The 1,013,157-nt window shown below is 39.1% G+C and overlaps 5 protein-coding genes, 3 non-coding genes and 4 pseudogenes across 41 annotated transcripts; 5 read left to right on the top strand and 7 right to left on the bottom strand.

The window, feature by feature from the left end:
* The first annotated feature begins 72,946 nt into the window (after positions 1-72,946).
* On the top strand, positions 72,947-222,653 carry WNK1 (WNK lysine deficient protein kinase 1). Of its 15 annotated transcripts, XM_059184430.1 has the most exons (31): positions 72,949-73,182; positions 73,663-74,734; positions 140,140-140,312; positions 150,800-151,020; positions 153,296-153,453; positions 174,473-174,561; positions 176,797-177,016; positions 177,795-178,128; positions 178,999-179,186; positions 187,105-187,188; positions 193,442-193,591; positions 194,796-195,254; positions 196,001-196,273; positions 196,953-197,041; positions 197,145-197,307; positions 197,945-198,061; positions 198,378-198,551; positions 198,759-198,816; positions 198,944-199,066; positions 199,609-201,059; positions 202,185-202,268; positions 205,037-205,120; positions 205,757-205,817; positions 208,308-208,381; positions 209,799-210,460; positions 211,110-211,312; positions 212,701-212,895; positions 213,806-213,898; positions 216,184-216,225; positions 219,129-219,316; positions 219,783-222,653. In XM_059184430.1, exons 2-31 carry the CDS (start codon positions 73,976-73,978, stop codon positions 220,098-220,100), a joined length of 7,287 nt encoding a protein of 2,428 aa, XP_059040413.1. In that variant the 5' UTR covers positions 72,949-73,182; positions 73,663-73,975; the 3' UTR covers positions 220,101-222,653. The 15 variants fall into 15 exon arrangements, with proteins under 15 accessions (XP_059040419.1, XP_059040417.1, XP_059040427.1 ...); XM_059184431.1 differs by having other exon boundaries at positions 72,949-74,734; positions 193,445-193,591; XM_059184432.1 differs by having other exon boundaries at positions 72,949-74,734; positions 213,806-213,877.
* On the bottom strand, positions 222,313-259,994 carry RAD52 (RAD52 homolog, DNA repair protein). Of its 6 annotated transcripts, none has more exons than XM_059184445.1 (13): positions 259,860-259,972; positions 258,158-258,282; positions 245,906-246,010; positions 244,555-244,656; positions 243,889-243,982; positions 243,650-243,717; positions 240,832-240,950; positions 239,664-239,739; positions 226,484-226,680; positions 226,206-226,342; positions 225,071-225,163; positions 224,506-224,721; positions 222,313-224,053 (listed from the first exon to the last, which is right to left on the bottom strand). In XM_059184445.1, exons 3-13 carry the CDS (start codon positions 245,990-245,992, stop codon positions 223,992-223,994), a joined length of 1,251 nt encoding a protein of 416 aa, XP_059040428.1. In that variant the 5' UTR covers positions 245,993-246,010; positions 258,158-258,282; positions 259,860-259,972; the 3' UTR covers positions 222,313-223,991. The 6 variants fall into 6 exon arrangements, with proteins under 6 accessions (XP_059040428.1, XP_059040430.1, XP_059040429.1 ...); XM_059184447.1 differs by having other exon boundaries at positions 239,664-239,736; XM_059184446.1 differs by lacking the exon at positions 258,158-258,282 and having other exon boundaries at positions 259,860-259,994.
* A 45,276-nt stretch (positions 259,995-305,270) lies between these two features.
* Positions 305,271-321,213, bottom strand: LOC131839699 (WD repeat-containing protein 31-like; annotated as a pseudogene).
* On the bottom strand, positions 317,669-317,771 carry LOC131840048 (U6 spliceosomal RNA). The gene has a single exon (XR_009357163.1). It is a non-coding gene; the product is annotated as a U6 spliceosomal RNA (small nuclear RNA).
* Positions 319,287-877,502, top strand: ERC1 (ELKS/RAB6-interacting/CAST family member 1). 14 transcript variants are annotated; one of them, XM_059184416.1, is made up of 19 exons: positions 319,287-319,499; positions 360,483-361,306; positions 417,077-417,493; positions 433,938-434,012; positions 442,206-442,361; positions 443,608-443,700; positions 446,904-447,071; positions 467,194-467,361; positions 504,138-504,275; positions 506,036-506,176; positions 507,141-507,281; positions 517,885-518,078; positions 554,197-554,332; positions 574,305-574,436; positions 616,890-617,050; positions 732,633-732,777; positions 792,474-792,572; positions 832,704-832,892; positions 871,906-877,502. In XM_059184416.1, the coding sequence occupies exons 2-19, from the start codon at positions 360,638-360,640 to the stop codon at positions 872,041-872,043; spliced, it is 3,360 nt and encodes a 1,119-aa protein (XP_059040399.1). In that variant the 5' UTR covers positions 319,287-319,499; positions 360,483-360,637; the 3' UTR covers positions 872,044-877,502. The 14 variants fall into 14 exon arrangements, 13 of the variants coding, with proteins under 13 accessions (XP_059040399.1, XP_059040400.1, XP_059040397.1 ...); XM_059184417.1 differs by lacking the exon at positions 319,287-319,499 and adding an exon at positions 319,616-319,717 and having other exon boundaries at positions 443,608-443,691; XM_059184414.1 differs by lacking the exon at positions 319,287-319,499 and adding an exon at positions 319,616-319,717.
* Positions 361,706-361,811, top strand: LOC131840036 (U6 spliceosomal RNA). Its single transcript, XR_009357153.1, has one exon. It is a non-coding gene; the product is annotated as a U6 spliceosomal RNA (small nuclear RNA).
* Positions 541,602-541,705, top strand: LOC131840013 (U6 spliceosomal RNA). The gene has a single exon (XR_009357133.1). It is a non-coding gene; the product is annotated as a U6 spliceosomal RNA (small nuclear RNA).
* LOC131838186 (Y-box-binding protein 1-like) lies at positions 600,143-601,236 on the bottom strand (annotated as a pseudogene).
* LOC131838374 (small ribosomal subunit protein eS26-like) lies at positions 810,527-810,874 on the bottom strand (annotated as a pseudogene).
* Positions 877,503-905,111: 27,609 nt separating the features above from the next.
* On the top strand, positions 905,112-1,012,868 carry WNT5B (Wnt family member 5B). Of its 2 annotated transcripts, none has more exons than XM_059184413.1 (5): positions 905,112-905,136; positions 1,000,687-1,000,838; positions 1,002,059-1,002,306; positions 1,006,662-1,006,954; positions 1,011,445-1,012,868. In XM_059184413.1, the coding sequence occupies exons 2-5, from the start codon at positions 1,000,762-1,000,764 to the stop codon at positions 1,011,901-1,011,903; spliced, it is 1,077 nt and encodes a 358-aa protein (XP_059040396.1). In that variant the 5' UTR covers positions 905,112-905,136; positions 1,000,687-1,000,761; the 3' UTR covers positions 1,011,904-1,012,868. The 2 variants fall into 2 exon arrangements, with proteins under 2 accessions (XP_059040396.1, XP_059040395.1); XM_059184412.1 differs by lacking the exon at positions 905,112-905,136 and adding an exon at positions 905,248-905,916.
* Positions 961,520-966,286, bottom strand: FBXL14 (F-box and leucine rich repeat protein 14). Its single transcript, XM_059184409.1, has one exon. It carries the CDS (start codon positions 965,993-965,995, stop codon positions 964,793-964,795), a length of 1,203 nt encoding a protein of 400 aa, XP_059040392.1. The 5' UTR covers positions 965,996-966,286; the 3' UTR covers positions 961,520-964,792.
* Positions 968,789-970,117, bottom strand: LOC131838372 (RNA transcription, translation and transport factor protein-like; annotated as a pseudogene).
* Positions 1,012,869-1,013,157: the final 289 nt, after the last annotated feature.

The raw sequence follows: 1,013,157 nt of genomic DNA, 5'->3' as shown, positions 1-1,013,157 counted from the left end.
TTTACATGTAAATAGCTAACACCTACCATATTGGACAATGGAGCTCTAGGCCAAAATTCAGTATATTTAAAACACTGCTTAGCTCTGGCCATCACGTATTTAACAATCCCATTCTGGCCACTCATCTCTTGAGAGAGGTTCATCAAGCAAAAGCCTGATTTGACATAAATAGGAACCCAGGGCACACAGCTCTCATGGGAATGCCCCCACAAGCCCCAGGGATGCTCTTGGTTGTGGTGAGTAAAATTTCCCTTCGTGCTTTTGCATTCAGGGTAGGGGGATTTTAACTGTGACTCACTCTTTGATGAATGATTAAGAACGGAGCCTCTTCATGTTGCTATGCAACACTTGCCACCTCTCACCTCCGTGATCAAGTTGAAAGGTGCCTGGCACTCTCTTGGTGGCGTAAGGAGGCTGCTGGCTGATCTCAGTAACAGGAGAGAGACGCTCCTGGTCTTCAATATTTTAAAGCAAGGGAACCCTTTTCTCATTTTTAAAAATGAAATCTTATGCAGAAGGTAATATAAAGCAGGTGAGGGGCTCCTGGGTGGCTCAGTTGGTTAAGCATCCAGCTCTTGATTTCGGCTCAGGTCATGATCTCAGGGTTGTGTGATCAAGCACGGAGTCTGCCTAAGATGCTCTCTCCCCATCTCCCTCTGCCCCTTCCCACCCCTAAACAAACAAACAAACAAACAAAAAACCAGGTTAAAGTGTAGCTGCTCAGATCCTGAAGTCATATTCACTTTTGTCCCACCCACTATTTTTCAAGTTATCCCTTAAGGGACCTCTGGGGCACCACTTTGGGTCAGCTGGGGCTAAGCAATCATAAGTCACATGAAATGCCACATTAAAAAAATAAAAGGAGGGGCGCCTGGGTGGCTCAGTGGGTTAAAGCCTCTGCCTTCGGCTCGGGTTATGATCTTAGGGTCCTGGGATGGAGCCCCGCATCGGGCTCTCTGCTCAGCGGGGAGCTTGCTTCCTCCTCTCTCTCTGCCTGCCTCTCTACCTACTTGTGATCTCTCTCTGTCAAATAAATAAATAAAATATTTTTAAAAAATAAAATAAAATAAATAAAAAAATAAAAGGAAAGGAAGATTTAAAAAGCACAGCCCAAATTATGGCCACTTATCCCAGCAGCAGATGGGATGCTGGCCCACACGGTCTTTTCAGCAGACAGCCACGTTTCTGCAGTGAGATCTGAGAGTCACTGTTACGCCATTTCCCAAAGAGCACAAAGGACTTTGGCTTAGGGGCATGGGGAGGATGAAGGCTGGAAGGTGCTATGGGGGAAGGGCCCCCAGGACAGCACACACCGCTTTGAAGACTGGGGGAAGGGGCGGGGGCAGGCGGCTTGGGGGCACAACAGTGGGATTCTGAGTGGTGTGAAAATCAGAGCTCTGAGACCGAAACAGCCCTCCAAGATGAAGGTCTCAGGCCCAGTACTTCCTCTCACCGATGACAGAGGCAGCTTGGTGGTGAAGGTGAAATGAGAGATATAGAAACTGAATTTCCTGGCTACCCTTTGAATCACAAGGGTGTGTACAAGGGTGAGTATATGAGTGTTAAGTATGAGTGTATTTGAGTGTGTGCATGACAATCATGGGAGTCGTGGTTTAGGACTTCAAGGAACTCTGTACATATGTAATTTCATTTAACCCTCCCAATGATCCGGTTGCAATTTACAATTGAGGACCCTAAAATCAAAGGACTTGCCCAAGATCACTCAGCTACCATGTGATGGCGTGAAGACTCAAGTCAAGATTTCTTCTTTCTTTTTTCTCTACGTGGTACCACTTAACACACCGCTTCCAACCCCTGCCCCACACACAGATACGCCAGTGTGATGTGCAATAACTGTCACACACACACACACACACACACACACACACTATTGTTATTGCTGCCCTTGCTGTGGGGCTGAGTATGTCATTGATGACAGAAACGTATCATCAATGCAAGGGGACAGACCTAGTTTTTACCCTAAGCCGTGCTATTTACTAGCTGGGTGTGTTTTAAAGTATAGAACCCATTTTATAGAGGAGTTTCAGGTTCACAGCAAAATCGAGGAGACAATACAGAAAGTTCCCAAATATCCTGCACCCTTACACACGCAATTTCCCCCACTATCAACATGGGAGCCCAGAATGGTACATTTGTTATAATTCAGGAACCTATAATTCATGATTCTCCAAGTCCAGAGTGTTCACTAAGATTCGTCCTATGGCTTTTGACGAGCTGTGCTTTTGAGCAAGTCACTTGGCCTCCCTTCCCCCGGTAAAAATGGGGACCTTAGTATCTATTTTATAAAGATCATTGTGAGGATTAAGATAAATCAGAACACAGATGTAAAGCAGATTTCCTTTCTGGCACAGAGTGAGAAGCACTCGTTAAATGGAGCTAATATTGGGGCACCTGGCTGGCTCGGTTGGTACAGCATGTGGCTCATGATCTTGGAATTGTGAGTTTGAGTCCCACGTTGGGTAGAGAGATTACTTAAAAATAAAAATCTTTTAAAAAATGGAGCTAATATTAAATTTCGTATGAATATCATCCTTATAAGCCTGGCTGGATGGCCCTTCTGAGTCTTTCTCTTGAACTCCTTTATTTCAGCCCAGAACCTCTAGTCTGGGCTTACGTAATTCTGCCAAAGGTGAGTTCTAGAGGTCGGTAAAAGGCATTCAGCTATGTAGATTTTCTGTGCTGCGAAAAGGAACTTAAATACGAAGTTTGGTTCTTGGAGGAGGAAGGGTTAGGCAAAGTAGGGATAAAATGCGTGGATGTTCACAGAAGCCTCAAGGTGGACCACAGAACAAAAAGGCTCTGATTGGGAGACACAGAAGGGGAAGAGAAAGTGCAGAAGGGAAAAATCAATTCAATGGGAGCTGTAGCTTGAGCTACTGTGAATGGGACATGAGAAGACCTTTTCAGTGGGAGTCTGTCAAAGAGATCTTTAATCCTGTGAACTTTGAAATGCACCAACTGAATTATCCTGTACATTTAGATCCTTTTTTCCTCACACCGTTCACCTTTGGAAACCCCTACAGAGAGTAGCTGGGGAAAATCAAAAGGAGCAAAACTCCAGCACACCTCAGGTTTGCTTTGTGAGCAAATAGCCCTACTGAAAAAAGGTTTTGTGCTAAATGCTCTCTGTTGCTCCGCTGAGACCAGTTCCTGCCCCTTCCCCCACCCCCAATGCCTCTTACATTTAGAATCTGCACAACAGTATCGATACCGCTATTTCCTATATAGCTAGTCTATAACCCCTTCTAGAACAGGGGTGGGGGCTTGTCCTTCTGAACCTCCATGGCAGTCAGCCCACGCCCATGAGCACAGAGAGGGTGACCCTGGGCTTCAGAGGGGGCCCTCTCTGCAAAGTGTGCTTGCTTCTGGGCTCCCCAAACGCAGTCAGATGCCCAAAGAGATTCTTGTTAGAAAAAATTGGGTAACTCAGACCCACGTCAGTGGGGCTCAGAACTGGAAGTGCAATTTCCTGAGCCCTTGTCATAACGTGACATCGACCACTCTGTGATCTTCAATGACTCACTTCCTACCTGTTACCTTGGTTTCACTCATCTGCAAAATGGGGAGAACGGTTTTCTAGAGGAACATGTATTTGCTTTTTTTCTGATTAAAGTAGTATGCGTTCATTATGAAAAATGTAGAGTATACAGAAGAATCAAGGAAGAAATAAAAAGAACGTGTAAGACCCCCACAGGTTAACGCTCTTAACATTTTGCTTTATTGCTTTTCAATCTTGTGTGTGTATGTGTGTGTGTGTGCGTGTGCGCATGCCTGTGCATGTGCATGTGTGTGTGTTTTCCCAGAACCAGCCTCATAATTTGGAGGGCCCACTGTAAAATGAAAATGTTGCTCCCCTTGTTCAAAAGTTATGATGAATTTTAAGGAGGCAACAGCTGAGCATTCAGGCAAAGCACAGACGCCTTCCAAAGCCCAGGCACGCAATTTGCTTTACACCTTGTGTGACTACACAGTCATACAACTGTAGAGCTGGCTCGTTCGGCTTTCTCCTCAAAATAGTAGTCAAATCATTTATTGAGTGCTTTCCATGTGTCAGGTGTTTTAGTTGAATTAGTTCTAATTTAATTAAGCTTTCCTAAAATAAATGTAATTCTCCTCGCCCAAATCTGGCAGATAAGGCTCACTGAACTTACATAGCCAGCCAGTAGTGGAAATCATACTCACACTTTAGTCCTTCTGATTGTAACCCTTGCTTTCTCCAACTACAGTGTACTGCTTCTGGTACTAACATAAAGTAGTAAAAAAGTTTTTAATAAATTGAGATGATAATATATATAAAATCTTATATTGCATTATTTCCCATTTTATAACATGAGTGCCTTTTTCTCCTTCTGCATCTTATCTATTTGGGGTGCTGTAAGAAAACACCACGGACTGGGTAGCTTCTGAACAAAAGAAATTTATTGCTCATGGTTGTGGAGGCAGGAAGTCTGAGATCAGGATGCCAGCAGGGTTGGGTTAGGGCCTTTCTTCTGGGCCACAGAGTTCTCTTTGTATCCTCACATGGCAGAAGGGGCTAGGGAGCTTTGTGCTTTTTTTTCCCCCAAGATTTTATTTATTTACTTGACAGAGATCACAAGTAGGCAAAGAGGCAGGCAGAGAGAGGAGGAAGCCGGCTCCCCCTGTCCCCCTGAGCAGAGAGCCTGACGCAGGGCCCAATCCCAAGACCCTGAGACCATGACCCAAGCTGAAGGCAGAGACTCTAACCCACTGAGTCACCCAGGTGCCCCGAGCGTTGTGCTTTTATAAGAGCATTAATCGCATCCAGAAGGGCCCCATCCTCATGAACTCATCACCCCTCAAAGGCCCCATCTACTAATACCATCACCTTTGGGGGTTAGGATTTCAACCTATGAATTTGGCAGGGGACACAAACTTTCAGATCATAGACTTAACATTAAACAGAGAAGAAGAATAGTGGCTACTCATGAGAAATAGTGAAGTTCCAGATGGCAAAGCACTAAGAATAATTCCATTGCAGGATTATATTAAATATAAAGCACCAATGGGCCAAAGCAGAAACATGTGGCTATAGAGACTTAACCCATATTCCCCCATCAGATAAACGGAATATGAACACCTTACTTCCCTGCTCTGAATGTCCTTTGCATATTTCAACCTCCCTCTTAGACACACACACACACACACACACTCTCAAATATCCCTATAGGGAGTATGTACTCACCCTCTCCCCACTCAACAATCACTGAACTACATGTCTGAGCTCAATATTAACAACCGTACTATATATCACTTTGTGGTCCGGAAAATTTATTTAATCTCAATATGTCTCAGTAGCCACATCTATAACTCAGGGATCAAGAGCTCCTTTGACAGTGTAGTGAAGAAAAGACATACTAGGTAGGTCTTTCTCAGAGCCAGCGATTTCCAAACCAAGAGCTAAGCTTAGGTTCCACAAATTAGAATTTCTTAGGAGGTCCTGATTCCTCCATGAAAACTTCCATCATGTGTGTGGTCACTGGGGTCAGGAACTGGGGAAGGAGTAAGGCCTATCACTGTACACACTTCCCCTCACATATGAACCATGGTTAAAGGAAGACCATGTGCGGGCCCCTCTGAACTTGGCTGAGCCGCCATTTTCCTTCCTCACTCCATTCTGTTCCCCACTCCACCACCAGTATTTTGTCTCTACATTCCTTGGTCAAAGTATTTGGCCACTTCCTCTCCCTGATCCTAGATAAGCCTAGCACTTTCAAATTTACTCTGAAAAGCTTGCAGATAGGAAAGACCCTTAAACTTTTCTGCCTTTGATGTCTCCCCCAACTTGAGATGAACGCCTACGTGAGAAACTGAGAATCCTTGTAATCACAGTGGGTTACATTTTGGTTTTGGTTCTCATTATGATTTTTCAATTATTAATGTAGTATAATTCTATTATAGAATATTTAGGCACTAGGGAGGAGGAGGGAAATACCATAATTAACTTCATGATCTTAATACATTCCTGCACACAGGCTATTTTAATAATGATGATGTTTTAGAAAAAATTTGACTCTCCATTTACTCCTATAATTATTACACTATTTTTGCATTTAGAACATGTTTTAAACTAGTGTTCTCTTTTCAAGACACCACAGCCAATTCAGGAGCACAGGGCATTGTGCTCCTGAATTGACTGTTCTGTCTTGGTCTGTCAGAAAGTAACCACAAATCCAGTTTTGTTTAAAGGACTGGTCAGCTTATTTTAAACAGATCTATTGCCCCCTAGGTAAAAGAAGTCCTCTTTGAGGATACCATTTGGACTGGCTGATTTGGGGGTAACAATAACTGTGTTTACCCAAACACAGCCTTGTCCAGATCTCACCATTGAAAAGTTCTTGGCCATTCAGGCTAACTCAGAATATGTCTTTTGTTCAGGGAAGAGGTTACTTAGGGGTAGAGGACTATATAAAATGCATCTATATATTGAGTAGAACTCTTCCTAACTTGGTTTAAAATTTCCCAGGTTTGGGTATATATTACATTTTTATCAAGGCATGACATAGATACACAAAATGATAGAGATAGAAGAGGTGGTGGTTGAGGGGGTTGGGGGGTGGGGAGATGTAGGTAGAAGATATACCAGGATTATCTGGATTACATAGGGCAACATATGTAACAGATAGATCATTAGACTCAAAATGTATAGAGAACTACTATAGTGCTCGCTTCGGCAGCACATATACTAAAATTGGAGAACTACTATAAATGAACAGGAAAAACACAAACAACCCAGAAAGTAAACAGACAAAGAATTTCAAGAGATGATAACAGAAAAAGAAAGGAAGTTGCTGGGGCACCTGGGTGGCTCAGGCAGTTAAGCCTCTGCCTTTGGCTCAGGTCATGATCCCAGGTCCTGGGATCAAGCCCCATGTTAGGCTCTCTGCTCCTGGGAGTCTGCTTCTCCCTCCCACTCTCCCTGTGTTTTTGTTCTCTCTCTAGCTCTCAAATAAACAAAATCTTAAAAAAAAAAAAAAAAAGAAAGAAAGAAAGAAAGAAAGAAAGTCAGTTGCTACCTATGAAAAAACCAGTCCATTTCACTGATAATCAGGGACATGTGACTTAACGCAAAAATAAGATACTATTTCACACCCATGGATTGGCCAAAAGTAAAACATTTGACAATAACAAGTGCTGGTGAAGATGTAGGGAAAAGAGAACTCTCATACACATCTGATGGAAATTTCAAGGTATGTTTTGGAGAGTAATTTGGTAATACCTAGAGAAATTGAAAATGTCCATATTTTATTTATTTTTTAAAAATTTAAAAAGATTTTATTCATTCATTTGGCAGAGAGAGAGACAGCGAGAGAGGCAACACAAGCAGGGGAGTGGGAGAGGGAGAAGCAGGTTTCCTGCTGAGCAGGGAGCTTGATGTGGGGCCCAGGGTCCCAGGATCGTGACCTGAGGTGAAGGCAGACCCCCAATGATTGAGCCACCCAGGTGTCCCCAAAATGTCCATATTTTAAAACCTTGTGATCTACTTCTAGGTTATACTCCAAGCATCCTTTCTCAAATGAGAACCTTCATCTGAACTACAAAACACAGATAAGTATTTGAGTAACAATTTTACCAACTCTCCCAAGGACAGTACATTACTAGTATCATTCTAGATGCAGAAGAGAAAAGTTAATTTGTTATATACTGTGTACACATTATGACATTGGAATTTATCTTGTTAAATCCAATTGAGAAAGATTGACAAGGAATCTCTCAGACATATTTACAATACCACACTACCAATAACAATAAAAAATTGGATATAGTTTCTTTATGTGTATAGGAATGGATAAATAAACCACAGCATATTTACAGTACAGAGTTCTATGCAGCAGTTCAACTAAATGAACCAGGTATATGATTCATCTTAGATAAATCTTGGGGGGAAAAGTGGATTTAAAAAATTGTAGGACATTATAAAAGGATAATTTCTTTAAAAAATATTTCATAAAATGCACAAACTAATACTATATATTATTTTTAAGTGCTCATTTCATAGTAAAAATACAAAATAAGTTCCAAATATGCACCAAACTCATGAGAGTGGCCACCTCTGAGTAGAGAGGGAAATCTATCTGGGGAAAGAAGCATAGGGAACTACAATAGTCACTGCATCTGTTCATGAAAGTTCTGGCGTTCCTACCTTGCACATGGTAGGATGTACTTCCTCCCATTCTTTGAAATGGGCGTGACCAATAAAACGTGAGTAGAGTGTTACTTGTATGTGGAAGATTTAAGAACCAAATGTAGAATTTGCTTTGTTCTTTTCCTTATGCTAAAGCGACCAGCGATTTTTCAGTTTTCATTGTTTCAGGCTACTTCCTTATCTGGGGTCCTGGAGTGAGAACAATGCAGAGCAGAGTTCCCAAATGACCCACAGCAAACCTGAGGCACAATTGAGAAATAAAGCTTTGTTGTTCTCAGTCACTAAAAGTGTGGGATTGTATGTTACTGCAATATAGCTTAGCCCATCCTAACTGGTACAGGGATTTCATCTTTACCTATAATGTTTTATTCCTTCTTTTTACTTTTAAGGTCTAAAGACCATATAACTAAGCGTTAACAGCTATTCACTTTGAGTCTGAGTATGTGCTGCTTGTGTGCTCACTTTCTCATATGGATGAATAAAATCTTTAAAACACTGTATTTATCTATTTGAGAGAGAGAGAGAGCAAAAGAACGAGAGAGCACAAGCGGGGGCATGGCAGAGAGAGGGGGAGATGCAGACTGCCCACTGAGCAGCAAGCCTGATGTGGGGCTGGATCCCAGGACTCTAGGACAATGACCTGAGCTGAAAGCAGATGCTTAACCAACTGAACCACCCTGGCCTCTATGAATAAAATCTTAAAAAGGAAGGAAGGAAGGACTCCAGACGAATTTGATACTGCTTCCCTACCTCTTCTCTGATGTATAAGGCTATTTCTTCCTTTTATAGGAAGGAAAACTGAGGCCTAGAAATAATAGGTATCTTGCTCTTCACAGAGTTATCAACAATAGCCAAATTATGGAAAGAGCCCAAATGTCCACTGAATGATGATAGATAAAGAAAATGTGGTGTGGGGCGCCTCGGTGTCTCAGTGGGTTAAGCCTCTGCCTTTGGCTTAGGTCATGATCTCAAGGTCCGGTGATTGAGTCCTTCGTTGGGCCCTCTGCTCACCGGGGAGCCTGTTTCCCCCTCTCTCTCTACCTACTTGTGACTTTTCTCTGTGTGTCAAATAAATAAATAAAATCTTAAAAAAAAAAATTCTCTCTCTCCCTCTGTGCCCCAACCCATCTCTGTGCTCTCTTTAAAAAAAAAAAAAAAAGAAAGAAAGAAAATGTGGGGTGTGTGTGTGTGTGTGTGTGTGTGTGTGTAATATTACTCAACCATTAAAAAGAATGAAATCTTGCTATTTACAAATGACATGGATGGAGCTAGAGAGTATTATCCTAAGTGAAATTAGTCAGTCAGAGAAAGACAAATACCATATGATTTCACTTATTTGTATAATTTAAGAAACAAAACAGATGAACATTGTGGGGCAGGGGGAAAGAAGAACTTAACTATGGAGAACATACTCAAGATGGGGGTGGGGTGGGTTGGGACATGGGTTAAATGGATGAGGAGGGTTAAGGAGGGCATTTATTGTGATGAGCACTGGGTGTTTTGTGTAAGTGTTGAATCCCTAAATCCTATACCTGAAACTAAGATTACACTGTATGTTAACTAGAATTTAAATAAAAAACTTGAAATTAAAAAAAAAAAGACCAATCTAATGCCAAAACCATTAGGTCTTGCTAAAAATAATCTTGACTCCAATCCAAACCTCAAATCTCTAATCCAACTCAAATCTTCATAGTCCCATGAAGGTTTTCTGCATTTATTATAAAGCTACTATCCACAACAACACCTATTAGATTGCATTATAGCCCCTAAAATAAGGTCCTAAATGAGAAAAAGAATTTTTTTTAAAAGATTTATTTATTTATTTGACAGAGCGATCACAAGTAGGGAGAGAGGCAGGCAGAGAGAGGCAGAGAGAGAGACAGAGAGAGAGGAGGAAGCAGGCTCCCTGGTGAGCAGAGAGCCCGATGCGGGGCTCGATGCAGGGCTCCATCCCAGGACCCTGTGATCATGACCTGAGCCGAAGGCAGAGGCTTTAACCCACTGAGCCACCCAGGCGCCCTGAGAAAAAGAATTTTTAAAAAATAGTTCCAGGAAAATATTTTTCTATTGTGAATAATTGGTAGGCAACCACTGTTCTTTTTAACTTGTTTTTCCTTTTCACTATGGTTGCCAGGAAACTCAGAGACAACTGTGTCCTCAGTGTGCATGGTCACCTTCCTGGTGTTTTAAAGTAAGCCTTCCTCTTACTTCAAAACTATCCTGATACTAACTTTATTGTATGTATATCCTTTGTTTAAGCTATCTCAAACCTCTTCAGGAAAAAAAAAAAGTGATTAAAGCATGAATCTTCGGGGTGCCTGTGTGACTCAGTTGGTTGAGCTTCTGCCTACGGCTCTGGTCATGATCCCTGGGTCCTGGGATCGAGCCCCATATTGGGCTCCCTGCTCAGTTGGAAGACTGCTTCTCCCTCTCCCTCTGCTGGTCCCCCTGCTTATACTCTCTTTCTCTCTGTCTGTCAAATACATAAATAAAATCTTTGTTTTTTATCAAAATTTTGTAAAGATTTATTTATTTGAGAGACAGAATCTGAACGAGTTGGGGAGAGGAAAAGGGACAGAATCTTCAAGCTGGCTAACCACTAAGCAGGAAGCCAGATGAGGGGCCAGATCCCATGACCCATGAGATCACGACGTAAGCTAAAACCAAGAGTCAGCTTAACCAACTTAACCAACTGAGCCACCCAGGCACCCTAAATAAAATCTTTTAAAAAGATTTTATTAAAAACATTTTTTAAAAAAAGATTTTTTTCCTAAAAAAAAAAAAAAAGGCAACAATCTTCTCTTTGTCAGATTGCCTCCTTTATAGGCTCTTTCTTTTGACTGTGCTTTATTTCTTCTACAGCAAGGGAACCCCAACTGCAGGAGAAGTTTGTTCACCAATTCTTAGCACGACCACTCTGCTAAGTAAAAGCCCAATATAACCAAGATGAGTCTATCACCTCAGATTAGTTCTGGTCTCTCACTTGGGTATAATAAGGGGGTTCTTTCTGTGGATAGATATTTTTGGGTCTACTTCATATTTCTTAAGCAGATGTTTTTACTACTATCTCTTCCTTTCCTTCCCAACAGTATTTTTTTTCTAAGATTTTATTTATTTATGTGACAGATCACAAGTAGGCAGAGAGGCAGGCAGAGAGAGAGGAAGGGAAGCAGGCTCCCTGTTGAGCAGAGAGCCCCACAAGGGGCTTGATCCCAGGACCCTGAGATCATGACCTGAGCTGAAGGCAGAGGCTTTAACCCACTGAGCAACCCAGGCGCCCCCTCACACAGTATTTTATACCAAACATCCAAATGGGAAACACAGAATCAAGATAATTCAAAGGGCTCAGTAAGACACCTAACCCGTCAATGTAAGCAATCAGCAGTCACTACATTAGTAGTGACAAATAGCCTAGTGCCAGGAGACAGGGTACCTCACTTCTATTTCTAGGACTGTGATTCTCTCATTGTGTGACTTGGCTGCAGTAGGATTTGGCTTCATTCCTATATAATTCTAATTCTAACTTTCTCTCAGGATTTTATCTTAAAAAATTAGGAATAATTGCTTTCTTATATTACTTGAAGTTCTCAAAAAAAATTTTTTTTTAAAGATTTTATTTATTTATTTGACAGACAGAGATCACCAGTAGGCAGGGGCGGGGGGAAGCAGGCTCCCTGCTGAGCAGAGAGTCTGATGCGGGGCTCGATTCCAGAAACCTGGGATCATGACCTGAGCCTAAGGCAGAGGCTTTACCCCACTGAGCCACCCAGGTGCACCTAAGTTCTCAAAATCTAAAAAATGATTCACATTTCAGAAAGAACCAAGGAAACAAAGAGTTAAAATATGACACATGAGCAAGCACATGATCAAAGACAGGCTGTGGAGGAAATCAGTTCCTCAGGGCATGTAATGGCTTGTGATACAGGAATGAAATCTCAGTCTCCAGGATGGGACAAGGGTGATGTGGGGGCAGAATAATTTCAGAAATGGCTATTTTTCAGCATTCCAAGAGCAGCTTGATTTTATAACTGAGAGGAATTAGTGGAGTAGAATTCATGCTGGTAGTATCAACGAAGGCCTGTTTCTAAGCTAGTCCTCTGAAGAAAACGATCTTAAGAATTGCTAAGTAGGTATACCTAAAGGTCGATCTAGAAAAGTAAGTATTCTCTGCATCTCTGCTGGAGAGTTGTAATGCACATAGGGCGTTAAAGGTTGACAGGTCCTACAGAAAAGCTGTTCTATTTGTTCAACACTAGATTCATTGTACAGATCTTACTTAAGCACAGAACGCTCTGGCACTTACCCTTTCCATGTCAGGTGGGGAATGCTGTGTGAAGGCAATATCTTGGCCGCTTGCTGTGTGGCCTGTCAGTGTTGCTGAGTAACAGGGCCAGGACTGTTGAGGTCTTGATTCCTCCACTTGAAGACTGAGGAAGACAACACTTGTCCACATTTAACAGGGAGAAGTTAGATAACGTCTGTGAGGGCTTTGAACACCCTGGAAACTAGGTTCTATAAAAACAATACCATTATCTCAGCCACATCAGCTCAAAAGAATAATAAGTCAGACCATTAGATACAACAAATCTGGAGTCAGCCCATGCTCCACACTTAGCTTTCCTTCTTGGTCTCTGAAGGGATTTATAGAAATTCCATACACTTCAACAAGCAAACTTATTTCATGCTGGTGCCTGTTTCAAATACTTATGGAGAAGAGAAAAAGGGGGGAATAAAGAGGGGCAGACAAAGTCGAGAAGTAGAGGGTATGGCAACGGCGAGAAGACTAACATCTGTTGAGTACTTCCCCCGTGCTGGGTATTGTGCTATGCAGTTGAAACCAACTATATTTAAACTCATCCCATTCAAGCCACAGCAAAATCCTAATGAAGACAAATTCATTATGACAAAACTGAAGTTTAGAAAGATTAAGTGACTCGTACAAGGTCATACAGGTATTACGCAGCAGAGCTAAGTAAGACCTGAAAAAGACTTTTCTGGTTCCGGAGCCCATGCTCCAGTGATGTCCCCTAAAGCGGTGCACGTAGGATGATCATGGGCACTGAGAAATATTTTGTTTTGCAATGGTTTTGCATTTTAATGTATATTAGAAAAATATAATATCGTAGCAAACCCATGGTATCCTTAATGAATATTATAGGTAAGGAAGAGCCAAAAAGTTTAAGTTACATTTTTAAAAAATATTAAGGAAATTATAGGTGGTATTTGGAAACGTCAGAAATCATAAAGGTAGTGTTCTAGTGACTGAAGTTGGGCAATCTCTGCATTATCCCCTTCTACCTCCCCCGGAGACATTAAAGGCAAAAAGCCAAAGACCAGTTGGATTCACTGTAACAGGGCTTCGAGCTTGTTTCTGTCTCCACCCAAACATAAGTGTCCTGGAAGTTCTTCAGAAGGAAGTGCATGAGAGGAAATGAAGTTCTGTGAATGCGGAAGGATGGCAACAGTTGCTGTGTTTACCTGGATGGGGATGGGGGTGGGGTCAAGGAAAATATCTATGATTGTGAGATCTGAATCACAGAAAATCGCACACTGACAAGTACTGCCTCCTACAGAGAAGGAAACAACGCCTGCGAATCCTTGGCAACCCTCTCCCTGACCTCCCAACAACGTGCAGGTGCCTGGCGTATCTCCCAACTACATGCAGTTGAGTCTATGAAGAAGCCTTTAGTTCAGACTTCTTGGTTGCAAAAGAAACATACTCAACTGGTTCAAGCCAAGGGGAAAAAGAGGAAGAAATACAAGCAAAGGGGGTTTGGTGGATTTACTGGGTTTTTTAGAGACCACAAAAAAGTTGAACCAGGAGTATGGAGCAGGACCCAGGATTGCTGTCTGCTTCTTTGAGATTTTCCTTCATTCCCCCTCTCTCAGAGCATCATCAGACCATCTGGGCTCTAGCCTTTTATCCTTAGCGATTCTGGCTCCTAAAGGACAAACACCAGTGATTCTAAGTCTTAATTACAAATTGCCGCAAAGGGACACCTGGATGGCTCTGTTGATTGGTTAAGCATCTGCCTTTAGCTCAGATCATGATCTTAGGATCCTGGGATTGAGCTCTGCTTTGGGTTCTCAGCTCAGCAGCGAGTCTGCTTCTCCCTCTCCCTCTGTGATCTCTTTCGATTTCTCTCTCTCTCTCTCTCTCTCTCTCAAATAAATTTTAAAAATCTTTAAAAAATTGTTATATGAGAACAAGATCGGCTTAGCCTGAGTCAGGAATTCATTGCTGTCCAGTGTGTCCAGTGTATTCATGGCTGCCAAGGTCTAAGGGGCTCTTCTGAAATCCAGCATCTCCACAGTAATTGCTATTGGGTTCTGTGAATTCTAATAGACAGGATCTGGGTCAACTTCCATGAAATTATATTTCCTGTAGTCCCCATATTTGCTGATTTTTCAGTTCAGCTAGTTCTATTTTGATACTTGGTGTTTCCAATGAGAGGATTTCCTGTATCAGTAGCAATGTTTCTTTCATTGTACCAACTCTGGTTTCCTTGAGGCTTGAGGGGGACGGTCACTCACAGGGTGATAAAGCTATAATCATCTGGGATATAAAGAAAAAGAGTTAAGGAGCTGGGGAATCAGTGATGGGTATAGAGTACCCACTGGCACTGTGCAAAGAGTTCTGAACGTGTTGAGTGATGATGATTATGATTATGGTAATAGTAAGGGTGACAAAAGAAATTAGAAGCATGAACCTCATGGAAAGACGTAAGAATATGGATAGAGGAGAAGAAGCACAAATAGATATTATCATGTAGTAAAGAAGATTTCTGAACTAAGGACTCAGAGACTTGGCTCTGTTCTTTAACTAGGTGAGCAATCTCAGACTAATGACTTAGCTAGTTTGGATTCTCATCTATAAAAATTGGGATGGCCCTCTAAGTCAGAAATTTCTATGGCCCTATTTCTATAGACCTATTTCTATGGTCTATAATTCTATACTGGAGGAGAAAAAAAAATCTCAGAGTAAATGGGGTGATTAGAGCCAGATGAAGACCAGAAAGGTCTAGTTGGTTACAAAAGATAAATTTTTAGAAAGAGTTGAAAAGTTTGAACACGGGTTTTGGTAGAAAGGAAAAAGCAAGTTTTGGGGTAATAAGGAAGGCCCAAGATAATGACTTAGGAGTAGGAATGGGAAGTATTATGCCAGAGAAAGAGCCCTGGACCAAATATGATCTGGATAAATCATTTCTCTTTTCTGGGTCCTAGCTTCTTCCAGCTCCATTTTTCAAAGAAGAAAATTGCACGGGAATGGAAATGGCAATGAGGTTTGTCTAGGTGAAACAGAGTCTGAATTGAGGATTAAAAAAGTTAAGGTAGGTTGGAGTGAGGAAAGCTGAAGGGGGGTGTCTTGAAACCCACACTAAGGAATTTCCCTGACGTAAGACAGAGTAGTTGGTTTTTACCATTAAATTCTCCTTGGTTTTTCCCATTAAAATTCCAGGATTGATGCCCTTTCTTCCTCATCATAAATGTTGATGAACCCATTGAACATTATCAGTTGCTTAGGGGAAAGGAATCAAGATTGGGACAAACTCTTTTAGGCATTGGCCACAACTGCAGGTCTACGAGATGACTCCAATAGACCTTAACTACACGAAGATAATGTCACTGGCAGCCAAAGAAGATGAACTACAATTCTAGGGAGGAAGTGAAACAGGCAATTTCAAAGAAAAAAATTCTTCAATATGCAGAATTACAATGCCCTAACACAACAATTTGCTGGGCTCTGTTTTGATTTTAATGACTGCATGACTCAAGATGAAGGTCTGGCAGGTTGAACCACAAGTGGTTCCTCAGCTGTATCTGGGGGGAGTTGGAGGGCTGGTTGGCGGCAGAAAGTCTTTAAGTGATCGTACCAAACCAACTGAGAGGAAACCTTCATGTCTTAGGCTAAAGGGGGAGCAGAACAGAAAGTCTCCGGGTGGAAGTAGAAGATAGAGGTGAAATAGAAGGATGGAATGGTTCCAAAGGACTTACTTTTTAAGTAAGTATATCAAAGTACAGGAACTCAGTGAAATAGTCCGGGTTCTCTTTGAGGAACTTTTTGTGTGATTTCCCCACTGTGGCTACACTGGGACCAGAGCACCAGCTTTCCTTCAGTAAGAAGGAGACAGAAGAGAGGCGGGAGGGAAGGCAGAGAGATGAAGGACAGAGCATGGTGAAAATGATCATTGTTTTCTCAGATAAAAACCCCAAGCTCTATTCTATTCTGTTCTAAAGAAAGAAAACTGTCTCTCTGGGATTTTCTTTTTCTTCACCCTTCTTGTCTTATTCGGCAATGAATAATAAAGGGAGCAAAAGAAAAGAATGCTGACCTCTATTGAGGGCCTTTTGTGTGCTAAGCACTTTCTCATCTACTACTGTTTCTTTTAATCTCCACAGTTTTACAGATGAGGAAACTGGGCAGGGGGAGGAGGGGTACAGAGTATTTAAGTAACTTCATATTTCCCCACAACAAAAGGCAGAAGTGGTATTTGACCCCAGTTCTTCTGACTTCAAACCCTGTCTCTTTCTACACCAATGACAATGGGCCATTAGCTCCCAGAAGGTGGGGGGTGGCAGTAGGGGGCTAGGGAGGTAGACCAGATAATCTGCAAAACTTAGAGCAGTGCCCTCAAACTTGAGGGTGCAGCTGAGTCTCCTGGAGGGTCTTTTAAAACAACAATTTGCTGGTTGCTAGACCTCTTCCAGAGATTCCAATTCCGCAGATTTGGAATGGGGCCCAAGAATTTTCATTTCTAACCAATTCCCAGGAGATGATGCTGCCACCAGTCCATCCAGAGCAGTGCTTGAGAATCATTGGCTTAGAGTTAATACATGTCCAAGAGTAGAAAAGCATCTCCCCTAAGGAACGTGCCAGTGTCATTCTCCTATAGGAGGGCTGACACATCCCAAAGTGGACGTAAAATACAATTCTCCACGTTCTGAAAGCATGTAGCACCATGTGTTCTTGATATCTGATTCCATGGCAAGATTTCGCCAACAAAATGCTCTCATTCACTAATGTGTACAGTTACAGGATGAGTCCTTATGAATTTGTGTATCTGCCAAAATTGATTTGTAACCTCCAAATCAATTCTACCAATGCTTTTTTTTTTTTTAAAGTAGTCTCCACACCCAACATGGGGCTTGAACTCATGACCTTGAGATCAAGAGTTGCATGCTCTACTGACTGAGCCAGCCAGGTACCCCCTTTCTCCATGTTTTTGAGTTCACATGTACATATATGTAGAGCTGTGAAAAATTTGAGCTGCCCGAGGCAGCTACATGTTCCCAGCTGGGGTCAAATGACGTAATGTTCCTCCTCGTTTCAGCTCTCATTCTGTAAGTAAATGTCCTATTCAAGTTCCATGTAGTGCCATGTTTTTCAGGGTTCTGTACTCTTTGTTGGTGATTTTGCTGTGGTTGTTTTTTTGTTTTTTTTAAGATTTCATTTATTCATTTGACAGATCACAAGTAGGCGGAGAGGCAGGCGGTGGCGGGGGTGAAGCAGGCTCCCTGCTGAGCAGAGCGCATGATGGGGGCTTGATGCCAGGACCCTGGGATCATGACCTGAGCTGAAGGCAGAGGCTTTAACCCACTGAGCCACCCAGGCACCCTGACTTTGCTGTTTTAAAAGGCTTCTAAGTATAGTGCTAAAGTGCTGTCTAGTGTATCTGAGTGCAAGGAGAATATGACTTGCCTTACAGAGAAAAAATGTGTTATTCACACATGAGTTATAGTGGCTATTGTCAATAAGCTCAATGTTAATGAATCAATAATATATACTAGATAAGATGTCTTGAAACACACATGAATGATCTGTTAGTGCAAATGTTGTGACTAGAAACTTGCAGGAACCGAACCCTGTATTTTCCCTAGGAGCGACATTTCAGTATTCACTAATTCAGCATTCAAAATGACTTCATAGAGCGTATCTACCATGAAAAATGAGAACTGAGTATATAGTGTAAGGAATCTGAGGTGGTAAGGTGCAGGAAGGAACCATAAAAATCAAGACAAGGAAAAAAAGGAGAAAAACTTGAAAATTGGCTCAAAGACTATGTAAAGCTTGGCAAATGCAAATACAGGTATATGAACTACAGGCAAAATGATGTTGTTTCTCTGGTTATTTCATATGCAGCATATAGGAAAATATTAGTGATGATGGTTATTGTAATATCTCAGCCTTCTCCTCCTCTCCCCTTGCAGATAATATATGGTGTTTAAAGAGTGAATTTATGCCCACATCTTCATCAACTCTGTCTTTTGAGAATTGTCAGAACCGTTTGTACTAATTCGAGGCTCCGCGCACGTTCAGTACCCGGGCCTGGGGGAGGAAAGGCAGGGGCCTCACAGCTGCTATTTATCTCACTCCTGTTGTAACCAGAGAACAATGGGTCCTGCTGAGTGAGGGATGAGAATAATACTCCCATTGTTGGCAAAGATGGAGCTCTGAACTTGGGGATCAGGTCCTGCTTCTGCCTTTTGGGTCTGAGTTTTCTCAGGAGCTTAGCCACTTTTCAAAGTTGTGCTGTTATTCGGGAGAGAAATTTAGTATTCAATATAACACGGAATCATAGATACATGAAAAATGCAAATAATTGGCCTAAAACTCAGACCGTACTTAACAAAGAGAACTCTCTTCTCAGAGGTTTGGGTGGAGTTAGCTCTATGTAATCCCGCGGTCCTCTGCATAAGCACAGCAGGACTGAGATATCTGGGGAGGAGTGGGCCAGCCACGTGGATGAGACGGTGACGGGACGGTCACTGAGTCAGAACAACTAAAGATCATTGTCAGTTAAGTATACAAGGTACTTCTTTTTTTATGTTCTAGCTTGAAAAATGTGTGATTTTTTGTATACCTCATCAGATGTATATAAACACAGATGGATATACACACAGATTCTGTGGGCTCTTGGCCATTCTGTTATGTTCCTACTAGGTACAGCTTTTCCTCCAGGTTACTCGATGGCTCAGTGTGAAAGGGACTGGAGTGCCTATTTCCTCAACATTATGCTCATTGGTTTATTTTTATTTTTATTTTATTTTAATATTTTATTTTTAAGTAATTTCTACACCCAGCCTGGGGCTCAAACTCACAACCCTGAGATCATGATTTGCATGCTCCACTGCCTGACCCAGCCAGGTGCCCGTATGCTCATGGGTTCAAATTCCATTTTCTCTTACATTTGTTTTGCCCTTAAACACCACTTGATGGAAAGATGCGCTTATACTCCTCTCTCATGTGTTGATCTTGTCTCATTTTTTGCTTGACCTGCTTCATGGCAACATTCACATTCTATTAATAGAGTGTACTATGTTTGCAATTGAAATATTCCTACAAGGACAGTTCCTCATAATTGGTCAGGAGGGGGTTGGGACTTGAAAAGTGAGCAGGAGGAAGGTGAAGTATATAGTGGGATGATTGCGAAGAGGGAGTGGGAATTAGAAGCAATTTTGCTGAAAGTAGCATCCTTTAAATATTCAGAGTATTCAGAGAACCAACTTCCCAATCATGTTCTGAAATCGTTTAATTTGTTGCCCTTTTAGTATTCAACTAGACAGCTTTCCCTCATTTTTTATTATTTTATTGTTTTTATTATATTTTTATTATATTTTTGATTTATTTTTATTTTTATTATTTTATTATTTTCTCTGTGTATCCCATTTTGCATCCTCTGGTTCTTCCTGTTATTTTTTTTTTTTACCAGCTCTCTGAATCTCTCAACTTCCTTTCCCACTGTTTCGGTTGGTTCTAAAACCCTTGTCTTCACGCAAAGTTTTTATAAAGTTTTGTGTATCTTTAATAATAGTTACCCACAGAGTACTTATTCTGGACATGACATTATCCCAAGCGCGTGATACACAATAATTCATTTAATTCTTATAGTACCTATAGGAGATAGATTCTAGTAGGACCCCGAGTCCCAGGAGGAAACTGAAGCACGGGGAGGTTAAGTAATCTTACTAAGCTCACCTCATGAAAGTATAGGACCAAGGATTCAAACCAGGTATTCTGGGTCTAGAGTCCATGCTCTTAACTACCACACATAGACCCTCTTACAGTAAATGATATACCTTCCATTAGCACCCCACTGCCACATTCTCACTGGTCCCTGTGGCCCATGATTTTCTGTGCTTCTGAAACTTCCCTCAGCAAGCTTTCACAAAAACTACTGTGATGGATATGGTGGTATGCCTCCCAGATCCCCCTTTAAGGACGGACTTATGGCCCCAACTGTGGAAAGTGTGGCAGGCAGCTACAGGTTTCAGAGCTTATCTCAACTGCAGAGAGCCTAACTCCTTTGAGCCTGGCTCAAGGTCATGTCCTTCCCAAGGCAGCCCATATCCAAAGATGAAGAAGAGTATAAAGACTGCTGTGTTGGCCAAACATGGAATTACTTGATGAGCCATCTTAGTTCTACACTTCCCCCCCTGGGTTGGGATGAGGCTGTCGTCAGACCTGCGTGGCAGTTCAGCTTCTCCTTCTATTCAATTTTACTTCCTTCCCGTTTCTTCCTCAGTTGCTGATCCCAGAGACGCTCTCTAATAAACTAAGATTGTTGCCATAGGCCTCAGGCACATAAAAAAGAGTAAAATCTTCACTCTGTGGACTAAAATGAAAGGAAAGAGGCAGACTTATGGAAACTCTAAGAACAAAGAAAACATTGATGATAAATTTTAAAGATTCCAGACTTATCATCTTGCATCACATCTTTTTTTTTTTTTTTTGAGAGAGAGAGCACATGTGCACACAAGTGGTGGGGGGAGGGGTGGAGGGAGAAGGAGAATCCTTAGCAGGCTCCACATCTAGAGTGGAGCCCAACATGGGGCTTGAGCCCACAACCCTGAGATCATGACCTGAGTGGAAATCAAGAGTTGGACACTTAGCTAAGGGAGCCCCCCAGGCACTGCTTATCTTGCATCACTTTAGCCCAGTTGCCATTCATCGTTTCTGAGTGATTTTGCTATCCTCTAAGACTTTTATGTAACAATATGGCAATTCCTCAAAAAATTAAAAATGGAATTACCATGTGATCCAGCAATCCTGCTTCTGGATATATATCCAAAAGAAGTGAAAACAGGGTCTCAAAGAGGCATTTATACACCCATGTTCATAGCAGTATTAGTCATGATAGCCCAAACTGATGGATGAATAGATAAACAAAAAAAAGTATATGCATACAATGGAATATTATTCAGCCTTAGAAAGGAAGGACATTCTGACACATGCTAGGAAAAGGATGAACCTTGAAAACATTATGTCAGCAAAAGAGGCCAATGACAAAAAGACAAATATTGTGTGATTCCACTTAACATGAGGTACCTAGGGTAGTCAAATTCATAGAGACTAAAAGTAGACCGGTGGCTGTCTGGGACTGGAGGTGGGGAGGACACAGGGCAGTTGCTGTTTAAAGGGTAGAGCTGCAGTTTTACAAAATGAAATGAGTTCTGGAGATTACATAACAATGTGAATGTACTGAACACTACTGAACTGTACCCTAAAAAATGGTTAAGATAGTAGTTTTTGGAAAAGATTTATTTATTTTAGAGAGAGGAGGGGGGAGGGGCAGAGGGAGAGGAAGTATCTTCCTTTTTTTTTTTTTTTTTTAAAGATTTTATTTATTTGTTTGAGAGAGAGAGAGAGTGAGAGATCACAAGCAGGGGGAGAGGATAAAGGGAGAAGCAGGATTCCCCACTGAGCAGGGAGCCTGATGCAGGACTCATCCCAGGACCCTGGGATCATGACCTGAGCCAAAGGCAGACACTTAACCAGCTGAGCCACCCAGGCACCCCGGGAGAGAGAATCTTAAGCAGATTCTGTGTTGAGTGTGGAGTGGCCTTGGGGCTCGATCTCACGAACCTGAGATCATGACTTGAGCTGAAACCCAGAGTCCGAGGCTTAACTGACTGCACCACTCTGGTACCCTTAAGATGGTAATTTTTATGATAAATTTTATATCAGTTAAAGAAAACTTTCATGTGGTAAGATGTCAAAATTAAATTTTGGCAAGGGAAAATTGAAGAGAACATTGCTCAGACTTTTCTTGTGTACACAGTTCTCTGAAAATGGTCATAGGTCTGAGATCCTGCAGCGGGAACCTTTGAAGCAGAGAGGTAAATCTTTCCCCACAGGATACAAGTAGAGAAAGACAAAGTCTTGAAGAATCATGGAAAAGAACAAGCAGGAAGTTCTCAGGGGAAATGGTGCCAACTGCAGGGGGGCCCGCCACAAGCTTTGACACGCAATGGCTGCCAGGACAGGCACTTCTTGGGTCCCACAAAGAAGATCTGAACGCAGAATAAGGAGGAGAGTGGAGAGAGCACGGGGTTCACAGCTCCAAACCAGCTGGATCTGGTTGTACACCACAGCCAAAGGAAACTGCTGGAAAAACCTTTTGTTGTGAATCTCAGAGAACAATCAGAATAGCAGGTACTAAACAGGAAGAACCAGAAAAACAGTTCTTGAGCCCCATTGGGCAGCTCTGGAGAAAAATGCCTGCACGGAGTCGAAGACTGACTTTTTTTTTAAGATTATTTATTTATTTATTTATTTATTAGAGAGATTGAGCACAGGCAGACAGAGCGGCAGGCAGAGGCAGAGGGAGAAGCAGGCTCCTTTCTGAGCAAGGAGCCCGATGTGGGACTGGATCCCAGGATGCTGGTATATGACCTGAGCTGAAGGCAGCTGCTTAACCAACTGAGCCACCCAGGCCTCCTGAAGACTGACATTCTGAAAACAAAGGTGGCAGCGCAGGACAGACTGGGTATCAGACAGAGGGTTCTGGCAGCTTCTGGCAGGGGCTGAAGAGACGCTGTGACAGTGCATCAAAGTCTCCCTGGTGCCAGGTGGTTATCTGGCCTTGGTCTTGGCCTTGGCTCATGACAGGGAAAGAGGAGCCAAACAAACAGGTGGAAAGGAAAGCTAAACCTTGTAGGGGTTCGATTTCAGAGTAACACTAGCCCTACCCTGTCTGGCCTGAAACTACTTTTGTCAAAACATTGTCACTACCAGCCCCTGTAGCCATGGGTGTTCTATTTGACACACAGTGAGAATTACCTGCACAAAATGCAAGAACTCATTTGTGAGAATTCTGCACAAAAATGCCCCTTCTTGCCTTTCCCAGAGACCTCTGAAAATTGTTTTTATTGACTTAAGATGGTACAGATTTGCCCTGGAGGTTACCGAAGTGGTCCCTTTGAAGAACTCTTTGCATTATTTCCTCCTTCCCTTTTTCCCTCCTTCCTCCCTTCCTTCCTGTACTTTTTTTTTATTATTATGGCAAAGGACATGTAATAGAAAATTCATTATTTTAAGCATTTTAAAGTGTGCAATGCAGTGACACTGATTGCAGTCACAGTGTTGTATAACTATTACCTGTATCTATTCCCAAGACGTGTTTGTGACCCCACACATAGTCTCTGTATCCTTAAACAACTCCACATACCTCCCTCCGCAGACCTGGTAACCTCTGATCTATTTTCTGTCTCCATGAATTTGCCTGCTATAGGTACATCACAAAAGCAGATTCATACAATATCTGTCCTTTTGTGTCTGGCTTGGCTCATGTAGTACTTCTTTAAGGTTCATTCTTTTTGTACTGACTTCCTTTCTTTACAAGGCTGAATAATATTTTATCATATTTTGTTTGTCCATTCATCTTCGAACACATGGTTCTTTCTATCTTTTGGCTATTGTGAATAATTCTTCTATAACACGGATGTAAAATATCTATTTGAGTTCTTGCTTTCAATTCTTTGGGTGTCTACAGAGAAGGGGAATTGCTAGATCATATGGTAATTCTATGTTTAGCTTTTGAGGAACCGCCAAACTGTGTTTTATTTCAAACTGTTTTTCATGGTGGCTGCACTATTTTACATACACATCAGCAAAGTACAATGGTTCCAATTTCTCTACATCCTTACCACCTTTTGTTATTTTCAGCTGTTTGGATTTTTATAAATAGTAGCTTTCCTAATGGCTGTGAAGTGGTATCTTAATATGGTTTGTATTTTTCTTTTCTTTCTTTCTTCTTTTGTTTTTTTTGTTTGTATTTTTCTAATGACTAGTGATATTGATCATTTTTTCATGCACTTTCTGGCCATCTATATATCCACTTTAGAGTAATATCTGTTCAAGTCTTTTGACCATTTTTGTATTGGGTAGTGTCTTTTTGTTGTTACTGAATTGTAAGAATTCTTTGCAGATGTTAGGTACTAATTCCCTTCAGATAAATGATTTGCAGACATTTTCTTCCATTCTATGGGGTGTCCTTTCACTCTCTGATTGTGTTCTTTGATGCATAGAGGCTTTAATTTTGTTGAAGTCCAATTTATTTATTTATTTTTTTTTTCCTTTTGCTGCATGTGCTTTTGGTGTCAAATACAAGAAATCATTGCTAAATCCAATGTCATGAAAATTTCTTTTAAGTTTTTTTCAGGCACTTTATAGTTTTAGCACTTATATGTAGGTCTTTGATTTTTTTTTTTTTTTTTTTTTTTTTTTTTTTAGTTTTTATATATGGTGTAAAGTAAAGGTCCAACTTCATTCTTTTGTTTGTGTGCATTTAGTTTTTCCAATTCTAATTGTTGAAAAGTCTGTCCTTCCCCCATCTTATTTATTTATCCTTTCTGCATGGTAGGGAGAGTGAGAACTATTTAAATTGTAAGCAATATATAAGTAAAATATACTTTACTTAAGTAAATATGTTAACAAAGCCAGATAACTATGATAAAGGGCTATATTAATGTTACAAATCCAAGTTTCACCTCTGTTATAATCTCCATGTCGGCAGCCTGAAATGATTCTTTTACTGATCTCTTAGTCTTCATTGTCTATAATATTTTTTAAATTTTGCATGAATTTTTAAATCAAAATATATTTAACATTAACATTGGTTAAATTTAAGGTGTTACAATATTTTTAAAATTATTAATTGAGGGGCACCTGGGTGGTTCAGTGGGTTAAGTCTCTGCCTTCAGCTCAGGTCATGATCTCAGGGTCCTGGGATAGAGCCCCGTATAGGGGCTCCCAGCAGGGACCCCGCTTCCTCCTCTCTCTCTGCCTACTTGTGATCTCTCTCTCTCTCTCTGTCAAATAAATAAAATCTTTAAAAAATATATTAATTGACTCACCTTTTACTCTAGGCCCCCACCCCCCTTTTTTTTAGCTTATAAATAACAGAAACTTAGTTTTCACAGTTTTGGAGCGTGGTAAGTTCAAGATCATGTGCCTGCATTTCCAGGGTCTACTTCCTAGACTGCACCTTATCCATTGCTAACAGATTGATGCTGGCTTTTTGTAGGAAACATCAGCTGTTCCCCATACGGTCTTCTCCACCCCATAGGGCTGCTTAAATGTCCTCACAATATAGTAGCCAGCTATCCCGATGGGGAGTAAACTAAGAGACCAAAAAAGAGGTTCCTATGATCTCTCAGTTGCTGGACAGCTTATTGTTATTAAGTTCAAATTAAGGGTGCATGTTAAGCATGATGTCACATACATTTGATGTTTTCTAGTACAGTTTCATCAAAGGGCATATATGATTATAGAGGCTGAGGGGTCTCATTATCTACTGTCTTCAGGATGAGGGCCCAGGAAAGTTGGTGGTATAGGTCCAGGTCAACATTAAAGGCCTAAAAACCAGGAGAAAAGGTGATGTAAGTCCCATGGATAAGCAACCAGCTTCTCTCTGGCACAATTGTTATGTTCTGCCCCAGAACTCAGACTGAAATGAAGGAATTCCTACAAAATCCAGCCAGCACTCAGGCACACACAGCCTAGAAATGCAGGGGAATCTGTGCCCCACAAAGCAAACCTTGACCAATGTGACCAGGAACCAATCCTTCCCAATCTAAGGTGGAAAAGCCTGAGGTCATTTCATGTGGCTCCTCAAAAAGCCCAAAGAGACATAGATGCAGTTTCCTATAACAACCATTTTGAGATTATACCTCTATATTTGTCTTTTCTCCTTCCCTATTTCACTCTCCCTAACTCTGTGGGATCACTGTCCCTTACCCCCAAATACTTTTATTTGAGGCTTGGTCTCAATCCTTGCTTTCCAGGTAGAGCACAGCCTAATACGACAACCTCAGTCTTTTGATATCTCTTATTTCTATTTTTAGCTAAAAATAACAAATTATTTCTTAAACCAGTTAAAAAAGACGAAGAGGAAAGTAGATGTTGGGAGTCAGCAAAGACTTGGCTATGTGATTAAGATAGAAACACTTGGTTTCTGTATTAGGCTAAGCTAAGGCAACAGTCTGAAAATAGCCATTATGGAATCAGCTATTTTGAAGTCACTGTCAGTTGACTGGAAGCTATAATTTGTCCTGTGTGTCATTATAGTGCTTCCTTCACAATGCATTGCTCTATGCAGGCAGAGCTGGTGTGATAACTTCTCACATATATCCGTGTCATACTCCTTCCCTTAGTTCTTTCAAACCATTTATTTATTTGTTTATTTTTGAAGTGTACAATTCAGTGGTCTTCAGTATATCCATCAAGTGATGCCATCATCACCACTATCTAATTCCAAAACATCTTTATCACTCCAAGCAGAAGCCCATATTCAGTAACAGCCACTTCCAGTTCTCCCCTTCCTTCAAGTCCCTGCCAGCCATGAACCTACTTTCTGTCTCTAAAATCAGTCTGTTCTTGACATTTAATATTAATCATAGACTATGTGGCCTTTTCTGTCTGGATTCTTTTGCTTACCATAATGTTTTCAAGGTTCATCCATGTATCAGTGCTTCTGAGGTTTTTCTTCTTCTTCTTCTTTTTATTTTTATTTTTTTAAAGATTTTATTTATTTGACAGAGAGAGAGATCACAAGCAGGCAGAGAGGCAGGCAGAGAGAGGGAGAAGCAGGCTCCCCACGGAGCAGAGAGCTCGATTTGGGGCTCGATCCCAGGACCCTGAGATCACGACCTGAGCTAAAGGCAGAGGCTTAACCACTGAGCCACCCAGGCACCCCTGAAGTTCTTTCTTCTTGACATGGACCAATTCCTTGCTACCAACTGGGTGTCCTACAATTCAGCTCAATTCTGATTCTTACTCCTGGAGTTAGCATCAGACCTTACAAAGTTTAGGGGTCAGTCTTGTGGGACTAAACCCCACTTCATGCACTAGCTGCTAATATGGGCCCAGGCTCTCCATATTTCTTCCCAGCCAACTACATATTCAGGGGTTTCCATGAACACAGGTCTTAGGTTTAATAATTCACTAGAATAACTCCAACTCTCAAAAGCACTTTACTTACTGTTACCAGTTTATTATAAAAGATATAACTCAGGAGCAGCCAAATGGAAGAGATGCATGGGGAAAGTATGATGAGTGAAGGTACAGAATTTCCACACCCTCTCTAGACATGCCACCCTCCCAGAACTTTGATGTGTTCTCTAAGTTGGAAGCCCTCTGAACCCTGCTGTTTAAGGTTTTTTTATGGGCCGTTCATTACTAATTGATTAAGTGATTAGCACCTGGTGATTAAACACAAGATTTTATTTCTCTCCTAAATGTTGGGAGTGGGACTGTAACTTTCAACTCTAATCATGGCTGATCTTGCTTGCAACCAGCTCCCTTTGTGAAGCTATCTAGGGCCCACCAAGAGTCACCCCATCAGTGTGAACTCAGGTATGGTTGAAAGGGGTTTGTTGTGAATAACAAAAGACTCTCCTACCACCCCATCACATAAAAAATTCCAAGGGTATTAGGAGCTCTGTGCTAGGAACCAGGAACAAAGATCAAATCTACATTTCTTTTTGTACGGCAATATTTTATCCCTTTTTATGACTGAATAATATTCCAGTTTACGGATATACGGCATTTGTTTATCTATTCATCTGTTGATGGACATTTAGGTTTTTTCCACCCTGGGCTATTATGAATAGTACTGCGGTGAACATTCATGTACAATTTTTATGTGGACATATGTTTTCTTTCCCCCTGGGCAAATACCTAGAAATTGAATTGCTGAATCAAATGGTAACTCCATATTTAACTTTTTGAGGAACTGCCAAACTGCCAAACTCTTTTCCAAAACTCATATTCTTTTTAACTTTCTATGTACACTATATAGATTTCATCTCCCAATTAACTTTATAAACGACTTGAAGGAAGGACAGTTACTTGAAGATGAGGAAACCAAGGCACAAATAAGTCAAGTACTTACAGCATGTGAATTATGTCTCAATTTTTAGAAAAAGTCACGTAGCAACCTTTGGCCAGAACCAGTTATGTAATATGCAGGGCCTAATACAAAAGGAGAATGTGGGGGCGCCTGGGTGGCTCAGTGGGTTAAGCCGCTGCCTTCGGCTCAGGTCATGATCTCAGAGTTCTGGGATCGAGTCCCACATCGGGCTCTCTGCTCAGGAGAGAGCCTGCTTCCCTCTCTCTCTCTCTCTCTGGCTGCCTCTCCGTCTACTTGTGATTTCTCTCTGTCAAATTAATAAATAAAATCTTTAAAAAAAAAAAAAAAAGGAGAATGTGGGACTCCTTGTTCAAATATTATGAGGAATTTCAAGATGGTGACAGTAGACCCAAGCACAGGGTCCTTCCAAGCTTGTGACCCAATGTGACTATATAGGTCACATACCCATGAAGCCAGACACAGATCTCAGATTTCAATTTCTCAATGGGGTATGTGAATGTCTCAAGCAGGTCAGTGATTCTCAAAACTGGGAACACAAGTTCCTGGAGTTCCTCTGATAAATTTTTTGGTGTCTTGAGACTTTGTTTCATTGTTTTACTTTATAGTCATCACTCAAGTTTGGGAAACACTGGCCCATCTCTCCTTCTAACAAAAGTTACTCCTTCCTCTTCAGAGCAAAACCAGGTTTGGGAAGGGGGAGCTGAAGGCCTCTTTTAAGAGAAAGAATACAAAATTACAAATACAAACTAGGTCTTGAAAGAGGCTCATGCAAGTAAGGAGCCCTGAGGCTTCAGCTTCATTAGCTCTGGGGTAAATCCTTCTCTCCTTTCACTGCTGTCCCAGCTCTCAACTCCTCTCAACTCTCAAGGACTTTGTTCCTCTGGTTATGGCTTTCCTGTCCTACTTCATTAAACTCATTCCATCTATTATCATTCCAACACTCCTGTCTCCCCTTTGATTCTTCATCTCTCTCAGGGTGACTTCCTTGTCTCTGCTCTCTTCAGAGCCAAACTTTTTTAAAGAGTGAAGTCTTCACACACTGCTATTTCATCTTCCATTTACTACCTTGCTTCCTGGCCCATCTGCCATGGACAAATGGCTTTTGTCATGCATATTCCTAGTATATGGCTTCCTTGTGCCTTAAACCTGTGAGTACTGCTCAGTGCTTATCTCTCTGGCCTCTCAACAGCACTTGCCATAGCTGGGAACTCTTTCTTCAAGCTCCTCTCTTGCTTCAATGACACCATTACTTCCTTGTGTTGATCTCAGGTCTCTGTTCCTTTTGCTCTCCTTTGCAGGCTCCTTGTCTCCTACTTACACCCCAACAGTCGCTATGGCATATGAGCTAACTAACCCAGACAGGGCTCAGTCCTTGGGCCCTCTTCTCTTCTCTGTTGACAATATTTTCCGAACCCTACATACCATGTATGTGCTGAGAACTCAGAATTTTCTCTTTAGTCCTGTCCAGTCCTCTCCTTTGAGCTCCAGTCCCAGATCAGTATCTGCCCCCTTGGCATCTCCACTGGAACAGCTCATGGGTAAGCTCAAACTTAGTGTGTCCAAAACTGGGCTTGACATGCCTGTACCACCCTCAAAGCCAGTCCTTCCATCAAAGCCAGTACTATACATCTCAGTGTATAGTACTCTCATGTAACCTATTGCTCAATTCAGAAATGTGGAAATCATCCTCGATTCATAGTAAACTTTATAGAAATCCCCACCAAATACCATATCACGGATGTATCTGCTTCTCCCCATTCTCCACATTAAGACCCTAACCCAACCCATCAGTTCTAAATTCCAATGATAGTCCCAGTCCTGGTCTTCTCGTTTCCTCTGTTGCTCTCCCTGCGACTCGTTTTTCGTAAATAGCCAGAGTAGTGCTGTCTTATAGAAATATAATGTGACCACATATGTAATTTAAAATTTTCTAGTAGCCACATTAAACTAAAGAGAAACAGGCAAAATTAATTTTGATGAAATATATGAATATGCAATCAATATAAAAACATGAGTGAAACATTTTACATTTAATGTAATTTTGAATTTTGAAAATTTTTAAATACAGAAAATAATGTATATTCTACACTTACAGTCTATCTTAATTCAGATTCACCATAATTCAAGTGCACAATAGCCACATGTGGTTAGTGGCTATCATACTTCAAGGAACCAGACTGATTTTTTAAAAGATTGTATTTATTTATTTGACAGAGAAAGAGAGAGAACAAGCAGGGGGAGCAGCAGGGGATGAGGGAGAAGCAGGCTCCCCACTGAGCAGGGAGCCCAGTATGGGGCTTGATACCAAGACACTGAGATCATGACCTGAGCAGAAGGCAGACACTTAACCAACTGAGCCACCCTTAGCGTCTTTTTAAAGTAAGTTGGGTTGGGTCATCCCATCACCTGCTTGATAACTACAAAATGGCTTCACAATGCACTTGGAACAGGGCGCCTGGGTGGCTCAGTGGGTTAAGCCTCTGCCTTCGGCTCGGGTCATGATCTCAGGGTCCTGGGATAGAGCCCTACATCTGGCTCTCTGCTCAGCAGGGAGCCTGCTTCCCCACCCCCACTGCCCCGCCCTTTCTGCCAGCCTCTCTGCCTACTTGTGATCTCTCTATCTGTGAAATAAATAAATGAAATCTTTAAAAAAAAAACAAAACAAAAAATGCACTTGGAACTAAACCTAAGCTCCTTAGGGACGCCTGGGTGGCTCAGTCAGTTAAATGTTTGCCTTAGGCCCTGCTCCATGGGGAACCTGCTTCTCCCTCTCCCTCTGACTGCCATTCACCCTGCTTGAGTGCTGTCATTCGCTCTCTCTCTCACTCTGACAAACTAATAAATAAAATCTAAAAAAAAGAAAAAAAAATCGAAGCTCCTCAGCCTGATCTCACCATGCCTTTTCAACATCTTCTACGTCCTTGGGTCCTTTTTCTTTTTGTTCATTTTACTTCAGCCACCTTGGCCTCCTTTCAGCTCTGAGAACACACCAACTCTCTGTGTCCATGTATGTCTTGGCCGGCTCCTGGTCCTCAAATTGCCGTTCAAATAGTATCTCCTCACACAAGCCTTCCTTACCTGTACCTGAGAAGGTCCATGTAGTTACCTTTTAACACAGTACTCTGCTTGTTACCTTCAGTGTGCTTTCTTCAGTTTCTGATTATATATTTATTAATCAGTTTATTGTCTATCTCCCCTATTAGACTGTAAATTTTAAGAAAGAAAGAATTATGCCCAGCACCGCATATGGATTCTGGCTCTAATTGATACTCAATAAATACTGGTTGAATATATGATTATCTGGGCACCCTCCCCCACACCCTCATTAAGGGAACTAAGAAGTAAATTGTTTTCAGTAGTGCTGTGTATCAAATGACAATAAATGCATGATAAATAAATACATCATGGCTAGAAGAGATTTGTTTCCCATTAACCAAAGAAAGGTTCGAACGTAGGCAAAGTTAGAGTCTGTATATTAGCTTTCTTTTTTAAGAGGTCTTGATTATTTACTCTGCAAATAAAGCAATTTCCCCTGAAAACAGTTCTAAGGGCAGTGGTGCCTCTGGGAATCCCCACCTCTTAATATAATGGCTTCATGAAAGTTAAACTCTTGTTCTATGAGACGGAACCAGAAACTCCAAAACCTCTGTGGCTTTGGGGAAAGGCAGCTGGAAGACAGAGAAATGCCCTTATCCCAACACAGAGTGATTATGAATGTGTTCACTCATTCAGCAAGTGTTTCTGAATGCCTTTATAGCCTGCCTTGTTCTAGGTTCTGGGGATGCAACAAAACTATGAGGCAAAAATTCATGTCCTCTTGGAGCTTAGATTCTCATAAGGCGAGATAGATAGTAAGTAAGAAGCTCATCTTAGACTATGTTAGATAGTGGTAAGCTCTAGGAAGGAAAATGAAGGCGGGAGAGGGCGGGCTGGTAGTACAGGGCTTAGCATTTTAGCTAGGGTGACCAGACAATGCCTCACTCATAGAGGTGAGAAGGTGAGGGAGTGACCCAGGTAGCCAGCTGAGGTAAGAGAGTTCCAGCAATAAGGGGCCAGCAAGGAGGCCAGTGTGGCTGGAGTAGAGTGAATGATAGGCAAACAGTGGATAGACAGATGTTGGCAAACAGTGGATAGACAAGGACTTTGGTTTTTACTCCGGGTGAAGTCAGTGGAGGGCTATGAGCAGAGGGGAGTGACATGGTTCTGACTTACATTTAAGAATGATTATTCTCACCTGTGTGCTGAAATGAGTGAATGAATGAAAGGAAATGGGGCCAGAAAGAAAATGGGAGAACTAGGAGGCCTTCACTTACCTGGAAACCAAGAACCAACACCAGAAATGATCGCTTCAAAAGAAGTGTAACACCTGACCACATTCTCACTGCGTTAAAAAGGCATAACAACCCACTTCAGGTGCCTGACCGCTCACCACAGGTCTCTCCTTGGGGAGCCTTCAGGAGAGGCGGGGAAGACACTTGAGTTCACCAGAGAAAAGCAGCTGTTTGCTGGTGAGGCCGGAGCAGGACCTGAAGCTGCCCTTTTGTCACTAGAAACCTGACCCTTTTCAGTTTAGTCAGACAATGACGGCCTTGGCTGGGGAATGTTAGGGAAGCCTGCCAAGTTTACAGTCTGCCTCTCTCAGCCTAGACAACCTTTGAGAGAGTAGCATATCTTTTGAATTTGAAGAAATGAGACAGAGCAGAAGGGAGAACTAACATTTCTCATTAGTACAACAAGCCGACGATGTCAAAATGTGTTGCTGAATCTCTTCTACTCCAACCGTGAGAAAGCAAGACATCCATAAACAGAAAGGAGGACATAATTGTGGGGTTTAGGATTTAAGGAGCTCCCAAATGGCTTCTTCAGATAAATTTATCTCTGCTAATTATTGTTTACCCTGTTGTATTCTTTTAAATTTTTTTTTTTTAGAATGGAAATGAACTTTTTTCTGGTTATAAAAAATAATACGTATACATGGTTAAAAATATAAGCGGCACAAGAAAGTATACAATGCTAAGAAATAATATAGACAAGTAAAGTCTCAATAATATGAACATATAAGGTCTTTCCTAAATTCATCTACATATTTGTCCCTGTCACAATAAAATGTTGTCAGATTTTTTTTTACAAGTCAAAGAAATGATAAGGTAAATGCTGAAAGCAAATATGCAAAAACAGGGATGAAAATTCTGAAAGACAAAAATGACAGGGTAAAATTTGCCCTAGAAAATTTTAAAATGTTATAATATTACTGTAATTAAAAGTTTGGTAGTGGCACAGGAATAGACAGATTGGTGGTATAAAATAGTATCAAGAAATAGACCCTAGTATATATGCAAACTGACCTTAAGATAAAAAAAAAAATAATAATTTCAAGACTTGGGAGAAAAAGATGATTAATAAATAGAGTTGGGACATTTAGTTTAGTATCGAGAAAATAAAATAAATTCATATCCTCTTTTGGGGGGGTAGGGTCTAAAAAGGTAATTAAGTTAAAATTAGGTCATTGCAGTGGACCCTAATCCAATCTGACTGGTGTAATAGAAAAAAAGGAGGTTAGGACTCAGAGACAAGGAAGACCATGTGAAGACACAGGGAGGAGGCCACCAGCTACAAGCCAAGGAGAGAGGCCTCAGAGGAAACCAACGCTGCCGACCCTCCAATCTTAGATTTCTGGCCTCCAGACCTGAGAGGAAATAAACTTAATTTGTTTAAGCCACACAGTGTGTGTAGTACTTTGTTATGATTCCTTAGCAAATTAATACAGGGGACTAAAATTTTTCTCATCAAGATATGAAATTCAGAAACCATAAAAGAAATGATTGGTAAGTTTGACTACATAACCATTTAAATTTTCTGCACAGAAATAAAAATATACAACAATAATTAAAAAGCTGCCCAAGGAGTGCCTGTGCAGCTCAGTCGGTTGAGTATCTGCCTTTGGCTCAGGTCATGATCCCAGGGTCTTGGGATTGAACCCATGTTGGGCTCTCTGGTCAATGGGGAGCCTGCCTCCCCCTCTCCCTCTGCCTACCTCTCTGCCTGCTTGTGCATTCTCTCTGTCAAATAAATAAATAAAAATCTTTTTTAATTAAAAAAAAAAAATACCCGAATTTAAAAGACAGCAATCTGGGAAAAAAATATGATACCCAGAAGGGCTAATCTTCTTAGTTGAAAAAAAGGAAAAAGCCCAAGATTGCCAGACCTATTTTTATTTATTTACTTCTGTTTCCTTCAGCAAAAGCTGGAAAGCTTACATTTTATGTGATATCTCCTGGTGGTTTCACACTGACTACTAATTGAAATTTTAAACACTATACAGGCCAACACTGTATGAGGCTCCTAGTTTAGGACCTAGGTTACCTAGGCCTAGATTACCGCCACAGGGGGCCTTCCCTCAGCAGATGAGTCCAAAGTGGGCTGCGAGACTCACTTTTAAGATACTGCCATTGAGAGACGCAGAATGAGGACCTCTTCCTAGTCATCCAGAATCTCTCTCTCTCTTTCTTTCTCATACACATAGATGTATGCATACCCGAGTAATGCTAACTCCCAAATATGGTCTGGGAGCTACTTTATGGAAGAAAACCGTTTCCCCATATGTGACATAGTATTGACTGACCTTCTCTATCCAAACGGGAATAACTTTATGTTGTTGGTGTCACTTCCTTTCCCCCTCACTTTAAATGGTAATGTAAGCCCTAAGAGGTCTACCTGACCAAGAAACAGGAGACTTTGCAGGGCTGTCAGTTGATTGATGGATACTCTGGGAACCTGAAGTAGCTTAAAAAAAAACCTCTCTCTGTACTTTAAGCCAAATCACATTCCCAGGCAGACATCTCTAGAAGGCAAAGAGGAAATGGGAGAATTTATGACCCACTTGCACAAGAACCTCCTCCTATAACTAAGTGTGAGGGGATAGTAGAGGTGATATGTCTGTTTGCGGAGGGTTGGTGAGGGGCATGTGTATGTAACGATTTATCATTTGGAATTTTAACGTGGTTAATTTGGGTAGTGAGATTTGGGATGATTTTTATTTTCTTCTGTTTTTTTTTTTTTTTTTTCCGAAGATTTTTATTTATCTGACAGAGAGAGTGCACAAGTAAGCAGAGCAAGAGGCAGAGGAAGAGAGAAAGAAGCAGGCTCCCTGCTGAGCAGGGAGCCCCCCCCCCCACCGGACTGTGACCTGAGCCGAAGGCAGATGCTTAACTGACTGAGCCACCCAGGCTCCCTATTTTCTTCTTTTTAATTTCTTGTATTTTGTATAGTGAACTTATATTGCTTTTATAACAGGAGAAAGAACAATAAATGTCATAGAAAGTATATTGTATGTTAATCTTATCTTCCTAACTATATAAATTCTCTGAGAGAGGCACACATTTTTTTTTTCTAATCCTTTCCCACACCTATATTTTAGGGCTCAATATAGGCACTTAACCTGTGGCTGGTAGTCATTAATTTGAAGTCTTTTCCAGAACTAGTCCTGATTAAAGTCACATAGGTAGAATAAGTCTTGCCTTATTCATCAAGAATCAGAATGAGGGGCACCTGGGTGGCTCAGTGGGTTAAAGGCACTGCCTTCGGCTCAGGTCATGATCACAGGGTCCTGGGATTGAGCCCCACATCGGGCTCTCTGCTCTGCGGGGAGCCTGCTCCCCCCTCCCCACCTACCTCTCTGCCTACTTGTGATCTCTGTCTGTCAAATAAATAAATAAAATCTAAAAAAAAAAAAAAAAAAAAAGAATCAGAATGATTCTTGAGAATCTGTCTGAAAAGCAGAATCTGTGGGATAGATATATATTAACCTATACTGATCTCCTAGGCACATTATCATGCTCAATGGGCACCCAGCCTCATAATGCTATCTTCTAGGACTTTGTACCAGGACTCTGCTATTTGGTATTATTTTAAACTTCAGATAGTACTTACTAGTTTACAAGATCCATCTCTTTATCTATATCTATCTATCTATCTTCTAGCATTACTGTGAGGTTTAATGAGATAATGTGAAGTACCTAATCCAGTGCTTAGTACACAGTAAGATCTCCATGCATATAAGCACTACCTTCCTCTCTACTCTTGTTTCCCACTTCGCAGCTAAGCTAAAAGAAGGCACAAAGCCAAAGGAGAGATGAATGGATGACAGCTGGCAATAGAGAGATGTTAGTCAAATTCCACAGGATTAAATGGCTGTGAATCAGAGGTGTCAAGGTCCACTCCCAAGATTCCAAAGAGTAAATTTAAGTCTTGAAAGAAAAGTTGGTGAGAAGAGGGATAAGTGAGAGGCCTGCTGGAAGAAAGAGGAAGTGATTATTCCTAGCAGAGGGTGCAATTGGTTCTTGGGATTCCTTCACTATCATGAGTGACTATTTTGTTGGCCAGGATGGACTGGCCTAAGGTTATTTAGAGATCTATGTATCTCATTGGGTCATCTGCATTTTACTGAGGAATAGGAAGATTAATTGCAGGCACCTGCCAGTCTGGTCATCCCACTTAATGCAACCAAGCCTGGAAAGTCCTCTCACATTCCAGAAACTGCTCAGTCTCCTGTTTCAACAAAGTTTGCCCCATCTGTCTGGAAAAAGGCATTTCAGGCCACATTTTTCCCAAGCAATAGAAAAGCCCATCTCGACAAAGCTAGAAGTTTGTCCTAAAAATCTGGAAGATTACTTAAGAGATATTTCAGCAACCTACATTTTCAGTAAGACTCTCCAGAAACAGACTGAAAGAGGAGAAATTACAACTGATACTAAAGAAATACAAGGGATCGCAAGAGACTAGTAAGAACAATTGTATGCCAATAAACTGACAACCTAGAAGAAGTAGATAAATTCCTGGAAACAAACCATCTTCCAAGACTGAATCATAATGATGTAAAAACCTGAATAGATCAATTACTGGTGAGGAGATTGAATCAGTAGTCAAAAACCTTCCAACAAACAAACGTCCAGGACCAGAAAGCTTCCCTGGTGAATTCTACAAAACATTCAAAGAAGATTTAATACTTAACCTTTTTTAAAAACTCTTGCAAAGTACTGAAGAAAGGGAACACTTCCAAACTCATTTTATGAGGGCAACATTACCCTGATACTAAAACCAGACAAGGATGCCACAGAGAAAAGAAAGAAAGAAAGAAGAGGGAAGGAAGGAGAGAGAGAGAGAAAGAAAGAAAGATAGAGTATGGTGCTTGAACCTTTGAATTTATTGTAGAAGACACAAATAAATGGAAAAGTATCTTATGCTCATGGATTAGAAGAATTAATTTTGTAAAAATGTCCATATTACCCAAAGTAGCCTACAATTCAATGCAATCCCTATCAAAATTCCAACAGCATTTTTCACAGAAATAAAGCAAATAATTCTCAAATTTGTATGGAACCATACAAATCTCAAATAGCCAAAATAATCTTGAGAAAGAAGAACAAAGGCATCATCCTCCCTGATTTCAAACTGTATTTTAAAGCTATAGTAATCAAAACAGTATAGTATTGGCATAAAAACAGCTACATAGGCCAACAGAACAGAATAGAGAACTCAGAAATAAACCCAGCATATATGGTCAATTAATTTATGACACAGGAAACAAGAATATACAACTCAGGTCATGATCTCAGGGTCTTACTAGCCATACTTCAAGAGCTCAGTAGCCACATTTGTGGCTAATGGCTACCATTTTGAGCAGCAAAGATAGGTAACATTTCATCATTACAGAAAGTTCGATTGAACTCCACTTTTGCCAAACAAAAGAGAAGGAAAGTTTTGTGTATTTCATAGATTATTAAAAAAATTCTATTTGGGGCTGGAAAACTGCCAGCACACCCCAGCTGGCCCCTTCTAACACAGCCAGGAAGCTACAGTCTTCATGTTCCAGCTATTATTATCACTAAATATGCAAGTTATTGGATTAAAAGGTAGAAGGATCTCTGTTTTAGCTGAATGAGTCTATATAAGAGAAGCAGTTTTTGCAATCTACATTTGTAGGTACAGTGGTTCTTGCCTTTCTCCTGGGACTACCAGGGAATAAACTAGCTAGCAGATAAGAGCAAACCAAAACTTAAAAGATCCTAGAAGAAAAGTGAATGTGTTGCTACCTGACTTATTAATATCATTCTTTAGAGATTTTTCTAAATTAATAATCAGAGAACATCATCAACCAGAACATCAGTTTATAACCCAAGTCTGTGATGAATTTCATGAACACAGCAGATGTACTCCTTCCTTAATTAGCCTTTTGGGAGAAACCATGTTTTGAATTGCTGCCTGCAGCCCTGGGAGTCTTAAACAAAGCAGGCTAAGATTAAGCTCTAGAAGAAATCCGTACCAAAAGCTGATTTTTACATACGATTTGGTGAATCTTGAACAGACACTGGCTAACATGCAAGATGTAACCAGGTAAAAAATGAGAAGACTATGTCATTATCAAAGGGAGAAACCATAAAGGATCTAATGTAAACATATTAAAAAACTGTACATCAAAAACTGTCAAAATAAAATTAAAGACAGATGACTTAAATTTTAAAATATTGCTACCTATGTGACAGAATTGATATCATTATTACATAAGAAGTTCTTACAGATCAGTAAGAAAAAGACAAATCCCTCAGTAGAAAAATGATCAAAGGATAAGCAAGTCACAACACAAAAAATACAAAAGGCTAATAAACATTTAGTGTCTAGAATAGTACTTGTCACATGTTGTCGGTCAGTAAATAACCACTGCATGAATGCATGTCTGTTAAAAAATGTTTGATTTCAGGACTGAACAAGAACTGCCAATTAAAAGAACAGTGAAATGCCATTTTCACCTGTCAGCTTTGCAACAATGAAAACTAATACCCAGTGTTGATGGGAGGGTAGAGTGGTATAAACTTTTTGCTGGGAAAGTTGACAAAATGAAAAAGCTTTGTCTGAACCTTTGACACAGCAATTTCTTTTTTCAAAGATTTTATTTCTTTATTATTTGAGAGTGAGAGAAAGAGAGAGAGAGAGCGTGCAAGCAAGAGGGAAAAGGAGAGAGAATCTGAAGCAGACTCCCTGGTGAGTGCAGAGCCCTACATGGGATTGGCTGGATCCCACCACCACAAGATCATGACCTGAATCCAAACCAAGAATTGGAGGCTTATCCAGCTGAGCCACCCAGGTGCCCCACACCCCTTTTGAAAAGATTTTATTTATTTATTTGACACAGCAATTTCTAGGAAGTTGTTCTAAGAGAATTCTTTGAACTGCCCATACCTATGTATACAATGGTAAGGTAGATGAAATGTATTTTTTGTTTGTTGTTTGTTGGGTCATTCTTTATAATATACCCTCCGGGGCTTAGTGGTTGGTATAGAGACACGGGATACACACAAGTCAGGCTTCTCCTTTCACACAATTATCCAAGTTGGAAATCGAAAATGAGTTCCTCTTGGTCTGTGGCATGTTGGCTTCTGGGTCAGCTCGAGAGTATACAGTGACCATGTCTCCACTAGAATGCAGTCAATGTATAGAAGTAGAAATGAGATTGAAAGATGGAGGGAGAAAGAAAGTGAAAGTATTCTGGTGTAATTTGAGTCAAAAGATCCAGTCAACCTTAAGGCTGGTATAGATTCTTCATTTCTGTGGTTATATTATGTGAGCCAATTAATTCTATATTTTTGATAAATTTGTATGAGACTTCCAATTCCTGTGAAGATGGAATTGTAGATGCCAAATTTATCCTTTCACCCAAAACAACTAAAAACATAGACAAAACATCTTTTAAATAACTATTTTCAAGACATTGGACATCAGGCCATGAAGAACAATGATCCCTGAGAGATGGGAAATAAATGAGGTAAGCCGCTATGATTGCCCAGCTTACTGCTTTGAGAGAATTTCCAGATGGTGGCACAGAAAAATGGAATCTATGTAGAGCCTGGCAGATTCCCTGGGGTGAGGAGATGAAGCAGAGAGTCTATGGAGATCAAGACAGCTAGAGTTTGTAAGGTAGAATACCAGCTAGGAGACAGCTATGCACAAAGAGAAAAATGACTAACAACAGCAACAAAAATCTAGAGATCTTCACAAGGTCCCCATCAAGTATTCAACAGAATACTCACCAGCACATGAATGTGAGGAACTTGTTTAAGGCCAGGTAAAGAACTGCCTGAAAGTATTGTGGGAACAGTAACTAGAACTCATCAGGAACCGAAGAGTTCCTGTTACCACCAGCCAGATTGGAAATCTCATAATTCATGGGGCATTAAGTAAAGTACTCAGAAGGCCCTTACCTCAATCGTAGAGTGAAATTGGCCCTAGCCTAAAGGCTGCTCTTCTCCTGCATAACAAATTTTAAAAGCAAGACTTGAAAGAATCAAACTGTTTCCAAATAACTGTGCTCCAAAACAAACTCAAGAATATTTATGGAACTGCAAAAATATCCAGCACTCAAGGTAAGGTAAAGTCACAAAGAATAGCATTAGTGAATAATTATTGGACATACAAAGAAGCAGAAAATATGAACCATAATGAGGAAAGTAATTAATCAAACTGACCCAGAAGTGATGCAAATGGGATACCTGGGTGTTCAGTCAGTTGAGTGTCTGACTCTTGGTTTTAGCTCAGGTCATGATCTCAGGGTCATGGGATTGGGCTTGGCATTGGACTTGGCTTCAGCACTGGGTCTGCTAGAGATTCTGTCCTTCTCCCCATGCCCCTATCCCCACTGGTGCACACTCTCTCTCTAAAATAAAAATAAATAAATAAAATCTTAAAGAAAAAAAAAAGGAATTAGCAGGCAAAAGCATCACAATAGTTATTATAACTGTACTCTGTAGATTCAAGAGACTAGAGGAAAAATCAGGTATATCAAGTAGAGACATGAAAGATATTTTTAAAGGACCAAACTGAATTTTAAGAAATGAGAACTATAATGTATGAGATGATTACTATACTGGTTGGAATTAATGGTATATTATCCATAGTGTTTTCAAATTTCATCCATATTGTACATGTATTAGTGCTTCATTCTTTTTTTTAATGCCCAAATAAGATTTCACTGTACAGATAGGCCACTTTTAATTTATCTATTCATTAGTTGATGGGCATTTGGATTGTTTCTACTTGTTGGCTACTGTGAACAATGCTGCTATGAACATTCGTGTACAAGTTTTCATGTGGACATGGGTTTTATTTCTCTTGGCTATGTACCTTTAAGTGAAATTTTTGTAAACTTCTTTATCCTTCTGATCTCCATTTATCAAATATATAAGTAGCCTAATTCCACCCCGATTGTGGGGATTGCATCATAACTCGGTGTGTAACTTTCTGAGGAAGTGACAGCTTTCCAAAGCAGCTCCCCTACTTTGTGTTCCTACCAGCAATGAAGTCCAATACACTCATTTTTGTTGTTGTTGCTTGGGCATCCTATGTAAGAAATCTTTGCCTAACTAAAGGTCACAAAGATTCACTCCTATGTTTTCTTCTAGTAAGGGTTCTATAGATTTAACTCTTGCATTTGGGTGTATGGTCCATTTTGGTTTAATTTGTGTGTGTGGTGTGAAGCAGATATTCAGTTTCATTCTTTTGTTCGTGGCTATCCAGTTGTTCCAGATCATTTGTTGAAAAGACTATTCTTCCCATTGAATGGTCTTGACATTCTTTTTTTTTTTTTTTTTGAGAAAGAGAGAAAGCATGCATATGGGGGCAAAGGGGAAGAGGTAGAGAGAGAATCTTAAGCAAGCTCTACGCCTTGCATTGAGCCTAATATGGGGCTTGATCTCAGGATACTGAGATCTTGAACTGAGCAGAAATCAAGTGCTTAACTGACTGAGCCAACCAGGCACTCTGATCTTGGGATTCTTGTTGAAAATCAACTAATCAGAGGTGCCTGGGTGGCTCAGCCAGTTAAGCATCTGCCTTCATCGCAGATCATGATCATGGATCCTAGTGTCAAGTCCCACATTGGGCTCCTTGCTCAACAGGGAGTCTGCTTCTCCCTCTCCCTCTGCCTGTGGCTCCCCCTGCTTGGGCTCTCTCTCTTTCTCTGTCAAATAAATAAATAAAACCTTTAAAAAAATCAACTAATTATAAATGTAAGGGATTATTTTTTGGATTCTCAATTCTAGTCCATTGATTTACATTATCTGTTAAGCCAATTCCACCCTATGATGATTCCTGTAGCTGTGTACTATGTTTTTGAAATCAGGAAATGCAAGTGCTTTAGCTTTATTCTTCAAGATCATTTGCTATTCCCTTGAGATTTCATGCAAATTTTAGGATCAGCTTGTCAATTTTTGCGAAGAAGCCAGCTTAGGTTTTAATAAGGATGATGGTGAACCTGTAGTTTAATTGGAGAGTATTTCATCTTAATAATATTAACTCTTCCAATTAATGAACATGAGATGTCTTTCTGTTAATTAGGTTTTCCTTGATTTCTTTTCACAGTGCTTTATAATTTTTTTTAAGATTTTATTTATTTATTTGACAGAGAGAGATCACAAGTAGGCAGAGAGGCAGGCAGAGAGAGGGGAGGAAGCAGGCTCCCTGCTGAGCAGAGAGCCCAATGTGGGACTCGATCCCAGGACCCCGAGATCATGACCTGAGCCGAAGGCAGCGGCTTAACCCACTGAGCCACCCAGGCGCCCCTGTTTTATAATTTTTAATATATAAGTTTTGTACTTCTTTTGCTAAATTTATTCCTAATTATTTTATTCTTTTTGATGCTGTTGTAAATTAAATTGTTTTCTCAACTTGTTCATTGTTATTGTACAGAAATACAATTGATTTTTTAAAAAATATTTTATTTATTTATTTGACAGAGAGAGAGATTACAAGTAGGCAGAGAGGCAGGCAGAGAGAGACGGGGGAAGCAGGCTCCCCGCCGAGCAGAGAGCCAGATGCGGGGCTCCATCCCAGGACCCTGAGATCATGACCTGAGCCAAAGGAAGAGACTTTAACCCACTGAGCCACCCAGGCGCCCCACAGTTGATTTTTCTATATTGATTTTTTTTTTAAGTTATTTTAAAAAGAGGGAGGCAGGGATGCCTGAGTGACTCAGTCACTTAAGTGGCCAACTCTTGATTTTGGCTAAAGTCATGATCTCATGCATCATGGGATGAAGCCCTGTGTTGGGCTCTGTGCTCAGCAGGGAGTCTGCTTGAAGATTCTGTCAACTCTGCTTACATGCACGGACATTCTCTCTCTCTCTCTCCCTCTTTCTCTCTCTCAAAATAAATAAATAATTCATTCTTTCTTTTCTTTTATTTTTTTTTTACTTTTTTTATTAACATATTATTTGTTACAGGGGTACAGGTCTGTGAATTATCAGTCTTACACAATTCATAGCACTCACCATAGCTCACACCCTCCCCAATGTCCATCACGCAGCCACCCCATCCCTCCTATCCTCTCCACTCTAGTAATTCTCAGTTTGTTTCCTGAGATTAAGAGTCTCTAAAGGTTTATCTCCTCCCTGGTTTCACCTTGTTTCATTTTTCCCATTCTTTCCCTATGATATTCTGTCTTGTTTACCAAATTCCTCTTATCATTTCCCTTAACATAATACCCTCTCATTCCATCCACTTCATTGCAAATGGTAAGATTTCATTTTCTTGATGACTGTGTAATATTTCACTGTGTATGCATATATATATATATATATATATAATCACATCTTCTTTATCCATTCATTTATTGACAGACATCTAGGCTATTTCCATAATTTGGTTATTGTGCATATTGCTCTTATAAATATTGGGGTACAGTTGCCCTTTTGGATCACTACATTTGTATCTTTGGGGTAAATAGCCAGTAGTGCAATTGCTGGGTCATAGGGTAGCTCTATTTTTAACTTTTTGAGGAACCTCCGTACTGTTTTCCAGAGTGGCTGCACCAGCTTGCATTCCCACCAACACTGTAGGAAGGTTCCTCTTTCTCCACATCCTCACCAATATCTGTCATTTCCTGACTTGTTAATTTTAGTCATTCTGACTAGTGTGAGGTGGTATCTCATTGAGGTTTTGATTTAAATTTCCCTGATGGGGGACACCTGGGTGGCTCAGTTGGTTAAGCAGCTGCCTTCGGCTCAGGTCATGATCCCAGCGTCCTGGGATCGAGTCCCACATCGGGCTCCTTGCTCGGCAGGGAGCCTGATTCTTCCTCTGCCTCTGCCTGCCATTCTGTCTGCCTGTGCTCGCTCTCTCCCCCTCTCTCTCTGATAAATAAAAAAAATAAATTTCCCTGATGCCAAGTGATGTGGAGCACTTTTTCATGTGTCTGTTGGCCATCTGGGTGTCTTCTTTGCAGATATATCTGTTCATATCTTCTTCCCATTTCTTGATTGGGTTATTTGTTCTTTGGATATTGAGTTTGATAATTTCTTTATAGATTTTGGATACTAGCCCTTTATCTGATATGTCATTTGCAAGTATCCTCTCCCATTCTTTCTGTTGCATTTTGGTTTTGTCAACTGTTTCCTTTGCTGTACAAAAGCTTTTTATCTTGATGAAATCCCAGTAGTTCATTTTTGCCCTTGCTTCCTTTGTGTTTGGCGATGTTTCTAGGAAGAAGTTGTGGCTGAGGTCATAGAGTTTGCTGCCTGTGTTCTCCTCAAGGATTTTGATGGATTCCTGTCTCTCACATTGAGATCTTTCATCCATTTTGAGTCTATTTTTGTGTGTGGTGTAAGGAAATAGTGCAGTTTCATTCTTCTGCATGTGGCTGTCCAATTTCCCTAACACTATTTGTTGAAGAGACTATCTTTTTTTATTGGACATTTTTTCCTGTTTTGTCAAAGATTAGTTGACCATAGAGTTGAAGGTCTGTTTATGGGCTCTTTTTTCTGTTCTGTTGATCTATGTGTCTGTTTTTGTGCCAATACCATATTGTCTTTGTGATTACTGCTTTGTAATAGAGCTTCAAGTCCAGAATTGTGATGCCACCGGCTTTGGTTTCTTTTTCAACATTCCTCTGGCTATTTGGGGGCTTTTCTGGATCCATACAAATTTTAGGATTATTTGCTCCATATCTTTGACAAAAGATGGAGCATTTTTCCATTTCTTTGTATCTTCCTCAATTTCTTTCATAAGTATTCTATAGTTTTCCGAGTACACACTTTGCCTCTTTGCTTAGATTTATTCCTAGGTAGCTTATGGTTTTGGGTGCAACTGTAAATGGGATTGACTCCTTAATTTCTCTTTCTTGTGTCTTGTTGTTGGTATATAGAAATGCAATAGATTTCTGAGCACTGATTTTTATGTCCTGACATTTTACTGACTTCCTGTATGAGTTCTAGCAGTTTGGGGGTAGAGTCTTGGGTTTTCCACATAAAATATCACATCATCTACAAAGACTGAGAGTTTGACTTCTTTTTTGCCAGCTCAGATGCCTTTTATTTCTTTTTGTTGTCTGATTGCTGAGGCTAGTACTTCTATGTACTACGTTGAATAGCAGTGGTCGTAACAGAGATCCCTACCATGTCCCTGACCTTAGATGAAAAGCTCTGTTTTTCCACATTGAGAATGATATTAGCTGTGGGTTTTTTAATACATGACTTTTATGATATTGTGGTATGTACCCTATATCCCTACACTGTGAAGAGTTTTGATCAAGAAAGGATGCTGTACTTTGTCAAATGCTTTTTCTGCATCTATTGAGAGTACCAAATGGTTCTTGTTCTTTCTTTTATTAATGTATTGTATCACATTGATTGATTTGCAGATGTTGAGCCAAACTTGCAGCAAAGGAATAAATCCCACTTCGTTGTGGTAAATAATCATTTTAATGTACTGTTGAATCCTATTGGCTGGTATTTTGGTGAGAATTTTTGCTTCCATGTTCATCAGAGATATTGGTCTGTAACTCTCTTTTTTGATGGGGTTGTCTGGTTTTGAGATTGAGGTAATGCTGGTCTCATAAAATGAGTTTGGAAGTTTTCCTTCCATTTCTATTTTTTTGAACAGTTTCAGGAGAATAGATATTAATTCTTCTTTAAATGTTTCATTGAATTCCCCTGGGAAACCATCTGGCCCTGAGCTCTTGTTTGTTGGGAGATTTTTGGTGACTGCTTCAATTTCCTTACTGGTTATGGGTCTGTTCAGGTTTTCTATTTCTTTCTGGTTCAGTTTTGGTAGTTTATACATCTCTAGGAATACATCCATTTCTTTCAGATTGTCTAATTTGCTACCATATATTTGCTCATAATATGTTCTTATGATTGTTTGTATTTCTCTGGTGTTGGTTGTGATCTCTCCTCTTTCATTCATGATTCTATTCATTTGGGTCTTTTCTCTTTTGTTTTTGATAAGTCTGACCAAGAGTTTATTGATCTTAATTCTTACAAAGAACCAGATCCTACTTTTGTTGATCTGTCCTACTGTTCTTCTGGTTTCTATTTCATTGATTTCTGCTCTGATCTTTATTATTTCTCTTTTATGCAGGTTTTAGGCTTCATTTTCTGTTCTTTCTTCAGCCCCTTTATGTGTAGGGTTAGGATGTATACTTGAGACCTTTCTTGTTTCTTGAGAAAGGCTTGTATTGCTATATACTTTCCTCTTAGGACTAACTTTGCTACATCCCCAAGATTTTGAATAGTTGTGTTTTCATTTTCATTTGTTTCCATGAATTAAATTATTCTTTAATTTCCTCATTAACCCATTCATTCTTAAGGAGGATGCCTCCATGTAATTGAGTTCTTTCCAACTTTCCTCTTGTGATTGAGTTCTATTTTCAAAGCATTGTGGTCTGAAAATATGCAGGGAATGATCCCAATCTTTTGGTACTGGTTGAGTCCTGATTTGATCCAGGATATGATCTATTCTGGAGAATGTTCCATGTGTGCTGGAGAAGAATGGGTGTTCTGTTGCTTTGGGATGGAATGTTCTGAATATATCTGTGAAGTCTATCTGGTCCAATGTGTCATTTAAAGCCTTTATTTCCTTGATCTTTTGCCTAGATGATCTGTCCATTTCCGTGATAGAGGGTGTTAAAGTCTCCTACTGCTGCTGTATTATTGTCAAGGTGTTTGTTTGATTTTGCTATATAATTGGCTATTCCTGTGTTAGGGACATAGATATTTAAAATCGTTAGATCTTCTTGTTGAATAGACCATTTAAGTATGCTATAGTGTCCTTCCTCATCTCTTATTATGGTCTTTAGTTTAAAATCTAATTTGTCCGACATTAAGGATTGCTACCCCAGCTTTCCTTTGGATGTCCATTAACATGGTAAATGGTTTTCCATCACCACCCCCATTTTAAATCTGGAGGTGTCTTTGGGTCTAAAATGAGTCTTTTGCAGATAGCATATCAATGGGTCTTGTTTTTTTATCCATTCTGATACCCTGTGTCTTTTGATTGGAGCATTTAACCCATTTACATTCAGGGTAACTATTGAAAGATATGAATTTAGTGCCATTTTATTGCCTGTAAGGTGACTGTTACTGCATATTGTCTCTGTTCCTTTCTGGCATATGTTACTTTTAGGCTCTATCTTTGCTTAGAGGACCACTTTTAATATTTCTTGTAGGGCTGGTTCGGTGTTCACAAATTCTTTTAGTTGGTTTTGTGTGTGTGTGTGTGTGTGTGTGTGTGTGTGTGTGTGTGTGTGTGCTGGAAAATTTTATCTCTCCTTCTATTTTCAATGACAGCCTAGCTGGATATAGTATTCTTGGCTGCATATTTTTCTTGTTTAGTGCTCTGAATATATCATGCCAGCCCTTTCCTGCCAGGTATCTGTGGATAGCTCTGCTGCCAATCTAATGTTTCTACTGTTGTAGGTTATAGTCCTCTTGTCCTGAGCTGCTTTCAGGGTTTTCTCTTTGTCTCTGAGACTTGTAAGTTTTACTATCAGATGATGGAGTGTTGACCTATTTTTATTGATTTTGAGTGGGGTTCTCTCTGCCTCCTGGATTTTGATACCTATTTCCTTCCCTAAATCAGGGAAGTTCTCTGCTTTAATTTGCTCCAATATACCTTCTGCCCCCCCCTCTGTGTTTCTTCTTTTACTGGGAGCCGAATTATTCTAATATTGTTTCATCTTATAGTATCACTTATCTCTCAAAATCTCCCCTCATGATCTAGTAGTTATTTATCTCTCTTTTTCTCACCTTCTTTATTCTCCATCATTTGGTCTTCTATATCACTAATTCTCTCTTCTGCCTCATTTATCCTAGCAGTTAGAGCCTCCATTTCTTATTGCACCTCATTACTAATCTTTTTTGTTTTTTAAAGATTTTATTTATTTATTTGACAGACAGAGATCACAAGTAGGCAGACAGGCAGGCAGAGAGAGGGAGAGGAGGAAGCAGGCTCCCGGCAGAGCAGAGAGCCTGATGCGGGACTCCATCCCAGGACCCTGAGATCATGACCTGAGCTGAACGCAGCGGCTTAACCCACTGAGCCACCCAGGCGCCCTAGTCTTTTTTGTTTTGACTTGGTTATATTTCAGGGTTTTTTTATTTCTCCAAAAAGGGGTTCTCCAGTCTCTTCTATGCTTTTTTCAAGCCCAGCTAGTATCTTTACTATCGTTATTTTCAACTCTTGCTCTGACATCTTACTAATGTCCATATTGATTGTGTCCCTGGCAGTCAATAATGCTTCTCGTCCCTTTTTTTTTTGTTTTTTTTTTGTTTTTTTTTGAGGTGAGTTTTCCTGTTTTGTCATTTTGTCCAGAGAAGAAAAGATGCATGAGAGAACAAAACGCTAAAAGGGTAACAATGACCCCAGAAAAGTATACTCTACACAAATCAGAAGAGATCCAAAACTAGGCAGGGGGTGAACAGGAGGGGGGAAAAAAAGAATATGATCAGGCTGGTAAATAGAACAGAGCCACACCCTAGATTTCGGGTGTATTTTGGTGTGTTAGAAGAAATTACCTCCCAAATATTTAAAGAAAAAAAACCTTATATATATACAAAAATAAGGGCAAATATTAGGACAGGATGGAATATGTAAAGATGAAAATTTAAAAAGAATTGCAGAAAGAAAAAAATTAAAAATTTAAAAAAAAAAAAAAGGAGAGACTGTAATCAGGCAGGAGACTAGAACAAAGCCATACACTAGATTTAGGGTATATTTTGGTCTGTTAGAAGAAACTGTATCCCAAAATTTTATTTTTATTTTTATTTTTTTTAAAGATTTTATTTATTTATTTGACAGAGAGAGATCACAGTAGACAGAGAGGCAGGCAGAGAGAGAGAGAGGGAAGCAGGCTCCCCGCTGAGCAGAGAGCCCGAGGTGGGACTCGATCCCAGGACCCTGAGATCATGACCCGAGCCGAAGGCAGTGGCTTAACCCACTGAGCCACCCAGGTGCCCAGTATCCCAAAATTTTAAAGACAGAAAAACTTATATATATATATATATATATATATATATATATATACAAAAAATAAATACAAAAAATTTATATATACAAAAAATATATATATACAAAAATAAGTACAAAAAAGTATATATATACACAAAAATAGGTTAAATATAATAATAGAATATGACTGTAAAAATGAAAATTAAAAAAGATTTTTTTTAAAGATTTTATTTATTTATTTGACAGAGAGAAATCACAAGTAGACGGAGAGGCAGGTAGAGAGAGAGGAAGGGAAGCAGGCTCCCTGCTGAGCAGAGAGCCCGATGCGGGACTCGATCCCAGGACCCTGAGATCATGACCTGAGCTGGAGGCAGTGGCTTAACCCACTGAGCCACCCAGGCGCTCTAAAAAAGATTTTTAAAAAGGAATTGATAAGATGTTGGTTGAAAAAGGAAAGAAGAAAAATTCAAGAAAAATAGAAAAAGAAAAAAAATTTTTAAAATTTATATAATTAAATTTGAGAGACTAAAGAATCCTGGGGGAAACAGCATGAATTCTATGTGCTGTATTCCCCTAGCCCTGGAATTTTGCAGTTTTTCCTTGATAGGTAAACTTGGGCTTGGCTGGATGTTCTTGCTGATCTTCTAGGGGAGAGGCTTGTTGCAGTGATTCTCAAGTGTCTTTGCCCAAGGCGAAATTGTACCACCCTTGCCAGAGGTCAGGCTAGGTAATCTGCTTGGGTTTGCTCTGGGGAGCTTTTGTTTCCTGAATGCTTTCCGTGCAGCTTTGGAGAACAGGAATGAAAATGGTGGCCACCCAATCTCTGGTCCCAGAGTGGCCAAGAGCTCAGGACCACACTCTTCAGTGCAGCCTAAGAGAAAAGTGGTTAATCACTCCTGTCTCCCTGGTCTCCGGTCACACTCTGAGCTCACCCAGTCTGTGACCAAGCATTTCTATCTCTGGTGCATGACCCCATTTGGAGTCTCCAAAGCCAGCAGATTCCTACAGTGAGCTCCCCACTGTTCCTCCTGGAGAAGGAAGGAAGGTGGTCTTCCCAGATCTGCCAGTTGTATGGTCCCTGCTTGAAGAGTAGTGGCCCAACTTTGCCTTGGATCACACTTTAAAGTTACCCTGAGCTGAGAGCCCCCTCCTCTGCTCCATCTCTGTAGCCGGCTTCCCTGCTCCAACACCTGGAGCTCTGCCATGCTCGGACACCACTGTCTTTCTGTGACCCCGTGGGTCCTAAGACCACACTGTGCCTGTGAGGGCTCCACTCCTCTGCTTAGCCTCTGGAGCAATGTCCCTCAGTGGATGAATGGATAAAGTGGAGCAGACTTCTTAAAGTTCTGATTTTGTGCTCTGCTACTTTCTCACTTGCCAGTAGCTGGCTGATGGAGACTGCCTCCCCACCATGGTCTATCTTCCCAAATATAACCTCTGTTTCACTTCTCTGCACATCCTACCTTCCAGAAAGTGGTAGCTTCTCTGTTTATAGAATTGCTGCTATTCTTTTCTTTGATTTCCTGTTGAATTTGTTGGTGTTCAGAATCATTCAATAACTATTTAGCTGAATTCCTGGGATCAAATGAAATTTAGGTCTCCTATTCCTTTGCCATCTTGCTCCTCGCTATTTCTTTCTTTTTCTTTTTCTTTTTTTTTTTTTTTTTTAAGATTTCATTTATTTACTTGAGAGAGCACAAGCAGGAGGAACAACAGAGGGGAGGGAAAAGTCCAGGCTCCCCACTGAGCAGGGAGCCTGTTGTGGGGCTCGATCCCAGGATCCTGGGATCGTGACCTGAGCCAAAGGTAGACACTTAACCAGCTGAGCCACCCAGGCACCCCATAAATAATTTTTTAAAAAGAGGAAGGCAAACCATAAGACAGACTCTTAACTATAGAGAACAAACTGAGGGTTGCTGGAGGGGAGATGGGTAAGGGGATGGGTTAAATGGGTGATGGGTATAAGAAGGGCACTTGTTGTAATGAGCACTGGGTGTTGGATGTAAGTGATGAATCACTAAATTCTACTCCTAAAACTAATATTACACTATATGTTAACTAACTGGAATTTAAATAAAAACTTGAAGTGGAAAAAAAAAGCCATTTAAAAATTTTAATTAGTACCATTTACCAATGGAGAAATGCTCTTTATTTACACCAGCAGCCATAGGAGCAAGGGAAATACCCAGTTAGTTAGCAATCTGTATATGATGGATACTTAGACAAAAATAAATTCTCCATAACAAAGGACAGTGGTGAACTTCACTACACTTCCCCAGTGGTCCCAGCATGTGATAATGCCAGGCAATGGCCCCTGGACATGAAGTGGTAGAAACTATTGTATGGAAGAAAAAGCCATAAACCACAAAAATTTGTAAAGAACCCCTTCACCCTAAACACACACACTTAGATACATAGTAGAATTACAGGGAGATCAACATACTTAATTGAGGAAGGAAGGAAGGAAGGAAGGAAAGAAAGGAATTCTGCTGTTAGAGGGGAGATAGGTAGGGAAAGAGAGAATTCCTAACCATGTCAACTATATGGTAAGGATTGCTCACACCCCAGAAAAGAAAGGAGTTAGTTATTCCCTCAGGCACCTGTTGGACTTAGCCCCCTTCATACCTTATCCAGGACAGGTCAAGGGCTACTGCCCTAATAATGGCAGGGCAAAAAACAAAAACCAGTAAGTAAGAGGGAGGTAATATGAACCAACATTATTCAGAATTACTTTCCACTTCTTCCTCCTCTAACCAAGAGAAAGACCAGAAAGGAAACAGAAATGTCACAATCAGATCTCCCTCTCTGAAGGAAGGGTGGACCATGGCTTTACCACCAGCCTGTTTCCCAGATATTATTTGGAAGCAGCCAAGAGTTTCACTTGGACCCTCCTTCCCTCTGCACCCCCACAGAAGAAGATGTCTATAAGTCAAGGGCAGACATCTAATCATTTTAGCTCTTGCCAAGGCTTAACCTTCTAAAAAATTATCACAGTTCTTGGATTGCAGACCAATCCATAGGTCGACCTGAACCCTGATTAGCACAATCTTAGGGGGAGAATGCAAAAATAGATAGTCTCTTTTTTTTCCACATTGATCTTATATCCTGTAAACTTGCTAAACTCAGTATTAGTTCTAATAGTTTTTTTAGTAGATTCCTTGGGATTTTTTATATATAAGGCACACCATCTACAAATAGACATAGTTTTCCTTTCCAATCCATTTTTGTTTAATTGCCCTGGCTTGAACCTCCAGGATAATGTTGAACAGAACTGGCAAGAGCAGACATTTTCGTTTTGTTCTAGATCTTGGAGGAAAGCATTTAGTCTCTCATCATTAAGTATGATGTTAGCTATTGGTCTGCATTATGTTTATTTTTTTCTAACTAAGCATCTTGCTAAATTCATCCTGGTCATACACCAATATTTTACATATAGTTGTGAATTTACTTATATCTCAATCACCTATTGAATATTTAGAAGGAACAGAGCTAGTTTTATCCCCAGTATGTGTTGTACAAACACTCGAACCCAGCTACCAGTTTATTTCCATTTTGTGCTGGCAGTAACAACAACAGCAGAAGATATTTTGACCAAAACATACATTAACCTTCTTCAAGGCTCCATTAAGCTTTTTTTTTTTTTTTTTTAAGATTTTATTCATTCATTTGGCAGAGAGAGAGTGATAGAGAAGAAACTCAAGCAGGAGGAATGGGAGACAGGGAAGCAGGCTTCCTGCAGAGCACAGAGCCTGATGTGGGACTTGATCCCAGGACCCCGGGATCACAACCCCAGCTGAAGGAAGATGACCAACAACTAAACCACCCCAGGCACCCCTCCATTAAGTTTAATGCAAATATGAGGTAGGCACAGCATAGTTTTTATAAACCCTGAATGGCTATTTGGATGATCACAATGCCTTACGCATTGTAGGTTCTCAATAAATATGTGACATGTTGTTGCAGGTTAACTGATAATGGGAGAAGGAATAATATGGAAAAACAAAATCCAGAGATAAGACAAAATTCAAGTTTTAGACAGTGTTTTTTTATCCCAGCATCCCTCCTCACATTTTTTTTTTCCCAAAGCTTCTTTATCCTTTTGTCTCCTTTGTCATATATATAAGTAGCCTAAAAGATAGGTAAGCCAAGAGAGGAGAAAGGCTGAATAATCCACAAACATTCTAATTTTTATGTGAATTATGAAAAGGAGTTGGTATACAAAACTCCAGTTTTATAAGGAATTCTTTTTTTTCTTTTTTTTTTTTTAAGATTTTTTATTTATTTGGGGCACCTGGGTGGCTCAGTGGGTTAAGCCTCTGCCTTCAGCTCAGGTCATGATCCTAAGGTCCTGGGATCGAGCCCCACATGGGGCTCTCTGCTCAGCAGGGAGCCTGCTTCGCCCTCTCTCTCTGCCTGCCTCTCTGCCTACTTGTGATCTCTGTCTGTCAAATAAATAAAAAATCTAAAAAAGATTTAAATAAAAAATCAAAAAAAATCTAAAAATAAAAATCTAAAAAAGATTTTTTATTTATTTGACAGACAGACCACAAGTAGGCGGAGAGGCAGGCAGAGGTGGGGAGCAGGTCCCCGCTGAGCAGAGAGCCTGATGCAGGCCTTGATCCCAGAATGCTGAGATCACGACCCGAGTCGAAGGCAGATGCTTTAACCCACTGAGCCACCCAGGCGTCCCTTTATAAGAAATTCCTACCATCAGGAAAGTAAACTCCCTGTTGGGACTGGGGAGTCCTCTGTATTCAATAGGCATTTGCCAGCTTTAAAAAAAGTATTGTAGTTTTAATATGCCTGGCTGGTAAAAGAGTATCAGAATCTTGGGACAAGTAATTTAGTTTCCTTAGGTCATAGTTTATTTATCTGTTTTATTATTTTATTATTCTATTAAGTCCATTATCTATTAATAGATAGTCCATAATCTATTATTCTATTTAAATCCATATTTTTCCTCTGGGAAGACAATATTCTTTATGCTTCATTAAATAAAACCAAGAAACCACAATATAGATTAAAAACACTTTTCTTTTTTATTTGGGGATGGTGGGGAGAGGTACTAGGGAATTTGTCTGACATTGACAAGGATAAAATCAAAGAATCTCAGAGTTGAAAGAGTCCGTACTGGTCATCGAGGCTAACCTACTGTCCAATGTGGAAATTCCCTTCAATATCACTGACTGCAGATCAGTCATTCAGTTTCTGCTTGAACATTTCCTGTAACAAGGAGTTCACTGGCTCACAGGACAGTTGATTCTAATTTGGTACAGCTTTAATCATTACCAAATTCTTGCTTATGTTAAGCTGAAATCTGTCTCCTAGTAACTTCTACCCTTCTGCCCTTTGGAGCCACACAGAATAAATCTAATCCATTTTACACACAGAAGTCCTTTCAGACATTTGAAGAATGTCATCATGTCCCCCCTAAAAGTCTCTTATCCATGCTATGTTTCCTAGGTTTCCACTGTTTTTATAAGACATGATTTCCAAGCCTTTTGCCATCCTGGCCTCTATTAACTGGGACTTGATTTATTGGTTTTTTTAAAATAGTGTTCAGAACTGAACACTATATTATAGATTAGTGGTTCTTAAGCTGTTTTTCTCTGATGGCGGAGAAGTCGAAGACACACCTGTGGGACTCCACTGACAACTACACACACTCTCCTTTTAAAAAAAAGTAGACAAAAACTCATCATTTGCACAGGCTGTTCAGTGAATTTGAGAATTGTCTAAAGCCTTTATCTGCAGACCCCAGTTATTAAATTGTATTTATGGAATATAATAGGTCTATCACCTTCCTGAACTGAATATTTGATAAATTCTAAGGTTTCTATTGTCTCATGTTTGTTTATTTGAATATTCAACTTGTTGGGGCACCTGGGTGGCTCTGTCAGTTGGTCACCTGCCCTCAGCTCAGGAGAGGATCCTGGAGTCCCCTGCATTGGGCTCCCTGCTCAGCAGGGAGTCTGCGTCTCCCTCTGCCCTTCACCCCACCCACGCTCTCCCCTCATAAATAAATACAACCCTTTTTAAAAAATGAACATTCAGCTTGTCAATTTTGGCAAGTAGTCTTTCCTACCTTCCTTCCTTCCAACCTTCCTTTCTTCCTTTTCTTTTTTGTTGTTGTTAATCGGCAGTCTCTTCAGGCCTCATGTCATCTGAAAATTTAGCTCCCGTTTCTTTTAGTGTTTGCAGAACACACTGATTAAATTGTTGAATTGTACAGGCAAAGGACGGAGTTGTGTGGCATATTCCTGAAGACCTCCTTTCAGCATGTCACCTATATTCTTTTGATACCTCTCTGTTCACATTTCTCCCTTTTGTCTGTAAAAATAACCTAAGGGATTTTGTAATAAGCTTTGATAAAAATAAAATGAGACTATGTCTTACGGCATTTTTTTTTTTTTTAATTTATCAAGGTAGTACTCCTGTCAGAAAAGGAAAAGAGATGGGGAGCCTGCTGGTTCAGTTGATGGAACGTGTGACCCTAGATCTCAGGGTTGTAAGTTTGAACCCCACATTGGGTGTAGAGCTTACTTAAAAATAAAATCTTAAAAAAAAAAAAGGAAAATGAAATGAAATGAGAATTATTACAAGGAGTTCGTTTCAAGGTTGATACATATCTACCATTTTATGCAGCAGTGGCCCTCCTAAGAAGATTTATGCAAATCATGTATCAATAACAACTAACAGCCTAGGACTCTTCTGAATTTTTTTTTTTAATCTACTCACTTGTTTATTTGATCTAACAACCTCTGAGGTGGGTACTGTTGTCATTCCCATCTTACAGATAAGGAAGAAAGCTGAGGGAGCTCAGGAACTTGTACAAGTTAAATTCCTATTAAGTGGCAGTCAGGGTTTGAATCCAGATAGGTTTTTGTTTTGTTTTGCTTTTTTTGAGAATTTACATGTGAATTTAGTTTCCTCTCTCATGACTTCTACCCTGCTTCCACAGTACGAATGAGTCAGAGAGAATGAATAGAGCATCCTTAACACTTGCTCTTTGCCCAGGAAGTAGTCTTAAGACAGGCAAGTTTCTTTCTAACCAGTAAATATGAGGAGAAAGCATGCTAAGATTCGGTAAGTTCCAGTGACTTGGTCTACATGGAGGCTCTAGCTCTAATGCGAACACCAGAGAACATACTAGCTGGGTGGCCTACCTCTTCCCTTTCTGTGTTGTAGTTTTCCCATCTGCTTTGTCCCATTCTTCTTCCTCAGAGGGACTGTGGGAAAATGGAAATAGGAGTATGACTTTGAGAAGAGCTTTGAGTTCGAAAGATACCAGGAAAATACAAAATACTGTTAAAATTGATCTGTCCTGAACAATAACTCCTTAAAGACCAATTATCATAACCAGTATGAGTAGGCCATTGCGTCATCACCTTTTAAAAACACGGACAGGCACCTCCACTTAGAAAACTATTTAATCTTAGGGGCGCCTGGGTGGCTCAGTGGGTTAAGCCTCTGCCTTCGGCTCAGGTCATGATCCCAGGGTTCTGGGATCGAGCCCCGCATCAGGCTCTCTGCTCAGCAGGGAGCCTGCTTCCTCCTCTCTCTCTCTCTGCCTGCCTCTCTGCCTACTTGTGATCTCTCTCTGTCAAATAAATAAATAAATAAATCTTAAAAAAAAAAAAAAGAAAACTATTTAATCTTAAATTAAAGGTGAGGATTAGGACTCCTGACTTCATTTAAATTACAAGTTACATAAATTGCCAGCGGCTAGTTTAGGGATTATTGTTGATGAGGGATTTTAACTGTGGAACGGACTGTTGTCAGTATTAGGCAGATCAAACTTTATTTGGACACAATATGCACTGTCTCTGGTGCCTTTATTTTTACGTGAAAAACTATATGTAAAAACTGAGTGGGAAGGTCTTTTTAAAATCCCAGTGAATATTAAGTAAATACCAAAAGCTTATAGTGTGTTAGAAGCTGACAAGGTATCATAATATCTAAATGGATTTGTTGACCTTTAAAATGGAGCTTGGCTCTCGTGTCTATTTGTCACAATTTCCTACTTATTTCCTTCCACACCTTTTCCCCATTGTCAACTCTTGTTATTCTCAATGGTCATGGAAAAAATACATTAGTTTGAGTGCCTTAATGTAGCCAAAACAACACAGACTGGCAGGTCATCTCTCCTTCTTACTGAACTATTTTTCTTTTCTTTTTTTAAGATGTAACTGACATACAACATTAGTTTGAGATGTATAACACAATGATTTTATATTTGTATATATTGCAGAATGATCACCATAACAAGTCTAGTTAACATACGTTTACTGAAGTATTTCATTTGTGCTCATTACAGAGCTTCTACCAGTAAGAATAAAAACCTTTAACACAAAGCTTGCACCAACAAACAGAATCTCATCAAGATGTTCAATTCGGCCTTCCCCCTAAACTCCTCAAGAGAATGTTCTAGTAATAACATCCAGTCCGATTGTATATCTTCTACACGTGATTAAAATGAACAGGATTATCGGGTTGCATAGACTTTGAAGTGGTCTTCTTATGAAATAAACAGTCATTGTGTTAGTGTGAAGAGAGAAACCAAATACTGGGAAGGAGGAATGAGTAAAATGATGAACTAGTGTAAATCAGATGACTGGGTGAGTCCAATTGGAATGGAGAGGGAAAGCAAATGAAGCTCTAGATGTTATATTTAGTATTTAAATAATAATTTTAAAAAGTCTTTCTTAAAGAAGGTGTGTTGATGGCGCAGGCCTGGGGGAAAGGAAGAAGGCCTCTGGGGGATGCAGTCAGTTCACATTTTACCTGATTTTGATTTCCTACTCGATTTCCTTCTGTTCACAGTTTCCATTTTATAGACAAATCTTCCAAAAGTATACCACATATAATGCTGAAATATTAGTAACAATTTTAAAGTCCAGCAATGAAGTAGAATTTAAGTAAGTCTTGGTTTACACTATGCTATTATTTAAAATAACATTATAAATAAAAAATAATGATAATTTTGATGGTAATATGCAAATATTATATCTTAGGTAAAAAAATAAAGTACCATATAAAAAGCATAGATAATATTTTTGGAAAATATCAGATAATGTGGTTATCTCTCTGTTATAGAATTATGAGTGATTTTTACTTTTTTTGCTTATTTTTACTTTCTAAATTTTCAAAAAAGAACATGTATACTGTTCGACTAATAAAATAATAACATTTTTTAAAGACTGCAATAAATAAAAATGTTTCTTGCCTTTAAAGAGATAAAATAATGTAATTATTTAAAATATGACTTTTGCTGTTACAGTGAACAGAATATTTATTTTTTTAAAAAACTTAGTTTGGGGACTCCTGGGTGGCTCAGTTGGTTAAGCAGCTGTCTTTGGCTCAGGTCATGATCCCAGCATTCTGGGATCAAGTCCCGCATCAGGCTCCTTGCTCAGCAGGGAGCCTGCTTCTCCCTCCGCCTCTGCCTGCCTGTGCTTGCTTTCTCGCTCTCCCTCTCTCTGACAAATAAATAAATAAAATCTTAAAAAAAAAAAAACTTATAAGTTTGTTGTATGACTGTAAGTGTGGGAGTGGTTTGGATACACAGAGTTAAATTTAACATTTTGGATTAATCAATAGATAACATCTGCTATGACCAGGGCCCCCTCACAGATATTGTAGAGGACAGACTCATTATGAGGCACAGATCTTGTTTATAGGAAGGCTTACATCTGATTGTTGAAACAAGGTTTAAGCCAGCAGAAATATCAATAATAATCGTCATGACTAGCTGATGTGTTTTTCCACAAGTCATTACATGATGTTTTCATTCATGTAACTTGATGACCAAAAGATGCCTCTGGAGAGGACCTGTACAGTTGAAAACATCTTTAGCTAATCTTTTTCTTGTGGGGTGGGGGGGGGGGGAATATTATCTATCTCTAGGTAATCACCATGTATCACAGGCATCTGAAGAGGCAGGACATTTTTTTTTTTCCATTAAAAAAATTGAATCAGAATTGATTTAGCCTAAGATAGGAGCTAAATCTTTACAGGATTTTTAAATTTGTCTTTGGGCCAGGGTTCAGCCTTTTGGGCCTCCTTCTAATTAGCACCCTTGACTTTATTTTTTCTAATCAAGACTTAGCATTTGTGTTCTGATTCTTTTGGGTAGCCAACCCAACACTTCAATCTGTCCTGGTTTGTTACAGACAGAGACAAGTGATAAGATTCGCCAAACCTATTCTGTCATAGCTTAATGTGACAAAACTCAGTGATAAGAGCTGGCAAGATGCTCAGATAGAGAGCTAAAATTTCAATCTGGCAGTTGCAAATGTCTACTTTGAGAAGCTGCTCCCAGCATGTACTAAGCTTTACGGCAACATTATCTTGTCTTTCTCTAGGAAACCCCTACCTTCTAAATTTAGATTCCACATGCTTATCTAACCTGGCCCCCGATTATCGTCATGATTGTTATTATTGCTTAGCACCCTTATCAAAGAATTAAAATCACACGCATACAAAATGTGATGTTCAACGTCCTTCCTCTCTAGAGGGCACATAATCTAGATACACACACAAAAGAAATTTAGAACTATCTTAGGAAGAGGGAGGAGGAAGGGAAAGCAGTAGAGTGGCAAAGAAATAATCATTTTAGAATTTTCCTAGAGAACGTATAAAGGAACTTCACAGGAAGTCCCAAAGGGAGTAGGTTGAGGTCACCTGCCACTCTTGACAATGGAATAGCAGCTTATTATTAATTCAGTTCAATGAAAGGCCCAGCTCTGCAAAAGGAAATTTGCTAAGGTCTCATCCATTACTAACCTGAATGGCCCAGGTTCCTTTTTCTTCATCTTTTTCCTCTATTGTTTCCTTATATTGTGTATAATTTTATGAACTTTGTGATTAAGTTGAAGAAAAATGAGACTACTATTTAAGGACTATTATTAGTGTTTTAGAATGTATACTTCTGCCTACTGTAGTGTATTACCCAATGTAGAAGTTGGCGCTTTTCCCCTAATTCTCAGATGTTCTAGGAAAGCACATTTACAATGATATCTTTTTTTTTTTTTTAAGATTTTTATTTATTTATTTATTTGACAGACAGAAATCACAAGCAGGCAGAGAGGCAGGCAGAGAGAGAGGAGGAAGCAGGCTCCCTGCTAAGCAGAGAGCCTGATGCGGGACTCGATCCCAGGACCCTGAGCCAAAGGCAGCGGCTTTAACCCACTGAGCCACCCAGGCGCCCTACAATGATATCTTTAATTGGCCTCAACAGATATATTTGGAAGACAATAACATTATTGTTGTCAGGAAGTTTACCGAATACTCTTTTTAGCTGCAGAATGAATCTGTGAAGGTTACTAACCAAAGTATATTCAGTAAAATCATCACCTTTAGATTCAGAAAATTATCACTGAATGTTCACTTTATAGATATTGACGTAGTACATAGGATTTCCTTTGATCATAGATTACTAAATAATGCAAGCAAACTCTTAAGAGAGATCATATGTAATTGTAAAGCTTATCTTCCAATTTATTGGTAAAAAGATACTCAGAAGATGAGCAGTGATTATGTTCATAATTCTTTTCAGTATTTTTCCTCATAGTTATCCCTGTCCCTCCAACCAATGGAAATGGATGAACAATACCATCGCCTAGGGGTTTATCTAGCTGAACTAGTAATCTCATTTTTTCATTTTTACCCATAAAGTTCATGTAGACTTTTAAGTATTCTGTTTAATTGTAAACAGAATAAAATGCTTTGCAGAGTATTTATGTTTCAGTAATCTTGGCAGAATTATGTGCCACTTTAAAAATCTACTTTATTGAGGTAAACTTCTGTACAATAAAAATTGCCCAGGGGCTCCTGGGTAGCTCAGTCAGTTAAGTCTTTGGCTTAGGTCACCATCCCAGGGTCCTGGAATCAAGCCCTGCATTGGGCTCCTCCTTAGACCCTGCTTCTCGCTCTGCCTCTACACTTTCCCCTGCTTGTGCTTATACTTTCTCCCTCAAATAAATAAATAAATAAATAAAATCTTCTAAAAAAATTATTCACTTAACCCAAAGTCACAGTGATTTTCTATGTTTTCTTCTGGAAGTTTTATAGTCTTAACTCTTATATTTAAGCATATGATCCATCTTGAGTTAATTTTTGTGAATAGCACGAGGAAAAAATCAAGGTTTATTTTTTCCTATATGGCCATCAATTTTTTTTTTAGCATTATTTGTTGTAAAGTTATTTACTTTTCCCATTGAATTACCTTAGCACATTTGTCTATGTGTCTTGGCACTCTCTATTCTGATCCAATGATCATTTGTTAATCTTTATGTCTGAACCACACAGATGACTCAATGATTGCAGCTTTATAGTTGAGTCTTGAAATCGGTTAAAGTCTTTCAACTTTGTTCTCTTTGCAAATTGTTTTGGCTATACCGGGTTCATTGTATTTCTATGTAAATTTAGAACAAGTTTGTCAGTTTCCATTTTTTAAAAAGACTGCTGGGATTTTGATTAAGATTGTGTTGAATCTTTTACGGAGGGCTAACATCTTAATATTGAGTGTTCTGATCCATAACAGGGCAATATCTCTGAATTTATTTAGGTCTTTAATTTCTCTCAGCAATATTTTGTGGATTTTAACTTAAAAATCTTGTGCATAGTTTGTTTAATTTTTCCTGAAGCATGTTTTTGGACACGATCTTAAATGATATTTAAAATTATTTATTTACATTAAAAAAAGTTGTATATATCTAGGGTATACAACATGATGATTCGATATACATATCCATAGTGAAATGATGAGTACTGTCAAGCTAATGGATGTATCTTCTCTACACATGATTACCATTCTTCATCTGTGATGAGTGCACCCGAAATCTACTCTCTACTTTCCAGTGTTTAATACAGTATTATTAAGTATAGTCATCATGCCTATGCATTAGCTTTCTAGACCAACTCATCCTACGAAACTGTAGCTTGGACCCTTTGACCAACATCTCCTCATTTCCCCATTGCCACCTGCCCCAGACTCTGGTAAACACCACTACTCTCTGGTTCTAAGAGTTTGACTTATTTTCTTTTTTCTTTCAGATTTCACATATAACTTAGATCATACAATATTTGTCTTTCTCTATCTGGCTTGTTTCACTTAGCATAATATTTTCAAGTTTCATCCATGTTGTCACAAATGGCAGGATTTCCTTTTATCTCATGGCTGAATAACATTTTGTTGTATATTTATACCACATCTTTTTTATCCATTCATTTTGTCAGTGGACACTTAGATTGTTTCCATACCTTGGCTTTTGTGAATAATACTGCAATAAACATGGGAGTGCAAATATCTCTTCAAGATCCTATTTTTATTTCCTTTGAATTCCATTACCTTTCCTGAATTGGGATTGTTAGATCATATGGTTCGATTTTTAATTTTTTTGAGAAACTCCCATACTATTTTCATACTGGCTGTACCAATTTATATTCTCATCAACAATGTACAAGGATTCTCTTTTCTCCACATCTCAACAACATGTTATCGTTTGTCTTTTTGGTAATAGCGATTCTAACATGAGCTATTGACTTGCATTTCCCTGATGATTAGTGATGTTGGGCACATTTTCATATACCTGTGTGTCATTTGGATGTCTTCTTTTGAAAAATATCTATTCAGATCCTTGGCCAATTTTTAAAATTAATATTAAAATATTTTCTTTTTCTTTTTTTTTTTCTTTGCTACTGACTTGTGTGAGTTCCTTACATATTTGGGATAGTAACTCTTCATCAGCTATATGGTTTGCAGGTATTTTCTCCATTCTGTAAGTTGCCCTTTCATTTTGCTAATTATTTTCTTTGCTGTGCAGAAGCTTTTAAGTTTGATGTTAAGTCCCACTTATTTATTTTTGCTTTTGGTGCTTGTGCTTTTGGTGTTATATCCAGGAAATCACTAATTGTGTTGTTTATTTGTGGTTTGTTGTTGTTGTTGTTGTTCCTTAAGATTTATTTATTTATTTGAAGGAGAGAGCACGCACACAAGTGTAGGGAGGGGCAGAGAGAGAGAATCTTCAAGCAGACTCCCTACTGAGCAGGGAGCCCCACGAAGGGCTTGATCTCATAACCCATGAGCCAAAATCAAGAGATGGGCTCTTAACCAAGGAGCCACCCATGTTTTCTTGTTCACTGAATTTCTTTCAGAGGATTATTCTCAATTCTTTGTCAGATAGTTCATAGATCTCCATTTCTTTGGGGTCGGTTATTAGAGCTTTACTAGTTTAGTTTTGTGGTACCCTGTTTCCTTATTTGTGATCCTTGTGACCCTATGTTGGTGTATGTGCCTTTTAAAAAGTGCAGGCTGGCTTCAGCAGGGAAAGCCCTTCATCAGTCAGCCCATCCAGAGATCATGGGTGGGTTGTCTGGTGGGGTCCGTGGGTGGGGCTTGCTGCTGGAATCCTTAGTCAGGCAAATCTGGTCCTGGGGTCAGCAGCTGGGCAGGCTTTGTGCTTAGGTCCAAAGGGACCAGACTGGTGCCTGAGTCATTGGGAGGAATGCTCCTGGAGCCTGATTCTATGGGGAGAGTTCTAGAGCTAGGCTTATGGGCCTGGCCCAGTGCCAAGGACTGCTAGTGCAGTCCTGGGCCCTGATTCTGCTGGAACCTGGGGCCTCGGGGGTCCCTCTGACACTACGGTGTGTCTGGGGGCTGGGCGAGGGGAACCATCAGGGAGTACGGGGCCACCTGTCATTGAGGTGGGCCCAGTCCTGGCATCTACACTGAAGATGAGTGTTTGCTTTACTCACTTTCTCCCATTGGGAAGGTATATCTCTCTGTATTGGACTGCTTGGTCTTGAGGAAAGAGTGACAGGAATAATGTGAAATGCATGTTTTCTTATTTCTTTGCTCCACCCAGGTGCCATAACTCCCACCTGGCATCCTTAGCTCTTGTGAAGTTATTTCGATGAGTCAATATTTGTTCAAACTCATATATCTGTGAGGGGTCAACCACTGGAAACCTGCTGATGTCTGAAAGCCAAATGGTATATTTTTAAATTTTAAATCATCCATTGCTTGTATATAGAAATGCAATTGATTTTTGTATTTTAACCTTGTATCCAATGTCATTGTTAAATCACTTACTGGTTTTAGTAGGGTTTGTTTTTTAGCTTCCTTGGGATATCTTTTATGTATGTCATCATGAGGTCTAGGAATAAAGGCAGTTTTACTTCTTTCTTTATAGTCTGCATGTCAGTCATCTTCTTCCTTCTCTTGTCGCATCAAGTCAGACAGCCATGTTATGAAAAATGGCAAGAGTGAATATTCTTTTTTTAAAAAGATTTATTTATTTATTTCAGTGAGAGAGGCAGAGAGAAAGAACATGCAGGGGGAAAGGGGCAAAGATGGAGAAAGAGACTCACACAGACTCCCTGCTGAGGACAGAACCTGATGGGGGGCTTGATCTCATGACCCTGGGATCAAACCTGAGCTGAAACTGAGAGTCGACCCAGGCACCCAAAGAGTGAATGTTCTTACTGTGTTTGCCATTTTAGAAAGCATTTGTTCTTTTACTTTTAAGTATGATGTTACTCTAGGTTTGGTTTTGGGGTTTTTTAAAAAGACTTTATTTATTTATTTGAGAGAGAGATTGTGAACATGAGCAGTGCGGAGGGGCTGTAGGAGCCAATGTTTTTGTAGATGCACTTAACCATGTTGAGAAAGTTCCCTTTTATCTACGGTTAGCTGAAGTTTTGAGGTTTTTTATGAATATCTGTTGAGTTTTGTTGCATGATTTTTCTGCATCTATTGAGATATAACTATAAAATGTCTTTTCTATTTCCCAACCCATTTATTTTTCCATTTCTCATTCCTTGTTTTATTATTATTTTGTTGTTGTTTTAAAGATTTTATTTATTTATTTGACAGACAGAAATCACAAGTAGGCAGAGAGGCAGGCAGAGAAAGAGGAAGGGAAACAGGCTCCCCGCTGAGCAGAGAATCCAATGTGGGGCTCGATCCCAGGACCCTGGGATTATGACCCGAGCCCAAGGCAGAGGCTTTAACCCACTGAGCCATCCAGGGGCCCTCTCATTCCTTGTTTAAGAGTGCCTTAAGGGTGTTAAGGGTGCCTCTGTCAGCATATGACTTCATCTCAGGTCATGAACCCAGGGTCCTGGGATAGAGCCTCACATCAGGCTCCCTGGTCAGTGGGGAGCCTACTTCTCTCTCTCTTTTTGCCCGCCGCCCCAACCCCGCCCCTCTTATGTTCTCTAAATAAATAAATAAATAAACTCTTTAAAAAAATTAAAAAACCCTAATTTACTAATTCAACTATTAGTATTTTCTTTTCCTGAAGACTTAGAAAAAAACAAAAACAAAACGGTTCTTATAGTGTAGGTCTACTTAAAATAGGTTCTCTCTCCAAATATTCACCTGAGTTGGGTAGGGTAGTGGTGGTAACACCAACACAATACAACTCCAAGAGGTGTATTTTGTAATAGCTTCCTAGGCGATTCTGATCAATCTCTTCCTGTGAGAGCTTGTTAAGGCCTAAACATAATAGGGATTCCTGTATTCGTAAGGAATTTTCCCTTATGTTCTTTCTAGATGATATAATAAACTTATACTTGGTAATGTCATATGATGGAATCCTAGGTGGCCATTTAAAATAATGTTTCTAAAGAATATTTAATGACATTGGAAATGCTTATAACATAATTATAGATTTTTTTTACCATTCTGAAAAGAATGATACCTAAATATCAAAGGCTGGTATCTATTTTTTTTTAATTTTACTGTCCTTTATTAAATTATGAGCACTTTCCAATATATTTAAATGTTTTAATAGCTGCATAATATAATTTTATTATTAGAAATTTTTGAAAAATTTAATAATGGAATAATATAGTATATATTCTTTTATGCCTGGCTTTCTTCAATTTTTTTTATTGTTTCAAATTTTTATTTAAACTCTAGTTAGTTAACATATTAGTATAATATTGGTTTCAGGAGAAGAATTTAGTAATTCATTACTTATATATAATACCCAGTGCTCATCACAAGTGCCGTCCTTAATGCCCATCAGCCACTTAGCTCAACCCCCATCTATTGCCTCTACAGCAACCCTCATTTTGTTCTCTATAGTTAAAAGAGTCATTTATGGCTTGCCTTCCTCCCTCTTTCTTGATGTTCATCTGTTTAGTTTCTTAAATTCCATATATGAGTGAAATCATACTGTATTTTTCTTTCTCTGATTTATTTTGCTTAGCATAATACTCTCTAGTTCCATCCACATCTTTGAAAATGGCAAGATTTCTTTTTTTTTGATGGCTGAGTAATATTCCCACACACACATGCGTGTGTGTCCATTCATCAGTTGATGGACATTTGGGCTCTCTCTCTCCATAGTTTGGCTATTGTTGATAATGCTGCCATAAACATCAGAGTTCATGTACCCCTTTGAATCTGTATTATTGTATCTTTGGGGTAAATACCCAGTAGTGCAATTGCTGGGTCCTGGGTATTCTATTTTTAACTTTTTGAGGAACCTTCATACAGTTTTCCAGAGTGGCTGTACCAGTTTGCATTCCCAACAACAGTGTAAGAAGGTTCACTTTCTCTGCATCCTTGTCAACATCTGTTGTTTCCTGAGTTGTTAATTATAGCCATTATGAAAGGTGTAAGGCGATATCTCATCATGGTTTTGATTTATATTTCCCTGCTGATGAGTGAATTTGAGCATTTTTTCATTTGTCTGTTAGCCATCTGGATGTTTTCTCTGGGCAACTATGTATTCTTGTCTTCTGACCATTTCTTAACTGGATTATTTGTTTTTTGGGGTGTTGACTTTGGTAAGTTTTTTATAGATTTTGAATACTAACCCTTTATCAGATATGTCATTTGCATATATCTTCTCCCATTCTGTAGGCTACCTTTTAGTTTTGTTGATCATTTCCTTCCCTGTGTAGAAGCTTTTTATCTTGATGAAGCCCAGTAGTTCATTTTTGTTTTTGTTTCCCCAAGTCTGGAGATGTGTCTAGTAAGAAGTTGTAATGGCCAAGTCAAAGAGGTTGCTGCCTGTGTTCTCCTCTAGGATTTTGATGGATTCCTATCTCACACTGAGGCCTTTAATCCATTTTGAGATTATTTTTGTGTATGGTGTAAGAAAGTGGTTCAGTTTCTTTCTTCTGCATGTTGCTGCCCAGTGTTCCCAACACTATTTGTTGAAGAGACTGTCTTCTTTCCATTGCATAGTTTGCCTCCTTTGTTGAAGATTAGTTGACCATTGAGTTGAGGATCCATTTCTGGGTTTTCTATTCTGTTCCACTGACCTATGATCTGTTTTTGTGCTGGTAGTATACTGTCTTGATGACTGTAGCTTTGAATACAGCCTGAAGTCCAGAATTGCGATGACTCCAGGTTTTCTTTCTTTTTTTTTTTTTTCAAGATTGTTTTGGCTATTTGGGGTCTTTTGTGGTTTAAGACTGTTACAGTTCTGTGAAAAATGCTGGTGGTATTTTGGTAAGGATTGTATTAAATGTGTAGATTGCTTTGGATAGCATAGATACTTTAACAATATTTATTCTTCCAAACCATGAGCATGGAACATTTTTCTGTTTCTTTGTGTGATCTTCAATTTCTTTCATAAGTTTTTACCTCTTTGGTTAGGTTTCTTCCTAGGTATCTTAAGGTTTTTGGTGCAGTTGTAAATGGGATTGATTCCTTAATTTCTCTTTCTGCTTCTTCATTATTAGTATATAGAAATGCAACGGATTTCTGTACATTGATTTTGTATCTTGTGTGACTTTCCTGAATTCATGGATCAGATCTAACAATTTTTTTGCTGGACTTTTTCAGGTTTTCTACATAAAGTACCATGTCATCTGTAGATAGTGAAAATTTTACTTCTTCCTTGTTTATATGGATGTCTTTTATTTCTGTTGCCTGATGACTGAGGCTACAATTTACAGTTCTGTGTTAAATAATAATGGTGAGAGTGACATCCCTGTCTTGTTCTTGCTCTCAATTTTTCCCTGTTGAGGATGGTGTTAGCTCTGGGCCTTTTGTACATGGCCTTTATGATGTTGAGGTAAATTCCCTCTCTCCCTACTCTGTTGATTTTTTTTAAATCAAAAATGGATTTTGTCCAATGTAATGCTGTATTGTATGCAATATAGTGCTGTCCAATATAATGTCCAATGCTATATTTTGTCAAATGCAAAAGCTGATATCTGAAAGGCTAAAAGAGTTGCTGGGGATTTGCCTTTCATATTCTATTGTATTTTTCAAATTGTCTGCAATGAGTGAGAATATATTGGGAAATTCATACAATATAGATAAGAGTATTCCCCAGAAGTAATCCTGCTTTTCATGTTGGTGTATACTGCCCATACTTTTATTGTGTGCATTGAAATACATATAGAAACAAAATTTTTAAAAAATACAACATATGATCTAGTACATATTATTCAGCAACTTGAGTTTTTCACTTACTATTTTTATGCCACCACATATATATCTACCTCCTTCTCTTTTCCTGTTGCATGATGTTCCCAAAATTAGATATACTATAGTTTAACTACATGCAGATTGTTTCAATTTCTTGTTATAGGCAAAGCTATAGTGGATCTTCTTATAGATATTTGTTAGTGCATATATGCAAAGTGTTTCTAGATGGCAGGGAAGGGAAGGGAAGGGCAGGACAGGGAAGTTTCCCAAGAAGTGAAGCTGCTAGCTCAAAGGCTGTGCACATTGTACATTTCAGTAAGTAGTAACAAATTACCCTCAAAAAAAGTTCTTCTAATTTATGCTATCTTTAATAGCATCTGAGTTCTCTACACCTTTACCTGTACTTGATATTTTAAATGCTTAAAAATTTTGCCAATTTTATAAGGGAAAAGTATATATCTTGTTTCAATTTGCATTTCCTTAGTTACTGAGTTTCACCATTTTAAAATTTAATTTAATTTTTTAAAAAAAGATTTTATTTATTTACTGACACAGAGAGAGAGAGAGATCTCTCTGTGTAGGCAGACTCCCTGTGGAGCAGAGAGCCAGATCTGGGGCTCTATCCCAGGACCCTGAGATCATGACCTGAGCTGAAGGCAAAGGCCCAACCCACTGAGCCACCCTGACGCTCCCACCATTTTTTTAAAGCTTATTTTTGTCATCTGGATTTCCTCCTGTGTCAATTGTCCCCTTTTTCTATAGGATTGTATTCTTTTGTGATTTAAGGTGTTATTTATATATATTTTGAATGTTAGTCTTTTGCTACACAGGTTTCCAAATTTTTTTGTCAGCTCATTGTTTGTGTTCTATTGAACAGAACTGTCAATTTTGAAATAGTCAAATATTTTTCTTTATGTTTTTTGGGTTGTTCTTTGATGTCCCTTCCTATCCTGTGTTTTCCTAGACTCTTAAAATTCTCAGAGCTTATTTTGAAAAGTGAGTCTTTAAACTATGTGAACACTAATTTTGTGAAGGGTGAGGGGTAGATATTGAACCTAACTTGTTTTTCAAATGAATAACTAGTTATCCAAACACTATTTAACCTTTCTCCTTTGACATGAGATGCCATCTTCCTCATATGCAAAATTCCCATCTATACATAAGACTCTGTATTATTTTTTCTGTTTCATTGTCTATGCTTATCTCAATGTCATATAGTTAGTCTATAGTTTTATAATGTGCTTTGATATAGGGCAAGTTCTACCTTCCCCAATATTTCATTATTAATAAAAAAAGGTTTAAAAAAAGTCTCTTCTTCATTGTTTAACTGCCTGGCTCTTCCTTCTTCCTTGAGTTCCACAGGACAGCCAGGTAAAATTAAAAATATCCATAGGGGGGCACCTGGGTGGCTCAGTGGGTTAAGCCACTGCCTTCGGCTCAGGTCATGATCTCAGGGTCCTGGGATCGAGTCCTGTATAGGGCTCTCTGCTCAGCAGGGAGCCTGCTTCTCTCTCTCTCTCTCTCTGCCTGCCTCTCTGTCTACTTGTGATCTCTCTCTGTCAAATAAATAAATAAAATTTTAAAAAAATATTTCCATAGGCATGGGAAACGAAAGGAGACAAGAAAAGAAATGTTCTCAAGATGGTATTTTTCCCCCTATACTTCAAGAAGCTACCCTGTGGATTATGCCACATACAAAAATAAGGTAGATTTTGTATGTTCAGCCACTGTCTAAATCAAAGCTGTTTCTGATTTCATTATTAGCCAGACACCAATGGCAGGGACCATGTTTACATAAATTGTGAGTTGATGGGAAATAGAACCATGACTCAGTTTGAGAAAATGAACAAGGACTAAAGTGAACAAAGAACATGGGTAGAGACAATAAAATACTGGGGGTCCACCTGTCAGGAGCTAAAATCTCTGAGCTTAGCACATCCATGATATCTTGAGTTTTTTCTGCTGCTTCTATTTATTTGATGTTTTATATAGATTACAGGGGGATCCATTCTTTATTTGATCATTGAAATGACAGAGAAAGGGAACGTACTATTAGGGATATTATAGTAATAAGTAACAGAAAATATCTTGTTAATTGGAAGATGGTAAACATTAAAAAAGGAACTTGGCAAATGATAAACAGTTCAAACTTTAAATCCAACCACTGTACACAATATGGCTATATTCAACATAAAGTTGTACCTGTTTTCATAGTAAAGCTAATGTTATACTGGTAGGAGAAGTTGTCAGGTGGGCAAGGGTGGCTTTACCTCAACAGCTAATTATTTACAATGAATTTAGTTGTTTGTTGTTGAAAAAAAATTTTTGATAAGGCATGACTGTCAAGGACCTTGATAGTATGTACTCTAGTTGCCCTTCCTGAATTCATATTTTAAGGTGTTCATATTCTGTCAGCTTCATGAAACCTAACAACCTTTCTTTTTAGAACCAACAAACTTTTTGTAAATCTGAAAGTGTAGCTTTTGAGGAAAAAAATTGAAACATAGTGTAACTATTTTACATATCAGATGAATCAATATAAATTATAAAGCAAATCTTCTCTAGGTGGAGTTTATCCCGATAAGTTGTGGGCATTTTCTAGGAAGCTGGTGCTAACGAATCTTCTGTCAGGTTGCTTCCAAACTACTCATACTCTTAGTGGGGCGCTGGGCTAGGAAGTGTGCTTCTGAGTTCGTTCGATAGCGGGCGCTGATCATAGGCGGGAGCCTATGGACGCTCTGCTGCGTTTGCGTTCGTTTAAGATCTTCCCGCTCTTACGGTGGGCTAAGAGCTTTACTTTTAACTGCCATCTGACTGGTCGGGCTTCCCACTCTGTCTGGTGCCCCCTGGTGCTCATCACCCGTACAATCTCGAGTAGTTGCGAGGAGCAAAGGGGTCCAGATAGCCTAAGGATGCTTTCAAGAAAAGCATTCCATTACTGTGAACCACCTGGATCTAGTTTTCTTCTATGTCCAAAGCCACGTATAAATTACATGTGTACATTCATGTACATCTAGAGAAACGGGATGTTGTTTTACTAAGCCCTCAAGCAAATGAAAGATGGAAATGAAGCTCAACCGACTACATAACAAAGTCAACTCTGCTCTTTCAAGTTTGTGGTAAAAGACGCAAAGATCTCTTTTATCGAATCCTCTTTCACCGCATCGTTAATTTTTTCTGGTAAAGCAAAGGATTCTCTATGATCCTGGCTTTCAGGAGGGCAGCCCGTCTTTGAGAGCCAGAATATCTATCCTGGGGCTGCAGCTGAGAGTGTGGCCTTAATTGTTATGGAAGGGAAGAGGAGAGGAGGTAATACTCCCTGTCTCCTCCCCCAACCCATTTAATCACTATTAAACCCATGCACAATCTTCACAAAATTTCTTTTACCCTTATGGAAGGAGTCTTCAGCCCCTCTGGCTCTCTGGGCTCAGGTTCTGGTTCTCTTTGCTTTGCTTTCCTCCTCCACCCCCACACCCTTACAGTCACTCAACACTACTGCGGCTCTCTCCATTAAAGATGAACAACAGATCATCTTTCATCGCATGGCAACCTCTTAGCGCTCTCTCGCCTCAGCAGAGCATGATGGGAGTGTCTCCTCTCGTTGTGCCTCCTTCTTTTTTTTTTTTTTTTTTCCTTCCGGCCCTTTTCCCACAATTAAAACCTAAATAATGATTTTCCTAGCTAGCGTTTAAGGATGGGGTTTAGCGACCTACGGTGACGCTCCCATCAGCCTTCCAGAGGGGGCGGTTTCCAAAGAAAACTACAACTCCCCTGAGGCATCAGGCTAAAGCAACCACAGAGCATCACGGAAGTCGTAGGCTCCCTCCTCCCCAATCTCTTCCATGCTTCAAAGGCGAAAACTACAAATCCCAGAGAACCTCGGTACTAGCACGGCTGCGCGAGAGCCCCGAGAGCCGGGTGGGGGTGGGGCGCCCCGGGCGGCGGGGGGCGGGGTCCGAGCGGGCTGTGTGGAGGCTGCAGACTCCCGGCGCCATTTAGCGCGGAGAGTTTCCCCGGCGGACGCGGCTCTCCACACTCGGCCACTCTGCACCCCCATCTTCGGTGATAGAAAGCGCCTGGTGGGGGTGACTACTTACTCTCCCTAACCCCCGTCACCCAATCCTCTCGGTCTCCTCTCCTCTCGGCCCAGAGAAGCAGCGGAGCTCGGGCCCCGCGGTGAGCGGCCCTCCCCTCCCCACCGTTCCCTCCCTCCGTCAGCCCCCGGCACCGGCCCGGGAGGAGACGGGGTTTGCCAGGCCCGGGGCGGGCGGGGAGGCCTCGGGGAAGGGGGGGCCCGCTCCTCAGGCACCGAGGCTTCGAAGCTTCGGCCCTTCCTGTCCGGGCGATGGGCGCCCTGTGAGGCTGGTCCCCTTAGCTGGGGGCGCGTGTGGGAGGAGGCGACCGACTGACTGACTGACCCGGAGCCCCCGGGCCGGCCCTCCCTCGCCTTTCTCGGCCCCTCCCACCCTCGTCGGCTCTGGGACTGCCACCGCTCGGGAGTCCGCGCTCGTCCGTTCCTCGCGTTGCCGCCGCCCCCGGGGCCTAGCCTGCCCAGCCCGGGGAGCTGGAGCCGCCGCTGCATCCGCCGCATCCGCTTCGACTCGGTGCCGGCTCCTTGCCCTGCCCCTCATGACTGCGGCGCCTCTGCTGTTCCAGGCTTCCCGGCCGCCGCTCGCCGCAGGATGGATGCGGACCGTGAGGCGCTAACCCCCGTGCCTCAGCTCCTCGACCGCCCGCCGACGAGCCCGCCTCGTGAGCCGCAGCAGCCGCCGCAACTGGGCCCAGTGGCCCGCTCCTTCGGGGCGGCTTGTCAGTGCTGAGCGAGGAGCCGTCCGGGCGCATCCGACCCCGCCGGGAGCCGGAGCCCTCGTCGCGGGAGCCGCACCCCGCCGCCGCTCTGCGGGCTCGGCCCCTCGCCGTCTCTTCATTCACAAGTCCGAGCCCGCTCGCCTCGCTCCTCGGACCGACCATGTCTGGCGGCGCCGCAGAGAAGCAGAGCAGCACTCCGAGCGCCCTGTTCCTCTCGCCGCCGGCGCCTTCCGCCAAGAATGGCTCCAGCTCCGATTCCTCGGTGGGAGAAAAACTGGGCAGCGCGGCGTCGGACGCTGGGACCGGCCGGACGGAGGAGTACCGGCGTCGCCGCCACACTATGGACAAGGACAGCCGTGGCGCGGCCGCGACCACGACCACCACGGAGCACCGCTTCTTCCGCCGCAGCGTCATCTGCGACTCCAACGCCACGGCGCTGGAACTGCCCGGCCTTCCCCTTCCTCTCCCCCAGCCCACCGCGTCGGCGGTCGCGCCTCAGAGTACTCCGCCGGAGCCGCACCGCGAGGAGACCTTGACCGCCACCGCCGCTGCCCAGGTAGCGCAGCTCCCTCCTGCCTCTGCCGCCCCCGGGGAGCCAGCCGGCGCGGGCCCTGCCGCCGCGACAGCCCCCGGCAGTACCAGCAGAGATCGCCAAGTGTCCCCGCCCAACCATGTGGGGAGCAAAGAGGAGCCTCCGTCGGCCAGAAGCGGCAGCGGCGGCAGCAGCGCCAAGGAACCGCAGGAGGAACGGAGCCAGCAACAGGATGACATCGAAGAGCTGGAGACCAAGGCCGTGGGAATGTCCAATGATGGCCGCTTTCTCAAGTTTGACATCGAGATCGGCAGAGGCTCCTTTAAGACCGTCTACAAAGGTCTGGACACTGAAACTACTGTGGAGGTCGCCTGGTGTGAACTGCAGGTATAGCCCCACTTCTTTATTTTACGGTGGTTTGGACCTACATTTGGCTCGGTGAATCCAGTTGATTGAATTTCTCTTCTACAGGTCATTCTCTTAACTGTTCGCTTCCGCGGGGGCGATGGGAGGGGTGGGAGGCCAACTTTTGAAAGAATTGAAAGTAGAATTTGGGGCATGACCAACGTAGGATAAGAATTACTGGTAGCCAAAAAGAGGTTTGCTACTAGAGGGGAGTGATGAAAATCTTCTTAGTACAAACGCTTTACCTACTTGTTACTCTTTTAGTGTCTGGCAGGAAACTCGAAGTTAGTGGGAAAGTTTCTGAGTTTGCATTTCAGTCTCACAGGAGGCTCTGCACTGTTGAGCTGCTGGTGTGTTACATGCGAGTTTCCATGCCTGAGATCAGGCTGTACTTTTAAAGAAAGAACGACCTTGTTCCTGAATGACCTTACTTGGCCTATATCTTAGTTGGTGATTGCACAGGCATTTAATATAAACTATGAAAAAGACTTTCTTCTCTGGATAAATGCCTTCGTACTAGAAAGGTACAGTAAGTGTTTGCTATTGTCCCTCTTGATGATGCTTAAGCTTTTTGGTAGCTAAGAGTTCTCTGACAGCATAAATTAAAACTAGTAAGTCTTCATCCCATTCACTATACAGTGACTAGTACAAGAGCCCATGTAAAACTGTGTAAGTGCTTTGAGAGTTGTAATGTCACTATGGTTATTTTAAACTTGTTATGAAAGGTTTTTAAGTCAGTCTTTCCCAAGAGTCCAAAGGACTCACAATGCTTTGCTTTTAACCTCTCAGGGAGGTTTTCATGGTGTAAATAATGGTGTGTCATTCTGGTTGACAAGTATATTCTATGTTTAAATAGCCAAGTTTGGGCAACTTGTTGTTTGACCTATAGCTGCTTGATTGAATGTTGCCCTCATCTGGAAGTGAACGGAGGTTATTGGAGGAATCAGAGTTAGACTGAATGAAAAAGTCAGTTACTGTATACAGGAAAAATGCCATTATTCATATTCTTCTTGTCAGGAAAATGTACCGAATGGATCAAAATAGGATATGAAAATGACCGAGTAATCTAGGAGTTTATTTTATCCATGAACTAATATGTTAACACTTAACCCTTTGAATGCCATCTTCCAAATGACCAAGGCCATATCAAAAGTGAAGGGAAGTCAGTGTGTGGAAGGAAGTGAACTTAAAAACTGACAAGTTCTTTAGGAACATAATAATTTCTTAAGTTTTACAGTAAATGATATAGAACTTCTAAGGCATTGTGAAATAAAAACTAATCAATTTTGTGGTGGTTTATATGGGCAAGGGTGCAGGCCTTTTTGAAAAAAATCTTGTCAAACTATAACTTTATTCCTGTAGGTCAGTCATACTCAGAAACGTAGTTCTGATTCCTTTTGGTTTACAGGCAAAAATTCTGGTTTACATGAGAACACTTTTTTTTTGCTTTTGTACTTGGGGTGCCTATTGCTGCTGATCCCTGGATTTTACTCTTTTTTTTTTTTTTAAAGATTTTATTTATTTATTTGACAGAGAAAGATCACAAGTAGGCAGAGAGGCAGGCAGAGAGAGAGGGGGGAAGCAGGCTCCCTGCTGAGCAGAGAGCCTGATGTGGGACTCCATTCCAGGACCCTGAGATCATGACCTGAGCTGAAGGCAGAGGCCCCAACTCACTGAGCCACCTAGGCGCCCCTGGATTTTATTCTTTTGTAAGGTTTTACATTTGAACAGGTGCTTTATAGATCAATATTTTTTTAATTGGTTACCTTACTTTCTTAAGACTGGGCCCAAGTAAATTTTGAGCACTTTATGGATTAATTTTGTTAGTTTCAATGAGTTAACTTTGAAGATTCATCAGAATGTAATGTGTGTGTTTTCCTTAATTACCGGGAATTTTTAAATGATTTTACTTATTTATTTGAGTGAGCATGAGTGGACAAGGTGGAGGGGAGGGTCAAAGGGAGAGGGACCTGCAGACATCGCCCCTCCCCCAGCAGGGAGCCTGTTGTGGGGTTGGATCCCAGAACCCTGGGATCATGACCTGAGCCAAAGGCAGCCAGTTAACCACCTGAGCCATCCAGGCGCCCCTCACCTGGCATTTTTTTATTGTTCATTTATCTTGGAACTAATGATACAGTGGAAAAATCAGTTTGTCTAATGTCATAATAATTTTGTCTAAGCTTCTCAGTTTTTCTTTGAACTCATTGCTTTTTGGATTTTTGTTCTATATCTAGACTTGGGCATGGTCAAATTAAAGAATATCTGATGCCTTATGTATAATATCACCATATTATTTTTAAGCCAGTTGAGGATTTGGCTGTAGAACCAAATAAATCCTAGCTTATTTAGTGGTACCCTGCTTTAGAAACTTTCATGTGTCATTTGACCCTGTTTATATAATTTTTTTGTTTTGTTTTTTAAAATGTGGTTTTCCTAGCCCCAGGATCCTTAATAGCAGTAGTTGGGCAGCATTTTTGGTTTCTTGACCCAGGACATTTGTCTGATGTGTTCATTAGGTGAGTATTTGAGTTCTTATCTTCGGATACAAATTAAAGGACAAGTCAAGGGATTACTAAAGCATTGGGAAAAAAGCAAAGCTTTTTTCACTGGAAGTATACTCCTGACATACATACTTGTCTGTAGGAAGGTAGGAGAAATATTGTATTCAGTTGTTGAGTTAAAAATCTTAGTGTATTGAAATTGTAAGAAATCATAGGTTATTCTGCCCAACTACTTACTGGATAAATAAAGAACCTGAAATCATGGAGCAGGTAAATGACTTACTTAGACTGGTAAAAGACAAATTTTAAACTGGTTAGGATCAGGGCACCTGGATGACACAGTCGATTGGGCATCTGCCGTGGGCTCAGGTCATGATCTAAGGGTCCTGTGATTGAGCCCTGAGCTGGGCTCTCTGCTCAGCTGGGAGTCTGCCTTCCTCCTTCAGTATTCTTTCTTTCTCAAACGAATAAATAAAATCTTAAAAAAAAAAAACTGGGTAGGATTTTTTTTTTTAAGGTTTATTTATTTAACAGTGAGAGAGATAGCACAAGGAGGGGGAGTGGCAGAGGGAGAGAGACAAGCAGGCTCCCCGCTGAGCAGAGAGCCGGATATGGGGCTCAGGGCTTGATCCTAGGACCCTGAGCTCATGGCCCGAGTTGAAAGCAGACTTTTAACTAACTCACTGAGCCACCTAGGAGCCCCCCAAAAAACTGGCTAAGGTCTAATGATTTGGGAAATGTTAAAGCATTTGTAGTTTAGTAGATGCTGATTAGTACATCTCAAATGAAGCAGTTGTATTTTGGTGTGGAAGTCACGGTCAGATTTCTTCAGAATTCTATAACCATATCAAATTCAGTACTTTGGTTTGGGTATTGATTTTATCAATTCAAATGTGTAAATAGACTTTTTTGGGATGGAGAATGAGGGAATGTGGTATACAAATCAAATTTGTTTCCATCAGGCTAATTTTTAGAGTCACAGTATGCATAGTTACCTACTAAAACAAGTATCAATTCCTAGTAAATAATATTAGTTAATACTTTGATACCATAGGATCTTAAGTCCTAACTTTGGTCTTTTAAGATGTAGGTTTCTTTACTTGATTTTATTAGGCAAATGATGTACCTTAATTTTGACACTCAGTTGCCTTGGTCAGAAAATGTTATTCCTGGACTTTGCAGAGTTTACATTGCTTTTCTATGTACGGAGCTTAGTTTTAAGAAATGTAGCATAATTTTTTAATGAATATGTATTTATACACAGATTTGTAAATGATTTTACTTCACTTTAAGTACATTCTCCCCAAATTGCTTCTGTAGAGTTCGCTTGATAATTTGATACTTTGTGTATTCACTTTGTATATTGATGAGATTGTTTCCTGATCAACTTGGAAGGGGAAGTCAAATTTTGTTTAAGCTCCAGTGTTCTCAGTGTTTGCTTTGCTCTGGGTTCTTTTTGTTGTTGTTGTTAATTAAGGGTCATGTCTCATCATGAGTATGATATTAATTTTTTTGAACTTAATTTTCTTTTTTTAAGTTGAAGTGTAGTTGACACACAATGTTACATTAGTTTCAAGTGTACAGGTTTTTATTAATGTTTTATAAAGTTTAGCAATGCTACAGAAATGTGATATGGTTCTGTGATTTCTTTGCTTTAGTTCTTAACATAACTCCTGAACTGACTCTTCCATTTGAACATTGATGTGTTTTTTGCTTTTATTTTTTACATTTGTGCCAAATTCCTTGTTTTTCAGGATAAGAATCTTCAGTAATTTTTCAGTCCCAGAACAAGATTTCAGGGAATAGTCTTTGGAGGTTTTTCTTGTTTATTTTAAAGTCTCAATCACTTATAAGTATGGGCAACATTGAAATAACTCAAGTGTTGCTGCTTTGCAAATTAAAGAATTATTGGTAACTTAAAATGTTGCAAAAGAAAAAAAAAAAAGAATTATTGGTAACTTGTTTGAGGTAATCCTTTTTCCCTCCTAATGAGACAGTGCGATTCAAGACAGCATAATTTTGGTTAGGTATGATTTAAACTCTATGTAAATTTATTGCTGTACGAAGTAATTTTTGTGGTACAGGAATTGAGAATTATATTTAAGTTGACTTTTCAATGCTTTTCTTAGTGTTAAGGGTTTAAATGTTTTCCTTTTCTTTTACTTTTTTCCCCTCACCTTAAGTATCTTAAGTATCACAGTTATTCCTAGTGTAAGGTTGATTTTGTGTAAAACAAATGAGGAATCTCTTGTACGGTGATTGAGTTCATTTCTTGATATTTATGTTTTAGTGCAAGATTCCGGTCACTGAAAGTCATTCTGCTTAATCTCTATGGAAACTTTGAACTAAAACTGAGCTCCCGTTTTCAGAAATTACTCTAAACCTGTTATTTGGGTTTTCTAGTAGCTCTTAAGTTTTTTTAGATAAAGCTGTAAAAGCAAGAGTGGTTATGCTCAAATTATAATTTCTGAAAATGTTAGTATAACATGAAAAAACTCATAATAGTTACTAGGTTTTGCTGTAGCAGTTCTTTGTATTTATTTATTTTTTGCATCTTGCATTTTATTTGAGGAATTTTTTGTTTTTTTCTTTTTTTCTCTTTTCTTAACAGGACTACTGTAGTGTGCAGGCATAGGTGAGACTTACTATGCCTGACCTAAATTTAGGTTTGAAGAGGGCATTATTTTCTGCAGTGTAACATAGTCATTAGTCATTAAGAACATAACTGCCTGAATTCAAATTCTGACTCTGCTAATGATTGTGTCACTGGGCAACTTCTGTGTTAGTTTTCTATTGATAAAATGGAATGTAATAAGAGTACCTACTTTATAGAGTTGTTGTAACAGCTAAATGAATTATATAAGTGTAAAACATTAGGGACAGGGCCTCGCACATAAGTATTAACTGTGATGATACAGCATATTTTTAGGTTGTCCTTTTGAGGATATTTGTGAACATTTTGTTTGATTTGTCTATTCTTAAGCTTGAAAATTCATGTAGCAAAACTCTTACTGTTGCTATCATTCTTTTGTGGGAACTTTGGAGTTGAACATGTTGTCATCAGTGCTTTGAAATTCTTTAGCTTTACCTGACTCTGCCTAACTTTGTAATTTTATGACCTGTCACTTTCTCAAATGCCAGCCTTTTTGAATTATTACCTTCCAGAATTTGCTGAGATCTTTTTTCTTTTGGGATTCTTAAGGTGTTCTTCAGAATGATTCGAAATTGTTTATATTCTGTCTCCTTAACTAGTTCTTGAGCTCTTTGAAGATATAAGTAGATTCTCAATATACTTTAATAAATACTATGTTCTTTTCTAAGTTAGAAATAGTTGTAGAACATTAGGTTCTCTGTTACTCAATTATCTGACTCTGAGTAAGGAACTTAAATTTGTAATGCTGATTTATTATTAGTAATAATGACTTAACTGGATTGCTGAAGATAACTGAAAACCTATGTGAAGGTATTTTGTAAAGTGTTATAGATAATAAAAGGATAATGGTGCTTTAAAAAATCCATATTTTAAAGGACTTATGTTGTCACTTGTTACAAATTGGTGGGATATTTTAAACTTCTTAAAGTTGGTCTTTAGGACATGCAGTAGAAAATTGGGGAAAAGGCACTGGAATTATAATTGAGTTTTAAAAAAGCTGCATTGGAAAGATGATATAATTCCTTTTTTCACTACTTTATTTAGCTCTGTAAGAGTTAAAAAGCAAAATTTTAAAAATCTGGAAGAGAATAGCACCCAGATTCTAATATTGACAGATTCTTTCCTCAATCCCCACCCTTTCCTAATTGACCTCAACTGGATTAACCCAAATAAAAGTTAGTAAAAAATAAAATAAAGTTTCTAGTTAGAAAAAAAAAAGTTGAGTTTTAGGAGCTTTTTGGTTTTTCAATTTTAGGAGTTTTATCAAATCTTAAGACAAATGGGAGAAGCTTTTCAGACTGAAGAGAAGTTGCCAGAAGCTCTTCTTTAGAGTGCTTTTATTTGGGAGAGTGTGTTGTCTTTATCAGGTGTAGACTTAATATTGTGTGTACTTTTTTTTTTTAAGATTTTTATTTATTTATTTGACAGATAGAGATCACAAGTAGGCAGAGAGGCAGGCAGAGGGGGACAAGGAAGCAGGCAGAAGGGGGGAAGGAAGCCGGCTCCCTGCTGAGCAGAGCCCAATGTGGGGGCTCCATCCCAAGACCCTGGGATTATGACCTGAGTTTTGGCAGAGGCTTTAACCCGCTGAGCCGCCCAGGCGCCCCTTGTGTGTACTTTTTAAAAGGTTGGTTAATGATAGTCTACATGAGAGGAATGATGTCAGTAATTTGCTTGGTTTTTTGATTGACATAATTGATCCTATCTCCACCTTAATTTATATTAATTTAGATTTTTCAGATGGGCTTTATTTTCTCTCTCTCTCTCTCTTTTTTTCTTTTTTTTTTTTTTTTGAGTGGGGAGCAGAGGGAGGGAGATAATCTTAAGCAGGGTTCATGCCCACCACACAATTTACCTCACAATCCTGATATCATGACCTAAGCCAAAATTACTAGTTGGACACTTACCTGGCTGAGCCACCCAGGTGCCTTTCAGATGGACTTTCATGAAGAATTTGCTTTTTGGCATTGTGACTTGAATCTTGGCATTGCAAGATTGACATATTAAGTGTGTTATGCTAAATGAATGTGCTTAATGATTTTTTAGGAAGGAACCTTCAGGTAAACTGTCCTTAAAAGCAAATACAGTTTTTCTAGGAATTCAAGAATTCTTAAGAAATTTAAGAATTTAGGAATAATTTTTAAAGAGTGTTTAGAAATCTAGTTGGTATTTTCCTGTTAGTTAAGAAAAAATTATTTCTATAGAAATGTGCAGCCAAGGTTCTGCTTCTCAGAGACAAATGATTTTTTTTTGGTCAGTATGTGCATAGTGGATGGTCTTGTGTTAATTAAACACAAACTAACACAAAAATACATAAACCAAACAGTGAGAGATGAAACTAATTAGTAAATCAAATCATTATTGGTGATCATTTTCTCTACTAATAGAAGTAAACAACTTGCTTGGGATAATGACGGGATCATTTTATTTTTTAAGATTTTATTTATTTGAGAGAGAGAGACAGTGAGCAAGAGAGCATGAGTAGGGGGAGGGGAGACAGATATATATATAAAGAGAGAGAGAGAGAAGCAGACTTCCTGCTGAGCAGGGAGCCTGATGTGAGATTCAATCCCAGGACTCTGGTATCATGACCTGATCCGAAGGCATGCCGCTTAACCAACTGAGCCCCTGACAAGATCATCTTAATGGCTAGTAGTTTTGTGCTAAATAACTTGATATATCCATTTCTATGGGGATACTCTCCTTGCTTGGACTGTTAGGTCATTGTGGATTAAGATAAATTTGGAATGCACAGGTCATCTCTTTAACATTTTGAAGAATTCCTAGCAATCATTATCATGTTTATATTTACATGCTCTTTGAATCTTCTACACACGCCTTCCACACAAATAAACTCAGCTATTGGCAGTGGAGAGTAACTAAAGAATTATAAACGAAGAAGGTAAGTAGATTTGCATGGTACTAATTGTGGAGAATGGGTTTAAGGAATACAAGGGATGTATAGAGTTTAGTTAGGGATATGAGTATGAGGTTTCTACAGCCTGAATGAGGGCAGTAGTAGAGAAAGGAATCTTCATATTTCGGAGATAAAATATTCAGAGTTTAGTGATGAATTGGCATTTGGAGACAAAAATGAAGCACAGATAAAAGGGTAGGAATAGATGATTGTGCTGTCAGCTGAGGGAAGGAATAAGAATTAGGGATTTTATTTTTGTGGGGAGAGGAAAGGCTATGGAGATACATTCAATTTGATACATTAAGCCTGAGGTACTTGTGAAACCTCCATGAAAAAGTTCATTAGGCACTGAATCTCAAAAAATAGGTCCAAGGTAAAGCTATAGATGCCCAAATGTCTATGTTAGTCATTCATTCGGCTGAAATAATAAGAAATCATCTAGGGAGAGGATACATATAAATATACAGAGAAAAACAGAGTAAGAGACAGGGGAGGATAATTTTCCTGGGGCAGAATAGGAATAATTAGTGGGTGGGCAAAGGTAAAAAAGAACCCAGGGGTTGAACTAAATAGAACACTAGAAGAATGGTAGCATCAAGGGAATAAAATTTTAAGAAAAGAATGTAGTAGAGAAGTCCAATTTGCATAGTAGTAGTTTTGGAGAACAGATTTTAGAAGAACTAGAAAGGAGTTACAGAGATTAGTTAGACTTTGGCTATTTAATAGCATTTGGCTATTAAATCCTTAACAAAATTCAGTATTATCTAAGAGAGGGGATGTGAACATGGGTAAATGTAAGTCACTGGTAACATCCTTGATTTATATACTGTTCACTAGCCTCCTGTGGCTATTTAACTTAATTAAAATGAAATAAAATTTTAAAACTCAGTTCTTCAGTTACACTAGCCATATTTCAAGTGCTCAAAAGCCATGTGTGCCTGTCCTGTTGGACGGCACAGATGTAGAGCATTTACATCCTTGCAGGAAATTCTATGGGAACATGTTGTATCTAAATCTTGGGGTAACACGAGGGTGCGTGTGTGTGTGTTTGTGTGTGTGTATTTTTAACAGTTTCATTGAGATGTAATTTACACATCGTGAACATACAGTGTTGGGGGGCACCTGGGAGGCTCAGTTGGTTAAGTGTCTGACTCCTGATTTTGGCTCAGGTCATGATCTCAGGATTGTGAGGTCTGTTGTGCACTGGGTATGGACCCTGCTTAAGATTCTCTGTCTCCCTCTGCTGTTCCCTCACCTCTTCAAATACACACACCACACACATGCAGAGTATGTTGCCTTTATAACTTAAATTACATATTTCAAAAATATATTCTGTATTAATGAAGTAAAAATGGTTGTTCCTTTTTTGGGGAAGAGCTATATAAAGGATGTTATCACAAACTCACATTTACATGCAGAATTATGAGATTAACATTTATGTCACATTTGCTCCAGGTATTTGGTACTCTTACAGTTTCAGAATAGTGGAGAATTTGCAGTGGATTTAAGGGAATAGCTCAGGAAGGTTAGGAACTAGAGATAACAGAGTAGGCTATTTCTCTTATTCAGACAAGTTTGAATGAGTATGGGGCACGAAAAATTGGCTAAGTGGAAGGCATGATCAAGGATGAGATTTATAGATAAGCAAGGAAAGGTCTTTAAAACTTGAAGCATTGAAATAAAGTATTTTCTCTGCCTCGGTATCTATCTTAAGGTTTTGTTCTAAGCTAATTATTTTAGTTTTGGTTATTTTTTGTGGATAGTTAGATTTAGTCCAAATAAGTTTTCATGTTTTCTTACTTCATGCTATTTATCAGCTAATGCCCAGAATACTTATGAGAATACTCATTGGAAGGAATGTTCTGGTTAAACAGTTTTTTTCTCTCCTATAATCACTGGCCCTCATGTTTCATTTACATAATAGTATGGTGATATATATTTTTTAAGTGAGCATCTCTGAAATGACCATTTTTGTGTTTCACTTGAAGAAACAGCCAGATTTCAATTAAAATTTTATTACAAGAAAGATTCTGAATTACTGCACTGTTTCTAGAATGTGGTAAAAAATGGACCTTTCTATAACAAAAGCCCCAAATACTGCATACCTTTCTTTAGGCCTTTTTTGCAAAGTGTTCCTTGCTAATTAATCTGGAAAGGTATTAATAATAACTAAATACTATCTAATGAGAGCTTCTTTTTGTAACAGGCACAGTACAAGGCAGATATTTTCTTAATTTTATATTTGAAGAAACTAACTTAGGTTTAATAACCAAAGATCATGGCATATCTTCTTCTTTCCACTGCAGAATACTTCAGTTAAATCAGGAAGAATTTGAATTCTTGTAGAATTCTAAGTCCTTTTGCTTTATTTACTAATTATAATTCATCATTGAGCATCTTACACCTTTATATTTCACTTTATGAAATAAATCTCTATTTAAATGTTCTTTAAAAAAAAAGAAAGAAAGAAATGTTCTTTTAGCCAGTATTTATATGTAGATTCTGTAAGGAGGGAGATGACAGAGTCTTTTTAATTAACTTCTTGGTGCTTTCAGAGTTTTTTATTTTCTTTATTTTATTTTTATTTAAAAATTTTATTTATTTATTTGACAGAGAGACACAGTGAGGAGGAGACCCAAGCAGGGGGAGTGGGAGAGAGAGAGAAGCAGGGAGCAGGGAGTCCCATGTGGGGCTCGATTCCAGGACCGTGGGATCACAACCTGAGCCAAGGCAGACACTTAAGGACTGAGTCACCCAGGCGTCCCAACGTTCAGAGTTTTTTAGATGCTATTTACATGCATTGGTTATCACAGACTTAAGTATTTAAGGTAAAGCAGTGTTATTTCTGTGGCCTGTGAGTATCAAATTTCCATCTAACAGATAAATTGAATGGCTGTAGTGTTAGTAGATAGTGTTGTCAATGGTCTTTAGAAACTTCTGTGTATAAAGATTGTTCATATTCTAGTATTACATTGTTAGTAAAAATTAATTAAATTCCTAAAATTGTTAGGCACCATTGCGATTTTTTTACTCAACCGGGAAAGCAGAATTAAGGATATTGGAGTACGTAATGAATAGATCAGCATTGTTAATTGTTATTGTAAAACTTCCATAGGACTTAGTTTTATTTACTTTAGAGATTTAAGTTATAGTTTGTTAGTTTAGTTCTTAATGCTGATGCTAGGAATTGACTTTTTTCCTTGATTTTTTATTTTTATTTATTTATTTATTTATTTATTTTTAAGATTTTATTTATTTATTTGTCAAAGAGAGGAGCGAGAGTGAGCACAGGCAGACAGAGTGGCAGGCAGAGGCAGAGGGAGAAGCAGGCTCCCTGCCAAGCAAGGAGCCTGATGTGGGACTCGATCCCAGGACGCTGGGATCATGACCTGAGCCGAAGGCAGCTGCTTAACCAACTGAGCCACCCAGGCGTCCCTTTCCTTGATTTTTTAAAAGAATTTTACCTCCCCTTCCCCACTGTGTACTTTGACATATTACATATACTGTTGAGAAGGATTTGGCTCTCTTGTCCGTATGAGCTCCAAGTAGAAGTCTCATTTAAATTACATAATTATGTTTTGAAATCCCCTGGAACGTTTCATTTATTCAGCATTGTTATGGGAATAAGATGTTATCTCACCTCTAGTAAGATTTCCAAATAAGTGAGATTTTCTTCTTGAAATATCAAAACTTTGTATTAATTTAGCAAAACACTTAAAGTGTATCAGTTGATATTATTGGCCTGTGTATATACCAAGATAGACTAATAAGCGTGTCATCCCATAAGACTGAATTCCTGGATATTCTTTAGACTAAAATGGTTCTTTGAAGTCAGACAGTTCCTTCCCCTTTTATACCAGGGGTAATACATGTTTTGGCACATAAGATCTCGCCTCAAAGTGTGGCAGATTGTTCAAAATGTTCTTGTTTTGTTTAGAGTAACTGGGTCTGTAGGGGTTTTCAGCTTCCTTCTTTGATCCTAGGCATAGGTTTAGGCTTTTGTTGTCTTCCTTCAAGGTAAGTTGCGTTATTGTAGATGTTGAGGATGGGGGAAACTTCCCAGCCAGTGGACCTCCTTTAGGGCCATTTAAGTCTATCAGTTTCTAATAACGGCAAACTTGAAAGGCCTTGGAGTCTGCACACTTACCTAAGAAAGCCCCCTCCCCCTTTTTTTGCATATTTCTATGCACTTTCTCTTAGCTCAGTACCATTAAATATTATTGGTAGGGATGCTTTTATCAAGTCAAAATAGAGCCTGGTATGGACCTTCTCTAGGACAAAAGAGAATCTATTTGCCTCGATTACATTACTGAGAAGGGCCATTCAAATCGTTCTTCCCAGAACAAAGAAGATGATTGATGCTCAGGTGCATTCCTCTTTTCTGCTAGACCAAAAAAAAAAAAAAAAAGCCACCAACAATTTTTAAATGGTAGGATCTCAACTTAAATATTTGTTCTGTTTGACCAGGCACCCTGTTATATGGAGGTACTAGTTTAGATACTACTTTTGTTGGACAAATTGTCTGTGTTACATTAGTACCGGCATCTTTATCTCTAGAGATACTCCTCCGCCTCACATTAAGTGGAGGGGTGGGGCATAGTGATATTCTGCTGGGGAGAATCTTGACCATTTTCTATCCCTCTTGTAAGGATAGAAGTGAAACTTCCCTATTTGCCATAAATGCCACTATTACAGGCTTTCTCAGATCTTACTGTGTATGTACTCTGCTTGAATATCTTATTTAATGTTTTAAACATCTGTCATCCTTAACCCTGGTCACAAGATGACTTCTTTAACAACCAGTACTTAGCTAACTATTACACAACAGAAGTTTTTTCCTCTTGTCTTTATGTGATAGATATACTAATACCTTAAAAAAGCCTTTTTACTATGAAATATTTAACAGTTGTCCCAGATTGGGCCAGAAGCTGCCTTCTGTGTCCTTTTTATTAACATGCCCCTATCGTTTTTTGATGATGTTCTTAGTTTTTGCACAAAAAATGGACCAGCCATTTCTCCAAAGGAAGCCATTTCTCCAAAGGAAGCAGGTTCCTTATAGTATAGAATAGGATTCGGAAAGCAGTGTGTACTCACGGCTACTGGGACATCACTGTTACGAGATTTTTTAGTGAAGAGTTAGGAAGTATTTATATGTATGCATGAGTGTTTGTGCTCTTTTTCTTATAAGTGTATATATATAAATGTGTATATACACATTTAATATGTGTATATATCAAGTTCACATTGATAGATCTAATTCCAGTTCAACATAGAGTTCATTATAATTTTCCCCTTTTCCTACATGTATGCTTCCCTTCTCCAGTAGTGAGAAACTCAGTTCTGATCTTGCTAAATATATGGACGAATTTGCAGAGCTCCTGTTTATATGGAAGTGGCATAATAAGAAATATATATTTGATCTTTGCCCTGGCTCCTGACACAGAACTTGTAAACTTGGAATTTCCAGAGTGATATCTGCCGTCTGGCTGACTTTAGACTGTATCCTTTAGCATTAACTAGTAAGTAAACTGTTTGAGTTCTTTGAGCCATTCAAGCAAATTATCAAATGTGAGGACGTTGGTCAGAAGTATAGGTGGCAGTTATCCTGGGACTTGGAGCTATCATCTGAAGTGGGGGCACTTTTGTGGGACTGAGCCCTTAATCTGTATGCTTTGCACTAACTTCAGGTAGTTAGTGTCAGGAATGACTTCCAGAGAATTGAAAAATTTGTTGCTGGTGTGAGAAATCTCATGCAGTTGGTGTCAGAAGTATTGAGAGTAAAAATATGAATATGAATATAACCTCTTAGCTCAACCGGGCTGAAGTCCCCTTTGGGACCCTTCTCACTACAACAGAGCTGCCATCCTTTCCTCTAATATCTTCCTCTCTGGCAGTGGTACTCTTTTTTAAAATTAATTTACTGTTTTTACTTTGACAGTCTTTCTACTGTTGCTTTGGGGATATGATGTGCACTTTTTAGCCTTAAAGGACAACAAGTGATATAAACTGACCTGTTTTTACTTTGAAATCATAGGAGAAGTTTGCAGTAATCACCTCACTCGCATTCAAAATCATTCCTAATAAATGCAGATAAATTCTGTGAGTCTTAGTTATCAAATTCAGTATCTGTTTTCTGTGGTTTTTCTGATAAAAATTTAGCATCCAGGGGCCTCAGTCCATTAAGGGTCCGACTGGTGATTTTAGCTATGGTCATGAACTCATGGGTCGTGGGATTGAGCCCCAGGTCAGGCTCCACATTCAGCAGGGAGTCTGCTTGGGATTCTCTTCTCTTCCTCTCCCTCTGCCCCTCCCCCCACTTGCCCATGCTTGTGTGTGCACTCTTGCTCTCTCTCATATAAGTAAATAAAACTTTCAGAATATTTAGCATCCAATTTGAGATGTGCGTGTGTAAATTGCACACCAAATTTTGAAGACTTAGTAAAAAACAAAGTTAAAATATTCCAATTTAAAAAATTGATTACATGAAATGATCATGTTTGGATATATTGGGTAAATATTAATTTCAGCTGATTCTTATTACTTTTAAGAATGTGACTACTTGAAAATTTAACATTGCATGTATAGTTCACATTGTTTTTCTGGCCATCTCTGACCTAGACTAGTCTGTTAAAATAAAATGTAAAGGAGCTGATGCTACAGTAAATTAAGTATACTACTTCCTTTAAAAAAAAATGTTAGGGCCTTCCTTTCTGTGGTTTCTTTTATTAGTACCCTTTACAAACCATAATTCTTTTGCTGTTGCTGAACAAAGAAATTTGGGTTTTTGAAGTCTTTTCTGTTTGGTTTGTGGTGCTTTTAATATCTATTTTATGAAAATTGACATTTAGTCCTTTAAAATTTTATCTTATATTTTATTACTTAACCAGCATAGCTGTATTAGAAATGATATTTCTTATGGTCTTGTTCTTTGGGTATTTTAGTTGTTGCTAAAAATATTCAAAGTCAGTTTTTATTGCAAGTATCTTGAAATATTTGGTAAATACTCTTGTTTATTTCACATAAACTGCTAATACATGTTTGGATATATACTAAACACATAAACTTGCTGCTTTATTTATATTCTTTAATTATTTCTGGCCATTGTGTTTCTTTAAACTTATTAACTAATTTAGTGCCCATATTCATATTTTAATGACACTGAGGAAAAAGTTGAGTTGATTTTTCATATCTTTTGCTTATAAAAGCAGTATTTGTAGTTCAACTATTTGTGTTAACTTTTTCCAAAATAGTTCATTCATGCCTAGTTCTTCCTGTACAATAAGTAAGGGTGAAAAGATTAATGAAAATGTCTTAGGTGCTTTGTTTTAATGAAATTATAAAATATCTGAGATGCCAAGGTAATGCTGTTCAAAAGCTAGATGGTAATTTAATAACCATAGAAGCCTACTTTCCTTTATATAAAGTTCTTTTGATAGTCATTGTTTAGAAAATGCTGATTTGATTTTGACTCCTATTATCAAAGTTATAACTTCACTTATTTCTAGCTGGGTTTTGTGACCATCCTTAAATCATGTACAAAAAAGATTTTTAAGAAAAACATTTATAGAAGTAATATATTCTTGTTATAAAAATTAGGAAATTAGAGGAAAAATGAAATAAAAATGACCAGTGAATCCCTTCATCCAGAGATAAGCCTTGTTACAATTTTGAACAGTCTACTTTCTACGTGTTTGATTTTTGTTTTTATAGTGTGATCATACTGTATGGTGGTAGTTTGCCTGTTTTACTGCATAGCAAAACCATAGCAAAACTGCAGTGTCTGCTTGCAGCTCAGATCATGATCCCAGAGTCCTGGGATCGAAAACCGCATCCAGCTAGCTCCCTGCTCAGCAGGAAGTCTTCTCCCTCTCCCACTCCCTCTGCTTGTATTCCCTCTCTTGCTGTCTGTCTGTCTGTCTCTCTCTCTCTGTGTCAAATAAATCAATAAAATCTTAAAAAATAAACAAAAAACCAGTATTGTTTGTATACTGTTTTCCTAATTGGGGTGTGTGTTCCCATAGTTGTGATTGTTATGTATAGTGGTATAATTTGCCCGATTTTCCTCACAGAAAAATACATTTCTTATGTTAAAAACTAGAAATTTTAGATTAAAATATGTATTATTTGTACACTGTCATAATTGTTTTTGAGACTTAGTACTACTACTGCACATGCAGTTGTGATACCAGTTTCAGAACTAACGTTCTGATCTTAAATTAAGAGTAATAACACTTGAATTCCTACTTGACTGTGTATTTCTTTTAATTCTCAAGAGAAAGTCAATTAGAATATTTTGCCCACAAATGCTAACATTTAGTTACAACTACATCTAGGATATTGGTCATTGATGCATTTGATCACTCTGAACAGAAGTTTATTATTTATTTATTTATTTATTTATTTTAAGATTTTATTTATTTGACAGACAGAGATCACAAGTAGGCAGAGAGGCAGGCAGAGAGAGAGGAGGAAGCAGGCCTCCTGCTGAGCAGAGAGCCCGATGTGGGGCCCGATCCCAGGACCCTGAGATCATGACCTGAGCCGAAGGCAGAGGCTTAACCCACTGAGCCACCCAGGCACCCCCTGAACAGAAGTTTAAAAGTCATTGTTGATATATTGCAAAGCTGATTAATTTTTTCACTGTCAGCCTTTGTTTAGAGATTTGCTGAAAGTTCATTCACTACCTCATGATTTTGGGCATAGTCAGAATATTTTAAATCAGTAGTTTGTTTTTAGAACAGTGTTATTCTACTGGTACAGTTTTTAAGAGCCAAGTATTAGTACACTGAAAGTTCTTTGAGGAAGTTTAGTCTTGTATATTGACTAAACTATAGGAGAAACAGCTTTAGTGTGCTTTTTCTACTTCCTGTCCTTCCTTTATTTAAGTTTTAAGCTATCTATTCTAGAGGTTATCAAAGATGTTTTGAAAATACAGGATTTCTTTTCTTTCTTTCTTTTTTTTTTTTTTTTTCTTTTGTGGCAGAGAGGCAGGAGGGGAAGGGAAGCAGGCTCCCCGCTGAGCAGAGAACTCGATGCAGGGCTCCATCCCAGGAGCCTGAGATCGTGACCTGAGCCGAAGGCAGAGCGTTAACCCACTGAGCCACCCAGGCGCCTCGAAAATATAGAAAATTTTAATGCATTTAGAGGGAATTACTTCCCAATTATTATTATTTTTTTCCTTTATGGAAGTAATATATAGTCAGAGACATCTTAGAAGACAGGGAAAAATAGAAACCAAAATAACCCCACTAAAGTTCTATCACTAAAAGACAATGCCAGTATATCAGTTTGGAATATTTTCCTTTTCTCTCTCCCCTAGATGGGTTTTATATTTATTCAGTAACTATTTATTAATTTCCTCCTATGTGCCAGGTACTATCTTAGTTGGCAAATAGAGGAAAACCCTGCCCCTCGCAGAATTTATGTTCTGCTGGGATCGTAAGTGTATGTGTACATATAATTTTATTTCATGATAATTTTATAATTCACTGGAACATAAGAATCAATATAAACCTTTTTGACAGGGGCGTTTAACAGCAGTTCTTAGGCAGAAACACCATGATTTAACCCCATTGTTGCTATTATGTTTTTTCTTATACACATACAGTAGGCATGAGTCTAACCTGCTAAGGTTGTAACCGTGAAATATATTCCCATTTTTACCAAAATTTAACATGTTGTGTTGTGACTTCACCTGATTTCATTGGTCATTATTCCCTTGTATAACTCCTCCTTCCCCCCGTCTTTGGATAGTTTCATTTATTCTAGAACACTATCAGGAAAGGGCTTTCTAGCATCTACACTGCTTGTCAGTGACATGCTGTTTATATAAGCCTGAAAGGTTCTTTTGAAGGCCAACTTACAGAGAACCTTGAGTAGTAGGATCTTTCATCAAATTTTCCAAAACAAATTTTACTATCATTGTCTCTCTCTTATCTCCACTGCATCCCCATCCTCTTCTTCCACATGCCACTCCCAGTGGGGGACAGGGGTATTGATCTGAATCCTTTAAGTCCCTTGTTTCCCCCCAATTTCTATCTCTTCAACTCTTCATTCTTTCCACCCCCTCCCTCTCTAGTACTCCAGCAGAACTTCTCTTTTTGGGCCTGGGGTTTCTCAAACAATCCAGATGAAGGACTTGTCTTCTAACTGCTGGTTCTAAAATAATATAAAAGACCTTGAGACAGTGGCTTTGGAATGGAGGAAAGGAATCTGCCTATTGCCTTGTGAGCAAAACCCAAATTAATACCTCAGATTTCACTATTTAGACTTTTTTTTTTTTTTTAGGATTAAATTTCAGAATGTAATTTATTGGTTTCTAAGGCTATGAACATTTAAATATTTTCTACAATCAGATTGTTTCCAAGAGAGATGCTCATGTATATTTCAGTGCCCCAAGTGAGACCTATTTTATTTATCAATACTGTTTTCTTAAAAACTTCTCATTGCTTTATATTTTATTTCTTAAGAACTTTGCCCATGTACTTAATGATGAATTATATATTCTTTTGTCTTTTGATATTTTGCCTACTTTCAGATGCCTTACTACTATAATCAATTTCCTAAATTCTTCAAAGCAAAATTAATAATCCTTTGTTATATTTTTGGAAAATCTTTTTCAGTGCTGGGAATTGAGTGTCAGTAATGTGATATTCTCTTTTTTCCTTCATTAGAATTAATTTTTTAGAGCCGCTTTACATTTATAATAAAATTGAGAGAGGGGTATGGATATTTTTCTATACACCTTTTTGCCCCTGCACATTCATAGTTTTCCCCCATATCAACATCACTGACCAGAGTGGTATCTTTTTCTTTTTTTAACCGAGGATGAACCTACACTGAGACATCATAACCACCCAACGTCCGTGGTTTTTCCTTAGGGCTTTTTTTCTTAGGATGTTAAACATTCTGTGGGTTTGGACAATGTATAATTACATACATCCATTATTATATCATTTAGAGTATTTTCACTCCTCAAAAAAATCCTTGGTGCTGTCCCTATTCATCTTTTTTTCACCCTCACTCTTAGCAACTACAAATCATTTTACTGTTTCCATAGTTTTGTCTTTTCCTGAATGTCACATACATGGGATCATACAATACACATAGTCTTTTCAGATGGGCTGCTTCTGCTTAGTAATCTGCATTTATGGTTATTCCATGGAACCTTTTCATGACTTGATAGCTCATTTCTTTTTAATGCTGGATAATATTTCATTGCATGTGTATACCAGTCTATCCATTCATCTCCTAAGGGACATCTCAGTTGCTTCCAAGTTTTGGCAGTTATGGATAAATATGGATAAATATAAAAATAAATATCATTAATATTTTAATTTGCACTTTCCTGGTGACTTATGTAGAATATAATTTCAGATGCTTATTTGCCATTTGTCTCTTTGGTGAAGTGTTTGTTAAGTCTTTGGCCCATTTTTTAATCAGGTTATTTGTTTTTTTATTTTTGAGGGTTTTTTTTAAAGATTTTATTTATTTGAGAGAGAGAGAGCGAGTAAGTGAGCACAAATGGGGGGTCAGGGAGAGGGAGAAGCAGAGGAAGGGAGCCTGACTCCCAGAACCTTAGGATCATGACCAGAGCCGAAGGCAGATGTTTAATGACTGAGACACCCACGTGCCCTTCTTACTGTTGAGCTTTAAGAGTTCTTTATATATTTTGGTAATAGTCCTTTATCCAGATATATCTTTTGCAATAATTTATCAGTCTGTGGCATGTCTTCCAGTTCTTTTGTATTGTAATTGATTCTATTTTCTTCATACATTTAATTATAGTGAGTCTTCACTCTAAAGTTAATAAATGAATTCCTAACTTATCTCCTGATCTTCGTATTAAAAAATTGGATTGTCTTTTTGAGTGTATTTATGCTAGAGTATTATGATCCAAATTTTAATTTAACACAGAAGTAGATTATTTTAATGTTTATTTTTCCTTTTATTTTTCCCAACTCATCAGTGTTTAAAATTTTACAGTTACATTATGGTTATTCTCTCATTTCTGTGTTTTTATTAGTATTTAGAGAGTAAATTAACAGATTACTGTGATGAGGTAAATGGCACATTGAGCAAGATGACTTCTGGTGACACAGAATAGTTTTTAATTTAGTTGTCTTTAAATTTCTGTCTTATTGTGACAGATTGTGGCTTTTTTTTTTTTAATGGTGATTGGATTTTCTTTTTTTAAGTTTATTTATTTCAGTAATCTCTATACCCAGTGAGGGGCTCAAACTCACAACTCAGATGAAGAGGATCATGAGCTTCCAACTGAGCCAGCAAGGCATCCTAGTGACAAATTCTGTTTTTATTACCAGTTGCTTCTAGAGTCCAATGTGAGGTTTATGAGAAATTTGAAGTGTATATGCATTTGTTTTTAAAGGACTTGGGAAAGGGCTGGGGATTTGGAACTATTTATGGTGCAGGTCCTGTGTTTTACATATATTCTCATTTAATTCTTATAGAACTCAATCATTTTATAGGTGAAGAGGCTATAAAAGTTAAATAATTTGCCAAGATCACAAGTAGCACATGGTAGAAATGGAAGTTGAGCATGGAACTTTTCTTTTTTGTTTCCTTTTCATTTGTGTTTTAAAAGCTAGCATGCTTCTCTTCAGACTTCGTAATTATCTTGTAGTACACACTAATAGGAATAGCTCAAGTTGTTTGTATGATCTAAAGACCAAATTGATAATTTTTCAGTTTTTTTTAAAAGATTTTATTTATTTCTTTGACAGAGAGAGATCACAAGTAGGCAGAGAGGCAGGCAGAGAGAGAGAGAGAGGGAGGGAAGCAGGCTCCCCGCTGAGCAGAGGACCAGATGTGGTACTTGATCCCAGGATCCTGAGATCATGACCTGAGCAGAAGGCAGAGACTTAACCCATTGAGCCACCCAGGCCCCCAATTTTTCCGTTTTTTTATCTGGTGTTTGAAGTATATGAAATTAAAATTGGATCTCAATGTGTTCCTCCTGTGTATGGCATTTGTAGCTGGTCTAGTGCTTTGAGAAAGAAATTGTATGGTATTCCAATGATTTCCAAGAGGCAATAAAATAAAATAGGGATCTAGGTAAGAATATGAACTAGGAAATTAACCAACAAACCTGTGTTAGTGTCATAATTGTTGATTAGAATGTTTACAAATGCCTCCCAGAATTGGGTACCTCTTCAGAAGTGTTGAAGACAAAAGATTGGAGAGATGATCTTTTCTTACCACTGTTCTGTGATTTATTGAAAATTATGTGCATGTATTAAAACTCATTCCATGATGTACAGTTTGACTTTTATGAGACTGATTATCCTACCTGATGATTACAGTTTGACTTTTAGTTATTCTCAGTGTATAAAAATCAGTCAGCATTGGTGGTTTTTCATTTGCAGTTTTAATTTTTTATTATTTTTTCAAGATTTTATTTAAATATTTGAGAGATTGCGTGAGCGAGAGAGAAAGAAAGAGAGCAGGAAGAAGGGGGAGGGGTAGAGGGACAGGAAGAAGCAGACCACTTCCAACAGAAAGCCTGATGCGGAGCTCATCCCAGGACCACAGGACCATGACTTGAGCTGAAGGCAGATGCTTAACGTATTGAGCCACCCGGGCACCCCCTCATTTGCAGTTTTTAAATAGCTAAAGAGTTAGATTGGTTTCTTTGAGAAAGACAAATCTTTATCATGGAAGCATAGATGCTCCTGTTACTGAGCCAAACGTAATCTGTTCGAATTTTGAGATACAGCTAGATAAGGTCTACCATAGAACTATTACCAGCTATATAATTTCTCATTAGTCTGAGCTAAGAAGCATTTGAAGAGAAACAGTGAAAGCAAAACTTTCTTATAAGTATGGTATTTCTTTTGAAATGATAAATGGTAAATATTTAGTATGAAAGTTCCTTGTAGTTACTCGAGGAAACAAATGTTAATATTACATGTATCTATTTTAAAAACAATTTACTACAAATTCAGGAAACTTTAGAATGTTTGGCTTCCAAAAATTTACACTATTTTTGGTATGTCTTTGTGTCTTGAGATATATGACAGGATTGTATTATTAAACTTGACCTTTTAGTAGTATTTAATTTTGAGTTGTAGCCACAGGTAAATATGACTCAAACATAATTTAGAAGTTTTGGTGATGGATAGATACCTTGTTAGTTGATTTAGAAAGACTTCAGATTTCATTTATTTAGTGCCCTAGCTAGAATTCTGTAAGTGGTAGCTGGCTCCTGGTTTCCTAATGATTTAGGAAATCCTAATCCTAATCCTAATGATTTAATTAAATTATATTTTTATCTAAGAGGAATTACATTCCAACCTAAGTGATTTCATGTCATTGCTTATAAATGAAGGTTAAATTTTGTTTAAACTGTTTAGTTGATCTGTGGGAAACTAGAACAGGACTATTGTCTAATAGTATTTCACATCTAGATTTTTTATACCTGTGAGTATGATCTTTTAAAATTTATTTTGCCCCCCATCCTCCCCCCCACACACCCTGAGCTCCACCATCTACGTCGTCTTCCTTACACTCTGTACCCCTGGCTGGGGGCTGATTGGCTCCAGCGCCCTGCCCGCATAGCCCTGGCTCACACCGCATCATGATTTTAGGGCTTTGCCTATTTTCATTTTATTTTAGAAAAATGAGTGAATGAACTTTGGCATCTCTTATATTTGGCATGTGATTGGTGCTTGCTTTCAGAGTTAGAATTCCCTGTTGGGGAAACAATCTCTGTTATGTTGCGGTCGGCATAATTTAAGCATATACAGATGTACACATATTTATAAATTCCTCTTCCCTTAATCTTCTTTTTTTGATTAATTAATTTATCAGAGAGCACAAAGCGGGGGGAGGAGCATCAGGCAGAAAGAGAAGCAGACTCCTGACTGAGCAGGGAGTCTCATGTCGGACTCCATCCCAGGACCCTAGGATCCTCATCTGAGCGGAAGGCAGGTGCTTAACTGACTGAGCCATCCAGGAGTCCCTCCCTTAATCTTTTAAGAGAAAAATTCACATTCAATCTTGCGAATTGGCTGGACTGTAGATTAAAAATATTGGATTTTTAAATGTCTCTAGTACATGTACAGGTTTAAAAAAATAAAAAATAGGACATTTCTCTTAGGGTGTAAAGGACACTTGCCTCAGTCAGTTTCCCTTTCCCCTTCCCTGTATTTACATTGTTTGCAATTACTGTGTACTTCTATAAGGCTCAGAAGTCAGACGAAATAACTTTATAGCTCTGCTATTCCCAATATTTAGTGATTTTTAAAATCTGCATTTTGTTGGTAATCATTAACAGAATTAAGTGTAAACAATGATTTTTCTTTATAGAAATAACTTGAGGAATTGCGGGGCATTCTTCGCAAGTATTATGAGTTATGGATATTGGTAGAGAGGATGTAGAAATAAATCTTTGCTCATAGTATGAAGTGTTATGATCTGCTTCCTATTTTCAATGTTTAATCTTTTTAGCTCTTTGTAGAGATCACTTATGTTTAGTCATCAGTCCTTACATTTTTCTTCTCTTACTGACTTAGTTATTGGTGAAGATTTATTTGTCAGGAGATGGAAATGAAATATTTGCATATGGTTCTCACTCTAAATGAGATCTCTTAAAATATTTATAATGTTTTATATAGAGTGAGGTATACAGATCACAAAAAAATTCGGTCTGATTTAGTGAGAGTTGTACTTTGTTTCTAAAATTTGAACAGAATATAGAAATTTAGGAAAATTTCAGTTATGTTATGGTCCTGGTCATGCATTTTCAACAGCAGTGTGTTGCATTCCTAACCAGTGTATTGCATGCACTGCTGAACATAATGGGAAAAGAAAAGTGCCATAAAAAGCTAAGTACCAAGTAACTAGCTGGAAAAAAGCTTTTAATGGGAGAGCTGGTGAGGTCATTAATCTGTTAGAATAGTATTTGAGGAAATAGTTGCATGTGTTAAGCTGCAGTTTCTTTTAGACCAAAATAGGAAATTCAGAATTAGCATTTAAATGCTGATAACTTTTTTTTAAAAGTGACTTTTTGCAGTCTAGTTTAGTGCATTGAAAATTAGGATGGTGAGTTGGTTTTAATGCTAAATACAAGTCTGACCTTGGATAAGTATGTTGTCTTATTAGTGAATTGAGTGGTAGAATTGCTGAGGATCCTTTTAGCTTTAAGCAATTGCCTTAAATGTGCCTTATATCCTCTTGAACAATCAAAAGGGAAGATTTTTAGTTTGATTGTTTTATTTCCCCCAACAGTCCTCCAGTTAGTAAACGTGTTGTAGATTTGCTATATGCAGGCTATACATTGTCTTTCAAACCTTTTTGACTGAGATCCATTATAAGAAATACATTTTACAGGGTACCTGGGTGGCTCAGGGAGTTAAAGGCTCTGTCCTGGGATCGAGCCCCACATCTGGCTCTCTGCTCAGCAGGGAACCTGCTTCCTCCTCTCTCTCTCTCTCTCTCTCTCTCTCTCTCTCTCTGCCTGCCTCTCTGCCTACTTGTGATCTCTGTCAAATAAATAAATAAATAAAGTGATTTAAAAAAATACATTTTACATTATGATTGAGCACATTCACAGATAAAAAGACAAGTTTCACCAAATACTAGTGATGAATTATGTTTTCTGTTCGATTTCATTTATTTATGTATTTTAGTGTGAGTGAGAGTAGGGGAGAGGCAGAGGGAGAGAGAATTCCACGCGGACTTCTCCTGGGGCTCTATCCCAGACCCCCCCCTCCCCATTATGACCTGAGCTGAAATCAAGAGTCAACCAGCTTAGCCACCCAGGTGCCCCAAAAGCAAAGGAGGAGCTGGGGGGTAGCTCTTTATAATCTACTCTTTTGTTGTTGTTGTTGTTTGTTTAAAGATTTTATTTATTTATTTATTTATTTATTTGGCAGAGAGCACAAGCAGGGAGTACGGCAGGGAGAGGGAGAGGAGGCAGAAGGAAAGGAAGAAGGGAGAAGGACTCCCTCTGCAGGGAGCCCATGTGGGGCTCCATCCCAGGACCCTGGGATCATGATCTTAGCCTAAGGCAGATGCTTAACTGACTGAGCCACCCAGGTGCCCCTATAACCACTCCTTGAAAAATTCTTTATTTAGAGTATAAACTTGAAGCCAGATTTTTTTAAGTTAAATCAAGCAATAAATTGTTGTTAAATACTTGCCACAAAATGAAGATATAGTGGCTATATGAAGTTTAGCTCCTGCTTTGTTAATCGTAACACAAACTTTGAACATACTTGTTCCTTCCTAAGAAGGAACACTGATGATGATTTGGGGTAACAGCTGAAGTTAGGCACATGTAAAATTCAAAAGTTGCTTTTCTTCAATCCAGATAATTTAACGAGCTGTTAGTTTTATTTCATTTCTTATTTAGTTCCTTATCAGTGGGCACAGTACTAGCATTGGCTATAACACCCAACTAGTGGTACTAAAAATCTTCAGCACCTTTTTGGATTTGAGTTTTGGGAAGATACTTTGTGGAGAACACATTTAATTTTCTGGCATACTTGTGCTGTTATTCTAAGTGAGTTTTTTGCTTTTGTGTTTTAATTATCTAGATACATTTTTTTGAGCCTTTAATTTACTGAACTCCTAGTTCTGTGAGATTCCTTAATCTCTTTCCCCTACCCCCTTACAGGATTTGTAGCTTACTTTTTCTAACCTAAGGATTAAAATAAAGTTTTCTAGGAATATTACATAATACTTGTATGACTCTGAACAATCCCACTCCCTTAAATTACTTATTTGAAAGTGACAATTTTCTGTACCTGACTGGATTATTTAAAAAATATAACCAAAAAATATATTACATTCATAACATAGTGTGAAAATTTATACAATTGTAAGTCATTGACATAGACTTGACTTTGGTAACTTAACTTCTGAGTTTTTTGATCTGAAGTGACCCAGCAAATTCATGACCTAATTATCAGGTCACTGAAACTTGAATTCAAATCCTGAATTCTGAGAGAAAATACTGTAGAAGTAATTACGTAGCTGTCTATTTAATCTAACAAGTCCAGAACAATGCCAGTTAGTTCTGTAGTACCTCTTTTCATTCAGTTCTCTCAGTAGCCCATACATAGTATGTTGTCATCTCTCTTATAGATGAGAAAGCCAAGGGAACTATTTGGTGGAATAATGTTTGTAAAATAAGGGAACCTCCAATAGGTCTTAGTTATGTATAATTGAATATATTACTTTGGAGTTCTTAGGTCTATGACATTAATTAGAATTTAGAAATCTAAATCCAAGGAAAACATGATGGAAATAAAATAGTAGTGAGAGATTTTATCTTAACTATATTTATCCATAACAAGTTAAGTAGTTTAAAAAATTAATGTCTTGGGATGCCTGGGTGGCTCAGTCGGTTAAGCACCTGCCTTCAGCTCTGGTCATGATCCCAGGGTCCTGGGAATGAGTCCCACACTGGGCTCCTTGCTCAGCAGGGAGCCTGCTTCTCCCTCTGCCTGCCACTCCACCTGCTTGTGCGTTTTCTCTCTGACAAATAAATAAAATCTTCCAAAAAAATTTTTTTTATATCAGCACTGTCCTAAATAGAAATATAATACGTACCACAGATGTAGTTTACATTTTCTGTAAATTTTCACGTTAAAAAACAAACAAACAAACAAACAGGTGAGGAGCACCTGAGTGGCTCAGTCGGTTATGTGGCTGCCTTCGGCTCAGGTCATAATCCCAGGACCCTGGGATCAAGCCGGGCATCAGGTTCCCTGCTCAGTGGGAAGCCTGCTTCTCCCTCTCCCTCTGCCTGTCGATTTTCCTACCTGTGCTCTCTATCCCTCTGTCAAATAAATAAATATATATTTTTTAAGATTTTACTTATTTATCAGATAGAGATAACAGGTAGGCAGAGAGGCAGACAGAGAGAGAGCGGGAAGCAGGCTCCCCTCTGAGCAGAGAACCTGGTGTGGGGCTCAATCCCAGGCCCCTGAGATCATGATCTGAGCTGAAGGCAGAGGCTTTAACCCACTGAGCCACCCAGGCGCCCCCTCAAATAAATAAATCTTTAAAAAAAAAAAAAACCCACAGGTGTGAAATTAAACATTTTATATAGCCCATAATCTCTAAATATCATTTCAACATGTGATTAGTATAAAAATTATAAAGATGTTTTGTATTCCTTTTTTCTGTTTAAATCTCCAAAATCCAGTGCATATTTTACAGTTTTACCCTTAACTGAATTCACACCAGCAACGTTTCAGTGAAATATTCAATAGCCATATTTGGCCAGTAACTGCCATTACTGGATAACTCAGTTTTGAGGTTTCCAGGTTTTGGTGTTTTTTTTTTTCTGAATGCTAAGAATCTCATTAAATTATTCTTGAGTAACCTTTTCCTATTATCTCAAGAAATTGGTGATGGTTTTAAATTATGCTGTATCAGTGGTAGGGCTGTGGTTGCAGCCATCGATGAAGTATCTGAGTTCTCAGTTTCAAGTTTAAGAAAATATTTTTTTAAAGGTTTTCATTATCAGAGTATTTTTTTAAAAAGATTTATTTTGCCGAGCAGCAAGTCTGAGGGGAAAGGGACAAAACAGAGGGAGAGAGAGATTCTCAGCAGGCTCCATGCTCAGCAGAGACCCCTGTATGCGGCTTGATCCCGGGACCCCTTAGATCATGACCTAAGCCAAATCAAGAGTTGGCTGCTCAGCTGACTAGCCACCCAGGTGCCCCTTCATCATGTTTAGAGTATTAATCCTGGCTCGTTATGCATATTTTGGAAGATCTAGAGAAGGAAAGGAAAAAGTAATGCTTTTTCTTGTATACAATGGAATATTATCCAGCCATTAAAAGAAGAAGGAAATCTTGCTTCCTGTAACAACATGGATGGACCTTGAGAGTGTTATCTTAAGTGAAATAAGTCTGATAGATAATTAACTTGTGTTCTTCCTTGTATGTTGAATCTAAAACAGAACAACACAAACAGGTCATAGATACAGAGAACAGATTGGTTGTTGCCAGAGGGGTAGGTGAAGGGATGGTGAAAATGGTAAAGGGACTCAAAGTGTAGAAACTTCCAGTTATAAAATAAATAAGTTCTAGGGCTGTAGCATATAGCATGGTGACTATAGTAATACTGTATTACATATTTGAGAGTTGTAAAGAGAATAGATTTTAAAAGTTCTCATGGCAGGAAAATTATGTATGGTGAGGGATGTTAACTAGACCTTAATTAGACTGATGATTTCACAAAATATACAAATACTGGGTCATTACACCTGAAGCTTGTATAATGTTAATACATCAGTTGTAATTCAGTAAAAAACCCCAAAACTGTTACCTATCATCCAAAAATATTATGTTAATATTTTAGTGAATTTTCATCCAGTGTTGTCTGTGTGCAGGTTTTTCTTATGGTTTGGTTTATTTTGCTTTTCATGTGACTATTAGTGTCTTGCTTTATAATATATAGTTTAGTGGGGTGCCTGGGTGGCTCAGTCGGTTGGGGGTCTGCCTTTGGCTCAGGTCATGATCCTAGGGTCCTGGGATCTGGGCCTTGCATCAGGCAGGCTCTCTGCTCAGCGGGGAGTCTGCTTCTCTTTTTCCCTCTGCTCCTCCCCCTGCTCGTGCTCTTTTCTCTCTCAGATAAATAAATAAAAATCTTTAAAAAGATAATATATATAGTTTAGCACCCAACATGAATATTTTTATGACATTTTTAATTTTATTTTTAAAAGTTTAGTGGAGGTTTAACTGATGATACAAAAAAGCTGCGTGTGTTTAAGTTTTGTAAGTTTTGATATATATACAAGTTTGTGAAACCATCATCACAGTCAAGATAATAGTTTCCTTGTGCCCCTTTGCTTGGTTTTTCACTCAGTATAATTAGAGTATCAACCATGTTTTAGCGTGTAACAAAAACCTCAGTTTTGTTATGGCTGAGGAGTATTCCATTGAATGGATGTACTAAATTTGTTTATCAATTTACTTGTCCTTGAACATTTGAGTTTTTATAGTTTGTGCTATTGCAGATAAAGGTGATATATATATTTGTGTGCAGGTCTCTGTAAGGATATGTGCTTTCATTTCTCTTGTGTAAATACTTTGAGTGGAGAGGTAGGGTCATATTTTAGGTGTGTGTTTAATTTTTTGAGATACTGTCAAACAGTTTTCTAAAATATTATATCATTTTACAATTCTGCATGCAGTGTATGAGAGTCGAGTTGATAGACATCTTCACCAATACATGGGTCATGTAAGAAAGGAATGAGGGAAAGTGATTTTCAACACAGGTACAAAAACAACTCAGTGAAGAGAGTCTTTTCAACAAACAGTGCTGTAACAATTATATAGTCATAAGAGAAAATAATGAACTTCAATCTACACTTCATACCATATACAAATATTAACTCCTAGACCTAAATGCAAACCTAAAACTGCAAAACTTTTAGATAATCTCTGTGATGTTGGGTTAGGTGAGGCTTTTTTTTTTTAAGATTACATTTATTTATTTGTCCTAGAGAATGAGCACATTCAGACAGAGTGATGGCAGAGGCAGAGGGAGAAGCAGGCTCCCCACTGAGCAAGGAGCCTGATGTGGGACTCAATCCCAGGATGCTGGGATCATGACCTGAGCCGAAGGCAGCCGCTTAACCAACTGAGCCACCAAGGCATCCCTAGGTGAAGCTTTTTTAGATACGTCACCAAAAGGATAATCTATAAAAGAACAAATTATTAATTTGACTTCGTAAAAATTAAAAACTATTATTCTTTGAAAAACATGTGAAGAAAGTGTAAAGACAAGCCATGGATGTAAGAAAATATTTAAAAACTCATATATTCATCAAACGACTTGTATCCAGAACGTATAAAGAATTTGCAAAACTTAATAATGAAATAAACAAACCAATAAAAAAAGGTGGGCAAAATATTTGAACAGACACTTCACCAAAGATATATAGATGGCAAATAAGCACATAAAAAGATGCTGAACTACATTATTCATTAGGGAAATTAAAATACATGGGTCATTACCCTATATATTCAGACTTAGACCTTTCATAGCAGTATAAATAATTTATTAAGTGTCTTGGCTTAGTGCAAACGTGTTTGTGTAGGATGGATCCCCATTTGAATTGCTAGGGAATTAGATATGCACATTTATTACTTAAGTTTTAAATTTTATAATAGATTCTGTGCCTACATAATTTGGATTAGTTCTGTGTTGCTCACTACAGAAAATAGTAGTGCTCCTGTTCTCTCTCCCCACCGTTTTTTTCCTATTTCCTAGTCCCCAGAAGTACCTTCTTGCAATTTTTTTAGCTATTTCTTTTGGTGTTTACTTCCATATAATATCTATGTAACATACTACAATTCTTGGTTTTTCAGTTTTCAACATTAGTTTTTAATACTCCCTATGGGTTAATCTAGCTTCTTTCATGCATACTTTTGTCTGTCATTTCCCCAATGAAGTTGAAGTATTTAGTGTTTGTATCATTATGATTCTGTAAACGCTGTACAAACAGCCTGGTAATAAATGTGATTATTTTATTGTACAACCTTTTGTTTTCTCTGGAGTTAATGTTGAGTTTTTGCTTAGTTTCCTGTGTATTTATTATGTTTTCCCCAAATTCTTCCCCTGGTTGTTTAAATTTCCTGTCAATACATGGAAACTTCAAGATATACTTCTATTTTGATGTTCCTCTTTTAAGGACTTCCAAACTTTACCACTTTATACTGATTGCTTTCTAGTTTATACCCAGATTAGGGGTCTCTTATCATTCATTTCAGGAAGTCCTTTTATTTCTGCCTGATGTTTGATTTGATTCTAGAATTCCAAGTCTTTCTAGCCTCTTCCCTCATTTTTGAAGCTATAACTTCATAGTTGTTTGACAAAAGCCATTTGGGAGAGAGAGTTTTTTTTTTTTTTTTTTTTTTAAGACCTTGCATTTCTAAAAATATCTTCCTTCACCTTTCTTTTACTCCCCTCCTTAATTGGGAGTTTGGATAACGAATTATTGCATACAGAATTTTAAAGGCATTGCTCTGTTTTCTTCTAACTTCCAGTGTTACTATTAAAGTTTGATGCTAATAGGACTCTCTGTCTCCTGTAAAATCTTTTTTTTCTTCCCTTTTGGCAGTTTTTAGATTTCTCTATATGACCTGTGTTTTAAAACTTCAGTGATACACCTTGGTATAGGTCCTTTTTTTGAAAAGGACCAAATGGAAAACCCCATTGTGGCTCTTTGTGTCTGGAAATTCATTGGTCATTAACTCAGATAATTTTCCTTCTGTTGCTTTATTTCTTACTGTGTTTTCTCTATTGCTTCATCTGGTGTTCCTCTTATATACGTGTTGTTTCTCTTAAACCAGTGGTCTAATTTCCTATTCTTATTTCTCTTGTTTTTCATATCTTTATTTTTAAGTTCTGTTCTCTAGATTTCTTCTTAGAAGATCTTGACTTGACTATGCTCTTGAGGGTTTTTTTTTTTTCCCTCTCATATTTTTTGACTTCCAAGAAATCTTAAAAAAAACCAAATGCACCATCTTATTTCATGTATACAAGATTTTCTCATTTTAGAATCTTTTTCTTTTTTTCCTGAAGTTTTCTATTCCTTTTATAGTGTCTGCTTTTTCCATTTCTTTACTGATTCTAGTTGCTCCTTTTTTTTAAAGATTTTTTTTAAAAAGTTATTTATTTATTTATTTATTTATTTGAGATTGAAAGAGCAAGAGAGAGAGAGCACACAACAGGGTGAGAGGGAGAAGCCCACTGCAGGGCTCAATCCCAGGACCCTGGGATCATGATCTGGGCCTAAGGCAGACACTTAACTGACTAAACTATCCAAGTGCCTCTTTATTGGCTCTTTGATATTAAAGGCTTTTTGCAAGTATCTCTAAGTCTTGGTTATAAGCTGATGTTTGAGTTGGGCATTTGAAAACTGATAACAGCTTTAATGGCTTGGCTTCTTTACTGTGGGCTCACTGTGATTTGACTGAGCTGTTGAGTAACTGTTGGGGCATCTTTTGAAACCTGAATGTTAGAATTTTTAGATCTTTCCATTTACTAGTTAGATTTACTAGTTAGATTCCTAGCTTTATTGCATATGGCCAAAGAACAGCTTATGGTTTGTGTGATTCCTACTTTAGGAATTTTATTAAAACTACTTATAGCCTAATATGTGGGTGTTTTAAAAATTGAAGTTCTGTGATCATTTGACTAAAGTTTTTTCTGTTAGGAGAAAATATTCTACATTTGTTTGTCATATTGCTTAAATTGCATGTATTTTTGCCTTGTTAGACCATTTGATTATTGAGAAACACTTATTAGCCCTATAAAATAATTGTGAATTTATCAGTTTCTCCTTGTATCTTTTTTCTTTCTGAATCATTCTAGTTTAGATATATTTTCTTATTACAACACTAGATTTGAAAAAATTTTGTTCCAAAGGTCTCTTTTTTAAAAAAAAATTTTTTTTATTTATTTAACAGACAGTTAAATAATTTAATTTAACCCATCATGTCGTCTTGATGTATTGGTAATCCAGCTGACTGTTGAGCATACAGCTGTATCATCCCTGTGCAAGTACCCAAACCACCCCATCCATACAGATCAAACATACAGTACTTACCTTTCCTGTACTGCCATCAGACTCATTTACATGAAACAAAACTTCATGTTTCATTTTACTTTCTGTTGCCTAAAATTTAATTTTTCTGACTGAAATTTCGAAATTGAGAATATATATTGTAGGATCACAAGAAGCCCTGCATTGAAGAAACCAGTTTAACTTAGTTCTGCCAACATTTTCCTGCATTATACTCTTGTTGGTATGTCTTTTAACATTCTAGAACAGTGTTCCCATTTTTGGGAAGTCCTGGCCTGTTACAAGATAAAGTCTAAATTCCTTAGCTTTCTCAGGTTTTTAGTCTTGTTCCAAACAATATTTTTAGCCTTATCTCTTTTCTATCTTATACACATAAAGTTATTCAAGGAATGAATATTGAGGATATACTCTCAAGGTACTGTAAAGATCAAGAAGCCGTTCTTTGTCCTCAAGTTGCAAATCGTTTTTGTAAAAAGTCTTGGGGTAGCATTTTCTGTGTTTAAGTGTCTTCTGAAAGGGCTAAGAACTTTCAAGATGTTTTTGGCTACAAGTAGTGGAAAATCCAACTTTACTCAATAAAGATTTATAGTTTTTCATAAGAGAGGGGAAATTTCCATATAATTTGATTCATTTATGTCATTAAAGATCTCTTTGCCATTCTCAGCCTGGATCTCAGACCAGTGGTCCTTATGGTCCTGTTCCCAAGTGTATAGTGCGTCCTAGACAGCATTCAACAGCAGATGTAACTTTTTCTTTTGGATTGTCTCATGCCTAACTGGCCATGCCCACGTTCCCTTGCGCTGGAGGTGGAGCCTACCCTTCTTTCAGCACAGGATAGGTACTTGAACCAGATAAATGATTATGGTTAGCAAGAAGGAGGAGGCTTGGAAATGGCTGGTAGACAGTTCACAATGCCTCTTACTTAACTCAGTCTTAATGAACGGGTAGGAAGTAGAGTAGAAGGAAACAACTTTTTCCATAAAGTGATTTTAAGCTGAGTTTTGTGGACAAGGGGAGATCAATAGAGAGACGTTTCCTTTTCCTTCTAAGCCACCTTTATTATTGTTTGTATTGTCTTTTTTAAGAATAGCAAACATGTTTAACCTATGTCTCTAGGAATGTATCTTGACCTTCTGTGTATATGTGTGTAAAAGCTGTATCATGGACTTATTTAAAAGGAGCATGTAGCAGCTGATTCAGTTGAATGAAATATGTTCTGTAAGATTAAGGGTTTATAGGAAAACTGCTAATCATTGTTTATGAAAATGACAAAAAAATTTATGATGTTTCAGATCTTAATGTTAACTTAAAAAAAAAACTTTGAAAGATATTAAGAGTTTACAGCCTAAATGTTATTTTGTTAATGTTTATTCTGTCTCTCTTCTTTCCTACCATCCTTCCATCTTTCCCTTCTTTCTCCCTCTCTTCCTTAAGAGAATTCTTTATGAAATAACTTGAGTACATCTTTTGGTTCTCTCTGCCTGATCTTGTTCAATTTTAGAGATGAAAATGTAGAAATCCAAAAAGATTAAATGATTTGTTTGAGATCATTTGGCTAGTAGACCTAGGTTTAGTAATCAAGTTGTTTAGGGAAATGAAATGCAGCTGAGGTGCAAAACTAGGAGAAATATGCTATGTTAAGACTTGAGAGACAATTGTCTTACAATCTTTTTTACTCCAAAAGAGCCTGATAATTTAAAAGAGGGTATAAAACTGTTTTTGCTAGGATTGGTGGGTTATTATAATTTTGTGGATGTCATAGTACCATCTTATAGTAATTAAGTAGGACCCTTAGAAATCTAGAAATGTCAGGAACAGAATTTTACTATTTTTAAATTATGAACATATGAAAAAGGTCTTTCTTGTTCTTACGAGAAAAAATAGGTAATTACATGAATAGTGAGGCTCTTCTGGAAATCTTCATGTATATACACTTAATTTTAGTGATATCAGAATGCTATTATAAATACTGGTTCTTTGTAACTATGTGATAAGAACTCTTTGTATATAACATGGTCCTTAACTAAAACCTGGATCTGTGCTTTTCTTACTTTTTTTTTTTTTTTGAGATTTTATTTATTTATTTGACAGAGAGAGAGATCACAAGTAGGCAGAGCAGCAGGCAGAGAGAGGGGGAAGCAGGCTCCCTGCTGAGTAGAGAGCTGGATGCAGGCTCCAGTCCCAGCACCCTGAGATCATGACCTGAGCCGAAGGCAGAGGTTTAACTCCTTGAGCCACCCAGGTGCCCCTAAATCTGTGCTTTTCTATATTCCTGGCTTAAGTTAATACTTGACCCAAGAAGAAGTGTTCCGCTTGGAGAGCTTCTTTTTTAAAAAAAAGATTATATTTTGTAAGTATCCTGCCACCCTAACGTGGGAATCCCATTTTATTTTAGTTCATCAAGTACTTATTAATGATTTACTTCGTGAAAGATCCTGAGGAGGGCAGATAAAATTGTCTGTGTTTACAGTTTACTTAGTGCAGGGCATTGTACTTGAAGTTTATAACACTAATATGATTGATGTCTTTTCTGATAATTTCTGTCCATTTCTAATCTTAATTGGGGGAGGATGTTTGCTTTTTTAAATCTAAAGTACATATGGTGATACAAGAAACATTTTTTAGTCCAGGTTTAAAACATTTCATAATACTCACACTCTTACCTCCAGATCCCGTTCGTGAATAGTTTTATTTTACTTAGGACCTGTAGCTAGAGTACCCACAATGGAGGAGAGAAATTAGGGGATTCCTCATTACATCGAACTGTCTGCCTTTTTCCCCACCTAGACCTAAACACTACTACTCCTATATCCCCTGTTTCCCAAAAGTGAGATATGAGAGAATTCATTAAAGTTTGTGAGGGAGAAATTAGCTATCTAGAAGTTGGGGAGGGAAATACATATGTCGTAGGCTGAGGAAGAACAGAAGTTTAAAAATGGAGAACTTGGCACAGAACTATAGTAGTATATGTATTAGTTCTGATTAATAAAACTATTTTTTCCATTTTTGTTATATTGTTATTCTCATAAAAGAAAAAACATACAAATAGGAAAGGGTTTACATTGTTTAATATTAAAGCCAAATATAAATGTTGACAGCAGAACCTTAAGATTCCTTCTTTCCTCTACCTTACTGCTTTCACTTTGCCAGAAGCAGTCATATATTTGTGTGCTTCCAGTTCTCCATACTTTTATACCAATATGTTCCCATTAAAAAACAAAATCAAAACACTTGTAAATATTGTCCTTTGACATGCTTTTTCTTTTCCTTAACTCTAATTCATGGAGATCTTATCAGGTCCAGTAGGACTCTGAGGAAAAGAGACATGATTTTTGGATTCAAATACTGCTAGCCGTTAAGTCTCTATTTTCTTCATTTGTGAAATGAGATTAATGATAGCATCTACCTTTCAGGGTTATTACAAAGATTAAATGAGACTATATATGGACTCTCTAGCATGGTAGTTCTTGGTAAACTAACACGTGGTATCTATTATTATTAATAAACAAGACTAGTACATTTCTGTATTATCCTCCTATACTTAAGAAATGAACTTAGGGCAATAAAGCTCAGTCAACCTACCCTCTAAATCTAGAGAATAAAATATTTATGGGGCCTACTAGCGATGGCCGTGATGACTGTTACCAAATGATTAAAGGACTGTTTCATGAAGAACAAATCAGACCTTTCTCTGGTTTTTAGAACCATTGAGATACCAAATTGGTAGCTGTTTATAGACGCACTTTATAAAGCATAGCTTACCAAAGTTTGATGACCTGAAAAGTCTATAAAATGATAAAGGAGAAAACATATTGGTCTTCCTAATTGTCCTATATTAAAATATGTAGCCACCTACAGAAGAGCTAAATAGTAAGTTTAGGACAAAAATAAGGATTATATTTCTCTATTCAGTGGGTAGTAAAACTGGAACTAATAATTCTAAGCAAAAAGAGGGTGATAACAGTTTTGAAAGGATTTAGATAATAGAGATTCAGATTGAGTGATAGTATTGTTTTAGTTAGGACTCCCTCCACAATTCTTTCTAAAGGAAACAGACTATTTCTTCTCACTGTACAGTATATATGTTACTTTCTGGCACTGAGAACATGGATTAGAGAGACCATAAGTGTGACTAAATATGGCAATTCTGAAATCTGTTTGGTGGTGGTTTGTATTATTTTATTAGCTTGATATTTGCATTTTTAAAAACAGCTTTCTTGAAGTAATTCACATATATTACAACTCACCCATTAAAGTTACATAATCCAGTGATTTTTTTTAATATAGTCACAGAGTTGGTGTAGACATTATAAGTCCATTATAGAACTTTTCATCACCTGCCAAAGAAACCCCATTTCCCCCATTTCTAACTATTCTAGCTGTGGGACACCACAAACTTATTTTCTGTCTCCATAGATGTGCCTGTTCTGGACATTTTATGTAAATGAAATAATATAATACATGGTCTTTTGTGACTGGCTTCTTTCCTTTAGCATGTTTTTAAGATTTATTCATGTTATATATGAATCAGTATCAATACTTTATGTGTCAGTGCTATATTTCTTTATGAATGTATAATATTTCATTGTATAGGTCTCATTTTGTTCAGTCATTCATCATTTGATTGATATTTGTTCCACTTTTTTTTTAGTTATTGTGAATAATGCTGCTATGAACATTAATGAACTGACTTTCGTATGGACATATATTTTCATTTCTCTTGGGGGAGATACTGAAGATACAAACTGCTAGGTAATATATGGTAGCTTAATTTTTTATCTTTTGAGGAGCTGCCAGCCTGTTTTCCAAAGTGGCTGCACCATTTTACATTCCCATAGCAATGAATGAGAGTTCTAATTTCTCTACATCCTTGTCAACAGTTTTTTTTTTTTTTTTATAAATTTTTTGTTTTTTATAAACATATATTTTTATCCCCAGGGGTACAGGTCTGTGAATCACCAGGTTTACACACTTCACAGCACTCACCAAAGCACATACCCTTTTTTATTTTAGCCTCAAGTGTGTGTGGTGTCTTATTGTGGTTTTGATTTTATGTTTCCAGTGATTGTGATGTTGGGCATCTTTGTGGCCATTTGCAGATCTGTTCAGATCCTTTGTACATTTTTATATTGGGTTGTGTTTCTATTGTAGAGTTTTAAGAGTTTTCTACATAGGCTGGATACAAATCCTTTCTCAGAGGTAGGGTTTACAAACATTTTCTCCCATTCTTTGTATTGTCTTTTCACTTTCTTGATAGTGTCCTTTAAGTACAAGAAGTTTTCATTTCAGTGGAGTCCAGCTGATTTCTATTTTGTTGCTTGTGCTTATGGTTTCATATCTAAGAGACTATGCCCAACTAAAGATCACAAATAATTTTACTCCTCTGTTTTCTTCTCACTGTTTGATAGTTGTAATTCTTACATTTAGGTCTTTAATCCACTTGAATTGGTTGTTTTTTTTTTTTTTAATGGTGTGAGCGAGGAATCTGATTTCATTCTTTTCAAGTTGGTATCCAGTTGTCCCAGCAACTTTTTATTTTCTTCCCCAAAAGACTTGTTTTTTTCCCCCTATTGAATTGTCTTTGGTACCCTTGTTGAAAATCAATTGACCATAGATGTTAGGGGTTATTTCTGGACTCTGATCTGTTCTGTTTAGTTTATATGTCTTTCTTTATGCAGTCCCACACTGTTTTGATTACTGTAGTAGTACTTTTATAGTAATAAGTTCTGAAATCAGAAAGTGTGAGTTCTCCAGTTTTGTTCTTTTTTTAAGATTGTTTTTACTTCTTGGTTGCTTCGCATTTACGTATGATCAGCTTGTCTATCTCTGCCCAAAAGACAGACTTTCGGGGGTACTTTTGATAAGGACTGCTTTGTAGATCAGTTTGATAAGGATTGTCATCTTAACAGTATTTAGTTTCCTGAACCATGAGCATGAATGTCTTTTCACCTGTTTAGATCATCTTTAATTTCTTCAACAATCTTCTGTGCTTTCCAGCATACAAGTCTTAAGCTTCTTTGATTAAATTTAATTTGAATCATTATATTCTTTTTGATGCAATTATAAATGAAATTTTGTTAAATTTCAATTTCGAATTGTTAGTGTGTGGAAACACTCCAAGTCTATGGAAATATAATTGATTTTATATATTGATCTTGCACCCTTCAACCTTATTGAACTCATTTATTAGTTCTAGTAGTGTTTTTGTCGATTCCTTAGGATTTTTTACATAAAAGATCATCTCATCTGTGAATAAAGATAGTTACTTCGTCCTTTCAAATCTAAATGTCTTTAAAAAAAATTTTCCTCTCTAGTGGCCCTACCTAGAATTTTCAGAACAATGTCAAATAGAATTAGTGAAAGCAGGCATCCTTGCCTTAACCCTGATCTTGGAGAAAAGCCTTTAGTCTTTCACCATTAAGATTAAATAAAATGTTAGCTGTGGATTTTTTCGTAGATGTCCTTTATTGGATTAAAATTGTTCACTTCTACATCTAGTTTATTCAGTGTTTTTATCATGAAAGGGAGTTGAATTTTGTTCAGTGCTTTTTCTGAGTCTGCTGAGATAGTCTTGTAGGCTTTTTACACTCCGTTAATGTGGTATATTGCATTGATTGATTTTCAGGTGTTAAATCATCTTGCATTCCTTGGATAAATCTCACTTGGCATGGGATAGAGTTCTTTTTATTTGTTGCTAAATTTAGTTTCCTTATATCTTGGTGAGGATTTTTGTGTGTGTATTCACAAATATATTGTTCTGTAGTTTTCCTGTAATGTCTTTTTCTGGTTTTGGCATTAGGTTAACACTGCCCTCTTAGAATTTCTCTTCTATTTTTTGGAAGAGTTTGTGAATGATTGGTGTTATTTCTTTAAACCTTTGATAGTGTTTACTAACGAAACCATCTGTGTCTGGACTTTTCACTGAGAGAAGTTTTTAAAAATTGCTAATTAAGTCTGTTTACTTGTTATGTACATCTAGTCAGATTTTCTGTTTCTTCTTGTGACATTTTCCATAGTTTGTGTACTTCTAGGAATTTTTTTTTATTTCCTCTAGATTATCTAATCTGTTGCTATGTAGTTTTCCATAGTATTCCCTCATAAACAGTTCATTTAAATTTAATAGGATTGCTAATTCTGTTGCTAGTTGTTTTCTCTTTTTTTCATTTATTATTATTATTTTTAATCTTTTTGCCTTTGGGTTAACCGAGCATTTCTGTTTTATCTCCACCATTGGCTTAATAAGTGTTTTACTTTTGATATTTTTTTAAATGGTTGCAAAACATCCTGAGAATCATCTTAGACTTCTCTTTTTCCTTTATATCTTTTTCACTTCCCATTTCTTTTTTTTTAAGATTTTATTTATTTATTTGACAGACAGAGATCACAGGTAGACAGAGAGGCAAGCAGAGAAAAAGGGAGGGAGAAGCAGGCTCTCCACTGAGCAGAGAGCCAGATGCGGGCTGCATCCCAGAACCCTATCATGACCTGAGCCGAAGGCAAAGGCTCAACCCACTGAGCCACCCAGGTGCCCCCACTTCCCATTTCTAATCAACCACCTTGTAATACTTTGATTCTGTCTTTTCTGTATCAATGCAGTTGTCATCAAAAATGATTTTCCTAAGAAGTCTAAGTACATTTCTCTAATATGTGTTTCATAGCAGTGCCAATGTGATCTGTTGAGGGTGCAAATCTGATGACATATTTAAAATTTTTCATTGATGTTCTATTCTCTACAGTGTAAATTTACAATATAAATATATTACAAAATATAAATCTCCTTATTAGGCTATGAATTCCTCCCCAAGATTTTACTGATGTTTATCTATCCTCCTCTCTTAACATTTCTATTCTAAAATTGTATGTTTAAACAATTCCTCAACTTTTGTTTTGAAGTTATCTATATGCATACTTCTTTCATTTCCATGCTTATGTTATTTTTTAATTCCTAATAAATTCCTAATTCCTAATAAATTAGTACTGATGAATACTAATAAATTAGTATTTGTTTAAAAATAGGTAAAAATAGGTAATTACTTGACTTAAATTAAATTAATCTTTTTTCTGTCTCTTTGCTATACTTGGGTATTCTAATATTGATCTAATATTCAATATTGATTGATTGTTTTCTATCTCTGGTACACAGTAAATTCTTTGACACACTTGATTTTCATCTGTAGATGCCCCTGTATCAGTTGTAACTTGCACTTGTAAAGGTTGAACAGAGTTTAGCTAGAATTTAGTAACATTTTCCCAGTTTTATAATTGCCTTGTCTATAAGGCAAATACACATCATTGGTTTTCAGTCAGCCGTAATGTAAAATTTCCTCTTACCCATAAATTTAAGTTTTATAAAAAGATTAGAGATTTGAAAGTTTAAAAAGGTTATGATAATACAGTAGCAATTCTAATGGTGGTATTGAAATGATTGGGAGTTTAACTGTTTCATAATCTACCCATGCCAAACCTTTATATATTCCATCAAAGACAGGCAGTTTCTATTTTCTCCTTTGTAAGATGAAGATAATACCATTCTTACTCTGTTTCCTTTAATTCTTTTTTTTTTTTAAGATTTTATTTATTTGACAGAGAGAGATCACAAGTAGGCAGAGAGAGAGAGAGAGAGGGAAGCAGGCTTCCTGCTGAGCAGAGAGCCCGATGTAGGGCTCGATCCCAGGGCCCTGAGATCATGACCTGAGCCAAAGGCAGAGGCTTAACCCACTGAGCCATCCAGGTGTCCCTCTTTTCTTCAGTTCTAATATCATACCTCCATTATATGTATTCTAAATTATAAAAATGATTAATATTAACACCCTGTGTTCTGTCCATTAACAGTATCTAGAATGAAAGTCAAGTAAACACTTGATGACTGTCCATGTTTATCTTTGAGCCATATAGTATGGATACAGTTCCTTTGCCTTGTACTGCTATTTTTCTTAGAGTTTTCAATTACCTTTGTATTTTTCTGATCATATTTTCAAGTATTTTTTAAATCATCCTATCCAGTATATTGAGTTTTCTCACTCCCAGAGAATTCTTTCAGAGTTTTCTATGACCCTGTTCTGGACTTGATCTCTCTATACTCTGTTTACATATACTGTACAACTGTCTCTGTTTCTCTCATGGATTGAATCTACTGTTTCCTGAATCCCTTGTGTTCCTTTTTTTTTTTTTTTTTTAATTTGTGAATACATCTTAAGTGTCTTGGTAATAAGAAAGTATGCATGTATAATAAACTTTGAGTGCTTCCACATATGAAAATACATTTTTTAAAAAAATTCTGGATTTATTTAGGATTCTGTTAGTATCATTTTCTTTCACAGTACTGCTGTTATTCCTCCTTATCCCCTAGATATTCTGTGATTTTGGAAATTTGTCTTACAGGAATGGGCCTCCTCCTCTTTGCTTTTTATTGTCACTACCATCCATTGTGTTGGCTTGTTAATGACCCTTGTAAATGTGCTTATACTTTAGGAAATGTTTGATTTTTTGGATAATTCCCACTCCTCTATTTTTCTCTGTTGTTTTTTTCTGAGACATATTTATTTGTATGTTGAAACTTTTACAATGACTGTACTCTCTACAATTTGCACCTCTCAGCTTTATACCCCCAACCCTTTGTCTGCCATTTTTCTGTTTGACATAAATAAATTAAATAAATAATTGAATATTGAAATATTCAATAAATATTGAAATAAATAAACTAAAAAAAAAAAAAAAAGAATAAGGCTTACTATTCACAGACCTGTACCCCTGGGGATAAAAATATATGTTTATAAAAAATAAAAAATTAAAAAAAAAAAAAGAAGAAGGCTTACTGTGAGTCCTGAAAATGGGTGGACCTTTTAACTGTCCTACTTCACACTACTTCACTCTCCCAGAGCAGTCAGGGAGCCCCTGAAGTGACAGAACCTACTGAGAGGTTTTGTTTAGGGTACTAACTCCTGGTTTAATTGCCCCACTAGTTGCTTTGATTCCTTTAGAATAAACCTTAAGTTTTTTCCCTACCACCCAAAAATAAACTCTTGAATGAGCATTTTGCCATTTACAAGGAAGAGAATGGGCATTGATTAGTATGCCCTACAGATTTTTTTCCTTTTTTTCTTTTCTCTCTTTTTTTTTTTTTTTTTAAGATTTTATTTATTTATTTGACAGAGATCACAAGTAGGCAGAGAGGCAGGCAGAGAGAGAGGGGAAGCAGGCTCCCTGCCGAGCAGAGAGCCCTATACAGGGCTCAATCCCAGGACCTGAGATCATGACCTGAGCTGAAGGCAGAGGCCACTGAGCCACCCAGGCGCCCCCTTTTTTCTTTCTTTAATTCGATGTCTCATTTCTGCTTTAGTGAGCCTCATTGTTTTTGAGGAAAGGATTGGCTCGCTCCTTAGACACCCTCTATATTCTCAGCTCTTACTTTTTGGGTCAGAATGTCAGCATGCCAGACATCATCTACTGAAGGCTCCTCTCCATCCTTTCATTGTTTTGCATTTAGTATTTATTTCTCAAACTTTCTTGGGTTACTATGTTAATGGGGTCTGGAATGAAAGTAAGATAAGATGTTTATACTACCGTTTCAGTTTGAAACTTCTCAAGTTTCACACTTCTTAAACAATGATGTTGAATCATCTTTCTATATGAAGATGACAGTCTTGTTCCTTCATGTTAGTTGGTTATTTGCTTAGCAGAGCTTAAAAATTGGTGTATGGGGGTAGGGGGTTTTAAGATGGTAGTTGACTAACAGTTGCAAATACAGCCTTTCTTATTTTTCTCACTAAAATAATCATGAAATCAGGAATGAATGAAAACTCCTAATATTACCAGGAATGACAATTGATAGACATAAAGACAGAATGGGACTAAGTGTTACTGATGATGAGGCAGATTCAGCCATATAGGAATACTATGTAGTTTTCAGCACATGGAGTTTATATTGACTGGGTTTTTGTTGTTGTTGTTTTTAAGGTTTTATTTATTTATCTGACAGAGATCACAAATAGGCAGGCAGAGAGAAGCGGGCGGGGGCGGGGGGGGGGGGGAAATGCAGGCTCCCTGCCAAGCAGAGAGCCTAATGCGGGGCTTGATCCCAGGAGCCTGGGATCATGACCTGAGCTGAAGGCAGAGGCCTTAACCCAATAAGCCACCCAGGCGCCCCGTGTTATTGTTGTTTTTAAAAAAATTTTGTATTAACATATAATGTATTATTAGCCCTAGGGGTACAGATCTGTGAATCATCAGGCTTACATACTTCACAGCACTCCCCACAGCACATACCCTCCACAATGTTCATAACCCAACCACCCTCTCCCTACCTCCCCTCCCCCGAAACCCTCAGTTAGTTTTGTGAGATTGAGTCTCTTATGATTTGTCTCCCTCCCGATCCCATCTTGTTTCATTTTTTCTTTACCCCTTAAATCCCCCACTTTGTCTCTCAAATTCCTCATATCAGGGAGACCATATGATAATTGTATTGACTGTTTTTTGAAATGAAGATCACCAGCAGGAAAAAAAAAATCCCTTATCTATCCTCATTATTTGTTCAAAAGTCTGACCTGGGACCTGAGTTATAGAACGTTGATCAGACATCAACTTTAGCCATTCTTACATGAGATGAACTGAGTGTCCTTTTTTCATGCCTCTAGTATGTGCCTCTCACAAATTTTCTGTATGTAAGCCTATTAGTAAGTGAGGTGGAGGGGAGAGGAGTGTATGGGTAGTAACTGTTGTACATGTAGTATACTTGGGATTGTTATCCAAAATATGGTATGTATACTTCTAGAGATAAAAGATATTTTTAGGGGGTTCCTGGGTGGCTCAGTAGATTAAAGCCTCTGCCTTCAGCTCAGGTCATGATCCCAGGGTCCTGGGATAGAGCCCCGCATCAGGCTCTCTGTTCGGCAGGGAGCCTGTATTCCCCCCCCCCCCCCCCCGCCTGTCTCTCTGCCGACTTGTGATCTCTGTCTGTCAAATAAATAAATAAAATCTTTTTTTTTAAAAAAAGATATTTTTAGGTGATACATGAAAGAACCTTTGAATACTTACAAATTTTTAAAGGGGGAGGAGGGGCAGAGTGGGTGAGAGAATCTTAAGCAGGCTCCATGCCCAGTGCAGAGTCCAATATGGGGCTTGTGTTGAGGCTCATTGCGCAACTCTGAGATCATGACCTGAGCCAAAATCAAGAATCAGACACTTAACCAGCTGAGCCACCCAGGTGCCCCACTTATTAATTTGTTTTAATCATCAGCAAAATTAATTGGTTAAGAGGATGTCAAATTATATACTAAATAAAGAAAGTGATATATTATAAATAAAAATACCAAGTAAATATTACTATAGCTAGTATTGGTTTTAGAAAAAAATTGTGAAAATGATGGGCAAGTGACAGAGGTTTGAGAAACATCTCCAGTAGATAAAAGCTTACTAGGAATTGGCACTAGTATTGCTATTTATGTATATCACAATATAAATATGATAAGGGAATTTGACTTGTACGTGTGTGACAGGCCATAAACCATGGAAGATCTGTTCTGTCCCTTTTTATTCCCATGGCTTATTCAATTTTAAAGTGCCAATAATTGATAGACTAGGAGAAAATTTTTCTGAGTTTGAAAAAGAAGTTCTTTGTACACAGACACAAAGAACTCACTTAGTTCTAATCAAAAACCAAGGAAAGAGATACGTCCTAGCAAAATAATTGAACTTTAAAGTTTGGGGAAAGGGCAACTTATTAATATTAATGTAGAGAAGTGCTATTATTTATTAAAGATATAAAATCAGATTTTTCAATATTATATGCTAGAAGACCATGGCATCTACTCTGTTTAAAGGGACTAGAGTATTGAGACAAGAATTAGGGTATGAAAGATCAAAGTCATTTTGTAATGAGTGACAGTATGTATGAAATGGTTAAAATTGTAAACATGGCTATGAAAGGAATATAAATGCCACATGACCGACAATCTGTGGCATCAAAAGGAAGCAATAGTCAATATTTAGATTACTTTAACAACTGAGAAGTAGGTAAGGAAGGTGGTAAACATATTTTGAATTCAAATGTAATGCACTCCAAAGATCCTGATCCTAGATATAAGTTTAAGAATGTTGTTGGACAACTTAAAAGTAAGCACTAACAGAATTAAATAAGGTATCTTCTGAACCACTGGGAATGAAAATGAAAGTAATTCCATCATGTTAGGTTGAATTATATGATATAGCCTGTATTCAACCAAGATGACTGACAAAAAGACGATTTTCTTTGGTTCAACTTTATAATATGGTTAATTATATTTCTGCATTTTTAAAAAATCCTGAACCCCCCACCCCTCTTTGAGTTTCTTAAGTGCAAGTGCCACACTTTTTTTATACTTTGAATTGCTTGTGTTTTAGCATTGTCCTTAATAATCTTGTATATTATATCAGTAAGAATTTGGTTTTGCAGAGCCGACCTTAGGATTAAATAACAATAACTTCCCAGCCAACCCAAGGCCATATATAAAATATAGTTAGATCTAATTTGGAAAATTAGGTGGATATGTTCAATAAATAAGAACTTTCCTTTGCAGTATCCATAGTTTGAAAATGATGTAGCTTAAAGAAAATGTGCATGTTCTTTTTTTTTCTAATTGACAATTTCTAAAAGTATTCTAACTCAAGAATTAGTTTTATGTATTGCAAATTGTAATAAGTAAATAACAGTTACTTTAAAAATGCAAAATTATTGTTGCTGATTTGACCAGGAAATTGCCACTGATTTGACAAGGATATTACTTGGGTACACTCAAAGGATGGTCTTCTCTGTTGGAATAGGAAATTAGTTCATTAAAAAAGATCTTAAGCAAAAAAGCCAGATTTAGAAAAGATTCAGAATAGCATTTAAAAATCAAATATCAAAAATATCAAGATACATAAAAAATCAAAATATATAAAGCAGTATCATTCATGAATGTGTACATATGTTGTAAAAATTATAAAAATATACATTAGGATGATAAATATGCCATATTCCAGACAGTGTTTAGGTATGGGGAGGGGAGGGAAGGAATGACATTTTTATTTCATATAAAATAACCTAAAACAAATGTGGCAAAACATTACGATACGGCAAATAGAGAAGGTGCATACACATATTCTACATTTCTCTCTGCTGAAAAAGTTCATGTAAAGTTTCAGTGTATTTAAATTTTCCACATACACACTGATCATATTGTAACAGATTTTTAAAAAAGATATATTAAAACCAGTTCATTGGGTGAAATGACACTTGGTAATGAGAACTAGTCTAGTTCCTAGTTAAAATTATCAAGAGGTAGAATTATTTACTTGCCTTTGAAATAAGAAAATGTGAGATTTGTAACTTATTTTTTCTCTTATTTAGGGAGTTAATAAGATGATTAGTAGAGAGTATTTTTCTCTTTTTTTTTTTTTTTTTTGATTTTATTTATTAATTTGACAGACAGAGATCACAAGTAGGCACAGAGGCTGGCAGAGAGGAGGAAGCAGGCTCCCCGCAGAGCAGAGAGCCCGATGTGGGGCTCGATCCCAGGACCCGAGATCATGACCCGAGCCGAAGGCAGCGGCCCAACCCACTGAGCCACCCAGGCGCCCCAGAGAGTATTTTTCTCTTAAGTGTGAAAGACTTATATACAATATCTCATATATATTTCAAGGTAAACATCAAGGACTTACCTAATGTAGGAAATAGAACATTATCTATAACTTTGAGGTTTTCAGTGTGCTTTTTCCCAGTAGTATCCCCTTGACTCTCCTGTCCTGAATTTTACATTTCATTTTTCTTAAGTGTCAAGAGCAGAGTTTCTCAAAATCAGGTAATCTATAAACTTTATGTAAAATACACATAACATTAATTTACAAAACTTACTACTTTGTAAGTGTATATAATTTCAGTGGCATTAAGACATTCTCAGTGACATGCAATCATCATCACCATCCATATCCAGAATTTTTTCATCATCCCAAACGGAAAATCTGAGCTCATTAAAAACTTACTTGCCATTTTACCTTCCCCCCAACCTCTGGTAAACTCTTTTCTACTTTCTATCTCTGTGAACTTATCTATTCTAAGTACCTCATAGAAATGGAATCATACAATATTTGTCCTTTTGCATTTGGATTATTTCACTTACTATAATGTCCTAATGCTTCATTCATGTCATACATAGCATCTGTCAGAATTTCCTGTTTAAGGCTGATTAATATGCTGCTTTACATATTTACCACATTTTGTTTTCCATTCATCTGTTGATGGGTACTTCACATTGTTTTCGCCCATTGAATGTTGTGAATAATGCTTATAGAAATACTAGTGTACAAGTATTGGAGTCCCTGCTTTTAATGCTCTTGGGTATATACCAAGGAGTGGACTTACTGGATCATATGTAGTTCTGTTTAGTTTTCTGAGGAAATGTCATATTTTCCACAGTGGCTATATCATTTTACATTCCTACCATAATGCCCAAGGGTGCTAATATTACCAATGTACCCTTGGTAATATTTGTTAGTTTCTAAGTTGGTTTCTTTTTTTTTTTTTTTTAAATAATAGTCATCCTAGTGGGTTTGAAGTGGTATCTCGTTGTTAGGTGTGTGTGTGTGTTTTTTTTTTTTTTTAATAAGATTTTATTTATTTGACAGAAAGAGAGAGATCACAAGTAGGCAGAGAGGCAGGCAGAGAGAGAGGGAGGAAGCAGGCTCCCTGCTGAGCAGAGAGCCAGATGCAGGGCTCCATCCCAGGACCCTGAGACCATGACCTGAGCCGAAGGCAGAGGCTTTAACCCACTGAGCCACCCAGGTGCCCCTAGGTGTGTTTTAAAGGAAAAACCAATTAGGGGACCCTTAATGTGAGTTAAATTATTAAGATGTTACATGTGTAAATAGACAACAGAATACACAGTTCTTGTGTTTTATAGGTTATAGACAACTATAAAGTCAAAACACACTTGATTTAAATGCAAATTAAAATCAACTAATCAACTAAAATCAAAGTAGTGCTTACTTCATAGTCTGAATCAAATTATTGCAGTAAATCTTCCTTTATAAATAATTTAGTCTAATGAGAATGCCTTTACCAGTTACAAATTATAACTTGTAATTTTGTCTTTATCTTTCTAACTTTTTTTTAAAAAAAGGTTTTATTTTTTTGGCAGAGATAGAGATAGGGAGAGATGGCACCTGTGTGTGCACATGCACAAGCAGGGAGAGTGGCAGGCAGAAGGAGAGGGAGAAGCAGGCTCCCTGCTGAGCAAGTAGCCTAATATGGAGCTCAATCCCAGGACTCTGGGATGTGACCAGAAGGCAGACTCTTTTTTTTTTTTTTTTTAATTTATTATTATTATTATTTTTTATTTATTAGACAGAGAGAAATCACAACTAGGCAGAGAAAGAGGAGGAAGCAGGCTCCCCGCTGAGTGGAGAGCCCGATGCGGGGCTCGATCCCAGGACTCTGGGATCATGACCTGAGCTGAAGGCAGAGGCTCCAACCCACTGAGCCACCCAGGCGCCCCCAGAAGGCAGACTCTTAACTGACTGAGCCACCCAGATGCCCCAGCAATTTTATCTTTAAATAGTAAAGGAATTCAGAGTAAATAGTTGACTGGGGAAATTTGCTGACATTAGGACACACCAGTCTACCTGCAGCCAAAATTAATTTTTTAGCAAAATTAATAATACATGGAATTTATAAATTGCCACTTAGCTTATCATTTGATTACTAATGTAATTTGGAAAATAAACTGCCTTGTGAAATCTTTTGGTCATCTAGTTGAGCCAGAATATACACATATAAATTTTATTTAATTGTCTAAGAGCACAGAAGTCTTGTAGCTATTCCTGTTATGTCTGTAGTCCCAAATTAAGGAAATGCTACTTCTGATGACTTTCTTACCAGTCTCTTTCTCTGCAGTGTAAAAATGGCCAAATGTGAATTATATTCAGGAATATGTATGGGATAATAAATCCCTATGAATGGAGTAGCTGCCATTAAAATAATGTTCTCAGGGATACTTCGGTGGGGTCTCAGTCCGTTAAGAGTCTGCTCAGGTCATGATCTCCTGGGTGGTGAGATTGAGCCAGGCATCAGCACTCTGTGCTCAGCAGGATATGCTCTGCCCCTCCCACTTGCGTTTTTACCCTCTGTTTCTCCAATAAGTAAATCTTTTTTAAAATGGTCTTACTTTATATAATTACTTTAATAGTTTTAGAAGCTTGCATGCAGTGTGTTAAATTCTCAGAATAATTCCTAGTCAAGAAAGATGAGGTTTTCGTTTTACAGCCAAGAAAACTTCGGGTCAATTACTTCAGCTATGAGTACAAAAGAAGAGATAAACATGGCATTGTGAAAGTATAGGAATCCCTCCTATCTGGTGGGTTATGGTGGAAAGTTTTTTGGCGGGGGAGGTAGATCTGAGTGGCTTTTGAATTTGGATTTAATGTAATAAAGTGCTTTTAAAACATCCTGGTCATAAGAAGAACTTCCCCTGGTGACTAACTCACTGGGGCTATGCTAATGCTCCTGGAATCCTTAGTTGACAAATGCCACAGAAAATTCCTATAATTAGGCAGAGTTGGCTAATTTTTACTCCCTATTTCTGAGCAAGGGACTTGGCATGATAAAAGTAGTGTTTTGGAGGAATCTGCCTTCAAAGATTGATGTAAGGAACGTGTAATTGTTGTTTTGGTACGAGATAGTTGTATGTTTTACTTTAGCAGCATGGAAATGGGATATGGAGAATGATGGAATTGTGGAATTACAAGGATTGAAAAATTCCAGTCTTATTGGCCTGGGAAGACAAAGAGAAAGTGGGAAATTGAAGTTGTTAATAAGCTAATTTGTGGAAGAAGCTTTGTAGGGTTGGAGATTTATTGAGTCTTTGGTGATAAAGTGTGCATTAGACCTTTGTAAATACTAATTTGAATTCCAGAATTAGTAAAGCGTTACATTAAAATAGACCCTACAACACATGAACAAAAAACTTCATTAAGGCAGGTGCACTTGTGCAAAAAATTGGGCTTTTTTATTTTGTTTTTTCTCTGCTCTTTAAGTGTTACTTCTTTCTGCATTCCTGGGTCTCCCTGTAAAGTGGAAATACTTATTTCCTGACCCCCAAAGTGGATTTGAGAAGGAGGGAGAGGTTGAGATTGAGCTGATAAGGAAAGGATCCTAAAAGAAAAAGTGATACACAAGTATTTAAATATAATATGAATGGGTATATTATACTCAGAGACGTCTCCATATTTGTGTGTTGTGTGTCTCTCTTTTAAAAGATTTTTTTAGGGGCGCCTGGGTGGCTCAGTTGTGAAGTGTCTGCCTTTGGCTCAGGTCATGGTCCTGGGGTCGAGCCCCACTTCGGGCTCCCTGCTCGGTAGGGGGGAGCCCTCTTCTCCTTCTCCTTCTGCCTGCTGTTCCCCCTACTTGTGCTCATTCTCTCTGTGTCAAATAAATCTTAAGAAAAATAAAAATCTCTCCAGATATTAAAAATAATAATAAATAAATAAAAGATTTTTTTAAGTTGTGGCTTTGGTCTTACTTCTTAGGTCATGCCTTTTGACAAGCTAATGTGTTGTGTTCTTATATACTGGATTTAATTTTATTGATTTCTTTTATGGACATATGAGACAAGTTTTGGATATCAAACTCAGTGAATACTTCGGTGAGATTCTTGCTTTGCATTGTGCATCTACAGCATTTACTTTCCTGTGGTGCCGGATTCTTAACAGGAAGAAAATTTAGTGGATACTAAGTTTCAATGCTAATAACTGTTTGAGTTTTTAGTTATGTTTTATTGGCCGCCCCTTTGGGAACCCTTTGTTCCCCCCAAAATTGGAAACTTTCTCATACCCACTGCAGGGTATCATTTATCTCCGAAGTGTAAAATATCCTTTCTTTAATACGCAAGAATATTTTTAATCTTTCTTTCCACATTCAACTTCCCGTCTTGTCCCCTTCTCAGTCCTTTTGCTTTCTTTAAAAAGTTTTAGTCCATAGTCCTATCTATAACGATTAGAGTTAAGCTCTCTCCATTAATTGTTTTCTCATGTTCAAATGAATCTAATCTATTTTAATAAAAACTTTTGAATTTTTATGGATGGCTAAATAGTGTTCTGAGTTTTGCTATTACAGTGGATATTGTAAATGATTTAGTGAAAATGGTTTGCTATTTCTTAATAGGACTGAATGTGCTTACTTAAATTTGTGTGGTTCATCTGTTGTATCTGTTATATTTGTAGCATTAACGTAAAGCTTTCTATTTGTGCCAGGTTCTGGATACGTTTGAATTATTTCACTTTTGTGCCCTCTTCTCCCATAAGGAGATGGGTGGAGAGAATCTCTTAGGCTTCAAATTTACATATTTGTGGCCCAGATTTGGGGGTGAATTGGGAGGATGCTTAATGATAAAACTATATAAATAATTAGTCTGGGTTGAGAAAGCATTCAACTTTTTTATGTAAGTAGATCATTTTTTCTTGCTGCTTTAAAACAGAAAACCTTTTTGGGGCGCCTGGGCGTCTCAGTGGGTTGGGCCTCTGCCTTCGGCTCAGGTCATGGACCCAGGGTCCTGGGATGGAGCTCCACATCAGGCTCTCTGCTCAGTGGGGAGTCTGCTTCCCTTTCTCTCTCTCTCTCTGCCTACTTGTGATCTCTGTCTGTCAAATGAATAAATAAAAATCTTTTTAAAAAATTAAAAAATAAAATAAAATAAAACAGAGAACCTTTTTGTTTAAAAAAAAAATGAGATAAAATAAAGATGAACCAGACTGGGAAGAAGGGATTGATTGGGAGTTAGATCAACCAGGAGTTTTTTTTGTTTATTTGGTTTGTTTTTTTTTTACTATTCTTTTAATGACCTTTTTTGGTCTCTGAAGCTGGTACTCACTCTTTCAGAATAGTTCTAAAAAGACTCCATGGACAAGCAGGTGATACAAAGTAATTCTAAAAATATCCTTTTACTCTCTACTCTCCCTCCCCTCCCCATAATGATCGTATCTATTGACTTACTGAGTAAAATTAAGCTAACGTAGACTTCTGTATGGGATAGACCCTATTCTTCTCTAAGGGTGCGGATAAGAAGGCCATAAAGAAATTTGTAGTAGGAATTTACTCAACAGATTTGGCCACTTAAAATCCAGTTTTAATTTTCATATTGTATTTCAAAACACCTTAATAGCGCTGTTAATCATTTTTGTTGATAACATTTAAGAGTTTTTGCATGAGAATCATCATTTTGCTTCTATTATTTGTTTTCCCATCTTTCCCCAGGCCTCCAGTCTTTATTCTGAAATTTTCAAGACAAAAAACACAAGTTACCTATATAGTTTAAAAAAGCAAAATACTGGGCGCCTTCGGCTCAGGTCACGGTTCTGGAGTCCCGGGATCGAGTCCCACATAAAGCTCCCAGCTCCATGGGGAGTCGGCTACTCCCTCTGACCTTCTTGCCTCTCATGCTCTCTCTCACTGTCTCTCTCTCAAATAAATAAATAAAATCTTTAAAAAAAAAAAAAAAAAGCAAAATACTTAGAAGTATTTAGAAGTACAAAATACTTCTGTCGTCTTGGAATTGTTATTAGACCATGTAGCCCTATGCAGGATAGATATGCCAGACTTAAATAATTACTTACATGATTCCTTTCTTTCAAAATATAGAATAACCTTTTAAAAAATTACTTCTTTACTAAATGGTAACTGAAACTCATGCTGCACTGGAAGGCAGTGTTTCAAACTGCTTTCCTCCTAAAGACAAGTTTAATTTCATTATCCCAACACCCACAATTAAGCATCACTTTAAAAGATGTAATAGATGCCTAGGTCTTTGCTAAGTCAGAGTGGTGCAAAAAATGATAAGGAGGGAGGACTCCAATACTGACCTAAAATATTTTAATCACAGAATTCCAGGCACTTCTCTCCACCCATATTTTGATATGTAAACTTATCATCTGTGGTCTTAATTTAGCAGTAAAACTTTGAATATTGCTAAAAATAAAATGCTACAGAAGGCTAAATGTTAATAAGACTTGAGTGCCAGATATTTTCAGGGTACAGGAGGGCCAATAAACTTAATTAATGAAAGCCAGTCTCACTGTTTTCATTGAACAGGAAGGTTTGCTTCTGGGCTAATAAAATAAACATTAATTAGGGATAGGGTTGTTACTTCAGAAAATAGTGAAATTTGTGGATAAAGAGAAAATGCCTCTAAAGGATGTTTAAAATAAGCTTCTTAAAAGCAAGCAAATGAAGAAATGCAAATTGCTAAAGGCCATTGTACCAAATATTAACATTGTGTTTTTCACCCAAGAAGAAATTACATCAGCAAATAATCTACTGAGCACTGTTATTTGGATGGTACTGAGATGAACAATTGTTTTAGTTGTTACCCAGCTCCCCACCTCCGCCCCTCAGCAGCCTGAAACTCTGTATATTATGGGAGGTCACGTGAAAGTGATCCTTGGTTTTGTTCATTTAGGCTGTCAAAACAATTTTATGTAGGTGGAAAGAAATGAATGAAATGAATAGAGTGGGTTAGATGTATCAGCTCTAGTTTACACTGAAGTAAATGAATGATAGTGTATTAAGCCCCCAGGAATATCCAGCTTGATAATGTTGGGGAGAAGGTCCTAAAAAGCAACAGTGGCTAATTTGTTTGAAATATCATTTGATTCTTTATTTTTTAATTTTATCATTATCTTCATGATAATTTGATTGACAGTTGGTAACATTTAAATAGTATATATTTCTCTTACTCTGTCTTGAATTATAATTTAGTAAAGTGACTAGTCCTTTTCAGTGATCTCTATCTAGGTAATAGAAATATCAACATGGCTTTTATGAGAACTTTGTTTTAGAAGCTTCACAAAATGTTAAAATGTTTGTTCTAGTACAGTAAATGGAACATTAAGTCAATGTTGATTCAAATCCTCGTTTAATTCTTGGTTCTTCTCCTGTGAACTTTTTTTCTGAGTTTGCTTATCTGTTAAAGTCATACTATCTACTACCTCACAGGTTTTTTTCCTGAGAATTAATGAGAACAGAATTAAACAACCAGCTACTAAGTAGCAAACACTTAGCAAATATTTTTAAAACCCCACTTATTCTTAATGGTTTGTGTGCTTGTTGGTTTTGATCTATTTTACTGTTGTCTTAAAAAAAATTGGGGGGTGCTAAAATAATGTCATTCTTAGATATTTTATGATTATAGGTAGAAAAAGTTGACAAATTAACTGAAAGAAGCACCAAGTTACTTGTTTGGGTTTTCTCCCCATGTAGTTGATAATCTGTACTCATGTAGTTACATATTTCTAATTTTAAAGACTTAATGGTTCTCAGACCTCTTAAATCATCAGTAATTTTCAAGGATAAAAATCTGCACAATAAATATTTCAAATAGCCTCTATTTCAGTATAGATGACATAGCAAAAGTAGAGAAAAGGTAATATTTTGATAGAATTTCAACACTGCCATTTACTATGTTTACAAGGAAACTGGTTATAGTTTTTTGGTGAGGAAGAAGTCCCTGTTTGAGGTCCCCCCCCCCTTTTTTGTACTTTGTGGTAGATAAAGAGTTGGCAGCTTTTTACAATGAGCTTTTACAAGTTGTTTTTAAAAATGAAAATGGCTGTGACCGTTATAAGTTGGTCATTGTATTAGACTTACTGAGACTCAGAGACCTAATTTTAATTCTCATCTTTTTTTTTTTTAAAGATTTTATTTATTTGACAAAGAGAGAGATCACAAGTAGGCAAAGCAGGCAGCAGGCAGAGAGCCCAACGGCAGTGGGGGTGGGGGTTTGAATCCCAGGACCCTGAGATCATGACCTGAGCTGAAGGCAGAGGCTTAACCCACTGAGCCACCCAGGCACCCCGAATTCTCACCTTTCTTTTAAGTCATAGAAATTTCTTTTATTCCTGGGGAAATGCTAATTGCACGTTAAGGATATACACATTTTTTTTTCTTGGAAAGCACTTTCATGGATTCATTCAATACATGGCTATTGAGTAAGTTCATTATGTTAGGTTGTCAGATACTAAAGATAGAACACTGAAAAAGCATATTGTCACTGCTTTTAGAGTAAGTCTCAATGTAATATGACTTCTGAAGAGGCATATACATAGTTTATGAAAAGATACGTACGTGTGTGTGTGTGTGTGTGTGTGTGTGTGTAGCGGGGTATGATGACCTAGAGTAAAGGACATTCAGGGGAGGTGTCCCTAAGGAAATGAACTGATCTTTGAAGGATGACTGTGCATTAACTAGGTTTAAAAAAAAAAAAAAAAACGTTGTTAGAAGGGTGTCCTAGATACAGAGGAAACTGAGTGTATGAAAGACCTGTATGGGAAGAAGCATAGCATGCTTAAGAGTGTAAAAGGTTAGATAAGAAATTAGGCTTGAAGAGTGGGCAAGGATGGTATTATGTGAGACCTTTTAGGTCACAGTGATTTTCCCCTTTGTCCTAAAGGCTGTAGAAAGTTATTAAACAATTTAAACAGTATCATGACATTACAATATTTCATTGAGTCTAAAACTCTAGTAGTGGGACACATTCTAATTTTAGAAATAAGAAAAAATGTAAAAATGGTATTTCTAAAAATTATATAGAATTGATTAAATTGGCACTAAAAACATTCTGGCTATAGATGGACAAAATGGAGAACAGATTATATAAGGGTAAGATTAGATTGGGAAACGATTTAGTAGGTTTCAGAAGAGATCATCCTGGCTTGAAATAAGATGGTGGTAGTAGAGAAAAATAACAGTAAATTACTTTGAGTTTCAGCAGAAAATTTGGCAAGCCTTGTTTTTTTTTAGATTCTATTTATTTATCGGTAAGAAAGAGGGAGATAGAGCACAAGCAGGGAGAGTGGCAGGCAGAAGGAGAAGCAGGCTCTCCGCTGAGTAAGGACTTGATTTCAGGACCCTAGGATCATGACCTGAGCAGATGCTTAACTGACTGAACCACCTAGGTGTCCCAAGCCTTGTGTACTTTTAAACATTATTGAAACTTTGAATTGTAGATATAATAGAACTGTCTTTAGATTTTAAATACAATTAAATTTTAAGTACCAATTAGAGTGACTTGTGTTAGTGTCGTATTTCACATCTAGTTTGTTTAAAATTACCTATCAGTTTAGAGAAGACACTTCACAATTGAAGATTCAGTATGTCTTTTAAACTGTGTAAAGATTTTGTGAAAGCCCTATACAGAGAATTATTCAGACTTAAAATTAACTTCCTATTTGTACTACAGTGATTATATTTACATAATTTATATTTAAGCTATTACTCTTAAGCAGTATTCTCCCTTTTCCATATTCCAAGTTTCGGCTACTGTGGTGTAAGTGATATATTTCCTAGGAGTTCCAAACTATGGGTGAATAAAATTTAAGTAAAATAAGTTGAAGTTTCAAAGCTCACTGTTATTAAGTTTGAATCTTCTCGACCCCAATCTATAGCCTACATTTCCAAGTTTTCCTTTAGCACTTTTTACAGATCTTTGTGGTCTTAAGCATTTCAAGTATTACGTGACCACAACTGTGGGTACTTTCACACCCATGATCTCATTTAATTCTTAAGAGTATCCTGCTGATAGGGTTTCTTCTTTTCTTACATGATTAACTCTAGCTTATACACAATCATGTACACAGAATTGGGTCTTTTGTAATATGCTCTCAGAGTACCCAGTTTTTTTCTCTTCATCATACATAATAAAATTAATGCCTCTGCCTCCTACACTATAAAGTCTATATAGCAGGACCTTTGTCCCTGATGTTGATTATATCCTGTTGTCTGATCCAGGGTACTCAAATCATTTGTTAAAATTAAGCAAACAGGGACGCCTGGGTGGCTCAGTTGGTTGGACGACTGCCTTCGGCTCAGGTCATGATCCTGGAGTCCCGGGATCGAGTCCCGCATCAGACTCCCAGCTCCATGGGGAGTCTGCTTCTCTCTCTGACCTTCTCCTCGTTCATGTTCTCTCTCACTGTCTCTCTCTCAAGTAAATAAATAAAATATTAAAAAAAAAAAAAGCCTGATCTAAAAAAAAAAAAAAAAAATTAAGCAAACATTTATGAAGATGTAGAGTAATTGCTAAAAACAAAAATGGATGTTGCATGCTACAGAAGATAAGATTACTCATTAAGGGCGCTCCTGGGTGGTGCAGTCAGTTGAGCCTCCGAATATTGGTTTCAACTCTGGTCATGATCTTATGGTTGGGAGATCAAGCTCCCCAGGGGCTCCTGCGCCCCTGTGCCCTCCTGTTCCCCACTTGCTTTCTCTTTTTTTTTTTTTTTTAAGATTTTATTTATTTATTTGACAGACAGAGATCACAAGTAGGCAGCGAGGCAGGCAGAGAGAGAGAAGCAGGCTCCCTGCAGAGCAGAGAGCCCGATGTGGGGCTCGATCCTAGGACCCTGGGATCATGACCTGAGCTGAAGGCAGAGGCTTTAACCCACTTGAGCCACCCCGGTGCCACCACTTGCTCTCTTTAAGTAAATCTTTCAAAAAACCACTTATCAAGACCATCAAGAAAGACAGACTATATATATTAAAATATAAAAAATAAATGTCTTCGGGCGCCTGGGTGGCTCAGCGGGTTAAAGCTTCTGCCTTCGGCTCTGGACATGATCCCAGGGTCCTGGGATCAAGCCCCACATTGGGCTCTCTGCTCAGCACCGAGTCTGCTTCCTCCTCTCTCTGCCTGCCTCTCTGCTTACTTGTGATCTCTGTCTGTCAAATAAATAAATAAAATCTTTTTTTTTAAAAGTGTCTTAATTGTAGCTAGAACATAATTCATTTGGCTCATGTGATTTCTGTCTTCTGATTGCTTTGAGACTGGAGTAGCTTCACAATTTCTTTAAAATGTCTTCTTCAACTATAGTGAGGTTTAGTCATGTATAAGGGAGTCAATAAGTGATCTAGATTTTTCTTCTGTTTTCTGTATAAATTTTCCTTAAATGAGGAACATTTAGGAATGAATGTATGGTAAATAAGATATTTTGTATTTTGGGAAGGGTGCCTGGGCAGTGCAGTCAGTTAGGTGTCCGACTCTTGGTTTCACCTCAGATTGTGATCTCAAGGTCATGACCCCTGTCAGGCTCCATGCTCAGTGTGGAGTCTGCTTAAGACTCTCTCTCCCTCCCCTGTAAAATAAACAAATCTTTAACCAGCTGAGCCACCCAGGTGCCCCAAAATAAACAAATCTTTAAAAAAAATACATATATATATATATATTTTAAGATTTGTTTATATATTTTTATATACACACGTGTGTGTGTTTGTGTTTATTTATTTATTTATTTATGTAGGGAAACCCTACTGTAGGTTGATAAATGGAAAATCAAACTGAAAACTCTACCCACTGTAAAACACCAGATATTTTGAAAATTTTTATTAAAAGAACAATAAAAACCATCCTTTTAAGTATAAGCTTGTAGGAATGTGAGGATAATCTCCAAGGTCTAAAAACTAAGAAGAAACAAAAATCCAGAGTGGGAGAAGTGTGAACTGACACGATGAGAACTTTTCTGGGACAGTTGCCAATCTTGTTAATAACTAAGAGGCATGGTTTTACCATATATCTAATGATAGATGAAGTCTTAAGCCCAAGCAGGTAGTGGAATTGAGATGCAGTAAAGTTGTTCCTTGAAGAAAGCTACACCTTTAATGAAAATACAGACTAGAGAAAAAATCCATTTCTTTTTCTTTCTTTCTTTCTTTTCTTTTTTTTTAAGATTTTTTTTTTATTCATTTAGAGAGAGAGCACAAACGAGGGGAGAGGCAGACGGGAAGAACCAAACTCCCAGCTGAGCTTGATCATGGGGCTCTATCCCAGGAAAAGACAAGCTTCTTCAGGTCAGGTGAAAGAAAAGTTTACCCTGGAAACTTATAAACAAGGACCTGTATTCACACAGGTGATTTTGATTTTGAGCTGATTGCATGGAGTTAATGGCCAAGGCTAGTAATATCCCTAGGGCACTAGACCTAAACAAACTTCAGACCATCTACAGGGATACACCTGTAACTGAGGATATTCCAACAGTCAAATCACCGTTTAAGATAACCATTTTATTCAGTATTCTGAATCACATGAAGAAACAAACCACAAGTGAACCAAAACAGTAGGTAAAATTAAAGCCCCAGTAACTCAGATAAAAGTCGTATTGAATTGAGCCTTTAAAGGTAAGTTATTTTAAAAAGTTGAAGGACTAAAAACATCAAGTTAGTGTTAGAAAGGGGTAGTGAATGACTGATTTAATAAAGACCTGGAAAGAGATTCAAGAAATGAAAATGCAAAGAAAAAAAAAAGAAAGAAAGAAAGAAAATGCATTGTAATTAAAAACTGACAAATGGTACTTTCCTCAGGTATCTGCCTTTAAATATTTTGACTTTATCTTTTCACTGTCTGTTCTCTCAAGAACAGGAACTTTTTAGGAGGATAATTCAGGACAAAATAGCTCTGCTGCCATGGATCGGAGTCTCAGTGGACTTGTGGATAATTGTAGCATCTAGTTGAGAGTGGGAATAGAAGTGATTAAGGGCAGTGAAAAGGGGCCTTTATGGAACTTTGAGAGGAGCCAAGCTTGCAGTGATAATTTGGAGGTGGAGCAGGACTCTGGAACAGAGGAAATTCCAAGGAAGGTGCTGAGAAAACTTAATGGTCATGAAGCAGGGAATGTGGGGAGGTTAAAGGGGTTCTTTCCAAGTTGAGCTACCAGTTATCATGTCTCATTCAAAACCCATGTGTTAGAGTTGCCACTGAATGGGGAGGGCAAATCTTTTCCCCAGGTATTAGGCCTGGTGAAATGGCAGCAGAATTCCTTCCCCAGTGAAGCCATTAGTTAAGTGCCCAGCCTTTTTGTTCTTTTTTCCCTCCTAGCTTTGTTTATGATGTTAGGAGAGTAGGGACGGGAGTGGTGACTGAGTTCCTTTTATCACACCCTTTGATGGGTGCCTTTGGTGACAGACTAACAATTTTATTTTCTTTGCGGATGTCCAAATATATGCCCTCTTACCTTTATACCTAGGTTCCAAGACTTGTATGGTCAGTTGGAAGTGTTCCATCTGGTTTGTGTTCATTTATCTCTTATTTCTGGAACAGGGACTGAGACTTGGCCACATGTCTTCTGCATCCCTTCTTCCTTTGGAGTTTAAAGTTTGATTAATTTAAAAGAGTTAATAAGCAGTTTAGATATAATGACTCAAGAGAGACTTAGGGAACAAGAAGGTAGATCTGAGAACATTGCCCAGAAGGTATAAGAAATGGAAAATGAGAGATAAGTTAAGATAGGAGGGATAGAGCTATGTTGTGTGCACACACACACACACACACACACGTACATACACCTTCACACATAACACAAATAAATCTTACAAAGAAGAGAAAGGGAAATAGGAAGAGGCAGTAATCCAAGAGATAATAATTGAGAATTCTCCTGACTTGAAGACAAATACTGGAAACTTTTGGCTTAGAAACACAGTTATTAGAAATACATAAAATTTATGTATAAATACATAAAAACTAGGTGCATGGTATTTTATGTTTATGTATAAACATTTGTATAAACATAACTATGTATTTATGTTTATGTATAAATACATAAAACTAGGTGCATGGTACTGAAAGTGCAGAACACAATTTTTTAAAAATAGTCTTTAGAACAACTGGAGAAAATTCAGATAAATTTACAAAGGAAGACATTTATACTGACAGCTGTAGTAGACACCAGAACACCACAAAACAATATCTTGAAAATGCTGAAAGAAAAATAAGCTAGCCTGGATTTCCACATCTATCTAAACTATCACTCAAGAGTGATGATGAAGTAAACATCTCAAACAACCTAGGATTATACCACTAATGGAACGTTTACTAAAAGAATTCTGAAAAACATTTTACAGAAAAAGAAAAATGAACCGAGATAAAGAGAACAGGGAGCAAAATAGAAGGGTGAACAAAAAGATATGTGGGTATATATAAGTAAGCAAATACTGCTAAATAACAATTATAATGTTATCTAAAGGAGTAACAGGACAAGAGGGAGCTAAAGTAGTAGGAAAAATAATGTATAAGATGGGGAGGGGATGATGAGAATAGTGATTTTTTTTTTTTTAGTGGCATGTAAATTTACAATAAATTCTTTAAAATTAATTTATACCGCTTGGGAAAAAATGTTGAACAGATTATCTATATAGTCTCTATAGCATTACAAATTATATGCCTTTAGTTAAAATTCTTGATAATATTCTGATAGTTTTAGTTGGCTTATGCTGTAATTTCTACATTATAGAAATAACAGTCTTCTTGCTAGAAAAAAATAACCAAGATAATTTAGAAAATAAAGTTGAGGAAGGGTTATAGGAGCTGGTTCTACCAAGAATGAATTATTTTAAAACTATAGCAGCTAAGAAACTGTGGTATTAGTGCAGAATAGACAGACCATTGGAATAGAATATAGAATCAAGAAATAAAATTACACTTATATGGAAAGGATGGATCATTCATCAAATGGTATTAAGTTATTGGTTGATTAAAAAAAAAAAAAACAGCCAATCCTCCTTTTATCCAACCAAATAAATTCCTCAGTAATAAATTCCCTAGTGTGGCAAACAAAACATACATATTTTTAAAAGGAAAGGAAAAGGTATGTCCTCAGTGTCTGGAAGAATTACTGAAGAGATAAAGCCCACCTACCTACCATAAAGTAGAAGATTAATTGAACTGCAGTGAAATAAAAACATCAAAATCAGAAGACATCCTAAGCAAAGTGAAATTACGAACCACAAATTGAGAAGACATTTGTAACATAAAATTAATAAAAGATTTGTATGCAGAATATATTGAGAACTCCTACAAAGAAGGAAAACAAATGATATGATTTGGCATCTCACAGAAGAAGAAACTCAAGTAGTCTACAAAGAAAATAAAAACTTTTTCTCATTCTTGCCTCTAAAAATGTAAATTAAAAAACAGGATATGAGTTTACACCCATCACATTGATAAAAGTTAATGTCTGGTAATACCATACTGGTGACCATGTTTAGCAATGGAAACCTTCATACAATGCTATTAAGAGAGTATGTTGGTATAGTCCCCTTGAAAAGCAGTTTGTTGGTAGCTATGAAAATTGAAGGTGTGGAGTGCCTGGGTGGCTCAGTTGGTTAAGCATCTGCCTTTGGCTCGGGGCATGATATCAGGGTCTTGGGATCAAGCCCCGCATTGGGCTCCCTGCTGAGCAGGGAGCCTCCTTCTCCCTCTCCCATTCCTTCTACTTGTGATCTCTCTTTCTCTGTCAAATAAAATCTTAGAAAGAAAGAAGGAAAGAATGAATGAATATTGGAAGTGCCTATTTCTTATGATTAAGTAATTCTAGACATGATCCTAATAGATGTTTAGTATTTTTTGTGCCTCATGTCTCTTTTGAAGGCTAGAATAGTATTTTAAGTTTATATGGTAAAATACATAGGATTATAAGGAGACTAATTGTACTAAAATAGTTATAAAAATTTTTTAAGTTGTGTTATAGTGAGCATTGTTAGTGTATACTAATCAGATCAACTGAAAGATCTCATTGTCAATTTCAAAGTAATGATTAATGTAAATGATATTTTGAGGTAATCTATAACCACTGTTAAGAGATATCAAAATATCTAGGGCTGTAGGTGACAAAAATCACAGGATTACTGAATACTCTCAGGTATATATATTATTCATAATTGATATATGGGCTTATTTCTAGACTTCCAATGCTATTCCTTTGGTCTACCTATCTGTCCTCATGCCAGTACCACACTGTTTTGATTACTTTAGCTTTGTAATAAGTTAAGAACCTGTTTCCTAGAGACACATTTAAATGTATAGCCAAGGAGATTAATATTGTAATACCACTGCAATATTATAGTAGCAAAAAATGGGGACTAGCCTAAAGATTAATCAATAGAAGATGATATAAATTATGATATATTTAGGTAAGGTATCTACCATATTATTATAACTTGTAACAGTGATGATGAACAAAGCCAAGTTATAATAATATGGTAGATACCTTGTAGTGCCTGGTATATCATCACAGGTGATCTCAAACAATACTGAGTAAAAAAAACAAGTTTTTAAAGAAAACATACTCTAGGGGAGCCTGGGTGGCTGGCTCAGTGGAGTTAAAGCCTCTGCCTTCAGCTCAGGTCATGATCCCAGAGTCCTGGAATGGAGCTCCACATCAGGCTCTCTGCTCAGCAGAAAGTCGGCTTCCTCTTCTCTCTCTCTCTCTCTCTCTCTCTCTGCCTGCCTCTCTGCCCACTTGTGATCTCTGTCCAAAAAAAAAAAAATCTTAAAAAAATAAAGAAAACATACTGTGTACATTTTATGAAATTTTAAAATGTTAACAAAAAGTATTAAAACCTTTATAGGAAGTGGTATGTCCAAATTCAGTCTAGTAGTTATTCAGGGGGTAAGGAGTAGTGATGGGAAGGACAATCCTGTTACATAGGGGGCTTTTAATTATGTCTATGTTTATTTAACTGTGTGATGGACACATTACTTTATTGTATGCCTGGAATCTTTTGTTAAAATATGTATTGCTTGATTTGACAGAATATTAGTGTGACAGAGATAGTTTCAGTTGTAATATACAGAATAATTCAGAGTATGTGTATATGGAACCTTGTCAAGGGAGGATCAACAAATTAAGTGCTTTGCCCTAGTTCATCTCAGAAACATCACATCACCTATGAAGTACCAGGTGCTTTAAATGTTTATTATTTAATATTTTCTTAAAGAAAATTCTAATCAAAGCAAAGATAGAATTAGAATTTACATTTAGATCTTTTTGCCTCCCCAAATCTCATACTTGTTCCATGTTATTAAATTGCATATACTGCATAGCAATAAATCATTATTTTAGAAGTGGTAAATTAACTGTAGCCACAAAATGTTATTGTATTTGAGGAACATGTTAACATAAAGACATTGAAATAATTTCAAGCACATTATAATCCAGTTTTCTTAAGTATACTTTACCCTGTTCTCACAGTCATGAAAGGCTGAAGAATTATTAGTTATTAGTAACTTTAATGTTAAAGCATTCCTGATTTAAACATTATCGATCATTGTAATTTAGTACACGTTTGGCATTTGAACTTATTTTTATGGGGTTTTTTCTTTGTTTTTCCCCCATTTAAAAAAAATTAATATATTATTTGTTTCAGGGGTGCAGGTCTGTATTTCATCAGTCTTACACAATTCACAGCAGGTACCATATAGCATATACCCTCCCTAGTGTCCATCACCCAGCCACCGCATCCCTCCTACTCTCCTCCACTCCAGCAACCCTCAGGTTGTTTCCTGAGATTAAGAATCTCTCATGGTTTGTCTCCCTCTCTGGTTTTGTTCCATTTCCTTTTTTCCTCTCTTCCCCCATGATCCTCTGTGTTTTTCTCAAATTCCACATATCAGTGAGATCATATGATAATTGTCTTTTTCTGACTTATTTCACTTAGCATAATACCCTCTCATTCCATCCACATCATTGCAAATGGCAAGATTTCATTTTTTGGTGGGGGTTCCCCCCCCCTATTTAAACTATTTTATTCTTACTTAAATATAATTAGCATATAGTGCTATATTAGTTTCAACTATTAGTTTCAGCAGTTCTATACATTTCTTATCAAGATAAGTGTACTCTTAACAGCATTTAAATTTGACTGTGTGACTTGGTATTCTTTTATTTTAAACCACATTTTGTTTTGGTTCATGATTTTAGGATCGAAAATTAACAAAGTCTGAGAGGCAGAGATTTAAAGAAGAGGCTGAAATGTTAAAGGGTCTTCAGCATCCCAATATTGTTCGATTCTATGATTCCTGGGAGTCCACAGTAAAAGGGAAGAAGTGCATTGTTTTGGTGACTGAACTTATGACATCTGGAACACTTAAAACGTAAGTCTATCAATGTTATAAAAATTGACCAAGAAGTTTGAAAGAACTTGAATTTTCTCATGTCATATTTTATCAGTCCTGCTTTTCTTTCCAAGCATACCAAGGAGGGAACAATCCCTCCACCTCTTGGTAGGACATTTTCCTGCCCACTAAGTCCTCTGGTGTATAAAATAATTTTATAATTATTTAATGGTAATATTAAAATAAGTTATTACAGAATAAACCTAGTTATTTTAAATCATGTTGATTTGCACTTCTAAAATTGAGCAGCAGCTGAGGGATCATGAAATCATATGACAATGTGGCCCTCTAGTGGTTTAAATGAGGTTGACGCTTATTTACTTTCTCCATTTACTCCCATTTACTTTATCACCTTGTATTGGACGGTTTCTGCTGCATCTGTGCAACTATTATTATATCAGATTCAAATGGTACTGTGACAGTTATTGCTAGATAAATACATTTGCCTTAGTATCAGAAATGAAAGCCGAGGGGCGCCTGGGTGGCTCAGTGGGTTAAGCCGCTGCCTTTGGCTCAGGTCATGATCTCAGGGTCCTTGGATCGAGTCCCGCATCGGGCTCTCTGCTCAGCAGGGAGCCTGCTTCCTCCTCTCTCTCTGCCTGCCTCTCTGCCTACTTGTGATCTCTCTATCAAATAAATAAATAAAATCTTTAAAAAAAAAAAAAAAAGAAATTAAAGCCGAAATAGCTAGACTCATCGTTTCTTTCACGAAAGCAGGTCAAATGCAGAAATTTCTTGTTCTCCATTTGAACAATTCCTAACAAGGTATTCCCTTTCCCTAAAAGAGTTTTAAAGTAGGAATGGGAGTTTGCCTTTGGAATCCCAGGTCTCTCGGATTACATGTACTCAGAGAGGAAACTACAGTGAGAAAACTACAGTTAACCCTGAACAATGTGAGAGTTAGGGACAGTTGACCCTCCATGTAGTTGAAAATCCAAGTTTAACTTTTGAATCCCTCAGACTTAATTACTTAGTAGCCTACTGTTGACTAAAAGCCTTACTGATAACATAAATGGTTGATTAGCACCTATTTGCATATTATATGTATTATAGACTATTTTTATAGTAAAGTAAGCTAGAGAAAATAAAATCATTAGAGAATACATTTACAGTACTATACTATAAAAAGTCTGCATGTAAGTAAATCCACACAGTTCAAACCGATGTTGTTCCAGGGTCAAATGGAGTATAAATTATATGGTTTAAATTTTTTATTGTGGAGGAATTGGACCTTTAAAAATTGTATCTTTTTTAAGGTACACTTTCTTTAGTTAATATTACTGAGCTAATTCATCCCAGATATTTGAAACAGTTTTGTATCTTTTGGATGTAATGATTTGCATGTGCTCTTGGATGCTCAAGATTAACATATTGAAAAGCCAACAGAATATTTCCCTCCTGCAAATTCTGGTTTCCCCACTCAGCTTCTCCAATACTTATGGTAACACCTTTATCCTCATCATCCAAGCTGCTTGTTAATATATTTCTTTCTTCCATTAGATTGTACTCTCTAGCACTATGCCTGAAATTTAAAAACTGTTTGAATGAATTAAAGAAAATTGTGGTTATTAGTTATGTGTATATCTGTACCTTGAGGTTCTTCTCACCAGTTTAGGTACTTTAGTGGGCTGTCAATAATCTGTTCAGGCATACCCTATAAGATTACCCTCTGACATTTGTTTTAAGTTTGTTTTTATTTGTTTTTAAAAGTTTATTGAGAGACTTTGGGTTAACATAGTAGGCTAAGCTTCTGTGGAATTGACCCTCAGTTGATAGAACACACAACTCTTGATCTCGGGATCGTGAGTTCTAGCCCAATGCTGGGTATAGGCATTACTTTTTAAAAAAAAAAAAAAAAAAAAAAAGTTCAGATGTAATAAGATCCAAAGAACTTTTAGAAATAAGAATAAATCCTTTAAAAAAATCCTTAAAATTAAAACTTCATTGATTAGGTTAAACAGCAGACTAAATTGAACTAAAAAGGATAAATATGAATATCAGAAAGCAAAAAAAACATGAGACATGGAGTAAAAAGACATTAATTATCATTCTAGAAGGCAAGAATCAAGAGAATAAGGAAGGACTTGAGGATGTGTATTTAGTTCTCAGCAAATAGATTCACTTTTAAAAACGAAGATTTTTAGAATTTATTTGACAGAGCACACAAGCGGGGGCAGCACCAGGCAGAGAGAGAAGCAGGCTCCCCTATTGAGCAGGGATCCCGATGTGGGACTCAATCCCAGGACCCCAGGGTCATGACCTGAGCTGAAGGCAGATGCTTAACCAACTGAGCCACCGAGGTGCACCCCCCACCCAAGCATGTGGATTTAAAACAAATCCATATTTTCATATAGTTACATATGACTTCCATACAGCCATGAAAGCAAGTCCTATAAGCTGCTCTTGTTAATACTTTGTTAGCAGTTCAAATGAATAGCAGGACATTTAAGTTGTTTTCTTTCACAGTGCTTAATAAAGTTGACCATAACAGAGAACCAAATCTATATTCATACTGGAAGAATACAGAATAATTAGGAATGTTGGTAGCATTCAGAGAAGCAAAAGGGGCAAAAGGGATGGGAGTTCGTTCCAACATTGATGCTTTTTGGGCTTTTTAGATTTCTACCTTTGTTCCGCTTATTTATTAATACTTAAATTGGTACCCATACCTGAAAATTAATATGGGTTAAAAAATTTGATTCAGGAAATAGAATAAAGCTAGATTTTTTTAATTGACATGAAATTCACAACATAAAATTAAAATTTTTAAAGTATAATTCAGGTATAGATATTTTGTCTATACAGTGTTGTATAACCACTACATGATTTATCAAGTTCTTAAACATTTTCATCACCTCAAAGGAACACTGTACTCATTAAGTAGTTATTCTCCATTTTCCTTCCCATGCTGTGTATTTACTCTTTAATTGCACACCATCAATACTCTGGTTTCTCTTCAGATCATATAAATCTTTGGCCTTTTAACTGCACACCATCTAAGTTCTTGGCATTTTCTTTCTAAGCTTAAAGTTCTCTTTCCCTATCATTGTTTCTGTTTCCGAGCCTCAGAGCTAAGGGAGCAGGAGGGTGTAGTAGAAAGCACTAAACAGAGTATGAGTGGTGAGTTCTACTCCTAGCTCTGTTTCTGCCTGACTGTGATTTGGGTCAACTAGCTCCCCATGTCTGGGCCTCAGTTCTCCATGTGCAAGATGAGGAATTATACTGAGCTCTACAATTTATGGTTAGGAATTTTTTCTGTGACTAAGAAACATAGCAGGGTGCCTGGGTGACTCAGCCAGTTAAATGTCTGCCTTTACTTCAGGTCCTGATCCCAGGGTTGTGGGATTGAGCCCCTCTCAGATTTCCTGCTCAGCTGGACATCTGCTTCTCCCTTTCCCTCCACCCCTCCCCCCAGCTCTTGCTGTCTCTCTCTCTTTCTCTCTCTCTCTCAAATAAATAAAATCTTTAAAAAAATAGCATAAAATTTGCCATCTTAATCATTATTAAGTGTGCAGTTCAGTAATGTTAAGTACATTCACATTGCTGTGCAACTATTCTTTAACACTTTTCAGTCCTGCAAAACAAACCCAGTAAGCAACTCACCATTTCCCCCTAATCCCAGCCCTTGGCAACCACTAACTGCTTTTTGTCTCTGGTTTTATCTGATCAAGCTATTTCATATAAATAGAGTCATAAAATAATGGGGCCTTTTGTGTTTGGCATAATGTTTTTAAGGTTCATGATGTTGTACATATTCATACTTCATTCCTTTTTTAGGACTACATAATATTTTGTTTTATGGATATACCACAATTCATTCACTTAGAGACATTTGTTTCCACCTTCTGGCTATCACTAATAGTCCTGCTATAAATACTTGTGTATAAGTTTTGAGTATATATTTTCATTTCTTTTGGATGTGTGCCTGTAAGTGGAATTGCTAAGTCATGTTAATTTTATGTTTAACTCTTTGAGGAACCACCAGACTTTTCCACAGTGACTGAGCCATTTTACATTCCCACCAACAATGTATAAGAGTTTCAGTTTCTCCATGTCCTTGCCAACACTTGTTTATTATTTTCATAGCCATTCTACCAAGTGTGACATGGTATCTCATTGTGGTTTTGATTGGGATTTTCATAGTGACTGATGATGTTGAGGAACATGTCATGTGCATTTGGCTGTTTATCTGTCTTTGGAGAAATGTCTATTCCATCATGTCTTCGGACAAATCTCTATTCAAACCCTTTGCCCATATTTAATTTTTTTTTTGTTTATTGTTGAGTTGTAAGAGTTTTTTTATATATTCTGTAAGCCTTTCCCAGAAATATGATTTGCAAATATTATCTCCCATTCTATAAGTTGTCTTTTTACTTCCTGTGATGTGTAAAGTTTTTAATGTTGATGAAGTCCAATTTACTTTTATCTTTTCTTGTTGCTTGTACTTTTGGTGTTAGGTCTAAGAATCTATTGCCAAAACCGAGATCATGCAGATTTACCCCTAAGCTTTCTTCTTAAACTTGTACAGGTTTGTCTCTTACATTTACATTTGTTTCATTTTGAGTAAACTTTTGTGTATGTGTGAGGTGTGCAACCCAACTTCATTCTGTAACTGGTTATCCAGTTACCCAGCACTATTTGTTGAAGAGACTGTTCTAGCCCTGTTGAATGGTCTTGGTACTCCTGTCAAAAGTCATTTAACCATAGATGTATGGGTTTATTTCTGGGCTCTTGATACTGTTCTTTTAATCTGTATATTTGTCCCTAGCCAGTACTACACTGTTTTGATTACAGTAGTTTGTAATATGTTTTCAAATTAGGAATTGTGAGTTTTCCAATTTTGTTCTTCTTTTTCAGTATTGTTTTGGCTAGAGGTGCCTGGGTGACTCAGTCAGTTAAGGGTTTGCCTTCAACTCAGGTCATGATCCCAGAGTCTTGGGATCGAGTCCTGAGTCAGGCTCCCTGATCAATTGAGAGCCTGCTTCTCCCTCTCCCTCTGCATGTGTTCACTTTCTCTCTCTCTCTCTCTCTCACACTTAAATAAATAAAATCTTTAAGAACAGTATTGTTTAGGCTATTTGAGGCCCTTGCAATTCCATGTGAATTTGAGAATTAGTTTTCCATTTCTGCAAGAAGGTTGATAGAATTTTGACTCTATCTGTAGATGGAATTAAATATATTTATAGATGCATTGAATCTATAGGTCACTTTGGTTTTTATTGCCATTTAACTAACTATATTAAGTTTTCCAATCCATGAGCACAAGATGTTTTTACATTTTATTTAATTTTTCAACAGTGTTTTCTAGTTTAGAATGCATAGGTCTTTCACCTCCTTGGTTAAATTTATTCCAACATATTTTATTCTTTTGGGTGCTTTTGTAAAACAATTGTTTTCTTAATTTCCTTTTCAGGTTGTTAATTGTTGGTATATGGAACACAACTAATTTGTGTATGTTGATCTTGCACTCTTGGAACTCTGATGAATTGTTTTACTAACTCTAGTTGTGAGGGTGTGTGTATTCTTTGGTATTTTCTTTATATAGGATCTTGGCATTACAAATACAGTTTTACTGCCTTTCCAATTTGTATACTTTTATTTCTTTTTCTTTCTTAGTTGTTCTGGCTGGAACTTCTAGTACAATGTTGGATAACAGTAGTTATCCTGGTCTTATTTCTAATCTTAGGAAGCTTTCAGTGTTTCATTATTGAGTATGATGTAAGGTTTGGGTTTTTCATAATGTTCTTTATCATATATTCTCTGCTATTCCTAGTTTGAGTATTTTTATCATGGAAACGTATTGGAATTTATCTAATTCTTTTTATCAGTTGAGATGATCATGAGGTTGTTGTTTGGTTTTGTCTTTTTACCTTTGTTCGAAGGTGTATTATGTTGACTAATTTTCTAATGTTGACAGATACTTCCATTTCATGGATAAATTGTACTTGGTATATAATCCTTTTACTGTGTTGTTGGATTCAGTTAGCTAATGTTTTCCTGATGACTTTTGCATCTATATTCCTAAGAGGTATTGGTATATAGTTTTCTTGTGGTGTCTTTGCTGACAGGGCAGATGAATGACTTATGAAGTCATTTTCTACTTTTTGGATGAGTTTCCTCCTTTTCTACTTTTTGGAAGAGTTTGAAAAGGATTAGTGGTTTCCCTTTAAATGTTTGGTAGAACTCAACAGTGAAACCATGTAGTCCTGGACTTTTCTTTGTTGGGAGGTTTCTTGAGGGAATGTTCCATGTGTTTTTAAGAATATGTATTTATCCGTTGTTGGGTATCATGTTCCATATATTTCTCTTATGTTTAGGTGGTTTATTATTCAAATCCTCTATTCCCTTAATGATCTTCTGTCTAGATGGTCTGTCTACTTTTTTTTTTTTTTAAGATTTTATTTATTGACAGAGATAGCAAATGCAGGAACACAAGCAGGAGGAATGGGAGAAGGAGAACCAGGCTTCCTTAGGAGTAGGGAGCTCGATGCATTGTTTGATCCCAAGACTCTGGGATCATGACCTGAGCCAAAAGCAGACACTTAATGACCGAGCCACCCAGGTGCCCCAGTCTATCCACTTTTGAAAGTGGGCTATTAAGTCTCCAACTATTGCTATAGAACTGTGTACTCCTCCTCTCGATTCTGTCAGTAATTGCTTCATGTATTTAGGAACTTTTTTTGATGTATATTATGTTTATATTTGTTATAATCTTCACAAATTGACCCTTTTATCAATATATATTCTTTATCTCTCATATCAGTTTTTGATTTAGTCTATTTTGTCTGATATTAATATAACCACCCTATTCCCTTTTGGTTACTATTTGCATGGAATATCTTTTTTGTGTCCTTTCATTTTCAACCTGTGTGGGTCTTTGAATCTAAAGTGAGTTTCTTGTAGACAACATGTAGTTGGATCATATTTATCTCCATTTAGCCCTCTCTTTGATTAGAAAATTTAATTCATTTATACTTAAAGTAATTGGTGATAAGGAAGCACTTTTGCTATTTTTTTTAATGTTTTGACACCTTTTTGTTCCTTCTCATCATTACTGCTTCTTAAAAAAAATTTTTTTGTAATAAACCATTTTAATACCCTTCTTGTTTCCCTTGTATATATTTTTAAAGTATTTTCTTAGTGGTTACCTTAGGGATTACAATTAACACCATAGATTTCTAACAATCTAGTTTGAAAGGTTACCTGATTAGCTTAGTGGCTTCAAAATCCTTGCTCCTATACAGCTTTGCACCTCTTTTGTATTTTTGTAGATTTTGCAAAGATCCAAATTGCATCTTTATATGTTGTGTCCCCATTAATACAGATTTATAATTATTGATTTATGTATTTGCCTTTTAAACCATGTAGGAAATGAACAGAGAAGTTATAAGCCAAAAACACATTAATACTTGTTTTTATATTTAGCTGTGTAGTTACCTTTACCAGAGATTTTATTTCTTCCTATGGCTTCAGTTTACTGTCCAGTGTCCTTTTATTTCAGCCTCAAGGACTTGCTTTAGCATTTCCTGTAGGGCAGGTGTACTAATAATGGTCTCTCAGCTTTTGTTTAATGTTGCCTTTATTTTTGAAGGATTTGTTTTTGCTAGATATAAAATTCTTGGTTGACAGGTTCCCCCCGACACACACCTTTCCACACTTTAAATATGTCATTTCTCTGCTTCTGGCCTCTGTGGTTTCTGTTGAGAAGTTGGCTGACAGTCTTCCTGAGGATCTCTTGATTATGATGAGTTGCTTCTCTCTTGCTTTCAAGATTCTCTTGTCTTTTGTTTTCAACAGTTTGAATGTAATATATGAATCTGAATCTCTTTATATGTATTCTTCTTGGGGTTTGTTGAGCTTCTCAGATATGTGGATTCATGTCTTTTGTCAAATTTAGAAAGTTCGTGACCATTATTTTATCACTATTTAGCTAAAAGAAGCAGCACAGTGTCCATCAAGGAAAGAGTGGATAAGCAAAATGTGTGTGTGCGCGCACGCACGTGCCTGTCTGTCTGTCTCTCTACACACACAGTTGAATATTTTTCATCCTGAAGTGGCAAGGAAATTCTAACACATGCTATAATATGAGTGAACCTTGAGGACATTATGCAATGTGAAATAAGCCAGTTGCAAAAAATCAGATACCACTACTGCTTTCACTTTCTGTGAAGTACCTAGAGTGGTTGATTCATAGAAACAGAAAGTAGAGTGGTAGTTTCCAGAACACAAGGGAAGGTGGCTTTGGGGAGTTATTGTTAATGGGTATGAAGTTTCAGTTTTTTAAGATAAAAAGAGTTCTGGAGATAGTTGGTGGTGATGATTTCATAACAGTATCAATTACTTAGTATCACTTTAAAATGGTAAATTTTATGTATATTTTATTCTAATAAATTGGGAAAATACAGTATGTTGAATTTTCTCAAAATATAGAGATGGAACAATTATTGTTTAACTCATTTTATGAAGCCAGCATAACACTGATATCACTGATATCAAAACCTAAGATATTATGGAAAAAGAAATTTTTAAAGAACAATGTCCTTCATGAATATTGATGTAAAAATCCTTTACAGAATAATAGCAGATTGGAGCCAGCAATTACAATACATTAATACCAAAGAGGGTTTATCCCAGGATCACAAAGTTGGTTTAACATTGAATGAATCAATGTTATTCATCACATTAACAGAATAGTGGAGAAAAGCATATGACCATTTCAAAATATGTCGAAAAGTATTTGACAATTCAGTATCTATCTATTTATGGCTAAAAACTCTTAGCCAAACTAGGAATGGTAAGGAACTTTCTCCAACTGCTAAACAACATCCACCAACCTATAACTTATATATGTCAAGCTTAAACATTGCTCCTGAGATTAGGAACAAAGCAAGAATACTTGTTTTAGCCACTTACATTCACTGTTGTTTCAGAGGGCCGCCCATTAAATAAGACATAAACGCAGGGAAAACTAGTAAAAGGCATAAAGATGGGAATGTAAGAAATACCATTGCCCTTGTTTGCAGGTTATGTAATTGTTCACATAGAAAATTCCAGTGATTCTAAGCAAATTTAATGAAATTATAAGTTACAAGGTTAATATATAATTATCTATTATGTTTTATATACTTGATCATTTTGTAAATGTGAAAGAGATACAAGCCAGACTCAACTTTTTCCCAAAATTTTCTCCTAGAATTTTTTAGTTATACGGAAAAATTGAAAGAACTGCCAATGAACATGTACATATTCACTGCCTAGGTTCTATTATTAACTTTTGCTGCATTTACTTTACCACATATGTCCATCTAATCATTTCCCTATCTTTCCTAATTTTATTTATTCCAAAGGTGTAGACCTCAGTATGCTTCACGTGTAAACACTCAAGTGCTTATTTCATTAAAGTTCTAATATTTATATGCTTTGTTTTTCCTTACAGTAAAATTTAAATACAATGAAAAGTGTAGTTAGTCGTAATGGTATCGTTCTATGAGTTTTGACAAAGGCATATTCACTCAAGTAACCAAAATCCGATTAAGGTATAGAACATTTTTGTTATCTTAAAAGAGATTTGGGCAGAATGACTATTCAGGATTTGGGACTCCCCTTCTCTACCACCCTTCTGGGATTTCCCTCCTTTACTTTCTAGATCTCTGCTGTCCACTGGAACTCTCTGTGGTGATGGAAATGTTTTATAATTTGTATAATCCAAAATGGTAGCCACTTGATATATGTGGCTGTTAAACATTTAAAATGTGGCTGATGCAGCTGAAAAATGGAATTTTAAATTTTAATTTATTTTTGTATAGTGAATACTATATTGAACAGACTGTCACTATAGAAAGTTCTTTTGGACAGCACTGTTCTAGCTGCTGTGGTCTTCTTGAACTTTTTCTGTTTCTCAGCTAATAAGGCTAACAAGCTTCTATTTAGACTTGAGCTGATCTGTACATTCAGGCTAGAGCCTTTCCTAACTGAAAAGATTTAGAAAATAGGAAGCTCAAGCAGTGCTTCCTTTTTCCCTCATGTGAGCTCCCTTTCAATTCATGCCTAATTTTGATTGCTCTCAAGAGCCTTGAAGTGGTTGTTTTTATATTTTTTTACTATAGTTTATAATTTTATCTGTGTCCAATAAGAATTACTTCACCATTTACCAGAAGTCAAAATCTACCCCTTTACTTTTTAAAAATTTTTGTTGTTTATTTTTCTGTCTCTTAACTTCTATTTTAGTAGTGATCCAGTTTTAAGGAATTTGTTTTTTGTGTTTTGTTATTAGAATTCATTTACCAACCACTTGTTATTCTTTCCTTTTTAGCCTTGTTAAAAGTGTCACTAGCTTTTAAGGTTCCTGAATCTTAATATTGTAAATTTGATATTCCCATCTCAGATATGCTAGAATTTAATGGAATTCTTCAAAGCAGTAAACTCATATCATTGATAACCTGTTTGGTGTACTTTGCCTTTTCTAGGTACCTGAAAAGGTTTAAGGTGATGAAGATCAAAGTTCTAAGAAGCTGGTGCCGTCAAATCCTTAAAGGACTTCAGTTTCTTCATACTCGAACTCCACCTATTATTCACCGAGATCTTAAGTGTGACAACATCTTTATCACTGGCCCTACAGGCTCAGTCAAGATTGGAGACCTAGGTCTGGCAACCCTGAAGCGAGCTTCTTTTGCCAAGAGTGTGATAGGTATGTTTCAGGTGTACCTTGCATCCTAACTGGTTTTCTGATATTCCTTTTATTTTGATACCTGACCCTGTTAGAATTTTCATTATGTGAAATAAGCTTTCAAAAATTCCTAGCTTGAACTCAGGAAGTGATCAGTTTTACTTACGAGATGTGGAGTTCTCTATATGCTTCTGGAATCATCTGGAAGACTAACTGTTTCATAAAGTTATGTGAAGAGAAGTAAAGGGAATTTTGTTGACAAAACCTTATGTAACTATCAATCTTACTGGGTCATTCCGTTTATATGTATTAATTATGTAGTTATTTATATAATTATATAAGTAATGTATAATAATTATATAATAAATATAGAGTTACTTTCTTATGAAAGAAATTGAATTTTTATGTAGTTTACTTTCTAAAAAAGTGTTAGGTTATATGTATTCAAAAGTATCTACCTATTAAGACTTTATTTTAAAATGTGAAAATGAGTTTATTCTGAGTACTTGGTTTTAACTTTTCTTATTCCTACTCTTCAGAAGATGTATCTGAAGCAGAGCTTTTCAACCCTAGTGTTATTTTACATTTGGATAGTTCTTTGTTGTAAGGGCTTTCTAGTGCATTATAAGATGATTTAGATGCCAGGAGCACATCCCCTTTCCAGCCCCCCCACAGTTGTTATAGCCAAAAATGTCTCTGGACTAAATGTCCCTGGGTAACAAAATCACCCCTTATTTAGAATCAGTGATCTGAAGAACAAGACTGTCCTTTCAGACTTTCAACTATATGTTATAGAGTTGCAGCTAGAAAAATAATTTAATGTGTATTATTTTGATAAGCTTTCACTCTCTGAAGAGGATATGACACTTTGAAAATTTGAAATCTTTGGGGATATTCTGTCCCCCCCCCCCCCCCCCAAGTTGATGTCAGCAAGGAAACCATTGATTTTTAAGTGTGCTAGAATTTCATGTATTAAGAGAAAACCATAAAACACCAGTAATTTGTACATTCTTCTAAAATAGTGTCCTCCATAGAATATTATGTGACTTGGATTTGGAATGCTATTTTTAGATTTTCTTAAAATAGATTAACAAGAAGAATTGGGAAAGAGTTATTTAAAGCTGAATTTCCTTTTTGCCTTCCTTACAGGAAAAGGAAACATTTCTTTGATTGTCTTTGACTCCTTAAAAATCTCTAACCTGGGCGCCTGGGTGGCTCAGTGGGTTAAGCCGCTGCCTTTGGCTCGGGTCATGATCTCAGGGTCCTGGGATCGAGTCCCACATCGGGCTCTCTGCTCAGCAGGGAGTCTGCTTCCTCCTCTCTCTCTCTGCCTACTTGTGATTTCTCTCTGTCAAATAAATAAATTAAATCTTAAAAAAAAAAAATCTCTAACCCAAGAGAGGTCCCCCCAACCTCTTTTTTTTTTTTGCTTAAACCATGCTATGTAAGCCTATTCTTGGAAATGTCCTACAGTTTGAGGTATCCAGACTTAATTTCTTTGGAACCATTGGAGAACCTGGTCTGTGGGATCACATACTGCTTGTAACTCAGTCTGTATTTGAGTTCTTCATTTATGTGTATTTGTTTTTTGTCTGTAAGATCTGTAAGATGTCCTTCACTGTATTTCTTGTTATCTGCAGTAGACTTATTTGTGTACTGCAGGTGGTATGGTAAGTATGTAAAGAAAGGCTTCTGGTGAGTGGCCTTTATAGACCATTACACTTTTTTTTTTTTTTTCTTTTAAAAAACATATTGAATGTTGGATTTTTCACTGCAAGGCCTCCTTAAAAGTGAAACTGATCAGGTGGAATTAATGGCCAAAGACTAGCTATAAATACTAACCTTACAACTACTGTACAGCAGGGGGCAGGCAAGTATTTTGATCTTTTTTAACCTATCTTGTCTTACTGGCAGATACCATTGTATCCTCTTTATTTCTTGCTAGTCTCTTACTTTTCCTTCCATTTGTTTTCATTATGAATTATATCAGTTTTTCTATTATCAAAGTTTCTATTTTGACATTGTATAACAGTAATCCATTTGAAACAGTAAATAAAATAAACACTTGACCCTGTCCTGGTTTCTTTTATGAAGGCCATGCAGCAGAAGTTCTGACATACTTGGTGGAAGATACTAAGATTTTCTTCCTCTTCCCTGCCCCCACCACTCTTCTCTCTTCTCTTCCCTCCCTTCCACTTGCTTCTATCTCACAGGTTAACCCCTCTGCTTCTCCCCCAGGTGAGTAACATCTGTAGCCTCTGCTCACATTGAGTCTAAATTGTTCTTTTAATTTAAGGTACCCCAGAGTTCATGGCCCCTGAGATGTATGAGGAAAAATATGATGAATCTGTTGACGTTTATGCTTTTGGGATGTGCATGCTTGAGATGGCCACATCTGAATATCCGTACTCAGAATGCCAAAATGCTGCTCAGATCTACCGTCGAGTGACCAGTGTAAGTCTTACCCTGATTGATTAGTGAGCTTAAGTCACACCAAAAAAAAGGAATGCCAAGCTGGATATCATTGAACCATGCAAAAGGGAGCAATAGTAGAACGCATACTCAGTCACTGGGGAAAGAAGGAGTTGAGAGATTTTATTGCTTCTGATTTAGTGAGAGCAAAAATAAATATCAAAGAAGTACCGGTATATTCTGGATTCTCCTTGCATACATTTAAAGCTTTATTTTGAGATATATTATGTTTAAAAATACTCTTATTACTTCTTCTAAGTTCTCATTCCCTCTGACCATAAAACATATTATCTGAGTTAAAAATAATGCTCTTACTCAGGTTGCTTTGTTCACAGACCTTTCCCTAAGTGGTTTAAAATTGATTTATGAATTTATTAAATCATTTATAAGTAACCACAAGGGTTTAAGGCATAACAGTAATTTCTGGATCATCTGAATACCCTCACCTATTAGGATATTTCTCCCATTGTTTCAGAGATGTCTATTTACAGTCAGTGTTCAAAATAGGACCTATCAGGGTCCACAGAAGGTACTTTATTGTATGTCTCTTAATCTACAGCTGTTGCCCCCTACTTTCTTTTTCTCAGGCTGGGCGAGGGCAACAGAAATGTAGTAAGTGTAGTTTGTTTAGCCTTCAGATAATTCTGATGAGTATCCTAATCACTATTGTACTTTGCCCTTAGAAAGTTCATCTGCTTTGCTTCTTAGATATCTGAGTTCTATATCTATATCCCCAGTTTCCCCCCAGTGCCTAATAATTTACATTATCCCTTTTTCTTTGAGGAGTAGGATGGGACAGTCACTAGAATGAATACCCCTGTGTTTTATCTAGAAAATAAATAAATAAATCCTCCCCGCATTTTATTTAGAATTCTTGAAACCTCAAGAAGTATATTCGATTCCTTGTTTTTCTATTCATCAGATCCTATTTATCAGGTTCTTGGTTCAGAATAACTCTTAGATATAGTCCTTCTTCATTCCCACTGTCAGAACTCTGATTTCACATCTTACTTAATTTACACCTTACACTGCCATCCTGAAGTAGTTAACATTATGAACTTGTTTTTCTACTCCACTTGAACTAGTTGAATTTCCTTGCTATTTCTTTTTGGTATAAGAAACTTTCATGATACCAGTTTGCTTATGAAAGCATATACAAATTCTTATTATAATCTTCGCTCTTCTTCATCTTTGTCTAAACACCTTTTTTAGTCAAGCCAGTCTTCTTTATTTTTTTATTTTTTATTTTTATTTTAAGATTTTATTTATTTATTTGACAGACATAGATCACAAGTAGGCAGAGAGGCAGGTGGGTACTGGGGGAAGCAGGCTTCCGCTCTGAGAAGAGAGCCCAATGTGGGGCTCAATCCCAGCAATCCCTGGCATCATAGCCGGAGCCGGAGCCGAAGGCAGAGGCTTTAACACGCTGAGCCACCCAGGCGCCCTGCCAGTCCTCTTTATTATCTTGCACATCTGCCACATCCTTTCCTTTTTTCCTCTCCATTTGTACATGCTATTTACCTTGTATGCATGCTTTTTTGCTATCCAGTCAGTTTTTATACTGGATTTAACAGACTTCCCCGACAAAATTTTATCTGATGGGTTTCACTACATAAGGATTTTCACCTTTTCCAGGCTTCTCAACTGATCTCAATCATAACATTTTATTTGTAATTGATGATTTTACTTAGGAGTTCAAAAATTGAATTAATATAAAGCATTTAAAATAGTGCTTAGTATACAATAAGCACTATATGTAGGTGCTTGCTGTTTATTTTTACTGCTTTATATTCTTCTTTAAGATTTGTAGCCTTATCTCTACAAAGTATTTCTGTTTAATTCTTTCTTTACCTTTAGCACTATCCCAAATATAAAAATAAGTCTCACATGCAAATACATGCTACATACCAAGTTCAGAGCCTGACATCAAATAATTAAATATGAATAACATATATATTCTCTGTCTTCAGAAAACTAGCTCCAATATAGAAGATAAATGTGTAAGCAAATATTTCTAATTACAGGATGCTGATAAAAGCTTATTAACTGTATGTCTTTTCTCCTTTGGAAAAATGACTATTCAGATCCTTTACTTGGTTTTTAATTGGGTTATTTTTCTTTTTATTACTGAGCTGTATGAGTTCTTCATATATTCTGGATAGAAATCCTTTATGAGATAGATGATTTCCAATTATTTACTCCCATTCTGTCAGTTGAATAATTTTTTTTTTAAGATTTATTTATTTATTTGAGAGAGAGAGCCAGGGGGAAGGGCAGAAAGAATCAAAGAATCTCAAATACACTCCATACTGAGTGCAGAGCTCGATGCGGGGCTCATTCTCTTGACCCTGAGATCATGACCTGAGCCGAAATAAAGAGTCAGACACTTAACTGATTAAGCCACCCCAGACACCCCAGTTGTAATTTCTTAATAGTGTCATTATATTAATAGTGCCCTTTAGGACACAAAAGTTTCTCATTTTGATGAGGCCGAGTTTAATGTATGTTATGTTTTATTGTTCTCATGCTTTTGGTGTCATATCTAAGAATCCATTTCCAAACCTCAAGTCATGAACGTTTACCCCATGTGTTTTCTTCTAGGAGTTTTATAGTTTTAGTTCTTATAATTAGATCTCTGTTTCATTTTGAGATAATTTTTGTATGTGGTGTGAGGTAAGGGTTTTAACTTGATTCTTTTGCTTATGACAACTATCCAACTGTCCCACTACCCTTTGTTGAAAAGACTATTATTTCTCCATTGAATGATTTCACCCTTGCTGAGAAGCAGTTGACCATAGGCACATGAAGTTACTCCTGGACCCTCAATTCTGTTCTATGGATCTGTATGTCTTGCTTTGTAGTAAGTTTTGAATTCGTTAAGTGTGAGTCCTTCTATTTATTCTTCAGGTTTTGGCTCTTCTTGGTCCTTTGCAACTCTATATAAATTTTAGAGTCAGCTTGTCAATTTTTGTAGTTCAGCTGGGATCCTGGTACATATGGCATTGAATCTGTAGATGAATTTGGACACATGACAACCATCCCGAGTCTTCTAGTTCATGAACATGGGATGTTTTTCCATTTACTTAGATCTTTTGTAATTTCTTTCTGTGGTGTTTTGTAGTTTTCAGAGTATAAGTCTTCTACTTTTTTTATTATGTTTATTCCTGAATAATGTATTTTGGGGGGATTCTATTATAAATGGAATTGAGTTTTTTATTTCAATTTTTGATTGCACATTACAAATACTATTAATTTTTGCATACTGGTTTTGAAACTGACAAACTTACTTGAATTTATAATAGTTTTTTAGTAGATTCCTTAGGATTTTCTATATACAAGATAATTGAATCTGCAAATATAGTTCTTAAAAAAAACATAAGGGTTGGCAAGTATGGGTATATGCTTTACTTGTGAGAAAGAATTTTTTTAAAAAAGGCTGACTCTTAGTTTAATGAACAGAATTTAGGGATAAAGTTGAAAAAACAAAAGACTGGGTAGTGGTTGGTTTCTGGGAATTTTCTAATGTGAAAAAAGAGACCTATATCTTGATATGTCATATTCCCCCCCCCACGATAATTACACAATCTGTATAAGAGAAGATAAACACATAGTTCTCAACTTTTTCAGTGAAATAACCAATAAGAGTTTAGTTTTAAAAATTAACTATCGGGGGGCCTGGGTGGCTCAGTGGGTTAAGCCTCTGCCTTCAGCTCAGGTCATGATCTCAGGGTCCTGGGATCAAACCCCACATCAGGCTCTCTGCTCAGCGGGGAGCCTGCTTCCCACCCCACCCCACCCCCCGCCTACTTATGGTCTGTCTCTCTGTCAAATAAATAAATGAAATCTTTTTTAAAAAATTAACTATAGGAATAATAAGTATTTTATAAGTGAATTACATGTATGTATGTATGTATGTATGTATATATATTTGTTACATTTCCTAAGGGTAATTTGCCCTTTTTTAAAAAATTGCCTGGGATTTTATTTCCTTTCATTAACGCTCCCGATTTTGCTAGAAATGACAGACTAGGTGACAAAATACTACACTAAAACAAATTTGAACCACCTACTTTTTTTTAGTTAATCTTTTAAATTTTTGACCCACTTGTTTTGATAGGGTCCTGTCAGATCCTTTTTTGAATTCAAATATGTGAATTTAGTCATCTATTTTATCATATTACATTACCACATCCACACATATTAATTTTTTTTAGCTAACTTTCAAGGAAGAGTTGAGATTTGGGAGACACAGGAAACTGTATACACCTGAAGTATAAATTGGTTCACCAAGTATTTGAGCATAGGGAGTTGTCATAACAAAGGGCCACAAACTGGATGGTTTAAACCGGCAGAAATTTATTGTCTCACAATTCTGAGGCCAGAGGTCCAAAATCAAGGTTATAGCAAGGTCATGCTCTCTGACACGTGGAGGGAAGTACTTTTTTTGTTGCCTCTTACCTTCTGATGGTTAGCTAGCAATCCTTAGTATTTCTTGGCTTGCATCTGCAGCACTTCAGTGTCTGTCTCACATGGTGGTCCTTCCTCTTCTGTCTGTGTCTTCTCTTCTTAGAAGGACACCAGTCAGAGTGTATTAAGGGCCCACCCCACTCTGGGGTTGTACCTGTAATCACAATGATCTGTTTTCAAATAAGGTCAGATTCTGAGATACTGAGGGTTGGAATTTTAACGTATCTTTTGGGAGGGCAAGAATTCAACCCATAATAGTTCATGCATTCATCCAACAAATTTTTTTTAGAAGATTTTATTTATTTATTTGAAAGAGAGACAAAGCAAGAGAGGGAACACAAGCAGGAGGCGTGGGGAAGGGAGAAGCACGCTTCCCACTAAGCATGGAGCCCGACGACGTGGGGCTCAATCCCAGGACCCTGGGATCATGACCTGAGCTGAAGGCAGATGCTTACCCAGCTGAGCCACCCAGGTGTCCCTGAATGTTTTTTTCTTATATCAAACAGACTGGGTAGATGAAATACACATTAGATAACCATGTATTTAAGCACTCTTAACATACCAGCCTCCTTTGTTGATCTTATAATATTTCTCTTTTGAAAAGGGGGTAAATTTTGTTATGTACCAGCAGAAAATGGCTCTGCTGTTTTGTAACCTGTTGTTAGAGACTCGAAATAGGTATTGACTGGGCTGTCTCTTATTTAGTGATAAGTCTCTCTGATTAATCTTGCAAATTAACTTACTTATTATTTCTCTAAATCAAGGTTGATATTGAAAATGTCTCAAGGGATCATGACTAAGCCACCCAGACACCCCTCACAAATGTATCTTTTTTTGCAGATGCAGATCCAAGCTCAAAATCCCCTTCTTAAATGAGAGTTTTCCATGTTAATGTAATAGAACTGAAAAAGACCAATACCACTTTTCCATATTCTTAGTATAGTATAGTTCCATATTCATAGTATAGTATGTAGCCTGTTTTCAGTTTTTCACCATGTTTTAAGAAAAAATTCACATACCAGGGTGCCTGGGTGGCTCAGTGGGTTAAAGCCTCCACCTTCAGCTCAGGTCGTGATCCCAAGGTCCTGGGATCCCAGGGTCCCAGAGAACATCGGGCTCTCTGCTCAGAGTGGAGCCTGCTTCCCCCCCACTTCTGCCTGCCTCTCTGCCTACTTATCATCTCTGTCAAATAAATAAATAAAATCTTTAAAAAAAGAAAAAAAAGAAAAAATTCACATACCATAAATTTATCACTGAAATAGTTTAAGATGTACAATTCAGTTTTTTAATATATTCATATTGAACCTATCACCCCCAAAAAGAAATTCTGTACCTCTTGGCAGTCACTCTCCATTCCCCCTTCCACTGAGGCCCTGTCAACCGCTAATCTGCTTTATGTCTCTGGATTTGATTTGCCTGTTGTGGACATTTCTTACAAATGGAATCATATGATATATGACCTTTTGTGTTACACATTTTCTGTTAGGTCTTTTATATTATGCTTTGAAAAAATTAGCTTAGTGTTTTCAGGGTTTACCCATGTTGTAGCATGTATTTCATTCTTTTCATCAGCATTTCATCTTTTCTTATGACTGAATAATATTCCATTGTATAACTATACCACATTTGTTATGTTCAACAAATTTTATTTCTTCCTCCTTTTCTCTTTGTTAAACCGTTTGAACCTATAGCTACCGTCCCTTCTGGAGAGGGACTGGGAACCGAAAGGATGAAATGTATAATGTCTTAAAAGACATATATAATGTCCCAGAGTCTGATTTATCAAGTCTTTGTTTATACGTATTCTATTGATAGCATAGCATATGGAACATTGTAGGCACTTAGTAATATTTTGAGAATAAATGATTGTTAACTTAAGGAATCCCAAATATAGGCAGTCAGACATTGTGTAAGTTTGGAAGTTTGAATTTACCTTGCAAAAGAGGAATGTAACATAAGGCCACCTTTGAAGTATTAACAAAATTATCCTAAAATGAAATTGAATCATAACAAGTAGAAGCTGATACACATATAAAAGCAATACATATTATAGGATGAGTAAAACTATTTGATACAAGTAGAGCTGGAAACAATGACTTTAATAATTAGAAAAAATCAAAATTCCAGGATATGAAGTATATTCAAGAAAGCCATCTATACACATACTTTTCCATTGATTCTCAAATCTCTTATTTGTAAATTTTTTAAAATATTTATTTATTTATTTTAGAGAGCATGAACAGGAGGGGCAGAAGGAGATAGACTTTCAGGCAGACTCTGTGCTGAGTGTGGAGCTGAACGGAGGGCTCATCCCAGGACCATCAGATCACAGCCTGAGCTAAAACCAAGAGTTGGATGCTAACCAACTGTGCCATCCAGGCTCCCCTCATAGTTGTAATTTCTAAACAACTATTTTATAAGTAACTCTTTCCGTTACGAGGCTAGGTCTGTATTTTGTTGAAGTATTTCACCATTATTTTTAACACTGTGATCACTTGCACTTTCTTTTCTGAGATTTCATAGGGAAAACCAGATCATAATTTCACTTATTAATACCTCAAATGTTTCCAGCCACCTGGGTGGCTCAATCAGTTGGGTGGCTGCCTTTGGTTTACATCACTATCCCAGAATCCTGGGATTGAGCCCCACATCAGTTACCCTGTTCGATGAGCAGCCTGCTTTTCCCTCTCCACAGTTTGTGCTCTCTTACACTCTGTCTCTCTCTCAAATAAATGATGAAATCTTAAAAAAAAAAAAAAAAAAACACACTCAAATGTTTCAGGCAGTTCCTGATTCATGAGACCTTTCTGATTGAGACCCATCATTTTCACTTTTAAGAGCTATAGGTTTCCTTCACTATCCATAAGTAGAGCATTCCTGTGCAATCTTTTATTAGTTGCAAAGGCATAAAGTGAAAGAATTTATATTAAAATATTTTGAGTACTCTCAAACCCTGAAAATAACCACTCTTAGGCTTTTTTCTAATACCTTAGGACATATCTTGCTAAAAAACACATAAAATAAGTCAAGATAAAGCACAGGTGTTCATAGGCACAATTCAAAACTATAGTATCTTGATGCTGAATGTAGCTCCCAGGGGACGGAGCTTGGCATTGCCATTCTTGCTGCTCGGGGTATGTACTGTGTCTTTACTGGCTCACTGCAAAATAAGCCCTGAATTCTGTTTTCACTTTTTGCCCTTTTTCATAAAAGCAAAAGTTCTCTTTGGTTTTCTTTCGGTTAGTAAAAACAGGTACTAATGTAGGTCTTTCATAAAAGCAAAGTGGCATAATACAAACTTTCAAAAAGCAAGGATACCTGTTTCTTTAGATTTCTTGAGTGAAGGGACTTAACATGCTAATTAACAGAGGAAGGAGCTCAGCAATTGTTTTCTTTAACCTAGAGGAGACTAAATAAAAAGGAAGAAAAATCATAATTCATGATAAAGAACTTGAAAAGATTATACAGCATTACAAAGGCCTGCAGAGGTTTGAGATTCTATCCATTAAAATCTTTTGAGGAGGGACGCCTGGGTGGCTCAGTTGGTTAAGCGGCTGCCTTCGGCTCAGGTCATGGTCCCAGTGTCCTGGGATCGAGTCCCACATCGGGCTCCTTGCTCGGCAGGGAGCCTGCTTCTCCCTCTGCCTGCCATTCTGTCTGCCTGTGCTTGCTTGCTCTCCCTCTCTCTCTGACAAATAAATAAATAAAATCTTTAAAAAAAAAAAAAAAAAAAAAAAAAAAAACTTTTGAGGAGATTAAGATAGCAGCTACCAGACTTGAATGATTTAGTTCAGTGACTGTCAGACTTTTTTTATCAGGACCCTTTTATACTCATAAAAATTACTGAAGACCCCAAAGAGCTTTCATTTGTGTTATATCTCTTTTACCATATTAGAAATTAACACCAAATTTTATAATGTATTGACTAATGATATAAAAAGCTCAATATATGTTGACATCAATAGTCTACGGCCATACCACCCTGAACGCGCCCGATCTCGTCTGATCTCGGAAGCTAAGCAGGGTCGGGCCTGGTTAGTACTTGGATGGGAGACATCAATAACATTTTTGCAAAATATGATTTTTTCCAAAACTAATTTTAAAGATTTAGTGAAAAGAATAGCATTTTTACATTTTTGCAACTGTCTTTAATGTCTGGTCAGAAAGAAGACAGTTGGGTTCTTGTATCTGTTTCTGTATGAAATCAATTACAATATTTTTTATTTGGTTGAAATGTATAAAGAAAATCTAGCCTAATGCAGATATGTCATTGGAAAAGAGACACCTCGTAGATCTCTGATAGAGTTTTGAATACTATACACTGAGAGTCTCTGATTAGATCTTTGCTATGCAAAGTGTAGTTCCCAGACGAGCAGATTTGGTATCCTAGGGCACTTGTTGAAAATGTAAAATTTCAACCCCCTCCCAGACAAATCAGATCAAAACCTGGCATTTTACAATATCCAAAGATGATTCATGTGTACACTGAAGTTTGAGAAGTGTGAGTGGAAACTGATCACCTCAGATCCTTTCTAATTATATGTACCATAGACTAAATAATATAATACCAAAACGTTAACTGAAAATTATTATTCTGTCATTCTTGAGACCTTTTTACTAGCATTATAAGTAACCAGACTGATTTAGAAATTTTACCCTATTTAATTGCATTTTTTTCTGACTTATTTAGGAATTGCTTTTTTTTTTTTTTTTTTTAAGGAATTGCTTTTTTAAAAGCAAAAAAATAAGTCAAGCTGTAGAAAAGATGGAATAAAAAGCTTGAGGAGTTCTTTAAATCAGTTGGAACTTTTAGACTCTTTAGTTTCTAGGGACTTCTGCATGACTCGGTTAAGCGTGTGACTCTTGATTTTGGCTGTGACTCTTGATTTTGGCTCAAGTCATGATTTCAGGGTCCATTGGATTGAACCCTAGCATGGAACCCACTGAAGATTCTCTCTTTCCCTCTTCCTGTCCCCATCCCCCACTCTAGAACGCATCCATGCTCACTCTTTATTTTCCTCTCAGCTCTGAAAATTTAGTTCTGTATTATCTATAGTCCCTTATTCTGTCCTATCAGTCATTATATTTCTTATCTGGGAAATGTCTTGATTTCACCAACCTCCATCCCCATCTTCTAAGGCTTCCAATTAATTCTGGCTTCCAGCCAAGAATTAAAAATGCCTGTGTCCTTTTTTAGTTTTCTAAAGGTTTTCTCATGTTTTGGGTGCTAAGATAAACATGGGGGATTGAAGTAAATCCCTAGCTTATACAATGATTTATGTAATTATGTAAACAGTTAGTGATGACTGTTGTGATGAAATCCATCTTGAGTCTGCCCTGGATATAAATTTAACTAATTTTTTTTTTTTTAAGTAAATGTTAGCATCCCTGCATAACTATTACACATTTATAAAGGAAGCGTGCTTGGTTATCTATTGAGAGATCATAGGCCTCCCTAATGCAAATTCCCCCCACCCTGTCATTCCCTTACCACTACTACCATACAGTGCCCTTATCGCTCCATATTTCTGGTTTCCATCCCAGATCTACTATGTATACCCTATTAGTAATCAGTAAACATTGAAGTAGTAATTACACTAAAGCAGATGGATTTTATAGACATAAGGAAGTAGCGTATTTGATCTCCTTTAGAGGGTCAAAGACAGTATTCCTGGAAAAGTAAGTTGAGAACTTTATTGGCCCCCCTGTCACAGAGGTGGTGAGACAAATTTTATATGAAGTAATTACCAGTAGCTTCAGCGCCCTGGCACTTTTTATCAGAAATATTTTAGCATTCTTGGAAGAAAGTCATGCCAATATCATTCTTCTATGTTCCCATCATATTCTACCTCTGTTTTATTAAAATAATAATTATTATTTGATACTAACTGTTGTCCCCTCATTAGAACTGAGCCCTTCAAGAACAGGTTTCTTTTTTCCTCTGTAGATCAGTCCACTACTACATGTCGGATCCTGCAGTGGTGCACTGTCATACAAATATGTGTGATAGCAATGTAAATATTAATAAATAAACATCCTTTTGTACCAGACCTTGCATAAAACACTTTGCAACTCTTCCAACAACCTGGAGTGGGAAGTGAGTAATTGCTACTCTTATCAACGTTTTATAAATAAAGGTCTGAAGCCCAAGAAGGCTAGCCCAAGATTACATATCTAGAAGATGAGAGAGCATTCTGTTATTTCTGTTATCTGATCCCAGATCCTGTGCCCATATCAAAATACTGTATGAATCTATATGCTTTGCTCATATCAAAATACTATACTGAATCCAGGTCAATTACAGTGTCAATCTGTGATCTAAAGTTATTTAAACCTGTTTGTGTAAGTGCTGATTTGGAGGGGGTAAATGTACACTGTGGCTTAACAATTATGTTCTATAGTGCACTGATAATAAATTGTTTCATGTCATTGTCTGTACATGCAGTTTTTTCAGGTCTGTACCTGAAATGTTACTTTCTCAGAGAGGATTTCCTTGCCCACCTCTCTAAAATATTTTTCAGTGCATACACACTTTATTTCTGTTCCTTTTATTATTTTCCTTATGGCTTTTTTTTTTTTTAAGAATTTATTTATTTATCTGACAGAGATCACAAGTAGGCAGAGAGGCAGGCAGAGAGAGAGAGAGGAGGAAGCAGGCTTCCTGCGGAGCATAGCCCGATGCGGGACTCAATCTCAGGACCCCGAGATCATGACCTGAGCTGAAGGCAGAGGCTTAACCCACTGAGCCACCCAGGCACCCCTTCTTTATGGCTTTTATCACAGCCTTACAGCATTCATCTAAAACCCCAATTAGAATACATATTCTGTGGGTTGGGGGTTTTATTTGTCTTGTTCTTTGCTCTATTCCTAGTGTTTAGAGACTGACCGGTCATAGAGCTCAGATTTTGTGAAATGTATACAGAATTGTAGAGAGTGAAAGCCAATTTTACGTTGCCTATGGAGGTCTCTGGAGTTGTGTCTCCTTAAGTTTAAATCCCAGCCATGTCATTTCCTAGTTGTGATACCTTGAGTAAGTTATTTAACTTCTCTGAACCTAAGGGGTTTATGAAGATTAAATGAGAAATGTATGTAGAACATAGACACGTGCCTCACATACAGTTAATCAATCCGTACTTAGTAGGTATTGCTGTTGTTAGCATTAACATCATTATGACATGCTTAGTAGTGTATTGTCTCTTGGTCCATTCTTTATCCAGTGACATTCAGTAATTTGCAGTTATTAAAATGTGTTTAATGAACTTAAAATAAGTCAAGTTTTAGAACAGAATGAATGAGCTAATGTTTATTTTTAATCTTGCTTCTTGCCAGTAACCTTGGAAAGTGCTTTACATATACTATCTTATTTTTTTCCTGGTAAGTAGATAATATCTTCATTTCACAGATAATAGAATCAGAAGTTAAGGGTTTTGTCCCAAGGACATGAAGGAGAAATAGTAGTAATAATAATAGCAGTAGTGGTGCTGATGGTAGTGTCAGAAATCAAGCATATCTAGCATGACATTAATGCAAACCTTAATATTTTTTCTTGGCCTGTTTTTGCTTTTTAAACTTTTTTTTAGACCTCAATGGGAAAAAAATCTGAGCATAAAAAAATTAGGGTACACAGGCAGCATAAGGCTGTTATTACAGGTTTGAGCCCAATAGAGAGGGCTCATGATCCCTGTTTAAAGGAGAAAAACTTCAGTTATCTTGAAAATCTGCCATTGATAATGAGAAAATCCGAGTAAGAGTAGTAATGTCCTTAGCACAATTTTTGTCTGCTATTAAAAGAATAGAAACTACAGTAAGCAATGGCATCAATTTTTTATATGAAGGATAGTACACTTTAGGTTGGAGCCACACACAAGCTTTCATGTATCCAGAGAGTAATGAGCCTTGGGGAATCATGAGGTAAACTAATTTCCTTTGATTGAACTAGCTAGATTTGGTATAGAGTTTGAAGAGGTTTGTTTTCCAATGGGATCATAAGGTGTGCTCAAATTCCTGTAAACTAATGGTTCATACCAATAAGAATCTGGCCGAATCCAGCCTCATAACAACCAAGTTAGAAATAATGGGGATTTTTAATTACTTTGTTTGTGTAATTTGACTTTGTCACTGATTCTATTAGCCATTGGATTGCAAGGTTTGAACATTCTGTCTGGGAAAAACAGAATTAAAGCAGTTAGGGTGAAATTCCTTTTAGTTTTTTATATAACAGATTACAGTTCACTCCATTTTTTTTTTTTTTTATAGAAACAAGTGAGGCTGATTCCTGATTAGATCGTGTTTGAAAAATTGAGGGAAACTTTGTATTTTTTTCTTTAGCAGCTGGAATTTTTTATGGGATCCCAGAGTTCTAAATCCACTGGGATTAGCTGAAAAATGGTTCCTTTATAAATTTTATTCCTGTTATCATCCAATAAATTTGAATTATACATGTAAAAAAAAAAACTTTGTGCATCATGGGCTCTAAGGAGCATTTTGCATGATTTTCAGAGGCATTTTATTTTTCTGTGATTTTTTTTTTTAAGATCTTTTTTATTTATTTGAAATAGAGAGAGAGATCACAAGTAGGCAGAGAGGCAGGCAGAGAGAGGGAGAAGCGGACTCCCCGCTGAGCAGAGAGCCCGATGCGGGCCTCGATCCCAGGACCCTGAGATCATGAACTGAGCCAAAGGCAGAGGCTTAACCCACTGAGCCACCCAGGTGCCCCATTTTTCTGTGATTTGATTAATTTTAAAGGTTCTTAATCCATCTGTTAATCTTAAACCAAACAGTTCTGATCATCATTGTTAATGTTTTAGGTACTAAGGAACAGTTGTAAAATTCTTATTTCAGAATTTCTCAAAAAGCTGGGGTTTTTTATACTCACTGAATGTTGGTCTATAATTCATAAGGCATTAGACTATAGAATAAAATAGATATATAGTCTATATAGAGAGAGATGGTTTCTATATTTAAGTACATTATAGCAATAATGGGTTTCCTGGTATTTTATAAATAACTAACATGCCAAAAGATTCATATATAGATGCTTTGTAGTTGCTGCCTTCTCATTATATATGATTTGTGGTATACCTTAAAAGAAGCGTAGAACTCAGTTGGCTAAAAAAGGGAGGAGTAGGAAGAGTATTCTTGTCAGTGAAAATGTGCACTAAGTACTTGGTGAAAAAGTAACCAGTTTGACTGGACTTATAGTCCAGTCAAATAGAGTAGAGAAGGTGGGAAGTTGGATTGTGAGGGTTTTTCACACCAGATTAAGGAAATAAAGGAGGACTGTTACGTGAACTGAAGTAACATTGAGCTAGGCATGGTCTCTAGTTTCACTTTACCGTTGATGAGGCCCTTACCCACAGAAACAGACTGTTTTATTCTAGGTTCTGAAGATAATACAGTGTATCTGGCAGGTATCTAATAATGACTAGAGTAGGGTAGATGTGTTACTCCACAGATGCCAGTTGAATTAATTAGTTAATTCTAGCTTTAACATGGCATTAATCTCTCTGGGCTGAAAATTGTCTCATTTGAACAAGTAGGAGCTCTCACTCTTAGTCTTCCTAGGTCTGTGATCCCATGGCCATCTTTAGATATGGAGAACTTTTAACCAGTTTTGAGTAGTGTGGTGTAAATTAAATGATGTCAGGTGACTGGAAATAGCTAAATGTTAGTTGATTAAATGAAGCCAGTGACTGAGCTGGCCACAAAATAAAGTACAAATAGGAGATGGAGAGAATGGAAAGAGTGAAGCCCATCTTAAATTGGTTAAGTTTAAAGAGGTGACTGGACTTTGGTGGTCACAATTGTTAAAAGAAGCAATGACTTTGAGAGGTAACAAAGAAATGAGTAAAAATCTAATTTTACCTGGCCAGAGATCTTTGACTATTGGAGGGACAGTTAGGAATGCTAGTAGCAGAAGTCTTTACCAGTTGCTTTTTTATCTTTGTTTAAGGAGCTCATAGAGAAAAATAGTACTTAAATATTTTGGGAGAAGAAGCATCTAAAAATGATTTTTCTATTCTGAATCATGAAAATAGGGATGGTACCATTGAAAGAAATGAGGAAATGTAGAGAAAAACACTGACTTCAAGAGGAATTAGAGGGGCGCCTGGGTGGCTCAGTGGGTTAAAGCCTCTGCTTTCGGCTCAGGTCATGATCCCAGGGTCCTGGAATCCAGCCATGCATGGGGCTCTCTGCTCAGCAGGGAGCCTGCTTCCTCCTCTCTCTCTGCCTCCTTGTGATCTCTGTCTGTCAAATAAATAAATAAATAAAATATTTTTAAAAAATAAATAAATAAAAGAGGACTTAGAGCTGAGATGTGTTAACTGTTGTCTGTATGCGGATGGTATTTTTATTGTATATGTTGAAAATTCTTATTTTGAATATAGAAAAGACTGGTCTTTATAAATCTAGATATTTGTGCCTGTATTATGCCTTCATCCAAAAAAAGTGATCTCACCGTGGTTTTATGTTTTGCCCAGCAGTTTTAAAAGCCAAGCAACAAATCACCTGTTTTCTAGTTCTTTCATTTTCATTTAGCTAGGTCCTAAGCAGGCTTACTCAAACATTTAAGTTAAAAGTAATGCTGGACCACATTTATTGTATTTCTTACCAATACCTGTCATTTTAGACTACCTACTTAGTAATGATGAATTATGTTGAACCAGAGATCAATGGCAACTACTTTGAGGTGGCTTGTTAGAATTAGTAGTCATTAGAAAAAAAATAGTTATTTCTAGTCTTTAGAGTAGAAGTCTTCCTACCAAATAGCTTCTAAGCCCTTATCTTATGTTACTGTTATTGAATAATTAAAACCTTAATACCCACTGTCTTGATGGGGATTCCAGCCTACCACATTACGAGGGATAGACTTTATTCTGTTACCCGTACTGACAGTGCACTTAAAGGTGCTTTTTCTGTCATCTTTGTTAATGCCTTGAAGAAAAACCTTTTTTTAATCACTAAAGTAGTAGTTATTTGGGTTCATGAGATCTTCCTGGTAAATGCAAATATCTTTAGTTATAAATGCACAGTGAGGCTTTCAATAGAAGGGAAGGGAGAAGAGTAAATTCTTACCAATTTTATTTATTAATTCACAGCTGGTTTTTTTTTTTTTTAATGTACCATGAGAGAGTAGTAAGGTTTTAATATCCCCTCTTTTTCAAGTAGGTAAACATTTAAATTAGGTAATTTAGGTAAACTGTTATCAAAGTTTTCATCTGAGTTTAGGGGATAAACCAGGTTGCACACACAGACTTGGTATATGAGAAGTAGACCTGAGAACCCAACTCTGGTATTGTGATTTCCTTAAACAGTGTTCTTTTGGCTACATATTCAGAGTTTACATTTTGGTTGTTGAGCCATTTTCCTTTAAAAGCATAGTTTGAACATGATTAGGGGTGAGGGAGTGTTTCGATAAATAGATTCCTAGTGTGGGTTTTGATGTCAAGGAGGCAGAACCTGTGAACATAATGGGTGGAGCTTTGACCAAGTAAAAATCTCTTTTTGCTTGTCCTGGGATCCATTGCTTTTGGAGGAAAAGCAGGAGCAGGAGCAGAACAGTTTCCCTGCTGTTCAGCATGTAGGTTTGTTTAAAGGGCCAATCTAGAACTATTGGCTGAGCATAGTTAAACTCATGTCTGAGAGTTGGAGAAGCATGGCTAGTGTTAAACTAGAAACTATGCTTCAGTCTGATTTTGATGTCTGCCTTGCTTATGCTGTAGGCTAATTTACTGTTAATTTCCATCTTATCCGTTCCCCCCCTTTTTCTCTAACTATATACAAGTCTATTTTGCCTTTTGTGATGGATTTTACAAAGAAAGACTTTTGCTCAGTGTTTGTCATCGTAAATTCTCATTGCTGCTGCTGCCCTCAAAAGGATTGTATAAATGAGGTGGGTAAGAATTTTTAATGTGTACAAAAGGTATATTATAGCCATTTGGCAATATATGTAGCAATATTAAACTTTAGAATGTTTTTTAAAATACTTGAATTTTTGTGGTTAACTTTCACTACATTTTGTATGAGGAGGAAGGAGGCTTTTCTCAATTCTAAATGGTTAGGAAAATTTTTACTTTTGTGACAATACAAATGTTACTCTGACACATTTGAAACCTGAACTTTTAAGAAGCAGGTGCAGGGCACCTGGGTGGCTCAGTCATTAAACTTCTGCCTTGGACTCCGGTCCTGATCCTGGAGTCTGGGATTGAGGCCTGCATCAGGTTCCCTGCTCAGCGGGAAGCCTGCTTCTCCCTCTCCCACTTCCTCTGCTTGTTTTCCCTTTCACTGTGTCTCTGCCTCTGCCTCTGCCGATCTCTCTCTCTCTCTCTCTCTCTCTCTCTGTGTGTGTGTGTGTGTGTGTGTGTGTGTGTGTGTGTTAAATAAATAAATAAATAAAATCTTTATTTAAAAAAAAAAGTGCTGTCTGTCTTAAGAGTTAGAATATTGAAACAGAAAATATTATATTATGACTCACTTTTATTTTTCCTGCAGATTAGTTGGCAAACCATAAGTATAAGAATTAAAAGAAAAACTAAGTGTATAAGACGCATGTATGTCTTCTTTATTTTTCTTAGTTCAGATCAACATTTTGTAAACAATTATATCAGCTCTTAATGTGACTTTGGACAGAGCCACAATTGTTTTCTTTCTTTTTTTTTTTAATACTCTAAAATTGCACACAAGTGGCCTTTGTTTTAAGAGAATACATAATTTTATATAAATTCAAAAGTAAATTGATATACATTAGATGCTCAAGAAGTACTTTTGTTTAGTGCAGAGAAACATGCTACTCCCGTGTCAAAAAAAACATAACATAGCATAATATGCCTAAAGAGAGATCCTATGAATTACAAAAGTAAGCAAGAATATTTCTAAAGCCAGTGGGTTGCTGGCTGTAGAAGAATGGGGTAAGAGGGTATGTCTCTAACCAGATTTTTCTTATGTGTAAAATATTAGCCTAACTTATCTACCTAAGTACTCTTTTTTCTTCTGTTTTGTGTTTTTAAATCTCATTCAGAATAAGTGAGCAAAAATTTGCCTTTACTGGTCAGAACTGGACTAGAATAGTACTTGGTTGGGTCAAATCAGGAAGTAAAGGAAAGAGGGGACATTAGGAGGATTTTAAAGGCTCCAAATTGATCATCTTTGTTGAAGTATATGAACTAAAAGGGGAAAAGATTAAGACACAATTTTATATTACCAAATATTTTCTCATCATTTGGTGCTTAAAATCATGTTTTACAGTAATTTTAGATCATTTTTTAATTTAAAATATCATCAGTTACCAAAAATATTTTTAAATATATTGAGTTCTTTCATTTCTTAAGAATAAGAAGCCTGTAAGTATGATGAATGTATCAAAACCTGTACTTGTTTATTTTAAGCAGCTTTCTCTTATATGTCCCAGATAACTTTTCTGTAGATCACTTTCAGGGTTAATGGAGGTTTCATGCTCATTTTTACATTTTGAGGGTCATTTTCAGTATACAATCCTCATATATTCTTGCTTCTCGAATGATTCAGAAGCCAGATATTTTGATAATCCTGGCTTCTGGATGGTAGCTGACTAGTAGCTGAAATTTCTTCTACCTTTTTCATTATCTAAGTAGGTAACAGTAAGCTGCATTAATCTTTTAATACTATCTACTGGTAAGGTGTATCTCAGTTTTATTGGCTCCCTTGGTACCTGAAATACATTTTTTAAGTTGGCAGTGCCATCAGAATGTTACATAACATTGGTATGGAATTTTCTATATTTGAGTCTTGGATAGGTTAGGAAAGCAACTTGACCTAGTAGATGTGATTCACAGTTGCTGGTTTTGCTGTTATGACATTATATAGCTCATTTGTTCAGCTAGTAGAAATTCCTGTTTGTAGAGCAGTGAATGTAAATATGTTAGCATGGGTAGGATTAACAAAAGTATTACTTTTTTTTTTTTAAGTATTACTTATTTTTAACGATAACCAAGGATGAAAGTAGGTTCACTATAGATCTTGGTGATTCTTTTTTAAGAGAATTCTTTTGTTCCTTTTAGCCCTAAGCTTTCTGATCCTTGGAGATTGCCTCTGAATTCAAAAGTGGCCTTACATCAGCAAACTTAATTCAGAGAGCTTTCAATCTAGATACTACGTCTGATTCTAGCTGCCATGAATATAAGTTGTACAGATACTATCCCCATTTGCTAGGCAAGGAATCTGAAATCATCTTTTCAAGATGCCTATAAATCAGAATAGGAAAGTCTTTTAATATAATCAATGCATGTGTGTTTTATTAATATGTAGTCTTACTGCCAGAAGACTAAACTGCATTCCCCTAAAATATATATGTTTATAGAAAAAGCATTTCTCCTAATCATATTCTATATTCTCTTTAGCCATTTTCCTGTAATACTTGAGTTGTCTCTACCTGCAAAGGCCAAATATGTATAAGTGTTCCAGTTTTACCAGAGAACATTCTTTTAGATAATTCATTCAATAGTGAATGTTCTGCAGACTTAATATGAGGTATTTTAGATTGCTCTTCACATTATGTTTATAAATAGCATCTTTAAAGTTTGCTTTTACACAGTTTTACATGTTTGTTGTAGAACATTAAAAACGAACAAACACAAAATCTCCAGTGTTTCTACTACCAGAGGACTTTTAGACTGTGTCATCCATTTTTTTCTTAAAACAGTTCATATTTTCTCAAGCCTTAGTCTGAACTACCATACCAGTTTGCTCAATTAAAGCGGCTTTTTAGCTTCAACAACATTATTTTCTTGTTCTCATTAGAATTATTGTATGGTGACAAGGACCAGTTGGGAAAACTTAGCTGGATTTGAAAAATAAGAAGATTGAAGAAAATTGTGACCTTTTAGTCAGTACTTAGAAACTAACCTTTAAGGGATGCCTGCATGGATCAGTCAATTAAGCATCTGCCTTCAGCTCAGATCATGATCCCAGGGTCCCACATTGGGATTCCCGCTCAGTGGGGAGCCTGCTTCTCCCTTTGTCCCTCTTCTGACTTGATGCATGCGTGCTCGCTCGCTCTCTCTCTCTCTCTCTCTCTCTCTCTGACAAATAAATAAATAAAATCTTTTTTTTTTTAAAGAAAGAAACTAACCTTTTAAATGCATGGATTTAACTTTAGGGCCAGCCCTACTGACAGTTTCTTGGTGTAGAAAGTTAGCCCTAGAGATAGAGGTAGAGGTAAATCAGGGGTTTTGAATAATGCAATTAAAAAATTGATGAGGGGCGCCTGGGTGGCTCAGTGGGTTAAGCTGCTGCCTTCAGCTCAGGTCATGATCTCAGGGTCCTGGGATCGAGTCCCGCATCGGGCTCTCTGCTCAGCGGGGAGCCTGCTTCCTCCTCTCTCTCTCTGCCTGCCTCTCTGCCTACTTGTGATCTCTCTCTGTCAAATAAATAAATAAATAAATCTTTTTTAAAAAAATAATAAAATAAAAAATAAAAAATTGATGAGAATTATCCCATCACAACTCCAGTATTTAAAAACTTTTTAGTGCTAACCATTTGATGCATTTCATTTCCGTCTATGAGAGGTTATATGATTTACCAAGTTATTATCACTAATTCTGTTTTAATCTATCTTATCACTGAGACTATAGATGATTAAACTTTATATACTATATTCTAACTTTTCTAGTCCCTCTCCCTTATTTCCCAGTCCTTGTGTTTTATGTGTTTAGAGACTTACAGTGCTACTTGGGCAGTATATTAGTGCAGCTGCATCAATCCATGTGGTTACTTAGGGTGGGTAGAGAAAATGAGATGTTTTTCTCCATGTCACCTTTCAAGATTGTTTGTTACATCTTACATATATTTTCCACACATTGATGAAATTTTTATTTGCAAAAAATTTATGTTATGAAGATTCTAAAATACTACTAGAATACTATATAGTATTATATATTATAGTGGTATTGAGTTTTCTTCTGAAATTAATTAGAAATCCTCTTTTGAGTCTATCACTTTTCATTTTATGTTTTCATATGTACAAGACAATTTGTTCTTTTATCATGCCAAACCAGTAAAATCCTTAACTCCTATACTTGTTGAGTTTGTTGGAGTACTGTGGTAATAGAATACCTGCCAAACTAAGCATGTGAATTCATGCCCATTCATGGATTCACTATTTAAAGTAGTTAAATACTGTGTTGATTAATGTGTTAAGGAACAAGGCTGCACAAAAGATCTAACCATTTAGAACATTTAGACTTCTTTAGCCAGTAACTTCCTTTACCTGAAACACAGCAGAAAGATAGTGACAACAGCCTCAGTTTTTCTGTACTTATATGTGGAGTCCATGGAAGTAAGTGACTGCACTATCTGACTGTTCCTTGTTTTCTTATGGGAGCCAAATTGCCACTACCCAACTCTGTCCCTGCAGTGGACCAGCTCCTGCAGGCAAATCAGAAAAAAACCAGGATGGTGAAAAGACAATCTAATAGAACCTTAAGAGGCAATTCAGAATCAAAGTTCAAAGAACTTGCCTTTATTGATCTGTTTCTGCTGCTATTTTCATGTTTCTCAGGGGGTGAAGCCTGCCAGTTTTGACAAAGTAGCAATTCCTGAAGTGAAGGAAATTATTGAAGGATGCATACGGCAAAACAAAGATGAAAGGTAAGTTGCCACTTTGGACTTAAGTATTGCTTAAAAACCTAAAATGTAATATTATCCTCTGAATACAATATTCAATCTAAAGTGTATTTAATACTTTACTTGTGATTAATTTCTCTATTTATGTCATGTAAATATCTTTAAAAGTAGAGTTCTGGGAGTGCCTGGCTAGTTCAGTCAGTAGACATGCTACTCTTGATTTCAGGGTGGTGAATTCAAGCCCTATGCTGGGTGTAGAATTTACTTGAAAAATAAAATAGGGGCACCTGGGTGGCTCAGTTGTTAAGCGTCTGCCTTTAGCTCAGGTCCTGATCCCAGGGTCCTGGGATCCAGCCCCACATAGGGCTCCCTGCTCAGCAGGAAGCCTGCTTCTACCTCTCCCACTGCCTCTGCTTGTGTTCCCTCTCTCACTTTCCCTCTCTCACTGTGTCTCTCTCGGTCAAATAAATAAATAAAATCTTTAAAAATAAAATAAAGTAGGGGTGCGTGGGTGGCTCAGTGGGTTAAGCCTCTGCCTTCAGCTTGGGTCATGATCTCAGGGTCCTGGGATTGAGCTCCACATTGGGGGGGTCTCTGCTCAGCAGGGAGCCTGCTTCCTACCCACCCTCCCACACCCACCCCGCCTGCCTCTCTGCCTACTTGTGATCTCTGTCTGTCAAATAAATAAATAAAATCTTTTTTAAAAAAGTAATAAAAAAGAAAAGAAGAGTTCTATCCATTTAAGATAGTATTGAGATTTGATAGAGTGAAATGTAAAAATGTGATATGGTAGAGTTTAAGTGAACCAAAACCACCTTGAACATAGCTGTTACATTCAGTGAGACCTACTTATAAAACATAAACTACTTATAAAGCATTAGCATGATTTATAAAACTCAGTAAGGTTCAATCTCTCTCTAGCCAGATCTGTTGCTTAGTTCTTTACCCCTTGAATTCTAAAAGGTGAAATAAAATCTTGGCTTTTTAAAATCAGCTCAACTACACATCTTGATTTGCTGACATTATGCCAGAATTGAAGAGCAAAACATCAGCATTCCTTTCAGTAAAAAGAGACACCTTTGCCCAAAGCTTAGGAGGAGATTTGGCTTAGTCATTTGTACTAACAGGACTTTTCTCAGAGGAGTGGCAGGTATCTGATCTGTCATATAGCTGATTCATCACCCGCTAGGCATGGCAAAGATCCAGTGTCTGTTTTTAAAAAATAATCTACCCTTACCATCCCCACTCACCTTCCAAAAAAGAAAAAGTAGCAAGTATAAATATAAATTGTAAATTGAGCATAATCTACCTCCTGAACAATGTGAGTGATAAGGTGTATCAACCAAATTAAAGAATTCAGTATCTTCACTTCTCCAGTCTCATACTCTTTTTATAACTGTGTTATTTGGAAGAGCTTAACATCATGATCTTTAAGGCTGTTTAGTAGAAATTTAGTTTGGGTTTCTAATTTATACACAATGTTTGAAAAGGAGAGTCCTTCATCTCTCTTAAGAACTTTTTTTTACTATAAACAAAGGAATATTTGTTTCCAGTCTTAGAATATACTACTCTGTTTCTTTTCTGGATGGTACAGTTTACTAGATTACTGGTATTTTGAAACCATTTATCTAAAGATTATTCTACAGTCAGACTTCTTGCCTATTATGCAAATTGTCGAACAAGGTATTAAAAGAGAATTTATTGTGGTAAATAAAGTTGTAGTAGAAGGTAAAGAACTAGAAATCAGAAAACTTACTTTCAAATTTTGATTCAACCATTTGAGGCTTATAACTATGAGCAAGATTTTCACCTCTCTAAGCCTCTGTTTCCTAAAAATCAGAAAATAATATCTCATTGGATATTGGTCAAGGATCAGATAGGATCATAAAAAAGAGAAGTATTTGTTAACTATAAATTCTACATAAATTATGTGGTATTTTGAAGCTATGACATTCTGTATATTACTTGCCATTGTTAGTACATTGTTAACTAATACAAGATTAGATCACTTAGATTAAAAAGTATTGCTCTCAGCTCTTATTTATAAGTGATGTTGTATAACTTGAGAGTAAAGCTATAATCACTATTCACATGAAGCAATATAGAAATGAGCTATAAAATTTCCTTTGTTTTTTATGTTTTACAGCCTTTCTTTATTATTCCTAGAATAATTAGCCACACTTAAAAATTGTGTTTTCAATCTAATGTCATTTTGTTTTGTTTTGTTTTGTTTTTGTTTCATTTCTCTCTCCTTGGAAGATACTCTATCAAAGACCTTTTGAACCATGCCTTCTTCCAGGAGGAAACAGGGGTACGGGTAGAATTAGCAGAAGAAGATGATGGAGAAAAGATAGCCATTAAATTATGGCTACGTATTGAAGATATTAAGAAATTAAAGGGAAAATACAAAGACAATGAAGCTATTGAGTTCTCCTTTGACTTGGAAAGAGATGTGCCAGAAGATGTTGCTCAAGAAATGGTAAATTAACATGGATGGAACTAGAGGGCATTATGCTAAGCAAAATAAGTCATTCAGAGAAGGCCAGATATCACAAAGATTTCACTCTTATGTAGAATTTAAGAAACAAAAGTGATGAACAAATGGGAAGGGAAGGAAAAATAAGATGGAAACGGGGAGAGAAACTGTAAGAGACTCTTAACTATAGAAAACAATCAGGCTTGCCTAAAATAGTTAATATGCAGAGATACTCATAGAATATCTCTTCTAGAATTTATGATAACTATTCAATAGAAGTTGCCTCTGAGAAGGGGTCAGGTATGAAGCATATTTATTGTAATTGTTAATTTTTTATACTTTGAGAGATTTGTATATATGTGTGTTTAACTTTCATGTATTGATCACAGTTGTTTTATCTGGTTAAGTTGTTGCTTAGGGAAAAGAAGTAAAAACAACCTGAGTTAATATTAATAGTTACATATGAGCAAGATAGAGTGACTAGAATAAAAGGAGCCTTATTGGCTTTATTTATTGTTTATTATTTTAAGAAGTGAGAGTATAACTACTTGAGTTTCTACAGAAATAATGATACCCACTCTCTGAGTATCTACAAAAATGAATGAGAAATGCATAATGCAGATAAGTAATTTCACAATTTTGGTTAAGACCAGTTGTTGTGGAGGTCTTTCTCTTCTCCCTTACTCCTACTTCTTTCCCCAGAAGTGCCTTTTTTGTTTTATATTTAATTTGTTTTCTTTTGATATCATACTGCTTCCTAATGCACTCTTTTATCTTGTAGGTAGAGTCTGGGTATGTCTGTGAAGGTGATCACAAGACCATGGCAAAAGCCATCAAAGATAGAGTGTCATTAATTAAGAGAAAACGAGAACAGCGGCAGTTGGTGCGGGAGGAGCAAGAGAAAAGAAAGCAGGAAGAGAACAGTCTCAAACAGCAGGTAGAACAACAATCAAGTACTTCCCAGCCAGGAGTCAAGCAGATCCCGTCTGCCAGCACTGGCATGCCTCCTGCTTCCACCACTTCAGCTTCAGTTTCTACACAAGTAGAACCTGAAGAACCTGAGGCAGATCAGCATCAACAACTACAGTACCAACAAACTAGTATATCTGTGTTATGTAAGTATTTTGAGAAGTGCACACAAGTATACTCAGGATACTCCTAATTGACTTTTCATCTTGTTCGTTTTGCACTAGGCTCTTGGTTTGAATCATGAATCCACCGTATAAAAAGAAATTTGAAATGATCACTGTCTACTTTTTGTTTCTATTCTAATATCCATCACTAATAGACTAGAAGGATAGGACAGTAAGGAAATATGGTTAGGATATAAAATAATTTTACAGGTTCCAACATCTTGGAAGTTCCAATTTGCAGATGTTTACTTTTCACAATTCCTTAAAATAAAATGTAATTCTGAAACTAGTATTACAGTGTACGTTAACTAACTGGGATTTAAATACAGAATGTTTTTAAAAACTTACAATCTACAAAAATAAAATGAAATGTAACTAATAATGAAAAATGAACAAGTTTATCCTAGCTATTTGTGATTGAACCCATTAGTCTGGTTCAGCTTTTCTTCGCAATGCTGAATGATATATAAACTAGAAACTGACAAGGTGGTTAGTTTTCTATTGAACTGCCTGCTTAATACAAAGAACACACTGGTCTCCAAAGTTAAGACTTGTGGCTTACAGCATTCCATTTTATTTCCCTCATTCTTCAGGTAATAAGATTCTGTAATAGCCATGACGTTTTTTGTTTCCTTTTTTAAAGACATTAAACCTTTTTTTCCATATGGACCCTTCATGTTTTTAAACATAGAAATCGACTTAGTTAAAAACTAGTATTCATCTTTTATTTAGATTAGTTCTTTGCAAAGAAAAAACTAACTAACCCTAAAGTCTTGGGTTTGTAATGGGAAAATATAAATCTCCATTTTGTGATTTGTCTTTCTGTTTTTTGACAATGTATTTCTCCTTTAGCTGACGGGACGGTTGACAGTGGTCAAGGATCTTCTGTCTTCACAGAATCTCGAGTGAGCAGTCAACAGACAGTTTCATATGGGTCCCAGCATGAACAGGCACATTCTACTGGCACACTCCCAGGGCATACAGCTTCTGTTGTCCAAGCACAATCTCAGCCCCATGGGGTCTATCCACCCTCAAGTGTGGTAAGTAACTGCATAAAAGAGTGTAAGCCTATAATCAGAGCCAGTAGATAATGTGTTAAATTCACATTCTTCCTACTATCCCAAGTAATAGCAGGAATCTGAAGTAGAAAGTATAAATGGTATATTTCTGAAGGAAATAAGTTTATTATAGAGTACAGTTAGAATAGTTCTGGCAGGCTAAGACATAAACATTACTGTGTGAGAATTAGCTGAAATTCATATGTGAAGAAAGTATGTATAAGATTTAGAGTAATCTGCATTTGGTTAAAGATAATGCTCTCTTTAGCACTTTAGAGTTGAAACTGTTCAAAGCAGCATAAGTTGGACATACAGATGATTTGGGGATGGGCACAAGAAGATTTTTCAAAAGGTTACTTACTAAAAGAATTACTGAGCATTTTTTGTAAGATTTCTTAATGTATAAAACACAGGTAAGACATTCAAACCATTATAGAATGCTGCATGTGAGTAAAGTGAAGAAATCCTTTATTTGTATGACCATTTAATTTAGCGCTTGTGTTTAGTTAACCATCAGTTGCTATGCGTGTTCCTGCCTTAAAGTCTGTGTCGGACACAAATTTCTTCCCCAGTATACGTTCATTTGCTTTTTCTCTTTAGTTGGTGTTGTTTTATTACAGATTTATTTTCAGAATCAATTTATGGAGATTATTTCTTGAAATATTGTATGCATTTATATATATATATTAACCCCCCCCCACACACACACACACACAGACCCATGTTTTACATTAGTAACTTTTGCTTTTCATACAGAAAATGTTAAAATAGATCAGGTAATACCCCATTTCTTTTGTTGACACTCCATGAAGTCTTCAGAGGTAAATAAAGTACATCATCTGCCTCATGAAAGAATTGGAGAATAACTGGTATAGCACTTATTTAGTGAGATCTTTAGGCAGATAGATTTTTTTTCTCTTTCTCAAAAAGCTTTTAAATCTGAATGTATGGAATTTCTGCTCTGCAATAAATGAAAATCTTTCTCTCTTAAGAAAATAAAATTTCTGCTTGCTCTGTTCGTTTATCCTACAGCTTGAAATAAAAGATGTTTGTTTGTTTCAGAGTCCATTCATCAGTCCTGTATTGTCTAGGTCTCAAAATGAATGGCCACAGTAACACAGACTATTAATACTGTTTTAACAGTCTACTTTTCTGACCTTTAAAATAATTAGGTAGGGTAGAAGAACTTACAAAGACTATATAGATGAATTTCTTTGTCCTAACGTATAATTTGTCAGCATTTCATGTCCATTTCTTCTATTATTCTAATTTATTTTCTTTGGATCATAATAACTAGATTTTTTAAAAACTATTTTTAATCTCTTGGCTTCCCTTATCACATGGTAATGAACATTAGGCATTTCAGCTTGAGAAAAGGGAATAGAATGATCATTTATGAAGATTTTAAATATTTGAGCCACAAACATAGCTGTATTTATTGATGCTCTAAAAGACTGTTAATGACAGCCTTGCCTTTTATTGACAGTATTATGTGGAGGTAGCCTATGAAGAGTTATCAAACATTGAGAATTTTTTTAATCTTATGATTCCTTATGATTTCTTATTCCAGAAAGAATTTATTGTGGCTTACAATAATATGCAGCCGATTTTGGAAAAGAAAATATGATTAGTGACACAGCTCACAGTACCTAAAAGAAAGTGGCGAGTTTGCTCAGGACAAGCTTAACAATATTAGGTGTACTGCTTTGTAGCTATATTAAAATTTTATGTTATAAAAATTTTATGTTAAGGCACCTCAGACTTTGTAAACTTAATTTGAATTTCTGATATGCCAGAAAATTGTTCAATTTACTCTTTAGAGATTCAAATATAAGATGCTTTTCCATTGACTACTTTAGTAAAACTACACAATGTGTCTGTATCTATTGTGAATTACTTCTAGAAAGCTAATGCTTTTCCTACCAGAAAATGACTTTCTACCCTTTACAGATAAAGATAGGAAGTGGAATAAATAAAATACTGAGCCAGCAACTTTTCTTAGGCTGATGCTTTCTAAAATAGAAATGGAAAAACCTTTTCTGAGGTTTCCAGAGTTCCTACAAAGTAGTCCAGTCTTAAAATCTTCTACACCTTATAATGTGCATTAAACTAACATTTCGCTCTTGTTTAATTTTAATAAGTTTGCAGAAAACTGCAATCCAGTATTCATTGTTTTCCCTGTTATACTACCTTAGTCGGCCATTCTTATTCATACATTCATAATAATTGATGTTATTTCAGAATATTTAGGAAGAGAATTGATCATTATCATGGTTGTTGATAACCTGTATCTGACCAACAGTATAGAGAGAATAGTTGTGATCTGCCAGTTGTGCTTTGTGGAATTATACCTCTCCTCAAAAAACTTGGATTTGTGGGATTAAGGGAGGTTGGAACACTTCTTTATGTCAGCTATGCCCTATTTTCATTGTACATTTGGTTATTTTGTTTTCAAAGTACTGTGTTTTTCATGTGTGTGTTTGTTTTCTGTTTAGCCTCGTCGTGGCCGTAGCATGTCGGTTTGTGTTCCCCATCTTTCTGCTGTTCCCTCTCTGTCCCGCATCTCTCCCAGTGCTCCTTCCACCCCACCACCAGTGCTGTCTGCACCTCTTTCTCCTTCCCTCCTTCGGATTGCCCCTGAGGAAACTTTTGCCGAAAAGCTTTCTAAAGCATTGGAGAGTGTCCTGCCTATGCACTCTGCCTCTCAGCGCAAGCACCGACGCTCCAGCCTGCCTTCCCTCTTTGTCAGTACTGTATGTAATCATAAACTTCCTGACAAATGAAAATTTATTGCCAATGAATACATCCAGGCATCAAGAATTGTAATAAAAATTAAATAAATAAAAGGACTACACTTAGTAATATATTATGCTTTCAGAATAACTGTTCTTCCCATAGGAAACTTTTTTGTTACAAGGCTTTAAGGGGGTCAGTGGGGAAGCAAGGAGGTAATGAGAGAGAATGCGAATAATGCCCTGGGCACATAGGAATATGTACACAATAAAATTTGGTTTTTATTATATTCTCCAACTGACTTGTACAAATCTTTGCATTTTCATACATTAGTAAAGAGTACATATTACTTCATTGGCTTAATCAAAAGCAAATTTTCTCTTTATCAGAAATAACCCAAATACATTTTCTCTTCACTTTAGTCTAAAGAGACATTAATGAAGCTGTATGAGTCCCTTTTTTCCCCATAGTGAAGAGTAATTAAAGAGTGAAAGTTGGTTTTTAATTTGTTAGCTGTTTAAAATGGTGTGTTGGCAAACTAAAAGGCCACATGTTCCCTTGTGGAAATTTTTTTCTTAAAGAAGGTGGGATCTTGACCGTAATGAGTATATTAGATATACATGTAGTACATAAGATTTTCTTTGGCCCCATTTATATCTGTAAAAGATCCGTCTTTTAAAGTTTTGTTAAACACTGTGGGACCTTGCTGCTGCTTTTTCAGATAGAGAATATAGTTAATTTTTTGATTAATTATATTCAATACCAGAATCTTCAGATTTTTACTCAGGAGAATGATTAACTATATAATATTTTATGACTTCAGGACTCTCCTTGAATAAAGAGGAAAATATAACATTCTGGCTTAATATAGAGGCCCTCTTTTAGCTGTTGTGAAGAAGTAACAGTTAAGCTATTTTACTAATTTGATAGGGACCATTCCTATAAAAGAATGAAACCAATCTACTCTTTTTAAAAAGAATCCATGAAAGTACACTGTTTGCATTTGGCAAGGTAGGATTTTGAATTTAGATTCTTATGTGTAGAACTGCCTCTGTATATAAAAAGTGCTGTTAAGTCCATGTTATTTATATTATCCTTTTCACTTGATTTGAACACCAAATTACGCAACCCTTAACTAGGATCAGAAAAGTGGACATGCAGTGATTTGGCATCTGTAACATTTTTCATGTAGTGAAATTAACTGCATCTAGTCGGGGATAGATGTGAAAAGTACTTTACTGTCAGTAGTCAGTAGTGTGTTTTTTGCTGTCCACCAGAAATACCTCTTTTGATTTCTAGTTAGAAGGCATATGATTAATTGATAAGAAAATGACACTGGAGCCTGTAACACAGCACTGGATAATAAGAACACAGAGTATAGGAAAACTTTGTATTGCAGCTTAAATTTAAGTATCTTACCTTTTTAAAAACCTGGGCTTATATTGTCTTACTGTCTTCCCTTAACTCTTACTATTTGAACTCTTTTTCCATTGATGTAATTTACATTATGTGTTAAGAGTAAGAATACTTATTGGTGGTAAAAACAATAAACACTTAGAAAGTTCTTCCATTTCCCCTGAGAGAGGATGTTGTGGAAAAGCAGCTCCTATCTGATGCCAAGAGTCCCACAGAATAACTTTATTGACCCTGGATGTATTTAATGGATTTTTACTATGCACATAATTTCCAAAAGCATTGTTATTTATTAATTATAAATTTGGTGTAACCATTTCATAGGGTTACACAGAGCTACCCAGTTTTGCATGTCTACTGTAATTTCACATATGAATGTATGAATTACTTGTCTTATTCATGTTGATACAGCCTCAGTCCATGGCGCATCCGTGTGGGGGGACCCCAACATACCCAGAATCACAGATATTTTTCCCAACTATTCATGAACGTCCAGTTTCTTTTTCACCACCTCCCACCTGTCCACCGAAGGTGGCCATTGCCCAGCGGCGTAAGAGCACCTCCTTCTTGGAAGCCCAAACTCGCCACTTCCAACCCCTGCTGAGGACTGTTGGCCAAAATCTTCTTCCACCTGGTGGCAGCCCAACTAACTGGACACCAGAGGCTGTAGTTATGTTGGGCACTACAGCCAGTAGAGTAACTGGAGAGCCATGTGAGATACAGGTCCATCCTATGTTTGAATCAACTCAAGTTCACGGTGATTATAGACCTGGACTAGTACTTCCAGAAGAAGCTCACTATTATATTCCTCAGGAAGCGGTATATCTAGCTTACCAGGCCCAGGTGACAGAACAGTATGAGGGTATTCCATACAACTCACCAGTACTGTCAAGTCCTATGAAACAGATACCTGAACAGAAGCCAGTACAAGGGGGCCCTACCTCAAGTTCTGTCTTTGAATTTCCATCTGGACAGGCTTTCCTGGTAGGACACCTTCAGAATTTAAGATTAGATTCTGGATTGAGTCCAGGATCTCCCCTCTCTAGTATTTCTGCACCTATCAGTACAGATGCTACACGTTTGAAATTTCACCCTGTCTTTGTTCCTCATTCTGCACCCGCTGTATTAACTCATAACAATGAGAGCAGAAGCAATTGTGTATTTGAGTTTCATGTTCATACTCCAAGCTCCTCTTCAGGAGAAGGAGGAGGAGTTTTACCTCAGCGTGCTTACCGAACTCGACAGGTTGCAGTGGACTTGAATCAGGAAGAACCACCTCCTCAATCAGTTGGATTACATGGTCGCCTACAGCCCGTGACTGAAGAACAGCGTAATTACCATGCCCCAGAATTGACCGTTTCTGTGGTAGAGCCTATGGGACAGAACTGGCCAATAGGAAGCCCAGAATATTCCAGTGATTCCTCACAAATTACTTCTTCAGACCCCAGTGATTTTCAGTCACCTCCCCCTACAGGGGGAGCAGCTGCACCTTTTGGCTCTGACGTCTCGTTACCCTTTATCCGTCTGCCTCAGACAGTGTTCCAAGAATCCCCACTTTTCTTCTGTTTCCCCCAAGGAACCACATCTCAGCAGGTTTTATCTGCCTCATTTTCTTCAGGAGGATCTGCACTCCATCCACAGGTTATAGGAAAACTTCCACAATTCTTTTAAACTACCCTACTATGCATCATTACATTTAAGTTTTCTGTCTGTCCTTTCCATTTATAAGGATTATTTTTAATTTTATTAGTAGAGTTTCTCCTTTTGGGGGGTTTATAAACTACTTGTATATAAGAACAAACTATAATATGCACAAACCCTTGAGAAAGAGAACACAAAAAGTAGAATTTTAGTCACTTGTTAAAATCTATTTGTACATAGAATAATTTCAACTTGTAGTGAAAATGTAAATGGCTGTAACTCAGTATTGATTATTTATAAATGGTAATGTGAAGTATTTTTTTTCTCCCTGGAGACAAACATGACTGGTTTTTGTTTTTGTTTTTGTTTTTTTTTAAGAAAAGATAACCTTGTTTTCTGTAAAACCAAAAAGAAAAAATGGAAAATAGGGAAATTTAGAGTATTAAGAATAGACAAAATTTTCATTAGTGTGGAATAGACAAAATTTTCACTAGTTAAAAAACAGAAAGGAAACATCTTAAGAATTTAGGAACAAGTGAAAATGCCTTTTAAAATGGCATCATTTGAACAAGTCACTGTAAATTACATGTCCAAATAAAATGTTAATCCATAAAATTGACTGATTCTAATTTTTAGTAGCAAAGTTACAATCTAATGTGGGGTTTTGTTTTTACAAATTTCTCATATATGTTGCAAGCTAAGAAACAGGTATCTCAGGCCTTGATTCTTTCCTCAACAAGTTAATTTGTTATTTATATATATGGGCATATGTACTCTGCTGCACATAAAGACAAAGTAATGGACGTAATAGAATTCAACAAGTGGAATCAGTATTAACTATTTTCATGTATTCCATATATTTTATCAAATGTATAAGTCTTATAAAATCTAGTGGACTTCCAATTATATATTCAAGGCATCATTTGGATCTTCTAGATTTTCCACTCTTAACAAAATATTGTATGTTCTTGATACTTTATTCCTGTGTTCTTCCCTCATAAGAGGCATAAATACCCCAAAAGTGTACATAAAGTATCAGTTATTTAGAATAGTTCTAAGAAGCCAAGATCCAGAAACTTGAAAATTATGCTGCACGGGCATGCAGTATACTCACATTAGTGCATCAGTTGTTAGCCTGTACTGTAAATCCTAATGCACTGCCAGCCATTCGTCTTTAAACATTCCAAAGCAAAATATCAGGTGGTTAATTTCCAAACCTACTGCAGGAAGAAGGCGTACTTAGTAGTGGTTAAGATGCAGTAGAATGTCAGATCCAAGTAAACTTAAAGAGAAATCCCTCCAAACTGAAATTGAATGCCAAAGGTGGGCCTTTTCATTTCCTTAACTTACTTTATAAAATCCTGTGAATACAGGATTTCTCACCTCATTTAACTTGACTTAGACGCCTTCTAGATCAGGGTTTCTCAGATTCATCACTACTAATGTTTTAGGTTGGATAATTCTTTGTTGTGGGTTGTTCTGTGCATTGTAGGTTATTTAGCAGCATCCTTGGCTTCTAATCCTTAGATGCCTGTAGCAGTCGCCTCCCTCAGTTGTGACAACCAAATGATCCCTGGGAGGCCAAAATCACTTGTAGTTTTGACAGCCGTTACTCTAGGTTAGTGATGATAACAGGTTTTTTACATTTTTGGTAGAAGTCACCTCAGCACTACAAGAAGTAGCAAAAGGAACCAAATTAGCACTATCAAATCCCCTTTTGTCTTTGATTGTTCAGATATGGAATTTTTTCACATCGGTAGCCATACTACTATTTTCCTGATTATTATATTTCAGTAAGAATTTTATTATGAATTTTAGTATTTTGTCATGTAAAATTATAGCCGGAGCACAACAGTAGTAGGTTAGGTTTTAACCATCAGTGGTTTTTGTGTGGGATCAGAATATGATCTGTGATACAATCCTTCCCTAACCTTTCTCATAAAAGATGCCCCAGCAGCCTCTCCCATACTAATGATTGATTAGCTTAATCAAGCTGCTGTTTTATTTTGCTCAAGCAAACTCTCAGGAGTTTATATATTTATTGCAAAAGCCTGACCTCTCTATATACTTAATTAGGGCTTCGCTAATTTGTTGTATTCACTTTTTCCTTCAGGCACAGGGGCAAAGCCAGGGTCAACCATCCTCAAGTAGCTTAACAGGCGTTCCATCTTCCCTACCCATACAACATTCTCAGCAGGTAAGAACAACTCATTGCTACATTTTATGGATTATCTGTAACCAAAACACTGCTTAATATCTTTTCATGAATTACATTCCTGATGTAAATAAAGGCTTGCTATGTTTTTGAAAGAAAAATCAAGAGATACAACATTTCTTGTGTTCAGTAACATTTTAGAAAATCTAAAAGACATTAAGTCTTTTTAAACTATCTGCTGAGTTAGACACAGCATTGAAATTCAAAAGAATCATTGTTAACTGATACATTATTCATCTGCCTTGTGAAATAGATGATTCTAAACAATTTAACAATCCAGAGAATATCAATTTTGTTTTTATATTTGTGACTTATCCTTTTATGAGCATTTTGCCATTTCATAGTATTTGACTCTAATAATGCTAAACTCCTATTTAATTATTTCTAATTTGTGAGATGGGGTATCAGATTTTAAGCAAAGAGAAACTGAACAGCTATTTTAGGAGCTTCTTAAACATTTTTTGAACTTTTAATTTGGGGAATATAATTCCCCAGTGTTCAAGGAGCTCAAAAAATTAGTACTGTGCTGATGTATTGAACAGCAAAACTACTATTTCTAAAATTAAACATCTGTAGTTCATTATTGATATTAGTTAATGGTAATTATCTGCATGGGAATAATGCTTTTTTTGGCACTATTGACTATTTATTAACTGTTAGCCACTACATGTATCATAAAAACCTCCTGATGGACTATTTCCTTGATAGTTTCCTACGAAGTGTTTTTTCCAACCGCCAAATCATAAATTGGTTTCTCTTTCTATTAATTTGTTAAACAGAGCTTTTCCTATTACAAAATAGTCCCCTCCTAGTCCAGCATGTGATCATACAATCATTTGATACTAGTTTAAGATTAAATGTTCCTTGTACAAGATTAGTTTAGTTGGGGCACCAGGGTGACTCAGTTGAACATCTGCCTTCGGCTCAGGTCAAGATCTTAGAGTCCTGGGATCAAGCCCCACATCAGGCTCCCTGCTCAGTGGAAAACCTGCTTCATCCTCTGCCTGCTGCTCCCCCTCCTTGTGCATTCTGTCTCATTCTCTCTCTATCACAAATAAATGAAATCTTTAAAAAAAAAAGATTAGTTTGCTTATATGTACATTTATTTGGTGACCAACAGCCCTGTCATAGAATTTGCTTTGTCTTGCTCTTGCTCGTTCAGACAAGTAGCCGAATCTGTATGTAATTAAATTTAAGTAGTCATATTTTTCCCAACCGCAACAAATTGTGGGGTTTTTTGGAAAGATTTTAATTATTTATTTGAGAGAGAGCATGAGAGGAGAGAAGGTCAGAGGGAGAAGCGGACTTCCCATGGAGCTGGAGCCTGATGTGGGACTCGATCCTGGGACTCCGGGATCATGACCTGAGCCGAAGGCAGTTGCTTAACCAACTGAGCCACCCAGGCACCCAACAGATTGTATTTTAATTGTATTAGTAATCCCTAATAAGAATACAACCAAAGGGGCCTTTGGGTGGCTCAGTCAGTTAAGTGTCTGACTCTTTTCACAGCTTAGGTCTTGATCTCAGGGTCATGAGTTCAAGCTCTGCATTGAACCCCATGGTAGACATCAAGCCAACCTGAAAAAAAAAGAATTTACAAATTAAAAGTTACATAAGGGTGTTTGAGGACAGAAACACTATCATGGATACCACTGTCCTTGTTTGTTTATCTGTGGACACACCCAACATTAGAAAGCTGAGCAAATTTAAGTGTGTACTCTGTTTTTTCCTTTTCCAAAGGAAAAGATTAAATTTCCTTTTCCTTATATATTTTATATGTGGGCATGTATGTGTATACTTATTAACAAATGAAGATATTAGTTGACTGGTAAGAAATATGTGGGGGTAAAGGTGGGTAGTGTGGCAGTAAAGGAGGGCAATTCCATAGATAACAGGTTAAAAGAATTAGTTGACTCTTCTGGGGGAAAAAATGTAACTAAATAGGGCTGTTGCTGTAATACAAAATTTATATGTCAGTGATGCTTTTTTAAGGTAGCTTTATTTTATGAATTATTTTAAATATAGGATGGTATTTAAGTTGAGTAGAATCATAAAACTGAGCCCTCAATTTACACAAGTGTATGCAGTCTAGAATACTTGAGTTTTTCAAGATTACATAGCCAGTAAGTGGATAGAACTAAAAACTACAAGTCAGAATTCAGTATTTCTAAAATAGTAAGAGTTTTTTCTGTATTAAAGTTCTACAGGGACTTTTGATTCTGCAGAGGTGCTTAAGAAGCTACTGGGGTTTCCTGTGTTTTTTTTCCTAAAGGTTGTAAGCCCTTTGTACTATATGGGTGGAGTTGTTTTGGTTTTTTTGTTTTGTTTTGTTTTGTTTTGTTTTAAGATTAATTTATTTATTTATTAAAGAGTGAGCATAAGCAGGCAGAGGGGCAGGCAGAGGGAAAGGGAGAAGCAGACTCCCCACTGAGCAGAAAGCCCAACTTGGAGCTCTGTTCTAGGACCCTGGGATTATGACCTGAGCTGAAGGTAGACGCTTAACCAGCTGGGCCACCCAGGTGCCCCAAGTGGAATTTATTTTTAGAGATGAGTTTCACTTTACCGACTATCAGTTTCCAGCCCCATCTTACAAAACCATATCTCTAGTTTTATTAGAGTGAGGAAAGAAATGTACTTAGCTAAAATTTACTTTCTTTCATGGGTTTCTGGAATGTAAACAATAAGGGATTGCTGTTTTGTTTTGTTTTGTTTAAGATTTTATTTATTTATTTGAGACAGAATGAGTGAGCATGAGAGGGGGAAGGTCAGAGGGAGAAGCACACCGCCTGCTCTGCAGAGAGCCTGATAGACTCGATCCAGAGACTCCAGGATCATGACCTGAGCCTGAGAGCTGTCGCTCAATCAACTGAGCCACCCAGGGGATTGCTTTTCTCATGTTTTTAGCAAGAGTCCTTTCTAGTGCTATGCTGTATATTAATGAGGTACCAAAAAGTAACTTCCTCCTACTAGAACACTTAGTATTTCTTTGCTATACACCATACAGGCTATAACCCAGCTTGCTTAATAATTTCTTCCAAAGAACCATGTAGAGTCTTCATGTATTTAACTTTCTGTTCAACTAATGCTCATGAACATTTTTTTTTCATCAAATACCCTTCCTTGTCCAACATACACGGTATAGTCCTTCCTTATAGGCTATTTGAACTGGTTTCATGGGACAGGTTAAAAAACATGATTCTGAATTGCTGTGTGCAACAGTACCTGTTTGGCTGAAGTGCTGAATATTAGCCAGTGGGATTGTGCACAAAAGACCACTATATTCTCCTGGCCTACTCAGAGGTGCCACTTCTCCCTAAAGGCTCTAAAGTAAAATTGGCAAACGTGCCTCTCACTCTTATTTAAGCACAGAGTGATGGTATATGTCTATAAAACTGTTCTTTCTTGACAGTTTACACACACATACACACATACACATACACACACACCACTAACTATATAAATTATTTCCTAATTGAGTTCATGCTCCCAAAGGCCATGTGCTAGATAGGCACTGAGGGTCTATCAAGATGGACTGATAAGATGTGACTACTTTCAAAGGAGCCTAAATAATCTAACATATCTGCCAACTCCTACAAAACAAATAAGCGTAGTAGATAAGATTATATTCAATGTGCAAAGCACTTTGCCTGTATTTGTATTTAATTTTTGTATGAACCCTATAAGTATACTGTTATTATTTTCAGCCTTCAGATGGGAAGGCTGAGATAAGATCTGGAAAAGATAAATAATTTATCCAAGCTTAAACAACTTATAAGAGGTGGAAACAGAATTTAAATCCAAGTTGCCTAACTGCACAACCCACCAGTTAACTACTTCCCAGTTATGCCATTAAACTAGAGAAATTACATCACTTTCAAGCAGGGAGAGGGGGTTAAGGAAGACTTTATGAAAGAGATAGCATTTAAACTGGACTCTGATTATAAGTTATACTCAGATGCTAAGACTAAACAATATTCTAGACCAAAGGGAAGGAGGGGGTAAAAAGCACAAAGTAAACAGAAACAGATGTTTTAGTTCAGTTTAGCTAGAATGTGAATGTGTATATTGGTTCTGCATTAATAGCGGGGAGAGGTAATCATATACCTGTGTATAAGGTGGGAAGTTTTTCCTCAAATTTCCCTCTTTCCCTTAATAAAGAAGGGAGTCAACATATATTTGAACCTTTATCGTACTTCCATATTACAGGCTTTATTTTGAACAATAACCAAAAAAATGTTAATGGAATAAAATAAAATGTGAAAACGCATGTGCCTGTAAGGACCTTAAAATAGTGTATATAGGGCGCCTGGGTGGCTCAGTGGGTTAAGCCGCTGCCTTCGGCTCAGGTCATGATCTCAGGGTCCTGGGATCGAGTCCCGCATCGGGCTCTCTGCTCAGCAGGGAGCCTGCTTCCTCCTCTCTCTCTCTCTGCCTGCCTCTCTGCCTACTTGTGATCTCTCTCTGTCAAATAAATAAATAAAAATCTTAAAAAAAAAAAAATAGTGTATATATAGTTGGAAATGTTTATAGACAGTATCTGACAGAATTGGTTTTAAACTAAAAGCCAAGGGCCACCTGGGTGGTTCAATCATTAAGCGTCTGCTTTTGGCTCAGGTCATTATCACAGGGTCCCGGGATCAAGCCCTGCATCGGGCTCCCTGATTGGCAGTGAGTCTGCCACTCGCTCTCCCTCTGCCTGCCACTCCCCTTACTTGTGCTCTCTCTCTCTGTCTCCATCTCGGTCAAGTAAATAAATAAAATCTTCTTTAAAAAAAAAAAAAAAAAAAAAGATACTGGTTGTAGCATTATTTTAAGTGCCCCCCCCAAAAAAACTACCAAAATGTTCATTATTAGGATATTGATGCCATTGATAAATTAAATGAAAATAGCACATTAGAGAATAGTATTTATAGAATGGGCATGCTTTTGTTTCAAAAAACAAATATGTCATTGTGTGTAAATGACCACTTATAGGGTGTGTGAGTGGCTTAGTAGGTTAAGCATCTCACCAGCTCTGGTCATGATCCCAGGGTCCTTGCTCAGTGGGGAGCCTGCTTCTACCTCTCCCTCTGCCTGCTACTCCCCCTGCTTGTGTGCATACACTCTCCTTCTCTGTCAAATAAAATAAAAGCTTTTTTAAAGAAATGACCACTTATATACAGAAAAAAAATTCATAAAGGAGATAACCAAGCCATTAATAGTGGTTGCCTCTGAGATATGGGGCCCAGGGTATTTCTTTCTTTTTTTTTTTTTTTTTAAGATTTTATTTATTTATTTGACAGAGATTACAAGTAGGCAGAGAGAGAGGAGGAAGCAGGCTCCCTGCTGAGCAGAGAGCCCGATGCAGGGGTTGATCCCAGGACCCTGGGATCATGACCTGAGCCAAAGGCGGAGGCTTTAACCCACTGAGCCACCCAGGTGCTCCGTTAACAATAATTTTAAATTACTTACAAGTATTAGAGAGTCTTGAAAGTCAGCTATGAAGTTCAGATTTTTGCTGGGCTCGAGAGAGCCATTAATTTATTACAAAATTTACAATTACGTGCCATGTGTTAAGTGTATTATACCAGAATGTCTAGCGCATGTTTGATTCCTAAATGTCACTTACTCCCTTTTCCCTACATTGAATCAAGTGATCATGTCCTTTTTAAAGAAAGAAATACCTTCTTGGCAGTAAAACGAACAGTCTCTCAGGTGTTACAGCTAGTAAATGGTAAAGCTAAAATTCCACATTCAATGCTTTTCTCAATATTTTGTGGCTGTAATCAGAACCGTTCTTCAAATTAGTTACACAGTTGATAAAATACAGTAAGAGAAAGATTAAAATAGGAGATTGGATTTGTTTGATATAGGATCAAATTGTAAGAGGTGATACCAGGAAAGAGGGTAAAAAAATGGGGAGCAGTGGTTGGAGGAGAGAGGATCTATTTGGATATGTTATCTAAAGATCTTTGTGAATGACTTACTATTGGAGTAAGAGGGATGATAGGTGAAGAACCAGTGGTGACTCTGATTTTGAAACATTGGTTAATTGCTCTTGGTTGTACCATCACAATGAAAGAATAGCAGAGGAAAAAGAGAAATATAAAAGGGAATTGTTGAATTTGGATTTATGCATGTCTTTATTACTAATATTGTCATTTACACATGCAGAAGACCTTAGGCAAACATATTTCCTTAGAGCCAGGCTGTTAATGAGTTGAAATAAAACTGAATAATTCTATTTTATTTTCAGCAGCAGGGAGTACAACAGACAGCACCTCCTCAACAGACAGTGCAGTATTCACTTTCACAGACATCAGCCTCCAGTGAGGCCACTACTGTGCAACCAGTCAGTCAGTCTCAAGCTCCACAGGTCTTGCCCCAAGTATCAGCTGGAAAACAGGTAAACTCTCAATTCCTAAATAGACACTAAAAAAGAATCTCCATATAACTTTCTCATGGATAGGTTTCCATCTTCTCTAATGGTGAAATACTGATGCTGGTTATTTTTACCACAGAAATAAATTGACAGTTGTTCCTTTTGTGCACATGTATTGGTTACTGTAAATAGGTACATACTGACAGCATTCACAATCCAAAAATGTTTAACTTTTAGGTTTGTTAATCTAAAGCCCATTTGACAGGTATTTGAATCGTGGTGGGTTAAATAACTGCTTTGGTAGCTGAACCTGGACATTTTGTAGAATTGTGTCAACTATACCTAATATTCTAGGTTTACAGCTATGCTGTATTTTTCATGTACATTTATGCATTGTTTCCTCCATTGCCTACTGACCGTAAGTTATAAAAAACCCTTTTATGGAATTGTGTTTAAGTCATCTTTCTAATCACTTTGGAAGGTATATTTTACTGAATGACCTTTTTTTAACTTTAACACTGGGGCTTGTCCTTGTATTTTGGCACAGTGTATTGTTTCTGTCGTATTTCAGACAGATAACTGAAATTATGAAACGCACCATTATTTTATGTAACCAAGTACTGACACACCATTAATTACAAACTGTGTCTCAGTTTCACAAATGTTAAAATGACCAGATGGTAGAAAGGGATGATTGCATCCTAGAATCAGTGAAATATGGTACTTACCTACCTACTTTCTTAGGCCAATATTAGACTTTAGAATTGTAGAAGCAACATGAATTGGAATCTACTTCCAGGGAGAAGGAATTCATTTTAATTCCAGTAACTACTATAGTAGCAGTCATACATTTAGTGACAACAAACATGACAAAGGATTAGAGTATGTGAAATACATCTAAATAAAACTGTAAAAAAACAGAAAAGGCTTTGCCTATGGAAGTGTCCTCTTTTTATTGTTAAATGATGAAGCATGAACACAGTTTGCTACAAAAGAAGATCTGAAACAGCCAGTCTGTCAGCCTCTTTGTCTCCTATTATCCTTTCCCTATTCTTGTGTTTCACATTAACTTACACTAATGTATGCAGGGGTTTGGGGGTTTTTTCCTTCTTTTTGGCTAATTCATAAATCTTGCTTTAGGCAGCCTTGCTTTTTTTTTTTTTTTTTTTTTTTTTTTTTTTTTTTTTTTTTTAAAGTCTGTCTGTTTTGTTTTTCTTTACCTTCCCAGCTTCCAGTTTCCCAGCCAGTACCAACTATCCAAGGCGAACCTCAGATCCCAGTTGCGACACAACCCTCAGTTGTTCCAGTCCACTCTGGTGCTCATTTCCTCCCTTTGGGACAGCCACTCTCTACTTCCTTACTCCCTCAGTATCCCGTCTCTCAAATTCCCATATCAACTCCTCTTGTGTCTGCGGCTCAGACAGGTTTCTCATCCCTTCCCGTTACAATGGCAGCTGGCGTTAATCAGCCTCTGCTCACCTTGGCTTCATCTGCTACAGCAGCCGGGATCCCAGGGGGACCAACTGTGGTTCCTAGTCAGCTTCCAACCCTTCTGCAGCCTGTGACCCAGCTGCCAAGTCAGGTTCACCCACAACTTCTGCAACCAGCAGTTCAGTCCATGGGAATACCAGCTAACCTTGGACAAGCTGCTGAGGTTCCACTTCCCTCTGGAGATGTTCTGTACCAGGTATTGTGTTGGCTAGCCAAAAGGAGGGCACCAGAGGGTTTGGTTCTACTAGTAAACCATCAAGGACTTGAAAACCTAATAGCTGAATATCAGAATAACTAGCAATAATAAAGTGTAGCTGATCTCAACCAGAGAAGCTAATATAGTAAAATTCAGAGAAAAGATAGGATAATGAGATCTGATAATTCATTTCCATTTTTCTCAAGACACTTCTTAGGAGAAAGATGGTTCTGTTCTATTTGATGTAAGCTGACTGAATGCTAGATATCAGGTGACTCCTTTTTTTTTTTAATAGGCTAGAGTAGCCAACATGGTTGGTACCATTAAAAATCTTCAGATTGTCCTGTCATGATATGACTAGAATGATTGATACCTTGAAGAGTTTTTGCATTCTCCCACTTAAGATTAGCTAGAAAGTTGATATTTTTCTAAAAGGAATTACGTTTATTCCTCCTATTTAATCTTCAGGAGGAGAAAATCCAGCAATTTATAGTTGTAGAGTCCTGTTCCCTAAATGGAAACCAGTTTACCATTTCAAGAATCATCTTTAAATCTTCTTTAAATTATTAGAAAGAGAGTGGGCTACTACTGTTCTTCTTTGCTTTGTGCTTTCTTTTTTTGTTGGGGTTTTTTTGTTTTGTTTTGTTTTTGGTGTTTTGTTTGTTAGGTTTTTTATGCATGTCTTACTGTTTTGCTAATTTGATGACCCAACCTGCACTAACTCACCTTCCTCATTTCTGTCACAGGGTTTTCCACCTCGACTGCCACCACAATACCCAGGAGATTCAAATATTGCTCCCTCTTCCAGCGTGGCTTCTATTTGCATTCCTTCTACAGTCCTATCCCCTCCCATGCCTACAGAAGCACTGGCTACACCAGGTTACTTTCCTACAGTGGTGCAGCCTTTTGTGGAATCAAACCTTTTGGTTCCTGTGGGCAGTATAGGAGGACAGGTTCAAGTGTCCCAGCCAGCAGTGAGTTTAGCCCCCACTACATCCTCCCAGCAAGCAGCTCTGGAGGTAAATGGAATTACTGCATGTTTATATATAAAACATACAAACACATGGGATAAAAATGACAAGAAACAGGTGCCCCTGTTTTAGAACTCATTTAGAGACTATTTTCAAACTAACTTCTAAATGACTTTTTCTTCCAGCAGAATGAAATGCCAATGTGGGGGCCTTGTTGCCACTGGCTGTTCTGTTGGGAAGTGAGTGTGCCTTGGAGAAGATTAACCCTATTAGCACTTCACTTCTCTAGCTAGTACTTTAGCCATTATTCTTATCCTTTCACAAATTCTTGCCATTGGCAGTCATAAAAGGATCTTACCCTGCTGTGCTCCCGGTAATCATTTCTGCCCTGCTAGGAGAGAGATCTGAATCATCTTTGCACTTCGCTCTGCCTGCCCTGTTGCACACCTGTAGGAAGATGCTGGCTGCATGCAAGTTACTTTCTCACTACCTAGCAGCTATGTCGGCTGATGTCCCACCATGCAGTCTACACCACAGACTTAGCTCTAGAAACCTCCTTTGGAATTTTAAGACCACTGTCTCTAGATGCTGAATACTGAGAATTACTAGTAAATTTAGTGCTTCTAGGACTTAGACGGGGGGAAAAAAAAGAGTAGCTTATTGGAGATGATGAATAATAAATAAAATGTATTACTGCCAAGATATGTATTATTCTTTCTATTTACAGAGTACTCAGGGAGTATCTCAAGTTGCTCCTCCAGAGCCAGTGCCAGTGGCACAGGCACAGCCTACCACTTTGGTCTCTTCTATAGACAGGTATGTAAAAGTAAAGTTTTGCTTCCTTGACTGGTAGGTAGGATCATCTAAAACTTCAAAATATTAAAACTTCAAGCACTGAACTTTTTCTCTTTTTTCAAAGTGCACATTCAGATGTTGCTTCGGGAATGAGTGATGGCAATGAGAATGTCCCATCATCCAGTGGAAGGCATGAAGGGAGAACTACAAAACGGCATTATCGAAAATCTGTAAGAAGTCGCTCTCGTCATGAAAAGACTTCACGTCCAAAATTAAGAATTTTGAATGTAAGTGTTAACCAGTTTATGGGTTTTATACATCTTAATATCATTTAAATATTTCTATGGCTCAGGTGTATTGATGAAAGACTGGAATTTTCTAATCACCCAGTAACATTGTTAAATTCCATATTTTTATAGTAAGGCATTATTTACTTTTTAGAAAAAGAATTTTAAATTGTAGAATAGGGGCGCCTGGGTGTCTCAGTTGTTTGAGCCTCTGCCTTCGGCTCAGGTCATGATCCCAGGTTCCTGGGATCGAACCCCGCATCGGGCTCTCTGCTCACTGGAGAGCCTGCTTTCCTTCCTCTCTCTCTCTCTGCCTGCCTCTCTGCCTACTTGTGATCTCTCTATCTCTGTGTCAAAAAATAAACAAAACCCTAAAATAAATTATAGAATAGAGACTTACATTCCTTTCAGACCCTTCAGTGGAAGATGAGGAAGTAGCACAAGGACTGATATTTCTTAATGTTTTCTTGCTGCCAGTTTAAGAGGTAAAGTACCAACAGGTCTTCAAGGAATAGTGATAACATCAGGCTTAACCTTAAGTTCAAGTGATAATCCACATTCCTTTCTCAAATTCAGTAGCAGCATTGAATATGGCTTCTGCAATACTAAGTACATTTTCTTTTCTTTTGTTTTTTAGGTTTCAAATAAAGGAGACCGGGTAGTAGAATGTCAGTTAGAGACTCATAATCGGAAAATGGTTACATTCAAATTCGACTTAGATGGTGACAATCCTGAGGAGATAGCAACAATTATGGTATGTCTGCATTTGGAGCTCCAGATTTTGCTTTAGTACTTTTTCATATCCACTGCCCTAAGAAAATGTACAGTATTTTATAATCTATTTTGACAGTTATATATTTATTTCAACATGAATATAATTAGTACACCAAACATGTGATTTAGAGATATTTTTGTCTAGGACATGTCTAACTCTAGGTATTGAAGAACTAACTTACGTAGCAAATAAATAGTGATTCAGGTGGAATGTAGGTAGGACAAAAGGCAACTGGAATGACCTAAAACATGTGTAACTCTCTAGTAATCAGACTGACATCACATTTCTTCTGCAGGTGAACAATGACTTTATTCTAGCAATGGAGAGAGAGTCATTTGTGGATCAAGTACGAGAAATTATTGAAAAAGCTGATGAAATGCTCAGTGAGGATGTCAGTGTGGAACCAGAGGGTGACCAGGGATTGGAGAGTCTGCAGGGAAAGGATGACTATGGCTTTGCAGGTTCTCAAGTAGGTTCACCATTCCTATAAAGAAGCGTGTTTATTCAGAATAATGCTGTGGTGGTAAATCTTCCACGCACAGCATTCAGTGATACCACATTACATCTGTGACTAAGATTATCAGACATTTTTGTTCTCTCTGCATGTGGCCATTGGCTTTGCCCAGTCTCTAAGATTGTGTTTGAGAATGAATTTGATCACTTTTGTTTGTTGTAGAAGTTGGAAGGAGAGTTCAAACAACCAATTCCTGCATCTTCCATGCCACAGCAAATAGGTGAATTTCTTTTCTTTCCATGTTTGCTCTTACCTTTGACCTAAGAAGTTGTATACTAATAATGAAGCCTCATGTTGGTGACAATATATAAATAATGCAATTAAGTGATTTGTTTCTTTTTAACCAGGCGTTCCTACAAGTTCTTTAACCCAAGTTGTTCATTCTGCCGGAAGACGGTTTATAGTGAGTCCTGTGCCAGAAAGTCGATTACGAGAATCAAAAGTTTTCACTAGTGAAATATCAGATACAGGTAAGGAATTGCTTCTACCACAACCTCTATTAATCCTACAACATCTCTGCTGTATTGGAAGGTTGGTTATCAAGCCGTAGTTTACATGATGACATAGACAATAAAGAAGAGTAGAAAGTTGAGATTATAAACAACAGATATGGGGAGGGAAATAGATGATGAATAGAGAGGATTGAAAGACAAGAGCCGGAGAGGAGAACTGCGCTAGATGTAGTCTGTGTCGTAGAATCTATGTCCGTACAGTAGTATGTGTTCATTCCTCCATTTAGGATTATTATAGATGCTCTGTGGTGACTTCTTTTCCGTTTTTCCTCCTTATCAAATTTTTTTGAACCTAGAAATAGATATTCACACAAGCCAATAACTTATTTTGACCAAACTGCTCTTTTACTTTGCTGTTTTAGAGCCTGTCATTTCCTTAGGAGTTTTAAGCCTTGTTGGTATGTGGCAATGTTGATAATCCAAAAATAGATTGTTAGGACAATTTTGAGCCCAGCTTTTTAAAAATGAACTAGTTCTGAATATTGTGTTTTCCTTTGCAGTTGCTGCCTCTACTTCTCACGGCGCTGGAATGAACTTGTCTCACTCTGCTTCATCTCTTAGCCTGCAGCAGGCCTTTTCTGAACTTAGACATGCCCAGATGACAGAAGGGCCCAACACGGCACCTCCCAACTTCAGTCATACAGGACCAACATTTCCAGTAGTCCCTCCTTCCATGAGTAGCACTGCTGGAGTCCCAACCACAGCAGCAGCCACACTTTCAGTATCAGTCCCTGCAAATAGCAGCCCTCTTACGGACATTTCCACATCAGTAATTCCATCTGAGATTCCAGTGACCACTGAAACAGGGATTGGGGGAGTTGCCACCTGCACAGGCGTGATACCTTCAAGCGGTCCCCCTGTACCACCTGTATCTGAATCACCAGTATTTTCCACTGTGGTTTCGAGCATCACAGTACCTACAGTTGTCTCGATATCAGCAACATCCCAGCCAGTTCAGGCTCCCACATTTGGGAGCACTGTTTCTAGTGTAGGCACTTTGCCTTCTACACCAGTTTCAACAACTTCAGCCTCTGCAGTGGGCAGTGCTGCTGCCCCGGGTGCTAAGCCTCCACCTGTACTATCTCAGCAGGTGGCCAGCAGTGCTACTGGGGCAGCCACATTAACATCTATTCCTGCCACCACGCCATTCCCCAGCATAGCTCCACAGCCATCTCTTCAGCTTAGCAGTAGCACCTCTGCTCCAACTCTAGCCGAAACAGTGGTGGTTAGTGCACACTTACTAGATAAAACATCTCAGAGCAGTACAACTGGGTTGGCTTTGTCCCTCTCTGCACCATCATCTTCCACCCCTGGAGCAGGGTTATCTAGTTCTGTTTCTCAGACTGGTGGGGTACATCCTTTGGTCACCCCATCAACTATAGCTTCTACTCCTGCTCTTCCTCAAGCAGCAGGACCTACTTCTACACCTTTATTACCCCAAGTACCCAGTATCCCACCCTTGGTACAACCTGTTGCCAGTGTGCCTGCTGTGCAGCAGACACTAATTCATAGTCAGCCTCAACCAGCTTTACTTCCCAACCAACCCCACACTCACTGTCCTGAAATAGATCCTGACTCACAGCCCAAAGCGCCTGGAATTGATGACATAAAGACTCTAGAGGAAAAGCTGCGGTCTCTCTTTAGTGAACACAGCTCATCTGGAGCCCAACATGCATCTGTCTCACTAGAGACTTCACTGGTAGTAGAGACCACTGTCACACCAGGCATCCCAACCACTGCTGTTGCACCAAGCAAGCTCATGACTTCCACTACAAGTACATGCTTACCACCAACCAGTTTGCCATTAGGCACAACTGGTTTGTCAGTTCTGCCAGTGGTCACACCTGGGCAAGTTTCTACCCCAGTCAGCTATGTGTCAGCCCCAGTCAGCACTACACCAGGAGTGAAAGCTGGAACTGCTCCATTGAAGCCACCTTTAATTAAAGCTCCAGTAAGATTCTTGTTTTGAAATAATTTGATAAATATGATCATTCACCCCCCACGCCCATAAGTACGTTTTTTCAACTCAGCCTTGCAAATTAGAAATGTAGTTATAAAGATAGCCTGATCTATATTAGACATTTGGTATTTATTAAATAAGTTGAAAATGATTTTAGGATATATGTACATTGAACACAGGATACTTTTTTCTTTTGAAATATGGCAGGATTTGGGAGTTAATTATACTGCCTGATTTTCTAAGGATGTATAGTAGGTAAAATGTAGACATTTCTTCCCGTTTGGTACCAACTAAAGAAATCTGTGTCCGAAAAGGAAGCTAAATATTTCTGCTACCCAGTATACATAGTAATAGAAGTTCACAGCCTTTTTTTCATTGAGAATGAAGCAGATTTTCTGCTTTGCTTAGATTCCACAGATGTACAATTTGGGATTTATAAAAAATTGAAAGTTGGCGATGAAATTTCATATAGAGGAATAAAATAACTAAAATGTGTTTTCTAATTCTGCTGTGGTAGATTTCCTCTCGTTCTGCTGTCTTTAGTCTCCCTGATCTCCAAATAACAAGGCTGTGTTTTTTTCTACTATGTTCTGTGCTACACTCATCTATCTGCTTTGCCATTGATTGTAAAATTCTTTTTATAGTAGGGTATTAATAGAGGCTTTGTACAAACTGTTCAATAGTATTGGATTTTTGATGACTTTTGTTATCAGACTTGACCTTTGGTTGTTTCTGAACTGTATTGTTTTCTCAGAAAAGTGTTTGTTTTAAGAAAAGCCTGATGAGACTATACCAAAACAGTGGCTCAAGAATATCTGAACTGTACTGCTTGTGTCCTTAAAGCCTCTGATTCTATTTTCCCCTGGGGAATAACCTTTTACTAAATTTTACTGTTCGTTTTACTGGTATACAGTAGTAACCCCTGTAACAGTATCATGGTCATATTGTCCTTTATTTAAGATAGGTACCAGAATATATACCAGGTGACAAGCATGTCTTAACTATAGATATATTTTACTCTTACATTTCTACATAGAAATTAATTGATTTGCTCTCCAGTATGCAGTCTTTACTCTTAGTGTCTCATGGACTTGAATTTCCCTTCATTGTCTATAGGTGCTGCCAGGGGGTACTGAACTTCCAGCTGGTACTCCACCCAGCGAGCAGCTGCCACCTTTTCCAGGACCTTCAGTAACTCAGGTGCCCTGCCCCAAGACTTGGCAAATTTCTTTTTGTATCCCTATTTTTCTTTCACAAAGCTTAGTTAAATTCTCCACTGCATGATCTTGGCTTCTGGCTCCTCTTTGGTTTTGACTTAGGAACAACATTCTTTCAAAACAGTGTAGCTGGGGCACCAAGATGGCTCAGTTGTTGGGTGTCTGTCTTTGGCTCAGGTCATGATCCCAGGCTCCTAGGATCAAGCCCCACAACAGGCTCCCTGCTCGGCAGGAAGCCTGCTTCTTCCTCTCCCACTCCCCCGGTTTGTGTTCCCTCTCTCGCTGTGTCTCTCTCTCAGATAAATAAATAAAATCTTTAAAAAGAAAAAAAAACCACACAGTGTAGCTAATTATCCAGGCCCTATTTAAACTAAGAAGCTTCATAGTTCTTTTGTTTATAATACTGCTTCAAGTCATCTAGAAAACATTTGATAGTAATACTTTTTCATATTTTATGAGGGGAAAAAATGGCAAGGTTTACATTTTACCAGACCGATATAACTCCTGTCATTCACAGTTTTGTGGAATGAAATTGTATCTAAGGACTGAGATTAGGTTCTAGACTATTGTGGAAGTAAAAACTTAAAAGTAATCAAAATTAACTTTGAAAGTTCTTTAAGAAAAGATACCACACTGATAACGATCATGCCCCTTCTCTGTGAGTTCAACTAGTTTTTTTCTTGAATGTTTGACATTTCTTTCATTGATGACCTAACAAAGTAATTGGTTTATGTGTAGGTGGATGTAAGTGTCCTACTTCATAAAAGATAGGACAGTTTTCATAAAAGATAGGACAAAAGACTGAAAGATATATGTATTATATCTTTCAATACAAAACCCACACAGCTCAGTTAACATGAGATTGATTACTCATACAAGAACTGAGACCAGTGACATGAATGTCAGTTTCCTATCTCACACTCAGTTCTGATCATTGGGTAGAACTATGTGCAGTATTTAAATGATCATTTCCCTTTCCCACCCTACTCCACCACCCCACATTTAGTTGAATTCCCATAAGGAAAGTACTTACTATGAATTCATTTTAACCCTGAGAACACTTCAGCCCTGAGACAAAGTAGTAACCATTGAAATTAAGCAGTGATTTATTTTAAAATTGTATCTAAGGAAAACATGATAAATTTCTAACTTGAGAAGGCTGAATTTATCCCTACTTATATAATCCTAGATGTACAATAGAACATAACTTAAAGAACTTGCTAGAATAAAGTGATAACTCCAAAGAGAACTCAGTCCATCAGCCACTAAATTTTGGGAAAAATATACATTGTGCAATTCTGTAAATTAGGGGTTTTACACTTATTTTCTCTTTAAAAACGTGTTCAGACTCCTAAGAGGGCTCAAATAAGATAAGAAAGGCAAATAAGATTGAGGGGTAGGATGAAGGTAAGTAGATATGGAAGGAGAAAGATAAATGAAGGCTGCAGGACAATAGGTTGATAGAAGCCAAGACATGTGGGATTACAGTCTGTGTCAAAGGTAAAAAGTTAACGGCCTTGGGTGGATGGTAGTAAGACCCAGATAAAAGGATGGATTGTCTAAACCTCTAGTTCCTTCTTGCTGCCATCTGTAGCATATAAGAAGTATATATTATTAGGACTTTTTAAAAGAATAATATCTCTCGGGGCGCCTGGGTAGCTCAGTGGGTCAAAGCCTCTGCCTTCAGCTCGGGTCATGATCCCAGGGTCCTGGGATCGAGCCCCACATGGGGCTCTCTGCTCAGCGGGGAGCCTGCTTCCTCCTCTCTCTCTGCCTGCCTCTCTGTCTACTTGTGATCTGTCAAATAAATAAATAAAATCTTTAAAAAAAAAAAAAAGAATAATATCTCTCGATAGTAAAAGGGTATATTAATGCCATTTATAAGGACCAGTTCTCAGAAAAATGTACCAAACTGAAAGGAAAATAGGGAGCGTGATACAGTTAATCTACTGATAGATCTTGATACATTTATCAGAATGTTTTTTTTTTTAAGATTTTATTTATTTGAGAGAGAGGCAGAGAAAGTGGCAGAAATAGCAAGAGAGAACAGGAGTAGGGAGGAGAGGGAGAAGCAGACTCCTCATTGAGCAGGGAACTGACATGGAGCCCTATCCCTTAACCCTGGGTCGTGTGACCTGAGCCAAAGGCAGACGCCTAACTGACTGAGCCATCCAGCTGCCCCTATCAGAATATTTTTAAAGAGAGGACAGAATTTTTAAAGAGATGACAATTAGAAACTTTTCTGTCACTTTAAGTAACTTCAAACATAGACGGTAAGAAGACCTCAAAACTGTAAAAACGTAAATCTAACTGAATTTCTCTAAGGCTTGGGAAATTGACATAAGTCATTCAAGCAATATAAGTTATTTAGTATATTGTTTCATTTTCATTGAATAGACAGATAATATGTTGTGTTAATCTAAAGCATCAGGGGCGCCTGGGTGGCTCAGTGGGTTAAGCCGCTGCCTTCGGCTCAGGTCATGATCTCAGGGTCCTGGGATCGAGTCCCGCATCAGGCTCTCTGCTCAGCGGGGAGCCTGCTTCCTCCTCTCTCTCTCTGCCTGCCTCTCTGCCTACTTGTGATCTCTCTGTCAAATAAATAAATAAAATCTTCAAAAAAAAAAAAAAAAAAGGGTGATTTATAAAAAAAAACAAATCTAAAGCATCAAACAGTATTTCTGTAAGATTGGCTATATATAATGGCTCTGACTATGCTGAAGACTTCTGTTTATTGTGCTTGTTTTTGTTAAGTCCCAGCAACCTCTGGAAGATCTTGATGCTCAGCTGAGAAGAACACTTAGTCCAGAGACTATTGCAGTGACATCCACAGTTGGTGTAAGTTTTGAAAATCTTGACATCTTTCCATAATCAGAATATATCATATTCCCAGAGCATACTGTAACCTATTAATACCAGAGTTAGAACTATTAATTCAGAGTCTTTGCTTATTCCAGCAAACAGAAATGAGGCAGTTGGATGTAAGATTAACAACTAACCCAGTGGCGTCACTGTGGAAAAGATTTCATTTATTTGAAAGATCCTTTTCTTGTCTTACCTCTGGTTAGAATTACACCATAGATCAGTCCTATGGGTTTTGCTCTTACGCTTTGGAGGAAGCTGTACTCTTTAAGTTAAAAGTTTTAACTTCTTCATTTTAAGCTTGTGACACAATGTTCTGATTAAAACTATTTTTCTATGAATATCGAAGTTATACTCTTAACCATGAGAAAAATGAAGAAAACAATATAGAAACAACTCAGAATTTCTTCCTTTTAAAAATCTTTTTTTTATATCAGACTTATTTTTGGGCTGGAAAAAAAAAAATAGAAAGCTCCCTTGGACATAAGTGTTTCTTCACATATACTATATTTCTTTTGCCCTTTATAAAGACCAGAGGAAAGACAGCATGGCAGAAGTTTAAAGAGTGACTGAAGCTAAAGATTTTGTGGTATCTGTGTGTATGTTTTGCAGCCTGTGTCTGTGGTGGCTCCAACAGCAGTTACGGAAGCAGGAGCACAGCCTCAGAAGGATGGTGAGGAGCATCCTTCTTCCTCTTATGTTACCATTCCCAGTCCTCTCTATAATCAAGTATAGATAGGGATTACTGTTTCAAAGACTTTCTTAAGAATGTAGGTTATTTGAGACAATTTTTAAAAACACTTTTATATACTTCATAACTGAGGAGCATCAATACTAATATTTAGAACATGTCATATTAGCAAATTAATGAATCTTTTGTATTGTTTTTATTTGTTTTCAAGGGGGACATGCAAAGGGTAATGAAAGTTTCTTAGAATAAGACCATTTGTTATTAGCTGAGCCGGATCCTTGCTAAGAGAGATGAGGAAATTCAGGCGTATTTTCAAAAGTTAATTTACATTAACCTCTTGGCTTTTGTGACACTAGAGATAGAGATAATCTTAAATAACATGGATGGCAGAAATAAAAATGTAAGATTTTAATTAGTTCAAGCATTTTTACCTATTTCTAGAGTCTTTAAAATTGACATGTTCATATATATAGTCTCTTTAGAAAGTCACATTTCCAAATAAATTTTGTAAAAATAATCCATACCAACAATTTAAAATTTTCATGAGCATGCGCTAGGTCATAAGTTCATAATATCTAGTTCTTTTCTAAAGCTTTGTTGTGAATCTCAACTTATGACATCACCAGTTCCCCAGAAACTAGGAAATTTAAAGCTTTTATTTTCTGTCGCCTTTTCCCTTAGAACCATTTATTTTCAGAAGTGGAAATAATTCAGTGTGAGCTGTACTTATGTGATTTTGTAGAGCACTTGCTTAATATTTTTTCTTTTTATATAGTTTATCCATTTTCCTCACTACCACCTCCATAGATAGATTTCCCTGTATAACTATTAATAAGATTTACTTGGAATGCTCAGCTTTCTTTCATCCTTAAATTCTAAATTTCACTTCCAACCTCTCTAAATTATTTTCAATACAATTATATTCTGAATTAGCTTTCTCATTTTAAAAGAAGTGACTTGAAAATCAGTGGAACAGACCAGGAAAGTCTAGAAAGGGACAAACTGTAAGAGAATGTAGAATATGAAAAAGGTGGGCTTTCATATCAGTGAGAAAGTGCTGGGATAGACAACTGGACAGCCATCTGGGGAAAAAACAAAAAAATAAATCACCTGTCTCAACCAAAATAAATTCCAAATGGATCAAAGATGGAAAATGGTATTGTAAAATAATACTGTAACAAAACATAAAAGGAATCTTTTTCTTCTCTTTTTTCTTTTTTCTTTTTTTTTTTTTAACTGTTTAGAGCAGGGTCAACAAACTTTCTGTAAAAGGCCAAGAAGTATGTATTTCAGGCTTTGCTGGCTGTATAGTCTCTGTTGCAGTTACTCGAATTTCCTATTATACCCCAAAAGCAGTATAGATGATACATGAATGAATGAGTTTTGCTCTGTAATCTGATAAGATTGATTTACAGAAACAAGCTATGGGCCGAATTTGGTCCTTGATAATAATTTGCTGATCCCTGATAGAGAGGAAAGTGTTGTTATTACTACATTTAATACTCAGCCCAGAAGCAATAATAGATTCAAAATTTTCTGCATTAGAAAAAGTGCCATGAGGTCCAAATAATGAAAAACAGGGTTGGGGGGTATATTCGTATCACAAAAAAGACTAGTAAGTGATAGCATTTCTTACCTCTCACTGGTAAATTCAGAAGTTTAATAGTTACCAGTGACTTGATACAACCTCTTTGGAGATCAATTTAGTAATGTCTGTTGAAGTTTTAAATGGGTATAATCCAGCATGTCCATTTTTAGGTATTTATTCCACAGATCTATAAGAAAATATTTGGTAGAGCACTTTTATAATAGCAGGTTCTGAAACCCTTAAATGTCCATCAGCAGAAGTCTGCTTAAAATAGGGTATATTTGCATACATACAGTAGGCAGACAGACCTAAAACACTATGCAGCCATGAAAGAGAATGAGACCGATATGGAATGTTCTGTAAGAGCTATTGTTAAAATATCAAAATTAGTGTTGTATAAAATACAACTTACTAGTTGTATAACGTAAAGAAAATGCTGGACATTATCTCCAGGAATAAAAAGAACCTCAAACAAATGACTGTCCCTAGAGAGAAGGACCTTGACTTTGACTTTAAAGTTCAAAACTACTTATCAGTGATTCTGACACCTGTACTTTTTGTTCTAGGATTTTTCCTAAGTATTGCCTAAACCAGTTTGTCATAGTGATTTTCATTTAAAAATGGGTCTTTAATATCCTAGGTAAAATCTCGTGCTTTCTCTTCATTTACTTACATCTATCTTTTGAGTTAAAGAATGAGTAATAGAATTCTTACTGTCTGTAAACCATAGTTTTATAGTATCTCTTGTGTTGTCCTGGCCTCAAACAATTTTCCTCACCTGATACATAGTTGTATTTTGCTATATTTCTGGCCTAAGGGAAAGGAAAGTAGCTAAAAAGAGATGCTAATTTAAGTTCTTTTTCTCCTCCATGTACTTGTTTTAGTGTCTCAGATCGCAGAAGGTCCTGTCCTAGCAACTAGTTCAGGAACAGGGGTTTTTAAGATGGGACGATTTCAGGTAAGACAACTACTTTTCCTTGCCTTGATTTCCTCTTTGGGGTGAATAGGTATATAATAAAATTATTAATTTGGGCCATAGTTGCCAACTTAATGATATATCTTCTTTATAGCTCTTTATTATTTTCCCCTCTTAAAAGTAATGCATGCAAAAAAATATGTATATATATGCTGGGATCCTTGGCTGGCTCAGTCAGAAGAGCATGTGCCTCAGTCTTGGGGTCATGAGTTTGAGCCCCACGTTGGGGGAAGAGATTACTAAAAATGAGTAAATAAGTAGACTTTGAAAAATAATAATAAAACATGCCAATTAAAGAAAATATAAAGTACTTAGTATAGTATAGAAACAGTAAACTATCTGCCCATCCCCCCACCTCCCTTCCCCATCTAGGATTAGGAAGGTGTGTTTCCTTCCGTTCCTTTTCTGCGCACATGTGTGTATCTACAATTGACCCTGCTACTTCTCTGAATGATATTTTGTGGCTTTTCTCCCCATCTTTTTTGTTTACCTAACTCATTCTTCCATTATTAGTCAGTAGGTTGTTTCTGATTTTTTCCAATATAGTGAAATAACAGGAAACATTTTTATATATAAAAACACTTTCCATATTTAGGATAATTTTTTAGGATTAATTTCTGAAGTGAAAATACTGACTGTGCATCAAGTGATACCATATCATTATATTTTCCCAGCTGGTCCAACCAGTGAATTTTTCTTCTTCTTCTTCTTTTTTTTTTTTTTTTAACTGTTTCACAACTGCTTTCCAGTTATTCTCAGGATAGCACTGGGAGTTGGGGATAGTAGTGGATCTCCTTAAAGTCCCAATTAGTTGTGTTGATTCTTGAAGCTTAGTTTGCATTTAACATTTATTGGATTTAATCTTTGTAGTTTTCATATGCACAAGCAGCCTTCAAGATTCTGTTCCCTGTTGTTCTTTCTATTTCCACAAAGACATAAATGTAAGTCCTGTGTATAACATGAGATATGAAAGTAAATAATTTACTTAATAAGCTTAGCGAGCCACTGAGAATCTATATATCTAATCTATAAATCTCTGTACAGATATGTTGTTCTCTATAATGGTATTCCATTTATTTTCACAGTGAAGATGGAGGGACTTTCTATAAAGACATATTTTACATACATAAAGACTTAAGTAAAAAACATCCTGGGAAATAAAGTAATTCACTTTTTTAAGATTTTCTTTATTTATTTTTTTTTAAGATTTTATTTTTTTAAGTAATCTCCACTACACCCACTGTGGGGCTTGAACTCAGAACCCCAAGATCAGGAGTGACATACTCTACCAACTGAGCCAGCTAAACACCCCTCAATTTTTTTTTTTTTATTATGGTCCATTTGAAAAATTGAATATTGGAGACTGTTTTTTAATCTCAGTTTGGTCTCTTTCTATCAGGTTTCTGTTGCAATGGATGATGTCCAAAAAGAGGGTAAAAATAAGTCAGAAGAAACAAAGTCTGTTCATTTTGAATCCAGTACTTCAGAGTCCTCAGTGCTATCAAGTAGTAGTCCAGAAAGTACTCTGGTGAAGACAGAGCCTAATGGGATAACCATCCATGGCGTCTCATCAGATATGCCAGATAGTGCCCACAAAACTCCTGCCTCAGAAGCGAAGTCAGAAACCGGGCAGCCTACCAAAGTGGGACGTTTTCAGGTGACAACTACAGCAAACAAAGTAGGTCGTTTCTCTGTATCAAGAACTGAAGACAAGATCACTGAGGCAAAGAAAGAGGAACCAACAGCATCTCCTCCTTTTATGGATTTGGAACAAGGTGTTCTCCCTGCTGTGATACCAAAGAAAGAAAAGCCTGAACTGTCAGAGCCTTCACATCTGAATGGGCCATCTTCTGACCTGGAGGCCGCCTTCCTTAGCAGGGATGTTGATGATGGTTCAGGTAGTCCACACTCCCCGCATCAGCTGAGCTCGAAGAGCCTGCCTATCCAGAATCTAAGTCAAAGCCTTAGTAATTCATTCAACTCCTCTTACATGAGTAGTGACAATGAGTCAGATATTGAAGATGAAGATTTAAAATTAGAGCTGCGAAGACTACGAGAAAAGTAAGTATATTTTCTTCTGTGAAAGAATAATGGCAGAACTCTGTTAAGACCTAGCTCCTGGTGCCTAGATGAGTATTCTTTTCACTGCAATGTGCTTATATCTCATTTCTTTTTAAAGAAAGGGTGATACGCAAAAGCTAGTTATCTGAATGTAGTTCTCATTACGTCTCTTATAAGGACCCAGAGCATTTCTACTTCTAGAACTTCTTCACCTTTTGTTACTATATATTTTTTTGTTAATAGCACTCTTTATCATTATTAACCTAATCTAATTTATTTACTAATCTACCAAATGAATCCATTAATGGCATTAGGATATAGATTATATTGGCAGATTTTATAGGTCATATTTAATCAGCTGGATCAGAGTAGCAATTCAGTACTCCTGTGTATAGCCTCAAAAGTCAGGAAACCTTTTCTCCTAACACATCATCAACTATCTGTTGGTGGTTAGGAGCCTATTGGAATGAAGGCCAACAGTATGAGATGACGAACTAGAACTTCAAGGTAGTAGAGATTAGGTTAAGTATATTGGGAAAATTCATGAGTAAGTCAATACTAGAATGGAGGTTAAAGAATATTTTATTAAATCTTAATTGAACAAAAGTGGTCATAATGTTTTTGAATGATGTTTGGTTATCTTTCATAGACATCTTAAAGAAATTCAAGACCTGCAGAGTCGCCAGAAGCATGAAATTGAATCTTTATATACCAAACTGGGAAAGGTTCCACCTGCTGTCATTATTCCTCCAGCTGCCCCTCTTTCAGGGAGAAGAAGGCGACCCACTAAAACCAAAGGCAGCAAATCTAGTCGCAGTAGTTCCTTGGGGAATAAAAGCCCCCAGCTTTCAGGTAAAAAGCCATGGACCAGGTCAGCCTTGGCTTTCCCATCCTTTGTTTCTGTCTTCAACTCTGTATGTAACCTATTGAACATTTGTTGTTTTTGTTAAATTTCAGAGGAGTTTGACTTTCCTAATATTCTTGCTTCCTTGACTTTTCCTCTCCCCCTGTTTATAGTACCTCTTTTCGTTGAGTCTGTGAAAGTAGACTGGATGAGGACAGTGGCTTATCCCATTGTGATCCATCTTACTATCTACTGGTAGTCATTTCTGGTTGTCCTTAAAGATAAATAATTTAGCATTACCTGGTTTCTCATATAACTCACATTTCACCAAACTCACAGGCAAATGGAAGAAAGTACACTATTTAGTAAAGTTCAGGTAGATTTTTCCCTTCAGTGAACAAATTATTCATAATTGCAGCTGGAATTAATGTAAATTTCATATATGTCTTAGTTGGTACTTTTTTTTTTTATTAAAGTTATTATTTCATTTATCTATATTGAAATAAACTTGCTAGTGGTTGTAATTTTAAAAATAGTTATAGTATCTTGTAATGAGCTATAGTTTGTCTGTTTTGCGATAGAATTTTTACCCTTCAGTGAAATTTTGATAATGTTAACAGATAATTAGTTGAAAAGTGAAAAAAACTGAAATAAGTTTGTACCTGTATTTTCTCTCCAGATCTAATGTAAATTTATGTTGGAAAGCAGTTGCAAACTTCTTAGCAGCTTTCCATTTCTTGGAAGCTTTCAGAAACCCAAACCTCTTCTCTGACACGTTAGAACCAATTCAGTGGTGGAAATACGATTATAAGGGATATCAGCTAATTGAGATCCTGATCCCAATTTTGACATACTTTTTCAGTGGCCTTCTATTCCACAAATTAGTAGGGAGCAGACACATTCATCAATTTCAAGACAGTTGTCTAGGGAATAAAAGCCACCTGCCACAAAATAATTTTAAAATATGCATTATTCTGTAGTCACTTGAATCAATTTTGACACCACTTCTGTACTCGATCTGACACATACTTGGGAAAAAGACTAAAAAGAGACTACCCACCAAACCTGTTGATGTCATGCTGCAACTCACTGTTTTATAATAGCGTTTAGGAAAGTGATCATGGAATTCTCTCCTACCCACGGAATGTTCTACTCGCCTGAGACTTGGGAACCTTCTAGGTCATCTAAAGCTACCTATATCCCTATTGCCTGTTGATTCTCATGTCATTCCTCAGTTCCCCTCCCATGAGGGAGGCCTTTTTTTTTTCATCACTTACAGCTTCTGACTTGTGATTTGTCACTTAGTGGGACACAGTGGAGAAATGAGAATAGTGCCTATTCTCTAGGCACTGGGAAAGCTGTACATGTTTTCTCATGCCGCTTTATCTTTTGGCAGGTAACCTGTCTGGTCAGAGTGCCGCTTCAGTTTTGCACCCCCAGCAGACCCTCCACCCTCCTGGCAATATCCCAGAGACTGGACAGAATCAGCTGTTACAGCCCCTTAAGCCATCTCCCTCCAGTGACCACCTCTATTCAGCCTTTACCAGTGATGGTGCCATTTCAGTACCAAGCCTTTCTGCTCCAGGTCAAGGTAAGCAGTCAAAGCAACCTTCAGCTTCTAAACACTGCCATATCTATGGCAAACGCCTGAAGAGTAACCTATTGTTAAGGTCAGTTGGAAAAGCAGCTGACCAGAACACAGCCTGTCCGTTGTACATTTATGGATCTTGAGCTGGAAGGGGGAAATTGGGTAATGATTAGATTAGATGAACTCACTGTTTTATCAGATGAAATCACTTTTTTCAAAGGATTATAGCAGAAAGTTGAATTTGTGACTTATATGAGGACTTTAACCAAATTAACCGCTCATTTGGGATTTGGAACATACACTTTAATATACTAGACCAAGATTTCCTGAATCAAAATCAAAGAAATTTTAGTAGTTTCTGAAAGCTATTTTCTTAGCCAGTGCAGACTTTTTAAACTTTTAAGTATGGGAGTAGCACACTAGATAAATAGCCCTACAGTTCAGTTATTTATCTGTAAACTGCTTCCTAAATACAGTTTTATTTATTAATGATCATTTGAAACATTCCTGTCGAGGAGAGAGCTGCTAGCAACAGCAGGATGACAATTGAAATGACTTAGGTATCTGGGTGGAAAAGAGTAGGAAAAGATACAGGTAACTCGCCTAGGGGCTTTTGTCACAATATCACAGGAATTAAAGATTAGTTTATCTCTTCACAAAATGAATATACTTGCTTGCTTAAGAGTGCAGACTAGCTGGCATTATCCCCACTGGGAGGAGCTAAAGCATTTGGCAGAGGGAGGGCATTGAGACCTGGTATTTTCTGTCCTAGATATCTGACCTTTCCCTGGAAGCGTGTTCTTCTGTGTGCCATCTTAGCGCATTTCACCACTCCAGCCTCAAGTTTCTAACATCTTGTAGTTGTGTTCTGTCTCTTCTCTCTCTGTTCTTCCCTGTTTTTCCCCTCTCACAGGCTGTGCGAAGTTTAACTGTGCATCTGAACAGGTGACATTCAAACCTGGTGGCAGGAGGACCCGATTTCTGAGTACGCCCTGCTTGGCTCTTTGTGTGTAACACCTTTACTCCTTCCTCGTCCTTGTTTTTCTGCTGCTTGGATCTGATGTTTCATGCAGTCCATTTTCATTTGTCTCTTTGTATATCATCTACCCAGTGGCTTGGCTGAACAACTGTTGCCATCAGAAGTTTGAGTCTCTGTTACGATTAAAGATACAGAGATAATAATAGGTTTCTGTAAACTTCAAAAAAACTTTCTGGTAGAAGTGCTTCTTCAGAAGTCCGTGACAGAGAGAGAGAAGGTGGTAATGCTGTAGAGACTGCTGGCTCATTTGGATTAAGTGAAAACTGACGTCCCTAGTCCCTTCCGCCCCTTGCTCTAGCACTGGAAGTAACAGAGAGCTTCTTGACCACTGATACACTTAGATCCTGGCACCAGGGGAGAATTACAACCTTTTTTTTTTTTTTTTTTAATTCTTTTTCCGAGTAGATTGAAATCTTTTTTTCTTCTCAGTTAAGCCTAACCATCTCTCAGTTGAAATGATGCTAGAGTCTCTGCATTGGATCCTTTCACTCCCTTGTGCCCACCCTCTTAAGTCCGTAAAACCGGCACTTCCAAAAGGGTTTCTGTATAGTTATTCTGATTAAGCATTTATTCTTTAAAGGACCAAAGCCCAGCACCTGCCAGTGAAAATCGTCTTTTCAGCATGATTGCTAGGATTTCCCAGCTCTCATGTTAAAAGTGAGATGCAATAGCAGATCACCCAATTTTCTCAGCCTGTCGTCCCAAAGGTGAGATGAAGATGATGCCTGTCTCTTAGGGTTTTTGTACAAATCAAACAAGATCACATGCACAAACACAGGCAGCACTTGGGAAGCACATGTCATTTCCTTCTGATCAGCCAGTGCCTACCTGGCACATAGTAGGCAGTCATTAAATGTATATTGAAATAAAAATTTGAAAAACAAAAACAAGGCTCAGTAGAAAACCTTTATTAGAGTTTGGTTAAAGATCTTCTTTGTTGAGGCCTCAAACTTCTGATGTGGTTATTGAAGTGCTTTTTAAATGCATGTGCAAAGGTCATCACTGTTTCTGAGTGTAGTTCACAGGTCCTTGGGCCTCACGTATCACCAGTCCAGGACTACTGAACAGAGGTGGAAGGTGTTATCCAATTTGGTAGCTTTCCAAAGCATGTATGGTTTTTGGGTACTCAGGTGGATAACTTTTCTGCTTAGACCAGGCTGGACCAAGCATGTTAGCACCTTGACACTTAAGTAAGCATTTAATTTCTATGTCCAGCTAGCAAGATGAAAAGAATTCAATAGTAGGAGACAAGAGTTGTAAAGTAGGATGTAACATGTCAGGCCTATATTATACAGCCTGAGATGTCTAAGAGGGAAGAAAGAGAACCAAGGCTTTTTTGCGAAGCATAATATGAGAGATACACTTGAGATTAATTAATTAAATTCTCACACACTCTTAAAGGTAGGTGGCACACTTGTAACATCAAGTGAAAGTGGCTATAAATATTAAATCTTATCACTTCCTTTTGGGTCTAAAAAAAGAGACCCTACATCTGTTGAAGGCACTTGAGTATACATCATATAAGCCTTGGTGAACAAATTTGCAGGAGGTAGATTTTAAGCAAATATGGGAGGGAAAACAGGTACTTAACAGAGGTGGGATGTTTCTAGTTTTAGATGCGTTATTCTGTGCTCTCAAAATAGATTATGGTTTGGAAGCACGGCTTGGCTTAATGCTTTATTTATGTTCAAAAGTTGCTCGTTTTCCAGATACATTTAAAGATTTCTGGAGGGGAAGCAGTTAGTGTGTATCTCTAGGATTTGGAAATGTATCAGCCAGTTTAAATTGACTCAAAACTATAATGGTGGTACTGGCAGTCTACTGGGGTAGAATTGCTAATGCATTTAATCAAGTGCTTTTTAACAACCCAGCAGGAGAAACAGAAAGTGGGACAGGGTCAGTGGAAAGACTGCTTGGGTATTTGCAATTCAAGCAGTAAGACCTGAGAGACTGGAGTTCCTCTCCCATCCCAGAACCTTAGTGCAGAGCATTACTCTTAGATCCAAAATTGGGTATGGAAGCTCTGCTGTCAGCCAGGTACCTCCGTTCTTCAGACACCCATGTTACAACTACGTAAGATGCGTCCATAGAACTTTACCTGTGGCAGGAACTCCAAGGTCCCACCAGTCTGTCTCTCTCTCTGTTTTCTCTTGCTGGGACTTTGTGTGCTATTTGGAGATTCTAAAGATTTCTAATATTTTACATTGATGTTTTCTTTATCTTTAACACGTTGCTCTCTCTTTGTGCTTCAGGGAAGATGGTGAAAAAAGTCTGTCCTTGCAACCAGCTCTGTAGTAATTATCTTTCCTTTCTCTTACTTTTTGGTCCTTGATTGCAAAGCGTGTTATCCATGAGTTCTTGGAACCCTGAAGCTTCACAACGTCTTCATTCCCAATTTCCATCTATCTAGTTCTGCACCCTTTTCTAAGATTTTTTTTTAACATGCTTAATTGCTGACCACTAGCAGATTAAGAAATCACCTCATAGTCTGCTCTCATGTGATGACCCTCTGTGAGTCTGACTTTGTGACAATTACAGGTTGATAGCCCATGATATAGAGAGAGATGAGGGATGCCTGGCTCTTTGGGGAAAGGGAGTCCTTTAGTCAGCAGGTCTTCCGCCCACTGGGAAGTCAGCACTGATCCAAACACGGAAAAGTCCACATCCACAAATCCTAGTGGGAGACATCTGGTGGATTGGTGAAGAGAGAAGCACTACTTTATAGAGTTGGCTTCTTAGACTGGTGGCTTCTCATTAACGTGCACAGTTCAACTACCCAACCGGCCACCTAGAGGGTCAGTCAGAAAACTCTGTATATTTGGCATATTGGGCAATGAGCTGTGACTCAGAGTAAATTATTGTTCCTAGGATCTGGCGGTGTGGGGTGTGGGAAATGTATTATGGCAGGAAAAAATTTAAAAATGGATTGTGGGTGGTAAAACATAGACTACTTCTTAGAGCTTTGCAGCAGAACTGAGAAAGGTTTCAAGGTTACTTCTCTCTGGAAGGCAGTCAGCATTCTCAGAAATACCTGTATTGCAAGTAGTGTTCTTAACCCATTTACTGCTAAGATGGACTAAATGCGCTAAACGTACTCTCCATTCTCCTAGCTTTCGTAGTCAAGTCAGCTGTTGCCAGGCATTTATTTCTGGTCAGAGAGAGATGTGTTTATTTCCTTAATGGGAAAGCCTGTTTTCAGAAACCAAAATAAAAAGGTTAACTGTATGGTTGACCCCTCCCGCATCATGGTCTATAAACCCCACTTCAGAATCCAGTCCTGTGTAAGACAGATTAAAATGAAAAATGAGATTTGGTTATAAAGGAACCTCACGGCATCAGAGGCGACTAGAGAGGTGTGACGCCCAGCATGGCTCCTCGTGAACGAGCAGTGTTCACCTCTACTGAGCTGCTTCAATTTGGCTTTTACCAGTTCTGCTCACTTGTGATTATTTGTGGTTTTCATTTTGATTGTCTCACTCATCATCAAGCTCACCAAGCAATTATTACTCAAACAGGAAGAGAGTCCTCATGCATGTGACATGCTTGCTTTCTGGATTTTATCACTAGCACAACTGCCACCCTCACTGCTTGCGCTTCTTCCTCTCTGCTTCCCCACCACAGTCTGTCTTGCTTTTCAAGGTAGGCTGTTTCCTGTGCTTTTATCCTTTTCCACTTGGGTCTCCTGTACCGTAGGGGAACTGACACTTCCCTTCACGCTGTCTGTGCAGTAGCTATCCCCTTGTGGCTCCAGTGGGCACTAAGAAGTAAGCTAATACACACACTGCAGTAGATCCATGTCTTGCCTTGGTGGTAAGAAGCATGTGACCGTCCTCACTCTGCAGCTTCACTTCAGAATTAGCTGTTAGTCTAATGCAGACATGCTTGTGTGTGCTGTTCCCAAGGTGGTGGGGTATAAACTTGACCTGAGTCCAGTGATGAATTATCTAGGGCTTTTATGTGGCAGAGTTGCTTCGGGGCATGCCGCTGTGCTCTGGTGCTGCGTGGACCTGGAAAGCAGGAATATGTATGCATTTTTTTGAGCCCCCAGCATTACTTGGATATCTGAAGGCCTAGCAGCTCACAACTTACCTTAGTAGCTTCTATTTATTCTGCAGGAATAAATGTGAGATCTGGTAAGAAAGTGGGGGGTGAGGGAAGAAAAACAAGATCCTGACTTTTCTTTCCCTCTTCCCTAAAACTTGCCTCTTCGAATAATCTTCAGTGTGCCCTCCAGCAGAGCCGAAATCAGGCAGGACACAGACCCCTTCTTCCTTTCTCATCAAACCATAGAAATAGAATTCGTTCATCATAACCTCAAAGCTTCCTCCTTCCCTTTGCACTCCTACCTCAGCTGAATGGTCCTGTTGCTTCCACTTGCGAGTGCTTGCTCTTCTGGGAAGGGGGGAGGGATGAGAATTCATGAACCAATTGAAACTGAGGTCATCTTCAGGAAAACCATGTCTTCCTGCAGTTGAACGATTCAGGCACTGCAGAGAACCTTCCTCAGGAGTAATCTTGGTTCTTAACTCATAGGCAAATGGGAGAGGTTGAAGCCTTCATTCCTCCCGAGTTCATGTTTATGAATGTGTGTGTGTGGGTCCACGTGAAAAAGGTTTTTGAACAGAGCATGCTATCTCTCCTATCGCTTCTTTCTGTTAAAGAATGGCTGAAGATGTGGCATAGTATCCACATGGTTTGGGAACCCCATCTTTTCCCGGGCCAGGCAATCTACCTTTGCGTTCCTTTAACTCCTGCTTTCAACCCTGCCTCAGGGCTCAAGAAATCATCTTCTTTTGCCCTGCATTCTGCAGCATTCTAGAGCCTCACTGACCTTAGCGCACCTCCCTCATCAGCGTGATGCTGGGAATGGGGTGCTGAAAGTTAAGTTTCAGTACGCTGAAATACCATGTGAGTGGGCTGAAAGCAGTCCCCAGCCTTTGTGCCTGCCCTCATCCGGAGTTTTTAGCTTCATCTGCCACAACTCCTAAAGAGAATCTGTTTTCATTACCCCGTTACTTATGTCGGAACATATGGCCAGACAAACCCTTGAACCCTTCCCCTCTTGCATGCCTTCCCAGCTTATCCTCTCCTCATTCGGTGGCTTGCCATTCATCATCCTGTGAAGTTTTCCCTCTTTCTGAAGTTCTAACCCAAGCTCCTTTTAATGGTTGTGTTCTGTTGCTTCTTCTAATTCTAGGGACCAGCAGCACAAACACCGTTGGGGGAACAGTGAACAGCCAAGCCGCCCAAGCTCAGCCTCCTACCATGACGTCCAGCAGGAAGGGCACATTCACAGATGACCTGCACAAGCTGGTGGACAATTGGGCCCGAGATGCCATGAATCTTTCAGGCAGGAGAGGAAGCAAAGGGCACATGAATTACGAGGCAAGTCTTCTCTATTTGTCATTTCCCTGATCTAGCAGAGTATCACTTAGCACACACCTGAAGCAGAGGTGATACCAACGACCTAACTAGTGCTTAGCCTTCCATGTGGTAGCCTTCTTTAGCAGCTCAGAAATTCTAACACCCAGTTACCCTTTTGCCTTTGAATCCCTAGCTCCCTGTTTGTCAACTCGGTTTTTTCTCCCCTTTTCTCTTACCACCCTGAATTGCATACATATATATATATATACACACATGCACGTGACTCTACCCACTTCCAAGCACGGTAGTTACTCTACCCTTATTTGGCAAGTGTAAAGAGACAGTAACTGTGAAAGGTTTGGTTTTGGTTTTACTATACCCTCTAAGGTTCAAACAGCCCCAGTTTTAGAATTACATTTCGGTACCACCCATTTCCCCTCTGGGCTATACCCACACCAAACTTGACATGCAGTTGTTTTGTTTTCAGGGCCCTGGAATGGCAAGGAAGTTCTCTGCACCCGGCCAGCTGTGCATCTCCATGACCTCAAATCTGGGTGGTTCTGCCCCCATCTCTGCAGCATCAGCTACCTCTCTAGGTCACTTCACCAAGTCTATGTGCCCCCCACAGCAGTACGGTTTTCCAGCTCCCCCCTTTGGCACTCAGTGGAGTGGGACAGGTGGCCCGGCACCACAGCCGCTTGGCCAGTTCCAGCCTGTGGGAACTGCCTCCTTACAGAATTTCAACATCAGCAATTTGCAGAAGTCCATCAGCAACCCCCCAGGTTCCAACCTGCGGACCACTTAGACCTAGAGACATTAACTGAGTAGATTTGGGGGCAGGAGATGGAATGCTGAAGGGTGGGTGGGAGGGGGGAAGTGGGAAAGTAGCCTATATACTAACTACTAGTGCTGCATTTAACTGGTTATTTTTTGCCAGAAAGGAATGTTTTTAATACCGCTTAGAGCCCTCAGAATTGAGACTGTCCCTCCCCTTTCACCATTTATTGGAGTGGAACAAGAAGAAAAGAGCAGCTTTCTTGTGATGGGGCAGCTTCAAACTATGCTTTCCTGTTTCTCTACACCCAATAGTGAGGGCTAGAAAAGAGAATCATTTATCAGAAAGCAACAAGAGAGCTCAGTGGAAAACCAAACCCATCTGTATATTCAAATGGGTGGAGCTCTTAATTTTGGTACCCACCCCAAATCCCTTATTCCCTCAAGAATCTAAACCACAAGACAAAACAAAAAAACTGTTGGGCTCTCTCCTACCCTGTTCCCCCTCCCATTTTCCTTTCTTTGTTTCTACTTTTGTTTCTTTCTTTTTTGGTTTAGAACCCAATGAAAAACACCAGGGGACTGAGGTTTCAACCCTTTCTTATAATAGGTCATTAGTGCTTTAAGCAAATGATATTAGCAGCTTTTGACTGCAGCATTAGCAATTAGGGAAAAAAATTAAGTCCCCTGCGGACATGTAACTTTGCCATCAGTTTTGATGTGGAAACACTGTGATATATAAATGTTGTTGGACAACAGTAGTTTTAAGAGTAAAATATGAAAGGTTTAAAAAGTTGGGAAAAAAAAAAAAAAAGCAAGCTCTGTCCTTTACTTATTGAGACACTTTAGCTTTTTTCTTTGTATTTTCATTGTAGTAGATAAATAAATGTGAATGTAAGATTGTATAAATTACTGTACTTGAATACTTCTGTTCTCCCAGTATTGCTTGCTGGATATTTTAGTGCCTTGGACTTCTACTGCTTCTGCCATTAGCACCAACTTCTCATCAGACCCCAGGTCAGCAGAGGGCATATGGAAGGATATTAGGTCCATGTGACCCCAGCAGAGGATTATGCCAAAGGGAAACTGAGTGTTTTGTTCTGTTGTTTTTTGTTTCGTTTTCTTCGTTTTGAAGTCATTCAGTTTTGTCTAGAGCAGGTGTAAGATGAGCAGGGTGAGAAGTTAAGTTGACATCAGTGGTTGAAAGCAGAAAGTTCCTGTTTCAAGAACAGTAAGGAGGGGTGTGGTAACAAAATTGAGCAATTTAAAAGATTAAGGGTGGTGTGTGATAAATGAAAGAAAGACTTAAGAACAGGAGAACAGACTTGTCGGGAAGCCGTGTGCTGCCTGGCCCACGGGGTGCCATGAGCCTTACTTAATCGTCAGGCTTGATAGACAAGACCTAGTGGAAATGGCTGAATAGAAAGGGAAGGGGGTGGGGGCTACTTTTTAAGTTGGGAAACGTTGATAGTGGAAAGTCACCGATGGAGAAAGATGCTCTAAGAAAAACTTTGCTTTCCTCTTGTTGCAAAATATATCCTGCATTTCTCAGCTTGGGGTACTGTATTTTGTGGAAGACCCACATCTGAATGAAGCATCATAAGACAGAGTGCTTATTCCTATTCATTTCCTGGGTGATGTCCAGATGGTTGCAGGATCATACATCTGTTGTGCCACCTCTGTGTCTAGAACTGCAGCTGATATTCTCACATCCTCATATAAACAAATACTCCCCCGAAGTAATGACTGCAACCAATCAGTATTATGTAGTGCTACGCCTAGTTGTAATGGGCAATTCTGTTATTTTCAGAGCTTTCAGAAAATAACTCTCCTAATTGGCTATGTCTGGGATCTCTGTTATCTATGAAGATGCAGAAAGAAGCTAGGACTCCTAATCTTTTGGGTGCTTCTTCTCTTGACTCTTGAGTTGGGAAGTTAACACATTTCCAGTCTCTTACCCACCTCAACAGCACATCCCAGGAATCACCACAATAGGGGGAGCCTGCTTGGCTGTCCTATCCTGTTGTTCCTTCGTGGGCCCTGTTTTCGTAAGTTAGCCTAGGTCCCAGAGATGCACAGAACACTGAAGGTTTAGGAGAGTAGAAATGAAAAGGACAGGGGTTCCAAGCCCTGCTTCAAAGTTGTTTACTTATTTATTCTCTGCTTAAGATTCTTGGGGAGATGGTAAGAGTAAGGATAGAATAAAGAAGGTGCCAAGTAAATGAGAAATGGACCACCTAAGATCAATGAAACCATACTTTTTACTAGAGGAACGAGGGAACCAAATGCAGCACATTATTTTTTGTTATTTTGGTTTAATTTTGAGATCTCTTCACTTACACACAAAAAGTAAGAACTGGTTTTATTTACTGTTGATTTTTTTTCCCTCCTGTGGATGAAGTAACTAAAGCCTAGAGGAATGAACTAGTGCTACTGAACTGTTTAAATTATTTTTGTGTTAATAGTACACTTTGAGTATCTTTTTCCACATTACAAAAAATCTTTCTGAATTATAAATGTTTTCCTTACATTATTTAACAATGTACACTGTTTAAAAAAACAAATAAACTGAATTCAAACCTTGGGGGTTTCTCAGCAGCCGTTAATTGTACATTTTGCACTAACTCTGGGTGTGGCGCTTCTTATAAGACTGCGCTTCCTGCTTCAGTTTGTTACCTTTGTAGACTTATTTAATGAAACCATTCGAATAAACCAACTTGCTTTTGTTGAGCTGTGGGGTTTCATTTCCAGCAAATTCCTTTTGCATGATCTCATTAGCTCAGTTTTGAGTTGTGTACAGTTTATAACTGGATTCCTGATTCCGGGAACTTTTTTAAAGCAGCAGTTCTGAACTAAGATTACGCTTCAGAAAAGGGAGACATTTTTTTTCTGGGGGAAGAAAAAAGGTAAGGATGTCAAAACCAAAAGATGAACATACGACCAGATCCACATGATGAGAGATACGATAAAGGGGAAATCATGGTAAGCTACAGCCTTTTCATCTTCCAAGGGAATAGAAATGGCTGACTGCCTTCCTGTAGGTTAAAGGAGTGCCCTGCCTCGGGTTCATAGCTTCCCACAAATGGATCTGTGATCTAAAAATTAATAAAAGCCACAGCTTGAAGATTAGATGAAAGGCACAGCCCAAGATGCATCTTAAAAAGAACCTGCAAATTCATCATGGGGGCAGGGGGTTATGAAACATTTAAAACTATGAAAAAAACCCAAGTTAAGATGGGTTATATCTCACATCTGAAATGGAGAAATACAAACACCTACTTGTGTTTTTTGTTACAGAGGAAAGAATTTATTTTGCTGTCTTAAAATGCCTTTTCTTTGGCCTTCAATCATTTCCTTGATCAGGAAAAAAACTGCAGGATAGTGACACCATAAACCTATAAACGAGAGATTATCATAGATGAAGACTGCAGCCAGGATTGCAAGGTAGCTAAACGCCGCTGTAGCTTTTGTTCTCAGGAGGATACACAACACAGTTGTGGACAACAGTAACACCGGGCCCCACGGTGAAAGGCAGCAGACGTTACAGTTCCATGTAGGCAGTTGTAAAAGTTGGTGCTTAGTAGTACAGCTTCTGTTGCTTACAGGACAGGTAGCCACTGGGCATTCCTAAAATTTCTATACATACTAACACAGCACCTTAGCAGTAAATAGTGAAGAACCTCAAGAGCCAAAGAAAAGGTGGTTCATCTCTGAGCCTTCCCCTGCAGGGTGTAAGCGTGGTTTTGACTGCTCAGCTTTATCTGCGGCAAGTTCCAACAGTCAGATCCTCTGGTTAAGTTGAAGCAAGGCAAATCCTTGGAAATAAAGCTCATTCCCTAGGAACGATGAACAGTTTTATGGCGAAAAAGTAGTTTTTGAAAGTTCCTTTCTGACAAAGTCAAGGATGTGACCTGAGCCTCCATTAGGATGGATCCAATTTCCTTTTCTTCAAGTCCTGGTTCTTCCCAGTGATATCACAGTTTCCTACGGGAGAAAAAATAATTTAAATGTGGCTGCTATTATTTTCCAAGTAAGAAATAAACTGACAGCTAGTGATTTCTGAACTCTGTTAGTTAACAATCCTAACTTAAGCTAAAAAGCCAAGAATGAAAACTGTTACGAGGGCAGAGCCCTCCGTCAACGCTAGATCAAGTTGTAGTAACCAAACACGATGGGCCTACTTTAATGAGGAAAAGCTCTTCATTCAGTTCATGGTTGAGCTTCCTACTACTATCAAGGGTTACGAGGGGTTGCACCTCTAGTCAGGAACTCAAAGGAAAAGTTGTGGCTCAAACCAGTTACTTGTCATTTTCTTAGACCGCTGTTCCTCTGGCAAGACAGTACCCAACTTCTTCAAATGGAATATCATTCTTCCTTTAAAAGGCATAGAATCAAGCCCAAGTTCTTTTAATTTTTGTTCCTAAACACTTCACTACCTGTTACATCTCGGTTGAGGTTGTGAGTTTGGAAATGGGAGGGTCCCGATTTTGCTTGTGGATTCCGGTGGCACATGTTCTGTGGGGTCCTGTCCCAAGTCATCCTCTGGTTCTTCAGAGCTGGTATAGCAGAGGTCTGGAGCAGTTCTGGTTTAGACAAGGGCCTGACATCACTGTCACCTGCATCTGGATCCATATCCCACATTCCAAGACTGTCTGCAAGGACCAAGATCATGGGAAAATGCAGCATCGCCCAGTGTTTTCACATAAAGCGCTGGGGAAAGCTGGTCCTAAGAAATCCCACGTCACATGTGGACTGGGACAGCTCCTGGCATTTCTCCTTCCCCTACCCCTGAAAGTACACTGGAGCTTCTCTTAGGCCAATAGAGGAGCCAAGTGTGTGTCCTCAAACCTGCCATCAGTCCATTGGGCTCCCTTTTTTCCCCAAAACTTCATGGGACTATAAAACAGATAAAAATGAAGATTTTTTTTTTTTTATGCCAAAAGCGCATGTTGTAGGTACTTACTGATCAATGCTTAAGTCATACCCGTAGCTCTTACCGACCTGTAAGGAAGTCTTTCTCTGCGAGTGGTTCAGAAACGGCAGTCACAGGGGTGCTGTGCGTCAGAGGAGGTGCTGGAGGTGCTGCCAGAGTCACTGGGGGGTGGGGGGGTGGGGAGGACAAAGTCACAGAATCACTTAACTGTTGGAGAGAGCCTCAGAAGAGCAAAGCTGCTGGAGTCACACCAGTTTCTAGCACAGCGAGGAGCAGAGAAGATTCCTGATCCCGTCCCCGCCTGCAGATAGATCTACGAGACTAGAAAGACTTTTTTCTTCTCACCAAATTGGGGAACGGAGTTAAAGAGTTCATTTCTCCTTAAGCAGCAAAAATAGGTTATTATTAGAAGCTATCTCGTCCTTTTTTTTTTCCTCAAAAAAAATCTTAAGCAGAAATTCAAAATGTAAAACCAATGGAAACTGCAGCTCTGGCTGTGGGAGGTCACTTCCCTGCAGCCTTCCTGCCGGGAGCTTCGGTGGCCTGGAAGCTCAAGATCCAGAATAAAGGTTACTATTAAGAACATCCCCACCACCGTAAGTTTTCTTCCCCCTACACTAGTTTAAGCCTGCCAGTGCTGAGGGGAATATTAATGACATAAACACGAAGAAAGTCCTCTGAATCTTAGAGAGAAGCTGGGCAAAAATCCAGCTGGTCTGGGATAAGCCCCTTCTTCGTTTCTACTCTGGGAAAGACAAAAAAGTATGTGCTACTACTAAGTTGGCCTCGAATAAACTGAAGTTCACAGCTGAAGCATGGCCAAAAGCCCCCACTATCCTCAAACCATTCCGCCTTCTCTTCACAGATCACTCAGAAAGGCTTTATTCTAGCAGACACGGCCAAAGTACCTGAGAGAAATGTTCTCTACCCTGAAATTTCTAGTTCTAGTTTCCCTCAAGGGCCATTTCCTTCCCTTAAAAAAAAAAAAAAAAAAGAAAAAGAAAAAGAGGAATGTCTTGAAAAATGGGGAAATGATCTTAGGTGCTTAGACTCCTCTAACCTGCGGGGAACCCGAGAGAAGTCCTACTGAGGTCTGCTCGGCCCCAACCCCGGCCCCCACCCTTCTCACACACCCTGAGTCTTCTTCTCAACCTCCTGAGCAGACAGTTGAACTTGCTGCTGCTTCCCACCCTTCTCACACACCCTGAGTCTTCTTCTCAACCTCCTGAGCAGACAGTTGAACTTGCTGCTGCTTCTCCATTTGCTCCCGGAACTGCTGCTGCAGCTGCTTCTGCCGGAGCTTCCGCTGGTAGGTGGCCTCGCTCTCGGCTGCGGTCAGACTTGAGCACCACGAGAGAACAAGCTGGGGTGATCCGGGGCCCGCGTAGCGACCAGCACCCAATGCGCCGGCTCAGGCGGTGAACCGGGAGGTAGTTCCACCCCGCGGGGAAGAGAAGAGAGGGAGGGAACCATGACCGTACCGGGAGCCGCTGGCCTTCTCTTCCTGCCCCACAGCGTGCGGATCACCCAAGCGGCTCGGTCTGCAAGGGGAGGTCACCTCCTGTGGTTTGGGGGACCCCAGAGCCACGTTCTGCCGGCAGCTGCTGTATCTAGCTTGTTCCACAGATGGTTCAAAATCTTGTCTTTTTGCTTTTGTTAAATCCACTTCAAGAGGCAACTAAGGACAGAAAGGGGGTAAGTAACTTCTTCCAGCCACACTTGCTCTTCCTTGGCCCTGTCTCAATGATCTAGATTCCTGAAAAATGGCATTTGATAGTCCTCGATCCATCATTCCCTCTAGGTCCTGAAAAGCTCAGACAATGGATCCACACTTCACCTAGTATTTTTATTACAATAAAACAATTTCATGTTCTACTTTACACCATTTTGTATTGATCAAGTTTTGATAAAAAGGATTACCTTTATGATCCAGGGCAAATGGTCGATAGACCCTAATTTGAATCTCTCGTCAGCTGGATCAGTCTGACGCTATCTACTTTTTCACTCTTTTCATGGAAATGATCATATGTAATCTGTGGAGGCCTACCCCTTCTCTGCCCTTTCTCCTAGGACCTCCCCCTAAATACAACACTCATCCCTGAAGAAGCCTCGGGTTGCTTCCAATGAGAGGAAGAAAACTTGCAAAGCCCAGATGCAGGGTGCTAGCTAAGGCTCCTGGGAATCTCCAACTTGGGCTCATTCCTGCATCTCACCAAACGTGAAAACTAATGATAGTTCATGGCACTGGGCACAGTGCTCTACTTCCAAGCCCTAAGGCACTACAGAAACCCAGAGCTTTTCGCTTGGGAGAACTTCTCCCTCAATTCATATTGATAGAATAATTGAAAAGGAGAAATTGAGATGACCACATTTTGATAAAGACAACCTAAAAATGACAACTGTATTATGAAATTTCTTATCTACATTGGAAAGTAAGTAAGTAGGTTCAAAATAAAGGAACTTGGCGCACCTGGCTGGCTTAGTTGATAGGCTACTCTTGATCTCGGGATCATGAGTTCCAGCCCCCATGTTGGGGGAAGAGATTAAAAATAATAGTAATGTATTTTTACTTAAAAAATAAAATAAATGAGCTTGTGCTATAAGAATGAGCACTGAGGACATTTGCTAAGTGAAATTAGGGCCAGTCACAAAAGGGCAAATATGTATGATTCCATTTATATGAGGGATGGACTTAGAGTAAAAAAGCAAGACAAAGTAGAATAGTGCTTGCCAGGGGCCGCGGGGAAGAGGAAGCAGGGAGCTGTCATTACAGTTTCAGTTTTACAAGAAAAGAATTATAGAGATGGATGGTGCTGATGACAAAGGTATTCACTACCTCTGTCTACCTAAAATGGTTAAGATGGTAAATTTGGGGTGGTTTTTTTGTTATTTTGTTAAAGATTTTATTTACTTATTTGACAGACAGAGAGAGCACAAGCAGGGGGAGCAGCAGGCAAAGCTTGGGACTTGATCCCAGCTCTGTGGGATCTTGTGGAACTTGATCCCAGGACCCCGGGATCATGACCTGCACTGAAGGCAGACACTTAACCAACTGAGCCACCCAGGCACCCCCAACATAGTAAATTTTGTTATGTATATTTTACTGCAAGGGGGAAAAATAGGGAAAAAGTGAGCTTTGAAAAAAGCTTAAAAGACTCACAATGCTAAGTACTGTCAAGGATGTGGAACAGCTGCAGTTGTACAGTGCCATGCAGGCGTGTGAATTTGTACGACCACACTGGAAAACTGGAAGAATCTGCCAAAATGAAACATGCTGTCCTCTGACCTGACCCAGGAATCCCCAAGACAAATGTGTGTGTGTGTGTGTGTGTGTGTGTGTGTGTGTGGTTGTGGGTGCACCAAAAGCTGTGTACAAGGATGCTAATAGCAGCTCAATTCAAAACAACCAACAACTACCCAGAAAACTCCAATGTCTGTTAAAGTCAGAATGGACAAATGAGTTGTGCTATGCTCATGTGATAGAAAAGTATACAATGGAAATGCTACATGCAACATGAATGAATCTCGCAAACACACTGAATGAAAGCCAAACACAAAATAGTCCGTATATTTGGACTCCCAAACGTACAAGGAATCCAAACTAATTTATGCTGCTCAAAGTGGTTTCCCGTAGTAGTAATGACAAGGGGAGGCCTTGGCAATGACTTGAAGGGACGCTACTGAGACTTCAGGGACGCTGGCAATGTTTTATGTTGATTTAGATGCTGGTTAGGTGGATGTGTTCATCACACTGAATATGTATGATGCATGTACTTTTCTACATGTTTACATGTACATTTTAATACTTAAGTGAATTTTTATAAAGAACAATTTTATTTATCTGAAGTTCAAAAACGGGGAAAAATCTACAAGGCTGGAGCACCTGGCTGGTTCAGTCATGAGAGCATCCAACTCTTGATCTCGGGGTTGCAAGTTGGAGCCCCACATTGGGTGCAGAGATCACTTTTTAAGAAAAGAAAGAAAAAAATTCTAAGACACTGAAAGTCAGAATAGAGAAGTCAGGACAACATTTCCTTTTCAAAAGAGAAGTCAAGGTAGTGAATGGGAGGGGCAAATGGGGCCCTAGGATGCTGGTAAGTTTTAGTTTCTTATCTGGGAGATAAGTAACTGTTCACTTCTAAAAAGTCATCAGACTGTGCTATTATGAATTATGTAGTTTTCTGTGTATATGTTGCACTTCATTTTTTTAAATCTTTTAAAAAATAATAGGGTAAGAAAAGGAAAGGAGAAAAGGAGAAGGATGTTATCAAAATGGTATACTCGAAAGCTCCAGGTGCCCCCTCCTCCTAGAGACACTGAGTTAAGTTACAGAGTAGACCCTGCATCTAGTTAGACTACCTAACTAGACACAGACTAGAATACCTTTGTGAGAACCCCAGTGACCAGCTGAGAAGCTACAGGACTCAGGCCAGCATAAAACCAAGATAAGGAAAAAAAAAAAAAAAAAAAAAAAGACAGGATTCCAGTAAAAGGGGTAGGAAAATTCATGTTATTTTGCACGCCCACTCACACCCCTGCCCTCACCCAGCATAGAGCAGTACAACCAGGAGGAAACTTCCCATCCTGAGCTCTCCTCCGGGGATGAAAACACAAGAGTAGACTATGCCTCCACTGTTGTGGCTTGTCTGGGAGCTGCCCGAGGCACTGGTTTCTGTCTCCCTGACTCAGCACACTGATGGGACCAGCAGAGTTTAAGAGTCACTAGAAACAGAGATGAGCACCAGACCACACTGGAGCTACAGTGACACAGTCAGATGCCAGAAGGAGAAGGAGATCACAAAAGGTTTGAGAGGTCCTAGGACCTCTAGCTGGGCTTACTGGTAAAGGTCTTCCCCTCCACAAAAGCAATACATAAAAACTGGGACAGGTGGTTGTTTCCTCAAATGCCACATCTCAACAAAAGATCACAAGGCATAGAAAGAAATAGGGAAATGTGGCCCAAACAAAGGAACAAAATGAAACCAAAAATTGACCTGACCCTCCCAAAATGCAATCTACGTGGTACCTAACAATGAATTTAAAATAATGGTCATAAAGATGCCTAATCAGCTAAGAGAGCAAACACACAACTAAATGAAATCAAGAAAATTATGCATGAATGAAATGAGAAGAATATCAACAAAGAAAAACAGCCAACAGGTTCTGGAACTGAAAAATATAGTAAGAGCTGAAAAAGTAACTAGAGGGATTTTACAGCAGACTTGAACTGACAGAAGAAAGAATCAGCAACAAGAAGACAGATAATTTGAAATCATCTCATCAGAAAGCAAAAAGAAGAATGAAGAAACATGACAGAGCCTAAGGGGCCTCTAGGACAGTTGTCACACTATGTATTAAGAGTCTCAGAAAAAGAAAAAGAAAGGGGCAGAGAGATTATATGAGGAATTAATGGCTTAGAACTTCGAAAATCTGAGGAAAGAGAAGACACACAAATTCAAGAAGCTCAAAAAACTAAACCTAGGATAAACGCAAAAGGCTCATATAATCAAATGGCCAGAAGTCAAAGATGGTACACTAATAAACAAACTACCAGAAAGAGAAATTAAGGAAACAAACCTATTTATAATTGCAACAAAAAGAATAAAACATTTAGCAATAAAGGAACCAAGGAGGTAAAGGACATGTAACTGTGAAAACTATAAGACTGATGAAAGAAACTAAAGAATAAATGGAAACATATTCCATGCTGTGAACTGGAAAAATTAATATTGTTAGAATCTCCAAACAAACCAAAATAATCTACAGATTCAGTGCAATCCAATGGCATTTTCCACAGAAACACAACAAACAATCCTACAATTTGTATGGAACCGCAAAAGACTCTGAACAGCCAAAGCAAACCTGAGAACAAGTGGAAGGCATCATGCTACTGGATTTCAAGCTACACTACAAAGTACAGTAATCAAAACAGCATGCTACTGACATAAATACAGGAACCTAAAACAAGGGAACAAAATAGCTCAGAAAGAAACCCATGTTTATACGATCAACAAATTTATGACAAAGCCAAGAAGGTACAATGTAGAAAGGACAGTCTCTTCCACAAATGGTGTTGGGAAAACTGGACAGCACATGCTAAAGAATTAAACTAGACCACTATCTGGCACAATACACAAATATACTCAAAATGAAGTACAGACTTGTGTTAAGACCTGAAACTATAAAACTCCTAGAAGAAAATACAGGACATAAGCTCCGTAACACTGGGTTTGGTGATGACTTTTTGGATCTGACACAAAAACAAAGCCAACAAAAGCAAAAAACAAACAAGCGCAACTCCATCAAACTAAAATGCCTCTGTGCTCCTGGGTGGCTCAGTGGGTTAAGCCTCTGCCTTCAGCTCAGGTCATGATCCCAAGGTCCTGGGATCGAGCCCCGCATCGGGCTCTCTGTTCAGCAGGGAGCCTGCTTCCCCCTCTCTCTCTGCCTGCCTCTCTGCCTACTTGTGATCTCTCTCTGTCAAATAAATGAATAAAATCTTTAAAAACAACAACAAACTAAAATGCTTCTGCACAGCAACAGAAACTGCCAACATGAAAAGGTAATACAAATTTTACATATATTACATATATTTGTAAATATACAATATTACAAATATTGTATAAATATTTGTATAAATATAAATATTATATACATAATATTTGTAAACAATATAACTGATAAGGGGTTAATATCCAAAATATTACACAACTCACTAGCAAAAACAGCAAATAATCCAATTAAAAATGGCACAGGGTCTATACAGACATTTTTCCAAAGAAGACACAAAGATGGGCAACAGACACATGATACTCAACATCACGAACCATCAGGGAAATGCAAATCAAAACCAAAATGAGATACCTGTCAGAGTGGCTATTATCAAAAAGGTAAGAAAGAAGTGTTGGAGGGGACGTGGAGAAAGATGAACCCTTGTGCACTGTTGGTGGGAATGAAAATGGGGGCAGCCACTGTGGAAAACACTATGAAGGTTCCTCAAAAAATTAAAAATAGAATTACCATGTGATCCACCAATTCCACTTCTGGGTATTTAGCCAAAGAAAACAAAAACACTAACTCGAAAAGCTATCTGTACTCCATGTCCACTGTGGTATTATTTTCAATAGCCAAGGTACAGAAATAACCTAAGTCTCCATCCACGGATAAATGGATGCAGAAAATGTAGTAAATACATAATGGAATATTGTTCTGCCATAAAGAAGGAAATCTTTTATTTCCCATAACATGGATGCACCCTGAGGGCATTAGGCTAAGTGAAATAAATCAGAGAAAGACAAACACCATATCATCTCACTTATATGTGGAATCTGGGGGAAAAAAAGAAAAAGAGCTCATAGGTACAGAGAATAGATTGGTGGTTGCCAGGGAGAGGCAGGTGTCAGGCAAAATAGGGGTGGGGGATGTGAAAAAGTACAAACTTACAGTTGTAAGTCATGGGAATATAGTATACGGCACAGTGATTACAGCTACTAATATATATTTGAAAATCGCTAAAAGTAAATCTTGGAGGTTCTAAAAAAATTTTGTAACTAGCTTTGGTGATAGATGTTAACTAGACTTATATATAATGGTCATTTCATTATATATACAAATATCAAATCATTATGCTGTATACCTGAAACTAAAATAATGTTATATTGCAATTATATCTCAATTTCTAAAAAGTCAAAAGACAAAGAGAAATCTTGAAAGCAGCAAGAGAAAAGAAAATTATCACATACAAGAAAGCCTCCATAAGATTATTAGATTTCCTCTTACCAGACAGAACAGAATGGGATAATATATTGAAAGTGCTGAAAGAAAAAAGCTCAGCCAACAATATTGTATCCAGCAAAACTATCCTTCAAAAATAGAGAAATTAAGACTTTTACATAAAAACAAAAGCAGGGGGAGTTCATTTCCACTAGACCTGCTCCAGGAGAAATGCTAAAAGGAGTTCTTCAGAGAAAAAAAAAAAGATGCTAGACACTAATACAAGGCTACACAAATATAGTAAGTTCTCCAGTAAAGGTAAATACATAGATAAATATAAAGCCTGAATTAATATCCTTTTGGTACACAGAATTTAAATGAAAAAACTATTAAAACTATATAATGAATATAGAAGTTTTTAAAACAACTATAGTTTTTATAACTGTAAATCTCTGTATATATATTGTATATATATACAATATATAAAGATGTAGTCTCTAACATCAATGAGATAAGGTGGAGCAGGTGTGGAGTTGTAAAGGAATAGATTTGGGGGCACCTGGGAAGCCACTAATTACACTTAGTTAAGCTAGTTAAGCAACTGCCTTCAGCTCAGGTCATGATCCCAGGGTCCTGGGATCCAGCCACATGGCAGTCTCCCTGCTCAGTGGGGAGTCTGCTTCTCCCTCTCTCTGCCTCTACCCACTCCCAACTTGTGCCCTCTCTCACTCTCTCTCAAATAAATAAAATCTTTTTTTTAAAAAAGGAATAGTTTTTGTATGCAAGTGAACTTGTTATCAGTTTAAAACAGAATGAATGCTGCAGCTTTAAGATATTTTATAATTGCAATAATAATCACAAGGAAATTATCTCTAGAATATACACAAAAGGAAGTATGAAGGAAATCAAATCATGTCACTACCCAAAAGTAAAACAAAACACAAAGGAAGGCAGTAAGGGAGGAAAAGAGGGACAAAAAAAGCTATAAGACAACAACAAAATGGCAACAATAAGTTGTTCTCTAACAGTAATACTTTAAATGTAAATGGATTAAACACCCCAATCAAATGACATAGATTGGCTGGACAGATGTAAAATTATATGCTTTTTATTAGAGTCTCACTGTAGATCTAAGGACACAGGCTAAAGGTGAAAGGATGAGAAAAGATATGTAACTGGTACCAAAGGAGAGCAGGATGAGCTATACTAATACCAGGCAAAACAGACTTCAAGTAAAAAAAAACTGTAACAAGAGACAAGGAGAATATTATATAATGATAAAAGGGTCAATTCACTTAATATGTATAACAATTACAAATATTTGTAATTGTTAAACACCAGAGCTCCTAAATATATAAAGGAAACTTTCTCAGAACTGGAAAGAGAAATAGACAGCAACAAAATATAATAATAGCAGAAAACTTTAATATTCTACCTCCAATAATGGGTAGAATAAACCGAAGATTAATAATAGAGGATCTGAACATTATAAGCCAAATGGACCTAAACGACATATACAGAATATACATATATATATATATATATATATATATATATATATATATATATATGACATATACAGAATACTCCACACAACAACAGTAGGTTATAAATTCTTCTCAAGTACACATGAAATATTCTCCAGGGGAGACCACATGTTAGGCAACAAAACAAGTCTTAAACAATTGGATACAGAAATCATACAAAGTATGCTGACTGATCACAATGGTATGAAACCAGAAATCAATAGCAGAAGGAAAAAGTGGGAAATCCACAAATGTGGAAATTAACAGTACACTCTTAAATAACCAATGGGTCAAAGAACAAGTCAAAAAGGAATTTAGAAAGTATCTTGTGACAAATGAAAATAAGAAACACCAAAAGTTATGATATGAAGCAAAAGCAGTGCTAACAGGTAGATTTATAGCGGACATGAGCTAGTGAGAAAATGAAAGAAATGGAGATACATGACAGAGAACAGAAATGCAATAGGAAGAAATAAGGGACAAAACAATTTTTTGAAAAGATCCACAAAATTGATAAACTCTTAACTAGATTAACTAGAAAAGAAAGAGAGAAGACTCAAATAACTAGAATCAGAAAATAGGGACATTACTACTGATGCCACAGAAATTAAAAAGATTATAAGACTACCCTGACCAGGGGCGTCTGGGTGGCTCAGTCAGTTAAGCCTCTGCCTTTGGCTCAGGTCATGATCCCAGGGTCCTGAGACAGAGCCCCATGTTGGGCTCCCTGCTCAGCAGGGAGCTTGCTTCTCCCTTTCCCTCTGCCTGCTGCTCTGCCTGCTTGTGTATGTTCTCTCTCTGTCACATAAATAAATAAAATCTTTTTTTTTTTTTAAAGACTTTATTTATTTATTTGACAGAGAGAAATCACAAGTAGGTAGAGAGGCAGGCAGAGAGAGAGAGGAGGAAGCAGGCTCCCTGCTGAGCAGAGAGCCCGATGTGGGACTCGATCCCAGGACCCTGAGATCATGACCTGAGCCGAAGGCAGCGGCTTTAACCACTGAGCCACCCAGGCGCCCAATAAATAAAATCTTTTAAAAAAAGAATACTCTGCACAATTATATACAAACAAATCAAATAACCTAGAAGAAATTGACAAATTCCTAGACACATACAACCTACCAGACTGAAGAAACAGACAATCTGAACAGACCAATAACTAGTTAGGAGGTTAAATCAGTATTCCAAAACCTACCACCACCAACAACCCCAGAACTAACTGGCTTCGTGGGAGAATTCTACCAAACATTTAAAGAATTAACAGCAATCCTCCTCAAACGCTTCCAAAAGCTAAAGTGGAGGGAACACTTCCAAGCTCATTCTATAAGGTCAGTATTACTACTAAGATACCAAAGTCAAACAATGACACTACATAACACTTATCGTGATGAGCACTGAGTAATATATAGAATTGTTGAATCACTATATTGTACATCTGAAACTAATGTAACACTATATGTTATCTGGACTGAAATTAAAATTTTAAAAAACTTAATAAAAATAAAACAAACAAAAAAACCAGTGATACTACAAGAGAAAAACACTTTGAGAAAACTATGGAAAAATATTACGAATATTAATACAAAGATTCTCCAGGGGCACCTGAGTGGCTCAGACAGATAAGCAGCTGACTCTTGATTTCAGCTCAGATCATGATCTCAGGTGTCATGGTACTAAGCCCCAGGTTGGACTCCATGCTCTGCAGGGAATCCGCTTCTCTCCCTCTCTCTGCCCCTCCCCCAGCTCATGCATGTGTGCTCACTCTCTCTCTCTCAAATAAATTAATTTACTAAAAATTATTTTTTAAAAAATCTTCCAAATACTAGCACACCAAATTTAATAGCACATTAAAAGAATTATACACCATGACCAAGGGGTATTTATTCATAGGATGTAAGTATGGTTCAACTCCACAAATCAATCAATGTGATGCACTACAGTAACAGAAAGAAGGGACAAAAGCACATGCTAATCTCAATTAATGCAGAAAAAGGATTTGGTAAGACTCAATACCTTTTCACAATAAAAATATTCAACAAACTAGGAATAGAAAGAATATACCTCAACATCATGAGGGCCATATATGAAAAACGCACCACTAACAACATACTCAATGGTGAAAGACTGAAAGCTTTTCCTATAATATCAGAAGCAAGGCAAGGATGCCCACTCTCACTACTCATACTCACATACTGGAAATCCTAGCCAGAGCAATTAGGCAAGAAAAAGAAATAAAGTGTAAAAGAAGTCAAATTATCTCTAGATGCAGATGACATGATCTCATGTGCAGAAAACCCTAGAGAGTACAAAAAAATTGCTAGAATAAATTGTTAGAATAAAAAGTTGCAGTATACAAAATCAACACACAAAAATCACTTCTGTCTGTACACTAGTAATGAACAATCCAAAAGGAAAATGAAGAAAACAATCCATCTACAATAGCATCAAAAAGAACAAAATACTTAATAATAAACCTAACTACCACGAATGTGAAAGACTTCTACACTGAAAACTGCAAAAAGGTTGCTGAAAATAATTAAAGAAGCAACAAATAAATGGAAAGACACCCCATGTTCATAAAATTTAATATGGTTAAGATCCCCAAACTACTTATTCAATACAAACCTTATCCAAATTCCCATAGCATTATTTGCATAAACAAAAAAAATTTCATCCTAAAATTCATATAGAATCTCAAAGGACTTCAAATAGTGAAAACAACATTGAAAAAGAACAAAGTTGAAGGATTCATACCTTCTCATTTCAAAATAAACTGTGATCAAAATGATATGATACTGGGGCGCCTGGGTGGCTCAGTGGGTTAAGCCGCTGCCTTCAGCTCAGGTCATGATCTCGGGGTCCCGGGATCAAGTCCCGCATCGGGCTCTCTGCTCAGCAGGGAGCCTGCTTCCCTCTCTCTCTCTCTCTCTGCCTGCCTCTCCATCTACTTGTGATTTCTGTCAATAAATAAATAAAATCTTAAAAAAAAAAAAATGTCATACTGTCATAAATACAGACACACAGTCCAATGGAATAGAGAGCCCGGAAATAAACCCTTTCGTATATGATCAAATGAATATCGGCAAGCGTGCCAAGACCACTTAATGGGAAAAAGAGAGTCTCTTCAATAAATGATGCTGAAAAAAACTGGATATCCACATGCAAAAGAAGGAATTAGACTGGTATCTTACATCATAAACAAAAATAAGTTTAGACAGACTAAAGACTTAAACATAAGACACAAACCATAAAACTCAGAGAAGAAAATATTGGGGAAAAGCTCATGACATTGGATTTGACAATGATTTCTTGCATATGACACCAAAAACACAAAGCAAAAATATATAAATGGGACAATGTCAAACTTAAACATTTTAAAGGGAGCCTATGAAACAGGAAAAAATATCTGCAATCATGTCTCTGATAAGGTGTTAGTATTCAGAATATATGCAGAATCCTACAACCCAACAACAAAATATTAAAATCCCCAATTAAAAAATGGGCAAAGAAACAGACATTTCTCCAAAGATGATATACAAATGGCCAAAAAGCATAATAAAAAGACATTCAACATCAAAACTCATCATCATAGAAATGCAAATTAAACCCACAATAAGATAGCATCTCACACCCACTAGGATGGCTGCTATCAAAAAACCCAGAAGATAACAGGTGTTGGTAAGGCTGTAGAGAAATGGAACACTTGTGCACTGTTGGTTGAACACTAGTGTGGCCACTACAGAAAACACTATGGAAATTCCTCAAAAAACTACCACATGAGGGCTGAGTCAGTTAAGTGTCCTACTCTTGATCTGAGCTCAGGTCTTGATCTCAGGGTGGTGAGCTTCAGCTCTGTTTAAAAAAAAACAAAAATACTACCATATGCTCCAGCAACACTACCTCTGGATATATAACCAAAATAACTGAAAGGAAAGTCTTGAAGAAGTATTTGCAAAACCATGTGTATAACAGCACTATTCCCAAGTCAAGAGATGAAAGCCACCCAAATGTCCATTGATGGAAATATAAAGAAAATGTGGTGTGGAGACGCCTCGGTGGCTCAGTTGGTTAAGCAGCTGCCTTCGGCTCCGGTCATGATCCTGGCGTCCTGGGATCGAGTCCCACATCAGGCTCCTTGCTCGGCAGGGAGCCTGCTTCTCCCTCTGACTCTGCCTGCCACTCTGCCTGCCTGTGCTCGCTCTCTCTCTCTCTGACAAATAAATAAATAAATTCTTTAAAAAAATAAAAAATATGGTGTGTACCTACAGTGGAATATTATTCAGCCTTAAAAAGGAAGGTAATTTTTTTTTAAAGGACTTTATGTTTAAGTAATCTCTACAGCTAACCTGGGGCTGTAGAGCAACCTGAGATCAAGAGTCCCACACTCTACTGAGCCAGCCAGACGCACCAAAAAAAAGAAAGTAATTCTGACACAGGCTACAACGCAGATGAAACCTGAGGACGTTGTGCTAAGACAACATAAACCAGACAGGAAATTCATAGGAACCAGAAGTAGAATGTGGTAACAAGAGGCTGAGAAGGGGGGAAAAAGGAGAGTTGTCCTTATGGGTATAGAGTGGCAGAATCCCAACATTAAAAAGTTCTGGAGATCTATTTCATCAGTGAACTGTACACTTAAAAATGGCTAAAATGGTGAACTTTTGTTATTTTTTTTACCACAATAAAAAAACATCCCTAATATCACTCATAAACACAGACACAAACGTCCTTAACAAGATATAAGCAAATGGAGGCCAACAACACATAGAAAGGATTTTAACAAGGGAAAGTGTGGCGTTTTGACAGCTGCCAAGTGCCACGCCCCTCTGCCAGGGCATCCCCCACCAGCAGCCCTCAAGGACAGGCCAGGGAATGCTGCCCTGGGCTGCAGCGCTGCAGGGAGGCTCTGACAACAGCCACTCGCCACCTACCGGAATGCACCACTACCTGCCACAGCCCCCGCCAAGAGCAAGTCCAGGGCTGCGTAATCCCAGAACCCCCTCCAAAGGCTCAGCTCATGTGACAGGCTCAGGTGGAGAAAAGGGGACCTAGGCCATGACCCCTAGAGCGCAGACGCAGGCTGAGAAGGTGAGGTTCTTTCTGAGTGTTTCTAAGGAACCAGAGGGGTGCTGCAGGGAGCTCTGTGCTCCTTTGGAGGTTTCACACACCATTCTGGAACACAGCTCTCTGTGCAGAAAACAAGTAGCATGGATTCTCTAGGCTTTAAGTTCTTCAGCTGGAAAATTCGGTGATTGGTTCCTGCTGGCTCTGGTAGGCAAACAAGTCTGAAATACACATTCCAGACCCTCAAAAGGGCTGAGTCTCCCCTTCTTCTTTCTCCCTCCAGATACTCAACCCATGCCCCTGGGGCACTGGTCCTATCTTTACTGTGATGCATTCCATTCATCCATTTCTAACATACCTGGCGGGGAAGCTTATTTAGTGACCTCAGATAATCTTTGTCCAGAATACAATTTCCAAGTGCATTCCCGAAACTTCTAAGGGTAAGAAAAAAAAAAAGAAAGAAAGAAAGAAAGAAAGAACGAAACAGGTTGAGAATGATTATGTGTCAATATCAGAGAACATAGTTAACAGTTACAACATTTGTGGCAAGGTGCTTCTCCACTGCGGCAGAGGAGATGGACCTCAATATACATGCAGAGACACTTCTTGGGCACCTGCCACTTTCAGGCACTGTATGAGGGTCTCAGTACAGCATGTGGCACAGCAGTCACCAGTCTCTGCCCCCAACAAGAGGCAGGGAAGTCCAAAAGACTAAGAAAACATTTGCAAAACCCCATGAGCTACCTCCTGCCATTCTTTTTTCAGGGGCGGTTCCAATTCCCCAGTAATAGTGGGCAACTCACTTAGGGCACACCATCCTCCATGCCTGAAGTTCTTTACTTGGAACATCTGGCCTCCCGCACAGGTTAGAGCACCTCAAGTTTTTAATGTAGGTTCATTACATGTGTGATTTAATTCACGTCAATTCTCAAAGGCCATGTATGACCTCCCAAAAAAAGTGTAAAAAAAAACAACAAACAAAACCCTGTTCTATGCACCTTAGTTGTACATACCCAAGGAAACACTGTTTAGGTGTTTTAAAGAGAATGGGAAAGCGATCTCTGTCCTCGTGTGGAAAGGTTTCCAAGACACACAACTGAGATGGGGGTGAGCAAAATCAAGTACAGAGTAGAGAATATAGTATTCTTTTTTTTTTTTTTTTTTTTAGATTTTATTTATTTATTTGAGAAAGCACGAGTGGGGTGAGGGGCAAAGGAAGAAGCAGACTCCCCACTGAGGAAGCCTGATGTGGGACTTGATTTTGGGACTCCAGGATGGTGACCTGAGCCAAAGGCAGATGCTTAACCCACTGAGCCACCCAGGTGCCCCGCGAATGTAGTATTCTAACACTTGTTCTCAAAGAAGTGAGACCTAAGCATAAAGAACCACAGGGAAAATTCAAAGTGTAGGAAACAGGGCTGACAGGGACAAGGAGGGAGTGAGGCTTGGGTTATTACAACTTTTTGTACCACGTGAATGAATTGTCTCACAACTGACGCAGGTTAGACTCCAGCCCTCGTGCTCACCTCAGCGCCCGCTTCAGCCCGTCTGTCACGGCCTCCTTCCTGGCCTTCTCCAAAGACAATGCTTTTGACTTAAGGCCCTCGCTGACACCGTAGCCCACATCTTCATGATATGAACCATCCTACAGGTAGAAAAGGAGTTCAGAGTCCAACGTGAAGAGCTGCAGTTGTGTCCTGGCTCCACAGCTCTCCTCACCCTCAAGGGCATTTGCGCCAGGGCACACAGAACCTGGGCGCCTTGCTAAAGGGCACACGGGCACAGAGAGCTGGAAGAGAATTCATTTCTAGTGCTATGTCCTTGACCTGATCTGCCTGGAAATGTACAAGACAATTCTCTGTACCCACTTACAAGTGCACATAAAAAAAGGTACATAGCTAACCCACCCTAAATCTTCCTAAGGTTCACTGCCCCAAGGTATAAAAACCTCTGGGACATGAAACAAAAGAAAAATGTGAAATACTGTATTTAACAGACTCTTAACGATTGGCTAGCAAATCAAAAAATCTTTTCACAGGTCAGGTGGTATCCATTTCCTGGCTTTCATCAAAAATGAAGGTATACCTGATCAAATTATTAGCTGACAGAGAACCAAATGTAATTTTGGATAGCACTCTGATTTCTGAGATATAACTCAGAAAGCTTATTCAAAGAAATGGTGATACTGCAACAAAATTCTCTCCATTCCCAGTTTATTTATGTGAGTAAGGTTTCTCAGTTTTGTTTTGTTTTTTTTTTTAACTTATTTGTCAGAGGGAGAGAGACATGGCACAAGCATGGGGAGCAGCAGACAGAGGGAGAAGCAGGCTCCCCGCTGAGCAGGGAGCCCGATGCAGGACTCAATCCCAGGACCCTGGGATCATGACCTGGGCCCAAGGCAGACACTGAACTGACTGAGCCACCCAGGTGTCCCAAGTACTATTTATAAAAATAAGAAGTGAGAATAGAATTAATGCTGAATGTTCTATCTAGGAAAAAGTAATATCAGGGCGCCTGGGTGGCTCAGTGGGTTGAGCCGCTGCCTTCGGCTCGGGTCATGATCTCAGGATCCTGGGATCGAGTCCCGCATCGGGCTCTCTGCTCAGCAGGGAGCCTGCTTCCCTCTCTCTCTCTCTCTGCCTGCCTCTCCATCTACTTGTGATCTCTGTCAAATAAATAAATAAAATCTTTAAAAAAAAAAAAAAGTAATATTAAACTATGGAAATATAAACCACCCAGAAAGAAAAAAAAAGCTTCATCCATCTCATTAAGAAATGCATTTTCCATAAAAATTTATTTTTATTAAGTATATAAATTTTGATGTAGTTATTTTGTCCCCCTCATAGACCCAACTGACTGATCAATTGTGTTAGTAATATCTGTAACAGTAATTCAATCCAGAAGAAATTTTTTAAAATTTAGAGCCTTAAGGTCACTGAAAATTTACCCCCCAAAATTACATTTATATGCCCATACATACACACACACACACACACACACACACACACAGGAATATGCTAAGGTTATTAATAAAAATAATATTACATGTGTTCATGTAATATATATACATAATATATATTCCCAACATATATTTTGTTTATACATGTATATGGACAAAAGCCAATGGGGAGACAGAATGGAAATATCAGTTTGAGAAGAAAAAAATGTAAAATTTCTCATGACTAAAGAATAGCTTGCTCATGTATTTTTTTAAGTGGATCATAGTATTTAATCGTTTATGATATTTAAAATACATTGATACAGGGCGCCTGGGTGGCTCAGTGGGTTAAAGCCTCTCCCTTCAGCTCAGGTCATGATCCCAGGGTCCTGGGATCAAGTCCTGCATCGGGCTCTCTGCTCAGCAGGAAGCCTGCTTCCTCCTCTCTCTCTGCCTGCCTCTCTGCCTACTTGTGATCTGTCAAATAAATAAATAAAATAAAATACATTGATACATTTTAAAAAGATGTAACAAGAAAAGAAATGTGAAATAACAGGGACTAAGAATACACTTATCCTGATGAGTCGTGAAAAATGTATCGAAGTGCTGAATCACAATATTGTACACCTGACACCTATATACCACTGGGTGTTAATTACACTTGAATAAAAAAAGGAAGAGAAAGATGTAACAGATTTTAGAGTGTCAAATTTTACAATACACTAAAAAACATACCGTTGTAACTACAGGTTTCCCCTGCTATCCGAAAGCAGAACGAACATTCTCATAAAACCTTCCGTAAGCCAAAATAGTATAAAGCAAAGAATTGCCATTAATTTATATGGAAAAATCTCTCAGCATTTCCAGATCCAAAAAATAACCAGTTATGCTTTTCTGATAACATAAGGACACATCTTGCTAATGGATGCACACAATAAATGGAGCTAGAGCACAGATGCTCACGGACAGAGCTCAAAGCCCTGGCAGCTCGATGCCAAGATGGTGAGTGTAGTTCCCAGGGATGGACTCAGCGGGGCCCCTCTTGCCACCAAGGTGTGCTTTTTTTCATAGAAGTGAAAATCCTCTCTAGATTGCTTTCAGTTAAGGGAAAACAGGTACCAGCATAGGTTTTCATAAAAGCAAAGGGGTGCAGTGCAAACTTTTGAAATGCAGAGGACTTACAGTGCATTTGTACTTATGGTGAAACCTTTTAGGTGTCAACTTAAAATGTACAGGAAACACGCATTTTTCAGCATTCATTTAGGTTGCACGTGAGTAAGAATGTCTAAGGAACACTGGCTGAGCCCCAGCTCTCTAGGCCCAGTCCAGAGAATTCTCTACCTGCTCATTCTCTGTCACCACCCACCCGGCCCTTGGAGGCAGCGGGTCTGCTCCATCACCCTCACCTTCAACTGGACTCTCACAAACGCACAGACTCCCACGTAGAACTTGCCATTGTTAAGGTCAACAAAATCTAGGAGTGGGAAAGAGAACCAATTGAAGAGGATACTGACCCCTGTGCCTCACCCATATTCCTCCTACCAGCAACAAAATACACCGACATCCTCACCCACAAAATACTCTCATCAGAAATTTGCACCAAAGTAAAGGAAATTAAGTCACCATTGCCAGGAAACATACTCACCCACATTCTGCTGTGTGATGGAGTGTGCCCAGCCGTTGTAACCGAACATCTCATTGGCCAGATTAATTACCCTGTGACCCTCAATGTAACATACCTGGGAAGAGAAATTAAAGGCAGGGGGGGGAGCTGGTTAAAAGTCCCTGCCATACTAAATGAGAATCAAAATTTACTTAACTTACTCCTTACCAGCTTTTTTGGCAAAACTGCCCTTTAACATTCCAGGAAAATTCTCAGTGAATTGATTTCAAAGATCTTCCAGAAGGAACCAATTAGAACTAGTGTTTTGTCTTGGGGGAGGGATTAGACTCAGAGTAGAAAGATACCCACTCACCTAGCAGTTTCCAAAACTCACAGCTTCCAAAAAAGTACAAGTCTCAGGCTGACATATATTATAGGAGACCAAAAATATACACATAAAATTAGAAGCAAAGGGCAAAAGAAACATTTTTAAAAGATGGTATAAATATCTCAAGATGGAAGACAACACTTGGGTGGCTTCAGATGACAATGCCAGCTGGAACCCATCCCCTCCCAAAGACACTAGGAAACATCTAGCAACAGTGAGCAGGAGACCTTCTGAATCCATGAGGACCCAGAGAGGGAGAAAGATCCTCTGAGTAGCCAGCTAGAGGGGCACCCACTTCTCAAGCATGTCATCTCTCCTACCCTCTGGCCTCCTCCAGCCATGCGGCTACTGATGTATTCCGGGCCCAGCCTCTGCCTCAGAGCGTTCTGGATGGCCTGGTACTCATCTGCTGTGTACTGATACTGCAATCCAGAAAAGGAAAAATTAAACTGACATTACCCCATTCCTATGCCAGCAAGTATCCAGACCCTGTTACAATCTTAAAAAGTATTGAGGGCCCTAAGAGCTCTTGTTTACATGGGTTTTATCTACCAATACTAGGAATTAAAACTGAGAAACTTCTAAGGCACACTTTCCATAAGCCATCAGAGCAGTATCCCCCCAGGCTGTGTGTGCTCTGGAGAGTCTCACTGTTCACTTGTAAGAGAATGAAAAGGAAAAGGCAAGAAGTTTTTTAGTATTATTATGGAATCTTTTTGACCCCGTGGACTCGGGAGAGGTCTGGTTGACCCCAGGGGTCACTGGGCCCCATTTTGAGAGGCATTGCCCTAGGTGCCACCACCCTCCTGACAAAATTTTCTCGAGTCAGAATTGGTAAACTGAAAAGTGCCACCTCAGAGTCTGTATATGACATTTATGCCCAAAGGTAGCAGGAGACATACCTCTTCTCTAGTTCAACACTTTTCCATCCTATACATACATAAATATACCACTACTTATTTGACTACTGTTCCCTTGGTAGTTTCCCCCTTGTCCTATTTAAATGAAATAAATTGGGGGTGCCTGGGTGGCTCAGTGGGTTAAGCCTCTGCCTTCAGCTCAGGTCATGGTCTCGGGGTCCTGGGATCGAGCCCAGCATCGGGCTCTCTGCTCAATGGGGAGCCTGCTTCCCCCTCTCTCTCTGCCTGCCTCTCTGCCTACTTGTGATGTCTCTCAGTCAAATAAATAAATAACATCTTTTTTAAAATATAAATAAATAAATGAAATAAATTTTCACAAACAGATCTATGGTAAAGACAAAGATGGACTCGAGGGGACAAAGCAAGAATCTCTTTTATACGTACAGAATATTGCCACAAAGAATAGGACACTGGAATCCTTGAAACTGGGTGAAATGTAGACAGGAGTGATGGGGAAAGAGCAAGACTTTGCATTCACATACAGTCTACGTTTCATTTTGAATGCTATGCCATATGAATATGTAATGTATCAAAAAAATAAACAAAAGGTAAATCTCAATGTAATCCCCAGTACTACAAGATGCTACAGTTCCATGATGCCCTGAGAGTTCCTCAGAGTCCCAAATAATGCACGGAATGGAAAACCCACTGACCGTAAATAGTTTCCACGTACATGATTATGCCCTACAAACTACTTTCTCCTACCTTTTCACTTAACCTCATTCTTCCCAGATATGGAAAACACAGTTACCTGTCCGAAGCATAACACGGAGTTGCCGCCAGCCACAGAAGGATGGTTGCCACGGGCTCCAAGAACTGCTTCCTCGGTCCCAGACATGTTGATTCCAGGTGACCTCTATAAAAAGAGAAAATTTAAAAAGATCTCAAAGAATGCTGAAGGTAAAAAGCAAGAGCCTCCACACAAAATCAGACTAAAGCATCCAAATGTAGTATCCTACAAGTCGATTTACTTAACACTTAATGTGGGTTTTGTTTTGTTTTGTTTAGATTTTACTTATTTATTTGACAGAGACAGAGAAACAGTGAGAGAGGGAACACAAGCAGGGGGAATGAGAGGGGAAGAAGCAAGCTTCCCTCTGAGCAGGACCCCAATGTGGGACTCGAACCCAGGAACCTGGGATCATGACCTGAGCCACGAAGGCAGATGCTTAACAACTGAGCCACTCAGGCACCCCAATGCTTTTCTTGTAAGCACTGCCCCAATCAAGGACTAAGTTCCTCAGTGCTTAGCGATCATCCAACATGGCACTAAAAATCCTTCTATCTTTCTGTTAAAATTCTGGCTAGGGTTGGGGTGCCTGGCTGGCTGAGTCCACAGAGCATGCGACTCTTGATCTCAGGGTCATGAGTTCAAGTCCCACATTGGGCAAGGAGCCTACTTAGAAAAACAAACCATAAAATGTTCATTAGGTGTTATTTAAGGTGATTTTTTAATTATAACGCATTATAATTGCAATGTTTATAATTGAAAAAGTCAAAATTACAAAAACACTCCAAGGGAGAGTAATCAATCAACTCATTACTACCTCATATATGAACAACATGATTCTGGCTTCAGTGGGGTCAAAAAGAGAAGTATAAGCCAGGGGTGCCTAGGTGGCTCAGTCATTAAGCAACTGCCTAACTCAGGTCAGCTCAGGTCATGATCTCAGTATCCTGGGATCAAGCCCCATACTGGGCTCCCTGCTCAGTAAGGAAGCTGCTTCTCCCTCTCCCTCTGACTTTCCCTGTGCTTGTGTTCTCTCTCTTTCTCTCTCTCTCAAATAAATAAATTAAATATATATTTTTTTAAAGTAAAAGCCACAATAACTCACCTGCTTTCCAGGAGCTGGTAGGAGACTAAAAGGAAAGTTAAAGAGCAAGAGATGGCAGTGTGGATGGCCCTAATATTCAGGAAGAATAAAGCATTAGACCAGTTAGGTCTTTTGCAGCATCAGCATCACCTGGGAACTTATTAGAAATGCAAATCGCCAGGTCCTACCCTAGACCTCCTGGATCAGAAACTAAAGGCAAAGCTGAGGAGTTAGTGCTTGCCCAAGTCCACCACGTGATTCTGACCCCGCCTCAAGTTTGGGAGCCAGTGCATTAGACTGAGACTATGCAAATGTACAGTCCATTAGTAAACAGAATTACCCTCAGAAGCAGCATTTGCCACTGGCTGACCCACTACCTGACTATCCCTACACCTGTCTCAGATCAGATGGATTCAGTGCTGGGCCCCAGCCTTTCTGTCCCTTTCCAGAGTTCAAGACATGGAAGCGAGGACATGGTGGGTCCTCCGGTGTGAAATTCCGGATTTCCTGGCTCTTCCAGTAGAAGCCATGATCAACTGTGCTAACAGCACAGGAGCCAAAAAATCTGCAGATGATCTTGGCAAGGGGGATCAGGGGCTGAACAGGCTTCCTGCTGCTGGTGGGGGTGACATGGTGACCACCACAGTGAAGGAAGGCAAACCAGAGCTCAGAAAGAAGGTATATCCAGCAGGTAACTGGACAACGGAAGTCCCTACTGGTGAGAAGCTGGTGTGTTTCTCTCTTTGGAAGATAACATGGGGGTCACAGAAAACAGTAAAGGCAAAATGAAAGGTCTGCTTTCACAGGACCAGTTGCAAAGGAGTGCACACACGTGCGGCCCGGGACTGCAGCCGCTGGGGGTAGCACTGCAGGATTCTTTGGTGTTCACAAAAAATGAAAATTTATTTGCTCCCAATAGTTGCCTTCCTGTTCTTTACTACAGGTCACCTTTCTTGACACCACCTGACCCTTGCCTCCTTTAGTAAAATGAAATTGCTTGGTGCAAACTGGCTGTGGGTATGTGCAGAATAAACAGTACTTGACAAAAAGAAAAAAAAAGTGTTGTGCCTCAGCACACTAGTATGCTGTAGTCTTCAGGTTATTTGCTGACAGTAAAACTACAAATCTAGGAATGCCCGGTGGCAGAACATTCCCCACCACACCACAATACAGCGTTTGGGGGCTCAAGTTCCAAAGGTCGGTTTCTGGCAAATACCCAGTAGGTGCTTGACCAAGGGAAAAATCCTACATCTCTCTAAATGATGTCCTCTCATCTAGAAAACGGACATAGTAATAATACCTGCATTTCCTACGGGTTCTGTCGAGATTACCACGATACTGCATGAAAACTGCATTAGAATAGTGCACACAGGAAGTATTGAAAGGTTAGCTATTGCTAAGTGCGTCTTACCTTTCTTACTGTAGTATGACGAAAATGCAAAAAATCATTTAAATGATCACAAAACATTACATTTCAACTAAGAACAATTAACTATTTCTAACCTGGCACTAAGAAAGTAGAAGAGTGACATATACTAGGTTAATTAATAATTAGTGTCTAAAATTGTTACAACAGGGCCATCTGCCTGGCTCAGTCAGAAGAGCATGTGACTCTTGATCTCAGGGTGGTGAGTTCAAGCCCCAGCCCCAGATTGGGGGTAGAGATTATTTAAATAAATAAATAAACTTCTAAAAAAATTGTTAAAACAGAATCACTGTATTATACACCTGAAATTAATATTACACTGTATGTTAACTAACTATATTTAAATAAAAACTTGAAAAAAAAAGAAACACTTCACACATACTGGGATAGCTACAGTAAAAAAGAATAACCAACATTAGCAAGGATGTGGAGAAACCGGAACATACACAGACACACACACAATCTGTTAAAACAGGTTGGGTGCCCGGCTGGCTCAGCCAGTAGAACACTCAACTCTTGATCTCAGGTTGTGAGTTTGAATCCCACGCTGGGCACAGGATTACTTAAAAAACAAAAAACAAAAACAAAAACAAAACTTAAAATTGTTGCAATAGGAAATAGTGGAATAAGGACCATATTTAGAACACAACTATGGGGTCCCTGGGTGGCTCAGTCATTACGCATCTGCCTTTAATAAAAAGAAAAAAAATTGAAGACCTATTATATAAAGCAGAGGTCTGCAAACCTTCTCTTTAAAGTGCCAGATAGTATTTTAGGTTTTGCAGACTATATGGTCTCTGTCACACCTATGTAACTCTGGCATTTTAGTGTGGAAGCAGCCACAGATGATATGTAAACAAATGGGTGTGGTTGTGTCCCAGTAAAACTTTATCACAAAAAGAAGTGGCAGATTTGGTCCACAGGCCACAGTGTACCAACCCCTGCTATAAAGCACACTTTGAACGTTAGAGTCAGATGTGGTTCAATATCACCCTCCATCCAACACGTTAAGTTGGACAATTACTCAAACTTTCTGTGTTTCAATTTCCCCATCTGTAAAGGGGAATATTATTAAAATCAACCTTATAAATGTATCATATTAAAATGATGGGATAAGAGACGCTGGGTGGCTCAGGCAGTTAAGTGCTGGTCTTTGGCTCAGGTCGCGATCCTGGAGTCCCAGATCAACCACCGCTGGGCTTCCTGCTCAGCCGGGAGTCTGTTTCCCTCTCTTCCTCTGCTCCTCCCCCAGCTCGGGTTCGTTCTCACTCACTCCCTCTCTCAAATAAATAAATCTTTAAAAAATAAAATGTGATAATAACAGCACCCAGCAGAAATCATCACTAGATACAAGAAAGTTGTAGGGGAGATTTATAAAGTCTCAAATGAGCACCTGTCCACTTATTTGTTAAAAAAAAACAAAGGGAAATACACTGGGAATATACCCAAAGCCACTGAGCTACACACTTAAAAATGGTTAAAAATATGGGGCGCCTGGGTGGCTCAATCGTTAAGAGTCTGCCTTCAGCTCTGGTGGTGATTGGGATCGAGCCCCACATCTGGCTCCCTGCTCAGTGGGAAGCCTGCTTCTACCTCTCCCACTCCCCCTGCTTGTGTTCCTGCTCTCACTGTCTTTCTGTCAAATAAATAAATAAAATATTAAAAAAAAAAAAAGGTTAAAAATTTGTTATGTATATTTTGCCACAATAAAAAAAAAGGAGGTAAAATAACACAATGAAGGTTTATATTCCTTCAGGTACCCAGTCTGGTGGCCCTGCCCAACCGGTGGCTGTGTCATCTAAGCACATGTGACCTCCAAGGTCATCACTGCAAGGGAAGAAAGAGTTGTTAAAGTCACACGGGTTCATAGCTGCCTTAGGCCAGAAGCGATATGCATCACTTCTGGTCACAGTTCACTGGACAGAACTTGTCACAAGGCTCCCACTTAATGGCAGTGGAGGCTAGAAGTATAAGAAAGCATTTGGTGAGTACTGTCTCTTTCATCTGCTTTCCCCACTCCAGTGTGAGCCCTTAGAAGGCAGGAGATTCTTGATTCTTCTTGGCCCCTCAGTGAGCAGCATGGTAACCTGTTCCCCCTAAGGGGTCAGGAAGGGAAGCATTCATTGGGTGAGTGATTAAGTGAATGAATGGATGGATGGATGGATGATGAAGTACATAGTGTAGGATACAGAGACAAAGTATATTTTTTAATTCCTTAGAAACTGATTTTATAAGGCAAGAGTTATATTTCTCACACTTCAAAAGCAACTTGCTATTTTTCTAAACAATATCTTAGAAGAGTCAACCTTTTATCACAGAAAAGGACAATTTCATCTCTGCCCACAAAGTAAAACATGGAATCATTTTTTTTTCCCCTGCCAGTTACTATTTGAGAAAAAGCTGACTGCCTTCCTTTCTAAAACTGTCTACAATCATTTTCCCATTATAAAATTACAACATCTTTATTATAGAAAGCTTTACACATATATCAAAAAATATGGAAGGAAGTAAAATTTGACTGGATCACCACCAACAACAGAAAACTCTTTTTCCTGTATGTGATCAAGTTCATGTATGTTTTGTGTGTGTGTGTATGTGCACACTTGCTAAACAAAAATCTGGAGTCTTCCACATTTATCAGGCATATCTTATGCAGCACCTCAAATCTTCTTGGCCTTGCCGATATCTGAGGCCCTTGACTACTTTTTCTACCCCGGTTGCCATGAGATAGACCAAATACGCATTGAGTTCTAACTGAATGCACAGAGGCACGTCCACCAGTCCCTCACCTCCTGCTCATGCCATTTGCCTCTCACTCCCTCCCGGGGCTCCCCTCTCACCTTGAAGGTGTGATAACCTGTGGGACCCACCTGATGCCCACACATGCACAACCTGGAAATCTGAGGGAGGGAATACAGCATGCGGCAAACCTTTTACCGATGAGATACAGAAGCTGAGGGTTAAATTCTTCTCCCTCCTTTCTTTGGTGGGAAGCCCCCAGGGGGCTGTCCTGGGATACAGACTTCATACATGCTTCTGAGAGACAGCATTAAGAGATCAAGCAGTCAGTTGTACTTGTTAATCAAGGGGTGGCCAGCTTGGAAATGTCCCCTTGAAATGACTTAATCTTCCTTCTCTCCTCAATCTCCCTTTCCTCACTTCTGCTTCCTGAAGAAATCATAGCACATAAGGTTTTGCCTCAAGTCTAGATTCTGGGGTTCCCAGGTATAGAGATACCATGGACACTCTGCTAACTATCCCTTCAGCTCTTACCACAATCGTGCACCTAGGCCTAACTGCCAAATGCCAACATTTGTATCTCTTTATCTGAGGGCCTTTTTTGGCATCCAGGGCCCATTTTGTGCCTGTTCATGGTACACTGGAAGCACCAGAGAACCGATGCCCTTGGGAGCAGCCCTCCACTACTGACTGATGGGAGCTGGTGTTTAAAGACCCTAGATCTCTTACCCACTTTGTGAGATAACACTGAGCTGTGAGTTCTACATTGGCTTGAGTTTCCCAGTGAAATTAGGTTTGGTTGCCCACTAGTGGTAACTGGCGTGGCCATGCACCTCACCCTCTGATAAATGCCCTTTCTTTCCTGTCTCACTCCCCTCACCTCTACCGCACATCCTGGGCTCTTCTCTCAGATAAGCTACGTATGTTTGAAGAAAAATATAGAGGAAGCAAAAGATACCTTTACAATGGAGAAATCTAGTAGATGCTACCTTAATCAGGTAATCAAACATAATGTTGCCAGTGATAGTCCCATCATAAGCTCCCTGATGGATATACTAAAAAGGTCACAACGTCACTTAAGGAGTATTTCTACCAATTTAATCATGACTCTAATCAAGAGGAAATAATTAGACAAGTTGAAACCTCTAACATTTGGATTCACACCATGTCAATGTCTTAAAAAGGAAAACAAAGGAGGGTATGTGCTTTGGTGAGTGCTGTGAAGTGTGTAAACCTGGTGACTCACAGACCTGTACCCCTGGGGCTAATAATACATTATATCTTTATAAAAAAAATTTTTTAATTACTTAAAAAATAAATAAATAAAACAAAGCAAAATATAGAATAAAACAAAGCAAATGAACTCTTCTAGATCAAGAGATTAAAGACACACAACACACAACAACTACAACTACATTGTGGTTCTTTGAAAGGATTTTAGATCGGGGAAAAAAAAAACTGTAAAGGATAGTCTAGAGGGGATTCGGATGATGGACTGCATATTATTCAAATGCATTGCACTGTTGTTAAATTTGCATCAGAGTTATGTAAGAGGATGATCTTGTCCTTAGGAGATATATGATGAAGTAGTGGAGTGAATTGCCATGTTTTCTGCAACTTACTCTCAAATCAATCAACTAATAAAATGTGTGTGTGCACACACATGCACAAAGAGGAGGAGAGGAAGATAAAGTAACAAATTTATGAATCTAAGTGAAGGATATGCAGGCAATCCTTGTATAACTTTTCTGAAAGCTTCAAATGTTTCAAAATAAAATGTTAGGAAAGACTTTCTGCACAGCCACAGTTAGGGCACCTATATAAATCCAAATATCCCAATACAACCAATGCAGACCAAAAAGAGGAACAAATAAAACCACAAATATCCTGTATCTTCTAATATAATGAGAAGACTGAAAATACTACAAGCTTCAAATTGCCTGAAATTAGAAAAAATAAACACCAACTTCTGGTGGAGATATTTCTCAAATGCACATCTTAACTCTTCAAAGAGAGGAAGGAGGGACATGGATGGGAAGAGAAATGCACAGGAGAGAGAGGAGGATAGAGAGCCAAAGATGGAACTAAAATTGCTTCCAGAAGATAACCTACACGAAGAATGAAGATACTGACAGAGTTCTGGTAGGTCAGAGCAGTCCATGAAAAAAAGCATATACACTACTCAAGGAGGCAATCTTGGAAAGCCCGTATTTCCGGGGAGAAGAGGGCAAAAAAGAATGAGGTGCCTTTTGAAATGACACTGTGAAGAACAGAGAGGGCAGAGTATAGATCCTACAAGACAAGAGAAAATTCAAAATCAGAGGACATATAACCATGTCCCTTTTTTGGCTTTTTTGCCTTCTAATAAAGAAACCATACTCACTACACTTCCAAAAGAATAGGAACTGTTCTTGAACTAGGAATTGATAAACCATCTATCAATCCTGTTCACAAAATACAAAATTAAAGACAAAAAAGAGTCAATGAACTTAAAGATGGTGCCATAGAAATTATATAATCTGAAAAGGAGAAAAAGACAAACTGAAAATGAGAGTCTCAAGGTCCTGTAGAATAATATAAAAACAGCTAACACAAATATAATTGAAGTCCCAAAAAAAGAGGTTAAAGCCAATGGAAAACAAAACAGTACCAAAAAAAATTAATGACTTGGAATTTCCTAAATTGGGTGACAGGCATAAATTTATAGATTTAAGGTTAGAAAACCTCAAGAAGAATAAAAACAAAGAAAATCACACCTAGACACACTGTAGGCAAACTGCTGAAAAAAATAAATAAAGAGAAAATCTGGGAAGCAGTCAAAGAAAAATGGCCCATTATATACAAAATAACAATAAAAATGATGACTCCATCTTACATTAGAGTTAAAAAGGCATAATTAGGAATAAATTTAATGAAAGATATATAAGATCTTCCCACTAAAAACTACAAACAGATATGAAGTTGAGAGGCAACGTGGGGAGTTTGGGGGATAGGAAAGGAATAAATGAAACAAGATGGGATCAGGAGGGAAACAAACCATAAGAGACTCTTAATCTCACAAAACAAACTGAGGGTTGGTGGAGGGAGGGAGAGGGTGGTGGGGTTATGGACATTGGGGAAGATATGTGCTACGGTGAGTGCTGTGAAGTTTGTAAACCTGACAATTCACAGACCTGTACCCCTAAGGCTAATAATACACTATATGTCAATAAAAAAATAAAAAATTGTTTTAAAAAAAAAAACTACAAACAGTCTTAAAGAAATAAAGACCTAGCAAAAAGGGGGCACCTGGGTGGCTCAGGGGGTTAAAGCTCCCAGGGTCCTGGGATCAATCCCCACATAGGGCTCTCTGTTCTTCAGGGAGACTGCTTCCCCCTCTCTCTCTCTGCCTGTCTCTCTGCCTACTTGTGATCTCTGTCAAATAAATAAATAAAATCTTTAAAAAAGAAAAGAAAAGAAAAAGACCGCAAAGGGAGATATATCATGTTCATAGGTTTCGATAATCAATACCATTAAGATGTTAATTTTTCCCAAGTTGACCTAAAGATTAAATGTCACCCCAGTCATAATCCTAAAAGACTTTTTTTTTTTAAAGATTTTATTTATTTATTTGACAGACAGAGATCACAAGCAGGCAGAGAGGCAGGCAGAGAGAGGAGAAAGCAGGCTCCCCTTGGAGCAGAGACCCCGATGTGGGGCTCGATCCCAGACCCCAGGATCATGACCCGAGCCAAAGGCAGAGGTTTTAACCCACTGAGCCACCCAGGTGCCCCCTAAAAGACTTTTTTATAGACATTGATAAAATGGTTCTAATATTTATATGGAAAATGCAAAGGAACTAGACTGTCCAAATCAATCTTGAAAAACAACAAAGTTGAAAGACCATCAACAAAGTTGATGTCACACAGTCAAACTCATGGCTCACTATAAAGCTACAATAATTAAAAGAGAAGTAATTAAAACTGACATAAGAATTGATCAGTCGTGGGGTGCCTGGGCGGCTCAGTTGGTTTTTGGCTCAGGTCATGGTCTCAGGGTCAAGGTCTCTGGGTTGTGGGATCAAGCCCTGCCTTGAGCTCCATGCTCAACGGGGAGTCTGCTAGAGATTCTCTCCCTTTCCCTCTGCCCGTCCCCCTACTCTTGCACACACTCTCTCTCTAAAATAAACAAATAAATCTTAAATTAAAACAAAAAATCAGTAGAACACACAAAAAAAGCCCAGAAACCAACCACCATTTATACAGTCATCTGAATGGCAATCTGAATTGCTAAGGTACAAATGTAATGCAATGACATTTTCAACAAATGGTGGTGGGATAACTGGATCTCCATATGGAGAAAAAATTTTATATTTTCCACAAAATATTTTTCACACAATTCACAAAGAATAGAAATGGGTCATAGGCCTAAATATAAAAGCTACAATGATAAAATTTCTAGAAGAAAATATAGAACTGTATCTTCACATCCTAAAGGTAGTCAAAATTTCTTAGACAAGACCCAGAAAGTAGTAACAATTAAAAAAAAATGATAAATATGACTAAACCAAAATGTAATACTTTGCTTACCAAAGAGCACTCTGAAAATGATTAGGCAACCACAAAAGACTGATATCTAGAACATAAAAAAGATATAACTCCTGCAACTCAATAATAGAGACAAATAACCCAACTTTAAGTGGTCAAAAATCTGAGCAAGTACTTAGAGGAAGATACACAAATGTGAACAAGCCTAGGAAAGTGTTCCAAAATCATTAGTAATCAAGGACTAAAATTAAAACCATAATGACATACCCCTCCATACCCTCCAGAATGGCTAAAAATAAAAACTACAGCGCCAAAAGTTGGCAAGGAAGTGAAACAACTAGAATTCTCATACACAGCTGGCTGGAAAAAGAATGAAAAAACTATTCAGCTGTAAGCACGTTACCCTCCATGAAAAAAGACTAATGACTTGGGTTCAGAGGGTAGAACAGCAGGCCACAGAGGATTATCCCCAGGCCTTGAACCCTAATGGCTCTTTTTATATTCTGGAGGTCAGTCTTTTGTTAGGTAGGTGTCTTGGTGATTGCCTATTCATTTTCTTAGAGTTGTCTTTGATGAGAAGTTTTGAATTTGTTGTTATCACATTTTTTAAGTGGGTATTGCTTGTCTAAGAAAGTGGGTATTTTAAGTGGGTATTTTCTTGTCTAAGAAAGCTCTGCACACCCTCAGATGTGTCATGAAGCTATCCTTTTAGATTTTCTTCTAGAAGAATTATGTTTTATAATTTTGGAAATTAAACTGATAATTTCTTTAGAAATTAAACATGCATCTGCCATATGACCCAAGAATTATTCTGATAGGTATTGTCTTAGAGAAATAAAATCATATAACCAAGAAAAGATTTGTGGGATGGAGACACCTGGGTAGCTCAGTCAGTTAAGCTCCGACTCTTGATCTTGGCTCAGGCCACCATCTCAGGGTTGTGAGACTGAGCCCCACGCTGGGATCCACATTGGGCTCTGCGCTGGGTATGGAGCCTGCTTAAGATTCTCTCTCTCCCATCTCCCTTGCCCTTCCACCACCCTCTCAAAAAAAAAAAAAAAGAAAGAAAGAAAAGAAAAAAGATGTGTGGGATGGAAAGGTAAAGAGATTGAACCAGGACAGGGTCTATGAGCGAGAAATGGATGATTTTGAGATATATTAAGAAGGTCAATGAGATTTGTAAAAATGTTTTTATTCTGATCTACTTCCTTCTCACCTAAAAGCATTTCTAATTATAAGTGGAGAGAAGAAGGAAGGAATAAGGAATGAGGCATGTTACATAAGGAAATTTTCCTCTTTTGTCGGACCTTTTCTCATATGTATTAAAGAAAGGACAGGGGGCACCTTGGTGGCTCAGTTGTCTAAGCGTCTGCCTTCGGCTCAGGTCATGATCCCAGGGTACTGGGACATACCCCAGCATCAGGCTCTCTGCTCAGTGGATTGCCTGCTTCTCTCTCTACCACTCCCCCTCCTCTCCATGAAATTAAAAAAAAATCTTAAAAAAAAAAAGACAAGATAGGCAGGGCATAGAGGGTAATATTAGTCACCTTAAAAAGTTTGAAACATTAGTTTATAAACCTTGGGACAGCAATGGAAATTTTAAGCTGAGAATGATGAGATTATATTCAGTCATCAGAAGGCTCTTTGTCAACAGTGAATGAGGGAGGGATAAGTTAGGAATCTGTTCCAACAGTCCAGAGAGAAACTGATAAAGGAAGATCATGGCCATGTGAAGAAAGAATGGACTCTGGATATGTATTACAGGGGGCAGAACTGGCAACTCAGTGACAGCAAGGATCTGATTGCAAGGATAAAGAACAGCAGGATTAGAGACCAAGTTTTTTTTCTTTTATTTTCAGGTATGTACATGCTGCTGTAACATTTTGTGAAACTTCAAATGTCATCTTCTCTTTGAAGCCTTATGCAGGTTACACTCTAAACAGAATCAATCCTATGTTCTCTAGCATTTTAGACATACATCAAAACACACATTCCAAAAAAAAGGCACATACTACACTCTAATCCACACTCAGGCATTCAAGAACAGAAAGGCCATATACTAATTACTGAATCTCCAGCACTTAACATAGTCCTGACCCAGCACTAGAGCATTTTACTTTTATTTTAGCTTCTCTTCACTTTAAAACTGCCAGTATGGTATTAAAAACGAATGCCTTGAGTGGAAAAATGTTAGAAGTTATAGAGATAGAAGAATATCCACACTAGGCTTTCTGTCCTTGAATAATTACATTGGTTATACAGTCAATTCTCATTCATGGTAGTTCTATGAAGTCATCGTGAACACTGAATTATCAAATACTGAACCATTTGCTCCGAGGAGAAACACAGGGTTAGGTCCTTGTAAGCCTCTGGTCACATTTTCTTAAACTAGTCAATATAGAATCTTGTTTTATGTGTGTTTCTACTGAAAGATACCTCACTCAATATATATTAACTTACTAATACTGACCTCACAGCCAGAAGCATGTAACTCATACCTGAACAATACTTATCTAAAAGAAGCTTTCTTTTCTCTGTAAGAGACATCACAGCCTTCTTGGACTTGTAATGCTAGACAGCACTTCGGCCACATGCTTGGAAGCCATTCCAAACTGCGAAATCACTAACAAAAAGTACAAAAATGAGAAAAATGTGACACTAAATATATCTCAAAACACTATGAGTGTTGATTTAGGGGTTACAAAAATTTATGGGTAGGTACGTCCCAAATAAAGACTCTATGAATAGGGGCACCTGGGTGGCTCAGCGGGTTAAGCCTCTACATTCGGCTTAGGTCAGGATCCTGGGATCGATCCCCACATCACACTCTCTGCTCGGTGGGGAGCCTGCTTCCCCCTCTGTCTCTGCCTGCCTCTCTGCCTACTTGTGATCTCTGTCAAATAAATGAATAAAATCTCTGAAAAAAAAAAAAAAGAGTCTATGAATAATGAGGATCAACTACAGGTTTTTTTTGTTTGGTTTTGAGATAAAACCGGTCTCCCATAGTTCTATCAGCTACCTTTTTCATTCACTCATCCACCTACACCCAGTTTGTATCACAAGATCATGGCACACATCATGCAGCAACACAAATATTTCTCTGCTAGTTACCACTACAATTAGCGGTTTAAGAGAGGACTTTAAAAGATAACTTTCCCTAAAAGATACCAGACCTGAGGCCACTAAAATACCTGAGCCAGTCCCAGAGTTAAACGCTGGCTTAGGAGAATTACATTTAAAAACGTGCCTCAGACTGTGAGTTCTGTGGAGGAATAGACCTTAATAGGTCTAGGAAGCCGAAAGTAGAAACAACCCAAATGTTCATCAACTAATGTAGAAACAAAATGTGGTATATCCGTACAAGGGATTATTAATATTATTCAGCCATAAAAAGGAGTGAAGTATTGACAATGCTTCAATAGGCATGAACCTTGAAAACGTTACGCTTGGTGAAAATGTGCCCAACACACAAAAACTGTAGGATTCCATTTATGCGAAATATCTAGAATTGGCAAATTCAGAGGCAAAAAACAGATTAGCGGGGTGGGGATGGGGGCAAATGAGAAGTGCCTGCTAAGGAGTTGTGGGTTTCTGTTCAGGGTGATAAAAATGTTATGGGACTAGATAATGGTGATGGTTGCACAACCTTGTGAATATACTAAGCCCACGGAACTGTTTAAATGGATGAATTTAATCGTATATGAATTGCATCTCAATTAAAAAAAAAAAAAAGCCTAAGAAGGCTAACTATGCGGCAAAACACCAATGTCAGATTCCTTTAGATGAGTAATTCCTTCCCAACTGCGGCCACTCCTCTGGACCCCGCCTAGCTATGGACACAAACTTCGGCACCCTTCACTCCTGTCAACAGGCAGCATTGGGGAGGTCTCACGCCCGTGCATGGGACCGCCACAATTAACAATACGCCGCCTGCACCCCGTCGTGGGGTCTCGGGGTGTTGGTCCAAGTCTCCTGAACCCCTGTCCCTCCTAACCAAACTCTCAGTTAAGCCCTGACCCTGAACTCCTACTGTTCTAACTAGTACAGGCCCCGGTCTCAGGACCACGCTGCTGGAGCCCTCAGGACGACCTCAACCGCCTCCCCAATCGATCTACTCAGAATCTGCGCCGCCCACGCTCCACAACCCCGGGCCGGAACCACCCCAATTGGACCGTCCTCCCTCCCTTCCTCTCCACTTACGCGCCTCAGGCAGCGCGCGGTGCACGCAAGGAGCTCGGTCTAGGCTAAATGCAAGAAGGGAGTTTAGATAGAGCCGCGCAGAGGAGCCTGGGAAAGAACTGCAAGAGAACTCTGGGAAGAAGGTCCAAATCGAGTACGAGACCGGGGCGGGCTGGGAGGACAGGAGGAGGAGCTAAAAATTAAGTCAAGGGAGACGAGCCGCAAGGCAATCTGCCGAAAGCCGTAGAGCAACCTGGCAGCGCGACGCTGACTACGACGTGCCAAGGCCAATTTCTCTGAGTCACTCCTACTGCCTCCATCTCCCCCAAACTCCCTTTACTTTTGCTGCCGCCAGGTCTCTGCTGCCCCCTGGCGGACTCGGTAAGCTAACGAGGAGCATTTCGGCGCCTTACCGAGAGATCTCACAAACCCAATCCCCAGATAGAATGAAGCGATGGGGTGGGTAGGAACTTCTCGGATCCGTCCGTGCACGCGAGGGATACTGCAGGAAAAGAAAAACAGGATTTTAAGTCTTCTTTAGAATGGTCATCACAGTCCTTTACAGATTCCACCTCAGGCAGGCTCAGCAAACCGAGGTAGGGTGGACACATTTGCTCATTAAGCCCTCTTCCTCTCCCGCTACTGCCGCACGCGCACACAAACACACACCTGATGGCTTCTTAAATTAGCTGGGACCGGAGGGAAATGAGAGTGTGGCGGCATGTAGGAAGGGAGTTCTTTAGAATGGCCCTTGGAACTGTGCCTTGCAACTGGGTGATGACTGCACACCCTATTAGCAGTGTTCAAAAACAAGATTAAAATGTTTAGTCATCACAGCCCCTCTTAAGTACTAAGGACTCCAACAAAATCATTCTCTTACGTTTCCAAATTGGTTGTTTCAATACATCCCTTTAACCAGACCGTTCATTATCTGAGCAGCAATACTCCAGAACAAGTCATTTCCTGGATGACTAACTCACTCTTCCCAGTAACACCGTCGGAAGCTGAGTAAAAAGCCTAAATCAGATACAAAGCATGAACAATTTGTTTGGTAAAGGTAGCATTTCAAATCAACCAAGAAAGGAATGGTTTACTTTTAAAATGGTGTTGGGATGATTAATTAACCGTTTGGGTTGATTCCTTATCAAAACATACACTAAAATAAATTACAGTTTTATTCAAGAGTGAAATGGTAGGGGCGCCTAGGTGGCTCAGTGGGTTAAAGCCTCTGCCTTTGGCTCTGGTCATGATCCCAGGGTCCTGGGAGTGAGCCCCACATCATCGGGCTCTCTGCTCAGCAGGGAGCCTGCTTCCTCCTCTCTCTGAATGCCTCTCTGCTTACTTGTAATCTCTGTCAAATAAATAAATAAAATCTTAAAAAAAAAAGAGTGAAATGATAAACAAAGGTACACATAAAACAAAATAAAAGATACACAGATGAGTATCCCTCAGAATGGAGGACTTTCTAAGTATAAAAATGAGACATAAATCATAATGTAAAAGAGGGACAAAATGTAACTATCTACATAAAACTTTAAACTTCTGGAAGTTGAAAATAAAGTAAACTTCAGAAGTAAACATGAAAAAGGGGGAGAATCATGAATGGTAGAGAGAGCTTGTGTATAAAAAGTTCTAACAAGAATAACAGACCAATGGTATGAGTAGATATTTCACAAAAGGATAATACAATAAATATGAAAAAAGTTTTAATTTTAATAAAAGTAAAAAATACGCATATTAAAATAAGTGTGTCGTTTCACTCACTTCTGTGTTAATTTAGGAAATTAAAATAATTTACATAAATACTACATGATCACATTCTTATTGAAAAATACACACAATAAAAGTAAAAACATTTTGGGGCACCTGGGTGGCTCAGTGGGTTGAGCCGCTGCCTTCGGCTCAGGTCATGATCCCAGAGTTCTGGGATCGAGTCCCGCATCGGGCTCTCTGCTCAGCTGGGAGCCTGCTTCCTCCTCTCTCTCTCTGCCTGCCTCTCTGCCTACATGTAATCTCTCTCTGTCAAGTGAATAAATAAAATCTTTTAAAAAAAAAAAAAAGTAAAAACATTTTATTTGACCACTCATACATCAGAACCAGTTTTATTCTCAGATTTAACCATTGTTGTCAGTTATGTATATTCTTGCTGACCTTGTATTTATGATCATACGTTAAAATAATGTCTGAAGGATGCCTGACTGGCTCAATTGGTGAAGCATGGGGCTCTTGATCTCAGGGTCATAAATTAAAGTCCCATGTTGGGGCACCTGGGTGGCTCAGTGGGTTAAGCCTCTTCCTTCAGCTCAGGTCATGATCTCAGGGTCCTGGGATGGAGCCCCGCATTGGGCTCTCTGCTCAGCAGGGAGCCTGCTCCCTCCCAACCCCCCGCCTAGCTCTCTGCCTACTTGTGATCTCTCTCAAATAAATAAATAAAATCTTTAAAAAATAATAATAATTAATATTGTCTGATAATATTCAGTGCAGATGATACTCTTACACTGCTAGTAGGAATATAAACTGATGCAATCTTTTAGGAAAGAAATCTGACAATATATATTAAAATTACATATGCTTCAGGGATGCCTGAGTGGCTCAGTTGGTTGATAGTCTGTCTTCTACTAAGGTCATGATCCCAGATCCCTGGGATTAAGTCCCACATCCAACTCTCCGCTGGGAAGGAAGCCTTCTTCTCCCTCTCCCTCCACCTCTTCCCTTGGCTTGTTCTCTCTCTAAGAAATAAGTAAAATCTTATTTTTTACTAAAAATCTTAGATTTTTAGTAAAATCTAAAAAAAAGTATATAAATATGTATATATATATATCATATATATATATATATATATATATATATATATATATATCTCCTATATATATATCTCCTATATATATATAGGCTTTGACCCAGGAATTCAACCTCTAGGACCTTATCAGCTAAAGAAAATATCAGGGATGTACACACAAAGATTTCAAACCTAAAAAGTACTGGAAACAAATTAAAATACCACATTAGGGAATCTATTAAGCCACCTGGGTGGCTCAGCTAGTTAAGCTCTTGCCTTCAGCTCAGATCATGATCCCTGGGTTCTGGGATGAAGCCCCACACTGGGCTCCCTGCTTAGTAAGTAGACTGCTTCTCCTTCTTCCGCTACCTCTCTCTCTCTGCCCCTTTGCCCCTATCCCACTCATGTTCTCTCTCTCTCTCTCAAATAAGTAAATAAAATCCTTAAAAAATAATAATAATATGGCCATTAAAAATCATGTTTAAATGTCCATTGACATGCAAAAATTGTCCAAGATCTTTTTCTGTGGAAAAAGCAGGGTCCAAAATTATACACATAAAATAGCTTGCCTATACCCATTAGGATGGCTAATAGTAACTTTAGAATCTTGATGCAGATGTAGAAAAATTAGAACCTTTGAGCCCTATTGGTAGGAATGTAAAATGGGGCAAACACTATGGAAAACCACTTAATGGTTCTTCAAAAAATTAAAAATGGAATTACCATTTAATCCAGCAATTTTCCTTCCAGGTATATGCTCAAAAGAATTGAAAGCATAGTCTTAAAGAGATATATTTGTTTAAGATTTCATTTATTTATTTGATAGAGCGAGCGAGGGCAGGAACACAAGCAGGGGAATGGGAGAAGGAGAAGCAGGTTTCCCACTGAGCAGGGAGCCCAGTGTGGGGCTTGATCCCAGGATCCTGGGATCATGACCTGAGCCTAAGGCAGATGCTTAACAACTGAGCCACCCAGGTGCCCCTTAAAGAGATATTTATATACCCATGTTCATAGCAACATTATGCATGATAGCCAAAAGGAGAAAGCACCCCAATGTCCATTAACAGATAAGTGGATAAGCAAAATGTGGTAAATACATACAATGGAATATGATTTATCCTTAAAAAGGAAATAAATTCTGACACCTGGTACAATATGATGAAATTTAAAGACATTATGCTAAGTGAATTAAGCCTGTAACAAAAAAACAAACACTGTACAATTCTGCTTATGGGAGATACCTAAAGTAGTCAAATTAATAAAGATGAAAAGTATTAAGAGTATTATCAGGGGTTAAGGGAAACAGGAAATAGAGAGTTGTTATTTAATGGACATTGAATTTCAGTTTTGCAAGAGGAAAAGAGTTCTAGAGATTGGTTGCACAACAATGTGCATATATTAATACTACTGAGCTATACACTTAAAAATGGTTAAGCTGGTAAATTTTATGTGTATTTTACCACAATTAAACAGTTTTATTTTTTTTTAAGATTTAATTTTTTATTTGACAGAGAAAGAGAGAGCGAGAGGACAGTAAGGGGAACAGCAGGAGGAGAGGGAAAAGTAGGCTTCCCGCTGAGCAGGAAGCCAGACACAGGGCTCAATCCCAGGACCCTGAGATCAGGACCTGAGCCAAAGGCGGATGCTTAACAACTGAGCCTTCCAGGTGCCGCTAAACATTTTTTTTAATTAGAATAAAATCGGTCTTTAAAAACTTGCCTACAATAAAGTAAATCAAAGAGCTTCCATACTGTCAAGGTCTCCAATGAACTGATTAATAGTTCATTCTTAAGTGTGAGGGCAATAAAGGAACCAAGGAATATCTTTGACATAAAATTTTTAAAAAAATGAAAAAGTAAAACCAAGAGACAAGGTGAATGGAAAAACTTTTTTTTTTTTTTTTTTTTTTTTTTTTCAAGAAAACAATGGGACGCTTGGGTGGCTCCGTGGTTTAAGCCCCTGCCTTCAGCTTGGGTCATGATCCCAGGGTCTTGGGGTCGAGTCCCACACCAGGCTCCTTGCTCAGCAGGGAGTCTGCTTCTCTCTCTGCCTTTCTGCCTGCTTGTGTGCTCTCTCTCTCTCTCTCTTTCTTTCTGACAAATGAATAAATAAATAAAATCTTTAAAAAAAGAAAACAAATAATTTTCTCAGATAACAAGATATTATAGTCTATTCATGAATAGGATAGTGTGTTCTAAGAAAAAAACCTTTAAAAAAAGCTTTTAGAAATTAAAAATATGATAGCTAATGTGAACATCTCGCTGATAGGTTTGGAAGAGAAAGTCAAGGAAATCTCCCAGACAGTTGATCCAAACAATGGGTAATAAAAGAGAAATAATAAGAAAATTAAAGTGTCAGTCAAGGAAATCCAGTATCTGACAAATAGCTTTCTGGAAAAAGAGAATAACAAAACACAAGGAAGAAATTAACAAAGAAAAAAACACAAAAGAAGTTTTCAGAACTGAAAAGATGTCTATGTGTCTATAGATCTTCATATTGAAGGAACCCACAGTAGAGCTCTGCATGATTAATTAAAAGCTATGCTGAGAAATTTTAGATCATTATAGATGGAGGAAATCTCTTAAATGAAAATATCCAAAGTGAATACCAAAAAAGTATCATTATAAACAAAGTATCCAGTTACATCAAAAGAATCAGGAATCAGAATGGCCTTGGTCTTCCCTAGCACAGCAATAGAAGCTAAATGACACTAGAGAGACGCCTTCAAAATTCTGAGGGAAAAATAATTTCCAGCCCAGAATTAAATATCCAAACTATCAATAAAGGGAGAGTAAAAGTAACAATATTTCTAGACAGACATGTTCTCAGAAAAAAAATTCACTGGTTGCCCAACTTTTTTTAAAAGGTAAGAATGTGGGGCACCTGGGTGGGTCAGTTGGTTAAGTGTCTACCTTTGGCTCAGGTCATGATCCTAAGGTCCTGGGATCCAGCCCTGCATCAGGCTCCCCGCTCAGTGGGAAGCCTGCTTCTCCCTTTCCGACTCCCCCTGCTTGTGTTCAGTCTCTCGCTGTCAAATAAATAAATAAAATCTTAAAAAAAAAAAAAAAAAGGTAAGAATGTGTCAAAATGTAAAACAAAACTTAGGAAGAGGGGACGCCTGAGTGGCTCAGGCAGTTGAGCTTCTGACTGTTGGTCTCAGCTCAGGTTTTGATCTTTGGGTCATGACTTCAAGCTCCGCATTGGGATAGAACCTACTTTAAAAACAAAAATAAAATGAGGAAGGAAGAAAGCACAGGAATTAGGAAACAAGATCCAACACAGAAAAAAGGCCTGAAATTTCTCAGATGGTAAGAAGTAAAAATCTCTGGAAGGCAGCTATGCAGCAGGCCACAGGCCTATCAGTGCAGAGTGGAGAGAAGAATGACAAGCCCCAGATGGAATGTATACGGGGGGGGGGGGGGGGGGGGAGGATGTGTACAGGGGGAATGTGATAAGATAACGTGGCTTTTCTAACATGTGGAAAAATTGAACTGAGAATAATTAATGAGTCCTTCTGAATTAAAAAACAATAATAAAAGGGAGGTCTCGTGTTTTAGCAGAGTGACAAAGGCTAACTGACAGATGTCGAGGAAATGCCAGCCTTGGAAAATGATCATTTGGCAACCATCAAGCATCATCAGCAGGCAAGCATCATCAATGGGTAGTAAATTTAAGGGGAAATTTTCATGAGGAGTAGACTATTTGCATGATCAGAAATTGTCTCCCCATAAACTAATAAGTTGCAAAGGAGGGAAAAAAACAGTAAGAGTATAGTGGAGAAATTGGGCAAACCTTGAGTAGGTGATCAAAATTAACATTACCAAGGAAGGATAGCCAGCCTCCAAATGTGACATCCTGAGAAAGACGCAGCATCACCTGTGCGGTATTCCTGAGAGAATGTGTGACCTCGATCTAATCACAAAGCAACATCAGACAAACAAAATGAAGAGGGTTCAATTACAAGAAAAAGTGTATCTGTTAGGGGCTGGGGCATGAGGCACTGCATTCTTCAAAATGTAAATGTCAGAAAAGATAAAGACTATGAAAATGTTCCAGAAAAAAGGAGGCTAAAGATATTTGACAACTATGTGTAATGCCTGACCCTAGACCGTGCTGGATGGGGAAAATGTTAGGACATTTTTGGCTCAGTCAGTAACACTGGAATATGATTGGTAGATTAGATGAAATTCTTAAATTAATGTAAATTTATAAATTCATAAAGCTGACAACTGTGGTTATGGAGGAGAAAATTCCTTAGTCTTGGGAAATACACACAGAAGTATTCAGGGGTGATAGAGCCATGATGTAAGTAACTCACCTTTACACTTTTTATTGATATAGATGATAGATACAGACAGATGATAAAGAAAACAAATGACAAGGCAGATGGAGTAAAATGTTAACAAGAAACCATATCTGGGTAAAGGGTGGACAGGTATTCTGTGTGTTCTTTTTACTTTTGCAACTTTCTGTTAAGTTTGGAATTATTTCCAAACAAAATATTTTAAAATACTGTAAATGCAATGTGATACTAATTTTGGATCGTATATATTATAGATGTATTCATTTTCTTAAAAAGACCAAAAAAAACAACGGATTTTTCTGGGCAATGGGAATATAAGTGATTTTATCTTTTTTTTTTTTTTAAATAAATGTGCACATTTGTTTCCCCAGCCCCAGCAAACAGAAATAAAGTGTTGCCTGAATGGCAGCCGAGGCATTCTTTGTTTCTTTCCGTCTATGCCTTCCATCCCAGCTACACAATTGCGCTGCCGATTGGCATTCTGATACTTCCTCAATTCGCCTCACCACAACCAAGTTATTCATATTAAAACCCCTGCTGTTGGGGCCCTGGCTGGCTCAGTCCATAGAGGATGCGACCCTTGATCTCGCGGTCCTGAGTTTAAGCCCCACATTGGCCACAGAGCCTACTTTTAATTAATTAATTAACTAATGAATTAATATACCTGGTGTTTATCAAACAAGCTCCTTCTAACATGCCCCAGGATTTTATTTTTTTAAGATTTATTTTATTTTATTCATTTATTTGACAGAGAGAGAGAGCCCAAGCAGGGGGAGTAGCAAGCAGAGGGAGCGGGAAAAGCATGCTCCCCTCTCAGCAGGGAGCTGGATAGGGGGCGGGGACTCGATCCAAGGACCATGAGATCATGCCCTGAGCCAAAGTCAGATGCTTAACTGACTGAGCCACCCAGGAGCCCCTGGGATTTTTCATAAAAATTCTACGTTATCCTGAGCATAATTCTTTTTATTTATTTTTAAACCCCTCCCCCAAGCATAATTCTTTGAGGTAGACAGGAGGGGTTGACTCATACCTGGTAACAAGGAGGTTACTTCTTCTAACCTTAGGGCACCCCGCTGTGAGCTCCGTGGTCCACTCTCCTCCCCGTACCGCTGTTTCTGTGACTCTGCACACACTTAAACCAGGCATACTAAAAATCTGTCTTTCCTACCTGAGTTGTCACCGGGGTGTAAGGAGAACTGAAAGGAGGGATGTGAAATAGACTAAACACCAATCTGATGTATTTTCAGAGCTCACAGATTCTTCATTTCTGGAGCCCACGGGTATCCTGGAGTAAGAGAGAAGGAAGAACGTCTCTAGTCCCACAAATACTTCCCCTGCTACCCCCCACCCCCGCCTTCCCCCTTGCGTGACCCTACTCTACTGAAGGGATGCAGAGGTGAACCTAACCCCAGAGAAACAGCAGCAAAACTTTAAGAGATGACCGGCTGTTTGTTGAAAAACAGCAGCTGGGACCCTGGGAAGGGTTTAACAGGACAGCAGGACCTGAATTAACCTTCATTTCCCGTACATTCTCCTCCCTGTTCCTTAACAAGAAGAGGCTTTGAGCCCTCACGCCATCAGTTGTCATGTGGAAATCTCCATTCTGCATTCTTTCAATCATTTTCATTCCACAAAGCCTACCTTGGGCTCAAAATCCAAACAATCCGTTTCCGACCTGGAGCCAGCTGGGATCAGAACTACCCTGCCTCAATGAAAAGTACCTTTTCCCTACTAATCTCTGGGGGAGAAACTATTTTCAAGGGTCTTGAGGCAGTGGCAGGCAAGGAAGTTTGGAGATGCAGGGCTCGCTCTTCCTGTCACTGTAGTATCACTAAGTGTTGAAAATGAAGTGAGTCTAGGGGCGCTGGGATGGTTCAGTGGGTTAAGGCCCGCCTCTTGATTTCAGTTCAGGTCACGATCTCAAGGTGGTGGGGCCAAGCCCCAGGTCCCAGCACAGCAGTGAGGCTGCTCGAGATTCTCTCTCCCACTCCCTCTGCCCTTCCTCCTTGCTTGCAGTCTCTCTCTAAAATAAATTAATTAATCTTTAAAAACGATGAAGTAAGCCTTTGATAAGGGATTTATCTTCAAAATGGTGGACCTCTTGGCAGACTGTGAAGTGGCAGAATGGAAACGTGGGTCAGCATAGAGCCTGTTGGGCATGAAAGAGAAAGAAGGCCAGTGCTACCAACACAACCTCGCCTTCGTTTGGAGTCTTCATTTGCATTCCTTCTTACTGAGAAAAGTTTAAAGACTCTGGCTCTCAAAGAACTTACTGTATTATCAGAGGCTTTCCTCTACTTTGATGGCATTAATTCCTAGTTTCCAAGACTATGTTTTCACCTTGGAGAAACCCCTAGTTTTCCTTTTGCGGTCCCCATGACTTTACTGTTTATGCCACTCCATCAGAAGCTGGATTAGGGAGAGCAACTCTTGACTATTTCCTTACATAAAAATGTAATAACAAGAGAACTTACATGGTGCTTTGTGCCAGGCCCTGTTCTAAGCAGTTTATGTGATTTAACATGTTTTGTTTTTTTTTTTAAAGATTCCATTTATTGGGGTGCCTGGGTGGCTCAGTGGGTTAAGCCGCTGCCTTCAGCTCAGGTCATGATCTCAGGGTCCTGGGATCGAGTCCCGCATCGGGCTCTCTGCTCAGCAGGGAGCCTGCTTCCTCCTCTCTCCTCTGCCTGCCTCTCTGCCTGCCTCTCTGCCTACTTGTAATCTCTCTCTGTCAAATAAATAAAATCTTTAAAAAAAAAAAAAAAAAAAGATTCCATTTATTTACTTGACAGACAGAGATCCCAAGTGGGCAGAGAGGCAGGCAGAGAAAGATTTGGAAGCAGGCTCCCTGCTGAGCAGAGAGCTGATGTGGAGCTCGATCCCAGGACCCCAGGACCATGACCTGAGCGGAAGGCAGAGGCTTTAACCCACTGAGCCACCCAGGCGTCCCGTGATTTAACATGTTTAATCTTACAATCTTTATAATGACTTCATGAGATAACCAATGAGATATCAGATTCACGGGATCTAAGATGTTGTCACGTTTAAGACTCACCAATATTTTATTTACCATTAAGAAAGAAAAGAAAAAACTTCCAATTAATGATACATACCTGTTCACTAATCTGAAATTAACACCTATTGCTCTGTTTCCTTGCCTTTTTGCATACACAAAAAAGTTTAGTTTCAATGTCAGTTTATACTGTCTTTTTTTTTTCCTTTTCTTTTCTTTTCTTTTTAGAGAGAGAGAGAGTATGCGCAAATGGGACGGGGTTTGGTGGGGCTGAGGACGAAGAGAGAGAATCCCAAGCAGGCCCCACACTCAGCACAGAGCCCGTCGCAGGGCTCTCAGGGTGGCAGGGTCTCATGACCTTGAGACCAGGACTTGGACCAAAATCAAGAGTCTGATGCTTCACTGACTGAGCCACCCAGGCGTCCCTACACTGTAATTTTTTGAAAGCTATTTTTAAATACATGTGGTGTTCTAAGATTGCATATAGCTCATTTCAAGTATGAACAATATGAACTGACAATTAAGCCACAACTGCCATCTTGGTGACAGTAATTCTAATAAGCACCCTGATTTCAGAAATGTTAAAACAATTGTGTCTTAGACTCAGAGAAATTATCCCCATTTTATAGACACAGAAACTAGGTCACAGAGATTTAGTGGTTTGCCAAAAACCACTCATGTAGCAAGTGACTCAGACCAACTTTGAACTCAGGTGGTCTGGCTTCAGCGTTAATGCTCTGGCCACCAAGAGACTTTCAGAGCTGAGTAAGATTACACTCTATATACCTTCAATAATCATCCTATTTCTACTGGTAGAGACTCTGCAAGATAAGAAACCTCACCTCACAAGTCAGCAAATCTATTTTTGGACAACTCTAATTGGAAGAAAGTGCTTCTATATCAAACTTCTGCCCTCTTGATTCATCCTTTAAGACCACAAAGAACAAATCGAATGCCTCTTTTATTTATTTATTTATTTTAAAGATTTTATTTATTTATTTATTTGACAGAGATCACAGTAGGCAGAGAGGTAGGCAGAGAGAGAGGGGGAAGCAGGCTCCAAGCTGAGCAGAGAGCCCGATGTAGAGCTCAATCCCAGGACTTCGAGATCATGACCTGAGCCAAAGGCAGAGGTTTTAACCCAGGTGCCCCGAATGCCTCTTTTATATGACAGTATTTTCGTTTTATTTTCCCAAATAATGTAGGGACTGGTTGTATTGCATTCATGCAACAAGTATTTATTGAACATTTATTGTGTGCAAAATGCCATGCAAGGAACTATAGAGAATACAAAGAGAATGAAAGACAGCACCTACTCTTAAGGAACTTACAATATAGTAGAGAAATAAGACATACAGAAATAACTACAACACAGGGGTGCCTGGGTGGCTCACTCAGTTAAGTGCCTGCCTCCAGCTCAGGTCATTATCCCAGGGTCCTCATCGGGGTCCCTGTGCAGCAGGGAATCTGCTTCTCCCTCTGCCTACCATTCCCCCTGCTTGTGCGCTCTCTCTCTTGCTCTCTCTCCCTCTCTGTGTCAAATAAATAAATAAAATCAAAAAACAAACAAAAAGAAAAACAAAAAGAAAGAAAGAACTACAATAGAGTCTAAAAATGGTATATGATAAGAAGTCCAGATAATGGAATTTGAGAAGAATGAAGATGTTACTTCTAAAGAATCAGCAGGAAGACTTCATGGAGGAAGCGGCATGTGAACTAGGATTTAGTATCTGTCTGAACTGATATCAGAACTTAGGCTGTAGAAGGCTAGACACTGCACTTAATGCAATATCTTAGGAATATTATTTTAAAGTTTGCTGAATTTTTAGAAATTGCTTTTTCTAAAGGGATTTTAGTAATTTGGGGTTTTTTTTCCTTTTTCTTCCTCTTGCTTGTATAGATCTCTACCTCTGCTTCTCTCACCTATTCTTCCATTCTTCTATTCAGCACTACTTGAAATAAACTTAAGGGTCATCTCATTTAATATTTTTCAAAATCTTAGAAAAAGTATCCTTCTTGAAAAAATGAAATTGTAGATATAACCAACAGAGAAAATGCAGTGGTTTTGTCTTAATGAAATTAGAGTGGGAGTGTAAAGGCTTGCCCTCTCTGCCTTGAAACCCACTCCCCAGTCAAAGATTCAGTTTAAATAGCAAATAGTCAAGCAGCTGGTGTTTGACCATCTGTCTTGACAGATTATTATAATAAATGCAAAAATGAGTTATATATACACATATAAGTGAATTAAGTTATTATTTTGAAGGTATAAGATATTATATTGAAGTCAAAATTATATTGAATTCAATTATATTGAAATCTTCATTTATTGCCTAACTTTGAGTCTTATCTTCCTCACCTAAAAAAATGGAAATGAAACAGAAAAACTTGGATGGAGGAATATTGTACAAAATAAATGGACTATATGCCTAAAAATGCCAGGATCATGAAAGATAAGAAAAACTGAGGGGAGAAGGGGGTGGGATTATGGACATTGGGGAGGGTATGTGATTTGGTGAGTGCTGTGAAGTGTGTAAATCCGGTGATTCACAGACCTGGGGATAAAAATATATGTATATAAAAAATATATGTTTATAAAAAATAAAAAATTAAAAAAAAAAATTAAAAAAAAAAAAAAAAAAAAAAGAAAAAAAGAAAAACTGAGGACTTGAAGGCTAAGGAGACAATGAAAACTGAATAAAATCTGTGATTTCAAATTTCCTTTTTCTATAAATGGCAGTAGGGAACAATTGTCAAAATTTGAATAATGTCTGTAAACTAGCTAATAGAATTATATTGATGTGAATTTCCTGATTTTGAAAGTTACATGGTGATAATCTAAAAAGAGTATGCTTGTTTCTAGAAAATACACATTGAAACATTTAGAGGTAAAGGACCACAACTTCCAAACAGGTCAGGAAAAAAACCAAATGAACAAATGTAGTTAAATGTCAACAGTTGGAAAATCTGAGTAGGGTATATGCAAATTCTTTGTGCTTCTGCAACTTTTCTTTAAGACTGATGTCGGGAGCCAGTACAGGAGGCCTACTATAAGAGCTGTAAGGGACTGAATATGATTGGCTGTTCATTTAGGTCCACTCACGCGGGAGGTGCATGAGCACTGCGGTGATTGGCTAGGCGGGCTAAGCTGCCAGTGTATATATGCTTGAATGTACTTGTAGAGGGGCGGGCCCGCCGGGAGCCAGGCCGCGCCGCTGGGCGGGCGGGCCGGATGGGGCCGCAGCCCGGACCATGGCAGCGGCACAGTTCCGGTTAGGCGGCGGCGGCGGTGGCGGCGGGCGCCGAGGGGCGGCGCGCGGCTCTGGGTTAGGCGGCGGCAGCGCCCGAGCGGGGCGGCGGGAGCTGCGTGCTGTGCTGCGCCAGAGGGGGAAGAAGATAAAAAGAAGCCATTAAAGAAGTTTGCCTCCACGCGTGTCTCCGTGTCGTTCTTGCTGGCGAGAGCGACAGACTGACATAATTATGTTAAAATGAATTGCTTTTACAAGGGAGATAATACCTGCTTATGCACTTCATATGATTTTGGGAAACATCAAATAAAATCTTGTGAGTGAAAGAGCTTTGTAAACTGTAAGTCTCCTTACAAATGTAAAACATAATTATTGCTACTGAAAAGAGCTTTATAAGCTATAGGGCTCTCTACAAATGTAAAACAATTATTTTTACTGCATTTTTATAGCTTCTACAGAGAATAAGTCTGGTTCTGTATCCATTAACTCAATTATTGCTCCTCTGAGAGAAGGTTTTTTATAGTCAAAAAGGATTGCCCTTTGGTTTCATTGTTTTAGAGGGTCAGTGATCAAGAGTAACTTTATTACCTCGCTTATTACCGAAAAATCTGTATCCTGAGAAATTTTCTCTTGTTCTGTATTTACTGTCTCAGACTAAATGTCCTCCAAAGTCCCTTTCCAACACTGGCATTTCATGATGTAACAAAAGCAATTCAGGAAAGTTAGGGGAGGACTGGTGCTTCTTGTCCCTGTATCATTCCATGGCTGAGCCATGATGCTGTTTTCTTTGATGCTATGTGTTACTGACCAAATTATGGTAGGCTAGCACATAGTAGGTGCTCAATAGTACAATATATATAAATGAATCCTAGAAGACAGATTGAAGGACTTCTGCAAATTGGATCTAGCCCATCTTTCTTCCCTATTTCTTTCTTTTAATATTTTTAAAATATTTTAATATTTTATTTATTTTTTTAATATTTTATTTTATATTTTATTTAAATTTTTTTTAATTTATTTGACAGACAGAGATCACAAGTAGGCAGAGAGGCAGGCAGAGAGAGAGAGGAGGAAGCAGGCTCCCTGCTGAGCAGAGAGCCCGATGCAGGGCTCGATCCCAGGACCCTAGGATCATGACCTGAGCCGAAGGCAGAGGCTTTAACCCACTGAGCCACCCAGGCGCCCCTTCTTCCCTATTTCTGATGAATTTCTTCTTTTGTTTGACATATTAGAACCATAAGAAATGGACATTTTTACACATCCAAAATGGTTGAATATTAGCAATTTCTTATATTTAAATCTATGGTTGAATGAATCTATTACATATGTATTAGGAGGTGTTCATTATTTATTTATTCTGGCACTCATAGATATGTAGTGCTGGATTATTTAGGCGGCTTGCTTCCCTTCCCCTCTGAATGACTACAGTTTGGTCCTTCCACAACTCGTTAATAATACTACCAAACGTTGGGTAGAGAACTGCAACTTATTTGTTATAGCTGTTCTGGTAAAACATTAGGTAAATTAGGTTGAGATTATTGCCTTCAATGTAACATGGGAATTCCTGTAGATTTTAGTTGTTCATGAAATATCAGTTTCCTTTGTTGCCAAGTAAAATCAGATGTTGGTTTGTGTGCAATTGTTCCTAAGCTAATGAAAGTCTGGGAGGAAATAATTTGCATATCAATGGCAGAAATAAAAACAGGCACTATTGTTTAAGTTCTGAAAGAAATTTTCTGCAAGAATCTGGGCTCTCTGCCTGGTATCATTTCAGTCTTTCTTTCTTGCTGACAAATTTCTTATCTATATAAAGTTTTCATTGTGTTGTTACTGTAATTTATCTGTTTACTTGTGTGTATTCTCCTTAAAACTGTGAATTCCTGATAGGAAACTTGTATGGTGCTAGGCACAGAGCAGGTGACCCATAAATGGCTATTGTGGGGGGTGGGCATGGGGAGGTTGGGATAGATGACTTAATGTAACTATTTTTTTTTTTAAGAGTATTTATTTATTTATTTGTCAGAGAGCGAGCGAGAGCGAGCATAGGCAGACAGAGTGGAAGGCAGAGTCAGAGGGAGAAGCAGGCTCCCTGCGGAGCAAGGAGCCCGATGTGGGACTCGATCCCAGGACGCTGGGATCATGACCCCAGCCGAAGGCAGCTGCCTAACCAACTGAGCCACCCAGGCGTCCCTAATGTAACTATTTTTATCTCTCAGTCCAGAATCTTAGAGTCCTCATAAATTGTCCCTTTAATGCTGTAGTTATGTTTCATTTAAAAGAACCAACTTCCAAAAACACAAGCAACGAAAGCAAAAATAGGATAAATGGGACTATAACAAACTTAAAAATCTTCTGAATATCAAAAGAAGCAACGTGAAAAGGCAACCTATAGAATGGGAGAAATTACTTGCCCATTATATATCTGATAAGGGATTAATATCCAAAATTATAATGAATTTATACAACTCAGTAGGAAAAAATTCACTTAGAAAATGAGGAGAGGAGGGGGTACCTGGCTGGCTCAGTCGGTTAAGTGTTTGCCTTGGGCTCTGGTCATGATCTCAGGGTCCTGGGATTGAGCCCCATGCCAGGCTCCTGGCTCAGTGCGGAGTCTGCTTCTACCTCTCCTTCTGTCTCCCGCCCCGCTATGCTCCCGTTCCCTGCCATTGAAAGAAAGAAAGAAAGAGAGAGAGAGAGAGAGAAAGGAAGGAAGAAAGAAAATGAGCAGAGGAACTGAACAGATCTTTTCCCAAAGAAGACGTACATATGGCCAGCAGATACGTGAAAAGATGAACATCACTAATTATCAAGAAAGGCAAATCAAAACCACAATGAGACATCACCTCATACCTGTTAGAATGACTATTATCAAGAAAGAAGATAAGGAATCACAAGTTTTGGCAAGAATATGGAGGAAAAGGAACTCTAGTGGCCTGTGGATGGGAATGTAAATTGGCACAGCCACTATGGAAAACAGTGTGGTGATTCCTCAAAAAAAAAAAAATATATAGTATTAACATATAATCTAGCAATGCTAGTTCTGGGTATCTATCCAAAGGAAATGAAAACAGAATGTTGAAAAGGTATCTGAACTTTCGTGTTTATTGCAACATTATTCACAATAGCCAAGATATGTAAACAAATTAAGTGTCCCTTGAGGGATGAATGGATAAAGAAGATGTGGTGGACAGAGAGATGATAGACAGATAGACAATCAAATATTATTCAGTCATGAAAAAAGAGGGAAATCCTGCCATTGGTGATGTGAATGGACTTTGAGGGCATTATACTGAGTGAGATAAGTCAGACAGAGAAAGCAAATACTGCATGGTATCACTTATATGTAGAATCTAAAAAATCTGAATCTGTAGAAATAGAGAGTAGAATGGTGGGTACCAGACTCTGGGGATGGGGATAGAATTAGGGAGATATTGGTTAAAGGGTACAGATTTGTAGTTAGAAGATGAATAAGTTTACAATACACAGCATTGTAATTATAATTAACAATCCTGTATTATATACTTTAAAGTTGCAATGAGACTCCATCATAAATGTTCTCACCAGAAAAAAGAAATGATAATAATGAGACATGACAGAGGTGTTAGCCAATACTGCAAGGGTAATCATATCTCAATATATAAGTGTGCCAAATCAACATATTGTGTACCTTAAACTTACAGAATGTTATATTTCTTTTTATTTTGTTTAAGTAGGCTCTGCACTCAGTGTGGGGCTTGAACTCACCACCCTGAGATCAAGAGTCACATCTCTACTGACTGAGCCAGACCAGCACCCCATAATGTTATATTTCAAATATTTCTCAATAAGAAAATAAGAGGCAGGGGGAGAAAGAAAGAATCTTAAATAGGCTCCACGCCTACCTGGGAGCTGATGCGGGGCTCAATCCCAGAACCCCAAGATTATGAACCAAGCTAAAAGCATATGCTTAACCAACTGAACCACCCAGATGCCCCAGAAAAATAGTTTTTAATTTTGATGAAGTGTTATTAATTTTTAATAGTTTGTGCTTTTTTTTTCAAAGATTTTATTTAATTTATTTGAGAGAGAGAGTGAGCAAGAGAGAGAAGGAGCAGGGAGATGGGCAGAGGGAGAAGCAGACTCCCTGCCTAGCAGGGAGCTCAATGTAGGGCTCAAACTTATGACCCCAAGATCAAGTACTTGTCACAAGCTCTATGGACTGAGCCAGCTAGGTGTCACTCATCTTCTTGGATATATACTTATAAGTGGAATTGCTGGATCATATGATGTTCTACTTTAAATTTTTTGAAGGTAATTCCATACTGTTTTCCATAGTGGCTGCACGAGTTTTCATTCCCACTAACAGAGCACAAGGGTTCCCCTTTCTCCACAGCCTCACCAACACTTATTTCTTGTCTTTTTCATTATAGCCATTCTGACAGGTGAGAGGTGATATCTCATCATGCATTTCCTTATTGATTGGTGATATCAAGCATTCTTTTCATGTGTGTGTTAGCCATCTGTATGTCTTTTTTGGAAAAACGTCTATTCAGTTCTTCTGTCCATTTTTTAACATTTGGGTTTTGTTTTATTTTGGTTTGGTTTGTTTTGTTGCTATTGAGTCATATGAAATTTTTAAAAAATACTTTGGATATTGGGGCACCTGAGTGGCTCAGTGGGTTAAGCCGCTGCCTTTGGCTCAGGTTATGATCTCAGGGTCCTGGGATGGAGTCCCTCATTGGGCTCTCAGCTCAGCAGGGAGCCTGCTTCCCTCTCCCTCTCTCTCTGCTGCCTCTCTGCCTACTTGTGATCTCTGTCAAATAAATAAATAAATAAAACCTTTAAAAAAATACTTTGGATATTAATCCCTTACCAGATATATGTTTTGAAAATATTTTCTCCCATTCAATAGGTTACCTTTCTGAGTTTTACTTTTTTTAAGATATTATTTTTAAGTAATCTCTGCACCCAATATGGGGCTTTAACTCACAACCCGGAGATCAAGAGTCCCATGCTCTACAGACTGACTGAGCCAGGTGCCCTTGGCAAGGTTTTTACTACAAATTCAATTTCTTTTAGAGATGTAGAAATATGTGATTTATCTATTTATTTATTTTTTATTATTATTATTTTAATCTACTTTTTTTTAAAAGATTTTATTTATTTGACAGGCAGAGATTACAAGTAGGCAGAGAGGCAGGCAGAGAGAGAGAGAGGAGGAAGCAGGCTTCCTGCTGAGCAGAGAGCCTGATGTGGGACTCTATCCCAGGACCCTGGGATCATGACCGGTGCTGAAGGCAGAGGCTTTCACCCACTGAGCCACCCAGGCGCCCCTTTTTTAATCTACTTTTGAGTGCGCTTTGGTATGCTTGCCTTTCAAGGAGTTTTTTTCATTTTATCTAAGTTATTAGATTTATTGACATAAAGTTGTTCATAGTATTTCTTAATCATCCTTTTAGTGTCTGTAGCATCTGTAGTGTTGTCTCCTTTGATTCCTGATTTTAGTAATTTGTGTCTTTTCTGTTTTTTCAATCAGTCTAGCTGGAGGTTTGTCAATTTTATTGATCTTTTCCCAGAAAGAGCTCATGTTTTATTAATTGTTATAATTATTTTTTTTTAAAGATTTTATTTATTTATTTGACAGAGAGAGATTACAAGTAGGCAGAGAGAGAGAGAGAGAGAGAAGGAAGCAGGCTCCCTGCTGAGCAGAGAGCCCGATGCGGGACTCGATCCCAGGACCCTGGGATCATGACCTGAGCCGAAGGCAGCGGCTTAACCCACTGAGCCACCCAGGCGCCCTATAATTATTTTTTATTCTTAAATTTTGTTCATTTTAAAATCTTCATCATTTCCTTTCTTCTGCTTACTTTAGTTTTAACTTACTATTCCTTTTTTCTACTTCCTATTGCGGATACTGGACATTTGATTTTTTTTTAAAGATTTTATTTATTTATTTGGCAGAGAGAGAGACAGCGAGACAGGGAACACAAGCAGGGGGAGTGGGAGAGGGAGAAGCTCCCTGCTCAGCAGGAAGCCTGATGTGGGGCTCTATCCCAGGACCCTGAGATCATGACCTGAGATGAAGGCAGATGCTTAACAACTGAGCTACCCAGGTGCCTCTAGACCTTTGATTTTTTGACACTTCTTTTTTTCTAATATAAGCATTTAAAACTACATAATTCCTTCTAAGAAATACTTTAGCTGTATCCCACAAATTTTGATATATAAGTTTTGAGGGTTTATGTATTTTTAAAGTTCTCTAAATGTTATTGAATAGAATATCATTCTGTTTCTTCTTCGTCGTCATCTTCTTCTTCTTTTTTTTTTTTTGGCAAATCATCATGTTTTTAAGATTGTTCCTGCTGATGTTTGTTGAGTGAATTGTGTCCCCTAAAAAGACATGTTGAAGTCCTAACCCCTACTATCTGTGAATGTGACCTTAATTAGAAATAGGGTCTTTGCAGATGTAATCAAGATAATATGAAGTCATAACCAATTAATGATGGAATTTAATCCAATATAATTTGTATACTTACAAAAAAAGAAAACAGACACAGACAAAGAAAGAAGACAGTCATATGAAGACAGAAACAGATGGCCACCTGAGTGGCTCAGTTGGTTAAGGGTATGACTCATGATCTCAGCTCAGGTCTTAATCTCACTGTTTTGAGTTCAGGCCCTGCATCAGGCTCCACTCTGCGTGTGGATCCTACTTTGAAAAAATGAAGGGGGAACCTGGGTGGCTCAGTCAGTTAAGTGTCTGCCTTCGGCTTGGGTCATGGTCCCAGGGTCCTGGGATAGAGCCCTGCATCAGACTCCCTGCTCAATGGGGAGTCTGCTTCTCTCTCCCTCTCCCTCTGTGTGTGCTCAATCTCTCATTCTCTCTCTTGCTCTCACTTTCTCTCAAGTAAATAAAATCTTTTTAAAAAATGAAAAAGAAGACAACAATGACAGAGGCAAACATTGGAGTTATGATGTCACAAGCCAAGGAACACCTAATAATACTAGAAGCTGAAAGAGGCAAAGAAGGGTCCTTTCCCCTTAGAGTCTTTGGAGACTACTAATACCTTTATTTTGGATTTCTTGCCTCCTGACTGTCAGAGAATAAGCCATTCTATCTGTGGTAATTTATCATGCAGGCTCTAGGAAAATAATACTCTAATTCATTGTGTCTACCTGCCATAGGATTTTCCACAGTGTAACCTGCACCACATTTCACCTATTTACTTTCCCCACTATAGACATCCAGGTTTCATCCATCTCCCCATTACCATAAATAATACTGTAGTGAATATAATCATACATGTCTCTGTATACACCTGTGTGGGAATTTCTTTGGAATATACATATAGGAGTGGAGTTGTTGGATCATAGACACAGGTTTCATTTGCCTAAGCAATGACAGATTGTGCTCCACAATAGCTGCAGGGCAGGAGAGGGTTCTTGTATTTTTCTATCCTTTCACATTTATACACTTGGCATTACATAGCTTTCTAACTTTTGACAGTCTAATAGGTGCAAAAATATACTTTATTGTTTTTTAAAATTGCATTTCTAATTACTAGTGATTTTTTTTTTTTTTTTTTTTTTTTTTTTTTTTAAAGATTTTATTTATTTATCAGAGAGGGGGGGTGGAGAGAGAGCACAGGCAGAGGCAGAGGGAGAAGCAGGCTCCCTGCCAAGCAAGGAGCCCGACGTGGGACTCGATCCCAGGACGCTGGGATCATGACCTGAGCTGAAGGCAGCTGCTTAACCAACTGAGCCACCCAGGCGTCCCTAATTACTAGTGATTTTAAACATTTTCTCCTATGTATGCTCTGCGTAAGCTTTTTGGTTTTTTTATTCTTTAAGTTGGTTGTTCATATCATTCTTCTATTGATACTTCTTTTTCCTACATGGTCATGAGTTTTTTCTTGTTGATTTGAGGGTATTATTAAAATTCTGGGTTTTAATCTCTTGGTAGATTTTGACTGTGTAAATATCTGTGTTTATTCTGTTAACCTATTAACTTTGTCCGTGGTGCCTTTTCTTAAACACAAATCCTTAAATTTTATGTAATAACACCCATAGATATTTCTCCTTATTGATTTCTACTTTTAAAATCATATCTAAAAATCCCTTCCTGGCTATTTTTATCTTACATCTCCATCAAAATTATAAATTAAATATTGATAGTGTAATCTTTTATATTTGGTCTTTAATCTAGAATTTTCCTTTAAATGTGGTATTGGTTAGGGATCCATGAGGGATGTGACTGAAGCATTCTAGATTTACAGCCTCTTAATTCTGTCACCAATAGGGCAAGGGATTCCTTTTTCTAGATCCAATTTGAAAAGTTATAGAGAAAGACTGATAGACTAACTTGAGTCACATACCTATTATTATGGCCTAATGATTAGCAAGATGCTTTACCAATTGCTAGGCTAACAGAACAATAGTCACTATAGAAGTGATAAGATAGGGGTGCCTGGGTGGCTCAGATGGTTAAGTGGCTGACTTTTGATTTCAGCTCAGGTCATGATCTCAGGGTCCTGGGATCTGGCCGCACGAAGGGCTCTAGGCTCCATGCTCTGTGCTCAGTGGGGAGTCTAAGGAATCTTTCTCTCACTTAGCCCCTCCCTCGGCCCCTCTCCCTGCTCACATGCTCTCTCTCTAAAATAAATAAATCAAAAAAGTGATAAGATAGGGGCACCTGGGTGGTTCAGTGGGTTAAGGCCTCTGCCTTCGGCTCAGGTCATGATCCCAGGGTCCTGGGATAGAGCCTGGCATCAGGCTCTCTGCTCAGTGGGGAGCCTGCTTCCTCTTCTCTCTCTGCCTGCTTGTGATCTCTGTCTGCCCCTCCCCAAAAAGTGATAAGGTAAATATACCTATTAACTAGAATTTAATTAAGTTAACAGTTCTTAAGACTTCAAGTGTAAGAACAATTGCACCACTTGGGGGGAACCAGATAATTTTTCATGACAGAAATGACATTAAAAAAAGAAGAAGAAATGACATTTTCTTTTTTTCCTTTCAGATTTTATGTATTTATGAGAGAGAGAGAGAGAGAGAGCACAAGTGGAGGAGAAGGGCAGAGCGAGAAGGAGAAGCAGAATCCCCACTGAGCAGAAAGCCCTATGAGGACCTCCATCCCAGGACCCCAGGATCAGGATCTGAGCCAAAGACAAATGCTCAACCAACTGAGCCAGCCAGGCGCCCTCAGAAATGACATTTTCAATAGACTAAGTATGAATAAGATTTAGACACATAAGAAATTACATGTGTAGTGACTTTTAAGTAGAAAAAAAAAGCATAATAAAAATTCAAGGGCTGGAAATTAGGATTGTGTCCAAATTGGACAAATGTGCCAAATTTCTCTGGAAAAAAAGTTTAGTGTGTTCTGACACTCCGAAAAGGTATTTTTTTAAAGATTTTTATTTATTTCACAGACAGAGATCACAAGTAGGCAGAGAGGCAGGCAGAGAGAAGAGGAAGCAGGCTCCCCGCTGAGCAGAGTCCGATGCTGGGCTCGATCCCAGGACCCCGGGATCAAGACCTGAGCCGAAGGCAGAGGCCGTAACCCACTGAGCCACCCAAGTGCCCCTGAAAAGGTATTTTTAAAGGATAAATTGCCCAATGGCAATTACCCCAATCCACATCTTCACTAACAGAACCCTGATTTGGGATGCCAGTGGATCTCAATTGATCTAAGTCAATGGTGGCAATTCAGTTCCTCCTGGCCTGATACTCATATTCCTAGATTCTCTTGACTAAGAGGGAAGGCAGCCACATGACTCAGTTCTGGCCAACTAAAACACAAGTGGATTTTGCATTTTGGGTCCTTCTCTGTCCATTCACTTCGATTTGGCATCTTGTGTCCAAATGGGAAAGGACAAGAAAATTGCAGATGCAAACCCGGAGTTCTGACATCATCAGAGCTAAGTTCAGCTTCACAGGACCAGTCACACAGGCCTCAGCACTTAGAGCAACCTTACACTTGGTTGAGCACTCTGCTGTCACTGTCCTAAAATTAGGACAAATTTTTAAGAAGGGACCTTGCATTACCATTTTGCATTGGATCTCACAAATTATGTAGCAAGTCCCAATTAGTGTGACAGTATAAATTCTGGAATCTCTTATTTCTAAACTTCTTGCTAACAATACGTATTCTTCAGGATGGGTACACTGTTTGGGGTTTTCTATTACTTGTAGCGAAACACATTCTAACACAATACATGAACTTGAGACAAGAGTCAAGAATGCTTCCTGTAAAAGCACTGGGTTCCAGTCCTGAGCTCCAAGTTGTGAATCTGAGCACCATGTTTGGGACAGCATTTACTTAAAAAAATTTTTTTGTTTTTCTTTACTGCCCCACTCCCCTCCCCCTCTTTTTTTAAAGAAATCACTGGATTCTCCCCTCAGATAGATAAAGACTGAAATTATGTAAAGATCATGAATTTTGGATTCAGGCAGCTCTATAAACTTCAGCATTTTGCTCTAAGCCTCTGAATATCTGTTTCCTTTCTCTTAAAATGGGAATAGTTAACTTTAATGAGAATTGCAGGATTAAATGAGTTGACGTATAAAGCACACAACTTAATATCTTACATTTAATAGATGTTCCAGAAATGTTTCTTGCAGTTTTTCTCAATTCTACACTTTACAATAACCCCACCTGATAAAAGGAGAGAAGCATAAGAATTCCATGCAGACCAAAGTCCTTGCTTGGGCAAATTGTTTTCAGATCTCAGTAAATAATAATAATAATAATAATAATAGGCATTTCAGAGATTAATAAGTAGATAACATTGTTTAAATTGAAGAATTGAAAGAATATGAAGAGTGAAATACAATTTTTATTTGTTAAGAGTTACCATTTTGGTATGGACATTGGCAAAAAATGGGCTTTATCCACATTCATTTTTCTCCTGTTACAAATAATATTTGTTTGGAGAGGGAGCCATCTTTTGTTTTGCTCACGACTCTTATTTCAGGCAGTGTTTGGCAAGGCAGCTTCAACTCTGCTCTTTGCGCATCTGCTTGGATGGCCTGACTGGGGGCTGTGGGAATGGTTTTCAAGATGGTTCATCCATGGAGCTGGCAGGTAAGTGCTGAGGCGCAGCTCAGATTTCGGTTGTTGATAGGGGCTGGGACTAGGTTCTTCTCCATATGGCCCTTTTTCACAGACGGCTGGGGACTTCTCATAGCCTATGACTGGGCTTTAAGAGCAACCATTCCAGAACAGCAGACAAGTGTATTGCTTTTTGACCTAGTGTTAGCAGTCACATAACATCCCCCTGAAAACCATAAACACACCCAGATTCAAGGGGAGAAAATATAGCCTCACCTCTCAGGAGAGAGTGGCAAAGTCACAGTGTAAGAAGAACATGCAAAAGGGAAGGTACGCCATTTTTGGCAAATACTGTCTGCCACAGAATACTAACAATTTGGGCCAGGACATGAAGTGGTGGGTAAGGCTGAAATTGGAAGGATCTGGGCAGTGTGGAATGGATGTGGTGATTCAGAAGTTCTTTTATTTTACATAAAATGGAGGTGGGTGGGGTGCTTCAGTGATAGGATCAAGTCTGGCTTCGGGAGACTGGGTGGCATTTTCCTCAAACATCGCTATGTGGGTATTAGTAAATTGGCCAGGTTCCAAGTCTGGTAATAACATTCTGTTTCTTTGAATTCGCCACGATCCCTAGAGGACAGAGTATTCTTTTTGTTTCCTGTCCTTGTCTATTGTATGGCGGCAGCTGGACTGATTATCAAGGCACTGTGGCTCTCTTCACCAAAGAAAGATGTCTTTAAGCCTATTCTGAAAGAAATTCTGAAGAAATAAAAATGCTAACATTAATCATTTATTCAACAGTATGCTAAGTGTTCAAGATGCAGTATCTCATTTAATTGTTAAAACTTCCTTAAGAACTAGGCACTATTATCATTGCTATTTCATAGTTATGGGAAGTGCATTTTAGAGAGGTGAGGTAATTTGCAAGGTTAGGGAGTATCAGAATAGGAACTCCTAACTCTACTATTAAATTTAAAAATGTACTTTTGGGGCACCTGGGTGGCTCAGTTGGTTGAGCATCTGCCTTTGGCTCAGGTCATGATCCGGGAGTCTTGGGATCGAGCCCCACGTCGGGCTCCCTGTTCAGCAGGGAGTCTGCTTCTCCTTCTCCCTCTGCCCCTCCACCTGCTTGTGCTCTCTATCTCTATCTCTCTCGCTGTCTCCTTCTCTGACAAATGAATAAATAAAATCTTTAAAAATATATTTAAAAAAGAGAAATGATCAAGAAGATACCTTGATGACTCTATAAGGAGTAGTTCTTTGGGAGCCTGAGTAGAATCGAGAGAATGGGAAATGAGGAAGTGGAAATGGCCGCTAAAGGCCACCCTCTGAAGAAGAGTCATGAAAGTGATCAGAGAAATGGCTGTACATGGTAAAGTAAGTGCTATTTTAAAAAAAAAATGAGGGTCACCTGGGTGGCTCAGTCGTTAAGTGTCTGCCTTTGGCTCATGTCATGATCCCAGAGACGTGCCTGCCTTTCTGCCTACTTGTGATGTTTCTTTGTCAACTAAATAAATAAAATCTTTAAAATAAAATAAAATAAAATAAAAATTTTAAAAATGAGGCAGAAGCTAGAGAGTGATGACAGAAATGGTACTATTTATTTTATTTATTTTTTTTTTTTAAGATTTTCTTTTTTTTTTTTTTTTTTATACTTTTTTTATTTTTTATAAACATATATTTTTATCCCCAGGGGTACAGGTCTGTGAATCACCAGGTTTACACACTTCACAGCACTCACCAAAGCACATACCCTCCCCAATGTCCATAATCCCAACCCCTTCTCCCAAACCCCCTCCCCTCGGCAACCCTCAGTTTGTTTTGTGAGATTAAGAGTCACTTATGGTTTGTCTCCCTCCCAATCCCATCTTGTTTCATTTATTCTTCTTCTACCCACTTAAGCCTCCATGTTGCATCACCACTTCCTCATATCAGGGAGATCATATGATAGTTGTCTTTCTCTGCTTGACTTATTTCGCTAAGCATGATACGCTCTAGTTCCATCCATGTTGTTGCAAATGGCAAGATTTCATTTCTTTTGATGGCTGCATAGTATTCCATTGTGTATATATACCACATCTTCTTGATCCATTCATCTGTTGATGGACATCTAGGTTCTTTCCATAGTTTGGCTATTGTGGACATTGCTGCTATAAACATTCGGGTGCATGTGCTCCTTTGGATCACTACATTTGTATCTTTAGGGTAAATACCCAATAGTGCAATTGCTGGGTCATAGGGCAGTTCTATTTTCAACATTTTGAGGAACCTCCATGCTGTTTTCCAGAGTGGCTGCACCAGCTTGCATTCCCACCAACAGTGTAGGAGGGTTCCCCTTTCTCCGCATCCTCGCCAGCATCTGTCATTTCCTGACTTGTTGATTTTAGCCATTCTGACTGGTGTGAGGTGATATCTCATTGTGGTTTTGATTTGTATTTCCCTGATGCCGAGTGATATGGAGCACTTTTTCATGTGTCTGTTGGCCATCTGGATGTCTTCTTTGCAGAAATGTCTGTTCATGTCCTCTGCCCATTTCTTGATTGGATTATTTGTTATTTGGGTGTTGAGTTTGCTAAGTTCTTTATAGATTCTGGACACTAGTCCTTTATCTGATATGTCGTTTGCAAATATCTTCTCCCATTCTGTCAGTTGTCTTTTGATTTTGTTAACTGTTTCCTTTGCTGTGCAAAAGCTTTTGATCTTGATGAAATCCCAGTAGTTCATTTTTTCCCTTGCTTCCCTTGCCTTTTGCGTTGTTCCTAGGAAGATGTTGCTGCGGCAGAGGTCGAAGAGGTTGCTGCCCGTGTTCTCCTCAAGGATTTTGATGGATTCCTTTTGTACATTGAGGTCCTTCATCCATTTTGAGTCTATTTTTGTGTGTGGTGTAAGGAAATGGTCCAATTTCATTTTTCTGCATGTGGCTGTCCAATTTTCCCAGCACCATTTATTGAAAAGGCTGTCTTTTTTCCATTGGACATTCTTTCCTGCTTTGTCGAAGATTAGTTGACCATAGATTTGAGGGTCTATTTCTGGGCTCTCTATTCTGTTCCATTGATCTATGTGTCTGTTTTTGTGCCAGTACCATGCTGTCTTGATGATGACAGCTTTGTAATAGAGCCTGAAGTCCGGAATTGTGATGCCACCAACGTTGGCTTTCTTTTTCAATATCCCTTTGGCTATTCGAGGTCTTTTCTGGTTCCATATAAATTTTAGCATTATTTGTTCCATTTCTTTGAAAAAGATGGATGGTACTTTGATAGGAATTGCATTAAATGTGTAAATTGCTTTAGGTAGCATAGACATTTTCACAATATTTATTCTTCCAATCCAGGAGCATGGCACATTGTTCCATTTCTTTGTGTCTTCCTCAATTTCTTTCATGAGTACTTTATAGTTTTCTGAGTATAGATTCTGTGTCTCTTTGGTTAGGTTTATTCCTAGGTATCTTATGGTTTTGGATGCAATTGTAAATGGGATTGACTCCTTAATATCTCTTTCTTCTGTCTTGCTGTTGGTGTAGAGAAATGCAACTGATTTCTGTGCATTGATTTTATATCCTGACACTTTACTGAATTCCTGTATAAGTTCTAGCAGTTTTGGAGTGGAGTCTTTTGGGTTTTCCACATATAGTATCATATCATCTGCGAAGAGTGATAATTTGACTTCTTCTTTGCCGATTTGGATGCCTTTAATTTCCTTTTGTTGTCTGATTGCTGAGGCTAGGACCTCTAGTACGATGTTGAATAGCAGTGGTGATAATGGACATCCCTGCCGTGTTCCTGACCTTAGCGGAAAAGCTTTCAGTTTTTCTCCATTGAGAATGATATTTGCGGTGGGTTTTTCATAGATGGCTTTGATGATATTGAGGTATGCGCCCTCTATCCCTACACTTTGAAGAGTTTTGATCAGGAAGGGATGTTGTACTTTGTCAAATGCTTTTTCAGCATCTATTGAGAGTATCATATGGTTCTTGTTCTTTCTTTTATTGATGTGTTGTATCACATTGACTGATTTGCGGATGTTGAACCAACCTTGCAGCCCTGGAATAAATCCCACTTGGTCGTGGTGAATAATCCTTTTAATGTACTGTTGAATCCTATTGGCTAGTATTTTGTTGAGTATTTTCGCATCTGTGTTCATCAAGGATATCGGTCTATAGCTCTCTTTTTTGGTGGGATCCTTGTCTGGTTTTGGGATCAAGGTGATGCTGGCCTCATAAAATGAGTTTGGAAGTTTTCCTTCCATTTCTATTTTTTGGAACAGTTTCAGGAGAATAGGAATTAGTTCTTCTTTAAATGTTTGGTAGAATTCCCCCGGGAAGCCGTCTGGCCCTGGGCTTTTGTTTGTTTGGAGATTTTTAATGACTGTTTCAATCTCTTTACTGGTTATGGGTCTGTTCAGGCTTTCTATTTCTTCCTGGCTCATTTGTGGTAGTTTATATGTTTCTAGGAATGCATCCATTTCTTCCAGATTGTCAAATTTATTGCCGTAGAGTTGCTCATAGTATGTTCTTATAATAGTTTGTATTTCTTTGGTGTTAGTTGTGATCTCTCCTCTTTCATTCATGATTTTATTTATTTGGGTCCTTTCTCTTTTCTTTTTGATAAGTCGGGCCAGGGGTTTATCAATTTTATTAATTCTTTCAAAGAACCAGCTCCTAGTTTCGTTGATTTGTTCTATTGTTTTTTTGGTTTCTATTTCATTGATTTCTGCTCTGATCTTTATGATTTCTCTTCTCCTGCTGGGCTTAGGGTTTCTTTCTTGTTCTTTCTCCAGCTCCTTTAGGTGTAGGGTTAGGTTGTGTACCTGAGACCTTTCTTGTTTCTTGAGAAAGGCTTGTACCGCTATATATTTTCCTCTCAGGACTGCCTTTGTTGTGTCCCATAGATTTTGAACCGTTGTATTTTCATTATCATTTGTTTCCATGATTTTTTTCAATTCTTCTTTAATTTCCCGGTTGACCCATTCATTCTTTAGAAGGATACTGTTTAGTCTCCATGTATTTGGGTTCTTTCCAAACTTCCTTTTGTGGTTGAGTTCTAGCTTTAGAGCATTGTGGTCTGAAAATATGCAGGGAATGATCCCAATCTTTTGATACCGGTTGAGTCCTGATTTAGGACCGAGGATGTGATCTATTCTGGAGAATGTTCCATGTGCACTAGAGAAGAATGTGTATTCTGTTGCTTTGGGATGAAATGTTCTGAATATATCTGTGATGTCCATCTGGTCCAGTGTGTCGTTTAAGGCCTTTATTTCCTTGCTGATCTTTTGCTTGGATGACCTGTCCATTTCAGTGAGGGGAGTGTTAAAGTCCCCTACTATTATTGTATTATTGTTGATGTGTTTCTTTGATTTTGTTATTAATTGGTTTATATAGTTGGCTGCTCCCACATTGGGGGCATAGATATTTAAAATTGTTAAATCTTCTTGTTGGACAGACCCTTTGAGTATGATATAGTGTCCTTCCTCATCTCTTATTATAGTCTTTGGCTTAAAATCTAATTGATCTGATATAAGGATTGCCACTCCTGCTTTCTTCTGATGTCCATTAGCATGGTAAATTCTTTTCCACCCCCTCACTTTAAATCTGGAGGTGTCTTCGGGCTTAAAATGTGTTTCTTGGAGGCAACATATAGATGGGCTTTGTTTTTTTATCCATTCTGATACCCTGTGTCTTTTGACAGGGGCATTTAGCCCATTCACATTCAGGGTAACTATTGAGAGATATGAATTTAGTGCCATTGTATTGCCTGTAAGGTGACTGTTACTGTATATGGTCTCTGTTCCTTTCTGATCTACCACTTGTAGGCTCTCTCTTTGCTTAGAGGACCCCTTTCAAGATTTCCTGTAGAGCTGGTTTGGTGTTTGCAAATTCTTTCAGTTGTTGTTTGTCCTGGAAGCTTTTAATCTCTCCTTCTATTTTCAATGATAGCCTAGCTGGATATAGTATTCTTGGCTGCATGTTTTTCTCGTTTAGTGCTCTGAAAATATCATGCCAGCTCTTTCTGGCCTGCCAGGTCTCTGTGGATAAGTCAGCTGCCAATCTAATATTTTTTCCATTGTATGTTACAGACTTCTTTTCCCGGGCTGCTTTCAGGATTTTCTCTTTGTCATTGAGACTTGTAAATTTTACTATTAGGTGACGGGGTGTGGGCCTATTCTTATTGATTTTGAGGGGCGTTCTCTGAACCTCCTGAATTTTGATGCTCGTTCCCTTTGCCATATTGGGGAAATTCTCCCCAATAATTCTCTCCAGTATACCTTCTGCTCCCCTCTCACTTTCTTCTTCTTCTGGAATCCCAATTATTCTAATGTTGTTTCGTCTTATGGTGTCACTTATCTCTCGAATTCTCCCCTCGTGGTCCAGTAGCTGTTTGTCCCTCTTTTGCTCAGCTTCTTTATTCTCTGTCATTTGGTCTTCTATATCACTAATTCTTTCTTCTGCCTCATTTATCCTAGCAGTTAGAGCCTCCATTTTTGATTGCACCTCATTAATAGCTTTTTTGATTTCACCTTGGTTAGATTTTAGTTCTTTTATTTCTCCAGAAAGGGCTTTTATATCTCTCGAGAGGGTTTCTCTAATATCTTCCATGCCTTTTTCGAGCCCGGCTAGAACCTTGAGAATTGTCATTCTGAACTCTAGATCTGACATATTACCGATGTCTGTATTGATTAGGTCCCTAGCCTTCGGTACTGCCTCTTGTTCTTTTTTTTGTGTTGAATTTTTATGTCTTGTCATTTTGTCCAGATAAGAGTAAATGAAGGGGCAAGTAAAATACTAAAAGGGTGGCAACAACCCCAGGAAAATATGCTTTAACCAAATTAGAAGAGATCCAAAATCGTGAGTGGGGAGAAAGGGGATAAAAAGAGGTTCAAAAAGGAAGAAAGAAAAAAAAAAAAAAACAGAAAGAAAAGAAAAAAAAAAAGAAAAGAAAAGAAAAGAATTTTTAAAAAAAGAAAACACCTAAGAAAAATGTAAAAAAGAAAAAATATATATATTAGATAAACTAGTAAAAAATCATTAAAAAAGAAAAAGGTAACAGTTAAAAAAAAATTTTACCCGAAGGCGAGAAAAAAAAAAAAAATGAAAAAGAAAAAGTCAAATTAACTGCAAGACTAAAAAAAATCCCAGGAAAAAAGCCATGAGTTCCGTGTTTGGCTTTCTCCTCCTCTGGAATTCTGCTGCTTTCCTTGGTATTGAAACCGCACTCCTTGGTAGGTGAACTTGGTCTCGGCTGGATTTCTTGTTGATCTTCTGGGGGAGGGGCCTGGTGTAGTGATTCTCAAGTGTCTTTGCCCCAGGCGGAATTACACCGCCCTTACCCGGGGCCGGGGTGAGTAATCCGCTCGGGTTTGCTTTCAGGAGCTTTTGTTACCTGAGCGCTTTCCGTAGAGTTCCGTAGGACGGGAATACAAATGGCGGCCTCCTGGTCTCCGGCCCGGAGGAGCCGAGAGCCCAGGGCCCCACTCCTCAGTGCGCCCTCAGAGAACAGCGCCCAGTTACTCCCGTCTGCCTGACCTCCGGCCGCGCTCCGAGCTCACCGAGCCTGCGACCGGTTCAAGGTAACACCGAGCTGCGAGCTTACTGTCGGCTCTGTCTCTGTAGCCGGCTTTCCCGTTCCAATACCCGCAAGCTCTGCGACACTCAGACACCCCCGATCCTTCTGTGACCCTGCGGGACCTGAGGCCACGCTGACCCCGCGTGGGTTTCGCCCCGGTTTAGCCTCTGGAGCGATGTCCCTCAGCGGAACAGACTTTTAAAAGTCCTGATTTTGTGCACGGTTGCTCCGCTGCTTGCCGGGAGCCGGCCCCTCCCCCCGGGGTCTATCCTCCCGTCGCTTTGGATTCACTTCTCCGCCGGTCCTACCTTTCAGAAAGTGGTTGTTTTTCTGTTTCCAGAATTGCTGTTCTTCTTCTCTTCGATCTGCCGATGGATTTTCAGGTGTTTGCAATCTTTAGATAAGCTATCTAGCTGATCTCCGGCTAGCTGAAGCAGTCTCAGCTTGCTACTTCTCCGCCATCTTGACTCCTCAAGATTTTCTTTTTTGAGTAATCTCTACACTGAATGTGGGGCTCAAACCTATGACCTTGAGATCAAGAGTCATATGCTCTACCAACTGAGCCAGTCAGGCACCCTGAAGTGATACTATTTTAGATGGAGTGATTCCTTGGGAAGGCATCTGAGAAGGTGACATTTACAAATGAAATGAGTGAGAGGGTATAGGAAAAACTAAACTCTTCCTCCTGTTGTGTGTCTCTTTTACTCTCATCACACTCTCACACTCACACCACCGGCTGGGTGTTCTACAATTCACTAACTAGAGTTTCTGACACTAATTAGAGTTAGGCAGACTCCACCAGTCAAGGGCTCAGTCCCAGGAGACTGCCCCTTGGTTCAAGCTCTGACTGCAAGTAGGAGGTTCCCAAGTTACCCACCATTTTGCCCAAGTTGGCTACAAAAGTAGAGGTTCCCATTACCCCTCTTTGAATTAAGTCACTTTCTAGAACAGCTCAACAGAAGTCAGGGAGACACTTAGATTTACTTCTTTATTAAATAATAAAGGATATGATAAAGGATGTTGATGAACAGTGAGATGGATAGTTACATACAAAGAGGTTTGGAAGGGTCCCGAGCACAGGAGTTTATGTGCTCATGATCTTGGCATGTGCCACCATCCCCACACATAGATGTGTTCACCAACCCAGAAGCTCTCCAAACCCCACTTTTGAGCTTTTTATGGAGGCATCCTCACAGGGATATGATGGATTGTTAACTCAATCTCCAGTCCCTCTCCCCTTCCCAGAGAATGAGGGGTGGAATGAAAAATCTTTCTGGTGACCAGCCCCTATCCTGAAGAAATTCAGAAGCCCACCAAGAGTTACTTAAAACAAAAGACACTCCAGGGATTCCTGGCTGGCTCAGTTGGTAGAGCATGTGACTCTTGATCTCAGGGTTGTAAATTCCAGTCCCATGTTGGTTGTAGAGATTATTTAAAAATAAACTCTTAAAAAAAAAAAAGACATTCTTGTTACCCAGGAAATACCATGTTTTCTAAATCTTTGTATCATGAACCCAGAGTCAAAGACCAAATATTAGAACAAAAGATACTGCTAGAACTCTTACCACTTACGAAAATACAAGGGTTTTACGAATTCTGTGCTGGGAACTGAGGACAGGAACCAATCTATATTTATGGGGTTTTTTCTTCTTTTTTTTTTCTCTAACTGTATGCCATTGTACAAGTTCAAGGTGTATAATGTGACAATTTGATATACATATGTACTGGGAAATGATTACCACCCAAAAGTTGGTTAACATGTTCATCATCTTACATAGTCATCTTTTGTGTGTGTATGATAAGAACTTTCTAAAAAATTGTTTTTATTTTTTATAAACATATATTTTTATCCCCAGGGGTACAGGTCTGTGAATCTCCAAGTTTACATACTTCACAGTACTCACCATAGCACATACCCTCCCCAATGTCCATAACCCCACCCCCCTTCTCCCCACCCCCTCCCCCCAGCAACCCTCAATTTGTTTTGTGAGATTAAGAGTCACTTATGGTTTGTCTCCCTCTCAATCCCATCTTGTTTCATTTATTCTTCACCTACCCCCTTTACCCCCCATGTTGCATCTCCACTTCTTCATATCAGGGAGATCATATGATAGTTGTCTTTCTCCGATTGACTTATTTCACTAAGCATGATACCCTTTAGTTCCATCCACATCATTGCAAATGGCAAGATTTCATTTCTTTTTATGGCTGCATAGTATTCTATTGTGTATATATACCACCTCTTCTTTATCCATTCATCTGTTGATGGACATCTAGGTTCTTTCCATAGTTTGGCTATTGTAGACATTGTTGCTATAAACATTTGGGTGCATGTGCCCCTTTGGATCACGACATTTGTATATGATAAGAACTTTTAAGATGTACTCTCTTAGCAATTTTCAATTATACAATAAAATATTAACCAAAATCACCTTGCTATATATTACACCTCTAGAACTTACCTTATAACTAGAATTTGTACCCTTTGACCACCCAGCCATCCTTCCCCCTATGCCCCCTGCCACCAAGCTACACTGTTTCCATGAGTTTAGTTTGTTGGTTTTTTTTTTTTTTTTTGAGTCCCCATGTAAATCAGATGATAGAGTATTTGTCTTTCTCTGTCTGACTTATTTCCCTTAGCATAATGACCTCAAGGTCCATCTGTGTTGTCACAAATCACAGGATTTCCTTCCTTTTTGTGGCTGAATAATATTTCATTTTGAGCAACATGGGTTTGAACAGCATGGCTTCACTTATTTTCATTTGGATTTTTCTTTTTTTTAAGACTTGAGAGCAAAAGCCACAAGGCATTTATTTACAACTTCCTTCAATAGGAACAAATTGTAGGTGACTGGCACAGAGGTCAGGCTTGCTGCCCTCTAGGTATATGGGGAGGCCACAGAAGCCATAAGTAGCCCTTGGTTGATTCCGTGTCTTGGCTGTTGGAAGTAATGCTGCATTGAGCACAGGGGTGTATATATCTTTTCAAGTTAGTATTATCACTTCCTTTGGATAAAAACCCAGAAATGAGGGGTTCAGTCATTAGCGTCTGCCTTTGGCTCAGGTCATGATCCCAGGATCCCTGAATCGAGCCCACATCGGGCTCCTTGCTCAGAAGGAAGCCTGCTTCTCCCTCTCCCACTCTTCCTGCTTGTGTTTCCTCTCTCGCTGTGTCTCTCTCTGTCAAATAAATAAAAAAAATCTTTAAAAAAAAAAAAAAACCAGAAATGGGAAATGCTGTTTCATATGGTAGTTCTGTTTACTCCTCGTAAGAAGGAAAGCCACTGAAGGATTTTGAGAAGAGCGACGTTACCTACACAAGTTTTAAAAGGATCTTACTAGCTGCTATGCTCAAACTAAAGGGGGTAATGATGTTATACAAGGGAACTAGTTAGAAGTCTATTTCAATAATCTGGATAAGAGATGATAATGACCTGAGCTGGAAATGAAAGAGTTGGACAGTAGAATTCCTTCTGAAGGTATAACTCAAAAGATTTGCTGACGAATTGGATACAGGCTGGGAGCAAAAGAGAAGAGTCAAGAATTTTTTTTTTTTTTTAAGATTTTATTTATTTATCTGACAGAGAGAGAGAGAGATCGTAAGTAGGCAGAGAGGCGGTGGGGGGGGGGTGGGAGGGGATAAGGAGGCTCCCTGCCGAGCTGGGAAGCCGATGCAGGGCTTGATCCCAGAACCCTGAGATCATGACCTGAGCTAAAGGCAGTGGCTTAACTCACTGAGTCACTCAGGCGCCCCAAGAATTTTCTTTAGGGACACCTGGGTGACTCAGTCGGTTGGGCAGCTGCCTTTGGCTCAGGTCACGATCCCAGGGTCCTGGGATTGAGTCCCACATCTAGCTCCTTGCTTGGCAGGGAGCCTGCTTCTCTCTCTCCCTCTGCCTGCCACTCTGCCTGCTTGTGCATGCTCTCTCTTTCTCTCTCTTTCTTTCAAATAAATAAAATAAAATCTTTAAAAAAAAGAATTTTTCTTTAACTTTATAAAACGTTCAGAGTGACTCTCTTTTAATCATAAATATTACTCTTAACTGTTGAGTGAGTTATTCAACTATTAGAATTAAAGCAATGTAGTCAATATAAACACAATCCAAGTCACTTGGGTTTCTACTTCTGAGCTCCTGAAATAATGTTTGCATTTATTGTTTATAAAGCCAAAGAGTTGGGGCACCTGGGTGGCTCAGCCTGCCGAGTGTCCGACTCTCGGTTTTAGCTCAGGTTGTGATTTGGATGAGATGGAACCCCACATTGGGCTCAGTGCTCAGGAGGGAGTTTGCTTGAAGATTTTTTCCCTCTGTCCCTCCCACAACGCGTGTGCATGCTCTCTCTCTCTCCCTCTCTCTCTCTCAAATAAATAATACATTTTTTTTAAGCCAAGGGTTTTTTTCATTAATAAGTATGAGGATTCACTAAGGAATATGCCATCTGTTCTACAAAATGTACTGAGTTATTGGCATTTGAGAGAAACGTCTAAATCAGTCTAAACAAAGTTGTTAAACTAAATTTATTTTTTGTATTAAATTAATTTTCATATTGCCGCTGTGTTAAGTTGACCTCTTTTGGGGCAAAACCAGATTTTCCTACCTTTTCCATTTTTTCCTACAAATGACTCCTGAAAGGATTAAAAATAGTTGCTTTGAAAAGTTGAATATGAGCAAATTCTGAGTGAAAGTTTCTGATCAGTCTCTTTTAAAGATATTAGCACATTAGGGGTGCCTGGCTGGCTCGGTTGGTAGAACATGCAGCTCTTGATCTTGGGTCGTGAGTTCAAGCCCCATGTTGGGCACAGAGCCCAAAAATAGAAAAAAAGAACAAAAATATTTGTACATTGTAGCACAGTGTGAGCTATGTAGGTTACTAGTTTTTACCTATATGCCCCAATTTTTAAATATTTGATGTTTTGGATAGGTATCTACAGAAAATGTGTCATACACACCTTTGCTTTCTTCACAAAATATTGGTACACATAATTTAACAATTTCATGAGGTCTCAGGATCTGCATTATTAACACCTATTATTAGTAAGTGTTGTTATATATTATGGTTATGCTGTGTTCAACAACTCTTGATACATACAGGTTAGTCTTTTTGCTTCCTGATCAAATTGTCCTTCTGACAGAGATTGCTAGTTGTCTACCAAATCTATTGTTTCCTTTCTCATGAACAGAATTCCAAATTTTAGCTGCTCAGATAAAACACTTTATGTCTTAAGTTTCCTTGGATCTAGATCTGAACAGGTGACTAATTCACTGCCAATAAGATGTAAGTGGGAGTGTTGAGTGAAACTTCTGGAAAGCTCCTTAATATGGAAGAGTGTGTTCTTCTTTTCTTCTACCTTTTTATTGGCTGTGATAATGAAAGGCCTAGTGTTTATCTTGACCTGGAAGGGGTCTTGAGACTAGCAACCATGGGCTAAAGGTAGCAAAGTGGGAAAATGCAAGGTTGGGTCCCTCAATGAAAACTGAGAAATATCTTCTTCATACATCCCAACTACACTTCCAGTGATAGAATCTTAATTTAGTCTTTGTCTCTGGAGTCACAGTCCTTTGGTGTTGGTTTATTCTTTCATATGTGGACATTGGATTCTTATGTAGCACAATCTAATATAACCAGGAAGTTATTCATAGATTAAAATAAAAAGCAAGATATTTATAACCAAAAATGAAAGAACATTTCTTTTTTTAAAAAATTTTAAAGTTGTATTTATTTGACAAACAGAGATCATAAGTAGGCCAGAGGCAGGTAGAGAGAGAGGAGGAAGCTGACTCCCCGCTGAGCAGAGAGCCCAACATGGGCGATCCCAGGACCCTGGAATCATGACCTGAGCTGAAGGCAGAGGCTTCAACCCCCTGAGCCACACAGGCACCCCAGAACATTTCTTTAAACCAAAATTCTTCTTGAAATTCTTGTAGTTTGAAAGGTTGGCCTATTATGAAAGGTGGTTGACAAAGATTATTAGCTGTTAGGTTAAAATAACAACTGGAGCGGTGAGGTTGAATTTGGGGTTGCAAGTTCGAGCCCCACGTTGGGTGTCGAGATTACTTAAAAAAAAAAAATCTTAAAAAAAATTGGCAAAGAACAGCAACCAAGTAGGAACTGTGAAACACTGATTTAGAAAGGCAGTGGGAGTGGGCATTAGGAGGAAATGATTGCAAATGGTAATTTAGAATAACATTTGGGAGTAGGTGGCTCATGAGACAAGGTGGTATCTGAAAGAAGTGAACTAGCAACTGAGTTATTTTAGATAGGATTCTGGATTAGTTATTTGAATATATATGTATGTGTATATATATATGTATATGTATGTAGTTATATACAGTCATATGTATGTAAGTATATAGCTGTATATAAATAACTACTCTCATTCTATGAAAATGTAATTAATTGTATGAATTTACTCAAGCAGAGGCATATAATGCATAAGTATACATTCATAAATTACAAGGTGCTGAAGACATTGTGGGGAGGGGCATGGTATTTTTTTTTAAAGGCATAATCATGAAGGCAGATAAACTGCCTCTCCCTCTAATGTGAGATTCTGTAACGTAAGATAAAATCTAATGAGTATGACTTAGAATCCTGCACTTAGGGGACCAGTATGACCCTTAATGGAGGAAAATAGGAAGCAGTGTTTAGGATAGGTGATAAAATTCATCTTTAATTATAGTTAACCAAAGATTAGTCAGAGTCACAAAGGTGAATAAAGCTGAGAAAACCTGTGGATGAGATTTTAGTTTTTTTAAAGTACTATTTTTATTTATATTATATTTATTTGTTTAAACATACTATTGATGGTTATAAAGACTCTTGATCTCGAGGTTGTGGGTTTGAGCCTCACACTGTATGTAGGAATTACTAAAAAACAAACAAACAAATAAAAAAAAAATAACTTTAAAAAAATATGGAAAAATAATCAAATCTCCTAGTCTTTCCTATAAAATTTGTAGAAAATTTTAATGAGTAATGCCTAGCAGGAGCATCTTATAGCTAGTGCTCTCTACCTAATTGTATCAATCATTTCAGACAGCAATTTGATAACTTTTATTAAAAGCCAAAAATGTTTTTTTCAGTTGTCTTATTTTGGAAATATATACAAAGGAATGAGCCATAAAATATGGAAGTAATATGCATAAAACTTGATACACACAAAGCTTGAAGCAACCCAAATGTCCAGGATTATTTTCTCATTTATTTATTCATTAAGCAATTTTTTTCTAAGCACCAGCTATGTTCCAAGCACTAGGGGTAAAATAGGGAATAAAAGAATAAAAGAAAGTTTCCCTTATAGAACTTACATTTCAGAAAACGAGAAAATAAACAAAAAAGGGGCACCTGGGTGGCTCAGTTGGGCATCTGACTTTGGCTTGGGTCATGATCTCAGGATCCTGGTATCAAGCCCCGAATCAGGCTCGCTGCTCAGCAGGGACTCTGCTCCTTCTCTTTCTGCTGCTCGTGCTCTCTCTCTCTCCCTCTCTCAAATAAATAAATAAAATAAAAATCTTGAAAAATGAAAAGAAACAAACAAGCATAATTCATATACTACATATATAGTATGTTAGATCGAGATAAATGAAACAATAGGGGGATAGGGAGTACATAAAAAGATGGCTGTTCTTTATTTGTTGATTTTTATTGCCCTTCAGGGTAGAGAGCTGGCTGTTCTGTATAGGAAGCTGGGAGGCTTCAGAGATGGTGAGATCTGAGAGATCTGAGACCTGAAGGAAGTGAGGAAACAAGGCTTGAAGCTATCTGGAAGAAGGAAGAAGATGTGCCCATCTGAAGGAGCAAGTCTTGAGGCAAGAGCATGCTTGGCATTGTTGAGAATCAGTAAGGAATTCAGTGCAACTGGAGCAGAATGAACTAGAAGGAGAGAACGGGATTATGTTCAAAGAGTCAGAGAGGACCAAATCTTGTAGGAATTATAGGCTACTCTAAGAATTCACATTTTGGGGTGCCTGGGTCGCTCAGTGGGTTAAAGCCTCTGCCTTCGGTTCAGGTCATGATCTCAGGGTCCTGGGATCAAGCCCCGCATTGGGCTCTCTGCTCAGCGGGGAACCCACTTCCTCTTCTCTCTCCTCTCTCTCTCTGCCTGCCTCTCCACCTACTTGTAATCTCTATCTGTCAAATAAATAAATAATATCTTTAAAAAATTCACATTTTGCTGTGATTAAGATTGGAAACCACTGGAGTATTCTGAGCACAAAGGTGATATAACATGATCTAGCTCTTAAAAGGATGACGGGGAGGGGGAAAGAAGCACAGAGACCAGTTAGGGAACTATCAAAATAATCCGGACGAGAAACCCCCGTGGGTTGGGTCATGGTGGTAATGGGGTGATGAATGTGGTTGGGTCCTGGACGTACTCTGAAAGTGGATTGAATGGGAGGGATGAGAGAGAGGAATTAAGGAGGACTCCAGCCTTTTGGCTGAGTAGCTGGAAGGATGGAGGTGCCTCTACTCACACCTTTGGTGTCTCATCTTGGCTCAGTTTTACCAGCTGTGGTGGATTAAAGTTCATCTAGCAGCTGAATACCACGCAGTGAGTGACCTCAGGTGATGCCATGTGAAAGAGAATAATTGCCCAGCTGAGACAGCCTCAACTTTCTGATCCACAAAATTGTGAGCTACCAAAAAAAAAAAAAAAAAAGTTGTTTCAGACACTAAATTTTAGGTTAATATCTCTTGTTGCAATAGACAACCAGAACAAAGAACCATCTCTTTGCTGATGACATATTGACTGAACCCCTCCTCTGAATTCAACATTCATATTTAATCGCATATCTGACATTCCCACTTGGACATGTCTTAATTTTGGGTTCTAACAGAGGCGGACTCCAAGGCAAGGATTCAAGTACAAGTTAGCTTACTTGGAAGATGAGCTCAAGAAGTGCCAACAGAGTAATGGGGAAGTGAGACAGAGAAAGCAAGCGGACAACAATGGGTGTGTTATTAAGCCAGTTATCACTGAAGAAAACTGGTCCATACTGTTGGGAAACTTGGAGAATTCATGTCAAACTTGTATCTCACAGATTTCATGCTCAGAGGGCAAGGGAACTAGAACACTCACTTGCTAACTTGTATGAGACATCGGTTGAGGGCAGCTCCTGGGAAAGCTAATTCCCCATTGGTCCACTTTAGGCAGAGGTTTAAAAAAAAAAAAAAACCCTCACTGGGGCGTGTGGGTGGCTCAGTGGTTTAAGCCTCGGCCTTCAGCTCAGGACACGGTCCCAGGGTCCTGGGATGGAGCCCTACATCCGGCTCTCTGCTCAGCAGGGAGCCTGCTTCCCCCTCTCTCTCTGCCTGCCTCTCTGCCTACTTGTGATCTCCCTTTCTCTGTCAAATAAATAAATAAATAAATAAAATCTTTTTTAAAAAGAAAAGAAAAAAAGCCCTCAGACAAAGAAATGAAAAACTGGGAGTGGGCAACACATTAAAGTGGGAAAGTTAAGGAAAAAATAGGAGCAGGACTCTGACAGCATTTGCTAGGACATTAACATTTTAATGATTCCAGGACAATCGTTTCTGTTGTTGATCTTGTTGTTGTTTAAAGATTTTAAGTAATCTCTACCCCCAATGTGGGGCTCAAAGGTACAACCCCGAGATCAAGAGTTGTACACTCCACTGGCTGAGTCAGCCAGGTGTCTTTCTGGAACAATTGTGTTGTAGAATGTTCTACACACTGGCTTCTGGGAGATCGTTCTCCATGGTCTCACATTTCTTCATGACTTGTGAGCAGAAGCACAGTCCTTTTGCTTTGGATTATCTTTCCGAAGATCTTTAGATAGTGAACAGTCTTGGAAACTAACATCTTCCATCAAGACGGGCTTATTTACCATTACCCAGTGTGATAAAGGTAATCTCTCTGCAAGGCAAAAGTCAGACATGTTTGCTTGCAGCCCGTTATAAAAAACTGGGACATCCTAAGCTTAGGATTCCTCTCCTAAGGAATACACATAATGTGCAGGTCTTACCCAGCCCTTGTATCATCCGGTGGTAACCGGGGCTTGGGAAACCAGCACAAGGAAATAATGATCTGTGATTGCTGTTACTGTTATCCAACAGTCAAAAGCACTATTTCTCACAATAACCTCAGTGCATTTACTTTTGTGCTCTACCCTATAACAAAGACAAAATAGTTCCAGAATTACTATTCCACTGATGCCAACAATAACAAATCTAAGTAACTGTCAAAATTTCTTTGTAGTTAGTAGACTAGGTATTATTAAGGATTATCATCTAAATACTATGTTCAAAAATAACAAGTGAAATTTTTCATCAATGTGGTTATGTACCAATTGATATGATCAAGTTCATTTGTTTTATTCTTTTTTTTTTTTTTAAATTTATTTAGGGGCGCCTGGGTGGCTCAGTTGGTTAAGCCTGTTTGCCTTCAGCTCAGGTTATGATCCTAGGGTCCTGGGATCAAAGCCCCACATCAGGCTCCTTGCTCCACAAGAAGCCTGTTTCTCCCTCTCCCTCTGCCTTCCTCTCCCCCTGCTTGCGCTATCTCTTTTTTGTTTATTTATTTGTCAGAGAGACTGAGTCACCCAGGCTCCCTATTTCATTATTTTGTAATTAATTTCTTAAAAACATATAAAGCATTGATGTGATTAAAAATTCAAACTTTACAAATAAAATTGTAAACTTCACAAAACAGTATGCTCAGAGAAATCTCATTAATATCCATATCCATTCCATTCACTCCCTAGAGGTAACTGTCATGGACCGAATTTGTTCCCCCCAAATTCGTGTGTTGAAGACCTAACCTTCAATGTTACTGCTTTTAGAGATAGGGCATTTAAAGAGGTAATAGAAGATAAATGAGAGCATAAGGGTGAGGCCCTTATCAGGTAAGACCAGTGTTGTTGTAAGAAAAACAGGAGACATCGGAGCCCCATCTCTCATCTCTTTCCCATCTCTCTCTCTCTCTCTCTCTCTCTCTGCACATGCAGAGAGAAAAGACCACGTGGGGACACAAGGAGGAGGCAGCCATTTGTAAGCCAGGAAGAGATGCCATCCGAGTGCGTGTATCAACAGAGACCGAATTTCCTGGCACCTTGATCTTGAACTTTCAACCTCCAGAACTGTGAGAATATACATTTCTTTTTTAAAAGATTTTATTTATCCATTGGACAGACAGTAGTAGTAGACACAAGTAGGCAGCGAGGCATGCGGAGAGAGAGGAAGAGAAGCAGGCTCCCTGCTGAGCAGAGAGCCCAGCGCGGGGCTCGCTTCCAAGACCCCGGGATCACGACCTGAGCCGAAGGCAGAGGCTTCAACCCACTGAGCCACCCAGGCGCCCCGAGAATATACATTTCTGTTGCTTATGCCACCCAGGCTGTGGTATTTTGGGGTAGCCTCAGCAGATTTATACAGTAACTACTAATTAGGATTTGATTTATTCTTCGTTTCACTTTTTTTTAGAGATGGGGAGGGGCAGAAGGCGCTCGTGCGCGTCAGCGCAAGCACAAGAGAGAAAGAGAGAATTTTAAGCAGCTCCACACCCAGCACAGAGCCCAAGATCACAACTTGAGCTGAAATCCAGAGTTGGTTGTTGAACTGACAGAGCCATTCAGGTGCTCCTCTTTGTTTGTTTGTTTGTTTGCTTTTCCAGAAAATAAACAAATATTTCTACTTTCTTATACAAAAAGTAGCATATCATAGACTCTTTTGCACTTAACAACATACCTACAAATCTCTCTGTATCAGTCTGTAGAAATCATCGGTCTTTTTCACAATTCCATTTCTTTATTATATGTATGAAGCATAGTTTGTCAAACTGTATTTGCAATATTTTACTACTAGGGGCGCCTGTATTGTCAAACTGTATTTGCAATATTTTACTACTACAAAAATGCCTGAAGGAATTACTTTATATATATATTGTTTAATGTTTGTGGTGGTACTTTTTTAGGGTAAATATCTCGAAAATGCATAGCTGAGTCAAAGGGTACATGTATATGTATTTTTGTTAGATAATAACTAATAATCCTTTAGAGGGGTTGCACTATTATACATTCTCTCTCACAATGTATGAGAGTGACTTTTTCCTCACTGCCTCACCAACAGCGTGTTGTCGACTTTTGAATTTTTGGCAATCTGATAATGAGAGATAATATTTCATTGTATTTTTAATTTACATTTTTTAAAATTTTTAAAAAATATTTTATTTATTTATTTGACAGAGAGGCAGAGAGACAGGCAGAGAGAGAGGAAGGGAAGCAGGTTCCCTGCTGAGCAGAGAGTCCAACATCGGACTCGATCCCAGGACTCTGGGATCACAACCTGGGCCAAAAGCAGATGCCTTAACCCACTGAGCCACCCAGGTGCCCTAATTTACATTTTTTTAATCATAAATGAAGTTGAATGTTTTGTCATATTTTTATGGGTAATTTGTATATCTTTTTCTCTGTTAAAACTACATTTTTTAAAAAGTTTTTTTTTTTTTTTTTTTTTACAGATTTTTACTTAAAGATTTTATTTGACAGAGAGAGAGATGGTGAGAGAGGTAACACAAGCGCGGGGCGGGGGCGGTGGGAGAGGGAAACCAGACTTCCCACTGAGCAGGGAGCCCAAGGCAGGGCTTGATACCAGGACCTTGGGATGATGACCTGAGCCTAAGGCAGACACTTAATGACTGAGCCACCCAGGTGCCCCTTAAAATTACATTTTCTTAAAAAAAGGAAAAAAATTACATTTCCTAACCAGGGTATAGCATATGCTTGATTTTTGTATATCTATTTTGTGTCTAGGTACACTATTAAGTCATTTTATTAACTCAAGTGGTTAGTCTAACAGTTCTTTTTTTTTTTTTTTTTAAGATTTTATCTATTTATTTGATAGAGAGCGATCAGTAGGCAGAGAGGCAGGCAGAGAGAGATAGAGAAGCAGGCTCCTTGCTTGCGGAGCAGAGAGCCGGATGCGGGGCTTGATCCCAGGACCTTGAGATCATGACCTGAGCAGAGCGCAGAGGCTTAACTCACTGAGCCACCCAGGCGCCCCTAGTCTAACAGTTTTTTTATGTAAGAAACTCTAAAGCTGACCATCATATCAGTTGTGGATAATAATATTTTTGTCTCTTCCTCTTTGATCCTTATAAATGTCTGTTCTTGTGTTAATATGCTAGTTAGGACAATGATATGATGTTGAATGGGAGAGACAATAGTGGATCTGCCTTATTACTGATTTTAAAGAGAATGGTTTTAATGTTTTTCCATGAATGGTAAGGCTTGCTATAAGCATTTTTATTAATTTTTGTATTATTATTATTCTTTACTATAATCATTTTTAAGACCAGTAGGCTTTTTTTCTAAGTGGAGCCCAACATGGGGCTTGAACTCACGACCCTGAGATTACAATCTGACCCTCAAAAATAGCTCTCTAGTAGATTAAATTTCTCCTCCATAATTGCTTTGCTAAAAGGTTTTTTTGCTTTTGTTTTTATTTTTGACTGGCCATGGTTTGATATTGTTCAGTGAAATGACACTTGGCCTCAGAAATCTGCCACTTCCTGCAATTCCAGCCCTCAGATGTGGTCCCCTCTGAGCAGGTGAATTCCTCTGCTGAAACTTGCATACTATAAGGAGACAGTGTCACCAACAGCCAGGGAAGTCAAAGGTCCTAATCTATCCAGGGACAAGGTGAACAAGCAGGCTCCAGTATATTGGTTCCAAAATGTGACTCTGCAATCATGTCATGTAATAAAGTAGCAATTATAGGCATTGAGGCCAGTGCTCTTGGTAGAAAGATGCAGGATGCAAGAGTCTGGAAATGCCCTTATATTCTCATTTTCTGTTCCATGTCTGCCTTATGTTCCATAATGTGGCTTCACAGCCTTCCCCTCCAAAGCCGTTGCTGCAGGACACATATTTGTGTCTGTCCTTGCTGACCTTGCAGAAGTCTGAATATTGCTGCTTTGTAGGAAATGCATGAGGCACCTGCAGCCCCCGACTGTCCATAATCTGATGGTTTTATCTTCAGAAGTCTAAGTGTATGTTGTTCTTGGGGGACCTAGCGCAGCTAAGTGCCTGGATTCCTAGAGACGGAGGCTCTCTGTACACGAGTCCCAACATCCCACAGAAGCAGGGTGCTGTCCCAAGAGCCAGGACACAGCTGTGACATGTCTGGACTCATAGCCAATGCAGTGACCACCAGGGTGTGGCTAGGAACTGTGGCCTTGGTTGTGAAGGACCATGTACGTCCCACATCATGACCATTCTTTCACGACAGGTGCTGAAGAACTGACTTGATTTGCAAATACAGGCTACCTTAGTGATTTCTTGTTCCTGTTCTCTGAACCTTTCACCACATTTCCAGTTTTCAAGTTAGAGGCCATGACTGGCTTATCTTTTCCTCTGGAGACACCCAGGTCTGAGTTCAGAGCAACAACAGAGACAGTGTTCATGGGGGCTGGGCTCTACTGCTGACAAGCTTTAGTTCGAGTTCTCTCTTCTGCAATTCTGCTGGCCTCTATTTTTTTTAACTGAGAAGTGCTGTGTTTGAGTTTGCTTTGCAGTTTCCCCATCAGTGCACAGAATCTACATAAAACCTTCTGAGAAAGAGCTCATTTCAGAGGGCACCTGAACAGCAGCACCCTTGTGGCTGCTGGAAGTTGTGTCCCCCCCAGACCAATAGGATTTTCTTGGGGTGTCTGCCTGGCTTATTTGGTAGAGCATGTGACTTTTGATCTCAGGATTCTGAGTTTGGGTGTAGAGGTTACTTTAAAATAACAAAAAAATATATATATATTTTAAAGATTTTACCTATTTATTTCTTTCGAAATAGCGAGAGAAGGAACACAAGCAGAGGAAGTGGGAGAGGGAGAAGCAGGCTTCCCGCTGAGCAGAGAGCCTGATGTGGGGCTCAATCCCAGGACCCTGGGATTGTGACCTGAGCTGAAGGCAGGCACCCAACAACTGAGCCACCCAGGTGCCTCAAATTAACAAAATCTTTTTTTTTTTTTAATGGGATTTTCTTGGTGAGCTGCTGTTTCAATGACTTGTACTGTTTATCCTCTGGAAAACAGTTCGGGCAGCCACTTGCTAATCTCTGTGTTTCCAGCCGGCTGGCAGGTCACGGAGCTGAGGCTGGTGGGGCACAGAGTGGAGGGCGTCCACAGCTCCCACACTCCACAGCCTCTGGTGCCTCTGCCCTTAGCGGTGACATGCATCGCTAGGACAGGAGGTGTTTTGTTTTTTTTTTTTTTTTAAAGATTTTATTTATTTATTTGACAGAGAGAGATCACAAGCAGGCAGAGAGGCAGGCAGAGAGAGAGGAGGAAGCAGGCTCCCTGCCGAGCAGAGAGCCCGATGCGGGGCTCGATCCCAGAACCTCGGGATCATGACCCGAGCCGAAGGCAGCGGCCTAACCCACTGAGCCACCCAGGCGCCCCGGACAGGAGGTGTTTTGCTAGAATTTGTATCATAAAATGAGTATTGGATTATCAAATTTTTTTATACATGTTTTTTCTTTAATACCTTAATTTGGCAAAGTACAATAATTTTGTAGTATTAAATTACATTTGTATATCCAGCATAAACCCAACCTAATTATTACACACTATCTTTTAAATATATTATTGTGTTGGCTTGCCACTTACTATTTTTTGTACCTTTCATGAGAATTGTTCTATAACTTAATGTTCTTAAACTGTCCTTGTCTGGTTTTGGTATTCATATTTTATTATTAACTTCAGTAAATGAGTTGGACTGGGGCATTTTCTAACTCTATTTTTCTATGAGTTATCTGGAAGAGTTGGAAATAAGTTTAAAATTATCTGTTCCTTACATATTTTGTAGAACTGATTTGTAAAAACTTCTGAACTGTTTTTTTTAAGTGAGAGAGTTTTTTACTACCAAATTTCTTTTTTATAGAAATATTCAGGCTTACTATTTCTTCTTCAATCAGTTTTGTAAAGTTATAAACTATGTGTATTTATTTATTTTTTTTCAAAAGATTTTATTCATTTATTTGTGGTGCCTGGGTGGCTCAGTGGGTTAAGCCTCTGCCTTCGGCTCAGGTCATGATCCCAGGGTCCTGGGATGGAGCCCCGCATCAGGCTCTTTGCTCATTGGGGAGCCTGCTTGCCCCTCTGTCTCTGCCTGCCTTCTGCCTACTTAGGATTGTTAGGGTCCGTGATCAAAGGAACAAGACAGACACAAAGAGAAAGTCAAGCAAAGCTTTTTTTCGTGCCAAGCATCGAAAATCAAATCGACCAGTCAGGGTTGTCTTACAAAGAGGTGATGACGAGACACCGACCCCAAGGACTCCCCTACCCAGCGGGACCGCTCCATGCTCCCCGCTCCCCAGTGAAGCTCATGACACCCCGGAGGATGCGGCCCCACGACTACCACTCCCAACCTCACAGACTAACTTTTATAGAGGTGGGGGGAGGAGTTGAGCCCCGCCCACACACAGGTGGCCAATGAGATTGCAATACACAGGGAAAACTGCACAGTCATGCTAGGTCGGCAATACGGGTGACCAAATTTCAATTTACCATAGTAAATATATGTGCACCCCACTGATTGGATGTTTCCATCTGGACTGGCCCGCCCCTATATCAGGGGGCCTGCAAGCAAGTTCCTCTGGGAAGGGCAGGGTCAAACCAAGGCCACAAGGAAATGGCTCCCTCTGGCCAACCAGACCCTTATAGTGATCTCTCCCTCTCTCTCTGTCAATTAAATAAAATCTTTTAAAAAGAAAGATTTTAGTCATTTATTTGACAGAGAGAGACACAGTGAGAGAGGGAACACAAGCAGGGGGAGTGGGAGAGGGAGGAACACGCTTCCCACTGAGCTGGGAGCCTGATGTGGGGCTTGATCCCAGGACCCTGGGATCATGACCTGAGCTGAAGGCAGATGCTTAGCCCACTGAGCCACCCAGGTGCTCCCAGCCATGTGTATTTAGATATCTCCCCTTGTTCATTAATTTCTTTGATCACTACATTCCTGTCTTTCAGAACTTTTTTCTAGGATTTTTTTTTTTCCTGAAGTGTCACTTATGTCCTTTGGTGAAGATCAACTGGTAATAAACCTTGTGCTTTTGTTTATGTGAAATGTCTTTATTATGTCCTTGGTCTTATAAAATAGCGTTACTATGTACGTAATTTCAAGATGACTTATTTTCTCTGAGTACTTGAGGATATTATTCTGTCTTCTGCCTTCCCTTTTGTGTTAACAAGTCTGCTGTCAATCTAATTATGGTGCCTTTGTAAATAAGCTGAGTTTTTTTTTTTTTTTTAACTGATGTTAAGGGTTGAATTGTGTCACTCAAAAAGTTACGTTAAAGCCCTAAGCCCCAGTACCTAAGAATGTGACCTTAGTTTGAAACAGGACAACTGCAGATACAATTAGTTAAGATAAGGTCATTTTGGAGAAGGGTGCCCCATTAATCCTATATGACTGGTGTCCTTTTAGGAGAGGAAAAGAGACACAGGGACACAGTTATATGAAGATATAACAGATGATAATGGAGTCAGAGATTGAAGTTTTGCAGTTGTGAGCCAAGGAATGACAAGGATTGCTAGCAAATCATCAGAAACAAGGTAGAGGCAAGAAAGGATTTTCCCCTACCAGTTCAGGGGAAGCATGACCTTGATGACCTTGATGACCTTGATGACCTTGATGGCTTTTGGACTTCTAGACTTCAGAATTGTGATACAACAAATTTCTGTTATATTAAGCCACCCAGTTTGTGGCACCATTATAGCAGCCCTTAGGAAAATAATGCAACTGATTTTAAGGTATGTTGTTAAAAAAAAAAAAGAAAGAAAAAAAGGTATTATCTTTCATGTTGTCAGCTTCACTGGAATTTTCTAGGTTGGATTTCTTTTTACTTAGTCTTCTGAGTGACTTTTGATGTGTAGATTTATGTTTTTTATCAGTATGAAAGAATATCACTCATTATATGGATATAAGCTCATCTCCATTCTCTCCATTCTCCTTCTGGGACTCTTAAGTAGATTTAAATCAAGAAACTGCCTTTTCTATCCTCATGTGCCTAACTTGTCATATTTTCATCTCCTTGTGCCTCTGTGCTGCTTTCTAGATAGAGATATGAGGCATCTCATTGTTGACTGCTAGCCATTTTCTCTTTGTTTTAGTAATAGAACTTAATTTCAATGGGTCCATGACCATCCACAATAAAAGCTGTATTTCCAGTTTGTCCTTGAGCAAAGAATGACCATGTAGTGAGCTTTTGCCATGGGATATAAGCAGAGGTGGTGTACACAATTTTTAGGAGATTTTCTTTCTGGCTACTTGTACATCATTGGAGAAATATCTATTCACATTTTGTACCCATTTCTTTAATGGGGTTATCTTTTTATTGTTGCATTTAAAGAGTTATTTATATATTCTAGATATAATACTAGATATACGGTTTGCAAAATTTTTTCCCATTCTATATACTGTCTTTCCACTTTCCTGACAGTGTCTTAGTGAGTCTCCTAGGGCTGCCATAACAAAATACCACAGACTGAATATGACCGCATTTAACCTTTATTGCCTTTTATTTTATTTTAAAGATTTTATTTATTTATTTGACAGAGAGAGAAATCACAAGTAGGCAGAGCAGCAGGCAAGAGAGGAGAAAGCAGGCTTCCTGCTGAGCAGTGAGCCTAAGGCGGGGCTTGATCCCAGGACCCTGGAATCATGACCTGAGTTGAAGGCAGACGCCTAGTGACTGAGCCACCCAGGACCTCAACATTCTCATTTTAAAAGAGAGAAAGAAGAAAGAGGGTGTGGATCCAAAGGAAGTCCAAAACTTAGCAAAGCAAATTCCGTTAGATTTGAAGGCTCTAGTATAATCTTTTCTGGCTTAATACTTTGTCCTCTGGGGCTATGGAGGTGGCAGCATCATCTTCTTGGTCCTGGGCAGTAGCTTTGTTCCTGAAGGACTGGTTGGTAGCAGCCTGACCGACTTAAACTGAGGATACAGCTTGGTCCTCCACCCCTAGACATATATCCTCAGGGCTCATGGTAGGAGTGACAGCTCTGCTGATCCCTGAAAAGCTTTTGGTGCTATTCCTCCCTTTTCTTGAAGGATAATGGGGACTGGCAGAGCTCTATTTTTTTCATCCTGTAGAATCCCAGAAGTCCAACAGGATTCCTTTATTTTGTTGACTCTGTCCCCATTACTAAAAGTTGGCAGTGTTTCTGTTGGTATAATCTCCTCTCTATTCCTGCATACTTCTGAGATGGCTGACTGAATCCATGAGTCACACTGTTGGGAGGAAGAATTTTCTCTACCTTCAAGGTCCTTCTTGCTGGACTAAGAATCAAATTGATACAAGACAGATTAACAGAAAATCAAATTTAATAGCATATATACAGGGAATCTACACAGACATGGAAATTCCAAAGACAGTCAGGCAACATGATGCTTACATGAGTTAAAGAGAATGCAAAGGGGAGAAAGACCATTAGCAGGAAGGTGAAAGATGTTTAGAAAAACAAGGTTGCCTTATTATGTAGACAAGTTTCTTAGGTAAAGAGGAATCTCTATTAATAGCTCTCTTCCTGATACAAGGAGAGAGTTGAGGGGGAGATAAAAAGCTTTTTCTGAATCAGCTGGGTTTTAACTGGTTTTAGTTCAAAATAACGTTTACACCAAAGTGACCCATCTTGGGGCAGCCTGCCCTTGGATCCTATAGCATCCCTGATCTCTTTATTAAATGATTTTCCAGTCACACCTTTGATGTGCTTTGTAGAATATACCTTTTCTTCTTTTGTAATATGGCTATTCATTGAGTACTGCCCTCAATCCCAACATGTGGAAGGGACGTGGGTTACCCCACATTACCAAGGAGTTCTCTAGACACCAGCTGTGTATCTTATAATCCAACTCAATTCTGACAGTATCTATGCAGAGATGGTATCAGATCCCACAGGTTAAGGGGTCAGCCCCATAGGAGTGCTGTCACCCCACACTCTTTTCTGCTCCTTCATATGCCAGAAGCAAGTCTGTGTTATTACCTGTGTCCCTGGCCAACTGGCTACAAATCGGAAGTTCCAATGTTCCCCTCCAACTCAGGATGCCATATACAAGTTCAAATTATTACCTGTACTTCTGACCGGTTGGCGATAAACCAGAGATTCCCATGATCCCCTCCTTAGGGAATCAGAGATTCCCATGACCCCCTCCTTAAACTTCCCAGAGTGGCTCACAGAACTTAGAGACACATCCTTCTCAGTGGTTCTTCCTTTCTTACTGTTTTATTATAAAAGGATAGAACTCAGGAACAACCAGATGGGTGCGAGGCATTGGGCAAGGTATGGTAAAAGGATGAGAGCTCCCACCACGCCCTTGCATCACTTAACCCTCACCTCTGTGTGTTCACTACCCCAGAAGTTCTCCAAATCCCATCCTTTTGGATTTTTGATGGAGGCTTGATTACATAGGCAAGATTGATTAAATCACTGGCCATTGGTAATTGATTCAAACTCCATCCCCTCTCCCTTCCCAAGAGTTGGGGGTGGGGATGGGACTGAAAGTTCCAAACCTCTATTCCTGTTTGGTTCCCCTGGCAACCGGCCCCTATCCTTAGGGGCTTTCCAAAAGTCACTTTACTAACATAAGCCCAGTTGTGGAAAGGAGCTTGTTACAAGACATCTGTTTCACTTATGTCACCAAATATCATGACAAAAGATGTTCCCATTGCTTTTATTGCTCAGGAAATTCCAAGGGTTTTGGGAGCCCTGAGCCAGGAATAGTAGATATATTTGAGAAATATGTTTGGTTATCTGAGTGACCAAATATAAGTCATAATATCACAGATAGGCTAAGAATTTTCCAAATCTTTAATTCTAGTTCCTTTTTGCCTAATTCCTTCAATTTATCTCTCTTCTCCTGCATTTTACTATAAGCAGTAAGAAGAAATCAGGCTGTACTTCAGCACTTTGCTTATAAATATTCAACTTTATTACTTTTAAATTCTACTTTCCAGGGATGCCTGGGTGGCTCAGTCAACTAAGCATCTGCTTTTGACTCAGGACATGATCCCAGGGTCCTGGGATCGAGTCCCCATCAGGCTTCTTACTCAGAGGGGAGCCTGCATTTCCCTTTCCCTCTGCACCCCGGTTGTGCTCGCGCGCTCTCTCTCTCTCTCTCAAATAAATAAAATCTTTAAAAAAATTCTACTTTCCATAAAATATGAGAACATAATTTGGCCAATTTCTTTGCCATTTGATAAGGGTCACCTTTCCACCAGTTTTCAGCAACATGCTCATTTCTGTTCGAGAGCTCACCAGAATCACCTTTGATATCCATTTTTGTACCAACAGTCTCTCTTCAAGGCATGCTAGGCTTTTTCTAACATGCACTTCAAGACTCTTGTAGCCTTTAATCATAATCCAATTCCAAAGCTACTTCTACATTTTTTAAGGTATTTGTTGCAGGTAACATCTCACTTCTCAGTATCAAAATCTGTATTAGTTTGGGAGGGATACATTAACAAAATATCATGGGTTAAACAACAAAAATTTATTTCTCACAGTTCTGAAGGCTGGGTATCTAAGATCAAGGTGTCTGCAGGTTTGACCAGTTTGCAAATGGCCATCTTTAGGTTGTGTCTTCATGTGACCTTTTCTCTGTGCATATTCCCCAAGTGTCTCTTCCTTTTCCTACAAGGACACCAGTCCCATTGGGTTAGGGTTCCACTCTTACAACCTCATTTACACTTAATTACCTTTTTGAAGGCCTCTCTCCAAGTATGTTGAAGGTTTGGGAAAGGGTGAGGAACTTTGAAGAGACACAATTTAGTCCCAACTAGTATACTTGAAGTATAAGAGATAATTTTTTTTTTTATTGTGGTAAAATATATACAACATAAAAGTTACCATTTTAACCATTTTTAAATGTACAGTTGTATGGTATTAAGGGCATGCATATTGATACACAATCATGACCATGATCATCTCCAGAACTTCAGCTTCCCAAACTGAAGTTTGGGAAGTACTAAACACTAACTCTGTATTCTCCCTTCTTCAACCCCCTTTTACTTTCTGACTCTATGAATTTGACTACTCTAGTTATCTCATATAGATGGAATCATACAATATACAGTCCTTCTGTGACTGGGTTATTTCACTTGGCATCATGTCTCCAAGACTTATTCATGTTGTAACATGTGTCAGGATTTCCTTCCTTTTTAAGGCTAAATAATACAAAAGTTTTCCATTTTGGTGAAGTCCAGTTTCGCTACTTTTTTTTCTTTTGTCATTTGTATGTTTGGTTTCATAGCTAAAAAGCTATAATCGAAGGTCACACAGATTTATACCTGTTTTTTCTCTAAGAGTATTATATTTTTAACTAATTATATTTAGGTCTATGGTCCATTTTAAATTAATTTTTGTAAATGTGATATAAGGGTCCAGTTTCATTCTTTTGCATTTGGATATACAATTGTTACAGCATCCTTTGTTAAAAAGATTATTCTTGGGGGGTGTGGATGGCTCAGTCAGTTAAGTGGCTGCCTTCAGCTTGGGTTATGATCTCCAGGTCCTGGGATCAAGCCCCACATGGGCTCCCAGCTCAGTGGGGATTCTGCTTCTCTCTCTGTCTCTGCCCCTCCCCCTGCTTATGCTTTCTCAAATGAATAAATAAAATCTTAAAAAAAAGACTATTCTTTTCGCATTGAATTACTTTGACATTCTTGTTGAAAATTAATTGTCCATAAATGTATGGTTTATTTCTGAACATTTAAGTCCATTTCAGTGATAGATATGTTCATTACTTTTCCAGTTCTACACTATCTAGATCACTGTAGCTTTGTAGTCAGTTCTGAAATCAAGAAGAATGGGTTTTCCTTTTTTTCTTTTTAAGGATTATTTTGGCTATCCTGTGTCCCTTACACTTCCATGTGAGGGACACAACTTGTCAATTTTTTGGGGAAAAACAAAAGGTAGCTGAGATTTTAATAGGATTGCATAGAATCTGCAGAAAAAATAGGGGCAAAATATTGCCATTATAACACTATTAAGTCTTCTGCTACCATTTCTTGACGAACTACCTAGATCGATGACAACTTAGCTTACTTATAAACCTTGTATCTTGTGTCTTCCTACCCTTTCAGTATAGACTAACAATTACTTGCTCCTCCATTAGTTACTTTTCCTACTTTGAACAATACGTTTTAATAACTAGAGAAGTTCTGCCAATAATAAACATAATCTCTTCAATGCTTTAGCTTTATTTCTACCTTTTTGCCTCTGTATGTTCCATGTCTTAAACTATCTACTGTATATTTTCCTGTATATTGCCCATGGTATAAATTTACAAACTATGCTTTAATGATAGCAAGATTATTTATAATTTATTAATATGTTGGTCTAAAAGTTGAACACCAGAAAACAGCATTTTCTAAGCCTTCTATCACAATAATTAGTTATTCAGTTGAATTCTTTGTTTTTCGGATTTCTCTTCGAGAGCTCCTCTCTTTCCATGCCAGTCTAGTCTGGAGTTCTTGGGACCTCCCCGAATTAGATCCAGTAATCCTTAAATATGATATTGTCAAATGACCTATTTTCTATCTCATTTTGCTTAAGGATGTCTTCAAGGAACTCTATTTAAAAAGGGTTTTTGATATAAGTGACTCTTAATCTCACAAAACAAACTGAGGGTTGCTGGGGGGAGAGGGATTGGGAGGAGGGGGGTGGGGTTATGGACATTGGGAAGGGTATGTGCTATGGTGAATGCTGTGAAGTGTGTAAACCTGGCGATTCACAGACCTGTACCCCTGGGGATAAAAATATATGTTTATAAAAAATATAAAAAAAAATTGGAAAAAAAAATAAAAAGGGTTTTTGAGGGGCACCTGTGTGGCTCAGTCTGTTAAGTTTCTTCCTTTGGTTCAGATCATGATCTTAGGGTCCTGGGATTGAATCCCCACCAAAGAGTCCCACTTAGCCAGGAGTCTGCTTTTCCCTCTCCCTCTTCTGCTCCCCCTGTTTGTGCTCCCTCTCTCTGTTCCTCTCTTTGTGAAATAAATAAATAAAATCATAAAAAAAAATTTAACTTTATGAATCCCTGCAGACCCAAAAATGTCTTCATCCTGCTCTTTACTTAATGATAATTTAGCTAGGAGTGGAATTTAAAAAAAATTGATATTTTTTCCCTTAGGTTGTGAGGTTCAAGAAGTATTTCCCTAAGAAACTTGAAACTCTTTGTTATCTTTTTATATTTAGAGTTGCTGGTAAGAGTTCTAATGTCAGCTTATTTTTGGGTCACTTATTTCCCCCCCCTTTGGAAATTAAAGATCTCTATTTTTGCAGTTCTAACATTTTTACAAGGTTGTTTTTTCTTTGTTTTTGCTCTGCGTGAGTAGACACTTTAAGCTCTGTGAAATTTTCTTCCATTATTTTTGAGTAATTTTCCATTCTTTATTTACTTTGTTTTCTCTTTCTCTTGTAATATTAGTCCTATTGGATTGATTCTTTCTCATATATTTTCTCTTGCAATTTCCATTTCTTTGCATTTTTTTAAAAGTTTATTTACTTATTAGATCAAGAGTCATGTGTTCTCCTAACTGAGGTAGATAGGTGCCCTCTATTTCTTCTATTTGTAAAAAATTCATTCACTTTCTCTTTTAACACGTCAAGTGAATTTATAATTTTGGCAATTTCTTTCTTTCTTTTTTTTTTTTTTTTTAAAGAGTTTATTTATTTGTTTGAGAGAGTGCGCTCACAAGCTGGGGAGGGGGAGAGGCAGAGGGAGAAGCTGACTTGCTGCTGAGCAGGGAGCCTTTATTCCAGGATCCTGGGATTTTTGACCTGAGCCAAAGACAGGTGCTTAACCAACTAAGCCACCCAGGCACCCCTAATTTTGGCAATTTCTTATTTATGATTTCAAGACTTACTTTTTATTCTTTGATTGTTATATACTAAGTATACTATGTATGTTATTCTTGTTTCATAAGTGTAATAAAAAGTCCATGAACATACTAATTATTATATTTTAAGTTCTCTGAAGTTTCTCTACTTCCTCTATGGCCACATTTTCTGTTTATCTTTCTCCCCTCCCCCTAAATTGGAGACTTCTTTTAAGTAGCTATTAATCTAATCCTTGGTTGTCTGTTCATGTTTAAGATGAAGTAATTGGAATGCTGATTAGGAATCTTGTGAACTTGGGAGGGTCTTGCCAACTTGCACAACTTCACTCAAGGGTGAGTGGGTAGAAAACCAGCTATTGTGCCAGTGAAGACTAGTTTCATTCTTAGTCATTATATACTCAAACAGCAGCCCAAATCCTCCCCAGAGATTATGAGAACGCTTGATTTTTAGCCTGGGATAAATGCCTACATACTGTATCGGAGATAAGGAAGGGTTCTTCAGTTCTGTATCAAGGTCTTTATTTCATCTTCCTGTTGGCCTCAGTACCCCCTGTACCTGCTCCACATTATGGTTTCTTTCATTTTGTTTAGTCAGACTGCACTCACTTGGGGTGTAAATTTAAAAATATATATATGTGTTTTGGTGGTCTTCCCATTTTCTATTATGAATGGGTTTTGTATCATTTTAAAAATTCCTTTATTAGCATTTTAATGGGTCTCAGGAAGAAGAGGTAATGCATGCCTGTACTTAGCTAGCTTTTTTAAAATTTATTTTTAATTTATTTTTATTACTATTATTTTAAAAGATTTTATTTATTTGAGAGGAAATGAGAGAGAGAGAGAGAGAGTGAGAGAGCACGCAAGAGCGGGGGAAGAAGCAGAGTCCCCTCTGAGCAGAGACCCCAATATGGGGCTTGATCCTAGGACCCTGGGATCATGACCTGAGCTGAAGGCAGATGCTTAACTGACTGAGCCACCCAGGTGCCCCCTAGTTTTCTTTCTTTCTTTTTCTTTTTTTTTGTAATTGAAGTATAGTTGACAACCAATGTTACATTAGTTTGAAAATTATGGAATGCTTCATTAATTTGTGTGTCATCTTTGCACAGGATCTACACTGATCTTCTATCATTCCAATTTTAGTGTATGTGCTACCCAAGGGTGCACTCAGCTGGCCTTAACGAAAAAATATAAAGCGTAAGTTAAAACAAAACAAAACAAAACGTCTGGGGCAGAGTAGGAAATAAGAAAAAACGACCAGCAGAAGGGCAGAAAAACCAAAAAATAACCCCCCCAACACAAAAAAACAAACCACCACAATTCTCAGTCTGTGATATTGATAGCACCCTGTGTATGTATAATCTAGTGCTTAACATAGTAACTCTGCAGATCCACATTATTTTAGCAACATAGCAGATCTCAGACATCGAGTTCACACTGCATTTTACAGTTAAGAAAAGTAGAACCCAGAAATAAAGTGATTTTGCCAAGGTCATTCAAGTAGAGCATGGCAGAATGGAAACTAGGATACAACTCCCACTTTGTTTTTTAAACCTCCCACACTGCTGGGGAGTAACAGGATGAGCAGATCAGCAGTTAGATGAGAAAGATCTTGAAAAACAGTCGAAGAAAGATGGCTTTTTTTGGGGGGGGGAGGGTAAAAAGCCAGATGTCTAAAAACATGAAGTATTTTAGGATGCTTCTTTGGCAGCTCTACAATCTTCTTTGGCAGCACAGTCCAACAATTGGTAGGCATATGTTGAATGTACTGAAGGGGGCGACGGTACAGCAGGACGGGGAACTTTAATAATCCAAGTGCGTGGTGATCTGGAAGGGAGCAGAGTCTGGGCAGGATGTCACTGTAGAATTTGGTGAATGAATGAATATGACTACTGAGGACAGACGGGAAAATGTTAGTGGGATTATGAAGGAGTGTAAATTGGTTAATTGTGGTGGAGAATAAGGAGGGGTAAAATATGAGTCAACCCCTTCTAAGGGGCATTTTAAATTACCTGATACAACCTAAAAGACTGGGGCGAATATATATCACATCACTCCTACTTTCTTGATTAGGGATAGTTTACCTACATTCGTAAATTAATGGATGTAGCTGCCCTCTCTGCATGACTCCAACAAAAGAAAAGCTGACTGCAATTCAGTACAAGAAAATTGGGTTTCCTGAAAGAAGGTACCATTTGCTTAGTAGACGCGCCTAGCTGCTGTGAAGACCAACTAAGACAACGTAGCTCCGCATTTGGCACATCGCAGGAGCTGAATGTGCATCTTAAATTCCGCCCACGCTCTGCTCTCCCGCCGGGCTCCCACACAAAAACCACGTACACTGGCGTGGGTCTTCTGCGACGCCGAAGTTCTTTCCCTAAGGTCGAGTGCACAGCCACGCGACCACATTCGCAAAAACTAAGGGTGGGGGAAAAATCCAATTTCCCTCGGACAAAGGGTTTCCCCCGCGGCCTCGTGAGCGCAGCCCAGAGTATACCACACTGCTAGACCTACTCCCCTACAGCAGTGGCGATCCTGGGGCCTGTGTAACGGGCCAAGGAGGGGGTGGGGCGACTCTAAGGTTTGGGAAAGCGACGATTCCGCTCTTCGGGCCTGGCCGGTCCACTTCCTACGGCAAGCAGAAGGAGACAAACGCCGGCTTGCCTCGCTGCCACCTACCGCTTCTTCCCGGAGCGGGCTCCGGCTTTCCCTTCCCGTGGCCGCAGGGGCCGCGCGTGCGGGGTGTGGACGCCCCGCGCCCGTTGCTCTGCTTGGGCGCGCAATCGCCGCCGGAACCTGGAGTCACCCGACTCCCAGCCCGTGACCCGCCTTCCTCCTGAAGGCGCCGGAGGACTGTGGGCTGCCAACTCGCACTCCCTGGAGGGTGCGGGAAGGGTAGGTGGCCCGCTCGGGAGGAGGCGGAGCTCGCGGTGTCTCGCGGCCCGGGGCGGGGCTAGGTGTCTCGCGCAGGGGGCGGGGCGCAGTGACGTCGGTGGGCGCTGGGGCCGTACTGTGGCTGTGGTGGCGGCGGCGGCGGCAGCAGCGGTAGTGGCGGCGGCGGCGGTGGCGGCGTCCGGGCGGCAGCAGCAGCAATAGCGGCAGCCCTGAGGAGGGTGAGACGGCCGCCGTGGCGGCAGCTCGGAAGTCGGGCGGGACGGAGAGCTTCCCGCCTGCCGCTGGCGCTGAGGCTTTTTTTTTTTTTTTTTTTTTGCCTTTTCTTAGCTTGCTTCTTCCTCACGGCCCTGGCTAGGGCTGGGCAGCGCGCCCCCGGGGAGGGGCGGAGCTGTAGGTGAGGCTTCAGGACCCCCTCCCCCTCCTCTCCCTACCGGGAGGGGGGATGGGAAAGTCCGGGGAGGAGCGGACCCCACCCCACCCCACCCCACCCCAGCCCCCCGCGGGCTCCACCCCACCGAGCTCCAGGAATGGGCGGGAGCTGAGGCGGTAGATGTGGGGAGCCCGAGGTGGGAGATGGGAGATAGGGGTTCTGGGCGTTTGGAGAGCTGCGGAGGGTTTGAAGCCTGATGTTGCGGGCGAGGTAGTGGCGAGATGGAGAAACTGGGGAGCCATGAGGAGGTTGGGGTGCGGTCAGGGTAGACCTGTGTGTTTAGGCGACTGATGTAAAATGTGGAAAGAGGTGAGGATTTTTTTTCCTTCTGTGAAATGGTAAGCTAGGAGATGAAGGGTTGTATTTCAAAAGGAAGATGAGCTGTGGATGTTGCCTTTGAGATAGTTGGAGAAGCTATTGCACTAGGTCTCACATTTCTACTTTAGGGTTTGGTTATTAATATTTTCCCTCCTGGCGAGATGAGTCGGGAGGGAAGAGACTCCCTCTGCTTTTGGCGCAGGTGGGTACTTTGTGAGGATGGCTGGGTTTAAAGTTTTACACCCTTTAAGAAGAGTGAGATCTTGGATTAAGACAACTTCATTCTGGCAGCAGCAAAAGGGAATAGGTCCCATTACACCTAGTTCTTTAAAGGTGTTACCGTCCAGTCTTTTCTCTGTGCCTGAAAGATCTCTTTATATCACCTGACTTATAAGCTTTATCCTGTCCCCTTAAGAGAAGGCCTGAAAAATCAGATGGTTGCTTTGGAAGATACGTTTTTGAGTAATAGTTGCAGGTGGTTGTGGTTGACTGCTTTGGCTGGATGATTTGAACAGTTCTGTTGGAGCTAATTATATGAAAAATACTTAAAGTTTTAAAGCACAGCTGTCTTTTACAGCTCGTTTTTCAACAGACCTTGACATTTAAACATTTTGTGTTCAATTCAGTTATTGGGGATTATTTTTATTTCTCAGTTGCAGATGTTGTTATTAGACAGTTTAAAAATGGAAGTGGAATAATCCTTTTTTTTTTTTTTTTTTTTCCGGGAGGTCCCTCAATTTCTGAGAACTATTCTTGGAGTCTAGTGCTTTTAAAATGCTCTTTAATAACATTTTGGGGACATGTATCTCAATTGATAGGTAGATACATGTTACTAAGAGTAAACAGTGTTCAGTGTTCTTCACATCAGTGTTTCACAACTTTATTCATTAAATCAGAATCTTTTCTCGATTCCTGCACCTTATTAGATTACAGTATTCACTGACCTTACCTATCAATTAGTGTCATTTAAGCTGTTTCTTGCTCAGAAAAACGGTCCTGTGATGGACATGTATTATGTAAAGGATGGAAGTAGGCATGACTCTCAATAATTTATTTGTGGAGGAAGAGAAGCCGTCATGAAATGGAATTTAAGCAGTGACTTTCCCAAGGCTTACTCAATTTATTTGGGAACAGAGCCAGAGAAGTGCTTTCCTGTAACCTAAGAGAGAAATATACAGATGTGAGTGTCAGTAGTTGCGGATCATTGCCTTTTTTAACATGCTTAATTAATGAGCAAACTACGATCTTCTAGAAATACTTCTGCTTCAGACTTTAGGCAACAGATGATACAATAGCTATTAAGTGAGAGTGTCCAGTATGTAATTCTAAAAGATTCAATTAAATGTATTCAAACAAATCAAATTAGAAGTTGGTAAATGAATACTTTTGATTTGGATTAGTTACTTAGAAGGAAAAATGAAAATTCACCTACCTAGTTTTGGCTTTTAAATTATACTTTAACTGGGTATGAATGAGGACAAATGTGAACTAAGATACCAGGTGAAATTTTTGCGTATATTGCTAAAATTACATTTGCATGGCTGACAGTGGGATGTGCTTCTTTGTGGGAATGAAGTCATGGGATTTGGGTGAAAGTATCAGGTAGAAGTGGCCTGTTTCTCTTTAGAATTTCTTGTGCCTAAAAAAAATACTACATTTTATTTTTCAAGAAATGTCGCTTGCTAGTCTTTACTGTGATGTTCTTGTTGAATTTAGTGAGCTCTCCCCTCCCCACCATTACTAAAGTCAGGTAAGTATGTCAGTTTGTTAATTCAACATTAGTACTGGAAGCAAGATAAAAGTGAAGGTTCTTACAGCAACAACTCCTCTTCTGTTCTAGGTTTATGCTTTTAGAAGTAGTAGCAGATTGTTAAATGTGTGTTTTACACATATCCTATCAAAACTTCAATGGAAGACCAGGGAATTAAGTATTTATATATACTATTATATATAAATAGTATATTTATATTTATAATAAAAAAATCAGTACATTCTTTATCAATTTTCAGACAAATGTAATGAAGTAAACAGCATACAGGTTATATAGAATATAATTTATTTCTATAGCTCTTCAGTATCTGACCCTTGGGGGCACTGATTCATTCAATGGTTATTTTATTGAGTATTGTTCTAGGTACTTTTTTAGCCATTGGGGATACAGTAGTGAACAAAATTGACAGAAATCCCTGCCTTCATGGAACTACCTTCCAGATACCTTTTGGGGAGATGAGGAGAAAACTGGCAAAGGAAATTAATAAAAGGTCATTGGGTTAGGAAAAGCAGGAGAATGTGAGGTACTAGTAGTGACGGAGAGGAAGTTTTTAAGGAGAAGGCAATGATCGAGTGTGTCATTGTTTGAAGATGTGTCAGAGTGTTGGGTAAGGAAGAATTTTTCATGGTTCTAATGTCTAATAACAGAAGTATGAATAAATGCTATTTAGTGAGAGATGAAATAGATGTGTAGGACTTTGTCAGCTTTTTACTTCCCTGGGTTGATTTTTTAAAAACATATATTAAAGTTTTTATTCTTTTCAGAATAAAATAGGCAGTATAAGTATACTTATATAAGTATACTTATATTAAAGACAGATATGACATTTTTGTTATTTTGTTTTTTTAATATACTAATAACTTACACTCATTTAAAAAAAAAGGTAATGCACATACCAAATCAGAAAGTATACAAGAGTTCTTAGGGAAAAGTAAGTTTCCTGCCCCATCACATTATTCCTGAAGGCAGTGCAGTCACTGTTTCCAAGTTCTTGTTTTTTCCTAACCAGTGAAATTTTGTGCAATAATATGGTTTAGCTATTTTAAAATTGCATAAATGTAATGTATTTTATCTTTTTTTTTTTTTTTTTGGCAGGCTTAATATTTGTTTTCATAATTTAAGTCTAGCTTCTGAAGGCCTTTTGTTTTTATTTATAACAGCTTTATTGAGAGATAATTCATACACCAGACAGTTCACTCATTTAAAGTGTATAATTCATTTTTTTTGGTGTAACTATCACCACAATCAATTTTAGAGCATTTTCTTCACCCTCAAGAGAAGCTGTTATTTTCTGACCTTTAGTTTATGTATTCTTTTATATATTATGTGGGAAAAAAATGTTTGTGAAATACTTGCTTACCAACTAAATGGCAGTTAAGCCATTTAGTGTGTACTTTTAATGTTCTCTGACTGAATTGGATTATAGGTTTGTGTAAAAGTCAACTTAGATAGCATTTTATTTGGTTGAATACATGCTTGTGAAATGACTTGATTACGTGTCTTTTCATTATTCCTTCATTTATCACATATTTATTGAGTACCTTTTGTGTTCTAAGTCCTGGGCTAGGCCAGATGGAATCCATGATGAATAATGCACAGTGTCCCTTATTCTTAAGGAGTTTTATTCTGGTGAGAGAAGAGGAGTAATTAATAGGGGTTTGTGGGCTCCTGTGCTTCAGTAGGGTTCTACATCAGCTCATAGGATGAATTCCTAAACAGCATTGTTAGAGAATCTGAGATGAGATCTTAAGGATAATTAGGCTAAATGAACAGGGTGCAAGTAGAGGGAACAGGGTTTGTAAAGACCGAAGACCAGAAAGCTCTAGGGTGAATTGAGTGATTTGAAAATAGTTTGGTCTGCTGGAGTGTTGAGTGCTAGTGTGAGGTGTAGGTATCCTCCCTTCCTTATGTTAAATAGTGTATTGTCTTTTTATTTATTTTTTTTAAAGATTTCATTTATTTATTTGACAGAGACAGCAAGAGAGGGAATACAAACAGGAAGAGTGGGAGACGGAGAAGCAGGCTTCCCGCTGGGCAGGAAGCCCAGTGCGATGCGGGGCTCGATCCCATGACACTGGCATCAGGACCTGAGTCGAAGGCAGCTGCTCAACGACTGAGCCACCCAGGCGCCCCAGTAGCATGTTGTCTTGAAAAGCAAAATCATGGAGCACCTGGGTGCCTCAGACCTTAAGCGTCTGCCTTTGGATCAGGTCATGATCCCAGAGTCCTGGGATCAAGCCCCGTGGCCCCCTCCTTGCTCAGCCTGCTTCTCCCTCTCCTACTCCTCCTGCTGGTGTTCCCTCTCTCCCTATCACTCTGTCAGATAAATAAGTAAAATCATAAAAAGAGAAAGGCAAAACCATTACATTGTTAATTTGCTTAAACTCTATGGATTGCTGTCACTTTGTAGCTGTATAACTTTGGGTGAATTACTTTACTGTTTAAAACTCAGTTAATTTTCTCATCCATAAAATGGGAAAAATAGTCCTACTTCATGTGATTGTTGTGTAGAATAAATGAAATAATACTCATAAAGCTTTTTTTTCTTAAAAGTATTTATTTATTTATTTGACAGATCACAAGTAGGCAGAGAGGCAGGCAGAGAGAAACGGGGAAGCGGGCTCCCCACTGAGCAGAGAGCCCGATGCAGGGCTCAACCCCAGGACCCTGGGATCATGAGCTGAGCTGAAGACAGAGGCTCTCACCCACTGAGTCACCCAGACACCCCAATACTCATAAAGCTTTTAATAAAGTGTTTGGAATATACTAAGTACTCAGTAAAAATCAACACCCTGATGGTGATGATAGGGTATGGTGATGGTGGTAATTGAGGCCTGATTTGTGGAATTCCTTTAGGATATTGAGGAGCCCCAGGGTGTTCTCAGGAGACTGGAAAATGATACCTATCTTTCTTTTTTTTTTTTTTTTTTTAAGATTTTATTTATTTATTTGACAGAGAGAGAGAGAGAGAGAGAGCGAGCGAGCAGGGAGAGTAGGAGTGGGAGAAGCAGGCTCACCGCCTAGCAGGGAGCCCGATGAGGGACTTGATCCCAGGATCCCGGGATCATGACCTGAGCCGAAGTTAGACGTGTAACGACTAGCCACCCAGGTGCCCCGATACTTGTCTTTTTAACACTTTTTCTGAGAGGAATGAAATGAATACTAAAAACTTTAGGCTGGCACTGTCCAATAGAACTTTCGGTGATGATAGAAACGTTTTATATCCCATTCGGTACAGAAGCTGCTGGTCCTGTGTGCTTACTGAACACTTCCAGATGTGGCTCGTGTAAGTGTTGAGAAATAATTAAAATTGTTAATTTTGTTAAGATTAATTTAAATAGCCACTGTAACTAGTGATTAGTGTATTGGGCAGCATGGCAGTATGTTTATAGATTGATGACTATGATACTAAACTCTGGCAGTGTTTTAGCATACATTATTTAAAAAGTAGTTTCAGGGGCGCCTGGGTGGCTCAGTGGGTTAAGCCTGTGCCTTCAGCTCAGGTCTTGATCCCAGGGTCCTGGGATTGAGCAGCGCATTGGGCTCTCTGCTCAGCAGGGAGCCTGCTTTCCTTCCTCTCTCTCTCTGCCTGCCTCTCTGCCTACATGTGATCTCTCTCTCTGACAAATAAATAAATAAAATCTTTAAAAAAAAGTTTCAGAGAGTGTCTGGGGGCTCAGTTGGTTAAGCATCAACTCATGATTTCAGCTCAGGTCATGATCTTGGGGTCATAGGATAGAACCCTATGTTGGCCTCTGAACTCAACTCAGAGTCTGCTTCAGATCCCTCCACTCCTCTGTGCTCTTTCTCAAATAAACAAATCTTAAAGAAAAAGAAAAGGTAGTTTTAGAAGCCTTGTTAAAGGATATAGTGATCACTGGAATATAGCGTGGATTCATGAGGTCACTTCAGATAATAATTTCCATTTCCTAGAGTTGACATGGTTCCTAAGCTGATAAGGAAATGTAGTTGTAATTTATCTAGACTTTACCTCAATCTTTTCATGCTGTCTTTGTGGAAAATATGAGCTATTTTATGAGAACAAGGACTGTCCTATGTTCTCTACTGAACAAATAGTAGATACTTGTTAAATATTTGATGAATGAATGATTGTAAGACAATTAAGTGAATTCCCAACTGGCTGTGAATGGATATACCCAGAGAATAGAGTTGCTTACTGAGAATGATGGGTTTGAGGAACCGGTATTAGATGACTCATCCATGTGTGTATTGAGATAACCCAGGAGCGGTGATGTTAAAGACAGTGGCAGTGGGAAGTAATTGCCAGCCATCTACCCACTGAGTGTGGAGGATGTCCAGGTCATTAGCTGAAAAGGCAGAGGTAGAAGACTGTGTTGCTGAAAAGCATGAGAATCAGAGAAACAAAGATTTTACATGGGAGTTCAGGATTTTACATGGTCTGGAGGTGGCATGGGAAGAAAGAAGGGTACTGGTCTCATTTCCCAACATTGAATGCGGAATGTGAGAGACTTAATAGCCTCCACTTTAAAGGGCTGCTTGGAAAGAGGGTCCTGGGAAAATCAGTTTTCAGTTAAGGCAGAGAGGCAGTAAAAACTTTCGGAAGAGTTTCTTCATAATGGAACACAGTTCCTTGAGAGTATTTTTCCACCTTCCTGGCTTCGAGTCAGTTAAATTAACTTATTTACGTATTTACGTATGTATTTATTTATTTATTTATTTATTTTAGGTAGGCTTTACTACTGATTGAGCCAGCCAGGCACTCCTCATCACTTAAACTTTATTTATTTTTAAAACATATGTGTGTATGTAATCTCTGCACCCAACATGGGGCTTGAACTCATGACCTAGAGATTAAGACTTGCATGTTCTTCAAACTGAGCCAGCCAGGCACCCCATCATTTAAGCTTTAAAATATCTGTCTCTTCTTAACAAAAAACTCGTCTCCCATCTTCATACTTTCTCTAAGTTGCTGTCCGCTTTATAGCCACACTTTTTAGAAGACTTATCTACATTTGTTATATTGTCTCCATTTCTTTGCCCGTGATTCTCTTCTTAACCTATTGTTTCTGTCTTCACAATTTCATTAAAACTTTCTTGCTCAGTTACTAATGTGTTTAAAGCCAATAGTTATTTTTTTGTCCTCTTATTTAACATTTTAGCTGTACTAGTTTTCTATTGCTATGCAACAAATTACCCTCCCAACTTAACTTAAAACAACAAACATTTGTTGTTTCACAGTATCTGTGGGTCAGGCATTTGGGTGTGGTATGTCTGATTCAGGGTCACTCATAAGGCTGCAATCAAATGTTGACTAGGATTGCAGTCATCCCAGAGCTCCACTGGGGGAGGGTCTGTTTCCAAGCCCAAGCATTTGGCTGTTGGCAGGCCTGAGGTCCTTGTTGGTTGTTTACTGAAGAAATCAATCTTGCCATTTGGGTCTCTGCAACATGGCACCTTGCTTCTAGATTGAGAACTCTGTGGAGGAGGAGCAGAGGTAGTAGCCAGTTTTTTGTAACCTATTCTTGGTAGTGCCAGTCTCTCACTTGCTCTATTCTTTTCTTTAGAATGGACTCTCCAAGGTCCGACACACGCAAGGAGGGGTTCCACAAGTGTGAATACTAAGAGGCAGAGATAATTCAGAGCCATTGTCAAGATTGCCTATCCCACCAGCATTTGATCCAGCTAATTTCTCCTTCTTTGTAATGCTCATTTCTTTTACTCTCTTTAGATCATGCTTCTGTGTTTTTTCCTGGTTTTTGGCTTTCTTTTCTGTCACCTTTGTTGAATCCTTCCTTAGCCATTCATTAAATGTGTGAATTTCTGTGAGTGATCTCATCTCCTATCTCATTTTTCAGCTACATGCTGAGTATTCATTTTTCTGACTTCAGCTTTTACCTCTTTGCTGACTGTAAGGACCATTGTTAGTCAGTATTTCCATTTGGATGCCGCTTAAACTCAGCACATCCAAAGCTGGTATTCTTGATTTCTCTTTATTCTTTTTTTTTTTTTTTTTTTTTTTTTTTTTTAAAGATTTCTCTTTATTCTTATACCTTCCATTTTATTGTTCCTATTGACTTTATAAAAGTCATTGGTGTTCAGTGATGGTGTAAATGTTTTTAATGAGGTAGTGCATCCCCTTTCAGATTCTAAGCATTGACTGAATGTTTGCTAGGTGGTTTTTAAGTTTCCTTCCCATTTTGAGTTACTGTGTTGGTAACTAGTGAAGATTTTTGATTAGGAGACACATGATCGGACTGTGCTTTGAAATGTAGCAACTCTTGAATTCATTAAAAAAAATACTTATAAGGGCAGTTTTAGGTACACAGCAAAACTGAGTGGAGGGTACAGAGATTTCCCTACTCCCACCCCACATATGCAGAGCTTTCTCCATTATCATCTCCCACCAGAGTGATATATTTACTACAGTTGAGCCTTGATCAACACATCATTATCTCCCAAAGTCCATATGAACTCTCATTTTTAGTGGTTGACCAAGAAGGAAACTAAACTTGGTATTCCTTTTGGTTTTTTTTATTATGGTGGGCTATGCGATGAATAGACAGTGGTTTTCATCAGATAGTCCTTTATATGTATTATTTACATTTTCCCTTATTTTATTGTATCACTTTTTTTTGTTTAAAAGACCTTTGTATGGAAATTAGGTAACTGGACAAAAATTGTCTGAACCTCAGTTAAACATTTCTGAAATTGTGAAAATATTTCAAGAAATAAGTTTGGACCTTAAACATAATTTTATTGTAGTAGTATAGTTTATTGTGAAGGAATTAATTTCTCCTTGAAGTCCTTCTTTAATGTAACACACATACAGGAAAACGTATAAAACAAATATATAGCTTAACTTATGAAACAAACACTTGTGTAACCATCATCTAGGTCAAACACTAGCACCTTGCCATGATTCCACAGACTTTGTTTGCCTCTTCCCAGTTACATAAAGATAATTGTTGTCTTGACTTTTATGGGAAACATTTTTTGCTTTTCTTTCTTACATAAACCTATATTTAGTTTTGTCTGTTTTTCCATTTTATATTTATGGGATCATATTGTATGTATTTTATGCTTGGTTGCTTTGACTCAGCATTTTGTGAGATTTAGGTTTGTTGTTTTTAGCTGTAGTTTGTTCATTTTCATTGCTAAATAGTCTTCCATTGTATAAATACACCACAATTTATCCATATATCAATGATGGATATTTAGGTTGTTTCCAATTTTGGGTCATTATGAATTATGCCACTGTGGCCATTCTTGTACAGGTTTTGCGGTGCATATGTTTCTGATGACTGTAAGAGCCTGGAGTGAAACTTCTGAGTCATAGAGTATGTCTAAGTGGAGTTTTAGTAGATAATTGCCAAACAATATTCCTTTGTAGTCTGCAAACTTAACTGCCCCAAAACAATATTTGAGGGTTCCTTTTGTTCTATATCTTTGCCAGTATTTGGTATTGTCAGTGTTACTGATAGCAGCTATTCTGGTAGATTTATGGTGATATCGCATGGTTTAATTTGCATTTTATTGATAACTAGTGAAGTTGAATAACTTTGTCTTTTGGTCATTTGAATCGTTTTATGAAGTGCTTATTAAAAAAATACTTTGCTCAATTTCCTGTTTTGCTCAATTTTCTGTTTTTAAAAATTTTTTTTCTTTTTTTGTTGTTTTGTTCTTTTTTCTTTTTAAAAAGATTTTATTTATTTATTTGACAGACAGAAATCACAAGTAGGCAGAGAGGCAGGCAGAGAGAGAGGGGGAAGCAGGCTCCCTGCTGAGCAGAGAGCCCAATGCGGGGCTCCATTCCAGGACCCTGAGATCATGACCTGAGCTGAAGGCAGAGGCTTTAACCCACTGAGCCACCCAGGCGCCCCATGTCTTTTTTGTTCTAATTAATTTATACGAGTTATATATTTTGGGTATGACCCCTTTGTTGGTTATTTGTGTTGCAAATACTCCATGCTGATCTGTTGCTTGGTATTTTGCCTCTCAGTGGTGTCTTTTGAAGAACAAGATTTTTTAAAAAAATATTTTATTATTTACTTGAGAGAGTGAGCAAGAGAGAGAGCACAGCTGGGGGGAGGGGCAGAGAGAGAGGGAGAAGCAGACTTTTCACCGAGCAGGGAGCCTGACATGGGGCTCAGTTCCAGGATCTCCGGATCATGACCCTAAGGTAGACACTTAATTGACTGAGCCACCGAAGCATCTCTTAAAGAACAAGATTCTTAATTTTAGTGTAGTCCAATTAACATTTTTCTTTATGGTTAGTGCTTTTTTTGGTCTGCATTCAGAATCATTCCCTACCCTAAGGTCATGAAGTTATTCTCGTTCACTGTTTTCTGGAAGTGTCATTGTTATATAGCACTATGGTCTGCCTGTAATTGATTTTTTTGGTGTATGCTCTGAGGTAGGAGTTGTGGTTTATTTTTCTCCTGTATGGTTAACTGATTTTCTCAGCACCATTTGTTGACAATTGTTTCCTTTTCAAATTGCTTTGTTGGGGTGCCTGGGTTGCTCAGTCAGTTAAGCATCCAACTGTTGGACTATTGGTTTCGGCTTAGGTCATGGTCTCAGGGTCCTGGGATCAAGCTCTGTGCTCAGCGTGGAGTCTGCTTGGGATTCTTCCCTTCCTCCTGCCCCCTCCACCTCTCCTGCCAGCTTGTGTACTCTTGTTCTCTCTTGCGCTCTCTCTCAAAAAAATAAATAAAATTAAAACAAACGAAAGCGAAGAACTGCTCCGTAATAAATTAAGGCCCTCTATTCTGTTCCACTGGTTTCTATCTTGGTCCAGTGCCAGACTGTTTTAATTACTGTAGCTTTATAGTAAGTCTTAATACCTGGTAGAGTAAGTGCTCCCACTTTGTTCTATTTTTCAAGAATTCTTCTTCTTCTTTTTTTTTTTTTTTTCCAAGTAAGCTCTAGGCCAAAGAGGGTCTTGAACTCATGAACCTTGAGATCAGGAGTTGCATGCTCTACTGACTGAGCCAGCAAGGCACCTGAAGAATGTCTTCACATTGAATGTTAGTGACTCTCATGGTCAGTAATCAAGACAGTGTGGTATCAGCATAGGGATAGCCATATGCGACAGTGGAACAGAGTAGAGTCCAGAAATGAATCAACATATTTATGATTAATAAATTTTCAATAAAGGTGCCAAGGTAATTCAGTGGAAGAAAGGATAGTCTTTTTAATGGAAAGTACTACAACAATTGAATATCAGCATGCCAAAAAAATGAAACTCAAACCTTACCTCATAGGAGAAGATCTTTGAGACTTGGGTTAGGAGATAATTTCTCAGATATAACACCAAAGGCATGACTCAGAAAAATATTGATAAATTGGCCTTTATCAAAATTTAAAAATTTTGCTTTTCAAAATAACCCATTAAGAAAATAAAACAAACCATGAATGAGAGAAAATATTTGCAAATACTTTATCTGATAAAGGACTTGCATCCAGAATATCTAAAGATCTCATAACTAAGTAGTAAGACAAATAACTCTCCCCAAAATGGGCAAAAGATTTGAATAGACAGCTTCATCAGTGAAAATTGGCTAATGGTAAGCACTTGAAAGAGATACTGATTATCATTAGTCATTAGGGAAATGCAAATTAAAATTACAATGTGTAACTACTGCTACTAGAATGTGTTACTTTAGCCACTAGAATGGCTAAAATAAAAAAATTGAAATACCAAAAATGTATCAGGGATGTAGAGAAATTGGGATTTTTGTGTATTGTTGGTGGGAATGTTAAACGTCACAGGAATTTTGGAAAATAGTTTGGTAGGTTCTTAAGTTGAACACACATTTACACATACACACTCTGTATCTTCAACACACTATGTATCATTCAACTCTTAAGTATCTATCCAAGGGAAATGAAAACATATATCCCCACAAACACTTGTCTACATATATTCGTAACAGCCTTATTCTTGGTAGTAAAAACTGGAAGCAAGCCACATGTCCATCAGCTGGTCAGTTGATAAAATATGGTGTATTCATATAATGGAATACTACTGAGCAGTAAAAAGGAACAGACTACTAATTTAACAAAATAAACCTCAAAAGTGTTTAGCTGAGTGAAAAGACTGCCAGTTTATAATTTTACTTACATGAAATTTCTAGAAAAGCCTATATTGCTGAGGCTAGGCGTGCAAATGAAGACTTGGCTACAAGGGTGCATAAGGGAACTTACTGAGATGATAAAAATGTAAAACTGGAATGTGGTGATGGTTGCACAACTGCATGAATTTACTAAACTCCTCAAACTAGATACTTAAAATGGATGAGTGTTATGGTATGTAAGTTTTGGCTTAATGAAGCTGTTCTTTAAAAAAATGTTTTGGGCGCCTGGGTGGCTCAGTGGGTTGAGCCTCTGCCTTCGGCTCAGGTCATGATCTCAGGGTCCTGGGATCAAGGCCCGCATCGGGCTCTCTGCTCAGCGGGGAGCCTGCTTCTCTCTCTCTCTCTCTGCCTGCCTCTCTGTCTACTTGTGATCTCTCTCTGTCAAATAAATAAATAAAATCTTTAAAAAAAAAAAAAAAAAAATGTTTTGGTTGGGGTGCCTGGGTGGCTTAGTTGTTAAGCGGCTTCCTTCAGCTTAGGTCATGATCTTGGGGTCCTGGGATCGAGCCCTACATTGGGCTGTCTGCTCAGCGGGAAGCCTGCTTCTCCCTCTCCCTTTCCCCTTGCTTGTGTTCCCTCTCTTATTGTGACTCTCTCTGTCAAATAAATAAAATCTTAAAAAAAAAATGTTTTGGTTATTTTAGATTAAGTTTGTCAAGTTAAAATTAAGTGTTGGTGAAAAAGAGAGAAAGAAAGGGAAAGAAATGTTAGTGTCCTGATTGAAGTTACATTGCATTTATAGATTAATTTGGGTAGAATTACTTCCTCATAATGTGGAGTGTTTGAATCGCTGAATATGGTATTTTCATTTATTTGTTTTTCACATCTCGGTAATGTTTTATAGTTTGTTGTGCATTATTCTTACACATCTTTTGTAGATTAATCTTAGGTGTCTGATGGCATTATAAATGGGATTTTATTTATTTTTAAAAGTTTTATTTATTTGAGAGAGAGAGTATGTGTGCATACACGAGCAAGAGGAGGGGCAGAGAGAGAAGGACAAGCAGACTCCCAACTGAGCAGGGAGCCCAACTCGAGATTCAGTCCCAGGACCTCAGGATCATGACCTGAGCCAAAGGCAGTTGTTTAACCAACTGAGCCACCCAAGCACCCGTATAAGTGGGATTTTTAAAAAAAGATTTTATTTATTTATTTGATAGCACACAGGTAGGGGGAGTGGCAGGCAGAGGGAGAGGGAGAAGCAGGCCCCCTGCAGAGCAGGAAGCCCAGTGTGGGTCTTAATCCCAGGACCCTGCGATCATGACCTGAGCTGAAGGCAGATGCTTAACAAACTGAGTCATCCATGGGTCCCTAAATGGAATTTTAAAATACATTTTACTTTCTGTTTGTTGTTGACATATGGAATAAAATTGAATTTGAGTATTGGTTCTATTTTGCCAGGTTTTGACCAAATCTTATGAATTCTGAAAACTTTATCTGTAGGCTCTCTTGGATTTCCTTCTTATGTAATCATGTCATTTGTGAATAATGACTGTTTTGTGTCTTTCCTTGCTGTTCTTATACTTTTTCTTGTCTTACTTTGGCGAGGCTCTGTGGTGTGTTGTTGAGTGGAGGGGCAATAAGAGAGATCCTTGTTATTTTCCTGTCTCAAAGGGGTTTAACTTTTCACTATTAAGTATGATGTTGTCAAGGGTATACACATAAGACAAGGCCTGACTGATTTAACTGATACAGATACAGTGAACCCTTTAGACTTAAGCAGTTTATCTTACATGAGCAGTGGAAAAGTGAATAAGCCAAAGGTGCCAGTTCCCTGTGACCCTTGTTTCACACATCAAAAAAGTCAATACCAGAACAAAAACCTTGCCAGTGAATACAGTGGGGTACCCTATTGATGGAAGAGCCCATTCAAATTTGCCACAAAGCAATTTTGTGTTCTATAGCTCTATTCTGAGATGGGCAGGCTGAAAGTCACGTAATGAGAAACTGTCTCATGTCATCCTCTAGGAGAGATAGAAAAGCGATGGGAGATGGTCTAGTAGTAGCTCCTTATGGGCCTCCCATCCTTTCCTGTTCTGGGGGGATTAAGAGGCATTCTGCCCAGACTTAAGTATGGTACAAGTTGCAAAAAAAAATGGAACAGCAGGGGCACCTGGGTGGCTCAGTGGGTTAAGCCTCTGCCTTCAGCTCAGGTCATGATCTCAGGATCCTGAGATCAAGAGCCCCATATCCGGCTCTCTGCTCAGCGGGGAGCCTGCTTTCCTCCCTCTCTCTGCCTGCCTCTCTGCCTACTTGTGGTCTCTGTCTGTCAAGTAGATAAATAAAATCTTTAAAAAAAAAAAAAAAGGAACAGCAGAGCTCTTTCTCTGCAGATATTTATTTGCTTTTGCACATGTCCTTTATTAGATTAAGACATTTCCTTCTATTCCTAATACAAGGTTTTTAATCATAAGTAAATGCTAAAAATCTGCCTGATGCTTTTTCATATCTATTGAGACAGATACTTTTTTTTTTTTTCTTAACCTGGTACTGTGGCTTATTACATGGATTTTTGAAATGGAATTTCTACTGAGTAAGAGTTTCTTAACATTGCTTTTATAAGCTTTCACTTTAGGAAAAAACTATTGACAGAGACTTTTGTTTTCTTGGACGGTTTGCCTTTTTTCTCCCTTAAGTATAATTTTGCCCTTGTACATATAGAATTTACTGTTGCTGACCTTTTCAAGGAAGAGACTGATTTGAACTTAAAATTGGCCAGTAAGTTATTAGAGATCTAAGAGAATAAAAAATTTGTATGAAAGAAGTAGGTATGTTTTGACCTCTCTTTGAGTATATCCCTTCATATCTTTTAGGATACATCCCTACAGATGCCACATAGGTGACCTTTCTGCCTTCATGGCAATATTGACTTCACTTTGATTAGTGGCAGATCATTTTGAGTATTTCAAATAGTTTTTCATTCCTTTTCTGAACTGCTTTATTAAATATAGGCCAAACCTTTGCTTGATGTTTTTCTTCCCTGAATAAGAAGAAAGAATGATTGAAAGGAGAGTTATTGACCGTTTCACTCAATTTGTTCAGGTGGCTTTTCTAATGGTCTGCTGGTTAATTTTATAGTATTGCCAAGTTTCTGAACCCATTTTGAAATAATTTGGTTATGGTAAGGCTTGGTATTTTTTAATTTTAATAGAGCAGCAATTTTTCTCTGTTTCCCTGATTATTACTAACAAAAGTTAACTGAAAACAAACTGCTAGTTTAAATGGGAAGAACAAACTGCTAGTTTCCAGAGGGGGGGGATGGGTGGAGGGATGGGTGAAATAGATAATGGGGATTAAGAAGTAAAAACTTCCAGTTATAAGATAAATAACTCATGGAGATGAAACGTACAAGGTAGGGAATGTAGGCAATATTATTCTAATAATGTTTGGTGGTAGATGGTGACTATGTTTATGGTGGTGAGCACTGAGTAATGTATAGAATTGTTGAATCAGTATGTTGTACACCTGAAACTAATATAACACTGAAGGTTAATTATACTTAAAAAAACAAGTTAGTGGAAAATGATATAAATTCTTTAGGTTTGTATTCACAAATGTGAGGTAAGTATATAAATATTTATTTCTACATTGCAAGTATGTGTGTATAGTTTTGAAAGTACCAATCAAGATTTTCTTGAAAAATTCAAAAGTGGGTTGATTCATGTTAAAATTTTTTGAATAATATAACAAAAGTATCTACTCTACCGAATTTTTATTTTCATAGTTGTTCAAAAGTAGTACATATCTCTTTCCTTTTTTCTTTTTTTCCCTTTCTTCCCTCATTCAAAAAAGATACATGGACAATTTAGTATACTTTGTTAGTATACTATGTGTATTATGTTCTATCTTAGCAATATAATGTTTGAAACATTGTCTCTGCCCTCAGGATGCTAGTAGACTGGGAAGGCAGACAAGTAAACAGGCAGTGTTAGTGGAGTATGATAAGCGGTAATGATAGGACAAGAACTGTCGTGGAAGGGAGTGGTGAAAGATGAAGTTGGTGATTGGGTTTGGATCATGAAGGGCTTTGTAAATCATGTTAGAGTCTGGAATTTTACCTTGGGGCAATGGCAAGACTTTGGAGATGAATAAAGGAAATGTTTATATTTACATTTTATGAAGAGTAGGTAGGAGGAAGCTAAGTGAGGAGGCCAGCTAGGAGGTTGTGGCCTCAATCCATATAGTAGAAGTGGAAATAGGGAAGCAGACAGAATGGAAACCTTTAGAGAACGCAGGACTCTAATTCAGAGTGTGTGTGTGTGTGTGTGTGTGTGTGTACATGTGCTTTTATGGGGGAAAGGACAGTTGATGGGGAGGAAGGAGACTAAGTTGACTTACAGACTTTCACATGGAGCACAAAGAACAGTGCTGTCCAGTTAGGAGCCACTAGTCATATATGGCTACTTAAATTTAAAGTAATTTAAATCAAATAAGACATAAAATTCAGTTCTTCGGTTGTACTAGCCATATTTCATGTGCTTAATAGCCAAATGGGACTCTGTATTGGAAAGTGCAGATACAGAACATTTTCATTGTTGCAGAGAGTTCTGTTGTACAGCACTAGTCTGCAGTTTTTGTACCTACTACCTTTTCCCCAGAAGGAAGTCAAAATAATAGGTGGTATTTGCCTAAATCTCCTAAGAATTCTGGCTCCACAATATTTTAAGAGATTCTGTGAGTCTCACATAGTTGTAACCATCACCACCAGCACCAGTCGTCATCAGATCTAGAACATTTCTGTAATTAGAGATGGTTGGTTGGAGTGTTGAACTAGAGGGATTGTCATGCCATTTACTGAACTACTGATTGCTGTGGTGAGGAGGACAGCAGGGACCTCTAGAAGGTATTGGCCAATAGAAATATGACAGCAGGGACCTCTAGAAGGTATTGGCCAATAGAAATATGGCCAATAGAAAAATAGCCATGTATTAAAATTGTAGTATTCACATTACAAAGAGAAACTATTAGATCTTATAATTTTTGTAACATTTTATTTAACTTAATACATTCTAAATATCATTTTCAACATGTTAAAACATATTTAAAAAACTATTAATGAGCAATTTTACATTATTTTTTCATACTGAGTTTTTGAAATGGGTTGTATACCTTTTTAATAGCGTATCTGTTCTTGTTTTTAAAATAAATTTATTGTTTTAGTAATCTCTACATTCCGATCATGGGGCCTGAACTCATAACCCTGATCAAGAGCTGCATGCTGTTTCGCTCAGGTGCCCCCTTTACAGCACATCTTAATTTACATGCTAACTTTTTAACCAGAAATACTTAATCTACATTTAGATTTCATAAAATTTGCAGTTGAAAAAGTGGCTTCACATACCCAACATTTTCCAAACATGCTTAAACATTTTCTAGTAACTGAATTATCAGTTTTTCAGGATAGCTTTTATTTTTATTTATTTTTTTCAAAAATTTAATTTGAGAGAGAGCGAGCAAGCATAAGCCATGGGGGCGGGTGGGGTGGGGAAAGGAGAAATAAGGAGGAAAGAAGCAGATTCCCCGCTGAGCAGGTAACCTGACTCAGGGTTCAGCATGACAGGGTTGGGGTGGGGGCTCTATCCCAGGACCCTGGCATCATGACCTGAGCCAAAGGCAGGCACTTAACTGACTGAGCCACCAGGTACCCCTAAATTGAACTTTTAATTACAGTGACATAAAATTAAAAATTCAGTTCCTCAGTTTCACTAGCCACATTTTAAGTGCTCAACAACTAACTCCATGTGGCTAGTGACTACCATGTTGGGCAATCCAGTTCTGGAATAACCAAGTGCATTCCCTTGATAGTTGGAAATTCAGGTCTGGAGCTCAGGAAAGAGGTATAGAAACAGACAGCTAGATGGCAGGGACTGTGAGGAATGGGGAGAGAAATAAATTTGTGATTTAGGACAAATAAGTATTAACTTTTTTGGTGCTTCATTAAAAACCTGTAAATGCTTCTGGTATGATTTAAAATAGTAGCTGAGTATGCAGCATATTGTAGTGGTTAAGAAAGAGTCAGGTTTTGTGATCATGGGCAATTTACTGAGCCTTTTTAAGCCTTAGTTTCTTCATCTAGAAATGGAATAATCTTTTTCTCTGAAAGGTTTGCTGGAAGGGTTATAGGAAGAATCCATGGTAAGTATTTACCATGTATAATACCATGTCTCATTTCTAAGTTTCCATTTCTTTCTTGGACTGTACCATCAATTTAATAATTTCTTTATTTTTTGAAGATTTATCCACTTGAGAGAGAGATCTTGAGAGTGTGGGCAGTGGGAGGGGCAGAGTGAGATGGAGAGAGAAACTCAAGCAGACTGTGCACTGAACACAGAGACTGATGGGGCACCCAATCCATAACCCTAATATCACCACCTGAGCTGAAATCAAGTCAGATGCCCAACTGACTATGCCATCCAGGCTCCCCTTAATAATTTGTTTTTAAAAAATATATACATGTTGTTGATGTACACTGAATCCTAGTTTCAGGAACTTTAAATTATGAAAGAATGTTTAATTTAAAATAGAGGAAGTTAGGGTGCCTGAGTGGCTCAGGTTGGTTAAGCGTCTGCCTTGGGCTCATGTCATAATCCCAGTGTCTGGGATTGAGCCCCGCATTCAGCTTTCTGCTCAGTGGGTCTCCCTCTACCTGTTGCTCCCCCTGCTTGTGCAAGCACTCTTTCTTTCTGTCAAATAAATAAATCTCTAAAAAATAGAGGAAATATACTTATGTTCATACTGATGAGTGCTGATTATGATCCACATACTATGTTGAATGCTTTAAATGATGTGAAAAGTTTTTTTTTAAAAAGGTACAGTGTAGCATATTTCTGTTGTAAAGTTTCACATAACCAGATTTTGTAATAGAAAATACATTTTAATTCTGGGACTTTGAAGTACATTATGGTCTACATCTTTTTTTAGGTAGTCCAGGAACCATTGAATTCTGTTTGAATCTCTTTGGATCTCTTAATTAAACTTATGATTTTGTACTATTTAAGAGTCTGTAATTCTATATTTGTGTATATATGTATAAAGAATTATTAAAAAAAATAACCTTGGTGGAGTTTATTCAGAGAACTGTGGTAACAGGAGAAAAATGGACTCTCAAAGAGAAAAGAATTACAATTTTTACTGGCTCTGCAGTTCTTTCTCTCAAGTCTTTTCCTGAAGTCCTATCTTGCTCATTATATCTGGCAGTGTGCCATTTTTCAAGTGTGCTGGTAAAGACAAACATTTTTATAATGCTTACCCCATATGTTGAATACCTCGCAAGTCCTGAGAAATCTTGGCTGTCTTTTTCACAGTAGTTCCCATATACTCACTCAGGTCTAAAATAATATTAGACATCTTGCATCTGTATTATTACAAATAATGAAAAAAAGTTGTGATACCTTTAGGGCCAGTAGATAGGTTTGATATTATATTTGTGTATTGGGAAGGATTTTGAGACCAGGTTCAAAATGAAGAAATGATCACCTTAAATTATAGTGGCTTTTCACTCTTGTTTCTGTTTAAAACTTTAAAATATTTTTTTCCTTTTTAAATAAGTATTATATATCCATTTGGAAAATTTTGACAACTGCTAAGAACAGAGTAGACAGATTTCCTCTGATTCTTTTTGTTTTGCTTATATGGGTATTTGCAAACTCTAGAGTATACTATATGTTAAATGTATATCCATTTTCATGTACTGTATTGTAAATATTTTTTATGTCAGACAGTTGTAGATGTATTTTTGTAGGTGGCGTATGAAATCTATAAAGATTTTATGTAAATATTTCCCAAATGTATGAGTAATAAGAAAGCTGGTATATCGTAATTCATAATATAATGGATTTATGTACATTTTAGATCATTTAAGTAGATAGGCTTCTTGCATATGGAATTATTGTATCAGAAGATATGAATGTTTTTAAGACTCTGAACGTAACCATTTTCAAACTTGATGCTTCCCAAATGCTCTTGTATTTTAAGAAAGGAAACAGATATTTTGAATATACATGCCTTTATTTTAGGGAAGAAAATCAAACATTGGGTACCTACAATTTTTCACTTAAACTTTTAAAGTTTATGAAATATTTTAGATGTGCTAGAGGTTAAAATCATTCCCTGATTATAAATGGCTTGACAAACAATGATGTGGATATTTGATCTTCTCCAATTATACAGGCCTAAGTTTTTTGAGCAAGAATTCAGAAATTTTCAGATTTTAGAAAAGTGATACGATGCATATACTATATGTATCTAATTTTCTTCTTCTTTTTTTAAGATTTTATTTATTTATTTGACAGAAATCACAAGTAGGCAGAGAAGCAGGCAGGGGGAGGGGGGAAGCAGGCTCCCTGCTGAGCAGAGAGCCCCGGCACGGGGCTCCATCCCAGGACCCTGGGATCATCACCTGACTGAAGGCAGAGGCTTCAACTGACTGAGCCACCCAGGTGCCCCTGTATCTAATTTTCCAAGCAGGATTGAGGGGCATCTTCCAATTCCTTCATCAAATACAGAAGTATTTCTGCATCACTTAAGGTGTGGCTTTGCCACCAAATTGATTACAAAAGTTTTTGGTTTCCAGAGATTTTTGGAATTCAGGTTTGTGGATAATGGCTTGTGATAAACATGTGCATTTATCTAGTCACTGTGTTCAGTTTAATCAGTCTGGTAGGATTTGTTCATCTTTCTGTTGAATTGATCATAGTGTAGTAGTATGAAATGTGTAAAATGAAAGGTAATACAGCTAGAATTTAAAAAATTGAATATTTTAGGCTCCAGCTGGACTCTCTTGAACTAAGTTGGCACAGGTTATTTTAAAAGTAGAAAACAACTATGATTAAAACTTGTATTTGCTTCTAAGTAACTGCTTGATAAGATATTTTTCATGGTGAGAACTTTGATAGACCTTACAATTAACTTGATTAACTGATTGATAAGAATTACTAAAAACCATAATTACCTTAACTATAACTGAGTTAATCACCTTCGTTTCCTCCCATAAAGAAGAATGGAGGGCACCTGGGTGGCTCAGTGAGTTAAAGCCTCTGCCTGCAGCTCAGGTCATGATCTCAGGGTCCTGGGATCGAGTCCCGCATCGGGCTCTCTGCTCTGCAGAGCAGAGAGCCTGCTTCCTCCTCCTCTCTCTCTCTCTCTGCCTGCCTCTCTGCCTACTTGTGATCTCTATCAAATAAATAAATAAAATCTTAAAAAAAAAAAAAAAGAATGGAATGGCAGCCATGACAAGTGTTGTGTTATTGCTGCTCCTGGCAGAGGGGCTTTTTCTTTTGGGAGTGTCACCAAAACTTTGCTACTGTAGCCACATAATTCTGTAATTTTTGTATTCTACAAGAATCCTATTATGGTCATACAAACCAATGCATGGTGTTAGCAAACCTGAAAACCTGTATAGGAGGTTGGAAGTGGAGACATATGTGCTTTAACTGATTTTGTGTGTGTGTGTGTGTGTGTGTGTGTGTGTATGTGTGTGATTAAACTACTACTCACAGAGACTTTATCAGCCAGGAGCCTAGCCCATTAATTACCATACAGTAGTGCTGAATGGTTGAGGTCCTTACTTTAAGCCTTAAGTTTATAGTGAGAGTGTGTGTGTGTGTGTGTGTGTGTGTGTGTCTATGTGTGTAAAAGTAATACATGCTCACTGTTAAAGGATTAAAAAAAGTATATATGCAAGGGAAAAAATAGTTCTATCTGACCTTTCAGAAATAACTTCTTACTATCCAGATCATTTCTGTGTATATGCAAACATACATATATATAACCTTTTGTATACTGATGGGATTGTATTATACAGTTCTTCTGTAAGCTTCTTTTCTCCTTCAAAATGTATCAGATGGGGGTGCCTGGGTGGCTCAGTGGGTTAGGCCTCTGCCTTTAGCTATTGTCATGATCCCAGGGTTCTGGGCTCAAGCCCTACATCTGGCTCTCTGCTGAGCAGGGAGCCTGCTTTCTCCCCTCTCTCTCTCTCTGCCTGCCTCTTTGCCTACTTGTGATCTCTGTCTGTCAAATAAATAAATAAAATCTTTAAAAAAAAAGTATCAGATGTCTTTATAGAGGTTGTCAGATACAGATTTAAGGAATTTTTTAAAAAAGATTTTATTTGACATAGAGAGTGCCCACAACTAGGCAGAGCAGCAGGCAGAGGGAGAAGCAGACTCCCTGCTGAGCAGGGAGCCTGATGTGGGCCTGGATCCCAGGACTCTGGGATTATGACCTGAGCCCAAGGCAGACGCTTAACCGACTAAGCCACTCAGGTGCCCCCAAGGAATTTTTTGTAATAGCAGTATTTTATTTTCTAGTTTGTAAATATCATTTTTTAGTCTCTTGGTAGAAACTAAAGAGAGATTTCTCTCTTTGCCATACAGATCATACAATAATTGAACATCCTTGCACATATATGCTTAAACCTGTGGTGTTTTATTTATTTATTTATTTATTTTTAAAAAGATTTTATTTATTTATTTGACAGAGAGACATCACAAGTAGAGAGGCAGGCAGAGAGAGAGAGGGAAGCAGGCTCCCCCCTGAGCAGAGAGCCCGATGCGGGACTCGATCCCAGGACCCTGAGTTCATGACCTGAGCTGAAGGCAGCGGCCGGACCCACTGAGCCATCCAGGCATCCCAAACCTGTGGTATTTTAAAAGTGAGACTATTAAGTAGATCAGAGGGCATGCACACTTGAAATGCATTTGATTGTTTCTGCCAAATTGTACTTGAATGGGATTTTAAAATTTGTTTTGTTAATCTTTGCTTGAAGTACTTAGGATAGCAGCATACTTGCCCTTAGTGACTTTTTTTTTTTTTTTTTTTTAAGATTTTATTTATTTATTTGACAGAGAGAAATCACAAGTAGATGGAGAGGCAGGCAGAGAGAGAGAGGGAAGCAGGCTCCCTGCTGAGCACAGAGCCCGATGCGGGACTTGATCCCAGGACCCTGAGATCATGACCTGAGCCGAAGGCAGCGGCTTAACCCACTGAGCCACCCAGGCACCCCGCCCCTAGTGACTTCTATAGCCCTCTGACAAAATGAACAGAACCTTACAAATGTTGAAATACAGTATTTGAAACATTCAGTTCATTTCTGATTATAAATGCTAATTACTCATGAATATAACCCATCACAGCAGGTTGGACTAGTAATTTTGAGATTTAGTCACAATTTCACACAGAATGCTTTAAATAGCTAATGGGTGATGTATTTTCTAGTTTATGTTGCAGATATTGCAAAGCACATCTATGGCAGTTGTAATTAATTTGTAATAGGTTACTATGTTGCTTTTAAAGGATTTTCTCCTTTCCTTAGATTTATGAATATTTGGTGTTCCTTTGGAGATTCAGGTTGTAGAGCGCTATTATCTTTTTTAATGTGTGAGGAAAGCTTTGAGACTATTGTTTGCAGTTGCCTGTTATGCTTGTAGCTATTTGTGGGAAGAGTGAGAATTAAAGGCTGACATACAATCATTGTGTGTGGAAGCCTTTTTATTTTTAGGTTTCTGGTTGTACTCCAGGATTCTGAGAACCTGTGTATGGGTGTCTGTGGGATAGGGTGCACTGGAGTGTGTTTTCCCTCAGTATGTATGTAGGTACTGGTACCAGTGCTCTTCTTATGGGGAAAAATGATTTCTGGAATTTTCTGGTATTTTTTTTATGGTTTTCCTAACCTGGTTGACAAGTTTTGTGGGGTGAATATGTAGTAGTGGCCAGGTCTGAACTGTTTTGTTATTTTACTTTAAGACTTTGTGGAGATTTGGTCTCCACAAAGGGGGAAGTCTGTTTATGGGAAGTCTGAATATGGGAAGGATTTAGGATGTTAAGAAAAACTCTAGGTCACAAAGAATTGACTTCCACAAGCTATGCCTCTATCACCTTCCTTGAAGGTTTTGTTTCAGCAGCATTTTAGTTCCTTTTGGAGGCTTTGAAGTAGATTATTCTCATAGTTACTACTTCTGTATGGCCATCTGTATGTTCTGGCTAAGGGATACAAAAAACCACTTCTCCTGATAGGAATGAAAATTGAAATTTTCCAGAAGGAGCTTTTACTAAAGAACTTATGGTAGAAAACCCCAAATCTAACCTGTCCCTCATATACATGAGAAGGGTTTTAAAAATAAGAGAATGGGATAGTAAAAGCAATACATGTTTATTGTAAAAATTGTAAAATTACAGAGATAGGATACTACTTTCTTACTCTAATTTAACCTTTAGTTGATAGTCGCTAGACTGGTAGATCTTATAGGATGTATAGATTCATGCTTTCACCTTAACTATGTCTCATGTTGGTGCTGGTGAATGGATATTATAAAAAGGTACATAATGTCTGTAGTAGATTGGCTTTCATATTCTTGATGGCCTGATCTTTCCACTTCTTTTCTCCCCTCACCTTCCTTCCACAACTCTGTCCATCTGTTTATAACCATATAGTGACTGAATGCATGCTGTGATGCACTAATGACTAAGGTATGTGTTTGTATTAAAATCCTGTTTTCGGGGCGCCTGGGTGGCTCAGTGGGTTAAGCCGCTGCCTTCGGCTCAGGTCATGATCTCAGGGTCCTGGGATCGAGGCCCACATCGGGCTCTCTGCTCAGCGGGGAGCCTGCTTCCCTCTCTCTCTCTCTGCCTGCCTCTCTGTCTACTTGTGATCTCTCTCTGTCAAAAAAAAAAAAAAAAAAAAAAAAAAAAAAATCAAATCCTGTTTTCGTGGAGTGTATGGTATAGTAAGAAATACAGAAAAAACACGTAAAGGAAGTATTCATAAATTCTAGTGCATCCTAGGAAGGGAGCAGGCAGAATTACATGTGCTCTGTAGTTCCTGTTACTCTCTGGTTCTGCAGTGAGTAATGTTAACATTGTCATCGTATTTTAAACTATTTATTGGCTTTCTGTTTTTAGAGTTGATTGGTAGACAAAAGAAGACAGTTATAGATCAGAAAATAAATGTATTTTTACAATGCATATTGTAAAAATATTTTGACAGTATGCATTGTAAAAATAACAGTAAAGGTGATTCATGTGAGGGGCACCTGGGTGGCTCAGTTGATTAAGCATCTGCTCTTGCTTTCCGTTCAGGTCTTGGTTGAGAGTTCAAGTCCTGCATTGGGCTCCATGCTTGGTGTGGTGCCTACTTTAAAAAAAAAAAAAGTGATTCATGTGAGGAAGTTGGGTGTAATGGAAACCTAGATTCCTTATCGTATACTGAGATAGGTGGTAGGAGGTTAAGAGTTTAAATTTGGGGGGCACTGGGGTGGCTCAGTTGGTTAAGCGTCTGCCTTTGGCTCAAGTCATGATCCCAGGATCCTGGGATTGAGCCCTGCTTTGGGCTCCCTGTTCACAGGAAGCTTGTTTCTCCCTCTCCCTCTGCAGCTGCCCCTGCTTGAGTGTGGGCATGTTCTCTCTCTCTCTGTCAAATAAATAAGTAGAATCTTAAAAAAAATATTTATTCATTCATTTAATACATTTATCACCTACCTTTTATATGGTAGGCCCCATTCTAAGTGCTGAGGTACAGCAGTGGACAAAAAGTGGAGATTTTACTGTTCTCATGGAGCTTTCACTCTAGTGAAAGAGGCTGGCAATATCAAAAGGGAGAAGTGGAACAAATTGCATATTATATGGTAATAATAGGTATGAAGGAAAAGTTAAGTAATTTAGAGTTATTTAAATTACTTATCTAGAGTTAAACTAGACTTAAATGTAGAATGGTCAAAAGTGGTTATCTGCAATGAGAAGGACAGAAAGGGAGAGACTTTAATTTTATTATTTGAATTTTTATTTCTACATGCATGTATTATTTAATAGTAATATTTAATGCCATAAGTATAAACATATTAGTAACATAGATTACCAAAATGGACACTAAATATTTTTGAGTCCAAACATTCTTATAATTTTTTGAAGATTTTTATTTAAATAAAAAGTCATAACATCACGATCACATTAAGTTAACACTTCACACCACCTAGGATGGCTAGATGAATAATACAAAGTGTCCATGAAGATGTGGAGACATTAGTACCCTCATACTTTGCCACTGAGAAGGTAAACTGTTGCAGATGCTTTGGAAAACAGTTTGACATTTCCTTCAGGTGTTACATAGAATTTTCATATTGCTCAAATAATTTTACTCTGAGGTATGTACTTAAGAGAATTGCAAAGTATATCTACACAAAAACTTGTACATGAATGTTCATAGTAGGATTTTTTATAATAGCAGGAACCCAGATGTCCATCAGCTGATGAATGGATGAGAAAAATATAGAATTTCCAAAGAACAACATTTTTTTAGTTTTAGTTTTTTTTTTTTAAGATTTTATTTATTCATTTGACAGAGAGAGATCACAAATAGGCAGAGAGGCAGGCGGAGAGAGAGAGGAGGAATCAGGCTCCCCCCTGAGCAGAGAGCCCGATGTGGGGCTTGATCTTAGGACTCTGAGATACGGGCCTGAGCCGAAGGCAGAGGCTTTAACTTACTGAGCCACCCGGCGCCCCTCCGTAGAACAAAATATTATCTAATCATTATATGGAATGGAAATCTGATATACTACACATGAATGAACCTTGAAAACATAATGCTAAGTGAAAGAAACCAGACACAGAAGGCCTCATTGTATGTTTCTGTTTATATGAAATGTCCACAGTAGGCAAATATATGGAGACAGTGGTTTTCAGGGCCTAGGGAATGAAAAATGGGGAGTGACTGCTTATGGGTTTGTGGGATTTCTTTTTGCAGTGATGAAAGTATTTTGCACTTATTGGTATAATGTATACAACCTTGTGAATATATAAAAACATCTCTGAACTATACATGTTAAATACAACTATACACGTGAATTTTATGATACGTGAATTATAGCTCATTTTAAAAATGCTGACGCAAAAATGAAAAGGCTTACCAAGAAAAGTGTATTGATTCTCAGTGGGGCATGGAGGGAGAAAACACAGGGTATTAGAATATGGCGCTTTTCTCAAAATGAAAAATGACTGCCTGGCCTTTTTAGTATGTCTCCCACCCTCAATTTGATAATGTCTATCAAAGTAAACTATTATTGATGGTAATGTGTCATATCCCTTAAATATGTTGGGCTGGGAAAATAAAATTAAGGAACATCAGCAACTTGGAAAGAGGCAAGACTGTGTGGGTAAGTAGGCTGTTTAGGAGATTGTTGCAGTAGTACTGGCCAAACAGGTTGAGGTTGTAGCTGTGGGGATGGAAAGGAAATATATTAGAAAGGTAAGAATTGATGGTACACAGTGATTATTTAGTTAATGAGAATTGAATAGAGAAGTGAAAAAGGAGGCATCAAAATGAATTCTGTCAAAGTAGGGAACATAGAAGCTTATGTTTTAGGGAAAATGTATGCTTAATTAGAACTGCTGAGTTGTCGATGGGAAATCTTGGTAGATCTGTATGGTAAGTAGTTGGTCATAGAAGTCTACAGGCCAGGGGGGAAGCCAGAGTTGGCAATATTGATTGAGATAACCTAAACTAAAATAAGTACCTGACTAAGATAGGTGATAGTTGAAGTGAGTTGAAACAGTGGCTGTGGATAAGATTGCCCAGGGAGAGTGAAATAGCAGGAGGTAAAACATGTTTGGGCATAGAGCTATAAGGTACATATCAGTGTCTTAAGGATAGGTAGAGGAAGAGGAGCCAGTGAAAGGTATGAAAGAAGGATTGTCTTGGAGAGATAGTAGAATCAGAAGAGTAGTATTAGAGAGACTACTTGAAAGTCCCTGAAGGCTTTCAAGATAGAAGTGGGCAGTAGGGTCAAATGCAGTGAAAGTAAACAGAGTCCATTGATTTTTGACTATGAAGAAACCATTCTGGCTTTATTCTAGAAGTGGTAGTGGAATTTCTAGTGCCTAGGGATTCATCTTATGCCAGTATACCATTTCTGTTGGATATCTTTATACCACCCATTCCTGAAAAAGTTTTATTTTTTGGCCTGATTATAAAAAATGGTATGCACTTGAAAAGAATCTGTGGTTTGGCAAGAAAGTGAGATCACCAGTAGAAATCTTTCTACCCAGAGTTGTACATCCTGCTGAAACTTCAGAAAAGACCTGGCCAACCAAACAAACTCAGGTAGAGTCTATGTTTGTAACTGTTTATTTTTTCTCTTTGGTTTGACAATGGATCACAGACATCTTTCTCTGTCATTAAGTATAGAGCTACATCATCAGTTATAATGAGATGGTGTATTAGTTTTCTAGGTCTGCTATAACAAATTACCACAGACTTGGTGATATAAAAACCCAGAAATTTATTCCCTCACAGTCTTCGAGGCTGGAAGTCCAAAGTCAGTGTAGGCAGGCCTTGCTCCCTCTGAAAGCTTGAGAGAGAAAACTCACTGGTTGCTTCTTCTTGGCTTCTGGTAGCTGCTTGCAATGTTTGGTGTTCTGTGGCTTGTAGCTGTACTGTTCCATCTCCACCTCCATCTCCTGTGTGTGTTTCTGGGACTGAATCTCTCTTTTCTCATAGAAAGACACCAGTCATTAGATTTAGGGCCTACCATAATCCAGTATGAATTTATCTTAAGTTGGTTACATATGCAAAGACTGTATTTCCAAATAAGGTCACATCCAGAGGTTCCTAATGGACTTGAATTTAGGGGTGACACTATTCAACCTATTGCAGATGGTATTTCATTTTATATTTTTGCCTTAACTTATATAGTCAGTGCCCCATTGTTGGACATTTAGATTGTAATTTTTCCCTATTATGAAAATATTGGAGACAGGGAATAATATATGTAGTAGGTGATCCAGCTGGGCACCTTTTGGTACTTCCTTGCCCATCTTATTTATTTATTTATTTATTTATTTATCCATTCATTCATTCATTTGACAGAGAGAGACACTGAGAGAAGGAACGGCAAGCAGGGGGAGTGGGAGAGGGAGAAGCAGGCTTCCCGCTGAGCAGGGAGCCCTATGAAGGGCTTGATCCCAGGACCCTGGGATCATGACCTGAGCTGAAGGCAGACACTTAACGGTTGAGCCACCGAGGTGTCCTGGCCTCCCCTTGCCCCATTTTAACTGGATGGACATTTCCAGTAACCCTGGCCTGAGATAAACATGATCCTCAAGAGGTTAGCGCCTTGGGAATAAAAGTTTGGGTTGCCATCAGGCAAGCCACTAAGACCTGTAAATAGGATGAAATTAGTGGAAGAAGGAGAAGAGTACCATTTGTGTTCTTGAGAGACAGCATCTGTAATTTATTCAGTACCTTCCTCTTTTGTGATTCCCCTTAAAAACAGAGGCCTGTGAGAATCATGGAGAAGGTGCTTCCTGTTCCTGTGCAGAGAAGTAATTGTGCAGTGTAGGGGGTGGACTGTGGAAGCTATATGGATGTACTGTTCAGATCTCCTGTTCTGGGGAGAATTGCCTCATTTTCTCTACTGTTACTGCCTTTGTACTTTCATCAAAAATGAGTTGTCCATATATGTGTGGGTCTGTATTACTTTTTAAATTATGAAAGTAATTCATATTCATGTTAAAACCTCAATCAGTGTAGAAAGTGTAAAAACCCACTTCTCCTCATGACTTGTATTTTTCTTTTAATTTTTTTAGAGATTACATTTATTTATGTATTTATTTAATTTATTTAAGATTTTATTTATTTATCTGATAGAGATCACAAGTAAGTAGAGAGGCAGGCAGGGAGAGAAGAGGAAGCAGGCTCCCTATTGAGCAGAGAGTCCAGTGGGGGCTCGATCCTAGAACCCTGGGGTCATGACCTGAGCCAGAGGCAGAGGTTTTAACCCACTGAGCCACCCAGGCTCCCCTATTTATTTATTAAAACATTTTTAAAATTTATTTAACAGAGAGAGAGAGAGAGAGAGAGAGATCACAAGCAGGCTCCCTGCTGAGTGAAGGCAGAGGCTTAACCCACTGATCCACCCAGGCACCCCTTATATTTTTCTTACAAATTAAAAAAATGTATCTTGTATATCTTATATCTCTTATTACATACAGATTTGATTTTTTTTTTTTTTTTTTTTTTTGAGTTGGGGGAGCAGGAGAAGGAGAATCTTGTTTTTTTTTAATTTTTATTTTTTTAAAAAAGATTTTATTTATTTATTTGACAGACAGAGATCACAAGTAGGCAGAGAGGCAGGTAGAGAGAGAGGAGGAAGCAGGCTCCCCACTGAGCAGAGAGCCTGATTCGGGGCTCGATTCCAGGACCTTGGGACCTGACCTGAGCCTAACGTGGAGGCTTTAGCCCACTTAGCCACCCAGGTGCCCCAAGAGAGAAGGAGAATCTTAAGCAGGCTCCAATGCCCAGTGCAGAATGGTGGAGGGCTCGATCTCACAACGCTGAGATCATGACCTGAGCTGAAATCAAGAGTCAGATGCTTGTAAACCGACTAAGCCGCCACCCAGGGGCCGCAGACTTACGTTATTATTTTTAATATATTTAAAGTATTACCATAATTTTAGACTATTACCAGAGTCCTGTTATTTCAAAGAATTCAGTTTACTTTACTCAATTTTCCTACTTGTGGGAAAGCATGTGTAAGATGAATTCTAGAATGTAATGACTAACATTGAAAACCTACTAAGAACTAGATTGGTATTTTATACTTACTCACTGATTTGGTGGTCCTTTTAGCTATCTTTTGAGGATACTATGTCCATTTTATAGATGAGGATACTGAGGTTCTGACAGATTTCATTTATTTGTTTAATGTTACACATTTAATAGTGGAGCCCAAGCCTTTCCCACTAGTTCCTACATTACTAAGCTTCAGGAGTACAGTAAGAATTATTTCACAGGGAGCTTGTTAGGATGAAATGTATATAAGGTCTATGCATTACATTTTTGTTACTGCACATTTTTATATTTACTTCCCAGAAGGTTTCAGGTCACATTTTTTGGTTTTATACTTGAACACAGTGTTATTAATATGCTTAAATTAAAAGAGCAACAGTGATAAGGAGGATAATATAAAAGCTGTGTATGTATTCTGAGCATTATTGCTTAATGATACGGAATTGTATTTTTATTTTTATTTTTAAATTTTTATTCATTTTTTTTAGAGTGGAATTGTATTTTTAATTTTTGTCATTCTATTTCATTTGGGGAACTTTGAAAAAAAAATTTAAAATGACAATTGTTTTAAAAGTAAACGTAATTATTTTAAATGTTGATTGTTTTGTATACTTCTAAAAAATTCTTTGCTTATAAGTGTATATCACAAAAACAATCAATTTTAGGTTTCTTGATTTTATTTTCTGAGAACAAACTGAACCTTATCTTGATAGGGAAACCCACTATTTTGAGGCTTTTTAGGCTGTTTTTCAGTTAAGAATGCTTGTTTGGTGAAAATAGAAACTCAGTAAAAATTGTAATTTTTTATGGGACCATGGAAATACTATTCGATGATGAAACTATGTTAGTAATAAACACTAAATTTAAGATAAACCACATTTCTAGTAATGTTCTTGTCAAAATTAGATTTTATTTTATTTTATTTTTTTTATTTATTTATTTTTTTATTTATTTGACAGAGAGAGATCACAAGTAGGCAGAGAGGCAGGCAGAGAGAGAGGAGGAAGCAGGCTCTCTGCTGAGCAGAGAGCCAGATGCGGGACTCGATCCCAGGACCCTGAGATCATGACCTGAGCGGAAGGCAGTGGCTTAACCCACTGAGCCACCCAGGCGCCCCAAAATTAGATTTTATTATTATTATTATTATTTTTTTTTTTTTTTTTAAAGATTTTATTTATTTACTTGAGAGAGAGACAGTGAGAGAGAGCATGAATGAGGAGAAGGTCAGAGAGAGAAGCAGACTCCCCATGGAGCTGGGAGTCCGATGCGGGACTCGATCCCGGGACTCCAGGATCATGACCTGAGCCGAAGGCAGTCGTCCAACCAACTGAGCCACCCAGGCGTCCCCCAAAATTAGATTTTAGAACATTTTTCTAAACATAAGCCTGGGTAAACTTGCAGAGATTTAAATGCTGTCCTCATATTTTTTAGTATTTTTAAAAACACAAAATATATGATAAGAAAACTCATTTAAAGTACTTAAATGAGTTTAACTTGACAGATAATTTATTAGAGATTTTTCAGTATTAAGAGCAGTGTTGAGGGCGCCTGGGTGGCTCAGTGGGTTAAGCTGCTGCTTCGGCTCAGGTCATGATCTCAGGGTCCTGGGATTGAGTCCTATATCGGGCTCTCTGCTCAGCAGGGAGCCTGCTTCCCTCTCTCTCTCTGTGCCTGCCTCTCTGCCTATTTGTGATTTCTCTCTGTCAAATAAATAAATAAAATCTTAAAAAAAAAAAAGGCAGTGTTGTATCCATAGGCACATTTTCTACAGATGATTGCTGTGTGTGTTGGGGAGGGGAGAGAGAATTCTTAATTTTCTTATAAAATGAGAGGTATTAGTCTATTCTTATTGAGCTTATGGTGTCTTTTTGGAATTAAAATGTAGCTACAGGATTTCCCATTTTTGTTCATCTAAGAAGAACAGTTTGTTAATTAAGAAATTGAAATCTTGACTGTTCAGTACAAGGGCATTTATTAGAGGGCAAAAATACATAGCTATACAAAATAGAGAAGGAGGTTGTCAATGTAAGGAATCTGGTTACAATTTAAAAATGAAGTTTACTAACATGAAGGAAATGATAAAAGGGCTTTCATTATATTTGTCTTACATTGCATTCAGTTTCCTTCAACTAATTTCAACCTTACTACCACCTTCTTTATATAGGAACTATTTTAATGAATTGTACTCAGATTTAGCTTAATTTGTGGATTCAGCAAACATTGCATATTTGATTTGTATTAGGCACTGTGCTAGGTTTTATTTATTTATTTATTTAAGATTTTATTTGTTTATTTGACAGAGAGCGAGAGAGGGAATACAAGCAGGGGGAGTGGGAGAGGGAAAAGAAGGCTTCCTGCCGAGCAGGGAGCCGATTCGGGGCTCTGTGGGGCTTGATCCCAGGACGCTGGGATCATGACCTGAGCTGAAGGCAGACGCTTAGTGACTGAGCCACCCAGGCGCCCCTGTGCTATGTTTCAGAGATAGGATATTCCTTTAAGGAAGCAATTAATTAAAACATAGTGGGTACATTATTTTGAAAGCCCTTGGTTCCGTGGGGCACCTAAATTGGACTGAGGTATTTAAGGGTTTATGTAGGACTTAATTTGGAAGAATGAGCAGTAAGTAGTTAGCAGTTGTTGGGGAAGAGGAAGGTCATAGAAATAAAAAGAGAGCATGGTATTTCAGGAAATTGCAGGTACTTGATCATGGTTGTCACATGAGAAAAGAGTGGTTAAGGGGTGCCTGAGTGGCTCAGTGGGTTAAAGCCTCTGCCTTCAGCTCGGGTCATGATCTCAGGGTCTTGGAATCAAGCCCCGCATCGGGCTCTTTGCTCAGCGGGGAGCCTGCTTCCCTTCCTCTCTCTGCCTGCCTCTCTGCCTACTTGTGATCTCTCTCTGTCAAGTAAATAAAAATAAAATATTTAAAAAAAAAAAAAAGAAAAAAAAAAGAAAAGAGTGGTTAAGCAGTTAACTGCTTAGGGAGGTAGGCAAGACTGAAATCATAAAAAATCTTACATGCACTGCCAAGGAATTTAAATTCTTATTTTGGGAAGCCATCAAAGGAAGTATGTAGGTGTGCTCATGTTATATTTAAATTTTAGAGCAGTGGTTCTTAAATTTTTGTTTTTACACTCTTGAAATCAGTGAGGACTATAAATAGCTTTTGTTTATGTAGGCTATATCTATTACTATTTACTCTTTTAGAAAGTAAAGCTAAAAAGAAGTAAAACTCAGAAAAACTTAAAACACAAGAATATACAAGTATACATTCTGTTAGTTGTCAGCGGGATATATCACATATCTTGTAGCCTCTGAAAGACAATACTATACATTTGTAAGAGTGTACAGTGAAAAAGGCAAATAATATCAGAGTATTATGAAAATAATACTCATGGACTTCCTGAAAGGATCTTAGGGAATGGTGTTGAGCATTATTTAGAGCCTACAAAAAGAAATACACTTTTAATTGTGATGTAGTGTGTACATATGCTGCCCCTCACCCCGAACAAAGATTTCAGGAACAACTCTGTATCAGTTTCTTCTGTGGTATTAAAAGTTAAAAAAATTACTGGATTAGAAAAACCCAAACATCTTACAGTTGTTATGTAGAGCATGGCTGACTCAAGGGTCTGGCTCAAGATACTTTGTGAGGTTTCAGTCATCTGAAGGCTTGTTTGGGGTTGGAAGACTTTTTTTTTTTTTTTTTTAAAGATTTTATTTATTTGACAGAGATCACAAGTTGGCAGAGAGGCAGGCAGAGAGAGAGCAGGGGAAGCAGGCTCACTGCTGAGCAGAGAGCCCAGTGCAGAGCTCCGTCTCAGGACTTCCGGGATCATGACCTGAGCTGAAGGCAGAGGCTTTAACCCACTGAGCCACCCAGGCGCCCCATAAAAGACCTTTTTTGAAGCTATCTCATATGACTATTAGAAGGAGGCTGCAATTTCTTACTATGTAGCTGTCGGGTAGCCTGAATATCCTTACAAATGGCAGTTAGGTCCTTGTAAAATGAGGGATCCAAAACAGTGACCAAGACAGAAACCCCATTGTCCTTTCTGAGTTTTCTTGGAAGTGAAACATCATCAGAAGCAAATCACTAAGTTCAGTTCACATTCAGAGAGACACAGAGAGGGGAATTTTGCTTTCCTTCCTAAAGGGAGCAGTATCAAAGAATTTATGGCGATACCCTAAAACTACCAAAAGACTTGTCAGGAGAGCAGTCATTCATGTTTCTTTTCTTTCGTGCATGCCTTGCTGGGTATGCTAAGAATACAAGGCCCTGAGTGCTCTTAACCTGGGCCATTTCTTAGGATTTTGTATGCAGCAAGCCACCTTCAGGTAATGTTTCCTAAGGGGACAGAGCAGGCTTTTACTGCTTGTTTTTAAAGTGGTGGATTCCCAAAACTCAGTATCCTTAGCTTCAGTGCAAACCCACTGCATGTGTAGCATCTATCTGGGCCCCTCTTGTCACCTGTTGGACTTGGGGTTAACAGGTTAACATCCAGTGCAGACAGGATGCTCATACTGTTAGCTGTGCAGTGAGTAATAAAGCTTTTGGTCTCTGACCCAGGAGACTCATGTGTTCTGTTTGGCAGGCAGAGGGAGAAGATTTGAAATAATCACCACAACAGATAGTAGATAGGGAGCTAACAAAATATGGATAGGAAGCTAACTAAAGGACTCTGGGAACAACATTATGGGCTCAAACTGTACAGCTGCATGATTTTATCTAGCAGCAATCAGGATTCCAGTTGTATAATCAGTGAAGGTGTTTCTTTGGATTAATCAAGGACAAGGGAGTTTGGAATGTGAAATTTTTTTTCAAACTTTTGTAATATAATTAATGTATGCTAAACTGAATGTATTTAAAATATATAGTTTGACGAGAGGTGCCTGGCTGGCTCAGTCAGAAGAGCATGTGACTCTTGATATTGCAGTTATAAGTTCAAGCCCCACATTGGGTGTAGAGATTACTTAAAAAAATAAAATATTAAAAAATATATATATATATAATTTGATGGATTTTGAAATGTATATGGCTGTGAAACCATTACCCCAGTCAAGATAATGAACGTTTGGATCACCCTGAAAATTTCATCCTCCTCCTTTTTTCCATGCCTTCCCCAACCCATCCCGCACTGATTTGCTTTGTGTCATAATAAATTAGTTCTAGAATTCTACATACATGGAATCATACTGTGTAACTTTTTTTTGGTCAGAATTCTTTTTTGTCAGTTGTTTAAAGTGCAAGAGTTATTATTTTTGTGGTTGTGTGTCTGACATATTTTTAAAAGAAAAAAAATTTTTGAACACTATATTCCCTGAAGCCCATGAGATTAAAAAGTCAATGTGAGGAATTCAGAGCTAGTAAATTCCTTCCTTTTGTTGTAAATGGCTATAGTTCTGATAATAGCAAAGACTCCACATGCAAATGCCATTTTAGATCTGAAAGTGACTTGAACATTAGAGTGCACCTGCTAATGTTGAAAACATAAGGGAATATTTGTTATTGGATCTTAGCCTATTCAGTGTGATTTAGTTACTTGACTACACGAAAATAGAATTCTGCACAAAAGCACAGTGGGGAATATTTTTCTTGAATGTGCCGGTTTAGTGTTCGGATGTCACGATTCCGGAGACTCTGAATTATTATTACTACTTATTTTGTTAGTTTTACTTACTTTATTCTTTTGCCCACCATCTTATAAAGAAGACTTTCTCCTTAATAGAAAGATTAGTGTGATTATTTAAGCTTTATACCTGGAACACCTATAATTGCCTTAATTGAGTACTAGATTAGCAGGACACACTGCCTTAAAACTGTGGAAGACTTTAATATCCTGTGAACAGTTGAGATGTTCTCATCAGCAGATGATCCTGGTTAAGCAGAGTAATTAAGAGCCTCCAGGGCTGTGGAATTAGGCATCCTAATTCAAATCTTGACCCTACTACTTAATGGCTGTGTGACTTTAGATGTCACTTAACACCCATAAGCCTTACCTGCATCATTTCTGAAACGGAGATAATGATAGTACCTATGTTATGGGAGGCTTTTAAATATTAAATTAGATCTTATAAAATTTTTAGCACAATGCCTGACATATGGTAAATATTCAGTGTTAGCTCACTTAAGGTATTCTGGGTAATGAATGGCTCTCTTATTTTTAACAGCATTCAGATTATTTTAAAAAAGAAAAAGCTTTGCATCTCTCTTTGATCTTGAAATAAAATTCAAACAGTAATATGTAGGTTATTACTTGTCACCTGCCTCACAGTTCAGATTTATCATGAACCAGTCAGTAGAGCGCGTGACTCTTGATCTTGGGCTTGTGAGTTCAAGCCTCATGTTGGGCGTAGCGCTTACTTTAAAAGTAAAAAAAAAAGCATGGAAAGAAACTTTTACTTCTTAAGCTAGGTTATTCCTGGAGAGGAATTTCCTAATGTTACGAGTAGAATATTGCAGTTTCCGAACTTGGTGTACTATTGCTGTTTCTGAGATGGAACCTTAAAGTTTCAGGCTCTGTGTATTTTCTTTTCTGCTTGTTGTTACACTGGGGCTGTCTTTAATAATGTTAAGGTGAGACTGTGAACATATTCTGTATTCATATTTCTGAAGAGTAACCTGTTTGAGTGTGACTGAAGTGTGTGGATTTTCTTTACAATCCTATTTTTGACATGTCAGTTATTTGGGTAGTATTTTTAGTGAAGAAGCATTTTTTTTTTTAAAGATTTTATTTATTTGACAGAGACAATAAGAGAGGGAATACAAGGCAGGGGGAGTGGGAGAGAGAGAAGCAGGCTTTCCGCTGAGCTGGGAACCTGATGCAGGGCTCGACCCCAGAACCCTGGGATCATGACCTGAACTGAAGGCAGATGCTTAACAACTGAGCCACCCAGGTGCCCCAGTGAAGAAACACTTTTAAGAATTCCCCAGTGAAGAAACGCTTTTAAGAATTCTACTTAACGGGCGCCTGGGTGGCTCAGTGGGTTAAGCCGCTGCCTTCGGCTCAGGTCATGATCTCAGGGTCCTGGGATCGAGTCCCATATCGGGCTCTCTGCTAAGCCTGCTTCCTCCTCTCTCTCTCTGCCTGCCTGCCTGCCTCTCTGCCTACTTGTGATCTCTCTCTCTGTCAAATAAATAAATAAAATCTTAAAAAAAAAAAAAAAGAATTCTACTTAACAGTGGGTTTTTTGAAAGTATTTAATGTGCTGATGCCTGTTACTCGATCTAAGGCAATTCTTTGGTACTATATCAGGAAGGTGAAAAATATATCCATATATGTGTAAAGATCCATTACAACATGTATTAAGAATTCATATAGGGAAATGCCAGCTTTGAAAGAGCAATGATAAGAAGGATGGGAACCGGGACGCCTGGGTGGCTCAGCTGGTTAAGCGGCTGCCTTCGGCTCAGGTCATGATCCCAGTGTCCTGGGATCGAGTCCCACATCGGGCTCCTTGCTCAGCCGGGAGCCTGCTTCTCCCTCTGCCTCTGTCTACCACTCTGTCTGCTTGTGCTCACTCTCGCTCCTCTCTCTCTCTCTGACAAATAAATAAATAAATAAAATCTTAAAAAAAAAAAAAAAAGAAGGATGGGAACCTGTATTGTAAGACAGGGTTGGGGCCAAAATGTTTATGGAAGTTTTAGGTTCACTTTATATTCATAATACAGTAAAACTCAAATTTTGGGGGGCACCTGGGTGGCTCATTGGGTTAAACCTCTGCCTTTGATTCAGGTCATGATCTCAGAGCCCTGGAATCAAGCCCCACATCCCCCCCATCGGGCTCTCTGCTCAGCGGGGGCCTGCTTCCCCCTCCCCCTCTGCCTGCTTCTCTACTTGTGATCTTTCCCTCTGTCAAACAAATAAATAAAATCTGTTAAAAAAAAAAAAAAGCCCTCAAAATTTTTTGAAGAAAAACTTGTTCATATTCTACAAGAATAATTAAAACCAATTTTAAAAACACATATCACAGCTATCTACTGACCACACTTCTCTCAAAAAGAAACAAACTAGACCTCCATGGCTTCCTGATATAGTTTTTTGTTTCTCTTGTAATTTTGCTTAAGGTATTTTTTGGTATAATACTTTGCCCTTTTGACATAATTAAATATATTATTATTATTATTTTTAAAATTTTATTTATTTGACAGAGATCACAAGCAGGCAGAGAGGCAGGCAGAGAGAGAGAGAGAAAGAGGGAGGACAAAGCAGGTTCCCCGCTGAACAGACAGCCGGATGTGGGGCTCCATCCCAGCACCCTGGGATCATGACCTGAGCCGAAGGCAGAGGCTTTAACTAGTGAGCCACCCAGGCGCCCCAATTATTATTTGTTTTTCTTTATGGTTTTTGCTTTTTGTTTCTTACTTAAGAAGCCCTACCTTAACTCAGGTTCACAATGGTGTTCTTCTGAGTTTTCCTCCAGTAATTTTGATAGTTTTAAAATTTATATCTTTGGGGCGTCTGGTGGCTCGGTGAGTTAAGCATCCAGCTCTTGATTTCGACTCAGGTCATGGTCTCAGGGAGATGAGATTGAGTCCTGCTTTGGGCTCCATGCTGGGAATGGAGCCTGCTGGGGATTCTCTCTCTCCTCCTTCTGCACTGCCTTCCACTCCTGTTCACGATGCACTTGCACACACACTCTCAAAAAACCCAAAATTTATATCTCTAATGTACATAGAATTTATTTCTGTGTACTGTGTGAAGTGGGGATGTAATTTATTTTTCCAAGAGTACCAGTTGTTCAGACCGCATTTATTGAATAATTTGACTTTTCCTCACTCTTTTGAAAGTCCATATACTAGGATATACTAAACTTATATATACAATTTATGCTGTGTTCTTGAACCTGTGCTATGCAGTTTTAAATACTATAGCTTTAAAAGCCTGTGAGTCCTTATGAGAAATCCTGGCGGTCAGATGTGGTTTGGAGTCCAGATTTTTCCCCCTGATACCCAGTGGACATTATGTAGTATCCTGTAATCATATACATTGTTTTCTCATCAAGGTATGAATAATACCTATAAACAATAAAGTGACCTCATACCATATCAAGTCAGGTTTTGCTGCTAAATGGGTTAAGAAGAAACAAGACTTACTTTTTTTTATGATTTTTGGATTGCAAGTAAAGGATCACGGACCTGTAATTTATCTTGCTATTTAGGGAACATCTTCCTTTGTTCTTCTGTTGCAAATTGTTTAGATTATTCTTAGACCTGTACTCTTTTTTTTTAAAATTTTAGAGTCAGCTTGTTGAGTTATTTGGAGAATCCTATAGAGATTTTTATTGGGATATGAAGTATTTCGTACTTGGACCTTTTTATTAGATTTATACCAAAGTGTTTTTATGGTTTTGTTGCCATTGTGAGTGGGATTTTTCTTTTTAAATTGCATTTTCTAATTGTTATTACTAATGTGCAGGGAAAGTACTGATATTTATATGTTGATCTTGTATCTGACCGATTTGTAGATTTCTGTTAACTTAATAGTTTATGATCTTGGCTTTTCATGTTAGAAAATCGTATGATCAAACATTGAGTTTTATCTTTTCGTTGCTAGTATTTATGCCTCTTATTTCTTTTTCTTTCCACTTGCGTGGCATGGTTTTAGTATTCAGTTTTGAGACATACATGCAAAATACTGTTAAAAACAATGTTTATAGTAAAATTCATGCTGTAATGCATGAATTTTGAATGCATGAATAAATAGATGATAGAAAGGGTGGGGTAATGAAAAGTTTCTGAGAGGCAAATGTTTATTATTGGGGGATATAATGTGTGATCTTTTCATTACAGATATGGTGTAAGGTATTTCTTCAAGACGGGACAGCCGAAGACGTGTTACTTCTGATTAGCCTTAAGCAGACTTAGAGCCATCAAAAACCTCACAGAATTTCATATTTTGCTTTCTGTTTTATACCTTTCTTGGCACCGAAGTTCATCTTGCAACCATGTATGGAAGTGCTCGCTCAGTTGGGAAGGTGGAACCGAGCAACCAGAGCCCTGGGCGTTCACCTAGGCTTCCACGTTCCCCTCGCTTGGGTCATCGTCGAACCAATAGTACAGGAGGGAGTTCTGGAAGCAGTGTTGGAGGTGGCAGTGGGAAAACCCTTTCAATGGAGAATATCCAGTCCTTAAATGCTGCCTATGCCACATCTGGCCCTATGTACCTAAGTGACCATGAAAATGTGGGTTCAGAAACACCTAAAAGCACCATGACACTTGGCCGTTCTGGGGGACGTCTGCCGTATGGTGTCAGGATGACTGCTATGGGCAGTAGCCCCAATATAGCTAGCAGTGGGGTTGCTAGTGACACCATAGCGTTTGGAGAGCATCACCTCCCTCCTGTGAGTATGGCATCCACTGTTCCTCATTCTCTTCGTCAGGCAAGAGATAATACAATCATGGATCTGCAGACGCAGCTGAAAGAAGTATTAAGGGAAAATGATCTCTTGCGGAAGGATGTGGAAGTAAAGGAGAGCAAATTAAGTTCTTCAATGAATAGCATCAAGACTTTCTGGAGCCCAGAGCTGAAGAAAGAACGAGCCCTGAGAAAAGATGAAGCTTCCAAAATCACTATTTGGAAGGAACAGTATAGAGTTGTGCAGGAGGAAAACCAGGTTAGTTTTATATGTGTGTTTGTCTTTATTGACTGAATTCATGTAAGTGAAATGAGCTGTTCTCTTTCTTTCTTTGTTAGGTTTTCCTCTTCTTGGTTCATTTATTTTTCCTTTTCCTACTTACCAGAGTATTTTCTATCTGTCATTTCTTAACCTTCTCTGGATTTGATTCTGAACCTGTTTTTTTCTGGTTGCCATGTCTGCTTGCTCACTATTGTTGCTTGCTTTTTCCACTTGCATTTTCCTGCTTCTCTTTCTCTTCCTGTCTTTTCTTTAAACCTGTATTACCTTTCTCCGTTCTTTGGAGAGTATAATTTTTTTATCTGCTCTAAGATACATTATCAAAATTATTCAGGCTACGTATCTTAAGTGTGAGGTGTAGAAGTAAGACTTACCATAGTGCTCGCTTCGGCAGCCCATAGACTAATACTGAAATGATACAGAAGATTATCATAGTCCCTGTGCAAGGAATGACACATAGATTCGTGAAGTGTTCCATATTTTTGCTGGTTGAACTTGGCGATCAGGCATCATGCCCCTAGTACAATTTATGGGTCATGTAATTATCTGGCAGACTGGTGTGCTGAGACTCATTTCACCTGACTCGGAATCTATTCCTGGGCACTGCTCCCTGTGTGATGTTAAGTTAGTCATTGCCAGGCCTAGCTCATATTGTATTGGTCCATTTGTTTGTATGTAAAGTATCCAAATCTCCAAGGCCTGCAGAGTTTGGGGGAGGGGGCAGAGAAAAGGGAGGGAAGAGTTATATAAGTGTTAATGGCTGCTGCACACCTGTGACATCTCACTAGTCTGCCAGGAAGACTTAAGAAGGCAAGAGGCTGTCCACAAAGAGAAAAGGAAAAAAGAAAGAAAGAAAAAGATTTACCATAATAGGTGTCAAAAAACCAGTCTTGAAAAAAACCAGAAAAACTACTGTAAGGCAAATCATTACATTGATAGCACAGAATGAAAATTAGTTTTAAGAAGTGAATATTGATATAAATATTAAGTACCAACAATGGGAAGCAGTTTTTTTCTGTTGGCATTCATGAAAGTTTAACTTTAGGATGTTTATGTAGCTTTTTAAAAATAAAAAAAGTTTTTTTTTTCTTTAGTTCTTCAAATATAAGGTGTAAGAAATGCAGCTTGGTATGGTTGGTTGCTTCTAGAAAATAAGTGCGATAGCTAGGCATTTTAATTAGGGCTTTGCAGTTTGAGAGCTAAATGCTATCCTATTAGATATATGAAGCACTTTTTTTCTCTACTCCTCCAGGTTATAGTAGATGTTTTGCCAACACTGTCATGTCACATTGAGTGACATATGACTCCAAGGATGTGAAAAAATTATATTTATGCTTCCATCAATTAAAATCTTAATCATATTTTTTGTTTGAGACTTTTAGAACTTTTCTTTAACTTGTGAGTTTGAATTATTTGCCTTCTTAAAAAATTCTACTACTCTTCAAGGAGAATTTTAAAGCAGCCATCTTATTGTTGATTTTATACTTCATTTTGGGTTAGTTAATAAAAATTATGAAGAAAGTAATCAACTTATTTGGATTTCTTCAGTGTTCTTGAATGATGCTAAGAAAGAAGGAATTAGAAATGACCTGTCTTTGATGAAATAAATCTAAGATTTCTGTTGATGGTTTTACCATTCTATTACTAATACTTAGTTCAGGCATTCATATCTACTGTTTTGGTTATTTGAAGAAGAGTGCTAGTTACATTGTTTTGTATGTTAAAGCCCCAGACTTACCTTTTCAGTAATAAAAATAGCTTGTTCAGTCATAAAAATAATACTGAAAAAGATAGATATGAAATAGAAATTTATCCTAAATCCTCCCATCTCTGGTAACTTTGCTTTTCCACTGTTAACATTTTGTTGTTTCTCTGTAATGTACATCTCTGTACATACACACATAAAATTAATCCAAATGGAATATTATAGGTGTTACATTATGACCTTTCTTAGCCAACACATCTGCTGTATATTAAAGCCCCATGTGACTGAATCATTATTTTAATGCCTATATACTATTGTGTCTGTACTAATTAATTTAACATCACAGAGTTAAAAATCTTCAAATTTATTTGATAGTACAGTATGAACTAAAAACTAAACATTGGGGCACCTGGGTGGCTCATCAGTTAAGCATCTGTCTCTTGATTTTGGCTCAGGTTATGATCTAAGAGTTGTGAGTTTGAGCCCTGCGTTGGCCTCCACACTCGGTGAAGAGTCTGCTTAAGATTCTTTTCCCTCTCCCCCTGCTTCTCCTCTCTTTCTCTCTCAAATAAATAAATCTTAACAAAACAAAAAAGGGGCTCCTGGGTGGCTCGGTCTCGTCAGTTAAGTGGCTGCCTTCGGCTCAGGTTGTGATCCTGGGATCCTGGGAACGAGCCCCGCGTCGGGCTCCCTACTTGGTGGGGAACCTGCTGCTTCTTCTCCCCCTCCCTGCTTGTGTCCCTCTCTCACTGTCTCTCTCTCTGTCAAATAAATAAAATAATTTAAAAAAAAAACCACCAAAAACTAAACCTTTAATTCGTTTAAATCAGAGATTTAAAAAGAATTAGAATTTATAGGGGCGCCTGGGTGGCTCAGTGGGTTAAAGCCTCTGCCTTTGGCTCAGGTCACGATCCCAGGGTCCTGGGATCGAGCCCCGCGTCGGGGGCTCTCTGCTTAGTGGGGAGCCTGCTTCCTCCTTTCTCTCTCTGCCTGCCTCTCAGCCTACTTGTAATCTCTGTCTGTCAAATAAATAAATTAAATCTTAAAAAATTAGAAATTATAATTTTCTCTTTTCCCAGATATAACCTCAAACTACTTTGCATCTAGTTTTTAACTAACGATTAAATGTAATTTGTCATTACACAAAATCTGAATGTTTTATTAGTATGCTTAAATCTTATGTCTCTTAAGTCTCTTATCGACCCAGCCTTTTTTTTTTTAAGAAAAGAGGAAATAGCCTTTAAAAAGTATTCCTTAGGAAATTTCTTGAGTTTGAATCTTTAAGACTTTAAAAACAAAAATGTGAAAAGAAAGAGAAGAATTAAAATAGACCCCAGTGTTACATCTTAAAAGTAAGGACAAGTTTCCTAAATGTTAGTTCTGATACACTTACTTATTTAAAATACAGATTTCCAGGCCTTTTGCTTCATAAATATCTCTGGAGATGGAGTCCAGGAGCCTGTATGTATGTATGTATGTATTTATTTATTTATTTATTTAAAGATTTTATTTATTTATCAGAGAGAGAGGGGGAGAGAGCGAGCACAGGCAGACAGAATGGCAGGCAGAGGTAGAGGGAGAAGCAGGCTCCCTGCTGAGCAAGGAGCCCGATGTGGGACTCGATCCCAGGACGCTGGAATCATGACCTGAGCCGAAGGCAGCTGCTTAACCAACTGAGCCACCCAGGCGTCCCAGGAGCCTGTATTTAAACAAGCTTCTCTGGTAGTTCCGAGATAAACTAATTTTGGAATCTTTAGAATGTCGTACATCTAATTCTTAAACTAGTTTGTTGCTCATCTGCCATAGGGAATTCATGAATGTTTTCTTGTCACCTTTGAGCTTAATTGTGACAGAAGGGAAAATAAACAAGGGACCATTGGCTAAGTGTTTCTCAACCTTTTTTTCCTGCCTACTGCATTTCAGAGTAGCGACAGACTCCTGTACATAATGATCATTAACTGTGACAGTGACCTTTAGTAGAAGGAGTGTGTGTAGAGAAAAAAGTGTTTAAGATCTTAGATAGGGTTATTTAAAAAACACTCTGGTGATTTGATGTCTCCTCACCTTGAGAATCATTGATGTACAAGATAAGATATTTAGATGACATATGACAGTAGAAAGGGGAAATACGTTGTCTTCAGTTCACATTTATGTTCATGGAAGGTGAAGTACAACACCAAAAGTTTATCATTCCTAAATATGAAATAATAGTTGATACATTCTGAAAGTTTTTACAGTTTGGTGTTGAATTGTAAATATCAAGAGAGAAAAAAGGAGTTTGCTTTGTTTAATCTTTTTTTTTTTTTAAGATTTTTTCTTAATTTATTTATCAGAGAGAGAGGAAGAGAGAGCGAGCACAGGCAGACAGAATGGCAGGCAGAGGCAGAGGAAGAAGCAGGCTCCCAGTCCAGCAAGGAGCCCTATGTGGGACTCGATCCCAGGATGCTGGGATCATGACCTGAGCCGAAGGCAGCTGCTTAACCAACTGAGCCACCCAGGCGTCCCTGCTTTGTTTAATCTTATGGTAAGGTACTAGTGTAGCATGGGTCTTAAAAACTATCTGTATTTCAAGAGTAGGTATTAGGTTTTTTAATTTGTAAAAATCAGATTAATAAATTTGGAGTATGTACTGATAGTGTTTCAGTGTTCAAATATGAGGTACTTTGTATGTATTTAGATAGTTAAGCATCATAGTGTATCATACTTGAATATTATTCAATCTCAAATATATATATATATTTTTTAAGATTTTATATTTATTTATTTGACAGAGAGAAATCACAAGTAGACGGAGAGGCAGGCAGAGAGAGAGAGAGGGAAGCAGGCTCCCTGCTGAGCAGAGAGCCCGATGCGGGACTCTATCCCAGGACCCTGAGATCATGACCTGAGCCGAAGGCAGCGGCTTAACCCACTGAGCCACCCAGGCGCCCTCAAATATATTGTTAATAAGAATCAGTTTACTTAGGTTTACCTGAAAAGTGGTTGAACTGTAACTTATTATAAATATTGTGTAAAAATTACACATTAATAAACAATTCCCTTTTAAGTTTCTACCTTTCAAGAGTATATTGACAGTATATGTGTATATAAATGTAATGTGTATCAGTATAGGTGTATGTATAATTTAAAGTGGATTTTGGTAGAAGTGGAATTGAGATTACTAGATTTATCCTTGACTTAGCTAGCCTCCAGTATACCTTTCTGATGATGCTGAAAATAGGCCTTTCACCAAGATGGTTTTTATCATCAAGCAACTTGGAAATGCCTATTTTAACAAGGGAAAAAAATTATTGGTATATGTCTTTATTTTCAAATAATCGAGGCTGCTAATTATGTCTATACTTTGAAAGCTGTGTGGATAAAAAGCAATGACAATATTCTTTGTAGTTACTAAACTACATTCAAAAGTAAGGTAGTTGAATCTTCTGCAGAGTGTAGGGGGAACTCAGCACTTCAGTCCAGTGGAAGTGAAACAGTCCACAGGACTATGATGCCAAAAAAACCATATGCACTGAAGGAGGGTGAACACAGCCTTATCTAGATTCCACCCCTTGACCTAATTAAGCAGCAGTGCTGGCAGGAATATATTCTTCCTGCACCCACTATAATTACCACACAATACTAAAATTGTATAACTTTAGTCCAAAAAGCAAAGGGTGCAATTTTAAAGTAAAGTGAGACACTGCAATGAGATATAGAGAACTGAGAATGCTAATTAATAGATTATAGTGAGCCAACAGTGGGCCCTAATTAAACTCTGCATTCATTATACCCTCCAGAACCCTCAGAGGTCAGATATTTTCCACTTTACAAAGAAGATTGGTTTAATAAGATTTACAGTAATTAAACAAATTTCCCCATTCCAATTTGAGACTGGGGATTTAGATGCATTCTAAATGTTTGATCTGATTGGGCCACAGAGGTTTGTTGTAGAATCTATCAAATGTAAAAACACATTTGCTTAGAATTGCCTAATATGTGTGGTTCATTATTACAGAGTTCTTTTAGGAAATTGTTTCTAAAATAAATACCCAGCTGTTTTTATGTCTCATACCCCTTTTGTTGTTTCAAATACTGGTGGTTGAAGAGATGGAACAATACATGTTTTAACAGGAAAGACCTTTTCTTTTTCTTAAGTTGAGAGTGAAGAAGGTTTTTAGTGTGTGTTTGCTGAAAAATAAAAGTCCAGGTATGAGCTTGGTTGAATTGCAAAGCTAAGGCTTTCAATGATTTCTGTTTTATTTTATTCTAACCAAGATTTAACAAGTTATTATCATACTTTTTTTATATTATGCCTTCATAATATTTTTATATGTTGAACTTAGTTGGAAGCTTAATTTTAAAAATAACTGTTTTAAAGCAATCATTGGGATTTTGTGTGGTCAAAGTACATTCAGTTCAACAGTTCAGTATGGTGAGTGAGTTTAATGTTTTATGTATTTTTTGTTTTTGTTTTTGGAGTCTGATTTTATTTAGGATTTGATTTTTTGGTTTTTATTTTATTTGTTTAAGGATCAAGAGAATTTCCAAGTTCAGAAATACAAAAAGATAAACTTTGTTCTTTGTTCTGTTGGCACACGGGTGGCTGTTAACATTTTTACAGTTTTAGGTCGTACCTTCATTTGTGAAAGCTATTATAAGCTTTTTCATGATGTTGCTAATTGTTTCACTTTCATTTAAGTTGAACTTGAGATCTGGAATCTGTGTCTTGGACTATTTAACTTTTTGATAATTCTTTTTTTAACATAGAGATGAGTTATGAATGATAAAGCACACTATGGTGGATAAGTCGGTGTTCTAATTTATTTTCCAGATAGATGTGATCTTTTTAGGTGTTTCAGAAATGAGATGTGTTAAGGAACTATGCAGAATGAGCCGAGAATATTAAATCAGATGTAAAGTAGATATGTTCCTTTTGGGAAGTTAACAGTCATTTTGAGAAGCAAAATTTGTTCATGTTTGGCTTCTACAAATTTAAGCTACCTCTCCATTGGATCTTGTCACATAGGAAGGTAAAATAGGTAGGTATGAGAAATTGGCTGCTTGCAGAGTTAAGTATGCTTTACCTGGAATATAGTGGAATGCTATGAAAAATGATTCGTTGAATCCAGTAAAAAATTGTACAAATATCTGACAGGCCTTATTTGCGAGGAAATAAGAATTTGCCAGAGTATTGCAGCTTTTCCCCTTCTCTCCCCTTCTTGCATTTCACAGTGCAGTCTATTGTCTGATTTCATCTCAATGACAGAATAATTTTTAGGGATTTGCTAATTTATAGCAGCTTTATAGATAGTAGCTTAAATATGAGTTGGGAAACCCACTATTTTATTGTGTAAGGGAAGCCAGAAAATGAACTTAGTTTTTAGTTATATTAAGGGGTGACAGAGTTCCATTTTACTTTTTAAAATCATACTGCTTCTAGAACTTGACATCATATTATAGGTGCCCTGTTTGCCCAGGAAGGGGCCTCTTTGAAAGCATGCTTTATAATAAGTGGTTGCGGGAACTAAAGAAGAGGAGACTTGTGACATTTTAGTTATAATGTGTGTATTTAATGGGCAGCCATATAGAAGAAAGTTTTTTTCTCTTTTCGTGGGGGGCGAGGGAAGGCCAACACTAGAAAAATGAGTGCAGATAATAGGGGTATGGATTTTGGCTCCATGGGGGAATATACTGCCATTTTCTAACAAAGGTATATTTTTCTGATGGAAGAGTCAGTTTCAGAAAATGATGCTTGGCCATCACTAGAATTGGTTACAGGGAGGCCAGAATGCCTCTGACAATGGTGTGGGTGTTCTAATGTCTTTCAGCTTTTCAGAATGTCGGAAGTGGTGGTGAGTAAAGTGGTACTTTGTAGAGAACCATTTGGGGAGTTGTCCTCCCCATCCTTCCACCTCTTTTTCTCCTCCCCGTCCCTTGCTTCCTCCCTCTCTTCCTTCTTGACAGTTTTATTGAGATATAATTCATCCTTTAAAAGTGTGTAATTTTTTCTTTCTTAATCTGGATTTTATTTGAAGAAGAATTTGAAGAAAGTAATAGGAAGTTGCCCTAGGGATTTCTTGAGCAAGGAAATGAATGACATAACATTAAATACTATTTAAGAGCAGCTTTTGTTGCTGTCAGCAGAATGGATTGAAGCACAGAAGGCGGGGAAAAGCAATTGATTTTGTGGCAGAAGGCCTGGATTAATGTGGGTAGTAGGAATGGAGAGGAAGGTACACAATCATGAGATACTTCCAAAGAAATATTTGGATATAGACTGTGATGGCAAAAGAGCAGACTGTGATGAACCATGGTATTGAGATAGGGGAAATGTTTGGCTATTGAGGGAAAGTGGATAGAGATTAGAAAGTGGAACTAGAAAGCATAAGCATTTAGAAATAAGGGACTAATGACTGTGACCTGAGGTACATGTACGTAGACATTATTAAATATGTGCTTGTGAGTGTTGGAAAATTTACTGCCCTGGTTATTTCAGTATCCCAAGCTACAGGTCTCTGCTTATGGGAGTAAGGAGTGGAGAGGCAGAGAGAAACCATTAAATGGTGTATCTTTGATTGGTATTTTCTTTTTTTTTTTTTTAAAGATTTTATTTATTTATTTGACAGAGAGAGATCACAAGTAGGCAGAGAGGCAGGCAGAGAGAGAGAGAGAGAGGAGGAAGCAGGCTCCCTGCTGAGCAGAGAGCCCGATGCGGGACTCAATATCAGGACCCTGAGATCATGACCTGAGCCGAAGGCAGTGGCTTAACCCACTGAGCCACCCAGGCGCCCTGATTGGTATTTTCTCACCGAGCTATTTATGTGTTTCAGTCTTCTTTGTTGTGCATTTCTTTGAATGCAGACAGCTTGAGAGAATCTCTAATCTCTAAATTAAAAAGGGGTAATAATGGTTTATGTTCCTGTGATAAATGGACTTCTTTGATAATAGATGTCTTTTAGTTAGCAAGTTCACCGAAGATCATGTACCTTTGTGTGATGAATTTGGAGTGAATTTGTCAAAAACAGAAATATTGCAGAAAATGTGCTTTCAGGAGGAAGTGATTAACTTTGTATTGGAAGTGTTCTGTTCTTTCCTTATGGACACGATTAGAAATGCTTTTTTGAACTGTATTTTTCTTTTTCTGTGCTGCCATATGTATCTCTGAAAATAATTTTCTTCCTGGAATTGGGAAGTTTTTAGCAGAGATCTGTTCCTTTAATTTTTTCATATTATTAGCAATAATGCTTATTGAAACTACCTCCTTTTCTATTTGTTCTGGCAGTCTTTCCTACCTGATAGGCTCATGGTAAGTTCTGTTACGTTTTGACAATTGGTGGAGAATATGGGATTGAAATGATACCTTTCTAGCTTAATTTCATCTGTGGAGACCTTGTGAGCTGAGAACGTGAGAAACAGTTCAACTTTGATGTGCACATTGTACCATCCTTCAACAGCAATTGGTGGCTTATGTACTTTCAGAGTTTGTGATATGCAGAGACCTGTTGCTTTGAAATCACTCTGGGATAACTCTTCCGGGATGTATGAGCCCTCAGGCACCTGTATGATCCCTTTAACAGCAAGTCTCAAATGTTTTGGCCTCAGGAGGTTGTACACTTGTAAAAATTATTGAGCCCCAAGCAGCTTTTGCTTATGTGGACTTCATCAATATTTCTATATTAGAGACTAAAATAGAAATTTAAAACAGTTTATTAACATTTAAAAATAATAAACACATTAAATGTTAACAAAAATAATATTTTTAATGGAAACTAGTTTTGCAAGTCTCATGTCTGACTTAATAGAAGACAGCTGATTGTCAGAACTGCTGCTTCCAATGATCTATTGCATTTTTAAATTTTGGTTGAAGTATTTGAAGGAAATTAGGCCTCACATAAATATGTGGTTGGAAAAAGCAGAAGTGTTTTAAAAGCCTTTTTAGGGGGCACCTGGATGTCTCAGTTGACTGAGCATCTGACTCTTGATTTCAGTTCAGGTCATGATCCCAGGGTTGTGAGGTAGAGCCCTGCTTCAGGCTCCACGCTGAGTGGGGAGTCTGCTTGAGATTCTCTCTTTCTCCCCCTCTGCCCCTCCCCCTGCTCTCATGTGTTCTCTCTCTCTAAAATAAATTAATAAATAAAATCTTTTTTTAAAGACTTTTTTCAGATAATCATGGATATTTTGAAACGACACAAAAATTTATTTTTTGACACTTTACTGATGTTTTATATGCCCTAAAACTCGTTGATTTTTAGTGTAAATGCAGTTCAGTGACTTAACTTTTGTTTTTGTAGTAAATTTGCTGAGGTGTGCAACCATAACCATAATCGAGTTTTAGAGTATTTTCATCAAGTGGTAGTTGCACTGTGGAATCTGAACTCTTATCAATGAATTTTCCATAATTTGTTATGTTAAAATGAATTTGTCCGTCTTGTACCTTGAGTAGATCTTGTAAAATGTAGAGAATATACAGGAATACATATACTTTCTCCAACATTTGTAACATTGCATTTGGAAGGTATTGGTTCATTTGAGTTATGCAGATTTTCCAAATGTTGCCATATTTCATTAGACAAATAAAAAATTTGCATTCATTAGTATTAATTCCTAACTCATTAGAAAAGTCTTTTTCAGTTTTGGTAGGCTATAATCTCACCAGATGGGAGATACAGGTTTTCCAGAATTCTGATTTTTGCATGAAAATTCAAGTTTTATCACCAGCAAGAAATACTGTCCATTATTGTCTTTGAAGTGACATGTTTGTTTTGTTAATTTTTGAGAAAAATTGTCATATATGAGACAATAATTATAGGTTGTCAGTTCAGTCTTTAAGGTGTTGAGGTAACCATTATATTTCAATATGCAGCAAAAGTGTTTTAAGCCTCTTTGAAGATGTTACTTGAGCAAAGAGAGACCTGAGTGATGTGACTGGGATAAAATATTCCAGGCAGAAGAAACTAACTGTCCAAAGGCCTTAGGATCTTTTGATTCTAATAAGAGGTTGCCAGTAAGGGTCTTAACTAGATTATTCTTTAGCTAATAATGTTCCTCTTCTGTCTGTTCAGTGTTGTAATAAGATGCCACAGTTTTTGACCTCAACAAGGCTTTTGGTTCTTTGCCATGGTTTAGGAAGGTACACTATTTCTTCAATAATAGTGAGTAATGGGAAAAGATTGGCTAAAACCTTATAGACCACAATATAGCCCAGGCAATATTAAATAAAAGGAGAAAGTGTCACTGTTCTAGAAAGCCAAAAAAAGCACTTTTTAGAAAAAATTATTTATTTATTTATTTACTGACTGACAGAGAACACTAGTTGGGGGAGGGGCAGTGGTAGAGGGAGAATTTCAAGCGGACTCTGTGGTGTGCATAGAGCCTGAGGTGGGGCTCAGTCTCATGACCCTGAGATCATGATCTGAGCTGAAATCCAGAATTGGATGCTCAATCAACTGAGCTACCCAGGCACCCAAAAACTACTTCTTCAAAGTTTTGGAGGGAGTTTATCCATGCATATTGAATAAAAAATTCTGCTTTGAGATCTGTCAATCATGTTTTTTGGTTTTACATTCACAGATAATAACTGATTAGAGATGTCACCCTTTTCCTGACAAGCTATGAAAGTGTTCATCTGTTACTAATTGCTAGTTTTAATATTTATTATTATTTATTTATTTATTTTTAAAAAGATTTTATTTATTTATTTGACAGACAGAGATCACAAGTAGGCAGAGAGGCAGGCAGAGAGAGAAAGGAGGAAGCAGGCTCCCCACTGAGCAGAGAGCCTGATTCGGGGCTCGATCCCAGGACCCTGGGATCATGACCTGAGCCGAAGGCAGGTGCTTTAACCCACTGAGCCACCCAGGCGCCTCTATTATTTATTTTTGATTTAACAAATATTGAGTACCTTCTTTTTATCCTTAAATTTTTCTTGGTGAACTGCCCTAAGTAAAAATAAAGCTGAAAGCAATGTGAAAACTTCACAAGATAATGACTTGTTTTCTTGAGTTTTTAGATTCCTGAATTCACATTAAACTTAATTTTAGTGATTTAGAGGATGTATACAAAGAATACATACATTTTCTCTTGGATTTTTTGAATATTGTCTTATTTTGTAGAGTAGAATGGATTTAAAGATAATAGACTTCTAGAAATATGTAGTAACCCTTAGAAGAAGCATCAGTGATAGTAAGAACTACAAAGTGAAAAAGGCCAAAAGAACCAGTGCTTTTTTCCTTGTTTGTTGATAGCATGTATTTCTGTCCTTAGAGTTTTGCTAGGAGGCTCTTAAATAGCCAGTAGTTACAGTCGGATAACCAGAAAGTATTCTCCTTATTGAGTGTTTTGTGGTAAGGATTCCTTTTTGTCTCATCAATTACCCAGCTTTTTCTGTGAAGAAATTAAAAAAGGGAAAGGATATATTGATTTATTTTTGGTTGGAATGGTGTTCACACTAATACTAATTTTGTTCTCCCACTCTCTGGAAGCTATTTAATATAATCATATCCATAGCCCTAAAAGGAGGGCCCAAACTCTTCAAGAATCACTGTATACTTTAAAATTATCCTTTTTTTTTTTTTTTTTTTTTTTTTTTAACCAGCAAAAGGTGGACTTATTTGGGAATAGCAGAAAATTGCAATCTGGGACTGGCAAGCTATAGATAAGTCCCCCAAATTATTATGTCATTAGCAGTGCTTGAACATTATAATTCATTGCCTTGAAAAAGAAGAGAACAAGTCATCTAGAATTTCTTGACATTTGGAATCTATATTACCGTTACTTAACTATTAGAAAGCATTGTAAAATTTTGAAAGAGAGTTCAGTTTTAAAGACTAAGAATATGACAGGCAATTGTGTTGCCTTCTGCTGAAGTTATATTGTGTGTTAGAGGCCTGTTAATTCTGTATGTTTCATTTTGATTTGGTTTTTAAATTCTCTGTATCATAAAAAAGAGTATTGTTATTTTTTGAAACTTTTAGCCTAAGATCTGAAGAGAGGTTGTCAGTGTAGTACATCCCCCCCCCCCCCCCCCCCCCCCCCCCCGCCGAAGCAGGGATTTGGACAAAATAACTTGTAAGTTTTCCTTCATGGTGTAAAATTTTTTGATAAAGAAACTTTGTTTTCCATTTTCATAGTATCTTAAAAGCGCTACTGAAGGAAGTATTTTTTTCATAGTTTATATTGAGGTTTTTCTTTAGACCTTTATTTACTAGAGAGTATGAGTAGAGGGAGGGGCAGAAGGAGAGGGTCAAGTGGACTCTTCACTGAGTACAGAGCCCAATGAGGGGCATGACCCTGAGATCATGATCTGTGCCGAAGTCAGAAGCTTAACTGGCTTAGCCACCCAGGCACCCCTGTATTGACATACATTTAATTAAGTAAGTAAGTAACAGAGAGAGTGCGCAAGTAGGTGGAGTAGCAGACAGAGGGAGAAGGAGAAGCAGGATCCCAGCTGAGAGAGGATCCTGACATGGGGCTCAATCCCAGGACCTTGGGATCATGACCTGAGCCGAAGGCAGTTGCTTAACCAACTGAGCCAGCCAGGCGCCTCCGTATTGACTTTTTATTACACATTTTGTGAAATCTAGGAGGAGATATCTCTCTGGAATTTAGGTGTTTTCATTGCCAAAAATTATAAATAATGGTATGTTATAGTTTATCTGTTTAGAATATAGAGTTTTAGATAGGCATCTATATATACATATATATATTTTTTCTTTTTTTAAAGATTTTATTTATTTATTTGACAGAGATTACAAGTAAACAGAGAGGCAGGCAGAAAGTGAGGAGGAAGCAGGCTCCCTGCTGAGCAGAGAGCCTGATTTGGGGCTTGATCCCAGGACCCTGGGATCATGACCTGAGCTGAAGGTAGAGGCTTTAACCCACTGAGCCACCCAGGTGCCCATATATACGTATATATATATTTTTTGAACACAAGTGTCATTGCTGTCATTGGTCTGAGGTAATGGTATTAAAATGAAAAAACTGCTTTGATTAGCTGTTTACAGATACATATTTATTGTATTAAAAATATATTTTTAAAGATTTTATTTATTTATTTGAGACAGCACAAACGCGGAGAGGCAAAAGGAAAGGGAGAAGCAGGTTCCCTCACTGAGCAGAGAGCCCGATATATGGCTTGATCCCGGGACCCTGGGATGATGACCTGAGCGGAAGGCAGACGCTTAACTGGCTGAGCCACCCAGGCGCCTCTTTTAAAAGTATTTTTTTACACAGTTACATCCTATGTGTTTGCATTATATAAACTTATTGGCAACAAAGGGAAAAGACTGTTGGGTTGAAAATCTGAAAAGTTGGAAGAATATATTCAGAAAACTTTTTTTTTTTTTTTAAGATTTTATTTATTTATTTGACACCGCAAGAGAGAGATCACAAGTAGGCAGAGATGCAGGTGGTGGGGGAATGCAGAAGCAGGCTCCTTGCTGAGCAGAGAGCCCTGATGTGGGGCTTGATCCCAGGACCCTGAGATCATGACCTGAGCCAAAGGCAGAGACTTAGCGCATGGAGCCACCCAGGCGCCCCCAGAAAAAAACATTTTTTTTAAAGATTTTATTTATTTATTTGACAGATCACAAGTAGGCAGAGAGGCAGGCAGAGAGAGAGAGAGAGAGAGAGAGAGGGAAGCAGGCTCCCTGCTGAGCAAAGAGCCCGATGCGGGGCTTGATCCCAGGACCCTGAGATCATGACCTGAGCCGAAGGCAGTGGCTTAACCCACTGATCCACCCAGGTGCCCCAGAAAAAAACATTCTTAATTTTGATTATCTTTCATAGATTTGATAACCTGTATACTAAGGAACTTAAACTTGCCACATGGCTCTTTTTCATGGGAATAGGAACTTAGAATAGATGCCAGATTCTTAGGAGAGAAACATACTTTAATGACTATTTCCAGTCTTTCCTGTAATTTCCTGGGGGTATATTTCTTGTTTCTCTATGAAAGCATGTTACCCATGGTACAGAGTGTTTTATTTTTGTTTTTGTTTTTAATTAACAAATAATGTGTTATTTGTCCCAGGGTTCCAGGTCTGTGAATCATCAGTCTTACACATTTCACAGCACTCACCATAGCACATACCCTCCCTAATATCCATAACCACCCTATCCCTCCCCCCCCACCCCAAGCAACCCTTAGTTTGTTTAGTGAGCTTAAGAGTGTACAGAACATTTTTTAATAGATGAAGCAGATAAAAGAGAATCTGTTCAAGTGATGGCAGATAAATTCTTGATTTCCTCTTAGTATTTCTGATGATACGAATTTTCAAGATGAGGTATGTTGGTTCTCATTTATTGGAAAGTTGTGCTAACATTGGCTGCTAGAATAGCTTGGAGGCAGAAGGTATTTTTTGGATTTAGGTTAGAGAGGGCTTAGGGTAGCTAAATATCCTGCAATGCTTAGAATGGCTGGGCGTATTTATAAGTTCCCCCACACTCCATGATTTTCAGATGTCTTGGCCAGAAATTTGTGTAGGTGAAATGCCTATTTTAAGATCCTAACTACATAAATGTGCATAAATGGATTAGAATATTTTGAATGGCTTCAATATATGCTGAATTTTCTAGCAGTGGGAGTACTGTTTAAGTTGATGGAAGATTGTATATTTTTGGAACCTTACCTAGAGTTTTTCTTACTGGAAAATCACTTTAACAGCAGCATTGCCTTGTTGGATATAGCCGCTTTTTCAGCCTCTTTTTGGGAGTACATGTGTCTTTGGGTGTAGCTGTGCCACAGCATTTACACACACATGCACATATTTAGCATTTACATATTAGCACACATTTTATTATAAAATCCCTTTTTTTCATAGAGCATTACATTAGTTCTTTTTTATTATATGTGAGGATGTGCTTATTATCTATACACTTCACTTCAGAATAGTAAAGGCCACATTACAAAATATTATAAAAAGGGGAGGGGTGGTTTTGGGTCTGATGAGCTTGAGAATCACTGGTGTAGTGGACACTGAATTTTAAAAAGGGAGGTTTGTGCGTTTTTGTTTTGGTCCTGGTCTTGCTAATCAGTGACTAGGTGTGTGAGACCACAGGCACATTGTTCAATCTTTTTGGACCCAGATTTTTCATCTGTAAAATCGAGAGAGTTGGACAAGGTAGTCTCTAGAGATTCCTTCTTCTAGGATGATCTGATTTTAGTTTTGTCTGCTACTCTTTTTTTCTTTTTTTTTCTTAAGATTTTATTTACTTACTTGACAGGGAGATCGAAGTAGGCATAGAAGCAGGCAGATAGAGAGAGGGAAGCAGGCTCCCTGCTCAGCAGAGAGCCTGACATGGGGCTCAGTCCCAGGACCCTGAGATCATGATTGAATCTGAAGGCAGAGGCTTAACCCACTGAGCCACCCAGGAGCCCCTTGTCTGCTATTCTAGTGCCATTCTCTAGTAGTTTTTTCACCTTGATTATAATGCCCTAATTCAAGACTGATTCATATAACCAAGTTAGTACTTCTGGGAATAAGAAATACTTGACTTTCTTTCCAAGGTAGGCAGCATAAAATCCATGCTTCTATATAAAAAGCAAGAGAGTGTTCATGTGAGTTTCATCAGTTGTCAAGTGGAGAAGATGCTGTTATGTTTGTTGTGATAGTAAATGAAATTAAAGGAGATATTACAAGTATAATAATAAAAGTGTAAAACTATGGACAAGCCTACGTGACATAATCGACATGTACTACAATAGAGGTTAATTGAATAAGTCAGATATTTTATAAATACAAATAATATTGTATAACATTTTTTTGAAGTATGTAATGTACCTTAGAGTCTCCTCTGAGAAGAGAAATAGTAGGATGGGATCTATATGGGTTTCCTGGAAAGTGGGTCACAATGGATAATAAGTTTCATTTGGATAACTAATCGCTACTAGTGTAGCCTTAATAGTCCTCAAGGAGTTACCAGGAACCTTGAGTAGGGTAATTAGCTCTCAGAATTTTCAGTTACAGTCGTATCCATTATTTAACATTTTTATTTCCACAATGACTCATCCTGAATTATAGAGTGCTTTCCCAAAAGGAATGTAATATTGCTGGAAAAATTTTTTTTCACTGCTCTATTTTCTTTCTGCGGCAAGGAGTTCCTGGCTGGTTAGCTGGACCCAAAACTCCCCGCAAATAAACTATGTGCCTTTGTGTGAAGGAGACTTAACCTTCACAACACAGTGGAGATTTTTTAAAAAAGGGCAACACAGAATGCTTATATTTATTCATTATGTTTATTTTATTTTACCTTTTTAAAAAAAATTTATCTTTTTAAAAAGATTTTATTTATTTATTTGAGAGAGTGCACATGCCTGCACTCAGGCAGGGGGAGCTGCAGAGAGAGAGGGAGAAGCAGGCTCCTCGTGAGCAGGGATCCTGATGTGGGGCTCCATCCCAGGACTCTGGGATCACGACCTGAGCTGAAGGCAGACGCTTAACCGACTGAGGGACCCAGGTGCCCCCATTATGTTTATTTAAAGCTATTAATTTCTGTGCTGTGTGGGGTTCTTTTTAGCTGAAATTTTACATAAATATATGTTACTAAAAAGGATGCTTTGCTCACATTACTTATTTGACTGACTTCAAAAATGTAGCATTACAGTGTTTTGCAAGGCATTAGGAGTCATTAGTGTGGTTGGAGGGTAGGGCAGTGGTGAAGGTTGATTTTTGACTTGTAGTTCACTTTATTTGGGAAGTTGCTGTTTTTTGTTTTTAATTTTTATTTAAATGTAATGCAAATAAAACTGCTGTGCATTCTTTAGAGGGAATTGAATTTGCCCAAGTGTTGAGTTGTTTTTGAATTTTTGCACGTATGTGGTTTCTGCCTGCTATGTTGTTGAGTGTTGGTGGTTTTTCTTCCTCTTACCCATTCCATTCATAATTTGACACTAATAAGTTTGAAAAATGTTTATTATAAGAATTAGCTGGAATTAAAACCTAAAACTCGACTCTACCAAGGTTAAGGTGGCATGTTACAGCCCTTGACAGCTCCTGCCACCTCTTTTTCTCGTGACAGATGGCTTCCCCTCCTGATTATAATCCACTGCTAATTTTTTTTTCAAAGAATGAATACCATGTGTTCTCCATTTTGGCTGTGATTGTCTTCTGCCCACTCATTGGCTTCAGAGGAACTTGAAATTGGATGTACTTGCTGCTGGCATTTGAGGCAGGAAGTGGATACAACTGTGACTCTCTTTGCCAGGTGTTCATTTATTAGAAGAATTGTAGCTTCCTAAAATTAAACATTATGTCTTTGTCATACCAAGTGTAAGTGGAAAAAAAGAGTGAAGTGAATTTTATTACTTTTTTTAGAATATACTTTTTACTTGATGATACATAGTAAATATTTTTTGGTGGCATGTTTATTACAAAATAGGCTTTTAAACCTGAATTTCACATACTCAAAAGTATATGATGTATTAGATTGCAGTGTGTACAAGATACTGAATAGATTTAATTTTACTGAGTATAGTAAATATAATCTTGAAAGGGATTTATATCAGAGAGACCCCAAAAACAATTGAAATTGCTTGTGATGTATGGTATTGAACTTTGAACCTATATTTGAATATTCTTTGTGGTACAAATGGGCACTAGTATCTGTTCATAGTTTACCGCTCAATATCTTTCTTGTCCATTGGTGGATATAAATGATACCAGCATAGGCACTGAGGAAAATTATAAGTCTAAATCTAAGCTAGTTTAATTCTCTAAAAATTCTGTTCATATTTGGAGGTATGGTGTTTGGCTTTAAAAACACTTTCTAGGTCAGAGTAAACAAATACAGGATATTTCTTGACAAAAAAGAACTCTAAACAAATATTTGCATATTACCCTCATTAGTGTCAGAATTTGAATTTCCGTCCTCAGAAGTCACTGTTCTCTCAAGAGTCCCCTGTATTTGGCTAAGTGAATCTAGTGCAGTAATGGCGAAAAGTATTGCCCACCCATGGCAGACAGCCTCTTGAATGTATCATGTTAATCTTTCCAGCTGAATCTAGCTTAGTGGTTCTCAATCTTGGTTGCATGCTGGCATAATTTGAGGAACTTTAAAAAAAAAATGCCTTGTCTTACCCTCACCTCCAGAGATTCTGATTTAACTGGGGCTAGAGTGTGGCCTTCATATGGAGATTTTTAAAAGCTCACTGGATAATTCCAATGTTTGGTTAAGGTTGAGAACCTCTGGTTACTACTAATGGATAAAACTTGGTAGAACTGAAAGCTATTTTTCAATTCTCTGCCTAGTTAGGTGGTTTATAAACAGGGAGTGGTCTACAAACATTTAAAAACAAATTTCAATTTGAATGGATACCGAGAATGTTTATCCTTGGGGATTGAGAGTACAAATATAGCCTGGGGGTGATTAATTTGTGCTGGTATCCTGTGACATTTTAAAAGAATTAGCTTCACTGGGTAGCTGGAAAGGGGGAAAGGTGTTGAAGAAGAGGTGGACATGTTGGAGTGGGATACTCAGGGCAGGGGACCCTTGTAAGGAAGATGAGAAAGGTGAAAGGAAGGGAGTAAAGTCAGAATGAGCTTCTGGAGACTTGTAAAAAGGGGGATGAACTGGGAAGTCAGGAATGGATCTAAGTTCTGTAGTAGAAACGACTTCTGCTCACCAGGTGGGTGTGGCTGGGGCTCACCCTTCTGAGAGACCAGGATGTGATGGTAATGAAATGAATGGAATGAGAGGGCTTCCTTTTACATCCAACTTGTTCTCTGCCCAGTGGCAAAAAAGCTGAAGGACCTCTTATTAGAGCATTTCTCAAGCTTTAGTGAATAAGAATCACTTACATTTATGGGTGCTACTTCCAACCTTCATGGTTTAGGACTGCTGGGGTAGGCCTCAGAATCTGTGTTTTTAATAAACACCTTGGTCAAAGTTAGCCAAACCTTTTTTGATTGCCTACCGTCTTTGCAGTGTTTGCCTTATTTCTCGTACCATTCTTCATTTAATTTTTTAAAAAAATTGACTCGCTTTTAGAAAATGGAATCTTATTTATTAGGAAATCCTTACTGACACACATGGAAAACATAACACTTGGAATTAACAAAAAACCGTAAAAGAAAATACATAGCTATTTTAAAAAGTTTCTTATATGTATGTTATCACTGAAGATAACCTTGAATGTAATTTTGAATATCTGCCTACTGATTCTCATACAAGTAGTTTTTCTCATCATACTTGGAAATATATCAAATAGAGACAACTATCATTTAGACTGAGTGGTTTTCAGCTCTGGTTGCACACTGCAGTTGCCTAGGGTGCTTTTAAGATACTTTTGGCCAGTCCCCATGCCGAGAAAATGTGATTTAATTGGTTTGGGAGAGGAGCTGGGCATCAGTATTTTAAAAACATTCTCTTAGGTAATCTAATCGTAATGTATATTATGGGCTGAGAATTTAGAGATTTTTAAAAAAATACAGTGTAAGTAGACTAAAAAGCATACCACTCATGAGTGCTAAATGAATATATTTGGGTAGAATTAGAAATTAGAAAGAGTGGCCATGTAGGGGTCTGTAAGGAAGGAGGTGAAAGCAGGTGAATTAAAGCACCAACACTCTTTATCCTCATTATCTCCTCTGCCTCAAACCCCTTCTCTTGTCTTCTGTTTTTGATGAATGGTAAGATTTTTTAATCTAGTCAGATGGTCCTCAGACTTGTGTAAATCAGAATACATGGGGAGGGTTTGTTAAAGCACAAATTGTTGGGGCCCTAGCCTCACAGTTTCTGATTGAATAGGCCTGGGGTGGGACCCAAGAATTTGTACCAGCAGTTTCCCAGGTGATGTTATGCCACTGGTCCATCTGGGCTAGAAACCTAGAACATTAGACGTACATTTATTTTTTTCTCTATATATCCAGAAAAGTTAAAAAATGGTAAACATAAACCCATGTTTCTGTTACCTAGAATTAGCAAGTGTTAATGGTGTGTGGAGAAATACTCATTATGAATTAATGTTCCCTTCTTGGTCATTATAGGCAGTCGGTATCTTATTTCGCACTTTTGAGTACAAGGAATAAAATAAAGGCATCTTTTCTGGATTCAAGATCAGTGCTCTTTAGGTTAAACTGTATTTTTCTATTTAAATAGTTCCTTTCTGGGTCACCTGGGTGGCTCAGTGGGTTAAAGCCTCTGCCTTCGGCTCAGGTCATGATCTCAGAGTCCTGGGATCAAGCCCCACATTGGGCTGTGCTCAGCAGGAAGCCTGCTTCCCCGTCTCTCTCTGCCTGCCTCTCTGCCTGCTTGCGATCTCTGTCAAATAAATAAATAAAATCTTAAAAAAAAAATAGTTCCTTTCTTCAGATAGTTCACAGAATTAATAAGCTGTATTTATTTGTGTGTCTAGAAACTGGGGAGGAGAAAGGGTAAGCTGTTAAATGTAGGGTGGTATAAACAGTGTAACAGTGTTGTGAAAGCATAGGAAGTCAGAATCTGAAGGAATAACTGTATCATTTATTCAGTTCTAAAACAGCATGTTCTCCCTATGGGTAACTGACATTCTGCACAAACATACAAGTTAAGGGGAAAGAATATTGATGGGTATTATTTAATAAACAGTGAATTCATAATCAGTGCCAATGACTTGATTCTGCAACAGTTAAGGTAGTTTTGATTGTTTAGCTTTTTGTCATGTTTTAAATATATATATTTTAAAGATTATGTTTATTATTTGACAGAGACAGCAAGAGCAGGAACACGAGTAGGGGTGTGTGGGAGTGGGAAAGCAGGCTTCCTGCTGAGCAGGGAGCCTGATGTGGGGGCTTGATCCTAGGACCCTGGGATCATGACCTGAGCCAAAGGCAGACGCTTAATGACTGAGAGCCACCCTGGCGCTCTGTCATGCTTTAAATAGATGCTTCATTTTGGTACAGATCTCTCTTGCCAAGTTAGTTTTGTGAGATAGCCATGATGCTGTTTTTATATTCTTCTGAAGGACATTATTATTAATCACCTCTGTGTATCTTTTTCTTAATCTTGGAGCGAATGTCAGGATTCCCTGAACTTGCCAGCCTCTGAATTTTCCTGATGATTTTTTAAATTTAAATTTAAAATTTTTTAGAGGGTGAGGGTCGGGGCAGAGAGAAAGAGAATCTCAGGCAGGTCCATGCTCAGCCCTGAGCCCTATGCAGGGATTGATCTCATGACCACTAGATCATGACCTGAGCTGGAGCATCCAAGGGTTGGATGCTTAACCAACTGAGCCACTCAAACACCCCTTCCTCAACACTTTTTTTTTTTTAAAAGATTTTTTTATTTGAGAGAGAGAGTGAGCATGGGAGGGGAGGGGTAGAGGCAGAGAGAGAAGGAGAGGGAGAAAGAGAATCTCAAGCAGACTCCTTGCTGATCTCAGAGCCTGACTTGGGGCCTAGTCCCAGGACCCTGAGATCATGACCTGAGCCCAAACCAAGAGTCAGATACTTAACCTACTGACCCACCCAGGTTGCCCCTCATCACTTTTTGAAGTGAAGACTTGTGCATGGCTTTGTAAAGTATAAACTTACTGTGTGATGAAAATCCTTGTATAGCTTCAGTTTTCTGTCCTTTCCTCCTTCTTCCCCCCTCCCATTTGTACATCCATCTCTCCATTTATTCTTTGTATCACAATATTTCCTACATGTATCTTCTTGACAAACTTGTTTCTTTCTTTCCAGACTCTTTTCCTGTTTGCTTTCTTTCTTGGATTATTTATTCCATCTTGCTAGAATTCTTTATCATAAGTCACATCTTCCGTAGAATTTAGGAAAATAATCCTTTCCTTTTTTTCTTTTAAGGCGAGGGCAGTTGTTTTTGTTTGCAGCTCACATAGTAAGTATGTGCAGGTGGTAGAAGGTAGATAAAAGCAGAGACCATATAAATTACTGAGGTGCTTGCTTCAGTTTTCATACAGTCCAGGGATTTTTTTCTCCTCTCTGGAAAAATGCTTGCTTACTTGCTTGCTTGCTTTCTGTTCTTCCTTTCTTTGTCTGTCTTTTTTCCTTTGGCAAACGAGGCATGGCCTTTAAGCCATCCTTGACTTTCTAGGTAGTAGTTGATCATCTTTCAAGTGTTTGCAGTAATTAGAACTAATACATCAAAGCACACTACCTATGTTATTTCTGATGTCTGGGTCTTGTAGATTCAGAGAAAAATAGGTTATTGATTTTTTTAACTGAATTTCTCCTGTTTGTGGATAAGGATCTGAAAATTCACAAAGAGGAAATCATTTTCCGTATTATGTGCTGTAAAAATCAGGTATTCGAAGTTCGAACGATCACCACTTTGAGTTCCTGAGTAGTAGCCAAACTTTGAAATTTAAGGCCAATCATTAGCTGACCCTTGTAGAGGGCTTCTCTAAAGCCAGGTGATTTTCCAGGACCTAGACACATGGTATGGTGAACATCACAGAAAATTGCAGGTGGTTAGGAACAGCATGTTGTAAGCCTCTTAGAATTTTCATTTTTGCCGGTCATTCATGTGTCACTCAGATTCTTGCCTCCTTTTAAAAATAATTCACTTAGTTTGTACCTTGCCTGTTTGTATATTTACCTGAACGTAAATGGTGCAGTCAAAGTTCAGTATTTAGGCAAAGTGGGTGGCAGTGTTAACTGTTTTTCTCTGGTATGTCACTATGCATTATCTGCTGTGGAATGCTTTGTGGGTCTCTTGTGGTTTCCTGATGAGAGAAATCTGGTCCAGCTGCATTCACTGTCACAAGATGACCTTTGTTTCTGCATATTTTCTACTTCAACATAGCATTGTCTAACCAGTCTATCAATATATATTTATTGAGTGCCAACTGTGAATGCCCCATAGTATGCTGGGTGCTTTGAATGATTCTTTAAGAAAAAGGGAGAGGGTGAAAGAGAAACAGACATGCTTGTGAGGCGTTTAAAACCATGTTGTCATGAAGTATATATGCTCTGTGGTTTCAGAAAGATGAATTTTACAAATGCTAGAATTCTAGAGTATTTTGGCTTAGACTAGCTTCAAGATTTGAATTATTCATAAGAGTAAGCTGTTTCCTTACTAAGGTGCAACTTGTTCATGTAAATGGAACATTATTATTATTTTTTTTAGATTTTATTTATTTGACATAGACAGAAACAGTGAGAGAGGGAACACAAGCAGGATGAGTGGGACAGGGACAAGCAGGCTTTCCTCTGAGCAGGGAGCCTGATGCAGGGCTTGATCCCAGGACCCTGGGATCCTGACCTGAGCTGAAGGCAGATGCTTAACGACTGAGCCGCCCAGGCACCACTGGAATATTATTTAAGGTTAAGAATTTCCTTAAATTTGGTATTTATGGATTTTAAAAAATCATTATCTTAAAATACATAGTGTATTTCTTACAATTTCAGGATTTAAAAAAGTTATTGAAATGGAAAGATACTCATAGATGGTATATATACTATGATCAAGTTTTTGGAAGAAGTATAAAGTCATAACATAGTGTTAAAAACACAAAAAATGAGGCCAGACTGCTGAGTGGTTTATAGGAAGGTAACCTGTGGCTGGTTACTTTTCTTCTTTGTGTCTTGGTTTCCTTATTTGTAAAAAGAAAATAATAATAGTGCATTATGGGAGAAATGTGAGATTTATTTGAGTTCAAAATACATAGAGCAGGGGTGCCTGGGTGGCTCAGTGGATTAGCCGCTGCCTTCAGCTCAGGTCATGATCCCAGGATCCTGGGATCGAGCCCCGGCATCAGGCTGTCTGCTCTGCGTGGAGCCTGCTTCCTCCTCTCTCTCTGCCTGCCTCTCTGCCTGCTTATGATCTCTGTCTGTCAAATAAATAAATAAAATCTTAAAAAACAAATATATGGACTGGCAGTAATTAAATGTTAGCTGTTTTATTTTTATTATAATCTTGTTTCAAAAGGTGAAATTCAGCATAGGAAAAAATGTTTTGAAGGATATTCACCAGAATATTTTCAGTGATTTTTTTCAGATGAGTAGGATTATGGATTTTTTCTTTTTGTTTATCTGTAATTCCTTCTTTCCTCCTACGATGGGCAGCTTTTCTTACATAATGAAGTAAAAGGTAGTAAGATTTAGTCTGAATGTTCATATGAATTGTTACATGACAAAAGCTAGAATTAATTGCTAGTAAATTAGTAAATATTTGAGTGGTATTGAATGGGTTATTAAGGTATGATTTTATCTTTTAAAGTTCACAATTTAGGGGCACCTGGGTGGGTCAGTGGGTTAAGATTCTGCCTTTGGCTCAGGTCATGATCTCAGGGTCCTGGGATCGAGCCCTGCATTGGTCTCTCTGGTCATCGGGGAGCCTGCTCCCTCCCAACCCCCCGCCTGGCTCTCTGCCTACTTGTGATCTCTCTCAAATAAATAAATAAAATCTTTAAAAAAAAAATAAAGTTCACAATTTAGTATAGGAAACTTGGTAGGAATACGGATGGGAAGAAATTCTTAAAGGTGGTCTTGTTCAACTCTCCATCCACCTCTTTCAGAATGTTCCTGACAGATGCAATATCAGCATTAAATTTGCAGTGACTGATTGTTACGAGGTAATTTGTTCAACTTAAAAAGGGCTTTTTGAGGGGCGCCTGGGTGGCTCAGTGGATTAAGCCGCTGCCTTCGGCTCAGGTCATGATCTCAGTGTCCTGGGATCGAGCCCCGCATCGGGCTCTTTGCTCAGCGGGAGCCTGCTTCTCTCTCTCTCTCTCTCTCTGCCTGACTCTCTGCCGACTTGTGATCTCTCTGTCAAATAAATAAATAAAATATTTAAAAAAAAAAAAAAAAAAAAAAAAGGGCTTTTTGATAGACATCTAAATGTTAGAAAATTTTCTTAGATTGAACTAGAACTACCTCATGTAATGCTTCTTCCAGGATAATGATGTAGTAGAAAAGAAGTTTATCAAATGGATGTTGAGTAGCTTACAGAATTGCTGGTAGGCTGGTGAGGCTTAGCTTCTCCAGTGTTCTCTGCTGTGGTGATGAAGAAACTGTCACTGCTGCTGTTGGGTCACTGGATTCTGGGGGAGATTCTGTAGTTGAGGCTTTGGTGCCTTAATAGAAGAATTTACCTTGTGATCACTGGGAGACTGCTGCTGTTTCTGTCTCCCAGAACAGGAGTCCTCTGTCATCAGCTACACCGGTAAAACTGGAAATAGGGCCTTTTTGTTTTTGTCACTCAGTTGCAAGACAGTCTATGCATACATCTGATTGGCAGAGTCTGGGTCACATGCCTGGGCCTAGCTACAGGGGAATGTGGGAATTTGAGGTTTGATTCCTACCTTGGCGAAGTGGGCCCCCTAACAAGGGGATTGCTTCGTATGTAGAAAGGCAACTTGAAAGATTATAAGCATAAGCACATGAAAAGATGTTCAGCATTCTTAGTCCTTAGGGAAATGCCGGTCAAAACCATCCACTTGGATGGCTATAATAATACTGAAAAAAAGAGAAATAACAAGTGTTGGTGAGGAGATAGAGAACACTTTTACATTGCTGGTGGGAAGGTATAGTGGGTTCAGCTGCTGTGGAAATCAGTTTGGCAGGTCCTGAAAAACTTGAATATAGGACTACCATATGACCGTGCAGTTTCACTCCTGGGTATATGCCCCAAAGAAATGAGAACTGTTACTCTAACCAGTACATATATATACATGTTTCTATAGCAGCATAGTTCACAATAAGCAGAGTTTGGAAATGTTCCACACATATCCATCATTTGGGTAAACAAATTGTGGTATCTAAATACAACAGAATATTATTCAGGCATAAAAGGGGATGAAATTCTGATACATATTAACATGCAGGGGTACCTCCAAAACGTTATACTAAGTGAAAGAAGGCATATAAAAAAAGGTCACATATTGTTTGATTCCATTTATGTGGAATCTCTGTAATAGATCTGTAGAGCTAGAACAGGACTTGGTGGTTGGTCTGTGGGAGGGAGGAGTAGATGGGAACTGCTTAATGACTAAGGAATTTTGCTTTGGAGGGATGGAAGTATTTTGAAACTAGGTAAAGGTGGTGGGTGCACAACATTGTTCATATACTAAATGCCACTGAGTTGTTCACTTTAAAAGAGTTGATTCATTCTATGTTATGTAAATTTCACCTCTTACAATTTTTTAAAGATTTTATTTATTTGAGAGAGAGAGAGAGTGTGTGTGAGAGAGAGCGAGAGCGAGAGCGAGAGCGAGAGCGAGAGAGAGAGAGAGAGAGAGAGATCAGACCAGGGGGGAGGGGTAGAGGGAGAAGCAGACTTCCCACTGAGCAGGAAGCCCCATGTGGGACTCAGTCCCAGAACCCTAGGATCACGACCCCAGGCAGACACTCAGCTGACCGAGCCACCAGAGGTGCCCCTCTAAATTATTTTTAAAAAAGTTTATGAATAGCCATGAACAAAACATGTTCACTATGAAGATGATGAAGATTTATTTACTATAGGCTGAAGGCTTCACATTGATTCTAATGGCAACATTGCAAGATAGGTATTCGGGACAAGAAAACAAAGAACTATATTAGTGGGTTAAAAAAATTCTTTACAGTTTAAAATACTGATTTTGGGGGCGCCTGGGTGGCTCAGTGGGTTAAGCTGCTGCCTTCAGCTCAGGTCATGATCTCAGGGTCCCGGGATCAAGTCCCGCATCGGGCTCTCTGCTCAGCAGGGAGCTTGCTTCCCCCCCTCTCTCTGCCTGCCTCTCTGCCTACTTGTGATCTCTCTCTGTCAAATAAATAAATAAAATCTTAAAAAAAAAAAATAAAATACTGATTTTGAATCAGTCAGATTTAAAGTGAACTTTGAAATCAAAGATTGGCCAGTAGGGAGCACTCTTGTTACTTAACCTTGCTCTTACTATGTGCAGAGCATCTTATGTCATAAATTTAGATTTGTTGTATGAGTTTGATGCTTTGAAAATTGATGGTTGGCAGCATCTGCTTATGAACTTACTGTTCTTTGAATTGTGTTTTATCTTCCAGTTTTCAGTATTGTAGTTGAAAAGGTGTTTTTTCCCCATTAAAAGGTATATTTGCAACCACATGTATTTGAAGTGTAGGATATTCTTTATTTAAAAGAAACCATGAAAATTACAGTTAAATAGTAAAAATATATGTATTGTATGGTTTGTTAAACGATATATGAGTGATTTGTTTAAAAGAAATAGTAAATTAGTCTTTTTTTTTAAACTAGGAAAGGAATTTCCTTTTTGATAGTCCATTTACTTTTTTGTTTATTTGCTTTAAATTAAAAAAATAGGAGCGCCTGGGTGGTTCAGTGGGTTAAATCCTCTGCCTTCGGCTCAGGTCATGATTGAGCCCCCACATTGGGCTTTCTGCTCAGCAGGGAGTCTGCTTCCTCCTCTTTCTCTCTGCCTGCCTCTCTGCCTGCTTCTGATCTCTCTCTGTCAAATAAATAAATAAAATCTTTAAAAAAATTAAAAAAAATAGTTTTAAAAATATTTTATTTATTTATTTGAGAGAGTGAGCGAGAGAGTACACAAGCAGGGGCAGAGGGAGAGGGAGAAGCAGGCTCTCTGCTGAGCAGGGAGGCCCACACAGAGCTTGATCCCAGGACCCTGAGATCATGACCTGAGCTGAAGGCAGATGCTTGACCAACAGAGCCACCCAGTTGTCCCTGTTTTGTTTTGTTTTTTTGTACTTAGTTCTAAATCCTGGCTAAATAAACTTTTTTTGGGGTTTGCCAGATATTGATGTTTTAGGCATGACTGGTCCATTGGGAACATTATATGATCGAAGGTTTGCATCCTTCAGTAGCACTTTGAACTTAAAAAGTGGTAGTCATTTTTTCATGATTTTTTTTTTTTTTTTTAATGTAAGCCTTAGGCACTTGAACTCAAACCCCAGAGATCTACAGTTAAATGCTCTACAGACCAAAACAGCCAGGCGCCCCCTGGTGGTCACTTTTTACAAAAAATTTTAGTAACAATTATTTTTAAGCCATTTAGTGACATCTAAAATTTTGAATTAATTTAGCAATATATATTTTAATTTGGCATACACAGAATGCTTTTTTTGTCATAACTTATAGAAATATGTCATATATGCCTCAATAACCAAAATACAAGTTTCTTAAAACATTTTCTCTTTATGGGAGTTGTACTTAGATATTTTAAATTTTATTTTTTTCTGAGAAGATAATGTTGGTTGTCAACCACTAAATTTATTTTACAGCTCATTTTATAACAAGTTAGCTTGAAAATTGCTAGTGTTGTGTTTCTTTATCACATGGACACCATCAGGTTATGTAAGATTTCCCTGTAGGAAGGTGAGGGTTTGGGGGAGACTCTCAAAATATATGCAACTTTGTGACTATGACAGTTAACAGAAATAATAAATGGTGCCTCAGGAGATAACTTGGATAGCTCCAGGATGGCAGGTCATTTTGGTTGGAGGTTGTTCCAACAGAGGCTGAAAATTCATAATAATAATAGAGTAGAAATGTTTGCTTGCATTGCTGATACAATGCAGATGGAAGTGGAGTTCTGAGCCCAAGAGGAAATGCAGCCTGTCTTGAACAGAGAGCCGTGAGTGCTTAGGGGTGTGCTCTTGTAGGAAGGGAGTGCCTTGGCTGCAGGTGCTGATTTTTAATTTTCCTAAAATAGAGCTGAAAGGATTCCTGTTTATGCAACAGCCAAGCTGAGGGCATTTTCCTTTCCGCTGAAGGCTGTAATTCTGCTTCTGCCCTTTGTTGTTTCTTTGCCTAGGAGAAATTACTTATGAATCAACACAACTTTGATGTGATGATAGTTCTCTATTTATCATGATTATGTAGGAGCTAATACATTATATAAAAACACACTTTATGGCAAAACAGCCTGTATGTGTGTCCTTTGGAGTTTGCCATTTTGACTGTATTCCATTTTAGCTGCTGCTTTTTAGAGTAATTGCCATAGCTGGTTGTGTTAGCTTGACATTTTGATTTCAAAGATCTTATTATAGTCTTGTTTGAAATGTCAAGCAGTGACTTCAGAGTTTCTGAATGATAGGCACAAACTCTTACTAGTGCTTTGTTAGAGCATAAGATGATTTTACAGTTTCTTTGTTACTGTCTGTATCTGTAAACTCTGTGTATATGGCTTAAGTGAGAGTTTTACTTGAGTCTAGAAAAGACATTTAGATTGCCAAAAGAAACTTTTATATATATGGGCTTCAGGTTATTTGCTAAGTGTATACACTTTTGTGAATTTTGAGCTTGGTTAGAAACTTGATGACACTAGGTGGAGAATGGATTTTCACATAGGTGGAGAAGCACCAGGTGGAGAAGCAGATTTTCCATATAGGCCACATCTCAAGGAAAAGTATTGCTTAATAAAGTTTTTTCTTTTTTTTTAAGTTGAAAGTAAGTATAAATAAGTAATCTCAACACCAACATGGAGCTTAAACTCACAACCTCAAGATCAAGAGTCACATGCTCTCCAACTGAGCCAGCCAGGCAGCCCAGTTAAGATAGCTTTTAAATGTCCCTCATCAGTGTATATTTGAAGGGTCAGCAAATTTTTTAGTTTTAGTGTACTAACTGTAGTAAACATTTAGCTTACTAAATATGCACGTGGTTGTAATTAAAGTTTGTTGACTAAGTTTATTCCCAAGAGACTGACTTTGGTATATGTGGAAAGATATTATCAGAGTAGTACTGTTAAGAATATTGATCTTATATTCTTCAAGAAGAATATGTGTTTAATTTCTTTTATACAGCACAATTGTGTCATCTTCAGGAAGCAGACTTTATATTTTAGCAGTGTTGCTTCTTTGAGCAGGGTAGGTCATATAGTAATTTCTAGTCATTTTTATTTATTTATTTATTTTTAGAGATTTTATTTATTTATTTAACAGAGAGAAATCACAAGTAGATGGAGAGGCAGGCAGAGAGAGAGAGAGGGAAGCAGGCTCCCTGCTGAGCAGAGAGCCCGATGCGGGACTCGATCCCAGGACCCTGAGATCATGACCTGAGCCGAAGGCAGCGGCTTAACCCACTGAGCCACCCAGGTGCCCTCTAGTCATTTTTATAACCTTTATTTCTCATTACAAAAGTAGTAAAATACTGGGGCACCTAGGTGGCTCAGTTGGTGAAGTGGCTGCCTTCAGCTAGGTAGGTCGTGATCTCAGGGTCCTGGGATTGAGCCCTGCATCGGGCTTCCTGCCCTGTGGAAAGCCTGCTTCTCCCTCTCCCACTTCCTCCCGCTTGTGTTCCCTCCCGCTGTGTCTCTCTCTGTCAAATGAATAAATAAAATCTAAATAAATAAATAAATAAATAAATAAAGTAGTAAAATACATTTGGTAAAACATCTTAGTATATAAATATACGTAGGAAAGAAAACTCTTGTAGTTCCATTTGTCATAGACTTATCCAGTTGGGAGTATATTTAGTGTGTCTATTTGTCTATGTGTGTGCATACACATACACTCTGTTAACTTTTTAAAATTTAGTATGAGTTGAGCATTCCCCCTATGACAGTAAATATCCTTCAGAAATGTTATTTTAAATGACTACATGAAATTATTGAACTTTTAGCCATTCTTTTATTGTTAGACGTCTCAGGTTTTTCAAATTTTGTTATATGTAATACTGTTTTGGCCATATTTGTTAATGGATTTTCACATTTCTGATATTTTCCTGGGATAGATTGCTGAAAAATTAAATATGTTGATCAAGGAGGATCAAAAGATTTATAAGAGAGTTGCTTTTTTTAAAGATTCTATTTTATTTATTTATTTATTTATTTGACAGAGAAAGAGAGAGCACAAGTAGGAGGAGTGGGAGGCAGAGCGAGTGGGAGAAGCAGGCTCCTTGCTGAGCAGGGAGCCCAATGGGGGACTCTATCCCAGGACCCTGGGATCATGATCTGAGCCAAAGAAAGACACTTGACCAACTGAGCCACTTAAGCGTCCCATAAGTCATGCACATTTCTTGTCAAGGTTGCTGCTGTGTAATTTGTAAAAAATTTTTCTTTTCTTTTTTAAAAATTTTTAATTTTTAAAAAATGTATTTAAATTCAATTAATTAACATATATTATTAGTTTCAGATACAGAGTTCAGTGATTCATCAGTCTTATATAATACCCAGTGCTCATTCTATCACATGCCCTCCTTAATGTCCATCAACCAGTTACCCCATCCCTCCAGACCTGCCCAAATTTTTTTCTATTTTGGAGTTTTTTTTCCTATCATATTTTTGACTAATTAAAAAGCACAACCTCATACTTAGAGAAAAGTTGACAAGGATTCGCTCCTACAAAATGTTAGTATAATCAAATTCACAAAATTAACATTAATACATTGCTACCATCTCTTTCTCAGACCCCGCTTAGATCTCATCAGTAATCCTAATGATAATCTTTATAGGAAAAGATTCAGTTTAGAATCACAGGTTGCATGTCTCTTTCAGTTTAGGGCTGTTGCTCAGTCTTTGTCTTTTATGACCTTGACACCTAAAGATTATAGACCCATAATTTTATAGATTATAGTTTAGATTTGTCTCATGGTTTCCTCATGATATATTCAGGTTGTATATTATTGGAATGAATAGCACAGAAGTTGTTTTGTTCCTGTCGTTGCATTCTTTCAGGTGGCACATGATTTTCATTTGCCCCATTACTGATGATAATCTCTTTGGTCACCACTCAGTTAAGGTCATGACTGTCAGGCTTCTCTGGGGTGCAGTTATTCTTTCCTTTTGTAATAAATATTTTGTGAGGAGATACTTTGTGACTTACGTAAGCAGCCCTTCCTCATCATGTAGGTTGTATACAACCTTTATTATTATTATTATTTTTAAAGATTTTATTTATTTATTTGACAGATAGAGATCACAAGTAGGCTGAGAGGCAGGCAGAGAGAGGGAGAGGAGGAAGCAGGCTCCCTGTGGAGCAGAGAGCCTGATGTGGGGCTCAATTCCAGGACCCTGGGATCATGACCGGAGCTGAAGGCAGAGGTTTAACCCACTGAGCCACCCCGGTGCCCCCAACCTTTATTATTTTGATGCTCGGTTTGTCCCAGAATTGGGCAGTTATAGTCCATTGAGTCTAGTTCCTGTATCTGTTTGACATGTTTCCATTATTCTTTGAGCACTGTCTTTCTGGCATAGCACGAGATTCCAGACTCACTTTGAACTTTCTATGCTTCAGCCTACAATCAGACATTCCTTTAAGGAGCCTTGGTTCCTTTTAGTGGAAAATATTTAGAAGCCAAGATCTGAACTTGAGGTGTGCTTGTTGCTCTTGAGATTTTACTGGTCCCAGTCCATCTCAGTGGACAGAGCTAAGGTATTTCTGTGTGTGTGTGTGCATAAATATATTTGTCTCTGTACACTAAAAAGCATGAGTTCCAGTCCCAACACCACAGGATTCATTCTAGTTCTTTTTTTTTTTTTTTTTTTTTTAAATTTCTGTTTCTGTAAATCCCTTTCTTAGAGTAAGGAACTTGGCTACCATTATCCTTAATATATTTGCGTATTTTATCAGTCTATATGTGACTGTGTCCCACGTCTGCTGAGGCCCTCTCCCTCCCTAGTGTGTCTGAATGTTATACCACAAACTATAAAGTTTGTTTTATCAACACAAACAAAATTCTGAGCTTAAAATTGCTAACACAGTGAGTTTTAAATATTATAAAGCTGAGGTGTTATTTCTGTCCTAGTGCACAGTGTCCCTTATTAATGCATATATATATTTATATGCTTTTTCTTTGTAGTGTGGGTATAATGAAAGAACCTAAGGTTTTTAATATTGGTTGAGTAAGGAAATACTGCTACATTTTATTAACTCAGTTCTTCAGCTTATCAGTGGCTTTTCTTCATTTCGGACTTCTCATCCTCCTAAATGTTTTGTTGCAGGTGCTGATTTTGTGCCTAACCCTAATAAGTTTCTTCACTTAAATGCTCAGAGATAACTGAGCTTTTATTACTCCTGCAGTTTGGTGTTCATTGTTATTTCTTATAATCTTTGGGTTTGAGAACACGGTGTTAATTGCACTGCAGTCAGTGCCATTACTGCCGTCAGAGCATCATAGCCTTAGAATCAGCAGTTTTGTTGTTTGTTCCCTTAAGATTGCAACTGCATGAACACTGAAGAGTTAAACTTCATTAAAATCACATAGGGCTTTTTTTTTTCATGGAAAATAAGGTTGGTTAATATACTCAGATTACTTCTGGTTTCTTTTAGATATGCCTGTGCAAAGGAAAACACTTGGCTAGAGCACCAAAAAAAGTATTGCAGCTTTTTATTTTTGAAATTATTAACTTTTTTTTCTAGGGGGAGAGGGGCACAGGGAGAGATTAAGTAGGCTCCATGGCCAGCACAGAGCCCTTTTTGGGGCTTGATCTCAGGACCCTGAGATCATGACCTGAGCTAAAATAAAAAGTCGGATGCCTAACTGAGTAAGCCACCCAGGCACCTCTGAAATTAGTACCTATAAAAACTTTCTTTTAATAACCTTTTCTTTTGCTGTTAATTATTTATAATTAATTATTTTTCGTGTCATCATCATGTCTGGTCCTCTCTGAGGCAATTATCCCACATATTCTTTAGTTTATTCTGTAGAGCCCTTGCTTCTCTGGTGCAACTGAAAATTCTCAGGGACACTTAGTTTGAGAAACTCTGAGTTACAAACGTCCTTGCACTTTGTTGTAAAACGGGACAAAGGTTTTATAGAGCCTTGCAGATTTTGTGTCCAAGACACTGGCTGTCTTTTTTACTTTCCTACTAGTAGGAATTTTCAGTGACAGATCAATCAGCACGTATCAGACAGGTTGTATTTTTTTTTTTTTTTTGAAGGCTTTAATCTTGTCTTTCTTTTAATGTGTTTCAAAATTGTATTCTTTTGAATTGCTGTTGGGATTCTTATGACCTAGCTTGTGAAGGACATTTTGAGCAATTATGTAGGATCCACAGGGTGGATCAATAGTTGTCTTCATTTTAACAACTAGCCTAATAATGAGGAACATCAGAATGAATTTGGAAGATTTGCTATGAAGGGAAGTGACTTCTGAAAAGTTGTGTATTTGTGCTTATACTGCAGGGTAGGAAATATTTGTTGATAGGACATTGGCTTATTGAAATTTGTGGTAATAAAACTTGGTTTTCCATGCTTTGGCATGTCATATAAAGATTCCATTTTAAGTGTGTATTTTAAGGATTTATAGATAACATGGGTTTTGTGTACTGTCTCTGGCCACTAATTTTCTCTCCTACTTTTGAGGAACAGTTCCTCAACCCCCACATTGGGTGTAGAGCTTACTTAAAAAAAAAAAATCAATTTTTCAGTAGAGAAACAGCTAGTTGATTCTTAACCATTATTTTAATAAAGTAGTTTTCATAAATTGTAAGTTTCAAATTGGGATTATGTTATCAGATGTGTTGTTTTGTTCTTTTCTCACAGATTTTACTTTTGAAGAAGAACTAGAGATTAGAATCCAATTGAAGGCACTATTGAGATAATCCAGTCAGTGGTTTTTGAAAAATTTTAAAAGTTGCAGATACCTTTTTTCAAATAAATATTATTCCGATATAAACAAAACTTACCTTAAGCAGTAAAATAAAGAAGGCAGAGCTGTTCTGATTGAGACAAGAATGTGACTGTCCACCTCTTCCAGTATTATTCTGCCAGGCATTTCCTGAAGATGATCTCCAGAATCCCTAGGACTTCACAGAGTGTGGTTTGATAAGCCACCTACCAACTTCTTGATTTTACAAACAACTACAAATAGTAATTATTATTTATTGATAACTTGCAGTGTGACAGATGCTCTCTCTGTTATTGCTAATTACAATAATTCTGCAAGTTAAATTTCATTATGTTCATAATATAGATTAATAAATTAAGGTTCAGAGTGTTTAAGTAAATTCGCTAAAGTCATCCTAATGAAACGAAGAGTTAAACACAGTGCCAGATCTTTCTTGGTCTGTGTTTTTCCCTTAACCTAGAGAAGGGGGTCTTTTAAATAGCAAAATTTAACCAAGTGAATTTTAAAGATCTAAATTGGCTTTATTAATTAATTCATGAATTTCAGGCAGTATCCCATCTAACAAGTAGAGGCAAACTCTGGGAACTGTATAAAGTAAAAGCATTTCAGAAATGGGCATCTCATTTAGTAAAAGAAAAGATAGGACTGTTTTAGGTATCCTCACCTTTCCTTTAGGGACAGGCAGGGAGTCTTGCATTTCCTCATCTTCCTTTGGGGGAAGATAGAGATTGCCCACATGACAGATTACCTCATTGGTGCTGACCAGAATGTTATTAGCTGATGGGTTAAGAATACATTTTAGGGGGAGGTGGAAACTGCAGTTAGGTGTTAAGTCCTGGCTTGGTGACTTGACCTAGCCCTAAGTGACTCCATTTTGGGCCTGTGGTTTTCTTTTTCACAGGTCCTATCGCTTCTGCTGCTCCTACCTTTTTTTTTTTTTTTTTTTAAAGATTTTATTTATTTGTCAGAGAGAGCTAGCGAGAGCGAGCACAGGCAGACAGAGTGGAAGGCAGAGTCAGACGGAGAAGCAGGCTCCCTGCAGAGCAAGGAGCCCGATGTGGGACTCGATCCCAGGACGCTGGGATCATGACTTGAGCCAAAGGCAGCTGCTTAACCAACTGAGCCACCCAGGCGTCCCTTTTTTTTTTTTTTTTTTTTAAAGAGAGAGCATGAGCTGGGGAGAGAGGCAGAGGGAGAGGGAGAAGCAGGCTCCCCACTGAGCAGGGAGCCTGACATGCGGCTCTATCCTAGGACCCTGAGATTATGACCTGAGTTGAAGGCAGATGCTTAACTGGCTGAGCCACATAGGCACCCTTGTCACTTCTTTTAGTTTCTGTGACATGTGTTTTCTTGATCCCCCCCCCCCCCCCATTTTTTTGGCTGCTCCTCTTGTCTCCTTTGCCTCTCATACTGTACCTGCCATTTAATGTAGGCTTAGTCGTTTGACTATTATTATTATATGTCTATTATTAGACTATTATTATTATGTCTTACTCTCTTTTTTTAGGGATGCTTCTTCACTGTTGTGGTTTCAGTTCACATCTGTCTATCAAAACTTCCACATGTGTATCTTTGGCTCATGTCATTCCTTCAAGCTCCAGACCCACATACTCAGTTTGCTCTCTTGAAACCTTTTATCAGTATCTCAAAGGCTCCTTAGATTCAGCTCATGATTTTCCCTTAATTCTTGTCTGTCCTATTTTCCCATTTTTATCAATGGTACCACCGCTTGTCCAGGGTGTTTAAGTCAGAAACCTTATTTTGTTTTTTTTTAAATTTTTTAAAAGATTTTATTTATTAAGTTCAGAGAGAGAGCATAAGAGAGACAGAGGTCATGAGTGGGGTGAACGGGTAGAGGGAGAAGCGGACTCCCCGCTGAGTGGGGAGCCCTATGTGGGACTCCATCCCAGGACCCCAGGATCATGACCTGAGCTGAAGGCAGATGCAACCAACTGAGCCACCCAGGTACCCAAGTCAGAAACTTTAGAATCTTCCTTGATTCCTTCACTCCCTCATTTTCCACCTGGTCAGTCAAATCCTGGTGATTTTTTTCCCCCCTCTTGAGTATTTCTCTAAGCCATCTATTTTTCCACCCCCATTGCCACTACCATCATAGTCTGGTCATCATCATTGTTAGCTTAGATTATTGCAGCGGTCTCCCAGTTTTTTCATCCTTTTCCTTCTTTCTAATGTTTTAACTTTAGTGATGTTTGAGTCCTGGCTTCACACTCACTAATTATATGACCTTTGTCACATTGCTTAGTCTTTTCAAAGCTTAGTTTTCTCACCTGTAAAATGGTTCTAATAATCTTTACTGCCTGTGATTGTAATTTAATGGTATAATATGCGCTTGGCATGTGGTAAGCGCTTGATATATTAGTGATGATGATGGTAATAATACTGCCCTCAGAACTTTTCATGGCCCCCTGCTGCCCTTTAAAGTCTGTTAAAACTCCTGCCACACTTCCTTTAAGTTCTTGGTGCTTCCATCTCCTTCTTAATTCTCATTATGTGTCATGCCTCCTCCTTTAGATTCTTCTTGTATGTTGTCCTCTCTTCAAGAGAGTAAGTGTCATTTTTTTAAATAGCTAATGGAAGTTAACTTACTCTTCAGATCTCATTTAGTCCCCAAATCACATTTTTTGGGTGAACTTTTTGAGGCCCTCCCAAGGTAGGTTAGGTCTTTTTGTTATGTATTCTCTTCCATGAATTTGTAGCTTTTTTTCCTGTTTGCAGGTATAATTGTGTGTATTGTATATATATTTTGATTAATGACTATCTTATCTATTTTTATGTGGACACAGATCGTGTTTATTATGCCTACCTACCATTGTGTCTTTAGCAACGAATATAATGCCTGGTACGTAGTAGCTACTAAAAATATTTTTTCCATCAGTGAGGGATTATACTTTAGTATTTTTTCTTTCATTCTTCAATATTTGGTTAAGTCTATTTTTTCATTACTGCTGCCTTATCTTTAAAGCTGTCTGAAGTAGACTCATTCATGTTAATTACTAGCTTTTGTTATTGATGGGGAGATCTACCAGGGTGGCCAGATTTTTTTCCTCTCAGAATCTGTGTTTTTCTTTGGGTATTGAAATAGGTTAGGAGTTAGTTTTTCCTCCTAGGGTAAAGTGCTGATTTTGAGTTGCTAGGGGTTTCATGTTTCTGTGGTGCTGGTCTATAGATTGGAATTGAAATTTTCTTTTGCGTAAGTCTATATTAGGAACAAATATGAAATAACTTAGGTTTGCTGAAGTCCTTAAATATTCCTTATATTCCTTTGTAAACATCTCATTTAAATGTTCTTATTTTTGACCTTGGGAAAATAGCAGAGTATGAGGACCCTAAACTCACCTAGTCCCATGCATACAACTAGGTAATACTTTGGTGTAAATGATCCAGAAAACAACCTGAAGACTGGCCAAACAAACTCCACAACTAAATGTAGAGAACAGGCCACACTGAAGAGGGTAGGGAAGGTCAAGGATTCTGTGAAAACCTAAACCCATGCGCCTGACCTCTGGAGGGAGGGAATTGTGGATGTGGAAAGGGGCAGGGAACACACTAGCACACCAGGGAGCCTGCATAGTGAAGGTGAATCCCCAAAACATTTGGCTTTGATGATCAGAGGGGGACATTTCATGAGTTCTTAACAACCAGCAGGACTTTAAGCCTGTAACTTTAAAAAATCGCAGGCTCACCTCCAGGAGAAGGAGGGCAATAGGAGGCTGAGTCCCCACTTTTTTTTTTTTTTTTTTCTTTTTAAGAGAGAGAGGTGGGGAGAGAGAGAGATGTGTGTGAGCAGGGTGGGAGGGAGGGACAGAGGAGAGGAGAGAGATAATCTTAAGCATGTTGAGTATGAAGCCTGATGCTGGGCTTGTTCTCATGACCCTGAGATCATGACCTGAGTCGAAATCAAGAGTCTGTTGCTTAGCTTAACGTGTGAGCCACCGAGGTGTCCCTGAGTCCCCACTCTTAAAGACAAATAGCCCTTAGAGATACTGCTTGGAAGCAGCAGTTTGAAAAATGCTTGGGATATGTGGGAGGGAGAGGGAATTAGTTACTAAACTCAGTTTGCTGAGGGACTTCTCTAAGAAGAAAGGAACTGACAGGCACAGTTTCCTTCCTCCGCCCCCAGCCCCCAGCATATTCACAGGGCCACCTGCTAAACTAGTTCAGTGCTGATTCACTACTTAACTTGCTTACACTACTCCCCACCCCCTCCAGGTAGGCCTGTGTCAGTCCTGGTGCTGTGGGTCCACTCCCAGAGAAGACCTGCGCAAACCTTGCCAGCACTACCTCTTTTGACCTCCTGCAGAGGCCGCTCATATTTTCTTAAAGCTGTACCCCATTCTGTGTACGCCCTTCCAGGAGTGGTCCTGTCTGACCCAGTCTCAGTAGCAGCTATGTATCCCCTGTGGAAGAGGATCAGCACCACCTTAATAAAGTGTGTGCCTGCCCACTCCTTTCAAGAGCAGGGGATCTAGCTAACTTTCCTAACTCACAGAAACAGATTTAGGCAAAATGAGGAGACAGGGTAATATGTCTCAGATGAAAGAATAGGATAAAGTCACAGCAAGAGACCCAAGTGAAACAGGTAAGTAATATATGTGAGGGAGAATTTTAAGTAATGATTATAAAGATCAGTCGGTGGACTTGAGAGAAGAATAGAGAACATCAGTGAGACCTTTATAAGAGAGAGAGAAAAATAACAAATCAGAGATGAATATAATAATTGAGATTAAAAATACACTTGAAGGAATAAATAGCAGGCTAAATAAATAAATAAATGGAGGAAGCAGAGGAACAAATGGAAAGTAATCAAGCTGAGGAAATGAGGGGAAAAAACAACTCTGCAAAATGAGAACAAACTTAGAGGACTCAGTGACTCCATCAAGCATAATATTTGCAGTATAGGGATCTCCGGGGAAGAGAGAAAGGGGCAGAAATGGCATGATCCATTCAAAGTGCTAAGAGGGAAGAATCTGCAGCCAAGAATACTCTGTCCATCAGGGTTATCATTCAGATTAGAAGGAGATATAAAGAGTTTCTCAGACAAAAACTAAAGGAGTTCATGACCACTAAACCAGCCCTGAAAGAATTATTAAAGGGGATTCTGAGTAGAAAAGAAAGACCACAGGTGGGAGTATGAAAAGTATGAAACATAAAAACGGTAAAAATAAGATATCTGTAAAAATCAGTCAAGGGATTCACAAAAGTATATAAAATATGACACCATATATTTAAAACATGGGGTGGGAGAGGAGTAAGGAATGGGTTCAAACTTAAGTGACCATCAAGTTAATTTAGACTACTATGTGCATAAAGTGTTGTATACAAATCTAATGGTAACCACAAATCAAAACCCAGTAATAGATATGCAAAAAATAAAGAGAAAGGAATCCAAGTAAATCACTAAAGAAAGCCAACAAACCATGAAAGAGAGCAAGAGAAGAAAGGATCAGAGGAAAACTACAAAAACAACCACAAAACAAATAATAAAATGGCAATAAATACATATCTATCAACAATTACTTTGAATAGGAATGGACTAAATCAAAAGACGTAGGGTAACAGGGTGGATAAAAAAACCAGGATTCATCTATATGCTGTTTGCAAGAGACTCATTTTAGACCTAAAGACACCTGCAGATTGAAATGAGGGGTTGGAGAAATATTTAACAAACAATTGTCCAAAGAAAGCCGGGATAGAATACTTACATTGGAATAAATAGACCTTAAAACTAAGGTTGTAACAAAAGATGAAGAAGGACACTATATAACAATAAAAGATACAACAATTGTATCTTTTATATAGATATCTTTTATATCTTATATAAAAAAAGATACAACAATTGTAAAAATGTATGTATCCAGCATGGAAGCAAATACATAAAAGAGTTAGTAACAAACATAAAAGAACTAATTGACAGTAATACAATAATAGTAGGGGACTTTTTAACACCCCAGTTACATCAATGGACAGATCATCCATACAAAATCAAGGGGAAGCATCTGGCTGACATGGCACGGTAGGGGGAGGGTGCGACTTTTGATCTTGGAGTTGTGACTTCAATACCCGTGTTGGTTGTAGAGACCCCCCTCCCCCAAAAAAAAATCAACAGGGAAATGTTGGCTTTGAATGACACACTGTATCAGATAGATCTAACATATATTTAGAACATTTCATCCTAAAACAGAATGCACATTCTTTTCAAGTGCACATGGAACATTGACAAAACAAGTCTAAACAGATTTTAAAAGATTAGAGTCATACCATGCCTCTTTTCTGACCACAATGCTGTGAAACCAGAAATCAACCAGAAGAAAAAATCTGGAAAGAGCACAAATACATCAAGACTAAATAACATGCTACTAAACAATGAATTGGGTTGGCCAAGAAATCAAAGAAATTAAAAATCACATGCAAACAAAGGAAAATGAAGCACAGTGGTCCAAAACCTTTTGGGATACAGCAAAAGCAGTTCTGAGAGGGAAGTTTGTAGCAATATAGGCCTATCTCAAGAAGCAAGAAAATCTCAAATAAACAATTTAAGCTTACACCTAAAGGAGCTAGAAAAAGAACAACAAAATCCCAAACCAACAGAAGGAAGAAAAAAATAAAAGATTAGTGCAGGAATAAATGGTATAGAAATTAAAAAATATAGAACAGATAACTGAAACCAGGAGCTGGTTCTTTGAAAAAATCAACAAAATAGGTAAACCTCTAGCCAGATTCATTTAAAAAGAAAAAAAAAAAAAAAAGAGGACTCAAGTAAACAAAACCAGAAAGAAAGAGGAGAAATAACAACTGACACTTCAGAAATAAATTAAAAGAGAATATTTTGAAAAATTAAATGTCAACAAATTTGGCATCTTAAGAGAAATGGATAAATTCCTAGAAACATATAACCTCCCAAAACTGAATCAGGAGGAAATAGAAGATTTGAATAGGATCAATGATTACCAAAAGTGAAATTGAACCAGACATCTTCACAGGTGAAGTCTACCAAACATTTTATTTTTTATTTTTTAAAGATTTTATTTATTTATTTGACAGACATACAGCAAGAGAGGAAACACAAGCATGGGGAGTGGGAGAGGGAGAAGCAGGCTTCTCGCCCAGGAGGGATCCCGAGGACCCTGGGATCATGACCTGAGCTGAAGGCAGATGCTTAACAACTGAGCCACCTAGGCGCCCCTCTACCAAACATTTAAAGAAGAGTTGGTACCTATTCTTCTCAAACTATTCCAAAAAATAGAAGAAGAAGGAAAACTTCCAAATTCATTCTATGAGGCCAATATCAGCCCAATACCAAAACCAGGAAAAGACACCACTGAAAAAGAGAACTACAGGCCAATATCTCTGATGAACATAGATGCAAACATTCTTAACAAAATACTAGCAAACAAATTCAACACTGCATTAAAAAAGTCAATCACCACCATGATCAAGTGGGATTTATTCCTGGGATTCAGAGGGTGGTTAAGTACTTGGAAATCCTAGTCAATGTGTATCACACAAATAAGAGGATAAAAACCATATGATCATTTCAATAGATGCAGAAAAAGCATTTGAGAAAGTACCACATCCATTCCTGATAAAAACCCTCAACAAAGTAGGTTTAGAAGGACCATACCTCAACATGATAAAGGTCATTTAGGAAAAACACACAGTGAACATCATACTCAATTGTGAGGAACTCATAAAATGGAATATAGGTACAAAATCCCTTCTTCCAAAATACTTACGGCAGATGTATTTTGGAATTTAGATTGTTTCAGATTTTGAAAGGTAATCCTGTGTGTGTGTGTGTGTGTGTGTGTGTGTCTGTGTGTATGTGTGTAGTATTTTGTGTTTGGCAGCAGCATACTAATATATCTGTAGTGTAACTTGGGTGTATTCACATTAATTGGATAAAGAGATGGTAAACACCCTCAGCAGTTGAAGACTTGTTGGATCATATAGTAGTTCTATTTTTAAATTAAATTTAATTTTTTTTAGAGCACATAGGTCAGGGGCAGGGTGGAAAATCAGAGGGAAGGGGAGAGAGAGAATCCCAACTCAATGGCTTGATCCACCACCTTGAAATCATGACCCAAGCCAAAATCAAGAGGCGGCTCCTTAACTGACTGAGCCTCCTAGGAGCCCCCCATAGTTCTATTTTTAATTTTTTGAGGAGCTTCCTACTCTTTTTCATAGTGGATACAGCACTTTCCATTCTCAGGCACATTAGCTAGAGTAACAAAACAAGTTGTAAAGAGAAGCATGTACAAATGACATCATTTATATGATTTATAAACCCATAACAGAGTGTGTATGTGTGTGTGTGTGTGTGTATGAGTGAGAGAGAGAGAGAGATCTGAAGAAAACTAAGGCACATTGTTGATGGTTATTTCTTTTGATGCATATTTGAATGAGGGTTTTTTTTTTTTTTTTTTAAGATTTATTCACCAGTTTTAGCGAGAGTGTGCACACTTGTGAGCTGGGGAGAGTGGCAGAGGGCCAAGGAGAGAGAGAATCTCACAGATTCCTTGTTGAGCTCAGAGCCCAATGAGGAGCTTTATCTCATGGCCCGGAGATCTTGACCTGAGCCAAAACTAGGAGTTGGTAACTCAACTGACCGAGCCACCCAGGAACTCCTGAATCAGTCTTTAAAACCCTAAGCTTCTGCCTTTTTCTCTTTTACCAGTTTAAGAATGTAACGTTGGGGGCACCTGGGTGGCTCAGTGGGTTGAGCCTCTGCCTTCGGCTCAGGTCATGATCCCAGGGTCCTGGGATCGAGCCCCACATCGGGCTCTCTGCTCTGCAGAGAGCCTGCTTCCTCCTCTCTCTCTGCCTGCCTCTCTGCCTACTTGTGATCTCTGTCAGATAAATAAAGAAAAAAATCTTTAAAAAAAAAAAAAAAGAATGTAATGTTGCCGCTGAGTCAGGTGATAGAACATCCTACAGAGCATGTTAGAACTGGAAGAGTTCTTAAATTGACTAAATTACTGTTGTTTCTTTTAAGTGAAGTTGTTACTAGTTAAAATATCTTGAATATTTAGTTTTTCCTTTTCAAAGGTATACCTTTAAGTCTTGATTTTTTGTTTGTTGTTGTTGAGAAGGAGGGACGGTATGAGGGGAAGAAGAGAGAAACTTGAGCAGACTCCTCCCTGAGCTCGGACCTGGATGCAGTGCTCCATCTCATGACCCTGAGGTCGTGACCTAAGCTGAAACCAAGAGTTGGATGCTTATCTGACCCTGCCACCCAGGGACCCCGTAAATGTTCTTTTTATACATATGTGCTTGTGGACACGTTTTCACTTCTCTTAGGGAGATACCTAGGAGACTTTATGAGAAACTGGCTGGGGTACTTGGATGGCTCACTTGGTTAAGAATCTGCCTTTGGCTCAGTTCATGATCCCAGGGTCCTGGGATCGAGCCCCTCGTTGGGCTCCCTGCTCAGTTGGGGAGTCTGCTTCTCCTTCTCCCTCTACCACCCCCCCACTCATGCTTGCTTGCATGCTGTCCCTCTCAAATAAATCTTTTTTTAAAAAATTATTATTTATTTATTTGACAGAGATCACAAGTAGGTAAAATCTTAAAAAAGAAAAAGAAAAAGAAAAAAAAAAAACACCTGGCAGACTAATTTCCAGAGTATTGGTATAATTTCACATTCTGGTTGCTTCACATGTTTCCTAACATTGGTGGTTAACATGTTACTCTTCTAGTGGGTATGTGGTGGCATCTCATTCTGGTTTTAATTTTCATTTCTGTAATTACTAATGACATTGGTCATTTTTTCACTTGCACATTGGCTAGTTGTGTATCTTTCTTTACAACGTATATAAGTCTTTCACTCATTTTTAAAGCATTAGTGTGTTTGTTTTTATTTGTGTTAGAGGAATTGTTTATGTATTCAGGATGCAAGTCCTTGGACAGTCACTATTTCTCCCAGTATGTGACTTACCAGTTTATAATAGTCAGTTTGATAAAAGTTTTGATAAAGTTTTAATTTTGGTTAAGTTCAGTGTGTCAGTTTTTAATTTTATCAAGTGTGCTTTCTAACATAGATGTCTAAATATATTTTACTTAAAAGTATTCAGTCAGGTGAAGTGGTGAAAGATTTTGTGGACTTATGTCTAAGTATTTGAATTCCAAATATGATGTGGTAAATATGGGTGCAGGAATTAAATATTTGAAAATAATGGTAACAAATGTATTTATTGGGGTTTATATGATAGAATTGGTGAGAGTCAGCAAATTAGTTTTCCTTTTTATACCCCACGAAGATTCTGGTGCTTTTATTTGCTCTTAACAGCAATGCTAAAACATGAGGCAATCTTTATACTGTTGTTTACTACCCAAATTCATTTTTTTTTGTTTCTTCATTAATTTTTCAAGAAATTTCATTAATTATTAAAGATTTCTTTTACCTATGCTATTTTATTCTATTTTTATAGAAGCATGTGCAAGAGTCTTAGTCACACCTTATTTGGTGATTGCCATGGAGAATATTAAAGGATTGTGTACAATAAATATTTATCTCAGTTACTTTTTAGAATGATTTTTGATTTTATCTATAAAAGATTTGTATTTCTTTTGTTGTTGTTCATATTTATCCCCAGGTACCTTTTTGTTCTTATCAAGCTTCTCTCTCTCTCTCTCTTTTTAATTATACTTTTGAAAGATTTGTTTCTTTGTAGAGAAATGTGGTTTTTACATGTTGATCTTACATTTACCAGGTTGCTGAACTCTTGATACAGATGTCTTGTCTGTAATTTTTTTCCGAGTTTTTATCATATAATCCTTTATAATGACTGTTTCTTCTTTTCTGATTCTTATACCTTTCATTTCTGACTACACTTGTTCTTAGTATTTCTTTTTTTCCTTTTTTTTTTTTTTTAGGGTTTTATTTATTTATTTGACAGAGATCACAAGTAGGCAGAACAGCAGGCAGAGAGAGAGAGAGAGGGAAGCCCACTGCCAATTGAGCAGAGAGCCTGATGCGGGGCTTGATCCCAGGACCCTGAGATCATGATCCGAGCTGAAGGCAGAGGCTTCAACCCACTGAGCCACCCAGGCGCCCCTGTCAAAGTATTTTAAATAGTAGCACTGTACATGAATGCTTTTCTTTAAGGCTCTAAGGTCATGATCTCCTTGTACTCTTAGTATCAGTCTTCCTTGCTTCTTTCTCTGGAGAACGTGGTGGGGGAGGGAGAAAGAAATTCTATAGTTTCTGATAAGCTGTGGGCACACAGTGACTTCAGTGTTGACATAGCTCTGTGGCACTCAGACATCAGCCCCTGGCAGCTTTATGTTGTGTGCTGCAGCTGAATGTCAGCAGGGACTCCCTTCAGATTGCTAAGCTTCTTGCTTCCTGTGTGTATTCATTCAGCAAAATCTATTCCCCAAAGCAGCATTGGCAAGATTAGCTGTTATCACTCTCATAGCTGATGCATATCACCTAACTCTTTGTTCTTTATTTTTCTTTCTTTTTGATTCACATACCAGTATTTCATTGACTAAGTTTGGGGATTTTGTTAACCTCATTTACCTTTGTCGCAGGTGTTTGCAACTTTTGGGTTATAGAAAATGAAGAAAGAAGTGAATTTGATACTTGAAATGCAGCTGGAATGAACAGTATCTTTCTTGTAGTTTGTAGTTCTGCCACTGCAGTTGTTAACTGCTGAATGTTTTCAGGTTAAACATTTATGGAAATGGTTGTGGTAGGATCCCTTTGCTGGTGGATTTTACTTTTGAAGTGTTGGGTTTGTTTGTTTTAAGTTACTTGGATGTTATTTACAATGAGATGAATCTCTTCAATCCTGGTATTGCTTAGCACGATAGTTTTACTATTTTAATTTCTGTTTTGGGGTTCTGTCCTTTCTATACTTCTTTTACCAATTCCTTCTTCCCTTTTTCTGTCTTTCTTTCAGTTGGGGGAGTCTGAACAGGCTTTCTAGAGGACATAATGCCTGAGCTAAAAGTGAAAGGACAAGTAAGATTTTACTGAGAGTGATAGAGGGAAAGGGCAGAGACTGCATAAATAGAGGTGAAGGGGTAGATGATAGTATGGCAATTTGGGTGTAACTAAAACTAATTTGGAATTTCTAGGACTTGTAGTAAAAGTGGTTTATTGTTACTTGAATTGTTGATTATGAGGCCATAAAATATAAAATGTACAGTTGACCTTTGAGGAGTGTGGGGGTTAGGGGCACTGTTCCCTATACTGTTGAAAATCTGCATATAACTTTTGACTTCCCCTAGATTAAGTATTAATAGCATACTCTTGACTAGAAGCCTTACTGATTATATAAACAACACATATTTTGTATATGTATTATATACTGTATTCTTATAATAAAGCAAGCTAGAGAAAAGAAAATGTTATTAAGAAAATCATGAGGGGGAGCCTGGGTGGCTCAGTTGTTAAGCATCTGTCTTCTGCTCAGATCATCCCTCCTGGGATGGAGGCCCACTTCAGGCTTCCTGCTCGACGGCAAGCCTGCTTTCTCCCTCTCCCACTCCCCCTGCTTGTGTTCTCTCTCTCTCTTTCTCTCTCTCTGTCAAATAAATAAGTTTTTTTTTTAAAGAAGATCATGAGGAAGGGGTGCCTGGGTGGCTCATTTGGTTAAGTGCCTGCCTTCTGTTCATTCTTGGGATTGAGTCCACATCAGGCCCCCCGCTCAGTGGAGCCTGCTTTTCCCTCTCCCTCTGCTGCTCCCCTTGCTTGTGCTCTTACTCTCTGTCAAGTAAATAAATAAAATCTTAAAAAAAAATGCCCCAAAACAAATAATACATTATATGTTAACTTTTAAAAAAATCTTAAAAAAAAGAGAGAAAATGTGGTTACATTTATAGTACTATACTGTTTATTGAAAAAAAAAAATCTATGTGTAAGTGGACCCATGCTGTTCAAACCCATGTTGTTCATTCTTGAGGGTCAACTGTATTTTGACCTTAGGGTTTCCCTATTTTGATAGCATTTTCATTTATTCTTTAACTTCCATTCTGGGTTGTACTACCATAAAGATAGATATTCTTATATTAACTGGATTCAAGAGCAGAGAGTAGCTGCTAGAATTCTGTATAATTGCTTGTTCATTTTCTTGACTCTTTCTTTTTTAGAGGAGAATCAACTCAAATTAGAGGGTGAGAATGTTAAATAATTTTTCTTTTTCTTTTTCTTTTCTTCTTCTTCTTCTTCTTCTTCTTCTTTTTTTAAAGATTTTGTTTATTTCACAGAGAGAGAACGCAAGCAAGGGGGAGTGAGAGAGGGAGAAACAGGCTTCCTGTCGAGCAGGAATCCTGATGTAGGCCTCGATCCCAGGACCTTGGGATCATGACCTGAGCTGAAGGCAGTTGCTTAACAACTAAGGCATCCAGGCGCCTGATAATTTTAATTTATCCATTTGAATTCTGTGGGGTTGTTTCTTGCATTGGAGTGTGTCTCTTGCTGATGTTTAGATTAGTCTGAGAACTTGATTTTGGTTTAATATTTGCTGCACAGAAAATAAATCCTTGTCATCAACTGTGTTAATAGTAAACTGATGATTAGAAGAAATGAGGGGCACCTGTGTGGCTCAGATGGTTGAGCATCTGCCTTCAGTTCGGGTCATGATCTCCAGGTCCTGGAGTCGAGCCCCATGTCAGGCTCCCAGCTCAGAGGGGAGCCTGCTTCTCTCTCTCTCCCTCTTTCTCAACCCCTACTTGTGCTCTCTCTTTCTCTAATAGAAATAAATAAATAAAATATTTTAAAAAAAAAAAAGAAGAAGAAGAAATGAATTACCTTAGAGGCACTTCCACTGTTTCAGTTGCTGAGACTCAGACTGATTAAATTACTCACCAAGTTCCTTCTAAAATGACAGAAATTAGAATACTTTCTTTTCATATTAAGGATTCATGAGTCTAGCTCAAGTGATCTCTAATAGGTTCCAAACTTCATCTTACTATATTGCATGTAGAAGAAGTGCTTTACATGTATGTGTCCCATTTCTCTCTTGAATATTGTTTTCTTTCTTTCCTTTTTTTTTTTTTTTTTTAAAGATTTTATTTATTTATTTGACGCACAGGCAGGGGGAGCAGTAGGCAGAGGGAGAGGGACAAGTATGCTCCACTGAGCAGAGATCCTGACATGGGGCTCGATCCCAGGACCCCAGGATCAGGACTCAAGCCAAAGGCAGCTGCGCTTAACCAACTGAGCCACCTACGTGCCTCTTGAATATTGTTCTTAATTTACAATTTGTGATAAGATATAGTGCTGGTGAGTGAGTGTATCTCTGTAACTATTATGTTTTATCATTTTCTAAGCTTTATTTTTGGACAAGAACTCTATGTGCTTTGTACAGTACTAAAAGTATAAAGTTCTTGTTGACTGTTGATTATCTGAAAAGGCTTCTGTTTGTTTTAGATTGAACATGAATAAATTCAGGGATGGCTGGCTGGCTGAATCAGTGGAGCATGTGACTTTTGATCTTGGGGTGGTGGGTTCAAATGTCACATTGGGTATAGAGGTTACTTTAAAAAAAAAAAACCACAAATAAATCCGGAGTATATAGTTAACATTTTTTGATAGGATTTTGTTTGTATTTTGGATAGTTAGTATTTAAGATATAATTTTTTTGTTGTAGTTGGTAAAGAACTAATTGTTAGAGAAGATGAATAATTTATTGTATTATAGGGGAAAGATACAGCTTTCTAGGAAAATTTGATGTACTATCTACTAGCTGTTTACTTTCAAAATAATTTTTCAAAATTTGTTTTGGTCATTCTTTCATCAAAAATTTATTGAGCACTAACTATACCAAGCACTATGCTATGCCCCAGAGTAAAGAGATGACTGCCCCAAGTCCTAGAAAATTTTTAATGAAGGCAGAAACAAAGAAATACATTTCAGATTAGTCTGGTAGGTGCTGTTGTTTAGGGATATAGTAAAATGGCAGTACAGATCAGACCATCACATAGCCTGAGGAAGCTGTAAGCTTGACTCAGACGACTTCAATAGGAATTATTATAAGCTCTTTTGCATCTTACATGAATAAGGTTCCTTAATGTATACATTTATATGTTTCAGAAAAAACTGTTTTTAATTTAACATAATATGGTGCAATACTGGTACTTTTTCTAATGGATCATCTTGACAAATGGTGCATTGAGTTCTCCATGATGTATTGTTTTTAACGTTGACCATTTTCTTGTATCTATAGTAGAGTAGTCTGCCCTTTGCATGGTTTTGCTCTCTGTGGTTTCAGTTACTGGTGGTCACTTATGGTCCAGAAGCAGACCTCATTTTCCTTCTGATTTACTGTTAGAAGGTCACTTATAGCCTAACACTACCTCACAGTGCCTGCGTCATTCACCTTACTTCAGTCTGTCACGTAGGCATTTTATCATCTCACATTATCATCAGAAGGTTGAGTACAGTACAACAAGATATTTTGACAGAGAGACCACATTCACATAACTGTTATTACAGCATATTGTTATAATTGTTCTATTTTAGGTATTTTTGTTAATCTCTTACTATGTTTAATTTATAAATTAAATTTTTATCATAGATATGTATGTATTAGAAAAAGCTTAGGATATAGAGGATTTGGTACTATCCATAGTTTTAGGCATCCAGTGGGGATCTTGGAACATATTCCCGTGGAAAAGGTGGGGAGCAATACTGTATTTTTTCTTTTTTCCTAATTAAAAGTAGCTCTAGACTACAAAGTTCTGTCATTTTAGAAATCAGGATAAACTGGATCAAAGTGTTCTGTTGTTCCAAGAAAACTAATGATTATATTTGGGAAGTTCTGCCTCACAGGAGTTTCTGATATGTACCCGAAAGATATTGTATGAAGGGTGATCTTTCATTGTTTTCGCAGATAGATGTGTTAATTTTCTAATTAAGTCATAGTCCCTGTCAGAGATTACGGTTGTTCACAGTGTGCTGCCATTTCATTGAGATACAGTTTGGTGTAATAATAGCACAGTCCTTGGAGTAAATTTTAAGCCGTTACTTTTCCAGTCTTTCTAGATCAACTGAATGTCAGAGTGGAAAGTGGTAGACTAGTGAGTGTTGGTATAACATTTGGAATGTGAGAAGTGTGAGTTTGTTTTGGGGAGTGTCATGAGCAGAGTTCCCAAATAGAAGCTCTCCTGATGCTGCTCTCTGTTTTTGGTTGATCACTGTGTAAGACACTTGTAAATGTCTGTGAGATGTGCAGGTTTGCTCATTTTATCATCTGTATGAATATGCTGGAGAAGGAGTAGCCTGGCTTCTAGCCTGCTGCTGCTTCTCCCAAGGGAACTGGCAAGAATTTTTTTTAAGTAAAGCTAGCTTGAATGTGGCCTTAAGTAGGAATGGTGATTCCTATTTCAATGGAGAAGATTGCTCTGTAGCTTTCTAGACTGCCAGTCAGACCATCATTTTGTATTTCCTAGGAAATATTTCATAGTAAAATGTGTACAAGCAGAACTGAAGAAGTAGACCTTAGTTAGTAGCTAATTTTTTCTTCACCAAAATGATAATTGCTATACTAGATATAAACACAAGTGGTAAAGTATATGTGAGACCAAAAGCTATTCTGGTCAACGTCTGTTTCTCCTGACTTGAATAGTGATGAATGTCCAAAAAAACGAGGAACAGTTGTACCTAGAAATCAGTTTCATTGTTGAATTTTACTTTTGATATTTCTCTTTGGGATAAATTCACTCAGACTTTTTCTGGGTTTTTTTTATTTCCAGGGGTAAAGAAGGAAACTAGAATTGATCCTAGACTTCAGAGAATTAGCATTTTGACATATCTTTTTACTAAGGATTTTGGAACTCTACAGTTGTTAAGAATCTTTACAGGGTGATGCTGACAGTTAAATGCATTTAAAGAAATCCTGTTCCTGAATTAAAATATCTGATAATTCTGTTCTTGGTAAGAAAAAAGCAGTGCTTTTCAGAAGTTTGAAGATTATCAGAATTGAAAATTCACTACTCGCCAAGCATAATAGCAAAACCAGAAACTATGAAAGAAACAGTTTGTATGTTTGCACTAAATAAATGAATAAATTCTCTATAATACTCATCATAAACATTGTTAAAAGAAAAATGACAACCTTGGAAAAAATATTTGTAACATACACAGCAGGCGAAGGTTATTTAATCCACTTAGGAAAATAACAAAATGGGCAAAGAACAAGAATAGATGAGTCACAAAGGAAGGACTGCAAGGTGCCAGTAGATATGTGGCTAGATATTCAGCCATGCTTGTAATTGAAGAAATGCCAGTAAAAGAAAGAAAATGCCCAGAGTTTTAAAATGTGTGGGAAATGGCCACTCCAGATATGGTTTGGTGTTAAGTTTAAATGTGTACAGACCCTTTTAGAGATAATTTTAATATATATCAAAATTATAATTGCATATCCTCCCAGTTAAGCAATTCTACCTTTGAGAATTTATCCCTAGGAAAAAATTGGATACATGTACAAAGACAAACATATGAAGGTGCCAGTTGTAATAGTGTAAACTGAGAACCAACCCAAATGTTTATCAGTAGTCATAAATAAATTATTTCCATATCCATACATTGGAATTTTATGGCAGACATCATCTTTCCTCATTTTCTTTATTGTTATAAAATACACCTTATATTTACCATCTTTTTTTTTTTTTTAAGTTTTTATTTATTTGACAGAGAAAGTACAAACAAGGGGAGCGGCAGGCAGAGGGAGAGGGAGAAGCAGGCTCCCCACTGAGCAGGGAGCCTGGTGCAGGGCTCGATCCCAGGACTCTTGGGATTGTGACCCGAGCTGAAGGGAGATGCTTACCAACTGAGCCACCAGATGCCCCGAAACATTTACCATCTTAACTATTTTGCAAGTTCAGTGGCATAAAGTACATTATGTTATGCAAACATTATTACCATCCACCTCCAGAACTCTTTTCATCCTGTAAAATTGAATCTGTGTACCTATTCAGCAGTGACTCCCCATCCCTCCCCAAACCCCAGGCCCTGGCAGCCATTCTTCTACTTCCTGCATTTATAAATTTGACTACTCTAGATACTTCATGTAAGTGGAATCATATATTTGTCTTTTGTGACTGATTTATTTAGATTTCATCCATGTTGTACCATGCATCAGAATTTCATTCTTTTTTAAGTATAAAATATAAACTTCTTTAAAATTTAATTTTTGAGTGAGTAGAACATCTGTTCAAATTCAAGAGGATGGTTGGGAGGAGAGGAGATGGGATGCGAATGCATAATTGGGATGGGATTTCTCCAAGGGGTGATGGAAGTGTTCTAGAACGGATAGTGTTCCAGGTACAACTTTTTATATGCTAAAAATGACTGAATTATGTACTTAAAACTGGTGAACTTTATGGTATGTGAATTGTATTTCAGTAAGACTGTTACTAAAAAAAATCCAATGTCAATTATATTATACTTCAGGTAAAAAAATTTTTAAGAGGAATACAATACATTTCTAGTAAAGGATTCTTACAAGGTGTCCCTCAACTATTCTAGTTTTACTTTCTTTCTTCCTTTTTTTTTTTTTTTAATTATAGAGAGAATGAGAGGGAAAGGCAGAGTGGGGAGAGAAACTCAAGCAGGCTCCATGGTGAGCAGAGAGCAGGGTACAGGGCTTGATCTCATGACCCTGAGATCATGACCTCAGGTGGAATCTAGAGTTGGATGCCCAACCAACTGAATCACCCAGGCACCCTCTAAAAAAAAAAATTATTTCTCGTGTGACTTTCCAGAAATATTTTTATTTTTTATGAATATTTTATTTATAGTAAATATTACTCTCTCCCTTTTAACAAAGTGGTAGCAAATTGAACATAGATGGTATTCTGTACCCAAGCAGACATCTCTGAAGTCTGTTTCTCTTGGTTTTAGGTTAAAAGGGTTTTTGTTTTGTTTTGTTTTTGTTTTTGTTTTTTTAATTACAAAAGGATCACATGGTTAGATAGTATAGAAAAGTATGAAAAAAATGTAGAAGCTGTCCATACCTGTGATAGTCATTGGCAATTGCTTATATATCCTTTTAGACTTTTCTCTCCATGTTTGATATGCTCTTTTGAAAATTAGAATTGAGATCATCCTATACTTGGTATTGTGTAGTCAGCTTTTTTATACTTTTAAACAATATATTGTGATCATAGTTTTTAATCAGTAAATATCGGTATTGTGTGGACATTTCTCATTTACTTTAGCTCATCACCTGTTAATTAAATCTATTTAGGTTGTTTCTAATTTTGTCACTTTATAAACAAGAATGAATATCTTCCTGTGTACACCTTTGTACCCTTGCCAGATCATTTCTTCGAGATACTTACTACATTGGTATTTTGCAGTCTGCCAAAATCTTTTAACAGCCTGTGTTTTAAAATATAAACTTACAAAGATTACCACGGTACTGTTAACTCTGTGAAAAGAGGGTGCAGGTATTTAAATCCTTATTTATTTTTAAATATGAAGGGTCTGAAAGGCTGAAAGTGGCATTGTGTCCACAATTGCATAGCAGTTAGTGTGAGAGCTGGCGCTAAAACTCATGTCTCTTATTGTGGGTTAGTGTTCTTTCCACTGTGGCATACTGCCATTCCTTAAATACCTTCAATACAAGGAGTGATTTTGTTATTACTGTTTCTTCATTTCTAAAAATATGATTCTAAAAATGTTAGTTATTGTTTACTATTATTTAAAACTTATTTAAGATTTAATTTAATTTTTACTTTATTTTATTATTTATTTTTAATTAATATAATTAATTTATATAAATACACACAATTATTATTTTATTATATATTTTATTATTTAATTATTGTTTATTATTAATTATTTAATATGTGAATTTAACTTATTAATAGTCATTTTGTGTTTTGATATCCTTTGTATTTTTTGGTGAAACTTTAAAAAAGTTTTCAATTTTTTTAATTTTTAAAAATTAATTAATTGAAAAGATTTTATTTATTTATTTGACAGAGAGACAGTGAGAGAGGGAACACAAGCAAGGGGAGAGAGAGAGGGAAAGGGAGAAGCAGGCTTTTTGCTGAGCATGAATCCCAACATGGGGCTCAATCCTAGGACCCTGGATGATGACCTGAGCCAAAGGCAGGTACTTAACCACTGAGCCACCCAGCGGTCCTAAAACTTTTCATTTTTAATTAATTAATTTATTTGAGAGAGAGAGAGTGCCTGAGCATTGCGGGAGAGACAGAGGGAGGGAATCTCAAGCAGACTGAGCCAAAATCAAGCATTGCATGCTCATCTGACTGAGCCAGTCAGGCACTCTTTTTGATGAAACTTTTGTATGATGTGTTTGTATTCCTGTAGATTTCCCCTTTCTCTCCCCTCCCCTTTGGTTCTCTGTAATACCTCCTACTGATTTTGAACAATCTCTTTATTTTGTTATGGCTCATGCAAAGTGAGGAGCTGTCCTCTTTCCTGTTGGGAATAAACACATGTTAAATTACTGAGACTTTATAGATTATCACAATCATTTTTTTTTTTTTTTGAGACAATGTAAAAAAACAGAATTTATTGAATTTGGGGTTCTGAGAGCCATGGTAGCTACTTCCTGACTTCCCCAGTCTGCTTTTTTTTTTCTTGAGGAGGAAAGCTGATTTGGAGTTTTCTTTTTTGTCTTGCTTCTAGCACATGCAAATGACAATCCAGGCTCTTCAGGATGAATTGCGGATCCAGAGGGACCTCAACCAGCTGTTTCAGCAAGACAGTAGCGGTAGGACTGGTGAACCCTGTGTGGCAGAGCTAACTGAGGAGAACTTCCAGAGGTTACATGCGGAGCATGAGCGGCAGGCCAAAGAGCTGTTCCTTCTTCGAAAGACTTTGGAGGAAATGGAGCTGCGTATTGAGACTCAGAAGCAAACCCTAAATGCTCGGGATGAATCCATCAAGAAACTTCTGGAGATGTTGCAGAGCAAAGGACTTTCTGCTAAGGCTACTGAAGAAGACCATGAGAGAACAAGACGACTGGCAGAGGCAGAGATGCATGTCCACCACCTAGAAAGCCTTTTGGAGCAGAAGGAAAAAGAGAACAGTATGTTAAGAGAGGTGAGTGACCACCTTTTCCATCTTAAGACTTACTGATGGTCCTTTTTCCCCCTGATTAGTCAGCATCTTGGCTTTGATAAATTTACATGTTCTATTGAGTTAGTGGGAGAGAATTTCTTCTTTGTTATTTAGGTGCTTCACTGATTTCTATTCTGATTTGCTCTCTTGCATGAGATGGCATTGATTGGTATGTACGCTGGCTTGATGACTTTCTGTGTCTTTTTCTGCCTCTGTTTGATTTCTGTAGACTCATTTTGTTGCTAGAGGGGCACAGAATTTTCTTTGTTACATATCTCTTAATTTGTTCATAGAGACACACCCAACAAAACCAGAATCAGAGTACCTATTATTTAATTTTAGAATATTACTAAGAGAAAGTAAGTGGTTACCTCAGTTTAGGTGTGCTTATATAAATAGTCCTTGGCAGTAGTAATGGATGTTTGCCCTGTGGTTTCCATGGAAACCTGCTTTGCTGTAAAAGATATGTAATAAAAATCATTTGCTGCCATGGAAGCACAGTGAGAAAGAATGATATAGAGGCATGCTGCAGTATTTTTTTATAGAGAAAACTCAGACTTCAGCTGACCACTGTGATTATAATTTTTCACTTTTCTAAGTAGTGAGTCATTTTGAGAAAGAATAAATGAATTTTAAAAAATTGACATATAATTCCCTACATGTGGTCAGAGAATTTAGCCATTTGGTTGGGGGAAAAAAAAAATCTCAGAACTGTGTTAGTGCCAGTCTGAATGAAGTATGAGGAAAGAAATTTTTAAAATGGACTATTCCCCAAACGGCAAAATAACAACTTCAAAAGGATACTTCTAAATTTGAAGTTCTGTGACTTCTCCTTTTGTAAAAATTCTGAAATATTTATTTACAGTGAGCATATTTTATTTTTGATAAAGGGGAAATTCATGATTTTATTACACAATAAATTCACTTTAGATTATTGTAGTAAGGTTAGGAAATAGTTTAGCAAAAATTTAAAACCCCAGGTGTCATTACCTAGCGATAAACTGCTATGTATATGTTTCTAGTCATTTTTTTTTTTAAAGATTTTATTTATTTATTTGAGAGAGAGAGCGGGAGAGAGAGCATGAGAGGAGAGAGGTCAGCGGGAGAAGCAGTCTCTCTGCTAAGCAGGGAGCCTGATGTGGGACTCGATCCCGGGACTCCAGAATCATGACCTGAGCTGAAGGCAGTTGTCCAACCAACTGAGTGACACAGGTGCCCCTGTAGTCATTTTTATTATGTATAGAATCTTCTACATTTCTTTCTCTGAAAAAGATAGAATACCAGGGGTGCCTGGTGGCTCAGTTGCTGGAACATCTGACTCTTGATTTTGGTTCAGGTCATGATCTCTGGGTTGTGTGATCGAGGGATTTAGCCTGTGTCCCTGGGCTCTGTGCTCACTGGGGAGTCTGCTTGGGAGTCGCTCCCGCTACCCCTTCCCCTCTGTGCTCTTTCTCTCTCAAGTAAATAAATAAGTAACTCTTAAGAAAAAGATAGAATACTATCTATTAGTATTGTCTAATACAGCTTTCTGTGATAATGGAAACGTTCTGTATCTGCTCTGTTATAGTAGCCACTAGTTACATGTGCCTATTGAGCACTTGAAATGTGTTGACTGAGGACCTGAATTTTAAATTCTATTTAAATATAATTAATCCAGAATTAAATTTAGTTAATCAAATGTAAAGTGTCTACATGAAGCTAGTGGCTGCTGTATTAGTGCAGGTATGCATAATGCAGTGTTGCCAGCTTTTCTTAATAATTTGTTTTGACCACTTTTCTTTTGTTAGGTACCTGTAGAGTACTGTAATTTCTGATGAATTTATAAAGTTCCATTGCATTTATTTGAATACTTTTTACCACTGAAAATTTTATTTTCATATTAATTTTTCAGTATAATAAAACTGCTTCACTGAATATCCTTAACCATATATCTCTCTACATTGGCTTTTATGTTTAGGATACATTTCTAGAAATGAATTTGCTCAAAGTGGGTGCACATTTTTGAAACTGAGTACTCTTATCTTCCAGAGTGATTACACCGGCTTATCTTCCCAGCAGCATCTAATATGTTCTTAACGATTAATAGGCAACTATGTACACGTTATTCTCTTCAGATTATCAGACTGTAATATTTTAGGAAATTGTTAACCAGGTGCTTTGTCAAGGAACATCCTGAGTTTGTTTCAGTTTGCTTTCAATTTACTTTACTTTATGACCTGACCATAGAACATGGTTAGAGAAGTTGTGGTAATCTTACACAGCATGCAACAGCAGCATCATGAATTTCGAATGTTAGGTTTTTAAGGCTTCTCTTCTGAATATTTCGACCATTGCATATTTATTTATTTAAAAAAAATTTAAATTGAAGTAGAGTTGACATGCGTTGTTAGGTTGTTTTCAGGTGTACAGTACGGTGATGTGACAAGTCTATACATAATGCGCTTTGCTCACCACAATATTTGCTGCCATTTGTCACCATACAATGCTATTACAATACCATTGACTATTTTTCCTCTGCTGTACCTTTTATTCTTGTTACTTATTATTCGTTCCATAACTGGAAACCTGTATCTCCCATTCCCCTTTACCCATTTTGCCCACCCTCCCAACCCATCTCCCCTTTTGTTCTCTATATTTATAGGACTGTTTCTGGTTCTTGTTTTTTCATTTATTTTGTTTTCTAGATTCCATGAATAAGTAAAGTCATGTGATATTTGTTTTTTTCTCACTTATTTCACTTAGCATAATGCCCTCTAGGTTCATCTATGTTGCAAGATCTCACTCTTTTTTATTATGCCTATTTAATTTTGAATTTTGAAGTTAGTAAGTAATGAATAGTGAAGGACTGTGAAAAGCCACACGGTTAATAACATGGTAAATTTGAAAAACTCATAGAAAAAAATAAGAATTTAAGAATGATTTTTCAAACAACAAGCTCTACAAATATTAAGTCCAACTTATGTACATAATATGTAAAGAAATATAGGCCTTGTCAGTCATACCAACACACAATTCCAGTTGCCTTTAGTCACAGCATTATTTTATAGGAGACACAGTCATGGGAATTAAAATTACTCAAGAGCAAGTGGAAATGATTGCTTCAGAAACAAAAGACTTATTTACTTAGAATGAGCAAGCATGAGTTAGGGGGGCTAGAGGGAGAGGGAAAGAAGCAGACTCCCTGCTGAGCATGAAGCCCTGAGTGGGGCTTTATCTCATAACCCTGAGATTTACATGAGTGAAATCAAGAGCTGGGTGCCTAACCAGCTGAACCACCCAGGTGTCCCTGGAACCAAATATCAAAAAAAAAAAGGAAATGTTTAGAGTTCTTGTTCTCTCTGTTTCTCCTATTTACCTTCAGGACTTAGACCAAATTTCAGTTCTTTTATGTTTTCCTTGTGCAGCTTTATACATATATGTAGATTAATCAGTCATAGTATATTTATATTTACATGTATGTTTCTTCATTATTCACTTAATTTTTTTGCGTCAAAGATACATTTTCTATTTTTTATTTATTTTATTTTAAAGAATTTATTCATTTATTTGACAGAGAGTGGCACAGCGAGAGTGGGAACTCAGGCAGGGGGAGCAGGAGAGGGAGAAGCAGGCTTTCTGCTGAGCAGAGAGCCCGATGTAGGGCTTGATCCCAGAACCCTGAGATCATGACCTGAGCTGAAGGCAGATGCTTAATGACTGAGCCACCCAGGCATCCCAAAGATACATTTAAAAAAAAAAGGTTTTATTTTATTTTATTCTTTTTGAGAGAGAGACTGCAAGCTGGGTGGAGGAGCAGAGGGCAAGAGAGAGAATCTTAAGCATGCTCCATGCCGAGCACAGAGCCTGACAGAAGGCTCAGTCTCACGACCTTGAGATTGTGACCTGAGTTGAAATCAAGAATTGGTCACGTAACCAACTAAGTTACCCCGGTGCCCCTAAATATTTTATTTTTAAGTACTCTCTACACCCAATATGTGGCTGAACCCACAACACTGAGATCAAGAATCCCATGCTCCTCTTACTGAGCCAGCCAGGTGCTCCCAAAGATACATTTTTTTCTTAAAGTTTACTTTGAAGATTCGTTTATTTATTTGAGAGAAAGAGAGCGTGTGTGCACACATGCACACATCATGTGGGGAGGGGCAGAGGGAGAGAGAGAGAGGGAGAGAATCCTCAAGCAGACTTCTTGCTGAGTGGGAAACCCAACCTGGGGCTCAGTCTCACAACCCTGAGATCATGACCTGAGCTGAAATCAAGAGTCGTAGGCTTAAGGAACTGAGCCAAGCACGTGCCCCACCAAAGATATATGTTTTTAAAAAATCTTTATTTTGCCAGTGTCTAACAAACACACAGTGGATACTTGAGAAATGTTAGTTGAGTAAGTTGAAGTGCAGGAAAAAATTTAAACCTGGAACTTATATATAGGATACCATTTTGAGTTTTTTTCCCTCCTGGTGTGACCACTGGGTACTAACACCTGATGAAGGTTTGAAAACAAGTTAAGCCCCAAAGTTAGTTTTGCTTCTGAGTTCAGTTATACATATTATAAATAAAATATTAGCAGATAGAATCAGCAATATGATAAAATGATAAATAAAAGTGATAAATAAAAATGATATTCTGATCAGAAGGGGTTTATTCCAGGAATGGCAGAATGACTCATACATAGTTATAGTTTGTATTAGGTAAAAGGAAAAGAGAACCTTGTGGTATTTGATAGCTGTCTCAAAGATATTAGATAAAATGTTACAAGTATTTTCATTGAAAATGGAACAAAATGAACTAAAAATAAGGATTGAATGTTACTTTTATGGTAAGATTTAAATAAATAATAACATAATAAATGTATATTATAAACATATTTGAAACTAATAGCCATCATCCAGCTTACTGTGACATACTAGAAATGCCCATTGAAGTTAGAAAGTGGTCAGAGATGGTTGTGTTTGTTCATCAGTATTTAACATTATTTTGGAAGTGTTAGGGGGTGCAATTAGATAAGAAAATGGAATAAATAATATCAGTAATGGTAATGGAAAGGAAATGGCTAAATTTTCATTACAGTATTGATGGGAATAGTAATATAAAGATGTTACTTTACCCTAAATCTGTAAATTCAATGTAATCACAATGGGAATGATTTTGAAAGATGCCCTACAGATGTAGTTTATTTGCAAGAACAGTGCAAGAACACTTACTTAAACAGATCATGATGCATGTATTTGAAACCCTGTGTTATTAAAATGTGTGGTATTGGCATAGCAATAGATAGCTAAATCAATGAAACAGAATAGAATTTAGAAATAATGTAGTTTTCAGTACATGATAGATGTTTTGAAATAGTGGCCATTCATTTGGAAAACAATTACATCATGATATCAAATTCTGGATGAAATAAAGAGCTACTTTTTTTTTTTTTAAATAAAAATACTAGAAGAAAATATAAGTAAAAAATTTTTTATATAGTCTTGAGATAGGAAAGAATCTTTTATTGCCATAGCGGAAACCTTTACTTAAAGAATTAAATTTGTGTAAACTAGAAAATACAGTTAACAAAAGTTAAAATGATAATTTGGGGTAAAGCTTTGTAATATATGGCTAGGTTAATATATAAAGATTGCTTCTAAAACAATAAGAGGCTAAAGGCCCTTGGTACCACTTTTCCTTTCTCATTTATTCTGTTGAGTCTCTGATATGTATTAGATCCTGGGATGGTCATGGGGTATCCATTTTTCATGTCAGCATATGTGGTCTTGGCCCTCCTAGAATTTAGAAATCTGATGGGAGACAGTAAACTGATAATTACAAGATAAACTACATGATTGGGTGATGTCTAATTATGTTGGGGGAGGGGATTTCTGTAAACAGGATAAGCATCTTTGAGGAGGTGCCCCTTAAGGGAGATCTGAAGAAAGATAAGGAGAAAATCTTGCTGAGCATTTGGATAAAATCATTTCCTGAAGAAAGGTTAACAGTTTCAAAAGGCCTGATGGGAAGGAATTTTGAGGGAACAAGATGGCTAGAAGGCAAAATTGTTTAAGGTGAAGGCTGGCATCAGATGACAGGTTGAAGAGGTAGCTAGGGCCAAATACATTCCTTTCATTCATCAGATATTTACTGGGCACTAACCTTGTGCAAAGCAGGGAAATAGCAATGAGCAAAACTATCCTAGAAGACAAAGTACTTGGCTTTATGATCCTTGCAGGAAATGCAGTTGTTATATTTAAAGTGCAAGAAGAGTTCATTCCAATGTTTAATCAAGGGATTGTTAAGATCTGGTCTGCTTGGCACCTGGGTGGCTTAGTTGTTAAGCGTCTGCCTTTGGCTCAGGTCATGATTTCAGGGTCTTGGGATCAAGCCCCACATCGGGCTTTCTGCTCAGCAGGAAGCCTGGTTCTCCTTCTCCCACTCTCCCTGCTTGTGTTCCCTCTCACTGTATCTCTCTGTCAAATAAAATCTTAAAAAAAAAAAAAGATCTGGTTTGCCTTTTAGAATTTACTCTGGTTGTGTTGAGAATGCATGGGGCAGGGAAGTCTAATAAAGAACTTAACAGCTCTAATCTGGGTTAGGTGAGTGGCAACTTGAAATGGCCATTGCATGTTCTATTACTAGTGGATTAAGAAAGTCAAAAGAATTGTGAGTTGGCAACACCAAGATATCCATAGGTTTTGTTATTTATTGGACTTTGTCCATCTTTAAAAAAAATTAATATTTCATCAATTATAAGACTCACGGTTTTTCATACTTTAATAATATGGAATTGAGTTAAGTCTTACCCTTGATGGCGTCTTACAGTCTGTCCGCGAGGCAGTAGTCCTGCTGGATTTGTTTGCCTGTTCATTATTCACAGTCGTACCTGTTCCTTTTGTTACCACTTTAGTTGAGGGTGTGAGCATTGTTGGTATTTCACATGTTAACTTTAATTGTTGATCTATATGTCATCGGTTATATTATGTAGAGAATTGACATTGAAAACAAAGTTACTGGCAAGGGGAAAGCTACAAAAATAGTTCAAAATGATATATAGTTAATCTTGGAAAAAGTAAAAGAACTCTTACAGTCAGTATAAAATACAAATTTTGAATGATAAAGCTTTGTGTCATAATTTATTTGGAGGCATTTCCTCCCTTTCTTTCCATTACATAAAACAGTGATATGTACTACAATGAACGGCATCTTAAATTTGATGAAGTACTATAACATTAAAATGGCATTCATATCCAGTAGCATTTGTGATTAGTTTTCCATTTTGTTTATAAAAATGATCCTGTAGCTAAGAGGTAAATAATTCTCCTAAATAAGAGCCAAAGAAGAAAAAAAAATTTAAATTAAGCATTATTTTTTTTGTACTGAAATTACATTTTTATGGGCATTTATTATTAGATCTTATATTGTTTCCTGTAATTCTTTTCCTTTGATTGATAGAAAAATGAAGACATTTATTGAACAAATGTTGAACCACAGGACTTGTCTTGGGGACTTGGGCATAAGAGTTTTAACAAGCTTTATTGGTAATAGAGTTATATACCAAAGTGTGAGACCCAAGTTTGGGTTCTCAGTCGTTTGGCAGAACATAGCTAAGTTGGCTATGGAATTTTTTGGCTCTTCATTCCATATGCATACCAAACATTATCTTTAGGACAAATAAATATTTCATACCTATATATGCTCTGAATTTTAGAAATGTAGATGCTGTTGTGGTAAATAAAATATAAATTTGTTTTAAAACATTATTATATTCATGCTAGTTTTTGTATTTGTAATATTTCAATCAACAAACCTTGTTAGCATGTTGGGATTTACAGAAATGTTTGAGCTTAAAAGTACTAATATTTGACCAGGTTCTAGGCTAAGAATTCTGAATTTAACTGGTATATCTGAAGAATGCCTGTTTTTGCCATTAGCAGTTGTAAGGTAGAAATAGAGAAGATATGAGGGAAAAAAAAATAAGAGAAAAAGTAGAAACAATAGACAAAACATAGGAAGAATTTAAAAAATTTAAAAAAGAATTAAAAAATAAAAAAATTAGAAGAATTAAAAAGAATTAAATTTAAAAAAAGAATAAAAAAAGTCAAGTTTGCTGCTTTGTGAGTGATTTTGGAAAATATGGACAGTTGCATACCTTAATCAACTTATTCCTCCCCTTTTCCTTGTGTCATTTATGCCCATTTCAAAATTTGACAAGAAGATCAGATTCTCTCAGAGTAATGCCATTATTAGAGGTGGTAAAGGGTTAAGGTCTAATGGTTTCTGACACAGACAACCAGGAGGATTCTTTCTGCTTATTCTCCACATCTTCTTTATTCCTGTCTCCTCTGTTTTGAGTACAGTAAACCCAGAACTTGTGTGGAGGATTGAATCTGTGAAGGGATCTCACAAGCAATCTGGAACTTCTACCCTTGAACCAAGGGTGCTGGGGTCTGAAACCTGAAACTTGAAAAAAAAGAAATTTCAGACATAAGTACTACTTTTCATTCACAAATACTCCTTTCTCTCAGTTGTATAAGTAAAAGTTAACTTACTTTTTAAAAGAAACTACTAAAAAGAGAAAAATATGAGAATTCCTAACTTGCTTGTTTTCTAACTCGAACTCTTCATTATTCCTTGGTAAATTAATGGCAGAAAAAAGAACACCTTTTCTGTTGTCTACCATAGTTGACAGTATAACAAGATCCAGATAATCCTACCTGTACGTTAATTGTTTTTGAAAGAAAAATTTCAAGCCAAAGGAGTGAAATAGGACTAGCAAAAAAAAAAAAAAATTCTAGTTCCTATATTTATTTGAACAGTACATTCATTTCTATTTCCAGTCTTCTCTCTTTATTTAACAGTGCATGAGTCAGAGGCTTGATGTACTCAGTGGGAAAGGGGAGTTTATCAGCTCACTGACTGGAAGACATGTTCATAGTGAGTTTTAATGTGCAGGCCTTTGAATGGAAATTTGTTACAAGTGATAGGTTTAGAAGTGTCTTAATGGTAAAACTTTGTGTCTTTGAGTGATTTAAAATGCATCCTAGTTCTTTAGCAAAGGAGGATTTTTTTTGTTCAAATGGATTTCTGTTTTCTGTTTTGCTTATGTGCTTATTAGCATTTAAAATAAAATTATTATCATTTAACCTTAAGACATTTGGAGATCTACCTTAGTTGGAACGAGGTAGTAGGAAAGAAGTCAGATAAAATTAGTTCACTATCTGAATTGTGAGGTATTTCAAAGAAAGGCAGTTTTAATATTTTCAAGTTGTTACAGAAATACCAAATGAAAAATGTAAAGTATATGTTATAGAATTTTATTAATAGATGAAGATAATTTACAGTTAGCAGGATTCATTTTATTTTTATTTATACTTTTTAAAGGTTTGCACTCATTTTATTGAATAATATTATTAAATATCTGCTCTGTGCCCAGTTGATCATCTTGCTTTCAGTGTGGAGAATAGATAAAATGTGGACAAACTGGAGGCTCAAGAGGAAGTGGATGAGGTTGCTGTTTTAATGTAACTGAGAGAATGTTGTTGCCTGAACTAATGCGTTTGAGATTTTGTCCTGGATTAGTGTGTTCTGGATTTTACTCTCTTCCTTAATGAAGTGTTTTGCCTTGTGAAAATTAATTGTGGATTGGCTTGATCTTTAGAAGATTTGCTTTTAAATTTTGTTAGGGCTGACATAGATAGCCTTTCCTCTTTCAGGGCTAAATTAGCTTTACTTCTAAGACTTGGCCTTTCTTTCTTTTTTTTTTTTTTTAAGATTTTATTTATTTATTTGACAGAGATCACAAGTAGGCAGAGGCAGGCAGAGAGAAAGAGAGGGAAGCAGGCTCGCTGCTGAGCAGAGAGCGGGATGCGGGACTTGATCCCAGGACTCTTGAAATCATGACCTGAGCTGAAGGCAGCGGTCCAGCCCACTTAGCCACCCAGGCACCCAGACTTGGCCTTTCTGGTGTCTCTACGAAAAGCTTCTGATGTTCTCCTTACTTTGGCCATTTGTAACTAGAATTTTCCCCAGCCCCATGTGAGTTGAGGTAGTTGCTCAACTCATAGCTCTCTGGTAGTTGTTCTGTCGCTAGTAATTGTTCTTTGTCTGACATTGTGGAGTCTTGCCTTGTGCACATACACTTAGTGTTTGGCCAGAGAACAATGAGACTCAGGGGGACCTGTGTCAGATTAGATATTGCTGCTTTTATGGCTAGCTTCCTTCTCTGTGATATTCTGCTCTGCAGAATTTCCACTGTCTTAGGAGTCTTTTCTTTCATCTGTCTTCTGAGTTGTGTATGACTTGTTTTCTGTATGGGCTTCCTCTCCTTGTTTCTCATACTGAATAGCAAGCCTGGGCCATCGATATTTGATTCTCTTCTTTCAAAGGATCATAGACCTATGCGCTTGTTTTCCAATGTCTGAAAAGTTACTTTGTGCATTTTATCTAATTTTAAAATAGCTCACAACAGGAGGGCCAGTCTTCTATCCATTATGGTTAGATCATGTTGATTTTGTAGAGAGTGAAAAGTAAATGGGAAATTCATTGAAGGAATCAGAGAAGACTAAACTGTTTAATTTGTTGATGCTCTATGGAGATTACCCTGTTGCTCTCTTGAGAATGGACAGAGGAAGTAGAAGGAAACTAATGGCTGTCATAGTAATCTAGGGTTCAGCTGAACTGGAAATGCAGTGAAGTAGAATAATTCAAGATATAGATTGAAGATGGAACAATCCCTGCCTTCTGTTTGAATTGGTTGTGGGAAATGAAGATCTGGGAAGAATGAGACACTGATGTTTAGCTGTGCCACTGGGAGGATAGTGCCCTTTAATGAGTGGAGAAGACTTAATCTCTCATCACACTTAGCAGATGAGGGGTTAGATTAAGGAAGAGAAAAATCAAGAGTTTAGTGAGGGACAATGTAAATTACCTATTAGACATCTAAACAGAGATATTAAATGGGCAATTCGATAAATGAGTCTGAAATCAGAGGAGAGGGCCTAGGAATTCACTAGTGTTTCAGTTGAATTTTAAGCAATGTTATGCATTAGAGAGTTTAGATGGAAAAGAGAAGAGGTTAGTACTTGTAACCTGGTCACTATAGTACTTAGGGGTCTAATTTAGAAGGAAGAACTTGCTAAAGAAATAGAAGGAGCACATGGAGAGAAAGAAGAGTAGGAGAGTGCGGTATCATAATAGTCAAGAGGAAATGTGTATATAGGAGGGAGTGGCCCACTGCTTTGAATGCCTCTGAGAGTTCTAGGAAGGTGAGGACAGAAAGATGTCCACTAGATTTGGCACCCTGGAATTCACTGGTGGTGGTGGATGAATTGTTTGAATGGAGAGGTAGAGAAAGAAATAATTAAAATAATTAAAGCAACAGTCTTCAGGGTGCTACTAGGGAGATCAACTTTGGAAGACTGTTGGTATCATCCAGGCAGAATCTCTAGGAGGGCTGGAGAGACTGGGTGCAGAAGTTATATAGCCAAAACAGTCTCCAGTCCATCATGTTCCTTTATGGGTTTGGTGAAGACAGGGCTGCTCTTGGTGCAAGGCGCAGACACGCAGCTTATTTGGCTGCCCCATTGACACTGCTCACTACCCTTAGAGCCTCTTTCATTCCTGGGACTGGGAGCGTGAGGTTGCTGCTGCTTCTACCACTCATTCTCAGAGTTGTCACTGTTCATGTCCCCAAGTCTTCTGTTTAAAAGATTCTGATTAAAAAGAAGTGATGTATGTGTCTGGTAGGGGAGATTAGGTCTTGTGTCTGGACTTTAACTGCAAGAAAGGCTGGGAAAAAAAAGTATGTGACATTTTTAGCTTTTAATGTGGAAGGAAGACTATTTTAAAATGTGGAATCCCCAAACATAAAAGGGAGATTAGATACCATGGCATGAAAGAGTGATAGATGTCCACTACAAGGTTAGATAAATAGCTTTTCCAGGTTATCCAGGGAAAGGTATGACCGTTGACTTTTGAACAATGAGTTGGGAGCTAACCCTTGTGTAGTCGAAAATCCTCATAAAATGAATGTCTTACTCCCTGGAACTTAACTACTAATAAGCTACTGTTGACTGCAAGCCTTACTGATAACATAAATGGTTGATTTTACATATAGTTTGTATGTTATATGTATTATTTACTGTATTCTTCAGGTGAGCTAGAGAAAAGAAAATGTTATTAAAAAATCAGAGGAAAAAAAAACAAAAACAAATCAGAGAAAACACATTTACAGTACTGTATTATATTTATAAAAAAAATACATGTAAGGGTGCCTAGGTGGCTCAATCGGTTAAGCATCTGCCTTTGGCTCAGGTCATGGTCCTGGACCCTGGCATGGAGGCCTGTGTTGGGCTCCCTACTCAGTGAGGATTCTCCTTCTCCTGCTCTGTCTGCCCTTCCCTCTGCTCGTGGTCTCTCTGTCCCTCTAATAAATATAAATAATAAAATCTGAAAAAAAAAAAAGAAAAAATAATACATGTATAAGTGGACCAGAACAGTTCAAACCCATGTTGTTTAGGAGTCAACTGTAGTTGAATCTGTGGGATTGGGGAAGGGCTACTTTGTATGGTTGGTGTGCATGTTGTTCAACCAAACAAAGGCTTCCTGCTGATGGAACAGGTGGGGCCTAAAACTCTACCAGTGTTTCATGGTGAGGTTGCATCTACTCCAGAGGGTTTGCTTTTTTTCTAATTCATTTTAAGTTTCTCTGTGGGCTAGTGGTGTTCCTGGAGTGGGGCTATAGAACAGTTCCAGGGATGGAATTTAGAAAATGTCTGTGCTTAGGGGAAAGGACAGAGAAGAAGCCTTCAGAGCTGGGATAGTCTTTAATAGAAGGCAGTCGATAATTTTATAGCTGTTCTTCCCTTAACTCTCTCTATGGTTTATTTTTTTTTTTTTTTTTTTTTTTTTTAAAGATTTTTATTTATTTATTTATTTGACAGAGAGAGAGATCACAAGTAGGCAGAGAGGCAGGCAGAGAGAGAGAGAGAGAGGAGGAAGCAGGCTCCCCGCCGAGCAGAGAGTCTGATGCGGGACTCGATCCCAGGACCCTGAGATCATGACCTGAGCCGAAGGCAGTGGCTTAACCCACTGAGCCACCCAGGCGCCCCTACTCTCTCTATGGTTTAAAAAAAAAAAACTATTACATGGAGTTCAGAAAGGATGTGGACTGATGACAAAAGCTATTAGATTTAGGAACAAGGAGGTCCTTTCTTTGATATGGTAGAGAGAGTCGTCCAGTAGAGAGGTGAAGAAGAAAACTAGCTAATAATTTATTCATTTTTTTCAGTCTTTTCTTCATCTAACAAAAGAAGAATGGATATGAAGGAGAAATAATTTTTAATGATTGCTTACATGTCACACAGTGTCTGAGGAATACAAAGGACAGTTTTGCTCTGAAGGAGTTTACAGTCTGGTATGTTAGAGAAGATTATTCCAAATACAATGTAGTAAGTGTTAGAGGAGGGCTATGTAGAAGTTAGAGGGGGTGTATGTGATTTAGCACAGGAATAGAAAGGAGTTCAAAGATTTCCTCTTCAAAGAGCCAATTCTTGAAAGTTTGGTAGCTTTGTTATTCATTCACTCATCATTCATTCATATGTTGTTAGAAGATACATGCTCTGGGAGAAGGAAAAGTAGAGTAAGGGGTTCTTTTTTTGTCAGTTTGAAGTTTTAAAATAAGGAATGTTGTGCTGACATTAAATGTTAATTTTTTAATGAAAAATGTCAAACCTATACTTATCACTTAGATATACCAACTACCAAAGTTTTGGCGACACTTGCTGCATGTGTCCTATTTTTTTCCTTTTCTTTCTTTTTTCACCAAAGATTTTAAAACAATTTTTATTTTTTAAAAGATTTTATTTATTTATTTGTCAGAGAGAGAGCGCGAGCGAAAGCGAGCACAGGCAGACAGAGTGGAAGGCAGAGTCAGAGGGAGAAGCAGGCTCCCTGCAGAGCAAGGAGCCCCATGTGGGACTCGATCCCAGGACGCTGGGATCATGACCTGAGCCGAAGGCAGCTGCTCAACCAACTGAGCCACCCAGGCGTCCCTAAAACAATTTTTTAAAATTTTTTATTTTTTATAAACATATATTTTTATCCCCGGGGGTACAGGTCTGTGAATCGCCAGGTTTACACACTTCACAGCACTCACCAAAGCACATACCCTTAAAACAAATTTTCAACATGATGTGATTTACCTCTACAGAGTTTACTATATGATCTCTAAAATATATGAACATTTTCTTGTATAACCACAGTGTGATTATCACAACTCATAAACCTAATAATCTAGAGAAGACATTTGAGTCAAGACTTGAAGGAGACAAAGTCCTCCCCATGAGCTGATGAAAGAGAGTTTAGGTAACGGGAACATCTCGTGTAAAAGTCCTAAGGAATGAGAGAATGCCTAGCATATTTGAGGAACAGCAAGGAGTCCATTGTGGCTGAAGCCTGGTGACAGAGAAGAGTGGTGAGAGATGAGGTCTTGTAGGCTACTGAAGGGACTTTGACTGTGCTTTGAGTCAGATAGGGAACCATGACAAGAATTTTGAGTAGGGGAGACAAGATTAAATTGAATAGAGGAGACAAGATTAAATTGAGTAGAGGAGACAAGATTAAATTCATGCTTAAAGGTCACTGTGAGTGCTCTGTCTTAGACTGCAGTGGGGCAAGACAAAGGGTGGGGACCCTAATTAGGAGCTTGTTATTGTGTTTAAAAGATACCTACAGATGTATATGTATATATGTGTGCGTACACACAAACACTCTCTCTCTCTCTCTCTCTCTCTCTCTCTATATATATATATATATATATATATATTTTTTTTTTTTTTTTTTTTTTGAGAGAGTGGGAGGGAGAGAGGGAAAGAGAGAGAGAAAGCAAGAACGAACGTGCTGGGGGAGGGACAGACAGAGAGTCCCAAGTAGACTCTGCTGAGTGTGGAGCCTGATGTGGGGATCCATCCCACGACTCTGAGATCATGTCCCGAGCCAAAACGAAGAGTTGGATGCTTAACCAACTGTACCACCTAGGTGCCCCTAAAAGATATATTTTTGTTGGTGGCTTATTCCAGGTGGTAACAGTAGAGATGGCAAGAAGTGCTTGCATTTTGGATATGTTTTGAAGGTAGAGTTTACTGGATTTCCCGATTGACTGACTATAGCTCGAAAGCAAAAGGAAGGCATTAAAGACTCAGGTGTTTCACCTGAATGACTGAAAGGATGGAGCAGGCTTTAAGAACACCTGGAGTTAGGGAGAAAAGTAGCAGAAAGAGTGTTATCTATTAATAGTGGTTTGCACTATAGTTTCAGCAGCCTAGTGGTAAATGTGGATGTTCAAAAGTTACTGGTTTTTAAATGCTCACTGTTTATAATTTAGAACTTTTGTCAGTTCAATTGTACTGCTCTTTCAGGAAGAGGTAACTCTGTAAAGTGTACCGTTCTGTTTTCTGTTTTCTCTCAAACCATTTTTCCTGGCCAGGCAGGAATGAATAAATTAGGTGAAAGGTATAATTAAAGTATTATACATTCCTTTCATTATGGTTGAGTATAGTTCAGATGGAAAGTATTCATCTGTGTATTCTCTGGGATCACTGAACTTGATCTTAGCCAAAAGGCCGAGAAGCACTTCTCTCTGGGATTATTAGAAGCTTTGCCAGGGTACTTTGGAAATGTTGACTGGTTAAGTTGGAGGCATTCACGAAATCTGACAGGAAATAGCCTGAGGTGGTCCGATAACTTCCCTGTGACCCTTGAAGACCCTGATTATGATATTACTACCATTGCTTCCTTTCTTCCTGATTCTGAGATCACTAAAATTTAGATGAAAAAGAATAGTTACGTTTTTATGACATTTTATTAACATGAACAATCTTAACTTCTTTTTTCTTTCTACTTGTCACCCTGCTAGAGAGAGATTTTCATCCCAGGTAGCCAGGTTGTTACTCTGGAGTAGGTGCTGTAGAAAGGATGTGATTAAAACAAATGCTTTTAGTAGCTTTGTGCAGTGCAGACTGATGTCTGCTTTTATTTCTCCTTTTAAAAAGGAAATATTTCTGATCTCCCTTTGGACTGTGTGTGGAGTTCTGATTTATAGGTCTTAGAGTCATGTGGAAAATTGACACTGCTCTGGGATTGCATTGTAGTTTCCATCTGTTGTACTGATTTCACCTGTGTGACTAATTTTAAATAACTAGGTGTTCACTGACAGGGGCTCATATGCCTGTATGTGTGACCCTTATAATCCTTTAGCCTGAATGCAACCTGTGGTTCTCTGATCCACTGGGGAAGGTTTGGTAGACAGGGATCTGAGTGTCTTGTAAGGCTGGGGTAGTCATTTTTTTTACACAATTATTCCCTCTCGCCATCCTTCTCTGCTCTCCCTTTAGGAAAAAAAAAAACAAGAGTGAAAAGGAGGACACTTACTCTCATTTTTACTTTTCTGATATAGGAGATGCATCGGAGATTTGAGAATGCTCCTGATTCTGCCAAAACAAAAGCCCTGCAAACTGTTATTGAAATGAAGGTAAGTAAGAGTCTGCAAAGAATCTTGTGAGTCACTTTATACTTCTAAGTGATTGCACATTTTCCTGTGTGAGTTTTAGAAAATCGTATATAATAATATTTCACTTATTTTGTAGATTGAGAAGACATAGTAAGATGATGAAAATGACACTTAAAAAGAACTTCAGTTTTATTCACTTTTAGTTATAGAGAACTCAAATGGGACCAAAAAGGCTTGTCCAGAATTTCTTTTAAATAGCTGTGCTTAAAACTTTTGATCTCAGGACCCCTTTTTCTCTTAAAATGAAAGACTCATTCATTGGTTTTTAGAAAATGCCTGCCTAATACTAAGTCTAGTAACCATAGTTAGTCAGTTGTTCTTTCAAGTAAAAGTGATGTTACATGAAAAAATTACCTAATGCAGCAAAGAGGCAAACAAGTGCTGTTCCTAAGGAACAACTTTTGTACTTCAGTGGGCAGAAATACCTAGCTCCTTCCCATTTCATCACAGAGAATATTAAAAAAATGTGTTCTGAAGGGTTGTGATTAATTAGAAGTAATAATTTTTACTGCTTCATTAGGGACATTCTCAAGGGAAGCAGTCTTCCCAAACTTTTATTTCTAGGGGCGCCTGGCTAGCTCAGTTGGCAGAGCATGTGACTCTTGACCATCGGGGTCAGTGTGACCTCAGGGTCACATTGGGCCTAGAGCTTATTTATTTATTAATTTTTTAATTTCTAATATTTCTTTCTTTTTTTTCTGTGAGCGTCTGATGCTGAAAAGTGCGATGACTGCTGGTATGGTTTGGTGCTACTGCCTGTTGTCCTAAGACACTAGCAGTTTTTTTTCCCTCACTATTGCTTATATACTTTTAGTGCAAATGTTAACATAGTGGATAAGGCAAATAAAGTCATAGTATTATTATGAAAATGGCTTAGACTATGTAGACTTCTTGAAAAGGTCTGGGGGATCCAGAATTTAGAACGTGAACCATACTTTGAAAAACTCTGCCTTAAGTTAATGAATAATTAGAAGTCTTTGAGCTCTGTATTATATTAAGAGCTTGCCTTCCAGATTCCTTGGTTTCAAAATTTGGCTTTCCTTGAATCAGTTACATGATCACAAAGCAAGTTACCTGACCTCCCTATACCTCAATTTCTTCACTGTTAGAAGGAGGTAATAAGAGTGCTATCCCATAGGTTGTTTTGAGGTTTAAATTAGGTATAGCAAGTAAAACACTTTGAACAGTACCTGGCATGTCACAAACTGTTAGCTGCTGCTATTATTACTTTTATGAACATCGTATTCTTTGTTCCAAAAGCTGAAAGACTCTTATAGATAAGGATCTCTCTGTCTTTCTCTTTTTTTTAGCTTCTTCATATTCCTGAAAAAGATCGACACTTTTTACTTTGTGAGCTTTTATTTAATACTTGTTAATATAACAAGAATATTTAGTTATTGGTATATGGTTTTATGTAAATAGAGGCTTCCCAAATACAGTTTTAAGAACTTTTCTCTGAATTTAAATGATTTCCTGTTAAAATATTGTGTATATCTTTATTTCCAGTGGGGAAAGGATTTACCAAACAAATTCTGAATTAGTAGAATTCTGGGCTGTTTGTAGTTAGTTTATAGTCTTGAACATAATCCTACAAAGAGCCTTAAAAAGTTTCATTGTATGTTCACATTTCCCACAAATCTCTTTGTGTATTTTATTTCCTGAGCCCTGTTTAAATCTAAGAATAAAACACATGAATGTACCTGTTTCCAAAATCATGTTACTCACCTTTTGATAGAATAGGGAAATATAGGGGGCACCTGGGTGGCTCAGTGGGTTGAAGCCTCTGCCTTTGGCTCGGGTCATGATCCCAGGGTCCTGGAATCAAGTGGCTCTCTGCTCAGCGGGAAGCCTGCTTCTCCCTCTCTCTGTCTGCCTCTCTGCCTACTTTTGATTTCTGTTTGTCAAATAAACAAATAAAATATTTAAAAAAAAAGAATAGGGAAATATAATAGTATTAATTGGTAGTGGCTTTATTTTAACTTGTGTTAACCTTTAGCCATTTGATTAAGAAACAAGAGATTCTGAGATTCTGGTGGCCCAGCTGGGTCAGGTGGATGCTTTGCTAAAATCACAGCTGCAAGTATAGCATGAACTTGAGAGAATTATGAAGGTCTAGAATAGTCTTGGGGGGAAGAGGAAAGGAAGATGGTTGATAGACCATAAAAAAGCCCACTGTCTTCAAGGTGATGTAATTTTCTTTTCTCTTCCCTTTGCCTTTTCTTCCTGTTCTTCCTCCCTTCTCTTGCCTTCTTCCCCCCTCATCTTCTCCCTCTCCACTCTACCTCCCCCTTCCTTCTTCTCTAATTTTTTTTCTTTTTTCCTTTAGCAGTGGAGGAACAGGTAAGAATTACTGTGCTGCTCTAGGTGAGAGTTTTGTCAGGTAGATAATGGCAGAATTATTGGGATGCATATGAATTGAGGATCATGGTGAGAGAGTTTGTATAATCAGGAAAAGAATGTAGTGTGGATAGTAAGAAAGAGAATTCAGAATGGACTGACAGGTTGGGAGAAAATGTGACAGGGAATGTCTATGAGGTTTACGAATAGCAAATAGAAAGTGATGGTGCCATAGGCCTGGGGAGAGAGTCCTGGTTTTAGGATCCAGAGTTTAGTCCTGTCGAGTGGGTAGTGAAGTGGACTGGTAGATGAGGTCATTGGAATTAAGGACATCATGGAATTAGAACATTGAAATCCCAGGATGATGGCAGGAGTGGTATTTGAAGGGAAGATTGATTGTGAGTCAGGAGCCAAAGATGTTTTCAAGTGGCCGGAAGTTATTGGGAAGTCCCTAGATGGCAGCAGCGAGGAGGGTAAAGTGAAAAGGAGTGTGTGCTGTAAATAAAGGGAGGCAACACTTTTCCCCCTGCTCTTTTCTGGTACTGGAGGGTTAGTAACCTTCATCGGGGATAATGCAGGGAAAGTATATCCTTTGTGAAAGCCAAAAGGTTTACCTTTTGGTGAGGAGAAAATTGTGGGGGGGAAAAAGGTGAGGATTTGAGAAATTTTGCAAGGAACAGGGGATGTCAGTAGGCTCATTGGAAATGGCTGATTAATGATGGGAGACCCAGGGCTGGGGGAAGTACAGAATAGTAAGATGATAAATAATTTATTTACTTAGTTATTATACATTCTAGGAGTAGGAAACTTGGTTGGAAGGACTGTCCTCACATAAACCCAGTCTGGTTGAGTTGTGGTAGAACAAGTTGAGCATATCAGACCTTGTTTTTCTGCCTGATTTCAGTGAGTAGTCTGGCAGGTCTCTTATCTGGGCAGTCAGTGGCTGCCTCAGGACTTTCAGAGTTATAGTTTGGTCCCTGTTGGGGAGAAGCTTTTATGGGACATGATTTGATAGTGAGGGTGCTGATTGTGTTAAGAACTGCCTCTGTATTTGTGTTGGAGTTTGGGGAGAAGATTGATAATGTTTCTTGGGGCGTTGTGGGGACTTTGTAGAGTTAGAGGCTGTCTACGTGATGTGCAGAGCTTGAGTTCATAGCTGGAGGCAATTTTGTGTTGTGTGGAGTACCAGTTGTGGAGTACCAGTGGTGCTATGGACTGCTCTGCAGTCCCTCTTGGCATTGGCCCCTTTTTATCCACCCACCGCCCCCAACTAATGTCAGAGGTTAGCCACGTTTCATTGGTAGGTTAGTCCCATGCATATGCCTGGTATTTTAGCTATTCTTAAGGAACTGCATCCTGATATTTCCAGGAAGATGTATAGTGATCTTGAAGGTAAATTTTCAGATAGTACAATGAAAACAGTTTACGGGCATACCTCGGTTTATTGTGATTCACTTTATTGTGTTTTGCAGATACTGTCTTTTTTTTTTTTTTTTTTTTTTTTTATACAAGTTGAAGGTTTGTAGCAACCTTGTGTCAGACAGGTCTTTTTAAAAAAAATTAAAAAAAATTATTTTTATTTTTTTTAAATTAACATATAACGTATTATTAGCCCCGGGGTACAGGTCTGTGAATCACCAGGTTTACACACTTCATAGCACTCACCATAGCACATATCTTCCCCAATGTCCATAACCCCACCACCCTCTCCCTACCTACCTCCCCCCGGCAACCCTCAGTTTGTTTTGTGACATTAAGAGTTTCTTATGGTTTGTCTCCCTCCTGATCCCATCTTATTTCATTTATTCTTTTCCTACCCTTCCCAAACCCCCCACACTGCATTTCAACGTCCTCATATCAGGGAGATCATATAATAATTCAGACAGGTCTTTGGGTACTATTTTTCCAACACCATTTGCTCACTTCATGTCTCTGTGTCACAAGTTAGAAATTTTCCCAGTATTTCAGACTTTTTCATCATTATTATATTTGTTGTGGTGATCCGTGATCAGTGATCTTTGATGTTGCTATCGTAATTGTTTTGGGACACCACAAACTGTGCCTATGTAAGATGGTAAACTTGATAAATATGTGTGATCTGCCTGCTTCACTGACCTGCCATTCCCCTGTAACTCTCCTTTTCCTCAGGCCTCCCTATTCCCTGAGACACAACAATATTAAATTAGGCCAATTAATAACCCTACAATGATCTCTACATGTTTAAGTGAGAAGAGTAACATGTCTCTCACTTCAAATCGAAAGCTAGAAATGATTAAGCTTAGTGAGGAAGACAGGTCCAAAGCTGAGGCCTCTTAACACCAAATAGCCGAACTGTGAAGGCAAAGGAAATGTTCTTTTTTTTTTTTTTTTTTAAGATTTTGTTTATTTGACAGAGAGAGAGAAATCACAAGTAGGCAGAGAGGCAGGCAGAGAGAGAAAGAGGGGAGGAAGCAGGCTCCCTGCAGAGCAGAGAGCCCGATGCGGGGCTCGATCCCAGGATCATGACCTGAGCCGAAGGCAGAGGCTTTAACCCACTGAGCCACCCAGGCGCCTCAAAGGAAACGTTCTTAAAGGAAATTAGTAGTGGCTACTCTAGTGAAGACATGAATGGTAAGACAGCGAAACAGTCTTATTGCTCATATGAAGAAAGTTTTAGTGGTCTGGATTGAAGATCAAACCAACCACAATGTTCCCTTAAGCCAAAGCCTAATCCAAGGAAGGCTCTAAGTCTCTCAGTTCTGTGAAGGCTGAAAGAGGTGAGGAAGCTGCAGAAGAAATGTTTGAAGCCAGCAGAGATTAGTTCATGAGGTTTAAGGAAAGAAGCCACTCTATGACATTAAAGTGCAAGGTAAAACAGCAGGTATGGAGGGAGAAGCTGCAGCAGGTTACCCAGAAGACCTCATAAGATAACTTATGAAGGTGGCTCCACTACACAACAGATTTTCAGTGTAGATGACACAGTTTTCTGTTGGAAGAAGATGCCATCCAAGACTTTCATAGCTGGAGGAGAAGTCAGTGCTTGGCTTCAGAGCTTCTTGTGAGGGGCTAATGCAGTAGTTACTTTAAGTTGAAGCCAATGCTCATTTACCATTCCAAAAATCCTGGAGCTTTAAGAATTATACGGAGTCTGCTCTGCCTTTGCTCTGTAAAAGCCTAGATGGCAGTGCATCTATTTGCAACATCACTGAATATTTTAAGCCCACTGTTGGGACCTACTACAGAGAAAAAGAGTTTCTTTTCAAAATATGGCTGTTCATGGACAATGCACCTGCTCACGGAAGGGCTCTGATGGAGACGTACAAAGAGATTATTGTTGTTTTCATGCCTACTAACAAAACATTTATTCTGCAACCCACGGATCAGGGAGTCATTTGATTTCCAGGTATTATTATTTAAGAAATGGATTCATAAGGCTATAGCTGCTATAAAGAGTGATTCTTCTGAAGGATCTGGGCCAAGTAAATAAAAAACCTTCTGGAAAGGATTCACCATTCCAGATTCCTGTAAGAACACTTGTGATTCATGGGAAGAGGTAAAAATATCAACCTGAATAGGAGTTTGGAAGAAGTTGACTCCAACCTTCCTGGATGACATTGAGGGGTTCAGGACTTCAGTGGAGGAAGAGCTGCAGATGTGGCAGAAATAGCAAGAGAACTAGAATTAGAAGTGGAGCCTGAAGGTGTTGAATCTTATGCTAAAATTTGAACAGATGAGGAGTTGCTTCTTACGTATGAGCAAAAAAAAAGTCGTTTCTTAAAATCGAATCTACTCTTGGTAAAGATGCCATGAAATGCAACCAAGGATTTAGAATACTATAGAATGTTTGTTGATAAAGCAGCAGCAGGGTGTAAGAGGATTGACTGTAGTTTTGAAAGTTCTGTGGGTAAAATGCTGTCGGACAGTATCATCTGCTATAGAGAAATTGTTCATGAAAGGAAAAGTTAATTGATGTAGCAGACTTGTTGCCTTATTTTTAGAATTTGCCACAGTTGCCCCAAATTCAGCTACCACCACCACCACCACCCTGACCAGTCAGTACCTATCAACATGTAGGTGAGTCCCTGCACCAGCAAAAAGATTATGACTCACTGAAAGCTCGTATGATAATATTTTTTAGCAATAAATTATTTTTAAGTTAAGGTATGCATATTTTTTCCCATAATGCTATTATATACTTAATAGAATATAGTATAAACATACCTTTTACATGCAGTGGGAAACAAAACAATTTATTTGACTTTCTTTATTGTGATATTTACTTAACTGCAGTGGTCTGGAGCTGAGCCCAAGATATCTTTAAGTTATGGTTGTATTTATTCTTTATGGGCCAGGAGATTAAGTGTGTCCCACTGTTTTTGTGTGTGTGTTTTTTCAGGCTGTGGTAGAAATGGGATGCACCCACTTATTTTAAACAAGTAATTCAGAATTTAGGTTTGTTGTATCTCTTGATTGCATTACTTCGGTGCATTTAATTTTGAACTACATCTACGTTTAACTTGGGTAGATTTGTAAAAGAAAATTTTTGCTATGATATTTTTAAAGGTTACACAGGACAAGTAGTATATCCCCCTTCTCTCCCCTGAACCTAAATATTGCTAGTTGTACTTGTCTCGTGATAAATCCTTTAAAACTTTTATCTTCATGCTCTAAGATTTATGATAACAAAGAATATCAATCAAGAAATCTTTGAGGTAAAGTACAAAAGGAAGTAATTTCAAAATTCTTTCTAAAGGAGTGGTTTCTCTGAAGTTCCAAATAAAGTAAAACTATACTTAATTTATGATTCTACTTCTTTATTTGTTAGGTGAATGAAACATATACAACTTTAGGAAGTGTTCATTCTGTGTAGGAATTTTTCTGTAATTGACATCTAATGTGATCTTTTTGCAATTGATAATATCTAAAGTAAACTAGGGGATAAACTAGATAGTGTGACAAGCTAAACCAAGAAATTGAATATAGAAGAATATTCTACTGGGAGATGATATTTGTGGAGATGATTTATAAGGACAGTGATTTAAAAAAAAATTATTATAAAATACTTAAAATGTGTAGAAAACTAGAGAGAATAATATGATAAACTATAATTGTTAGCATAATCATCCCTTTGTTATTTTTACAATGAGATGCTATAAAATATTATTGCAAATATAGTTATACACATTATTGCATAAGTCTTTGAAACACTTTTACCTTCCTCCTTCCTTTGGGAGGAGAAATAAACCTTTTAGGGGTCACAGAGTAGAATGATAGAGTAGCTAGGAATGGTTTTTCTGTTAATATTATAGAATTTTTCCCTAGAAATTTGTTGACCACAAAGAAACTTTTTTTTCTTTTTAAAGATTTTATTTATTTATTTGACACAGAGAGATCACAAGTAGGCAGAGAGGCAGGCAGAGAGAGGAGGAAGCCGGCTCCCCGCCGAGCGGAGAGCCTGATGTAGGACTCTATCCCAGGAACCTGAGATCATGACCCGAGCTGAAGGCGGAGGCTTAACGCACTGAGCCACCCAGGTGCCCAACCACAAAGAAACTTTAACTAGCTTTCCATTTCTTTTACTTTTTAAAGAAGATAATTCTCTCAACTTTAAGCAAAAGGGTATAGACTGGAGGAAGGGACAGAGGAAAAATCATATTCTAGATATGAACTCTCCTCCTTTCACCCAAGGGGCCATAAAGGATATAATTTAGAAGCAAGGCACCAAATGCTATCTTTATTTGTTTATCTTTATTAAATTCAACATTGTAAAGACTTAGTTTTTCAACGTCTCTCATTTGTTGTGAATACTTTAATGTCTAAATCTTCCATTGTCTTCAGGATTCAAAAATTTCCTCTATGGAGCGTGGGCTCCGAGACTTGGAAGAGGAAATTCAGATGCTGAAATCAAATGGGGCCTTGAGTACGGAAGAACGGGAGGAAGAAATGAAACAAATGGAGGTCTATCGGAGCCATTCTAAATTTATGAAAAATAAGGTAATGGTGTGTGATACTATAGTTTTTAAAAGAGTTTTGAGAAATTGATGCATATTTCTATTTCCTTAGTGATGATGAAGAACTTCACATTGTTTTATCAGACTTCAGGGAAGGATAATTAGAATTCTTTCAAATGCAACTTTCCTAGAACTAAAGTCAGAATTACTGATGATTGTTATTTCAAGTTTTCACTTAAAAGAAAATTATTCCTATGAGCCTGATATGTGTTGTCACAGTTTAAGATTTATATCTATCAGTACTTCTGAGATGATTTATTAGAATTCTTTTTTTTTAAATTTCTTAGAATTCTATCCAAGTTGAATTTTTCTCACTACATGAGACAAGTTCTTTAACTCTTGTGTAGTATTTTAACAGCCAAAATCCTGAACCCAGTTCCCCCACCTATTTTTTTTTCCTGAAATGGCTTAAATAATATCCTATTTTCCCTTCAAATACAGTTCTATAAAGAAAAACCCTTTGTCCTGTCCCTTGGAGAAGATGCGTTTGTATCAGGTTTATTGTTTCCCGTGTGCACTTCAGATATACCTACAGTAAGATCACATACCAGCGCAGCATGTCAGTCCATATTTAGAAACTCAGTCACAATATTTTTTCCTTAGATCCAAAGCCATTTAGTTTGATTCTATAAACTATTTGGGCAAATTGGAGGATCTAGTTTATTATAGTTATCAATTTGCCAAGTTTGTTTTGGTTTAATTAAAAATCACAATTATGATTACATAATATTAGCTACAAATAAGTAGCCCTTGCATCCCAATTGTATTAGTTCCTCAGTTTCTCAGAACAGAAAACTGTAGAGACATGATACACAATTATTCTAACTTCCTCTCCACTTTCTAGCTTCTGGCTGTGGTACTCAGACCTGACATAAAAGTCAATAGAATATTCCTTTATTATTTTAAGAATCTGTTATCAATGACTACTGAAAATCGATGCTAATTTTAGAACTTAAAAATTCACATTTTCAACTTCTATTAGTTTGTATTTTTCACGCTAATTTGAGAAGAAAATAAACTACCATACAGTCTCCATTTGCTGATTGGCACATTTAAGTCCATTAAAAAATGTGAAAAACTATCTAGGGTTCTTTGAAGAGGGAATTAGGGGAACAGATTTGATTGTGTTATACAGGTTATTGTTATTTCCAGTTACTGCTCTGGCTGAAAAGCAGATAGTAAGACGTAGATTGACACATAAGTGAAAAAGAATAACAATGTCGTGACAGGTAGAGCAACTGAAGGAGGAACTAAGTTCGAAAGAGGCTCAAGGGGAGGAGCTGAAAAAGAGAGCGGCTGGTCTTCAGGCTGAGGTCTTTGCCGTAAGATATACTCTTTGTGTGCAGTGATCCCACAGTGGGACCCTGCTAGCTCTGGCTTCTGGGTGGCTTATACTTTCATTCTCTTTGGTTGGCAGCTTTGCCCAATACTAGCACTAACCAGCCTGCTCTGCTCTTTAACTGACTCCTGTTCACCAGTTTGACCCATATTTCACTTTGTGTGCAGTGAGCCCTCACTTGTTCTGGTTGTTTATTGTTGCTTTTGTCATTGTATGGATGGGACTTCGAAGCGTGTTTTTTTCTCCTTTCCTTTTGTAGATAATTGTTTTATATGAATGGTGATCTCCATTTCTTCTTCGGTGTAAGAATATGCAGATGTTCTCCGTTTTAGGGATTATTTGAATTTGAAATTCTTTTTTTTTTTTTTTTAAACTGAGATATAATTGATTTATAACTTTATATTTCAGATTTGCAACATAATGATTTGAGATACACACACACACACACACAAATGATCTCCACAGTAAGTCTAGTTAATATCTATCACAAAATTTTTTTTTCTTCCTTTGATGAGAACTTTTAAGATCAACTCGCCTAGATTTTGAAATTCTTGAGTAAAGTGCTTTAAGTTCATAGGTATTTAACTTTAAGTCTCCATTAGGTGATTTTCCAACAAATGTTACTTTTTAAAGAATAGATGTGTAGAAAGTGATTTGCTTATTTAGAGTTAGCTAGTCAATTAGAATTAGCATGAAACATAAAATCTCTAAATCTAGTTTAATCTTCTGTCTAAAGAACTTAAAATTCCATTTCAAAATGTAACAAAAAAATAATAAAATAGCTAACACTCAAACACTTATAACCTGCCAAGGTTGGTATATGACCCAGCCCCAGTTTATAGATGTGGAAACTGAGGTAGCAGAGTGGTACTCAGGTGATATACTTGGTGAGAGGTAGAGCTTGATTTTTACACAAGCAGTCTGGTTTCAGAACCTGTGCTGGTGAGCTTTTCCATCTTCTGCCCTGTACTAGGCCACGTGCGTGTGTGTCACACCAGTGTCAGGGAAAAAACTGCTTCTGAAAATAATTGTGGGATAAGACAGGAACACAGCATTAAAAACACCAAACCAAACTAAACCAAAACAGAATTTGTGCTGACTTGATGTTTTTGCTATTTATGGGCCCCTTTATAGTACAGATAGTAAAGTGAAATATTTTGTCTATAAGGCACTTATTTGGTTTATGGTAACTGTGTATTTTCTAGAGGAGTAGTTGATGCATAACTTTACCTTTTTTTCCCCTTAGCTATTATAAATATTTCTGTCTTGTGTCAGACAATGGGCTATGTACATTCCATACATTATTTTATTTAATCTCCAAACAGTACAGTAGCGTCTGTTTACTTTCTCCATTTTACTGGTCAGGAAACGAAGGCTTAGAGAAGTAAATACTCAGAGATACACTTATCCCCAGGTGTGAGTGACTGCAAAGCCTCATGATCCTAACTTTTATGGAAAATGTGTGCTTTTAAACTCTGCTTTCCATTTAGAGTATTTTCTTCCCTTTCTCAGTCTCTGTGGTCAATATAGCCGACTTTGATGATTCTTTAATAAAGTAGATGATGAGGAAACAGGGATTTTATACCTATTTTTAACTATGTGATTAGAGGTAATCTTTAAACCATAGTAGTTCCTTAGTTGAGGAAGTGATAACATTTTAAACATTCCTCCTGAATATTCATTCATACACAAGTATGTTTTTAGTGCAACCTGTATGTTAAGGATGGAATAATATAAATATGTACTTTTTGTTGGAAAAGGGATGTCATGAAAGATGCCACAGCATTACATTACAGGTAACTCCAAGGTACATATTTATATTATAGGGTGAAGATAGCTGCCATTTATAGTTATCTTCCATTGATGTTCTTAGTACCCTCAAGTAGTTTGCATACAGTATGCATATAGAAATATTTGTGGAATGAATGAATAACGAAATTTGCAAATAGAATTTTCATGCATATGAGAAAATGCTTGTCTTCTTGCTAAACAAGAAGAGTAAATTAGACACTTATTTTTAGCACTCCTTAAAAGTCTAATTTAATTAAACTGATATTTATTTCATACCTCCTTATGGGAAAATGTTCCCCAAACTGTCCCTTATACCCAAGATTATTATAGTGAAAATACTATAGGTACAGTCAATGAAAAAATACAGAGAACTTTCATCAGTAATACTGAAATTACTGAACTTGTCAGTCAGATTTATACTTCCAATAATTAATCTTCTTGTGCATAGCTACCTTGCTAGGCAGAAAACAGAATAGAATGTAAAAGCAAATCTTACTTACTTATTTGGTGTACATTTAGAATAAGAGACTATTTAGAAAATTCTTAGAAACAGTAGAATGTAAATGAAATGTTTGAAATAAAAATTTTTTAAGTTGAGATGAGAGAAATTTATGGGAGATTGATTGGCATCTTTTGACTATGGATTCCTCTGTCAGTAATTCAGTTTCAAATTACACGTGTTGATTCTTACAGAATGAGCCTTTATGCATTTAAGTTATATGCTTTTTAATCCCTTTAGCTAATAGACGTTGTAGATGATATAACTTTGTAGGTGAAATCTTTTTTAAGGTCAGTATCTCTAACTCATCAAAATTATATGATTTCTGAAAGGCACAGGTTTATAATGCCTCATTAACGCTAAATGTGGCTTTTTAAGATAAGGGTTTTATATAAACTTTTGTTTGTGAATGAAAAAAGTAAACAGTATACCGGCAGCAGCTTTCGAATTTAACTTTAAATAGCAATGCTAGGAGGTTTTCTTTTTCCCTTCTGTTTTGTATCTACGCTAATTCCGCTTTATGTTTTAAGAGGTCTGACTTAATAAAATGAAAACTGTTTCATCAGCGCATTGGTATTTAGATGCTTCCTGCTATTGCATAGTAATCTAATTGAATTGGGATTTCTTTCCCTCTATTCTTTTTCTAAGGGATTTTGAAGAGTATTTAGGAGATGCAGAAAATGAAAACTGGAATTTCCCTATTTGTTGAAAAACTGTGTGTGTGTGTGGGGGGGGTGGTTATCCAAGATTAGATGATGGAAAAAAGATGAATTATGTTTTGTCAGAAAACTAATGCTTTTAGTTTCATATTTTGTGACTCAGATCTGTCAAAGAGCCAGATCAGAGGTGGTTGTTTCATTTCTTTTTTCCTTACAGTATTTTATTATCTTCTCTAGATTGGTCAGGTGAAGCAGGAGCTATCCAGAAAGGACACAGAACTACTGGCCTTACAGACAAAGCTAGAAACACTCACAAATCAGTTCTCAGACAGTAAGCAACACATTGAAGTGCTGAAGGAGTCCTTGACTGCTAAAGAACAGCGGGCTGCCATCCTGCAGACCGAGGTAAGAAGAATTCTGGCTTTGGCAGGCAGTCAGTTCCTTGGCACCTTTTCATGTGTATCACCTGTGCAGTTTTTTGTCCTACTTAGATTTGGGAGATATGAATAACGTGCTGAATAATTGTTTCGCAATGTGGTCATACTGTACTAAAATAGAACTATCTTGTTTCATTTCTTAGATCTAACAGTCTGGTGCAGCTTATATATGCCTTTAATTCTTTGAACTTGCCCTAAGTTTGTACTACTAAGTATACTTAAACATGAAATGTTGTAAAGATAGTTGTAAAAAAGAAATCCAAATCCATCTTTTGTTCTCACCCATGGTGTATCATGAATGGCAGTGAGCTCGGTTACCCTTTGTTTAGATTATTAAGGGTTCTTGAGTTTTGATATTATGACTAGCTTTATGTAGGCAAGCTGCAGAATCTAGAAATGTTCTAAATAGATCTCATTTTGAACTTCAGATCATGAGACAATGTGCCTTCATATCCTATTTGAAAATGAAGTTAAAAATTGTAGATTATTTAGCCTGTCTTCCTTTTTCTTTTGAAGAACTGGATAGGTAAATAAGGGTGTACTTAGATGGAAAAGAGGAATGAAAAGTAAAAACACATAAAAACATTATAGACCCAGAAGATGAGAATCCTTTAGTGAGGAGGAATGGGGAAATGACCAAAACTCTTTCATGTAATATTTTATTTTTGTATAGGTTGGGACTTTGTTGAAAATGAGAGATTCAGACGTTGAGAGATTTGAATGATGTATTTGTAATTTTCCTTACAGCTCAGACTTTCCTTCAGTCATGTTTCTTATTATCAGAATATAAACCTCATTCTACCTCACAGGGATATTTTAGATAAAAATTAGGTTTTGGCTCTGGGGTCATAGTTGCTGAGTTTGAACTTCAGCCTTCCCACTTACTACCAGGTATATGATTCTGGGCATGTTATTTAAGTTCACTGTGCCTCACTTTCCCTCCATCTGTAAGATGAAGGTAATAGGAGTGTTTGCCTCGTCGGGTTGTTGTTAGGATTAAACTAGTTTATTACACACAGTAAAGCCTTTTTCTGTTATTGTTATCATTGTAGCTATTGTATTAAAATCAGCTGATTATACACACACACACTGAAAATAATTAAGAGAACACAGTTGGTTTTCTTTCCACTGGAATACATTTTATTTAGAAGATCTGCTATTTCTTATTTTTATTCAGCTAGTTTTATGTTCATCCAGGGAATTGCAAGTATAAAATTATCTGGAAAATGTTACTTGCAAAGTTACTAACTCATGCCTTTATTAGAGTTTTTCACCCCAGTAACTGGTGTGCATGCAGTACTACACAAGGGTCAGAAGAGGGTGCCAGTGTTTTAGAGGTGAGCCTACTTCCAAGTTTAGGAGTGTGACAGTGTTGGCTAGAGGTGGCAGGTGTGCGAATCGGAGAACCAGGCAGTTGGTTTAATGATAATGCAAACATTTAAAAGCTTGTCACAGTCTAATAAATGACTTTTTTCCTCTTGGAAGTCCATCCTTTTCTTTGTACCCCTTTCAAGTAGTGTTTTTATTCGATCACAAATGGGCTTGTGATTGATTTCTTGTACCATAGAAAGTAAAAACTGTATTTGTGGTCATTCTTGAATGGTTCTTATATTTGTTTTTAGCCATGTGGGAGTAACTGAGTTTCAGTGATTACCCCTATGAGTCACTAGGACAACTGCTCTAGTATGACCATCTCATCCTAAAATATAACAGTGTAAAAGTCAATAATCTTTTGAGTATAGGATAATTATATGAAATTGATATGGTGATTTATTAGCATGTGCTTTTTTTTTTTTTTTTCCCCAAATTACTCTGGTGAGATTTTACAGGGGTCACTTTTTCCCAACATCTTTCTCATGTTAGAGCCCAATAAAAGGCAGTTTGAACCAGCTCTTGGAAAATTCTCACATTTTTTTTTATAATTTGCTCTTAACTCATACTGTCCTCATTTCTGCAGCTGCCCTAGACTTTGATCTAACTCTCACAGCACTACGTTAAGCATATATGAAAAAGAACATGGATCAAGGAGTTTTTAAGAATCCTTTAAGGAAAAATAGGCTATGGCAAAAGACTTGATTTTCTTCTTGTTCCTGGTCTGGGGATTGAGGCCCTTTTGTTTTGGGCAGTGTACAATATATAGTATTTCTGGAATTGCTCTTATTTTATGAACATCCCCCCCCCCCCCGCTTTTTTTTTTTTTTTTTTTTTTTAAAGATTTTATTTATTTATTTGACAGAGAGAGCGCAAGTAAGCAGAGCGGCAGGCAGAGGGAGAGAGAGAGAAGCAGGCTCTCTGCTAAGCAGGGAGCCTGATGGGGGGCTGGATCCCAGGACCCTGGAATCATGACCTGAGCTGAAGGCAGCCATTTAACCAACTGAGCCGCCCAGGCGCCCCATGAACTTCCCTTTTAATCTGTTGATCTTCACGGAGGTAGTCTGTATTTAGTAACAGAGGTTAAAAGCTTGGGCTTTGGAGTCAGACCTTAATTTGAATGCAGCTATCTATGTTTATTACTTATGTGATCTTGGATGAATTACTTTACCTCTTTAATCCTTCATTTCCTCATTTGTAAATGGGGATAATAATAGGATTGACTTCCTAAAATGGTTGTGTCTAGAATAGATGTTTAATTATGTAGCTCTCATCTGAATTGAGAGGGAAATTCTAAATATCAATAGGTTTCAATTTTTTTTACTTACCTTATAGTTTATAAGCCCTTTTATTTTTTAAATTTCTGTTGATATATGTGATCTCAGATTAATGGTATTTATTAGGCAAGATAAGTTTTTTTTTTCTTTCATTGTGGGGAATTATGTGAAGTTTTTAATTAGCATATGACTTTTGGTTGGTACTTGAGGCCAATTTCAGTAGTACCCTGGGACTTTCAATATTGGTTATAATATTTTCAGGAAATTTTCTGTTTTATGTCCAGTGGCTTGTTTCTGAGTCTTGATGACATACTGTGGACCTACCAGTGAATTTATTTTCTGTTTGAGTTAATACTGTGCAGAGCTGATTTTTCTCAATAAATTAAAATAATTGATACCTTACTTACACCTTACTGCCTCAAAGTAGTACAGTTTTTTCTTCTTCAGGACATTGAATTTTAGAATTCTGTTCGTTATAGGTGAATATTATCTCTATCTTACTGACAGTTTATAGGAAGTGGCTCTTTGTTCATAGCTGATCCAGCTGCCCTGGCTCTAGGATGTTTAGGCACTGGAGCTTGGATGTTGTTTGCCATGCACCTTCTACTTGCATTCCCAACGCGGTGCCCCAGTGTGCTGTGCTCTTCAAACTAGAGTTTTGACTTCCCCAACACATTGGGGAATTCTAATTAGAATTCACATTCTAATTCTAATTAGAAATACATCCTTAGGACAGAAGTGCATTTTAGAGATCTAGTGTTTCCATAAATTCATAAAACATGTTTGATAATACCTGACATTGGATGCTTTCTGTGTGTCATGCAGGGATGTATACTTTCTTCCGTTTTCTCAGTTAATCCCTGCAGTAATCTTCTAAGAAATAAGAATTGTCGTAACATCTTGAAGATGGGCACATTGAAGCTTGGAGAGATTGAGGTTACATGAGTAGTTGAGTGATTACCTGGGATTTAGAATTTGACCAGTTGAAACTCCAGAACTTATGTTCTTGATCATAATGCTATAATGCTTCCCTGTGAGGAATCTGAATATATGTGTATGAGTGAAACAGCTGTTCAGTATAAAAGAGGATTTGGCATCATGAGGTGGTTTGGGTTATTTTTCAGTAACTGTTTCTCTCTTATTGTTCTAGGTGGATCATTGCTCCATCACCACTCTGAGCAGTCCTTAGCCTGTTACGAGTCATGGGGTGGTGGTGAGGCAGGTGCTGTAGTGTAATATTGGTGAGGTACTGATTAGCTTCTGAGTGTCCCCTTCTTCCTCCACATTACCTATACCTGAGTAGAAGATCACCTCAGAAAAAGTGTTGGCAGAGTAGAGATACATATTATTACACTAGAGGTTCTCAGATTTGGGGGCTTCCTGCCTACCACCACCAGTCCCCCAGTTACAAATGGTAGAGTTGGCACTGTTCATAGTGGTGATGGGGCAGTGTCTTCTTTTGAAGGGATACAGATAATGATAAGCTTAAGAAGATGACAGGAAAATATAAGTGTAAGTATGGCTGTTAATATGCTAGGGGAATAAAACAATGTATAAGTTTCAAATCTTAAGTATAAAACTCTCAGTTTATCTAGTGGAGAATAGAAAAGAATAGGGGAAAGGGCAGGGAAAAATGAGAGATATGTAGACACCATGAAAAATGTTGACCAAAATGGTATGAATAATGAGAAAAGCAATATATTAAACTTAGATTAAAATACTGACCTCAGTTGGATTAAAAAACAAGATGCAGAATATATTGTCAATAAGAGTTAAGCATAAGGCAAAAAATAGTAGAATTAAAAATAAAAGAACAGGAAAATTTTTTATAAATAAAAGGTATATCAAGAAAATGTGTCTTCTGAATCTAATTTATTTTAACATAAGTTAAATTATCTATCCATCTATCTATCTAAAGTAGGCTTTATGCCCAGTGTGGAGTACAACAAGGGGCTTGAACTCATGACCCAGAAATCAAGACCGGAACTGAGATCAAGATCTGGATACTTAACTGACTGAGCCATCCAGATACCACTAATTAAATGATCTTTTCTTTTTTTTAAAAGAGAAAGTGAGTATGAGCCGAGGGTGGGGGGTGCGGAGGTATGGAGCGGAGGAAGAGGGACAGGCAGATTCCATGCTGATTGTGGAGCCCCACATGGGGCTCAGTCTCATGACCCTGAGATTGTGACCTGAGCCAAAATCAAAAGTCATATGCTTAAATGACTGAGCAAAGAAGTTATAAAGCACACAGAGGAATGCTACATACTGATAAAAAGAACAGTAGATCAAGAAAATACAATGATTGTAGACATTTATGCATTTAAGAGTATTGCCTTTAAGTGTATAAAACAACAGTGGGAGAAACAGATAAATCAGCAGTTGCAGTTGGTCGTTAGTACATGTTCCTTTTAGAACTTGATCAAAGAAGCAAAAATAAAAAATAATTTAGAAAATTTCAGTAACATTAATAAGCTCAAATAGGTATTCTGTAGAATATTGCACTAACAAACAGAGAATATGCATTGATTTTAAGAACTTAATGAATAGTTATAATAGTTAAAGGCGCTAGGCCACATAGGAAATGTCAAAATTCCCAAGAATTAAAGTCTCATGAACTGTGTTCTTTGACCCTTAATGCAGCAAAATTAGAAATCAGTAATGAAGAATTGCAACATAAAACTAAAATAAATCTGGAATCTGAAAATATAGTACTTTTTTTGTGGGGGTATAGTTGATACACAGTGTTTATTAGTTTCAGGTATAGTGATTTATCAAGTTTATACATTATCCTGTGTTCAACACACGAATGGCTACCATCTTCCTATTATATTGCTGTTACAATATCATTGTATTCCTAATGCTTTTCATTTATTCCTGTGACTTATTTATGCCATAACTGGAAGCCTATACCTCCCACTCTCTTTCATCTCATTTGCATAACTCCCCCCTCCCCTGACCTCTGGCAACCATCAGTTTGTTCTCTGTATTTATAGGTCTAATTCTGTTTTTTTCTTTTTGTTGTTGTTGTTCATTGTTTTAGATGACATGGGTGGAATCATATGGTATTTGTCTTTCTCAGTCTGACTTACTTCACTAAGCATAGTATTCTCTAGGTCCATCAATGTTGTTTCAAATGCCATGATCTCATCCTTTTATTATGGCTGTGTAATATTTCATTTATATATCTACCATGTTTTCCTTATCTCTTTGTCTACTTATGGACGCTATATTACTTCCATATCTTAGCTGTTGGAAATATTGCTGCAATAAATATAGGGGCGCACATATCTTTTGGATTAGTATTGAAAATATACTTTGAGTTAAGGGAGACTAGAATAGGGGTGCCTGGGTGGTTCAGTCAGTTAAGCGTTTGCCTTTTGATCTTATCCCAAGTCTTGATCTCAGAAACGAATAGAAAGTAAAAGAAAATCTGTGGGATATAACTAATCCTCTAGTGTTTAGAGGGAAATGTCTTGTTATATTTATCAGAAAGCAATAAAGAATGAAAGCAAATAAGCTAAGGATGCAAACCAGGAGACGAGGAAAAAAACAACAGCCAAAACCAAAGAAACAGTAAGATGGAGGATAATAGAAACTAAGTCAGGAATCATTAGAGGATCAGATAAGTTGTTAGTTGTTTTAAAAAGGCTAATCAGATAGGATCATCTCTTATAGAATGATAAAGAAGTAACTACTAGTACCATACAATTTAAAAATAATGAAAGATTATTATATTCTAATAAGCTTGAAAATACAGAACAAATACATTTCTGGAAAATGTAACAAAGTAGGTTCAAGAGGTAATAGAAAATATGAATAATGATCATTATGAAAATTAAATTGCTAATCAGTCTCAACCCTTTTTCCTTCTAAATCCTATGTTCAGATGGCTTATCAAAAATTCAAAGATAAATAATCATTTTTACATTTAAGTTTTTCCAAAAAAGTAAAAAAAGCAAGAAAGCCCAAGACTCTATAGGAGGATGAAGAAAAAAATTCAGAGGATCTGTTGATATCAGTAGGTGGTATAATTTAATACTGTGAGGATATCAGTTCTGCCTAAGTTAGTGTATACATCAACTGAAATGTTCCCAGCAGTAAATTTTTAGAAACTAATTTTACCTTAAGTTTTACATGGGCGAGTCACAAAAAGATATTATTATTTCACTTACAGAAGGTTCTAAAGAAGTCAGAGAATGTTGGTTGCTATGAGTTGGGGGGAATGAGTTTTTTTGTTGTTGTTTTGTTTTTTTATTGAACAGTTTTGATTTGCAAGATGAAGGGAGTTCTGGAGATTGGATATACAACAGTGTGAATGTCACTGAGTTCAGTACACTTAAAAATGGTTAAGATCGCAAATTTTATGTTTTGTATATTTTACAACAATTGAAAAATTTTAAAAATTATATGGACAAATAAAACTATCTTAACATTAATGTGAAGAAAAAGAGGAAAAGAAGGGAGATCTGCTCTAATAGCTCTGAAAATGTACTTCAGAGCCATATAACTAACTAAACCAGTCAGTGCACCCCAGAATGGTATAGTACTGGTACAGGAATGGGCAGATAGAGCAGTGAAAAAAATAATAATAAAGAGTTTAAACATGTATGTAGAGGGGAGCATCATAAACTAGTGCTAATTAAGTGTGTGTTAGAAAACTGGCTTGCTATATGGAGAATAAAATTGGCCACCTACCTGGTGCCAGATAGAGTGGACTCCATATTGATTAAAGACCCCAGTGTGAAAGGCTAAACCATATAGCTAATCAATGAAAATGTATCTTAGGTGAGAAATCTTAAGTGACACCATCAAATTTAAGTATTTTTGTTCAAGAAAGAACACTACTGACAAAGTTAACAGATATGTGACTCATTGGGAGAAGGTATTTTCACACCTCCCAAAATAACAAAGATTAACATACAGAATAAAAAAAGGATGCTTGTAAGTCTGTAAGAAAAAGAGACTATAAGGAGAGAGAGGATTTAAATAGACAAGTAACAGACAAGGAAACCTAAGTGGTTAACAAATAAATATAGCATGGGATCCTCAGTCTCATTAGTAAACAAAGAAATGTAAATTTCAGAGACAAAAAGCTACATTCCATTGTTCAAATTGGTATAAATTAGAAAATGAGTCAATGTTCAGTGTTTGTAAGGAAGCTAACAGGAACATAGATGGCATAGTTGGTTCCAGTAATCCCACTCCTGGATATGTTCCCTAGAGAAAATTTCCCACTGGTCTACAGGAGGACATGTATAAGGATGTTCACTATAGGGGCGCCTGGGTGGATCATTCAGTTATTTAAATGTCTGCCCTTGGCTCAGGTCATGATCTCAGGGTGCAGGAATCAAGCCCCGTATCAGGCTCCCTGCTCAGTGGGAAGCCTGCTTCTCCCTCTTCCACTCTCCCTGCTGTATTTTCTCTTTTGCTGTGTCTCTCTCAGTCAAATAAATCAAGAAAATCTTAAAAAAAAAAAAAAAATGGTTGTTCACTATAGCACAGAGGATTGAAGGCAGTCCAAATGGTTTTTTACTGGAGGGGTTAGATAAGTGAAATACAGTGAATATATACTATGTAATACTATGTAAAAGTCAAAAGCAATGATCTAGAAGTATTCATAGGGCCACAGATACATATTTTTTAAAAAAGTAAGAGAATGAGGTATAAAGCATTCATATAAATTAAAAATACGTACATATTTTTAAATTTAAAGAGGCTTAAAAATAAGCCTCTATATTTCTAAGTTATATGCACATTTAGTAACATCACACACAGAATGGATGTGTATTGAATGAGGAGTGGATATTGGATGTGGATGGAAAAATAATAAAATAAGACAACAATAGAACTAAGTGAATTGAGGATTATGAGTAATTTAGTTCTTTCTTCAAGTTGATAGGCGTTTGAAAGCATTAATTCTGACTGTGTAACTACCGTAAGGTGTGTTGGTTATGGTGTATGTACCACATTGATTCTCAGAGTTGTTTTGGCAGATCTCTCTGGCAGGGCAGATGTCCCCGTTTTTCCCCATCCCTTCCAACACTATGCATCTGTCAGCAAGGACTCTAAACTACGGATGTTCTGAAGGGTTATTCTTTTTGGTAACTGAGGGACTTAGATTTTAATGGTGACATGTTGATAGTGGACCTTGGCCCTAAATGGGGTAGGGTTTTGAAACTGATACTCCTGTGTAAATCCAGGACTTTCCTGGGAATAAGTGGACTAGAAAAAGTTCCTTCTACACTATTAGTTGACAATGTGAGAAACTAACTTACCTGGTCTTAGGGTCAGAAGAAAGGTGTCTTCTCATAAGCTTTGAGTTTGTATATGCACAGCTGCTGTTTTTTTTTTTTTTTTAATCTTTTGTTTATTTATTTGACACAGAGAGAGAGATCACAAGTAGGCAGAGAGAGAGGGGGAAGCAGGCTCCCCAGTGAGGAGAGAGCCCGATGCGGGGGTCGAACCAAGGACCCTGGGATCTGACCTGAGCCGAAGGCAGAGGCTTTAACCCACTGAGCCACCCAGGTGCCCTGCACAGCTGCTGTTAACACTGATTTTAGCCTAGTTCATACAGAATCCCATAGATGGGAGCTCTGCTTAAATGAATTTGCAATCCCAAATTACTTAATTACCTGTGGAATTTAATCTACCCCGAACCAGTATTAGAAGTAAGAACAAATAGAGTGATTAGACCCTTAGGAACATTGGGTAATAGAATGAGACCATAAATGAAATGATTAAAATAATGGATGGAGTAGTAAGCATAGGCACATTCTTTAGAATGGAGAAGATACAGCTTCTTGGGCTATTGTTTGAGGACTGTTGAGAGGAAAACCTGAGGCAATGTAATAAAGGTAGCACTAGCTCTAGTTGTTCAGTGTCTTTTAGTCTTGGCTTTGCCATTTACTTGTTATGTAAGTTTATACTTATTGTGCTTTAATGTCCCTATTTATGAGAAGAATAATAAAATTACCTTCTAGAGTATTTTAAGAGTAAAATGAATTAATGCATGTACTTTTAGGGCTCAGTAAATACGATCAATATCAAATATATGAAGGAAGGATTTAAAATATGAGCAAAGGAAAAAACACTACAAATAATACCAGGCAGGTTATTAAGGAACAAAAAAGTGTTGTAAACTTTTTTTTTTTTTTTAAGATTTTATTTATTTATTTGACAGAGAGAGATCAGAAGCAGGCAGAGAGGCAGGCAGAGAGAGGAGGAAGCAAGTTCCCCGCCGAACAGAGAGCTCAATCCCAGGACCCTGAGATCATGACCCAAGCTGAAGGCAGAGGCTTTAACCCACTGAGCTACCCAGGCACCCCAAAAAAGTGTTTTAGGTACGAAATACCTAATAACTAAAGTGAAAGAATAGTATAGCGGTTTAACTGCAGATGAGAGAATGCTATAGGAAAAGTTCGTGAATTGAAAGATACATCTGAGGAATTATATCCAAAAAGCAATAAGGCACATTAAGAGATAGGAATTAAAGAGAAGTGTGTTGAAATAGAAATCTAACATAATATGGGAGTTTCAAAAGGGGAGGCTAGAGGGAATGGGAGGCAATTTTAGAAGATGTAATTACTGTGAATATTTCTGATTACATGATAGGAATGGACCTTCAATTTAGGAGCAAATAATTCTTGAGCAGGAAGATATCCACAACTACCATAAATCACAGATAAACTGATTTTAAAAACCACCAGAGAGGAAACATAGTGTACCTACAAAGGATTAACAGGCCAGCAGCAGGTCTTCTAAGAGCAACAACAGGAGCAAGAGAGAATATTGTAGAGTGGAATCTTCAAATTTAGTGAAAAACTTTGGCAACACATAATTGAACCCAGTGAAACTATTATTCATCAGTGGAGGTAGAATAAAGACTTTTTATTTTTCAGACTAACACAAACTGATAGTTTACTACCTATGGATCACATATAAAGAACTGCTAAAAACAAAATTGTTCTACAAAAAAGGAGTGAGATTCAAGAGAGAATAGTAGAAAAGGGAGATTAATGTGACAGGAAAAGAAAATCAAATATCAATGTAAGAATTTGGCATAGTCCATATAACAACAATGCCATTAATATCAAAACTCAGTGGTGCCTGGGTGACTCAGTGGGTTAAAGCCTCTGCCTTCGGCTTAGGTCATGATCTCAGGGTCCTGGGATTGAGCCCTGCATGGGACTCTCTGCTCGGCAGAGAGCCTGCTTCCTCCTCTCTCTGCCTGCCTCTCTGCCTACTTGTGATCTCTCTCTGTCAAATAAATAAATAAAATCTTTAAAAAAAAATCAAAACTTGGGACGCCTGGGTGGCTCAGTTGGTTAAGCAGCTGCCTTCGGCTCAGGTCATGATCCCAGCGTCCTGGGATCGAGTCCCACATCGGGCTCCTTGCTCCGCAGGGAGCCTGCTTCTCCCTCTGACTCTGCCTTCCACTCTATCTGCCTGTGCTTGCTCTCACTCTCTCTCTCTCTCTTACAAATAAATAAATAAAATCTTTAAAAAAAAAAAAAAATCAAAACTTCAAAATAATTGATGTTATCCAATAAAAGAGAAGACTTTCGGAGGAAGATCATAAAAGGTTGAGCTTGTCATTTGCTTCTGGTTCTTGGTATAGAGTTGTTAAATGATACAGCAGGTGAAATTCTGCATCTAGATTGCTGTTGTCTTTTCTATCATAGAATTAAAAGGAGTAGGCTGTGTATTTAGTGTTGGAAAAATGAAAGTGAGGGCCCAAAATGTGTGAAAAGAGAAATTCTAAGAAAGCATTCAAGAGATCTCTTCAAAGTGTGATTCAAAGACCAGCGGCCTCCGTTCACTTAAGAACTTGAAACAACATCTTTTTATTTTTATTTTTATTTAAATTCTAATTCATTAATGTACATGCATTATTGGTTTCAGGAGTAGAATTCAGTAATTAATCACTTACATATAACACCCAGTGCTCATCACAATAAGTGCCCTCCTTATTATCCATCACCCAACTAGCCCATCCTCCACCCACATCCCTCCATCAACCTTCTATTTGTTCTCTTTTTCCTAAGTGCTATTTTAGGGTAGAATTGTTGGAGGGCCTTGAATTTGGAATGGTGATCGCTAAAAGTCAGCATCAAAACTAGGTCATCTAGGGCTAATTTTATATTATTCTTTGGCAGTATTTCTAGTTTTGGAAGATCAGGGATTTATGAGAGATACAGTAGACCTTTACCTCTTCAAGGCACTGGCAAGGCAGTGTAAGTAAGATGGAGAAATGTAAGCTAGTTAAGGTGATAATTAGGTTTCTTCATAACTGTAGGTTTTTTCATAACTATAAAATGACTTTTCCCCAAATATGGTGTTTAATAATATATGGTAACCTATGTAAAAGCTTCTGGTGATATTATGTATTCTCTAAACTTGACTCCTCCTCGTTAAATATTTTTATTAATGAATTGGATGGAAAAAATATGGGGGTTAATGTGTATGTTAGATAAGAAATTTAGCATTCTGAAAGATCTTTAAAGAGCAGAGTAATGTCTAAACCAAGCAGGATAAAAAATTTAATAGGATAACTGTAAAAATCTTTAGAGTTCTCTCCCTCCCTTTCTCCAAAAAAAGCTAGCCAGTAGAGGTGCCTGGGTGGTTCAGTTGGTTGAGGTATGATCTCAGGGTGGGATCAAGCTGAGAGGTGGGCTTCCTGCTCTGTAGGGAATCTGCTTGTCTCCTCCTTTCTCTGTCCCTCCCCCCACTACTGTGTATGTCATCTTCTCTTTCAAATAAATAGTTAAATAAATCTTAAAAAAAAAAAAAAAAAAAACAAACCCTAGCCAGGAAACAAAAGAATCCCAACCAAACCCATAAAATCTGACAAAAGCAAAACAGTCTACTTCAGTAATTCTTCAGTATCTGTGTAGTGACTGCCAGAATACACCCTCAAAAACAAAAAAACATATGCAATCTTCAGTTGTTTTGTAAGTGTCTAGAAGTAAGGGTGAAGTAATCAGCCATAACATACTGAATTCTGGGTATAATGATTTAAAGGGCATTGGTATATTTAAGCATGTTTAGACATAAAGAGTCTGAAACCATGGCATATTAAGGAATAGTTGAAGGGTAGCTTGGAAAAGAAATGCTTTTGGGAGTACATGATAGATGCAATGTATCTGAATGGCTGTTATGTGGAAGAACATCTAGCTTGAGGGGTTGAACTTGGGCCAGTCGATAAAATTACAGAAAAATGATTTTTTAAACTTCGAGATCAGAGATCGCTTTTATGCCTGGTAAAAGCAGAGCATGGGCAGCCTCTAGAGAAGAACTGTGTACCTGGGTTTTGCTAGAGGTTTTCAAATACTAGAGAAGCCTGTTTATTTATTTATTTATTTTACAGACAGAGATCACAAATAGGCAGAGAGGCAGGCAGAGAGAGAGAGAGAGAGGAGACAACAGGCTCCCTGCTGATCAGGGAGCCCGATCTGGGGCTCGATCCCAGGACCCTGGGATCATGACCTAAGCCGAAGGCAGAGGCTTTAAGCCACTGAGCCACCCAGACGCCCCTAGAGAAGCCTGTTTAAAGGAGATATAGAGGGCACCTGGGTGGCTCAGTGGGTTAAGCAGCTGCCTTCGGCTCGGGTCATGATCTCAGGGTCCTGGGATCGAGTCCCGCATCGGGCTCTCTGTTTGGCAGGGAGCCTGCTTCCCTCTCTTTCTCTCTCTGCCTGCCTCTCCGTCTACTTGTGATCTCTCTCTATCAAATAAATAAATAAAATCTTTAAAAAAAAAATAAAGGGGATATAGAGACCTGGGATTTAGATGAAAGATTGAATCAGGTGACCTTTAAAGGTCCTTCTAAGGAGGATATTGTCTCTTTCTGTGATTCAAAGGGTTCCACACAGAGAGGGGTATAAGGTTTAATAAGGAAGTGTTACATATGTGTTGGCTTAGAGGGGTCGGGGTTGAAGAACTATGATGGCTGTCTTTATCAGATTTGCAGAGATCAATATAACGTTTCTACTGTGACTACATAGCTGAATACAGTTTGTTATTGTATACATTGTACATTGTTATGTTGTCTTTAAAACAACTTGATTATTTTACAAAGATTATGAATTTTTAGGGTAAAGTGGGTGGAGACAATATTGACATTGGTTTTTAAGTCTCAATTTGTAGCCTCTTTTTTTTTTTTTTTTTTTTTGGTGTGCAAAGTACTGATAAACTGTACTGTGTACTGTAGAATAGCACATCTGTAACCCTGGCCTTTTTGATGTTTTTCTGAGCTCTTCAACTTTTTGTCAGGTAGGAAGCTTCAAACAGAGCTCAGTGCAGTTTGTCAAAATAGCCTTTTAAAAAGGTTTACTTGTGGATGTTGTCAATCCCATGGCCCAATGCTCTTCATTCAGCCTCTTTTCTAGATGAGAACAATGAGAAATATGGTGATAGGAAATTATACTTAGTGATCTTGGGCAAATCACTTAGTTTGGGCTTTGATTTCATCACCTTTAAAATGAGGAGTTTAGGGGCACCTGGGTAGCTCAGTTGTTAAGCATCTGCCTTTGGCTCAGGTCATGATCTCGGTGTCCTGGGATAGAACCCTACATTGGGCTCCCTGCTCAGCAAGGAGAAGCAGGTCTCTTGCTTCCCACTTCCCATGCTTCCTATGTCCCTTTCTTGCTGTGCCTCTCTTTCTGTCAAATAAAACCTTTTAAAAAAACAAAATTTGCTTAGATTATTAATTTTTTAAAATTTTATGAAATAATGCCAAATATAGGAAAAAAATGCAGAAAGTAATATAATAAATACCAAAAGATTTAACTTACATTTATGTTGGACCACATTAGGTGATATTTAAAGGTTCTTTAAAAGAAAAGGTTCTTTAAAAATCTTATTCTAAACTAAATATTCAGTGGAGAACTGGATTAGGAAGATTATTTTGTTAGAACCTCAAGATTTTTGTACTGTTGGGGTTGGGAGTAAAGATGAGGAAGTTGTTATTATGGAGGTGGTGATTAAAGCCTAGGATTGAATTGGTTCCTCCAGAGGAAGTTATATAAAGTAAGACGTGAAGAGGGGAAAATGATAGAGGATCCAGTGAAGAAAACTAATCCAGTGGGGTCAGAGAGTTAAAGAGGAGTGAAACATACTGGCAAAGCCAAGTTAGGAGTTAAAGGAAATAAGCCATTGTATCCATGCAATTCTTAGTGCTCATGTGTATTTAGATAGATGTATTTATTGATGTAAAATGAAAGAAGATTAAGATAACTTAAGATAAATAATAGTTTTGTGCTCAGAAGTGAGAGGCCAAAAGAGCAAGGTAGCCATTTTTCTGCTCATGTCCATTGGTAGAAAAATCTTATAGAGAAAAACCTTCTGTTTTTGTTGAAGTTGGCATAACCTGCTTGCCACAGACCTTGACTCTTGGCAAGGTAGGTGGATGCTGTTCTTCCGTGCATTTGAATTGAATAAACAAGGTCTTATTCCTCCTGCCAGGTATGGTATTAGGGTGATGACTGTGTGTCCTGCTAGTCTCTGAGGGGCTTTCCTGAATATGTTTTTTGTGGTTTGCAAAATATGGACCCCACGCAAAATTGTGCTATGAACTTAGCTCACTACTGACCAAAAAGATCAGTGTAGAATTCAGAGCAATTAATCTAGTAGTAGCAGAGTGGTTTTTGTGGTTATTTTTATCTTAGATCTCCAGATCAGCACATTTAAATTCTGTATTGTACAAAAAACCCCCCAAAAAAAGCAGACCAAGAAAGAGAGTATGGATTAAATAACTAGTAAAGGAAAGATCACTTAGTAATTAGAGTATGGACTTGAGTAATTTCTGTACCTAATATTTGTGATATGAGATTTTTTTATGTGAAAGACTGAATTCCCAGCTACTCTTACACTGAAGATGTAAGATGTAAGATGAAAACAAGAGTTTTCATTTTTGGCCTTTTTCACTCACCAATTCCTGTGGGTCTCATACCTGACATTCCCTCAAAATGGCATGCAGGTATTTATGACTGGTTAGCACTGGCACATTTACGGGTCACTTAACTGAGTGAGGGATCTAATGTAAACATGCAGCTAGGCCATCTAGGTTCTCTTGGTAAAGAAGCAGCAACAAGAGGTCTTACAGTTATTGTTCTATGGGACTTTAGTACTATCAGAATGAGAAACATTTGGAAATGCTCAGGGATGTATTCCTGCTCTATTCTGATTCCTTACCCACAGATGGAAAACATTTCATTTTTTGAAATTAATGCAGAGAAGAACTGAGAGACAAGGAAATTAGGCATTTAAGACTTACCTATAAGTTTAAATATCTGGGCTTTTTGTCTTTATAAAAATAATTTAATAATGCACTTTGGGACTATTGTGTGAAGTGTTTTTTGGTGAGTTAGTTTGGTTTTTGCTTGAGGTTATTGGGATATGTGGTAGATACGTTAGAAGTAAGATATACAGTATACAGAATACAAATTAGAATGTAGAAGTTAGGCACAAATGATTTAGCATAGGATTTTTTTATTTTTAAAATTTTTGACATGTATACTTTGCTAAGACTTTGACCTCTTTGTGCAGAAGAGTCAGTGGGTTCAGTAAGCACCCTCTTGAATAACCGTGACTGATGCCCTGTAATGGATTCAGCTAACAGGAACCAAATCTGATACTGTCAAATAGGATTAGTAGCTATGCAGGCCAGTTGAGCTGTGCCTGAATGCCAAATGGATAAGGGTCAGTTGGCTCTTTTGGCATCTTAAGTAGGCTGGTTGTTGATTTTCATATTCCACAAAAGTCCTTGTTCTATGGTGGCAGTCCTTTACTCCAAATTGAATCCGTATTCAGTTCTGACATTTGTCTTGTGGACCTTTTTGCTTCTTTGCATGGTAGAGTGTTTCTGATTTTATCTATCTTTATTTATTTATTTATTTAAAAGATTTTATTTATTTATTTGTCAGAGAGAGAGGAGCGAGAGTGAGCACAGGCAGACAGAGAGGTAGGCAGAGGCAGAGGGAGAAGCAGGCTCCCTGCCAAGCAAGGAGCCCGATGTGGGACTCGATCCCAGGCTGCTGGGATCATGTCCTGAGCTGAAGGCAGCTGCTTAACCAACTGAGCCACCCAGGTGTTCCTGTTTCTGATTTTAATAGGTTGGTGAAGAAAAACCAAGGAAATGTAAAGACTTTTGTCATCATGCACTTTAGATAGGGCTATTGGGGAACTCTGTGGAAATCACATCATTCATCTTTGTTTTGCACTAGATTTTAATTCTTGCTGTGAGATCTTTAGTGCTGAATTTAGGCACCCAAACTGGACATTTTTAGTGGTAACATCTCGTGGATTCACTGGGCTTGATTTATTGTAGTTCTCCTGCTTGTCAGCAAAACATTTATTATTACTTTATTACTTTTATCTTTTATTACTTTATCTTTTCTTTTTCCATGTCCCTGAGGAAAATTTTAAGTAGGCTGGCTATCTTGACATGCATTTCATAAGGTATTCAAGGAAAGAACACATTTAGACAGGTCTTTCTTATTAGTTGTAATTGTCAGCATATAGATACTTTACATGTTTTGTTATACCTAGATATTTAAATATTTTTGAGGGATTGTAAATGGTCATAAATTTAAAAAATTGAAGTTCAGTATTGGACCTTACTTAATTTTGTCAGTTTATAAAATATTTACATTTTTAAAGCAAGTGTAAATATTCATCTATTTTCTTTAATATTATTGCTATTAAGACCTGTTTTAGGCACATGAAATATAGATAAAAAAATAAAACAAACACCATGAAATGGTATCATGATGCAAAGTTTTAAATTATAACAGAGTTGGATTTACCACTATTTTTTCTTACGATACATCTTTTCTGTTTCTTTAAACATGAAACCTTACATGCCTCTGTGTCCTAAAAGTATTTTCCTGTATTTTCTTCCAGTACCACAGTTAAGATAATGAACATGCCCCCCATATATTTTCTTGCGCCTTTTTGTAATCCTTTTCTTTCGCTTTTCCCTGATATTCTTCACTACTTTCCCCTTTTCCCTCTTCCCAGGCAACCCTTGATTTATTACTATTCTTTTCTATTACTGTAATTAGTGTATATTTTCTAGAATTTCATATATATATGAAATCATATTTACTTTTTTTTGTCTAGCTCTTAGTGGAGTAGTATATAATTAGTTGCTGAGATTGTAGGATCTGGAGACAGTCCAGTTAATCTTAAATTCCTACTCTATTGCTTATTTTTATCTGTCTTTCCTAAGTGTCAGTTTCCCAGGTTGCCATGGGAAAGTGCAATTGTCCACAGGGAGGATGCAAGTGAAGAAGGTACAGTGCTTGAAGACAGAATTGGGAGGATTTTTAATATACTGTATATAGCGTTGGCAAGCTATATATACATGACCATATGCAGAAAGGTTCAGAAATCTAAGGATAGAATGAAGAAAACCATTTAATTTAGAAGTAAAGATTTATAAAATAAGTATGGCTAAAATAGAAAGGAGATGATAAGACACTGTGTTGGAAAGGATTGCTCAGACTGGGAGAAAAGACAAACCAGAATAGGGATGAATGATGAAAAAGAGATGATAGATGAGAGGTAATGCTATGCACGAAGAGTAGTTTTAGTAGGTATAGAAGAAAAAAAATGGTGGTTTCAGAAATAAGAATTTAAATGTTTGGAAATTTTTAGGTGGGCCTTTCCAGAATATAACAAGGTTACCATATATCATTTATTAGAATAGAGGAAAGTCAGAAGTGGAAAGTATTTATTGAGGGAGCATGGTAGAACTTGTGGTGAAGAATTATAAATGGAACTTACAAAGATTATTTCCCCAGTATCTGGTTTGGTGGGACGAGTGGTATTGAAATGGTTGATAGAAGTGTAGTTTAGCAGAATGAAACTTGGTTTATTTACATGTTTTCCCTTTCCAGCATAGTCCAAGATAATCTGTAAGTACATAATGATTTAACTATACAGTCTCAAATGAGACTAATCTTGTAGGACAATTTTGCATAGTACTTAGCAGTGAGTACTACCATACACACGGTATGGGTTCTTAGACATCTTACAGCTTAGATGTAATATTAGATTTTCCCTGAGAGTTTTGGTGTGCTCTAAATATGAGTCATTACCCATGTTACCGGTTTTTTCTTTGTGGGTTGGTTAATCTACAGACAGCCAGGAAAAATAATATAGGACAAGTTCAAGATTAAGGATGTTTTATAGAAATATACTTGTATCTTAGATTTGCACCTTCAGTGTAACAGCCACCAGCCATATGTGACTGTGGAGCACTTGAAATATAGTAATCCAAATTGAGATATGATATAAATATAAAAATTAGAATATGCATTGGACTTTTAGGACTTAGTATGAAACAAAGAATATAAAATAAAATAGTTGATTATTTTTAATATGGATTATGGGTTTGAAATGATAATATTTTAGATAGATTAAATAAGTTGTATTATTAAAATTGTATCTGTTTCTTTCTTATTTTGTAATAGGGCTCCTAGAAAGTTTAAAATTTCATATGTGGCTTATATATGACTCACATTATATTTCTATTGAAAAACACTGTCTTAAGATGAAAGAAATCCACCTCTCTGTTTTGTTATAATTGTATAACTCTTTGCTGAATTGTAAATCATTAGTGGAAAAGCAAAAAAAAAAAAAAAAAAAAAAAAAAAGCACCCCCGAAAACAGAAACCCAAATAAATTTGATGTATGAGTATGCTTAATGAAATTTGCTTCGAATGGATTTAAAAATAAGTACTGTCATTAGACTTACTTGATTTCATTAGATTTCTAATTATTTAAACATTCTATTTAGTCAAAGCTGTTATTAAACTTGGGGGAGAGAGTTTACTGATGCCAGACTTTAGCTAACTAGTCTCTGGGCCTGAAAGTGGACCTTTGCTTTCCTTTGTGTGATTTCATAGTGCATTATGGGATTGTTGGTCTCAAAAGCATCATATTCTACCTCTAGTTTCTATTATGTGATACAGCGAGTGTCATGCTTGATGATGTTTATGGTTTTCTTTCTAATTTTAGATTTTCTAAATCAGTGTAGCATCACTGGGAACTTGTTAGAAAAACTAATTCCTAAGCCCCAAACCCACTGAATCAGAACTCAGGTGGCTGGGCCTGGGAATCTGTTTAAAGCCTCCAGTAGAAGTGGCAAAACTCAATTTCTTTATGACAGTTCTCAGTTTTGTCTCTTGATTCAGATCTATTTATCCTGGTATCATGGTATATTTAACTAATGTAAATTTTATTTTTATTACAAAAGTGCTCATAGGTTTTAGGATTTAATTTCTAAATAGCTATATTTATATTTAGAGTAGCATTTTATCATTCTAATGAAAGTTTACTATATAAATATCATTTGGGCAACTATACACAAGTATTTGGAAGAATTACGTTCCTTTCTTTTCATTTAATCAATTGTAAAAAATGTCACATTCTTAGGTGGATGCTCTCCGATTGCGTTTGGAAGAGAAGGAAACTATGTTGAATAAGAAGACAAAACAAATTCAGGATATGGCTGAGGAGAAGGGGACACAAGCTGGAGAGATACATGACCTCAAGGACATGCTGGATGTGAAAGAGAGGAAGGTTAATGTTCTTCAGAAGAAGGTAAAGTGTGGTGTTTTTTGGAATAGTTTGAGAAGAATATGTATTAACTCTTCTTTAAATATTTGGTAGAATTCCCCTGTGAAGCCATCTGGTCCTGGACTTTTTTTGTCTGTTGGGAGATTTTTGATTACTGGTTCAGTTTCTTTGCTGGTAGTTGGTCTGCTCAAATTTCCTGTTTCTTCCTGTTTTAGTTTTGATCATTTAAAATCCTGAAATTTATTCATTTCTTCTAGGTTGTCCAATTTGTTGGCATGTAGTTTTCAGTAATATTCCTGTATAATTGTTTGTATTTTTGTGATGTTGTATTTCTCCTCTCTCATTTGTGATTTTATTTATTTGGGTCCTTTCTCTTTTCTTTTTGATGTGTCTGGGTAGGGGTTTATCAATTTTATTAATTTTTTCAAAGAATCAGCTCTTCCTAGTTTCACTGACCTGTTCTTTTTTTTTTTTTTTTAAAGTTTCTATATATTTTTTTAAAGTTTCTATTTCTGCTCTAATCTTTATTATTTCCTGCCTTTTGCTGGCCATAGGCTTTGTTTATTGGTCTTTTTCTAGTTCCTTTAGGTGTAAGTTTAGGTTGTTTATTTGAAGTTTCTTTTGCTTCTTGAGATAGGCCTGTATTGCGATAAACTTTATTCTTAGAACTGTTTTTGCTGCATCTCAGAGGTTTTGGATCATTGTGTTTTCATTTTCATTTGTTTCCATGTGCTTTTTTTTTTTTTTTTTTTTAATTTATTTATTTGGCAGAGAGAGATCACAAGTAGGCAGAGAGGCAGGCAGAGAGAGAGGAGGAAGCAGGCTCCCCGCTGAGCAGAAAGCCCGATGCGGGGCTCGATCCCAGGACCCTGGGATCATGACCTGAGCTGAAGGCAGAGGCTTTAACCCACTGAGCCACCCAGGCGCCCCTCTTCTTTGATTTCTTAGTTGACTCATTCATTATTTAGTAGCATGTTGTTTGACCTCCATGTCTTTGTGATCTTTCCAGACTTTCTTGAGGTCGACTTCTTGTTTCATAGTGTTGTGGTTAGAAAAGGTGCATAGTATAACTTCAGTCATTTTGTATTTATTGAGGCCTGTTTTGTGACCTAGTACATGTTCTGTTCTGGAGAATGTTCCATGTGCACTTGAAAAGAATGTTTGTTCTGCTGTCTTAGGATGGAATGTTCTGAATAGATCTGATAAGTCCAGCTGGTCCAGTGTGTTATTCAATGCCATGCCTCCTTATTGATTTTCTGCTAAGATGAGCTGTCTGTTCATGTAAGTGGGGCATTAAAATTCCCTATTATTTTGTTACTATCAATTATTTCCTTTATGTTTGTTACTAATTGTTCTTTATATTTGTGTGCTTGCATGTTGGGTACATAAATTCTTACAGTTGTTATATCTTGTTGAATTGTCCCCTTTATTATTATATAGTATGCTTGTCTCTCTTTATCAGTCCTTGAAATCTAGCTTGTCTGATAAAGTATTGGTATTCAGCTTCCTTTTGACACCCATTTGTGTGGTAATTGTTTCTCCATCTCCCCTTCACTTTCAATCTGGATGTGTCTTTAGGCCTAAAAAGATCTCAGGGCGCCTGGATGGCTCAGTTGTTGAGCGTCTGCTTTTGGCTCAGGTCATGATCCCAAGGTCTTGGAATCGAGCCCCGAATCAGGCTCCCTGCCCTTTCCCCACTTCCCTTGCTTGTGTTCTCTCTCTTGCTATCTTTCTGTGAAATAAATAAATAAAATCTTTAAAAAACTAAAATAGGGGTACCTGGGTGGCTCAGTGGGTTAAGCCTCTGCCTTCGGCTCAGGTCATGATCTCAGGGTCCTGGGATTGAGCCCCACATTGGGCTCCCTGCTCAGCAGGGAACCTGCTTCACCCTCTCTCTCTGCCTGCTTCTGCCTATCTGTGATCTCTCTCTGTCAAATAAATAAATTTTTTAAAAAATCTAAAAAAAAGATATAAAAAAAATAAAATGAGTCTTTTTGGGTGTTGTTTTTTTAATCCCTTCTGAACTCTCTTTTGATTGGAACATATAATCTATTTACATTCAGAGCAGTTATTGATAGGTGTGTAATTATTACTTGTTTTGTGGTTGTTCCTGGAGATTTCCTCTGATCCTGTCTTGTCTTTTTCATGTTTTGCTGATTTGCTATAGTGCTGTATTTGGATTTCTTTCTCTTTATTTTTCGCAAGTTTATTAGTGGCTTTTGATATGGTTACCATTGGTTTGTATATAACCTCTTCTGTGAATATCAGTATATATATGTGTGTGTGTGTAGACTTAAAAGATTTATTTATTTATTTTAGAGAGAGATTGTGAGCATGAGGGGTAGGGGCAGAGGGTGAGGGAGAGGGAGAATCTCAAGCAGACTCCCTGCTGAGCATGGAGCCTGATGCAGGGCTCCATCTCATGACCCTGAGATCACAACCTGAGCTGAAATAAGAGTTGGACACACAACCAACTGAGCCACAGAGGCACTCCCAAATAATCAGTCTGTATTAAGTTGATTGTCATTCAAGTTTGAACTCATTTTTTCTTCTTCTCCTCCCCATGTTTTAGGTATATGTAATTATATTTATATCCTTTTTATGTGAGTTCCTTGATGGATTTTTAGGGAAGTATTCATTTGTACTGGTTTTGTTTTTCCTACCTTTATTACTGTCATTTTTGGTTTCTCCTTTCCACTCAGAGAGTCCCCTTTAATACTTCTTGCAGGACTGGTTTAGTGGTCATGAAATCCTTTAGTTTTTGTTTGTCTGGGAAACTCTCTCTCTCCTTCTATTCTGAATAATAGCCTTGTTGGATAGAGTATTCTTGGCTGCAGATTTTTCCCATTTAGCACTTTGAATAGATCATGTCACTGTCTTCTGACTTGCTCAGTTTCTGTTGAGAACTCTCCAACTAGCCTATGGGGTTTTCCCTTGTAAGTTGTGACTCCTTTTGTCTTGCTGCCTTAAGACATTTTTTTTTTAATCACTGTACTTTACAAATGTAATTACAGTATGTCTTGGTGTTAGCCTGCTGTTAATGATTTTGAGGGGAGTTCTTTTTGCCTCCTGGAGCTGGGTGTTTTTGTCCTTTCCCAGATGAAGGAGGTGTTCAGCTATCCATCTATCCTTCCTTCCTTCCTTCCTTCCTCTCTTTCTTTTTAAGATTTTAATTTATTTGTTTGACGAGAGATAGAGAGAGAGAGCGAGAGTGCGCGCTAACAATCGGGGAGCAGCAGGCAGAGGAAGAGGGAAAAACAAGCTTCCCACTGAACAAGGAGCCTGATATGGGGCTTGATCCCAGGACCCTGAGATCATGACCTGGGCCAAATGCAGACTTTAAACTGACTGAGTCATCCAGATGACCCTCAGCTATTATTTCTTGAAGTAAATATTCTGGCCCCTTTTCTCTCTTCTTCTTTTGGGACTTCTATACTATGAATGTTATTATGTTTGGTGGAGTCACTGAGTTCCCTAAATCTGTTCTTGTGTGGCATAATTCTTTTCTCTTGTTTGTTCAGCTTCATTGCTTATCATTACTTTGTCTTCTAGGTCATTAATTTGTTTCTCTGCTTCTTCCAGCCTGCTGGTCATTGCATCAAGCATGGTTCTAATTTCATTTATTACACTCTTTATCTCTTTTGATTCTTTTAAAATTCTTTTATCTCTGTGGTAAGGGTCTTACTGATGTCTTCTTTTCTCAAGGCCAGTGAGTATCCTTATGATTGGTGCTTTAAATTCTTCATCAGGTGTGTTCTTTATGTCTGTTTCACAAAGATCTCTGGCCATGGACTTATCTTATTCTTTCATTTGGGATAAATTCCTCTGTCTTCACATTTTATCTATGTCTCTGCCTTCTTCTGAGTGTTAGAAAAGACAGTTATATATCTTCCTGAAAGTAATGGCTTTACAAAGAAGAGGTCATGTATTTCCCAGGAAGAGACCTGTCAAGGACTGTTTCCTATGTGTGCTACAGGTGCTCTGCTTTTGTGTTCTGGCTGCTCTGTCCTTCAGGCCAGTCATTTATAGGGGCTTTCCTTGCCTGCTGTGGTCAGTGTTTGGTCCCTGGCCTGAATGTGACAAGTTTTTGCTAGGTGTGCTCTGGTCTGCTTGTGAAATGAGACTTGTCACCATCTCCACCATAACTGAGGCCCTGCAAAACTTTATGGTCTGGAGACATGGTATGGATGGGGGTTAATCCTGGTCTTCTGGGACAGGGTCCTGCTGCACTGGGACTGAGGCAGGTGTGACTGAGAAGGGCAGTTCCACTAGAGCCCAGTGGGGTAGGGCTTAATATAAGTTAAGCAGCCAGTGTGGGTGCTATGCTGTTTCCCACAGTTAGCTCTGTATGTATGCTGAGGGGCAAGGGAAGGAAATGGTGTTGGCAAGCTCCATTGTTCCCAGAGATGTGTCTCTGTGAATGCTATCTCTCAGGGAAGTGCTCTGGGAAGTGTGATCTCCCCACTCTGTACCCCAGATGCTCTTCAGATCGTTGTTTCTACACTGTCTGCTCTCAGGTTTTTTGCCTGCCATCTCTCCAGGAGTAGTTCAGTGCCCTCCAGACTCTATTCCAGCCAAGCCTGCTGACCTTTAAAACTCCAGGCTTTAAAACTCCACTGCTTGGAAGAACTCATGAAATATACCTCCTCTCTTTTTACAAGTCAGTGACTTTGGAGAAATACTCTCCTTGTGCTTTCCCTTGTGCTCCTTTCTTTCTCTCTCACCTTTCTCTGACCACACCTTCCTCCCTCTGCAAAGATCTTTGTCTCCCCCAAACCATGTCTTCATACTGCCTGCCTTCTCCCATGTGGCCTCTTCTCTCCCTTTAGTTGTAGAGTTTGTTCTGTCAGTCATCAGGTTGATTTCTGGGGTATGTAGGATGATTTGATAGTTATCTAGTTGTGTTTGTGGGACAAAGCGAGACTAGGGTCCTCCTACTCTGCTGCCATCTTCCTGCTTCATACCCCAAGGTTTAAATTTTTATTTAATTATTGGTTGCTCTAGAATTCCTTTGAAAATATTTCAAGAAAAATCATAGGTGCTATGTTTCCTAAGTTCCTGCTTATTAATTATGTGTTAATATATTCTTTTTATATTTTACAATTATTTCAAAGATATGAAGAATATAGAGAATAATAAAATAAATAATGGTAATTATTCAGCTTAAGAAGTAAAATTTTAGGGGCGCCTGGGTGGCTTAGTCAGTTAAGTGTCTGCCTTCTTCTCACATCATGATCACAGGGTCCTAGGATTGAGCCCCGTGTCGAGTTCCCTGCTTGGTGGAGAGCCTGCTTCGTCCTCTCCTGCTGCCTGCCACTCTGCCTACTTGTGTTCTCTATTTCTCTGTCAAACAAACACATACATACATACATTATTGGAAAAAAAAAAAAAGGAAAATTTCAAATATAGTTGATGTTCCTTGGCATATCTTCACTTGATTAGGTACTATTGTCCTCTATTTGCCCCAGAGTTGAACATTTAATTTTGATGTTTATGCATGCCCCCATATATTAGATCAGGATACATGGTTTTATACTTTTATAACCTATGTATCTATTAATGAAACATATATAATATGAGGAAGTATACCTTACAAATAAATATGATAAGTATTTATCTGAATGTAATCAGGGGAATGTAAAATAAGACCAGATTAAGAAACAACTTTTTACCTATCCTTTTACGCTATGTTGTCAAAAATTAGAGGTCTGTGACAGTATCAAATGTTCATAAATACGGCAACTGGATTTCCTGAACAGTGCTGTTGGATTTTTAAATTGATACAATTGCTTTGGAAAATAGTTATGAAATTAAACATAAGTATACCCTCCCTGATACAGACACCTTAGATGAACTCCAGGGTATGTGTAGGAATGTTCATAGTAGCCTTGTTTGGCTGTAGAAAAACAAAGCAAAACAGAACCGAGGAAACATTATACAAAAGTTCATTAAGAGAAGAGTGTGTAGGTAAATTTGATATACTCACTCAATAGAACCTGTTATTTTAAGGGAAATTAATGTTTCTGATTAAAAATTCAGCAAAGTAATTTCTTCTAGGTGAAGGGAGATAAGGAGGAATATATAAGGAATATATAATATATAAGGAATATATAAGTTAATGAGTTTGTGTATATTTATTATACTTCACAACATATATATATATTAAATAGTATTTAATATAATTTAAAATAACTGGAGGCAGATTAAGTTTTGTTAAATTTGCATGGTACATTGGTGTTTATTATTATATCTTTTATATATTTTCCTCTGTTTGAATATTAATTTAAAAATTGCTTAGAATAAAAGCCTCCATATATATGCATATTAGTATTTTCTTTGAAAAAGAACTTTTCATATATTTCAGTTTAAATTTGTTCCTAATTTTATAGTTATAAAATTTTATAGTTATAAAATTAGAATCACTTTTCCCTAGAAGTTCATTTATACATTTTGAAACAATGTCTGATACAGATGTAGGGTCTTACTTGATAACGTTTAACTGCCTGATTAAGATTCTTCATTTAAATTCTCTGTTAAAAGGGTTTATTTAGCTTATGGTCAAGTATGTCCAATTATAATGAACTGATGACTTAGACAGTTTGACCCACTTTCCTAGAACCAGAATTTAGCTATTTATAGTATTTGCTGATTGAGATGAACTTGGGGCTGTATTGAACAAGTATAATCCTCCTCCAGCAGGATGACTTTTTAGATATTGGGAACTTGCTGTTTGACAGCCCTCAAATCTTACTTTTCTAGATGGTATATTTCTGTTCCTCCCAGTGTTCTCATTTGCCCTGGTTAATTTTTCTGATTGCAGAAAATTCCAACTGTACTTTAACAGTTGGAACTTTGGATCTAATTGCAAGAGAGATTAGAACATTATTGATATTCTTGGTCCTAACTGGTATGATATTGGGCAACTCACTGAAACTGGCTAACCTCCAGTTTTTGTTTTTGTTTTTTTTTTAACTATAAACAGTATAATAGTTATGTCAGGAGGTTTTTGTTAAATGATGTCATGTGTAGGAAAATACCTTGGAACCTGTAGAGTGTTGCATACTGTGGATATAAGGTATATATATATAAATTTTATTATTATTTTTTAAAGATTTTTGTTTATTTGAGAGAGAGAGCACGTGCACATGAGTTGAGGGAGAGGCAGAGAGAGTGGGACAAGCAGACTCCTTGCTGATCAGGGAGCCCTCTGCCGGTTTCGTTCCTGGAATCCTGACATCATGACCTGAGCTGAAGGCACGCTTAATCGACTGCGCCTCCTAGGCGCTCCTTGATATTGTTTATTCTTACTAAATTTTACTTTGCTTGATTCAGCCAATTAATCTTTGAGGATCTTTAACTTTATGCCTTCTACCCATTTATTCTTTATACTTTCATATAAGTGATAAAAAGTTGAATAGACCAGAAAAGGCAATCTTTCAGATTGATAATTTATTGAAATAGTTCTCAAAGCTCTTTTTGTTGTCTGTAGAATTTTTTTTCTTATAGGCTCAGTTTGTTTTCAGTTTAGCCTTTTTAAAAATTCTTATTTCTCAGTGTTCTTCATTTAGACCATTACAAACCTGTCTTAAAAATCTGAGTCAGTTGTAGAGATCACTGTGTAATTCTTTCTTACAGCAATGCCTGGATTATGAGCCAGTGATATACTCAGCTGTTTTTGGCTTTTTCAGAACAACTACCCACACATTTTCCTAGCTTTCTAAGCAATGTATATATTTATATACACTGGAGTGTTGTTTGGTCTTTCTCCTTTTTCTCCCTTACTGAGTACATTTCTAGTTGCATAGTCAGACTGTGTTTTGTGGCTTCCCCATCTTCCTAAACTGCATTTTTTCATTCATTCAGTACCTTCTGCTATATAGTAGGCACTGTGCTAAGTACAAAGACAAATGAGATGTGGTTTCTGCTCTCAAAGTCTTAGATTTCTGGGAGTTAAGAAGTGATGATATACATGGTGTACAGTGAGGTACAAAGCAAGAACTTTTCGATTTGAACGTGTGTGAAAGGAGCTAAGTCTTGAAATTGAATGAACTTTTGCCGGGTAGATGGGGAAGGATTGAGACATCCCAAGCCAAGAGAGCACTGTGAATGAAAACTTGGAATTCCTTTCCCCAGTGTCATGCCTTGGAATTCTGCCTTTGCTTTTTAAACATTTTGTAATAGGAATTCTTAAAAGTTTCTGGTAGAGCTCTGTCTGTGAATGCCTTTTCTTTCTTATTATTAACTCTCTTATTACTTAGTCTCTGGGAAGGTTATTCCCAGTCGTTGTATAATGTGGAAGTTTTCAGTGAATATGCTCATCTTTATTTTCCTTTCAGTGAGTATACTCATCTTTATTAAATTTATTTAGGAAACTAATAAAGAGAATTCAGCTTTTCTTTTCTCTGGCCCTGAAGATTTTCTTTCAAAAACTGAAAATTTATCTGCAGTGGGGTATTAAGATAACCTTTCAGTTAGAACTTAAGGTATTCCTGGGGAGATGGCTTAATTCTGCACACACTTAACCAACTTTGTTTCTTGATTCAGACTTAAGCCATAAGGAAGAAGGATAGGTTAACTCTATTTTCATCCTTTTCTTATTTTTCTGACATCAGAGTTCTATAATCATTTTTTCCACAAACATTTATTATTATATGTTTAAGTAATATTTAAGGAGGAATACCAGGAAACATATTACTTTGGGTATATTGGATATGCATTTTTTAAAAATTATTGTTTTTTGAGAATAGTAGCAGCCGTGATAATTGCTGGATTTTAAGTCACATACTCTGCACTGTTTATGGCTCTCTTTTGGCCACTGCTGCCCACCCACAATCTCCTCAGTAGTCTCTAGGCAGGGTATGTATTTGTATGCACTGGGATAACCCTGTGCTCAGAAAACAAAATGGGACCAGAGCAGATGGCCAAGCATGCTGTACAATGCGATTAGCATTGGGCTCCTCCTTCCCAGGGTTCTCCCCTATGGTTTTAAGTAGTTTCGTGTTACAGTAAATTTCTTATCTTTATAATAAATCACTGACCTGGAAAATGTAATTGAGCATTTGAATCTTAGCTTCATTCAAAAATCTGTGTTAAAATTGTACAGCTTCTTGCTTGATTGATTATAAATGATAATGTAGCTTGGAGTTTAATTTGCTGATGCAGATGTTACCATCAGTCTCTTCTATGCTTCTGTAACTTATGTTGATTTTGCCTTGCTTACTTCTCCAGTTTCCTAGGTTTGGGTATTTAGAGTTTAGATTTAACAGTAGCAGAAAGCTGATTGATATAAGAATTAGAAGGTTGCAGTTGGTTTGTTAGTTTGGTCCCAGATTGGTTCTTAAAAGTCTCTTCTGGTATTTTGTTTTTGGTAGGAAGGCAGAAAGAGTACGTTTTTTATATATCCTATTTGTTTTCTGTGAGTCTTGGTTTAGATAGTGTTATTTTCTTCACTTTTTCCATATCATAAGATGGAAAGGAAACTATGTTTTATCACTAAAAAAAAAGTACTTAGTAATTTTACTCAGAAAATTAATATAAAATTGTTATATTTTATTTTTAATAAGGATTAATTGCATTGTTTTCTCAGTTATTTTTAAGTCACAACCCAGCTATTAATGAAGTTAAAAAGAAGAGCAAATCAGTCTCTAATCAAATATTAAGTTGGAAGTTTAGTATATTTAGGCATTAGAATTTTCTATTTTCATTCTTTTACTTATTTTTTAATATAATACAGTTTAATTAAACTTTTTTGTTTCTGGAGAATATGTACAGCTAAATTCTTAAAATGTTTTGTCAAAAGCCAGAATGTGTAGTAGATAAAGTCTGATTGATGATGGTATTTTTATTGGGAATATACTCCGTATAGATTTACTTTGCTTCATATAATCTTTCCTATCTCGTTCCCGCCACCCCCTCCTTTTCAAATAAACCTCAAGGAGATTAATAGCTGAATTTGGACAGTCTGATTTAAGTTCTAGTTTGTCAATAGGTAACTTTTTAAATGATGTTTGTTTTATACTATTGACATTTTGTAATGAGTGATGAGTTATTCCCTAAGAAAAGTTGACCTTTTTATAAATTGCCTTAATTATGATAGATTCCTGCTCACCATCCTTTATACTTCCAGAACATATCTCTCCAAAAAACAAAAGCAATAAAACAAACACAACACCCCTTGTCTCTACATCTGATAATCTAGAAACCAGAAACTTCAGTTATGTGTGATTAAAGCAACAATAGCAATAGCACTGCTTTCTAGTAAATGGAGAAAAACCTACTGCTACATAATGAACTATTTCTAAAGCTTAGTAGCTTAAACAACCATTTTTGAATGCTCACTTATTTGTGAGTCATGAATTCAGGAAAGGCTCTCTTGGGTAGTTTGTCCCTGATTTGTTTGATGACAGCTGGGGGTGTCAGCAGTTGTATGATCCACTGCCAGGCTGTGGATCACTTTTCACTTGCATACATTCATCTAGGTATTCCTTGGCCTCTGGCTACATGGCTGCATGGTGTGTTTTGCCTCAGGGCTTCTGCATATGTCCTGGGTATCCCACAGCATGATGAGAGTCGTCACACTTCTTATGTGGCACCTAACTCCACAGTCATAAATGTTAGAAGCAGAAGGTGCCTGACAAGTTAAGATTTATGCTATGAATGGGTTTAGAAGTGACAGAGGACTCCTTTTGCTATATTCTGTTTGTTATAGTTACAGGATTTATCTTGATTCAGGGGGTTCAGGAAACAGACTTCACTTCTTAATGGAGCTGTGGCAAACCACATTGCAGAGGAGCCTGTAAGTTGGGAGGTATTATGGTGGACATATTTGGAAAAAAACACCTACTCCAGTTCAATAAAAATACTGAATAAAGGAATAAGATTATGAATCTTTATTCAGTCATTCACTGTTCATCCACAGTCATCCACAGTTCCCAAAAGAAGTCACCTGAAATCAGAAGGAATTCTGAACAGTCTGTGATTGTTTTACCCAATTCAGGAATTATCACAGGGTATAAAAATATAAAAAAAGAGTACAAAGGAATAAAAGGGAAAGAAAGGATACAAAGGAGAGACTAACAGAAGGTGAATTAATGCTCTTTTATTTTAGAGATTCACCTTAGGTGAAGCACAACTGTCTAGATGAAAACTTTTTGTATTAGTGCTCTCAGATGGAAGAGACTGCCATCTACAAGATAATTGGACTGAGTATGTGCATAGATTCAAAATAATTTGAAAGTCTTTAAAGAAGAGAGAAACTTGGCTAAGTTTTTTTTTTTGTGTGTGTGTGTGTGTTATTTGGGAAATAAAACAGGATAAATCTTAGGCTTAAGATTTTTTTTTAATTTTTAATTTTTTATAAACATATATTTTTATCCCCAGGGGTACAGATAGGCTTAAGATTTTTAAGCTAGCACTAGAGGTTAAATTTTTATTTTTCCTAATTGAGCTATTATTCACCTATCATTGAATTTACCATTTCAAGCTGTAGAACTCATTGTTTTGTGTATACTTACAAGTTTGTACGACCCTCACCACTATTCAATTCCAGAACATTTTCAAGAAGAATCCCATACCTGTTAGCACTCACAACTCCTTGTCCTCTGGCAGCCTCTCATCTACTTTTTATCTCTGTGAATTTGCTTTTTCTGACATTTCGTATAAATATAATTGTATAATATGCAGTATTTTGGATCTGGCTGTTTTTTTTTTTTTTAATTCTTTAAAAATTTCTTTTCAGCGTAACAGAATTCATTGTTTATGCACCACACCCAGTGTTCCATGCAATACGTGCCCTCCATAATACCTACCACCTGGCTTCCCCAACCTCCCACTCCCGCCCCTTCAAAACCCTCAGATTGTTTTTCAGAGTCCATAGTCTCTCATGGTTCATCTCCCTTTCCAATTTCCCTCAAGTCCCTTCTCCTCTCCATCTCCCCATGTCCTCCATGTTATTTGTTATGCTCCACAAATAAGTGAAACCATATGATAATTGACTCTCTCTGTTTGACTTATTTCACTCAGCATAGTCTCTTCCAGTCCTGTCCATGGTGCTACAAAAGTTGGGTATTCATCCTTTCTGATGGAGGCATAATACTCCATAGTGTATATGGACCACATCTTCCTTATCCATTCGTCCGTTGAAGGGTATCTTGGTTCTTTCCACGGTTTGGCGATGATGGCCATTGCTGCTATAAACATTGGGGTACAGATGGCCCTTCTTTTCACTCCATCAGTATCTTTGGGGTAAATACCCAGTAGTGCAATTGCAGGGTCATAGGGAAGCTCTATTTTTAATTTCTTAAGGAATTTCCACACTGTTCTCCAAAGAGGCTGCACCAACTTGCATTCCCACCAACAGTGTAAGAGGGTTCCCCTTTCTCCACATCCTCTCCAACACACATTGTTTCCTGTCTTGCTGATTTTGGCCGTTCTAACTGGTGTAAGGTGGTATCTCAATGTGGTTTTAATTTGAATCTCCCTGATGGCTAGTGATGATGAACATTTTTTCATGTGTCTGATAGCCATTTGTATGTCTTCATTGGAGAAGTGTCTGTTCATGTCTTCTGCCCATTTTTTGACATGATTATCTGTTTTGTGTATGTTGAGTTTGAGAAGTTCTTTATAGGTCCTGGATATCAACCTTTTGTCTGTACTGTCATTTGGAAATATCTTCTCCTTCCATGGGTTGCCTCTTTGTTTTGTTGACTGTTTCCTTTGCTGTGCAGAAGCTTTTTATCATGGTGAAGTCCCAAAAGTTCATTTTCACTTTTGTTTCCTTTGCCTTTGGAGACATATCTTGAAAGAAGTTGCTGTGGCTGATATTGACGAGGTTACTGCTTATATTCTCCTCTAGGATTCTGATGGATTCCTGTCTCACGTTGAGGTCTTTTATCCATTTCGAGTTTACCTTTGTGTATGGTGTAAGAGAATGGTCACTTTTCATTCTTCTACATATAGCTGTCCAATTTTCCCAGCACTGTTTATTGAAGAGACAGTCTTTTTTCCACTGTATATTTTTTCCTGCTTTGTCAATTATTTGACCATAGAGTTGAGGGTCCATATCTGGGCTCTCTACTCTCTTCCACTGGTCTGTGTGTCTGTTTTTATTGTCTGGCTGTTTTTTAAACAATGTTTTCAAGGTTAACTCATGTTGTAATTCTTCACTCAAGTATCAGTACTTCTTTCCTTTTTATGTCTGAATAATATTCCATTAGGATGAATATTTCATGTATACATTCATCAGTTTATGGACGTTTGGATTGTTTATAGTTTCTGCCTATTATAAATAATGATTTATGAACATTGATGTATAAGTTTTTGTATGAACTTGTATGTTTTCATTTCTCTTATATATATATCTGAGAATGGAATTGATGTTAATGTCACGGTTTTTTGAGGAACTGCCAAACTGTTTCTAAAGCAGCTCTATGACATTCCTATCAACATGTGTTATTTTTCTTTTTAAAATAATCATTCTTATGGGTATTGCATTGGTATCTTTTGTGGTTTCATTTGCATTTCCATAATGACTGATAATGTTGAACACCTTTTCATGTACTTGGCCATTTGTATATCTTCTTTGGAGAAATGCCTGTTGATGTTTTTTTGGTTTATTTTTCAGTTATTTGTCTTTTTATGATTGAGTTCTGTAAAGTCTTTATATATTGGAGACTCCACCCATATCAGATAAGGGATTTGTAGATATTTCTCCTAGTCTGTGGGTTATCTTTTCATTTACTTGATAGCATACTCTGGTGCACAGCATTTTATTTATTTATTTATTTTTAGATTTTATTTATTTATTGACAGAGATCACAAGTAGGCAGAGAGGCAGGCAAAGAGAGAGGTGGGGGAAGCAGCCCCTAATGCGGCACTCCATCCCAGGACCCTGAGATCATGACCTGAGCAGAATGCAGAGGCTTTAACCCACTGAGCCCCCCAGGCGCCCCTGCATGAGAGTTTTAAATTTTGATTAGGGCCAGTTTATCTTTTTTTCCTTTGTTGCTTTTACTTTTGGTGTCATGTCAAATAAACACATTGCCTAATTGAAGGCCACAAAGATTTCCTCCCACATTTTCTTCCATGAGTTTTGTAGTTTTAGGTGTTTGTATTTAGGTCTTTGATCCATTCTAAGTTAATTTTTGGTGTAAGGTAGGGGTCAACTTCATTATTTTGTATGTGGGTATCCAGTTGTCCCAATACCATTTGTTGAAAAGACAAATCTTTCCTCATCGAATAGTCTTAGGACTCTTGCTAAAACTCAGCTGCTTATGGACATGTGTGCTCATTTCTGAACTCTTAATTCTAGTCCTTTGAAATATATGCCTCTCCATGTGTTGTACTACCCTGTCTTTTTTTTTTTTTTTTTTAAGATTTTATTTACTTATTTGACAGACAGAGATCACAAGTAGGCAGAGAGGCAGACAGAGAGATGGGGAAGTTGGCTCCCTGCTGAGCAGAAAGCCTGATGTGGGGCTCGATCCCAGGACCCTGGGTTCATGATCTGAACTGAAGGCAGAGGCTTTAACCCACTGAGCCATGCAGGCACCCCCGAACTACCCTGTCTTGATCACTGTAGAATTTTGTTGGTTTGGATATTGGGAAATTATCTATCTTTTTTCGTTTTCAAGGTTTTTTTGTGGGGGTAGGATGGATCTCTTATAATTCCATATGAATTTTGAGATCAGTGTGTCCATTTCTGTAAAAAAGGCATTTAGAATTCTGGTAGGGATTGTGTTGAAACTTTTCACCAATTTGGGGAGTATTGCCATATTAACAATATCAAGTTTTTCAGTTAATGGACATGGGGTCTTTTGCCTTCTTTAGGTTGTCATTAATTTTCTTTATCAGTGTTCTGTAGTTTTCAATTGTTAAGTCTCGAACTTCTTTACATTTATTCTTGAATATTTTATTCTTTTTGATGCTATTGTACATGGAATTGTTTTCTTCATTTCATTTTCAGATTATTATTTTTATAATTAGATATATACTATATATATTTAGATATATACAACTGATGTTTTGTTTACTGATTTTGTATTTTCAACTTTGCTATACTTGTTTATTAGCTTCTAATAGTGTTTGAGTAGATTTTTAAGTATTCTGTATATAAGATCATGCCATCTGCAAAGAGGTAGTTATACTTCTTTTTTTCCAGTATGGCTGTCTTTTATTATTATTTTTTTTCTTCCCTAATTGCTATTCCAAATGTCTGGTACAGTGATGAATAGAGGTAGTGAAAGCCTATATCCTTATCTTTTACTTAAAGTTTTATTTTATTTTATTTTAATTTTAAGAGACCTGTAGACCCAGCATGGGGCTGAGTGAGACCAAAACTTACATGCTCTACTAGCCAGGCACTGCCCCCCTCTCCCCTCCACCATTTTGTTTTTTATCTTAGGAGAAAGGCTTTCATTTTTCACCACTAAGTGTGATGTTAAGTGTGGATTTTTCATAGATAACCTTTATTAGGTTGAGGAAGTTTCCTTTTGTTCCTAGATTATTGAGTATTTTTATCATGAAAAGGTGTTGTACTTTGTCAAATGGCTTTTCTAGATTTATTGAGATGATCATGTGATTTTTGTTCTTTATTCTATTAATAGGGTACATTATATTGATTGATTTTTTTTGTATGTTGAACCACCCTTGCATTCCTCGGGTAGGGATGAGTGTTTTTACATAGCCTTGCAGTTTTCATCTGGAGGAATGTGGAAGCTTGTTCTATCAACATTAGCATCTTGGCAATAGGAACATATCTGAGAGAACATAGCCTTTGGACAAATGCCTTATTTTTTATTTTCTTTTTTTAAAAGGTTTTATTTATTTCACAGAGAGAGATAGACAGGGAGCGCAAGTAGGGGGAATGGGAGAGGGAGAAGCAGGCTTCCCCCTGAGGGAACCCAACGTGGATCTCAATCCCAGGACCCTGGGATCATGACCTGAGCCAAAGGCAGACAATGACTGAGCCACCCAGGTGCCCGTAAATGCCTTATTTTTAAGTGCTAAGGTATAATATAAGTAAGAACCATTCAAAGACTTATATTGTAATGCTTATACAATAGAGAAGTAGTTTTGACCCTTAATTAAAATATCATTTCCTTGGACTTTAAACTATGTTTGAATAGTTATTAAGTAACTTGAGGATTTACATTTATCTGGATCCATTTTCTATTGATAGAATGCCATATAAATATTCTGAGTCTTGCAAGTTCTAGTTCAGAGTGCTCTGATTTCTGCTTTGATTGAGCACATGTTTTAAACTTGAAAATGGTAATTAGCAAGCAAATATGAAAGGGTCAGATCCCTGTTGTGATAAAGGTTGTTCTGAGAGGTCTCTCAGGAGACCTCATAGCAGGAAATTGTTAGAGTAATAAATACATATAAGTATCTGGAAAGGGACAAAGGAGTAAAAAAAAATACTGATCAAAGTTTTGAAGCACAGTCAGTATTTTCTTCGGCTTAAAAACTGCTTCTAATTTGACATGAATTAACTTGCATTGCATTCTCACCTGTGGGAATGGGCATTTGGATAAATGCCCAGGTACCTGTCAACTCTGGTTACGAAGTTGAAATAATTAGCCACCTGAAGAAGTTATTAAATCAGACTTCGATGGAGTAGCTTTTCCGCTGTTTCTTCTTTCTGCTACACCAGTATGTGCCCCCTAACCAGAATATAGCTTCAAATGTCAGACATGTATTTTGTCTTTATCTGTTTCATCTTCCTGTAATTGCCAGACCTACTTTTTTCTCCTAACCCTTTTTTCCCTAGTGGAATTTTTTTGGATTAGAAAATTCAGGGGTGCCTGGGTGGCTCAGTCAGTTAAGCATCTGCCTTTGGCTCAGATTATGATCCCCAGATTCCTGAGATTGAGCCCCCATTGGGCTCCCTGCTCAGCGGGAGGTTGCTTCTCACTTTCCCTCTGCTGCTCCCTGTGCTTGTGTGCTCGCTCTGTCAGATGAATCAATAATATCTTAAAAAGAAAGAAATTCTTCCAAATCTACCAAAGAAAATATACTAAAGTTGATAAGATCCTTAGGTTTCTGTTATATATAGACAAAGGACTGTTGTTTGGATCCATTTTCCCTGTGTCTTACCCAGGCCAGACTCTTATTTTAGACACAGTGAATTTGGTAACACAGTATTTTTATAAAGTAGCTAAGTGAGCAATTTTCAATGAAGTGGCTGTTGATTTTAAATGACATTCTGGGTATTTGAAAAGAATGCCACTGATGAATGATATTTAACTTCCCCTACCCTTTTGACAATCTGATGAAAACTGTGGGCTCTCTCCATATAAAAATGTATATAGCTTATTTATGTGGACTTGGACATCATACACTCTGCTGTCCATGAGCTTCTGATTAAAAATGAAACAAAAATTATTTGTTTCACTGTCTGTGAAACAAACAAGTTTGTAAGAAGAGCCCCTGGGTTTTACAAAGCCATTAAATTATGTGTGTGGTTCAAATACAAGATACATTGTTCAAATACAAACAATTTCATGTTAACTGTAATTTAACTACAAAGTGTATAGCTGCTGGGTATAATGGATACTATGATGAGTGACACAGAGTGCCTCCTCCACCACCACCTCTCTCCCACCCCGCCAGGGGGTTGAGGATGTATTCACCCCAGTGCTGGAAGTGCTGTTGACATAGTCCTTAGTTGTTAGCTCCTGTGGAGATTGCCTGGGTGAGAGACGTCCCTTGCATAAGAGCATACCACTTTCCTTTGAAATCCCAATAATTAATCTCTATAGGATACAGGGGATTGAATTCATTGCCCTGACTTGAGACAGCTCTTAAAGATCATCCTGATTCAGAGCTCCTCAAGGATTTGTCTGCATCCTTTGGAACTTGGTGGCAGCTGATTTTTTCCCTCTGCACAATCCTGTTCTACACCGACCTCCTTCTTTTCCGCTAGTAGTGATCCTAAAAGCAACCTTTAATATACTTCTTGCATAGTAAAATCTGTCTCAAGGTCTGCTTCGTGAGAAACCCAGCCTTGTCACACTGGTATTGAGTAGTAGTACAAGTTAGCTTACTTCAGGCCATAAAATTAGGCTTGGCTGAAATAAAAGTTTAGTGAGATGAACTTGAATTTAGACTCAAAATACGTGAAGCATCTCAGTATTACTTTTAGCCTTATATTTTCAATGCTTTTTGGAAATCTGGCTTCTTTGAATTCATTGGTGGTTTCCCAGTCTTACTTTAGCTTTGCAGAAACCCCGCAAAGTCTCTAACAGCTTGATTTGTTTGGTCCCACAGCATGAAACTGTGAAAGGTATATGTTATATGAAGGGTTACTTACATGTCCTACAGAAATCCCTGGAGATTTCCCGTGTTGATAAGTACATATGATAAGAGAACTCCTCTTGTCATAATCCTAATCATGTTACTTATCACAAATCCTAAGATTTCTTTCTTAGATAGTATTTAGAAAATTCTTGCTTTTGTCGTTCTTTTTTTTTTTTTTTTGATGGTGTTAACTACAAAAGTTTTATTATTTTTTTTTTCATTAATTTATTTTTTATAAACATATATTTTTATCCCCAGGGGTACAGGTCTGTGAATCACCAGGTTGACACACTAAACAGCACTCACCAAAGCACATACCCTCCCCAATGTCCGTAATCCCACCCCCTTCTCCCAAACCCCCTCCCCCCGGCAACCCTCAGTTTGTTTTGTGAGATTAAGAGTCACTTATGGTTTGTCTCCCTCCCAATCCCATCTTGTTTCATTGATTCTTCTCCTACCCACTTAAGCCCCCATGTTGCATCACCACTTCCTCATATCAGGGAGATCATATGATAGTTGTCTTTCTCTGCTTGACTTATTTCGCTAAGCATGATACGCTCTAGTTCCATCCATGTTGTCGCAAATGGCAAGATTTCATTTCTTTTGATGGCTGCATAGTATTCCATTGTGTATATATACCACATCTTCTTGATCCATTCATCTGTTGATGGACATCTAGGTTCTTTCCATAGTTTGGCTATTGTGGACATTGCTGCTATAAACATTCGGGTGCACGTGCCCCTTTGGATCACTACGTTTGTATCTTTAGGGTAAATACCCAATAGTGCAATTGCTGGGTCATAGAGCAGTTCTATTTTCAAGATTTTGAGGAACCTCCATGCTGTTTTCCAGAGTGGCTGCACCAGCTTGCATTCCCACCAACAGTGTAGGAAGGTTCCCCTTTCTCCGCATCCTCGCCAGCATCTGTCATTTCCTGACTTGTTGATTTTAGCCATTCTGACTGTTGTGAGGTGATATCTCATTGTGGTTTTGATTTGTATTTCCCTGATGCCGAGTGATATGGAGCACTTTTTCATGTGTCTATTGGCCATCTGGATGTCTTCTTTGCAGAAATGTCTGTTCATGTCCTCTGCCCATTTCTTGATTGGATTATTTGTTCTTTGGGTGTTGAGTTTGCTAAGTTCTTTATAGATTCTGGACACCAGTCCTTTATCTGATATGTCGTTTGCAAATATCTTCTCCCATTCTGTCAGTTGTCTTTTGATTTTGTTAACTGTTTCCTTTGCTGTGCAAAAGCTTTTGATCTTGATGAAATCCCAATAGTTCATTTTTGCCCTTGCTTCCCTTGCCTTTTGAGTTGTTCCTAGGAGGATGTTGCTGCGGCTGAGGTCGAAGAGGTTGCTGCCTGTGTTCTCCTCAAGGATTTTGATGGATTCCTTTCGCACATTGAGGTCCTTCATCCATTTTGAGTCTATTTTTGTGTGTGGTGTAAGGAAATGGTCCAATTTCATTTTTCTGCATGTGGCTGTCCAGTTTTCCCAGCACCATTTATTGAAGAGGCTGTCTTTTTTCCATTGGACATTCTTTCCTGCTTTGTCGAAGATTAGTTGACTGTAGAGTTGAGGGTCTATTTCTGGGCTCTCTATTCTGTTCCATTGATCTATGTGTCTGTTTTTGTGCCAGTACCATGCTGTCTTGATGATGACAGCTTTGTAATAGAGCTTGAAGTCCAGAATTGTGATGCCACCAACGTTGGCTTTCTTTATCAATATCCCTTTGGCTATTCGAGGTCTTTTCTGGTTCCATATAAATTTTAGCATTATTTGTTCCATTTCTTTGAAAAAGATGGATGGTACTTTGATAGGAATTGCATTAAATGTGTAGATTTCTTTAGGTAGCATAGACATTTTCACAATATTTATTCTTCCGATCCAGGAGCATGGAACATTTTTCCATTTCTTTGTGTCTTCCTCAATTTCTTTCATGAGTACTTTATAGTTTTCTGAGTATAGATTCTGTGCCTCTTTGGTTAGGTTTATTCCTAGGTATCTTATGGTTTTGGGTGCAATTGTAAATGGGATTGACTCCTTAATTTCTCTTTCTTCTGTCTTGCTGTTGGTGTAGAGAAATGCAACTGATTTCTGTGCATTGATTTTATATCCTGACACTTTACTGAATTCCTGTACAAGTTCTAGCAGTTTTGGAGTGGAGTCTTTTGGGTTTTCCACATATAGTATCATATCATCTGCGAAGAGTGATAATTTGACTTCTTCTTTGCCGATTTGGATGCCTTTAATTTCCTTTTGTTGTCTGATTGCTGAGGCTAGGACCTCTAGTACTATGTTGAATAGCAGTGGTGATAATGGACATCCCTGCCGTGTTCCTGACCTTAGCGGAAAAGCTTTCAGTTTTTCTCCATTGAGAATGATATTTGCGGTGGGTTTTTCATAGATGGCTTTGATGATATTGAGGTATGTGCCCTCTATCCCTACACTTTGAAGAGTTTTGATCAGGAAGGGATGCTGTACTTTGTCAAATGCTTTTTCAGCATCTATTGAGAGTATCATATGGTTCTTGTTCTTTCTTTTATTGATGTGTTGTATCACATTGACTGATTTGCGGATGTTGAACCAACCTTGCAGCCCTGGAATAAATCCCACTTGGTCGTGGTGAATAATCTTTTTAATGTACTGTTGAATCCTATTGGCTAGTATTTTGTTGAGTATTTTCGCATCTGTGTTCATCAAGGATATTGATTTATAGCTCTCTTTTTTGATGGGATCCTTGTCTGGTTTTGGGATCAAGCTGATACTGGCCTCATACAATGAGCTTGGAAGTTTTCCTTCCATTTCTATTTTTTGGAATAGTTTCAGGAGAATAGGAATTAGTTCTTCTTTAAATGTTTGGTAGAATTCCCCCGGGAAGCCGTCTGGCCCTGGGCTTTTGTTTGTTTGGAGATTTTTAATGACTGTTTCAATCTCCTTACTGGTTATGGGTCTGTTCAGGCTTTCTATTTCTTCCTGGTTCAGTTGTGGTAGTTTATATGTATCTAGGAATGCATCCATTTCTTCAGATTGTCAAATTTTTTGGCGTAGAGTTGCTCATAGTATGTTCTTATAATAGTTTGTATTTCTTTGGTGTTAGTTGTGATCTCTCCTCTTTCATTCATGATTTTATTTATTTGGGTCCTTTCTCTTTTCTTTTTGATAAGTCGGGCCAGGGGTTTATATATTTTATTAATTCTTTCAAAGAACCAGCTCCTAGTTTCGTTGATTTGTTCTATTGTTTTTTTGGTTACAATTTCATTGATTTCTGCTCTGATCTTTATGATTTTTCTTTTCCTGCTGGGCTTAGGGTTTCTTTCTTGTTCTTTCTCCAGCTCCTTTAGGTGTAGGGTTAGGTTGTGTACCTGAGACCTATCTTGTTTCTTGAGAAAGGCTTGTACCGCTATATATTTTCCTCTCAGGACTGCCTTTTTTGTGTCCCACAGATTTTGAACCGTTGTATTTTCATTATCATTTGTTTCCATGATTTTTTTCAATTCTTCTTTAATTTCCCGGTTGACCTATTCATTCTTTAGAAGAATGCTGTTTAGTCTCCATGTATTTGGCTTCTTTCCAAACTTCCTTTTGTGGTTGTGTTCTAGCTTTAGAGCATTGTGGTCTGAAAATATGCAGGGAATGACCCCAATCTTTTGATACCGGTTGAGTCCTGATTTAGGACCCAGGATGTGATCTATTTTGGAGAATGTTCCATGTGCACTAGAGAAGAATGTGTATTCTGATGCTTTGGGATGAAATATTCTGAATATATCTGTGATGTCCATCTGGTCCAGTGTGTCTTAAGGCCTTTATTTCCTTGCTGATCTTTTGCTTGGATGATCTGTCCATTTCAGTGAGGGGAGTGTTAAAGTCCCCTACTATTATTGTATTGTTGTTGATGTGTTTCTTTGATTTTGTTATTAATTGGTTTATATAGTTGGCTGCTCCCACGTTGTATGCATAGATATTTAAAATTGTTAAATCTTCTTGTTGGAACGACCCTTTGAGTATGATTTAGTGTCCTTCCTCAGCTCTTATTATAGTCTTTGGCTTAAAATCTAATTGATCTGATATAAGGATTGCCACTCCTGCTTTCTTCTGATGTCCATTAGCATGGTAAATTCTTTTCCACCCCCTCACTTTAAATCTGGAGGTGTCTTCGGGCTTAAAATGAGTTTCTTGGAGGCAACATATAGATGTTTTTTTTTTTTTTTTATCCATTCTGATACCCTGTGTCTTTTGACAGGGGCATTTAGCCCATTAACATTCAGGGTAACTATTGAGAGATATGAGTTTTGTGCCATTGTATTGCCTGTAAGGTGACTGTTACTGTATATGGTCTCTGTTCCTTTCTGATCTACCACTTGTAGGCTCTCTTTGCTTAGAGGACCCCTTTCAATATTTCCTGTAGAGCTGGTTTGGTGTTTGCAAATTCTTTCAGTTTTTGTTTGTCCTGGAAGCTTTTAATCTCTCCTTCTACTTTCAGTGATAGCCTAGCTGTATATAGTATTTTTGGCTGCATGTTTTTCTCGTTTAGTGCTCTGAAAATATCATGCCAGCTCTTTCTGGCCTGCCAGGTCTCTGTGGATAAGTCAGCTGCCAATCTAATATTTTTACCATTATATGTTACAGACTTCTTTTCACGGGCTGCTTTCAGAATTTTCTCTTTGTCACTGAGACTTGTAAATTTTACTATTAGTTGACGGGGTGTGGGCCTATTCTTAATGATTTTGAGGGGCGTTCTCTGAACCTCCTGAATTTTGATGCTCGTTCCCTTTGCCATATTGGGGAAATTCTCCCCAATAATTCTCTCCAGTATACCTTCTGCTCCCCTCTCTCTTTCTTCTTCTTCTGGAATCTCAATTATTCTAATGTTGTTTCGTCTTATGGTGTCACTTATCTCTCGAATTCTCCCCTCGTGGTCCAGTAGCTGTTTGTCCCTCTTTTTCTCAGCTTCTTTATTCTCTGTCATTTGGTCTTCTATATCACTAATTCTTCTGCCTCATTTATCCTAGCAGTGAGAGCCTCCATTTTTGATTGCACCTCATTAATAGCTTTTTTGATTTCAACTTGGTTAGATTTTAGTTCTTTTATTTCTCCAGAAAGGGCTTTTATATCTCCCGAGAGGGTTTCTCTAATATCTTCCATGCCTTTTTCGAGCCCGGCTAGAACCTTGAGAATTGTCATTCTGAACTCTAGATCTGACATATTACCAATGTCTGTATTGATTAGGTCCCTAGCCTTCGGTACTGCCTCTTGTTCTTTTTTTTGTGGTGAATTTTTCTGTCTTGTCATTTTATCCAGATAAGAGTATATGAAGGAGCAAGCAAAATACTAAAAGGGTGGCAACAACCTCAGGAAAATATGCTTTAACCAGATCAGAAGAGATCCCAAATCGTGAGGGGGGAGAAAGGGAATAAAAAGAGGTTCAAAAAGGGAGAAAGAAAAAAAAGAAAAAAAGAAAAAAAAAAGAAAGGAAAAGAATTTTAAAAAAAGAAAATGAATAAAGAAAAATATAAAAAAGAAAAAATATATATTAGATAAACTAGTTAAAAAACGTTAAAAAAGAACGGGATAAAAGTTAAAAAAAAATTTTACCAGAAGGCGAGAAAAAAAACAAAAAATGAAAAAGAAAAAAGTGAAATTATCTGCAAGACTAAAAAAAAAATCACAGGGAGACAGCCATGAGTTTCGTGCTTTGCTTTCTCCTCCTCTGGAATTTTGCTGCTCTTCTTGGTAGGTGAACTTGGTCTTGGCTGGATTTCTTGTTGATCTTCTGGGGGAGCGGACTGGTGTAATGATTCTCAAGTGTCTTTGCCCCAGGCGGAATTGCACCGCCCTTACCAGGGGCTGGGGTGAGTAATCCACTCGGGTTTGCTTTCAGGAGCTTTTGTTCCCTGAGCGCTTTCCGTAGAGTTCCGGAGGACAGGAACACAAATGTCGGCCTCCTGGTCTCCGGCTTGGAGGAGCCGAGAGCCCAGGGCCCCACTTTAGTGCACCCTCAGAGAGCAGTGCCCAGTTACTCCCGTCTGCCTGACCTCCGGCCGCTCTCTGAGCTCTCCGAGCCTGCGACTGGTTCAAGGTAACACCGAGCTGTGAGCTTACTGTCGGCTCTGTCTCTGTAGCCGGCTTTCCGGTTCCAATACCCGCAAGCTCTGCGACACTCAGACACCCCTGATCCTTCTGTGACCCTGCGGGACCTGAGGCCACGCTGACCCCGCGTGGGCTTCGCCCCGGTTTACCCTCTGGAGCGATGTCCCTCAGCGGAACAGACTTTTAAAAGTCCTGATTTTGTGGGTGGTTGCTCCGCCGCTTGCCGGGAGCCGGCCCCTCCCCCCGGGGTCTATCTTCCCGTTGCTTTGGATTCACTTCTCCGCCGGTCCTACCTTTCAGAAAGTGGTTGTTTTTCTGTTTCCAGAATTGCTGTTCTTCTTCTCTTCAATCTGCGGATGGATTTTCAGGTGTTTGCAATCTTTTTTTTTTTTTTTTTTTTTTTTTTTTTAAAGATTTTATTTATTTATTTGACAGAGAGAAATTACAAGTACACTGAGAGGCAGGCAGAGAGAGAGAGAGAGAAGGAAGCAGGCTCCCTGCTGAGCAGAGAGCCCGATGCGGGACTCGATCCCAGGACCCTGAGATCATGACCCGAGCCGAAGGCAGCAGCTTAACCCACTGAGCCACCCAGGCGCCCAGGTGTTTGCAATCTTTAGATAAGCTATCTAGCTGATCTCCGGCTAGCTGAAGTAGTCTCAGCCTGCTACTTCTCCGCCATCTTGACTCCTCTCCCCGCTTTTGTCATTCTTATTGAAATGATATATAGTTCTATTCTTAAGTATTAGAAAACGATGGAAAACCTTTAACCAGGAAAATTCTATGTGAAACTAAATTTTTCCTTCCTTCAAATTGTTAGAATGCTGTACATACTTTTTGATAACTTTTCTTTTTCATGTAATATATGATAAACAAGTTTCCATACCCTTAGTTAATGAACTATATATGGCTGCATAATATTCCCCCAGTGGATAGACCATGTGTCACTTAGCTAGCCACCTGATGTTATGTCTTTGATTTTTCTCAGCTTGGTTGATGTTAATAGGTAGCAATAATCATGGTTGCTTTTTCTTTGAAGCTAAGCCTAGCACATCTGTTTTAATTAATTAATTAAAAATACTAAATGTACTAATCTAAATGAACAGTACTAAATGTACTGAACCTTTAAATATAAGACTGTTCTATCTTGATAGTCGTTGCTTTTGTGCAACTTAAAGGGATACCATTCGTACAGATGATGTAAGTTGTGTTCCTAAGTGCAGTGTCCCCATTTTCACCGCTTCCAAAGGGTTGCCATTGGGAATTTGTAGATCTTCTTTGTTTGAGTTTTGCACTGGAAGGTCAGGCAAATTTTTATGTGTGCCTGCCAGATAAAAAAGTTATTTTAGATATTTATAGAATTGTCTATCAAGCATACCTTGACTTACAATGACCTTTGGTCTTCCCAGGTTTTGCTTCAGATTACCCTTTTAATGCAGGTGGTCCCTAGTTCCATTATCTGTCCCATAAGCAAGTTTATCAAACAAATTACTTTTCTCTCAGCAATTTATAAAATCTGTCAGGAGCAGTGGACTCTCAGTGTCTTGTCCTAAAGGTCTTACCTATACTTTCTGTATTGTTCAAATTAAATAGTTTTTAAGATAAAATATAGTGGTGCTCTGATGAAGTTTATTACTTGTTAAATGTTCTTGTCTTCCCCCTAAGAATGCAGTTGTATTTATAATTGAAAGGAATATTACTGTTCTTTTTAAAAAGATTTTATTTATTTGAGAGAGATCATGAGTGAGAGAGCAGAAGCAGGAGGGAGGGATATGGAGAGAGACAGACTCACCGCTGAGCAGGGAGTCTGCTCTGGGACTCTAGGACCCTGGGAAGCAGATGCTTAACCAACTGAGCCACCCCAGCGCCCTATTCTTCTGTTTTATAGTAAAGTAGTTAGAAAGATCAAGTAATTTGCCCAAGATGACATAGCCAGCTTGTTTTTCATTACAATAATCCACTCCATGACTTACATGGTAAGAGAATAGCACAGTTGAGAAGGAAACTCAACCAAAGAAATAGTTGGTTACCAACCATAATCCTTGCTGGGCTTATTAACGACCATAAACAGTAATTGCCAATATAGGTGTGAAAGCTTTTCACAACCTAAACTGAGTTTAACACTTTGGGTTAGAGTTTCTCATGATTTTGTTGTTCTTATCTCATAACTGAAAGCACATGATTGGACAAGTAAGACTTCTTTTCTCCTTCCTTCCTTTCTTTTTCTCTTTCTCTCTCTCTCTCTCTTTTTAAGATTTTATGTATTTATTTATTTGACACAGAGAGAGAGAGAAAGAGAGAGAGACAGAGAGAGAGTGTACAAGTAAGGGGAACAGTAGAGAGAGAGGGAGAAGCAGACTATCTGCTGAGCAGGGAGCCTGATGTGGGCTGGATCAGAGGCAGAGGCAGATGCTTAACCAACGAGCCACCTTGGTGCCCCTGGACAAATAATATTTAAAGGCCAATATAAATAGTCTGGGCAGAAACTCATTTTGGTAAGTTGTAATTGTGCCTAGTTGAGTTTTTTTGCCAGAGCATAGGGTAGTAGATAAACAGTTACCTAGAAATTAGGGGGCTTAGCAAATTTTTCCTTTTTCTATTTTATTAATTACTGTAGTTCCCTTTTGCCCCTGATTATGGAGAGTTCATGCAGACTGTACTTCTGCCATTGATATTGGAAGATACCGTTAACAAAGTAGGTAAAGGTCAGAGCCTCTCTATAATTTGCTCCACATAGTAAGTTGATGCTGATGACTGCTTAGAACAACTGTGGATAATATTATTTAAATGATGTTTAAGGTAGCTAGGTGATTGCAGGAAGTGTTTTGGGATTCCTTGTCCTTAGAACTATATCCTAGAGGAAGTCTCTTTTACCTTTACTCAGTGATTAGAACCTCAAAGGCAGAGTAATCAGTTCCACTTGACTAGGAATAAATCACCCACATTGAAACATGATAGTTCCTGACAACTGGCAAGGCTGATAAAAACCAAAACAAAAGATGTCAAAAAAAATCTGTGCCAATATGGAATTGGTATGCAGCTTTGATGAATTCACATGTAGCATGCATTTGGCATTAGTCTTGCTCTGGTTTCATACATTTTTCTCTCTCTTTGTAAAATAAAAATTATACAAGGAGAAAAAGGCTTTATATAATATAATAATTATGTTGTTTCTATTTTTTTTTAACAACCCAGTTATCAGAGCTATACTATGATTAGAGAAGGAAGTGTCATTTTTCTGTAAATAGTTATTTTTTAAAAAATCTTGAATTCTAAGTTCTACTCTATGGTAATAAACTGTATGTGTAAACCTGGTTGATTCCTCTCCTTTCTATTTATCATCAGGGACATAGACATAGAGAATAAGCTCCAATTACTTTGATCTCTTCAAAATTATACTCATGCAGAAGTTGAATATACACTAATAGGTACTTTATGATCTCTTTCTGTGTCAGATGGGGTTTATGGAAAGTAGGAAAAAAGCCCGTAGGATTATAAAATATGTCATTTTCTGTAGCAGCAATTAATTTTCAATATGATAAAACAAGTAAGAGAAGGAAAATCTTTTAAAATCTTTTCCACTGTTTCATTGTCAAGTGCTTTCTAGTCCAAACTAGCTACTTCTTTCTAGCCCTTGGACATCAGGGTACACAGACTGTTTTAATAATACCTTGATACTGAAATCCTGATTATCAAGCCTGTTTGGCTCTGCCCACTAGCTTGAGTGTATTGCGTTTGGATATATGTTTCTTCCATGGAAGATGTACTTTTGCATTTGCAGTGGTTTGGTACCTCCAGCCTTCATTCTTTGCTTCAGTAAGGGATATGATTTTAGTATAAGTGACCATAGTAAAATGTACTATGTTTATTAGTAAACAGTATTTAAAAATAAGGGATAGTTTATGTAAAGATGCGTAAGTCATTTGTATTATTGTCTTTTTTTTTTTTTTTTTTTTTTCATCACAACATAATTTATAGCATAGTGATTTAAGAGTAGGATTCTAAAGGTTGATTACTTAGTAATTAGTCTTCTTAGTAATTCATAGTCTTCTGGTGATGCTTAAATAGTTGTTATATATAAAGTTCTTACAACAATGCCTGACTTAAAAAGAACACTATTATTTTTTAAAAAAGATTTTCTTTATTTATTTGGGGTAGGGGGGGCAGGAGAGACTGAGTGAGAAGGAGAAGTAGACCCTCTGCTGAGCAGGGAGCCTGATCCGGGGTTCTGTCCCAGGACCGTGGAATCATGACCTGAGCTAAGAGCAGACACTTAACCAACTGAGCCACCCAGGTGCCTCATGAAGATACAGTGTTCTTTTTAAATGTTAGTTATCACCACCTCCTCCTCACCACCACAACCATTATGATTATTGTTACATTGTTATTTTAGGGATTTTGTGATTTCTGTTCCCACAAAATGGAGAGGGCTCCCCCCCCCCCCGCCCCGATAGCCCAAGCATATTTAAAAGAGTGTTTTCCCATTTAACACGATCCCAAATCATTTTTATTGTTCACATTCAAGTATGTATGCAGTCGATCCAGTTTTTTCCTTGGATATTATATTCAAAGCTCTTTGTAAGTTTTTTTTTTTTTTTTAGATCCTGTTGATAATTGAATTTAGTACAGAAATAGGAAACTATATTTTATAGAAATTGCATAGTAAGTACTGAAATACCATGATATGACACTATTGCGGTGATCAGCTTTTACATCATCAGCAGTAGTTGAGAGCACGATTTTGAATCACAACCACAGTGAGGATATTTAACAGCAGCTCTCCGTAGGGCTCATGTTATCCATCATGTTGCTGGGTAAACTAAAAGAGAAGAGTTTTGTACATCCTCCTCCTCCCACATACCACACACAGCATCTTTTGCGTTTATTCAGTGCTTATGTAGCTAGTTTGCACATATCGGTGTCTATTTCAGGTCTTCCTTGCTGATGGCAGCTTCCCCAAAGGAGGCTATTTTACTGTCCACTGTCCTTCATTTTGTCCGTTCTTTTCACTATGGAATGTTCATTCCTCCTCTTTAGACGTGAATAGCCATCCTTTTCTTCCCCTCCAACTCAGCAATCTGTTTAGACAGCTGGGTAATTGAAAAAGAAAGTAGCTTAGGGAGAACTTGTTAGTGGGGATTTTACCAAGTTTAGCAGCTTCTGCACCTGAGTATTTTATGAAAAGTTTTTGCCTGCAAAGAAGAATGGATTCCTTTAATAGTGTGACTACATAGAAATTGTATGATTGGTATTGTTAGTAGTTTATTTTAATTTCTTTCTTAGATGCTGAAGATGGTGGTGGGGGGAAGAAGGGTGTTCTCCTTATGATGCATGTAAGGGCTATTTGTGTATTAGGTGGGCTTGTAAAACAAAATCTGTTTTCTTGTATGTAAAACTTGGTTGGTTCTTTGAAATTTTATTTTAAATAATGGCTCTTGTATTGCTCTTTCTTGACAAGAAAGTCTAATTAGCAGTGTGATTTTATCTTTTCTTTGCCTAATAAGGCTTATATGTTAGCAACTGGAATGACATGTGTAGCTGGTTGAACATGTAAACAGCAGGACATGACGTTCTCTGTGTATATGAAGTATTAGATTTTTGAGTGGCAAAATTCTCTTTACTGGTTGTGAGTTTACCTAAGGATTGATCCACATGAGACTCTAATAGAAATGTTGATTAAATGAAGACTAATGATTTCTTCTGTGATGGTGTTTTCTCTGACAGCAGCTTTTGAATTTTCAGTGGCATTGAAAAGACTGGAACCCATTTCAGGCATTTTAGTGGTTTACCTGTATGATTATTTCATTGTTAAAGAATAAAAATCTAGGCCTTACACAGCATTTATGATATCTTCGTCTGAAGTTACCATATCTTTTAGCATAGCTTATTTTTTCTTCTAGTGGAATTCTTATTCACTCTAGAGAGAGACTTTTCTCTTTCCCTGTAGAATGAGGCAGTTACTTAATGAGCTTATATTAAATTGATTAGTGCAGAAAGTTATCTGATTGTTGTATCTAGACTTCTGTTTTGTTTGTCATTTTTATTAAATTCTGGTTAGTTAACATATAGTGTAATATTTTCAGGAGTAGAATTTAGTAATTTATCACTTATATATGACATGCAGTGCTCATCATGATAAGTGCCCTCCTTAATACTCATTGTCTGTTTAGCCCACCCTCCCACCCACCTCTCCTCTATTAACCATCAGTTTATTTTCTGTAGTTAAAAGTCTCTTTTAGGGGCACCTGGGTTGGCTGAGTGGGTTAGGCCTTTGCCTTTGGCTTGGGTCATGATCTCAGGGTCCTGGGATCGAGCCCCATGTTGGGCTCTCTACTCAGTAGGGAGCCTGCTTCCCCCTCTCTCTCTGCCTGCTGCTCTCTGCCTACTTGTGATCTCTCTCTCTGTCAAATACATAAAAAATCTTAAAAAAAAGAGTTTCTTTTATGGTTTGCCTTTCTCTTTCTCTTTTTTCCTTTCCCCTATGACCATCTGTTTTGTTTCTTAAATTTCACATATGAGTGGAATCACATGGTATTTGTCTTCCTCTAACTTATTTCTCTTAGCACAATACACTCTAGCTGCATCCACAACATTGCAAATGGCAAGATTTTATTCTTTTTGATGGCTGAATAATATTCCTCTGTGTGTGTGTGTGTGTGTGTGTGTGTGTGTGTGTGTGTGTACGTACACCACATCTTCTTTATCCATTCATCAGATGATGGACATGTGGGTTCTTTCCATAATTTGGCTATTGTAGATAATGCTGCTATAAACATCAGAATATATGTGCCCCTTCGAATCAGTACTTTTCTATCTTTTGGGTAAATACCTATTAGTGCAGTAGCTGTATTGGGGGATAGTTCTGTTTTTACTTTTTGAGGAACCTTCATACTGTTGTCCAGAGTGGCTGCACCAGTTTGCATTCCCACCAACAGTGTAAGAGGGTTGCCCTTTTTCTGCATCCTCGATAACATCTGCTGTTTTTATGTTGTTAATTTTAGCTACTCTGACAGGTGTTAAGGTGGTATCTCAATGTGGTTTGGATTTGTAGTTCCCTGATGATGAGTGATATTGAGCATCTTTTTATGTGTCTGTTAGCCAGTATCTAGACTTCTTTTGTTGTTCCATTCTTGGCAGGAGTTTATGTGTATGCCTAAATTCAGTTTCTAGAAGTCTAAGCTTATATATTATTCATTTACTGATTAATGAACTGATATTTATCATACACCTAGTGTGTGCCAGATATGAGGGGCAGGATCCAGTCTATGTGTAGAGACACGTATCAAAGAATTACGATATGGTCAGGGATTAGTGTTATAATGTAGATGGGATAAATACATATAGATAGATGAAAGAATGGAGAGAGTCTGTGTATGTATATGTAACATGTATATGTGTGATTGAGTATAAAGAGCATTTTATTCTAAAGGAGATCTTTTCAAAGGAGATAATATTTATGTTCCTTTTTGAAAACCATGTAAAATATACCAGCTCACTCTAGTATTAGTTTAGAATGGACTAATTTATATCTCTTCTTGATTTTTCTCTATAGTACTTATCTCTAGCTTACATACTGTGTTTATTTCATTCATTTAATGTCTGCTGTACTAGGATGTTACCTCTTTGAGGATAGGGATTGTTGTCTGTTTTGATTACTTCTATATTCTCAACACTGAGAAAAGTTTCTGGCACATAGCAAGAGCTCAAGTATGTGTTGAATGAATGAATGAAGTTTGTGAGATCTACAGTAATTACCTTATTTTCTTTTAGTTTATTAAGACTATCTTGCTACAATTCCTTCATGTTTATTTCCTCAGTGTTTTTCATTATATGTACTTTAACCTCCCATGATAACATCCTGTCTCTATAATGTTTCTCAAACCAACCCTTCTTTTCCCATCTCTCTTAGCTCATTTAATCTTCAGTATCTCTTGGGGGATTGATAAACTCTAATTATTTGCCATCTCTATACAAGTCTCCTTAAATTTTTTTCTCCAGAACCATCAGAATTATCTGTCTAAAATGCAGAACTGACCAGATCATTTCTTTGCTTAAAAATACCTAATGGTTCCCATCTGTCTAGAATAAAATTTGTGCTCTTTAGATTGCACACAAGACCATCCTTAGCTTGGATTCAGCTACATAATGGTTAGTTCTCTTACCATCTTATAATAAAACTTGGTCTATTCATTTTTCTTTGTACCCACTAGTGCCTTGCAATATAATAAAGAATTTGGTAAATACCTCCTTGAGTAAATGAATGCATATAGATGTGTATGAAGGAATGAATATCTACAATAAGGAATTTCATTGAAAATGCTTCACGTTTACATAAAAGGTGATATAAAAATATATTTTTACACTAGCATTTAAGAACACTTTTTCTTTATAGAGCTGATTTGTCTTTTACTATCTTGCTCTAATTCACTGTGAAGTGATTTACAGTGTCATTATTGAAGTTATCCCATTTCTTTTTTTATATATAATTTTTTATTTTTAAAAATAAATATATATTTTTTATCCCCAGGGGTACAGGTCTGTGAATTGCCAGGTTTACACACTTCATAGCACTCACCATAGCACATACCCTCCCCAGTGTCCATAACCCCACCCCCCTTCTCCCCACCTCCCTCCCCCCAGCAACCCTCAGTTTGTTTTGTGAGATTTAAGAGTCACTTATGGTTTGTCTCCCTCCCAATCCCATCTTGTTTTACTTATTCTTCTCCTACCCCCTTAAAGCCCCCATGTTGCATCTCCACTTCCTCACATCAGGGAGATCATATGATAGTTGTCTTTCTTCAGAAGGATGCTGTCTCCATGTATTTGGGTTCTTTCCAAATTTCCTCTTGTGATTAAGTTCCAGCTTCAGAGCATTGTGGTCTGAAAATATGCAGGGAATGATCCCAATCTTTTGATACCAGCTGAGGCCTGATTTTGGACCGAGGATGTGATCTATTCTGGAGAATGTTCCATGTGCACTAGAGAAGAATGTGTATTCGTTTGCTTTGGGATGAAATGTTCTGAATATATCTGTGATGTCCATCTGGTCCAGTGTGTCATTTAAGGCCTTTATTTCCTTGTTGATCTTTTGCTTGGATGATCTGTCCATTCCAGTGAAGGGAGTTTAAAGTCCCCTACTATTAGTGTATTATTGTTGATGTGTTCTTTGATTTTGTTATTAATTGGTTTATATAGTTGGCTGCTCCCACGTTGGGGGCATAGATATTTAAAATTGTTAGATATTCTTGTTGGACAGGTCCTTTGAGTATGATATAGTATCTTTCCTCATCTCTTATTATAGTCTTTGGCTTAAAATCTAATTGATCTGATATAAGGATTGCCACTCCTTCTTGCTTCTGATGTCCATTAGCATGGTAACTTCTTTTCCACCCCCTCACTTTAAATCTGGAGGTGTCTTTGGTTTTAAAATGAGTTTCTTTTAGGCAACATATAGATGGATTTTGTTTTTTGATCCATTCTAATACCCTGTGTCTTTTGATTGGAGCATTTAGCCCATTAACATTCAGGGTAACTATTGAGAGATATGAATTTAGTGCCATTGTATTGCCTGTAAGATGACTGTTACTGTATGTTGTCCTGTTCCTTTCTGATCTACTACTTTCAGGCTCTCTCTTTGCTTAGAAGACCCCTTTCAATATTTCCTATAGAGCTGGTTTGATGTTTGCAAATTTTTTCAGTTTTTGTTTGTCCTGGAAGCTTTTAATCTCTCCTTCTACTTTCAGTGATAGCCTAGCTGTATATAGTATTTTTGGCTGCATGTTTTTCTCGTTTAGTGCTCTGAATATATCATTCCAGCTCTTTCTGGCCTGCCAGGTCTCTGTGGAGACTTATCAGTCAGCTGCCAATCTAATATTTTTACCATTGTATGTTACAGACTTCTTTTCCCGGGCTGCTTTCAGGATTTTCTCTTTGTCACTAAGACTTGTAAATTTTACTGTTAGGTGACGGGGTGTGGACCTATTCTTAATGATTTTGAGGGGCGTTCTCTGCACCTCCTGGATTTTGATGCTTGTTCCCTTTGCCATATTGGGGAAGTTCTCTCCAATAATTCTCTCCAGTATACCTTCTGCTCCCCTTTCTCTCTCTTCTTCTTCTGGAATCCCAATTATTCTAATGTTGTTTCGTGATGTCGGAGGCAGGCCCCTGGCCAGGGCGGCCTCCACCATTAAAAGATGGCGCCTGGCTAGTTGCCAGGTTAGGATTGCCTCGTGAGACTAAGCGGAACGCCCAAAGAGGAAGTAAACAGCATTGGTTGCTAGCGAAGTTGTTTGTTTAGGTGCACAGCCTGATTTGCTCCCTCCTGTACCCTGCTCGCTGATTGGTCATGTAAACGTATATAAGTGTGTAGACTTGCAGAAATAAAGAGAGAGAAGATACATCTGAACTGGGGCTTCTTGTCGTCCTTGCGGGTCGAGGGCAATATGTCTTATGGTGTCACTTATCTCTCAAATTCTCCCCTCGTGGTCCAGTAACTGTTTGTCCCTCTTTTGCTCAGTTTCTTTATTCTCTGTCATTTGGGGTTCTATATCGCTAATTCTTTCTTCTGCCTCATTTATCCTAGCAGTGAGAGCCTCCATTTTTGATTGCACCTCATTAATAGCTTTTTTGATTTCAACTTGGTTAGATTTTAGTTCTTTTATTTCTCCAGAAAGGGCTTTTATATCTCCCGAGAGGGTTTCTCTAATATCTTCCATGCCTTTTTCGAGCCCGGCTAGAACCTTGAGAATTGTCATTCTGAACTCTAGATCTGACATATTACCAATGTCTGTATTGATTAGGTCCCTAGCCTTCGGTACGGCCTCTTGTTCTTTTTTTTGTGGTGAACTTTTCCGCCTTGTCATTTTGTCCAGATAAGAGTATATGAAGGAGCAAGTAAAATACCAAAAGGGTGGCAACAACCCCAGGAAAATATCCTTTAACCAAATCAGAAGAGACCCCAAATCGTGGGGGGTTGGAGTGGAAAAAGGGGATAAAAAGAGGTTCAGAAAAAAAAGAAAAAAAAAAAGCAATTAAAAAAAAACGAATAAAGAAATAGTATAAAAAAGAAAAATATATATATTAGATAAACTAGTTAAAAAAACGTTGAAAAGGGTAAAAGTTAAAAAATATTTAGCAGAAGAAGAGAAAAAAAATTGAAAAAGAAAAAAAAATTAAGTACAAGACTAAGTAATCACCGGGAGAAAGCCATGAGTTCCGTGCTTTGCTTTCTCCTCCTCTGGAATTCCGCTGCTCTCCTTGGTATTGAAACTGCACTCCTTGGTAGGTGAACTTGGTCCTGGCTGGAATTCTTGTTGATCTTCTGCGGGAGGGGCCTGGTGTAGTGATTCTCAAGCATCTTTGCCCCAGGCGGAGTTGCACGGGCCAGGCTGAGTAAGCTGCTGGGGTTTCCTTTCGGGGGCTTTTGTTCCCTGAGCGCTATCCGTAGAGTTCCAGTGGACGGGAATGAAAATGTGGCCTCCTGGTCTTTGGCCTGGAGGAGCCGAGAGCCTGGGGCCCCACTCCTCAGTGTGCCCTCAGAGAACAGCGCCCAATTACTCCCGTCTCCGTGGCCTCCCGCCGCATTCCGAGCTCACCAAGCCTGTGACCGATTCAAGGTAACTCTGAGCTGTGAGCTCACTGTCGGCTGTCTCTTTAGCCGGCTTCCTTGTTGTAATACCAGTAAGGTCTGCTACGCTCAGACACCCATGATCCTTCTGTGTCCCTGCTGGACCTGAGGCCACGCTGACCCCGTGTGGGCTTCGCCCCGGTTTAGCCTCTGGAGTGATGTCCCTCAGTGGAACAGACTTTTAAAAGTCCCGATTTTGTGCACTGTTGCTCCGTAGCTTGCCGGGAGCCGGCCCCTCCCCCCAGGGTCTATCTTCCCTTCGCCTTAGATTCACTTCTCCGCCAGTCCTACCTTTCAGAAAGTGGTTGATTTTCTGTTTGTAGAATTGCTGTTCTTCTTCTCTTCCATCTGCCGTTGGATTTGTAGGTGTTTGCAGTCTTTAGATATGCTATCTAGCTGATTGTTTGTTAGCTGAAGTAGTCTCAGCCTGCTACTTCTCCGCCATCTTGACTCCTCCCGAAGTTATCCCATTTCTCTTGTCTTTCCTATCTTTCCACTCTCAATCCCATCTCTAAATGTTGGCTCTTTTCTCTCTAGCTACTTTCCTTATTTTTTGAGAGATTTATATATATGCATATATGTCCATAGCTACATGTGTGTCTTTTCTGTGTTCTGGCTCTAAATTCTGTCTTTTAAATTTTGCATTCAGTTTGGAGACCCTTAGTATTAAATTATTTCTGTGGAACACACATTCAGAGACAGCCCTGATCTATTTCTAACGTAAAATGATTTTTATTGTGACTATTTGTATTTCTTTTAATTTCCTTTTTTTCCCCCACACTTAGATTGAAAATCTTCAAGAGCAACTTAGAGATAAGGAAAAGCAAATGAGCAGCTTGAAAGAACGGGTCAAATCCTTGCAGGCTGACACTACCAACACTGACACTGCCTTGACAACTTTGGAGGAGGCCCTTGCTGAGAAAGTGAGTAACAGGTTTGGACCCTTTGTAGACACATTTGCTCTTCTTTCTCATTAATGTTAAATTTAGTAATGAGACTTGGATTTAAAAGGCAGAAGAAATCCCTTAGGGCAAAAGAGAAAAGAGTTTTCTGTAATATTGCTGTTGTAGATAGTATAAAGAGATAGAAAAGCCATTTTGTTTTTGTCAACTTAAGCATCTGTTGCTAGGCAAAATGGATTTCACACTGGAGAGCAGTGGCTGAAAGTTTTCCCCTCTCCTTTCCTTCTTCTTTCCTTCCTCTTTACTTTAATAGATATATTAAATATCTACTAATGTAAATATTAAATATTAATAGAGTGGGGGGAGGGGCAGAGAGGGAGAGGGAGAAATAAACTCAAGCTGACTCTACACTGAGCTAGGAGCCTGATGTAGGGCTCCATCTCACCATCCTGAGATCATAACCAGAGCAGAAACCAAGAGTCAGACTCTTAACCAGTTGTGCCACCCAGCTGCCCCCATTGGCTGAAATTTCTAAAGACTAAGCCATAAGTTCCCACTTACTGTCTCCTGAACGAAAAGAAAAGTACTTTTTATTTATCTCATCTGTTTGAACTTGGGGATGTGAAAATATCAGACATTGACCATTAGGAAGCAATATATAATTAGTTCTCCTTTACTGTACCATGGTAGTACTTAATAAAATCTGGGATTTTAGTTATCAACAGAAACACACTTGTTGTTTTTCTAGTCTTGGCCCAGCTACTTCATTTTACGTTTATGAGCAAACCTAAGTTTTCAGAAATGGTTGACATAATAAAGAAGTGGCCCAGCCAGTTAGGTGTTAATGTATTAGAAGGAGGTTTAAGGAATCTTGGTGGTGCATTGTAATTGGATTTTTTTAAAGGAATAGGGTCACTGTTCCTTAAGTCTCTTGGACTCACAAGCTTCAGGGTATGTGCCAGGGATCAAGGCTTGATCCCTGGATATAGTCAGAAATAATAACCAGAAATATACTTCAATTGCTTCAACTTTCAGACTTACCGAGTATCTGTTGACAGAAGTTTTAATGGACTGTCCCTCCACCCTTTTTAAAAAAAGATTATTTATTTATTTGAGAGATTGAGAGAGAGAGAGAGAGAGAGAACTGAGAAAGCAGGGGGAGGAGGGGGAGGGTGGGAGGAACAGAAGGAGAGGGACAAGCAAGCTCCCCACTGAGCAGGGAGCCCAATGTGGGACTCGATCCCAGGAACTTGGGATCATTACCTGAGCTGATGGCAGACACTTAATTGACTGAGACACCCAGGTGCCCATCTCCCTCTTGCCCCCCTCCCCTTTTTTACGCTTTAATTCAACATATCGTAATCTCCCAAATCTCTTCCTTTTTTGTTATGCAAATTGTGAGTCATTTCGATTGTCTGTGGGCAACATGTGAGTTACATATAAAAAATATGTGTTACTTATCAGTCTTAGGTCTGTGTGTGTGTGTGTTAAGTTTTTGTTATTGGGAATTGAAAAAAGGGGATTTTTTCAAAAGGACTTCTAATACTATTTGAGATTATAGGAAAAGAAACCTAGGGGAATCAAAGAGCAAAGCTACATCTTTGTTATTGCAAGAGAGGTAGGAAGGGTGAATTCCTTGAAAAGTTGATTATTAACAGCTTATCCCAGTATTTTGAATGGAGCATGAAAATGTGAAATTTTATCAGCTGAAAGCTGAATTAGGGTCATATAATATAAGTATGAAAGGAATTTTCTTACATATTGATGTGTTCTCTCATCAGGAGCGGACAATTGAACGCTTAAAGGAGCAGCGGGACAGAGATGAACGAGAGAAGCAAGAGGAAATTGATAACTACAAAAAAGATCTTAAAGATTTGAAAGAAAAAGTCAGCTTATTGCAAGGCGACCTCTCAGAAAAAGAGGTTAAGATCACCAAAATAGAATGATTTGGTTTGCTTAGTGCATTGTATGTATATGTTGTTGGCATTTACATAATGCAGAAAAAATGTATTTGATGGAAGATTTTCCTTAATATTCTTACAACAGAGCTTTTTAGAAGATATTAAGGGGAATTATGGCAAGCTTTGCAGAGACATAATAGATTGGATCATTCATTTCCTAAGTCTTTAGCTTTTTCAATATGTTATATTGGTTTCTTACTCGTTAATGACATTTTTATAGATCCTAAAATAACTGAAGCTGTCACACATGGAAATGCTATGCTAATGGTAAGAAGGGTGATAAACAAAATTTTATGTAATGGAGGGCTGTGTATTTATAATATCTCTTAAAGTACATCTCAGTATCGGCAGAGAAATCATAAGTAATTGCTGACTATTTAGATTACTTAGTATATTTTGGTCTTGCTTTTGGAAGGTCCTGTTAATGTGACCCAAATAGTAAAAAATACTGCCTGTGATCATGTAATAATGCCTGAGCTTTAGGGGCACTCTTGGATTTTATTTCTGGTTATCTTTAAGACAGTTTATAGATATTTAAGTTTCTAGTAGAACTTTCCTTTTCAAAGGGAAAAGTATTTTATATTTAAGTCACTGTAGCTACAGCAGTAACTAGTAGTGAGTACTACTGCTAATGACTAGTTTCATTCATGAAACTTGATCTACTTTCATTTAATTTATGGGAATGAATATGTATTGGTAGAACTCTTTAAATCACAGTTCAGTTGGTATTTCTTGGGAATTAAGCTTTAGTTAGGACTCAGAAGCTGAAGCTGACGCTGTTTTATATTTCATGAATGTTCTTGAAATGGAAGTGTCAGTATATAGTAATAAAGAGCAACTATAAGCCACCAAGATAATAAATTTTAAAATTTACATTTCCATTTTGTTTGTACTGAGTATTCTAGACATGTTTTGCTTCTTTCAGGCTTCACTCCTGGATCTGAAAGAGCATGCTTCTTCGCTGGCTTCCTCAGGACTGAAAAAGGACTCACGGCTTAAGACACTGGAGATTGCTTTGGAACAGAAGAAGGAAGAGTGTCTGAAAATGGAATCACAATTGAAAAAGGTTAAAGAAAATTTTTCCACTTTTCTTACTTTGCTTTAAATAAGAACGTAGTAGAGAGCTCTGCAGTGTTCAATGTGTAATAATTTGCCAATGGTGTAATATTCCCCCCTAGTTCAAAATATCATTTATACCTTCATTAGTTCTCTTAATGTTCTTGTCTTGTTTTATTTTACTACTGAGAATCCTCAAAATTTTAGAGAATTGACAGATCAGAGAAAGATTAAAAAATGCAGCCCCTTTATGGACAAAGTATAAGACAGTGTAAAAATCTTAATTTTCTGATATGTTCCTCCATTAGCACTAAGCCTCCTAGAAGGAGGTAATTTAGCAATGATAGTCACCCATGCTGCCAAGTATTAGGATGTGGGACATATATTTGTTTTCAATTTCTTTGATTTATTTCCCTCTAAGATTTATATGGCAATTTATAGTTTTCAAAACACTTTCATATTTTTAATCTCTGAGCTACCAACTCTGTGATCAGTTTATAGTTACAGTTTGAGCAGTTACATTAACTGAGGCCAGTTCAGTTAGTCTCAACTATTGAGGCCAACTCAGTATTGATGACTAATGAGAAAGGGTGCAGCCTAGTCTCGACACTTTAAGTCTTGTTCTCCTTCCATATATTGGGTGTATTCAACATGATACCCTTACATGTAGGATATGTCAAAAGTAAAATCATGTTTAAAAACAATAATCACCCAGTATATTAAACTGCTATTACTTTAAAATGTTACTTTTAGGTGAAGAAAAAGAAAGAAAATCTAATATCTTAAAGTTACTTGTGAATAAGTAGGAGAATTCTATTTGTGAGATTGCAGATTTTGATTATGACCAATTCAGATTTGATGGCTGGCTATTTTTCCTCACTGAAAAGGTGGAGGTAATTTCTTATTTTATACCTGAATATCGAAGATGAAGCTGCTTATATGTATTTTATGTAACAGAGGAGTAACTATCAAGAGTGATATTATTCATTAATATTCTAAACTCCCTTGTTCGTGACAATCCCACATTTTCTTCTGTTTGTTTATTTTTAACTTCTTTGTTACCATAGTCTCTTATATCTTGGACTTTAAATTTAAGCTTATGAAAAAAACTAAAGTTATCTTTGGGTAGAGGAGGTTGATGGCTTTCCCCTACTTGAATTTATTTATTTTACTATTGGCCAATTTTCTTTGCATATTTTCCCTTGTTTCATTCTGGATTATTGTTTCTTTCATTTTAATTCATTACTGATATTTTCCTATTATACTTCTTTCACAATGCCCAACTCCAATAGGTAGGTTATTACTATTACTTTAGTTTTCTGTATGTTTCATTTGTTTTGTGCTTTTCTCCCCTCTTTTAATTGGGCATTTTTTATAATTCCATTTTCTTGTTCCTTTTAACATATCAGTTATATTTCTTAAATCTTCTCAAGTGATTACCCTAGAGTTTGCCATATACATTTTGACTTATCCTCCAACTTTATTGAGATATAATTAGCAACTAAAAATTGTATATATTTAAGGTGTACAACATGATGATTTGTGTATACATTGTGAAGTGATGACCACAGTCAAACTAGTTAACACATTCATTACTTCACATATTACTGTTTTATTTTTTTGGGTTGAGAGAACTTTTTAATACTCTTAGCAAATTTCAGGTATATAATATAGTATTAGTAAGTATGGTCACCATCCTAAATGTTAAATTCCTGGCATCCTAAATGTTAAATTCCTGGAGCTTATTGATCTTACAACTGAAAATTTGTACCCTTCCTTTGATTAGCATGTCCTCACTTTTCCACCCTCCAGCTCCTGACAACCACCATTCTATTTTGCTTCTATAAATTCCACTTTTTTAGATTCTACATATAAGTGAGATCATGCAGTATTTGTCTTTCTGTGTCTAGCTCAATTTCACTTAGCATAATGTCCCCCATATTCATTCATGTTGTCACAAATGGCAGGATTTCCTTTATTTTTATGATTAAATAATATTTCAGTATACACACACACAAATTGTATTTCCTTTATCCATTCATCTATTGATGGACACTTAGATTCTTTCAGTATTTGGCTCTTGTGAGTAAATGCTGCAATGAGCATGAGAGTGCAGGTATCTCTTTGAGATAGTGATTTCATTTCTTTTAGTTGCTGGATCACACAGTAGCTCCATTCAAGAATTTCTGCGAAGGTGTCATCATACTGTTTTTATAATGGCTGTATGAATTTGCATTCACACCAACAGGGTACAAGAGTTCCTTTTTCTTCATACTCTTCCCAACTCTTATTTCTAGACTTTTTTTTTTTAAGATTTTATTTATTTATTGGACAGAGAGAAATCACAAGTAGGCAGAGAGGCAGGCGGGGCGGGGGTGGGGGAAGCAGGCTCCCTGCGGAGCGGAGAGCCCCATGTGGGGCTCAATCCCAGGACCCTGAGATTGTGACCTGAGCCGAAGGTGGAGGCTTAACCCACTGAGCCACCCAGGAGCCCGTCTAGTCTTTTTGATGATAGACATTCTAACAGATGTTAGTTGTTATCTCATTGTAGTTTTGATTTGCATTTCCTTGGTGGTTAGTGACATTGAGCTACTACTTTTCACATACCTCTTGGCTATTGGTCTGTCTTCCTTGGAAGAGTATCTATCTGTTCAGGTCCTTCACCCGTTTTAATGGGATTATTTGTATTACTTGTGTCTGTGCTATTAAGTTGTATGAGTTCCTTATATATTTTGAATACTAACCCCCTGTCAGCTATAAGGTTTACAAATATTTTCTCCCATTCCGTAGGCTGCCATTTATTTTGTCGATAGTTTTCTTTGCTGTATAGAAGCTTTTTAGTTGGATGCAGTTTGCCTGTTTTTGCTTTTGTTGTCTGTGCTTTTGGTGTCATATCAAAAAAAAATGCAGTAAAACATTTTTAATCTAAATTCATTTTCAAAAAATGTTATCCCACTTTATATGTCATGCAGGTACATATAACAGAATACTCCCAGCTCCTTCCTTCCTTCCCTGATAACACTGTTATCGTTCATTTCATTTATCCATGTACAATAATCACCCAGTACATTACTGTTATTACTTGAAAGTATTACCTTTTAGGTGAAGAATAAGAATAATAAAAAGCTTTAGTTTTAGCTTTCTGTATATAAATATATATTTATATAGCTTTCTATATAAGATGTAGTTTTAGCTTTTCCTTCTCCAGTTCCCTTTTATATATATATGTGAGTTTCTGACCTATATAATTTATTTCTGCCTGACAACTTTTTTTTTTTTTTGAGAGAGAGAGCGCGTGCCAGAGTGCATGAGTTGTGGGGGAGGGGCAGAGGGAGAGTAAGACTTAAGTAGGCTGTACTCCCAGCGCATGGCTCCATCTCACAACCCTGAGATCGTAACCTGAGCCGAAAGCAAGAGTCAGAGGCTTAATTGACTGAACCACCCAGGTGCCCTCTGAAGAATTTCTTTTAATATATTTTTGCAGGGTAGGTCTCCTGGCTATGAATTTCTTAGTTTTTATTTAAGAAAATCTCTATTTCTTGTTCACTTTTGAGAGATGACAACACTGGACGTGGGTTTCTAGATTGGACACTTTAAACGTTTCACTCTGCTTTCTTCTTAAGTGATTTCTGATGAGAAATCTACTGTAGTTCTTAACATTGTTGTTCTATAGATAAAATGTTTTTTCCCCCTCTGACTTCTTTTAAGCTTTTTTGTCTTTGACTTTCTGCATTTTTAATATGGTGTGTCTTTGTATAGATGTATAGAATTTATATTGCCTGGTGTTCTGAACTTCCTGATTTGGTGTGTATCCATAATTTTGGAAAATTCTCAGCCATTATTACTTACAGTATTTCTTCTTCTTTCTTTTCCTTTTCATATTCCAGTTATGTGTATGTTGCACATTCTGAAATTGCTCCATAGTTCCTGAATGTTCTGTACTGTTCTTTTTATTATTTTTTTCTCTTTCCATTTTATTTTGGGAAGTCCCTGCCTCCCTCCCTATGTCTGTCTGCCTTCCTTCCTTCCTTCCTTCCTTTCTTCATTAAGATTTTATTCATTTGATAGCACACGCAGAAGGGGATGGGGCAGGGGGAGAGGGGTGAGCGAACTCCCTGCTGAGCAGGGAGCCTAATGTGGGGCTCAGTCCCAGAACCCTGAGATCATGACCTGAGCTGCGGCCAGACACTCAACTGACCACTCAGGCGCCTCCATTTTGGGAAGTTTCTGTTGACTTATCTTTAAGCTTACTGATTCTTTCTTCAACCATATCCAGTCTACTAAAAGGGTCCATGAAAGGCATTAATTTTTCTTGTGTTTTTTATACCTAGAATTTCCTTTTGATTCTTTCTTAGAGTGTCCACCTCTCTGATTGTATTACCGATCTATTTTTTATATTGCCTACTTTCCCCATTAGAGACCTTAACTGTTAATCAGTTATTTTAAATTTCATGTCTGATTAATTCCAACATCAGTGTCAAATATCTGATCAGGTTCTTATGTTTGCTCTGTCTTTTCAGACTGTGTCTTTTCTTTTAGCACACCTTATAATTTTTTTGTTGAAAGGCAGGTATGTTGTATTAGATAGTGGGTAAATAGGCCTATGTGTAAGGTTTTAATCTGGCTAGGAGTTGAGCTGTATTTAATGTTTGCTGTAGCTATAGGTGCCAGAGGCTTCAAATTCCTCTAGTATTCTCATCTCTTTTACTTTGGGTTTCTCTCTTCAGAAAGAGTTTGCATCTTGTAGCTCTTTCAGCTGTTATCCTTTGTTATTATATTGGAGCCCTATTGGTGTGGTGGTAAGATGTGGGGGAAGATAAACTTTCTATAGTCTCGTGATTAAGTCTTTGGTCTTTTATGAGCCTTTGTCCCTGGCTGTGACCTTAGAGGGGGTAGAATGAGAGAAATGCCTGTCTGCTAGGTGGGATTAAACTCTGTTAAAATCTTTGCTCCTGGAGGCTCTGTGTTTGGGTAGAGTATAGTTTGGGCATATTTCACAATTACTCCTGCCCACAGCCTTACCAGAACCCAAAGGGATTTTTGTCATTCTTCACTTTGAGAACCTGGTGGGGTTTCTGGATATTAAAGTCCATCAAAATAAGGTGAGTTTGCCCTAAAACTGCAGCTTCTAGGACTGTCATGCTCACTGTCATGCTCATCCACACTCAGCCTCTAGTAATTCCTCAAAGTCACCATTGAAGTGTTTCTACCAACAGCTTTGCTCTAGTTGGGTAGATTTCAACTGTGACTCTTGATTTCAAAGATGTAGTTTGCCCTTTGACCTTAGTTCTCTGATAGGTCCCAGAAAAGTAATTGATTTTCAGTTTTTTAACTTTTTCTTGTTTTAAAAATGGTAGTGATGACTTACAGACTTTTTACATGTTGGAGCTGAGGTTACAGCAGTTTTTTATATGGAGCATGCCTATACATTCTTGTTTTGTGAAGGTGTATATGTGAATTTTGCTATTTAGAATAACATCTAAAACCTAAAATAAAAATATAATTATTGCCTATATCTGGGAATCAACTTTAGTTTTATTAATTAACACATAAATATTTGTGAAATCAATAGGTTACCTATCCCAGGGAATTTATTAACAACATACATGGCTATTTATTTACTTATTTATTTATTGGCAGGGTGCATATCTGTATGACTCCGGGGAGGGGTGGAGGAAGAGGGCAATAAACAGACTCCCCGCTGAGCAGGGAGCCTGATGCAGGGCTTGACCCAGGACCCTGAGGTCACAACTTGAGCTGAAATCAAGAGTTGGAGGCGCAAGTGACTGAGCCACCCAGGCACCCTCAGTACACGTCTCACATAGCTTTTTTAGTTCTACTAGATGTCAGATGAACTTGAGTATTTTGTATTATCAGAGTGTTTCTAAACTCATTAATTTATATTGGAAATTGCCTTTTAAGAAAGAAGAGAAAAATCTTTGACTTTAAATTATGTCTTAGAATAAATGAGAGTATATTTCCTAATGTAAGATTGAGATAAGGATAAAGCAGTAAGATGTAATAATACTCAGAATAATTGTTAAATATTGTGCTTCAGATTTTAGCTCATTCTAGTAGATAAATTTTTCCCTAGCACTATTACATTTTAAAAGCAGGGCAGTGACATAGAGAAAGACAAATACCATATGATCTCACTTATATGTGGAATGTAAAATCAAAAATAACCTGAATACATAGAACAGATTGGTGGTTGCCAGGAAGGTGGGGGGAGTGGTGGTGTGTGGGCAAAATGGTTGAAGCAGGTCAGAAGGTAAAAACTTCCAGTTATAAAATAAGTAAGCCCTGGGATATAATGTACAGCATGTTGATTATAGTTAGTAATACTTTACTGTATATTTGAAAGTTGCTAAGAGAGTAGATCTTAAAAGTTCTTATCACAGGAAGATTACTTCTAACTTTGTAGTAATAGATGTTAATTACATTGTGGTGATCATTTTACAGTACACCACAGATTTGTCAAATCATCATTACAGTATACACCTATAAATAATATAATGTTATATGTCAATTATATATAAAAAAATAGAGCCAAATATCATCACATGGTTTTGGGGTTTTTTTTTGCTACAACTTTAATTTTTTTCCTTAAGGTTTTATTTATTTATTTCTCAAAGAGAGAGTGTACAAGCAGGGGGAGAGGCAGGCAGAGGGAGAAGCAGGCTCCCTGTTGAGCAAGGAGCCTGATGCAGAACTCGATCCCAGGACCCTGGGATCATGATCTGAGCTGAAGGTAGACACTTGACCAACCAAGCCACTTAGGCGTTCCTACAATTTTAATTCTTTAGGAGCTTATTAGGCCTAGGATTGTGTTGTCTTTATTTTCTATATTAGCATTTGTTTTGTTTCGTTTTATAGCTTATTTGTAGGTTTATTTATTTTGGGGCTTTTTTTTAATATATAGAAACTATTTTATTTTTTGTTTGTGGGAACTTTAAAGATTTTCTCTCAGCAGTTTGCAAATTGAACAGTATTGTTAACCATAGTCACCATGCTGTGTAGTACATTCTGAGAACTTACTGTTTTATAATTGGAAGTTTATACTCTTTGACCACTTTGATCCATTTCACATACTCCTCTCCCTGCCCGGGTAACCAACCATCTGTTCTCTATTTGTCTGAGTTCAATTGTTTAGATTCCATGTATAAGTGAGAGCATATAATATTTCTCTTTCTCTGACATACTGCATTTTGCCTGATGCCCTGAAGCTTCATCCATGTTGTTAGAAATGGAAGGAATTCCTTCTTTTTTTAATGGGTTAATAGTAGTCCATTCTGTATATGCACCGTGACTTCTTTACCCATTCATCCATTAGTGGACGTTTAGGTTAACTCCTGTCTTAGCCTCCATAAATAATGCTGCAATGAATATGGGAGTATGGATATTCTTTTCAATAGTGATTTTGTTTCCTTTGGGTGTGTACTCTGAAGCAGAATTCCTGGATCATATGGTAGTTCTGTTTTTAACTTTTTGAGGAAGCTTCATACTGTTTTCCATTTCTACCAACAGTGTATAAGAATTCTCTTTTCTATACATCCCCACCATACTTATTTCTCTTTCTCTCTCTCTCTCTCTCTCTTTTTTTTTTTTTTTTTTTTTTTTGGTCAAACTATTCCAAAAAATAGAGAAGGAAGGAAAACTTCCAAATTCATTCTATGAGGCCAGCATTACCCTGATACCAAAACCAGATAAAGACTCCATGAAGAAAGAGAACTACAGGCCAGTATCCCTGATGAACATGGATGCAAAAATTCTTAAAAAAAAAAACAAAACAAAAAAACACTAGCAAACCACACAACGGTGCATTAAAAAAAATCATTCACCCAGTCAAGTAGCATTTATTCCTGGTTTGCAGGGTGGTTCAGTATTCGCAAATCAATCAAAGTGATACACAACATTAACAAAAAGAGCCATATGATCATTTGAGTAGATGGAGAAAAAGCATTTGACAAAGTATAACATCCATTCATGAGTAAAAAGCCTTAACAAAGTAGATCTAGAGGGAGTATACCTCAGTGTAATAAAGGCTTACACAAAAATCCTACAGCTTATATTATCCTCAGTGAGGAAAAACAGCTTTTCCTCTTCGTACAGTCAGGAATAAGACATAGATGTCTACACTCACTGCAGTTATTTAACTTAGCACTGGAAGTAGTAGCTGTAGCAATCAGACAACAAAAAGAAAAAAGGCATCCAAATTGGTAAGAAAGAAGTCAGACTTTCACTATCTGCAGATTATGTTATAGTTTGCTTAGAAAACCTGAGACTCCACAAAAAAACTGCTAGAACTGATAATGAATTCAGTAAAGTTTCAAGGATACAAAATAAACTTTGAGAAATCTGTTGTATTTCTATACACCAATAATGAAGTAACGGAAAGAGAAATTAAGGAATCAGTCCTATTTATAGTTGTACCAACAACAGTTAAGATCCTTAAGAATGAACCCCTGACACAAAGAAATGGGAAGACATCCCATACTTATGGATTGGAAGAGCAACTATTGTTAGAACATCTGTACTACCCAAAGCAATCTGTACATTTAATGCAGTGCCTATGAAAATACCACCAGCAGGGTCACCTGGGTGGCTCAGGTGGTTAAGTATCTGCTTTCAGCTCAAGTCATGATCCCAGGGTCATGGTATTGAGCCCTACAGGGGGCTCTCTGCTCAGCAGGGAGAGGGTCTGACTCTTCCTCTCCCTTCGCCCCTCCCCACCTTTGTGGTCTTTCTCTCTCAAATAAATAAAATACTAAAAAAAAAAAAAAATACCACCAGCATTTTTTACAGAACTAGAACAAACAGTCCTAAAATTTGTATAGAATCATGGAAGATCGCAAATAGCCAAAGCAATCTTGAAACAAAAGCAAAGCTGGAGGCATCACAATTCTGGACTTCAAGTTTTATTACAAAGCTATAGTGATCAAAACAGTACGGTACTAGCACAAAAATAGAACAGAATAGAAATGGAGTAGAAATACTTCTAGCTTAGGAATTTATATCCTCTATGTGTATTTCCATATTTTATGCCTTCAGCATGAGATAATAACCTCAGAATTATTAAGGAAAGCCTTGAAGTTGAACTTCTGAGTTACTAGAACTGTAAAAAGTGCTGAATTCTTTTTTTTTTTCCTTCGAGGGGGAAAATAGCTCTTTCTGGAGGATTTTTTTGTTGCAAGTTTTTAAAAATTACATATTTTTATTTTTTTACTTTTCTTTCTCTTTTTTGTTCTTTTCTTATACCATACCTTTTCCTTCTATGTTTTTTCTTCTTTTCTTACTGACACTTTCCCCCCCTTTAGGATCCTGAAATAGTATTAAGCCACCCATTTAGACCAGTAAGTGATGTGACAGAGTAGTGCCATAAAGTCCTGGTTGGTATTTTTTCTGTATTTTGTATGAGTGGTTTTTTACTACTCTGTAGAAAATGAAGGCACTTTGATCTTTTCTCTCCCTTCCTCAATTAGGAACTCTAGATTTTTCAAAAAATGACTCCTTTCCAAAGAATATTGGGATGAATACAAAGTGGGAAAGTTTCTATGAGATCACAATTTCCTCCCAGGCTTGGAAGTGTTTCATTTCTGCTGCTTTTGCCTTGTTTTATTCTTAAATGAGTTCATTCATTCATTAGGGCTGCCTCTCTTTCCTCTAGATTTACTCTGTTGTGGCTTTTAACCATACCAGTTTAGGTTAGAATTTTGCTGACACATTAGAATACATGTCTGCCAGTGGAATCATTTTTAAAGGCCACTGTTAGTAACTGGATTTTCCTAACCGATTAAACCTGAAACAAAAGATGTTGGTAAAGGTTTTGGTCTTAGAAGTACAGCTTTTGCTTTGACAAAGCATTTAGCCCAATTTATGGGAACATTTCTCTTTTACTTAAGGTATTTTGCATCAGTGCTTTCTGAAGTATTTCCTAGCAATATATATGTACCCCTTTAATATATTTTTTAAAGATTTTATTTATTTATTTGATAGAGAGACAGCAAGAGAGGGAACACAAACAGGGAGTGGGGAAGGGAGAAGCTGGCTTCCTGCAGAGCAGGGTAGTCATACATGTATGAATATGAATATTTCATTAATACATAAGCATGATTCATACATGCTTGGTAAAGCAGTATATAGGAAAAGGGAAGGGGGAAGTAAGGGTCAAGTGGGAATTAGAGCTCAGCATTGACATTGGTTATAGTAACATCAACAGTGAATCTCTGGCAATGCCTTTTTGAGGGAGATTGGAAAGATTATCTTGGAGAGATCAATAACAGATGAATAGTAGTCTAATGGCTTGTCTGAATATCTCACTTAGACTTAAAAAAACCCGTGTGTTGTCATATGATGATTTTTGGCCTGATATTCAGATATGTACAGTAGTACATCTAAACACAAATCCATTTGAAATCCATGATAATTATTTCTCAAGTTATTACTAATATTTTGTCTATGTAATATTTAAGCAGAGAAAAACTTCATAAATTAAAGATGAGCTATTAGATATTTGATAATTCTCTATTTAAATTGAAATACAGATGGTCCTTTGGGACATGGTTTGCCTGCTGCCACTATATATGTCTGATACTGAACACTTTTCTTTGAAGGCACATGAAGCAACACTGGAAGCCAGAGCCAGTCCAGAGATGAGTGACCGAATACAGCAGTTGGAGAGAGAGATTGCCAGGTATAAAGATGAATCTAGCAAGGCCCAGGCAGAAGTTGACCGCCTCTTGGAAATCTTGAAGGAAGTGGAAAATGAGAAGAATGACAAAGATAAGAAGATCGCAGAGTTGGAAAGGTAAGGATAGGCAAACTGAATGGTGTATTTACTATGTTAGAAAGGTTAAAGTATGGTTTTAAAACTATACTTCTGGGGACATACTTGTTCGGTATATCTGCCTCTTGGACTTTAGGTTCTTGTATTATTTTATTAACTTTTTATTCTGAGTCATTGTAAATTCATTGCTGCAACATCTGAAAGGCAACAACAAATGGGGATATATTAAGAAGTTGTGGACATCAGCATCATTGATTGGAAAGTAAGAAAGTATTCATCAGTGGAGAAGTTAAACTTTTCTATTAGCTAATCATGAGAGTGCAAGTAGCTACTTGCTTTTTAATTACTTTATTATCCACAGAGTAAATGAACCTCAAGTTCAGGGAGGTAATACTTTTTCATTGGCTTAGACTTTTTTTTATTGAGCCCGATGCTCCCTTTTGGCTGTGAATTTTTAGACTTTACACAGTTTGTATTGTGGAGAAGCCAGCTATTACATCAGTCCCTAGGTCAAATTTAGAAGAAGCGCCATTTTGAGGATAATTTCAGTGACTTGGATATGATTTTTATGGGTCTTGACTTTGAATTCTTCAAAATGAGCTGTGTTTACAGATCTAGCCCTACAGCTCTCTTGGAATCAATCCTTTCTTTCTTTCTTTCATAATTAGGGTGTTTTATACTAAAGATTAAGTAAATGCCTTTTGATCTCTTCTTTTACAGCATGTATTTAACATAAATTTATAAGTACATAGAAGTAGTTCTTCTAGTAGAATTTCATTAATCACCTCTATTCTTCTAGAGACAACAGTGGCAGAATGAAGTCATTAACCTATGGAGCTGAATCTTAGGAATATTTTGTTTTCATGTTCTTGAAGATTGGGAAATATGAAACAACTTTCATAAGTTGTTTATTAAGTCTAAAATTTTTGGGTGACTGGGAGATTTGATAATCCCCTGTGGGATTGACTTTTCTCTTATTCTGTTCCCAAGAAACTAAAACAATAAAGTCTAACCCTCATAATTTTTCTTCACTATACTGATTGCATACTCATGAGATTCCTCTTACTTTTGATATTAACTCTATTCATATTTTCTGGTTCTGGATAAGACGAATGGATAGACTCTTTAGATCAGAATTAAAAATTATCCATCTTAAAATGAGATTATTGAATTTTTGTATGCCCCTTTTCATGTTTGTATTGCAGTTTGTCCCCCAGCACACACACACTACATACTCACAAGAACACATGCCTCTCTGTTTTTGTGTTGGCCTGAAATCAGCAGTGCTGCACAGGTTTTAAAATGTAATAGTTTTGATGGATTAGTGACTTCCCACCAAATATTTTAATATTTCAGAAGAGAAATTCTTTGATCACATTTCATTTTTTGGTTTGTTTTCTTGTATTAGAAATCTACATTGAAATTACTGTTTGTTATTCCAGGCAGCTTGCTTGAAAAACTTCTTGATTCATTTTTGGACCTAATACTGATTTTTGGAGTTGGGTGTGACTTGAAAGACAGTAAGAAATAGGATTAAATCTATATTTTATACTCAAAGCACACAAATTGCTTTTATTAACCACTGTATTTCTTACATTTTGAGAAAGTTGTAAATGATCTACTCTTTCCACAGAATATAACTTAAAAGGTTGAAAAGCACTGCACAGTTTTAGCTTCTGGCAGCATTGTAATTTTGTTTTAGGATTTGACACAAAGTTTCTTGGCTACCAAAAAAAGGAAAGTTTTTAAAACTCAGATTTGCTCCTGGGTTCATAATTTGTTGCTCAACTATATAGTTTAAGATCTGAATGATAGAGACAGTTAGGGTTATATTATGCCTCTTGTTCCCCTGTTTAGTACTGAGGTGCATGTGTTGTGTGGCTGCCATGTTTCTTACTAACCATTTGCTTCTTGTGTTGCCATTCCACTATTTCCTAATGTGTGGGTGTCTGTCTCCCCATAATTTATCATTTGAATTTCTTCACCTTTCTTTTAATTTGTATTATCATGGTCCTAATCCATTGGGGTTTTGGTCTCTGTGTGTCTCCCCTCTTGGCCATGCTGTTTCTCAGAAAGCCATTCTCCCGCAGTTTGTATCTTCCACGCCAGGTTTCTGTCCCTGCACCGTCAGGGGGGTTTGTTTGGGACTTCCTGGGAAAGTGAGTGTTATGTAAGGCTACAGTACTGTACTAGACTGAATTGCTCCTGCTGCTCCTGCTACTGCTGAGGCTTGCTGGGAATTTTGCTTGATCAGAATTAAAGAACAGCCAGTTTGTGTCAAGTTGAACTGTAATTCTTGGGTACTTGTTTTGTGGAAAAAGTATGAGTTCTCTCTGGTAAGGTTCTGGTATTGTCTATTATGATTGTCGTTATCTTTGATTGTCGTCTTGATTATGATTATCATTAGACGATTCCAGCTTCGTCTAATGCTAGAATGCCCTTTAAGTAATGTCCCTTTACTAGGGTGATGGTAGTGCCACACCATAATTCAGGATGTAGAATTCATTCCCTAGGGTGTTCAGCAACCTTCTAAATGAAATAACAAAGCAAAACAAAACAAACAAAAAACCATAATTGAACTAGAGAAAATTCTTAGTAAATTTTGCACATTTCCTAGTATTTCTTACATAAGGATCTTCAAGATTAAAGAACTCACAAAGAATCCCCAGACCCTATTCTTTGTGATCTAGATAAAAAATGATTAGTCCCTTACATTGCCCTTGTAGAACAAGAGTAGCTGCTGTTAGAAGATGACTCAGTGTTGTACCACTCTGCAGTTTTTAGATTATTTATTTATTTATTCATTTGACACAGAGAAATCACAAGTAGGCAGAGAGGCAGGCAGAGAGAGGGGGTAGGGGAAGCAGGCTCCCCGCCAAGCAGAGAGCCTGATCCAGCAGGGCTTGATCCCAGGACCCTGAGATCATGACCTGAGCCAAAGGCAGTGGCTTAACTCACTGAGCCTCGCAGGTGCCCCAACTCTGCAGTTTTTAAAAGGATTTATATATATATCTGTACATATATATATATAAATATCTGCACATATAAAGTATTTTCCCAACTAAATATAAGAAGTATTACTTCTAAATTCATATTTTATACTGTGGTGTGATTAAGTTGGGAGTGCAGCCAGAGAGGCAGAAGTAGTAGAAAATACACATATTATATATAATGTCTGGAAATTTATTACAAGGAGTTGTCTTGCATGATTGTGAGAGACTGTCAAAGGAAGTCTGAAATCTGAGGGACTAGCTAACGGAAAGAGAAGGTCATCAAGCAGGATAGAAATCCCATGGGCATGGGCAAAAATTCTGCCAAGTCCACAGGCAGAATTTTTTTTTCTCTCCTGGGGAAACCTCAGCCTTGCTTTTAGAGGCCTTCCAAAGGATTCAGTTATACCCACTCTGATTATCTGGGATAATCTCCTTTACTTAAAGGGATTAGAGGATTTAATTGTATCTGCAAAATACCTTCATAGCAACATCTAAATTAGTGTTCAGTTAAGTATCTAGGCACTTTAGCCCAGCCAAGTTGACATTTTAAGAAGTAATCACCTGGTGATTTTGGATAGTCTTAATAAATCAATTTAAGGAAGAATAAAAACAAAAATAAACAAACCCTGGAGCTTTACCTGTCCTTATATAAGTAGATCAATTTAGATTAGCCTCAGGAACCCTGAATGTAATTAAGAATTTTGCTTCTAAAATGATCATAGTAGAGTTTCTATTTAGATTTATTTTAGAGACGTTGATCTTTGGCATAATGTTTAAAATATTGAGAGAAGAGGAATGTAGGCTGATAGAATTCTGATTTAGTATCTTTTTAGACTTCTGCAATAATGGTTTAAAACATTTTTTAATTAAAGAAATTGTTTTTACTGAGGTATAATTGGCATATGACATTATATTAATTTTAGTATACAACATAATGATTCAGTATTTGTGTAGATTGCAAAATAATCACCACAATAACTACAGTGAACAACGTCGTCTATCTTTTTGTAAAAGCCAGTTTTACTGACTTCCCTGAGGTAGTAATTTCTCTTTTCTTATTTGTGCTGTTCTTACAGTGTCTGTCATGTTCTGCTCTGTGACTCTACGTTATTGAGGGCCTAATCAGTATATAGTTTGATACAAAAAGAGCTCCTTTCTTGTTTCACTGTCTAATCATCCCACATTTCTTTCATTTTTATCTATCACTGTGTATTCAGAACTTTCATCAATTAAATAGATGATTTTAGTCTATTATACACTTATTAGTGATACTGCAAATATTATTTTTTACTCATTTCTTCTATATGTTTGTAATGTGTTTACAGTTGTGCCTATACTTTTCCTTCTGTAATAGTATAAGTAAATTCGTATCTATAAAGTATCTTTATATAATTTAAATAATCCTGTGGGATTATTTTTCGATCTGTAGGTTAGATAGAGGTGTAGATAACTTCCTACCTCTTTTGTCACAATGAAATACCAATTGTAACTTTTATTTTTACATTCTAACATCTCTGAATCTGGGATATGTGTGCAAATAATGGCACCACATAGTTTAATTAGTATTTTTTTTCATCTTAGTGATACATAAAGTAATGGTACATCTTCTGTCCTTGGTGAATTGATTTTGAAGATGCATGCAAAGAGAGTGAATTAAAATTGCTTCAGAGAATGTGGAAGTGGAAGAAAGTATTTCTAGATTAACTTTGTTTTCTGATGTACCCCATTTTAAATGTGTGTGTAGCCAAATGTATATATTTACTATTATAATTAGATACTTGATTATCTTACCTACTTCCTGTTTATTTATTTATATAGGTTGACCTGAAATTTTTGACCTTTGTATTGGGAAAATGAACTTTATGTTTGTGATTGCTTCATATTGGTTTCACAGTATATTTAGCCATCTACACAGTATAACCTGAAAATGTAAACCTATATATTTAGTCTTCATGCTTACAAATTTTTTTCGTAAAGAAATGCCAAATTGATACTCAACTTAAAGTCTTCCGATATCTTCTGTCTAAAAATTTAATTAAACTGTATATAGCTTTGGCATAAACTTGTATACAATTATGAGGAAAATATATCCTTAGAGAAGAATTTCCTTTCTTTTAAATTCATGATTATGTATCTTTGATCCATGAAGTTCAGTGTCAGAAAATGTGGTCTTCGTGTAGTTTGAGTAGAAGAGAAGTGATTGCTGCTGCAGGGGTTGTGTGTTCTTGCTTGAGGGACAATTGACTGTGGTTTTTTTTTTTTTTTTAAAAAAAAAAGGAAAGAAATATACTAAGAATATGATAACTGAAGATGACTGGTTCTTTATCTGATCCTGCTTGCTTCAGCTTGCTTTCTGAGGAAACTGCTTGTTCTTTCTTCTTCTTCCTTGATGAATTTCACTGATTTTATTTAAGAGAAGAGTAAATCACACAGCTTTGCATAGTCAATTCTGTTAGATCATTTTTCCAAAATTTCTTGTGGGCACAGCACCTTGTAATTTTTTAGTACAGTCTTTATAGGAATTTTTGTTTAGTGGTTACCTAAAGTTTTTACATGAAGGGGCAAACATTAGAATTCTATGGAATTATTCTATATGCATATTTTTTCTTCCATATCAATTTCCCAAGAGTTATAGGTTGATGCCAAAGTGAAATATGATTCATGAACAATGAAATAGATTGTTGGTAGGAGTAAGCTTAATTTTTTTCCTGGTGGATGTACCCAGGTCTTATTTAAAGCCTTGTAACCATGGGAAATTTCAGTGTCATTGTTGATCTAAAATTATTCTGATTTATTGTGTCATAACCAACAAAGATAGAAAAGATACTTGAGAACAGTCATTTAGAGATTGGCCTATTTTTGGATTTGAACATTGTCTGCATTCTTTACTGTGTTAAATATGCCAAAGATGCATGGATTCATTTTATACATTCCCTTTAGGAATCTGTAAGCATCACAGAACATATAAAATATGCTCAGGGAGATGTCAGCAGACCCACATTTTTATCCTGCATCTGCCACTTACACATTGTGTGATTGTGAGGAAGTAATTTTTATTCTCTGTTTTTCATTTCTCTTTATCTTATAGAATTGGAATAATAAATTTTGTCATCCTTACCTTTCATTATTTTCACAATGACTTTTAAAAACCCTGGTTTTAAATACTGAAAATTTAGAAAACATTAAAGTACAAATTGAAATGGTGCTTGCATTCAAGAAATAAACCTTTTGTTTTGGATTCTGAAAGTAAAATTTAGATCCTAAAGACGATCTGCATGGTGCTAGCTACTAGAAGTCTAAGTATTTGGAGGATAATACTAACTTCAGTGAAATTGATTAATTTTTAAAAGGGAAAAACTGCCTGTTGTTATAAAAAGCAATAATGAACCACCGGGGCTTCATGCTGTGTAGGAATATTGAGCATGGCAATTTTGCATCTCTAAGTGCTGAGCACCATTAGAAATGGGGTCATGTTTATAGAGCTGTATATTCTTGTTCATTATTGCTTTTAGATTGCACCATTTCAGGTAGATTTTGGTAGATTTGGAATGAGAAAAAAATTAGGCTCTAATTAGGAAAAAGTTACTGTTTTCACATTTGGGATCATTATTTCAAGTTCTTCCTCATCATTTAGAATTCTGTGTTCCACAGAATGATTGAATCTCTTGATGTTTTTCTTTTTCTGCTTTTGTTGTGGATAAGTTGGATCCCAGAAATGGAGTTGGGGGTGTGTAAAGTAGTCAGTTATAAGGTGGGTATGTATAAAATTAAGATGATTGAAGTTGTGAAATCACAGTTAACTACTTAAATGAGAAGGGGGAAGTGTTGACCTTCTCTCTTTTTCCTTTGTGTTTAATAAATTGTTTCTTCCCCCTGCTTCAAGAAATGGTAAATTTTAAACAAAAGTTTTCATTGAAACTTATATTAAGATACAATGGTGTAATCTAATATGAAAAAACACATGCTGAGAGTTGAAAATCTGAAATTACTAATTTTTAGTGCCTGTGCAGAATCTGTTACTCCCTTACCTTCTCTAATCCTGTGCTTTTATGTTTTGTCTGTGTCTATGAATAACATTATTTCTTGAATATTGTCCTTATTAATTCTTTCTAACTTTCTCTTTCACATTTCCTTCCTGGATTTGCTGTTTTCTTCAGTCTCACCTCAAGGTCAGTATGCTTGTACTAAAACAAAGATTAAGAGCATGGCATACTAACATTGTCTTGAGCTTTATTTAATGAGGAACTGAAACGATAGCACTTACCCCAAGAAAGATATGTCTAGAAATCTTGTTAGGAGTGCATAAAATGTCGGAAGTTCTAGGTTTACCAGAAGAGTGGATTCAAAGTTATGTGCTTCCAAAGACAAAGTAGTCAGAAAGCAAGAATCAGACTGAGCAGGTTTTGACTGAGAGCGAAATAAAGATGAAAGGAGTCACCAGGGGAATGAGAAGAAAAAATGTTTTGATTTAAATTTCATTAAAGACATAGAAAATGCAGCATGAATGTTGGAGGGAAAATTGCTATAGTCTGTGGATTTTTAGAAGAATCTTAAAATTATTTTACATACACAATCCTTTACACCCTTGAAATTTTGGTTTTGTTTTGTGATTCTGCTGAATGGTAGAACAAGAGATAATCAAAACAGCCGGTGCCACTTCGATTTATAAGTGCCAGAGGCACTACAGTAGAATCTTTATATAGTTCATTTCAGTTGCTCATCCCAGCCAGTATGTAGAGAGATTTATCATTTCCCCTGTTCAGGTGGATAGCATAAATTCTGAGCCCATTAAGTAATTTGTCCATCTTTATTAGGAACAGAATCTAACAGTGTACAATTGGAAACCTGAATTTTTAAAATATATTTTATTTATTTGACAGACGGAGATCACAAGTAGGCAGAGAAGGTGGCAGAAAGAGAGGAGGAAGCAGGCTCCCCACTGAGCAGAGAGCCCAGTGTGGGGCTCGATCCCAGGAATCCTGACCTGAGCCGAAGGCAGAGGCTTTAACCTGCTGAGCTACCCAGGCGCCCCCTAAATTTTTTTTTAAAGAGTGAGGGGGAAGGACAAAGGGAGAGAGAGAGCATCCCAAGGAGGTTCCACACCCAGTGTGGAGCCTCGTGGGTTTTGATCTCACTACCCTGAGATCATGACCTGAGTCAAAATCAAGTCAGACACTTACCAGACTGAGCCATCCAGGCACCCCAGAAACCTGAATTTTAGAAGTTATCTCTTTTGCATGTGAGCATGGAAATGTAAATGAAGGCATGAGAATTTCTGATGTGGTTCCAAAAATTGATATGGTTAACACTATATGCACTTTACCTGGCTGCCGTTTTCTAATCGTAATGGCATCATGTAAATTACTGTTTGTAAAAGCAGTTGTCTTCTTTGAGTCTCACAGGTAGTGTATGGGTTACACAGAACAGATTATCATTCTGATGAGCAAGAAAGATTAGGGAACATGATTTCTCCAGGGTCAACCAACTAGTAAGTGGTGGAATTAGATTTGAAGCCAGAGCTTCTCATTTCAACCTCAGGACTTTATGTATTCTCTGTACTCTAATGTCAGAATTAGAGTATGAGCTATAGAGTCCCAGGTAGGTTGATTCTTCTTTGGTAGATTTTTATCTGTGGTGTTTTCATCTGTAAAATTGCGATAATTATCTAATTTAAAGAGTCGTTGTCAACACTGAATGAGTTCATATAAATAGAACAGCATCTGGTACAGGGTAAACAATCAATAGATAGAGCTATTATGATATTTCTTTTTGCCTTTTCATGGAGTCCTGTTGGATCTAGCATATGATAGTATGGTAGTATGGTGTGAAATATTTCAGGTTCTTTAAAGTACTATACTGTTCTTACTGATTCTTACCACAGTTAATAGAAAGTGCAAAGTAGAATCTCAGGGCAAAGTTGTATTTCTGTAGAAAATGTGAAAAGGAGACATATTCCTTCTGTAATGATATTTTTAGACTCCACTTAACCTTTTTAGGTGCTACATTTCTATTATGGGTAGATAAGATGTTGAGGCATTTTAGGAAAAAGGTTCTCTTTCCCATTTCTGCTCCCTGGTATTTCTTCTCATTGTTTAAATTGATGACCTAAATTATATTTCTGAAAAAGTCCCCTTACCTTTGACTTATTTAAGAATAAAGCAGCTTGGGGGCACCTTGGTGGCTCGTTGTTAAGCATTTGCCTTTCTGCTCAGGTCATGATCTCGGTGTCCTAGGATCCAGCCCTGCATCAGGGTTCCTGCATCAGGCTTCCTGCTCAGTAGGAAGCCTGCTTCTCGCTTTCCCACTCCCCCTAGTTGTGTTCCTGTGCGTGCTCGCGCTTTCTCTCTCTCCCTCTTTCTCTAACTCTCTCTCAAATATAAAAAGATAAATAAAATATTTTTAAAAAGTATAAAGCAATTTATGTGGGTTTGAAATACAGTAAAAAGCAAAATTAACCTGGGTCACCTGGGTGGCTCAGTGGGTTAAAGCCTCTGCCTTCGGCTCTGGACATGATCTCAGGGTCCTGGGATCGAGCCCTTTGTCGGGTTCTCTGCTCCGCGGGGAGCCTGCTTCATCCTCTCTCTCTGCCTCTCTGCCTACTTGTGATCTCTGCCTGTCAAATAAATAAAATCTTAAAAAAACAAAAAACAAAATTAGCCCTCCTTTCATACTTACACTGTTCGAGTTTTTGAAGAGGTGTCTTCATCCGATTTACACTGTTCCATTCCTTTTCTCTTAGCAGATAACTTCCCATCCTTTGCCCGGTAAATAGAGCTTTAGGGTATCCATAGTCCTGGGATAATGTTTTCACTCATGTTCCAGCTCTTTTCCAAGGCCAAATTTGCCTATCCTCTTTTATTCCTTCCCTCTTCTCAGTTTTAAAACCCTTGCTCCATAAGTGAAGTGTTCTCCTTATTTCTATTCTCTTCCTTTCCACCGATTATCGCAAATGTAAAACATATACTAGTTTCCCCCATTCTTAAAAAGAAACAGAGGTAATCCTTCTCAGTATCTTTTCCTTGGCCTCAGTTCAATACAGCTTCTTATTTTTACCTTTTTTTTTTTCTACTGACTTGCACAGTTTCTGGAAGAAATCATTTTTGTTTCCTGCCTCCACTTTCCACACTTGTATTTCTTTTCCAAATGTAATCTGGACTCTTTTCTCACTGGGGTGCTAGATGGCTTCAGTGATAGGCTGTTGCCGAATTTGGTGACTTTGTTTATGTTGGGCCTTTTGACCTTTCTGGGGTGTTAGATATTATTATCTCTTTTCTTTTAGAAGGCTGTCTTTTGTCATTTATGTGACATTGTTTTCTACTAGCTATCTTAACACCTCCTTGACCTCCTTCACTCTGTCTTGCTTTTCTTTCTTTCTTTTCTCCTCCTCTTCCCTCCTCCTCCTCCTTTTTCTCTTTCTCCTTCAAAGATTTTACATGTTCATTTGAGCGAGAGAGGGACACAGGGAGAAGACACTCCCCGCTGAGTAGGCTGAGCAGGGATGCTGCTGTAGGGTGGATCCCACGGTCCTGGGATCTTGACCTGAGCTGAAGGTAGACTCTTTTTTTTTAAAAATTTTATTTTATTTTAAAGATTTTTTGTTTATTTATTTGACAGAGAGAGAGATAACGAGTAGGCACAGAGGCAGGCAGAGAGAGAGAGAGGGAGGAAGCAGGCTCCCTGCTGAGCAGGAGCCCTATGTGGGGCTTGATCCCAGGACCCTGGGATCATGACCCACGCCAAAGGCAGAGACTTTAACCCACTGAGCCACCCAGGCACCCTGAAGGTAAACTCTTAACCAATTGAGCCACCCAGGCACCCCTGCTTTTCTCCCTTTTATATGTTCCTTAACCCTTGGGCTTTCTCATAATCCTTGTAAAAAAAATTCATTTTTGTTTACATTATTGGTTACCTGCCTTATTACTACCAAAGTCTCAGTTTTATTTATTTTGTTTTGTTGAAGTTTTTATGGAACTTCTATTTCAAACCGTACTTACTACAGAACAAATCCTACATTGTTTGCAATAAAAGTAGCAAGCACAAATACTGCATTTAAACAGTGTTATTCCCATTATCTACTGTAAATGTTTTCTCCACATACTTTAGTAAAGCAGTGTGGGTACCACTTAAGTAATTCCAAGTGTTGGTACAGTTTGAACACAGTTCACCTTTAGTAACAAAATACCATGAAGGCTTGTGTTTGGAGAACTTTGATCTCTAACTTAAACATGAAGTGGACATATTTTTACGGGGAGGTTTTAGCACTTTTGCCTTTTGTATGACAGGTTTTGATCTAAATACCTCTAAACAAAACCTGCCCCAGAAGAATTTGTCTTTGGAAGTCATTGTTGTATGCATAATTCTCTGAGTTACAAATTGTGCTAATTATCATACTGTTAGTTTTTTGTAGTTTTTACTCTAGTAATAAATGCCATTAAGCTGTACTTACTTCTAAATAAGTTTATTTTCCAAGGAATACAAAATAAAACAGGTTTTGTTTCTCCATTGGCAAAGATCGTTTTGGTTGTGGTGTGTAAAAAAAAGTCTTTCTTAGCTTCAGGTTGGAATTTATGCAGTATTTTTTTCTGTACAGAAGCATTTCACTTGGTTTTGCCAAGTCCAATTGAGCAGGTCCTTAAGAGAGTATTAATAGTTTAAGATTGGATTGGATAATTTGTATAACTTCATTATGGGACCTTGGGCAAAATACTTAACTCTTAAGTGTTTGTTTTAACCACCTGTTTTGTGTTAATAGTGACACTTAAGCGTAGTGTTTGTTTTTTAAGCATTTCTGGTTTGGACAGATTTATTTGTTTTCTCTTCTCCTCTGTTGTTCTCTCTGTTTTCTTCTGTCCCTGTTTCCATTAGTACAAAGCAGAGAAATTTTTATTTAGAGTGATGATTCAGGAGCTATTTCTCTGATTGCCCATCTTAAGAGTTTTTTTTTTTTTCATTATTGTCTGGTACTAAGCTCTAAGACCTCATAAGGTGACATTTACAAAAAGAGGTGTAACTATATATTCAAGGCTTCATTCTTTTTTGTTTTTAGCTGAACTGTTCAGGATTTTGTAGGCCCCAAAGCATTTCTGACCTTGTTTTATCTGTTTACAAGGAGTTTGATTCATAGACAAGAGTTTTTAAATCTAGGAGAATGACCTGTTTTTAGTTGCATTTTTTTGTTCCTACCTGTCATTCTATTGGCTTTCTTAAACAGCATTATTTTTCAAGAATGTATCTCCTTATTTTTTTTCCTTTCAAGCAATACTATTGCCTAGTCTTTTTTTAATGGGTTACGCAAGCATAGTGTAGCCACACCTCCATTAACTAACTTCTCCTGAAATATAGTGTTATTATTTTGAATAATTCATTGGTAGAAAAAAATGTATGAACACATACTTGTCCTGATCTACCTGACTGTTCTGCTGAAAAGTATTGAGTTTTGTGCCATCTTGCACTGAGAAGTGGTAAACGTAGTTTTTCTTAGTAGAGCTGTAGACAATTCCGTGGCATTCTGTACATGAGCTAAAGATGGCAAATTCAATAGCGAAGGGAAGAAAGTCTAAATTTACCTTAGTTGAAATTTGAATTTGTATATGGTTGCCAGATTTAGCAAATACACATATGAGATACCAGTTAAATTTGTAAACAATGACTACTTTTTTAGTATTAATGTGTTGTAAATACCAGGACATACTTGTACTAAAACATTGTCACATATCTGAAATATAAATTTGAAAGGACTTTCAGTATTTTATCTGACAAACATCATTCCTCCCAATCTCATTCTTTATCTCATTTCATATCATAACAATTCTAGGAATTGGATGATATTTTCCTGTTTTACAGATGAGAGAATTGAGGTTCAGTGGAGTTAGTGGACTTACTTAGGGTTATTGCTACAATATGGCAGAGTCTTTAGTACAAATTTGGTTTTTCTGATTTCATGTTTACCACATACTTTAATTTTCCTGTTTCCTGTTTTGTATATCCTTGTGAGGTCCAGATGCAATCTGTAGATTATAATATGTTTTAAATATATATTTTTACTTCCTTGGAATATGGGGGTCAGAAGTTGGATTAATTGTGTTATCCTTTGGTGAGAATTGCCTCTCTTACCATTTCTAGCCTGCTGTATGAGATACTCCTTCAGTAGTGATGGGATTATTTCCGCGTGTTCCCCTGATGATTCATACAATACTTACAGCTTTGTTCAAGAAAAGCTCCACAATAACTTATATTTTAGATAGTGTGATTTGTTTGGTAAGGTTAATTTAGAATCTTGCTTCGTAAATTTAATAGCATACAAATTATATTGGAGTTTGTTAAAATGTTTTTCTGATGTGTGGGTTTGGATAGGGCTTGGGCTTTTTACGCTGATAACAGCTGTCAGACAGTGTCAATGATGCTGATTTGCGGATGTTGCTTTGACTGGCAAGGCTTTAGAACACTGGCTATGAATGAGCAGTTTTGGAATTGATTTTTTTAAAAAAGATTATTTATTTATTTATTTGACAGAGAGAGAGAAATCAAAAGTAGGCAGAGGGGCAGGCAGAGAGAGAAGGGGAAGCAGGCTTCCTGCTGAGCAGAGAGCCCGATGTGGGACTCGATCCCAGGACCCTGAGATCATGACCTGAGCCGAAGGCAGAGGCTTTAACCCACTGAACCACCCAGGTGCCCCTTGAATTAGTTTTTATCTTTTTAAAAAATTTTTCACATTTAACCTTATCCCTGTTGATTTCTCTATATCAGCTCATATTTGAACTTACAGGAATCTATTCTTCATTGATTTCAAGGTAGTAATGCCACCTTTTGCCTCTGTTAAAGATCCTCTGGGGTGTTATACTGGCATGGGTACAGAGACAAGTGAAACTCTTCAGGATACTAGAGCAAAAACATTGTTTTCATTAGCACCTATTACCTGGTCATTTATATGTATAAAAACACATTGAGTAGTATAATGGAGTAACAGAATTGAGAATGGAGCAGGAGGAAAGGAATGGGTCACAAAACTTAAAGAAAGTTGGCTGGCTTGGGTGCGGGTCACAGTTTTGCAGAAACCTTCCTTCCAACCTCCAGTTTCTATTTTCTGTATGACTTCGAGGTCTCAGAATTTGAGATTGTAGACTAGGAGATAAAGATGAGGAAATCAAGAGTCTAAATGGGCAGCTGTAAGGTGATTTGGTGGTCTTTGGTTGGAGTGTTTATGTTGGTCTTTGTCAGTGAAGATGATACAAGAAAATGAAATGGAAGAACTTGACCTTTGTCATATACAGGAAGAAATGTATCTGCTTAAATTTTCTTCACTTATTTTTCTTTAGAGAGAATTATTTTGTTTCTGTTTTGCTTGGGATATTTACCCCCACTGGCCCTAAAAGACATTGTTAAGATGTTGTTGCTAGCTCTTTGGTCTAGGTATTAAGCATTTCGGTGTTAGTTATGAGTTTCTAAATTAAAAAATCACTAAAGTTTGTTAAACTTAACTATTTTGAAAGAGGTAGCAGAAATTTATTACCTTCATATGTGATCTTTTAATTGAGATGTAAAAAGGAGAGTTCTTTGCAGATGACTTTCTAAGGGAGCTAAAAGCAAGGAGTAATAGGTTTAGAGAAGTGGTCATAATTTAGTTTGGAGATAATAAAAAAAACTTAGAATATGTGTTTTGAGAGGAAGAGTCAGCACAGGCTATCCTTACCTGATTTAAGGGAGGTTGGTTAGTATAAAGTATATTAACTTGTCTGTTCTCATTACTAGTTCAGTTTATCAGTGTGACTTCAGGGCAAAGTCAAATTGATCCTTTTTTGCATTACTGTAAAAGCTATCTAACTGTCCCTCTGTCCCCCAAATTATGATTCCCCTTCAGTGTGTTTTCCTAAATTTTGGAAATCTGATTGTACCACTTCCCTATATAAAGTCTTACACATTTGGGATAAACTGCCAATTCCTTGCTTAATGTAACGTAATTATTTGATTTTTGTTTATTTTAGCTTCCTTTTTCTCTGTTCTCCAATTTTATTTTAAAAGTTTAAAGATTATTTACTTATTTATTTAGAGCATGCATGCAAGCAGGAGAGGAGCAGAGGGAGAGGGAAAGAGAGAATCTTTATCTTTTTAAAGATTTTTTGTTTATTTATTTGAGAGAGAGCAGAGCAAGGAAGAACATGAGTGGGGCAAGGAGGGGGAGAAGGAGAAGCAGGCTCCCTGCTGAGCAGGGAGCCCAGTGTAGGGCTCCATCCCAGAACCCTGGGATCATGACTTGAGCCAAAGGCAGCTGCTTAACTGACTGAGCCACCCAGGTCCCCCGAGGTAATGTCTTATAGATGTAGAATTATTCCCTGACTCTTTCTACCTGAAGCTTTTGGCTCCTTTTTTGGTCTGTCCACGTAAAGTCTGTCCACGTTTAGTTTCTAATAGTTCGCAGTACACTTTCACATCTACACCATCCATACACACATTTACACCATCCAGTGTAAATTTGTAAGAGACAAATGTATGGAAGAACTAAAGGCTTATTTTTTTACACTCATCGTTTTAAGTGGAGGGAAAGTGTAATTTTTAAAAGGCAGGTCTGCATAGAAATGCTCCCAACTTCAGGGCTGAAGCTCACTTTCTGAAGAGTTCAGTTTGAAATGAGTCATTCGAGAATGCCAAAATGTGCTGGTTCTTCTGGAAACAGGAAAAAAAGACTGAAAGATGAAATTTCTTCAGAATAAAGGAAGCCATGGAAGATAACAGCTCTATAAAGCTATAGCTTTCCACCTTTCGCTTATTGTGTATGTATCATGTAAGCCGTATTAGTCAGTATTTGGTTTCAGAGATGTTACCAAATAATCATTTTTTGCTTATAATTAGACTGGTTAAGTATATGATATTTGTAGTCAGACAGCCCTAGAGTTGAGTATCATTTCTTTGTGTGTAAAACTGTAATTTGGGCTAATTACTAAATTTTATTGAGGGTTTGGGCTTTTATCTAGAAAGTAGAATAAATGAAAGCTCATGAAAGTGTTTTGAATAAGGTGACAAAAGAGATGATGTGATGATAAACATTAAGGTGCTTGGTATATGATGAAAAACTTACAAAGGTGATGAAAAACTTATATGATGAAAAACTTACAAACTTACAAAGGTTATTATTTTACTTATCTAACATAGTGCTGTACTTAACATTCAAATATAGAATGTTCAGTCACACACAAACCCACCTAGCCCTTCCCACCACCTGCAAAGGTAGGTGAGCATTTCTGTAATTCCATAATTCTCTGCAGGTTAATGTATGGGGAATTTAGGATTTACATTTATGTATTCCTGTATAATAAGGTAGATATGTGTGTTTATGTGCATGTATGCATGTGACAATGAATGTCACTAGCTTTTTGCCATGTGCCAGATCCTATGCTATGCATTTTTCATACATTCCACATAACAACTCTATATCACAAATTAAAATATAAAAAACAAAAAGCCCTGAAACTTAAAAAGAGCATTTGATCACTTAGGTAATGAATAGTAAACCAATATTTAATCCAGAGATCTCCAGTCTTAATCATTATATTCTCATGAGGGGTTCTCACAGCCCTGTCTTTACCACTTTGACGAAGGAAAGTTTGGGGACAGTTTAATCTTCTTATGAGTCAAAAGCACTTGGACCATAGTAGAAAGTACCATATGTGCACTGTGAGCAGTGATTTGCCTGCATCTTAAATCAATATTGGCAATTTGAATTTCACTGTGTATTTTAGTTTTTCTTGTATTTAATCTCTAAGTCTAGAGTTAATATTTGTGTATTTCAAGTAATATAATTTATGAACAGAGTCTAGAAAATATTTTCCTTTACACATTATGCTATAATATATCATACTAGTTCAGGTGTAGACCCTTCAGTCATGGGGATGAAGCAGTTCTGGTCGTGGGGAGTGCTGGAAAGCTTTGCCAGGATGCTAGCATTTCAACTTCATTTTAAAGGATGAGTACTTGTATACTAAGCAGAGATAGGGTAATGGCATAAAGACATCTGAAGAGCCCAAAACAAAAACACTCCAAAACAAAAAACTTACTGCAGGAGGAAATAGAATTACAGACACATGAATAGAAATGTAGGTGATCGTTAAGGGCCTTTGGTGCTAATTAAGGGAGTTTAGATTTTATTATGAGGTCACCGTGTCTCGAAAGTGAAACACCGGCATGTAAACTAAACTTTTATAATTCACTTGTGGCATACTGAATTTTTATAAATTAAATCATGTTTTGTGTATAGTTGGAACTCTGTTGGTTAAAGACCCCTTGGAAGAGGAATTTAAATGTTTTTGTAATGAAAATACAATGTAAATTTTCAGATTTATAAGTTACAATTTTTATTTATTTTTGCCTCCCTTTCTTCCTTTAGCCATCCTTTATTAATGAAATCAGAAACTTTAAACTTGATTCTTTCCCTCCATTTCAGTGGAATGCTTTAGTGATTGATAGTCTTCTACCCAATTGATTTAATAATTTTCATTGAATTTTACCCAAAATTTATGAAGAAAACCACTTAGTGAGTTTGCTGATCCCTAGCTTTTATTTGCACCAGAGAAAAACTGTTAGCATTATCTACTCAATATATCTGTTTTTATCAATGTTGTATTAATGCTTTGATTCCCATAGTAGCCTCCAGCTATTACTTGTCCATGTGCATGTTACAGAGAAATGTCCAAGTTAAATTAGTTTTTAAGCTGAGCCCTGTGAAACCAAGCAAAGAAGTATGAAAGGTGTCCTCTTTCTGCATACCAGCTTGGTTTACTGTTTTGTGGTGTGATTAAACTGGCATTCACAGTGCTTATCATTGGCAGAGCCTTGGGCCAATGAAAATAAATGCCTTAATATCTACAAAGCACTTTTGAGATAGAAAGAGGGAAACAAGAGAGCAGGAAGTAAAAAGCTATATGTGTTCCATTGTTCTTTGTGCTAGAATGTTACTTTTCCTAGGTCATGAGGCCTCCTAGGTCTGACTTCCACCAAGAAGGGTTGTTATCTCTGGTTGAATCTGTGAGGCCTGAGGCGTAGAAACAAAAATATGAAAGAGAGAAGAAAATTAAGTAAAGTAGGAGTGTTGGGGAAGAATAATAAAATTGTAAAGAAAAAATAGAGGTGAGGCTTGAGGATATATATGTTTATTTCTCTTGGTACCAACATTTTGCTCAAAAGACTAATGTAGGGGGCACCTGGGTGGCTCAGTGGGTTAAGCCTCTGCCTTCGGCTCCAGTCATGATCTCAGGGTCCTGGGATTGAGCCCTGCATCGGGCTCTCTGCTCAGCAGGGAGCCTGCTTCTCTGTCTCTCTCTGCCTGCTTGTGATCGATCTCTCTCTCTCTCTCTCTCTGTCAAATAAATAAGTAAAAGCTTAAAAAAAAGTCTAAGGTTATATGTCTTGTTTTAGACAATGATAGAAATTAAGATTAATGCATAAAATAAATCGATGCTCTCCATAAAATGCTTGTTCTTTCTTGTGTCATTATCAATAAATTAAGGAGAAATAGAGTGAACAATACAGACCCAGCTCTTTTTAAAGAATGAAAACAAATGACAGTATAATTATTTTGCCACAGATCCCAAAAGTCAAGTCATTATTTTAAGGCTGGAATTTTCTTTCATTTTCTGCTTCTCTATTACATGTTCAGATTTCTTGGCACAATACAACCATAGCATTGTGTCATATTCTTGGTCTGGTGTTTTTGGACTTTAGAAATTGATTTCGAATATACCAACAGTGCTGGGTTCTTCCCTTTATAGAGTTTGGGTAACAGGCATCAACTGTTGCAGTAAAACAACTCCAGAAGTTATACTGAGATGTGAGAATGGGTTCTCTCATTTTCTTTTCTTCTCTTGTGGTGTCATTCTAAGCAGAGTCTCTTTTCTTAGACGTGGGGGATTGTGTGCTTGCTCTGGCCAGCCTAAAAAGAGAGAGCCTTCTCTCTTTCCTTTCCTTTGTATTTAAGTATGAGGAGATGATGATTATCTGTTGGAATTCTGCATGTTGGCTGAGTGCTGTTACAAGATACAGTGCAGCCCTGACTGCTACTGCACTGAGATGCTGAGTAGAACTTGGGAGAAAAAGACACACAACTGTCCTGACAGGTCTCGCTTCAGATTTATGGTTCCATATTTCAAATGTGTTCCCAATTATACAGGCAATTCTAATGCAAATGCATATTAAATTTGATTCTACATTTCCAGAGATGATTATATCCAACTCTCTCTTCTCTTATAAAATCTACAAAATCCCTCCCCTCTCTCTCTCTCCCCCTATCTCACAGCTGCTGACCTCACTTCAGATGCTGACTTCAAATCAGATGCCACTCATTGCATCTTCCCAGCATTAGATCTGCCAGTTTATGTGCATCTGTACTGGTGTGTTTTGCATGTTCTTTTACAGTGGTGTCACTATTCTAAGTTCAACACTACCACTTTTTCTCTTAATCCTATCCTAGTCCCCCAGTTCAAGAATGGTGCTTTCCTTTATTTTAGAAAATTTGCTCTCTCCTAGTGCATTATTTAAGCATACTTCAACATTTCCACCCTCTGTCTTTGAAAGTCCCTCCCTTGACATGATAGTCCTTTCTAGCTGGCTCTCCCTTTTTCTCTTTCCCTGCTCAGTAAATTTTGTTAAAAAATTGACTGTATATAATTGCTATCAGCATTATCTCACCTTTCTTCAAGTTCATCATGCCAGGCTTCTGGTTCATTTATTTATTTATTTATTTATTTTAGACTGTTTTTAATCACTTCCTTGAAACTGCTTTTGCCAGGATTTCAGATGGTGTATTTCCAGGTTCCAGGTCCATAAGTCACTTTCTGTCACCTTACTTTCCCTTTCAGCATCATTCTATCCACTCCATTCTACCTTCTCCCTTCCTTGAAACGCTATTTTCTTTTGGGATTTCTGACAACAGATTCTACTTATATCATCTGTCCTTCATTTGTCATTTCTTCTCTGTTGTCATTTCTGGCTCTCCCATACTCCCTTAGAATTCACAGGGCTCCATTTTCAGCCCTCTTGTCTTTTTTATTACGTATACATTTCTCAGAAGATGTCTTCAAGTCTTATGACTTCACGACTTTCAATATTGATCATGTATTTATTGCTCCCATCTATTGTGTATATGGGACGTATCTGTCATGTATATATACATGTGTGTACACACATATACACACACGTAAGAAGCTCCAGAATAATATACTGTGGAGATAATTTCTCCATGATATCTTTAATTAGATATCAGACTTCACTTGGCCCAGAACGAATCTCTTCATTTTGCCCTGCCTTTTCAAAACTTGTTTGCCAAGTTCCCCAGTTTAATAAATGGTATCACATTCATCTGTTGCTTAAGAATAAATCACCAACTAATTCCTAATTTGTCTCTCACTCCCTACATTAAAACTATAAGGAAGTCCCAATATATCTGAAATTCAACCTTTTCTGTCCATGCTTTCCTCCTGTGAAGCATTATCTCTTGCTCAGACTACCAGAGTAGCTTTCTCTTCTTCATAGCTAGCTAGACTGAGTTCTTAAAGCTTATAGTAAATGTGGTCACTCCTTGCTTAAGGCCTGGCTGTGCTCCCCGCTTACACTGAGGATAAAATCCAAATTCCTTACCATGGTTTATGAGATTCTGCATCTCTGACTACTTGCCAGCTCTGTGATCCCACCACTTACGACTTCTCCTCACTATATCAACTTTAAAAAAAAAAAATGAGCCAAGTTTTTGCTATGCTCAAAGCATTTGTTATGTTCTCTCTACCTCTTCCTCCAGTTCCTTACATGGCGCACTTTTCACATCCTCCATGACAGTTCCTTAGTGATATCTACCCTGACAATTGTAGCACAATAAACTACATCTCTATTCATGTATTCAGTATCTCTATTACATGGCTCAGTTTTATTTTTGCCATAGCACATGCCACTGTGCTATGAGATGCTTCTTTTTCAGTTTATGTTGTTTTGCCTCTTTCAAAAATAAGTTCCATGAGACCAGAGAGGTTATACTCTATTCTCTTTCTTAAAACTGTGCAGCCCTTGGTTGGCATTCAGGAAGTATTTGCTAAATAGATAAGTGGAGGTTAGCTCTTTTCGGAAAAAATTGACAGTTGGGTTTAGAATGCATGCTGGGTTCTCCCCCACCCCCCCACCATATATGTGCTGCCAAAGCAGGCATGAGGATTTTTTTGTTTTTTGTCTTGAGATATATTTATTTATTTGAAAAAGGGAGGGAACATGAGTGGTGGAAGGGGCAGAGGGAGAGGAAAAGAGAGAATCTCAAGCTGACTCCCTCTTGAACATAGAGTCCAACTTGGGGCTTGATCCCACCACCCATGAAGTCATGACCTGCGCTAAAATCACCATTTGGTTGCTCAACTGACTGAGCCACCCAGGCTTTCCAGAATGCATACTGATTTTAACTTTATCTTAGTTGGTAGAAACTTGAATTTTTATTAGGTTATTTTTAATTAGTTTTTAGGAGATATTCTTTTGTACTTTATGATACCAAGGGATTACTTCCTAAAGCAGAAGGTGGGGCGCCTGGATGGTTCAGTTCGTTGTGTCTGGCTCTTGGTTTCGGCTCAGTCTGTGATCTTAGAATCATGGGATCAGGCCCTACATTTGGTTCACTGCTCAGCTGGGAGTCGTCTTGAGATTCTTAATCCCTTCCCTCTGCACCCTTCCAAATAAATAAATCAGTCTTAAGAAAGGATAAAATAAAAGGCTTTTCAGTGACTTATAAACTTATGCAGCAAGGATAAGCAAACTATGGGCCCTGTGTACCCTTTGTACAGCCTGCAAGCTAAGAATTTAAAATGGTTAAAAACAACAGAGAAGAATATGTGACATGGATTATAAATGGCTTACAAAGTGCATAATACTCTCTGGCTTTTTACCAACCAAAACCAAAAAACAAAAATAAAAAACCCCAAAAAAGGGACGCCTGGGTGGCTCAGTGGGTTGAGCCGCTGCTTTCGGCTCGGGTCATGATCTCAGGGTCCTGGGATCGAGTCCCGCATCGGGCTCTCTGCTCAGCGGGGAGCCTGCTTCCTCCTCTCTCTCTCTGCCTTCCTCTCTGCCTACTTGTGATCTCTCTCTGTCAAATACATAAATAAAATCTTAAAAAAAAAAAAAAAACCCAAAAAAGTTTGCACACCCTTGCTGGAGGGTCTGGCCCTTCATTCCCTGTGTGACCTCATCTATCAGTATGCTGTGTCTCCATCTACTTTGATCACATTAGTCAGGCACACTCTTAACATCAGGACTTTTGCATCTTCTGTTTCCTCTCTATGGAACACTCTCTCCTTCATAGGTGCATAGCTGTGGCTTATTTCTCCTTTTCCTTTACATCTTTACTTAGATGTTCTATTCACAGTGCGGCTTTTCCCAAGCACTTCATTTATTTTTTAATTTTAAAAGATTTTACCACTTACTTGACAGACACACAGAGGGAACACAAGCAGAGGGAGTGGGAGAGAGAGAAGCAGACTTCCTGCTGAGCAGGGAGCCCAATAGGGGGCTCGATCCCAGGACCCTGGGATCATGACCTGAGCCGAAGGCAGATGCTTAATCAACTGAGGCACCCAGGCATACGCTGAGCACTTCATTTAAAATTGCAGTCTCACCCCCATTCCCTCTTTTTCTCTTATTTTTTTTCCACTGGATTTATTACCGCTGACATGCAGTGTATTTTACTTATATTCTCTCTCTTCCCATAGCGAAGGAAGAGAAGTTTGGGTTTTATTCTGAGTGTAAGGGGGGAGCACAGCAAGGCCTTAAGCAAGGAGTGACAGGATTTACTGTAAGCTTTAGAAGTTCAGTCTAGCTGACTATGTAGAAGAGACTAGTAGAAGAGTAAAATACAGAAGTAAAGGTACCAGTCAGAAAGCTACTCTGGTAGTCTGAGCTAGATAATGCTTCACAGGAGAGCATGGACAGAAGTGGTTGAATTTCAGATATATTTGGACTTCCTTATAGATTTAATGTAGGGAGTGAGAGACGAATTAGGAATATTCCCAAAGTAATACCTAGCACATAGAAGCTTTCATGAAATATTCATTGAATTAATGGTAATGGATTAGAGTTTCTTTGAGATCAAAATTTTAAAAAGAGCTTTTGGGGCATCTGAGGGGCTCAGTCAGTTAAGCATCTGCCTTTGTCTCAGGTCATGATCTCAGGGTCCTGGATGGAGTCCTGCATTGGGCTCCCTGCTTAGCAGGGAGAGGCAGACTTCTTCTCTCTCTGCCTCTGCTGCTCCCCCTGCTTGTGCTCTTTCATGCTCTGTGTCTGTCAAACAAACAAACAAACAAACAAATAAATAAATATTTTAAAAAGAGATTTCTGTCAAAAACATCAATTCTCTTAACTTTGAGTAACTGCTGTGAGTTAGGCCTTGCCTCAGATATGTGGAGATATATAATATAAGGTCCTTGCCTACAAGGTGACTAGTGTAGTAGTGAGAACAAACATGGAAATAAGTGAAATTAAATATAAGATGGGATTAGTCATGGTGCTTTTCCCTTGCTGATTAAAAGCTGTTGAATTGGTGCTCCCTTCGGCAGTACATATACTAAACTTTGAACAATACAGAGATTAGCATAGCCCCTGCAAAAGGATGACAGGCAGATTTGTGAAATGTTTTATTTATAAAACAAAAACTTTTGATCATTTAAAGCATTTTTTGTAAAATTTTACAGTGTTTATATCAAACTCTACATTGTTAATGATTTTATATTCTTTTTTAATGATTTTTATCATAAAATCTTTCTTTTTTTTAAAATCATGATTTAAACAATCTGTAGATTGTTAAGGATACAGTTCCATAAAAATAAAAGTCCCTCCTTAAAGCAGCTCTTAAACGTTGTCATTAGACATAAAACATATAAAACTATTATTTATTTTCTTGTATACTTTTGGGGATGGTATCATATGAAATTGATATATATTTTTAAAGGTTTTATTTACTTATTTGACAGAGGGAGCAAAAGCAGGGGGAGTGGCAGGCAGAGGGAGAGGGAGAATCAGGCTTCCCGCTAAGTGGGGAGCCCAGTGTGGGGCTTAGTCCCAGGACCGTGGGATCATGATCTGAGCTGAAGGCAGACGCTTAACTGACTGAGCCACCCAGGCACTCCTGAAAGGGATATTTTTTAAGCCAAGTGTAGGTGTTTAGGTAGTATTACGAAATTTCACATCTTAGTTTTTATACTGAGTGTTAATGGAGCTGTTCTCAGGAAGATAGAAGGAGAGGAAGTGTGTGTGTGTGTGTGCGCGTGCGCGCACAAATGCAATATCTGTATATTCTCTCTCTCTCTAGCATTTTCGACATTATAGAGATGTTTTATAGGTAATACTTTGTCAGTATAATTTTGCTTCTAAGTAGCATATTTTTAAGCTCTTTTTCTTTTTTTGAAGATTTATTTATTTTAGAGAGAGAGCATGAGATGAGCAGGGGAAGGGACAGAAGGAGAGAGAGAAAATCTCAAGCGAACTCTGCATTGAGTGTGGGGCCTGACACAGGGTTCAGTCTCATGCCCCTGAGATCATGACCTTAGCTGAAATCAAGAGTTGAATGCTCAGCTGACTGAGCCAGCCAGGTGTCCCTTTTAAGCTCTTTTTTTAGCTTAAACTTCTTTTTTCTAGTGAAAACACAAATAGCTGAATCAGGTTTGATTTTTGGTATTTCTTTAAACCTGACAATAGTAGCATTCTATTTTTTTCTTAAATTTGCGTGGGAGATTTTTATGTTGGGTAACCTATTATGTATGTATTATGTGTGTCTTTTTGACAAAGGGAAAGCCATTAGACATGTAGTTTCTGAAAAAAGTATTTATGGCTTCTTAATAAAATGGAAGTTTTGAAGAGCAAGAATTATTCCTTTCTAGTTGTTCTTAGGTGCTTAAAGATAAGGAAAGTGTTCATTTTTCATTGCATTGTAATGTTAAACTGTATTTTCCCTAAACTCTATTGTTTTGGGTAGATTTATCAATTGAGGGGATGTACTTAGTTTCCTTTTTATGCATGTGTTGAACAAATATTTAATGAGCATCTGTACACTAGGAGGAACTATGCTAGGTGTTAAGAATTAGGAAAATGTAGCAAACATGGACCTTGAACTCTAGGAAAGCATTTTCATTCCTTTTTCTTTTCTTTTTTTTTTTTTTTTAAGATTAAAAAAAATTTTAAGTAATCTCCACCTCCAGTGAGGGGCTCAGACTTACAACCCCAAGATCTAGAGTCATAGGCTCCACTGACTGAGGTAGCCAAGTGCCCCTAGGAAGACATTTTCATAGATACAATGAGATATAAATCTGGTTCACAGTAATATAGCAGCAATAATAGGAACAAATTAACATGTCATAAGTTATATTTAGTTAAAGTGAATGCAGGAGCTGAAAGGGATCAGTAGTAGTTATGGCCTAACAGATTTACCTAAGTTTGGGTTTGAATTTTAAGAGGTAGAGACTGAGGGAACAATGACAAAGTAAATAGGGGCAGATTTAGTAGATCTGATGTGATCCTGAGAATTCTGTATTTTCAGCAAGCTCCCACATGATGCTAATGATATATATTCATATAAAACTTCTTGTGACGGAGACCAGTAGAGATCAGATTGTCTTTTCCATTTTTGCTTTTTTCTCTTCTTACCCATTAATTTATTCATGTTTGTGTGAGAGTGGAGAGTGTTCAGTCTATTATTCATCATTTCGTTGTTAAAATAGTTGAGAACTCATCAATTGAGAATCAGATTTTAAAGGATTAATTCATTTATGAATCTCCTTTCTCCTTTTCCTGCTTGAAAAATAATAAATATATAAGTCCACTTAGAATTTAATCCCAGTTAATTAATTCAGGCATAATAGCAGTCTGAGAGAGTTTATAAAAAAATCTATACTAAGCCATTTAAATCCTTTTCATTCTGTTTGCACTTTAAGGTATGGATTTACTAACATATTTGGATTTTGTTGTCAATTTGGATTTAAATCAAATTATATATTGATCTGTTTATAAGTAAAGAAAAGGTAATTTCATGTTTCAAAGGTTCTGTTTTGTCTCAGAATATTTATTTCTGAATATACATTGTAGTAACATCTTTTATTTTTACTCTTAGCATATGTTTTGATGATACTGCCTTTTGTATTCTTTACCTAAGAAACAGTATTGAAAAGGATATTAGTGAGATAAGAAATTGGGTGTATTCATTCCCTCTAGTTAATTTGTGAATTCAGAATTCTACATACACTCGTGCTTGTGTGTGCACACATACATAATACAAGGAGGTGGGGTAGAAAAGACAATAGGAGAGAGATTGATTTAATCCTCTTATAATTTTCTGTACTTTTTTTAGTTCTCTGACTTTCAAGATAAAATCATTTTATTTTCATATTTAATTATCCTTTATTCTGTACAGTGAAAATGTAGAAGTAATAGCCAGAAAACTAAGATAAAGAAAAGAAATTGAAAGTATAAAAAGAAAACCTTAGGAAGTAGAAAATTAAAGATCAAAAAAATAAGGGAAACTTAAATGTGCCATAGTTGGACTACCTTCTATTAGTGTGATACAGAAGACCCTATTTTGAGATAAAACTGTATTTCATTTAAAAAAATGTAGGTATTTATGTATTTGTTTTAGAGAGCATGCATGTGTGTGCATGTGAGCAGGGGGAGTGGTAGGGGGTGAAGGAGAGAATCTCAAGTAGGCCCGGTGCCAAACAGGGAGCCCCATGGAGGGCTTGATCTCATGACCTAACCTGAGCTGAAATCAAGAGTCTGCTGCTTAACTAACTGAGCCACCCAGGTGCCCACATGTCTCATTTTTTAAAAACATAACTTTAAAATGTTTTAAAAAATTTTGTCTATTGGGGCATCTGGGTGACTCAGGTCATGTCTCAGTGTTGTGAGATCAAGCTCTGAGTCAGGCTTCACTCTTAGCTTGGAATCTGCTCGGGATTCTTTGCCTCATCTTTCCCTCTCCCTCTGTTCCTCACCCAAACTGTGTGCTCTGTCTCTCTCTCCAAAATAAATAAAATATATAAAAAGTATTTTGTCTATTTTAGAAAATTTAGAAACTACAGAAAACCATTAGGAAAAAATTAAAAACAGCTGAAATTTTTAACTTTTTAGTATTTTAATTTTTAATTTTTTTGATTTTGCGTGTGTGTGTGTACATGCACACATGTATGTTTAGGATCATGCTTTGAATTCAGCTTGGTATTCTGTATTTGTTTCTTAGCATTTTATCATGTCTTTTTGGAGTTGATGGAGATAATCATTAAAATTCTGTGACCAGTATTTTGAAAATCAGAAATAACATTTTTGGTTTTTAAACACACACTACAAGTTGGATTGGAATATTGTTGGGATGGGGTAGGGGCAGTGGGATTTTTTTATTCTCTTTTCTGAAATACAGCTAAAAACACCCTGAAATAGATCTGTGACTTAAGGGTAAAGTCAGAAATTTAAAAAAATCATTAGCTCTCGGATAATAATTATGATTAAAAAGAGTGAAATGGGTTTTAATTGGATTAAATGTTAAGCATATAAAGTTGGCCCTCGAACCAAAAAATACACAGGTAATTTTAATTAGGTTTTTTACTCTATGTAACCAAGTCACCAGGTTGCTGTAGGCATTAGTGGTTGCTAGCACCATCTGGAATAATGCATATATAGAGAGTGAGAAGAATTATACGCCAGGTGAGATTTTTTTCTCCCTTAAAACAGAGAGTGAAATGTTTGTACCTATTAAAGCAATGTTATGAGGAATTTAATTTTGAGAAAGAGCAATTTGATTCATGAAAACAATTTTGCTTTATTTTTTTGGCCTTTTTAAATGCAAAGTACCAATCTTTTTTTCCCATTAGTTGATATAATTGATATCAGACTAACACAAATGGAATTACTAGCATAGAAAATTATGTAATGAGGAGGGTGAAATATAAACATGACTTATGTTTCTATTTCTTTTATTGGTAACTATTTTTATTATATTCTCTGTGGTTGAATCTTTCTGTGAATAGTCAAGATAGCAGAAAGTACAGATCTGAAATGTGACCTTGGCATAGCTTATTATGTATGTACTTCCATTAGAGAATGACTTTTTATCCTACTATTTATGTCATTAATAAAGTATTTGATTTTGAATAAGTTTTTTAGTTAAAATTCTATGCTGAAGAAACATTTAGAAATTACTTTTAAAAATTTTGTTGTGTGTAGGTGGGATCATATTCAGATCAACCTAAAAGAGAATGTGTGTTTTCAAAACCTTGTAGAGAGGATTCCACAGTTATGTTTTTGACAGTATTATTAACTATATTCTCTGAGAAACCTTCGTTACAGACAACAATAAAAATGCCAGAATTCTTTCATTAATTTCATAAATGTATAGTTAAGGTGGAGGAATATAAAGAAATTTATAGGGGTAAATACACAAAATATAAAAGATAGGGTTTGTCTTGTGATAAAATTGGTTTAACATTGGAAAATCTCAAAGACATGTCAATAAAATAAGCATTCATGTATTCACAACTAAAATGACAACTTTTGGCAGACAAGGAAAGATTAAAAAGTTCCCACAGAAAAAAGTTAACAGATATTCTAGTCAATTATGAAATGTAAAAGCATTTTGCTGAATCAAGAGAAGGACAAAGATACTCATTCTCACTACTCCTTTTCATCATGCTTCTGGAAATTCTAGGAAGTTCAATGAGAAAAGATAAAAAGAATGAAAGATTGAAAAAATCCTGAAATACCCAAAAGAATATACAGAAAAATTATTAGCAGAAACATTTACCAAGATCGTTCCATATAAACCCACATATTGAAATCAAATGCATGTCCACATGCCAGCAAGAAAACATTAGAATAAAATTAATTTAATAAATTATATCACTGGAATAATTGATTAAAGAAAGGTTCATCTGGGTTTGGGACTATTAGATGAAAAGTTGATGAAAGGTGAATTTTATACACAGATGAGAAGGCTGTTACTACCTTAATACATTGATGAATCCTAGCTTTGTTAAGAATGGGAAAACCAGACATTACATGCTTTCCAATGTGAGGCAATATGAAATATACACTGCCATTATTTAGTATTATGACTTACAGAGTTAAAACTGAATCTGGTCAAGTCTTTCAGGCTAAATCTCAGTATCTAAAGAAAAGGAAAAGCAGGAAATGAGTTAAATGACTCCATGAAGAAACAGACAAATAGCCCAAAATGTAAGTCATTTTATAAGAAAAACTGAAATCTGTTTCCTTAAGAAGTCAGTGGCATTTTAAAAAGGGGGCAGAGGAAGAAGTGAGGGATTTTTCTCTAGATTAATAGAACTTGGAAGGATTTAACAAACACAATGCTGTGAACCTTTAATGAATTCTGATTCAAACAAGCCAACTGTGAAAAGATTTATTTTGAGATGACTGGGGACCATTGAATATGTATTGGACATTAGATAACAATGAATTGTTAATTTTGTCAATACTTACATTGTTGAAAACTATTTTGGGGGGAGTACTTTTTATAAGGAACTTTGTAATGACATGGTGTCTGAAACTTAAAATGACAACAAAAAATATAAGGTCCCTAGGAATAAAATAAAGTCTTTTATTGAAGAAATTCAAACACTTCTTGAAAACAAAGGTTAAGGATAACTAAATAACTAGAGAGACATACCATGTCAATGAATTGAAAGGTTCAAGAGCATGAATATGTCTGTTCTTCCCATATTGATTTGTAGATTCAGTACAGTTTCAATAAAATTCCCAAAAGGTGGCTGCTGAGTTTTGATTGCTCTAGTTGATTGGTTGATTGGCTGGTTTTGCAGTTTGATAGCCTGGTTCTGAAGTTTATATGAGAAGTCTAAAGGCCAGGAAACAACAAAATGGTCCTGAATAAGAACAAGGTAGGCAGGCTTGCCTGAAATAACTATTGAGATTTTATATAAAGGCATAATAATTAAGGAAATACAGATTTGGCATAGAAATTCGCAAAGATACCAGAGAGCCACAAAATAGGCACACTTGTTTTCAGAAACTTTCTATATGACAGTTGTGACAGTGCATGTTACTGCTGCTAGGACAATTAGCTATCAATATATGTAAAAAATGAAATTTTATTCTTACCTCATGTCATACCTGAAAAATGAAATTATGTCTTTAGTTCATATCATATACAGCATCAGTGTCAAATGGATTAATGACTTCAGTGTGAAAGACAAAGTTACAAAATTTTTAAGAGAATATCTTTATGAGGTTGGGAAAGGGAAGATACTGTGAACAAAATCACAAAATTGCAAACCATAAAGAAGATTGGTACACTTGATACAATAAAAATTTTAAAATTTTATAATTAAAAACATATCATAAAGGTAATTCATAGATTGGAAGAAAATATTTGTATAACATATAATAGGGGATTATTATACAAAATACAGAAAATATACTTAAAGTCATTAAGAAAAAGATACCTAATTAAAAAATGGGCAGAAGATATAAGTAGCTATATTACAGATGTAGAAACAGGAATGGCCAAATACCATATGGAAAGATGTTCAGAACTACTGGGGAAGATGGCAGAGTAGGAGGGCCCTAAGCTCACCTCATCCAATGGATACATCTAGATAACAGCCACATAATTGTACATAACCCAGAAAATGACCTGATGACTGATAGAACAAACTCTCTGTCGCTAAATGTAGAGAAGAGGCCACATTGAAGAGGGTAGGAAGGGTGGAAAAGTGGTCAGCAGCTAAAGGGACTCACAGGGTTTTCTGTGGGAGGGAGGGATGCCTGAGATGTGCAGAAATCAAAGAAACAGACTCTCACACTAGGAATTCCAAAATCATTTGTCTTTGAAAAACAGAGGTGCTGAATTCTTCTAGTCAGTGGGGCTTAAAAATCTGGAAATCTGAAATTCAGCAGACTCCTGGGAGAGCCAGTAGAGCGAGAGGAACCTGAGTTCCCACTTTCAAAGAGATAGCACAACAAATAGCTCCCTAGAGATACAGCATAGAAGCAGCAGTTTGAAAAATACATGGGGTATACTGGAGGGAGATTTGTTTACTAATCTCAGAGTGTGTGCTGGAAGGAGAAGCATCCCGTGAGATTTCTCCAGGAATGAAGAAGCTGTTGGACACCATTTCCCTACCCAACTCACAAGCATAAACACATGGCCACCTGTGGGAACAAGCTCAGTGTCCATACTAGTATGGAAACCACTTAAGGCTTTCAGCTGACTTTACAGTAGAAACTTTGCACGCCAGAAGGGAGTGGCATGATATATTCAAAGTCCTGAAAGAAAAAAACCTGCAGCCAGGAATACTCTATCTAGCAAGACTATTATTCAGAATAGAAGGAGAGATGAAGAGTTTTTCCCAAACAAAAGTTAAAGAAATTCATGACCACTATACCAGTCTTAGAAGAAATGGTGAAGGGGACCGAATGGAAAAGAAAGACCATAAGAGTAAAAGCAATAACATAAAAGAGTAAACACAATAGAATTAAGTGTATCTTTAAAAATCAGCCAAAGGATTCACACAATAAAGAGATGTATGGTACTGTATACCTAAATGTGGAAAGTGTACGGGGATGAAGTAAAAAATGAGCTCAAACTTAAGTGACCATCAACTTAATATAGACTGTTACATGCATAAGATGTTGTATATAAACCTAATGGTAATCATAAAGCAAAAACTGATAATAGATATGCAAAGAATAAAGAGAAAGGAAGCCAAATGTATCACTAAAGAAAGAGAAGCAAGAGAAGAACTACAAAAACAACCATAAAACATGTAACAAAATAACAATAAATACATAGCTATCAAAAATTACTTTCAATATAAATGGACTAGATGCTCCATTCAAAAGATATAGGGTGACAGAGTAGATAAAAAAAAAAAAAAAAGCAAGACCCATCTGTGTGCTACCTACCAGAGATTCGTTTCAGACCTGAAGACACATGCAGATTGGAAGTGATGGGATAGAAAAGCACTTATCATACAAACCAAAATTAAAAGAAAGCTGAGGTAGCAATACTTGTATCAGACAAAATAGACTTTAAGACTGTAACAAGAGACAAAGAAGGACACTATATCATTATAAAGGGAACAGTTCAAGAAGGCATAGCAAGTGTGGCAATTGTAAATATGTATGCACCTGGCGTGGCAGCACCCAGATACATAAAAGAGCTAATAAACATAAAGGAAATAATTGATAGTAATGGGACTTGAACTTCAATTGATAGAAGGGACTTCAACACCTAATTTACATCAATGGACAGATCATCTAAACAGAAAATAACAAGGAAATAGTGTTTGAGAAGGACACATTGGACCAGATGGATCTAACATATATTCAGAACGTTTCATCCTAAAACAGTAGAATACACCTTTTTTTCAAGTGCGCATGGTTGCGTTCTTCAGAATGGATCACATATTAGGCCACGAAACAAGTCTCAACAAATTCAAAAAGGTCAAAGTCCTACGATGTCATTTCCAACCACAGCACTATGAAACTGGAAATCAACCGTAAGAAAAAATCTGGGAAGACTACATATACATGGAGGTTAAACAACATGCTGTCAAACAATGAATGGGTCAGCCGTGAAATCAAAGAGGAAATAAAAAAAATATGAAGACAAACATAAATAAAGACAGCAGTCCAAAATCTGTATAGCAATATAGGCATACTCCAAGAAACATGACAAACCTCAACTAACCCTCCTGTAAGAGCTAGGAAAAGAAGAACAAACAAAACTCAAAACCAGTAGAAGGAAGGAAATAATAAATAGTAGAGCAGAAATAAACATAAACTAAAAAAGACCCCAACAGAACAAATCAGTGAACTCAGGAGCTGGTTCCTGGAAAAGATCAACAGGATTGATCTTGACTTGACTCCCCACAGAAAGAGAGGACTCAGATAAACAAAATCAGAAATGAAAGAGATAAAACAACTGAAACCACAGAAATACAAGGGTTATGAGAATATTTTGAAAAATTATATGCCAACTAATTGGATAGCCTAGAAGAAATGGATAAATTCCTAGAAATGTATAATTTACAAAAGTGAAATAAGAAGAAATAGAAAATTTGAACACATTGATTATCAGCAATGAAATTAAGGCAGTAATCAAAACCTCCCAACAAATAAAAGTTCATGACTAGAAGACTTTTAGAGATGATTTCTACCAAACATTTAAAGAAGACCCATACCTATTCTTCTCCAAACTATTCAAAGAAACAGAAGAGAAAGAAAAGAAAGCTTCCAAATTCATTCTGTGAGTCCAGTACTATCTTGATACCAAAACCAGTTAAAGATTCTACTAAAAAAAAGAACTGCAGGCCAATATCTCTGATGAATGTAGTTTAAAAAAATCCTCAACAATGTATTGTCAAACCAAATCCAACAATACATTAAAAAAAAATCAGTATCACCAAGCGAGATTTATTCCTTGGATAGAAGAGTGGTTTAATTCATAAACTAATGTGATATGTCACATCAACAAGAGAAAGGATAAAAAACTGCATGATCATTTCAATACATGGAGAAGAAGCTTTTGACAAAGTACAACATCCATTCATGATAAAACTCTGAACGGAGTGGGTTTTCAGGGACCACACTTCAACATAAAAAAGGCCATATATGAAAAACCCACCATAGACATCATACTCAAATGAGGAAAAGGTGGGAGCTTTTCTCCTAAGTTCAGGAGCAAGACAAGGATATCCATTCTCACCCTTTCATTCTGGAAGTTAATAGCCTGGATTTAATAGGCTGTGTGTAACAGACAAGTTGGGGGAGTCTTGCTTTAGTGTGTCCTGCCATCCCAAGGAGGCTGCCAGGGTACTCTTTTTTTCTCTCTGTCAAGTCACTTTCTTTTGATGGCTCTTGTCACCATGATGGCAGTGAGGTCTGGGGACTGGAGACAGTGTGTCCCTAGAACCACAGCACGAATTCCTTGCCAGGGCCCGAGCATTCCTGATGCAGAGGCTGCTGCGGTCTCTGCTGTGAGCGCCTGCTCGTCTTGGCTCATCGTTTCTTCACATTCCATGTTACAGAACATCTGCACCCCAAGAAGGGTCTGGTGGAGGCAGATTTAACCCCTTGTTTTCCAAGGATCATGTAAAGTCATTGAAGTTGTGAAAGTCTATTTTTTTTCCCCTGTAAATCTATTTTTCACAGAATATAAGAAACATCAATGACTAGGTCTGTCCTCCCTCCTCTTTCCCCTTCACCTAAGATCATCATTCCTGTTTGTATTGTCTTTATGTCCAGAGTAAACTAGGTGACTTATTTGTACAAAATGTTATTTTGCCACAAGAGACAGTAATAAAAGATTTTCACAGTTTAAAAAAAAAAAAAAAAGTACTGGAAATCCTAACCATAGCAGTCAGACAACAAAAAGAAGTAAGAGGCCTCCAAATTGTCAAGGAAGAAATAAAACTTCTATTTGCATGTGACATGATACTGTATACAGATACTGTATACAGAAAGCCCTAAAGATTCCACCAAAAACCTTCCTGAACTGGTAAATGAATTCAGTAAGATCACAGTATACAAAAGCAATATATAGGAATCTGTTGCATTTGTATACATAGAAGCAGAAAGAGAAAATTAAAAAATAGTCCCTTACACAGATGTACTAAAATATAAAATACCTAAGAATAAACTTAACGAAAGAGGTCAAAAGCCTATAATCTGAAAACTATAAAACATTGACGAAGGAAATGGAAGATAACACTAACAAATGAGAAGATATTCCATGCTCATGGACTGGAGGAACAAATACTGTGAAAGTGTCCATATAGCTGAAGTAATGTATAAATATAATGCAATCCCTATGAAAATATCCATTATTTTTTTCAGAGTTAGAACAAATGATCCTAAAACTTCTGTGGAACACAAAAGACCCTGAATAGCCAAAGTGATCTTGAAAAAGAACAAAACTAGAGAACACAATCCCAGATTTCAGGATGTAGTACAAACTTGTAGTAATCAAAACAGTATGGTACTGGCATAAAAACGGACACATAGATCAGTGGAACAGAATAAAAAACCCAGAAATAAGCCCACAATTACATCATCAATTAATCTATAAAGGAGGCAAGAATATGTAGTGGTGAAAAAGTCTGTTTAAGAAATGGTGTTGGGAAATCTGGAGAGCTATGTGCACTAGGGTGAAAGTGGACCACTTTCTTACACCATACACAAACATAAATTCAAAATTGACTAAAGACCTTGAAAATCCTGGAAGGAGAGCACAGATAGTAATTTCTCTGACATCGGGTGTAACAACATTTTTCTAGATATGTCTCCTGAGGCACGGGAAACAAAAGCAAAAGTAAACTGTTGGGACCACATTAAAATAATAAGCTTCTGCACAGCATAGGAAGCAATCAACAAACAAGAAGAATGCGAGATCTTTGCAAATGACATATCTGATGAAGGTGATAAAGTGATAAAGTATATAAAGAACGTATCTGACAAAGTATATAAAGAACTTCTGCAACTCAACATGAAAAAAACAAATAATCCAATTTAAAAAAGGACAGGAGACATGAATGGACATTTCTCCAAGGAAGACGTACAGATTACCAAAAGACACATAAAAGACGGTGAACACCACTCATCATCAGGGAGATTTATTTATTTGACAGAGATCACAAGTAGGCAGAGAGGCAGGCAGAGAGAGAGAGAGAGTGTAGGAAGCAGGCTCCCCACTGAACAGAGAGCCGATGCGGGGCTCGATCCCAGGACCCTGGGATCATGACCTGAGCTGAAGGCAGAGGCTTTAACCCACTGAGCCACCCAGGCGCCCCCAATCTACTCTTTCATAGCACTGATGTTGGTAGCCTTTCCCTGTTTCCAACATAAATCTCTGAATTGATTTCTTCAGACTACCCTTTCTCATGTTTTATGGCTTTGTGCTTCGTAAAGTACGTGCTTAAACTTAGTTTCTGAAATATCATTGTAACCAATTTGCTACCTTTGTTAGGAAATAATTTTGAATTGCTAGAAAAATCTTGCAGCAAGAATTCTTTGTTCATTTTCAGCTGTTACTTGGTGTCAGTGGTATAGATTTGTAAATGAAAATGTTCTTTTCTGTGCATATATATGAAAAGCTTCGTTTTTCTCCCCTTTGTCAATAGGCAAGTGAAAGACCAGAATAAGAAGGTAGCAAATCTGAAGCACAAGGAACAGGTGGAAAAGAAGAAGAGCGCACAGATGCTTGAGGAGGCTCGACGAAGGGAGGACAATCTCAACGACAGTTCCCAGCAACTACAGGTTAGAACACGAGGACAGTCTGAAAGGATTAGGTGAAGAGATTTGATCCATAATTGCATGTTGTTTTCCTCTTCACCTTTATCCTCCTCTTTTTTCTCTTCGTAACCCTGCTTGCTGCCTTCCTCTGAGACCAACTGTTTAGCAATAAAGGAATGGCTTTAAATAGAAAAGGCAAGTTTTATTCCACAGCTTTGTGAGAACATCCCAGCATAGGAGAAAGTTCACCTTGCTTCAAGTCGATCACATTTAATTGGTAAGTTCAATGTCAGTTTAATGAGTGGGTTCTGTTAAACTTCAGGGTGGTCCATGTTACAGTTTGCCATCTTCCTTCATTAAAGTACGTTGCTAAACTTGGTTCATGTCTGTTGAGCTTCCCCCTGTGTTTTTCATTCTTCTTTTCCCTTTTTTCCTGCCTTTTCCTTTTTGCCCTCTCCCTCTTTCTTCCCTCCTTTTTAAACATTCAGTGTAGAGAGCATATTTCACAGTCATACAGGATGTATAAACTACAGAGTGATAATTGATGTGTAGACCTAATGACTCACAAATGAGGGTGTAGTGATGATATGAGAAGTGTGTATATGTGCCCAGTACTTGGCCGTAGGCCCTGGTCATTCACGGCTTCTAACCTTTACAGTGATCCAGTGGACAGATGGTTTTGTACACATTTTATAGGTAAGGAAACAGACTCAGAGAAATTGAATTAGTCACCTAAATGCACACAGTTGTCAAAGTGGCTCAGCCGTGACTTTAACTGAGACTTTGTGGATCTCTAGCCTATCAGAATGAAGGTTTAAATTTTAGAGAAGAATATCATAAGCTTTGCTAGAAACCTCTGAAACTTCTGCCAAGGCTGCTAAGCCATTGTCACTTCGTTTTTCTCTTTACAACTTCGAATTGGGTATGAGAGACTTTGTCACAGTTGCATTATCATGAAATCTTTACTAGAGAGATTTGGAGGAGTTATTACTGTAGAAGCCATTTTTAGGCTTACAACAAAGTCTATTTCAGACATATTTTTAATTTCTTTTTTCATTTATCTTTTATATAAAATTTATTGATTATAAAGTACATAGTGCTTATAGGAGTAGTATACATTTTCTCAAATGCAGCACCTTTTGATAAAGCAGCATACCAATTTTCCCTCCCTCTTGCCAACAACAGTCAATACTGCCAATTTTCTCTTCCTCCCTGCCAATCTGATGGATGGAAAATATTTAATTTTTGTTTTAATTTATATTTCTCTGATTACCAGTGAGGCTAAGTATTTATTCATGTCTTAAATTGTCATTTGTTAATGTAAATCAGATATTATTCCTCCTCCGTGTTGGCCCTTTCCCCAAGCATTTTTTGGTTCATTTATTCCTGTTAAGGGAACATATAAATATTTATCTACAACTATTTTTAAGTTGTTCTGGGCTTTCACTTTTTACCTATATATTTTTTTAAAGATTTTATTTTTTTGAGAAAGAGAGACAGAACATACACAAGTCAGGAGAAGGGGCAGAGGGAGAGGGAGAAGCAGACTCCCAGCTGAATAGGGAGCCTGATGCTGGGCTCAGTCTCAGGAGCCTGGTATCATGAACTGAGCCGAAAACAGATGCTTAACAACTAAGCCAACCAGGTTCCCTCACCTTTACGCTTGTTTGTTTGTTTGTTTTAAGATCTTATTTATTTATTGAACAGAGATCACGAGTAGGCAGAGAGGCAGGCAAAGAGAGAGGAGGAAGCAGGCTGCCTGCTGAGCAGAGAGCCCCATGAGGGACTGGATCCCAGGATCCTGGGATCATGACCTGAGCCAAAGGCAGAAGCTTTAACCCACTGAGCCACCCAGGCACCCCTTACCTTTACTTTTTCTTTTCTTTCCTTTTTTTTTTTTTTTTTTTAAATAAGATTTTATTTATTTATTTATTTGACAGAGAGAGCACATGAGATCACAAGTAGGCAGAGAGGCAGGCAGAGAGAGAGGGGGGAAGCAGACTCCCCGCTGAGCTGAGAGCCCAATGCGGGACTCAGTCCCAGGACCCTGAGATCATGACCTGAGCTGAAGGCAGAAGCTTAACCCACTGAGCCACCCAGGCATCCCTACTTTTTAATTTAAATTATTTTAAGGTATTTTGTGTCATGAGGGTCTTATTTTTCTTCATTGCTAAATTTTACTACGTTATTGATAGGAAATTATTTCATTGCTCACAAGTTTGAATTGGCATCTTTATATTTGATGAAATTATTTAATAGACTGTTCCTAGGATTTCTTTCAACCTCATTTGTTGAAGTAGGATCACATTATTTTTAATTACAGAAAATATTTATTTTATAGGACAAGCCCTTATTTATGTTACCTCCTTAACGGTTTCATTTATCTTGTGCCCTCTGTCCCTTTAATGTTTTGTTACTTATCTATCTGTGTAAACGGAAAGATGCCCTTTTAATCTTTTGCCGGTTTTTATGTTAACATCAAAGAAGTCTTCACGTGTAATATCCCATTTCCTTTTAGTATAATTTAAGAAGTAAGTCAGATTATTTATTTATATATTACATAGAAAAACTAATTTAGAGTAGATGAATGATTTTTCCAAGGTGTTTCAGTAAGTGATAGCTATAAATTTTATGAGAAATGATAGTTCATAGCTATCTACAAGATACACATGGATATAATTTATTGAAATATAGGGAAAGGGCATAGTATTACAAATAAGATAATTTGCATCTGGTCTCAGCTCTTTTACTAATTTTGCCACATACTTCTTAACCATTTTAGTGCAAATGACAACCTAGTGGTAGCTAGCATTCAGATTGTGATCTCTGAATAGGATTCCCCACTAAAAGAAGCTAGAGATTCTTGGAGAAATGGCTAATCACAGTTTTCATAGGAGTAAAATAGTAGAAAAGCAATTGATTTAAGATTTGTATTAACAGTAGCTCTTAATACCTGAATCTTTTTGTGTTTTAAATTTCTGCATATATATTTGGGCCCATCTATTGATGGTTTTATGAAATAGGAAATGCAAATGGAAGGAATTATTTTAGTATTTCCACTATAGGCATAATAATTCTAGGATTATAATATGTTCTCTATCATGTTAAAAAGTATAGTTAATGTTTTCAACTTTTATGAATAATGACTATTTAATCTTCATCAGATGCCACCTGTCTTCCAAAGATTAATTCTTTTGATCATGTTAATAAGCACATAGTGTGTTTTGTTTGTGAAGATTTGAACCTACTTTAAAACTAGAAGGTTCATTTTCATGTTTTGTTATTCAGTGATTGACTGCCAGCTGTGGTAGTTTATTGTGGCTTCAATTTTCCTAGCAGAAATTACAATTTGCCGCTTTTTAAATTTGCCTTTCTTTATTCTGAAAGATAAATATATTTTTAAAAATACATAATAAAACGCATATGCATACACACAGTGTAAATAATACATACAAAGTGATCATCTCAGGAAATGAGAAGATTATTGGTATCCCAGAAGTCACATGTGGATTCCTTCCCAATCATTATTTCCTCCCTTCCTCCAGAGGAAATTATTACTTGGATTTTTATTGCTCTTTGCAACCTGTTTATATATTAAATAAAAAGTATAAGTTAGCTTTACATATTTTTATTTTATATAAATGGAGTCATCAAATTTATTCTTTTGTGACTTATTTTGTTCAATATCATATGTGAGGTTTGTTCTTGATAGTTGTGTGTAATATTTGCACATTTGTCCTTGCTGTACTGTTTTTTTTTTAACTTCAAAATTCTATGTTTTATCTTGAAAGTGTTTTGAAAAGATAACTTCATTTCTTCCCAGTTTTCCATGTTTTGAATATTTAGTTGGAACTTAAAGTATTCCTTTTTGGCAGAGCACGAGTTTGGAAATAAGTTGTTACTTTACTCATTGTCCTTGGCTCAACACATTAAAAATGTTCCAAAAAGATTAAACAGATTCCTTACATATGAAATGAAAATCATACCTGATAATGGAGGGAACTTGGGAATCCTGGAAACTATAAACATAGCCATTGTTTATCATGGCCTTAGTTATGAGTGTCCTTTTTAAGATATGACTGTATACCATTGTATTCTGTTTGTACCTTTGTATTTTGGACTGTTATAACTAAGATATATTAACTAGTCTCAAATTTTTTGGTATTAGAAGTCCTTTTATACTCTTAAAAATTAGTAAAGTCTCAAACAAGATTTTTTAATGTGGGTTATAATTAGCATATACAGATACAGTTAGCTTATTGACCTGGGTATCCTTCATCTCATTGTATCTGAAGATGCATCTCCAGCAATATAAAATATTCACATAAAAAGTTATTTTCAGTGTTGTTGGTAAGTGTGAACTATTGGACAACCTAACTGCCTATAGATAGAGAGTGCTTGAATCTCCTGTGGTATACCCACACATTGGAGACTTGGCAGCTTTAAAAAAGAGAGGAAGATCTCTAATGAGCTGATACGGAATGATTTCCTGGACATCCCATTAAGTTGAGGAGGGGGAGAAGCACAAAAACCATTTGTTGTATGCTAATCTTTGTATAAGAAAATATACACATATCTGATCTTTTTTTACAAAAGAAAACAGGAAGGGTAAACTAGAAAGTAGAGAGACTAGTAATCTATGGGAGTGTTGGGAAGAAGAATGGAAAGAAGGGGGAAATGGAATTGGGGTGGTACATTTGAAGAGAACCTTCTCTTAGCGTATCTCTGTAGAGAATAGCTCTGACTCTCCAAACCACAGTAATATTTCACATACTCTAAAACCTAAGTAAACAAAACCAATCAGATGCATTGGGGGTAACCAAAAGTGAATACAAACACTAACAAGCAAACTTGTTTTATAAACAAATAATACAAACACCCTCAAAGGGGCAGGGAGGAAGGGAACTAACCTAAGTAGCTTTGGAAAATATTTTCTTGATTGAATGCTATTAAGCTAAATAGAACTGTATATAAATCTTGTAATCTAGAATGTGTTTCTTACAGACGATAGGCTAGCCATTCTGAAAGTACTTGATATGTGTACTAGAATTCAAATAAATATTGATAATGAGGGCTGAGGTTTTCATTGTTCAAGAATTTATAAATAAGTAAAGTGGGAAGGCTTAAGTGAGCCTTGTGGTGTTAGACTGGAATCAAGAGATATTACTACGAAGTCATGGTATTTAATTTATATGCAGATAGATGTAGAAATATTACTGCTGTGTGTATGTGTATGGGGTTATTATATATGCTTTTATTTCCTAACTATCCATTAAGAGGGCTTAGAAGCAATACGCATACCTAACACCCAGATTTTGTTTGCTGTATACCTTTCTCCAGTGAAGTGGACCAAGGCATCTTGGAGAAGTAGTTGATTTCAGGGCTAGGGCAGGGAAAATAAACAGTGAGCCTGGATAACTTTGTGGTTCCAGAAAATAGGAAAGTGCTCAATAGAAAAATCGGGGCTTGTGGAAAGAACATAGGAGCCAACCTAAAGGAGCATCTGATAGCTAGCTCATGCTAAAACAATTTGAGTTAAAAAAAATGATAATATTTTAATTCATAGTATAAAATAAATATTCATGAGTCCATACTGATAAAAGTAATCAAATGCGAAAGTTAGTGCAGGAGTAAGGATAGTTCTTTTCCAAAGAATATTTCTAATTAGTAAGTGTAGAAGGAAATAGATTTTAAATAATCACCGTGAAGCAAACACCTCAGTAAGAACTGTTGCAGACAAGATCCACTGATGCTTGTGAAAATTAGTGGGTGAACATTTAAATCATCATAAGACTGGCATAGTTTCAAAATATATTCCCTAAGATATTTACTAATATAAGACTGTAGTGGTTCAGTGAACGGAGCTAGCAGATACCTTAACAAAATGATCAAGGTTAACATTACCAGTAGTCAGATATACTGAGAAAGAGACAGTATCATTTTTGTGTTGCTCTTTCTCCAAAATAAATTATCGTATTCCAGTCATGAGAAAATACCAGGCAAATTCATATTCTGGGACATTTTATAAAATAACTGTGCAGGGGGCACCTCAGTGGCTCAGTGGGTTAAAGCCTCTGCCTTCGGCTCAGGTCATGATCCCAGGGTCCTGGGACCCAGCCCCGCATCGGGCTCTCTGCTCAGCAGGGAACCTGCTTCCCTTCCACTTTCTCTGCCTGCCTTTCTGCCTGCCTGTGATCTCTGTCTGTCAAATAAATAAATAAAATTTATTTAAAGAATAAATAAATAAATAAATAAAATAACTGTGCAGGATACTTTAAAAAGATATCAAGGGGGGCGCCTGGGTGGCTCAGTGGGTTAAAGCCTCTGCCTTCAGCTCGGGTCATGATCTCAGAGTCCTGGGATCGAGCCCCGCATCGGGCTCTCTGCTCAGCAGAGAGGCCTGCTTCCCCCCACCCTCTCTGCCTCCCTCTCTGCCTACTTGTGATCTCTGTCTGTCAAATAAATAAATAAAAATCTTAAAAAAAAAAAAAAAGGTATCAAGGTATCGAGATCATGAAAGACAAAAACTGAACACTGTTATAGGTGGGTTGGTGGGGACTTAGAAGAAATGTTAAGTAAACAAAATGTGAGATCCTGGATTGAACCCTGAGACAGATAGAGGACATTAGGGAAAAAATGTTGAAATTAGAATAAGGCCTTTAGTTTGGTAAAAAGTATTGTACTTTGGTAAAGTATTGTCAGTTTCGTAATTTTGATCATTGTTACCATGGTTATGTAAGCTCTTAACATGAGAAGAGGTTAGGTGGAGAAGTATATGGGAACTGTGTACTAATTTTGCAGCTTCTCTGTATATTTATAATTAGTTCAGAATAAAAAATTTATTTAAAATTGTCATTGACTCTCTTTTCTCAGCAATTTTAATTACCTACTTCACTTTCCCATCCCCTTAAAAGAAATGAGCGATCAATTTCAAAAACCTCTTACCTCCAAGCTTAATGATACAGGATAGATATATTAGGCTTTTTTTGAAATAGTGTTTCTATGTTTGCAATGCAGATGTTATTGTGTTCTATATATTGTTTGATATCCTAAAGGCTTAATTTAATGTAGAATTTAGTTGAACAAGTTGATTGTTCTGAAAATTCGACCCAAACTGTAAAGCCATGATACGATAATATGGCTCTTTTGTTAAAGCTGATGTACTTTGATTAGTCTCTATCCCTCTAAGATATTAAGCTTACTTTTCACTCATTTTCCTTGCTGTCTTTTATTTATTCCATATAAATTCATCAAATGCTTTCTAAGTGTAAAGTTCTATTGCTAGAGTTGGTTATAGTAGTGAAATTTCTTATTTCCTGTCCTTCTGGAGCATATTGTCTTATGGTGAAGACAATACACCATAACGATAAAACTAACCAAGTAATAAATAGAAATTATGGTAAATTAATTTGGGGGACTTGAGTTTAAAAATAATTCTGAACTCCATAAGAATCAGTGATATCATCTAGAGGTAAACTATTAACAGAAGAACATGGAGTTAGAGTTGAGCCCTGAAGGTCCTCAGTAGATAAAGATGGGGTTAGGTGGGAGAAGGTGGTGTTTGAAAGGAAACAAATGAAAAGATCAGTTGAGGTGGGACGGAAAAGGAGACTAAGGCATTTTAGAAGGCAAGAGAGAAGATTGTCTCCAGAGAGGGAGTAAATACTTCTTGCTAATGGTGCTGAGAGGCTGAGAATGAGGACAGCATAGTTGAGTGGTGTGGTCCAGTGTATTCAAAATGGTCAAGAGCAGTGGTGGTCTTGGGTTAAAGTAAATAGATGTCTTCATACCGTATTGACCTTGGTGATAGTTAAATAGTCCTATGTTGATGCAGTCACTGCCCCTGAACAATTTTTCTGTCACACACTCACCAAAATTACTGTCCTAAGGTCACAAGGTCTTTGTAATGTCTTTCTTGGGTATATACATAACTAATGTTAAGACTTGATTATACGATGGTTAAGGTGTTTTTAGTATGATCCATACATATGTTTAAACTATTCTACAATTCCAGTTGATATTCACAAATATAGGACATGAATGATAAAAGCAATGCAGTACATATTCGCAATGAGTCTTTCCTATTATCATGTTTTTTAATTATAGTGCCTCTTCCCTTGATATTCAGCATTTAATTTTGCCGAATTTTGTTTTCCTTACTCAAGATCTTAGCTCTGTGTTAAATTAGTTCTGAGTTGTTTCATTAATGTTTTTTTTTTTTTTAAAGATTTTATTTATTTATTTGACAGAGAGAAATCACAAGTAGATGGAGAGGCAGGCAGAGAGAGAGAGAGAGAGGGAAGCAGGCTCCCTGCTGAGCAGAGAGCCCGATGCGGGACTCGATCCCAGGACCCTGAGATCATGACCTGAGCCAAAGGCAGCGGCTTAACCCACTGAGCCACCCAGGCGCCCTCATTAATGTTTTTTGTAAGCTGTATTTTACTTTACTTGGCTAAATAAGACTTCAGGATAATCTGTAGTTGTCCTCAGTAAACATTTATTGAGTGCCTATTATGGAATTGTCACTGTGCTGAGTGCTGTGATATGCTGGATATGTTAAAAGGAGTGTTATTGTACAGTTTATGAACTAAAGTAATTGCTGTATAAAAAATCTGAAACTAGGCAAACCCCAACAAGGGCTTCTTCCTTCCTAAATAAACATTATATGAAAGCATAATCTTTGCTGATTTGACTGTTGGTGATGTTGCGATTAGAAAAACTCTCTGTTGAAAGCCTGCCCATCTTCTGAGGTTCAGATCAAATGCTCCTCCCTTTTGTGCTCCCTGCCTAAACCCTCACAGTTGGAATTAATCAGGCCCTGTGTTGTAAATCTATTAGACTTTGTTTCTGCTTTGATTTCAGAGCTTATTTTCGCTTACTTTGTATTATATACTAATAATTTGTGTGCTGTTTCTCCCACATATTTGAGTTTGGGAACCAGGTTTTGGTACATTGTACTTAGTCAATTCTCTCTAAAAGTGTTTATTTATTTCAGTGGCATCAAGAGATGTCCAGAACCCTCCTTGTTCACAGGCATTTTAGCTTGGCCTTTGGAGTCTCCCATCAGCCAAACCTTTATTTCTAACCTAATTTTTAGGTGAGATACTTACTAGCATAGCTACTGTATCCTAGAGAAGCTGATAGTGTTTGTTTCTTAAGTACGGTTTATTGATTTTCTAATCTATGCTCTTTTTCTTACACAGAATCCTTTCTCTTTGGATTTCCAGTTTTACCACCTAAAGATTCTGGCTTAAAATGAACCTTTGTTGATCATCTCTACATTCTGTTTTGTTATTATTTTATTCCTTGTTCCTCAACCTGTATGTTTAATTGTGCTATATTGTTTCTTACTTTTTAATGTTATAATTATTCCTGTGTGATTTAATCACTTCTCTTCTCGACTAGTTTCTATCTGCCTTAGGTTAAGGGCTATTTAAACATTTCTTTTCAGAAATATTGAAATAATGTTTTAGGTAGGTAACCATCATTAAGTGCAGCTATCATTGTTATAAATAATAAAATATAAAGATTTAGTTACAAATTAAAAATTAAAATTCTTAAAAATTTAATTGAAAAATTAAAAATTTTAAAAAACCTTGTATGATGCTACAACATTTAGCATCCTAGTATTCTCTAAAATTTGATTGGTTACCCTTTAAGGAGTTCTCATATTTTAACAAAGGAAATAATCGGGTTTTTACCTTAAATATTTTTTTTCTTTAAGCAATAACACTCACTTTGTCTTTTGACAAAACTTCGGTTTTAGTCATAATCTAATAAGACAAAGGAGTCTGAAACAGGGAGGGGTGAGAAGCTCCTATCAGTAGTAGTTTAGTGCTTTGTTTTTATTTATAACAAAGTATTTGAATTTAACCTTGAGAGAGGCTACTATCACAGAGATTAATGGGGCTGCTGAAAGAACACTGCAGCTTTTGTGAGTCAGCTCTCCCGAGACCAATGAATATTAAGAATAAAGTTCAAAGAAAGTGAAAACAACAGAAATAGAGATAGGGAAACTTTACATGTATTTAGGCACATTCTCTTTTTAGATGCATTATCAGTGAAACATTTGTGTTTTTCTTTAAAATTTGATTGGATTTGCTCTGTCAAAAATAATTTTTTCATTTTAGCAAGAGATTTTTTTTTTTCCTTTCTGAAATGAAGACTACTTATCTTTGGTTTTCACATTGGCCATGGGGATACTTATTTAAGAAAACCTTTAAAAAAAATTAAGAGTGTCTGATACCTTTCTAGAAATACTATGGGATGCGTCATCTGATTAGATACCTCTGATCTATTAACAATGTTCTTGTAAAAATCAATTTTGGTTTCTTAACAGACATTCTCGGCCTCTTTAAATATTTAATCCTGTATTATTTCTTCCTCTTTAATTAATAATTTTTTTTCTTGGCAAGAAAGTTCTTTTTTCTGTCTAGAGTATGGGCATAGGTGGGGTTTTATGATGTTCTCTGCAAATATTAAGTAGAATTAGGGATTACACTGGTAGAGTATACATACAGATAGCATCCATTTTAACAACCTTTTGCATAGTTGATGGAATTAACTTGAAAATTTGGTTTTTCTGCAGGTGAAGCACCTACTCAAATTGTTGGCATGTGTGTGATTTTTTAAAGCTTTTAGCCCAAACTGTGCTGCTTTTTATCATTTAGAAAAAAGCAAAACAAGTCATAAAATCATTTTAAGGAACTCTACAGTGTTGAAATGGACTCTATAGATACTTTTCTTTGGCCAAAATTCAGTTCTGTTTGATAGCCAGTGAAGGTAAGAAGGAGTGTTTATTGATAATATTCATGTGTAGGTAGCCTACTGAGCTGCTTCCTGCTGTTAAATTAGACCTATTCTATGGAAACCATTAGCCAACACCCTTTTAGCTTATTACAAGAATCCTCTCTCTAAAATAATGAGTAGTTAAAGTTACATCTGGCACTAAAATTCTTACAAGTACTGTGTCCTCACTTCAGTGAAATGAATGGTTTAGTCCTTTCTTTTGTGTTGTTGTGGAAACCCCTCTTTTATATTTGGAAAGTGAAGTCTCTGAGAAGATTCTTTTTATTTTTGAGAGAACAGAAGCAGGTATTATGTATCCCCTTTGCCAAGACCTCAAAGACAAAGGTCATTCTCTTATGGACCACATCAGTTGTTTATTATTTTAAGTAAAAGATTATCTTTGGGTTTTTGGTAAAGGCTTTGAAAATGTATGCTTTTTTTTTTTAAAGATTTTATTTATTTATTTGACAGAGAGAAATCACAAGTAGATGGAGAGGTAGGCAGAGAGAGAGAGAGAGAGAGAGGGAAGCAGGCTCCCTGCCGAGCAGAGAGCCCGATGCGGGACTCGATCCCAGGACCCTGAGATCATGACCTGAGCCGAAGGCAGCGGCTTAACCCACCGAGCCACCCAGGTGCCCCTGCTTGTTGTTTTTATAAACGTTATTGATCAGAGGAGATGTGTAGTAAGATCAGGCAAAGCCTATGTCCTTGCTCAAGTTTCTGATACCCAGTTCCCAGAATTTTTAAGATAAGAACCTGGCTTGTCTACATGGATATTTGTACAATATGCTCTGTAAAAATTATTTTATATGTATATATTTCTGTTTCTTTAATGAAACCCATCTGCTCTTGTTCGACTTTGATTTTTAACTATTAAGGTTGTAACAGAGTTCTCTAAAACAGGGGAGATATTTGAGGGACTTTGGACAGAAGGGGGAAGAAAATATCTTTAAATTTTGACCCCAAGCATTTCTTTAAAATAAAAAGTAGTTGGTGTATAATCAGTTTCTGTTTCTGTTTTAGGCTAGCTTTCTTTTCTTAAAATTGACTTTATCAATGCATCTGGCTTCAATTTTTTCCCCTCAGTAAGCATATGAGTAGTTAGTAATTGAATTCTGACATGTTGAATGATTTAAATGAAATCTTCTGCTATGTGTGAATGCTTGCGGGATGGGGAAAAGGGAGGAAGAATAAGCAGTGGGGTGGAGAGTAATAAAGAATTACTGTCTCTTTACATTAAGGATAGTGGATAGCAGTTAACATTAATATCTTTCAGAACATGTTAAAGCCTTTTTGGTAAGTGGTGTTTACTCCATAGGAAGTAGCTCTTAATATTAACCCAAAGAAATGACCTCCATAATCATGGCAGAGTTCAAGTTGGATGGGTGAACAGGGGAGGCTGGGTTACCTTGGATAATCTGTGGGAGATCTGCAGTGACTTTCCCTCTGCTACTGACAAAGGGAAAGTTTAATAAGATCTGTCATTATCAAATGATTTCTTTTTAGGTTACTGTAGTATTGAACCTTTTTCCCTTTTAATTTTGATGGTGATATTTGAAGAGAACAAACAATTATTTTTTAACTGCTGCATTGTTTGTTTGTTTTGCCTTACTGTTCTTATTGAATGTTTGGTTTGAGGGAAAGGCAGTGGAGACTAGAGTCTAACAGCTGCAGTGGTATGTAGTTGATGTTAACAGAGCTAATGCCAAGAAGCAAAGTTCTTGAGTGTCAGTAGTTGTCATATGGGATTTGCTAGAATCCGGTCTTCTTGTTAATGTATGTTAATGTGTCACAGCTTTTGCCCTAATTTCTCGACTAGTAGGAGTCTTCTTATTTAAGGATATGAGGAATTTTTTGGTAGCTTCCCACTTCCTCTGTCCCTTTACCATCCGCCCAGAACTAGTCACACAAACCTCCTGTTTTGAACCCTATACTCTGTAAATGAAGTGGTCTTATTTAACCTTATTTGGTAAGTGTAGTTGGCATAGTAAGTAGGTTTCAGCACCTAATTTAGGTGTAGGAAAACTGGTCTGTGTTAGTTTTGATAAGTGCAAACATAATTTGTAGCAGTTGAAGTAAAATTCTAAAGATACTGCTTTCATTTTAGGTGATAAGAACTATTTAAAATGGTGAAGCATGTTCCTTTCCTGTCTACAGATAGATTTTAAGTGAGTTACAGTACATGTCTAAATTTTGGGTTGCCTAAATTGGTTAAACAGAGTGAAATTCCAAGTTACAGTAGGTGAATGAAATTCAAATTTCTTTCTCTATCTAGTTTTTGCCCACCCCATCCAATGCTGCCAATTTGATATTCTTCTAAATAATGAGGGCTAGAAAATTGGATAGCTCCAAACAGTACAAATAATTCACCTCTTTGTAATTTTGAATTAGACTTGGTTTTTGCTAAATTTTATGATTTTTTTTTTTGCCTCTCAAGAGTAAATTTAATTTTAATGAAAATTCATAAAGGAACAATTTAAGGAGGGTCTTTAGTCAGTGGGGGCCAACAAGACCAGGAATACTTCATTCTCATAATTACCTTAAAAATGGGTTTATTCCTCAAAGAGCATCATTAAAATATGAAGACTGAATTTATTAAATAACTTCTATTATATATAGCTCTTTAAACATCTACCAAGTAATTTTTTTTAGTTGACCTCTGATTGATTGGTATATCATTGAGTATTCTTAGTACTGAACCACTAACAAATTGAATTGGAATCCTCATCATTTTTACCTTAATCATAAGAAAATATTTCATTAGAACACAATCCAATTGCAAGTTTTATTCTGAATAATTTGTGACAAAAGGCATATTTTGCTCATCTTATATCCAGTGGGTATCCCAATTTTGTGTAGTATCTTTAATCTCTCTCTGCCTTTTACATTTTAGGTAATCTAGTGTAATTCGGTTCCATTTCAATATAACCTCATAAAAAATGTTCTTTCTGGTAAAGACCCTGTTATCCTAACAGGTATTTTTCTGTCAGGCGCAGTTGTGATAATCACTGTTTTCATGCCCCATTGCTTTGTTGATAATTTAGTTTTCTTATGCTGGAAGTATACTCTAGCATACTACGATAATCATCTTCGAAGATGGCCCCAGATCATCCTTACCTCCTGGTGTTCAAGCCCTTGTGTAGTTCTCTCCCACATTGTATCAGGATTAGTCTGTGACCAATAGAAAACATCAGAAGTAGAAGTATGTAACTTCTGAAGCTAGATCATAAAAGATACTGCTGCGTCTGTCTTGTTTTTTTGGGTCACTTGCTATGAGGAAAGCCAGGCGCCATATCATAATGACACTCAAGTAGCCCTGTGGAGAAGAAAAGAGGCCCCTTGCCAATAGCTATCACCAACTTGCCAGCCATGTAAGTGGAAACAGGACCAAATCCTGACTGACATATTGACTGTGACCCCACAAGAGACCCTGAAACCAGAACTGTTTGGCTAAGCTGTTTTTGAGTTTTGGACCTACAGAAGCTGTGCATGATAAAAAAAAAAATGTTCACTGTTATTTTAAGCTGCTACATTTTTAGGCAATTTGTGATATAACAGTAAACAACTAATACAGGTACTTTATATCCTATGTATTAAAGTGATATGCCATATATTGAATTTTTTTCCTTGAAATCCAGTTTGTTTTTCTCTGTTGGGAGAAAGTTAATGCTATTTGAATTTGTTTTATTAATGTTACCAATGCAGTACCTTTCAGTGCTTTAGATTGTTAGAATTTTAGGCAGTTTGTCATAAGGATTCTTACCTATGTAACTCGTATTTCTATGTTAATGGGCTCTGAGCTAAGGAAAGAGATGAACTTATTTTCTTTTAAAACTTTTATTTATTTGACAGAGCAAGAGAGCACAAGCAGGGGGAATGGGAGAGGGAGAAGCAGGCTTCCCACTGAGCAGGGAACCCAATGCAAGGGTCAATTGCAGGATCCCAGGATCATGACCCAAGTTAAAGCAAATACTTGACTGACTGAGCTACCCATGCACCCCAAGAGATGTATTTATAACATGTGTTCTAGTTATTGCTGTGTTGTCCAGCAAAAATAGAAATGTGGGTACATATATAATTTTGAATTTTCTAATGGCTTCATTTAAAAAACTAAAAGGAAACTTAATAATTTTAATAATGTTCTTTATTGAATTCAGTATATCCAAAATATTATCATTGCAACATATAATCAATGTGAGGATTATCACGTGACTTTTTTGGTACTATCTTCAAAATTTATTGTGTATTTATGGCACATCTCATTATTTGTGTTGTCTAATACAGTAACCACATGTGGCTGTATTAGACAACACAAATTATGTATTTGCTATAACTGTATTAGACAACTCAAATAATGCATTTGCTGAAGATTTTATTGCAGGCTAAAGCAGCAAGTCTTAGAATGGCAGGACTACCTCATGATTTATCTTAAAGACTGGTGTTTGTGGGCTTTTTAAAAGAGAAAATAGAATTAAATGTGTATAGCATATAGTCAGAGCCTTAGGATGTATCTGATACAATCACTGTCACTATCTGAGCGACCAAGAAGCACTTCCCAGGAGTTTTTTCACATCCCCTTACTTCCTCCAGCCTTGTGTTAACAAAAGCAGAAGGAACTCCTTTGTGTTTTGCAGTTTCTGAAAGTGCTATACCTTACTGACATTTTATTGGCTTACACATATTTGGAGAAGTGGGTGATAACTGTCGCTTTTTCTACTTAAAGTTTAGGCGTTGAATAGAGATTTTTCTCTTTGTTCAAACCAAAATACACCGTCAAGTGTAGTGTAAATGAACAGTTCTGTCACTAGAATTTTGTGTCAAACTCTATCACCAAAATCTACTCAACTACTGTTTTCATAAGTATTAAAAGAAGAAGAAGAAGAAGAAGAAGAAGAAACTATTTGCACAGAAAGGGGGGATGGGAACAATTTTCAAAGCTCTTGGCTTGGTGCTGTGTCTTACACATATGCTATTGGTATATTTATGCATTAGGTATTTTCAGAATAATAGCAGAACTTACTGGAATATTTTATCTCTTTAAAAAAAGTTCTTATTTAGAATATTCCATGGTTACCTAAAGACTGGAAAAGAATTTGTCATAATTTTGACCTGCTATGCAAATTATTTGCATGACGAAATTCAACTTTTGAACAAAAAACTGAGGAAGAGAGTGACTTGAAATTCATATATTCTTTTCACCATTGGCACTGTCTTGAGATACATTTGCCCAGTCTTTTCTCTTTCCAGTAAATAGTTAGACCATATGTTTAGAGTATCCATACCTGAAATAGTCACCACATTTTTAACTATTTACAGAAATTCAGTATTCTTATTTATTTGCATTATCTGCTTTTCTTTCTCAACATTTTAAAATTCGATTTTGAATTTTTTTCTAACAGTGCTTATTTATATAATTTACAAAGTGACATAATACTGCATCGCTTATAAAAGTGATAGTCCTCTAACTCATTCTTGTCTAACCTAGATTCCTACTCCCCTGAGACAAGCATGCTTTCACCCCTTTTTCTTGTTTCTAATACTGTTTAACACTTCCACCTCTCCAAATGACATTTTTTGACTGTTGTCTTCTTATTTGGACATTAATTATATACTGACTTCTTACTATGAATGATGAGGAATTAGCCTTTCTAAGCAAGTCACCACACATACATACTTCCCTCTTTCCGTCTTTCTTTTCTTTTTCTTTTTTTTTTTTTAATTTGAGAGAGAGGCAGTGAGAGAGAACATGAGCGAGGAGGTGGTCAGAGAGAGAAGCAGACTCCCGGTGGAGCTGGGAGCCCGATGCGGGACTCGATCCCGGGACTCCAGGATCATGACCTGAGCCGAAGGCAGTCGTCCAACCAACTGAGCCACCCAGGTGTCCCCCGTCTTTCTAATATAAGTTTTACATTATTCTGTCTCAGTCACATAGTATATTATGATTACATTTCCTTTACTGTACTTTTAGTTTTTTCTGGTGGTAATAATAGCATTGGGTTTTTTAATTTGTTTTATTATTTATTTGTATACATATCTCCAGTTTATTCCCAAATTCTTTTCTCCTACTATAACATTCCTCTCAATGTTGCTAATTACAGAATTCATAAACCCTTACTTATTAACCTCATAATCAGTTCATCCACTGTTTTTTCTTGGAAATATCTTTCCTTCGGTTTCTATCCTCTCCTGTGAATTCTCTTTATTCTCTAGGCTTCTGGTTACCCTGAGGTTCCCTTCACTACTCATTTATGGTAGATATCCTTTTTTTGGGGTCCCATGTCTTCCTCTTTCTAGGTTGACTTCTTAAGTTTGATGGACCACATCCCTAGTAGCTTTCTGAGAGAGTCTGTGATTTTAAGATTTTGATTTTGCATTTTTCCCTTACATTTGATTGATAGTTTGGATATAGAATTCTAGATCAGAAAGCATCTTTCCTTCAGAGTTTTGAAGGCATTACTTCAGTTGTCTTCTGATTCTTTGTTTTACATAAAAAATTCCAGTGATTTCCAATTTTTTATTCTTTGTGGACAATCATTTTTGGCCTTTCTAAAACTTAAAAATCTTTTCTCTAGTATTCTAAACTTAAAAAAAAAAAAAGGTAGAATACCCATATTATAGTCTAAGTATAATAAATGTATTTAATCTTCAGTGAAAGTGTAAGAAAAAGGAAGGCTCATTATAAATATGATCTAGCAGTGTGCTTAGGACCTCAGTATTTGTAGAACTAAATGATTCTATTCATTCCTGGCATTGGCTCAATATTTTATTAAATAAAAAAGATTCAAGGTGTGTAATTCAGTACAAAGAAAACTTCCTTGGTTTACCTTAGCAGGTATCTATTAAGATTTTGAAAATAAGACTGGAGCCACATTTTACTCACTAGATGGATTAAGTAGTTATAGACTTTGTTGGTCTTGGTGTTGAATGTGATGTCTTCATTCTTTTGTTACTACCCTGGTTTAATACAGCTTTCTTGGACTGCATGGTTCCATATGTTATTTTACATTGATTTCAAATTGTATTGTAAGTTATGTAATTTACAGTATTTCATAAATAATATTTTAACAGTTTTCTGATTTTTATTTGTGGTATTTCTTTTGTTCTTTGTCCTTATTATGGACACGGATTTTGAGCCATCTTTACCATTAAGTCCAGAAAGTTTTCTTAAATAAATGGCCTTGTACACAGAGCTCATCGGATAGACTTTAATTTTTGTACTGGTTTTGATGAAACTTTCAGTATGAAAACTGATTTTCTGGATTATGACAGATTACTAAATATCCTCTCTCTAAAAAAAGTTTTACTGATAAAGCCACAAGGCTATTTTTCAGCCAGTGCAGAAAAGTAGATAATCCTGTTTGTTTGAAATAGGTTCTGGGAAGTCATCTGGGATAAGTTTTTCAGCCTCAGTTTAGGTTAGAATAACAGAAGCCTCTCAGGAGATCTCTCAAAGACAGTGTTAAGAGTAAAGAATATCACAGACTGGACAAAAACATAATAATATTGTGTTATTCAGAACCAGTTGTTAATGGGAAGCATTTGTGTTTCTTTTTGCTTATAGCAATCTGTAATTCAGAATCCCATGTTACTACAAATAAAGTTATTCATTAGAATTTTTGAGAGGACTAAATTCACTGACAATTGCATCTGTCTCTTTCCACATAATCCTTCTGTTACATTTCATATTCTTTGAATCAAAAGGAACTATGTTGGACTTTGTTTCTATTGTCCTTCTCTGCTTGGCATTGTTTTAGAAATGTTCCACAGTAACTTCAGCAGTTTTGGAAGCTGCACTTTGCTGCTCACAGCAGGCCACCTGGAAGCATTAAGATTTCAAGAAAAAACATTTTTTGATATAGCTAAACTGCCCTTATAAGAGAACCTTACTTTTGGGGCTAAATCAGGTTATTTTATAACATTTTCTCCTAGAAAAATGAACACTTAACAAATGAAAGTGCCATACATTACTGAAATGTGAATATTTTTTAATCTCATTTTTTTTAGTTGAGAAAAATGAGAACAAAAGTTTTATCAACTTTTGATTATGAAAGATGTTAAATAGTAAGATATTCTTTCAGTGCTAGGAGAAAAGTCTGATTTACCTTTGACAGATTTCCAGTTCTGGATTTCTGAAGACAAGGTTGTTAGAAAGGACTTTCTGTGCCTTACACTTAAAAAGTGAACTACAGTCTAATTAAATGAGAGTTGCATAGATGAATGACAAAATCCTGTGATATCTTTTACTGATACGAGTATTCTGAAAGTTGGAGAGTGTTTCAGCAACTCTTGTTCTTTTGTTTTTAATTTAATTGTATTAGTAAAAGATAGCACTTTAGAATCTTTCGGTTCTAGAAAAATTTCAAGAGAAAATGCTTAATAATAACCTGATGCATCTAATTCTTAATACTGCTTGAACTCTGCTTCATTTACCCTTTTTATTTTAAGACCTTTCCTTTCTTACATGTTCTTACATGTTCAAAATCTGTAGGATTTTGTCTTTCTTTTAGGAATCCATATTTGCCTTCCCAGGAGTTAATTTTTAAACTTATTTAGAATATCAAGGTTAGTGGGAATTGGTTGGCTAACTAAATTACTCACCCTCAGCCTGATCACTTATATCCAGTGACCATTTTTAGTTTTCTCTAGGAGATTAAGAGAAACCTTTGATGTCTTAAAATCATTAGGAAACTACTTTCTTTTTCATTTATTTTTTTTTTCTTAATTTTGCTGACAGTTGTCTGTGTGAAGAATATAATCTGAAAAATCATGCTATTTAACTTTCTCATCAAGGCTGAACTTTGTAGGGAGAGAATGTTTTGATATTAAGTCTTATTACTTAGGCTTCATCAAAGCTGGCTGAAAGCCCAGTTTAGAAAGTAATTCAGAAACAGCTTTGTGTTTTTAAGTAATCAAGCCCTTGCTGCCTATGCTGTTTAACACAGTTTTAGTCTCTCTGTTTACAGAGAACAAATCCGTCACTAATTTCTCTTGCTTAACTAACTTGACCTTTTGCTCTTAATAATATACTTCAACCTCCTACAATACTTCTTTTCTTCCCTTGTTCTTTGCTTTGTGAAGATATCTTTCTGGCTTGGATTTACTTCTGGAGGGAAGGATATTTAATAAGCAAATAGTCCTTTCTTGATAAATAGTCTCTCCTTGGGTTAACTAATTAGTCTACTTCACCTAGTCTTCCATCGTTTTCCAGGACAGTCTCCGTAAGAAGGATGACAGGATTGAAGAGCTGGAAGAAGCACTAAGAGAAAGTGTACAGATAACTGCAGAGCGAGAAATGGTGCTGGCACAAGAGGAGTCAGCCAGGACCAGTGCTGAAAAACAGGTCTGCAATTTCATACAGTTACTGGCAATGCTGCTGGTTAAACACAAGGTAAAAGCCAACCAGTATAGTATAGGTCAACTGTACATATGTTCAGAGGGTTTCGAAAGCACTTCATCAGGTGTAAGTACTTAAACCTAAAAAAGAATTGAAATAAGAGAATTGCATAAGAACGAATTGAAATAAAAGAATTGTGTAAGAACGACTCATGTTAAGAGTCAATGCATTAATAAATTGGGGCTTATTTCACATATATGGGTGTGGTATATGCTCTTGTATCTGGTGAGATGGAATGGAATTTGTCTGTTGTGAGACTGGTCACAATCCTGATTTTAAATTGAATGGGAAAGCACATTTCTGAGTTAAAATGTTAAATTTAAATAACAGTTTATTTTATACCCTGCCTTGTTCAAAAGAACAGTTAAAGTTATCACAAGATATTGACAAGGTTAGTAGCAAGTATGAAGGACATAGTTATCATGGGACTTGAGAGCCCCAGAGCAGCATGTCTCAGCCCTGAAGTGACTTGCTAAAGACTTCTGCTGCTGTGTGTGTGGTGTTTGCTTTATATAGTTTTTACGTCTTTTAGATCCCTGTACACTTGCTTTTGACTTTTTGTTAGGATGGATAAGTAAAATTGGGAAATGTGAATGGAAGAAATGGTTCTAACAAGAGAAGGCTCTGATCTCAGTTCCTAGTGTGAGTGTGATTGGAGGTTTTGAATGTCCCTTAGAGATTCATGGCATGTAATTTTTTGTTATTGTTTCCTTTCCATTTCTTTGTTGGAGAACTATATGTGCTAAAAAGGTAAAAAATTCAATGAGAGGGTAACCTGAATCTTTTGGGGAACCCCCATGATGAGCCCCCTGTGGTCTTGTGAGTTAAGGTAGTTGCACAGCAAGGAAGTAGGGTACATTTTCAAAGGAGACATGATGTAGTGTGTGCCATAAGGGAGTCCCTTCATAACTGTGTTAGGATGAGGATATGCTTTCTTTAGTGCTAAATATAGAAAGAAAGACAAACTGATAATTTTTAGTCAGACTGAAGAAAAATGGAACTTTTCACAGTCTCTCAGTGCCCTGTTCCTACATAAATACCTTATTCACTTCTAATTTGAGTATTTCCGGAAATAGAGTGAAATAGAGCTTAGGTAGTAGAGAGCTTCAGAGAAGGGATGGGGACAGTCATTGATCCAGGGTGAAGAGGGATTTTCTTTTATCTTGATTTACCTTTTTTATATTCTTACCTTTATTTTCAAAATGTCCCTATTTTTTTTATTTTTCTTTAAAGATTTTTTCTGCTTGGGGATCGTTATTTAGTGACAGGTCTTACATATCATGTAGAAATGTTGGCCATTGATGATTATACATCATGTCATTATGGCATATAAATTGCTAGTATGCTTTTTAATTTTAAAATGTCTTCTTGTGTGAACTAGTTATAATTTGCTTTTTGGGGGGTTGATTTTTATATATTTATGCATTTATGTAATATTTAAAACAGACTTATTTTAGATCAGGTTTTTTTGTTTTGTTTTGTTTTGGTTTATAGTTTACAGAAAAGTTGAGTAGAAAGTACATGGAATTCCCATCTTTTCCTTCTTCCTCCTCAGTTTTCCCTATTGTTAACATCTAGCATTGGTGTGATAGATTTATTAGAATTGATGAGCCAGTATTGATACATTATTAACTGGTCCATAGCTTAAATTTTGGTCTGCTCTTCATCTCCTACAGTTCTGAGGGTTTTGCCAAATGTCTGATGTCATATATTCACTGTAACAGTATCATGCAGAATAGTTTAATTGCCCCAAAGATCCTCTGTGCTCTACTTGTTTGTCTTTCCTCCATCTCCCCAATCCTTATCTTTTTCCTGTCTCCATAGTTTTTCCTTTTCTAGAATGTCATATAGGTGGAATAACAGTATGTAGTCTTTTCTAACTGAGTTTTTCCATTTAGCCTTGCACATGGTTCTTCCAGGTCTTTTGGTGGCCTGATAACTCCTTTTGTTTTACTTCTGAGTAATTTTCCATTGTATAGACATGCCACAATTTGTTCCTTCACCTGTTGAAGAACATCTTGATTACTCCCAATGTTTGGCAATTATGGATAAAGGTTCTGTGAACATTTATGTGTAGGACATAAATTATCAACTCCTTTAGGTAAATACCTGGGAATTACTGGATTTTTTGATAAGACTATAGTTAGCTTTGTAAGGAACTGTGAAACTGTCTTCCAAAGTGGCTATATGTAATTTGCTTTTAATTGCATGCTTTTTCTTTTTCTCTTTCCTGTTTATCTTTTTTCACCATTCTGCTACTCACTGCCTTTCTGAAGCTGTTGAATGAAATATTGCATGAGACCAGTCATTTGGGCTCTAGGTGGTTTAAGGTATGAAGAAGCTGTTTTCATGTTTGTATTTCTGAGGCCGTGTAACCTTCATCCACTGTCCCCTCCTGCTGTCATCTTCTGTTCTTTTTATCTTTTTCCATCCTTTAACTCCACTGTTAATTTTAATGATACATATTAATTGTATATAATACCAAGGTACTCTACAGATACTTATTTTGAAATATCTTAAATGGGTAAAGCTTTTTTTGGCTGGGGATTTTATTCTTATTATCTATTCAGGTTCAGAAATTATCTATCTCTTATCTAAATTTAGCCTCTGAGAAGAAATAACTCCCTGTGATAGAAGGAGGATATCTATATCTCTTGATTTCTTGAAGAGCAAAGCAAAATTGTTTGGGAATAATTTCTTTTAACTAAAATAAAATACAGAGCCTTTTAAAGTTTGAGAGGGGAAAACTCACAAAAGAAAAAAATTTCTTCTTATAGGATCCCCTTATAGTTTCTTTATTCCCAATACTACATGCTGCTCCATATTGAGCCCATGCCCCAAATGAGAAATTGTGTAATGATCCCATGAAGGAAGATGTCCTAAAGCCTGTGTTGTCAAATGGAGAGATGAAAGTAAATAATCCCATGAGGGCAGTCGCAGGGGCTCTGTTTACTTTAGCTTTGTGCTTTTCTACATGGATTTTCTTCTTCTGAAACTTACCTCTGCTTAAGTTTTAGCAGGTTTTGTGTTTTGTTGAACGTGAGAGTTCATTTTCTTAAAATGAGACTAGAGTAGAATCTGTTCTCTAAAGTCTCAGGATTCTGAGGAGGTAGGGAGCAGCGTCTGTAGTTCAGCAGTGTTGCTATCAACTTAAATTTAAATGCAGTACGTGCATGGAGTACTGGGTGTTATCCGCAAACATGAATCATGGAACACTACATCAAAAACTAATGATGTACTGTATGGTGACTAACAAAATAATAAAATTTAAAAATTAAAAAAAAAAAAACCTTAAATTTTTGAAATGCTTTTTTTTTCTTTTACTTAAAAAGAATGGTTTAAATATCTTCGCTAAGAGTAAGTTTATTTTTTGAAGAACCTTTTTGCCAACTATATTGCTAACTAAAGTTTTGAAAAATGCTTCTCAAGTAATATGGTATTTTTTTGTGGCTCAGTAAGCTGGGTTTCTGTCTGTTCCTGAAGAGTATTTCTTTTTTTGAGCAGTGATAAAGATATATCCTCTCAGTATAACTGAAATTTGCACATGAATTCTAACTTTTATTTTTATATAAAAGCTCATTTTTAATAGTGTTACTCATTTTTTAAATTGCCATTTTTGATGATATTTGGCTTGAATGTTAAATATAAATTTTGACCTAGAAGATAGTAAGGTTTTACCTATGATTTGCAAGTAGTTATGGAACAATGAGCATTTTTTAGGGTTATATCCTCAACCCCCCCCACATCTGTATTTTAAATATTGTGCATTCCAATAATTAAAATCACTTGAATAGCAAAAATGGCAATCTGATTAAACGGCATATTATAGCTTAACAGGACATGTTGGACCCACTTGATTTTTTATTCTGAATCTCACAGAATACTCAGCTGCTTCTTTTAGTGTTTAACTTCTTTTCCTTCCCTTGGCCTTCACTGCCAGTAGTTCTTGATTCTTTATTGTGAAAAGGGGCAGTAGAGTCACTTAAATTTGATCCAGTCTCTTTGCATCTTACAAAATTAAATAGCTAAAAAGAAGTAAAATAAGAAGGCAGTGCTAATGGCATGTATGGTGCATATTGGTGGCACATGCTTCATTATGATTCGCTTGTTTGCTTCTCGGTTCCGTTTTTACCTTTGAAGGCAGTGGATTTTTTTCTTGTGTTTCTATCTTCTTCAGTTTCACCTTAATCAAATTTCTGATCCTCAGCCATGTCTGGTGTGTTAGACACAGTCGTGGAGGAAATGGAGCGAGGTGCAGGAGTGAGTGGGGTCCAGACTGCAACTGGCAACTGCCAGGTGTCCCATTTTTTTTCCTTCTTAAAGATTCATTAAATTCTCTATTGGCTGCGAATCAATTCCATCAGTTTTATAGCATTTATCACCATGATACCCAAATACTTTCTAAACAGAACAAGTTACCACTACTGAAGCATCACTAGTAACTGGGTAGCCTGTAGAAGATGATGTGTGCTAATAAAACTATAGTTGTACTCTCCAGTACTTCCCATTGCCTTCTTACTTTTAGCTGTTCCCAGAGTTGACAGTTTATTCTTTGGCCATATAATCATAGTCCTGTACTGGTCTGAACATTTGTAGTAAGCTATATTTCTCATTTTTTTAATTAAATGGCAGTAATGCTCAGAAAATAAAATAATGATCCTTTTACTAATGCTACTCTTTCTGCAAACATTTATTGGCTACCTTGTAGTTTTGCAGATATTACACTAGGTGCTGGAAATAGAAAGGTAATAAAAACAGTCTCTGCCTCAAGAAGTTAATTGTTTATTTGGAAAGACTGAAGAATGAACCTATAATTATGGTTCAGTTTGATAAGTGCCGTGGTAGTGATCTGAATAGAGAGCATTAACAGTAGAAGAGGAGGAGCAGGCATACAGGCCCGATCGGAGAGGTGCATAGAAGGCTTCCTGGAGGAAGTGACTAATGCATGGGCTGAGTCTTAAGAAGAAAGAACTAAGCAAAAAGGAGGTGGAAAGATATTGACCATAGTCCATATAGAGGGATCAATATATGTGAAAGCTGGAAGCCTCGGGAATCTTTAAATAGCGGTTAGTAGCTATAGTTCAGGATAAATATGTATGCCACAATCTGTGGGAAGGAGGGGAGTGTTACAGTCTGATCATGCTGAAGCATGTTTAGTCAGATGTTGTGCTCCAGCATTTAATTTTACGATCAAGGCAGTGGAGAACTATTGAAGTATTTTAAGTATGTAACAATATTTTATCAGGAGTTTGCTTCCTCATTCATTCATTCATTCATTCAGCAGATCTTTATTGAGCATCCAGGGGTCTCTGGTAGTCTGGGATAATATATCATGGTGTAGAAAGCAGCTGTGGTCTCTCCCTTGAGAAAGCTTATAGTCTGCAGAGGGACACAGACACTAATCCAACAAAAAAACCATTTAATCACAAGTTACCACGAAGTACTGTAAAAAATTGAAATAGGTTTTCTATAATTTGGTGGAATTTGGAGAGGATAGAACTTATTTTTAATTGAGTGCTCAGAGAGGGTCCTCTGATAAAGTAACATTTAACCTGGGTCTTGAAGTGTGAGAAGCCTGCCATGTGAAGAATGGGGAGGAATCAGTGTTTGTGACGGCAGTAAGGTGGAAAGAACTGGACATGTGTGAGGATGACTGGTATGACTTGGGGGGTAAGAGCACCGCAAGGCATGCGGGGCCTTAGGTAAGGGGTGGTCAGGAGTTGGCATTTTTTTTAAGTGTTTTTTTGTTGTTGTTTGTTTGTTTGTTTGTTTGTTTTTTACAGAGATCACAAGTAGGCAGAGATGCAGGTAGAGAGAGAGGAGGAAGCAGGCTCTCTGCGGGCTCCATCCCAGAACCCTGGGATCATGACCTGAGCCAAAGGCAGAGGCTTTAACCCCCTGAACAACCCAGATGTCCCGATCTGGGATTTTTTTAAGAATGGTAGAAGCCATTAAAGAGGTTTAATCAGTGCATGACATCCACTGATTATGTTTTTAAAAGACTGTCTGACTGCTAGTTGGAAAATGGATTCCACAAAACTAAGAATGAAGCAAGAAGATCAGATGAGTTATTAGAGTAGCCTAGGCCAGAGTTCTTCAAACTGAGGTACACATATATCTGGAGATGGCATGAACATTTTCCAAACGGATATATGGACACAGGTGCCCAGCTTCTAAACATCCTTTTCCTTCAAATTGGTCTGCCTTAAAGGGCACCTAAGATGAGCAGATTCTTTTTACTTCCCTTTTCATAGTGTGCATCCCTCACTTTACAATAGGTGCATCTCTCCTGAATCTTAGTGTTTTATATTCCTCTAGGGAGGAAAACAAAACAACCCTGGAACAGTTACACACAGATAATTGCAAATATTGGCATTAAGAAGATGGATCAGAAAATTCAGATTGTTTATAATTCTTTGTTTTCAATAGAATTGGATAACCTAATTAAGTTGTCAGCTGATAGATAATTATAAATAATTTTTAATAATAGGCTACTGTGTGATTTGGTGCATATAATTCTGAAGGAGTGCAAAATATTGGGACATACTGCTATAAAACATTTCCTTCCATTCCTGTCTATTTATATAAAGGTTTCTTAGTCCTATGAAAAGGAAACATGCAATAGAATTGATACTAAACCCTGAATGAGTAATACTCATCAAGGAATAGCTAAACTAATAAAATAAAAATTCCATTAATTTCATTAGATAAGTATGTTTAATGATATGACACATTTTTAGTAAAATTTTACTTTTCACATTTAATATGTATTCTTTCAAAATATCACATATATAAGTTTCGATTGATAATATAATATTATATTGATATATTAATCGATATATTATCGATTGATAATAATAATATAATAATATAATATAATAATTTGAAAGAATTTTTAATAAAGTTATGATGATAGGAAATGTTGTAAATATGAAATTTAAATTTATTTACATATCTTTGATGGAGAAAAGTATGAGAGAGGATTTATACAAACAGTCTAGCATAAAATAAATTACATCATTATAAAATTTTAGGAAGAAATGGAACAGAAATACCAGGTTAAAGAGAAAAAGGAACACGTAAAATGTTTAATCACTTAAGAACAGTTTGTCTTTACAGTTTTTAAATAGATAAAAATATATATAAAGTCACCATAGTATTTATATTTAATTGGATACTTTCTTTTTAAAAAAAGAATGACACTTTATTTTTTGAAAATATTTTAAAATACCTAAGAAATCACATTCTTTGCAGTTCTTTGAACTTATGAGTTAAAAATAGATATCAGGTTAAAATTATAGTTATGTAAACTATTTTAGGAGGCATACTAACAAAGTCATGTAGGCTTCTGGTCTAGGCAAGAAACTGTAAATTAGGATGTAGGTGGGTAAATTGCATAGTGGCAGTGGGAATGGAGACAAGTAGATGGATTTAGAATGTCTTTTGGAAGTAGAGCTAAAAAGACTTGGTGAATTCCATCTATGGAATATGGTAAGGCTGAAGGAGAAAACAAAGATGATTTTCCAGTTACTGGCTAGACAACTGGATAGATGTTGGTTCCATTTTCTGAGAAGAGAAATCCTCAGGGAAATACTTGTTTGAGGATAAGAAAGAAATCATGCTAAAAAGATAGTTATTATTATTAGTAGTGGAATTATTACCACATCAGATGTATATATCAACCCAGTTTTCTCTTCTGAAATAAACTATTGTCTACTTCATGTTTACTTTGTACCTTTTTTCAGCTATTTCATTGACATCTCAGCCTGAAGCCATCCAGATCCAGAACCCTTGATTCCTTGCCTTAAACCAATTTTTCCCCAGGCCTTTTCATCTCATGTGAGAAAACACTCTTATCCTACAAATCTGAAATTAGTCATGGTGCGAGTTAGGAGAAGCAAGTCCAAGAAAGGCTGAAGTGATAGGTTAGGTACAGAGATTGTAAACTCTGGTTCAGAAAGCTACTCCAGAGGTTTGGGGAAGCTGTATTACATAGTGGCTAAGAAAGTGGGTTCTGGGTTAGAATCCTTGATTGGAATTATGGTTTAATCACTTAAAAATTATAATTGCAAACAAATTATTTCTGTGTTGATTCCCTGAGTTGTCAAAAATACTTACTGTAACTGCCACACCAAGGAGAGGTTATATGTATAAAGCACTTATAACAGAGTTGGCATATAGTAAGCACCCGGTAAACCTTAGTAGCTAAGGTTAAGTAGCTACGTAGGCTTCTTTTGTTACTACTGTGGCTCTTGATAGCACCAAGGAAAGAGGTTGCTGTCATCAGCAAACAGCCCCAGAGAAACTTAGTATCTACAGACCCCATCTTAGTGTCTTCAGTACTGGTGATAACCAGCTTTTTCTTAGAAGTTACCATTTGCATATATCAAGTTTTAATCCTTGGGACTTGAGGAAATTCTGTCCCCTGGCACTTCGCAGCCTAGAATTTATAGTATCTGCATCTGCTGGAAATACCACAGCCAGCTAATAGGTTAGTCAAATGGGTATCGTTCTTATCATTCAGTTATTCCTTCTCTGAGAGTCTGTCTTAGGTCAATGCAGGATCTTAGTTCTATCCATTATTTTCCAATATTCTTTTAGCTTCCTCTCACAAAAATAGTCTTAGTAGTTTTAGTAAATGGTTACAAATTTGTGCTGTGAAATCCAATCCTAATGCTATCCTTCAGTTTTACAGAGTTATGTATTATTCTGTGATTTCCTTCGGAAGGAAAGTAGGGAGGGAAAGAAGAATGCTTTCTTTAGCACAATTTAAAACAAAATGAGAATTTGAGAATATTATGCTTAGATTTTATTCATAGAAGTCAGAAGATAGAGAAAATTTAAGATTAAAAAAATGTTGTGTTTGATCCTCATAATCTTAAATTGGAAATATCTGATTGAATATTTGTGACTTTTTCCTCTTACCAAACACTCAGATGCACACACAAACATACACATTTCCTGCATACTGAAAATACCTCAAAAACATTTCAGTTGCAGTGCACCCTCCTAGTGCCCAGGTATGGTATCCAAATACCACTCGGTATTAAGAGGATTTGAGTTCCAAATAGAAGTTACTTTTTTCTTTTCACATAAAGTGAATTCTAGGAATACACATTTTTCTTCACAAGTGCTTATTTGTGACCAAAATTTCTGTAGTCCTTATAGCAGCATTCTTCAATAGAACTTTGACCCAATGGAATCTCTTCTGTTCAGTATGGTGGCTGATGAACACTTAAAATGTGGCTAGAACCCCTGAAGAACCAAATTTTCAATCTATTTAATTTTAAAATCTATTTAATATTAATTTAAATGGGCACATCTGGCTAGTGGCTGCTGTATTAGACGGTGTGTTAGATGGATGGATACTTATATAGACATATACGTTACTTAGCAACTACCATTTAGTTTTTCCTCCTGGGCCTGACAGAGTTGTAGTACTGCTGTATAAAGACAAGCACTTCCCTGATGTTGTTGATCCTTTTTTTGTTTTTGTTTTTGGAAAAACATCTGTGGTCTTAAAACGCATTTGTCAAAAGTAATTATTCCTTTTTTATTCTTAAGATTTTATTTTATTTTTTTATTTGACAGAGAGAGAGAGAGATTACAAGTAGGCAGAGAGAGGGCGAGAAGCAGGCTCCCTGCCAAAGCAGACAACCCAATGTGGGGCTCGATCCCAGGACCCCGTGACCATGACCTGAGCCGAAGGCAGTGGCTTAACCTACTGAGCCACCCAGGCACTCAAAGTAATTATTCCTTTAAGAAATAAAGGTGAAAGACTAGGTTAGTAAAAGACAAGGTCACTTTCAAGAGATACCATAATGTGTGTGTCTGTGTGTCTGTATTACCCCATGTTTATAGAGTAGTAGACATTTCAGTTTATAGCATGCATGATGGAATTAGTATAGGAAAAAGGAATATAAAAGTTATAGAAACAAGAAAGCAGTGTCTGTCCATAGAGAGAATATGCCACCCTAGTGTTAAGTGTTTAATGGCTTCATAGATAACCATTTACTCCATTACTCTGTTATTCATTCCAATAATGCTTATTGAGAGTTTACTATATGCTGGGAAATGGAATACACTAGTGAACAAAACAAATATGGACCCTTTCCGCCTGGTGTTTATTTGTTAGGAAGATTAATCACATGTTCACATACATAAATATACTCTTTAAGATTGTGATACAGTCAAATAAATGAAAATATAGAATTATAAAAAGAGTATAACAGGGGGAACTTATTTAGAATGAATGGTCAGGGAAGACATCCCTAAGACACTGATACTTACACATCAAAAGTAAATAGGAACTGATGAGATTTAGAATGTCAGGAAATTTACTTCATGGAAACCGCCTGTGTGGACACCCTAATAATGGGAAGAGCATGGTATAGTTATGCTATAGAACTAAAAGGAAATCACCAGTTAATGGAGAATGCTAAGTAGAAGTGAGTTGGTGGCTGGGTGGGTAGGTAGGTAAGTGAGTGAGTGAATAAAGGAATGAAAGAACAGATGGTATGACATGGAGAGTTAGGGAGGAACCAGATTATGTAGGATGGTCATGTCAATGATTTTAGATTTTATGTTAATTGTAATGGCTAGCCTTTAACTCCCTTTAAGAAGAAGAATGATAAAAATCCATTTCATGTTTCTTTAAAAAATTTATTTATTTATTTATTTATTTGGCAGACAGAGATCACAATTAGGCAGAGAAGCAGCCAGAGAGAGAGGAGGAAGCAGGCTCCCTGCTGAGCAGAGAGCCCGACTCAGGGCTTGATCCCAGGACCCTAGGATCATGACTCAAGCTGAAGGCAGAGGCCTTAACCCACTGAGCCACCCAGGTGCCCCACCATTTCATGTTTTAAAAAGATTATTCTGGCAGTTATATGAAAAATAAATCAGGGATAAGTAAGAAAAAAATAAATGAACAAGGACACTAGGCAGAGTACCTGTTAGGAATATATTGTGTAATCCAGGAACAGAGTAGGGTGTTAGCCATGGAGATGGAGAGATTTATTTGGAGATAGATATAATGGGATGTGCTGATATTTTGCATGTGGAAGATCAGGAAGAGGGAGGTGGTATGTGAGATATTTGTGCCCTCTTTCTCATGAAGGTGTTGTCAACTAGGGACTTGGGTATATGGCTTTAGTTCAGAGATGTGCTGTGAGCTAAAATAGAAACATACTCCAGGGCGCCTGGGTGGCTCAGTGGGTTAAGCCGCTGCCTTCGGCTCAGGTCATGATCTCAGGGTCCTGGGATCGAGTCCCGCATCGGGCTCTCTGCTCAGCAGGGAGCCTGCTTCCTCCTCTCTCTCTCTCTCTCTCTCTGCCTGCCTCTCTGCCTACTTGTGATCTCTCTCTGTCAAATAAATAAAAATAAAATCTTAAAAAAAAAAAAAAGAAACATACTCCAATTACTCTCAAATGCACATAAATTAAGAAAGTACCTCTTTATTATTACTAGAAAATGTGACACACTGGACGTATATAGCATCTTACTCTTAATATAATTACAAGGCTTGAGATACTGACATATTGATTACCTATTAACTGCTGATCATTGTGATAAATAATTAATAGTATTTAATCACTTAAATTCTTAGTTTCCTGGAGAGAGAAAGAACATCGGGGCTCATAGGGTACTTTTTCAGAAGAATGAAGACAGGTTTGCATTTGTTCCCTCTCAGTGAAGCAGTGTCTTCATCTTTATTCCATCCTCTTGTCTGGATAAATCCTACTTCTCCTTCCATAAAACCTTCTTTTACCCCCCAAGTCTGAGTTACATGTCTCTCCCATGTTTTTCAGCAGCACTCAGTTTGTTTGATGACACTGTGTTATTATTACTTACTCTCTGTCACTCTAAGAGTTTATCTCCACCTTCTCTATTAGAATGAAAGCTCCTTGAGGACAGGTATTGGGTCTTGTTTATTGTCGTATCTTTAGTAACTCCTGCCATCATGTCTGGTACATAGTGGCATTCAGTGAATATTTGTTGAGTAAATGAGTTAATAATGAGTGAATGAATAAAATTTTATTCTGACCTCCTGACTGCACTCCTGGTAACAGAAGCATCACTTTATTTACTAAACAATGTGAAATTTAATTGCAGTTTTATGACTCTTACATTAGTTATCAAAAAATATTTTGTATTATTATAAAAATATATTGAATTATTACAAAAATGTTTTGAATTGTTTTCTTACTTACAATTCCTTTCCATGGGATTTGATGAAGTACTTTGTCATCTGCCGGAAAAACTCAAAAAAGATTTCACAATCGTAGATTTAAAGAATTAGATAGTATTACTTGAAAGCTTATTTTTTGTGGTAAAGAGTATTTGATATTAAAGCATGGTAGCTGCAATGGAAAAATAAAATTTAGAAATCTTCATTATCCCTGACCTATCCTTACAGTGGAAAGTAAGAGGACTTGCTATGTCTCATGCAGTGAATATGTAGCACTCTGTCCCACCGTGACTGATCTTTCAGATAGTGGGAGCTAACAGAAAGTGATGTTATATACCATCTAGTCTTCAACTCTGAGGTAGCAATAAGCCATGTCATAAAAACATGTAAAATTTCAAAACACTCTACAGAGCAGATGTAAACTGTGATCAAATTAGGATGAAAATGTTTTTGATTCTACTTTATTTCCATCTGGTGGGACTAATACTTATGATCATCACCAGTGATTTCATTCATTAGGTTTTTCAAGATTTGTCTCATCTCTCCTGCCTTAAATAGAGATTTATAATATTAAGATTGTTTTCTTTTATACAATACTCTAATGGGCTACATTTATAGTTTATAGAAGTTTCTTAACATATATGTATTTATTTTACTATTTATCCTTTTATGCCTTAAGTCAGTTTCTGTGTTGGTAGTGATGGGGGTTTTTGAGGTGAGTAGCTGAGTGGTCTCAAAGTATTATAAATACAAACATGTTTCTCAGCTACGTGTCTTAGAAGAAAATCCAGTCGTAAATAAGCAGTATGAACTTTGCATTTAAGAGATTGCTGATTTCTGCAGAAGTCATCATTTTTGGTCAGTGCAAAAATTGAAGGTACTTTGTTCAAAGATTTCACTTTTAAAAAGATGCTATTATCAAACATTTTATTGGTAAACATGGGGAAAGTACTACATTTTTAATATTCCAAGAATCTGGTATGGTGACAGTTAAATTCACAATCATTTTCTCTTTGCCATTGTGTAACCATGTCAGTATTTAAATCAAGCTCTGTCAAGAGGAACTTAGTAAGTTTCATTGTAGACTCTTGCTCTAATGTCAGTGAGTTTGAATCTCCTTTGTTATGGTGACTGGTTATGAAATCAGTCACTTGACAGACCCTGAAGTGAGACTGCTGGAAATACGTCATGTCTGCCTTCATGGTGACAGCTGGCTACAAAACAAACCCCACCAGAGCCATTCTGCAATTGACAAGGGATTTCAAAGGCCAACAGGGCTGCCACTTCAAAGAGAATTCTGCCATCTCTGGCTTGTTGAAAGAAGAAGTTAAATGGCTATACCCTGCCATAGCAGAAATCTCCATGTTTAGACTTCTCCTCCTTTTGATCTTAGAAAGATGTATGAAAAGCTCTTTAAGTTAAAGGAATGATATAGTCTATAGCAATGGCAACCCAATATTATTCTGCATTTCAATTTACTTCTTAATGGAAATTACCCAAATATGTTCAAATAACAGTAGGTCTAAAAACTCAAATGTCTCAGAGGATGAGTGCTCAAAAAAGGAATCAAAACTTCATATTAATGTTGTAGCCACTTTCACAAATGTGGAGTAAGTCAGATGGTGAATAAAATGGAGCTCTCAGTGTGTTTTTAAAACTCCTTCAGTTTCTCCTGGTAATTTTAGTCTCCTTTAGTAGAATCATGTTCTGAATATTGATAGTAGGAATGGCAGACAACTAAAACCTGTTGTCTCAAGTCCAATTTGCATGGTTTAAACAGACATTTCTCTTCCTCCCCTTTTAGTAACTTTGTACTTGAAATTTTAAACTACCTTGTACTGTTTGAAATGTTACTCATCCAGTTATGCTGGATACGATATTGATATAATTACCTTATTGTATTCAACAAAGGGAAGATCTCAGAGTTTTAATAAAACTCTTCCAATAAAAGATCAAAATACTAACAGGCATCTTGAAGAATAACAATGAAAAGGCAGCAACATGAATATTTTCATTTAGAATACTGATAGCCATGAAAGATACTCATTTGATGGAGTTATGTGTAGTGTACTTGAAAAAGAAGAAAGGAAACTTTATAAATAACAGGGCAGTAAAAATATGGAGATTTTATATGTAGTATGAAGCGAGAGTAGGGCTTGGCTTGAAATCAAATTATTACAAGTCAATGGCATGACCTTTTTTAACGGCAATGTTTTCTCTCTCATCCTCTGTATTATAGGATAAAACTAAGAATCCTTAGATTATTTTGCCCTGATCTTGTGTTCTTTTCTTCTCTTAAAACTTCTGCTTACATATAATAAAAGGGTTGACTTAGCAGAAGCTTTAGAGCACTGTAATAACTTCCTCTTTAATTTTGCCAGATGGGGTCAGTAGACAACAAGTAAAAAAATTCTGAAGGGAAACTGGAGCTCCCAGGAAATAACCACATGTGATGGTATGACCAAAAAAAAAATAATAATAATAATAAAATAATAATCTTTTTACACATGAGTGGTTTGTAACAGTACTTTTGAAAGTAGTGCATTTGGGTATGCCTTTTTTATTACAGCTTTTTGCTCTTGAAAAGTTTTTGATAAAATAGTACATGATTATATTATTCTGGAAGTTCAGGAAATATCTATGTTTCTAAATTTTGGCTTGATTTTTCCTTTTCATTCAACAAAAGGACCACATCTGTGTTTTCCAAAGTTATAATCAAATGAAAAATTAACTGCAGTGGAAAAGAAATAAAACCTTGGCACACCCTAAAATTGAACCACAGAGATGAGTGCCAGACTCTATAGATACTGGTTTTCAAAGTAGACATGTTTTTATACTTCTGACTAAACTATATAACCACTACTGCACTGGGAAGCACTTTTGGAATCTATGTGGCAGATCTGTAACAGATGATATTTAGTTTGCTTGTAATGAGTTCTTGGGGTGTTTGGCCCTTATTCTGTTATCTCCTACTGAGAAGTTTGATAAACCAAATTATTGACGATAGAGGCAGTCATCCAAGATATCGCTGAAGGTGAAGTCATGAGAGCCAGATGGCTTCCCACTGATTTTTATATGCAGTTTATGTTCTCCTTGGCTGCACCTTCTTGGATGTTTTCAGTAAACATATTTTCCTAGAGAAATATGCACAGCAGGATTTATCCTACACAACAGATAGTTTTTGTGTGTGGCATGGCCCATGCTCTGTTTTGGCACTCATTTGTCCCCTCCTCTTATCTCCATCCTCTCTAATGAATGAGTAAAGAGATAATAAGGGCTAGTGTAAAGTGCAGTGACCCAAAAGTCCAGTGATGTGGATTTTAGCTCTTCTGTTTACTAGCTGTGATTTAAGGTGAGGTTCATAGTCTTTCTAAGCCTCTGTAGTGGAATGAAGTAATTATTAGCCCACAAGTGTTTTGGTAGCTTATAAAGACAATATACAAATGTCGAGCATTATTGCTCAACATTATGGCCAGAATAATCTTATATGTGTGTGTGTGTGTGTGTGTGTGTGTGTGTGTGTGTGTGTACACATTTATGTGATGTTTATGAGTTCTCTCTTGGTGTCCTTGAGTTGCCAGACATTAAATCTCATCATTTTGGATTTCTTCTTTGACTAATAGTAAATTTGTGATAAGTAAAATTTTGGTATTTGATGTTACTATTTTTAATAGTATAATATTAATTTTTGATTTTCATATAACTGTTATTTCATTTGCCAGTATTTTTTTTATAACCTTTTTCAGGGGTTATATTGAAATAATATGTTTTCTCCACAAAAAGCATCTGCAATTGATGAAATATCATTCTGTTTACTTCTAGGTAGCTGTTTGACTTTTTTCCAGCAGTGCAAATGAGAAGGATTAAAATTTTCCATTAAAGTGTCAGTAATCTTTTATTGTTGCAAACTTAAGATAGGAGTATGAAGCTGTTTTATTCAAATTGTTTATTTGATCTTAGAAAAAGGGCTTAAGACCTAAATGCTCTGGTCTCTGTTGGTAACTTTATGCTAGTGAGGGGATTGCTGTTTTCTGTCATGAAAAGGAATTAATATTTTCTCCATGTGAAATGGCCAAATGGTTTCAACTATGAAGGAAATTTTTTTTCAAATGCTGGGTATCTTGTACAGCCTTCCTAGCCTGTACTTTAGTCTGTTTTTTGTTTGTTTCTTTTTGTTTGTTTGTTTGTTTTTTGTTGTGTACTTTAGTCTGTCATCTTGACTTTCTAGTAATGCACAAAATAACCTTTTTATTTTTCAGAAGAGAATTTACTAGAGCTTGAAGTTCAAGGGAAAGTCTTGTCTTCCCACCTCTGTTTATATTTCCTTGAATTATTCATTTGTCACAAACTCTAATGAGATATAAGGAGGTCTCAGACCCAGATGCAGAAGAGTGTAAAATGATGGTTGCCACATCTTGTTACTGCTGCTGGAGAAAAAATGTGATGTTGCTTAGATTATTTCTATCCTTTTTTCTTACAGGAGTAGAGAAGAGCCATGGAGTCTATGTGAACCCAGGCAGTTACTAATTTTTGTTTCATTTGATTCTGGTATGAATTCTTGGTTGCTGAAGTAAGCAAATTATAGGAGACATTAATCAAGTAACAGTCTTCTGAAAACAAACAAACAAAAAGTAGTTTTGAGTGCTTTAAATCAGATTTTTAGTCGTTTTGATGCTTTGTTACCAAAAAAATCATTTAAGTGGAATTAGCAATGAGATAGCCCTTCTTAAACCTGCTTTCCAACCTCGGTGACACAAATGATGAGATTAATAGCAGTAGGGGGACATTTGTTTTGTTTTGAAAATGTACACCCACATTTTATTGGTGTGGGATTTTTAAAGCTCCACTTAGGAATGATAAGGGGTTATATTAGAGGGTTTATCTACCTAAGCCCTCTGGGTTGATAAAGAAAAATTGAGATAACTTAGGGGATGGGGGAAGCAATTCTTTCACATTGTTGTGTTTGCACTCTTTTAAAAAAAATTTTAAAAACAATGAAATCTTGCCATTTGCAACTACATGGGTGGACCTAGAGGGTATTTATGCTATGCAAAGTAAGTCAGAAAAAGACAAATACTGTATGATTTCATTTATATGTGGAATATAAACAAAAAAAAGCAAATGATCAAATAGAACAGAAACAAACTCATAGATACGGAGGACAAACTATTGGTTATTAGAGTAGGGAAGAATTGGTGGGTGGGGAAATAGGTAAAGGGGATTAAGAGGTAAAAATGTCCAGTTATAAAATAAATTAGTCATGGGGTTATAATATACAGCATATGGAATATAGTCAATAATATTATAATTACTTTATATGTGTATGGTGACAGGTGACAGATACTATTTACTAGACATACTGTGTCACATATTGTGTCATTATTCAATAATGTATAAAGATACTGAATCACCAGGATGTACACCTGAAACCAAAAGGTTATTGTATGTCAATTATATTTTTATTTAAAAATATTTATCTTCAGCTAAAGATTTGTAACCACAGCACAATATTACTGGAAACTTAAAGGGAATTGCCAATGAAGAAACACAGCCCAGTCAGTGTACATTTATTTCTTCTACAAGTCAATCTTAACTGTGGGTTCTTATAAACCATATGCTTTTACAGAAATACCCAGCATCATTAACTGTCCTATGGGAATGTGAGCCATATTTTTAGAGATGGTAAAAACATTTTGTAAATTCCTCACCAGTGGAACACTAATTATTTCAAGTGTCTTGCTGATTTTATTCACACTCACAAACTTTTGACATTGTTGACTTATTAGAGAAATGCCACTCTATTTAAAAAGTTAAGAAATCTAATGACTCCCAAGTTGAATTGGAGAAATGTGTTTTCTTTGGTTTCTTTTTCAGTGTTATGTATGTGACTTCTACTCATATTTTGGTTCTTCATAAGGTCGGGAGTAAAAGATAGCAGTAGTACCTTACAATTCCTAATCTTTTTTTTTTTTTTTTTAAAGATTTTATTTATTTATTTATTTGACATAGAGAGAGAGAGAGATCACAAGTAGGCAGAGAGGCAGGAAGAGAGAGAGGGGGAAGCAGGCTCCCCGCTGAGCAGGGAGCCCCATGCGGGGCTCGATCCCAGGACTCTGGGATTGTGACCTGAGCCAAAGGCAGAGGCTTTGGCGCCCCCCTAATCTTAATATACTGCTAAATTCAGTGTTAATTTAGTAAATTAAGTTACTTCAGGAATCACAATATCTTATTTTCAATAAACAATAGAAAATTAAAGCAGTGCTATCATGTAAGTCATACACATTAAGGAAGTAATTCTTAATTCTTACTTTGGTATCATCTGCTTTATTTCGAAGTTATGGCACAGTAGGGCCAGTGTCCTCCACCCTTTTTAAAGAACTTAGTAGAATTAATTTTACTGTGCCTTTCATCCTAGATTTCATTAGACATTGTCCAAAAAAATAAGCCTCCAATTATCTGTACTGCACCATTATCCGTATCTGTTCAGTACTTTCTTTGCCTCAACGTATTCTTTAATTCTTCTTACTCCTACATCTTCCCACTTTGTCACCAAAATTCAGATTCATTATCTTCATTCATTCACCAATTCACCAGGTAGTTACGGAGTTTCAATTCTGTTCCAGGCCCTGACATATACATTCTTAATTTCTTTTCACTCCTCCTCCCCCACCTCCCCAACCTCTTTCTTAATTGTAATTAACATATGGTGTTATATTACTTTAAGGTATATAGTATAATGATTCAACAATTCTATATATTGCTCAGTGGTCATCATGGTAAGTGTACTCTTAATCCCCTTTATTCCACCCATATACCCACCCACCTGTCTTCTGGTAACCATCATTTTGTTCTCTGTATTTAAGAGTTTGTTTCTTTTTTATCTCTTTTGTGTGTTTCTTCATTTTTGTTGTTCCTGTTGTTTCTTGAATTCCACATATGAGTGAAATCATGCTATATTTGATTTTTTTTTTCCTTTCTTGAACCATCTTTCACCTTCTTTGCATGAAGTGTAATTTTGCCTCTCCTTTGACAACTTCCAGCAACTCTTTCTGGTGATGCATGTTTCTCCTGAACCGTAGGGTTAGAGGTAGGACTCTCACCCTTCCTGTTTCCTGTTACACTTTCAGACCATTATTCTATCACGTTATTGTGAGAACCCCTACTTCTTCAAGTCCCATGCCATTCTGATATAGCATGGAAGGTTTTCATTGAAGATTTTTTATCTCACTGATTTCAGAATCTGCGTGGATAATTCATTTGTTTTCTAATCCTTTCAGTTTCTTTACCTTTGTCTCCTTTGACTTTCTTCATCCCATATCTGGCATTCTAAACCTTATAATCTAGCCTGCCTCCAAATTCACTCATTACAGTATCTTTCTCTCTAAACACAATTGCCTATTATTTTAGCATTCTTATTCATTTGTACTATCTTTCCATATCATTTGAACAACTTTTTCTCTTTTTGCTTCATCTAATCCATTAGTCCTCTCTTTCCTTCCTTTTGTATTCCCCGTCTTTGCCTCTTCCTATATTCAGCTTAGAATCCCTTTTCCATTATTTTAGTAGCTCTCATTTTCACATTCTGAGTCTTCTGGCCCCTCTATTTAGTCAGAATCCCTTTAGTACCTTTCTGTTGTATTTGTGAAAAATCCCATATCCTTCATGTAGCCTACAAGATCATTCTACATTTAGCCCCTTTCTCCCTCTCCTACATTTGTACCCTTCTCCTTGTTCTCAGGGCTTGTATCTTTAATCTTCTCTCTCTGCTTTCCCATTTTAGGGCTATTAGACTAGCTGGAATGCCATTTTCCGCCCCACCTGCTTCTTACTTTCTTTGGGAAACTCTCTAGGCCCCCCAAACATAGATCAAAACCTCATGTTACTTACTCTCATGGTATATGTACTTTCTACATAACATTGTACATAGTTTATAATTAAATATTTATGAATTTTATTAATGACTATATGGACTCAAAGCTCAAGAGCTATAGAGAAATATGTCTGTTTTGTTTTCTGTTACATGTTCAATGCCTAACACATAGTACCCGGCACAGGGTGGGAATGAAAGGTTTAGAAGGTAAAAGAGAAGGGGGAGAAAGGAAGGAAGGAAAGATGCAAAACTGGGCATGGGAGCACTCTGCGGAGCAATTTATTAGATATAATTGTGGAAAGCTGTTATGGAACAGTGATACATTGTAGCAAAGCAAAATTAACTCTGAATACAGTGGGTTCGGGCTGCCTAGGTTAGAATCCTGGTTCTATGCCCTCTAGCTGTTAAGTTACTTAAGCTCTCCAAACCAATAGTATTGTCTTCTATAAAAGTGAGATAATAATAATACTTAATATCTAGCCTTACGGGCTTATTGTGAGGATTTAATGAAATGATATCTGTAAAGTGCTTTGAACACTTTGAAGTTTTCAGACAAGGTAAGTTGCTGCTGTTGTTGTTATTATTATTTTAAAATAGCTACAGCTATTCCCTGTTAATAAAATACTGTACTATTGGTATATATCCTGTCAAAGAATTACCATGCATTGATGAAAAGAGTATAATGGGGAAAGAGAATATTTCTAGTATGTAGGCTAGTATGCAGCGTAATTCTGTAAATTTAAATTCACAGTAGTGGTGATTGTGTGATACCTAGAGGATTTTGTTGGGAGAGGATGGTAGTAGGTGTATATGAATATATGTGTGTAAGTTCTCACTGATACTTAAGAAATGTTCCTCAACTCAGGAGCTTTTTAAAGAAAAACTTTTTTTAATTTAAAAAATTTGGAGGGTAATTCTGTAGCAGAGTGGTTCCTAATCTAGTATTTCTTTGAAATCAAGAGAACTGGTGGACTTCTCAAATGAAAATTTGACTTCTATGATGAATGCTTAACCTCTAGGTAATCTTCCTTTGTACACTCCTTTTTTCTTCTAATTGTTTCAATCTTTTGGAGACTTATGCTTCTTACCCTCCTAAGAAACCATAACAAGATTTTCCATAAGCATCTTGGAAATGACAAAAAAAAGTATTTTGCTCTCTGTTGGGGAATGGAAGAAGGTGGGAGACTTGAAGATGCAGTCTTTGCCAGCACCTGAAGCACCTAATGTCTGCTTTCTTAAGGAAAATGGGTCTGTGGTAAAATCATAATTTGTTCCTTCTTATTCTGAGTAAAAGTTTATTAGCTTGTGATTTAAGCAGACCATCTGGTCGTGCTGGCACTGCACACTATCAAGCCCTGTGCTTTCTCTTAATATGTTACTGGAGGCAGTTAAGTTGCATACTTGAATCCCAGCTCTGGCCTGGCTTTTTTTTTGTATCTTGAAACATATGTTTTTAAAGATCATACTGTAACCTGGAGCACATTTTTAAATGGTGGAGAATTTCTTCATTGTTTAATGTTCTTCATTTCTTCTGTTCAGCTTTCATTACTTTCATCTCTCAGTGACTATACCTAAAACTGTATAACTAATGTGTGGTAGGCGTGTAATGGAATATATATCCAAATGGAGATAGTTGGATGTATACTCTGGAGTTGTGGAGAAGTAACAGAGTAGTTCATTTTGACCTTGAAACTGTTTCCCTGGCTGGAGCCCAAGCACAAATGAGATAATTATTTGGAAATCCTTGCCTGTGGTACCATTCTAGTCTTAAAAACAAAAATGCTTTAACATTTACTTGGTCATATGTATTATCTTGGTTGTATGTATGTATAATAAGCTAGGAATACCTTGCGGGTCTGGCACTAAAATGGTTGGGAAAATGAAGCAATCTTTAAGAAAATTACATTTTGCTAACAAGCAAGATTCTGTAAGTGGAAGTATGGAATGAAAGTTAAAACATGTCTGTAAACAGAGCAGACTGGATGCTTGGAAAATAACTTCCACAGAAAGAACTGAAGATGGTTGATAAAATATGTATCATAAGTTGGAAAGAAAGTAAGGAAATCTCAGGAGATGAATAAGACAGGGAATTAAAATACAGGTATTTGAGGAGCTGTTAAACTTGAACATTAGCTCTTAAACTTAAACTTCTTGGAAGGAAAAAGGTCCATGGATGCCCAAAATGGAGAATCTAACAGACAACCAAATTCCCTATACCCTTTTTATTTTTTATTTTTTTAAGTAAGCTTCATACCCAGTGTAGAGCCCAACACCAGGCCTGAACTCATGACCTGAGATCAAGCCCTGAGCTGAGATCAGGAGTTGGATACTTAAAATGACAGAACCACCCAGGCACCCCTCCCCACCCTTTTAAAAAGGGATCCATGGCCACCTGGGTGGCTCAGTTGATTGTCTGCTTATAACTCAGGTCATGATCTGAGGCTCCTGGGATCTAGTTCCATATGAGGCCCCTTGCTCAGCAGGGAGTCCGCTTCTCCCTCTCCCCTCCACTGCTCATGTGTGTGCACATGTGCATGCTCTCTCTCTCTCTCACAAAAATAAATTTAAAAAACCAAAAGGAATCCACAATACCCCAAATTGGTCCTTTGAAAACATTAAGAGAAGTGGCTTTTGGTGATATTAAAAGTGTAGGGGGAGGCAGAGTGGGGGCGCCTGGGTGGCTCAGTGGGTTAAAGTCTCTGCCTTCAGCTCAGGTCATGATTCCAGGGTCCTGGGATCAAGCCCCGCATGGGGCTCTCTGTTCAGTGGGGAGCCTGCTTCCTACTCTCTCTCTCTCTCTCTCTCTGCCTGCCTCTCTGCCTACTTGTGATCTCTGTCAAATAAATAAATAAAATCTTTAAAAAAAAATTGAAAAAGGCAGAGTAAACAATTTTTGAAGTGATAAAGGACTTATAACTATGAATCCTGCAAGTTTTAAAAAGATAAAAGAATATTTCGCCAGTACATATGACAAAAGAATTTAGCAAGACTCACTACATGTGAAAAAGAAAACATGAAAAAATGAGTCAGTAATAAAATTTTTCCTACAAATTTCAATCCTGAAGAGTTAACAATGGTGACTTTTTAGTAGACATAAAAGGACAAATAACTTCAATCTTACAGAAACAATTCCAGAAAATTAAAAAGAGGGAATAATTTATCACAAACATACTTTATAAGATTAACATAACTTCGTATCAAAATTTACAAGGTTAGTACAGGAAAAGAAACGTTTAGGCCTGTCCAAACCGTGAACATAAATGCAAAAATTCCTAAACAAAATATTTCCAATTTAAAGTTAGTGTATGAAAAAGAGAAAAATAAACATGAAGACATTTTAGGCCTGTTGCAGGAGTCAAGATTGGTGTCTTTAGAAAATTAACTACCATAATCTGCCACATTAAAAGATGTTAGGGAAAAGTCGTATGATCATCTTAAGAAATGTAGAAACTTTAATTTTTTTAACTAACTAGCAATAGAAGGAAATTTCTTTTTTCTTTTTAAGTTTATATTTAGAGGTGCATAGCTGTCTCAGTTAGTTAAGCATCTGCCTTTGGCCCATGTCCTGATCTCAGGGTCCTGGGATTGAGCCCCATAGTGCGCTGAGACATTGGATGTCCCTATGGGGAAAATGAGATTGGTTCAACACCATACACAAAAAAGCAATTCCAGGTAGTTTAAAGACTAGATGTCAGACACAATACTTAACACTCTTGGATAACTTGTCATTTAGGTATTGTACAGTAATCACAAAATAACACAAGTTGTGATGGCTAATTTTATGTGTCAGCTTGCTTGGGCCACAAAGTGCCCCGATAATTTGGTCCAACAAACTGTTATTTTTTTGAGGGTGTTTTGGATGAGATTAACATTTAAATCAATACACTTGAGTAATTCACATTGCCCTCTGTTCTATTCCAGTTTTCCAGTCAGTTAATTCCCCTCCCCTGACAAAGAGTAAATCCTGCCTGATTGTGTTTGAACTGGGATGTTGGCTTTTGCTTGCTTTTGGACCCTAATTGCAATACTGAGTCTTGAGTCTTGAGTCTGTCAATCTTTGGACCAGAACTTCACAATTGCTTGCCTCTCTTGGGTCTCAAGCTTGCTCATTCAGTTTGGAGATCTTGGCATTTGTCAGGTTCTATAATCATACAAGCCAGTTAATTTTAAAAAATATATATGTATGTTTTCTAATATGTATTATACATTACATTTTGTGTATAATTTCTTATAAAATATACATTTAATATATAATATATACAGTGTACTTCATATATTGATATAATTGCTATGGTATATTAATATAACTGATTATCTTAATTTAACAGTATATTTAATTACTGGTTATATTTCTCCAGAGAAACAAAACTAATAGGATATATATTGAATACAGTATGTGTGTATATGTATATGTTTGTGTATGCATGCCTATACAGGCGTACTTAGGAGACTTTGTCAATTTGGTTCCAGACCACTACAATAAAATATAGAAGGCAATAAAGTGAATCAAATGAATTTTTTGGTTTCCCAGTGTATACGTATATAAAAGTTACATTTACACTGTATTGTAGTGTGTTAGGTGTACAATAGCATTAATGTCTAAAAAAATGACATACATGCCTTAATTAAAAAATACTTTATTGCTTAAAAATGCTAACTAGCATCCGCACTTTCAGCAAGCTGTAATATTTTTGCTGTTGGAGGTTCTTACCTCAGTGTTGATGGCTCTGACTGATCTGGGTGGTAGTTGCTGAAGGTGGGGGTAGCTGTAGCAGTTTCTCTATTTTCATTTTTTGGGGCTTTTTTTGACAAGTATTTAGGACCTTTAGTAAGATTTGTTTGCTGTTTGTTGACTTTTTTGAAAAAAAAATCAAGTTAACTTTTTAATAGAAATAGAAATGAGGCTTTTATAAAAATCTCATCTTGGGGTACCTGGGTAGCTCAGTTGTTAGGCATCCACCTTTGGCTCAGGTTGTGATCCTGGGGTCCTGGGATCGAGTCCCACATCGGGCTCCCCGCTCTGTGGGAAGCCTGCTTTTCCCACTCCAGTTCCCCTGCTTGTGTTCCCTCTCTCACTGTATCTCTCTCTGTCAAATAAATAAATAAAATCTTTAAAAAACAGAAAAAAGGGGCACCTGGGTGGCTCAGTGGGTTAAAGCCTCTGCCTTCAGCTCAGGTTATGATCCCAGGGTCCTGGGATTGAGCACCACACCAGACTCTCTACTCAGCAGGGAGCCTGCTTCCTCTTCTCTCTGACTGCCTCCCTGCCTACTTGTAGTTTCTGTCTGTCAAATAAATAAATAAACAAAATCTTTAATAAATAAATAAATAACATAAAAAAGTAAAAATAAAAATCTCATCTTGCCCAGATATGAAACAATTTAAAAACCCTTGTAAGTGTAGTAGGCTTTTTTTTTTTTTTAAAGTTTGTCCTTACTAAAAAGGGATGTTTTTAGGCAGAAACAATAAAAACCCCATGCTATAGATAATGCAGATAGTTCTAGTTATTTTGTTGATGGGCAAAAAACAAGCACTTAAGAGCTTCAGCTCCAGTTTTTTGTTAATTTATTTCTGGAATATCAAACTCATTTCTTCTTATTGGATGACTGAACCAGATGATGGTAGAGAATTGATAAACCAGTATTTACTTGGCCCTGCCCTAGTCAGAAGTTGGGGGATTGGGGCAGATGAATTCTTTGCTGGTGGATCAGCTGCTTTTATCTCTTTGCCACTTTGTTGTTTGGGGTTTCCTTGACACTCATGTCAGTAATTGAAGTTGTGGAAGTACCAGTGTTGAGGTGGCTGCTTACCGTGGGTCTTATGTCCTTGATTTTCCTTAATTTCTTTATTGCTGTCTTCTCTATGTTGTCTCTGGTAAGGAGGCCCCTGCAGAATTGTTGTCTGTGACCCTGATACATACTGTCTCTCACTGGTCTACCTTGTGCTCCTGAATTCTGGTTGTCAGCACCTTCCAGCACTTCACCCTGCCCAAGCGGTTTGGAAGACTGTGGTTGATGCCCCCATGGTCTCCACATATAGTAAGATGGGAGTTGTTGCCTGCAGAAGGTCTGGAACTGTTGGGTCTGGCCTTGAAAGCATGTCTAATTCCTCATTCTTTTCCCCACTCTCACTATTTTGGCAATTCTGCTAGTAATTGCATGGAGGACCCATGTGCCATGGATAGTGCCTATAATGGTTACGATCTGCTGCATATTTACTGCCTTGTACTGGAACTCCACCAGCACCTATACCATCTGCTACCTCCTTAAATTTTCCCCTTCACCAGCATCATACTCCATAGTCCCTCCATCCTCCTACACTATGAAGGTAGTTCTTGGAATTACTCCTCTTTATGACAGTCAGGTGTACAAATACATCTTCCTTGTTTATTCCTGTTGATGACACAATATCCATATCTCACATTGGACCATTCTACTCTTTCCCACATCTTCTTACACTTGCTGGCAGTGATGTGAGGCCTCCACCACCAACTGTGGGGTCAGGCTTGGTGTCGGCAGTGATGGGACACGGGCCGGGACTGGGTGACTGGAAGGTTTCCACTTCATTGCTCATGGTTGTAGTGATGGTGACGGGGCTGGTTTAGGCAGCTGCAGCTCCTCCTGGGGTATGATGGTAACTAGACCAGAGTTGGTGGGGCTCTTCCAGGCTTTTTGAGGTCTGCTCTCCATCCCACTACCTATTGGAATTTCTTCAAATACAGCAACAATGGAGGCACCTGGGTGGCTCAGTTGGTTAAGCATCTGCCTTTGGCTCAGGTAATGATCCCGGGGTCCTGTGGTCAAGCCTTATGTCGGGCCACCTGCTCATTGGGGAATCTTCTCTTCACTCTCCCTTGGCCTCCCACCCCCCACTCATGCTTGCTTTCTCTCTCTGTCCCTCAAATGAATAAATAAAATCTTAAAAAAAGAGAAAACGATGAAGTTTGCCACACCAACTTTTTCTTTCACAAACAGTTTCTCTGTAGCATATGATTCTCTGTGTTAGCATTGTAGTCACAGTAGAACTTCCTTCAGAGTTGGAGTCAGTCTTCTCAAATCTGTTATTGCTTTATCCAGTAAGTTTACATAATTTTTAAATTTCTTTGTTGTTGTCTCTACTGTCTTTATGGCATCTTCAGAGGGAGTAGATTCCATTTCAAGAAACCACTTTCTTTGCTCATCTAAAAGAAGCAACTCCTCATCTGTTCAGATCTTATCATGGGATTGCAACAATTAAGTCACGTCTTCCGGCTCCACTTCTAATTCTAGTTCTCTTGCTATTTCCACTACATCTGCAGTTCTTTTTCCATTGAAGTCTTGAACCCCTCAAAGTCATCCAGGAGGATTGGAACCAACTTCTTCCAAACTCCTGTTCAGGTTGATAGTTTTACCTCTTCCCATGAATCACAAGTGTTCTTACCAGCATCTAGAATGGTAGACTTTTTTCCCAGAAGGTTTTCAATTTACTTGTCCCAGATCCATCAGAGGAATCCCTGTCTATGACAGCTGTAGCCTTCCTGAAATGTATTTCTTAAGTAATAAGACTTAAAATCTGAAATGATTTCTTCTTGCTCCATGGGCTACAGAATGAATGTTGCGTTAGACATGAAAACTACAATCATCTCATTGTATGTCTCCATCAAAACTCTTCAGTGTCAGTGAGCAATCATATTTTGAAAGGAATTTTTTTTTCTGAGCAGTAGGTCTCAGCAGTGGACTTAAAATATTTAATAGACTATGTTGTAAACAAATGTGCTATTGGGATGCCTGGGTGGCTCAGTTGGTTAAGCAGCTGCCTTCGGCTCAGGTCATGATCCTAGCGTCCTGGGATCAAGTCCCGCATCGGGCTCCTTGCTCCGCAGGGAGCCTGCTTCTCCCTCTGACTCTGCCTTCCACTCTCTCTGCCTGTGCTCGCTCTCACTCTCTCTCTCTCTCTCTCTCTTACAAATAAATAAATAAAATCTTAAAAAAAAAAAGTTAAAAAAAAACAAAAAAACAAATGTGCTGTTACCTAGGCTTTGCTCTTCCATTTATAGAATATAGGCAAAGTAGACTTAGCTTGATTCTTAAGGGCCTTCGGATTTTTAGAGTGGTAAATGAGCACTGACCTCACTTAAAGTCATTAGCTGTGTTAGCCCCTAACAGAAGAATCAGCCTATATTTTTAAGACAAGCATTAACTTCTCCACTCTAAGATGACTTCTTCTTCCAGTAGAAAGCTGTTTCATCTACATTGAACATCTGTTGTTTAGTGTAGCCACCTTCATTAATGATCTTAGCTAGATCTCCTGGATAACTTGTTGCAGTTTCTGTATCAGCAGTTACTGCTTCATCTTGTACTTTTATGTTATGGAGATAATTCTTCCCTCAAACCACATGAACCAACCTCTGACAACTTCAGATTTCTCTTCTACAGCTTCCTCACCTCTCTTAGCCTTCACAGAATTGAAGAGAGTTTGGCCTTGCTCTGGATTAGACTTTGCCTTAAGGAATGTTACAGCTGTTTTGGTCATTCCATAGAATGGAGGGTTAGTAAAACTTTCTCCATATAAGTAATAAGGTTGTTTCTCACTTTCTTATTGTTTGTGTATTCACTGAAATAGCATTTGTAATTTCCTTTAAGAACTTTTCGTTTGCAGAGGCACCTGGGTGATTCAGTGGGTAAAGCCTCTGCCTTCGGCTCAGGTCATGATCTCAGGGTCCTGGGATTGAGCCCCGCATCGGGCTCTCTGCTCAGCAGGGAGCCTGCTTTCCCCCTTCTCTCTCTGCCTGCCTCTCTGCCTACTTGTGATCTCGGTCTGTCAAATAAATAAATAAAATCTTAAAAAAAAAAAAAAAGAACTTTTCCTTTGCATTCACAATTTGGCTGTTTGGTACAAGAGGTCTGGCTTTCAGGTATCTTAGCTTTGGACCAGTCTTCCTCACTAAGCTTAATCATTTCTAGCTTTTGATTTAAAGTGAGAGATATGTGACTCGTTCTTTCACTTGAACATTGAGATACCATTGTAGCATTATTAATTGACCTAATTTCAGTATTGTTATATCTCAGCAATAGAGAGGCCCAAGGAGAAAGAGAGTGACAGGGGTTGGTGGAGAAGGCATAGTACACACTACATTTGGCAGATAAGTTTGCTCTCTTATATGGGTGCAGTTTGTGGTGCCCCAAAAAGAATTAGAGTAGTAACATCAAAAATCACTGATCATATATCACTATAACAAATATAATAATAATGAAAAATGGGAGAATTAACATTGTAACAGACATGAAGTGAGCAAATGCTTTTGGAAATAAGGAAACAGACTTGCTTGACATGGGTTGCCACAAAACTTCAATTTGTAAAAAATACAAGGGCTTTGAAGTGCAATAAAACAAGGTATGCCTGCACACACACACATACATATTGTATTCAGAATATATCCTATTGCTTTTCTTTCTCTGGAGAACCCTAACACACCTATAATAATCATTTATTTCTTCATCACATAGATTGGAGAGTTAGTGTAGTTGGCCTTGCTTTAGTTGTTGACTGGGGTGGCTGTGCCCTCATGATTATTTCTAGAACCCAACTGAGAGGGAATAGCTACTCAGAATGTTGCTTTTTTGGCAATGGTGGAAATGTAGCCTAACCACATGTATTATGAACTTCAGCTTGTTTCTGAATTGCTCACATCCCAATACTCAAAGCATATCACATAGCCAAGCCAAAATCAAGGGTCAGAGGAGTATTTTCTTCCCATTATTATGCTATGGGAAGGATGTGGATGAATACTAATACCATAGAGGAATGAATAATTGGGACCACTAATTCAGTCTATTCCTAAAGGCAGTATAAAAGTAGGAAATACCATACGAGCCTGAGAATAGGAAGGATTTCTTAAAGAGGATATAAAAGTCACAAATCTTAAAGGCTTTATATAAGATACTTGGGGGCACCTGGGTGGCTCAGTTGGTTAAACGTCTGACTCTTGATCTCAGCTCAGGTCTTAATCTCAGGGTCATGAGTTCAAGCCCTACTCTGGGCTCTATGCTGGGCATGGAGCCCACTTTAAAAAAAAAAGATATTTTTGATCGTACAAAGATACCATAATAAAAGGGACAGTTAAGGTACACGCTGGGAGAAGAAATTTGCTAAGTGTTTAATTGATAAAATGTTGGTCTCTAGAATATATGTTTATGGGTATGTTTAAAATTTTTCCAAAATCAACAAGAATAAGAGAAGCCAGTGGAGGTTGGAAGCAAAGATTTCAGCTTCAAGGAAAAGCAGCACAAATGATTCCTAAACAAATGAAAAATGTTTAGTCTTAACTGATAATTATTGAAGTAATAAAGAACTTGATAAAATATGTATTGAGAAATTTATAAAGAGGAAATCAGATTGTTTTCTGAACCCGTATCTGATCAATGTTACTGCTATACGTGTCTCTTCACTTGATATGTCTCTTCATTTGATACAACATGAAGTACACAGCTTTATTTGTGAAGTACTATTGTTAAAAAGACAACTCAGATCTCAGTCTAATGAAGACTTTAGATATAACTGTCATTTTATAGGAAGCATGAAGATAAGAGGAGCAATGTAAATAGCACCATTAAAAAAATAATTCACCGAATCCAAAATGTGGGACATTGTATTGGACACATGACTCAAATTTGTTTATTTCTCAACTCAGTTCTTTTCCATTGATATCTTTTTCTATCCTTATGGCAACACTACCTTGAAGTTTTATAGATTTTTGAAGTCAAGAAGTATGAAATTTTCAACTTTATTATTCTGTTTCAAGATAACTTATTCTGGCTCCCTCATTTTAATATCAATTTTAGGATTAGCTGGTCAATTTCTGTAAAAAAAGACAGCTAGCATCTTTCCATGGATTACATTGAATCTGTGGATCACTCTAGGATGTATAGTCAACTTAAAAACCTAAGATATCTGAACATGATATTTTGCCATTTATTTAAATTTTCTTTAATTTCTTTCAATAATCCTATAATTTTCAGTATATATATATAATGCATTTTAAGTGAAATTTATACCTAGCTATTTCCTTCTTTGTGATGCTATTTTAAGTATAATTGTTTTAAATTTCATTTTTGAATGTTTATTGCTTGGACATGCATAGACAGTTGATTTTGTATATAAATCTTATATTCTGCAACCTTTGTATACTTATTGATACTTTGTATTCTTATTGATTGATATATATGTATATATGTATATATTAAAAAATATATATCTTATAAATATATTATTTTTTTTATTTTTTATTTTCTATAAACATATATTTTTATCCCCAGGGGTACAGGTCTGTGAATCACCAGGTTTACACACTTCACAGCACTCACCAAAGCACATACCCTCCCCAGTGTCCATAGTTCCACCCCCTTCTCCCAAACCCCCTCCCCCCAGCAACACTCAGTTTGTTTTGTGAGATTAAGAGTCACTTATGGTCTGTCTCCCTCCCAATCCCATCTTGTTTCATTGTTTCTTCTCCTACCCACTTAAGCCCCCATGTTGCATCACCACTTCCTCATATCAGGGAGATCATATGATAGTTGTCTTTCTCTGCTTGACTTATTTCGCTAAGCATGATACGCTCTAGTTCCATCCATGTTGTCGCAAATGGTAAGATTTCATTTCTTTTGATGGCTGCATAGTATTCCATTGTGTATATATACCACATCTTCTTGATCCATTCATCTGTTGATGGACATCTAGGTTCTTTCTATAGTTTGGCTATTGTGGACATTGCTGCTATAAACATTCGGGTGCACGTGCCCCTTTGGATCACTACGTTTGTATCTTTAGGGTAAATACCCAATAGTGCAATTGCTGGGTCATAGGGCAGTTCTATTTTCAAGATTTTGAGGAACCTCCATGCTGTTTTCCAGAGTGGCTGCACCAGCTTGCATTCCCACCAACAGTGTAGGAGGGTTCCCCTTTCTCCGCATCCTCGCCAGCATCTGTCATTTCCTGACTTGTTGATTTTAGCCATTCTGACTGTTGTGAGGTGATATCTCATTGTGGTTTTGATTTGTATTTCCCTGATGCCGAGTGATATGGAGCACTTTTTCATGTGTCTGTTGGCCATCTGGATGTCTTCTTTGCAGAAATGTCTGTTCATGTCCTCTGCCCATTTCTTGATTGGATTATTTGTTCTTTGGGTGTTGAGTTTGCTAAGTTCTTTATAGATTCTGGACACCAGTCCTTTATCTGATATGTCGTTTGCAAATATCTTCTCCCATTCTGTCAGTTGTCTTTTGATTTTGTTAACTGTTTCCTTTGCTGGGCAAAAGCTTTTGATCTTGATGAAATACCAATAGTTCATTTTTGCCCTTGCTTCCCTTGCCTTTGGCGTTGTTCCTAGGAAGATGTTGCTGCGGCTTAGGTCGAAGAGGTTGCTGCCTGTGTTCTCCTCAAGGATTTTGATGGATTCCTTTCGCACATTGAGGTCCTTCATCCATTTTGAGTCTATTTTTGTGTGTGGTGTAAGGAAATGGTCCAATTTCATTTTTCTGCATGTGGCTGTCCAGTTTTCCCAGCACCATTTATTGGACATTCTTTGCTGCTTTGTCGAAGATTAGTTGACTGTAGAGTTGAGGGTCTATTTCTGGGCTCTCTATTCTGTTCCATTGATCTATGTGTCTGTTTTTGTGCCAGTACCATGCTGTCTTGATAATGACAGCTTTGTAATAGAGCTTGAAGTCCAGAATTGTGATGCCACCAACGTTGGCTTTCTTTTTCAGTATCCCTTTGGCTATCCGAGGTCTTTTCTGGTTCCATATAAATTTTAGGATTATTTGTTCCATTTCTTTGAAAAAGATGGATGGCACTTTGATAGGAATTGCATTAAATATGTAGATTTCTTTAGGTAGCATAGACATAGAATAAATATTGTTCCAATCCAGGAGCATGGAACATTTTTCCATTTCTTTGTGTCTTCCTCAATTTCTATCATGAGTACTTTATAGTTTTCTGAGTATAGATTCTGTGCCTCTTTGGTTAGGTTTATTCCTAGGTATCTTATGGTTTTGGGTGCAATTGTAAATGGGATTGACTCCTTAATTTCTCTTTCTTCTGTCTTGCTGTTGGTGTAGAGAAATGCAACTGATTTCTGTGCATTGATTTTATATCCTGACACTTTACTGAATTCCTGTACAAGTTCTAGCAGTTTTGGAGTGGAGTCTTTTTTTTTTTTTTTTTTTTTAATTTACTTAAGAGAGAGAGAGTGAGAATGTGAGAGAAGAGAAGGTCAGAGAGAGAAGCAGACTCCCCATGGAGCTGGGAGTCCGATGCGGGACTCGATCCCGGGACTCCAGGATCATGACCTGAGCCGAAGGCAGTCGTCCAACCAACTGAGCCACCCAGGCGTCCCTGGAGTGGAGTCTTTTGGGTTTTCCACATATAGTATCATATCATCTGCGAAGAGTGATAATTTGACTTCTTCTTTGCCGATTTGGATGCCTTTAATTTCCTTTTGTTGTCTGATTGCTGAGGCTAGGACCTCTAGTACTATGTTGAATAGCAGTGGTGATAATGGACATCCCTGCCGTGTTCCTGACCTTAGCGGAAAAGCTTTCAGTTTTTCTCCATTGAGAATGATATTTGCGGTGGGTTTTTCATAGATGGCTTTGATGATATTGAGGTATGTGCCCTCTATCCCTACACTTTGAAGAGTTTTGATCAGGAAGGGATGCTGTACTTTGTCAAATGCTTTTTCAGCATCTATTGAGAGTATCATATGGTTCTTGTTCTTTCTTTTATTGATGTGTTGTATCACATTGACTGATTTGCGGATGTTGAACCAACCTTGCAGCCCTGGAATAAATCCCACTTGGTCGTGGTGAATAATCCTTTTAATGTACTGTTGAATCCTATTGGCTAGTATTTTGTTGAGTATTTTCGCATCTGTGTTCATCAAGGATATTGGTCTATAGCTCTCTTTTTTGATGGGATCCTTATCTGGTTTTGGGATCAAGGTGATGCTGGCCTCATAAAATGTGTTTGGAAGTTTTCCTTCCATTTCTATTTTTTGGAATAGTTTCAGGAGAATAGGAATTAGTTCTTCTTTAAATGTTTGGTAGAATTCCCCCGGGAAGCCGTCTGTCTGGCCCTGGGCTTTTGTTTGTTTGGAGATTTTTAATGACTATTTCAATTTCCTTACTGGTTATGGGTCTGTTCAGGCTTTCTATTTCTTCCTGGTTCAGTTGTGGTAGTTTATATGTTTCTAGGAATGCATCCATTTCTTCCAGATTGTCAAATTTATTGGCGTAGAGTTGCTCATAGTATGTTCTTATAATAGTTTGTATTTTTTGGTGTTAGTTGTGATCTCTCCTCTTTCATTCCTGGTTTTATTTATTTGGGTCCTTTCTCTTTTCTTTTTGATAAGTCTGGCCAGGGGTTTATCAATTTTATTAATTCTTTCAAAGAACCAGCTCCCAGTTTTGTTGATTTGTTCTATTTTTTTTGTTTGTTTGTTTCTATTTCATTGATTTCTGCTCTTATCTTTATGATTTCTCATCTCCTGCTGGGCTTAGGGTTTCTTTTTTGTTCTTTCTCCAGCTCATTTAGGTGTAGGGTTAGGTTGTGTACCTGAGACCTTTCTTGTTTTTTGAGAAAGGCTTGTACCACTATATATTTTCCTCTCAGGACTGCCTTTGTTGTGTCCCACAGATTTTGAACCGTTGTATTTTCATTATCATTTGTTTCCATGATTTTTTTCAATTCTTTACTTTCCCGCTGGACCCATTCATTCTTTAGAAGGATGCTGTTTAGTCTCCATGTATTTGGGTTCTTTCCCATCGTCCTTTTGTGGTTGAGTTCTAGCTTTAGAGCATTGTGGTCTGAAAATATGCAGGGAATGATCCCAATCTTTTGATACCGGTTGAGTCCTGATCTAGGACCAAGGATGTGATCTATTCTGGAGAATGTTCCATGTGCACTAGAGAAGAATGTGTATTCTGTTGCTTTGGGATGAAATGTTCTGAACATATCTGTGATGTCCATCTGGTCCAGTGTGTCGTTTAAGGCCTTTATTTCCTTGCTGATCTTTTGCTTGGATGATCTGTCCATTTCAGTGAGGGGAGTGTTAAAGTCCCCTACTATTATTGTATTGTTGTTGATGTGTTTCTTTGATTTTGTTATTAATTGGTTTATATAGTTGGCTGCTCCCACGTTGGGGGCATAGATATTTAAAATTGTTAGATCTTCTTGTTAGGCAGACCCTTTGAGTATGATATAGTGTCCTTCCTCAGCTCTTATTATAGTCTTTGGCTTAAAATCTAATTGATCTGATATAAGGATTGTCACTCCTGCTTTCTTCTGATGTCCATTAGCATGGTAAATTCTTTTCCATCCCCTCACTTTAAATCTGGAGGTGTCTTCGGGCTTAAAATGAGTTTCTTGGAGGCAACATATAGATGGTTTTTTTTTTTTTTTTATCCATTCTGATACCCTGTGTCTTTTGACAGGGGCATTTAGCCCATTAACATTCAGGGTAACTATTGAGAGATATGAATTTCGTGCCATTGTATTGCCTGTAAGGTGACTTGACTGTTACTGTATATGGTCTCTGTTCCTTTCTGATCTACCACTTGTAGGCTCTCTTTGCTTAGAGGACCCCTTTCAATATTTCCTGTAGAGCTGGTTTGGTGTTTGCATATTCTTTCAGTTTTTGTTTGTCCTGGAAGCTTTTAATCTCTCCTTCTACTTTCAGTGATAGCCTAGCTGTATATAGTATTCTTGGCTGCATGTTTTTCTCGTTTAGTGCTCTGAAAATATCATGCCAGTTCTTTCTGGCCTGCCAGGTCTCTGTGGATAAGTCAGCTGCCAATCTAATATTTTTACCATTATATGTTACAGACTTCTTTTCACGGGCTGCTTTCAGGATTTTCTCTTTGTCACTGAGACTTGTAAATTTTACTATTAGTTGTCGGGGTGTGGGCCTATTCTTATTGATTTTGAGGGGCTTTCTCTGAACCTCCTGAATTTTGATGCTCGTTCCCTTTGCCATATTGGGGAAATTCTCCCCAATAATTCTCTCCAGTATACCTTCTGCTCCCCTCTCTCTTTCTTCTTCTTCTGGAATCCCAATTATTCTAATGTTGTTTCGTCTTATGGTGTCACTTATCTCTCGAATTCTCCCCTCGTGGTCCAGTAGCTGTTTGTCCCTCTTTTTCTCAGCTTCTTTATTCTCTGTCATTTGGTCTTCTATATCACTAATTCTTCTGCCTCATTTATCCTAGCAGTGAGAGCCTCCATTTTTGATTGCACCTCATTAATAGCTTTTTTGATTTCAACTTGGTTAGATTTTAGTTCTTTTATTTCTCCAGAAAGGGCTTTTATATCTCCCGAGAGGGTTTCTCTAATATCTTCCATGCCTTTTTCGAGCCCGGCTAGAACCTTGAGAATTGTCATTCTGAACTCTAGATCTGACATATTACCAATGTCTGTATTGATTAGGTCCCTAGCCTTCGGTACTGCCTCTTGTTCTTTTTTTTGTGGTGAATTTTTCTGTCTTGTCATATTATCCAGATAAGAGTATATGAAGGAGCAAGCAAAATACTAAAAGGGTGGCAACAGCCCCAGGAAAATATGCTTTAACCAGATCAGAAGAGATCCCAAATCGTGAGGGGGGAGAAAGGGAATAAAAAGAGGTTCAAAAAGGGAGAAAGAAAAAAAAGAAAAAAAAAAGAAAGGAAAAGAATTTAAGAAAAAGAAAATGAATAAAGAAAAATATAAAAAAGAAAAAATATATATTAGATAAACTAGTTAAAAAACGTTAAAAAAGAAAGGGATAAAAGTTAAAAAAAAATTTTACCAGAAGGCGAGAAAAAAAACAAAAAATGAAAAAGAAAAAAGTGAAATTATCTGCAAGACTAAAAAAAAAATCACAGGGAGAAAGCCATGAGTTTCGTGCTTTGCTTTCTCCTCCTCTGGAATTCTGCTGCTCTTCTTGGTAGGTGAACTTGGTCTTGGCTGGATTTCTTGTTGATCTTCTGCGGGAGGGGCCTGGTGTAGTGATTCTCAAGTGTCTTTGCCCCAGGCGGAATTGCACCGCCCTTACCAGGGGCTGGAGTGAGTAATCCACTCGGGTTTGCTTTCAGGAGCTTTTGTTCCCTGAGCGCTTTCCGTAGAGTTCCGGAGTTACTCCCGTCTACCTGACCTCCGGCTGCGCTCCGAGCTCACCGAGCGACCGGTTCAAGGTAACACCGAGCTGTGAGCTTACTGTCGGCTCTGTCTCTGTAGCCGGCTTTCCCGTTCCAATACCCGCAAGCTCTGCGACACTCAGACACCCCTGATCCTTCTGTGACCCTGCGGGACCTGAGGCCACGGTGACCCCGCGTGGGCTTTGCCCCAGTTTAGCCTCTGGAGCGATGTCCCTCAGCGGAACAGACTTTTAAAAGTCCTGAATTTGTGCGTGGTTGCTCCGCCGCTTGCCGGGAGCCGGCCCCTCCCCCCGGGGTTTATCTTCCCGTCGCTTTGGATTCACTTCTCCTTTCAGAAAGTGGTTGTTTTTCTGCTTCCAGAATTGCTGTTCTTCTCTTCTATCTGCCGATGGATTTTCAGGTGTTTGCAATCTTTAGATAAGCTATCTAGCTGATCTTTGGCTAGCTGAATTAGTCTCAGCCTGCTACTTCTCCGCCATCTTGACTCCTCTCTCTCTCTTTCTCTCTGTCTCTCTGTCTCTCTCTCTCTCTCTCCATATATATATATATATTTTTAGTAGACTCTTGGTGTTTGTCACTATATAAGATTATGTCATTTTCAACCAGAGAAAGTTTTGTCTTCCTTTTAATTTTTTGTCTATTCTAATTTTGCTGGCTATCACTTCTAGTACATTATTAAATAGACATGGTGAGAAAGGACAGTCTAGTCTTGTTCTTGGTGCTGGTCCTAGAGGGAAAGCATTCTCTCTTTCATTGTTAAAGTTTATATTAGCTTTGAGTTTTTCATAAATGTTCTTCATCAGGTCGAGAAAGTTTTTCTTTTTCTCTATCTACTTGACTGTTTCTATCATGAAAAGTTGTTGGAAATTGTTAAATACTCTTCTGCATCTACTTAGATGATCATGTAGGTTTTTTGGCTTGTGTTCTACTTATACAGTTTATTACATTTAATTTTATATGTTAAGCCAACCTTGAATTCTTAGGATAAATCTCAATTTTTATATCTTCCTAGGTTTGATTTTCTTTTCTTTTTTTCCTCTGTATTCAGAAGGAATACTCCTGTGTAATTTCCTCTTTTTTTTTTCTTTTTAGATTTTTCTGGTTTTGTTGTCAGGGCTTCTGCATCATAATCCCTGTTTGCCATGATTCCCATTTCTCTTACTTTTTGGCATAAATTGTGCAAATTTCATCTTTTGTACATTTCTTCCCCCAAATCTGGAATCAGCTGTGTTTTTATGGAGCCTGTTCAGTTTAGTGGGAAACTATAATCTGGGTGTTGTAGTGCTCAAGAGTTGTTGGCTCTCACTGCTTTTAACTCCTAGGTAGTATGTATGTAGGTGTGTTTTTTCCTTTTGGTTCTGGAATATATAAAGTGTAGGCCCCTTTTTATGTACATGAAAAAACAAAGTTGGATGAAATAAGGAAGTCAGAAGATTCAATTATAAAATCTTCATAAACTGATAGAATGAACCAGTGATTTATTTTGGAATATATATGTCAAAGACAAAAACAAAGAAATGGAAGGGATTAAGTAACAAATTTAGAATGGTGGGGCGCCTGGGTGGCTCAGTGGGTTAAGCCGCTGCCTTCGGCTCAGGTCATGATCTCAGGGTCCTGGGATCGAGTCCCGCATCGGGCTCTCTGCTCGGCAGGGAGCCTGCTTCCTTCTCTCTCTCTCTCTGTCTGACTCTCAGTGTACTTGTAATTTCTCTCTGTCAAATAAATAAATAAAATCTTTAAAAAAAAAAAAAAAAATTTAGAATGGTGATGAACTGTCATGGGGGACTTTTGGCCATACAGTTGGATAGATGCACCTACAAAGCTTGTGGATAATGAGTATATAGATGTGTATATTGTTCTTGGTTCTGGAATATATGTGTATTCCTTCTTTATATACATATATTTCACATTGGTTATTTATGAAACTTAAAGGTATTTTATGCACAAAGCATTATGAAATTATCTTTCCTATTATTTGTAAGTAGTCTTTAGATAATTTGTGTTCTTGGGTGCCTGGGTGGCTTGGTTGAGCGTCCGGCTCTTGGTTTTGGCTCAGGTCATGATCTCAGGGTTGTGTGATCAAGCACTGTGTCAGGGCTCCATGCTCTGTAGGGAGTCTGCTAGAGATTCTGTCTCTCACTCTTCTCTCTCCCTTTGTCCTCCCCTCTTTTCCCTTCTCTCTAAAAATATGTAAAGAATTATTTTTTTTAAAAAAATATGTATATAATTCTTAAAAAAATAATTTATGACCATTTGCCAACTGTACCAAAAGTGCCTTCTTACTGTGGCTATTAAAGTTCTTCTTACTATTTATAATGCGGAGTTAGTTCAATACCCATATTGATAAAAATGAATTATGACCATTACACTGTATTTATTCAGTTGCATTTATATTGTAGATCTAAACATGAAATAAGTTAGAGAAAGACAAATACTGTATGATCTTATTTCTAGCTGGAATCTAATACAAAACAAAAGATACAGACTCATAGAAAAAGAGATCAGTCTTGTTACAAGAGGTAGGGGGTGGGTCAAATAGGACTTGGAAAAAGGTGGTCAAAAAGTACAAACTTCCAGTTAGAAGATAAGTAGTAAGGATGTAATGTACACAGCATGAGGACTGTAACTAACAGTGCTCTACTATATATAGGAATGTTATTAAGAGATCAGATCTTAAGATTTGCCATGAAAAGGAGGAAGTTGGTTTTTTCTTTATTCTTTTTATTGTATTTATATGACAAGATGGATGTTAGCTGATCATATTGTGGCAATCATTTCACAATATATGTAAATCCAACCATTATGCTGTACATCTTAAAATTACACAGTGATGTATGTCAGTTTTTTCTCAGTGAAACTGGAAAAGGGCTTTTTAAAAATTGTTTTTATCAAAAGTACCTTCAATAAATTTTGCTAATTTCATACAGTAGAATTCTATATAGTTGAGATAATTACAGAACTATAACTATTATACCCAGTAATATGGATAGATCTCTGAGTGAAGAAAATCTGTACTTAAAATTATATAATACATAATTCCATCTGTACAAAATTAAATAGGCAAAACTAATGTAGTGCTAGAATAAAGGTTAGTCTTAATCTAGGAAGAGGTTTTGAGATGTGTTTCTGGGGGACTGTTAATGTTTTGTTTATTGGTCTGTATTCTCATTACATAGGTGTGTTCAACTTAAAGAAAAATTTTCAAGTTGCACATTTATCATTTGTGTAGTTTTCTGTATGTACGTTGTATTTCCATAAAGCACCTACCAAAAATTTTAGATGCATAAGCGTATATATAAAATGAGCTTCCTTTTAAAGGAAAAAGGAATAAATTGTTTGTAATACATCTAAGTTATATAAGAAATTGATACCGTAACTTACTTGGGGTAGTGAAAGACAGTTGGGAGGCAGATTTTTTTTTTTATTTAAGGTGAGTTCATAAGATACAGAAATATTGCACACTTTATTAGAGCTTCTATAAATGGTGCCATCCATTACTGATTTCGTGTTATAAGATTTGTGTTATAAGAACATATTATATATCATTATATCATTTTACTTCATTTTAAATAAGATTTTAAATGAATTAAACTTATTAAAATGAGATTATCCTGGGGCGCCTGGGTGGCTCAGTGGGTTAAGCCGCTGCCTTCGGCTCGGGTCATGATCTCGGGGTCCTGGGATTGAGTCCCGCATCGGGCTCTCTGCTCAGCAGGGAGCCTGCTTCCCTTCCTCTCTCTCTGCCTGCCTCTCCATCTACTTGTGATTTCTCTCTGTCAAATAAATAAATAAAATCTTAAAAAAAAATTATAAAATGAGATTATCCTTATTTGCAGTTTTCAAAGTGTGGATAATGATATATGATAACATAAAGCTTGTAAATATTTAAATACATATCCAAGGAGAGCTGCATGATGATATATATTCTCACAGCAGTGTTCTCACAGCTGTTAGCTGAGAACATTAACTTGATCACTTCTGAAAAGATACACAAAGTAGGATGATTCAGGTGGTGCCAAAACACTAAATGTATCTGTTTATTATCAGTGTTGAGCAGCTGTTACCAATCAATATGGAAAGTTTGGTTAGGTCTGAGGCACTAACATCCTGAGGTCTGTTAACAACTCTGATTTGTTATATTGCAGTTTTGTCTCTAAACTGTTCTCAGTTTTAGTATCATACAAATTGATTTTATGTAGAAGTCAGTGAATGGCAAGTCCCACACCCATCTCTTCCTCTGAAAAGCCTTGTCATCACTAAAATTATTTCTTGGCAAGCGGCAGCCTGACATAAACTCTTACGATTGGTGCTAGTTGGCTGGTTGATTACCTGGTTTAGATTGGTTCTGGTATTAACACATTTTTGCCTACATATATTTTGCTTCAGAATTAAAATGTACATGTTTAAGTAATTCTGATTTGGATGCCACCCAGAGTGAGTGCAAATGACTGATGAAGTGTGTACTGTGTTCTCTTAGTTCCTTGTGTTGTAGAGTTCTGTCTTTTCTCCCTCAGGAGTTTTTTCAAGTCTTCTTAAAGCATTCTCTCTCCTCTCTTTGTGGTCATGTATTTTTCTTTCTCTTTCCTGCCTTCCTTGAGAAAACTCTACTTCAGAGCAAGAAGCTGTCTGATTGAATTCCAGCTCTTTTCTCCAAAAGAAATTATTTTTAATGGTGTAAACAGAAAAATCTTTGGATGAATAAAAATGACTTATTTTGTTTATACAGAGTGTTATTAGTCAAGTTTATGTCTTTTGTTTCTTATAATCCTTGAAGAGAAATTTACTATGATTTTGTTCCTTATATTTTTATCTGTGTTATATTGTGAATTCCATGGAAATTTGTGGGCCTTTTCCAATAAATTATAACTATGGCAAATTTGACTTCTTGAACTGATACAGTTGTATTTATCAAAAAGAAAATGAAGTTCTTTTCCGCGTAACTTGTGAAGAATTAGGGGGGAGGAGAGACCAGAGATGCATATCTTTATTTGGTATATGGTCTGGATTTATATATTTGAACCAACAACAGTACAGGATTTTTGCTATATGTGCGTGTTTTTAATCTTGTGGACCTGGAAATTGCCCGTTACTTAGCTCCTCCGTCAAAATGCCAAAATGATCAAAAATGTAAAAATGATCAAAATGCTCAGTTTTTCTCTTTTCCACACTTATCACAGGTGGAGGAATTACTGATGGCCATGGAGAAGGTGAAGCAGGAACTGGAGTCCATGAAAGCCAAGCTGTCCTCTACTCAACAGTCTCTGGCAGAAAAGGAAACTCATTTGACCAATCTTCGTGCAGAAAGAAGGAAACACTTAGAGGAAGTTCTGGAGATGAAGTAAGTGTTCATAATCTTATTTTTCAGGCATGTGCTTAGTAGAAAACCTTTTTCTCATTGCTTTCATCATTGGACCCAATTTATTACCGCTAATGCATTAGCTTAATTTTAACGCAAACCTGTATTTCTCACTCCCTAAAACAAATTTGAAACAAATTCTGGTCAAATCGAATTATTTTTGCCTCCTCACTGAATTTTAAATTCCTCTAGAGAGAGAGAGAGAGATAAAGAGTGTGTATAGGTGTGTGTGTGTATAACCATATCCAGTTGCATCTCTAAAATTTCTAAAATCTTCTGGAAAGTTTAGCCATATTGCTGAGCTTCCTGAGAAACATGACTGTTGGTCCTGAGGTCCTGTGATAGCCAGGCACTTTTTAAAAACATTTTTTATTATAAACACTTCCAAAGGTATACAGAAGTAGAGAGAATAATATAATGAATCCCTACATAAATATCCTCCATATTTTCCCCCGTCATTTTCCTACTAGTCCCACATCTTGTGGCTTCCTGAGATAATTTGTTGTGAGGTATGTGCATGTCTGCTAGTCCATAACAGATGCTCCTTTTTCTTCATCGTGGCACCATGCCCAACCCTCACCCCTACAGAATTGCCCTGCTTCCAGGTTTTATAAAGACAGATTTATCCTGGGTCAGCTCAGCAACCTTTTTTACCTCAGCAGTTATCTACATTTTTGTTGTCTTTTCTTCTGTTTCAGAAAAGATGCTCTCTCTCCATCATAAGGCTAGCTTCTGATTTCTATCACAGCTTTTAAGCACACGTCCCCTTCTCTGCGGTCTTCATCTGTTAGTCTTCTCTCACATAATCTGTGCTCATTTTCTCTTAGTTTCTTCTTCTCTGCATAAAACTGAGTCTTTCTGACCTACATTAAGTAGACTGCTCAGCTCAGCAAGTACTTTGGGTTAATATCCCTCTTCTTTTCTGCTGTTTGGAACTATCAATAAGTGTTGAGTACTCAAATTACAGAACAGATGAGCATCTTGCCATGAGAGTTTTCATGACACATGTGATATCCTGACAGCAGCCTTAGAGTTGAGAAGGCAGTTGTTGGGGTGTCACCTGCATGTAGGATAGGTTATTGGGCCACAGTGTAAGGTTAAGAGATTCTAATCTTTCAGGAAAGCATTACAGGTGATCTTCTTTTAGAAGTGATGAGTACTTGAAGCCACAAATAAATTCGTATGCTGGGAGAATAGGGGGAGGTTAGTGTTCTGAGTATCATCAAGAGGATAAACTTTGTTAATATGCTGCAGTTAATGTAAGACAAGTGTTTTGTCACTGGTGGTTGAAACTGAAAGCTTGGTATTTTGGAGATGGAGTAGTAGAGGTAACTTTTGAATAATAAAGCATGAAATTATTTGAATGGAAGAGGTCTGGGAACCATTCCTAAAACATGGTAGGGGATAGAGTTGAGAAGCAAATTAAATCACAGCCTAAAGGATTTAAGAAGATGGAAGAAGGATGGATATAATGTTGTGGAAAACAGAGTATCTCATGATGTTCTGAAGCAGAAACAGGCCTCACTAAAGTAACAGTAGTAGTGTTGGGTTTTTTTTTTGCTCCATACACCAATATCTTGATTTTTACCTGTCAGATCTTTCCTACTAAGTACAGATACTTGCTTATAGCAAAATCATGGTGTATTTGTATGGGAATTTTCTCTTATCATTAGGACTTTGAAAAGATATGAAAGACGTTTTAAAGGAATGCTTGAAAAGGGAGTGGTGTGTAATTTTTTTTTTCTTTTTCGGTACTACCGTGCTATACTCTGTTGTGGACTTCCCTTTCCAAACCAGGACTGGGATTACATTTCTGAAAACTATTATGATTAGCAAAACTATTTTTGGTAATATCAAGCACTCACACAATAAGGCATGGGATAAACAATTAAAATATGTAGAGAAATTTTTAAGTAGTCTAGAAATTTAGTAAAACAGACATTAAATGAAAGTTCTAGAAATAAAGTGCTAAAACCTGGCTCTGATGGACAACCTATCTCTTAAATCACCTTTTTCAGTTGCCCATAGTATATGCCGTGGCATCATGACACTCTAAGATTTTTCATTAGTTTGTGTCATGCAGATTTACCAACATAAAGGTTTTGTTGTTATTGTTGTTTTATGTTTTGGTCTGTGGTTTATTTTTTTTATTATGTTCAGTTAGCCAACATATAGTACATCATTAGTTTTTGATGTAGTATTCCTAGCATAAAGTTTTAAAAGTTGTCCTTGCTTTAATTTCCACTTAAATTTCCCCTTGTCTTTCAGTTTCATATCTTAGTAAAATAGTGGTCAAATACTTCCCTTTTAATAAGTTATCTCAGCATTTTAGACATAATCCTCTATCCACATATTCTGTTGGGAGTGTGGTTGTTCTTTAACTGGCCTGCTCTGTTTTCACTGCACAGTAGGCCTACAAAGTCTAGAAAGCAGCTAGTATTTTGTTCTTTCCTCTTAGAACAGTGAATTGAATTCCCTATTTTTTTTTTTAATGCAGATTTCCAATGTATGGCTTACAAATACAAAGTAATGCTTCCTAAAACCTCAGTTGAAAACTGTAACCTAAGTGTAATTATATGCAAAACTCTATGAATATTGTGGGTTCTCATACAGCGAGCTTTTGATTCCTTTTCACTATGAAACTGAGCAAGAGAATAGCTTTTCTTCTATATTTTAGACTCCTTTCTATATGTTGAGCAAGTTCTTCTAATCACCTGTCCTTGGTTGGGGGTGTCTCAGTTCCTACAGCTTTGCTCCGAATTTACTTCATTCTTTGGTTAGTTTATAAGTTTACTCCCTCCAACTAGTTCTACATGATCTCTGTCTCTAATTATTTACGGCAACTAGTAAGAGCATACTTCATGGAATGAAGGACTCTGAATCAGAACTTACCAGTTCTATGACTTAAGCAAGTTCTTTAACCTCTCTCTGCCTCAGTTGGCTCATTTTTAGAATAGCGATAATAATTGTTCTGCTTCATAGAATATTCATGACATTTTTTCATTGTTTCATGGCAGGACCCACCATATTTTAAATGTTCACATTGCTTAATTATGGATAATTGAGTAAGTAAAAGTATTTATTCATTATAACCTGAGAACTTGAAATGTAGAAGAAACTTAAGAGGAATGGCAGTGTGCAAGAGACGGAGACACGTATATGTGTGAGTCAGAATCTAGAATAAGAAACGTCTCTCCTGAGAAGAAGGCAGAGTTGACCTATATATCTAAAAATATAGAAAAATTTTTTAAAGATTTTGTTTATTTATTTGGCACAGAGAGAGACCAAAAATAGGCAGAGGGGCAGGCAGAGGGAGAGGGAGAAGCAGGCTCTTCACTGAGCAGGGAGCCCAATGTGGGGCTCGATCCCAGGACCCTGGAATCATGACTTGAGCCAAAGGCAGTTGTTGCTTAACCAACTGAGCCACCCAGGCGCCTCTAAAAATATAGAAATTTTTTTTTAGCAAAGCACAGGAATAGTCTAGTTTTCTACAGTAATCCTGACCATGTCAGACCAAAAGGAATGACCTAATCATACTTCTCTAACCCTAGCATTTATAATTGTCATTTCTGAGCATCTTTTACAAACAAATGGTGGCCCTGAGTTTGAAGACATGTGAAACTGCTCACTTAGTAGCCTGCTAGTGAACCAGTAGAAACATTTGTGTTGGTTCACCAGCCTTGAAGGAACATTTTTATTGGCAGATCCCCTGTTGGTTCTTCTTTTCCCTATGCCATGCTTTTATTAACCTTTATTTTTTTATTCCACTTTTATATTAGTCTCTTTCCCTAAGAAAGAGAGGATGAATTGGAGAAGGGGACAAAGTAATAAAATAACAATTAATAATATCTGTAATAAATTTTAAGTATCAGCTCAGGTCATGAGTTTGAGTAGTATGATTTCTAGATGAGAGCTGGCTCATTCTCCACTGCCTTGCATTCACACTCCTACTGCTGTCTCACCCTATGTTGGCACTTTGAATAAAAAGACTCATTTTTCATGTTTAATAAAAATTTTTATGAAACTATGAATTTGACTACCCTGAGAACAGGTTTGTTTGGGAGAAGTGGTAGAAGAGCCCTTTTGTTTCTTTGAGATTCCAGAGGCATTTGATAAGTAGCATTCCATTAGTAAAGTTGGCAGAGAAATTCAAACCTCTCTGGGCTAAATTATATACTCTTGAGATGCCTTTGGCTAAAGAAAGCTCTTAACTTCCCACAACAGAAAGTAAATTTTCACATGTACCTAGGAAGAGTCATATAATACAATCTAAATTCTGACATTTAAAGTATCTTTTAAGAGAAAGGAATAGAATATGTTTAGAATTAAGAAAGTTATTGAAAATGCTTACTTGAAAAAGTTCAGACTATTTGGGGGTAGTATAGGTTAGGTGTCAATCTATTACACCTTGAATAATTAAAATGAGTCTGTATTTTTTTAAAAGATTTTATTTATTTATTTATTTGACAGAGACATAGAGAGGGAACAGAAGCAGGGGGAGTGGGAGAGAGAGAAGCAGGCTTCCTGCCGAGCAGGGAGCCCAATGTGGGGCATGATCCCAGGACCCTGGGTTCATGACCTGAGCTGAAGGCAGACTCTTAACAACTGAGCCAACCAGGCTCCCCAAGTCAGTATTTTTTTTAAAGATGTTACTTATTTGAGAGAGAGAAGACAAGAGAGAGCAATAGAGAGAGAGAGACCACGAATGAGGGGAGGGGCAAAAAGAGAGGGGAAGGCAGGTTTCCCTCTAAGCAGCAGCCCCCTCCAAATGCTGGGATGGATCCCAGAGTACTGGGATCACAACCCAAGCCGAAGGCAGACCCTTAACAGAACGAGCCACCATGTGCTTGAGAGTTTGTATTTTAAATTGTTTTATCTTCTGATATCCTATATTTCATTTTCAAATTTATTATAATGTGGCGGACATTAAAGAAAAGAAATCCCAATTGGGCATTTATGACAGCCTTCTAAATTAACCACAAAATTGAAAAGTCATGCAAATGTATCATAGGAACAGTTATACCCTAGTAACAAATTGAAGTGTTTTCTAAGTAACATTAGAACATGTATACTTTTTGCATAGCCACATTTATTTATACGTCTATCACATACCTTTATTAGAGGCAGTAGACATATGATAAAGGACTTGTAGTGAAACTGGAAGCATTTTTCACATTGACTTGAAATACTGAAGTTTAAATATTCTGTAGGAAATCACATAAATTAATATAAAAATTTCCTGTACTTGAAAAAGAAAGCAAAGTATGCTGAATAGCATAACTATAAACAAGAGACAGAGCTGGGACTGGTCCTTGATAAAATGATAAAGTAGAGTTTGTGTCTATAATCAACTCTCCCTTGGGACTTTGGGTCTTTCTCTCTGATCTTAATTCCTTAATTCTGCCCCCTTTTCTTCTACCCTTATCTCCAGCTCACTTATGTATCCCCCTAATAGGAGGTGTAATCTTAACTGTTCTTTGTATCTTTCCTCATTAGACTAATAGTTTACTTGAAGCTCTTAGTTATTTTAGAACAGTGGAAGAAATGGCTTTGTTAATATAATAATTGTTAGAATTTTCTACCTCTTTTTTCTCCTAAACTTTGACCATGATGCTCAGCTTTTCACAAGATAGGGATGTGTAATATAAATGATTTTCTCTAATGTTTTTATTTTCTTGTGACCTGAATTGGGATGAATTACCAGTAACCCCAAATATCCCATGCCTTTCTCTTCCCTAAACCTTAATCCATCTTTTAGCCATTTAAAGCCACATATAACTTCCAAATAGAAGAAACCATATTCTTAAAAATAATAATAATAATAATAATCATGCTTCTTAATCATCTTTTCATGTAAAGAGCCTCAAAAGGCTGGAATAATCTCTAAGTAACAAGTAAAGCATTGAGCTTTTTAGATAAAGACCCTCAAAGTACCTTTCTTTTTCATCCTTCATAGTACTTTCTCTGCCCCATCAATATATATGGTTTGTGTGTAAGAATGTCCTTGTGTATACAAGGATGAAATTAAGAATATAAGTCATCTTCTTTCTCTCAAAGGAGAAAGGAGTATGATTTATTATCCTATCTTCTTTTCATTTTCTCCTCTCCTGGAGATGTGGGGTCAATCCTGGTCCCTTCTGTTAAATATAAATGCATCAGTTAAAGGACTAACTGTTGCAGGGAGGTAAGCCTTAACCTAATTGCAATACCTATTTGAGAAAATCTGTTGTGTAATATACAGTATGAAAACTTTTTTGGTTTGAGAGTTAAAACAGACTTTTACTTTCATGACCTTTCTTTACTGTGCCCTCAGAAGGTGCTTTACAGAAGGTACCTACCTAGGTAATTACTCATTCTGTAAATGGGTAAAACTTCTGTTGGGCTTTGCATGTAGATCGTAGTAATCCATCCATTTAATCCTAAGTTTTTCCTATCAGAAGGTCCAGTTATGAGTATTATAAACATCAAAGATGCTCCCTGCAGCAAAGAGTGTGTTTACATTTAAGCCAGTTTGCTTATATATAAAACAGTTATAATAATATTTAGACCCACCTCATGCTGTTGTTGTGAGGATCAAATCAGGTAAAGTTATGGAAACATTTTAAAATTAGCGAAGCTGAATATTTGCAAAGCAAGATACTCAGAATTGAAGATCCAGTTCTTTTTCCTAACTCCCTTTTCCCTAACTTTCCTAATTTCTTAGGTCTGCAGTTTTCTTACTCTGAAATGAAAGGGTTTCTTAAATCTCTAAGATCCCTATCATTTAACAGTTATATGTATAGTTCTTTAAGTGACCATTTGAAGTCCCTTGATTCTGTAGTTGTAAATGCTCTGAGTAAATCTGGGAAGTAACTTACATGTAAACAGCATACTGAAAAGAGGTTGGGGGTCAGATGTCCATGAATTCTTAACCTAGAACTAGGCTGCATATTCTTTGGATGAGACTATCCAGGGTTTACCAGAGATTAACTACTACAGGGATGAAAGTGGAATTGTGTGATACTAAAGGTAGAGAAGGGCTGGGGAATTTGGAGTTCTAATCCAGTCCAGAGTGGCAAAATGCTTGTTAAAATGTCTGGCATCTTGCTGAAGTAACAGGAAGCTGGGGGGAGGGGGTTGTTTGTTTGCTTTGTTTTGTTATTAATTATTTTTATTAACATATAATGTATTATTTGCTCTAGGAATACGGGTTTGTGAATCATCAGGCTTACATTCTTCACAGCACTCACCATATCACATACCCTCCCTAATGTCCATAACCCAACTACCCTCTCCACACCCCCCTACCCCCAGCAGCCCTCAGTTTGTTTTGTAAGATTAAGAGTCTCTTATGGTTTGTCTCAAGAATAGGGAACATGAACTCTAATAAAGCCTACTGTAGACCCAGACCAACAAAACTTGAAGTTCTAAGAAAGTCTGTAGGGAAGATTGAATTTGGAAAATGAATCTTACCAAGATAGAGAGATCTGGGAAATATCCTGCACTTTTAGCAGATTAGCCTAACAAAGGATAAATATAAGCCTACAAAAGGACAGTGAAGTCAACTGTTAACTAAATTACCTTCTAGAATAAAAAGTATTGCCCTTCAGAGGAACATAACAGAATCCAGAGTCTTTATAGTATATCAACTACGGTATTCTATATTGGGTTTTAAAGTTTGCCAGACATGCAAAGAAACAGTAACATATACCCATAATGAAGAAAAACATGCAGTAGAAATTGGTTCCAAGAAGTCCTATGTATCATATTTAGCAGAAAAAGACTTTAAAGTCACCTTATAAATATGCCTCAGGGACTTAAAGGAAAATGATGATACAGGAAATCTTAGCAGACTAAGGAAACTATTAAGAAATGGAAATTTGGAAAGTGAAATTTTAATGAAAAGCTCACTGAATTGCTTTAGTAACAGATTAGAGCTGTCAAAAGAAAGAGTCTATAAATTTTAAATGAAATCAATAGATATCCAGTTTGAAGAGCAGGGAGAATGAGGGGTATTACAAAATGAATGGAGCCTTCATGATATGTTGGGTAATGGCAAATAGTAGACTAACATACAGGTAACTAGGACACAAAACAATTAAAAGAGTAAGACAGGAACAGAAAAAAATTTTTTAAATAATAACTGAAATATTTCTCTAATTTGAGTACATAGATTTAAATACATAGATTAAATACATAGATTTAAAGAGGTCTATAGGAAATTTAATTTTTTTGTAAACATAAAATCGCTCTTAAAATATCTTAAACTAAACAAAACACATGTATTTATAGACCCAGAAACTTCGTGAAACCTAGTAGGATAAATACAAAGAAAACCACATCTGTTGACATTGTAATTCAGTTGCTGGAAACAAAACATGGGGAGAAAAACAAAAGCAACAAGAGGAAAAAAGACACTACATAAAAGGAAAATATGGTAACTGAGTTCTTACCAAAAACATTGGAAGTCAGAAGAAAATGGAGCTTCTTTTAAAGTACTGGGGAAAAAATTGTTAGACTAGAATTCTATGGCCAAATAAAAGAGTATTAAAAAACTAGGGTTAAATAAGGACATTTTCAGTTAAACATGAAAAGGCTTTGTTTCTAGAAAAACTGCTCTATAAGAAATGTGAATGGATGTTCTTCTAGCTGAGAGGAAATGAAACCAGATGGGAGCATGAATTTATAGGAGAGAATAAAGAACATCAGACCTGGCAAATTAGTTGATGTATATAGAAGACTTGTTTTTTTCTTCGCATAGTCTCCTTAAAAGACAACTGATTATTTGAAGCAAAAATAACAGCATTGTTTGGTGGAGTTTATAATGTGTATAAAAGTGAATATGCCAAGGGCGCCTGGGTGGCTCAGTGGGTTAAGCCGCTGCCTTCGGCTCAGGTCATGATCTCAGGGTCCTGGGATCGAGTCCCGCATCAGGCTCTCTGCTCAGCAGGGAGCCTGCTTCCCTCTCTCTCTCTCTGCCTGCCTCTCCGACTACTTGTGATTTCTCTCTGTCAAATAAATAATAAATAAAATCTTTAAAAAAAAAAAAAAAGTGAATATGCCAAAACTAGCACAAGAGGTGGGGATGTAGCTCTATATTGTGTTAAGGTTGTTACCTTTATGAAATAGAAAGTAGGAAGAATCAGGAAGTTTTATAATTTCTAATCTTAACAGACTGTGGTAAGTTGAAGATGCATATTGTTAGCTATAAAGCAACTTCAAAAAGTTAATCAGAAAAACAAAAATAGAACACACACCCCACCCCCAACCCACCCCCCCCCCGCTGAAAATCCAGTAGAGGAAATAAAACATAATACTAAAAATTATTTTATTTAATCAGAAAAAAAAGGACAGGAAAAGGAACAATAGAGGAACAAAGAATGGAAGGGATAAATGGATGACAGATCGAAATTTAGCATATCAATACTTATATCAAAATCTAAAACACTCCAATTAAAGGACAGAGATTATCAGAACGGATTTTTGAAAGAAGCAATGTTGTCTATAACACACAGACTGTAATAAACACAAATACATTTAAATTATGAATGGAAGAAGATGGTCTTTGTAAACAGTAATCATAAGAAACCTGGTATGGCTGTATTAGTATCAGATGAAAGAGACTTCCAAAGAGTCTTTCTGAATTAAGGATGTATCATAATGATAGAGGAGATAATTCATCAGAAAGATATAACAGTTCTTTGTAATGTAGGTACAAAAAACAGAGTTTCAAAATTCCTGAAGGGCAAACTGGAAGAACTCAAGGGGAAAACAGACAAATCAATAGTTATCAGTCATCACTGAAGATTATAACCCCTGTTTCTCAGGATTTGATAGAATAAGTGACCAAAAAAAAACAAGCATTAAAAATATAGAATATTTAAGATTACCAACTTGACCTATTTGATATTTATAGAATAGTACACCTGAAACCGAAGGATTATATATATTGATTTCTGAATATGTGTGGAATGTTCACCAGTGTAGACCATATGTTGGGCCATAATAAATCCTAACTTCACAAGACTAAATATGTCAGAATTGTTCTCTGACCACAGTGTAATTAAGTTAGAAGTTATTAAGATATCTGGAAAAGCCCTCAAATGTTTAGAAATTAAATAATACAGTTCTAAATACCATGGCTCAGAGAAGTCATAAGGAATATGAGAAGTCATTTTGAACTGAATGAAAATGAAAAATGTTAAATTTTGTGTTATACATTCAAATAGTGCTTATACCTTTCAATGTCTGTATTGGAAAAGAAGAAAGCTTAAATTCAGTTATTTGAATTCTACACTATGAAACTAGAAAAAGAAAAAGCAAAGTAAACCAAAGTAAATAGAAAGAAGGAAAAAATAAAGATAAGAGCAAAAATCAAGGAAATAGAAAACAGCATGGAAAGTTCACAAAGTCAACCATGGTTTATCAGAGAATTAATAAAATTGATCAGCCCCCTAGCAAGACTGACCCAAGGAAGAAGGAAGACATGTGAACTAACATTTTTGGAATGAAAGAGGGGAAGAGGGCATAACACTCAAGATTCTAAGGGCATCTGAATAGATAGTAAGAATATTTTGAATAAGTTTATAAGTTAATAAATTTGATAACTTAGATATAACAGATTAAATTCCTTTAAAAATACAGTTCATTAAAACTGGTTCAAAATTAGGAATATAAAATTGACTATATGTATTAAAGATACTGAATTTATAATCAAAAAACATTTCCACAAAGGAAACTCCAGGCCCAGATGGCTTCACTGAATTATACTAAACACTGAAGTAAGAAATAATAACAATCTTGCAGACTCTCAGAAAATAGAGAAAGAAATACTTCATTCATCTTATGAGGCCAGAGTTAGCCCCACACCTAAACCTGGCAAAGACATAAAAAAGGAGAATTTTACAGGTCAATCTACCTCATGAACATTGGCGTGAAAGTCCCTATCAGAGTCTTAGCAAATGGAATCTAACATAAGGAGAAAGCTAATGTATTAACAACCAAATGAGGCTTATTTCTGGAATATAAGGTTTGTTCAATATTTGAAAATGAATTAAGTTTACAACATAAGAGAATAAAAAATGATACAACTATCAGTACATTGAGGAAAATCTTTTGACAAAAGGTAACACCCAGTCATGTTAAAAACTCTTAACTAACTAGGAATAGAAAACAGTTTCCTCAGCTAAATGAAGGGCACATGTGACAGACTGACAGCAGATGTCCCGCCTAATGATGCAAATTGAAGACTTGCCCTCTGAGATTGAAGAGAATATAGAGATGTCCATTCTTATCTCTCTGTTCTTAATTATATTGGAGATTCTAGTTATGTAGTATATCAAGAAAAGAATAAAATTCCAAAGGAAGTAGTACGGTTTTCTTTATACACAGACAACATGATTATCTAAGCAGGGCAATGTATAAAAATCAGTTGTATTTCCATACACTAGCAGCAAGCAAATGGAAACTGATATTTTAGAAAATATTTACAGTTGCTGCTTCCTGACAGTGCATGGGAGAAGAATTAGGCACACACAAGTCAGCTGCCAGAGAAAGGGAGTGGGGGTCAACAATAGAAAAGACTTGCCGGGAACAACTCCTTAGTCTCATATTTATTGGAAAGTAGGTAACTACCAACAAGGAATCTGGAGTAGGTTACCCATTGACCTTGAGTCTTGTAGATAACTAAGAAGAAGGGCAACATCTATCTGGTCAAGCAGTATAAAGTTTATAGTTGAGCAAGCACATTTAAAGGGATCATCTAATTAGCCAAGGTGGTCTCTGGAGTAGGGGCTAACAGAAAAGAGAAGCCGGCGGGTTCCCAGCTGCTCGGCTTCAAGGATGTATACCGTCTTCTCCCCCAGAGGCCTGTTGCCACTTTTTCTTAAGGCTATATCTAAGCGTGCTTGGTGGCTAGTATAATTTCTCATGGATTATATTTTAAGCAGTATGTTGTTCTGAGGGACAGTTACAACAACAGCATCAAAATGCATAAAGTATTTCAGAATAAACAACAAAAAATATATAAGATCTCTACATGGAAAACTACAGAACATTACTGAGAAAATTTTAAAAACATCTAAATAGAGGTACTTCTAGTTAATGGTTTGGATAAGGAAAGTTTGAGATGCCATTTCCCCCAGGCTGATTTATATTTGTACCTCAATCACAGCCAGAATCACAGGGAACTTTTGGGATAGAAAACTGACAATTGGAATATAAAATTTATATGGGATTGCAATGGCTGTAGCAGAGCTAAACTAGTTCTGAAAAGAACGGAGTTGGAAGACTTGCACTACCTAATTTTAACTCTTGCTATAAAATGACAGTAATAAAAATGGTATTGGTATGAAGACTGGCATATAAAATAATGGAACAGAATACAGAGTATAAAAATAATATATATACATACATATGTATGGTCAAAGGCACCAATAGAGGAACCACCAATTACCTTTTCAGTAATTGGTGGAGATACAGCTAGTTTTTTGTAGGGTTAAGATAAAGTAAAAACCTCAGACCATATGCAGAAATTAATTCAAAATGGATCATAAACCTAAACATAAAAGGTAACCATAATCTTTTGGAGGAAAACAGGAAACTTTGGAGTAGGCAAAGATTTCTCAGTATACAAAATATACTAACCATAAAAGAAAAAATTGATTAACTGGGTTTGACCGAAATTAAAAACTATTCTTCAGAAGATACCATTAAGAAAATTAAAATAATTAAATGTTAAAGATAAAAGGTATTTATGTGAAAAGCATTCTGCACAGAAATTTTTTTTTTTTAAGATTTTATTTACTTGCGAGAAAGAGAGCACGAGGCAGTGGGAGATTCAGGGGGAGAGAGAGAAGTAGATTCCCCACTGAGCAGGGAGCTTGACGTGAGGCTTGATCCCAGGACCCTGAGATTGTGACCTAAGCCAAAGGCAGCCACTTAACTGACTGAGACACCCAGGTCCCCCTCTACAGAACTATCAAATGGTAGTTAAAGGGGTGCCTGGGTGGCTCAGTGGGTGAAAGCCTCTGCCTTCGGTTCAGGTCATGATCCCAGTGTCCTGGAATTGAGCCCCACAGTGGGCTCTCCGCTCAGCGGGGAGCCTGCTTCCTCCCTCTCTGCCTGCCTCTCTGCCTCCTTGTGATCTCTATTTGTCAAATAAATAAATAAAATCTTTTTTAAAAAATGGTAGTTAAATATCTATTTCATGTGTGTTTCTATAGGATTTACCCCACTATGTTACAGTCATTTATTTGCAGGTTTTTATAATCTTCCTCCAGACACCTGACATTTAGAAATGTTGCTCATCTTAAATCTGTCGGAATAAGCCTAGTACCCAACATATAATTGGCACTCAGTAAATATGTTGGAATTGTATTTTTATCTTCAAAGTGTAAGTAAGTATCCTAAGAGAATATAAAGCCAAATAACTTTTTAAAATAGCCTTTGTATTTGTCTATTCTGTAAGTTAGACACATAAAATATTGTAGGCCCAGAGTTCATCTTTTCTCTCTGGTTTAATAATCTAGGAAATTAAACAAAAGAGGCTTATTTGGTTAGGAACTGTTGCTATGGAAAATATTTGTGATATGCTCATCAATTTTATATATGTCATTCTCAGAGGGAAAAAAGATGAACCTTTCATTTTAAGAGAGGGTATCTTTGCTGTGCATGTGAAAGCAATTGTGGCTGGATTCATTCTTTTTCATCTTTGTCTTTTCTTTCACATAGTGACATTCTTATAACACCCCATCAACACTTGCACTACCTAATTTTAACTCTTGCTATAAAACGACAGTAATAAAAATGGTATTGGTATGAAGACTGGCATATAAAATAATGGAACAAAATACAGAGTATAAAAATAATATATATACATACATATGTATGGTCAAAGGCACCAATGGAGGAACCACCAATTACCTTTTCAGTAATTGGTGAGATATAGCTAGTTTTTTGTAGGGTCAAGATATTTGACCCAGAATTTTCTACCCAGAATAAATTTATTTCTTCTCAGTGTATTTGTGGTCATGCATTTTATGGTTAGAGATACTGTTGTTTTTCGAGCAAGGTGATTGGTTATTAGCTACTAGAGATAGCAAAAACTTTTGGTCTTGAAATTGAGCTTGAGTTTCCCAGGTGGTAGTGTACACATCTGGAGTGGACTTACTAGAATATGTCTCCCTATTCAGGGCTCTGGCATCATGTTTGGTGTTATCTTTCAAGATCAGTGTACCCAAAACTATATAACACTTTAGTATTCCTTTGTCTTTCGGTACATCTACTTCATAGAACTTTCCTTTTCTTCGTTATTTCTTGGGTTTGGTTTTTTGAGGGAGGGGTGCTTTTTGTTTTTTGGGTTTTTGGAGTCTTTAGTTTTGCTTTCTTTCTTCTTTTTCTTTGTATTTGCATTTTCTTAGCTCATTTATAAAACATTTGCAGTACTTAGAATTATCAAATGGTTAAACCTAGAGTTGGAGTTTAAAATCATAAAAAGAGCCAGACAGTGAAAATAAGATGATTCTCTTCTCATAAAAATCTGATCAATTCAAATGTTTATGGATATTGTTTGTTATCTTTTAAAAATAATCAAGATTTTTAGTCACTGTTACTTTGTTATTGTTGTTGAAAGGCAGATGTTAGAAATATTAATTTCATATCATGGTTCCCTTTCCTGTAACATGAAATATAGTGAAGTGTCATGTTACTGCTTTCATTTTCTTTTTTTCATTTTTGGGAGTGAGTGGTGTTGTGTAATCCATATCACTGAATTAAATGTGGACTGGCTGAAAGTACTATCATGATCTTTCTAATATCCAGGCTTCTATTTGAAACATTTATTTTTAACAAATTCCTACTTTCATTGGTAACATAAATCTGATTATGTTGTACTCATGTTTGCAAACCTTCAGAAGGCCCATATATCAATTAAACCTCTGTAATTTTGTCCCTAGATAAATTTCTGGCTTTTTATCCCTTTATACTTTTTATCTTCATTCTCCAGAAACATTTAACTATTCAAATTTACCTTATATTCTCCTTCCCAATGCTTTTGCTAAAACCATTCTTCATAATTCCATCTTTTATGGTTCTACTTTTTTCTCATGGCTTACATCAAATCACATCGGCTATAGAGAAACCTGCCTAAATCTTGATGGTTGTCACTAATTACCCTGAACTTGGTTCTTTGTTTTGTTCCTTCAGCGCATTTTACAGTATTTATGCCTCATTTCTAGACTTACTACATTTCTGAAACTATGCAAAACATGGTGAATGTTTTCGTTTCATTTCATTTCATTGAGATGATATGTGAATCTTCAGAGAGCGCATAGACTTAAGCACAATTTTTTGTAAAATGAAGCATAAGGTTCTGTGGGTGAATATAAAAATAAATGGCCAATATGAGTGGGGTACATCCTTAGATAAAACATCCTGGAAGAGATAATATACTTTAATAGAATTGGTTTCATATGTGTTAAAGTTTTGTTTTTTACACATAAGTCTTTAATACATCTGAGTTGTTTAATGTAAGGAAAGTTGTTTTAGTTTTTCCCCTATGGAAAGTCAGTTATGGAAAGTCACCCATATAATATAGTAAGTTCCTGTATGTGCTTGACTCTGTTTCTGGGCTCTGTACAGTTTTCCATTCACCTATTTGTTATTGCTATGCTAGTTAATTACTATTTTATTTACCATTTTACTTTTGAATTCTGGTATATGGTGAAACAAATCTCTATTCAGTGTTCTTTGAATCGTTGGAACCCTTACTGTTTTCAGATGGGTGATATTTTTTTCTGTTAAATGCTCTGGTTTTTACTGCTGTGTGCAGAAAGGCTATTTTTTAAAGAAAATATTGCTATTGTATACCATATTTCCACTTTAATACTTTTATTAGTTAGAGTAGCACGAGCTGTTGTAAAAAACTCACCCCGAACTTTCTGTGGCTTAACACAATAAAAGTTTAATACTCACTTGCCTAACAGTCTGGTGCTATTATTTCTGATTGGTGGGTCCTTTCAAAATCTGTATTATATTTATGCCCTGTTTTCATTCATATACTTTGTGTCTTTTTTTTTTTTTTTTTTTTTTACATGTTCATTGTCACTAGAAGTTTGTGTACTTTATATTTCTTTTTAAGGAGCCAGATTTGGATGTTGTTTAATCTCTGTTCTTAGGCACTAGTTTCTTTTCTGTTAATGACTTCCTTCTATTTTCCTTATATTTTTAATGTTTGGTTTTTTCCCAAGTTACTTGAATTGAATATTTTTAGTTATTATTGAATGCTATAAATTTTTTTCTAAGACTCCAATTAGCTATATCCAAATTTTGATATATAAACATTTCTCCTTTATGTATTATAAAGTCTTTTAGTTTCCTAAGCTTTTCTCCTTTATATGTTATCCAGAGTGCAGTGGTTTTGTATTATGAAATTGGCAGGAAAAGTACTCATTGTTGATTTCACAGTATTACATTGTAGTGAGAAAACAGCCTGTAAAAGGTAAGCCAAAGAGGTATAAATATAACTACAATTTAATGTAGAAATGTTTAAAATTATCCTTTGACTGAGTATACTGACCTTAGACTGTATGTTGATTGTATCCTGTTATCATGATGATGACAGCATTTACAGGTGTTCCTGAGACACTTCCTAAAATACAAGAACAACTTTCTCAGAAGTCTTCTTCCTTCTCCCATAGTAGGGTTCCCTTCAACCCTACTTGAAAGGTTGACCACAAAGTGGCCAGCCTGAGTCACATGACAAGTGATTGGGAAAGGAAAATGGGATTGCCATTTTTGTCTTATTTTAATTACTGTCTACTTCTGAGGTCTTGAGGTAGGGTCTTTATCTTCAAGTCACAATGTGAAAGAGATGGATATATGAAAAATGTTAGAAAGAAGAAGGTAGAAGGTAAGAATATGAATGTTGGTTAGATAGCCCAGTACAGTCTTCTACAGTTCCCTTCTGGTTGCCATATTTCAGTATGCCTTGAGCATCAGTGAATTCATCAGAAGGGAGAAAGAGGATGTTGATTTATCTGGAGAAGTCTGATACATGGCATTCTGTTAGGAGAACTTCTGTTATTTCTGTTAATTGCCCTTTAACACACTTCAGTTATTTAGTTTTGATAGTGTGAATTCTCGTCTACGGCCATACCACCCTGAACATGCCTGATCTCATCTGATCTCAGAAGCTAAGTACTTGGATGGGAAACAATGTAAATTCTTTGGTTTGCGGGAACTTTTAACTTTTTCGCATGAGGATTTTTCTTACATGGTTTGTAATTTTTGATAATGAGCTCATCTTCTGTGGGACTACTTTTCTTGGGAGTCTTACTCAGATCAGCTTTGAGTTGGTGCAAGGACCAAATACATTCTTGAGAAGTTTCTGGATCAATTTTTATATGGATCTCTGTGCTTGTGTGTTTCATGACTCTAATGATTTCTTATGGATGATTGTTTTCTCACCCTTAACTATAGACTCTTTGCTGCTCCACTGGCCTGGTAGGCAAAGTTTTTCTGGTCCTCATTTTACAAAAGGAGCCAACCTTTGTGACTTTCTTTAGCTTTAAACATATAATCATTTCCATCTCTCCCCAAGCCTGAATCCTGGAATCTTCTCCCTAATCCTTAGCTATTAAGACCTATAGCCCAGTTTTTTACCTCTCATAAGCCATTTCCACTTAAGCTCTCATCAGTGCTCTTTGAGTTCAATCTTCATTACTCACACTTCTGGTTTAGCTCATGCTTGATACCTAATTGTTATTTTCTATTTCATGCAGTATTTTCACAAGTTTTGAGCAGGAGAGGAGGGTGTTTTTATACTTGCATAGTTGGTAATATTTATCAGAATTATAAATTCCATTTAAACTAGATTTATTTTCAGTATGTTAGTTTTTTTTTTTTTCTTTTTCTCTTTTCTCCTAATTTTTGGTGGCCTTTTTGTGTGTGTGTGTGTGTGTGTATATATATATGTGGCCTTTGTGTGTGTGTGTGTATGTGTGTGTATACTTTTCATTCCTGAAATCTTCAAAACCCATAACAAGGGTTTTGATTACTACCTTATAGACAGAGTATGTGTATCAAAAATTTTGCTGTTTCTTAAGGGATGGGATAAATTACAACTCTCTTAAACCAAAATTTTATGTGGAAAGGTAGCAAGAAGCAGTGATGAAATATGTGCTTGCCCCTCTTCATCTGTATTTCTGAAATGTTATTTTGTTCTCTTTAAGTTTTTTTAAGTTAGAGATTTACTTCTGCATAAAAACTTTCATCTTTCCCAAACTTTGTGTGTCTTAGGGAATAGTTTATTTTTCCAATATACTTTAGAGAAAAAAAACCTTTCTGTTCCCAGCCTGCTCATGCTGTCCAGCTCCTGTTCCTTTGGCTCAGAGTTCCATTCTACCTCATGATAAACACCTTCGTATCTCATTATATCTTAAACTCTGTAAGCTCTAGGAGCAGACTTATAGAGGAAACTTACTATACTATCTAAATGAGCCATGACAAGCCTGGGAGTGGAATTTACTGCTGGGAAATAGACCAGGTGGTATTACAGAGACTTGTTCCATGTGGTAATATTGAAGCAAAAACTGAAGGAGTGAACCTTTTTTGGCTGCTAATTTCCTGAAGAGATAAGACAGTCACACTGTGCTTGTGTATTTCCATCTCTCCATGTAGAATTGTTTTTAAGGACTCTTCCTGTTATTTCTAGGTCTGATTTTTTATTTATTTTATTTTTATTTTTTTGACTGGCTAAATGTAATTAAGACCCTCAGTACTAGAATTGTAAGACACCAGGAGGTAGATTAAATTGTTGTATTATTAAATAGACTCTACAGCTCTTCTTGCTACAGATAAAGGCTTATATGAAGAAGTAATATTGTTCAAAGATGTCAATAATTTCCAGATGTGGAAGAGAGCCTAAGCAGAGTGTTTCTTTACCAAAACAAATATACATTTTCTAGTTGGGTCTGTGTGCTAATTAAAAGAGTGTTTTGTTCACATTTTGTCATTATTCCATTTGTTAGAAAATATCAAAGTAATTGCACTAAACACACAAACTTTTATGCATTTATCACATGCAAACAATAGAAATATTTTGACATGGTTGTTTTGGGGAGATTTCATATGGGGATAGTGTTGGTAAATAAATACCCTCTTCTTCCCAGTCACCATCCTAGAAACTACTGTTAGACTCTAGAGCAAGAACAGCCCTAGAGACCGTTTATAACCCATATTTTTTGTCACTAAGTTGAGGGTTATTTTAGCAAATGGCAGCTGTTGTCAGTTTCTTCAGATTGAAAGTAAATAAATTCTGTTTTTGTTCTGCAGATAATTAATCAGGTCACTTAATTTTGAGCCAATAAATACAGAAGGAATAGTCAAGTTTTAAAAGGGTTACATAAAATAAATTCTTTGTGATTTGACTCTGAGTGGAGGTATTTTCTTCCTTTTTTTCAATTCCCCCAAATCCTTTCATCCTGCATCCCCTGCTTTGTGGTTTGAACAGAATGCTTTAGTGAGTCCACAGGCCTAGGAATCATGTTTGTCACGTTTTAGTACTTGAGATTAAGTAGAACTTCTTCCCCTTGAAGTTAACTCTGGGTGTCATCAGTTTGAAGGAGTTCCTTCTCATCTAACTGCTTTTTAGTTTTGGTGCTTACTTGTTGAATCTTTCTAATAATTACATCTTTCTTCTCAATTTTAAAGTAAAAGATAGTTTCAGAACTGTGTTTTATCTTTATTTTAAACTAATACCAGAGTACGTCTGTAGTCATCAGTCACTGTTTTGGTAAGTTAGTGAGTCCTTTATGCTACCCAAGATTTTTTATTTAAAATTGAGCATTTTTTAACTTGCTTTTTAGGTCAGGGGAATCATATGTTCTGTGGTATTCCTTTTTCATCTCAGCTTCTTAAAGAAGTGCTATAAATAGAGGCATTCAGCTTAGAAAGCACTGTTTATTTCATTGACTAGAACTAAACTGAACTGTAAGCTAATAAAAAGTACCAAATGAAAATATTATGGTATCTGATTGCATTCTATTGTAGGTGTAATGTAGTGTGAACAGTAGTAGCTTTGATTCATTGTAAATCCCATCTGAATACTGACAACATGGTTAAAAATATCAAGAGATAAATCCCATAGGTCACATTTGTGAGAATGCTCATTGTACATATGTAAGAACTTATTTCATTATTTAAAAAACAGCAGTATTGCTTGTAAGGTAGGGTAATATCATATAGGCTCTGACAGGGATAGAGGTAACATGAGAGGTGTGAGTGGCTGCTGAATTACAGTACTCATGCAGCTGAGATTCTTTTTCTGTTTTAGCTATAAGCTTTTTTGCATGTATAGTAGAGATCACTTCATAGGCATCCCTTAGATCCCAGAGTATTGCAGCAGATCAGAAACAGGTAAAGACCTGAAATTTTTAAAAAACCTCAGTTTCAGTTATATTAAAATGAGGTATTTTTAATGAAAAACAAAAATCATTTATGTTGTTGCACATGGACAAAATGAAGGAGTATGTGAAATTTCTTCAAACTTATTGCTAGATATTATCTTATAACTTCCTTAAAGGAAATCCGTTTATTTACAGTAGGGCAGAGATTCCCAAACTTCCTTGGTTCCAGTGCAGTCAGCAAATTTTTCATGACCTCTAGCCAGGATAAATACCCCAAAATTCCTGATAGTGATTAAGTTCATACAATTTAAGTAATTGTTTTCCGATAATTTACTAATTACTCAAAAAAACCTGGTAATTTGAATGAAAAACAAATTTTAGGGTGCCTTGATGGCTCAGTTGGTTAAGCAACTACCTTCGGCTCAGGTCATGATCTTGGAGTCCTGGGATTGGGAGTCCTGCATCCGGCTCCCTGCTCAGCGGGTTCATCTCTCCCTCTGACCTTCCCCCTTTAGTGCTCTCTCTCTCTCTCTCTCTCTCTCTCGTTCTCTCTCTCAAATGAATAAATAAAATCTTTAAATAATTTTTTAAATTTCATCCTTAAGTCACCACTGCAGCTTACTACTGGGATGTGTGCTTGTTGGACATTGCAATTTTTCAAATCTTAGAATCAGATTGAACACTGCCACCTGATTCCTTCTTCTACATTTCTGTGCATTATGCTTATAATCACAAGGGCTATGCTTATAATCACAAGTATTGAAAACTCAGTTTCACGGAAAGAGATTGTCATGAAGTGGAACATAGCATGATCCCAGTGGTAAAGCCGTAAACTACTTTGAGCAAGTAATTTTCACATCTGACAGATGTCACTAAGTTTCCCCCATGAATTTAAAATGTTCTGCAGTTCCCCTGTGAGTTCGCTGGGTGATTTGGGAACTGAGGTAATATTGTAGAGATTAAAATTAGCTAATAGTAAGTATTGGTGGCATCTTAGTTCAAGAATAATTATTGACCTGCCAAACCATAGGGAAAGTGGGTAAATTGTAGAGTAAGCAATTAACTGACTATTCATCTACCTATGGGGAGACTGCAAGACATATTAATTAAGAATAATGACTTTTAAACTCCTTTAACTTTGACCCCAATAAGAAAAACATTTTTACATCTTCTCTGCTTTCCATTCTCTCTCTCTTTCCCTCTCCTCTTCTCTCTCTCTCTTTCTTTTACTCTCATACATGCACACATAAGTGAAACATGTGTAATGATGATTTTCCTCATTTAGAAAATGGGAATTAATAATATACAGTGTTGAGGAAATTAAATAAGCTAACACATGTGAATCACTTAAAGCAGACTTTAGCTGTTAACTACTGCTGTATTATTTATTATTAGAATCTTAATTCAATAATCTCAATAATCCCCAAGTATCTTGATGAGGTTAGGACTTTTGGGAATTGGAAAAAAAATAATAGTTCCAACCTCTAAAAAGGGTAATATATGTAGTAAAGGGCCCAATTATTTTCTGGATTTTTACTCCTGGGCAGATGAATTTTGTATCCCTTGCCAAAGATTTTCTGCATTTTTGCTTTGTATTTGGATCCAGTTGAGAGATAGAGAAATCAGACCAAGCGAGAAGAAAACGTTATCTTTATACTGATAAAGCTGATAAGAATACATGACTTCATATTTACAGCCAAGTGGCCCTTCTAATATTTTATTTCTGATTTAGATCTACCAACTAGCACAACCGAGTAAGTGCAGACATTTTATTACATGGCAGAGAGCAGAACAAGATCTTCTTTCTAAATAGACAAATCAGAGGAAAGGAGAGCACAGGAGGCTGAAACAAGCAAGTGTGTTTTTCTTCAAGACTTGCCAGTAAGCTGTCAAGGGAGTGAGGCTGGAAACAGAGGCAAAGAAAAGTGGAGAATGAGTCATGTTACCCTAACAATGGGAACATCTTACAGGAATACAGGGGGCCCATAATCAAGTTTATGTTTCATAACTTTTAGTGTTAGGTATCCTTTCTGGCATGAACTTTAAAGATAGACACATTGGGATTTGAATCTTGCCTGTCTCATTTAATTGTACTGGTTTGGGCAACCTAGAATGTCTAGGAGCCCTAAAACAGACCCAAATCATTTGTTTGTCAGAAAAATTGACCACTCATTTCTCTTCCCCCATTCCATTCATATACTATTAAGCTTATTAATGTTTGCTTTTTTTAAAATATTTTTGTTTATTTATTTGGCAGAAAGAGAGCAAGCATAAGCAGAGGGAGCAGCAGGCAGAGGGAGAGGTAGATGTAGGCTCCCCACTGAGCAGGGAGCCAGATGCAGGACTTGATCCCAGGACCCTGGGATCATGACCTGAACCAAAGGCAGCCGATTAACCAACTGAGCCACTCAGGCGTCCCAGTGTTTACTTCGGATTGATCTACAGTACTGTTAGAGTCATGAGACCAGCCTTAGTTGATCAGTAGTTACTTCTGATAGAATAGTTCTGTCACTTTGCCCCTGTATTAATTGTAGTTGATACTTCCATGAGGTTGTAGCTGGTAGAGTAGTACATAATGCCTAGCCCAGGTTATTAGGTTTTATTATGTTAAGAGTATATAGAACTTAACCTTTTCATTATAAGAAGTGGTAGAGTTATCTTGGCTTGTTTTATAGACATACTTACAGTGAAGAAGTTTTCCTGGTGAGAGTTTTGATTGCCCTCTACTTCTTTTCCTTTACTCTTCATCTTCTTCCTCTTGCTTCTTTGTCCTCCCCCCTCCATCCTTTAATAAACATCTAGAGTAGCACCTGTGTCTTGGAAACGATACCAGATAATAATGATATAATTTTGAATAAGATGTATTCAGTCCCTTTCTCTAAAACCCTAGTAAAGCAAGGACACATTACACAAATAATTATGATTGTGATGTCTGCCTAACAAGAAGTATAGTATTAAATGAAAATTTGTAACTGAGAGTTTGAACTAATCTGCTATGATTTTCCTTGTGAAGTGGCATTTAAAATCTAAGAAATGAGAGTGATAGCCAGAATGGGGGCGTGGGACTTTCTAGCACTCTTGGACCTTCCAGAAACATCAGTTTGAACAACTCTCTCTGTGCAGAATACCTTCAGAGGAACCAGGGATTTGTGTGAGCGATTATAGCATCTGCATGAAGTACAGAAATAAGAAAAGAGATATATTGAGGAGGGTAAAAAAGATAGATTTACACTACTCCCATCACCCCTTCTCCAAGCACAGGCAACATCGTGCAGTGAGTGTTACCATCCCTATGGAAAAGGGAAATTGAGAAGTGAGCACCCAACTTCGCCGTGGCTCCTGAAGTTGGTTCACCCCAGCACTAGGAAAATTCCTGAAGCCATGGGTGGCTCTTTCTGGGGTGGCTACTGTTGCTGCAGGCAATTCCTGTGGCCTTAGGCTCCTGATGGGTTCCTGTGAACCCAGGGTCCCAGCACATCCTAGCACTGGGTTACTCCTGTGGCCCAGGATTTCCATTAGCTTCTCTGAACCCAGTTCCAGGTGGATACTTGTGAACCCAGGCTCCCAGCTGGGCCCAGCACCATGCCAGCTATCACAGACCCATGTTTTGACCCATCCTGGGACTGAGCCAACTCCCATGGTACCAAACTTCCAGTTACTCCAGCATGAGGCTAATCTCTGCCAACCTAGACTCCAGACCAGCTCCTGTAGACTCAGGATTGAAACTCACTCTAACACCATAATCCCGCGCAGCCCCACCTGCCCATATCCAAACTCCCGGGTTGGCCTCTGCAAAGCAAGTCTTCTGGCCTTTCCCAGGACTAGACCAGCATCCACAGATCCAGACACTGAGCCCAACCCAAGTGGTTCTTGGTGCCTGACTGGCCCCAGGATTGAGGTCTTCCCATGCAGACCCAGGTCCCAGGCTCTTCACCACAGAGTCACGTACTAGGCCTTCCTTCACAGACCCAAGCACAAGACCTGCCAAGCCAAGGACTCCAGCAGCCAACTCACTCTTAGACACCACCTGACAGTACACCTGGAATCTTGGATGGACTGTCTGGTGAAAGGTTTTCCCTGTCAAAGTCAGCAAAGACTGGAAGAGACACCTGCTTCCTCAAATGCACAGACACCATGCAAGGGCCAAAAGAATCATGACTAATCAGGGAAACATGACACCACCAAAGGAAACTAATAAAATTCTAATGACTGACCCTAAAGAAATGTATTTTCTGATAAAGAATTAAAAACAATCAATTCCCTCAAAGAAAAATAGTGAAATACAAGAAAACACAGACAACTAAATAAAATTCATAAAACAGTGCATGAACAAATGAAAAGCTCAATGAAGAAATAAAACCATTTCCAAAAATCAAACAAATCCTAGAGTTCAAGAATATATTGGCTGAACTGAAGAACCTGTAGAGAACTTTGTTAGCAGACTAGACCCAGTAGAGGAAAGAATTATTTAACTGGAATACAGGTAAATATAAATAATCTAATTGGAGAAGTGGGAAAAAAAAGAATTTTTAAAAATAGGAAGAGGAAGTTTCTCAGATATATAGGAACCCCCATAAGGTTATCAATAGATTTCTTAGCAGATACTTTCAGGGCTGGCAAGAGTAGGATGATACATTGAAACTGCCCTGGGGCAGGATAAAGGATAAAAGATAAAGGAGAAAACTGCCAAGGATACCTTACTCTATCTGGCAAAGTAATCTTTCAGGAATGAAGGAGGTATAGACTTTCCCAAACAAAAGCTGAGGGAGTTAGTCACCACCACACCTGCCTTAAATGAAATGCTGAAAGTTCTTCAAGCTGAAACAAAAGGATACTAATTAGTAACATTAAAACCATATGAAGCTATAAAGCATATTGGTAAGTGCTAAGTATATAACCAACCTCAGAATATATAAATCCTGTAATACGGTGGTGTGTTAATCACTTAACTCAAGATTAAAGGTTTAAAGGACAAAAGTTTTAAACTATATAATATATATATAATAATATAACTATAATGTATGTGTAGTATAGCTATAATAATTTTTAATGAATGCATAATATAAAAAGATAAATTTTGACATCAAAAACGTAAGGGGAAAGGAACCCTGAAGCAAAAACCTACACAGATACACAGAAGATAAAGAGAAGGGAATCAAAGCATAGCACTATAGGATGTCATCAATTCATGAAGACAGATAACAAAATAGTAAGAAAGAAAAGGAGGAGCCAGAAAACAATTTATAAGATGGCATTAGTAAGTCCTTACCTGTCAATAATTACTTTAAATGTAAGCAGATTAAATACTCTAATCCAAAGACTTAGAGTGGCCCTATGGATTGAAAAAGAAGACCCAACTGTGCTAACTGCAAGAGACTCATTTCAGCTTTAAGGACACACATAGGCTCAAAATGAAGGGAAGGAAAAAGATAGTCCATGCAAGTGGAAAACAAAAGAGAGTAGGCATAGTTATATCAAACAAAATAGGTTTTAGGTCATAAACTGTAACTCGAGAGAAAGAAGGTGATTATATAATGAAAAATGAGTCACTTCATTAAGAGGACAGAACATTAATATACATTTGTTTACCCAACGTAGGGACACCTAAATTATAAGGTAGTTAATAATATATCTGAAGGGAGAAATAGACAGCAATACAGCAATGGTAGGAAACTTTAGTATGTCAAAATGGATAGGTCATCCAGACAGAAAATCAATAAGAAAACATTAGACTTAAATGACACATTAGTTCAGATGGACCTAAAAGACATTTGTAGATAGTTACATCCAGCGGTCACAGAAAACACATTTTTCTCATGTGCAAATGGAACACTACCCAGGATAGTTCGTATTTTTAGGGCACAAAACAGTTCTTAATAAATCTGAGAAGGCTGAAATCATATCGCACATCTTTCCCAACCACATTGGTGTGGAACTAAAAATAAACAACAGGAGAAAAATTGCAAAATCCACACACATGTAGAAATTAAATGTATACTCCTTAACAACCAGTAGGTCAAAAAAAGAAAGAAAACACCATCTTGAAGCAAACTGAAATGGAAACAACATACCACAACTTATGGGACAGCAGAAGCAGTTCTAAGAGGGAATTTATAGTAATTAATGTCTACATTAAAAAAAAAAAAAAAAACAAAGATTACAAATAAGTAACCTAACTTCATACCTTAAAGAATTAGAAAAAGAAAAAGCAAACTAAGCCCAAGTTTAGCAGGACTAAAGAAACTACAAATATCAGAGCAGAAATATACAAAATAGAGATAAGAAAAATTATAGAAAAAAATAACCTAAACTAAGAGTTTGGTATTATTTGAAATGATAAAATTTAAAAATCTTAACTGGATTAGCTAGAAAAAAGACTCAAAATCAGAAATGAAAGCAGAGAGATTACAACTGACAATACAGAAATACAAAGGATCATAAGAGACTACTATGAACAATTATTTGCCACAAATTTGATAACATAGGATGGATAAATTCCTACAGGCAGGCTTCCAAACTAAACCATGAAGAAACAGAAAATTTGAACAGACCAGTAACAACTAAGGGGATTGAATCAGCAATCACAAACCTTTCAATGAAGCAAAGCTGGAGACCAGATCATTTCACTGATCTGAATTCTACCATACATTTAAAGAATTAACACCAGTCTTTCTGAAATACTTCAAAAAAAAGTGAAAAGGTAAAAGTCTCACAAATTCATTTTATAAAGCCAGTATTTCCTGGTACCAAAATCAGATAAGAACACCACAGGAAAAGAAAGTTACAGTCCAAAAAAGAAAGAAAAAAATTACAGTTCAATATCTCTGATGTAAACATAGATATAAAAATATTCAACAAAAATTGAGTTTAACAACATATGCAAATCTATGTCATAACACATTTGTAAAGAAAATCACATTATCATCTCAATAGATGCAGAAGAAGCTTTTGACAAACTTCAGCATCCTTTCATGATAAAACTTCTCAACCTATTGGATATAGAAGGAATCTACCACAACATAATAAAGACTATATATGCCAAACCCACAGTCAGTATCATGCTGAATGGTGAAAAGTTGAAAGATTTCCCAGTTGAATTGGGAAAAAGACAAGTATCCCTACTCACAGCACTTGTAGTCAACATAGTTCTAGAAGTCCCAGCCAAAATAATCAGACAAGAATAAAGAATTAAAGGTATCTGAATCAGAAAGTGAGAAGTTACCTTGTCTCTGTTTGCAGATGATGTGATCTTATATATAGAAAACCCTAAAGAGGGGCGTCTGGGTGGCTCAGTGGGTTAAGCCTCTGCCTTCAGCTCAGGTCATGATCTCAGGGTCCTGGGATCTAGCCCTGCATCAGGCTCTCTGCTCAGCAGGGAGCCTGCCACTCCCTCTCTCTCTGACTGCCTCTCTGCCTACTTGTGATTTCTGTCTGTCAAATAAACAAATAAAATCTTAAAGAAAGAAAACCCTAAAGATTACACTAAAACTTTGTTAGAACTATAAAATAGAGCCTGGGTGGCTCAGTTGGTTAAGCAACTGCCTTTCGCTCAGGTCATGATCCTGGAGTTCCAGGATCAAGTCCCGCCTTGGGCTCCCTGCTCAGTGGGGAGTCTGCTTCTCCCTCTGACTCTACCCCCTCACATGTCCCCCCGTCTATCTCACTCTCTCAAATAAATAAAATCGTTAAAACAATTTTTTAACAATTTTATTTATTTATTTGACAGTGACATAGATCACAAATAGAGAAGCAGGCAGAGAGAGAGAGAAGGAAGCAGGCTCCCTGCTGAGCAGAGATCCCGATGCGGGGCTCCATCCCAGGACCCTGAGATCATGACCTGAGCTGAAGGCAGAGGCTTTAACCCACTGAGCCACCCAGGCACCCCTAAATTTTTTTAGTAAATCTTAAAAAAAAGGAACTCTAAAACAAATTCCTTAAAATTTCAGGATAAAAATCGATAAAACAAGTCAGTTATGTTTCTGTATGCTAACGGTATACTCTCTGAAAAAACAAAAACAAAAACAAAAAAAAACCCACAATCCCATTAATAATAGCATCAAAAATAATGAAATACCTGGAAATAAATTTATCCAAGGAGGTGAAAGATCTCTATAATAACAATTATGTCATTGATGAAAGAATTTGAAGAAGACAAATAACTGGAAAGATACCCCATTTTCATGGATTAGAAGAAATTAGTACTGTTTAAATGTCCATATTACCCAAAGCCGTCTATAGGTTCAGTGTAATCCGTGTTAAGATTAGAATAGCATTTTTCACAGAAATAGCAAAAACAATCCTGAAATTCCAATGAAACTGCAAAAGTTCCCAGATAGCCAAAGCTCCCAAGAAACAAAAACAACACTGTATGCCTCACAATTCCTGGCTCCAGACATCATTGTCAAGCTATAGTAATCAAAACACTATGGTACTTGTGTAAAAGTGGACACATAGAACAGTGGAACAGAATTGAGATCCCAAAAATAAACCCCTGCACATACAATCAGCTAGTATTTTGACAAGGGATCCAGGAATATCTAGTCGGAAAGGGTAGTTACTTCAGTAAATGTGGTTGGGAAAACTGGATATTCTCATGCAAAAGAATGAATTTGGACATCTATCCTATGCCATACACAAAAATTAATTCAAAATGAATTAAAGACTTTGAAACTGCAAAGTGTAAAACTACTAGTAGGAAATGAGGTGGGGTTGGGAGGGAATCCTTGGCTTTAGCCTTGGCAATGATTTTTTTTTTTTTTTAGATTTTATTTATTTTATTTGACAGATAGAGATCACAAGTAGGCAGAGAGGCAGGCAGAGAGAGAGAGAGGAGGAAGCAGGCTCCCTACCGAGCAGAGAGCCTGATGTGGGGCTTGATCTGAGGACCCTGGGATCATGACCCGAGCCAAAGGTAGAGGCTTTAACCCACTGAGCCACCCAGGTGCCCCAATGATTTTTTTTTTTTTTTTTTTTTAATGTGACAGCAAAATTTCAGGCAACAAAAGCAAAAAAAAAAAAAAAAAAAACAATTGAGACTACATCAACATAAAAAGCTTTTTTATGGCTAAGGAGACAATCAGCAAAATGAAAACTCAGCCTACAAAATAGGAGACAATATTGCAAACCATCTATCTAATAAGGTCTTAATATCCAAAATATACAGGAATTCATATAACTGTACAGCAAAACAATAACAAAGAATCTGATTTTTTAAATGGCAAAGGAGTTGAAGTAAACATTTTCCGAAGATGTACAGATGGCCAACAGGTACATGAAAAGATGTTCAACCTTACTAATCATCAGGAAAGTGGAAATAAAAACCACAATGAGATACTACCTCACATTTACTAAAGTGGTTGTTAACAAAAAGAGAAGCCATAATGAGTGTTCACAAGTGTGGAGAAAAGTGAACCCTTTTGTACTGTGGATAAGAATGTAAATTGGTACAGCCACTAGAGAAAGCACTATGGAGATTCCCCAAAATATTAAAAATAGAACTGCTATATCATCATCAGTCTCACTTATTTGTATGTATCTGAAGGAAATGACATTATTTCAAAGAGGTATCTGTACCCTCGTATTCATTGCAGTGTTATTTAAGACATGGAAAACAACTAATATGTCCATCAATGGATGAACAGATACAGAAAAAGTGTTGTATATACAATATATAGATATAGATATAGATATAGAAAAAGTGTTGTATATACAGTAAAATATTCGGCCATAGAAAAGGAAATTCTTTTATGACCATGTAGATGGACCTTGAGGAAATAAGACAGAGAAAGGCAAATGCTGTATATTCTTACTTTTTTGTGGGATCTAAAAAAGCTGAACTCATAGAAATGAGAATAGAATCATGTTTGCCAGGGACTTGGGCTTTGTTTTGGTACAGGGGTATAACCTTCCAGCTATAGAATGAGTAAGTTTCAAGCATCTAAGACACAGCTTGGTGAGTGTAATTTACAATGCTGTGTTATGTACTTGAAAGTTGTTAAAGAGAGTATGTCTTAAATGTTTCTGCCAAAAATAAAAATCATCATTCTGATGAAATGAAGATATTAGCTAACCTTTTTGTGGTAATTTTAAAGTGTGTGTGTATGCACACACATATACACACACACACACATCAAATCATCATGTAATACACCTTAAACTTACATACATTGCATACCAGTATCTCGGTAAAATGAAGAAAATAATTACATTTCTAAAGATTTAGATAAAAATGAACTGGGGGATGAGTAGGAGTGCCATATGACTAAGGAGGCCAGTAAGGGATTAGAAGAGAAGAATATTCCAAGCAGAAGAATCAACATCAGCAGAGGTCCAGTGGTGGTAAAAAGCTTAGTTTATTCAAAGATCTGAAAGAAACTAGTATTGTTAAGTATAGAGAATGGGGTAAAAGTATCCAAGATATGTGAAGATGGCAGGACTTACATCATGCACGATCTTTTAGCATAGTCAAGGATTTTACACATAAATCCACATAATTTACTTAATTTTAATTTTCTGCTCCATCCTTAATATGAAATTTTATAATTTTGATTTAATGTGGTGTCTTACGGATACACTGTGGGGTTTTTTGGGTTTTTTTGTTTTAAGGATTTATTTATTTATTTGACAGACAGAGATCACAAGTAGGCAGAGAGGCAGGCATGGTGGTGGGGGCGGGGTCAGCAGGCTCCCTGCTGAGCAGACAGCCCGATGCAGGGCTCATCAGGGCTCAATCCCAGGACCCCGGGACCATGACCTGAGCTGAAGGCAGAGGCTTTAACCCACTGAGCCACCCAGGAGCCCCAGATATACTGTTTTTGAATAGTTTCTTATTATTTCCTTCCCCTTTATTCCACTGAGACTTTGTTCTTTAAGAAACACAATGAGGAGCTCTGGGTTGGCTCAGTCGTTAAGCATCCGCCTTCCACTCAGGTCATGATCCCAGGGTCCTGGGATTGAGCCCTGCATCTAGCTCCCTGCTCTGTGGGAAGCCTGCTTCTCCCTCTCCTGCTCCACTTGTTTGTGTCCCCTCTCTCTCTTTCTCTCTGTCAAATAAATAAAATCTTTCAAAGAGAAAGAAAGAAACACAGTTAAAAGTATTTGGTTTTATTTGGAATGAATTTAGATCCTTAAAGTTACTGCTCTCAGCTACATACTGGATAGCAGATTATTGTGGTTCTAAGTCTAATGTGACAGTGGTTATTAATTTATATATGATCTTATTTTAGACCAGAAATTCCTAGAAATGGTTGTTATCCATGGCAGAAAATTCACAAACACTATTTTTTTTTTTTTTTTTTTACTCAAAAAAGAGCAATTGCTTTCTTGTACAGAGTTACCAATTATTCTTTTGGCTATTTCACTTGAACTAGCCATGCTTTCCTTTTTACTGTGGAGATATATAGCAAAAACTAAGTGTTTTCAACAGTTGAATGGAATGGCGTTTGATTAAGTCCGAGTAATTTAAAACTTTTCCATTGGCTTATATGATTGAATTTGTACTATGGAAAACTAAGCCAAGTATTATTTATGCTTCCCAAAATATATAATTGCATTGTTTGAAAACTATGTACCTTTTTTTCCCCAAGAACTTAATTTTGTTTTTTGCATCTCAGTTCAGGAGTTGGATAGCATATTTTCTTCTCTTAGCAGTGTATTTTCTCCTGTCCGTGGCTACAGTTTGTATTATTTAATCCATAACAGGAATAAGTGGGGCTCTTTATTTGTAATCAGAAGTATAACCACACACCCCATATGGAGTTTTTAGTAAAATTTTAGTATACTGCTGAATATAATTTCAGTACCTTGAACTTGAACCCTGGCCTTAAACATGAAAGGTTATAGGGAAAAAAACAGTTGGTGGTGGGGGGAGGATGTTTGCTTGTAACCCACAAACATTTATATATTGACTTTGGTTGATTCTTTCCTCACTCCTAAAATAATTCTCTTTCTTAAATTACATTTATTTTTAGGCTTGAATCATCTACCGTATTTGTGAATCGTTCCATTTTTTCACATGAGTTGGATTTGTTTTGAGATATTTTCTTGCAAAGTCTCTTAGATTTCATACCTTTTCTGTTTCTGCAGCCACTTGCATTTTAGCATTTAGTGTGTTATCCCTGAATAACTGCAACCTGTCTTCCTAACTCTTTTCTTAACTTTAAACTGACATGTAAATTTATCTGACATGTAAATGCTAGAATGACTTTTCTCAGTAGTCAACTTTGACAGGATACTCTCATATAATTTAGTATTGTTTTCGTTTTTAATTAAAATCCAAATGATGCCCCTATTCAAAAAAAAAAAGTGTAAGAAAATATTAATAGGATAAGGTTTTATTTTTCTCACCTAACAAGAAATACAGAGGAAGGCAGTCTAGTACAACTTGCTTGGTTCTATGATACCAGAGGGTCTGGGCTCATTGTTTTTTGTTTTTTTTTTTTCACTATTCTTTAGTACATGGCTTTTCTCCTTATGCCTGCAAAATGGCTGGTTACTACAGATTTGCATGAGTATTACAGACAAAGACACATACAAGGGGCAAAAGGTGTTTGCCCAAATAGTCTAACTCTTTCATTAAAGACTGACCCACTAGATTTCCTTTTATTTCTTACTGACAAAGGTGCTTGTTTTAGTTGGTGAGGGACACTGTGATTCAAAGCCTAGATTCCATTAGAAAACAAGGAAAATGGAGGGGCACCTGGGTGACTGTTGGTTAAGTGTCTGACTCTCGGTTTGGGCTCAGGTCATGATGTCTAGGTTGGGGGGTCAAGCCCCACACCAGGCTCACCACTTGGTGTGGAGTCTGTTTCAGGTTCTTTATTCCTTCCCACCTGTCCCTCCCTGCTCGCTCTCTCCTTCTATCTATCAAATACATAAAATCTTTTTTAAAATAGAAAAAGTAAAAGAAAACACGGGTAATGGAATAGGTATTGAATAGTGTCTGACAAAGTCTCTTGTTCGGAAAAATAACTCCAGAGACCAACCAGAGTCAGGCATTTGGAGGCTCTAAGCTACTCAGCGAGAAAAACAAAAAACAAAACAAAACAAAACAAAACTATTTGCCTTCTATATGTAATTCAAACTTTATTATCACTTGAATAAGATATGTGTAAAGAGGACCAAAAATGTTCTGATGTATCCATTACTGTTTCAGGTTTTTTTTTTTTTTCCCAAAAATAACAAATGTGATTTTAAAAACATTTTTTGTTTCCTTGTTTGTGGTGGTGGTCGTGGGCTAGAGCATGTCCTGAGCCTACACGCTACGCTTACTGCTGATCAGAATTTCCGCAGTACTTCCTATACATACACCTATAATGTTAGAAAGACACCCAGATTTTAACTTTAGGGATATTATTAATTCGCTATAGAGCCTTGAGGAGGTTAACCTGTCAGGGCCTCTGTTTTCTTCATCTATGAGATGGCAACATTGGTCCTAATAGAAAAGGAGGCCAAAGATATAAATAATCAGCTCACAAAAATGGAAATGCATTTGTCCAGCAGAACTACTTAAAAAAAATATTAAGCCTCACTTATGAAAAAAGAATATCTAATTTAAGAGATGCCTTTCTCAAACATGTAGCAGAGATAATACCCCATTACAATAAGAATATATATATATATATATATATATATATATATATATATATAATAAGTGAAGATTTTTCCTTTTCTAGTGCTGTTCTACCTTCACAATATTCTATACATTTACATTCTAGATTTGGTACATTGAGAGACAGGCAAAGATAAGAGACAGATGGTGTAATGGAATTTACAGAAAGGCAAGTGAGTCATGGCTCCTACCTCTCATCACTTGATAAAATTGATAATAATTGTATTATCTCTAGAAGCACAGATACACAGTTTATTTTTTTTTCTTTTCAGATGTTTAATTTTTAATTTTTTTATAAACATATATTTTTATCCCCAGGGGTACAGGTCTGTGAATCACCAGGTTTACACACTTCACAGCACTCACCAAAGCACATACCCTCCTCAATGTCCATAATCCCACCCCCCTCTCCCTAACCCCCTCCCCCCAGCAACCCTCAGTTTGTTTTGTGAAATTAAGAGTCACTTATGCTCTGTCTCCCTCCCAATCCCATCTTGTTTCATTTATTCTTCTCCTACCCACTTAAGCCCCCATGTTGCATCACCATTTCCTCATATCAGGGAGATCATATGATAGTTGTCTTTCTCTGCTTGACTTAATTTCGCTAAGCATGATACGCTCTAGTTCCATCCATGTTGTCGCAAATGGCAAGATTTCATTTCTTTTGATGGCTGCATAGTATTCCATTGTGTATATATACCACATCTTCTTGATCCATTCATCTGTTGATGGACATCTAGGTTCTTTCTATAGTTTGGCTATTGTGGACATTGCTGCTATAAACATTCGGGTGCACGTGCCCCTTTGGATCACTACGTTTGTATCTTTAGGGTAAATACCCAATAGTGCAATTGCTGGGTCATAGGGCAGTTCTATTTTCAAGATTTTGAGGAACCTCCATGCTGTTTTCCAGAGTGGCTGCACCAGCTTGCATTCCCACCAACAGTGTAGGAGGGTTCCCCTTTCTCCGCATCCTCGCCAGCATCTGTCATTTCCTGACTTGTTGATTTTAGCCATTCTGACTGTTGTGAGGTGATATCTCATTGTGGTTTTGATTTGTATTTCCCTGATGCCGAGTGATATGGAGCACTTTTTCATGTGTCTGTTGGCCATCTGGATGTCTTCTTTGCAGAAATGTCTGTTCATGTCCTCTGCCCATTTCTTGATTGGATTATTTGTTCTTTGGGTGTTGAGTTTGCTAAGTTCTTTATAGATTCTGGACACCAGTCCTTTATCTGATATGTCGTTTGCAAATATCTTCTCCCATTCTGTCAGTTGTCTTTTGATTTTGTTAACTGTTTCCTTTGCTGGGCAAAAGCTTTTGATCTTGATGAAATACCAATAGTTCATTTTTGCCCTTGATTCCCTTGCCTTTTGAGTTGTTCCTAGGAGGATGTTGCTGCGGCTGAGGTCGAAGAGGTTGCTGCCTGTGTTCTCCTCAAGGATTTTGATGGATTCCTTTCGCACATTGAGGTCCTTCATCCATTTTGAGTCTATTTTTGTGTGTGGTGTAAGGAAGTGGTCCAATTTCATTTTTCTGCATGTGGCTGTCCAATTTTCCCAGCACCATTTATTGAAGAGGCTGTCTTTTTTCCATTGGACATTCTTTGCTGCTTTGTCGAAGATTAGTTGACTGTAGAGTTGAGGGTCTATTTCTGGGCTCTCTATTCTGTTCTATTGATCTATGTGTCTGTTTTTGTGCCAGTACCATGCTGTCTTGATGATGACAGCTTTGTAATAGAGCTTGAAGTCCAGAATTGTGATGCCACCAACGTTGGCTTTCTTTATCAATATCCCTTTGGCTATTCGAGGTCTTTTCTGGTTCCATATAAATTTTAGCATTATTTGTTCCATTTCTTTGAAAAAGATGGATGGTACTTTGATAGGAATTGCATTAAATGTGTAGATTTCTTTAGGTAGCATAGACATTTTCACAATATTTATTCTTCCAATCCAGGAGCATGGAACATTTTTCCATTTCTTTGTGTCTTCCTCAATTTCTTTCATGAGTACTTTATAGTTTTCTGAGTATAGATTCTGTGTCTCTTTGGTTAGGTTTATTCCTAGGTATCTTATGGTTTTGGGTGCAATTGTAAATGAATGAAGGAGAGATCACAACTAACACCAAAGAAATACAAACTATTATAAGAACATACTATGAGGAACTCTATGCCAATAAATTTGACAATCTGAAAGAAATGGATGCATTCCTAGATACATATAAACTACCACAACTGAACCAGGAAGAAATAGAAAGCCTGAACAGACCCATAACCAGTAAGGAGATTGAAACAGTCATTAAAAATCTCCAAACAAACAAAAGCCCAGGGCCAGACGGCTTCCCAGGGGAATTCTACCAAACATTTAAAGAAGAACTAATTCCTATTCTCCTGAAACTGTTCCAAAAAATAGAAATGGAAAACTTCCAAACTCATTTTATGAGGCCAGCATCACCTTGATCCCAAAACCAGACAAGGATCCCACCAAAAAAGAGAGCTATAGACCAATATCCTTGATGAACACAGATGCGAAAATACTCAACAAAATACTAGCCAATAGGATTCAACAGTACATTAAAAAGATTATTCACCACGACCAAGTGGGATTTATTCCAGGGCTGCAAGGTTGGTTCAACATCCGCAAATCAGTCAATGTGATACAACACATCAATAAAAGAAAGAACAAGAACCATATGATACTCTCAATAGATGCTGAAAAAGCATTTGACAAAGTACAGCATCCCTTCCTGATCAAAACTCTTCAAAGTGTAGGGATAGAGGGCACATACCTCAATATCATCAAAACCATCTATGAAAAACCCACCGCAAATATCATTCTCAATGGAGAAAAACTGAAAGCTTTTCCGCTAAGGTCAGGAACACGGCAGGGATGTCCATTATCACCACTGCTATTCAACATAGTACTAGAGATCCTAGCCTCAGCAATCAAACAAAAGGAAATTAAAGGCATCCAAATCGGCAGATACACAGTTTAAATGGTAAACATCTTTTTTATTTTGATGGGTACTTTGAGGCTATATAAGAAGCCCTTCTGATCAGTTTCTCCTTAACCCTTAACATACTTGTTAGATTAATTGAGGCTTTATTTTTACTGTGTTAAAGATCCTAATAGAATGCTAGAACATCTAGGGGCACCAGGGTGGCTCAGTAGGTGAAAGCCTCTGCCTTTGGCTCAGATTGTGATCCCAGGATCCTGGGATCGAGCCCCGCACTGGGCTCTCTGCTCAGTGGGGAGCCTGCTTCTCCCTCTCTCTCTGCCTGCCTCTCTGCTACTTGTGATCTCTGTCAAATAAATTAATAAAATCTTTAAAAGCAAAAAAAAGAATGCTAGAACATCTAGTATACCACTCTCAAATATACCCTGTCCATTTCAGTTAATCTTTTGAGTTGTATGATTGCTATAAGTTATGTTTGTTTTCAATATATATATCAAAAATATAATTATATTGTTAATTACAATATCAAGAATAAGTAAAATAAGTATTTTTATGATTGATGAAACTAATGACATTTGTAAGACCAAATATTTTTATGAAACTGAAGCTGAAAGTTGATGTTATGAGAAGAGGATACAAGGAAGTCATTTAAAAATCATTGTTGAATGAGGTGAAAAGATAGTTATTAAATATTGGGAGAATTTAAAAAAAAATTTATTTACTTGAGAAAGAGAGAGCATGAAAGGGGGGAGGGTTAGAGGGAGAAGCAGACTCCTTGCTGAATAGGGAGCCCGTCACAGGACTCAATCCTAAACTCCAGGATCATGACCTTAAAAACTGAGCCACCCAGGTGCCCCTTAATATTGGAGGAATTTTTTATTTTATTTATTTATTTATTTATTTATTTATTTATTTTTAAAAGAAAGGACTTTTTTTTTTAATATTTTTATTTATTTATTTGACAGAGAGAAATCACAAGTAGGCAGAGAGGCAGGCAGAGAGAGAGAGGAGGAAGCAGGCTCCCCACTGAGCAGAGAGCCCGATGTGGGACTCGATCCCAGGACCCTGAGATCATGACCTGAGCGGAAGGCAGAGGCTTAACCCACTGAGCCACCCTGTCGCCCTGGAGGAATTTTTTAAATCTGAAGATGTTTTAGGCTGAAATTGCTTTCAAAAATCTCTAAATTCTAGTCCTACTTTAAGAAAACGACCTAGACAGGGTACAAGAAAGACAATGCACAGTTGAAGTCAGTGGGTCATATGGTGAGCTTTGGACCTCACCTGCAACAAGAATTGGTAACACGGTATACATTTATATGTGCAATTTTTCCATACTATAGTCAGCTTTTTTAAAATTAATCAACTAGCAGAATTGAGTATCATAAAAAGGACATCTTCTATAATTTCTTACAAATAATCTGTTGTTTCTGTGAACCTCAAAAGAGAAAGTTTTTATACAGAGTGCTGTGTAGTATAAATTATTTATTAAAATGTTATAAATACCGGATTCTCTAGTGATAAATAAGGAAAACCTACAGCACCTTTTCTATGATGTAATATCATCAAGATTTAATACAAATTGGGTTAAATTTTTTCATATAGATTTGTTTTGAATTTTGAGGACAACTTGATCAACAAATATTTTAATTTGTTATATGCTAAAAATTAATTTTTTTCAACCCTCACAAAAACTAATTCCAATCCTTGGGAAGTCAAGACAGCTACATCATGATATGACTTGCCTAGGTTTGATGTTTTACTGAGATACTTGCCAGTTGGAATTGAGACCCTATGGGTATAATCAGGATAGACTTAATTATTGGCTTACTCTATTTAAATCAGAATGAAAAGCTTACAGAATTTTGTACCCATACCCTGAAAAAATGTGAAGCTGTTTTGGACTAAAATTTCATAGCTTTTGTGGCTAATGAGGCATGAAATAAATTGGCAAGCTCAGACTACTCAGAGTACAGTGGTACAGTGTGCATTTTCTAATTCCCAGCCCTTGGGATTCCAGCAAAGGTCACAAATTAAACAAAGTTGGGATTAATCAAAACTACAATCAAATAAAACCCAATCATTAATCCTCTCCCGAGTTACAATGGAGTGATTGTGTAATTGTGTGAGAAGCACTGGAGAGGGCTCTTTTGTAGTATCTAGGAAAATCAACATTAAGGTGTCAAACAGAAAAATGAAACCCTGCAGGTGAAGCTGTCTCTGGAGCCAAGAGAAACTGGCAATTTATGCAGAGTTGCCAGTGAACCTTCGGAGTATTGAAAAGGGTGTTGGCACTAGCCGTAGAACATGTGGGTCTCTCAGTGGGGCCCTCCACAGAGATCAGTTTATGGGCCGCGGCAGGCCCTGTTTGCTGAGAAGCTTAGTGTTTGGGTGTAACAGCTCTAAGCAACAGTCTCTCCAAGGTTAACTGCCAAAAATTTACTGTGTAATTCTCAGCTCTTTGTAATTTTAAAAAAGAACTTATAGAAAAGCATTTCCTCTGTGAGAGTAATTAAGTGTCAGAATATGTCCTTCCCATCCAAAAGGATGAAAATTCCCAAAGAAGAGAAGTTTAAGCTCACATTTCTTCTATGTTTCTGACTTTTGAACTTACTGATGCTTGCTTTATGATTGCTGTCTTACTGTTTCTGCTATTTTCTATTCCACAGTGATTATTTTCTTTATTTTTCATCCCTTAGTATCAAGTCAATGTCTGTTTTGCCTATTTTAGAAAGTCAACAGTGATATTAGCCAGTTATACTAAGATTATAACTTAAGAAGCAATTTTGATGTTAATTTATTCCATATCGTTTATATTATATATGGGGATAGTTCGGCATGTGTGCTTTAAGGATAGCATTGAGTCTTTATTGGTTAGCTCCCTGCTTTGCTTCACATCCGGAAAAGAAAAAATTAAATCATTTATTCCATCTCTTACCTGGTTACTGGTTCAAAAGCCCCAAAACAGATGATTGATTGCCTGTTATTACATGACTCAGACTGGGTTTTTGTATTACAGAATTTCTATTTCTTAACTTTTTTTTTTTTTGTCCATTTATGTTCTAAGCCCTTTGTGTGTGCAGGACAGTCTTAGATGCTGTATGGGATACCTGTTCTCTCCTCTCAAGTAATTTACCAACTAGCATCCATGCATACTTACAGCTAGTTAGTCCCATAAACTTACGTTACTAAAAGTATCACTTGGATTTTATCCTAAGCATTATTATAACGAGGTATTATTTCAGGTTTTGTCTTCATTTATGACATTTTCAAATCACCACTGAAACATCACAAATTGAGCTTTATCATTGGAAAATAAAGGGCTTGAAATTTTAATAATTTGATTCTTGCATTTAAACTTTTGGCCACTACAAAGATGTTCTTGGTGTGTTTAAATTCTACGTGTCTTTACTTAACTACAATAAGTTTTCATTTTCAAAATAGCAAATCTTTGTTCAGTAGAAAAGGGAAAACATATAGGATACTTGTGTGTCTGTTTATGTGTTTGTGGTGGGGGTACAGTTCTTGTTTCATTTTATTTTACATTTGTTTTTCTGATTTTATGTACATAAATGAAATGTTAGTTACATTGTTCTGCAATGTATTTTAAAATGTATTTTAACTGAAGAATATGTCATGGTTATTTTCTCCCATCCAAGTACTAACCAGGCCCGACCCAGCTTAGCTTCCGAGATCAGACGAGATCGGGCGCGTTCAGGGTGGTATGGCCGTAGACGGTTATTTTCTAATGTCAGAGTAAAGATCTGCTCTCTTCTGTTTAACAACTGGCTAGTGTCCCATTACATGCATGTTATACTATTTTTTAAAATTATTTCTCTGCTGAAGGCCATTTGGATTATTTCCAGTTTTTCAGTATTGTACCCAAAGTGCAGGGAATGTTATGCATCTTTTCACATGTAAGCATCTCTCTGTAGAGTAGATTTTTTTTAATGGAATTGTTGAGTCAAAGCATATTGCATATTTTATTTTGGTACCTGTTGTTAAATTGTTCTCAACAAAAAAGGCTCTCCTACATATGCTTTCATCAGCTGTGTACGAGAGTGTGTATTTCCTCACACTGTTGGGCGTACTCTACATTATCTTTTAAATTTTTGCTGACCTGTTTTTATATTTGGAATATCTTTCCATATCATTAGTCTTTCTCCTCCAGTAGGATGGTATTCCATGGCACTATATTCAGTTCTCCATTTTTGGGAATTGAAGTCACTTCTAATACTTAGCTATTTTATATACAATGCTACAAAATAGTAATTGGGTTATAATAATACAGAATTTGTATAAAGATATAAATAACCCTGTACAAAAGGTATTTTGCATGTATGCAGGTATATCTGTAGGATTAAAGCCCCAGAAGTGGAGTTGTAGGGTTAGATGGCATATGCAACTGAAATTCTAGTTATTATTAAATGAAAAAAGGAAAATGGAAAACAGTGTGCATAATATGCTGCCAATGGTTGAAAAGAGGGAGGTGGAGGAATGTACATATGTTCTCTCTCTCTCTCTCTCTCTCTCTCTTACACACACACACTATAATTTTTTGGATCAGTGGAGGACAAAAGGATGGACAAGAGTTAGAGGGATATTTTTCACTCTGTGTACATACACATAATTTTAAATAATTTTTTAAAATTTTAACAGTGAGAGCATATTACCTATATGATATTTTAAGTGTTTCCTTAATGTTCTGATAAAATCCTGAGCTTTCAAGTTAAAACTAAATTTAACATGCACTGCATGACCTTCAGGATTTATTTCACTTTGGATCTCAGTTTCCTCATGTATGTGTATGAAACTGGTAAATGCTGTCATGTAGAGTTAGAAGACTGAAATAAGAAATTGTATGGGAAAGCATATACATAGTGGCCAGTGTTTGACACATGTAAGTAAATAGTAATTGTAAGTTCTTTTAGATTTTTTTCATTCTTTCTGCCAGAGTTATTCCTGTAAAATGAAATCCTGAGAGGTAATGTTTTAAAGGGATGAAACTTAATCACAAGAATGTCTGTTATCTGTTCCATTTTATGTACATGTGACTATAGAGGCAGAGGTGAACCATTTGGTTTATCAGGAAGGAGTCCTTTTTCCTGGCCTGATTTTTGTGACAGTGACTTCTCTTATGTTACCAGACAGTGAGAAAATGATCACGAGTTTGAAACTAATACTTATCAGTATACACACATACATGCACACATAGAAGAGCTGTTACAGAGCTTCACTGAGTAAAACATTTACTCAGAAGCTATGACTGATACAAGCGGTCCTTAAGCCAGGTTCATATGTTATCAGGTGTATATGTTGAAGTCTTGCATTGGTGTGTGTGTGTGTGTGTGTGTGTAAATGGGATGTATTTAAAAGCCACTAAAATTTAGCTAGTGATAGCTCCTTGGAAATTCTGTGAAGAAATTTTAAATTAGTAATGTGTATGTACACAATAGAATATCAGCTTTTTGTAGAGCATGTGACTCTTGATCTCAGGGTTGTGAGTTAAAGGCTAACGTTTGGTGTAGAGATCACTTAAAAAAATAAAAATATTAGAAAATAAATAAAATAACAAGTACATTACTACAGTATATTTAAGTGTCTCATGTTTCTTCCAAATTCACTACACTACGTTTTACTTCTAAATCATCTGTACCTCAAAGACTTCATAAAACTTTTTTCTTATCAAAGATGTCAAGTTACAGGGGTGCCTGGGTAGTTCAGTCAGTTAAGTGTCTGCCTTTGGCTCAGGTTATAATCCCAGGGTCCTGAGATCAAGTGCTGCATTAGGCTCCTTGCTCAGCAGGAAGCCTGCTTCTCCCTCTGCCTGCCATTACCCCTGCTGTGCTCTCTCTGTCTCTTTCTCTCTGACAAATAAAATCTTTAAAAAAAAGGATGTCAAATTAGAGAAGACTGCTGACAAGTTTATCCCTAGAGGTTTGTACACCTTGGGCAAAAGTCTTTTAACTCCAAAGAATTAAAGAGGTCTTAAATGCAATTCTTTTTTTTTTTTTCTCTCTCTCTTCCTAAAATTTTGTATCCTGTACACTAATTTTCATCTATTTCCTCTGTATCAGTTTGCTTTGCAGTGCTTCAGATTACCCAGCCCCCTCTCTGCCACTTTGGATGGCCAGCAATTATAAAAGATAAATTACTTACTAACACTACTAAATGTGTAGCAATGAAAGTCCCTCTTTTTATATCTACTGCTTAAGAGAATAGAACATGATTTTAAGTGATTTAAATTGACTCGGTAGGATATTAATCTAATTATTCTCTAGACTTTGAAATGTTACAAGAATTCATAGTCAAGCATACTCAAGCACTGTAACATACTCTAGAGTTAACTTGCTACCTATTTTTCCCATAAGTCTTTAGATCACCTTTGCTAAATCTACTGAAATATCTAAACATGTAACATATACAGACCGACACACACATTGCATTCTGTCTTACTGAAAACAGTTTCATTTAATAATACTTTCATTTTCAAATGAAGAACATTCTGGTATTTTATATTATTTCATTTGTTTTACTATAGATAGAGCAGCACTAAATTGATGGATATTACTGTGTTCTTCTTCTGGTGACCAGCATTTCTAAGCCTTTGAAGATACTGTAACACCTCAGTGATTTTCAGGTATTTTTCTTATAAAGTCAGCCTGTCCATAAGCTGCCTTTTCTATAAATATAGTATCTCCATGTAGACTACAACATATACAATTATACAGTAGGTCTGCAATGTTCTGTTTGTATCCCATTCTACTTATATGATATGGAAAAACTACTTTTATAGAACATTCAAAAATATTTTGGGGTAACTTTTACAATTTCTATTTCAGAATTTTTTTTATGTAGCTGAAAGGTGTGGCTAACACTAAAGAGATTGTTTTATTGTTTTGTTTTTTAAAGAGAGAAGACAGACTCTTTTTTTTTTTTTTTAAGAGATTTTTATTTATCACAAGTAGGCAGAGAGGCAGGCGGGAGCTGGGGGTGCAGGAGAGGGGTAAGCAGGCTCCCGCTGAGCAGAGAGCCCAATGCAGGGCTTGATTCCAGGACCCTGAGATCATGACCTGAGCCAAAGGCAGAGGCTTAACTCACTGAGCCACCCAGCCACCCCTCTTGTCCTCTTCTTTTAAACACAACTGTCACTACTATAATTTGTACCTTCGTGACGATTTTTGCTTGAATTTCCTTAATTACCTCCTAAGTGATCTTGTCTCATTGTAATACATGCTTCATATTGCCTGCCATAATGCTTGGCATATCGTTTGGGTATGGTGAATCTTCGACATAAAATTCTTCAGTGTCTCTGTTTCCTCTCTCCTCATATTCCTCCCACACAAAAATACTTTTCTTAATATGGTATGTTTAGATCTTCATGATCACTTTCTTGCTTTCTGCTACACCTACATGTAGTTTGAGTTCATTTATTCTCATTGCTATGTAGATTCTAGACCATGACTATACAGCAATTTGTCAATTGAACCATAGATTAGAAATTTGGGTTGTTTGCAGTTTGGAGATATTACAGATAAAACACATTATATTTTATTTGCCTCTTTACCTATAGTCTCTTCCGTATAGATCTTGAATTTATCAAGGCCATATATTGTTTTTATCTTTGTAATTTCTAGCACATTGCTAGCACATTCCATGGCATATAAATGTTCTTGAAAGAATGGAGAGAGGGAGCAGGAAGTTACTCTGCTGTTGTAACACAACAGACAATACCCATTGCCCTTCTTAGAATGGTATTTTTTTAAAAAAAAATTTGCCCTTTATTTCTCAGGCTCCTTTTTGTAGCTATGTTCACTCATAAGCCTTTGTAATAGGAAAGCAAACTCATATCTCTTTTAAAAATTTTAGGAATTTATTAAGATGCCACTTCTCCATATCTCTACTTAGTAAATTCTTCCGCTTCTTCCCTGACTATTGAGCACATTTTTGTTGAGTCTTAGAGACAAAGTTGTCTACATGAAATCAGTGGTAGAATGTTCATATATACAGTCAAGCTGTTAAAGTTGCTGGAAAAATACAGATGACAGGGAATCAAACCTAACCCTTTCTGAGACTTTCCATCTCAAGAATCCACAAGGAATGAATCTACTTTACAATTGGCAAGAGAGAATCCTTATCATGGATTATAATTTGAGGATGTAAAGATAGATTACAAATTCCAGTATCTTGAATCCATTCATAAACTTAGTCTTCATTGATTTTACCCACAGTTTTATTTACATATTCTTATTCAGGAATTTATGGTGATGTGATTGAAGCATAGTAAGTAGGTATTTTGCTGTCCATTTAGTTTCTTGATGTGCAGCTACCCTGCGTATTTTCTAAACTAAAAGTGAAAACTTCACTAAAAGTGAAATGGTTGCCCCTTTCAGATCATAGTCACTCTAAGAGGAATTAGGATTGACTAACGGAATAGAAAATTAAGGTTTGTTTTCATTTAATAAATTTGAGAAACAAGTACAATCAACCCTCATTATTCATGGATTCTGCAAATTCACCTACTTTCTGAAATTCCCTTGTAACTCTAAAATCAATACTCGTGACACTTTCAGAGTCATTTGTGGACATGGACAGAATGGCGAAACTTTTTGACTCACCCTACATGCCGGTCACTAGCTGAGGTTGAACAAGGTGATGTTTTACCTTCTTGTTTTAGCTCCCAAGCCAAACAGTATCCTTTTCTTTTCTTTTCTTTTCTTTTTTTTTTTTTTTTTTTTTTTTTTTTGCCACTTTTCACATTTTTGCATTAGTGTTCCTAAGACACAAAAGCTGTGATGGACCTTATGGAGAAAATATGTGTGTTAGTGAACCTCCATTCAGGCATGAGATACAGGGCTGTTAGTGATGAGTTCAGTGTTAACGAATCAATAACATATATTTAATAAGATACATTGAACAAGAACACACATAAAATACAGTTATGTATTGATTGGTTGATGAAAATGTTGTAGCAGAGGCTTACCCAACGGTATTGTCCTTAGGAACAGAAGTTTGGTATTTGCTAATTCAGTTACTGTAGCTACTTTATACATTGTTAACTACCACAAATAAGAATTATTGACTATATTTGATTGCCTTTTACTCCTGCTGTTACCAAGCTAAATTTATTACTATTTTCTCAGTCTTTTTTCCTCTAGCACTTAATATGAAACAATTACCTTCACTTTGCTGTAAATATATGTAACTTTATCTCAAGCTTAAATTTCTTTTGCTACATATTCTCATATGAGACAGGTTTCTGTTGTAAAAGTAGCAGCTGTCTGGTCACATAAACACAGTGGAACCCGATTGTCAATGATGGCTTTTATTTAATCAGTTATACATTGAATCCTCAGTATAGAAAATGCTGCTTCTGCTTTGAATTATCAGTTTCACTTCAGAGTATAATTTAAAGGGGAAGCAGCTTCATTCCTAGAAACTTGAGACCTCTAAAGTGTATTCTCTTCCTCGTGAGTGTTCTCTGTGGGCACTTCAAATAGAGTATCTTTTACCTGAGGTTTTAGGTGATACACTGGGAAAGCATGCAGTTGCTTTAGAAGCTTTTATAAGTAACTCTTGGCTATTTGTATAATAAATATTTATCTTCCTTAAACATTTCCTACTTCTATTCCATAAGTTTATTGAACTTACTGCCTCCAACTATATGTATTAAGCACGTCTCTCCTTTTTTGCTAATAAAATAAAAGACTAAGAATCACTCCCACATTAATAGCATATTCCTACAAATAAGGGATTATTTCTTTCCATATCATGTTCAGCAGTACTAATCCTTTTAGAACCAATGATGGAAGCAGTTTCTGTATTTTAATGCTTTGAGAAGCAGTCAGTCCTCCCCTTTCAAGTTTGTTACAGGAGAGAGTAAATTGCTCATATAGAATTATATACTTGAATCAATATCTACCTACTTGATGCAGTGGGGGGACTCAGGTCCCACACTGAATTTGTCATATGCAGTGTTTGGAATTATGGGAATTTATAATCTACATTTGAGTGAAAGTGCCTAACTGGAGAAGCACCTTTTTCAATATGAAGTTGCAGAATTTGTTTACTTAACAAAAGTTAAGGAACAAACTGTTGGTCCTCATTCTGTGTAGATGTTCTATACTATTTAGTATACCCTACTAATTCCCACCACCCCATTCTTTTCCTTAAAGCTGTCTCCTCCATTTGACTGTATGATCCCTCACTCTCGTACTTGTTGTCTTCTACTAGTCCTTTTAACCTTTGGATAATGGGCAGTAACGAGTAGCTTGTTATGAGTGGAATGATGAAGTTAGGAGGAAAAGTTGGAAACAATGCTGTGAAAACATTCATATGTATTTCCAAAGATTTTGGCATTTTCCCTATATTTTGAGCCCTTATGCAAGAATATAAAAATAAGTTTGTATCTCTTTGGCAGGTCACTCTGGTCACAAAATGAGAAGTAGATGAGGGAGAATAGAGATTGGGATGGGAAGAACCTGTCAGGGAGCTAGGACAGTACGCCAGACACATATTCTGGTCCTGTTGTCTATTCTGTAGGTGTTACTTTGGGAAAATTAGTCTCCTTGAATTGACTTTCATCACTTATGAAAGTGAGAATACTAATTCACAAAGATGTTACAAGCATAACATGTTATTATCAACTAAGTGAAAATAACTAAGAATGCATGGTGTACATAGTGGGCTCTTAGTACGTGTTGGTTTCTTCTCTTCGTTTCCATTCTCTTAGTTTACATTTAAAGAAAGAAGCATTCAGAATGGCTAAGTAGTTTGTACACAGTCAGACCAATTTAGTGATAGAACTGGGACTAGATCTGCAACTTGGATTGCCCGTGGATTCGTTCCACCATATCAAGCAACATCCATATTCATTTATTCTCAAGTATACAGTTTTCAGTGAGAAAAAACAAAAACTACTGTTTTATCTTTTTTTCCCCTTGGTATAATAAGATCTAGTACTTAAAGAAATTGCTAAGAATTAAGCATTCATTATACTAACCCCATTCCAGAAAGATGGGTGTTGAGTTCCAGTATAGTCGTCTTCACTAATACTTCCACAATTATCAACAGTTGTTTTTAAGTTTGTCTCTTAAGTGATAAAGTTTTTCATATCTGAATTTTTATTTTTAGTAAAAGCTGCTATAGCATTTGGGATATGTTTACATTTTCTAAATTTTCATTTCTAACTCAGTTTTCCAGTTTGCCAAACTCATTTAACCTATTTTATTTTATTTTACTTTATTTTATTAAGTTTTATTTACTTATTTTAGAGGTAAGGGGAAGAGTGAGAGGGAAGAGAAAGAATCCTCAAGCAGACTCCCTGCTGAGCATGGAACCCAATGTGGGGCTTGATCCCATGACCCTGAGATCATGATGACCTGAGCTGAAACCTAAGAGTCAGACACTTAACTGACTGAACCATCCAGGCACACCCCAGTTTGCCCATTTTAGAACAGCCGAACTATCCCTGAATTTGCTGGATCAATTCTGTTATCTCTGATATAATTTTTCACATCCAGATTTCCTTAGTCTTGCTGATTAAAAATTAATAATATGCTTTAATAGTAGATTGATAAAAAGAAAACTCTAAGAATTGAGAAACCTGCTCTCTTTTGCATCTCTCTTCTTACTGCTAGGCTTCTTCAGCATAACAAGAGGAAAAATTATATTTGTAAAGTAATTTTGTATCATAAAAAAGAGGGCCCAAGTTGATATATAGTATATGTTTAATGAGGAATATGAGTAGTTAACTTTGATAATTAATTTTGGACATAAGTATGTAGGGTAGAATAATTCTGATTTTAATGTCAGCACGCTTGATGACCTAAAATATGATGCTGGTTATAGAAAAATGAAAGCTTACATCCTAAGATACAACATTTATAGTTACTTACAATGTGTTCTGCCTTTACTTTGAGTATTAGCTTTCCTTCCTGCCAAGGTAAGCTATTAACTTTGAAGATAAAAACTACTTACATTTACATGTTGTAACTTTTGAAAGCAATTTTATATTCTAATGATGTATATGTAAATAAAATTATATTTCAGCATAAAAATGCTTAATGTTTATGTTTCTTTTATTATCACACCATTTGGAAAAGACTTCAAAGCTTACCTTTCTATGGATACCGTAAACTGTAAGTCAGGAATCAAATGCTGTATTTGTCTAAGGAAAATACAATCATATCTAGAATACAGTTTCTTATGTTTATGTCTAAAATCTGTTCTCAGTAATCTTAAGTAAGTTTTCTCTCTGAGTATGGACAGAAAATGTAGCGAATTAGTTAGTGATTAGAGTAGAGACTTAACTATGGCTACAATTTACCCAGAGAAAAACTGAAGACTTGAACCCATGTTCGAAAATAGGAAAGGCACTGGGAAAATATTTTGTGTAGGATTGATTGCTTTTGTTGTGTTCTCTGAAAACAAACCAAAAACACCACACATATTCCCCATTTTAAATGTGCAGCATGTAACTACTTCTTATCTTGAGGCTTATATTGTTCGCTTTTCTACTTCCTGGGCACTTCATTGCTTTTACCAGGATTTCACTTCTGCTGTTTTGCCTTCTGAATCTGCCAGACTTGAACCCAAGTATTTGCATTAAATCAAAGGTAGGTTAGTGCTTTTATGTCCCCCAATTTACATCTTGATTTACCTGCTCTTAATTCTGACAATTGAGTATTTGAATGGTGCCCATTTAGTCACATATCTAGTGTTAGTTGTTTCCTCTTCTTGGTTGAGTTAATTGATCTAATAAATTAAAATGAATAAATGGGCATTGTAGACTTAAAAAGTATCTGTTATGCTTTTGCTTTAGAGAAGTCAGAAAGTCTGGTTGTTAGTGAGTGGTTTAGTATTCTCTCACCATTAGAGCTGACAGACATACTGATGAGGTGATAATGAACTCATATGTCTGAGCAGTGCCTGAGTGGGAAGGGAACCCAGATAGTAGGCATTGCTTCACTCTGGAGCCTGCCAAGATTTTTACTTTTTAATAGAATACATTTCCAGCTTAACAGGTAGGCATTCCTGGATACTTGTCAGAAGTGTAACATGTCATTCATGGGTACCAAAGAGGAATGTATGTAATCTTACTTTGGATGTAGCAAGTCAGAGGTCTTAGTCACAGTCACTGGGGATAGTCCAGTAATAGAGAAAGCATTGCAAGTAGGATTTGAATGCAAAGTCCGTGTGTGTGCTCTTGCATGCGCACATGCGTGTGTGTATGTTTGTGTGTGAGAGAGAATTAGTTGCAGAGAATTAACAAGGGCCATATTTTGCAAGGTGGTTGGGATAAATATATATGTCATCTTGGTGATCTCCCCCTCTTCAAATTTCTAATGAGCTGACTCTTCCTTTGAGCTTCCATATGATATCTCGTGCATATCTTTTAAAAGATATATATATAAATCTCTATATATGTCTTTTCCTTCCATTAAAAAATTATCTGATACATATTGTATATTACATTAGCCATCAGAATTATTAGGTACTCTTATATGATTTCTTTTTTCTTTTTTTAAAGATTATTTATTTGAAAGAGAGAGAGCTGGTGCATGCAGGTTGGAGGAGCAGAGGGAAGAGAAAATCTTCAGCAGACACTGCTGAGCTGGAGCCCAATGTGGAGCTTGAATTGTGACCCTGAGATCACGACCCGGGCACCCCTAGCTACTCCTATTTGATTTCTGAAAAAAAAATTTTTTTAAGTTCTTAATAAAGATTTTACTTATTTATTTGACAGAGAGAGAAAGAGATCATAAGTAGGTAGAGCATGCTGCAGGCAGAGAGTGGGGGGAAACAGGCTCCCCACCAAGCAGAGAGCCCATCTCGGGGCTCAATCCCAAGACCCTGGGATTATGACCTGAGCTGAAGGCAGACGCTTAACCAACTGAATCACTTAGGTGTCCCGGAAATGTTACCTTCTACTAGACAAGAGTTGAATGTTTCTTCCTTTGCTTTGGCAACTAACTTTTTGTTTTCTGTAACATTTTTTAAATTAACCACTCAAATAAAAGTATAAGATAGTTTTTAAATTTCTGATACTCAGTCTATAATTCAAATAATAATAATATATTATGTGATTCCAATGTTTAAGACATGGGCTATTTTTTTTTTTTACTGTGGAAAATTTTAAACATATTCCAAAGTTGACCAAATAGAATAGTGAATCTCTGTACTTACCTGTCATTCATCTGCAATAGTTAGCAACTTGTGGCTAGTTTTATCTATATCCTTACTTCTGCCATTCTTTTTTTATTTTGAAGTAAATTTTAGACATCATATGATACTATCCTAAATCTTTCAGTATATATTTCTAAAAAATGAGAATTCTTTTTAAAAAACATAGCAACAGTACCATTATCATAACTAAAAAATATTAATTATTCTCATCAAAATTAATATTTATATTTCCCAGGTTCTTTTTTTTTTTTTTTTTAAGATTTTATTTATTTGTTTGACATAGAAAGACAGTGAGAGAGGAAACACAGTAAGGGGAGTAGGTGAGGGAGAAGCAGGCTTCTCCCAGAACAGGGAGCCTGATAGGAGGCTGGATTCCAGGATGCTGGGATCGTGACCTAAGGCCAAAACCAGACACTTAACAACTGAGCCACCCAGGTGCCCCACCCCAGAATGATTTATCATTTTGATTATTTATAGCTTATGGAGTTTGGCATCCAGTTCAGTATACATATTGCTGTTAGTTTACAGGTCTCTCAACTCTCAAGTTACCCCTCCATCTTTTCTACCTCTTTCAGTGTATTTATTGAAAAACTAAGCTCTGCATTTTAGATTTTGCTAATTGTATCACTGTGAAGATATTTAACAGATTCCTCCATTAATAGTATTTCTATACATTGATTCTTAGATTTATAGGCCTGTCACATTAAATTGTCATTTCAAGTAATCATATTTTTGCTAGTAGTATGGAGACAAAAATCTCTGTCACTTGTTTGGCTGTGTAAATTTGAACAAGTTACTTAACTTATCTGTGTCTTTCCTATCTCTAAAATGAAGATAATCACATCTACTTTTTTGGGTTGTTGTGAAAATTAAATTATTATCATTATTGGTTGTGGTTTTGGCATTCATGATCATACTAATGAAAAGATTGATCAATGGCTTGAAAGTAGTCCACTGATTGCAAGAAATATTTGATAGAAAAGTGTCCTATTATGTAATGAAAAACTTACTGTTTTGTTATTGACAAAGAAGCTCTTTAGCTTTCCCTTTTCAGTTTTAGGCAGATCATGAAATTTAGAAAGTTTTAACAAATTATCTTATTAATACCCATCCAGGTTTCCCTTTTTTCTTTATCTACAGTAGTGGCCCAGTAGTTTAGGAGATTGATTAGAAACAGCCACATTTTTAAAAAGAAAATAGTATGAATAAAAGCAGTTTATATCAGTGTTCTTGGAGACTGTATCGATGCACATTTCCAAAATGTCAGGGTCTTTTCTTGTGTAACTTCCATTGATAAATTTCAGGGAACCAGTAGTGTGCTTTTTAAACTAGATTAGAGGATGAAAAAAATGCCAGCTGATTATGTCTGGAGGTTTGGTCAATGTTCCTGATCTTGTCCAGTAACCCCTGAGTTTGGCTTTTTTACTTGTTCTTTCTAACTAGCATTTTCTGCTGTAGGAGAACAACCCTCAGAAACCAAGACAACTGATTTTACTGTTAATCATATAAATGAGGGCATGTTTCACAGAAGCCTGTAAATTTAACATTAGAAGGAGAAAGCAATTCAGTAAAAAAAAAATTACAATTTAAACTTTACATTTGCTTTTCAGATTTGATTTTTAAAGATTGTTATTCTTAATATTATACTTACCAATCACTTATTCCTTTTTCTTGAGGAAAAAAAAATGATAAAGCAAAAATGTGGCAACATTAGGGAATAATATAAAGATAATAGTTCTGAGTCAATTTCTTTCATCAATATAGCTTATCTCTTACCTCTTCCATAACACAACCTACGGAGTAATTTGTCTGCCGGTTTCCTCTTCACTTCCCCATGCCTGCTTCTTTGTGTATTCTTTTTATTTTATTATTAATTGTTACCATAGGACACAGTTATTTCAATTTGATATTTGCTTTAATTTGGTAGTATACAAACACATACTGAAGTCAGATAAACCTGATCAGTTTCAGGGACCTTCTGAAACCATCACTCTTCTACTTGAATATTCATAATTGAAAAACTTCTCATTTTTTGGGAGAAAACAAGCCAAGTTAGTTTGGTGTTAGTAGTCTTTAAATTACATTTTGATTTATTTTCCTTTAAAGAATATCAGAATTTTTTACATATATGGTATGAATCCTTAACAAAGCCAAGGTAGAAAAAGCCTCACTATACTGATAATAACCTGTGGCAAAGTGGAGCAAGGTTAGAAGCAAGACATTTTACTCAGAGTCTCTTGATTAAAAATTGATAAGTCAGAGTCTGGCCTAACAGTCCTTGACCTGACAAATTAGATTGAAGACCTAACGGCACTAAATCCCGTTATTCCACCTAAATTGCCTAATCATAGATGGTAACTTCTGGAGAGCCTTAGGATAATACTGAATCTATAAAACTGAAAGTATTCATAACAAAAGGTCACTTTAGTGTACTGCCTTTGAAGCAGAAAAGCAATTAATCTGTATCCAAAAATGATGCAAACTAAGTTTTGATCCTGCTTGATAGTGCTGTTTCCAAGTTGAACTTTGTTAAAACATTTTTTTATCAAAGCCAGAAAGATTATATGCAAGAAGAATTTGGGACAGACTAGGAGCCATAATTCTTTGTGTTTGAAATGTGAGGTTTTAGATACAGAGCAAAAACTCTCCCATGAGTTTATAGGATCTGCTTATAAGGACAAATGTTTTAGGTTAAATATCCAAGTATTTTTTGGTTTGTTTGTTTCCTATTTATGTAATAAATCTCCAGTCATTTACAATTATTTCTTCCTCTCGGAAAGGTTAGGGATTGCCTAACAGGAAGAAAGTACTTCCTGTTTATACATGTCTTTTTTCAAAATGAAGAATACAGCACAGTCATATTATTCCAGGCTCAATTTTAGATAATCTCCCAGTACACTATTTTTTTTTAAAGACTTTATTTATTTATTTGACAGACAGAGATCACAGGTAGGCACAGAGGCAAACAGAGAGGGAGAGGGGAAAGCAGGCTCCCTGCCGAACAGAGAGTCTGATGCGGGGCTCAATCCCAGGATCCTGGGATCATGACCTGAACCGAAGGGAGAAGCTTAACCCACTGAGCCACCCAGTACCTGCACTGCACTATTTTTTAAAATAATTTCACTATTTTTTAAAATAATGACATGTAATAAGTTTGCCCACATTCCACTAAAATGAAAATATTTCTTTTTTTTTTTTTTTCAAAGATTTTATTTATTTATTTGACAGAGAGCGATCACAAGTAGGCAAAGACGCAGGCAGAGAGAGAGTGAGGAGGAAGCAGGCTCCCTGCTGAACAGAGAGCCCGATGCGGGACTCGATCCCAGGACCCTGAGATCATGACCTGAGCCGAAGGCAGCGGCTTAACCCACTGAGCCACCCAGGCGCCCAAAATGAAAATATTTCTATTGGTAATCAAATGTACAGTACATGTCATGTTAACTCATTAATAGTGAGTGGTCCATAAATTCTGAGGCTTTTGTTTACTCTTTTTATATCTAACATTGAAAATCAACACAATTTAAAATTATTTTATGGTCTGATTTTAGTTCTAAATCTTCGGTCCTAAGTTTTCTAGTTGCCGTATCACTTCAAATTTATAACACGCCACCTCCCCCACCTCCACCACTTCCCACTTTTTTTAAGGGCTGGAAACCGTAAGATGTTCCTGTTAAAATAACAAGAATGAATTTTCTATGTCTTTGTGGACCCATCCCTTTAGAATCCTTTCAGAGTCATATCATATCTTTATGTTCTAACAATAAGCTTCTTATAAATATCATTATTATATATATTATATAATATATAACTATTATATATAATATAATTATATTTTTTAGCAGAATAAATGTATACTCAAGTATTTTAGTTGCTTAGAGCAACATTTAGAGGCTTGATGAGTATATAGCATTAAATGGATCTAGCTGAAATAATTCTTCTATAGAAAGTTCTTCACATTGTTTGGAGATTGATCTTTAGTTCTTTTAATTACTTATCCTGATCTTCCTCCTACCTCTTTGGCCATTTTTTAAAGGGTTCATTTTTCTTTCCCTTAAGGTTTATGCTCCCCATGAGTGCATTTTTTAATTCCCTTCTCTTCTCCTCTACTTCCGCCCCTGATATTTTCTCCCCAAGTAATTTTAACTATTTAATGGCTTCTACCATCTATATGTCCTGATGACTTCCAAGTAGAAATAGATACACATACATTGTTTATTCCAGCCCATGTCTCTCCAGCTTTGAACATTTATATCAGCAGCTAACTTTAAATGACCTCCTTGACATTTCAAAAATCTCAACATGGCTAAAATTATGCTCATCATTTTCTTTTACAAAAACACACATGGGGAAGCCTGGCTGGCTCAGTGGACCCATGTGACTCTGGATCTTGGGATTGTGAGTTTGAGCCCTATGTTGGGTATAGAGATTACTTAAAAACAAACAAGTGAAACCACTCTTACTCTAGTGTATCTAGTATATCCAATAATAATAAATGTGATCCATTCATTCAGTTGTTCAAGGCAGAAGCCAATAAACAATTACTAATGGCTGACTTTCTTTTGCCCTCCCCCACTCCCCCTTCCCCAGCTTTTTCAGTTATGTCTTATTGATCTTTAGAATTACGTCTCCATATCATATTGTTTCTCTCCCTATAGCAGTTGTTCTCATGTTTTATTGCTTTTGTTTTTGTAACACCATCTTAAATAAACAAAACTGAGTAGTTTTGTCCTTCTAGTGCTTCTCTTCTGTTTCTGGCAGATTACTACCTTTTAAAACACATATATGGGCATGTCATTTCCCCTTAAATTTTTCCAAAGACTATTCATTGCTTTCATAATAAAATTAAGGCTCCTTAGCACGTTATTCTTAGTTCTTTCTCTTGTCCTTACCTTCTCTTCACCATTGCCTTAGTACCTCACTTCCATCTTATTTCTTCCTCCCTAACTCCTCCCTTTGTTTTTCTTTCTTCTTCTTCTTTTTCTTTCTTTCTTTTTTTTTTTTTTTAATATTCATTTATTTAGGAGAAAGAGAGAGTACAAAGAGGGGGAGAGGCAGAGGGCAGAGGGAGCCTGACATGGGGCTTGACCTTAGGACCTAGAGATCATGACCTAAGCCAAAGGCAGACGCTTAACCATCTGAGCCCCCCAGGCACCCCTGGTTTTTCTTTTTTCTCTCTCTCTTCCCCCACACTTTTTTGTCAGTTTGGTACCACAGCAGGGAGTAGTCACTACTTGCTCTGAGTTTGATCTGAACCTCTCTTACTGCTTGTCATTTTCTGCCACCAATTGAAATTATCTGTGTGTATGTTTTCTTTTCTATTAAATTATAAGCGTCTTGAAGCTGTGTTAGGATCTCTTTTACATTCCGGCAGTATAGCTGTGAATAAGGCACAGTCTGTTCTTAAGGAGAAAAGGAGGGTTCTCACCTTTTTCATTCTTGGAACTCCTGAAGACTTAATGATAGCCTTCTGTGAATGAAATCCTATTTGGTATGCAAAAAGATGCAACAAATACACCACCACTAATAATAATAGTATTATTAGATTGTTTCACATTTTCTGAGTACATATGGTATTAAGTTAATTTATGGAAGCCTCATTAGCCTGTGAGAAAACTGCCTTCATTGTACTCATAATAATTGAGGTGACTGAGACTCTAATAAAGTGAGGGTAATTTTGCAAGTTATACTAATAAATGGAAAGCAACAGATACAAAACCTTGGTTTCCTTTTGCTGCCTCATGCTACTCTTATAAATCTTATCTGATTGAGGAATAGGGAAAATGAATAATTAAGATACTGAAAAAGGAGATGTTAAAGTAATCCAGGGAAGAAATAATGAATTAGGGTTATGTTAGAGGTAGACAATGAAGAAAATTTGAGGAGGTAGAATGAAAGAAGATTTAATGACCAAGGGATATGTGGACTCTGAAGAAAGGGAGGAGTCAATGATGATTTAAGCTAAAAGCTCCCAAGACTTTTGACCTCAATTTTCTGGTATGCTTGGTTTCTCCTTTAAGGATACTGGAGAATAGTTTAACAATTCCCACTGGAAGCAAATTATAAAAGCTGAGACGGAACTACTTATTTATGTTTTATTTTTTCCTATCTTCAGTGAGTATTTATTCATTTACTTTCTCAAGAAACCTGTATTCTTCTCAGTCTCACCTCAAAATCTTGAAGCTATGTCTCCATTTAATCATTATGTCCACTTAATTGTATTATATTACTCAAAGCCATTCTCTTAGGTCAGCTTCTGTGTAAACTTACATCCTTGTTCTTTCTCTGCTGTATTTCTGCAAGTTTTCTACCATGTCTTTGTTCTTTTCCCATTTAGTTCTATATGCCATTTGCTGCTTGAGTGCTGTCTTCTCAGCGTAAAGCTAATCCTATCTGTTGACTACCTAAAGGCCTCACATTGCTCATTCTGACTTTCAAGATAAAAACTATGTGGCAACATGTGCCGGGCCCTTTAGTATCTGCCTTGAGTTCATCTCTCCAGCTTTTCATCTTGTCCTTTCTTCACATCACAGTCCTTATTTAGCCACACTTTTCAATTCTTTGACATAGTTTTTTTTTTTTTACTTATTTATCTATTTTTAAATATCTTCACATTTTATTTACTTACTTATTTATCTTTTTTACTTATTTATTTTTAAGTAAACTCTATGCCTAACATGGGGCTTGAACTCATAGCCAAGACTTTCATGCTTTACTGACTGAGCCAGCCAGGTGCCTCTAAACTTGGCTGTTTAAATTCAAATTAATTAAAACTAGGGTCACTGGAGTGGCTGAGTCAGTTAAGTGTCTGACTTGATTTCTGCTCAGGTGATGATCTCAGCTTTTTGGGATTGAGCCCCAGTCTCACTGGCTGTGGAGCCTGTTTGGGATTCTCTTTTCCCCTCTCTTGCTGCCCCTCCCCCAAAAAATTTGAATTAATTAAAACTGAACAAAATTTTAAGATCTTTTCCTCGACTCCTATATTGGACAACTCAGATAAAAAATATTTCTAACATTATGTAAAAGTTGTAGTGGATAGTGCTATTCTTGGATATGTATTAAGCCCTCTTTTTCCTATGTCTTTATGTACGTTTCGCTCCTTTACAGAATGTGTGATGTGTCCTTCCTTGTTTTGCCTAGCTATTTGTTTTGTTTCTTAAACTCTACATGTAAGTGAAATCACATGGTATTTGTCATTTTCTGACTGACTTGTTTCACTTAGCATTGTACTGTCTAACTCTATCCATGTCATTGAAATAGCAAGATTTTATTCTTTTTTGTGGCTGTGTGTGTGTGTATGTGTATCACATCTTTATCCATTCATCTATCAGTAAACACTTAGGCTGTTTCAATAATTTGATTGTTGTAAATAATGCTGTTATAAACATAGGGGTGCATGTATGTGACATGGGAATATTTGAATCCTAGAGCCAGCAGCAGTGGACTCAATGCTGATTCTAAGTAATAGTTTTGTTTTATGACTGAGAATCAATATTTTCTATTACGTAGCTAGGAACAGCAACTTCACTTTTCAGAGGACCAACATTTTCTATTATCTTCTTTGTGAGATATATAATTAACATATTATATGACCATGTTGTAGAATCAGATAGTACAAAGGGACTTAAAAGGAAAAACAACAATACTACCTTTCCTGCCAATGTTCGACCTTCTAGAGTACATTAATTTTTCTTTTTGAAGTTTCTTCATTACTCTAGCTTCAGTACTGTTTTTTCTTACTGACTCCTTGCTATAGATGTTAAGATTTAGCTCACTTAAACTGCTGCTTGCCTTCCCTCACTGTCCCAGTATTCCTATCTGTTACCTGTGTGACTTTGAATCATATCCTTAAAACCAGTTGCTGTTCTCTCAACGTTTCATAGGCTCTCTGATGAGCAGCTATGCAAAATCTAATTGTCAGTATCTCTTCTCTCTACTTTTCCCCCTCTAGCCTTCAGCTCCTAAATGTTGCCACAATTTTTATTTTTATTCATTTTATACAAGACACACAGCGGTGCTTTAAAATGGAAAACTCAATTTTTTTTTTCCTATTTTGGGAAATGAGCAACGGTTACCTATTCAAATATTCTTACTCCAGTCTCTCTAGAGTTCTTCAACTCCTAGTGGACTTACAGTAGAGTCTCTCAGTCTTTCTTCTGTGTCTCTTAATTTCTCTTGTCTATTTTTATCTCCTTACAGTCTTCCAATTCATTTATTCTTTCTTCTACTATGTTCGGTGATAAGTCTCACACTTAATTTAGTTTTTTGTTTTTAATTTCAGTAACAATTTCAGTTCAATTCTTTGTTGAAGTATACTACACTTATAGGAGAAGGCATTTTGTTCAGTTCACTACATTTTCACAAATTGAAAAACATAAATAAATTGGTCCCAGTTCAGGAAATACAGTATTACCATCTTCAGAGGTCGTCTTTGTGTTCCCCTCCCTTCAGTAACCAGCATTCTGACTTCTGAAAGCATATATTGGTTTTACCTGTTTTTGTATTACATAAAATAGAATTAGGAAGTAAATACTGTGTCTGGGTTCTTTAACTTCATATTTTTATTCCACTTGTTACATGTAGTTCTTTCAGTCTCGTGCTATTTATATTACATCATGTGATTTTATCACTCACTTATCTACCACTTATCCATTTAATAATTTCTGTAGTGTTGATGGAGACATAGACTGTTTAGGGCACTTAAAAATAGTGGTACCATGAACATTTTCAGGGGTTCCTGACCCACTGTGATATTGAAGCTTTTACAAAGATCAACTCACAGAGCCAATAAATGCTCTGTTTCTCTTTCTGTTCTTGAGACTGTCTTCCTGATTCTCTGTGTCCTAATCCTAGAGAGCAATTAATGATTGGGAAGGATGAGGGGTAGGGAATTTTGGCTTCTAGAGCACTTTATACTTCTGCTCCATTTCTGATCCACAAATATGTTTAGATTATATTTAATCTCAGCTATAGCTTTTTAGAGTACTCTCTCTCTTATCTCTCACTGCTATATATTTTATGCCTGAAAGCATGAATTTACTAAAATATCTTCACCAGAAGTCTTTCTTTGAAGACTCCTGGGTTTAGGAACATACCCATGTCTGTTTTTCTTCATTTGTGTAAGCTCAGAAAAGTTCTAGTGTTAGTTCTTTGACCATTTTCTTTTCTCTATTTTTACTGTTCTTCTAAAATCTCTAATAGTTGGATTTGAGATCTCACTAGATTACTTCTCACTTTCTTTTACATTTTTAACTGTTTCCTTCTTCCTTCAGTTCTAGGAGTATTTTCTTGACTTTATCTTCACTCCTTTTGAATTGTTTTATTTTGGTAATGAGATTCCAACTTTCTCATAATCTGAATGTTCTTTTTCATGCCCTCCTAAATCTTGTTTTATATCCTTAAAATCTTCATGAAGTTCTCTGAGAAAAGTAATTAAGTCTTTTTTTAAAAACTTCTTTTGTTTCCTGAATTGTTTTTTCTGCTACCTCAATTATTAAGATTTAAAAATTTCTCTCTTGTTTTATTTTTTTTTAATTCATTTATTTGAATGGTAGAGAGCATTCATGTGCAAGTGAGGGTGGGGGCAGAGGGAGAGGATCTCAAGCAGACTCCCCACTGAGGGTGGAGGCCAACACAGGGCTTGAACCTATGATCTGTGAGATCCAAGATTGAGAGTTGGATTGCTTAATCGACTGAGCCACCTAGATGCCCCTCTCTTATTTTAGAGGTTTATCACATATATCTGCTGAACCTTAATTGTCATTTGTATTTAAGAACAGAGTTGATTACAGTATGTGGCTGAATTGAGATTCCTTTGTTGGTGTTTGTAGGTTTACTTCTCTGCTAGCCCTCTCCTCTGAAGCTAACAAATAGTTTTATATACATAAGAAGAACTTGTCAACTAGCAGGAATCTCTTTAGAGTGGATGGGCATAGATCCAGCTGTTAGGTTGGAGACTGCCTCCAAATGCAAGAATTAAAAATTTACTCAAGGCCACCAACCCTGACATAAACAGCCTTCTGTTCTCCCCAGTTATTTAGTTAGTGTCATAGAGAAAATCCCTTCAGATTTCTTTACTTGCCTGTTTAGTTTGGGGAAAATAAAAAACTGCTTGTCCTATATAAAAGGATAGGAAAGTAAGAAGGAGCATTATGCTATTCAAAAGATAGAACTTTAATGTGAAGTCCCTTATTTTTGGCTTCTCATTTATGTTCCTTACACATGCTGGTTTCGAGTCCTGAATTTCTTCACAGAGTTTTGCAGATCTGCTCCCATTTCAACATTAGTCCTCTACTGCATGAATCCTGGATGTAGTTCACCTCTATTTCTGTTTCTTTGTCAGCCTTCTTGCTTTCATGTTATTTCTTCCAGAAATGTGTTGAATTCCCCCATCTGATATTAATACTATAGAAATACAAACAGGAAATAAACCCCTAAAAGGGAAGTTATATCCCCTTGTATTTCGTTAGTATCATTTCCATAGGATCTCCATTAGACTAGGAGAGTTTTCAGACGCCAAGCTGAAAGATATATTTGGAAAGTTTATACAGCTACTGCCAAATAATACAGTTATTTAACAGCAATTAATTCATTCATCACTTACTAAATATCCCTTGTGTGCTGGAAGGTGTTCTAATATCAAGACATACACAAGTGATTAAGACAGACAAGGTCCCTGCCTTTATGGACTTATTTTAGTGGGGAAAATGGATGTAAAATGAGTAAATAAAATAGTTTTAGACAATGATTAAGTAACAGGAAGAAACTGTAAGAGTTCTTTTCATAAAGGTAGACAGCTAGAGGAGTTTGATGGTGTACTGGGAAAAATTTTAGATAAAGAAGTTAAGAAATGCTTTTAGGTCATTTAAATTCCAATTATTTAACATAGTATGTAATATTCATTTCAGATGTACAATATAGTGATTCAGAATTTCCATACATTTCCCGGTGCTCATCACAGTGCCCTCCTTAATCCTGTCACCTATTTATCCCATCCCCTCAAAAACCTCTCCTCTGGTAACCATCAGTTCTCTATAGTTAAGAGTCTGTTGGCTTGCCTCTTCTCTCTCTCTTTCTCTTTTTCATGCCTTTACTCATTTCTGTTTCTTAAACTCCACATGAGTGAAGTCATGTGACATTTGTCCTTCTCTGACATTTTGCTTAGCATAGTACTCTCTAGCCCTTTCCACGTCATTGCAAATGGCAAGATTTCATTCTTTTTGTATGATTGAATAGTATTCTGTGTGTGTACACACACATATTCTTTATTCATTCATCAGCTAGTGGACATTTAGGCTATTTCTATAATTTTACTATTGCAGACAGTGCTGGTATAAACATCAGGCTTATGTATCTCTTTGAATTAATAATTTTGTATTCTTTGTGTAAATACCTAGTAGTGCAATTGCTGGATCACAGGAGTTCTATTTTTAACTTTTTTTTTTTTTTTAAGATTTTATTTATTTATTTATTTGAGAGAGAAAGTGAAAGAACATAAGCAGGGGGAGCAATAGAGGGAGAGGGAGAAGCAGGTTCCCCACTGAGCAGGGAGCCCAATGTGGGACTCGATCCCAGGACCCTGGGATCATGACTTGAGCCAAAGGCAGATGCTTAACCATCTGAGCCACCCAGGCACCCCTATTTTTAACTTTTTGAGGAAACTTCATTCTATTTTCTGAAATGACTGCACCAGTTTGCATTCCCACCAACAGTGCAAGAAGGTTCTCCTTTCTCCATATCCTCTCCAAGGACTGTTTCTTTTTCTGTTGCTTTTAGCCATTCTGGGAGATTTGAAGTGATATCTCATTATAGTTTTGATATCCTTTTTTTATGATAAGTGATGTTGAAGCATATTATCAGGTTTCTGTTGGCTATCCGTATGTCTTCTTCTTTTTTTTTTTTAAGATTTTATTTATTTGACAGAGAGAGATCACGAGTAGGCAGAGAGGCAGGCAGAGAGAGAGAGAGGAGGAAGCAGGCTCCCGCTGAACAGAGAGCCCGATGCGGGACTCGATCCCAGGACCCCGAGATCATGACCTGAGCCGAAGGCAGCGGCTCAACCCACTGAGCCACCCAGGCGCCTCCATATGTCTTCTTTAGAAAAATGTCTATCCCATTCTTCCCATATTTTAAATTAAATTATTATTTCCGTGTGTGTTGAGTTTTATAGGTTCTTTATATATTTTGGATACTAACCCTTTATCAGATATGTCATTAGCAAATATCTTTTCCCATTCCGTAGGTTGTCTTTTATTTTGTTGATTGTTTTCTTCACTGGGTAGAAGCTTTTTATTTAGATGTAATTCCAATAGTTTATTTTTTATTTTGTTTCCCTTGCCTCGGGAAGCATATCTAGAAAGAAGTTGCTGTCTCTGCTCTCTTTAAGGATGTTTGTAGTTTCAGGTTTAACATTAAGGTCTTTAGTCCATTTTGGTTTTTTTTGTTTATTTTTCTTAAGGTTTCATTTATTTGTCAGAGAGATAGAGAGAGCACAAGCAAGGGGACAGGCAGGCATAGGGAGAAGCAGACTCCCAGATGAGCAAGGAGCCCAGTGTGGGGCTGGATCCCGGGACTCTGGGATCATGACCTGAGCCAAAGGCAGACGCTTTTGTTTTTTTTTTTTTAATGTTTAATTTATTTATTTGACAGAGAGAGATCACAAGTAGGCAGAGAGGCAGGCAGAGAGAGAGAAGGGGGAAGCAGGCTCCCCACTGAGCAGAGAGCCCGATATGGGGCTCGATCCCAGGACCCTGAGATCATGACCTGAGCTGAAGGCAGAGGCTTAACCCACTGAGCCACCCAGGCGCCCTTTTTTTTTGTCTTTTTTAAGATTTTAATTTATTTATTTGACAGAGAGAGCAAGCAAAAGCAGGGAGAGCAACAGGCAGAGGGAGAGGGTTCCCCGCTAAGCAGGGAGCCCAGTGTGGGGCTGGATCCCAGGACCCTGCGACCATGACCTAAGTCGAAGGCAGACACTTAACTGACTTAATCCATTTTGAATTCATTTTTGTGTATAGTGTTAGAAAGCGGTCCTGTCCAGTTTTCCCAATACCATTTGTTGAAGAGATGGTCTTTTTCCCATTGCATATTCTTTTCCTGCTTTGTTGAAGATTAACTGACTATACAATCATGAGATTATCTCTGGGTTTTCTATTCTGTTCCATTGATTTATGTGTCTGTTTTTGTGCCAGTACAATACTGTTTTGATTACTATGGCTTTGTAATATAACTTGAAGTCCTGAATTGTGATGCCTCCAGCTTTGCTTTGCTTTGCTTTGCTTCTTCTTTGATGTGCTTTGTCTATTGAGGGTCTTTTGTGGTTCCATACAAATTTTAGGATTGTTTCTTCTAGCTCTGTGAAAAACGCTTTTGGTGTTCTGATAGGGATTGCATTAAATGTATCAATTGCTTTGGGTAGTATAGACATTTTAGTATTTGTTCTTTCAAGGCATGAGCGTGAGCTGTCTTTCCATTTCTTTGTGTCATCTACAGTTTCTTCTATCAGTGTTTTAGAGTTTTGCAGAGTATGGGTCTTTCACCCCTTTGGTTAGGTTTATTCCTGGGTATTTTACTGGTTTTTGTGCAGTTGTAAATGGGATTGATCCCATAATTTCACTTTCTACTGCTTCATTATTGTTATATAGAAATTCAACAGATTTCTGTATGTTGATTTTGTACCTTGTGACTTTACTGAATTCATTGATCAGTTCTAGCAATTTTTGGTGGTGTCTTTTGCATTTTCTATTTATAGTATTGTGTTATCTGCAAATAGTGAAAGTTTGGCTTCCTTGCCGATTTGGATGCATTTTCTTTCTTTCTGTTGTCTGATTGCTGTGGCTAGGACTTCCAGTACCACATTGGATAAAAGTGGTGAGAGTGGACATCCCTTTCTTTTTCCTGACCATAGAAGAAAAGTTCTCAGTTTATCACCATTAAGGATGATTTTAGCTGTGGGTCTTTCATATATAACCTTTATAATGTTGAGGTATGTTCCCTCTAAAGCTACTTTGTTGAAGGTTTTTATTATGAATGGACATAAACTGTACTTTGTAAAATGCTTTTTCTGCCTCTATTAAAATAATCATATGTTTCTTATCCTTCCTTTTATTAATGTGATGTATCACTTTGACTTGCAAATATTGAGCCATCTTTAAGGCTTTTCTTGAATTTATCTTCTTAATACTGAAAAAAAATTTAACCAGGCGAATATCTAGGGTAAGAGCATTTCTGGCAGAAGATAGTGCAAATACAAAGTCCCTGAGGCAGAACTGAGCTTAGAAAATAGGAAAAAAAAAAAAAGAGAGAGAGACCTTGAGTCTAATAAAAGAGGGGATTCATAGGAAATGTGCCCAAAACCGTTGGAAACACCCAGGTCATTTAAGACTTTAAAGGAGTTTGAGTTTTATTCTAAATGAAGTAGGAGACCATTGAAGTATGTTAAAGAGGGTTTGACATGGTCCAGTTTATGTCTTTAAGGCTTATAGACCTAGAGTATATTTTGTAGGTTGAGCCTTTGGCATTCTCATGGACTAAATATTGGGGGTTAAGGAAATGGAGGGATCAAGAATGGCTTATTTGCTTTTGGCCTGAATAATTGATCCTGCTTAGTTCTAGGGATACTCCTATTTTGCTGTGGTGCTGTGCCTTGTGTAGCTCAGATTTCTGCAGTGGCCACCGTGGTGACCCCTACTTAGGTTCCAAGATTTCTAATTTACACTCAAATGCTCAGACAGTTATTTGGCATATCCAGGGTGTGTAAAATCAGAAGGACTTAGGAGCAGGGCGCCTGGGTGGCTCAGTGGGTTAAAGCCTCTGCTTTCAGCTCAGGTCATGATCCCAGAGTCCTGGGATTGAGCCCCACATCAGATTCTCCACTCAGCAGGGAGCCTGCTTTCCCCCCTCTCTCTCTGCCTGCCTCTCTGCCTACTTGTGATCTCTGTCTGTCAGATAATTAAATAAAATCTTTTAAGAAAAAAAAAAAGACAGACTTAGGAGCTTAGCAGTATGGTGTGCTGAAACTAGTCTTCTCCCACAAAGGTGTCATGTTTTTCAATTTATGAGACACCTGTATATTTTTAAGAAGTACATGTGTGAGGAGTACATTGTTAAGTCCACATAAGTGAGAAGATTCTGCCTTGGCTGTTTGCTCCAGTTTTTCAATCTTGTAGACCTATAAAAGCAAATCAGATATAGTCAGTGATCAAACAGGTAATATAAATTATTGAAATGGAACATAATACAGTGATTAAAGTAGGACAGTCTGAGGCACTCAACTTCATTGAAAATCAAAACAAATGCCATGCAGATAAATAAAAATATGGTAAACCATATTTATACCACAGGAAGCAATTTCTGATAGCACTCTACAATTTTTTTTTTTTTTTTTTCAGTTCTTGAGGTGGGAGGTGGGGGTGGAGTGGAAAGACAGAGAAGTGATGTCAGCTTTGTGGCTACATAAGATCTTTCATTTTAGTCGTTTCCCACAAACCCCCAACAATAAATACTTGGCATCCACATACAAACAAGAGTGTCTCTGTGGGAGCTATGGGATTTCCCACTGGACACCAACAGACCTGGAAAGAATCTTGCCCACCCATGCAACATATGATAGGCAGAGAGACCTTTTTCCTGTCTGTGGACACTGAAGTGATCCATGTATCAGCTCTTGACCAAAGTCTGGAGTCCCTGGAAAACACTAACTCAGACAGTCACCAACAAAGAAGAAAGCCTTTGTGAAAGTTTAGGTCACAGAGGATGTAGCTCACTTTTGGAGCAAACAAAAATGAATTTGTACATCCTGGAGTGGGTCATGGTTCCCACTTCAAATGTGAAGACCACACAAAATTCAAAGGAACACCAATAACCAAAGAAATAGGATACCACCACAGAATCATGATAATCTTCCAGTGACGAAACCCCCAAACATGGAGATCTACAACTTCTACTTAAGCATTCTGAATAGCTGTTATAAGGAAATTAATTGAACTACAAGAAAAACTCGAGAAAACACAGAAAGACAATTCAACAAAACCGTGAAAACAATGTATGAACAAAACAAGAAGTTTAACAATGAGATAAAAACTGTGAAAGGAATCAAATAGAAACTCTGGTACTGAAGAATGCAGGGAATTAAATGAAAAATGCCTCAGTAGCAGGCTTAGTTACGCAGAAAAGAAATCAGTGAGAACGAAGACAGGAATTTTAAAAATTATCCAGTCAGAGGAGCACACAGGAAAAAGAACGAAGATAGTCTACATGATTTAAATGATACCACCAGAAGGACCAATTTGTGAATGATTGTAGTTCCAGAAGGAAAAGAGAATGAGAAGGGGACAGAAAGCTTATGTAAAGAAATAAAAACAGAACTTCCCAAATTTGGGGAAAGATTTTGGATATCCAAGTTCATGAACCTTGCAAGTCACAAACAATCAACTTAAAGAAATCCTCTGCTGGGGTACTTGATGGCTCAGCCAGTTAAGCATTTGCTTTGGGCTCAGGTCATGTTCCCAGGGTCCTAGAATCAAGTTCCACATTGTAATCAAGTTCCAAATTAGTAATTTCTTGCTTGGGAGGGCATCTGCTTCTCCCTTTGCTGCTGCTGGCTTGCTCTCTCGCTCTCTGTCAAATAAATAAATAAAAGCTTTTTAAAAAAGAAAAAGAGGAAATCCTCTCCTTTCTATTCGACATAGTATAAAAATCCTAGCCTGAACAATTAGGCAAGAAATAGAAATTAAAGGCATCAGAATTGGAAAGGATGAAGTAAAATTGTCTTTATTTAAGATAACATAGTTTTAAAATATAGAAAATCATAAGGATGCCGGGGTGGCTCAGTCTGTTTAAGCATCTGCCTTTGGCTTAGGTCATGATCCCGGGATCCTGGGATCAAGTCCTAAACCAGGCTCTGCTCACTGGGGAGCCTCCTTCTCCCTCTGGCTATTGTTCTCACTGCTTGTGCTCTCTCTCTCTGACAAATAAATAAACAAAATCTTCAAAAAAAGAAAATCATAAAGACATTACCAAAAAATCATTAGATCTAACTTGTGAATTCAGTAAAGTAGCAAGATACAAAATTAACATATAAAAATTAGTTGCATTTCTTTCACTAACAGTGAGCTGTCTGAAAAAGAAACAATCATATTTGCAATAGCATCAAGACAATAAAATAGTTAATTAATCTAACCAAAGAGGTGAAAGATCTCTGTAGTATAAACTACCAGACATTGATCAAAGAAATTGAAGAAGATACAAATAAATGAAAAGATATCCTGTGTCATGGATTAGAAGAATTAATATTGTTAAATGTCCATGCTATCCAAAGCCATCTATACATGCAATGTAATCCCTACCAATGTTTTGATGGCATCTTTTACAGAAGTAGAAAAAGCAATCCTAAAATTTGTATGGAACCACAAAAGATCATGAATAGCCAAAGCAAACCTGAGAAAGAACACAGCTGGAAGTACCATATTCCCTGATTTCAAATGACATTACAAAACTATAGTAATCGAAACAGTATGGTATAGGCATACAAAAATATGTATATATCAGTGAAATGGAATTGAGAATCCATATTTAAACTTACACATATACAGTCAATTAATTTATGACAAAAGAGCCAAAAATACTCAGTGGGGAAAGCATAGTCTCTTAATAAAAGGTTTTAGGAGAACTGGTCACTGTCATGTACCATACACAAAAGTCATCTCAAAATAGATTAAAGACATAAACATAAGACTTGAAACCATAAAACTCCTAGAAGGAAAACAGGAGTAAGCTCCTTAACATTGGTCTTCAGGGTGATTTTTTTAATTTGACACCAAAGCTAAGAAAACAACAATCAGTGAGTGGGACTATATCAAACTTAAACGCTTCTATACAGCAGCACAAACCATAAATGAAATGAAGAGCAACCTATGGAATGAGAGAAAGTATTTGTAAATCATATATCTGATAAGGGGTTAATTTCAAAAGTATATAAAGAACTCATGCAATTAAATTGCAAAAGAATCTCCTAGATAATCCAATTAAAAATGAGCACCTGAGGTGCCTGGGTGGCTCTTTTAATTAAGCATCTGCCTTTGGCTCAGGTCATCATAATAGATCCTGGGAATAAGGCCCATGTCTGGCTCCCTGCTCAGCAGGGAATCTGCTTCTTCTCCCTCAGCTCCTCCCCAACCATCGCCCAACTCCTGCACTCGTTCCTGCCTGCTCACTCCCAAATAAAAATAAATAAAGTTTAAAAAAAAAAATGGGCACAGGACCCGAATAGGCATGGTTCCAAAGAAGATAATCCAAACAGCCAAGAGCTATATGAGAAGGTGCTCAACAAGACTAATCATCAGAGAAATGCACATCATGGCCATAAAATCCGAATCACCTCATGCCTGAGAGAATGGCTTTCATCAAAAGGACAATAAATAGCAAGTGGTGGGGAGGATGTGGAGCAAAGGAAAGTCTTGTACACTGTTAGTAGGAATGTAAATTGTCACAGTCACTATGGAAAACAGTTTGGAGTTCCTCAAAAAATTAAAAATAGAACCTACCATATGATCTAGCAACTTAATATCTGGGTATATATCTGGAAAAAAAATCACTATCAAAAAGATATTTGCACCTCCATGTTCATTGTAGCATTACTTACTATAGCCAAGACATGGAAACAGTCAATGTTTCCAACAGGTGAATAGATGAAGAACATATGGTAGATATATACAATGGAATATTATTCAGCCATAAAAAGTAAGGGAAGTCTGCTATTTGCAACAGCATAAATGGACCCTGAGAGCATTATACTAAGTCAGAGCAAGACAAATACTCTGCGATTTCACTTACATGTAGATTCTAAAAAATACCAAGTTCATAGAAAAGAGATAAAATATGTGGTTTCCAAAGATGGGGAATGGGGAAATTGGGTTGGATTAAGATGTTCAAAAGGTACAAACTTCCAGTTTTAAGATTAATAAGTACTGGGGGTGTACTGTGTACAACATGATGACTATAATGCTGTTAATTTTTTCTCTTTGTTAAAGAATGCTGATGTACTTAAATTCAATGATAAATATTTTAAGAGGAAATGAAAATCACTTGTAATCCTACCTAGAGCTAACTAATTCATCATTATATAACTGTTCAGGCCTCATGCTCTGTATCTTCAAGAAAAGAATTTTCCAATTTAACACTTAGCATTAAAAAATCTTTTAAAATCAACTAATGTTGATCTTTATCATTCTTTTTTTTAAGATTTTATTCATTTATTTGACAGAAAGAGATCACAAGTATGCAGAGAGGCAGGCAGAGAGAGAGAGAGAGAGGGAAGCAGGCTCCCTGCTGAGCAGAGAGCCCGATGTGGGACTCCATCCCAGGACCCTGAGATCATGACCTGAGCCGAAGGCAGTGGCTTAGCCCAGTGAGCCACCCAGGTGCCCCTTTATCATTATTTTCAATGCTAACATAATACTCTTATGAATGATATACCATAAATTATTTTTCTGGCCCCTTTTTTTTTAAGGATATCGTGTTTTCCATTTCCTATTATTTTAACCGTAAGTAGTATGTTGTCATTTTACTTTTGGGAAAGTGAAACATCTCTGTGTTTACTGTTATTCTGGAGGAACAAATAAATACATATTAGTTTAAAGCATTAGGTACTAACATTCCTATTTTCCCTTGAAATGCTATTCATTCTATACTATACAAAATATGTGAGAGAATTAGGAGATTGAATAAAGAACTGCAGAGACATAAACTAGATCCCAGAAATATACTTTATCAGGTAGAGAAATTTAGTTGTTTAACATATGAATCATTAAAACTAATTGAGTGTCTGCTATATATCAAACATTGCTCTGAAGCAGACTTTCATAGTCTTTATATTTATGTTTTAGCTTACAGTTGTCTTTTTAATTCAGGACTTTCTTTACAGAGATAAAAAAACACAAGGCATTAAATTTGCCATTTCAACAAATTTTAAATGTGCTGTTCCCCTAGTGTTATGTATTTTACAGTGCTATAAAACTGACCTTCAGATCTTTTTTACCTTGCATTAAACACCTCTTCTTTACCCCCTTCCCCTCTGCTCCTGGTAACTTGGTAGTACTTTCTGTTTCTATGAATCTGACTACTTTAGGTAAGTGTAAGTGGAATCATTCAGTATTTGTCTTTTTGTGATTAGCTTATATCTCTTAGCATGATGTCCTCAAGATTTATCCATGTTGTAGCATATAACAACTTCTTTTTTTTTTTAATAGGCCAGGAATGTGAAACTTTAAGATTAGCTCGGCATACTTTAGGTAATTCTGTTAACAAGTTTGTTTCTGAATCACAGAATGGATATTCAAAACTTTGAAAAAATATTTTTAAGAACTTCTTATATTTCACAAAATATTAAGCAGTTTGTGCCAATTACTGGTCTTTTGGAGAATTCATAGATGAAAGCCATGGAAAACAGGAAATCATAATATATTGTGATGAAAGATATAATGGAGATATGAACAGGGTTCAATGGGAGCTTGAAGAGTGGGAGTCGCCCAAATCTACCTGGAATTAAGGTAGACTAAGAGAAGAAAGCATTGGAAGTATTCTTTTTTTTTTTATTAATTATCTTTATTAACATATAATGTATTATTTGCCCCAGGGATACAGGCCTGTGAATCATCAGGCTTACACACTTCACAGCACTCACCATATCACATACCCTCTCCAATGTATATAACCCAGCCACCCTCTGCACACGGCCTGCCAGCAACCCTCAGTTTGTTTTGTGAGATTAAGAGTCTCTTATGGTTTGTCTCCCTCCCAATCCCATCTTGTTTCACTTTTTGCTTCCCTACCCCCCAAACCCCCCACTCTGCATCTCAAATTCCTCATATCAGGGAGATCATATGATAATTGTCTTTCTCTGATTGACTTATTTTGCTCAGCATAATACCCTCTAGTTCCGTCCACATTGTTGTAAATGGCAAGTTTTCATTTCTTTTGATGGCTGCATAGTATTCCATCGTTATGTATGTATGTGTGTATATATATATACCATATATTCTTTATCCATTCATCTGTTGATGGACATCTAGGTTTGGCTATTGTGGACATTGCTGCCATAAACATTTCGGTGCAGGTGCCCCTTCGGATAACTACATTTTTATCTTTAGTAGTGCAATTGCTGGGTCATAGGGTAGCTCTATTTTCAACTTTTTCAGGAACCTCCATGCTGTTTTCCAGAGTGGCTGCATCAGCTTGCATTCCCACCAACAGTGTAGGAGGGTTCCCCTTTCTCCGCATCCTCGCCAGCATCTGTTTCTTTAGTCATTCTCACTGGTGTGAGCTGGTATCTCATTGTGGTTTTGATTTGTATTTCCCTGATGCCGAGTGATGTGGAGCACTTTTGCATGTGTCTGTTGGCCATCTGGATATCTTCTTTGCAGAAATGTCTGTTCATGTCTTCTGCCCATTTCTTTTCTGGATTATTTTCCTCGTTCATAAACAAAACATGTGACTGTTGTGGTGCACCTGGGTGGCTCAGTGGGTTGGGCCTCTGCCTTCAGCTCAGGTCATGATTTCGGGATCCTGGGATCGAGCCACGCATCAGGCTCTCTGCTCAGTGAGGAGCCTGCTTCTCCCTCTCTCTCTCTGCCTGCCTCTCTGCCTACTTGCGATCTCTCTTTCTCTCTCTGTCAAATAAATAAATAAAATCCTTTTTAAAAAATAGCAACAACAACATGTGACTGTTGTGTTTATTTATCTGTTTGTTATTATATTCTTTTTATTTTTTTTTATTTTTTTTTTTTTTAAAGATTTTTATTTATTTATTTGACAGAGAGAAATCACAAGTAGATGGAGAGGCAGACAGAGAGAGAGAGGGAAGCAGGCTCTCCGCTGAGCAGAGAGCCCGATGCGGGACCCGATCCCAGGACTCTGAGATCATGACCCGAGCCGAAGGCAGCGGCTTAACCCACTGAGCCACCCAGGCGCCCTATTATATTCTTTTTAAACATTTAAACAATAGCAGAGGCACTTGGGCGACTCAGTCAGGGGAGTATCCACTTTGGGGGAGGGTCTTTTTTTCTTCTTTCTATTTTTCTTTTTCTTTTTCTTTTTCTATTTAAGAGCACCAATCCACTCTTGTGTTGTTTTCTTTGCTAATCATGCTCTTACTTTCAGGATGCAATAAATCCTGTCACCATCTCAGTGGGGAAAATAGGCTTTTAATAGACTTTAAATATAATATTTTCTTTGCATTGAGTCAAGAAGATACCAATTTCTCAGCAGGAGGAAAGACTCTGAAACTGCGTGATAATTTGTATTGTGAAACCCCTTTACGGTACATTTTGGTCATCGTGTTGTAACAAAGCAAACCGTCCTTAGGCACATGAATCTAGGGAGGTAAGACCCATGACTAAAGGATTCTTAACTAGATGTTAAAAGATATAGTTGGAGAGAAATATAAAACCCAGGGTTTAATTGGGTTTCTTCTTTGTATTTCTGTTCTCACAACCTGAACTCTAAGGAGAATTAGTATTTGTTAAGTGCCTTCCATGTGTCAGATTCACAGCTGTAATGAGGTATATTGTTTCTAAGTGCCTCAATCTTAACAACTACTTTGGGAAGTTTAAGAATTTGTACAACCATTTTATAGATAAGAAAAATGAAGTTCAGGAAGTCACTTAAGTTACACAGGTAGTAAATGGTAACATTGAAGTCCAAAACACATGTTCTTATTTCTGATAGTACAGCTCAAGTCAGGGGGTTTTATTTATCTGTTTGTTATTATATTCTTTTTAAACATTTAAACAATAGCAGAGGCACTTGGGCGACTCAGTCAGTTAAGCATCCAACTCTCGGTTTCGGCTCAGGTCGTGATCTTAGAGGCCTGGGATCAAGCTCGAGGTGAGACTCCATACTCAGCAGGGGGTCTTCTCAAAATTCTCTCTCTCCTCTTGCCTCTCCCCGCCACTCATGTGCATACTCTCTTTCTCTCTAAAATAAATAAATAAATCTTTAAAAAATTGAATCAATAGCAGAAGTAGAAAGAATAAAGCAGGAACAAAAAAGGCTCAAAAGTTAAGTGCTTAGGAAATAATCATTATATGAAGTGAGTATTGATTCCTGTCATATTTCTATGCACATATAAAAAAGGGAAAATGAAGAAATAATAGAATCATAACAGCATGCCATTTTGGGGTTTTTTTTTTTAAGATTTTTAAAAATTTACTTGACAGAGCACAAGTAAGCAGAGAGGCAGACAGAGAGGGAGAGGCAAAGCAGGTTCCCCACTGAGCAGAGAGCCCAATGTGGGGCTTGATCCCAGGACCCTGAGATCATGACCTGAGCCAAAAGGCAGAAGCTTAACCCACTGAGCCACCCAGGTGCCCCACAACATGCCATTTTGAATGAAAACTGAATTTCATTTTACTTGATTGTAACAGAATGAACAAATGGAATTTCAAATATTTCTTTACTGCACACGAGAATTTCTACGACTTCCTCTCAAGGAAAAAAAAAGATCGAGACTAGGGTCATGTTTTTCAGTAATAATCAGTGTTAATTCATCCCATGCTCCAAAAAATTAGGAAATTTACACTTCTCACCAATATTTAAGTATATTTCCCTCATTCAGCTTCACTGAGGTTTGTATCATTTACATTTTATTATAACTGTAATTCCCAAATTTACTTTATCTAGGTTCTACATTTGAAGTCAGTGGTAATTACTTTCTTTCCTGAATTCTTTTGTTGTTGTTGTTGTTTATTGAATGTCATCTTTTAAAATAATTTTTAAATTTTTTTTAAGATTTTACTTATTTGAGAGAGAGAGCACCCTTGAGGTTGAGTTGGGGGGTGGGGCAGAGGGAGAGGGAGAAGCTGACTTCCTGATGAGCAGGGAGCCCAACACAGGGCTCCATCCCAGAACCCTGTGATCATGACCTGTTCCAAAGGCAGCTGCCTAACCAACTGAGCCACCCAGGTGCCCCATGAATTTTATCTTTAATTGGCTGTTTCAGGAAATATTTATGGATATTGAATTATTTTCTTTATTTTTTGTTGTTGTTTGTTTTTACATGTCTGATGTTTATTTTGCCATTATACTTAAAGAACTATTTAGCTGGTTATAAAATTCTTGGATATATTTCTTCTAATGTGGAGTGGGTGAATATTCTCTGATACCTTTCCTTACCCCTACCTTATCTGAAACCTGGTTGCTTCCTCCTTCTAGACAATAATGTAGCATTGAAATGACTTTGCTCTGCTTTTCTATAGTCTGAGGAGGTGAGGAGAAGGGACAGTATTCAGCTAGGACCATGCACAGTCTTTGTTGTACCACCTCCTGGGCTCAGTTTTTTGGTGCTCTGTAATTTGATAAAATATCACATGTTCATCCTGCTAGGCGTGAGTAGGATTCAGATCATTTGTGAAATTCTTTAGTGATTCCCAGATAATGACCTAACCTGGTCATTTTCTTGCCTATATTGAGGCTTCTGTAGGTAAATATTTCTCCTGATTGTCTTTTTGTAAGCTGTCAATTCAGCTTTCAGTCTTATTTTCTCCAAGTTCGGGGTTATTACTTGGAATCCTCACCTTTTGTCACCTCATTTCTAACTTTGTTACTGTTTCTGGCCTTAGAACACATTTAAGAACTTTTCCCTTCCCCACCAGCATTTTTCTTTCATTTCCTTAGATGTGGCTTAAAATAAGGTTGTGTCTTCTGTCTTGTTTGGTTCCTGCAAGTGAATATTTTCAGGCTTTTACAGTGTTTTATTTATTTCTTCTAATAGAGAAGACATTCTGAAATCTGTCACCTTTAGGCAAACTTATCTTATTTAATATTAAACGCAATATATGTGATTTCATTTAATGTGGAATCTAAAGAAAAATGAATAAACAAATAGGAACAGACTCATAAATACAGAGAACAAACTGATGATTGCCAGGGTCGGTGGGGAGAAGGGCAAATTAAGTAAAGAAGATTAAGAGGTACAAACTTCCCATTATAAAATAAATCATGGAGGTGAAAAGTCCAGCATAGAAAATCCATTCGACAGTATTGCAACTACATTGTATGGTGACAGATGGTAACTACACTTATCTTATTGAGCATTGAGTAGTGTATAGAATTGTCAAAATCAGTATGTTGTACAACTGAAGCTAATATAACATAGTATGTCAAATACACTTTAATAATAAAATTTTTTAAATCATTTATTTATTTATTTTTTTGACAGAGAGAGAGAAAGATCACAAGTAGTCAGAGGTAGGCAGAGATAGAGGCTGAGCAGAGAGCTCGATGCGGGGCTCGATCCCAGACCCTGAGATCATGACCTGAGCCGAAGGCAGAGGCTTTAACCCACTGAGCCACCCAGGTGCCCCAATAAAAATATTTTTAAAAGAGAATTTAAGGGGCGCCTGGGTGGCTCAGGTCATGATCCCAGAGTCCTGGAATCGATCCCCTCATTGGGCTCCCTGCTCCTCAGGGAGTCTGCTTCCCCCTTTCTGTCTCTGCCTTCCTCTCTGCCTACTTGTGATCTCTGTCTGTCAAATAAATAAAATCTTAAAAAAATAATAATAATAATAACAATAAATAAATAAATAGAGAATTTATGCAGGGTATTGCAACAGATGTGGGCCAAGAGCAACCTCATCTTGTTACCTTTAGCAGACTCTGTGCTGTGTTACCTGAGTTTTCTGAACAAATATCACTTCCTTGTGTTCCATGTTCGGGAGGGATTGGGAAACATTGATCTAAACTACAGGACCTGAAATCCTCATGGTTTCTTCTTTTAACAACAAAATTTTTTTTGTTTTGGGTATGGATTACCTAGGAAACATTCTCTGTATCTCTATAGACCATTACTTTCCTAGGCATAAAAAGTTTTGATTTGTTACTAGAGTAATTAAAAATAGCAGATTAAAATTATAATTACAATTCTTGTTTTTTAAAGTTGTGTATTTTTATTGAAAAATAATTGATATGCAGTATTACATTGGCTTCAGATGTACAATATAGTGATTGAATAGTTGTATACATTATCAAATGGTCACCACACTAAGTCCTTACCGTATATTACTACACATCGCTGTTACAGTATTGTTGCCTGAATGTGTACATTACATCTCTGTATCTTACTCATTTTAAAACTAGGATATTGTACGTCTTAATTTCCTCTTCCTAGTTCATCTACCACGTACCTGCCTCTGCAACCATCAGTTGTTCTCTGTATTTATGAATTTGTTCTTGTTGGTTTGTTAATTTGCTTTTCAGATTCCATGTGTAAGTAAAGCCAATATGGTATTTGTTCTCTGTCTGATTTGTTCCACTTACCATAGTACCCAATAGTCCATCTATGTTGTTACAAATGGCAAGATTTCTTTTCTTTTTTTGTTTAATGGCTGAGTAATATCACATTGTGTACATTTCCTTTAGCATTCATTTATTCATTGATACTTGCGTTGCTTCCGTATCATAACTATTGTAAATAATGCTGTGAGGAATATAGGAGTGCATGCTTCTTTTTGAATTAGTTTTTCATTTTCTTTGGATAAATACCTGAGAGTGGAATTGCTGGATCATATGGTAGTTCTATTTTTAATTTGGGGGTGGGATCTCCATTGATGTTATCTTTTTTTAAAGATTTTATGTATTTCTTTTGAGAGAGAGAGCATGAGTGGAGAGAGGGGCAGAGAAAGAGGCAAAGGGAGTCTTAAGCAGACTCTGTGCTGAGCATGGAGCCCAGTATGAGCCTAAGATCATGACATGAGCCAAAACCATGAGTCGGACACTTAACCAACTGGGCCACGCAGGTATGCCCATTACTATTTTCCATAATGGCTACACCAGATTTACATTTCCCCTAACAATCCATGGGGGCTCCCTTTTCTCTACATCCTCACCAACACTTGATATTTCTAGTTTTTTTGATAATAGCAATTCAGACAGGTGTGAGGTGATACCTTACTGTGATTTTGATTTGCATTTTCCTGATGGTTAGTGATGTTGAGCATCTTTTCTTTGCCCTTTTTTTTTTTTTTTTTGCTCATGTCCATTTTTAATCAGATTTTTAAAAATTTAGTTTCATGAGTTCTCTATATATTTTGGATGCTAATTCTTGAGAGCTTGTTTGGAGGTTCTAGCAGGGGAGTGCAGCTACTCGTATACCCTTGACCAAAGAACGGTCCTCTCCTCTATCGGGGAAGGTCGTCCTCTTCGACCGAGCACGCAGCTTCGGGAGGGACGCACATGGAGCGGTGAGGGAGGAAGGGGACACCCGCCTAGCCAGCCAGATCAGCCGAATCAACCCTGGCGATCAATGGGGTGACAGATGTCGCAGCCAGATCGCCCTCACATCCATGGATGCTAATTCTTTATCAGTAAAATTACATATTTTAAGTATCCATGTACTCTGGTTATATTAAAATTTTAATACAAGTGTTCATTCAATAAATGTTTATTGAATACCAATTTTAGATACTAAAGAGGGATCTGTGAACAAATATATTAATGCGTGATCAAGATAAAAAATGGAAGTGTATACATAAAGCCATGTATATTGCACATATATTGACTACAACTCAAGTTGTGCTAGGCAGTTGGCCATATATAAAAGTAGCACAGAATTCTGACAGTGGCCAAATTATCTGAGACATAAAGGGAATTGGTGAGCGGGAATGGCTTTGAGGAGGTTGTGATATCAAAGAAGCGGGACAGCAGTTGATAAGATGTGAATTTTAAGTAATTAATAATATTAAAGCATAAATTAAAATTGTGGGAGAGAGAACACCATAATCATAGCTCATATACCATGCTAAGGATTTTAGCCTTTATCCTATATTTCCACCTAACAAGTTATCCCAGATTTAGTCACCTAAAACAAAAATTACTGTCTCAGCTTCCGACAATCAGAAATTTGGGAACCCTTTAGCTGTGTGCTTCCGACCCCAGACCTCTTATGAGATTGTAGTTAAGATGTCAGCTCAGGCTGCAGCCATCTGAAGCTTGACTGTTGGGTTCAAGAGCCATGACCTGGATAACTAACTCACATAGCTGTCAAGAAGAGTCCTCGATTTTTCATTGGCTATTTGCAGGAGCCTTTACTTCCTCACAGAATGGGCTTCTCTGTAGGCTGCTCATAGCATGGCAGCTAGCTTCCCATAGAATGATTCCAGGGTGAGAGGACACTGAGGAGAGAAGCCACAATATTTTTTATCACGTGATTTTGGAAGTAATTTACATCACTTCAGCCATCTTATCTTATATAGGTCACACAGATCACCACCAGTATGATATAAAATGAATTTATAAATCCTATGAATACCAGGTTATGGGGAACCAGTGGGGTCCTATCATGGAAGCAGTAAAGAGCTATTAAACATTTTAAATGTAGAAGTGACATTTATATTTGCATTTCAGATATATGATTCTGCGGTGGAAAATCAAGTGTAGAGACAAAATTAAATCATGAAAACACTAGTAATCTCAAGTTTTTGAGGCCCTGAAATAAAGCAGCACTTAGGAGGTGTAAGAATTTTTGAGAAACACTTTAAAAAGACATAATTTATTGGTTGCTGATTGGATATGGTGAATTAGGAAGTAGAGGAGTTAAGGATGCCTTTAGGTGTCTGGGTTGAGAAACTAAGCGGATGTTGATGTGGTCCACTGAGATGCAGGACAGGAAAGTAGATCTATCCAATAGACAGTTGGATATCTGTAAGTTTGAAGTCCAAACAGAAGGGAATGAACAATAGAATAAAATGAGAAGAGGGCCTATAGTAGTATATCGCTAGGGAATTCAACACATGCATGAGGGGGAAATGATCCTGCAAAGGAGATGAAGAAGAATTGTTAGGAGCTAGATAGTAAACCAGCAAAGTGTGATTTTATGGAAGCCAAGAGAGAATGCAGTGTTGAGAAAATAAGGAAGGATAGCTAACCTATAAGCATTAGAATGCAAAGCTCAGTGAAGCTCTGAAGTATAGTTTCAAAAGCCTAAACTAAATGGTTTAATTTAGTTGGTATGGTGACGCTAACCTCAGTGTGAAAACAAAATGTAATTTTTTCCAGGATAGAAGTGTTAGGATCTAATGATCCCCCCTCCATAATACACACACACATACATGTGTGCACATGTGCATCTACCCTCCCACACACACAGAGCCCACACGACTTTATAAGACAAAATTAGCTGCTTCTCCACCCCTCCCACATCTTACTATGGTGGCCAATAAAAAAGGAGTCAGCACACTTTTTTCCATAAAGAGCCGGATAGAAAAGATGTTAGGTTTTGTGGGTCATATGGTCTCTTTTAAAACTACTCAGCTTATGAACTACTCAGCTGTGTCATTGTAGTAGAAAAGCAGTCCTAGATAGTATGTAAATAAATACATGTGGCTGTGTAACAATACAGCTTTATTTACAGAAACAAGTGGGACAGCAGTTTTACTCCTAGGTGCATAGGCAAAATAATTGAAAGCGGGAACTCAGATACTTGTACACCATTGTTCATAGCAACATTATTTACAACAGCCAAAAGGTGGAAGCAACCTAAGTATTCATCAACACATAAGTGGATAAACAAAAACAATGGAATATTATTCAGCCTTGAAAAGAAATGAAATTCTGGCTTGTGCTACCACGTGGATGAACCTTGAAATCATTATGATGAGTGAAAGAAGCTGGACACAGAAGGACAAATATTACATGGATCCACTTATCTGAGGTAGATAGAATAGGCCAAATTCCTATAGACAGAAAGTAGACTACAGGTTACACCAGCTGGGCAAATGGGGAATGGGGAGTTATTGTTTCATGGGTACAAAGTTTCTATATGAAAGTATGAACAAGTTCTAAAAATGGATTACGGTTTTTACTTATGTACTGTGATGTACTTAATGTACTGTGATGTACTTAATGTGACTGAATCATGCACTTAATGGTTAAAATGGTAAATTTTATGTATATTTTACTACAGTTAACAACAGCAACAACAATAACGATGAAATAGACAGCAGGGTAAATTTGGCTCCTGGGTTATAGTTTACCAGTGTCTGGACTAGAAACTCTTGAGTACAGAGACTGTTTCTTTCAACTTAAATCCATACCATCTAACACAGCTGCTTTATTAAAGATGTGCAGAAGCTCAGCATAGCCAAATGAAATTAAAAATTTGAATCGTTCTCTATTTACTTGTATATTTATTTTCATAGTCTGGTTAATGTTTATTTAGTACTTGGTTTGACTTTTTATTGCAAATTGAACACATTTATGATGTCTAAAGATCACAGGGGGAAAAAGAAAATACATTTTTGTCATTACACATTAAATGACTTTTATATTCATACAGTTTTGAAAAATATCAGTTCTAATGAGCTCATCTTATACACAAAATGTTTATGTTTTCTCTTTGCACATGTAAATAACAGCCTTAGATTTTGCACAGTAACTGGCTTATTTTCATGGTAGAATCTGGGAAAACAAGGCTTCATGTCGGTCTATAGAAATCACTAATACTGGAAAAAACATCAAAGGGTTTTTTGTAGAAGAAACCTGTACTTTTTTCACATTACATCATTTACATTTCTTCAGGGCTATTTACAAATATTTATTAATGTTCATTTTTTTAATATAGGTTCCTCTTTACAAGGAAGGAAATTGAGAGGGTAAAGCTTGGTAAACTTCAAAGGGAACCATAGTTCTTAATGGCAGGAAGAATCTTCATCTTTCAGTTAAGAACCTTAGTCAGCTATGGCCCAACTCAAAAAATTGACAACCTTCCTTTCATTTCTAGGCGAATCACTGATTGATTGACCCTAACAGAGTAAGTAGATATTATCAGTTAGCCTCTGTAGTATGTAAGAAACAGTATGTTGTGACATTTGTTTACTATAGATAGATGGTTTTGGAGGTTTTTTTCCTTTTTGGGTTTTTTGTTGTATGGGGGTTTTTAGCTTGTTTGTTTGTTTGTTTGTTTGTTAGACTGGGGGTCAGAATCAAGTGAGGATATTTTTTAGTTCATTGTATAAGTAGAATTGAGTCAAGACTCTTGGCTGTTTTCAAGTGTATCCTCTTGAATAGCCACTGAAATACTAGGATATATTTTAGTGCCAGTACTAGTGTCAAATTTTAGTTTTTCAAACTGTGCTTCACTTACTAATCAGTTTAAAATGCGCCCAAAACAAAATCAACTACCTTGAAGGGGAAAGTTGAAATAATATAGTAGTTTCTTTGTAGAGAAATTCTGTACAATTGAAACATGTCTATTTTGATGGTCCTTAAGCTTTATTTCCTATACAATACTAAATAAATTTTGTGATTGGTAGCAATTTTCACATTAGCCCAGGAAGTATTCTTTTACTGTCAGGTTTAGGATTGAAGGCTTCTCTAGAAAAGAGCATTTTTTTTTTTTCTTAATGCCAGTTTTTCATATGTCTCTCCAATTTGTTTAATTCTCTAGAGCGTGATCCATTTTAAAGCTTATCTGCAGTGTTTACAGGCTGCAAAGGCTTGTGGCATTTCCTTTAAAAAACAACCCACAACCAGTGTAAATGATTTGCCAGACACTTCTTCATGATTTGGGTGTCTTTTCTAGTAAGATGCAGATGCAAGAAGGGAGCCAGAGGTTATTAAGAAGAAACATACCTGTCCCTCTTGTTTACAGAAGCTTTCATATTTATTAATTAAAGAACTTGTGTTACTGAATTCTTTTTAGGAAACTTGTTGGATTGTACAGTCAATGATTAAGTATCAACTCTTACAGAAAAAAGGTATAATGTCTTAAAACATAATATGACAAGATTTACAAAAACCTATGTCCGTTGAGATTTATGAGCAATCAATCCCATTGTCCTCAATATATAGTTTGTTTATAGTTGCTGAGAAGTCCCATAGTCATTTTTTTCTTTTTGATTCACTGAAAAGCTTTTCCCTTGATAGGTTTATGATTCAATTATTATAGTTTTCCTTGATCTCCAGTTACCATGCTCAAAATATTTGAACACCTCATGTATATGTACAGTTCGGTCACTTTAATGACTTGGGAAATTGTAAAGCGGCTAAGGAGTCAGACTCCATATTTTCTCTTGGCCTGTTTCTTATTGCAAAGGAATGTAGTAAAGCACTGCAGCTTTTTGTCTATTGGCTCCATGTGCCCAAAACCTATTCAGTCAAGTACGTCTTTATTGATAAAAGTAAATTTGCCTCCATTATATCCAGACCTGGGGGTCATGGGCTCCATGGGTGCTCCTTTTTATCAGGACATGGGGGTCAGTTCTGTGGTCATCATAATAGAGAGTCCCAATACTTTTTCTCCAGGCTTTCTTCAAGAAGAAGTATAAAATAATATTGGGGCGCCTGGGTGGCTCGGTGGGTTGAGCCGCTGCCTTCGGCTCAGGTCATGATCTCAGGGTCCTGGGATCGAGTCTCGCATTGGGCTCTCTGCTCAACAGGGAGCCTGCTTCCTCCTCTCTCTCTGCCTGCCTCTCTGCCTGCTTGTCATCTCTCTCTCTCTGTCAAATAAATAAATAAATAAAATCTTTAAAAAAAAAAAAAAAAAAAATAATATTAATATGTGATGGGCCTTTGGTTTGGAGACTTTAGTAAATGCATAAAGTGATATTGATCATCTAGCTTAAAAACTGGTGTCTTGGCTTAAAAGTAGTTCTTTTTGATAACCAGGAATGTGGTTTTGTTTGTTTCAGTGGCTTTAAGCATTTTATCAAAAAGTTGAGGACATAAAAAGATAACTTGATGATTATACTTAGATCCTAATGTAAAAACCCCGTAAGAATTCACCAAACATTGGGGCACCTGGGTGGCTCAGTGGGTTAAAACCTCTGCCTTCGGCTCAGGTCATGATCCCAGGGCCCAGGGATCGAGCCCCATGTCAGCCTCTCTGCTCAGTTGGGAGCCTGCTTCCTCCTCTCTCTCTCTGCCTGTCTCGTGGCCTACTTGTAATCTCTGCCTGTCAAATAAATAAATAAAATCTTAAAAAAAAAATTCAACAAACATAATTTTGACAGCTGGTTAGATTTCCAGTTTTCCTTAACAACGGTATGGAACTATTGCCAGTCCTGATTTAAAGTATATATGATACCTACAAAAATCGCACTGATTGCAGTATTAGGTCTCCAAGTCCAAAGAATGCCCTGATGACTGTCTCCAGGACTGCTCTAACTGGTACTCCTTATTAAGTTATCAAGAGGGAAGCCCAGGTTCATAGTCATTTGCTTTTTTTAATTTTACACACCAAAAGGTGCTTTTCTTGGTTTATGAGTTTTAAAGACTGGGAGATTTGACACAGGGAATATTATTTTTTTGAGTGGGTAAATGAAGTTCAGGAAAAGCAGTGAACAAAGGAGGTTTAAAAAAAGGATGGGATGCATTTAAATTTATTCTGTAGTTCTGTTACCATAATAATTCACTCAAAAGGGATTCATTTTGAATTTAGTATTTAGTGTTAAAGGGAACAGAGCTAGGGCAAGTGCGGGCCGGCACTAAGTAACAATGGTGGATTGAGACCTATTGTATTTTTTAAGTGATTCCAGGGCTGTCCAGGTGTCCTGATTTAAAGGCTGCTTCTTGGGGCGCCTGGGTGGCTCAGTGGTTTGGGCTGCTGCCTTCGGCTCAGGTCATGATCTCAGGGTCCTGGGATCGAGCCCCGCATCGGGCTCTCTGCTCCGCAGGAAGCCTGCTTCCATCTTTCTCTCTCTCTCTCTCTGCCTGCCTCTCTGCCTACTTCTGATCTCTGTCTGTCAAATAAATAAATAAAATCTTTAAAAAAAAAAAAAATAAAGGCTGCTTCTTGAGTCAGGAAATTGTATCTTGTTCTGAGGTTTACTGTAATAAAGTGCATAGTCCTAGGGGATGGTACTGCTGGCCTCATGAATCACTTTACAGGCTAGCTGTACTGACCTAAGCCCCATGATTTATTTGTGTCATAATAGTAGGAATGGCAAATATGTAAGGCGCACATGGTTTCTGGGATGGTTCCTTAACAGGAAAACTGCCATAAATCCATAAAGTGAGATAGGGCAAAGCCAGCCACAGCTCACATCATGTCCAAGAGATCTCTTCCTATTTTATAGGATATATAGTTTTAGCATGGGTAGGTTTAACATTCTTCTTGGAATGAGTCCATGGGCTTTTTGTGTGCTATGTTTTAGGCTACCCAGTCTTAGTTTCATTACTTACATCATCTTTTGTATCTAAGCTTGTGATTGACAGCATTGCAATAAGATTAGAATTTTACCTTGTGTCTGAACTTCATTTGATTCCCAGCATTAATAAAGAGATTCTCTTAAAATTGCACTTAGGATGTAAGCTAGTCTTAGGCTAGTCAAATATTGAGCCAAAATGGTCAAGATAATAATTAATTTTTTATTTAAATCTGAATGAAATAATCTGTTATTTTAATTAAGCTTTTTATTTTGAGATAATTTTAGATTTTATAGATTCACAGGTAGTTGTGAAAAATAATAGAAGATCCCATTGTACTCTTCAGGCAGTTTTCCCAGTGGTAACATCTGCCAAAACCAAGATATGATATTGTATACAGTAGCACAACCAGAATATGGACATTGATATGGTCAAGATACAGAACATTTCTGTCACCACAGAGACTGCTTTTTATAGTCACACCCACTTCCCCTCTCATCCCACCTTCCTTATCTCATGGTAGCCACTGATCTGTTCTCCATTTTTTAATTTAGTCACTTTAAGAATGTTCTATAAATGGAATCATACAGTATGTAATCTTTTCAGATTATTTTTCACTCTACACAGTTATCTGGAGATTAATCCAGATTGTTGCATTTATCGGTAGTTTGTTCCTTTTTATTACTGAGTGATGGTCCATGGTCTGCATATACTACAGCTTGTTTAACCAGTCCCCTGTAGAAGGACATTGGAATTGTTTCCAGTTTTTGTCTATTATGGAAAAATCCTGCTATAAGCATTGGTGCATAGTTTTTTTTGTAACTTAAGTTTCTACTTTTCTGGAATCAGTTGTACAGTTGTTAGACCATGTTGTAGTTGTCTATTTAATATGTTAAGAAACTAAATGGGGGCCCAGTCAGTTAAGGGTCCAACTCTCGGTTTCCGCTCAGGTCATGGTCTCATGGGTCATGAGATTTAGCCCTGCCTCAGCTCTGCACTCAACAGGGAATCTGCTTGAAGATTCTGTCCCTCTGTCCCTCCTCCAACTCACACTCTCTCGTACCCTCTCTCTCTGGAATAAATACATAAATCTTAAAAAGAAAAAAGAAACTGCCAAACTGCTTTCCAGATTGGTGGCACCATATTACATTCTTACAGTGTAAGAATGATCCTATCTTTCCATATTTTTGCTAGCATTTGGTATTGTCTGTTTTTATTCTAGCAGTTCTGATAATTGTATAATGGTATCCCATTGTAGGTTGTTTTTGTTTTTGTTTTAGATTTTATTTATTTATTTATTTATTTGACAGAGGGTAGGCAGAGAGGCAGGCAGAGAGAGAGGAAGGGAAGCAGGCTCCCTGCTGAGCAGAGAGCCTGATGCGGGGCTTGATCCCAGGACCCTGGGATCACAACCTGAGCCGAAGGCAGAGGCTTTTAACCCACTGAGCCACCCAGGTGCCCCTCTCATTGTGGTTTTTATTTTGCATTTCTCTGAGGGAGAATGATATTGACTATCTTTTCATATGCTTGTTTGTCACCTATATATTCTTTTCAGTGAAATGTCTCTTCATGTTTTCTTTCCATTTTCTAATTAGAATGTTTATTGTTGAGTTTTGAGAATTCTTTATTCTGAATACCAGTCTTTTGTCAGACATATGGTTTGCAGGTATTTTCCTTCAGTCTGTGTGTTACCTTTTCATCCTCTAAACAGACTTATAACTGTGACTTTAGTAATTCAGTGTATCTTTTAAATTAATTTTATTTTTTAGAGCAGTTTTAGGTTAATAGCAGAATCAGATGGAAATTACAGAGTCCCCAGGCTCTGCAATCCCCATATATACACAATCTCCCCCATATATACGCAGTTTCTCCCACTATCAACGATGGGTACCAGGGTGGTATATTTATTACAGTCAATGAACCTACATTGTCATTGTTACCCAAAGTCCATAGTTTATATCAGAGTTCACCCATAGTTTTGTACATTCTTTATATTTTGAAAACTGTATAATGTCATGTACCAGCCACTGTAGTATCATATAGAAGTTTCACTGCCCTAAAAATCCTCTGTGCTCATTTGTCTCTTCCTCTCCCTAACCCCTGGAAACTGCCTATCTTTTTATTGTCTCCATAATTTTGTCTTTTCCAAAATGTTATATAGCTGGAATTTTATTCAGTGTAGCCTCTTCAAAATCACTCTTTCACTTAGTAATATGTATTTGAGTTTCTTTTACATCTTGGCTTCTGATGCTCATTTCTTTTTAGTGCCACACAATTTTCCATTGTCTTGATGTAACACAGTTTATCCACTCACCTACTGAAGGATCTCTTGATTGTTTCCAAATTTTGGCAGTTACGAGTAAGGCTGCTATAAACTTCCCTGTCCAGGTTTCTTGATGTAAGTTTTGTGTGAGCATAAGTATTCAGTTCATTTGGGTAAATGCTGAGGAGTCTGATTGCTGGATTATATGGTAAGAGGAAGAGTTAGTTTTTTGAGCAGAAACTGCCAAACTATCTCACAAAATGGCTATATACTTTTGCATTCCCACCAGTGGTGATGAGAGTTGTTTATTCTCATCAGCATGTAATATTGTCTGTGTTTGGATTTTGGCCATTCTATTAAGTGTGTACTGATACCTTATTGTAGTTTTAATTTGCAGTTCTCTAATGACATCCAATGTTCAACTTTTCTTTGTATGTATCTTCTTTGTGAGATGTCCAGGTCTTTTGCCCATCTTTAAAATCAGGTTATTCATTTTATTAGTGGTGAGTTTTGAGTTTTTTTAATATTCTGGATAACAGTCCTTTATCATTTGTATCTTTTGCATATGTTTTCTCCCATTTTTTAAGGCTTCTCTTCTCAGTCTTTTGATATCTGAAAAAAAATTTTTTTTAAAGATCTTATTTCTTTATTTATTTGTCAGAGAGAGAGATCACAAGTAGGCAGAGAGGCAGGCAGAGATAGAGGAGGAAGCAGGCTCCCCGCGGAGCAGAGAGCCCGATGTGGGGCTCAATCCCAGGACCCTGGGATCACGACCTGAGCTGAAGGCAGAGGCTTTAACCCACTGAGCCACCCAAGCGCCCAATATCTGAAATTCTTAAGCACATGCTTTATGAAATAATGGTATATGTTTATTTTACAACAGACATATCCAAAGACTTGTGTGTGTAAATTAAATAATTTGAGATTTGTTTGTTTTAATAGTGAGATATTATTAATAAAATGTAGGGAAAATAATTCTTAGATATACATTTTAACCAAATAGGAGAGGGATCATTTTCCAGGTTTATAAGTGTCATTTACAAATAACTTTTTTTTAGAAGGTAACAACCAATTCCTTTTTTAAAAAATAAGATTAAACAATTGATAAATTAGTACTTAGATACTGCCTCAAAAAGCCCCCAAATCCATTAGACCACCAGTTGCAACCCAGCACAACATACTCCTCTCCCCAGAGCTTCAAAAGGCCTAAGTCTTCACCTGCCTTATTGCCTTGGTTCTTAGGGCACTCCAAGCTCAGTCTACCACCAGACTTCATAATGCTCCCATGTTCTAGTCACCTAGATTTCTCAGGATAACATATTAAGATAGAGGCCTTATCTTGGCTCAATGCTTAGTTTGATCTTTATCACATACAAGACATTTAATGAGTGTGTACTGAACTGAGCTGAACCAGCAGGAGCAAGAGGGATTAGAACACTGAATTTTAAGTAAAAAGGGTTTAAGAGGCACTAAGAAAGTGTAGACTTGGGAAACGTGAAAATTTTCAAATGACTAAAGCATCAGTCTGGAAAATTTGAGTTGGAGCCAAACTGAACGGTTGGAATGTCGTGTAGAGTTTGTAAATTGATACACCTACCTTTTACATAGAATGGTGAACTTTTGTAGGTAAAAGTATTTAGAATTTATATTCTTAATCCAAAAAACATCAAATTGAGATCTGTCAGTAGATCCTCAAATAATTTCTCTTTCTCCTGTACCTTCAGTGTTAAAGCAGGTATCCTCAAATACTGGCACATGTAAACAGAATTCAGAGAAATTGCAAAACCTAAAATAACACATGAAATTAGAAATTATCTGGGGTGTGTTTTTAGATGATAACACTTGCTTTTATTCTTTCTGTTGCTTTCTCTCTTTTTATTTCTTTAAAAGTACATCCAAATAAAACTTCTTATATTCATGATCTCCTCTGTAAGACTGTGTATTTGCAATAAGACTGTTTTAAATTTGAGGTACCTTTTTTCTTTTTCAAATGTAATAGTAAATGCCAGTTCAGTATGTGTACTCAAATCAGTCTCTCAGTTCTCAGTGTGATAAAATTCTCAGGTAAGAGAAGCAATCAAGTCTTCTTACCCAGACATGTGTTCAGACAAATGAGATAATCAACTTTATTACTTAATATATAATGTTATGTTGTGCTGTTTTTACCTTCACAAAAAGCTTTTAATTTCTTAACTTCCTAGACTATAGCAGAGATAAGGTGTCTTAAGAATTGCTACTCTGCAGAGAGTATCATAGAAACTACCACAGGGAAGTTAACAGAACTCCCAGCCAATTAGTAGATAATAAGACCCTTTGTTGGGGGCCTCCGTGGCTCACTTGGTTAAGTATCTGCCTTTAGCTCAGGTCACGATCCTGGGTTCCTGGAATTGAGCCCCGCCTCAGGCTCCTAGCTCAGTGGGGAGTCTGCTTCTCCCTCTCTCTTTCCACCCCCCCCCCCGACTTGTGCACTCCCTCTCAAATAAATAAAAATCATTTAAAAAAAAATAAGCCCCTCGTTGGCTGTGATATTCACAGAAAGTCATTTCATTTTGCTTCATTTGACTCAAGCAAGAGCATTCTGTGATAATGTTATATTTTAATCCCTATGAAATTTAATAGTATTCTAATCATGAACAATCCATGGAAGATGCACATTTGTTGTTTTTACTCTTACTGGTAATTTCTTAAGATTCACTTTGTTCTCAAATAATCGAGGTGGGAGTTCCAACATCAATTAACTATTTAACTGAGATTATAAGAATATACTTTACTAATTTACAGCTTATAGATTTCTTTAAATGAAATATTGGGATTTGGGTTGAAGATGGTGACATATGAAGTTCATAAATTCACTCCCTCCCCTGGATACAAATGAATATACAACTGTATATGGAACAATTTCTTTTGAAAAAGACCAGGAAACTGGATGAGCAGAGTCACCACCACCCCCCAAAAACGCATCAAGATGGGTAGGAGACCTACCCCCTTTGTAGCAGTTCACCATTATGAGAGATCTCAAAAATGCTGAACTATTCCCTAATGAATGAGCAGTTTCTCCTCCACATCAGGCATGCCAGCCCTTGGATTCTGCAAAAGAAATAAGACCCCTAAAAGCCGGGTTTTGAAATACAACAAGGACTATGTCCAGGAAAGCCACAGATCTATAGGGATCAGAGAAGCACCCACCCTCCCGCCCTTAAAGGGCTCACTCACAGATTTATTACCCTTGGGACCTAATGCAAAAACACCAGTTTGAAAAGCATGTAGACCAGATGTGAATGACTCCCACTTACTAAACTTAAAGTACCTATTAGAGAGGTAGGAAACTGTTGGGACTTTCTCCATGGATGGAGACATTGACAGATACCATATTTGTGATTTCATCCTACCTTGCCATTGTCAGTGTCCCACATCCTCAGTGCAAGTATGTGTCACAGCCAGGTTGGGTGACAGCCTAGCCCACATGTACTCTCCAGTGTCAATCACATGTTGCAGCTGGGCTGGGCGATAGCCGTGCCAACCCCCTCACAGCAAATATGACCCCATCGTAACATATGGGAGCACAAAGTCCACACAGGGAACACCGCTTAAGTGCCTAGCTCTGGCAGTCAGAGGGGATCACACTTCTGGGATCCATGTACCATCTCCTTAAAAGGGGGACTAACTCCTTTAAGAGTGGGAAAGGTAGTTTTTTTGCCTAAAACATAGAAACAGAGTTAAGCAAAATGAGGAGACAGAGAATCATGTCCCAAATGAAAGAACAAGACAAAACATCACAGAAAGACATTAATGAAATGGAGATAAGCACTCCACCTCATAAAGTATTCAAAGCAATGGTTATAAAGTTGCCCACCAAGCTCAACAGAAGAATGAATGAACACAGTGAGATCCTTAACAAAGAAATAGAAACATAAGAAAGTTTCAAATAGAAGTTACAGAGCTAAAGAATATAATAACTGAACTGGAAAATTACACAAGAAGATTTTAATAGCAAACTGAATGACCCCGAAGATCAGATCAACAAACTAGAAGACATAACAGTAGAATTTACCTAGACAAAGAAGCAAAACAAAAAAATAATTTTTTAAAATGAAGATAAATTCACTCTGGGGACAATGTCAAGTAGAATATTTATGTAATAGAGCTCCCAGAAGAGAGAATACAGGTCAGAAACTTATTTGAAGAAATAATGGCTGAAAACTTCCCTAATCTGGGAAAGGAAACAGACATACAGATCCAGGAAACCCAGAGAGTTCCAAAAAAGATGAACACAAAGAGATCCACACTAGACACATTATAATTAAAATAGTAAAAGTTAAAGACTGAATCTTCAAAGCAACAAAACAAAAACAACTTAATGCATACAAGGGAAACTCCATAAGGCCATCAGCAATTTTTTTAGCAGAGACTTTGCAAACCAGGAGAGAGTGGCACAACATATTCACAATGCCAACAGGAAGGAAAAAACAAAAAAAAACAAAAACTTAAACAGTTCCCAACCTGTCAAGAGTATCATTCAGACTTGGAGAGATTAAGAATTTTCCAGACAGATCTAAAGATGCTGGCTTTGCCAGTGAGGGACTCTGTGGTGCTGTACATGAGTACTAGCCAGCCCATGGCTTTTGTCAGAAAAATTTCCTGGACTGCCACCTCAATTGAGCTCAGCAAACTCTTTGCTCAGTTTGGCCATGTACAAAAGTACACTGTATGGGTTAAAGCCTCTGCCTTCGGCTCAGGTCATGACCCCAGGGTTCTGGGATTGAGCCCGGCATTGGGCTCTCTTGGGCTCTCTGCTCAGCAGGGAGCCTGCTTCTTCCTCTCTCTGCCTGCCTCTCTGCCTACTTGTGATCTCTGTCTGTTAAATAAATAAATAAAATCTTAAAGAAAAAACAAAAACAGAAACAAAAGTACACTGTACCTTCTGACAAGGATACTGGATTTCACAGGAATATGAATTGGATTCAGTTTTCTTCAGAAGAACTTTTAAGGATGCGCTACAACAAGAATATCATATTATTGATGGAGTAAAGCTCCATGTCCAAGCTCAGAGATCAAAAGTTTTGCAAGGGGATCAAACATCTGGTGAAGAAAAAGATTTTTGAGACTATTAATACCTATTAAATAAACAAAATTGGCAAAAAAAAAAAAGTTTTCCAGATAAGCAAACATTAGAGTTCATCACTGCTAAACTGACCTTAGTGGAAATAATAAAAGGACCTCTCTAAATTAGAGGAGGAAGTACTAATTAATTACAAGAAAACATACAGAAGTAAAAACCTCACTGGAAAAGGTAAATATGTACCAAAAGTAGTAAACCAGTCACATAAACCAAACATGAAGGTTAAAAGACAAAGTGGAAAAATTAACTTAAATCACAATAATTAGTTTAGACATTAAAGGATGCTTACTTTAGACATTAAAGGTTGCTTACAATGAAAAGATATAAAATGTGACATCAAAAATAGATTAGTTGGCATTCACTTTTCCCATTGCTTGACTTATTTCTCTTAGCATAATCCTCTCTAGTTCCATCTGTGTTAATGAAAATGGTGGGTATTCATCTTTTCTGAGGACTGAGTAATATTCCAATGTATGTATGAACTGCATCTTCTTTTTCTGTTCATCTGTTGAAAGGCATCTCCGCTCCTTCCATAGTTTGGCTATTGTGGACATTGCAGCTGTGAACACTACATCAAAAAAAATTCTCAGTCTAACTTTAAACCTAGGAAATAAAAGAATAAATAAAGTCCAATTTCAGTTGAAGGAAGGAAATAATAAAAATCTGAGGAGAAATGCATGAAATAGAGACTAAAGTAAACAAAGATATCTATGAAACTATGATATGGTTCTTTGAAAAGATAAATATAATTGACACACCTTTGGCTAGGCTAATCAAGAAAAAAATACAGAACAAGCTTTAATAAAATCAGAAATGAAAGAGGAAAAGTTAAATTGACACCACAGCAATGCAAAGAATCATAGGAGACTATTATTGTACAACTAATATGGAAGAAAAAATTGTACAACCTTAAAGAAATTGATAAATTCCTACAAACATGTAGTTTTCTAAGCCTGAATCACAAAGAAATAGAAAATCTGTATACAAGTAAGGAAATTGAATCAATAATCAAAAAAAAACAAAAAATAAATCTAGGATCAGACAGGTTTACTGGTGAATTCTACCAAACATTCAAAGATTTAATGCTTATTTTTCTCAATCTGTTCCAAAAAGTTGAAAAGGAGGGAACACTTCCCAACATATTTTATGAGGCTGGCATTACCATTATATCAAAATCAGGCAAGGATACCAGACGCGCAAGCATACATATACACAGAATTACAGGCCAGTATCGTTGATGAACATTGATGGACAAATTCTCAACATCTTAGCAACCAAATTCAGTAATATGTTAAGAGGACCAAACACCATAACCAAGTGGGATTTATTCCCGGGATGTAAGGATGGTTCAGTAGCCACAAGTCAATCATCTTGATAAACCACAGCAACAAAATGTAGGGGAAATATCATGTGATCATCTCAGTAGATGCAGAAAAAGGATTTGACAAAACTCTACATCCATTTATGGTAAAAACTCAACAAACTGTGTAGAAAGTGAACTTACATCAACATAATAAAGGCCACATGTGACCCAGAGCTAACATCATACTCTGGTGAATAGCTAAAAGCTTTTCTTCTTGGATCTGGAATAAGACAACAATGTCCACTCTTACTTGTATTCAAAATAGTATTGGAAGTCTTAGCCATTATCAGTTAACCAAAAAAAGAAATAAAATGTGGGGTGCCTGGGTGGCTCAGTTGGGTAAGCAACTGTCTTTGACCTAGCTTATGATCCCAGAGTCCTAGAATCAGAGCCCTGGGGAGTCTGCTTCAGCCTCTGTCCCTCCTCACTCCTCCTCTCTCTTACTCACATTTTTGTGTAAAAATCTTCTAAAAAAATAAAAACAATAGAGGGGCGCCTGGGTGGCTCAGTGGGTTAAAGCCTCTGCCTTCGGCTCAGGTCATGATCCCAGGGTCCTGGAATGGAGCCCCGCATTGGGCTCTCTGCTCAGCAGGGAGTCTGCTTCCTCCTCTCTCTCTGCCTGATTCTCTGCCTACTTGTGATCTCCGTCTCTCAAATAAATAAATAAAATCTTTAAAAAACCTTTAAAATAAATAAATAAATAGAAAAAAATAAAAGGCATCCAAATCTTAAGAAGTAAAACTGTAATTATTTGCAGATGACATGATATTATATATTAAAAAGACTCCACCAAAAAACTTTTAAAACCAATAAATAAATTGAGCAAAATAGCAATATACAAAGTCATCATACAGAAATCAGTGGCATTTCTATACAGTAATAATTAACAGAAAGAGAAATTAGGAAAACAATTCCATTTATAGTTACAACAAGAAGAATGTAATGCCCAAGGAAAAAATTAACCATAGAGGTGAAAGACCTGTACAATGAAAACTACAAAACTCTCATGAAAGAAACTGAAGGAGACACAAATAAAGGAAAGATATTCCATGCTCATGGATTTCAGGAATTAATATTGTTAAATGTCCATATAACCCAAAGGAATCTGTGGATTCAGCAGTCCCTATCTAAATTCCAAATGTGTTTTTCACAATTCTAAAACTTTTATGGAAACAAAAAATCCTGAATAACCAAAGCAATATTGAAAAAGAGTAGCAAAGCTAAAGAAATCATACTCCCTGGCTTCAAACTCTCCTACAGAGCTATGGTAATCAAAACCATGTGGTATTGGGCATAAAAACAAATAAATCAGTGGAATAGAATTGAGATCCCAGAACTAAACTCACGCATGCACAGACAACTAATTTACATGAAAGGAGCCAAGAACATCCAATGGAGAAAGGATAGTCTTTTCAATAAACAGCTTTGGTTAAAACTGGACAGCTACATGCAAAAGAGTGAAACTAGACCACTGTCTTACACTGTACACAAAAATTAACTCAAAATGAGTTAAAGGCTTGAATGTTAGACCTGAAAGCATAAACTGCCTAAAATAAAACATAGGTGATAAATGTGTATATTGGTCTCAGTGAGATTTCTGTGGCTCTGACCCCAGAGGCAAGGGAAACAGAACCAGAAATAAATAAATGAGATTATATCAAACTTAAAAGCGGCACAGTAAAAGAAACCATCATTAAAACAAATGGGAATCCTACTGAATAGGAAAGGATTTTTGCAAACCATATATCCAACAAGGGATTAAAATCCAAAATATGTAAAGAACTCATACAACACATCACAACAGCAGCAAAAAAAACAACCCACATAAAAATGAACAGAGGTTCTGAAAAGGCATTTTTCCAAAAAAGACATAGAGATGACCAACAGGGACATGAAAAGTTACTTAACATCACTAATGATTAGGGAAATGCAAATTAAAGCTGTAATGCAGTATTACCTCATACCAGTTAGAATAGCTGTTATCACTGTTACCAAAAAGACTAGAAATAACAAGCATTGAAGAAGATGTGGAGAAAAGGGATCTCTCATATACTTTGTGGGAATATAAAATTGGTAATACAGCCAGCAGAAAGAAGAGTATAGAGTTTAATCAAAAAATTAAGAATAGAACTGCCATATGAACCAGTTCTTCCTCCTCTGGGTACTTATTTAAAGAATTCATACATGCTGATTTGAAAAGGTATACCAAAAAGAGATGTGTTTACTGTACCATCATTTACAGTAACCAAGAAATGATAGCAACCTAAATGTTACTTGATGTACTGGATGGATTAATGGATAAAGAAAATATTGTGTATGTGTGTGTCTGTGTACACACACACACACGTATACATATATATGTAAAATTGATCCCTTCACTCATTTTGCCTGCCTATCAGCCTCCTTCCCCTCTGTTCTATGTGAGTTTTTCTATATTTTGTTTTGTTCATTTGTTTTGATTTTTTAGATTCCACATATAGCTGAAATCTTATATTTGTCTTTCTCTGTGCGACTTATTTCACTTAGCATAATATCTTCAAAGTACATCTGTGTTGTGGCAGAATATCTTTTTTTGTGGCTGAGTATTATTTCAGAGAGAGAGAGAGAGAGAGTGTGTGTGTGTGTGTATGAGTGTGTGTGTTTACTCCTCAGCCTTTTCAGTATGGCTTTTGCTACCAGCCCTGAAGCTGCTTTCTGCAGTAACTAGAAACATTCTAAAAGCTAAATCAAATGGAAATTTTGTAGTCTTAGTTTTGACTTTGTCTATAAATTCTTTAAAGTATTTGATCTTTGGTTATTTCTTGAAACTTATTTCTTTGGCTTTCAGGATACCACTGCCTCCTTGTTTTCTTCTGTTGCTAAGACTGTCCCCCCTCAGTTCTTTACGGACTTTAATTCTGTGAGTGCTATGTGCTTCCCTTCTGATCTCGGTGGTTTCTTGCACTCCTGTTATTTCAACTACCTTCTCTGCTGATCATTTCCACATCCATCTTTAATTCAGGATCTGGCTCCAGGCCCATCAGTACAACTGCCTACTAGATACGTCCTTTCTCAAATTCATAGAGTTTTTGTAAGGATTAAATTACTTAATCCACATAAAATGCTTAATAGTAGCCGACTCTGTAGTAATCATGTTGGCAGTATTGATCGTGGTGAATTTTTTTCCCAGCACATTCATACTCTTTTATTCATTCTTTCAAGATCCATTGGCTTCTGGTTAAGTCATCACTTTCCAAACTGTGTTCTTGAAATATTAGTATGCTTCCAGGTATTAATTGGTATTCTCCAGAAAACTGAGGAAGTAGGGTTCCATGGTCAACTAAGTTTGGGAAATAATTTATAAAAGGGTTGCCAGACTTTTTCTCTGAAGAGCCAGATAGTAAATATTTTGAGCTTTGGGGACAATTTGGTGTCTGTCATAACCACTCACATTTTCTCTTGCCATGCTAAAGTAATCATAGAAAATACATTAACAAATGAGTATGTTTTGCCTCATTCATATTTTGTTTATGGACATTGAAATTTGCATTTCAAATCATTTTCATAAAATACTATATTTTTATATATTAGAATATAAACTATGTGTCATATATATGTTATATTATGTCACAAGAAATTTCTTTTCAACCACTTAAAAATGTAAAAGCCATTCCTTGTCTACAGGCTCTATATCAGCAGGTGGTTAGTCAGGGTTGGCCTGTGGGCAGTGGTTTGGCTACCCCTGCTTTAAAATATAACATCCTATTAAAGATATGTCATCTACACCATAGAAAGCTCTTGTGAGTTCTGTATCAGTGGGCTATTAGATTAGCCCAGTGTTCCTCCTATTTATTTGACCATGGAAATCTTTTTTTCATGGGACATATGTTAGTATCTGTCCATACTTCTGTGGAATACACTTTTGAGAAGTGTTGACCTAGAGAATAACTGTGTGTGCTAAAGGTGAAATTTTGAGCTGTGGAACAGACTGGAAGTAAGAGAAAGTATCTTGCCTTTATTATTCCTCTTATCAGGTGAGCTAACTAGTCAGAGAGAGAATGCACTTTGGAAAATTGAATTACCCCTGGAAGGAAGGCACTGGTTAGACACTATAGCTGAGTCAGATTGGCTGACTTGAAGGTAGACTTGATTAGGTTCATGCCATCAGTTGGCTTTCAGAAATAGGGAAAACATGTACAGTGTTATAACGTAAGACAAATAGAGGTGCTCTAAGAGAGAGAAAATATCCAGTTGAGGAGGAAGAAATCCAGAGGCCATAAACAAAATGTAATCAGTAATAGTTATCATTTTCTCTAGTTTTAAAATATTTACTCCTTTTTTTTAAAATAACAAGCAAAGTTTAAGAGTTTTTAAGTAATCTCTCTACCCCATGTGGGGCTCAAACTTACAACCCCAAGATCAAGAGTCACATGCTCCACTGACTGAGCCAGCCAGGCACCCCTAAAAGATATTTTTAAATTTTAATTTCCATGCAGTAAAATTCTAAAACTTGTTTTGAAATAATATTTTCAATTGTCATTTTCCTGTATTTTTGAGAAATAAACATGTGACTTAGTAGACTGTGATGGTTATTGCTTTACTAATTTTGAGCATAGTTTCCCTGTTAGAAATACTAGAAATAATAGGGAATAATAGAAAATAATAGGGAATGCTATGCAGAGCAACTTCAGAAGAAAAAAAAAAAAAACCACCAGAAGATTCTGCATTTCCCATTGTTTTATGCCTACCATAACCATGTGCCCCTTATATATATATAAGAAAAAATAGGTGTAATAACCATGCTTCCCAAATTGTGTTTGGCATTTTGTAAGTAGGAGAATCTAGGAAAAGATGCAGAGAAGGTGGAATCAGCCAAGCTGGCAACAATAATAATTCATCTGCCAAATACAAGCACAGCTTGTTACCCATTCCTATAGAATTTCCCCACCAGATGTTTCATTCCGAAGCTGTGTAGGAGAGGAGTTGTTCTTATAATTTTTGCCAACAAATTGACAGCAGATGGACGATAGAATTGTTGAGTCATTAACAGAGAAAAGTAATAAATTACTGAATTTGTTTTCATCTATTTTGGCCACCAAGTACTTTTGGTGACCTTCAAGATTTCAGCAACCCCAGTATCTCTAGTTCCCTCTCATCACTCCCCACAGTTACTCATATATATCCCTGTAGATTTTATATGTATCATATATAGCCTAAAGAAAATTGTGGATATTTAGTCATTGGAACATTACCCACTTTTTTTCAGGCAGTATACCAACCAATTCAAACATTACATGTTCTCTATAATGTAGGATTTTTTAAAAATCAGGACACACTTAGCTGTTGATTATGCTGCAAGATAGAGAAATGAGTACCATGATACCAAGACACTTCTAACAAGTGTTATAGCAAACAGACTTGGAATGCAATGGAAGCTTTAAAAACAGGGAAGCTGGCCTCCACGGTAGCACAGTGTGGACAGCTGGTATGAACATGTTATCCATCTATGACTGGAAAAGGTTAACTAAACAGTGGGACAGTGACAAAGTGCAGGGATTAATTGCTTAAAGCATTCAATAATTCTTAAAACAGACAACTAAATAAATGGGGGTGTTCTTGAGTTTGAATTCTGAGAAACAACATAAGACTTTATTTTCCTTTGGAAATAGAGGCTTCCTTAAGAAGACACAATAAATGGTATAGCCCAAAAGTTTTTGAGTAGAAGAACAGCAGGTGTGCCTTATTTTGAAGGGACTATGTCTTTATAAGGGGAATTTGAAGAGTTTTTTTGTTTTTTTTTTTTAAGATTTTATTTATTTATTTGACAGAGATCACAAGTAGACAGAGAGGCAGGCAGAGAGAGAGGAGAAAGCAGGCTCCCCACTGAGCAGAGAGCCTGATGTGGGGCTCGATCCCAGGACGCTGGGATCACGACCTGAGCCGAAGGCAGAGGCTTTAACCCACTGAGCCACCCAGGCGCCCCTATAAGGGGAATTTGTATCCTGAAATTTTCTGTTCATATTATGCCATTAAACTTGAGGCAGAACAGACATACTATTATGAAATAGTAAAGACAAAATGAAAGAAAAGACCAGTATAAATCATTTTGTACACATCATCCCCAGATGTTACTGTGAACCCACCACTTAGCTTCATCTCTTGAGGCTCAGCCTAAGCTGTCTGTCCACCCCCCAACTCCAACAGAAATCAGTGGGTTTAAGAACATAATGCACTAGGGATTTTGATAGGATTTGAATAATCCCCAACAAAACTCCCCTGGCTGCCATCTATTTTTTAAAGGCAGAGATTTAGAAAGCAGAATATCCTAAGTTCACCTATCTGTCTTGTGATGGCCCTTACCATAAAGAAAGGAGGAAATTTACCTATGAATGCATTATGAGGTGTTTAACTAAACCTTTTCTCAAACAATCTGTTGGGTAGACCAGAAGTCCTCTCCGTGTTAGATTTCTAAATCCAGTAATGGTCAATATTGTTAGTTTCTACAATATCAGAATTTAAGAGTTTAAAAAAACTGGTCATTTTCACTATAGAATTAGAATATTTTCTATGTATTTTTGAATTACAAACAGTAAATGTAAATCCTAAATGAAAACTCAGTCTTGGCAAAGGTGGGGGGGGGGGAGGCGGTTGGAGATACCTGTAATACCTTACTGTTGGTCTTTTAAATTAGTTCCTCTGTAAAGTAATGGATCTCAAATTATCTGGACTGCTGCTTAAAAGTTATAGATGCCCATCCTCTGAAATTCAAATATAGTAGGTCAGCAGTAGAGCACAGACTTCCATTTTTAATAATTTATTTTATATTTGAGAACCACTGTAAGGTAATTCTGATATGTTACTGTAAGTTATACTACTTTCTATAGCTATTGACCTGATCATTCTTGAGCTCTTCTTGGGTAGGTAAATCTGCTTCCCTCTCATAGCTGTTTCCCTCAGCAGACACTTTGGATTGGTTTTCCTGTGCTAAGAATTTTCTATCCATTTTCTCATTATGTTATCATTTGCCATAACATAAATCTTACTGTATCAACAAAGGTTGGGTTTGTTTCTGTTTTTTCTTCTCTTGATATTTGAGAATGATTTTCCTAAAGTAGAAGGGAACTGAGGTTTTTGTTCTGTCATCTTGAAATAGAAATCCAACATTTTAGTTAGAAGTCTATTGGAGTTTTTAAAATTTTGGCCAGGTGTGTCCATTGACAGATGAATGGAGAAAGAAGATACAGTATGCGGCTACAGTGGAATACTACTCAGCCATCAAAAGGAATGAAATCGTGCCAGTTGCAGTGATGTGGATGGAACTAGAGGGTATTATGCTAAGTGAAATAAGCTAATCAGAGAAAAACAATTACGTGTGTTTTCACTCATATGTGGAATTTAAGAAACAAAACAGGATTATAGGAGAAGAGAGGAAAAAGTAAAACACATTGAAACCAGAAAGGGAGACAAACCATACTAAACAAACTAAGGGTTGCTGGAGGGAAGGGGAGTGAGGAGATGGGGTGGCTAGGTGATGGATATTAAGGAGGGCACATGATGTAATGAGCACTGAATATTATGTAAGACTGGTGAATCACTGATCTCTACCTTTGCAACTAGTAATATATTACATGTTAATTAATTGAATTTTAAATTTAAAAAATTTTTTAAAATAAATAAAATAAAATAAATTTTGACCAGGAGGGCAAAAGAGACGTCATAGCAGTTTAGGGGAAAGTAAGGCCTATGGAGGCTTTTTTTTTCTTTTAAGAATAAAATAATTGTAGCATGGAGAGGGCCTGAACAATCAGGCATTTTAGATCAAATAAAACACGTTTTTGCTTTTTATGAGTTCTGTCTGGAAATAGCTAGGCATTAGGTAGAATCAGAAATCACTTCTATACTGAACCAGAGATAGAGACAACTTACTCTAATTAACTGTGGCTATATAGAAAACAGTCTGAGGCTCTTACCCAAATGATATTACTTTCCTTTCTGATATGATGTTTCATTATAAATTATAGTTCCCTGCATAATACATTGAAGGGACTTTTAGAGTCCATATATTTGGGTGTCACAAAAAATACTTGATCATTAGAATGATGAACACATCGTCTAATTAGAACCCTCTAATTAGAATGCATAGATGCATTTTATATACAATTTGGTAGTTGACTATAGTTCTATATTTTTTTAAAGGTAGGTATTGTGTACCATTATTTTACAAATTAATATGGATCCTATAAAATTTTAGTGGATCTTACTTTAATCAATAAGTAAAGTGACACATCAATAAGTAGATATTATCTTAACAAAGTAATCCTTTCTTTATGGCTTCTTTTTTTTTTTTTTTTTTTTAATGTATTCTGAGGATGCCCGGGTGACTCAGTCAGTTAAGTGTCCAACTCTTAATTTCAGCTGAGATCAAGATCCGAACCAGGGTTGTGAGATAGAGCCCCAGGTGAAGCTCTCTACTGGGCATGGAGCCTGCTTAAGATTCTCTCTCACTCTCTTCTTCTGTACCTCCTCCTCCTTCTTTCTCTCCCTCTCTTAAAAAAAAAAAAAAAAAAAAAAAAAAATGTATTCGCAGCGTCTGGGTGGCTCAGTTGGTTAAGCATCTGCCTTAGGCTCAGGAGTCCTAGAGTCCCAGGATCGAGCCCCACATCGTGCTTTGTACTCATCGGGGAGCCTACTTCTCCCCTCTCTCTTTGCCCCTCCCCACTCATGCCCTCTCTCTCTCACGCTCACTCTCTCTCTCTTAAATAAGTGGGTAAAATCTTTTTAAGCAATGTATTCTGAGACTAATTCTGATCCTTAATTTCTCTTCTAATTTTTAGGTTCCAGTTATATTGTCTATTTTACTGTAGACTTTTTACTGTAGACTTTTCATGTATTTTACTTCATGTATGCAAAATACTAAGGAGATGTAAAACATTCTATTAAAACTCATTTAGGATTTATATTTTCCTGCTTAGACAAAAATAGCACGGTAAACTGCATATAGATTTGTGTCTCTTTCATGTAATAGCCCAAACTGTGGTATTATAACTTCACTCCATGGAGTTTTCAGGAGTTCAGAGTCATGAGTTCGAGCCCTGTGTTGAGTATGGAGAAAACTAAAAAATATTTTTTTAAAATTTTTAAAAAATAGAGTATCTGTAATTAGTGTGTAGTAACTGAAACATTTTATCCCCTATTCTTTTCATTTTACTGTAGGCATTTTCTTAAAGATGCCTTTCCTGTTTATTAGGCCAGTTATTGAATATGAGTTGGATAAATTTCTTATGTGTTTGACAAACTAAAATTAACTTTCCCCCTCTGAAAAATCATTAAGTTATTAAATTGCAGAGTAGCTTGAGTCAAAAGCCTCTCATTCAGAAATCTTAAGTGATTTGGCTTTATGCAAAAGTGTCTTCTTCCTTAGAAATCATACCATGCTTTCCTTCTACAATCCTATTCAGTTTTTATGTAGATGTTTCTTACTAGAGTCAGAACGGGATCCTGTTTTCTGTAGGGCAGTATGCACCTTTAATGTATTAGGACTTCCTCAAGAAAGTTTCATCTTTAAAAGATCAGCATAAAGAAAAGTGAACATAGCAGTCTTGTGCAAAGAATTATTTGCTTTCTGTTATCCCATAATTGTGTAATTATTGAGGAAAATTTGTTTATTTGATTATTGAAGGGTCTATCTTGTTGCATATAGGATAGGTAATGCTATAATTAGTCATTCATCATTTTCTTTTCTCTAATGTTTGGGTAAATGGGCTTTCCTACCATTGGTTCAGAGACAGTTGACCAAAAAGTATTTTTAGTTCTGGACTAGTTTAGTTTTGAACAGTTGGCTCTAATTTACGTGTGTGTGTGTGTGTGTGTGTGTGTGTGTGGAGGATATAGCGTATATGAGGATAGATAAGTAGATATATCTAAATGGAGGATATACTGTAATTAAGACATGGTCTCTATACTCAGGAAACTTACATCCTACTTGAATAGTCAGGATTTAAATATGTGCAAAATTCCCTTTTTTAAAAAAAATATTTATTTATTTTAGAGAGAGAGATCTCGATTGAGGAGAGGGAGAGGGAGAGAATCCGCAAGTAGAACCCCTGATGAGCAGGGAGCCCAACTTGGGGCTCAATCCCAGGACCCTGATCATGACTGAGCCAAAATCAAGAGTCAGATGCTTAGCTGAATGAGCCACCCAGGTACCCCTCAGAATTCCCTTTTTTAAAAATCCTCCTCAGGGATGCCTGGGTGGCTCAGTCTGTTAAGCGTCTGCCTTCAGCTTGGTTCATGATCCCAGGGTCCTGGGATGGAGTCCCGGATGAGGCTCCTTCCTCAGCAGGGAGCCTGCTTCTCCCTCTGCCTGCCACACCCCTGTTGGTGCCTGCGCAGGCATGGGCGCTTGCTTGCTCTGACAAAATTGTTTATAAATAAATAAGTAAATAACCCTCCTCAGCTTACCAGTAATGTCTCTTCCAAAATCATATATATGGTATAGGTGATAAAGTTCTTTGTGATTAGACAAGTGAAAGATGTCAGAAATAAAGAAGCTTGAAAAGATTTTATTGAGAAGGTACATGTAGACTTTAAAAGAAGGCAAGGTATTCAAAGACAGACCCATTAAATTGAGGTGATGCTGCTTTAGTCTCTAGCCTAAAAAGAAAAAGTTGTCTGTTTGTATTAGACTAATCAAGAATTTATGGAAATCTGTGCTTGGGTGAGTTTTGCATTACAACCTCACTTTCTCTTTAGGGAAGCTTGGTACTGTACTTAAATACCAGATCCCTGCTGCTTTCTTAATCTTGAGCACTGTAAGCAAGATCTAGATCTAAACATTCCACAGTCATGAATATGGAGTGAAAATCTCCCCTGAAATTGGTTTTATAAAAGTGTCTTTAAACAAGCAAAACTCTGGAACATTGGACCACATAATGCATCATTTGTAAAACTATGATTATTCATAGGGTTGAAGTGTAGTTTTTGAAAGCTTTTTGCTTATTGTCAGCTAGTCAGTCCAATGAAGGATGAAACTGACAGCTGACTCTTTGTATATAACTTGGGAGTAAAGAGTAGAAAGAATGTCCAGACTTTATTGGGACCTTATCTACAGTCAGGGAAGCTAATTTTACTTAAAATATTCATGGAAAAGGAGCTGAATTCCATTGTTTCTTAAAAGTAAACCATTTTGTTTTTGCATGAGGTTCTTTATTTTAGACTTCTTATCTCCAGATTGCTTTATTCTGTTGTTAGTACTTAAGTGTTATTATCTCATATAGCTCGAGAGAAAATTGGACAAGCTTTTTTATAATCAAATACTTACATCAAGTTTAACCAAATATTAGAACTCCAATAAATATCACCCTCACTTTCTTAAAGAGATATTCAGTATCACTGTAAATGATATTTAATGCCAAAAGAAAACAAACTGCAGAAATTCCAAGTTATGTACAGTCTAGCAGCACTGAAGCCCTGAAGCCATGTTTCTGTATTATACTCTTTTTTAAAAAAGATTTTATTTATTTATTTAACACAGAGAGAGAGAGAGAGATATACAAGTAGGCCCAGAGTTAGTCAGAAGAGAGGTGGAAAGCAGGCTCCCCACTAAGCAGAGAGCCTGGTGTGGGGCTCGATCCCAGGTCCCTGAGATCATGACCTGAGCCGAAAGCAGAGGCTTACCCCACTGAGCCACCCAGGCACCCCTCTATATTATACTTTTGAACTAGACTTAATAAGGGAGAGCATCGGGACCCCAAGGAGGCCAGTGTCATTCAATAAGTCCTGTCAGTACTTCTACCTCAGACCTTTCCTCTTCTCAGTTCATCCTAATCTTGGCTCTTCCCACCACCACTTCCTTGTCCAACTATAACTATAAATAAAAGGCATAGTTTTTAGGGATGTAATTTTCTGTTTTAGAAAACAGTAATAAAGGAAAAGAGTTTGAAAGAAGGAAACTAATTAGGAAAAATACTTACAGTGTATGTTTTACTTAAAGATCACTTAAATTTGGAAGAATAAAAATACATTGTATTTTAAGACATTATGCTAAGTGAAATAAGCCAGATACAAAAGGACAAATACTATATGGTTCTACTTATAAGGAAACTAGGGTAGTTAAAAATTCATAGAGATGGGAGGTAGAATAGTGGTTGCCCTGGACCGGGAGTTGAGGGAAAGGCAAATTAGTGTTTTATGGGTACATAGTTTTAGCTGGAGAAAACAAACAACTTCTAGAAAAGGATCATGATTTTGTTGGTTGCACAACATTGTCAGTATATAGTGCTACAGAATCATATGTTAAAAAGTGATTAAAATGGTAAATTTGATGTTACGTATATTTTACTATAATAAAAAGATGCATTGTACTTATTGTTGTCATGTTAGCTGTGTAATATTCCTCATTCACAAAATGTTTATGATTTTGAAAATTATTTGATTATATTATTGTTACAATAAAATATATACACGTTAAGGGTATAATGTGGTGAGTTTTGACAAGTGTAGACACTGTGTTACACCCACCATAGTCAAAGTATAATACATTTCCAAAAGGTTCTCTTGCTTCTCTGACCAGCCTTTCTGAAGCCCCTGCTCCAGTCCCTGGCAACCACTGATTTGCTTTCTGTCTCTTTGTGGATTAGGTTGCAATTTTTTTTTTTAAACAGATGGAAAAGATACAAGCTTCTGTTTTTTCTAACAAATATAGCTACAGACATCAACTTTGCCAGTCTGAGAAGTAGGCAGAAACTTTATAACAGAAGTATCAATATCATAGTAGACCTATATCCTCCAAATGTGTCACAGTCTGCCGGTTTGGGAATACCAAAACGTTCATAGTTCAGAAAAAATGAGGAGAAAAAATGAACACAGGTTTTCCATGCAAAATTTTGTTTAATCAGCTTCACTTACTGAGCTGTAACTACCAACAGTTACTGATTTTATTGTGTTAACTTTGATTCTTTTCAAGGACTTCTGAAAAATAAATCAGCCCATATTGGGATAACTTCTTTGCCCCTTCTTATGTCAGTGTTTATCTTAATATAAATCACTTTTCTTCCCTGATTTCAGGAGATAGAGAGACATTAAACAAGAGAAGATGGAGAAGATTCCAAATTATTCTGGGCAAAGGCCTTGCTACAGGAAGGTTATATGAGGCAGGACCCCAGCATGCCTTATTGGATCAAATGCCCTGAGATAGTCTGTATTTGGTAACATTTGAAAGTCATTTTCCAAGGGTGCCTGGGTGGCTCTTGTTAAGTATCTGACTCTTGGTTTCTGCTCATGTCATGATCTCAGGTCCTGAGATCAGATAGAGCTTCATGCCTGTTCCTCCCCAAGCTTGCGTGCACAGGCTCGCGCTCACTGTCTCATAAATAAATAAAATCTTTAAAGAAAAAAAAAAGTTACTTTCCAGCATCAAAACATAAATGTGATGTATTTTATATTTCATATTCATTGAAATATATAGCAATTTATCATAGTCCCACCTTTGGGACTACTTTCCAGCATCAAAACATAAATGTGATATATTTTATATTTCATATTCATTGAAAGATATAGCAATTTATCATAGTCCCACCTTTGACTTTTGAATCCGCAATTCAGATAGCATCATTTTATTCTTCATTCCTTAAAAATAATTTTTGTAATGTAAGTTTTATTCATAATACATCTCCAGCAGTAACATCCTGACCTTCTGCTTTGAGAATCATTCATTCTCCTCTCTTTGCCTCTAAATCAGTCCTTTCTAAACCCTTGCTTTACTTTCCTAGAACTTTTGATGCTACCATATTATCAGAATCAAATCATTCTTAATTCAACATTTTGAGTAACCCCTACTTGTCAAGTTTGGGTCAGAATCCTCGAGGATTTCATAATCTTAAGTGTATTCCTTACTATTATTCCACACCATCTCTACTCTGATCCAAAGCCACCTTTTCAGTTTCTCTTTGCCCATGGAGACCCTTGAATCCAGCTATGCAGTGTATCTTCACACATGCCTGTGCTTTTACACTTGCCACTTTCTCTTTCTCACTATCTCTGTCAAAATAGGTCCTTCTCGGGACGCCTGGGTGGCTCAGTTGGTTAAGCAGCTGCCTTCGGCTCAGGTCATGATCCCAGCGTCCTGGGATCGAGTCCCACATCGGGCTCCTTGCCCTCCGCAGGGAGCCTGCTTCTCCCTCTGACTCTGCCTTCCACTCTGTCTGCCTATGCTCGCTCTCGCTCACTCTCTCTCTGACAAATAAATAAATAAAAAATCTTTAAAAAAAAATAATAATAAAAAATAAAAAAAAAAAATGGGTCCTTCTCAGGTTCCAAGTCTTCAGCCTAAGGTGATTTCTTTGTCCACTGTATGACTTGAGCATCTATTGTCCATGCGATTTATTGGCACTTACAATTTATTGTCTCATCTCATTCGTTTTATTGAAATATTACAGTTAAAGAGGATAGACCAACTCAAAACAACACCATTTATACAGTATCTCTGATAACCTCTTTAAACACCCAGTCATGGAAAGCCCTACCACTTTTTAGGTTTCCAATTCTACTTATTAATACAAGTTAATACGTTACATGTTTCATTAGATGGAATCTCTTTGTAACTTTCCCCCCTTTAATGCCATTTGTGTCCTCTAGAGGACCACAGATCTAATGTCTTACTTCTGCTGTTCTGACAGCAATCATGTTATATGGATAAATCTTTTTGGATTAACATGCCTTTTATAACCCCATTCTGCCACCTTCCTTTGGATACCCTCTACTTGGACACTGTTGATTAAATTATAACATCTAGAATTGAACCTATGACTCCAGTTGTCATCTGTCTTCTTAGAGAAAAAACAAAACTCTTTTCTTTAAGTGAAAGATAAATTAGCCAAAGTTAGTGGTCTCTTTTCCAGTCTTGGTTTTCTTCATGTTTTCAAATTCTTCCCACTCTCTGCTCACTAGCCTGCCATGCTACTGGACAAAACAAAACAAAAACAAACAAAAACTTTAAAGTGAAATAGGGAATAGCTTCAATAAGGGAATACATTGGAACAGTTTGGAAACCAAGCCACCAAATTGGATAGAAATGGAAACAGAATTGGAGGAGCTATTGGCACAAGATGAATTTGTGAAGTGCCTACTCCATTCCAGGAACTATTCTTACACTTGGGATACATTAGTGAACAAAACGGATGAAGATCTTGCTTTCTTGGAGCTATTTTGAAGCAAAGGCTTTAGGCACAAAGGAAGACTAGAAAATAGTATCAGAGTATATAGAGTACAGAGAATACCTCATACCAAATAAAAGAAAAATTGTAAATGGTTTAGGGACATGCAATGCAGAATATTAATATTTGTAAGCTTCTGGTGTGCAAAGCCATGAATTTAGACTCTATAAGGAAAATAATATATTTTAAAAATTAAAGATGGGGTATTATTCACAATAGGCAAAGGTGGAAGCAACCCAAATGTCCATCAGCTGATGAATGGATAAACAGTGTGGTGTATATATACAGTGGAAATTTTTCAGCCTTGAAAAGGAAGGAAATTCTGACACATGCTACCACACAGATAAACCTTGAAGACAATATGTTAAATGACATAAGCCAGACACAATAAGACAAATCTGTGTGATTCCCTTTATATGAGGTTCCTAGAATAATCAGATTAATAGAGACAGAAAGTAAATGGTAGTTGTCAAGGGTTGGGGGTGGGGAATGGGGAATTCTTTATTAGGTACAGTTTGAGTTTTACGAGATAAAGAGATTGGTTATCTGGAGATAGGTTACACAACAGTATGAATGTACTTAACACTACTGAATATACACTTAAAAATGGTTAAAATGGTAAACTTTATATTATATGTATTTTTTTTTTATTTGACAGAGAGAGATCACAAGTAGGCAGAGAGGCAGGCAGACAGAGGAAGGAAAGCAGGCTCCCTGCTGAGCAAAGAGCCCGACGTGGGGCTCGATCCCAGGACCCCGAGATCATGACCCGAGCTGAAGGCAGAGGCTTTAACCCACTGAGCCACCCAGGCGCCCCTATTATATGTATTTTACCACAATAAAAAAATTTAAAAATATTTTTTAAATAGTGAGCTAAATTGAAAGACCAATAAACTCATAGAAACCTTAAAAGAAAATTTTAAAAACATAAACCATAAACATAATATAGTTGAGGAAGCAGACCTTTGGATGTGTAGCAGAATTGGAGGGCATTTACAGAGCGCATGTCTATTAATATCACTTAAACTGAACGTACTGAAAGGAAATACTGAATAGACAAAAATTAGTTAGGTGAGGAGTCAGTTTGTTTTTTTTTTTTTTAAGATTTTATTTATTTATTTGACAGAGAAATCACAAGTAGGCAGAGAGAGGAGGGGAAGCAAGCTCCCTGCTGAGCAGGGAGTCTGGTTTGGGGCTTGATCCAAGACCCTGAGATCATGACCTGAGCCGAAAGAAGAGGCTCAACCCACTGAGACACCCAAGCGCCCAAGGAGTCAGGTTTTAAAGGAGAGATAGTTTCAGGCATTTCAGGTAGAGAGCATAGCATAAATCTAAGTGAAAACATGCAGTAACTCAGTGATACAGGGTCCTTAAGAAGTAGGTTGAAAATTGTAGCTGGTCAAATACTAAGCCAAAGTGCTTGATGTGGTAAGAAAGCAGATGAAAATGAATTGGGAGAGTAGGACATTGTAGAAGAATGGTGAAATCGGAATGGGCTTAAGAATGATATAGACCCAGGGTATCTGGGTGGCTCAGTTGGTAAAGTACCTGCCTTGGACCCAGGTCATGATCCCAGGGTCATGGGATGGAGCCCTGCATGGGGTCCTTGCTCAGCAAGAAGTCTGCTTCTCCCTTTCCTTCTGCCTGCCACGCCCCCTGCTTGTGCACTCTCACTTTCTCTCTCTCTCTCTCTCTCTCTCTGTGTCAAATAAATAAATATTTAAAAAATGGTATAGACCCATGATAAAAGGATGGTAGTGACTGTGATAATTATAGATACAAAGCCCAAGGCTCATTAAAAACTGTTAGAAATGAAGAACAGACAATGTGAATGTTGGTTATGGAGAGCAAAGAAGTCAGATTACTTACATGTTAGCCTGTGGATCTAGGAATATAGTGATTTAATTAACATGGAAAAAAATTATGGTAGATGAAAAGTTTTATTTAGTGTTGGCATTCTACATTAAAGATATTTTTGGGTACCTAAAACAGAGATAATAAGACCAAGGCTTGAAAGATCAGACGTTTCAGTCAGGAATGCCCAAGTAGGCTCACCCACAGGCTGGTTTTCACTGAGCTTAATTAAGGTAGTGTGTCTGCCATACTCTCTGAGACCTCTCTGTAAGTGAAATTAGAGAAAATAACATTCAAAAGGATTTCTCCAGGAAATGAGGTGGAAGAGATATCCCGGTAGTTTATGAGTCACTCTGGATAGTTAAATGGTTAAATAACAAGTAAAGGAGGCATCAGAATCAAGGAAGCATCAATAAGAGAATCTAGATTTCAGGTTTATTTTAAATTGAAGTTGATTAAACTATGCTTACATGTCCATGACAATAATATATCTAAAGCAACTGACTTTATTCTTACTTTTATCTGAGCTCTCATGATGTTTTCAGGATTATGTAATTTGTGAAACATGATTGTGTAATCATTGAATTTGAAATACCCAGTTGGAGGAAGAAGGGAAAATAAATCTTGATGGTATCCCTTCATTCTCACCCCTTTTCTGTCTGTCATTTCAGTGAAAAACACTCACATAAGGATGCCTGGGTGGCTCAGTCAGTTAAGCGTCTACCTTCTCCGTAGGTCATGATCTCAGGGTCTTAGGATCAAGCCCTGCCTCGGGCTCCCTGCTCAGCAGAGAGATTGCTTCTCCCTCTGCCTCTGCCTGCTGCTCTCCCTGCTTGTGCTTTCTCTCCCTCTCAAGTAAATAAATAAATAAAATTTTTAAACACACACACAAACACACACACACACACACATACATATTTAGGACTCACTCTTAAATTGTTAACCACCATCAATCCAACACTGATCAAATTTCTTTTTTACTAGTGATAGCAGACTAATGTTGTGTTGTCCTCAAAGACTCGGGCATTATGGAAAAGATTTTGAGCTCCATTTGCCTTGGATGTTTGCTTCCTATTTCTAAAGGTTCTCAGAAGGGAGATGGGGACAAAGGAGGTGGTCTTACTATTTCTTAAAGCTCAAATGACACAGTAGAATACTTTTAGAGACATCTTGATTCTATTAGAATTTTCAGGTCAAAGGGCAGGTTCAACTGTTATGTAGTTTAAAGCACCAGGGATGGATTGAAAAGACCTCTTTAATGACTTAAAGTTGGATTTCTGCTACTACCTACTCATTATGCAAGTAATATGGCATGTTAGTCAAGCAGTAGGGGGCCACTAATCACTTTGAAAGGTTCTGTGTATACATTTTCTTTTTCTTTTTCATTTTTTTAGCTGAGGAAAAGACATTAACAGAACAAGGAGAGCAGTTGAGCATTGCAGTTCTTTATTTTGCTGTGGGCTTGTGGCATACATATATTACCTTTCATATTATACGTGCTTGTATTACTCCCTAGGGGCTCATGGGAAATGAAGTCAGAATGTGCTTCACTAGCAAGTCTTCCTTTTCTATAGATAGACTTTAGTTAGTAAAGCTCTTGAAGTCAGTTATTAATCCTTATCAAGGTTCATTTTCTTTAAAATAGCCATGTTAGAATAGGTGAGTTCCACATCTCAAGCAATTGACTCTGATTAAAAAGGAGCTATTTCTGGTATTCTTATTTTCTTCTTTTTATCAGAAAATACCTTTCTTTTTTCAAAGAACCAATTTTATTAAGAGTTAAGTGCCTACTAAAATAATTTGCTTTTTTTTTTTCCACTCTGAATTCCATTCCCTCTGGAAAGCAGGGCATTCTTTAAAATTTTTTAGTTTTGACACTTCTGAGTGCTCTCTGTGAAACTTAACCACGTAAGTTCAACTATACCATACAGTCTTTTCTATCAAATAGTATTGAGGGAACAACAGTTTTCTTATTCCCCAAAATTAAATGGCTCTTACTGTTTATTAGCTTTAATATTCTTGACGGTCTTTCAGATTTCTAAGAGATTGCTCTCCCTTATAATTGTCCATTTCAAATTTACCAAAATTGTAGGCAAGAGAACAATACTCTCTCTCTTTCAAAAACAAAAGAAAAACATAAAAGCTAATATATCCATAAAAAATACTGACATTTCCCCCAAGTTTATATGTTTATATGTGCAGTGTGTAATGAAAAATTTTATTCTCTTGACTATCAATTGACCTTTTTTTTTTTAAAAAAAGATTTTATTTATTTATTTATTTGACATACAGAGATCACAAGTAGGCAGAGAGGCAGGCAGACAGAGGAGGAAGCAGGCTCCCCGCTGAGCAGAGAGCCCGACTGGGGGGGGCTCGATGTGGGGCTCAGTGCGGGGCTAGATGCGGGGCTCAATCCCAGGACCCTGGGATCATGACCTAAGCCGAAGGCAGAGGCTTAATCCACTCAGCCACCCAGGGGCCCCTATCAATTGACCTTTTTAGGCATATACACACATAGAAATCACTATCAAGAGTATACTTTCAAAATGGAAAAGACAGTAGTGTGTTAAGTTAGAATATATTTAGAGGTTGAGAGCGATGGGTATGGGAGAGAAAGTTTGATTCTGTGCAGTTTGTAGTATTTATCAATGCTCAATAAAAAATAAATGACATAATAAAATTTCTATTTGGATTTTATATAAAAAGAACAAAAGACTTAAAATTATATATCTTAGTAAAATAGACATTATTCCAGTGGCTCAGAGTCTAGTACTACATCCTTTATTTTAAAAATTTAGAATCTGAATTGTCACCTGTTATATCATACTGCAGTATGGGAATATGACATTTTACCCCAGAGATTAACTGTACCACAGTAGCTGACCAAGCATATCATTTATAAAAGAATTTGGAATTCAGTTGAGATACTTCACCAACACAGAATAATTTTTACTATTTCACATTATGATACTTTCCTTAAGCACAGAATGGAACTCAGATCCCATCACCTTTGTATCTTCCATTTTGCAAAAGTGCTCCTTACTTCATCTGATTGGATAATTTATCTTTCATTCATCTTGTGTTATTTGCCTGCTGCTAAATGTGTAATTCTGTTAGTGCACAGAAATACTGCAGCACCCTTATTGAGAAAACACATTTCTCATTCCAGCTTTGTCAGTCTTTGAGCTTCCCCAAAGGGAATAGATGATGGCAATTAGCAGGAAATTGTGCATAGTGAGACCAACTTGAACTCCTTCACCTTTAAGCTCATTTCACCACTTAACATATTTTTTTCAAGTGGTCAGTGGGTATATATAGACTATTGTTATCCCTTTGCTTTTGACTAAAGCTTCATGGGATAAGCCATCTGCCATTTTTTAGAAGTATAGAGTTTAGGGACAGTGGAAAATTACAGTGGGGTCAGTGAGAATCTTCTTCCCTTCCAACAGCAGAGACTGGTTAAACAAATCTTCATTTCCATAATGTAAGCTGATCTGTCTCCTCCGTTTGTTGGTACTGCTTGTTCAGAGTTCTCCAGACCTACCCATCCAGAACACAGAAAATCCTTGTCAGAATATGCAAAAATAGTCTTCCAGTTTGTGGCTAAACTAAAACACTTCCAGATGACTGCTGTTGAGGCATAATTATCTTAACAAAAGACAGAAGCAAGGTTAAACTTGGGCAGTTCATTCTTAGATTCAGCATTTCCTCAGGACAAAAGCTCAGGCCACTTAAATAGTTCCTGTAAATCAAATCTGCATTCTCACTGATGACTTAAATAATAGATGAGCTATTGAGGAATGCATTTTTGCCAAGGAGACTAACTGTTCACCAACTTCGTTCAGATCATTTTGTAAATATCTCGTGTTCACCCTCTTCTAAATCCCACCTTCTTTTCCTTCTGGATGTGAGCCAAAAAGTAGTTAGCTAAACCACAAGGAATCCTTAAGGTTCAAGTTATTGTTTCAAAGTCCACAAACGTTTGCCAAATAAAGCCACGACTGGAAACTGATTTGCATTGATGAGAGAAAGAGAATTATAGATGTTTAGAATGCCCCAAGAACAGATGGCTGATTTTCTAAATCCTATTTCCTAATGTTTACAATTTGTTACACACTCTATACATAAGAGTGTTTTCAGTTTCAGTAATGCCTCAGTTTGCCTGGCAGGAACAGAATGCTTATGAAAAGAATGAATTAATTGGGTAAAATGTATGGGTGATAGTTTTAGTCTTAGTTCTAAAAATTCATTAATTTTGTTTACTTTCTGAGTCTAACTATAGGAACTCTTTAGTAAGATGTCAGGATAACACAATGATAAAGACATTTAGAGTCAGAGAAATCTGAGTGGGATTCCTAGCTGCACCATTTACTTCAAGTGTGAACTTGGGCAAGCTATATAGACTCTCTGAGCCTTGGTTTCATCACCCATAAAATGGGGGTGATTATAATAACTTCAAAGGATTGTTTTGAGTACAAATGAAAGTCTTGGAATTTTCTTTATTTTATAGGCAAGAAGCTCTTCTGGCTGCCATTAGTGAAAAAGATGCCAACATAGCCCTTTTGGAGCTTTCCTCCTCTAAGAAAAAGACCCAAGAGGACGTGGCTGCACTGAAGCGGGAGAAGGATCGTCTGGTGCAGCAGCTCAAGCAGCAGGTAATAACGAAATACCAGGGAGAGCCCATGCTAGAGGGGCAGTAAGACCAGCTCTCACACCATTCTCTACCTTTGTCTTTGCCAGCTTATTAGACATCTGATCTTTGTATCTAGCTAGGTTTTGTTTTTTGGTTTTTGTTTTTCAAGGAGGAGAGGGACAGACAGGACAGACAGAATCCTAAGCACACCCACACAGAGGCCTTTGCGGGGCTTCTTGCTCTTGAAAGACCCGCGGATCCCCTTACCCAAGAATCCAACACTGCCACTGGATGCAATCAGCAAGAGGTTCTTTATTGTTACGCAGGCGCCTGCGGGTGGTCAGCAGCTCCTGCTAGCTGAGCACACCCGGCTGGGGTGGTGCCGGGTTTTTATAGACAGGTACAAACAAGTTTTGGGTGGGGCGCAACTGATTGGTTGACAGTTAGAACTTTTGAAAAAGGCATACGTGGAGTTTGCTGATTGGCTCTAAGGACCCACGCGCGCGCGGGAAGAGAGAGGCGGGAAGGGGGAACAAGCTGATTGGTTCTGAGGGCCCGCGCGCGGGAGGAGAGAGGCGGGAAAGGGGAACAAGAAGGGGGAAGGTAGAAATGCCATCATGGCGTCTCTATTATTTCTATAAGCCAAGCGGTTACAGAAGGGCAAAAGAGCGATTAATAAGCAATTAATAACCTAATTAATAACCTGGTCTATACCTAAGCCAGCGGTTTACAGAAAAGCAAACAAGCGGTTAGTTATCCTATCTATCTTCTAGGGGAGGAGTCTTTCACTCTCACAACCGTGAGATCATGACCTGAGCCAAAATCAGGGGTCAGTCGCTTAACTGACTGAGCCACCCCAGGCATGCCTCTAGTTAGTTTCCATAAGCAGAGACTTTAATCTTCTTGACATATCTCTGGCTATATCTTGGAATTAGAGAGTGTTCTAGGTAAGCACTAGTTTAGAAGATGTTACAGGTCGGCTATGAGAGGGCTTTTTAACTTAGCTGGATGAAATTAGCAAAGTTCTGCCTACTTAAAATGAAAAAGGCTTATTAATTTTTTTACATGCACCCAAACTCCTACTAAAGAAGGCACTAAGTATAGGGTTTTTTGTTTGTTTGTTTTGTTTTGTTTTTAAAGATTTTATTTATTTATTTGACAGACAGAGATCACAGGTAGGCAGAGAGGCAGGCAGAGAGAGAGGAGGAAGCAGGCTCCCCGCTGAGCAGAGAGCCCAATGAGGGGCTCGATCCCACAACCCTGAGATCATGACCCAAGCCCGAAGGCAGAGGCTTTAACCCACTGAGCCACCAGGCACCCCTACTAAGTGTAGTTTTAATTTAAAAATTTCTAGCTACTCAGAGCTGAGTAAGCTTTGAAGATAAGAGTAAAGTTTTCTTTTTCCATTTTTTTTTCCAGCCTAATCTTTCCCTGAATTTCATGCTTAATGTTTATGTAAGACCTATGAAAATAAAAGCTAAACATTTCCCCTTTGTTAATAGTCTGACAACAGTATAAATGTACTTAATGGACACTTAAAGATGGTTAAAGTGATAAATTTGGTGTTATGTATACCTTATTACAAATTTAAAACTTGGGGGAAAAGATCTTTGAGAGTGAAGAGAAAGTAGAATTTTAAAATCTAAGCCTCTTTCTTTATGTTAATGCACCTCACTGGTCATTCCTTCACTATTTGCAGTGTCCACAAGTCCTGCCTTCTAGTATCATCTCCTTCATTCTTGGTCACGTTTTCTGTGCATTGTGTCTGCCTAGATTTGCTTTTCTACCTGAGGTAATAAGACTGGGAAAGAATTTTTCAAGTGAAGGAATTTCTTCTTTCCTATGCTGGGGGATCAGTCATCAATTGATAGCATTTTTAACATAATATTTAATGTTCAAATGAATAAAAATCAATACTTACACAATAAAGATATTTCTGTTTGTAGACCAGTACTTAAAACTGCTTTGAAATAGATTTTATATTTATTTATGGGACCAGCTTTGCTGAGAAAATACCAAAAGATGTCCCTTTTCTATAGGATAGATCAATAACCAGCAAAAAAATAACCCATTGCTCATTTATAAGCAGAGAATCTTTTCCAGTGTCCTAAAATACTTTGTCATAAGAAGAAGACATCATGCAGTATTTGGATACCTGTTAAGTAAAACAGGAAGAATGTGCTTAATATTAAAGACATCTGTCCAGTAGTTCAAAACTGAAATTTGGCTTATGAAAACTGATAATATGAGCCAAATAGTGGTTGCAGTGGCCTAAGAGGGTGGGGAAGGTGGGGAGGTGTTGGTCAAAGAGTACGAAGTTTCAGTTATGCAAGATGAGTAAGTTCTAGGGATCTAATACACATCATGGTGACTGTAGTTAATAATAACCTATGGAATATTTGAAATTTGCTAAGAGTAGATTCTAAGGGTTCTTAAGAAAGGTAACTTGAAGTAATAGAAATGTCAATTAGCTTTATTGTGATGGTGATTTTATGATGTATACATGTATTAAAACACATTGTACCTTAAATACATACATATATATAAATATATACAGTTTATATTTGTCAGTTATACTTTTAGGGGTGAGTGCTGATAAATGAAAAAGGAGGGTATTGTTGAGGAAAGGCGTTCACTTAGTTTGTGAGTGAGTTAACTATCAGTTCCCCTAAGTAGTTAGGTCTAACTGTATAGACATAAGATTTAAGTAGTTCTTGGTCCCTCTACTTTCAGACACTAAAACAGAATAAAATGTCTAGCAGACTAGAGTACTGTATCTTATTCTTAGTGGCTTTTGATTACTTCATTCTTAAGGCTACATGTTTTCAATAGGATATTCATTAATCCATGAACTTGCAATCTTAAAAAAAGAGCATCTTAATGTCTTTCCATCTCACTATATGCCCTGAATATTCTGTAGTGATGTGATCTATGTAAGAAAAAAGATAAATGTAGTTTTGGGGAGTCCTTCCTAACTGTTTTTCTGTCTGCTTTCCATGTAAAGTTTCACATTCCTGCCCTCTCAGAGTGTCTAGGATTCTGTGAGCAAGAAGGAACTGGTCTTGCCAAAGATATTTGATTCTTTAATTTTTCTAAGTGTGTGTACTAACTTTAAGACAAGGGAGAGGCCTTTTGGAAAGAGGATACGGCATCAATATTGTTTTAATTTAAAGCTTCTAGTCCTTGAATTGCTGGAATGTGCCTCAATCTAAAGGCCATTTCCTAACAAGGAAGCAGTCAGCATTGACCAGGCTTTCCAGTAAGTGGAACTGCCACTGGCTGATGGGCTCTTGATATTTGTGTGCAGTTCCTATTGTCAGAAAGGGATTTACAGATTTGGGGGTCACCCTCTGAGATGGGCCCAATTTGCATACCCATCCCAGGGTAACTTCTCTCTTTGATTCATTCATGGCAAAGCAGCACTTGGAGAGGCTGCATCAGAGGAAGGGGCCAGAGCCAATGTAAGAAAGTAAAAAATAAAGGTTGTCTAACAAACTCCAGATGTGCTGTGGTGGGTGCCAACCAGTATGTTCGGATTTTAAGTCATGAAGAAGCCCCTGCTGTGATTGTCAAGCACCCACACTGGATTTAATGTAAACTCACATGGAACCCTGGAAAGCATTAACACAATCTGTTTAGCCACAGCAGCTGTCACAAGATGGCCTTTCTCTCAGCAGTATTTTCTTCTTTTCACCTCAAGAATTTTACAACCTCCCTATTATATTTGCTGTTACTGTGTAGTCTGGCTCTGCCCCTATGTGCTCTATACAGAATGCGTCATGGGCAGATTGGGCTTCTCAAGACAAGCTGCATGGTTTGGTTTGGTTTGGTTCTTTCTCTGTTTTTTTAAAGGTCAGCGATAACAGAAGAGGAAAGGCTACAAACTTACACTGATTTGGTTCAAATCTAGATAATCTCATTTACATCTGTAATTGTAGAATCTTCTGGATTAGGGTGAAATGTCAGACAATATATTCCTTTATTCCAGCATTGTCTAGGCATGAGGGATATAAACAGACAATACTTGCCTTAAAGAAGCTCACAGTATAGTGCTTAAAATATTAGCTATTCCAAACATTTGGCAAAACCATTCTGCAGAAAGTAGCCTTACCATCTTTTCCTGCTGACAGCAGATCATCCCTGCATTAAGTGATTTATTTGCCCGTCCATTTCAGATTCTTTGAGTATCTCCTATGTGTCAAATACTGTATTCATGGAAAATGAATGTCTCTCTTTCTAGTTAACAGCCTGGCAGCTAATCAGACCTAGGTTGTACCTTTAACTTTCTCTTTTACCAGTTAAACAAATTTTTTCTCTGAGGTTCATGTTCCTTGTCTGTAACATTTGGATGACGTTACCTACCTCACAGGGTTGGTGTGGAATTAAAAAGTATAGAAATCCAAAACATTTAGGCTCCCACTTCTGTTCCCTCTCAGGGATCTCTGTTTCACAGTAAACGCTATGCTATAGGTGATACAGGCTACAATGAGAAAAGGGGAGACATGAGTAATTATGGCTCTCATTCAGTCATCTGTATTAACTATTGAAACTATTGAATTTTCAATATGACTATAGTATTTTTCTTAAGATTTTATTTTTAAGTGATATCTACACCCAGTGTGGGGCTTGAACTCACAGCCCTAAGATCAAGAGTCCCATGCTACCAAACTGAGCCAGCCAGGAACCCCTCATTATGACTGTAGTATTTAGAATTATCCAACCAGTGCATTGTGTGGAAGAACATATTTCTCAGAGCACTTAGGAGAATAAGTGGTACATTTTATCCTTCCTTTATTCTACCTGTTTTTTTTAAAATGATACAACTATAGTATAGCCTTTTTCAAAAATAATTGTAATATGTCTTTCTTTAGTCTTGCATTTTCATCATCAAAGAACATTGTTTAAATGCCCACCTACCTGAAATTGTCAGGACTAGGAACCTTATAACTCCAAGCATGAGTTCTGTCTCACTCACTCTCTAGTTCTGTGACTTTCTGCTTGCCTACATGACTCTTCTATCCCTGACTCATATGACTTTACAGAAATATGTGAAGATAGAATAACTACAAAAATGGCTACCACTTATCATTTGACTATACATACTATGCTGGGCACAGTTGCTTTGTATATATCATATCTAATCCTCACCACAATTCTGTGTATTATTATCTTTATTATGTAGATGAAGCACCTGAGACCCCAAAAGATTAAATTTCTTGGGTAGATTTCACAAGGACTAAGTGGTAGGCCAAGAGCTGGTTCTCTTCTTACTACTACCATCTTATGTGGAAATTCCAGACAATTGGTAATTAGAAATGTTGTATTGGAATTAGAATAATACAAACAATGCAGGGGTACCTGGGTGGCCTGATCAGTTAAGTGTCTGCATTAGGCTCAGGTCATGATTCCCTGGTCCTGGGATTGAGCCCCGAGTCTGGCTTCCTGCTCTCCGGGCCTGCTGCTTCTCCCTCTGCTTATACTCACTCGCACTCTGTCTCTCTGTCAAATAAATAAAAAAAAAAATTTAAGTAAAAAAAATAATACAAACAGTACTATTTCAAGTCTTATGGCACTTCTTTGTTCCCCGGAGACATAGGAAAGGGTATCTGTTTATATTCCAAACCCTTTCTGTCTCTGAAGAACCTGAAACAAAAAACAAATGGTGGATTTGTTCCTGTTCTTCAAATTACTAAAAGAAGTGATATGAACTTCAAGCTACAAAATTACAGTGAAGTATATTAGCTTCTTTTATGTCTTTGGTGATGGCAGTCCTGTATCAGAACTACACATGCTATTGTTTTCTAACAGTGCGCCTTCTCATTCTGCCTTCTTTGAACCATCTGCAGACAATTCCTAAAAGCACCAGCTGGGAGCCAGCCTCCAGAGACTTTGACCATCCCGAGTATATGGAGACTTTTCAACTTCAAAGTGATTATAGAGGAGTGTTTGGTCCCCTGGTCCCCCAACCTGTATACAGATAGTGAAGGGATATTCTAACCTTGTAGCTATCTAGCAAGTAGCCTGTTATCCCGGTCTGGCCTTTACATGGGGTTAAAAAGTTGCCCACCTAAGCTCTGGTCCCCCTGAACCTTTATCACCTATGAACGTGATGTGCATGGATTAAAGAGCAATTACAATCTCCTGAGAGCAGGCAGTCACAGTAATCGTTTCAGGGTCCTACAGGTTTTAAACTCCTGTTCTAAAGAATATGTAGTGGACCACCCATTTGAGATTTAGACTGAATTGATTTAGTTGCTTTTCAGAATGAGTTTCTTTTTAAAAAAAACAAAAATCAGGGCACCTGGGGTGGCTCAGTCAGTTAAGCGCCTGCCTTCAGCTCAGGTCACAATCCCAGGGTCCTGGCATCGAGCCCTGCATTAGGCTCCCTGCTCAACAGGGAGCCTGCTTCTCCTCCCTCTGCCTACTGCTCTGCCTACTCATACGCTCTCTCTCTCTCTCTCTGTGTCAAATAAATAAATAAAATCTTTTTTAAAATTAGAAAATCATTATGCTTTTAAAAAATAATCTGAAATAACCACCTCTAAAATATTAATTTTTCATAATCAGAGGTTACCCTGGAAACTTAGTTCTTTCTTTATTTTTTTTTTTAAAGATTTTATTTATTTATTTGACAGAGAAATCACAAGTAGGCAGAGAGGCAGGCAGAGAGAGAGAGGAGGAAGCAGGCTCCCCGCTGAGCGGAGAGCCCAATGCGGGGCTCGATCCCAGGACCCTGAGATCATGACCTGAGCCGAAGGCAGCAGCTCAACCCACTGAGCCACCCAGGCGCCCCAGAAACTTAGTTCTTGATGATGTTATTCACTGTGAACTTTTCAACTCTTGAGTTCCATAGGCAAATGCTCTACTTTCTGTAATAGGATAATGCTAAATTAGGTTTAAGTAAAATAAGTAGATAAGTCAATTCACTCATAATGAGAAGCCCCAAATTTTGATTAGTTGCTTTTTTTTTTTTTTTTAAATCACTGCTTTTCAGAAGATGTTTTAGGCTTTAATGTTTTCTTTTCAAATATTAATTTCTTATAGTCATAATTTTTTATGAAGATTATTGTCAGCATTTAACCTGTTTCTTTATACCTCTGTATCCCCTTCTTCTGCATGACCTGAACTACTTCTCATTGATGATATGTTAAGAAAACTATCAGGAACTCTCCTCTGTGGTGATACTGACATCAAAAATCAGTTGAGTTTTAAAAAGATCTTTAGAAAGTCAGGATGGCCTCACATTTTTATTATACCCACACACCTTTGGCTATCTGTAATATTGAGCTTTTTTTGTAATATTGTCTTGCTCCTTGTTGGGTGTTTGGAAAATTCTCTCATCATTTTCTAACAACATCCCCTATAACGAAAACAGGTTATTTATAATAGAGTTCCATTTCACAGAAGATAAAATCAAGGCCACTGATCAGCTAATAGCACAGTCAGCTATAGGTATCAAAGAGCAGGGTCACACTTCAGCACAGTTAGCATACACCATCCTGTCAGTGTTCCTAATTGGAACTCTGGGGCTGTAATTCAAGACAGCTGTAGCGTTTCCCCTGCTGTCCAGGAATCTTCCTTGACCCACACCCTTTACTGTTAACAGACCCTTCCAGACGCTCATCTAAATTAATTTAGCATAGATTAATTAATTTAGCACTGTCCACAAATTATTATTTAGTACTTACTATATACCAACCCTCTCCTAGGTGTTGGTGATAAAAGGGTAAGCAAATAAGCATGGCTCTTGGAGACTTCTCTTTATTGCACATTCAATCACTTTACCTAGCTTTTCTAGGTATTTTTGTCACGTAAGAATTTCCAGGTCATCTAGTTTGACGTAGAAGTTGTACTTCTTTTATACTATACAAAAAATTGACCAAAATATTTATTCGTGTTTTGTCAAAAATTTTTCATTGTGAGAACTTTAATTTTAATTTGTCCTTACTTTATATATTCTGAATAAATTAGCAGTTTCTAAAATGCTCAAATAAAAGAATTATAAGTAGATTAAAGATAGTCAAGTTTACTAGCTGAGTGGGCCTAAAGAATCATAAAAATGCACACATCCAGTAAGGTGGATACCAAAAAACTTTGGATAAGTTGCTGTGTATCTGTGCTTCATTTCTCCCAAACAGGATGAGTATTACCTGTTTCCTGTTTCTGTTCAGGAAGTTTGAAGATCATTTAGAACCAAGATCTTCTTGGGGCATCTGGGTGCCTCAGTCAGTTGAGCATCCAACTCTTTATTTTGGCTTGGGTCATGATCTTGGGGTTGTAGGATCTGAGCCCTGTGTCAGGCTCCACACTCAGCAAGGAGTCTGCTTGAGATTTTCTCGCCCTCTGCCTCTCCCTCCACTCGCTTCCTCTCTCTAAATAAATAAATAAATAAATTCTTTAAAAAGGAAAAAAAAAAGACCCAAGAACCAAGATCTCCCAGAAAAGAAGATCTGTATATAGTATATAAGTACTGTGTATAAGTATAGAGCTGTGTGATACATCAGGATCTCCTGGTGTATGTTCTGCAGAAAGCTGTCACATGGGGAAGCTCACGGACTGTCAGGTTCATCTGCACATTTTTCAGATAACCAGAGCCTGGTCCTGGTGTCCTTTTACTGTTCAGTCAGAATGTCGCCTTTCTGTTCACATAGTCTTTGCCAGTTGCCCCACTTCTGTTTCCTTGCAGTTATGCTCCAGTGACCCTGACTGGTACTGGAGGTGACCCTGTACTCTTAAGTGTTACCATTTTCTCTCTTAGTTTTCTGTTGTATTTGTTTTATTTGTTTAACCCCCATAAGACTATTTCCCTAATTTCCCTGATGGAAATGGGTTGCTTCAGTCTTGCTCCAGGTATTTTTAGTAACTACAATATGAAAAATAAATGAAGTGAATTATATTTTGTCTTTTATCAAGTTCTGCCTACTCTCAAGTTTTTTAGTCTCTTGCAAGGAACTATGTATGGCATATATGATACCTTGTATGATACTTTTGTTTATTGCTTAATCAGGTAGAGCTAAGAACTTTGACAGCCTCTGATAAGGTCCAGGAAACTGGCCTCTGCTTTGAGTTGGCACCTACTAAAGGCCAGCTTAGCATACCTTCACTCATCCATAAACCCACATGTATATATATTCTCTTGGGCTTCCTCAACCCTGTTAGGGTGCTGGTGACTGAGAATGACAGTATACAATGTGCCGTCCACATGTCTCATTCAGAAACAACCGGTTCTGTAATATGGATTTGTTCTCTTTTACTTCCTTTATTTTGGATTATTTTACACCGTTGTTTGTGAGCAGAATGCATGTATGCCCTTCTTATTTTGACTTTAGACCCTTTACTCGCATGTTATAGGGCTGACCATTGGCCCACCTTTAAAGAGAAATCCATCGTCTCTCTTTTCCTCATAGCCACGAAGGCTACTATTACAATAGCATGATGTGCTAACTCTGAAATTAGAGTTGAAAAAAGTCACTTATCATAACCATTTAGGCACTTAGAGCTTTCCAAATAAATTATCCTTTGGACTAAAATTTCTCATGCTTATTCATGGTCCAAAGGAGAATAAATTTTTGAAAGTTCAGTAAATTCCTTTTGTTTGGTACTGACGGTTAGGGCGCAATAACATCATTTTTGTTCCAGCCCCAACTTTGGTGCACATGTTTTTTTTTTATCACAGTTTCAATGAAAGAAAGTGCTATTTCAGTATTGATTCTAAGTAAGCCAAGCTCAAATCATTTTATTTTGTTTGAAGTGTCTTTCTCTACCTATCTCATAGTTTTGAGTAAACAATGTAAATCTTTTGTTTTGTATGTAAAAATGTAAGTGGTTCTTAAATTTACTAAGTTTTGGGAAGAACTGGCTCGACTTCATTCTGAAAATTCAAAGTATAGGATAGTTACATTAGAACAAACACAACAACTCACATTTGGTTTTCATATTCATTGCCCCAGGCCCTGACCCACTTACTGGAATAACATTTCTTCTTCTTTTTTTTTTTAAGATTTTATTTATTTGACAGACAAAGATCACAAGTACGCAGAGAAGCAGGCAAAGAGAGAGAGGGGGAAGCAGGCTCCCCGCTGAGCAGAGAGCCGTATGTGGGGCTCGATCCCAGAACCCTGAGATCGTGACCTGAGGCAAAGGCAGATGCTTTAACCCACTGAGCCACCCAGGAGCCCCTGGAATAACATTTAGAACTACCAATTTGGAGCATGATAAATAATTGGATTTTTACTTGCCAGACTTATTGTTGATTCTCTGTAGTATGCATAGGTTTTTTTCTGAACAGAGCTAAAATAGTGTGAGGGCATATGTAATGTAATGTAATGTAATGTAATAATATAACAGTATGAACCCAGTTTAGTGAAGGTCATGACTTTGGATTGTCCTTTATTTTCATAAATGGAAAAAATTTACAAAAAATCCTTTTAACTAGCCAAGAAAATAGACATTTCAGAGGCTGCTTATTCATTTAAGCCTTTTCCTTACAAATGAAATTCTTCATGGAAGTGTGTTGCCAATAAGTTTATTACTTGTTAAGTTCCCCTAAACATGTAAAAGGACCAAGGTAAGCTATCCTTGGGGTGGACACATTAGTGCTTTTCTTTCCTCTCATATAAGAAGCAAGAGGGTACCAGGAACACACCTTCAGGCCTCTAGCTGGAGGTCTCTTTAAATCACTCAGTTCATCAAGTGCAGCTTTTGACCTTCCACATTACAGCTGGTAATGTTGTGGCTGAACTTTCTGCTGCTACTTAACAAGGATCCCCTTGGGTGCCTGAGTTGCTCAGTCGTTAAACATCTGCCTTTGGCTCAGGTCATGATCCCAGAGTCCTGGGATGGAGGCCCGCATCAGACTCCCTGCTTGGCGAGAAGCCTGCTTCTCCCTCGCCTCCTCCTACTCCTTGTGTTTCCTGTGTGTGTGTGTGTGTGTGTGTGTGTGTGTGTGTCTGTCTGTCAAATAAATAAATAAATAATCTTCTCTTGAGGGCCCCATTCATCTCCTCCTCAAAACCTATCTCTACTGTCTATTCAAGGCATATTACATTTTCACTAACACTATCCTCAAAATCTTTCCAGCTGAGCAGCTTCCACCCCACTGCCCAATACCAAAGCCACTCCCACATTTTAAGTTTTTGTCATGGCAGTTACTAAAATTATCTATTACTGCATAAAAATTACCTTAAATTTAGTATCTCAAAACAATAAACATTGGGGGCTCCTGGCTGACTCAGTCAATGGAGCATGTAGCTTTTGATCTCAGAGTTGTAGGTTCAAGCCCCACAATGGGTATAGAGATTACTTAAAAATAAAATCTTTTAAAAAGCACACACACAGACATTTGTTATCTCACATAGTTTCTGGGTGTCAGGAATCTAGGATCAGCTTAGCTGGTTGTTCCAACTCAGGGTCCCTTGAATGCTTGACTAGAGCTACAGGATTCACTTCCAAATTCACTCATATGATGCTTGGCTCTACACCATGAAGGCTTCTTTATAAGGTTATTTAGTACATGACAGTTCACTTCCCCCAAGCATGTGATCCAAGGGAGAAGAAGAGAGCAAAGAAGATGGAAGCCACAATGTCTTTTATAGTGTAATCTCAGAAAAGACATACCGTCACTTCAACCTTATTCTATTGCGCACATACATCAAACCCCTGTGATGCGGGAGGGAACAACCCAGTGGTTTGAATAACTATAGACTGGGGTCAAGTAAAGACTGGCTACCACACGTGAGTGAATAAACAAATTGTGGTATATACATGCAGTGAAATACTGCTTGGCATTAAATAGGAAAGAACTGCAAACACACACATGACAGTGTGGATGAATCTCAAAAACAGAGCAAGCAAAAGAATCCAGACAGAAGAATATTCAGTATTTATATTAAACACTAGAAAAGACTGTTTTAATTTATGACCTCAGAAAGCAGATCAGACAACAAGGCAGAACTGGTTTCATCTTCTTTTCCCTACCTCAGTTCACAAGCAGGGCTCACAGTAGGAAAGGGACAGGTTCTATTCTCATTCCTGTTTTTTCCCCCTCCTTGGTGTCAGGGCCTTTGAATGCTGTAGCAGTCCTCTCACACAGTTCTCTGACCAACACTGACTCCCCGCCCCCCCACCCAGTTCCTCGAGGAAGAGCAATAACCGAAAGACACAAACCTGGCTGCTTTCTGTAATGTCACTTGCCCTGTAGGAAACTTAAGCTTCTTTGCTATGCCTATCAAATAGTGAGAATCTATAAGCCTACAGACTGAGTACTTCTCTGTCCAGCCTATACTTGTCTCCAGTGGTCTTTTTTCCTTCCCAGATAAGCACAAGGCAAATCAACAAGTCTGATGCCTAAGTAGCTACGGAACACAGGAATGAGATAGCCATTTCCTTTCCTTTTACTCTCACCAAGTTTTTAGGATCGAATATACTAGAATTTAGGATTGACTTCTGTTTGTGCCTTCTCACTCAGCTCAGACACAGGGACCCTCACATGCATGAATATATATCCCTATGCCATCAAGTTTCCTGTCCCAGTCCCAGCATCACCCCCACATCAGTCTCAAGAGAAACAGGCACGTGCTGACATGTTGGACTGGTGGAGAGTCATCCCTTTTCTACGATTTCTTAGTAAGCTCTCTTTATAATATGGCTTAGGGGCACCTGAGTGGCTCAGTCGGTTAAGCATCGGCCTTCTGCTCAGGTCATTATCCCAGGGTCCTGGGATCAAGCCCCACATCGGGCTCCCTGCTCGGCGGAGAGTCTGCTTCTCCCTCTCCCTCTGCCCCTGCTTGTGTTCCCTTGCGTACTGTGTGTCTCTCTGTCAACTAAAGATATAAATAAATAAATAAATAAATATTTAATATATATATAATTTATATATAAATATACATGTATATGTATATATTTTTTTTCTTTTTTTTTTTTTAAATTTTTTATTTTTTACAAACATATCCCCAGGGGTACAGGTCTGTGAATCACCAGGTTTACACACTTCACAGCACTCACCAAAGCACATACCCTCCCCAATGTCCATAATCCCACCCCCTTCTCCCAAACCCCCTCCCCCCAGCAACCCTCAGTTTGTTTTGTGAGATTAAGAGTCACTTATGGTTTGTCTCCCTCCCAATCCCATCTTGTTTCATTTATTCTTCTCCTACCCACTTAAGCCCCCATGTTGCATCACCACTTCCTCATATCAGGGAGATCATATGATAGTTGTCTTTCTCTGCTTGACTTATTTCTCTAAGCATGATACGCTCTAGTTCCATCCATGTTGTCGCAAATGGCAAGATTTCATTTCTTTTGATGGCTGCATAGTATTCCATTGTGTATATATACCACATCTTCTTGATCCATTCATCTGTTGATGGACATCTAGGTTCTTTCCATAGTTTGGCTATTGTGGACATTGCTGCTATAAACATTCGGGTGCACGTGCCCCTTTGGATCACTACGTTTGTATCTTTAGGGTAAATACCCAATAGTGCAATTGCTGGGTCATAGGGCAGTTCTATTTTCAAGATTTTGAGGAACCTCCATGCTGTTTTCCAGAGTGGCTGCACCAGCTTGCATTCCCACCAACAGTGTAGGAGGGTTCCCCTTTCTCCGCATCCTCGCCAGCATCTGTCATTTCCTGACTTGTTGATTTTAGCCATTCTGACTGTTGTGAGGTGATATCTCATTGTGGTTTTGATTTGTATTTCCCTGATGCCGAGTGATATGGAGCAAAGCTTTTGCCCAGCAAAGGAAACAGTTAACAAAATCAAAAGACAACTGACAGAATGGGAGAAGATATTTGCAAACGACATATCAGAAAAAGGACTAGTGTCCAGAATCTATAAAGAACTTAGCAAACTCAACACCCAAAGAACAAATAATCCAATCAAGAAATGGGCAGAGGACATGAACAGACATTTCTGCAAAGAAGACATCCAGATGGCCAACAGACACATGAAAAAGTGTATATATAATTTTTTAAAACTTTCTTACATATATATATGTATATGTATATATTATGGCTTGTTTAACTCTTTGTCCCCAGCTTTGGTCCCTAATCGCTAATTCTGGAACCACTGAAAAAAACCATTAATCATAGTATTAACACTAGTTTAAAAGTGACCTCTAAAATTGAAGAGAGAGCAATAAAACTATGTTACATTCTTTAGAAAGAGAACATTAGTAAGGTAAGCTACAAAGAACTCCTGAGTTGTTAATAGCAAGTGTTGAAGTAGATTGAGCCCTACAGAAACTCTTGGTACAAAGTAAAATCTAGCAGTCATCTGTTCATCTCACTTGGCAGTGTAAATTCTTAATAATGGAGAGCATTCCATTTGTCCATCACACATATATAGTGCCATGTATCTTTTGCTTGATGGGGCATACATTCTTCGAGAATACATGTGCAGGCAGTACTGGACAACTCCTCGATGATCGCACTTGACTGTGCCTGCTTTCTCCTTTATTTGCCGTATAACGTGTCCACCGCTCAGCTCTCCGGCGCACATTATCTCCTGAGTGACTGTTATTTTGTGATCACAGGAAGTAAAAACCATCTGTCTAGGTCAAACACGTAATATTCAGAAGTGGCCAGAATAGAAGATTGCAATTCAATCAGTATTTAATGATTCAACAGCCTTATTGACTTGGTCAGATAAAAATGTTAATCTCAGTGGCTCAGACTGTTAAGCAGCTTAGGTCATGATCCCAGAGACCTGGGATCGGGTCCTGTGCCCCACTCTCCACCCCCCACGCCTGGGATCCATGCTCAGGGAGGAACCTGCTTCTCCCTTTCCTTCTGCCCTTTTCCCCAATCATGTGTTTTTTCTCTCTCATTCTGCTCTCTCTCGCAGATAAATAAATAAAATCTTTTTAAAAACATTAATCTCTTTTTAATTATCTTCTCTTCAATTCTAGATTTTTACGTATTAAGTTTTCACTATACATATTTCTTTCTCTAAACCACTACAAACATTAAGATCAACTAGATTTTTCCTGCTGATGGCATCCAGATTTATTTGAAAGGAACTGGATGCAAAGCATTTCCCATTCACTGTCCTCACCTCTGGAATTGCCTCCTACTTCCTCATCTAATCTCTACTTTAATCTTTACTTCAAGACTTATCTTTGTAGTTTGGAATTTCCTAGCCATGAAATCTAGTTTGATTTTTTCTTTTTCTTTTTTTTTCATTAGCAAAGTCATTCTGTGCCTTTTTTCACTCATGCATGCATCCTCCTTTCGGTGGAAGTTGAAATGTGAGAGTGGAGGAAGAAAGAAAAAGAGAAATTATTCACTTGATTGTACTACAGCTGTTAATTTTATTTATTCCAAGCCAAGTTATTCTCGTTGGCATGGCTGTTTCTTCAGATATAGGAATTCCCATTCTGTAATGGTACGGGAAAATAGCACAAAAGTGAGTGTCAAGAGACCTGAGCTCCAGCTCTAACTCTTTTAATAACTAGGAGTATAATCTTAAGCAGTAATAACACCATCAACTAACATGCACAGTTCATAGTTTACAAAGTACTGTTCAGATACTTGATAGCACCTAACCCTGTGCCTGAATGAGCCAGGCAGATAGCGTAGATTAAAGAAGTGAGTGAAGTATGGAAAACAGTAAGACAGACTGGGGCCACATGCTTTTTTTATAAAAGCAGCCAGTTTTACGGGTGCCTGGGTGGCTCAGTCTGTTGGGCAGCTGCCTTCGGCTCAGGTCATGATCCCAGGGTCCTGGGATTGAGCCCCACATCAGGCTCCCTGCTCAGCAGAGAGCCTGCTTTATTTACTCTCTCTCCCTCTGCCTGCCACTCTGCCTATTTGTGCACTCTGTCTGTCAAATAAATAAATCTTTAAAAAAAAAAAAAAACCAGTTTTAATTCCATTTAGGGCCGTGCATGATGTGAGCCTCATGTTATGCAAGGATCCACTTTTTCCTCATAGAATCCACAATTTTACATAAATCTCTTGAGATATAATCAACATATAACATTGTATTAGTTTTAGGTATGCAGCATAATTTGATATATGTATGTACTGTGAAATAATTACCACAATCAGTACCATTAACATCTATCACACTCACGTTTACACATCTTTTTCTTACGTTGAGAATACTGAGATCTATCTGTAACTTCCAAATATACAGTACGGTTTGTTAACTATGGCCACAGTGCTGTACATTACATCCCCAGAACTTATTTATCCTGTAACTAGAAGTTTGTCTTTCTTAACCCTCTTCACCTTTAAATCTCTTGATATCTAAATGTTGGCATCTGGGGCACCTGGGTGGCTCAGTGGGTTAAAGCCTCTGCCTTCGGCTCAGGTCATGATCCCAGGGTCCTGGGATGGAGCCCCACATTGGGCTCTCCGCTCAGCAGGGAGCCTGCTTCCTCCCTCTCTGCCTGCCTCTCTGCCTCCTTGTGATCTCTATCAAATAAATAAATAAAATCTTCAAAAAAAAGAAAAACAAAACAAAATCCTTTAAATGTTGGCATCTAATTTACTTTTTGTTTGTTTTTCATATAAAGCCAGGCCACAAGTTGCCTAACTTACCTCACTGGGTTTTATCTTCCTTATCTATAATATTGGAAGAATAGATAAAAGGAATTTTGAAGTCTAAAGTTCTTTATTTTTCGATGTTTTAACCACTTAATGTATTTTCTTATAGCTATATTATCTGCTAATTGCTGACATTAGGAATATTTTTAGAAAAACAATTATAAGGCATAAGAAAACACATATATATATAAAGATTATTTAAATGCCTGTCTATAGAAATTTGCTTATTTTATTAAAGTATTGCATTTTGAAGTAAAAAAAAAAAATTCTGGTTACTTAGTATCCCTTGAAAACCTTTTTTATATTTTGCAAAAAAAATAGATCATCTTTTGATTTTTGTTTGTTTGGAGTTAAGTGAAGTCCAGAGGTTGGAAGATGTGGGGAAGTCTGGATTCCTCTCAGTCTCCTTTCATCCATCTGTTCCATCTTCTTTGTCATCAATTCCAGATGTAGGAAAATTCTTCACAAAAATTTGATAAGACTTTCTTCCCTTCTTTTCTAGCATCAAATCTAACTTGCCCTTCCTATTGTCAGGCTGCTGCCTTTTATAATGCAACAGGGAATTTATAAATCTTCTGAGTTTCCTGATCCCTCTTGAATTGTCTCAGTGCAGATAAATCAGCCTAGGTTTCCTGCCCCTATGCATGTATCCCTCCTATTCCTGCTTCTTCTGTGTCTTGTCAGGTGCCATGATCTATAACTGTGTTTCTTGTGCTTATTGACCTTGGTCTGAGGAACTCATTAAGCATAAGTAAAACTAGAAAGATTGGTTTGAGGGTGTTTCCCCTCTCCTCCACTAAACTTTTCTTGATAGGAATCAGTCAGACCAGTATATTCCACAGAGTATATTCCTACTGCCTTTTTGTCTCTTTTGAACTAACGTGGATACTTATTAATAAGTCAAGAACAGCAAGAGTGATATTAGATAAACTCCAACATTTGCTTTCACAGAGTGTCCTTTACACGAGCAGTTTACATAACCAAATTAAATCATGTGTACTACTACATGGCTCTCTAGAAAACAATACTCATGCCATTATTCATCTCACAGATAATAATATCTAACATTTATTGAGCTAAGCCTTGTTTTGAGTGCTTCATGTGAATTAGTTAATCTTTACAACAGCCCTGTATAGTAATCCTCATTTTACTGCGGTGAAACTGGGAGAGGGAAGTTAAATAATTTGCCCCAGGTCACATGGCTAGTCAGTGACTGGGCTAGGAATCCTAACAGCTCCTATCATTCCAGTGCCGGCACTACTAATCACTACACCAAAAGGTGTTGCCATCACTCTGCTTTTGGTTAGAGATTTCAGTGGTCTTCAACCATTATTAATGATCCCATAATTCCGTCTTGTGATAAATAGTACTTTCATAATCTCTTATTTGTTTGGTTGTTTATTTTCTAATATAATTACCATGCAGTGTTAACCTTAGTTTCAGGTATACAGTATAGTGATGCAACAATTCTATTCATTTCTCAGTGCTCATCATGATAAGTATACTCTTAATTTATTTCACTTATTTCATCTGTCCCTCGCCATCTCCTTCCTCCTGGCAACCACCAGTTTGTTTTCTGTATCTAAGAGTCTATTATATTTTTGTTCATTTGTTTTGTTTCCTAAATTTCAAATATGAGTGAAATCATAAGATGTCTGTCTTTCTCTGATTGACTTACTTCACTTAGCGTTATACCTGCAGGATCCATCCATATTGTTGCAAATGGCAAGATTTCATTCTTCTTTTACGGCCGAGTTGTATTCCATTATATATAAATGCATACACACCACAACTTCTTTTTTGTTTTGTTTTGTTTTGTTTTGTTTTGTTTTTTTAAAGATTTTTATTTATTTATTTGTCAGAGAGCGAGCGAGCGAGAGCGAGCACAGGCAGACAGAGTGGAAGGCAGAGTCAGAGGGAGAAGCAGGCTCCCTGCGGAGCAAGGAGCCCGATGTGGGACTCGATCCCAGGACGCTGCGATCATGACCTGAGCCGAAGGCAGCTGTCCAACCAACTGAGCCACCCAGGCGTCCCAACACCACAACTTCTTTATCCATTCATCAGTCACTGGACACTTGGGCTCTTCCCAGAATTTGACTATTGTAAATAATGCTGCAGTAAACCTAGGAGAGCATATACCCGTTCGATTTAGTATTTTTGTATTCCTTGGGTAAATACCCCATAATGCGATTACTGGATGATACAGTAATTCTATTTTTACTTTTTGAGGAACCTCCGTACTATTTTCCATGGTAGGTGAACCAGTTTGCATTCCCACCAACAGTGCACTGCTGCTTCCAGTCGGCGACAAGAGAAGAATTTGGCAAAACAAGTCAGCTGCAAAAGACTGGGAGCAGGGGACAACAGTCGAAAAGGACTGCTGCCACAAGCAACTCCACAGTCTCACTTTTATTAGATAGAAAACAATAGCCAACAGAAGGACTGATGAAGGTCAAACGTTAATCCCGTCTTGCAGAGAAGCAAGAAGGAGGATAAAGTTTATAGTTAACCAAGCACATTCAAAGGACTCTTCTAACTAACAACGAGCACTTCTGGGAAGAGAAAGGAGCGATAACGAAAAAGGGAAGCAATAAAGGGAAGCCGGTGGTTTTCGTTCCACCCTGAGCTGACCAGGTGTTCCCGGGTGCTGGGCTTCCCTGAAGCAGGCAGCATTCCGCCCTGGGCGAGCCGGGCATCCCCAGCTGCCCAGCTTCACGGTAGTACATCGTCCTTCTCCCCAAAGACCTGTTGTCAGTATCAGTATTTTTTTAAGGCCATGTCTAAACGTGCTTGGCAACTAGTAAAATCCTCCAGGGGTTACAGTTTAAGTAACAAATTGTTCCAAGGGGCAGCAGCAGTGCATAAATGTTCCTTTTTCTCCATATCCTTGCCAACACATGTTGTTTCTTGTGTTGTTGATTTTAGTCATTCTGACAAGTGTGAGGTTATACCTCATTGTGATTTTGATTTGCATTTAACTGATGATGAGTGACGATGAGCATCTTTTCATGTATCTATTGACTATCTATCTGTATGTATTCCCTGAAGAAATGTCCATTCATGCCTTTTGCCCATATTAAATCTATTTTGAATTTATTTTACGTATGAGAAAGTGGTCCTGTTTCATTCTTTTGCATGTAACTCTCCAGTTTTCCCAACATCATTTGTTGAAGAGATTTTTTTCCCATTGTGTATTCTTTCCTGTTTTGTCAAAGACTAATTGACCATATTAGGTTTATGTCTGGACTCTCTATTCTATTCTATTGATCTGTGCATCTGTTTTTGTGCCAGTACCATACTGTTTTGTTTACTGTAGCTTTGTAGTATATTTTGATCTCCGGGATTGTGATATCTCCAGGTTTGTGTTTTGTTTATTTTTTTTTTCCAAGACTGTTCTGGCTTTCAGGGTCTTAGATGATTCCATACCAATTTTAGGATTATGTGTTCTAGTTCTGCGAAAGATACTGTTGGCATTTTGATAGGGATTACATTCAATCTGTAGCTTGCTTTGGATAATACAGACATTTTAACAACATTTGTTCTTCCAGTCCATGATCATGGAATAGCTTTCCATTTGTTTGTGTCATTTTTAGTTTCTTTCATCAGTGTTTTATAGTTTTCAGAGTATATGTCTTTCACCCCTTGGTTAAGTTTATTCCTAGGTATTTTATTATTTTTGGAGTAATTGAAATAGGATCGTTTTCTTAATTTCTCTTTCTGCTACTTTGTATTAGTGTATAGAAATGCAACAGATTTCTATCTTTTGATTTTGTATCTTGTGACTTTACTGAATTCCTTTATCAGTTCTAGTAGTTTTCTGTTCGAATCTTTAGGGTTTTCTATAGGTAGTATCATATCATCGCAAATAATGAGTTTTACTTCTTTCTTAGCAATTTGGATGCCTTTTATTTTTTTCTTTTCTGATTGCTGTGGCTAGGATTTCCAGTACTATGTTAAATAAAAGCGGTAAGAGTAGACATCCTTGTCTTTTTTCTGACCATAGCGAGAAGCTCTGTTTTTCACCATGGACTATGTTAGCTGTGGGTTTTTCCTGTATGGCCTTTATGATGTTGAACTGTGTTCCCCTCTGAAGCTACTTTGTTGAGGGTTTTTCTCATGAATGGGTGTTGTACTTTGTCAAATGCTTTTTCTGCCTCTATTAAAATGATCATATGGTTTTTATTCTTTCTCTTATTGATGTGATGTATCATATTGATTGATTTGCAAATATCAAACCACCTTGCATCCCAGGAATAAATCTCACTGATTTATTTATAATGTATCATTGGATTTGTTTTGCTAATATTTTGTTGAGAATTTTTACATCTATATTCATCAGAGATAGAGATATTGGCCTATAGTTCTCTCTCTCTTTTTTTTTTCTTTTTTGGTAGTGTCTTTATCTGGCTTGGGGTTCAGGGTAGTGCTGGCCTCACAGAATAAATACAAAAGCTTTCCTTCTCTAGTATTTTTTGAATAGCTTGGGGAGAATAGGCAGTAACTCTTCTTTAAATGTTTAGTAGAATTCACCTGTGGAGCCGTCTGATCCTGGACTTTTGTTTGTTTGAGTAACCATCTCTTACTTTAAATTATACTGAAAATACATAAATTATCATAAAAGACTGCTCTCAATCCTGAAAAATTATTTAGAATCTCTTTTTAAAGATTTATTTGCTGATTTTAGAGGGAATGAGAGATTGCAGTGGATGGGGAAGGTGGCAGTCCCAAGTAGGCTCCATGTTTAGCACAGAGCCTCACTTGGGGCTCAATCCCATGAACTTGAGATCACAATCAGAGCTGAAATCAAGAGTATATTGCTCAACTGACTGTGACACCCAGGCACCATTTATTCAGAATCATGACAGGTCAGGACTCTTCCTCATCTTATATCAAAAGATGTCTCATTTCAGGGTAATCTTAGAAATTGTTGGCTGGATTAATGAAAGTTAGAAGTCAGAGAGTTCTGATTAAAAAAATATCTGAAATCAGATAGGGTGATTTATAAGCAGCCAAGTTTGAAAACCTATATGCTAGTAACCCTAAATTACCATCACAAATAATTCTGGTATGAAAATGCTAATATATATATATTTATATGGAAATCTGACACCAAGATATGACATGGCATTTATTAAGATAGCTTTTGGACACCAGAATTCTTTAGTTTTAAGAATCAGTAAATTTGCAGGTCACCTGGGTGGCTCAGTCAGTTAAGCTTTGGTTCAGGCCATGATCTCCCAAAGTCCTGAGATTGAGTCCCCCATCGGGCTCCCTGCTCAATGGGAAGATTGCTTCTCCCACTCCCTTGGCCTGTCTCCCATCCCCAACCCTAATTGTGTGCTCCCTTGCTTGCTCTCTCTCTGAAATAAATAAGTAAACCTTTAAGAAAAAAAGAATCAGTAGATTTGCATTCTCAGGAAAAGTTCATAGAGATGAGAGATTGAAACTCTGTTATTTAGAAGGCTTCCCCAAATTAATGACTGTTAAAGAATGAGCATTGATTATACCTGAGCTCATGGTTTTTCCCCCCTCATATTCCAGATGTTTTATAAAACATAAGAATTTAATTAACTAAATTGTTGAGATTTAGTACAAGAACAGTATTGTGATTATTGGTTTTCAAGGTAGACAGTGCCTAAAATAAAGTTTATGGTCTTAACCATCATGTTCCTGAATAAGGCATTCTGAACTGGATATGAGGTTTTCCCTGGACTTGTGTAAAATTGCAGCCTACTAATGGCCAATTCTAAAATTATGGGTTCTCCGAAAACAGTTTAGGACATGCACTTTCTAGGCCTCCCTAGCTTTAAACAAGCTGATTCATCAGAAATACACAAAGAGCTTGAATTGCTGTTTAAATATCTATATGTTCTCTCTAAAAGTATTCCCAAATTGCATACCTGAAATGAATACCAAGCTGTCTATTAAGACTCACAGTGAACATACTTAGGAGCCTGGCTGATTCTTCATTGGCTTTTAGTTACTGGCCTGAATCCAGTGAAAGAATATAGTTGTATCGTATCCCTGTAGTCTCTGTTTAACATTTGCTAATATCAGTCATTGTTAAATGGAAGATTCTTAAAATCAAATTGTCTTTTGTAATGGTTTTCCCATGACTGCCTCTCTATTTGCCTTATTATTTAGGGAAAAAAAAATAGCCAAGCAGAATTATTATGGCACAGGAAACCAATTTTCAGTGGTGGTTCTACTTCAGCTGATTGCCATCATTGACTCTATTTGTATTTAGATGTGGAAACAGTGGTCACAGTAATATTTCCTAATCCTGATTATTGTCTTGAATGGTAATGATATTACTGACTACCACCTTGCAGCAGTTCCGGTGGCTGCAAAGTGAAATAAATGTTTCTTTTAATGTACAGTAGGAAAGATAGCTAAATTATATCTTTTAATCTGAGATTGAGATGGGTTTCTCACCTTTATGTCAGCTGATGAGAGCACTCATAACTTAACATCTTTTCATTACCATAATTTTGTAATTATAGAAAAGATAAAACATGAGCTATAATCGAAGGAAATGACTTTCCATCAAAGATCATTTCCTCTGTTGCTTAAAGCTTCTTGTAGTACAACCTTTTGAAAAAGTCTTTTTTATTGAAATACAACTTACACATAGAAAAGTCACATCATAAGTATACATATCAGTGAATTGTCACCAAAGAACTTATTGGTGTAACCAACATGCACATCATTAGTTACCAACACCCCAAAAAGTAGCCCTTGTGCTCCCTTTCAGGCACTGTACTTCCCAGGCTTGGGAGATTAACTGCTCTCCTGACTTCTAACAATGTTGGTTAGTTTTACCTTAAAATCAAGAATTTAAATTTAAGATACTATGTGAGTGAAGCTACTGGGGATAGGGAGGCCCAGAGACAGAGACCAGTAGAGCAAGTGCTTGCCCAGAGAGCAGAGCTATGAGCCACACAGGCTCGGTCACGGGCCTTGAAATATAATGGAATTTGTTCTGCTCGATTTCAGCTTACTTAAGACTGATGACCCCTTCATTACTTCCAGTTTTTCTCTTTTGGAATAGAAATGTCTATCCTGTCTATACCTGTCCCAGAATTATAGTTTAGAAACTGATAATTTGTTTCCTAGTTTCACATGTCAACAAATGCAGAGGAGTTTTCCCAGGATGGATCATACCCAGAATATTCTTGACCCAATTTTGATGGTGAGATTTGAGACTTTTTGAGCTGACAGTATTTAGATGAGATTTTAAATTTAGAGTTGATGCTTTCATAGGTTAAGACATTGGGGGATGTTGGGTTAGAGTGAATGTATCTTGCATATGAGAAAGATACAAATTTCGGGGGCTAGAGAACATGCTACAGTGGTGCTTTCTAGAAGTGGATGTCCATGTCCAAATCTCTAGAATCTGTAAATGACCATAAGTTCCAAATAATTTCCAAATAATTGGAAAAGCAGTCTTGGCAGATGGAATTAAGTTAAAGATCTCAAGATGAGATCTTTCTGGATTATCTGGGTTGATCCCAAATTCAATAACAAGCCCTTATAAGACCCAGAAGAGAAGACAACTCAGAAGAGAAGGCAGTATGAAGGCAGAGGCAGATGGAATGATGTGGCCATGAGCCAAGGAATGCCAATAGCCACCAGAAGCTGAAAGAGATGAGGGAGAATTCTCCCCTAGAGCCTTCTGAGGGAGTATGCCCTATGAATTTTGGATTTCTTGCCTCTAGAACCATGTATAAATATATTCATGTTGTTTTAAGTAATTTGTTACAGTATCTTTAGGAAACTGATACATGGGTGTAGATGATACAGCTTCTTGAGTCCTTCATACTAACCATTTCATTCTCCTATATCTTCAGGGTTCCATAATATATAAATAAAAGTGGTTATAAAAATATATAACTTCTTATACTTCTGAATTTTGTTTGTCTCAAGTTTACTCTGGGATGTGGGGTAAGAATTCGGTTTAACCTTTTATTTTGTGCCAAGTATTTCTAAGTGTAGGAATATGAAGACAAATGGGACAAATTTGTTTTCTTTGAATGTGTTAGGTTTGCTCTTTATTTGAAAGAGAAATATAGATCATTTCTATGTAATGATTAGCATTCTTAGATATAGATATATGCATTCTCTCAACAAGCAATGTTGCCTGGAGGCAGCTGAGTCAAATAATGTTTTCTGAGAAAGGAGAATCCTAAAAGAGTAATAAGAGGTAGCTTCATGGGGCACCTGGGTGGCTCAGTGGTTAAGCATCTGCCTTTAGCTCAGGTCATGATCCCAGGGTCCTGAGGTCAAGCCCCAGATCATGCTACCTGCTCAGAGGGAAGCCTCTCACTTCCCCTGCTTGTGTTCCCTCTACTGCTGTGTTTCTCTCTGTCAAATAATTAAATAAAATCTTAAAAAATAAAAAAAGGTAGCTTCATGAAAAATACTGGTAAAGAATCCTTTTTAGGTGGAGGCATCAACATGAACATGAAGGAAAAAAAAGCATGAAGAAAGCATCATGAGATCAGAGTATATACTGCTCATAGGAATGACATGAGACTCTAGAGCTAGAAAAGAATGATATCCTAGAAACCCTTGCATTCACAATGCTGATGTTAGTTTGGAATTGATTGTATAGGTAATGCCAAGCTGTGGAGAGGTTTTTAATCTCACTGATATTTTCAGAGTGTTATTTTAGGTAAATCACTCTGGCAGTTAATAGGAGTTTGAGGGGGCCTGGAGTGATAAAAGTATGGTAAGGTGAAAGACGGGAAGATGAAGAGTCTCTTCCAATTATCTAGATATGAAAATGATGAAGCTGAAAATACAGGGCAGAATCAAGAAGATTCTGGTAAGATGGCACTGAAGGAAGTACCAGGAATCCCCACCAAAACAGTTGTCCTGGCAGAATCTGTCCAATGTAACATTTTTGGAACTCTGGAATCTGTTGAAGGCTTGCAGTTTCCAGGGGGAAGACTTGGTTTGTAAATTACGGTTAATTACAGTCAATTTCAGCTCTTAGCAAACTAACAGCTACCCATCCTCCACTACCAGCCATGTGGCAGGCAGCTGTGTATGTGTTCCTGCAGCAGGTTGCACACAGCTTCCAAGAGGCAGAATTGGCAAAAAGGGCCCATCCTGCAAATTCTGGAGATCTGTGCTCTGATCACTGATTGCTGCTTCTGATCACAGAGGTGCAAAGAGGCAGGTAGCCCTTGTTGTTGTTCCTCCCTTTCTTCCCCCACCCCATTATTGTAAGGCCCTCCTCCTCTGGCTGAAATGACTTCCAGGGGACTTAAAAGGCTAGCCCCATCTCCCGCCTTTCATTCTTTGCATTTTCCACTATTGGGAACCAAACTTTAAAGACCAGGACATTCAAAAATAATTGAATATTCAGGGAAAATTAGAAAATGACCATGCTTGCTCAGGGAAAAGCTCAGAAAAGACCTTAAGTTTATACCTCAGGCTGAGCTTCAGCAGACAGAGAACCTACATCAATCAGTTTAATTAAATGAATTAAATTTAAAAAATTTTTTAAAATTTCAAAATCCTAGGGAAGAAGGAGAATTTATTTCCAGAGTTACCACATTAGCAAATTCAGATGGCCAGTATTCAACAAAAAAACCCACAAGACATACTAAGAAATAGGTAAAAGTTTGTGCTATTCAAAGGAAAAAATAAATCAACAGAAACTGTCCCAGAAAAAAACTTACTGGCAAATATATTAAATAACAACATTAAAACAACAGCCTTAAAGATGGTCACAGAAATAATGGAAGATGTGGGAAAAGTCAAGGAAAAAAAAAATGTGTGAATAAAAGAAATATCAATCAATAAATAGAAAATGTAATAAGAAACCAAACAAATTCTGAAGGTGGAAAGTACAATAACTTTTGTAATAAGTAAAGTAAAGCAGAAGAATCACTGCATTTGAGGATAGGACAATGGAAATTGTCAAAGCTGAAGAGCAGAAAGAAAAAAGATTGCAGAAAAGTGAGCATATCCTAAGGGATATCAACAAGTAGATGAACATATATGCATCATAGGAGTCCCTGAAGGAGAAGAAAAAGGGTTAAACTAATTGAAGAAATAATGGCTTAAAACTGCCCAAATTTAATAAAAGACATGAGCATAAACATACAAGAATCTCAACAAACTCGAAATAGGATAAATTCAAAGAGATCCACACCTAGCCATATAATAATTTCAAAAGATATATAATAAGAAAATAATTTCAAAAGATAAGGTGTGAACTTGAAAGGCAGCAAAAGAGAAGTGAATCGTCACATACAGTGGGGTTTTCAATATGTTTTTCAGCAGATTTCTCATCAGAAACTTTGAAGTCAGAAAACAGTAGGCTGATATATTCAGATCACCAAAAGAAAAAACAAACAAAAAGAATCCTCTGTCTGGTAAAACTGGCCTTCAAAAATGAAGGCAAAGTTAAGACATTCCCAATTAAAGGGAGTCCTGCAGTGAAATGAGAAGACACTAGACAGTAACTTGAAAACCTGTGAGAAACAAAGATTTCAATATAGGTAAAAAAAAAAAAAAAGGGGGGGGGGACTTTTAAAATCTAGTGTTATTGTAACAATTGTTTGTGACTTTACTTTTTCTGTATGATTAAGAAGCTAATGCACTTTAAAAAGCAGTTATTAACATAAAACCTCATACTACTCTAACTTTGGTTTGTAACTGCATATCTCATTTTCTATGTACTTAGGAAATGAGTAATTTAAAGGAATTACTAGTTTATGTTTTCAGGTACAAAATCTGTAAAGATATAATTTTGTACATTAAAAACCGAAAAGATTGACACAGCTGAAAAGGAGCAGAGTTTTCATATGTTACTGCAGTTAAGCTGGTATATATTCAAATTAGAGTGTTACAACTTTAGGTTGTTAAATGTAATCCCTATGGTAACCATGAACAATATAGCTATAGAATATACACAAAAGGAAATGAGGAAGGAATTTAAACATTTCACTACATAATTAAAAAAAAAAACACAAAATAAGATAGTAATGCAAGAATTAAAGGATAAGAAAGCTATAAAGCATATAAAAAACAAATAGCACAATATAAGAAGTAAGTCCCTCCTTATCAGTAACTACTTTAAGTGTAAATGGATTAAACTCTCCAAAAGACAGATTGGCAGAGTAGATGCAAAACATAGGATCCAACTATATGCTGTCCACAAGAGATTCACTTGAGATCTAAAGACAAAAACAGTTTAAAATGAAAGGATGGAAAGTGATGTTACGTGCAAATAGTAATCCAAAAAGAGCAGGGATGGCTGTACTAATATCAGACAAATAGACTTTAAATCAGAAATTTACAAAAGACAATGAAGGACATTATATATTTATTAAAGATTCAATACAGCAAGAAAATATATAACAAATATAAACATTTACATGCTTGTTGACTTCAAAATACATGAAGCAAAACCTGGCAGAACTGATGGGAGAAATCCTTTTGGAGTAATAGTTGGAGACTTTAATACCTCACTCTCAATAATGGATATAATCACCAAACGGAACATAAGCAAAGAAATAGAGGATTTAAACAACACTATGAACCAACTAGACCACACAAACAGAAAGAGCATTCTACTCAGCAACAGCATATACCTTCTTCTCATGTGAACACGGGACATTTTCCCAGACAGACTATATGTTAGATCATAAATTCAGTCTCTGTAGATTTTAAAAGATATCATATAGAGTATCTTCTCTGACTACAACACAATGAAAATAGAAATCAATAACAAAGTAAAACTGAAAAATTTTAAATAATTGTGAAAGTTAAACAGTATACCTTTAAATAGTAGATCAAACAGGAAATGACAGGTAAAATTAGAATATACTTAGAGATGAATGGAAATGTAGCTACAACATACCAAAACTTATGGGATAAAGTGAAAGCAGTTCTAAGAGGGAACTTCATAGCTGTAAATGCTTATGTTAAAAAACAAGAAAGATCTCAAGTCGATAACCTACCTTCACAACTTACAGAAGGAGAAGAACAGACTAACCAAAGTGACCAGAAGAAAGGAAATAATAATTAGAATGGAGATGAATGAAATAGAGAATAGAAAAACAAAAACAAAAAAAATCAATGAAACTAAAATTTGGTTCTTGGAGACATACAAATGGCTAACAGACACATGAAAAAATGCTCAACATCACTAGCTATTAGGGAAATACAAATCAAAACCACAATGAGATACCACCTTATACCAGTTAGAGTGGCAAAAATTAACAAAACAACATGTTGGAAACAACAAATGTTGGTGAGAATGTGGAGAAAGGGGAACTGTTGGTGGGAATGCAAGCTGGTACAGCCACTCTGGAAAACAGTGTGGAAGTCCCTCAAGATGTTAAATTTAGAACTACCCTATGACCCAGCAATTGCACTATAGGTATTTACCCCAAAGATACAGATGTAGTGAAAAGAAGGGGCACATGCACCCCAGTGTTCCTAGCAGCAATGTCCACAACAGTCAAACTGTGGGAGGAGTCGAGATGCCCTTCAACAGATGAATGGATAAAGAAGATGTGGTCATATATACAATGGAATATTATTCAGCCATCAAAAAGGATGAATATCCACCATTTTCATTGACATGGATGGAACTGGAGATTATGCTAAGTGAAGTAGGTCAAGCAGTGAAAGATAATTACCATATGGTTTCACACATATGTGGAACATAACCAATAGCACGGAGGACCATAGGGGAAGGGAGGGATATCTAAAGGGGGAGAAATCAGAGAGGTAGACGACCCATGAGAGGCTGTGGACCCGGGGAAACAAACTGAGGGTTTCAGAGGGGAGGGGACTGAGGTTAGGGGTATCAGGGTGATGGGTATTAAGGAGGGCACATGTTATGATGAGCACTGGGTGTTATATGTAACTAATGAATCACTGAATACTACACCAAAAACTAATGATACAGTGGCTAACTGAATGTAATAAAAAGATGGACTTGAACTTAAAAATGAAAAAAAAATATATATATGTATGGTCCTGAATAAATGCTGCACTTACACACACACACACAAAGTTGTTTCTTTGAAAAGGTTGGCAAAATTGGTAAACCTTTAGCTAGAAGACTAAGAGTAAAGAGAGAAAACTCAGATTACTAAAATCAGAAATGTAAGTGCAGACATTACTACTGATTCTACAGAAATGAAAAGGATTATAAGAGAGTACTGTGAAAACTTGTATGCCAAAAATTTGGATAGCATGCATGAAATGGACAAATTCCTAAAAACACAAAACCTACAAAGACTAAATCACAAAGAAATAGAAAATCTGTGTAGATCTATAACTAGTAATAAGATTGAATCAATAATCAAAAATCTCCCAACAAAGGAAATCCATGGTCCTAATGGCTCCTCTCTTGAATTTTAACAGACATTTAAAGAACTAATGACTATCCTTCTCAAACTTTTCCAAAAATGTGAAGTCCAGGAAATACTCCCTAACTCACGCTGTAGGGTCAGTATTATCCTGATACCAAAGCGAGAGACTATAGGAAACTACAGACCACTATCATGAACACTGATGGAAAAATCCTCAGCAAAATACTAGCATAAAAAAATTCAGCAGTATATTAAAAGGACTATACACCATGTCCAACAGATTTATTCCTAGCATGCAAGAATGATGATTCAGTACAAAAATCTATCAATGTAAAACACCACATCAGCAGAAAGTGGGGAAAGAATGGGGGGTACCCACATGATCATCTCAATTGATGAAGAACAAAGACCTGGCAAAAACACATTTTCACTATAAAAACACTCAACAAAATAGGAATAGAAGGAAGCTACTATCTTGCACATAATAAAAGCCATATATGAAAAACCCACAACAAACATCATACTCAGTGGGGAAAGAGTGAAATGAAATCTTTCTTCTCAGATGAGGAACAAGGAAAGAATGCTCACTTTCACTTCAGTATAGTACTGCGAGATCTAGCTAGTGCAATTAGACCAAAAAAAAAAAAAGTAAAATATCCAAATTGGAAAGGAAGAAAATTACATCATTGTGCAGATAATATGATCTTCTATGTAGAAAACCCTAAAGACTCCACACAAAAGAAACCTGTAAGGACTAATAAATGAATTCAGCAAAGTAGCAGGATGCAAAAAGTCAACAGAAGAATCATTTTGGAAATAGAGAACTATAACTATATGAACAATCTTAAAAGGAAATTACAAAAACAGTTCTATGTAGAGTAGCATCAAAAAGAATATTTACCCAAACAAAACAAACACTAATTACAAAAGATACATGCACCCCAGTGTTTATTGCAACATTATTTACAGTAGCCCAATTATGGAAGCAAGTGTCTATCAGTAGATGAATGGATGCAGAAAAGGTAGTATATAAAAATAATGGAATATTACTCAGCTATAAAAAAGAATTAGATCTTGCCATTTACAACAACATGGATGGGGATATTATACGAAGTGAAATAAATCAGAGAAGACAAATACCATATGATTTCACTAATGTGGAATCTAAAAAACAAATAAGTGTATTCTTAAATACAGAGAACAAACCGATGGTTGCCAGAGGTAAGGTAAGTGGGGGTATTGCTATAATAAAGGAATTAAGAGGTACAAACTTTCAGTTATGAAACAAGTAACTCATGGAGATGAAAAGTACAACATAGGGAATATAGTTAATAATATCATAATGTTTTTTGGTGACAGATGGTGACTATACTTATGTGTACTGAGTAATGTATAGAATTGTTGAATGAATACGTTGTACACCTGAAAATAATAGTGTATGTTAATTACACTTCACTTTTAAATAAGGAGAAAAATAAATATAATTTTAAGAAGACTGCTTAGCAGGGAATTTGCTTGTCTCCCTCTCCCTTTGCTCCTACCCCCTCCTCTTGCACACTTGCTCTCTCTCTCTGTATAAATAAATTCTTTTTTAAAAGACCTAATATTGTTAAAATGTTGGCAACAAAGCAACCTCAATGCAGTGTTATATAAATTCCAGTGATGCCTTTGCAGAAATAGAAAAATCCATTCTAAAATTCGTCTCTCAAGGGACTTCAGATAATCAAAACAATCTTGAAAAAGAAGAACAGAACTGGAACTCACACTTTGTAATTTCAAAACTTATTACTAATCGATAGTCATCAAAACAGTATTCTAATTGGCATAAAGACAGACATACAGACCAATGGGTTATGGAGCACAGAAATAAATCTTATAAAACCAAATGATTTTTAACAAGGGTGGCAGGATCATTCTGTGAGAAAAGAACCATCTTTTCAACAAATGATACTGGGAAGACTGGATATCCACATGCAAAAGAATGAAGATTGGGGCACTGGGTGGCTCAGTCAGTTAGGCATCTGCCTTCAGCTCAGGTCATGCTCCCAGGATTCTGGGATCGAGCCCCGTATCAGGCTCCTTGCTCAGCAGGAGTCTGCTTCTCCCTCTTCCTCTGCCTGCTGCTCCCCCTGCTTGTATTCTCCCTCTCTCTCTCTCTCTCTCTCTTTTTCTGTCAAATAAATAATTAAAAAAAAAGATTCAAGTTGGACACTTACCTAGCATTATATGCTTAAAATTTAATTGAAAATAGATCAAGGATAAGTTTAAGACCTGAAACAATACAACTCTTATAAAAGCTTTATGAAATTGGGTTTGACAATGATTTCTTGGATATGACACAGATAACAAAAGGAAAAAATAGACAAATTAGACTTAATGGGAATGTTTAAGTTTGTACATCAAAAGATACTATCCAAGATGTAAAATGGCAACAGGATGGAAGGAAACATTTGCAAATCATATGTCTGATAAAGAATTAATATCCAGAATATATAGAGAACTCCTTCAACAACAAAAACAAATAACCCAATTTAAAAATGGGCAAAGGACTTATATAGAAATTTCTCCAAAGATATATAAATGGCCAATAAAAACATGAAAAGATGTCAATATCACTAAATATTAGGGAAATACAAATGAAAAGTGCAGTGAGGTATCATATCACACCAATCAGGACAACCACTGTCAAAAAAATAGAAAACAAGTGTTCCCAAGGATGTGAATAAATTGGAACCCTTGTGACATATTGGTGGGAATGTGAAATGGTGTAGCTGCTGTGAGAAACAATATGGGTGTCCCTCCCAAAGTTAAAAGTAGAATTATCATATGAGCCAGAAGTTCTGTCTTTGAGTATATACCCAAAAGAATTGAAAGCAGGGTCTCAAGGACCCATGTTCATAGCAGCCTTATTCATAATATCTAAAATATGGAAGTAACCCTAATGTCTATCAAGGGATGAATGGGTAAGTAAAATATGATATATACTGATGACTCTTCAACAACATAGGTTTGAGCTGCATGAGTCTACTTATCTATGGATTTTTTTAAATAAATCTAGAACTATGAAAGTATTTTCCTTATGATTTTCTTAACATTTTTTTAGCTTCCTTTATTGTAAGACTACAGTATATGATACATATAAGATATGGGTTAATTGACTCTGTTATCAGTGTGGCTTTAATTTTCTTTTTTAGATTTTACTTATTTATTTATTTATTTATTTGACAGAGATACAGCGAGAGAGGGAACACAAACGGAGAGAATGAGAGGGAGAAGCAGGCTTCCTGCTGAGCAGGGAGCTGGATGCAGGGCTTAATCCCAGGACCCCAGGATCATGATCTGAGCTGAAGGCAGACGCTTAATGACTGAGCCACCCAGGCGCCCCACCAGTGTGGCTTTAAATCAACACTAGGTTACTAGTAGTCAAGTTTTGGGGGAGTCAGAAGTTACATGCAGATTTTCAACTGCATGGTAAGTTAGTGCCTGTAACCTCCATGTTGTTCAGGGGTCCACTGTACATACAATGAAATATTATTTGGCCTTAAAATGGAAGGAAATTCTGCAATATGCTGCAACATGAATGAAGCTTGAAGACATTATGCCAAAATAGCCAGTCAGAAAAAATCAAATACCCTATGATTGCACTTAAATGGGGTGCTTAGAGTAATCAAAATAATAAAGACACAAAATATAATGGTGGTTGCCAGACACAAGGGAGAAGGGAGACTGGTGACTTCCTGTTTAATAGGTATAGAGTTTTAAAGTCACAAGATAAAGGGAGTCACGAAATTAGATGGTAGCAGTGGTTGCACAACTGTGTATTTAATACCACTGAACTGTACATGTAAAAAGAGTTAAAATGGCAAATTTTATGTATGTTTTACCACAATAAAAAGGTGGTTTTTAAAAAGATTTTATTTATTTATTTGGCATAGAGAGAGAGAGAGTGAAGAGAGACGGGGAAGACAAGCAGGGGGAGTAGTAGAGGGAGAAACAGGCTTCTTGCTGAGCAGGGAGCCCTTTGAGGGGCTCCATCCCAGGACCCTGGGATCACACCTGAGCCAAAGGCAGACGACCAACTGAGCCACCCAGGTGCCCCAAGAAAAGGTTTTAAGTTAAATTAAAAAAGAAAATATCAGGGCAGTTGAGATGAATAGATAGTATATATCGTATACTATAATGTGATAGTAAACACCACATAATCTCAGTTGTTTAACACTGTAGAAGTTAATTTCTCCCATTACACAGAATCTGCTGCTTGTCTTGATGCCTTGTGACGTATTGCTCCCCTTGCACCAGTGCAATGATCTCAGCCTGTTTACATTTTTATAGCTTAACTCTGTCACTCTGAAGTCTCCTCAGTGATTGCGGAAGGAAGAGACAGCTGGAGGGTTCAGTGCAGTTTCTTCTATGCTTGGGCCCAAGATCATTTGCACCCACAGATCACTGGCCTGTCAGATACCTGATTTGTGTGAGTGGAGGTAGTTCAGTAGTTGAGACAGTTATTCCAAAAGAAATACCATATGTGGAGGAGAAGAGAAAACGTTCATTTTTACTAAAGTTGAATCTAAGGTATCTGCAGGATATACCCAGGTAGAGATATCAAGAAGGCTATTAGATTAGTATGATGTTTCAGATAAAAGTGAGAGCTAAAAATACTGATTTTGGAGTCATCACAGAAGTCCCTATAGTTAAAGCCACAGGAATAGATTATCTTAAGAGAAAATATAGGTAAGTTTTATTTACTTTTTACTGTTTCCTGAGACTCATATTAAAATATTAATTAGGGGCACCAGGCTCAGTCAGTTAAGCATCTGCCTTTGGCTCAGATCATGATCCCAGGGTCCTGGGATCAAGCCCCATATTGGGCTCCCTGCTCAGTGGGGACCCTGCTTCTCCCTCTGCCTGCCACTGCCTCTGCTTATGTGCACTCCCTCTGTGTGTGTGTGTGTGTGTGTGTGTGTGTGTGTGTGTCAAATAAATAACATCTTTAAAAAAAAAATTAACTCATGCCATTCTTTTCATCCTTACGTAATATAATGAGCATATGCCCCCTATACAACTTACTATTTACTAATTTCAGAATTTGCTTTAGTGGATAAAAACTGAACAAGTTTTTTAAATGCTTTAAGCATTTATGGCACAGTGTATCACAGGCAGTTGTAATATATTATGTACTCCTTAGCCATTTTACTGTTTTGACATTATAAATTTAAATATGTTTCTGGAAACAAGGAGGATGGGGGTATAAATGCTACACTAATATTTCAAAGAGGTAAAATAAAGGAAAGCCAAAAAAAAATTCCTTAAGGGAAATAATTCAGTCCAAATCCTATCAGTTGCAGGTTATTTTTTTCTGTTTCCTATAAAGCATCTGAAGTTTTCAATCTTTACATATTTGATTCCTTAGGAAAACTATGTAGTATCCTTTTGTTTGTTTGTTTTTACTCTGGGTAGGTTAACCTATTAATTTAAAGTGCCATTTAGTTCTTTCATCTATTTGGGTAGTGAGTTGTACTTCAAAATACAAGTAGAAGTTTGAGTTTTTAAAATAAATTCTGGTTAATTGTTTCCTTCTAATCACAATAACAAAATTCTATATTATGGTTAGTAATTAGCTTATAAAAAGCATTTTAACAGAAATAAATTAGCCTGTTCAGTAATGAACCTCTCTCTTGATATCATTAGAACTGATCCTTGGCCAGTAAATTTCTGTGTATTTGTAGAACAGTATAGTCCCCTGTAATATAAATTATAAGTTTTTAAAAAATCAATTATACAGTAAATACCAGATGTCCATTAATATTGATTAATAAGTCAACTTTAAAAAATCAGTAATTTTTCAAGTTGGTAAAAGTAAATAATATATTGATAAATTACTGAGTTAATTAGTATTTGTTGTCACTAATCTAAATGGGAAGGAGCTGCATGTGTGACAAGGAAGGAATCTTTTTTTAACCTAAAACAGGAAGGAAATCTGGAAGTCCCTACCTGAACATGCTTAGAAAGTCCAGAGGTATTTCACTTCTTCTGGAAGGGTGTGGAGGACATTTAATTACTTCCAAAATGGATCTAATGTCAAACATAAGTTCTGGATGATTAGATGAACTCAGCTACAGCACTAGGGCCACAGTTTTTTTCTGTGGCCTTTGGAGTCGAGTGATTATTGTCTTAAATTTTTTTCTGTCTCGCTTCACTGGCCCTTTCCTTTCTAGACTTCTGTGGCTAGAGAACAGAAGCTTTTGAGGTTTGTGACTGTAGGCATTTCTAGGTGGCTGGGTTCTGCAGCTCCAAGTCTGGCTATATGAGGAAATCCAGGGAATTTACCACTTGTATCATTCTTTGGGCCCCAGTTTCCCTAATCCTGTCTTTTCACCACCCTTTTTATATTTGTGGGGGGTTGGGTTTGTGGGGATGTAGTTTGGGGGTGGGGGGCGGACAGTAAAAGATTTATTTCAGTGAGAGAAAGAGAGCAAAGTGGGGAGGGGCAGAGGAAGTGGGAGAGAGATAAATTTCTCTCTTCTTAAATTAGAAGACTCCCCACTGAGTTTGGAGAGACATGGGACTCAATCTCACAACTGTGAAATCAGACCTGAGTCAAAACCAAGAGTCAGTCCTTTAACAGACTGAGCCACCTAGGCACCCCAGATGTAGTTTTATATGAATATATACCTAGCTTATACACAGTTGTAAGTTTTACTTTTTTTTTTTTTAACTTGTACTTTTGTACTTATTGAAAGGGTTAGGGAAAGGTATGTCTACTCTGTCTTCTAAAAGTGGAAATCAAAGCTAACATTTAGGAACATCTGAGTGGCTAGGTCAGTTAAGTGTCTGCCTTCAGCTCAGGTCATGATCCCAGAGTCCTGGAATAGAGCCCCAAGTTGGGCTCCCTGCTCAGCATGGGAGTCTGCTTCTCCCTCCCCCACTCTCTCAAATTAAAAAAATAAGATCTAAAAATAAATAAATAAAGCTAATATTTATTATTGAAGGAAGACGGGCAAAAGTGTTTTTCTAGCTGGGAAATTTTCTACTTAGGAAAACATAAATTATCTTGGGTTTAGATACCTAAGTAATCAATGGGCTAAATTTTACTGCTTATATTTTTAGATAACCCAATTTTTTTGAATCACAGTTTTCAATCACTACCATTCCTCCAGCCCCAGTTACATATTAATGTGTTTAGAAAATTTTACCCCTAGTAGTGGACAAATTTTGCTGTCTAGTATCATTATTCAGTCTCTAATCTTGTTTATTTTATTTTTTATTTTATTTTATTTTATTTTTTAGAGATAGTGTATACATGAGCAGGGAGTGGGGTGAGGGGAGAGAATTTTAAGAGGGCTGCACACCCAACCATAGCCTAATCTCACAACCCTGAGATCATGACCTAACCCAAAATCAAGAGTCAGACCCTTAACTGACTGAGCCACCCAGCCACCCCTCTAATTTATTTTTAATGGCCCTTAATGGGTATCCATTCTTTATTAGAATCTGCCTATACCTACTGTGTCTTGTTTATTTCTAAAATTCAAAGTGTCTTTTTTTTTTTTTTAAGATTTTATTTATTTATTTGTCACAGAGAGAGAGAGAGAGAGCAAGCGAGCACAGGCAGACAGAGTGGGAGAGGGAGAAGCAGGCTCCCTACAGAACAAGGAGCCTGAAGTGGGACTCGATCCCAGGATGCTGGGATCATGACCTGAGCCGAAGGCAGCCGCCCAACAAACTGAGCCACCCAGGCGCCCCCAAAGTGTCTTTTTTAAAGATTTTTCTTTTAAGGAATCTCCACACCCACCATGAGGCTTGAGCTTATGAGAGTCTCATGGTTTAGTGACCAAGCCACTCCTCAAAATCAAAGTTTTTTAAATACTTGAGTTTATCATATAGATAAGTGAATTATTTCAATAGCCATGAATCTTTTTTTTTTTTTTAAGATTTTTATTTATTTATTCGACAGAGAGAAATTACAAGTAGACAGAGAGGCAGGCAGAGAGAGAGGAGGAAGCAGGCTCCCTGCTGAGCAGAGAGCTTGATGCGGGGCTCGATCCCAGGACCCTGGGATCATGACCTGAGCCGAAGGCAGCGGCCTAACCCACTGAGCCACCCAGGCGCCCCAGCCATGAATCTTTTAAAGTACTTCTCTATATTTTAAGAAGTAACTTTGGGGAATGGAGAAAACACCAAGAAGGTACTGGTGGTGGTATGCCAGTTCTAACAGTTTATCCACATATAAATGTTTGTAAAACCACATAGGTACAGAGAAACCCTTTTATAAGGAATTCTCACAGAGTAGGGAGAAAAGGTGGGACTGCAGAGTTTGGCTCTATGTCCATTGCTTCAGTATAAATGGTTTTCAATAAATATCTGAATGCTTTCAAAGTGCCTAGGTTTATTTAAAGATACTGCAGTGCACATGCACTTGAGTGTACCCCTTGTACCTCACATATTCTGAGTCAGTTTCATTCTTTCCTTTCCCACACATGCACCATGATTTTGTGAAAAAGAAAGATTAAATTTCCTGAAAACTTACTTTAAGGATTTTTGATTCATGTCATCTAGTCTTTTTTTTACGTATGAGTATATTTAAAATGCTCAGAATTCTTTTCTTTTAAATTTTTTTAAAGATTTTATTTATTTATTTGAGAGACAGAGATCTCAAGTAGGCAGAGAGGCAGACAGAGAGAGAGGAGGAAGCAGGCTCCCTGCTGAGCAGAGAGCCCAATACAGGGACTCAATCCCAGGACCCTGGGATCATGACCTGAGCTGAAGGCAGAGGATCTAACTCACTGAGCCTCCCAGGTACCCCAAAATGCTCAGAATTCTTGACAGCCACTCCTCTGTCTACCTAGTTATTCTCAAACAGGATAAAAAAAATTTTTATCAAAAGCATTAAATAATTTTAAGTTGATTTCTATGTATTTAGTAAGGAAAAGGCTTTTTATTTAAAGGGAGAATACTAAAATTTTCCACTTTGCAGCACTAAGTTGTTGGGCGGAGGGTGTATCTGATTGTAACTGATACCTATGGTCTTACAGTCCTAGAGAAAATGATTTTTTTTAACTTGTTCTAAAAAAATTTTTTTTAAGTATCTTTTTCATTAGATGTGAAGAAATTTAGTGTCACCTCTTTTCTCCTGGCTTTCTGTATTGGTAAAATTATATAATTGTATACTCAGCCACTCAGATAGCCTTAGCCATAGACAAAACTCTGGTAAATGTTTTCAAATCCTGGCCTTTGTTGATTTCTACAATAACAGAAAACACCTGCTTACATTTTCTTCTTTCCTTAGGTATGATGGTGATTCTCACTGGATCCAGCTAATAGTTCCCTTAAACATTCTGGTTGCTTTCCAGAATGTAGGGTGTCCATTTCTTTGAAAATGGAAACAGCTGGCAGAAATGATCCTAATGATATTAAAACCGGAATAGGGTTGGGACGCCTGGGTGGCTCAGTTGGTTGAGCAGCTGCCTTCGGCTCAGGTCATGATCCCAGCGTCCTGGGATCGAGTCCCACATCGGGCTCCTTGCTCCGCAGGGAGCCTTCTTCTCCCTCTGACTCTTCCTTCCACTCTGTCTGCCTGTGCTCGCTCTCACTCACTCTCTCTCTGCAGATCGCATAAATCTTTCGCCTTTTACTTTAGGCTTCTTGCAAGGATGAGGAAATATGTGTTAGAGAGTAAGGTGGCACTTTCTAGCACATAAAGAAAATTTCGATTGTACTTTGAACAGTCTCATTTCAGACATTAGTTTGGGTCAGTAGAGGCAAGTGGAGCCTATAAAATATTTCATTTCCTGCAACTTAAGTTTGTGACCTAATTTTAGAAATGACTTTATGGATCTGATCTGACTTTAGCACTCCAGTGTACAGCAGTTACACACTAGACCTTGCCAGAAAACATCATAGCTGTCAAAATTAAGAGTAGAGTAGAAATTGTTATTTAAATTTTTTAATTTGGGGCTCCTGGGTGACTCAGTCAGTTAAGCATCTGCATCCAGCTCAGGTCATGATCCACGGTAAGAGTCTTTCATCAGGCTCTATTCTCCATGGGGAGCCTGCTTCTCCCTCTGCCTGCCCCTCCCCCTGCTTGTGCTCTCTCTTTCTTTCTCTGTCAAATAAATAAATAAAATCTTTAAAAATTTTTTAATTTAAAAATGCTGAATATATCTTTATCATGTTAATTTTTTAGACAAAAAAAAATATAGGTTAAAAAAAATAAGATAGGGGTGCCTGGGTGGCTCAGTCGCTGCCTTCGGCTCAGGTCATGATCTCAAGGTCCAGGGATTGAGTCCCATATCGGGCTCTCTGCTCAGTGGAGAGCCCGCTTCCCCCTCTCTCTCTCTGCCTGCCTCTCTGCCTACTTGTGATCTCTCTCTGTCAAATAAATAAATAAAATCTTTTTAAAAAAATTAAAAAGAAAATATAGGTTGCTCTCGTCCACAGTTAATGTCTGCATGGCATATAGGAAACTGTTAGATATACACAGTAATCAGAATTAACCATTAATATATTCTTTCTGACAGCAAAGATGGATTATCTTCAGTTTAGTGAAATCTATTAACTATGTTTAAAAATTCTCCTAGCTATATTATGTATCTCTGTTATAGAAGCAAGAGTCGCATACAAGCCTCACTAAGAATTAAGAAATGATCATAATGTGATGGAAGAGTTTTGGCTCCTACAAACAAGCAGATGGACAGTTTTGTGGGCATTTGTTGTTGATTTGGGTTTTTTGGTGTTTTGTTTGTTTTTCTTTCAACTGAGAGAAAAAAGTGGGATTTTGGTAGGAAATACAGAACATTGAAAAAATAGATATCCTATAAACTTAATGCTATAAATGGTGATGTACCAGAGAATACTCTTTTTTTTTTTTTAACTAGGAACTGAGTTGATACTAAGGTTAGTGAGTGAGTGTCCCCACTCTCAAACTTACAATCTATTGGAAGAAAATATATGTAAACAGATTATTGCAGTCTGAGAGAGGTTCCAGATAACATTGAAATGCTTTTGTTCCAAACATAAAGATGCAAGCTTTAACTCCTCTCAAAATTTGTGATGCATGATTGAGCTCATTGAGAGAAAAAAAGCGAAGTCTCCAGGTGTCAGAAGCAAAGAGGGTATCAGAACGCAGAGATGGATGTATATGAATGAATGCAACAGCAGCCCTGGGAATTATTATTGGTTATGACCCAGTTATAACTAGGAGCTTGGATTTCATAAGGAAAGGGGGAGAGACATTAGGATTACATGAGGTGGGGAGTTGGGACTGAACTGCTGTAGAATAGGACAGCCAGAGGAATGTAATAAAAGGGAAAAAAAGACTAATTCAGTCAAACTTTTATAACTGGTAGGTGACAAACAAGTTTTTTCTCTGCCATGCCTCTGAAAAGAAACCCAAAGTCCCTTATAAGATGTCAGAATCCTACCTCCTGCAGATTCAGAGTACAAATTTACAGTTGGTGTGGAAGTACCTACCTGAAATACTAGTTTAAAAATTTATCCCAGACTTATATGCTCCTTTAAAGCAATTACAGTATCACTGTAAGATCCTTCGACAACCCAGACTTCACAGTATTGCCATAGAATGAAAAGGTGCCCCTTAAGATGAGTTCATAATCCGTCCACCATGAGGGGGATGTAAGAAACAGGAAAATCACCTCTTTTAAAGACTAGCAATATTTTTAGTTTTTTAAAGATTGATTTATTTGAGAGGGTGTGTGTACCCGTGCACAGGGGTGGTGCAGAGGGAGAAGGAGAGAAAGTCTCAAGCAGACTCCATGCAGAGCATGGAGCCTGACTCGGGGCTCAAAACCACAACGCATGAGATCATGACCTGAGCCTGAAACCAAGAGTCAGATGCTTAACCAACTGCAACCCCCAGGTACCCCAGGAGCAATATTTTTAAATGACTTTAAAACAAGAAATAAAGTACAAGGAAAGAACAAGGGATGCAGTTTAGTATGGTAAAGAGTATGGGCTCTTAAAATTAAAACAAATGTGAAACTACAGAAAAGATACTGTGTCACAAACACCTACTATCCCTAATAAAAAGCTTTGCTAAAAATTCAGAAAATAATTTAATGGGGGAAAATGGTTAAAAGGTCATAGGGAAGAAAGGGAGATAATTTGCCTATTCTAGGCATTTCATAAAATGGAATCCTATAACAAGATCATGAGTATTTACTCCTTTTTTTTTAAAATAAGAGTTTCATAGACTTAGCTCCTACATTTAGGTCTGTGTGATCCATTTTAAGTTCATTCTTTCATGTTGTGAGGTAGAGGGCCAATCATTTTTTTTGCATATAGATATTGATTTGTTACAACATCGTTTGTTGAAAAGACTGTTCTTTCTCCACTGAATTGTCTTGGTAACCTTGTCAAAAATTGACCATAATCAAGTTAAAAGTTTATTTCTGTACTCTAAATTCTGTTTCCTTGGTCTGTGTTTCTGTCCCTATGCTGATATCACATGGACTTCTGTAAGCTCTGTGGTAACTTTGAGATCAGGAAGTATGAATCCTCCAACTTTGTTCTCTTATTTCAAGATTGTTTTGGCTGTTTTTATATTATTTTTTACAACTGCATTGAATATAGTTATTTCAAAATTAAGTTAAAAGAGAATATAGAGGGGCACCTGGATGGCTCAGTGGATTAAAGCTACTGCCTTCAGCTCAGGTCATGATCTCAGGGTCCTGGGATCGAGCCCCGCATAGGGCTCTATGCTCAGCAGGGAACCTGCTTCCCTTCCTCTCTCTCTGCCTGCCTTTCTGCCTACTTGTGATCTCTGTCTTTCAAATAAATAAATAAAATCTTTAAAAAAAAGAGAGAGAGAGAATATAGAGATAATAAATAAAATAAAGAGAAGGGGGAATAAAAGAAACAAGTAGAACAATATAATGATTTCTTTTTTTCTCCTTTTGTGTAAGTTTAAAATTCACGATATACAATGTATTTTTTTTTCAGTTATAAAAAAGGGTAGAGTTTCTTCTTGTCTAGAAGCTAGACTGTTGTTATTAGCTTCTAGCCCTTTGAATTATTCATCATATGAACTTTATCACATTTATCACTAGGCTCTGTGTACCTGCTTCTTCATATATAAAGTTGGGATGATAATTGTACCTACTTCCTGTTGTTGCTATGAGGATTAAATTAATTAAGTTACCTAAAGCTCTTAGAATAGTGCTTGGCACATAGTAAGCATTGGGTTGGGGAAGAGGAACTATTTAAAAAGTATATATAGATTTGCCAAATAATATGAAATGAAACAAAAAATCTAATCATTTAATTAAAAACTTGGTGAGCAAATTAACACATCTAAAAAGAGAATTAATGTTTTGAATGGTAACATTGCAAAAATCACCCAGAGTGATCACAGAACAGAGATAAAAATAAAATCAGAAAAAAAAAAAACAGAGAGATAAAAATCACAGAACAGAGAGATAAAGTGGGATAGAAAATTAGAAAGAGATTAACAGACACAAGAGCTAGACTGAAAAGGTACAACATTCATCCAATAGGAGTTTTGAGAAAGACAATAGAGAAAATTCAAAAGAGGCAATATTAGAATAGATAAAAATGTATTTTTATTATTGATGAAAATCATGAATCCTCAGACTGAAGAAGCACTGCAAGTCTTGAGATAGACTGGTAACCACACATACAAATCTTTTAATGAAACTGCAGAACATCAGAGAGAAAAACCTGTTACAAGTAATCAGGATAGATTACCCACAAAGATACAAGAATTTGTCAGTAGATCCAATAGAATCAATAAAAGGCATAAGAGAGTGAGGTGATAAGTATCTTTAAAGTGTTGAGGAAAAGTAACTGCAAATCTAAAATTCTGCACCCAAAAGTATGGATGAAATAATATTTTCAGACAAAGGCTGACAAAGTTTATCACTCATGCTCCCTCATTTAAAAAATAAACTACTTCAGTAAAGAAGAAATTAGGTGAGATCCCAGAAGCAGTACTTGGGGGTGGGAAGAATGACTGTGTAGGCAAATCCTCATAAGCATTGAGCATAAAACATTAATTTAGTTAACAATGATAGATTTCCCCAAGTGTTCATATTATTAAGAAAGGAGAATAAAGATGCAATAACTTTGTGGTACTTGGCAAGCATACGTGCTAGCATTATAGGTAAGCAGTAAAATAAAAGGAAATAGAGTGTAAAACTTCAAAATCATGAAGGAAAGCACTAAATAAAAATTTTCTTCATCCTCTACCTGAAGTCAAGAAAGAGGTAGTAAACAAAATACCTATATGTTATCAAAAATAATGTTAAAAATGAATCTAAATGTATCAGTAATACATTAAAGGAAAATAAGTTATATTTTATTGAAGATGAAAAAAATCAAAATCTAGTTCTAGGCTGTTTTTAACTTCAGCCAATACTCTTTAAAATGTAAGCTCCATGAGGGAAGGGGCTTTTGTTCATTTATCACAGCACCTAGAACAATGTCATACACATAGTATTTGTTGAATGAATGAATGAATGAATGAATATGCTATTTTTGAGAAACATCTCTAAAAATGATACAGAATGAAAGAGAGTTAAATGATTTTTTTTAAATATGCAGGGCAGATACTGATCGTAGAGTTGAGCTCTGTGATTATTGGACAAAACAGGCTTTAAAGCAGAAAAGCAAAATTAGGTATAAAAATACTTATTATAGTTACAAATGGAATAATTCACCTGAAAGATAATAACAGACCTAAAGCTCTATGGACCTAAGAACAATGTCACCTAAAAAGAGAAATTCCCAAGGTTATAATGGCATTGAGAAATTTAACAGATCAAACATGAAAAAACTAAAAAGGACATAAAAGACAGTTAACAGTCTTTACCTGTGTGTGCCTGTAGAACCCTGGACCCAACAATTAGAAAATAAACATTCTTTAGAAGCACACATGAAACATTTATAAAAGTGATCTCATACTAAATCTTAGAACAAGATCAACAAATGCCTATGAGTTTATACTATTCTGATCAAGTTCTCTGAATATAATGCTGTAAAGTTAAAAATCAATAATAGTAAATGCCACACATTTGGAAATATTAAAGCTCATTTTAATCAGTTCTAAGGGAACTGGCAAAATATTTAGAGCAACAGTGAAAATACTACATATCAGAATTTGTGGGGGTGTTAAAGTAGTTCTTGGGGGAAAATTTATACCCTTAAATGCATATATTAGGAGATTAAAAATTAATGAGCTAGCATTACTCAAATTAAAAAGATGTCAAATTAAATCCCCCCCACACACACAAACCTAAGAAAGGAAATAAAAGCAGAAATTAATGAAACAGGAAACAAACCATAGAGAAGGTTAATGAAAACAAAAGCTGGTTCTTGGAGAAGACTTGCAAAATAGAATTTAATGACTTTATTGAAAATGAAAGATAGGAGGACAGATTAAGAAAAAGACCAGATGTAGAGAGGCAAAGGAGACACATCTACAGCTATAAAAGAAACTTTTAAAATCCTAGGAAAATAGGATAAATAGTGTGACAATATGTAGCTTACCAAACCTGAGAAGTTTGGGTTTTTTTCAAGCTTTTTGTTTTAATTCCAGTGTAATTAAAACTGTTATTGTCAGTTTCAGGTGTACAATATAGTGTGACTCAACACTTCCATATCACAATGATGCTCATCATAATAATGATCATATCACAATGATGCTCTTTAAACCCTATCACCCCACCTAGGTGGCACCTAGGCTCTGCCCCGAGCCTAGCACCCCTGGCTCCCCACCTGCTGAGGAAGGGGCTAGGACTGGGCCCCCAGAGCCCACGCACCAGGCCGAGGTTGCAAGCACTGGAGATCCCCTGCCAGGGTCCGGGGGCCTGGCCTTGCCTTGGGAACCCCATAGCCTGGAGATGGTGCTTATTGGCTGTCATGGCTCTGGCACAGTCCAGTGGACCCAAGAAGAGGGCACAGGGGTCTGACTGCTGGCCCAGGAACTCAGTGTTGCAAGACATGCTGCCATCTGCTGCCCTGCCTGGCCTCGGGGCGGAGGGAGGGTGGCAGCCACCCCTGACTCTTTGCTGCCCACTGGCTCAGGGCCCAGCCGGACTTTCAGTGGGCTGGAGCCTAAGGGGCGGGCCCCAGGCTGGGACTCTCTGGGCCCCTCCTTAGCCTACTCCTGTTTCCCTCTGCAGGATGGGAGACAGAGGCCTGAGGCCAGAGAGGGATTTGGTTATCCATCCCCTGCATGTGTCCCTGCCACCTCGGGGCACCCATCCCCCACCACCTCCCCTATAGCAATTTGTTCTCTTGTAGTAACAATCTGTTTCTTGGTTTCTCTCTGTCTCTCTCTCCCTCCCTCCCTCCGCCCTTCCACCTTTTTCTTTTGCTCTGAGCAGTTCTTGAAGTAACAAATTTAAATCAGCTTAAAATCTTCCTAGTAGTAGATAAAGATCCTGCTTGTTTTTAGAGGTTAGTTCTGATGAAGTCCCAGAACCTAAGTCAGGTTCGGTGGGGTGAGGAGGTTCGGAGCCGACGACTAAAGAAAGAATTCTTAAGACGTCGTTGGTGCAAAAGGTGATTTATTAGAGCACGGGGACAGGGCCCGTGGGCAGGCGGAGATGCGGCTGCCCCGGGTTGTGAGGGGTGGTTGGTTATATACGCAGGAGTTGGGTAGGTGAGGACAAAGGGTTATTGGGGCAAAGAATACTATCAGGATATTGAAGGCTTAGTTACTATTAAGTAAAGACAATTGAGAGTCTCCTGGTGGAATGTTACATTCCTGCCATCAAACATCCTTGTTAATGAGATTTAGGTTTAGAATAAATTTAACTTTATTTGCTTTTCCTTCTACCTCCGCCTCCTTCCGTTTTTATGGAGGGGAGGATGACATTAGGCTTGAGAAACTGAGTTCTGTGTCTTTGGAATTTGGGCTATTGATAAGGTAACTTCTTTGTTTGTAAATCTCAAGGATATTTGCAAACCAGGGGAGACTCCTGTCTTGTAGGATTGTGATCTTAGCAAGTTAACTATTTATCATTTTATGGCAGTCAGGGGTGCCTAAGGAATGCTACACCTATGGAGGGGAGCGGATGGAGGGGGGGGGGGGTGCAAGGCGCCAGCTTTTGCTTTGTCCTCAGCCAGCCTCCTGTTCCCTCATCAGTTCCACCAGACAGCAAACAGCAAATAATTCCTACCTTAAAACAACTATTCCAAAGAATACAAAAAAAAGGAAAGTTCCCTGATTCATTTCATAAGTTTAGCATAATTTTGATGCTAAAATGCAAATAGAAAAAAATCATGGGCCAATATTACCTATGAATGTAGATTAAAAAATTCTAAATGAAATATGAGCAAATTCAATAATGTATAAGAATATTACACAGTTACAACAGTACAGTTTATCTTAGGAATTTGGGGATGTTTTAATGTTTAGATTCAGAGCAAATGGGAAAAAAGGATAATCTCAATATATTCTGAAAAAGCCTTGGGAAAATGAGGCTAGAGTGGTAGGATGTGATCAGACAGTGAAGGCCTTTGGTATGTAGTTCATGGTGAGAGTTGGACTTGTGGCTGTGCTTGCCAGTGGATAGATTTTTTTTTTTTTTTTTTTTTTAAACAGGATAGTATTAGGATCAAATGGTCTTTTGGAAGATAACTGTGACAGCAATTTAGAAGAAGCAATAAAAATAGTATGCCAGTGATAATACAGATGAAACTGTACACTTAATTACAGGGGAAATATTTGGAAACAGGATCACTAGGGCTTTGTGGTGTAATCGGATTAGTGAAAAAGGAGGAGTCTAGAATGATTCTGAGATTTTTTAGATTGAGCAACTAACTCAGTGAATAATGACTACATTTATGGAGATAAGAAACAGCAAGCGGAGAGTTATATGTGGAGTGGTGGGGAAGGAGTGGAGAGTTCAAGTGTTTCTGCATGGTAATATATTTGACATATGCTGTCCTTTTTGTGTCTTCATCTTTAAGTCCCCGCACTGATGTGAAGAAACAGCATAAGGAAATAATACAACAGTTAGAAAGAACAATTTGTGATTCATAAGGAGCCTCACAAACTACCTCTAACCTACTCCTATTTGTCAGAAGTATAATAGCTTTAACAGTGACTTAATCTGATGTCCCTTTATATCTCTGTTAAAGGATGTAGAAACCTTTTTTAGGCTGCAACAGAGCCTGCAACTATAACTGTTAGATGATTTATCAATAATGAGAACATAGGGTGCCTGGGTGGCTCAGTTGGTTAAGCAGCTGCCTTCAGCTTAGGTCATGATCCTGGAGTCCCGAGATAGAATTCTGAATTGGGGTTCCAGCTCCATGGGGAGTCTGCTTCTCCCTCTGAACTTCTTCCCCTCATACTCTCTCTCATTCTCATAAATAAATAAAACCTTTAAAAAAAAATGAGAACATAATATATACCTATGTCATTATTTCCATAAACCTCAGAAATAATAAAATGGATACAAATAAGATACTTGAATATATTAACCTTTCTATGTCAGATAGGAATACATTTTTCTAAGAGGTGTATATATTTTTTGATGCCATCATTGTTCATTGGTCTTTGTTTAAATTAGGTAAAAGTCTACTAGATATATGGGTGTTTTTTATCCATTCTCACCCCTCTTTACCTTTGGGTGAAACCAGGTATATATCTGAGGAACCTGGACTTCCTAACATTCCAGCCATATGACCAGATTTAGTTCTTTCAGCTAAGGGGGAAAGCTGTTATTTGGAGGAAGAGTGGTGTGAAAACTAATGATACTTAGTTTTAACAGTTGAGTTTTATCGGTTTTCATATACACAAGATTATTATTTATAACATTGTAACAGCAAAATATTAGAAATAATCTAAATCTGCATCAACAAGTCAACAAAAAGAATGAGACAGCTCTTTATTTGCTGATATGGAAGGCTCTTCAAGATAGAGTTAGATGGAAAAAAATAGTTCAGGACAGTGACTAGACTATGCTCCCATTTGTTGGAGGGAAATGTGTGTGTGTCTGCATGTGGCTGTGTAGTTATATAGCCGTGGAATGTCAGGAAATCTTTGGGGTACACACAAGAAACTGCTAACTGTTGGTAGCCGCTTGAAAAGGAACTGTCAGGGATAAGAGATAGACTGACTTCTACTGTTAAAAACTCTCGTACCACGTAAATATCAAAAATATTCAAAAGAATCAAAATTAAATTTTTTAAAATAGCTTGGCAGTGATGGGGAGAATTGGTCAGTTCGGGTCACTGCAGCTGATTTTCTTCCTGGTTTCATTTTTCTTGATGTATAATAGTGTTTGCAGGATAACAAGCTTCAAGATTTCATCAGTTAACTCAAAATACTAATCAAGACCACCAAAATTAAACTACCAGACTGATTTATTTAAGAATGAAAACAAAATCAGTGGAAGATACACTCTGTTGTTTTAGAACTTGAACACCAGTTGAGAAAATAAAATAGGATGTGAAGGTAATCTGACTGGGACAGCTGTTGGGCTAAATTCAGTACAGATACTCCTTCTAATCTTGTTGCCTTCCCTTCATACTGCACTGCCTCACATTGTTCTTCTGAAAACTGTTCAACCAGTGGAATACAAACGTTCCTGGCTACAAAGATAGTTCTCAGTCATTTGTGTCCAGAGACAAATATATAGCACAAATATATAGCACAACTCAAGAATAATTAATGACTGAGGCCCCTGGCCAGTCAGTAGAGCATGCAACTCTTGATCTCGGGTTTATAGGTTTGAGCCCCACATTGGATATAGAGATTACTAAAAAAATAAAGTAAAATAAATAAAAAAATAAAGTAAAATCTTTAAAAAAAGAATTAATGACTAATTTATATTTTTTTATGATACGAAGTTGTTTAAAACAAAGCTTAAAGGTAATTTGTGGAGATTTTGTTAAATGTATAAGGAGCACTGAATCTGACACACCTAACTGAAATTGTTAGGGATTATGCTTTATTCATTTTGTATATCAAATACCAATATAACTAATTAAAGTTTAATTATAATTCACTATGATAAAATTATTTCCAAGGTTTAACAAATGTATACAGAAGTAATTTTAATATTTTCTTTTTTTTTTTTTTTTTTTTTTTTTTTAAAGATTTTATTTATTTATTTGACAGAGAGAAATCACAAGTAGGCAGAGAGGCAGGCAGAGAGAGAGAGGAGGAAGCAGGCTCCCTGCCGAGCAGAGAGCCCGATGCGGGACTCGATCCCAGGACCCTGAGATCATGACCCGAGCCGAAGGCAGCGGCTTAACCACTGAGCCACCCAGGTGCCCCCATTTTTTTTTTTTTTTTTTTAAAGAATTTTAATATTTTCTTAAAGATAATTATAATTGGGGGCACCTGGGTTGCTCAGTGGGTTAAAGTCTCTGCTTTCGGCTCAGGTGGTGGTCCCAGGGTCCTGGGATCGAGCCCGGCATCGGGCTCTCTGCTCAGCAGGGAGCCTTCTTCCCTCTCTCTCTGCCTGCCTCTCTGCCTACTTGTGATCTCTGTCTGTCAAATAAATAAAATCTTAAAAAAAAAAAAATAATTATAATTGGAAATAATCCAAATTAATAAAGGTAAAATTTATTCACAATGCTTTCTAAAATATCTCAGAATATTTCCTTCCAACTATGACTATGTCTGAAACTATTTAAGTGGTTTAGTAACAATAGCACAAAATGAAGCAAAGATTAGTGAACTAGAGAAAATCTTAAAGATTGGAATTCAGACCTTTTCTTTAAATACCTGGGTTTGGATAGCTTACATACACCATCTTTTACCTTAACTAAGTATTTTTCTGTGAAATATAGTTTATCTAACTATAACTGACATCTTAAAGAAAGGATTACAGAATGAACTCCTTTTCCTCTGAGAGGGTATGTATACCTGTATACATAGATATATGCCTTTACAACTAAAGAAGCTTATTATTTTAGTAAGTTTCTTCCTTTTTCTTTCCCTTCCTTTCTTCAGTCTTATTCTTTATGTTATTGGGATCAGGGGAATTCAGCTATCTGCACATGCACATGGCATGGCATAAGAGGGAAAATATCTGGATATAAACTACCTTTCATATCAGTAAAACATGAAGGACTTACTCTTTTTGCTTGTTGGTCTTATCTTCAGAAGAGCAGAGTACTAGAGCTCCTTAAGAGCAGAGAGTCATTGATACGATCTGTAATCGCTAATGCTCTGTGAGCGGTCTGTATTTTAGAGCTCAATCTCATGACTATGCAGGGAACAAACTTTGAAGTTCTGAACACTAGATATAGAAGCACTAAACTTTGATTATCTTCGTGTCTTCTGAAAATGGAGAACTAAGTTCTTATGACTATTTTTTCTTTCACTTATATGTATCAAATAAGTAGTCTCTGGTCTTATCTGTCTGCTGTGATCAGTTCCTTTGGGAGGATTTCATACTCCTAACAAATATTTGAAATACCTTCTACCTTCAAAGTGGATTTGTGTGTGCTTTATTAGAACCTCTTTTTAACTTTCTATTTTTATTCATTTTTTACATGAATGGCTCCTATTGGAGGTCACTATATATATATATATATATTTTTTTTTTTTTTTTTTAAGATTTTGTTTATTTGAGAGAGAGACAGAGCACAGGCAGGGGGAGCAGCAGAGGGAGAGGGAGAAGCCAATTCACAGCTGAGCAGGGAGCTCAACACAGGGCTCAATCCCAGGACCCTGTGATCATGACTCAAGCCAAAGGCAGACACTTGACCGACTGAGCCACCCAGGCACCTCAAATTACTTCTTTTTAAGTTTTTAAACTTAAACTAGGTATCACATATTAAAGATTAAGTATGACATGTTCTAGGAAAATAACTAGCCAAGAATATTTTCACTGTGCATTACTACTAAAGTCAACATGGAAAAGTTTCTCAACCATATGAATTACGTGCAAATGTTTTGCTTACTTTCTAGGTACACCTTTTTATCCTTTCCTCTCTCCTGTCCCCTTCCCCAAGACCCACTTTGCAAAAAGACTTTCCATTTGTCACTCAGTACCACATGACATAGGAGAAATTACCCTACATGTTTTCAAGGCCACCCTAAGTCATCTCTGAAAAGAGAAATTTGGTTATCCCAGACAATTTTTGGTATTTTCTTTGCTATCATTTTTTGTAGGGAGGAAACAATTTAGTAACGTGCATGTATTACCAGATGAAAATGTGGAGAACCTAAATGACCAAAAATGAGATTCATTAAGCATCCATTCAACTGAATACTATGCAGCCAGTTAAAATTAGATTTAAGAATAATTTTTTTTCTTTCAATTTTTTTTTAAAGATTTTACTTATTTATTTGACAGAGATCACAAGTAGTCAGAGAGGCAGGCAGAGGGGCGGGGGGGGGGAGCAGGCTCCCTGCCAAGCAGAGAGCCCGATGTGGAGCTCGATCCCAGGACCCTGGGATCATGATCTGAGCTGAAGGCAGAGCCACCCAGGTGCCCCTCGTTTTGTTTTTTTTTATCATGATTAATGTACTCTTTAATCCTTACCACCTGTTTCACCTCTCCCTCCACACACACCCCCTCTGGTAAGCATCAGTTTGTCCTCTGTAGTTAAGAGTGTTTCTTTCTTGACTCTCTCTCTCTCTCTCTCTCATTTTTCCCCCTTCATTCCAAGAATAAGTTTAATATAATTAGCATTTCAGCCTACTGACTTTTAAAAATTTCATAACTCACATTTTTTTGCTTGTAATTTTTTTGAAAAAACCTGTAGAAGGAACACACAGTTCTCATGAATATTTTTAAATTATAAAATATGTAAAATAATAACAGCTTAGAGAACAATAAGGTACATAAAATAAAATAGGAATATGACAGTACAAAGAATCTGTCTCTGAAACTTGGTGAGAAATCTCTACATATACCATGTCGCCTACTCCAGATAACGTACAACAATCCTTTCCCCTTTCCCACCTTCCACACCACTAACTTCTACTTTTATGGACACTTGTACTATGTATGTATATATTCCAAAGCAACCAGTACAATCGATTCATATGCTTTTAAGCGTTATGTGAATGGCATCATGAATTTTAAGAATATGTTCTAGCTCTCTGAAGTTATTCTTCAGTGCTCTGAGGGACTGTTAGTGATTTCACTCACAGATAATTTATGTATAGGAGAGTATGTATCTTTCTAAGTTCATATATTATTAGCTATTGTTATGTTTTCTCATATTACGGTTTTAATTGGTTAATACTTGTATTTAACAGTCATCTGTCTCATAGTTTATAGATTTCACAGATATTTTAGGCTAATGCAAATAATGAAAGTTGTATCTTTTCCTTTTCAATTTCTGTATCTTTGATTTTATTTGATTTACTTATTGCCCAGGCTGGGACTTTCATTATAATATTGAATAAGAGCAGTGGTTAAAGATAGCCCTTTTGGGGGACACCTGGGTCACTCAGGTAAGTGTCTGCTTTTGGGTCAGGTCAGGATCCCAGGGTCTTGGGATCGAGCCCTGCATTAGGCTCTCTGCTGAAGCAAGAGAGAGCGAGCCTGCTTCTCTCTCTCCCTCTGCTGCTCCCCCTGCTTGAGTGCTTGTGCATTCTCCTCTCTGTCAAATAAATTAAATCTTACAAACAAACAAACAAAAAGAACCCATTCTACTATTGAAACCATGAAAGTTTTCCTTATTATTCCCTGCATTGTAAAGAGAATTAACAACTTAAAGAAAACAAAACAAAAACTTAAAAAAAAAAAAAGATAGGCCTTTTTGTCCCTCAGTTTAATGTTTTCACTTCAGAACTTTCACCATTTCACAGGATGTTTGCTCTGTAATGAAATGAGGAGAGAGTTCTTCATTAACTGTTGATTTATTAATATTTAACATTTCTTTTGCATCATTTTTGATGTTATTTAAGAAAAGTATCCCCTTTACCTAAGTATTTTAAATGTATTGGCGTACATATAGTATTTGATGATTTTTAAAATCTCTGTCTATAATTATGCCCTCATATTTTGGTTCCTTCTAATATGTGCTTATGTCTTTTTTTCTTGACCTGTTTTGGTGGACATTTATTATTATTTTTTAAATTTTTTAATGTTTTTATAAACATATCATGTATTATTAGCCCCAGGGGTATAGGTCTGTGAATCGCCAGGTTCACACACTTCACAGTACTTACCATAACACATACCCTCCCCAGTGTCCACAACCCCACCACCCTCTCCCTACCCCCCTCTACCCAGCCCCCCTCAGTTTGTTTTGTGACATTAAGAGTCTCTTATGGTTTGTCTCCCTCCCAATCCCATCTTGTTTCATTTATTCTTTTCCTACCCCCCAAACCACCCCACATTGCATCTTTACTTCCTCATATCAGGGAGATCATATGATACTTGTCTTTTTCTGATTGACTTATTTCGCTAAGCATAATATCCTCTAATTTCATCCACGTCATCGCAAATGGCAATATTTCATTTCTTTTGATGGCTGCATAGTATTCCATTGTATATATATACACCACATCTTTATCCATTCATCTGTTGATGGGCATCTAGGTTCTTTCCACAATTTGGCTGTTGTGGCCATTGCTGCTATAAACATTTGGGTGCATGTACCCCTTTGGATCACTATATTTGTATCTTTAGGGTAAATACCTAGTAGTGCAGTTGCTAGGTCGTAAGGTAGCTCTATTTTCAACTTTTTGAGGAACCTCCATGCTTTTTTCCAGAGTGGTTGCACCAGCTTACATTCCCACCAACAGTGTAGGATGGTTCTCCTTTCTACTGGACACTTATTATTAATTTAAAGAACCTGATTTTTGTGTTGTTAATTATATCTTTTTAAAATTCACTAATATTTGCTTTTGTCTTTGTTTCCTCAATTTACTTTAGGCTTAACTTACTTATTTTCAATCTTGACATTTTTCATTTTTTATTTTTCTGAAGATTATTTGAGAGAGAGAGGGTGCACAAATGTGAGTGCAGTGGGGGTGGGCATGGAGGGGAGCAGAGGGAGACAGAAAATCTCAAGCTGACTCCACATTGAGCATGGAGCCTAAATGCAGTGCTCCATCTCATGATCCTGAGATCTCTATCTGAGCTAAAACCAAGAGTCAAACACTTAACCCACTGCACCACCCAGTCACCCTCTGACTTTTCTTTAAGCAAGAGTATTCAGAGGTTGTTCAAGGTTATAAATTTTCGTCTAAGGACTACTTTAAGTTGTATTCTCAAGTTTGGGTATATTGTATATTCATTTTTTGTTGACTATAAATAGTTTACAATTTCCATTATGATTTCCTCTTCCTCTTTTAAAATACATTATTTATGGGTATTTACCCCAGAGATACAGATGTAGTGAAAAGAAGGGCTATCTGTACCCAAATGTTCATAGCAGCAATGACCACAGTCACCAAACTGTGGAAAGAGCCAAGATGCCCTTCAACAGATGAATGGATAAAAAGATATGGTCCATATATACAATGGAATATTATCCCTCCATCAGAAAGGATGAATACCCAAATTTTGTATCAACATGAATGGTTCTGGAGGAAATTATGCTGAGTGAAATAAGTCAAGCAGAGTCAGTTATCATATCGTTTCACTTGTGGAGCAAAGGATTAACACGGAGACATTGGGAGAGGGGGAGGAGAAAGGAGTTGGGGGAAATCGGAAGGGGAGATGAATCATGAGAGACTGTGGACTCTGAGAAACAAACTGAGGGTTTTGAAGAGGAGGTGGGGTAGGGGGTTGGGTGAGCATGGTGGTGGGTATTAAGGAGGGCATGTATTGCATGGAGCACTGGGTGTGATGCATAAACAATGAATCTTGGAACACTGAAAAAATGAAATAAAATAAAATTCATCACATCACAACATAACACAACATAACATAACATAACATAACATAAAAATTTAGGAGTGCCTGGGTGGCTCAGTCAGTTGGGTGTCTGTCTTTGCCTTAGGTCATGATCTCAGGGTCCTGGGATCAAGCCCCATGTCCAGCACTGTGCTCGGCAGGGAGTTTGCTTCTCCCACTCCCTCTGTACTCTCCTCTTTCTCTCTCATTCTCTCTCAAAAAGAGATTTATTTAAAAATAAGATCTTAAAAACTTTAAAAATACATTTAATTTTTATACAGTTTTTCAAAAAATATTTTTATTTATTTGACAGACAGAGATCACAAATAGGCAGAAAGACAGGCAGAGAGAAGGGGAAGCAGGCTTCCTGCTGAGCAGAGAGCCTAATGCAGGAATCCCTGGACCCTGGGATCATAACCTGAGCCAAAGGCAGAGGCTTTAACCCACCGAGCCTCCCAGGTGCCCCAAAAAATACATTTTATGTTTTTAAATGTTCAGTTTTTTTTATTATACTTTAAAATTTTATTGAATATAATTAACATACAATTTTACATTAATTTCAGTATAATGATTTAATAATTCTGTACAGGGACAGCAGGGTGGTTTAGTCAGTTTAGCATCTGACTTTTGATTTCAGCTCAGGTCATGATCTCAGGTCATGAGATGGAGCCCCACGTCTGGATTTCGCACTCAGCAGGTCTTTTCTCTCTCCCTGTCCTTCTGCCCCTCCCCCCAAGTCACGTGCACACATACATATGCGCTTGCGCGCTCTCTCTCTCTCTCTCTCTCTCTCGCCAAAACAAATGTTTTTTAAAAATAATAGTTCTGTACATTACTTAGTGCTCATCACAATAATGTACTCCTTTGGGGGGGGGTCAGCAGAAGTAGATGTTAGAGTGAAATTTATGCTATAAATGCTTGTATAATAAACAACTAACATTACATCACAAGGAACTGGGAAAAGAAACTTGGCTGAAATTTAGTACAGGAAGGAAATAACAAAGAAAAATCAGAAATAAATGAAATAGAAACCAGAAAAACAATAACAACATTAAAACTAAAGGCCATTAAAAAAATAATAAAATTGGTAATGCTTTAACTATATTTGCTAAGACAAAAAAAGAAGGCTCAAAAACCAAAATGAGAAACGGAAGAGAAAATAAGACAACAGATAACCACAGAAATACATAGTGTGATAACAGGTTACTGTAAATAATTATATACTAACAAGCCAAATGGCTTAGGGAAAATAAAAACAAATAATTCCTAAAACCTCACAAGTTACCAAGATTGAATCATGAAACTTGAATCCAAAAAGTAGGAAATCTTCTTAGACCAATGAAAGAAATGGAGACAGAAAATCTGTCTGTATAAAAGTAGAATTAAAAATTTTAAAAATCTCCCAGCACAGAAAAGCCCAAGACTATAATGGCTTCATTGGTGAATTCTACCAAACTATCTATCTATCTACTTTAAAGATTTTTATTTATTTGACAAAGAGAAACACACAGCAAGAGAGGGAGCAGAAGCAGGGAGAGTGGGAGAGGGAGAAGCCTTGCATCAGGCTTCAGGCTCAGCATGGAGTCTGCTTAAGAGTCTCTCTCCCTCTGCCCCTCCCCCCCCTCTTATGCATTTGCAAGTGCTCTCTCTCTCAAATAAATAAATAACAAAAAAAAATTTTTTTTAAATAACCATATTGTAAGGGCATGCATTTGCCTTCAGCTCAGGTTGTAATCCCAGTCTCCTGGGATTGAGCCCCACATTGGGCTCCTTGCTTATCAGGGAGCTTGTTTCTCTCTCCCTCAGCTGCCCCCCACATGTTCTCTCTGTCAAATAAATAAAAGTCTTGGGGAAAAAAAATACCATATTCTATTAGAAATAGGGAAGGGGCACCTGGGTGGCTCAGTGGGTTAAAGCCTCTGCCTTCGGCTTAGGTCATGATCTCAGGGTCCTGGGATTGAGCCCTACATCAGGCTCTCTGCTCAGCAGGGAGCCTGCTTCCCCCTCCCTCTCTTTGCCTGCCTCTTTGCCTACTTATGATCTCTGTCAAGTAAATAAATAAATTTTTTTTTTTAAAAAGAAATAGGGAAGGAATAGAGGAGAAAATGAGAAGAGTATGCCACTTTTTATGTTTACAGGGAGGAGGCTGAATGGATACACCTAAATAATAAGAGGAATTATTATTTATCGGGGATTTACAGGTGATTTTTCAGGTTACCTACAGTGAACATTTTTAAATCACACAGTATTAGGCATTTTCTTTTCAATGCTTTAAAACTTTAGGTTTTAGCAATATTTTGTTAGTGCAGTATATTGCTATTTAGTTTTATGCATAGGCTGCCCTGCAGTTTCTGAATTGCTTGGTGTACTTTTAAAATGTGTCTGTAGATATATATACACACATACTGTGGGACATCCTGATTAGATGAGGAGCCAGTGGCATAAGCAGTAAAAGATTTCACCCAAGACAGAACAAAGGAGCTAGAAGTTTATTAAATACACTGCAAGGGAACGGCAGGCAAGACAGCAAAGGAGAGACTGTCTGCAACAAGGCAGTGTTGAAGGACCAGTTATAGCGCAGAGTGAGAAATTATGGGAATGTATTGAATTTTCTCTTTTTTGGTTAACTGTGCCTGGTTTTATATAGCACTTTGGTTAGTTATGGCCTCTGGCTGGGTCACTTAATGAGCCTGTTTACATCAGCTTGGCGGTCACTGTGGGCCCTTTCATCTTGCTCAAGTTCCATTGCTCAAACCTATTGCCTAAAAGCAGCCTCTGCATTTATATTTATATTTATATTTATCCTTATACCTGAATTTATATAATACGTGTGTGTGTGTGTGTATTTTATGTATTCATTCATTTATTTAGGTCTTGTATTAACCAATCACACAGAATCACCAGTCCAGTCCTTTACGGTAAACATGGAGAAAAGACGATGGTGTAATAATCTTCTAGCCTAGTGTTGAAGAGAAGAATTTCAGAATCTCTGACTTATTTTGAAAATCCAAACGTTTATTGATGGTGTTAAATTAAGAAAGCTATTGAATTTTATGTATGTAGCTTCTGTGTGATCATATTACTAAACTTTATTATAAGTTGTAATAGTTTTTCAGTTGATTCTCTTGGATTTTCTAGGTATATAATCATTTCATTTACAGATAATGATTACTTTTTTCCACAATACTTATGGTCTGTATGTTATATAACATCCCCCAAAATGGAATAGTTGTTTAAAAAATGAGTAGTTCTTAAAATAACGTAGAAATATGAGACCTATGTATCATGAAATGAAAAAACAGAGTTACATAGTCCTATCCTAGGTATGGTATAATCCAGTCTTTATTTTAAAAAACAAAGCAAGCACTGCATAGAGAGCTTGATTTGAGAAGATTACTCTTTCCTTCAAAATTTCTGTACTAATTTAGGTACCTGTCTTAGTTTGCTTGGGTTGCCATAACAAAAAAGCATAGACTTGATGGCTTAAAGCCCAGTCTAAAGGCTGGGGAGTCTAAGATCAAGGTGCCAGCTGATTCAGTTTCTGATGTGAGCTCTCTTCCTGGCTTGCAGAAGTGATCTCCTTATTGTTTCTTCCCTTGGCAAGGAGGGAGAGAAAGAGAGAAAGGGAAAAAAAGAGGGGTGGAGTGACAGAATGAGGGAGAATGAGAATGATCTCTCTTCCTGTTCTTACAAGACCACAGTCCTATCAGATTAGGGCCCCACCCTTATGTCTTCATTTAAGTTTAACCTTAATTACTTCCTAAAGACTTGAGCCAGATATAGTTACACTGAGGGTTAGGGCTTCAACATGACTGGGGGTGGCGGGGAAGGGGTGCACAATTCAGTTCAGAGCAGTGCCTAATTTTTTCCCCTGATCTCTTCAGAAATCCTATGTTTAATTTTATTTCAGACAGAACTAGTTTAATTATTTCTTATGACATTCTTAAAAGACTTGTTACTTTACAGTGTATCATAGAAATTTTATCTCAGTTTAACTTCATGAATCATTTCTTCATAGACACAAAATCGAATGAAGCTAATGGCCGACAACTATGAGGATGACCACTTCAAATCATCCCATTCCAATCAAACCAATCATAAACCCTCCCCAGACCAGGTAAGACTGTTCGTGAATGTTTTATAAAAACAAATGTGCTTTTATTTTCATGTATCTTATACTAGCATGTTATAAATGCCAGAGTATAAGTTAGAAAAATAAAAATAAATAATTAATTTCTAAAATCTCCTTCACTCATATTTTTAAACACAGATTTAATTTCTGTGCAGGAAGATGGTGGTAGATGATTCTGAATATTTTAAGAGGAGATACTCAAAAGATCTGAGGACCATAAGGAATCCTTGAATTAGTTGAGAAAAAAAATAATCTCAGAAATACATACTAATTTGTAAATGTCCTACTTTTCTTATTAAAACAGTGCCTTATTTAAAAAAAAAAAACTTGTGACTCAGTAAGACAGAATTCTGTTTAGAGATTACTATTGTTTAATTGCAAATTTTTATATCTCTCATCATCACCTATTGTAAAGAGTAAAAATTTTTTCTCTCCCATTTCCTTGGTTGATTCCTCAAGTATATGTTATTCTCGAGGAAAATTGTTGGCCTTCAGCTTCGAGGAAAATTGTTGGCCTTCAGCTTCTCATCAATGCAAAAGAGGCATTGATAAGTCTGAAGGGAACCATACTCTACTTCAGTCTTTTGGAAGAAGGGAACTCTCCCAAGATCTTGAAAATGATGGATGGGAGAGAGTGGTGAACAGATTACCTCATATCCCATTGCCAAAAATCAGATTTCAACATCTCCATCACACTCAATCTTAAAATATATAGCTGAAGGGAAAAAAATAATAGTTAAGTAATTACATCCATATGACTAAAGAGCCAAGGGAAACTCCCCCACTAAACATCTCCATTGAATGATAGCCGTGACATTGTCTTAGAAGAAGAAATATTGCAGATGAAAACAGCAATAATACCCAAATTACAATTTCTTCTAGGATTCAGAAGATACAGTCACAGTATGATGACGTTTACTAAGCCTGTTGAGGCTAGTCTTATATTTTAGAGGGAAAACAATACCAATCTTAATGTAGGCAGAATGCAGAACAATCTGCCTGATGTCAGCCATCTTTCTTTGCCAAAAAATGATTTTGCTATCTCTGCCTGTTCTTGAGACCCAGAATTAAATTTATGCCAGCGTATATAAGATGAGTACTAGATCTTTCCTTGAAACAGGTTTTGATCATGAATAAATACAAGAAATTGGATGCCTGGGAGTAGTGGGAGGAAAACAGAAATGAGGAAAGTTTGAAGAAAAGGCAAAAATAAAGAAATCCTCCAACCTGATAATTTTGCCCAGATCCAGCCCTGGGATAGACACAGTGTCTTGGAAGGGTAGGAAAGTAGAAGTGTAATGACAAACTAATTACTAATTTGGGTAGGTTAGGGAATTTAGAAAGTTAGAACCTAATAATAAAAGGAGTCAGGAAATTAGAGACCATTTTCTTCTACTACATTATGCTTATGTCTTTGTTTTAAATACTAACCAACTCTTTTTCATTCCCATGCTGCTCTGGGGCATTGTTCCCTTTGTCATCTCTCTCCCCTAGGATGAGGAGGAGGGTATATGGGCATAGCCAATCAGATGCTCTTAGTTCAGCCATTTTGTTCAGAACGGTGAGAAACACCTTTCCTTAACTATAGATATGTTTTTTGTTTGTTTGCTTTCAATTTTTTTTTTTTACACAATCATTCTCACATCTTATTTCCCTGTAATTCATGAAGTTGTTTGATGTGCTTTCTGTTTTCTCATTTTCACATGATTCCTGTGTGTATTTCTTTGCTTCTGACATAGTGGGATCGGGTTTTGTGGGGTTTTTCTTTTTGTGTGTCAATAGTCACTTTTATAATTTCTTTTTATACATTTTTGGGAGAACTTCCAGGGCATATAATTAAATTTCTCCTGTTGTGATTTTATTAATAAACTACCTTATCTAGCGTGATTTTACAGTGTCCTGGTAAGGTTTATAGTGACTTACATCAAACTGGAACTAGAAAATTGATCAAATACTCTGCCAGTAGGTTTGGGATATACTTTTTATGATAATTAATTATAAATATATGCCTTTAAAAAAAATTGTACTGTAAACTAAAACCTTTGTTTCTGCCTGTAAAAGGATGCTCTGAATTCTCAGGGTCAGTGGTTCTTATAAAGTGCCTACCAAGGACATTCCCCTAGAGCTTTGACATTACTCTCAAACTGTCCTTAAAAATAAGAAGTAAAGGAAGACCTTTGAAAAAGTCGGTTTAAAGAATTCTTTTTCCTCTCTTTTATTGATTGCTGCTGTATTAAACAGTTGCCAGGACACTGTCTAGATTCTCCTTTTCAGGCCAATTGGCTGGAAAATATAGTCCAGCTGTGGCAGTATCTCCCTTTGATCTGATGCCCTGGAGGTTTGACTAAGGAAATCCTTTTCTTAGAAAAAATAATAATTATAATTAATAAGTTCACACATATTGGTGGCCTTGCACTCCCTGGATTCACTGCCCTTGCTTATTGGTGATCTCACTCTTTTGGAGTCCGTTCTCTCTGAAAAGTCTGTGTCTTGGTGTTACACTTCTTAAAATGATGAGGACATGTATAGACCTCTCACTAGCAAACACAGCCAAGAAGGATGATGAGGTAAGTTGTGGAAAGGGGCATATACCGTGAAGATGGGAACCTCTCCAAATCACTTTATCCTGAGGGTGTACAAGGCAAAATGTGTATCAGCCAAAAAGCTCTTTGGGTTAGTGTGTTGCATGCCAGGCAAAGCTAAAGCTGAGAAAATTCATGTGCTAATTCTCTTTATCTATACTGCCCCCTGCAAGGGAATTTATTTGTCATCATGAAGGATGTGGGGGCCATCCAGTAGTTGAATGTAGAATACCAATCCACTCCCTCTAAATGAATCTGCCTTGTCTGTTTTGGCAGAATATAGGAGCCTCTTGGTATGCCTTAGCAGGAAGCACATCCCTGATGTATATGAATACGATTATATTGGTTGAATACCCTTTTTCTAGCCAATCAGAAGAGACAAGTTAGTGTTACAGGAAAAAAGGGGCATTGATAACTTCACCAGGAGACTGAAAGATAAACAAACCTACACATAGACTTGTTCCTAAAGTCTCCATTTTATTTTCTCATCTTCCCTAGTAGAATAGCTGCTAGTAAGAGTTCAAATGCTATTGATTTTGTTGGTTTTTTTTTTTTTAATTATTGCACTGTTGAGCTTACTGCACTAAAATATTAATTGCCAGTGGTTTAACAGTACGGTTGCAATTACCTGGCCATAACTGGAGTTTCTATGATATGCTATTAAAATTTTTTTGAAAATGTCTTAAAACATTTTGTTCATGTTTATATATATGTATATGTCTGTAAATGTCATAATATCATAAGGGTTTTACCTAAAGAAATTCATGAATGACCCCTAGAACATTACAGAAGTCTTGACTTGATCTCAGTTTTCTTCACTTGTTTTCTTGCTAATTCTAGAGAACAGATTTTCTTAACAAAAGTTTAGATTTTTGAAATTGATGATTTCCCTTTCCAAACTTAAGTATGTGAATAATGCTTTACAACTAAAATATTTTATAAAACACGGTATATATGTCAGCAAAGCATGAGTCGTACTAGGTATAATCAGTACTCAGACAGGGAGAATCAGAAGTAGAGACCTGAAAGGGGTCTAGGCAATTTCACAAGAAGTGGTAGAACATAACAGTTAAGAGTGGAGGCTTTGGAGTAGAATGCTTCTGGTCAGATCCTACCACCACCATGTATTAGCTTGTGACTTTGGACAAGGTATTTAATCTCCCCGCACTTCAGTTTCTTCATTTTTCTAACGGAGGTTGTTGTGAGAAGCAGATGAGTTGTTAGAGGCATAAACTCTGGAGCCAGACTGCACAGCTTTGCACCTAGACTCCTCCCCCTTCTTTGTGGCCTGGGGAAATTAACTCATTCTTTGAACGCCACTTTTTCTGTAAAAAGGGATTATTTTATTTATTTGTTTTTATTTATTTATTTATGTATTTATTTTGAGAGGAAGAAAAAGAGAAGAGGGGAGAGGGAGGGATAGAGGGAGACAGAGAGACTTAATTAACAGGCTTTTCATGCTTGGTGCAGTGCCCGACATGGAACAGGATCTCACAACCAGGAGATCCTGACCTGAGCTGAAATCAAGAATCAGACATTTAAGCAACGGGCCACCCAGGTGCCCCGGTAAAAATGGTTTTATTACTGGCCTACTTTGTAGTGTTGTTGGACAGATTAATAAGTTAACGTATATGAAATGAATTGAACAGTGCTTTCACCATGTACTCTGTTTATTTTATTATATTTGTTGTTGCCATTGTCATCATTAACTTGAATCCATCTCTAGGAAGTAGTCAGTGTTTAGTAAGTGTTAACTATTTTTATTAATGTCTAGTCAGTGCCCTCATTCTGTAGGTAAGGGTGCAAATAAATAAAAGGATTTAGATGTGATGTTAAGGTCCCCAGGCATTTCTGTGCTCTGGAAAGAGGAGCTCATAGCTGACAGTGAAAGAGATAATCTAAGACATACATATTAGTGATTATATCTCCCTTTTCATCACCAAAAATGTAATCTCTTATATCCTGAGGAATTTTTTCCCTTGAGAAAACACCTTGAATTTTTCTGTAAAAGAAATTCATTCATTGAAACTTTCATTGAATTTGCTGTCATTACCCTCCAGAGACACACAGAATAAAGCAAGTGTTAGCTTCAATTAGAAAACATGAGAGTCCCTTCTCTCTCCTCTCAACCTATAGAGAATCCATGTGAAATGTGTCCCTGCTACTGACTATCCCCTTAATTTGTGTTTTCTTTCTTGTTGTTCCCTGAGAGTAGAATGTAGGCCCTGTAGGGACAGGGACTTTAATATGTTTGCTTTTGTATTTCTATTATCTAAAATAATGACTAGTATGCAATAGGCCCTCAGCAAGTATATATTGATTTTTTTTTTTTTAAAGATTTTATTTATTTATTTGTTTGACAGAGAGAAATCACAAGTAGATGGAGAGGCAGGCAGAGAGAGAGAGAGGGCGAAGCAGGCTCCCTGCTGAGCAGAGAGCCCGATGCGGGACTTGATCCCAGGACCCTGAGATCATGACCTGAGCCGAAGGCAGCAGCTTAACCCACTGAACCACCCAGGCGCCCGCAAGTATATATTGAATTAATTAACTTCTGAATTCATGAAGTCCAGAGAAGAAACAGTAAAGTTTACATTGAAACCAAGAACATAGAATTAGCTGTTACCTTTAATATCAGCATTACTAGTACAAAAAAGGAAAATTTTGAAAGGGGAGATAGGAAAAATATCTATAAACAAAAGACTTAGAGAGAGAAATGTTAAGAATTTAAAGGAAAGTCATAATGAAGTCATAGAATCTGGCCCCTGTAATTTCATACTAAATAAAAAACAGTTGAGTATAATTTAGAAATCTTTTCTACTTGAAAACTGAACATCCTTCAGTTTTCAGTTTAATTTAGTATAATTTAGTTTAATTTAATTTTAGTATAAATTAGTTTTAATTTATAAGTTAATAAATTAATTTAAATTAGTATAAATTTAGTATAATTTAATTTCAGTATAATTTAGAAATCTTTTCTACTTGAAAACTGAACATCCTAAAGTAGAAAACAGTTTTCTGCTTGAAAACTGAATATCCTTCAGGTGGAAACTTTTCTCCAAATAACCTGTAGTTCATAGCCATCAAGAAGAGCCCACAGCATACTAGGCCATACCATGGCCATGTGCTCTTCGTGGACCTCATTCTGGGGAAGCGCTTTGTGTAAACTGGCACCAGACCCCTCAAGTAAAGGAAGTACTTGTCAAAAAGCTTAGCAGTTGGCCTTGTTATAAAACCATCTCACTAAAATCTAGAAATGAGTTGAATGACTATTAGATCAGCTCTATAGCCTCTCAAAACATGATTTGAACCAATAAGTTATGAAACTTTTCTTTTTTAATTAGAGATGATATCAGTGTTAAGACAAGCTTTTAAGACAAATGTTTTAAAACAAGTGTGTCTTTCTTTAGGCATTTCCTTTTCCTCATTGTCTGTCCTAATTGAGTTGTCCACAGAATCTTCTTCTTATCACTTTGAACCATCCTGAAAGTATTCTCTTGGTTAGTACTACAGTGGAGATCTCTTAAATCTCTAGAGAATGTATCTCTAGAAGAGGGGTATTAGATTAAGATGTTACAGAATTTTGGGGGTAGTGCATTAGAATATTTTGTCAGTGTGGTCCAAATTGTTTATTGGACCAACTGTTTAAACAGTTTGGACAATACCAGGATCAGTTTTTGACATAACAGCCAAGAAAGAATTTGACCTTGTATTTTCAGAAGTGGATCAGAGAGTTTAGCAAGATGCTTCTTTCCTAAAAAGCTTGGTAAGACCGATAGAATTAAGGAAGTAGGAAAATCCTAGTTGTAGGAAAAGGTAACATTTGTTAAACACTATGGACCAAACACTTTCATATCTCTTATCCCATAATTAATTTTCACAACCACTCTGAGAACATGTTTATCAGTGAGGAAACAGCTCGTACAAGTTAAGTAATTTTCCAACATTATACAGGTAACAAGCGGCAGACATTTTAACCCAAGACTGACATCATATTCCCATGCCCTTTCCACTCTACCATAATTTAAAGAGAAGGAATATTCTACTTTACAGTTCTTCAGTAGAAGTATGTTGAATTGAATTGTATTTCTGTGTATGAAAGTAACAAAACTGCCTTTGCCAGTAAGGGATTTTCCTTATAATAAAGGAACCTAAGTGGATTTCTGACTTCACTTCACTGATTTTCTAAAAAATAAATATAACTATCCAAGAATCTGGTGACAAATTTAGAACTGTAGAGATTAAAAAGGGACAAGAAATGGACCTTAGAGGGTGGATAAAGTTTGGGTGGACGGAAGAGGAAAGAAAAAGAATTTTAGATGGGAACTACCTTGAAGGAAGGCCCTAAGAAGGAGAAGGGGCCAGTGCAGAAACCAGCCGTGCTAGGACAAAGGATGTCATTGTCCTTTTATTTTTTCATTGTTTCGTCCTACCCATATTTCTGTTTTAATATAGGGTACCCATGATTCAAATTAAAAAACTACAAATATGTTTCACAAGAACAGTTTTATTTTGAACTTTACAAAAGATTAAAATAGCAGTCAGGGGGCACCTAGGTGGCTCAGTCATTAAGCCTCTGCCTTTGGCCCAGGTCATGATCCTGGCTCAAGAAATAACAAGTGCTGATGAGGATGTGGGGAAAAAAGGAAACCTAACCTAGTGCACTGTTGAGCATCTAACTCTTGATCTCAATTCAGGTCTGAATCTCAGTGTTGTGAGTCACCGTAGGCTCTTTTCATACTGGGCATGGAAAAAAATAGAACTATGATCCAATAATAACACTACTGGGTATTTAGCCAGAAACACTAATTTGAAGGGATATATGCACCCTTGTGTTTACTGCAGCATAATTTACAATGGCCAAATTATGGAAGCAGCCCAAATGTCTATCAATAGGTGAATGGATAAAAAGTGTGTGTGTGTGTGTGTGTGTGTGTGTGTGTGTGTGTAAAATGGAATATTACTCAGCCATAAAGAAGAATGAAGTTTTGAGGCACCTGGGTGTGTGTGTGTGTGTGTGTGTGTGTGTGTGTGTGTGTGTAAAATGGAATATTACTCAGCCATAAAGAAGAATGAAGTTTTGAGGCACCTGGGTGGCTCAGTGGGTTAAAGCCTCTGCCTTTGGCTCAGATCATAATCCCAGGGTCCTGGGATCAAGCCCCACATCAGCCTTTCTGCTTGGCAGGGAGCCTGCTTCTCCCTCTCTCTCTCTCTGCCTACTTGTGATCTCTGTCAAATAAATAAATAAAACCTTCAAAAAAAAAAAAAAAGAATGAAGCCTTAATTAAAAAAAAAAAAAAAGGGAATGAAGTCTGGCCATTGTTAACAACATGGGTGGAACTAGAGAGTATAATGCTAAGCTAAATAAGCTAGTGAAAGGAAGACAGATACCATATGATATCACTCATATGTGTAATTTAAGAAATAAAGGAGTAAAGGAGAAGAGAGAGATAAAAACCAAAAACCAGACTCTTTAACAATAGAGAACATGCTGATGGTCACCAGAGTGGAGATGGGTGATGGATGGGTGAAAAAGGTAAGGAGATTAAGGGCACCCTTATCTTGATACTGGTTGAGTCCTGATTTAGGACTGAGGATGTGATCTATTCTGGAGAATGTTCCATGTGCACTAGAGAAGAATGTGTATTCTGTTGCTTTGGGATGAAAAGTTCTGAATATATCTGTGATGTCCATCTGGTCCAGTGTGTCGTTTAAGGCCTTTATTTCCTTGCTGATCTTTTGCTTAGATGATCTGTCCATTTCAGTGAGGGAAGTGTTAAAGTCCCCTACTATTATTGTATTATTGTTGATGTGTTTCTTTGATTTTGTTATTAATTGGTTTATATAGTTGGCTGCTCCCACGTTGGGGGCATAGATATTTAAAATTGTTAGATCTTCTTGTTGGGCAGACCCTTTGAGTATGATATAGTATCCTTCCTCATCTCTTATTATAGTCTTTGGCTTAAAATCTAATTGATCTGATATAAGGATTGCCACTCCTGCTTTCTTCTGATGTCCATTAGCATGGTAAATTCTTTTCCACCCCCTCACTTTAAATCTGGAGGTGTCCTCGGGCTTAAAATGAGTTTCTTGGAGGCAACATATAGATGGGTTTTGTTTTTTTATCCATTCTGATACCCTGTGTCTTTTGACAGGGGCATTTAGCCCATTAACATTCAGGGTAACTATTGAGAGATATGAATTTCGTGCCATTGTATTGCCTGTAAGGTGACTGTTACTGTATATGGTCTCTGTTCCTTTCTGATCTACCATTTGTAGGCTCTCTCTTTGCTTAGAGGACCCCTTTCAATATTTCCTGTAGAGCTGGTTTGGTGTTTGCAAATTCTTTCAGTTTTTGTTTGTCCTGGAAGCTTTTAATCTCTCCTTCTATTTTCAATGATAGTCTAGCTGGATATAGTATTCTTGGCTGCATGTTTTTCTCGTTTAGTGCTCTGAAAATATCATGCCAGCTCTTTCTGGCCTGCCAGGTCTCTGTGGATAAGTCAGCTGCCAATCTAATATTTTTACCATTGTATGTTACAGACTTCTTTTCCCAGGCTGCTTTCAGGATTTTCTCTTTGTCACTGAGACTTGTAAATTTTACTATTAGGTGATGGGGTGTGGGCCTATTCTTAATGATTTTGAGGGGCATTCTCTGAACCTCCTGAATTTTGATGCTCGTTCCCTTTGCCATATTGGGGAAATTCTCCCCAATAATTCTCTCCAGTATACCTTCTGCTCCCCTCTCTCTTTCTTCTTCTTCTGGAATCCCAATTATTCTAATGTTGTTTCGTCTTATGGTGTCACTTATCTCTCGAATTCTCCCCTCGTGGTCCAGTAGCTGTTTGTCCCTCTTTTTCTCAGCTTCTTTATTCTCTGTCATTTGGTCTTCTATATCACTAATTCTTCTGCCTCATTCATCCTAGCAGTGAGAGCCTCCATTTTTGATTGCACCTCATTAATAGCTTTTTTGATTTCAACTTGGTTAGATTTTAGTTCTTTTATTTCTCCAGAAAGGGCTTTTATATCTCCCGAGAGGGTTTCTCTAATATCTTCCATGCCTTTTTCGAGCCCGGCTAGAACCTTGAGAATTGTCATTCTGAACTCTAGATCTGACATATTACCAATGTCTATATTGATTAGGTCCCTAGCCTTCGGTACTGCCTCTTGTTCTTTTTTTTTGTGGTGAATTTTTCTGTCTTGTCATTTTATCCAGATAAGAGTATATGAAGGAGCAAGCAAAATACTAAAAGGGTGGCAACAACCCCAGGAAAATATGCTTTAACCAGATCAGAAGAGATCCCAAATCGTGAGGGGGGAGAAAGGGAATAAAAAGAGGTTCAAAAAGGGAGAAGGAAAAAAAAAGAAAGGAAAAGAATTTTAAAAAAAGAAAACGAATAAAGAAAAATATAAAAAAGAAAAATATATATATTAGATAAACTAGTTTAAAAAGTTAAAAAAGAAAAGGATAAAAGTTTAAAAAAAATTTTACCAGAAGGCGAGAAAAAAAACAAAAAATGAAAAAGAAAAAAATTAAATTATCTGCAAGACTAAAAAAAATCACAGGAAGAAAGCCATGAGTTTTGTGCTTTGCTTTCTCCTCCTCTGGAATTCTGCTGCTCTTCTTGGTAGGTGAACTTGGTCTCGGCTGGATTTCTTGTTGATCTTCTGGAGGAGGGGCCTGGTGTAGTGATTCTCAAGTGTCTTTGCCCCAGGCGAAATTGTACCGCCCTTACCAGGGGCCGGGGTGAGTAATCCGCTCGGGTTTGCTTTCAGGAGCTTTTGTTCCCTGAGCGCTTTCCGTAGAGTTCCGGAGGACGGGAATACAAATGGCGGCCTCCTGGTCTCCGGCCTGGAGGAGCCGAGAGCCCAGGGCCCCACTCCTTAGTGCGCCCTCAGAGAACAGCGCCCAGTTACTCCCGTCTACCTGACCTCCGGCTGCGCTCCGAGCTCACCGAGTGACCGGTTCAAGGTAACACCGAGCTGTGATCTTACTGTCGGCTCTGTCTCTGTAGCCGGCTTTCCCGTTCCAATACCCGCAAGCTCTGCGACACTCAGACACCCCCGATTCTTCTGTGACCCTGCGGGACCTGAGGCCACACTGACCCCGTGTGGGCTTTGCCCCGGTTTAGCCTCTGGAGCGATGTCCCTCAGCGGAACAGACTTTTAAAAGTCCTGATTTTGTGCTCCATTGCTCCGCGCTTGCCGGGAGCTGGCCCCTCCCCCCAGGGTCTATCTTCCTGTCGCTTTGAATTCACGTCTCCGCCAGTCCTACCTTTCAGAAAGTGGTTGTTTTTCTGTTTCCAGAATTGCTGTTGTTGTTCTCTTCAATCTGCCGATGGATCTGCAGGTGTTTGCAATTTTTAGATAAGCTATCTAGCTGATCTCCTGGTAGCTGAAGTAGTCTCAGCCTGCTACTTCTCCGCCATCTTGACTCCTCCCCCCAAGGGCACCCTTATCTTGATGTTCACAGTCGTATATAGAACTTTTGAATCACTATATTGTATACCTGAAACTATTACAACACTGTTAACTACACTGGAATTAAATTCATTCATTTTCTTAATTGTAGAAGTTTATTTTTGTTGCTGAGTAGTATTCCATTGTGTGATGACTGAGCACAGTTCATTTGGACCTCTTGAATAATCTGGCTCATTTCTAGTTTGAGACAGTTATGGATAAAGCTAATATGAACATTCTTATACATGTCTTTTGGTGGACATATGCTTTTATTTCTTTGGGTAACTACCTACAAATGGACTTGCCTTAGTATTATATGTTGAGTTTTATAAGAAACTGCTACTTTTTCAAAGTGATAGTATCATTTTATGCTCCCACCAGCAACAGATGAGAGTTGTGGTACTCCATATCCTTCTAAACATTTGATACTTTCCATCTTTTTAATTTTGACCATTTTTAGGCTATGGAAAGGTATTTCATTGTGGTTTTCATTTTAATGCTGCCACTGACAAAGTGATGAACACTGTCATGTGTTGACTGGCTATTTGTATGACTTCCTGAAGTATCTGAAGAAAGTACTTCTGTCCTTTCTGAAGTATCTGCTCAAATTTGTGTTTTTAATTGAATTTTATCTTATTAAGTTGTAGGCATTCTTCATATGGCCTAGATACCAGTCGTTTTTGAGATAAATATTTTGCAAATATTTTCTCCTAATCTGTGGCTTGTGTATTCAGTTATTTTAATGGTGTTTTTTCATTATCAAAAGTCTTTAATTTATTCAAGTCTTATTTATCAGTTCTTTTTAAAGATTTTACTTATTTATTTGACAGAGATCACAAGTAGGCAGAGGCAGGCAGAGAGAGAGGGAGCGAGGGAGGCAGGCACCCTGCCAAGCAGAGAGCCCAACGCGGGGCTCAATCCCAGGACCCCAGAACCACAACCCAAGCTGAAGGCAGAGGCTCCACTGAGCCACCTAGGCGCCCCTATTTATCAGTTTTTAATGGTTATTGCTTTCTGCCTTCTAAGAAACTTTTGCATAACGCATAGAGCTTAAATATTACCCTGGTGGGTTTTTTTTTCCTTTTTCCTTTATTGTTTTGCTTCCACATTTAGTTCTGTAATCCATCTCAAATTTATTCTAGTGTATTTTAAGTTAGGGGTCAACGTTCTTTTTTCCTGTACACCTTTGTAAAATAAAAAATCGAAGATGTAAATATGTATCTATGTTTGTGCCTTCTATTTTTTTCATTATTTAATTTGTTGATCTGTATTACCACACTGTCTCAACTACTATAGTTTTGCAATTTGTTAAAGTCTGGTAGTGTAAGTCTTTCAAATTGTTAAGCTTTTTAAAGATGTTTTAGTGATTTCAGGTTGTTTGCATTTTCATATAAATTTCAGTTTGTCAGTTGATTTTTTTAAAGATTTTATTTATTTCTAGAAAGCGAGCATAGCAGGAGGAATGGCAGGCAGAGGGAGAAACAGACTCCCTGCTGAGCAAGGAGCCAGATGCAAGACTCTGTCCCCAGACCCTGGGGTCATGACCTGACCTGAAGGCAGATGCTTAACTGACTGAGCCTCCCAAGGGGAGTCAATTTCTATGACAGTTTGTCATTTTCTATGACAAATCCTGCAGGAGGGGTATAGAGATTGCATTGATTTTGTAAACCAATTTGGGGACAGTTAACGTCTTACCACTATTAAGTCTTTAAAATCATAAACATACTGTTTCTCCATTTAATTAGATCTTCTTTGGGGTGCCTGAGTGGCTCAGTTGGTTAAACGTCTGCCTTCAGCTCAGGTCATGATCCCAAGGTTCTGGGATCATGCCCCGCATCGGGCTCCCTGCTCAGCAGGGTCTGCTTCTTCCTCTCCTTCTGCTGCTCCCCCGGTTTGTGCTCTCTCTCTCTCTGTCAAATAAATAAATAAAATCTTTTTTAAAAAATTAGATTTTTAACTTTTTTAAAAAGCATTTTATTTATTTATTTGACAGAGAGGGACTGATCACAAGCAGGCAGAGAGGCAGGTGGGGGATAGGGGGAGGGAAGCAGGCTCCCCACTGAACAGAGAGCCCGATGTGGGGCTCAATCCCAGGACCCTGAGATCATGACCTGAGCCAAAGGCAGAGGCTTGACCCACTGAGCCACCCAGGTGCCCCAGATCTTTAACTTTTATCTACAGTGTTTTATTTCAGTTGTTTGCTGCTAATATATAAAAACACAAGTACCTGGAAGTACCTTACAACATTGCCAACTTTTTTCCTAGTAGTTTTGTTATTATTTAAAAATCTCTTCTCTTTTTCCTGAAGATTTGCAAAAGTGTCTAGTTTCAGATTTGGGAGTTTTTTCCTAGGTTGTATGGTTATAGATTTCTAGGTTGATTCCATTGTGATCAGAAAATATACTTTATATTATTTTAATATTTTACATTTTCTGAGGCTTATGTTTTGACCTAGAATATCATCCATTTTGGTGCACATACTTTATCTCCTGAAAGGAATGGTATTGTTTAGCTGTTACATACAGTATTCTATAAATATCAGGTAGGTCCAGGTGGTTGATAAAGTTGTTCAGATATTCCATGACTTTACTATAAAACTTATAGGGTGGGGGAGTCCAGTCTATTAGTTGCTGAGAAAGAAATACTAAGATCTTTGAGTATAATTGGAATTTTCTATTCATCCTTTGAATTCTTCAATTTTTGCTTCATGTATTTGGAAGCTGTTATTATTTGTATAACCATTTATGAGTGTTTCATACTCTTGCTAAACTTCTTATCATTAGGAAATATCTTTATTTCTAGGAATGCTCTCAAAATTATTTTACTAGTCTTAAATCAATAAGGAGCAATATAAAGTGACACTAGAGGTCATTTAAATGTTGTCTGGCAAATAATAGGCATTCAATGAATATTTCTTGAATATTGACTTTCTCCAGCTTTTTTTTCTCAAGATTACTATTAACTATTTATGGTCTTTCATGGTTCCATACATATTTAAAGATTATTTATTTCTATGGAAAATGTCTTTGGAAATCAATAAGGATTACACTGAATCCTAGATTAGATTACTTCATGTAATATGGACATTTTAACAATGTTAATTCTTCCAATTCATGAACGTGGAATATCTTTCCATATATTTGTGTCTTCTGTAGTTTCTTTCATTAATGTCTTACAGTATTCAGTATACAGGTCTTATACCACCTTGGTTAAATTTGTTCCTAGGTATTTTATTCTTTTTGATGTAATTGTAAACAGAATGGGCTCCTTAATTTCTCTTTCTGATAGTTTATTGTTAGTATATAGAGACACAAAAGGGTTTTGTGTATTGATTTTATATCCTACAGCTTTATAGAATTCATTTATTAGATGTAACAGTTTTTGGTACAGCCTTTAAGGTTCTCTGTGTCTAATGTTATGTCATCTGCACATAGTGACAGATTTACATCTTCCTTTCTGATTTGGATGGATTTTATATCTTTTCCTTGCTCAATTGTTCTGGCTAGGACTTCAATACTTTGGTGGAGAAGTGTGGTAAGAAGGGAGTTGAGGGAAATTGGAGGGGGAGATGAACCATGAGAGACTATGGATTCTGAAAAACAATCTGAGGGTTTCAAAGGGGCGGGGGGTGGGAAGTTGGGTGAGCCTGGTGGTGGGTATTATAGAGGGCACGTATTGCTTGGAGCACTGGGTGTGGTGCATAAACAATGAATTCTGGCACACTGAAAAGAAATCTAAAATTTTTTTTAAAAATCACAAGAATTAAAAAAAAAAAAAAATAGACATTCTTATTGTGTCCTGATCTTAGAGTAAGCACTCCCATTTTTTGGTCGCTGAATATGTTAACTGTGGGCTTGTCGTATACGACCTTTATTATATTAAGGTATGTTCCATCTATAAATGGATGTTTAATTTTGTCAAATGCTTTTTCTGCATCTTGAGATAATCATGTGATTTTTATCCTTCATTTTGTTAGTGTGATGTATTGTGTTGACTAATTTTGCAAATGTTAAAGCATCCTTGCATCATTGGAATAAATTGCAATCAGGGGTGTGATCAGGATCCTTTTATTGTATTGTTGAATTCAGTTTGTGAATATTTTCTTTGAGTATTTTTATGTCCATATTCATCAAGGATATTGGCCTGTAATTATTTTTTCCTGTGACATTTTTTTCTGTTTGTTTTTTTTTTTTTTTTAATCATAAAAAGAGTTTGGAAGAGATCCCACTCTTCTGGCTCTTCTGGTGTTTTTGTTTTTGTTTTTTTTTAAGAGTTAGAGAAGAATTCCTGTTGATTCTTTAAATGTTTGGTAGAATTCACCAGTGAAACTATCTGGTCCAGGGCTTTTCTGTTTGGAGAGGGTTTGATTATTGATTCAGTCTCCTTACTCAATAATGGTGTGTTTCGGTTTTCTGTTTCTTCATGATTCAAGCTTAGTATTTTGTATGTTTATAGAAATTTATCATTATCTTCTAGGTTGTCTATTTTTTTGGCACGTAATTGTGCCCAGTAGTCTCATGATCCTTGGTATTTCTGTGGTATCAGTTATAACATCTCTTTTATTTCTGATTTTATTTATTTGAATCCTCTCTTCTTTTTTTCTTGGAAAGTCTAGCTATTATTTGTCAATTTTGTTTACCTTTTCAAAAAAACAATTCTTAGTTTATTGAATTTTTTTCTATTATCTTTTTAGTTTCTGTTTCATTTATTTCTGCTCTGATCTTTGGTATCCTCCCTCTACTGACTTTGGACTTTATTTGTCCTTTTTTTAGTTCCTTGAGGTGTAAAGTTAGATTGTTTACTTGAGATTTTTCTTGTTTTTTGAGGTTAGACATATATTGCTATGAACTTCCTTTAGGTTGGTTTTGACATTTTAAACAGAAATAAAGCAAACACTGAAGTAGTCACCTGTGATTTTCTTTATGGACCATCTGCTGAAACATTGGTCTTGAGAAGAGCTGATGATGTATGTACTCTGCAAGTCAATAGTAACTCACTAACTCATAGCCAGGGAAAATACTAGTATGGCTCGGGACCTCAAGAAGCTTATACTTGAATCTTTAAAACCTAAGAATTTTTTTTTTTTGTCTTTTCTTTCTGTTCATTTGGTTGTTAATCTTTTTAGCTTTGGAATGGCACTTTGCTGCTTAGACTAGAAGAGAGCTAGGATTCTTGGCTGCCAGGACCTGTTACTTTCACATTTGTATTTCTGTTATATAAAGGGTGTGTGTGTGTGATTTTGTCAATTCACTGGTGCTGGATTGTGCTTAATAGCTAAGAGAATACTTTTGGGTATGTGATTTTGGTATATCTCTTGTGGAGATAGTAATATTTTCCTGCAGCAGTGGGTGGTATCCTTTTCTACTTTCTGCTTTCCTCTTTTCCCCAAACTCGTAAGAGTCCTGATGAACAGAGTGGAGAAACAAGCATTGTGCACCAGCATTCTCACCAGCCTCACCAGATCCTGAATCTTTTACTCACCTAAGAGAGGTGTCGGTCATCTATACCTATTCAGCCTTATCTCACAGCAAGAAGTAAGAAGAAAAAATTGGTTACAAAAATAATTATTCCTCTATGAACAAAGGTCTCATGCACATCCTCCTTGATTTATTTGGGCTTTCCAGAATAACTAAGGGACCATGTTGATCTGTTTATCTGACTTGGACAGGGGGCTTTTAGCTTTTAGTACAGCCTTCCAACTGCCAAAGTTGTTTTTCTCTGATAGACTTACTATTAGGATCAACTATCATTTTTCTGGCCATAATGCACTGAGCTATTAAATTCCTCAAAATTCAAATATGTCTGTTTTTCTGTTTCACATGAACTGTCCAAGAAAAATGTAGACAGCTGTTTGATATAATTAAAAAAACATTGAATGAAGGTCAGAGATTTCAAGTAAGTCATTAACCTCTTAGAACCTCAGTTTATTCATCTCTAAAACGAGTGTGATGATAACTATCCTATTCTCTTAAGGCAGGATAATGAATGTGAAAGTTGTAAATCCGTAATTTGCTATGCAAACAATAGGTGTTATTTGGTGACCTACACACAGCCAGCACTCACTTCTGTATAGCTTCTGTGTGGTACTTGAAATATAATACAGGCAGTCTTTATTTTTAGTTTTAGAACATTTTTAATGGATACATCAAAGGAATGCTGATGAGAGCAGAATATAATTGTTCGTTGCCAAATCTCTGTATTTTTAACACCAACATTCTGTATTTTTAAGGTTAGTCACTCTTCCTAAGAAAATCAACATTTTATGAAGCCCATGCTTTGTGATAGCTTACAAATATTCTCAGAATTCTAGGACCTTTGCTCTAGGCCACAGTTTTTGCCAAATTCAGGCTATAACTATGTTATGTGCTTTGTGGATTATAATCATTGATACAGTAAGATAAAGTAGTGCATACTAATGAGATTTGAAAGTTCTATCAACATTATTGTAGAAATAGAATGCGGCTTCTATTTCCTAATGATAATCATGCCCTGTTTTTTTCACCATCTTTTGTCTGCCTTTGTAATTCTTAATTCAACTTACCATTCTCTTTTCCTTCATAATTTAGGATGGTCTGTGACTGAACCAGATTTTATCTTCTTTTTTTTTTTAAGATTTTATTTATTTATTTGACAGAGATCGCAAGTAGGCAGAGAGGCAGACAGAGAGAGAGAGGAGGAAGCAGGCTCCCTGCTGAGCAGAGAGCCTGATGCGGGGCTCGATCCCATCACCCTGGGATTGGGATCATGACCTGAGCTGAAGGCAGAGGCTTTAACCCATTGAGCCACCCAGGTGCCCCAGATTTTATTTTCTTTATCTTTTTCTTTTAAATATAATTTCTTTTTTTTTTTTCTTTTTTTCCCCAGAGGATAGCTTTTTTTCAGCCTTAAAAACTCAGCTCCTTACATTGGCTTTGGCAGAGGTGATGGGGCAGCTCCTGTAGGTCTAAATCATGGTTGAAGGTGTTTGGTTCTTCTGGGCTTCACAAAAATCATCCCTGACTACCTTGCTGTGAATGGCACAATTCCTGCAGTAATGTAGTTTCACTGACAGCTTGAGAAACATAAAGGTGTCAAAGACCCTTGCTTCAGAGATGTCCCGATGCTGCGTCCTCTACTGTGTTTCAGACAATGAATGTCTTAATGGCCTATTCCTCAGGTACATATCAGGCACAGTTAGTGCTATAAATAAGCTGCACATGGTTGACAGCACTTTTCTTCATGATTATTGTTCCTTCTTTTCTTGGTCATATTGGAAGCAATCACCCAAGAGCTCCACTTTTTCTTATAAAAACATTTTTCCACTGTAGAGGTGTTGTTAGTGTTAGGATTCCTTCGAGATAGCTTCCTCTGCCCTCCTTCTAATAGCCCACTAGGACATTTAGGCTTCTAGAACCCACAACACACTGGTACTCTAGGTGAATTTATACATCTTATTCCCAAAAAGATTTCTCTCATAACTGGTCACCAGCCTAGAAGTAGATACTTCAAACTCCCTTTCACTACTTTTTTTTTTTTTTCTGAAAGCCTAGACAGAGTCTTCCAGAACTGGATTACCATCAAAATAGAGTCATACCCGATTCCATATTCCCATTCCAGATGCAGGAAAGGAGTAGGCTTCACTGTATCTCCTAGATTTATATGTACTGTCTTCTCTCTGCCTGTTGGAATGCACAAATACTGCAGAAATGAGTATGTGAGGACTTCTTTGTATGAAACCTAGATGTCTTGATGCATATCTGAGCTTTTACCTAAGGAAGGGAGATTGAGAAGAGGATTTGTAGTCAAAACCAACCACTTAACTTGGAAAATAGAAAAGGAAAAGAATTACCCATAATCCCACCACCCTGAAGCAATCTCAGTGAATATTTTGTTGTCTCACAGTCAAGTATTACTGTCTTTCTGGTATGTGTTCTTTTTTTTTTTTTTTTTTAAGATTTATTTATTTATTTGACAGAGAGAGATTACAAGTAGGCAGAGAGGCAGGCAGAGAGAGAGAGAGGAGGAAGCAGGCTCCCTGCTGAGCAGAGAGCCCGATGTGGGACTCTATCCCAGGACCCCGAGATCATGACCTGAGCCAAAGGCAGCGGCTCAACCCACTGAGCCACCCAGGCGCCCCTCTGGTATGTGTTCTTGTCATAGCTATGTTACATGCACATTAGTGCACTTAGAAGTTGTTTTTTTTTTTTAACATTTTATTTTATTCATTTGACAGAAGGAGAGAGATCACAAGAAGGTAGAGAGGCAGGCAGAAAGAGAGGGGGAAGCCTGCCTCGGGGCTCAGTCCCAGGACCCTGAGGTCATGAGCCGAGCGGAAGGCAGAAGCTTGACCCAATGAGCCACCCAGATGTCCCAGAAGTTTCTTCTTTCTTAAAAATGTAGTATTACCTCCCACCTGTGAAACTGACAAACTATATTTTCTCTTGCGGTTCTTTATAAGGCCATTGTATTCTTTTTATGGCCTTTTAGCTTGGTGGTAAATAGCATATTTTGTCTTTAGACCTAATTTATTTTTATTTTTTTTAAAGATTTTATTTATTTATTTGACAGAGAGAGAGAGAGATCACAGATAGGCAGAGAGACAGACAGAGAGAGAGATGAGGAGAAGCAGGGTCCCTGCTGAGCAGAGAGCCCTATGCGGGACTCGATCCCAGGCCCCTGGGATCATGACCTGAGCCGAAGGTAGAGGCTTAACCCACTGAGCCACCCAGGCGCCCCTTTAGACCTAATTTAAATGTCACTTGGTAGCTGTGTAATTTCCCACAAATCACTTAACCTCTTCTCTCAGTGTCAGGTTCCTCATTTGTTAAATGGCAATAATAAAACCTGCAGCAAAGGCTATTGTGCAGATTAAATATAATAAAGTATTTAGTGCACTTAGCTCTTTGCTTGGCACATAGGAGGTAATCAATAAATGATAGTGGCAATGACATTTATAGTGGTTGTGATACAACCCTAGAATATTTATGAGATCCACTGATGCTACTGTTTATTATATAGATTACTCCTTTCTTCTAACATTACTTTAATTGCACAAGTAACCCACAATCCTGGCAATTAATTTTTCCTGCAGCAAAATAAATTATTTTATTTCGTGAATCTCTAATTGAATTGTTCCAAGTTCACCAGTACTGCCTGAGAAACAATATAGGTACCTCTCCAAGGCCTCAGGGCATGGGAGGTTAACCACCGGCGTTGTCAGATCTAATTACCTTTCATTAAGTACCCCTGGTGGCAGGTGACTTTTGCTTCTGGAGTTTTCTGACCTGAGGGTGATTTTCAGGCAGTAGTAAGAAGCAGAAGCCACCACCTCTACACTGGTTCTAAAGTAATTCTGAGCTCAATGGAGGCAGAGACCTCTTAGACTATGTGAGAAAATTGTAATTTGCTGGAGAGAACTTTCTCTTAAGTATTCTTAAGACATCATTTATAGTGTTCTGCAGGTATATCCTATGTGTTTGTAGTTTCTCCTGAATAATTTAAGGTGGTATTGTCTTGTGACTCACATGATTTCTCTCTCAGACTCAAAATTACAGTGTTTTAAATGTCTCTGGAATATACGCTCTCAGATCCATTGGTCCTTAGTAATTATGAGTATTTGACTAATGAGGAAAAGCTGTCTTTTTCCTCTTTGGAGTATCATTTGTGATTGAGACATTCTTCCAGGACAATAAAAATAATCTTATACTTTAGGGGCACTGAGTGGCTCAGTTAAGTGGCTGACTCTTAATTTCGGCTCAGGTTATGATCCTCAGGACCCTGGGGTTCATCTCATGTGGTTCTCCACACAGCAGGGAGTCTGCTTGAGGTTTCCTTCGGCCCCTTCCCCCACTAACACTCTCTCTCTCTCTCTCAAATAAATAAATAAATCTTTAAAATATCCTTGTACTTTGTACAAAATAGAATTCTTCACATCTTACTTGATTTTTACAGCCATCTGAAAATGTGGGGGCCCTGCAGAGTTCAATATATATTTATTTGAATGAAAAAGCTGGTGAGTTTTTACCCTAAAGGAAAGTTACATGTTTTGTTTTTTCAGTAGGCTCCAGGCCCAGTATGGGGCTTGATCTCACAACCCCAAGATCAAGAGTTGCATGCTTTACTGACTAAGCGGGGCAAGTGCCCCATAGAGTTGCATGTATTTTATTTAAGGTTTTATGCATTAGTAGTAGATATTTTTAATCTTTTAATTTCCTCATGTACCTTAACAAGTTATTTATCCTATAATCTGACAGCATTCATGTATCAGTTTCTCGGACTGATCTTAGCTCTAGTCAATGTCTGGTGTACCTTCTAGAATATACCATTAAGTTTACCCACATCTACCAGTTAACATATGATAGGATCCCCTTTTAATAGTTTTGGAAGACAGGCCTAGCAGTTGCCTATTAGATCATATTTTTATTTTATGGGGTTATGTTTTGGAGGATATGATTTGAATCACATTTTATCTGAACTATCAAACAACAATCTTGTTACAATAGGGTTCTACATTCTTCCTTTCATTAACTTGTCCTCAGCTTCTCACTAATTTGTTATTTTCTGTACATTCTCTCTGTCTTTAAGATTACTGTCTGTTTTGGGTTAAAGGAATATTTTCTTGGATATAAAAATGTATCATCAACCAAAACAAAAAGAGTCATTCTCTGTTGATGTGTCTTCCCCCTTCCTCCTGATCTGAGGATGACGAGGCTGAAGTTTCCAGCTGGATCTGGCAGTCAGCATTTCTGGGATAAATTAAATGAGCACACTTGATTGAGGTGTAGCTGGACTGTATCACTGTCTTCCTATTATCCTGGGAGATCAAAGCAGAGCACAAAATGGGGCTTAGTCTTTAAAATATTTGAAACAGATGCTGGTTCTTTTTGGTGAAAATTCAGGTTTTAAGGCAAACCACTTGTTAGCAAGACTTCATTTCTTTTCATTGAAAGAATAGTCAACAGTGAACATATACCACTCTTTTCTTCCTCATTTTCAAGACTAGAAACACAAACTTTTTGCATGAGGAGGTATTTGGCAGACCTAGAAAGCACTTGAACTGTATGGGTTCCTTTTCATATAAATATAAAATAAATTATTCAGATTTTGCTTTTGGCATTTGGGGTATTAAATGAAAACATCTTAAATGTTTAAGTTTTCATAGTCATTTTGTTGATGGATCACTATTTAAAATCTAGCATTCATATGGTTGTATCTTCTAGAAATTGAACCAGGATGTTTACCCTCGCTTCATGTTTTAACAAACCAAAACACCCATTCTCTAAAACCTTTATCATTGACATATGGGTCCTAAGTTCATATAGAATAATTCCATAAGTATGGTTTGAGATTTTTATTATTTGGTTAAAACAGACTGAAAATGAGAGAATTTACTCAAAAATACTTCTTGGGCGTCTACTCCCAATCCATAAATACTGCGTTAAGTGTATGGATTTAAATACATCATTCGACACTGTAAAATAAATAGTAAACTACATATTCTCCAACAGAAAAGTTATACAAGGTATAGTGGGAAAACCCAGGCCTCCACAAAGAGGCTCAAGGTTTCACAGAGAAAGTGACCCTTGAGCTGCCTTTTAAAGGAGCAGTTGGCTTTTGCCAAGCAGATATAATTTTAGACAAGGACATAGACATATAAATAGCATAACAAATTTGGTATACTCTTTTTTAATTTTTTTTTAAGATTTCATTTATTCATTTGAGAGAGAGAGATAGACAGTGAGAGAGAACATGAGACGGGAGAAGGTCAGAGGGAGAAGCAGACCTCCCTGCTTACCAGGGAGCCTGATGCGGGTGTGATCCCGGGACTCCAGGACTATGACCTGAGCCAAAGGCAGTGGCTCAACCAACGGAGCCACCCAGGCACCCCCAAATTTGGTATATTCTTAATAGTTCATGATGAATAGTGCTTAAGATGTATTTTAATTATTTGTACATAACCTATTACTCCCAAATTTGGCAGCATAGAAAAACAATAAGCTTTTGTCATTTCCATGGTTTCTGTGGGTCAGGAATTCAGGAACCACTTAGCTGGGTGGTTCTTACTTAGAGTCTGTTATGGGTTACAGTCACTATGTCAGTTGGGACTGCAGTTATCCAAAAACTCGACTGAGAATGGAGCATCCAGTTTCAAGATGGTTCATCCACTGTCCATCTGGTTATTGGTAAGAACCTTCATTTCCTCGCCATATGGATCTAGCCACAAGGTGGCCAAGGTGGCCAGCTTCACCCAAAATAAATGATTCAGGAGAAGAGAACAAGGATGAAGCCACAAATGCCTTCTATAACCTAGAATCAAAAGTTACATATCATCACTCTTACCATATTCTGTTCCTTAGCAGCAAGTCACCAAGACCATCCCACATTTAATGGAACAGAGTATCTTGGGCTCTACTTTTTGAAGGGAGGCATGTCTTAGAATTCATGGACTTATTTTAAACATTACGGTGTGTCAAGGGGATAACAACAGGATAATAACAAGGGATAAGGGGATGACAAGCCATGAGGGTGATGCAGTCTTCAGGTAGATCATGAAGACAGATGGACAAAATAGGGAGAATACTGGAGACAAGGGCAGTTAAGATTAAGTTCTTATTTTGTCCTGGGGAGTGATGCTAAAGGCCTGAATGGATACAATTGCGGAATAGTTAGTAAACTGGGAATATGTTCATTATCAAGAAACATTGGTTCTTCTAAGAAATGTCCTAAATTGTTTCCAGTTTGGTTTAGAAAATAGAGAACACAGTCTGAAAGCCCAATTACAGTCCAGAAAGTTAGTGTGTTCAGAGAAACTATTTGGATAAACAGCAGTGAATAAAGCCTGCATGTTTTGTATTGTTCAAGATGAGAAGCATCAAGCTGTGACACACATGGCCATTAAGCTGAGCTACATAGCTCCTAACCATATTTACAGGTCAGGTTACCTCTCTAGGCCTTGAGCTTTTCATTTAGAAAGTAGGGCAAGGAGAAGTGGAGTAGATGACCTACATGATCTCAAAAACTCCTCCCATCTCTTGTGTTCTGTACTGAAAATGAGTACCGGGTGCCATTTTGATCCAATTAGTGTTTAATTTTTGTTGACCTTGAGAATGTTTGACTCAATAAAAATATTTGACCTATTCGCCCATATTTAAATCAGAATAGACTAGTATCAGGGAATTTTCACTGAATATTTGCTGGAGCTGAAACTAAGTTAATTCCATTTAATTTCTTTTTTTCTTTCTTTCTTTTTTTAATTATTTATTTGAGAGAGAGAGCATATGCATGTGTGACCAAGGAAGGGGTAGAGGGAGAGGGAAAGAGAGAATCTCAAGCAGACTCTCCCCACTAAGCATGGAGCCCAAAGCAGGGCTCAATACCAGGACTCTGAGACCATGACCTGAGCCTCAATCAAGAGCTGGCCTCTTAACTGACTGAGCCACCCAGGTGCCCCCGGTTTAATTTCTTTATCAGTTTTCTACACATATAATTGAAAATACCTAAACTTCTTCAATATTCTTATTTTAGTGAATCATTTTAGTATCAGTTATTTTCCATATTTAAATTGTATAATGATTGGGGCACCTGAGTGACTCAGCTGGGTAAGTGTCTGGGTCATGATCTCCAGGTCCTGGAATCAAGCCTCATGTCAGGCTCCCACCTTAGCAGGGAGTCTGCTTCTCCCTCTCCCCCTGCTTGTGCTCTCTCTGTCTCTCTCTTTCAAACGAATAAATAAAATCTTTAGAAATAAATAAAAATAATAAATAAATTGTATAATGATTTTATTTATCATTCAGAGTTTTGCCCATATTAGATTTTACTAATTACAGTTTTCTGCAATGGAATTTTCTTTCTGTGTCTGTTGCCAAATTCAGTTATCTATTTTGCCAGTATTTTGTTTTGATATTGATGTCGATGCAAATAATATTCATTATGAATTGATTTTATCTGTCATTTTATTTTTTTGTCATGATAAGTGTATATTCTCTTTAATCCTCATCCTCGGGCGCCTGGGTGGCTCAGTAGGTTGAGCCGCTGCCTTCGGCTCAGGTCACGATCTCAGGGTCCTGGGATCAAGTCCCGCATCGGGCTCTCTGCTCGGCAGGGAGCCTGCTTCCTCCTCTCTCTCTCTGCCTGCCTCTCTGCCTACTTGTGATCTGTCTCTGTCGGATAAGTAAAAGTAAATAAAATCTTTAAAAAAAAAAAAAAATCCTCATCCTCTATTTCCCCCATCCCCCTACCCACCTCCTCTCTGGTAACCATCAGCATGTTCTTTGTTCTTTATAGTTAAGAGTCTGGTTTCTTTTTCTTTTCTTTTCTTCTTTTTTTTTTTTTTTTACTTGTTTTATTTCTCAGATTCCATATATGAATGAAATCATACAGTGTTACCTTTCTCTGACTGATTTATTTTGCTTAGCATAAAACTGTCATGTCATTGCAAATGGCAAGAATTCATTCTTTTTTAGGCTGAGTAATATTCCATTGTGTGTACCACATCTTCTTTATCCACTTATCCATCCATTCATCCATTTATCCATTCATCCATCAGTGGACACTTGGGCTGCTTCCATAGTTTGGCCATTATAATTAACACTGCAAGAAACATAGGAGTGCCTATGGAGTTATTAACTGAATTTTTTTAATGGTAATTATTATTTATGTCTTAACTAGTCTGTGAGAAGATTATAAGAATTAACTAATATTACAGTTACCCCATTGTCTGGAATTGATCTATTGTAGGGATTGGCACATTTTTTGTGAAGGTTCATATGGTAAATATTTTGTACTTTATGAACCCTGTGCTCTGTCACCACTATTCAGCTCTGCTGCTGCAGTGTGAAAGCAACCGTAGGCAATGTGTAAATAAACAAGTATAACTGTGACCTAATATAACTTTATTTATGGGTCCTGAAATTTGATTTTTATATAATTTCTACATGTCACCAAAGGTTCTTCTTTTCTCTTTTTTCAACCATTTGAAAATGTAAAAACCATTCTTAGATGTTAGATTATAGAAAACAGGCAGTGGTATTAAATTTGGTCCACTGAATGTAATTTACCAACCTCGAGTCTATTGCTTATCCAGTTCTTTGTTGTTCTCATCGCTTCCCATGCTGTTATCTTACCATCCACAGTTGTTGGTGGAGCTAAGGGCAAATGATAGGGTTACAGTGTCCTCAGGGTCAGAATGTCAGCTAAAGTTATCAAGAATAATTTGTATTTTACATGGATTTGGACGCATTTTATAGATGATAAAACAGAGTCTTGAAAATAATAATTGTTAATAATTACTGAAGGAGCTTACTATCTGGTAGACACATAGATTATTACAACTCCATAAAATGTACTGTCCTCAAAGTAACTTGTCCTAGGTCTCATAGCGAGAATGTTGCAGAGCCTGGAATTAAACCAGTCTCCAGAGCCCATGCCTCTTAACAACATGGTATTGCTCTCTAGTTCTTCACTTCCTCACAAGAGTCATCAATACAGAGCAAATATTTTGGAGCAGGTAATATAAGTGATACAAATCTGTCTCCGGTGAGGGCAGGCTCTGGGTAAAAAAGCCTTTCTTTTTTTTTTTTTTCTTTTTCTTTTTTTTTTTTTTTTTTTTAAAGATTTATTTATTTATTTGACAGAGAGAGATCACAAGCAGGCAGAGAGGCAGGCAGAGAGAGAGAGGAGGAAGCAGGCTCCCTGCCGAGCAGAGAGCCCGATGCGGGACTCGATCCCAGGACCCTGAGATCATGACCTGAGCCGAAGGCAGCGGCTTAACCCACTGAGCCACCCAGGCGCCCTAAAAAAGCCTTTCTTCACCAGTCCTTGAAACTACTGGATGTCCAGTAGTTAATATGATTACCAGCCAAGGGCCTACATGCTTATGGCTACATGTTTATGGGTGTAGTACTATACGACGTGAGATGCCACAGCAGCTTTTGCCAGAGAAATACTCAAGTCGATAAGATTCTTAACTAAGATCCTAAGATACAGAGGACCACCAACATTACTTTTATTCTGTGGTTAACTAGCAAAAACTTACATGAGTGAAGTAATTAATATGAGGCAGGTAAAGCAGGCAGCCAGGTAAACAACTGTGCTTTCCTAGAAGGTACAAGTTGTAATTGCTCCAAGAGACACAGAGATGTAGGAGTTCCAGCTCAGAGGAGCCCAGCCCCTGCTGATCAAACCTCATACATAGTGCATTGCCGGGGGGAGGGGGGTGTTAAGTAACACGTGAACCTGATGCTTTATTCTCATGCACAGAAAAGTATGATTGTTTAGATGAGCCTGTTAAATGAAATCAAGGAATGCTAAGAACCTCCCAGTACCATAAAATGTATGATACTGAACTCACAAGATAGTCTGAGACACAAATGTCAGCCTTAGGATGGCTTTGCAGTATTCTTTGTTTTTGTTTTTTAAGATTTTATTTATTTATTTGACGAAAGATTCCACAAGTGGGCAGATGACGGGCAGAGGGAAAGGGAGAGAAGCAGGCTCTCCGCTGAACAGGGAGCCTGATGTGGGGCTCGGCCCCAGGACCTTGGGGTCATGATCTGAGCCAAAAGCAGCCGCTTAACCAACTGAGTCACCCAGGTGCCCCAGCTTTGCAGTATTCTTTGAAATGGAATATCTGGGAAATGATGTGTGGATGGTTTATTAAATAGACAAATACAGAAATACACCAAACCAAATGAGATCTTACTGCTGAGATGAAGATGGCAGAGACTTTGCTTCCTGTGGATGATCTGAAGCTTCTGATTTCTTGCCAGCAGTAACATCTCATATATATAAGATTACAGCTGCTAAAGCCTAAAAGCAATAGAGTATGAAGAGTTCCCCCAAACTGTATTTGAGCAGATTGCTTAAAACATGGAGAGAGCTATTCCTCCTTTCAGTTGCTGTGAAAGTCTGTGGCACTGAAAGTGTGCTCCCTGGAAAGAAACCAAGGAAGAGCACTAATGACATGAACAGATTAACACATCGAAGCAAAGGTGTATTTTGCATTCTCTTTTTGCTTTTCCTCTATGTGATCTTTAGAGTTGGAGTGGCTACTTCACTTTTCTTTTTTTTTTTTTTTTTTTTTTAAAGATTTTATTTATTTATTTGACAGAGATTACAAGTAAATGGAGAGGCAGGTAGAGAGAGAGGGGGGAAGCAGGCTCCCTGCTGAGCAGAGAGCCCGATGCGGGGCTCGATCCCAGGACCCTGGGATCATGACCCGAGCCGAAGGCAGAGGCTTTAACCCACTGAGCCACCCAGGCGCCCCGCTACTTCACTTTTCCATCCCATTTCCTATTTTCTAAACACCTGTAATGTGTTAGGGATCTGATTTTATCAGGAACACAGTCTCTAACCTTCGTAGTTCCTCACTAAACTGTTATAGAATTTGGATGTGGGTCCATTTATATGGTAGCTCTTTCATGAGGATGAAAAGCTGGGGCTAGAGCCCGGTAGATAAAACAAATTTGAAGATTCTGCACAAACATAACTTCTTCCCCCACTGTCAAGTCACTAGGAGCCTTCCTGCTCTGGTGTGTCACATAGCTTCACCTGCTTCAGTCTAGATAGACTCCCATTTCCAGGTCCTCGGAGCTTTCTCCCTTGGTCTGCTGGCACTCCATTTTTTCACTTGCTAGCACTCGAACATTTTTCTCCCCAGATCTGTCAGCTCTATCAGAACGCTTGTGTTGCTCTTTCTGACCACTCTGTTCCTCACATTCTGGTGGGACTGCTGCACTCTGCCATTGAACTTCACAGTTCTTCAGTCAGCACTTAATGAGCCCTGTGTTGGATCAGAGGGAATCAGGGCACATGGATCCTTCTTCCAAAAATTGGGGGATGGATATATGTATGTATGTGTGTGTGTGTGTGTGTACGCGCGCGCACACACACACACACACATATACATACAGAAAACTTGGCTTGCCCCACGTTACTTAATCCTGAAATCTCCTGGCTGTTACCTTACAACACATAACATCAGCCACATCTTGTAGGATTTCTGGCACTTCTATGCTGAGCCTATTTTGTCATAGTAATGTTTTTATCCTCAAATAATAATAAAGCTTTGCTAAAGCATCAGCTACTAGTCATAATGAAATGGTGATATCTGTCAGAGTTTGTGTTTTGCTAAGAAATTTTAACTTTCAGAGAGTGAGGAGGGGGGAGATTAATTCAGTGACTGTATGGGAGGTTTTATTCTCAAATAAAGAAAATGAGTAGAGAAAATCATCTTGCTAATTTTTGTTTTTCCCTAGTGTTTTTTTTTTTTTTTCCACCCAAATCCTGGATTGCTCCCAAGGTAAAAGTCGTAATGTCTGGAAATCGTTAATCCGTGGGATTTGTTCATGGTGTATAAAATTTTCAGAAAGAATTTGCTCCTTAAATATGATTTCCTGATTGACTATGGCAGACATAAATCCAGGAAGGACAGCTCTGTCGGAACAGCCAAGAGCCCTCCCACATTTTTTGGTGTGTGTGTATGGAGTGGAAATAAAGATTCTCCATGCGGGTAGGTCAGGAGGAGAGAGAGGTAAAGGGGAAAGGAGAGAACAGGGATGCTGCAGGGGTGGAAGGAGGGGCCGCACATCCTAATCTCTTGGAATTCGCTGCAAGCTCACTAGGATCCTAGCTTTATTTCAATTTATAATAATGAGAGAAAGAAGTTAAGGGATCACCCTTTGTGCCTGTTGTGGTACTGGTTCTGAAGCGCACCCATCCTCCCAGTTGGCCGAGTTCGAAGCTGTGCTCAAGCTGAAAATAATGGCTAAGGGCCATTTTACACAGGTCTTTTCTTGCATTTTGCCCTTGTCACCCCCCTGTCACTGCAGGCACATATATGTGCCCTCTCATGCACACCAGATCACGTGTCTCCACCCTGTCATTTTGTTTCCTGGTTATTTCTGACTTTAACATTAAGAGATCGGATTTCTGAACATAATTAGTCTTTCTCTAAATAGTGCAGATACTTCACTTCTGATATTTATACACAGCTGCAGATCCATTTATATTTTCCTGCATTTCAAGTGAGAAGTAAACTCTCCTTCTCTCCCACCTGCCCCCTCCTAGGCCATGTTCTTGTTAAGCACTGTTTAATGAAGAGCCATATCTTCCAAAGGCTTCAGACACAGAATGAGCCCCTCAGTGGTCCCAGTCTATCAGTGAGCATTCTGCAGTGAACTTCTAAATATCTGCATGGTCCCCTTGTGTTTGCTTTGACACTAGAGTTGAAATAATAATGTGACTAGTGGCAAACTATCCCATTCTACCCCTCCCAACTCTTAGATTTACACAGACACACCACACACGTGCACTTTTAACCTGACCTTGAAATAAGCTAATGACAGAACAGACTCCTCCGAAGACTGGCCTCTGTTTGGGAGCCCTTATAGAGGTAAACTATCCAATCTTGTAATTGCTAGATAATCATACTTGGCTCTTCTCTGTATTCCTGTAGACTGTGAGAAGGAGCCAGTGGATGTGTTCCCTGTAGTGTAGATTCATATCCTTTGTTATGTCGTTCCTTATTTATTGACATATATCAAGGTCGGAAGGTTCCTTTTGTTTGACCTGGACACCTACTTGGCCTTCTCTTCCACTTCTGGTGCAATTGGTACATTGCATTAGAAAGAGAAGAAAATGAGATGTTATGACAGATTGTTACCGTGGTTTGCCCTGCAAGCAACAAGCATGTTGCTGTTTTCCAGATCCATCTGTCTAGCAGACATGTAATAATGCCAAGAAGTGTTGTGTGCTTGACTGCAACAAACAATTATAGCAAGGGTACTTGAGGCACCAGACCTCAAAGGATCAGAATGGAACGTGAGTTAAAATTTCAGCACTCAGATATGTGCACAGGCATGCGAGGAGTTGAAGCCGCCATTTTTGCCTGTGGCCAACTGTCTAACTAGTTTGCAGCATCAGCATTCATTTGGCTCACCTGCTTAAAGAATGTGAGCCTCTTCTTCTGCCTCATTATTCTCCCCCATACCTAGGATTTTTTCCACATAATTTCTCATTCTTAAGTGTGTAGCTGTGGAACTTAACTGTAGAATGGGGAAGTCATTCATCTGTTTGTGCACTTTTAGGTGCACACACACACAAATATTTAAGCCCTGCATTGTTCACTGAAATACAGTAAATGATTTGTTGTGGCCAAGAACTGAACTGAAGGTGGATGCTTTCCCATCCTTACTAGCTCTTAAGAGCAAAGAGGAATTTTGGAACACACACCTGCTCTTAGCATTTCTTAATCTAAGATCTTAAGATCTTTTTTTCTTAAGATCTTATTTATTTATTTGACAGGAGCTGTGGGGAAGGGAAAAGCAGGCTCCCCACTGAGCAGGGAGCCTGATGTGGGCATCCATTCTAGGACTCTGGGATCATGACCTGAACCAAAGGCACACGCTTATCCGACTAAACCTCTATCCAGGCTCCCCAACTGGATGGCTTTCTTAATTATTCTAATTATTGAACTCTCTCATCTGACTACATTTTCTGGGAGCCTAAAATATGTGTCCTCTTAATGGGTTAGATTATAGTAGCTTCTGTCCTCATAATAGCATTCTCTCCACTTAATGTCCATTTATCTGTACTTCTTCATCTGTACATACTTGTCTGCCCCCTTAATAGTAAATGACCATATTTTTATGTATCTTACAAGTTTCCAAATATTGAAGTAGGTACTTGAAATACCTACAGACTTAACATCCTCTGTAAGCATATAAATAAAGGTGCTCAGCAGATTTCTTCCCTCACTAGTGGGCAGTCCCCCAATACTCTACTATATTTGAGTAACATTTATTATACTGCATAAAATAAAATAGGTCTTAACAAAATGGAGAAAAAAATAGGCAAAATGTAGTTAGCAGTTCTATGGTTCAGATTTCGGGATTTATTTTATTCTGTACCATTTCCTATCTCCTTATGACTTCGAGTACAGAATTTTTTTTCTCCGTCTAGATCAACAAGTAAGGGATGTTTTGTTTTGTCTTGCCGAAATGGTAATATATGCTTAAAGAAAAATTGACAACAGACTTCTGAGCTGTAAGACTAAGAGGAAATGGCCACATGTTATTTTAAAAAATTACTCCCACTTTTGTTTGTACTTCAAAACCCGTAGTCTTTTTTGGCTTTCATAGACACATTTAAACTTTAACAAACCATAAAGCCCTTTAAATCTGAAACCTTTGAAAAGAGTTTTTACTTTAAGAACCAGATATTTCTATTTGTGGTAAGATTTCTGATGAACATTTATTCATCTCAGTTATCCAGTAGTCCCTGGACCTGAACTGCTAATGATAACCAAGTATTTACTATTCCTCTACTTTACCCAGTGTTAAAGAAAAAAAAATTATCCATTCACTTTTTAAAACAGTAAGACAGACTTCATTCAGGACCATTGTGATAGGTATAGGGATCACTGCAGTGGAGTTTTTCAGTGGGGAGAAAGATTGTGCTTAACAGTCTTTGAATACAACAAGGAAAAGTGGAAATTATAGCCAAGGAGCAGGGTAGGGGTCAGTAGGTGGAGGCTTACTAAGAGGAGACTTTAGGGAGAAGGGCGCATTTTGGCTCAACCTACCTAACAGGATCCTCGCTAAAGGCAGGCCAGAGTGATCAGATATCACCTGGAGAATGGTGGAGGGTGAGAATTCTGGTCAGACATTGAGGGTAATCAAGTATCAAGGATGAGAGATTCTTGATAAACCAATTTAGCAGGATTCTTGCTAGAGCTGGACAATGTAGAGATGAACTCATATTTGAGATACTTAGTAAATATGTATAACATGAGTTATAGTAATAGTATAGTATAGTATAATATTCTAAATAATATAGTAATAGTCTGAATTATTTTGCTTTTGTTGTGATTTTTATTTTTGGTTTGGAAGATAAATGTAAGACAGCCACATTCTATACAATATGGGGAGTCAAAGAGATCTACATGAAAAGCACTTACGAAGTGAGGGTCAGGATTTGGAGCCCTTGTTTCTTGTCTTTAACTTTAGGTTATCTCTTAATTTTTCCTGAAATTTTGGAAGTCTATTGACTTACCCTAAAAGAAAGGCAGCTATGCTGTTACAGAATTGTTCTTCAGTAAGTGACTAGTCCTCTAAGCACAAACTCAGTCTAAAGCTGTTAAAATTTTCCAGATTCTCAATTTTAACAATAAGGTTTGGTTTTTGATGGAGGTTATGTAGATATATCTTATAAACTGTTCTGAATTTTTACTTTTTTATAAGCTATTACGAGGGTACAGACATGCTAAGCATATTTCTGTCCAGTGTGTCTCTTGCAGGAGAAGTATCAAATGAGGGCCATTCTCAAATTTATGTATTTGATTCTATTTCATAAGGTTAAAAATGGGTAAGGACTGTAACACCAAAAATATTTAGGGAGTCCACTAATTGTCCACTTGGGCTTCAAGTGAGAAGGCTGATTAAGAAGTTGGATCTCAAGGGTGGCTGGGTGGCTCAGTTGGTTAAGCATCTGCTCTTTATTTTGGCTCAGGTCATAAGATCAAGCCCTGTGTCAGGCTCCTCTGTCCCTCTCCTTCTGCCCCTTCCTGCCTCTCAAAAAAAAAAAGAAGAAGAAGAAGAAGAAAGAAAGAAGAGGTTGGATCTCAAAGACCATTGAGAATTAAAAACTTGAATTTTATGACCTTATGTATGAAAACTAAGTTAAGCTAAGTTTCAAATTAAGGCAAAGAGGTTTATTTAGCAATATAAGTGTTTACCTGAAGTAAACTTCAAAAGTAAACTTAATGCAATTTATGCATTTTTATTCTTATGTACATTCAACATAAGGGAACACATTAGTTCCACTATTTCATGATTTTTTTAAAAATGTAGACCAGAACCACACCTTATTCTTAATATTCTCATCAGCTAAAACCAGACATGGCATGGCACAAAGACATTCACTAAAGGTTTGTTAAGTGGTAACTTTTTAGTTTCAATATATGTCATTTGATATGCAACATCTAATCAATGAAGCAAAAGTATTATGAGGATTACTGTATTTTTTTATTATAATTTTTTATTTTTTATAAACATATATTTTTATCCCCAGGGGTACAGGTCTGTGAATCACCAGGTTTACACACTTCACAGCACTCACCAAAGCACATACCCTCCCCAATGTCCATAATCCCACCCTTCTCCCAAACCCCCTCCCCCCAGCAACCCTCAGTTTGTTTTGTGAGATTAAGAGTCACTTATGGTTTGTCTCCCTCCCAATCCCATCTTGTTTCATTTATTCTTCTCCTACCCACTTAAGCCCCCATGTTGCATCACCACTTCCTCATATCAGGGAGATCATATGATAGTTGTCTTTCTCCGCTTGACTTATTTCTCTAAGCATGATACACTCTAGTTCCATCCATGTTGTCGCAAATGGCAAGATTTCATTTCTTTTGATGGCTGCATAGTATTCCATTGTGTATATATACCACATCTTCTTGATCCATTCATCTGTTGATGGACATCTAGGTTCTTTCCATAGTTTGGCTATTGTGGACATTGCTGCTATAAACATTCGGGTGCACGTGCCCCTTCGGATCACTACGTTTGTATCTTTAGGGTAAATACCCAATAGTGCAATTGCTGGGTCATAGGGCAGTTCTATTTTCAAGATTTTGAGGAACCTCCATGCTGTTTTCCAGAGTGGCTGCACCAGCTTGCATTCCCACCAACAGTGTAGGAGGGTTCCCCTTTCTCCGCATCCTCGCCAGCATCTGTCATTTCCTGACTTGTTGATTTTAGCCATTCTGACTGGTGTGAGGTGATATCGCATTGTGGTTTTGATTTGTATTTCCCTGATGCCGAGTGATATGGAGCACTTTTTCATGTGTCTGTTGGCCATCTGGATGTCTTCTTTGCAGAAATGTCTGTTCATGTCCTCTGCCCATTTCTTGATTGGATTATTTGTTCTTTGGGTGTTGAGTTTGCTAAGTTCTTTATAGATTCTGGACACTAGTCCTTTATCTGATATGTCGTTTGCAAATATCTTCTCCCATTCTGTCAGTTGTCTTTGATTTTGTTAACTGTTTCCTTTGCTGTGCAAAAGCTTTTGATCTTGATGAAATCCCAATAGTTCATTTTTGCCCTTGCTTCCCTTGCCTTTGGCGTTGTTCCTAGGAAGATGTTGCTGCGGCTGAGGTCGAAGAGGTTGCTGCCTGTGTTCTCCTCAAGGATTTTGATGGATTCCTTTCGCACATTGAGGTCCTTCATCCATTTTGAGTCTATTTTTGTGTGTGGTGTAAGGAAATGGTCCAATTTCATTAAGTAAAAAAGGAAACAAGAAAATGAAATACATCAGTCTAATCTCAAAGTCTTTTCCCCCCCTCAATAACTAAGTTTATCTTCTTGACCATAACATATCTCAGGATCAGAAAGATGAAGGATAGTGTTAAGTCTCTTTACAAAGGTTTAGAGCTCTGTGTTATGTTCTCACTTATATGCAGCAATTTGGTAAAAGAATAGAGTTGTCTGAAAAATACAGTAATCCTGGGATTACTCTAAACCTTTGTAAAGAGACTTAACACTATCCTTCATCTTTCTGATCCTGAGATATGTTATGGTCAAGAAGATAAACTTAGTTATTGAGGGGGGGAAAAGACTTTGAGATTAGACTGATGTATTTCATTTTCTTGTTTCCTTTTTTACTTTTCAGAGTTAGTTATCTGCTGGGACCTCTGGACAAGAATGCAATTAAGAGAGTAATGTCTCTAGAAAGATAATATGTTAGTTGTTCTGCGACTTTCTTGATGTACCTGCATTGGGGGATAGAAGTATAATGGTGACCCAGTGAACAATCAGAACTACCACCAGCATTTATGCTGTTAATATATGGACAGTTGAACCTGCCTCTGAAGGCTTCAGCAGCAAATAGAAAGAACAAAAAGGTTTTGTAGCCAATTAAATAAAGGCAGTGCACTAACCACCGAAAAATCATAGTAAATTTAAAATTGTTTACAAGGAACACAGTAAATGATCAGTAAACCTTAGCTTTTTTAAAAATGGCATATTTCAAACAACAAAATATTAATTACCCCAAAAGCAAATACCTTAGGTCCCAAATAATACTCAGTACCTACCCATTCAGTCTTTATGAAGATAAAGCATTCCTTTCAAAATGAGTTCCTAGAATGTGTTACAACCAACTAACCCATATTTAGAGTAAATGTCTGACACAGAAACAATAGAACAGGAAGAGAAAAGCAGGCTATGGAATGGACTAGTTAGGAGTCTTTCACTCTGCACAATCCATCCTCGTATTGAAGAGTCAAATGGTCTGAGAAAGTATGTTCAGATACCATAGATAAATGGGTCGCAGAAATGGAATACTGTGGAATTTTCAGCTAAAATCTACATTGAACCTGAATACAGGTTCCTGTATACAGGTTCCTGTATATAGATTCCTGAATACAGGAGCAACTCATCTGTCTTCCAAAAGACCTTTTCCCATCTAATCTTACTTAAGTGGAAAGGAGGTTAAAATAAACACCTCAGAAGATCACTGTCCTCTGTCACCGTATGTCATCAAACACTGGCCTGTGAAGTCAGTTTGAGAACCTAGTACATAAGCAAATAAATCCTTACACGACACAACAAAGCTATCAGTACTTCAACCAAAAATCTCTCATCCCTTTTTACAATTTAAGTACTTTTCCTTAACTATTTGGTAAATATGGGATTGGGAGAACATTGCCATTTGTCATTATATTTGATACAAACAGAAGTTGTCATACAAGTTCATTTTTTAACTTCTTTTTGCCAGAAAAGGTATATAACGATTGTTCTGCATAGCTATAGAACTCATGTAGCCAGACCACATCTCTCATAGTTTTTGGTAGGACTTCTGCCAGTGGGCTGACGTTGTATGTGGACAGAGACATAACTTAGGGATCCTATAAGGCATCCTCATTCTACTTGGCAAGTGTCCCCGTTCCCTCTTGAGATTATGCAGTGGCAGTTCTACCTTGTGGGAAATGCAGTTTCTTTTCTAAGTGGCCTGCCCAAGTCGGATAGAGAGGAAAAGAAAGAGATAAGGGCATTTCCCACATGACTGACATGGTTAAATATGTCCCAAAGAGGCCAAAGTGATTTTTTTTTTTTTTTTTTTTTTTTTTTTTAGTGGATAGATTTGGGAACTGTGCTATTTGGGCTGTTTCCTATTATTTCACATAGTAAACTCCATGGGTTTTGTTTTGTTTTTTTTAAAGCAATACCCTTTGACATGGAAAGAAAGGACAGACATCTGGGCTATTACATGGAATGAATCTTTGTCCTGGAAAAAATGTCAAATTCCATCATTTTTTTAACTTTTCAGTTTGGACTTTGAAAAATTCTGGAATGCAAAAGACTCTTACATTTTTAAAATCAGTTAGCACTTCAGCATGAAATGCATTTAAATTAACTTGGAATTTATCTTTGATTAAGAACAAAGACCTAAAACATAAATTTTTTCATCTGAAGTCATATAGTGGTGAGGTAGTATCTTTCTAGATTCCATTTACCCATAAGAAATTTGACTTCTCCATTACTGCCATTTATCACATTGTCCCCTTCCTCTGTAGTCATATTTGTCATACTTTTTTATGCCAGTTTGCCTATTCAAACAAACATTAATTACCTAAGATACCAGCTTTTTCAGCCTTGCAGTCCAGATGTGATAACAACTATAGATACACACACAGAGAATGGGAATAAGTGGAAATCCCAAAAGTGAACCCCCTCCCCAATTTGTTTTCAGTGTGTCAGTGAAAGAAGACAAGGCCAATCTAAAAAAAAGAAAAAAGAAATAGGGGCTGCATTGCTTGGAGGCCTCAGGGATGTGGTATGTGGTAACAGAACCATGACTAGGGAGTTTAGTTATTAAGGTGCAAAGTGTGCATTCATTTAAAGGAATACTGCTTTTAAAGATTATGCTTTAGAATTCTTTATAAAATTTTCTGCAGTGGGTATGCATTTATGATCAGAAATAAAATACAATTATTTTTGAGAGATAGGTGATGTTTGTGGAAAATTACCCAACTTCACCACTCTCCAAATCCTTTGCTTTCTTGACACAATTCCTTCTTGGGCTCCTACATGGTTCAGTTGGTTAAGCATCAGCACTTGGCTTGGATCCTGATCCCAGGGTCCTGGGATGGAGTCCTGCATCAGGCTCCGTGTGTGCCTCTCACTCTGCCTCTCTCCCTCTCTCTCTTTCTCTCTCTCATGAGTAAATAAAATCTTAAAAAAGGAAAAGAAAGAAACAATCCCTTCTGTGACTGGCAGTGTTCATATGTCTATCATAGGTAGGAAATGCTAATGAAGAACTGGTACCATGAGCCTGCTGCTAGGGCTCTTGTATACAGCCCAAGAACCTTCCACATCAGCCCCTAAATGTTAAACCTTATCCTTAAAGAATTGTGTATATGAGTTTAAAAAATAAAATAATGCTGAGTTGATCTACTTTCTCTGGTTTATATAGCCAGGCCTCAATTTCTATAATGTGTAATACTAGATAGGCCTAAACTCTGAACTCTCATCTTTTTGTAAGCTAAAGATTATTTTAGCCATTCAGCTCTCTTAATTACTTCATGGAAATAACATAAAAAAACAGGAAATGTGATTTATTTATAAAGCAATCATTGAAAACCATGTTTTCTAGGAATACATGATATTTGAGAAGTACTCATAATATTGAATAGATTAACAGTATATCAAGCAAATATAAAGTGTGATACTATTAAAAGCTGAATTATAAAAGTTTATAAAAAGACGTGGAGGAAATCAATGTTGTAAATAGTAGTCTTGTTGGAACACTTATAGCCTATTTTATTATTTATTTTACACTTTTTCCCCATATTTTTCAGAGTCAAATATGTATTGATTTCATAATAAAAAATTTAAAACTTTGTTCATTTAAATACTCTGAAAGAGAAACAAAGGAAAGCAGCAGGAGCCAGCCTCTTAGGAGGCCAGGGAGAAATCAGTGTCACTTTTGAGAGTAATACCAGTCCTCGTTTCTGTAAATGAAGATTACTGAGCTCCTTATTCATTAGGTGGGTCAGAGGTGTCCTGTGCATGGAAAACGCCAGCCTAGTGAAATGCAACAGGTGCACTGTAAGCCCTGGGAACATTTTGAGAATTGCCAGCATTTTGGTGGGGCTTTGCAGCTCTCACAACTGCTGTGTGTCAAGCAGGTGCTGCTCTAACACTTTAGCATTCTGAGATGTGAGATCCAGCCCAGCTCTTCCCAAGCACACCAGCCTTTGACCAACTACCAAGTACCTAATCAGAATGTTGTCATAAGGGCCGTCAGATGAATTTCTGGGCAGAAGCCATCTGTCATTTAATGTGTTTCCAAAGGGAGCAAAGAGATAGTTAATCATCCAGGGTGAAGGAAATACAAAAAAATAAAAAATAATAACATAGGACTGTTTTTCAAGAAAAACATCAAACCAGTCTTACAACTGAGAGAATTTCAAAGTCCTTGGCTGTGAGTCAGGTGTTTAGTGTTATATAAGGATTTATCAATCACTGTTTAGAAGGAATATCGGATAGCTCTGTGAAATGAATGAGGGGAGCTTAAGCCAGGTTGAGGCAGATTTAGTAATAAGTTCACTCATCACATCTCATGGCCAAGAAAAACATGCGCCTTCTCCAGAGACAGAATTTTTCTTCCATTCCAGGAATGGAAGGAACATATGAAGTATATGTTGTCCAGGCTTTCAGTGAGCAAATTTCACTAGCAGTTTTTTGTAACCACTCATAAATAAATGGGAAGAGAAATCGTGAGGTAACTGGAGTCTTTCTGTATCAGGAATGTCATCTTTGTAAAAACAAGTTAGTCCTGTGTTTAATCCCCTGCCTAAATATGGAACTCTGTTGATAGACTAAGTCGACATTCCCTACCTGTCTCCAGAAACGGTTGGGTGTGACAGTGTAAATGTGCAAGTGTGTGGAACAGTATCTTTTATAATCCTGAAGATTTCAGTGGTGCTTAGAGGAGCTTTAGTCTTTGGTCAGCTTTCTTTGACTTGGGAGGCATGAAGATATTTGAACTTCTTGTTTCAGAATGACCTTGACTTTCCTCATTTTTTTCACTTCAGATCATCCAACCCCTCTTAGAACTTGACCAAAATAGAAGCAAATTAAAGTTGTATATTGGACACCTGACAGCCCTCTGCCATGACCGAGACCCCCTGATCCTTCGTGGACTCACTCCACCAGCTTCCTACAATTTGGACGATGACCAGGCAGCTTGGGAGAATGAGCTGCAGAAGATGACCCAGGAACAGGTAAGCCCTCACTTGAACTTTGACAAGACCTTGTTAAAATTCAGCTGCTAGGGGCACCTGGGTGACTCAGTTGTTAGGCGTCTGCCTTCAGCTTGGGTCATGGTCCCGGGGTCCTGGGATTGAGCTGCACATCGGGCTGCCTGCTTCTCCCTCTCCCTCTGCCTACTGCTCCCCCTACTTAGCTCATTCTCTCTGTGTCAAATAAACAAATAAAATCTTAAAAAAAAAAAAAATTCAGCTGCTACTTAGGTTGGTGCAATTAGAGCCCCTTGAGAAGTTCAGTGTTCAGATTCAAGATTCTTAGCAATGGGCAGTTCTTCAACAGATATAAGAATTACCGTTTGCAAGAAGTACCCTCAGGGTGACTTACTCAAGTATCAGAAAGGGCTGATTAGAGAGGTGAGGGTTGGAGTGCCTGGGTGGCTTAGTTGGTTAACGTCCAACTCTTGGTTTCTGCTCAGATCGTGATCTCAGGGTCTTGAGATGGAGCCCCAAGTTGGGCTCCATGCTCAGCACAGAATCTGCTTGAGATTCTTTCTCTCTCCTTCTGTCCCTTCTGTGCTCATTGTCTCTCTCTCTCTCTCTCTAAAATAAATAAATCTTTGAGGGGAAAAAAAAAAGGAGAGGGTTAAAGGTAGTCTGTTAATATGCTATACTTTATTTCATAAAAGTGATGACCACTAATAATTACGGCCACTGAAGGAAAATCTGAGCTAAGGATACTTTGATAAAGGATTTTTTTCAAGATTTTTTTATTATTCATTTGAGAAAAAGAGAGGTAGACCACAAGACCCTTGGGGAGGGTCAGAGGGACACAGAGAAGCAGGCTCCCCACTGAGCGGGGAGCCAGACCTGGGTGGGGGGATCAATCCCAGGATTCTGGGATCATGAGCTGAGCTGAAGGCAGATGCTTAACTCACTGAGCCACCCAGGTGCCCACGGATAAAGGAGTCTTGACAAGTCAGTAGCAAGTATTTTCAGTTGTCTATAAGGAACAGTGGGTCACAACAGACTAAGTTTTTAAGTGAAAGAACCATTAGATGAATTAATTTAGGTGCTCTGCATGCTACATTTTCTACATACTATTGCCTGTAAAAATCCAGTGATTTTTGTTGTTGTTTGATAAAGAAAGGCTAGTCTGGAGATAAAAACTGAGGATAAAAGAAATAGATAGGGGCGTTTGGTGGCTCAGTCAGTTGAGCGACCAACTCTTGATTTCAGCTCAGGTCATGATCCTGAGATCCTGGGATCGAGCCCCAAGTTGGGTCCCTGCTCAGTGGGGAGTCTGCTTCTCTCTCTCCCATTGCCCCTTTTCCCCCGATTTATGCTTGCAAGTGTGCTCTCTCTCTCTCAAGTAAATAAAATCTTAAGAAAAAAGGGATAAAAATTGATGAGAATAGCAATAAAGAGCAGACATGGAGAGTGAAGGAAAGAAAACTAAATAAACAGAAAAAGAAAACAGTTTTAAAACATTAGCTCTGAGCTCCTTTAGTTGCTCTTCACAGAGGGGTTGATGATATCCCTAACTAGGCTACGATCATACCAACAGAGAGACTTAATTGCACTCATGTTGTAAATTTACTAAAATTCTCCAGAATTTTGAAGGTATATGCTATTTTCCAGCTAAATCCTTGCGATTTGTTAAACAGTCTTTGTTTACTCATAGTGTGTGAAGAAAAATTATGTTAAATACAGACACTTCCATGGTATAATATTAAAGTCAACCCACAGATCAAGAAATACAGATTAGAGGCTTCGAGCTCTACTTACTTCTCCATGATATGGATATTGCCTCATAGTAGACATATTTAATAGCCTATAGTTTTCTGCTTTACACTATTTGATGAGTAAAGGTAAGACCTACCTCTCAAATTTAGCATGTTGCCATAGAAATTTTGAATTCCCTCTTGAAAGAGGGAAGAATGTAAAGGACAGAATAAAGTTGGACTCCCAATAGCTAAAGGATATTAATAGCCATGTAGTAAAAACGTAATTGAAAGCCCACTGGAAGCAGAATGCATGCCGAATTAATTTTAAAAACTTTCACTTCCAAATTTTACAGAAGAACAGTGCTTCCTGTGACGCCTGAGTACTCAGTGAAGCATTTGCTTTCAACTCAGGTCAAGATCCATTCCTCTCCCAGGGTCCTGGGATTGAGTCACCTCAGGGCTCCCAGCTCAGCAGGGAGCCTCCTTCTCCCTCCCTCTGCTGGTCCCCCTGCTTGTGCGGTCTCGCTCGCTCGTGCGCACGTGCACTCTCTCTCTCTCTCTCTGTTAAATAAATAAATAAAATATTTTTTTAAAAAAAATAACAGTGCTTCTTAAAGCACTGACATAGTAATGTATCAAAATTGAACTGACATTAAATTATGTCTTTGTATAACAGCTTGTCTTTGAAATGAAAAAAGTATTTTTGCTTTGTTCTGTTTTTCAAATATGCTTCAATGGACTTAATGTAGTTTTTCTAAGGGAAAAAATACCTCCAGGGTGAGACCAAAATAGGAAATTTCAAACTAAGAATTTTTCGGAAAGTTTTAAATCAGTGAAACCAAGAATTCATTAATAGGCTTGCCATTATACATTATGTTACAATCAAGCTACTATAATCATCAAAAGAGTTTTGCTCACATACATGAATTGTGTTAATATGCTTCATCTTGACTGAGAACGTTCTTCAGTCACTGAAGTTATTGCCTAAGTCTCTTTAGCAGGCTTCCCTGGGAACCCTGAAAAAGAGAGGACTTAAGTTATCTGTAAAGAAATACAGCAACTAACACCACCTTCTGTAAGCTTCTCCTTGGGTGCTAAACATTGGTGGAGAAACCAGCCAATTTTCTTCCACCTCACCACACTAAGAATTGAAGGGAACAGTACAGGCTCTTGAGAAAGATGACCCCCTAGCACTGCAAAATGATTGGTCTGTGAAAATATTATGATCGAGGTTTACTATAGTTTTTGAAGCCCAGAAAACATAAGACGCGAATCATTGCCAAATACACACATTGGTTTATTTTGTGTAGAGGGGTGTGGTGTGTTTACATTTTTGTTTTGGGGAATGTAGAGGCCTCTGCAGCTGACATTTGTGTTATCCAACTATGTGTGCCCAGTGCCTTTCACTGCCACTGTGTCTCCCCCCACCCAATAACACCCTCATGAGGACAGGAAAGAGCCTTGTCTATCCCCAGAATAATGCATAGCAAGTAGTATCTGCTCAGTAAGTATTTGTTGAATGAATAAGAGAAGACAGATTGGATAAACTCCATACTCCTTATTATATCCTACAAGGCTTTCTTTCATTGGCCTGTTTATTAAATGCACTTCTCTTCTCATCCTAGCCTTGAAGCATACCCAACCACTTAATTTTAAACTACTAAAAGTTTTTATACTTTTCCCCTTTTGCCTAATATGCCCTTCCCTACCTTGTCTCCCGGACAATACCTAAATAGGAATCTATTTAGTTTTTAAGTTCAGCTCAGACATCATTTCTTCAATGTACGCATTCCTGAAACCCTAGACAGAATGTGCTGCTCCCACCTTGGCGTTTCTGTAGTACCTACGACAACTTGTTGTACTTGTTTTTATATCCATCTTCCCATTCTAGCCTTTCTGTTAAAGACATGAACTATATAATATAAATTAGCACCATATCAACAAGTACCACTTGCGCAGTAACTTAAATGAGTGAGTGAATTCTAGTGAGTTCTGCGTAGTTATCAGTGTTTTCTATTTGAGATTCTTATTTCTCCAACCAGGAAAATCTTCACTGCTGGAACCATGTCTTATATTTCTAAAGTGCCTAGCACAGTATTTGTTTCATGTATATACTTAGTATATACATATATACACAATATATGTTCATACATACTTAGTGTATACTTATACACACAGTGTAAGTTTTGTATATACTTAGTGTGTACTTATATACACAGTGTATGTTTAATATATACTTAGCTGATTATTTATCTATTGGGCAACCCAAGACAGTTTCCTCCAGGCCTTTCAGTAGCTTTGGATAAGCTTACTATTGATGTCAGGAACCATTCAGACTCATCCTGAGTCATAACCCTGTAATCTGCAATAGCCCAGCCTATAGAAACGTAACCTTATATCTGAAGATTTACCAGAAATTGTTTTGTTTCCTTTGCCTTTTTAGAACATGGCTACCATACCAACTTAACTTACAGATTTGCTTATTTTTCTTACTTACTGGTTTTTGTTTTACATATCCTGAGGCTCTGTTATTAAGTGAATACACATTAATGATTATTATGTCATCTTGATGAATTAATTATTTTATTATTATGTGACAGTAACATAATCATTCCAGCTTTCTTTAGGTTAATATGTGCATGGTATATCTTTCTCCATATATTTGCTTTTAAGCTGTCTGGGTCTTTATTATATAAAAAGAGTTTCTTGAAGATAGCATATATTCCACCAGCACCGGGTACAGGTCTAGGGGGCAAGGCTATGTCTTCCTCCTTGTTTCCAGAGAGCAGGGCTACCTCCTATGTTCAGTAGACCAGGCTATCACCCAGGGCCAGAGGGGTGGAGTTGCCACCCCAGTGGACCTGGAGGACAGAACATCCAGCCAAAGAGGATTATTCTTGAGCCTTAAAACCTAATGGAGTTTACCCTATGAAGTTTTGAACTTGGCTTGGGATCCATGACCCTTTCTAAAATAGGAATGTCTAACCTATGCCTGTCCTACCATTGTATTTTAGAAGCAGATAATTTGTCTGATTTCAACAGATTCACATCTAGAGAGGAATTTTTGCCTCAGAGACTCAATGATGCCTTGAGTCTCCTCTGCCTTTGATTTAGAGGAGATTCCAGATTTAGAATTGAGGCTGAAAAGAGTTAAGACTTTTGGACTGTTGGGATGTGTTATGCATGTGAGAAGCACATGAATTTGGGGGGTATGAAGATGAGGTATTATGAGCTGAATTACATTCCCCAAAAATTGTATACCGAAGCCCTAACTCCCAGAATGTGATTGTATTTGGAGATAGAGCATTCAATGAGGTAATTAAGTTAAAATGAAGCTGATGAGGTAGGCCTCAATCCATTGTGACTGGTGTCCATATAAGAAGAGGAGATTAGAACCTAAAGAGAGATGCTAGGAATATGTAATCACAAAGGAAAAAAACATGTAAAAACACAGAAAGAAGGCAGTCATCTGCAAGCCAAGGAGAGAGCCTCAGAAGAAACCACCCTGCCAACACCTTGATCATGAACTTCTAACTTCCAGAACTATGAAAAAATGCATTTTTTTTCTGAGTGTTGAGCTACCCAGTCTGTGGTACTTTGTCTAGCAGTTTTGCTAAATATGCCTTCTTTTTGAAAGATACTTTCTCTGGGTACAGAATTCTAGGTTGTCTGTTTTGTTTTTTAATACTTTAAAGATGCTGTTACATTTTCATCTGGCTTCCATAGTTTCAGATGAAAAGTCTTTTATATTCATTTTTTTTTTTCTTGGTCATGTTTCTTTTTTATCTAACTGCTTTCAAGATTTTCTTTTTATCTTTTGTTTTCAGTCATTTGAAAATAATGTGGCTACTTGGATTTTTCTTTATATTTCCTGTTTGAACTAAAACCCTCTTTTGGATCTCTAAGTATCTTGAGTCTGTGTTTTGTTGGCTTTCATTAATTTTAGAAAATTCTTGGCCATTATTTCTTCAAATATGTTTTTGTCCTTTCCATCTTCTTCTATAACTATAGTTGCATATTTGTTAGATCATCTAATCTTGTCCCACATCTTTTGTTTTGTTTTGTCTTTCATATTATATTTAGAGATTCCTGCTATCCTTTTGGATAGTTTCCATTGATCTGTCTTCAAGCTCACTTGGGTTTTTTGTGTGTCTCATAATTTTTTTATTAAATGGCAAATATATATGAACGAACAGTTGAAACTGAGGTCAATAATATTTTTATCTGGAAATAGGCATTCCTCTTTCATAAGACCTTTAGCATTGGAGACTATTCACATAAGGCAGTAATTGAGGGGCGCCTGGGTGGCTCAGTGTGTTAAGCCTCTGCCTTTGGCTCAGGTCATGATCTCAGTGTTCTGGGATCAAGCCCCACATTGGGCTCTCTGCTCAGCAGGGAGCCTGCTTACCCCACCTCCTCTGCCTGCCTCTCTGCCTACTTGTGATGTCTCTCTGTGTGTGTCAAATAAATAAATAAATCTTTTTTTTTTTTAAGTCAGTAATTGAGCTGGATTTGAGTTTTATTTTTGCTGTTGTTACCTTCACTATATCACAGACTCCACATTTCCTGTTGAGTTACCACCATCACATCTTTAACATAAATTCTAGAGTATTGATTTTTTTTTTATTTTCCTACTTTGTTCTCAGCTTTTAGCAGGTTCCTGATGCCTGTGTCACAGAGGGCTCTTGTTGTATGCCTTTGCCCTTCTCCAGGTGGCAGACTGCTTTTGTTTCTCAGTCCAATACTCATGGGGGGAGGGGCAGGGGAATTTCTTCATTTTTCTGCTCCAGACTTAGTCTTAGGCAGCCTCAGTTTCAGTGTTCCTGCCCCATCTCCAGTGACAGACAATTCTCCCTGCTCTTTAGTGCAAGGTCTAGACTGCGGAAAGATTTCTTGCCCTTCCCCAGTAGCAGCAGACTTCTGCTTTGAATCAGTTAAGACAATGGGGGCATGGTGGACTTTCTGTCTCTTCTCTGGTGATAGATTTCTTTGCCTAGTGTCAATGCAGAAGGTAGGCTGGATTTTTTACTACTATAGTGGCAGCCAGTCTTTGCCTAGGAACAGGGGTCATGGGGGCTCCTGCTCTGCTCCTCATAGCACACAGCTTTTCTTGTCAAAACAAGGTTAGGCTCTAGCACTTCTGCAGCACATGATTTTCGATTTATATCAGAAAAGAGTCCACAGTCAAAGTGTACCTTGGGTGCCTGTCTTCTCATGGCAGCCATTACCACTTATGCTCAAACAGGGCCCAGAGTGTGGAAAGACTTCTAGTGCTTCTGCTTTACCCTCAAACCTTGCCAGGCCCCACATTCCTGTATCATAGAGGGAGGACTGTCTCAGGATTCCTGCTCTGCCCCTTATCTTTCTAACAAATATACTGTGACATCCAGTAGAATTATTAGGAAATATGAGGATTGATACCATTTTTATTTTTGGTGTTGCATAAAATTGACAGAACTGGCATTGACTTACCCTGATTAGTCCTTTTTGGAAAGGTAGAAGATTGTGTAGGCCCATAGCACTATTAAGGTTTTTTTTTTTTTTTCAACCTGTCAGACTTAATAGGTTGGTAGCTTAATCGTAATTATAGGATAGCTAGATGGCAGAATGTGATGAATTCTTTCTAGGCTCTGCCTTGAAACAGTTCACACAGTGACTTTTTCTGAATTTTGTCAGTCTTCCCCCAAATTTTATACTCTCTGGAGTTGTCTTTAGTTAAAAGTTTTGATTGGACTGAACTTGATAGATAGGTACATGGATAACAGGCAAGCGTATATACATTAGTGCTACTGGTATCAGCCTCATGGGAGATGATAAGTGGTAGATTTTAGTTCCTCATTATTTTCAGTTATTATTTTACTAAGACTCTGTCTCATGAGCCCCTATCAACCTTGGAATTTTCACTTGTTCTAAAATCTTGAACATGAAAAATTCTGACCCTACATCTCTAATCATATCTGGGCTTTCTTAATTTCAGGCTTCCTATCATACTGTGTCCATGTTGTTATCTATGAGAGCAATCTTAAATATACATATTTTAGGAATCACAAAAATGTTTTGCAGAAGATTGAGAAAACCTATAGTTGCCATTTTTTATGTTATATGTATTTGGTTGCAGTTTTGGTCCATATGTTCTTCTCTGTGTGTGGTTGTACCAAATTATTTTTAATGAAATTTCTTAAGCATTCAGACAAAGTAGAGAGATTAATATAACATCAACTTTATACTCAGAATTAGCAAATATTACTTTGTTATATCTACTTCAGGGGTTTTTTAATACTAAATATAGTTAAAGTCTTTATGCCCCTTCTCAGTTGCATTTTTCCTTTTTCATCTATAGTGGCAATCACTATCCAAATCTGGTGTGCATTTTTTCAGTCTACATTTTTACCTTTTTAATAAAAAACACTTACTTGTTTCTATAAACAATATGTAATATTGTTTACTGTGGTACAAATTTGGAATGAATGATACCAAACTACTTAGGCTATAAATCTTACACCATTTTACATATAATTCTGGAGCCCCGAAGAAGCTTTCTTTGAAAAAATAGATTGAGGTAGTGTCAAAGTAGAATGCTATTATGGTACAAAGTGGCTAGTGCTAAGAAGAAGTTTTGTTAAGTTCAGTTTTAGATTTTAACATCTTCTCTGTTTATTTTAGTCCCCATATTTGATCACTGTCTGTTATCTTCCAGAATCACAGCTCATAATGGCAATTCCAGATCTGTGTTTCCCACACTACACTTCTACCCACTTCTCCTGCATAAGGTGCCTTTATTTCTTTGCCAGACCCTCTTGCCACCTCGCCTCTTGGACAGGAAATCTTGTTAGTGTCTCCCTGAGTCCAGCATTGACACTAGCTAACATATGACAATTTAATCTACTCAAGGAGTTGGGTTATTGGTTCTTAGGGCAAGTATTACAGAACCATGGAAATTGGTGAATTTTCACCTAAAACTTGTCAGTGTATACAGACAATTAGAGGCTTTAAATTTTCAGACTTATTTTCATTGAGCTCAAGAATTTGGGTCTTGATGTATTTGGGATGGATACTGATGAGTTTAACGCAAGTGTTACATATGTCTTTTAAAAGGTTATATCGAACATACACTACATATCATCTCCTTGGTTTCAGAAAAATACGACAAGGTGGGACACTCCAGATAATTGCAGGTGCAGATATTAGAAAGACCACACCCCTATGTGTAAGCTTTCTCATAGTTGCAAGTGATTGTATCAGACTTTACAATGAGGTGAGGAAATATTTACAAGTCTCCAATGGCTCTCCTATTCATACACTTCTGTGTTGTATAACATGATTTCCCTGCAACAATGAACAACTTTTCAACTTGTCACCAGCACAGTGGCTCATAGAAAGTGAATGTGGTGACCAGGGTGGAGCATAATATTATTCATGGGTCAGAGTACCCTGATTTGAAGATATTGTATGTATTGTGATGTACACACACTGGCCAGAGTCAATATAGTCACCAAAGACTATATTGGGAATACCTATAGTTAATTGTACCCACTTTTCAGTATTTTGGTTTGCAGGTGAATGGATACATGCATACATACTTTATATTTTAAGGACTTCATATTTGAGTCCTATTCCTTTGGGCTTCTGTCTCTACACTGTACCAGGCATACATTGTTCAAATAATGAATTTAAGGCTATTTCATCTCCAGCTGCGATTTTGTCAAGGTCAGACAACCACGTAAACTTGGAACAGGTCACATTTGAGATCATTTGTGGCCAGAGAAAGCTTGTTTTTAAATATCTTGTATACATGAAAGAACCATTATTTTATCTTTGAGATAATTTTTTCTAGCTCACATTATTTTTACTTCTTATCATAAAATTAAGAAGTTATATTCACAATATTATATTCATTCAGCTTTGAGGTTAAAGGGAGCCATGTTCCAAAAGGATGGAATGAATAATCAGAAATCAGTCTAGGGCGCCTGGGTGGCTCAGATGGTTAAGCGTCTGTCTTCTGCTCAGGAGAGTCCTGGGATCGAGTCCCGCATCAGGCTCCCTGCTCAGCGGGAAGTCTGCTTCTCTTTCTCCCTCTACCTCTCCCCCAGCTTGTGCTCTTTCTCTCTCTCTCTCAAATAAATAAATAAAATCTTTAAAAAAAAAAAAAAAAAGAACTCAGTCTAAATCTTACAATACTCCAAATTGAGTGAGTAGTCTCAAAGCAATTCTTCTCTGAAGGAATAGAGGATATCAGAATCTCCTGAAGAACTGTCCTCAACTCTGCCTTCCCATCTTCATGATTCTAATAATCAAGGGGAAATGAGGTTAGAGAAAAATAAGGCAAATCCCGAAGTGAGCTCTCAGGCACTGTCAAAAGAGGAGTTTGATTGGTTATACAGTCTGTAGTGTCTCACAAGATTAAAACAAACTGGGATTCCCCATGGGTCCTCATCTAGGATCAAATTATAAGCTGCATCTTCAACCTTCTTCCGGTATACACAACAGTGAGTTTTATAGGCTTTTTTTTTTTTAACATCTCAACAATATAATAACACCAGAGTTCATTTAAATAGAAATGACGTTAAGGAGATCCTAAATATTGCTGCCCAAGTACTCAGATATTCAGGACTCCTTGGAGACATGTTGAGTCTAACGCCGTGTGTGGCATAGCACAACATAAATCTAGAACATCTCACTATACCAGAAAGTAAGGAAATGTTCCAAGAGTGGTAGAATATATCAAAAGGACATGGGGCTGTCAATGGCAAAAATTTTGGAGAATGTGAACAACAAAATCAATATTGATAATAGATTATAACCCATTGAATAAAATAGAAATCTATAAATCTATACTGGTATAAAAATGTAAATGGATAAACAAAGGGGAGGGAAAGGAAAGCTTTATCCTGTGAGAGAATGTGAGCTAATAAAGGAAGAAGGAATGATGGAATTAGAGAACCACGATTTGGCAACCATCTTAGTAATAACTGCTTTGGGCAAGAATCATCAAGAAATGTGAAAACCAGTAGATAAAAGTTTATATTTGCATAGTCTGAAGGTATCTCTTCATTAATAAAGTATTTCACTTAGCATAAAACTCTTTTAGTTAATTTACATTGGAAGAATCTAATAAATAACATTTAAACCAAATGACTAAAGTTAACGTCACCATTAGTGGGACAAATCAGCATTACATGTTTTCTGATAATATGCACTGAGAAGAACTCAGATTTCTGCCAAACAATATGTAATCTAAATTTAACAATTAGGAAGCATATACAAAGTTACATGTAGATATAATAAATGAATGATAAAGCAAAGATAGTGAAATATTAGCAATTAAGTAATCTGGGTGAACGGTTGGACAGTTCTAGTATTCTTGCAACTTTTCTGTAAGTTTGAAATTTTTCAAAATAAAAAGAATTAGGGGGGCGCCTGGGTGGCTCAGTGGGTTGGGGCCTCTGCCTTCGGCTCGGGTCGTGATCCCAGGGTCCTTCTATCGAGCCCCGCATCAGGCTCGCTGCTCAGCGGGAAGCCTGCTTCTCCCTCTCTTTCTGCCTGCCTCCCTGCCTACTTGTGATCTCTGTCAAATAAATACATTAAAATCTTTTAAAAAAATAAAACAGAATTGGAGGACAATTGGGTGGCTCACTCAGCTGGGCATCTGCCTTTGGCTCAGGTCATCATCCCAGGGTCCTGGGATTGAGTCCCTCATCCGGCTCCTTGCTCAGTGGGGAGCCTACTTCTCCCTCTGGCTGCTGCTCCCCCTGCTTGTTCTCTCTCTTTCACTGACAAATAAATGAAAAATTGTTTTAAATAATTTAAATAAAATTAAAATTTAGGTCAGTAAATATGGGGTTCAGTTTTCATCATCTTGTGAAAATGGAGATGCCTAAGAGTATTGAAAATATTAAGAAGTGTCTAGACAACTCTAAAATATTACCTATAGGCAGCAACAAGATGATACAATCAGTTACAGAATGAACTTTTTGTATATTGACTGATTCAGTGTGGGGTAGACATAAGAAGGCAGTTTTTAGTTAAAAAAAAAAAATCTTACTAGATCTGTCAGAAAAAAAAAATGGACAGCTGTATATGAAATCAGTTCTTTACTGGAGGAGAAACTGCTCATTTGGATTGTATAAGGAATTCAGCATTGGGAGAGAATTTGAGTCAGATTATTTGTAAGGTTGGTTTTTCACCCCCCCAACCCTGATTGTCTATTCTAACATAAACACCCCCCCCCCAAATTTTAGGACTGCATTTGAATGTGACATTGTAGCTCAAGCAAAACATGAAATAATTAGGGGTGCCTGGGTGGCTCTGTGGGTTAAAGCCTCTGCCTTCAGTCAGGTCATGATCCCATAGTCCTGGGATCAAGCCCCACATCGGGGTCTCTGCTCAGCAGGAAGCCTGCTTCCTCCTCTCTCTCTCTCTGCCTGCCTCTCTGCCTACTTGTGATCTCTATCTGTCAAATAAATAAATAACATCTTTTAAAAAAATAAAATAATTAGAAGACTTAAAAAGAGGAAAATAGAAATATTTTAAAAATAAACAATTGTTTCAAAAGGGCAGCTTACATAGAAAAAAATAAAGATGTAGAACTCAATTATAGGGTTAAGGCTTTTGTCTAAATGGTGAGGAAGCCTGTGTTTCTCCTTTTTTCTATTTCTTCTGAGAGCAAAATGAGAGAGTATATTAAATTACATAAAGAAATATTTCAGTTAAACAAGGAAGGATCTGTGAACATGGAATTAATTTCAAGGGGCTGTCTTAGAATTTCCTTTCAGAGAGATTTAAAAACTAACGTTGAGTCTAGACATTTAGTGCCCCTCCCTAACCCCATCATACTTGTCAATATTGTGCCCATTTGATACAGATCATCTCATACTATCAGTAAATATATATAGCCTATATAATGAATGATTGAATATTTTTAAAAAGCGGGAGTTTTCATTTTTAAAACTTTAATTTTAAAATTAAAATTTAAAATTAAAACTAAAATTTTAATTTTAATTTTAGGTAAAGTCAGTGTTTTGGGTTCTAAAATTGTGCCTTTGTAAACAAGGATTAGCAATGGGTAGTTGTTTTAAGGACTTTAATTTAAAAATGTCTTTTAATTTCAGGTATTAGCCACATGCATATATATAGCTATAAGTACCCTCACTTTAGCAGGCATAGAAATGTAAAACACTAAACAGAACATTTTTTTAAAAATTGGACTTTATCAAATCTTTAAACTTGTGTTCATCAAAATGCTGGGAGAAAAATATCCACCGTGTGTGTTAAGCAAAGAACTTCCATGAGAAGATATTTTAAAAGTCTATAAAAAAAAGATAAAATAATAAAATTTTTAAGCAGGCAAGACTTGATTGAATAGACACTTTACAAGAAAAAGATACACAAATTAGGCACATAAAAAATGCTCACACAGTTGAAAGCCACAATGAGATTGTACTAACTACAGTCCCACAAAAAAAATGGTTGAAATTAACAAAACTGGTAATACTGGTTGTTAGTTGGGGATGTGGAGTGACTGTAACTCTGAGAAATTGCTGGTAAGAATTTAAAGTAGTATAAGACTTTGGGAAACTGTTAGGCAGTTTCTTATTAAGTTAGATATACTCCTATAACTCAAGAGAAGTGTCCACAAAAAGATGAATACAGGAGTGTTCATAACAACTTTATTTGTAAAAGCCCAAAACTGGAGACAGTACATGTGTTCATTGATAAAATAGATATTTTTAATTATTGTGTGTCATGTAATGGAAACTAAACAATAAACGACAGTGAACCAATATAGGCAACTTTACAAATGAACCTCAGAAACACTCTCAAGCAAAAGGAGGCAGTTACAAAATAAAATGTAATTAATGTATGATTTCACTTATATAACAATTTATGAACAGGGTAAACAATCTATGGTGGTAAAAATTAGAACACTGATTACCAAAGGAATTGACTAAAAAAGAGAGTACGAGAGACTTTCTGGGATGTTGAAAATGTTTGGTTGTGGAGACAGTTTATGTGAACATATGGATTTATCGAAATTCACCAGATTGTACACTTAAAGATCCATGCATTTCACAATATGTCAATGATAGTTAAAAGGAAGACAGAAGGCGCCTGGCTGGCCCAGTCAGAAGAGCATGTGACTCTTGATCCTTGGGGTCGTGAGTTTGAGCCCCATGTTGGGCATGGAGCCTACTTTTAAAAAATAAACTTTTTTTTTAAAGTTAATAAAAAATGAAAACAGGAAAAGCATACCCCACTACCAGTCTCTTTTTAACTTATTAAAGCAGTTTGACTGATAAGCAGCATCTGCTAAAAAGCTAAAAATGGAATTTCTCCTTAGAGTGCAAATTTTTTTTTTTCCACCATGAATGCCAGCCTCCCATCAGGGGCCCAACCACACTGGAATGAACTTGTATCAGCCAGCCTGCTCTGTGGGTCATGGAGCTTTGGATTCCAGCTCCCTTTCCCAGCATTCTGTCCCATTTTTTAATTTCCAGGGAAGTATTGTTCTAAAACTTGGCTCAGACCTTGTCCTCTCCTTGGATTCCTTCTTCCATTTGTTTTCTTGATTTTGATCAATCACTCTTTGGCTTATATCCCTCTCTTTTCAAGGTGGTGAATCAGGGGGGTTTAATGCTGGGGCAGTATTGGGCACAGAACCTAGAAGTCATCTCCCTCACTCAGGGAAGGCATCAATCACCCGTCACAACATGACATTTCATTCTTCTCTCTTGAATGCATTTGCACAGATTGTTGTCCCACACAAGTGAGCCAAATGGACTTATGCGCTATTGGGGGACAAGAGATGAGGGCAGCAGGAAGGGAAAATAAAGGGAGAAAGAAAAAGAATGGTTCTTTGTGGGGCAACAAACTTTGTTCTGGTTCCCAGCCTGACTGTTTCTGATCTGGTTTTCTTCTTTCTGGGATGTTTGAACTTGTTTCCTCAGCTCCGATGTTGAACTCTTGTCCAAAAAACTAAGAGCAGCAGAGTGTGAGAGGCTGAGAGAGGCAAGGCCAGCAATCCAGCAAAAATAAATGCAGAGCTGTGAAGATAAATGTGTGTCTGTATAGGAACTGGGCTTGAGAATGGGTGTGTGTGTGTCTCTCTCTTAACAAATTTATGAGAAACACCCTGTGGAGTAGCCTCACCGCTTCTCTCCCTCTGCTTTCACAGAGTCTGGCACTTTCTCCTCCCTCTGACAGCTGCCATTAACCTTTTTCTGCAAAGAGCAGAGTATCTTGCCAGTTGGATGTTGAAAATCTGGCAGAGACAAGCTTGTTCAAAAAAAGGAGGGAGGAAGATAGGGAAGACAGGATGCTAAGCTGGACTACGGGACATAAAACTGTTGCCTTACTTCTGATAAAACCCCCAAAAGCTGAGTTGGGCAAAGGAAGAAGAAATGAGGATTTGAATACAGAGGTGGTAAGGACCTCTTATGTAGCTGAAAGGACACAGTTACTAAGTTTTATTTGCAGCTCCCCAAACTCCCAAAACTACAAACTCTGTGCAGAATGTAGAATAATCTTGCTTATGGAGAGAGAGAGAGAGAATATTAAGAGACCCAGCTAGACCAAAACTTTTTTTGATAGAAAAGATCTCTCCAACCCTTTCCTTTCTTAACGTGTCTCAGAGAAGGGGACTTCTCCTGTTTCTGTTTTGTTGCACGTCTTTCCCTCTGCTTCTTGACTAGGATAGCTCTTGGTCCTCATTACTGGGGCCTAACCCCAACAAGCCTGGACTAAATAAAAGTGAGCATAAAACACCTACTCTGAGTTCACCTCATGTGTCCTTGGCTTTGCAGCGAAGAAGGCAAGAACGTTTTTTTAGTCCCGTTTTTATTAGCTTGGTCTTGCGCTGGACTCTTCAAAGTTCTAAAATATGAATATGGAATATTTTGTTAATTACAAACCTCTGTATTTATAGAGATCCTAATGTTTTCTAGCTGCCCTAATTGCATTTTCCCCTTTGTTATTTAAAGTATTCCCATGGGAGAAGAGGTTAATACTCCTGATATCCTAGAGCTCCTATAGAAGCAATTATTTACCATCTTGGAATTTTAATGAGTCTTGACAATTACTATAGTCCAGTATATTAAACACAGGTCTGTCGTCTCCAGTGTCATCTTATAGAGGTAATGCTCTCCCAACTAAGCAAGGAGAAAATTAATCCTATGGATACAAAACAAAATAAAATAAAACAAAAAAACCCATGACCAGCATAGACAGTGCAAATTTTAAAGCCAGTGGAACTTAGAAACTTTGGAAATGACAGTTTTTTGGTCTCGTCAGAGCATTTGAAATAAATGGCCCTTAGCTTTCTTCCAAACTATTTAATTCTTTACCAGTGGTTTGGTGGGACAGTCCAGAAATAGAAGTAACTTAAATTTTTTATGGGTAGTATCTCCTGTGATGTATGCCAGGGGCTCTCAGCCATGTTTGTGCCCCAACACCCCAAAAGGATACAAGGCTCCTATGGTAACAGGGCTAGATGCAACAATAATTCTCTCAGGGAAACCTGTTTAAACTTAGGAAAAAACAAAGGTGTAGGACTGCACTCCTCTCAAGTGGGGCATGATCTCTTAGGTGTAAAATCAAAAGGGTACCCTGCAATATAAGCAATCTTCAGTCTCCATACAGGCAGTACTGTCATTCCTGACTTGGTTTCCTGTGCCCTATAACTTATAATGCCCCACTTCCAGAGAGTAGGGGGAAATGCTGCCACAACCTCCCTTCCTGTATTAGTCACTCATCTGAGGAGTCCCTGCTACGTGAATGAGCCAGCCCTCCTCAGCAGCCACTGGCTGCCATTCTAGCTATTGCTGTTACTCCCTGAGCCTCTAAGAGAACCTCCTGCACCCCTTATAGAACATCCTGCTGCTGGAGCCGCCTCCATAGAATGAGGTTTTCTGCCAAGCAGAGATGGGACTGGGCCACACTCACTTGCTACTGCGGCAAGCAAAGACGTATTTCTAATGTCTGGAGTTAGAACCCAGAAGGGATCTTCCAACATGTAAAATGTTATGAATGGTGGTTAAGTTCCATGACCCCATACACCAACAATACTGTATTTGTTTGCAGGGCTGCCATAACGAAATACCACAGACAGGGTTGCTTGAACAACAGTAATTAATTTCTTACAATTTTGGAAGCTAGCAGTCCCAAGATCAAGGTGTGGGCAGGGTTGGTTCCTCCTGAGGCCTCTGTCCTTGGCTGGCAGACAGCCACCTCCTCGCTGTACCCTGACACAGCCATCCTTCATGTACACACATCCTTGGTGTCTCTGGGTCCAGATTTCCTCCTCTTCTTCACAAGGACACCAGTCGTTGCAACCAGACACCCCCTACCAAACTCATCTGAACTGTTACCTCTTTAAATACACCTCTTTAAGTCTCCGCCTACAGGCACCTTCTGAGGCTATGGGATTAGAGCTTCAACATGTGAGTTGAGGGAGGGAGCATGATTTGGCCCATAACAAGCATTATGGTCAGTAGTCTTGTGGGAACTACTTGGGAACCTAACTACCACTTAGGTAATTGTTTCTGGCTTTCAGACAACCGACTTTCAAATGGACTCTGGAAACGGCATTCCAAATAAATCATGAGGCCCTGCCTATTAAAAGGTAGGGGGGTACTGCGCAGTTGGTTACTCACATCCACTAATTACAGAGTACTCCCTCAAGGGGGTTGCAGAGCATGCTGGTGATTTCAGTCCAGAATACTGTATGAAAAGAACTTGGTAACTGGACTGTTCTTAAAAACCTGTGTAATCTACATAAAGGCACAAAGCAGGGGGAGTGACAGGGAGCGGAGATCTCACTGTAATTTTAGTGATGATCAGGAGCCCTAAAGATTAGATTTTGAGGGGCGCCTGGGTGGCTCAAGTCAGTTAAGCATCGGCCTTCGGCTCAGGTCATGATCCCGGGGTCCTGGGATGGAGTCCCACATGGGGCTGCTGGCTCTGCGGGAACTCGCTTCACCCTCTCCCTGTCACTCCCTCTGCTTGTGTGCGCTCTCTCTCTCTCTGTCAAATAAATAAATAAATCTTTAAAAAAAAAAAAAGATTAGGTTTTGATTGATGAATTAGGTTTTAACGTTATCAGACTAAAGAAAAACCTTACTTTTTCGTTGAGAATTTATTTTTAGGTAGTCTCTATACAACCCCAAGATCAAGAATCACATGCTCCACTGACTGAGCCAGCCAGGCACCCCTATTTTTACTCTTTTTTTTAAAAATATTTTATTTATTTATTAGAAAGAGCATGAGGGAGTAGGGGAGGGCAAAGGGAGAGGGAGAAGCAGAATCTTCACTGAGCAAGGAGTCCAGTGCAGGGCTCAATCCCAGGACTTTGGGATCATGACCTGAGCTGAAGGCAGACACTTAACTGACTGAACCACTCAGGCGCCCCTAATCCTACCCTTTTCTTTTAATTATTTTTATTAACATATATTATTTGCCCCAGGGGTACAGGTCTGTGGATCATCAGGCTTACACATTTCACAGCACTCACCATAGTACATACCCTCCCCAATGTCCATAACCCAACCACCCTCTCCATACCCCCCCAGCAACCCTCAGTTTGTTTTGTGAGATTAAGAGTCTCTTACGGTTTGTCTCCCTCTTTTTTCCTTCCCTACCCCAAAAGCCCCCACTCTGCCTCTCAAATTCCTCATATCAGGGAGATCATATGATCATTGTCTGTCTCTGATTGACTTAATTCGCTAAGCATAATACCCTCTAGTTCCATCCACGCTGTCGCAAATGGCAAGATTTCATTTCTTTTGATGGCTGCATAGTATTCCACTGTGTGTGTGTAGATAGATAGATAGATAGATAGATATACAAAATCATCTTTATCCTTTCATTTGTTGTTGGGTATCTAGGTTCTTTCTATAGTTTGGCTATTGTGGACATTGCTGCCATAAACATTTCGGTGCATGTCACTACTTCAGTCACTACATTTGTATCTTTAGGGTAAATATCCAGTAGTGTGATTGCTGGGTCATAGGGTATCTCTATTTTCAACTCTTTGAGGAACTTCCATGCTGTTTTCCAGAGTGGCTGCACCAGCTTGCATTTCCAGCAACAGTGTAGGAGGGTTCCCCTTTCTCCGCATTTGATGTAATCCCTAAGCCAAAGGTCAGGTGCTAATATCCTTTTGTTAACTTAACAGGAAAGAAGGATATGATAGTGGCTTAGAAGTAGTAGGGTGGAAGGTTTGGTAAAGCTCCTGCCTATGTGCCTGAAATTTCACTGTTCAGTTTATTCCTTTGAACCAGTTACCCTCCAAAGTATTGCTTTTTTAAATGCAGATATTTTTTAAAATATTTTATTTATTTATTTGACAGAGATCACAAGTAGGCAGAGAGGCAGGCAGAGAGAGAGGAGGAAGCAGGCTCCCCACTGAGCAGAGAGCCCGATGTGGGGCTCGATCCCAGGACCCTGGGATCATGACCTGAGCCGAAAGCAGAGGCTTTAACCCACTGAGCCACCCAGGTGCCCCTAAATGCAGATATTTCTAGGAAGGATAGCATGTTAAAATCATCACCTTTGCCTGCCTGGGTACCCGAACAACAGAATAAGAACAGTGAGTAACTGGGGAAAGTTCAAGAAAGGACCAGTTGCCAGATTAAAAACTAGATTAATCTCCTTCTCAGTGTAACCCAGGCCTGGTGATAAAACATCACTGTACTTCAGATTCTCTTATTTTAGGCTATTTGATATATCTAGAGTATATGGAAAATCACACCAACCTTTTACACGTATTTAGCGTAAATTCGAACCGTTAGATATTATTCCTAAAAGTACATTTACCACAGATGGATATTAGGAAGCATCTAGCAGAAAGGTAGGGAATCATTGAAAAGTTAAGGTACTGGGTTTTTTTCTAGCATCCTATGTGATGAGACACAGAGAAGACAATGTAAAGTCTTCATGAGATCTGAAAAAGTCCTCTAACTAGAAATAGCCTGCAGATTTCCAGTTGGAGATCACTGTTCTAATGGTATTTTGTCAGGAGTGAGCTATAGTTATTCATAGATAAAGTTGGAGAGAATTTAGAGATCTTTGAATCTCCCCCCGCCCTTCTTTTTTCTTTTGCACACGAGAAGGCTGAGGCCAGAGAGGTGAAATGACTTGCCCAAGATGCTAAAGCTAAGTGGCACCATAGGGACTGGACATTTCAGACTTTTTTCCACTATTGCACCCTTTGGAAGAAAACCCTCTCAGCCAGTAAGAGGAGGCCCTGCTAATAACCGTATTCTTCCACAGCGATGTGACTTTTTTTGAGGGAGAAAAGTACATGGTAGACCACTTAATATATCTGCTAAGAAGTTTCTGTAACCTCTCTCAGGGCTGCAGCTTTGCCAGCATCCCTCTTGCTCCCTGCACACACTGCTGAACCCTTAGCGTGTGGCTCTTACGTACCATCTAGAGTAGTACAGCCCGCAGGCAGCAGTCCTGTAGGCACTGGGGATACTTGGAAAGAGCCCCATGCGGGACTTGTTGGGTTCTGTGTGGTGAGATAATCCCATGACTTCTCCATCTTCTCTTGAAGAACTGGCTTTCTCACTTGGCTACTTCTGAAGGTTGAGCTCCCCTCCCTCTCCAGCTGCCTCCTCAGGAGGAGACTTAGAGCAGAAAGACCTGGTGAACCTTCTCCCCTTCAGTAAGCTGGGTGAAACTTCCCAGAAGTAGTTGCTTTGGTGTGGACTTTCCCTCTCAGGCTTGGTCATTCCTTCCATGCAGAAATGCAGCTGGGTGAGGCCCCTGGAGCTCTGCACTGCTGCGGCTTCGCCTGCACTTTCTGGGGAGCCGTGCTTATGAGTGTGGTGAGCCTTAGCATTTGCTGAGCCAGGTTGGGCTGGAAATGTCCCTGGAGTCTCTCATTCTCACCCTTCTTCACCTAAGTAAACACTGACTGCAAAATTTTTTGAGCATTAGGAGTCTATGGGAATATTTTTCTTTCAACCCCAACCATCCCCAAGAACTTTCGAATCACATCACATATTTTCTTCCCTTTAGCAATCCAAAATTAGTTACATACAACTCCAGACCCCTACCTCATCCCCATCCTTCTCCATGTCACGAGACCCGATTTACTGTATCCCTGTATTATGCTTGCCCCTCACAGCTACTCATGGTCCTCCATAAGATGGCCACGCATACCCAGGGGAACCACTCAGAACCGCCCACATGACTCCAGAGCCTTGCTCAGTAATGACACCCTTTCCAAGGCCCTTCTGAATTACTGGACCAGCAACTTGTACCATACTCAGGGTCATTTTGTCATCTCACTAAGGAGTCAGGAAACACCACCCAGGCAATGATTCAGGTTGGCAATTTAAAAGAAAAAAAAATACTCAAGCAAGATCCATAGTTTCCTATGGGAGGCTTTCTAGTCTCTCCCTGCCACACTCATCCCAGAATCAGATCCAGGTGCTAGAAACAGCAGACAGCAATCCCGGACATAGAGTGTGCATTGAACACATGCCACTGTGGTGAAGGAAATTTCCTTCTCTCTTCCTGCTCTGCCAGAGCGATGAGCTGGAACTGGCTCAGGCTTTAAGCTGGTTTAGCATTAAAATCTCAGCTGCAACAAAGCCTTGTTCTTACCGCCCTGACAGTTTTCAGCATTAGATTTCTTATTAGTTGTTTGGTTTTTTTTTTTTTCCACCCTCTCCCTTTTGACACTTTTCTTTTCTGAGAGCCAAACCAAATACGCTGGGCTGGCTAGCTAGCCTGTATGTGTCTGCGATTCCCAGAACTCCGCTGCTGTTCTGATGGATCCCTTTGGCAAGGAAGGAAATATTTCTTCATTTTGATAATGACAGGCCCTTAATTTTAACGTCTTTTTATGTCAGTTAACAGATTCTAAGAGATAATGTGAGATACTACCAATCAGCTAAGGCAACCATATGAAAATTCTGCCTAGCTGGAAAATACGGTTCTTTGTTTATAACACTCTACACTTTCTGCAGCCTCAAGTAATTACCTCCTTCAGTCTTTGGACTGGTAAAGCCTTGTGCAGACTATCCCATCCATCTCTGTGCCTCAGGTGTCTGCTTCTTGTGAGCGCCCCACCCAGATGGATAATTGGCTTGTTGGACTTAAAGGCTAACACACGACTGGTCCTGAGGCAGACACTTCTGTTGGTCGAAACTCTGCTGGCCACTGTACCTTCTTAGGCCTTCATTGTCTGACTTGCTTGCAGGGCTAGAGAACTGAACTGGTAGTTCTTAGCTCACTTCCAGGCTTATGATTCTCAGGTTCAGAATCAGTAGTTCTACTGTTTGATGTTTTGTTGGGGAGGGGATTCGTGTGGAAAACTAAGTTACAGTCTTCATATTAATGCAGGTTCACTAAAATTCTTAACTACTTATTTCCATCAGAGCTAAGGAGCTTCTGGCCCTGAAGGATTTTCAGAGCCACAGCTAAGAAAGAGAGCAGCTCCTGAGTTGCTTTTGTTATTATTTTCTTTTTAACTTTTTAAAAGGAAAGGTAAAAACACATAGAGAAATTTAGCTACCCCAAGGCATATGGCATACATTCATTCAATAAATATTTGGGGGGCACCTACTATGTGCCAGGCATAACATGCTCTTGAAAGTACTAGAAAGGGGTGCCTGGGTGGCTCAGTGGGTTAAGCCTCTGCCTTCAGCTCAGGTCATGATCTCAGGGTCCTGGGATCGAGCCCCACATCAGGCTCTCTGCTCAGCAGGGAACCTATTTCTCTCTCTCTCTCTGCCTGCCTCTCTGCCTACTTGTGATCTCTTTCTGTCAAATAAATAAATAAAATCTTAAGAAGAAAAGAAAGTACTAGAAAATTCTAGAAAGTCATTTATGATTTTCTTGCTCTAAGAGACTTAAATACCCGGGGTTCCCTCCTACCCTGATGCTTTAGTCATGGGGGAATGAAATGAGGAAGTCCCTTTGGTGATATAAAACCAAATGAGTCTTGGGGAGATCTCTGTCATACTGCTCAGCAGTGGAATTTTGAGTGTGGATCATGTATATACAGGCCCCCTTAGTGGAATGGAGCTAAACTCTTGTTTTTATTACGCCATTTTGTTTAAGATTCATCATGGAGGAGCAGCAACATCTTTCTTACTTTTGGCCCAAGGCAACAAAGAGCCTTTCCTTCCTTTTTTTTTTTTTTTTAAAGATTTTATGTTTTAATCTATTTACTTGTTTGAGAAAATGCGAGAGAGCGCAAGGCAGTAGTGGGGGACAGAGTGGGAGGGAAAAGGACAAGCAGATTCGTGCTGAGCGTGGAGCCCGATGCCAGGCTCAGTCCCATGACTCTGAGACCCCGAGACCATGACCCCTGCCAAAATCAAGAATTGGCCACCATCCAACTGAGTCACCCAGGTGCCCCTGGCCTTTATTTCTTATGAGAACAAAATCAGACGTTGCCTGACAAAGGAGCTCATTACAAGTTAGGGAGAAGAAAGCCCCATAGCAACCTCATGATCATGACCACTTCCACTCAGCATTGCACAGAGCCCAAAGCCATGGTGGCTGTTGCTCCAGGCTCCACATGCCAAGCAACTGGGGCAGATGGAGACCTCAGGAAAAAAAAACTATAGGAGATTCAACCTGCAAGCTCAGACTTGAAAATATCAAGGAAGAAAGAATTTCGGGGTTAGTCTTAATCTGTGGGAAATAATCATAGGACAGATACTTCAAAAGTAACTTTAATTCTCCCTGGTACTAAATGCTAGAGGAACCCTACAGAATGAAACAATGGCCTGAAAAAGCCTGCCGAAAAGTAAATGACCAGACAAGCAATACTCACCATGTGCTCAGATCCCTCTGACCACGTGCACTTCATGTTTTATTAACAGGTGTTGTGACAAAAGGCATTTTATTTTATTCTAGTTTTTCGAAAATCCAAACTCAGAAGTTCTTTCATGTCTTTAAACTCCTAAGCAGATGTGGTTGAACAGCCTGCTGATTGGGGCTGGGGGGCTCTAGCCCGGGTCTGGCTGGGGTAGAAAACCATTTCAGCTTGATCTGTCACCTCCAAAAGGCTCCAATTATCATGCCAGTTACCACCTCAGACCTCATGGCCTATGCATCCTGGGACCTAGCTGTTAAAAACCTCAAGTTAAGATTCTTGTCTGCTTCGACCAAACTAAGCATCTCTGTATAATTTCCTGCCCACCGCAAAACCATCCTCAGAAAGGAATTAATCTGAGTCACTGCCAGCCACAACTGAATTCATTCAGTTACATCTCCTGTAACCATATCCCTCCTTCATATGCATCCATCCACTCTCTTCTTTCAGCCCCCACGCCCCCGCCAACTGTGACTGTGAATAGAGCTCTTTACCTTGAAATAAAGCTATTTTTCTCTCCTTTAAGACTGACTAATTTTGTGAATTTCTCTTAGCTCTCCCTGTGCCTTTACTTGGCTATGGAGACATATAGTAGCTATTCTGAAATCCTGACCTGTGCTGGGCAGGGAATGTTCTGGGGCAATTTCCCTGAACCAGCCAGCCCATCCCTCAGCTGCCGTTCTTGTCGTCCATCCAGCCCAGCTACGTTCCTTATTCTTCATACCCTCAGCTCTGTTCTCTGACAGACAACCATCCTAGCATTGAAAGCAGGAAGGGAACTTGGTTTATTTCCTCTTACTGCTAGCCTTTTATAACAATGTTTTTGGATGGGTGTGAGGCTGTAGAACATCATCTCTGAAATACCTCAATTTCTTTCTGAGCTCCCCTGTCCGCTCGTCCCCGGAGCAGTGATGGCGGCTGAAGCATTCTCTCCTCCCCTTGTGTTCACACACTTTCAGTGTGTGTTGCTTCGAGCACTCAGAGTGAGTAACTTTTGCATTTGTGATTCTTGGCTCGAGTCCCTCTAGAAATTGTATTACTACTCTGAGTTCAGGGAGGGCTGGAATAGCTACTAAGAACACAATACATTATAATAACATTCAGCAGACAAAGCCAGAAAAAACTCTGGCCAGAGACCACCTTAGTATCCTTTACTTGGCCCATATTCCATTTTCTGAGAACTTTAAACCAAGTGAGATGCCACCGTATACGGTTTACATGCCCCACTGTAAGGTCTGCATCATCACACCGTCTTGTTTTTGAGATGATTCACATTTTATCTTAAAAAGCTCTTTGGAGAGTTATCCGTGTTTTTCCTCAGTCACCAGCTTCGGGCAGGATATTTTTGCTAGGCAGCATTGGTATGTAAAAACCTGTCAAAGCATTTGAAGAAGAGTTGGGGAATTAAACAAATAGCCAACTGTTGAAACATGAAACCAAATTAATACTTCAGCAATAGTTCCCTCTGAACAGAGAAGGCTTCACAGAGGGAAGAGCCCGTTGCTCAGTTGTGAAGGGTGAATAACAGGGAAGAGGGATATGTAGGAGGGAAGGTTGTCTGCATTCTAGGATGTGGGAAACACATCAAAATAAAAGCAAAGACGAGGGCATGTACCAGGAGGCTGTATGCATATGGCGGGGCTATCCTAGGAGGTGAATTTAGGAAGGTAAGATAAGGTCATATTGGACTCTGTTTTGTAAGTAGGAAATCATTTAAGATATTGGAGGAGGAGGCAAGAATCTAATCCAGCCTGTTTTTAGAAAGAGTGTTCTCATAAGCCAAAGCTAATCCTTTTTGTGAAGCTATTACAGTAAGCAAGGGGTGCCTGGGTTGGCTCAGTCAGTTAAGAGTCTGCCTTTGGCTTAGGTCATGATCTGAGTCATGGGATGAGTACTGCATTGGGCTCCTTGCTCAGTGAGGAGTCTGCTTCTCCCTCTCTTCCCCCCTCGTGCTCTCTCCCTCTCTCAAATAAAATCCATATAAAAAAATATTGTGTGTGTGTGTGTGTGTAATATATTATAATAAGCAAAAGATACTAGAATGAGAGAACTTACATTAGGGCTGTGACCAGGAGATCAGCAAAGAAACTTAAATCAAAAGAAACATAGCCTGGGACACCTGGGTGGCTCAGTGGGTTAAAGCCTCTGCTTTCAGGGTCCTGGAATCGAGCCCCGCATTGGGCTCTCTGCTCAGCAGGGAGCCTGCTTCCTCCTCTCTCTCTGCCTGCCTCTCTGCCTACTTGTGATCTCTGTCTGTCAAATAAATAAATAAATAAAATCTTTAAAAAAAAAAAAAAAGGAAAGAAAGAAAGAAACATAGCCTGGAAAGGCCATTAACAGGAATTTCCCAGATTAAGAAATGGCCAGTAAATATACTTATAAATGTTTGGTCTCAATTTTTGGCATCACTACAAATGAAAAGAATTACAAAGAACTACAAATGAAAATAGCCTTATCATATCAGCAAGATTGGGGTGTGTGTGTGTGTGGCCCCAATATATTGGGTAGGTGGGATAATGAGCACCCTTATTCATTGCCTAGAATCTGAGAATTAGTGCAGCTCTGCAGGAATAGTTTGGTAGCATGTCAGAAGCTTAAAGAGGTATATACACTTTGACCCAGAAATTTTGAGAAAATGATCATAAATATGCAAAGATTTATGTACTAGCAAACAACATGTTACCATTTGTAGTAATGAAATATTGAAAACAAAATAAACTAATAATGGAATTATTTAAATTATGATATGTCCATAAAATGGATTACAGTGTGACCTATCTAAAAATTACGTTTTAGAAGAATATTTAATCACATGAAAAACTATTTGTAGTAGTAATTAAGTGAAAACAAGAGTTTATTAAACAGTATGAATGGTATGAGTTGATGTGTAAGTGGAACATTCGCAAAAAAGTGTTTATTCAGCATTTGAAAAATGTGGGTCGAGCTCCGTAAAGAGAAGGGAGTTAGAATTATATTGACATACCTTGATAATCCTTAAGTTTAGGTCACATATGGGTTATTTTACTATTTTCTTTTGTATGTGTCTGAAACTTTCTATGCTAAAAGTTATTCAAACCCCACAAAAACCCACCTCAAAAGAAATAATTAAATTTGCAAAGAAAGTAGATTTGCAAAGAAAGTGTTAATGCACTAAAGCATAATAATAATATAGAATAATACCTGGACCATAATAAATGTCCCTTAAGTTACTTGCTGTTTTTATTACCGCTTTATAAAGCTAAAGATAGATAGTGTTACCCCAGCAAAGGACAAAAGAGGAAGAACAGAGGAATGCCTCCCCCCGACTGGAGCCCAGGAAGCCCCTGCATGTATGGGACGAAGCAGAAGAGGAACAGGGGTAGGAAAGAGAAGAAAGACAAGGACAGGCCGAAGACAGCCAGAAAGTCAAGAGGCAGAGAGATTTTAGAAGGAGATGTTATCAAAGCAAATAGCCCAGAGGAGTTCAGGTAGGTTGAAGACAGTTAAAGCCATTGGATTATGCTGTTCAGGAATCCTTGAGGTTCAGTTTTGGGTTTTGGGTTTCTTTATAACATGCATGCAAAAAAAAATACACCGATGAAAAAATGCAACTCAACAAATTTTGACACACTCACGTAATGAGCCTTTGGAACAGGAAGCAGAAAATTCCCCAGCACCTCAGAAGCCTCTTGTCTTGCCACTACTCTGCCCTCCATGGGTGACCTGACTTCTAATACTGGAGATAAGTTTTGCCTGTTTTTTTAACTGTTTGTCCCTGGAATCAAACAGTGTGAACTCTTCTGCGTCTTGCTTCTTTCGTTCAACATCATGTTAATGAAATGTGTCTGTTATGATATACATAGGTATATTTCATTCATTCTCATTGCTGTACGATACTCCATTGTATGAATGACTATACCACAGTTTATCACCTAGTTGTTGATGGACATTTCGGCTATTCCCAGGTTTGGGCTATTTTTCTGGATTCCCTTCTCTCTTCCATTGGTCTGTATGCCTGTTGTGCCAGTAGTAAACTGTGTTCATAACTATAGCTTCATAGTAATACTTTTCTTCATGATTGTTCTTCACATTCTTATAACTTTGTTCTTTGAGTTTGCTTTGGCTGTTGCTGTCACTTTACACGCATGCGTGCATCCACCAGCCAAAGTTCTTACTGGGCCTGCGTTGATTCTGTAGATTAGTTTGGGCATAATTAACACTTTATGCTACTGAGTCTGACGATCCATGGCCATCATGTATTCCTCCATTTAAGATATCTTTTATTTCTCTAAATGATGTTTTATAATTTTCAGTGGAGCAGTTTTAGCTTAGTAACCTTTTGAGAGAGCAGTTTCAGTGAACAGCAAAATGTAAATTCTCAGATGCTAAAGAGGGAAATGGGAAACAGAGGTGGCAAATGTAAACCGTTTCTTTGAGATGTTTGATAGTGAAAGAAAGAGGAAAATTGGCACTAGTTTGTGAGAGAAGCAGATTTGAAAGGTTGTTTCGGCAGAGAGTGCCCTCAGAAACCATGGAGAGAGTCCCGGGGGTAGGAGAGGTTGGAGGCACAGAATGAATTAAAGGGACAGGGACATGGAAGGGTGGCTCAAGTTAGCCTGGAGAAGAAATTAGGAGCAAGGAGTGTTGTGAAGTTATTTTGAGGTAGTGTGTTCATGTCTGGATTACCTTAATAACAATTTCTTCAGACTCACTGGTTGCTTACACAGTGAATAGTACTGAGCCATCATGAGTGCTGTGCCCTTTGTCACTCATGGCACCAGAACTCACATTCAGGGTGTTTGGAGCAGCAAGACTTGCTGCCCTCCCAGTCATCCCTAACCCACATGCTCAAATCCCTATTTCTTTGAGCAAAGCATATTACTTTGTATTTTCTCCACTGTGCGTACTCATTCATTTATTATTCCAATAATCCCTTCTTCCAGAGTATCTTAGCTAAATTAAGGCTTAGTAGATAGGGGCTTTTCCACTAAATCTTGAGGTGCCCGAGAGACTTGAAGAAGATTTTGTAGTAGAGATTTTGTATATGGAGGAAATGATGGTGCTGAGATAAGGGATTTAATACTTAAGTTCTAGAAAGAGCTTGCCGGATTCACAGGAACAAATCTGTTTGGTAGTTTAGTGGAAGTTATTTTACTTTGGAAGTAAGTTTTTAAGTCTGTTGTTTGCTTTAGGTGCAAAGCTTTCAATACATACACAGAAAATTGTATCTTTCCATCTAGAGAGGGCACTATATAAACTTACGTGCTACATATAATTATGGTGTTTTCAAGAATGTAAACCAAGAAGACAGTGTTTTCACTGTAGTACTTGCAATGGTGGAATTAGCCTGCCAATATTAGAAAGTAGAGAATAGGAAGTGGAAGATCTTGTTGGATTACTCAGCCTTATATCCACTAAGTTTGGATAGGTAGCTTTAACAAGGAAGGGAAAGAGGGAGAGAAAAGGATTTAATTCATTGCAGCTAGGATATAATAAGCATTTTCATTGAATCCCAAATATTACATGTTTGTACTTCTGGGGAAATTCCTTTCTGATGTTAAGTCTAAAGTGGCCTTTCTTTGGGGAGAAGGTGAGAGTTGAGTAGGCAGGCATGGGGGCAGGGCATGGGCAGTGGGCAAGGGATAGAGGGAACAAGAATGTCTTGGGTGAAATCTGGTAACTGACACTTCAGAAGCTAGAACACACTTTTTCCAATTTAACCATAGGACACGCTGCATACTGGTAACCGTACAAAAACTTCTTTTTTTTAAACATGTGATGCACATGCTAAAGAAATATTTTAAAATAACAAGGTACAAATACATTCCAAGATTTGTTTTTACACCTGTGCTGTATAACACATCTGTCTATGTTTTTAGTTTGATAACTTCACATGGCCTTTCTTTACTAAGTGCTTTTTTTTTCTTTCACACATTCCTGTAATCCTTTGACTTCCGAAAGCTTTGCATTTTCAAAGCAAAATAAAAATCCTCATTTTTAATGTAATTCCAGTTTTATAAGAAAAGTTGGTCTTTGAGATTTTTTTTCAAGACAGGAAATGTTAGCATATAATGGCTCAAGTGCCAGTGAGCTCTCTCTCTGCTCAGCCGTGCCCACCTCTAATATTGCTTGCAGATAGAACACAAACCATGCATAATCCCTGGAGAACAGAGAAAGCCCCACCAGATGGAAAGCAACTTCAGCTAATGAAGGAACACTTCCTTCTCTAAACTTTGTGATTCTTCTGATCTCCTCTCTTTCTAAACACCTTTTCCCAGCAAACCATTCATTAGCCTTTGGAAAAAGCATAGTCTTACAGTCTGCCTCTGGTTTTTCCCCCTGATCTTTTTCTATCACTTCTAGTTCTGATTCCTCCTCCAGGGCTAAATCAGTCCTTCTGCTTCTCGTGTACACCCTCCTGACATTTGTAGGTCGTAATCACATTCCCTCCCCTTCGCGTTCAGTTAGTTAAGGCCTACTGCTTCGTTCTTCTAATCCTGCCTCATAAAATGATCCTTTCAGCTTCTTCGTCATGCCTGCCATTTGCCTTTGAACTTAGTCCAGTTTGTCTCCATTTTTTCGGGTAATGAGGTGTGTGAAATGGAACGCAGTGCCCTAGGTGTGTTTTCACGGAGCCACTGAACAGAGCAAGGGCCCTCTGAGGGTAATGCCCAGGCCTAGCCAGCCTGAGGGTCCTTTTGTCACCCTCAAAGACTGGTATTGCTTCTGTCAAGACCCAGTAATTCCTGTATTCCTGACCTCCCATGAAGAGCCAAGTGCACATCCATGCCTTGGGAGCTCATATTTCTCCGTTTCGAACGATCCTCTGTTCTGTTCTCTCGTATCAACAGTCATATTCCTCAAGAAGTTTTCCCTTCCTTCTCTCCTTTGTTCCGTCCAACCTGAAGGCAGCAGCACTCTACGGGTCTGTGGGCATTTGCTTCATAGTGCGTTGAATAGAGTACTCAACTGGTATTTTTTTTTACAGTGTTATTGAGCTGTAATTCACACACCATACAATTCACCTGTTTGAAGTGCACAATTTAACAGGTTTAATACATTCTCAGAGTTGTGCCACTATCACCACATCCAGTTTTCAACATTTTCATCATTCTAAAAAAAAATCCATGCTTCTTAGCCACCACTTCCATCTACCCCATCCCCCCCCAGCCCTAGGCAGCCACTAAAATCTACTTTGTGACTCTGAACTAAAGACCTGAATGTGAGAGGGGCACATGGGTGGCTCAGTCATTACCTGGGATCAAGCCACACATCAGGCTTCCTGCTTGGTGGGGAGTCTGCTTCTCTTTCTCCCTCTGCCCACCCTACCCCCCACCGCCAATTCATGCTCTCTCTCTCTCTCTCTCTCTCTCTCAAATAAATAAATAAAATCTTTAAAAATAAATAAATAAACAGGGGCACCTGCATGGCTCAGTGGGTTAAGTCTCTGCCTTCAGCTCAGGTCATGATCTCAGTGCGCTGGGATTGAGGCCTACATCAGGCTCTTTGCTTAGCGGGGAGCCTGCTTCCCCCTGCCTCGCTGCCTGCTGCTCTGCCTATTTGTGATCTCTCTCTCTCTCTCTCTCTCTCTGTCAAATAAATAAATAAATCTTAAAAAAAAAATAAAAAATAAAGACCTGAACATGAGACCTGAAACTGTAAAAATCCCATGAGAAAACCTAGGCAATAATTTATTTTTGCCATTTGCCTTGGCCACATTTTTCTAGATTTGTCTTCTTAGGTAAGGAAAACAAAAGCAAAATCAGGATTATACCACAATAAAAAGCTTTTGCACAGTGAAGGAAACCATCAATAAAACAAAAAGGTAACCTACTGAGTGGGAGAAAATATTTGCAACCCATACATCCAGTAAGAGGTTAATATTCAAAATATATAAAGAACTTCTACCACTCAACACCAAAAAACCCTCCAAATAATCCAATTAAAAATGGGCATAGGACTTGAGCAGATATTTTTCCAAAGAAAATATACAGATGGCCAACAGACACATGAGAAGACGCTCAGCATCACTGATCATTAGAGAAATGCATATCAAAATGATGATGACATGATGAGATCACCTCAACACCTGTCAGAATGGCTAGAATAAAAATGACAGAAAGTAACAAGTGTTGGTGAGGATGTGGGGAAAGGGAAACCCTTGAGCATACTTGGTGGGATTGTAGAACAATACTGGAAGTTCCTCAAAAAATTAAAAGTAGAAATACCATATGATCCGGTAATTCCACTACTGGCCTTTTTACCCATAGAAAATAAAAACACTAATCAGAAAAGATGTATGTACCCTTATGTGTTTTTTTTTTTTATTTTTTTAAATGATTTTTATTTATTTATTTGAAAGATCAGAAGTAGTCAGAGAGGCAGGCAGAGAGATCGAGAGGAGGAAGCAGGCTTCCTGCTAAGCAGTGAGCCCGATGCGGGGCTCGATCCCAGGACCCTGAGACCATGACCTGAGCCGAAGGCAAAGGCTTTAACCCACTGAGCCACCCAGGCGCCCCTACCCTTATGTTTATTGCAACATTATTCACACTAGCCAAATTATGGAAGCAACCCAGGTGACTGTCAGTAAAGGAATGGATAAAGATGTGATACGTGAGAGAAACAGACAGACAGATGTATCTACACACATACATATCTACAATGGAATAGTACACAGCTGTGAAAAAGGAACGAGCTCTTGCCACTTACAACAACATGGAAGGATCTAGAGGGTATTATGCAAGGTGAAGTAAGTCAGACAGAGAAAGAGAAATACAAAGATAAATGATTTCACTTACGTGTGGAATCTAAACAACAAAATAAATAAACAAAAAAAAAAACAAACATAAACAGACCCATAAACACAGACAATGGGCTGGTGGTTGCCAGAGGAGGAGGGTAAGCAGCTAGGCAAAACGGATGAAGGGAAGCAGGAAATACAGACATCCAATTATGGAATGAATAAGCCATGAGGATAAAAGGTACAGCAAAAGAATATAGTCAGTGGTATTGTGACAGTGGTGTATGGTGACAGACGGGAGATACACGTTTGGTGAGCTTAGTATTACATACAGGTCTGTTAAATCACCATACTGTACACCTGCAACTAATGTAATAGTGTGTGTCAGCTGTATTTCAGTTTAAAAACAAAAAAAAGTAGTAAAGATTGGAAGTCCTTCTACCCATTCAAACTACCTATTCTTAATAGTTTTGGATTTATCTTTACATATTCTTTAGATAGGCAGATTGATCTCCAAACATACCAATCTCTCTGACCTCTTGTTTGCTGCTGAGACTGTTAATAAATTTTTGTTCTTGCAAATTGGCTTGGCAAACAAACTTGTGTATACATTCTTGAATTTCTTACTGGTGTATTTATAAAAATATTCCACTTTTAATAATTCCGATCTCTTAAAAGTAGGAGTATTTGGTCAATGGATATTTGCTTTTAAATTTGATTGATGAGTCCAGATAGCCCACTATATTCCCACAGTAATGTGAGACTGCCCACTTCCCCTGATAACAGTCTTTCAGAAGCTTTTGCCAGTGTGATGAGGGAACAAAACCCTTCCCAGGGACGCCTGGGTGGCTCAGTTGGTTAAGCAGTTGCCTTCGGCTCAGGTCATGATCCCAGCATCCTGGGATCGAGTCCCACATCGGGCTCCTTGCTCGTCAGAGAGCCTGCTTCTCCCTCTGCCTCTGCCTGCCATTCTGTCTGCCTGTGCTCATTCTCTCTCTCTCTCTGATAAATAAATAAAATCTTAAAAAAAAAAAAAACCTTCCTTATTTAATCTGTATTTCTTTAATTACAAATGGAAGAGCATTTTTATGTGCTTATTCACCATTTGCATTTCTTCAGTGAGTTTTTTGTTCAGATCCTCTGCCCATTTCTCTGTTATTAGGCTGTAGTACCACTTTCATCGATACCAATACTTGTTCTTTTGTCTTTTCTCCCTTTATTGTTGAGGTATATTCACTTTGTACCCTCTTGGTTGAGGGTTGTTATCATAAATGAATGTTGAATTTTGTCAGGTGCTTTTTCTCATCTGTTGAGATGATCATATAATTTTTATTCTTCATTTTGTTACTATGGTGTATCATATTTTTGATTTATAGATGTTGAAGCATCCTTGCATCCTTGGAATAAATCCCACTTGATCATGGTGTATGATCCCTTTAATGAAGTATTAAATTCAGCTTGTTCATATTTCATTGAGGATCTTTGCATCTGTGTTTATCAGGGATATTGGCCTGCAATTTTCTTTCTTTGTGGTGTCCTTTCCTAGTTTTGGTATCAGAGCAAGCAATGCCAGTCTTATAAAATGAGTTGGGAGTATTCCTCCTCTTCTGTTTTTTGGAAGAATTTGAGAAGGATTGGTATTCATTCTTCTTTAAATGTTTGGTAGAATTCACCACAGAAGTCATCTGGTCTTGGACTTTTGTTTTTTGAAAGGTTGATTAATGATTAATGATTCCGTTCCCTTGCTAAGAGTTGGTTCAGATTTTTTTGTTTCTTCATGATGCAGTTTTGGTAGGCTGTGTTTTTCTAAGAATTCATCCATTTCTACTAGTATGTCTGATTTGTTGGCATATGATTTTTTATGGTAGTCTTTTTTGATTCTTTGTATTTCTCTGGTATAAGTTAACATCTCTTCTTTCACTTCTGATTTTTATTTGAGTTCTCTTGCTTTTTTTCTTGGTAAGTTAAGCTAAAAGGTTTGTCTCTTTTGTTTATCTTTTCAAAACACTAGCTTGTAGTTTCATTATTCTTGTCTGTTGTCTTTTTATAGTCTCTATTTCATTTATTTCCACTTTCATCTTTGTTATTTTGTTCCTCCTACTAACTTTGGGCTTTTTCTAGTTCCCTGAGGTGTAAAGTTAGGTTGAGATCTTTCTTGCTTCTTATTGTAAGTATCTGTGAGTTTCCCTCTTAAGAACTGCTGTTAGGGGCGCCTTGGTGGCTCAGTAGCTTAAGTGTCCAACTCTTGACTTTGGCTCAGGTCATGATCTCAGATTTGTGAGACTGAACCCTGCATTGGGCTACATGCTCAGTGGGGAGTCTGCTTGAGATTCTCTCTCTCTCCGTCCGCCACTCCTCCCCCTCTCTCCCAAATAAATAGATCTTTTTTAAAAAATGCTTTTACTGTATCTCATATATTTGGTATATTGTATCTCCATTTTTATTTGTCTCAAGATATTTTTTAATAAATTTTATTTATTTACTTGCCAGACAGAGATCACAAGTAGGCAGAGAGGCAGGCAGAGAGAGGGTGGGGAAGCAGGCTCTCTGCTGAGCAGAGAGCCTGATGCAGGGCTCGATCCCAGGACCCTGAGATCATGACCTGAGCCAAAGACAGAGGCTTAACCCACTGAGCCACCCAGGCACCCCAGCCCAAGGTATTTTTTTTGTATCTCTTTTGATTTCTTTCTGGACCCATCAATTTTTCAGTCACATGTTGTTTAATCTCCAAATATTTGTGAATTTCTATTTTCTTTTTGTAACTGATTTCTAGTTTCATACCATTGTGGTTGGAATACATTCTTGATGTGACTTCAGTCTTAAATTTATTAAGGTTCATTTTAAGGCTTTACATATTATCTGTCCTGGAGAATGTTTTGTATGTGCATGAGAAGACTATGTCTTTGCAACATAATTTTTAAATTTAGATCTTTAGGTAATTTTTAAATTTATGCTTATATAGGGTATGAGCAGGAATCTAACCACAAGGCCCAGTTGACCTAATACAATTCACTGACTTCAAATTACTCCTGCTCATATTCTAAATCCCAGTGATCTAATTTTATCAGTACAATACTCTTCTAATTAGAGGCTTTTTGCAGTATGTTTTATAATCGATAAGCCAGTCCACACATCATTTTTTTCCTTTCAAATATTTTCTTAGCTCCTTTTATATATATGAATAAATTTAGAATGAATTACCAAGCTCTGAAAGAGCCTTTAGGATTTGGTTTCTGAAATGTGTTTGTGGTATATTTTTAGGTGAAAACAAAGTCAGTTCACAAATAATCTATATACTGTCATTGCCATTTTGTTTCTAAAATTACCTGTATATATAATAAAAGAATGTCTCAAAGGATATACAACAAAATAAGTGGCAGTGGTTATCTCTTGATGTTAATATTGTTATTCTTTTTTTTCCCGGTGCTTTTGTTTTCCAAATTTTCTACAGTGTTAGTGTAGTACTTTTTTTTTTAAAGATTTTATTTATTTATTTGACAGAGATCACAAGTAGGCAGAGAGGCAGGCAGAGGCGGGACGGGAGCAGGCTCCTTGCTGAGCAGAGAGCCCGATGTGGGGCTTGATCCCAGGACCCTGAGATCATGACCTGAGCCGAAGGCAAAGGCTTTAACCCACTGAGCCACCCAGGCATCCCTGTAGTACTTTTTAAATTAGGGGGGAAAAAACCTGAAAAAATAATAATTTTAAATAAATTTAAAATGTTAGAAACTTCATTATTATCTACTTAACAAACAGAAGCCAAATGGGAATGGAAAGTATTTCACAGGAAGTAAACATGTGACTTATAGAGAGTGAGTGCAGACACCTGGCTCTGAATAAACCAAAGATGTCTGGGGTATTCCTGGGAAGGACTGAGATGGGAAACTGAGGCAGAACAGCCATACAGTCTCCTCCATTACTTTGCGTGGTTGACTTTGGTTCTGTTCAAGAGATTTGAGAGTCGTCATGTCCTCACCTAGCAGTCTTTCCGGGCTGTCGTCTGTGCAGCTAGATTGAGAGGCACCTGCTTTCCTTGGTTTCCCCGTTTCAGAGATTCGCATTCACACAACACAGCCAGACCTTGAGATGGGTCAAGACTTAGGGTAGTCTTAATCTGGTCCTTGCGTGTCCTGGTGTTTTAGTCAACATTTAACAGAAAGAAGATTGCAAAATCTGTCCCCAGCTCTTTGATATATTTGAAGCAGCGGCATGCTCACTCTTGGCTCAGGGCACGCAGACTCTGTCAGCGGTGCAGTTAGAACTTGGTTCTGTGTGCTCTCTAATCAACATGCTCTGTCAAGGTAATCTTAACCAACTTAGCAATAATTACAACATCTAACATTTGTCAGATGTTTTCTGTGTCAGGCATTGTACTGCACTTTATATGAATATCCCACTAAATCCTTAAAACAACCCTGAATGTTACTGCCCCATTTTATAAATGAGAAAACCGTGCCGGCTGACATTGAGACCCAAAGGACCTAATCAGAACCTGCATCCTTAATACATTTGGAACTCAATTTTTAATCTCTCTGCTTTCCTAAAAACCTTCTCTGCCTTATTTTCAGTCTTGTTTAATGTCCCCAGCTAGAGCAATCAGAATGATCCTCCCTCCCCTCTCTCTGAACTTCACCTCCCATCAGTCCTACATTTGGGAAGTCTCCTGCCCATCTGTTGCCCTCCATGTCCCCTGGCCCTGCCCTAGGGCCTCTGGGCTTGCCACAGTAACCTCCCTTGACTGATTCTTCCTTCCACTCAGTCTAACGTGTTTTTATCTTCCCGATTCTCTTCTGAGAACATGAAGCTGATCATGTCACTGCACTATTTAAAAGCTCTTAGACTTCCTTTTTTGTTTTTTAACCAGATTAAATCTGAACTCCTCAGCTTTCCATCCACAGGCCGGCCCCGGTCTGCCTCTTCTCAGCTTCATTGCCTGTCATTCTTTGCGCAGTGCCCTTACCTTACGCTCCAGCCACACTGAAAGGTTCCATCTTCCCAAGGTCTGTGCCGAGCCCCTTCATAGCTCTCACATCTGCATTTCTTTCATCTGCTTGAAAGCCTCTTGTTTGATCTCCCAACAGACTCCTATTCTGCTCTCAGGCTCCACATCACATACTGCCTGTAGTAGCGTCTTCTCAGACCCCTCTGGGACGCAGCAGTCATTCTCACGTCTTCCCCTGTAGCACGTGTACAGGCCTCGCTTGCGGTAATTAATTATCTGTGTATATGTTTGTCTCCTCCATTAACCTGCATGGATCTCGGAGCAAGAACCAAATGCATTCGTCTTTCAGCACCCAGCACCCAGGAAGCCCTCGATAAATCTGGCTTAATGCTTGAAGGGATGTCCAAGAGAGCATTTGAAATTATAGGAATTTAGAATTATACTTACTCCTTTTTTTTTTTTTTAAGATTTTATTTATTTATCAGAGAGAGGGGGAGAGAGCGAGCACAGACAGAATGGCAGGCAGAGGCAGAGGGAGAAGCAGGCTCCCCGCCGAGCAAGGAGCCCGATGTGGGACTCGATCCCAGGACGCTGGGATCATGACCTGAGCCGAAGGCAGCTGCTTAACCAACTGAGCCACCCAGGCGTCCCAAGAATTATACTTACTCCTAAACAGAGGACTATCTTACGTGTTGCTCCAAATAATCTCTTTAACTAAATTATCAGGTCATCTGACATACTGAATAAAAGTGGTTTATAGCAAATGGGGAAGGTCTTTTAAATACATGTTTCCCCAGGATAAAGGACCATTATGCAAGATTAAGATCCGATCTGAGATTACGTGTGTGCCCTGGTCCCTGTGCTGGGTATGGGTATGATACTGCGACACACTAGAGAGAACTTCCCCCCAGCATGAGAGCGCTGGTGCTGGCTTTCCAAGCCTTTGGGACTTGGACTAGTCACCCCTTCATGAGCAAACACTTGATATTAACTTACACCCTTTCCTGGTTGGGAACTCTGATGCAGGAAGACTTCCCATAGAAAGTGCCTTTTTTTTTTTTTTTTTTTTTTTTTTTTTTGGTCATTTCTTTTTTCATTTTCAGCTTTATTAAGGTTTAATTGACAAATAAGACAGACATAATAAACGTATAACATGATTTGATACACGTTGGTGAAGATTCCCACACTCAAGGTAAAACATCTGTCATCTCACATCACTCCTTTTTTTTTCCTTATGAGAACATTGCAGTTTTACTTTCTTAGCATATTAATATATTTTTTAGATGGGGGAGGGGCAGAGGGAGAAGGAGAGAGAGAACCCCAAGTAGGCTTCATGCTCAATGGTGCGGTGCCCAATGCGGGGCTCGATCCTATGACTCTGAGATCATGACCTGAGCCAAAACCAAGAGTCAGATACTCAACTGACAGAGCCACCCAGGCTCCCCTCTCTTAGCATGTTTAATTATACAGTACAATTTAATCAACTGCTTCAGACCTTATTCAGGTTATAACTGAAAGTTTGTACCCTTTTACCAATCTCTCCCAATTTCCCCCACTCCCCCAGGCCTCAGTAGCTACCATTGTGCTTTGTGTTTCTGTGAGTGTGACTCTTCCCCACTCCCTCGGATTCCACTTGGAAGTGATACCATGTAGTATTTGTCTTTCTGGCTTACTTCCCTTCACATAATGCCCTCCAGGTTTACCCATGTTGTTGGAAATGCCATTTCCTTATTCGTGAACAATAACCATTAGCCCAGTGCAAACAGCATCACTTTATTTTATCTGAAATTCATCTTTCCTCTCCCTTTCAGCTTCAGAATGAGCTAGAGAAAGGTGAACGGGACAGTGCAGAGCTTCAGGAATTCGCCAATGCCATTCTCCAGCAGATAGCAGATCACTGCCCCGACATCCTGGAGCAGGTGGTCAACGCGTTGGAAGAGTCGTCCTGACCCTGCTAAATGGGGAGCAGCCAGCCCGGCAGTGCTGCTAGAGTAAACCCGGGAACCAAGAAAGAGGAGCTGTAAGGAACGGGCACCCAGAAACTTCCTGGCACCCAACAAACACTACAAACTCTGTCCTATTTTGGTTGGTCCTTCGAGTGTGATTCCACCAGCCTCTCTATAGCTGGCATCTGACCTCTGCCTTTCTACCTTGGGTATTGTCTCTACACTGATATCCAGGGTGGGTAAGTGGCCAGGTTTCCATGAAGAACTGCCATCCCGTCATCAGCAGTGGAGAACTCTGGAAGCTGGTGGTTCTGCCCTTACAGAGGGACATGGAGTGGAGAGCCCTTTTTCCTTCTGTCCTTGACATGAGAACTAAACAGGAATTTCCTTGGAGTTCAACATATTGAAAGAAACTTCCCAGTGGACTAGAGAGCTGAGTGTTCTAATATCACAACAGGTGCTTTTCTCCTAAAATGGTTAAAAAAAAAAAATCTGAAAAAGAGAGGGGAAAAGAAAGAACAGGGACAAAGAGAAACTGACTCTTCTCTTCTGCTTTCTTTCACGTGTAATGTTTTATGCAGGGGAGCTGCGAGCGGGCCTCATGATGGCTTCGCGAACACTAATACCCCAGGTTGCGAGTCACTACCCAGCCCTGTCTGTCTCACTCATCCTTGCTCTTCTCAACCAGTTAACAAGAGGATGGTGCAGACAGTTCTCCCCCAGGTCCCTCTGGCTTTAGACCTTTGACCTTAATATACTTCAGTTGTCAGATCACATATCTGGATCTGAAAGAGAAGGGTTTGACGTGAGGGCCTGCCTTCACCACCGACAGCTCTGCTTCTGTGGAAAATGATGGCTCCCTAGGCCCGGGCTGGTTTCTCCTAAACATCTTTCATTGGCATTCTAGGCCCCTGAGCCCCAAAAGAATGTTTCTGCCGTCCCATCACCCATGTTCCACGCTCTTGCAGCCCAGTGTTTGCTGAAGTTCATGATCCACCTTCCTCCCTTTTACCTTTACCCTTGATGTGCACGCCCAGAACCGTAGCCTCGAGCATTGTCTGGAACCTCCTTCTGGCACAAATGAATGTTTCTCATCCCCTCACACTCTTCCTCAACTCTTTCATTCAGAGAATATTTATGAAATGCCTACTATGTGCAATTCACTGCTGGGTACCCATCCTTGACAAAAGTCTCTTTTCAGTGAGGGAGAAATGTGAGGGACTCTATGAGACGTACCTGCTTGAGTTAGAGCGCTCAAAGGCGTACCCTCCCCGCTCCTTCTGTCTTAGTAGAGGTTATCTTTCCAGAAGACTCTTTCACAAATGAGCCTTTCTCATTTCTCATTATAATGGAATGAGTGAGTTTGGGAGGAAGGGGGCTGAGTCATTTACTTGCCTTCAGGATTTTTTTGGGTGGGTGGTTCAGGATTGTTGTTGCTGTTACCCAACAAGAGTGTAGTGTTTAGGGGGGCTACAGTGGATAGTGTTATCTTAACACATCCGCACACACCACGTGGCGCTTGGCCAGCTCCGTGTCACAGATGAGAAAATGGACCCCAAAGTTGCAAATCTGGTTGAAGGTATTGGCATTTTGAAAGGCGTTCTTCCCAAGCCCGGACAACAGCAGTCATAAACAATCAGGCAGCAAGAAAGAGCCCACTTAACCCCAATCTAGCCCTTTGACCACCTCTCCGGCCAGACTCCCACCAGACACTCACATCTTCTGATAAGAGTTGCTGAGCTAAATGTTTTTGTCTTACATTTCCCTCTTTCCCCCTCCCCAGTTACTCACCCCAAGAATCTGATGCTGCCTGGAAAGTCACCACGGCTGTCAGTCCAGTATCTTCCCACCGGCAGCCCTTGACTATCCCATTAACTTATATGGTCATATCTCCAGCTGCCCTGATTCCCTGCTGTCAAACAGGCTCCCTGTGAGACAGCTGTAGAATGTTTCCTATCGAAGGTTTAAATGGACTCTGCTCAAAACCTTCTTAGTGCGATGCTTCCTGATAGCCCAGCTGGCCAGAAGCGGGCAAGGTGGGAGATGGAGGGGTTAGATGGTTGGTGGTGGTCGTTTGTGGTCAGTCACCACAATTCCATGCACTGCCCGTAAATCCTGTAGAAGGCCCCCTGTATTTTAGGCCTGGAGTATTAGAATCTCACTTTATCTACCCTAACACAGAGAACTGAGGGATGAGGACACCCTTGGTAGGACTCCTGCAGAGCAGCAGAGCAGGCAGGAGCAGAGGCCATGCCCAGAGAGGTGGCCCCAGCTCCAGCTGCTGTTCTCAGACCTGCGAAGCAAGCAGGTCTCCCCGGGTCTTACGCATTCTGTTTCTGCTCTCAAATACAGGACCTGCCACACTTGTCCACTGTGTGGGTGACTCTCACTGTACCTCCTTTCTTCCCCTTTTGTTTTCAACCCTTCCTGTTGCTTCCCTTGGAAGTCCTCTGGACAAGTGTTTCTGAGAAGAAAAATTTCTGGGCCACCATCATCCATCTGGTTTCTGTGAATCTCCTTGATTCCTCTTGGATGGCCATCCTAGCACCTCAAATGGTTCTGGGGACTTCTGGGTTCTAGATGAAAGTAGGTTCTGGCTAAAATTTAATAGCACACATGACCAGATTTTATATTACAAGGGCAAAATTACTGCAGTGTCTAGCACTTAAGAGTATCTTATTGAGTTGAGATCATTCATCAGGCCACCTTTTACTAAATGCGCAGTGCCCGTCACACAAAGACTTACCAGTACATGGCACTCTTCTAGTGTTCATGGTTTCACAAGGTCACTCAGCTGCTGGGGAAGGTCTGTAGTCTGAACACTCACTGCAGGTTGTCTGTTATATTCACCAAATTTGTCCACTCTATTGGCAAGTCTAGTTGCCCCTTAGCACCTGAAGATCTGCACCCCAAATCAAGGTCATTGTAAAAGGGGACAGGAAGAAGAGTGGGTGGAGTTGAACGTGGGGCTCATGACTGAAAAATACAATGTGATTTTTCTCATCTTTTCATATACCTCTATCCAAGGTACTCACTGAGTTCTTGATGAAGTATCTGAATTGAGATTTACAAAGACTTGGATACCATTTGAAATGGAAAAGATTTTAAATGGGCTTTAATATGTTAAGAAATACGAATGGGAATCCCCACATCCATCTCAGCTCTAACCTGTACCCTGGTACCTTATAGTCTAGCAAAGAGCTAAGTGCTTCTCTGTCTTCCTTACACTTAATCTTTAGAAATACTAGTAAAGCAGATGGGACCCAAGACTGCCTTCAGGGTCAATAGTGGCAGTGTGACTTAGTACCTTTTGTCAATAAAAGTCTGTTTGATTTTCCATGAGAAGCTCATTGGCTCACCCACTCCTCAGAGAAGAAGAGGAAGTCATCATCAAGTTTTAGTCAACTGCTGAGCTAATCCCTCCCCATGACGTTCAGGATTGGCATTTGGATTTGCTGCTAGAGAGTTCTGCTGATCCCAGAACCATCCTGCCCTCCCCTTTGACCCTAGTCATGAAGCACAGGCCCCCTGGCTACCCTCAGCGGTTCTGAGGAAAGAGCACATCAAGAACGTGATGCCACATTGAATGTGACCTTCCCATCACCCTTCCTGAGTCACAGTGGGCCGTGTCCATAATATCAGTACCTCATGTCTGCCTCCCCAGCCTCATGTCCCACCCGCAAGAGTCCAGAGCTGTGGGAAAGCAGATGAGGACAGAGTAGATGCAGCAGAGCCCACTGACCTTTGCCAAGCCTGCCAGGCCAACCCATCCATCACTGCCAGTCCCTGGGCTTCTCAGGACAGCAACTTGAACTGGTCAAAGAAATGTTTTAAAAAGAACCTGGAGTTTTCCCCCACGTGGACTAAGGGAATGTCTGGGCAAGAAAAAACACACACACATTACAGGGAAATCCTTCTGAACAAAATGGCTGTCTTTACTTAATCTTTTTAAGCAAAAACTGTTTCCAGACTTTTTAGTGTCAAAACTGTAACCAAGTGTCTCCTGATTTTTTTTCCCAATGTGTTTGGCGAGTGCTGTGACCCTCTTGTAGGTGTTTCTCCTCCTGACTCTCTTGGGGGAAAGGTGGTTTTAGGAATTGATTTGGAGGGATTTTGCCCCACCCCACCTCCTCTTTTGTTTCTCTGCTTGTCAATATTGTCTGTGTGGTTCAGAGCATTGGGGCAGTTACATTGTGTCCATTGTTGAGATTATTAAGATATTAAAAAGTAGTTTGTAGAACTGAAAAGTTAAAGATCTGTGTTTTAAGAAATGCAAAACGATATCATGTTAATAAAGGAATTCAAGCTATGGGGCAGCCCAACTCCTCCCCGCTTCCTCCCAAGCTCGCCGAGGTGGCAGCTGGGCTAGTCCCTTGGAAAACACCAGTGGCCACCCTCCAGGTTGGCGACTGCCTGAGTGAGAGAGCTACTGAGTAAGAATTGGAATCCGGGACTCAGAGTCCCACTGGTGCCAGTGGTCTCCTTTACATCCTCAGGACCTCTGGGTAGACGTTTCAAAGTTTGAGACCCCATAACCACCCTCAGAGACCCACTTGGTCCCAGCTCCGTGTGCCTAATACTGTGTGGTAACCCGGGCTTGGCCCTGCAGCCGCGCAGCCGGCGGCAGCCCCGTGCGGGCCACAGACCCGCTCTCCGCCCACTTGGTGCTATGTCAGCCAGGGAGTCAGCCAGCACAGGCCCAGCCCGGGCCAGCCTGGAGCCCATAATCCAGGCCGACGAACTGTACTCAGATCTCAGTTCCTTCTGGCTTCAGGCCCCAGAGTCTTGGCCTTGAAGCTTTTTAGACCCCACATCTCCCATGCCCAGGCTGTTCCTTTGGCCCCAGAGATGCCATGGTCAGCCAAGAACGGGATCCCTGCGAAGCCTGGGGTGAACTACGCCCTGGGCCAGCACAAGCGCTCCAAGCCGGGCCCTTCTCTCCATGCCACACCAGTATTGCATTCGTGCTCTGATGCAGCCAGACCCACCTGAGCGCCACACCCTGCCCACGCCGGCCAGCCTGCCCACGCAGGACTAGCCCACTGGCCCGGGGTCCTGCAGAGCACACCGGGCTGTCCAGGGTGGAGACCCAACATCTGCCTGGGATCTGCCCCCCCCCCCTGAAGACAAGTGCAGCACTTGAGTGAGAGGCACTGGGGGCCCTGGGCACTCACTCCTTTTAGCTTGAGTTCCTTGTGGTGACAGTAGCAGCCGCAATGATGGTGTCTGTGATGCAAATGCACCTGCTGCCTTCAACTGTGTGTGTGTGCATGTGTGTGTGTGTGTGTGTGTGAGAGAGTGAGACGGCCGGAGTCGTGTTACTGACAGGATAATGACATTACAAAGAAATTGTGTTATAGTCAACTTTGCCTTGATAATTATTGTAAACACTTTGTCCATTTTTTTTCTTTTTTATTCACAAACTAAATCCATCGGGAAATTATAAAGTTATTTAAAAATCGTGTGCTGTGTCTTTCTTTGAGTCTAATCCAGTCTAATAAGCCAAGTGAGACGAGTCCTCAAATGCCAGAAAAGCAGGGAGAAGCCAGTGGCCTCCAAGAGATGAACGCCACAGTAGGTAAGCCAGGAACCAGCTGTGTCCGGAACCCCCAGGCTTGCCTGGGGTGAAGGCAGGGATGGAGGAGCCAAGGCTGGCTGGGCCCTGATAGGCCTTGGCGGGGTGATGTCCTCAGAAGAGTCGGTCTGATTTAGGTCTCCACCTGAACTCCGGTTTGGTAGCCCTGTAATTGCTCTTCGAAGTCCATTTCCACCTCCCTTTCTCCTTCCTTACATGCTAGACACGGAGCCAGTTTCCCCATTTCACATTGAACTGTGTTTCTGGAGCTTGGGGTGGGGGGAGCAGCCAGGGCCTGGTGGAGGGGGTGGTTCACACAGGACTTGGACTCGGTCTTCACTGGGGTGTACGTGACATGTTAGCTCAGGGGTGCGAGAGCTGTAGCAGCCAACAGAAAGCAAACCCCAAGAATAAAGGAACCAGAGAACCTGTGCTGGAAAATCCCCCAGTGTGGGTATTTGTCTTGGGCCTTATGCTCAATAAGAAAGTATTCTGGGGTGGGAGGGAGGGCGGACTTGTTGTATGAGAACTAGTTTTCTGCTTAGCTCATTTATCCATCTACCCTCAGAGGGGATCAACCTGCTTACCTCACTCTGCCCCCCTTCCTTGGAAATTCCTGCCCACTGTGCACTGGCTCTTGGGAATTGGACGGGAGGGTCAGCCATCGCCCCTCCTGGCAGGTTCTCCCTACACCTGGACTCTGGCCCTGCCTCCCTCCACCTGGAACAGCTGCTGAGATGTCCCGCCAGGTGGAGGAACACCTGGGACACCACGCCACTTACAGGACTCGGAACCTGATGTTGCTCATCACGTCGTCATGAAGCAGGAGCAATTTCACTTGTGGAACATGTCTCATACTGCAAAATACAAAATCACAACCACAAGCAGATGTGTCCACAGAAAGCTGTCAGATTACACTGCTCAGCTGTTTCCAGGGTTTTCCATTAATCTTATTTCACTATTTATTCACTCTGCGGTCTACCAGCACTCTGTTGCAGACAAATGGACGCAGAGACCATAAGGTTCAAGGAAAATAGGAGAGGAGAACTTGCAATTGAGAATTCCATCCATTAACTTTTTTTTGTCTTTGAATGAGGAAAAGACTACTACTATTAATTTTTTTAGGTGGAATATCTTGGACTGGCTCGAAGATGATTAAGAACTAGTCAGACTTGGGGCACTGGGGGGCTCAGTTCGGTTAAGCGCCGGACTCTGGATTTTGGCTCAGGTGGTGATCTCAGGCTGGTTGAGATCAAGCCCCTACATCAGGCTCTGTGCTGGATGTGGAGCCTGCCCAAGAGTCAGTCTCTCTCTCCCTCTTCCACTGCCCCTCCCCAGCCCCTGCCCTCTCTTGCATGCGCACGTGCTCTCTCTCAAAACAAAAATCAAAACAAAACAAAACAAAAACCTAGAGTCTGGAGTGAGGGAGTGTTTGAGATCCACAAGCTTTCCCAGATGTCCTGGGAAGAGCCCTGGACTCCCAGCCCAGAGCCTTTGGCTGCTCCCTGACCCCCCAGCCTTTCTTCGACCTTCCCCTTGAAACTAAAGCCGCCTTCATCTAAGCCATAAGTCACAAAGCCATAATCCATGAGGAACCATACATGATTATGTGTTTTCTTTTTGAAAGCTCCTTTGAGAGTGTAAAGCATAAAATTGCTCTTTTTGCACCTGCAATTTGCTTAAAGCCCATCCAGCACGTGGGGCGGGGCATTGGCGAGGAGCGAGTCACCCGTACAGAAGCATGGGCAGCGGATCAGTGTCTGGCAAAGCTGGAGATCGGATGCCCGCAGCTTGTAATCCCACTATTACCCTGTATGTTTGAAATGTCCCCAAGTTAAACACTCACGCCCTTTGATCATGCTCCCCAGTCACCGCACAGGGACCTTTTCCCCAGGATCCAAGTCGTCTGCCTTCACAGATGGCCGCCAGAGCCCTCCGTTCAGGATTCATGCTCTGCTGTGTTCTGGGCACCGGTCATGCCAATAAGAGCCTGGGGCGTGTCTCCCAGGAGCCAGCTTTCTCTCACTTCATCTTCGTAGCCATCCTGTGAGGGGGGTGCTGCTGTGCCCATTTTACAGATGAGGCATGGGGCAGCGAGACAACCTTCCCCAGGTCCTGCAGCTCAGACATGGGGTTCAAGGTTCAACCCGGCTCCAGCTCTGGCTCCATGGCCTGTGCTCTTTAACCCACTACTGTGGCCGCTTCTCTTGGGGAGCTGGGACCAGTGGCAGAAAGGAATCCCATAAAATGTGGGAAGACATAAAATGTGAAGGCCATGCTCTTCACAGAACTTTAAGTTTGACCTTGAAAGGCAAACTGCATTTTGCCAGTGGAGGAGTTCAAGGATGAGGGAGGCAGAAAAGAGGGCCTGAGCAAAGACGGGGAGGTAGGCAAGGACGCAGGGTATTCAGGGATAGTAAGCAGTCTCGTATCAAGATCAAATACTGCTTGGCTTAAGACCATGGAGGAGAATGAGGCGCCTGGGTGGCTCAGTCCATTAGGCGTCTCCCTTTGGCTGCCATTGTGATCCCAGGGTCCTGGGATTGAGCCCTGCTCAGCAGGGAATCTGCTTCTCCCTCTGCCCCTCCCCACTTCTCCCCTGTCCCTGCTCATGATCTCTCTCTCTCTCTCAACTAAATAAATAAAATCCTTAAAAAAGAAAAAAGACCATAGAGAAGAAGACATGGTGGCCACAATCACACCTTAAAAGGTTGGATGGGCTCATACTGTGAAAGGTCTCTAATGCTCTGGAAAGGAAGGCCAGACTGGAGGAACCTTAGCCACACCACCACCAGTGACCATAACCACAGCCAGCATAAGAGGCTGGTCAGTAAAAAGAAAGAAAAAGAAAAGCACCTGGGTGTACCCACTCTGGAAAGCATCCAGGCCTAGTGACGGTGGGGTTGTGGAGGTGGCCAGGAGCAGGTGATGGCTGGAGCCCTAGAGGGAAGTCTCCCAACGCCCAACGTTACAAGGCCAGGAAGTGATGGGCCCCGGGTTAAACCCGAGGCAATCTGTGTGCGGGTCTCTCTCTGGGCAGGTCATTTCCCCAGCCCCCAGCCCCGCCAGAGCTCATGACCAGGCAGGAGGCTCTGTGTGACCCCTGCAGGGCGGGAGGCACCCAGGAAGGTGCCTTCCGGGTACCAGGAAGGAAGAGGGAAATCCTATGCCCCATTGTCCACCCCTCCCGGGCACCGAGCCCTTCCCTTGCCATGCCCCACGGGGAAGAAGTGACGCCTTCGCCACAGGCGGCGCTCACAGGGCGAGGTGCGCTGGTCCTGGTCTTGGCCTCTTTCCCAGCCGCACTTCAACAGCCAGCTGGCCTTCGTCCCTCCCTCTCTGCATGAGCGCTCCTTCTGGTCTCCCTCTCTCCTTCCGGCTCAGCGCCTCCCCCAAACCCCCGGTCCCCAGCACTTCAGCCTGGCTCCTGAGGGTGAAGACCTTGACCCGTGTTCATCTAAGAGGGCGTGTGAGGACAAAACGTCCATCAAATGCAGGGTTTCCGTGCCCAGATGCCCCCTCGCGCCCCCGGCGGAATGCACACGCAAGGCGCTGGTCCTTTTGGATCATCTTGTGATTGAATTTTTTATATTTTGATTTTATCCTTTGTGTGTGTGTGTTTTGTTTTGTTTATTTTATCCTTAAGGAGTGTCTGAAATGAGGCATTGGAGGGAGTCCATTCGCAATCTTACCTTGCAATGGCGTGTGCAGTTGACTGGGGTGGCACCCCTGACTCCTCGCCGTGTGCATGCGCATGCGTGTGGGTGTGTGCATGCGGGGCTGGGGGTGTAGCAGAGATGGGCTGGAACAAAGCCCAGCCCTGAGAAGCTGGAACAAAGCCCAGCCCTGAGAACGTCTGTGTGAGGCCTGCAGCCATGGCTGCCCCTCCCCGGCAGCGGGGGTAACTGGTCAGCAAAGGGGACACGCCAGGCGACCTTGGAAACTGCACTGCTCCAGGGTGACAGGGTGGCTGGAGGTTTTTGTATCCAGCTTTCCTTTGATTGTTATCATGGGCACTGATGATCAGAAGATCCCGCAGCTTTGAGGAGTCAGCTGACTCCAGGGAAAAAGAAAAGCCAAGAAGCCAGTCAGCCCTCCTCATCTGTGGGGCTCATCGCTGGCTATCCCCACGGCACTAGCTGCCCAAAGGACACTTGTCCAGCGCGGCCTGTGCCGTCTCAGGGCGGCTGAATCCAGGCCACACCGGCTCCTGGCCTACACAGCCTCTGTGTGGCCCGCAGGGCTGTGGGGGGACAGGATGCTTATCCTGCTGACTGGGCGGAGAACAAAAGTAACACAGGGCTTGATGTGTGGAAACCCTGGCCCTGAAATGAAGGAAGGCCCAGGTTCTCATCATCTCTTCATTGCTTATTAGGTGTGTGGCCTTAGAGAATTCACCTGGCTCCTTTGACCTTCGGTTTTTTTATTTTTAAAACAGAGATAATAGTGCCTAGGGGCGCCTGGGTGGCTCAGTGGGTTGAGCATCTGACTCTTGGTTTGGGCTCAGATCATGGTCTCAGGGTCATGAGGTCGAGCCCTGTGTAGACTCCAAGCTCAGCAAGGCGTCTGCTTGAGATTCTCTCTCTCCCTCTGCCTCCCCCACAACTGTCTTTCGCTCTCAAATAAGTAAATAAATCTTTAAAAAATAAAAATAAAGAACAGTGCCCACTTCACAGGTGTATAGTGAAGCTAGGCGAGCTGATGCACAGGAAGGCCCCCGGGAGCCCCTGCAGCTGTTTGTGGCACTAATCAGCGCAGGTGAGCCATCCTTGGCCTGGGAAACCCTTCCTGGATCGCACCTACCATCTGCAGGATAGAATCATCCCCGTGGCCTCAGAGTAAATCCACGTATTATTTTGCCTAAAGACTTGCCAAGGAGACCATCACCCACCGGAAACCATCTGACCATCTGACCAGGGCCTACCAGTGCTATTTCCCCTGTCTGAAATCCTACAGATGGGAATGCTCAGGCCCGGAACTGGGAGTCTTACGTGGGGGAATCGCGCCCACCTCTCCCCTCCGCCCCCATCGGAGGCTCCCTGCTGGCCCTGCGTGAACTCGAGAAAGCACATGGGACAGCTCTGGGCCTGTCTTCTGGACGCCCAGTCCCGGCTGAGGCTGCCGTGCCCTCCCCCAGGGGAGTCCGATGCCAACAATCATATTGCTTCTGCTTTAGGAGGAAAAAACCCCAGATGCCAATGTGCCTGCCTCATCAGCTGAGGCTGTGTTATCCTCCTGCGGGGATGGGCTCCTGAATGCGAGCTTTGTCTGGCCTGCCTGTTAGTCACTGTGACAAAAGAGACCCAGGGAGACTGGAGCCCGCCGTTGGATTCTTTGGCCAGAACGTCACGTCGAGGAGGCCAGGCCACCGCGTGCAAGCAAAGCCCAGGACCTCTGAGCTCTCCTGCGTGCGCTGGGACCTGCAGAAGACGCCTGAGGTGTCCCCGTTCGACCCCACCCATGAGCACAGGCTGGGCCCTGCATTCCCTGCCCTTCAGACTCCACGGACCCTTCATCTCCCTGAGGGCAGGAAGCCGGGCTGCCTCCCTCCTGGGTCCCCCGTGGGCCTGCAGCCCACGCTCTAGGGCTCACTAAGTGGTCCAGACTGACGTGTTCCCTTGTGGGCTGCCCTCCATCTCTGGATTCTGCACTTCTCTTTTCCACAGCTGCCCAGTGTTAGCCCATGTCATTGGAAACGTATTGGTCCCTGAAATACTCACGCAGGCATCTGTCATGAGCCCAGCTTCCCCCCTTGGGCAGGACGAGTCCCAACAAGCCTGTGCCTGGGCTACCTGATGTCATGAGGAGTCCCGTCTGCTGCCTCCTCGGCCCAGTTTCTTGTTTCCAGGCCAAGCCACAGAGCAGCAGGTCCCCAGGATTGCAGCTGGGGCCGGGGCGGGGGCAGGGGGTGCGGTGCTCACATGCTGGGAGGGAAGCAGCTGGGGTTTAACCTTGAAAGTTCAGGATCCTGTTTGAGGGGCTTCCCAGGGCTTTCCCTATTCCCCCCATGCTAACCTCTTCGTGGGTTTTCCCTGCGTGGGAACGAGGGCAAGTGGGAGCCCTTCACAGGAAAATCTTCATGCTGAACGGCTCAGTGGATGTCTTGGGAACTTGCCAGGGACTGAGATGCAGCCAGTCTTTCTAAAGGTTGCTCCTGTCCCTCTGAGTGTGTGCATACACACAGCCATACGCCCGAATTCCGTGTGAATGCACGCTCACACACACTCACACACATGTATACACACAGGCTTTGGCCAAGTGTGAGGGTCTCCATGTTAGGGAGGGACTAAGTAAACAAGCTCAGCATTTCTGTTTCCCTCTGAGGCTTGCAAAGAAGGTGTTAAGAGCACAAGATTTAAATCATAAACTTTATTAAAAGCCAAACAACCCAGTGTGTGACTCCTGCCAACTCGGACAGTCTTTGGGGTAAAGCTACGCTGAGCTAATCCAAAAGGAATCAAGTAGAGGAAGACAGCGGGTGGGAGGAAGCCAAGGCATCCAACCTGCAGAAGGTAGAGGGGGCGGCCACCCTGGGACTCAGCCACCAGCCCAGCGGAGCACGGAGGATGGGGCAGGAGCCCAGTTGAGGACTTCAGAGTGTTGAATCTTTGTTTCTGACTTTCTTCATTCTATTCCCTTAGCAAAGGGAATAGAATTTATATCCGAAAGACTCCTGGCAAGGCCGGGGAGCCCGAACTCCCGCCAGTCTCAGAACTGGCCCAGATTGCCCAGTGAGTAGCGTTTGAGAGACGAGCAGGAGAGGACTGTCCCAGCTGTTCCCCCGCCAGGCTTGTCTCCACTCAACCCGAGGGAGCCTCCCTCCTCCAAAGATTAGTGGCCTCTTTACTGGGGACAGGGACTATGGACTCAAGGCAAGGAGTTCTAAATTCAGTTAGGGAATCAGAACAAAGACACGAATCAACAGCAAGCACTTTGATTGCCCAGCGAGGACAGGATCGGGGCGGGCGGAGGGACCAAGCAGAGGAGCTTTTCCAAGCCAAAGGGAACCACTCTTGCCTCCCACCCAAGTTTGGCTCCAAGAGGTCTTCCTAAAATGGCTCTGCCAGACTCAGGCACTTCACTAATGCTTAGCCCGGCTGCTGTCCTCCATCTGTTCCACCTCCTAAAGACATTTCGGCACCACTAGTGTGGACTGAATGGAGTCTCTTGGGACTTTGTTTCATTGAACTTGAAAAGTCTCACCTCCACTCTCCAACGCAAGCTGGCCAAGGAGGAGAGCCTGTCATTGCAGAGCCCTGTGGCCCCTGGGATAGGAGCCATCTCATGCCACACCTGACAGAAGCCCTCCATCCCGGAGCTGGGCCTCGTGGGCTCTCACCCCAAGGGGGCCAGTGAGGACCCACAGACAACAAGGGGGCCAGGAGGGAGGGAGGCAGCCTTGGTTAGCAGACACGGGACCATGCCTGTTCTTTTTTTTTTTTTTTTTTTTTAAGATTATTTATTTATTTGACAGAGAGAAATCACAAGTAGATGGAGAGGCAGGCAGAGAGAGAGGGAAGCAGGCTCCCTGCTGAGCAGAGAGCCCGATGCGGGACTCGATCCCAGGACCCTGAGACCATGACCTGAGCCTAAGGCAGCGGCTTAACCCACTGAGCCACCCAGGTGCCCCCCATGCTGTTCTTTTTCAGGCCAGTTAGACTTCTCAGGCTGAATGGCTTCAGAAGACCCACCTGTCTTTTTTTTTATATATATATTTTATTTATTTATTTGACACAGATTGAGAGAGAGAGAGGGAGGGAGAGGGCAGGCATGACCAGGGGAACAACAGGCAGAGGGAGAAGCAGACTCCCCACTGAGCAGCAATCCTGATGCGGGGCTCAACCCCAGGACTCCGGGATCATTACCTGAGCTGAAGGCAGATGCTTAACGACTGAGCCAGCCACCCAGGTGCCCTGAGACCCACCTGTCTTGTATTGATTTTATTGTAAGGTGTTAAAGATCAGCAAGGGCCAGGCTGGCTGGGTTAACAGAGCACAAGACTCTTGATTCTCAGGGTTGTGAGTCTGAGCCCCACTTTGGGTTAGAGGTTGGTGTAATAATAAAATAAAACGCTTTTTTTTTTTTTTTAATCATCAGCACAGCTTGGGACCGGCCACAGCATTCTTCCAAATCTTCTCCGTGTAATCTCCTGGGAGCACGGAGGGCCTTTGCCCAGAAGCCCTACAACCTTTAAAGAGCTGAAGTGTGGAGGTGGGTCTGGTGGACTTGATCTAATCCCCTTGGAACAATTTCCCATATACGTGTGTTTGTAGGTGTCTGTAAATAGCGATTAAATATTCTTGCCTGGATATCTGTTTCTGCAAACCAGGGCTTCTATTAAGTGTAATTACTTCCTCCTGGAGTTCTTTGATTTCTCCCTCCTGAGAGAGATGAGCGAGGAAGAGCGGAAAGGTGTGTGCTTGAGCCTCGCTGGAGAAGTCAGGGTCTGGAGTGGCTCACGCAGGCCATGGTGACTGATCACACTTTTCCTTGACAGCTGGGAGAAGCCACGACCCAAGAAGACCTGGGCCTGCGGTCCCTCTGCCCCCCTACCCACACCTGTCCCAAAGCCACCCCAGCGGGACAGCCTCTCCTCCCCAAACCTGCCCAGCCTTTCCCAGCAGCTGTTCTTACTTTCTTTCTCTTCCATTTTCTCCCTTTGCCTAAAAAGATCCCACCACAAAATCAAAACAAAACAAAACAAAACGAGTATTCTCTTCTTCCACATGGAGCCACCGGATCCGGCAACCACAGGGGCTGGAAAGCGCGCTGGTCTGCAGGCCGGGGGTCCCCCTCTGCAGGTGTGGACCGAGGATGGGTTCAAGATCCCCGCTCCACTCCCAGCAAGCCTGGGAAGGAATGTGTCCTGCATCTCCGTCTCCGGGACACAGGATCCCAGCTGCTGGTGGCGGGGCCGGGTTGGTGGAGAAACTCCATCACTTATGCTCCCTGCCTCTCCCCAGCTTTTCCTGGGATGCCTTTTGAGGTTTGCTGATACGTGTTTGTTTCCAGGTTTGCGTCAGTCACAGTTGACTGTGGGTAACTTTCGTTACCAGGGCAAACCTGGGCCCGGCCAGCTCCCCACGGTGCCCCGGAGGCGTCCCGCCCCAGCCGCGGCCCGCTGACCCGATCCGGCCCCCCACCCCTCGGCCTCCCCTTCGAACACACTGCTCTCAGTCCACACCACCCATCCCTTGGGTGCGCTGTTATTTTCACAGTGGCCCTCTGTGAATTAAAAAAAAAGAGAGAGAGAGAGAATTAAAAGAGTTATTTATATGAATAGCTCTGCAGGAGGTTATTTATCTGAGGACATAGAGTATCCTTGATCATCTGGCTGCCGAGTTCAAGGGAAGGAAAGAACCCTTTATTAAGTGCTTCTGGTGAGTCAAACCCACGCCGGCCTCTCCTGTGTGGCTGGGATCGTTGCCCACGTTTCAGACAGATGTCGAACGCGAACATGGCCCACATCTGTTTTATCATCCATATAACCTTATGCTTAGAAGAGTGGCGGGGGCATTCTAGGTGTTCAGGAAAAATGTGTTCTATGAATGAATGGAAAGGAAACAGGCTCAGTGCAGGAGGCTCCTGGTGTGGAGTCACACGGCCTGGCCGTGACCAGATGGACGGAGCCCCAGGCCCACCTGACCCTCAGCCCGGGCTCCTTCCCTCCACCTTCCACGGGTCCCCCTCATCTTCTCTGGAGGTAGCCACTGGGGCTCTTGCAAAGGCTGGTGTGTGACTCAAACGGCACGGTGTTTCCTCAAAAAGTTAAGCAAAAAACAACCATATGATCCCGCAGCCCCTCTCCTGGGTGCCGCCCCCAGAGAACGGAAGGCAGGGTCTTGAAGAGGCGTGCGTACACTCGTGTTCGTGGCAGCATTAGACACAATAGCCAGAAGGCTTCGGAAGCAATGCAGGTGGCCGGCAATGGATGAACACGTAAAGCTTAACAGTCATCAGTGGCATCTTACTTTGCCTTCGAAAGGAAGAAGTTCTGACACAGGTCACAACGGGTCTGGACCTGAATGACATGACACGAAGTAATTAAGGCCGATGCCCAAGGAAAAATGTGGAGGGGTTTCTCTTATACGAGGGACCTAGAATAGGCAAATTCATAGAGACAGAAAGCAGATTAGAGGGCACCAGGGGCAGGAGGAAGGGCGGGGGAGGAGGTAGTGTTTAATGCACAGTTACCATTTGGGAAGATGAAGAATGTTCTGGAAAGGGATGGCAGCAGTAGCAGAACATGGGGGTTCTTAACGTCACTGACCGTACACATACAAGTGGTTCAAACAGTCATTTTTAGGTGCTCTAAATGTTATCACAATAAAAGTTAATTACAGTTAATAAATACAGGGGCACCTGGGTGGCTCAGTCGGTTAAGCGTCTGCCTTCGGCTCAGGTCATAGTCCCAGGGTCCTGCGATCGAGCCCCACATCGGGCTCCCTGATCAATGGGGAGCCTGCTGCTCCCCCTGCCCCTCCCCCTCCTCAATGCTCTCTCTCTCTCAAATAAATATATAAAATCTTTAAAAATAAATAAATAAAAGTATACCCGAAGGCTTCTTCAATTTTCTAAATGTGGAATCGGAAGCAAAGAGGTTGAGTAAACTACCTTTTATTAGATTTGTTTAGTTTAGAGCAGAACGCTCCTGAGGAATTCACTTTATATTAGAGAAAGGCTGCTTTTGATTAAAGGAATCATAAGAGAGCAGTGGGGTTGACCCAACTTCCCTCTCACGGCAGGATCCCCTCTTACTCTCTAAAGCAGCCGGTTTTATTTCTGAACAGATTTTTATATTAGAAAACTCTTCCCTATAGGTTCATAGATAATGAGAGCCAGAAAGGATCTTAGAAACAATCCTGTCCACTCTCTTCATTTTCAGTAGAAGGGGGTTTAGAAATATTAAGCAACGTGGTCAAGATCCCACTTTTGGTGGCATCCAGACCCCTGTTCGAGAGGCTCGGGCTCTCTCCCGGATGGCACAGAAGACCCCTGAGCTGGGATGACCCTGCCCTAGCTAAACTGGACCCCAGACAGAATCTTCTTCCGACAGCCCGTCTGCCTCCTGCTGCAGCCCCAGCTACGAGCTCCCCTTGCTCAGGGAGCCTCCCTGTCCACAGGCAACAAAGGGCACACCTTCCCCAAGGTCAACCCAAGAGCTAGTTAGCTCGAGGCCAGGCCCAGGCTGCACCCAGATACCCATCCCCAGGTCCTTTCTCCCTCAAGGAGAATAAATCAGTTCAACTAGAAATAGCAAAGATCAATATTATTTGCAGCCACTAGAAGTGGACACCCCGCTGGGACCGTCTGTGGAAAATGTGTCTCCCCTTTATTTAACAAGCTGATGTTATCTTGTGGCAACGGCCAGACGCTGGGTGCTGCTGGCAAACTGCTGGCAAACTTACATCTCAAAATCTCCGGCGACTACAGGGTGTCAATATGAAACTTTGCGGATTAGATGGGGATTCACCCATCCCCCACTTTGGAGCCAGAAACTATATATCCGCTGCCTAGGTTTGCCCCGAATTCAATCGCTGTCTCTGACAAAAATGCTATTATATTCAGCTGCATACACGGCCTCTGAAATGATTTGAGGAAATGAAGCCCAAATAACTTCAAAATAACTCAAAAGTAATTTTTCCACCTTATGAAGGTATATAGAGCAGACTTTCACATGAGTTCTCACAGTTCCAAGAAACAAGACATAAGAAATGTATGCTTTTATACTTTAACTTAATGTATGAAGAGAATATCCTGCATTTTCCCTGCTATTTTGGGGTCAGCGTGGGAGGGCCTCCTGAGCTGAAGGACAGGCACACACAGCAACAAAGCTGACTTAAGCCGCCTTGCACTCCCCCACCCCCACCCTGCGGATAGCTAGTTCTATCAAAAAAAAAAAGAGTCTAATTTGCAATGATTTTTAATGACTCCAAATTGAGTCCTAGTATGTAATAATTTTTCAAAGTATCCAGACAATTTAATAATTTTCTTTAATTTTTTTGCTGGAGACTAACATTAAATTAAGAGAGTGTGTGTATGTGTGTGTGTGTGTGTGTGTGTTTGAATCCCTAGAACAGAGAGTGGAAAACTTTTTTTTTTAAGTTTATTTGTTTATATTCATGTGGCACATAGATGGCTCAGTTGTTAAGCATCTGTTTTCAGCTTGGGTCATGATTCCGTGATCCTGGGATCAAGCCCCAGGTCAGGCTCCCTGCTCAGCATGGAGTCTGCTTCTCCCTCTCCTCTGCCCCTCCACTCCTGCTCTCTCTCTCTCAGTTGTGCCCACTCTCTCCCAAATAAATAAATTAATTCTTTTTAAAGTATGTTTTTTAAGTTTATTTATTTATATCCTCTACATCCAACATGGGACTCAAACTCACAACCTTGAGATCAAGAGTCGCACACTACACTGACTGAGCCCATCAGGACCTCCAGCAAACATTTTCTGGAAGGAGCAGGAGAGTAAATATTTTAGTCAGTGCTGGCTTCCTGGGCAGTCACACAGGACCCTGACTTTAGAGAGGCCACCATACTTGGTTTCATGTTCTCTTATGGCCATTGTGGAATTTATAATATTCTTTTTTAACAAGGGGCCCCAGGTTTTCATTTTGTACTGCAAATTTCGTAGCCAGTCTTGCTCTCAGGCCCATACAGTGTCTGATAAAACTGTTCATCTGTGCTACACTGCTTGACAGCAGCCATCGGCAATATGGAAACAAATGCATGTGTTCCAATAAAACTTTATTTGTAGACACTGAAACATTCAATTTTCACATGTCATGAAATACCAGTCCTCAAAAGAATTTTTCCCCAAGCATTTAAAATTGTAAAGCCATTCTTAGCTTGCCATACAAAAATAGATTGTTGTCTGGATTCTGCCTCTGAGGTGTAGTTGGCTGGCCCCCTAGTCTACAAAAAAATCTGGGGAGACCATAATTTTCCTCTTGTGGAAGTTCTAGATGTTGGTTCAAATCCTGGGACTTTACACAGGCCATGCTAGTGTGCCGCCATACAGGGTGCCACCATATTGATTGCAGGAATAAGATGTTACCAGTTAAGAGCTCTGGATGTCTGCACCATGGTGGAGAGGAGGGAAATGGACCCTTTGCCAACACCTTTCCAGGAAACTGGCTTCTTCCTTCTGACACCCTGGATCTGGCCCCCCCAGTGAAAGTAGAAACGGAGATTCAGCCACCGCTCCCTTCTCCACCTCCTGCCCCTCCCTGTACAAAGCCACTGAGTTGTAATGTCAAGTCACCTTCCTCTGCCTGACCAGAAACAGGAGGGACACTAGAGAGCTCGGTGTCAACACATATGCTGAATCCTTCCCAAAGACTCTTACTTATGTATCTCTCTGGGGAGCGATGGCAGAGGGCAGAGCCCCAGTCTGACCCCAGAGCATCAAGGCTTTGGAACACCCAGAACTTCCCTCTCAAAGGCACCCCTGAGCAGATGCCCGCTACAGCTTGCTGGCTCAAGAGCCCTCAGAGAAGCACATGGAGACAGACTGGAGAGGCAGCCTTTCCCACTCACTGCCTTTGACAGAAGCTCCTACTCCAGGCATCTGAGTTTCACAAACACCATCCTCCCACTGGCCTGTCTCCCTCAGAGCCTCAGCCCTGACTGATGTTATGAAAGGCGGTGAGATCAGGCCCACTCAGCGATAGCCCGGCCCTTTCCCCAGCCACTAATTCTCCTTCAGTTACACTTTCTCTGGCTCCCTCCTAATGTGCTCATCCGGAAAGATGGATGACCGCGGCTAAGCGCTGGTGTCTGAGTTCATTCCAGACTCACGTCTTGAAGGAGCCAAGTCAGCCCCCCAAGGAAGGTTATAATTGCTGGAGGAAATAATCATGAGGGGAAGGGTGGGGGGTGGGCTATGGTGAAGACATTGCACATCCAAGACCTTTGCAACTTGGACTTCTCCAGGAAAGAAGAGAAGAAGCAAGAATTAGAACCTCATTGATGGCTGAACTCAAGCCACCTGCAGGCTCACCAGTGACTGTGTCTGATGCAGGATCATCTAGATAGCTGGCCAGAGATGAAGGTGGATATCCAGCGGTGGGTGTGAGAATAAGCTCTCATGATCAGTGGCTGCTTTAAAGTCAGTTAACAAATTGGGCAAAGGGCTGTTGAAAATACAAAGCAGCCTAAGTTAAGGAACTTACCCTGTAGTTAGAAAAGTAAAATGAAGACAAAAGTAGACGTTTAATGTCAATATAAGGCCATATGTGATAAGTTCATAACACTTATTCAGGAAACCTGTGCTGAATGCCTACTGTGTGCTTGGTAGAGACCTAGGTTCTTCCTGTGTGGGGGGTCGGCAGAGTAGGCTTCACAGAGCATGAAGACTGAAGATGGGTAGAATCTAGGTGGGCTAAGAATGTTGTGAAAGGATCTCTGTGAGTAACACTGCATGCAAGTCAGTCTGGGGCCATAAAATATTTCAGTGGAGGAGACAGTTTGTGTGGACAACAGTGGGAGGAAGTACTGGACATTTTTTTTGAAGTAGGCTCCACACCCAGTGTGGAGCCCAGCATGGGGGCTCGAACTCATGACTCTGAGATCAAGGTCTGAACTGAGATCAAGAGTTAAATGATTCACCAAATGAGCCATCCAGGCCACAGACATTTCTGAAGGAGGCATTTGGCAGTTGGCCTCCAGGGCCCAGGACTAAGCCAAGAATTTGGCCCTTAGACTTACACGCAGGAGAGTCGCAAGCAAAAGTGGTGTTTAAGAAAAAACATAAGGGGGGCGTGTGGGTGGCTCAGTGGGTTAAAGACTCTCACTTCGGCTTAGGTCATGATCCCAGGATTCTGGGATCAAGCCCCACATCAGGCTCTCTGCTCAGTGGGAAGCCTGCTTCCTCCGCTCTCTGCATGCCTCTCTGCCTACTGGTGATCTCTGTCTGTCAAATAAATAAATAAAATCTTAAAAGAAAAGAAAAGAAAGGACGTAAGCTTTCAAAAGGCAAGGATTTGATCTGATTAGCTTATATGGATGCCATCGAACAGGATAACCTGAGGGGTGAGCCACTCAATTAACATTGATTGAAATAAGTGCACTGGGCTCATTTCTGAGTGGTGGTAATTTGGGCAGGCAAAGCCAAAACTTGACCATGCCTTCCTCCTCATGCTCTCAACCTCAAAAACTCATGGGCACTTCAACTCCCTCAAGGCTCCCTCAAGGAAGATAGGCTTTTAGGTCAGGCTGACTTGGTTTGAAACACAATTCCACCACTTTGGGCCTTGATCTCCTTGTCTATAAAATGGGATAATAATACATGCTTTGCACCACCATGAAGACATCAAACAATGATCCTTGGAGAATGCGTGCTTCAGGTCTGGGCAAAGGAGAAATGTTCCATGACACTCACTTCCCTTGTCTTTCTTGCCTCTTAAAGATCTGAGTGCATTTCTTCTAGTCCTTTTATTTATTTATTTTTTAATGATTCTGGATTGACAGGAAGTTACAAAAATAGTACTGAGACATCCTGTGTGTGCCCTTCACCTAGTTTCTGCCAATGGCCTCCTCTTACCTAACAATATCAAAACTAGGAAACTGACATGGTAAAGCTATAGACCTTATTCCGAGCTCACCAGGGTGTTCATTTGCATGAGTGTGTTTCTATGAGACGTTATCATGTATAGATTCTTGTCAGCCAGGAGACAGAATTGTTCCATTGCCACTCCCTTATGCTATCTAAACACTCCATCCTCTTCCTGCCCACCTCTTCCTTAACCCCCAACACCACTAATACATTCCCATTTTTATAATCAGTTTTAGACTTTTCTATCCACAGAATCATGCAGTAGCGAACCTTCTGAGTTTGACTTTTCTCAGCATAATGCCTCTGAGATCCATCCAAATTATTGCATGTGTCAGTAGTGAGTTCTTTTTCATTGCTGAGTAGTATTCCGTGGCATGGATATACCATAGTTTGGGTAAACAGACACCTCTCAAAGGATATCTGGACTGTTTCCAAGTTGGGGCCATAACCATTATAGCTGCTATGAACTTCCACAGTTTTTGTGTGAGCATTGGTTTTTGTTTCTCTGGGATAAATGCCTAGGTACGCAATTACTGCCTTGTATGGTCAGTGTACGCTTAGTACACTTAGTACACTTAGTACACTTTTAAAAGAAACTGCCAACCCATTTTCCAGAGCAGCGTTACCATTTTATATATTCACTTGCAATGTGCGAGGAAATTCAGTTTCTCCATATTCTGTTGTCCCTTATTTTTATTTTTGCTATTCATTAATGCATGTGTAAGTGATAGTTCATGGTAGCTTTAATTTGCATTTTCCTAAGAGTTAATGAGAAACATGTTAATTCTGGAACAAGTGCGAGATTTAGGGTTTAATCCATGGACGTCCGATGGCTCCAGCACTGACCATTTGTTGAAAGGCTAATCTTCCTCCATCAGATGGCCGTCGTATTTTTGCCAAGTCGGTTGGGCACGTTTGCACACATCTCTGCCTTTCTGAGTTCTCCACTCTGTTTCATTGATCTGTCTGTCCTTCCACTGAGACCATATTGTCTTGGTTGCTCTAACTATGGAGTAAGCTTTCATATCAAGTGGAGTAATTCCTCCCATGTTATTCTTCCAAACGGAGTGGATTTTTAAAAAAGATTTTATTTATTTGACAGACAGAGATTACAAGTAGGCTGAGAGGCAGGCAGAGAGAGAGGAAGGGAAGCAGGCTCCCCGCTGAGCAGAGAACCCAATGTGGGGCTTGATCCCCAGACCCTGAAATCATGACCTGAGCCGAAGTGAGAGGCTTTTTTTTTTTTTAAGATTTTATTTATTTAGCTGACAGACAGAGATTACAAGTAGGCAGAAAGGCAGGCAGAGAGAGAGGAGGAAGCAGGCTCCCTGCTGAGCAGAGAGCCCGATGTGGGGCTCGATGCCAGGACTCTGAGATCATTACCTGAGCCGAAGGCAAAGGCTTTAACCCACTGAGCCACCCAGGCGCCCCCAAATGGAGTGGAGTTTAAGACAATATTCAACTAGATTTCTTATTGAACAGGAAATTTCAACATAAATTGGGTGATCTGAAAAAAAATTTTTAGGAACCTGTTAAATGTGTGTTTTTTCACACACACACACACACACACACACACACACACACACACAAGAATGAACCCATTCTCACTCTTTTTCCTGTTTGTTTTTCTTATGGTGAAAAATACACAATACAAAATTTACCATTTTAGCCATTTTTAAGTGTACCATTCGGTGCCATTAAGTATATATACATTGCTATGCAACTATCCATCTCCACAGCTTTTTCATCATCCCCAACAGAAATTCTGTGCCCATCAAATAATTAAAAACCCACTCTCTCTTCCCTTAAGCCTCTGGTAACCATAAGTCTACCTTCTGTCTTTCTGGGTTTGACTAGGTACTTCCTATAAATGGAATTATACAATATCTGTCCTGTTGTGTCTGGCTTATTTCACTTAGCATTAGATCTTCAGGTGTCAGCCATATGGTAGCACGTGTCAGAACTTCCTTCCTCCCTAAGACAGAATAATGTTCTGGAGTGCCTGGGTGGTTCAATCGGTTAAGTGTTTGACTCTTCGTTTGGGCTCAGGTCATGGTCTCAGAGTCGTGAGATCAAGCCCAGGATAGGTCTCTGGACTGGGTAGGCATGGAGTCTGCTTAAGATTCTCTCTCTCCCTCTCCCTCTGCCCCTCCTCCCACTCACCCCTGTCTCTTTCCCTCTCTCTCCCTCTCTCTCTCTCTCAAATAAATAAATAAATAAATAAATAAACAAACAAACAAATCTTTTTCAAAAAGAGGACTGGATAATGCTCCATTGTTTACGCATTCATCTGTCAATGGACATTTACGTTGTTTCCACCAAAAGGTGAATATTGTGAAAAATGCTTCTAGAAACATGGATGCATGTTTTCCATTCCTTCAGGCATAAAGGCACCAGTGGCCATTGCTTCTTAGGCCACAAACATCCGCTTCCTTTTCTTTTGGAGAGACCCCAGGGGCCATCAGCAAGTGGGTCCATTGGGCCACTAGGGGGAGCTCCCCACCCTGGGATTTGGTGGGGTCTTTGCAGGATGGTAGCGGCAAGAAAGGACTCAGCGGGACCACAATGAAGGAAAATAGCAGCCCTCCTGTGCGCTCCGAGCCATTTCTCATGGCTTTGACCCAGTCACAACCTGAGCGGACTTGGGGGGTTTTGTGTCCTGGAGTTCTAAGCACACCCTCAAACTTCCTTTATTAAAAGCAACCATTCTGTGTCCCCAGGCGTGAGAGATTGAGGAATCGAAGAACTGACCTTTCCTCAGTTCTTAGTTTGGGGAAAATTGGTTTCCTGCATTATTGTGAACTTGAACAGATTGTATATAAAAAGCAGTTTACCTTCCACATTTTTCTCCAGTTCTCCAGCCCCAATCTTCCTCTGCCACTATTTATAGAATTAGAGCCAGAGTGGATCTCCTGTCCCTGAGAGACTGAAGGCAGTGGGAGTGGAGGGTTACCTCTGGGTAGGTCTGTGGTGGTTTCAGGCAGAGAATCTGACCTAAACTGCTGTAAGGGTCCTCCTGGTTGTCTCTCCCCTCAGGCTCTTCCATAATGCGTGTGCAGCTGACCCGGCTGCCTGTCAGCTGCGGAGTTGTGGGTAGGTAACATGACCTCTCAGTTTTCTCATGTGTAAAATGGGATAATAATGGCGCCAACTTCATAGTGTTGTGAAGATTAGATCCCTCGACACACTGTAAGCACTCAGAACGGGTTATTATTGTTGTCCTGATGTTATTATAATCCTCCTATAGAAGTAAGTCCTGGACTGAGGCGGGCAACCCTCCACATACTTTCTCACACTGCAGACCAAGAGAATGGACAAAAAAGCAAACACCTGTACATACGGGGCAGTGCGATGGGCTCCCTCATTAGCAGCCAGGGAAGCCTTCTCAGTCCAGAAGCTTCTCCCGAGGACTGAGCTCCAGAATCTATGCTACCAAGATTGGGCTTCAAAGGCTAAGTTCTGCTGGAGAAGGCGTTCCCTTCCCAAGCCACTAAGGGCCATCAGCCTCACCCCAACCACCGTGCCTGGGGCGCTGGAGTGAAACCAGAGAGGAGGCTGCTGGGCCGGGTCCAGGAGAAGATGGACAGCTCCTCTAGTTAGAATCAAGGGCCTGATGGAGTTACTTCCTCCTCCTTCCTTGTGTCTCTCTCGGCCGCCCTCTGGAGCAGAGCAGGGGTCAGGTGGGAAGTCCCAGAAACAGCCCCGGGTTAAGTGGCTCCCCTTGTCGCTGCAGCCTGAGTGAGGAAGAGTTAGCTGACAGCGGGCGGGATGTCGCCCAGGGCTGCTCTGATCTGGGGTTCCGGGAGTCAAGTTTGTATCTGTGGGGTCAGCGGCTCCGAACTTCCTTTATTGCTACCAGTTGGCCAGCCCTCTCTGACTTCACTGAGACTGGAAATCAAGCTGCAGTGGGGGTTCTGTGGGTTTCAGCCTGGGGGCTGGGGTGTGAGTGGGGGGTCGTGCGTAACCTACATCGGGAGCATCTGCTTGCCGGCACAGATTCCGGAGCCCAGTCCACAGCAGGGCAGCCCTGCTGACCTGGGGCAGTGAGCAAGGGCCTGTGGTCACTTCCCTCCCTCTCTAAGTGTTACTCCGTTCGCTCCTCCCATCTTTGGCCCTTGGAAGATCGGGCTGAGATCACTGTTTCAAACAGGGCTGAGAACCCAAGAGGGCCCCTTGGGCCCTGGCCTTTGCTGGTGAGGGTGATGCAAGGCCCTCTCAGGCGGGGCTCCCCTCTCTCGTGCCCTCTCAGGACCCCGCCGTGCCCTGGTGCTGCCAGATCCAAGCTGCCCTCTCCAACTCCTACAGCTAGTAGACAGCTGCTCCCCAGAGAAGAAACTCCCCTTCTTTCCCCATCCTGGCCCAACTGCCAACCTGCCTGGTCTGTGCCTCTTTCCTACCACATGAAAGGCACACGGGCCTGGCTCAGACTGAAGTCAATATTTATATACTTGCTATTGGGAACAAATGAGCGTCCTGTGTCTGTCTGGGTCGCCGTCATCAGCCATCATGGCGAGCAAGGCCAGACTCAGCATTCTCTAAGTGAAAAGGGACAAGGTTTTAAAACAGTGTCTGTGACCAGATTTGTTCTCATCCTGTAATCTGTAGAATGAAGGCAACTTTGAAACATGCACTGAAAACCCCTCCCAGAGAGGGAAAGTCCTAAGCACTGTGCATTGCCTGGCATAGGTTTTGATGACCTGGGCCTTCACTGTCAGCTTCTGGGGACCTCTTCCCTGTAACTTACTACAAAGCCAGATGGACATTTAAATTAAGGAAGCCAAACAAGCAGCCACTGGCTGCCTGCTCCGGGCTGGGGCAGTGGGGATTCTTGAGCAGAGCGCCATGGGGCGGGGACGGAGGTGGGCAGTTGCTGGGTGGTAAGACCCAAAGACACTGGGGAGGCTCCCTGTGGACCCCCCACTTCCTCAGGAACCCCGAAATATCTCCTGCACTCAGAGGCCTCAGTTCCTGAAATTCTACCAGCAGAGAACCATCTGCTGGAGATCTGGTAGCTCTTCTGTTTCCAGAACTTCCTGCCTAAAGCCCACCACAGATGGCAGCCCAAGAATGAGATCCGGGTGGGGATATAGGTATGGTTGCCAGGCTACAGGAAAGGCAAGAAGGAAATTAAAAGGGGAGGTAGGAGGCATGAAATGAAATAGGACCACAGCGCCCGGCGGGAGGGTGAGGTCACCAGTCAGTACTGCCTCTCCCCGGGCTAGTCGCCTCTTGCCCTGTTCTCTCCTTATCTGTTTCCCTCCTACCTCCTCGGGCTCGGGCAAAAGCAAGTCAGCTCCTCCAGCGTGTTCCTAAGCCTATAAAGGCAATGATATTTGTCTGTCCACTCCCCTCTTAAATGTTTTTTTTTTTTTTTAATTTATTTATCTGACAGAGAGAAACCACAAGTACACTGAGAGGCAGGCAGAGAGAGAGAGAAGGAAGCAGGCTCCCTGCTGAGCAGAGAGCCCGACGCGGGACTCGATCCCAGGACCCCGAGATCACGACCCGAGCCGAAGGCAGCGGCTTAACCCACTGAGCCACCCAGGCGCCCCCCACTCCCCTCTTAGATTCGAAGGTTTCAAGGCCTGTATCTGAAACGTGGCAGGAGAGGAAGTGCAGATGCAGTTTTCAGTCTCTGCTGATGAGCATTCTTGATCTTGGTGTCTTCGTGGTGATGCACGGAGTTCCGAGAAAGACTTCGAGGATGGGAGAAATGTTCAAGTCTAATCATTCACAGTGGGGCTGATCGCTATTTTATAGGAATCCTTTTTACTGATCAACCTATTGAAGAACCTCAGGGATTAATGCGGGGCACTCCAGTTAGCTCGGCGGTAGGACCCAGATGCAAACTGTGCAGTGAGAAACGACACCAAGGGAGGGCGTGGCACCAAATATTTATTTATTTACTTATTTTTAAGATTTTATTTATTTGAGAGAGCCACGGAGGGGGGTGCGGAGAGCACGAGTGGGGAGGGAGGATGGGGGAGGCAGAGAGGGAGAAGCAGATTCCCCACTGAGCAGGGAGCCCCCTTTGCAGGCTCAATCCCCAAATCCTGGGATCATGACCCAGAGCCAAAGGCAGATGCCCAACCGACTGAGCCACCCAAACCCCCCTCCCACCCCCTAACCAAATGCTTTCAAGTTAACATTCGGAATATTAACAATTGTCCATTACAATGATACATTTTCACGTGTCACTGTTTGTGTCTTGTGGTACAACCACGTTTCTGCAAGCCAAACACACGCTTCACATAGGAAACTGCCTAGCAATTCATCCCAGCCCTGAGAGTGGAATTCGGGAGTTTATAAATGCTTTTGATGATAATTACAGATCAGGAGACAAACTGTTACTTACCTTGAGATGTTGGGATTACCTGTGGATTTCCTTTATCATCCTTATTAGTACCATTTAGCAAAAGGTAACTCGAGCACGTGGTGATGGCGGCACCTGGAACCCAGGCTCACTCAGGTCGAGCGCACCCCACCTAGACCTTGCCCAGGCCAACACAGGAAGGAACCAGGCTGGTGGAGACCCCGGTGGATTGGAGCTCTCTCCCACACCCTGCCCTTCCTCCGCCACTGCAGTATGGTCTGAGACGAATAAACTGGCTATTTCATGGGGCTCAGGGATGGCCCCAGTCAGCACAGTTCAGCAAGCGCCTCTTCCATACACACATACCCCCCACCGGCAGTTGGCTGGGTGTGGGACCTCAGCGACCTCGTGACAGGCGACCTGTGGGGCCTTCAAAGTTGCAGACTGCAGCCCCATGTGCTTTGACGGTCTGACGTGTAGCCTGGGAAGCTATTTCTAACATTCATTCTTTGCTGGAAAATTCTGATAAACCAGCAGTTCAGGTGGCCTGGGAAGCCTCCCAGGGAGCTCCGTCAGAGCCAATGACCTTGGAGGGTTCTCTCCTGCTTGGGGCCACTGTTAGGCTCTTGGCTGCAAACGCAGCCTGCTTTCTTCCTCCTTCATGCTCTCGGTACTGCCTTTCCTGGCATCCTAACAGTCTCCTGAGAGGAAGGAAGAAGGGGCCCCCCTGTCATGCTGTGGAATGCTACCTCCCCCAGCTGTGCTCCTGGCCTCCCTCCTTGAAGGGAATCAGATCTTGCTCCAGCGCTATCCCAGCCCTTCCTAACAGCAGGGATGTCCCACCCTCCCCATTTTTCTTCCCTCTGCTTTCAAGCGTGTCCAAGGCCCCCTTATCATGAAAACCACATCACTTGACCCCACGCCCCCCTGCTGCACCGTCGGGACCCTCCCCCACTCTCCTCAGCTAAACTTGCAGGGATTATCCGCACTTAGATGCAAGTTCCCGGCCATCTCCTGAGCCTTGACCCTCACAGCCGCTCTGTTTGCCAGTTCCCCTGGATGTGGTGGCGACTGCATTTCCAGCCACCCTGACCTTTAACCATCCTCCCCCTTCTCTGTTCTGGCTGTCAACACTGGCTGTCCCTGTTGGCACTCCCAACAAAATGGTCTGGAGCAGTCAAATTCATTGTCTTCCACCCACGCTTCCATCATTCTCAGTCTCTCCTTTGATTCAACCACAGATTCATTTAGTTCTGGAAGAAATCTCCGGGATTCTTTAGGGAGACCCATGCTCTTTACAGGTGAGGACACTGAGGTCCGGAGAGAGGAGGCGAAATGCCCAGGGTAAAGGAGCCCTTCGAGGAAGGAAGCGGGGACAGCCCAGGCTTCTACCTGTAGTCCTGATGGATGGCGTAGCTGCCGGTCTTCAGCCCCAGGGGGTGTCTGTCTTGGGCATCTGTCCTTGGTTTGGTGTCTCTTTGCTCTAACCCTGGCCCCACCATGAGAGCAGAGCTCCTTGAGGGCGGGTATCCTGTCTCCCTTCCCTCAGTAGGTATCTCAGCACAGAATACGAGAAAGGACTCTAGTCAAAGCTGAGAAGGGAAGACACAGGATGGCTGTGTGAGACTATCAAAAGGGAAAATAGCATTTCATGTTGATTACAATTCCAGATAGTGCCTCATACTTTGGTCAAGCTTATTAATAGGACTGTATTCATTAGCACTTCTGATTTTCTCTTTATTTTTTACTTACTTATATTTTAAAGATTTTAAAGTAACTTCTGCACCCAACATGGGGCTTGAACTCACAACCCCGAGATCAAGAGTCACACACTCTAACTACTGGGCTCCCCCACCCCAATTTTACAGGTGGTACCCACTTGAAACTTTTGCCTCCCCTGTCAGCTGGGGGCTCCGGGTTTGGCCAATTCTTAGAGCCACCTTCACCTGTGTCATTCTAGGTATTTGTAAAGTGGGAATTCATTCAAGGGATAATTTAAGACTCTGTCTTCTCTCGGAAGAAAAAAATGGGGATGAAAATCCAGGAGTTCGGGATGCCTGAGTGACTTAGTGGGTTGGGCCTCTGTCTTTGGCTCAGGTCATGTTCTCAGAGTTCTGGGATCGAGCCCCACATCGCAGGGAGCCTGCTCCCCCCACCCCCTCTGCCTGCCTCTCTGCCTACTTGTGATTTCTCTCTCTGTCAAATAAATAAATAAAATCTTAAAAAAAAAAAAAATCCAGGGGTTCAAGAACTAAGAGCAACATTAGACTGCCAAATGAAAAATCAGGTCATGTCTACTTAATAGGAATAATACTATTAGTAATATTTATTGAGTGTATAAGACATAGTTCTTGTTCCTTTTATCTGTATTATTCAATTCAGTTCTCACATTCCCATAAAGTAGAAAATCTTGCCACTGCTCCCTTTCAGATGAGGACACTGAGGCTTCCAGACCAAGATCCAAGATCCAAGTTCACACAGGTGTGAATCCAGTGGAGACTTCCTGGCCTGGGACAACTTGAAGCCATCTGCTCAGTGACCATGCTTGATCCCCTCCCCGAATGGGCACTCATCTCTCTTTTGGGGGGAACTCACCAAAAGTGGTGAACGGGACTCTTCTCATTTGACAGATCTCTGTTAACATAAAAATGGAAAGGCCATTTGTAAACTGATAAATTCTATGCACATACCAGGTGTCAAGACTTATCAAAACTTTCATTCCCCCCCCCCTTCTGACTTGACATAAATGTCTTCAGCTGCTGGCATCTTCGTGTGAGCTTTCTCCCCTACAACTAAGAGGCAGAGCCAGGTTCGAACTCAACGAGAGCAGAGTTTTCTTACCAAGCCTGCTGCCTTCAGCTCTTAGAATTTTCCTCGACCCAGATGTCCCAAATTGTCTTGTAAGTCTGTGGGGGTAATCTATGCATGATGTCTGGATTTGGGGTCAGAATCTACCAGTTGTGTAAGCCCTTGTTCTTAGGGAAACATCCAGATAACAAGCACAGAAGGAGCCCTGAACATCCTGGAGGTAAACCAGCTGTGAAGCGGCTGTCGGGATGAAAGGTCACTAGTTTTGCCTCTCTGATTGTTTGGGGCTTCGAAGGCTCATTAGGCTGGTTTCCCCCAAGACATTTTCTGTTCATCTGAAAGAAATGTTTTGAAAGAGACCAGAGAAGCAGGCTGGGGCGGAATGGGAAGACTATCCAACAACAGGGGCCACCTGAAGCCCTTCCCGCTGAGGCTGGGCTGGGTAAGGGAACGATTGCCCTAAGAAGGCACAGTCCAAGGGCCAGAGGTCAGCCCGAGATCTGCCCCCAGAGGAAAGCCACAGAGAGCTAAGGAAATGGAGGAGCCTGGCTTCTCTCTGACTCTTTCCGACAAGGTTTTGTGAGCCCATCTGACTCAGAAGAGACCTCTGGGGGTGGCTGGTGGCCTGTGAGGGCATGGCCAGGAAAGGGGGGGACTGCATCTCCACCAAGCGGAGCAGGAATCAGTACACTTTTTCATAGGCCCAAATATTTGTTTTTACTTTCTTTGTTTAAACCACAAATGCCAAGTCAGGATATGTTTTTTTCGGGGGGGGGGGGGGAAGGCAAGAGACCCCACCCAGCAATCACAGACAAAACATGGGTGAGAGCATTCCCATCAGGGCTTGCCTCCAGGGCTGGCTCTAGACTCCCCAGCAGCTCGCTGACTCAAGCGACGGGGCGCTCACCACTTCCCTTGGGAATCTGGCCCAGGACTCTGCCTGCTCCTCATTCAAATGTTTTCCCAGTTACTGGGCCACAAGCTCCTTTCCTGGGGGCACTGCAGCTTTCCCATGTGGGCCACAAGTTTTGACTCATCCTGGACAGACACTGTGGCAGGAGGGGAAGGATGATATGCAGGCGTTCAACTGGGGCTGCTGTCGTCTGTCACCTGCTCCTCTCCTGGGTCGTCAGCGGGACACCAAGCCAAGGTGTCCCTTCTTGTGCTCATGCTAGGCCCCAGATGAGAAGTATGTCCCCTAACTCCACCCCACTCCTTAGAGTTGAAACTTGTTGAGCTGGGAACCGGTCTCAGGCATCCTCTCTATGTTGAGGGCTCAATAAACAGTTTATGAAGCATCCCCCCCAATCCCCCAGGTTGCATTCCAGAATGATAGGGGCCTCCAGGACAAGACTTTCCCTTGACCTCCCACAAAGGCCCTACCCCCACGACTGATGCTTTCTTCTGAGGAGGAGAGGAACTGAGCCTATTTGTAATTTGACAAAGTGGATTCAAAGCCTTTATGGCTGCTTTAGACCAGCTTTGCTCCCCTTCCCATCTGTCCCCAAAGATAAAGCCTTGAACTAGCTCCCCTCGGTGAAGGCAGCCCCCCCACACACACACAGCAATTATAGGCCATTCATTTAAGGTTGCTGGACCTGGTCTCATAAACCCCATTCACTGGGAGGTGAGAAAAGTCGTAGAGAACCTCCGGCCCGAGGCAGCACAATTCCAGGGAAGCCTTTCCCTCTAATTAGTCAGGTATTTGCTAAAACAGCTCTTACTTTCCTTATTGTAAAAGCCAAAGGACAATAGCTCCTTATTGCCAAGCCAACGTGGTGGGTTCCTGGGCCCTCATTTCTTCAGGCTCCCTGTGGCCCCTTCCCCCACTGAAAGGGGAGGCTGTCACCTTGTTGCCTTACTAATTAAGAAAAGGCAAAGCCTTCTGATTATTACAATTGTTTTGTTTTGTTTCCTCACTGTACTGCATTCAAAGGCAATTTCTTTAGCAGGGTGACTTCCTACTCAGGGAAGAGGGGGTTTCAGAATGTAAAAGAAAAGGCATTTTGAGGGCATGCTGGAAACCTGCTGACTGCTCTTGGTTGGTATACTGTTACTAGAGTCTGGAACAGGGTCCAGCAGCAGGAGCTTGAGCCCTGTCTCCTGTGAAGCCTTGAACTCCACGCACAGCTCACCCAGGAGTGCTGTGAGCTAACTTACCAACAGGACTTGGGGACTTCAATAAAAGTAATTAAACGTGGGTCTGGGCTCTGGCTAAAAACTGAGCTCTAGGGACTTTTCAGACTACTAATTCCCTTTAGTGACTACGGACTGATAGTGCCAATTTTCTGTGCCTCAGTTTCTCCATAAAAAGGTAGGCCAGTATTTCAGCGCCAGAGCTGTGGCACCAGCGATCAGAGGATGCATTTCCCGTTAGGAAACATTTCACTCGGTGAGCCCCTCCTCCACCAGATTTCCTCATCCCGGAGATCTCTGCTGGGTGCTGTAGAAGGGTGGGAGTCCCGAGACAGGAAGGGATGACTTGGGTTTGTAAAGTGTAACAGTTCACTCTATTTCTTTGGGGGCATTCAAAGGAAGACAAACCCAGGCGAGTGGCTGGTGTAAATGGAAGAACTGTTGAAGTAACCCTCCTGGCTCTCAGAACCTCCAGCTCCACCGCGCCCCGAGTTCGAGGCTCCTGGCAGGAGAGCTGGGAGAGTCCCGCAGGTCCTCTCGGAGGACCAGGTCGAGTTCCGGGAGAAGGAGGCGGCAGGGGGAAAGGGGCGGGCGGCGCGCCTCCGGGGCGGCAGGGGTGGTGGGTACACTGGTACTCCCGCGTCGAGGCCCGGGGCAGTTCTGCGGAGGGGCCGAGGGGCCGAGCGAGTACGCCCGGGAGGCGGGAGGCAGGTGCGGAGGTCACGGTCCCAGCGCCTGGGAAGAGCCCTGGGGAGGGGTGTCGCGGGCTCTGCCGGTGGGAAGGAGTGAGCCGGGGGCCGGCGCGGCTGCCGGGGGGCGGGGAGGAGGCGCGGGAGGCGGGGCGGAGGCGGTGGAGCCCTTGGGATCCACTAGCCCAGCGTCGGCCCCTGCACTCCCTGCCGCGGCCGCCACCCGCCCCGCAGCCAACTTGGGGCCGAAACTTCTTCGGGTCCCGCGCTCCCGAGGAGGGCGCGCAGCCCAGCGACGACAGACGGCCGCGGCCCGAGCCGGGCGCCCAGGGCCCAGGGCCTCCCTCTGGCTCGGCCGCGGGCTCCGCTCCCCGACTTCCCCCCACCCCCTGAGCTCGGGGGTCCCGGACGCCGAGCAGGGAGTCCCCCCCAACGCCGCCGGCGGCAGCAGGGTACACGCACCCGAGACCCAGGACCGCCCGGGGAGGAGGGGCGTTCCTCCGGGCCCGCGGAGGCTGCCCCGCATCTAGGGGACCAAGCAGACGCGCCGGCGGGACTCCCGGAGCGGAGCGCGCTGGTCCGCGCCGCCAGCCCCGCGCCGGGCGGCGGATGAAGAGTCCAGTGCGGGGGCCCAAGCCTGCTCGCTGAGCAGGGTCTGCACCGGGCGCCCCCGGCGGGGCAGGGCCCCCAGACCGCGAGCCGCCGCGCCCGGCCGACCCGGCGCAGCCGGGCGCTGGAAGAGCCGGGCCGATCGGAGCGGCGAGCCGGAGCCCGCAGGCCTGCCGGGCGGCGGGACATGCAGGTAAGCGCCGACTGCCCGCGGTGGGAAAGGGAGCGAGCGGGCCTCCGCCGCCGCCCCCGGCCCTCGGCCGTCGCCGCCCAGTAGGCATCCCCGTCCCGGGTTCCGCGGCCAAAACTTCTCGGCACCGTGCGCCTTCGCGGTGCCCCGGGCAGCCCGGCGGCGTGCGGCTCCCGGCGGCAGTGAGGACCGAGGGGCGGCGGCGCGGCGGTTCCGAGGAGCGGGGCCCTGCGCTCGGCGGGGGAGCGCGGTGCTCGCGCGGAGCGGACGGCCGCGGGTCAGGTGGGGGGCAGGGAGCGCCCGGGGAAGAGCAGCCCCCCGCCGCGGGCCGCGAACAAAGCTGGGGCGGCGAGCTCTCCGCGAGCGGCTGCCTCCCGCGAGCTTGCGGGGCTGGGTGCCGGGAGCGCGGGCAGGTAGGTTGGGGCTTGCTCGCCCGCCCCGCCGCAGCCCGGGCTCCCGCGGCTCTGCGTCCCCACGGCAGGGCGGCCGGGGAGGGAGCCGGGTGTGCGCCGGGACCGGTTCGAGCCCCTCGGAGCTTCTTGCTCACTTTTCTGGGCTCAGCTGGACTCCTGTGAGCCCCACATCAGCGGACTGGGGTGAGGACTACATCTGGATTATTTTAACCCCCTGGAGCAGAATTAGTTTGGTGCCCGATTTCCTGCCTAACCCTCAGAGCAGGTAAAGCCCTGAATGGAATTGGCGACCTTTCTGTTTTCTTTTCCGCTCCTCGGCCTCATCCATCCCTGCCCTGGGAGAAGTGAGAAGGGACCTTTCTCCATCTTTTAGTGGAGCCTCCGTGGCTATTTGGCCGTGCACTCTAGTCAGAGCCAAATGTCCTCGATATTTCCATCCTGCAGGTCATTGTGAGAGATGATTCAGTGTATGTGGAGCACGATTGCTCCCGTTTTGCAAGAGGAAGACTGAAATGGTTCAGCTCGGGATTTGGTTACCCAGCTGTGAACCGAGGCATCTGCTGTCCGCTCTGCCCAGCCCCTCCTTCACTGTCTTCGCCACCTGACCACTTTGGCAACAGCTTTCAGTTACTACCACTCCAGGCAAAGTTTCAGCCTAGTACCTGAAGGAGAAAGGCGCAGGATCATGTTACGAGCCCTCTGAACTGCTACGGTCACCCAGGAACGTGCCCAATTGATAGAGCTGCACCATGCCACAACGTGGGTGCAGAAAACTCTGGGTCAGTGGGGCAGGGCCCAATACGAGCACCTACGCACCCACATGGGTGGAACCTTAGGGTGACTCCTTCTGTGGCTGGCCCCTAAGGCAACAGAGGGCCCTGGGAGCAGCGGGCACACCCTCAGAAAAGCCTGGGGACCCTTTCCTGGACCCAGCCATTCCTGCTGCTGTCGGGTTCACACATGGGCTTGACTTATCAAAAGCAAGACTCCCAATCTCAGGCATGGATGAGTGGATGCCAGGCCCCAAGCTTGTGCCCACATGCCTGTCCAGGCTCACAGACACAAGTCCTGGCAAACATATCAACCTATGAAAGGCTGAGTGGTGGTTTTCCTCCATTTCAAAATAGTGTCTGTTCTCTCTTTGACACAGAAGATTTGTGGTTATAAATAGCAAGAAGGAGGTGTGTCTCCTGGGAAGGGAAGGCAATGCTGGGAGACCTCTTTTGCACAATTGTGAGCAGTGATACATGTAGCTGGCTCTTCATGGGGATGAAGTCAAATCCATGAGCTCAAGGGAAGGGGTAGACAGAACACCAGGTCTTGGCACTAAAATGTGCAGGTGGACCTGACCCCAGGCTAGGAGCTGAATAGAATAAAAGGATCTAAAGAGACAATTTGTGGATAAATTCCTAAGGGCAGCCACAGCTCCCTTTCCTATCTTAAAGAAAATCAGACCTAGGGCATGTGGCACACTGAGGGCGGGGTGGTAGCAGGGAGGGAAGGGGCACAGTTCTCCCTGCGTGGGGAACAGGAGCCAGCCTTGGAGGAACTGGCTGGCCCCCTTCCATGTGTGATTTCCTACTTTCCCAGGCTCTGGTTTCTTATGTATTTGAGTATGAATATATGAGCGAGGGTGTGTGTGTGGGTTAGGGGTTTGCCCAGGGTGCCTAAAACCAGTCTCCTCCTTAGTCCATTTGGCTATTGTAGTATCTCGAAGGGTGTCTTACTGACTTGAAGAAAAACTGTTTCCTAAAATTGTTTCTATCCCCAAAGCATAAGTGAAAGGGTTCTTGCCAAATTGCTGGGTGCCATATGCTGCGAAAAGCAGAAATCTGGGATTGTTATTCACCTGCATATTTCATGCCCCCTCACCCCCACACTCCTCACTCTCATGGCAGCTGAAAGATTATTTCGTTTGCTCTTCTTCAAGAAGGGCATAGGCCTAGTTCTAATTTTTACTTCTAGGACGGTTCTTCTGGTTTCTGGATTGCTCCACCTGGCATCTCCAGCAGGAGAGGAAATTTTTTTTTTTTTAAGATTTTATTTATTTATTTGACAGAGAGAAATCACAAGCAGGCAGAGAGGCAGGCAGAGAGAGAGAGAGGAGGAAGCAGGCTCCCTGCTGAGCAGAGAGCCCGATGCGGGACTCGATCCCAGGACCCCGAGATCATGACCTGAGCCGAAGGCAGCGGCCTAACCCACTGAGCCACCCAGGTGCCCCAGGAGAGGAAATTTTTATATGAGGTGATAGTCCTTACCTTCTCTGAAATAACAACCAACACGTCCACAAAAGCGTTCCTGTTCCCTCTTCTGATTTTGTTCTGCCTAGCAACTTTCCAAACTGTCATTTACCTCCTTAGTAGTCTTCTACACAGGTCTTCTCTCGGCCTCCACCTTTTCCCACACCTGAATGCCCCCCTCAGTTATGGTGGCGGTGGTGGTGGGACTGGCTTTTGTGTCTCCTCAGGTCGTGCAAGACTCACGACAGCACTGATAGAAAGATCCCCAGCAGGGAGGGGCGCCTTGGGTGGCTCAGCGGGTTAAAGCCTCTGCCTTTGGCTCGGGCCCTGATCCCAGGGTCCTAGGATCGAGTCCCTACGGGGCTTTCTGCTCAGCAGGGAGCCTGCTTCCCTTCCTCTCTCTCCACCTGCCTCTTTGCCTGCTTATGATCTCTGTCTGTCAAATAAATAAATAAAATCTTTAAAAAAAAAAAAAAAAAAAAAGATCCCTAGCAGGGAGAGGATATGGGGGCTTCCCCAGCCTCATCAGGGCATTCTTGGCTGGTTTCTACTGAGCATCTTCCAACTGTGGGCAGGAATCCAGGAAAATCCAGCAGAGGGTTTGGGAATAGAGACTGTGATAGGGATGAGAGGGTCGGATAGTTTACAATCCGAGCCACCTTTGAAAGTAAAAATAACCTTCTACCCAACTCTGAGGAGCAGTGTGACCCCTTGTTGGCGGAGCCCTGGGAGCGGGCCTGCTGTTTGGGGCAGTTCCTGCCGCAACCTCCCTGCAGCGAGAGGTGGTGCCCCAACTCCATGCAGCAGGTGAGAGCTCTGCCACTACTCCCCCCCCCCCCCCCCCCCGCAGAGGCCCTGTTTACCTGGCTAAATTTAAGCCTCCACCCCCTCCCTCCCAGTTCACCCCACTGGCTGGCAGTCTGGCTACTGCACTGGCTGCTCCAGCAGCATTTCCTGACTTTTTTGCCCCTGTGGTTGCTATTGGGTCTTTTGGGCTGCATGAATCCTCTTCTAAACTTTCTAAAGTTGGTCTCTCTCCTCCCTGCTTCTCCACCCATGTGGCTTTCTTCCCAACTCTTTTCCTCCTGGGTGACTTGAAACCTGTCTTGGTACTTGGAGGAAACCTTCGAAGTGCCATGCATGGAAGTTGCAGGACACCTAGACACAGACTGCCATCAGAGGTCCCTAGGGCCCTTGCTGACAGGTCACTACCCAGCCCCACCCACCCATCTGGCTCTGGGACCCCCTAAGAGGAAGTACCGTGCTGGTAGCCATGCAGTCCTTAAAGGGTGTTTTCCCAGACTTTGTTTTTGCACCCCCAAACCTCCAAACTTCCCAAATCCCAACCTGTCTGTATGTTCAGTTCTTGACATAGCCTCTTTTCCTGAGGGGTTGCAGTGAAGATTATATTGCCCATGGGCTGGGGGGGAAGGGGCGGAATGCATCGTAGCCTCTGGTTTCGGGGTGTCAGTTGTCACTTCCATAAAGTGAGGACTTTGGAGGCCCCTTCCAGGGCTAGTATTTTGTCATTTTCAAGAGCTTTAGCTAGTTCTGTTTTAGCATTCCCTCTGCTCGGGCCCAGGCCTGGGAGGGGAAGCCAATCTGGGAGCCAATCTGGGGAGGTGCGTTCCCCCCAGAGGGGCTGGCTGGGCCGGCTTCTTTCACTGAGTTACTGTTCCACAAATCGCGGTCTTGCAGGCCTGGTTTGTGGTCGAGCCTGAGGCTCTGGTTGTGCTCCTGGCTTTGCGCTCCAGCCTGGCAGGGGACTCTGTGGTTAGCCAGCCTCCGGAGGAGGATTGTGGCGAAGCTCTTTCTCCAGCTTCGGGTGACTTGGGGCTGGTGCCTGAGTTCCTGGGGGGAGGCCCCCGGAGTCCATTCTTAAAAGGGTTTCCAGTCCTCTCTCCTCTACAGCCTCCTTGAGCCCCAGAAATGCTAACTCCTCAAAGGTTGCTCTTGTCTTGACTAATTGATAAAAGGTCAGGAGTGGATTTCCCCAGGCCTGGAAACTGATAGCTGGGCTTAGTTAGAAAAGGCAGTGGGTTAGAAGTTTTGGGTTTGCAAACTTTAGCCCCGAAAGGTCACTTGAGAGTTATCTAGAATGTTTAGTCGGTAGATCTGCTCTGATTCCTGCTGGGGGGAGCGAAGACTATGGCGGCAAAGCTTTTCTGACCCCAGCTGGGGGTAATCCGGGATGCATCTCCCCTCTGCCCCGCTTCCAAGAAGGAGGAGCCAAGACTTTCAGGGAAGAAGCTACAGTAGCCTGAGCTCCTGGGCCTGCCCTTGGGATACCCCCTGAGTCTGAATCAGGACTCTTATACCCCCTGTATTTCTCTTCCCAGCAAATACCCCACAAGAGTGGGAGGCTGGGGGCAGCTGAAGCTCCGATGAGTCCCTTCATAGATCATCTCTAAGATTATATACCTCACTGTTGAGAAACTTCTGGGAAAATTTCAAGAACGAATTACTAAAAACTTCACACAGATCTTATTTGGGCCGCAAGGGCTGCAACCGTTAACCTTCAAAAAGAGATTTTGCACAGAAGGTTAGAACTACAACATTCCAGGTCACATGCGGGAGCAGGAGCTGACGAATGGGGCACGGGCAAGGGGAGGGGAGAAGAGGTCGGGGAGGAGTTCTAGATTGTTCTATCAGGATATGCCATGATACAAGAGGCTGTAGGGAGCTGAGACAGTAGAGACCAGGGCTTTGGAGTTGGGCTGCCTGGGTGCAAATCCCAGCACTTAGTAGCTAGCTACGTAGCCTTAGGCGACGCAGATTACCTGACTTCTCCATGCCTCAGTTTCCTCCCTTGTAAAGCAGAAACAGTAACTTTATACTTATGTGATCACTGTGAGATAAGTTTGTGGTAAGCTTGGTGTATATAAAGCACTACCACCGTGCCCAGGACTTTGCGGGGCTATGGAAGCGTCAGCTCTTCTGGTGCTACTGCTGAAGACCGGTGGGCAGCGTAGTTAGAAGTCCTTTGTCCCTGCCCCCTGCTTGCTCTGCATCTAAAGACAGAGGCTGTTCTGTGTGGAACACTAGCAGCAAACCAGCTGCCTAAGTCAGCGTGTGCTCACCAGTTCTCGAAGGGCTCTCGTGAACACTGGCGGTGTCCAATCAAGCCTAGATACTTTGTTTTAAAGATTTTTTTTTAAATGTATTTGAGAAAGACAGACAGAGAGCACAAGCAGGGGGATAAGGAGCAGAGGGAGAAGGAGAAACAGACTCCCCACTGAGCAGGGCACCCAACATGGGGCTTGATCCCAGGACCCTGAGATCATGACCTGAGCCAAAGGGAGCCGCTTCACCAACTGAGCCCCCCCAGGTGGCCCAAGCATACATATTTTGATCATTACTTCAACAGGGATTGAGGGTCCCAGTTTGTGGAGTGACACAGGACGGGAGAACACAAATGTTCAGGGTTGGCTATCATGAAGGGAGGGAAAAGTGGAACAGTCTCAGGAGGAGAGTGGATTCTGATGGGGTCCTGTAGGGTTGAGATGGGAGCAAGTCCCTGGCTGGGAGGGAAGGGGTCTTGCTGAGCCCATCTCAAACCCATCTGTTGTTTAAGCAGGTGCGGATATATTGCCTGTGGTTGGAAACCAAATTCTTGACATGTTGTATTTTCTTCTTCTTAAAAGGGTAACCTCTATGGTATTAGATCTAAAATAAGCTTTCAAAATAAAGGGGAAGATGAGATTTGAGAGTTTTCCTTTCTCTCCTGGGCCAGGTCTGGCTCCCGCTGTGACAGAGCTCTATAGTAGATCTGCAGATGGGAACGCCTCAGGGTCTCCCACTCACACGTCCCCGGGTACCAAGCAGGTTCCCAGATGGAGTGAAAGAGGTGGTGAGGGTTTATAACACAGCAGTGGGTAAAGGAGAGTTCCCTGTGCAAACTGGAGAGCCTTCCCATTTACAGGCATTCCAGTTCAGACATACAGAACTGACTGTACACCCTCCGGAACATCTCTGCCCTCGCGGGGAGCCCTGCTCCAGAATGGAGGCGAGGCTGCCCCTGGGGGGTTAGATTGGGTCCTTGAGTTCGTCAGAGCCCAGAGATTACCTACCATCGGTCCTAAAGTAGTTGCTCCTAACTTAATCTTCCAATTTCTGTAAGAGAAAGGCGTCTCTTCCAGATGTGTCAAAAACAGGCATTACAAACAGGGTTCCCGACAGGGTTTGTGTGTCATTCCTGAAATTCACAGGGCGCTTTCACACTCCCTTACCCTCCTTCCCTCCGCTGTGACTTAAAACACAACCCAGCTCCGGGGCATGTGGATGGTTCATTGGGGTGAGCGGATAAGTGTTAGACTCTCGATTTCAGCTCAGGTCCTGATCTGAGTCTCTGACTTGGGTCTTGAGATGGAGCCTCATGTTGGGCTCCATGCTGAGCATGGAGCCTGCTTGAGAGTCTCTCTCCCTCCCCCTCCACCCCTCTCCAGGACCCAGACGCGCACTCGCTCCTGCTCTCTTTCTTTTTCTCAAACAAAAGTTAAAAGATAAATTTGAAAAAAGACAACCCAGGCCTGCAGGAAGGTCTACCGGGGCCCTCCACATCCTGGGTCCTACCTCTCCAGCCTCGTCTTGCACTTCTCTCTGTCACACCCAGTTTCTGCCACACATCGGTGTGCCTGATGCGGCCCAAACTCCTGTAACTCTTATGGGGCCTCTGTACCTGCTGCTCCTTCTCCCTGGACTGTGCCCACCCCTTTTGGGGCCCGATGGCTCCTCCCCACCCATTCAGATCCTGGCTTCATAGGGGGTCCTGGGAAGCAGAATTGCCATCTGCCCCCTGGTACTCTCTGTCTTTCTGGAGCCCTTGCCGCCATCTGAAAGTCTCCTGTTCTTCTGTTAGTTCTTGTTAAAAGTCTGTCCCTGCCCCATGTTTGTCTGGCTCTGCAATGCCCCCTCAGAGCTAACACAGCATCAGAACAGGGTCCAAGCTTAGAAGATGTCCAACATATATGCTTGTTATTGTTAATCTAAGGGCAGTGAACGTTGGAATTATATGGCATGTTCATTGCTAGAAATTGGTCCATTGTGCCTAATAAGTGTGCCATTTCTTTACTGACTTTCTGATGATTCTTGAATTATTCACATAACAAATACTGACCCAGGCACACCCCAGGTGCTGGAGATCCAAGATACAGTTCCAGACACGCCCCAGGTGCTAGAGATCCAAGACACAGTTTCAGAACTTCAGTAGCTTTCCTTCTGGTAGCTTCCACAACAGGCAAGTAACAAATGTGCCCTATTCCAAGACCTCTCAAGTCGTTTATCCTCCTGTATCTTGGGCTTCAGAGCCATCTTGTGATTGTGAATGTCACCGGCGGTTTGGGCTTGCAGCATAGGGTAGAAAAGCAGAAAGAACGGGAAGCCATAGGAAACCGTCCAGGCCCAGTAGTGGATCCGTGACATGAAGCGCTGCCCCGACCTGTGGCTCAGGCTGGATCCTCAGGTCCTTTTGAGGGGAGCTGGAGCGTTCCTGCATGTTGCCTTTATGGGGGAGAGGGGAACAGTGTTTACCCATGTCTGTGCCCAGATTGAGAGAAGGTGAAGGAACTGGTTTCGGGGTTCCCCAGGTGCCTCAGTTCCCGGGCACTCAGTCATGCCCCTTGCTAGGCTGTCGTTCCAGATGACTGGAACCATCTAGAAGTTACTAGATCTCATCTGTTCAATTCCGGGTTGCCTCACACTGGTATCCAGGAAAGCCACATTGAGTATAATTTGAAATGAACCAGTAGGAAAAGATTTCAGTTCGCGACAGGCAGTTGCTCCATCACCTCCTCTGTGATGCGTGGCCTCCGACTTTCCCCTCTCACAGGCAGCGGCTTTCCTGGTTTCCTTTATCCCCATAGACCTCTTCTCCGCGTCCACGTTGGGGGCCGTTAACACCCTCTGCACTCTTACCCACCCCACATTTTCGTCTCCTGCCTGCTGGTCTCCCTTGACCTTCACATGGCCTGCCGCTTTCTTCGGCAGGAGATCACCTCCAGGAGATCCAAGAGCCATCCCAGCCTCCCTCTGGCCTCTTCCCTTAAACCTGCTCTTCCCACGGCCTTCTCTGTCTATCCTTCTTGAGACATATACTCTGGAGTCATTCTTTCCCCCCCCCTCCCCCCAAGATTTCATGTATTTATTTGAGAGAGAGAGCATGAGCAGGGTAGAGGGAGAAGCAGACGCCCTGCTGAGCAGGGAGCCCAACGTCGGGCTCGATCCCGGGACACTGAGATCATGACACGTAACCGACTGAGCCACCCAGGCACCCCCCCCCCCCCAGAGTCATTCTTGATTTCTCTCTCTCACCAACCACATCCAACCCACCAGGGAATCTTGTCCTGTTTAATTGCAGAAGATACCCAGATTCCCGACCGCTCTTCACCTCCCCCACCCCTCTCCTGGCGCATTCCACCAGCAACTGTCTCTGGGGTCTCAGGGACGGACTCCTTGCTGGTCTCCCTGTTGAACCACCTCAGATCTGCCACTCTCTCCCTCAGAACCCACTGGTGGCCTTTGGTCTGGCACAGGGAAAAGGCCAAGTCCTTACAATGGCTCACTAGCCTGGGCGACCTGACCCTTGCTTCCCTCTCCGACCTCATCTATTCTCTGCCTTCTCTCCAGCACGTGGTCTTCTTGCTGGTCTCTGAGCCCAGCAGGCGCTCTCCTTCCCCCTGCCTCGGGGCTTTGCTGTTCCTCCGCCCAGGCACTGCCCCTGCCTCTTCCCCCTGCCCCCTCGGCTCTCCTCCTATCACGTGTCACCTCAGCAAGGTCTTCCTTGGCTTCTCTGTATAAACTACAGCCCTTGTACCTATTTTCAACTCTCTTTTCTGCCTTCTTTTTCTCATTAGTACTTATAACCACTGAACATACATATTTTAGTATGTTTTTCATATTTGTTCTCTTGTCTGTTTCCTCTTACTAGAATCTCAATATCCCAAGGGCAGGGATTTCGTCTGTTTTGTTCAGTGCTGTATCTTGAGCACATAAAACAATGCCCAACATGTAGCCAGGGGAGGGATTGAAGGAACTGCGGGGGGGGGGGGTTTCCCACATCAACCTTCCAAGTGGAAGAGGGGGTCCTTCCTCTGCTCCGTGGCTCCCCATTCTCCATCCCTCACCGGATCCCAGAGACACGGCACCTGGGGTGAGGTTGGAAGGGAAATCTGTGGCCCAAGGACCTACTTCTCTTTGTTCTAACTGATGAGATTGAGCTGTGCTCACTAAAAAACCCAGAATTGTTTTCATTTTTTTCAATTCATCCCTGTTTTCATGGAAAAACATGGAGAAAAATAAAAGTGTGAATTCCAAGTTAGAGACAATCACTGATATTTCAGAACATTCCTTCTTAGTCTTTCCTGCACACACGTGTCCAGGCACCTCTGTGTTCATAGACGTGTTTGGGTTTCTGATGTGCTTTCTCCCTTCCTGCTGGCAGGGCCTTGAGGACAAGGACTGTGTGCGTTCCTGTCTTGGGTGCCGCTCATAGCCTGACCTGTAGCAGGTGCACAAACTTATAGATGAGAGGAATGACAGACAGGTGTGTGGTCTGTGCCGAGCCAGTCCCGGAGTTTCTCTGCTTTTTGGTCTCAGGCCCAGCGTCACACCTTTACTTTCCACTTTTGTTTCCTTGTGGCTCTAAAATGGTGTTTCTGAATTTCACCCCTATTGATTATTTTGGACCTGATCATTCTCGGTTGAGGAAGGCCGTTCTGTGTGTTGTAGGATGTTCAGCCACATCCCTAACCTTGCCCCACTAGACGCTGGGGCACCCTCCTCCCAGGGGTGGTAAGGAAACGGGTCCCGTGAGGGCCAAGTCTCCCCTGGTTAAGCACCATTGTTCTAACGTGTCTCTCCTGTTTCCCTTGTTTTCGTGTCCCCTAAATCCTTTGGAATTGACCTTTGCCTGTGCCCCTGCCCGAGTGCGAGTTTTTAGGCATCACATGTGATTTAGGGCCATAACTTTCCCACCGGCTGTTTGTCCCTAGTCCGTGCCCCACAAGGGTACCTCTCCCCCTGCTCCCACAGGGGCCTGCTGTTGCTCACAGTCCCTGTCCTACTCAAAATTCTTGGGGGTGGGGGGCTCCACGTTTCCCATCTGAAGAGCTATCTTTACTCTGCTATTCAGAGCCCTTGGAAATCTTACCCTGAGCCACCTCTCCAGATCTCTCTCCGGCTACTTCCCTGTGTTGCAGCCAAACCAGAAGACCTGCTTCTCAGGCCACGGGCTCCTCTCAGATGCCTTCCCCTTCCTTCTCCTCCTATCTGTATCTGTCTGTTCTTCACGGTACAGCTCACATGCCACCTCCCTGGTCACCTCTGCCAGCAGTGACCTCTCTGTGGCTTGGAGCTGGCTCCCTGAAGAGCTGTTCCAGTTCAGGGGACATTTGTGACGATGGCCCTTTCCACACTTTGCCCTATGTTGTAATTACTTGTGTTCACGCCCCTTTTCACCACTCGTTGTGTGGCTGGCTAAGCTGTCTTCCCACGTGCAGCTAGGCCTGTACCCAAATCACCTCCAAAAGGTGAACAGCCATCCTACTGACCAAGTGGGTCCCCAGATTGAGTGAGCTCTCCCGTAGCCGAAGGGGGCTTGTTGTTTACTGGGTCATCGTTCAGACAGATCATCAGCCTTCTAGACTTCACGTCAGAGTAGCAGTGATTTTCAAACCTTGATAAGCCTTCATCCTCCCTGCTGTCTGCCCCCTGTCCAGTAGAAAGCGCATGGCCTTTGAGGGGCAAAACGGACTCTGGTTTGAACCTCGACCAACCTCACCCTGGTTATTTAGCTTTTCTGAGCTCCCCATTCTTCATCCTTTAAACATTATGAAAGGGTTAATAATGCCCAACTCATACAGTTATTTTGAGAATTCAGTGTGATAATGTACGTGAAGCAGGGTGTTAGAATTTTTCTCTAGTTCATCACTGAAAAAGAGAAATGGGTGTCAAGAAATTGTCATCGACATGCTCCAAATACCTGCTCAGAGTTTGGTCCAGGAGAATTGAGTCTTTCATCATCGGATGGGTCTTGACCTTAAGGAGACAGAGGAGACCTGAGAGACACTGCCCCATGCTCTGCAGCTCCCGGCTCTCGAAATCCTCCCTGAGGACCCGGTATGAGAGGGGGGGTTCTGAATGCTGGAGATGATGATGCCTTTACTCATCTTCCCTCTTCTCTTCCCACTGATGGGCCTGGCACTCGGTGTTGTTACTGCTTAATAATACCGATAAATTAAAGAGCTGGTGGCTTCTACAGAGGTTAAAATCCCCAGTTTGAGGAAGCTAGTCTTGAACTTCATATTTCCTCATTACTAAGATACATTTCCATAGATCTGAGACTAGGACGCATCTTAAAATCAGTGGGTGTCATAGTTTAATTGCGAGAACTTTTCTTTCTTAGTGGTATGTAATAATGTGCATTTTAGAATCCATAACTTCTAATAAGTCAGGTAATGTCACTATTGAGCAGAGGACCTGTTGTCATTTCCTGGTGCCTGCCTTAGCGTGCCCTTGGAAATGTGCTTCTGTTATTTTGCCAAATAGGATAGTTCAAGTATCACCTTCATGTTGAACATCTACCCACTAAGAGTTTGAACTTGACATAGGAAATGTTGGGCCAAGAGCAACTCGTGCTCCAGGATGCCCAGCCGCCCAGCAGCCACTGGCGAATCTGAGGTCTGTGCTCTCTGCCCCTGTGTTACCAGGGAGCTTGGGCAGAAGATGTCTTGCACGAGTCTCCCTGTCCTCCTTCCTCAGAAGGTTCACAACAGGAGCCGTGCCTTCCCTAGCTCACAGAGCAGTTGTTAAAATTGAGACGGGGATGTATGAAAGTAGTTTATAACCAGTGTAAGACACTGCTCCTACCTTCTTCAATAAATGGTCGTGGAATAGTCGTGGAAATGTGGAAATGTGCAGAGTGGAAATGTGACCCAGACAAAGACTTTTGAAATCCACCGACAAGATGCAGCCCAGGGTGACACAGCACTGATTCATACCTGGCACTGGTCTTCTTATTTCTTTATTTCTAGGAAAGAGTCTTTGAAACTTTGTAGGAGCCTGTCTGGTAAAGGGAAATAGTATCCCAAAGGACCAAAGACAAGTTCTATCCTCTAACTAGAGTGTGTGCTTTTCTCATTTTTCTCCATTTTGTGTTTTCCTGTTTCACCACCGTGGCTTTGGAAGCTTCGTCAGATCAAGTATCATCATTGTTAACACAAATGTGGAGCCCCTGGGTGGCTCAGTCACTTAAGTATCTGCCTTCGGCTCAGGTCAATGATCCCAGGGTCCTGGGATTGAGTCCTGCATCGGGCTTCCCGCTCAGTGGGGAGCCTGCTTCTCCCTCTGCCCCTCTCCCCACTTGCGCATGCATGTGCTCTCTCTCTCTCAAAAATAAATATATATATTTATATATATATAATAACATTACATTAACACAAATATCTTTCTCATGAAAGAGTGGGTCTAATCTCTTCTGTACAATACTGAAGAAATCAATCAGATTGTGCAACCAGATAGATGCCAGCTCAGTCTCGGCCCTGACAGCAGTGTGAGTAGCACACAGAGGTGACCTCAAGCAAGTTAGTCCCAAACCCTCTTGACCTCAATTTTCTCATCTCTTAAAACCCTTAAAGAGGCTCTGGTGAGGATTACACGGAATGCATGCAAAGCACTTCGCAGGGCCTGACATACAGAAATCCCTCTGTAGATCTTTGCTCTAATTATGCTCCTAAACAACAACGAAAAATCAATAGTGACTTATTCCGCTGACGTCTTCAAAAGCGTGGCTGTGTGTGGAAAGGGGATGGAGTTGGTGTTATTTTCATAGTTAGACACAGCAAGCGTGTCCATTCAGCAGTCATCGGACCTCAGTGCCGTCACATCACTGGAGCCACACAGTTTATGATACTATAACCCAGTCATGGGAATCCGGGTCCAAAGCTTACCAGACAGCTTTTAAATACTTTCTTTCCTGTGAGATTTTTGAAGTGTGCCATCCACGTGCTGAGGACTAGTCTTCAGTGACATCCTCCTTGTAGCCTTAAAAACTGGCGCTGGCTGCCCTGAGAATGGAGCTGTGGGGAGGTGGGCTACCATGGCTAACCCTGGTCCAGGAGGGAGCACACCCTTCTGAGAGAATGTCCTGACCTGACTTCTACGGTCTGTTGGAATCTGGGGTTAGGCTAAGTCTCAGAGCCCAGACCCATACACTTCCTACGCCTGTCCTCTGTCTCTTCACGTGCTGCCCTAATCACCACAGCTGAGCGGCGGGAAGGCTTCCTACCTTTCCTTTTTAGTCAGCTTCACTGAAGTATGACTTGCAAACAGTAAAATTCACTGGTTATACGTGCGCACGTCCATAAATTTGGACCCCCTTGCAGCCACCACCCCTATCCTATTACTACTTCCTGAGAAAGTACCCGGGACCCCTTTACAGGCTCCACAGGCCAGCCCTTCCCCCCAACCTCAGGCAAACACTGACCTGATTTATGTCGTTCTAGACTACTTTTACCTGTTCTAGAATTTCACGTGCCTAGAACTGTACCAAAAGTCTCAGTGTTTGATATCGAAGAGATTACTGCCTATGTTCTCCTCTAGGATTCTGATGGATTCCTGTTTCACGTTGAGGTCTTTTATCCATTTTGAGTTTATCTTTGTGTATGGTGTAAGAGAATGGTCGGGTTTCATTCTTCTACATATAGCTGCCCAGTTTTCCCAGCACCATTTATTGAAGAGACTGTCTTTTTTCCACTGTATATTTTTTCCTGTTTTGTCGAAGATTATTTACCCATAGAGTTGAGGGTCCATATCTGGGCTCTCTACTCTGTTCCACTGGTCTATGTGTCTGTTTTTATGCCAGTACCATGCTGTCTTGGTGATCACAGCTTTGTAGTAAAGCTTGAAATCAGGTAATGTGATGCCCCCCATTTTATTTTTGTTTTTCAACATTTCCTTAGCGATTCGGGGTCTCTTCTGATTCCCTACAAATTTTTGGATTATTTGCTCCAGCTCTTTGAAGAATACCAGTGGAATTTTTATTGGAATGGCATTAAAAGTATAGATTGCTCTAGACAGTATAGACATTTTAACAATGTTTATTCTTCCGATCCAAGAGCATGGAATGGTCTTCCATCTTTTTGTGTCTTCTTCAATTTCTTTCATGAGTGTTCTGTAGTACCTTGAGTACAGATCCTTTACCTCTTTGGTTAAGTTTACTCCCAGGTATCTTATGGTTCTTGGTGCTATATCAGCCACAGCAACTTCTTTCAAGATATGTCTCCAAAGGCAAAGGAAACAAAAGCGAAAATAAACTTTTGGGACTTCATCAAAATCAAAAGCTTCTGCACAGCAAAGGAAACAGTCAAGAAAACAAAGAGGCAACCCACGGAATGGGAGAAGATATTTGCAAATGACAGTACAGACAAAAGGTTGATATCCAGGATCTATAAAGAACTCTTCAAACTCAACACACACAAAACAGACAATCATATCAAAAAATGGGCAGAAGATATGAACAGACACTTCTCCAATGAAGACATACAAATGGCTGTCAGACACATGAAAAAATGTTCATCATCATAGCCATCAGGGAGATTCAAATTAAAACCACATTGAGATATCACCTTACACGAGTTAGAATGGCCAAAATTAACAAGACAGGAAACAAGATGTGTTGGAGGGGATGTGGAGAAAGGGGAACCCTCTTACACTGTTGGTGGGAATGCAAGTTGGTGCAGCCTCTTTGGAGAACAGTGTGGAGATTCCTCAAGAAATTAAAAATAGAACTTCCCTATGACCCTTGCACTACTGGGTATTTACCCAGATACAGATGTAGTGAAAAGAAGGGTCATCTGTACCCCAATGTTTATAGCAGCAATGGCCACGGTCGCCAAACCTTGGAAAGAACCAAGATGCTCTTCAATAGACGAATGGATAAGGAAGATGTGGTCCATACACACTATGGAGTATTATGCCTCCATCAGAAAGGACGAATACCCAACTTTTGTAGCAACATGGATGGGACTGGAAGAGATTATGCTGAATGAAATAAGTCAAGCAGAGAGAGTCAATTATATGGTTTCACTTATTTGTGGAGCATAACAAATAGCATGGAGGACATGGGGAGTTAGAGAGGAGAAGGGAGTTGGAGGAAATTGGAAGGGGAGGTGAACCATGAGAGACTATGGACTCTGAAAAACAATCTGAGAGTTTTGAAGGGGCAGGAGGTGGGAGGTCGGGGTACCAGGTGGTGGGTATTATAGAGGGCACGGATTGCATGGAGCACTGGGTGTGGTGCAAAAATAATGAATACTGTTATGCTGAAAATAAATAAAAAATAAATTAAAAAAAAAAGTCTCAGTGTTTTAGCTCTTTGGTGCCTGGCTTCTTTTGCTGAGCACAGTATCTATGAAATGTGTCCATGTTGCTGAGGTATTAGCAGTTTGTTCCTTTTTATGACTGAGCAGTATTCCATCGAATGAATATGAGAATTTGTTTATTCCCTTTTTAAAAAAAAAAAAAAAAGATTTTACTCATTTGTTTGAGAGAGAGAGCATGAGAGGGGAGAATGTCAGAGGGAGAAGCAGACTCCTCATGGAGCTGGGAGCCCAATGCAGGACTCGATCCTGGGACTCTGGGATCATGACCCGAGCCGAAGGCAGTCACTAACCAATCGAATGACTCAGACACTGCTGTTTATTCCCTTTTGATGGATATTTGGATCAATCAAGATATATAGTTAATATAACAATCTGTCTTTTATTTTTTTAAAGATTTATTTAGTTATTTTAGAAAGATAGGACACGAGTGGGAGGGGCAGAGGGAGAAAGAGACAGAATCTCAAGCAGACTCCTGCATGGAGCCCAATGTGGGGCTCGATCCCCGGACCCTAGATCATGACCAAGAATAGGATGCTTAACCAACTGTGTCACCCAGGTGCCCCAACAATCTGTCTTTAATTGAGATGTTTAGTCTATTTACATTTAGTACTATCTTTTATAACTTTTTATTTTGGAATCATTTTACACTTACAGAAATGCTGCAGTGGTAGTTCAGAGAATACCTCTATGCCCCTCCCTTAATTTTACCTAGAAATAACAATTTAGACAACCATAGAACGGTGATCAGCAATAAGAAAGTCACTTTGCACTATTATTAAGTCATTCCAGATCTTATTCCAGTATCACGTTTTTTTTTTCCTACTGTCTTTCTCTGTCCCCAGATCGAACCCCGTGTCTCACCTCCAGTCAGTGACACCTCCTCAGTGTCTCTTACGTCCTTCATGACCTTGACATTCTTGATGTACACATTTCTAGAATGTTCCTCCCTTGGTTTGGGTTTGGGCTTCTCCGTTGTTTTCTCAGGATGTGATGGTGGTCACACATTTCTGGCAGGAATACTACAGACGCAATGTTGTGTCCTTCTCAGTGCATCATATCACAGTGTACATAATGCTGCTATTTCTTACTACTGGTAGTGTTAACTTTTCATCATGTAATGTAATTTTTTATAAGGTTTGCACAAAGTCTACCATGTTGCTATTTGTTTTCCGCTCATCCCCTCCCATTTTTTTGTTGTCATTTTTTTGTTTTTGGTGGACCCCTAAGGCTAACTACAAGCATTCTTAACTTTTCAGGGTCTGTGTAGAATCCACGTCGCACCTCTTCACCGTCCACACTTTTACAGACCTGATGAAGTTACAACAGTGCAATTCCATTCACCTGCTCCCATCTTAATGTCATATCTTTTCCCTCAGTATATGTTACAAACTCCTATTCATAGAGTTAGTACTTTTGCTTTATTTATTTATTTAAGATTTTATTTATTTACTTCAGAGAGAGAGAGCGTGCGCAAGTGAGAGAGAGAGAGAGAACATGAGCAGGGAAAAGGGGCAGAGGGAAAGGGACAGAAGGAGAAGCTGACTGCCCCCTGAGCAAGGAGCCTAATGTGGGGCTCGATCCCAGGACACAGGGACCATGACCTGAGCTGAAGGCAGAAGCTTAACCGATTGAGCCACCCAGGTGTCCCTAGTACTTTTGCTTTAAATAGTCATCTTTTAGGTAAATTGTGGGAGGAAGGGAAACAGGTTTTTTATATTTTTATTTATCATTTCAGGTGCTCTCCTTTCTTTCCTGCAGACCCATGTTTCCAACCTGATGAATATCCTTTAGCATCTACCTACCTACCTTTCCTTTTCTTCTCTTGTCTTGTCTTCTCTTCTCTTCTCTTTTCTCTTTCTTCTTTCTTTCTTTCTGTAGTGCAGGTCTGTTGAAAGTGAATTCTCTCAGCTTTAATTTATCTGAAAATGCCCTTATTTCATTCATACTTGTTTTTGAAGGGTAGTTGTGCTGGATATAGTGTTTTATTCTTTCGACACTTTGAAGATGTTGCTCCGTTGTGTTCTGTCCTCTGTAGTTTTTGATGAGAAGTTGGTTGTCTTTGTAAAATGTTTTGTTTCTGCATACAATGTGTCTCCCCCACCTGCAATCCCCAAAACTTTCAAGATTTTATCTTTATCTTTCAGAATTTTGACTATGATGTACCTAAGCATGGCTCTCTTTATGTTTATCCTTCTTGCAGTCTGGTGAGATTCTTATAGCTATCAGTTAGTGGTTTTCATCAAATTTGGGAAATTTTTGGTCATTCTTCTGATTTTTTTTAATGTGTGTGCCCCACTATCATCCTTTTATGGTGATATTTTAATTACATTTGTATTAGACTGATTAATACTAACACTCGGGTTCATTAATAAATTCAGTTCATTTCTCTTTAATTGCTCTGTCCTTTAGACTTGGTAGTTTCTATTGATGTGTCTAAATGTTCACTGACTCTTTCTTCTCCCATCTCCAATTTGATTATCCAGTGAATTTTTCATTTTAGTTACTGCTCTTTTTAGTCCTTAAATTTTCAGGAAGACCATATTCTTATTAAGCTCTTTGAGCAATTTTCCTTTAATTATTTAAATGTAGTTATAATAGCTACCTCAAAGTCCTTGTCAGCTAAATTCAACATCTAGGCATGTCAAATTTGATTTTTTAAAAATATTTTATTTATTTATTTGAGAGAAAGAGAGCGTACAAGCAGGGGTGGGGAAGAGCAGAGTGAGAGGGAGAGGCAGGCTCCCCACTGAGCAGAGAGTCAATGCAGGGCTCGATCCCAGGAGCTGGGATCATGATCTGAGCCAAAGGCAGATGCTTACCAACCAATGGAGACACTCAAATTTGATTTATTTGGGCTATTTTGTCTCAATTTTTTCCTGTTTATTTATTTTTGTCTCATAGTTTTTGATTGAAATTTGGGCGATCATATGTTTTAAAGACTCTGGATTTCCTTAGCTTTCTCTGAAGTGTGTTGATTCTTGTTTTGGCAGACAGTTAAATTGCTGGGTGATCACTTCGTGCCAGTGTAGGTTTGGTTTAACACTTGGTTAGTGCAAATCTGCAGAAAGCACACACTTTAACTTGGCAGGATTCAAACCCTAGCTTCATCTTTCCTGCGGATCTTGTGAGGGATCAGTTTTAGACTTTATTAGATTGGGTCTAGATAGAGGAGGCCTCCCTGTAGGGCATGGTCCTTACTCCTAGGGCATGTGTCAGCTGGATTCAGGGGTGTTAACAACCACATACTTTATATATATACATACAATTTTTTGGAGATATAATTCACATACCATACAATTCAATGATTTAAAGCATACAATTCAATGGTTTTTATTCTATTCACAGGGTTGTTCAATCATCACCACAATCAGTTCTAGAACATTTCGATGTCCCCCAAAAGAAACTCCATACCCATTAACAGTCACTCCGTTTTTCCCCACGTCCCTGTATCCTTCCCAGGCAGCCACTAGTCTGCTTTCAATCTTTATAGATTTGTCTGTTCTGGACATTTCATGAAAGTGGAATCATGCAACATGTGATGTTTTGTACTGGGTTCTGCTGGTTAGCATCATTGCTCCAAAGAAAATCCGTGTTGCAGCACGTATCAGTGCTTCATTCATTTCTTCATGTGGCAAACACCATCCCATTGTACACATTTTCCACTTTTTCTTCTTTCATCAGATGGATGACATCAGATGGATGGACATTGACATTAAGGTTGTTTCTGTGTTTTGTTTTGTTTTTTAAAGATTTTATTTGTTTGACGGAGAGAGACGCAGAGCAGGAACACAAGCAGGGGGAGTGGGAAAGGGAGAAGCAGGCTTCCTGCCGAGCGGAGAACCGGATGTGGGGCTCGATTCCAGGACCCTGGGACCATGGCCTGAGCTGTAGGCAGACGCTGAATGACTGAACCACCCAGGAGCCCCGGGTTGTTTTTACGTTTGAGCTATAATGTGTAATGTTACTGACATTGTGCACAAGTTTTTGAGTCTCTCGGGCAGATACCTAGCAGCGGAATCTCTGGGTCATTTGGCAACCCCGCGTTTAACCTTTTGAGGAACCGGCAGACTACTTTTCGAAGTGGCTGTACCATTCTGCAGGGCCACCAGGAATGGAGAAGTGTTCCAGTTTCTCCACATCATCATCAGCCCCCATTATTATCTTTTTTCTTATAGCCATTCTAGTAGGTATTGGTGTAGACTGATTTATGTTCTCCTCAGATTCATGTGTTGAAGCTATAATTCCCAGTGTGATGGCTGCAGGGCCTTTGGGAAGTGATTAGGGCTTGATGAGGTCATAAGAGCAGAGCTCTCATGATGGGATTAGTTTGCTTCTAAGAAGAGAGCTGAGAGTACACACACTCTCCCTTGGCCTTGTTGAGGACACAGTAAGGAGGTGGCTGTCTGTAAAATAGGAAGGGAGCCTTCACCAGAACTGGACCATGCTCCGCACCTTGATCTCAGACTGCCAGGCTCCAGAACTGGGAGAAAATCAGTTTCTGTTGTTTAAGCTTCCTAGTCCGTGGTAAGACTAAGACACGTGTGAAGTGACCTTTCATTGTAGTTTTAATTTGCATTATTGGCCATTGGTGTATCTTCTTTAGAGAAATGTCTATTCATCCTTTGCCCATTTGAAAAATCAGATTATTCATCTTTTAATTATTGAGTTGTGAGTCTTCTTGGCACCTCACAGCTTATTACCAGATATTATATTTGCAAATACTTGCTCCTGTTTTGTGGGTGACTTACTCTTGGGTACATTGCTTGTACCACTAAAGATGAGACTTTGAAACATATTGAGTAGCTAATACCAGTCTCTGGGGCCTCCTGCGTTAGTTATCAATAGAGGAAATGACCTGAACGTGTTTAGAGGTGCCAGTCAAGCTGTGATAAATTGTCAAAATATAAATCCTTATGTAGAGTATTTAATGTTGTTTTCTTGTATAGTAAGTAGAAGATCTTGTAATTGTCACTAACTAATTTTGTTAGGGTTCCAGGAGCTCAGAAGCCTAGGGACTTTCTTTTGGAACAGATGACTTGTGCGTGAAGCCCCGTTTGACAGCTGGCTTGTTGAAGGGGAGTGTTGGCTGAGTGAGGCACCTAGTGGTTAGAGCTCGGGGATCTTAGGAATGTCCAAATTCCACAGTAACTTGAGCCTTTATATCTATAGCGTCTTTTCATAATTTTAGAAGCTTATAGGCAAGCGAAAGTCCCCTGAAAATAAAAGCAAACTTTTTGGAATGGAAACATGTGTCATTATGTGTTGTGAGAACTCTTCCCTCGCTTCTCCCAAAATACTACATCCTATGTGTCTTTTACATGTGAATTGAAATTAATTTAGTTTTGTGTTTCACAATACCTATCTTAAGAGGCTTGGAGCTAATTCGAGGTAACACAAAATTCTAATCAAGTATTACCATCTTGTTAAATATTCTGAGAAGCATTTCCAGGAGTCCTATTTCAATGATATGTCCGTCACTGGGGATGAGCCAAGTCTCGCCAGCCTGTTCTTTCCATCCACTAGCACACTTGTAGTTCATGGGAATCATTTTCCCAGAGCAGGTGATAATATGATAATGCTTCACATGTGTGTGTGACCTCAGGCAAATCATTTCACTCTGCCTTTTGCCCATTTGTGTGGTAGTAAGAATGCTTTGAGGTGTTCGGATTAAAGATGAGGTAGACAGGTCCTGACTTGGAGAGGTCTGGATGTGGGAAGTCACCATCTGACCACAGGCTGATACTTGCCTTTCCTGAGTAACGGTTGCCTGAGGCGCTCTCGTGTGCCCCTTCCCTGAGTTGTTGTGAGATCCGTTGAAGGGACTTGTGTGAGGGGACCTTGAAAATGGCCCTCGAGCCCTCAGATGTGGAGGAGCATGGGAGGTGCTGTCAGGGCCTGTTCTGGGAGGTGGAGAGTGTCCCCCTGGTTGCGCAGATGGCCCACACGGGAATGAGCGGTTCGAGAACCGAGAGGCCCGGGAGAAGGAATGTGGGAACTTCCCGCTTCGGGTCTTTCGAGAGGTCTCCACACTGACTGACCACGTGGTCCCAGATGGTTTCTGCACAGCCCTGTTTACTGAGCTCTCTGTCTCACGTGTAACTTCCACCGGATGATTTCCATGGTCTCGGGAGGTCTATGAATCTTGTGTTCTTAACGTGCTGTCATCTCCGCTGCAGGGGCTTGTCAGCATTTCGGCATGGCAGCTCCATTTAATCCTTATGGACTTTCTCCTTGGCTCCTTCCCTGGGGACACATTTTCTGTCAGCCACCCCATATTAAACATACAGACATACCTCAGGCTCAGGATTTAGGAGGGTACATGAGGTGAAGTGAATTAAATGAATTCCTGCGGACAGCCGGTTTCCCTCCAACATACTCTGCACTTTCTTCAGAGGAGATCTTTCTCCAGAGAGGAAATAAAAACCCTTTTTAGAACAGATAACTGGGAAATGTGGCTCACACCCATGTATTAGGCTAAGTGTATAGGGTTGGGATTTCACCGGGCTCGGTTGCAGAAGTCCAGTCAGGAGCCTCTGGGGAAGGGCTCCTGCCCGGAAGGCCCAGAGTTGCTCAGAGTGGGGATGGGGGTTCTGGGTTCTGCCCCTGGCTGAGGATTCAGACCCTGGGCACCAAGGCCCCGAGCCACCACTGTGGAGAGGCCAGGGTCAGACATGGGCTCCGACGAAGCGACAGGGAGCCACTGCCCACCCAACCCGCTCACCTGCCTCTGGCACTTCACCTGGGGCCCCCTGGAGTCATGGGTTTTGGCCCACACACACAGTTCACCCCTTGGTGCTCACATGGGCTTCATTTTACAAGTGTTCGTGGCTGTTCAGTGCCGTCCATGCGGGCCCCCCGGAGCTGAACGGCCACCGCAGGTCAGGGTCTGAGCAGGCCGCCCTGCCCTCGAAGGGCTTCTGATTCCCCCAGGCAGACCTGCCGCTGGCCAGGAGGGACATCACCTGGTCACCTCTGGGAAGGCCATACAATCAACCCTTCTTTCTTCTTTCTGGATCATTTGGTGCCTTTTCCTCACCATCCTTTTCAGCGTGGCAAGGACAGTTGGTGACTAAAATTGTCACAGGTACTGTAACAAGGGGGGCCCTTTTGGTGGAGATTAACCCAAGAACTGTTTATTGTCTATTTGTGGCATGACACATGCTGACTTCTGCTGACTACAAACATGGCTGAGACATACTCCTTGTCTCTAAGGAGCTTATGTTCTTTTTCCTTTTCCTTTTTTTTTTTTTTTTAAGATTTTATTTATTTGAGAGAAAGAACACACAAGCTGGGGGTCCTGGGGAGAGGAAGGGGGAGAAGCAGACTCCTCACTGCAGCAAGTCTGACTCAGGGCTCAATCCCAGGACCCCAAGATCATGACCTGATCCTAAAGCAGATGCTTAACCAACTGAGCCACCCAGGCTCCCCTAAGGAGCTTATGTTCTAAAGGAGGGCCTTTTTTTTTTTTTTTTTAAAGGCACAAATGACTGTATTACAAGGCAGAACCATCTCTTGGGAAAGTCCTCCAACTCTGACCTTCCGCTTTCCCGTCTCTAAAGGGAGTTATGAGATTTCACCTCCAAGAGCTATTGTGAAGTGATTTAAGAATGAAAGAAAATATTTCCTTTCAATTGATGTGTGTCATCTTTTCAATGACTAAGATATTGGAACTAAGATATTGAAACATAAAGGCTTATTAAGTTCTTTGGTAAACACTTAAGAAAAGGAGCTATTAGGTATTTCTTTTCTTTTTTTGAAAAAAAAGATTTTATTTATTTGAGATTTTATTTTATTTGAGATTTATTCTATTAAAATAAAAAGATTTTATTTATTTTATTTATTTGAGAGAGAGCTAGTGTGTGCGAGCATGAACGGGGGAGGGGCAAAGGAGAAGAGAGAGACTCTGAAGCAGAACCCCTGCAGAGCTGGAAGCCCACCGCGAGGCTCGGGGGGGCTTTATCCCTGGACCCCGAGATCATGACCTGAGCCACAGGCTTAACCCACTGAGCCACCTAGATGCCCCCTGTTATTGGGTATTTCTTTTTGCACAGGCACGCCACGAAAATGTACTGAGATACTAAGCTTGACATGTACCAAGAGCTTATCAACTCTAAGATGCCTTTGGTTTTACACTCTACCTTTACCTCGTCTTGAAAAGAAAGACTAACCCTGCTAATAAACTACAATACAATGCCTCTAAAAGAATCCTGTGGAACACAGGAACTGATGCCAGCCTCTCTTGCTTTGCAGTTTCTTTTGTATGTTCCAGATGTTCTAAGAGATTCATCCATTTCTCTCTCCAGATGCGTTGTTTGCCCTATAATCAGCATATCTTTGTAGGAATTAACTTAACTTTTCCTATCTGTGGCTATCTTTCTAAGGTTTTATTGTTTTGCAGTAAAATTTGGAATTTTGGTCATTTCTCCAGCGGCAAACATATAATGTAAAAATTCTGTTTCCATGCCTCTCTATGTACCAATAACTTTGGGTTCAGTGCTGAATGATGGTGTCATCACTTTGAAGACATTTAAAACGGCAGTTAAACTCCGTGCGGGCAGTACCAACAATGCACAGTACTCAGCAACAGTATAAAAACGATGACCGAGTTCTGCCCTCCAGAGGCAGCAACGGTCATGTGATGACTGCATCACTGCCGCGGTGGAGTGTGTTTGGCTGGGAGCATGGACATTTGCCCTCCGATTGCAGAGTTGTTCACTGTGATCAAATGTGTGCTTCTGTCATCTGGAGTGTAGACTTCCATTCACTGACGCCGGCTTCCTCGGCTTGTTGACTTTGAGAAGAAGGATCTCGAGGCCAGGTGTGGCCCAGTGGGTTAAAGCCTCTGCCTTCAGCTCAGGTCATGATCTCAGGGTCCTGGGATCGAGCCCCGCATCAGGCTCCCTGCTCAGCAGGGAGCCTGCTTGCCTGCCTCTCTGCCTACTTGTGATCTTTCTATCAAATAAATAAATAATCTTAAGGACGGGGGAGAAGAGCTGGACTGGAGGTGACTAGTCTCTCCAGGGAGCTGTAACTGAGAAGTTGGGCACCGAAGGTCGGGAACGGAGGGTAACTGGAGGGGGCAGCAGAGGTAAGGAGAACCAGCAGCGGGTGGGGAAGGGGCCCAGTGGGGGCAGCAGAGCGAGGTCCCCCCGAGGCCTCGGGAGGGAAGGGGTGAAGCCATGACTGTTCACACCTGGAGAGCGTGGGCTCCAGCTGGCGGCAGCTTGCTGTTCCTTCCCACCCCGATACCCCTTAGCCCTTCTGTTTTCTTCCTTCTCAGACCGAGGTTACCAGATTCTTCCCCTCCTTCCTGCCGTCATGCTTTCTTCTGGGACTCTTTTCTGCTTCCCTCTCTCGGGCCCGTGGTCCCTGAGGACACGACTTCTCTCACTTCCAGGCAGAATGTTCTCATGAAGGCCCCCTGAGCCCTCTCTCAGTCTTTCTTGGCACCCCGAGGATCTCTGGGGGACCCTCAGGCGTTTTCAAACTTTTCCTGATTGGGTCCTTTTTTCCCTTCTGATGGAGGTTTTCCTGGCTTTAACTTTCCACCAGTTTGTTTTCCCCTTGGGACTTTTTCAAGCTTTCCGCATTGTTTCTGTCCTCACTCTGGCCTCCTACGTGACCCTCCCCATTAGCATCTCGCCCTTTCACAGAGTCACACCCGCTTCTCTGTCCATTATCTTCTTAGAAGGACTGTTAGTGTGTATAAAGCCCAATTATATTTCAATTACTCCAGTTCCAGCCCAGTGACTTATTCTCAATCCATACAGCAGTGGGTTTTAATGGCTGAAAGGCAGGCTGGAAACCGTCTCATCTGGCACTTTCCCACATGTGTTCCTCCCTAGAGGCTAAGAGATATTTGGTGGGGGGCGGGGGGAGAAGAACTGTGTGATTAAATAAGTTTGGGAAATGCTGGTTTTGACCAAATTAAACACTTTATTTCCCCCCAACCACAGAACTTTTATGTGTTCATATGCAGTGTGAATCCCTCAGGCGGGGGAGTGTTTCCCACACTTACGGGACTGGGAAACCCTCTTGTCCCAGCACGTCACTGCCCTGGTCCTTTGCCATCTTTAGTAGACGCACAGACTCACAAGGACTGAGCGTGTGACATCACTGAGGTTACTCGTCTACAGTGGACTCCAGTGATGGCCTCATGGCCACTGTGGAGGTGTCCATGAACCTCTAACAATGCACTCTGCGAGGGTTCGAGCGCTGCTGTGAGGCCTGTGGGAAACTTTTCTGAACTTTCCCAACTGAAAATGAGAATTAGCTACAGAACCTGATGAGCTCATAGCTCTTTTACTGGGGACCCAGGAGCAGCTGGACCCTCACACCTGAGTGTGGAGTTCCAAGCCCTTCCTGCCCATGGGCCTTTGCACATTCCCTCCCCACTGTTGACAGTGTCCCTTGGCACCTTGCAAGCCCATCAGATGACCACATTTACCACTAGATTCCTTCAGAGGGGCCCTCCTTTCCTGCCTCCCAGACCTCCCTGGGCAAGGTTGCTTTACTCAGAGCTATAGAAATTCTAACAGATTTGTCCCCGCAAATTCTAACACACAATCTAGTACATTCCTTTAACAGTTTGGTTAAAGGAAACTTTAACCAAACTTTTTTGGTTAAAGGGGGCAGAGACCCCTTCCCATTCACTGCTGTGCCCGTAGCAGCATACTGTGCTTGACCCAGGCAAGATCTTAGTGAACTTGGTTAAATGAATGACCCTCCTCTGGTGAGGCTCACCGATCAGAGGAAGGCACATGGGAAATCCATGGGAGCCTTTCAGAGACAAATGGCTTTGGAGGAAGCACTTGGAGGAAGGCATCAGACCAGTGAGCAAGAGAGGGAAACCCTCTTGCAGGTACAGGAGAGTGGCAAAGGAAGACGGTAGAGGTGTGGCAGGGAAAGGAACAGAAGGCAGAAGGCAGAAGAAATTATTCTCCTGGACAGAGTGTGGAAGTGAGGTAGGGCAGAGGAGCAAAAGAGAGGGTGGAGGGCTTTGAAGTCCCAGCGTGCAGTGCGGGGAGGTGAGGGAGGTGGAGGACAGCCTTGCCAGCTGAGGAGGCTCCACACCCATATGGCCTCCAGCTGCCAGGTGGTTCTCCGGACAGTGTCTCACCCAGATGTTCGCTCAGTGCCCAGGCCAGGCTCTGGCTGGCTCTCAAACATTCAAATAACGGAAACCATCTCAGAGGAGGGTGTATTTTTAGCCAGGGGCTCTGCCTGTGGTAGGCGATGACTCTGACCATCCAGATAGTTCCTGCAGGGGCAGAAGGGCTTGGATGGCCGGGTCAGATTTGAATTCTAATTCTGACCTCCCTCCTGACAGACGGGGAGGTGCTGGGAAAGTCACCTGACCTTTTATTCTACATCACACTTTGCCATTTGTACTAAGGGAGAATGGCAGATACCCATATCAAGGATTAAATTTAAAAAAAAAGAAAAAAAAGGAATAGAGGACATTTTCCAGCTAAAAGGTGCTACCCAGAGTGTTAATAGCAGTTCTGTCTAGGTGATAGAATTTTAAGTGTTATTTCTTCCCATTTCTTATTTTCTAACACTTCTGAAGGTAAACTGGTAATAAAGTAAAACCCAAAAGTTACCTTTAAGTGTGCAAATACTAATTACTTGTAATTAAAAAAAACCCCTAAAACATGTAATATGTACTGGAATAACAGCTAAGACCTGCTTTTTACTTAACTTTGACATTGACTTAGTATTTGGCAGTCATTTAATTTCTCCATACATTTTCCATGTATTATAAAGAAATCTAGAATGCCAGCTCTTGGGCCTCCTGGGTGGTTCTGTTAGTTGAGCATCTGACTCTTGGTGTCAGCTCAGGTCATGGTCTTGGGGTAGTGGGATCAAGCCTTGTCTCAGGCTTTGCATTCAGCAGGGCGTCTGCTTGAGCTTCTCTCTCCCCCTCTGACCTGCCCTCCGTTCATGTGTGCATGCCCTCTCTCTCTCTAAAATAAATAAATAAATCTTAGGAAAAAAAGAATGCCCGCTGTTAAGACAGATCTTTATAGGTGATGACAGTGGTACGGTGTCATTGAAATTAAACGACAGTACCCCAGGTTGCAGTGCATTTGGTCCCTTTCTGAGAGAGCCATGGCAGAAGTCTCCCCTCTGTGGCCGTGGGAAGGAGGGAGCCAGCTGGGAGAGTCCTTATTTCTCCCTGATCATGGGCAGTATTGCCTGACCCCCTGCGACGTTCTGTCAGTTCCAAGGATCCTCTAATCATGCAGGGTAAGGACGTGTTACACCGGAGGTCACGGTCAAAAAGGCCTCCATGTGTCTTTTGATCCAAGGGGGGGCTGCTAGTTATCCAGTGGGGCAATGGAAAGGGGGACGCTGTCCTTTCAACATAGCTTTGTATCTGGGGGCATAAATACTTGGCCATTCACTGAGCTGAAGAAGCCGTAAGTTCTGAGAGGGACTCGGGGGAAAAAGGCGTTTAATTTCTTCAATTACCTGGCAGGTCCACAGACATTATTGTGTTGTTGTTTTCTTCTTTTAAACACAATAACAAAATTGTTAATGTATATACAACATAAAATGTACCACAGTCAAGTGTACGGTTCTGTGGGTTGAAGTATATTCTCGCTGTTGTGCAACTCATGCTCGGAACTCTTCTGTCTTCCCCAAATGACACTCCCCATTCAATCCAATCCCCTCTCCTCCCTCCGTCTGGCCCCTGGCAACCACCATTCCGCAGTCTGTCTCTGTGATTTTGACTACGCTGCGTGCTTCATGTAAGTGAACTTCCAAGAAAATTGTCGTTCTGTCTGGCTTATTTCAGTAGCATCATGTCTTCAGAGTTCATCTACATGTCATCACAAGCACGTACCACATTTTGTTTATCTGGTCATCCATCGTTGAACATTATTGTTTTTTAAAGTTTCTCTAGTTAAGGTTTTTAACACCTGACAGTGATTCTCTTCCCCACTGGACTGTAAGCTCCTTGGTGATTTTATTCATCTCCTTCCTGGTGCTGGGCATTGGTCAGTAATGTGCTGAGAGTATGAACAAACGGTGAGCTAGCTAGTACCTGGATTTGAGTATTTGCCCAAGACAGAAACTGTTCTGATCTCCCTTGAACCTGTTGTTCTGGGTAGAAGGAGCTACAGATCTTTCCTTGTCTGAGCCTTCGTATCTATGATATGGGACATCATACTCGCTACTCGATCATTTGCCTGATCCAACACTCTTTGAGCTTTTCAGGTTGAAGTTGCTATTGAAACACCTAAGAAATGAACACTAACACGTTTTCCCCCCTAGGACTCTTCTTGAATTTAAGAAATTCGAAAGCAGTTCCATTGAAAATCTTTCAAAACTTGCTGTGCATTTATGTTAAAAAAAAAACAAAAAAAAAAAAAACAGAACAAAACTATTGTTAAATGAAAAGAAAATAGCTTGAAATACCCCAAGTCCATGTCTTTCTTTTCGTTTCTGTCGTAGCGAGGGCGTCCCCCACGACATCTCCTCTCCTGGCTCCTGGGCCTCTCTTCTCTCTGTGTCCTTTTCTGAGACCCTGATTTTCGTCAAGTCTGCCTTCATCTCTCTTTTCTTTTCTTACATGACTGTTTCTCACTGCATCTAACCTATTGTTGCTATCAGAGTGATTTCCAAAACTTAATCTCTGCCCAGACTTCTCTCCCGAGCTTCACTTCTGCACTCCGGCTGCATCTAGGTATTTCTATCTGGAGAAGTTCCTGTGTCTGACGCGAAAGCTTGTTTCTTCCCATGTGCCCCCATCCTCCCCAGGAATCCATCCGTCCTCCCCTTGACCCCCAGCACCTCCTTCACTACTCAGCACAGCTCTATTGTTCCTGAATGACACTGAGTGACAGGTGCCAGGCACCATTCTCCACACATAATCAGCGGGTTCGTGCAACAGTTCAGAAAATGAATTGCCAAGCCTCTAATCCACAGTCTCGAGCAGTTGTCTGGCCTCCGTTTCCTTGGCTGTTCATCACGTATTCTTTTCCTAGGGCTGCAGGAACAAGTGCCACAGGATAGGTGGCTTAAAACAGCAGAAGTTTATGGTCTCATGGTTCTCCAAGCCACAAGTCTGAAATCAAGGCATCAGCAGCCCTGGTCCTTCTGAGCCCTGGGAGGGAGAATCTGTTCTATGCCTCCCTCCTGGCTGCTGGTGGCTTAGCGGCCATCTTGGCATCCTCGGCCTGCAGACCCGCTCCAGTCCTCCATCTTCACATGGCCGTCCCCCTGTGTCTCTGCACACAGTCTTCTCTCTGTGCATGTCTCTCTCTGTCTGAGTTTCCCCCTTTTCTTTGAAGGATTTTATTTATTTATTTGAGAGGGAGAGTTAGCAGGAGAACATGTGCACGAGCAAGGGTGGGGCAGAGGAAGAGGGAGAAGCAGGGCCCCACTGAGCGGGGAGTGCCGAGGCCTAATCCCAGGAGCCTGGGATCGTGACTTGAACCGAAGGCAGACCCAACCAACTGAGCCACCCAGGTGCCCCTAATTTTCCCCTTTTTATAAGCATACTGGTCCTATTGGATTGGGGCCTACCCTAATGACCTCACTTTAACTTGATTACCTCTGTAAAGACCCTATTTCCAAATGAGGTCACATGAATGAATGCATGGATAAGTGAATGAATGAATGGGTGAATGAATGAATGAATGAAATATTGAGCTGGTCTCAGTCTTCCAGCCTCTGTGCCATCATTCCCATCCAAGCACTTTGTCCTCTGGCCCGGTGTTTGTCTTCTGTTCTCCATGCTGTTTCCTCTCCCGGCCCCCTCCAGTTCCAATTCTAGCCCTCATCTCAGGGCCGTGTCAAGTTCACGTCCATGCTGCCACCGCCCCACTGATGTCTGCCTTCTCCTCACCCTGATAGTGCTCTGCCGGTGCCTCCTCTGTGGCACTGTTAGCATCACCTTCATGTGACAATGATGTATCACGGACCTTACTCCTGTTAGAAGCCACCTTACAAATGGGCCAAGACCAAGATTTCTGCATTTGACCATTTTGGGGCATCCTGAAAACCATGATGGATGCCTCAGCCCCATACTCCGAGATTCTGACCAGCAGGTGTGGGTGGCAACTGGATTCTGTATTTCCAAAAGCTCCTCCAGGAGATACCAGTACCCAGTCAAGTTTGAGAACAACCAATCTGTTCTGACCTCCTTCTTATACGTCCAGGGAAACTGAGCTCCAAGGTTGTTGTAGGACTTGCGCATGGTCAGGATAATCAGTAGTGGAGCCAGCCAGCAGTATGGTTCTCTTCCCTTCTCAATCAGACTGAAGCAGCTGACTGCTTCAGAGGCAGAGACTCTGCCTCTCTTAGCTTTGTAACCCATGCGCTCCCATCACCGTACGTCAGTCCAGACTAGCAATTCGTATTGAGTCACAGACTAGTGGCCATACCAGAAGCTCCAAGAGGATGGCTACCAGTCTGTCTTTGCTTACCTGGCATAATGCCTGGCAAATAGGCAGGTGCTCAGTTAATACTGGTTGGGTGCACGAAGCATCTACCACGTACCAGCCCCTGTAGTAGATGCTTTGCATAAATCATCTCATCTCACAGATCTCAGCTATAGCCCTGTGAAGTAGGTTTAATACTCCCATTTTACAGATGAGGAAACTGAGGGCTAGAGGTTAGAGAACCTGTGCAGGGTCGTGCAGCCAATAATGGACATGACTAAGTTTTAAACCCCAGCTCTGTCTTCAGTGCTCAACTCTCTTCAGAAGCTCTAAGGCACCACCAAACAATACCTAATGCAAAGATATTTAAAAGCCCCCGATGTTTAGAAAGCTCAGCTTGGTTTTCAGCTTTAACTCAGCCTTGCTGCCCCATGAGGTAATAGGAAAGTTTGGCCCACCAAGAGTTTTACTGTGTATGTTACGGAACAGGCAGTACCTGACCACTTGTGTGCTTCTGTGAGCGTGACTCAGAGCTATCAAAGGCTTTTACATGTGTGTCGTCCTCTTTCCCTGGCTTTTTAAAACATGCTTTTAGAATCCCGCTCCCTTTGTAGGGCAGAAGTGCCAGCACCAGGGCAAGGAGAGTTCAGAGAGTGTCCCAGCATGAACTATTCTAATACCGGGTTTCAAATAGGAGCTGATGGCTGAGAAACCCGAGTAGAGGGTGCGAGCTGGCCCCACACACCCAGTCCCCGCCCAGATCACTTGCGCAGCGAGGGGGTTTCGTCTGTACGAGAGGCATCGCGTGTCAGAGACTCCGTGTCTAGAAATGGCAGGGCTCCGATCCGAGCTGTCCGGCAGGAGAGGGAAACCTAAGTAGCCACATCCCAGAGACAGTTTCAGCTTTGTCATCTGAAATGTTTCTGTTATTTTTTTCTTTCCAATTTGATGTTTTCCTTGGATCTTGGCCTTGAATCTATTCTCCATGTCGAAGATTTCCTCGTTCCTTGTGGCCTCCTTTTCATCACTTCGGAGACCAGTCCTTTCTGGGACTGTAAGCTCACCCTTCCCCCACCCAGCCTCAGGGACGCAGGAGTGAATGGGGGGGGGGGGCTGCACTCGCAGGGTCTTTCACGGAAGGCCCAGCCCCCCACTCTGCTGGACCCCTACTTCTCCTTCCAAGTGCAGTTCCGCCCTGCCCCTGCGTTTTTCCAGTACCTATATTTGTTTCAAATTCTTAACTTCTCTTCCTCTCTTTTAAGGGCCTTGAACATAATCAGTTTAAGGACTCTAGTCTTGTAAATAACCAAGGAGGAGGCTGGGATGGAGAGCCCACTCCCAGAGGCGTCCCATGAGGTCACGGGTGGGCCTGGGGGAGTGCTGGCAGTTCTTTGCTCGAGGGTAGCGAATTGCCTGACTACCTGGGGAAACCGAATAATGTGAGGGGGTCTCGGGGACTGGTGTTCCAGTGTCAGGTTGTGTTAATAGGCAGCCACTTTCAGGGTGGGGGTCTTGGAAGCTACTGGCTGTCTGAATTATCAGATCTATTGCCATGAGGCCAATATATGTAAATACACTATAGACAAAATGTGTATCTTTAAACAATTTTATTTATTGAGAGAGAGGGAGAGAGAGTGAACAAACAAGCAGGGAGAGGGGCAGAGGGAGAGAAAGAGACAATTCCAAGCAGGCTCCCTGTTCCACGCAGAGCCCAATGTGGGGCTCAGTCTCACAACCCTGAGATTGTAACCTGAGCAGAAATTTAGAGTCAGATGCCTAACGGATTGAGCCACCCAGGCATCCCTATAGGCAGTCTTTTTACAGTAAAATTGAAAACAGTATCCAAATTCTTTGGTAGTACAGCACTAAACTCTGGCTGATTAAGTCTTACTGGAGTTTATAGACCATGAGCTGGATTCTAATTTTGTTTTATTGTAGTGATATGTGTTCAATGGCATCTGACCTATATTACTTCTGCCAAGAGGGAATTCAGAATTACCAATTGGAGTTAATGTGGTACAAAGAACCCCAAACTTCTCATTCTCAGGATGTGAACAGGAGTGAGTCTTTAATGAAAGCATTGAGTCAGTAATTTTTGTGGCTAAGTATTGCCACGTGTAGTTCTGTAGGCTCGGGATAGATTGTCTGAGACAGAATGCTGTAGTAGAAAGAGCAAGAAATTAAGCATCCGGAAAGTAGACTGGCCTCTAGCTCTGGAACCCAGGGCAGTTCACCTGACTTCTCTGTGTGCCCATTCCGTTGACTGTAAGATGAATGGGCTGGGCTGGTCAGGACATTTTTGAGACTGTTCATACCAAGGAGCTAGTGTGGAGATCCTTTCCCTCTCCAAGTTCCACCTGCATAAATGTCTTTATTTTTCGTGCTTCAATATGTGATTTTAGTAGAAAAGCAGAGTTCTAGCTCTTAAAAAAAAAAAAGTTTAAAACCATTGGACTAGATCATCACCATCTCTGTATCTTTGTGATGCACTGTAAGGTCTACCTGTCAAATTGTCTGCACCTCTGGATAGTTCTCATGGTCTTAGGAAGGGTCTCTACACCAAAACCGTGAGTCAGGTACAGCATATAGGCAAGCGCATGCCTTGGGAGCCTTCTACTAGAATCCAAGTCCTTTTGGGCAGCAGAGAGAGGGTTCTTATCAGTGTCCTTGGAAAAGGCATAGGCAGCAGTTTCTAGAACAATCAGAAGAAACAGAGTTCTCTAACAACTCGATCATCCTGGCTGGACGAAGGCAGGCCCAATACAGAGCTTTGGAAGAGAAAATGAGGTTCTATCTCTTTGGACTTCTGAAGCTGCATAGCACAGAAGTTGGTCTCTGTGGCTCTGACGTGGGGACCAGGAGAATCGGGTCCCATCGAGCTGACAGGGTAATTTGAGAAAAGGCAGTGTGAGGAGTGATGATGGGACAACTGTTTCTTGTTATCCGCTTGGCCTCCTCTTGACGTATGCTCTTTCCGCACCACCCCCACAATGATTCTTCTTTGACCCCTGCTTGTGATGACCTGCCACCGGGAACCTTCCTCCATGCTGACGAGGGGCAGCTGGTTCCGTTTGCCTTGACTCCGCTTCCTTCCACCCCTATGCCCAGTCCTCTCAAATGTTCCTGCAAGATTCCCTAACTCACGGAAGTGAAATGATCCAGCTTAGATGATAAACCAGGAAATTATTCCTCTGGACCAGAGAGAGAGAAGAGAGAGAAACAGGAAACAACGAACTCAAACGGAATATGTGAGAGGAAGACATACATATTCTATAGTTTCCATTAAAACAAGCGGTCCAGGGGCACCTGGGTGGCTCAGTGGGTTAAAGCCTCTGCCTTCAGCTCGGGTCATGGGATCGAGCCCTGCATCAGGCTCTCTGCTCAGTGGGGAGTCTGCTTCCTCCCTGTCTCTCTGTCTGCCTCTCTGCCTACTTGTGATCTCTCTTTGTCAAATAAATAAATAAAATCTTTAAAAAAACAAACAAACGGGGACACCTGGGTGGCTCAGTGGGTTAAGCCGCTGCCTTCGGCTCAGGTCATGATCTCAGGGTCCTGGGATTAAGTCCTGCATCGGGCTCTCTGCTCAGCAGGGAGCCTGCTTCCCTCTCTCTCTCTGCCTGCCTCTCCGACTACTTGTGATTTCTCTCTGTCAAATAAATAAATAAAATCTTTAAAAAAAAAACAAACAAACAAACGGATGGTCCATGGGGAAGGCTGTTGCAACTGTGAAATGCGCAGTGGGATTCTTTCACATATGGGCACTCAGGAAACAATGTTAATGAATGAGAATGATCTGTCACGTGACTGAAGGTGTTTCAGGGAAGGAACAGGGAAGGAAAAATGGAGACATTCTTATATCTCAGTGGGGAATTACTAGGCAGGCCATCCAGATGCCTTTGCTGTGGGGCATTGTGAATTCCTTGTGTGTCCAGCCATCACTGTGTAACCTTTCCTTGTTCTCTCAGAGCTATATGCAATCATTATATTTATCATTGTATTATGTATATATACATACACACACATATACATATGCATGTATATATAACACATACATATATATATATAATTGAAGCATGCTTCTGTGAGGTCACTTTGCACCGGGCAATACAAAGTATAGCCTTAGACATTAAAAATAACCTAAAATAGGGATGCCTGGGTGCCTCCGTTGGTTAAGTGTCTGCCTTGGGCTCAGGGTCCTGGGATTGAGTCCTGAATCGGGCTTCCCGATCAGCAGAAGTGAAATGCTCTTCTCATCCTCCCTTTGTGCACAGTCTCTCTTTCTCCCTCTAATAAATAAATAAAATATTTTAAAACAGAACAATCTAGAAATTACCTTTAATATATAATCATAATAATCTTAAAAACAGCTTCATAAGGATGAGGAGTAAAGAACACAGTATAATTCTTGCAGAACTATCGAACAGAAAAGGAAGACATAGGTGCATCTTTGTATGTGCTAACAGAATCAGTGTTGTCTTTCTGTGCCCGCGTGTACGTATTTATGGAGAATGTGTCTGTAAGTTGAAGCAATGAGATAGCCTGAACTCATCCTGTCTCTTCGTCTTGCCTTATCCTTGATCTCCTCTCCCTTTCTCTTTCTAAGTTGAGGAAAGGTGGTGGTGGTTTATGTAGATTATTTACATGGTGAGGGAACCACCAGGGAGCGGGAGAGTGGGGCAGGGAAAGGAAGATGGCCAGTAACAGGTGGGCTGACGAGCTGGTTACCATTGGGGGCTTTTGAGGGTGAGCCCTCTGGAGAACGCAGCCAGGATGGGGCGCTGGAATGGTCACCAGCTGCTGTCAGTCATTGGCTGAGGGCCATCCCAGGGAGCCTGACTTCCCAGTGCTTACTTCCCAACAGGATGGGCAAAGAGGGCTTTGCTACAGAATGTCCAGTTAAAAGGTGGGCTCTTGTGCCCTGAAGCGGTGGAGTGGAGGGGCGTTGGCGGGGCAGGGGGCGGCTGCACAGTTTAGACCTGCGATGTGTCTTTTTTTTTTTTTTTTTAAACTTGTGAGCATGAGAGGAGGGAGGAGCAGAGGGAGAGAGAGAAGCAGAGTCCCCGCAGAGCAGGGAGCCAAATGCAGGTCTCGATCCCAGTACCCTAAGATCATGAGCCCAAGGCAGACGCTTAACCAACTGAGCCACTCAGGTGCCCCTGCAATGTGTCTTTGCTGAATCGCACCGTATTTCATGCTTGGTGATTCCCTATAGTCTTCCTTGAATCTAATGTCAAGGATTATATATATAGTATTTTGTCTGGTTTTACAAGGACTGCAAGGGAAGGCCAGTCAAGCTAAGCCAGGGACTAAATGAGCAAAGCAGAATAGGACCCAAGGTTCTTAACTATTTTGCCTATTTTAGTCCGACCATACACTAAATATTCAATAAATCTTTGGAGAAATGGCCATGGAGACCACATGGTATTAGTTCTTTGCTGCCTCTCTTCATGTTTACCCCTTTGGTGATCTCCCCAGTGGTTGTACTAATGCAGGGTAGGGGCGAGTAGTGTCACGAAGGCCAAGTGCAGACCCCAATGTCGTCACAGCTGCTCCTTTTCCCGTCTGCTGAATCTCGAGAGAGATCCCTGTGAGACTGAGGCAAATTAATACGCCATTACTGTTAACAGTCCTCCTTCTGTGTGGCATTTGTTTATGACTGATAATTGGTCATTGCTGGGGGCGCATCGGTGGCTCAGCCTTAGGCTCAGGTCGTGATCCCTGGATCCTGGGATTGAGCCCCACGTCACATTCCCTGCTCAGCGGGAAGTCTGCTTCTCTCTCTCCCTCTGCCTGCAACTCCCTCTGCTTGTGCTCTCTCACTCACTCATCTCTCAAATAAATAAAATATTTTAAAATAATGATAATAGGGGCACCTGGGTGGCTCAGTTGGTTAAGCAACTGCCTTTGGCTCAGGTCATGATCCCAGAGTCCTGGGATCGAGTCCCATATCAGGCTCCCAGCTCCATGGGGAGTCTGCTTCTCTCTCTGACCTCCCCTCTCATGCTCTCTCCCTCTCTCTCTCTCTCAAATAAATAAATAAAATCTTTAAAAAATAAAATAATAATAGTAATAATCAGTCATTGCTATGGCCATTTGCCTGAGCAGTCCTTCAATCACTGCTATTGAATCTTGTGACCATTTAGAATTTAGATAGACTTGTGTATATCTCCCTAGGGGTGTTTTTGTGTGGCAGTAGTTGTGAGACACTTGCTTTTTTAATTAGCAAAGTTTAACAACGTAGCTCCTCAACTGTACAAACCAAAGGAATGCTTTAAAAAAGATACTTGAAATAGTCTAATCATCCGTGTTGTTGCTTTGACTTTGAAATGGTTACCTTGAGGTAGGGACACAGCAGTTATCAAAGAATGACTCATTAATAAGTCTGGGCTTTTTGTAGATTTCTCCCTTGCAAGATAGCCCCTATTCCATTTGTTGTCGTTGCTAAGAACTTCGTCTGCCTCCTTCTAATCAGAAGCACTTGTGCCTCGTGTGCAAAGTATGTACCTTCCACTGCACTGGTTTCTCAGATACTTAATGAACACCTGCTATGCTCTGGGCGCTTCCCTGAGTGGAGGGCTCACCAATGTGAAGACTGTTCCTATGCTATGGTCCCTTGAGACCTCGCCACCCTGAGCCTGGCATTTCTACAATCCATGTTTTAGGTTCCATAGCTGGAAATTTTTCTGCCACAAGGGATTTCAGAGACCTCACCATCAAGGATGGGGAGGGATGACCAAAACTGCGGGGGACAAGAGAAATGACACCCACATTTGCCTGGGGGAGTCATGAAAGACTTCATGAAGTAGTGAAGACAAAAGGAAGGTTTTTTTTATAGGTAGGCAGAGATAGAGCATTTTATTTTGTTTTGTTTTATTTTACTAACTCAATGAAGACTCTTTTTTCAAGACCTCATTCATTTATTTGAGAGAGAGCATGAGCAGGGGAAGGGGCATACAGAGACAGAAAGAATCCCAAGCAGACTCTCTATCAAGGAGAGAGCCTGATGTGGGGCTCGATCCCAGGACCCTGAGATCATGACATGAGCCGAAATCAGACCCTTACCCAACTGAGCCACCTTGGTGCCCTGGGATGAAGCATTTTAGGTGATAGTATGACAATTCATGCAAAAGGTAGTTTTGATGGAGGGAACATTTTTTATAACAACTCTAATGGTAAGATGTAATTAATGTACAACAAATTGCCCTCATTTAAAGTATACAATAAGGTGTATACCGCATGAAATCACCACCACAGTCAAGATTGAGAGATTTTCTTCATCCCAAGAAGTTTCCTCCTACTCCTTTGAAATCAGATGCAGGAACATTAATGTGCCTTTTAAAATTCAGGAACATTTCATCTGATGAAAACAGTATTCCTTATACTTTGGCTTTTTTGACACCAGGCACTGTGAACTGTCCTTAAGTCTCAGCTCGTCTTCCAAAAGTCCCTGGAGTGACTGGGTGGCTCAGTTGGTTAAGCGTCTGCCTTTGGCTCAGGTCATGGTCCCAGGGTCCTGGGATCGAGCCCCCCATCAGGCTCCCAGTGCACCTGTTTCTCTCTCTCTCCCTCTGTGCTCCCCCTTACTTGTACTTGTTCTCTCTCTCTCTCTCTCCCCGCCAAATAAATAAAATATTTTTTAAAAAAGTCTCCTGCACTGGACCACCAAATCCAGGGGTCCTGCCCCCTTCCCAGAGGAGGGCTGCAGTGCAAAGAGCTTAGAAGAGCCACTACCTCAGGGATACAAGGATGCTGGCATATATAGCTTGGGGACAGGAGACAGTGGAGAGGAAAGGTGGGGGCCAGATCACCAAGGGTCATGGAGGGTGTGTGACAGGGTTTGGATTTTAACCTGTAGGCAAGGGTCATTGGAGAATTGTGACTGAGGGAGGAAGGGACAGAATCAGATTTGTGCATTAGAAAAATCACTGTTGGAAACTGGGTGAAAGTTAAAACTGAGAAAGATTGAGGGCGGAGATGGGGGGTAGAGGGACAAAAATGTGGGATCTAGAAAGTAGGGCTGACAGGCTGGGATGGCTCTGATTGGGCACAGGGTTTAGTAAGAGAGGGTGAGGAATCATACATAATAACCCAGGCTTATTGTGTGGCTGACCAGGGGGTGCCTTTTATAGAGGCTATAGATTAGTTGGGCAGGTCAAGTAGGTTTGGAAAGAAGATGTTTGGTTTTATTTTTTTTTTCAAAGATTTTATTTATTTATTTGACAGAGAGAGATCACAAGCAGGCAGAGAGAGAGAAGAGGAAGCAGACTTCCTGCTGAGCAGAGAGCCCGCTGTGGGACTCGATCCCAGGACCCTGGGATCATGACCTGCGTCGAAGGCAGAGGCTTTAACCCACTGAGACACCCAGGTGCCTCAAGATGTTTGGTTTTAGAAGTGCCGGGTTGAGATGTCTGCTGAGTAGAAATGTCTCATAGTCAGGCCTGTGGGTCCAGAGGTCTGGACTATTTCAGGATCATCTACATTCAAATGACACTTAAGAAAATGTGTTTGCAACTTTGCTAGGATAGCAAAGGTAAGTCCTGGCTTTTTCTGGGAGACAGTCTCTGACTCCTAGGCCAGGCCAGGTCCTTTTGATTTGGGTCCCTCACCCAAAAAAGCGACTAGGTACTTTTCCTATCAAAACATTCATCCCCCATTATTGTAATTACTTACTAATTGTTTCTTTTCCGCACGAGGCTGTAAGTGTGTGAGACTGGCGCCAAGCTTGGTTCGTTGCTGTGTTCTCAGCCCATTACAGAGGCAGGCAGCTAGTAGAAGTTCAACACATACTTTCGTCCCTGTCAATTAAATCCCAACCACCCTAACCCCGACCACCCACCACTTGGAGATCCTTCTAGGGAGAGGGAGTGAGGCCGGACAGAGCCAGACGCGCTAAGACCGGAGCCTTGTACAACGTGGTGTGGGGACACACAGGAGGAAGTAATGGAAGGCTCTACAGAGTTCATTTGAGACGGGCCTTGAAGGGTGAGGAAGAGTTCTCCAATCCAGGTGGGAGGGAAGCACAGTGTAGGCCTGGGGGTACAAAATAGGTAAGGGCACAAAGAAGTGAAAAGGTTGCATGTGACCAGCAGAAGAGGCTGGGACTTGGAAGGAGGAAGCCTGGCAGGAGATGGATCTCAAGGAGTCACTGGAGACACTGCAGGCTTGTGGTTCTATAGTGAGGAGTTGGGACTTGACTCTTTAAGCAACAGGAAGCTAGTGGAAGTTTCTAAGCAGGGTAACACTATGGCCAGATTACAGCTTTAGGTTGAAATCTCTGGGATAGAGTAGAGAGTTTGCAAACCCCCCCCCACCAAAACCTGCAATTTGGGCAAGCACCCAGGTGATTCTTCCACAGGTCATCCTGAGACCACACCTGAAGAAACAGTGGTGTGAATGAGAAGCAGGAACAAATTAAGGCTGGTGGCCAAAGAGGGCCTCAGGAGGCAGGCACAGCGAGTCCTCTGGGAGCTAATGAGGGCCACTCCAGCTAGTCAGCCCAAGGAGTCTTCAGAACCTTCTTCTGTGGGGCACCTGGGTGGCTCAGTCGGTTAGGTGTCTGCTGTCAGCTCAGGGCATGATCTCAGGGTCTTGGGATGGAGCCCTGTGTGGGATTCCTTGCTCGGCAGGGAATCTGCTTCTCCCCTCCTTCCGCCCCTCCCCCTCCACTCCTGTGCTTGCTCTCTCTCTCTCTCTCTCTCAGTCTCAAAATAAAATCTTTAAAAGAAAGAAAAAGAAAAGAACCTTCTTCAGAGGCACCCAAAACTCAGAACCTTGGAACCTCAGAGGTCCCATCCGAGAGGGTCCGTGGTAATAAGCCACAGGAAGCTTTGCAGTCCTGCCACATGGATGTTTTTGTGGTATGATGTGGGCAGGGAATTCTAGGGACATGGCCAGTAGGGTCCTACCTTAATTCAGACATGATCTGATCACAGCCCCTGGGGTCCTGGTGACCATTTTAGTCCTAACGTGAGCATGACTATGCCTGTTGGAAAGGTTTTGGTAGGAATTTGTTGGAAAAGCCAGGGGCCTTCTTCAGCAGTCATCTTTGATGAACTGAATAGTATGTTTCAAAAGTACTTTTTGGCTGGTAACGACTAACAAATTGCTTCTGAGCTAGATGGGAAAGATCTGAACACGTCCTCTAAGCACAACAGTGTCAAAAGTACCTCTCCTGGTCTTTATTTGCCCTTAAAAATCCGTTCAAACAAACATGAACAGACTCTGGGCTCTAAGAATAATATTTTCTGTGGACGTATATGGACAGATAAGCAAAACCCCAAGGGAGAAGAAACTTCTATTAAAGTAAAAATAAAGACCCCCCCACACACACACAGCTTTATCCTTTGCTCACTGGGGTTTTGTTATTCCGCTTTGAGATAAAAGTACTTCAGTTTCTCAGGAGATGCTGATTATGAGTTGAACAGAAAGAAAATATTTTTTGTCTACCTATCTACCTTCCTACCTACTGATCTCTGGCCTGGAATCCTCCAGCCATAAGCGCAGACCTTTCTGCATGGCTGGGGTTATGGTGCTTTGGATAAACACTAATACTGCCATGCGGGAGCCCCAGGAAAAAAGCCCTCCTCTTCACTGGTCAGTGTGAGTACTGCACTCACAGCCTCTACACTGTCAAAAAGCCTCCCTCTGAAGCTCACACACACACACACACACACACACACACGCGTGCGTGCGCACATACGCACACATGCACATGCACGCACACCACCCCCACCGCCTGGCACAGTGTGATCCTTGCTCCTGGAGTTGCTTTTGGCTGCTGTCCCTGCTCTGTGTCCGCATCTGGAGCTGACAGTCGTGGGAGCATGCGGAGGCACCTGGTGGCTGGTCAGCAGGAACACACGAGGGAAGTTTTCACGAGCTCATTGGAGGAAAAGCACAGACAGGGTGACCATTTCCATGGCAGTGTCTTTGGGGAACTGTCTGTGCTTCCACCTGGGGGAATTATTACAGAATGATATGCATGTTTGGGGGGTGCCTGGTTCAGCCAGTAGAGCATGTGACTCTTGATCTCTGGTTGTGAGTTCAAGCCCCACATCGGGCATGGAGATTCTCTTAAAAAAAAAAAAGAAACTTTAAAAAGATTGTTTCTTTATTTATTTGAGAGAAAGAGACCACAAGAAGGAGGGAGAGGTAGAGGGAGAAGCAGACTCCCTGCCAAGCAGGGAGCCTGAGGCAGGACCCTGGGATCATGACCCAAGCTGACAGGAGCTGCTTAACTGACTGAGCCACCCAGGCACCTGCCCTCCCCAAAATAAACTTTTTAAAATAAAAATAATAAGAGGGGTGCCTGAGTGGCTCAGTCGGTTGAGTGTCCGTCTCTTGATTTTGGCTTAGATCATAATCTCGGGGTTGTGGGATCAGGCCCTGGGATGGGCTCTGCCCTCAGTGGGGACTCTGCTTAGGATTCTCTTGCCCTCTCCCTCTGTCCCTCTCCCCGCTCATGCTCTCACTCTCTCTCAAATAAATAAATAAATATTAAAATAATAAATAAATAAATGGATAAATAAATAAGGGCACCTGGGTGGCTCAGTCAATTAAGCATCTGCTTCTCCCTCTCCCTCTGCCTGTTGTTCCCCCTCCTTGTGTTTGTGCACTCGCTCTCTCTGTGTCAAATAAATAAATGAAATTTTTAAAAAAATTATAAGTAAATAAATAAAGTGGTCTACAGGTTGGGCAGGAACTCTGGACTTCCTCCCTTCACGGCATTTCCTGGAGAGAAGGTCCCATCCTAAGAGGGCAGCTCAAGGGAATGTCCCCTTGCTTGCAGAGCCCGCGGGCGTGTGTTTGTGTCCACACTGAGGTGCACATGACAGACTGCATGCAAAGCCTCCACACAGCCCAACAGGTTTTTTCTGTTTACATTTAACTAGCTCTGAACAGCAGGAGGAAACCTTAAATATTTCCTTTCTTCTCACAAACCCTTTTTCTAATAAAACAAAATTACTGGAGATGAAGCAGAGAATAATTCAAATAGTCATTTAAATCAAGGACCTGGTTTGGCTTGGCCTCCCTTGGAGACTTTTTAGCTTGTGCTAATAAAGGCCAGGCAGGCTTAGCTGACCTGAGCGGAAGGTCAGGGGGCAGTCCCAGAGACTAGGGGGGAGAGGGGGCCAGTGGAGGCCACTGGGGCTCCTGTAGCCCCTCACTCAGTATTTTTGTCCCAGGGAAATCAAGTTGAAACTGACATGGAGGGCCGCTTCCAGGAGGTTGGGGCAGAGACCGGGAGGAGAGCGGTTCCAGCGGGGACGGGGACCAGGCAGTCACTCTCTGGGGAGGCTGGAAAGAATTCGGTGTCGTCTGTCCACAAACCTCAGTTCAGCCTCCTTATCTGCCACTGCCTGGTTCTTCCTGCACTGAGAACTCTTAGAGCAGCAACCCCCAACTTTCTTTCTTCCTTTCTATTTTTTTTTCTTTTTCTCTTTCCTAAAACACACATGAGGCACACTCCCATGGGCATATCCAGATTACAGGCTGCGGCCCAGATAAATCAGGCTGTGGGTTGGGAGCAGTTCCCAGTGAAACTACACTTCTTCCTCTCCCACTCAGGAAAGCAGACCTCCGTACAAGCGGGTGTAAGACGTGACTCTGTATCCTGAGGCCTGGGTGCGGGATGCTGGCCAGTAGTAGCTGCCAGATAAATATTTACTAAGTGAAAGATAGCCTTGAATCCACACTAATTTGTATTTTTTGAGAAGTCATTCATAAATTCTAGCATTTTAACGATTAGTTAGCAATTAATCCCCATAAACCAGGAGGATCTCGTGATTGTGATCGACTGTTACATGGGTTGGTCAGAAGGAATATTTGTTAGCATTTTTATAGGCTCTTAAAGACGTTTTAGCTCTGTAACTGATAAAGCCACGCACCAGCCTTATCAGTCCTGCCACTTGTCTGTCAGCACTATGTAGATAAACTCGTAATAGTTCCCAGAGAGGAACTTTTTAAGAGATTCTTAAGCAGGAGACCAGGGAAGAGATATTCTTAATATTGCCTGATTACTGTAGACCCTTTGCGGGCTTAAGGTATGCTGGCAAAAGGTTAAGTTCAAGGTCTTACACAAATCAAGGATAAGATTCTCTATCAGATCCAAATTTGGGGCATTTGTCACCTTGCTGGGGTTGGCAACTCTGAAAGCCAGAGTTGGATCCAGAAGGATGTGGCCCACTCTGTCCCCGGGGACATCTCAAGGGAGGGAAACAGCATCCGACGAGGGACTGAAGGGAGACTTGTCCGAATGTGTCTATTCCGGATGACTTTTTTAAATAAGGATTTTCTGTGATAAGGATTGATGTATCCCTTTAAAGAACAGCCTTAACTAGGAGACATGCTTTAGTAAAAAATAGTACTTAAAACTGCGGTGCAGAGATTGTCTCTACGAGTCTGGATGATTCTGGGGAGTTCCACAGAGTTCCACCGGAGTTCCGGTGGGGGTGCCGGAGCAGGCGAGCAGGGCAGGCAGGGGAAGCCAGAGTCAGGAGCGCAGCCATCCCAGGCTGGGACGTGGTGGCTGAGTCGAGATTGTAGGGAGCTGGCTGAGCCAGATGGTAAGTGTGCCCATAATAATGGAAAATGAGCAAAGAGGGAGAATTTCAGAAATATGAAGCAATAAAACACAGGTAGCTGAGCAGGAGTCAGGTGTCAACCTAGGAACGTGAGAGAAGAAGCGAGGGAAGACACTGAAGAGAAGGAAGCCTCCCTTCCTCCCTGTAGGTTACCCTGCCTGGAACCATCAGGGGAATATGGCCTTTCTTCTCCATGGATTCAAGGGCACATCCCAGCGATTTTAGGAATGCCAGCTAGACATGAACTCTGGACTGATAACATTTCAACCTCAAGATGTCATTTCCTTCTCTCTTTAGGCCTTCAACAAAATTTTCTTTTCCTTAATTTGAAAGCCCATACTTGGTACTTCTTAACTCTAATCTTGTATTTTGGGTGGAAAATTAAGAAAGTTGGTCTTAGGTTGTACACCTTTCTGACCGAATGAGAGTGTGAAAGATGTTCACATCCCAATGGACTAAAATCTTCAGCCACCCTGAAAAATCTGAGATACATTGTCATTATTGTTGTATCGAACTGTTGTTTTCAAATTGCTATTTTACTATTACCCAAACTGGTTTTGATAGGAAGAACAACTTCTAAAACGACTGATACTTTGTTGGATACAGGACATTAAAAGAATGGAGAAGTATAAGAATAATGATGACTATTAAACTAACATTGGGGCGCCTGGGTGGCTCAGTCGGTTAAACATCTGGCTCTTGATTTCAGCTCAGGTCATGATCTCAGGATCATAGGATCGAGCCCCACGTCAGGCTCTGCGCAGGGCATAGAGCCTGCTTAAGATTCTCTCTGTCACTCCCCCCTCCCTCTCTCAAATAAATAAATAAAAATAAAACAAAATAAAATAATGCTGTAAGCCAAGGAAAGAAGCAAACAGGCATTCTGGGTAATGATTCAGCAAGTGTATCTGGGAGAGGAAGATTTGGAACAACTCTCCCTGTCAGGTGCACTTAGCTCATGGTTTGCTCCTTATTTAAGGAGCCAAGTCCCCTTTAGATCTTTAGAGCTAGTCCACTGTCCCTGCCAGTGCCCTTGCATGTATCACTTCACTTTGCTAAACAAGTTCATCTTCATCTAAAGTAGGCTGAAGATTATTTACTGCCAGAGAAAGCTGTCACAACATTTTGATATCCAACAGAAGTGATTCAGCAAGCCTGTCTGTCATTATTTGGGGAAAGGACCCCAGAGGGGCCACCCTTACTTACTGTCATTAGGGAAACTGTATGGCCCCCTCCTCCTGCAACGTCCACGAAAAGAAGTGTGACGGCCAACGCAGAATATGACGATGGTGTTAGTAGGAAGCAGTAAGTGTAATGTATTCAGTGTAATACTTGTGCTTTTATCCATCTGGTTCTCACTGGTTTAGGGTTTTTCTGCGGGAAAACTGAAAAATCAGTAAGGCAAAATAAATCGACAAGGCATTTATACTGACCAAAACAGACCAGAGTTGGGTTTTCGGGGGTTTGTTTGGATTTGACCAAAGGTGTTTTAGGAACTTTGAAGGGGACCTGAAAATTGTTACTCGGCCTGGCATTTATTTTGCCATATGTGCTGACTTCTAGCTTTCAGAGCTGAACAGCCTAATCCTTGATCATCCCAGAATGAGTTTAGGAATTCGTAATCATTTCCTTTTTACTGGGTATTTGCATACATCACTAACCAGCTCGGTTGAGAAGGATGAGCAGTCCCTCTGTGCTGAAACAGAATGAGGAGAATTTAGGGCCAAACTGAAACGTCTATTTATCAATTATAAGTGAGCATTTATGGATAGATGACAATATGCAGAGAAGACAAACCTCCTTCCAGAGTGCACATTTTCAAATAGGCTACTCAGAATGGCTAGGGTTTTTTATATTTTTATCCACGGTTTGCATTAGGGCTCTGTGCTGAGGGGAAGGGTCAATGTATATAAATAAGAAGGATATCTCGCAAGATTGGGAACATGACCTCTTGCCCTCCAAAGCCTGGGAAGCCCTAGTGAATGCTCCCAGTCTTAGCAGTGTATGGACACGGTGTGAACTCTCCCCTCTGCATACAGAGTGGGGGTTAGAGGTTAATGAATGAGTGCTCTCCTCGCACACGAGATCCTGTTCGATGGTGGCTTTATAAAGAAGGGCTTAAATGGGGTCAGAATAGGACCTGCATATTGCTTCCAAACTCTCTAAATCTTTTTGAAGTGATGGCGCTCAGAGATGACACCCTTCCACCAGGGAAGGGAGACGTGAGGCTCTCATGCTTAGGGAATTGGACGCAGCTACTGGTTCCATATGTCTAAAAGCAGGACCAAATGGAAAACAAAGCCGGGGAGGGGGGAATCCTTGCTGCCCCCTATTCTTCTCTAGTAATCCCTTAAAAAATAATTGCAGACCCAAACCTCTGGCCTCCAGCACATTTTCCACTTGATTAGAGGCCTTTGTGAGGTAGGGAAAGGGACCTGCAGCCTTGTACATTGTGCTGAGGCCTGAAATGTCCAGCTGGGATTTTTTTCCATCAAAAGGGGATTTTAGTAAAACCATTATCAGGGGCTTAAGAAGAAAAGCTGTTGAGCTGCAAGTGAGGGGGTAGATTAGCATTAGCAGGCTTGTTTTGGGCAACTGGTGGAAGGGTGGGAAGGTGTTTGCAGCCCTGCACACAGTGCTGTGGTTTCTCTGCAAGTTCCTGGCAGGTGCAGAGGCAGGAATGGGCACAGGAGTGGGAGCTCCAGGGCTTGGGAATGGTTCATGGTTGGGGTGGGGGGCGCTGCCCCTATGGGGCATCAAGTGCAAGGCACCCCAAATCCCCCAAATCCAGGAGGATTGCAAGAGAATGCAGGACACCTGCCGGATGGTGTGTCAGAGGCCCGGAGCCATGCTTCATTTGAGGCCATGTACATCCATGTCACCCCCCCCCCCCATCACCATGCTCTGTGTACCTCTGCTCTGTCAGAACTCGAAGAACTGGATCGTGGCTGTTCTGGATTAGCCTGGATGTCTGTGTGGACACCTTTACTTTTGTGGGGCCGAGACTAATGAGATGTTAGGAAAGCAGCAGCCGTGGCTGCCCTGTGAGTAGGGGAGTGGCCAGGCTGTGTGGGCCGGCAAGCTCTGCCCTGGGAGCCCACTATGGGCAGGTTTCAGGGTTCTCTAAAGGCATCTTCTGGGGATCTCTAGAGCTGTGGGCTACACCTTCTTTGCCAAAATGAAGTCCAGAAGCCTGAGTGGAGTGGAGCTGGTGGGCAGTGGAGCCAACTGCTACCTCAAGGGCCTGTGTGAAGGATGTCACCCCCAGCGGCCCTGGATGCTTTCTCTGTCTTCCTGGCTGCACTGTTTTCCTGGCTTCTTTTCCCTGTGCAACCAGGATGGTGACTGGAACATGCTGTTCATCCTGCCTGCCCGGAGCATACAGTGGGAGCATACATATAGCAGGAGCATGCAGTGGGAGCATACAGTGGGAGCATGCATATAGCAGGAGTATACCTACAGCGGGAGCATAAATACAGCAGGAGCATACAGCAGGAGCATTCATATAGAGAGAGCATACAGCAGGAGCATAACTACAGTGGTAACATACATATAGCGGGAGCATACCTATAGCGGGAGTATACAGCAGGAGCATGCAGGGGGAGCATACCGCTGGAGCATGCAGATAGCGGGAGTGTACATATAGCGGGAGTATACAGCAGGAGCATACAGCAGGAACATACATATAGCAGGAGCATACAGCGGGAGCATACAGCAAGAGCATACATACAGCGGGAGCATACATTAGTGGGAGCATACAGCAGGCGCATAGAGCAGGAGCATACATCTAGGGAGAGCGTACAGTGGGAGCATACATACAGCAGAAGCAGGCAGGAGCATACACAGTATGACGGGAGCATACAGCTGGAGCGTACACAGCATGGGAGCATACAGTGGGAGCATGCACATAGCGGAACACACAGCAGGATCATACATACAATGGGAGAGTACATATAGTGGGAGCATGCACCGGGAGATGAGAATGGCTGTCAGGGGCAGGGCAGCGAACAGCGACCTGTCTGAGCAGAACAGGGTCAGGTGCCCGGTGCGGTCACCTTCCAACTCGTCCTCTGTCGCAGTTCACCTGAGGCCAATCTGGTGGCCTGTGAGTTGGAAGTTTCATGTCAAGTCAGGCTCCCAACAACCAAAGAAAGGGCGCTTGTCTTCTTGGAGATGTGTGCAGGCTCACAAGAGCTGGTCTCGGAGATGGCCAGTCATTCTTCTACCAACCATCTGTAGGAGCTGCTGGTCCTTAAATAGCTTATGCTTTCCCTCGTAACGTCACCTGCCTCAATTGTTTCTGGCTCCTGGGTCCACCCTGTGTTTTCTCCTCCTCAGCTCCGTGTGGAGTGATCCGGGCTGTCTCTTCTTGCCACTGGACCCCTTTTCCTTACCGGGAGTGCTGTCCCTGAATCTGGACCTGGTGTGGTCACTGACAGTGGCATATTGGAGCTACAATGTCCCGAAAGCTGCCTGGGAAGATTTTCTGCTTTTATAAGACCTTCATGAATGGTCCCAGGAACGGTGATTTGCTTGCTTCCTGGCTGCGCCCTGAGTTCCAGAAGGCTTTCCCTTCTTTTCTCATTCTCTAACCCAGAATGACCTATTACTGAATGAATAAAGCGGTGCCCCGTCCAGTGACTACAGTTTGGTACAAGTAGCCACGGGGATATCCACCTTCCTCCTCCACACATTTATTCCACGCCTGCGCCAACTGCTCTTCAGATCCCAGGTGTGGATTCCCTGAGGCCAGACTATTGAGCATCAAAAGGGAAGAGCCCCGAGGCCTCGCCTCACCAGCCCTCAGCCTGCCCCTGATTGTGTCATTTTATGGAATCTGGCCAAGTCGACTTAGAAGTCCTTTCCCTTTAATTTCTCTTGCTTTCTCCCAATGTCTTTTCCACAGGAAAAGATATGGGAGCGACCTTACTTCTCTATCATGCTCTTAAACATTTTCTTTTTTTTTTCCCCAAGATTTTTTATTTATTCATTTGAGAGAGAGAGACACACACAGAGAGAGCACAAGCAGGGGGAACAGCAGGCAGAGGGAGAAGGAGAAGCAGGCTCCCCACTGAGCTGGGAGCCTGATAGGGGGCTCTATCCCAGGACCTGGAGATCATGACCTGAGGCCAAGGCAGATGCCTAACCATTTGAGCCACCCAGGTGCCCCTACATTTTCAAGTTCATAGACTCCTTTAGATTTTATGAAGATGTCTTCATCTGGGCAATAAAGATTCTCATTCTATAATAAAATAATAAAACTAGGTACTCCTAAAACTTAAAGTTTTGTTTTTCCTGAAAGGTTCTCTAGAATTTTTTATTAGAGATGATATGCTTTCTATTTTTTTGCACTAAAAAAAGCCAGCAGTTTTACTATTGTGGTTAAAATTATCTCTATGTAGGATTGCAAACTTTTACCCCATTTGTTCTCCCAAACTTCCCAAATATGGAAATGTGACAGGATTTGTACAAGATGGTCTTTAAGAGAAATTAGAAATTGATGTTTGATTCCCACAGCCTCCAAAAGCAATGCACCCACTGTGAGCTCAATCAGGGAACCTTTATGAGGTCACACCTGCTACCTTGCTTGGAAAACAAAGTGCTGCGCACCTGGGCTTCTTAAAATAGATTCTCTGATGCTTTAAAATTCGATTTTATCTTTTTGGCAACAGGAGATTCCTCCTTTGTCAACTCTCAGACCCTGGGGAAATTCTCTGGGGCAGGGGAAGGTGGTGTGGGTGGTAACCAGAGGGCATTTGTGTGAGGGGAGGAGGTCTGGGTTCCCCACTGGAAATAACCTCCAATTTGCAGACAATGGTGCCACCTGCTGACAAAACACAGGGCTTGCAGACTTTGGGGAAAAATACAGTCCATGCTTCCCCTTTCCGTCTTCCCCATTGGAAAACGAATTTCCATTCCTTTGCATTAACTATATTTTCTTTTGCTGCCGTGTAGTGGATCTTAAAATCATCTTAGTAAGCTCGCAGAAAAGAAAAATACAAGGTTGGACTGCCAGCTAGACCTGATTCGTCATTGTATCACAGTGGGGAGGATTAGTCTTATGCGAGTAGGAAAGGTTTGCTGTTTTGGGGTTTTGTGGGGATGGGAAAGGTCAAGGAACAATCTAGAAGGAGTCAAAATTCATTTTCCACCCCTGCCTTTCAATGAAGTGTAGTGTTTGACTTCTCTCTCCTAACTTGCATATACACATTTTTATTCCTTTTTTAAAAGTTTTATTTATTTAAGTAATCCCTACACCCAACATGGGGCTTGAACTCATGACCCTGAGATCAAAAGCTGCATGCTCTTCCAACTGAGGCAGCCAGGCGCCCCTATCTGATTTTATTTCTAAAGTAAGCAGCAATGAGGCTCTTGGCTGCTAAAGCCTGTGTGGTGCTTACTCAAGTGAATTTCTGCAGCTCCTCTTGTGATTCCACTGAAATATAGACCCTTGTGTGTGGGAAAAAGATAGGGCAGCTGTCTTCCTTTGGACCATGCTGTTCTGACTGTCGTCAGTTGACTCCGAGCACAATGGCAGGACATCTGCTCAAGTGCACAGACAGCAGCGAGGGCTGGAAGAGCCAGTCGTCTGTCTATCCCAGACTCAGAGAATGCGGAGACCTTCCCTGCTTCCTACAACAGCAAGCTGGGAGCTTGATAAAGCTTTGGGGATCAGAGAACCTGGCCATACCATCTTTCCAGATTCCTGAAACTCATTAAATTATGTGCATCTGAAATGATGAAGAAGAGCTAGAAATTGTCACTTTTATTTGTCAATTCCATATTGTTTGCTTAGGACATACCTACTGTCCTTTTATTATTTTATTTTATTTTATTTTAGGTTCACAGCAGTGAGATTTTGAACTATGAAACAAAGGTTTTAAACACTGAAGTAAAAATGGAGGGTACCAATTAGTTATCTTCCATCTGAGAACATTAAGAATCTGAGGAGCTTAACTATTGCGATTCCTCCCTTGTTTTATCCATCTGTCCAGTTTTAGCCTCAGGGGTTTTACTAAAGATTCTAGGAGTCATATAACTAGTTTTTATGGTTCCTCCCTATTTAGAGACCATTTCTAAAAAAGCAAAATGGTAGCAGGAAGCTATTCCTACGCAGATGTGTACATAAAAATGTCAGTTTAGGGTAAGGATTTCCTAAGGAGAAATATTATGGATATTTATAAATATTTTCATATTCTTTTCAGATGAGAACAGTTCTTTCCAAGCCATGCTGCACTATCCCGTGCTATTTTTTAAAAAGTTAATCTGGTCTCAAAGAATGATTTTCCCACAGTCCGATTCCAGGGACTTGAATCCACTCTGAAAGGAGTAGTAATTATTGAACAGACAGCGGCGTGCTGGGCACCCCCCTTCTGGAGTGTGAATTACATAAACTGAGGAGTAACAGACATTAACAGCGTGCCTGATACTTACAAATGAAACCCTTGTACTCTTTCTGGACAAGAGGGATTGGTAACTAAAACATCTGTTAAGTTAAGCCTTTTTACCTTTGAATGGAGAGGAATAGCTGTGGATCCTGCTGCTCGATTCTACTTTACAAGGACTGGGTGACAGACGGTGGTGGTGCGCTGGACACGTGCTAGATCCGTAGCTTTGGGACTAACCTCGAGCACAGACTTAGAGCACACGCATCACTGTTTGTGACAAAGCAGTGCCTGGAAAACTGGTTCGAGTCCTCTGAGGACAACAGGTGACAGGTGTGACACAGCTGGCTACCTCAGTACCCTATAGCCCATTTACCCAATTGCTTCTTGAATAACCCTATACATAAAGCTTGTAAGACACATCTAAGTTTGCATAACGTAATGTGTAAGTAGTAGTAACTTTCAGCAGTTGGGTTGTTCTTGTTTTTTTTCTCCCAGTGAAAATGGGCTCTGATTTGGCACCTTTCTGAAGCCAAGGGGTCAGAGTAGTATTTGCAGGGTCTCAGGGAAAGATCAAAGAGCGACCTGCCTGTTTATCCCTCTCTCATGTGGTCTTAAAGTCTGAAGCAGTCCCCGTTCTGATATGCGCTCCTCACATCACCGAGGCAAAACCTTTGCAGCCTTGTCAAGCCTCTTTCCCCATTTATAAAATTAAGTGTGCATATCAACCAGATTTGTGACAACAAACATTTTTAAGACAGAAATTGAACACTACGTTATGACAATTCTTCCAGCAGATTGCATTCGTGTCCCTAACATGGTCTTACTGGGGGTTTCTTTGAGGCTGCAGAAGGACCTCATTCTTCTCTTCTTTGTAATGGACACTATTTTCCACCATCCCAAATAAAAGCGAACTTACAAGGATATGTGGCATTTGTCCTTTAAACAATTAAAGTCAAAGAGGAATGAGAGAATAAAAACTTAAAGTTTTTTTTAAGAAAATGACGTGCATTTTTCTGGGTTAATAAACAGCAAGCAGAGGAATTCCACTTCTATTTTGTTTTATTTGCAGGGCTGCTTAGCATAGCCCACGCTATTGCTGCACAGTTAAGATCTCAAGCTTACTTTCTTTCGCACCTTAACTGGAAGACTTGACTTTACATGGTACTGAATGTTCTGGGCTGGTACAGGCCACTCCACCCAGCAAAGTCAGAGCAATCCCTGGAAAAGAGGAAAAGACTGAAACTGATCATTGGTGAACATTTAAATGTACTCATTGTCCAGAAAGGATTCGCTTTCTCTCCAAGCCCTGAGAGTACCTGCTCTTATTCTGGCTGTGCACTTACCTTTGCTGGGTTCTCAATTATTAATAGCTGGCAGTGATGCGTGTCTCATCTGTTTGATACCATTCACTTTGCAAAAGAGTTTAACTTCTACATCATGTTGGAACAAAAATGAGAGACGCGGCCTAAGCATAGGCCTGCATCTGGACATAGCTTTCCAGCGTCTGGTCCTGTGCTCCGTGTTAGTTCATCAGAAACCCTCACCCCTGCCTCCCCACGGGTTCCGAGGGGCACAACATTCAGGTGTTGCCCTCTACTAAGTGGCCTGAGTGACCTGAAAAGGGAGTGAAGTGAGCTGCAGGGAAGAGATGGCCACGGGACTGACTGGAGCCTCCCTCTCTCCAGCAGGGCAGCAGGGAGCAGAGGCCAGGCCTTCTACCCCCTTGCAGGGGAATGGCAAGGGACAGTTGTCAGATGCTGCTTGAAGCCTCGGTTTTGTTTTACAAATGCGATCTTTTAATCAAGAGGTTCTTGTTCTTTGGAAACAGGGCGGTCCTGGGGACCATTACCTTTTCCCCTTTGAGAACTCGAGTTCACATTTCCTAAGTCAGAAGTGAAAAAGGGTTTGCTTATTTCAAGACCAGCTTCTCTCTAGTAAGCACGGCAGGAAAGCACCAGGGTTTAGCGGGGAGGCCATGCTTCAATTTACATATCAAGTGTCCTTTTCTCAGTGAAAGTCCTTACCTTTAAAGGAAGCTCCAATAAAAAGAAACATTTGCTTTTCTCAGGTCTTTGTTGCTGATATGAATCATGAAAGAGTATGATCAATTTGAATTTTTTTTTTTTAGATTTTATTTATTTGACAGAGAGAGTGATCACAAGTAGGCAAAGAGGCAGACAGAGAGAGGAGGAAGCAGGCTCCCTGCTGAGCAGAGAGCTCGATGCCGAGGCTTGATCCCAGGACCCTGAGATCATGACCTGAGCCGAAGGCAGAGTCTTTAACCCACTGAGCCACCCAGGCGCCCCAATTTGAATTTTCTTAACTATTTAAAGACACTGTAAGTTAGGCAAGCATCCCTATTCCTGTTGCCAAATGTGGGGTAAATGGGGCGCCCCCCGCCCTTAGGACTGGGGAATCTGGCTGGAGGGAGTCCACAGCGGCGAGGATCACAGGGCACCGCCCAGCATTGCTACCTGGAGGCCTGCTGTGGCTCTTAAGGGACTGCAGAAACGGAACCCCACCGTTGCCTTTAAAGTCCAGACAGACTTTAAGGGCTACTGCCCTCAGAAATGTACATGGAGCCCTGTCCCCACCACCACCCAGGCGGTTTCCATGAGGTTTATTACTTCTACGTGATGAAGTTTATAACAAGTTCCCATTTTGGTTTTTCACTTCTGAAGTGCAGCCAGTACCTGAATGAGGTTTTTTCTGCTATTCTAAAAGCTGCCCTGAAGTGCCTTTTAACTTTTGTAGCACCTGCAAAATATTATCAAGTCCTTTTCTTTAGTGCTTTTAGTCTTTAAAAACATTTCCTTCCATTCCAGTAGATACGGTGGAGATAGGATCCACCCAAATTCCCTTTAAGGATGGCCCTGTGGCCTGCGCTTGTCCACATGGTGATCAAACAGCCACCACTCACTTCTGTGAGGTCACCTCACTGAACTCAAGGTAGGGTCAGTAACTGAACCATCGCAGAGTACAGAAGGGAGGTGGCCTTGGGAGCTGGCCCTGGTGTAAGTCCTGGTCTCCCTCCGTTAGTGGCTGAGGGACTTCAGACGAGTACTACGTATCTGGAAATCAGGATACCTGTTTCAACAGGCTGCTTTGAGGACTGAAAGGAGAAATTTACAGGTACCATGCAAAGCATTCCCCAGGTTCTCAACACACACTCCTTTCTTTCCATCCACAAAGGTTGAGAGATAAACAGTTAACCTTGGCTGATGAAAGTAAATGGTTTATTCATCATTTCCAGAGACACTCCAGATATATTCTTAAGTATACCCAGTTTAGGCTGAGGACAGTAGGCCCGTGATCTTCACTTTCAAACATTAATTTACCGACCTTTAGTCAAACTTTTCTCAGCCTTTCAAGTAAAAACAAAAACAAAAACAAAACAAAAAACAACCAAATAGGAAAGTGTTAAAGCCTTCCCGGTAGTTGGTAGGATTATTTTGTGTATTAAAATGAAGAATGTGAGCACAGAGTCGAAGACTTAGGAGGTGCTCAAATTTTTATTGACCGAATCCATAGTCATGCAGTCTTTTGGAGGAAGAAAAACAGTCCGAGAACTCACAGCTTGTGGAAGCTTAATGCGGTATAGTGCCAAATGCTAAATTAGAAAGCTGACCCTAATTCCAGGTCCCGACTTCTTACTAGGGTTCACATTTTTTTTTTTCAGGCAGTAAGCACTGTAACCTAAGAGGGAAGAAAGAGATCCACACCTTCCCCAAAGAAAAGGAAGATGGATCTAGTGTCAGGCTCAATTAGACCCAATTGTGATGGCTCTCCAAAAAGGAACAATGCCGCTTTTGTGATATGCTCAAGCAGAAAGCTTGGAAATTTTACAAAACAATCTCACCCCGAGAGAAACGTGGGTTCTAGCTCTCTTCCTGGAAAGAGATGTCTTTGCAGGCAAGTTTTATACCGCTCTTATTAGTCCTTGCTGGGATCTGTATTTGTTTGTTTAAAAATAATCTCAGAAACAGCTAAGAAAGAACTCTGTGAAACGAGGAATGTGAATTACTCCACTGTTGGAGTATTTATGCCCTGCCACTTCCGCAGCCTGGTCACAGGGGTGTTGATTATTTAGTTATTGTCTACCAGAGGGAACCCTTTGCTAGAATTGTTGGTATTCATTTCTCCGCCCCGAATTCAGCCTAAGAGCCCTCACCACAGTGGATCTGAGTGGCGAGCTTCGGCGCTGTGAGTGCTTAAAATGCAAATGTGCAAGAACTCCTGGCCAACCTCCCCATCCCCCAGGAAAGTGCTTAAATGCAGCGGGGCCTGGAGGAGAATGTTAAAAAGAGGGGCTGAACTGCCTTCCTCCTCTCCACCAGGACCCTCACTCACACTGTGAGATTCAGCATGCATGACTGAGCAAGTGAGCGGGCAGGCAAGGACAGCGCTCTTTTAACTTTTCTGAACAATGGCTTCAGTTCCCTCCACCCTTCACATCCTCCCCACACCCACTCAGAGTGGAAAGAAACCCGTCCTTTCTTCCCCACTTCCACATCTCTGGACCCATTTTTCAACAGGACCCCTGGATCTCATTTCCACCCTAGGGAAATTGTGACTCTTAACAGATCGAGTTTTTTGGTGTTTTTTTTTTTTTTTAAGTTCCATTTTCTTCCGTTTCTTTCAATTTCCATGTTGTTGACAGTTTAAAGCCGAAAATTATATAAATCTCCAGTCCAGTCACATTTCTAGCAACAAAACATTTAGAGGTCAGTAGTAAACCTTATACAGAATAAATTTGTAACCATGAGCTTACTCACAGCACATAGGATGCACTGAACTCTACCTTATTTCCTCCTAGAGTACAGACAGCACCTCCTACTTTGGCAAGTACCCAAACACACACTGCCTTCAAAATAATTCACAGATACAAGGTTTTTTGTTTTTGTTTTGTTTTTTTTTTCCAAAACATACTTCATATTTCCTCTTTTATTATATAAATATCAGTTTAACCTTTTACTGTAAGAATATAAACGTTTTAAGAGGATCTTTGTTATTATTTATACAAATTCACAAACAGTACAATTAATTGATAAAGGTCTCTGGGTTTCTTTAACTCCATGGTCTCGCATGTTGCTGTGGAGGATTCTAAAAAAATAAACAAACGAACAAAAACTCCCAACAAAAATATACATCCTACTCAAAAGCGATTTTTTTTTTAAAGCCACAAGTCCCAACCCCCACCAAAATAAAGAAAGTCATCTATTCCTCCATTTAGAAACAGATTGTTGTAAAACCCACGAACTCCCGTTTTATTAACAGAGATAAGACATGAGTTTCAGTCTCCTCCCCTTCACGTTAGAGCCCCAGGGGCTCCGCAGGCCAACTCTGCTCCTCCGCTTCCAACAGGAAGCCTCATCGTGTGACCTTTTTGTGGGGAAACTTGGAAGAGGGTGAGGGTAGGGCAGAATTTGCATATATAATAATCATTTTCAAGACACAATCTGCATCTCAAACGAACAAACAAACAAAAGTTTGACTCTCATTTCTTCCACACATTTGTGCTATAAATTAAGTCAAGATTTATGAACACCGTTGGGCCCTCAAAATCCCAATGGGCAGGGAGAAAAAACGATAGCCAGAATGTGGAAGCGGGATACATTGGATGGATGGGGTTTGGGAAGAAGCCAAAACAAAAAAGACGTACAAACCCAATGGGCATCTTTCCAGTCTAGGCACAAAAATGTTTCATTCTCAAAATATCTCTCTTGTAGAATTCCAGGGCTTCAGAGAAAAAAGTAAACTAAAACGAGGTAGCCAGACATATATATATATGTATATATATATATATAATTTATATATATATAATATATAGACTATATTCAGCAGAAAAAAAAGGACAGTGATTTCAAATTTCTTCAAAAAACAAAAACACGAAAAAGAAAGACAATTAAGAGGAAATGAGCGTGAATAGCAGAGTACTGTAGAAGTGATGAGAAGAGCCTGGGATTAGTTACAAAGTGGAAGGAAGAAGGGTGAAAAGGCCGTGGTAGTTGGGTTTGCTCTTTATACATTTCAAAATAAAAACCAGATCACAGTATTCAAATGAAAGCTTAAGTGAAGGCAGACATTTTCCTCAACTCCCCAGGGTCTTAAGGACTAGTCACTCCCCACCCCCTCCCCCGTTTCCAAATGCAAAGCAGTGGGGATACAGTAGCTCAAACAGTCCTCCATCCCCCTGCAGAGAGGAGTGGGTGGGTAAGTAGCTGAATCCGTCCCTTCATCGTCAGGGGAAACAAGAGGGGAGGAAGATAGGGGTAGCAGAGGAACCCCAGATGCAATGGGAATGGGCGTGTAGTGGGCCGAGGTGCCGGAGGAGGGAGAAAATGAGCCTGAGGCTTCGTGTCCCTGCCCCCATCTCATCCGCTGCAATGATCTCTGTGTAAGTGTGCATGTCGAGTGAGGGGGGCGGGGGCGTGGTGGTGACCCGAGGATAAACAGGGCGGGACAGGGGGAGCAGGTGCCGCCGCCCTCACCTGACCTTCTCACTGTCCGTCATCTGCCAGAGTCCCAGGTTGAGTACCTTGAGGCAGGGCAGCTGCGTGATGCGCTCCAGGCCGCGCTTGGTGATCCGGGTACAGCCATACAGGTCTATGCCGGTGAGCTGGCTCAGGTGCTCCGCGATCAGCTCTAGGCCCTTGTCTGTGATGCGCACACACTGTCCGATGTTGAGCGTGCGCAGCCCGTGCATCTGCCGCACCATGCGGTTGATGCCATCATCGCTGATGTGGCAGGAGCAGAGGGACAGGGACTTGAGGCCGTCCAAGCCCTGGGCTATGTAAGCCAGGCTCTGGTCCCCCACCTTGTCACAGAAGGACACATCCAGCCCTGAGAGGCGCAGGCTGCCCATAGCCAGATGCATGATGCCCGTGTCGCTGATGTTATCGCAGGAGCGCAGGTTAAGGCTGCGGAGGCTGCCCATGTGCGACAGGTGCAGGAGGCCCGCGTCCGAGATGCCCCCGCAGAAGCTGAGGTTGAGAAGCCTCAGGCCCGTCAGCCCCCGGGAGATGTGCTTTAGAGAAAGGTCGGTGAGCTTCTGGCAGTCCTGCAGCGTGAGCTGCTCCAGGCCCAGGCAGCCCTCGGCAGCGCTGCGCGTCATGCCGGCCAGGTGCCCGATGCCCACGTCCGAGAGGTGGCGGCAGCTGCGGAGATTAAGGCTCTTGAGGCGCTGCAGGCCCCAGGCGATGAGCAGAAGGCCGGTGTTGGTGATGTTGCTGCAACCCCCCAGCTCCAGCACCTCCAAGCCCTTGAGGTACTGGGCTATGCGGCCCAGGCTGCTGTCGGTGATCTGCTTGCAGAGGCTCAGGTTGAGGGCACGCAGGGAGCCGATCTCCTGCACAAACGCGTGGCCCAGCCCGTTGTCAGTGAGGTTGTAGCAGCCGCTTAGGTTGAGACTCTCGATGTTGGCCATGCCCTGGATCACGTAGCTGAGGCTGCGGCGGAGGCTCAGGATCTGCACACGGCGGATACCCCGGGCCTGCAGGCTGGGGAACAGCGACGGGTTGGCCCGGCGCAGGTGCAGCTTGGCCTCCACCCCCCGCCACACCGACTTGTGGTAGGCGGCGTCCCGCCAGGCCGTGCACACCTGCGCCGCGCGCCCCTTATCCCGGACGTCCAGGTAGCCGAAGATCATGGCCAGCAGCTCGGGGAACAAGCACGAGATGTGGGTCTCCATCTTCCTCCTCCCCCCTCCGCGGCGCCGGGGGGGAGGAGGCGCGGGCCCCGCCGCTCCTGTCCCGAGAGGCGACAAGAGCGGTTCGCCCCAGCCGCTGCCGCCGCCGCCGCCGCCGCCTCGGGCCCAACGGACGGCCCCTCCCCGCCTTCCGGCTCCGGCCGCCGCCGCCGCTCCTCCTCCTGGTCCGTCCGTCCTTCCTTCCTTCCTGCCGGCTTCGCCTCCCTTCCCTTCCCTCCCCCCGCCCCGGGCTCCGCTCGGTCCTCACATCCCGGGCGGGGAAGGCGCCCTCTCACTCACTCCCGAGCCCGGCCGGGCCGCCGCCTCCGCCGCCTCCGCCGCCTCCGCCGCCTCGGGTCTAACCACGCCGCGCTCGGGCCGCGCCGCTCCGCCCGCTCCGCTGCCGCTCCCACGCCCCCTGCCGCATCCTCTGCCTCCTGCTACTGCCGCCGCCGGCCGCCGCTGCTGCTGCTCCGGGCCGGCGGGCCGGCCGGGGGGCCCCGGGGGCTGCGAGCACGGGCTCCAGGCGCCGAGGAGGCTTCCTGCTGCCTTTGTCTCTCGCCCGCTTTTCAAACCTCCCAGCCCGGGCCGCCCGCACTCCGCCGCCCAGGCGGGGGGACCTGGAGGCCAATCCGGGCCACCGGGCGCACGTTCCTTCTCCCCCCGCCGTCCGCGGCCAGTTGGGAGCTGCCGGCCCGGGCACGGAGGACGCCGCGGCCGGCGCGGCCGGAGCGCGGCTCGGCGCCGGGCCCGGGGCGAGCAGGCGGGCCGGGCGTTTGGTAGAGTCCGGGCCGGACCCCTCTGCCCGACTGCTCCTTCGCGCGTCCCCTCCCGCCGCGCTCCCCCCCCGCGCGCGCCCGCGCAATGGTACGAGCCTGCGCTGCCGGAACTGTCGGAGCCGTTACCCTGGAAACCGAGTTCTTCCTAGTCTGGGCGCCCCGATTTTTAACCCTGTAAGCGCCATCTGAGAGCAGCTGTCAGCCAGGCTCTTCCCCACCCTTCTCCTTTTCACCCCGTAGCCCGCTGTTGAGCCATTCCCTTTCTGGGCCACGCCCCAACCCCGTTCCTTCTCTTTTTCTTGGTTGCTGACGTCTGAGCAGTCTTTTCCCAGAGTTTACCCCTACCATTCCTGACCCTTCCTTTACACCCTTCTCCCTTTATTATCCCGGCAAGACCCTCCTCCCAGTGGTAGTACTCAATAATCATCACTCCAATTCTCCTTCCTTTTTTTTTTTTTTTTTTTACTGTTCCTAATGCCCCTTAACACGTCCCTGTTATCACACCCCCAGTCCTCCCCAACGGGGCTGCTTCCTACGATCCCTTTCTCTCCGGTCTTGTGCCTCAAATTACGGAGAAACTCGGCTTTATTCATCACTACCTTAGCTTAACAGTGACACTCCTCAGCCCTCAACCCATTCCTGCTCCCTTCTAGCATCTTCTGGTTGTTTCCAGACATCAATGCGGTACTTTATACATCAAAACTTCCCTCCACTTCCGCACTTTGTTGCTGAACTGTGGACTGACGGGAGCGCCACGATGCGATCGTGTCAGCTTTCTTTGCGCTTAGAAGGGAGCAGCCGTCCCTAAGCCTTTGCTTTATGGTCTTTTTCCTTCTCACCAGCTTCTTGGACTATAAATTGTATAGACAGTTGTACTGAGAGTATATTTGTATCTACTAACGCAGAGATACTTTTAAAATAAAATACAGCGACTATTGGACTTGGTTTAAGAGGCTGCAAGCACATGTCTGTCGGTTTATAAACTGGGTTTTATGGAACCAGGGCAGTGCTCTCTTTTAGAATGTGGCTCCTGGGTCTTAAATGCCCACACAGACAATGGGATTTCAGCGTTTCCTTTTAATTATACCCAAACCAAGAATCTTCAGATCAGAGAAAATTACCCTCTGTACTCTTAATGAACTCACGGCTCCATACAACATGACGTAGGACAATCTGATGTATTTATCAGAAAAGGAAAATGGTTTTATTGATTCTTTGAGGACCCAAACAAGATTTTGAATAGGTTCCCTATTTGGTATGTGAGATTAACTTTTGGCCGCCTCTCTTTGCTCAAGAGAGCAACATTAGACCAAGTATCTACAGATTCACTAATAAGCATAAGATATTTTAGACCCCCACCCACCCACACACCCACCCACCTCTCCTGTTCCTAAATCAGGAAATGCAGAAGCAAAAATTCTTACAAGTTTCCTACTTCACCCACATTACACATGGTGTGAGGCCCATAGATTTTTATAAACTTTCTGAAATGATAGACTGTACTGTTAGTCACCTAGATGCCTCAGATGTGCTGTGGCAATAAGATGTCACAATTCGGGCCATACCTGAGCTAATACTCTTCTCCTAGAGTGTTTCCCACCTTGTATTTTTCTCAGTCACTGATGCCTGAACTTTTACCTTAAACTCTACATGAAAGTCACTTTTTGTTGTTGTTGTTTTTCTGAGAATGTAGAGGTGTTTGTACTGATGTCAAAGTATGAATCCCTTAATCCTACTGAACACAAAGTGCCAGACCACACATGGGGCCGGGGGAGTGTGTTTGTAGGGGGAGCATGACCTGAAGAAAAGGAGCTTAGTGGTTTTCCTCCTCTAGACAGACCATTGTTCTCAAGTCTGAGAGAGGTGCCTCATTCAGTGGTGCCTGGAGCACTTTCTCTAGAAGCTGGCCACTTGATTCTAGTTCTAGCAAAACGTTTTCCTGAGTGGAACTCTGGAATTTTATTAATACGGAGGCTTTTGTTTAAGACATTCAAACATTTCAAGGATTTTCAGTAATACGATTGTTTTCACATTGATTAAATAGGAAAGTAAACATTAAAAGGCATCTCAGGATATGAACATCAGTGGAGAAAAAGAGGTGTGGCATCACAGGAGGCCTGTGTTGTTACATGGTGACTTTGTACAGCTTTGAGAAAATGTGTCCCTTTTTTGGCTCTCAGTTTCCTCATGTGACACAAGGGCAGTTTGACTGGATAATCTTCAGGGACCTTTCCAGTAGTAACACTCTAGGAGACCATGAGTCTAGATTATTCCTGCTGTCTTCTCAACCCTGGAAGGTATGGATTGTTCCTAAGGCAGTTCAGAGATTATTTTCACATGCAGTAGTTTCTTGGGGATTTTGGTTTAGGTTCAGATTTGGGGCACAAAAATTCATGGAGGGTGTCATGGAGCAGAGACCCTTATAACCTGAAGAAGATGGATACCGATGTAGAAAATCCTGTGGATAACCATTTTTTTCCCTCACCTTCCTGAATTTTATTGAAGAAAAAGCAGTGATGGTAAATCAGTAGAATGTGGACGATTTTCTGGCAGTCTTCCCTCGAAAATGTGACACTGGATTTCCAGACACATGTCAGAGCATACATGGTTCCCAATTTACTAACTGGGTGAGAAGCTGAAATCCTAAAGTGTCCCCCAGTCTGTGGTCTGGCTATGGATCTGCAGTAATTGCCTGATCGGCTACTGTGGCTTCACGAAGTTTTGTCTGTAGCTCTCCAACCTCTTCTATGTGCAGCAATCACAGAATTGGAGCAGTTTCATTAAGAACTGCATTTCCTGTGTCAAAACCAAGAGTATGTTTGTCTAAAGCAACAGGAAAGCCCTCTTTTGTTTGATTTGCTGTACCAACTGCATCCTGAACCAAAATGCGAATTGCCTTAAGCATTACCAGGTAGCCATCCTGACGGGGAATCTTCAGAAGGTTACCCAAGGCCATTACAGCAACCTTAAAGTCAGGATTATTTACATCCAAATGGATCAATGCCTCTACACCACTGGCATTTTTTGTATTATCAAGTCCCAAGTCCTTGTATGTTTCAGCATTATCTCCAGACTCAAGTCCTACAGCTAAACCAAGAACCCGGTCAATTGTTTCTTGCCCATCTTGAATCTTGAAAGGACAGTTAACGTCTCTGAGATATTTTTCAAAGAACTTGGGCCAGTCACTACTGTGGATATTTCTTCAATTACCTCCGCCTTCAATCTTGTACTGTCTGATTTTCTGGTCTTCGAGCCAAACAATCAAGTTTCTAAATTCTGGTTCATCTTCGTGGTTGAAGCCAGCAGGGTTGTGGTAGTCGAGGGCCATAAGCTTGCCTTGGAACATGGTCCCTGCTTCTTGCTCTAGTTCCCTGGGCTTCTCCTGGGAGTGGGGGAGGCAAGAAGGAGCAGGCAGTTCAAGTACATATTTTAAGGACTTGTTGAGATTTTTGTGTATTATTCAACAAGTTGCAACCAGAAAGAAGTTTTTTCTGAATGAGCTTCTGTAAAGAAGCAGAAATGATAGCCTTGTATAGGAAGTCTCTCCAAAACTTTACCAAGAATTTTTAAGGGACAAGATTTGCAAATAGGGTGTGTTTTTCACCTGGGTGAGGCCTGGGAAAATTGAGAGGCCCAACCCAAATATCAAGCTTACTTAAGGGTGTGTATACTTCCTCATTCAGAGAGGGAAGATCTGGCAGGAAAGATCAGAAGACATCTGTAGCTTTTTAAACTCATTCAAAAAAAACAGAGATCCAAAACTAATGACCTAGAGTCTTGCTGGTAGTCTTTTATTAGATCAAAGGAGTTAAAATATTTCTGTGTGTGTGTGTGTTTTAAGATTTATTTATTTATTTATTTGAGCAAGAGAGAGTGTGTGCAAGCAGGAAGAGGGGCAGAGGAGGAGGGAGAGAAGCAAACGTCCTGTGAGTGGTGAGCCTGACTTGGAGCTTGATCCCAGGACCCGGAGATCATGATCTGAGCTGAAATCAAGTCAGTCCTTTAACTGACTGAGCCACCACAGCACTCCTGGTGTGTGTTTTATATTAACTCTAAAGTCTCCATGGCACAATGTCCATTATATAGCAGGCACCCTGTAAATGTTGCTGAACTGAAATGAATGAGAGTAGTAATAACATAATATATTTATGAAAGACTTTGGGCATATCAAAACTTCTCCAAGAGTTTGGACAAGCAATAGCAATGGGTAGCTGAGGTTTATAAAATGGTACCTTTCCAACTGCTTTCAAACTTCAGGATTTCCCGACAGCAACATTCTCTTCATTTCTAGTATTACTAAACAAGAGAGTACCTTGGGGCACCTCTTGGTTAGAGAATATCAAAGATAATAGTGGGCAAGGACTCAATTCACTGATTGTGAATAAGAGATTTAAGCAGCAGCAAAGGAACAGATAGCCTAATTTTAAAATGGGCAAAGAACTTGAATAGGCATTTCTCCAAAGATGATATACAAATGGACAACGAGCAAATGAAAAGATGCTAACCACCACTAACTGCTAGGGAAATGCAAATTAAAAGCATAATAAGATAGCACCCCATACCTATTAGGAAGCTACTATTGATAAGACAGAAAATAAACAAGTGTTGGTGACATGTAGAAAAATTGGAACCCTAGGGCACCTGGGTGGCTCAGCGGGTTAAAGCCTCTGCTTTCAGCTCAGGTCATGATTCTGGAGTGCTGGGATCGAGTCCCACATCAGGCTCTCTGCTCAGCGGGGAGCCTGCTAACCTTCCTCTCTCTCTGCCTGCCTCTCTGCCTACTTGTGATCTCTGTCTGTCAAATAAATAAATAAATAAAATCTTTAAAAAATAAAAAAGAAAGAAAAAGAAAAATCCGAACCCTGACATACTGTTGGTGGGAATGTAGAATGGTTCAGCCCCTGAGGAAAACAGTATAGTGGGTCCTCAAAAATTTAAAAATAGAACTACCACATGTATAATCAGCAATTCCACTTCTGGGTTTATATTCCCTCCCCCCATATGAGAGCAGGGTCTCAAAGAGATATTTGTACATTCATCATTATTTACAATAGCCAAAATGTGGATGCAACCCAAGTGTCCATTGATGATGATTGGATGAGCAAAACCTGGTCTATACATGCAGTGGAAAATGGAAAAGCTGTAAAAAGGAAGGAAATTCTGATGCAGGCTACAACGTGAAGGCATCTTGAGAACATACTGCTAAGTGAAATAAGCTAGTCACAAAAAGACAAATGAGTTCACTTATATGAGGTATGTAGAATAATCAAAGTCAAAGAAACAGAAAGTAGAATGGTGTTTGCCAGTGGCTTGGGGGAAGAAGAAATGGGGAATTGTTTATTGGATATAGAGTTTCATTTTTGCAAGATGGAAAGTTCCAGAGATTTGTTGCACAATGTGAATATACTTAACACCACTGAATTATATACTCAAAAAATAGTTAAGATGGTAAGTTTTACGTTCTATATATTTCACTGTAATTAAAAATGTTTAAATAGAATAAACATTTTGAAATAAAGATGTAAATAAAAGGAAAAAATAGGTGAAAATTGTTTTCCTATTAACAAGTTGCCAGGAATACCCTGAACTATTTGTTTACTTTTCCCAAATTATTAGTTTGCTATATCCTATAAACATGGGCTTTAACCACCACATTAAAGAAGGGTTTGGGGTCTGGGTAGCTAGAGCCCTCTCCTTAAGTTGACTGTGCACTTTATTTTTTATTTTCATTATTACTATTTGTCGGAGGGAAGGGGGTTTTATTTGGGCAGACCTGGGGACAGGGAGGTTCTGCATCCAAAAGAAGATGTTGGGCGGGGTGCCTGGGTGGCTCAGTGGGTTAAGCTGCTGCCTTCGGCTGGGGTCATGATCTCGGGGTCCTGGGATCGAGTCCCGCATCGGGCTCTCTGCTCAGCAAGGAGTCTGCTTCCCTCTCTCTCTCTCTCTGCCTGCCTCTCCTTCTACTTGTGATTTCTCTCTGTCAAATAAATAAATAAAATCTTAAAAAAAAAAAAAAAGAAGAAGAAGGTGTTGGGCCTCTTGGTGGTGACGCGTGGCTTGTGCTGGCGCCACAGGACCCGCTGGGATAGCGGCTTGATCTGGGAGTGGTGGAACTGCCCCAGTGCGGGTCGGAGGCACGCTGGCCGGGGACTCCTTCACATTCTGGATCTGGATCCAGTGGGCTCTCAGGTGCGGGTAGCACTGGTGACAGCGCCCCCAGTGGTCAGGTGCCGGGACTCCCAGTACAGGCCGTGTATGCGTGCTGCTCTGGGAGTCGAGGCGCCGCCAGGGTCCCAAGTTCCAAACCCAACGGGGGGGATTTCTCCAACACCTGTCTACACTGGACAATTTCCCGTGAAGACTTCTTCATCTTCTTCCGCTGAGACAACAAAGCACCAGAATGGGGGACTTGGCGACCACATGATGAGGTGCCAAGATTCGCAGAGTGCAGCGGCTGGGTGGGCAGGCGGTGTGCCCAAGCTTCAGGGGGCCGTCCCTGCTCTCGCGGGCACCCACGAAAGGCGACTGCGCAATTTGTTGTCCGAACTGGAAAAACTCAGGAGAGCGAAAGAGGGTGCTACTAATGATCACACTCATACACACACGCTCACACACACACACACACACACACACACCATGAATGGTCACTACCCCCTTCTCGAAACGGGTTGCCATTGGTAATTTGTAATTTGCAAGTTTTCAGCATTAACTCTAGTTATTTTATTTTATTTATTTTAACTCAAGTTATTTTATTTTATTTATTTTGTTAAGATTTGACAGAGAGAGCATAAGAAAGGGGAATAGCAGAGGGAGAGGGAGAATCGGCCTCCCCGCTGAGCATGGGGCCCCGTGCCAACTGGGACCACGACCCCAGCGGAAGGCAGATGCTTAACCCATGGAGCCACCCAGGCGCTCCAAGCATTAACTCTAATGTCTGTTTTGGTATTTTCAGGGACCGAAGGATTAGAAATATTATGCTAGAATAATCTTAAATATCAGTTGTCATTTGTAAATAATAACAAAAACCTTAGGTACTTGTTACAAAGCAGACAGATAAAGCAACTCTTAAAAAAAAAAAAGTGTAAATACAGCTGTTTCCAGGGCAGTGAACATCTAAAAAGGTAGATTTCAGTCAGTCAGTACTTCGGAAACGTTAAAACAATTTTTGTGCACTGCTTCGAGCTTTGACATAGACAGAGATGTGGCAGTGGTGTTTCTGCCTTTAAGGATTTAGGAGGGAGCAGTGAGCTGGAGAGCACCTGCTCCTACTGGTGTGTTTCCTGGTGCCATTAGAGTGATGGAAATAAAATGTTTTGGTTTAGAGGGTCACCTAGGAAAGCCTAGAATTGCTGAGTAGGTATTGGTGGAGGAAGATTATTACATAGGGTGGAAACTTATTTAGAGAATAGGCTGAAGTTTTTCCTTAGTGGTTTAGAAAAAAAAATAAGAATACTGTATGACTAGTGGCCCTACATTGTCATACTTAGTTATGGTTCTTCCATCTTGAGGCATCAGTTAGGTTAATTGCAAAAAAAAAAAAAAAATAGAAAAGAAAGTCCTCTTTACAAAGAATTTTTGGCTTTTTTTCCCCCCTTCGAGAACAAGGAAACTTTAACTCCAACTTGTCTGGAATTGGAATTCAGTATCTGAAGTCAGGAAATTTGAGTTGGTGGCTTGGACTTCGCTGCTGTTTTTACAAACTAGATTGCCTTGAAAAAAAAAAAAAGAGTTCTTGGGGGCACCTGGGTGTCTCAGTCGGTTGAATTTCTGCCCTTTGGCTCTGGTCATGATCTCTGGGTCCTGGGATTGAGCCCCTTATTAGGCTTCCTGCTTAGTAGAGACTTTGCTTCTCTCTCTCCCTCTCTCCCTCAGCCCCTCCCCACTGCTCATTCTCTCTCTCAAATAAATAAATAAATAAAATCTTTAAACAAACAAACAAACAAAAAAGAAAACAGAAAAAGAAATGTTCTTAATTGGTGGTCTTTCTCCTCATTTGCCCAATTCTCTGCTCTCTGACAGGAAAGGTGAATGGCACACATCCAGATGGGGATGGAAAAGAGGAGCCATTCAGTGTTCTACCTGGCCCAAAAAAAGACCCAGGGGCGAGGATGGCTTCCCTGGGTGTCTTCCTTGAGTGCCTGGGACATGGGGGCTCCTTAGATCACCTCTGTTCCCAAGACAGCCTCGTGAGCTCAATCTCCACCAGATTCGGAGTCTGAAGTTGGGCACTGGAATCCCGGCTCTCCCATTATAGATACATGGCCTTTGGCAAAGTGACTGAAATTCTTTGAGGTTCAGTTTCCTCATCTATAAAATGAAACTAATTCCTATTCACAGAACAGTTGTCCGAATTCCCTGAGTGGGGAGATGGAAATCCGCAGGAAAGGCAGGGCCTTAGTGCAGAACCTGGCACAGAGGAGAGATCTAATAAATGCTATTTTGGCTTTTCTTTGATAAATGCACTGTGGGGGGAAAAAAACCCCACACAGGTATGCCCCCAAATTGTGTAGATAGACGTTTGCTGACAGTTAAACATTTTTTTAAATGTTATTTCCTGTTTTTAAGAAATGTGCAGGTTAAAGGAACGGAAACATAGCAAAAGTGCGAGTGCATGATACCATGATCTTTTGGGTAGAGCAAGCCATCTGTCTCTCTGCACCTTCTTGTCTCCTCCGAAAGTCAGGAAGAGCAACGTCTTCCATTCAGTCACCGGTAGTCCCAGCCTGCTCTTCTGCTAGAGGAACATCCAACTTACTGCCTTCAATGTATAAACATACGTTTATATGACCATCACTCACACTTTTTCTTAGAGCAGTGGATCTCAAACTTGAGCATGCGTCAGAAGGCCTTTAAAGCCTTCTGAGTCAGAAGTCTGGGGTGGGGCTGGGACTTGGTATTTCTAACAAGCTCCCAGGTGATACCGATGCTGCTGACCTGGGATCACAACACCAGCCACCACTGCTGAGCAACTTCCTACTACCCAGTTCTCCTTCTCCTGCTTTAAAACTTCTATTAGGGGGCCCCTGGGTGGCTCAGTCTCTTAAGCGTCTGCCTTCAGCCCTGGTCATGCTCACTAGGTCCCGGGATGGAGCTCCATGTTGGGCTCCCTGCTCAGCAGGGAGTCGGCTTCTCCTTCTCCCTTTCCCTTTCCCCCCTGCTTGCACTCCGTCTCTCTCTTAAATGAATAAATAAAATCTTAAAAAAATAAATAAAACTTCTATTAAGTTATACTTCCTAAAGGGAGAGCCCTTCTTAGCAAAATAAAAATAACATAGAAAAAACAACAACAACTATGTTTCCCCCACTTGTCTTTTATCTTTTAGATCATAAGCTCATGATGACTGCATTTTTCCCCCCAGTGATAGAGTGAAAAGAACATAGGCTTTGCTGTCAGACAGATTCTGGCTTAAAATCTTGACTCTATTACTTATAAGCTCTGTGATTTTGGACAAGTTATTTAACCCATTGGGGCCTTGGTTTTCTTGTCTGTGAAATAGCACTAGTGGTTTTTTTGTCTTGAGAGTTTGGGGAGAGTTGAATGGGATGATGCATGTCACCTCCTAGTATACTTCCTGGCCATAATGAAAATATCTAATATCCATGGAGCATTTGTTGTGCATTAGACTTTCTTTTAAGGTCTTTTTTTTTTTTTTAAGATTTTATTTATTTATTTGGCAGACAGAGATCACAAGTAGGCAGAGAGGCAATCAGAGAGAGAGAGAGGAAGAAGTAGGCTTCCTGTTGAGCAGAGAGCCTGATTTGGGGCTTGATCCCAGGACCGTGGGATCATGACCTGAGCTGAAGGCAGAGGCTTTAACCCACTGAACCACCCAGGCGCCCCTCTTTTAAGGTCTTTACACAGATGGACTTACCTGTTCTTCACAACAGTTAACTTGTACCCCCTGTGGAGAGAGTTCCATTTTACAGATGAAGAAACTATGGCACAGAGCAGTGACTTGCTCAAGACCAAACAGCTAGTGGAACGGGAATTTGAACTTAGTCTGCATCTGGAGACCACATTCTAAGTCACTGTGCAGGTTGATTGTTCCATCGTGCTAGGATGCAGGTTCTGTATGACACCAAAGAAGGATGGGTCCGTGAAAACAACGGTTAGCCGGGAATGAGATAGTGATAGCACTGGGAGCAGTATTGGGCTGGGGCCCGGTGTGGGTTTCATGTAACACTTGAAGACCCTGGTTGGTTAGCTAGCTGAGGTAGGTCGGTATTTGTGTGCATGCGTATGTGTGTGAGAAAGAGCACAAGAGAGCAAGAGCACATGTGTGAGTGTGGGTAGATACACAGATCATCCGTTTTACACCTCCAGGCTTACAGGTGGACGCCTGGATGGCTCTGGCCCCCTGTGGTCCCCAGGGAATGCACTTGTGTGTAATTATGTCCCCCTCTAGTGGCTGCTTCCCCATTAGCCCTTTCTCCATGGAACAGTCAGGCCACTCGGTGCTTCTTCCAAATGAGACTCCTTGATCGAAGCTGACGACCTGGGCATGGAAGGGCCAGGCTGAGAGAAGAGGAGCGAGGCCCAGGGCAAGAAGAGAATGGGAGAGTATGAAGGAAGGAAAACCCACTACCGGAAACAACAACTCGTCCACTGCTGGCGGGGAGGAAGGGGAGGCGGGAAAGGCGGAGCCTTCAGAGAGAGCGGAGGACGGAAGGTTGTTGGTGTCAAGTGAGGCTCCTACACAGCAGTTTCATGAAGTACTATTTTGTGTTTGTGGGATGGGACAGTTACTGCACCTAGACCTCCTTCCAGAGCGTCAGTACTGAGGGCTGGGGTGGAAGCGGAGAAAGAATATTCTTAGCCAGTTTCAATTCTCTTTTCCGAGGGGAAGTAAGCACAGACTGTGGGGCTGACAAAGGCTGGCTACACTCCAGGCTTGCCTCTCCATAGCCTCAGGCTGTGGTGGTTCTTTCTGCCAGCGAAGGTCATCCTCATAGGTTTGTCATATCTTGATAAATATTTCAAAAGGGAAGCAGGGGTCAAGATCAATCTTACTCAGAACTGGTTTGTAACTGCACATCGGGCCTGGGACTCTGCTGTCTAAAGCCTTACTGAGCCAGAGTCTGAAGGTGATTCCTATTTTGAAAAGGTACTGGGGCTGAGCCAGGCTTTTCTGGAAAGTTCTATATGGATGAACCAGAGCATTTACATTTCTTACATAATCCCAGACCCAGAGGAGTCTGAGGGACCGGCCCTGGCCGTGTTGCAGAGCTCACAGCCAGCTTCCCTTTTCTGCCAACAGGGTAGGGTTAAAGGTCTAGAAAATAGCCAGAGTTAACTCTTCGCACCCTGGAAGAAAGATGGTTAGGAGACAAAAATCAGCTCTCTACATCATGTGATCCTGCTGTTTTCCCGAATACCAGTCATTCCTAAAGATGTCAGTAACAGGTCTTCCCTCTTCTGGGAGGGACATGAAAACAGTACAAAAACCTGTCCAAGTGTTTTCTAAATTTGGGACAATTTCTCTCAGTTTCAAGGCCTGGAATTCAGTGAGGTTTTTGATTTGTTGTTTACTTTTTTTTTTTTTTTTTAACATTTCACTTACCACTTCACAGCCAAAGTGTTCAAGTAACTGACTCAAGTAACTGTTCAAGTAACTGGCTACTGTTGTAACTATGGAGAATTCTTTGATTCAGCTGGCTGAGGGCACAAAGTGGAATTGGAGTTGTCAACATTTTGGCATAATGACAAAACAGTAATTAGATGGCACCTGCCCTTTACAGCTCTCAGAGCACCGTGCAGACATTAAGTAGCAAACACTTGTTTGTTTGCAAATGGAGACAATAAAGTATAGTATAAAGAAATTATTTTCTTGGGGTCCCGGGAACAATTGAGGTTGAGTCCCTCTTTCCCAGGATCTGAAGGACATCTTTGAATTCTGCACTCAGGTGCAAGCTCAGGATTGACTTCCTGCTCGATGTGTGTGGTGGGAAGGATAATCAGATGTTGGCAGCAGTACACAGAAATCTGATCACTTATGCTACTAAGTGGTTAGGGTAGCTAATTGATTTAACTGCAATAAGGGAGGACCCGCGAACCTTTTATTTTAGGTAGAGTGATTCTGTGTGTACCCCAAGTATGTTAGTAACAAAGTGCTATGCGGAAAATGGAAGATAATCTTTGAGATCCCCTTGCAGCCTAGTCCTCCATTTTTCCTGATTTTAAACCTATAAATTTTAAAAGTTTGGCACAGTTTGAAATAAGTGTATAAACTAAGAAATGTAGCTGACAGAGCTAAAATTGAATTAGCCTGCAGGTGATTTCACCAGCAACATGTCTAGTCTGTAATGCATCACTGCAGGGACTGCATATTTGCTTTTATATGCTTCATTTAATATCTTGTTTATCATAATTTTCATGTTTATCAAAACATTACATTTATTTTATTTTATTTAAATATTTTATTTATCTATTTGACACAGAGAGAGAGAGAGAGATCACAAGTAGGCAGGCGTTGGAGGGGGGAACAGGCTCCCTGCTGAGCGGAGAGCCTGATGCAGGGCTCAATCCCAGGATCCTGAGATCATGACCTGAGCCAAAGGTAGAGGCTTAACCCACTGAGCCACCCAGGTGCCCCAAAACATAGCATTTATTAAACACATTCTGGGGGTGTCTGGCTGGCTCAGTCAGAAGAGCATGTGACTCTTGATCTTGGGGTCGTGAGTTCAAGCCCCATGATGGGTTTAGAGATTATTAAAAACTAATAAATAGGGATGCCTGGGTGGCTCAGTCAGTTAAGTGTCTGTCTTTGGCTCAGGTCATGATCCCTTGCTCAGTGGGGAAACGGCTTCTCCCTCTGCTTGCCGCTCCCCATGCTTGTGTATGTGTGTGCACTCTCTTTCTCTGTCTCTCTGACAAATAAATAAATAAAATCTTAAATAAATAAATAAACTTCAAAAAAGAAAAAAAACATTTTGTAAGGTACCCTAAACTGGCAGAAAGTTGTAGCTACTACATGAACTGATACATGAACTAAAGTTTTCCTTTGTTCTATGGTGTAAGATAGTAAGTGTTTAAGATCTGAGCTCTTCTTAATCCTTGACCAATATAAAGAATCATACAGTTAACATTAAATCATCTTAAATTATCTGCAGCTCTGGAAGAAACTGGCTGCTCAGTTCAAATGCATGGATCATGTTCCAAACTGAGGGTTGTATTTGATTGGTTGGTTGGTTTTGCTTTTTTTAAAAATACCAAGTTTCATTTTTTTAAGTTTTTCCTTTTTTTTTTTTTTTTTTTTTTTAGATTTTATTTATTTGAGAGAGAGAGGGAGAGAGAATGAGCAAGGGGAAGGACAGAGGGAGAAGCAGGCTCCCTACTGAGCAGGGAGCCCAATGTGGGGCTCAATCCCCAGACCCTGAGATCATGACCTGAGCTGAGGGCAGACACTTAACCGACTGAGCCACCCAGGCGCCCCATACTTTTTTTTTTTTTTTAAGTTTTATTCATTTAAGTAAGCTCTTAAATGGGAGGCTTGGGGCTCAAACTCATGACCCCAAGATCAAAAGTCATATGCTCCTCCAACTCAGTCAGCCAGGTACCCCTCAAGTTTTATATTTTTTTTATTCTGTTCATTTGAATTCCAAGACAAGGGACGCCTGGGTGGCTCAGTCAGTTAAGCGTCTGCCTTGGCTCAGGTCATGATCCCAGGGTCCTGGGATCAAATCCCACATTAGGGTGCCTGCTCAGCATGGAGCCTGCTTCTTTTTCCTGCTGCCTTTGCCTGCTGCTCCCCCTGCTTATACTATCTTTCTCTCTCTGACAAATAAATAAAATAAAATATTAAAAAAGAGAGAGAGAGAGATGAATTCTAAGATAAAGCTGGAAAAGGAGAATTGAAGACCTGGAAATAATATTGTCTGCTGTTGGGGTTCTACCATGGGAAAAAAAAATGGCCTCAAAGAAAAAAAAGTTGGTGGGAACTAAGTTTGTAGCATTATGCAAGAGAAGGAACCCGGATTACATATAAAAGTTAAACTGCTTTCACACCCTGTTCTTAAATGTAAGGGATGCAAATATGTGGCAGCAGTAGGTGGGAGCCTGAATGTTTTCCAAAACATCTCTTAAATATTAGGGGTCCAGAAAGACTCTGAGTCAAGTAGAAAATTCTATAGCAAATGAGTGTCTGTGTATCTAGCTCCTGCTTGAGTGGACCTCCTTTTGCCCCCTTCTGTTCACAAAAAAAAAGAAACTCTCTCTAAACACTGAAATAAGATCAACAACAATAACACAGCTTTTAAAAGGCACGTTAGAGATCCAACTGGATTCTATTCCTGCCTTTTTCTGTAGCATATTGATTTGATGTGCTTCATGGCTAAATGGTTCTTGATCTGGTTGATGGTTTGGGGGATGTATACAATTGTAAAAAATTCAATCAAGCCGTATATTTAAGATTTGTGCATTTTTCTCTATGTTTTGTTTCAATAAAAAACCTGTTTATTTGTTTAAGTCACAGGGGGTTTCATGGGTCAAGGACCGTTTACGTCTATGCATACAAATTATCCCAAGTTCTCTTTGTTCAACAGACTGACCAAACAGGTAGAGATTTTAGCAGCAACTGGTGCCTAGAATTTAACAGGGATGGGGACTTGGCACCCTGCCCCCCCACAACCCCACGGCCCCATCTTACTTGTGATTGTCACTCCGTTCCCAGACCTTCCTGGCCTGGCTCCCGAGGGCGAGGACTGTGACCGTTTTGTTCCTCCTCACCTCCAAGCCTCCTGGTACAGTGGATGCAGTCAGCACTCAACAAATATTGCCTCTAATTCTGATTATTTTTCTTTGGCTAGTATATAGTGGGGGTGGGGAGTAGAGTGGGAGAGAGAGGGGAAGAGGACACTGCTTCTCTAAAGAATGGATTAGTGAATGAATCCGTGTTGTGGGAAACAACCGCAGGGGTGTGGGGGGCGGGTGCTGGAAGAGACAACACAGGTATTTCTGGGTTTGCCTCAGTCTTTGAGAATTGTTTTCTCAACCTTGGCAAAATGCAAGAGTTCTATCATTTGCTGCGCGCCATTCCATGCTGTTCCCTACTGAGCCAAGTCAGGTCCCATTCTTGCTACATTTTCCGTTGACTTTTTGGTTGTTGATATCAGCCTTTTAGGATAGGGTGTGTGGTTTCTCTTCACACAAACATGAACACGTTTACCACTGAAACATTCCTAGGGGTCTGGTCATCTTCAGCTGGGCATCGTGTTTCGGATGTGTTTTTACATTCTGTTCTTACTTCCATCTGTGGGTGCCCCCCCCCGCCCCCGCCGTGGCTTTCCATGGTTGGTGAGCATGCTACATAGGAGTAGAAAAATGCAGCCAGGAAGTCGCGCAAACCATGGTGATGCCGTGTGCCACTGACGCACGTTTGTCTGTGACCTAGCAGAGCCTCACAGCCAGCTGTCTTTGCCTGTGACTGCCATCCCAGACAGGGATATCCACAAGGACAAGACCCTTTTTGCAAATCAAGGACACTCCTTGCTTATTCGTGCCCCAATGGCGGCGATCCAACAGCAGTCCTGCCAATAATGTTTCCTTGATTTCAACTTGGGGGGCATGGCCACTGGGCAGTTTTTGCAGAGAACCCTCATTAGACTCTCCCCCTCCAGGGACGCCTGGGTGGCTCAGTCCGTTAAGCATCTGCTTTCGCTTCAGGCTATGATCCCAGAATTGTGGGATCCAGTCCCACATCGGATACCCTGCTCAGCGGGGAGTCCGCTTCTCCCTCTGCCTGCTGCTCCCCCTGCTTGTGCTCTCTTGAGCTGTCTCTCTCTCTGACATAATATATAAATAAATAAAATCTTAAAAAGAGAAAAAGAATTACCCTCTCCATTACCTTTCTGAACTATTTAAGCGGAATTTCTAAATCCTATTAAAAGTAACAGTGTTGTTTCCTTTTGCTAGTAGAATGCAGATGGCGGGAGAGAGTTGGTTTCTTCCGTCATTCGAATCCCGGCACATGTCAGGACGGTGCCCCAGCCACGGAGCGTGGTGAGGTTCGGAGAAACCGCAGAGCCAAATCACGCCTTCTGACTCAACACTTCCGTTCTCTGGGTCACTTCAGCACGTATCTCGTCACGGGGTTTCTTCTGGCAGAAACAAGCTTTTGCACGGGAGTCAGCCAGGCAAAGCCAGGTTTCCGCGGCCGGCTGAGTTTGAGGACCCATCTGGCTCGCCCACCACTAGCAGCCTTGTGGATGTAGGGCCTCTCCCGAGAATCGGTATTCACGGAGAAGCAGAAAGAAGCTCAAATAGCCCAGCTGGATTTCCAGGTCCTGAGTGGAATGTGTAACCCCTTTGACTTCTGAGCTGAGAAAATTGGATGCGGCTGTCACCGAAAGAGAATAAATATGGAAGCCCACAGTGCTCTGCTCGCAGCCACTTTTATTCCGTTGAATTGAGCACATAATGGAAGGCAGGCGCGCTCCGGGAGGCACAGGGCCGGGCCAGCGCGAGGAGTGCGACTGTTCAGTCCGTTGAGCCCACGGCTGTGGGCAAGATCCTTTAGGCGCCTTTAGCTGGCCGCTGAGGGAGAGATGCAGGCGGGAAGGTCCCCTTCTGGGATCCTCCCGCAAGTGTTCTAATCTTAAAGCTAAATGACTTATGCGAGAGGAAATACAGATGGCTGATCAACACCTAGAAGTGTGTACCCTCACTAGTGATCAAAGAAATGCAGCTTATTTATTTATTTTTAAAGGTTTAATTTATTTATTTGACAGAGAGAGAGACAGCGAGAGAGGGAACACAAGCAGGGGGAGTGGGAGAGGGAGCAGGGAGCCCAACTCGGGTCTCAGGACCCTGGAATCATGACCCAAACAGAAAGTAGACGCTTAACAACTGAGCCACCCAGGTGCCCCAGAAATGCAGTTTAAAATCGGATGGCCGTTTTTACCTATTATGAGAAAAGATTCTTTTAAGTGGCACTATCCAGAGTTAATCATAATTAGCTTCTGTCACTTAAAACTAAAACCTAGTGTAGTATTTTATTAGGCTTTACTTTCATTAAAGATTGGAAATCTTTTTTTTTTAAGATTTTATTTATTTATTTTAAAGATTTTATTTATTTACTTGACAGGCAGAGATCACAAGTAGATAGAGAGGCAGACAGAGAGAGAAGGGGAAGCAGGCTCCCCGCTGAGCAGAAAGCCTGATTCGGGGCTTGATCCCAGGACCCTGGGATCATGACCTGAGCCGAAGGCAGAGGCTTTAACCCACTGAGCCACCCAGGTGCCACAAAGGTTGGAAATCTAAAAAATATTTTATTTTGGAAGAGCTATCAGTCACCCAATGTACTTAATGAGCCAGTTTCCCTGGGTTGGTTGACTGGTCAGTAGATGCCAGAGATGTTAGGGCTGCACAAGACATTAGGGATTATATGGTTCATCGTTTTATGACATCATTGAGAAATCAAGGACCCAGAGCAGCTGTGTGACTTGTTCAAGGTCACACAGTCAGCAAGACCCAGGACTGCATTAGTAAAATATGATAAACTAGTATTTAGAGCTTGCTGTAGGTAAAATAGCTTAGTATGGGATTAAACTTTTTTTCTTTTTTAATAGCTCAAGAACATTGTGCTTTACCATCTTTCCAGACAGACAAAATGTCTTGGACCTCGAAGGATAGGAATTTAGGCATTGTTACCCTCACTCAGTCTGTCCTCATATGACTGAGTTACTGGATATCTCTCTATATTTTTAATGAGGATAGGAATTTATCAACAGTTGAAGTTCCCCCCTTTTCTTTTTGGTAAAGATTTTATTTATTTATTTGAGAGTGTGAGAGAGAGCACATGAGCAGGGGGAGAGACAGGTGGAGAGGGAGAATCAGGCTCCCTACTGAGGAGGGAGCCTGATACAGAACTCAGTCCCAGGACTCTGGGATGGTGACCTGAGCCAGCCAGATGCCCCTACAACTGAAGGCTATTTGACTGTCTTAGAAACCACTTGAGCAACTATAAATAAAAATGGAGTGTTGACAGTCCAAAAAGGGGGTTTTATTTCTGATGGGTGTGGAGCCTGAGGCTCCCACAACCAGTGAGATCATACCTGAGCTAAAACCAAGACTTGGATGCTTAACTGACTGAGCCACCCAGGTGCCCCCAAAAGGGAGAGTTTCTACAAGTACAGAGATGAGTCTCACACAAATTAGCTTGAGAGTCGTAAGAGTTAGGCTAAGGTTAGCTTCTGTATAAACACCCAAGTGTGATCGGCTCTAAAGCCATTGAAGTTTGTTCCTAGCCCAAGTAAAAGGCAAAATGCATGTTCCTTATTGGCAAGCTGTCCTCTGAGTGGTAATTGTTGGACCTGGGCTTTTCTGTCTTAAGGACTCTCCTCCTCCCTCACTTGGAAAGCCACCATACTTATCTACTCAAGGTGAAAGAAGGAAAATGAGCGTGGAGGACTGCTTGTGGGTGGATTTTGTGGGCCTGGAGTGGAAGTGGTAGACATAATTTCTTCTAACATTCCATTAGAAAGAACCCAGTCTTTCTGATGACAACATCTTAGTCCTTTGGAGGCTGGAGGACGTAGTCAAGCTGTGCGTGGTTTCAGTGACGATCAAGTGAGCTTTGCTACAAATAGCTTTGAGGGTCTAAAGTGGGAAGACAGCATATGGCGGTGAAGTAACTTCTTGGGCAAACCTATATATATGTGTACATACATACAATCCCAGGAATGCAGGCGTTATCGATAATTACTTCTACTATTTTTTAAAGATTTTATTAAATAAGGGGTGCCTGGGTGGCTCAGTGGGTTAAAGCCTCTGCCTTCGGCTCCAATCATGATCCCGGGATCCTGGGATCGAGCCCTGCAACGGGCTCTCTGCTCCACGGGGATCCTGCTTCCCTCTCTCTCTCTCTCTCTCTCTGCCTGCCTCTCTGCCTATTTGTGATCTCTGTCTGTCAAATAAATAAATAAATAAATAAATAAATAAATAAATAAATATCTTAAAAAAAAAGAGAGATGGCCAGATCCCATGGATATCAAACCTGTTCCAAGCACCTCATGGATCCTTGGAGATGAGCATAAAAATAGTGGGCTCTCCCCGAAGCCACATGCAAACATACTATCATCAATATTCCTTTTTTTATGTAAGATTTTATTATTTATAAGAGCGCGAGAGAGTGAGAGGGGAAAGGTCAGAGGGAGAAGCAGACTCCCCGGTGAGCAGGGCTCCTATGCGAGACTCAGTCCTGGGACTCCAGGATCATGACCTGAGCTGAAGGCAGTCGCTTAACCAGCTGAGCCACCCAGACATCCTCATCAGTATTCTTTATTTCAATTCAGTAGTGACCAAAGGCAAGTGGTCTGAGGGCCCGTGCTGGAGGTTGGTTCCCACCACTAACATTTGTCATTCTCATGGATGCGTAACGCATAGACCACACCTCCTCCCCTTCCTTCCACTCGGGCTGACCATGTTTTTTCTGCCCCTTTTCGTGTTTCTGTTGGATTAGTCCTCCCAGCTGGGCTCCCGGCCCCTAGACTCTTACTCGCTGTTGCTGGCAAACCATCAGCAGTTTTCCCAATACAGATGCGATGATGCCTCTCTTCTGTTTAAATGCCATGGATGGTTCCTGCAGATGACAGAGGAAAGCTCAAACTCCCGGGTGGGCCCTCAGATCTTCCGTGGGTAAGTCCCAGTGTGAAGAGCCTGCTTCACCAACAGTTAATGACTTTTTTGCTTTGAATTTTGACTTTGGTTCTCTCTCTGTTTTGATTTTGTTTTTTAAAGAGTTATTTATATCTTTGAGAGAGAGAAAGAGAGAGAGCTTTTGCTCACGAGTACAAGTGGGAGAGGGGCAGAGGAGGACAACCGTGAAGCAGGCCTCCCCGTGGCGTGAGGAGCGCAGCGCAGGGCTCAGTCTCACGACCCACGAGATCGCCACTTGAGTCGAAACCAAGAATCTGACGCCCAACCAACCGAACCACCCAGACACTCCTCTGGTTTTTAAAAAAAATAAATAAATATTAAATTTTTAAAGATTTATTTATTAATTTGAGAGAGAGAGAGCATGTATGAGACTAAGAGGGAGAAGGGGCAAAAGGAGAGGGAGAAGCAGACTCTCTGATGAACCGGGAGCCCAATCCGAAGCTTGATCCCAGGACTCTGAGATCATGACCTGAGCTGAAGGCAGATGCTTAACTGACTGAGCCACCCAGATGCCCCTATCTTTTAATTTATTTTCAAGTAGGCTCCACTCCCAGGGCAGAGCCCAGTTCAGGGTCCAAACCCATGACCCTGAGATTTAGACCTGAGTTGAGATCAGCCGTCGGACGCTGGGCTGACCGAGCCACCCAGGCACCCCTCTTTCTGTTTTTTTATAGTTGAATTTTGGACATGAAATTGTTGTGTGATGTTCTTATCATTCTCGAAGTGTGTCCTGTGTTTGCAGGCCTCTGCACTTCTCCCAGTCGGCAGGGTTCACTCTCTCATCTCCCCTTGTGGGAACTCTGCCTGTCCTCTTAGGGACAAGTTCAAATACCACTCTATCGTGAAGCATGTCCTCCTTTGGAATTAATTACCCTATCTTAGGACCAGTACTTGGATTCAAAAGATAACAATCAGAAAGTAGTTGCTACCTCCATTATAACACGTCACTCTGCTAAATATTGGCATCTTGTGCATGTTTGCCTCACCCCTGCAAGATCGTAAGAATTTCTTTTACTCTTTGAGTAAGACCTAGTAGATGCTCAATAATGGGTACTGATTAGAATTGGAGTCACGGGAAGAATTTCATTTCCATTACTTTCTGGCATTTTTCATTGGATCTGAACTTTTTCCTTTTCCCTTGAGCAGCAAATGCAAACTAGTCACACATTTAATTCTAATCATGAAAAATTGCTCCCAACTTCGTTACGTTGTCTCCTTTTCCCAATGATAACTCTAAAGACCGTGCTTGGGATTGTCACTGGGATAGAAAAAGTGTGTCTCCCTGGCTGGTAGGTGTGGTGTTGGGGGTCTTGGTCCCAGGCCCTGGGATACAGAGTTAGCCGCCCTCACTCAAGTTCCTGTAACAGCTTACGTGTTCCCTCTATTACAGTAGACTTCATTGCACCAAACTTGAATAATGGGAGCCCTTGAGCAAGAGGGCTGGGGCTCCATGAAGGAGGCTGGGGAAAGAGCCCTAAAAGAAAGGAAAGAATCTCAGCAGTGAACCAAAATACTCTTTAATGTGCCCTGGCCTGCCTGAGTTTGGTGATCCTGCTTTTTCCTGAAGCAGCCACCCAACTCAGTTGTATTGAATTCCCCAAACCTGAACCTGCAAGGCCCACGAACCCAGTCTGAAGCCGGCTGGCAGGGAGCCCCGTGGTGGCGACTAAGATGTGATGGTCTCAGTGCTGGGGGAGGTGAGCGAAGCGGCCGCTGGGCTTCTCACCTGGTGAGGAAGAGAATAAGGCTGCGTGTGAGAGGGACCCAATGCTTTCTGTCAGTGTTGTTCATTAGAAAGCTCTTGGCACTTTTTCCCTTTGAGGACCTAGGAGCTCTTTCCTAACACCATTTGAAGGTCAGCTTGAAACACAAGAGTGGCAGCTCAGGGCAGTGACATAACTTAGAGTGACTGGTTTCCCTCCAAATAAAAAGCCAAATGTCATTTCTGCATGAACAAGTTGGCTGGGCGCAGGTGGGGGTGGGGGTAGTTCAGTGGCTGGCTGTCCTTTCCCACTCTGCTGTTGGAGCCCAGCCAGCCAGCCTTTATACTGCCATTGTCTGCGCGCACTCACGGCTCAAGGCCTCTGGATCCAGAGCGCTGTTTCTGCGACTCTTTCCACGGCAAGTTTCACCTTCCACTTGTTGATAGAAGTGAAACAATCATCCTATCCTTCCAAGTTGAAAATGCCCATGTTTGAAGTCTAAGGGTGGCAGCTTCACTAAGATTCCAAGATGGCAAGAAGACTCGAATGAGGGGAGGCAGTAAGTTCTCATCCAAACTTAGCTCCTGGGATGGAATGACAGAATTGTTTAGAAAAAGAGTAGAGTTAGCATAATTGTGTTCAAAACTCCATATGTGCAAATCCAGATTTATAAATGGTTCCGAATGATTATTCTTATAGTAAAACGACTATTGTATATGTAACATATATAATATATAATACACACATGACAGTTCCTTTAAATAACAGTGGCATACTGAAAAGCCTTAGGGCACTTGACAAGCAAAATGTACGCGTGAAACAGCCAGGAGAAATGCAATGGAGAACAGTAGGAATTTGGGAGAATTAGGGAGCCTGTGCACCCCCTCCCACTCACCAAGACATTTATATTCCAAAAATTTAAAATCATTGTGTTAGCCAAAGAGATTTTGTTTGCCAGTTGGTGAGCCTGCTTTTTTAAATAATAAGATTTCCCCAGGTCTTTTTACAATATGCTTCAGTTTGCAAAAACAAGAACACATTTTCTTGACTGTATAAGACACATTTTTATTCTAATAGCCTCTGGCATAGAGAGTTCATCCCCCTGCCCAGGATGGGGAGCTAGAATCTTTGTTTCATTTGCCCTATCCAAGCCAGGGAATTTGCAGAAGTGAGTGGCAGTCTCCCAGGAAAATATTTTTTCCCATAGAATCGGACTCAGTGGAAATAAAGTTACTTGTAGAAAAATGAGACTGCTTTCCTGTCAACTCCCCAACTCTCTTGAAACAAAGTCCAAAACCACAGCTCCATGCTTCTAGAACAGTTTCCTATACCACACTGATCGGTGGCCATACCCCTCTGCCTTCTTTGTTAGAGCATCTTTTGAAATTAATTTATGAGGATTTAGGAGAAGGAAAAATTTCTTTCTTATCATCTGCATGGAGTAAGACCTCCGGGGCACCTGGGTGGCTCAGTGGGTTAAATGTCTGCCTTTAGCTCGAGTCATGATCTGAGGGTCCTGGGATCAAGCCCCTCGTCGGGCTTCCTGCTCAGAGGAGGAGGCTGCTTCTTTTTCTGCCCTCCTCCCTTGCACTCTCTCTCTACTCTCAAATAAATATAAATCTTAAAAAAAAAAAAAAAAAAAGAATAAGACTTCTGGGTGGGAGAACTGCTCCTCCTGCCCCAACCGACCCCCAGCCCAAGTGTGACGGACAAGGAGGGGCCCGCTGGGATGTACCACTTCTGGGAACTATGCAGGGCCTGGAGTCTCGGGGATCTGCTTTGCCTGGTGTGTGGGATTGTTCTCACCGGGTGTGAGTGGCCACTTCCACACTTTTCCAGGCACTAGGAGCTGGAGACTTGGGAATCTCTCTTCTCTGAAACACCAAGAACTAGATTTTAGTGTGGAGGCCTCCGGATCTATTTCTGTGTCCTGTCACCCTGTGTTGTGATTATTATGTCTCTTTTGTGCCCATACTTCCCAGATGGTGAGAAATTTCTCATTGTGAATGGCAAACACGGCTTCAAGGAAGGGCAGTTCTGTATTTTTCTTGAGGGCCAGATTAAAATCTCATGCTCTTACCCCCTCTGATCCTTTACACACACACACACACACACACACACACACACACACACACATCCTCAGGGCATTATTTCTCCTGCAAATGAGAGAAACACAAAGAAGACACTAGATGGGAGATGAGTAATATTTTGGAAGCTGGGAATACCCGCTCCAAAAAACACTTTAATTTTATTTCCACCAACTGTCGGGAAAGTAGACCACACAAAAGAATGCTCTGCCTCAGGGCTGAGAGGATTCATTGAGAAAAGCTTGGAAGGAAGAGCTAGAGAGACCTAGAGTCAGAGAGAGACCCTTGGGAGAAATAATTAAGGCTGGCAGGGAAAGGCGATGTTAATTGAGCTGAGAAGAAAGATGAGCATCTGGGGATTCCTTCAAGAGGTTATGGGATTTTTTGATCCAGTCTTGGGTACGTAATTGCATTCACCTTTGGTCACTACTTTAAAAATATTTTTAAGGGAGAAAAGTCTCTATGAAAAAAATCCATATGAGAGAAACAACTAGCTATAGGAATAAATGGCAAAAATTGGGGGAAATGGGGGGGCGGTTTGCAGCAGGCAGAAGGCGGTTTTGTCTGATCCTCGTTTCCTGGAGGGAGAAGAAAAGAAACAAAACGCTGGGCTGGCCCCTGGTACGGTCATGTACAATGTCATGTACACATTTAAGGGTACAGCCCATCTAGGCCTTGCAAGCCACGCATGGTCCCTCTGTGGTTTGTGCTGAACAACACCCTCCTTCCCCAGAAACCCCACACGCCCTCAAATAGTTATCCCAAGTGGTTGTCTCTGAGCCTACATTTTCAACCTGCATTTCAGGCAGAGGTTTCTTTTTGAATATGAGGACCCTTTTTTAAACTCCTCCGCACAGAAGGTCACGTGGCCCCTGAGACTATAGTCAAACTTTCCACTGAGGAAATATATAAAGATCCCCTTAAACCATTAGGTGTTAAGGAGACTTTTTCTCATTTTATTTATTTATTTATTTATTTTTTAAAAGCTGTAGGCCAAACATGGGGCTTGAACTCACAACCCTGAAATCAAGAGTCATGTGCTCTGAGTCAGTCAGATGCCCCCACTTGTTCTCATTTTAAAATATATTTTAAAGGGGCGCCTGGGTGGCTCAGTTGGTTAAGCGTCTGCCTTCAGCTCAGGTCATGATCCTAGGATCCTGGGATCAAGCCCCATATCATCAGGCTCCTTGCTCAGTGGGGAGCCTGCTTCTCCCTTTCTCTCTGCCTGATTGTACTTTTTCTCTGTCAAATAAATAAAATATTTTTTTAAATGTTTTTTAGGGATGCCTGCCTTCAGCTTGAGTCATGATTCTAGAACCTGGGGATCAAACCCCGTGTCAGGCTCCCTGCTCAGCGGGGAGCCTGCTTCTCCCTCTGCTTGCCGCTCTGCCTTGCTTGTGCTCTCTCTCTGTCAAATAAAATCTTTTTAAAAAATGTGTTTTGTTGTATAATAAAACATATAGAGAACAGTGCCCAGAGCACATATGCACAACGTAGTACATTGTTTAAAAGGGATCTGCCACGTATCCATTACTGAGGTTGAGAAATAGGGCATTGCTGGCACTCCAGAGATTAATTCTCTTATGTCCTTTCCTCGTCACGGTCCCCTTTCCACCCTTGAGAAAACCACTCTCCTGACAGTCACTGTGAATCTTTCCCTGCCTTCTCCATGTACAGATCCCTGAACAATATGGAATCACAGTTTATATATTTTCCCTTGTAACTTGCTTCATTCACTTTCACCAGTGCCTAATATTTCATTAATTGGTCCATCCATTGTTGATAGATAGGTGTGTTGTTTCTAGTTTGAGGCTTCTATTTTTTTTTTTTTTTTAAGAGACTGTGTGCATGTAAGCGAAGCAGGAGAGGGGCAGAGGGAGAGAGAGAATCTTTTTTTTTTTTTTTTTTAAGATTTTATTTATTTATGAGAGAGAAAGAAGGAGTAGAGGGAGGGCCAGAGGGAGGGGAACAAGCAGACCCTGCACTGAGCCCCATTTGGGGCTCAATCCCAGGACCCTGAGATCATGACCTAGAGTCAGACAACTAACTGACCAGCCCCCTGGGCACCCCTCCAGTTTGAGGCTCTTAATAGCACTGCTATTCTTGACAGGCACCCCTGTGTGCACGAGGGCAGATGTCTTCAGCAAGATGGAATTGCTGCTTTATCAGGAACGCTTAAAAAATAAAATGTAACATCTTTGTTGAGATATAACTCCAGTACCATAGGATCTGCCTGTATAAAGTGTACCATTCAGTGGTTTTTAATATGTTCCTGGGGTTGTGCAACTGCCCCCACAATTATCAGTAACACTTCCAAATGAATTAGTGTCTTATTAATTGTAAGGGTCTACATACCCGTAGACCATCACGGAGGGGAAGTAGTTGGACGTCTGTATTCCTTCCAGAGATAGTGTTGATTTGTATATGTTCTTTGGTTCCGGGGTGCCCAGATAAGGAGCTACTGGGTTAAGGCATTGACAGATAGAAATTTGCCATTAACACAGATACACGTTACCTGAAGGATTTAGCCTGTTAATTCCTTACAGAGCACCATGCGCTGCTTTATGGCAGAGGTTCTTAAATTTGGGTGTGCATCAGAAGCACCTGGAAGGCATGTTGGAAACAAATTGCTGGGCTGCAGTTGCAGAATCCAGCAGGTCTGGGTGGGGCTCAAGAATTCGGATATCTAATCAGCTTCCAAGCCATACTGATACTGCGAGTCTGGAGACCTCACTTGGAGCAACCTGGTAGCTGGCTATTACCCTGGAAATTAGAGGACGGAGAGTGGAAGGAATTCATTCAGTCATTCCAAAGATAAGAATTAGACAAAAGACACTTACAAATCATTGGAGGCATTCACAGGCTCTTGTGGCTCTGAGTGGGGCAGCAGGGGCGGAGGGTGAGGAATACGCTTTGTAAATACTACAGAGCCCCAGTCAAGAGGACTTGACAATTGGTTTGGTGTGGAGGGTAAGGGAGAGGCAGGAGTCAAGACGGACAGCAAGGTTTTAGGCCTGGATCCAGGAAGAGACTTAGAGAACAAAGAACAAGCAAGATTGTAAGGAAGAGTGTGATCGATCAGTATCTCAACTGCTGTCCTTGGCTCTCTGGGAAGATTCACCCAGCTTCCATTTCATGGTCAGAAAGGTGACTGATCCCCGTCAGGTCCCATTCCTGCAGATCACGCAAGATTTCCTGGGTGACAGATGCTGAATGCTTTCGGTGGGAATTCAGTATTGGGGTTCAGAGAGACTCCGTAAATTTAATGAAAAACAATGATTCTGAGGACTGGAAATTATTGAAGTCCTTCTTTATTGCAATCTCTCTCCAACCCTTCTCAAAGCACCTTGAAATGTTCTGTCTTTGGCCAAACACATCTTTCTGGGAAATCCTTCTTCCCCTTTTCTCCTCCTTAAAGCCTATCGTTCTTCAAGGTACTACTCCAGTCCCGCATCCTTGAAGGATCCTATGAAGGTTCTCTTGGACTCCTCAGGCACTTTGTGTGTCCTGCCTTTCAGAGTAGGTTTCTCATGTTTCCCACAGCTAGACCCAAGCCCTGCAAGGAGCAATGTCTTAGACATTTTCAGGTTATCATATAATAAATGGCTTTAGAGGCTGCCGGCTACTCTTGTCTTTGAAGCAAAGGTAGTTTCTAAAGCTGAGACCTGGAATCTCCAGAATCTCAATTAGCACTAACAGTAGACCCCCAAATAAGAAGATATGGACTGGGCCATCAGGAAGCCCAAAGGCCTCCTTTGTCTCCACAAGAGGCTGGCCTCCCTAGACTGCCTTCTATTTTCTTTTTCTTAAGATTTTATTTATTTATTTATTTATTTTTGAGAGAAAGAGAGCAAGCTAGAGAGAGCCCGAGCTGAATGAACCTGAGCTGGGTGGAGCGGCAGAGGGAGAGAAACAGGTAGAGACTCCTTGCTGAGCAGGGAGCCCAAGGACCTTGGGCTTGAATCCAGGAACAGGACAGGAGCTGAAGACAGACGCTTAACCAACTGAGCCACTCAGCCCTGCCTTCCATTTTCTTGAGAGCTCACATTTGCCTGTTGGCCTGGTTTGTCTTTTCTACCCCAACATAAACATAAACACCAGCTCTCTCAAAGCTATTGTTCTATTTCAATTTCTCCAGCGTTAAGCAGCCAGACCTATTCCTTTTTTTTTTTTTTTTTAAGATTTTATTTATTTATTTGACAGAGAGAGAGAGTGAGAGAGGGAACACAAGCAGGGGGAGTGGGAGAGGGAGAAGCAGGCATCCACTGAGCAGTGAGCCAGATGCGGGGCTCGATCCCAGAATCCTGGGATCATGACCCAAACTGAAGGCAGACACTTAATGACTGGGCCACCAAGGCGCCTGCCGCCAGACCTATTCTCAATCCATATATCATTTGGTTGGAGAAAAGTCTGGCTTTTTCCGTTCAACCGTGTGTGTGTGTGTGTGTGTGTGTGTGTGTGTGTGTGTGTTTATACTAGCAACTTTGCAATCAGCCTTTTTTTTGTGGAGGGGGATAAACATTGCTTTTTGTGCTACTTCCTATAAATCAGGGTGTTATTATCTGACAGTTTACTAGTCACAGCCTTAGTGCAATGGTGAAAAGAAGAGAAACAGAGTGGAGAAGGTGTTATGTTCCACGGACGGGGGAACTACCAACAGGGGAGGAGCAGAAAGATCTGGATTCCAAGCTGGGGTCGACCCTTCCATTGCTGTATGAGCAAGTGTCTTAACCTCTTTATGCTTTAGTTTCCCTATATTCAGACGAGATCGGGCGCGTTCAGGGTGGTATGGCCGTAGACTAGTTTCTCTATATTCAGAGGAAGGATAATAATGGCATAGACCACACAGAATTTTAATGAAGATTAAATGAAAAAATTGGCTGGAAGATATTTGGCTTAGTGCGTGCAGAAGGTGCTCAGTAAGTTGCCTCTAATATGAAGTACTGTCACCACTTATCCAAGAGCAATTTCTTATTGCCTAGTATACTGGGCACAATGGCGCATACAGAGGAAGTAGGGGAGGTAGGTTTGTACATTTGGAAAATGTTGCATCTACTGGAAGAAACATGCACAGTTCCGAGGCAGCCTGTGTGGGATGGGGTCCTCACAAGGGCCCAGGAAATCCCAAGTCAATGGAAGAATTTTCATGGTGTGGGATTAATCAAAGACAGTTTTATGGAGGAGGTGAATCTTGAGCATGGACTTTAAGTATCGTTGGAGACTAGAAAGCATTGCTGGGAAGAGGAACAGAATGAGGGCTTGGGGGGAAAGCAGAGCTTGTTCTAGAAGCAGGGGGAGGTTGGAGAAGAGACCCCATAGTGGGAATTTCAGGAGAAGAATAAGATGTAAAGTGAGGCCAGGCTGGGGAGTTTAGGACAATAGAAGAGCTGGGAACCACTGTAAGTCTTCAGATGGGAATATGATGTGAGATCAGTGTTTCACGAAAACGGGTGTGGAACCATTGGGTTAAACCACAGAGGACGTCTCTGGTGTTCAGGTGTAATGAGGGCGGGCACTTATCTGAAAACAGGGAAGGCCATTAGTGAACTTGGGTGCATTGTAGGAGGTGTCTGCCAAGTGTTTTTAGATCCATATAGAATCTTTCTTGAGGCACCTGGGTGGTTCAGTCAGTTAAGTGTCTGACTCTTAATCTCAGGGCCATGAGTTCAAGCCCGGCGTTGGACTACATGCTGGGTGTGGAGCCTACTTAAAAAAAAATAAAATAGGGTGCCTGGGTGGCTCAGTTGGTTGGGCGACTGCCTTCGGCTCAGGTCATGATCCTGGAGTCCTGGGATCGAGTCCCACATCGGACTCCCTGCTCAGCAGGGAGTCTGCTTCTCCCGCTGATCTCTCTCCTCTCATGCTCGCTCTCTCTCTCCCTCAAATAAATAAATAAAATCATTTAAAAAAAAATAAAATAAAAATAAAAGACTCTTTCCCTACAGTGGTGGAAATGAAGTGGCAGACGGAAGAGAAGGCTCTGTCCCTCCTTCTCCTCCTCCACCTGCCCCCACAGAAATCATCCAATCACTGACAGGCACTGGGGCATCAGTGTAGCCAGAGTGTCGCAAAGGGAGCCACTCGCTTCCCCAAGACTGCTAAGAGTGTCTATCTGATTATGTCAGGAACATTAACAAAATCGCAAAGGTGCTGTTTTTTAAGGAGGTTCCACACCCCAGCTTGAACTCACAACCCTGAGATGTGCTTTACCACTGAGCCAGCTAGGTGCCCTGCAAATGTTTTTTTTTTTTTTTTTTTTTTTTAATATTTTATTTATTTGTCAGAGAGAAAGAGAAAGAGAGCACAAGGGGCGCCTGGGTGGCTCAGTGGGTTAAGCCGCTGCCTTTGGCTCAGGTCATGATCTCAGAGTCCTGGGATCGAGTCCCGCATCGGGCTCTCTGCTCGGCAGAGAGCCTGCTTCCCTCTCTCTCTCTCTGGCTGCCTCTCTGTCTACTTGTGATTTCTCTCTGTCAAATTAATAAATAAGGGACGCCTGGGTGGCTCAGTTGGTTAAGCGGCTGCCTTCGGCTCGGGTCATGATCCCAGCGTCCTGGGATCGAGTCCCACATCGGGCTCCTTGCTCGGCAGGGAGCCTGCTTCTCCCTCTGCCTCTAGCCTGCCACTCTGTGCCTGTGCTTGCGCTCTGTATCTCTCTCTCTCTCTAACAAAAAAAAAAAAAAAAAAAAAAATTAATAAATAAAATCTTTAAAAAAAAAAAAAAGAAAGAAAGAGAGCACAAGCAGGGGGAGCAGCAGGCAGAGGGAGAGGAAGAGGCAGGCTCCCCACTGAGCAAGGAGCCCAGTGCAGGGCTCCATCCCAGGTCTCTGGGATCATGACCTGAGCTGAAGGCAGCCGCTTAACGACTGAGCCACCCAGGTGTCCCTGCAAAATGTATTTTTTAATACGTTCCATAGCTCCTCCTTGAGTCACACAGAATGAACTGGCCAGTGGTAACTAGGAAGAGGCTCCCATGGAGGCCGCTGGTTATTTCTGGGTAGGTTTCCAGATGTGAGGATGCCTCTCTGGAGCAACGGGACAGGTGTGCGATACGGCACCAAATCATGTGCGACTCATACCTTGCTTGAGTTCTCACGCTCTGGGGGAGGTCCGTCCTGAACCCCCAGAGGTGACTTTTGTGAACAGCTAATGACCTTGTCAAAGCCCTTGCCGCGTGTGCTGGGCACTCCTTTGGTTGTGGGGGTAAAGCCGGTCCTCTTGGTCTCAGTAAAGGACATGGCATGGTAGGGTCCAGGATGTGGGGTCACAGCCGCCCTGTCACCTCCCTGGCACCACAGCAGTTTGAGGAGAGGTGGGCTGGATAGATAGTTCAGAGTCTGGCTTTCCCTACAGGACCCTGAAGAATGTATGCTCTCACCATTTACGATTCTCGGTTCTTGTCCTGGCTTTTCTTCTCCTTACAGTGTTCACTGGACCTGACACATGAGGCATTGACTTGCTCCCATTGACTGCCATAACTCTGGCCCTCAGAGCAGTCACTGCCACAGACGAGGCCCCCAGTGCACATCTGATGAATGGCTTTAATGAATAAACAAATAATGGACTGAAGAAGTAGGGCAGAGCTGATGTCTGCCCAGCTCCTCCTGGGCCTCTGCAGGTCTCTTCCCCTCCCCTGACCCTCTACCCCTAAAGGACAGAGACCTTGGAGTTCCCCACGATTCACTGTGTTTGCAGTATTTGATATGGGATTCACCGCCCCCCAACCCTTCTCTGAGGAAATCTGTAGTCAGGACAAAAGGCAGTACAAGGAATTCTCTCTCCCTGTCTTTTCCTTATTTACTAGATCTTTCTTCCTACGTGAAGAAGAGCCTCCCTTGGTTGAGTCCTGCTGTAAAACTCACCTGTCACCCACAGTCACGGCTCTCCACGTGTCCTATCCATCCCCACCCAGCTTCCCTCCACCCTGGCTGGGCAGAGGCCAGAAGTTTCCACGCTCCCCTTGCTGATGAAACCAATCGCCAGTCTTGGCTTTTCTCCTCCTAGCTCTGCACAAGGGAAGCCAAGAATGTCATTCAGGGCAGAGAGCTGGCCCACTGGGCTCTGTGACAGGCCGAGGGTGGCTCATATCTGCCTGTATCCTGAGGGGTTGTCGTGGGGAGGAGGAGGGAACGTCGTACAATTCCAGGTGCCGCATATCTGGAAGGCAGAGAAAGAAGTCACCACACGGGTGGCAGTCTTTTTTCTTTTCTTTTTGAAGTTTTTAAAATATATATATATTTTTTAATGAGCTGAAAGTTTGATGGAAAGCACAGCGTGGAGGGAACAGCTGGGCAGTGAGCCCTGATCTGTTATGTTTGCCAGGCACCGAGGGGAGGGATTAGCGGCTCTTGGGAAGTTTGGCCCTAGCTGGCCTGTCACTGGGGAGTCAAAGCCACAGTGACCGTTAGCAGGCACGGAGTCCTGTCCTTGGCTCAGAAACGGTCCCCCCCCACCACCACCATGTGGCCTCGGTTGAACCCAGGAGCTGCAGAACCAGAAAGGTTTCACAGGAGCTTGATGAAAAGGTGTGGCAGAAGTGAGAGACGCTGATGTGAGGGGGGCATCCCCGGGGATAAGAAGTGTCACCCTTTGGGAGACAGAACTCTGCTCGCTGGCTGGCAGTGGCAACGTGTGAGGCTGTCTGTGAGGGCAGGCGGGAGGCATGGTGGTGGGAGGCAGGTGTGGGGGAGGGAGGAGGACCACAGGGAATGGGGGCAGCTCTGACTCCTCAGTCCCCAAGAAGGACTGGTAGGTGGAGTTGAGGATGTTTGCACAAGCAAACCCTTTGAAGCTCTTCTCTCGTCCTCCCCGCTCTGGACCTGGTTCCCTCCCCTCCATAAAGCCATTAGCTTCTGGTGCCAGCCCTATCTCTGCTCCATCTCTCTTGGTTCCAGTCGGTGCATTCACAGACCTCCTGCCCTGAGGGACGGGGAGGATTTATAGGGGGGAGAGGGTTGAGGGGGAGGGGGCATCCTTTAGAGGAGGAGAGGTCTGTTAGGAAAGCAGGGTGTGGAGAGCTGTTAGTCGGCCGCGCTAGAGGCCGGATCATTTCCGAGCTGGCTCTGCATGACAAAGGGGAAGGAGCAAGTTTCTTCTTTGATCTGCCCCCTGCCGGCCCCGCACACCTGCCTGTTGGTGCTCCCGCCCCAGCTGAGACCTCTAGAAGGAAAACCAAAAGGGGGTGGGAACCAGGCTGTGGCCCAGCTTTCCTGGATCCTGTTCAGGTCACCTTCCTCTCTTGGTGGCCCCAGGACAAAAATATCTCCCAGGCTGATGACCCGAAGCACCTGCCGCCCCCTCCCGGAGAGCCTGGAGTCCTAGGGCCGGGGGAGCCGCGCGGTGAGACGGGGTGGGAGCGGCTGGGAGCGCGTGCCAGTTTGTGTGCGCGCGCGTGTGTGTGGGGTTGGAGGTGTTAAGGGGTCTGGGAAGAAGACTCATTGGAGACGTGGGGTCACGCCCTGGATGGAAGCTAAGGGGGAAACGAGGTGGGGGTGAGAGGGAGGGGGCGTGTTTTTATAGACTTGCTCTAGGATCCAGAAGCAAGGATTTTCCGCCTGTTTCGAAGGGCTGGAGAAAAGGTGCTCTTTCGCGGGATACAGACACGGGCGCGAGTTACAAACAGCATAGGCAAAGACATGGGAGGTTCTTGAGCTACAAGGGGAAGGGGTCGTTGCTTCTGGAAGATGGGTCCTGGGCACAGACCATTGAGGCTGGGGTTGCAGACTAAGAGCTCACCGTTGCCGTCAGCGCTCCTGGCTGCCCCTAGAGGGCCACGGCGCAGAGGAGGGCAAGGAGGCCACCTAGGTAGAGACCACCTCACCCGAGGGAGCTTTGGGGACACATGGCATTTCTCAGACAAGTTGCCCTGAGGAAGTGCAGAGTCCTCACTCTTCTGTCTGCTCTGTTCCTGGTAAACAAGGGCTGGGATGTGGAAGCTTCCTTGGAGTGGGAAGGGTACAGTTGGGGAGGGAAGACTCCTATTGGGCTGTGGGCAAATCCAACTCCCCAGCTGTTCTTAGTGCCTGGAGGAGAGTTTGGGCTGGAGTAAGACGCACAGGGAGGAGCGGATGGTGCGGTGGTTTCTTTGGATGTTCTGGAAGAAGGGCAGGTGTGCACTACAGCGACCAAAGCATCTTCCTCAAAGCTACCTTGAGCACACTCTGTTCTGGAAATGACTTGTTTTCCTTTCTCTCTTCTCCTTTCTCAGCTCATTGTTCCCTTTGGAATTGGGTCCTGGGTAGGGTTCCCACAGTTTGGGGTAAGAGACACAAAGGCGGTCCCCTGGTGAGAAGAGCAGCAGTAGGAGATGGAGGATGGAAAGAGGCTGAATCTCTTTGTGGGGGGAACAGAACTTGATATTGGACACCCCCCCCACCCGCTCATTCTCGGTGCTTTCCCCGATCCCCCTCTCTGCAGGTCCTGCCTTGTTGGCTACATCTCCACATTGATTCTCCCTCCATTCTTTCTTCTCCAGGGAGCCCCATTTCAGAAGTCAACCACCCCCGGGGTCTTCCCAGGGCACTGGGAAGGGCCGAGGCCCAGGCCCACCATGCCCAGCCTGTTGCTGCTCGCCGCTGCTCTGCTGTCCAGCTGGGCCCAGCTTCCGGCTGAAGCCAGCTCCTGGTGGTGAGTGAGAGAGGCTGAGGCCCTTCTCTACAACCTACGCCTTTTTGGTAATTAAATGTGGAGAAGGGCCACTGTGGGTTGTGTTCGTTCCTTTATTCATAGGACTCCTAAGGACCGCTTTTATCCCAGGAAAACTAGGACAGCCTTTTCTCTCACAAGCCCCCAGAGCTAAAGGTTCAGCAAGGATAAAGGATTAGTGCATTTGGATTTTTCCTCTGATCCTGTCCGCTTTCCCCCTTTTTGGGACCTTCCTCTGTCCCCATGGATTGTTAGAAATAGCTCTTGCTTTGCTATTGGATCAGTAAGAACATGGATTTCTTTTTTTTCCCCGGTGGGTACAGGGAGAGTAGAATTCCTATTTGATAAGTCTGATGACCGATGAGAGATTTGCAGGACCATTGTGCGTGGCCTTCTTTTGTATTTTTAAGACTATTGTCATGGCCAAGTCAACCTGGAAATGGCCAGCCCTCCCCACCTATCTTGCCGAGTCTGGGCCCCCTTACATTGGTCTCAGAGGTACCTCTACCGTCTTCTCCTCTAACTGACCACCTTTCTGTTTCTGGTAGAGGATGAGCTGAAGAGAGAGCCCCTGAATGGATAGAGTGGCTTAGGGGATTTGTGGGTGGGATATGGAAGTGAAAACGTTTAGACTAGGTTGTAATGTATGTAAATTGGCTTCTGTTTCCCAGGCGTAAGGGCAGTATTACTTGAAGGAATTCACTGCTTTCCATCACACCCTGCACTTGGGTTAGAGTGAGTGTGTCACTGGCACTCCCGGAATAAGTCATGTGCTCTCCTGTGGAGGCGTGGCTGTTTCTGTCCTCTGCCTGGAATGAATGTCCTCTGCCCGCTCTGTCGCCCTTCTCTGCCTGTCCCCCATCCTTTAAGACCCCCTTCACACTCTGGCCATTGCCTTATAAAAATCTTTTCTCTGGCTGGAAGAGCTCGTTCTCTGTCTGATCACCATGGAGCCAGAAGCTCAAGTCTAGCTTTGGCCCTTGACCTCTCCCATATCATCCGCATTTGTGCCTCAGGTTCCTACAGAGCGCTGTGAAGGCAGGGCCTCTGTTTTAGCAGATTTCTTTTCCACACTCTTAGTACAGGGCCTTGCACACAGAAGGAAAACCCTTGCTAAATGTGTCGAGTGAATGATTTCAGGCTGCACGCAAGCCTAGGCTCACCCCTGGGCCTTCCGTCCCCTTTCTGGATCTCCGCTGTAGGTCATTAGCTATGAACCCGGTGCAGAGACCTGAGATGTTTATCATCGGTGCCCAGCCCGTGTGCAGCCAGCTTCCTGGGCTCTCCCCTGGCCAGAGGAAGCTGTGCCAACTGTACCAGGAGCACATGGCCTACATCGGGGAGGGAGCCAAGACGGGCATCAAGGAGTGCCAGTACCAATTTCGCCAGCGGCGGTGGAACTGTAGCACAGTGGACAACGCGTCCGTCTTTGGGAGAGTCATGCAGATAGGTAAGAGCCCACCACCAACACGTGGCTGGCTACAGGAGCCGGGCTCACCTCCCTGGCCTGGCACAGAGAGCCCCCACGAGTGTCTAGGTGAGTTCTCCGAGGCTTGGAAGTGGTGTGCAAGGGGAGTGGGAGATGCACACAGGAAGCAGAGTCTCAGATGGGATGTCGGTCCCCACCCTGCTAGCGCCTGTGAGCCCTCTGCTCCCAGCTTCACCCTATCTGGGGCAGTCCGCTGGCGGCTCACTCCAGTAAGGTAGCAGAGACAGCAGAGCTTTGTCTCAGCACAGGTGGGCGGGGGTCAGACAGGGGAAGGGCTTTGACAGCACTGGGTAGAGAACGGAAAATCGCAGCTCTGAAAGTCGAGATGAATTTTGCCTCTGCCTCTTGGACCCTGAGCGAGAGAGAGAAACTTTGGGCCAAACTGATGATAGCTGTCATTAACCTGACCCAGATCCAGTCCTGACTTTTTCATTCCAAAGGGATGTGTGTGAATGTGGGGGAAGGGAACACATCCAGAAGAAAGATGAGAGGCCACCTCTTCCTGGAGTCCTGTCCCTTCCCCTCTCCCCCACTCTCGGACTCTCTGGCTGCCCTATTGCTTAGATGGAGGTGTGATTTGGGGTCTAATTGTTTTAAGGTCCTTTTGAAATGCAATCCTCCCCTCCCTGGCAAGAAATTGAGAAATCCGGCCCTATTCTATTGGGTCTGATCCCCAGGGCCATAGAAAGAAGGTGTTAGGGCACTGTATTCTCCTGTCTTCCTTCTCCAAAAGAATTTCCCCTCCAAGGAAGGAGGACATTTGGGAGTTATCTGGGGCTGGGCTTTTCCCCTCAAAGAAGAATGATTTTAGCAGCAAGCAAGGTATGAGGAAGGCCCCTCCCTCCTGACCTCTTTCCCCTACCCATATTGACAAGTGAGGACGGGGCGGAGGTGGGGGGGTGGAGGAGAGTATGCTTTGAACTTTGCTGCCCTCGTCCTTCCTCTAGACTCAAGGTCTAGACAAGAGGGCTCACGTGTTCCTGCCACAGTCTTACTCGGCAGCTTTCCTAAAGGAATGGACTTGGGGTTGATTCGGAACTGTTATAATTTATTGATTCTTTTCAAATACACTTAGTATCCAGTAAAGTCTTAGCAGCACTCCCGGCACTGGGTTCTGGGTGTGGACAGCAGGAGGACCACAGGTTTAGAGAGAGGCATCCAGAAATCACTTTTCAGAGACCTAATGTGTGCCTGACATCAGCTAGATCTTTTTTGTGTGTAATTTTATTTGAGTAAGGGCCAAAAAGTGAGCTTCACTTGAGGAAAGGAAGGAGTTAGCAGGAATGGAAGTGCCACTGGGTGCAGACTGGCTTGGGGAAATGACTGGTGCAAGCCTAACCTCTCATTCTCCCTGGACCCTATTCTGTTATGAACGGAACTGACTGCTTGCCTTATTTTCACAGTTTCTCTTTGTAGCTTCCCTGCAGACTTATGCTACCTGGGAAGCTATTCTCCATTTATGCCCTTGGGCCCAGGGTGCCTCTTGGGGAATCCTCCCTCAGGGCTCTCCTATATGACTGCCAAGAAAGTCCTCCCTTCTTTGAAGCTGCTGCAAGGGTCCACCACCAGAGGGCAGCAGAGCAGCTTGGAGGGAGCCAGGGGCACGTTGCTCAGCCTTGGTGGGGGTGCATCTGGGCACCTTCCTGGCAGCTGGGTTGAACTACTGAGGAACAGAGAGAAGGGCTGCTCGTGTCCTGCTGCCTCCTGGTAGGGAAACGATGCCAAGTCTCTAGCAGCAACATGGCTGCGGATTAATTAGCCTTTATCCTTGAGGTGGTTCAGGTTTCCATTCTGAGTTGTTTCTCCTACAGAGAAGCCCCCCCACCTTGCTGCCCATTCCGAAGCCCTGCATTATGTCTTGCTGGCTGAGAGTAGCACTACTAGTCTGTACTTCCCAAAGGACCCAGTTGCTCCCCAGGAATGTAGAGCTGCCCACCCTCGGTGCCCCAACCAAAAGAGGCAGAGCCCTTGCCAGGACCCTAATCCACCTGAGGACAGAGTGGGATCTGAACCCATCACGGTAGGGCAGGACCTTCAGAGCCCATAGTGTCTGCACTATTTTGCTCAGATGCAGGCATATTATTTTGAAAGGCAGTTCTGAGAGGCATGATTCAGCTTGGAAAAGTGTGTTTGCTAGAGCACTGAGGAAGAAATCAGACATATGTAGCCTGGAAAAGACAACACATAAAAGGCCTATCAGTTGTTTTCAAATGCTAAAAGGCTGTCAAATGGGAAGGGATTAGACAGCAGAGCTCCAGTGGGTGGAAGTTACAGGGAGGCGTTTTCCAACTGACTATAAGAAAGAACGTTCTGGTGATTAAAGTCATTAAAAAGATGATGGGCTGGGTTGCCTTGAAAACCCAGCCAGCTTCCCTGAAGGAATGCAGTGTAAAGGAAGAATCCCCGTGGGAGGGATGTAGGCTACAGATCCAGGCTCCTCCCTGTCCCAGGATGCCCGGTCAGGGGGTTGAGACGCCATCTTGGGAAGATTTTTCAGGCATGGCTCCCTCACAGAGGGCAATAGGGCCTCCTCCCTTCAAGCCTGTTGGTCACCCTAACATCCTGGTTGCTCATTCTCCTAGTCTAACTACCCTAGATTAGATAGAGCCCTGGTCTCTGGCCACGGATCAGCCCTGACTCAGATGTGGGTCCTGATGGCTGAATCATGACTATGACTTACTGCCTCATCTGGGTTTTTCTTGTCCTGCTCTTAGTCCACATCTGACCAGAAGTTGACCCCTGGTTCCTTGAGAAAAACTGACCTGCCCAGTCTGGTCTGGTGGCAAGCTTGACTGTGTCCCGCCTAGATGATCAAGAAGGAGGGCAAAGTGAGAGATCCTCCTAGACCAGATGAAGACTGTAGACTGATTCCATCTTCACCAAGACAGGGTTGTCTACTTCTTTTATTTTTTTTTTTTAAAGATTTTATTTATTTGTTTGAAAGAGAGAGAGAGAGAGAGAGTGTGTGTGTGTGTGTGTGTGTAAGAGAGAGAGCACAACAGAAAGAGAGAGAACACAGCAGGGGGAAGACATAGAGGGAGAAACAGACTCCCTGCTGAGCGGGGAGCCAGATATGGGATTTGATCCCAGGACCTTGAGGGATGATGACCTGAGCCAAAGGCAGACCCTTAACTGACTGAGACCCACCCAGGCGCCCCTATTTTATTTTATTTTTAAGATTTTGCTTTTTTAAGTATTCTCTATACCTGTCGTGGGGCTTGAGTTTATAGCCCCAAGATTAGGAGTCACACACTACCGACTGAGCCAGCCAAGCACTCTATTCGTTGCCTTTTTGATTCTAGCCATCCTCGTGCGTGTATAGGGGTTTTGCCAGGTGATTTTTTTTTTAAGATTTTATTTATTTATTTGTTGGAGAGAGTACAAGCAGGGGGAGCAGCAGGCAGAGGAAGAAGCAGGCTCCCCGCTGAGCCAGGAGCCCAGTGTGGGACTCGATCCCAGGACTCTGGGATCATGACCTGAGCCGAAGGCAGACACTCAACTGACTGAGGCCCCCAGGCATCCTTTCATGGTGATTTTTATTTGCATTTCCCTGGAAGCTGAATATTATTTTTTATAAACTTTTCTATTAAAGTGGAACATGTATCCTAGGAGTTTTAAGTGGTTCGCTAGAGCAGTAGAGAGGAACACAGTCCAGAGTTTCTCCTGGAAGTGATCTGGACATTTAGTGGGATCGTGCCTAGTATCCTGTAGCTGTGGTTTCCCGGTGCTCTTGAGTCAGGAGGGGAAGGCAGAGCGATACAGTGTGGATGATGCTGGACATTGTAATTCCGGCTCACTTCTCCTCCTTGTCTCCACCACTGTCTAGCTAGATAATGGCAACAATAAAAAAGACAGATGTGTGGACCATCAAGTGGTGAGAAATGGTGACCTGCATTTTTGCTAGGATACAGACTCCTGCTATTGGTCCCATGATTTCTACTCTGGCTCATTCTGTTCGTCCCACATGTCCCATAAACTCCTTAATGCCCACTCTCCCCTCCATTTAGGTCTGCCTCCTCGGAATCTACCTGCCATGTAACCTTCCCTGGAATGGATGTTAGTGTGGGCGGGGGCTGGAGGGATTCATTCTAGTGTGTGAGCTCGCAGGGTAGAGGAGACAAATTTCTGCTCATTATCAAGAGGAGTTCCTAACCACTAGAGCCATGGGATGTGAAAGATGCTTCTCCTGATATTGTTTCCCTCCTGGGAGTGTGAGAGGCGGGGCAGTGGTGCTGGGGCCAGGAAAGGTGGAAGGAAGGAAAGGGCCTGCTTAGGGAGCTGGCATCCCTCACCCCCTCTCCCGCCTTCTCTTGCAGGGAGCCGGGAGACTGCCTTCACCTACGCAGTGAGCGCTGCGGGGGTGGTGAACGCCATCAGCCGGGCTTGCAGGGAGGGCGAGCTCTCCACCTGCGGCTGCAGCCGGACAGCGAGGCCCAAGGACCTTCCCCGGGACTGGCTGTGGGGCGGCTGCGGGGACAATGTGGAGTACGGCTACCGCTTTGCCAAGGAGTTTGTGGATGCTCGTGAGCGGGAGAAGAACTTCGCCAAGGGGTCGGAGGAGCAGGGCCGGGTTCTCATGAACCTGCAGAACAACGAGGCGGGGCGGAGGGTAAGAGGAGCTCTCCCACCTCCACACGCACACGTGCACACACTCACACGCATGCATGCGCACGCGTGCACACACACACGCTAGCTAACCCGTTGCTCCTGGGCTGAGCTGGGACCCTGGCCTGGCCATGAGGAAGGGGGTCGTCCTGACACAGGGAATCTTACCTCCAGGATTATGGGATGCCTACTTTTTTTTTTTTTTTTTTTTTTTTAAGATTTCATTTATTTATTTGAGAGAGAAAGAGAGCATGAGAGATAGCCCACATTGCCGACCCGATCCATTTCACAAGGCTCCATTCCCCAGCTGGGCTCCCTAGAGCCCTTAGGAGCAGACTTGTCATCAGATTTCAGGCGCTCAAAGTAGAGTTCTTGTCAAGCAGATAGGACAGTTGGAAGTTGAGGCCATGAGACCCAGCCTAGGGTTTATGATTTGTGAGAGACACAGGGGAAAGCAGAGTTGACATTTAAGAGCTGGTGTCGTGCCCATCCAGAGGCCTGATCCTAAAGCACGTGTCCACGCTAATGGCAGACACACTTCGACACCAGAGGGCCGTGCAGGAGGCAGGTGGGTGCCTCAGGGTCTCCTCTACAGAGAGGCATGAGGTCTGAGTGCTGGGTGGTACGAGTCACTCCCGGCTCAGGGCCAGGGGTGGGGGGCACAGACCTCTCAGGAAACCACACAGGCTTCTTTCTGGGCGTGTTGTCTTCCTTCAGGTCTGTGTCAAGCCAGCTGGCTCTGGGGCCCAGGCAAGATACTGTCGCGAGACCAAAGAACTAATGAGAAACAATGAGACTAGCGGTTTCCTGGGAAGAAATCAATTCAGAAAGTTCATGTTGGTGATTCAGTGACAGGATATGGATATATTTCTAAAAAAGTATTTACCAATTTTTAAAAAATCGACTTCTGTTTCTTAGGAACACGTACCAAATAAATGGAATTGAAACAGCTTCTCATGGACTGGGGACCTGTCATGTTGGGTTGGTAGAATGTGACACGCTTGTGGAAACTTGTCTCATCAGTAGTGGGATGTCCCATTGAAATTAGAGTTCATTTGCCCAGAGCCTTCCTTTCAGAGCCCATCTCCAAAGGCTAGAGGTGTGTGTGAGGGGTAGTGTGAATCCATGGGGTCGTGAGTTCTGGTTGTTGCTCTGGTTCGAACCAGGGCACAGAGAACAGCACTGTCTTAGATGACCTTCCACTCTGAGGACATCTGTGGGGCCACTTCTTTCCCCCATGACTTACTCTCTGTTTGGCAGCCTGCATGCCAGGCTTTGGGGATCTAACCGTGTGAGAGCCTGGTTAAAAAAAAAAAAAAAAAAGGTTAAGATCTTCACTTTATCTCCCGACTGCCCAAACTCTATCCATTTTTTAAGATCCCGGTTCAAATACCACCTATTCCCTAAAATCCTTCCCATCCCCCATCATGAGTAGTCTCTGCTTCTGAACTGAGGGAGGTTAATTGCTACCTTTTGAGGTACGGCCTCCTTCGCCTCCTCCCACTGGCTATAGCTCCCTCAGCTACAGGGATTCCGTTTATGGCTCTTGGCAGCACTCTCACTGTGCTTTACGCGGGTGGGTGGGTGGGCGCGTGCAAATCAGAGCAAAGGTCCCACGGTGCCACCTAGGAAGAGGTCAAATTCATGGAAGGCTGTTTCCTGTCTCTGCTCTGAGCTCTCCTTGGGGCGTTGTGGCAGATGCTGAGGTGACTAGGCCTTCATCCTAATCTGGGCTCCATTTCAGTCACAGTCTTGACCTCACTTCTGCTGGCTCCTCGTTTTATTGCCCTTAATTGTTTGTTTGTTTGTTCTGGCCCTTATCTTGGCCAACCTTCCTTCCATCTGCCTTGTTTCTCACTTACACACCTTCCCCGTCTTCCTCTGTCTGTCTCCCTGCCTTTGGGCCCCCTTCCCCCAGTCTCCACACCTCTTCCACAGCCTTTATCTCTCCCTTTGCTTCTGTCTGCACCAGGTTGGGAATTCCTGTCCCTCTTTATTTTTTATCCGCTCTCCAAGAAGCAGGCCTCCGCCATCAATCACCATCTGAGGCCCAGGTGCTCACCTCCCACCTCCTCACACCTACACAAAAAAATTCCGTAGGAAAGATGAAAATGGGGGCAGGAATTGAAAATTCCCTGGATTTGTATTTTACAACCAGTTAAAGGTTTTATTTTTAAGTCATCTCTGCACCCAACACGAGGCTCAAACTCCCGGCCCCGAGATCAAGGGTCGCACGCTCCACCGACTGAGCCAGTCAGGCGCCCCAGCCATTTTTTTTTTTTCCCCCTAATGGAATATCTAGGATCTGACATCTTGGCCACAGAGTAAATCTGGAGCATACTTTGCAGGAAATTTCTCTTGGCCTTTGAGAGGCTCTAGTAACCCCATTTTAGACATTGATGGCCAGAGGGTTGGTTGATACTGCCTTGTCACTCAAGGGCTTAAGCATTTTCCAGATAAAAGCTGTCTAATCCTCATGACATTCCTATCAGTTACAAAGCTCAGTCACACCATTAGACAGCGCAGAAGAGGGACTTAGGGCTTTGTCAGGAGGCAAGATGCAGAACTAAGAAAATGTTTTTAAATTTTGCTTTTATTGCTTTTCCAGTTGGCAGGAAAGGCTAAAAATTGGGATTTATTTTTCTGCCTTCTCCTGTCAGAGGAGCTTCTCTACATGATCAAGAGTAAATATTTAAGAATATGACTGTTACAGTGTCCTTCATAGAGGCGGGGTGGAATGAATGTCTCCTTACTGAAGATCCCTCTGTGACACTCTTTCCTCTCCGATTTGTTTTACAAAAGCTCCTGTTTTTCCTCTGTGGTGTCCTCTTTAGCTCTCCTTCCTCAAATCTCCCTAATTGTTGGCTCCCAATAGAGATGCTTATCCTGTCCCCTTGGTCACTTAGTGGCAGGGTACACAGTTTTAGGCCCTTAATGTTTCCTGCTTCCAGCAGCACCAGATGCCTGACCTCCCTCTCTAAACCAAGGACCATTTCCAGAGGAATGTCAGGCCCCAGCTCAGACTGGGGGGGATTTGTGCCAGAACAGGGTAATTGCAGACCCCGTCTTTGAAGTGCCTATTGGAATGGAGTGTTGGTTCCTTTATGCCGTGGGCCTGGAGCTGCCAGCCCAGTACTGGTGCCTTTAACCTTGGGGAGGAGCCTCCATCCTTCTTTCCCCTAAGCCGTTTTTAAGCCTCAAGACTGGAGTGCAAAAGGGCTAGTCATTCTGACTCCCTTCTGGGTGGCCCTGAACAGAATATTGAGCCTCTCTAGAGCTTCAGTTTCTCCAGCACACAACAGTAGGGATAATTCCACACCAGAAAAAAAAAAAAAATTAGGAAGAGTTTTGACAATAGTGATATGAGCTAATGATGGTGAAGCTATTTCTTGCACCTGCAGTGGTGTCTGCACAGTGCTGAATAAAGACACAATCTGGGGACTCTTGAAAAGAAAACCAAGAGAAGCCCTTGAAAAAGGAGTCCCGACTCAGTCGGTGACAATGGCTGTGGCATAAGAAAATGTTCTGCAGCGGGCTTGCATTTTTATCCCACCATCTGTACGCCCGGGCCTGCTGCCAGGGCCGTCGGACACAATGCATCAGGGTGCTTTTCATTGAAAAGCACTTTGTAAGCAGCATTCTGGTCGACTCTTGCTTTTTTAAAAAAATTTTGATTTGGGATAACCCAAGTTCAAATCCACTCCACGTTGTTGTGGTTCAGTGGCTTCAAGAAGGGTTTGTTTTCAGATGAATCACCCCTGTTGGTGGGCCCAGCGACCCACTCTTGCCCGGCCCAGGGCTCCACTCTTCTTCTTCCCTGCTCAACCTCTCCAGGGGGTGCTGGGCACAAGGAAATGGTCTTGTTCAACAGCCCCGTGTGGTCTGCGCTGAGGTCCCTGTGACTCCGGGGAGTTAATGGCCAAATGTTAACACAGAAAAGAGGGCCGTTAAGTTCTTAGGGGATTTGGCGCAGTCACGGACAGCTTTTGGCCAGTCACCACCATGCAGTTTCTGTCACAGGCTGGTAGTACAGCTGGATTTTTTATTGTAGCCCCTGACTGTACTCCATCTCATGCAACATCTGGACACGGTTTGTTGGTTTGTATTTGTTTGTTTGAGGCTTGGTTCAAGATAGAAATATCCCTTTTTCCCTCCGATTGTGAAAATGACACATGTATCATAACAAATTGAAGTAATAAGACATGAACAAAGTAGGAAGGGCAAGGGCACCAAATGCCATGGTCCTTGGAGCCGATCAGACATGGACATTGCCTCCCCCGCGTTTTTCGGTGCTCCTTTTATCTGCTTTTTATCTGGGTAATCAAGCTTCCTGGAAAGATCTTTCTGTACATTTGAGAAACAACTCTTCTGCCCCTCCCAGCCCCTTCCGTGTTTGGCCTCTGGGTGCCCCCAGCCACCCTCCTACCATCCCCACCTCCTCACCCCCCTACCCCCGCTCCTCCTCCTGATCGCCTTCTTTCTGCCCCCCCTCAGGCTGTGTACAAGATGGCAGACGTGGCCTGCAAATGCCACGGCGTCTCGGGCTCCTGCAGCCTCAAGACGTGCTGGCTGCAGCTGGCCGAGTTCCGAAAGGTGGGGGACCAGCTGAAGGAGAAGTACGACAGCGCGGCCGCCATGCGCATCACCCGCAAAGGCAAGCTAGAGCTGGTCAACAGCCGCTTCAACCAGCCCACCGCGGAGGACCTGGTCTACGTGGACCCCAGCCCGGACTACTGCCTGCGCAACGAGACCACGGGCTCGCTGGGAACGCAGGGCCGCCTGTGCAACAAGACGTCAGAGGGCATGGACGGCTGCGAGCTCATGTGCTGCGGCCGCGGCTACGACCAGTTCAAGAGCGTGCAGACGGAGCGTTGCCACTGCAAGTTCCACTGGTGCTGCTACGTCAAGTGCAAGAAGTGCACGGAGGTCGTCGACCAGTACGTCTGTAAATAGCCGGTGGGGGTGCTCTTCCGGCCGCTTCGCCAATCTGCCTCACAAAGTTTATATTATATAAATCTATATAAATCTATTTTATATTTGTATAAATAAAGGGATGGATGATAAATAATTAAGAGAAGAAAATGGAAAGGAGAAGCTTATTTAAGAAACGCTGGAGGTGTTTGAGGATTGCGCTGTGCTTGGTTCTCTACTCCCAGTGGGTGTGGGGCCGGGGGCTCTCCTCTGCTCCCTCTTGCGGGGACTCTCAGGATGTAGGGACATGGGACTAGTCACTGTCTATCCACCATGGCCTTCAGGAAACAAGTGGCGGTTGGATGGAGAAGATGATTTTGTCTGGAAGTCTGGAGCCTTTGCCGGCTGGATGACCACCCTGTGACCCCTGTCACTGGGCCAGGAGACCCTGTGCAAGGCGGCAGGAACTCTGCTTATACCCTCCCATCTTCAGGGTCTTGTCCGGAATACTGACTGGTTCCGGAAGAGGGCAGGTGTTTTCTTACCCTTTCACTCGGGCATGTCCTGGCAGAATCCACAGTTAACGGGAATGAGCTGAGGTCTGATGTCATCCCTGACAGGTGACCACAGAGGGACCTGCACCTCCACAGATTCCCAGGCCTGTCTAGCGAGAATCACCCACCCTCCACAGTTCACGAGGTCCTGCCACCCGTTCCCACACCGAGGGGAAAGGGGTTCGATTGGCCTGACATGTTGGGAGAGAGATGAACTGAATGTTTGTGCCTGAGCCGCAGAGAGCCAGGAGTGTAACTGGACCGAGCGAATGTTGCACTGTGCTCCCACAGGGAGAGGAAACGCGATGCTGCTGCTGTCACTTCCTCCACCCCGGGGGAGGCTCCCTGAGCGACAGGATGTGTGGCCAGGTCAGGCTCGGCTGGCCGGCATGCTCTTTTCATCTCTGCCCCAGATGTACAGTTTCTCTCTGACATTAAAGACCCTTCACTGGAGTTTCTCTCCCTTTCCTTCTTTGGACACACAGTCATCTTTCATGAGTCTCCTTTTCTTTTTGATCTGATCCTTGGAGCCCTGGTACATGGTGTGTGCATGTGGAAGAGGGTAAGGAAATGGAAACTTTGCAGGGCTCTAGTCTGGTGGTTGGAGACAGAGACAGAGTAATAGGAGAATTGAATAAGGGAAAGCAGTTAAGCACTCTCCCCAAGGACCAGCCCAAACTTAAATCCTCATAAATGCTAGCTATTACTATTACTCTTAGGAACAAAGGAATTCAGAGATTTC

The sequence above is a fragment of the Mustela lutreola genome, chromosome 8 (assembly GCF_030435805.1).
Source record: "Mustela lutreola isolate mMusLut2 chromosome 8, mMusLut2.pri, whole genome shotgun sequence".
NCBI classification, from domain to species: Eukaryota; Metazoa; Chordata; class Mammalia; order Carnivora; family Mustelidae; genus Mustela; species Mustela lutreola.
The sequence above is the reverse complement of the archived record's forward strand: the minus strand, read 5'-3'. Positions and strand labels throughout refer to the sequence as shown.

Excerpts from the sequence above, each read along its gene's own strand:
- ERC1 (XM_059184416.1), top strand. The coding sequence starts at position 360,638 with ATGTATGGAAGTGCTCGCTCAGTTGGGAAGGTGGAACCGAGCAACCAG. Across the intron at positions 506,177-507,140 it reads GCGACCTCTCAGAAAAAGAG|GCTTCACTCCTGGATCTGAA; the intron begins GTTAAGATCACC and ends TGCTTCTTTCAG. Across the intron at positions 792,573-832,703 it reads ATAAACCCTCCCCAGACCAG|ATCATCCAACCCCTCTTAGA; the intron begins GTAAGACTGTTC and ends TTTTCACTTCAG.
- RAD52 (XM_059184446.1), bottom strand. The coding sequence starts at position 245,992 with ATGTCTGGGACCGAGGAAGCAGTTCTTGGAGCCCGTGGCAACCATCCT. Across the intron at positions 239,740-240,831 it reads GGGCTGAAGCGGGCGCTGAG|AAGTTTCGGGAATGCACTTG; the intron begins GTGAGCACGAGG and ends TCTTACCCTTAG. Across the intron at positions 226,681-239,663 it reads TAAATAAGCTTCCCCGCCAG|TTGCCTCTTGAAGTGGATTT; the intron begins GTATGTTAGAAA and ends TTCTGTCCTTAG.
- FBXL14 (XM_059184409.1), bottom strand. The coding sequence starts at position 965,995 with ATGGAGACCCACATCTCGTGCTTGTTCCCCGAGCTGCTGGCCATGATC.
- WNT5B (XM_059184412.1), top strand. Across the intron at positions 1,002,307-1,006,661 it reads TGGGAGAGTCATGCAGATAG|GGAGCCGGGAGACTGCCTTC; the intron begins GTAAGAGCCCAC and ends CTTCTCTTGCAG. Across the intron at positions 1,006,955-1,011,444 it reads ACAACGAGGCGGGGCGGAGG|GCTGTGTACAAGATGGCAGA; the intron begins GTAAGAGGAGCT and ends GCCCCCCCTCAG.
- WNK1 (XM_059184444.1), top strand. The coding sequence starts at position 73,976 with ATGTCTGGCGGCGCCGCAGAGAAGCAGAGCAGCACTCCGAGCGCCCTG. Across the intron at positions 210,461-211,109 it reads CTGCGAAGACTACGAGAAAA|ACATCTTAAAGAAATTCAAG; the intron begins GTAAGTATATTT and ends TATCTTTCATAG. Across the intron at positions 212,896-219,128 it reads CCTTTCTGCTCCAGGTCAAG|GGACCAGCAGCACAAACACC; the intron begins GTAAGCAGTCAA and ends TTCTAATTCTAG.